The sequence below is a fragment of the Myodes glareolus genome, chromosome 21, assembly GCF_982192425.1.
Source record: "Myodes glareolus chromosome 21, mMyoGla1.1, whole genome shotgun sequence".
Classification (NCBI taxonomy): Eukaryota; Metazoa; Chordata; class Mammalia; order Rodentia; family Cricetidae; genus Myodes; species Myodes glareolus.
Genome location: NC_142046.1, coordinates 26,885,565 through 27,889,626, shown reverse-complemented (window position 1 = coordinate 27,889,626; position 1,004,062 = coordinate 26,885,565). Strand labels below are relative to the sequence as shown.

Genomic DNA, 1,004,062 nt, shown 5'->3' with positions numbered 1-1,004,062 from the left:
GGGGAGCTCAGTCCAGTGCTCCAATGTGGGTCTCTGTCTCTATCTCCATCCATCGCCAGATGACGGTTCTATGGTGATATGCAAGATATTCATCAGTGTGGCTATAGGATAGGGCCAGTTCAGGCGCCCTCTCCTCAGCTGCCAAAGAAACAAACTGGGAACCTTTCCTTGGACACTTGGGAACCCCTCTAGAGTCCAGTCTCTTGCCAACCCTAAAATGGCTCCCTTAATTAAGATATATAGTTCCCTGCTCCCATATCCATCCTTCCTCCATTCCAACCGTCCCATTCCCCCAAGCTCTCCCCATTCTCCCCTACTCACTTCCCTCTCCCCATCTCCCCTTAACCCCACCCCACCCCCAACCCCAATATTCCAATTTTTGCCTGGCAATCTTGTCTACTTCCAATATCCAGGAGGATAACTATATCATTCCTAGAGTACTGGCAATAACATTACTGTGGACGTTAGCATCAAGAGACCTATGTTTGCTCATTTAGGTTTGAGTGGCCTCAGAACATTGGGCTTTCTGTTCATGTTGCATACGCAGGTGAAATTCTGGGACATGTACTTTCTTGACAAACTGGTATTTTAAGAGGTTAAAATTTCTTTCTGAAAAAAAATCTTTGTGTTTGGTTCATTTTTTTTTTCTCCAAGAGTTAGCGTTTTGAGAAATACAAGTGTCTCTTCTACTACCATCAATGCAATTTTATCAGAAGGTGGGAAAAAGGGAGACTATGTTAACAGACTATGTAGCCTATGTCAACAGAGGACAAACAAGGGACAAACAAGAGTAGCTGTCCTCCAACCACATCTGTTTCCCTAGTGAACTAACTTGAGGTCCACACCACAAAGGGAGCCCAGGCCCAGCACTTCCTGGATGACCGGAGACTAGAGGATGAATGCTCCAGTGACACAGGATGAAAAAGAATCAATAAAGTGATTCCTACTGATATTCTGCTATACTCATAGATCAGAGCCGAGTCCAGTTGTCATCAGAGAGCCTTCCTCTGGCAGCTGAAGGAAGCAGATGCAGAAACCCACAGCCAGACATTAGGCAGAGCTCCGAGAATCCCGCGGAAGAGGGGAAGGAGTGTCACAAAGGTGGATCACACCAGTACAACATGCCTCACCAAATCAAGTATACGGAGTTCGTAGGGGCTCACAGAGACTCTGAAGGGGCAATCATAGAGCCTGCATGGGGCTGCAATAGGTCCTCTGTAAATAAATTATGGTTGTCCTCTTGGTATTTTGTTTAATATAATTTACCTATTAAAGATTAAGACGTTTGAGTTGTCAAATAACCAAAATGATTTTCCTCTACTTTTGGGACAAAGATATCAAACACTAACTTTTAAAGATACTGGCTTTTCTTTTTAAGTTGATAACCTCTTTTTCTTTATTATCTTTACACACATACATGTATATGTATATGTAAACACAAATATACATAAATGCAATCTGCTGAGTCCATTTTTATTGTTGGTGTATATGTAGTTTCGAGGCTGACCTCTCATTACTGATCAACTAATACGGGGCTCATTCATGGGGGAGGCAACATTCTTCTCAAAGCTATCATTAGCTCCTTCCAGTTCTTATTTTTTGAATTCTTACATTTTTTATTGTTTTTATTGAGCTATATATTTCTCCCCACTCCCCTCCCTTCTTCTCCTTTCCACTTCTGCCCTCTCCCATGATCCCCACACTCATAGTTTACTCAGGACAACTTGTCTTTTTCTACTTTCTATATGGATTAGATCCATGTATGTTCCTTTTAGGGCCCTCTTTGTTGTCTAGGTTCTCTGGGATTATGAATTGTAGCCTGGTTTTCCCTTGCTTTATGTCTAAAAACCAAATATGAGTAAGTACATATTATATTTGTCTTTCAGGGTCTGTGTTACCTCATTCAATATGATGTTTTCTAGATCTATCCATTTGCTCTCAAATTTCAAGATGTCATTATTTTTTCTGCTGTGTAGTACTCCCTTGTGTAAATGTAACACATTTTCATTATCCATTTTTTGGTAAAGGGGCATTTAGGTTGTTTCCAGGTTCTGGCTATGACAAACAAACCTGCTATGAACATAGTTGAGCACATGTCCTTGTGGTTGGATTGAGTATCCTTTGGGTATATACCCAAAAGTGGTATTGCTGGATCTTGAGGTAGGTTGTTTCCTAATTTTTAGAGAAATTGCTATACTGATACTAAAGGGGCTGTATCAATTTGTACTCCCACCAGCAATGGAAGAGTTTACCCCACATCCTCTCCAACATAAGCTGTCATAAGTGTTTTTTACCTTGGCCATTCTTACAGGTGTAAGATGGAATCACAGAGTTGTTTTGACCTGCATTTCTCTGATAGCTAAGGATGTTGAGCATTTTCTTAAGTGTCTTTCAGCCATTTTAGATTCCTCTGTTGAGAGTTCTCTGTTTATGTCTGTACCACATTTTTTATTGTATTATTTGTTCTTTTGATGATCAACTTCTTGAGTTCTTTGTATATTGTGAAGATCAATCCTCTGTCTGATGTGGAGTTGGTGAAGATCTTTCCATTCTGTAGGCTGCTGTTTTGTCTTGCTGACTGTGCCCTTTGCTTTACAGAAGCTTCTCAGTTTCAGGTCCCATTTATTAATTGTTTCTCTCAGTGTCTGTGCTACTTGGGTTGTATTTAGGAAGTGGTCTCCTGTGCCAATGCGTTTAAGTGTACTTTCCACTTTTTCTTCTATGAGGTTCAGTGTAGTCGGTTTTATGTTGAGGTTGTTGGTTCAGTTGGACTTAAGTGTTGTGCATGGCAATAGATATGGATCTATTTTCATTCTTCTACATGTTGATATCCAGTTATGCCAGCATCATTTGTTGAATATGCTTTCTTTTTTTCATTTTATATGTTTAGCTTCTTTGTCAAAAATCAGATGTTTGAAGGTGTGTGGATTAATATCTGGGTCTTCAGTTCAGTTCCATTGATCCTCTTGCCTGTTTTTATGCCAAAACCAGGCTGTTTTCAGTACTGTAGCTCTGTAGTAGAGTTTGAAGTCAGGGATTGTGATGCCTCCAGAAGTTCCTTTATGGTATAGGATTGTTTTGGCTATCCTGGGTTTTTTTACATTTCCATATGAAGTTGAGTTCTTTCAAGGTCTGTGAAGAATTTTCTTGGGCTTTTGGTGGGCATTGCATTGACACTGTAGATTCCTTCTGGTAAGATTGCCATTTTTACAATGTTAATTCTATCTACCCAAGAGCATAGGAGATCTTTCCATTTTCTGGTGTCTTCAATTTCTTTCTTCAAAGGCTTAAAGTTCTTGTCATACATGTCTTTCACTTGCTTGGTTAGAGTCACTACAAGGTATTTTATGGCATTTGTGGCTATTGTGAAGGGTGATGTTTCTCTGTTTTCTTTCTCAGTTCATTTATCATCTGTATAAAGGAGGCCTCTGATGTTTTTGAGTTAATCTTGCATTCTACATTACTGAAGGTGTTTATGAGTTATAGAATTTTTGGAGTCACTTATATAAACTATAACATCAGCAAGTAGTGAGAGCTTGACTTCTTCTCCTTTTGTTGTCTTATTGCTCTAGCTAGAACCTCAAGAACTATATTGAATAGATATGGAGAGAGTGGACAACCTTGTCTGGTTCCTGATTTTAGTGGTATCACTTTGAGTTTCTTTCCATTGATGTTGCCTTGCTATATATTGCCTTTATTATGATTAGGTATGTTCCTTTTATCTCTACTCTCTTCTAGACCTATATAACATGAAGGGATGTTGTATTTTGTTGAAGACTTTTTCAGCATCTAATGAGATGATCATGCAGTTTCTTTTTCTTCAGTTTGTTTGTATAGTGGATTACATTGACAGTTTTTTTTTATATGTTGAACCATTCCTGCATCTCTGGGATAAAGGCGATATGATCATGGTGGATGACTTTTCTGGTGTGTTCTTGGATTCAGTTTGCCAGTATTTTACTGAGTATTTTTGCATCAATGTTCATGAGTGAAAATGGTCTAAAAAGAGTTTGGTAATGTTCCTTCTGTTTCTATTGTGTGGAATAATTTGAGGAGTATTGGTATTAGTTCTTTGAAAATCTTGTAGAACTCTGCACTGAAACTGTCTGATCCTGGGTTTTTTTTGGTTGGGAGACTTTTCATGACTATTTCTATTTATTTAACAGTTATAGGTTTATTTAACTTGCTTATCTGGTCTTGATTTTATTTTGATAAGTGATATTTATCCAGAAGATTGTCCATTTCCTTTATGTTTTTCAATTTTATGGAGTACAGGTTTTTAAAGTATGACCCGATGATTCTCTGGATTTCCTCCATGTCTGTTGTTATGTCCTCCTTTTTGTTTCTGATTTTGTTAATTTGAATATTCTCTCTCTGCCTTTTGGTTAGTTTGGATAAAGTTTTGTCTATTTTGTTGATTTTTCTGGAAGAACCAACTCTTGATTTCAATGATTTTTTATATTGTTTTCTTTGTTTCTATTCTGTTGATTTCAGCTCTCAGTTTGATTATTTCCTGCCTTCTAGTACTCCTAAGTGAGTTTGTTTCTTTTTGTTCTAGGGTTTTCAGGTGTGCTATTAACTACTCACTAGTGTGAGATTTTTCCAGCTTTTTAATGTAGGTATCTAGTGCTATGAACTTTCCTCTTAACACTGTTTTCATTGTGTCTGATAAATTTTGGGTATGTTTCATAGTAATTTTTGTGGAATTTTAGGAAGTCTTTAATTTCTTTCTTTATTTCTTCCTTGACCCACTGGTGATCCAGGTGAGCATTGTTTAATTTCCATGTGTTTGTGTTTGTGACCTTACTGAAGTTAATGTTGCTGATGAATTCTAATTTTAAGCCATGATCTGATAAGATACATGGTGTTATTCCAGTTTTTTAAAATTTATTTATTCATTTATTTATAAAAAATTTTCACTTCGTCCCCTCCTCCCAATACTCTCCCACTCCCCCCCACTCCCTCTCCTCCTCCCTCTCGAGTCCCAAGAGCAGTCAGGGCCTCCTGCCCCGCTGGAAGTCCAAGTTCCTCCCCTCTCCCTCCAGGTCCAGGAAGGTGAGCATCCAATCAGACCAGGATCCCAGAAAGCCAGCACATACAGATGAAACAAGACCCAGTGCCATTGTCAACGGCCTCCCAGTCAGCCCCCATGTTAGCCACATTCAGAGAGTCCAGCCTGATCACACGCTCGTTCAGTCCCAGTCCAGCTGGCCCTGGGAGCTCCCACCAGACCAGTCCCTTTGTATCAGTGGGTGAACGCACCCCTCTTGGTCCTGACTTCCTTTTTCATGTTCTCCCTCCTTCCGCTCCTCATTTGGACCTTGGGGGCTCAGTCCAGTGCTCCAATGTGGGTCTCCGACTCTATCTCCATCCATCGACAGATGAAGGTTCCCTCTGATCCTGACTTTCTTGCTCACGTTCTCCCTCCATCTGCTTCTCATTTGGACCTAGGGAGTTAAGTCCAGTGTTCCAATGTGTGTCTCTGTCTCTGTCTCTATCTCCATCCATCGCCAGATGAAGGTTCTATGGTGATATGCAAAATATTCATCAGTATGCTAGGTCCAGAGGAGAAGCAGAAGGAGGGAGAACGTGAGCAAGGAATGCAGGATCAGAGGGAACTTTCACCCGATGATGAATGGAGAATGAGACAGAGGCCCACATTGGAGCACTGGATTGAGCCCCCAAGGTCCAAATGAGGAGCAGAAGGAGGGAGAACATGAACAAGAAAGGCAGGACCGTGAGGAGTGCGTTCACCCACTGAAACAAGGGGACTGATCTAATGAGAGTCCACCAATGCCAGCTGGACTGGGACTGAACGAGCACGTGATCAAACCGGATTCTCTGAATGTGGCTGGCACGGGACTGTCTGAGAAGCCATTGATAATGGCACTGGGACTTGTTTCCTCTGCATGTTCTGGATTTTTGGGATCCTAGTCAGTTTGGATGTTCACCTTCCTAGACCTGGAGGGAGGAGGGAGGAACTTGAACTTCCCACAGGGCAGGAAACACTGACTGCTCTTAGGGCTGGAGAGGGAGGAGGAGAGGGAGTGGGGGGAATGAGAGAGTATTGGGAGGAGGGGCGGAAGTGGAAACGTTTATAAATTAATAAAAAAATAACTAAAAAAGTAAAAAAAATTCATCAGTATGGATATGGGCTAAGGCCAGTTCAGGCACCCTCTCCTCCGCTGCCCAGGGAAAAATATGGGAACGTCTCCTTGGGCCTGGGAACCCCTCCAGAATCAAGTCTCTTGCAAACCCCAAAACGGCTCCCTTAGTTGAGATACACACCTCCCTGCTCCCACATCCATCCTTCCTCCCTCTCCCCCATCCCATTCTCCCAAGCCATCCCCAATCCTCCCCCCTCTCTTCTCTCCAACCATCTCCCCTTACTTTCACCCCCCCACGCCCCGTGCACCCACGTTTGCCTGGTAATCTTGTCTAATTCCAATATCCAGGAGGATAACTATATGATTTTCTTCAGGTTAACCTTCTTATTTAGCTTCTCTAGGATCACAAATTATAGGCTCAAAGATCTTTAATTAAGGCTAGAATCCACTTATGAGTGAGTACATAGCATATTCCACTTTTTGGGTCTGAGGTTTGCTTTGTTACCTAGTTTGTGGTCAATTTTTGAGAAGGTCCTGTGAGGCGTTGTGAAGATGGTAGATTCTTTTATGTTTGGATGGAATGTTCTACAGATGTCTGTTAAGTCCATTTGAGTCATAATATCTGTTAGTTCTCTTATTTCTCTGTTAAGTTTCTGTCTGGCAGACTTGTCCAGTGGGGAGAGTAGGTAATGAAGTCCTCCACTATTAGTGTGTGAGGTTTAATGTGTGATTTAAGCTTTAGTATTTTTTTTTAATATGATGGCACCATTCATTGTATTTGGGGCATAGATGTTTAGTATTAAAATTTCCTCTTGATTTTTCTTGTGACTAATAAAAATGTCCTTCTTTGTCTTTTTTTGATTAATTTTAGGTTGAAGTCTATTTTGTTTGCTACTTGGATAGCTACATCAGCTTGTTTGTTTCTTAGGTCCATTTGATTGGAAATTTTTTTCCCAATCCTTTCCTCTGAGGTGATGTCTGTCTTTGAAGTTGAGGTGTGTTTCTTGAATGCAGTAGAAGGGTGGATTCTGTTATATATCCTGTCTGTTAGCCTGTGTCTGTTTATAAATGTTGAGACCATTTATATTAAGGAATATTAATTAGCAGTCATTGCTAGCTCTTGCAATTTTAGTTTTCATTGTTGGTGATATTATTGTGTTATTTTTCATTCTTTAGAATTTGCTCCTGTGAGATCATCTATTATTTGTGTTTTTATGGATGGAGCTAATTTCCTTGGTTTGGAGTTTTCCTTTTAGTACTTTGTGTAGGGCTGGATTTGTGGATAGGTATTGGTTAATTCTAGTTCTGTTAAGGATTATCTTGTTTTGCCCATCTATGGTGATTGAAAGTTTTGCTGGGTATAGTAATATGGACTGTCATTTGTGGTCTCTTCATGTTTGTATAACACTTGACCAGGACCTTCTGACTTTCACTGTTTTCATAGAGAAGTCAGGTGTAATTCTGATAGGTCTGCCTCTATATGTCACTCGGCCTTTTTCCTTTGTAGCTCTTAATATTCTATTTTTATTCTGTATGTTTAGTGTTTTGATTATTATGTGGGAAGTGGACTTTTTCTTTTTTGTCTAGTCTATTTGGTGTTCTTATATCTTCATATTCATATCTTTCTTTATGTTGGGAAAGTTTTCTTCTATGATTTTGTTGAATATGTATTTTCTGTGCTTTTGAGCTGGACTTCTTCTTCTATCCGTATTATTCTTAGATTTGCTCTTTTCCTGGTGTCCCATATTCCCTGGATATTTTGTGCTAAACTTCTGTTAGATTTAATGCTTTCTTTATCTGATTAGTATAATTCCTCTACCATATTTTCAAAGCATCAGATTCTCTCTTCTATCTCTTGTATTCTGCACTTGTGGTTTCTGATCTATTTTCCATATTTTCTTTTTCCAGAATTCCTTCAGTTTATATTTTCTTTATTGTTCTATTCTGGTTTTCAGACCTTTAATCATTTCTTTCATCTGTTTGATTGCCTTTTCTTTGTTTTCTTTAAGAGATTTGTTGATATCTTTCTATTTTTTGCTTATCTTTTCTTCCATTTCTTTGAGAAAAAATTTCATTTCTTCTTTAAGGGCCTCAAACATTCTCCCAAAGTTATTTTTTAGGTCTTTTTCTTCTGCTTCATCTGTAGTGGGTAGTTCAAGTCTTGCTCTTTGAGAGCCACTGGTTTTTGTTGGTGTTGTGTTGCTACTTGTGGTGTTGAGGGTGTTCTTACCTTATCTACCCAGCTTTTCCTCTGATTGGTGTAGTTGGGGTCATGTCTCTGGTGATCACTCTTCCAAGTGCCAGTGGATCCAAGGCTCAGATGATTGCTCCTCATGAGGGAGTTGGGGGTCATGGTTCCAGTCAAGCCAGAAGTCACTTGGTGTTCCTGGAGGTCGGTTGGTACTCCCAGAGGTTGCTCTGCAATCTTGGTGGTTGGTCAGGCCTGCTTCCATGAAGGTTGCTGACTTAGGACTGAATCTGTGGAGGTTGCTGACTCAGGCCTGGTTCCATGGAGGTGGTTGGTTCGTTTCTGTTCCTGAGGAGGTCGCTGGCTCAGGCCCTCATCCCACAGAGATCACTGGCTTAGGCCTGCTCCCTCAGCGGTTGCTCCCTAATTCCTGCTTCGGCAGAGGTTCCTGGCTCAGGCCTACTCTGAAAAGGTCACTGGTTCAAGCCTGTTTTCATGGATGTCACTGACTCAGGCCTGCTCCGGTGGAGGTCACTGGCTTGGGCCCAATCCCACAGAGGTCACTGGCTCAGACCTGCTCTCTCAGAGGTTGCTCCCTTGAACCTGCTGTGGCAGAGGTCACTGGCTCAGCCAGCTTGGTATTTTTGTGGCACTCCTAACAGTGTTCAGAGTGGGGCCTTCTCTGACTCTTTTACCTGCTCTTAGGATTCTTTTCCTTCTATTGGTTGCCTTACCCAGCTCTGATATGAGGGTTTGTGAATAGTCCTATTGTATCTTGTTATGCTGTGTTAGGTTGACATCTCTGGGAGGCCTGCTCCTTTTTGAAGGGAACTGGCGGAGGAATAGATCTAGGGGACAGGGGAGGTGGCAGGGGGACTGCAGTTGAGATGTATTGTATGACGTAACAACAACAGTATTACTGTAACATCATTTGTGAGAGGGAAAAAATGTGAGTTTGAGGATAAGGGATCTGATCAGAGGTACTTTCTTATCTTCCAGTTGTTGGTTCTCTGGCCCAGCTGTGCATGAGCCTATGCCTCACATCCTTTGCATGGATATTCCTCTTGTGCCAATTTCTTGCAGACTTAAGTCCTGCTGTGTTTCTTTTCTTTTGTCATTAGTGCCCTCTTCCATTCTAGATCCAACTAACACACCAGAAAGCTAACGCATCTTTCGAAGGCAGACAAGCCTTTGTTGATAACTTGCCCCTTTCCTGTACTTCATGCCTCTCCTCCTCTTCAAACAAATTTTTCCTAAAATGCATGTTCCTGTCTCTACTTCCCACTCATTTTTTTTTAAATCTTCCCTACTTCCTAGACCAAACCTAGACTGCCTGTTTCTTTCTCCAGTAAAAGAGTACCTGTCCCTCTTTTGCTCTTTGGTTTCTTTGACATCAGATTCCTGGGGACTCTCTCTAACTTCCTGGTTATTTTCTAGTAATTTTCAATAGCTACAAAATTTTTTCTTCCTTGAAGTGCTGCTATGTTTACAGTATCAATCCTGGACCACTTTTTTCTTATTTTGCTTTGTCTGTTTTTGAGATCATATTTTAATTACATCTTCCCCTTCCCATTCCTCCCTCTAAAACTTTCCATATACCCCTCCCTACTCTCTTTTAAATTCACGGCCTCTTTTTTCAACAGTTGGTTTTTGCATGCAATATTTGCATAAACATACAGATTCCTAAATATAACTTGTTGACTCTACATAATATTTCTTGCCTATATGTTTTCAGGGCTGACTGTTTGACACTGGATGACCAACTGGTATTCTCTTTGCTGATAAGAGCTACCTCTTTTGTGCTCAACTTTACTCAGTAGTCTGTAGTTATTTGGTTGGGGCTGAAGTCTTGTGGACTTTCCCCTGCCCGGTTTTGCATGTTCTTTAGCATACCATTTTTTTCCTCCTCCTGCAACACATCCTAACTTTGTGCCACGAGTTTATGCTACAGCTATGAGTTTATGTTTCTATATCTGTTTTGACCTCTCCCACGAGGCACATGGGTACCACTTACACAGTAGCCTGAAGGGCATGTGTTAACCATCAAAATCACCTCAAATTTAAAGTAATAGTAAGTCTTCATTCTCTGTCTACATAAGCCATCCTCTCTTACGATCTTCCCCATATCAGTAAATGTCACTACCCTCTGGCATCTTAGGCCAGAAACCTGAACGAGCTTCTTGATTTATACCCATTCATTCACTAGGATCAACCAAGGCAGGGCTTTGAAACTTCTCCATTTACTTCCACCTCCGTTGTTTTCCTTCCCGCTCATGTCATCGTTGCCTCTTATTTGCGTGGGGTCTTGACTGAGAGTGAATGAGTCCTTTTCATTCTTTAGGTTGCCTGCGCACCAAGGCCTCATCCGCAGCTGTGTCATAGTGCTATTCCACATTTGTGGCTAGAATTCCCATTCTAAAGCAAACGCTCCCCAGAGAGACTCCCTGTCTACTCTTCCTGAAGCAGTTGTCAAATCACCACATGCCTTGCTTTCAGGATGGGATGTCTTCATTTTGTAAGGCAGTAAGTTATAAGCTGAAACCATCTTGTTGATTTCTTCCATTATTTACGTGCTGTACGTCCCTCCAAGAAGATGATGGGCTTCTCGAAAGAGGTAATTTTTCCCAACTTAATCTTTTCGGTATCTTCATTATGCAAAACACTTCAGTCCCTGTGTAAGGCTTGTAGGCTGATCAATTGACTGGCTGACTGGTTGGCTGACCTAATTGACAGAATGAATGGATCACAATAAGGCCTAGAGGAAGTGGTAGGTACAAGGAAACATCCCTAAAGGAGGTCAAGAAACAGAAGCAATTCTAGAATTGTGTATGTATGTCTTGAGAAGTCTGCTGAAAAGTATTATCCTATTTTTCCCTGTTCCAAGTAAACTTTGTTTAAATTTAATTAGGAAATTGCGTTTAAAATGAGAAAAAAAAAACTTCACCTATTTTTCTTGGCATGCTTGGGTTTTAAAAGCAACAAAGCAAGCTTACGAATCAGACATAGACTATCCATGTACAAAGATAGAAAGCTACACTAGCATGTGTCCTGATTACGTAAGTATATCACACTGTAATGGCCTGAAACATGCACTTTCTGCAAGTATCCATGCCATGCTCAACATCGTTACTTCTTAGGTATGAAGAGAATGAGACTTCAGCAGAGAACAAGGAGTCTTACATTTTATTCACCAAGTTGCACTTTTTATTTGAGAAGTCTGAACTAGATCTGACGGAGTTCCAACATTTTACTGTTGTGTGGATTGATCCATGTTCAATATCTTTTTTCTTAATAATTTCTGCACTTGAAACATTAAAAAAAGCTAAATTAAAGACTACTATGTACCTGTGATCTTAGCAAGAACGTAAGGTCTTGATTCATAAAATATAATGTCTTTATATTGAAATCAGGAGTTAACTAATTCAATTTGGCATCTGCCTTTATGATTCTTGGGTGGGCTTCCTTCTGGCTGGCGTCTGTGTTTCAGGGTCAGACGGCAGTGGCACGGAATGTGGAAGCAGAAAGGAAAACATCTGTGTACAAACTCAAATATCTTTCCTTGGTTCTGTTAGGGCTGCTTTCTGCCCCTGTCTCCACGTAAAAGTGGCAAACATAAATGTCATCTATCGAGGAGCATGTCACATCCGGCCGCTGGCTATGGTGTTGCAGTCATCACCAACTGTTTGAGGTGGGTTTTACAATCCCCTTTTTATAGGTGAGAACATTTAGATTTGGAAGCGAAGTACGCTTGGTTACACGGCGTGTGGCTGACAGCGGCCATTGTGAAAGCTGTGTTTACTCGACCCCAGCGCTGGAAGGTTTCCGATGATATGATTTTTATCTACTGGACTTTGACTCCAAAGTACATCTTTAACTTTTAGATTTTTCATTTCAGCCTTTTGATTTCCAAGAGGTTTCCTTTTCATCCAAACATTTGGTTAGCGAAAGCTGTATTTAAGCCAGTCCTACAAACTGGGGTCTGATGAGTTCAAAGAAGTTTATTATTATTATTATTAATTTTGTGTGTCTTTTTTTAATAAAAAGATTACTTTTAATTGTGTGTGTGTTTGTGTGTGTTTGAGCACATGAGTGTAAGCATCCAGAGTCCAGAGGCATTAGCTCTTCAGCTCTTCTTGGGGCTATAATTATTTGCAGTGGGTGTTAGGAATCAGACTATGTTCTTTGCAAGAACAGGACATGCTCTGACACTGGAGCTGTCTCTCCAGCCCCATTATGTGTTTCTTCAGAGAGTGTGTAAAAGGTATCACTTGAAAAATTGGGAAGATATGAAGCAGCAAATAAGTAATATTAACAATTATACTCAGAATTTTGGATTAGTCTTAAATCAAGTGTGGTGAAGTAGTCAAGATAATTCTTTCAGGATTTATTTCAGTTCTACCTTCCCCACAGCAGTTGGATGGCATCTCCTATGTGAACTTTTCAGTGATGTGGCATTTGTCCAGGTGTACATCCCCGTGTGGGCTTTGTCTCTCATATCCCTCGTCTATGTGACGAGAAGCTTTCTCACCTGGTCGCGAGGAGCTGGAGTCCACTTTATCCGCCCCACTCTTGGCAGCTTCCAAACAGCGGGCCTTCTGGTGAAGCGGATTGTCTTTCTTGGTTGATGGTGACAAAGACAGATCCAGGCTACTGTGATCGTGGCTATATAAAGGTTGATGAACTATCTCAGACAATGTGTATGATGCTCGGCAGGCTTTCCCACAAACTCCCGCAAAGAGACTCTGTGACTTTTAGTACTATGGCATAAAGGCGAAATACCTGGGGGGAGATTATCTCTTTGTATGTCTTAAAAATGCTACGTGGCTGCCTCTTCTCTTTTTATGCTAGGCTTCTGGTGTTTGTGCCACCAGGTAGAAAGCCAAGAGGATACTGAGACTCTGTGAAACTCTGTTTTCAAAGTAGGTAGCTAGGACCTGAGATATGGGAATTAAAACTGAGGTTGGTGGAAAAAATAGAATTTAGTACTAATATGCATAGTTATTCTTTCCTCCTTATTGAGACAGTGTTGTTGGATTTGATGAATGTTGATCTGTGAGCTTTAAAACACTCATATCAACCAGAATACTGTTAATAGCAGAAACTTTGACATCGCAGGTCTCTTCAATCCTTTCTTGGGAGTTTGTAAGACAACAAAAACGTCAATTTCATGGATATAGAGGTTGATTATTAAGTCATTTCCTGCTCACCTGGGGGAGTTGATTTATGTGTAGAAGTTTTTATTTAAAGGGAAGGGAGAGATTATATGAGTTAAAAAAACACTTTCTGAATTTTCTTTTGTGACCTTTAAATTTTATTTTATTCCTTCCTAGATATATACTTGAGGGCAGTCTTGTGGTTGGGAAGGTAGGAATATTGTCAGGCTTTGGATTTATCCAGAGAGGGAAGCAGGGATCCTCTTGTCAAGTTAGATAAAATATACTGAGCGTTGTGAGCTTCAGCCACTGGAATGGCATGCATAGTCATTGTGTGGCACTAAGACCACAGTCAGAGCCAAGGTTATCACTGTCTGTGTCCCCCGTCTGGCTCATGAACATTAGCTTGTCCTTCACCCTCCCGTGTGCTAGCATGCGGCTGAGTGGTGAAGTGAGATCTATTTTTACTTCGCATCCCATGTATTTCTGAGGCTGTAGCTGTAGAACGTGGACTTTTCTTTTCCAGGTATCTTTGAAAAATATTTATCAGCCAATCGAAATGATATTTCAAAGTGCACTCACGTGCTCAAGCAAACAAGCGGTGAGGAGAGGAACTAAGGCGAGAAAATGTTAGTATTTGCAAATACCAGAAAACGAACACGCAGGTGCTGTGAGCTCTCATCCATCTACTGTTGAATAGGTGCAGAAACGCCAGAAAATGAACACTCAGGTGCTGTGTGTTCTCATCCATCTACTGTTGAATAGGTGTAGAATTTTTTGGTCCATTTATCTGTCTGTCTGTCTGTCTGTCTGTCTATCTATCTATCTAATCTCTGTCTCTATTTCTATCTATCTATCTATCTATCTATCTATCTATCTATCTATCTATCTATCTATCACCTGTCTGTCTGTCTATCTATCTATCTAATCTGTCTCTATCTATCATCTATCTATCTATCTATCTATCTATCTATCTATCTATCTATCTATCATCTATCTATCATCCATCATCTATCTATCTATCTATCTATCTATCTATCTATCTATCTATCTATCTATCTATCTATCGCCTGTCTGTCTGTCTATCTATCTATCTAATCTGTCTCTATCTATCATCTATCTATCTATCTATCTATCTATCTATCTATCTATCTATCTATCTATCATCTATCTATCTATCCATCATCTATCTATCTATCTATCTATCTATCTATCTATCTATCTATCTAGTTATTTTCATGTGTAGCATATGTATTTGTGTTTGCAAGTATGGGTGTGCACATGCCATGTCATACACATGGAGGTCAAAGGGCCAACCTCAGGTGTCAATCTTAACCTTCCACCTTGTTCGAGACAGTCTATTGATGAGAACCCAGGGTAGTTGGCCTGAGAACTTCAGGGGACTTTCCTGTCTCCTCTCCCACCTCACTTCAAGAATGCTCACTTGAAGTACTCTGTCTCGATTTAGGTGGGTTCGGGGGACCTGGACTTGGTATTCATGCTTGAATGGCAACTGCTTCACTTATTCAGTTGGTGGCTGAGCCCCCCTTACACTTCTTACCTGGAAATCATCTACAAAAATTTACTCTTTCAGTAATTACTTGGCTGTTCTGAAATACTATTGAAATGAGGAAGTCAGAATTAATGCTTGACTTCTTTGCTTTATAGCCAATTATCGGAGTGTTCTTATGTCTTCCTAGCACTCGTTATTTTCCTTTTGATGAAGCTGTATTTCCTTCTTTGCATGAATATTACTACCTAGATCTCAAGGGCATATTTTGTGTATATAATCCATCCTATTTCTAGCCTCAGGCTAGTGGGAGCATCCTCAAGGTGGCCGTTTTGTCCATTGGAAATGGTCCATTAGTCTTTGGTGGTTCCTTGACTTTGGGCATCATGAACTGTTCCAGGTTGACTTTCTACGTTTCCTGACCAAGATCTTGGGCATGATTCTAATCCAAACAATGAAGCTATCTGTTTGTTCTAGCTATATATCAGACACATTGAGAAGTCAGGTTGTCCTGAATTAATATTGATCAGAAGAAACCTAACTGGAAGCTTCCTCCAAAGAGTTTCTGCCAAGCATTGTTCTCTCTCTCTCTCTCTCTCTCTCTCTCTCTCTCTCTCTCTCTCTCTCTCTCTCTCTCTCTCTCTGTCTCTCAGGAATGTAGCTCAGTACCTTCTTTCAGGAATGTAGCTCAGTACCTGGTTATTCCAACCAGCTTCTTCTTTCTAATTTACTTATGATTTCTTTGGCTTCCAACAACCCTGTCTTTTCTCTGCTGAGTTTTTTATGTTTTGGGCTCAGCAGACTCAGATTTTGTCCTTTGAATCTTTTCAATGCCCTTCTTGCTGATCGAGTAATACCTTCTAAATTATATTTGTCTTACCCTTTCCCACTCAATGCCTAGATTAGAGAGTCAACCTCAAATATAATAATCATTAAATTTGTCAAAATTGCTTATCTTAGCAACAGCTTCAGAAACGATAGCAATTTTCAGAGCAATAGTTAACAAAGGACACCTTCCTCTTAGACTTAATACAATCTTATAACCTCACACTGACCATTTTGCAATTCTGTTCATTAGATATTTCTGTCCCCACTTTATGGATTATCCCAATGAGACTCAGAGAATAGGAATGCTCCTTTAAGGACCTGACCTGACAGTTTCACAGAGTTCTCTAGACTCAGGTCTGATACTATTTAACAGTGGTTCACTATTTCCCTCCCCTTTTCTTTTCTTTCCTCCTCCCATTTCCTTTCACTTTCTCCCTTCCCTTCTTTTCCCCTTCCCTTTCTCCCTTCTCTTCCTGTCCTATTCCTTCCCTCCCCTCCCCTCACTTCTCTCTTTCTCTTCCCTTACTTCCCTTCCCTTTACTTCTTCCCTTCTCTTCTGTTCCCCCATCCTGATCTCTGTGTTGTTAGGGATCAAACCAAGGGTTTTGTGTGTATTAGGCAAGTGCTCTACCACCAAGCTACCTCTACATTCCAAGACCTTATGTTTTTCTCAAAGGTTTCATTATCCAAATTGAGAAGACAGAATCAGCATAGAAAAAAGATGGTTTTTTTTTTCAATATAAGAAACCTGTAAGAAGATCCACATAGCTGTCTCTCTTTTAGTCTTTCCACCTGGTATTGCCAGAATAACTCGACTGAAATGCTTTGGCTCTCTTTACCCCCCCTGCCTAAAACTTCAGAGGTCCCCCACTGCCTACAGGATCAAGTCCAACTCTCTTGCTTGGCATTTAGGGCTTCCAAAATTTGGCCCTTACCTATCTTTTCATGTGTGAAATTCTACTGTGAAGCTGGCATGCAAACTGGGTGCCTAAGCCAAAGTATATGTCTGGAGCTCTGTGCTTTTGCTTGCTAGAAAAATTTGTCACATTAAGGGCATCCTTGTTTTTCTCAGTTCCACCATTTAAAAGATGATCCCTGAAAGATGCACAGTGATTGGACTTCTGGACGCCTCATGACCACACTGGTCCTACTTCTGAAGAGCATCTTGACGGTCTTGCCTTTGCTCCTGTCACACTCTGGAAATTCCTAGGCCTTTGCTCCTGTCACACCCTGTGTCTCTGCCTTCCTTTCTTCTTCTTTTGGCCGTACTTCAACACACCCTTGTGTCTTGGAGCCTCTCCTGGCTTCTCCATGCCCCTGTTTAACATGATCTCATTTGAAATTCTTCTGAGTGTCTTGTCTGTATCAATTACCATATATAGTCTTAAATTATCACTTACATATTTTTAAAATTACACTTGTATTTTTTTTCTAATTATGAAAGTAACAAATGGTAAAAGCAAAAACTTGGGGATGTGCCAGGAACAATGGGAGAAAATTAATTACCAATAATCTCACAACCCAAGGATAACCACTGATAATATTTTTTTGTGTGTATACATACATACTGCAGTATATAAACAACAATGGCATAATATTGTACCTATGATTTTGTAACCTGATTTTCCTCTTAGCAGATTTCTCTTATTGATGGGACTCATACACAGCTGGTTCCCTGGTTGATGGGACTTGAACCAACTGGTTCCCTAAAGCCTCTGTAACATTTCATCATAACCTTCATTGACTTTATAATCAAATCTTTATCATTAAGGGTTTATTCCTTTCCTATTATAAATAATGTTTCAGTAAGTACACTTTAGGCAATTTTGTCATACTTAACTTTTCAATTTGGAGGATGAGGAAATATTTATTAAAAGGTACATATTAACTGGACGGTGGTTGGCACACACCTTTACTCCAGCACTCGGAAGGCAGAGGCAGGCGAATCCCTGTGAGTTTGAGGCCAGCCTGGTCTACAAGAGCTAGTTCCAGGACAGTCTCCAAAGCTACAGACAAAGCCTGTCTCAGAAAAAGAAAATAAAACAACACAGCAAAGAAGTACACACTTATAAAGCTACTTCCTAGCTCTACTCCTCTGGACAACAATGTAGCCTTTCAAAGATGACATTCCTTCATCTTTCAAATATTACATCATTGTGTATGTCAGAGAAAGACTACAAAACGGCATCAGAGAAGCTGGTAGCAGACAGAAGGTCCTGGGATTTCCACTTTTATGCCCATAGAAGTATGGATTCTCCCAGGACTAGAATATAAATCTTTGGGTAAAGCACCCACCTAGTTGGAGTTTGTGTTTGTTGCATGCACGACCGTCCCAGTGCATCAGAATGAAGCAGCTGTTAGCAGCTATTTGTTAATCATTTCCACAGCGATGTCCAATTTTCACTGCACATTGCTGTGTAAGAAGTAACTCCTATCCGTACTTCTTTGTGAATTCCAAGGTTTTCTCGCAATATGGTCTTAAGACTTTTTCTTGGCCAGAACTTCACTTTTGGTATTCATCTGAGTTTGCCATTATCCATACCTCACCCATCCTTTACGTTCTAGCCCTAATTCTAGTCCCATTTTCAACTCTGTGCGTTCGTCTCTGCGGTCAGCCCTTCAGTTCATCTCTGCGGCCAGCCCTTCAGGTTATTTATTTATTTTGTTAATTGCCAAGGGCCCGACTGTGATCTGTGCTAACTTCATGTGATGGCACTTCCAGGACACTAATTTGTGGCACCACGGAACATATCTCTGGCTGTGTTAGCCAGTTGAAAAGCCAGCTTCACAGCAGAATTTCACACATGCAAATAAGCCATTGTGGCTCTAGTCATGAAAATTCATGGAATGGTGGCTAGTTCGGTGTGGATGACCTGTCAATCTGGCAGCCAATCATTTAGTTAAACATTCAAATTACTGGCCAGTTTACTCACTCAAAAACTAGTCTTCCTGCTTCCTTTGGGTTCTATGTAATCCTATTAAAAGCAATGCCATTGCTTTTGATGTATTGCAGCTAATGGCTTAAAAGTACCATGCAGGCACAGGCCATGTGGCTGGCACACTTTCCATGTGGGCATTGTAAGAAAGGGCGATGTGCGTATTTACTGGTTTTGTTCTTGAGATACTGAATGTCTTTGCCGAATAGCAAGCAAATGTCTTAATTTCATAGGTGCTTCTGTGTCCTATTCTATTATTTGTTTGTTTGTTTATTTTGAGAGAGGGTTTCTCTGTCACTTTGGAGCCTGTCCTGGAACTTGCCCTTGTAGACCAGGTTGGCCTCAAACTCACAAAGATCCTCCTGTCTCTGCCTCCCGAGTGCTGGGATTAAAGGTGTGCGCTACTACCGCCCGCTATGTCCTATTCTAAATGGTGGTATCTCTCAGGGTGACTTCTCATTTTCTTATGTGTACTAATTGATTTTATTAGACCTACATTTAATCCCCCGGGGAAGCCTGTACTATGGAACAGAGGGAGAGAAACCTTGGTGAACTCCTAAGGGCTTGGTGGAATTTAGGATGGTCTTGAACATGAACCATCTGAGGTTTAAATTGGGTACAAGGTAGTGGTTTTGATAAGTATAGAAGCCAATCCAGACCCATGATTACTAACCACAGACTGAGAATATGGTGAAAAAAAAAAGCACAAAGAGCATAGCCTTAACTTTCTGAAAGTCCTGATGTCTGCCAAAGTCTAGTGGTACCAGGAACCATAACCTCTAAGGCAAGAGTCTGCTTTGGATTTGAAGACAAGGGGCATGGATGAAAACTGAGACACAGATTGAAGAGGCACTGAGAAGGGGAGGTGACAAGAACTGTCCCTAAGGCTGGGACAGAGGCTGAGACACAGATTCAGTGTGCACATGAATTTTCGGTGTTTTATAGTCACTCAATACCACTCATAATGAGGTTCCAATAAATACCTTATTATGTTCATAATCCTGAGTCCTACTAACAAAATAAAATCCTGCATATGAAAGACATAGCATATCCCATACCCGAGGGATCTACACACAGGGTTTGAGAAGTATATAGGAACAACCATTTCCTGTTAAAGGTATGCTGACTGATTTTTTGAAAGATAGAGTGTATAAAAAAGAATTCATAAATACAAGATTCTTTGTGTATGTAGGAAAAATTGATAGAATTATTGTAGTAAAGATAATATAGGAAACGTTATGTTCCTTGCTTTCCATGTGGTTACCGGTTACCAGCTTTCTTTGTGATACCAGCTTTCCTCTCTTGATTGGATAGGATAGAAACTGCCATTTGTATTCTGAACCCAAAAACATGATACATTTTTATAAAGACTTGCTTGAAGTCAGGAATCTGCAGTGAAATAAAGAATTCTAGAAACCCGACTTCCCAACATTGATTGTCTGGTGAATCCACTGGACATTAGTATTCATCTAGTCTAACACATTACAAATACAGTATTTTTCTACTCCTTAACATGAAATATATCATTGAAAATGGTAATCATGAAATAGGATCAAATAATGCAATCTCCAAGATTTAAAGTATAATGAAACCTACAGAAGAAAATTGGACCTGCTTGTTATGTTGAGGACACAGGCCTGACCCGGAGTACCTGTGTTCCAATCTCCCTGCTCCAGAGTCTCTAGAAACGTATGGAGGGGGCATTGAGACAGCTTAACAAGGAGTTCCCTCCCAATGCCTTGATTTTAAAATGTTCTTTAGTGAGGAGAAAAGCAGTATTTTTAAAGTCATATATATATATATATTATATACATACATACATATATATATATTATATAATATGATAGAATGGGTTCCTATTAACAGCCATGAGTCTAATCCACTCTCTTCTCAAACTATGTTTGGAAAGTTTAAGATTCCAAACAGTATTTGCCAGATGGCATTTCTATAGGGTAACATTAAATTTTCTAGGGGCTGTTGGCCTGAGAAACTTGACATGGCCGTAAAAAAATATGACAGATGAGTTGACCCGCTTGCCGGTCTGCAGTAAAGAGCCCCAGATTAGAGTAGGTTGCATGTGTATCAAAGAGGGTTGTGTACACATTCATCTGCATGTGATTTATCCATGTGCGTGTATATGTACGTGTAATTAATATATATATTTCATCATGGGCATTTATAATATGAATTAGGTCTTTGACATATTTAAACATTCCTCGTTTATAATATGCTCTTTTGAATTATTTAGCTATGCAAGATATCACCATATTCCGTATTTTTTTTTAATAATAAACATGTCTAGTCAAAGAAGGCATTAATGAAGCAATTCCCCAAATAAAACAGCCCATGATATCGGAGTTACAGCAGAGAGAGTGTGGTCTTTGTAGTTTAATCAAGATCACAAGACTTGTTTTGAGTGTCTGTCATCTTTAATTTTACGGCACTTCATTTCAGAGCGGGACTGCCAGGGTCACATGCAATTAAAACACAGGCAAGATTTGTCTTGTGAAATCTTAACATGAAAAGTAATGTGTTACTGCATTTTAACTTTTCCACTGAACTCTGTGAACTCACTAATTACTTTTCCCCCCTCTTGTCACCTTTTTGATATGACATGTATTTTCTAGAGGAGATAGAAGTTTGGATTTTTTTTCATTCCGTGCATATGATTGAGGATAACAAAATTAAACCGGAGAAAAAAGGAATGTGTTTCTCAGAAATACATTTTTTTAGTAATATCTGAGTACTCCAGCTTCAATTACAAAGAACCTCATGATCAAATTCTAGGAAATAACTGTTAATCTGCTTAACTAGGGCAGGTAGGAGTGTAATAACGGACCAGAGATTTTATAGAGGCCAGGATCCTGAACTGGGACGTACTCGCTGGAGTGCCGGCGAAGGCTCTTTTATGTGATTGGCTGAGGAAAACATTAACAGGCAGCGCCAATGTGGAGATTGGGAGCACAAGGAGGCTGTTGTATTATAGTGATCAGTAAATTGCATAGACCCTTATTAACCTTATTGATAAGGAGCTTAGGGAAGTCCCATTCAGCCGCGGTAGAGTCCTCTTTTTGTTCTCCTCTCTGTCTGTGTGTGCAATCTCGGGCACTTTGTACTGAAAGCCTTTCCGGGCACCACAAAATTCAGTGTGAGTAGCTGAACCTCCAAGTTAGAGCAAGAAACGGCATGGGAGCAGGCTTCGGCGCTGGGGACTCGGGGCCTATTTAACTGTGTGGGGGACACCTGGAGAATGTTTGAAAATTTCGTGCTTAAAGAATCTTTTCTATTGCTCCTCTTTCAATGCAGCTGGAGTCTGCAGGGATCAGGGGATTATTTTTGATACCTGTCGAAAAGAGTTATGTCTACACTGATTTTCCATCCCTCACCACTAATTAACCTCATTGTATACAGGAAGCAGTCTATTTAATACCTGCATTCTTTCTGTAATGCCAAGTAAAATGAAATCCAGTGTGAAATCTGGTTAGCGTTGGCCTTTTTGAAGTCGTTTCAAAGTTTCCAGTTTTAGTGACTGTGACCTTAGAGCTGATAGCGGGAAAATAGTGAGCGTAAACCAATTTTGGTTCCAGCAGTGTTCTGTTCCTCCTTCAACTTGAAAGCTGCCCGTACCTGGCAGGCTGATGGGACAGGAAATCTGGAGCCGGAGCCCAGTGTCGCTGTCCCATGGTGTCTTCCTGTGGCTCACTCCCGACGTTCTCCTTTCAGATCGCTCAGTTCCATTAATACGCCCTCCTTTATAGTGAGTTGAACACCTCTATCCTTTGCATTTCTTTAGAATGTTTGAATTTAACAGATGGACACTTCCTGGCAAGACTTCCCAGCAGCCAAGCAAATAGATGCTGAAGGACAGGAAGGAATTTCAGCCCAGGGTGAGATGCTCTATGAAATTCTATTGGTGGAGTGTTTGAAGGGAGACTGGGGAGGCAGGGTCTAGCAAGAAAGAGCAGAAATTAAACTGTGTAAAATGTCACCAAATGATGTGGAAAAATCCACACGTCTTCAAGCATGCTGCACAATATGGACTTAGAACACATTTTGCTAGCAATGTGAGAACGGTTAGAGCAATGGTTACACTCCTGCTCTTAAAATGTGAGCATGTATGTCAAGGAAACTCATCAGCTCAAAGGGTGCCAGAGGAAAGGGAGGATTTCCAGGACCAATGCTTTATATTTTTGTAGCGATCTTGGCTTTGGATAGATTGGTCAGAAAGCCCTCACTCCATAGGACTCAGACAACGTGTAAGTCGCACATGTGGGAAGTTCAGAGAAGCGGTGGAAGATGTCACTGGGTGTCGTAGATGCCAGGATGCTCCCTGGTCTGAAGCAGGGTGTGAGCATCTGCTGTCAGACTTACAGGAACCAGACTGGCAAGCCGGATGCTCTGCTGCCTCCGTGAGCTGTAGGGAAAAGGAGCATTTCCTAGGGACTTAGACTTCAGGAGACATAGATGAAGGGGATTCTCTTTGATGGTTCTTTTTCTTTTCTTTCTTCTTTCTTTTTTATTTAGGGCTAGGAATCAACATAAATACCAGTGATTTGGCTGCACCTAAGCCATTAGACACTACATTTTTCTGGAGAGGAAACATGATGGTAGATTATGTTCATCTGCTTCTGTTCTTGGTGTTTGTCTTGGTTCCCTTATCTAACAAGTGTGCACTTAACACACACCCCGGGCCTGGTGCTGACTGCCTCTCCCTTGCTGCTTTCTTTACACCCCTCAGACTGAATAAGGAGTGTTCTGCAGAACCAGGCTTGAGGGTTCTGTGGACACTGGATGCTTTGCCTCACGTATAAGCTAGCAAAAATCAGATGCCTGTTTATAGTGTGTGTGTGTGTGTGTGTGTGTGTGTGTGTGTGTGTGTGTGTGTGTCTTCCCTTCTGTTAGGCGCCTCATCAAGACAGAAGACATTTCCATCTTGACAACATCACTGCAGCAAATTGTCATCCTTCCTATTCAAGACGTTCACTCTGTGCTCATCACTCCAGCGATTCAGGATCACTCTTCAGCAGCATGAGACACAGCGTGTCCTGATGCCTGCCTCTTTTTCAATTATATTTAAGAGGAAGACTGCTGGGGACCCAGTTTTTGCATCCTTCTCGGGACCCCTATAGAGCCAGATCTAATTTTGATAAAATGTCGGGTAGCATGATATGACGGATGCTAAGTGACCACTGGGAAATAGGCTCCACCCTGGTGGACAAAATGCCACACGGGGTCAGGGTCACCCGAACAGGTGTTTTGTATCTATTTGGGAAAAGAGGTTTTCTTGTCTGACTTTTCCACAATGAAGTGAAGTTAGAACTATGGAGGTAAAGCAGATAAATGAACTATTGCGTGACTACTAAAATCTCAAAAAGCCAAATCTTTAAGGCGGTTTAGTCATCCACTTACAGCGACAGAAATACTGTACGTTTCTTGGGGAAACTCACATAATGTTCCTTCTGCTCGTTTGTGAAAGTTTATATGGAGGCGAAACCGTCAAGAACGTTCACAAGAGAGCAACCAGCACCCCTCCCATATTGAATGCAAATATTTGGGGTGTGTATATGCTTACCTTTTCTTCCCAGCTGCATTCCCTGAAGAACTTTGTGCTATACCTGTGCATTAGTTACCTTATCCATGGCTCTGACAAAGTCTCTAACAATAGCACGCTATGAGAGTGAGGAATTATATTGGCTCACAGTTAGATAGTACCATCCATCAACGTGAGGAAAGCATGTGAGCCATTGCCCACATCTGGGTGTATCAGGCCCCCAAATCATATGAATTCTGGGTGCTCGGTCCAGTTACTACCCTTTCTCCCCGGGCTTTCCTTATTCAGTTAAAATCCCAGCCCACAGTACAGCGCCATCCACATTCAAAGTAGATCTCTCTTCTTCAGTTAAATGTCCCTGGAGATGTCTTCAGAGACACTCCCAGAAGCCTGAATCTGGTCAAACTGTCAATGAACATCACCCATGCAAACAGGGCATGGTCCTCTGGAACCATAGTATTTGGATCTGAATCATGCCTTGGCAAGTCACTAATTACATGGACTTGGTAACATCGTTACTTTCTTCATTTGTGTTTCTTTGAGGATGAACCAGGGACATGCACACAGTTGCGAGGAGAAAAAAAAACAACAAATAAGACCATCATTGATATGGAACTAATGTTTCATACATGTTAGCTAGCCAAACCAATCTTCCCAGGACCGGTTTTCTTTGGTGGGCCTGCACAGAATGAGAGAAGCCATACTGGGCCGAGAGAAAGGAGTGAGAAAGTAGATGCGAGAAAATGGAATGACCCCAGGACCGTCTGGGGATAGCTCTGGGAGCAGGCATGACTTGGTCCAAACATATTAATGACTCTTAAGTGGCACATTACTGCCAGAATGTCAGAATGGACCGTAGCCCCAACCCAGCAAGTAATCCAGAATGGACCTGCTTATAGAAATTTAGTCCAATTGGAACTGTTTTTTTTTTCTTTTTTACATAGCAATTTTAACAAAGAGATGTGGGTAATGCCTTCACAAAGAACAGTTAGATGATCTCTAGATCAATTTCTCTGTCCGCTGTCAGTCTGAATTCAAACTGCATGAATAGCGCTTTGGCAATCATGTCTAGTCTGACAGTGGTGCCCGCAGTTTCTCCCTGCATCAAACTTCACTTTGTGACATAATATCTCTGATAAAGTTGCTTTCCTGAGGAAAGATCTAGGGTGTAAAAACCTGACTAGAGATGTGCTATGCCATCCAAGACTTTTTAGACTTTGCTCCCAACCTTCCTTCCATCATCTTCAGATTATAAAGTTATTTATTATTAAGCTATGGATGAATCATCTAAATCCTTAAGTGACAATTTATGAGCCATGCATTGCCTGTTTGAGCTCTCACCACATTATTCCATTAGATAGCAAGATTTAAAAATGTATATCACATTTAATAAATCAGAAAGCAAGAGAGTTCCAAACGGATTAAGTAATCTGCTCAGAACCCGAACAGTAAGTTCGACATATTTTGCTGCTTGTATGTTCTTTCATTGCTCTGGCTCACTCTCTTATCTCCACAATTTACTCCAAAGACTGCCATTTTCTGGGGGAACAAGCTCTGCAACTTGGAAGGCTTAACACCGAGGCCACAAAAAAGACTCGGTCTTTAGGCTGAGTCTGCTCAGATGTATTTTATTTGGTAGCTTATTTAGTGTCTTAAAAATCAGATTTCATAGGAGATTCTCAATTCTGGCTTTCCATGAAAGATCTGAAGGCCTGGAGACATGGCTCACATTCCCACATGAGCAACATCAGCTCCAGCTGAGTGGAAGCCTGCTTTTTGGCCAGGCAGGGAGCTTGACTTTTCCCCAGCTGTTACCACTTCACAGTGCCGGCTGCCTGCTTCTCTGTACTCATCGATGCTACATGCCTGGCCCTACTCAGCATCTGAGTTTGCAGCCCTTGGCTTAAAGAAACACACACAGATATACACTTACACACACACACACACACACACTCTCTCTCTCTCTCTCTCTCTCTCTCTCTCTCTCTCTCTCACACACACACACACACACACACACGGAGAGTAACCTATCTACATTTTAAAGAGAAGATGAAGCGTTTTAAAATTATTTCTTTTAATTTTGAAATTAACAATATAATTATATCATTTCTCTCTTCCCCGACTCACCTCTAAACTATTCAAGGCACCCCTCTCTGCTCTCTTTCAAATTCATGGCCTCCTTTTTCATTAATTCTGTTATATACGTATGTGTATACACAGGTAAACCTAAATACATAAATACAGTCTACTTAGTTTGTGTGATTTACTCATCTATATGTCTTCAGGCCTAACCAGAGGATGCATTTTAATTGAAGATACGGAATTTTAAGAATATCTTTTTAATATGTTAGGATTTGAATTCCCAAGGAGAGAGCTGATATGGTTCTGGAATTTTTTCTCATTTTTGACAACAGAGCAATTTGACCCAGAACTTTTAGCGATGGTCCTTTTGGATAAAAATCTTTGCAGGGCCTTTTAATTAGGAATTGACAGGGTGATTAACTTATAATTCACAAAACTAAGTGTGGAAGAGAGAAGTGCAGGTCACTCTCTGGTGGCGCTGGGCTGCGAGGACAGCACTATTGGCAAGTGGTGGCGTCCTTCTCACAGCTTGTCTCCTTCTTCTTAATTGGATCCTTTGTCTTCTAATTGGATAGGGCGAACCATCACAAGGCTTTCAATTACAAGCTGTGGCATGATGATCCTGTCATATGGCACATGCTAAGTGAAGCCAGACTCAGAACACGTAAGATGGAAGAGCCACCTTTTCCAGGAAGAAAGAGGCAATCTCTGGCAAGCTGGGTGGGGAAGGCCTGATGAAGTGGGCATTCTATCTGGCTTGATTTTTCCAGAGAGACAGGTGCAGATTTGCGTTCTTATTTGCTAGATTAGAAGGTCTTATTGTTATGTAGAAATGCCTCTGAGAATATTACTGCACTGTTAAGAAATATTAAAAAAAATTACAGACACATGACCCGTGTATTTGCAGAGCCCTAGCCCCAGTAAGAGAACAGGAGACTTCTCAAATAGGTTTGTGTCTCTTTACCTCTAGGAAATTTAGAGATTCTTCGTCCAAGTTATTCTGTGTCTCTCTTATTTTACAGCCCACAGTGGATCACCTCTGTCTACACAAAAGATCTGAATATCCTGCTTTCTGTAGCTCTGTCTTCCCAAATCACTAGACATATATACATCAACTCTAATTGCTGACTTTCTCAGTTTTCTTTGGAGGTGTCAGACCTTCCCCTGTTCTGGTGCACACCATTCCTCATTCCTATTTGGTGTGCCTTCTGTATTTTTCCTTGTCTAATAAATCTTAGTAATCAGTCAAGATTGTACAAAAGGTTCCCCAGAGTATCTCCACAGTGAAACCTTATCTGGTTTTCTCAACTACAACTTGTTTCTTCAACACCAACTAATATAATTGGTCAATGTTTCTGTAACGGGCAGTGCCCATCTCTCTTTAGCGTTTCTCTGTACAGGTGTTGAACCCTGAGGTGGACATGGTTGCCCCAGTGGCCAACATCTATGATCTTGTACTGGATGGTAATTAATCCTTAGACAATTGTCTTCCTTTCCTACAGAGGGTGGTGATACATAATATGTACTTTATATGGCAATCTTAACATTGGCGCCTCAAACTGGGCCTGGCTCAGACCAGGTGAGTAAGAAACCCTTGCTAACTTTGCTAGTTTTGTTTTGTTGTTAGTTGTTGTTATTTGAATGGAGAATATTGTCCAGTTTCATAAAATCGTTTAGTGCTCCAACCTAGCGCAGAAACTCGGTTTTAACACGGGGGACAGTGATTCTAGACATCATGGCTAACTGAAACGTGGTGGGATATCATGACCTTTCTGTACTTTTCGAGTGAGCAAATGTGAGCCTGTGATGGGCACTTTGGCTCAGTACCTTGGAAAGGCCTTCCTCTAGAGAGGAAACGTGTTCTCTGATGCAATGCCCTTAGCAGGCAGGGACAGGACACAGCTGGGGTCTGAATCAGGCTAAATCCCATCTGATTGGAAATCAAGACGCTGATGCTTTTGAAGATTATGAATCTGGAAGGCAGCAGAGGCAAGGGGACGTCAATCTTTGCTCAAAGCAGGTAGTGCCACACTCTTTGGATTTCAGTATGATTTCTCTCTGGTCAAAGCTTCCAGAATAACTTTAAAAGATGGATTCGTGAAGACACAGCATTTCCCTCCTGGAGCCTCTAACCCTGCGGTTCACTTTTCAAAAGGAGAAATAATTAAAGCCTTGGAAAAGACTTCATTGAGGATGTTACAGCATTGAGGAAGACTAGAAATAAAAGCCAGCAACCCGTGTTTCCTGTTTCTCTGTGTTTTATTGAAAGGTATAAGTACAGTTTTACATGTAAGAATCCTTTCCAGCTTAGACATCCTATCGCTTCACTATTACTGATAGCTTTAGATAATCTCTTTCTTGTGACTTCTTTTGGCTTTGTGATATGATGTGTGTACATCCCACTTGTTGAAACCATGGTGAATAATTAATTGTGCCTGCTTCACTATTGGCTGTGAGCCCATGTATTGGCACCTTTACTAAAATAAAGACATTCAAGAGGGACAAGCATACTGTGTCCTTCCTCAAGCCCTCAAGCTAGTGTCTTCGGGCAGCACTGCGGATGCTGGTACTTGAACATCTGACTCTCTCTTAAGGCTGTCTTTCTCATCTCTGAACACCCGACCCATGCTACAGCATGTCTCTGAGCTCATTGTTGCTCTGAGTGTCAGCTCTTGGATCCATGTTTCACACATAGTATTTCCATGCTTTATTTTTCATCTTAGGATTAAATCAAGAGCTAGACTTCCTTATCACACTGGATTAGCTTTATTCATTCCATTTGAGTTTATTAAAAGGCTGTCAAACATAAGTCTACATTTTTTATCAGCAGAACTCTTTCATAAAACGGCATGAGATATGTTCAACTAGAACACACTTTTCAAAATACAGCAATGTTTGATATATTCTAGACAGTTATTCCTTCGTTTAATCAATCACAATGAAAAGTAACCATCAAATGGATAAAATAAAATGAGTCTGGTCAAGAAATCCTTAGGGCATAATAGTACAAGCATTTAAAAATAGTTCTTTTTAGCCGGACTTAGTATAACTCACCAATAAAACAGCTTTCAAAACTTATTAAAAATTCTACATAAAATGGCATAGCTGGGGAAAGGGAAGATACACAATTTGATGAAGAATGAACATGGGACAGCAATGCAATCCTTGTGTAAAATAAAGATCAATCCATTTAATTTACAAAATGGTATGTTTGTGGAACCCAAATAGTTTTTACCCACAAAGAAAGAACAGTCCAAACAAATCTCTTGAACCGTCCTTTTGTTCTTCAGGAAAGCTACCGCTCAGCATGTTGTATTTGCAAAGCTCACCCATCACTGACGATCATTGGGCTGTGCACTTGAAAGATGAGATTACTCTATTTTGATTGAGAACAGAGATACCCTCGTATTGCTTGTGTTCTTTCTGTGGATGCTTAGACATGTGGGGACCTAGTTGATGCATTGATGCACATGGATCTTGATAAGGTACACATGGACACACTCTCAAACTTACCCACAATTTCTCTACATGCTCACATATCTGCACATACATCAGCACATACAGGATGCCAAGGCTCAGTAGTACCCCTATGCCTTGGTGCTGTCTTGTACACACTATTTAAGAGTGTGAGACATTTGTGATGTATTTCTAGAATGCTACGAGGAACACCACTCAAGGGGTTAATGTAGAACACATATAGGAAAATATTGTCATTTATTTTATTCAAATGTTTGGAACTTAAATACAAAATCATCACTAAGTTTTCACAAAATGAAGCATCTGTCGCTTGGAAGGAAAAAATATTTCAGAATTATGTTTACAGAAATGTAAAAATATTAGGCATCAAGACAGATGTGAACACACGCAGTCGCTTGTCTTGTCTGTCAGTCTTCCTTCGAGTTGAAGATCTTATCATACTCGTTCAGCATGAACTCCGCTATCTGGTTCTGGTATACCATGTGAACCGCCATGTTTCCCGACTCATTTTCAGCTCGCAGAAGGGTGGGTCCAAACACAATCCCTAAGCTTTGTGTCGACATGAGATTCTTGGAGGCTTTGGCCACTATCCTGGGGAGAAGAAAAAAAATAAAGATTGGCATTTAGGGTGAAATTGTGGCTAGCTCTAGTTCCAGGAAAAAATAAAAATAAAAATGAAGATCCACGCCACACTGTTTGATCATGAGCTCTTCCTGAACTACTGAATGGAATCAGAACGTCATCTTGTCCAGCTTTAATTCCATAAATGGCTATTGTGGATGTTCAATAAACATGTTAAACAGCAAAATTATTGTTGAATTAAAAAGACACAGCCTCTGAAGCATTTATAATCAATGGAGAATACAGGTAACATGTTCATAGACTGTATTAGAATCCAAAATAATAATAAAAAATAAGTGCATAATTAGTGATAGAAGACAAATATAGAGATTGGGATAAGACTTTAGCGATTAGAATGAGGGACATGTTCCTGGCAGAAGTTAACCGAAATATGCTTTGCATAGGAGGTGTGGTCCTGAGACTTTTGGGTATATGTCAAAATTCTGTTTCTCCATTCAGTTGGATGGGTTATTTTCTCATGCCTCAGTAGAATGCAGAATGTCTTATCATTCCTACAGAGAAAGAATCCTTCTGAGATTAGAGAGGTACTTGCTCACATTAGGAGTGCATAGAAAGCTGGGATACCTTCAGTACCACAAAGCTGTTGTATTTAAGGAACACCTTACATGTCACCAAAGGACTTTTCAAAGAAAATCAAACCTTCTTGCCAGATCGACACTTACATAGGGAATGGTCTCATAGCTGATAGTTGGGGGGCATGGTTTTAACGACAGTAAGGAAAGAAGACAGCACGCATAAGGCATGGGCTAAGAAAAGCTATTGTAGACTTCCAGACAGCCTGATCCAAGGAAGTATGAGTGAGACAGTGATTTTGTTGTCCTCCGTGCTCTGTGTGAAACTTGGTTGAACTGTTGAGACCTTGACACTGTCTTACTTGGCCTATGCTGGTCTACGCAGTCCAGAGTTGGAGGAGACAGCAGACTCTTTGCTTTCATTACTTTCCAACGAGATCCTTGAAGTTCCATGCTCTGGCTTGTACCTGAGCACAGCCCAGGTTAATGTAACGGAGTGTTGGCAGAAAAATGTACTTGGTTTAAAATTTCCCAAGCAACCATAATCGACCATTATTTTAAATGATTTTATTGTGACATTTAATCCTCATAATAACCCAACAAAGTAGGTTCTGTTGCTAGCTCTGTTGAGCAGGTGAAATGGCCGGGGCTCTGTGAACATAGGGACTGATGTCATGCAGAATTAAGGCTGGTAGTGGGGTGCGTGGTTCCAGCTCCTCAGGACACATCATCTCAGAGTGTCTGGTAACGCCCTTATGCTTTATAATGGGGTCAACGTTTCACTCCTCTCTGCCTTGCGCAATTATTGAGTCTACAATAAGAGGCTCTGAATTTTCCTCCTTCACTGGACAACTGTGGTTGTCAATTTGGTTACAGCATATTTATTGTGGGCAAAATGGCTGCAATCTTTTCTCTTTCTTTTCTTTTTTGTGTTTTGTCTTTTTCAAGACAGGGTTTCTCTGCATAGCTTTAGAGCCTGTCCTGGAACTCACTCTGTACATCTACTGACCTCAGAGTCACAGAGATCCACCAGTCTCTGCCTCCCAAGTGCTGGGATTAAAAGCGTGCGTCACCACCAAAAATGACTTCAGTTCTGAGTGAAAATTCAAGACATTCTGCCTCACATTTTTCTTTTCTTCCTGTTTTAAGTTGAGAACATTTGTACCTGTGAGTATTGTTGGCATGACTACATTTCTGGAAGGGAGTCTCATATTTTTAGAGTTTCAGTTAGTTATCAGAGATTTCAAATTTAAAGTTTCCTTTGGGAGGAAAAAAGACTAGGTCACTTTGATGCTTCCTTTTTCAAAGGCTGTAAAATGATTTAAGCCTCCTCTCCCCACATCTGTTGAGTGAAACAGGCCTTAGCTCCCCACAGCATGGCAGTTTACCTCAGTTTAAGATCTTTGGAACTTCTTGGCAAGGTTGCTATAAAAGTCATTAGTGAGACTTACTTTAAGGTAAAAAAAAGTTTTTTTTTTTTATCTTTTGCTTTTAACTGAATGCTTTTTATGATACCAACTCCAGTGACGCCAAGTCATGAACAATTGCCAAAGACAAAAATGGAAAAAACAAAAACGTAACAAGTAATTGAGTGCTCAGAAGGCAAAGGTTGCTGTGACTTTACCCATTGACAGCAAGCGTCTCAGCTGCGGAGGTTCACCCAGCAGAGAGCGGTTCTCTTTTGTTATAGGCTATGGGGAAAGCAGACAGAAATCTCAGGCAGTACTGACTGTGTGATGGCAAATGGCCTGGCAGTGGCACCTGGGTAGTGGCACCTGGGTAGTGCCAGGTCATTAGGGATGGGAGTTTGGAGAGTCTGAAAGGGGAAGGGCAAGACGGAAACATGGTCCGTGTTATATTTTCTGATTTAGACAGTCCTAATGTCTCTTGGACAAAGAATGGGCAGGAGAACTGGGATAGTTGGAAACTCAAACTGGGTGACACCTTCAAAACATAAGGTCAGAAGTCACGATAGCTCCAAGATTTGGTAACTGCAGGGGCTAATCATGGCTGACAGAAGGTGATGGGGTAACTAACTCATCCAGTGGCAGGCCAGCTCAGTTCGCATCCCCAAAGTACAGCTAGGGAAACATATCCCTACAGAGAAACGAGGCTGGGTTGAGGTTAGAAACTTTGTTCTTCTCCAAGAGTTACAGGTTGTGTGTGTGTGTGTTTGTGTGTGTGTGTGTGTGTGTGTGTGTGTGTGTGTGTGTGTGTATTGGCAAAAGACCTTTTCTCAGAACCCAGGACAATGATAATGCTAATTGATGAGTGCTTTAAAATGATCTCGTTAATGTAAACGCTTCAGAATAACATAGCTTTATACTTTTTTGTTTCACCGTGTCTGGATTAGTGCAGATTACATTTTGATAGCAGTTTAAATTTGTTTCTTAAATTAAGAAAATCAAGTCAATTGCTATGCCTTCGAGAAAAGCAAGATGTAGTTCAGGAGATAAGACAACATGGGTGTGCATTATGTGGTATGTGTGCTAATTACCTTATTTACTGTTATAAAATATATCCTGTTGGTGTGTATGTAGTCAACGATTTATTTTCTGAGTATCAATGAACAGTAGTTGATATGTCACAAAGACCAATCGTTAGGTAAGAAATGATGCTGAGGGTGAGGGCCAATCTGATGTGGAAATTGCTGCTTCACGTGTCTATAGAAAATTTCGAGCAAAAAAAGCTCTAAAATTAGGGATGCCTGGCAAACGGGTTAATGCTAGACGCCTGCATAGTTAGGGGCCGCTTGAGGAGCACATAGAGAGTCAACCCCAGTTTCCCAAATTTAGTTAGAATATTATGAAAAATTGTTTATTCGTCACATCAAAATAGCACATTTTCCAGTCTCCCAAGTGAGTAGACGCGAATTGCAGTCAAGGGCTTAGCTACTGGTGAAGCACACACAAGAACACAGACTAACCAAAGCAGTAAAAACCCTGCGTGCACTTTGTGTAACCGCATATCTATGGAGGACAACAAAAGCGCAGTAAGCAGTTCTTCCAGTAGTTGGAGGGGAGGCCACAGCTGGCACTACATTCCAGAAAGTTCTCACCAAAAGTGAGTTCTGAGCAACACCATGTCTGTCATACGCCTCATAAAAATGGCATCCGAGATAAGTTTTGAAGAAGATTGAGCTTTGTTTTTTCCTCTGGAAAATTTTAATGCACAGAACTGTTATTAAGACCCTGGAAAGACTGCAGAAAAAAATTGTCCTGCCCATGCTCAGCCGGTGTAGCAGCCTGTGTAGTCCTCTCTGACTTAAATGGCATGCTGGCTTTTGTGCCTCCACGGCACTGAGCTGTACACTCCGGGAAACCCTGACCTAGTGTTCTCTGCCAAGGGCCTGTCTGCGGTTCGGAAAACCTACTGCGTGTGATGCGCCTGTGTTTCTCTGGGTCTGCAGTCTCGGCTACCAGCCCAGAGAGTTCTCCTCTTTAGGTGGACACATTCCATCATCCTTAAAGTCCATGGCAGTGTTGTGACTTCTGAGCTGCAATTTAACCTGTCTCCAGAAAAAAAGGCTGAAAGACACACGTCCTTCATCACAGAACAAAGGCAAAATGGCAGAGAACAAATATGAGTGAGAAATTCAAGAGTGATGATGTGGCTGAGAGATTATAATATACTCTGAATTGGTGGATGATTGGAAAGTTATAAAAATCATTTAGCTCTTCTGTCGGTATTTGGAAAGTCCCTTGATAGGTGTTTATTTGCTATTAATTTATTCCCAAGAAACAAACCCTAGTAGCAAAGATACCTGATTTTCAGCAACTTGAAGAACTGAAAATTAAGCTCCCGCCAATAGCTGACTACCAGGCTTCAGCTCTTCATTGAGAAAGACTAAAGAGACACTTTTTTATCTAATAGAACCTAGCAAAGACTTAACTATGATTTTATAACTGTGCTCTGCAATAGCAATCGATACATGTTCATTGTAGTAACAACGCGTATAACACTAGGTTAAATCCAAATTTGTACAGTCTTGAATGGATCAGATTTTTTTCCCACAAGGTCAGAAGAGTGATACCTTATAGCAATATAGGGAGAGAAAAGGTGACTCCCACTCCCTGTCAGGGTGCCAAAGGAAGAGTGACAGTGACCCATCGATTTTGGATTATTAAAAATGCAATCTGCACTACAACACTACAGATGTTGGACTCCAGGTCAGAACAAAAAGCAAAAAACAAAATAAAACAAAAAAACCCAAAACCCCCAAAACCACCAACCAATCAAACAAAACCCAGAAAAGCTTTATGCTTGGTATGTTTTTCCAAACATGAGCAGAATTTGAACTAACTGTAAGAAATTTCTTGGTTGTATACAATCACAGCCAAATGACTCAAGGAAAGAGAGGTTTGGTATCAAACTAAAAGCTGATATGGAATCAAGACAAGCAACATATTTAATAGCGCATGTTCAAGCAGATAGCTGAGAGGTGGGGGCGTCTTTTTTAAAAATATATTTTATTTATTGTGTGTCCGCACACACACGCATGTGTGTGTGCATCTGATTGAGAGAAGAACCTCCAGAAGTTGGTTCTCTGCTTCAGACATGTTAGTCTTGGGGATCAAACCCAGATTCTCAGGCTTGGCCTCGAGTGCCTTTAGCAACCGAGTCATCTCACCAGCCTGCAAACTTCCTTTTAAGTTTGTTTCTTGCTGTTCCCATGGTAATGTACACAGAAAGCCACATAACTGTCCGTAGGACAAGTTTTCAGTTCTGGGAATGTATTGCAGCGTTCCTCTTCCTGCCTGAGGAGCTTCTAGGGGGGTGTTACTGGATTGGGGAAGAGTGTGGCGACAAACGCGTCTCGCCAAGTCACACACCTGGCATGCAAAGCACATCTCAGCCATCTCAGCCACCGCGTGCGAAATGTTAGCCGTCATTTTGACCACTTAGTAAAGAGAGCCTGTTACAAATAGAATCAGTCTTCAATATGCTCAACTTATGTTTCTTATGTGTTGTGACTATTTTGAGGGGATACGTGCTAACCATATGCTTGCCTTCCCTCCGTTTGCGCAAACTATTCTGCTGTCTCCTCTGGCCTTTTATGAGATTGGGGAATTTGCGAAGCTCGCACCTCCTCTCCTGAAGTTATGGCATATGTCAGGAGAATGCTCAACTCTACTAAAGGCAGGAGCACACTTACATTTTGCACTTAGCATCAGCGTGACTCAGAGTGATCACTCACATCTGATTCAGCCATTGTCACATGTCAATCTGGAAATCGATTGGCTTGAACTAATTGTAGTCTTCAATTGTGTACCCAGATACTATATCATTATTAGTTTCCAAAAATTAGCTCATGGCTAGCATCCCAAGTGGAAGTTATTGCTATATTCTGACAGTTTTGCCTTTAAATGATCTTTAAGACCATGCATATATAATTTTTAAAAATACATTATAGGAAAAAAACCCAATATGGCAATTGCCTATTGATAGGTAACACAGCCTGCTCTTTAAAATTTATCGAGTTACTTTGCATTAATTTCAATACAGAAGATTGAAACACTTTCAATTATCCACTTGTCTCATATCTTTATTGATCAGACATTATAGATATAGACTAAAGCACCCTTAGAATAATATTCACATTGTCTAACAGGATATAGGGAATGAGAATTTAAAAATGAATAGCCGTGGGCTTCAATTAATGGCTTATTTCTAGTTATGCATTTTGTAAGGTATCAACAATGATAAATAAAATGGGCCGTCAGAGCCACAGCACCGCGGTTCTAAATACCAGAAGGGAATACTATTGGTACCGTAGCTGGATGCTTTCATGTGCTAATCATAGTGTTTCAGGTACGCCAGTGCTCGTCAAACATATTTGAAAATAAACTTAACTTTTCCTTGAGTTATAAAGGAAGGAAGAATGACTGGAGAAAACGTGACATTTTTATGAGTCCAATTCTTCTGTGTGTATGTGTATGTGCACGGAGGCACTCAGAGTGAGGGAAGTCACATGTGCGCTGCAGCATGCAGGCGGAGGCTGATCCTCATCTTTCACCTTATGTGAGAAAGGGGATATGGCTTTTTGCCTTGTTGAATTCAAAGCTAGCTGGCCTGTGAGTATCTGGGCACCCTGTCTCTGCCTTCCATCTTGCCATGGGAGCATTGAGGCTCTAGACAGGCACAGTTACACCTGGCTTTATGTGGGTACTGGGAATTTGAACTCAGGTCCTTATATTTGTTTACCCGTGGATCTACCTCACCAGTCCATAAGAATAATTTAAAAAGTGCAATCCTTAATAATCTTCTATGCACTGGGTGCTATTCTGAATGCTGAGATAGTTGCAGCAAGCAAAACAGGCAGAGGCCTCACCCAGTAGGAACACCCACAGCCGGTCTCCCTTATCCACAGCGTTTGTATTTGGGGATCTAACCAACCTCAGATGGGAAACATTTGAGAAAAATTGCATTTGTGTTGAAAGACTATCGAGTTTTTCCTTTACATCTACCCTAAACAATGTGGTGTAACAACTCTTTCCATAGCAGACACATTATATTTGGTATTATAAATAAGACCTCAGCATCCAGAGTCTGGTGTCTGCAGGGTGTGCCAAACCCATCCTCTAAGGAGCCTGAGGAGTGGCTGGAATCTTGCGGGGGGATGGGGTAGACAGCCAAGCCCACACGACTCAATAGATATTGCGATTTCAATCATGGCATGGTTTACAAGGAAACTCAGAAAGGAAGGGGTAGTTCTACTGACCCCAAGCACTTTAAAAATCCCAGTGACCTAGACTCTCACCTCTGAGATTCGCGCTTACATGGCATAGGCGGAATCTGACTGCCGCCATTTTCAAATAGTTCTCCTAAGTTCAAGGAGCAGGGTAGTGTCGTGGATATGCTGCATGTTAGCTGACAGGGTGATCCAAAACCAAAAAAATCCCTGTCCCCGTGGGATGGAGGAACGAGTCCTGTCATGCTTAGGCACAAGTATCAGGGAGGGACGATTCATGGAAAGGTACAGCAGGTGCAGTGGTCCAGGGTGAAGCTGGGCTGCCATTGTAGAAGTAGAGAAAAGTCCAGTGTGACCATGGACTAGTGAGCCAGGGTGTGGAGGTGGGAGGTACTCCTGAGGGACTTGAGTGACCTTCGTAAAGGTTAGGGATTCAATTCTAAGGGCGTTGGGGAGTATGTTTTCGGGTTTGGGGAAAAAAAATTACAATGTCAGTATGTAGAGAATGTAAATGAATACATAGCGTAATTGCTGTTTGTATTTGAGGAAATACTAATGCTACAGTTCTGAATTCAGCATTTCTCGGGCCTAACACGAACAATCGCTCTGTCTCAGATGTGTAATGTGGATTGCTTTGTCATTACCTTATATGGGAAAATGGGCATGAGCAAAGGATTTAGTACACATAAAATTAGTAAACAACAGCAAAATTTGACCACATATTCTGTTGTCAAATTTTGTAGCGTTTCCTTAGGTAGTGGTTTACATTCTGAGCAGGCTAATTCACCCGTCCCGTGCCGGCCTGCCACTGGAGGCTCTCGGCACTCTCTGCAGAAAACCCGATGGCTGGGGGAGATGGGGAATGACTCTTTGCCTGTATCCTTCAGTGGGTAGAGGCAAGTGGGTGCGGTGCATTTTAACCTCCACAAACACAGAACGGCTTCAGAACATAGTGTTTGTGGTGGTGGGAAGTCCTGCCCTTAGTGGGAGCGTGCCAGAGGATCTCACCTTATTGTTCACGGGAGCCACTTGGAAAGGTGTACGGAACACAAACCACTGAGATTGTCTCCCAGGAATCTGATGCAAGAAGCTGGGGGAGACACTGGGCAAACAGGTGCCCTTTACAAGTTCTCAGGTGGGATAAGTCTTTGCCTCAGACAAGCACTGATCCTTCAACCAACATGGTAACATGTAGGAAGGCCTTGCTGTCATCGCTATTATCTGGTATAGTCTTTAAAATGTAATCACTGGAGATGAAAAATAGCTAGCTATTACATACTATTATTTAAACTTTAGATCCTTTAGTATAAGCACTGGAAAAGAAATCAACAAATGCAAATAAATAGAGTTGTTTATTTTCTCTTGTGAATATTTCTTGCCATCTTCTCTATGGAGAGCACATAATTTTGTGCTGGTTTATTTAGTCCATTTGTTTATTGCTATAAAAACTACTGTATAATCCTTAAAAATGTGCTAAGAAAAAGAACCTAGGGTAACAAGCAAAGTCTCCCCTGTTTCCTAATGAAATGCTTTCATTGTGGTTACAATTAGCCAGTGGGTATGACTTCGAGATAGTTTTCTACTTAACCATTGATTTCCCTATCATTATATATGATAATATATATTCATAGGCTACCTGTATAAAATATATAATATGCAGCAGATTTTTTTTTTGAGACAGGGTTTCTCTGTAGCTTTGGAGCCTGTCCCGAACTAGCTCTTGTAGACCAGGCTGATCTTGAACTCACAGAGATCCGCCTGTCTCTGCCTCCTTAGTGTTGAGATTAAAGGTGTGCACGACCATTGCCCAGCAATGCAGCCATATTTAAAAAGAGAATGAAGTAGTAACATACAAAATTTGCTCGTCCACTCTTTTACTGTATGTATATCACAGGCATCTTTCCAACTTGCCACCCAGAAAGTACTGGATTCTTTAAAAAGAAGTCATTTCATTTTATAGGATGGAGATACCTAGGTTCTTTAAGCCTTCATCAGTCGGCGGCTAACAAATCGCTCCTTCATTTTCTGTCACAGACAGTTGCTGCAGGGAAGAGTCTTTTCTGTGAAGACTTCTGAGACCGTAGGGATTTCCATGATAACACTTTCACCATTTTTATCACAAATAGAGCTCCTGAGTCTTTTTGTTTCTTAATTCTATTTTCTTTCACGTTTATATAGTCACATGTGGTAGTCCTCCTGCAATTTATACCATTATTGTCACTATCATAAAATTCAGCCATATAAAGAGAGCAAATACAGCTCTCCAGTCTTCTCTTAGTTAAAAAAAAAATGATGTCAGTTTTTATTCTTGATTATACTCCCGAGTTTACCTTACTCTAGTTTGGTTTGGAAGTGTGATCACAATATAAATTTATCCTTTTCCCAATGCCAGCCAATTGTTGAATAATTCACTTGTTACCAAACAATTAGTGACATGATATTTTTTGGTAGATGGTTATACTCACAGGCACACATACCTGCATATCTAGCCCTTCTGCGACCTAACCGTGTATTTGGAGGCAGGACCTGACTATCTACATCACTGTAATGTCACTGGGCTTGTTCCTCCTCCCTGTCCTTCATAACTGACAGGAAGCTTTCTGGTGAACTTCAGGTGGGGGAAATGACCTAAAGTGACACTGAGTACTTTGACCGAAGCCACTGAGGAGAGAGCAGTAACGCCGTGGGATGCAGACACTCGCTTTGCACAGGACTAAGATCCAGCATTTCGAGTCTGAAGTCAGAGCTCTTCCTAACAGTGAGGCCTGAAGTAGACTTGGGGAAGAGTTGCAGCCAGATGAACCGAGTTGCGGCCAGCAAGATATCCGGGGAGACGTATTTACATTTTTCAGAATCTCCTAATTCACATTCAAGGGCGTAACTGCTCAAAGGAGAAGGACAAGAAGACAGAAGAAAAACAGATCGAGTAGATAGCATGAATTCTAATTGATCTTAATAACAAAAACGTGGAGTCAGATATTAGGGGGCAAAAGCTAAAGACCAGAGCAGCAGAGAAGCCAGCCTCTAGCTCTTACCTCTACGAAATCCTCAGACCAAATGGGGTCTCTACAAGTTCTCACACTGAATGTTGTCTCTACAAAACCTCAGACTAAATCCTGAGCTCCTGTCTCCTCCCTCCTTAGAGTCCTCCACCCAGACATATTAATTCCTGTCTCCACTTCCCTAGTGCTGGGAATAAAGGTGTGAGCCAATACTGCTTGGCTGTTTCTCTTTTAGAGGGATTCAATCTTGTGTAGCCTAGGGTGGCCTTGAACTCACAAAGATCCGTCTGCCTCTGTCTCCTGAGTGCTGAGGTTAAAGGATCTTTAGACAAGCTTGATTTGTTAGATCACAAACAAAATATCAGCACACCAGTATGAATGATTTTCTCTCTTGTGTCATGGTTTTCTTACCACAATGGAAACACACTGCTGGTGGAATGACAGAGAATCTCAGCTCCACTCTGCTTTCAGCTAAGTGTCTTCCCTCAGACTTTAGGATAGTTTTAGTCATCTAAATGTGCTCCCAAGAGTAATATAAGTTTGTTCTGCTACCTAAGAACTGATAATTCGAAGATCCCACTTGCAGTTAGAAGAAACATCTAGAAAATGTATCGTACGATTGGAGTATTTTTAGGAAGCAAGCATTCATAAGAGTGCTATTATTCTCTACCTGAGTTTTCCAAATGAACCTGTTGAAATGCTAGTATGTGCTGGTCACATCTTATACGAACTATCAAGTGTTGTACATGGCTCTGCATTAATTAAGATCACAGAACAATGCACCTAATTAAAAGAAATTAGTGCAACACATGGGTCTTAAATATTTACCCTGTGTTGTTTGAAAAGCCTAGGAAGAATGTTATCAGTGTGTACTTAGAACTCGTTAATCTCTGTTTTCTCCTTATTATATAAGTGAAGGGAGTGTCAGCTCCCTCTGAGGACATCCTCACAAGGTCTTTGGCAGTCTATGTCTGGCAGAGATATCTTCTTGTTTCAAATGTCCTTGGAGTAGCTGATTATCATTTGCAATTTGAGGATTATCATTCTATTGTCCATATTTTGCTTTATTTTCTCAGTGAAAGTCTTTTTTTATTTTTCAAAAAATCTTATTTTGCATACCAGACTCAGTTCCCTTTCCCTCCCATCCTCCTGCTCCCTCCACCATCCCCCCACCCTACCTCCCATCCACTCCTCAGAGATGGTGAGGCCTCCTGTGGGGAGTCAACAAAGTCTGTTACCACTTGAGGCAGGACCAAGTCCCCCCCCCCCCCCCAATGTATCTAGGCTGGGCAAGGTATTCTCCAAAGGGAATGGGTTCCAAAGAGCCAGTTTAGAGGAATCTCAATGACCAAAAGGCTCTTAAGGAACTGCTCAGCATCCTTAGCCATCAGGGAAATGTCAATCAAAACAACTCTTAGATACCATCTTATACCTGTGAGAATGATTCAGATCAAAAACACTAATGAAAACGTATGCTGGAGAGGAAGTGGAGTAAGGGAAATGCTCCTCCATTGCTGGTGGGAGTGCAAACTTGAACAGCCACTTTGGAAATCAATATGGAAATTCACAATTTGGAAAATTGTGAATCAATCTACCTTAAGACCCAGTAATACCACCACTCTTGGACATATACACAAAAGAAGCACAATTATACTACAAGAACATTTGCTCAACTCTGTTCATAGCAGCATTATTTGTAAAACCCAAAACCTGAAAAAAAATCCTAGATGCCACTAAACCAAAGAATGGCTAAAGAAAATGTGGTACATTTACACAAGGAGTACTTCTCAGTGGTAAAAAAAACAATGACATCTTTAAGTTTGCAGGCAAATGGATGGAACTGGAATAAAACCATCCTGAGTGAGGTAACCCAGACACAGAAAGACAAACACAGTATGTACCCCCTCATAAGTGGATATTAGACTTAAATCAAAGGATAACGAGCCTATAACCTCAGTCTACAAACCCAGAGAAGACAGGAAACAAGGAAAACTCTAAGCGAGACACACATGAATCCCTTTGGAAGGGGAAGTAGAAAGTAAGTCTTTTAATCCTTTCTATAGTGACTGAACTTTAACAGGAGCCTGTAAGCCATCTGGTTATCAGGGTAGCTCTAGAATAATGCACTCGTAAAAGGAAGGACATAGGACAGAAACTGAAGGTGTTTGGCTGGAAACACAGCACACTTAGGGAAGCAACGATGTTGTGAAAGCAAACAGCCATTGTATGGAAGGAAGAGGGAATGAGTTTTCTTTGTATGAAGAATTAGTGCTGTGAAAATAGAAATGGCGATTTCAAAGCTGTCATAGATTCTTATCACCATGGAAAATGCAGACAAGTCAAAATAAGAAAATAAAAATCATCCAAAATTCTAACCACTTAGGGTTTTACCTCTATTACTATCTAGTTTAGACTTCCCCTATAAATATTGGAGAGGTACTGGGAGCATTCATCAATATTGTTCAATATTTTATGCACGAAAAGGCCCACCTTCCCCATCAAGAGAAATATTTAGCAGGACGTTTGAGATTCCTTATAGTAGATGGCAGATTTGTTGATCTTTGAAGAATGATTTGTGCTGCTGGATTAATGTCCAAAGAATAGACATTCTGGGAAAATTGAAGTATTATTTAAAATGAGAAGGCATAATATATACTAACTAAGATTTCTGCCCAGCATGCATTGCGCTTCTTGCCATTTTCTAGGACTCGGCAGAATTCATGGCCTCAGTGGAGTGAGATACACTGGAAAGGCAGAGAAAATGCTTATGATTTTGGCAAATCATGGTATTTGAATAGCAAAGGACAGCACCTATGAGTAGCCCAATCGGTGGATAGAGAGATGAGCCAGGCTACAATGCTAGTAGGCCACAGATAGACCTTCTGAGCAGGGAAGGGAGAATGGAGACATCAGTGAGGTCTCAGGACAGAAACTGTCTGATTCCTCCTTCGCCTACTTTCCTGGGTATAAAGGCTGCTAGAAGGTTCAAAGAATGTGAGGGAAGGCACAGTCACGTTATTTTCCTCCGGAAATTTCCAGTGGTTTAGCTTGATTTTACAGTTTTCATGTTTGTTATACCAGGCATGGAATTACTGTGCAGCATATCTAGGTGAATATGACCCACGATAGTTTCACGTTCTACTGCATCACATGGAATGTGGAAATAGAGAGTTGGGGCTGATAGCCGAAAACCGGAACAAAGTAGCCCCAGTCTGCTGAGGTTGCGAAAGTCAGGCACTTTCTTTTCTGCTAATCTGCAGAGCGCAAATATCCTCAACACCGGGACTGACCTTTTCGGTCTAGAGTACTTTCATAGACCAAGATTTGAGTTTGGGTCACAGTAATAAGTAGTCAATAAGCATTTATTGAAATACTATATAAACAGATGCCCTCCCTGGGCATAGCCCTCCAGGATAAAAGCAAATCCAGAAAAATCTGAAAGGCAATCATAATTCATTTAGAAGACTGGAATCTTAGATTCAATTAGGGCACAATCCTACCTACTCTGGGAAAAATAAGAGCATAGAAGTAGAAACAGAAATAACTATTTTTAATAAAGACTTAGGTATTTGTATTTTATGTTCTGTGGGAGTACCTGTATGTATGTATGTATGTGCACTTCATGCATGCCTGGTGCTGTGGAGGCCAGAATAGGGTGCAGGATCCCTGGAACTGAGTTATATGCAGTTGTGAGCCACCATGTGGGTGCTTGGAACTGTACCTCTTTGAGAACAACAAGCGCTCTTAGCCACTGAGCAATCTCTCTAGCCTCAAGAGCTAGGATGGTTTTTGACCTTGTTAAGAGGTTGGGATTGAACTGACTGGGACTTTAGAGTTTACATGTCAGTTCACTTCTTTCAGTTTATTCCTGCTGCTATATCCTTTCTTCCTCAGTGGATGGACAACAATTATACCTTGCATGTCACGCACTCCTGCGGACCATAACCCATGATTTCTAATTCCAGGAGTAGTGTAAGAAGGTTAACAATATAATTAAGGTTGGGGCTTGCTCATCTGCTATCTGTTTGGTGACAATGAGTCAGGCAACGGTGGCAGGTACAGCGCAGATGTGTCCTTGGGCAAGATAACAGTCCAGTTGCTAAAACTCTTGCAACTGGTGAGTTGGGGTATCTCTCTGTGGAGAACAGCTTGTGAAATACATAAGCATTTACAAATAATAGTTGGGGATTCCTGGTAACGAAGAAGTGTCCATGAAAGTCCATAAGACATTGTTCAGAAGTATAAAGGATTTTTCTCTGGAATGAGAACTGATTGGAGAGTGTCTGCAACTCTCTCCACCGAGAGATAGGCTCACCGACAGCGATAGAGCTGAAAAGACCCCGACGGAATAGGAATAGAGTGATGGGGCTTAATTACAAGAAGCCAGGTAGCTGTAATCTTAGCAACATGCAACAGAGCCCAAGGGGCAGGCAAGGCGACCTGATTTACGGAGAGTCATGAGGATGAGTAATAGGACATGGCATTCTCGGGAGCAAAATAAATAGGAAGCTAATAAAGATGCCCTTCTCCGTGTTAGAGCAATACATCTAATCAGTAGATTTTAGCTACTTCTTGGTCCCTGGGCTTCTTTAGTCCAGGGACCAGAAGCTAAGGCTAAGAGTTGTCATCTCATTCATAACAATAAGATGCTATTGACTCAGATCAAGTAAAGGGGCGGAGTTGTTGTTGCCGTTGGGACAGGGTTAGTATGTGTGGCGCCTACATGGAACTTCCATGGTATCTGCTGTTTGGGCATAGCTAATGTCCGAGGTAGAAATCCTAAGGTGAACAGGAATTTGGACTTGCTATGAATGAAGGAGTGGATCACGGCACTGGGATTGAAGGAGACCATGGGTGAAGGAGAAAAGGAACCCAGGGTTTGTAGTGGAGAGGTGAGCCGATGGCTTGAACTCAGGCTTGGTTTCAGCATCTGAGTCTGTGGTTCAGCCTTCTAAATCTTTCACTTGAAAGATTTCCTCAGGATAGAGGCTCCCTGCCATCCCGGAGGAAACATTTACCAGATATCCATGAAGAATGGGTTGGCACAGGGTAGCAGGCGAACTCTGGGTGGCCTGTGATATGTTGGCTTCTGTTTGCACCTACTCTCAGAAGCAGGTTTGTCTCCAAGCAGTGGTCCTCAACCTTCCTAACGCTGCAGCCCTTTAATCCAATTCCTCATGTTGCGGTGGCCCCCAACCACAAAATTATTTTGTTGCTACTTTATAACTGTAATTTTGCTACTGTTATGAATCATAGTGTAAATGTCTGATGTGTAGGGAATCTGATATGTGACTCCCACAAAAACGTCGTTCAACCTCCAAAGGGGTCATGACCTACAGGTTGAGAACTGTTGACCTTCAAGGAAAGCTCAGCAACCAGGACTCTGTCATCAGACAGATTCAGCTATCAGTTCTGCAAGATTTCCCTACACTGAGGAGAGGCACTTCAGCCCAAAAGATTCTAGGAAGTGTCTTTGACCAGTAAATGAGGGCAACGAGAGTATAAAAGCCAAACTTTTTGGAATTAGGCAAGGGCTGCAGTGGCCCAGGGACCCCAGAACCTCTGCAGGTTGTCTGGGCTTTGCTGAGCCCATGCCACAGACTGAGTTTTCTTTCTCCCCCACCCTCTTCCACCCACTTTCCATTAGTACCGATAGGCAGCTATCACCATGTTAAACCCATCTTATGATAGATACCATGAGCTATATGGAATCAGAGCTATCCAGATAGAAAGAAAACTTGTAAAAGAAAAGACTTGAACTTTCATGACTCATCCACTTCCACACTGAACGCACGTTTTATGATCAGCAAAAATGGCACAACTATTATATCCATAAAGAAATTATATTTTGCAAAGTTGTTCACTATAGAGAACATATTGTCCATCCGACTTGTTTGTTACCATCGTCTACGGACAATTCAAAAGTATGTCAATGTCTGGGGCTCGTCCACAGCCACCCTGTTCCAGTGGTCTGCAGTAGGCTGATGTGTTTCCAAGGCTCATAGTGTGACTGCCTTGTGCCTGGCGCTGGGGGTGGGAATAATCGTTGCTGTGGGAAAAGCGATAATATAATCAGGATGCTGAATCCACAGTGCTCGTTCTCCAAGTGCTAAGCATGTGAGAGAAACATTTTAGCAGTTCTCTGAGCCTCAGACTCCACTTAAAAAGTGAAGGTAATGGCAAACGTGACACCATGGAAATTTTGCGAGTTAAAATCCAAACCTTTGGAAATTAATAGAAATGTCATTCTCATTGTAGGCGTTTTCTGTGGTTCTGTGGACCGTGGCTTTGTAGGAGGGAAAGGAGAGAAGGTTGCACTAAGACAGCTTTGACATAGGAAACGGATTTAGTTACAGACTTTGGGGTGTCTAAAAGTCCTCCCAGGAACGCTCACGTGTAGCCTTGGCTCATGCGCTTTTTGATTAAACGAACTGCCCAAAAGTTACACAGCTGATGAAGGGAAAAGCAGGCTGAAGTCCCAGCATTCCTCTTGTTTTGTGCTATTATTCCTGTTGTTTTAATTTGTGCTCTGATTTCTTATCTTAGTCTTGTCCATTCGTCACAAAATACAACACTAGGGATAAAATGGATTTTTAATTTTAAAACATGTTGCAATTATAATGTTGCGGCGATTATGAAATGTTAAAATAATGACTCCCATCCCGTTAGAGTTAAACCAGTTTTGATTTGTGCTCTTTCAGTTAGGGTGAAACCTTGTAGGCAGCATAAGCTACGTTTAAGATTACATGAGCCAAGCGTAAATTAAACAACGTGACACGGAAGCTGCAATAATGTAAGCAGCTCCGAGTGAAGCCTGCGAGTGAGTTCAGAATAGTACAGCTCCCTGCTCCCTGCTGTCGCCCCGTCGGGAACATACTCACTGACGGTGAGATCATGATGGAGGAGAACAGAGGGGAGGGACAGAAGGACACACGAAGCCATGGGGATTATCTTTGTGTGATCACAACTGGCCCGTGCATATGTCTCTCATGACCTGGGAACACTTTCATACTTATTGGAAGATATGATCTCTAAGTGTTCCTTGCTTGCCAAAGGACAACTATTCTAGAAGCTGAGCGTTCACCAGAAGCATTGTGGGTCCCGTCTGCCCCTCGACAGGAGGCCACCGCAGGGAGAGAGTGCGGGGCACTTGAGCAAACGTGCTGCTGGCTTCCCATTTCCAGACTTCAGGGGAAGCTCTCTTGACAGCTCCCTGATTTCTTTAACACAGCAAAACTTTAATCAGCCTAGATATGTTAAAATGTGATTTTTGCAGTGAGCTGACCTGAGTGGAGTACTTGAGTTGAAATGTGTATTTTCTTTCCCCCTCAAAAGCTGACTTGTGGGGAAGAAAAAAAAAATATCAGATATTCAATGATATACTTTGCCTTAGTGACAAGATGTTTTGGAGGAAGTCATCCAAGCTTGAAATAAAATCTTTATTGAAAGTAATTCTACATTCATGGCAGTCAGATACATTGTCGGATTAGAGCAGATGTCCCAGGGGGAAACTACAGTATATGCACCAGGCAGGCTTGATTATTTGGATCTCCTGTCAGTTCTGAACTTTCTGACAATGGCTGAAACATTCGCGACGGCTGCAACTCTGTTTTCATCTTATAGTTTGAGAGAAAGTCAATATACTTTACCTTAACTAGGCCAAATGTACTGGAAAATAACCCGGTAATAAGATATACCCCACCCACCGAATGGTATCGGTGTGGAGAGAACATTTAGCTGTGCATTTTAAGGAAACAAACACGGCAGCCAATGACTGAGAGACGTGATTGCTTTTTTTTTCTGCCTGAGCTTTACGATCTCCCTCGCAAAGCCCCCTATGTGCTGCTTTACAAACACCATGTGCGCAGAGTCAGGGGACACAAATGGCTCTCACTGGAAGGGGCCTCCAAATGGCAGAACAGCCTTTATTTTTCCTATTAGAATAAGTCAGATATAAATATTATTTGGTGTTCCGAAAATGGCACAGGTGTGCCAGGTAACATTTATTTCTACTTAGAAAAACACAACAGCCTATATGTCTGTTTTGAAAAGGTTAGAGAATCGCACATTTTTATTGGCTATAATTGACACTAAAAGACAGAAAACACACATAACGTTAGAATAAGAATTATGATTCTTGTTATGATTTGTTTTGAAGCTGACACCTTGTTGTGGTTGGAGAAGGCAGGAAAAGACACACCTCCAATGGGTGATTAAGAAGAATCACATCCATTTGAAAATTCATAGCTTAGTTTAGTAGCGCTTTCTGCTCAAATATACGTTATAAAACTATCGTCTCCCTTGTCACCAGTGAGCAGGAAAAGGGGAGTGAATTTGGTTTCAAATCAACTTAAATTTAAGAATAGAAAAGATAAGTTTACATCGTGTGGTGTAAAGTCACAGAATAGCCCACCAGATCAAGAAATCTTGCCACCAAACAAATGCATGCTCTGAGAACATAGTTCCCACTTGAGCAATGCGCTGATTACATAAGTTAAAATTTATGTTTGAAAACTTGTTTTGCAACGAACAAAGATCATACATATCCTCCACTAGGTGAGGAGGCAAACTAAGACAGCATTCTGATGCCGTAGATTACGATTCAATGGCAAAAAGAATTGAGTTCTGAAAGGACATGAATGTTTGGGGAGTTTGTAACGCTTGTTGTCAAGTGAAATAGGCGGTGATTCCAGTCCTGGATTGTTGCTTTCTGTTGCTAAGATAAACACCAGGACCACAAGGCAGTTCCAGGAGGAAAGGGTTTATTTGTCTTACAGGGCGCAGGTCACTTTCATCACTAGGGGAAAGTAAGGCAGGAACTCACGGCAGGAACTGTAGCAGAGAGTATGGAGGAGGGCTTGTTCACCGTGGCTCGCTCACCTTCCTTATACACCAGGAGCACCTGCCTGGTAGGAGCACTACCCCCAGAGACCTGGGCCCTCCCACATCAGTTATTAAGCCAGAAAATGCTCAACCATCTTGCCTATAGGCCAGTCTGATGAAGTATATTTTCTCATATTACTCTGGTTGTGTTAATCTGACAAAAAGCCAACCAGAACACTGACAGTCTGCAAAATCTGAAATTATGGAGGAAGAAAAGGTCAGTACTTAAGTGGAATTTCAGTGAAGGGAGGGAAGAACAGGTGGGAAATTGGGATAGTTTTAGGGACGTGAAACTATTCCCTACGACGCTGCCGTGATGCTTGTACGCCATTATCCATTCGCTAAAATCCACGGAAAGCAGAAAACAAAGAGTAAATTCTCATGTGAACTATGGACTTTAGTTAGCAATGTTCCAATCTGGGCTCATCAACCCATAATAGGATGGCCCCGACAGGAGAAGCTTTGCCACAGTGTGGCCTCAGAAGAATGGGAGTGTATGGGGACACCCTGAACCAAAGGCTCAATTTCTTTGCAAAACTAAATACGTTCAGAAAAATAACCTGTATTATTTCCAAAAAAGAAAATAAAAAGGTGGTCTTGAAATTGGATTGCTTGAAATCCATCTGGGGTCAGAGATTGCTGGCCTGCTCGCCTAACTTTACATCACATCCACTAGAGCCGCTTTACTCTACTTCACTGCTGCTTCAGTGGCCACATCTATGCTCCGCTCCGTACCCCAAACCATCGTTAAGCATGCCTCTGCTAGGATGTATTTAGACATCATATTCTGAACGCTTTGTGATTTGCTTTCTTGGCACGTCAACATTCAGACTGTATTACAGTGTCGTTGGCATGTTTGAGTTTTATCTCTCTTCCATGCACACATGTTTTATCTTTCTCAGTGAGCTCGTTTAGGTGGTGTTTTACCTTCTTCTTCACCCCTAGATCTGGGGCAGTAAAAAGTTGGGCCTTTCCATATCTTTCTGTTGTTATAGCGTTGGTTTTGTGTGTGGTGGTCTAGCTTTTGCTTTAGCTGTGTGCTGCTGTTGCTGCACTAGCCAGAAACTGGACTGAACCAAATATTTTTCTGGATGTAGAATAACAAAGCCAGCCACAGTCCTCCTTTTAGGGTTTTCTCTTAGTCTAGATGAGAAAGGCAAGTTCAGCGAGGTGAGCTGTTCGGTTCTTGTCAGCACTTTTCACCTGCCTCTTTTGTCATCCGTTTTTCACTCTTTCCAAATGCAAATTACGGCGGATAACTAGAGAACGTATTTTGGGTATGCGGTAAGATAGGGTAGCATTTCGGAAAACTTTTTTGAGGGAAAAGGAGAGCTTGGTACATGGAAAATATGCTTTCTTCTCAGCATTTTTGTGAGTTAGTGTAAAATGTCTTTCGGTTAAAGTGTCAAGCATAGGATATAGGTTTGTTCCCCAAAGCCGTGGTTGCTTATCGAAAGTGTTCAAATAATGCAAAAGAGAACTGTCTGAGTTAGAAAGGTGAGAGGTTATAAATCAAATGAGGATGTACAGGAAAGAGTGTTAAATGACCAGTTTCAGACCTATGGGATTAAGTGATAATTCCTGAGAGCAGCTAACCCGGAACTTGGAGAAACCCAGGAATGCACTGAGGCTACCCTCAGGAGTGCGTGCTGCGAAAGTGGGAGACCTGCCGCAACAGAACACAGGAAACTTGGTTTCCTTCTCCTGTCTCCATGTTTTGACCTGAATGACTACGGTCGCTCAGTTACCTTTCCTCAGCCTCAGTTTCCTCATTTGCAATGTAAGTCGGTTGACCTAGAACTATTCTTACTTATTTCTTTTTGCTGGAGATTTGATTTTCCAACACATCTAAGCATTGTTTTTTGATCCTGACTTGAAGTCCTTTGTAAGGAACCCTGACAAGCTTAGAAACAGACTGAAGGCATTATTGCCAAGTACAGAATAGATTGAACCTGGAACGAGAGATATTATAATAGTGTCTTGCATATGTGTAGACAACTTAAATGTTTGTTTATGTGTAAGTCACTATATGGAGCAATATATGTGTCTGTTTATTAAAACAAAAAATGAAACAGAAAGACAGACTCTATGGATTTAAAGAGAAAATCAGCCAGGCGCCTCCTATTGTCTATTGTCTTGTTTTTTGTTTTTGTTTTTGTTTTTTTAGAGTGCTTGGGAATGAATGGTGACTTTGGAGGAACTGACCTGCTCTGCTCTGGCAGGGCCTGACCCACAGGTGTGCATCATCTGCCTCAGGGTGACTGCTTGTTCTCTGGGTAAGGACTTGGTGGTTGAAGCCACCGAGCAGAAGGAATGTATGATCAACCAATAATTTCTACATGGGCTTGGAACTGGAAAATGGTGGCCATGCCATTCGTTGCAAAAGCAATTTCAAAAGAAAACACAATATATCTACAGAAACAATGAGTGGTGTTATATCTCCCAGATGGTCAGAAATTTGGGATCTTGAAAGGTAAGATACTGGGGCCAGTGAGGTGGGTGGGTGTTGAATCGTGGTAATACCATTAACCTTCTAAGAAGAAGGAAAAATTATCGGCAGATAGAGGAATCAAAGTAGGGGGAAATTTAGACATTTCTAAAATATATTTAAGGAATATTAGAAGCAATTTATCTACATAGATATTTCAAAGAGAATTTTAGAGTATTTACTCAAATGATAGATCACACGGATCCTTTCAGGTTAGTACCCGCTTCCTTTTCATAAGACTACTTTGCAGTCTTTTGAATGTTATTTTAAAGCCCAGTTCCCAATAGATGGACAATGCCTCCCAACTGTTTGTTCACTTGTTAACCGAGCCTCTTTCTGGCTATCCATGCATACAGAAGAGCACACTGTTGAAAGGGAAAATGGTCTCTCAGTAGTTAAAATGATGTTCTAGGGCTGGATAAAGTTTTTGTCATGCAACATGAACATCAGAGCTTGCCTCTCCAGAGCCACGTAAAGTTGATGTGGTATCCTGTGTCTGAAACCCACTGAGCCTAGGTGACATGGGAGGCCGAGACAGAAGAATCAGCTGAAAGTCTTTGGACAGCTAGGCTGGCATATGCAGTGCTGAGTACCAGATTCTGCCTCAAACCAAGGCAGAAAGCAAGGCCTGACATCCAAGATTCTCCTCTAACTTCTATATGTGTGCTATGGTACAGACATGCAGAGACATTGAGAGAGAGAGAGAGAGAGAGAGAGAGAGAGAGAGAGAGAGAGAGAGAGAGAGGCAGAGGCAGAGAGAGAGGAGCATAGATGTACTCTATAGCATATTGCACGCACGCACGCACACACACACTCACACACATGCACGCTACATACACACAGGATCTGCTAATATCAGCTTCTAAGTGAAGATTTTACCATAATGTGAGTCCAGAGAGAGGAGAGATGTGTAAAACTGGTGAGTGTAAGAAAGTAAATGGAATCCCTATTTTGCGCTTACACTCCTGCGTCATGTGTGGAGCCTCTCACTCCAGGGCCTGATGTGGGAGGATTACTAATATCACAACACGCCTGATTTATAGTGGCTCAATTAGGTTAAACAGCTTGATTCATTTCAGTTGGATAAGAAAAATTTCTGTTGGATATGAATCCTTGCTATGCAGTGAACACAAACTCACGCTCATTATTACTTATGGAACTTTTCTTTATGGATGACTGTTTCTCAGCCAAGGAGCGGTAGTCACCCAGCTGATGACCATAAGGGAAGGCGAACACTGTCAGTAGAATAACATCCTCAGCCAAGTGTTTATGTTGGATACATATACAATACAGGACTGTTCCTAACTAATGAGACAGAGTGGCCTCCCCAAGTCTCTCCCTTTGTATTATTTCTCGCCACCCATGTGCTGAGCAAGATTTTCTCAGGACCCAAGCCCCATCCTACTGGCAAGTTCTGCTTCGTTGCAAGCTGGATTTATTCTTTCTGTTCAAGTGAACATCATACATCAAGCAACTGTGAGGTAGCTCTGGGCACAACTGTGACACCAACTGTTAGTATAGCATCCAGGGCTGATTAATTCATGCAGAGAAGATGTTAAACAATAAGATGATCAGGATAGGTCAATACTTCAAAGCATAATTCATAATTTTGTTTTTACCCCTCTCCCCAAATCTTTTGGCCCATTGTACTCTCAAAAAGCATTTTTTATGCCTTAAATTATGTCCTACTACAGGCAAGGAAACGCCTAGCCTTTTCTACTGAGAACTTAACTGTCTTTCTTAACTTGGCTCCCACTTGAGTTGGGATAGCTTTTCTTTAGTCTGCAGTCTGAAGTTCTCTTCTCTAGTGACTGAAGGAAGGCCTGCGTACATTTTAAATATCCTCCTGATGCTTTCAAAACCACTTTAAAATCTCTGTCCAGGCCTGGGACAGGGCATCAGCTCTCCCGGGTCGAGAACCCCATTTCTTCTACTGTTGCTCGTGCTCCAAGCCTACTTGCAGTCTCTTTGGCTCTTCTCTTCCAGTTTGTCTTTCGGTTTCTAACCAGATACCCCACGTCTCTGTACCCGGAGCTCGGAGGTAGCCTGTCCCTTCCCTTTTCCCAGTCTCAGCTCACTTAACCCCTGCCTGGGTTCAGAGCCCCAGGCCCCTTGCTTTCCTGGCAGGAGAATAAAGACAGCTGGCAGTTGAAAAACGTCTGTTAAGGAGAATATGAGTACGGCCGCGGTTATGGCTTTGCTGCCTCAGAACTCCCTCTGTCAGGGACCGGCATGGGCTTCCCACACTTGCTCCACGAACAGATGTTTTCAATTATTATCACTGACAAGCCTCCAGGCCAGGTTGCCTTCTGATTGGCTGTCACCGGAGTCAGAAGGGAATAAAGGAAACTGAGGCTCGGCCACCAAACACCTCAGTCAGCACTTTAATCATGTTTCTCTGTAGCAACGGGTTGAGTTGGACAGTCCTCCCAGAACTGGAACCTTTTTGTAAACACAGACTCAATTTCCTTTGAAACCTTGCTTGCATTCTGGTTTGGAGTTTTCTGCCAATAGTTCCTCTGTCGTTGGGAGCGAGCGAGACATTTGTCATTTCTTAACCAATTCTTTCCTTTTGTGTTCTTCCAGAATCTTGAGTACATACCAAAGTACAGTGGGAGTTATAACTTGGAGAAATTGAGCTCGCAATTATTGGACTGCTAGACTTGTCTGTACATAATCATCTGCAAAAACACCCTACGCAGGATCTGGAAGGAGGGTATTGGCCAATGTTTCCACTCACTGGAAGAGGGCAAGCTCCCTCTTGAAGTCAGCAGCCACTTCCCAGATCAGATTTACATGAATAACTTTGCTAGGGCCACATGAGACACTGCTCTTGCACGGCTAGCTCTGTTTATTCTCTATTTTCACAGTAGGCAGACACAAGTACAGTAACGATTGCGTTTGCCCCAATTCTCCTGTGGATTATCGGCTGTGATGTGGCTATGGTCAAAGTACGTGACAGAGCAAATTAATAAAAGAGAGGTTAATTCTGATTCATGATTTCAGAGGGTTCAACCCCTGGTCATTTGGCTCCGTGTACGCTGGGAAACCATCACAGTGAGAGCCTATGGATGAAGGGGTAAACAGGAGGTGGGGAGATGAGGGAAACAGACCAGGTATAATATTGAGGTACGCCTCCCCACAATGAAGCTGGGCCCCAGCTCCCAAGGCTTCCTCCTTTACTCCTTGAGCTTCTGATGTTTCCATTCAACATTCAACACATAGGGGACATTTCATACATGAGCCACGACATCCTGATTGCCTTCCTTTCGTTACTTCCTAGGTGTTCAATGACCAGCTGATTCTTATGGTCCTTGGACGGTCCAGTGACAACATCAGTGATAGGGAGGAACTGAGATGTGGCTTTCAGCGGCCTTCCGGATAGACTTTTCCTCCACACTTTCTTGTTCAGTGCGTTTAGTTATATGTTGTACCATCCAGCCACACTCTTGTTTCCCTGCCTCGCAGAGCATTCTAAATTCATTTTTACTTCCCATTTTTTAGTGTCATATATCTGGTTAGAGAGAAATCTTTTCAAGATGCTTCAGTGTGTCTACACATTAGTTTATGTTCTTTGATGTTTTGAAATTTGGTTTGTGTGTGGTCTTTCTCACTCAAGTATCCAAACTGCCTCCTTTCAGCTGCCATCTTTAAAACAAGAGCAGTAGACGTGTAAGGCTCTGTATGTAATGAGATAGATTAAAAATTTGTAGCGTTAGTTCCTAAGGCCTGTATCTCTATTTTATGTATTTTTTTTAAAATGTCCCCCCTGATTTTTGATCTAGATTCTGTATTTTAAGTCTAGCGATAAAATACTATAGGATGTTAATTCATCCTTTTCAAAAAAGGCACATGAGGGTTAAAACATATGCTTCCTTCTTCACCCAGAAAAAAAATCCAACCTTTCTGGGGGATCACATGTAGTTCTCAAACAGCTGAAGCTAAAACATCAAAGTTGGCATGCCTTCAGTTATCACAAAGTGGAGAAGAGCAAGCCAAATTTTTGAAGAAAAATGGTGGAACATTTTAAAAAATAAAAGACGTCAAAATGCTCTTTCTGAGCATGCTCCAGAAGAGAGTCAAAAACATTTTCTTTAGATCAGTTTTATTTTGTTTTCTGTCTAATAGACCTTACGGATGATGTCCACTAAAGCTCTAGCCGGAGCCCAAGTGCTCATTCCTGGCCTGGCGAGGTATTCCCCATGTTTGTCCAGGCCCAGGCCTGGTCAAGGCCAGTGAGTTGCTTTGGTTCTTTTATAATTTTGTCATCATTTGGTTTAGTGATTCGGTGTGAGACCAACGTGGAGGAGGGGATGACTGACAAGATGCTGAATCAAATCACATTAACATTGTAGGTTGATTGTAGTTGCTAAATTTTTGCCTGTGTGTGTGTGTTTTTTTTAATGAAATCATTTACAACTTTAACTTTAAGGAATAAATGAGGATTATTTCAGTATTGGTGGCGCAACAAGCAGTTAAAGACAGTGTTCAAATACAAAAATAAGAAGAGAAAGCAGAATGAATTCTGTACTTCTTATTTCCTGAGATGGTTTCCTTTTGCAACACTAAAGAGTTCTCTGCTACTGATAGTCTGGGGCCACATTTATCCTGTCATAAGACCTAAAGTGCCCAGTGTTACTTGAGACAAGATCAGGAGACAGACCTGGCAGATATTTGACTTTGTGCTTGTTATCACTGCAACTCTGTTTCAAGACGTAACTTTCTGAAATGATACCAACAGCCCGGTGAGAACATGGCTTCTTATTGCGCAGTCTTCCACCCATCTGCACGCTGCAGTTTCAGGACCCCAGTTCCCAGTGAAATCCTTCAGTTGAGTTTTTCAATTGAGGAAATATTTTGCATATAACGACTCAAGGGAACTGCCTCTCTGGTAAGATTCTATCTTAACCTGCCACAGGCTGTCAGGAGGTAGATCTTGACAAGTCCGTGCTTCCTAAGCACGGTCAAACTGTGGTACTCAGGTGGCTCCACACAGACAGGGATAGCCCAAGAGACTATGTGTAGATCAATTTGGGTCTATCAGTCTGATGTACAACTATGCTCAAGTTATAGATTCAAGTATAATAAGGAAATGTTATTTTAATAGCTGGCAGCAAGATTCCACTTAAGCGAGAAAATCATCTGCTTTTCTTTCTTGCTTAGCAAAACATTTTGATGGGCATGTTGGTTGTGAAAAGATAATCCTCAGGACACAGTGAGAAAAACGAGAACCAATTTTTTTTTTCTATGTAAGACAGAAAAATGGACTTCTGACGGCTGTGCACACAGAGTGGAGAATGTGGCGGAGCGGCATGGTGACAGCGGAGGCCAATTAGAAAATCTATTGGAATTCTTAGAGGAGGGGGCAGGAGGAAAAGGGACTCTCAGCACCCGGGAAGCCCACTGTGCCTCTCCGCAGTGGAAATTATCTGCTGGACTAGATGCTGGGTAGGCTTCCCATCCCTGGTGAAGCTTTGGTAAAATTCTGCCGGTTCTTTGGCTGGGAATGAAATACTGGAAAATGAGACCTGTCAAGATAAGGACTTTCTTTGCAGGATGGCATGGGTCAGTGGAGAGCTCACCAAGCATCAGGAATGGCTGGAGGAAGTGTGCACCCTTCGTGATAACCTCAGAGATGGCATAATTTTGAAAGACTGGAAGGGCTGAATAACTTTTATTTTATTTTTTAAGGGAATGACAATGTGGCAGGACAGAAGCCATTGCCCAGGTTTCTTGATGCTACATCTTTCTCCTTCAAGGATGCTCAGGGATTCTCTCAGGCCCCTGGTCCCAAGACGCAGCAAGAGTGAACCACCCACGTAAGCTTTCACAAGTGGCGCTTCTGCTGGACTGCTTCCTTTCCTTTCCCCTTCAGGATCAGAGTCTAGTCCGGGGCCCCATTTGGATTGCCGGGGAGCCTGGCTCTCATACTGAAGTTTTGCTACTTCCTTTTTCAAAGTGATAGATGACCTTTTCCTGCCCTTTCAAGTATACTTAAGCTGCTCTCGGTGCCCATCCCCAAGCATAGGCCACAGAGCCTTCTGGGACAGTACATTTCCAGGTGGATTCATGTGGGTCAATCTCTGCTCAAAAGTATACTCATTTACAAGGCAAAATCCCAGTCCCTTAATATAGCATGCTATTCTTCTTACTTCCTTTCAGGTGGCACCTACTCAGTATTCTCCAGGATTACTTGACGACACATTGCTCTGACTCCCAGTGAGTAGACCTGGTCACATTTTGTTTTAGATTTTTTTGGAGAGGGCTGAACGGATTTGAACCAAAGAATGGGCCTAGCCAGTCTATTGGCACTTAATCTTTGGATTAAGAATGTTGTTGAGTAGAAGGGGTTCATTCTGTGGTAGTGAAGGGGGGCAATAAATAAGGATAATGGGGTGAATGTGAAGAAAATCCATTATATGAAGATACCTTATCTGACATTGTCTAAGAATAAACAAAGACATATCAATAAAGATACGAAGAAAATCAGAACACTATTACATTTAAGTTATTTACAAAGCAGAACATATGATTTGCATTAGACAACTAATTTGATCATCAATAAAAAAAGGAATAAAAATAGAGCAGAATTTTGAGTTTACTCATAAATCTCTTTTCCTCACCCAAAGTCAGCATTAAAGTATTGTAACCATGAAAATTTGGCTTCTCATGGCCAAGAGTAAGTTATACACACTATCCTTCTCAGTAACAGCACACTCTCACTGGTGAGAACTTCAGATTTTAGCTGGTGACAGGCACGGCAGCACCCCAAACAACAGAGTCACCAATCTCCCAAAACCCCGAGTTCAGAAAATATGTGTTGCCAATACTATTTCTTTTCAGCATTCCAATTCTGAGAACTGTAATGTAATAAACATGTAAATTGCAAAAACAAAAAAAAATGATCAGGAGATCTCCCCAAAGATGGAAGCAATCGCTCCCTTCATGCAATTGTCCAGTCAGAAGACCAGGCGTCACTAAGCAAGCACTTCGAATGTCCTTTTAGATTCTATCCAATTTGGAGAGTCTTTGAAACTGTGAAACATGCTTCTCTTATGTCCTTCTTAGAAATGAATATATGGCCTACGACTGAAGACTACTGTGTTTAGGGCAGCATCGAGTAGGCATCTTCCACATTCTCCCATTTTCCTTCTATGTGGCTTTCCGTCCACTGCACAGTGGTGACTGCGTGGTAACAACCCTGACTCGGGAAGCCATGCTTGAAATTCTTGTTATGGAGTGTTGAGCATATCAGTTATGGATAGCTGTTTAAGAAATCTAAGCAAGGGGCCAAATTTGCGGGCAAGCATCAAGAGTGAGGGGAATTCAGGTAGAGCAGAAGGCAAAAGCCTCCGGACAGGTGGCAGAGGCCCTCTTGTCTGATTCCACTTATTGAACGCTCCGTTTCCCCCGTAAAATAACTGACCAGTGCCCACACCACATTCGGTGCTCCCAGCTAGCTAATGACTCTCAACTGTGCACATCTGTTCCCACTAGAGGAAAGTCCCCGGAGAGAGTCCCAAACAAGTTTATGCCAGTTGTACTTATTATTATAATTATGTAATTTAATTAGCTATTATGTAAGCTGATGAAATATGAGAGTAAAAAGGAAGAGAGCCTGCTCCAGGAACACTTTCTTTGAAGAAAAAGATAAATCTCATTTTATCTAAAATTACCAAGGATTTTTCTCTGAGGAAGGGGCTGGGTATGGCTGAACTCGCAAAGGTTTTTTTTGTTTTTGTTTTTGTTTTCCTAAATCCATCAGAATTGATATTACCTGAGCTTCCACAGTTTCCTACCCACATGTCCACATGTCCCTTGTTCCGTGTCTTGTCAGTACCGTCTAGTTATTGTCTCCTCAGGGCTTCCCAGTGCCAGGCACACTGTACAGCGACTTTCTTGCATTTTCATTTGATATACATGATAATAACTATCAATTTTTGAAAAACTACATCCCGTGTCTGGTGCTATGCTGAACACATTATGTGTATATTATCCATTTAATCCTCATAACGCACTTTTTTTTTTTGCAAAAACCTGAAAGGGTAGAAGGATTGAGAACTTGATGCACACTCACAACTGAGAAACAAAACTCCTGAGACTGGAACTTAGCAATCCATCATGTTGAAGTCTTATCCCCTATAATTAAACTCTGCTGCCTCCGTGCGTTAATTTTTACGGACTGACCGTAGGAACTCTGCAGTCTCTACAGAGTTCAGTGTGTGCCTTGCTACAGGTGTTCATTCCTGTCACACGGGTGAAGGCACGCACAGTTAGAAGACCATTACCTTCTCCCCCCTCTTTTTTTGATAAAGCAACACCAGTTTGCTAGAAAATGGAAAACATAGGCAACTTTCCCTAATTATAGATACCAGCGCTCCTTAATGACAATTAGCCTTCATTCACTACCATTGATTGAACTATTATTTTCATCAAAGGTAGATGTAGTTTTTGGGGGGGAAATCACAGTAATAATTTACAATTGTAGACTGGTAGATTTTTCTCCTTGATCTCCAGTCATTATTCTCTCTTCCTCTGAGGGAGATCACGTTTGGGAGAAATTATTTTCTCCCCGTTCCCAGTGTCTGCTTTTGAGTGAAGCTAACCCAGGGTGGGCCTGCCTTCCAAACCCAGCTAATGAGAGCCATGCATTCTTTTGCTATAGAGAGTGGATCAGGAACAAACAAGAAATAAACAAGGGACACAAGCCAGGCCAAGGAGATTGATTCCTGGAAGTTTCTCTTCCCACAGTAAAAGAGCAGCTTTCATGCCCCCAAGGAGGAGGAGTTGACATGATATAATCCTGGCACTGCCATTTGCTGCCAGGAGGGAAAAAAAAAAGATTTCTAAGTTAACACAAAGTTAGTCCAGTGGTGAGCAGTGTTTAGGGATGAAAAAAAAACTTCTGTCAATACCCTTTGGGGATTGACTCTGGTGCCCAGAGTCCTATCTAACAGGGAAATCTTCATTCCTGTAGTTTAGCAGATTGTCTCTTTTGCCTAAACAGTGTGAATTGGGCTTCTGTCATTTGGACCAAGTCTTATCTATATGTCTAGATACAATTTCATATCTTACCGAACGCAACTGAATACTGACCTAGAGTAGTGGCTTGTAAATATTTGGAGAAGCCAAAGAAATCACATCTAAGAAAAGCAAAGCAAAAAGTTGCACATGTCAGCCTCTATATTGCAGTGCGAGCCGATGTTTTGGCTTCATTGCTTCATAGTTTTACTTTGTTCTGTAATTTAAAAGAAGAGTCACTAATCTGCTGAGTAAAGGGACTTGATCATGAGAGAGGTTTTATAGCATTTTAGGATCTGTATTCCTTAGGAGTCTTCAGATAAAGCAAGAACATTCAGAAGAAATGCCCCCCATGATGTTTGCTTAATGAATTTTAAAAATCAAGACTTCCTCGAGGAATATTTTCTTCCTATTCTCTTGCAAAACACACGCTCTTGTTTATACATCCACACAGGAAGAGAAATCCATTCAGGTACAATCTAACTTGCAATCAAGAACTACCCAAATAGAACCTTTATCATCAACACAGCACATCCAAAAATGTCTTTGTAAAATAAATCAAATTATATGAGTTAATTGATTCCAGGCAGCATCAGCAACTGCAGGTGGAGACGGAATAACAGGATGTTTATTAATGAAGAACTATTCATCAAAATTGACAAAACCAACTCCTGCTTGTTGTATTTGTAAGATTCCTACAGCGGTTATAGACACATTTGTTGAAAAAATTTTAAGCATAATTTTGAAAAGAGGAAAAGAAAAAGAAGCTGTACTCACACATGGGAATTTTAGCTGAGGATTTGGGCCACTGATGTTGTAACAGTGAAAAGATACTCCTAAATGCAATTTGACAAGCAATGCCAAAGATGCCAGTGGTAATTAATTAGCACTTAATTGAGACCACAGAACAACAGGACGTAGGAATCAGTACTCAGTGCCATTTTCCCCTCAGGCTCCAACTCATGAGGGTCAGCAGAGTGGCTGCAAGCTGAAGGTCAGGAAGTAGATTGAAAGAACGCATTGACACTGGCCATTTCATGATGGATCTCCCTCACCCTCTGCTTTTGCCCCTGGCTATTGCCGACAAGAGGAGAAAAGGACTGTGATTGTCTGAGGGGAATTTATTGCTCAGGCACATCTACGCTGAGGTAGATGCTGTCCTCACATCCTGGACTAGATGGGATACTTCAGGAAGAGTCAAGCTCAAATGTTTGCGAGCGTGAACATCCGCTGATGTAAAAGCATGTGGATTTAGAATGGAGAATTCTTGAAAATCTCTGCCTTCGTATGGCTGGATTTAAGGTTTTGTAAAAGTAAATCCCTATAGAAATTTCTCACAACAATTTTTTTTTTTTTGTCGATCATGGATATTGTAATAGAAGTTGGGACTTAAATACTGTAAAGACATCCCCACATTCAACCGTAAATATTCTCCATGCTCCCCAGGTCTTCCCCAAAGGCACAGATCGGCCCTCTGTCTTCACAGGTGGGTGATAACACATTTAGCATAGAGGAAACTCTTGTTTATCAGCTGAGCAAATGAAGGCAAAGAAATGAATTCCTCGAATCTCAGAGAAAATTAACAGGCAGTTTCTCACTGAAAATTTATGGTAACTTGCTTAGCAAATGTGGATCAGAGAATAGTTTTGTTCAAACTGTCTTTTCTAAAAAATTAATCTGGGCAGTTTTAATTTTTTCTTTTTCTTCCTTTTTTTTCTTTTCTTTTTTTTTTAAGCTCAGTGTTGAAGTCAGCAATGACAATTCAGTTTGTCGATGTAGCTGGGAATTGGAGCCTCTGTTCCTGAGTACTGAGCCCTCATCCACGAGGATTATATTACTTTGAAGAGCCTTCACTCTCCAAATAGGCTCAGATAGACTACAAATGCTGCATATCCATCTGGAAAAAGACTCTTCAGGGATCTGCTTTATTTGGTCACACACATGCCCGCAGTCAAAGCAAATCAGATACCTAACCTCTCTGCATTCCTAGAAGTGCTTCACGCTGATTCTTCAGTGGTCCTTGAAAGCGTCTCAGACAATGATGCTCACTGTCGAGAAGCAGCAACCGGTGACCATTGGATAAGAAGTGCCCTTTCCCTGTTCCTAACTCACTTCCTGCCCCTGCCTCATTTGCAGACTTCAGTCTGTTCTCACGAGTCAACAGTCACCCCTCCTTCATTTCTCCTTTCCAACTAGGGGTCTGCCAGACAAAAGCGTTCTTTATTACGCTTGGTATCCTGGTTGGTATCCTTGGGGCATGCCCTGAGGAGTCAGCAACTCCCAGCCCTTCCGTTGTGCTTGGTGAAGGCTACAAGGAATACATGCCACTTGGTAAGCTCAGAATCAGAAGAAAAATAAACAAAAGAAACCAAGGGAGAGCTTGTCCTAGCTGCCTTGATATTAATTTAGCAAGAAAACAATGTCTTTTCCTATCAGGCCTTCCTCAGTTCTTTGCAATCCTACTGCTGTTTGAGATAAAGTTGTTTTCAAACTAAGATCTTCGTGGTTTTGTGAGAATTATTCCTCTCTCTTTTCTTCTAAGGATAGCTCATATCTTTCTCTGTGTCTTAAGAGTGACCACCAACCTGTATTGTTGATGCTAATCTTGCCTAACCCATAATTTAACAATCACAGTCCTTTACCTAGCGAACGTTATTATGTGAAACTGTGAACTACCTACTCTACATATGGATAGTATGTATCTACTACATATAAGCCCTCTCAGTAAACATGTCTGAATAAACTACAAGCCTAAGCCCTACGCTGGTTTCTAAAATGTGGTTATTTACTTGATTTACCTTCCTACCTTATTAAGTATAGAAGTATATTTAAAACACATTGAAAATACAAATACTCAAATATATTTAAAGCAGGAAAGAAACAAAAGTGAAGGGGAAACAGGGTTAAGGACCCAAATTGATGCTGTGAAGATCCACGTGCTTGCTATAGGTCAGTCAGGTTTGACCCAAGACTTTCTTGCTTTTTGAATTTCATTATTTGTAGGTGGGTGTCCAGTAGTTGGCATTACTGTCAACTTCTAAGACTATTCCGGCTTTCTTTGTATTATCAGACCACATCTGCCCAGAGCTATCAAGACTCAGATTTCCTTATTCTTTTCCTTTTTGCAAATTACCTTGGTACTGTGTTCCCTTTCTATACACAATAATTCCTCCTTATCCACGCGTCTCTTACCAAGATCCCTAGTGGAGATTTGGTGTCGCAGACAATGACAAACTCTGCCTCTGCTACAAGTTTTCAGATCCTCAGCCTAGTACGCCGGGAGCGACAGAAGTTATCTGGGCGGTCACGTCTATCTATGCCTCCTTTGTATCCATATTCTTGGGCTGTGTGGCCGTTGTTAAGAATAAGGGCTACTGGAGCTGCAATGCCGAAGCTGCAGCAATAGCTCTGGTCCTAAGCTAACAATTAACTAAGGAGCAGGTAGTGTGTACGGCCTGGGTACAGTGATGGCTCATACTCTGGACAGAAAAGTGAGAAAATTTTGCTGTCCAGAGTAGCATGCAACTTAAAACGTATGAATTATTTATTTATGGGATGTTCCATATTAGTTTTTTTCCCCACTTAATATGCATTTGAGCCATTGTTGACTGAGAATAATTGAAGACTTGGAAAACAAATCCATGCATGAGGGGGGCTAGAGTAGCTTAGTTATTCACCTCTCAGAATCACACACTTGTAATGACTTGCACAGACATTTCTCTAAGAAGGGGGATAGTTTGGTACTAAAGTTATAGCTAAAGGTTTTGCATCATTTAGTTAGACCTGCACCCCAAATACTGGAGCTATTCCAGTTTTGATTTTGTGTTTGTGTGTGTATGTGTTTTTTTTTTAAATGAGCTACACAATACTATATTCTCTCTGGATACTAGAGTTTGGTTGCATAAGTAGAAGATGGTTGGTTGTTTTATGCGGTGATAAGTGGAGATGATGTGTTTTTAAATACTTGATGAGGTATGGGACACGTAACTAATGCACAACTGTGTCTGTTCGTGGCAGGCCTTCTGTGAGAAAAAGAGTAATATGCCTTGGCCTACATTCACTTCATACCCAACATGGAGTCGCCAATGTGCCTTTTCAGCTGTTTCTCGGCAAGACCATGCAGTCACGGCAGAGGAAGGTGTTCACATACAGGACAGGCTCCCTAACTAGATTCTCTATGGTAAGAACTGGATGCTGAGTCAAAACCTCTGTAGATGTCAAAGAGTCTTGGGTAGACAGAAAGCATGCAGAGGGACCTTGATGGGAAGGGGATGGTGTGAATGAAGAATGTGTATCTGAGAGCTATGGTGAATGAGGCATAATGTCGACGACATTTACGCAACTTGCGGTTCTTATATGGAATTCAGAGTGCCGAGGAGATCTATGACAATCAAATCTATTTTGTAGAAAGGGGATCAGGGGAAGAAATTACTTCTACTGGAACCTGAAAACGTAAAACCTTAACCGTATTTAATGGTCCAGAATGATCAACCTATTTCTATTTCCATTTTCTTTCCACAGTTGCAGTGACCTCAGTTAGGGGCCCTGTAGCATTGTTCGATGACTTGGGGAAGTCCTAAGTCTGCTCATCTTTGATATCAGAAGATTACACAGCTTCCGCTCTGCTGGGGGGAAAACCTAGATGCCATTTCTGACCCAAAATGAGAATAAAGGTCAGTTGTTGCTCTCATGGTGGCTTCACCTCTGGCTGCCTGTTGTGGGTGTCTCTCAACTCTGAGATGTCTACACAAAGCTTAGCACATGGCACTGGACTTTCAATAAGGCTTTCTCCTTCCCTCTCCTCCTCTGGCCAAGGTGTTGATTGGACCAAAATTCCTCAGTGCCAACCAAAACCAACCTCTCCCCAAACCTCCTCAGGCAAAAATCTTTCCACATGCACCCATGATGCCATGCTGCTAATTCCTGATTTTAAAGCTCAGTGGTTGTTTTTATTTTAAAGATAGATAACACACTTTGGTGCACAAATGTGTAAAATGTTACGTGCAAAATATAATAGACTAGCATTTGGTTAGGTAAGGCAATGGGAACTTTTCTCTTAATTTAGGGCAGGAAATCACATCTGCATTTTCAAGTTCACTTCTACCCTGCCGCTGTTTCTTGGTGAGTTTCGGGATGACACCAGCTGCTCTCCGGTGGTTTTGATTACTCATTTTCAGAAGACACCCCTAGTTCTGCTTTGTAGCGTTACCTTCCTGGAGAGTCAGGATCGCCAGTGTGAAACGGGGAAGGCAAAGTGCTGCTGCATACCTGTCGCTAAGCACAGTGGCTCTCCTCTCATAATTCACCACATGCAAACCGTGAAAGGCAAGCATCGATTGACAGCTTCCCAGCCCCCTTTGAACCCCCAGCTCCGGGCGCAGTGCAGAACTACAGAGGGAGGGGTTTGTACCAAAACAGGGGAGAAGAAACATGCGCCTCACCTCGGCTCTGCTATGTTAACTGTTTTCTGAACTTCTACTTTGGCTACAATCCCAACCGTGTTGCTTACAATATGACTTTCACATCTTAAAGGAGCTCTCTGTGCCCTGTGGCCTTTGCCTTTTGCCTACTTTGGACATCTCTCCTTCCCACTGAAGTGCTCCCCCCATTACTTGCCTACCCTGTTCTCCTGGAGTTCAATTGTCAACTGGATGTCTCTTCTTGGTCACAGCCCTGTTCAGAACACTTACCATTGTGTTTTCTCTCACGGTCCCCAAAGTTCTCAGACTTACACTTCTTCCAGGAAAGCTTTCCTGGTTAAAACCAGTGGTAGTCAAGATAGGATGAGACATAAACTTTGGTTATTTTGTTTTAAAGCCACCTCTAATCCATTGTTTTGTTAGGTTCTGAATTAGCATCTGTAATGGCCATGCCTTGTAGTGATGTGTCTTATGACTTCATGGAGTGAACAAGATGTGCCACATTCACTTTGAGACTGCTTTTGGAATACTGTGAATATTGGTTAGCCATACGTCTCACCAACATTTATTGATAGCCTATTGTGTTATGGGTGTTGGACCATGTTCAAGTATTAAAGGGATAGACAATACACACTTATATTGTCGAAGTCATGGAAAACAACAGAGTTGTTTCAAACAAAGCAGGCGCAGTACCCAGTGAAGAAAAGCTTGGGAGAACAAAATAGTGCGTATCAGCAGTGGTGGTTTCTCTAAGGCCTTTCAACTCAAGGAAAGGTTTAAATTCAGTGCCAAGCAGAACTGACCCAGGAAAGAACGACCAGGGAGCAATAAGCAGGGTAAGTTTGACTTCGACTTCCTGTATTGCTTAATAATCTTCCTAAATGCCTTTTTGTGCATGAATGACCTTGCTTAGGATAATTCATTTCCATTTTCTGAGCTTTAGCATCTAAAAGCTCTGCTTGCTTTCCGGCTTTCTCCTTGGTTAGGTTGCAGTTTATTGGGACAGCACTAACAAATGAACCCTTTCTGAAGTTTTCCAGGTGTGTCAGCCACAGCGCATCGTGGGCTCAAGTATCCATTCCCCTTTTTCTCCACTCTCACACACGCACATGTCCACTTCAGGTTTTTCCTGGCACAGCAAAGGGGGAACCTTGAGGGGAGGGTTAAGCCTGTGTAACTAAGTCCCTAGCTCTGTGGCTTTGACTGCACTTCCCAGCGCTGGGACTCCACAGATAAATAATAAAGAAATAATGATTTTTAAAGCATTTGGAAATGCTGCGTTGCAAGGTGGGGTGTAAGTGCAGTGCCTTCTACGGAAAGTGATGTCTTTCGCATTATGAGCTTCTAATGGAGGCGCATAATGGAGAAGGAGGCACTTAGGCCTGGAGGCCTGCTCCCTGAAGGCGGGTGGGGCTCGAGCAGACCTGTGGTAATGATTACTGTATGTGGAGAACTTCCTTCCAATCTAGCAGGTGTGAGAAGGCTGGCACTGTTGCTTGTTCCCTTAAACCTTGGAAGCGATCACCGTTTCTTATTGATGGAGGACAGAACTGAAACTCGGACTGGTAAACACTGATGATTTAGAAATGGGAATTTGGGTGTGAGTTCTGAGCTTAAATAAGCACACGTGTGGCGCAGAGCCCACCCGGAGCCTGGAGAAGCACATCCCCTTTGTGTGGTGTTGGTTGACGTAGGTCCCCTCTAGGTACACGGTAAAGCCCTAACTTCCAGTTCCTCAGACTGCAGCTGCAAGCAGGTTGGGGCAAGAAAAAAGTCACTAGGTTTAAATGAGACTGCTAAGTCTGGCTCTAAGGGTCTGACTGTGTCCTTGTCTGAGCACACACGGAGATGGTAGGTGCGCACAGGCATAGAAGCAAGGCCATCAGGTCATGAGGAAGTCAGAAAAAGGTCATGCACAAGCGATGAACAGTGGCCACAGAAGAAAGCCATTGCTAAAGTTCTAGCACTGCCTGCGGGCGGTGCTTCTCACAGAAGGCCTACGGCATGAAATCTCTTTGGGCTTTGGGTTCGCACCATACTGAAGAGAACACCATAGAACATAATAGATACTTTTCATTCTGTAGGATTTGAATTCTTTCTCAACTAAGTTCATAGCTTTAATTATAAAGTGAATATAACCTGTATCAAATTATGAATGCGTTAGCATATTGAACGGGGACAAGAAAAATAAGCACCAGATTCAGCCTACATAAGCACTTGAAGGTAGAATAAAAAAATCTGGTTTCCTTGACCACATTGTCATAATATGCATACATAACAGTTTATTGAATCCAGGCTGTGTAGACAAGCAGAAGAACTCTGGCTCCATACTGTCACAATGCATGCCCACAACAAAGACTCAGGGAGAACAGGCCCTTTCATTCGATCTCGCCAAGTATTACCAACATGAGAGCTGAAAACCTTACGTCTGTCTGAAGTTTATCTATGTATCCATGCATAAGTTATTAACTGGGCTCCCTGGGCTCGGCTGATGAAAATATTAATATATTCAAATCTCATTCCAGCTACTGCAAAACACGGCAATCAGATAAATGCATTAATATCATCCTAAGACAAAAGACCTCGGTGTATTTTTAAACTTTTCTCTTGTTCCTCGGACTCCCGCTGAGTCATTGGCGATGTTCAGGCTAGTAAGGTAAAGTGGCCATCAGGTGCTGAAGTATTGGGTTGACTTTATCTATAAAACTCTGTTTATTGTTCTTGAAATACAACACTCTTTTCTATGAATTATGTCCGAGGACCGCTCACAGAATCCAAGACAGAAATGTTTTCTTTTGAGTTTTTTTTTTTAGACATTTTACCTGGTGGGAATGAGCCGGACTGCCTTCAGATGTCATCCTGTGACAGACACCGTGACCTCTGTCCTGGAGACAGCCCCACCTGCATATCTCCAGACACAGAGCAGCCTCTGCTGAACAGGGAGGTAGAGCTTTGCCGGGACTTCAGAAGGCCAAGTGGGACGGCTGGAGGAGAGCAGGCGGTGAGAGAGGGCTCATACTTGGGACTTAGCCTTTGAGATCGCCACTTGGCATTTTTGGAGGCAGCCTGGATATTTATAATGACCAGCCTCTACCCTGTCCAGCTTTGCCTTTTTGCTATTGGCTGCCATTTAAGGCCCTTTTATCAATGACAACAAGCTAAGTGGGTGGTCTACCTCCTTCTAGCTGTAGGAAGAAAAAACAGTGACATAATTTTTCACAGCCTGAAATAATTGTGGAAGTACAGATACTGGTTAGGCTTGCTATGAATTATTAGTGGAAAAGTGGGTCTCAGAAGTACGTTACATGTGAAATATTTTTTGTCACTTGAACATGTGCCGTCCAGAGCTGGTCCTGTTCTAGCCGTCACAGGGAACAAACATTTCACATTCCCAGATGCTCCCAATTTGGTGCGGTTTGGAGTGTAATTTAGATCAAACGTCTCCATGTAAATGAGTCAGGGTTTCTTAATTAGGTGCCTCTAAAGCAAAACCTTGGACCACATCAGTAGGTGTGGGTGTGGTGCCCACAATACTGGAATCTTTCCTGTATCATTCAAACAGAGTCCTACCCCCCTCCCCGGTTGTTTTTTTCAGGCGAAGTAATAAATCTGCAGATGGCATAGACAGAGAGACGCTGCTTCAGAAGAGCTGTCTGAAAACACCGCTTCTTTGGCAAATGCCTTAAAGTAGGTCATTCTGCTGTGATTTAGCTTTTTCTTTAGATTTGATTGCCAGCTTTTTGTTCCCATTACGAGGAGGGTGCATTCCAGTCCGCAGACTTGTTCTTACTTTTCCAACTGGTGTTTGTTTACCAGCGTTTTCAGATCTTCACAGAAAATGGCCAATCTCCTGTCACAGGGCTAATCATGCCCTTGACCACAGAGCGAAATGAATCCCGGTGATAATCTGGGGATGCTGAAATATTAAATGCCTTAAACACCCGGTCTTCCCACAGCAGAACTGCCTTGATTTATATGGGTGGGTTTGTTGAAATAATTGCCCCATCTTTTATACGTGTGCAAAGAAGAGGTGACAGAATGTAAATGGAAAAACTTTTACAGGCCCTGGAGTTGTTTGTACAGATATTCAGGTTTTTTGCTTTTGCACTTGTCATTGTTTGTGTTTTTTATAGTGGGGGGGAATCACTGGGTCCCATTTCCCCATCAAGGCATTGGGATTTACATGCCGAACTCCCTGTGGCATTAATGAGTTACCTGCATAAATTCCCCGGCAATCGATGGCCACATAGACCTTGTTCGGTTCTATTAATTATTCTTCACAGAACCTTGGCACTGACATTAAATGAGGCCTTAAAAAATCTTGACGAAGGTCTTAAGGTATCTTTTACTGTTTAGATATTAGCATTGCAAAAACTGTGTCTAGAACATTATTCATTTTGTGGTACCAAAGGAAAGGAGGGGTTGAGATGAGGCGGCCAGAGCATAGGGCACACAGAGCGGGTGTTCTGGCTTTAACTCTTCATTGCCCGCAGTCTAGTTTTGCTAGCACCAAGTTATGGTGCTCAAATTGTAATAATGAGGAAAATAACAGTTAAAATCAAATCAAACGAATGGAATATGTTGTTTTCTCCAGATTGGTGTTGAATATGGTGTCTTCTCCAAGGCCAAGTTTTGTCTTGGCAAATTGTTGATGTTTTCAGGTGAATTCCAAAATGTCAATTAAAAAGACACAAAGTGGGCGTTGGAAAGGAGGTAGATTTTTATATTATTGGCTAGGTATGTTGTAAGAGTGGCTTTTTAAGTGTGTTATTAAGGAACAGGTTCAGGAAATGGCTTAACATACCATTTCCACTCATTTCCAGCAACTTTCTTTCCCTTAGAGGGGGCATAGAAAGTTCTGATTAAGCAAACGTTCTGGTGAAAAACACTTATCATCATGTGCGGATTAGCCGTAATCAAATAACACAGTTAATACTAAAATTACAAGGACACAGAATTAGCATCCTTTGATAATTCACAAGGAACTTTTGAATCTTCAAGCTCTCATTAAGAAATGGAGTTATCACTGGGCTAGAGTGTGGTTATTAGATAAATGGGTGGCTATTAGAAGTCTCCGACTGGCGAAATGGCAGCTAATTGAAATTTGTTTGGATCCTTTTGGGCAGACATTATTTATTGGGCAATGCTTAGCGGATGACACTCTTACTGGGTAACACAGCTGTCTGGGTAACACGGCTCCTTCTGAGTTCACTGTTTCCTTCCTAAGTTTCCCGTTTGCTACTTTAGTGGTTCTTGCCATCCTTGATCCCAGGTTGCCTTTGATTCCTTCCTTCTTGGCTGATTCTGAAGTGTCTTGGTGAATGCGGTCACTTTTGTGGCTTGAAACATTCACTCTAAAACAGATACATTTCCGTTTCTTTCTTTTACATAATGCCTTCCTTCACCTACTTGGGAAAGTGTTTTTTCAGATCCCTTTAAGTCCTATCTTCTGTCATTGACACCGGATATTGCAGCGGTGAAGAAAAGCCTCCTGCTCTCAAAGGACAAAGTCACTATGTACAAGCAAGTTGTGTGTTGTAACAGGCAGAGTAGATCTACCTATGGTTGCAAAAGGAACCTGGGGAAAAGTAAGCTAGCAAAACCCAACTCAAGTTGTTGGTGCGTCAGAGTTTCTACTGGGCTGTTCCTCCCATCTGGTTCTAAATCCCAGAGAGGCCCTTTTAGTTATAGGTACTGCAATATCTTTTAAAATACAAGAGGAAATCAATGCGAGCGGAAGATACGCTGTCCAGTGTGACAGGGGAAAGAGGAAAACCCGGATAAAAGGAGCAGGTGTTCCTGATGTAAATCCAGAACTTTCTCCATTTGAGGCCCTGGATTCCATGCAGTGCTGAGTGCTGGGGCTGGATGCTGCTTGGAATTTTAACTGTGACAAAACCCATCACAGGATAGTCACCCCTCAGTCTCCTGGGGAGACTGCTACTAAGGTCTCCCTAGGATAACAAAATCCCTACATAAAGCTCAATTCTTTATTTAAAATGTTGCATAGTTCACCTTTTTAATGCTCTAATGACCTTGTCTTTTCTCCTCCCCACAGCATCTTCCTTTTCCTTTTATTGAAAATAGATTTTTTTCTTTCACATAATATATCCTGTTTATGGTTTCCCTTTCCTCTACTTCCCCACCCCCTTCCTCCACACCTCTCGCGTCTGGAACCACTCTTTTCATGTCTCTCATTAGAAAACAAACAGGTTTCTAAGGGATATAATATAATATAATATAACACGGTAAAACAAAAGTTAACACTCTGGAATTGGATGATACAAAACAGAGAGAGAGAGAGAGAGAGAGAGAGAGAGAGAGAGAGAGAGAGAGAGAACCCAAGAGAACCAAGAGAAGGCACAGGAAACAGAGATCTAATTTGCACACTCAGGAATTACATAAAAATTAAACTGAAAGTCATTATACATACATATATATATTTAATATTCATATGATATATATATGACCTATAGAGTAAAAAAGAGAGAAGAAAAATATATAAACAAAATAAAAATAAAAAGATAAAATTTAATAAAAGAAAGAGCCCTGTCATGACATTATGAGACAAGGAACCTCTAAAGATGCCACTGAGGTCCTTTTCTGTGGCCATCTACTTCTGGGCATGCAGCCTACCCGTAAGAATAGTTTGTTTCTCCAAGGAGATACCCTTGAAAGAAACCAAAATTTCTTTTCCAAGAGGTTATCAAGTGGAGAATACTCCTAATTTAGGGATGGAGATATGTGTCTACTTCTTTTAGCTCCTGGACCCCAACTGGTACAAACTGAGGCCCTTGTGTGTTGCCTCAGTCTCCATGAGTCCATGTATGTCCTCCATCCCTTCTGGCTTTTATATTCTTTCTGCATCCTCTTCCAATGGGTTCCCTGACCCCTGGGGGAATTTGATGGAAACATTCCTTTTAGGGTTGTCGTTTGAATAGGAACTGGCGAGTTTGAATGTTTGACCCATGGGGGTGGCACTATTAGGAGGGGTGGCCTTGTTGGAGGAAGTGTGACACTGTGGGGGCGGGCTCAAGCCCAGGCCCATGGCACACAGTTCTTTTTCTGCTGCTTGTGGATCCAGATGCGGAACTCTCAGCCACCTCTCCGGCACCCTCTCTGCCTGTGTGCCCCCATACTTCCTTCCATAATTATAATAGGCCAACCCTCTGAACTGTGAGCCAGCTCCCATGAAAATGGTTTCCTTTATAAGTGTTGCCACGGTCATAATGTTTCTTCACAGCAAGAAAACTCTAAGACAGGCCGAGTGAGTGCTTCAAGAATCTCTCAATCTCTGCATACTATGTGGCTCTAGGTCTCTATTTGCTCCCACGTGCTACCAGAGGAAGTTTTTTTGATGACATCTGCCCAAGGCACTGATCGATTAATATAGCAGAATGCATTAGCGGCCATTTTATTGCTACTTTTTCTTTGTTTTAAAACAGTGAGTAGAATTTGGCTTTACCTTAGGTTTCTGGACCATCTAGCCTCTTGTTCTTGGTCACCTAAACAATGCCAGTTATGGGTCCCAACTCCCGGCGTGGACCTCCTCAGGTCAGTAATTGGTGGTTACCCCCACAGACGTTGTGCACCACGCCCTAGCTTATCTTACAGGCAGAATACTCTTGTAGATCAACCATTTGTGACTGAGTTGGTGCTTAGGTTCCTCCTTCGGCAGCATACAGCCCCCACATCTCTCTTGACCCTCTTCGTTCATCGTCATCTCATTTCATTCTGTTACATCTGAAGCATGCAATGGCAGTACTTTCCTTATCCTATAGATTTGCCTCAATTCTTTATGCTATCTGGGTCAGGTGTATTGTAGCCTCCACAAGGGCAAGGTGAATTTCTAGATAGATGGGAAATTTCTAGAACTCCACATGGGCGATAATTGGCTCTCAATATCAGTTTCTAGATACTTCAGTGTTATTGGTGACCTCACTATCTTGTGGCTTATAGACTGGGCACCTTGTCAGCCTCAGAGTCTCCAGTCCTCCACATACTAAGAAAAGATCTGCAAAAATATATATTTCAGAATCTTTACAGAAGCTGCTTATTCTTCCTGTTTATTTTCAGAGACAGTACCAGAAACAAAGGTTAGCCTAGATAACAATGGGTTTCCAGCTTTTCGCTTTCTGTTCCTACGCCCATTTCACAGTTGCACTGGCTTATTTGACATAATTAAATCATAAATCCAACTTACATTCTTCATTTAATTTTATGAGATTTATTTATGTTGTGTATGAGCACTTTTCCTGCATGTATGTGTGCCACATACATGCTTGCTTCCCAGAGAAGTAAGAAAAAAAAAGTGTCAGATCCCCTGGAACTGGGGGTACAGAAGGTTCTGAGCTACTGTGCAGGTGGTGGGAACTGAACCTGGTCCTTTGCAAGAGCGGCAAATGTTCTTTCCCACAGAGCCATTTCATTCGTCCTAGAATTTGTGTGCTTTAACTGCTCAATAACCTGTGTTGCTTCCTCGTGGACCCAGGCGTCAAATTCCAACTTCCCTGTGATCTCCACCCGCGACACCAGTTCCTCCCTGCATTTCAGTTGCTCCTTCTTTGTCCTTCCATAGCACAGTGCTCTCGGCCACAGCTGGCCCTCCACTTGACTTCCCCTTCCGTGCCATCAACGGTAGGTTCTACCTAGCAGCAGATTACCTTGCGTCTTTTCTTAAGCTCTTACCCAAGTAGACTGGTAGCTAGGCAAAAGTGCATCCCCTAGTCTCAAATGTTATGTTTATTTTCTCAACTCTCTTTCCTTGATGATAACTCATAAAATAGATGCTCGATAATACAGACTCATTGAACGTATTGCATTCTTCTGGAATAGGCGCTTTTCAGGCTAACTTTAAATAGCTGAATATTCTAAATATTTTATCATTTGAATGTCATCATAGATACATACATACATACATACATATATGTATTTATATACATACGTATATACCTGACAAGTGGTAGCTCTTGGCAGCTACAAGACTAAAGCATGTATGAGGATGTACGTATATTTAAAATTTCCCGTTCCTCATTTACAGCAGTTCGCAGTACGTCTAAATAGAGAGAGCTGTGTTGCTTCTACTAGGGATAAAAGGCTATTTCCCTTCAAGTATAAGCATTTCTTCTCACATGTCAGTGGCTTCTGTCATTAAAAAGTCACGAAATATGCAGATATTACTCCAAAAACCACTTAGGAAATAACTAAAGAACGTAATTGTCAATCCCACCAACAATTAGGATCCTTAGTAGTATATCCTTGCTTTATCATAAAAGCCTTTTAACAGCAATAACCACGTTTGCCTACAATAAGCTTTAAAAAAAAATGGCCTGTTCACTTACTGTTTCCAGCAGCTCTGGAGTCCTTTCCCTTCCTCCACTGACCATGGCTTAAGTCAGCTTTGAGGACCTGCGTTCCTCTACCCTGTCTTCTTTTGCTTCATTTTGGAAGCCTGGTGCTGCCAACTCCAAGGCATCCTAACCAGGTCTCTTTTTGGCTGTCCTTGCTGGTCTAGCCAGGTAGGTATCTCATGCATGAGACAGATTCAAGGGCCATATTCGTACCTCTCCATCCTCATTATTAAGCGATCGTGGAGTGGAGGTGAGATCGCATTATTAATTTGGATTCTCCAAGTTTTTGCTTCAGTCAGCTCCTAGGACGAATGCAGCAAGTTGGATAACTGGTTGTTACACTGCATTCTGAAGACAGCGTTCCCTTTGCCAGTCTCTCCTTTGTCTACAGAGAACCTCTTTTCTTTCCTGTAGAACGCAGTTTCTGACAGTTCAGCCCCCAGTCCAGCAGCCCTTTCCCTTAGAAAACTACTTATGCAGATTCCTAGGCCATGTGCTGAAACTCCTGAAACTGAATCTATATTCTTCAAATCTATTCCTATAGGTGGTGGCTTCCTTTAAAGTTGCTCATGGAAGAAGTTCTGGCCACAGGAGCAGCAGGCGCCGGTGGCCTTCTGGATCCCACCTAGCATCCTGACCTGTTCACTATCCTCAGCCATCTTGTACCTTCTCTCCACTTTACTCCCTGCGGACTCTGGCGAGCTAGTTACAGAGCACTACAGCTGAGCCAATAGAGGGCGCTCTTCTAGCCAATTAGTCAGCATTAAGCCCATCTGATGGATTCTGGGCTGAGAGGTGAGCTCCTTGGATAGGATGCAGGACGGCGGCCCTCACCACTTGTGGTCATTACGGGTCCTGTGGTGCCCTTTGTGAAAGGAGAGATTGTTAACCTCGGTGTCCTGGCTGACTTCCAATCCGTGTAATTGCATACAGCCTACCTAAGTCAGCTCTGTAGTTTCAATTAGGTAAAGCATTGTTCACGTCTTGTATTAAACTGCTGCGCTGTGTGGCGGCAGACTGCTAATTAGCTTGTGTTTTTCGAGAGGATGCATGATGGCCAGAACGCCGCCCTCTGGTCATCTCCTCCCCTGCTCAGCTTTCTCCAGTGCCCTATCCAAGTGCATGCTTCTTTTCTCCTGGACTTCTGCTTCCTGGGTTAAAGAGCATTGGGGTCAGAAGTCACTAGATGTGGCAACGACTATTGCCTTAGCTTCTTTTGGTAGCCATCTTCTCCTAGTTTATCATTGGTGTAGGGGGTGGGGCTACAGTAAGTGGCAGAGAATAGGCTTCCTACTGACGCCTAAAGGAAGGAAGGCAAAGGAAAAATAAATTCCCTTCAAGATGTGGAGCAAGGTCCTGTGATTGCCAGGGAAGTACTAATTGCTTTAGGGTCCTGGCACCCCAGGAAATGCCTATTTCCATTATGATGGCAATGAATGGAGGATGAAGTTAGTGAAAACAGAAGATGCACCCTGTCTCTCCTTTCTCCCAGTTAGAAAAATTTAGCAAGACATGTGGACTGCCAGTCAAATATCTCACTACGTCTGCGGGGACTGCTTGGTCCTAACCAGGAGGAAGAGAGAACAGGCTCGTTCTTGGAAGGCTGATGGGTCAGCACTAGGGAAATGCGGCTCAGCAGTGGCAGCTGAGAACGAAAGTGAAAGAAGCTGGGTGAACTGGAAGCCAACAGGGCACGCTTGTGTCCTCGCTAGAGAAACAATGCCCTGGAGAGGAAAACGTTTTCCGGGATGCATAGTTTTACTTAAAGAAATGTCGAAATGGAGGCAAGCAATGCACATTTGGGCAAGGTATCTCTGCGTGCCTTTTCATGGCGTGAGCGTGAACACATCCATTCTAAGACAATGCCCAAGAACACAAGCACAGATTTTAAACTGTCCTTTAGGGCGGTTTCTTCTATTGTTTTTCATAGCTCGACACTCTGGGAAATAGTGAAAATCAGCGAAGGAAATAGACAAATGAGCGAACAATACTGGTAGAGAGAAGCCATGGCAAGGCTGTGTGGGGTAGCAGCTCAGGAAGAGCAGTCCCAGAAAGGGCGTTTAGTCAGTGCCAGATACCAGCCTGCCGTGACGACCGTCGAGTTCGGCTTCAGTGTTTGACTGTTTCAGTGACAACTGGGGGAAAGGAAATGACAGGAAATGACATACTCAGCCTGATGCAGAGACTGAATCCCGAAGATCAACTGCGTTATGGCTTTCAGTCAGAAGAGAGGTAAATAGAGTCAGAATATAGTAGCTGAGAATGCAGTTCTGGCATGGGAACATTCACAGGCCTTGGCAGGGAGGTCAGTACTGCGGCTGAACAAGGTCCCTACATCCAAGATACTTTCTACTTCCCTGGTAAACTTGTCTCCATTTCCAGCTTACCGTCGATCATACGTGTTTACCAAATACACATGATACCAAATATATGTTCGTTCCATGCATGAATAAATGGGCAGAGGGATTACATGAGTAATAGTGGTTGGCCTGCACTATTATCCCTACCGTGTAGGACAGGGCAAGACGGTGAAAAGAAAGAGGAATGCTGGGAGAAAAGCTCATCACCAAGAATATAGTCAAGATTTAGGAAAGGAGATGAAATTACTAGATGTGATACTTGAGAATCTGTACAAAGCTTGTGTGTTTTGTTTTTTTGAATCCCTTTTGCACATGTTAGCAAAAGGTATCCGTGTGAGAATTGTAGACCCAGATATTGTTGAATTGAAGAGAAATAGTCTTAAAATCCATTTTATCTATCTATCTATCTATCTATCTATCTATCTATCTATCTATCTATCTATCTATCTATCTATCTATCATCTATTGATCTTGATTGATCCATCTACCCACCTACCTATCTATCTATTAGCTAGGGATAGAACCCAGGATCTCCCAACCCCCAAATTCCAGTCGAAAATCAGAGTTTACTTTCTTGCACAAGATTTCAAAGCCATTTTCCAGGTGGCCTGACCCAAGCCTTTGTCCCCGGCGGCTCTCGGTCGGGTTAAGTCCGTGAGGTTTTAGCTGTAAAGTGCTTCAAAGTCAAGTGTGGGTCCAGCCTGCTACAGGCCCCAGGCCAGCTCTTATTTATGGCAGAGATTTCCTCCTGGCTAGAACTATACACCAGTTTCCAGGCTAGACTTCCTAGCCCTGAGATCTGAAAACTCATACACAATCTTCACTTTTTTCTTGCATGAAAAAAAAAAAAAAAAGAAAAAGAAAAAGAACCAACGACACGGAATTTGCAGCTACCCCGTCTTAACTATTCCTGGATGTCACCCTGCAGCTCTGATTTCTGCTTTCTCCTCTGCATTCTGGGGACTGCTGCCGGACTTGTCAGCACCTTGTCACGGCTTCCTGTTGCGTGGGCTACCATTGGACTCTGCGTTCCTCACAATTATCCACAAACCCCACAAGTCCTTCACAATTAAAAAAAAGTATATATTAATAGGTAGGAGAAGGAAGCTACTTTTAAAAATTTAGTGGGGGCCGTTTGTAAAGCCTCCCTGCCCCCGTGAGGGGTCGTGTTGTTTTGCATCTTCTAGTCCTGGGGTAGTCTTTTGTTCTTGCTGTAACATGGACCAAGAATGTGTGGGAGCCAATATGATTTAATGAAATAATATACAAATGTCAAGAATACTTTCATGTCTTGTGTACAGACCATAATAAATTACTTGGATGGAATGTTTTGCTTTTCTTTTCAGGCAACAACCCCACAGCTTACAGTGAGCTTCACTGATAAGAAGCGGCTAAGAAGTATGGTAAAGCTAACCCATTTTTACGTGGGATTAAATGACTGCGGGGAGGGGGGGGAATCTCACCCAGCTTCAAGAGACACAGTCATGCAGAAGACAGGGACAGGCAGGAAGCAGTTGGTATTAAGGCTGTCCTGGAATTCTTGTGGGCAAAGTGGAGGAAAACAAATTCAGTAAGGATGAAAGAGAATGAACTCATTTCTCAGAATTAAAGGTGAACCGAAAGAAATTGGCAGCTGTCTGGACTTGCCAGCCAGGGAGGCCATGGTGTCAGATACACGTGACAGATCCAGAGACAAGGCAACACTCCCTAAACAGCTCCCAGGAAGGGCTTGCCAGGAAGCCAGATGCCGCTTCTGGAAGACTGTCTTCCGTGGCTGGGCATCTGGGTTCAGCGCTTTCCATTTACAGAGGAGAAAGGTGGTGGCAAGTGGCAGCCCGTCGCTGCCCTTCCAAAAAGTGCTGTTTATAAGTGTGAGAAACGCACACCGCGGCATCAGGGGATTTTGACACGGCGCTTGTTTTCAAAGACACCGTTGAAGGATGCAGCACCCCCCTGGCTTTGCAGACAGAAAGCAACACAGCAAGAGAAAGGAGGGAGGAAGAACAAGAAGACTGTCACAGTTCTGCTGAGGCTCCTGTGACCATCAGGGCGTTCTCATCTCTTACGGTGCCTTAGGGGGTTTTATCTGAGTGACTGGGGTGATACATGGTCACAATTAGGGGAACTGAATGAAGGACAGTGCCTCTCCAGGCTGTATCCCCGGCATGTTCTTCTGCCCCGGGGAAACACGGTTGAGTATTGGTGTTGGCAGGAGAGCGCAGTGTGCGCTGGGAGACTGGAAAAAGGTGACTTGAGGTCTGGGTGATTTTTTTTTCTCCTTCCACTTTGAAGTTTACTGTCTTTGATGCGCAGCATTACACAAACCCCATTTGTTTATCCGACAAAAGAGAGAGCAAGCTTTGTAATTAGGAGTCTTTATTCTTTCATTCATGCCTTGCTTTTATTCATATTTTCTTTCTCACCCCCAATCTCTCTTTTCTCTCTCCCTCTCTCCCTCTTTTATTCTCCCCTTTCTTCACCTGATACTTAATATTTGACAATAGTATGAAGTCTTTTGAAATTGAAAAGCGTGATCCATAGCGAAGTTGGGATTGATACAACAGGAGCTGGGACTGACAAATTCCCTCACGTGAGTGACCTTGGAATACTCTGTCCTAAAAGACCTGTCACCATCAAATCTCTTGCCTCCAGGATCAGGGGACTCTGGAAGAGGAGGTGGGAAGAGCGTAAGAGCCAAAAGGGATGGAGGACACCAAGGACCCAAGGCCTCTGGACACAGTGGGAGCGGCACACCTATGCACTCACGGAGCCTGAGGCAGTATGCCCAGGGCTTGCACCAGATGTGGTCCGAGAGCTGAAGGAAGACGTGGGCACATGGCCCCCATCCCTAAGTCAGGAGCTATCTCCAATTGGTAACCACTTGCAAAGGAAAAATTAGTTTTCCCTAAGAAAACAAACCTCTCTTAAGGGCAGGCCCCCAGCCCAGCAATTGACACAAACGGAAATGAACTTGAAGGCATCTGTGGAGATTATTGTCTCATTACGGTTAGTCAGGGAGATTTTTTTCCCTCCCACCTTACAGGTTGCTTGTGTGTGTATTATGACCTATCGTTTGGTGTTCTCATGGGATTCCTGTGTGTGTGAACACGTGCTTTTTCTTTGACTTTTTCCTGTCTGGTTACATTTTCATATTCAAGTTTGTTCTGGATTTGTGTTAACTTATTTTATTATTATTCCTTAGATGCGTAGTTATTTTCTAATGGAGAGAGAAAGGGCGTGGATCTGGATGGGAAGGGGAGGGAGGGAGGACCTGGAAGGAGTAGAGGGGAGAAACCATAATCAGAATATACTGTATAAAGAAAGATCTGACAAAAGGAAAATATTCTCTTAAGGAGCTGCATTCCTTAATCCTGGGGTCAACCCTTTCATGGCAGAAGGGGTCAATTTTTGTTTTTAATTACTATTGTCACCAACATTTTCAAGAGGCTGAGTTACAGAATATCTCCCTCCTGCTCGCTCAATGCTGTGTTTATTTATCGGACATGCGAGGTGAAGATAAGAACAGTATCTGCTCACGGCTAGAAATCTACCCAACGGTCTGCTATCATGAAAACTTTCTGTTTCGTTTATTTTTTTATTTATTTTAAGCTTTTGTGCATCCTTTTTTTTCATTGAGCTTTTTCTAGCCCTCTTTTAAGGAACTAGTAGACTTACACACGACATATAATACCTCTGCTTCTGCCACACTTTCTTTCTGTAACATGCTTGATGGTCTCCAAGAGCTTCTACGGCCGTGTTTCCGTGAGACGTTCCGAGGCTGCTGCTGTCAGCGCACCCCTTGGGGTTATGTGTGGCCCTGTGTCATTGCCTTCTTCAAAGTGACGCTTCCCAAACTTATCGAAAGACCTAGTGGTTCTACTGTACTACATTCTGCTAGTGGATTATAAACGGTGACCAAATCACACGATGCCCTAACTTCCGGCCCTCCAGTGCATCCGCTTTGTTTCTTTACCCTGCTGAGTTACAGGCATTGCCCTGCAGCTAGTTTAAGGCCTGGGAGCCCTCCTGGAAGTCACACTACTCATGCGCTTGGGGACAGGTGCTATGGGCTGTGCTTCCTCGGGGCTCTCGGAGCTGACCTGCCCTGTTCTCCTAACTTTATCCTGTTTTGGCCATCTAACTCCTCGTATCTCAGACTGTTTCACCTCTTCTCTGCTTAGACCTTCCTATGCAAGCCTTTTGCTTTACTTCCGTACCGGGAGTACTTCCACAGTTGACCCGAAATTCAAACTCCTTTATAATACTAGGGCTTTCTTGACAATTTATCTTATCTACAACATTCTGAGTTTACATTTTTTTATTTCTATTTGCAATTCATAAGTCTGTTTATCCTGGAGGACATTTTTCCCCCTCACATTGTGGCCCTCCATGCCCTGGTACACAGTACAGTTTGCAATTTGTGCTCACAAGTTCCACGTTAGAGGAATCAATAACCGCTGATTAAAACTGTTGAACTGTTTTTACATTTTACTGAGCATGTATAGAGTAATCTTCTTGTCATTATTTCCTAAATAGTAACAAATAGCAATTATTTCACATTATTACATTATATTAGGTGTTATGAATAATCCAGAGAGATTTAAACTCATGTTTAGAAGGATACCATTGGTTACGTACAAATAGTATCTCATTTTATATAAGAAACTTGATCATTTTTAGCTTTTGTACAGTGCCTACCAAATGGATAGATCCACTTACAGCTAGTCTGTGTCATGGATTCTGAGGGTGTTCTTTTGAGGTTTCTAAGCTAAATTTCCCTCTTGCTTGGTGTTTCATGCCTTGAATTCGGTGGACAGACACTTATTCTTCTAGGAATAAGTGCATTAGATATTGTTCAACTCGCTGGGATTATTTAATTCCTGGCATTGTAGAACGAAAATTTTCCAGGAAACATATAAACAGCAAGTGTGTGCTTCAATAAACTGTTATTGACAAGAACAGGGAGCAGGATAGATCTTGTCTAAGCTTGAGAACTTGTCAATCTACTAGTTCCTTTAGGCCCTAGAAGCTAAACGACACTCATTGAAAGCTTATAAAGGAGTTGGAAGATAGGGTGTTACAATTGACAAACAAATAAGTAAGAATTTATTTCACATATTTCAAACAGGAATAAAAGGAACATTCAGGATAACTTTTTCTCAATGGTGTAATGCTTCTAAGGGCTGAGATTGGGGCTGTAACTATTTTTCTATTCCAAGTTTCAAATTCCCAGTTCTTTCCTTTATTTAGGACAAGTCCAAGAATCGCGATGAAGAAGAATACGGCTAAAATTTTTATTTCTCAGAGGCCAGTATCTCTGTGGGGTGAACCTTGGTTCACAACAGAAGACAGCCATAAAAGGGGCAGAACAAATGTAAATTTTCTGTTTTCTATACTTTATTGAGAAGCAAAGTCTAAAGATCCCCAGAAATCATTTTGCTCCTGCCTTGAATGTTTATCTCCCAAAGCCTTCTTCTAGGAGAAGGGTACAACATAGGAAGGGTAATTGCACCTTGGTCCCCAGGTAACAAATCTTATAAATTCTTTGCTAAGATGTCTCCTCCTAAGTTGATGACATTTTAATAATCCCTATGGGAAGTTGAAAACTGTTGATTCATCTCACAATCTAAATAATTAGTTTTAATGCTCAGACCAGCTTCTCCCACAAGAGTCCAGCTGAGGAGTTTCATGCTCATTGGAAGCACATTAGCTCTTCCAAATGGCGGCCATTTCACACACACAGGCAAGGAAGCCACCATGTTTCTTATTCCAAGCAACTTGCTACCCTTGTCCCTGAAGAAAAGAAAAAGACAGAGGGAAAGGGAGGGATGGATGGATAAATGGAAGAAGAGGGAGAAGGAAAGAGGGAGAGGGAGAGAGAATAACAGTTTGTACACGTTCCTCATTTTCCAGGAAAAATACCCATAGCCTGCAAATCTTTGGCTATCAGGTGTTGTGGTTGGGTGGAAGACCAAAGTGTACAGAAAGAGAGTGCAGTTCCAGGAGACAGCACAGAAAAACACGTCCTGTTCCAAAGCACAGGAGACCAGAGCAGTCTGACGCCTGCATGGGCAGAAGTGAGTCACACCCGCGATGTTCCTGAGGACCAGACGGAAGAGAGAAGGAGGTCCCTGGTTTTGAAGTACATGTTTATCCGTATCTAACCTCCACTGGGGATCAGAAATGCCCACAGTGCCATTGTAAAGAACTGGTGGACACATTGTTTCCTCGATGGTTTCCACACCCAACCCTCCTACTTCTAGGTCATCATCATTTACGTTGCCGCAGATAGGCTTTTGCAGAATATTTCATTTAATATCCATAAAGACCACAATGACTTTGAATATCAGTTCTCTCTCACAAAGTAGCCACAGCTCCACAGTTGCTCCTTTTAACACGGCATTCAACTGGCATGCTTCCCTGAGATCTGCCTGTTCGCTGAAAACGTTTATTTTTTTTTTTCACTTTGGAAATCTATGAACTATTTTCTAAGAGTCAATGCAAAAGGGAAGATTTTAAAACTCTCCTTTTAATCTAGTTTATAATGTGCAAATCTCCCCCAAGAAAACTTATTTGCATCTAAAAGTTAGCAGCAATTATATTCTTGTAAGGATATTTTAAAGAAATGCTTGAATTCTATTCTTTCTTTCTTTCTTATTCATTCATTCATTCATTCATTCATTCATTCAGCTGGAGATTAACTCAGGGTCTTAGGTAGGATCCTCCAGTACTGGAATTTATTGTTAAAAATACCCATTTCTGAGAAATTTTTACTTTTCCTGCATAATGTGTACCTAGGTGAGAATTAAATGTCCCACCCCCCCCCAAAAAAAAAAATTCAGAGATTACTTTTGATTTCCTAAATGCAAGCCGCAAAGTAAATCTGGCTAAATATTTTAATTTTGCCCTACTCCAAAGCTCATTTCCTTTGTTCCCTTAAGATTTGGATAAATTATTTCTGGTACCCAAGTCTAACTATGCTACCACAGGTCTCTGGGAGTCTCTTTCCTGCTCTCTCTGCCGTCAGACATGCCGTCGTGAGCTGATTCTCCTACACGAGGATTACCGTGCAGCTGTGCGCTGCACATACATTTGTGATTCTCTGCTTCTCCCTTCCTTCCTTTAATTGGCTCACACCCCAACTGCTACTCCCTAAGAAACAGGCCACTTTCCTACAACTTTCACCCCGTTGGCTTTATCTTTGGTCACCTATGACATATTTTACAGAGAGAGCACTTGGTTCTTACATGGTCACTCGGAAGGTATCATAGGACCTTCCTGGTCCAAGCACTATAATGTCAACTCATGAAAGTGGCCACTAATACATTTTCTGACTGATAGTGTTTTCAGATTGCTGTTCATTCTGAATTTTTTGTCTCTGGCTCTGACAGTAGGCATTGGCCCTGAACTGAAGGTCTTTAGATAAAGCATCCACATCATTTTTACCTCACTTATTTCTGTATCCTAGAAATATGCAGTTCTCTATGGGGAAAAGAAGCCTGAAATTGCAATGCTGCCTAATCGTGAAAACTGTTTCTAATACTATTTAGGAAGACATTCTTCCCTTTATTTTGCAAGAGCAGACAGAGAATAGGATTTGCCCTTGAGTTCAATTAGAATAGGATAGTCGGAGCATAGGATTTGACCCTGAGTTCAATTATGAATGAGGACTTTGGACCCTAATACTACTGAGCCTATGCAGTCATTAAATAACATTATGCTTAGTATAATCACAATCCTGTAAAAGTTCTGGCTTTTATGGGAAGATTTCCCTCCACCTTCTAGTCCAGCTGTGCTGTAGCAAGTTTTCCCAGTTGGTAGCTTCTCTGCTTTGAGGGCAGTGTTTAACTCACAGCTCTGAAAACATAGTTCTGCTTCGCTGACTGTAGAGTATAGAGGTCAAGTGGAATTTTGGCACATTATAATGATTCCTCCCCTTCACTAAACAAACTTTAGTACACACACACATATTTTGTATTAAACACTCCACACAAGTATGGATGGTATATTCACTGAAGGACTACCAAATGCATCAAGAATAAAGAAAACATCCTAATGATTCTTTCAAACACGAATATATTTAAGCTTAAGTTAAACAATCTTTCTATTTAGTCTTCTCAGACTTTGATGACATACCACAACTGGCTGTTTATCAAAAACTTAGAAAAATGCTTAGCAAGATATAATTGTGTACACACATTTATGCATAATTAAACTCAGTTTATAACTTGGTACTGGATGGAATATGGCCACACCACCCAAGAAAGGTTGGCGGATGATAAATAACACATTTTCCTCCCCCATAAAGATAAATCTCAAGATGTGAATGCTTTGAGGTAACAGAAGAATCTGATCTCAAAATCTTAGTTTAAAATATCTATTTCCAGCTTTACTGAACTAAACAAAAGATCTAACTAAGTTAGAAAATCCATTTAGATATCAGAAGCATGCTTTTATAGGAACTGCATCTCTGTGCCTCAGCACATAGATTCTGTGTGTTTTGGAGGGATGTTTTATAGCCAATTTTTAGTTTCTTTATTTTATTTTTTTAAAAATTCTACTATTCATCTTATTCATATTTTTCTTTCCGTCAAAAAAAGAGAAATATCTAAGACTAAGCAATGGCTATTTCTCAAGAACACTAAGACTGGATTTATTTTAGTACTAAATAATGTAATTTTGATTTACCTTTCAACTTTGTCCATCAAGATTTAATAGGAACTCTAGCTTTTAACTGAAATTTGAAAACCCCTTCCATGCTAGGTAAAAATCTTGAGAGGAAAATAATAACATATCAGGAATTCTTAGTCTTGTGTCAGATGTTTTATGCATATTCTTATTTAATTCTCATAACTATAAGATATGACATATTATTTAATCTAGCTGTAGATGTCTGAGACCATACCTGAGACAATGTATAGACCAAAGATTTGGCTTTAAGTCTCCTTTTTCTATTCATTTAAGAGCCAAGATCTTTTCCTATTCTATCCTGCATCCTAGCTATGAAAGATGCTCAGAACTTTGAGAGAACAACTAACATGATGCATTAGGTTCTTAAATGTTCTCTAAAGCAAGTACTGCTTTAGGAAGCTAAGACATAGTGAAACCTGGGAGTGTTATCCTTAGAATGATAAGACAGATCTACTTAACGAAGTAGAAGGCAGCACATGGGTTGTAAACAGTTGAAGAATAATGTGTGCAGGACTCTACTATAGCACCAGAAGAAACATACACGCATATGTTTGCATGTGCTCAGAAAGAGGTCTGAGAGGACCCGTGAAAGAGGTTAGCTACTTCTGCTCAGCAAGCTAAGAGTGATGGGGGAGGGGGGAGCAGGGACAAATGTGACTTTTTAATGTATATTCATCACTGCTGCTTACATATTTTACATGCAGTTGCATAGATTGCGTTCACAATTGAAAATGATTGAATGAATGAGTTGAATAGTTTTCTGGCATTATTCAGGTGATTAAGCAACTTTAATCTCACAAAGCACAACTGTAGTTTTGGTTCACTGCTCGGTGAGCAGTGTGGTGATGCTACGCATGTAGAGAGCTCAGGCGTCACCAAGTGTATCACACTGGGCCTTATTGAATATCAACAGAAGACAATAGCTGTTATTTCAGATGCTGCATGGCCCAAACAGAGCTTTCAAGCCTGCTCTTCCCATTCCTCTACCAGGTTTGCCCATTGGTATGTATGGCACTATCATTTCTCGGCTTGCCTAAGCAGAAACCCGAAGGGGCAGCCATGGTCTCTCCTTCCTTTCTACACTATGCCACGAACAACAGCACGCTCAACTTGACCCACTTGTAAGATTTCTTGACTCATTTCTCTCCAACGCAGTGGTTCTCAGTCTTCCTAATGCTGCAACCCTTTAATCCAGTGCCTCATGTTGTGGCGACCGCCCCCAATCATAAAATTATTTTCGCTGCTACATCATAACTGTAATTTTGCTACTGTTATGAATCATAACGTAAATATCTGCATTTTCTGATGGCCTTAGGCGACCCCTGTGAAAAGGTTTTTGATCCCTAAAGGGTCGCGATCCATGGATTGAGAACATGGCTCTAAGGTCTTCTTCCAGTCACCTCTGTCTCCGGCCTAGGCTTCTAGAGATCCTTGTGGTATTCCTGCCTTCATAATTGTTCTCCATTCTCTGCTTGGCAGTCAGAGAAACCTTGTACTCCCTCAGCTAAGCCTCTTCAGTGGCTTCTCGTATTTAACACGGAAATGTGAGACTTCTGCTTTCAAGTCTACGTTCCTTACCCACTTGGTGCTGGCCTTTCCTGTCTGCTTTCTGTTTTTCATGGGTATCAAGAACATTTGGGCCTCTGGATATTTTTATTTGCCTTCCTTTTCCTGGACCACTCCTCTCCAGCTGACTACCTAACCAGTGCCTTGACAAAGTGGAATGCAGAGAGCATAAGTTATGTAAGTTTGGTTATTAGATTTGGTACATGGTAGAGCTGTACTCCAATGTCTGTCTGAATTGTTTCATGTTTTGCCCATGATTTTAGGTAGCAAAAGTCAACGTGAACCATCATGGGCCCTGGCCATGTTTCTAACAGTCAGTCAGCAAACATTTTCATGCTTAAAAAAATGCAAAAAAAAATAGAAGCCTTCAAAAGTTCCCTTTTCAGGTTTCTCTTCCTATCTTGAGTATATTTTTAGGCTCCTCAGGAAGACTGAGGTCAGGTCAAGATCTCTGATGGACGCATTGGGGAACCTTTGTCTTAGAGATACAAGGTCAAATGTTCTCCATGTCAGTAACAACTATAATACAACTATAATGCATAACTTACTTAGTCAGATGTCCAAAGAGAATTTTCATGGTGTCATGATTTGGTGGAGGGAGATCTTTTACCAGAGACTTTATAGCTTCAATTCTTGCATTATGATCTTGTTTTTCTGAAACAAAATTGGAAAGAAAGATAAGAAAAGATAGATATTCCACTGGCATATGAAAGGGTTTGTGAGGAGACTTTTTGGACTATGACCTAGCAACAGTACTGATCATTAGCTCCCGACTCTCTTGTAGTAAGCTTCTTGATTTGATGATAAATTAGACTATAAGTACATCAAAACAGTAACAGGGTGACTTTGGTATAATCCTTCTGTTGAGATTAGATATTGAATTACTTTTTTATATTTTTATTTGCAAGGCATGGGGTGAATAATACTTTCCAAGACATTCATGGCCTCTAATCCTTGGTAAGAGAGTCTTTGAAGGTGTGATCAGGTTAGGAATTGACACAGGGAGGCCTTTCTGGAATGTGACCTCTCAGGTCCATATCACAGGCGGTCGAGGGGACGAGAGCTAGCTAGAAGGTAATATGGCAGTGAGAACATAGAAGGGGTGTCTGATGCAGGAGAAGCTGCCTATTGCTGGAAAAGACAAAGACGCAGAACCTGGTGGGGAAACAGACCTATTGATATCTAGAGTTATATCTGGTGAGGCTGATGGCAGATGTCTAACCCTTAGGATTGTAAGAAAGCGAGTTCATGTTCTCTGAAGTCACAGGTTGGCATAAGGACACACAATGTGATTTAATTATAAACACGCTGCAATTATTTTAAATGTTCCTCTGTGGTTTTGATTTTGTGGGGGGATACTTTTGAAGGAGCAGAAAATATATTTTTAATAACATCTGTGTTTCTTAACCTCATATATTTCATTTTTGCTGATAAAACAAGAACACTACAAATCTCTCAAAAGTCAGGAAGTAGTTGTTCAAAAGTGTGTGCCCCATTGATTGCTTCCCTCATGCTGTTCTTGTCAGAGAGAGGTGGTGCGTGGAAAATGAATCTAGCTCCTTCGTAAAAGTATTGCTGTAGCCACGGCCTTCCAGGGTAGAGGTGTAAGTATCTACCTTCTTCAGCACTTCCTTCATACTGAACTGGGTGTCTCCCTGGCTCATAAGCTCTCTCTCTCACATCCAACACATGATCCTCAGAACTCCAAAGACTTCTTTTCTGGACTCACGATGTATGGGAAAGTAGTGTATGATATGCACACCCACACAGTAGCCATTTTCTTTCTTCCTTAGCATGATAATATCAATGTGCACAGGAAGGTAACATGTCTGTCTGGTCAACCGGTCCCTTTCTCAACCTCCTCTGTAGCTGGGGTGGCCATATGGCCAGTCAGAGCCAAAGTTATGTGGGAGTTCTGAAAAGTTTAGAATGCAGATGGAAGTCTTCACTGTGAGGATGAGCTTAGGAACTGAGGCTGTGAACACGGAACACGTGTTAGGAGGAATGGTTCGGTGGAGCAGCAAGACCTGGGTTTCTTTGATATATAAAAATGAACTCTCGTGTACCTTTTGCAGATGGGTCACTGATATCAAGGCAAATTGTTCCTATAAAGATGTCCTTCCAAAACCCTAATACTTAATCTCTTGCTAATAGATACATGGATTTTATACAGTAGGCTAACGAAGAGTCAGTTCAGAAGCTGGCAGTTTTCTTATGTTTCTTATAAAAGAAACATTTTATAAGGCATTATAAGAGAATGTCCTGCTGAAGACAGTACTTTCTAAAGTGGAGTGAAGGCCATCTTCCTAGTGGTACCCTACTTGAAAGCTCTACTTTTCCCTCTTAAAACCACAAAGGTCTATAAATAATGCTTCCCACAGTCAAAGCTTTCAGATTTACCATCATTCTTAATTTTAAGCGTTCCAATAGTATATGACATGGATCACTACCCAAAAAGGAAACAAAGAGGAAAAAGGAAGAGAAAAAGTAAGCAGTTACCGCATCTCTTTGTAGAGTGGCCCCTCTGTCATGTAATTGTAGGTGCTTCACAGAGCCCCTAGTGAATATGAGATCCCATACAATGAAGTCAAGAAAAACAGCAGGGAAATTGGCCTAGTTACCCGGGCAAAACTATCCAGGCATGCCCTATGCCTTGTAGTTAAGTTTGTATAGTCACCTGTGCAACACTTACAGCATTTCCACTGTACAAATGCCTTTCAATTCAACCCCCGCCCCCATCAAACTGCATTTTTCTCTGAAGCAAAGTGACTTCTCTACTGGTAGGTAATGGATTAAATGAGAAAGAAATGAATTAGTGAATGAAAGCCATGAGCATGGGTTAGGATGGATGGATCTTACTTTAAACTCTTTAATAGCCTCTTATAGCTGTACTGGATAGTTTTATGTCAACTTGGAGCAAGCGGAGGTCATCCGAGAGGAGGGACCCTCGACTGAGAAAATGCCTTCATTAAGACTGTGCTGTAGGCAAGCCTGTAGGGCATTTCTTAATTAGTGATTGATGCAGAGGGCCCAGCCCATTTTTGGCGATGCCATCCCTGAGTTGGGGATCCTGGGTTCTTTAAGAAAACAGGCTGACCAGGACAGGAGGATCAAGCCAAATAAGCAGCTCCCCTCCATGGCCTCTGCAGCAGCTCCCTGTTTGCGTTCTTGCTCTAACTTCCTTTGATGATGAATCGTGATGTAGAAGCAGCAGTCAACGAAACCCTTTCCTCCCCAGCCTTCTTTGGTCATTACAGCAATAGTAACCCTAACTAGGACATTAGCTTTGTGGCCATGGACACATTTCTTATTCTCTGACTAGCATCCAAAAGAGGATGGAATAGGCTATAGTATTCAACATACTTTGCACAAACAATAGTGAAACTAAGTACTCTATAAATGCTCATCTTCCAATCAAAACATTTTTGAGGTTCAGTTCACCCACTTATAGCACATAGCAATTATCTCTTTGCAGTAACCATTCAAATGTAGTTACTGTGTGTGTGTGTGTGTGTGTGTGTGTGTGTGTGTGTGTGCGTGTGGTGGGCGAGGCTATGTACACAAGTGAATGTTGATACTTGTAGAGTTCAGCAGAGTGCATCAAGCCCCCCAGAGCAGAAGTTACAGGCTGTCTTAGCCACCTAATAAGGATGCTGGGAAGTGAACTCTTATGCAGTACCACTGAGTCATCGCTCCACTCCTAGCTACTGATTCTTCAACTGTTTTGTCAGTTGGTTGATGTGCAACTGCTCTCCTAGCCAGGCATTAGGTAACATGCTAAATACTTTTGTAATGGCCTAAGAGACTGATATAATTGGAGGGTGGTTATATATAGGAAAGTTTATAGACTGTGGTGGTTTATGTCTATAAGAAACATTTTACATTAAAAGCATTTTTAAAAGAAGTTCCTTCTTTTCCTACTTTTGAGGAATCAGACAATTGGGTAGTTACGTGGATATTTGTGGCTAAGGTATACCAAGGAAAACATGTACAATGGACTAAAGAAGACTGAGATACGAACGAGGAACAATTCTTTTTCTCGACAACTGAGTCTGAACAAAATCTTTTCGGAGAACTATAAGAAAACAACGTTTTTCCCATTTAAATCAACACCACATAACTCTTTCATGGCATGTAAATAATATAAACTTGCCTAGGTGGGAAAGCATCTAAAAACACAGTGTAAGTATTAAAATTAAAATAACAACTTTTTTTAGTCAGACTTACGGTGTGTCATGCTAGGCGCTGGGATCACCTTCCATAAGCCAGGAGTGGTTCCTATGAACTACGACTCATTCACAGCTTACTAAGACCATGTCAACAGTCTTCAGTTGATTCCATGAACACACAAATGACAGGATTATCTGCCATTTCTCTCTTAGCATGTAGTTGCTCTTGCGTGTGAAGTACTCAAAATCTGAGACTATGGTGTTCTTTGACTCTCCCTATTTAACCTTAAGATTGTAGAAAGTAAAGGAACATTTTCTTTATGGAGACTTGAAGACCTCTTAGCAAAACTGTATGTTAAGAATCAGAAACTTTTTTTTTTAGAAATAGCTGTATTTTCTCCTTTGCTGCACTTAATTCTACTTTTGTTCCAGTGCCCCTGATTTTTAGATGCACTCTATGTTTTCAATCATCTTTATTTAGTCCCTCGCCTCCAGTTCCTGCTTCCAGTCTCTAAACTGGGAAGCTTCCACCGCACACAAGACATTTCTGCATTCATTTTCGCCACCCAACAGGGATTCTAAATAATTTCCTGTCAACTCTGGACTTGCTAGCCCATCTTCTCAAACTCCAACAAACTAGAGCAGTAAATCAGCTCTCTCAGATATATTTCTACGCTCTTGGAGGAGTCACATCTTTCGTGATGTGAAATAGATGTCAATGTTATGGTAAGAATGTGGCTTTATGGTCACCGTATTAATGGTTCTTAGGTCATTTTTTTAAAAAAAATACGATTTATGAAAGTAACATTTGCATTTATCTGCGCCAAAGGTTACTACTGAAACACATTTACAATCAAATGCTTTATAGAAAAGAGATAAGATAAAGTTATAGGATGATGGAAAGAGTATGGCCCAGTAAAGAACCTTGGGATGGATAACCTCCAGTCACTTTCTGGCCTTATCATCCATGGTCTTATTTTTCTTAACTTATTTATAGATGCATATTAAATCACATTTTGAAATAGAACCTGTTACATTATATAGGTCCAGAGAATGAAAAGTCTTGATTCTGCCAGTACATAATTCACATAAGTCTTATTTATCTGACTGTCTATAATTCTTAAAAGATAGTTATAACCCTGTGTGTTGAAGAGGTCACTGTGTACAGCTGTTCTTCTGAAGTGTATTCTGGAACATTAACATGTCTTGTATGAAAGCATTATATGGCGGGCTGTGTTTAGAGTATGGCAATCCTCTAGTTTCTGTTGACTTAGGCTTTTTGTGTTGGGGTCACTTCAGAATGTGGTGAGAGGCTGTCGCTTACAGCAATAAATATCATTAGGTAGCATCCCTTTCTTTTCAGGCTTTCCTACTGGTGAAACAAATCCTTTATAACACATTTTCAATGACAAATTTTAGATGAAGATGAGAAATTAACCGAACTATAACAATTGCTTGTTCAATATTTTAAAGCAACATACATTCACTTTAGGAAGAGACGCCGAAGCGGGAGGTTTAAACCTCACCTGCTTCAACCTTACACTGTAAGGAAGAGAAGTGGTTTAGCCTTGCGCAAACTGACGAACGTGGCTGAGAATTTCTCCTCTGATTTGCAGTGATGGGCAAATTGCTTATACTCTGGAAGGTTCTTAGTCTTTAAAACACAGCAAAATGTTTATAGATTGCAGATTTTCTATGGAATCAAATGTTTGACCACACGTTCATATATGTTAAGTGCTCATTGGGTAGGCTTCACTTGTATAAACTTTCTTAGATTGTTACCAGCTCTGAGACAGTAATCTCATTAGTCAAGATCCTGTCTAAAATCATACCAAGCCATCAATTTTACTATGTATTTATTTTTAATTTTTTTATATGGTATCCTTTAGTACTTTCTTAAAAACAGAAACAGGTCACAGAATATGATCGATCTATAATCGGAAAACATGCCCGCTATCAAAATTTATTTTGTTAAAATTCATAAGTAGAGTTCACGGAAGCAAAAGCACCATTGCAGTAAAGCACCGACCCATTACCATGGCCTGGAAATTGATTTCAGGTTGACAACTCTTACTTTTGTGAGATTCTGTGCTCCTTATAGACCCCTCAAGAATCCAGAAAAGCAAGGTCTTGTAGTTAATTTAAAGGAAGTCGCATTCTTGACATCTTCAGACACCTGGCAAATTTAGTTTGAAGTACTGATAAGCTGTGTTAAGCAGTTTAACTGGAACTGAATCCATGTGACGTAAGTAGGACTCTTCCCTTTTTTTAGCGGGCATCCCCGATAACTAGATCTGGCCAACTGATTTCCACAAATCACATAGATCTCCTTGTAGTTACTGTTTCACCTGGAAAATATCAGGGTATTGCCCATTTCTGAAATAAGCTAGTTTTTATAAAAAGAATTTAAACAATGAGAACTCTCTACCATCCGTCCATATTAAGGCCCAGAACACTCTAGCCAGGGCAATGTCGTAGGCCCATCCATTCATTCCTTACTTCAGGAAGCTGCTCACTGGCTGCGTCATTACCATATCTAGAGGCCATTTCTGGTCCTGATGCAGGAGGAGGGAGCCATTTAGTGCTATCTCCAGTCAAACTGACCAGGTAGATGCAGATGTTGAACACACACCTTCTTCTTACTTAAATTATGAAATACAACATTTCTTGGTTTATAGGGTGCTTCAGGAACCACAGATAACACAAAAGTGAAAATCATCATGCAATTAGAAGTCTTGCTAACGGGCGTCGTAAGATCAATCTCTGATCTGCCCTTTATTCCTCTCGGCAGTCAAGAGTCAGAAATTGTTAAGTAAATTTATCTTTTAAATAATTTATAGTGGGCTAAACATATGCATACATACAAATGAATAAAGTAATACTTAGCAGGGCAAATGTACAGTCCATGACTAGTACAAATCTGGTCTGTGTCAATTTCTGACCCAGAGAGTCAACAAAACACAATATGACATAACCGTTGTTTAAATATAAGGCATGTTAAAATATAGGTGTTGATGAACATTTTGTCTTTCTTCTTACTCAAGGAATTATCCAAGACAATTATGGAGGTAAAAAGGTTTCTGAGGTGTTAGTTTGCCTGGCGAAAAAAAAAATCAAAATAATTTAGAATTTCACAAATCAATGAGATTAAATTCTATTTAAATCCATTTTGGAAGGTCTTCATGATTATCACGATTAACTAATTTATGTATCTTTAAATATATTCATGGAAAGTAAATATACTTTCTTTTCTTCTTTCCTGGAATTGTATTGGTTATTCTGAGGCTCCCAGTGGACTGACCTTATGTGGGAAGAAAGTTTGGAGAACACTGACATTTAAGACTCTCAGTAACTTTTAAAGAGAATAATTATTCGGGGGTAACCAATTGTAGGATGATTATATTCCCTAAAATTCATCAACCTAAAATTGGCTCGTGTGTGTGTGTGTGTGTGTGTGTGTGTGTGTGTATGTACATGTGTGTGCATGTGTGTGAATGCCAGAGAACAACATCTGGTATCATTCTTAGGGTACTGTTCACTTCTTTGAGACAGGGTCTCTCTGGAGCTTGCCACTCAGACTAACCTGAGGGACTAGTGAAGCCCGGATATGCACCTCTACCGTCCTTCTCCCCAGAACTGGTGTTGGACATGTATACCACCAAGTTTGGTTTTTCACCTCGTGTGCTGAGTGTCAAACTCAGGTCCTTGCACTTTACTGAGTAAGCTGCACCTTAAACTTGCTCCCTTCATTTTCACAGCGATGCTTCTATGCAAATTGGAGCGCGAGGAGGCATCTGACCCTCCATCAGTGGTTTTTACAGGAAGAGCAGAAGTCTGCTAGAGATTTGTTGCTTTCAAAGTCATTTAGGGAGTATCATGGTGGCCAAGCACATTTCTGTAACTTACAAACGACACTAATTCATTCTTAGGGGAGAAGCTGTGCTGAGAAAACAAAACAAAACAAAACAGCTCACTAGTTTATTGCTTTAAAACTCAGGTCTATGTAATTTTTCTTTAAATTATGTTTATGTATATCTGGTTTTGTAAATATTTTTTTTAAAAAACGACTTGGCATTGTGAGTTGTTTGAACTCTTTCTCGTTGTAAACCAGTAACATTCCAAATAATTAAGAGGCTGTTTATATTAGTTGTTCTCTTTGTCCATTTCCATGAGAGTAGAAATCCAACTCTTCTAGGCTTGAGTTTTTCATACAAGTTTCTTACATTCTGGTTATTTCGATTGGTAGACAGAATAAACTTACAGGGATTTAAAGTCTCACATGAAATTGATAGACTCTATCTGAGAAAGAAAACACAATCCTAGAAACTCTCGTCTGTTTGGAGTTTAAAGATGCTTTTTAGGCAACACATATTTAATTTTATCTAGAACACTTGTGCTAAACAAAAGACCCCTGAAGATGACAGAATTCTTGGGACAGTAGCTTCCTTGTCAGTTTATTTGACCTGGACTCACAGCAATACTGAGAGCCGGGGGCAGCTCTGAAATAAACAAACAGCAAAATCCTTTAAGAAATGGGTTATAAAATCATTTATGATTCAGCGTCCCCCTCCCCTCCAAATCGAACAATCGGGAAAGAGGGAAAACAGGCAACATGTGGCAACTTTAGTCAGCATTTCTGAGCTGGGAATGATAAACACCTCTGCCTGCCCCGGCATTTATCAGGACTGAGACATTATTACCACGTACAGTCACAGCGTGGTTACTGTTATCATCGGAAGAAAGAACCAGCTAATCTTAATGGTTTGTAAAGCCGTTACCTGCGCTGGTCTGACATTTATCATGATCATTTTACCACATGGGTCCCTACATAGCAAAGGTCTTTTATCTGGAAGGGACATCACTATGAATTATTATTTGCAGCTAGGTAGAAAATTGTATGTTGTAGATACCTTTACTCATTATAAATCACATAGTCACATCCCACCATTTCACCCAGAAAGCTGCTGAGCCTAGGGTTTTTGCCACAGCTTGGTTTTTCTTTCCTTCTCTCTCTCTCTCTTTATAGTTTCTCAAAAACAGGATCTCTCTCTTTCTTTTTTTTTTTTATTAGCGTCTTAAACACTTTTTTGATGGCAGCATTTGTATGGTAACAACACGTAGAGACACAATTTATAATCAGAGGAATTTCTGGAGCCTTCTGTATAAAGACTGCGCAGGTGCATGAGGTGTGCAGTGACGGCAGGTGCTCAACTGCTTATTTGAAAGGATCCTTCCCTCAGCCTGGCTGGCCAGAGCATCCACATCCTATGCTTTGGATCTTAGCAAAGAATGCTCACCAGTAGGTCAGACAAAATTTCATATACTTAGCTTAAAATAAAGGATTTATGACCTTGTTTGCCCCCAAATACTTTGCTTGAAGAACAGGAGTAAAAGAGTTTTGTTTTGTTATATTGGAACTTTGAACGACTCTGGCTCGGTAGGCTAGAGTGGAGTTGAAGATTCTTCTAAACACTTCGTGCACGGAGCTGCTTAGATTTCGTCTCAAACTACCAACGACCTAATGAAATGCATGGACACAGAGTGTGGAGGAAATCAGACATGGAAGGTCTGATGTCTTAGAGCCGCAGGACTAACTCAGCAAAGGACTCTGCGTTAACCTAACAATGGAAAACTTCAGCGCACAGCCCAAGTTGTTTACCACGGGGAGAAACAAACAAACCCTCTCTTTTAAAAAGATTGAGGCAACTAATCTTCTGAAAGAGATATTTATATATTTTCTTCTTTCTCAAGTGTTCCATTAGGAATAAACACGCCAGAAATTCTGCACTTCCATAATGAAGAGGGAGGAGCCGTCTTTGCCATTTTACATTTAGGAAGAAATGTGCGGGAAGAATGTGACAATTTACGCAAATCAAGATTGTTTCAAATGGATCACAAACGGGACTTGGTGGGGTATTTTATACCAGCACGTGAAGCAGGCAGTAAATTTGAAAGGAGGATTTTCTCAATGGTCTAGTTCTGATGTGTTTTCCCATTTCTTTGTGTGTTTAAAAGTGGTTTGGATGTGGTGTTTAATATTGCTATGGCTCTTTTGCAAATGAGTTCTGGAGAAACATTCACACATGAAGGGAAGCTGGTGTGCCGCACTGCACAGCAGCTGCCGAGCACAAATAAAGTACCCGGATTTTAGGTTTGGATCAATCAAAAATAGACATATCATCCCCACTAAAAAACAAAACAAAACAAAACAAAACAAAATGTCACTTTTATTTTATTGCAATTTATTAGTTATTCTAAATGCTTATCGTTATCAAAAGTAGAGCCCTGTCCCATTGAAGAAGCCCAGTCTTCTTTATCAAAGCCTGAAACAATAGCAACTTAACTGGAGGGCATTGTTTTGTAGGAACAGGCAACACTTTGCCTGCGTTGCCACACTGGTCCCTGGTCCCGGAATCAAACAGATCTTATTGCGGATGTCCTCCAAAGTGATCTGTTTCTGTTTCAGAGATGGGTGGAGAGATCCGCTTGCTGAATCTGAGGCCCAGGAGAGGCAGTCATCCGTGAAGCCAACCTGTATGGCTTCATGAGCAGCTGCCCACAATTTGGTTCAATCTTCTAAAATTTCATTGTAAAATGGTGGCCTGATACGCCAGCGTATCGCTTTGCACCCGAATGAAAGAGTGAGTTATTCCCAACACAGGAACAAGCAACCAACACTCTCGCCTTCATTCTTTTATATTTCAGGATGGTGCTTTTGTTTGAATTTGCCACCATCTTGCCTCTCCCCCCACCCCACCCCCCCCCCACCCCCCGCATCCTGGGAGCATTTACAATAATTAGTGAGGAGCTTTGCTGCTTGGAATCTCCCCCCTTTCTGGGGAGCTGGGTGAATTGTTGAGTGCTAATGAAAGTCAGAGACTTCTAGCAGTGGCTGAGCCAGGCACCGCTCCGCAGACTGTGAGCTTCCCACTGTGCGGCAGTGCATGCTTCCCGCTGTTATGTTTACCATAGTTTTAATGTCTGTGAAAAAATTCCTGATGCAACCGAATTATGCTGTGCCCTTTTGTTTATACAACCCTACCCTTCCCTGGCCACTCGCTGCCCCTGTTTTAACAGATTCTGGTTGTGGCTGCCCCTGTCTCTAACAGAAAAGGGTCTCCTCAACTTTGTGGCCATCTTACCACTTCGGCTCTTACAGGAGACCAGCTGATTTGCAGCCTGGCTTAAAAAGCCTATCTAGAAAGAAGTTTTGGAGGAACACACACACACACACCACAACCCGCTTTTGAGGAACCTAGTACAGCCATCTTCTTCTTCAGTGCACTTGAATTTTATCCTAGGTAGTGTTAAAGCACCAAAGTCAGCTGGTGTTGGCAGTCGTAGCTTAAGATGCAAATGGTTTTGGTGAAATGTGCCGTGTCTTTAAAGAATTCTCTTAAAAAACCCCAAACTCACTGCAACTAAGTACTGTACTCTAAGACAAAAACAAGCCGACGGCAATTGGAGTTGTCCTTGCTTTAAAAATGGTTATCTCAAAAATGGCCATTCCCTTATATTGTAAATTGAATTCGCCAAGTGTGATGTACAAGGAAGTTTTTAATGAGGATGCATATAACTCTTCCAATCCATTACCAAGACTCAAAAGGACGATGCAACCCTTTCTATCAGACAGCGGAGAAATGGAATTAATAGCAAAAAAAAAAAAAAAAGCACTGGATAAAGTTTAACTTTAATGTTTCAAACTCCAGGTGCCAGAGTTTGAGGAAAATAACCAATAATAGCCATTTTTAACATATTTGATGGGACTGATTATGCAATGCGCAACTCTAAATGGCTTATAGCACATTGTAGCATGGTTCCATCCCATTGGCTACAGTAGGGTGCAGGCAGATGGATGGCAGTGACAGGGAGAGAAGTGCTTTTGCTTAGCCGTGCGTTAAGATGCCATCCAGAAGCTCTGTGCACTGCAGACACTTCATTAGGATGCCAGGGTAATGGTAAACTACCACTCAGAGTGACACCCCATTTCCCGCTTACTGAGCGCTCCAACCTCGGCAGATGTCAACAATCTCGCAGAGCCGCGGAGCAGACCTAACTTCCCAGTCACTTTGACTCCAATTTTTCCCTTCTAACAGGGCCATACATTATGTGCAATATGTAATGACAAACACCTCACCGACAACAAAACCTGTCCAGTTCATTAGAGCCGAGGGCCACCCTGTGTGTTCCTCCGTCTCAGCGAGGAGGGGCCCCGGGAGCTTGGGTGAGCGTGGTCCATTCGCTATCTCACTTCCGAAATTCTTGCTGTAATCCAATTTGCTGATGAACTCAAAGTGCTAACTGCGTGGTGGACTCCGATCATAAATGGCTACTTTTCGATCAGGGGAGAGGTGACTGTTCCTTTTAATTAGTGCCCATTCCAACAGGGAGGGTCTTTAGGATTCTTTTGTTAAAATTTTCAGTATGGCTCTTACTCGTCTGCCAAGAAAAGGCTCACTGAAGCATCTGGATGGTATTTCCTCTGCAATGTATGACTTGAGGCCATTCACACACCTCCTTTCCAGGGATCCAAGCCAAGAGGAACTTTTTTTTTCTATGATGTAAATCCCACTTTCTTTCTATAAAGAACTAAGGTGTGTTTTAGATGAGTGACAAGAAGAAAAGTCTCCCAACTGGAAAAATAATAGTCTGAAACCCGCCATTATGATGAAATAACTGATTCAAGCTTTGTGATCCAAAGTGTCCTCCTGGAAGCTCAAAGGGTCAAAGGGCACGACTAAAGCACACACACCATGCTCTTGCGTGGGTCACCATTTCATAAGGACACAGCGTGAAGAAACCGCAGTGGAGGACGAATTTGAATGTGAACTTTCGGTGTTATGCCCTCTATGAGGAACTGATGCAAACTGTGACTTTTGGTTTGAAATGGCATCTGGCTGGCAACACTTAAACCTCTTCTTGGGACTTGCCCCTAAAGGTGCTCAGAGACAAACTCCACCTTTCAAAGTAAGTCAAACAGAGACTGACAGTCAGGACAGTAATACAACTTAAGAACAGCTTACTGGAAGATGTGTAAGAACTGGGAAGTGCTGGCCTTGGGACTACCTGCTCCCCCACCCCCAGCGAGTGCAGCAAATAGCCACCTCTGGGAATGCAAGCAGAAGCTGCCCCAACCTTTTTCAACTGAGCTAATCAAAGAGTGAGTTATTTCTCAGCAGTTTTCCTTCTTGTCCCCTTCTTATCCTTTTGAACTATGTAATAGGTTTTTGGTTTACCTGAGAAAATTCAGAGATGGTGATTTCCATGAAATAACCAGGACACTGTGCAAGAGAGATGGGGAGACTAAGCAAGCCATTCACCTTTTAGAGTGCCAGACCACAACAGGGCCTAGCAATCCCAGTGAATAGTAAGAACTGTCAGTGTGGGTCTACCGCTCCAATCACAAACATCATGGGCTAGAATAGAAGAAGAAGGTTAAAGCAAGCGTGTGTAGGGTGCTGGATCCATCTTTGCCCTTTGAGAAGAATGAACATAAAGTCTTCAACACATGGAAAAAAAAAACTGTGACTCAGATGAAAGGAGGGTGCCTGGAGAACTCTAGAAGGTTCCCAACGACAACAAGATAAGTAGGCAACTCAGCATCCATTGGATTTTTTTTGAAAGTTATGTATTGAAAACTCTCAACAAATGTTAAGAGGGGAATATGGTAAGATGAAAAGATACTGGGAAAAGCTGAGAGAGGACCAAGGATAAAATGAAAATTAAATCCCATCAAAGGCCACATTTTTACTATCGAAAACTGGAGAAGCTTCCCGAGAATGTGAAGACATAAGTAGCAGTGAAGGAGACCTGCTGGATATCAGAGAGCTGAGGGATTCTCTTTGATCTATAAGTATGTAAATGCTCTAGAAAAATTGTAACATTTGAAAAAATAACAGGAATCTAAGTGTCATGATCAGAAATGAAATTAAAAAACCGTGAGTGAGAAAAAAAAACTTTGTCAATATTAAAGGTGATAGGTACTAACAGAATTTAACTGCGTAGATATACTATTGGGAAATACTTTGGTAAAACTTTGAACGATGAATAATGATGAATGAAAGCATTTTTTTTACAAATGCTCATCTAAAAACAAGACTAATTAAATAAATTCATAGACTTTCCCAAGACCATTTCCACCAAATATAACAAAACACTAATAAAAGCAAAAACATAAAACCCCAAAACAATATCTGATGAGTTTACAGCACAAATTATCTACATCTTAAATATTGTCATTTGTTTGCTAAGTCAATAGAAGGACATTCTCATCTAGGCAAGACTGATAATAGCACATCTTCCTTGAAAATAAACTTGAAGCTTATGATGTCTGCTCACCCAAGGATCAGAATTTGTATCAGAAGGACAGACACATCCCAGGAAAAACTTGGCTTGGATCCCAAAACCAGGAAACTCTTTGTATTGCTGACCTTTGGCTTCTGTTTTCTCATGGCACCAGGAATGCTTGGCAGTGTCCCCTACACAACTGAAGTGAAGGCTCAATCCTTCAAAACAACGGCCTGTGCCGTCCGTTCTGAAGTTTGGTCACAAATATCTACAGAGACATTGTGCTGGAAAGAGACCACATCTGTTCTCTCTTCCGCTGGTAAAAGTCAGTGCTGGAGAGAGGGCAGCAGTTGTGTCGACAGCTGTTGCTAGGTAGTTCTTAGTAGTCATGTTTTCCTATAATTGTTTTGGAGCAATTTGGTGAAAGGTATTTAAAGTGATGAAGATTAAAAATGAAGTAATACTAGGTATTATATGGAATTTTGTATATCACATTTGCTTTAAAATTATGTATGTTAGGAGTAAACACAAATGTAGTATGAACAGGTGGGAAGGAAATCTCTCCAAACCAGGACAAAATATGGAGTCATTTTTATATTCTCTATATTTTGTGTAGACTTCAAGTTAATTTTAATATATATTAATTCCTTTTTTAAAATCTGCTAAAGAAGCAATTCAACATGAGCTTGTACAATCGTTTAGCTACCGTACAACTCACCCAAACACTTAAGTAGAAAGCTTGGTAAGAAATATACCCAAATATTAATAAAGATAAATAGTATGCACTTTTAAATTTTAAAATATTAAAATTATTTAAATTAAATTAAATTATTTTAAAATTAAAAATATTTTCCAACATTTATGATAGGATGAGTTTATGACAATAAAATTAAGGCTCTGTATTTGCAATATGAGAATCTTTCGTTTAGGTGATTTTGCAGAAAAGCAAACTCCTTACACAGGTCAAACCATTCTTAGAAAAATACCATTCCTTTCTTCTGACTTTCCTCTAGGTATTACTGGCGCTATTGACCTTTTACCTGGTGACCATGTTCCAGAATCTAGTATAAAGTGTTTGTATTGGCCACTTTCTTCTTCTGGGTTAACATATTGGGTGTAGGGGCCCTTGCAAGGCAAGTGCAGAAAGTGGGAAATCCAGAGGAATAGATGTTTGCAATCTGAAGGAACAAGGACCCTGCATTGTAAAGTGTGAACATACATTTTAGTTTTATATTCTAACTTCCAGCCCTTCCACAATCATATCAGTTTTTAGGGAGTTCTATTGCCTCCTGGACTGTACCTTGGAATAGTGGAATACGACACATGCATGCAGTGTACACACAACACTACCATACAGAAGCAAAGCTGTGGGTATATTGCCAAGGTAAAAAAAAGACAGCTTCTCACTTGTAAACAAGCCCACAGTTCACCATTCAGCCTTGGTTTCTCTTCTCTTTGAAAGACATACCTATTAAACGTCTTTGTATTTGTAAAATATAAAGTGAGGTTGCTATTCATCTCATATACAAGTTTAAGCCTCAAGTTTGCCTCAGTTTTCTGAATATGATAGATGCCCAGTTAGTATCCATTGATCAAATTATCCAGATAATTGATTTAGTTGTGTAGTGGATCTTGTCCACAGGCAGAGAGCAGAGAAAACCTTTAGTTACAAGTAGTTAACTCCTATGTACACTAAGCAGAGATACAAGGATCTGAAAATCAAATCTTGGAATGTAGAAGTTGTTGGGTGGGCAATAAATATTTGATTAAAATTTGGTCAAAAATCTTGTTAATTTCATATGGGGCAAAATTTTGCTGGGTTAGGGCCCCGCTATAGCTGACATACTTAAGGGAGCCCCCTATTGGCTAACCGTAGAAATACATGTGGAGCCTTCAAGTAGGGGACCACGTGGCTGAAAATGATTTTAGATGGAAGCAAACATAAACTTCCATATTTGATAAACATAAGCTTCCTAATAACTTCTTTCTGCAAAAATGGTTTTAAAATTCTCGGTGTTAAAGGATATAAAAAGACAAAACCAATTTCCAATTTATAAGAAGCCATAAATGTAAGCAATTCAGAAACCTTCTAAGACAATGGGACATTTTTAAGAGGCCGAAGCAATTCCTGCTGTGACATTTTGCAAGGACTCTTCTCCTAAAATCATTTTTTTTTTTGTCTGAATTTAGAAAGAAAATAAAGTTAGTCTCTTAGATAATCCTAGCACAGCCCGCTTCCCTGCTAGACATATTCCAGGACTTCAGAAAGAGAAATAATAATGGGAACGGGATGCAAATGTTTTCCTTTTCCAGCAACATATTTTTTTTAGAAAACGTAAACAGTGGCTCCTCGGGGAGATCCGACGTGAAGACTGTTTATTCCGTCATTTGAATAGGACGAGACCTGGCCTTTGACTTGAACCACTACCAAATTTCAGACTGTGAGGAAATTGTTCTACATTTCCTGACAAATTGAGTTAAGCAGACATTAAGTGGGCTTTAAGAAAACAAATGGCCATCTTTATCACAGGTGGACACTGATGGCTTAATGGGGCCTGGGCTGATTGTATCACTTCTAATGGCTTGCCGGGAAGCATTAGGGTTTTTGCATAAAGAACTGGCATTGCGAAGCCGGCTAACACAGACCTGTCAAGCGCTCTGTATCCCTTTGTGCACGGAAGCAGATGTTTGTATGTATACTCTGAACTGGCATTAGAGCAAGCGACAGATGCCTGTCTGAATGCCAGGTCTGTGAATCTTTACAGCAGGAGCATGTTCTGAGGAGGTGCGGCCCTGCCCTCCATCAGAGGTAATTCCCAGCGGGACTTGCTAAATCCCGGCTCAGTTTTCATGATTTGGCTTTCCGAGCAACTGGATGGATGTGTCTATCCTGAGAATGCAAGACGAGAGCCCTACCGAATTCTTGCAGATTTACAGATAGCTCAGCTGTGTTTTGAACTTGGACTTTGCAAGGCAGAGCTTTTGCTCTGTAATCGCGAGCGACTTACTCAGAGGAGCGGGTGGCATAGCAGCTCTCTAATTAAAACTTACTTCAGTGTTTCTCTGCCAGGCTCCCCCCCCAACCCCCTCCCCGTATCTCCCTACATTCCAACCCCAGCTCTCAAAGAAATGTGATTTGAGTTCAGAGGTTTTCCTCTTCCGTAACGTTCAAAACTTACACTCCGGTTGTCTGTCAACAATAGAAACAGGTAGCATGCAGTCCGTTAAACAAACACAGTGCCCCCCTCACTTTTATTTGACATTTTATTTGGCTGTGACAAATGAGCAGCAGTTGGATTATAACATAATTTGTCTTGTCTTTATTACCAGCACAAAGGACACCATTCATTAATTATTCTGCCGTTGCAGCTTAACACTGACTGGAAAGGTCCCTCTTCGGACAGATGGTGAGGACGATGTTATTTATTTCAATCAGCCAAAATCCTCAACAAGGATTACTGTTCCTGAGACTACAATGATTTATTTCTTTTTACCTCACCCTCCCTCAACCCCTTCTGCTTTCAGAGATTTCTCTATAAAAACGAAATTTGATGAGAATCTTAAAGCAAAGCCATATTTAACCTGTTAGCTTGCAAAACAACATGCATGCTACATCAGTTTAACTGCGTGACATTAGCTGCATATTTTTTAAACTGCTTGGGGTTTTTGATCTTTCATTCCAGAGGAAAAGATTAAGGGAAGGTCTCAGGGCAGCAAGTTCAGCAGAAGTTCGCCTCCTGTGTGACACTGTGTCTCAGTGGCCCATGGGACCCTACACCCCTAATAAGGATATTGAGCTGTCAAAGCATTTTTGGGAGGGGTTTTCTGTTGAGATGAGATGATCCATCCCATTTCAAAGCCTAGACCCTTTCTATAACATCAGCTGGAGTATTTGGCCAAAATGAAAACAACAAGTAAAACAAGCAAAAAGGCAAAAACGCTGCTATCCCCTGTTTGAACTGGGGTCAAGCAAAAGAAGCAAAGGAAGCACCCTTTGATTTCTTCTCAATGCCCACCTCTGTTTAGCACCCAGAGGAGGTGCCTGGCGAGGGAGTGGGTAATTTACCTTGCTTGTTTTGGGGCTGTCAATGATTCTCTCTAACATGGGCTGATCAAGTCCTCCTAAATGGCCATACGGAACCCAGAGGTGTGACATTCTTCTACATTTTTCTCAGCAGTGCTTGTGAGATGTGTCCATTTTTCTAGATTTTTCTCAGCAGTGCTTGTGAGATGTGTCCATTTTTTCACAGTAAATCTTTAGGAGAGGTGGATGTGCACAAAAGCACAGAGCCTGTGGAGGTTGAGCCACTGAAAGTTTTTTTTTTTAAAGTTCTTGTTGAATATAATAAAGAAAATAATGCCAAAAGTTTTTTTTTGTCTTCAGAAATTATTGGTATAACCTTGCTCTCCTGATTAGTGTGCAAATATTAAAAGTCCCATCAAGACAAATATCAGCAACATGCAAATACTCTTGCAGGTTGTGATTAAGATTTTAAATGTATCCTTTTGCTTTTAGTTAATGAAAAACAAAGTCTTGGAGGATCTAAGTTGTAATTTATTAAACATGAAAGGCTCCTTGATGAAATATAGAAATGAGATATATTTTGCATTTCAAAGATTTAAGCTGACAACTTACTTGCATGCAAATAAGAGCAAGATTTGTAAAAATATTTGAAAAGAAATTATTCCTGAATGTACTTATTACAATAATGCGGCATGCAGATAAGAGAAACACACAGCATTAAAAGACATTCATTTCTCCAAAGTCTTAAAATTAGCTTCTTCCTGCCATTGTGTATTAATGTTCTTCTTCAGGAATGCAGCATATTAAAGAACTGAACAGAATTAGTAATAAATTTGTTAATTACAAATTTAAGCAACACAACTGTGTTGTTTTCCCAATATGTTTTTTTTTCAAAAGCAGAATTGCTAATGCATTTTAATCATTTATGTATAAACATTTGAGGATAAAATATTCTGAAGTTTATCAATTTCAAGAGCTGTTTATTTGCTGGTAAAATAGGCCATGTTATACAACATATATCTTATCATTTTTGCTCATCAAATCCCCATTTGCTGAATGCAAATTTCCCTGGTCTAAGTGCTCTTGCACCTCAATTTAAATGAATAATAGGATTGACTCTATTAAAATCAGTTTAAGGTTGCCATGGGTGACATATCAGTAGGGTTAAAATGAGAAAAAAAGGTCATGGAATCAGTCCTTACAACCTGTTTTTTATCATAATGAAGCATATGTAAGACTAGACGAAAGCTTAAATAACAATATGTCACTTAGGCAGTTTTTAGTTTGTAGGTCATCTTTTAAAAAATATCAGAATGTATGCCCAACGAAATAGATGTAAGACATTATAGTGCTCTCCACAAATCTAGGAGAGTATTCAGTTGCAGTTGCCCAGAAAATGAAGAAGTAAGCTCTTAAATTGTTATCCAAGACTGACAGATTGTGGATTTGCAGAAATAATAGAGCGCCTCCAAACAGGAGAAGTGGCTACTATTGCAGCAATCTTCGCGTATGAGGATCCAGCTCGGTGCTACGGTCAAAATGACATAGCATGTAGGAAGTACACTTAACCCTTCACATGAGAAAATTTTGTACCTCCCCCAAACTAACGAGGTTTAAGGGTTATTCATAAACTAATCAGAAAACACTACAATATTAAGACTAGGTTGGGAAGAGATTCAGAGCTGCCTTTGGGTTACATAAGTTCAATCCTTGGCTAGGTAATGAGCAAGTGTCTGAGCATGCTGGAATATACAAATATCTAAGCAATGCATACATATATACATACATGTATGTAGGTTCATATGCATGCATGTGAGCATATACATGGGTATATGCAATTGTGATTTTGAATTTTGGTATTTATAAAGTCATTCCCATTTCTTAGACTTATAGTCACATTCTTAATGCTGATTTTATATTATTTATGATTCTCATTTGGATTTCACAGAATCACTTTTTGTTACAAGTGTTATATTTCCTATCTTTTTTAAAAAAAACTTGCAATAAAAGGGGCAAAAAAATCTCCTTATTTGCTAAGGTTACAGTGTTAGTTTAATTTTCATAGAAGCGGTAGAATATTTTGAAGTGAGTAACATTTACCAAGTCATTAGTTTTATGCAAACTAGGAGGGAAGATGAAAGAAAAAAAATTATCAATTATTTATAGATTGTTAAAATGTATCTTAGTGCACTGCTACTGTATAGAAATGACAATTAGCCAAACTTACCTTCTTTAATTAATAATGCATACATTATGCTCTTTGGGCAGCTAATCACCAGCTCTACAAATTTGTTTGACACTGTTGAAGATACCTATCACATGAGTTAAAAAAAGGAACAATGCTTTGCCAGCTTCAGCCAACTCTCAGGCTTCTAGAAAAGCTGTAAAATCCTGTAGCAGTTCCAGGGAGCAAAATGGCGGTCCTTCAGCTGCCTGACACCAACCTACAGGGTGCTGCCTGCCATGGCTGCTTTATCAGAGAGTGTGCACTACCAGCAAGTATTTAGCTCCGGATGAAACCCTCACTCCCTGTCTCTTGTGTCCCTTTTCACCATCTGAGGGTGAACAGTCATTACAGGAAAACAGGTCCCGTTTTCTAGTGGCATTTACCCCAGTTCCTGAACTAAAAGAGGAACATATGGTTGGACACAAGGAGGCTCTGTGAAACCGGAGCTCTCAAGGAGAAGTCGGTGTGAATGGTCACTATGCTCACCACGGAGCATCCTGATCAAACCTGCGAGGGCAGCGTTGTGCTGTCACGTGCCTGCCGAAATTTACTTTAAATAAAAAAGGAAAATAAAAAGGAAAAGTGTAAAAAGATGACCCAACAGCTGACAAGATGGTTTAGGGGGTAGGGAGGCTGCACCTAAAGTTGGTAGAAGGAGCGAACCCTCTTCTGTAAGTGGTCCTCCATCTACACAGGTGCCATGCTGCTGTGTGTGCGTGTACCTGTGTGCGCAAACACACACACACACACACACACACACACGTACACACACACACACACAAGAACTATCAGAGGCATCTATCTCTAATATGCTTAGAGACAAACAGGAAAGTCCAGAAAAACTGTAAAAAGTGCCTGCATCTTCAATTTTTTTGAAGATCACAAACCCAGTTTTCTCATTCTGCTCGGAAAGCTGAAGGCGATGGCAGCTACGGGGAAGCCTGTAAAAGTTGCATCCACACAACTACATAAATGTAAAGGATGGGATGTCTTGCTTTTCAGAGGCCATGAAAGCACAGTATCATGCTCAGCTGTATTCCTGCGTGGTCAGCCATCCAGCTGACACTGGGACCAGGTAGCCAGTTGGCTGTCATTGCTTTCGTGGGAGAGTCACACACACACCCCACCATGAGGTAGCAGCTTGTGGCGTTTGGAAGGAGAAGCGAGCCTGGTGCCGCTTCCTCCCATATGGTGTCTCACAGGCTCTACTTGCCATTTGCTCCCCGAAAAGGTGTGCCTTTTCAGGGGATGACGCCAAGCGCTCTTTGTGCTATGGTGTCTTTGCATTGAAAGGTGATGTGTCTGGCACATTTGGCAGGCTGCTGTGAGGCGGTGTACAATTTTCCACTGACTTTGGCTATCTTTTCACAGAATAATATCATACCTGACCAAAGGTGATGATCTGCCTTTTGGGAAGCTAGGATTACGGTTGCGAAGCAGAGAGTGAAAAATCATTTTTATTGATATTGCTCATGACTGTACTTTGTAAAAAAAAAATCCATTTTGTTGCTTTAAAAAATTTTTTATACCGACAAGAAAATCTGGCACCTAAGCAGGCTTATCATTGTGAGTAAATTCTGAATGAGAGCTTTGACATGTGGGTACAGTAAAAGTAGAACATATCTTTTCAACCCCCTCCTCTTGCTGTAAATGAAATGCAAGAGAAGAGGCAGAATAAGTGGGAGGGGCGGAGAAGGCTGAGGGAGAAGCGATTCTCCATGTGAAGGGAAGAAAAGCTCTCTTTCCACATGAACACTGGGTCTCTCCCACTCACCATTTAGGGAGCTGCGCATTCTGTTAGTCTTTTGTCAAAGACTGTCTCGTTTATTTAACTCTTGCCACATGGCTTAGCATCCTAACCACTAGAGCTCCTAGAGGTTGGAGAAATCCGCTTTGTATCTATGGAAATAGCGAGCTGGAATTCAAGCTGGAATTGCTGTGACTTTTCCACATTAGAGTATGAAAAGTGCCGGGTTTACTGATGCCGAGCATCCTCCAGCTCCCTGTTTTGCCCTGATCAGTAGTTACCTATCAAGATGTAGGATTCATCAAGGATACTCTGTGCCACCAAGAAAAATGGTGCACGGGATCCCCCCCCCATGTTTTATTTGTTATATAAGCAATAATTTATGGAAATTTTTAGAATTATAAATATTAAATCAATGCCAAAAGATTTAACTACCCCACAAGGGCAAACTGTCTTTAAACATTAGCAGTTTTTTCTTTTTCTTTCTTTCTTTCTTTTTTTTTTTAATCATTTAGTTGTAGACCAGAAACACTCGCAGGCTCTTGCCCCTGGCCTTCTGTGAGAATGTTAGTTAGCAATGCTCATAAAAACTCAATTCATCAATGTGAACATAATTTGCTATGAACAGAAAGCTCACAAAAGGGTGAATTTGTCAGATAGACAGGTGGCCTGAGATCTCTCCCTGATACTGAATGATATGAATAATAGATTCTGGTAAATGTATGCCAAGACTTGAGCTGTAAACACAGCTGCCTCCGTTCCCTTCCAGAAAAACAGCTTCGAGGACGAAAGCACAGGAACCCTGCTTCCACCTGAGGACCAAAGCTTGCGTGCACAGACACACACACACACACACACACACACACACACACACACACACACAAGCACCACACACACACACACACACAAGCACCACACACACACAACACACACACACACAAGCACCACACACACACACACACACATTCAAGAAGTAAACAACCTCTATTTAAAAAAAAAAAAGACACAGTTAGAGCCACCCTCACGTTTTTCCCTTCTACGAGAAAGACATTTTAAAAGCAGAGGAGACTAGACAGAGGAGAAAAAGAAGAGAAAGGAAATAGATTTTCTTAATGGTTCTGGTCCCTCATTATTCAAGCGTCTCATTTTATAAAATATACAAATCAATGGTGCTAATAAACTTTGCCATATTGTAACTCCTGTTTTATAATCCCCCAAAACAAGAGGGCAGGTTGACTCCATAGGAGCCCTGTGCTTAAAACCATTCTTGTAATTCATGGCTATTTGTCTTATGGGTTATTAAGTATTTATTAAGGTTCAAATGTAATGCAGCCCTTTCTCCAATTTACTCTGAACTTTAAAAATCTGCTTGGCAAATTGTTTTCCAGGTAATGCACAAATCTATTTAGGAGTGGATGATCAGGATATTATAAAATTCTGGCTGAGTGGAACATATATATTTAGAACCTTTATAGACATCCATGCATATAGGTTGACATGTTCCTATAATACTTATGATCAACCTCTCTAGTCAACCAGTAGAATAATTAAAAAGAATTTCTTAATATAGTAAAGCAATGCTTCTTCAAATAGAGTGCTTGTATAAGTGGGAGTACAAATGAAGAAACTAATGGTTATATGTTTATTTAAAAATTTATACATGTGTTTATATTATAGCATATAAAGGCATGAGTAAGACAAATATTTATGATGTCAGGCATACTATTAATTAGGAGAAAGTTAAGTATATTTAAGTCTGAAATGTTAGGAAAAATTTTATCAGTAATATCACTGAAAATGAGAATTGTAAAATGAGTATGTGGATAAATGAAATTTGGGAAACACAGTAACCTCTTCCCACTCACCAGAAGAGGCGAGGTTACAGCCCAGGAGAGGAGTAGTGTTTAGTACTTGCTTAATACTTCCTTTGTAGGGCCCTGCCTCGACAGCCTTCGCAGGGAACCAAAAAGGCACCGGGAACTACAGAGCTACAGACAAATGGAATCACGACAGTTTGGAGCTGGAGGAGACCTTCCACATCATTGTGTTCTATTTTTTAACGTCATGGATAATAAAGCTGTAAGCAAGGGGTAGGGTGAAGTTACTGACTGGCTAAAGTGGATTTAGAAACCAGGGTGGCTCAGGGCTGCTTCTGAAGGAGGAGGAGCAAGGGAGAAGGAGGAGAGGAAGAGGAAGGGGAGCTAAACTGGAAGTCCTGGAGTCACTTGCCAGTCACTCACACTTGACTTCCAGAAGGAGAATGGATCCATTCTCCCAGGGTAAGTTTTTTCCTTGCCTAGAGACAAGATTCCTAAAACTATTTGCTGGCATTTACTTTTACTTTCCCAAATAAGCAGGAGTGAGGTTTGACCCAATAGGAAGTGGATTGTCCTGTTTGGGAGTAATCATGGAGACAAACATTTTTTTTTTTTTTTTTTTTTTTTGCTTTTTTGGTTTGCTATTTGAATGCGCCAAATCCTTTCTTTTGTCATGAGATTTTGTGTTTTTATTGTGTCCTATCAGTTGTACGTTTGTCTTTTCCCTGAAAACCTGGTTCTTTTATACAAAAACTGATTTTCTTTATCTTCAATTAGCCTTTATTTCATTTCTTAGCTCAGTGTTTTATACATGGTAATTATTCACTCAGACTGTCCAGCATAAGAAGCCACAAATGAAGCCAATTCCTTAAGTCTCTGTGAATATTTCCAGACTTATGGCTCCATTAGCTGCAAAGATTATTCCACATTGTCTAGCCAAATCAACCCATCAAATATTTAAAACATTCACTAAGTTTGTTTTTGTTTTGTTTTTAATCTAACCTAGAGAATGTTCTGGATGTGATAAAACAGGTAAGCAGGTTTTTTGCTGTTGTATTTGTTTCTCAGATACACCAAGTAAAAGTGGGAGAGTAACATGACTCATGACTCACAGAAACGAAGTGTAGAGCATAGTAAAGAACCACAAATTTCCATGTTGTGGTGGCTTGAAAGAAAATGACTGTTGGGCAGTGGTGGCACACGCCTTTAATCTCAGTACATGGGAGACAGAGGCAGGTGGATCTCTGTGAGTTTGAGGCCAGCCTGGTCTGCAAGAGCTAGTTCTAGGACAGGCTCCAAAGCTACACAGAGAAATCCTGTCTCAAAAATCAAAAAAAAAAAAAAAAAAAGAGAGAAAAGAAAGAAAATGGAAGTGTGAGTGTGTCACTGTGTGTGTGGGCAGGCTTTGAAGTCTCTTTTTTTCAAACTTCCCTTAATGTGACAGTCAATTTCGTGTTACCTGTAAGATGTAGCACTCTCAGCTCCAGCATCATGTCTGCTTGTCTTTCATGATCATAATGAACTGAACCTCTGAAACTGTAAGCAAATCACCTCAATGAAATATTTTCTTTATGAGAGTGGTCATGGTGTCTCTTCACAGTAATAGGAAACCCTAACAAAGACACATGAAGAGTGGAGGAAGGCAAGTGTTGCATGTGTCTGGGGAATCCAAAGCAGTTACATGAAAATGAGGTAGGGACTCCAGTAACCAAGGATTTTTGTTCACCTTTAAACATCAGTGGCCAAATCCTTCAATCATGGATTCCAAAGCTTGATTTGCACAACACAAAAATCTCTGAAGATGATCAGAGTTCAAAATTCTCTATTCTACCTTCTTCACTGTATGTCTAACTAGTTGGTACTCCATGCCAATATTAGGATAATTGGAGCAAGAACTTTCACAAAATGATGAATGACATGACTGTTGGCTGAATTAGATGTCTATACATGTGCTATTTGCTTAATCACCCAAAGTGCTACATGATCTCCTCTTAATATAATCTCATTTGAGATATACAAGAGATTAATTTGTTTTAGTCAAATCAGTGTTTCTTCAATTTTGCTAGTAAAAGCAGAGTGATCTTCTAAGCCAAGAAACAATGTCACATTCAATCATTTTGCTATGATTAAAAAAAAAGCCAGATTCCAAGGAGATTTCTTTCAGGTAGCTACTGAAACAGAAATACTCAGAAACCAACAAAATGTAATCCTAGAAGAAAATTTCTTACTGATATAAAGAAACTTTTAAGTAGAATCTAACTTTTAACCACTGAATCAAAGTAAGTTCTAAAATGGATCTATCAACACAAAACTTAAGGCTGAGTCACCATTGTTCATATTGCATGAACAGTGTCCACAGGAGCATCTAATGGCAAACCATTACATAACTTTCCACTTAGCCTTCTGAAACATCATGTCTTCAGTAGGCTTTCCAAGAGTAGAGTGAATTCAAAGAAAATACTGTGTAGAAAGGAAGGAAAATATTGAAAATCAGAAGAGTAAATGAGTATTCTTAAGATTGCCTTTCCAGTAACTTCATCCAATGGTTTCTATTATGGCTGTTAAAATTAAGATGTACCTGATCCCTTATATATAAAGTTACCTGCTGATTAAATGGGAAAAACTATTTGAAAACCTATGTTGGGGAAAGTTTCTTCCCCACCAGTAGTTCCCAAATAAACACACTAAAACTTACGTTAATAACAAATGCTCTACCAATAGCTCAGACTTGTTAATAGCTAACTCTTACACTTTAAATTAACCCATATTTCTTATCTTTGACATGTGGCTCATGTCTTGTTACCTTATTTTCTATACATCCTACTTCCCCTGCATCTGCTGGTGTCTCCTCTGATTTTGTCCTTCTCTATCCTGTCATCATTAGTTTAGTTGTCCTACCTATACTTCCTGCCTGGCCACTGGCTAGTCAGTTATTTATTAACCAATGAGAGTAATATATATTCACAGTGTACAGAAGGATTATTCCACAACATCTCTCCCTATTTGTCTAATTAAAAATAAAAATTTTAACCTTGACATAGTCAAAATATATATAACACAATAGTTATTAAATAAGAATTACAGTTATAATACCCAGTCCATTTGTATTTGGCAAGTTTAGAGAAAATTCTCTATTATTTATCTTGTCTTTGTCAGTCTAAAATTTTATTCCTAAGTTACTTTTTATCATAACTAAGAAAATTATAAATTTAACTCTACCAAATAAATTTGAGTATTTAGTTTTTTAACTCCATCAAAGATCCCAGAAGGGTGAAATGTTACCTAATGAAAAGGACATCTGACTGCCTGGGGAGTTACTCTAGGTTCCTCTGCAACAGTGAGGCATCCATATTGGCCTACAGTCCTAGATCATCTGACAGATCTTTCTGTGAACCAGGAATTTTGAAGGACTGTCCCACCTTGCTTTTGGCAATGTTTGGCAGTCACTTTCTTTGGCTAACTTTTATCACAAATAAATAAAACTCCATATGGAGTTTCTTTGATACCCATCGTCTTCTATTTAGTAGGTTGGTGTTGCCAGGAGTAGGCATGTCTCACTGTCATGAAAAGTCTTAGGTTATTAAACATATTAAATGCCATAGTCTGTAGGTCTTTGAAGTGTTTGAAGACCTTTACCTATCTAAATATATCTGTTTATGACCTTAAAAACACTCCTAACATGACTATAAGTTTGACTATTATAGATGACTATTAATCTGTAGTTCTTAATTATATATTATATTTTTAAGTGAGTTGCATAAACATAGTACCCTAAACCTAGAGTGGAAGCATACATATAGTATAACAAAATTAACTTTGAATTTGTATCAATAACCAAAATCCATGCCAATGTAAAATATTTTGAAATTAATAGTTGTTTTTTGGATTAAAGTAAATTCAATAATCTACCTTTTGATCTCATATTTTTGTATTATATCTCCCTTTTATCCTTTAGAAAGAGATTTTTTAAATTTACCTTTTTCGTTTTGTCTTTTTTCTTTGATTATGACTAATAACAATTTGTAAACAAACCCCTTAAATGATAATAAATATCCATAACCCATGTTTGGGAATGTGGGCATCATCGTGTAGACTGCTTGTTGTTTGGGGGTGCTGGTAATCTTTGGACCCTGAGAAAATTTAGAAAAATGGTAAAGTTGTGGCTGTAGCATTTTGTGAGGATGGATCATCTCAGTCAGCAGCCTTGAAACTGAGATTATTGAATAAGAGACAGTGAGGAGTTCAGCAGATATCACTATGATATAACATGACATTCTCTGCATTTGATATCACTATGACACATGACATTCTCTGCATTTGATATCACTATGACACATGACATTCTCTGCATTTGATATCACTACGACACAACATGACATTCTCTGCATTTGATATCACTACGACACAACATGACATTCTCTGCATTTGATATCACTACGACACATGACATTCTCTGCATTTGATATCACTACGACACATGACATTCTCTGCATTTGATATCACTACGACACATGACATTCTCTGCATTTGATATCACTATGACACATGACATTCTCTGCATTTGATATCACTATGACACATGACATTCTCTGCATTTGATATCACTACGACACAACATGACATTCTCTGCATTTGATATCACTACGACACAACATGACATTCTCTGCATTTGATATCACTACGACACAACATGACATTCTCTGCATTTGATATCACTACGACACAACATGACATTCTCTGCATTTGATATCACTATGACACATGACATTCTCTGCATTTGATATCACTACGACACATGACATTCTCTGCATTTGATATCACTACAACACAACATGACATTCTCTGCATTTGATATCACTACGACACATGACATTCTCTGCATTTGTACCCTGGACTTAAGTTTTACTGTGACCACTACTACCTGCTGAATTTACCAAGACAAGGATGTCAGTTCCCGAAGGTTGTGGAAGTCATGTAATTTGGGTTGGAGGTGTCAGAGGAAGCATAAGTATACTGATAATGGATTGTTTTTTAAATGTTAGGTGCTCTTATCTCAATCTTTTGGTTAATTTAGAAGGACATCCAAAGTGTGAGTCCTCAGTCTTGCCAGTCTTCAAACCGAGATGTCATCATCTAGCATAGCTGAACTTAACACAAAGAATAATTTGTGTCATAAATATGTTGAACCAAGAGGGAATGCAAAAATATTGGAAACACAGAGGAAAAGATGCAGACTCTGCATGATGAAGGAGGAAAGCAGGAAGTTAGCAGCAAACAGTGATGCTAACAGTAAGGTTAGGGACAGAGATCAGGTTTGCTGGAAGGACATGCGAAGCAGAAAAGATTTTGTATATATAATCCTGACTCAGGATTTTTCTGAATACTCGTTATGGAATCCCATGGACTCACAAGAGGTTCAACCCTTTCCTGGTGTTCAAAGTCTAAGCCAGACTTCAGAAGAGGTGTTAGTTACAGCTCTAGTCTCAGTACCTTGGGCATGTGACCTGGACAACATGGCAGCCTTGCATCTTGTTTCAACATAAGTTCCTTTCTGCCTGTATCCACATGCTAATGATCAGATCTTGGGTCCCTCTGTCATGGGATTCTTGTCTTTTATTTGTCTATATGTCTGGAAAATTTATTATTCTCAAACCTTCCTGTTTCTTGAAACAGTTCTTTTTTGGTCCATATTATAAAATACAGCAGCTTGAATTTGAGTATTTGGGTTCCCACAAAACTCTTAAACTGGAAATTTATTATAAAGGTCAGGTATGGTAGGAGCGATTGAAACTGAGGCGAGGCCTTTTGGAAATAATGGGGTTTGCCCTCCTGTGGAAAAACATCCAAAAAGCTGCTTTGTCCTTTCCACTATTATGAGGATGCTGGAAAAGTTCCCACCTATGGATTATAATATCAGTCATGAATCTATCATTTTGGAAAACAACTATAGAATCTACTAGTGTCTTAAAATTGGACTTCTTAGCAGAAATCGTAAGAAGTAAGCTTTCTGTGTTGTTCTGTATAAGCTGACAGTGTTAAAACGGTAAGCAAATCTCGGAGTCCCCCTTGTATTCCTCTTGATAATAGCATCACATTAAAGTCAGGGATCCTGTGGTCATAAAGTCCATCGTTCAGAAGAAGGCATGTCTTATGACCATGGAAATAGAGACCTGGATTTCATGCTCAGTTTTCTTAATTACTAAGAGTCTGGCCTTGGATACACCTCATGACCTCTCCAAGTTTTGGTTTTCTTATTTGTCAAGGATGGTGGTGTTGCATGTTCACAGTGTTATTTAAGGTGCACTGACCACACAGAAACCCATTAGCATAGTTTGAGCATAGTTAGTCTTCAATTAGTCATGGCTATTGCTATCATAATATTTTCCTGTATGGACTTACACGTGTCTCTGTACTCCCAATGTTTGTTTTGTGATATGATAGTTTTGCCCACTCCTCCGTTCAGTTCTTCAACTGTTGTAGTCAAGCATGAGTTCAAGTGTGTGCTTCTCTTACTGGGTTCTATCCTGGTGTAAGTGATTGATTCATGTTCAGCTTGGATCCCAAATACAGAATCCAAGGAAAAAGAGAAACAATACTTCATTTTTTCTTATCATACAAATGGAAAGAACAGTAGGTCCTGTCTATTAGGATTGCTCTGAAGTTCAAGCTGACACTATTTGTGTGCTGGATTATACTTGGAGCATCACAAATTCTGGATTATGTATCCTGTATTACTGTTTTGATGGGCGAACTCTTACAGCATTTATTTCGTTGCTAATGCTGGTTATGTTGGTTATGCATTTAACTATAATTGGAAAGTTGAAACTTGCAAGATGGCCTTTCAGGAAGGGACCTGAAGAGCAGTTATAACAAATCTCTCAACTACTTTAATACAAAAATAACTGACAGAGAAAGGCACAGGGTTGACATTCAGTGTTGAGATGACCATGTGTTCTGCACTCAAAGAAAGAGTCAGTGCAGGCTTGTCAAACAGCTAATTGCGCCTGCAAACAAAGGACATAGTTTAAGGCATGAGGCTTTGAAAAGGATGCTGGTCTCTCATTTATCTTTTCAGCTGGGTCTGTGAACATGGGCAATAATGCCACAATCAACGATGTCATCTTTGAATAGGGAGGAATAGAAACTCATACAGGGCTTGCACCAGGGAGATTCTGCTCACAGATGAGCAATTCATTAGTCATTCAGAACTGGAAGCTGTTGCCAAACTTTGCACTGCATGCAGAAAACAATGAAATAATAGAAAACCAAAGGAGAATAGAATTAAGGCAGGGATGGGAATGCTGCATTGGTATACTTTCAAGTTATGGTTGAACCTGAATATCCACACAGTATTTTTCCAAGCTATGACATTTAAACTCATATTTTATAGAGTTTATAAATGGCACTCCCTGTCTCCCCTTTGAAAATTGCTAAATCTAAGTAAAGTGCTTAAAATACTTTCTTCTTGCTTCTCTCTTCCACACATTTTTCTTGTTTGAATCCTTTTCATGATTTATTATAGCAAGTTATGAAAAATAAAATTTCTTGAAGATTAAATAAGCAAACTTCTGTGAAATATCTGTTTCCAGGTAGCTATTACTTCCAATCTTCCTTTATTAATAAATTTGCATTTAGCTGCTCTACTTTATCTCCTGCTATTCCTCTACACATAACTGGCATTCATAGAACATTCATTCTTTATTAGTCTGTACAAACTACACTCTCATCTCCTCTAACTAACATATATGGGAGGCTGGGGACTGGGCTCTGATGGCATCCCTGTCCTGTTTGCCTAGAACCTATAAATATGCCACCTGCTTGAGAAAAGAGGATTTTGAAAATGTGATTAAATGAAGAATTTTGAGATGAAGAAACCGTCCAGGATTATGTGGTTGAGTCCAGTCAAATCACAAGCTTCCTTAAAAGCAGAGGATGCTTCTTTGTTGGGGCTGGTGGAAAAATATGATATGGAGAAAAGTCAGTTGTAGTCTTGACGGTTTTGAAAATGGAGGCAGGGGGCTGTGCTGGATAGTTTTATGTTAGTTTGACCCAAGCTAGAGTCATTTGAAGGGAGAAAATCTTAATTGAGAAAATTCCTTCAGGTGAGTCTGTAGGGCATTTTCTTAATTAGGGATTCATAGGGAAGACCCAGCCCATTGTGGGTGGGGCCATCAAGTTCCTGTTCTGACTTCTTTTGATGAGGAACAGTGATTGGGAAGGGTAAGCAAAATCAACCCTTTCCTCCCCCAGTTGCTTTCGGTCATGCTGTTTCATCAAAGCAATAGTAACCGTAGCTAGAACAGGGGTCTCGAGCCAAGGAGGGGTGGAGCCTCTGGAACAGGAAAAGCAGCAGATGGATTGCTCCTTAGAGCTTTCAGAAGGGAGGTCAGTCTCATCAGTACTTGGGTTTTCACCCACTAAGAGTTTTCAGTTGCAGAATCATAAGGCAAGGAGTCAGTAAGTTGTAACTTCCACAACAGCAGTAGAAACCAGTAGGACAGAGTATGGAGTAAAATTGGGACATAGCACTGTCGCCTGCTTGCCTTTGCACACAGTCTGCCTTGCTTCTACTCCCTGGGAGAGGGAGGATCAGCAGTTAGGAAGAGAGCTCTGTCAAGAAACATAGATGGTGAGTCCAATCTTCTCTTTCCGTGACAATCTGAACCTTCCATTTGAATTCATTATATTTGCAGTAAAATGAAGATAACCCCAGTGGCGGAGCCTTCCATACACAGGGCGTGGGGATTTGTATAGGGCTATCTAAATGAGTAATCTTGAAACATTTTCTCTCAATTATTTACGAGCTGTACATTTTACAATTGATCCTCGTTCTTGTGATTTTTAAATGGTCATTGTCCCACCCTTCAATCATTCGCCAGATTGAACTAACCCTACTTTAATGTCTCAATATGTAGATTTCTTTTTCTGATTTTCAGAACGTTGCTCAGAAACCAGAATTTTGACATCTTCTTGGAAGTAATGTGAATAAACCCAGTGTCTCTCCTAGAATTCCTGGGATCTCAGGGTTAGAGAACTATGCTGAGTATGGGAAAGGAAGGAGGGCTTATACTTAACATATATATTTAAAAACAAACATACTGTACTTCATAAAAAGTTCTACAGAAGATAAGATTAAGGGAAAGAGCCAACACAGGGGACTTAAGACCCACATCCCAGGCCCTAGAACTTGCCTTTGTCATTGTCGTGTAGCAGCAGAATGTTTGACTTATCTTAGACCTCGTATATCATATTAACACAAAGACCACGTTCAGACCCACACTTCCACGTTAGTAATGCTACCGTGAAAAACTCAGCATGCTGAATACTCGCCTGCATTATCTACCCCCACTGTCCGCCTTCTGTAAGTCTATTCCAATTCCAAATCTTTTGAGGAAAGCTTCAAGATCAAAATAATACTCACTAAACCAAATGCCACAGAAATGAGCCTATGATAGAAACTAGCTGTGAAGAGATGGAAATCTCTAGAATAAGAACCCTAGAATTATTGGAAGTCCTGATCACTGACTAGAAACCAATAAATCAGAGGTGTTAAAACTTTTAAGAATAGTTTTATAGTCACACAAACCCATGTCTGGCTGAGAAAGACAAATATTTCCTTCTTGTGGCCTCTGATAGTGTGAGCTGGAAGAGATGAATGCATACTATGTCCTCGAGCATGGCTTTCTCTGGGGACCACGGAAATGAAGTTATCCAAGCTTCTTTCAGAAATGGAACTGGGAGCTATTTGATGGCTAGGGCACAGAACATAAACTTTTTCTACTCAGAAGAATGGTATATGTCCTATAGGTCAAAGACTAGAACAGGAATTCTTCTGCTTGCTCTTACAAATTGAATTTTTATAACATAAGTAAAGATTAATGTGGTGATTATATGTAGTGTAAAGATGACCAATGTCTTAGTTGCTTTCCTATTGCTGTGAAGAGACACCACGATCAAGGCTACTTATAAAAGAAAGCATTTAGCTAGGGTTTTGCTCACAGTTTCAGAGGGTAAGTCCTTGATCATCATGATGGGGTACATGGCAGCAGAAAGTCCTGGCACTGGAGCAGCAGCATGCTGTTTACATCTTGAGGCAACCAAGAAGCAGAGAGAAGAGCAAGAGTGGGCCTGATCTGACCTTTTGCAACCTCAAAGTCCAGCCCAGGGATATGCCTCTTCCAAGGCCACACCCCCTCAGCCTTCCAAAGCAGTTCCACCAAGTGGGAGCAAAGCATTTAAATATCTAAGCCTATGAGGGTCATTCTCATAATTTTAACTATCACAATATCATTAATTAATTAACTGATAACTGCTCACATTGTGTCTTAGATGCTTAGTTAAAGGAAATTTGATGCTAGTATCCTTTCTTTCTGGACTTCTGAGCTTCCCACCTCCAGATAGCTATCTTGCAGTTAATGAAGTTACGGGATACCCAGGAAAGAAAATGAGCACAAATTTGACTGGATCTAGCAGGAGAAACTGCAGCTGGCTTGGAAGTAGTGAGTAGCTTCAGAAGATGCCAGAGTTTTACAGGTATGCTAAAGCAGGATTCATGCAGATTCCAAGTAGCCAATGCATTGGGCGTGACACTACCAATTGTCTAGTCTCCATGTATTCTTCTCTTCCAGTTTTTAACGAGAGTTCTGGTAGTGTCCAGAGATTGGTAGATCTTCATGCTTGATCTAGGACTCAGCTTTGATTAACCTAAATATTTTTTCAGGCTATATTAAGAAACGAGCATGCAATGTAATTTAAATTAATCTGGTTCTCTCTATGGCAAAGGAAAGACACAGTCCATGAGGTTGTCTCATACAAGGCAGATCATCCCTAAATATATATCCTGATTTATTATTGCCATATTTCTCATCTCTGAAACCCAGAGAACAGCCATCTGACCCTCACATTTAGTTACAGAGATTAAATGAGCTGATAAACACACAAATCCTATTGTGAAGTGGATGTTCAATAATAGTTGCCATTATTTTAATAGCAAGTGAAAAAATTATTTAAGATCTCTTGGTGAGAATTTCCGGGTGGAGACACCATACATACATTTGAGTGCTCTACGATGAAATCTTTAGAGTACAATTGCAAGTGAAGCTAATGAGAAAGTCAGGGAGACGTCAATCAGAGGAGCTGATGGGCTGGCTACACGGGTGTTGGGTGTTGACAATGAGAAAAGCTACCATCTTGTGATTATGCCAAAAGACATAATAGGGATGAATTGTAGGTACAGAGACACACGACACTAAGGGATGGACCACAGGAGGAAGCCAAAGAGTCTAAAAATGGAATTGAACCCTTGACAACATGAGATGCATCACACTGATAGAATATCCCAGGAGTTGCCTAGAAAATGGGATGCCCGTTTTCATGGTAAATGCTAGCTCTACGAAATTTCTAATTGTGCTTTGAAATATTACTGGTCACCTTGACTTGAGTGTTACTTTGCTATGGAAAATATAAAAAAGTAGAACATTAGATAAAATAGATTCATATCAGCTTCAATTCCTGCTAAACTCTGGGGAAAAGTCTTGCCAGTACAAAAAGATAGCCCTTTATTGGCCTGAAATCCTAGCACCTTCTTATATAAACAAAATATTTAGTTCACCTTGGAAATATTCAACCACAATTCCTAGTTTCAGAAAAATAGCTTTAAAAAATCTTGGCTCAACCAAAATTTCTAAGAAAAAAAAAAGGTTGTTAGTGATTTCAGTTAAGGATAACATATTGTTCACACCCCATCACATATGCCGTCCACATGCATGTGCACAGGTGAGAGACTGAGAATTCGGTTCCAACTCAGACAGAAGCACCTTTAACCTGGGTTGGTATGTATGCCAACCCACTTTCATGCATAGAGTGAACAGCATCTACAGCCTAAGTTCTCCTGATTTGTCCAATGTGAAAGTCAGAAGAGGCCTCCATTACCAAGCTTTAGTTCCTGCCTGACCTAGTAAAGTTTCCTAAATAGGAGAATGGCTGTGATTTAGCAGGCCAGGGGAGAACATAGCTTCCCCACCATGAATGTCTTTGGAAAGAATTCACATTCAGGTGAACTGCTTTTTAGAAAGTACTCCTGGTTACCTGCCCCCAGAGTGAAGTTCAAAGAAAAGGATTCAAATGTTCTCAATAAAGATCTTTGGGCTGGGGTGTTTTCTACCACTGGAGAGTTGCTTGATTTCGAACATTATCACCTTCAGGAATGGGAAGCAGTCATTTCTTTACCTAGGCAGTCCTTTAACTTTGGAGTAGGAGGCCTAGAAAGCTATTTTCGCAGAAGGCTCTCTTTGCTTTTAAAAACGTAATCAAATTGGTTCCAGTGGAGTGGGATATAAGGAAGGCCACCTCTTCTACTTCTCCAAAAGTAATTGAGCCAGCCTAATTAAATTGCCCAAGTGTTTCGATACCATGGTGATGGACATGTTATAAATGCTGTATGTAGCTGAACTGGGAGCATTCCTTGCAAGTATAATAGCTATGCAGTTAGCTCTGATAGGGTAGGGAGATACAAGCCAAGTGCTTGTCTACATTCCTTATTTATTGATAGTTATTTATGCTGACACTTTGAGCCATTTGTGGGATCTTTTTATTCTGGGTCTGTGGGTAGTGTGGTCAAAGATGACTTCTGTAAAGACAACATCTTGTATGCATGATGCATCACTGCGAATTCTGCACCATAACCAAGAAAACCCTTTCAAGTTATAAACAACTGCAACCCAGAAATCGAGGAACGCTCAATCTGTTCAGAATTAGAGCATGCGTAAATGAGATCTGTAAAACCACACGTGGCATAGAGGCCCATGGTCTTTTGACCCTGGAAGAAAAATCAAAGAATATTCACTAGTCATTGAAATAAATCCAGAAAATAGCCGTCCTGAATGCTGAGTTTCCCACACAAACTTTTTCCTGTTTCACTCGTCAAGTTGTGGCAACTTTACTGAGAATGGCTTTGGTTAAAGTGCTGATTTCCAGGAAGAAGCTCAGTCATGTTTTCAGTGCATACACTTAATATTTCTGAACTTCGTGGTAAAATATGAAGTTTTTTGAAAAGTTTGAAAAAATGTTTGTTGTCTTTCATATCATCAGAGTTACCTAGAATGGTAATACAGTTATGTGAGTTCTTGTAATAATCCTGTCAGCTGGGTAACATAGCACTCTTAAAGAGACCACTGAGAATCCAGATTTTGTTGATTACTATGAATGTCCCCAGTCTGGAATGCAACCCAAATTTCAATTTAATCTCATCAGACTTCAAGACTCAGCTTTTTTCCTGTAAAGCACTGTTCATACCTTTATTAAAATTTGTTGCCATAGGAAGATAATTACCTTAACCATGAGCTTACCAGGATTCAAGTTTTGTCTTTTGATTGTGACTTGAAGTTTTTCATTTATGTTCATGAAAGCATGACTGGGTACCATGACAGCAAGCATGGAAATAACACAACTACAATGGGAAGGATCCAGACTTAGAATAAAAGCATCTGGGTTGAAGGCTGATAGGGTGGCCTCTAGGAAGATGTGTCCACGTGTGCAGCAGTGCACAGCTGTTCTGGTGGCAACCAGCTGCTTTCTACTTGAATCTGAGGCCCAGCTCCACAAGAGGGAATTAACACTTGGTAGACACAAGCATACGGCTATAGACGTCCTAGCCCTATTTGTTAAATGGTCATGTCAAATTTGCCTTGTAAACATGTATTTCTATATTCTTAGATTAGAGTAAATATCGACCTTGGTCACAGACGCTCCTTTTAGCAGTTCAAAGTGATGAGTCCAGAGGCTCATAACTGGTCAAAGAGCTGAGAATAACTGACTTGAATGCTAATACTGATAAGGGATAAATATCTTTGTCAACCTCTGCTAGGCACCAAGGGGCACAAAGAACACAAGAGCTGGAGGTTGGACGTAAATGCTATGACTTGCTGTCTTTCAGATATAGCATGGTTGCCACAGCCATAATCTCACAGCAGCTGTAGCTAGCTACACAAGACCTACAAGAGACCGAACCCATTAATATTCCATCACAGATTCCAGAGGAATTGTAAGACCTCAACCCTAGATTAGAAGCTATTGCCAGGTCATAGCTGCTTGTGGAGAAGTAGCCATTTTTCTTTAGTGAGGATAACTGGCTCAGGCTTCAATACATAACCCTATGTCCATACTCAAGTGAGAAACCTTTATTAAACTCAGTGGATCATAGAAAAGACGTGAAAGTAAGATGAAGTGCTTGTTGGGGAATGAAAGGGGTTCAGACGGCATGGGAGGAGGAGAAGAAGATAAGAGGAAGGGTGAAAACTACCAAAATAAATTATATACATGCTTGAATTTTTCAAAGAACAAATCAAAATGTTTTTGAAAAGAACTAAAAAAGCTTCATTAGAAATGACACCGTGAGTTACAATTTATTTACTGGAAAATGTGGGTGTTAATATTTCTTATTACCAGAGTGGCTGTCAAAGAAAGAAAAGCTCTACAATTTTTTATAGGTGCAGCTGTGTGTATTTCATCATAATTTCTATCAAAAAGGATATAAAAATCAATTGATTTCATGTTTGATAACTCACTTGGAAATTCGGGTATAGGCATGACATATCAGTATGTCTGAAGCAGTCCTGTGCCTGGCAATGGAACATTTTTAAAGGACCTTCAGGAATCTTTTGCCTCTCTCAAATATTTGAAAATAAGCCAGGACAATGACACTGAGGATGACCAAATGGTAAAATAATGGAAGCCCTGATGTACACGGGTGACAATAGAAGACCTGTTTTTTGAAATATAAAAGGTTTGCCTAGCCCATTTTTTAAAATTGCTCAATGATACCATGATCCAAGAGAATCTCCAATAGCCATACTGTTCTGCCTCTTCCTTTCTCTTGTTGCTGTTTAATTTTCTTTATTTTTTTTACTGTTAACTGTATGTCATCAGCAAATTCTGTAAATTCTGTTTCCTAAGTTTTCCTTAAATGACTAGTAGCTTGTTTTCCACCTCTCTAGTCCATTCTTTCTCATCTAACCCTCATATTCCCTAAACACACACATTATACCACAAAATAACCCTATCATGAACTTGCTTAAATTGTTAGTAGATTTTGATTGCCCTCAGGGTAAAAGTCAAATGTCAAAGTAATGCACAGAGAAACCTTCACTGTTTGGTAAATAGCCATATTGACCTAAAAATAAAACATTTTATTAAAAGTATTAAAAATTAAAATTATAAATTAAATTAAAATTGTAAAAAATGAAAGTGATTAAAAATTCATGTGCAGAGAATAACTTTTCTTGGAACTGTGTATCACACCTTATCCTGGTACAACTGAAAGTATCAAAACAGGCATTGTATCCGCTAACGTTCTTGATGCTGTGACAAAATAGGTGACACAGGAAATTTATGCCGGAAAGGGTTTGTTTTAGTTCATGGTTTGAAGATAGAAACCCTCTTCTATCAAAAGAAAGAAGAGATGGAGTGAGAATGTGAGGCAGCCGGTCACACAGCATCTGCAGTCAGGAAGCAGAGAAACAGACACTGGTATTCTGCTTGTGTTCCTTGTTTATTTTAATTTAATTTTAATTTTTTGTGTGTATGCATGCATGTTCAGTTATTTTCAGATGACAGAAAAGGATATCAGATTCCCTGAAGCTGGAGAGTCAGGTAGTTGTATGCTGCCTGGCACGGGTGTTGGGAACTAACCTTCAGTCCTCTGAATAAGCAGCAAGTGTTTTTAACTGTGGATCTCTACCCCCTCTATTTGCCTTGGAATTCAATCCCCTGGGGTGATGTTGCCCTCCTTCAGGGCAAGACTTCCCTTCTCAGTAAAACATTTCTGGAAATATGCTAAGAAGCATAACTAGAGGTGTGTCTTTGAAGAGTTTCCAAATCCAGCTGACAATGAAAACTATCAGTCATTGACAATCATAAACTAATTGCTACAATAATAGGAACAAAATTTAGAGAAGAGTTTGAACAAAGGAAAGGGTTGGGGGCATCAGTGTATGCGGGGTAGTTTCTTTTGTCAGACAATTCAAATGTCAATAATTACATAAATCCATAAATAAATTTTGATATAACCACACAGTGAAATGCAACTTTTCACCAAGAATGAGTAACTTTTTCTCACGTATAAAGCAGCACTGATAGAATTGGAAATAATTGTTTTTCATGAAACAAACTAGAAAAAGATTCTATTTTACAAGCTACAAAATTATACTTATTAAATACTCTAGATTACTCAAAAGAAGCTCTGTAATTCCAGAAAATAAATTTCTTTTTTATGGTACCAGAATGTGGTGAGTGCATTAAGAAACAATATGGAGAGCCTTCAAGAGGTGAAAAATTTTGTTCATATTTTTTGTATTGTGAATTTCACAGTATGTGTATACATGTCAGCTTATGGCAAATATATCAGAGGCTATAATAAATCTGTTCACTAGTCATACTTTAAAGCACTATAAAAATCTACATATGTCATTCCAATTTAGAATAATTTTGCTTTTTTAAAATTTTCAGTTGTTTATTTTGTTTTCTTTTTTAATTAATTTTTATTAAGCTCTACATTTTTTTTCTGCTCCCCTTCCTGCCTCTCCCCTCCCCTTCAACCCTCTCCCAAGGTCCCCATGCTCCCAATTTACTCAGGAGATCTTGTCTTTTTCTACTTCCCATGTAGATTAGGTCCACGTATGTCTCTCTTAGAGTCCTCATTGTTGTATAGGTTCTCTGGGGTTGTGATTTGTGTGCTGGCTTTCTTTGCTTTAGGTTTAAAAACCACTTATGAGTTAGAGACAACCTTCCTCAAGACCCAGTAATATCACTCTTGGCTATCCAAAGGATGCTCAATCGTGACACAAGGACATGTACTCAACTATGTTCATAGCAGTATTGTTTGTCATAGTCAGAACCTGGAAACAACCTAAATGTCTTTCGACTGAAGAATGGATAAGGAAAATGGGGTACATTTACACAATGGAGTACTACACAGCAGAAAAAGCATCTTGAATTTCGCAGGCAAAGGGATGGAGCTAGAAAACATCATTTTGAGTGAGGTAACCCAGACCCAGAAAGATAATTTTGCTTTTAACTAGTGTAATATTTAGTTAAAACAAGCACGAAGCAACAGGAATCTTAAGTTAAATGCACCATGCTCTTTATGGGGGCACTTAGAGGAAGACTATTAAACTGAGCGCAAGTAGGAAGAATTAATGCGTTTATTCACTGTTGCAATAGTGGCATGAATGTTATCCAGGGAAGCAACCATGTTTTAATTGAATCTAAGTATTTTCTATATGTGGTAACTCATGGCTGGTGCTGTAAGTCTAGCAAGAGCACGCAGCTGGTCACAAGCCTTACAAGATAATTGCTTTGCCAAATGGATACAGCATTCAGTTACTCTCCATGTAGTTATGTTTATACTCACATATTAGTGCAGTTCCCAGCCTTCATTAAGAGACTTCATTTTGCCATTGGTATCAGTTAATACAGAGACATACAACTGGTCAACAAGTAGTGACTGTGGAGTGCTCCTTCCTAAATGGACCTCTACAATCCCCTAAGGAAGACTCAGGGGGCATCATGGGAGAGGTGGCAGGATGTCTGGGAGAGGGAGCAGTCAGGAAGGACTGCTGCAAACCTGGCTTGTGGATGAGATAGAGCCTTCGCATTCAGGAGCTGGTAGCAGCTGTAGTTGCCTGGACAGGACCTTACATATTAAGCCAGTCAATGTTCCAATCTGGATGGAGCAGGAGACAAGTGAGTCCTCACTACTAGCTGAAGAGGTACTGGAAGTTGATGGCTACTAGTGAAGGGAGTCTCCCCATTTCCCCACCCCTGCTGCTATTTGGCTCCAGGTAGGATGCCCACGCTCCAGTGCAAGGTCACATCCCCACGGACACTGAATGGGTCCCAGTGGTAGTGGGTCTGGAGAGGGTTCAACTTGGGGAGGGAAGATATCAACAAACTGTGTTGTACATATCTGTGAAAGTCTCAAAAACACATTTTACGAAAATTGAACTGTACTTGGTGTATAAAAACAGAATTCTTCTTCAGAAGTCTTCCTGGACACCATGGGAATGTATGTCTATTGTAGCAAAAGCAGCTATGCAAATAGTTAAAGCTGATGATAATATGCCCAGCATTGTGGTAATTAAAATAACTAATTTAACTTCAAAACTTATCTAATAGCTACATCAATTGTCACTGTGGAGATAAGATAAATTGTACTAAGGATTTGATTTTATCCTGTGTATTACCAAAACCTCACAAATACCAAAGATACTGTATTACAATTAGCGTTGTCATAAACTAGGGCCTTACATTTTACCCTCCCTCAAAGTGTTTGCCTGGGCTCCTGACCTTAACAACAGTTGTTGGCCTGAGCATCCTGACTAGGGGAAGAGAAGACAAAAGCCTGGATGACTCTGGGAGCTGCGAACATCCGAGGAAGGCATTTAAAGACTTTTTACTATGAAACTATAGAACTTTAGAACCAGAAGAGATGGTTACAGACTTCCTAGTTCAACGACCTCATTTTTATTTTAGTGACAAAACGTAAGGTTTGAGAGGGCAGGGACTTTGATGTGGTAGAGCTAATTAGAGAATAAACCAAGAGAACTCAACCACTTAGTGTCCCCTGCCCTTGGCAAACCGTTCTGTTCCTTTGCTGACCACATGCCATCCATGTAAGCCACCCAGACGACCATCTGAAGTGTTCCATATGACGAACACAAAAGAAGCCTTCGGAGACCCAGCCTGTTTGCTTTCCCCATCAGTTCCTAGATGGAAGAACAGTTTTAGAGTTATTCTGGACATAAACTTGATTCTGATAAAAGTTCTGTTCACTAGTTTGCTGAAGAACTTAAAGAGGAAAAACCTTTTCAGCAACATGGAACCAAAACTGAAACAATAGACTGTAATCTTTGGAAATCATTAATCACCTGTAATGACAGTTTTCACAAATGATTGTTCTTCATTTACTTTGGCAATGCTTGGAGTGTAACGTATCTTTTAAAGGTGAGGGTGTTTTGCTGTTGTTATTCATGCTACTATCATCTATAAAATGGGTAGAAAATTGAGTTCAATACACCAAAGGCGAGCAGGTCACAGTCTGCCCAAATAGTCTCTGACAGTATCAGCAGGCTTGAAGAATCTTACCATTTTAGTTTCTTTACAATAAGGACATACGTTTTATGCTGCACCTTCCTTATTGGACGACTGTGGAGAGCAGACTACATCTGCTGGAAAGCAAACATTGTTTCTTCTCTCCAGATGTCTGCTTTTTCTCCCAGAAGTTGGAGAGCATCGGACAAGCAATAACAGATGATGAACACATGCATAACTACAAACGGGCAAGCTGATTGTTTTCAAAATCGCTGTAAACATTTGCTCTTGGGTTGAGATTTAGCTCCTAGCAAATCTTTACATTCTTGCTCTAAACTCCAAACTAAAAAAAGGGTTTATAATGGAAGTGCTGACAATGTGAAAATTAAGTTATGGTCAGGAAAGCAGCTCTGTTTAAAAATGCCGTTTTGCACTTCCATATTTACTTCCTAACCACTGACGGAGATGTCAGTTCCTCCAGTTTTCACTCCCATTACAGAGGGTCGTCTGACAATTGTGTTGAAACGAACAAGCAAACTGAATTTCATCCTTTCGCCCCATCAACAAGCTACAATTAGAATTTAGAGCTGCACGCTGGTTACTTAGCTGGTTTCATGGATGGTGGTGGTGGTGGTGTTGGTGGTGGTGGTGGTGGCTGCGAATTAGACCTGGAGAGGATTAAGTTAATTGCACAATACAAAGGGGTTTTTGCTTTTATGAAGCATTTGTGAAAGGAAAGGGCAGCAATTATTAAGAAATACTTTCCACTCCATGTTCTTGACGATGTCAAAACATAGTGACTACATTGACTAAGGGTATTAGCTAAGGTCAGAATAACTCCTTGACTTATTAATAAATGATTTGGTGGGATGGAAAATGTTGTTTGCGCTCCAGTGTGGGCATGACAGTGACCCGAATGGGCTGACTCAGCTGCCTATATATCTTGTTATATGTCCATATTTTACAAAGATAGATCACAAAGACTGCCTTTTTGTCCGCTTAAAGACCTACAATGTGAATGAGAACAAATAAGAAGTGAGACTAGAGAAAGATGTGGACAATGCATCATTCTGAGTGAAGGACTTCCCTTTGGAAACTGGGTGGAAATCAGAGAATTTTACACAGTTGCAGGCTATAGTGGGAGCCTCTGCAGTAACACTATGTATAAAGCAAAAGCTTCAACTTGGAAATATGAAGTCATTATTGTTTTATGATGCATAATTCTTATCTAGATTCTCATTTATTTCCACAGGGTTGAATTTTTTGTACAATAAATGCAACAGAAAGACAAGCAAACACCAAGTCTATCCCAAGGACACAACAGACATGGTACACAAAGCATCCTCTTGCCCAGATGCCACATGTGGGCCTCAGCAGCATCAAATGCTTCCCAGGCTCTATTGCGAGAAGCTGGATGGGTGACTTTCATCCTTGACATAAGAGCATCCAATAGACCACCCTCAAAAGAAAAAAAAAAAGAAAGAAAAAAGAAAAAACCCAAAGTCTCTTGAACGGAGAAAATCCTGAGTAGCCTAAAACTCACCCTGTGTACCAGACTGCTCTTGAACTCCCCCAAATCTACCAATTTCTGTTTCTCAAGTGCTGGGATTATAGATATGCATCCCCAAAGCTAGCATATTTACTAAATATATGTAAAAAAGGCTATTCACACATAAGCTTTTCTTAATAATGCAATTAAACAATTAGGATATGCCTTTTAAAGTTTATCATTTACATTTTTTTTGCACGAGAGTGTACAAATTATATAACAGATTCTGCATTCTATGGTTGTTTCATAATAACTCTTAAGTAATGTGTAAGGGAAGCTCCAATGAAGAAATCAAGAGACAGGAAGCCATCTGAGTAGTAGGGCAAAATGTAGATTTTGCTGTTGTCCTTTTGTTCCCAAGCCTTACGTGCTGTGACTGCCTAACCCTATCCAGGAACAGAAGACTCTTATTGCGCTTTCTGATATTTGCAAGGAGCCATGTGGGCTCTAGAGCCCCAATCCTCTGAGTGGAGGGATGATTTGGAGGAGTAATGTTTAGTCCTCTTAGGCTGTCAGATTCTTGGAACTATCTTGAAAAGAACGAGACACACACAGGGAGGTAATGAAGAAGGTGTGTGCATGAAAACACGGGATCCATTTCCACTTTTTACATTAGTGAGAAAAGTCAACTTGTTTGTGACGTGGATAGTCTTTCAGGAGAAAGTTATACCTTACCTAAAAAATGTACAGTGTAAATCTTGGATGGCTATGGTTACTCTCTTCAGTTATTCAGAGATTTTATTGTAAGTTAACATTACACAAACATGATGTGCATTAGTGAATTGAGATAAAAGAGCTCTGATGGACAGAATAAGAGCAGAATTAAAGATTAATTGTTTTTCCCAAATGAGTTCTCTCTGGCTGGTCCTCTCTCAGTGATTGCTTGGAGGACTGGAATGCGTCCTATGTTTATAACTCAGTGATTCACATACAGGCGGCACTGCAGCGCCACATCAAATAGCAACAATCGTTTGTTGTAATTGGAGAAAAATGTGTTTGTGCAGAAGGAACCTAACAACCAGGGCTTTGGTGCATTCTTCACGTAATCCTTAAGTCAGCGCCGCAGTGGGAGCAGATCAGACCGAAGGCTCACCATCTATAGGGCCCCGCTGCTTGTTTCTCTCTTAAAAACTATGTTGTCATATCTTAGTTAACCGTGCACAACTGACTGTTTTAAAAGAAATATGATGGTTTCTCATCTAGTGCAGTGTTCTTTCATGTTCAGGCAACGGCACACAGCTACACACTAGTATTCACAGCCCCCACATGAGTGCCGGACTGGAGCGTGCTCTCGCTATTCAAATTTGGGTTAGCGTGGCTCGCACTAGCATTGATTTCCATTTCGTGATGTTCTTTTCACATTCCTGAAGGTGAAGTCAAGGGTCACGTTTTCTTTTGCGGACTGAATCTGGTGTTGGAGTTTTAAGAAATTCCTTGACACACTCTGACATCCGAGAAATGATGTTCTACTTGAAAATAAATAAAAAAGCAGAAGAGTCGGTGGGCTAAAATGGACTCATAAGGAGGAAGCGGACTACTTCTTATCTTATGCCAGTTGCTTCTCTTTTCCTGTTAAAGTCAAAGTCAAACACATCTAATTTGGATTGGCCAATAATGGCGTGACTCAGACTTCAGTGTGTGGCCAGTGTGTCTATTGAATTACGCTGCTCTGCCGTAGAAATACAGGTCCCAGATCCCCCTGCAGTCCGTGGATGACTGTCGTCTTTCCCTCAGCTTCCTGGATAGACAATACAATGCATAGCTAGCTGTCATATACAGGCCTGAAAAATTGCGCGCGAGCGTATATAAATCCCAGACCAGGCATTACACAACCGGAGTTTAAAGTGTCACGTGTAAATCATCCAGAGTTAAGCTGCTTAGGAAACACAAACCATTCTCTGAGGACATATGAGACCAGAACTTCAGAAGATGCTGCCTCACTGTGGGATGGCAGAAAACATCGGCGCGCAGACCACCCTGGTGTGCAGTAATCAACAATGCAGTGGCCCACTTTATAAAGGCGTCAGACAGTCTGTAAGCAAAAAGGCAGGGCCTCCAGCTGAGACAGGCCCTGCTAATAAGTGGCTTGAAGTAAAAAAAAAGAAGAGAGGCAGCTTTAAACATATGCAACAGGTCGCATCACGGTCTTATTTACTCCCTTTGCCAGCGACCATCTTTCATGGGGAACAACTCCATTGAGAACCTTGTTCCCCAGCCACCAGGAGCCCCCAGCGCACCAGTATTCTTACCTGGCTCCGCTCACAGCCCTCAACACCTCGCCCTTTCCCATGCCGGGCTATGAATCCTTTGAGAGCAGCACCAGGGGACTGTTTGTCTTATTGCGTCTCCTCTCCTTTAATGATTTCTTAAGAAGTTCTTCAAAGCGTACACATTACAAGTCGCTGAGTTCCAGCCCTGATCTTAGCTCCCTCACAGGCTCTGGACAAACTGTTTTTGCTTGAGGTTCCTCACTAATAAATGAGAACAATGGAGCTCTAAACACTTTTGCAAAAACGTAACACAAGATTTGGTATTTGAAAATAAATGCTGGGGATGTAGCCGAATGGTGGAGAACTTGACCAGCACATGTGAGGCCCTGGATTTAATTCCCAGGGAGAGAGAGAGAGACAGACAGACAGAGAGAGAGAGAGAGAGAGAGAGAGAGAGAGAGAGAGAGAAGGAGAGAGAGAGAATACATTTCAGAGAGCACATGAGCACGTTCTGTGTCTATCAGGTACAGGTTTCGAAACTTGTTGCACCAAAAACTGAGTTTTCTGAATAACTATTGCTTAATATGCAATAGTACTGTTAAATTGGACTTACTTTTACTTTTCCAGACTGTTTTTTTTTTTAGCTGCATGCTGAAAATCATTTGAAAGAATCACATGCACTTGTGTAATTTGTAAAAACACAGGCAAAAGGGCCAAAGCAGTTACTCCAAGAAGTATGAAGACATTTCAGTTTTCTTATACTTCTGACGCTACATCAGCAAAATACCTCAGCGCAGGCCCTACCTGCTGGGCTAAGTACAGAGCCACAAACACGTTTTATCAACAGGGCAACTTGTACAAACTGACTACACAAACAGAAAACAGCAATGTAGAAGGAAGTATAATTAATTAATTCAAGCTTAAGATAAGATCACTGGATCCTGCTGACCCTACATGTTAATCAGCTGATTGATTAATTGCTACAATCATAATAATTATATGGTACCAATCTAAGTATACTTAATGATAGTGTAGACCTAGAGTTAAAAGTGCTTTTCAATCTGCGTATCTTTTCACTTTCTTGAATCAAACAAGTCGGTTGCAGTTCCTGGAATGGTGTCTTTTAGCTTGTAGAGTTGGAAAACTTCTCTCAAAATTAGCCAAGGATCAATTTTCTTCATCCTATTGGGCATTTTTGGCTACTCCCTAACGTTCTAATAATAATTAAAACTACACACCAGTGAAATAGGAATGTTTCATTATACACCCTCATCAAACCACGAGCACCTCCTGCAGATGTATTAGTGCATGAAGGACCGGAGTTACTGCAGAGCAGAGGTGTCCTTCAGCATGTGGCTTTCCATGTTGGACTTTTAACTTATGACTGGTGAATGGAGTTGTCATGAAAACACAAGATTCACATCTGGGTTGCAAAGAGGGTGAACTTTGTTAATATTTTCATGTTCAGACACTTAAGGACTGAGTCTCACATACCTCTAAGATGCATAGTTATTTATTTATGGACAAATTCATTTTTAGACTTTTCCTACCTCACGACAAAACACTGCTTTGCCATGAAGGTATAGCTTCATATATCACAGTATCATCAATTTTTCCAAAACCCTTGTTCTGATAACGTTGACTTCTGATTGCCCAACATCCTCATAGCTACAAAACTTCCCTTGGGTGATGCTGGAGTGACTCTTTGTAGAGCAAGAAGACAAGGAGCTGAGAATGATGGCTTAGTGGCTTATATTGAATTCAGGACACACCCAATCTGACACTTGAATGTATAGGACATGGTCTCAGAAGCAAGATGTTGGCCCTGGCTCTTGCCTGTCCTTTTCTTCCCTTCCTACATTCATCAACAAAGAAAGTCATAATACCCAGAATTCCCTTTCCTCATGTTGTGTTTCCTAAAGCCAACCCCCCAAACTTAGACTGAATCTACCTTTTCTTCCTTCTCCCTTAGAGACCCCTCATGTGCTGTCTGCCAGTTCCTCTACCAGGAGACAGAGAAGGCTCTGACCCAATAACCTGTTAGCATTGGATCCTAACTCCAGCTACACCACCACGTGGCTGTCCAGTTCTTACTGAACAGAAGCATAAAGGCAAGCAATTCTCCCTCAGATTGTGTCATCATTTCTGAAGGCTCAAATGTCTCATATAATTTTGATGAAATAAGTGTGTTCTGTTTTTCACATGTCAATATTCATCTTTTATTTGGGGGTTCTTGCCCTATACATTGAAGAGGGTGGAGAAAAGATTTTATGTCATTTATATTTCTAGAACTGTCTAGATTTAACATACAGGAACAATAAGTCAGTAGGGAAAACCGACTGATTGATGACTTGTGTTTGTTTGGTTCCATACTCTGCTGTATACAGAACACTCATACCACAGTTTTTCAACTCCTGCTAAGGCTATTTCTTTCTTCTTGGTCATCCAGTTTCAAGACTTCACTTATGTTTCTCTTTCATGATTTTTTTTTCCAAATCATGTTAAGCCATCTTAACTTTTATTTTCTATCATGTTTTATATACCTACTTCTTTTTATATATACTTTGTATAACATATATACTTAATACTTTTTATATACATATAATTCTTAATTTTCAAAAGAGTGAAAGATTTTAAGGTTGTGAGCAGCTTAGCATTTATTTGGAAATAAGAGGGTTCTTCAACTTTTGCATGCAGATAATCTGAAGAGCTTGAACAAACACCAGTCCCTGAACTCTGTTTCTACAGACTGTCTCCCTCAAGAGGTATGGTGTTAGACCCTAGAATACAATCTAGCTAGAAGACATCTAGCTAGAATACCCTAGAATACATCTGAGCTAGCTACCGGTAGCTCAGATGCTCTCATCTTGCAAAAGTTGGCATGGCACTTACTTTAACATTACTTTACTTTAAATTTTTTTGAGTCGTATTTGAGTATCTTGTTCCAGGATATATTCTGAGCACATATACACATTTGGCAGCTGCTTCGGGGAGTTGTGTGTGAATTCTATAAAGCAAATTCATGGATAGACCATAGGGCAATAAAGTCACTTTGGGGGATGGGTAATATTGGTTGTCAACCTGATGGAGTTTAGACTCAGCATGGGATCAAAACTTGGGACATATCTGTGAGGAACTTTCTAGGTTGGTTTTAGATTTGAGGTTGAAATACTCAATCTGAATGCAAGTGGACTGTGGTCCTAGTCCCTAAAAGGAGAAAACAAGATGAATACATTTATCTCCCTGCTCATGACGGCAGGTGCAGTGGGACCAGTCTCTTCATGCTCCTAAAGTCATGATCTTCCATCATGATGGTCTATACCCGTGAACTGTGAGTCCAGGTAACTCTTTTCTTTAAAAAGCTGCCTTTATCAGCAAGTTTGTCCCTATGGTGTGCAAAGGAACTATACTTAAGTCATCTTTGGATGATAACCAAGGAGAGTGCCTTCTGGGCTTTTGTGTTCCCTCTGCCCTGTTAAACCATTCTCTCAGTTATCATTAAGATTGTTTTCTCTAAAGCATAGTTTTCCATTTTTGACCACTTTCCTCAAAAATCTGTAACAAGATTTTTATTGTATGTTAGATAAGATTTAAACCACATATACAATTAAAATCTCTGTAACTGGCTAGCTCATTTGTTGGTCAAATATTTGCCTTCCCTATGGAATGTCCTCTGCTAGGCAATGAGATGGAGAATCTAATGAGACAATCTTAGGGTGTGCCTACTTCAAATTTATAATCTTGGATTCAAGGTATCTGCTCTCTCTCACCTCCTACTATTTATCTCTTTGGTTCATCCAACCCAGATAGCTCACTTTCCCCTAAATGGTGTTTGGCTTAGGGCGGGGTCTCATGTTCATTCTCTGGCTGATATCCCGAGTGCCACATAGCCCACTGCCTCCTTTAGGAAGCAAGCCCTGCTCTATCATATGTCTCTGCTCTGGAGTATTTATTGTCTTGGTTGCCCACTGTCCAGCTGGATCCCATTAAGTCATTATCTGCTCAGTCAGGGACTGTACCTCTCACTTTTCAGTACTTTCCTCAAAGTCCACATACCTTGGCTTGGAGCAAGATGTTGTGGCATCCATCAATATTAGAAGGGAGAGTTTCACTCTCCCTGGGCCGCTTCATCAAGACAAAGGAAGAAAACAAGCGACTTCCTGAGCTAGCTGTACAATACAACCACCCGGCAGTTACTTCATTGCTTTTTAGTAAAAATTGTTACGCTTTATTTCAAGTGCAATAAACAATAACAACAACGAAATCTATCATTTTACAGAAGTGATTGAATTAAAACCACATTGGAAGCTCCTAGTATAACGGGTTACTCCTCAAATTGAACACTTTTTATTACATGTTCTTAGTATTCCTTAAATATTATTCTTATTTCAGAAATGTACAGATCATATCAAAGCCGAAAGAGAAGAAAAAAATCCTCAAGGCTTATATAATCATTCATAGGTAAGAGATAATATTCCGAAGCAAATTTGCATTGCGTTTTCTATTCATGTGAACATTCACATCCACACTTAAGGACATATTCACACTTGCTATGATTTGAATATGTACTGCAAAGTTCATGTGTTAGCACCGGATCCCCAGTGTAGAGTTGACGGGTAGAGCTTTTTAAGAAGTGATTAGGAGAGGAGCGCTCTGCCCTCACGGAAGAATGAATGCCGTTATCTGGATATGGGCTGCATTTTCCCTACCATGTCTTCCCTCCTCCTCTTCTGTCTCCCCACTTCTTTCTTCCACTGTCCAGTTTTCTCCCTCCCGTGTGCATATATTATGACCTTCCTCACCTCACCTTAGGTCCTACAGCAGGATGCCCTTCTGAAGGACATTTGACTTTAAACCTCTCGGCATTCATAACTTACAACCCCTATGTTACTCAGTCTCTGCTGTTTGTTAGGAGGATAGTGCTGCAATGCTGCATTAAGTTTATGCTTTCTCTTCATATCTAGGAGGGTTTCTTTTTGGCTTGTGATGTTATGTTTTAATAGAACAATTAACTATTGTTACATGAATGGGCCATGGTTCAGTCTTCCCTAGGGTTTCTTGACATTGTTGCTGCTTTGTTTTGTTTGTTGTTGCTGCCATGTTGGGGATCAGATCCCGGGTCTGCGCGTCCTAGACAAGCATTCAATTAATTAACTACACACCTATCACCTTCTCTAACTTCACATGCATGCGTTCTATACTTTTGCTGTTAGAAAAGATACTTCAAGGGGTCTGTTTGGACACATTCTTCTGTCCTCTAAAAACATTCCCTAAGCTATTCTTAGATATGCACTTGCCATTAAACTGTTATATACACTTTAAAGCTATTCCTAGACACATATACACACATACACACACACACACACACACACACACACACACACACACACACACACACAGAGTCCTCAAAGACTTTCTAAGACTGGCAATGCCAAGGAGCTGACAGGATCTGCTTCGCATTAATATCTACATTATATATATATGCATACATATACATATATGTATACATGCATAGTCCTTCACAGGCACTTTGTAGCATACTTTACTACATGGAAATGGTGTCTTTTGTTAAGGATATTAAATTTATTGGCTATCTTCCCTGAAAGTTTCCAGAAACATTAGAGAGAAGAAAACATCAAAATAATTAGTCTCCTGAAGTAACTTTTGATTAGATGTAACATAAGAGCTAAAAACCCAAGGCAGGAGAATGCTACTTTATTTTTTATTTTTAGTATGATACCTTATTCTAGCCATCTGTTGAATAAATCACTGGTTCCAAATAATGTCATTTAAGATGGATGACAAATTTTCCTAACTTTTACTTGTGAACATCAGAAAGATTAGGGCCTGGCTGTCCTATAGTCCTCTTATGGTGAGTGAGCTTTCTTCGCTCTTTCTGTCATCTACCTTGATGTTTCTTTTTTTAGTCTCCCTATCTCTCAGCGTTCATGATTGGCACAAACCTTGCTGCGTAAACATTTAAAACAGGGTGCTTCTACATTGGGACACCCCAGTCGCAGTGAAAAGAGGGTCATGAGAATAAAAGGCAAGTGCTTTTGGACAGCGCAAACGAGGGAGATCTCTCTGGGCCACTTGGTAGGTGGGGCTATTCTTTGGTGAACATAGAGGCTCCCTGGGGGTGTTTGTAGCATTTCACCATGCAAGGTGACCTGCTTTGGTCTGCAGAGGAAACTCAAGGGAGCTGTGTGCATGTATGGACCCAGTGCCACTGGCACAAGGAACATCGATGAGATTTGGTGGCAGATGGTCTTGTTCTACAGGAAATGTCTATCCAGCTTTGTTTGGCTTAAATTCTGAAACAATTCTAAAGTAAACACTTAGGGTCATAATTTATAAGTAAATTCATACCAATAAATCAGAATCCTGTAAACAGTCATGTTTATTATATTCTTCTTGCTTAATATTCATGACAGTAATTTATTTTTATGGTACAGTTTCACTGTCCTCTGTACCACAGCTCTGCATTTAAGCTTGGCAACTTGAATTAGCAGGCGTTCAGGTAACCCTTTGAAGGCTGCAAAAGTCCACCAGCCAGTTAAAATAAAAATAAAAGATATATATGCGTATATTGATTGCTTAAATCCACTGCACTGACATACAGAAAACGTAAGGACTAGTATCTGCAAGGTCCATTGATAATCTGTATATTGCAGGACTCATAAACACAGATGAACCTTTGGAGAGAACTAAGTGCCTAGTTCTTACTGTGAACATCAGAGAGATTGTTGTGATTGAATTAAGATTGAATTAAGCAGAGTTTCCACCTCGCTCATTGCCTTGCCACCAGTTCTGATTCTCCCCAGGGACAATTCAAGATTGTTGCTACTAATTCCCAAGTTCTTTTCCAGGAGGGCTTGCGTGGATCAACTACCACAAATTGTGGTGACTCTTATATTTGTCTTGTGTTGAAGCCCTGAATCAGAGTGAGACATGGTTCTTGTCCCAGAGAATCTTCAATCAGATTCAGAGATGGGGGATCGGGTCTGAGTTCTACATCACTGGTAGAGTGTGTATGTGGTGTGTGTGGAGCCTGGCTCACCTCGCACAACACAGAAAGAATGAGATGGAGAACTGCAATGCATTGTTCTGTAAGTGTGCACGAGACAGGCTCTATTCTGTTTTACACAAAAAGTTTCAATAGAGAGTTAGGTGTGGTAGTGCATGTCTGTAATCCCAACCAGACCAGGAAGAGTGAGGCAGGGGTTTCGTTTCTAGACCAATCTGGGCTATCAATCAAGATGCCATCTCAAAAAAAAACAAGCAATCAAGCATGAAACAAACAACAACAACAAAACAAAACAAAACAAAAAATCAAAAGCAACACACACCCACACAAACTAGCAAATAGAAAAACAAAAATGCAATAGAGGACATATACAAATCATTGTCAGAAATGAAAGCCATAAACTTATAAACCTAGAAAACAAATTTTATTATTTTTAAATTTTCCAATTAAGAATATTCCTGCAATCTGTGTGCTGCTTTTCTGTATTTTTTTTTGTTCTGTTTTGTTTTGTATTCACAGATATTTTAGAATTTAAGAAGCTCGCTGTGCCGGCTGGCTTTTATGTCAACTTGACACATACCAGAGTCATCAGAAAGGAGCGAGATTCAGTTGAGAAAATGCCTACAATAAGATCAGGCTGTAGGAAGCCTATAGAGCATTTTCTGAAGTAGTGATTGATACGGAGGGGTCCAGCCCTTGTGGGAGGTGCTATTGCTGGGCTGGTGGTCCTGTGCTCTTTAAGGGAGCAGGCGAAGCCAGTCATAGAGCCCTGCATAGCTTCAGTATCAGCTTCTGCTTCTAAGTTCCTGCCCTCTTTGAGTTATTGCCCTTCTTTCTAGAATGAACAGTGATGGAGAAGTGTAAGCCAAATAGACCCTTTAGAGACATGTTGGTTTGGTCTTAGTATTTCATCACAGCAAGGGGAATCCTAACGAAGACATGCATTATCATCCGATGTTAGTAGACATAATTATATTTTAATTTTAATTTAAAAACAGTTAGGGTCGGAACGACGAAATGATGAAATATTTTGCAGGCTGACCTTTTTTAAGCATGTGAAATGAGGCATAAAGTGATACTGTTATTGGAGTTTTCTCTCTCTGACCACGTGTGATGGAAGGTGTAGAAAATGCCATGTTGCTGTTTCCGATCCACTTTTTGGGAGGTTGTAATGAGGGTGTGACTCCTTTTCCTAATCTATACTTTAAGTATTTAAAATACAAGGAGGGGCTTACTGCTAGCACAGTTGTTGTGTTTTCCTGGTGCATTTTGCACAAAATAGGTGCTCTTAGCCAACATTCCTAAAAGATAAATTAAATGTTCCTTACGCATACATTTGCATGCCCTTCAACCTTCTCCATCTGCTAGGGGTATTTGAATCTCACTGGTGCTTTATTTTATTTTTAAAAGTTTTCCTAGAAACCTCGGCACAGGAATGAAAACCTATAATGTTGCCTTGGAGACAGAAAGCAATAAAAATAATTGTTGAATTTCATTTGAATAGTGAGGACAGAAACAAAGAGCAAGGTTCTGAGAGTCTGAGACTGATCAAGAAAGTTTTTCATATTTATGTGGTTTCTTCCCCTCAGAGTTCTCAACAGCACACTCTATCTGGAGCACGTTGAAGTCTACCTGCTAATGCGTTTTAAAATAGACACTTCCTATCGGTTTTCTTCTAGTCCTTGGATTTTGCCTTGTGTGATCTATGGATATACTTGCTTTTAGAGCGAAAGTCAGTGAATTTCACAATGCAAACTGTGGTTATCATTTTAATGGTTTCTGAATTTATCTATCTCACCTAGATCAGTTTGCCAAGGAAGAATGACAGTTTGGGTCACATGAGCATTGCAGTCTTCTCAAATCTAACCAAGCCTGGTACTATGGTGTGCTGATGGAAGATCCTGGCGATGCATTCAGAGACCTCTTGATGATTATCAAATGGTCCTCTGTGTCTTATACATGCCTGCAGCTTCTAGTGTCAGAAAAACAGCTGCAGTGTGACCCCTCCCCCCATTATTTTAACACTTTGGAGATGATCATAGAAGGAAAAATCTACCTTACTTGTAATTATAAATATTGCTTTGCAGGTTTTATTCTTGTAGTACTGGCAGAAACTTCTCTAAACATCAGCATCTTTACTAGGAATACCTTGGCAGCTAGTGAGTCCACAGAATGTCTGGTCCTCATTTCTCAGTGCATGCCTACAGATGCAAAGGGATTGTTCTTCTTTGAAAATTCCCTTGAGTCTTTGGCTGTACCAAAAGAGTGCCACACTGAATACTTCTGATCAATTTGACACAAGCTAGCATCATTTGGGAAGAGGGATTCTATATTGAGAAAATGCCTCTTTCAGATTTGCCTGTAGGAAGTCTATAGTGCCTTTTATTGATTAATGACAGATATGGAGGACCTAGCTCATTGTGGGTGGTGCCACCCCCGGGAATAGGTATGTGAAAATAGACTGAGCAAACCAGTATGAACAACTCCTCCATGACCTCTGCTTTAGTTTCTGCCTCCAGATTCTTCCTGTGTTTGAGTTCCTGCTATGAATTCCCTCAGGGATGGACTGTGATCTGTAAGGCGCACTGCAAGCCCTTTCCTTCCCAAGTTTCTTTGGTCCTAGTATTTTATCATAGCAACAGAAATACTAAGACACTGCCTGTGTGTATTCCTAGACACTTGTATAATTATGACGGCGGTATATTGTATCCAGGGATTATAGTTTGAAGTCATTTTCTTATAGTGCTTGCTCTCAAGTATATCACAGAAATAAGCATTTAAAATATTTGAATTTTCATGTCCACCAAAAAAGCTCAAATGCTAAAAATTGTAAAGAACATTCGAGCTGCTAGTTGCAATATTTTGGGTGGCAGGAACAGGGCTTTGATTTGATGGCTGCTGACTAATTGGAACGGTGGCTGCTTGCAGCGGCTATGACAAGTTCTTAAACAGCAGTGAAGTTTTCATATAATTGTCTCTGCTTTCATAAAAGATTTGTTTGTGTGGTATGGTTTGATATTCCTTTTTCCAGTGGCAGAACTCCCAAAGCTAGTCAGTTCTCTCAAACCTGTTAATTCTTTATCAACACATTTATGTACTATTCTAAATTTTGTCTTGCCATTTTAATAGTGTTTGAGATGTCTTTGACACATTTCATCTCAAGATGGAATATTGCTCACACAAGAGAAGCCACTCTTAGTCCACTGTCGCTTAATCATGAAGGCACAGCAGTGCAGTTACATCTCGAGACTCCACTTCTCTTCCTGTGACTCTTGGTTATTTCCACTAGAGGGATGTTTCAACCAATGTCTTCAGCCTTTCAAAGTCATCAAAAAAGTGGGAACTGACTTTTTAAATCTCCAATTGTTGTTAACATTTTGACCATCTCCCAAGAAATGCAAATGTTTTGCATTGCATTTAGCATGATAGAACATTCTAGAGGGCTTTCACAGTGTTTTGCCCAATTCCAGAGTAAGTGCGATGGTATGTGGCCACTATAACTTTATCAAATGTGCTTTTCAAATAATGAGACCTAAAAATCAAGATTATTCTTTTGCCCAGTGAGTACAGGATTGGTATTGTATTAGCAGGGAAGAAGGCAAATTTACTTTCATTGTCATCTCTATCAGAGCCCCTAGGTGAGTATGGGATAGTCATTGAACAATGATATTTAGAAAGTTACACTTTTTCCTGACCTCAGCAACAGTTAGAAGTCTCTAGAGATTGAAATGTAATTAGATATGTTCTTACCCTGATGTTTTTATTTCCCCATCCACACAATACAAGAAAACTAGACACTATAATTCTTAGAGGTTCTAAGAGTTTTTCAAATTATAAATGAGCATTGACTTGAACTTAAAGTTACCAGCTGCTTTAGTCTCGGATAAGGGAGAGAGCATGTACATTGAAACCAGGAGTTGACTTTTCCACGTTACCTAGGAAAGTGTTAGATGACATTTACTTCCTTCATCAAGCTGTTTCACCTACATTGAAAATCTTCTGATCAGTATTGTTACCTTCACTCACTGTCATGGCTAGGTTTCTGGAAAACTCTCTGGAGTCTCTATACCAACATTTCATCTTCTCTTTAAATGCTATACTATGAGATGATGTCTTCTCTTAAGCATCATGAACCAGCAACTCCTAGCTTCAAGCTTCTCTTTGCAGCTTTCCAGCCTTCCGTAAAGGAAAAATAGACCTGACTTAAGGAATTGTAGCTGATGGGTCTTTTGCTGCAGAACCATTCTCCATATTAGAAATAAGCTACTTCGGGGCTGGAGAGATGACTCATTGGTTAAGAGCATTGCCTGCTCTTCCAAAGGTCCTGAGTTCAATTCTCGGCCAACCACATGGTGGCTCACAACCATCTGTAACGAGGTCTGGTGCCCTCTTTTGTCCTGCAGACATACACACAGACAGAATATTGTATACATAATAAACAAATAAACAAATAAATAAATAGAAATAAGCTACTTCTTTAGTAGGATTATACTTTTTAGTTTTCTTCACGACTCAGATCACAAGAAGCTTTTTTGTTCTAGCCCATGAAGGCTTTCAACATGCCTTCCTTACTACGATGAATCATTTTTAGGTTTTGATTTGAAGTGAGAGATTTGAAACTCTTCCTTTCACTTGAGCTCAGAGGGCCATTGAAGTGTTACTAAGTGGTCTAATTTTTGTGTTTTGTGGTTCAGGAACTAGGGAGATTCAAGAAGAGAGACCAAGATGGGGAATGACTAGTCACTGCAACAGTCATAGAATAAATAGTTCTAATGATGATGAAATACATTGTCCTATGTGGATGCAGCTCATGTTGCCTGTATAGAATTATAATTGTTTTTATAAGAAATAACAGGATATACAACAGATAAATGCAATTTTTTAAGAAACTTCATATCCCAGAAATTCAAATTGAGCACAGAGTATTATAAAATAGTGTCAATAGACTTTTATGAGACAAGGTTGGCTCAAATCTTCAGTCAGAGAAGCCCAATGCTGGCCTGATGTGGTGGAATGCATCTGTAACCTCAGCTCTTAGTAGCAAGGAAGGGAGCTCTAGGTTCAGCGAGAGACACTGCCTCAAAAAACAAAGTGGAGAACAGTAGATACGTGACATTGATTTCTGATCTTTACAAGCACAAACAGCTACAAAGAAGTGTACATAGCCACACTAACAGATACACATAACACCACACACACACACACACACACACACACACACACACAATACCTAAGGTGAAAAAGAAAATAAACTATGCCTATTTTTCTGATTGGAACTCTAAAATTAATTGAGTTTAAAGTCCTTTATATTGGCACACTGGGATGCCTATTTTTGCAATCTTTCTTAATGTAACTGTATTTGTAATTCTTCTCAAAATGTTGTGGATTGTTGTCTTTAGCAGCTCAATTGTTCCAGAGGGTCTTAGCGTTTGCATTACAGTCTTACAGTTGTCAATATTGGCAGGAAGGTTGAGTGATACTGTCTGAAGAATTTATAGTTTAGCACTTGGCTTTGGCTCCAGTTCTAGCTGGTAGAAACTCAGGTGAGATTAGTCTTATGAATCTACAGAACTTAAGACAACCTCTCCTCTTGGTGTCATTGTTTTGGCAGGTCAAGCTTGGAGGAAAAATGTTACAGGGTTGCTCGGACGGTTCTGCATGTAAACAATATGAGAGAACATGGGTAAAAGTGGTGCCTGGAACTGTGAAATTCAATTTCAGATTACAGTAACAGAATTAAGAATATAAATAAAGAACTAATTAAATCCTGTGCTACAATAGTAGGAAGACGTTGCCAGGATAAAGGAGGAAACCATTTTGTGCTGACAAATTTGCACACCTAAAATATTCGGTTGAAGTAGGATTTCTGTCATAGATTTAGCACGTGTACTGTTCCTGAACTTGCTTGTGGAAGCTCAAGACCCAGTGAGGGAGCACTCAGTGGTGAGGCCATAGGGCAAGAAGCCAGGTTCAGAAGACTCAAGAATATGAAAGGGTAAGTTCCTTACCAGAGCTCAGCAGTGATGGGGTCCTGATTTTGCCTGATTCGGAACTTCCAAAATCCAGGTCTGTGGGAAATAAATTTCTGTGTCCTAAGCCACAGATTCTTATGGAAGCCCCAGCCAAGACAAATTCCAACCTTTGGAAGGTCATACATGGAGGAGTGTGATTTTGGTAATGAAAGATCTGGAAACACTGATGCAGGGGAAATTACTGGAAGAGCAGAGGGAAAGTGAGACCATGGAAAGTTTGTTCTTGGACTGTAATGCTAAGGACCTTTTGGGGAAAGGTGCTGCTGGGGGCCTGAGGTCGAGCAATGTGGTCCTTCTAGTTATGTCCCAGGTGTCCTCTCGTTCTCTTTGCTTTTCTGCTTAGCTCACACTATATATTTATCAAGGGAACCAGATCTCAGAAGTCCTAAGCATCAGACACAACATCACAGACAGCAGTTTCTGGGGTCTTTCTAGGTCTGATATGGCATGGCCTCACATTTCTCTGACTCTGCTAAAAAGTATCCTCACAATACAACACAAAGGGATAGAACATCCCCGTGAATATTGCACTGAGAAAATGGATCTCTCCTAGGTGCTGCTTGGAAATTCAGAGAAAAATGCACAAAATGTCAAAGAATAATCTTGCCATTGTGCTGCAAGTCAGAGGTCTGAAGAAGGAACTCGAGAGATCACGCTTTCATCTGTTGGCTAGATAGTCTCCACCTGCATCTAGCGGGACAGATGGCACTAATTATGTCTGCCCATCCGTTACTTGGCAGAGGAACGGAACTGAGATCTGAAAGGGTGAACCTTTCACATGCTGGACACTCAAGGTGAGAAGGAAAATAGCAAGGGGCCAAGAGCTGATTGTCTGGTTAGACAGTAATCATGAGCGCAGGCCTTGGGCATTTGACCTTTGAGAATTGCAGTTTTGAAAACTAAAGGTACCGCAGAAAATGAGACGGTAGAAAAAAGGGAGGGAGGCTGCACATTTAAACAGAAAATTACAATTAGTGAAGGGAAAAATTCTCATAGGTATCCTACATAATTTTTGTAGTTCATGAATATTTAAAAATACACATACATATATGTATACATATATATGTAATTTCATCTTTCTGAACATTGCTTTTTCCCCTCATAAAGAAGTAGTGAGACTTGTTTTCAACAACAGTGTATTTGCTTTCCATGCTTCTGTTTCCCGACGTGTAGGTAGAAATGTCTGCCTAAATCCTTGGGGGAAAATGCTCTACTCTAAACCACATGGCTATGATCAACTGTACCAATGTGCAAAACTCCCCCGTAAACTGATAGTACTTTAGCAACTATCACATCTAGAATTTAACCCTGCAGAGCAGTGAGGAGCCCAGTGAACAAATGCCACACTTCAGGGAACTCAGAGTATATCTAGAAAATGTTCAAAGAACATCCCTCTACTGATAGAAACACAGCGGGTTAGAGTAGGGACACTTATTAGCTTGGGCAAATAAGTGCTGGTGTCAGCATCTTGCTGCTGTGAGAAGAAGCTCGAAGAGGAAAGCCTTCTTCCAAGCTCATTTTAGCCCTTGGTCATTGGCTTCATTATTTCTGTGACTGTCATGTAGTAGAGCATCACGATGGAAGGGCTTAGTAAGGTAGAGCTGTTTACTTCTCAGCAGCCAGGGAGCACAGGAGAGGTCAGAGACAAAGTATGCCATTCAAATGCCTTCGGTGACTTACTCTCGCTAGACCACCGTCTCTCAGTTCTCTATTCAGACTCGGAATCTCTCTATGGATTAAACTATTGATTGGATCTGAGATTGTGTGATACACTGTTTTCTGGAAATGGCTCAACGGACACAACCCGAGATACGCTTAGTAAAACTCACAGCTATCTTTCAATCCTATCAAGTCAACTATCGAGGCTAACATTCCCAGCTACATGCTAGTACCAGCAAGCAAGAGGACAGAGATAGTTGTCGCTCCATGGCAAGTTTGAATATAGTACATGGGAAGTTAATATGGACGCCCTTTTGAGGAAAGTTATCTTTTTAAAGTCTCCTGTGGGAAGGTAGACTTTATAATGTGTGGCAAGCGAAGCACCTCAGATTTGGTGAATGCCAGTGGGTTTGTACCTACAAGTGTCCGTCGCTGTGTGAGGAAGGGTTCTTTGTTGAATATGGTTTAGTTGGTAAACCTTTGAACATTTTTTACTTTGAACAGAATTCACACTGTCACAGATTTTCATAGGCTGTTATATAGTCACCTCCACCATACCCAAAACCTACCACCTTCCACCTACCAGAGAGTTTATGACTTTCACAAATCAACATCATCGGGGTATACACACAGCAACGTAGGTAATCTCCTAACTTGGAGATGAATTACTTTGGAGTTGTCACTTTTGCTACCATAGTGAATACCACGGGCTTGCACTGTGTGGAGTAGGAAGACAGCGTTAATTAAGAAAATCTGGGATAGTCTACAGTTTATGAAAAGGATGTGTGCTCCTCAGGAAAAGGACATACTTTTTGATGATCTGTCAGATTGTTCTTCAGAATAAAACACGTCATGAGATGAAGAAACTAGAATTCACTGGGTTTTGAACAAGAAAATGTCTTATAATATTATCTTAGCCATGCCCTGTGCTGTGCAAATTGCAGAAACAAAACATTACAGCAGAATGAAGCTAGTCATGTGCAGCACTTGAGATAGCCATACCAGGAGAGAGATGAGGAACTACGGGCAGGAAGATCTCCTGAGACGGTACTATCTAAATTGTGCTATGTCAATAGGTTGACATAATAAAATTAGCTAACATTTACTCAACACTGTGTGTCCGGAACTGTAAAAAGTGAGTTAATCCAATTTGCATGTCACCAAATTATTTGAAAATCTCAGGAGGGAGGTGCCATTTTCGCGTTAATTTTTATAGACTGGAGAGAAGGTTTCATCCAAGATTTTTAAGGAAGTAAATTGTAGAGGCAGAATTTGAGTAGTAGGACAGTGAGTGATAGAATTGAGGCCTTAGAAGGTTTGACTAACCTGGGGTCATCTGAGCAGCAATACCCAGCAGTGAGTTTCAGCAGAGACTGAACCAAGATCAATGAACCTTGAATATCTGGAGGAAAGTCTTTGGCTCAAAGGACTTTCCTGTCACGGGTGAGGCAGAAAAATGAAGTCAGAGAGCTTAGGCATAACCAGAAATTAGAGGGCTTTGAACCTCTTACAAAGGTGTTAACTTTTCCTCAAAATGAAACGAAGCCAGTTACAGTAATTTGGTTGCTTTTTGTAACGGATATGTTGAGGAAAAGTTACTGGACCAGGAGGGGAGGATGTTCTCTTGGTGATAGGTCCACACTCAGAGTTGCGCTTGGGGGGTGGAAGGTTGTGGACACTCTGTGGTGGTGGGCGTAACCCAGTGTGAACTGAAGCATGTGACGTAAAGCAGGGTGGAACAAAAGGCCACAAAACTTCAGGTTCGTCATGGTCTATCGAGACAGTGAAACCCAGCCACCCAAGTCCATCATTAGAGGAATTGGCCAAGTTAACTGCTTTCCCCTGAGTACTAGGAATAATTTCTGCACCTTGCTGCGCATGTTTGGTAGCGCGTCTATGCAGTGAGGCAGGGGTGTTTAGGGCACTGACTCATGACGGCAGTATGGCTGATTGCTCAGCTTGAAACAATCACTGCTTTGAAAAAGTGACCTCAAGGATGTGGACATGTACACATATGTAAAGGCTTTGAGGAAAAGCAAAAGATAGCATTGGACACTAACACTAGCATGAGGCTTTCTAATGGACCTGATGTCTTACTATTCAATTTCTGAGTCAAGGCCGGATTTTAAATCTGAATCACCTCCCCAGTGTTTTTGTAAAGGACTTTCATTAAAGCCAAATTAAGTAGATGGAAGTCCGGTTGTTTATTATCTAGCACTAAACTATTCCTACAAAGAGACACCTGTACCAGCCATTTGGCTCTAGTCAACTATAATTTTTACAATTTAATTATGAATATAATTAGGATGAGTTAGGAGACAGGCTAGGCATCAGCCATAAAATTTCCACTGTGCTTACACACAAGCGAGTACGTGTGCGTGTGCGAGCACACACACACACACACACACACACACACACACACAGAAATAAATAAATAAATAAATAAATAAATAAACCCTGTAGCCTGTGAGAATATTTGCTTTCAGTGAAAATTTTTAGAGACATCAGTAAAATTTATTTTTACTTAATTTAAAACTTTCTCGAAAGTCTGTTGATCAAGAATATTTTTATACCATATTACTTTTATGTCTTTGATTTCTTTGCTGTGAATCTTTAGAACATCTTTTTCTTTCTCTGGATTTAAAGCACTGTGTTACATCATATATTCTTGTCTAGCCAACTGCTCTCCAAAGCTCTGCTTCTCCTCTCCCAAGGAATGTAATCACAAAGTTGATGATGCATTAGAAATAGCTTGACCAAAGGGCAAGATAAAGTCAAGAAAAGAAAATATTTGCAAATGTACTTGACTGGTTTTTCTCCCCAATTACCTATTGAAAATACACTTTATCAGCAGAATGGCATGGTGACCATCCATGGCAAAGCCATGGAAACATGTAATAGGTACTTTTGGCCATAGGGCAATGCCTTAAATCATTTTTATGTAAGGATGGTGGTATTGACATAGACACAGGTGTATGAGTTTTGTTTAAGGAGTACTCGTGGGAACATTCTACTTTTGGTGTCTGATTGGTTGAAGTTTAACACTATCCAATCTTGTGGGTGCCATTTCTTACAGTCTATTTTAATTTATTAAGTAGTTAATGTTTTAGAAAACAAGGTATCAGGGTATACTGTGGTTAAATGCCCAAGTGAGTGTTGTTTTGAAATTGAGGCCTGAAGTGTAATGTAACATCATTTCTACCTTATTTTATTTATCCTAACTGCTAATGACACATAAATATACATATATATATATGTATATACATATGTACAAATTCATATACAAAATGAAAGCAATATACCAAAAGTCATAACAAACATATATACTTACATACCTTATATGTATGCGCATATGATTTACTTAGAGAAACTGAAAGTGGAGGCAAAAGGAATAATACAGGGCATAAGTTTGTTTATTGCTGTTAGTTTTTATGTATTTTATCAAAGCCTAATTTTGTAGTCCAAGATAGCCTAAACTTGCTATCCTACTGCCTCAGCTTCCCAAGTACAGAGGTTCTCAAAGCACCCCATGCTAGACAGCATGAGGTCTATTTGATGAAGAGGTTAGCCTTGATTTTATTTCCATGGTGGAGAATACATGGGGCATTGGTCATGTGGGGAAAAAGGTGGTTTTTTTTTTTTGTGCAAATGACAACTTTGAAAACGCACAATCCATCCACATTCGCTATTGAAAACTCAAAGGCTATCATGTGAGTGTGAAAGCGCTGAGATGAAGATGGTCGCCAGACAGGTGAACAATTGTTCTGTAAATGAGATTTGATGCAGTCCAACCTCACAAGTATTAGTAGTGCAACCTTTAGGTAAAAGCGTGTGGCAACTCTCTCATCTACTGCTATTTATGTAGTCTTACTTCCATCACCATTCTGATGAATGTTTTGATGTGTGATAAGGCAGGTAAAGTGCATGAATTAATGAGTTATATCAGAATTTGGAACTTACAGGTGTAGTGGGAGGTGACTTTACGAACTAATAGATGGAAAATATGTCACAATAGGTGGAAAAAAATGACACTTAAATTATATCTATATTATAGTCTATATTCTATATCTCTATATAAAGGAAATTTGCAGAGATATGATTAACACTTGTCTGGGTGTGCCCTGTCTAATCATTAGCATCTCAGAAGTAGAAGATGGAAACAAAGGCATGATTTAGGAAGCTAATATGACCTCTCTACTCTTAGGTGGCTATCGACTCATCTACTATGGTGATTCCCATCTGATTCACGGGGGCAACAAAAGTCCTGGATTTGCTTATATATTTCAAAATCTAAATGTCCCAGCTATTGATATAAAATTCTGTACCTGAGATGAATATAATTGAGTTAGTAGCACATTTTTTCCCACATTTTTCCAAGCACAGTTTTCTCTTCTTGGAATACGCAATGATGAGTTTCAAACTCATAATGAGAAATAAAATAATTCAAATAGTGCAAGCAGTCAGGTCAATTGTTTTCACTAGAAATAACATTCTTTTTTCCATGCAAAGCATTCCAGTCAGATGTAAAATTCCATTTGGTCTATTCACTTTGGGACTTTTCCATGAAAACACATCTCTCAGCTAGGGGCCAAGTACAAATGTTAAGTCTTCATAAACTGGTTTTAGTAGTGGCAGAAGAGAAAATGGAAATAATGCTATGATAACATGAACTGTGGCAGTGAAGGGAATGGGGTTTTGTTCATGCCTAACCTAACAGCAGAAACCATTTTAAGCTTTTCTTCTAACACAAAATTAATTTAGTGCAAAGAAGTGCTTATCCAAAAGATGGGAAGTGCTAAAGTATGAGTGAGGTAGACCAGAAGTCCTGTTAGGAAGCCACTAGCTCTTCCAAAATGGAAGGGCAAAGACAGAAGGGTCTGAGTCACAAGGTAGAAGCTGGGACTAGAGTGGTTCTGTCTACCAAAGCTGCATGTGGAAAAGCCACTGAGGCAGTGAGGTAGATGATGTGGGCTGGACTTGGCCTCTTTCCTTGTCATGGTTTGGATGAAAAATGGACTTCACAAGCCTTCACAAGGTGATGTGCTTGAAGACATGGTACCAATATATGGTACTTACCCTTTGGATAAGCATTTCTTTGCACTAAATTAGATATGCACTTTTAGGAAGTAGTGTCTAGCTGGAGGAGGTGGGAAACTGGGAGTGGGCCCGCTTTGATTTATGCTCAAGGTCTCTGTTTTCTGGTTTGTGTCCAGGTAGCCAGCCTCAATCATGTACTCCCATCGTCATAAACTCTGCAAACTCTGCTCCACCATGATGAAGCACTGTGCCTTCTACCCTTCATCTTTTATGGCTTCTGTCAGACATTTGGTTGGAAAGTGAGAGTCGCAGCTATCACACTCTTCTACCGGTTATCTCCTGCCAGTGGTTGTCCACTCTCTGCCATGGCTGCTGGCTCCCCAGAATACCTGTGAAATAGCTCTGTGTAGGGCCAACCCTACGATGGTGCAGAACAGCCGGGCAAGGATTTGGCCCCGATACAGCCAACGCACACAGCACACTCTGTGGGTTTCCTGAAGTGCTTAGCTCTTTTTGCAAAGAGTTAACTCTGCATGGATTTGGTGAACTTGTAACTATTATAGCTTCACAAGGCATTGCAATGTGAGCTTTGACAAAATCCAAGACTCTTCTATGCCTGCATCTATGCCTGCATATGAATGTTCACATCATTTTGAAAGATTTTCTTTTTTTAAGCTTAATAATGTCAAGTGTAGTAAATGAACCCTCTCTGGTGTGACTTCTCCCAGCACGGAATATCAAAGTTACCACTTCCTCATCCCTGAATGATATTTAAATTAACATTACAATCTAGAGCTCACCCCAAGTTTAGAACACAGGACTGGGGTGTTGCTCAATGGCAGAGTAGTTACCTAGTATGCTCGCGACCCTGTATTCTATACCCAGCACAGGAAAAACAAAAAAATAAAGTTTATGCCACAAACACACTTAGATAGTTGGAATCTTAGTTTAAGTTTCTATTGCTGTGAAGAGATACCATGCCCACAGCAACTCTTATAAAGGAAAAACATTTGATTGTGGTGGTGGCTTATATTTGTCATCTTTGTGTGGCATAGCGGCATGTAGGCAGACATGGTGCTGGAGCAGGAGAGAGAGTCCTCACATCTTGATTTACAGGCAACAAGAAGTGGTCTGAGACACTGAGTGGTATCTTGAGCATATGTGAGACCTCAAAACCTGCCTTCACAGTGACATACTTCCTCCAACAAGACCTCACCTGCTCCAACAAAGCCACACCTCCTAATAGTGACACTCCCTTTGGGGGCCATTTTCTTTCAAGCCACCACAGTTGGAGTATCTTGGTCCATCTCCTGAGTATTGCACCATATCCTCAACCACTCTCTCCAATGGCTTAGTGCCCACTTGTTACACATCACGCAGTGACATTCTGACATTCTTGATGAGTTAAAGCAAGACTGCAGAGAATCTAAGTCTAATTATCCTTCTATAAAAGTACCATAAGCTATACACATTATAAACAATAGCAGTTTATATGACACAATTGTAGTAGCTAAGATATTCAAGACCAAGACAATAGCATTGAATGCTGAGGGTCCGTTTTCTGCTTCAGTTGACAGTGATTTTTAGCTGTGTACACACATGACTAGAAGAGGTAAGACATCTCTCTTGGTCTTGCTTTTATTTGTTGTTACTGTTGTTGCTGTATTTTTTTACTTCCTTTAGTTTTTATATGTATTTGTTTGTTTTGGTGTGTGTGTGTGTGTGTGTGTGTGTGTGTGTATGTCAGCATCAATGTGCTGTGGTTTATGTGTGAAAGTCAGATGACAAACTGTGGGAGTCAGTTCTCTCCTTCCATTATATGGGATCTAGGGATCAAATGCAAGTCTGTAGCCTTGGTAGCACGCAACTCTCTCTACAGCCCTGCGTCACTGTCCCTGGGGCCTCTTTTATAAGGGTGTTAACCTTATCAGAAGTGATCTTCTTCATGACTCAATCACCTAAGGACCCACCCCTCAGTATCATTACCCTGGCCTTGCAACATATGGCTTTAATGGGACATATTCCATCTCTTGATTTTCAGATTGCCTTCTCAACACAGGTCAGTTGGAGAGCTATTGCCAGCATGTGTATAACATCTTGAAGTTTTAAAAGGACTTTATTAAACTTGTTCCTCGTCATTCGGACAAATTACCTATTTTATAACTGCCTGCAGAGGCTCTCTCTACAGCCACCCCTAAGAGCTTGTCACCTGCCTTATCTTTGCTGTTCAGTTCTGGTCTTGCCTGTGTCACTGAAACGATGTCCAATTTGGGTTTAAGTCTAAAACATCCCAGAAACCATCATACTTCTTATGGGGATTCAAAGGACGCGTACTCGTATGAGCTCCAAGGACCTGCTTCCCATATGCTTAGCCTATGAGTAAAGTTTGCTACTATCTTTGGAATCGTGTGAACTAAAGGAGGTAGGAAGCCTCATTTATAGGAATCTTATACGACACTCCCCACCCAGCAGATACGTAAGCATGTTTCCAGATGAGACGATTGCCACCTAAGAGTAGAGAGGTCACAATATGATATACATATTTCTAAATATGCACAATTAAGATAGAAATCTGTACAAATGTCTTTCCAATCTCCTCCCAGGATGCTGCTCTCTCCATTCACGTAAATGTGTGTGCTAAGACGGAACAGCAGACTGCACTGAATGAGATTCATACTTACTTACTTCTTCTTTATTATTTCTTTTAAGTTGCAGTTTCGAGAGCCTGGCAACTATAAATCATTGCTCTCCAGGAAGGATAACAACTCCAGACTCATCCCAAACTTGAAACAAGAGTAACCTTCCTGCCCTTAAATAACAGCCAGTCAACAAGACCATTTGAAATTGTGAGCAGGCTAGACCAGAGACTGAGAGAGGAACCCTTATCTTCATCCCATCGATTTCATTTTGCAGAAGTTTTAAGAGCATGTGAAGAGGTTTTCCCAGTGAATACAGAGTAAAAGTGCCTACTGGAGGGCTGTTTTCCAGCACTGGCCCCCAGCTCCTCATTGCCACTCCTGGGAACTCTTCACACACAGCATCCAAGATCAGACCTCCTAAGTAGAGCATTTTTTTCCTTGGAGATTTCTCTTGTTGGGACTTTAATTAAGCTCCTGCCAGGCTTGCAAGATTCTTAATTTTACCTTTCTTTCTTCTTTCTTTCTCTTTCATTCTTATAGCAGCCTGCTTGCCAGGAGTCATTTTCCAAGCTGTCACAATTAGAGTAAATGTACCCTATGATATTAAATTTGGCGATATTTTAAGTATTTGTTTTTCCAAGTATTTATAGGAGAAGTTTTCATGCAGGAAAAGATTTTGATCCTTCCTTCCTTCCTTCCTTCCTTCCTTCCTTCCTTCCTTCCTTCCACTTTACATTAGATTGTGTATTATAAATGAGAGAATAATGCATCAGAGAAAGAAGCTTCGTGGAGAGATACAACTCATCATTCTAAATGTCACCCCTTAAAAGAAATTCGCTTTCACTTAACCCTACACACTGCTCAGAAGCCAACTGTAGACAGTTACTGCTGCTGCTGAGGGAACGAATGAGTGAGCCAAGAGAAGATGGTATTTCAGCTGATGATTTAACACATATTTAATGAAACACAATATTTAATATATTTAGGTTCCCTTGCAAGACCTCTTTGTCTGCAAACAGTGCAATTCTGAAAATATAAAGGCAGGGGCTGGGAGTACAAGAGATGACCCCTTTAAAGCAGATTGCAGAAGAAGCTATTTTCATTTGAGAAAGCTTAAATTTGGTGGCCTTAAATAGATTTCTCTCTCTCTCTCTCTCTCTCTCTCTCTCTCTCTCTCTCCCTCTCTTTTGGTCTGAATATTTTGGTTTTAAAGCTCAGATAATATTGCAGGGTGAGAAATCAAACAAGCCACTCAAATGACAAAACCTATGGCTGCAGATAAGAACATGGGACACATATTCCATTTTTCTGTTGTCATGATCGGCATCAATCTAATCACTGTTATTAATTCTACCACACCCGGCTCCTTTCTGGGGTATACTTACTGATCGCCTCCACAAACCGCTCAAAGAAACTGTAAGGGAAGAGTGGTTCAGACAGCTCCCGGAAAAACATCTTCAGTGCTCCGGTGACGACGTGGATGTCCTCCCATTGGCTGTCATCCAAATTCAGCTTCTCTTCTGGGAAAACACGAGGAGAAATGGAACAACTGGTTTTAATGAAACAATTACAAGACACTAATTATTATGTTAATGTTTGCCTACTATCATCAGCAACCGTTAACAGCCTTCTGCACCTAGAGGTTTGGTGCTGTGCATGGGTTTTTTTTTTTTTTCCCCTTCTCTCGTTTTCTGTAGGAAGGGAACATTTTCAATGGAATGCCATCTGTAGGAATGCAGCTAACAAAAAACAAGGGACACAAAGAGACAGTACCGTTGACACAGTATGTCAGATACAGTTATTCCCATAATGCATCAGTATGAAAATTAGCATCACGACTCTACATGATTCAAAGCTATTTGGTTGTGAGGCCGAGGGGCTAAGAGTTGCCAGCAATGGCTGGCTCAAGGGACCGGCCTGAAGGCCTTGCTGAGCCAACAGGAGACATATGCTAAACATGGCAATAGAAACGAGTTATTGCTGTACATGTGTTAGCCCTGCTATGTACAAGGGAATAATGCGAACACTTTTTCTTTCTTTCTTTCTTCTTCTGTTTTTTTTTTCCTTGCCTAAATCTAAAGTCAGCAAGGAATAGAATATGGGAGGGGGGCGGGTAGGATATTAATTCCTTCTTACTGCTTCAGAAACATTTTTCTTCCGTTTTCATCTCAGTGAGGAAAATGTACCCAGCAACAATATTAGACAGACCCCTGTTGGCCTATGCAGGCTATGCAAAGCTGCCAAAATGATAACACGCCGAAGACAAACCACAAATGCTAAGCAACTCTTTAGAAACAACAAAAATATTTGCTTGGGAAACCTGAGCGAGTTGCCGCCGTGACACACTGCAGAACTTAGGTGCCAACGCGAATGTTCAGTAGTGAGGGAATGTGATAGGTGATTATCACCCCCCTTTAACTCTCAGTAGGAAAATCTGGGATCACATTCTCATACAAGGAAAGGATGATGGCTGTCTAGAAGTGACATCTTTACGTCTAATTAAAAGGAAGCAAGATACTATGACATTTCTGCTAATCTATAGGACAAGCTACAAAGAAACGATTTTTTTTTCTGGGCTTAAAGGAACAAAAGCTTATCAGTTACAACATGGAGTTAACCGAACATCCAAGAATCCTGGTAAAAACTTACAGGTGTTAGGTTAACTGGAATTTTTTCTCTATTTTGATGATGTCTGAGCTCACGGTCACATGCCCCCACAGTGTGAGCTCCATGAGTGCCAGGGAGAATTTTGCAACAACAACAGCAAAAAGGAAAGGAAAGAAAGAAAAGAAAAGCTGAGAACTGTCACTGCGGGGATTCTCTGCAGGAGCCGTTTTGCTAATAGTGTTCATATCCTTTTAAAAATATTAGCCCACATCACTATCAGATCTAGTTTTTTGCTAATGAACTACTATTTTTCAGGGCTCGTGAGCGATGTCCCTGCCCAGTAGTCTGTTTGCAAAAAATGGGGATGAGGTGGCTCTGTTTCTGACTGAGGGTCTCTTTCCCTCCTCCTCTCTCCATCGTCCCTACTGCCATCAGAACACACCAACAGGACCCACAACAAAAATCAGCAGAGGGGACCTTCTCTCTGCCCTGCAATCATTTTGATTGATTGTATTTCAACAATTAGTCTTTTATTTGACTGCACACTATTGAAATAGGCCGACAGCATCTTAGCAGGCCAGCTTTAAACAGTCAACTGTTAACAATAGCATCAAAAAGGGAGACCTGATGGGGTTTACTGTCACTTTAAAGAACGGGGTTTTCACATTGTTGAAATCTGTCAGATATTTTGAAATGTCCCTCTCACTATGGTGCCACACCCCCTGCGTGCCCTTATAATAAAATCGGTTTTACTCCTGATTAAATCATTTTCTCCCTACCCACTACCATACTTCTCATAATGGACCTGTGCGCTCTACAGCTGGTGTTCTTCCCATGGTACCAATTCTTACTTTATCTTTTAAGCACTTTGCTGCTAAGATCTCATGCAGAGTGCTTATGTTTTGTTAAGAGCTTCATTCTTAGAGAAATAGTTTAACACATGTTCTAAAAATGTTGTACAACTTATTGCTTAAAACACATTTAGAAAATGTATCAGTACCGTAGCTTTGGCGCTGATCTTTAAGTGGAAACCTAAACATGCACACGCATGCAGGGAAACACATGCCCTCGACTTCCTAACTTTATTGGGGGAAGTACAGCATGGGGTGGCGTTGTGGTGAGTAGATTAGAGCCTGCTAAAGGAAGACATCAGAGGGTCAAAAGGAACATGTTCATATTGAACAGAAAGCTGACAATAATAACAAATAGCTACTCAACTTGGGGGAAATACCAGTAATGTTAGTCACTTTTATATATACAGCAGCAACTTTTAGTGAAGGGGAGAAAGGAGCATTTCAGTACGCTGAAAAGGAAGTAGGTCGATGGACGAGTGCCACTTCACTGTGTCTGCTTAAAAGTTTTAAGCCGGACTACTGTGAATTTGTGTCATTTACACACGAATTCCTACTATAGACACAGATATCAGTGCTCATCATTTAAAGAAAAAAATAATTATGATTTGTAAGCTTCCACAAGTAGCTCAAGTAAACAAAAAGGCAAGAGTTGACATTTGTCATTTGAAATATGCTAGCTCATTCTTATATCCAGCATTTCAGAATCAACAGATCCCCTGTATTCCAGAGGGTCTCATGGTGGGGCTTTCAAGGCCATGGTGGCTTATTGAAACATATAATAATGCCCAAAGAATCTGCCGTCTCACAAAGTCAACCCGTCCTCAAGAAAAACTAATCGTAACACTTTCCTGGTATTGACAGGCATCATTCAAACACATTTGCGTTATTTGTAGGAGTGTTCTAATGGCTCTTCCCTTTTCCAAGAACGTAAAGTATATGAGCAGCAGCACACCATGCCACCTGAGAAAAGATGATCTTTCTTCTAGGACTGTCCTTTGTACTCTGGGGTGTACAGGTAACATCCCTGGCCTTGACCCATTGAGGCCAGTTGTGTTTCCCTATAGAAAACATTGTCAAATATTCCCGATTATCTTCCGGAGCTGCAAACTCTTCTTGGTTGGCAGGACTATAATGGAGACTGGAGGCTGCACAGGTCCATGGACACTCCTCTACAAGCTGAGCTTATGAAATTTAACTCATGTGGACAAGGATCCATGGACTATATATATGTAGACACCGTGATTTCCCAAATATGAACTTTAGAGTTGGTACTTCGTTTTTATTAAAGTTATTATTACTGTGTGTGTGTGGACGGGGAGTGGGTGTGTGGGTGGACACAGGCTGTGGCATGTATGTAGAGGTCAGAAGACTGCTGTAGGATCTAATTCTCTGCTTCTGCTGGAGGTCTGGGCAATCAAACACAGGCAATGAGGATTGTGCGGCAAGCACCCACTGAATTATCTTGTCAGCATTGTAATTGTTAATTACTGACAAAAATCAAAACCTTTTCTACAACAAAATTCATATAACTATATTCAAAGTACTCAAAACAAAAATAATAACTGAAAATTATGTATTACTTAACTTATAAAACACTATGCTATGCATTTTGCAATTATATATAATTTAAATGAATGTTAAATTATATATATGTAAGTAGGTAAGACAATGAAGTAGATGTTGTTGGTATGATATTAATTTTATAGAGAAGATAAAAGAGGTGGGGTTAGCTTAAGGAATTTTCTTATGAGTGACAGGTAGTGAAAGTGAGATAAGGAACCAATACATTTCCACTATGTTTAAAATCGCTATACTTATATACAATTTCGTCTGGCAGAAGCCAAAAGGCAAATAATTAATGTGAAGTGCTCATAGATGGACCTGACTTCAGAATTGGGGACTTTTACATTTTATCTCTAAGTATCTTATTTGAGACTGTGCTTTCATCTACAAACTAACTCCAATAGTTAGTAATTCCCCAATCACTGGGAGCCCAATTCTTATATTAGCAGATATAAAACAAACTGGCCATAAAAAGAAACAGCAGTAGGAAACAGTCGGGGATGAAAGGATTATTATGTGAAGGGGTATTGAAGAAACATGATAGAGTTGAAAAAATTATATGGATATATAAAATATCTTTTTTAGGCCTGACTCACCATTGATCCATTTTATATCTATTCATTTATGTGTGAAGTGGAGATGGTTGGAGAGACAAACGCTACTATCAATGGGCGAAACGCACACGGCATTTGGAAGTTATAAAGAAACAAACATCCAAGATACAACTATGACGGGCAAGGCAAACAAAGGCTCAAAGGGGAAAATGCATCAAGAGTGAAGGCAATGAAAACACCGGCTGAATATTATGAACTGTACTAATTGGTTTAGAGAAATTATTTCAGGGTATTGTGGCTTACCATACAGGGACAACAACATCTATACACACTGGGATCTAATGATCGGGGAAAGTCTGGTTGGTTCCAGGTATCTCATGATGGTTACACTCAAAATCTGTCCTGGGTTCTCTTGACCCTCTACTTAGGGTATTTTAAATACACTCTAGTCAACGGTGGCTTTAAAACATATAATGTAATTAAGGTAGGTTAAGATTGAGAATCCAAATACTATGAGATTTTTTTATGAGATCATTAATATATAAGAAAATGTTTTACCCAAACAAGGCTCTCTTGAAATGTCTCATTTTGAAGGGATCTTAGTGTATTTTATCCACTTTTAGGGAAAAAAAAGTACTTGTGTTTGCAAAAGAATATGTTTGAAAGAGAAAAAATCTACTATCATTTCTAAGACAATTCCTAAGGGCTATTTTCCTTACAGTGGAGTCTTGTAAGATGGATCTCTGATGGTATAGATGGGCAGCGGTAGCTGTCAAGGAAGAAGAATCACTTAAGTGTCATCGAAGGTTTAATCACAAACTTTCTGTTACACATTTACATGAAGCTCTGTAAATAAATACAGGCAGAAGTTGCTGTACCAGGTCTGAACTTAACTAAATTGCTTTTACCTAGTGTTGGTTAAAATGTGGCCATGGATAACTAGAATTATCCAGAATAGAATAAATGTAAGGTGTAAAGTGACACCTCTTTGCATATTTAAAAATAAAATGCTCTCCCCCCCCCCCCATTCTTTACTTTGGAATACTTTCCATGACATTTCCAAAAGCTCTTTCCAACATTTACTTTGCTATCACAATGGGAAAGGGGAGAAAGACAACCCAGGTTGCAGAAAGAATAGCTCTGATTTCATTAATGCAATGATAAGAACAGATGACACCGTGAACCTGCCATCGAGGATACGGCACCTGCTCCCAGTGCCAAGAACCACGACACAGCCACAGTTTTATTGGGAAAGCCTGCTGGGTTCGTGAATGTCACATCGTAGATGCCAGAGATGCCGAAAAGGATGAATCTCTATATATATAATGTTTGGCTATACAATAAAAGTAAAAGGTTAGAAATTCAAGTGGCTGGAATGGCACGGTGCGTCTCTAAATATACAGCTTCTATCTAGGCCATTATATTTAAAGGAGTAGATCAAAAGGAAGTCAGTTGGGTCATTGACGTACCGAACCTTTCTTGTTACCTCTTCTGAGTGACGGTTTATTCTGATTTCTGGTAAGCTAGACAGGGTCAACATTCTCATAGTTGGTGATACAAACTCCATGCCAAGGCAGTGCCTTCCTATGCTGTCCTAATAGAAGTCGCTTTCTACCACCCACACTGGTTTGACACAGAAATGCACTGAGGATATTATCCGAGAAACTAGGACAGTTGGCCAGTTAATCTGTTTGTTCACTTAATTTTTATTATGCAAACAGGGACTGAACACAGACTGGATACTAGTCACTACGCTGTGTGCTTTCGGAAGCTGCAGCTGGCAGACTGCCTTATGTTCCTCAAAGGAGAGGGCTTTACCAGGTGCTCAGAAACATTGCTAACGTGGATATTGACCAAGTTCTAGCATTTCACATCGTCTGTTTATCCTTCACAACACACTCTGCTGACCTTGATGATCAGTAGGACAAATTCATCAACAAATATACCACCACCAAATGTACATGTTAGCTAGCTAGCTACAGCCTGAATTCTTAAACTTACACATTTTTGTACTTAGGGCCTCATGCCTGTATTTCAGAATATGACAATTTGGAGATGCCTTTTAAAGAAGTAATTAAAAATATAAGGTCACGTGAACTCCAAACACCGTGACAATCTAATATGAGTAGTGTCCCTATAACTAGAGACTGGAACATACTGAGGGGAAGACCAGGAGACATTGGATTCCAGAGATGCCAAATGGGGATGGATCAAGGATAGATGCTTCAGATGACAATAACCTGGTCCCATTTAGAACTCAGATTTCCAGCACTTTGAAACAAATTATTGTGATTTAATACACCCACCCTGTGGAAGTTTTGTAACCCAAGCTAACTCATATAACTCCTAAAGGTGTTGCATAGTGCATGACTCTGTTGTACTCCTAGATTAAATCCTGAAACAAGAGCTATGTCACATTTGTGAAATACAGAATAAAACTGCTTAGTTTATGCCAAATAAGTGATTATTTATATTTTAAAAAATAATTTGAAGTCATAATTCAAAATTGCTTGCCTATTCGGACTCCACCTTACTGTAAACGTACAGGATACATCTGGTTGCCAAGGAAGAAAATATAATCGTCATTTTCTTACTCAGTTCTTTTTACACAACTATGTTTACTAGAGCAGAAATACAATGCCGTTCCTAAAGCTGGAGCTAAAGAACATTTAAAATTATGTGAAAAAATAACAAGTCAAGCCAATAGTCTATGGCCATGGCATCTATCAAAAAAAGGGAAGAAATTAGTTTGGAATATGAAATTTTGTACTCTAAACCCCCCAAAGAGTTTTTTATTCCTCATCATTTATACAGAAATCTCCAGGAAACTGCTAAAAGTATTAGTTTTGAAATTGGCCCAGCCTACACACAAAATAGATGCTCTAGCCACCCAGCACACATGGTCAATTTCATTTGGCCTTTGGAAGTGGGAAAAAAGAAGGATGATAGGTACTTCCTCAGGTGCGAAAGTTTCAAAAACCAAGAGTGAAAGGCCTTTGCTTTCCAGTAGTATATTCCGACAACCCTTGCTGACTTGTTTCTATCTATTTTTTATTTCCGCTATACCTTTGAAAGTCACTTGAGATGCCCAAGCTGTAGAAGGAGTGGTGGGCCGCATCCCGCCGCCCGCCTCCCAGCTAGCTTTACCCCTGAAATAATTACATGGAAACTGTATTCTTTTAAACACTGCTTGGCCCATTATCTGTAGCCTCTTATTAGCTAACTCTTACATATTGATCTAACCCATTTCTAATAATCTGTGTAGCACCACGAGGTGGTGGCTTGCCAGGAGGATTCTAACCTGCAGCTGTCTCGGAGAGGAGAGTCATGGCGACTGCCTCACTGCCTTCTTCCTCCCAGCATTCTGTTCTGTTTACTCCACCTATCTAAGCTGCTGTCCTATCAAAAGCCAAGGCAGTTTCTTTATTAACCAGTGAAAGCAACACATAGACAGTTAGCCCTCCTCCATAATATAACCATCTCTAAGATCATCTCTCTGAAGGAGACATAGTGATCTTCTACCACACCAAGTGTTGGAAGCAAGTAGATAACGTGATGCCTAGTTTTACGAAATCATCAGGCTTCGTTTCGATGAAATAGCAACACAGCAAACAGGTAGAGAGGAAGGAAGCAAGTGCCACAGACGGAAAGTCTAACAATGTGGCACTGCTCTGTGCATTTTTAATTTACAGTGGCATAACCTAAACATCCTCCCATCACCATAACTCCATGCATAATGTCACCTTGTAAAAAGTGGTGGTTGACGTCACCTTTCTCTCTGTGTGTCTAGATATTCTTCTCTAGGCATCTGGGAAGTAGTGCTCTTGCACGAATTATGAAAACAATGCCAAAAATAAACTGAGCTTTCTTTAAGTTAGATCATAAAAACTGATGTATTTCTTGGTGCCAATATGTATTTCTTTAATGCCCTTCTTACTTAGAGCTTTCAGCACTGCTCTTATTTACATTAAGTAAAAGGCCTTTTGTATTCTACGGACATTATACACAAGGATTCATTTTATGCGACTGTCTTCTCCAAATAGATTCCAAGTTTGCTAGAATTCTATGGATGATTTCACATATTATAGCCTCCAAAGGATAGAGAATCAGTAGGATAAGATTTAACAGTCATTTTTAACAGCTTGCTTCGTGTTGTATCTAAATGACACCATTGCTCATTTGTCTCATCCAGTTCATGCTATGTTACTTAATATCAACCTATGGGGTCAGTTCCTGTAAATGGCTATGCACAGATAATCTTTCTGCTTCAAGTGCATTCAGGGATGCTGCTTAACATTGAGGTTTTGTCTCTTGTCAAATAAGAATTCCTAAGTTCATATGAGTTAAGGGGTTTCTATATGTAATAGACCAGTATAGATCTGTCATTCTTTACCAGCAGGTTAGCGTGTATATTATTCTCTTTGCCAGTGGCAAGTGTTCCCAGACTCTAATATAAAACTCTGACTTCCTTTATTCTCCTTACAATATTGTTGGGGTTTGTTGGGTGAGAAATGAGAATACTGAACAGAATAGGGACTCACTTTAGAAATTAACTTGTTAATTTAGAAGTTAGTCTGGAAACAATCATTCAATAAAGTAGAAGTGGTAAACAAAATTGGTAGAATTAGATATTGCCACTTTCATTTATTCAAGCCATTGTCTCCAGATAAAATATACAACACTTACCAAATGAAGAGAAAATAATAATTATATTGCCTAAACAATATTGATGAGTTTATTTCTAAAGAGTAGTTAAATGTATTTTCTACTTCATATCACAAGAACTCATATTTTCTACTTCATATCATATTCAGAACTCTACAGATATAAATATTTGTGAGATTTACAACACTCATGTATATTAGACACAACACGGTTACTGCAACAGATTTTTGAAGCTACAGAATAAAACTGTCATAATTATGTATTAATATAATTCTTTAGTCAAGAAAAATGAAATAGATTAATTAGTTGATAAGTATACTATCAGTAGCTAATTGTTTTGGTTTTCATAGATGAAAGGTCTGAGTGTTTTTCTGCCTTCACTGAGGCTTCCTTGCCTAAATGAAGCAACAGGTTGGTCACCCCACTTTCACAGATGTGGGACTTAAAGTTGATCTGTTGCTCTTTTCCTCTGAAACTTAAAAAACGATAACTCATACAAATGATTCACAAGATCATTTTTAAAAATTTACCAAGAATGAAATAAAAATCTATTTAAGATCGTCAAAGCACTTGATAACCTGGTATTGAAGAACACATAATTTTTAAATAGGAACTATATAATACAATAATTCAAATGCCTTATGATTTTGATTTGATATTTACCATGTATTGAAACAGTGTTGATTGGTAGTATGTGAAAGAGTACACAGTGGCAACTTTGCCTCATCTTCTCTTAGTTATTTAGCTTATACCCACAGACAAAACTGATGCTGTAAATTTCTTTCAAAGACATTTCCTACACTCAGGCAGTAGTAACTTCTACCACCATTTTTAAGAAACAAAAATATAATTTATATAGTCTTCTGATTTTTTTTCACTAGATATATCTTGGAAATCACGCAAAACTAACATTCTCTCTCTCTACTTCATCTGCATATTCATCTTTGTGGATATGTAATGACTCACTTAACAAGTCATAAATCCCATCATGATCGCGCAAATAGTTTTGGGCTAACATAATTTGATATCTGTGTCAGTGAATGGTACCCATGTGAGTAGAGAAAATACCTAAATGGTTAATTCCTATGTTAAAGCTTGTATGTATATTTAAATTTAAATAGGCACCGCCAACTTGTTACGGGAATCGTTGAACTAATTTCTAGGACATCACAATGACTAAGACCATGTGGACCACTGGGATGTGTGCTACCACTGCCACCTGTCCCTCCTCTCTGATGGCCATGATGAAGTATACCTGTGAATAAATAGTTGAAAATGTAAAATAACAAGTAAATACAGAAAGATCTCAATAAAGATTTTGAGTAATAATACATATAAACTTTGTTAAATACCAGAAGAGATGCCTATAAAAATTTTTTTTATAAATTTTGTGTATAAACTTTATTATTAAGAAACCTGAAAATTAAAAAAAAAGCCAACAGATCCAAGCTCTTTATCTCAGTAAACGTCTACACACTTAAGTTCATCACTTGGCACATTGGATTTTACATTTTCACTATCAAATTTACTTATTTACCATCAAATGTACTTATTTACCACCAAAAACTAAAAATCCATAAGAGCTAGAACTTGAAAAACAACTAATTTTGCATCATCTTTCATAATTCATATCAATTGTCTTCAATGTTTGTGTGTGTGTGTGTGTGTGTGTATTGTGTGTGTGTGAAATTTTCATTATTCATTCTTCTTTCGGTCGATAACTAGGTTGATTCTAAATTATTTGCTGTAGTGTAAAAGCAGAAGTAGAAAAGGCTATACACATCTCTGTGGAGTACGGAGTTCTCTGGGTATATTTCTAGGAATAAAATGCTAAATATTTTGGTCTTTTTAAAAATATTTTTTTTGAAAACTGTCCAAACTGATTCCACAATGGCTGTATTAGTTTGTACCTCCACAAGCAGTGACTAAAGGGCCCTTTTTAGCCACATCTTCTCAAACATTCTTGTCAGATTTGGTGGTAGGCTTTTTGACTGGGATGAGGAGGATTCAATATCTATAAATTAAAATGGCTTGCATACAACTAATGTCCATTTAATATATAAAAGCAATATTTATAAATGATGGAATTTATTCCCTTTGCAGGAATTGTTATTATTTGAGAGATAAGAAACAGAGAAACAAACAAATAAATGAATAACCAAACAAACAAAGAGAAATGGCATATTGGAAATGGAAAAAAAATCAACATTATTCTGTCATTTTAAGTCAATATAAGCATTATAGCATTAGATCAAATAAAATATTCAATTAAACATATTTAATCATTAATCAATTTCTGAACATCTAGTAAGTGTCAGATGTCCTACTAAGTACAAGAAATATGTGTAGGAGAAAGCAGAGGCTGAAAGACATACAAAAAGATCTATAATCTCTTGAAGTCACTAGAATTTTCTGATTCTTGTTAGTGTTTCTAATAAAATTGTACTGTTTTGTGGAAAGAATTACTCCTTTTAGTTTTATATCTGCTTCATTTATGTAAATCTATGCTCAGCTAGTTGCCTAATAAGTTCCTTTTAAATAAACATCATGATGACGGTGATAATGACTGGGTAAACTCTCAAGAAAAAGGGGTCATCTACAGCTTTTATTTTTTAAAAAAATATCTGCAACCGTCTCAAGGTACCTCTTGGCACTAAGATTTCTCTGCAAGCAGTGCAGACAGGTTTGACACATATAAAAATGTCTTGTTCTGATGGAAGAAGAAACATACTTAACCTAGCTTGACCACACACTCTGATGTTGGAGAGCTGGGGAAGTCGGGGGAGAAAGCAAGTTTTAACAGGCATGCTGACGTTACAGATCACTTTAAGTCAGCGAGGAAGCTAAGGTCGCAATGCCCTCTGATGTTCAGGAGCAGAGAAGTCATGCACACCAGTGTTGGAGAGCACAGGAGGTCTGTGCAGTAAGCTTTGGGTCAAATGTAAGACAGCTCAAACTTTTGTAACCATGAGAGATTTTAGGCTTTCTTCTCTTCCAACCTAAACAAATCTGTGACCGATGGTCTGAGTCTCCTGGCCTGTAGCTGTGAAGCCATTCATAGTATACACTGATAAACAGACTCTTCCCTGGATTAGATTTATTTTGGTTTTTATTAAGATATTTCTAATCCTAACATGATAATTCTACCATTCTCTGCAAGCATTGCTACTCATTTGAACCAAATTGTTTTTTATCTATGTCTGTCCTTCAAAAACTTTCCTATCACTGAAAGACATTTGTCCTGATTAATTTTCCTGTCCCCAGAGTCTAGTACCTGCTGCATTCCTTTTATTAGTTCCGAAAATATCTTTTTGCAATCCTTCATCAATCTTACTTTAACCTCTTTTAGTAGTAATACTATAAAAACATGCCAATGAAAACAGACATGTGTATAGTCACAGAGCATGACGAACTGTTCTTTTCATCAGCTTCACTTTTCATAGAATGTCACCAGTACTGAAGACACGTAGGCCATTAAGTCACATATTTATTCCTCTACCAAATACTTGAAATCGAATTTTATGCTAGGCTTGTAGCTAGCTCTGGCGCTTAGAAATGAGAAAGAAAGTATCGGATTTGCTCCTACATATATTACAGTATACAAGAAATTTAGGCAAATTGATAAAATAATAGCACATGGAAAGTTATATTTTGTATAGGCTGCTAAGGGAACATAGAACGTGGTTAGCCAGCATCATTTGTGTGGTGGCCAGAGCAGATTTTGTGCGTTACGTCTTACACTGTAATTGTTTCAAAGAAGATAATATTTGGATGAAGGAGGGGCATGGGCTGGGAGAGCGAACAAGAGATGAAGATGGATCCAACCAAGTTGAAGTAGTAGTATGTCAAAGATAGAGCACAACACATTGGTAAGTCATGGGTCGCCAGAAAATACAAAAAGATAGGTTCGTTCATATAGATGTTTCAAGGTATCAAGGATTAAGAGGGAGGGAAGAGACGCAGTAGAGTAAGAAAGCCCTAAAAACGGAAAACATGCACGCGAGTAACATTGTACAGACTGAGCAGGTTATATGCATGCGAGCAGGTTATATACATGCATGCGTGTAACAACAATCAGTAAAAAAAAAAAAAAGGAGGTCGTCAGTTTGAAATAGAGAAAGAAGGGGCATATGGGATGGTTTGGAAAGAGGAATGGGCAGAGAGAAATGGTGTAACAGTATTATCATCTCAAAAATAAAAGATTTTAAAAAGACCTGAAAGAGTCTGCATGACCATCGGGAAGGAGTCACGTCCTAAACAGGAACTAGAGCAGCAGGGTGTGGCATGGGAACAGAGTGCTTGTCTGGAAGGTGAATGCTGAGACTGCTGGGCATAGCAAGGTCATAGCTTAGGCAAGAGACTGTTGGGCATAGCAGCCTTGGAAAATAATTTTGAAGTCGTAAGGGAGGAACACAAGGTGTTTTTCTGAAACTAGAAACTACAAGACGTCCAGGAAACTGGGGGCTAACATGGACAAGAAACTAAAATTCAGAGACCATTACTGAATTTAATGCAAGTTCAGGGAAGTCACAGTATTTCATTTTGCAGGCGTCTATAAAGACCTGCTGGTAGTTTGAAAATGAGAACCCCTTTGGATTATCGAACCAATGATAAGACTTCAATGGGGTTTTAGTGTCGTGAGCCCGTTTACTGATTCTACAAAGGGGACTTACAATTAATTGGATTATGCTGGGCTCCACATGCTGTTTGCACAAAAGAAAGTATGAAAGTGTAACTGTTGCTAACAGGTCATATCTATCATCAACCATGGGATTTGCTCTTTTACTTACCAATAAGATTAATTTCTTCCTTGCAATCTTCCAATTTGAAGTCATTTTAATTATAGAGTTTAGAAAATTCAAAGGGAAAGACAAACCTACTTTCAATGTATTATTAATGATTGACCTCATTTTTCTTCATTTTTATGATGAAGGGGAAATAAATTGATGGTTTGTTTATTGTTTAGAAGATTTTTTACTTTCTTAAGATCCTTTTGCAATCTTTCCTCAATCTCAATTTAATTAAAAACTTTTTTTTACTGGAGTTCTATAAAGAGCTGAACTCAGAGTTACTTCTGAGCAGTCACAAAGATGTTAATTCTTCTTCCAATGAACTTAATATAGAGAGGAGTTAGATCCACACCTCTAAACATCATTATGTCTGAGCAGAGTGTTCCATTAAAGATATGAACTGTTCTTCTTCAAGCTCTGAGGTCCCTCATAAGTCGACCATGCTCCATGTACATAAGCTTATAGGCGGCACAAGTTTGACTCTGGATTATTAAAATAAATAATAATAAAAGGAAGACACAAGGGTAAGGGGGTGGCGGAAGGAACTAGGAGCTAGGGGAAAATGTTGTCACAATGAATTTTATGCCTGTGTAAAATTACCAAAGAATTAATAAAAATATTACATTTAAAAAACAGAAGCAATGGATTAAGTTATCATAATCCATGAGGCTCATTTTAAAGAATTATATACAATCTTTAAAGTATCAATACTTTCAATAGATCAAAACTTTGCATACTTTAACTATTAACAGAAAAGATGTGACTTTCTCAGAAACAGTAATAATTGTGTACTTCTCAAACATTATTCCAAGTGTTTCTTTTTGTTATTCATTTACTACTTATGTTAATATATGTTTTATGCATTTTTTGTGACAGAGAAACACAGGTCCAGTGATTAAACAATTTGTCCTAATTCATTCAGGCATTTAGTGGCTAAGTCTGGGCAGCCTCACTTCTTTCATGTTATCGCTTTAATGCGTTTTTCACACATTATCTTTGTGACACATATTCATCTTTGAATTGTTATTTGAACCTACTCTAAAAAAGATGAATTCTTTAAGACACCATTAAGCCGTGAGGACTCTACACTTTTGGGTTGGAATACTGCCTATCTTTGCTAGTGTTACTATTGCTATGATGAAACACCACAGCCAAAACCAAGTTGGGGAGCAGAGGAGCTATGTATTAAATTGCTTACATTTCTACATCACTGTTGAGGGTAGGGGCTCAAACAGCAGGAATCTGGAGTCAGGAACTGATGCAGAAGGCCTTGGATGGGTGCTGTTTACCGGCTTAGTCCCTATGAGTTACTCAACCTGCTTTCTTACACATATGCAACCAGCTGCACAGGAACGGCCCCACCCACAACCGGCTGTGTCCTACCCCATCAATCGTTGATCTAAAAAGTGCCTTACTAGCTTACCTACAACTGGATCTTATGGAGGTATTTTCTCAGTTGAGACTTCCTCCTCTCAGATGACTCTACCTCTGTCAAGTTGACGTGAAACTAGCCAGTACCCTGCCATTATAAAGGCCCCTTTTCCCATCTTGCTTTCTACTGGCCTTTCTGGATTCCATGTGATCCCGCAAAAGAACCCAGCCAGGTGTTGGTTCCTTGGTACTGGACTTTCCAGCCTTCAGAATCCTGAGCCAATACATTTCTGCTCATTTAAAATTTCCCCAGTCTATGATATTCTGTTACAGGTATACAACACGGACCAAGACATTTTGACCCTTAATTAATTGTAACACCGAGAAGTATATTCTTCCCATTAGTGGCAGGTGAAATGTGCTGTAGGAAATCATACTTCTTTAAAGTATGTCATTAAAAAAATAACAAGCCACGGGGATTCCTGTATTAACAATGTATCTACAGTGCTCAAAGTAAGGACAAGCCAGGCTGGCTGATCAGGTAAATTCTGCCCACCTGCCACAGACTTTGTCTCCAGCACAGTGATGTTTATCTTAACGACCATGGACACTGTGCTTGAGAACTGCCAACCCAAGGTCTTGGATGTGTGGAAATGAGACCAACCCTGACTGTGCTCTTGGAAAAACCCGTCTGAAGTTCAGAGCAGTGAAACTCATCAGTTGGTGTTTCCTCAGCCCAGTAGTGAGTCTGAGAATCCAGTTCAATAGTAGTTTGCTAACAGACTGCAAACCAGTTGGTCGAGTAGAGAGAAACTTACCTGATCTTTAAGCCTCTGCTTTAGTTCAAGAAGTGTAAGAAGGCAGCATTAAACTATGAATCTTGGTTAAAGGCATAATGTGAGTTTAGGAATAAAATTTTTTAATTTTCTGAAAATGTAGGTTACAGTTCTTTTAATGAACAGAGCTATTTTTAAGAGACAGAACAGCCGTACATTAATTTGAATGCGTGATAAGGCACAGTACGTATCATTTATAGATTGCATTTGCATACGAAACACACCTTTGTCACATATTTTAAAGAATAAGCCCTTCATTCAGCCATTCTGGGGCTTTACTTCATGGCCACAGCCTGAGCACAGAGCCTGAGCAATGTTACCTTTAAACTCAACTATAAACAGCCCATGGCTTTCAGTCACTCTTGGCATTCATTGCCCTATCCTGCCCGACCAGTTCCTTTTCCTCTTGTTTTACTTTTTAGTTTTACTTGATGCACAATAATAATTACACCCGCAGAATACCTGGATGAGAGACCACTGACCCCTCAAGGATCAAAGCAAAATTTTACATTTTCCAAATCTTGCCTAGAGTAACCTATGACACCTGAGGTCGCTCTCTATAATTCCTCAGATGTCTTTTCGGTGAATGGATGTGTTTATTGCGTATGGGATCAACTTAAAAGTAAAGCTCCAATAGTCATGATCGTCTTACACTGGCCTCTGTTCTTTGCTGTCTTGCAGACACTTCTCACTGACCTAATGTGGAGACTGTCTACCATGACATCCATGCAGTTCAGTGTCTGGGTACTGAGAAGGGCAGACACAGCGGAGAATGAATGTCAGGTAGGAAGAAGACAGGACAGGATAAGCAGTCCCAAATCATGTCGGTTTAAATCTGAAAGTTCAATAGTCAAGAGAGGCTTTCTGTAATCGCAAAACAGCATACCTCAGTTCGGAATCTTGAAGAACAATTCAGAGTAGGTGGGTCGCGGTGGGGACAAAAATTATTTGTTTGCATCCATCTTTAACATCTTTAACCCGATAAAGAAAGACACATGTGTGCATTTATTCTATGTATAATGATTGGTATAAATACGGCAGCTCTCTCTGTTAAGGGAATATGAAACTCACAAAAGCATGGAGATCCCAACTTTGAAAGCTTACTCCATTCTTAATGTGCCTTATTGTGCCCCGATGCTGTTGATGTTGCTGTTTTAATGCTTGCACATTAAAAGGATGATGTGCAGACATAAAAAGGTGATAGGAAAATTAGAGTGAGAATGGAGCCAGTAGAACTGTCCACTTCTTAGATTTCATTAAGCATCAGTCTCCAGAATGTCCAGGCATAACAAAACAAATTACAAATTAAAGGGAAGGTAAGTTGACTGTGGTTTGCTAAATTTGGGAGGCAGGAAAGCTACACATGTAAAGATACACTAGACACACACAGACCGAACAAAATATTGAAATTGTGTAGTTTACGGAAAACTTAAAATAAATAGATTTACACTTCCCTTTAGATCCAGAAATACATGAAAAGTTGCAAGGCAGCCCACAACAAAGCGATTGACAAGAAAGATAGCATCTGCTTTTCTGCGTATTCAAGCTGCACTTTTTCATTTGGAATGCAGGCAGTGCTTCCCAAGTGAACATAATTAACTCATGACGCTCCTGAAACATCATAATCCAAGATACAGATGGAAACTCAAAGCTGAAGAAATGTCAGCTCAGTACGTCAGGATGATCACTTTTTTTTTTTTTAATGAACAAACCATACTGCTAATTAAAACAGGTGTTTTTATTTCAAACCCCTTTGCATGTTATGAAGTTGCAACCAGGGTTATTTATTTATTAGTCTGCTGTGAAACATACATCTTAGAAGAAAGGGGATCCGCGAAAACAACAAAGTAAAAAGATGAAAAGAAAGGCACTCAGCGTCGCGTTCTGACACAATAGAGGACCAGTAGCTCAATTAGTTAGTAATTTCCGTGCGACCACTTGACAGAACCTACTAATTGTTAATCTTCCACTAACTATTGCTTTACATAATTAATTATATTCAAATCAAAACAACAAAGACATGTGGGCCAGTTGCCCTTTTGAGAATTTTTTTTTTTTTTGTAAACTGCCTCTGCTTACTGCATCCTGACAATATTTCTAGGAAGCAAAGATATTAATCTCACAGGAGAGCACACATAAAAAAAATATGAACGGAGTCTAGTCTTTTACCTTTCGTATAGAGCAAAGCCCTGCAACTGTTCTACTCCACAAAAGACAGATTGACAGCCACAACAGAAACCCCCCAAGCTACTGACTCATCACACAAATCCATCCTTGAAACAATCACGAACAGCCCAAGTCCTTTGAGTTGGGAATCTTTCATATTAATTGAGACTTGCATAAAATACAGAGCAACCCATCTAGGGGTCAAGCATCATTCATCATTAGTTGAAGTGACATTTTCAACCCTTCATTTTGCAGCTGCCGAGAGAGGAGGGGGGAAAGGTATTCTTTAGAAGGGAAAAAAACAAGACAGAGAACACAATCCTCGCTCTATCTGCGCGAGAGAATACAAGGTTCCTCTCTGTCAGCGTGATAACATGCTTAAAGCTGGTGATGTCATTCTTCCCTAACCTTGGAGTCACTAAGCACATGGCAGCTGCATTCCTCCACTTAGGAGTTCTGCTGGAGATCAGTTTTAACCATTTTAGATGTAACTGAAGCCCTTCAGCGGGGTGGGGAACACAGTTCTGTGAGCTGAAACGATGACTTATATCCAAATACCGTTTTGTTTTTGAGAGATTGCAACTTGTTAACAAGGCCGTCCTTGTTCTAGTGGCAGCCCTCAGGGCAGAAGAGAAATTCTGGGAAACTGAGGGAGATCACTTTTCAAACTCCAAAACAGCATTCCAAGACCGCGTAGCAAATGTACTGGCCAAATTGGGACCTCTGCCGTTCACAATAAAAGATCTCTCCCTCTTTCTCCTCTGTGGGATGCTTGCTTTTCTCTGGAACGAAAAGGTCATGACAGGAAATGGGAGCAATTAAAATGAAAAAGCAATCTGAAACAAAATCCAGAGAGCTGGTATTTAAATGACCAATAATTCACAGAGCTTTTGATAATGCAGAGATGTTTGCGAGCCCCTCAGACATGTCTGGATCCTAACTTATCAGGGGTATTTGCTCTAGGAAGGAAAGTTGCTTTGGCACGGGTTCTGAGTACAAAGATAAGTGTTACGAAATGCACCGGGGACAGAGCAAGATCTGGCCATTTCTGCCAAGGAAGCCTCTCCAGCGAGCCTGTCTTTGAAGTGTCCTCTCAGATCCTGTGCTACCTGAGACAGCAGAATTTTGGCACTCACACTGCTGCCAAATTAGAATACCCAGCTAAAGCCTATGTGCGCTAATTGTTTCCGATGTCTAGGAAAACGATCTGGCAAATTTGGCCCACATTGCAGAAGAATTCAAAATCACCTTATGGAATCCTTCAGAGGTAGTTACGTACACATAAATCATGTATATAGTTAGAACTTTGTGTAGTTATTTCAAAAGTGAAAGTCTTTAGGATTTTCATGGGTAGTAATGTTCTAGATGCCATTTCACCTCCACTTTTGGGGAGGATTCTGTCTGCAGAGTTGAGGCGCATGGTGAGGGAAGGCACATGGCCATGGCAGGTAAGAGCAGGGCTCTTTAGCTTTTCACATGTGGCGGGGACTGTAGGGAGTGGCCCAAACTTCAGGTTTGACCTGAGAAATGTGCAGTTTTAACTTCCATTTCTGGTACTGAAAATTTCTTTACAAAGTAGTAAGTTTGGGTGCCGATGTCTAACAAATAAGCGGACAAAAAACGGAGGGAGTTCCCACGCAGTGGTTCAAAACAAGATTGTCATAAACTGCTGGTGTCTTTCCCATTTCACTTTTAATTACTTTGATATGGGCTGGGTGCACACGGAGATCAAGTCGGAGTGTTAAAGAGATAATTAGCTAGATGTTTTCAGAAATAATTTTCACTGAGCTACCAAACAAATGGGAACAAATGCAATCATAGCCTATACTGAGGTAGAGGATCACAGAAAATATCATCATAGAATATACTGAGGTAGAGGGTCCTAGAAAATATAATCATAGATCATACTGACTGAGGTAGAGAGACACAGATAAATAAACAGCCCGATATTCAGCATCTTTCTAAATAGTCACAACAAACTGGAAACACCTGTCCTAGTTTCTTCCTTATTTTATAGAACAATAAAAAAGGATCTGTAACAATAGATACACAAGTAATATAATTAGGGCAAACAATATGCAAACTAAAGTTTTATATAAAACACACTTTGTTTTGTGTCGCTGGTGGCATCCTTGTTGCCATTTAAGTCAGCTTTTCATTATCAGGTATGAACGTGTTCATCTCAAACTATGATCTGCATCAAATAACAAAAATAGAAGAAAGCCACTTCAAAATCAAAGCGCAGTCACTTGTAGGATGCAGAAAGGGTGCTCCTAAGGAAGCTCTTAAAATGTGCTCCCAATGGTTGAACAGCCCTGTTCTCTTACCCTGCAAGTCAAATGCTGTTTACTAAAACACTGTGAAATTGATTCATGATGGACCTTTGCACAACCATTGTCCGAGGAACTATGAGCTTGGGATTTTTTTTTTTAAAACTTGCTCGATTTTCAGTCATGAAGTACTATGTCTCCTGCTTGCAGGAATTCCTGCTAGTCTTTACTTGGGTATATGCTTTAAAGTGCTAACTATGCTTCAGTCTCAGAGAAAAAAAAAACAGCCGTCTGAAACATGTTTCTCGTGGGTGAGTTCAGCCATGGAGCCACCACAGTGGACAGGGCAAGAGGAGCTGGAAGCCAGAGTTCCGGCCTTCGTGTGTTAGCCCCACTTGCCAGCAATTGTGAGAATGAGTTAAAGAAAATGTTAGAGAAAGCAAGCTAAGAAAAATTCGAAATATATTGTTTTGAAAGAATTATGTTGCTCTAGGGTTTTCTTCAACTGAGATGAGTTGCAAAGTATAGGCCTTGTAGAAAAGCCTATCAGCTCCCAGAGTGTGGTCCACATTCCAGGAAGTAAAGCTGCCCAAATATCACCTTATCGTTGTGACAAATTCTGCTCAAACTGTATTGAGTTTGGCAGGGCGAACAACAAATGCATCCAAGAGTTAAGTCATTGAGAGTGAGCTTTAGAGCGTCACCTGCGAGATTTTATTAGGGAATTCTCAGTCACTAGCTGGATATAATACATTTCTTCGACAAGGCACTCTATATGTATTAAAATGAAGGTAATCAAAGCTTAAATTTTGGAACAGCTGGGGGTCTTACGGGAGCTAATACAGGTGCCTAGTAAATGCCAGAAACCCAAGGCAAACAGAATCCTCTGAAGGGATTTGCAGTAAATGGTGGCGTCTCTATTTGAAGCCGATACTGAACACTTGTCTCCAGGTTGCTGTGTACAGCAATTTGATCCTAGCTACTACCAGCAGTTTGTAAGAAGCTATGATGGAGGCTACAGAGATTTCCAAGTCTACATTCTAAAATAAAATTTCCAATGAAAGGCACAGAAGCAAGAGAAACAACCAGGCTTATGAGAGTCAGTCCCTCACCAATAAAACAACCCTGTGCAGCTAAGGCCAATGGCTGAGGTTGTCCTCAGTATACCCTCAAATGCTGTCCTGTAAGCCACACAGCCACTCCTGGGGAGATTATTTTGTAGTCTAATGGATCTCATTGTCAGGAAATGGTTTTTGACGTTCGGCCAAATTCAAGATTTCCAGAAACAAGTTTTATTTGCGCATTTCCCTCCTTTAATATTTATGGCTAATGCTGATATTTCATTTATGGGTTTCTTTTTTAAAGCTTCGAGTAAGCGGATGATTAAAAAAAAAAGAGTCTTCTCTCATTTGTTTGTTTGTTTCTTTGAAACTCGGAATGTCTTTTCTTTTTGCCTCCTCAAGTGGGGTAAAGTTAACGGCTACTATGGATGGCTGCTTTTCGGGGAGACTGTGACAAGTCTTTACAAGGGGAAGCCATACAGATAGGTGGGAATATGTGAAGAGTGGAAGGTCACCACATAACCCAAATCTGTAGGAAGACACTTCAGCAGCTTTGCGACTCTTTGTGTCGCCATCATTCCTTGGTAACCGGGGAGTTTTTACAGCCTTTCAAACCTTGGAGTCCTTTCAATCATCAGACGCCTTAAAGGGACAGAAGGCCTCAAAATGTGCTCCCGATCTCCCTAGTTGAAAAAGATACATGGACAGAGGGGGAAAAGTCAAGCAACAATACAAAAAGCATTAATGCAAAGAACAGTGGGGTCTCTCCCTAATTTGACTTTCTCTACAGGTGGCCTGCAGCTGCATCCAAACAGGTTGCTGCCTCGCCTTCCCATGAGCCCCAACAACAAAGTGCTATCTGTATTCACAAGAAGACATTTAGTGGCATAGACTGATTCAGGTCTAAAAATAAGAAAAAAGCATTTCCCAGCATAGCCCGAGGTGACTCTGTGCAGCCGCAGAAGACAGTAGCACTCTTGTCTCCCCGGCTGTGCCCGAACATAAAGGAATCAGAAGTTCACTTCACATGACTCGAGGAGGCCCAGGGCCAGCAAGAGTTGATTCATTCTGTTTACATCCGCGTGGGCGAACTGACAGCAAACAGCAGCCAAGCAGGCAAAATCAATGAGAAATATTCTGTTTTCAATTGACTTCAAGGTGAACCGTACAGCTATGTCTCTGAGACCAAGGTACCTGTTTGAACAAGTCCTCTACCATGCTGGGCAACATGAGGCAGAAACAGGCAAAATTAGAGCATACCTATTAGTTACCGTTAGCAATTGGGCCACCTTCACCAAACCAAAATATGCATTCTGAATAGATTTTTTTTTTTTTTGCTGGTAAAATGACAAAGAGAAGAAAACCTTAGGGGGAGGGGAGTGCTTGTATTGTTTGCGTAGCCCTTCCAAACTCGATTTCTAATTCTTTTCTAGCTTAGATATTCTTCCTTCCTTCACAGTCATGGCCGAGAGAGTTTGACATCTCTCCTAGAACTCACTTCTTCCTTCACGCCTTTCTTCCCTCTCGCATTCCCCTCGAATCACTGGTTCCTGTGTTTACACTGGTTCTTCCCCATTCTTTATGCTGATTTGGATGCAAGGGGGCCTTCCTCCTTTCTCTTCCATCCTTGGGCATCTCCTCCTTTCCCGCTGAAATCAGTTCTATTGTCATTGCCCGTATGGAGCTTAGCTTATCTCTTACCGACCAATAAGTGGGACTCTCTACTTCTAAGTCCAGGTCTGATAAACACTTTTATTTGTTCAATAGTTGCCTTCCCAAACTAGCTTCTTTTAAAAACTTTTTTGATAGCTCTGACTTTGTCCAGCTAGAAATCTACACAGGACTATTTTTGTAACATGGACACGACAACCATTAGCAAAACGTTTCTCCGCTTTCAGTATCCAGATGGTTCCAATTTATTTCCTTGTTTCACTTTAAACCCACACCTATATTGTTTTATGAAGATATATGATTTAAGAATACATCATAATAACATACTTTTGCTGATGCATGCCAAAAAACGAGAGACCGGCTGATTTTCCTTTTGAATTCAATAAAGAGGAAAAGAAGAATGGATTTAATAATGACTAATGAATGGCTTTCTGTTTTATGTTACACGAGAAAACAGCCCCTTGAAATGGATCTCTTACACAAGCGTAAGGTAAGTGGTCAGTCGTTAGCGTTCACTGATAAGAAGGCACAGAACTGGGCCGGGGTGAAGTTAGCAATTCCCTCTCAGGGAAAGGTGTGCAAACCTGACCAGCTGTGGAATGGAAACAAACCCAAGTGAAGGTACACACCAGTTTTCCTCTTTTAGGTGAGACACACAAAAGAATGTAGTTCATAGGTCAGTTTTTGGGAAATAGAAAGAAACTAAATCCATACAAAAATTAAACATTGAGATAAAAGGGTTTTTTTTGATTTTTCTTTCTTTCTTTTTTTTAAAGGTTAGTTATATTCTTATGACTGTGGATGCTTGCTTTTAATCATGGTCTTTCGGTCTCACACATGTCAGGCAAGAACTCTACCTCTGAGCTATGTTCCCAGCCTTCATCACTGGAATATGAATGGCAAAAGCTGAGTAATGGAAAGACAGATGAAGTCTCTAACCACCTGACTGTATAACCACGGGCTCCGTTTCTAGACAGTTGAATCCTGTGGGCAGGCATTCTTCCTTTATCTGCCTGAAACTGCCATTTACTCGATTACTGAGGAATGATTAGTCTGAAGTATATGAATACTAATTATAGCAGAGAAGCAGAATTTATGATATTTTACTTATTATGTTACCAATGCTTGTTATATTTGAGGAGTTTTAACTCTGAAAAAGAGTGTCACATGGGCCTGGTGACTCACATCTTCAATCCCAGCATTTGGGAGGCAGAGCCAGGTTGATCTATGAGTCCAGCCTGGTCTACAAATTGAGGTCCAGGAGAGCAGGGATGTTACACAGAGAAATCTGTCTTGAAAAGACAACAACAAAATTGAAATATCTGCTTGTATATGAAGCTCTGTTAAGGCCATGCAGTATGAAAATTCTACTAGGAATTTTCTTGCCTTCTTCTTGCAGAAAGACTTAAGAAAGATGGAGATTTTCAAAGATATAGCCGGATAGGCTGTCATAAAATATAAATTCCTGAAATCAAGATGAATGTGAATATTGTCACATTGAAAAGCAAAATTTAAAAGTATAAAGAGAAATTGAATGATAGCTATTGTGGTGAGGTCTCTTTAAACTTAGCATTTCTATTATTCGAAGCTATTAAAACCAGTCTCTGGATTTCTAAAGCTGTTAGTATTGCCCATGCAAACCTTTGGGGCTACTCTGCTAGAAGAGGCAAGAACAGACCTGTCCACATTTTAGCCTATGAGCAAATGTGACTTCTGATTTTCTTTCTCTCTCTCTCTCTAAATATATATCATATTTTAAATATGACAAGTATATAATTCACATAGTTGATGCATTTTATAGTTTTACCATATTTCTTTAATCCTAAAATATTGTCTGTAATAGAAAAGGAACATAACACAATGGAATGTAATTATACTTTTATGTATATAAATCTTTTGGTCAAGATCAGCTATAAATTCATCAACGTAATCTAAAACACTATGGCAGTTGATGCCATTCTGGAGCTTTGAGGCCCAGTATTTATGGTAATTATATTTTATGGGACTTTAAGCTCCTTCAAGGCATTGAACAGCTACATAAGATGAGGTTTATAAAAGCAATTTAAAATACTCAGAAAACTACCTGAAGAGGCCGTCATGTGCAGTAGCAGTGGTAGAAGTAGGTGCTTGACAAATATTTGTTGGATGCTCACCTTCCTGGACCTGGAGTGAGGGGGGAGGAACTTGGACTTCCCACAGGGCAGGAGACCCTGACTTCCCTAGGGGACAAAGAGGGAGGAGGAGAGGGAGGGGGGGAGTGGGAGGGCGTTGGGAGGAGGGGCGTAAATGGAAACTTTTTATAATTTAATAAAATTACAAAAAAAAAAATATTTGTTGGATGTATTAAACACTGGCTCTGTTCTAAATACCTAATTTGAATAAGAAGGCCTACTGAGTTAATGATTACACCACTGGTTCTGAAATGCCTGGAATTCCAAGTGAGAGTTCCACTTGTCGAAGAAATACAGTATGTGGTCGTGTGACTCAAAGATAATAGAAACCATTGAAGATGGAGATTTTCCACTTGGTCCTGGGCATGGAATCAAGATCTAAGTTTAACATGGTGGTATTTAAAAATGCATAACATGCAAAAGTCTGTAATCGTTCTGTTTCTCAGCTAGTGAAAATAGAAGCCTACGGCACGGTATGTGTCAATTGTGAAGCTATAGCCAAATCAGGCCGACAAGAAAAATTTTGAGTAAATAACTTCATCCATGTGTTTAGTACCAACCACTTCTCCATGCCAAGCTCACTTCATGTTTCTGTCTCCAGCAACTTCTCTTATAACATGTGCCTGCTGCACTAACTATCCGAAGTGTTGATGAGGAGAGCAAATAAATTGCTTTCCTAGTGAGGTTTCAGGGGCGCATTTGGAATCCCACAATATGTAACTGCAACAGTTTCAGTCAGAAATGTGTGCAAAGAAAAACACCTGAATTCTAAGCAAATGGTTTAGCCACTTCAAATTCACAGAGGCAGATACACAAAATAAGAAAGCAAAAACGGAAAACAATAATGAGATGAAAATCATTCTTGTCACCCGATAGCAATGGAAAGAGATTACGGCCAGTTAGACTAGACATGTATGATGAATTTTAACAGCATGAAAATACTGGGTTTTCTAATTTGGGTAGAAAATATCCTTTCCCCTTAAGGCACAGTTTTCTGGCTTTGATAGTGATAGTTTTATTTCTGTGTCATTTATTACATGTGTTGATGGATAATTTCTTATATTTCAGTTAACACAAAATAATTTTTCCTTTCTATGAGAAATTCAAATGAATAATGCCTAATTTCCTGCTGTGTACTAATAGGAGTTCACAGATGTACACAATAGGCTGGAGAAAAGCTCCTCCAAAAGCTATTGGTCATCTATGCACAGCGACGCTAGCCAAAAGTCTCTATTTATTATAATAGTTTTTATTCTCCCAGATGAAAGTGTGTAAAAGTTTGATATTGGGTAAATAGAGAAATAAATGATCAGTTCCACAGGCAACATTGTTTCCAGAAGGCAGTTCGCCCCTTTTGCTATTGACATTCTCTCTTTAAGGACATTGTGCTGTCTTCCAAATCTTTTACTCAGGGGATGCTGCGGGAGCTCCTTCGGCTCCTTCAGCCAATCTCCGCTGAGTTACCGGCCCATTGGGGCGTGGTCTCTCTCTCTTTAAAAAAAGCAGCGGTTGTCCTCCTCTCTCTGGCTTCTGGCTGTGCTTCCGGCTTCTAGACTCCTTTCCTGTTCGCCCGGAGGGGCTGTTGTCTGGGACAGTAATCTGTAAGTTTTTTCCCCTTTGAATAAATAACCATTCTATTAATCATAATTCCAAACTGGTGTGGTATTGTCTGTGACTTATGCCTTCAAGGGTCCCTTCATAACCTTGAACAATGAACTTCTGTCTCCTCTTTGCTTTTTATATTTGCTAGGACATCCATCTTCTGCAGACAAGTCGGCAAGCTTTTCTCTTTTCCTCACTCTCTGTCTCTTCCTCCTTTTCTTCCTCTTGTCTGCTTGCTTGCTTGTTTTTTTTTTCTTTAAATGTCCTTCTGCATTTCATCCCCTCTCTTCCTCCTCCTCTCTTCACCTCCTTGGTTTCTTTCTTTTGACAAGATATCTTCACGGAGTCAAGACTGGCCTTGAACTTGTACTTCTGCCTCAGCCTCCTGAGTGCTGGAATTAGAGAGTGTGCTACCCAAACTTCCAAGTTACATAAGTTCAGACTGAAAAAAAAATGAAGTAAGGCATCTGTTTAAAGGGTGGAGCACTCGATGCTGATCAGAAAACCCCATGAGGCAGATGGCTGACCTCAAACCAGCTCTTCCTCTCTTTTCTGCAATTACCTTCTGACCTGTGGAACACACCTCAGGGGTTTTGTCATTTTAACACAATCTCACTGACGGTAACTGTAAGTCTTTCATTCCTCTAGAGGATGACCATCCTGGAGATACTAACTTTGAGCATCCCTCATCCATTTTGTACATTATTTTTGACGAAAAATTGGTCTTTACCTCAATGTTTCCTTTATGCCAAACAAAGCCCACACTTTGTTGGTTTAGGGTTTCTTGGACAGGATCTTTCTATTAGTTCAGGTGTCCTGTACTTGGCTTTTCATTCTGCACTGCTGACATTCTTTTCATGACAATGGTTCTTGGATGGTTGTTGTAAAAGAAGCAGGGGGCTGCTTCCCGCCACCCCGGCTCCCGGCTAGCTTTACCCAAAATAATTACATGGAAACTGTATTCATTTAAACACTGCGTGGCCCATTATCTCCAGTCCCTTATTGGATAACTCTCACATATTGATTTAACCCATTTCTAATAATCTGTATTGCCACTTGACGGTGGCTTACCAGCATGAGTCTCAGCAGTGTCCGTCTCGGAGAGAAGAGTCATGGAATCTGCCTGACTCTTCTTTCTTTCTCCCAGCATTCCGTTCAGTCTACTCCACCTATCTAAATTCTGCCCTGTCAAAAAGCCAAGGCAGTTTTTTTTATTTGACCAATGAAAGCAACACATAGAAAGAAGAACCCTCTTACACCAGACGGTGTCCTGGTAATATCGGCAATGGTCTCAATGTATCTTCAAGAACTCACGTGTAAGAAGCATAATCCTCATTCTAACTGGGTTGAGCAGTAGAATCTTCTGGGGGAGGTATTTAGGTCATGAAGTCATCCTCTTCATGAATGGATTGATGTTGCTTTACCGTGGAGAAGTGGGCTCATTTTTTCTTGCCTGTCTGCCTTCTGTCGCATAGGAAAGAATCAAAAGCTCTTGCCAGGTGTTGCTGCCTTAGTGGCATCCACTTTCCAGACCCCAGAAGTGAACAGAAGCACATTTCTATTCTTTAAAACTTACCCGACCTCAGCTATTCTGTCACAGTGGCACAAGAAACAAAGACAGGAGCTTCCCGGGAGAATCCGTGGATGCAAAATGCTCAAATTTCTTTGCTTGATAAAGTTTTAGTTGTTTACAGATCGTAATAACATAGACTCATGATGCCAGTTTGTGCGATATTCTCTCAAGTATGTAATTCTCTCACAACTTACCTTTCAAATATGTCTTTCCCATTGTTCTGTACCATGGTTAAGGCTAAATATTTTCCTGTGATGTTAAAGCCTCTTCACTCACCACTTCATGCCCTCTTTATCAATACATTGCCCACTCTTTAAAGCTGATTAACATACTGAAGATTTCCTGGATTATGTAATTCTAATGATTAAACTCCTCTTTCTATCCAGAAGGATCACTGCATTTCTTTTCTTGAATATTCAGATTAGTGGTGAATTTTCTGCCCTGATCTCTATCTTCCATAAGATCTCAGTAACACACTATATACACTAAAAACTGTAAATTTAGTATAGCTGTTACAAACCAGTATCAATTACATAGTTTTTTTCTCTTCCTTATCATATTTGATATTTAGGCAGTTAAAACAGAACCACCGTGAGAACCAAATTACCCAGAAGAGAATTTGAGAATTTTGCTGTCTTGTGAGTTACAAATGAAATCTCAAAACAGTTTTATATCCTCTATGCTTCAATATAGTTGGCAAACTTTTATTATTAGGGGAAAAAGGAGAAGGAGAAAAGTTATAAGAACAAGTGAAGGAAAAGACTATTTAAATTAGTGAGAGATGAACTTTCAGTCAAATTAGAGAATGTTCTACATAGGATTCTTCTGCAGTTGGCGATAATGAATGAAGTTCTTAGTGGGGTCTAATCTCATGATCACTTACGAAGGTTTTATAGTTCTAATATCATACTTAAGAGACAAATGGGTGGCTCTAAAGCAATTAAGAATTATTAAAAATGTTCCTGGAATTTTGGAAATGTTTTCAATAAAGACTTTTCAGCATAACAAGCAGAGAAGTATCAGATCATTATGCTTCAAACATGCATGAATTGTTAATTAGTGAAGCCTCCATTATATGGAGGAAAGAACAGAATCTTCTACGGCACTCACTTAATGATTCTTAAAAGATAATACTTTTAGGCACAACTTAAAACAAATGCTAGTTTATAAATAAATGCATATAAGTGGCTTATTTTCAGAGCTTATCATTTTCGGTTTAGGTAAACAGTGGTTTTGAGAATAGTAGGTTTTATTCAAATAATTGTGACTTCAAAACCAATGTTATGTGACAGTCCCACAGGGATAATACCACCCCTACACAGTCATATTTTAACAGCAGACCGTGAGGCATGCTGGCTAATAAGTACCCATTTACAGTTGAGGTGTCTCTTCTTAGACTTGTCTGTCTCCGCCAACACAGGGTTTTGCTGGGTTGTTTGACAGTCATTGAAAGTTTTCATATTCTTTGAAGAGTAAAAATTAATAAAACCATTGCAATTTTCTAGGTTCAGTCACACGCTTGACTCCACATAGTCAGAGACAATGTGGGTTCAATGGGCTTTGATCTGGTGCTGCAGGTAGGTTGTTCTGTTCACGTTGATTGGACAGGACGGGATTCTCCTTGAATATGAGTTTCAACCTAAGCAAAGCTACATTTCCATCCTGTCTGTTCCAGAGAAGCCAAACGGCGCTTTTGCTTTAGAAGAATTGCTTTAGTTCTGGTGGTCATGTGAATGACTTGTAAGCATGGGGATCTGAGTTTGATCACAATCCCCGTCCATGCACACAGAGGCAAGGAAACTGCTGAGAGCAGGACTGTGTGATGATGAGCCCAGGCCTGGGGAACGGGGCCAGAAGATCCACGGGGCACCTCAAGGAGTCGGTCTGTCTTAACTGGTGAATGTCAATCCAAATGGAGACAATCTCTCAAAAGAGGTGGATAGCCTGCCTGAGGATGACACTTTGAGCTGTCTTTCAGCCTCCACATGCATGTGCACACACATACATGCACAAAGAAAGATGCACATACAAATGTGTACACACATAATACTTCTTTACATAAAGAGTAATGTCTGGAACGCTCAAGCTAATTACCAATTTCAGTTAAAGAGTGGGTCTTTCTACTTCCCATCTTAATGTTTTGACTCACATAAGTTTCAGATGATGAGAAAAAGGAAAAGGTACATAGAAAATGAAATTCATCCCAGAAAACCTGGGGAAAGACACTGTCAAAAAGCATCATGGGACAAGTAGTAAGCTGAGTTCCTCCTTCACCACATTATCATTTGGGGTTGGTTACACAGCCACATGCTCATCCATTCATTCGACTAGCTTTAATTTTGCATCCCCCAGGGACCAGACAGTAGTTATGGAAGGTGGAAAATACAGTACGATTTCCATTTTAGGGGTTCTGCTATATAAGAGATAGAAACTAGCAATCACGCACAATGCCAAATGTGCATGAGAAGACTGATTCCTTGGGGGGTCGTAATTAATTTAGAAAGACTATTTGTCTATAAACACATTTTACAGTTAGCCGTCACTGATAGAGAAATGAAGATGGTACTTGTTTGGTATGCTGCATGTTGGACCCCACTCTACCCTTGCTGTCCTGACTTGACAAAGCTTAGGAATGGCTGAAGATCTGGTGCCAGTAAAGCTGAAAAATTTTAATATCTGGTCAACTCGGCTGCTCTGACAGCAATTGATTTGCTGAATGTCAAATCTGTTCACTCTGGAACTTAATGGGTTTTAATAAGGTTGGAGATGGGATAAATCTAAATAATGTTTGAGTAAGTATTTACCAATTTGTGCTTTATATTTTGCGTGAATAGAAGGCATTTATATTTCTAAATACAAATTTACATTATGGGCACGAGGTAGCAGCACCATTCATTTTGTAGAGTAACAGGCCTTGACAGAACCCACGGGAATCTGAAGGTGGAGTTGACACGCCATTGTTTGCTTGTACAGCTGTGTCTTTCCTTAAAACTAAACAATGTGGTGGGGGCTGGTTATAGATGTAACTTTGACACTGCTGACATTTGTCACCTTATGTCATAACCTTAACAAGAGTTAAGTGTATGTATGAATGGGTGTCCTTACCGTTCAAGTTCAACCTAGAATTCTGACATGTGCTGGCTTCTGTAACACTTGCCCCATCAGCAATCAGCATGTCAGATTTTCCTTGAGAGGTAAATATTATGTGTCATGTTCCATAGGGAAAGACATTAAGTAGTGCTATGACATGGTCTTTGATAATTTCCTCCCTGTTTTCTTTGTTTTAGAGGTTACTTCCATCAGGGAGAAAATAGCTTGTGAATTTCTCTTTTTCCTTCATCAATCAAAGCTGATCAATTATAAGACCGGCAAAACTGGATCACAACTCCAAGCTACATGGTCATATTACATTCATATTATTACTAAAAGCCACATCTATATTCCAAAGCAGGATACTATAACCCCTTTGTCATTTTCCAATAAAAAGACCATACCAAATAGGCCGAGCACACCGTAATTAGCAGCTGGCAGAGAAAGCTGTAAATCTGTATGAGTTCTGAACGATTTGCTTACATTGTTGCTTTGTTGACAAATGATGCTGTACATGTTAATGTTCCTGAAATGTCCCCATTGCACCTGACGTGCCAATAAATGCCAGCCAGCTGTATGAATTATGGAAATAAGATTTTTGTTTATGAAGGTATTCCAGACATTTATTTTACAGCATTCCTCTCGACAGATTTAATGTCTGGAGTTACATTGAGAAGATATTTGCTACCTGACATAATGGATAATGAGAACTTTAAAGGCCCTGTTTTCTCCTTCTAATGATGAGATGAATAAATCCATGCACACACACACACACACACACACACACACACACACACGCACACATGCACGCACACACACACGGGAATTAACATTTACCTTCTGATTTTATAATTTGCTCCTGATTTGTGAATATCATCCATTTCTGCCAAAGAATTAAGTAATGCATCAGTTTCCAGTTAAGACTATTAGGCGCTGAATATTTAGAATTATAGCCTCATAGTTTTCTCTTTCCAATCATCCTTTCGTTTGCATGTGAATAACACATACGTACTTCCTATGGCTTATACTATCGTGCATTTGTTCATTTATTACTTTATTGTTGATCTGAAGGAGCTTTATTGTGGATGCTCCTTTTATATGAGTTCCAGGAGTTCTTAAGAAGTCAGTGAATAGTTTTATCTCAATACTTTTCAAAATAATTCATGACTAGGGATCCCCCAGACTATACTACATTGCTCAGTGCTCCACTCAATGTCATTATGTTTAGAGATTTAATTAATACATATTATTAAAGAGCTCTCATGAGAGATAAAAATGATCTGGTCTTACAAATATAGAATAATCACTGGTTCTGAATCCTATAAACACAACAATAGAAGACATTTGAGCACAGTCATGCAAAACCTTTTCTTCCTCTACTAGTAAGAATACATAGTTTCTATATGTGAATGATGGTTTTATCAGGCTTAATCTCCAAAACATTTGTGCAAGACGTTCACTATCATCTTCCAATGTTCTCTACTTTACACCACATCACAGGTAAATTAGAGATGATAAGGGTATTTATCCATAGTTTGGATTTTAGATTTATTGCTGCAGAATCGATAGAACCAATGCTAAATCAGCTGATAATGTGGGTGTCCAATAAGCACTTGATTTTGAATATTGAGGTGCAAATTATATGTCCCAGGAAGCAGTTTGTGTTTTAAGAAAGAAGCCAATGTGTAGAAGCTAATTGGTCTTCTGTAGGTGATTGGTTATGTGATTTTTATCTGGACTAAGTGGTTTAGTTGATCTTCATTCACATAGGTCAACGAGATTTGTCTGTAGAAATGGTCTTTATCCTTCTTAGAGATCACCATGCTATCTAAATTGTCAAGGAGCACTGGGGTCAAAGGGGGCCTCTTTTATGGAACTTGGAACAATAGTGCCTATGGGATGCTTAACATATAAGTAGGGAGGAGAGTCAAATCATCTTGGTGACCAAAGACAATTCCCTTCAAATATATCTTTCTCCACAAAGAATCCAGATGATGAAAATGATGCTTAAATAAATGCTTGGTGAGAGCTCAATTCTTCCCATGCACCTCGGCTACCAGAGAAAAGACACTCATATTTGTTATTAACCATAGTTACAGGTTGTGTGTGAAGAGCAAGCTATGTGTCTATGTGTCTTTTGTGTTCAAGGAGTTAAGTGTCTGGTTCTCGGCACCACCATTCCATTCTGTGCTTGCTGGAGGATTAAGGGTAATGGGCAACAGAGAAGCAACTTAGGAAGACCTGGACTCTCTCTTCCCAGTATACCTGCATCCCAGGAAACACAGGCTCCACACTCCCTCCAGCTTCTTGTTCCCCCGTGCATGGAATTCATTGAAACTAATGGGAAGGAAATTACAGTCGTCTCACAGGTCTCCTAACTATAGGTTTCTGTGTGGATAAATTTAACTTGTCAAGGTTTCTTACAGAATGACACAAGAAAAGTCCAACAGTCAGCTAAAAATAGCAGGGAAAGCTCAAAGTATTCAGTTCCCCCATTTCAGTTAAATAGAACCAGATACATCAGAGGCAAGCATCAGAGTTTGACTGGAGATTTTACAAAATGATACCAGAAGTTCTTCCTGAGTGGTAAAGTTAAACACAATAAAAGTAATGAATATCTGGGAAAATAAAGATGCTTCACTTATGTGAAATTATTTAAAAGTGTATTTCTCAGAAGCAACATTCCTTGTACACTTAACAAGAATGTGCTAGGATTGACAGAAAAAAAATAATGGGAGTTGCTTAGTGACTAAATTCTTCATTTAGAAAGTGCATATCTCTGATAAAATATTAAATTTAGTAATATTTGAGAAAGAATTGTGAACTCTACTCCTTAACTCAGGCCAAGTGTTAGAAGAGCTTTTTCAAACAGTCATCTCCTTTAAAATAGAATTATAAGAAATTTTACAGTCGCCACAATTGCAGAAGCTAATGGTGATAATAAAAGATACTAATCTCTGCTTTTCTATGCAAAGTTTTAGGATCTGAACATTGTCAGCCTTCTTTATAGTAGAAGAAGATGTGGTAGTTTGAAAGAAAATAGCCCCCAAAGAGAGTGTCACTCTTAGGAGGTGTGGGTTTATTGGGGGAAGTGCGTCACTGTAGGGGTGGGCTTTAGGGTTTCCTATGCTCAGGATACTGTCCAGTATTTCAGCCAACTTCCTGTTCTCTGCAAACCAAAATGCAGCCAGCACCACATCTGTTTGTACTCCACCATGCTTCCCACATGATGATAATGGACTAAACCTCTGAAACTGTAGGCGGGCCACCCCAGTTACATGTTTTTATCATAAGAGTTGCTATGGTCGTTTCTCTTCACAACCATTCAAATGATTGCCATTAGGGTAACAAAGTTGAGGATTCGCTGATTAATTTTTGTGACAAATAGTACCAGGCAAGAGCATCACTTACAAAATGAGAATGGATAACCTTCAAATGACATTGTCATTTATATTGGATGATGAATCAAGAGAGCAAAAAGATACAGCAACACCAGTGCTTGCCTACACATGAAGAGTACAGAGTTGTCCAAACCTGGTGCACATAGTTTAGAAAGAGTGACCATAGATAAAGTAAGTCTATTCTTGACCTAAAAACAAATCGAGTTTAAGATAATGAACTGCATAATGATGAAAATGTACTGACTGTAAGTTCAGTTAATGTTAGGTATCTGTCCTTGGATAGGATAACTTTTCTAGGCATTCATTGCTTCATGGACACAATGAGAGAGTACAGGAAAATAATTTTCCTGAGGACAGGAAAATTATTCGCTATGCAGAAGAGCTTCCTGTGCCTACCTGGTGACTAGAGTTCTACTCTCAGAACAGGGTAGAAGAAGGGAACAGACTTCCAAAAGCTGTATCCTGATCCTGACATGTGTGATACACACACACACACACACACACACACACACACACACACACACTAAATAAAAAGGAGAGATGTAAACGCTGAAAGAGCCTGGGGAAAGTAAGAGCACTAGGCATCTACAGTATCTGTAGGCAGTTGCGTGACTGCAAAGGAAGGAACCTCTCTGACTGGAGATCAAATTTATCTCACATACTAATAACCAGTGACCACATAAGCAAAGGTGTAAAACCAGATGTCAAGCAATATGTTGAAAGCCAAGAGTTAAGCAACAAAAATGTGGGTTTGATAATAATTTAATTGAAAGTGAACTCTGCAAATTTTTGGAAGGAGCAAGTAGAGAAAGTTCCAAAGCTAAGTTTCTAAGGCAGTAAAATAATGAAGCTTCGGCTGGAAGAACAGGGGTGGAGAACCAACCAGGGGAAACATTATAAAGTCACTTTGTTTATCGAGTCAGTTTTGACTAGATTTCTTAAAACAGAAAGTATGTATAAATGACCAGAGAAGGCTATATCAGATAGTCGGGGAAAACAAATACTAAGGCATATTCATTAAAGAGCATAGGAGACTAGCCCAAACCCCAAAGCAGTGAGATTACACTGGGCAGAAAAGAGCAGTTTGCAGAGCCAATGTTTGACACATTATAGGTGAAAAGATCACCTGCAATCCAGGTGATCTCCTGGGAGGACTTCTGATGGACACCCCGGGGCATGCACAAATTAGTCGAACTAGCTGGAAATCCATACCTTCTCTTCCAGTCCTGAAAACAAATTGGGGTGCAATGGCTATGCTATTTTTCCCCGAGTGGAAATGTTGACTCTTTTCTAATCTTTAGAAAAAGAGTTGGCAACTTAAAAACATGGGCATATTTCGTAGTAAAGAAGACTTCCCCAGAAAGTGTGAAAATGGAAATGGTGGGTGAGGGATGTAGGGATGCTATCCCTGGGGCCTTATGTGTTTGATGCAATAGACTCAGACATAACCTAAAGCTTAATGAAAGGGAAGATTTACATGAGCAAAGCTGCAACCAGGTGAAAAATTGGCAAAAGTTCTTTGGTAAGCTGTTTAGAAAGGTTGGAGGGACTAGAAATCCTCCAGAATGAACACGTCAGTAAGCTGCCTATAGATGATAGCTAGTCCAGTTATGAGAAAGGTGTGGGTAGAGTCAGTCAGCTGGTGGGAGGACATTCATAGACTTTCCTTCTGCTCCCTCCTCACCAAATATTTTCTCACATATTAAAAATAATAAATATTTATATGCATTTAATGAAGTAGCAAATTGCTGGTTTGCTGCCAAGGTCAAATGTCAAGTTTAACTATAATATGAAGTCTTTACCATGGTAGAGATATTGATGTCCCTCTATAGATGGACTGGCATTATAGAATTAAATGAAAGAACGGACACTTAAAGAAAGGTAGGCCTGATGCCTTCTTTTGGAAGAGATAATGTCATGTGAGGCAAGGGATTTTGGAAAAGAGCAATATATTTGTTTTTCTCAAAATAATTCATTATTTTCTTCCAGGAATGTATTTGACACAAACTTTGAAAGCCTTCAAGAGCACAGATCAGATTGTTTGCTCTGAAAAGCGCAGCATGGAATTCCTTGGAAACATACCCAGAGCAAAAGTCACTAAAAGTCAGAGAACCACAGTAACACTAAAAACAAAATGCTCCATTTTCCATAAGACAAAAATAATACCCTCAAACCAGAAATAATCACAGGTACTATCTAATCCTATGGAGTTACACTAAAACAAAGGGAGACTCTAGGGGCAGAGACAAGGATTGGAAACCCAAGATGAAAGTTGGTTTCTTAATAGGATTCTAATTTTGAAAGTGATAGTTGATGGTTTAAGTAGAATTCCAGGATCCTGTAAGTAGGGTCCTATAAGCTTTCAGAAATCCAAAAGATGGAAATCCTGATAGCAAAACCACTTTATTTCTTTCCTCTAAATTGTGCCTTAACAAGGAAGTTAAATAGAACCTGAATGAAAGGGGGGCAGGCAAGAAATCATTAACTCCCAATATTGCAGGAGAGCAGGAAAAACAAGGGCAATGAAGGAAGGAGGGAGGGAGAAAAAGAGGGAAGTATAGAAGGAGAGAGAGAGAGAGAGAGAGAGAGAGAGAGAGAGAGAGAGAGATGAAAGGGAAAGATGGAGGGAGAGAAGGAGGAAGGGGGAAGGAGGGGAGAGTGGGAGAAAGGGAGACAGGAAAGAGAAGGAGGGTAAGAGAGTGAGTGCAAAAGAGAGAGAGTGCAAGAAGGGAAGAGAATGGGAACTCAGATAGGTATGCAAAATGGAAAAAGATAGTTTGTTTTCTTTTAAAAAAATTAAAAAGAGTGAGTGTGAAAACACCAACCTTTAATCAAGGATTGCTACTCATCAGACATAGCTAAGCGATTACAGAATCATCACACCATCACTGATCACACCTCAGGTAGAAAGGAACATGGAAACATGTCAAAAGAGGAATTATCAAGAAGACAGAGGGTGCAGCAGATAATATCTATAGTTTTAAAGACATTATCTTACCTATAATATCAGAAAAAATTGAAAAGAATAGTAAGTCTTAAAATTAATGAAAAGCAAGTTGATAGAAAGCAGGAAATAAAAGGAAATTTAAAAACCTATAATGTAAAAGTAGCGTCAAAATACAATGCACACAATTGAAAGCACAGAATGCTATACAAAATAGAAGAAACCATATAAAAGGATAGCAAGACATCAGAGATATAAAGCATGTCAGTACAATTGGTAATGGTAACTATAGTAAGGAAGGCAAACAAAATTAGTACTTCTGAAGAAGTGAACAGAGCAGAATGAACAAAATAAAAATGATGGATATGATAGAAGAAAAGCTCTTGAAAATGGAGCACTTAAATTTGTTGCCTGAAGGGGCACATTTGATCCACGGAAATGTTTATATACATTACCTGTTTTCAGATACTAAAATTTAAGAATAAAGAAAAGGTCAGAGCTTTCAAGGCCAGACAGTTAAATCATATGAAAAGGAGGAAAAAGACTGGCCCCAGATACTTTGCAACCTTTAGTGCTGGGTGAAAAGCTATATGAACATCACAAAAATTAAAATCTCCCTTTTCCTTTTTTTCTTCTACTAATTGATTATGATACTATGCACACACATTATGATAGACAGAGAAATAAGCTTATGATCCCTGTCCACGATCTCTTCTCTAAAAGAAAATGGTCAGAAAATATCATCTACAGAAAATTATTGGGAAACCCCCGTGAATAGAGAAAAGTTGATAAACACTGTACTTTCTGTTTCAGAAGCAAGATCAACATTAGAATATAAACATGTATTTGAAGTTGAACCACTTGGATTTGTTCTTTATTTCTTTGTCTTCTCATAACACAAGCAAAAATTAATGCAAGACATTTACCAAGGCAAAACCTGTTTTTACCTCTTTCTAAGTCTGTCCTCTGTCTGCAACACTACTCAAAGGGGTATTTAGAATTTACAGGGTGCTTGCACGTGCACAGGGGTGTGTTTATCTATGGAATGCCTGGATGCTATATATATTTTCTGTCCATATGTTTACAATATTTGCATTCTTTTATAAGAAGTCTTCAATACTTTAACACAATCAAGTTTTATACTATTTTTCTAACACAGCAATGCAGCTGCATACAGATTTGAGGTGCTTGTTATCTTCTGTTTACTTGGTACATAATTAAGGGAAAAAGTCACAGAGCTAAGAATATCTCAATACTCTTTTGATTTTGGTTGTGCATGAAATTGGGAATTTCCAGTGAGATTTTCTTTGTGTTGGTCTAAATATTTGGAAAAGACATTTTAAATTTTGGAATGGAATCTTAATTATTATGCAATAGACCTGTGAACTCTTAGTATCTTTATCAGCATTGAAAACAGAAGAATATCAAACTATTCTGGTGGCAAAAAATGAAACACCAATATGGAGGTGTTTACAAGAAATTTCAAAATTAAACAGAGATGAATTGGGTTTGCTTAGAATTAAGGACTTCCTCTGCCAGAAACTTTGACCTAACTCTATTTGTCTGTTGATTTTTTTTTTGGAATGTAGACTTAGGTTTTGAGAGTAAAGTGTGTGACTTTGCTCATTTCAATTCACCCCAAGTGCTTCACTGAATTACTGTTTGAATTGAATCAGCTTCTACAGATCTGTGGTGTGTGTTACATGATCCAATTTTCAACCTTCTAGTCATCCAGATTATATTGCAGCAACGTTGCTATCCTCCTAGAGTTTTATGTTTGCCAGCGTGCTTTGTGTGAGCAATTGCACAGTACAGGTGCTCCAGCGTCGTGGGGGACTTGGCACCTGCTGATTCTCCAGCCAGTTCTGCACATGTGTAGGCAGCTCCGCTCGGGTTGCTCTGGGTTTTCACACTTGGGGCTTTTTCAACATCTGATGTCAACACAGTGTGTCTCTAATAGATAAAATATATGTGGACAATGGTTCTTTTCTTGTTTCCTACTCTTTTTCAAAAAAACTTGACCAGCTAGAGAATATAAATAAAATATTTGTTTTTTAGAGGAAGTAAAATGCATAAAATAAGTAGCAGATGTTTAACTATAAATTAATAAACATGATCTTGTAGTAATCAGTTTAGTCTACATATCTACCTATCTCTCTCTCTTTGTCTCTCTGTCTATCTATCGATCCACCCACCTATTACTTATCTATTTCTCACTTTGGAAAACTCCCATTTATTAAGAATTATTTTGATAAAAGTATATCTAGCTTTCATTTACTTACAAGACAACCTCTAGGCTGCTGGAGGATTTAATCTTCATAGTTAAGTCATCTCAGACAAAATCCCGTAACAGAATATACATTAACTTTCAATTCAGAAGCCCTGGACTACTCAGCACATTCCATGACGCAAATCCACGCTGGGTACCTTTCTGACTCTTGCCCTCCACACTAGTCTTCTGTGTGAATATGGCAATCATGAAAAAGTTGATTTTCTGCAAGAGTAGGAGTTTATGAAAGTTCATGAAAATACTACTGGAGACAAACAGATTAAACAAATGACAAGGAGTTTGACGAAATGGCTCTGACTCTTCTCTAGTGGAAGAACCATTGCTTCTGTCAGACTAATACAGCCTGGTGGAACAGGTTCCAATAATAGGAAACATATGGACTGGGTTTTTAATTATTCTAGAAGAAGACAATTATGGTGAACTGGTGTTGGTACATGACATTTATGTCATGCTTGGTCAGCATTCTCTTTTCTTTTTCCTTTTCAGCTTTTTGAGACAGGGTTTCTCTGTGTAGACCTGGAAATCTTGGAACTCACTTTCCAGACAAGGCTAGCCTTGAACTCACAGAGATCCACTTGTTACTGCCTGTAATTCTGAAATTAAAAGTGTGTGCCAACACTATCTGGCTCGTCTTCTTTTCTTAAAACACCCCAGTGCTCATGTGGCCCTCAGCAAGATCATAAGGATGGTTGAGCTCAAAATGGGACCAGCAAAGGAATGACCATTCTGTTGTAATGTAGCCAGTACACACTCATATGTTCATTAGCACCCCATCTTCCATCTTCCTTTCTACACGAGTAACCCCCATTCAATGAGGAGAGAGTTGGGGCTCAAGTCTATCCAGTTCTTAACAGAATGAGAGGAAAACAAGACTTACCTTTGGATAAAAGAACTGCCTAATTGATATTATGTAAGAAAAAATATATAGTATTGTTTCTTCATGACTCATAGGTAAATTGGCATATCTCTATCCTGTATGGTTTTAAATGAAGTATTTGGTTAAAGAGCTAGACCTTAGACACACATAGAACTGTTTTCTACAAAGTATATGAAGTGGTTTGATACAAGAAGAAAAGAGTTTGATATATGTAGAAAATAGTCTCCATGTTTTCCTGTTTGCTTACCTTTCCAACCCAAATATGTTTTTCTGAAGGGGAGAAAAGATTTTCTATATTGTCAGTTTGACTAACTCATGGGCTGCCACTGTGTGTTTAGACAATGCTTGTAAAAGAAGAAATGTCATGGGTTTTGCTCTGCTGCCTCTTCCTTCTGTTAAGGATCTCTTGCAGAAAGTCAGTTGGGGCAGTATTTACCAAAGACCCTCCTCATTGGGACACTGAGTGAGTCGAAGAATTCTAATAATCAAAGGCACAGGGCCTGCATCTAGTTTGGAAATGAAACCATGGGCAATTTTCAAAAGTGGTGCCCTCAATTTTTGATGAACTGTCACACAAACAGGAATTACCACAATTCAAAAAATCACATCTACCAGTAGACAGAGACCAGCATCTGTGGGTGATTTCTTCTACCCCAGTCCCCTCAAATTTCCTCCCTGCCCTCCTAATAAAAACACACCCTGTTGCCTCATGCTTCCAATTTAGTCCGATCATGCCTCTTACTGGCCGTTGTCTTGCAGGACACCATCTGTCGGTCGAGTGCAGAGACACAAGGTATGGGGGTTTGAAATGTAATGTCTTATAATGGAAAAGACGTGCATGTCTTATATCACACCCAATATTACACTCAAAATGAGACTGCTCAGCATGCAGAAAGAAATCTCGTAAACACTAGAAATAAAGGAAAACGAAATGACACTCATCATTTTTCAGTCTCTAGATGGAATGTCTTCAGGAAAAGAAACCACCCCGTTCCTTCCTCTTAAATCCCCTCCCACCGATGAAATGACTGTGAGAGATGCTGTAATTCTGGGAAGCTTTTCCAGAGTTGTCTTTGGAGAATTGAAGTTTTGCACTGCTTGAGAATCTGAGAATGTGAAGCCAGGGCACAATACACCATTTCTGTAGTTGGGGCAATTTGCTCCCTGGATAGCTTGGATTTTTTTTTTTAATTTGTTCTTTCTATTTATTTTTCACAATGGCTCATGAAAAGTCCACTTACTTATAGGATATCTGCCAGGTAGTGAGGTAGAGCTGAGAAGCCATATTCTCCCTTAGGAATTCAGGATTTTGAAAGGAGAAGAAGAAAGCAGGCAAGGATGTAAGTAAATGACTCGATGGTGCTTAGTTCTCTGACCAGACCACAGATGAAATCAGGGAAGACTAGCAAAGCAAGCAAGCAATAACTTGCATATGTCACACTCAAGACTCATGTTGGAGAAGAGATGACATTTTAACCTGATTTGAAAGGCTGAAAAATAAATTTGCTGGTGTTTGCAGGGCTCTGTGTAGAACTGGATCCCAGGACGACTGGAGCGTGGCTTCCAGTGTGCACTGGGCAGGAAAAGAAAGTTGCTGGTTTGATAAAATGAGAATTTTCAAGTGAATTTTCTGGGTATCACGGCTTCCTCACAGTTCCAGCGTTTGGGGATAGAGATCACTTAGTTCCTGTATCTTTTCCTTTTTGTGAAGCTAATAATCAGCCAATTGTCCTAGAAAATGGGCTCTATTCAAGAATCCCTGTGTTTGGACCCATTTACTAACTCCATACACTGTCAAGTTCTTTGTCTCACGATTCCTAATACTTTCACCTGAAGATGGAAATGATAATGCCACCTGCTTGGCAGGGTTATCTTGATGATCAGGTGTACACTGCTGATCTAAACTCAGCACTGTTCGGATCTGTAAGTCCTCAGTAGACATTAGTTATTATAACCACATTATTGTATTTCGAGTAGACTGTAATTTGAGTGTAATTATGCACTATCAACGAGGATCACAGTGTAGAGCAAGCTTATTGATTTCTTCCTATCATACTGACATTCATTTTAGGCATGCAAAACTTCATGCCAGCTGTGGATTGAAAATAGCTGAGTGTTGTATGTGTCTCGGGACCATGATGATCTCCAGAGAAATTCACTTGCCTTGGTACTAACTCGTAGGCAATCTTTTAGATAAATTATGTCTTTTTTTTTAATTTACTGTGTTGAAATGGGTTGATCTCTGACAGAACTGACTTATTGAATAATCAACCAAAACAACTTCTTTCACCTCGTCACCCAGTAGTCCCCTAATTAAGTCACAGCTAAATTCATAAGGAGCACCCACAAACCGAGTGGATTTTTCTTCTAACTTTATGATATTCCATAGGCCTCATCTGATCATGTGTTCAGATCATTGAAAATTCAGGTAGAGTTAGAAATCAAGACATTTGGTCATCTCATGGTGTTCTTTTTTTAATAGGAATGATATTCAATCATTAATAGTGAAGGAAAAGTTTTATATGGGAAAGAGTTAAAAAAAAGATCAGATTTCATTCTTGCTCACTTATAAGTGTACCATTGACATTTTTATTAATAAGGAATGACAGTTCATTTTTTACTGAAGCCCCGACTTCTTCATATTGCCCCCCCCCCAGCTAAAAATGTGGCCGCTTTAAAGTAGTTTGGAATACCGTTGGAAGATTGCCATGAAAATTGGTATAGGTGGGAGCACTCCTTTTATTCTTTCTGATCTGGCTCTGCCTATGACAAAGGCGTGCCTCTCTGTGAATGCTGGTTGGCACTAAGAACACAATCCATGTCCATGGAGCAAAGAACATCACATCGATCTATGTAAAAACTGAGGATGCTCAGCTGCCCACCACACACTAAATACTGATGATATTTACCGATGTTTTCTAAAGTAAAGAAAGCTGGTTGGTCAAATTCATATAGATCTATATCTGCCCAATATTGTCCCCACAAGCGTGAGATAACTGTGTATTTCATCTGAAAATCCTGTGCTTGCTTTATAGTCCCATATAATAAAAAATAGCAATTATTACTTTATATCCTCTGACTTACCCATCTTTGAGAAGTTGATACACTTAGATGACTACTCTCACATTTTAAATGCTCTCTCAAACGTTTAAATATGCAATTTTGTCTAATTACACAATGCATTTTACTTGAATACAAAATCATAATACAACTTTGGCATTGTTGGCATCTTCTACCATTTGCTTTATTATGCTGTAGCATTTTGAGTATTTCTGATCAAACAGTATAAATGGGACAAGTTTCAAATGCTGGGCCTCTTAAAACACACTTTAAAGAGATTTACTATCAATGCACATTTTCTGTTCAGCTGGAAAAATAAGAACTTTGTAGTGTGTATTATAAAATGTTAAATATTAATACTATTTAAAGTTAATGGTATGCCAAAGAAAATGGCTAATAATATATTATACAATTAAATGCTTATCATATTAGCTCATCTATTAACAAAATAAAATAGATTCGAACAGGAGAACTCTGATTTGTAGTTTTTAAGCAAGGGTTGCCCATGTGTGAAAGCTAAATTATTTACTCAATTTTTAAACAGTTGGATACATCAGTTTGCAATTATTTGCACTGTATTTGAATGCTTTGTCATGTGTCTCTGATATAACTAAAAGAGCAAACAGTTTTTTTCTTCTTTTATGAAGGCTCATTTTTTTTTTCTAAACAAATCTCAGGACAAATCAACCAAAACATTGACCAAAAACTGGTGCTTATTTATGTCCAGGTTATCACAGGTTTGTAAGGAGAGTCAGTATTTACCCAGGATCTCAATACTAGTGCTGAATTGCTCGACTGTCTCTGTTAACCATATTTTCAATTACACAATTCTACTTCATTATTCAGATTCCTCAACATTTACCATTTTGGTCCAATGCTAAGTGTCTCTTATTTCAAGTTCTCAGTTGTAATTCTCTATATCTTGGGCTATTGATATTCATATGCCATCATATGTTGGTATAATTGGTGATTGCTGAAGACTGAAAGCAGGTGGATTTTTTTCCAAAAAGCACTTCAAATATTACATAATAATAGATGTGTCAGGACACGGGAGGGTCCATATTTGAGTGTCTGATGAAGTTAGCCAGTGTAACTTAGACATAATTATTCCTTTCCTGAACAAATCAATATAGCAAGGTACGAGTATATCAAATCTCAAGCAATTTTACTGCATCTTTAAAATTTTTCCAAAACTTGCAAAATTTGTTTGGTGACTTTTAAGCATTTGATAAACTGTTTGCATGTAAAAGAGTTGCTTCAGGGTGCCTCATCTCTCGTTTGTCAATCCCTCCTGTGTGGCATTCATCCACAATCAGTCCCTCCTGTGTGATACTCATCCACAAACTGTGAAAGATCAGCTGTGGAGAAACCTCTTGTTGCTGGGATACTGTGTGCCTCTGGGTAAACACCACTTATTCCATCCCATGAATGTGCCAAGATAGGCTGGGACCTCAGTCAGTAGGTGTGGACCTTGGTACCTTGGAAAAGGCCGTCTACTTAGCCATAGCGGTTGATTCCGGAGTTAACTAGTGACCCTATTTGGGTAATATAGTCAAGTGTTTGGGGGAAAGAGATTTGGGGTGAACTAGAAACAGGGAGTTTGACTCAGACCTGCAGCTGGTCCTTTTTCCATCATTTAACATTGAGAACAGACCCAGTGTGGAGATAAGAAGTGGTGAAAGACAGAGTTAACGTTTGAATGATGCTTTTCAAACTAGAGGTTAGTTGTACTGAAAGTTGGTCATTGTCCTTAATTTTCCAGGTAATAAACAAAAGCATATTCTTTTTCATTTTAGCTTAAGCTGATATTAGCTTTGCAGCCCATGAAATATTCTAAATAATCATTTGTACATCTATTTATTATTTTGCCTCTCTCATTGTGCTGATGCTTTAGCTTTAGAATTTTTGAAGATCGGAAGACCCGACACATACATTAAAAAGTCAATATTTCTTTTTCTTCCCCATTGACATGTATTATTTTTAGGCTAAGAGAGTGTTGAAAGTAAGTGGTTGTCCCACAAAGTTCATCAGATTATGTCCAAAATAAGTGAGAATAATGTGTAAAAGAAACTTCCCGAAGACTGTGATTTGAGATTTTTTTTTTCCTATCACAGATGATTTCTAAAAATTCTCCCCTTTAGGAAGTTTAGTTCTAGTGCTAGTTTGAGGAGAACTTTATCGATAGAAAAATAATGTTGGTGATTATCAGCCAAAGTCATTAAGGGACAGGGAATTTTTTTCCTATGGAAAATTATTTTCACAATTTTTTATGCCGATGAGAATGAACCAAATATGTGATTTGCATAATGAATGGGACTCGACCAAAATAGTCTAGTTATATACCTAATGCCAAAGACAGATTCTGTTAGTGGGTAAAACAGACTTGGCTCTGGTGCAATGGTGAAGTAAGATATGACTTCCTCTTCCAACTCCTTGCTAAAATCAAGGCTTTTTATTTTTCCCCTAAAGTTCTCAGTACTTCTGAATTCTTCATTCTTCGTCACAAGACCTTTACCTCTTCTGACTCTTCCAAAACACCTCTTGTTTGTCATCTTCCCCTGACGGTTTCCTGTCTAGCTTGCATGCTCTCCAGGCTGATAAGAAGACATGGGTTCTTGCTTTCACAAGGAGTGAGCTTCGCACAGCAGCTGACATGGAAGAGTCGGTTTTTATTAATTTAGCACTGCAGTGCAGAAATAGAAACTGTGTATCATATGCATTGTGCCTCTCTAGAACTTGCTTCTCTTTAAAAAGGCAATGTCCATGCCCTGAGTAAATCACAAAACTCTTCCCCACTTACTTATGACACCACTGCAGTGTCCTTCATAACACAACTTCCTAATCGGTCACAATAAACACATCTTTGCTATAAAAGATGAAAGCATTTGCCCTTCTGACTTGAGCAAACCAACCTGAGTTCCAATTGTGTTACGCACAATGGAACAGGTGGGGATCATGTCGAAGAAAATGCCTTTTGATGGCTCAGAGCACCCACCTACTCGGCCATCAAATTAGTCCGCAAGTATTTTAAATGAAGTTAAATAGAGATAGATTCGGGTGTTACCGAACAGCGCTTTATATAATGTCACTTGAATATGTATATGCTCAGTGACCTAAGTAAGTTTTTAATCCCACCTCCTCCAGTTTAAATTATCTATAAAAATAATTCAGGGCATTTCTTTGTCAGAATAACACACTCCATCTAGTGAAGGCTAAATCATCTATTTTAGTCTTAGCTTCCTTTTCCTTTCCTCTTGCCCCCCAAATAAAACTATTCATATGGAAAGCAAATCCCAAGCACCATTAGAACAGCATCATCTCTTATTTACTTCACAAAACAGAATACAATATGGGTTGCTGTGAAATACAAATGAACTGTAATCCTCATCAGGTTTGGAAATAATGGATTCAGGCTAACATTTCCAGAAGAAATATGAAGGCAGTATTCTAAATTTCCTATTCTTTCCCAAATGAGTTTGCACAAAATGTGTCGCTAAGAAGAGTAATGTGCCCATCACATAGTGAAATTTCCCACTTGCAAAATGAAAATGAAAAGTCTGCATTTCTGGATGGCATATTTAAACACATGCACCATGCTGTTCATACAGTAGGGAAAAGAATGCTCCCCCTACCGGAGCATAAAAAGCCTCATCTCTTTCCTGCACCCCGTGGCTCCCTCATATACAGGAAGGCACAGAGACATATAGTCTCCCCCTTCTCAGCATCCTGGTTCTCTTAGCAGACATTACATTTTCTTCATTTCGGTTAATGAAAGGACGGCTGGACACTTCGTTATTGACCATCTCAGCTCTGGCTAGTTGAAATGGACATGGAAAGCACTTGGGCCCAAACACATTTTCACCCAAGACAAATGGTTGTAAAACTCGTACCTCAAAAGAGAAATTCCAAGAAGAAATAAAAGTAATATTTGCAGGATATTTGTACATATATATAGCATGCTTTTCACTGCACTTGGGGAACAAAACCCCAGCATGTGAGGATTCTGACTAAAGAAGTCAAAATACACAAGTCACATGTCGAAATGAAGAAAGGACTCTGTGACACGTGGGTTGCTATTAATGGTTGGAATTTCTCGTTTGTTGGTAAATCTCACAGGCGTAGCCAAACTAAAGATATGCTTGTTTTATCAGAGAGCAAGGCATTTATTATGGAAAAGTATTCTAATGAAACATTCAGAATTTCTAAGCTTTGACAGTTGAAATGATTCCTATCTACAGAAATAAAACAAAACAACAACAACCGCCACCAAAGCTGTTTAAAGAAAAGTAAGAAATTCCACCAGTTCTAATAAGAGACAGCCGTAGTTGAAGAGGGCAGTAAGCAATGTTCCCATAGTTCTTGACCTAAAAAGGTCACACCCACTTGTCGTAACTGGGAGCTGAGAAGGTGACCATGGAAGAAAGCCTTCCACTGTAACTCACCATTTTCAAGACAAGCCTCACACTTGCTTCCTCTTTCTCTTTGAAATTATGCCTGGCGATTAGGATGCATTCATGGTCAGCCAATACGCTAGACATTTCTAATTTTTTTTTCTCCGCTGGATGAGATAAATGACCAGCTTCTAAGGTAAAGTTCAAGTCAGGCATTTTGAATTCCTTATAACTTAGAAAGCTCAGGAATAATTTGTAAGTCATGCTGATTAGATTCTCAGAAGGGTGGTCCCCTGTTCATCTGTGTGGCTGCAGGGGTAGGCCCCATCCAAGGATACTCTTCACAGCTTTCTTGTTGCCTTCAATAGGTTTAAATGCAACGACTGTCAGATCCAGGTGGTTTTATTGTGGCCCCAGTCTATAAAACACCATGGTTACATTCTCTTCCATGTTTCTAAGAATCTTGAAGAAAGTAATATGTAATACAGTTATTGACTCAAAATAATCTGATTTCCCCTCTTTTCAATCTTAATGTTATTAGACAAAAAAAAAATACAAGATTGAATTTTTTTCTTTTAAAAGAAATGAATGAAGTGGATTCTGATCTATTCTGGATGGGATACAAGGGTTAAAGGTTTATCACTCGTTTTCAAGAATTAAAAGTGGGTTATCTTTTGTAAAGAAAGTATACCTCAAACCCACAGCACTAGGTATGTTAGAACTCATAACATTTCCAATTACTGTTTCAGAATTTATTGTGCACATATGGAAAATAATACTTGTTAAACAGAAAGGGGTTTGTGCCTTGTGCTGTCAATACTGTGAAGGATGGGGTGATTATAAAGCAAATTAACAATACTTTTAAATGTGCATTCACTTATCTTTCCAATTAAATCCTTGTTAAACAACCGCACAGACAGTAATGGCGCTTCTGCAAAGCACTGATCAAGACAGTTTTATTGTAATTTTTACTCTGTAACAATTAATCAAGTAGGCATTTTCTTCATTATTAAATTATTTAGTTAATAAATATTCTCAATAGGCTAACATATTTGGAGTTTCCGCGTTATTTTTGATTTTCCTACAGTGGAACATGTTTGGGGTCCTTCTATTCTCTGGCAGAGGGGCCATTAAGGAATGCGATTTTGCAGATTCCTTTTCTCCAGAAGAATAAACAAAGGAGAAAAAGTCCTTGAAACTTTAAACCATTTAAAAACCCGCCCAACCATCTTGTAAAGGATGGGAACACATTGTTTTAGCCGGTAAGAATGGAGTAGTTTTACTTTAAGGTGCTTTTCTTTTGGAGTAAGCATGAAAATTTATATTTGGAAAGTTCATCAATAGCGGTGGTAGACTTTCATGCCAAGAAGCTAGACTGTAGCCAGCACTTCCCTTTGTCATCTATCCAAATGACCAATACTTGACCACTTTTTCTTCCACAAACACAGGGTGATGTAAGTGGAAAAACAGATAAATTTTTTTTAAAGCAGTTTCTACCTGCATCATTTGCAGGTGTGAACTCTTCCAAGCAGGTATGTCCTGCTGAGCTTAAAGTGCCATAAAGTTTCTCTTTGGCCTTTTGTCTTTTGGTTATAGTTTGTTGCATGTTAAGTTTTCAAGACGGAGGGATGCTTTTTAGACTACTAGATTAGCAGCAAGGGCAATACTGGCAGAAATTACACGTTGACATAGAATTCAAGTGAGCTGTATTTATCCAGAAGTAAGAATCAATAGACACAAGAGAGACAGGCTAGTCTGAGGACTAGAAGCACAATTTCAGGAAAGATGGCTCTGGAAATGCTGGGCTATGAACTGAGTTAATCTTATTTGTCAAAAATACCATTCATGATGACCTAAAATCCTCATCGCTTCCTAGAAACAGGAAAGAATATGATCTTTTCTTTTTATTTAGTCTGTTCTAGTTTCAATACTGTTGCTGAACAAATACCCTCAACCCCCCAAAAGAAAAACCAAACAAAAAAACAAACAAAACAACAACAAAAAAAAGGAATTAGAGTCAAAAGTGTTTATTTCGCTTATAATTTCAGGTGACAGTTCATCACTGAGGGAAAACTTGAAGGCCATCCTACTTACTCTTCCGTGCAGCATTACCTCATACCAAGGAACTGACTTCACAACCAAAGAAGTGGTGGGGGGAGGTGTGGCTTACTGGGTAGAAGGTAGACACGCTTAGGAAGCTTTCTTTTATAATTTAGTACCATTTGCTAGGGAGTGCTTCTGCCCACAGTCCTCTGGGCTCTCCTACATCAATAACAAGACAATCACCTACGGTCTTGCTCTCAACTGAGAATCTCTTCCCACAGAATTGTAGGTTGTTCAAGTTGACAGTTCTAACCAAAATAATCACCTTGGACAAACTTTGACAGACGTTGGGAGTGGGGGGGAATCTCTTTATGCTAATGTTGAGTAGCGGGTAAGGTCAAAGGAATAGGCAAAAGAAATCTAAGCCGGGCGGTGGTGATGCATGCCTTTAGTCCCAGCACTTGGGAGGCAGAGGCAGGCAGATCACTCTGAGTTCGAGGCCAGCCTGGTCTACAAGAGCTAGTTCCAGGACAGGCTCCAAAGCTACAGAGAAACCTGTCTTGAAAAAACAAACAAACAACAACAACAACAAAAAATAAATGAAAGAAAGAAAGAAAGGAAGGAAGGAAGGAAGAAATCTAAAACTGGATACATGTGGTTTGAGGATGGGCAAAGTGAGCTCATTAAGATATACAGTCATGGCCTTTTCAGGGGCTCAGGATGTGGCAACTCGAAGCCCAGGAACCACACTTGATACTTCTATGTTTTGGGAGGTGATTGATCCCACTTTTAGTCCAGATAGTTTTCTGGTAGAAACAGAAGGGCATGCACTTTGGCAAGCAGAAACCAGGCAGCATAATTTTATTGAGGGCTTACAACAAGCATGGAACATAATGGGGATCATCACCCAGACAACTGTGAGAGAGACAGAGGGAATATAGAGCAGACCACATTCAGCACTGATCCACAGTTGCAAAGCACTATGGGAATATAGCAGCAGTAGTAGTCACTTCCTGTGGAGATGTATCCCAAAAATCATAAGGTGAGTTTGTCTGTAGGCAAAACCCATGATGGCATACCTCTTGCTCAGAAGGACAGATATGCAGTTGCAATATAATAATATACACACTTGTAAACCCCAAAGGCTGAAGGAAAACACACTTCTAACAGTCTAAGCACAGAGCAAGGAATGATCTAGCTTCTTACAGTGGCCAGAATATGATAAAAAATAAGCAGGGATAATAGTAAGAAAAAGAGTGGTGCACTCAGGAAGAAATGTGGCAGAAAAGGTTGAAAACACACAAAGAGAAGCAATCTGGACCAGAGTAAAAGAAAAGGTAGTAAACTAGTAGAAAAGCACAAATCCCTGCTGCTTTTTAAGGAGAAGAAAGGGCCAGAATTTTGCAGGCCCCTGAGCCTGGTAGTTTCTATTTTATTCCTATCTTCCTACACAGCAGATTAGAATGTTCACAGACATAGAGGTTCTATGATCTAGGGAATGTTACTTGTGCCATTTATTGATGGATTTGCAGCATCCTACATAATGTCTTGCATTGGTAGGAACTCTTCAAGTGCGTTTCAAGGGGATGATATAAACACCCAATTCAGAGACCTCGCCTCTCAGTTTTACACAAATATATTTGTTCTTGGACTTTAGTGTAGATGGGCGGTAGAATGCTGCAGCTTGCTTGCTGGCAAGGACCTTGAAACGCCATAGAGTTGTGGCAAAAAAAATGGCTGCAGCCCGTACCTCAGTCACGAGGCTGGAAAGCTAAGGAATGGGCTGGATCTAGCCGTCAAAGCCACGGCTTTCATCCTCTCCTTAAAGACTCCTGTAGTCAGAAAAAGAGAGATATATAGTAAAAGAAAGATTCAAAGTTGAAGAAAACCTCTAAATTGTTTACAGTGTGTTAAAAATATATGCAGGCCTTCATGCTACATTGGACTCCTAACGTAGAGGAAAACTGAGTGACTTCCCTGTCACCCCTCCTCCATGGTGCTCACTGCCAATGAGAGCATAAAGGAGAATGGACTTTTATGTTAAAAGTGTCTCTATCATTCAGCCCTTTGTCCATATCTTGGTTTGAGCCCTGCAACCTGCAAACTTTGGACAAATCCTTGGATTGTGCATGAAAGCAGCTCTAGCTGACCCTGCCACTGTTTTCCATTTCTGAAACAGCGTTGAAGGGGAGGGTGCTTCTTTCTATAGCAGACATTTGTCAGGAAATGTTATTAAAGGATGTGGGGCACCTTGAAGAGAGATGGTGTATAAATACATGTGGGTCATTAAAGCTGTGATTACTAACAATGGAGATTTCCTGTACGAAAACAAAAACAAGACATTCAAAAATCAGGATGCCAGGGTTAGCTAACAGGAGCAATGCAAGTCAATTGCTCTTGATTCAGCTGACTCATCATTCCCAGCACATGGGAGGTCAATATGGCAAGCCAGGATCTGCGTCTGACATTGTATCTGCTATGTTCAACTCTTAATGGCATACTGTGCTGATGGACAATCAGTTGTCGCCCCTTAAATTAGTGTTAGTAAAGTTAGATAGGGATTCGGGATTATCCAGTGTTTATTTCTGTCCCTTGTTTATTTTCCTCATGAGGAACTAAATGCAAATTTAAAGGCCTCTGGGGAGAAAACAGAAACAGATGATGCTGTAGGACTTGTTCTTATTGTTGAGAAATAATAGAAACAAAACCAATGAACTCACTTGGTACTTGTGTGATGTTAAGTCGGTCTGTGTTAACAAATCATAGCTTGCTTAGTTTCTTTCGTAGGAACAAAATTTTATTTAGTGACCTCAAAATAACAGGTGCCTTTCTCTGCTGAACGCCCACAGATGAATCAAGATTTTACCCCTGATGAACTCACGGACAGATAGAGACTTTACTGGAAAGTCATTTCAGATAGGCATTTCCCTTGTAAAAGAATAGTATTAGTTACAACGAGAAGGAGTAAGGTTTGACTCTTTGGTATCCCAAAGAAGAAAACAGGTTTGGGTCTATGATGATAAATTGAATATAATAATCTGATAGCATATGCTTTATAGTGAGTTTCAAATGGATCATCTTGGGTCCTTGCTGTATATAGACTCTGAAGCCTTACGAAGGCACTTTAAACTTCTGACATATAGGTTTCTCATGCAAACAATGAGGGCTAGAGATACATTTGCCTTTGAGAACATGCCATCTAGTAGATTCTCAATTAAAGGTTGGCTGTTGTTGGCACTGAATTAATCCTTTTATACTTTTTAATATCATTCACTCTTTAGTTTTGTCAGAGACCCATTAGGCAAGACATATTTCCTTTTCATTCATCTCAGAGTGTACAGTATTGGGACATGATTGCAGCAATGATGCCTGTCAGCAATTTTCATCATGGTAGCAGAACATATACTACATTAATAGCATTGTAAAATTATATAGTGATTCAGTAGATAAGTGGTAGTGAATACTATTAGTTAACAATCCAAGAGAAAGTTCCCATGGGTTACAAAACTAGTTAACAAAAAAGTGGTTAATGATTTATTTCTGCTTCTCTCAAATTTCCAATATTGTATACCTTACGGCTAGATAAATTGTATTTCCCTGGACAGCCAAAACAGAGTTAGCCAGATATTGTGATGGAGGTTCCCAGATATGGCTATGAACCCTCTTCTTTTTAAATATGTATTTATAATATCAACCTGAGTTTAAATGAGAGTTTCTATGAATGACTCCCAATTCCTTATTTTTGGAAAGTTCATTTACTTGATTCTTACAGAAGAAACTCATAGATGTCCAGAACAGCTATTTTTCATTTATGGGCATCATGCCTTGTGTGTATCCTTCCCCCCAGGGTATAGGTAAGGACAGCCACTTTTTTCTATCCAATAGAATGCCATAAAAGAAATGGGACATGCACTTTATGATTGCATTACTCAGGCTTCTAGTTTCTGTGTTGCTATTAATCTTTCTCTTCCATACTCCTCTGATGACTCAAGCTACCATTTCGTGCTTGGCCTACAGAAACGTCCATGCGGCCCCAGGCCTGTAGCCACTGACAAGCTGAGGCCTTCAGTTCAACAACCCACCAGAAACTCAAGCTTGCCAAAGACCATGCGAACCTGTCCCCAGGCAAGCTGCCAGATGAGAATCGACTCCTGGCTAACACCTTGACTGCAGAGCACCCAGAGAAACCGTGCCCAGACTTCTGACTCACAGAAACTGTGAGGTAATCAATTTGTACTGGTTTAAGCGGCTGATCTGGCAGTGATCTTGTCAGATAGCAGTGCATTTCTGCGATGGAGTCAGGATGGAGAGAAAGGATGCTGTGCGCGCGGTGTAACTAACGCGGGAGGAGGCTTGGTCTGCTTTTCTAGAGAGCGTTTTAAGAGCTGCCTACTAATTATGATGGTGGTGATGGCCTGTGATGATGATGAGACAGTTTATAAATCTCCTAGGGGGTTCTTGAGGGTTGGCAGTTAAATAACTCTGACTTAATTTCTGGATTCAGTAACCAAATGTCCACGGAAAACCCACACTGAATTCAGTTGTAGAATTTCCATAGACTCCGCCCACTCCCTGTATCACAAATTCATTGTGAAAGGAAACTAAGTTTCTCTTTTATGTCCAGGAGTTCCTAAGTCCATGAATTTGGCTAGGAATGTGATAAAACTTTGGATATCAAGCCTCTCAAAAACTCTCACATATTGGATTTCTCTTTCTAGGAAACAAATCTAATTACCATCAAAGAAAATTCCATCATGTAGATGGCAGAACCATATTTGATTGTTAATATTTAGTAATAAAACTAATACTCATTTTGGCTAACTTCTTGTCATCATAATTAAAGTAAACAGTAATTATCAGTTGGCTGACTCAGTTTTTAATTTGCTCACATTTTAAAAATATTGATTCTATTTTGGAAATGAAGAATATGAGATTCAAAGAGATCAGAACAGATCCTTTTAGACTTATAGAATAGCTCAGAATCAAGATAAGAAGATCATTGTATTCTTATCTTGTGTGCCTTTCCCACTTTACTGCCTTTGCCTTTAATTGCTTCAATTACAACTTTAGGCCATTTTCCACCCCACCCCAGACAGGGTTTCTCTGTAGGTTTTGGAGCCTGTCCTGGAACTAACTCTTGTAGACCAGGCTGACCTCGAACTCACAAAGATCTGCCTGCCTCTGCCTCCTGAGTGCTGGGATTAAAGACATGTACCACCACTGCCCGACTACCACTGCCTGCCTTTTGGATCAGTTTTTATCACTTGTTTTGTAGTAAATTATATAATATAACCCACAATAAGCATATAATTTTGCTTTAAGTTTAGTGGCCAGAGTTTTCGTACATGAGAAATGGAAAGGACACCTAAGCTTATGATTGGAATATAAGATAAAATGTAATAACTAGATATTATAGTTAATTTTGACCTCTGTGTTCAGAAATATGAAGAGTTTATTGTCTTGACATCTTTGTCAAAAAATGTCACTGCTGCCAATGAGATTCCTTAAGCAACTAGCAAGCTATATGAGTTTCACCATCAATAGTCTTTGAGCATTCAGATTCAGTAGAGCTGAAAAATGAGGTCTAGGAAAGTTTCTAAAGTCCTGAACAATGTTAGAGTTTGCCCATTTTATGATCAAGTGATCTTTCTAGCTTCAAGGGAAAAATAAATCATTGTTAAAATAAAATCTCATCACATGGAACTCACAAAGGTGCACCTTAAAAAAACGGCACACACACCACTACCACCACCACTCCCACCACCAACAGGAACAACAAAACAAAGAAACTCACCTTACCCAAAAGGATAAAGCAAATACCACAGTTTGTTTTGTTAATGCTGCGGTTGCCAATGAAAATGAAGTAGGCTTAAGGAAATGCTCATTTTAGAAATAACAAGAGAGCAACATAAACTCACTTAATAGAAAAATGAACGGATCGGACACAGGGACTATTTTATGAGAACACGACTAGAAGTCTTAAAAATCCTTTTCAAAACCCTTTTCCCTTTCATCCAGTGGCTTTTCCAGAGGAAACCGCCAACTGTCCACATTCTTTCCCACTTTTCCTTTCCTTTATTCGATTTGGATACTGCAAATGGTCGGAGATGCAGAGGGTCAGCTGCTAAAGCTTCTGCTTTGCTTTAAGGAATATGACTGCAGAAAAGTAGTTTAGGTAGGATTGCTTTTCTAATGGTATATTTTCAGTGACCTATTATTAGCAAGTTTAAAGTAAGCAAAGGCATTCCTTTCAGCCAACATCTAGTATGTCTTATTGTGCCAATAAAATCTTTGTGAATAAATATAGGGATAGCACAAGATTACAAATTAAAAAAACTCTCTCCCCCTAAAAAACAACAAACAAACGCGTGTGCATGTACATAGAAGATTCTTAGCCATGTGGATTTATGTAAGGCACATATTTTGAAAATGTGAGCGTGTTGTTTTTCATCTGTATTTCTATCTCTGGAAATCAGTTCTAAAATCCTGGCTAGGAGTTATCCCCTGCAATTCCAGGCAAACATTTTCAAGGGTGACCTGTTACTATGTATCAAGAAGCACTGGCCCTGAAAATCCCGTCTTCTCCCTTCACATAGCTTTATAGCTATCCTATTGGCTCAGGTTTTCGGGCAGCTTCAGATGTGGTAATTTGCAGAGAGGATGCCAACCTCTCCTGTCTCTTATAGAAAGAGTGAACCCAGAAGACATGTATGTAAGATTGGATTTGGGGCAATATGTGCAGATGGCATCTGAGACTGAGGGCTGATGCGAGGAAGTCTGGTGGGATTTCCAAGACCCACCGTCAAAAGTCCTTAAGACAGCCACAGAGCATCCTCCATGTTGAAACCTGTCTTTTGCATATGTGCACCCACGCTACAAAGCCACCAGGAGGTCACAGATCATACAGAAGAATGAACACAATGACACAGGCTGATGACAGGTTGACATCTAGGGTCATGCACCAGTTTTCTTTGGGGATGCCCATATAGACCAAAAGAGTTGCATCAGCAAAATGTCACTGAAAGCTGTCACCAAATTCAACAAACAAGGCAGAGCACCACTCACTAATACACCAACAGCCTAGTAAGTCAAGAATCTGTAATGTCTTTCTGCAAGGCTGCAAAGTGCTTCTTGATCCAAACACAGAATCATAAACCCTACAGAGATTTGAGGTGCCAGGGTTCCTCATTCCTGTGATGTTTTTCCAAACATCCCCATTCCTGAATAGTTTTAGCCAGACTGAATAGTAGCACCAATAACTATTGCTGAGAAGGAGAGTGAAAACAGGGACATGCAAATGCACATCCAGCATGAAAAGACACTTCTCTGTTTTTGCAAGAAGGATGTAATAAAGAAACAGTGCATGAGGGGTGTAGCTTCTTGGTAGTAGTTAGCAGCACAGACTAGAGTCTGAGACATCTGAGACCTAGTTCTAGCCCCGTATCCTGGGACATTTGACAACTGAGACTCAGTTTCCTCACTGAAAACAACAAGCTTAATCATTGTACCTATCTGCACTACAAGGTTGAGGAAAAGATTAAATTAAATATATATGTAGGGAATGCAGTGCACAGCCTGATACAGTAAATTGTGAAATGGTAGCTACCTATACAATAAAATTATTATCAGCATTACTAATTTTAATTAGGAAATGTTTTTCAAAAATGATCACTTTGAATTTAACGTGTGTGTCATCTGATCTGGAAGTATAATAAGGGTATCTAATTCTTTCTGGTTTAGTGAGTCAAACAGAAAACCAAAACAAATTGAATCATTCAACTGGTGTATTTAGAATTGCTGATGATTATAGCATTCAAGAAAGTCAGCGAAACACAGAAATTGCAATTCAACTGTTCTTGAAAATCTCCAAAATCAGTTTTCATTTGTGTAGTCTAACAGTGGATAAGGCTTATTCATTTTTAAAAATAATATATTTGGAACCTTTTAAAAAAAAGAACCATCATGTAAGTGAACACAGAGAGGATAAAAGATGATAATGGAATGAGAGGATACCAAATTCTTCTATGTCCTGTACGAAATTTTAAAATGAATGTATGATGCTTGCATAGCTCTACGTACTTTAATGGAAAATTCATGTCATCAGCATTTTATTTTATCATTCATTCACACACTCACTCACACACACACACACACACAATCCAAACACTAATTCAAATGTGCTTCAATCATCAAATTTTGAGAAGGAGTGATATATATATATATATATATATATATATATATATATATATATATACACACACACACGTGTGTATATATACATACAGATACATGTATATATTTTTAAATAGATATATAAAATTTTAGGGTTTTAAATTTATTTTATATGTATGAGTGTTTTATCTACATTTATGTGTATGTAAACTTCTTCTGGTACCACACAAGTCAGAAGAGGATGCTGGATAACCCAAATAGTTGTGAGCCTCTACATGGGTGCTAAGAATTGACTGTAGGTCTTCTGGAAAAGAAACAAGTGCTCTAGACTGTGACCATTTCTCTGTCTCCTCAATATGGAAGTTATGAGACTCCAGGACACAGAGTCCGCAGTATCAAAGGTCCCAGTGCAGCCTCGTTTGTGTTGACTGTGTTCAGTTCTCAGAGTGCTGTAAAACAGGGCGACTGTTTGCTGACAGTTTATACCAGCAGATACCAACTCAGGCCTCTGTCCAGCTTTACGTTGTCAACATTCACAGAAACACGAGCAGTTACAACGTCTCCGAGGATGCTCAAGTCTGGATTGTAAAAGATGAGATGGATAGATTTCATATTTTCATTGCAGATTGTTTTTTTTTCTTTAACAAACTGCTGAGCATAATTTTTTAAAGGCAGGAAATACAGCTAGTGTTTGTTTCTAGCATGGCTTCTGTTTTGAGATTTCTTCTTTGTAGGAGAAATGTGTTGCCCAGCTGTCTAGAATCCCAGTCAGGATATGGTTTCAGCATGAGCTATCTTACAAGAATGATTTTAGCTGCTTACAAACAGAATAGAAATGAGACTGAGCTATTTCATGCAAATTTTTACCCGCAGAAGGACACTGTGGCTCAGACCAATGGGACTTACATGAAGTAATGTAAAGTTGAGTTCTGTGTTCTGCCAAATTAGTCAATAAGCAGAACCCCTAAAGATTCACAGAAAGAAGAATTATGGGGCAACTAGTCAAAGAACTAGTCAACACACATAAGAGGTTTTCCACCTGAACTTATAGAGAAACAGTTTAATTTTTACCAGTTTTAATGCCTCTACCTGCAGTACTCACAGGAACCAACATATAGAGGATGTACACACAACATCCCCCCAGACACACAGAAGCACATGCACACATACACAGACATACACACAGAAACACATACACATAGAGAGGCATACCCACACATAGATACACAATACATAGGTAGCACACACATACATACTTATTCCACAATTATTAATACGGGGATGCCTCGAGACCAGCACTGGTTCATGAACAAGAACATCAGCAAAATAGGCAGAAGAACTGGCCCAGGCCTGAGTCCAGTTCCCAGCATCCACGTTGGGTGTGGCTCACAACTGCCCATAAACCCCAGCTCCAAGAAGATCCAGTGCCTCTGGCTTCTGTGGGCATGAGCTCTCACATTCACATGCCCACACAAACCACATAATTAAAACAACAAAATTTATCTCTTTTAGAAACCCAAGAAAGATTCAAACCCAAGCTCGCATGGAGATTTGTGGAAGAGGCAGGTGTGCCAACCCCTTTACCCTATTTTTTGAGGTCAAGACCTTCATGTTTTAATGCTTCTTGGTATAAAGCTCCTGTGTATAGTTGATTACATTCTCTCTAAAAATAAGACCAATGGGTCTTGTCATAGATGAAATTTTAGATGATAGATATGAGTATACTATTATAAATTCAGTTACCAAGAGTGTGAAGAGAACACAGAAAAGATAGACACCTAGTTGTCTGGTTAGGAAATGTACAAACTACTTAAATGTCACCACAAGGTCATTTAGGCTTCCTATTTCTCATTCCCTTATGTCCTTAGTTTTATTTTTTCATTAATAGACTTTCTAAGAGTAGCTTCAGGCTCTTAGAAAAGTTGACCAGCACATACAGCTAACAAGGGCTCCCTCACCCCTCCCAGAGAGTCCCCCAGTGTTAGCACTTTGTATTAACGGAGTAACTTTGTCACAACGAATGAGTTTGACATGTTATTGTTGACCGCTAGCCGTGGTTTATGCTAGCCTTTATTCTCTGTGTTGTATATTTTATGGGTTTGGCTAATATATAACAACATAAAGGCACAATGCTGATGTCACACAAAATTCTTTAACTGCTCTCACATTCTGTGCTCACTCTTCTCTCTCAAATTCCTTGTCACCACTAATCTTTCACTATCTGTACAGTTTTTCTGAAATGCTGTCTAGTTTTCCGTGTGTAGTTTTTGGCCTTATCCATTCAGCAATATACATCTAAGGTTCTCGCAAGTCCACTCATGGCTGAGTAGGTGGTTTCTATCCATCACAGTAATATTCCATTATATGAATTTATCACATATTTTAGTCCAATCACATTCTGAGACACACCTTATTACCTTTAAGTTTTTATTCATCCCTTTCTGGGGCTGGTCCAGGGTCTCATACATCGTGCATGTGAGGCAGACATCTAACTCCTGAGCAGTATCCTGACCCTATCTCCAAGCTTTTCCAATTAGGAAAAAAGTTATAAATATTTGTGTGTGGAATTTTGTATGGAAAAAACAGCCAGTACAGAGAGTCTGTATCTGCTGGTAAGGACCCAAAGTGATGTGCCATTATGTTTTCCCTGAATGGCTGTTAACCTTATCTCGTTTCCTGATTTGCATTTCATTAACAACGTACACACCGTTCATGTTTTCTTTTTGAGCATTTGTGATTTGGGTTCTTATGTTTTCCACCATTTGTCGTTGTTCCCTTCCTCAACACATGTCAGGAACCTCTTATAACCCAGTGACAGTTTTTCAAAGCTGAGCTATTTTTCATTAGTTTACTATTTATTCTATTTCCTATTTTTCCCGTTTCTTTATTCTACGCATTGTTGATTTTACATGAGATATTAGTTTGGCTTCCTACTCTTCAGGTACCTGGTAATTATTTATTTTTCTGGTAATTGTTCAATAATTCCTTAATTTCTGCATTTTGTCATTCCCCCTCAAAACATTTTTACTATCTGTTCATTGTGTACAGCTGTCTGAGCACAACTAGAGATGCGACTTCTGAAAAATGTTTGAAGTAAAGAAATCACTTACCTTGGTTGATAATAAACTTTAACTTCTGTATTGTTGCCAGATTGCCACTAACTCGATATATTCCATCAACATCTAGGCCTGAAAACAAAATAACGTATTTCAAATCAGCACATAGAAAAACTGAGAAATTAAACAACGATGAAGTGTATTGTACATGATTGTCGAATACCTCTTCTCTACAAAGAAGACAAATTCCTATGACTTCAACTAAAGCAATGCTCAAAATTTTAATCCCCCAATTTTTGTCATAAAGTTCTGAGACAATCAGAGTCAAATACAACTTTTTTTTTCATTAAAGCAAACACAAAAACCCATGCAATCACATGGCATATTTAAGATGATTCTCAAGACAAGCAGAAAAAAGGAAAAAAAGAACGTGTGTGTGTGTGTGTGTGTGTGTGTGTGTGTGTAACTTCCCTTATTGGAAAGATAAAATAATTAGACTTATGAAAATGATTTTCTTCTCTCTTGTTTTCATTTTGTTGCTCTCCTTCTATCCCCCATCCTTCTCCTTCTCTCTCTCTATTCCCAACCATGCCCCATTTTGCATCTCTTGCAATCATTGTCACATGGCACGTATTTGTCTAATGTTTGAGCTACAGAGTAGAAAGGTCAGTCAATGTATGACTAGCATGTTCATATGATAAGATATTATATTATAAAAGGAAAATATGGAAAATCCTGGCCTATTGCTCTATGAGTTTCAGATTGTTTTGGAACAAAATATTGTAGGGAACTTGGATAATCACTTGTTTGATTTTGGACATATTTGCTTATCATATCTAGCCATTTTAACAGCTAAGTCTCTAGGATTATTAATAAATGAGAAAATATAAAGAGATACTTATTCATGTACTATTTATTTATTATTCATATTATATTCATATCATTATTTATTCATCCAATAAATGTTGATGTTATAATTTTTATGTTAGGAATATACAGGCTCTCATGTATCTAGGCTCTCAGACAGATAAGCCTGGGTGAGATTACTGGCCAAGTACATGGGCCATTATCCCAGCATCCTCTCTAAGGATGTGGTGTCAATCATTGTTAATCATGGTGACTCATGACAATAAATGTTAAATAAGTTGCAAGAAATTCATTATATTTTGTAACAAAGACACTACAAAGAGCTTTAATGACACGAAATGTCATTTTACTGGTTTGCCATTTCTATACTTCTACACATTTTAAATTAGGATTTTTTTGTGTTGTGCAAAACATTTCTTCATTAGCTTACAGTAGAATAATGCAATTTGAGTCACAGGCATCAGTGACATAACGTAGAACAACTATTGCCAGTGCCCTGAACTCTTCTATGTAATGAACTAAAGTAACTCGTGACCATAGCAGTGGAGTAGAGTTGCTATTAGCAAATGTACTAATTGTTATGGGTTGGGAGTTGTAGAGTAAGTTAATGAACAATGCATTACTGAGACACTTCTCCTTTCTGAGAAGTACGAACTTCTCAGAATACAGGAGAACTGGATGAAGTGAGACACCTATCTGTAAATAGTAGAACCACCCACGACGTAGTCCATTTTATAAACATCAAACAATTTTTTCCTTCTCAATGTGCAAACTACATCTGTTGACTTAAGAGGACCTATTGTGTTTGCCCAAAGTACAATGAAGAATTGACATATTGAATGTGAGAATCGTAATTAACACTTTTCTAATATATGATCCCTGCTTTCACTGCAGAATGTCCTTACACTTATGCGTTTAAGTCTGAATGTTAAAAGATTAATTTAGGATGATTTACTGACCAAATTTTGGCTAATATGACTAAATTGTCTTATTGCTTCATCTGATAGTAGCTGGTATTTTGTCTTAATTTGAAAACTCTAAAACAATATGATTTATTTTAAAAGTTAAAATTTGTACATGATTGTGTATTCTTTTCAAAATGTTTCTTTCTCTTATGAACATATAAACAACTGCAGATAGTGATTTTGAATTCTCTGAAGTCATCATTGGTGGTCCGCTAGTGTCTGTAGAATGAAGTTCAGGACAGCAAGTTGGGGCAGCTTTGGAAGAGCTGGGATTCAGATATAGCCCAGTGTCATTCAGACGAAGAGTGATAAGCAATTTCACCTTGTCTCCCAAAATAAAATTTAACCAAATGAAAAGTGCCCTGATTATTCTATAGGTTACCAGTTGTTTGAAAGGAATTCAGAGAAAAAATACTTTTAGAAAAAAATGTGAGCCTATATTCTGTAAATGAGGGTTTCAATTTACCGTTAAAAGAGTCAAAGTAGTCTCAGTTAAAAGAATTATTAAAGATGAAAAGTCAATCTGTATCGGTAAAAATGAATACACTGACTTTGTACTTATTTATTTCTTTGTTTGTTTTGCTATTTTAGGACATGTCAAAGATAAATCAAAGCAAATCCCAAACAATAGAATCTGAACCATAACTTTCCTTAAGCCTTGTTTGATATACATCTTTTAAAAATACACTATAAAATCAAGTATATTTTTACTTTTTGTCTAAGACTCATACTATTATTTTAGGAGTATTTAGACTGTCTATGTTGTCTTGTGCTGTAGAATGATATTCAACCGCAACAGTTCCTCGGAGTCCCAAGCTTTGTTTCTCTCTTGTGTAAATTGAAGTTGCAACAGAAGAAACAATGGCTTTGGTCTTTTCGAAGTTTCTGTAGATTTTTTTTAAATGTTCAATAATCAAAAACATTTGAAAGAGTAGCAGAGATTGGACATATTACAAATGAACAATTGGAAAGTATGGCAGTGTTTAAAGAAAACAGCTTTATTCTACCTTAATAACCTATTTTCTTTTGGGACGAAGGCAGGGTGTGCTGCTGATGGAAATGGAGAGGGTAATTCAGACCTGAGCCACTGCTGTGGTTGCGTGACTGAGTCATAGCTGAGAAACTGTCTTGTGGCTTCAGTTAGCAACCAGAAAGTAAGAGAGCGCGGAGTAAAGGGTTTAGATGCAACATGAATCTACTGACACAGCTTCTCCGTCCTTCAGATGCAGAGATAGCAACATCATACATCTTGCAAATTGTAATAATCTCGACCTTTAGTGGCTCCCGCTCTGAGCAGGTTCTGCCCCGCCCCCGCGCTCATACGTTGTAAATTGTGTAAGTAGAGTGAAAACGGCAAAGTGTATACTAAAGAAGAGGGCATTGCATTTTTCAAAACATAATCTGGAACCTATCAGTGAGGTTTAGTAATTATAAATTATGTAGGTACCGTCTTGAAGCTGGTTAGGTCTCCCCTGAACGGCTGCAGAACGGCAAGCTTAAAATCCCGGGAGCATTATCTCAATTGCAGTTACTCACGTGTCATTCCCTTTTTACTCCAAAAACTTTGAAAGTTGTGCCAAACCAAACCAATGTAAATTGGTGGCTTTGGACATCCTTTTCATGACCGCATTATCCTTGCTGGATCGGGAACCGCTCATTTTGGAAATAAAGTCAGACTTGGTATGAGTTTTAAATGAGTGGTGTCTTCAAGGTACCCACATTGTGCTTTGGTGGAGCTTGGACAAATTACTTTGAGAGTTACCTCTTTGCAGTAAATAACATGAGTGAAGGCTGACAGAGGTTTTTGCTTGCCCTGCTAGGAAGACACTGGGAACTTGAGGAGACCAAGCCATTGCACTTTTGTTTTAAAAAACCAGACTGGAATGAACAGGATTACAAAGATTTCTCAGAAGAGAACCACATTCTCTGAAGTATCATTTGCTTACTCACCAGTTGACTTTTTATGTTTCAAAACAGCGTTTACCACTGGCAGAAATCCCTGGGTGTTGCCGTAGGGGATTTTAGAAACTTGTTCCTTTTTTTTTTTCTGAAGAAGAAGCTTAAGGTGGGATAGATGTAGTTCAGACACGGTGCCGTCAAGATGCTGAGAAGGAGGGACTGAATTTGTTGAGTTTTGTATTCCTTCATCATTTATTGACCTTTTGCTAATTGCTGCTTATTGTATATGTTGACTCAAAGTTGTGACATTCTATAGGATGCCACTGTAAAGAATTGTGTATTCCGTAGGATATCACTGTAAGGAATTGTGTATTGTGTAGGATTATCGCTGCAAAGTACTGTACCTACTTATATTGTCTCACAATAATGTTTCCTCTGCTTTGTTGTCTTCACATGTGCGATCTCATCTGCTTTCTGTCTTCTTGGAATCTATTTGTGGTGTGCTCTTTGCTCTTGTCATTTTTTCTATTGTGCGGGGAATTCTTGTCTCCCTCCCTCTCTTGGTCCCTCCCTTTTCCTTCCTTTCTTTCCTTCCTTCCTTCTTTCTGTTCTTTTTTTTTTTTTAACAAGTATATCCTTTTCATCTTCTTATTAGGATTTTTGAGAGAGAAACTCAGATTTTTTTTTTGATGTGGCTACCATCTTGAATTAGATGTTTATATTGGTTTTCTAGTGACTAATCTTTAATGTTGAAAAAAAAATTCATTCAGATTCTGACATGTTGCTATGAGTGTTTTTACTGGTACATGGTATAAAAATGATGGTTGATTACATTACGATTATTTGAATTCCTTGTTATTTTACTATGTTCCAATATTAAGAGATTATGCTGACAAAGGGTCCCATTTCAGTACATGTTTTATGACTTTTATTTTTTGTATTTATGATTTTTATTATGTTATGGAAATGTTATTGTTTTTATATTTTAATATCCCCTAAAGACTTATGATTTTCACACTCATTTTTTTCATTAACCTGTTATTTTTAGTTTCTCTCTGTTTTTGGTAATTAGTTCTATTTTCTTATATCTATGTTTGGGGTTCTTATTTGATAGAAACAATTCTTGCAAAATGATTTTCCTTTTCTCTTAAGGCAATAACAAAATTATTATTTTCAAATATTCCTTCACTTCTCTCATTTATTTATTTTTTGGTTAAGATAATTGTGAAGGCTTCCTTGGTATATTTTATGATTATTTACTTTTGGAAGAGTTTTTCATCTATGAGGTATTTATGGGGGAATTCACATAAAAAAGCAGAATGTTTGTTCTCCTAACAGTGGGACAGGCAAACATTGGTTATTCAGTTAAGAAACACTAACTGTTGGGCCTGGAGGATTGCTCGGTGGTTGACAGCCCTGGCTGCTCTTGTAGAAGTCTGGGACTCTATTCCCAGCACCACATGGTGGTTTGCATCTATTTGAAACTCCTGTCCTAGGCAATAGGAGGCTCTCTTCCTGTCTAGGCAGGGACTACATGAGAGTGGCCTACATACATGCACTCGGGCATACACATGTCCACAAAAATAAATAAATAAACAAATAAATAAAAATTAAAAGAACTTTTAACTAGAATGGGATCACTAAAGCAACTGCTTTTTAAACAGTACATAGCCCATGATATTGGAAAAAGATCCACGGCATTATATCATTTACCTAGTTTCATAGAGATGGTTAATTCCAGATTTGGGGTAAGTTTCTGAAAACAGCGAGTACACACGACTAAGAAAACATCCTATGGGCCTAAAGGAAAGAGTTGGATCAAACACAGAGGTTCTGTAATCGAAATGAGGCTCACCGTTAGGGCTTTTTATTTGCCACCTGATTCCTTAAGGTCACTGACAAGTGCTCCACCACTCCCTAAACCACTGTCCCTTCAATTCAGTACTAAGAAATAAAAACATTTAATGTCTGTACAACAATACTCATTTATTAATATTAACAATATTCACTGTTCTGCCCATCACAGACTTTGAAAAAAGCACTGTCCTGTTTTAGCAGCTGGGAAGACAGGTGCTAAGCTCATGCCAGAGTTAAGATGGGTAATAGGAAAGGACCAAATCGATGACAGTAAGAATTCTGAAATTTGGGTGTCTTACAAATGCTACACTGTGCTACTTAAACCTTAACATCCCTATATAACAGTAAGTAGAGATTACAAAAGCCTCAGTGGTGTGGGCCAATTGTCTATATTCTGTCAATTATGTTTTAAATAAATGCTGATTGGCCAGTATCCAGGCAGGAAGTATAGGTGGGACCACCAGACAGGAAGTAGAGGAAGGTCAATGAAAACAGTAGAATTCTGGTGAGAAGGAAGCCCATTCCTCCCCAGTTCTGTCCCAACCACAGAAGAAGGAAGATGTGACTGCCCCGCTGAAAAAGGTACCGAGCCATGTGGCTAACATAAATAAGAATAATGGGTTAATATAAGTTATAAGAATTAATAAGAAGTCTGAGCAAATGGGCCAATCAGTTTATAACTAATGTAGTCTTCTGTGTGATTTTTTTGGGACCTGGTGGGAGGACAGAAACCAGGCAGGACAGAAACTTCGGTCAACACCTCGAGGTGGGAGGAAATAAACATGATTAGTTATTCTTTTTTAAATATTATCAGGTATTCTGTACAGAGAGCGATGTTTGGGAAAAAAATCTTGAAACATCTTTTATTGCATCATTTTCCACACCATTTATATACATATGTAGAATCTGGGTACTTTATAAGCAGAAGAGAAACCCACTGAAATCTTTAAATATTTGTGTGAAAACAGAAGCCATGTGGGAAGTCACTGTCATCTACTGGTAGGCACTGTCTTCTATGTTTGTACTTGGTTCTTGCCAAACATCTCACCCATTTCTCATAATGAGAGATACTTGCCTACACTGCTGAACTTTACCAATGGAGATAGCGGTGCCCACAAGCTCCACTCTTGACATCCATTTTCTGTGCTTCATAATGGATTGTGATTGCTCTTGCATAAAACCTCCATACATTTACTGTAACTCATATTCCCACTTTGACTACTGGGCCAGCTTCCCTTAAAATCATACCTTTTAGCTTCTGGATTGCTAAATGATAGCTGAATCAGGGAAAAAATGAGGGAAAATGTTCCAATATGGCTAATGTGGTATAGATTGAAGCCATTTGTATGCCATATTTAATATCTGGGTAACGTGAAATGACAAAGGATGATATCCCTTGTATGGCTACTCATTTTTTTATATATACTTACTTGTTTACATCTGCCTAACTCAGCAAAGAATTTGAGGTCTGTAGGATAGTATTCCTGACTATAATTTGTAGAATTATACCAATCGTGAAACCATTCCATAAATCTCTTAAGGTAAAAAAAAAATTAAAAAGAACCTGAGTTTGAACATGAAATATCATCAAGAATGTTGCTATCAGAATAAAGTTGACAGACTGAGCTGATTTCTGGAAACCAGAAAGCATTGCCTAAAGATAGTCTTCGGTTCATTTTAGTCTATTTCTTGCTTTCAGAACAATCTCAGTCTTGAAGACAAGGACTGGCAAGTGGCTCTGGTGATCACTTAACAGAAGTTATCCTCTGGATTCCAGGAAACTTCTACAGAGCTAGAAGACACTGACATTGGAGGTTGCATTCTGGGTCATTCTCTGCATGGTGGGGCTCCACCGTTTAAGTTTTGCTGTGATCTTCCTGGTGGAAGTACATTACTCTTTCAGTATTGGGACTTGCTTTGTGAAAGTAAATTGGAGTAACAGAAGCAAAGGATCTCTTTGGGTCTGCCACTATCACCTGGTAGTTTGCTGGCACACATACTAGGAAAACCTGAGCTTCATTGGCAGTAGGGTGGCCCAGGAGAGTCAAGGGAGAAATAGAGTTTTACATGGATGTCATTACTAAGGAAAGCTGAAGTCTGGTGTTTGACTGAAAGTGAGACCCCAGCCCTCTGACACCCCTACATCCAAGAAGTCTAGGATGATGGAAGCATCACCCCAGGCCCTGGCCTGGGCGTTGTCTTAGTCCAGACTCCAACTCCCAGTCTGCCAAGTGCTGACCCTTCCCCAGGGAGGGTCAGGACCACTCCCACAGGCTATTTAGGCTCAGAAAAGGGAACACACTGTCTCCAGGATTTGTGTGGGTGCCATGCTGTCCCGGTCCACCAGGTAAGAAGCATTTATTAAACATGGGCATGTTTGATTCGATCTTATCTGGTCTAATTGCCGTTATTTTGTGGGGGCTCTTCTTAAGACTATTCCTAACATCTGGGAAGGAGGAATCTGCATCTTTTGTATGTACTCTTGCTCCTTTAAAATATTGTAGCACAGACTATTTCATAAATTAAAGACATACAATAAAAGGCTGACCAACACCACACAAGCATGGAGAAAGCGCTACAAATGGCTCCTTTAATGATGAAGTCATAACAGTTATATAAAAGTCTAGTTTCTGATCCCATCGTACTTGAAATAGATATTGATGTAAAATTCATATATTTGCTGTCATTCTTTCAAACCCTCCACTCCTATTTTCCTTTAAACATCTAAACAAAGTGACCTCATTGTTTTCCATTGGGCTTCTTCTTCTTCTTTTTTTTTTTTTTAAACATTGGCAGGGATGATTGAGATTCAGGAATGTGGGAAAATGGATTCCCAAACCACGTCCCTCCCCTTTCATTCTGAACTGTAATTTTTGGCTTGGCTTGACTCACAGTCATCGCATTTCAGCCTGAATCTCTCTGTAAAGTGATCTTTCTTAAACATTTCTCTCACTCATCAAGGGATCAGAAGCGAAGCCATGCTAGCCTTTCAGCAAAGCACTTAGAAGGCGCTCTGACGGAGGAGTTGCAAGAGCTACATTTCACGCAAAACTGTTTGAAAAGAGCACATGTTCAGAGCCTCGCTGTCCTCTGCGAGTCTGGTCATCTGCATGCCGTGAGCTCCAGCAGCTATTTTAATCTGTTTTTGTTTGCAATCCATTTGGTGTTCACCCAAGGAAATGCAGGTGATTCTAATTAACTTACTGCTAAAGATGTCGGAAAAGAAAAAAACCAAAAAAAAAAAAAAACCCAACAACAAACAAAACCCCAACAACTTACTCCTGTTGTACAGAATTATACACTTAAAAACATGTCTTCTATTATTTATTACACGTTATTAATGAAGATGACTGTATGCATATATTTACCACCTAATTCACTGTTGTTCACTCTTTTGTTTAAAAAGAAAACAAACAAACAAAAAAACCCAATGAGGTTTATGAAACAAGAAAAAGCCACACACATTCACAAACACACAGACACAATACAGACCCTAGGAATGTTTGCCAACTTTATTTAACAAGGGTAGCAACTTAAAAATAACATTATTTTTACTTTGTGCAACATAGTTTAATATCTGAAATAACCCTGTTCCAATAAAAACCTATTGAAATACTCTCAGGCCTAACTCTGCCCTGAAGGTAAAAGTGATTAATTGAAAGATTTTGGCAGATCTCTGCTCACCACCAGGGCAGTTTAATTTAGAACACATTCAACCATTTCTCAGTGTCTCTGTGCTGGTGGGGCATGACTTTTGATCTTCTTTGGGGAGGCGCCTGTAATTCAGAGCCTTTGGCTAGCCACTTCCTGGAGGGTTTTCATGGCTGCCCCTGCTGCGCATTCAGGTGAGAGACAGCCCTGCCGTGCTGGAATCTCTGCCTTAGACAACTAAAGGTAATTCTAGGCACAAAAAGACACCACTACAAACCCCGCAGGGCGTCAACCATCTGCAAAAGCGCGCCAAAATCACAGCCGAGGTGATTCTTTTCAGCCTGGTGGTGCTCTCAGGCTTCTGAACCTTTCTGGTACCATTCGACACTCCCCCAGTAAAGGCCGGGCTCCTACCCACAGCAGTGGCTACAATGATCCACAAGAGTCTTTGGAGACAGGCGCAGGATTGGTTTTTAGAGACTACAGGAAATGCACACCTTCATTTTTTTCTTTTTTAAAAGTACTTCTGCTAAACGGAAAAATGAGATTGAGGCACTATCCTCCGCATCTGGCAGATGGAACAGTGTTCATTGTGGTTACACGGAAGCACTGAGAAGTTGAAATATATGGAAACGGACATCCTTGAACTGGCTAACTCCAGTTCTCTAGGAGATTTGACAATGTCGATTCAATATTCACTGTATAGGAATAGAATAATAGAATGCTAGGTGTTGAGGATTTGGTACAAAACGCATTTGTAATGGTGTGTGTGTGTGTGTGTGTGTGTGTGTGTGTATTCCAAACTATAGATTTACCCTAAGCCTCACACCATTGAATGTCATACAAACATTCATTTACTCATTCATTTCATTTATTTATTTTCAGAACTGGGGTTTGAAACTAGGGCATTTTGAGTGCTAGGCAAGCATATCCCAGATGACATCAGTTTCTCCCCCCTCCCTTTTTTGTGAGCCAGGGTCTCACTAAGTTGTCTAGACTGGCCTTGAACTCACTACGGCTGAGGCAGGCCTTACAGTTACTCCTCTCTTGCCTTAGATACTGGAGCACCTGAGATTATAGGCAGGTACCACATAAACATATTCTTTTGAAATCTGTCTATACGTGCATGAGAGATGGATAATCATTTAATTAGTCAATTTAATCAATCAGTTGTTACCCTTGTAAAGAACAGGAGTTCACTTCCCAAAACTCATATCAGGTAGCTTACAACCACTGTAACTCCAGCCTAAGGATAGCTGATTTCTTCCTCTGGCCTCTGTGGTTGTCTGCGCAAACACAGTATACACTCATACAGACACGCATGTAAATATAAATGAAAATAACAATAAATATTAAAAATATAACCTGCACATACAAATATTTTACCACCTACCAAAACATCTATCTATCTATCTATCTATCTATCTATCTATCTATCTATCTATCTATCTATCTATCTATCTATCCATCCATCCATCCATGTATGTACGTATTCTACTCTTTGAACAAACAATAACATTTTCTAACTTTAAAACAATCTCATAGATTATATTTCTTTACTTTTACAGATATTCTGAGGTTTATATATATATATGTAAATTATATTTTCTATATAAGTTTTCCTGCATATATGTATGACATATATACCTAGTGGTCTTAAAGGTCAGAAAATGGCATCAGATCACCCAAATCTAGAGATATAAACTATTGTGAGCTGCCCAATGGGTGCTGGGAATTGAACTCAGGGTCTCTGGAAGAGCAGCCACTGCTCTTAACCATTGAGTGACTGCTCCAGTCCCATATATTATGAGTTTTTATTTCTGCACATTCACATGAAAATATTTGGATAGTATCATCAATGCACTCATTGTCTTTGAGTTCTACTATGTATCTGTAATTTAGATGATATATGTTGTAAAACCCATGAGATGACATGAAAATTCTTTATGGGGTTCACAGAGGAAATCTAAAATTTTAACTGATTGGTGAACTGTCCCAACATTAACTTTAAAGATACAAATACAATTTATCAAGATCAGAGGAGAACAGGCAGAATTTTCCCTACCTAGAAACCCTAAGTCTGCATGGACGGTCAGTACTATTCACAGTCATGATTTTAGGACTCAAACAGAAGTCACCAAGTTTTGCTATATTAATTTCTAAAATCACAAAGGCTTCTTTTAGTGGTCTATGAGAGAGGATTTTAGCTTTATTCCTGACTGTATGTGGGCTCTTAACCATCTCTCAAAGAATCATAAACCCTCTGACTACTCAGAACACATACATGTGCTTAAGAAAAGGGCATTCCAATAGCAATTGTATAAACTCATCTAAGGCTGGTATAAGTTTCACATATATTTCATGTTTTCTTCTCATGAAATCAAAAGAATATCATCATTTCCCCATTTCCTGAAGAACTAACAAAATTTAAGGCTTAGGAATATTTGAAAACCCATAATCAGTCTCTCCAGCTGATTCTTGAAGAGATTTTAGAAGGTAGACAAAGAAGACTACCAGTCTGAAACTTAGGGTTCATGTGCTCAGCTCGCAAAATAAGCCTTAAGATTAATTACAGAGGCCTTGTTTATATTTTCAGAGTTTTGAGGAAACAATTCTTCCTTAAAACATTTCTTTCAGGCAAAATTGCTTATATGTACAGCTCTGCAATAAGAAATAATGCTATTCTCTTGTCTTGAAATCATTCCTTTGTAAGAGAACTTGACTAATGGGAAGGAACGATAGGGTTGAGCCTTGTAAATCTGTGTGTGGTATAAATAGGTGGGAGGAGACAATAAGAGATCAAAGATAAAACACCGAGAGAGCAATAGAGCAATAGAGAAAATCATTGGGCCCTATTGGCTTTAAAATAATAAAACAGAATGGTTTCCACCTTACAAATATTTCTTCACTTAGATTCTTTACTATTTCCTTATAAACTAAGACAGAGAAAAGAAATGATCTGGGTATATGTAGAAATTTGAGAAGAGAGGGGGATTATTCAGGACCACTAAATGCAATTAATGTTGACTGGTTTGCTATTACTGTCCTACTATTCTTTTCATCGAGAATGAAAGGATCATCCACTGTTCTGCACATACAGCTTATGCAATGCTGCTTGGGGTGAGTGCAACATTTTCCACTGTGTCCTAAATCTCATTGCACCATGCAGACTTTTCTCTACACATTCAAAGGCCACTAAGAGATGCTTCATTCTCTCTTGAAATCAAGAGAATCTGACGCCAAGGCCTTCCCTCTATTTTGGACAGCACACAATACAGTCTTGACAACTCCTACAGTGGTACTGTTTCTCACACGTGAACTGTCTACGCATAGACAGGTTGCACCTGATACCCGTCTTCTTCCTAGGGACCTGAAGTCTTTCACCGTAACTCAGCCTAAGTACAGACAGATTGCCCTGAACATGGGCCGACTCATGAAGTCAGAGAGACTTCCAACCCGCTGTTCACTTTCACAATAAAACTTAAGAAAGGCCTTTGGACCCAGAACCAAATAAATTTCTGTTAACTCACTGGCCGGAGTATCAAAAGCAAAGATTGACCTTACTTCACCCAGCTCCAAAGCAATGTGCTCTACAAGCAGAACTCCTTGGAAGGAGCAGAGTTCTAAACTTAGGAACACTGTATGCTTTAGAAGTGTCTATGTGACTCCTCTTTCCCCTCTGACTTATCAAAACAAATGGCAAACTTCACTTTCTAGGGCTTAAAATATTGTAAAAGGAAACAAGACCATTTCTTTTTCAAAATGATCCAAACTTTGAATAACAACTGTATCCCAGTTAACACACAGTAGTGTATTAATGGTACCTGAACCCTTCCTATACATGCTACATCTAATGCGAGAAGAATATTAGTGGTCAGGTAGAGGCACAAGGGGACATCACGGAGAAATGGTACCAGCTTGCAAAGAGAAGGAAGGAAGGAAGACAAATGAACTCTTCTCTCTGAGATCCCCGTTTTGCTCCTGTAAGTTACCTGCTCATGGTTTCAGGGCTTCTGACCCTGCTCCCTCTGACTCTGCTGTCTATCAGTGTTCTTTCTAAAATCTTGTGCTAAAAATTGAACTGAAGCTTTAATATTCAACAATACTCAACCAGGGAAGTGTTTCTTCAATCCTCGTCCTGTCAAGACAGGGCAATGATGCTTCAGGATTTCTTCTATCAAGGTCTGATTTCATTCTAAGAGCCAGATGTATGTGGACTTCTAGACAAAGGCTCTGAAAATGAGGTGGCGGTCCATAAGCTAGTATATCTGTGTAGCCTTTGACAGTTTTTGCTAAGCAGAAACATTGTGATCATTTTTCTTTCCAGACTGTTAGTTAATGGAGTATATGAGAGTTGCTTTAAAAATATAATATTTAAACCAGGAGGCACTGGCTCATGTTTTTAATCCCAATACTTGGGAGGCAGAGGCAGTCGGATTTCTGAGTTCAAGGCTAGCCTGGTCTACAGCAAGGTTCCAGGTCAGCTAGCGCTACACAGAAAAACTCTGTCTTACAAACCAAAGGAGGAAAAAAAGGAATTTAAATAAATCTTTTGGTGACTTCTCTATGTAAAAAAAAGTAATGATTTATCCTCCTCATGCTTTAAATGTAGTATTGGTTACATATTCATATTTGGGTCTGTAAAGACATAAAAAATATGGTCATAGTCTTTTTCATATTAATCTGTTTTCCTATTTCAGCATTCTTCTCATTGTTCAGTAAACACAGAACTCTATTTGTTTCTGTTGGCTCTTCAGGAGGCCACAGTTGACCTGTAGAGCTGCATCTTTTGAAGAGAGTTGTTGTTTAACATTGATATACTTTCATAAATCTAAGTTCAGCTAGTTTACCTAGGAAATCGAGTTGCATTATCAACTGCCTTCCACAGAAAAAGTTGGTGGGAAAAACCTTTCTGGTAGGAAATACATACATACATACATACACACACACACATACACACACACACACACATATATATATATATACATATATATATATATAAATGTAAATCAGATCATGGATTAAAGGATGAAAATTGTATTTGAGGAACACTATAAGATGGTTCACTATGTTAGTTTTTCCAAAACTTTGTTCCAAATCAGGCTTGGATTATGTGTGAAAAGTAAGAACCTTCTACTGTAACAGGTGCTGGCAGGAAACTCCCATTAAAGCTATTGAAGTTCTGCCTGTAAAGACTTGGCATCTGCAAACATTCTCTCAGAAGAATGCATTATGCATCAGACTTTTCTCACTAGAAAAACAATGTGAGGCTGTGACTGCTGAACAATATTCCCAGTCACTATTTTGTTAACACGATCCTTCGGTGATGACATCTTTGCTGGCCTTGTGTTATATATGAAGCGTGGATCAGCTCTCGTTTCAACGCTGTGAACGTGCATTGTCTTCTGTGGAGACAATAGAGACGCTGGTCTACCATCTGTTTGTCCTATTTAGAGGATAAACTTGAAAATATTTTTTCCCAGTGCTGTCCATGGTTTAAATGACTATATCCACATTCTGAAGACTGATTCTTTGCATGAAACTTAAAAGGTTTTTAGTGAAGGTAAGAACGAGATCTATAGAGGGCTGACAATTATCAATGTCAGCTCACGCATATCTCAGACAGAGGGAACATTATGTCTGATATGTAATAGAAGATTAATAAATGCCGTTGTCTTTTCTTTATATAAATATTCTGGGTTAATGGCCTTATCTTTAAAGTCTAATGATGCTATTCCCTGAACATAAATTTCCCTACCTTAAGTAAATAAGGACCCCTTCTCTACTCAGTCTTCATTTCCCAGATTACAAAATCTACAAACCACATATTCTTTTTCATGTTAAATACATCCGACGAAAATCTCCTACTTTATCTTATAAACTGATTATTTATAAATAATTTTACTTACATACAAGTAAACTTAGAGTCACCAAGTTAAGGTCTAAAAGAAAAAGGTATGTCACAGTAAATTCTAGGGAAAAAAACAGTAAATACAATTAAAAGCACGTGTAATCCAAATGCATGTGTTTGTATCTAGCTTTGTAGTTACCTTGTATGTTAAATATTACCCAATAGTAATAGTAATAATTTGTATTTTATTACATAAATAATTTTATAGTTGGGTTGATGGTTTTAAACTAAGCTTTTCAACTAAGCTGTAAACATGTATACACACACACGCACGCACACACACACACACACACACACATATATCCATAAATATATCTTTAGCAACAAGTCCTCATTGAAGGTAACAAAGCAGCTTACAGGATAGAGAACTCATACGTGTGTATGAGCCTGTACACTGACACCAGCTCAGGCAATGTGCCCAAGTGTGCGAAAAGCCTTTGCTTCAGGGCACCAGCAAACCAGCTCAGCTCGCTACTGCACTGCCGGCCCTTCACCACATGGCCCTTCGCTGTATCCTTAGCTTCCCCTCCTACCGTGAGGGAACGCTGCTTTGTACTGTTTTATTGCCAATACATTTTTACTTCGTATGATGAAATGAAGCAAGGGACTGGTTTCATTAGAAGGAGAGGTAAACAGAACATTAATTAAATTTGCTGATGATACTAAATTGGGAGGAACTGTGGACATCTGTGAGGACAAAGAATCATACAAATGGACTTAAGGAGTTTAGAAATACGAGCAGGAAATAATAAAATGAGATTCGGTCTTAAATAATGCAGGCTAATACATTTGGGAAAAGATAATCAGAAACATGGCTGTTCAGTGGATGGTCGAGGCCTGGAAAGGGGTAATGGTGAAAGAGACCTAGGGGGTGATAATAGGAAAAAATTATGCAGAAACTTACAGGGAAGTAGTCACTATGCCTGGGGGTGTACATAGAAAAAGGCATAGCACTCTTCTTAGGACACCAGGATGTTCGCAAGCAACAAATATCACATTTGCTTTAGTTGTTCAATCATTCAGGTCAGTGGGACAATATAACACCCTTCTGTGGGAGTATTGCTTCTCTCTACTAAAGATGACAAAGTTTGTTTTGTCTAAGACCTATGTTGGAAATCAGAGTCACTTTTTAATTTCTGTCATTTTCTACTACGAAATATTGCTAATATATCAGTCCATATATTGATAGTTGATGACATTGTAGAAACACAACCTCACTGCTCTCACTGTATAGCTTCCTATCTCTGGTTCGTATGATTACACATAGTGTTAAGAGTCACTGTGTTTCCTAAAAGTCAGCGTCTCTTTAGGTCATGTGATATGATTCTCTGAGGATGGATGTGAGGCAGGGGTTTTGGATAATAGCCACCTCTTTATCCACTTAGTCACCCACTATGAATGGAGTCCCTTTCTCCCGCAGACTATGAAATTGTAGGTCCAGTAAAGATGGCTGCAAAGCCAATACAATGGCTACGACCAAGATTCATGCTCTAGTTGGAAAAAACGCAATAAAAAGCAGCTATTGCGAGCTTTTGCGATCTCAGCACTAGGGGATGCGTTAGGAAAAGTGAAGTTGTTGCTAGCATGCGGAAGGAAAGCCCCTCTGATATATTCAGGGGGCCACAGCGGAGGTTGGGAATGAGTCGGAGCATTTTGTTTGGAGAAGGTGATTCTTCTACTGTTTGCAAGACAATAAGGACAAATGTGGCAAGCGGACTGACTGTTCGAGGCAGGCTTTCTAAGGGAAGGAACGAGCATACGGAATAAATCGAAGTCTCTGGAAGCAAGGGTTCTGCGGGAATTCCTAGTCCACACGAAGGAGTTCATAAAGATTTGGAGATGGACAACAGGCAGGGAATCACTTGATTATTCTTATTGTTATTCGCTGGTTCTGCAGGTAGCTTAGGAGTTAATTCACTCCAAACTTTCAAAAATTCAAAATGGAATTAGAAAAAAAAAGAATATTAATTATACATCACAATTCCAAATTTTAACGACATAGGTGCTTTCCTAGTTTTATAGTTTTTTTTTTTCAATAGCAGAGTTTAAATTTGTCCTGGATGAAGTACATATGGAAAAAAACCCAAAATTCATCTCAGAATTTTGGCTATTGACATCCTTCCTTCATTAGCTTCATATTTATATTTCTGTATTGAGCGTGGTTTTGTTTTTTAAAAAAGATTTATTTCTTTTTATTTTATGTGTGTATGTGTGTGACTACAAATACATGTGTACTACATGTGTGCAGGTGCCCTTGCATCAAGAAGACTTGAATTCTCTGGAACTGGAGGTGCAGGTTCATATGAGCTCCTGACGTGGGTGCTGGGAAGTGAACCTGGGTCCTCAGTGAGAGAAGCAAGCGCTTTTAATTCCTGAGCCTTTTCCCTGGCCCCTGATGAGGTATTGATTATATCATATGACAATCTCTTATAACTCAAAATTTTTTATTAAGTAAAACTTTCCTGAGAGGTGTGTGGAGAGCAAACACTAAATCACAGGGAGGTTAACTAACATAGAACAGCAGCAATATTGCATTCCAACTTCAAGTAAAAGAAAAAGAGAGAGAACTCAGCTTCCTGTGTGGTTATAGAAATTGAGCCCATGACTGACCATCATCAGATGTGTCAATTGTAAGTCATTCAATTATCTGATTAAAAACAGTAGGTTAGTGGTGATGAAGCAGTGCCTGATGGGACATTACTTCCTCTAATGAAAACGGATAGGGAATGGATAGCCCAGTGATTGCTTGACTGTGCGCTTAAATAGAATATCTCCAAATTGAGGAATATAAAATCTTTCGGGCAACCTCATTTCAACGGCCTGACATAGCTGGGTCCTGACGGAAGGATGGCACCCCACTGAACAATGCAACCCATTCCGTAAGTGGTCACACTTAAATATTTAACAACCTAGCTACAAATCACATTATCCCCTTACATAAAATGTAGCTGCCTTCACTCAGCAACTGTTGACTACGAGTTGCTTTTTATTTTGAGCACCAAAGCAATGATGAGTTCAGTTCATCCAGACCATTTCCCGGGAGCCCTTCCTCATTAGGCCACTGTGAGACAAGTCAATACACTTCCGGAGGAACACCCAGGGAACTGAAGTGAGGATGTAAATACTTTTCTACTGTATGTTGTACTATTACCCTAACAATCAGGCCTTCAAGATTATTTTTTTCTTAAAACGGGCATGTTTTTTTGAATACGGGTCTACAGTCTTTAGTAACCAACCTCAAGAGTTCTCCCAACATTATCATTTAAGGAGCTATTTTGGTTCCGTGTAGTTTGTTTTTCTTTTCAAAGTGCCTTGCCCTTGATTTTTTTTTCCTGCTTGATTGTTTTTCTTTTTCTGAACTGAAAATAGGAAGTGGTCTGAAGAGTATAAAATTAGGCAAAAAGATTAAGCTAGAAAAGAAAGGATTATTTTTAACCCAAGAAAAAATATTACTAGCTCCATAGACTGTTAAGCTATAAAATAACTTTCCAAGGAGTTTAAAGGCATCAAGGAGTCACCGAGACATTAATCTTTCAAGAAGACAGGAAAATTATGACAAAGTATGGTGCTACAGAAACGTATACAATGCTCTCAGTGCAACAGTGTACCCTGAATAAGTATTTGGCTTGCTGTTTGTACGTAGATTGATGTTTATGCTGGGCATTCTTCATTTGCAAATAGAAAAGGGGGAATTGGAAAGACCATCTTTTCCTACTAACTTTAAAGGGAGAATTAGTCACCAGGGTACTCATAAGAATATGAATTCTGGTTCACTCACTGCTTCTGAAACCAACTTAAGACTTCCATGTGTTAAGCCCAAAGATTGTTTATCTAAATAGAATCTATATACTCTTGTTCTATCAGAAACAAAAGTGTTTTGCCCAAAGCATAGTGGCATTGTTGTGGAAATTTTCATATTTTTGTAAATCAGTCAGTTTTCATTATATAACAAGAATTACAAATAAAAACTATAGGGTTATTTTGTTTTGATTCCCAGGGCAACAAATATCTGAAAAATCTTTGGCAGCCTTAAATTATTTTTATTTTGTTCCTGATTATTGAAAACCTGAAAGCTTTCCAAACAAATATAATTTCTTTTTCACATTTTGTAAACATTTGTTTCCAGGCGAAAACATCCTGCCAGCTCTCAGCTCGATTATTTTTAATAGTTGCACTATGAACTTCTGAATATAGGTCCTTTTAATAGAAACTCCAGGCCAAGAATTGACTTTATAAAACGATACCACTTATAAGACATCTTAGAGTACTGGGCCATGATAGGCTGAATCTATTTAAGCCCTCTATCCATAATAAAAGCCTAATTGTGCAGGGTCTTAATTTTGGCTTAAAATCAGGTGACTCCAGTGGAAAATATTTTCAAATCCTAAATTCCAGAAGGGGGATTAAGAGTTGTGGTAGATGTTGGAAATTAGACCCAGGCTTTATCTGACACTGTTCTTTTGCAGTCTGGATCCAGAAGTGTGGGAATATCCACAGTCGGGGTGATGCGAGCAGGCCACGCCGCTGTGTTCCTTAGCTAGCTTCCCCGGTGACTGACCTGCACATCAACTCCCACACCAACTTTTGTGATGCCTAAGATCGTTTTTATAACCAGACTGTCATATGTGCTTCTAAGTAGACATAAACTTCATTAAATGCCATTAATAAACACAGCAAATTAATGAATAACAGCTTTGGGTGCAGAGTCTTTTGACGATTCAAGGCATACTTTTTATTGCCAGATTTAACTTGCCATCATTTTGCAAGAACAAATGTCTTCGGGACAGAAAAGCAAGTTTTGGGTAATTGCTAGAAATGACCCAATCCCATGCTCCCCCATTACAGAACTCACAGACCTACCCCTTTGCCCACATTCGCTTTCTTTCTTGTGAAACCTACTCTCCCTCCCTCCCCCCACCCCATTCTCTACCTTGCCATCTCTGATTTCTTTCGGGTTGTCTTTTCTGGTTTCTCTTTTATACCCTTGCAGGCTGTTTCCTGTTTACTTTGTTGGAAATTGTCTTCCCTCCTAGCCCTCAATGTGGCTTTCTTACAGACACAGAGGCCCCAGCGTGACTACCCCAAAGAGCCAGCTCCAACTTGGATCGAGCACAGCAGGACCGCTGTCAGGAAGGTGGCATTAAAACACAGCAAAGCAAAACACCAAGAGAACAAAAAAGAAATTAAAAAAAAAAAGACTGGTCTTAATTTTAACTCAGAAAGAAAAACTAAGTTAATTTGCAGTGTGCTCTCAGGAGCTTCATTGGGGATCGTCTGCACTCAGTGCATGTGGACATCCAGCTCTAGACATAAAAGTGAGAAAACAAAACAAAACAAACAACAACAAACACCAACATAGCTCGCTCCCTTAGGAACATTTTATTTTATTTTTTTTTGTCAAGTCCACAAATATTCTCCAGAGAAAAAGAAAAAGTGCTTATCTTGTGCTCTAGATTTTTGCTCTAAGCATGTAATTTTTATCAGTTTGTTTTGTTTTTATTACTTTTTTTTCACTTACTGCTTATAAAACTAGGAAGCAGAAGTCTCTCTGGAAGAGGATCGCATCATAAAAGTTTTCGAGACTCTCATCAGAAACTAAACAGTACAAATTGCACATTCTTCGTAGACGGAGCAGTCTTTAGTGCGTGCCTGGATCCAGCTCTCATAGATTATTTCAAAGCAGGAAAGAATGAGAAGAATAAAGTGAGCAGGGCTGGGAGCAGACTTGTCTAGTTATGGCAATACAATCTGCGCTTTAGGGGCCTAGATTTCAAGCAATGGGAAATAGCAATGTGAAGTTTTATTTTTATACCAAAGTACTCAGTGGGATCTCAATGGGCTGAAGGGTTCACTGAATGAAGTTACAGCATATTAACAAGGATCAGCTTCACGTAGCTCAGGAGAAAACCTAGACGATCATTATTCCCATCACTTTCCCAATAATTTCTTGCCCATCCATACTCTACCTACTATTCACAGCAATCTGTTTGTAACAAATACTCATATATCTATTTTTATTCCGTACTGTGAAGTTTCCGAAATCATAGACATGCACTCATAGTTCTCACGTTATCACGGAACTAGCAAATATGACCGTATAAAAATTCATGTAGCTAAGGTGTCTGTCTCTCAAATTTCACATAATCACAAGGAATTAAAAAACCAGTGAAGGTAGAATAATAATTTTAGCCGTTATTTTTTTTTCAACTTGCTACAATCTATCCTAAGATAGCTAATTGTTCAAAGTAAACATTCCGCTCAGACCACAAAAGGAATCCATTATACAAACATATAATTCACAGTCATTTTTAGTGGGTTGTAAACAGTTTGGAATGAGTATAAAATGGGACAAAAATCAAAGTGAGCATTTTGAAATGAAAAAGTGTTTGCTACAAAAGGTCAGTCCCTTTGCTTGGCAAACTATGTAGAAAAGCCTGGGAAAATGCTGATCACACAAGCAACGAGGGGATTTTGAAGCCAACAGCCTCCTTGTTTCTTTAAACAGACATCGGAACCTATAACTGGATCCTGTCAAACAAACGACAGCAAAAAAATCTAACAGCTGCCATGAACTCAAGTTGGGAGATAAAGCTTTTGAGGCTAAGGACCTTCTCAGAAGTGGACTAAAGGTCTTTCTGAAATCTTTAAGCAATGTTATGGATCCCAGGGTATCTTCTGGGCACTAAGTCAAGTATGTAACTTGTGTTTCATTCCTGTCATAGCTTTATGTGTTTGAGAGAAGGAAACACACACACACACACACACACACACACACACACACAAAGGGCAAACTTCTTGTTGGTCAGCAATTACTGAAGCATTCTGAAAGCTATCTGGTGTTTCAAATCATTAAGGGTGGAAAACATGGGAACACACACACACCCCACACTCTCACACACCCCCGTAACACTCATGCACAGTAGGGCTGGTAAGAAGGCTCATAGGGTAAGGGTATGCCACCAAACCAGACCATTTGCGTTTGATCCTTATGAACCATGTGATGGAAGGAGAGAACCAACTCCAACGAGTTGTCTTCTCATTTCTACACTCATGTTGTGGTGTGTACATTCAGGAACACACAGACACAAACACATACACTGAACAAAAAAATAAAACTTGTGGAAAAAAGCGTTAAATGTAAAGTAATTATTTTAAGTGCATACTTCAGCAGTGTCAAGTATATTCAGATTGTTGAGTAACAGATCTGTTGATATCCTCTTAACATGCTATGTTTATGGGGCCCAGGAGCAGAATTGGCCATCTTAGGGGAGAATGAGCTATCACAGCATATTATGGATACTGAATGCCAACAGCATTTATATTAATTTTAAAATTCAGTTGTATTTCCTTACATTAAAAATTGTTCTTGATATACCAAAACATATTTAGTGTATAATTATGTTCATTAATTTAGTAAACTCTATCTCTCTATAAAAGAAGTCTCTGGCAAGATCTATGTTTGACTTTTCATGTAAAACATGTCTTTCCAGGTATCACATATGGCTTACTTATTCTACTATGACCACACAATGGGTCAAGATAGAGGACAGAAGCTCTGTGATAAAACCAAATTAAAATTCTCCTGATCCTATGTGGAGGACAAAGCAAACAAGCATGTGTTTATGGTTTAGGATTTGATCAATTACTTTAAAGACACACATCTTTGTTTGCGTTTCGGATTTTGTAATGGCTTTCCTATCTCCTTTACCTGCTCTTCCCTCTCAAAGCACTTATCTCGGTGTGTGCGTTGTCTTTAGTGTCTATTTCGTCTATGAGTTTAGTTCATAACGTGAAGTACAACGCACATCTAGTGGCTGCTTCCTCATTCAACATCCAAGGTGCCTTTCAAGAAGAAAGTTGAGACGTCCATTGCTCAATTCGAGCATCCCACAGAGAGTCTTTAACTATGAGAGTAAGGCAGAGAAAAGGAGCTGCAAATGCAAAATCAATGTGATTCTTTGTACAAAAGTATACTTAGGGCTGCACAAACAGTGGAAGAACCGGCAGCAGTGACTGTAGTCTAAATAGCTGGGGAGGACAATATGGCCTAGTAGGCAAGAGTATAGTGAATCAAATTGTGACCAGGGAATGTACCAGGTAAGTCATTTGCCAGTTGGTTAACAGGCTTGCTTAGCCATTTTTCTACGTTATGTACAAAAGATGCCAATAATTTAATGGAACTAATGTCACTTTACTGAAGGTGAACAGAGAATATGCTTCCTGCTCACTCGGCAGAACTTTCTTGGAGACCCCAGAAACCAAGCATGGTTCTGTCAGACTCAAGCAATCAGCAACCTGAGAGGATGGTTGAATCAATGCTGAGTTTGTCTGCCCTACCATGCATCATTTTATAATAAATATATAATAAGCATTTAAAAACATACAGCTTGAGTTTTATAGGTGCCTTGGGAAAAAAAATAGAAAACAATTATAGAGGGAAAATGAGGAAGGAACCAAATCTTTTCTATAAGAGCTATTGTGCCCATATTACGAACCCAGAGGCCATTTCCCCAAGACTGGGAGAGTGAACACAGCTTGCATTAAATGGGCCTTTCCTAGAATGGACCCATAAGCATTTCCCATGACTGCGCAGTTGAGTTTCTTGGCTGGAGGAGCATCTGTCCATTAGAAGGAGCACTTCAGATATGCTGAGTCCCAGCCATGCCGAGAGACTTGGCACCTTCCCCTGCTACTTCCTAGTACCAACCCTGCCTCAAATGTCATCAGAAGCCTGCATAAATATTGGACTTAGATTCACATAAATTATTTCTGTCCTGAAGTGCAATATGCCAAAATTTAGTAAAAACAACACTTTGAGTAAACAGAATTGGTGTGTAATTGTAAGAATATTAATCCAACAAAATGATCATGCAAAATTATAATCGAAAGTACACACTTGTAAATCTTGCAATGATGTGAGACGTTTGTCTTGTGTCTTTGAGTTTTTATTGAACATTTCCATAGAGTTCCTTTAAGCTTACACTGCCAAAGTGCTTTGAATTTTCAGTAGCTTTGCAGAATTACAAAATGTCTTTGTGTTTCATTAGGATGCTCGGGAATTATTTCAATAATCATATGTGTGATTAGCAGCTGTTTAGCACTGGATCTACAAATTCATTTTGAGAGTAAACATTGGGACAATAAAATATAATGCTGTCATGATTGCTCCTGTCAGCGGAAACATCATCTTACTTTATTAAAAATCACCATGAAAATGCCATGCACAGACATAATCCCTATTTATAGACAGTTTCTATTGTATGATAGTATGGTATCTGTACCCTGCAAGGCTACACCAGGCAGGGTTTTTCATTTTGCCTTAGGTAGACGCACAAATCGAGAGATATAAGCTATTATTTCCATGTGCATACATCTTACTATGTATGACTTTCCCCAGTGGCCTATTAGAATTTTGTTTTTGATATACCATAATAACGTTCATACCATTGGCACTCAATATTTAACTGAGTGAATGAAGGTGAATGAAGATTTCTTGGAAAAGATGATAATTTCACTATTGGAAATAATAACATTCTCAGCTGCCCATTTTGCCTTTAAGTATTTTAAAATAAGGTTTATTCCTAAGACAGGTACGTATGAATGAAATGAAATGGCAACAGGCACTAAAAACACATTTCCCTCTTAATTCCAATCAGCTTCATTCTGCGCAGGCACTTCTCTCGGTGCTTAGTCTACGGTAACTGTTTCCTGTTCTCTGCTCTCTCAACTCTTCTCTCTGAAGTGCCAATGTGCCTTTCCCCACAGCCTCGGTCTTTATCTGTGTCCCTACCCAACCCTTCCCCTCTTGCTATTCTCTCGTTCCCTACTGATATGGGAATAATAGGATCCCAAGGCTGTCCTTACAGTATAATTAAAGTATGAATTTCTAGGAGCTAGAAATTGCATGCCGTTTTTATTATGCCTCTATAATAAAGCCAGGTAACACCGAGAGAATTAAAATGGCCTTTTTCTGAGCAGAGGATTTGAAGCTCTTTTTCCCTTTGGTTGTATTGTTTTAGGAGAATAGGTGTTGCAAATGGAAATAGGGTCACCCATTGCTTTTCTCTGCAAACACCTCTATGTTTCACATGATATATATTCCCCCAGATCCTGGAAATACGTTGTAAACTTGTAACAGATGGTGATGAAGCTTCACATTTTTATTTAATACATTTTTTTTTAAGATTCTGCATTTACAGTGTGTGTCTTCCAGGAAAAATGACCTTGAATGAATGAAGTCATAGTTCGAAGGAAAAACACTCCGCAGATAAACTAGCATAGAAATGATGAGTCAGTTGGGGTTTGTTTCGTTCCCTTCCGTGAGATGAAATAATTTCAGATGAAAAACAGAATGTTGAAACAGAGGAGTCAAAGGTCATCTTAACACTGGAGGTGTATCAGCTAATTGTTCCAGGAAACCCAGTTAGCAGTAATCTGCACTGAGCAGAACCATGTGGAAGATGGCGCATCAGTATCTGCGAGTGGAAACGCTGTTTACTTCACTTGGGTAATGCTGGGGGCTTACCAAAATTGTTCTGGCACGTCTACCAGCCTGAATGTCAGAGGGTTCTAACACCGAGAGTGCTGATATTTCATGAATGTTTTATCACTGGCTTGGAAACAAGCAGTTTGCAATTGATTCAACAGTATGTCAGACAGACAAAATATTAAAAAAAAAAAAGAACATTGGTGAGAATTGCTAATGTCCCTATTGTAAAAACAAACCGAAGTTAATCAGAAACTTGATCCTCTTAGCCGATTAACAAAAGTCAAGTTTTAATTGCGTGGCTTCCCAGAGAAACCAAGTGGCACCGTGAACGCGAGCCGTTGCTGTTCAGAGGACGCAGCAGTGCTGCCTATCTAGCTACCCACCTCGTTTCTCAACAGCGTCAATGCACTGCTTTACAAACCGTGGAACTGTGGAATGTTCTCGTTCACACACTGTGTGCAGATGAGAGCCAAAAGTTTGATCTGCAAACGAAACAAAGATGAGTTTCATTAAAATCCAAGCCTGCGTTGTTCTTTAATTTGATTCTGCTTCCATAGCCAACACTGCGCTCTTCATCTCGCATAGGAATTGATTTTTGCTTCAATTTCAAAGTGTCGACGGCAGATGTACAAAGGCTGCGTGTCCCTTTATGGAACAGAACCCTGATCTCAGTATAAGAAAACTAGCGTGGTCATGGATTTGGCTTGGAGGAAGAGTGTCTAAGTGTGTTTGAAATCCTGCATGTTTTGGAAGTTGGTCAGCATTAATCAAAAATATAGTTTGGTCACTATATTTAAGGCATTCATCCTGCAGAGTTATTTGGGGAGGCAGGTAGAAGCTGGGAAGAACTGCAAAGCCAACCTCTTAGTGTTTCTCCTGTCTTGAATGCTCACCCTCTTGTCAGATTTAAGTATCACCTTTGCGATGAGCCTCTGCTCAGAGCTTCCCTAAGCCCGCCTGGCCTCTCCATTGAAACAGACTCCCTGGACAGCACTTCCTCAGGTTGTTCAACAGATGCTGTAGACACCAGGGCTCGTTCTCAAAATGGCTCCGCAACATCAAATTAAACCAAGTTAAACAGAGTTTAAGATAAGCATTAAAAATACTTTGATTTGCAAGAGCCCTGGCATATGTGAGTTTCTATAAGCGGGTGGAAGGGCTAATATTCCTCGTCCTTGTTTTGTTAATAGCCCTTTGTTTCAGAGGGCATCTGACTAAAGAAAGCTGCTGTAAGCGGGGCTGAGACCCCAGTCCTCCCCTCTCATTTCGAATAAGACAGATGCTTCCTCCGACAGCATTTCTGCATTTGGGATTAATGGAACTGTGAGTTGGACTTCAACTTGGTTCTGGAGGTTTGTTTATCGAAGACGCCTTGCTCCAGCCAGGGGTACTACTGAGAGGTGATTGCATCAGAATCCACCTGATCCAATCAACAGATATATAATTGGATGGAGTCCCTGGAAGGTTGTGGCAACTAGATACTGGTTTGAGGAAGTAAGTCACGAGGGCATGCTTTTGGAAGGTGCATCTCTTCCCTGGTTCCTGCCTGTTTCAGTTTTCCCTCCTTACCCTCATGCAGTGAGCAATCGGGTTAGTGATACGGCCTCACTGCTATGCTGCACATTTCCCTTGCCACAGTGCATTGTCAGCCCAAAGCAATGGATCCTTTTGACTCTGCCCTGGACCCAGAAGCTAAAAGAACCTTTTCCTTCCATAACTGACTTTCTCAGGTACTGTGTTCCAGCAGCAAGAAAAGTGACTAATACAGAACCATCTCTCTATTTCCAGAGCCCGGGTGTCTGAATCATCCGTGATTTTGTAGTTGCCAGGGCTTAGTTCCACAGCAGACACTCATAGACTGTATTTTAAAAATAATCATAAAATATGCACCATGTACCAAGTGTGCACAGACTTGAGGGGCATTAAGTCCATCCCTAGTATTGTGTAATCACCGCATTACTCACTTCAAGCCCTCATTTCAGTAGCAATGATATGTAATACTAACTCCCAGACTAGCACGTGGAGAGTCCAAGGTGTCCCATTTTGATCAGAATGAGGCCTGGTCCCCCTGTGTCTTCTCATGTTATCCCCGATTTGTCCTCCGCTAACTGTTTTCCTTTTAGCTTTCTCAATCTCCATGGAAACTAGTCTTGTTTTCTGAGTGTCTGTTTCTAATCCCTTACAAATACTTTGTCCCTGGGGTTGGGTTCTCATTATCCCCTCTGGGTGGAACTCCGTTGCTCCAGTCTTTGATAAAATGCTGTCTTCTCACTGGAGTCTTTTCCAGCCACCCCTCAAAGACTGAGCCACTCACCTCCATTTTCTATATCAATATCGCTTCTTTATTTGGGGATGGGACTTGTCTTCCCTTGAGATGTTAGACCCATGTTGACTGTATAGTTTATTTAAGCCAAGAATTGCAATTCAGAAGGGTCAGGGTAAAACATTTACTATGGATCTTCTCTTAGACGCAGGCAATGTTTGGCACATAATGGAAATTTATTAAGCATGTTTTGGATTGTCAGTGGGGATTTTGTAGAAAAATTTAAATACCCAGGAGTGTGGAGACAAGATATAATAGTGCATAACAGAATCCTAAGTGCCAAAGTATTTTGATGATGAAGACCCTGAGATTTCAGGGAAGCTGGGTTTTCATCTGTTACTTAAGAAAGCGTATTCATATGTGCTGGTAACAACAACATACAGGGTATCAAGTAAGGCTAATGCACTATTAATAACATACCCCGATGTGGAAATATGTGTGTTTATACAAGAGACAGGAAGAAGATAAACTCAAAACCCAGATAGTATAAAAATGGCAAACAGTTGTATATGCTTTGAACAGTTGATGAAGTAGCAGAGATTTGTTCCAAACGGTGAGCATCCCTGTAATAAAGAGTGACATGAATATTACCTAAGAAAAATTGTCTAGGGCTTCAGATTAAACATTTTGAGTTGGATGGAGTTCACAGTCAGGAAACATTACTACAGCATGTAAACCTGTTAGTAGACTTCATTATTTAAGTCTGTTGCTCAAATCTTGATTGACTCTTCTCTCTGCACAGCAATGAAGCGGGCACTTTAAGTTGTAAAACGATACTAGGATTTTTCTAATATTGCAGGGTTGTTACAGCAGGTGCCATAAAAGGCGTAGGAAGAATAATGCCCTTCAGATATATACTGGTATATGTCTTCCATGCCTTCAGGAGACAGAGAGAGAGAGAGAGAGAGAGAGAGAGAGAGAGAGAGAGAGAGAGAGAGAGAGAGAGAACTATTTTAAATGGAAGTCATTCAAGGAAAGTAGATGCCATCATAAAGTGAGTGCTAAATTTCCAGAAGGACTTTGTTTTCTTTTTATGTGGACTTAAGAGAAAGATGGAAACTTTAGGATATTTTCTCTTTAATCCACTCATTATCTGGGAAAGACAATCATGAGTGTCTGTTCTGTAGTAAAGTAACCTCAGGATCTCCCACATAATTATTATAATGTTACAGCCTCCTCTCCTCTAAATGTATCCTATGTAAAATACTGACACATTTGGGAAGAATAGGTGATCCTGAATTACGATGTGTCTGGGGTAGTAAAGGTGCATTGTGGGAGTATACGGAAGAAGGAAAGACTAGCCTTACCCAAGGACAACTTCCCAGAGAAGAGGTGAATCCTCAGAAATAAGTACGACTTGAGTAGAAATCACTACAGGAACCAAAAGTGCATTTGGAGAGACGGGAGACACAAGTGCCAGCACTTGGGGAAAAGATAGTATGACCCGAGTGCCCTTTTCAGGAAAAAATTCATGGTTTATTGAAATCTTGATGAACTACGCTTAAACAGGAGATGAAGACTGTATTCTGAAGTGTCTTATATTTTGTCAACTAGGTTCAGTAATTTGATGAATAATAATTATCTCCTATAAGTATTTCCTTTGTAAGTTACTTTCTTGTTCTTAGAATTCACTCAGGATGAGTAAATGACTCACCAGATAATGGCCCTTGCTGCTGCCAACCAACCTGGATAAAAACCCTCAGATCCACATGGTGGAGGAAGACAACAGCTCCTGAGAATTGTCCTCTGATCTCTACACAGTAAAAGTGGCCATGCAGACACCTTTACACATACATCTTCATGTGCACACAAAATCAACCAATAGAAATAAAACAAAATTCAGAGGACATAACCCAAGAACGATCTCAATTGAAATCTACGTCCCTGCATGTCTGGTTGATGGGATGGTCTAGAAAAGAAACAGAAAAGCGATTTGGGGTGTGTGCAGAGATTTTGCATTCTCACCCTATGAAAAGATTGTGGAGAAGGAGGCACTTTCCTTTCCTTGTTTGCACTTGGGACATCAGCTTGTGATAGTGTTGGGTCAAGTGGAGCGTTGCTGTCACTATGGGGCAACTGAGAACCAAGGCTAATTTGCTTTAAAAGAAAGCAATGGAACTTATTATATGCCAGTGGTGAGACATTCTCTAGATTTCTTACATACCATTGTTCCTACCCAATATGGAGTAATATTAGCGGGTAGCTGGGATTTTTGAGTTCGGTATGTGTCGTAGCCATAGTTCTGCTTGAGGAAGTCTGATGGATTATAAAGAGCACGGGGGCACAGAGAAGAGTGGGTCATTAGATACTAGGATCTATTAACTATTGTTAAGTAGGCAATTCACAGTCTAGGAAGGATGTTACGAATACCAAGTGAGGATAAGGGTGTAAATTTCTTTTGGTTCATGGTTTTCATGTTTTGGGAGTTAGAGTGTGGATTTGTAGCCCCTACCACGTGACCATAAGGTTCCATTGATCAGTATAAACAGCACTTATTTTTCTTCATATCCTTTGACACTGGGCTTCACCTACAGTTGGTTTGGAGTGGAGGGAGGAGAGCAGAAATGTATCCAATCAGTTCCAGATGAAAGCCTTAGAGAACATTGCAGTCTTCTATCCACCCAGTCACTTCTGTGTTGTTACGCACAGACATCTTCCCTGGCTGGCTACTGTCCCATGAGCCTGGGTTCCGAGAGAAACATGTATGGCCAGAGCTGAAGCCAATGTTCAGAAGTCCAAACAGACTGCATATTAAAGCAATTCTGCCAAGTTGGGTCTTTTCTAGGTCACACATACCACACCCCCACTGTAGAAGCATTATATTATATACTGCAAAGTTTGTTATTTTGCTCTATGTCACTGATTCAACTTCATCCGGAGTTCAAGGGTATTGTAAAATATGATTTAACCTGAGCTGTCAGAGGGAGAGGAAAAGAAACAGCAGAAAATAAAATAAAAAAAAGGACTGGAGAGAAAATGACGGCAACAACCACAGCAAAAAACATGTAATTTACCACAAATAAGGAAGTTTATACTCAGTTTGAATTCAGTATCTGTAGAGGTCTCAAATTAAGTTATTTATACCTTAACATTTATATTTGTTAGAGAAGGAGAGAAGGAGAAACAGAAGGAGAACTTGAGGGAACAGGATAGACGAGATGGAGGAAAGACAGAGATGAGAGCAAGGAAAGAGATATTTTGATTGAGGGAGCCATTATGGGATGACCATGAAGCCTGGCGCTATAGAATCCCAAAATCCACAAAGATGACCCCAACTAAGACCCTAAGCAATAGAGGAGAGGGTGTGTGAACTGGCCTTGCCTTATAGTCAGACTGATGAATATCGTAAAAGTCACCATAGAGCCTTCATTCAGCAACTGATGGAAACTGAGGCAGAGACCCACAGTGGAGCTCTGGGCTGAGCTCCCAAAGTTCAGTTGAAGAGTTGGAGGAATGAGAAAATGAGCAAAGAGGTCAAGACCATGATGGGGACACCCACTGAAATAGTTTACTTGAGCTAATGAGAGCTCACCAACTCCAGCCGGACAGGAAAGGAACCAGTATAGGTCCAAACTAGTCCTTCTAAATGTGGGTGACAGTTGTATGACTGGAGTAGACTGCAGGGCCACCTGCCATGGCACCAGAATTTATCCCTACTGCTTGTACTGTTTTGTTTCTTTTTTGAAACCTATTTTCTTTGGATGGATACCTTACGGAGGGCCTTGGACCTTCCCCAAAGCCATGTGCCTTATCTACAAGGTAGGGTGCAGGGGATTGGTAAAGGGAATGGGAGGAGGGGAGGGAGTGGAAACTCGGATTGGCATGCAAAATGAAAAGAGATTGTTTTCTTTTTTAAAAAAATAAAAGAAAATTTTAAAATTATATTTGTTATGCCTTACAAAATATTATGACATTTCTTATTCTGTGTTTTCAATTCTACCCAACTTAATTCAGAAATATCAGTGAACACCTAGCATATGCTGAGTAGTGTATTTTTATTTGTTTGTTTGTTTATTTATCCATTTATTCATTCATTCAGCAACTATCTATTACAAGCCAGATAGAAGGCAGGCTGGGATTGTCTATAGCTTAATGTATACTTCATATAGGACTTTCACAGTAATTACAACAAAATGCAATTTATGATGTTATAGTGAACAGTCATAGCTATTTACTGTGTATTTACCCTAAGTCATGCCTGGTTCATACAGATGTTGTATGACAGTCTGACTAATACATTCTAAGTTGAAAATATCTCATGTTAGGTTTGCCATCCCAAGTGGTGAGCCCTTGTCACATGCACACATGAACAAAACTAAATATACTCAGTCAAATAATATTGTATATTTATATGTATATTTACTAAAAATATGTATGTTCATTTCTCTAGTAATTACTTTTCTGTTACTGTGATAAAACACCATGAACAAGGCAATTTATAGAAGAAAGAATTTTATTTGGGCTTGAGTTCCAGAGAATTCAAGCCCCTTGATGGCATGGACAGACAGCATAGCAACATATCACAGGCAAGCAGGAAGACAGAGAGGCATAGTGACTGGAGGCGGGAAGCTGAGAGCTCACATATTAAATCTCAGTAATAAAGCAGAGACAGGAACTTGACATGACAAGAATCTCTAAACTTTCAAAGACCATATCTGGTAACACACTAACTACAACAGGACTCCATCTCTCTAAAATTCCCCAAACAATGTCATCATCTGGGGACCAACTGTTCAAATGTATGAGTCAACTGGAGATATCCTTCTTCAAACCACCACAAGTAATAATAACAATTTAAAAGCGATCATGAACTTGGGAAGGTTGGAAAGGAAGATAGAAGAATGGGAGTAATGTAGCGACAATGCTCACACATGAAAATTCAAACCTAAAAAAAAAAATCTATTAAAATTTAAAAAGCATAGGAGATCTTTCCATTTTCTGGTGTATTCTTCAATTTCTTTCTTCAAAGACTTAAAATTTTTGGCATGCAGATCTTTCACTGCTTTGATTAGAGTTACTCTGAGATAGTTTATGTTATCTGTGGCTATTGTGAAAGATGATGGTTTCTGATTTTTTTCTCAGCCCATTTATCATCTGTGGAAAGGAGGGCTACTGATTCTTTTTTGAGTTAATCTTGTGTTCTGCTACATTACTGAAGGTGTTTATGAGTTGTAGAAGTTCCTTAGTAGAATTTTGGGGGTCACTTATATGAACTATCATATCATCAGCAAATAGTGAGAGTTTGACTTCTTTTCCAATTCGTATTCCCTTGATCTCCTTTTGTTTTCTTATTGTTTTATCTAAAACCTCAGGTACTATATTGAGTACATCTAGGGAGAGTGGACAACCTTATCTTGTTCCTGATTTCAGTCGGATTACTTTAAGTTTTTCTTTATTTAGTTTGATGTTGGCTGTTGGCTTGCTGTATGTTGCCTTTATTATGTTTAGGTATGTTCTTTGTATCCCTGCTCTCTCCAAGACCTTTATCATGAAGGGATGTTGTATTTTTTTTTCGAAAGCTTTCCCGCATCTAATGAGATGATCATGTGTTTTTTTTTTCAGTTTGTTTATATGGTGGATTACAATAACAGATTGTCATATGTTGGACCATCCCTGCATCTCTGGGATTAAGTTTACTTAGTCATGGTGGGTGATATTTCTGATGTGTTCTTGGATTCGATTTTGCCAGTATTTTATTGAGTATTTTTGCATCAATGTCCATGAATGAGATTGATCTGTAATTCTCTTTCTTAGTAATATCTTTGTGTGGTTTGGATTTACTCTTGGTTTGGTAGAATTAACACAGTAAAAAATGGTAATCTCACCAAAAGCAATCTACAGATTCAATGCAATGCCCATCAAAATCCCAGCAAAATTCTTCACAGCCCTTGGAAGAAAAATCTTGACTTCATATGGAAAAAACAAGAAATCCAGAATAGCCAAAACAATCCTATACAATAAAGAAACTTCTGGAGGCATCACAGTCTCTGACTTCAAACTCTACTACAGAGCTACATTACTGAAAACAGCCTGGTATTGGCATAAAAACAGACAGGAGGATCAATAGAACTGAATCGATGACCCAGATATCAATCCACACACCTATGAACACCTGGTTTTAGATAAAGTAGCAAAAAAATATACAATGGAAAAAGAAAGTATAGTCAACAAATGATGCAGGCATAACTGTATAGCAACATGTAGAAGAATGAAAATAGATCCACATCTATCACCATGCACAAAACTCAAGTTCAAATGGATCAAAGGTCTCAACATAAAACCAACCACACTGAACCTCATAGAAGAGAAAGTGGGACGTACTCTTGCATGCATTTGTACAGGAGATTACTTCCTAAATACAAGCCCAGTAGCACAAGTATTGAGAGCAACAGTTAATAAATGGGACCTCCTGAAACCGAGAAGCTTCTGTAAAGTAAAGGATATGATCAATAAGGCAAAACGGCAGCCTACAGAATGGGAAAAGATCTTCACCAACCCCACATTGGACAAAGAGTTGATTTCCAAAATATACAAAGAACTTAAGAAATTTGTCATTAAAAGAACAAGTAATCCAATAAAAAATGGGGTGCAGACCTAAACAGAGAACTCTCCCATTGCTGATAATGCCATAGGACATAAGACAAAGTAAAGCAATCTAAATATTTTAAATTTCTCTGAAGTGTTCGAGTTCAGTAGTTAATAGCACAAGTAATATTTTTCATATTGCTTCTATCCTCCCTGAAGATTTACCGTCTTTACTCAAGAAAATATGGCTCTGGAGCACAGGATTGCAGCCCCCACAGGAGCCAGCAAGGTCCATGGCTGCCTTACAGATCAAACTGAGGACTCACTCAAGAAATCTAAAATCCAGATGCAGAGAAATTGGGGACAGTGTTGTTTATACAGATTTGTACTCTGAGACTGCTTAGATTTAGACACCGAGGACAACACAGCCTCTTCTGAGTTGGCTGTGTGGGATGCATGGGTGAACAAAACAACTTCACTTTGAATAAATTGGTAAAGGGACCAGATGCAACTAAGTTCTTTGCAAAAGCCAGCCCCAGCAACTAGGCCCATTCCATGGCACTCAGACTTCCTCAGTCCTAAATTACAAAGGCTTCCTCCTACCCTTTCTTGATGGCATTTCTTAAGATATTTGCTGTGTGTTACTATTGTAAATATAACTGCAGCCTGGAAATAACGCTTCTCGTGAGACTGCAAGTAAGAAGGTACAATTACAATATGAAAGGCCAAGATGGACAAAATAACTCAGGATCCACCCTTCCAGAGGGTACTGCTCAGGAAACACATTGTATCCATCAATTCTCTCTGGAAAGACACACAGGAGAATTAGAGCCAAAGGGAAGAACAGTCCTGAATGAGAAATCTGAAACTATACATTTTGTGCCCCTGTGTCCAGTCACACTGCACACAACCCATATCCCTGAACTGGTCAGTTAAGTAACCAGAAAAACTTCATTCTTACATATGTGGGTCATATGAGTTTCTATGAATTGCAAATGAAAAAAAACTATCAGTAAGACATTCAGCTTCAACATAAATAATGAAAACTCATCTCAGAGGGTTGATGAAACAACTTTGCAAAGTGAGAAATCTTACCAAAGAAAGGATATCTTAGAGATTGATTTTAAATGATATCGCCTTTAAGGATGGATTTAGAATGCCTCCCATCTGTAGATTTGATCAAGTCTAGAGTTTCACATACCAAGGAGGACCTTTACGTTACAGGAAAGCATTTGACTTTCTGTCTTAAAATAGTGTAGACAAGGGGGAGGGAAAGAAGAGAAATTTTTGTTTCCTTGGCAAGCTTACATGACCAGCTTTGCCCCTAACCTCCATGGTTGTTGTCTGGCACACCATTAAGGATTATTTCTGCCTTCCTCCTCCTTATGGATATTAAAAAATGGGAGCCTTCCCAGAACCCCAAGTTCCTAACTCCCCACCTACATTCCCATCTGTGGGCTCACTGCTAATCTTTTCTTCCTGTCTTAACAACTTTTGTTTTGTATTTAGAAAAGGCCTCTTGCCTGAGGTGTCAATATTTTTGGAATCCTCTGCAAGCGTCCCTGGCCTTGGCAAGTGTGATCATTCTATCCCCACTCTACTGCTGCAGCATTTATACCAAGGGTGGCAGGCAACACATTGTTTGGAGAAAATCCATTTTCTGTGATGTTTCATTGAAAGCATCTTTTGGTGAGAAAAATAAATAGACCTTCCACAAGGCTGCACTTAGAAATCATGATGTTTACATAATGAATTAGAGTTTAACTAGAGAATGGGAGATTTTAATCTCCCACCTCTCACACTTGTGACCAATTGAGTTCGTCAGCAGAGCCAGGTTAAGTCCTACCAGACTCCAAATTAGCTCCATTCCCTCTCCTTACCGGCGTAGATTTCTTTTTTTGAAAAATTATGGAAAGAACACCCAGTAATGGGATCTTTGTCAGTTAGACTCCAAATTAATCAAAACTATGAGGAGAACTACTCAATACATGCAGTTAAATGCTCAAATAATGTGACAGTATTATCATTATTTACCTAGAAGACCATCTCCACATTTTTTTTAAAATGATGTTCTGTTTTCAGGAGGGCAAACCACAGCAGCACAGAGGATGACACATCGTGAGGAACAGAGGGAGACAGAAAGAGGTAACGGCAAGCCAGACTACTCAGCTCAGAAGCAAAGCAGGCGATGACCCTGAATAAGAGGTATCTTTATAGAGGTGATCAGTTGCCAGCAATTGAGAAACACACAGCACTGTGGTTAGTATTAAGAAAATGGATGTTTACCTAAAAGATTGATGAGTAGAGATGGATGGAACACAGTGAATATAGTCTAGGGACTGGAGTTGGAGATACTTTGAGATCCAAATGCTCAAGAGATCATGAAACATGAAACTAGAGAAATACGATGTTTACACACCAGCCCCAACACTAGTCTGAGCATAGAGGCTTCAAGTTATTAATTATATTAGTTTCAATAAAGAATGCTTCAGTGACTGAGGTCATGCAATAAAATACATACAAGGAAGTAAAACATGCGGCCCTCTTAGCTTTCATAGATCACGTTTACTCTGAATTTTTCCCCCACCAAAATGTCACATCCAGGCAGATAATTCTCAGTATGCTCTTATAAGGGAGATGTAGGGGACAATGGGAGGTGCAAATAATACTTTTATTATGTAATTTCAGTAGTTTGTACTTTTATTTGAAGTTCCTTCACTTTGAGATTAAAGTATTGTTGCCACATCACTCCTTTTCCTTTTATCCCTTCACATCTTCCCATGTACCTCTCCTTGCTATTTTTTTTAAAGCCAGGGCCTCCTTTTAAATCAATTGTTATTACATGCAGAGATGTATGGGTGTATACCTATATTTTCCTAAATATAACCTACTAAGTCTCTATAATGTTCCTTGTATGTATGTTTTTAGGACTGTCTGGTACTGGATACTGACTGATGTGCTCTTCCCTGGAGAAACCTGTTCCTCCCATGCTCAGAATTACTTAGTTGCCTATAGTTCTTCATGTGCTGTTGATGCCTTGTGGACTTTACCCAGTGTACTTGCGCATGTCTCCTGGTGGCTTCATTGTTCAACTCATGCTTAGGAAATCATTGTGCCTTTTTAAGTCTGTCTTTCAGCTCAATTCATGTTCTTCTCCTCACACATAACGTGAAATGTTAACACAGCACCCCCAGAACTGTCTCTGAACTCTACTGAGACTTCATGAAGAAGTGGGCTCTTTGAGCAAATGCTTGAGTGGGGCCTATGTCTGCATGGAATGCAGACGTCTTTCCAGTGTTGAAGGGGGGTTGTGTTCTCATACGTCTCCTGAATGCTTCAGAAAGTGCTCACATCTCTTGCGAATCTCCACAGCTTTGATTAAAAGTATAAGCTACTGCCTTTTGGGGTGTAGATACAAAACATTGAGCTGATTTTCTCCTGAGCCTGTAACAGACTGTAAATCTTTTATTACCTTATGGCTTTTTGACATGAGGCAAATACAAGAAAAAAAAAACTGGATGTTTTCGACTTTTAAGTATTTTAGATTATAAGTAAGTAGGCATTTCCAAAGGTTATGTAGCAACCTGCTTCCACTGGTTCATTCATCTTCTTTTTACTTCAGTAGCCCTAAAAATTCTACGGTGTATGGTAGAGAGGCACAATATTCACCATGGGAATATTGATCTGGATATTTGACTAGGAAATTCAAAAATCTCCAGTCTGGTGTCTAGATTGAGAGTCTGCAGATTATGTTTGAGGACGGGCAGTCGACTGTAGTGGTCACAGCATTCTTTGACAAGAACAGACCAAGGATGAGATCCGGTGAAAGCTAGCTGCCACTCAGTTGGAACTGTCGCATTCTTCCCTGTACTTTCTATGTGTTTCTTCTTCCTTCTTCAGATTTCTAGCAGTGTCTACTTCCCTGGACATGGATTCATGGTGGGTGACCTTCTTAGTATGAGGTTCCTTGCATAGAATTAGATCCCAACTGTGTTTTTCTGTGATTGATGACATGAGCCCTTTCAAGAAAGATTTCAGCAGCCAGAAGGACATTTGTACCATCAACTTTCCAAACCAACGTGACAGTAAGCATGGTAATTTGTGTTTGCTTTCTTTAGACGGAAACTTTGTCTTATACTTTATCCTTCTGTTTGCATAAAATAATCTCACACACACACACACCCGGAAGCACAATAGCAGGGGGAAAGGTACACTTTTATGAAAAACTTTTTTCACATAATATATCATTTTTATCCATTCAATCTATCCATTCAAGATTTTTTCCCAATGTCTCTAAGGGTTGGAATAGGAAAAAGATCCTACCACTGCACAACTTATGTTCATACGTGAAGAAGAGAAATACAAGCACATTAATACATCATATGAAGTCAGAAATAGAACAGCAAAGGCAGAGCTGATGGTAAAGCCAGGGAAGACGTCTCTAAATCGATGCCATTTGGGAGGATGGAGCAACATAAACACACAGGGAAACAGAAAACACACAAAGCTGCAGGAGAAGGCTGTGGAGTCAGAGGCTTGGGTGGCTGGAATGGCGTGACCAGGAAGCAGTGTGGTGCTGATGAAACTGAAAAGATAGCCCGGGGGCCAAAGCAGGTAGAAACACACGGGTCATAGAAGGACACTATACGTTTAAATATGCTTCTATGCTAAGGCACTGGAGATTCCTGGGGGTGGAGGCATGGCATGGTATGATTTACATCTCTAAATGATCCTTTGGAGCAGTTGCTGTGTAGTTCCTAAATTTAAGAGGGTCAAGCCGAGAAGCAGAGAGGACAGGCAAGGGGCTGGTGAAGTATTCCCGAGAGAAAAGATGGTACTTGGATAAGAATGGTAATAACGGAAGTGACTAAAAGTGGTTTAATTTAGAATATATTTTTAGGCAGGATTTGCTGATGGAAGTGAAAGAGACAAAGTTAGAGTCGAGGGTGACTCCAGCTGGCACATGGCTGTGGTATTTCCTGAAATAGAGAACACGTGGGAGCCAGGGAATCAAGGGTTGCTCCGGATAAATTTGAGATGTCTACCAAGCACCCAAGAAGATGTCAAATAGACGTTTGAATATGCAAGTCTGGAGTGTGAGGCTGACGTTTTAAGTTTGGAGAATATCAACCTATAGATGGAATTAGAAGTCACAGGGATGGAACATTTCAGCCCCAGAGTGTTTGAACAGTGTCCAAGAGTTGGAGAATAAGAAGAATAGAGAAAAGAAAGCCAAGAAACAGGGATCAGGAGAAGAGCAAGGGCCACCAAAGAACTGCTCACTGACCCAAGTTTTATCATGATGGAATAAGAACCTGTAAACAAACCATGACTCTAAGCCCAGAAATCCACGTCCAGCCTCATTCTTTCTTAGTCTCATTCCAGGCAATAACTTCCCATGATAGACAGAGATGAATAAGATGGTGTCTGAGTTCATAGCCCATCCATACTCTAAAAGGAGGATATTAGAACATGACATAATAGCTTTGGGAACAGAAGTGGGAATTATGGGAGGGAGTAAAAAAAAAAAAGATAGTTTCAGCACATTGGAGATTTTCACCTGAAAGTAGAAAAGAAAATGAGAGTCTATTAAGTGAAAAAATAATACTCACAAGGTAAAAGGGACTTTGCATAGAAGGACAAGATAAGTGCCACGTCCTCCTCTTGTTTTTGTGTGCGTGTACTACATGCATGCCTCCAGTCACCAAATCCATTCGTTAGTGAATGGAAGATAAAACTGAGCAAGAGGATATATTTTACAAAAGTAAATGATTTACATCTCAGGACAGTGACATGATCAGTTGACAATGGAGGAAATAAACCTTATTATTTCAGTTCGTGAGATTTGGATGACTAATACGGACAGACATTTGTCGAGCAGAGAGTTATTTCCTAGCAGAGGGAGTTGGCAATGCTTTGTGCTTTTTATCCACCTGACATGACCTCATTAGAAGTATAGGGAGGGTCAGCAGAAGAAAGACAATTGTTTATAAAATCCAAGTATATCAAATTTTGCTGGCTTCTCAAGTATTTGTCTGCAATCACTTAGTATATTTTGAACAGAAAACTGTTCACGGAATTCACCTACTCAATCACAAAACTTGGACTAACTCATCTAAAGTTAAAACTACCATAGGGTATGATGGTCTTTAAGGAAGGCCCACTTTATACTGGGATGGACACTACTTGGGAAAAATATTTTTATTTTTTTGTTTGACTTGCAACTCTGAGGAAAGAATCTGATGCAAAAACTTAGGGTGGTTAAGTGGTGAACTAATTCTAGATGACTCAATTTCCTTTTAAAGACAACAGAGACTAAAGATGAAAACATCATTCACTGATTAAGAACTGAAAGGTTGTTTTTGGGCAGGGAAAGCACAGAAAATTTAACTCCAGAATTAAGCAAAATTTAGGTACGAAGACCATTTTCTCTAATATCAGCATAGATTTGCTAGAATCCCAAGTGGTAAAGACTTCAATTTATTTGCATGAATGCGGAGTTCAATAAGAAAAGACTCAAATTCAGTGGGAGTAAAACTGCTTAATGATTTCAAATATTGCTTGTAATGTATTAATATAACAGGTTTGAATATCTATAATGGAGTCTCTTTCATTTGGTTCTTAAGGGTGTTCTTCAAGCCACTAATGCTGAGCGCTAGGTATGTGCTCAAGTACCTAAGAGGAAAGCACTTTAGGTTAAAAGCACTTTCTCTCGCAGCCTCGGGTTAAAAGCTATTTCAGAATTCTGTTAAAGGCATTCTTTAGTCCTCCGCTTCAGCTTAGAAGTGGCTTTGATGAGAAGTGCTTTGAGGCAGGTAAAGGATTTTATAATAAACCATATTAAGAGCCTGGGAGTCGTGTGGTTCTGTGGAGCACTGGGGCGGGTGTGTAAGCTGTGCATACGGATTCCCATTCTCTGTAGGTTGTTCGAGGCAATGTGGCTCACTAGTTATTCTGTCTAAAGAAACAGAAAACCAGTTCCAGCAATGTCACTGGAGAGAAGGGGTTATGAGCCCAAATTAGAAGGCCATGGGGCACACATTTCTGAAAACAAGTTGTCTTTTGGGGGTTTCCAGCCAAATACTGCCTGTTTCTTATTGCAGAAAGGGACAATTGAAAGACATTTCTGAAACACCTTATTCTGTCCAAAACTTACCCACAAAATTGAATGACTGGGCATCTCATTGTGGGAGGCCATTTTGTACCTCGCACGTTTTCTGGGTCAAGGCTGCTCTTCAGACCCAGTGATTACCCAGGCAACGGGACTTCTTATTGGGATGTGAAGGGACTATAGTGATGAGATGGACACCTCAATTGGAAGTGTCTACTGAACACAGAATGACAGCAGAATGAAGTCTACCGCCCTATTTGTTTTCCTGTACGTGTTGATATTAGCTCAAGAACCGTCTGTGAACTTGCTGAGGTCAAATGAGAGTTCTAAGAAAGGACAAAAGGTACGCATACAACAGCTATAGCCTGGGGCTAGAAATGAATTCTGTTAAGAAAAGAGCTTAGATACAAAGAAATGGAGCAATTTCGCACCTTGTGGGGTTCAAAGGCTCAGAGTGATGCCTTAGGTCTTTGAAAACCATCTGCGCATGCACATGGGGAAAAACAAAGCGCCATCTTGTAGTCTCTGTTCTACCTGGTGCTCAAAGGCACTGGGGCATTTCCGCATTCTTAGTCGCCCTAGGTGGGGAAACCAGTAACTCTCAAGGTTGCCATTTGCTCAGTGCCATGACAGTCTTTCTTGGGGCAGTCTATAGACAACAATGTCTAAAAGAGGAAGAAAAAAAAGAACAGGAGGACCATTTGACCGTCCTCATTCTAGGCCATGCACTCTAGCAACTACTACTGGGAACTGGGAAGTTGTGTTCTTGGAAGAGAGAGTCATCCACACTTTCTGTTAGGATTTTATAAGAATCAAGTAAAACCAGATAACAACACCTAATGTGAACAGTTCATTAATATCTCTTTCCAAAATCTTTCTATCAACCTTGCAGTGGAGATGGTTCTGTTGTCTATGCTCATAAAATTGCTGTGTTAGAATATTGCTCTGTAGCTGGGCTAAAAAGACTGATCTTACAGAAGGGAGGTACAATGTATTCATCTTGGTGACCCAAGGTTTACATATTGTTTGGTGTGTGACAGATTAATAAATGTTTTAAAGTGAGTAAAAGACAAAAAATATCATCCAATAGAAAAACTGTACAAATAAGCGTTTCACAGAAGTTCATTCAGTAGTCCAAAACAACAGCAACAAACCATTGTTACTATCAAATTCTCAGCATTTTATCCCAACCAATCATTGTGTCTCCAGAATATCCTAAACTAGCACAACTCAAATGTCTTGTCCCCAGTTCAAATGTTTTAACTCAGAGACTCAACCTAAGGACCACAGAAGAAGGAGAAGAAGGGAAACATTAATCTTCCCTACACTTTCCACTTGTAATTTTACCCAAATTTGTGACCTCAATGCTCCTTAAAGCATCTGGCATTTGATATATTACACCATATTTTTGAACATATATCTTCCTCACTCACCTTTGGGGAGCTTTATGGAAGTGTGCATCCCCTAGTAACACAGTATTTCAATGTGTATATCTCAGTAGGCAATATGAATTGCAATCAGAACTAAAGCAGAAGGAAACATAAGCCCATCCCCTGATTCAGCATGGAGCTAGGTACACAGAATGTTTCAGATGCTGCCTTTATTAGTGGAAGGTCACAAAGCTTGTACCGGGATCAATCAGTTTTGACAAATTCAGAGTGTATTCTCCCTAATCAGGAGAATGCTTTACACTGGCAAGATGAGACTTAGACACAGAGCATAAAATTAGTAGTCGGTGTTTGTTATAGTAATTGCTCTTTATAAAATGTCAACAATCCTAAGAGGTATTATTTGCAATGTGTGAAGACAGATAATTTCATCACCTTGCCCAAATTTACAAAACATGTAAGCAGTAAAGACACAACTAGACTTCAAATCTATTTTAAAATTCAGTAGTCTTGATGGTTCTAGGCGCACTGCTTTCCTCGATGAAAACAAAACCGAACGAAACAGCAACAACAAAATAGGGTTGGCCTCTGACTACCGTAGCAAGAGTCTTGGCTAACCTGTCTTTTATCATTACCTAAGCACCTCATCAGTTCCCACACTCAATGAAGGAAATCAATGTCCAAATATGTAATTGTTTCAAGTATGCCTAATACTTCAGAACTAAGTATAGCTTTTGTGTTTATCACTTTCCTTCAAGAAAGAGTCATATATAGTTTTTTAGATGTCTTTGGGGTCTGGGTCTCAAGTCTGGCTATAACAGGGACAGTAGGCTCAGACCTTTTCCAGCAGAGATTATTCACAGACTTTAGAGGGTATGCCTGATTAACCAATACAGATTCTTAATTTCAGGTTTCAGATGAGTGACAGAGGTCTGTACGCATCTGAAGGTCAGTGGTCATGTCTATAGTAGGTTCTTGGAGAGTCACAGCTGGGCCACCAGGAAGTAACCTCAGACAGAGGCTTTTGGATAAAGTTCATACTGTAGCTATTGTATACATAGTGGTAAGACTTTTGATGATACAGCCAGAGACATCTAAGACTTTACCTTGAAATGCTTATTTATTCCATCCATAGACTCCCCCAGGCAATGTATCTTGTGTTCCAAATCATTCTCCACCGAATTATGTTGTCTTGAACCAGAAGTCTGTGTGGTCTGTGTTTATCACCACTGGCTTGTGTCCTTTCACCCTCCCCTGGGGCAAAAGCACATTTCCTCCTGTGGAATCCTTATCTGCAACGCAGGAATTTTTCAAATCTCACACTAAATAGCTATGTTGGTGATACTTTCCACATGTCACCGTGGCGTCTTGAGTTGAACTCCACCAACCTCATTACAGACCTCCCCACTTATGTGCTTATGCTTAACTCTACATTACAAATCAGTATGTTTTTCCCATACTATTCACTCAACCTATAAGCATCTCACTGCATATTCATGACTGGGTTGGAATACAACACATTAGCCAGGCCAGCCTCAAATTTAGAGATAAACCTGTGTCTGCCTCCCAAGTGCCGTACTGAGGTGAAAGGCTTGCCACGTCTGGAAGTATGTTTGATGAAAAGTTTAACATGCTCAATTTTCTAAAATATTTTTGACTTTATCAGTTGATAATTATGTGAACAGATTCATAACCAAAATAGGCTCTGTTTTTTGGACATGTTATTCATCTTTAAAACAACATTAAATGAGGTCTTGTCAAACGCTGTACATAATACTGAATAGTGCATGCCAATTAGTTTTTAAGATAAAAATTGGAGCATGCTTAGAGTCTCAGTGCGTTTGACATGTACACAGTGTTCTACTCTTCACAAGACAAGGCATGAGGGAGATCAGGGGCAATGGCTTTTCTGACACTTAGCTTATTTGTAATCTCAAGATATTAAGATATCCTCTGGACATTATTTTCAGACCATCTACTTTTTTATTTCTCAGCCTCTTGTCATGTGATAGATTCCTTCCTTGCGAGGTTAACTAAGGCCAGGCCTCTTCCCACTCTATCTTTTCTTTTGCTTGTATGAATTTGAGTTATAAGTTCAAAGGGACATGTTAGAAGTGATATATTCTAGTTAATGGCCTTCACAAGTGTTTAACTTGGATGACATCTCCTCGAAAATTTCCTTCCTGTCTAATGTGGCTAGATAAGAAAATCATTGAAGTATTGGCGCTCAACAACCATTGAAAGAGACTGGAATTTGTCTTTTGTTCTGTTTTAAGGGCATCCCGTCCTATGGAAACATCAGTCCTGGTGGCAGGTTCTTAGATGATGGTCTACAGAAACTATCTACCTAATAAAAGCCCAGTCCAACAGTTGTGTGCATTTCAGGAAGGTGTCAAGCTAGATAATTTTATGATTTTTGTCTAGATGGAGAGATTATAATTTGGGAAATATTCAAGAAGTAAATAGTATCAAGACTATGTTTCTGAACAGTGTTTAAGAATTAAACGTGTACCAGATTTTCTTACACATATTGACCAAAACATTCACGATCTGTTTTATTTCCTAAATTAGGAGATCATTTATGTATGGTTTTCTTGCATGTATGAATTGAATGTATAATATTTTACTAAAATTATTGCCCAATATATTTGAAACTCTTGTTTAAAATTAGGCAAATAATTCCTGAGATATTGGGAATATGCTAATGGGCACAGGGAGTTAGATTTTATCTCAAATTAGTAAAGTGAGATGGGTATATTTTATTCAGCCTTATACTTACTCAGCAGATCCAAATCCTTTCTCAGTTAGCTCTATGAAGTGTGTGTAATGTAATGTTTTTAATGGAATATCAAAGGTAAGATAGCAGAGATATTTGAAGATAGAACATAGTTAGGGCAGAGAATTGTATAGAAAAGGCCTGGACTCTTGGAAAAAACATGTTATAGAAGGCATGTATTATAAACAGATATTTCTTATAAACTTTAAATACTTCTGAATTCCTTTCTTTACTGCGTCTTTTCCCCAGCTACTCTTAAATTGTGAAAATATATTTAATAGAACTTGCTTCACGTAAGGTGTAGCTAATATTAGGAGGAGGAAAACATTTCCCTATTCCTCTTCCACAGGCTCCTCTTTCTCTTGTCTGAGAAGAAAAATATTTAGGTCATGTTTTTAAATAGTGAAAACAATAATAACATTTCCCAGGGAAATAAGGAAGTGTGGATGAGGCTTTGTTTAAGTTATCTGCGATAAGACCCTTCGGGTCTCTGGCTTTAATGAGTTAAAGCAAGAGATATAGATGACACTACAACCCTTCTATTATGACAGTTTGTGCTTCCTATACAGGTTATTTAACTCAAATGCCTGGGAAATAGACACAATTACCACCTTCTGGAATGCTACTTAAGTTAAACGTTCCCTGCAGATCAGAAATCTACTGTACAAAATATAACTCAGTTTGTGAAGAATTATTTCTCCTTTAAGCTCCTGAATATTTGGGGGCAATTTAAAATGTAGACAGAGATTGCTGGCGAGTCACGATGCTACAAAAATAAAGGAAAAAAACATTTCCCACAGTACTGGAGCCTGTTTCTAAGAGTTCGTACGTCCTGTGCCGATGGACATTTTAATCCTGCTCTCTTTCAGCTGTTATCAATTTAAAACCAATGAAATTCCCACACTGAGTCCATTTGAGCAGTCAATTTTAATATCTCCAGGCATCTGTAGTTATTCTGAATGGGCTGCAAAAGCAGGGCTAACAAGTTAAGCTCTAATCATAAGTCGGCACAGGCTGGTAAGGCATACATCAAGCACAGACAGCTAGTCAATACTCTAGTGTGAAAAACCAGCTAGCCACTTTAAGACGAGCAATATATTCATAATATGTTCGGCAGTCTGCTTTGCCTTTCTTTCTTGATGGCTACGAGTTCAGCTCTGTCGTCAACAGGGTGACTCTCAAGCACCCTAAGAAGTACATTTAAGGGAAAGGTGGTTACTTTTGCGATCTGCATGTAATATCTTTAAGAATGAGAATAGAGGGTGAGGGAATGTGCCTTTTGCGACTGAGTATCTAGAAAGTGTCTTCAATGCACGCTTTTTATAAGAAAATAGCCATATGTTCTGGATCTCTGAGCACGGACCCTACTTCAAATATTATGTCACTGTCAGGCCATGTGTCTCAACGTTATGTTTGGAAAACATGGCTGCCAGAAATACCTCATCTCCTCCCAGGAGTGGCTGCAAGGCGGGATCTGCCTCCTGCAGACAGAAGACGACATTGAAGGAGGAGTATTCCAAGGAGATCAAGGCAGTCACCACTTCCATCAAACCCTTTCTAACTTTGGGCCATGGAGCCCTGGGGGAGGGAGTGCAGGGTGTTTATGACATTTAGCCGCTTTCCCAGAACTCTTTTATGTACTTTTATCTTCAGAAAGAAAGAACGTATTAAAGCGACATAACTGAGGAGGAGCAATACTACATAAAGTTTATGTTTTCCGATCTGTTGCCCCAGAAAACGCTTTGATAGAACACACTTGGAGCTACACAGATCATTTCAAAGAATATTGGAGCGATAGACCTCTTCACATTGCAGTTTGGCTGGCATGGAGAGACAGCTAATTGTGATTAGTCAAATTCTGATCAAACATAGTCCTTCCTGCCACAGACAAAAGTAAAACTGCAGGAAAAGAACGCTTGCAATTGGAACTGTTTTCCTAACGAATGCAGTTTTTAGGGGCTGGCTGGCATGTTTTCTTTTTAAGGCTGGTTCACACCATCTTGCCCAGGCTGGCCTTGAGCATCTGGGCTGAAATGAGCCTCCCGTATCAGCCCCCAGAGGATCAGGGACTCAGAGCAAACACCTCTACACCTGGCTTAAGGATGGTTAAGTTTAAATCATGAATCAGGTAGGGCAATAAAACAAAAGAAAGTTACTTTATTTAGAAAAAAAATATACTGATGTCATTTCTTTATTTTGTTTTGTAAATTTATGGGGTTCTGGTAATTTATTACAGATAGGGCGATTTATTGTAGATATGCATTTGGGGGTGTTTGTAAAGCCAAACTGTCCGTGATGGTAAAAGATACTGAGGACACTCCCTTCATCTTAGGATATGTCAAGATGAAATGTTGACATCAACACTTCCTTGTTTGTAGCAGCCTAGCACATCTGCTGAGCGCTGTCCCTGATGAGATGTTTGCTGGGAGAGCTCTGGTGTGGGTGATTTTTAGAGACACACTCAATATACACATACTATAGAATCTTAAATCTCACTTATATCACTCAGAAGGAAAAGGTAGAGCCAGTTCTCAGCTACATCTGTCTGGCTGCATATAAAACATTTATTTATGTATTTGTTCCTTCTCTTGATCAGGATAAAACTACGCTTCAGTCTCCTGGAATTAGCTACTTCAAAACAGACTGAAATCAGCAACTAATACTGTGTATGGGGAGTAGGATTATAAAAATTAGAGGGGGGAAAAACTCAGTATCTAGAACTGGCTTTGGAGTTGTACACACGTTCACAGAGGTCACGGAAAGGGGGCTCTGAACATTGACAAAGGGCACATTTCTTTACAGAGAGGAAAGATTTAGGATATGATGAGAAAACTGAAATATTCATGAACTTCTTGTCTATAACAAAGAAGACTTCTGACACCCAAAAGAAATAATAAATCAGTCTGACTTTTGGTCATCTGCAACTAGTCAGGAACATGGTTTGAGCCAGGCAGTGGTGGCACCTGCCTTTAATCCCAGCCCTCGGGAGGCAGAGACAGGTGGATCTCTGTGAGTTTGACACCAACCTGGTCTACAAGAGTGAGTTCCAGTACAGGCACCAAAGCTACAGAGTAACTCTCTCTCTCTCAAAAAAAAAAAAAAAAAACAAACAAACAAAACAAACCAACCAAACAAAAAATAGCATGCTTTTGAGAGTCTTATCCAATAAGTTGTACAAAGATGACTTGTTTTAATTATAAACATGTATACACAGATGTATACACACACGTTTTGAGTTAGTGCACAGTGTATGCTTGAAGCATGGTATACATTCACAGGATGAAGCCAAGCACAACATGACTTACTACTGCTTTCCTTTTTTGGTCCTTATCTTCAACTTCTTTTATTTTTAAAATTTACTTATTTTTATTTTATGTGTATGGGTGTTTTGCTTACATGTGTGTCTGTGCACCACAAAAGTGCAGTTCCTTCAGAGACCACAAGGTGTCAGATTACCTGGAACAGGAGTTACAGATGGTTGTAAGCCACCATGTGGGTGTTTGAGATTGAACTTGAGTCTTCCATAAGAATACCCAGTGATCTTACCTACTGAGGCATCTTCAGCCTCTCTACTCCTCACTTCACAGAAACCTGACAGTCTTCTAGATGGAAGATTCAAATACACTATTCTTAATTGGTACTAGAACTTCTACTAACCGTAAAGAGTATGTGTGTTCTGTCTGAGCATAGGGCTTGGAAATTATTAACTACAAAGCAAATGCCACTTTTCTCGAACATTTTCAATTCATTTTGGTCAAGCCCATTTATGCAGGGCAAGTCCATGGATCTGGAGGGAAGATTATACATACATACATCTTTGAGTCTCAAATAATATTGCATTCTGCCTAATATCTGTAAGAAAAGTCTCTCCCCATGAGAAAATAAATCCTTGAACCACAAGCAAACCGATTTGTTAAACTGGCTCATCATTTTTCTCTTCCCTAACTAGGAATTTCCCTTTCTGGATTTCATTTTCTTTCATTGTCCCAAAGTTGATATGTTTTTAATATCCCATAAGACCTGATCATTTCCTCCCAGGCTAACAGGCTGTTAAAAGACGTAGGCTACCCAGGTGCGTGATTTCCACAATTTCTCCATTTCTCATGGTGACCCAAATTTTATTATTGAACAAAAGCTAGCAATGTGGTACTCTATTAACCATACATTTACTCCTAAGAGCCTTTAAATAACAGAAACCGCCCAGGACCTATTAATGCAAAGGAACCAGGAAGCTTGTAGGCCAAGATAAAGAAGCTTAAGGTTGGCTATTAATTTTGGCTAATATTAAATCATGACATAGCTCACATGTAAGGATCACAGTTCAATTACGAGCCATAAAGAAGTTTGAAGAAAAGAAGATTTGTAAGATTTTTTAAAAGCACATTAGTATATATTGAGGAGACTGTGAGAGTGCCTCATGCCCAAGTAATGCCAGACCCACGCCCTAGTGTATAAATCCAAACATAGTTATTCTCAGCCTCACAGTGAGAGGTGGCAAAATTGAGCATGACTCTAATAAAAACTACATTGCAGTGATGCTCAGATAAAGCTTTCCTTTTGGAATTCACAGTGGGCTAATAAGATTATTCTGTCATCTATACGTTCTACCAAATTATTTAAAAATACTTTTTTTGAACTCAATTATTTTAGTATTTATAAACACAACTGGGAAACGTAAGACTGACTTGTATTCGTAGTATGCATGGTGACTATTTCTTTATTTCTCAATATAACTGATACATTTTTTTTTTACAAAAGTATTGTGACTTTTCAAAGACATTTTCTTCTTTGACAGAAATTGTAAACAATTAGTTGTGCTTGTGTAGGGGGTAATTACTTAAATGCCCCTGCAGTTAGCTGACCTGATCAAGTGACTATAGCTGGGAAAGAAACTAGCTCATGCCAGCTTACAAATAAAGATTACAAACTAAAGAAAATCAGAAGGAAAAGACCAAGTTCTCAGTTCACTTTTTTTTGAAACCAGTGTGTTCAGTGTCCTTACCTTTCTAAGGGATTTGCCAGACATTTGAGCACAATAATTGATTTGATAAAAAATACAATGAAATAAGTAAACAGAAAGACTCAAATGAAATGAATGATTCCAAGAATGATAGTATTTTAAAATAAAAAAATTAAACTTCCAAAGTTACCAAAACTTCTAAGTTATGTCTTAAAGAAAAACCACACTCACATATGTAGTTTTAACTCAGTGAAAAGGACCATATTGAGTTTAGTGCTGTTGTTGACTGTGGCTAAGTGAGTTCCAAGTTTACTCTCATGATGTGGAAGAGAATGAGGTATGCAAAAGTCACAGAGAAACAGAAAGAAATCTAGATAAAGCATTATTGATACTCTTATAAAGACTGGGGGGCGTAATACTGAGAATTGTTTCAGACCAGGAGAAAAAATTAAGATTGGAAAAACAATTCTTTCTGGTGATCTAACAGTGAGACGAGAGCTCAAAAGAGGAACAGGACACACATGGAAGGAATGTGTCAACACCCAAACAAAAAGAAAATAATTTTAGAGTTGAAAGGAATCATTATCGTTGGGATTAAGTGCTAAGCAGAATAAATTAGACAAGTATTGTCAACTACATACATTATCTTGTTTATAAAACTTAAACACTAAGTACCAAATGATTTTAATTTGAATGAGAAAAAAGCAACCATTACAGTATAAAAGGTGAATTATAAGAATAGAGAATTTAATAATAGAACATTATACTTCTTATAGAAGTAATGGAATTTTATATCCAACTGAACCACTGGTACAGTATGTGGGTGTTTGCTGGGGGATAGAACTTAGTAACAAAGTGCTTTTGTAGCACGAACAAGGCTATGGGTTTGATCCCTAGCAAAACATACACACACACACACACACACACACACACACACACACGTGCGCGTGCACATGTACACATGCAATGAAGTCAAATAAACAAATACACCTTGCCCTAGTTGGGCTGATGGAAGTTTGAGGACTTGTAAAACAAACACACAATCAAACAAACCCCCAAATGGTAGCTATATTGAAAGTGTTTTCTAAATGAGTTAATGATTCCTGTCTCAAAGTAACAAAAGGGACTAGAATAAGAAGGAGTAATCATGAGGTTTCCAGAGAGCAAATACAACCCAGAACACTTAGGGAAAAATCAGAATGTAGTAAGACAACATTTCCAGCTGAGGTTTCCTTATGAATTTGGAAGGATAACCTGAGAGAAAAGCAGGGGGTAGAAGAACAGAACAGAAAGACAGGAGAGAAAGTAGTGGATGGCCCAAAAGCCAAGGTAGAAAGACAGAAATACAACAATAACAACAACAACCAAAACAAACCAAAACGAAACAAAAGAAAAAAACCTGAGAGGGATCTGCACAGAAAAATCACAATAAAAAATTCTGATGAATTTTAACTGGTGAAACAACCTTGGGAAGCAAGAACGTTAACATTATCCCTTGTGGAACCCATCAGCCCATGGAGTTTATTCAGAACTTTAAGAATAATAAAGCAACACACCACATCCTTAAAGATACAGAATATACTGACAAGCTAATCAACATCAAAGATGCAAAAGATATTGGCAAACTAGTCTGCACCCACACAACAATGACACAGATCAGGAGCTCGTCTCCTGGAGGCCTGTGAATAGAAACCAACATGGCGCCCCCTTAAGAGCCAAGTGGGAATGGAGCTAGAAACATTGCTTAATAGCACACATTCTGAGTTTCCTTCTGTCATCTTTGCTTCTTTAAATAGATTCATATCCTAATGATTAAATATAGAAGCGATATGGTATTAATTTCACTTGGGTTCTATACAAAGTAAAAAGAATAAAAACATTTTCTAAGACACAGCACTATTATTTTTATACCAGGAAGCTTTGGTTGTTCCTAAACAACAAAAGCCCAAACACCAAACCATTGTTACCTTTTCTAAAAGCTGCAAACTCAAATAATTCCTATGTATGAACATCAACGCTATTATTTGAAAGATTACAACAGAGGAACAAGGATAATACTAAAGAGCTATTAAATTCCCCAAATGAGTTGCAGTTATGAAGAAGCACACCCGCTACCCTAAAATGTACCTATTTGCCCACAATCCATATACGAAGTTGATTCAAACCGTGGGTCCAGTGAGCAGCTCACTGTAATAAACTCATATATCTGAAAAGGGATCCTTCCTCCCTTAGGCAATGCAAATCCATTTGGACAATTTCAGAGGTTATCTTGTCTCTTGCCATTTTATTATATTTGATACCATTGTATTTTTCTCAATAGCTATATTAAAAAAATTATAAAATCCCTCCCCATCAAGTGACTTTCTGGATCTAGATTTTAACCTCTGCAGTCACATCTTACCGGGGCTCCATGGCTCAAAAGCATAGGTTTTGCCTAAAGGGCTGTGACTACATGTGCTTTGCGGACAACACACCAAGTGTCTATAAGGTACTGGTTTCTGTCCTCTCAGTGGGGTTCAGTGAGGACTGGCTAAGGCCAGAGCTCAGTCCCCTCTACTTTTGGAAACAAATACATTAGAGAGAAAACAATGTGAAGTATATAGAGCCTCAGCAAATCAACTCTGGGTCTGGAAGGTCATTTAAAGAATGTGATACAAATGCTCCATTTAGAAACAGCACCGATTTGTTTATAGAGATCTCTAGCACTCTTTCTAAATGCTCGTCCCTTAAAAGAGGTTTTCTTTCTCTTCTTTTTCTTCTTTTTCTGGTGAAATTGACAGTTTCACTATTCATCATTCATTTTTATGTAATTTTTCTTAACTGATTAACATTTTGATTTTACTTTCTCCCCTGACTCTGTCTTAACTATGAAAATTGTGCTGAAGTGTTGAATTTGACTAGCCAGATGCTTTTAAAAATTGGTTTAATGCCATTTATCTTGCTGGAAAAAAAAATCTCAGTGAAAGCCTTGAGAAAAGTTCATAGATAAAATTGAAACAAGCCAGGAAGTGACTACATTTGCATAACTTGATCTGTATTTGGAAAAAAAAAAGATGCCACTGAAGACAACAATGGAAGCTTATCAAATCAGAATTACACATAGATTTTCCATAGCTCTGCTAATGAATACTGACTCATCGGTGAGCTATGGCGAAACCTCAATGGAGCTCTAGTTAGGAAAGCAGGCAGTCATCAGTCAAAGTGCATTAGCATTGGCTCTGAGGCTGCTTTCTCAGGCCATCCTAGAGGGTGCTGGTGAGGACAGTTCGCTCACCTGATTGGAGCCAGATCCTACCACTGAATCAAGAAGCTGTTCATTTTACTGCAGTCACACACACACACACACACACACACACACACACACACACTTGAGCTTTAGGGAAAGTTGGCATGGTGTGAGTTGCTAATGAATTGTCTCTATCTCTTAAGTAGATGGATAACTTAAACCTGAATCTTTCTAAAATTGGGCCATCTAAAGGATGAACCCAAGGGTAGAAATGACTGTCGGTGACTGGGGTGAGGTTGACTTGGCAGTGTGTCGAATGCCCTCCCCAGGTGTGTGCAACACAAGGGGAAGCTGAGGTTCAGGAAAATCACTTCACATTGTCAACAGAGTTAACTGGTAGATCCAGAGCCTGAATTCCGATTATTGTCATGCACGGAACTGTCTTTCCAGTCTCATGGCTAGCATAGTTGAGGATTTTTTTCTTTCTACCTGAGATATATTTGCAGAGGGAATCTCCTTATTTTGCTTCACGCTAAACTGTCATCCTCTCGGCTTCTCTGGCTTTCTTCCTAGCACTCTCTAAGACTCTGGTTTCAGGGACCAGATACCACTATTGAAATCAGGATACATTTGACAGTTGAAAAAGGCTACTAATATTAAGGATGCTGGGAAAACAGAGGTAAACAGTACTGGCCCATGGGAAAACACACTGTCATTCTCGTGGACCATCTCCCAGGACAACACTTCTCTGCTCCTGGTACAGAGGCCAGGTCCTTCGAGGCCAATTCTGGCTATTTCTTTTCTCTATAATCTCATACCACCAACTTTATTTACTCAAGGGTCATTTTTCTGGACAACTGTATTTTCTTCCATTACAGAGCAAACCACGAAAACGACATCGTCCGGTACCTTTAATGATTCCCTTTTCTTGCAAAGTTTTCAGAGAAGGTCTTCGGGAGATGAACTTCTTCAGTCTGCTCTTCACACGGTTCTTATCACTTGTATCAGAAGCACTGTGATGCAGCCGGAACACTGAGGATTGAAAACAAAGCCAGGGTTTTGGTTTGTTTCTGCTCTTTTGCACATTTTTTGTTTATGATTATTACTCTGTGTAAAAATAAACGTGAGACAAGTTACAGGATGACTGCGTGGATAGCCACCAGGACCCGCCTGTCTAGCTAGGGCAGAGGAAGCATTGTGCTATTGTATCCAATGGGCAAAGAGAAGGCTAGCTAACTCATTTCTATTTCCATTCCCTTATGTTTAACATAGAAACTTTCTTCTAGATAATTCCAATTCCTTGCATCTAAAAACAAAGTTACAATCAGAAAAATAACCTACTGGAGGTGTGTGTTAGCTCTGCTAATTTCAATTAATATTGATTACATACTAGATCGACCTACATAAGGCATTGTTTTGAAAGGTTTCTATACGTAAATGATTTTGCTACTCTTCTTTTTTTATATTAACTCATGTGATTTCTTTTCCTGGGACACAGCCACTTCTTACTCAAATTTATAGAATTTGCCTCCGAATTTTCCACATTCCTCTAACTCCTCTGTGTAACATGAGGGGGCCTGTTTGTTGGAGTTTTTTTTTTTTTATCCTGTCCGGCCCCCCAGCTGTTTAGTCCCAGAGAAAAATAACATAAGAGATCTCTATAAGTTATAAAGCTGATTGGCCTTTTAGGTCAATCTATTTATTAGCTAACTCTCATATCTTGATTAACCCATTATTCTGATCTATTTTAGCCATGTGGCTCAGTACCTTTTTCAGTGGGGCAGCTTACATCCTGCTGCTTCAGTGGTCTGGGCAGAAGTGGGAGGAATCAACTTTCTCTTCCCCTTCCTCCTTCCTGCTCTCCTTACATCATTTCCACTTCCTGTCTGGTTTTCCCACCTACACCTCCTGTCTGGCCAATCAGCATTTATTTAAAACATGATTGACAGAATACAGACAATTCTCCCGCACCACCTCTGCCCTCAGATCTTCTTTCTGTTTTCAGGTGAGTGTGTGTCACACTCAGTCCTGAAGCAAAGTCTGCAGATCATCACCCTCGATACTGGGTTAGGGGAATTCAGTGACAAATATAACAAATGTAACAGACTCTGGGCTTTCGGAGAACCTATGCTGCAGCCATCCTCACAGGCTGTTATTATTAATTACTGATGGCAATTTGATATGTCTGTGAGATAAGATATATTCTATTTCTGTCTCTACTATTTTAACCCAATTATTGACAAAAAAAACCATGTAGTCTGTTTTTAAAATCTGCCTTGTTCAGATGGTGAGAAAAAAAAATCTGTAATCAGTCATGAAAGAGTATGTCTGCATCCTCCTTCCTCCAGCTTGAATCCCAGGCAGGAGCAAACATCAGTTGGCAAGGCTAGAAGTCAAGATGAAGCACCCAGCAGAAGCAGGTGGACATCCTGCCTACCTGGTAGCTGTGGAGAATGATGGGATTTTATTTTTAAATTAAGTTACAAAAATGGGTTGGGACCTGAGACGATGTGCTATATAGAACTAAGAACAACACTTGTAGAAAAGGAACATAATACATAATTTTACCTGAAAATAATGGTTTTCAGCTATATGTGTTTTAGACTAGATGAGTTTTGTGGTTGTAGCTATGGGAGACTTTTTACATAATCTCCGCAGGTGACCAGGAGCACCCCCTCATTAGACGTGACAATCAAAACCACATCTAGACATAGGCAAATGTACCTTGGAGGGAGGCACAATTGTCCCTGCTTAAGAATTATCACCTAAACGAATTGGGGCATTAATACGGCACACTTAAACCCTCCTTTCTTGGTGGTAGAAGGTTCATCAGCACACCCAGAAAACAGCTTACATTCTGGCCTAGGCATTGCAATGAGCCTCAGTGGTATATGCATAGGAATAGTTAATACCGTAGTTAATACTACAGTACTGGGAGAATGATAGAATATGACCACAATATTAACTACTATAAATAATTATATATATAGTATATATATTATACTATACTGTAATGAAAGGTTCCAGGTCCGCATTCCTGTGTGAGGCTAAAGAACACTTAGTGTCCTTTAAAGACATGTCTTGGAGAGATTTCATTCTATTTCACAGAACTGGTAATTGTATGGAACAACTAATTTAAGTTTTTTTCAGGTTGCCAAAGATTCTGTTTTCCACTTCTTTTCTTGCCTCAAACCCCTGCAATTTCCATGCCATGGTGTCAAAATCCGTAGGACAAGGCAGCATGGTTTTTGTCTGCCGTTACGGAGCTCATAAGCATTTGTGACTAGAAAGTACTTTGCAATTCTCTCTCTCTCTCTCTCTCTCTCTCTCTCTCTCTCTCTCTCTCTCTCTCTCCCCCCCTCTCTCATACACACACACACACACACACACACACACACACACACACACTCTACAAATGTTACATTATGAAAATAATTATGTAGTGAGTTATATCTTTCTGGAACCCCCTAGGTATTCCAGAGATAGTATTCTTAATTAGAGAGATATATATGTACATTATATTGTTTTCAATCCTACCATCTGGCTCCACATGTGAGAAATGTCTGTAAGGTGTATTGAATTGTAAGGGAAATGGAAAAAGGTTTCAAAATATTTTAATTTCTTTCCTTCTCACCCAGCCTTACAGCATCATGGGCAGGGTTACACAGTTTTGAACAGAGGCGGACTCTCCATAGGTGCTTATAATGATGGCCTCCCTGAGTGTCACTTTCCATTTCCCGAAGCCGTAAATAATCATCCTTAGACGAGTCAGATTGCAAGGCCTTTGCCATCAACGCTTTGTTCATTTCGTTCGAAGGGGAGTTATGAAGACGTTAAAGTCAGTAGAAGACTGTAATATACGGCATACTTTTTATTAAGCAAATAACTAGAAAGAAAGTGCTATAAATACAAAATAAAAATGTAAGAGACGCCTGGCTATGAAGACAGGTCCATCCCGGGGCCCTGCAAACGGCAGTAAAAGCCTTGGAATATTGTGGTTTACAAATCTGATGTTAACAGCCAAACTTATAAAACAGTTTATGCTTTTCTGTTGTCAAGGGAGAAGAACTTGCCAAATTGTTCATTTTAAGTAAATACAACATAAGCAATTAAGGAAAGCAAAGTTTAAACACATGCCTGTGATAATCAGGACAGCTCGCTTCTGATCTCTCTCCTGATCCCACAGAACAGTGTTCCTTGCATTTTCCCACAGCACCCGGTGACCCCACACATACTTTTAGAAACTTGTAATCACGCAGTGCAAATAAAAGGACACTTTACTGGAAAGTACACAGTGTGGTACAATAATCCATCATTTATGAAAAATAGAATTCAGCCTTTTCTTTTTCCTCAGAGATTTAACTACTTTTTGAGGGTGAAACTTCCTGCAGTTTGAAGATTTATGTTAAGCCAATGAGCAGTTTTTTTTCCCCATTCCCATTTAAACATTTTATTTGAAAAATGAAAAGGGCTGTAAGAGATATGGTTTGAATTCTAAAGCAGTTAATCTGATTTACAGAGGAGAACAGGAATGTCTCTTAATTCTATGTATTGTCACCTCCGTGTAAGTTAGCTTGGTATTCATACTTTCAGGAGTTTCTAGAAATAATGCACATATTTCCTTTATATTTTCCTCTTAGTTTTTCACTGATTGTAAAACTTTCTTTGAAGCTCACTAGCATATTTTTCAAAGACCAAGAATCTTTTTTTTTTAAAGTATACAATTTAAGTCTGAGCACGTAGAGGCAAATAGCACTACCTTTAGACAGGATTCTTAAACAGTTGAGAGATTTAATTGGTGCTAAGGCAGAGAGGTGCTAGGATCCTGCACTTTGGAAGGTATTAGGACAGCGAGCTTTCTCAGATGATCTTCAATTAATAGCATTATGTGTGACAGTAAGCATTCACTCAACATAAGTCTTCTACCCAGGCCAGTCTTTGGGGAGTTCCCTGGTACCTCTTGTGTATTTTTTTTTCCCACAGTAATGGAGGGAAGGGCCACACAGTGTGGATAACGGTCATCTACTACCATTCTATTAAGGGTATGGGAACCACAAAAGAAAACCCCAAATCTTCCAGAATCTAACAGTTTGGATAATATAATCCAGGATCGTGTATCTGCCAGAACTTTGCTTGCTTGGGACTTATTTTGAAATATTTCCTTTTCCTGCCAAACTGCTGTTCTCGCAGTATTCCCAAGTCACAATTACATGTTTTCATTGTTATTTTTTTATATTTGGAAATTCTAGGAGAGCTAAGGCTTCAGAAATGTCACTAAAAGAGAGCAAAGTTGCTGCTCCTCAGAAACACAGCACTGGGCGGCTTTCAGGGCTCCTTCTTTTCATTTTTCTAAAGGCATTTTGCGTGAATCAACCTCAGGTGAGGCTAGAGAGTCCCGTTAACAGCCAGGAGTCCCCAACAATTCAGCCTCCATTCAAGAGGACATCAGGGCAAAGCTGGCAGGAATGGCCAGTGCAATCAGTTTAGCACCCCATGGTGTCCGCAGCGAGAGATCCAGAAAGAAATGTCAAAATAAGGTCAAACCAAACTCGTCATCCTTTGAGGTTCTGAGGTACTTCACAAACCATCCCAAGGACAGTCCCGACAAGCGTGCTATTGTCTCGACTCAGGTTTTCCAATACAACTTTCTTGTATTTGGGGGTCATTCTGTATTGATACCTTCTTAACAGTACCTTACCCAAAATTGGTGGAAAAGATAAAGGACGTTCATTATGTTTCTTTTCTGCCTTTGTATGTTTCTTCCCAGGCCGTACACACTTGGGCTAATGATGGGATTGGGCTGGATAGGCTTTCCAGCATGATCCTTCCAGCAGGCAGGTTTAGACCGTGCAGGTTTTAAATGCTACTTCCTACACTAGAGGGACAAAAGGGAAGGTTTAGGTTTAATATACGGTGGGGTCATTTACTATCTCCTTCTTTTCCATATGTTCAGTATAAATAGAAGCCATAATTTCAGCTCTCAATATATAGTTTGAGAAGCTAAGTTATTGAAACTTTAAGTGACTCACTCAAAGTACAAATCATGATTAAGTCTGGAAATAATTAGCAGGGTTAATGCAGGAAATTTTAACAACAGCGCTTTGTTTAACCACTTCATTCCTACTTCGACACTGTAAAAATACAGAACAGACGATTTGATTCATAATGGAAGGGTTTGCATACATCATATGTTCAGCGGTCCATATTTATGCTCTGGACCCTTTTATGGAGAAGTGAGAATTCATATAGGGAAATTGTTTACTCTCCGAATAAATTTTCTAGCTAAATAGTCAAGTCTGAACCCATTTTTATAATCTCAGTGTTATTAAAGAGACGGGGACTACCATAATTCATCCCTATGTAAATTCCATGGCTACTTTCCCCAGTAATATGTGTATACATGTCTTCCTCCTCTAATGAGTTCACCGTCGGCGAATTACTCATGGTTGCAATATGCAACCTTTCTTTCACGACAGATTTATCAAGTTTCTTTTTATGATTGGGAGTTCAAAAAGATCTTTGCACCGCTGTTTGAATTTAGACTTCATTTTCAAAAGAATACAAGGGGAGAAGAGAAAGTAGACCTTAATAGCCTCCAACTATTGGACACGGAGAGAAACACAACGTGGTTTCACGTTGTGACCATCAGCAGGGTAAGCTATGGGGTCGGCTCATTAAAACATTCTTCTATTGACCAGCTATTTTATCTTGGTTCCTCATGAACTGACACAGTGCCAGTAAACTCTTCTGAGAGCCACTCACAACTTTGATAAATTTGTTAATAAAGTAAGTGGCTCCTGAGCGAAAGCAGTGGCTGGTTTTAAATTTTCAATTATGAGAGAGGAAGAGAGAGGCAGCGTGGGTCATCCATCCAGACAGAAGGTACGGTGCGGTAGGAACCTGTTCTCCTTGAGCAAAGGTAGGATATTAAAAGCAGGAATGGTACTGCCCTGATAGAAAGCAGGCACAGCCCAGCTAAACTAAAAGAGCCTGACAGAAATGTGAGTGTCAGTCTCCAAAGATGATGGACCACGGAGTTGTAATCATGGTAATTAATGGCCCAGCAGAGTTCTAGAAAATTCTCATCTGGACAGTTTGTGAAAAAGGAAGGAGCATTGCAGAATAATAATAATAATAAATACGTTAAACACTTTTGATTATTTCAAGGACAATCTGATCCAAACCCTAAAATCCACACTGTTGAATTGTGGTTATTGAAACTCTCTCTCAGTGTGCACACTCACAGTGAGAGCCACTAGAACATACTGTGAGTGTACATTAGCTTCCACACTCCGGGAAATGTGTAGAGATGCATTTCAACAGGTATGGAGCAGAGTGACAGAACTATATCATTTTTCCTTAACTTTCAGAATTCCTGGCCTTTTGGATGCTACAACATGTCTTTAGGAAAGAAGATGCTATTCTGCACCCAAAAATTGACAAGCTTGAAATTTGAGCCAAAATAGAAACACCAACACACATGCACCACCACCACAACCATGCTCATGTATGAAAAGTGTGGAGTGAGAAATGTCTTAAAAATTACAATAATATTTAGTTAGAAGAAACATTTTAAGTATGTATTTGAATTATAAAATAAAATACAGGGCTGATGTGTAGACTCTATGGGTAAAGGTCGTGCCAAGCAAGCATTAGGATCAGAGTCTTAATGTCCAGCACCACATGAAAAGCTGGACCTCATAGCACCGTAGCCCTGGGTGCCAGGGAAGATAAGTGAATTTGGAAGTCTATCCATCATCTAGTCTAAACCAACTGCTGAGCAGGAGGTCAAGTGAGAGACTTCACTTTAATATATAAAAATAAAAGGTAGAGAGTGACTGCTAACTCCACACACATGCACACATGTATATTAACAATCACCAAAGGCACAGCCAAAAGAAAATGAGAGCAATATATATAACATATAGAAATATGTATAAACATTGATAGAGACTGAATATCGATAGAAACTGTATGGATGTAGATAGAGATACAGATATGGGGGGATACCTGTGTTATAATAGGTATAGATGTATCTAGAGATATCGTAGATATAGGTATAGACATAGATTTAGGTCTGGATAAAGATGTAGATATAGATAAATTACTGAGTCATCTAAAACAGTCTTAGTTTCAATTTTGGTTAGCCACTCTGGTTATCCTAATATATTTGTTCCTAATAATGACCAGTGTTTTGGGAGTGTGTGTTATACACTAAGGAACTTTCTAAGCATGGTGTGTCTTATTTATTTACTATAATCTTTCAGTGTGGTAGATTCTATTGTGTTAACTGCCCATTCTTTATGTTAAAAATCTGACGTTCTGAGATCATGTAACAGGTGGGCAACAGAGCCAGAATACAGGGTTATTTGAGTTATAAGTCAATGTTCTGCCTTTCCATTTTCCAGCATGTTATCAATGTCTAATAACATAAAAAAATGTCACTCTCTGTCTTGCCTTTCTTCAGTACTTTCAATATAACATTTAGATCCTCTGCACTACAGGTACTGTGGACATTAGAACATGGTGGTGTGTATTATTGTAGGCCTGAGAGGAGTGGACTGCCTTAGGTGGCTGAGTAAATCAAGGGACAGCAAAGGAGCTGATGGACGTACCATCTTGGGACTGCCAATTTAATCACTGAAGAGGGCATCTGACACCGGGAGCTGTCTGCTGCCACAAGACAGCACAATCCCAGGAGATTCACTAGCCACTCTCAAAGTGACTGTATGACGCAAAACAACACTGAGTATCAAAGGAGAACTACAGTTAAAGATTGGGACTCCCGTAAGACAAAAGTAGCTAGCCACCTATCACAATTTCTCGGCTCTATTCCAAATGTCATGCATGGTTTTCCCAAGACTGACATACTTACATATCATGCCAACAGTGTCAGAGAACACATCCACCTTTGCAAGCTCCCTGCTCTTTTCTAATGTTTGCCAGGACATCTCATTTTTCTCTACGCCCAATCACAGTGATCAGTGACTTACGTCATTCAGGCTGCTTTGCAGGACGAGTATTTGACTTCAGTAATAGTATTTAATGGGAAAGCACAGAAGAGTTATAGTTTCCCCCCAGTGTTCATGTTCTTTCTTTAAACAACAACAACCAGCTGTACCCGTTTCTCTTTCCCATTCTTTCACTCTCTTATGAATGCTAACTATAATATTTCAACTTGTCACTTAACACGGCATCTTATTTAACCTATACAAGAGGTTTTATTTTGTATGTGTGTGTGTACATCTGTCTTTATTTGTTAAATGAGGGTAACAATATCCACACCAGAGACTGATGTGCTAGGAAAATGCCCTGATGTAGGCAAAGCATGCAGCAGAATGACAAGCGTATGCTAAGCATTCAGCCTACGCTAGCAATTGCTCCTACTCTTAAGGTGGTGGGAAGTGTCCTATACCACGACGGCTGTACCCATTCACAAGCAGCAAGAAGCAGAACAGGTGTAAAACTCCCACTCCCCATCCTGCAACGCAGCATCTCACATTTTCAACCTTTCCTGAGCGCTTGCTATCTATCTGCTATCATTAGAGCTTACTCTTGGCTGCTGCATGTTTATGCACACATTTATTTATATATATATATGCACATGTACATAAGTGTTTATCTGTGTGCATTTCAATGAACCGTTCTTCGCTTCCCAATTAAAGAAAAATCTGGAAAATAATCCCCAGAGTTACCTGCGATTAGTATCTGCCAGGTAGACTGTATTTCAAGACTTTGAGCGCATGTGAAAACGATCGGGCTGCGAAGCGCTATCTGTTAAAGACTTTCTGAACTGTGACAGTGGGTATTGACAGTGCTTGTCAGACTAAACCACTATTGATTGGCTCACATCATGTGTATAGCAAAACCAATTTCTTTCAAGTGCTTCTTTCTAACCAAAATACATTATTGCAGCCTTCCTCTCTGTTTATTATAACACCCAAGCTCATAGTGTGTAGCACATCCAGCTCAAGGGTTTCCCGACGAGCGAGGCAGCAGACACAGCACAGAGAAGCGAAGGCACTTAGCAATCCAAATACTCAGGCGCTGCAAGTTGCTATTCGTTTTCGAAAATATTGATTCCTTGCCGTCTTTGTTTTCATTTTACAGTCCTCGTGAACAGGGAACAATCAGGGACTCACAGTGCTTTGCTGTTATTTACTGCCCTGTGGCTCTCATGGCTTCTCCTCCTGAAAGAAACTATTCCGAGCATTGTGTATAATGTTAAAGTTGTGGGAAAAAACGTGTTTATGTTTGGGTCAGTGCTCCCATGCTGATAAACACACATAACCCTAAACACTCAAGAGCGGGTTTGCAGAGGACACACACACACACACACACACACACACATGGGGCGGAGGATGTGTCTTTTCCCCAACTTTAGGGCATTTTCTTGGGTAAGTGACTTAGGCCAACTTTGAACATGAGCTGCATATGGTACAGCTTTGCTGTGAATTTGCATTTGCATTGTGTCTCTCCTCCCTCGGGGAGAACATGTCTTGTAGCAACAATATTGTTTTGGAGCAAAAAGCAGTTCTCACAATACCCCTGTAAATGGGAAGAATTCCATCTTTTTTTTTTTTTTTTTGCTAGAGAATATAATCATTAAACAAAATTCCTCAAATGGCATATCCACAATCAGGGTCTGATGACACCTTGTCTTCCTGAAGTATACAAACACTTTTCAACCCGTTTTACCAGGTAAACAATGCCTGATCAGCCATTCCTAAGTTCCTGGGGGTAATTCTCAGAGTATTATCAAAATTGCCATCCCTCTCTGACCTACCCTGATGACGACAACAGCATAGACTTCCACTAACCCGCAAATGCCTTAATGTGCACGGCTGCAGTGCCTTCCTCCCAGCCTAAACGTACCTAGAAATTATAGAAAACAAACCAACAAATTCTACTTGAAAATGCATCGTTGTCTTTCAAAGTCCATTCTTGGAAAGGCACGGGGGTTCCTGCTCAGCTGCACATTCTGGACAGGCTGAGATAAGGATTCTTTATATCTTGCCTGCAGTTCCAGACCATGATGCAGGGCAGTGGCCGCTCTGCCCTGCCTCCTTCGCCTTTCTTGGTGGCCTTCTCACCCCCACATTCCCCAGCGCTGAGACCCACGCCTGGCCTGGGCTTGCGCTCTTGGCTGGCTCTGCAGTTTCTGCAGGCCTTGCTCTGGCCTGTGCAGTGGCTACGAGTGTGGCAACTTCCCTTGTCTGCTAGGGGATATCAGGAATCTGAAAATGCCAGGCCAGAGACAGTCTTTCAAAAAGTAGCGTTTTGGGGGGACAGAACCCTCTATTATTCGAAGAATTATTTTGACATAAGCTTCAAGCTATTTGCTCCAAAATGTGCGGGCAAAGCACGGCTGCCCACCCCCCCACAGGAAGTGTATTGAAAATGCGAAGGGTGCGCCGAGCATATTTGAGGACACAGTGTGTAGTCTACGGCTAAGCGATCAGGGATAGCGGCGTGGTTTGTCCTCACAAATGCTGACAGACAGCTGCAGTTTGCAGCTGGCAGGGAGCTTATGCTCGCTAAACAAAGATCTAGCTGGAGCCCGGTGAATACTTGGCTGTAGCGCAGCGATCATAATTCATAACATACATTTCTAAAGGAGAATTCAAACCCTAAGAAAAAGCCCAGAAAGAGTCCTGTCATTTTGTCGCTTGCTGTGGTCCGGATGTAGGTTGCTTGTTGGCTATTTTGAAACCCCTCAGGGTCCTATATAGAGAGCCCGGTTACCAGGCCTGTCATAAGCCAAACTTCTCTGCTTTCCTACTACACTTTCAGATTCGCCAAACCGAAGTGTTATCCCAAATTGTCTGTTCATTTTCCAAAATGAGTCAATTGTAATAAAATTTTCAAACTGTTTATCCCTCCCTCCTTTTTTCTTTTTTCCTTTCTTTCTTTCTTTCTTTCTTTCTTTCTTTCCTTCCTTCCTTCCTTCCTTCCTTCCTTCCTTCCTTCCTTCCTTCCTTCCTTCCTTCCTTCTTTCTTTCTTTCTTTCTCTTTCTTTCTTTCTTTCTTCCTTTCACTTTTGAAAACATCAGAATCCCCCATTTTTTGGGCACAGTTCAGTCTAGCTTCTCAGAAACATGAAATGCTAAATTTGGGAAAGAAAAAACTGAAGAGAACAAAGTGTAAGTGTCCCCAGTTTTTGAGATGAGGAAAGACAGTCAGTTGTGAAGTCACTTGCCCAAGGCAGCATAGGAAGAAACAGAGCAAAGCTGGAATCCAAGTCTCTTAAACATCATTTCTGGTTTCTTTGTCAGCGCCTCCTTCTGCCTCTTTAATCCCAGATTGACTTTATTAGAAAAATTGTTCTTAAATCCTGAAGAATGTTCTAGGGAGTCTTTTCTGCTGCTTGAGGCGCCCACTGCTGGCCCAATGCTTCCAGTGACTAGGATTTCAGTCTAAATGCAATAATTCCCATCAATTGTTTTATTCTATGTCTTCACAATTGGAGAGTTTTGAATATAATATGGAAATATATTTAAATTTATATGCATAATTATGCATAATAATATGAAAAATACATGCCCAGGGGGGGAAATTACAGTAGCCTTCCTTTGACACGCAACAATGCTAAGTGTTTGGCTGTGATTCTTCCCTCCAACTTTTGGTAACCTAAAATCTGCAATAGATTATTCTTATTATTTGGGGTTTTCAGCCTTCCCTTTCCCTGGGGGACAGAGAGCTGTGTTGCCGAATGCCAGGACACCCCTCCAGATGCAGATGTCACTGAGAAGGGCCCTGCTGGATATCCTTTCCATGTGTTTCTGCCTAAGCTGGGAGGGAACAGAGAGGATTGAGCTGCGGATGGGAAAATGTGCCGTGCCAAGTTCCAACCCCTCTGAAATTCCAGCTTTTGGATTTGAACAGGCTGCGATCTTGGTCCGTTGCAAGCTTGTTCACTCTTGACACAATGAAAGTTATGGTCTTGAGGAAAAAAAAAAACAACTGAATTTGGGTTTTAAGACCACCATAAGCTTCTTGAGACATTAAGTACCTTTTACACAAAATAGCAGCGATGGCTTAAGACTGGAGGAATTGGAAATGCACGGATTGAATGACCTTTAAAATACACATAGGTTTAGAACTGAAAGAAAAATGCACTTAGCAAGAAAGTATTTTGACTTATTTCTAAAATATGGATGGAAACATTAGGCAAAGTCAAAATGAGGCCGCAGCACATTCTCATTGTGACTTAAAGATCTACTTTAAATAACACAACAGCTGCAGCCATCAGCGTTGATTCCAAACACGAACCTTATGAATGGTGAGAAAGACCGGGCGAGGCTCGGGCAATAGCAAGAACTACTGTTATTGTTAGCCCTTAATCCCTTAAACTCCCAAAGTAGAAACAGGAGTGCAAGAGATATATTCTGGCAGGGTCGGACTCCCACCCCAGCTTTGTGAACCAGTAAGAAACATCCACCAGGAAATGTCTCTCCAAATTACCAACAGCAAACAAGTTTAGCTGTTCGCACTCCGTGGCACAGATGGAAAAACAAAATGTCACCTGTGGAATAAAGCAGTCCCATCCCCACAAACAGGTGCGGGCTTACAGGACCGCACCAAGGAGAGCAGGGGGGACAAGGCCAGGAATTGTGGGTGTCCCTTGCAAAGGAGAATTGAAGTTAATTGCCGTATAGTGAGGAAATGGTCAATTGAGGATTGTTCTAAGTCACCTGGCAGTTTGGCAGAAATATTTCTCTTGCCAGTGTTGTGGTTACGTAAAATAAACTGCCACCGGAGTTTCCTTGTGGGGCAGTTTAAAGTTTAATGGTACTCCCTGCGTTAACATCAAGCCTGGAACGTAGTTCAGGGTTAATGAAAAAAAAAAAAAGTCTGAGTATCTACCAGTATCTGGGCTTGATACTGTGTGGGAGAGTACACAGGTTTTTGTGCTGAGATCTGACATGGAATTCCATTCCTGCTACCAGGACAGTGCAGGGCTCAGTGCCTCTGGATTCTGATTTTTTTTTATCAACATAATGGAGAGAAAGAGAACTTGAGCTATGTTGTAATCACTGAACATTCTATCACCTACAATCACACTACTTTGTATGGTATGCACAAGGAGAACAATGTCTCAGTCCCATTCCTTCCTTCTTCATCATCATCACCTTTAGTAGCATACAGTTTGCCATAGAAGCTATATCATAAGATGTAAATAGGACTGGTCCTCGGGGTTTGGAGATGATAACTAAATATTATCCTATCACAGTTTTTAAGCCGAAGGAGGACATAGAAAATTTCAGAACCTCAGGATCAATGCATAGAAATTTAATTAAGCACATCACTAATAAATAATAGTAAAGGTCAATGTCTATATTATATAAAGAGTGTTCTAGGGATTGCTTTTTGAAACATGGTACATCTTTAATATTTTGCATATCTAAGTCTCTAGTTGATAAATGAGAATTTATTGCAATTTTGGTAGAGAACTAGTGTACTGCTGAAGTGAGTGCCCTAGGTAGATGCATGGCATGCACTACCACTTCTATTATTACTTCTGCTAATAATATTTAAGCACATACAATTTTTAAAGTTCATTCTGTTCAATAAATCGTATGTCTAACCAGTCAGAAATGATAGGCTATCTGCTCTGATAAATATGGCAGCAATGTGACCTCACACAGTGATAGACAGTATTGACATTATATTCAAGGTATTTCCATGTCCTATAGTTGAATTAGTCCACAAAACACATATGCTTTTAGTGTAGGAGGTCCTTCTGTTTGTGTATTGCTTTCATTGGTTAATTAATAAAGAAACTGCTTGGTCTGATAGGGCAGAACTTAAATAGGCAGAGAAGACAGAACTGAATTCTGGGAGAAAGAAAGGAGAATGAGAGAGAGCCGTCATTGAGATGCCAGGTCAGGCATGCTAAATCTTTCTTGGGAAGCTACAACCTCGTGGTGAACACAGATTTAATAGAAATGGGTTAAATCAAGATGTAGAGTTAGCCAATAGGAGGCTAGAGCTAATGGTCAAGCAGTGTTTTAATTAATACAGTTTCTGTGTGATTATTTTGGGTTTAAGCTAGCCAGGCGGCCGGAATAAAGGGACCCCTGTGCTCCCTGTAACACATGTTAGTTATGGCAACTAAAATACATTTTATATATTGAAATGTTTTGTGAAAGACTCTTAGGTCTCAGTGGATAAAATGTTTGCCACACACATGTGAGAACAGGAGTTTGGAACTCCGGGGGCAACATATTCAATAGTACACATCTGTAATACTAGCATGCTTCCAGAAAAAGGGGAGGCAGAGTGGAAGAATTGCCAGGAATTATGAGACAGCTAGCCTGGAGTAAACAATGGTGATTCCCAAGAGACCCCGCCTCAAATGAGGGTGAGAGCAAGAACTGACACTGGAGGTTGTCCTCTGACCACGACACCAGCCCTATAATACGAATGTGCCACAGACACATACATGTAAACACACATAGACACATGAACACAAACACATATACCCATAACACATACATTTAAAAGAAAATTGAGGTTAGAGAAATGACTTGGAGGTCCAGAGAGAAGGCTGCTGCTGCAGGGGACTGGAGTTTGGTTTCTAGGCACTAAGAAAGTGGCCCACAACCACTGGCAACTACAGCTTCAGAGGGGCCAATGATATATTCTAGTCTCAGCATGCATTCCCGCATGTGGGTGCACACACACACACACACACACACACACACACACATTCATATATAATGAAATAAAATAATTCTTCTCATCATTTTAAAAATTTTTACCTAAAAGTGTTTTTTTTTTTTCATTTTACATACCGATCATGGTTCCCTCTCCCCTCCCCTCCTTTCACTCCCCCACCATCTTCCTCCCACCCAACACTTTGAAGAGTATAGGTATTAGCTCTTCTTGGAAGTTCTGGTAGAATTCTGCACTGAAATCACTTGGCCTGGGCTTTCTTTTGGTTGGGAGGTTTTGATGACAGTTTCTATTCCTTTGCAGTTTGTAGGTCTATTTAAACTGCTCACCTGGTCTTTATTTAACTGGATGGAAATGTGTAGAAGAATGAAAATTGATCCGTATCTATCCCCATGCATAAAACTCAAGTCCATATGGATTAAAGACCTCAATATAAATCCAACCACACTGAACCTGATAGGAGAGAAAGTGGGAAGTATTCATCAATGCATGGGCACAAGAGGCCACTTCCTAAATATTACCCCAGTAGTACAGATACTGAGAGCAACAACAAATAAATGGGACCTCCTGAAACTGAGAAGCTTCTGTAAAACAAACGACACAGTCAATAAGTCAATAAGACAAAAAGGCAACCTACTGAATGAGAAAAGATCTTCACCAACCCCATATCAGACAAAGGACTGATCTCCAAAATATATAAAGAACTCAAGAAATTAGACATCAAAAATTCTAAATAACCCAATTAAAAAATGGGGTATATAACTAAACAGAGAATTCTCAACACAAGAATCACAAATGACCAAAACATACTTAAAGAAATGTTCAACATTCTTAGCCATCAGGGAAATGCAAATCAAAACAACTATGAGATATCATCTTACACCTGTCAGAATACCTAAGATAAAAAAACACCTAAGATAGCCTATTCTGGAGAGGATGTGGAGTAAGGGAAACACTCATCCATTGCTGGTGGGAATGCAAACTTTTACAACCACTTTGGATATCAGTATGGCAGTTTCTCAGAAAATTGGGAATCAACCTACCTCAAGATCCAGCAATATCACTCTTAGGCATACACCCAAAAGATGATCAATCATACTACAAACACATTTGCTCAACTATGTTAATAGCAGCATTGTTTGTAATAGCCAGAACCTGTAAACAACCTAGGTGCCCCTCAACCAAAGAAAGGACAAAGAAAATATGGCATATTTACACATTAGAGTACTACTCAGCTGTAAAAAAAAATCAACCCCCCCCCCTCAAAACAAAAAACAATGATATCTTGATTTTTACATGCAAATGGATGGAATTAGAAAACACTATCCCGAGTGAGGTAACTCAGACCCAAAAAGATGAATATGGTATGTACTCACTCATAAGTGGATACTAGCTATAAACAAAGGATATTGAGCCTATAGTTCATGATTCTAGAGAAGCTAAGTAATAAGGTGAACCCTAAGAAAAACATATATAGATCCACTTGGAAAGTTGAAACAGACATGGTTGCCTGAAAAAGTTGGGAGCATGGGGGTTGGGGGAGAAGGGAGGGTGGAAGGAGAAGAGGAGAGAAGAAGGGGAGGAGTGAGGAGAGCTTGAGGGAATGGAATAGTTGAGGAGGAAGGACGGAGATAAGAGCAAGGAAAGAGACATTTCGATTGAGGGAGCCATTATAGGGCTAGCAAGAAACCTGGCTCTATAGAAATTCCCAGGAATCCACAAGGATGACCCCAGCTAAGATCCTAAGCAATAGAGGAGAGAGGGTCCAATCTTGACTTGCCCTGTAGTCAGCCTGATGAATATCTTAAATATCACCATAGAACCTTCATGCAGCAAGTGATGGAAACAGAGGCAGAGACCTGCATCGGAACACTGGACTGAGCTCCCAAAGTCCAGTTGGAGAGTGGGAGGAGTGAGAATATGAGCAAAGAGGTCAAGACCATGATGGGGACACCCACTGAAATAGTCTACCTGAGCTAATGGGAGCTCACCAACTTCAGATAGACTGGGAAGAAATAAGCATAGGACCAAACTAGTCCATCTGAATGTGGGTGACAGTTGCATGGCTGGGGCAAACTGAGGGGCCATTGGCAGTGTCACCAGGATTTGTTTCTGCTGCTTGTTCTGGCTTTTTTGGGAAACTATTCTCTTTGGATGGATACCTTGCTCAGCCTAGATATAGTAGGGAGAACCTTGGACCTTCCACAAAGCAATGTGCCTTACCCTCTCTGATGGGGGTGGGGCTTGAGGGTATGTGAAGGGAACTTGGATTGGTATGTATAGTGAAAAAAAGATAACTTGTTTTCTTTTTTAAAAAATAAATCAGAAAAAAGGTGTTCTATAATGACACTTTAATTTTTAGGGGTTATTATTTCAATGCCTCAAAAGTTTTGGGCAAATAAGTGGACAATACACTCATACTGAATGAATTGGAGAATATTTGAATTCCATTTTCTAGAAAAATAAAACCTCTCTGTTTCTTTAAAAATATTTCAAATTTAGAGATAAAATTATCTTCTAAAAAGATAGACTTCACTGGATAGTTTGCAAAGAAGGGAAATGATGATTAATAATTATCACTGTGACAATGTGAGTTCATATCCACAATCTGTCCAAGAAAAAAAGCAAATTCTGCCTCTCAAAACCTTCTCTTCAAAACTTGAACATTTAGAAATAGTTGTGGCACACTTCCATGTTTGCATATTCATAGATGTGAATGCAAAATCATTTTCTTTTATTTTATTTACAGAATAATAGAATTCAGTTTTCAAAAATCTCATTAAATATCTGATTGATACTTACACCTACAAAGATATATCAGAATTCTTCCGTGTGTACTTATTGACAAGAAATCAAATAGAAGATTCAGAGTTAAAAATCATAAAGACAATCTTTTTATAACTAATGGTTAAAAATACAAAAGTCATGATGACAATAAGTGGAATTCTCTGTACAATTAAGGGGCTAAAAAAGAAGAGAGAAGGGAGGGGGAGAGAGAGGAAGAGAAACTAATTCCTAAAGAGCACATCTCAGTTTGTGGCAGAGGTTACAGAAATCCAAGACCAACAGTATCCAAGGGAAATCCAATGTGAATCACATATATAATTGAAAAATGTCTTAATAGCCACAATAAAAAGTAAAAAAAAAAACAGTTGGAACTAATTTTAATATTATATTTTCTTTAATTTGTTCTCTTTCCTTGTATGATCAATTTCAAATCTTTGAAACATTTCATATTCTTTTTCCCGTACTAAAAATTTTAAGGCAGGTATATATGCTATATCTACAGCACATTTCAGTTTGCATTCATCTATCTTGCCAGTGCCCAATAGCCACATGACAGTGGTGGCACCCTGTCCATCAGTTCAGTCTAAAGTCCGGCTGGGAGAGTTAACCTTTCTTCCAATTTAGCTGAATTTGGAATCACCAAGCTAACCCCTCATGTGTGTGAGCATGTTTCGAACAGTTTAACCAAGGAGATAAGACTCACCTGAATGCAGGCAATACAACCCCAAGGGCTGGAGTTGTGGGTTAAATAAAAAGGGAAGAATGAGCAGGTAAACTGAATGCCAGCATTTATTTCTCTCTACTTTCTGACTATAGATGCAATGTGACCAGATGGCTCCTGCTCCTGCTCCTGCCTCGCTGCCTTACTGGCATGACTGACCATGTGCCTTTTAAGACAGGACCCAAAGCAAACCTTCCTTTCTTAAGTTGCTTTTATGAGACACCTTGTCACAGTCATGAGAAAAAAATTACCACAGAGTTTCTGGGTGTCATGTCTTAAAAAGAATTGGCTCCAGGAGCCATGGGGGAGTTCTGCAGCAGAACAGGGAGCCTGACTCAGCTCAGAGGTGGGCTTACAAGTTTCAGAAGATACTGTCTTCACTCTAGCTGTATGTCCAGTTAGTACAGCAATTTGCAGAAGCTGCCCTTTATTTTTCTGCAATCATTAGATTTTTGAGCTTAATATTTTTATTTCCAAATGTTGCTCTCCGGTAGCGTGGCATCTTTAAATGTTCACACATAGCAGTTGTCCTGTATGGTGATTGGTTTTAATTGGCAACTGTACACTATGTAGAATTATCTCGGAGCAGCATCTCAATGAGGTCTTATCTAGATCACATTGGTGTGTGGGTCTTTCTGTCTATATGGTATTTTTCTTAATAATGTTAACTGCTGTGCTAAGACCAAGAATAAACATGGGTGATACCACTCTCAGGGCTTATATCGAGGACGGTATAGAAAATGAGAAGGTAAGCTGTGCTCAAGTAAGTATGCATTCATTTTTGATAAATCCTGCAGTGGGTATATTCAGCTGTTTCAGATCCCTTCTGGTTTGACTTGCCTGCCATGATGGACTATAACCGAAAACGTAAGTCAAACAAGTCCTATCTCTCCCAAGTTGTTTTCATACTGGATATTTTATCACAGCCACAGAAATGCCACCAGGACAACCTTTATCACTGTATTTATATCCAACTCTAAAATACATCTGAGAGCAAATGGGCAAACTAAATATTTCCAAGTTCTGGCATTTGCAATTCATCACGTTAGCTTTCTGTACCCAGAACACTTTCTTATGTCAAAATGACAGTGCTTATTCCCCATCTTTACTATTAAACAATAGTTCATTTATGAGAACCCACAGCGAATGACAACATTAGTTCCAAGAGGTGTATTCAGATTGTTGGCGGAGAATAGAGAAGAGAGGGCCTGAGTCCTGCTTGGCTTACCGTGTATTCCTGAAACCATAACTTCGTTCTGGAGAACGAAGTTGAGGAGACACACATTCATTTCATTGGATTAATTTGGGGTTTGACTTAACTTTTTAATGCTGTCTACTGAATTGACTTGACTACAGAATGGGTTGGTTAGACAAGTGATTTTGCTTGTATGCCATTCTCCCGGGGATGAAAACAATTTAGTTTCCCCCACCACACATCTAAAGTCAGTCGGAAGAATGCATCTTTTTTGATTACGAGCATACACACACAGACACACAAGGTACCACAAAGGTACCACACAAGGAACCCAAAGCAGGTAGGTTAGACTGTATTATAATCCTCAAGACTTAACTCTTAAAGGTATACAAACAATTATGGAAGTAAATACAAGCAAGGCAGAGTCAAGGAATACCATCTGGTGTGGAGGAAGAAAAACGGCACCATCTACTTCTCAGAGGTTTGTACCACTGTGAGACCAGTTCTCAAAACCAAATTTAAGCTTTTGTCTACAAAGGATTTTCAGTTTTAGCGGTGCTTCTTTAAAGTATTTGGTATGTATAAAAATAATTAGCAGAGACCATTTAACATTATTTACATTTACATTTCGAAAGGAAAACATACAGTGCCACTCTAGTTTTAGGAAGAATATTCTTTAAATAGAATGGATAAGACAGAAATTTTTGTAAGGTAAAACAAAAAGAAAAAGCATGTTCCTAGTCCCTTTGAAATCTTCAGTGCGTAGACAATCAAAATGTAAACTACACAGTAGTTGCCGTGATGACGTAATGCATAAGTAGCCAAGACAACACAAGGCAGATTGAATTTTCCTTCTGTCTCGGTTCCGAGTTTTAGGAAGCAAAGGTCCAATCAACATGAACTTGAATCACAATAAACATACCCAAACCATCATTAACAACCAGATATTTATGACGACAAACTAGGACTTTAATGACAAAGACAGATGAACTGAGCTCATATCTATGCAACAGAAGAAGGAAACAATGGTCGTACAGTGCAAATAATTTTGCAGTAATTTGACAGCATCATCACTTAAGTGCCATGTAGCGTCATTATGGCTCTGAACCTCGTGTACATGAGCAATAAAGACTCGGTGCAACTATTGTATAATTCATATTTTTGTATGAAACTCTTGTTCTTCTTTTAAAGTACTTGTGTCTATAAGATCTGTGGAGCCTGTAAGATTGATAAGTCTAGTTCAATTATAATGTCTGTGATGCGCAAGTCCCCTCAGGGAGGTTTTTAACCTGGACTCCGTTAAAGAAGGACAAAGTTTGGTATACCTAGGTTTATTTCACCAACGTTCAATCTGATGAGAATCACTATTTTGTGATACTACTGTGTCGACAATTCCCTAGCAGTCGTATAAACAGGCAACCACATTACTTTTGTGATGTAATGCATTTTAATTTTCTGGAAAAGAACAAACACTTGAAATTCTGACAAGTGTTTAAAATACCACCACATATATAGTTAGAAGTTTAACATTTTCTTCCACTCCTTTTAGACACTGCATAGAGTCATCACACCAAGTACGGGAACTAAGAAACCACACAGGGCAACTGAAAAAAAAAATGGACTGCTTTTATTTCAAGTTTTCAGATACCTTTTCCCCAGACCTGGAGAAGGAAACGGAAGTTTCCCCGTCTTGTGTTAGACTACAAAGGAACAAAATACTGATGACGACAGCAAGAACAGGTAGTTTGAGACCACCGACCTGTGTATTCCTTAGCCCTTTAAAAAGAGAATTTGACAAGCATGAAAAATAAAGCCTGCTAGTATCTCTCCTTTCCCTCTTAATAGTTGTAAGGGAGCAGCTGTGCCCAATTCTTACAGTAAAAGAAAAACCATACCAGTTTTGGTTATTTTTGTATTTCGAATGAATTCGTGATGAGAAATCCATTTTGCCACTACTGATTCCAGAAATGCAGCAATTATAACAGTTGCCTCATCTACCTGCTAAACTGGTCTTCCTTACTCAAAATATGGTCTTGCAGGGTGGCATCAGCCATCTGGCATCGGAGAGTGTGAGTCTGACAAAGAAACTTCTTGGATATGTAAAAGAGTTAGGACAGACAACCCCTTCAGGGTACGTGCATGATGAAAATTACTTCCATTTGCAATGGTGAGCACAGAAGAGAAGATGGAATAGCCAAACCGTGCCTCTGTTAGCTACCTGCTTTGCTCCTGAGTGTGCCTGACATACGTGTATCTGAGCAGGATGCAAGGACTTGAGGAGTTAAATTGGAAGACTAATGCTGTCATGCGCTGTGCTCAAAACACAGGGCATGCATCAGTGCCCAAATAAATATGCCGGGTTTATACAACCAACTCTTTTCCTTCATAAGCAAGAATTGAAGCACACACACACACACACACACACACACACACACACACTCACATGTACACACGAACACACACACAAACAAACCAAGCTGTCTTTTTCATGAATTTTGGGAAATTGCATAGTTTTGGGCGAAAAAAAAAAAAAAAACCCTTGGCTTGATTTTCACATTAAAAAAAAAATAGAGATGGAAAGAATAAGATTGTGCCCATAAAAGCCAATTGTTTCCAAACCACAGTGTATTGTTTGGCTCAAATAATTCACCCTCCTATATGGAAGAAGGGAACTGTAACAGGCTGAAAGCACAATAGCCAATCAAAATAAGATTTCTGTTCTACGCTACCTTCCTCGTGTGTGAAGACCAGTTGAATCCTAGCCTCACTCGTACCCACACTCTCCCACTAGTCAGACAAAGGCAAAACATTTGGAATGAAAGGACTTAATATCTTGGTTTCCACATTAAATCATCACTCTTTAAGGACCTGTTTTATTGACTCACAAACCCTGTGGAATCTGGGAGGTTTTTAAGACAGACCTGAAGTTCTCAGCCATAGAAAGGGGCTAGACTTTCCATCTTCTTTGTGGATGAAAACTGTATGAATGATGGGATTTGAGCTTACAGACCTCCACACAGGTAGGTGGTTTAGTAAAGCTAATTATGAATATCACATTACATTAATGTAAAAAAGGGTGGTCTTTTGTTCATCTTTATGGATTGCCACAGGACAAGAGGCAAAATTAAAAGCAAAACATTTTTAACTGTGTCCCTTGATTAGCATTTAAAAGAGAATTCTATTTTTAGAATAGAATTTACGGACTAGCAAGGTGGCACAGTGGGTATAGGTAGTGGTTGCCACCTAGCTAAGGACCTGAATTTCATTCCCAGAATCCACATGGTCGAAGGAGAGAACCAATTGTCTATAAGTTGTTCTCTGACCTTCGCATATGCGCCATGACACAAATGTAAACACATACACACACAGACACCCATACAAGTGTGTGTGTGTGTGTGTGTGTGTGTGTGTGTGTGAGAGAGAGAGAGAGAGAGAGATAGAGAGAGAGAGAGAGAGAGAGAGAGAGAAAGGAAGAAAGGAGGGAGAGTTGGAATTTTGTGATATTCTGAAATATGTAGCAAATTGGCTTTTTGATTTTTAAGCTGGTAAAACATAATGCATTACCTTTCTGCTAGAATAAGTACAAACAGGGAATGAAAACACTGCAGAAATCATGTTGAGAAATCACACATATGCTGCTTACGTGGACTTTGTGGTCACTGGTTTATATGTGAATCACTTAAAAGTCAAGAGCCCAGGAATTGTTACCCAAATTTATCGTATTGCCCAAATTTTCATTTTGGTATGATTCGATTGTCTTAGTAAAAGTGACAGAGTTTAGTTCACCTCAGGAAGGAGGACCAGCTCCAGACAGCAATGTAAAAGAGAACAACACTCGCCTTCTTTCTCTCATTCTTCTCACCCCTTTCTCCTTGCTCCTTTCAGCTTGGATATTTTGTTTAGTTTTCCGTAAAGTGTATTTTAAAACCTGTTTGGGAAACTTACAAAGATGGCGACAACAACATCAGCATCAGCAGCAACAACAAAACAGCAAAAGGCAGCTGATTAGGAAGAAAACAGAGAAGAAACAAATAGCAATGGGTAGCAGGCAGGGGCATCAAGGAGCGGGAGGCAGAAGGCACTCAGTTTCAAATTAGGGATCAAACAATTTATATACCTAAAGGAACAATATTAATAAGATATTTTTTAAAGTGTAAAATAAAAGCCTGCTATTATAAATATTTTATTTTACAAAGGTTATCATAATGTAAAGCGATTTTTCTAATAAAATGTTTGGAGTGGTTATAGGAATCTAAAGAATTGCTATAGACTTTGGTACCCTGACTCTGTGAGGAGAAAAGAAGGCACATTATGAAGTGTAGCCTATAATAGCAATCTCTGGATATGCCATCATCTGCAACACAAACGTTTTGAGATGTTTTGACTATCAGCAAGTAAAGAGGCAGAACTAGGCTTGGTGACATCATTTCCACTGGAACAGAAGTTGTCTTGACTAGAAATTGTCATAGAAATTTGTCGTTTATACTGAGAAATATAAATAACTTGTCTGGCAAGAGTAAGCATACTTTTTCCAAGATGACATCAATATACTGAGTTGGTTTATTTATTTATGTGTGCTTTTCGAGGTACTATTTGCCATGCTCATAAAATTTTCTTTTAGGTTATGATATTGAATGCCATCAATCCTTAATGCCCTTTGTTCTGGCTCATGTTTAGATTCCACATTCCACCATATTGTTGTATTGCACTCTATTCTTTGCTTTGATTAAACCATATCTCCCAAATTACTACTCAAATAAATAATATTGAATAAATAAATCATCATGGACCTTGCTTCTCTTCAATATCGACTTTAATGAATTAGGTAGGTTAGTCTATTCTGGCATGAGTAGACCTGGCTTTTCTAGGAAAATGTCCACTTTCCCAAACCTCTGGAAAATCGAGTCATTCTTATCTCCTCTATCAAAAGGCTCCCCAAGTCAAAACTACATGCACAGTCTCCATTAAAGTTCAATCAAATTTGCAGACATTGCATCACGTGTAGGCCACTTTTTAATTATTGTTAAGTGGGTGAGAAATGGTTAAAAAAATCGCTGTTGGAGATGTCTTCAAGACAAGGAGAATGAAGCCTATGCATGTCTGATAGGTTTGCTGTCGAATACTGATCTCAGCTTCAGCTCAGCCACCCGACAGCTGTCTGACACTGGCACATGGCTGCGCTCTGATGGCTTTTTAATGTGTGATCCTAGGTAGGCAAAACTACAGACCCGAGTCACTCTATCACGCGCTAATGTTGGGGACGCTGTGAAGGGATTGCGAGAGGCAATGAAAGTCTCTAATCGGCTGACTTTAAATTAATCAGCAGAGATTATTTTATGGTCAGCCAGATGAGCTCTCGGAGGACGCAGAAGTTCTGTGAGTTTTGAGATTCTTCCAGCCATTTCTGACAGTTACTGACCTTCAACCATTGATGTCTATGGAGTTCTTGCTTGCTGTCTATCTTCCCTTTCTGACTACCTATCCTGTGATCTCCAGATGTGTCCAGTGAGCCTGAACAGCTGTGTAAATCAATCCCTGTTGATGTTATCGATCTGTCAACCCATCTCTCCATCCATCTACATCAGTTAGGCTTTATATTGCTGTGATAAAATGTAATGACCCAGAAACCACTGGGGGAAAAGGGCTTACTTCATCTTCTAACTCTCAGGACACACTCCACCACTGAGGGACTCAAGACAGGAACTTCGAGACAGGAACTGGAGCAGAAGCCAACATTGAAGAACACTACTTGCTTGCTCCTCATCGTGTGCTCAGTTTGCCTTTCTCGTACAGTTTAGGACCAGTTACCCAAGGTGAGCACTGCCCACAGTGAACCGGGCCCTCCCACTTCAATCACCAATCAAGAAAATACTTCGTATGCTTGCCTACAGAACAAAACTGGTGGGACTTTCTCAGATGAGGCTCCTTCTTCGTAAATGACTTTAGCCAGCGCACCATCTCTGACATCCTCTGTTCATCCGCTCATCCCATTTTCCTAATCTCTTACCAAGACTTTTCTACAGATCCTAGTTATTATTGCTGCTAATTTTGTCTCATTTTTCCCCTTTTTTAAATAATAGAGTAGGAAGTTGTTTATATGTAACCTCCTTTCCCTTTCCATCCTCAGTGTGTGTGACTTGGACTCCAGGACCAACACTCCTTGCATGAAAGGAAGTTTTGGAGGAAGAGACTCCTATGGTTTATTTTCCTTACAGCCAGGCATACAGAACAGCAAAACACACTGGGAATAGGTGATGTCTTTACCTTTGGTAGCCAGCCCCTCCCAAGGATTAAAATACATAAGCTAAATTTTTCATAGAGATAAACTTCAATCACATAACCCCAACAAAACTTAGTTGAAAAGCAAACGGCACAGATTTTCCTTGAAGAATTAGCTGATCTGACAATTCCAGTGACACACTTTACTACAAACAACTTTACATACTACATGCTCTTGTGGCTTAGTCCATCCAAATGGTGAGCCTTAATGTTAGTACTTATGTGATTAAAATACTGTAAAGAAGAACACCCCTAAAGGGAGTGTTTTGAAATAATCTAGATTTTATGTTAATTTTTATGACATTTTGACCAACAAGAAATCATACATATCTCTACTCCCTGAGAGATCTTAAGTTTAGGGATATGATGATCCTTATCCTTCCCACCCTATGGGATGTCCTAAGTGAAAAATAGCAGAATGGATGGATGGGATAGATGGATGGATGGATGGATGGATGGATGGATCGATGGATGGATGGATGGATAGCTGAGAGATAGATAGAGAGATAGATAGATGGTAGAGAGATAGATAGATAGATAGATAGATAGATAGATAGATAGATAGAATGGTGGTTAACCTAACCAGTAAACCCCTAAGACGTCAGGTGGCTCCATTTTTACTATTCATCACTTATCTCAGACTGTTCCCACATAGTGCATTACAAGCACTAGTCTAAAAATGGCTCCTTTTTAGCAGCCTTGGTTGCTGTGAGATGGTAAAGGAACTGCATCATGACTTCAAAGCCCAAGGAAAGCAGATGAAGTCATTAAGGAGAAAGGATCACATGTTCCCTCTCTGACCCTGTTCATCCGACTAATACCTATCTTGGGGACCTCAATTGACAAAACCCAGAATTAAACCTCTGGATTGGAGGGATGCATTTTCAACTGCCGAAGCATGAAAAGTGTTCAGACTTCTTTTCCATGGCTTACAGTCGCTAGCCTTTCCACAGGGGTCTGTCCAGTCCATGTGACTCCCTAGATACATAGTCTGTAGTGCTCCAACGGTCAGTGAACTGATCTGTAGAACCCTCCTAGATGAGCTTGCACTGCAGGGTTGAAACTCTGGTCACACGTGGGAAGCACTGGACTCTTCTGCCCACACTGAGCTGTTCATGCCAACACGGCATTGCAGTAGAGGCCAGCATTCTCTGTTGCTGTGTGTTTTATGTCTTCAAACACTTGAACATTTTTCTCATGTTAGTTGCCTGCTTTGAGATGGTATAAAAATGGGCTGTTCTTTAGAACACTGACATCACTCACTAATACATTTTTGTTCTTGTGATTTTTGTGGCAGATTTTGGCACATATTCAGATATTCTAACTTTTCTATGTTGTTTTGGTGATTTTCCAAGCTATCAGAAAAGAAGAAAACTTTTATGTAGTTTGCTTGAACTTTGATCTCATCTGTACCTGGTTTGTTTTATGCTCTTTTAACTTAGGTTTCTTTTTCTCAGAGTTGTTTTAATTTAATTCTTTTTTAAAATTATTATTTTTTTTATTTTACATTCTGGTAACAGTTTTCCCTCCCTCCTCTCCTCCAAGCCCCTCCCCTAACTTCCTTCTATTCTCACCCCCCAATTCACTTCTCCATTTCTAGGAAAGAGCAGGTCTCCCATGGATATCAACAAAACTTGGTATATCAAGCTGCAGTAAGACTAAGCACCTTGCCATGTATTAAGGCTGGTAAAGGCGATCCAGTATGAAGAATAGGGTTCCAAGAGCTAGTAAGAGAGTCATGGACAGTCCCTGCTACCACTGTTAGAAATCCCACAAGAAGATTAAGCTACACAACTGTCACATATATGTAGATTCATTCTTAATAAGATTATTTATTTTCCAAAGAAATATTTCTCAATTCAGTAACATATTTTTACTTGAACGATTCCTCTTAATTTTATCATTCTCACTTCAAAGTTTAAGTATTTAGCCTTTTAAAAATACCTTTGGCCGGGCTGGAGAGACGACTCAGCACAGAAGACCAGCTACTGCTCTTCCAGGGGGTGCGGCACCCACATGGCGGCCTTCAGCTGCCTGGAGCTGCAGTTGCAGGGCACTGAGGTTCTCTTCTGGCCACCATGGATACCAGGCCAGGATGTGGTGCGCAGACACGCGTGCCGACAACACACCCATCATACCGAAAAATAAAGCTATTTTAACTTAAATTTTTAAACTATATATTTGATTTAAGGGCAGCATCAGTCTACTTTTTTCATATTAAAATTTAACATGCTATGCATGTGCCTCTAAATATTTCTTTAGTTGCATATGCATTTCATTAGTTTCCAATAAAACAAAAATAATGGAAAGGAATGTTATTTTAATGGGTAAGTTACCTGGAGAATTTTATTTAACTTTTTGTAATTTTTCAGCTTTATTACATTCTATTCAGCTTTTGCATCTGGGTTTAAAAATATTTTTATTTTAATATAGCTGATAATTCCTTATTTTGCATTTTGTGAGATATTTAATATTTAATAAAATACAGATTTTCATGTTAAGGATATAAATGTTAATAATGCAAGTTTATTAACAATGCAAAATACATTGAAAAACAAATTTTTATGTTTTTATATTTGGATAAAAGTATTTATTCATATTCAAATTTCAGAATAAGATTTATTAAATGAGAATTTTAATTATCTGTGAACTGAAAGGTGAGAGTATTCTAAAAATAGAAGTAGCTAGCAAACTTCTAATCAAGTACATAAAATTATCTCACTAATTTCAAAACTCAAATTACATTTTAATTTTTTTGTTTTTACTTTTTTCCCTTACCATCTGTTAAATCAATAAATGGTAAAGCTTAATTTTGTTATTATATATTTATTTCATAATCAACTTTTCTTGACATTTGTGCCTTTTCCATCTGCCAATATGGCCTTGAAACTTTATTTTAATGTGCTATATATATACATGTGCATATATATATATCATCTCTCTTTATTTTTCAAAACACACATATAAAATCATACAACTATATGATTAATTATACATAATAGTGAGCAAAACTGAAAGGCAAAAAAAAAGAAATAAATGTAGAGCGCCTAAAATCAGTGTGCATTACAAGGTAAACTTTTTATTCCAGATCCTAAAACTAGCTGTATGAATTCCCTCTTCTCCAAATAAGAATGAATTTGATATAGTGTTTGAGTAATAGAATGAAGATATATTCTGTGTATTTCAAAATATTCACAGTACATATGCTGTTTACATTTTATTTAGCATTGGTAATATATAAAACTTGATCAAAATTGTTTTCCATGTAGGAAGAAAATTCTTTTACTTTATGGAAGTGTATTTTGCCATATCACTTTGCTTTTTGTATCATATTGTTTCCAAACTTATTTTAATGTGTTAAGACAATGGAAAAATTCAAAAATATTTAACTTGTGATAATCTTAAATATTATTGCAACTGTATTGGCTATATTTCTGCCATTTTTTTTTAAAAATATGCAGACTAACCAGTTTGTGGTTTTCTGTAATGGTCTCTGTCCCCCACAAAAAGACTCTTCTTTATGAGGGGTGAGAGCCGCACTTATCTACAGTATGATAATATGTATTTAAAACACAATTTGAGGTTATATTGCTTTGGGGGAGGTGGTGGGAGTGGGGTTGTCTCTAGATCCTATCCTAACTAGCACTGTAGTTATCTAGGCTTCTACTGCAGTCAAGAATTCTATCCTGGGGAGAGGTAGGGAGGGGAGCACAGAAAAATGTAGAGCTCAATAAACATAAACATAACAACAACAACAACAATAATAATAATAAAGAATTTCATCCTGTTGAGTGCACCCAAAGTCTAGGGAGACAGCTGTTGCTTATCACCAGGATACGGGTGCCACTATTGCACTTTTGGGGATCGTCTTGCCATGCTGGTCATTGTTGTGGCTTATAGGTGTCATTGCTGCGGTGGACTATTGATTGCTTCTCTCCTTCGACAGCTTTCACATCTTCCATCATGCAAGCTAGTTCTCAGGAAGGTGACTTGTGAAAGGCAGACCCAGATTGTATCTGGAGTGCATAGGGTCTTCAGTAACAATGCTGAGACCAACTGACCGTGGGGTACCAATATCAAATTTATGTACCTACATACGACAGTGCCTTGAAGGCTCAGGGTGCACCAAACGTCATGGAAGAGGAAGGTGAATAATTTTAAGAATCAGAGACCCAGGAACTCTGCAAGATTGTGTCCTCTGTATAGCACAGGGAAGCTGTACCAAGAAAAATCTCAACAATAAGGTTGCTAAACAATGACAGCAGTAGTAGACATGCCAATGTGAGTAAGAGAAATCGCATGGGTCTATACCTATATGAAGAGTGGCAATTAATGACTACGGAGAGAGGGAGTATCAGTCTTCTCCAAAGATGACCCCCTTAATCGGTTATCCAATACCAAGTAATTAGCCTTCAAAACGTGTCCACAGCAACACTAAGTAGACACTAGCAAAATGCTAGTCAGAGACCCCTCCTTGTCAAGTAATTCACATTGATGGTTGATTTAAATATTGGATTCATATGTTATTATCTGCATAGCTTTCCAAATATTACAAAGTAATGGCATCTGTGTGTGATTCTACCCTGATTTACTATGCACTTAGCTCAGCTGTGAAAAACCAAAGACTAGCTCCCTTCTTGACAATCACTAAAAGCACCAGTTGTCTTCTACACTTCAGACTGAAGAGTAGGTATCAATTACTAGCAAATAAGAGTCCTTGAGCTTCCAATGACAGTGATTACATAGGAAGCCTACTGAGCATTCTTTCCACCTTACTTTGAAAAGATCAATTTGCTTCCCTTTCCTTATTTACCTCTCATCAAAATGCTAATAAACAATTCCCTTTTGGTTAAATTCCCGCAGTTTCATTGAACTGTGTTACTCTATATTTTATTTCTGAAGCCTCATACCCAAAATATGGTAATCCAAGTTACATAATTATGCTAGTAAGCCAGGTTTTCTGCTCTCTCATGAAACATGGCTCCTGCAAAGAAGAATCTATTCTATCAGATTTGTCTTGAAGAGCTTTGCCCTAGAACAAAGAATATGATCCCTGTCTTCACTGTCTTTCTTTCTGATTGGCTAAATTTGTTTTAACTTAGTATACTAACATGATTTATTTATGTAAAATATGTCATGAGTTGGGAATCAAGACTTTGTAGATGGAAAATGAATGCAGGTATATATATAACATATATCAAGAAGTTTAGCCTTTAGTAAGGCACTCAATAAACTTTGCCTCCAAAATCCCAAAGTCATTTTTGAAAGTATGGTAATTTGTGGAGATTTTAATCATTTATCATTATGGTAGCATTTTCTTAACTGAATTATGAATATTTTTCAAAATAATATAGGAGAATGTATCATACTTGTAATACTTGTTAATGCTATTAATAACATTTATTACATCACACCCTCCTATAAATTATGTAAGCTAATTTGTGCTTCTAAAAACTCTGTGAGGTAGGCACTATTATTTTGTAGTTTTAGAAAACTACAAAAGAGAGTCTAAGTGAGATTGAGAGTTAGTTAAAGCTGGGATGTGCGGTAAACTGTGCACTTCAGCCTCACCCACTTGTCAGGAGTACCATGGAACAAGGTGGTAGCCCTAGGATGTGAAGTTGAATGGCTTGGTTTCAAAATCATTCTTGATTCCTTGGTGTAACTTTGTGTGCACTAATGACGCTTCAGTGTGTTGGTGATACCTAATAAATAAAAGGGAGGTAGTAATCATACCTCATATAATACTTGAGAGGATTAAAAGAGAGGGCTCTTTTATACTTGGTTTATCACCTAGAGCTAGTAAGCATTTCAAACTATTTCTATACAGCGTTTCTTTGCTGTGGAGGACATGATCATTTTGTTCTTACAGTACTGTTCACAATGAGACATAGTAGTAACCCATGAAAGAGAATCAAGATTCTATTCATGTCACCAGTTATTCAATGAAAATGCTTAAGCTTGTCGCAGCTTCTATCTTATTGTCCCAGAATTTTCTGACAGCAATCACTTATTACATTTATTACTTATTTACTGCAATAAATTATTAGAAGACATGATAAACAATTAGAATTATAAGAGTAATTATAAATAAAAACATTGTGAGAGTTTAAATTATCTCACTTGTGTATTTCTCTCCATCTGGCCCATGATCAAATGACCTCTCTCATTTAGAGTTGCTGAGGCACTGAGAAAAGCAAATCTGACAGGGACATCATTGTAGACTATTCCTATAAGGGTGCACCTCATCACACAGCACGTTACACATGCATCTTTTACATACTTATCTTTAAACTGTTTATTTGGCACATCAACAGGCAGCTGGTGGAACAAATAGGAAATCGTGGGAAGCACATTCATTTTTAAAGTGTTAATGTGCCCACTCCAAGAGACAGTAATGTGCTTCCATCCGTTAAGATCCCCTTGAATGTTTTGGATAGGAGGACCATAATTCAAATGAAATGCATTATCCAACCTGGAAGGTATTCTACATCCTAAATATTTAATTGATTTCTCCATCAGGGGAAGATGAGCCTACACAATAGGCAGATCCTATCTTTAAGTGTCCGATTAATAGTGTCTCTAATTTAGGGTAATTTAGGAGTTTACAACTTATAAAATGGCTCTGCCTTCCACATTCCTCCCAAAGTACCAAGAGGATTGTGCCCGGATTAATTGCAAACAGCAGACAACCCTCTGCGTATAATGAAAACTCAAGAGTCAGCATCATCAGCCATGCGCCTATAATTCGGGATCTCATCTAAATATTTTTCACTGGGGGCTTCACTTCCAATGGAAACTCAAGGAGCGAAGAAGGAAAGTTGTAATTGTTGCATCTTCCAATTTAAAAAAGTTTAACAAGTCGAGTTCATTCCTGCTGAGTTTTACTTAGTTGGGTCTTAGCTAACTGAGTGAGGAAGATAAATCAAGCTACTTGCAGATTTTCCTAATGGTGCAAAGTTTGGCACCCTGAGGATTGGGGAACCATCTATTCCTGCACTTGTAAAGAAAGGAAGTGGAACAAGACTGTCGGTGGCTGTGACTCCATAAGAGTGATTTATTACATTCTACGCAACTTGGTCATTTCCAGATAAGCACATAAGTGCTAGAAGTTTTCAGTTGAAGAAAGAATAAGGGGAAAATCTTAATATTCTCACAGTACTGGTGCCATAGAAATCAGTATTATTTGATAAAATGGTAACATATGAGTTTATAAATGTGAAAATAACATTGAACTGTACCTACATGTGTCTACATTTGATTTTGTAAAATCTTGTCTAATTTCACCTGATGGTAGAGGAAAAGAAATGGGTGCCCTGCTGCTGAGCTTCATTTTTGGATTTGAAAAAAGAAAATAAATAAACCAACAAACAAGCAATAAATAAACAAATAAGATCAGTAGCATATCAGGTATATAATGTTTAGTATGGAATTATCTTTCCCGTCATACTTTCTCTCTGTCTTCTTGAAGAACTACTTTGTAGACAGCTTAATTTTTGTTCAAATATAAATTAGAATCAATTTTCTAGGGAGAAATAATCGGTAGAGCTCCTGTTCTTCACAACAAAGAAATTACATTTGTAGACATATTCTAGAAATTTAAATCCCCCAGTACTCCTTTGAGGAAGTCCAAGGAGATTTGAAGACTGACGGTTTTGTACTTTGCTATTCCCAGGGGCTCATGCGTGATCATCTTTACTGAGATTTATTCCCATCCCTGCTGAATTAATATGCATTTTAGTTAACTAATCTTGAAACAACAGGAATAAAGTTTATCCAGGTCTTTTATACCTCAGAGAACAAAACAAATACTACAAATCTTTAGAGAGAAAGGATATACAAAAGGGCTTGAGGTGAAGATTTCAAAGCAAATACTCTTTAAACGATGTGCAAATTACCTCGGCGCTTGAGCATGATTTATGAAAGGGGATTAGCTCACTGGAATAAGAACCAAGTTTAAACTGATGGGTTTCAAAGTCAAAGATGAGAAGCAGTTACAAGACAAGGAAGGAGGAAAGCAACAATGATTTAGGGAAGTGATTTGGTTTAATATTTCCTCTGAATGGATTTGCCTTAGATTGTCACAAATTACTATTGCTAACTGCAGTATAAACAACTTTATTTTCTAAAAATAAGCTAAAATTTTTTTTTTCTAAAGAAAGCTTTAATTTTCTAAAAAGGTTGAGTTCAATAAATGAGTAATTATCTGCTTATTGTTTTCAAAAATTTAACCAGAAACTGTTAAGCCATGAAAACTATTGTAGCTGGAGAGGTCAACTTGGAAAAAGGTTTGGGGAGAGAACACTTTCTTTTCATTTCACAAAGTTACCTACAACACCAGCAGAACACAGCCACGCCAGGCCTCTACCATGCTCCCCCAGTGGCAGTTTATGAGCTTCTTGGAAAACATATGCAAATGATGACTTTGGTAGCTTCACAAGAATTCGTGGGTGTGTTTGTTCCACTAGGGGATAAAGACAGACTAGAGAGGCACACAAATAAATCCTCTTTTGCAACCCAGAACTCATCGTTCAGTGTGAGTTTTGAGATAAACAAGAACAAAGCACAAGGCAGCCCAAAAGATGATGGTGTTGATAATGAAGCTTGTCTTGAATATGAGGTTGGAACTAAACATACCTGTCAGTGTATGTTCCAGTGGAGCACTGGCACTTCCCACATACAGGTTAGGATTCTGAATGCGTTATGGTTGGACATGAGGAGGACTCTACAGAGACATGGGGTGTCATCAGGTGAAAGGCCTATCATAAAGTGGTTCCCAAAATAAATTGTTTGAAGAAATTTCCAGAAATCCTCTGGCAGAGAACTTTAAAGATGTCATAACTGTGTTTCTATAACTCAAGGAGAGACAGGAGAACAAACGGCTGATAGCACCATTGTAGTAAACATCTTTCTCCGAGAAAGGGCTATTTTCAGAAATCTTGAACCCCCGTGACCTGGATAGAATAGCAAATGAACCCTTCAAATAAATAATTTAAATAAAAATTTTATTGGCTTTACAATAAAAAAGATTATTACACGAGTTCATTTCTTAAAATACCTTAATAACCTACCATTATGGAAGGTAAAGAAATGTCTAATGTTTCCACTCCTGTGTGATTACTATCTAATGCTTCTTGACTAAATACTGGATTTTGCCCAGTGAAAATGAGTTAAACAAAATTCTTTAGGTTCTCAGCCAAATCTTTCCATGGAAATCGGCTACGCTCAATTTAAAAATAAGGCACGGGATAGCAACAACAAATTTAGTCACTTACTTGAAAAAAAAAAAAAAACCAACGTTAAATATTCCTGTCTAAGCTGCCCTGAAGTATGAAGCTAAATAAGTGAAGATATCCAGACATTACTGCCTGTCTTCTCACTGTGCAATGACATTTTAAGTGACTATTTGTCTATTTTGTTCTTTAATTCCTAGATTTACCCACACCAGGTTTCTGTGATAGTTCATTTGTATTTTAATAAATAAAGCTTGCCTGAAGTTCTGAGAGTAAACCACCCCCACTGGTCAGCCTTACAGACCAGGCAGTGGTGACACACACCTTTAATCCCAGTAGCCACACTAGTTTGCCGTAGAAATTGGGAGGTAGTGGTGCTTGTTTTTAATTCCAGCACTAGAGAGGAATATAAGACAGGAGGGGGCAGCTCTCACACACAGTCTCATTGTGAGATTCCTAATCTCAGAAATGGCAGGATCGCCATTTCAAACTGAGATAGATGTGAGAGCCAGTGGCTGGCTGTTTTGCTTTTCTGACCTTCAGGTTGGCTTTACTTATTAAAATACAAGTGAAATAGAACTACACGAGGTGATGTTTTATCTCCGAAATAATCACCATCGGTTTTTCCTAGAGATGAAGTCATTCGCTACTAGAAGGTTTAAACAGGCCTCATTCTAAGTTTGTTCGCTCTGTTTATGGGAACTCAAATGTGAGTCTATTTTTGTTTTCCTTGCACCTTTTCCAAACAACTTAACTTAAGTATAGCTTCTTGAGCCTTGGTTGTTTTGGCAGGCATCACTGAAATGCTAATAAGCTAGCTCTAGGTAGTAATACAGCAGCTGAGCTGTGAGTCATCCAGATTAAGATATCTAACCTGAAAGGTTGATGGGAAGTGAATTACAGTACTCAAGAATAACACAAAAATTAAGTAACCTACAGAATCAAATATCATTATTCTTGCCCTTGGAGAAGTGGGTTAACTTCCAGAGGATGCGCATGGAAACCAACATTCTCTGAACAGGACTTGTGTGGAAGATGAGGCATAAACAGAATTTCAGATCTATTCTGCAGATGGAATTAGTGGAATTCCAGGAAATCAGTGGACTGTCTCACGGACTTGCTGATAGGAACGGTTTATTATTTGTTTTTTTGTGATGAATTGAGTTTAATTTTAGAATCGCTTTTGTGTGTATTGCTGCTGTCCTTTGTCCTGCCATTTCAATGTCCAGGATGTAGTGATGGCTGCAGTGCAGGCAAATGTGTACAGGAAGAGTAGCTCTTGACTCTGTCGAAATTCATGTGGGATCACAAATTAGAAGGAAGTGAGGAGACAAAAATGAATACTTACCATTTTAAACCACACGTTGTCATGAAATGGCCTACTCAACAGCCCTTTGCAGTCTAGATTAGACAGTGCTCCAAAGTGCTCTGACTCCAGCCTATTACAAACTGATTTAGGGAGTTAGTTTTGTGCAATGTGGTAAAGTAGTTATCAAATTTTCCTATGTCTATATCTTACCTATTAAAATGCAATCTCCTGGGGCTGGTAATTACTGAGTCTGTGGCTTTTCCAGTAGACTAGAGATCAGTTCATGGCACCCACTTCGGGTAACTCACAACTACCTGAAAATTCATTTTCAGGGGATGTGATGTCCTGTCTGGTTTTCTAGGGTACCCACAGACATTCGCAACACACATAAACAAGTCATAAAATAATGGTTTGTAAAGAAATGCTGTCTCTGCTCAATGAGTTTGGGTTGAGTCTTGGGAATCCAGTCTTTCCTATGAACAAGCTCCCAGCTGATGAGATTGTCATTGGTCCCTTGGCCCCATTTTCTGTAGCAAGACTATAGTAAGCTCTGAAAACCAGTGGTTAGAGACAAACTTTGTTGAACTTTCTATCTTATATTTTTGAAGACACAGAAGAAATAGAATTTTTGGAACTGTCAAGAATCCTTCCAATATGTTTCAGGAAAACCTGCCACCTCAGAAATCTTTGGAGTCTGTCTCTGTTCCCACTGCTAGCTTGGGCCTGCAGCATCTGTTACTTGGTCTGCTGCAGTATTTTCTTACCTTTGATCTTTCATTGTTTTCTCTGATCTGTAGAAATGGTTACTTTAAAAAACCAGACCTGTTCAGTTCTTTTGCCTACGATGTAGCACTTTATAAATATAGCTTTCAGTACAAAGGTATCAATGTAAGCCCTTGACCAATTAGTTCATTCTTGCTTGCTAACCAGACTTACAGTTGTTGTTTCCCCAATGTTTATACACCCGCCTGCATTCTCTGGCTCTCTGATGTCTATTCTAATATGTGTTTGTATTATTTCCCTATTATTCTCCCTTCTGCATTTGAAAGGCTCCCACAGCCTCACAGCAGCAGTAAATCTGAGGGCCCTTTGCTTCCCATGTTCTGACAACCTTCTTCTACTTGCTACAGGATCACTTTCAAGTGTTTGTTCTCTGAATACAAACATATTTTTTGGGGGGGAACAACTTCCGGAAGGACCCATAGTACTTCACCCTTCAAGGACTGCCCTGTCCTTTACCCTTTCCCTTTACTGTGTGAACATCAAATTGTTGCTTTCTTTTGGGATTGTCCCCTCATTTGCTCAGTTATTTACTTATTCACTTTGTTTTTAACATGAATATGCCAGTGTTTCCTACTGATTTCTCAAAAACTAGGAAGGAGAGAGGTAAGCTTCAGAAGGTCATCACATATTTCCCATAGGTACCCAGATCTAGTGGATCAGGGTCATTCTGGTTTAAGTAAACGATGAAGGCCATGGTCAGCTAGGTTATCTCACCCATATAGAATGGTATCTTGAATACAGGGCACATGGTGTGTGTCAAGGTATGTTTGTTTGATAGTTGGTCAACAGAATTGTCTTTCTTTAAATAAGACATTTTGTGACTTTCATGTAAGTCCTTATAAGATAATTAAAGTTCATGTATTTGAAGGACATCATTCCCTATGGCACATCAAATCCCTTAAGGAAACAGAAAATAATAAATAAAAGTAAATGTGATGTTCCAAGTTAACTGACTAATAGAAGTATGTTAAAAATTAAATCTTTGACAGATTATCCTTTTCTTATTCTGCATTTATTTTATAGGAAAATATATAGGAAACAATTAATACCAAAGACATTCCAAAAAAATCATATGGAAACCTACTATTATATATATATTGAATCTTTAAAAATATACAGTTAGAAAATATATACAGTTAGAAAAAGATTTTAACTGGAATTATCCTATCATAAGGCAACAATGCTTCTACTAGACACTAGGGGATAGCAAACACAAAACATAGTGCCAGGAATGGGTTACCTTTTATGGAGTTGTTGGCAAGAAGTCCCTAAAGACCCTCCGAACAGGTTATTGCCAATGTTCTTGGTTACTCTCTAGAGCTTGACTGTCAGACCTTATTGCTGAAGATACCACACACATGAAGAAATCGAGCTGGCACGGAACTGGAAACTTTAGAACCATGGGATAGCCTTCAGAACACTGAAAGATGTTGTGGATATTCTCAGAGGAAAAGCAGAATCACTAACCATAATCAGGTGTGAATTTTACAGCAATGGCTGGCCTTGCAAGACATGTCCAGTGATGTACAAAAGTGGCATGAACATCATGAGAGTAACCAACCATTTTCTTGCGAGAGTTAGGGCCCACTCCATAGGTTGTAACCCAGACCTGGAACCCTTATCAGGATGAAGAAACTGTTTACACAGCCTATGCACCCTAGCGGGAGAACTTACAGTGATTACTCTGTTAAATGGACATAACACTAAAATGATGTAAGGTTTTATTACTAGTTCCCAAAGATGGGTGTATCTGTCAACCGTCATTGGAAAAGCTGCTTTGTGCCGTATAGAAAATTAACACAGGAACTGGTCAAGGTACACAGAGTAAAAGACTCCGGAATACTCAACCCTAAACTTAATATCTATAGTAAACAACTTCCCTGAATCCTTAGGGGCAATCGTGGAAGAGGAAAAAGAAAGAGTGTAAGAGCTAGAGGCGGTGGTTGACTAAAGGAAATGGGTTTTTCTCTGGACACAAGCACATGTGCACAGCTGTGTCTCTGGACAGCTGCACACATGAATTCACAGCAGTGGAAACTGCATACACAGACCTGCACAAGTTCAAAAGTACAAGACTTAATTCCAAACTGGTGTGGGGAAGCGGACACCAAGTCCCACCCCTGCTTAAGTGGCCTTTGGCAACTGAGAAACAGTGGGATAAAGAGTAAGTTTTCTTTAAAAGTGAAGCCCCTGATGGGTTGGCTATCCTCTAGTGAAAACTATAAATTCAAGAATATATGGGAGTGAATCAATATACACTATATGAAATTATTCAAGAACTAATAAAAATGAATTAAATAAATACATTTTTGTTCTTTGCTCTAAATGTAGAAACTGGTAATTTTATCGTAGACAAATTTGGGATACTTTACTCAAAAATTCACTCATAGTAATTATTATATCAAGTATTTATATAACAACATAAAATTTGCGAATACCTTATATGTACTTAAATTCTGATTTTACATTACTCTTACATTTAGTGCACATATTTCCATCATATTCAAATTTTCCTTTGTGTTATTTAATAATTGCATTGAAATATCTATTATAGTTAAAGAACAGATCAATTTTAGGATATTGAAAAGAATGTATGTAAACCACATAGCTGTGTATCTTGAGTTAAGAATGACACTGAAGTACATAAAGTTGAAAAGCCAGTGTATTAACATCTGCCCCAGTTAGCGTGAATCGTCAATTTGACACACCTTAGAGTTATTTGAAAAGGGAGTCTTAATCGAAACGCTAACCAGATCAGACTGATCTATAGGCAAGTCTGTTAGCATCTTTATTGTTAATTGATGAAGATTCTAGCCTATGTTGTGTGCGCCATACCCTGGGCAGGTTATCTTTGAATCTATAAGAAAGCTAGCTAAGCATGAGCCGAGGGTGAACTAGCAGAGAGTGTTCCTCCGTAGTTTCTGTTGCAAGTTCTTGAGTGAGTCCCTGTTCTGTCTTCCTTCAAAGACGGACTATGACCTGGAAATATAAGTCTAACAAACCCTTTTCTCACCTACAAAACAAAACCAAATCAAACTTTTCACTCTTACACCCTTACTTCTGATATAATTCCACCAGCCTTTAAAGAGTGTGATGAGGATCAGAATTTCTGTAACTCTTGTTTTAACTTGGATTTCTATAAATAGACGAGAGAATTATCTTCATAGATTTAATAAATTATCAAAACTTCAACTCTTCTACATTAAAAACGCCATTTTATTTTGTAGACTCAAATATAATGCTAAAAAAATTAAAATCACTGCCCATGAAAAAAAGGATCAAGAATGGGTATGAATCACCACAAGTCCTTAAAACACAACATAATGTTAAAATAGAACATTGAGAGACGGTGACCTGAGCTCAGACTTAGGAGATGTTATCTCAGTATGTGTATGTGTGGGGGAGTAGTCTTAAGGTGATGTCAACAGGCTGATCTGTGGATCCAGGTCTTTAGCTCATTTCCCTGGAAAAAAATTTGAAGGTCACAGAGTGGGGGGTAACCCTTGAGAAGAAGGCACAGGCAGGCAATGAAGAACTGTTTATAGTGATCTAATGGAATTATGTCTGTCCATTATGCTAGTTTGAATAGAAATATTTGAAAAACAACACAGGAATTAGATAGAGGAGGAGAAGAAAGAAGAGAAACTGCTTTGACTCTTTGAGCTAGGTTTTGGACTTTGGAAAACACTATGTCTCAAAAAAGGATGCTTTTGTTTCTTTTCCTTCCTTGTTTTTTAAAGGTGACCTTGAACATAATATGTAACAGAGAACGGCCTTGAACTTCTGATCCTCTAGCACGTATCTCCTGAGTGCTAAGATTGTAAGTGTGTGCCACCGTGATTATTGCCCACAGCAAAATTTTAGTTTTACATTTTCTTATAGTCATGTCATCTCACATTTTCTCTCCAGTTTGAAGCCAATTAATTTTGTATACAATAGGATACATCTATTTTCAGCAAGAGTTAAAGAATAGGGATGTTGCCTTTAGTTATTATTTAAGCAATCAAAATATCCATAAACCATTTCTCTAAGAAAAGAAAGAAGTTTGATGTTTTAGGTCACTTTTTTTAAAAATAAATTTCAAGAGGTATATTTGTTATTTTTAGGTTTATTTCATATTGTCTGATAGAAGTTGTATCTGATTTCCTTTAAAGGATGGGGGACATACTATGAGTTAACAAAGAACAAACTTTTTTCCTAAGAACACACTGAAGATTCAATGCTTTCAATGAGTACATCTCCAAACCTGTCAGGGAACCCATTCTAACATCCAACAAAATACCTTAAAAAGAAAGCTACATTCTTGTAGGCTTTTGAGGAATTATAGTACAAGTTTCTGTGGTCTAGAAACAAAGAGAGTGGGTAGACCACATGAATCTTGAGTATAGAAAGAGTAAGTGATCTTTTGCATCTAAGACAGTGTTTTCTCAACACAGAAAGCTAAGAATGTAAAAAAGTTTCAAATATCATGCTTAGAAATGGTACTTAAAATTTAGTTGACAATAATGAGCGAATACGCTATGCTTAACTTCTTAACAAAAGGTTAATATGTATCTATTCTCTGTCATGGAGTATAAAGGATAAAACTTTTAGAGAAGTTCAACGAATATTATTTTCTTTTGTTTATAATCACAACACTGTACTAACGGTTATGAAATAATGTTGGAGAGTAGAGAAAAGAGCCCTCTGAATTTGGCCTGTTATTGAAAGAAAGTCACCTTTTGACCTAATGAAATCAGAAACTGATTAACCGCAGTTCATCTAAGGAGAAATATGGTCACAGTGTTACTGCGAGGGTCAGGAGGAAGATGGGGGTGATCTAGTGATGGAGCACTCAAAGGCTTACACGGACATGAGAATAGCTCATGCTTCAAGATGCATGGCTGTGGATGCCCAACGGGCAGAGGCTAAGATCAGCCCCTAGATGTTAAAGAAGAGATTCATCAGAGCTTGCTTTGCTCAACTCATAACTAATTCCTCGTTTCAAATGATTCATAGGGAACTAAATGTTTTGAGGAAATTACAATCTATGGGTTCTATAAAAGTTGAGATTGCTGCTAGACATCATGAAGATACAGAGCAGAATAGCCAAGGTTACATAGATACCTGGCATAGTTCTGAAGCTTCCTGAGTAACAGTGTTTGGACAAATGCATTCACATATCTGCTAATCAATAATGTATTTAACCTTTAATGTTTTCCTTTTCTGAATGTAAAACACTAGCCTCAATAGCATTTTGATCTACATGTTTTAAGTCATCTTAAATATGTTCAACAAAGAGCAAGCCCCTTAATCCATGGAAAATGATCAACAAACAGATAGTCTTTAAATAACTGAAATCATTCATTTTTAAAATATTTTTGTTCAATAGTTTTCCTCAAGTGGTATTGAATAAAATTGGTGCCAGAAGAAAGTTTTTTTTGGTGTGTGTGGGGCAGAACTAAGGTGAATGACCACAGTACTTTATTAAGAGTCTTTATCCTTCCAATTTTCCAATGTAATGATAACCCACAGCAAGCCACGCAAATATTATGAGGTTTTTTTCAGGTAATATTTTTTTATTTTTCTTCTTAACTAGATTTGATTTATCTCTGAAAGTTTAACATTGTTTTTTCTTTCTTAGCAGATGGCTTAGTTATTTTATTATTTGAAAGCATTGGCAGGGTTATGTGGTTTCATATAAAATTCATAATAAGAAAACCTTTACAATATGTACTTTTATGAGTCTCCAGGACAGTCTTCTCAGTGTGTATCTCAAACAACTGCTAATTACATGTTTATCTGAGAAAATAGTGTGAATTTTCAATTTGGGTTAATAACAAATATATTACAAAGTTTCTTAATTATATACTTAATAGAAAGGCCATAAGGGTCATAAGGATAAAAAATACTGGTTTGGGGGAAGAATCAGAAAAAAAAATTGATTATCAAGGTTGTTTTCCAAAGGTCTTAAAATTAATCATAAAAGAAATTAGATCTTTAAAGGCATTCATATTGCAGTTGAAACATGTGAATATTCTTTTACTGAATTATAGAAATGTCTAATATCTGACTTTCCAGGTTTTAGTTGAGAAACATTAAAATACAAACAGAAAAGATGAAAAAGATAGTATCTAATAAACTGTGTATTGGCCACCTAGACCCAATAAGTTAGTTGTTGGGAAAATACCAGATTTATTCTACCTTGTCTTGTTGAAGACTCGTTTCCTGACATGCTACTAAATCTTCCTTTGCAGGATTTGTCTTTTCTGTACCATACTCTTCATCCTGGTTTAGCTGTGCTATACTTTGCTGCAGCTTCTGTGGTGTGCAGGGTTCATGATTTCTAGTTAGAACCATTCTCAAATCCTCCCTGCTTGTTGTAATTTTTGGAGGTCTGAGAGAGTAGGAAGCAAGTTGGATGGTAATGGTGTGACTGAAAAGTCCCAGTTCTCAGGGCCAGGGGTATGGCTAGCTCAGAATGAGCTGGGGTATGGCTAGCTCAGAATGAGCCGCTCCTTAAAAATACTACTGTAAATGGCTTCAGAAGGTCCAAGGTGATTTGTTCCCTGTATATGATTTCCTAAGGAAAATGGGTCAAGATCTAGGCAACCATTTAACAGTGACACCATACTTTTAGCTGTTGCTGGTGAGAAATTATTTAGATATTACACAATATCACTGCTTCTCTATTAAACTTATTTCACTTTGTATGATAATGATTATTCCCCAGCCCAATAAAGATTTTCAGAGTTTTAATTTTCAGTATTGTATTAGTATATCATTAATATCTAGTCTGTCTTCATGCCTATAACTTTATTATGGTATATGAATCATTATTAAGGTATTTGAAACTGAGGAAACCACACGGAAATACTTTTAGGATTTTGCCCGAACATATTTTTATCTTATTAAAAAAATTCAAAATAGAAATGCATTTACTTTTAGTACTTTACCATGTGACTTTAAAAACTTATGTTAATTTTTGAGTTCATACATTTATAAGGTTGAAAGTGTTTTATTTAAAATTTATCCTTCCCACTTGTAGATTTTAGAGTTTGGCAATCTTACAGGCATGAGATAGATTACAACAGAAGGACCACATTTTCTATCTGTTTGTTTGTCTGTCAGTCTGTCTTTATTTGAAAGCAAAGACAGTGAATGCAAGAATTCTGTGTACATTTTAGTGGTATTTGCTAAGAAACAACATTCATATTCGATGACTGTGAATACGGGAATAAATCAGAGCTTTGTCTGAAGGACTTGCTGGATGCTGAAGCTTTCCATTAACCAGGACTTCTTAATGACATGCTCTTCTGGGCATTAAGTAATCAAGGGCATCTCTTGGCTCCTTTCTACTGGGTCCTGACGTGCTGCTCCCAAGAATGCCCTGGCTGCCATTTTCACCTGGGGAGGTGCCAGGGGAAGGACCAGCTGCTCATATTTAGACGTTTGCAGCTATGACTCCCATATCCAATTCTGGCTCCTCTCCTGTATTTCCTGTACCCTCAGGGAGAAGGATGCAGAGTGTGTGTGCCCTGCTCCAGCCTTCCATCAGACACCACCCTTGGCTCATACCCGTCTTGGTGCCATCTGCTTGGAGCCATGGAGGATAATAAAAGAGGCTCGTATTTATTGAGTGCCTGCTGTGAACTAAGTATTTACATCTCCAATTTCAAATTTTCACATGATCCTAGAAGGATGTTATCAGACCCATTTTTATAGTTCTGGAAAGGAACACTTGGAAAAGTTAAAAAAGCTCTCCCAAGTAATGCGATGCCATGATTATATTTGGGCCTTTCCTCTTTTCCATCAGTGGGAGAGACTCTCACTCTCCATGGAGAAATCTGTGAGCACTGTGTCTGATTGACTCTTCACTTTCCATAGCAGCCTTCCCTAGAGAGCTGATCTCCTGCTCTCATCCCAGGCTGCTGTCCTGAATTTCTCACAGTGATTTGGCCCTCTCGTTGAATTTTCTGGCTTCTTGTCTGTTAGACTCAACTGATATCTTAAAATATCCGATTAGTACTTGATAGTGTTGGCAGGTTGGAATCATATTTTTTTAAAGGAAAGTATATTTTAACTCAACTTTCTGATTTCACACACTGGGAGAACATATTTTTCCCATGTTAATCGGAAAAACTGGACCAAGAAATGACCACCTGTTAGCTGCTAATGATGTTCACATGCCTTTTTAAAAAAGTAATTCTGGCTTTTTCTGCTTACAATCTTGGCGACAAAACTCATGGGAACATCAAGGGCACAGGAAGCCAAAGGCAGCAAACAGACAATAGAGTTTGTGCTTGGACTACTAATAAGGACGAAATCACTGTCAATGTGACTCCACATAATTATCGAATCTCCAGACAGTGACTTAAAACATAATGTATGATTTAAGAAACCTAAACTTTGGGTATTCAACTATAAGACCTAGTTCAGAAGGGTTTCACATATGGGAGTGCCTACTTGAAGTTTTAAAAAAGCCAAATAGAAAACATGCTTCAATGATTCCAAACCCGTGGTCTAATGTAGTATGTTGCAGATAGGTCAATCACTATGCCTTTCATGTGAAAATAAATACACACATAAGATCAGATATAACTGAGTTTAAACAGTGATTTTCTGTGTCCTACCTTGAAAGACGTCTTACAACTCTACACAGCCAAGAAGACACAGGCAAGAAATAGTTTTGAAAATTATGATTAGCATTAAAAACTAAATGGACTTTTTGTTTTAATGGTAAAATTGATCTAAGAGTGCTGGCATCTTGGTTTAAGTTAGCTGACTTGGATAGATTTTACTTTTACTTTCTAGCAAAGGTCCACTCAAGGGCAAGTTCGAAACAGATTACTGTTTATTTGTTCACTTAACTACAGACTGCAGTTAGAAGAGCAGGTTGTAAAAACAGATTGCTTGAGTTTGACATGTGTCTCTTACCTGTCTTACACACATTACCATCACTCCAGGTGCCTTGGCTACCTCATTTATATATAGGGTTAAAAACGATAACCGTTTCTTAGGATTGATGAGTTGGTATAAGATAAGCACTTGGCACAGCATTGGGGTCCAGTATATACAAAATTGGTGTGAGAGGTCCTTCTGTCTATGTGTTGCTTTTATTGGTTAATGAATAAAGAAATTCTTTGAGCCTATGGCAAGGGAAGAACAGAACTAGGGTCAGGGGAAGCTAGGTTGTATGCTGGGAGAAAGAGGGTGGAGTTAGACAGATACCATGGAGCCACTGCCAGAGTCAGACATGCCGAATCTTTGCTGGTAAGCCACTGCCATGTGGTGATATATGGATTAATGGAGATGGGTTAAATTAATATGTAAGAGTTCGCCAGTAAGAAGCTAGAGCTAATGGGCCAGGCAGTGATTTAAATAATCTGGTTTCTGTGTGATTATTTCAGGTCTAAGCTAACCAGGCATCTGGGACAAACAAGGGGCTTATTGCAGCACAAAATAGTGTCTTATATTAGTGCTCTTTTAACTTAAAAGTCATTGTACAATTCAGGAGATTTTGATTTGAATAAATACCTGCCTTCTCCCCACCTTTTGACAAGAATGACTTTGCTCCCATACTGAATAAATGATTGTCTTTCCCAATGGGGGAAAACTACAAAGAAGGACTGAAAGTTTTTTCCATAGAATTTCTTTTCTAAGAAGCATTCTAAAACTTTAAATATAGTTACCATTTAATACAGGATATGTCAGCCTCAGTTTCTCAAACAGGCTGTTGTAAATGTTTTCCCCCACTGCTTCAGGGTTTAGAGGCAAGTCAAGTTCTCTTCCACAGCTGTAATTAAATCTCAAATTTCAGATCTGCTAATCACTGCATCACAAACCCTTGTGTGATTACTACAAAATACTTATGTATTAACATTAAACATATACTTACAACTGAATTCTAATGCTGTAATCTTACCTTATCCCTTATCCCATGGGAAATGAAGGGGGAAACTCAAGAATTAAAGGAAAACATTATGTAAATGAAATTAACTCTAAATAAAATCTTTTAGAAGACATTCCTGAGCCTTTACCCATTCACTGTGTACTCAGTAGGCAAGGCATAGGTAGTGAGAAACTTCTTCAACTGTCACATCACACAAATGGCTTGCTCAATCAGTCTTAGGCAGCTGTAGCAAACTATGGTATAGGCCTCAACAGTACATTCCTTTCAAAAAGAAATCTCTATTCAACTTCTGTAACTTCGAAAACCATGGATCCTAATAATTCAGCTTTGAAAGACATGTTGTCACACATACACATACTTTCCTAATGATATATAGGTAAAAGCAAATATAATCCTCTACTACATATTTTTGTTTGCACTACAAGTATTGAAAATTCAGCTTACTGACTTGTTTTTTAAGTTTCAGAAGCTAGGATCTAACTAGATACACCTTTAGACAGAGAAAAATGACTGAATGTAGCTATAAAGAAGGTTCATGGAAGATGCTGTAGTTTTTAAGACGGGGAAACTGGTTTCTCTGATATGAAATATATCATGTGCTTTCAGAAGTCTAGGACTCCGTTTTACTCAGTGAGATACATGTAACAGGTTTTAATAATCTCCTTCTGATGACAAAGAAGCAGAATGCCTAAAAAAAATTAGATTTTGTAGACCATCATATAAATGGCATAAGTTGTTCTCACTCCAGATTCAATTGTTTTGGAAGTAGAACTTCCAAATATATGTAACTTCAATAACTATTCAGATGTCACATTTCCTGTCAACTCTGGAACATACATTTTACATCTTCCTGGTATTCTAGAAGTGTGGATTGTTGCATAGGCTGTTGGCTTAGTTGGGTCAACTGTGGTGGTCACTTGTGTCTTTTAATGTATGAAAATCAAATGGTCAGCATGCCAGATGCTTGACATTTCCCACTCTCAAAATCAATCACCAATCTGAACTCCATGGCTATTACTCAGAGACTCAGAGGTTTGCTGTAAGCAGAGACCATGACCTTGGAACAATTATTTTCTCAAAAGACATTACCAACAACGATGTGAGCACAATGCCCAGACTGCCCTCCAGCGCATGAATCCCTAGGTAGGAAATGGTTGCGAACCTTGCAAAGTAGTCTGGCTTTGGCTTAAATCTCATTTTAATGCATTTATATTTTATAAGCACTGCATTTAGACAGAGGTAAAACGAGCAAGTCAAAGAAAACACTCACTGAAAGACTTCCGGTGCTCTGGTTTCTGTTCTTTTCTATCACCGTGGCAATGACTCAGCAGTTCAGTACTTGAGGATCTCTGGAGCTTGAACAACTCCAAGGACTGGCAACTCGGATTCTTTGGCTGGAAATAACAAGCAATACCTTGAATACTTTTACTAGGAAGAAAGGACTCACCAAACTGTTTCGTGTCTTGTCTTGATGCTAAATGTAACCAGACTTTGAAATAAGTTAATTATCTTGTGATATGGCCTCTGTCTAAGCACAATGCTTACACTGATTCATACATCAAAGTAGTGTTCACTAAATGTTATGAATTATTCAAAGAACTCCACATACAACAACTCAGTTACTCCTCTCAGGCATTCAACAGGGCCGCCACATACTGAGGAAGCAGACAGAAGGAAAAGAACCCACCTTTCCCAAACCATGCAGCTAGTAAATAGGATCTGCCTTCAAATTCAGAAAATTTGGACTTATACTTCATACTTAAAGTTAACAATCCATGTGTTGGCTCTCTTATTATGGAGACTCTATTGATGGTATGGAAAGACTATTTTAATTTGTAGAGTTTGATCTTAAAAGGATATAATGAAAGATTTTGAATATATTCTCCTATTTTATAAGCTATTAAAAGCTCTCAAAAACATTTTCCAAATAAGTTTATAAATAATAGTGAGTTAAAATTAAGTTAGGAAGAAACAGTTTTAAATAATTTATGCCTTTAAAACGTATACTCTGAGTGTGTTATTTAAGTCAGCTTCCTGAAGTTCTAGGTGTCTAACATTCTTGAGAAGAACACTCTAGCTTAGCTGGGAAATAATAGAAACAAGCATAAATGTTTTTTATCTGTGGTATTATAGCAGTAAGTACAGTCATAAATGCATAGATATTTACTTTCCAGAATATATATTAGAGACTACATAAATGGAAAATGTAAAAATGCAATACTTTTGAAGCGCTTGTGTGCCTTTTACAACCTCCAATAAATGAATGCCTGTGTTATTCTAGAAAAAGAACACAGCGGTTTTGAAGGAGAGAAATTAAATGACATTTACCTCACAAATCCTGTCTGCAAGCAAGGTTCCTAGTGTTCTTTATTAAGCTTAAAATAGCTAATATCTCTCAGCTGTAGGATCCATTTAGATGTGTGAATGTTATACGCCTGAACAGTAAGATTTAAATGCCTACATTTTAATTAATAAATGTAACAGCCCAAACAAATACATACCAATCTGTCAATTGCATTTTTGATAGCTTGGAACCAATCCAATATGATGAAGTCAATATCTGACTGGAGAAGGAACTCATTTCCTGATGCTGTTGTGATCTGAGAGGAAAAATTGATAGAAAAGAGCACCATGTTAGATAGATTTCTTACGTGAAAAAGCCCTTTTCAAGAACAAGTTTATCACATGGACAAGTTGCCTTGTATTCCCGTAATTGTCTTTCTGGGAACTAAGGCCACTACTGTCATTTTGAACTTCTCTCTGTAAACTGTTTTTTTCATGTCATAACAAATACATGATTGTTTTAGTAATAGAAAGATTAACTCAGAGCAGGACTAAAGCTGAGTTACTTTCTCTCCAGCTTCAGGAGAAGGAAGACAAGAAGTTGAGGGGTGCAGACAGTGCATGCATAAGATAAAAGCCAACAGAAGTGCACAGCCTGTGTCAGAATTCACTCTGGGCTGTTGGCTCTTTCCTGTCCTCCTTTTTCAAATCTAATAGTATCTCTATATTTGATTTTCCTTTACGGAGGGCTCTAAAACAGATTATTTACCAAAGAGACTAATGCCGACTTTTGCAAAAGGTCATTCAGATGAATAACTTCGGGCCGTTCCTGTCTTCCTACAGTAAAGCTCTATAGAAAAGTCATAAAGGACCAATTTCCTCACAAAAAGAGTGTATTAGAATACGGTTTCTTTTGCATATTAGAACTTTCGGTAGAAAGTATAAATCAACATCGTTTCCAGCCGCTCAGTGCTGTTAAGTGGTTGGCAATGCTTAGAGTAGCCGTCATTTTTCATCGCAGTGGATCTTTCCCTTCAGACACGAGAGAGGATAGGACCCTCTAGAAACACAGCAAGCAATACTCTTGATTGCACGCATAAAGGACTTGTTAGGGGAAGATTTGATTAGCGTGGAAGTGGACGTGTTTTCCCTAGGAGGCCACCACATCTGAACTGTGAAGGGTTTCCCTTTGTATTATTGACCTTTTTTTGGAGCAAGAGGACAGACATTTCTCAACAACTGCCACACATCAAGCCAGGCAACAGAACTTTAGAGGATTGGCATTTCTAGAAAATCCGTCAGGAGCCAGTTGCCTCTGCTCAGCCCTGCAAGCTCCAACTGGTGAATGGTGAAAGGTGACACAAGCTGGCTTGGAATTCTATCAGTAAAGTGAAATAACCTCAAATGGCTTATTCTGCAGGTTCCAATATTTTTTGTGGCATCATTTAAAAATAATTACCTTGGTATTTTTTTTCAAAGTATAATTAGAATATAGTTTGCAGGCAAATATGGTTATTGCTTGAGTATTTAATACAATAAATGACCTGGCATTGGCTATTTGGTCGAAACGTTCTGATGTTATTGCATCAGACACAATGACAAATGACCGGTAGTATAATAAACATTAATATTTATCAATCTATCTATTGATACATCTAAGTATCATTTAAGTATCATGTATGCATGAATCTACATATTTAAGTATCCTTTGCTGTCATTTAAGGATGCTGGGAACTGTAGTCAGAACTGTATGAGATATTCTCAAACCATTATTATATGGTCAGTATAATTATGTGGTCAGTATAATTTCTACAGGTACACTGACTCATTTAAGTCAATATTATAACACAAAGTATACAGAGAATAAATATGTCTTAGTATGTTACAAATGTTTCATACACTAAATGGCCTGCATTCTCTAGGTTTACTATCAATGCCATATGAACTCACATAAACTGTCATTTTTTTCCCCCCTGGAAATATCTGATGTTGATCTTGGGATTTTAAAGAAATCTTTGTCTTCACATATGTGAATAAATATTTCTTATTTTATTTTCAGAAGCCTTTAAAGAGATGTAATCCTAGTGAGGACTGCCAAGCACACATTCTTAGGTGCCACGGGTTGCGGTGTCAATTCTGGTTCCTTTTTCAGAAAAGAGAGAAGTGGCCAAATTATAAAAAGGGAAAAATTGGAAAGTAATAGGATTAATTACACACCCTAAAATCTGACAGATTACTGGATCCAATTACTCTTTTTCTCTCCCTCTTTTGAAGTAAAATGGCATGTAAAATTTGGGGTGGTTCAAAATAGCCATGTGTCCATGAAAAGAAAGCCAGGATGATATTTTCTAATTATCTGATTGCCATTGTATGCTCCTTACTTACATGGAATTACAAATATTTACTTTCTAAAGTACTGCCTCAGAAACTAAAATCTAAAAACATAAGGCCACTTGCAAGTAACACAAGAAACCTAGTATTGTCCTCAACTTTTACTTTGATTTTAAATTTAGATATTTTGATTATTAACATTTTAGGCATATCACAGTTTGTTGTTATACATAAAGAAAAATGAGTTTCCCAAACACAAAGTACAGTATAATATAATACTTTATACCAGCATAAATACATTATTAAAATTATAAAAGGAACAACATTTAAAAGAAAAAGAAAAAATATAATTAGATTTACTGTATCCTGAAGGTGAACAAAAAGAGCCATCATAGTTCGGTTTTTGCCCTAGTAAATTCAAATCGTGGCACGTAAATTTCAGCACTGCCTTTGCCGTTTGGATGCTAGATGCACAGTTCAGAATGGGCCTTTTCCTGCTCACGTAGCCAAACACAAGCTGTATTTTAAAAGTTTCTTTGTCTAAATATATTACAGCATTAATCATACATAATCAGTGACTTATAAATTCACTCTGGGAAGCTAGAATAAGGAGATCTGTGAACGCAGCTCCTCTGAATCAGCCAATCAGAGGCATCCTGCTCATATCTTCCTCTCGGTCTTCCCGGTAATCTTTGGAGTTCCTAGGCGGTGTGGAGAAGACTGCTACTGCTCTCTACAGTTTAAATGCATCCACTTCTTAATTGCAGCCAGTAATTGACTTTGTTCTGCTCCACTCCAGACTCATACAGAAAAGTGCTTTTTGAATCTCTGCCGGGTAAAGTCCACTTAATTCAGCTTCCCAGTCTATTTTTGTTTTTTGTAGTCTTGCCCCTTCAGAATTTCTGATAAGTGAGCTGTGAATTATCTGTGTACTTTGAACGATCGAATCTTCAGATTTTCAACACAGGTTCTGGTGGCGGTGAAGGACATGGGTAGAGAATATCAGCTCGTCCTAAACCTTTTGACTGAACAGCACACGATGCCAGTTTACAGCAATGTACAATAGTGGGCAGAAGGGAGCTAGAGTTAAGCCATGCTAATGGGACCCTTCTTTGTGTGCAGTTTGGGAGCTGCAGGCTTAAGGTAGCGAAAACAAAACTTACAGGAAACAAAACAAGTTTTTGCAGAAGCTGCCGGCCTCCTTTCTGTTTGGAATCTCACCTAGTCACATATCTCATGAAATCCTGCGTCTCTACTAGTCTACATTTTGGGGGGGGGGGGCGAGGGTGTATAGAAAGTCAGCAAAGTAGCTTTGTCATAGGGCACTAGCATCGTTGATGAGAAATATGCTTAAATATTTGGAGAAATTGACCTCGGTGTTTCTCGGGGGAATGTATATACGGCGTTTATTGGTTCCATCTGTAAACCCTGAGTGAATCATCAATGGTGATGCCTGAAAGATGCCAGCATTGCCCCGTGAATGCCTTCGACAGTTTTACTCAAAGTGTGGGCCCATCTCCATTCTTTGTCAGTGACAAATTTACCTCTAAATCATCGATAAGCAGTCACTGACCAACAGGAAGAGTAGGCACATTCCTGGGGCTTTTCTGAAATACATTGACAATAGTCTCTCGTGGGCATGGGACTTTTGTCTGCCTCTTTGGTGCCTCCAGAGACAAAGTTGAGCTTGCAAATTCCATGCTCCACTGATAGGACTTGTGGTGGGATAATTTTTTTGTTTTGCTTTGTTGTTTTTTTTAAAGGGGGGAAGCAGAGATTCTCTGTGTAACAGCCCTAACTGTCCTGGAACTAGCTTTGTAAACCAGGCTGGTCTCAAACTCACAAAGATCCACCTGCCTCTGCCTCCTGAGTGCTGGGATTAGAGGCATGCAACACCATCGCCCAAGGGGACAATTTTTTTTAAGTGAATTGAATATTGTTATGTTAACTGAGAACATCTTCAAAGAATAATGTTCTATTTTTAAGGGATAGCATTTGTATTTTTAACTGGTATCCTTTCTGACGTTTTCAAGTATCATTATCGTCAACAAGGCAGTATTAGGTTTTAATCTGGATGAAAAATACCTATGTATAATGACATTTATAGCAATAAAAGCTTCTTTGGGTTTATTAACATAGAAATGAACTATTTTTAAATCTTTTTTTTCTGATTATTAGATACAGATAAAATGTGGAGAATAGGAAAGTTAAAAATAATAAAGAGCAAAATTAAAACTGCTCATGGCTACACAGGTTAAACATAGCACACATTTGAATTGAGTCATTATCTGTCTTTTGTAAATAATAGCTAAATAATTATGATAATTCACAATGGGTAGATTGATGCATGAGCAAACCATATTTAATAGGTAAATATTACTGACTTTTTTTCTGTTGAACTCAAACATGCATGGGGTGGCTAGTGAAGATACAGGGATGTCATTGTGCGCCCTTCTTTCTCTCTGAAGTACCACCTTTTCAGTTGCATAATAAATGCTACAGATAATTCCATGTGTATGGTATGTTTATATGACAAGACATGTTTATAATTGATTACATATCTAATTATCAACAAAGACTGATGGATGATCCATTAAATACAGGAAGCAGTGATTGAGGTTAGTGATCTATGGCCCTCCCCGTTAAGAACTGTAAATCTCTTTTGCTACATAGGTCATATACATATTAAGATAAATAACCATAGAACATGAATTATCCCAGGTCCCAATGTGAGTGGTACAGACCATACTCATGACAAGGAGGGCGTAGCTATTGTGGCTGCACTTGCATCTTGGAATTATGTATAACTGTTGTCCATGATAGGTTATTTTCAAAGGTTGATGGTATCAGAACTTTGGGGTATCGAGAACATAAACACTACCACTTTATATGCAAAGTGAAGCTAGCTTTAGTGATCTCAAAGCACTTAAACATCTCCAGCACAGCTTCTCTACATCATAAAGTAATTTTTCAAATGAAGTAAATGATGAAGATGCCATGCTATGAAACTGGCAATTTTTTTTTAACTGATAGAATTAAGAGACTCTAAAAACCTTTATTTCTAGTGCAACAGTTGAAAGCACTCAGTTGTATCCAACAGAGAGCTACATAAGTCTACAGAAAAGGCCCTTAATGATTTCATGTCAGTCACAAAAGTTAAAAAAATGACCGTGGACAAACTTGTTCACTTGCCTACTGCTATCATAAAGAAGAAGCAGAAAAAAAAAACAGTATCTCTATCCTGATATTTATCTCTTTTGTTCCTCTTTCTACAAATAACTACCCTTTTGCTATGAAAAAATAATATGTTTATGGCCAATTTGAGGCATTCAGAAATTTCAAACCCTAGAAAGAACTAAAACAACCCAGCATTCTAATGCGTGTCATCCACATTTTGCTTAGAATTAGAATTTGACAAAGAACTCAAGAAGATAGTTTATCTTAAGTATGCTGAAATTATGCATAGGAGATGTATAATAAAAAGATGCCAAATGACCAAGGAGCCTCAAGGCATATTAAATGACATGGCTATAGTGGTCTAGAAACAAGCAAGAGGAAGGAAATTGGATTACTATTACATTTGGAGATACTTTGTGTTTCATGATGGTATCACTGCTCTTGAATTAAATTAAGTAGAAATAAAAAGTTATGTCAAAATATACTAAACTTATCTGAAGTGAACATGAATTATTTTGTGATATTAATTTTGGCCATATCTTTATTGAATCCTCGGCGAATAAAATATAGATGTATATTTTGACTATGTCATAATGAGATAGCAAGACCTAAATTTGAAGCAATAAAAGCTTATAAAGAATAACAGTTCAGGCTAACATTGTTTTCATCTTGCGTCATACTCCTTGCTATAGATGATCAAGTACAGGCTGTTGTGGTTATACTTAAACTTCAATTACTGAGTCTCAGAGGCATTTAGTACCACCGAAGGAATGATATTATCGGGTCTGTGTCAGTTTCAAATTGCTGTCTCCTTGAGTAACTCCAAACTTAAAATAAAAAAAAAGCTTTTCAGAGTAAAACTAACTAAAACGAAGGGTGAAGCATCAGCCTGAAGTGAATCGTCTTCAGTGTGTCTTCCAGAATGTTCCTTGTCATTTTGTGAGAAAGTATCTATCTTGTGCTCCCAGTGTTGCTGGATGTTAAGTAAATATATGCTGATTACAGAGAAACGTTGCTTTGGTAACTCTCTTATTAAAATGCACTTGTAACCCCCATCTGTCATGAAAGGTTAAAAGCTTTGTTTGCGTTGGAGCGCAGCCTTATTCAGGGTTACCCTAGCAAACAATGATAGCAGTCTTCAGAAGTTGTATGAGGAACAAGCCATTAGGGGCTCACTTTTGTTTTAATTGGCACGCACAAACACTTTTCTGGTCTGTCAAGAAGATCAAGCTAATATGCATGGAGGGTGTTATATTCTCACTTTGGGGAGCGGTAAAGCGTCCTTTATTTAAGTAATTTAAATGATAGACTGCAAAAACTTTGCAAGTCAGAAAGATGTTTTATACTTTCTTAGGGAATATTTGTTTTAAGGGACGGAAAATGTTCTACATATCTGAAAGATGTTGAATTCCATGTCATACTGGCCCTGTTCCTTCTGATGCTGTGAACCGTTCCTAAATCTGCAGCCACTAAATCAGCCTGACCACCAATGGATCCTGCATTTCCACAGCTCCCCCTGTGTCAACAAATGTGTATTCATTAGTTTCCAGATGTTTATTGGCTATGTTTTCAATGCATTTGGGTGATTGATTTGCATGCACATTTATTGGAAACCTCAGTGGTGTCATCATATCAACATAACCTGCCCATGTAAGCAATTTCTTATTTAATGAAAAGTAAACAAATGTGAAACTACATACTCGACAGATCTCAAGAGCATTCTGAAATATAAGGTTTAAGGGCAGCCTTTCAAGAAACAATGCTTTTTAATTGAAATTGAGCTGTACTTTTGACACCTAAATAATTTGGTCCATGAATTCTTGCATCAGAGGTTTGTTCGGCATAATGAAGTTGGCCCTATGGTGCACACTCATGCCCATGTCCCTTGCCAACTGTTTATTAGCAATATATTTAAACTCCATTGCCATGTCACATAAACAAGAAAACAAAAACTCGGTTTCATTATTTATCTGTGTTCAAATGTTTTAAGTATTGGGAAACAGTCCCCTTAATATTCATGCAAGAATACTGCCTAACTGATTAGAAGTCAGGTTAGCAGGTCCCAGAGCTGTCGCGTGAGCCGAAGTTGCCTGTGGTGCTTACGAGAACAAACAACTGGGAAAGCAAAGGAACAAAGCTGAGGGCATATGACATTATCTGAAGAGTTCCTCGGCTCTGGATTTTTGAGAACAGTATTCATCTCAACATAAATGAATCGGTCCACGACCTGTGTCCCCTGCTCCCATTCCTACCATGAGTTCACTTACTCCCTGAGATATGTTCATGTTTGTCTATTAACACATGCAGTCTCATGACATTTGAACCCCCGTTGCCTCCATCATTTTCAAAGTGGAATGATTTTATTGTCGTTTCTATTCAATTAAGGCCCAATTCAAAGACTTTTTTTTTTGTTTTAAATTGGAAAACCTAGTGCAGTGGAAACCCTCGTGAGGACTTCTGGAGATAGAGGATAGAGTCTGAATTGGCCATCTTTTGTAGCCAGGCAAGGCTTCTCGTGGTAGTAGTGGGTTATATCCAACTGAGTTGTTGGTTGAGGGTGTTCCAGAGAGATTCTTAAAATGCCAGGCTGTCACAAGAAGGTACTCTGAAGACTACAGAGAAAGAAATCTGGATACCAACCCAGTCACAAAACCTTCAACCTTCAACCTTCCCTGCCTGCAGGATGTGCTGGGACAATGGTGACTTAGACACTGTGGGAGTGGCATCCAATGTTTGGATTAATTTGAGGCCCACACCATGCCCCACACTGCCTGGAAAATCAGGAACCTTACACCGGTTAGCCCAGAGACCTAGGTAGAACCAAACACAATTGGAAAAAATATTAATGAAATGATTCCTCAGGTTACTTTCCTACACTCATAGATTCGATGCTTATCCAGGAGTTGTCATCAGACAGACTTCCTCTGGCAGCTGAAGGGAGCAGGGGCAGAGACCCACAACCAGATATCACGCAGAGAGTGAGTCTACACTGGAGGTCTTCACTGGATTCTCCCCTTGGAGATCAGAGAACACCACGGAAAAGGGAGGGGAACGATTTGTAGGAGTCAGAGGGAATGGAGAACATGGCTCGCTGAATCAATTAAGTAGGGATCACATGGATTCCCAGAGACTGAAACAGCAAGCAAGGGGCCAGCATGGTTCTGCACTGGGTCCTCTGGGTAAATGTTGTGGCTGTTAGCTTGGCGTTTTTGTGATACCAGGTGTATCTCTGACTCTTTTGATTCTCTTGGAACTCTTTCCCTTCTATTGGGTTGCTATGTCCAGCCTCCACATGATGGGTTTTGCTTTGTCTTATTGTATCTTGTTTTGTCCTATTTGGCTGTCATCCCTTGGAGGCCGGCTCTTTTCTGAAGAGGAAATGGAGGAGGAGTTTGGGAAGAGGGGAGATGAGGAGAGCAGGGAGGAGCAAAGGGAGGAGAAACTGTGTCGTATAAGAGATGAATCTGTTTTCAACAAAATCTGTTAAAAATAAATAATATACAAATAAAATTATCTTGGAAGTACAAAATCTCCTTTTCCATAGAAGAGGCTAAATTTATACTTTTTTTTGTACCCATTTTGGATCCATTCGTAAATATTATGTGCTTATCTTACTATAAATAGCATGTATACCTTTATGAAAATTTGTATTCATGCAGCTCTAAAGGAACTATTCCCCCCCAGGAGGACTGAGTTGCCCTGTCTTTCACTTCCTCGATGACATCAGTCCTATCTCTTCCAGACCACACAGGGCAGCCCCAGGAAAATGATCAATGCAACTTGGAACTCCCATCACATTATGTGATTGTCACTCAGAAGCTTGTCCCGTGTGACCAACCGTGCAATGAATGTCCTTTCACTGGACTGCTACACCATGTGTCCCGGGGCTCCTTCAGTTCCACAGCTTTGTGCTCCTCACCTTCCCTTTGCACTTCTAGAATTCAGACACACAGAAAGCATTTTGTTCCCTAACTGTCCTATCCGAATTTTTGTCACTTCCCTTAGACAAGATTGTTCCGCTGCCAGAACCCTGACTTCCTCTGTCATCTCATCCAAATCAATTTAGATCTCTCTTTTTCAATAAAGGCTTTCCTAAAATGAACGTCCCTTCAAACATTCACGTAAACTATGTCTCTTTTGTCACACCACACAACAGAAATATAAGTTTCAGTTCCCTGTGGATCTTTCCATTATCCTCTTATGCTCTAATCACTCGAGGTCATTGGCAAATGCCTATGTGTGGCTGAACAACTCACAAATATAGAAGCTATTAAGATGGCAGATAGATAAAAAATGATCCACTTTATTCACTACAGTGAATGAATCCTATTTTATTGTTTGATTTGACATGATAAATTTAACTCATCTTCTATTATAATAAAAGCCCGAAAGGTGCAATAAGATTTCATTAGTTCACGAAGTACAAGGTAACTGATATCCACTGCTATCTACTTTAGCGAGATGGGCTAGAAAAAACATTCTGAACTTTGAGAAGAACTATCAAAGGAAGGTATTTTTCCATCAACCAACCCATTTTAGTCATCAGAAAACAGGTTTATAAACTGGAGGAGCCAAGAAACACCAAGGGTTGATGGGATTTCCGTGCTTTCAATTGCATTTCCAAGTCACACTGGGTTGGGGAGAGATAATCCAAGCTGTTTTGCCCTGACATCCCACTCTGTGTCTGGAGATTCCTACCTGTGAGATGTAGTGTAAAGAAATGGACATGATTTCAAAATTTTTGGAGCTAGCTCAGAAGGTAACAGGTCAGTTCCTTAGAGGACCACCATGATGTAGAATATTTATTGCTGATTCTTCTGAGCTGCAGTCATTGGCTTCACTGAGGCATTGTTACCAATACTAAACAAGGGAAGTCTGCCGGGAGATGGTACTATTTATGCCACAAGTACTTCCACGTAGATACATTAGCTAATTTTCAGATATGGTGAGTTAAGCAAACGAAAGTGTTATCACTCATACAAGCCTATTGCTAGCAAGTGCTGAGGTTGTACAATAGGAATAAAAGATGCTCCCATATGCAAGTATTTCTGTGCTATTGGAACATACTTGGCAATGATTTTGAGTGTTTATAAAACATTCAAGAGTTGTTCCATGTCTACTTACATTAATGAGAACACCTGTTAGCGTCAGTGCCATACAGACTTATTTGCATCAGATTCAGGTTTTCACATACTGTACATCACTTTTTGAAACAATTAGATGCTTATAGAGAAATACAGCTCAGGGAAAAACAGCAGCTTGAATGCCTTCCGGCTCAAGGCAATTCAACTCCAGGTTTCAGTGGAAACCAGAATCTGCTGAATGATAATACTGCCACTTAGAAATGAGTGTAGGTGTGCATTTTATTTTCTACATTGAGAGAACGGAAGATACAGATAAAAATCTGTGCCTTAATCCTCAAGTAAGATCACGGGCAACGATAGTAGTTTCAAGACAAAGATGGCAGCCAGTTAGGAACTACGAAAAGAAAAATTCTTTGTGGTCATAGGGTTCTCCTGCAAATAAACAAACAAACAAACAAACAAAAACAACAACAACAAAACTGGTGTCTACCAGTCTTCCAAAGCTTGGATGAGGGAAGAGGCATGGACAGGTGTGGATGCCTCTCATGTCTGTCATCTCCAGCCCTTTCTTAGGGAGCCGTTTATGATGACAGAGGATGCTGGGGCTCCCAGGCTTTGAATGATCATGGCCCATACATACCAACAAAGAAATTATGAGTCATTTTTGACAGAAGTTGGAGAGTTTGTTTTGTTATTTCCCAGAGTAAATAATCACAACTTCTGTAAGTCCCACCCCATGGCACGTCTGTCTACCACTCCACCCGGGATGTTAAAGATTCTGTGAATTTAAATATTTTCAGTTATTGAAGAGTGCACTTGTACAGTTCCTCGAATCACAGCCTCTATTATCATCATTATATTTGAGAGGTGCAATATTTACATCAAAATGACTCAGTTGGTGATACATTCTAAAGATAAATGTGTATTTATGATCCACAGAAGTGTGATTTATAACTCTTTTCTCAGACACAAACAAAATACTTCTATGCTATCTCGCAAACACAGATTAGCCAAGGCACACTTGAATGAGTCCCCGTGACAAATGGTACTTTGTCCTCGGGAATGAGAAAAGGCAGAATATGGATTACAAGGAATACCAGTCTGCGTCATCCTTTGCAGTCTGGCTGTGTGCTTTGGGAAGATGAAGCAATACTGAAGGAGGATCTGGGGATTAACTGATGGCATTCTCTTCTGGAGTCTGAACTACCTAATTCAAGAAGGAAAGGGAAAACTTTGCTTTTCATTTCTGATCATTTTGACATTGTGCTGAATCAAGAGTCTAATGATGTCAGTCTTGAATTCTTTAGTTACTAGCACAATCATTCATTAAGGTTGATAGATTAACTATCTGTTTAATTAGGGAGCTCATGAATAAAGAGGGTGTTCTTTTTTTATTGAATACATTGAAGAAATATAAATTTATTTTGAACATGCACAAAATAAGTAACCTGACCTATGGGAGAATACCTGTTTATTTAAAGTAATTATTGTTAAATCAATCATGAAGTCATATATGGTGGCACAACACCAATAATTCCAGCGCTTGAGAGACAAGAGAATTTTGCAAATTGCCTGGGTTGCCTGGGAACACAGAATGAGAAAATTTCTCAAAACAAACATGCTTCTAAAATAATAGTTTGTTGGTATGTAATATATACAACATATATGTGAAGATACATAGTCGATGCAGTGGTATATATACATAGATGAAGATACACAGAGAGAACTGAGCAACACTTAGAAAAAGTCACCTGTTATATTAGACAGTAGAATGTATCAACTGGGCAACAGATACACTTGATAATGGTGTATCTAGGATGACCTATCACTCAATGCTATGATAAAAACGGACACCCAAACCTAAACACACCTTATTACATGATACAAAATAGTGCCTGTGTTGGAAATCACAGTTTGTACAATTGACAATGTTAGGAAAAGAAATCTTGGCTGTCCCGTCAGTAGGGTGACCAAATAATTTATCATCTAAACTGCTACTTTGAAGCCAACCACTAGTACTTGAGTAATCGCTATGAACAACTTACCTAAAAAAAATAGTTGTAAACCAGATCTAATTTTGCACATACTGGGACATTTGTGTTGCTTGGTTTCCCCTCAAAACATGAGGAATCACTTAGAAATCACTGATCTTGAGCTGCCTACTGAACCAAAGCTCTGCCCTAGTTTTAACTCTAGGAACTGAGCAACCCCAAACAATTTAGCAGTGGCCTTTGTTCTCAAGAAGAGTATTCAGTAGGACATAAACAACCAGCGTGGGAATCAACTAACTCACAGTGACGATGGAAGCATAAGGATTCTTCGGGAAAATGCCAGCCTCTCTGATAGTAAAGTGGACCGCTCAGAGGAAAATGTTGGAGGAGAATCTTAGAATTTTAGAGAGGTTAAATAGAAGAAAAGAAGAGGATGGTGACAGGTGCCTCTTGTCCAGAGACTGCAAGATCAGGAAGGTAGAGCCCTGCAGGACACAGAGAGGCTGCTACCTGCTTGCTACTCACATGGCCTCTAGACCTTCACTCATCCTTCAAGTGGAGTTTCCTTAGCATCCCCTGGTGATCCCCTTATATAAACAAATTTAACTCAGGTACTGTAGAAGAACAGTAGGTACTACTGATCTGTCTCTCTAGTCCCTAAACACGTGCTCTTAAATGATAGAATTAACTAAACTCTATTTATTTGTTTGTTTGTTTGTTTGTTTTTAAACTTGTACGTGACGCCGTGTGCCTGTGAGGTATGTACCTGCATGTGTGTGCATGTGTGTGGACTGGTGTGTAGAACCTTAAGGTTGACAATGACTCTGCCCGTCTACTTTTGAAACAGATCTCTCATTATACCTCAGGCCCACGTCCAACTCGACAGAGCCGCTAGTCAATGAGCTTTAGGTCCCTGGCTGTCTCCATTCCACAGCAAGACTGGGGCTCCAGGCATCCTCATTCCTGTGCCTGGCTTCTGGCATATTCGATGGGTGGTGAACTCAGGCTTGTGCGGCAGCAACTTAGCCCAAGTGAGCTCTCTCCATAGACGCTCAAACTCTTTTCTCTGACATTTCTTTTTAATTCATTTATAGATAGAAGTGCTTTTTATGGCATTTTCATACATATTTAGTTTTGGTTGACACCACTCATCTCCTGCTGCTCCAAATTATCCTACCCTTGTCCCCCTAGTATACCCTCTGCTACTTTCATATGACATGTATTCTTCTGCCTTCCCCACCCGTCTCCCTAAAATCTTCCTTTTTTGTCTTCCTATCACGAATCTATCTCTAGCATTCTTATCTATATATACACTAGTTCTCACCGTAGCATTTTGCAGTTTTAGCCACTTTTTCTGCGAACTTCATAATTTTTGTTTTCTATTTTTGTTTATGGATGGGCAAAATTCCATTGTGTAAATGTAACGTATTTTCTTCATCCACTAATCAGTTAACAGACATCCAGGCTCATTCCATTTCATGGTTACCATAAGAACATAAAAAAAAACTTGGATGTACACATGTCTCCCTCTTGGGAATTAGTACTGCTAAACATTAGAGTACTGAAGTGACAAATCTATATTTCAGTCCTATTAGTGGACATTTCTTCCATGTTAGGTACTTTGTCATAACTTCTGGACTAACTTCATTTATGGTGATTGGAGTAGTATAATCAACTCTCTGTCTCCACTCCTTGCTATAATCTTAATTTGATACTTTATAATTTGTCTCTATTTTTTCCATTATATTCATCTTATTAATCATGATCAAGTCATTTAGATTCTCTGCTTTTACATTTCTACCTATAGTTTGAAAAATATAAGTTACTATCTACCTCACACAACATCATAAGGGCTACAGGAAATATGATCTAGGACAAATAGCACAATAGCATCGGACACACCGTAAGCACAAACAATATGGTTAATATTTTGCTGTGCTTACTTGGCTGATTGATTCATTAATTGATTGTCACTTAGATTTTACAAACTTTCCTCATAATTCTGGAAACTCCTTAGACATCATCTATTTGGGAAAGAGTGACCGTCTCTAGGGGCTCTATAGAAGCTCTGGCAGTGCGTACCTACCCCATCACATTGGGACTCCAAAGTTTTATACTTATCCATCTTTTCACAGCACTAAGAGAATTCAGATTTTGAAGGTGAGATGTGTCCTTGTACTTGATTGAGCGCCTGGCGTGCTACAGGCTGTCGGCAGAATGAATGAAAGCTCAGCTGTCCTAGGCTGATTCAGAAGAGTTGTGGTACCAGCTAACAGAAGGCCTTGAGATTTAGGTGGCATATGACTTGGTAGACCAGAAGGAAGTAGTGACTGGCCACGGAGAAGACACAGAATGGGCCTCATGACAGGGTAAGAGGTGCGGACATCTTTTCACAACCACTTCCCTGACTGTCAACCCAGCATGCTGTTTTGGGTGGGCTGTGCCAATGTATCTCTCTCTGAAAAGATGATATATCTTTTGATCACTTGATATACAGTGACTCTTCCATGGATGCCTGAGTTTGCTAAGACTCTTTCTATTGCTTGACTTTTTACTCTCCTTTCCACAAAGCTGAGGCAGCTTGTTTCTCTGCTCTGACTTTAAAGATGCTTGATGTTTAATTAAGACTGTCCCATTATCCTAAGAAGACTTTACACAGTCTCCAACTCTTTGGGTTGAACATTCACTTGGCCATCAGCACTAAGTTCTACCAAGCTCAGATTCTCATTGTTTTCTGTTCTGCTTTCATGGTTTGTCACCACTCACTGTGGTGGCTCACATAAAGGACTCAGCTGTTGAAGAAGTTTTTGCTAGCCACACTGTTAAGAACTGGGCTCGACATTCTGCTGTGAGTCTTCAATCCTCATTGACTCTTTCCCCTCTACCAGTACTTTAAATTCACTGCCCACATATCCACACTGTTACACAAGCAACTGGGTATGTAGCTCAGTTGTTGGAGGGCTGTCTAACATTCAGGAAGTCCATATACTTTGAGTCTTATGATCTGAGTGTGGTGTGCATTTGTAATCCCATAATACTTGGGAAGGAGCCGCTTTAGAAGTTCAAGGTAATATTCAGCTGCAATAGGGAGGTCAAGGCAATCCTCAGAAATTGTTCACAAAGAAAAAAAATATAGACTAATCAATGCATACCTCTGAGGTAGCTTGGTTATTAGATTATCTGGAAATAGCCATGATAGTATAGTTAATGACTTCCCAAATGGATCTTAAGTCCTCGTTGGGTTGGCAAGATAGCTCAACAGATAAAGATGCTTGCTAAGACTGACACCCTGAGTTTGATTCCTGGAACCAACCTAGTGGAACAACAAAAGCAATTCCCACAAGCTGTCCACGGGCCTCTATGTGTATGCCCACACAATGCACAAATAAATAAACACCCATAAAAAGTAAACGTCTCGGTAATTTCTGGTGATAATAAATGTCTTCAAACAGCCCATGCTCTTGGTCTAACTTTTAGAGTTTGTATTTTGTCCAGCAAACATGCCATTTTCCAGTGGGACCAGCTCAAACTTTCTCAACATGCCTTACTAAACTACAGCATTCCACCAGCTAGATCAGGTCAGTTTTGTTGTTATTAGCCAGGTAATTCCTAATGCCAAGCAATAATCTAACTTAATGAAATGATATCTAAAGATACCAATGTAGAACTGTCCCCCTAATTCCTGAGACCCCCTTAAATTAATGTGCCAGTGATCATTCTCCAGAGTCCTAGGGATTAAGACTTTAAAGAGAACATTTTTCTCACGAGAACATTTCTCTCTTATGAGAACCGTCACTGAGTTTGTAATCTGCTACCCTTGATGAATGGCTTACAGCATTGGGTCTCCAGTTTACTGAGTTTCCTCCACAATTTTCTTTAAAAGTTCGAGATTTAATTAGATTAGGTTTATATACAGCTTGTGAAATTTGCCTAAAAGCAGATGGAGGAGGCTCTAAGAGAAAAATTTATTCCAAAGTTAAAGGAGCCACTGGCCTGGAGGCATAATCTGGCTTTCAGTCGGCTTTGGCCATGATCCATGGTAAGAAATATATTTAGGTTGCCAACCCTTATCCGGGTTTCTCTTTTTTTTTATTCGGTTTTTTCTTTGTCTTTTTCACACCCTTTCCCTCTCTCTAACACACACACACACACACACACACACACACACACACACACACACACATCTACCTATTCCTTAGCTCTTCATTTTTCCATCTATCCATATTTTTGTGTAATTATGAATATTTATACTATGTGTATATTTGTGCATTTATATATTTACCTTATACAATCTAAAAACTATTAAAAGAATATCTTCCTTACTAAAAGAAACATGGTCTGATATTTTCTATTTTATTCTGTTCTTTCTTGATTTTATTTCATTAAAACAACGCTGGCCTTAACTTTTCAAACTGGCTACAGGAACCACTGAATTGTCCTGAATGCAATCAGGACATGCTTGCTTCCTATGGAGATGTAGTTTTAAAACTATACTTCTTTACAAAACACACACACACTCTCTCTCTCTCTCTCTCTCTCTCTCTCTCTCTCTCTCTCTCTCTCTCTCTCTCTCGGTTTAAAAGATGCTTCTAAAAGTTTCCATATGTAAGATAAGATTTGGATATTTAAACCTGCAGTGTCTCCTGTACTCCTTTTGACTTTTAGGGTCAGGTGATCAACAACCTTGTAAGTGGGGGACTCATTGTTGATAAGCAATTTCCTGCACTTGGAAGTACAGTTAAGATGTTCTTCTTTGGAATTTGGCTAAGGCCCTGGATTTTCTAAATATACTTTAAAGAAAGAGTGACTATATATATATATGAAGAAGAAACAAAGACTTGGGAAAATGTGCTGTTTGGAATGCATTTGAGATAGTGCACCACGACGGAAGAGGGGAAAACCAAAGGAGCTGAAACCCTGGCAAACTATCAGAGGCACGGATGGCAACTATTGTTTTTTAAGGCTCTTGAATTAAAACAATGAGCGGACTGCATGTCGCTTCCTACAGTTCCCCCATACAAGGTCTGGGAGTAGTTATTAGCATGTGTCCGCCCGATGGGAGGGAGAAAGCTAAACATTTTAAGTGTTATGGACTCTCCTTCTCAAGTTCCCATTAATGCAAATATAGTACATATGGTTTAAGTCCCCAGGGCCTTGTAGTACAGAAATCACAGATGTGGAATAAACACTATTCGAGAACATGACTTCATAGACTGCTGGCCATCAGCAGATGCCCTGGTGCTTGATAATGCCAACGAGATACCTGATAGGAACTTCTGACTCCCAAATGCTAATATTTGAGAGCAAACTCCAAACACTTCTTGATGAACTTTGGCAAAAAAAAAAAATTAAGTACATCAAGTCTTTCTCTCTCTCTCTCTCTCTCTTTCTTTCTCTCTCTCTCTCTCTCTCTGTCTCTCTGTGTGTGTGTGTGTGTGTTAATTCAGAGAGATCTGACTGATTCTGTTTCTCTGTAACTGGTTTTAAAGATGTGTACCTTAGCTGGGCGGTAGTGGCACATGCCTTTAATCTCAGCACTTGGGAGGCAGAGGCAGGTGGATCTCTGTGAGTTCAAGACCTGCCTGGTCTACAAGAGCTAGTTCCAGGACAGACTCCAAAAGCTACAGAGAAACCGTGCCTCGAAAAACAAAACAAAACAAACAAACAAAAAACCAAAAAAGATGTGTACCTCTGCGCCTGGCCCACATCAAAGCTTTCAAACAACATTCCCACTAGGATTACTAAGTGTAGTGAACCTTCACTAGAGAGCTACAACCATGTTTAGCAGTCTTATTGCAATGCAATTCAAATGATAAAATGATGGAATGAGATAAAATGGAGCTGGTGTACCAAAAGCATATGGGAAAACTTGCCCAGATCATCTGATTCTTCGATGCTATTCCCTACAAGACTGTAATTCACAAGACTATAATTCAGGGGTCATGGTGCTCTGATATTGCCTTCATTTCCTCAACCTTCCAATTACTTTCATTTATATATGTCACACTTGCATAACATTCTCTGTTTCAAAAAATAAGCAAATAAATAAATTGAGTCTCTTGTATATAGCTGGTTGTTTGCTAAATTCCAAACTGTCAGTATAGTTGAGAAGCTTTGAATACTCTCCCTACATATTGATGAACTGCAGTTTCCCACACATCCCATAAGTGAGATTTCAGTATCCATATGCTGACCTGAACTTAAAACTTATATTGGCAGTATTGCCAATTGCTATGTACTGTGATTCTGGTAGCTCTAAGAAGACTCTCTGGTGACAAACTAATTCCCTAAACCTTCTGTCTAAGGTCTGAAATTTTAATTATCATATTTTCTTTTTAGATAAAGCCTTTGAAACAGTTAAATGCCTAGACAATAACTTTTTATAATTATTTATTCAGACATTAGTGTACATTGGCTTTATGAAGAAGCTATATAAAACAATTTTTAATTGCATATATACATCTATACTAAAATATATGAAAAAATTATAAAATAGAAACTAATCCCATAGGTAATTACTCAACTCAATAATTATCTTATTTCTAGATATATTAATTTATATCAGTGAATTTATTTATTAATTTATATATTCTTTATTTGTACATATTATAGTCTGTATGTGTGTCTGTATATTATATATTTGCATAAGTTTATATTTGTTTCTTTCATATGTGGGTCAAATTTAAACATATCTTTTTGTATTTTGAACCTTATGTCATAAAGGTTCTTCTCTGGCACAGTCCAGAGGCATTAATTCCATGGCCACTCACAAGCCTGTGGAGCATCATCAACTCCCAGGCCCTACACCATCCTGTGAACATCATCAGCTCAATGACTCCACACCATCCTGTGAGCACCATCAGCTCCATGTCTACACCATCCTGGGAACATGATCAAATCCATGGCTTAACACTATACTGCGAGCATCATCAGCTTCATGGGCTCCATGACCCTACCCCATCCTGTGTGTATCATCAACTTCATGGCTTAACACCATCCCGTGAACATCATAAGCTCCATGACTTAGCGCCATCCTGTGAGCATCATCAGCTCCACGGCTCTACACCATCCTTCTCCAGGGATCTACTATAGCTCAGTTGCCCTTCAGCGCCTTTCGTCAATTATTTGCTTCTAACTTTTTGTCATAAAGAATGAGGGACACCAAATTAAAATGTCCTTTAAATAATTTTTTTTCATATTTGTTTGTCTTACAAGCAATTCTTAGAAAGGGAACTGCTGTGTCCAAAGTTCAAATTTAGAAAGGCTAATGAAACACAATATTAATTAATTAATTAGTTCTCTAGAAGTTGCCCAAAACTGTCTTAGCTCACCAAAATTTAAAAGTGAGATGTTTTTACTTCATATTTTCTCAAATATAATTTTAAATAATTAATGAATTATACAGGAAAGCAGTTATGTTAGCGTTGTATTTCTTTTATAATTAGTCATTTAAATACTTGGCCTTTTTGGATATTACTGCTAGCATTCTTTAAATTTTATAATTTTGGTTGGATTAATCTTTATTACATTAAAGAGATTTATAAGCCTACTAAGCTTTTAGAAAAATTACTATATATAATATCCCAATTTTAAATGATACTTTTTGAATCTATAGATTAGCTTGTTATTTTTATTTTATATTATGACAATTATCTATTGAGTTTTTTATTTTTCACATTTATATTTCATATATTATGAATTTCTTTTATTTTCAAGTATTAGGTAGTAACTCATTTCCCCCAAAATTTTGAAATGCTGCGAACAATATTATTTTTAGACACTAATGCTTTAAATTTGTTTCTATATATTCAGCCTGTTCATTGGCACTCTGTGCTGATTAATCTTTTTTCCTCCCACTGATTTGTGACTTCTCTATTATGGTCTACAGGAATCATTTTTTTAAGTTTGATTTGCCTGCTTTGTGTGTACATGTGTGTGTACCTGTGCATGTGCCGTGTGTATCTGTGCATGTGCCGTGTGTATCTGTGCATGTGCCGTGTGTGTCCCTGTGCATGTGCCGTGCGTGTACCTGTGCATGTGCCGTGTGTGTACCTGTGCATGTGCGTGTGTGCACCTGTGCATGTGCCGTGCGTGTACTTGTGCATCTGCGTGTGTGTACCCGTGCATGTGCCGTGTGTGTCCCTGTGCATGTGCCGTGTGTGTCCCTGTGCATGTGCCGTGTGTGTCCCTGTGCATGTGCCGTGTGTGTACCTGTGCATGTGCGTGTGTGCACCTGTTCATGTGCCGTGTGTGTACCTGTGCATGTGCCGTGTGTGTCCCTGTGCATGTGCCGTGTGTGTACCTGTGCATGTGCCGTGTGTGTACCTGTGCATGTGCCGTGTGTGTCCCTGTGCATGTGCCGTGTGTGTACCTGTGCATGTGCCGTGTGTGTCCCTGTGCATGTGCCGTGTGTGTACCTGTGCATGTGCCGTGTGTGTACCACCTGTGCATGTGCTGTGCAGGCGTAAAGAAGCCAAATGACAACTTGGCAAACACAGTTCATTCCCTTCAGCAGCCAGGACTTGGTGTTCAAATTCACTTTGTCCAAGTTTTGGAATATCTTTAATTTCTCTTTTGTCTTGATATTGTCTATCCAAAGATACAGTGTAATTTCTAATCTATCAGATAGACAGTACATTGAAGGTATAAACACAGTAGCACTGCAGTCACATCTTAGCCTGCCATTCACAAGCATGAGTCTTGGGCCAGACACTGGCCTATATCACATGGTGCTTTAATGTCATCAGCCACTAGGAAGCCAGGACAGCATGAGTCAGTACTGACTGTAATATAACTGCAAGATGAAAGAGCTTTTGCCTCTATTTGTTTCAGTCTTCCAACTCCTTAATGAGCAGAGCACACAATAAGATTCATGGTTTGGAAGGAATGTAAACCCAGGGAACTCAGCTCGTTATTTGGTCTTAACTTTTATCTCGGAGTTTTCTAGATTTAAATATTAGGGATGTATACTACTGAGTTACTTTTCTTATTGCTATCGAAAATAACATTTTACAATTACTTGAAATTCTGTGATTAAGGTTAAGCAAGATGTTTTTATTATCGTCCTCCTGAACTACCCTATTTAATTCATTTCTAACTACCATTTTTATTCCCTTATCATTTTAGATCAGGTCAAGAGTGACTCACCTCCTAAATGAGGACTCGCTAACTGGTCTCCACACTTGCTTTCTTAACCTTCTGTATATAATTTCATTGTACAGTTGAAAGAAATGAAAAAATATATTAATAAGATCATAGGCATTCCCAATATTGGGTATCTATCTGAAGTGAATGAAATCAATATATTTAAGGGATACATTCCCAAGAATATTGCATATTATTCATGGCAAAGTGACAGACTCAAACTAAGCTACCAATGCATTAAGGGACAAAGAAAATGTGACATACACACACACACACACACACGTTTGTAGTTGTGTGTGCGTGTGTGTGTGTGTGGTGCAGATTCTGTTTTTTATGCCAACATGAATGGTCCTGGAGGATATTAAATGTAAGAACCCAGGTTCTGAAGGACAAATATTGTATAATTTAATTCATATATGTAATATAATATCAATTTTACAGTCATAAAAAACAGAAATGGTGGTAACCAGTGCCCGTGGAGCCCTAGGAGAGGACACAGAGAGATATTACTCCAAGCATACATCAAACCCAATTCCTAGATGGGGAAATAAATACAAGAGTTAGTTGTGTATCCTACTGACACATTGATGATAATATATTGGATTCATGAAAACTGCACAGAGTACATGCGTGTGTTCTTATCACAAATCAGCATGTGAACACATATCTCCCCTTAAAATAAACTTTTGTGAGTCTGTGTGTGAGAGAGAGAGAGACTGTGTGGGTACACTACACATGTATGTGCACATTCATGGAAATCATGGAGGCCACAGAGCAACCTTTAGTATTGCTCCTGAGACACCCTTTACCTTGTTTTTGAAAACAGGTTTTTCATAAACCTGGTGCTTGCCACGTGGGCTAGGCTGGCTATCCAAGTAAGCTCTAGGGCTCTGCCTTCCACTGCAACCCAGGAGTTAGAGGACAAGCTGAGATTGGAACTTAGGTCCTCACACTTCCAGTGCAACCATGTTAGCATGGGAACTATCTCCTTACCCTAGAAACAGAGACTTCTTCGAAGATGGAAGCCTTTCCATGAGTTGAGCTCTGCCAGCTGCCAACTTCTCTCCCCTTCTACTCCCTCCACGCTGCTCCACGCTAGTTCACTAGTTGTTTATCGAGTCTTTTAGATTTACACCCCATCCATCAGAAAATGCATTGTAGATAAACTGCTGCCCTCAAGGATGACTCAGCTTCCGCACCGCTGCCTCAAGCCTTCCCTGACATTTCTGAAGATAGACCCTTTTGTTCTCCCAGCCACTTTGGCTCTCTCCAGACCTGATTTTCCTCAGGACATTTCACTGAAATAATACGCAATTTTTGCTTAGTTTACCATGACTATTGTCTGCCAATATATAAACCCCATCATTTCAGAACTTTTCTTTAGGGTTTATTAATCTATCTCTAGCTCTCAGATTAGGAATATCTCAACAAATATCCAGCTAATGAAATTACCCTCATCTTCAACAGTTATCACAAATGCCAGGCATTCCCTTCCTTTTATGCAGAGTGAAAAGATGAATACAGTGTATACTGTTAATAAATCTATAAAATAAGAGTAGAGGAATGTGAACAATAAGTAATTAGCGTGATGACTGTAATAGAAACAGTCCCTGTAGTTATGATGCGAAGGTCCTTGTCATTGTAGCTTTGGTTGGAAGCTATTAATTGACTTTGCTTTACTACACAACTTGTCAGCGATTACCTTAATGCCTGCAGCCACAGAGGCATTTTATTTTAAGTGTGATAAATACAGAATTAAAGACTGCTGTCATTCCTAAAGTAACTGCAGGGCACAGCAGTCTTACAAATAAGAAGTTTTTAAAGTTTTCTAAATAATGTATCCTTTCCTACTATATCATCATTTTCATCGCCATAGTGATTGAAACTATCATGATCGCTGTCATGAGCAAAACCTCACAGCAGATAACCTGTAACTTCTTTATATTTTGCTCAAATATTATATTTACGAAACTTTCTCTGATCACCCTACTTAAATTTCTGGTCTTTTTATGCTTTCATTTTCTAGTCACTATGACAACTTCTAATATACCACGTTTTACTCTATTCCATTGTTTAGTCTATGCTGGACTCTTTAACTAGAGTATACATTCTACCAGAATAAAGTGGTTTGTGTGTTTAACTATTGAGTCCTACCGTATATTCTAAGACTTAGCATAAATGCAGATCACTGTTTGACACAAAGTAGTAGTGACTTACTAAAGACTTGTCAAACAGGTCTTCTTATATTTCCATCTCATATTCCATACTTTTTCCCTCTGGGCTGGAATTATAATGTTATATAAGAAAAAAACTGACTGACATTGGGCATATTATATATATAGGCACATCAGACTTTTGTCAGTGAATGGATGCATTAAGCATGCATTTTAAAAATAGCTCCATTTATGATTATGTTCAGATTTCTTGATCATCAGCAGAAGAAATACCGCCCAAATTAATTAATATGTTATATTGTATTATCAATTAACATAAAATTTAATATTTGATAAACACATAATATGTAACATATTATCTATTATATTAATAATAAATATAAATTATTGAAAATTAAAATAAACTTTAATTGAAATACTATTGTGTTGGTTTTCTAAATATTATTTTTTAGAATTATACTAGTTCCAGTATGATTTTTTGGCTATATTTAAATTATCAATCTATTAATTTAATTTCTTCTATTAAAATTTAAAAACCATGAAAGTGAAATAATTTGAATTTCTTGTTCTATAGTAGGGGAAGAGAATGTGAAAAGTTCTCTCCATTATACTGGAGATATGCAGGTGAACAATCACAAGTCTTTAGAAAGCTTATTCTGGACGTAGGAATAATCTTAAGTCATGAAACATTAACATAAAGCTCGATACATTCAATTAAATACTTGGTTAAGCCAGTTAAAGGACCATTGGAGATATTCCCATATTAGAATTAACACTTCTAATACGACTGTCTCCATTCCTGCTCCTGACACAAATTAATAAGACTCTATTTGGTTTAAAAAAATTCTCTCATTAGTGTCCCATCAAAAATAGCACCATGTGCCTCATTAAATTTAATGAGGTTGTTGTTGTTGTTGTTGTTGTTCCAGGGGTAGGTGTGGGTGTGTGATATATGTGTCAATGTGTTAGACTTGTATCTTCAACTAACGTGCTTTAACAGGCAAGCATTTTCCAGAAGCTAGAGTCGCCTTAGAGTAAGCTATTTCTAGAATGTGGTGGCTCCCGACTGGGCTAGGTAATAAGACGATATATACCTTTTATCTTGTCTCAAAAGGCAAAAGACCTTAGAAAAATAGATGCATTTTATGTGAAGTACGCATAATTAAATGGCAGTATCGGGATGTTGCGTATTTTATATAACAAATAAAAGATGCATAAGTCAAATCAAAACTTAATGGAAAGACTTATTTTTCTATTATATCCAAAATTCCTCATTGAACAGAAACTTCTAAGTGATGAAGGGACTGGACTCAGGCCAACACCTCCACACTGAAAAATATGAAACTTTAATTTCTGAAAGGCAGAAATGTTATTTCCTTGAGGTACTTCAAGTTTGTGTAAAAACTTAGTTATCCACTAAGATAACTAAGAAATTTGAAAGAATAAATAAATAAATAAATAAACAATAAATAATAAATGAGGATTAAACTAGCCTGATAGTTTAAGGGGAGAGAAAGTTTTAGGGAGGGGATGCTGAGCAATCCTAAACACACCATCAATTTGAAGATATGGTCAAATAACTCTTTTTAAAAAAGATTCTTCGATCATATAGCATATCCCAACCACAGTCACCCCCTCTATTTACTTCCCCCAGTTTCTTCCCTCCTCTCCCCTTCCCCCTAGTCCCATTGCTCCTTCATTGCCCTTCAGAAAAGAACAGTTAAGCAAACAAGCATAACAAGGTGCAATAGGACTGGACAAGCCCTCATATCAAGTTTGGACAAGACAACCCAAGAGGAGGAAAGAGGTCACAAGAGTTGGCAAAAGAGTCAGAGACAACCCCAACTCTCACCGTTAGGATTCCCACAAAACAGCAAGCTACACAACACAAATGCAGAGGACCTGGCAAAGACCGATGCAGGCTACATGATTGTCACTTCAGTCTTTGCGAGACCCTGTGTGAGCCATCCTTAGTTGATTCTGTGGGCCATGTCAATATAGTCTTAAAACTAGATAGAGTAAATAAATTGCACTTGCAGTTTTAGAGATTTTACTCACCCTATCCAGTTTTGTCAGTCAGGATGCAATAGAACCAGAGTTGTACAGCAGGAAAGTACATGAATACAGTGGTATATTAACATGAGAAGAAACAAGAGGAGGGAAAGGGAAGGGAAGGGTAGGGAGGAGACAGGGATGGAGGCACAGGTGGGTGAAGGTGGGATGGGTGGGGTAGGAAGGGAGTTGTGTGAGATTTCGTAAGGAGAAATGGTAGCTTCTTTTAGAATGATGTTTTGTGTTCAGTGCTATGTATAAGTGGGTAATGTCTATGGGATATTCTGGTTCTTGTTACCTATGAAAATATTACAAAAAAAAATCAACGCTAGTAACAGATCCATCGAGACCCAGAAATCAGAAGGAAAACTGGACACAAGAAAAATATTTTTTTTCTAAGAAATGAGAGAAGATTGGATGTGAGTTTTCAGTAACCTCATAGGACAGTATGGAAGCTTGAACCTTTTTAAGAAGGGTAAACAAATGAACAGAAATGATAAGTAAGGATTACTTTGCAAGAACAGTCAGTTTGCAAACATATATGGATAGTTATTAATTAATAATTGCTACAATAATAATTATCAGAACAACACACTTTAAACTAGCAAGAAGTAGAGGAGTTACAACGACACAAAGGCAAATTTGTAATATAAAAAGAAACATGAGATCAAAGCTCTTGAAGACAATATTGGGGAAACTTAAGACAAATGACAGACTGAATGCAAGGATGAATTCTATTCGATTGCCATCAAGCAATACAAGCACGAGGAAAACATAATCATAACCTTGACTCATTCAGTCAAAGGAAATTTCAAAAAAACACCATCCAGCTATATTTTCCCCAAGCTTAGAAAACGACAACAAAATATGTAAGACCACTTATAGTCTAAAAGTAAATACAAAAGAAAGTCACAGAAATATCAAACACACTTTCCTTAAAATTTTGAATTGATTACATTTTCCCATTAACAAATACAGCTTCGAGGTTGGGTTAACATACAACAACAACAAACCAGTGTACGTCTCTCTGAGACAAAACTAAAACGAGAATGAGGTTGAAAATGAAGGATGTAAATTTATGCTAATGAAGTGTTATAAAAATCTTGCAGTTTCCATATCGGGAAAACAAAAGAAGTTCTAAGGATGAGCAGTAACTTGTGAGCCAAATATTTCTATTTTTTTACCAAAATAATCTTTTTCCTTGTGGAAAGACAGCTAGACCCTCTTCCTTATTTACGTGTGAGAGACAGCCAACACTTTAGCAATTCTTTAATAGCTGAATAATCCTTTATACTTTCCCCCATCCCAGACCTGAAGGGGCAGGATTCTGATGAACTACAGGAAAGTCAACTTAAGAGGGAGGGCACACAAGCTATTACCTCACAGATAGTAGACTCAACGGGCTGTCCTGAGGAGAAATCAACTCGGTGCCAAGAAGCTGAGAACTGGCGTTTCTGTTCTAAGGCAGCTACTGTTATATGAAGAGTAGAATGCCTTGCTAAAAAAATATTTTCAGGTAAGAAATAATAATGGTGTCTGCTTATAGCTCTAAGTACATAAAACAAAAGCAAAATTAATCAGATATATATATATATATATATATGTGGATACATCTGAAATCTCTTCATATAACATTTGGACAAATAGTAGGGATAACATTTCCACTCATAACAAATGAAACAAGATTTCAAACATCAGGCCACAAAGAATCTATCAGCAAATACCCTCTGAAGCTACGCTTCTTAAATACAGAGCTCTACAATTAGAAATTGAAAGTAAATGTCAGAGGTGTTGGCACACATCCTTCATCCTAGCACTAGAAAAGGCAAGGTTGGTGGGTTTATGAATTTGAGTCCAGACAGGGCTACATGGTGAGACCATTTCTTTGTCTCTCCAGCTGTCACCACTACAAAAATCAGCAGCAACAACAAAAGACAGACATTAAAAAAACTATTCCCTTGAAGGTAGTAACACATACCTATTCATATAAAAGAACAAAAAGGACACTAAAACCAGAATTAAAAATTTTAAAACTGGACATTGAATGGTAAAACCTACAATTGGATTGAAATGAAAAATAATAAGAAAATTGCCCAAGGTAAGCTAATTTATGAAAGACAGTAGCCATAGAAAATTATTTCACATTGATATTTTACATTAATTCATCATTAGTACTGTTGAAAATGTTGAAATAAAATGGAACCACAAATATTCGATGATCTGACACATGAAAACTGACCTGACATAGAGAGGGAGACTTAAGCTCATTGGTTTGTAAGCTCCACAGTTACAAGGCTGTAGAAGTGTGGAGCTCAATGGTAGAGCACTTGCCTAGCATGCACGAGACCCTAAATGTGGGTCCCATGTTGTAATGTTTAAGTGTTTCAGGAGACTTAGCAAAGAATTTGCATTCTCATCCATATCCTTACATAATCACAAGATTATATGACTAGAAGAAAAAAGACCTATGGACCTCCATGAAAGAAATATGGTTTATTATTAGAGCACAAAAGAGGCTGATGTAAGAGTTCTGCACATATGTGTGTCCCAAAACAGTGGGCCTAAGCGGAAATGAACACATGACCCCAAATAATGTATACCCAACCAAAAAGTTTAAAAGCAGGTGAGGAAGGAAGTTGCATAAAAGGAGTGATAATCTTTGGACTGAAATTCTCTGAGAACTATAGGTACAAAAGAAAATAAAAAGTACAAGAAACATGACACCGTAAAATGTGTCTAGGGAATGGTTTGCTATCTTGTCGTTCCTGCAGGTAGTCTGCTTGCAGGGATAAAGAACTGTAAGCATATTTGTGAGGATAACTCATTTTCATAAGGGAGACAATAAGATACAGCGACATGACGAACAAACATTCAATAAGGCTATGATACAAAGCCATAGAGGCAGGAAGGAAGGAACCCGCTCATGGTGGTTCTGTGTTTTGCTATAGGGAGAGATACTTTACAAGGTCAAGCTTACAAATGTGTTTGGTAAAGGCCAGGCTCCTTTTGCACATTCAGTGGACAGCAGTTTCTCTGCAAAGCTGTTTGGGTGGTACATTATCTGTCTAGGGTTAATTATCTCTTTATTTATTTGTGTGGATGTATGCATAGGTGTGTATGTGGGGGGCTATATAAATGTTGGGGCTATGTGTGAGAGAGAGACACTTATGCGTACATGGAAGCCTGAGGAGGACATGGGGTGTCCTGTCTTTTCCCTTTCTTCTTTATTTTATTGAGACCAGTTCTCTGACGGAAACTGGAGGAAGGCTGGTGGCCTTCGAGAGGTAGCTCTCCTCCTGTCTCTACCTACTATTGCATTAGTATTAAATTCCCTGCCCAATATTTCAAAAACTAATGGGTTTTTTTATTTTAAATTATGGGTGTATATTTGTCTGATTGTAGACTTGAGGCATCAGATCCTCTGGAACTAGAGTTACGGATGGCTGTTAGCCAGCACATGCCCCATGACAGGGAATTGTGTTTGCTGATGAATGAGTAACAGTTAATATCATATTTAAGCTAAATGAAGACTATTTATGTGAAATTTTAAGCAGAATTAAATTTAATGGAAGCCACATATACATCATCTAATATTTGTTTGAAAATTAGGAGAAAGTCATGTCTTAGGTGATGATATGTTCCTAATGACGAGAAAGACTTTTCCATTAGCTGAAGTGAACTTTGCAGTCAATATCAAGATGACATCTCCTTCTGCCAGTGTATACCCAGATTCAACATCTACCTTAAGGTAGCCGTAACATTTTCTATTTTCTATGAAATTTTTGTTCTGATGCTTGTCACCTACCAGGATTTCCCTCACTCTTTTGGGGTCATTGTCACCCTCACTCTCCTGCTCCCATACCTTTTGTCTCCTCTATCCCCTTCACTGCTAGTGTTTGATCACTTAGGCTTCACCTTGGCCTGAATGTTCGGAACCATTGGTGTCTCCCACCTTCTACTGACTACCGCCATGCTGGCCACCAGAGTTGCTCTGGGCCCCCTTCCTTTCAAGACCTTAACTATTTAATACATTCAATATAATGGTTTCAGCATGGTTCTCAACATCTCTAAAATATCTTCATCGAAAAGATTAAGATGTCATCTGTGGATGTAATCTGTAGATATTTCGGTGTAATACCATGTGAATAAGTCCCATAATGCAGCAGAAATTTACCAGCAAATGTTATAATTATTTTATGAACTTGGTAAAATTATGCAAGAATTTGTGTTCACATGCTCTTCCTGAAATTCATTTTTATTTTTCAGTCATATTACTACTACACCCCATAATACATGCCATCCAGCTCTGGATAGAGCACATATACATATACATATATATATATGTATATATATGTATATATATATGTGTGTTTGTGTGTGTGTGCATACATATACATATTTATGTACTAATTTGTCAAGTTTATTAAATTTATTATCTAAATTTATTTTAAGTGGTTTTCTTTTTGTTTCTCATTAATTAACATGTATATACTTAAAGGTCATAACTATTGTGCTTCTCTATAATTCTTGAAACTGTGCCTGAGATAGACTGATGAATAAGTAAAGATTTGGGCAAGAGTTTAAAAATCAGTAATACATGAAGTGTCATGAAAGGGAGGCATGGGGGAGCAGAAGAGATCAGTGGAATCAACTTCTCAGAAGTCTATAAGAAGATGGGTTTTGTGCAGTTGGATAATGTGAGGATGTGCTATGGCTAGGTCTCAAATATGACTAAGGGATGCCAAGAACTAAATAATAAAGATTTGGTGAGGAGAGACATAATTTAAGCAACATACAAACCCACTATAATCTACTCACTTCAAACATATGATATTCACTCAGTTATCAAAATTTACTGAACTTATCCAACCAAGTGAACATTGATTTGGCAGATCACTGTTCTTTTGTTCCTATGTAGCTACATTTAAATTGATTGTATCTTATATTGCTTTTTACTTTTTTTTTTAAAAAAAAGGATTTTAAGGCTCCTTTTCTATCTTTATGAAATTAGATTTAATATTTGTAATTATGTCAATAGAATTAAATAACATGGAGAGTTAGGCATTCTTTTACAAAAAGAAAGTACCCAGAAAGTCTGGCCTCCAGAAATTTCTCAGCCAGAAGACAGTCAAAACATAGAAGAACAGAATATTTTCACTGTGGTCCCCAAACAGCCTTCAATTAAGAGAAACAATCGGCTGATGTTTGTCATCTGATGCCAAGGAATCTCTGTGCAGTGTTTCTGGGGTTTTTCCTTCCGTTGTCCCAACATGAGGCTTTGCCCCTGTGATTCTGTAATTGTTAAGTAGCTGTTGGGGGCATGCTGTGAACAGTGGTCCCGTTGTGTATGCATCGTGGGGGCATGCACATGGACCAGAAAGGAATGGACACTTCCAAGTTCAAAATATTCTCACCCAACCCCTTCCAACTTCCAAAATAAAATTAGCCTTGACTTGTTATCCTTGGGAACCACATATTTTAAAAACATCGGAGTTTTAAAGTTCCCGAGAGGGGTAATTCTTTTGTTTTCCCTGTCACTAAGAATCCTTTTCCTTTTGTGAACTCTGAAGAAGCTAAAATACCAGTACCTTAGCTGTTTTCTGTTTCCAGCTCCAGTTAAAGCTGAAATACACCAACAGTATATCTGCGTATCTGTTCCATCCTACGTGGCCTGCGGAATTGCTCAGTCCTTTTGTTGGGGGCCTATTAAACATATCCTGTACTTTGCATAGCATTGTAATAATATTATATGGCAGGCAAAAATATAATGATAAATGATAATTTGCCAAAAAGATGAAAAAAAAAAACCCTGAGGTGTTACCTATCAAAAGTTCTCCTTCTGTCTGTGATGCAGCACAGATTGTGATCGTGACAGTAAATCTGGTGCTATTGTTAATGCCATGGCACTTGGGTTTTTGGCTTGCTTTAGTCCAATCTGTGACATGCTTGTGAATATCTTTCTTCTGTTCTGTCTGTATGGCATATGGATTTCTGGGATACAACGTCAGACCTATCCACATAACAAGTGTTCAGAGCACCTTATCATTTTAAAAAGCCAATTACTCAAAAAGACAAATGTGAAATGTTTCACATTTAATGATGAGCAAATCTGCAAAACAAATGCAATTTTGCTCGTTCTAAAAAGTTTCGTTTAACTGTAAATATTGCAATGGAGTCTTGTATGACACACACCACCGATAGTGAAAAGCTCATTTCATACATATTGTATATCATCACTGTCAATTACATCTGCAAAGGATTGAAAATGAGGGTGTTGTGAGTAATTAGAAATAAAGAAAATAGAATATTCTAAACTACAAGGCTCTGAAATCACTGTAAAAATGTCACTGCTAACATTGAACACTCTAAAAAAATATTTTGAAAGTCTCACCCAAAAAACAGAAAACTGCATATGTCTGCAGAGGTAAAGGTCACTCATGAAAACACTCAACAACAAAAAATACCAATTCATTTTTTAGAAATATTTGTCAATATGTAAAGAATGTTTTGTACATAAGTTCTCAGTTACTCTTGAATCAGTGGCTGTATGTAATATTCCCACATGGAATGATGTCCTCTCAGATACTTTAAAACAAAGGTTTGGTGAAAGATTTTATAGGGACATCTTGACTGCTTAGATTTTATGCATAGGAAGTAAAACAATCAAAATATAATAAAAATGGTTTTAAGACTGATTTCTTTTTAAATTTAAACTTTCATATTTACTTATGAGGGAGACAATATCTGATTCAAAACTAGGCATTTTGTCTCTAACTTTCTTCCCCTACCTAGGTAAAACAAAGATGACAATAAATATAAAAATAAGAAACAATCCACTGTGATATCCATGTAGCTTATGTAAATACAGTTCACATTTAAAGAACTCAGGTTCTTTGTATGTGTATGTGTACACAATCTTTATGCTCTCTTTTAAACTGGATGCTGGTAGCAGAATATTATATGACATGAGAAATGGAATGCACTTGGCACTGGTAATTTTAGAAGAAACTAATCTTGACATTTGTAACATCATCTAGCAAGTGGGGTGGATTTACCAGGCTTGGACTGTTGGAGTATGATAAAGTTCACTCTGTTCTTGGACCTGTATTCTACATTGAAATATTGTTTAAAAAAAAAGTATCAAAAGGTAGCCAGTTAACTGTTAAAAAGCACATACAGAAAAGCTCACTTTAAGGTTTCTCTACTAGAAATTGAGGCTAGACAATGTCCCACAGTTTTCTGCAATGCATTTCATGTTAACTATTTATTATATAGTATGGAATTTAGAGAAGAAGACCTAAGCATCCAGTCTTCACAGTTAAAAAAATAAAAAGGATACATAGGTAATTCTAACATTATTGTCTGTACTTAGTTAAAACTAATGTACCTGCTATAGGTTCATTTCATATGAATAATGTACCATGATTTTTTACAGCAGTGGTGATTGAGCATGCATCATTGTTGATGCAAGGCAAGTGCACTACCATTGACCTGCATCCATATTCTTTTTTTTTTTTTTTTTGAGTCTTTTCCTTAAACTTACTATATGGAACGGGATGTCTTTAATCTTGTGATCTTCTATCTCAGCCTCTGATTTGCTCACATTATGGACGTATGTCCATATTTCCTCTGTCATGTACATGTTAATTTGAAGTGGATTGATATGATAATAGGTGATAATTTGCCATGTGTCCTCAGGGAACTTACTTTCAGTAAATAGGGTTCTCTTTGAAAACTGTGATGGATAACACTGGTATAAGGCACAAGCCTAAAGAAACTCTACCAAACATTTCCGCCCTTCACTCTCCACTAATGTTCCAGAATCATATTTGTGCAAAGCTGAGACTCCTGGAAATGCAATGGATTAAGTAACTTGCCTCAATTTGCATAGTCATATTTGATTTCTAACAGCTGGGACTTAAAGGAATATGACACTGAAATCTTACTCCCAGAGACTCATTTCTATGTTTATGTTAATGGCTTGAACCAAAGAAGAGTTGCCATGGAAAAAATTGATGCCCACAGTGCTTTGTCCAGAAGACTCGAGAGCAGAGAAACACAAGGTGACGGCAAGCACATGTCAATGGACAGACACATGCCATGCAGGAGCTGAATAGATCACTCTTGCCTGGAGTCAGGTAGCAAACTGATCTTAGTGACTGATCTGCTATGCATTTCTATAGTTCTTGCGATGGACAACCAAAGGTCAAAATCCCACCCTGAAGCCGGAAGAGCCATCGGAAGCTCCCGCCCGTACAGGGCTCATCTGTGACAGTGGGAAAGATGCAGACATAAAGCACTTCAAGCTTTTCGGGAGGCGTGTTCTTCCAGAATTGCTAGGCAAACCCAGAGTCAGATGGTCTGGCTGGTAGTCTGCTCATCTAACTTAACCCATCTGCTGCATTAGGAACTGGCCTAACCCCGTGAAAAGGCAACATTCTCAGCTGTAAATGTCTGGTGACACCTATTTTACAGCGATACCAAGAAAGATAGCACATGGGAAAGTCCTGTAAAGCCCAAAGTTCTCCACAATCTATCCCGGGGCCTCTCCCTAACTCTCCCCGCTCCACACCGCTTGTAGCTCCTGGTTCCTGTGGCAATAGCAATATTGCTGTATCATTCTGCTTATCTTACACAATGCAAAGGATTAAACATGGAAGGGAACAGAAGGGACCGACATCCAGAGTTTAGAGACAGACACCAGGCTGCCGAGAAGGGCTTTCCCAGCATTTCATGTGTTGAAGACTATCCAAAAGCTTTCTCAGAGCTTGTAGCCAGCTTTAAATTTAAAATAATTGTCTAATTGGGGGGGGGTGAGTAATAATCGAGTAATAATGGGTGAAGTGTAACTGTGGCAGCTGCAGGCTTCCAAAGTCAGCCTCCAGTGTGTTGGTTCTGAGTGAAATGCTACTTGGGCAGTACCTGAGCCTGTGAAGTGTCAGGTGGCCATTTGGAAAGAGAAAAGGGAAGGAACCAGATCAACATTTTATAAGTAGCTTGCATTTCTTTTTGCACCTGTTATTCCACAATTTTTTTCAGTTATATTTCAAAACACTGTGGTTGGGATCTCCTTGCCAACCTGAGATGGCATAAGCCTGGATAACAGTACAAAATGTGAGAAGGTCCTTCTGTCTTTAACGCCTGTTCGCCAGTGACTCAGCCTCCAATTAATCTGTTTCTTCAGCAGGAGTTTAATAAAAGTCAAGCGCACACATGTTCAGACTTGCTGAGTACTGAAGTTGTGCTAACATTTGCTGTCCAGCCAGGTCAAAAATCCCGTATAATTGGATACCAGAAACTACTCTGAGAAGTAGAAGGATTTTTCCATTTATTCTAAAGCAATTGATCATCTGTGATAGGAAAGCTTAAAACTAGAATGAAACTGCGATGAGAAGGGCCCTTCTTAGTCAGCATTGCAAAGGGAGAAAGTTTGTACTGTGGCCAAAATGCACACGAAGCCCGATACATTCCGTTAGCCATTTTCTATTTGTCTGTGAACCAGAAAACTCAGGACCACTCAGTGATGCTTAATTCCCTTTTCACTGTGTGAGCGATGATCAGAACTGGGCATTTGCATTCGGTCATATAGTGTTCTGTTTGGAGGAAGCTCCAAAGCAGTTGTCTGTGCCTGTAAACTGAGTGTGCCTCAGTGTGTTCTGGAGGGAATCACCAACACTGCAGATGGAAATGCAGGTTGGATGCATTTACGACTAGCTGAGATAACAACACTCAAAACTCAAACCTTCCAAGATAAGAGCCAGCCTGCTCCATTTAAGCAATGATAGTGGTGGCAAAATCCTAGGAAAACCCACATTTTCTAAGAGTTTATGGAAAAGGACATTTAGCCAATAGCTGACATATACGTTAACCTTACATAAATCATAAAACAAAAATCCCTTACCCAGCACCTATTGACTGTCTACTTTGGAGTTTAGTTACTAATGCTGAAGAATCTGAAAACCAATTCTTAGTTTTACATTTGCATTGGGGAAGGATGACTCATGCCCATGGGCTATCTCATATAAATGTGAGATTTTTGAAGGACATACCATTTAAGAAATCACTACTCAAGGCTAAAGGCAGACATATGAAGACAGAAGGAATTAATAATGATTCTCCATATCCGGCTTTCAGATTTCATCTGTTTGCACAGTAAAGCAATTGATTACTTTCCTTTCTTTGAAAAAAATTTAATCAATTAAATGAAAATATGACTATTTGTACACACTTCAAATAAATGTATAGGAGCTAGATATTCCAAGTAAAGATGAAACATTACAAAGTGGTCTGCAGATGAAGGACATTTAAAACTAGTGGAAATGAAAATGGATGTTGATATTCTATGCTCTGCTGGGATATAAAGTATCAGAGAGATTAGCTTGCTTAAAATGCTAGATTTTATCACGTGTTATCTGGGAAAACAATAAGGAGAAATCAAGACTGAGTAAATTGTTCTAGGGTCATGTTGTTTTTCTTCATTTTGGTTATAAAATCTCTATATTTTCAATATTTGTTTATCTTTTACTCATTTAGAATGTACAGATTTAAGCAATATTGATAAGTGATTCAAAAATAATTTTGAAAGTGACTGGCCGATAATTAGTAACAGAAAACTAGATAATATTTATACAACAATAATGTTTACTATTTCTATGTATATAATAATACCTAATAATACCATCATTTTTAGTAATAATATTGTGTCCACATCATTGATTGTCATAATTCTTTATTCAAGAATATGGAAAATTATTGCTTGAAAGTGTGTCATGATTTCTTGACAAGACTCTGTTTCTACATCTCTCCCGATAGAAAGTTCACCTGAGAAGGCAGAAAAAGTTTGATGACCTTTTTTGCCCTCAAAAAAAAATAGCATGGAGAACAAGAATTCTATCTTTAATCAACTGCCAGGGACAGTTCAGGAATTTCCTTCCTCCTCTAATATTGGGTCTTCCCTTAGATTGTCTCAACTGCTAAAACTGATAAATATGAGATAAATCCACATAAACAGACTTCAAAGACCCATACATGTGACACTATTACAGTCACTACAGCTAATGCTGGTCAGTGTGCTCTGGGATGTTGAATATCTTCTATCCTGAACCTGTCATCAGTTGGGGCTCAGTGAACATTAGAAAACCAACACATGGGCAGTAAATAAATGTATTCAAGGATAGTTTTCTACTCCAGGGTAGCTTGAGGTTTACAAACTCATTCTAGAGACTTGATATGTTAGCATTGGTTAAAGAAAAAGCAAGATTTTTATTTTAGAATATTTACCTGTAGCTTATTCTAAAAACTCCTGACTTCTTTCAGCACATCAAGCTCTCTGTTTTTTCATAGCAGCATCGAGTAGCTTGTTACTGCAGTTTTCGCAGCATGCCTGCCACCTATGCAAATGGATCTATAAGTATTGATGCTGTTCCTGAATCCACTGGTCACTCCCTTGATGTGTTAGGCAAAATGCAGTCCTGCTCAGAGGGTGGCATCATTTTTAGATGGATAGCCTCAGAAGTATAGAAACCAAAGATAGCACAGCTCTTCAGGGTTTTCTTTTTGCTACTCTTAATCAGAGTCAGAGCCAAGAAAATATCCTCATGGAACAGGCAATAGGCAGTTGTATTTCACCTGAATTTTTATAAGATCATTAGTGAAGAATCTGTGATTTATGATCAATATGCAAGGGAATGCAAAAGCTGATCTTGTCCAATGGATAAGAACAAGTAATTTCACAATAACAATTGATAAAATATAAATGGAGCATTGAGGTCCAAACAATGTTTGCTTTCTGGCTTAGATTTTGACTAGAACTGTATGAAGGTGTCAGAACATCCCACAAAGTACTTTGTACTTCAGAGCAACTTTCTGCCTTCTCTCCTTGCTAAAACCATGGGTAGCATCACATCCTATCAGGTATAGGAAAGTATATTACCACGGCTGACAAGGATGCCTATTACCTGCTTCCTGACATAAAACACCCTGTCTTCCTCATTAATGTCATCCATCTCAAGTATCTCTTGGATCATTAAATAAATTATGCTCTGTCCTGCCTCATGGTCTTTGAATGAGATGCCATGTCTCTCTGCAATTTCTTAGATGCTCTTAGGTATTCCCAGCCATTTTCTTCTTCCAAATTTAAAGATCTGTTCTTAAAAGTGCCTTTCTTGATCATTTTAAGTAGATATTGCTAAGACAAAGATAGTGTTGATTGAGCAATTTCCTTCAAATATAGAAAAGAATTGTCAATTTCAGTCAAGAACATTCTGAAGTCCAGAATTATGCATGTTTACATGGAGTTTACGGTTCTACGTCAGTGTTGGAACATTAGCTCATATATCTATAATATAATGTATTATAAAATATATAAATGTAAATACACAATGTATTGTATAATATACATTATAACTCACATATAATATAATATACATTATAACTCATATAATACATTATAACTCATATATAATATATATTATATGATATTTTGTGTAGTGCTTGTATATATATGAGTAAGTATATATCAGTTAAATATATATAAATATTAAGTTAAATATACACATATATACACACATACACATATATATGTTTATATAAGTGATTAGTCTTGAAATATCTTTCATTTTCTTTCCTGTGATGTCTACTCCATTCTTCCTGATTAAGATGAAATGCTGGGACTGGAGATATTAATCAGTAATTAATATCACTGGCTGCCCTTCCATAGGAACTGTGTTCATTTCCCAACATCCACATGATTGTTCACAACCACTTATAATTCCACACCCAGGGAACCTTGAGCCCTCCTCTGTCCTCCACAGGGTACCAGGCATCCATATGGTACAGAGACTTTCATGCAGACAAAACACTCAGAAGAAAAATTTTAAAAAATCTAGAAAGATGAAATGGCACCTCGGTATTAAAATTTCTCCTTTGACATTCTTGTTGATTCATAATGTTTGTCCATTAATTATAAACTCCTTTAATACTAATAAGTATACATTTAAAGTATTACTATATTCTTCAAATGTAAGGTCTAGGTGCTTTGAGCTGTTCATGTTTGGTTGGGTTGCTAAACTACAGTGTTAGGTGATGTGTAAAGAGATCGAATTATCTTTTTTGATCTCAGTCTTTTTCTCTACCTTCCCTGCAAAAGAAGATTTGACCTCACATTTTTTCTTAAGAATATGTCTAGTTCAAGATCCTGAAGTACTTTATCATTTTCCTGTCACAATGTTCAGCGAAGAAATTGAAAACACACTTCATTGCCTGATCTAGGACTTCTGTCTCCTCAGCTCTTAGTTTAAGAAGCACTTCAAATGTGAAGTAAATGTCAAACTCAAGTGTACTGGATAATTTCTTAGCATTCACAGGTGTCCAACCAGGATAAAATGATGTCTATTCTGAAGCACATCTTCTATTGGCCAAAAGACTCCTTTTGCATTGTATTTTCTGCTGCTTGCATTATATATATATGATACAAGTATATCAATACTTGTAGAAGACAGTATTGGCTATTCAAATCACCATTTGGGATATAGGATGCTAAAATATTTTGCCATAGTCACTGTTTAATGTACAGCTGTGGTTGCTGAACCACAGAGGGCATAAGACATACATACCATATAGAGTTGAGGTCTCATTAGAACCACAAATGATTATTCTTGTGATACCTTTTTATGTGGCTATGATTTATGGTGTAGCATTTGTTTTTCACAATCTTTTTATGCTTTCAAAGTCCTGATAAGGGTGAGAGTTACTTGACACTTGCATTCTTGTCTTGACTGTCACCAGCTCTTGAGTCACCTTGAGCATCTCCCACGCTTCACAGACTAGCATATTTATGTCTGCTTTCATCTCTATGAGTCTGTTAGTTTATGCAAAATGTTAATGAGGTTGTTGCAAAGTTGTAGGGAAGTTAAATGTTTGTCACAATGGATGAGCAAAGAAATCCATTTGAAAGCTCTAATTAAGTTGTCATTGTATGTATTGTGTGCTTATTTAGTGATCACTGTATATGCATCAATAATTAATAGCCTTGTTTTAGAAAAGAGGAGGTTTTAAGAAAGTGCTTGATAATTTTTACTGTCTCCCTAAATCATAGAAGCAATTTGGACATGATCTTGTCAGGTTCTACCCTCTGGCACATAAGAATGCCAATACCAACAAAAGTTAATAGGAAGAAAGAGTGGTAATGACCTTGTTCACTGGTTGTTCTTATACTAAGACTAGCTTTCAAGTGACAGCAATCAGAAGTATTTTTCCCCCAGTCACAACCCAGTTGGAAAGGAAGCCCTGTGAAGGATACAGCCTTCAGTAGCTTTGCTCCAAATATCATCTTGTTTTAGTTACATATCAATTAAGTAATAGTGTTAAGCGTTCTTGTGAATTATCCTGAGAGCTTTCTCAAAAGGATACATCATAGTGACATTGTTTTCTTTCCAACCATATTACAATACCTGCATAATGATGAAAGAAGGATCATTTTTGGGGGGGAACAGAATACAGTTTTGAAAATCTCACTCTTTGAATTATAAAATTTATAATAACATGAGCTGGTCAGTGGTGGCACACAACTTTAATCCCAGCATTGGGAGGCAGAGGTAGGTGGATCTCTGTGAGTTCAAGGCCACTCTGGTCTACAGAGCTACTTCTGAGACAGGCTCCAAAGCTACAGAGAAACCTTGTCTCAAAAAATATTATAATAACATGAATCATATAATCCAATAGAAAACCAAGATAATGCTGATTTTAACTATTCAGACATTTTATGACATTGAGGTCCATTGTTTTTCTTTTGTTAATCTTACAATGTCCAAACTAAAAGCAGGACTAGAGACCTAAAGAATGAAACAAAGTTTAAATAAATAATTTTGAGCAAAATAGAGCCAGGCGGTGGTGCCACATGCCTTTAATCCCAGCACTCCAGAGGCAAAGGCAGGAGAATTTCTGAGTTTGAGACCAGCCAAATCTTCAGAGTGAGTTTGAGGATAGCCAGGCTATCCAGGGAAACCTTGTCTCAAAACAGCCCCTCCAAAGTAATTTATTCTGTAAAAAGGTTTATATATATTTCAAAATTTTCATATGTGAAATTTATTCCCTAGTAATGCTGAAGCATGCGTGGTTAGTATGTATGGTGGTTCTGTTGAACTTGTCCATATTGAGTTTCATAGTCTAAGTTGATGAGAACTACTGACCAGGTCTCTTCCTCAAGTGGGCACCAGATCTTATTACAGATGGTTGTGAGCCACCATGTGGTTTCTGGGAACTGACGTTGAGACCTTTGAAAGAGCAGGTAGTGCTCGTCAGTGTTAAACCATCTCATATGTGTATATATAGAGTGTCTATAAAATTATTCATATTCTTTACCCCCTCTTCTTTTCCCCAGCTTTATTGTAGCATGAAACATGATGTGAGCTTCAAAGAAAACTTATTAAATATTCATCTTAAGTAATCATCTACAATAATGTACTTTTGAAGAGAAGATATTCTCTCATTGAGTTCTGAGTAACACACCAATAGAGATGACATTTTCAGGAAAAGGTCAAAATGATCCTAAGGATTCATGGCTGCTATACATAGTTTGTCCAGTATTCTCCCCAATCAAAAACAATAAAACCTCCCAGCACATCCTTCATTAACCACTTGTTCTTTAATACCTTATCACCCTACTTCTTTTCATGTCTTCCTAGCATTACTAGCGGCTGACAGACTACACTCAAGTGAAGCTATTCAAAAACAGTCTTGCTAACCATTTTGAGAGAACTGTGGGTGTCACTGTCACTGGAAGCTATAAGGTGTGCATTCTGGGAACATGCTTATGTCTTTTACACACCCCTCTGATTACATACTCTCATGAGCTAAGCTGGACTTGGCACTCAAAAGCAGGCATACTCTTTAAATCACCTGACAACGAAGCATTTGTTGACAAATGAGTATCATAAATTAACTCCTCTACAAATTGTAATTTCAATAGACAGTTTAACATATTTGTATATAATTTAGTAATTGAAATTTCAAGTCTTCACAGCTATTGGAAAATAGAAGCTTAATAAAATCCCACAGGATCCCAAACTAAGTATACCTCTCAGTCTGTGGAAAAGTATTGCTGTGGCTGTCAGCACACTTTCGAAAGAGCTGTCTAACGTAATGCTTAGGACTTATTTTCAACACTGATCACTCAGAGTCTGGCAACTTTCTGGGCCCCAGCTACTGGATTCACTTTTCAACTCTTTTGGAAGCTAGAGGACCTCTATTTGCCTTCTTGGAATCTTATGTACGGCCTATGTGTTAATTTCAAATAATACATTCTCGCCTGTGACCTCAAGTCCCAAAGAATAACCTTTCCCAGGTTCCAATGACAACGTGATAGATGCTTGAATGTATACTAATTATTTTGAAATGAGAATTAAAGCAATGTTTGTTCTTGATTTTCCTTGAAAAGAACAAGGAATTACAGGCAGTTTCTGCTTATTACTGTGTAAGGAAAATCCTGGGTTTTCTTTGACTATTCCAAATCACCCTGCTTAGGGAAAATGTCCCTTGTGCTGCAAGCCACAGTGGGAAGGGAATTCTGGAACCTTTGACAGCCCAGGCAACAGTGGCTGAAGGTCATGTAGCTGGGGCAGGAAAGGGAGCTGGTTGCAGGGTATCATTTTCTATTGTAACTTTATAATTAGGAGTCAATTGAGTTAAGTGCTTGCTTAATAATCGGCCTCTAGACTCAAGGCAGGCTCCTGAAAATCAAGGAAATAAAACCCGGCATTGTGCTGCATAGCATGTTTTAGAACAGGGTAAAAATGGGATCTTGCCTCCCATAATGGCGTAAACGTTTCTCTGTGGTTGCATCTAACAAAGGTATCACACGGGCATGAATCAACGAGGGGAACATATTTCACTACGGTTAATTATCCTGAGTTATCCCAAGAAACTAGGTTTTATTCTGTAATCTTCGAGGAAATCTGCTGTTCCAAGCCCAAATCCTTTTCTCAGCCAGGTGATTATCAACTACATTTTTGTACAGGAGAGAATTAAAGCCACATCCAGCCTAAGCGGCTTTGAAGGCAAAAAGGCCTGGACCTGTAATAACTTTCGTGTAGGGTATTGATTCAGAGAGCACGCTGGAGTGCACAGTCCCGGGGTTTCCGGGGGCTGTCTAAGCCGGGTCTACCTTTTATAGTCTCTCCTTGTCCTACCTCCACTGTGAACTCTCGCATTAACTCTCCACAGGAGAGCCCAGGTAACTCTGCGGTGCTCCTGCCCCAGACTGAGCAAAACCCTAGGTCAAAAGTGAGCCCCACAATGAAATCTGATTTTCAAGCCAGCCCCAATCAATACAGCTTTAAAATTTGATAACAAGGAACTTCGGCCGAAAATAACCAGGGCCGGCAGTGAAAGGTGAAGAAATTTTCTCCCAAGTTCACAGCTTGTTCCCTCTCCTCGGGTTGGTTCTTCGGTGCGCATGTTTAGTCGAATGTGGATACTGGTGCACACCCGGAATGTATGTGTGTGTTGGGGGGGGGGGGGGACTTTCCACGGTTTTCCATATAAGGGCAACTGTAGGCTTTTGTTGGAAAGAGTATACATTTGGCTGGGAGTAGGGGTAAACGGGAACAGGGAGGGAGGGGGAGGCAGAGACTAGCCTGCTCCATGAATTTATTCAAAAGCGTTTCCATCGGCGGGCACATCTTCATCACTTCAGTGATAATTAAATCTCACCATCACAGGTGATGTCCCCATGCCGTTTCTTCCCCTGGTTCCCACTGGGCCAATGAAGCAGGCCTCCCCGTGAGGCCTGTTAGCACAGATCAGGTGGTAATGTGGAGGGACAGATGAGCTTTCGCTGACAGATGGCAAGATGACCTGGAAAACCTGCCCCCTCTTCTAGGATCAGGCAGCAGCTGACAGGTATTATTTCATAAAATAACGTCTAAAAGGAATCGCCAGGGTCTTCGCATTAATCTGAGGCTGCAACCAGCCATGTAACGTTCATGTCAGAACAAATCTGTCTCTATGCAGGAGAGGGAAAGTGGTTTTTGATGAAGTTGTTCATAAATTTTAATATAATATGCCTGATGGTGTCAGATATAGTCTCATATCTCTTTTATATTTAAAGGCTCGAGTGAAACATAGAAATATTCAATCTTCAACAAGCTACTTTTAAATAAGTTAAAAGTTAACCAAGGGTACAGTGCTTACTGTCTGCCTCTGTGTTGTATTTTCAATAACGAATTGGTTCATCTGAGCTCCTTGTTTCTAAATGAAGATGATTTCAATCCTCTGAAAACCTTTTTTTTTTTTTTTTTTGCCAGAGGTATAGAACAAAAGGAGTGAAACTGACGCAAAGTGTCTATGGAAAACTTGCATTCGAGACAGAAGAAACTTGCCCAAACCCACAAGGAAATGACAGGAAGCCCCTGCCTCCTCCATACATAAATAATATTTCACACTCCTGACTAGCTGGCAGAGATAGCCCCTTCATTAAATGAGCTCTCCAGGCACCTGACATTTGAAGGATTCAGCCCAAATGAATATGTGGGGAATTCTACCACCTGGCTGGATTTTGGCTTTGTCTGCCCCCCACACATCTCTGAAGAATGATACAGAAAGAAGCAACCTGAGACTTACTGTACAATTACACAGTAAAGAGCAAAGCCACTTCAGGTTTTCCCTAAATGAACCAGGATTTTGGCAATAAACTTTTAAATCTGACAAAGTAAAATTCCTACACCTTTCTGTTTACTTGCTTTTCCTGAAACAGGAAGAAACATTTATTGCAACTGTGTTAAGAGGCAATATTTTTTTCTCTTTTCTAGACCTTTTTATAGTGCAAGATTAGCTCTGCAAGTACCCCAAGGATCATCGTTCAGAGAATTCATGAACATAACAGACGCATAAGTAACCTGGAGAGCATGTTTTACAGAGACAGAACCATCTCCACACCTCATAATCACATTTTCACCTGCCCATCTGGTACAGACCTGGGCTTATTAGTAAATGCACCAGACATTGAAGCCTGCCACTTTTGTCTTTCAAAAACATGTACTGAATATGCTCTGTAAAGAGGAATAAGGCCTTATGAGCAGAAGTAGAAAAACATGCCAAGATATGCCTTTTGAAAACTGAAATCATTGAGTTATGCCAGAAAAATCTCATGCTCTACTTACTCTATTTAAATTTACTTTTCAGATTATAAAATAATTTCATCATTTCTCTTTCCCCTTTCTTCCCTCCTAGTCTTTCCTTGTATTCCTCCTGCTCACTTTCAAACTGTCTCTTTTTAATTAAGAGTTGTTATAAACATAAATATGTGTATGTATTCATATTTGTATGTGTGTGATCCTAGATCAATTTTCAGATCTTGTTAGGTAAAAAATATTGTTGAGACTTCCTAAGCTTGTCTTCCTTGTTACATAGAGACCATGCCATCTCGCAGGAGACATCCTTGCCCTCTGACTGCTACTGCCTTTCTGTCTCCTCTTTTGTGATGTTGCTTCCTGAGCCTTAGGAATTGGATTTTGGGGTAGATATATCAGCTAAACTGCCACCCCATGATTAGTTTTTGTAGGGCATTTTGATCAGTAGTAACTTCTTTTGCCATAGAGAGTTACTGAAATTTATAACTGGTCAAAAATATAAATCTCATATTTCTTCATACTTTCTCTTCTCAAACGGTTCTCAAGGGGTTTGACTTTTCTACCTCTTAATCTAAAACAAAGTGTGCTTCTTTTTCTAGAGTTCGATGATCATTGAAAGCATTTACTTGCTTTGCGCCAAAACAAACTCTAAACTGTAAAGAGGAGTCTATTTCTGATACACGACTTGTGTTCTATTTAAAATTCAATCTCGTTAAACATTTGCTTATATATACTTAGTTATTTAACAGTTCATGCACAGCTTCACACCCTTCTGGAAAATCCGTGGTCATTTTTGTCTACTTTATAATATTTCACCTAATGCTATGCAGATGGTCTGTAAACTCTGGGTTGATAACTGAGTTGTAATTCAGGTTGTAATAGAGCTCAAGTAAAATTCATACACATTTCCTTCGTTCACCAGTAATGCTAATTATGTTCTGCACCTTGCTCCACCATAAAAACACTGGTGTTTAAGAATTTCATGTCTCATTGGGTACTTTTCTCAATTGCTCTCTACCTTCCTTTTCTGAGACAAGATCGTTCACTGAACTTGGAACTCTTTCGTCACCTAGACTGGCTGGCCAGCAGCCCCAGAGAGTCTCCTGTTTCTCCCGACTGTGTTTTATGAGGATGATGGTGATCCAAACTCAGTTCTTCATGTATGCTTGACAGCCAGCTGAAGCCATCCTCCCAACCCCTTATGCCAATAAAAATTTTAATAAGATAAAACAAAAAGAATTTCGTGTCTCTGCTCATCCTAATACCATCCACAAGACAGGTAAACCATGAATGGTTAGATCCTTAAACACCCAGTGAAACCACATATTCTAGATCAAAAAAAAGTTACTCTTGCTTTATTAGTCTTGTCATTGAGTGTACATTACTGTCCTCATCAAAAGAGCATAGCAGAACATTTTAAAGATATTCTGACAGTTTTAGTGTCTGAGAGTTGAAAGTTCTTGCTGATTGGTAAAGAGGACTCTAATTTCCCAGCACAGGAGAAATAAGAAGACACATCTTGAATGTGTATCAACAATTTGGTAATTGGTTGTGTACTTTGGCAAAACATTTGCTAGTAATAATGTCCAGAAAAAGCTCTTCCAACGTTTATAGAAGAATTCTTAAAATATATCCCTTCACTTAGAACTTTGGCTATTACTTTGATAAAGTAAAGTTTAATTTTAATCAGAACTGCAAATGTCAAGTAGCCCTGTTTTGAGAGTTATCATCAGGTTGGTAGAGAACGCTTTGATTACCAGTGTTGAAATTTCCCCACCAACGTTTTTACCCGATCTTCAAAGCTTGTACACATATATGATACTTTCATTCACTGTAAATAATGGCGCATGTCAACTTGAAGTGGTCTTTTATCAAGCGGCTGTTCCTCTACTCTTCTGTGGATAGAAAACACATGCTGTACCTTTGTAAGCTCCATTCCCTCCCTATGGCTGATATGAAAACCCAAGATTGGTAGATTTCTGAAGCAGTCATCAATTTTATATGTGAATTGATAAGACTCTTCTCTCCAGGTAAAATGAAATGGTATCCTAGGGCTTCTATCAAATGCTCAGCACTATTGACATTTGAAGAAATGAAATAAAATCTCTTTCACAAAGGGATGTCTTATTCAATTTTCGAAAGAATTGATATTAGGGGAAAGTTTTCTTTTGTGAAGTGTGTTGAACCATTTTTTTTTCCCATAATGGGATGTGTTCTAGCCAGAGGAGGTTTGGTTCACTTCTTCTTAGAAGCAGAGACAGAAATAGATGGCCTTTCATGTCTTTGATTGTGGGTTTACTTACAAATACATCCAGATGACAGCCTACAACAGAAGGGCACTTCAGACATGGCTGGTTCCTGATCGATGCCAAGAAAAGAGAAACTATTTGGAAATATCTAAATCTCTTCAAATTTTACTTACGCAGGTGGGTTATATTCCCCTACTATGTTCTTAGCAATGCGGTTCCACCCGTCCCCCTCCCCAGCTATAAAACACATAGGCCTTTTTCCCTGAGTTAAATTTGTTTCCTTAGCTGGTAAAGCCTTTCCTTTCCATATGGTCAGGATAGCTAATTTAGTTGTCTCTGAGGTGGCCAACATTATAGTGTGGTATCATAGAATATAAAAATAAAAGAAGGTATGAAAACCTTATTCTAAAAATGAAATGAAAACAGATGGGACATACGTTTCTAACGTATTTAATTTGCATCGTCTTTTTCTCCTTTTAAAGTTCTTGTGGACCAATCTTGCAAAAAGGCAAAACAAACCCTAAACACTCCAATTTCATGCCAGCAAGCTGACAGGCTGATCTTTTTATCTCCATCAACTCCATAAAGAAAAAAAAAATAAACGGGAAGAGAAAAAAAAATCCAACAGGCATGTGCTTAAATATCCTGGATGGGTTTTTTGTTGTTGTTGTTGCTGTTTTAATAAGAATTAAAGTATATTTCCTACACTCTTTTTCACTGACACTCAGTGGAGGGGTATTCAGCCTAGGGTGGCTGCTAAAGGAGGATGCTAAGGATTTTCCAGTGTGGCCCCTCACAAACAGGGAAGAACTTTCAACTTTAATTTTCTCTCGAAAACCAGTCACTTATGAAAATTTCATTATTCACTCTTAAGACATTCCCACATTTTGCATCCAGAATCCTCATTTCATCTGATTTCCCCTTATAATTCATTTAATAACTTATCATGTAATGTCCTTCATGACCAGTTACATGTGAGCATGACATGCTCTGTGTGAAGTCAATGCAAGGGAATTAGCAAGGAAATCAATTTAAGCTACAACTAGTGTTTTCTTCCGGACCATTGGTTTTACTTATTTTATTTCTATACCTTCCTGAATCAACTTGTTTTTGTTGATACATCAAATGAGCTGCTTGTAGAACCCCTTTAGAACTAACTGTAAGTATGCGGCTTAGCATAGACTACATGACACATATTATTTGGTTTGTACTTTCTATGTTGGCAGAGCTACCTGTAAGAAAATATTTTTAAAGTAGATGAGTTGACCTGTTAAAGGGTTACAGTAGCATAATAATGTCGTAGAGATTTGCAAATATCAGTCTTTTGATATTAAACTGTTTTAACTTTACTTACATGAATAACTTCAAAATACCTTTTTATTAGTAACTGACACTAATTTTACTAAAGATTCATTGAAATGAAAGTATTACCAAGTTGGACTTATTTAAATGAACTAAGATATCTGTTTGAAACAAATAATCTATTGTCCTGAAATTGCAAGAAGAAAACAAAGATGTAAATACAAGTGACAGTGAGAAGCATGAAATATTATTGGAAGAAAACTTTAGACATTGCTTAGGATAATACTCCAGAAGTACTAACTTAAAAATGCTTTTTCTCAAAGGTGTTCTGCCTTTTTTTCTCTCATCTTAAACTTTTAAAGTCGTTATTGATTACTGGTACAGGATATTATGGGTTGAGAAAGTTTATAGGGGCTGGAGAAGAAGGTTCAGTGTATCCAACGTCTTGCTGAGAAAGCATAGGGGGCTGAGTTTGGACGCTCAGTATCCAAAAAAAAAGTTGGTCACAATGACAATTTTTGGGACTGAATTGGAGAAAGGAGGACCTCTGCAGTTCACTGGCCAAGCACTCTAGCCAGAATGCAGGGGTGAGGCTCAGTGAGAGCATTTTAAGGGATAAAGAGAGGAGTTTGACGGAAAACCAACCAGCTTCAGCCCCTGAACTCTGAATGTGCACATATAGCGATACACACATACATGCATACAATATACCCACCACCACCATCACCACCAACAACATATAAACTTCCTTAGTGTCCTTGGTAATCCTGGTACATGTCTACTTAACACAATTTGGGAAGAAAAACTATGGTTGGTGTTAGTGATACTTAATCATTTTCTTTCTCACAGTGTTTGATAGCTTAGTTTAGTTCTTCTTTCGCTGAGCTGAGGTATTTGTCAAATAAATTTATCAAAGAACTAGTTGCAAAGGTTTTATTTGATTGATACATTTAAGTTCATGCTTTCTGGTGAGTTGTTTGCATCTGATGCTGCAACTCTATGGAACCTGTGAAACAAGGGAGCAAACGAAAGGTCCTATAGAATGGCAGATACAAGAGCAGCCATTATGGCACTTCCACCCCTATTGGGTTTTCCAAACAGATAAAAGTCGTGACTCTTCTTTTTAGATACAAAAAGTAAGTGTGAGAAAGATTCTGTCCTTAAATGGTTTTATGGATTATCTATGTCCCTTCCTTACAAAGTCATGTTATATTTCTCAAATCAGAATATGATCTTATTTGGAAATCCTTTGTGGAGGCAATCAAGATAAAATAAGATCAATATAGGGTGTCTTAATATAACCATTACCTTATCACAAAGGCACAATTTAAACAAACAGAACACCCAGAAGGAAGATGATACAGAGGCACACATTGTGGCTTGGGAAACTGGTACCCAGAGTTCGCTCTACAACTGCAAACCAAGTCAAGCCCCACATGGCTAGAAATGCAGAACAGAGCTAACGAGGGAAGAAGTGCAGGTTCAAAAAGAGCAGACCCATGGAGATGAGCTGATTTGGGACTTCTAGTTTCTAAAACTGTGAGGCATGAAGTTATTTTACATTGCTCCATTCTGGTATTTGGTCACAAGAGCCCTAAGAAATGAGTGGAGTCGATGAAATAGACCACTGAGGTTGATACTTGGAAATAAGGATGGCAGAAGGAGAAGGAAAACTCCAAGAGAACTATGTCTCCAGGATCCACATTAGGATGAAGGTTTTGAAGAGAAAAAAAGGGCAAAACACTATAAAAAAGAAACTCACAAGGCGGGGCACTCTGACTTCTCTTAGGACGGGGGAACAGGGGGAGGAGGAGTGGGGGGAGTGGGAAGGAAATGGGAGGAATGGGAGGAGATGGAAATTTTAAATAAATAAATTAATTAAAAAAATAAAAACTACTATCAATAACAAAAAAAAGAAACTCAATAAAAACAGGATCTCCTGTCTTGTTGCTTGTAAATGATCTTTTTGTACCTCATCACTATTATTATTATTATTATTATTGATGTCATTTTTTTATACCTTCTATTCCTAACCTTTCAGAATACCATATGCGGGAAAGAGTCAAGTGCTAGGAAGTCCTGGACAGAGTAACACAGCTAGAGGCTTCATTGAGAGCGATTTCAATTCCGTTCGGGATAAATTGTGAACAACAAGAAGAGGATGGCCATAGTCTACAAGAGAGAGTCTGTAAATCACTGTGTAAACACCCAGGAACTGCTCACCCAAAGTCAAGAACCAGTCAAGCGGTACCAGCTGTAAAAATGGAAGTGTGCAGGAAGTAGAGGATTCCTCCAACATCTGTTGGGGCCATTAAAAATGAAAACTAAATCCAAACTGGCAATATAAGAGATTTATTTTTCTACATTAACCCTGACAGCAACTGCCAAATTTTTTTTTCAATCTTTGCCACACAAGTACCTTTCAAGGGGCATAAGAATCAGCGCCAACTGCAAAGCAGCAATACGTGGGAAAAAAAACACCCAGGATTAAAACAATTTAATATTGATGGCAAGCATCCAATAAGATGAGGGTATAGAAGGGAATATGAGAAGTCAAAGCTGGCGGGAACACTTCAACATTCCCCAGGAAAATATAATCATCTGGGGAGAATATAAATCTGAAGTGCACCTTAAAACTGCAGCAGCGCTAAGCAGCTCTCAGTAGGCAGTCTCACACCCTAAAAAAGATGCAGAATTTGTATGAAAACCTCCCTATGTTATGAGCTAGACTAGTTGGAAATAAATGCAAACTACCTCACGTGATGTTTAAGAGTCTTCAAAATAGAAGGAGCATGGTGACGACATGTCATTCACTCCTGGAGCTGTGGATACCCTAAGAATTGGGAGATCTTTGGGTGTCATGTGCTTTTCTAGGAAAAGCTGCTCTTCCCGTGTTCCGAACCACATTTACAAGGTGTGCTCAGTGATGCCTTAACATTTTGCCCATCTCTTTTTCCTTCTTTCACTCTTTTTCTAATCGGCTTCATAACCCTAGGGAAAGTTCATATCCCTGCATCACGAGTCCTCCCACTGGTCAGTAATAACTGCAGTGTTATAATTTGTGGGTGGAAGTGTTTACTTTGAGTTCATTTATGTATGTAAGAACTATTTAAAAAGAGGAAACATAGAGACAGGGATGTGTGTTTGGCCACCACTTACATTGGACCTAATCTTCTACCACTGGTTCAGTCATGACTATGAAAATTTTCATCATTTCTAGAAACTATAGAGTAACATTCTTCTTACTACACCGTATGGTTGTTTTGAGTAGATTAAGTAAGAGGTTAATAGGAAACAGTACTAACATGTCAGTAGCATATATTAGTGCTCAATATTAATCTACCCAATTTGTTTTTACTACAACATATATTGTATGTCAGTAAGATTAGATATGCTTGGGAGAAATACCAATAGTTCTGATGCTGTGATCTTGTCCTTTATTATTTTTCCTATACAGTCCCTCCGGAGATACTACTACATAAGGTTACTGAGTGGGGAGTTTTGCTCTCTTCGTTTTAATCCACTGAATATTTTAAATGAGCATACAACACATTAAATTTCTGTTTATTAGATATTGTATAAAAATCTATTTAAATTTTGTCTATTTGATTGACTTCCTTCTTTTTAAAATTTTCTTTTATTTGATATTAATATTATTTTATCTCTGTCTGAGTGGTTTGTCGACATGATTGTATGCACATGAGAAAGTGTTTGGCCCTCTGGAATGGGTGACTGTGAGCCATAGTGTAGGTCTGGATACCAAACTTGGGTACCCAGGAAAAGTAACAAGTTCTCTTAAGTCCTGAGCCATCTCTCTGGTCTCCATTTACTTTTTCCTTGGAAAAAAACATAGCCATTCATTTTTTCCTGCTTAATAATTTTAATGTTTATTTACTCTCAAGAAACAAATCTTAATAAATCAATCTTTCATTTTGAACAATTTCTATTATTTACACTTCTCTGAAGCTGACAATATATTTTTGTATAAGACAAAAAGAGTAAAGTTTCAAATTAGTTAATTTGGATTATTTTTCAAGACACTAAAGAGAGAATTATGCAAACTATGCCACTTTGAAACATTATATGTAGTAGAAGGCTACAGTGACAGTGTGGATCGTTTAACCACGAACCCGACTATTAGCAGAGTAGCAGAAATGGGCAAAATGGTGTGCTTGGAGAAACAGCTGCTTATATTTGATCTTCTACCCTCATTTTTTTTGCAATTGGATACATATATGAGAAACCACTCATTTCTTCTTTTAACAATTCACTCAATTCCGAACTTCTAAAATGCCAATAGTTGCGTGTAACTTCACAAAATTTGAAATATCCATTCTATTAACAGCAATTTTTAGAAAAGCAAGTTTAAAAACCTTAATAACTCACAGTTCCAAGTTGTATTGTGTGTGCCATCAAATAGTACATAGTGTGCCGGTTTCCTTCAGTATTTTCAATTTATCAACCTATACACTGCAATATTTATCTACAGCATTTCTCCCAGTTAACTTTCAATACTTTACAGATTGATTATACACTCTGTGGAAATAAGTCAAGTCCTTGATTTCTCCATTTCACCCGAGCATCTGACTTTGGGGCACTTATTTTCTCTTTAGAATCTTTGCTCCAGGGTAGCAGTGGATGGGAAGAAGATAAAGCACATTTATCAATGCTTCTACTTCCAGCAGAACTGGTAGAGGATGGTATATAATAAGACGTTGGCAGACTCACTGAAAACGATACTCTTAAGTGAGTCAAAGTTTTCATTGATTTTTGTTTTGAGACTACATCTCTCGTTTCCTTAAGGCATTAAGCAGGAGTTTATAAACTGTGTTCCCGAAAGAGAATTCAGCACAGGAAGGATAATAGGCTTGGTCCTGTGTCTTACCATCTTGGATGCACAGCCGGGAACTGACCCCTGTATGTCAAGAGGTAATGTGAATACATAGAAGTCAACTTCATACAGCAGAGAAAGAGGCCCACAGACACCACCCTAGTGGCACCTGAACTTGAGCTTCCTCCACCCAGGAGCAAAATCTCCCCTTCAAAACAGGAAACTTTCTGGATGCAAAACAAAATATTTCAAGCAAGCTTACAGGGAAGTGACTGCCATTACTAATAGTTCAAAAAGTAGTGTCACTGTTTGAATTAAGTACAAGCCTTTAAGTACAAGCCTGTGACCCAAGGAACAAGAGAAGGATGCTTTTGAAGAATGGGAGGGTATGTTTTATAAAACTAAAAATTCAGCATCTTAAAATATTCAACCAAAGCTAATATATGGTTAATCATTTATAAAGTTGCAAAGAAAATACAGAAATGTGGGACTGACAGGAAACTGGGGGTAAGTCAAATATTAAATATAAAAATTAAAACCTTGTCATAATGTTGGTGTATTTCCTATCGTATATTCTTCGTAAGTGAAATGAAAAACATAGGGCTTTTCTGATTCTTTGTGTGCACCCTCCCTAGCACTTGCTTGTTTTCAAAATGTGTTTCTGTGGTCGAAATCTGACCACCTATACATGGACTGTGGACTTGAAGCTAATGAAAACAAATAGCTTTGGTTTACAGATATCATGATCACGAGTTTGGAGGTTTTGGTCATGTCATATCCTCTTCTAAGCCAAATATCAAAGTAGGCCATGATCACTGAAGTCTAGAGATAAAAATTGACAGGCACGGTCATCGGCCAGGGAATGTTGCCATTGATAAGCTGTGCAAAAATCCTAGTCAAGTACAGTCAATGTTAACCTAACAGGAAATAGACAATACTCTGGCAATGGCAAGTTTATTGATCGTTCTTGTTTTTGCAATGAACGAAGTCTCTCATTCTGTGTTTAGTTTTGTAACTTAAGTCAGTTGTGGAACCCGCAGCAGGAAGATAAAGTTCTCTCACCAGTTTGAGATCAACCTGAGTGGCACAGCAAGCCCCATGTCCAGAAAACAGAACCTACGTTTCGGCTCACTCTGTCGCAATTAGATAATTCCAAATGATCACAGAATAAATTAAAATATTAAGTTGCATTAACGAGGAGTGTCTGCTGTACCTAGCATGCGTCATTCCAAACATCAGTTAGGATGACAACCAAAGCAGCGTGGCAGACGAAGGCATATGACAAAATATTCACCAACACGTTTGACTGTGGTAGATACGGGTGTGATTTGTTCACTTGCTTTGCTCTCTCCTGATAAGTTTTAAAAGATGAGATCTCATCTACTGCTTCCTTCTTAAACTGTTTATCTTCTCCAAAGCATGTCCTTCTTCAAACATCAGCAAAGGTAAAATAGTGTTTACAGCATCTAAGTTCTCAGTGGGCGTTTTCCTGTTGCGAGTTTTCAGTATGGACTCCTTGGTGTTTGTAGTGTTGATATAAGTTTTCCGTGGAAACATTCACCCTAGGCTGTTCTGCAGTGGGTCAGTCTGCTCTCTGCTCCTTTAAAGTCTGTTTTTCCCCACACTGGGAAACTGCATCTCCCTCCCACATTCCCAGAATAGGCTAAGATTTCATTGCCACCTCACTGCGGCTTTCAGGGAGGCCCTATGTTCAGGCACACCAGCATCAGAAACCCTCCTTCTGTTGTTCTAACACCTAGTGATCCGCACGGTTCCCCCGTCTAGTCCACATATGCGAGAGTATATTTTTCTAAGCTCACAGTGTTTGGCACAACTGATTCCCAAGGTGCTCGGGTTATGTTGTTCTGAGTTTTCATCACCAATCAGATTACTTACTTTCAGTCCATAAAAGTCACAGAAAAGAATTGGGGAAATTTCTGTTCTATAGGGCTCTGGGGAGGAACGGCAGGATGGGCCTTGAAGAGTGGAGGAGAGAACATTTCTATAGATCAGCAGGTAGAGAGTACTGATTTCAGAAAGAATCCTAATAATACAAGGATCAGGGTGATTATACAGTCAGATGCCACAGAGTACTCTCTAAGATATACTTGAACAGTTTAGCAAGCACTTGTTTTTAAGAGTATATTATGCTGTGCATCAGTGTTTGTCTCTTCTAAAAGGACACAGCATACATTCAAGATCCATTCCTATAACCAACACATCCAAAAAAATCTCTTCACTGTAAGCGAGTGTTTGCTTGTTGCTTTGTTTTGTAAATCCACATATGCTGGTGATGTCTACCTATAGCGAAAAAGCTCTAACTTCCATGGTCTGGTGAGTTATTTTAGCCCACACGCGGCTTGGTGAAATTAGAAGTACCGAATAGAACAGTCGTGGCACCTGTCCTGGAAGAGTCATTTGAATGACGGGGGAGGAGTGACTCTTTCAATAAGGACTACGGCAAAAGTGTGGATTTTCTAGCACTGGTATGAAAAAAACTACTCCTTTAGCCCAGAGAATAATGAGAATAAGACCAATCATCTCTGCCCAGGATCAGAGGGTGGGACAGTTGTGGGAAGAAGGAATGGGAAGCGGGCAAGAACAGACTTCTGTCCTCAGATCTGAGGGAAAGTGGTCTATTCCAGGAAAAGCATCCCATAATTCACCTATAGCACACTTACCCTTCTTTTTTGTCAACCAGGAAATGAGCAATATGTTCCCTTTTAGGAAATGTGCTGTTCCTTACACACTGGCTTATATTTCACCCATTATAATGGCTTTCGTCCACCGGCTTTGCAACGTTCTCTGCCAACTGTTCAGAGGGTAACAGTTACAAACTTGGTTACAAGTGAGTAGCAGAGGAATTTTACCTATGGATACCCAGCATTTAAGATTTATTGTTGTGGGTCTATTTCTAAGTGCTAACCATAATTCTAATAACAGTTTAAACTCAGTTAAAACAGTTTTGCAGCTTTGTTAGATCCAATGACTCCTTCAACTCTTTGGGATTTCTTATTCATGAACAACTCAAGTCTAATTATGTTTACTCTTTCCTCCGGAGACATAGGAGAAGTTTATTATGGCAATCTAAACATGATAAGTCATATTTAACTTCATGAGAAGACACTTTAATCTAGGCACTGTCTGCCTCCTCTAGTCCTTCTTTAATACCTTACTCAAATGGGCTGTTCTCTGTTTCCTAGAACACCAATAAACATACTTGCTATTTTAGCCTGCATCCCATGTTACTGTTCATACTTCTGTCAACCTTTGATATGAGACAATGGGTACAAATGTTAAGTACCGTGGTTATTGAAACTTCAGCCCTGGATTAAGTCCTGGTTGTGCCACTGAGTAGATTCAGCATTCTGTAGTTGCAGGCAAATCCCACTTCTCTCTATGCCTTATTCATTGTGCCTTGTTACCTCTATGTTTCCTCACCTTTAAGTAAAAAGAGATAGTAGCAGTGCCCAGTGAGCCACGTCCTGAGACTGGAGGATAAATATACAAAGGGATTTATAAAAAGATGTGTGTAGTGTCACCTATCTGTAAGCCTACTAACCATGTGAACGGATATCCAGATTAAACTGAGTCTAGGTCCAGATGATTTCGTTTCTCTCATATTTAGCTGAGACAGGACGATAGATATAAGGTCGGGGAGATAGATAGTTTGATAGGTAGACTGATGATAGATTCAGATTATATCTATATATTAGACAGATAGATAAGTAATAGGTAGGTACATGTATGATAGATGATAGATAGATAAATAGATAGATAGTAGATAGATAGATAGTAGATAGATAGATAGATAGATAGATAGATAGATAGATATTAGATATTTAGGAAGAATGCCCTAGACAATTAAAGAACATTAAATATAATACACAAGCTTCATCTTCACTGTTTTGCCATAAGGAAGTCACAACTAACTTATCCTTAGACTTACATGTCTTTCAGATATATTTCTTGTCAAGAATGCTTAAAATATTGTGCTCATCCAATAACATGACTTGTCAGAACCCAATCTAGAGTAAGTTTCTATTGTACTAAACAACAACGACAAACAGAAATAATATGCTCTTTCCTACCAACAGGAGATACATGTACAATAAAAAGGAGATGTATCTTAATAGCTACACCGGACCATGATACTGAAAAGCACAAGAGCTAATAATAAGCAAAAACAAGATGTTATGATTTGCATAAGCAATGGAGATATGAAAAAATTAATCATTGTACTTTGAATGTAGAATAAATGGACAAAGAAAGAATAAGTGTAAGTCAGGGCTGAGAATATATAATTGAGAATTCTATAACTTCATATACTCAGGAGATTCAGGGTATCATAAATTCAAGGCCACCCTGAACAACTTATTTTGAGATATGCTCTCTAAATAAAAAAGTTAAACAACAACAACAACAACAAAAATAATAGTCTGGAAATGTAATACGGTGATGGAGAGCTTTCGTAGCATGGGGAAGGTCTAGTTCCAACTCTGTAGTGTTTCCGATTTATACTGATAACACAATATAAATAAATAGATTGATAATTTTTTAAAATAAATGACCAGAAATATTATACTTGCCTGATATGTCAGGGGATGACATTCAGGAAAACAACCTGAATTCATGCTGGGTAACTATTATTTGTGTTTGGTTTGACGCCTATCTTGAGAAATGCTTCTTACAGTTAGTGAATCTCACTATGGTGGAACATATAAAAATCAAGCTTAGAAAGAACATAGATGCTATCTTGTAAAAGACATGATGCTTAGGTCAAATTATGAGAATGGTTCTACAATTAATTGTTACCAACATGACTTTGAGCATAGTGATATTGAAGTAAGATAAAGAAATGAAAATCAATATGTAAGATGCAAGAATCCTAGGTGATTAAGTAAGAAAATAATTTATAAAATTCAATTTTTGAAGTTTAATATTAATAAAAACAAGAACTAAACATATTGGGAGAAAATTGATATCCTAACAGAAGACCATTTGTTGTTTAGTGTCTGTATAATTATCGTTATTTAGGATCTAACCAGCTTACCTTCAGGTAAGTGATGCAGTTCTTTAAAATAAATAAGAATTAGTTGTTCCAAACTTATTTCTTATTTGCCTATTTCCTTTCCCCGACGACAGTTGTGACACGCCAGTAGAAATAAAAATTGGCTTCAGCACATGACAGGTGATTTGAAATCCAATCCAAAATTAACATTTGTCAGTTGACTACTATGAAAATTATATAATTTCCTTGAGATTTAATTTCTGGGAAATAAGTTATAAAAATGCAATAGGAATGATAATAGGTAACGTACTCTTCATAATACTGTGGGCACTAACCCAGTAGCAGATCTTAGTCTAGTATTCCTTCAGCCTATCACAACAACATTAACACAGCTAAATGGTGCGATGAGAGTTTGACATAGTTTGGGTAGATAGTGTATGCTCTCTATGAATCAAATCCCCACTTCTCAGTTAACTTGACATTATATTGGAAATTTAATGTGTTGGGTTGAGAGAGTTGATCAAACTGCTGTGCTTTAAATCTACATTGTATGATCTTACCAAAATGACTAGTTTTTAGTAAAGTGATGATTTATAAATATTATATGTCTGTAATTAAAAGACACATAAATACACTTAATCTGCAAGGACAGGCTACTTTTAGTTTTGTTAGAAAATGCAGAAATAAAATTTACATGAATTTCCATCTTAAAGAAAAATTGGCATAATATTTATGATATTTACAGTCTCTCTCTCTCTGAGATCATCTATAGTTTATAAAACTGCAATTTAGGATAAGAAGAGATAAAATCTCATAGAGAATACTATTTGCAGAGCGTAAGCGTCACTGAATTAGATTATGCAAATAAGCTGAACAATATACTATGAACATAGTTATGATTTCTTATATGGTATGTAAATGTGCAAATTGCATTTGATTTAGAACCAAATTCTGCCATTTTTAGAATTTACTACTATCAGTGATCATTTTACATGAATGTGTGGGCATTTTTCATTGTTTTGGGGGACTCACTCGCTGTGTGTTAAGGAGCCTGGATGTGTCCCTGCTCAGTTATGCCATAAAAATATTAATTCAATGATCAACCATTTTTATTTTATTCATTGGCTATAAGCATTCTGTTTGTTGAACTATTAATCACAATTCACTAGGTGTTATAAAGTTATGGTTATCTAAATAGTTAATGCAAACCGAGACTATCAAAATGGAAGGAGGCAAGGAAGGGGTTTTCTGATTAAATTAAGTTAGTGTCTTTAAATTCTGTGAAAAAAAATTAAGCCCCACTTCTTAGTTTCCTGACAAGTTATTTGGTCTCCAAAGACTTTTTTTTTCTTTTTTACAAATGAGTCTAGGTTTCTTTCTAATCTTTATTGACAATACACAGTCCCAAAAGGGTGTGGTGCAACTGCCCACCATGCCCTTGTTTCTTCTGCCAGAGTTCTTGCTTCTTCACTTTCTATGGCTGGCGAGTCCCTCCTACTCAGGAAAGTCCAATGTTCTTGGCAAAATACACACTGATTTCAAAGTTCAATGCCTGCCCCTGCTGCTATTGCAGCTATCATGCATGTATGGGGTGGAACGATGCCTCTGAACTTGGCCAGTCTTTCTTCTCTGTCAGTCCAAGTCTGGAGGATTCTTGGTACTCAGAGAATTGCTATTTGATATCCAAGTGTATCATTCTGATTTTCATATTGCCATATAACCAATTTGGTACATATTTATTTGTTTTAGTTCTATGATTTTTCAAGGGTTTACTTGAAGAAGGTGTGTCTGGTTTTAAATGCAGAAGTGCATAGAGGAGCAAAAAGATGGATGGTATTAGCATATACGTACATCTATCAATTTATTTGGAATTAAATACCTCAAACGATCTAAATATATCATTTTGGGGAACTGTTTTACATTTCAGTTATTTGCTTTTAATAGACTCCCAAATTCTCACCACGAGTCAATAAATTTTCTATAGTCTTTTTACTTTGCAATATTATTTTCTAATTTTTTTATTTAGTTAAGACCTGTAATGTGGCCATAAAGAAGGCTGGCAAACTGTGGTACAGTGAATTCAAACCTATTTTTAGATGTTCCAAATTAACACGGTTTGTGACAAACATACAGTGGTTTATTTTATAAACCCTACTAATAATACATGAAGCATGAATTACAGATATGAAAGCACATTAAAAAGCAACAGCAAAATAATACACGTATGAGAAAAGCGAAGTGAAATGGAGGTTGCAAAAAGGAATCTATAAAGAAAAGACACAGAGAAAATGAAAAATCCTGAAAGATAAATTAATGTATGCCCAAAGGCAATGAATGCCATTTAGTAATAAATATACTGGAAATAAAAACGGAGCCAATTAGTATAAACAAGAAAATGCAAAAATAATCAGGAACAAGAAAGAGTAATACACAAGGCGAGTTCCATAAAATGTAAGCTAGGAAGATTATAGAATTGAAGTCAAGAGCGAACATAATGAGAAGCAAGGATGGCAAACAAAAGGAGAACCGTGACAGTGAAGGCGATCAACATGACAAGACTACCCGGTGTGGTGAGGCCAGGTCCGGCCCTCAAAGGGTTGAAGTGATAATTCACAGGCAGCCAATATGGAGAAACTTATGAAAAAATTATTATTTATTTGTCCTCAGTTTCCACAACTAGCGGGAAGTCTAATGTGGCAGGTGCAGCATGCCATTCACAGAGGACAGAAAAGCATGGCTGAAGGGAACTCAAATTGCTCTGGGGTCTTCTTCGGAACACACCGTCCTATGTAAAACAGAAGGCAAAACTGACCATAGCAGGTTGAGAGTTTACTGCAAGTATCAGGAGCGTGTCCACTATTCTGAGAGCATACACAGCCTTTACACGGTGTCTGTAAGAGAAAGCAGTAAACCGTAGGCCAGCCGAGTTGGACTAAAATTAAATATGTAGACTACCCTTTATACATTGCAGAATAAAAAATTATGATATCACTGGGGATTTTTTTCATCTGGGATTTTAAAAAATATTTTTTTTTTCTGGGATTGAAGATATGGTTCAGAGGACCAGGTTTGGTTCTCAGTACACACACAGGGTCTCACAATCACCTGTAACTCCATTTCCACATTTTCAATGCCCTCTTTGTCCTCTGTGGGCACCAGGCATGCATGTACTGTGAATACATACGTGTAGGCAAAATGCATGCATGTAAAATAAAAATAGATAAATTAAACATACTTTTTCTTAGATTCTAAGTTTTAAAGAAATAGTAAGGTATTTTTGTGGTGCCAGATTTCTCATGAGAATCATTTCTATAAACTAACAGAATGAACCATCGTGTAATTAGCTGAAATGTAAGGATTTTACTTTATAGTCATGGTATAGAAAACAAAGGGAAATCAAAAAAGAATCACATAAAAGTTAAAATGTTACCATAAGATCTTATTATCTTTAGTGCAAGAATTACATCCCTAACCTGAAAGTGAAAGTTTAATATGATTCTCATGAAGCCTTTAGCAAACATGAATATTAGTCCTTGTGGATTTGTAATCATAATTTCTATTCTACAAATGTAATAGAGCTGAGCTGAGACAAAAGACATATATCCTTTTTTAATTAATTGATTAATTAATTTTTCTTCCATACATTACATCCCAACAGCAGTTTCCCTTCCCTCCTCTCTTCTCAATCCCTTCTCCTCCCACCTCACCTCTTCCCCAGAACCACTCCTCCTCTGTTTCCCTTCAGGAAAGGGCAGGTCTCCTATGAATATAACATGACTAAACATGGCAGAACAAGTTGCGATAAGGCTAGGTATATATCTTTGTATCAAGGCTGGATGAAGCAACCCAGTGGGAGGAAAAGCAGGAAGAAGAGTCAGAGACAGTTCCTGCTCCGACCCATAGGAGACCCATGAGACCATCAAGCTACACAACCATATATATATACCCATAACACATGCAGAAGACCAATTCAGACCAGTACTGGCTCCCTGATTATCGTTCCGGTCTCTCTGAGCCCCTGTGAGCCCTGGTTAGCTGATTCTGTGGACCTTGTTCTTGCGGTTTCCTTTTATCCCTTTGGCTCCTCCCTCCCCCTCTTCCACGGGATTCCCAGAGTTCTGACTAATGTGTAGCTGTGTCTCTGCTTCTCCTCCCAGCAGTTGCTGGCTGAAGGGTCTCTGACGATGATTATGCTAAGTTCAGTCTACGAATATAACAGGACAGGTGGAAAATATAAGAGCCTGCAGGCAGTTTGAAGCAAAAATATTCATATCTTGTCCATATATGTTTGTACTTTATTAGATAGATTTCTCTTAGTCAGTTATTTTATAATAGTTTAATATAAAAAAGAATGATTTTGAAAAAAAATGATATTCCCTGAGTATATAAAGGATCTGTTGTTTGAAAACATACTGTTGTAGACACTGTAGGGACACAAATTTAAACTCATGTCAATTGCATTCTGTTTTAGTCACCAATATCCCGGATACCAACTTACAAAGGAAAGGTTTATTTTAACTCACAGTTTCTGAGCTTCCTGCCCACAACCTGTGGTTTTAGACCTATGCAAGTCAGTACATAAAAGCGGGGATATAAGCTGCTCACACTGAGGTAGTCAGGAAGCAGAAAGGAAAAGAGGTTACCTATTGGTATCTCTTTAAAGGACAGCTCGATGACCTTCCCACCTTTGGCCCTTTCTCTTTAAGATCCTAGCAGCTCATAATGCCACCTATGCTGCTGGAGTTTCAATCTTCAACACACAGACCTTGGGAAGAATCTTTAAGACCAAAACACAGCAAAACTTCACACATACAATCTGAGACCGTATACACCAGTGCTGTAGTTAATAAGGTAGATGGAAACCCTACCATAAAAGAATTTCTGCAAGCCTAGGGAAAGATTTGTGATCATTTAGAAACCACTGGAGAACATGTCAAATAAAGACTACCCAAAGTTACACAGAGAATGTAGAATAAATTCAGCCACTGTCCGATAAGTTTTCTTCTGTACTACATGGAGGTTAATACAGGAACTCACAGCTATGCAATAGGCTGAGAGTGAGCGATTAGGGACACTTAGTCCTATCTTACATGTCTTACAGATGTATGAGGATTGACACACATATGAACTCAAAAAGACACTGTTGGCATGAGTAGGGGACTGGACAAATTCAAACCAGACAGGGTCCCAGTGCTGAGGTGGGGACGTAGACACGAGCTCCCGTTCCCATCCAAGGGAATCTCACTGGGTATACAAACCGCACTCAAGGGCAGACCCCAGGCCTAGTAACATATGCCAACATAATATGAACTCAAACATAATTTTGTCTCTTTTATCTGGCTATTTTTTTAATGAGAGTTAGAAAGGTGTGCAGTTGAAAGGGCACCAAGCTGGGAAGAATCTAGGAAGATATCAAGGAGGGGAAACATCAGAATATATTATATAAAAACAACATTATCTTCAATAAAAATTTTAAGAAAGTAGAGTAAGAAACTTTCGAACAGAAGGAACTGAGACATCAAAACTGAAGATGTGACACCTATTCATCACTTGGTCTCTGCCTAGAAGTTTACACAACTTCCATTACTGGTCCCTAGAACATCTGTCCATCAGAACAGAACAGAATTGTGGTTGTGACCTGCATAACCGATTTGAAGTGGGTATGATTTTATGATTTTGTGCAGTAGACAGTGTAGAGGGGTGTCATGTGGTTTGGATACTGTCTAACACCCTCACTCTGCGCTTCGTGTGTTTAAGGCTTGTGCGATGGTGATCAGATTTAATCAGATGGAGATGTCCTTTGGACATTAGGAAAATTCATCTCCTCGTGCAATTAGATGATGCTTTCAAAGAGGGTTATCTATAGAGAACACCTACTTGGAATGTGAGCAGCAGCATCCATTCCATGGAGTTCAGCGGTGGAACGAAGAGAAGCAACTAGAACAAACACTTTCTTTTTCTGCCACATGGCCTCTATGAGGTGAACTGCTCTGCCCTGTCACCATGGCCTGAAGTCTTTGCAGCCATCAGCCAACAGAAACCTTCCCTTCCTTAAGCTCTCTCCTCGAGTATTTATCACAGTGAAAAAAAGAATCTGACTACAGTTTGGTCACCATATTGAGAAGTGATGGGTCCTTAAAGAAGTGTTAGAGACTTGTGGGTGGTCCTTAAGTCCTAAGAAGTGGGCGGGACTGTGGAGTCTGGTTCTTTGGCTTCCTGGTGTAAGATGGGAATCTTTCATCTCAAACACATTCCTCCCATTGGTATGTATTACAAGATACCATAGAGAGGGATCTCACTGCAACAGATGAGGAGTCTTCCTCCACCCTTGAACCTTCAGTACTCTGATTCAAATAAATGACCTTTTATTGCAAGTAGCTGGTGTCTAGTATTTCAGTGAAAACCGTTCCGGGAGGTATTCTAGAAAAGATGCTACCCAAGAACTCTTCAGTATCTGAATATTTGGTTGCAAGAAGTTTCATCTTCAAAATCCAGTAACCTTTGTTGGTGTCAGTTTATTTTGTTTTGTATTTCTGGAAGTTGCAGATACAACCTATGAGTGTGCACGGTAGACACGCACTTGGCAACCGAGTATAATCCTATTCCCTCGGTCAACTCCCTGTTTGTGATCTGACTTTACATAAGTAAAGATAAAAGAAGAAAGAAGTAAGTAAGAAGTAAGACGAAAGAAAGTGCCAAATCATGGGGACAGCATGCGTGAGTGCTGAAAATACAGTCGGAATGCTCTTCTGACACTTTCCAGATAGAGAAATGTGTCTTGTCACACAGAAATCACCAACCAGACAGTTAACAACAACAAAACAAATGGGATGTCTTTTTGAATTTTAAGTTTTTTTTTTGTGGAAAAATGTATCATTTTATTTGTACACTGAAAAAAGTTGTACACAGACACTTATCATCTGTAAAACTGGGGAGCTGCTAGGGAGGAGAGAGGGGGACATTTTTATTTTTAAATCATTAAAAATGTTTGAGAGATAAAACAAAAACATAGTAAAATGTTTTTATTTATTTTGTCATTGACCTTTTAGGAGTTACGATATTAAAGAGGATTTATCTGCACGGATGGGTCTTCCAAGAGCACAGTGTAGAGAAAGTGTATGTCTTAAGACTTGTTTAATGAGCACATTGTTTCAACACTACACATGAATGAATCCAGTTTTCTATCCCTGACTTGCTGTAGCCAGTGCTGACTGAATTTATTAACTAGATATTTATTTAGCATTCAAAGTCATTTGTGAATTTGTTTTGTATTTATAAAATTTATACTTGGAAAATGTTCTTTAATTTTTTAAAACATTTTTTTAAAAAATTTTAAGTTTTTTTAACTTTTCATACTATTCATTCTAGTCGAATCTTTCCCTTCCCAAGTACAACACCTGTAGAAGTTTTTGTCAAACTAGACAAAATTCCAACATGGAGAATGGGAGGTGGTGTAAAGCTTCCACTCATGATCAAGAAGCTGTTTGGGATCTGGAGCTGCTGGGTTGTCTTTTTTTTTCCACAGAGAATGCCTATAATTCTGTTTTCTTTGTCAAGGGCAGTAGCAGCTCATCTGCTGTGACAGGACATCTACATGCTTCATTTTATTCTTTGCTCACAATCCCTCTCTCTCTCTCTCTCTGACTCTCTCTCTCTCTCTCTCTCTCTCTCTCTCTCTCTCTCTTTCTCTCTCTCACTCAATAAAATTAGGTACATATTTTGTAACCAAGTCTTTGATGTACTTACTACACAGACTGTGTTGACTTCTCTGTAGTTTCCCCTCCCCTCTGACTTAGTCCTTAATAGTATAATATCTTCTGCATTATTATTAGCACATAAGGAAAATTTAACACTCAAGGTTTATATTTACTACATTTTAAGCTGTCTGTTGGGTACTAAATGAGTATTTTCTTCAGTAAGAAATGGAGAAATGTTTCCTGTCTTAATGGGAGAAAACAAAACAACCTTAAAGTAAAAATCTGAGGTGCAAGCACTGAGGTTTCTTGCCATGCAGTAAGAATTGTGCTGGGCACCCACCTATGACATTATGTTCACAGCTGTCTCCTCATCTTTAGGTAAGCAAGTGAAACACTGATTCTTGTTGTTAAGACTTCCTCAGTACTCTATATTGACCTGGTCTCACACTCCAAGAACAAATAGTTGAAAAACAAGTTCCACCATTACTTACATGCACAACAACTACTTTGTGATGCCCTCTCCAGTTTGTCAGTTGAAAAGAGGATTTTAATGTCTGCTTTTATTGTTTTTGTTAGGAGCCATGAAATTTGAGGAAAAAGTTAAGGTATGTTCTTCCCGTCCACATGGATTGGTCCTCTATATTAGGATGTTTCTAAAACCCACCCATTTGATTATAACCTCACATACAATTGTTTTTACTTATTTACGAAATACTGAGGGTTTTGCTGCTGGTTGAGACCTAGGTGAAGGCTCTAGACTCTCTGTGATGGGTATGAGAAGAGCCATGTGCTGATGAAGCTATCATTTTGGAGAGTTTGAAGATGAGCCAAAAATATCAATTGATGGATAAACAAAAGGGATTCTGTGATAAGGCTGGGTATAATGTGGAACATTAAAATGACATAGTTATTCGGAGAAATATGGCAAAAAATACTGATTCTAAATGGAGATAGGTGATAGTGACAGGCGTTCTATAAAGTATAGTGATAGCAAATGACTAAGTTTCTCTGTTAAGGAAAGCTTAGGCTAGCAGGTGAAAGTAGATGACAGGGAGAAGAAACAAGAGAAAATTTAGAACCAGAGCAACAAAACAAATTGTTTGAGAAAATGAAAAGCAAGTATAGCCAGAGCAAAGCAAAAAGAGGGGGCAAGATGCAAAGATGCTAGAGTACATCAAAGGGGCTGCATGGTCAATCAAGAGCATATGCTAGAAATTCATTTGAAATAGAATTAAAATTGACAGACAACGTTGAATAGGCAAATGGAGGATTTCATTTACATCTTTAAATGGTCAACCCGGCTATTATTGAAGAGTGTATGACAAGAGGTTGGAAGAGAAGTATGGCAGTTGAAAAAGACTGTCATATTATTCTGGAAGGGAAAGCATGATTGTTTTGGCAGAGATGCTAAGTTGAAGCGAAATCGGATGCACTCAAGTAACTTTGATACAGGCCTCAGAGATCATAGAGATTAACATAGGTTCTTTCTTTTGGTGGAAAATAAGAAGAGGGAGACAGAATATTAATGCAGAGGTTAGCAAGTGTTCTTGTTTTAGTCAAATAGCAACATCTAAAGGCAAACTTCTCAATGGGTCTGAAGGTCTATGGGCAAACCCAGATGCAGAGATTTGAATGTAGACTTCTTGTGGATAGCTTGAAATCATGTTCTCCCCAAAGTATTATAGATATCAAGGTAATATCACACATGACTGAACCCCAAGAAACTCCATAAGTAAGAACCGGAAAAGACAAAGACCTTGAAGAGGTGAGAGTGTTCTTTATGAGTATGATGCCAGAGTATCCAAAAATAAAGTAATCAACTATGGTATTACTGTGTTTTGGCACACAATAGCATGACTTTGAGTTCAAGATGGAATGAAATCTCATGTCTTAATGAAAGTACTTGCTCTGACCAAAGGGGCAGAGAAACAACTTCACTCTGACAAACAATTGTGACAACTAACGAGATTATGAGATTATAAAAGAAAGACACGTGCACTCTGTCTTGAATATTGGGAAGGGTGATTAGGAATGGTTTTATTGAGGAGGAATATGAGAGAAGGTCAGATGGGAAAGAAATTAGAAAATGTGGCTAGATGAAATAGTGTTTTTCATAAACAGAAAACTGAATTTTATTTTAAAAAGAACTATGTTTGATAATGTTGGAGGAGGCTTGCAAGATGGAATGAACTTAGATTCAGCAATACATAAAGAGGCAGAGACCAAGAAGGGACCGGATCATGGAGATCTTTGGAAGTTATCATACAGATACTGAACTTTATTTTCTAAAATATATTCAGAGTTACAGAGAAGTTATTAAAAACAGACAAGAAAAACAGAATATGTGCTTTAGAATGGTCTTGGCAGCCAGCCCCAGGATGAATGCTTACAGTTGATTGAGAATATCTGAGTATTATTTAGGAACCTCTAGTGAAAATCTAATCTAGTGAATGATGAGCATAGGGAAGAAGGTAATTAAAATACATTCCAGTTGAAGACCTTCAAAACTTTGTGCAGTTTAGTAGGTCTTAGTAAAGACGGACACTATTTGTAATTAAGATAGAGGGTAAATTTGTGCCAGGAATGGAGCTTCTTAATTTGGAATTTGGTCAGCAAAAAACTGGTAAATAATTCCTGACAGATGGCAACACAGAATCTTCTATGACCATTAACATCACGATCTCTGCTTTATGTTCCATCCAAGAGTTGCAACTTCTGACAATATCACCGTTTCCAACTCTGTAATAGGTCACTTGCCATCAGAGCATCATTCGCTTTTTAGGAAAGCAGAGGTCTCTTTTAATTAATAATGTTTGTGATAATGTTGATGGTTAAGAATATACATACTTGGAAGCCTTATATACTACAAGCTAATTGGCATATGCCACTCTGGTGTTTAATAGGTGACAGATCAAAGTGCAGAAGATTCACTGGAGATCTGAAACCACTTCTAAGAGTTTGGATGAGCTGAATTTGCTGTTCAGTCTTCACTTCTTAGTTGGTTTCTGCTTTCTTGCTTGCTTGTTTACTTGCTGGCTTGCTTGCTTTTTAGCTCACTTCTGCTTCTCACTGGTCCCCACTAACTGTGAATATAGTTCTTCTCTACACTCCAGGATCTTTACATTGCCACCCGAATGTCGGACTTACGTATGTGATATAGTTATAGTATTTCTCATTTCATTGTCCTGATGCATGGGACATGCCCAGGGTTCTGCATTTGAAATTATTTCCATCGCTAATGTCACATTTAAAATGAACAAAAAATGTCACAAATTTTGTATGAGAATATGCCATAAAATTTTAAAGAATGATGTTAAGTGACTATGTGGACGCTAATGCTGTTAAGTGGCTTTGAGTATCTCTAAATTCCTTTTTGGTAATGAGTCACAGGTTGCTTGGAGATATCACCTGCATTGTGCTATTTATTTTTACTCAACTATATTTACTTCTGAAATTTTCTGTCTTTAGCCTCATATAGCTATAGACAGTTTGGAAGGATTAAAAGGCTATAAATCATTGCATAAGAGCTATTATTCTAAGATTAAAGAAACTGGTCCGCAGAAACATAGATACATTTTCATATTTCTGTGATGGCAAGACCGAAGAGAAAGCAGGGACTTTCTGAGTATATTGTCTTTGTTTAAAATCTCAAATGGAGGCGATGTGTCTTACCCTGAAGGCAATTTCTTTCTGCCTTTGATTCCTAATAAAACACTTTCTGTCTTTTGCTGATTTGTTGGTTTCAAATAATTTATTGTCATAGAAAAATGTCTCTGCTAACAACAGTGGGATTTCACAACAAACTTGCATCATTACAAGTAACCTTTTAATGTTTTCTCCCTTTCTCTTGTGTGGAAACAGAAATTACATTAAACCAAACTTTTGAAGTTTTCTGAAAGCATATGAAAATATGTCTTACTCAATAACATTAGATAACTGTGCGTGATATAATGTTTCATTTGGGGTTAGGCAATGAAGGAATAAACTACTTTCTGATCTTGTTTTATAGTGATATTCCTAGTAAATTCATGAACATTGGTGTAACTGTCATAATTAAGGGTATATTTTTCCAATGAGAGGTAATAAAAAAATTAAAATTAACAGGCCCACTATTATAGGGACACAACCCATATCTAATATTTTCCTCCTCTGTATCTCTGTAATACTAACCTCTGCTTATCTCAGTCCAGGTGGATTTCTTGAATGCAAGATGAGGCCATGAAAGATGTGCAAATGTATTTCTTTAATTATTTACATCAATTTCTGAAGAAAACAGTATTACCAGGAAAGGGATAGAAATTACTGAAATGAATTTGGAAAGAGCTCCATAAAGAAGAGAAATTAGGATAACTTTCTCAATGAGTAAGAATGAAATAAGTCCTTTCTCAAGAGAGACAATGGAAAAAGACAGTGCTGTAAGGAGTTGGTGAAGAGCACAAGCTACCCCCACACACAAAAGGAAGAGGAAGCCTGTGCCTGCAAGGAAATGTGAACACTGTAACAGGATTGATGGTAGCTAGAAGTTTACTTAAGTCAACGGATTTCAACTGGAGTATGCCTAAGAATGATTTGCATAGAAAGAATGTTGCCTAAGAAAAATGAGGAATCATGAAAATTCAGTAGAGAAGACTAAAAAATTTTGTAACACCCACTGAAATCACTACCAACTTAAATGAAAAAAGAAAAAGAACAGAAAACCCTCTAGTCCAGCACAAATCCTCTAGGCACCGGCTTTGTTTCTTGTGAGAGGTTATTGTATAGGCAGGGTATGCTAAGTCACTGCTACCCTGATGGATTATGTTGACATTTTGTGTGTATTTTTTTATATGAGTACTCCATGATTTCATTATAATAGACATATATGCATTTTATCAGTTAGGGGCGTCTGTTGTTGTTGTTTTACATTAAACAGATGGCTTTCACTGTCCCTTTTATAATGATTAGGAACTGGCTATCCAATCAATATTATTATTTTGTCTTTCTGGTTTATAATGTCTGTGTTGATAATGAACCAATCCACACATATAAAAACATAATATACATACATAAGTATTATATATAGAAAATTAATTAATAATTAAATATTTTAAAACAAGAGAAGCATATGTAGGTATAGACACAATGTTATATAGATATACATTTCCTTGTGGAAGTAAAATATTCATATTTTCAGGCATTTATGGAATATTCCTTTCTATAACATCCAGTTCTGCCAGAAAAATAAAATGTCTTTTCTATAAATGTTTCTTTCTTTCTTTTTCTTGTTTTTTTACTCAATGTATTTCTCTCCAATAACAAAAGTACAGTTTTTTTAAATGCCTTTTGCATAATGTCACATTAAATGTGGCTTTTAATTATTGGTTTTGATGATTTTTGAAGATTTTTGTATTTAGATGGCATACACATTTTCAATCATGTCTTAATTACTTTTAAAAATGCTGCACTGGCTTAGGGACAAGACAGATAACTTGTTAAGCATTTGAAATTTCTGAGCTGTTTTCTCAGTTCTGGCAGTCACTACCCAAGTCCAGATTGTAACCTCCTTTCTGCCTCCAAAGCCTGCCTTGGCTCCGTGTCCAGCGAGGGATTATGGATTTAGCAAGGAAGGTAAGTGTGACTACAAGCATTGGCTCACCATCTGCTCCCCAGCAGAGCGTGGGCCAACCTGCATCGCCTGCAGCAAGACCAGGGCAGTGTTCTCCAGCCAGCCCTTTCCAACCTGGCTCAAGGCACACTGCACATTCAGTCAGATGATTAGGTCTAAGTAGTCCATATGTAACAGAATATTTTTCCTAAATACCAAAATGAAAACAAAATGAATGCCATTTTTTTCATTCTCCTTACTCGATACATCAAGTTTTACACAAATAAATACTCTCTTAAGGTTTATGCAAATGATAGAAAAATAAAACTATGCATTATTTAGCAGTTCTTCCTATTTCAAGATCTAACAGACTTTATTCACAGCATGTTTTTCCCTAGTTTATGCTGGCCTTCTTTTCTGATTCGACTTTTTAATTCATCTTTTTAAATTATTCCTTTTTAAATCATTATCTTATGTGTCTTCATAGATTTTAATGTATTAATCTATTATTAATTTTTACTATCCTTAACTTAATCTTAAGTTGTTTAAAGCTCTTTTAAGAGTAAACACTTGCCTTGCTTCAAAAATAGCTTGTACTTTAATATTTTGTGTATTTGATCCAGTCGCCTCATTCAAGCCTGTCACATAAATTATAATTTTATTGTGGCATTTTTATGCACAGGATATTCAAGTATCAAACAAGAAGATTAACCTTTGGGTTCAAGAACCAAGATTATTTTTCAATTCATAAGAAGATTTTTTTAGTCACCGATATTAACACATTTATTTCTTTTTGAATTTATTTTGTTTCAGGTCAAGAGCTTAAAAAAAAAATGATTTCCATAAATACCAGAAGAGCATGCAGTTTCTGCCTCCTTTATTCCTATTGCTGAATTGAGGCCAGCGTGAACCTGAAAATAAGCTAAACAAACACCTCACCCTTTTTACTTAAACTGTTGTTTTCCTGACTGCAGAATGCACACAGAAAACAATCTAAAACTGTATAACCCATAATACAGTATATTAAATTACAACATTGGTCAGTAATGGAAACTTATTCCCAGATATGAATTATTTACAGCCCATTTAAGTAATCCATATTCAGGTGTAGCAATGAAAAAAAGTGCAACATAAATCTTTAATGTTGACCGGTTGAGAGAGCAGAGCTGAGGATTACAGACATTTTAAAGAAAGAAAAAAAAAAACTAAGCGAATTGATATAGCCTGTTCAGTGGCTTACTGCACCAGCGTGCTAATAAATTGACGGATGGCGTGTCAGGGGTAGGAGGTGAAACCCTAGCATTTCTAATAAGGCGGGATCTAACACCGCACTACTGAAATAAAGAGTTCTGAACCTGGCTCTTCCAGAAAATCGCCTGCCCCTTTCTGCCTATGCAAGTGTTGAAAATGTCATTTTGTAGCATCAAAATACATGAAGAATTGTATAAAAACAATTCACTCACTGCATTAGGAATTTCAGTGAGCCATGTAGAAGGTGGTATAAGACAGAGGATACTGAGAAAGTGGCTCTTCATCTTTTGTGTGGAATTGTAGCCAATGCCATATTTGGGAAATGACGCTTATTAAAGAAATGCCTCTGACTTTGCTTTACATTTCTGTAGCGTCTAGAAGAGAAAATACCCACTAACTTCAAGGAAGCAAAGTCTCTGGAGTTTTTCCTACTATTTTTCTGTACATACTGTGCAAGTTGTTAACTACTTCACACAGAAGCACAAAGATGATGCGTGCTAGGGAGAATTTCACTTGCGGTTTCTTTTGTTTCCTGGAGCAGTACCTATATTAATTCATCTTATAAAGATCATTGCTCAAGAACTAAATTTTGCATATATTAGAAAGCAGAATTAGCATTGCAGTGTGTACAACACTCAGCACCAACTTCTCTCCAAGCAACCATTAAAGGTCATGTTTTGACGACTGAATGGCATGTCTGCACCTTGGTCCCCTGGAGAGGCATTCCCCAGGTACATGCAAAAGGTTATTAAATTACCTTCCGAGCGACACTATCTCTTCGGATGAAAATAATTACAGGCTTTTAGAGGCATCAGAATGCTTGCTTTCCTTCTTCCTTTCTCTCTCTCTTTTTTTTAATAAGATGAAGATGCACTACCTAATGACCATTTTTGTGTGTGAGTCATATAGCCTGTCAGCGGTGACAGGACAAATGAGCATAATGGCATAGCTTAAAGGGGAAAGGTTCATTTTAAATAGTGACAAATAATATTTAAATGGCATTGTTGGAGACCCATCATGCTTGTAAAATGTAGTTTGTATCCCTCCTTCATCCCCTAATTTCATCACTGTCAAATGGCATTAGCTGCTAACATACAACATCAGGTGCAGGATATGATTTTTAACTGTTAAACATGCCCCTAACCAAACAAAATGGATCTTATTTGTCCTGGAGTTTTCCTTGCAATATGGATAACTCATTAAATAATTAAAAAATAAATATATCTAAAGAATTTCATTGTAGAAGACAACTTTGCTTGATGAAGAAAATAGTTTTAAACTATAATGCCTTGAATATTCTTTTGTTATAAAAATTTTAAAAAACAAATATGAGTTAGATTTTAGGCTAACTATCCAGACCATGTCAGGAGTGTCTAGAGAAAATGACCAGGTACAGTATTTGGTCATATATATCCATTGAAATGGATCACAGAGAATAAACATTCTTTTTATTAAAGCAAATGCATGACTTCAAACATGTAATAAGTATGGGAATCAAAATCACCATCTAGATTTTCCTATTCTTTGTCTAGATACAGAACTTTTAAGAACGACATTAAAATGACTAAATGTTGAGATGTCTTGTGCAGAGAACTGTACTTGTGACTTCCAACTTTCATAGAGAGCCTTTGAATTCTTGAATATTTTTACATAGCTTCATCACATTTATTACTACATTATTTTCAGATCACTTAAGCCAAAACTGGAGACAGTTTAGGTACCTTTGAGTTGTTAAAAGTTATGGCCAATTTTCTGAAAAATTATACCAGCTAAAAACACAACATTAAATATTTACCCTGTTGGATGTTAAAAAACGCTTACAATGAAAAATGTTCACATATTGACTATTCAAAATGGCCTGCACTTTGAAATGGTGAAATGGAAGGGATTGCAGATGTACAAGAATAAATATAAAAACAAATGAGTTGACTTGAAGTGTTGCCGGCTTTCATAAACATGCTACTGCAATAACATGTGACATTAATATTTAATTACAAAAGCACTGCTGCAAAATCTTTGAAATTAATGTTTTGCAAAATTAACATTCAGTGCACAGAAGCAAAGTCGTTCCAGGCGCGACTGTGATTAACAATGCCATTCACTTTACATATTATATTAATATATTATTCAAGCTACGAATTAACACCTCCTAATTTAAATAAGGTGCTACATATCATGATGAGCTAAAATGCTTTTCTTAAAATGGCCCGTCTGATTTTAAGCAATCTGTGTTTATCATTTAATATTTTGTTATTGAATACTGTTCTCTGTAAAACTCCTTCCACTTTCATTTCAAGCAGAGACCTCATTAAACTGGTGTGTTCCGTTCCTCGGATTGCTAAGCCATTTGAACCATATTTTGTTTGCTTGCTACCAGAAGCACTGAAATACTGTGTGTGTGAGCCTGCTCTGGGCAGCCATGCTTTTACTTTCAAGGTTCCGAGGGATCCTTTCAGGCAGTGTGCTTTCTGCTTTCAGTGAGACACTTGTTTGCACCAACGTGGCTACTGTCATTGTGCCTTGCGTCAGATTTCTGTGTATTCACTCAGAATGCCATGAACACGGCTCTGGGAGGGGGAAGCTGAAATTCCCACATTGCTGCTCCGCTGACTCACACGGAACACCTGTTTCCCACAGAAGTGGGAAGATGCTTAGAAATGGCACTCCCTTCTCCTTCTAGTGTCTGGATGAGAGTGATTATCATTCTTGTTCTGATCCCATTCTTCAGGAAGTAGTCCAGAGGACCAGTTCTGTTTTGCTGAGGTCCATGCAAATGAGTTTCTTGTTTCAAGGAAAAGAACAGTTGAGTAAATGAAACCAACACACAGGAAATTCCACTTTAAAGTCTTCAAAGCCTGTAGGCTTTATTATTGTACTTCTGGGCCCCCAAATTTCAGTGGAAATTTGATTTTTGTCATATTTGCACTAAAGACAATTACTGCCATGCTTATGAAACACTGAGCAACGAAAATCAATTATGAAGATACCTCAAGATAAATTTAGTGTGTCTGAAAAACAGATTCTTATTTATAGCAGAGTTCCTTAGCTTCCAATCAATCAACCAATGCGTGATATAATGAAATTGGCATCCACTCACTTCACAGTCTAGAACCCTAGACTAAAAAGGAGCTTTATTCACTGATTTCAAGTCAAGGTCCCTAGGCTATGTTTCTAGATATCTCCCACATGTTGTGCAATTCCAACTCAGGTTAACTTTTGTTACTGAATGGGTGTCAGTTTTGAAATCATAAAAAAAAAAAGGGAAGGATCTATAGCAAACAATTAGCCTAAACAGAGTATGTGAAGACAATAGCTGTTAATTCACTGTTGGTAGTTTTTCCAGTTTAAAAAAAAAAATAAAGCAAAGCCGGCCAGTGGTGGCACACACCGCCTTTAATCCCAGCACTCAGAAGGCAGAGGCAGGTGGATCTCTGTGAGCTCAAGGTCACAGAGGTAGTCCACAAGAGCTAGTTCTAGGACAGGCTCCAAAGCTACAGAGAAACCATGTCTCGAAAAACCAACCAACCAAATAAATAAATAAATAAATAAATAAATAAATAAATAAGGCAAGAAACCGTAACAAAGATCCTTAAAGAACTGGGTTCATCTTAGTCTTGGTTTTTGATGTCAATGATTTCTTGCTTATGTATCTTCTAATTTGAAATTTGTATCACCACAAATTTTATTTATTTATTTATTTATTCATTCATTCATTCATTTTTTGTAGTCCAGGCAGGCCTTGAACTCAGCATGTTAGGCTCTTAAGGCAATCTAGTTGCCTCAACCTCCAGAATACTAGGGTTCTAGGCGTATACCACCTTTCCTAGTGCTTTTACATTCTTATTGAAAAACAGATCATTTTCCTACAATATAGTCTGGGGATGCTTTCCTCACCCCTAACTCTTTCCAGATCATCCCTACCTCCCCACTTGGAAAATAATTTGGCAAATGCCTTATCACGGAGCCGTAACTCCAGTAATACCAATATTTTTTAAAAGATTTTTTCTTTTTATAGTTATTTATTTTATTTCATGTATATTTCATTTTGGAGCGTTTTCCTGTCGGGATGTATGTGCGCCACTTGGTTTGATGCTCAGTTAGTTATGAGTATATGGAATTCCTTAGAACTGGAGTTACCCATAGCTGTGAACCGCAATGTAGGTTCTGGGAGTTGAACCAGGTCCTCTGCAAGACCGACAGAGCTCTTCACTGTGGGACCACATTTCTAGCTACCCCTCTATCTTTTATTATTATTATTATTAATACTTCATTTAATTATTTTGTGAACTGGTGAGAGCTTTATGAAAGTAAACTTTGGAGCAACAATACTGATAGCAGAATTATTAATCGGCTTACAAAGATTATTTGTTCCCCATTCAAAAACACACTAATTCCAAATGTGTAACACAGTTTGGATAGTCACTTATCAGATTGAAATATGTGAAGTTAAATTCTGAAAATTATATATAGTATATTAGATAACATATATAATGTATGTATATAAAATGTTGGATTAAGTAATCCACCTCTGTGCTTTGCACAAAAGCAGTTCCTGAGGAAACATTATCCGTGTCCTTTGCCCTGAGAGTCAGTTCTGTAGTGCACATGCCAAGGAGAAAGGCAGACTCCACATGAATATTTGTCTTTTAAATATTCAAATAAACTAAGAAATCTTTTTTTTTAGAGCTCTTCACCACCTTTGATTTTCCTAGACTCCATTGAATTATAGCACTGAAATTTTTCTGAAATTGATTATAACATTGATCATTTTTCCATAGAAGATCATGGATGCCTTAGGCTACATTTTAGAAATAACTATTGTAAGTAACAAACAAATATGTAAAACCAAAGTCATGCTATTAGTTAATTAATGAAATTGCAACCCATCACCAGTATTTCAAGCTTTAGAAACATGACATCTTACTGATTGGTGTTTTACTGAGATGGTACTAGAGGGAAGAGGCAGCAAGCCTGCTGTGGAGATCGACTAAATAAAGCGTTAAGATGTATTTTTCTAGGGAGTCAGAGATGTGGTTCTGTAGGGGAGACAGCATGCTGCTTTTCAGAGGGCTGTGTTCAAACCCCAGCACCCACAGGAGGTTGCTCACAGCTGCAGTATCTCCAGCTCCAGGGTACGTATTACACTCTTCTGGCCTTCCTGGACACTGTCCTCACATGAACATGTTCATACACAGAAACTCATACCTACACATAAGTAAACATAAAAACATAGTAAATCCTGAAAGGGAGCATTTTCTAGTAGTATTTCTTAGGATTGCATATTGATTTCTTTAGACAGTTGCAGTTGTCATGAAAATACCCATTGTTGATGTCCCTCCAACTACAATTTCTTCAGAAGGCATGAGATGTGCAGTTCACCAGATGTGTTAGGATAGTCTATGCCAGAACAATGATTAAAAACATTTTTAAATACTGAACAACACAATGTGAGTAAAACCATGAAGATATTTTGTGGCGGTCGTTGGAAGATGGGGGTAACCGATGTTATGCAGGGAGAAAGCATCGTCTTTATTCTTGGGAAACTCTGTCAGTTACTAACAACTTATTTCAGGATAATAATTCGTAAGAAGTTTATATTTTGTGAGTAAATAAGTGCTATAAATAGTGACTGGTCCTGCAAACACTATTCTGATGCCCCATATACTCAGATATACTTTAGATTACAAATTATAAACGAGACTGTTATTTCCAGTAGTAAATGCCACACTCTGTAATGGAAGTGAACGATATCATGTTTCCAACTCCATGCAATAGTCCAGCAAAGCTCTGGGGTACTAGAGAAGTTCATTTTCTGAACATCAGTTAGCAATTATCTCAACTTTATTGATACAGACACAAGATTGAAGGATGGAGAGTTTTCTGGTCTTATCCTCCTAGCCAAATAACAAGCTCCGCAGTAATGAATGGCCGGTTGGGGCCACTCCCATGGTCAGACCCAATTCTGACTCCACAGGTTAAAACATCAATTCTTATAGAAGACATGGAGTAAGAAACTGGTGACTCTCACCACCTAGGCAAGATTTGATTATTCCAGCAAATAAGTTTTTCTCAGTTGTCCATTATTCTTAGCAAAGTGGAAGCTGGTTGATGTTTCAGCGAGAAAATGAGCATGCTCAGTTTTGTTCTCTTCTTCCTGTTCTCTGCTCTTCCTTTTTCCAGTCCCATCCCCCAAATCCGTTTCTTTGAGGTCCTCAGATAAACGGGAGACAATTTCCTGACCACAGTCAATCATCCAATAGGACACTTCAAAAATCCCTTAAAATACTGAGCTTTTTAGTGAAGTGTTTTATGGCTATCTCTAGACCAAATCCTTGTAGAGTAGGCAATCATGTCATTATATCAATGTAAACTCAACTGTCAGCCCTTCCGGTTTTAATTTGTGCAGCTCTTATGGGCAGAAGCTCCTTCTCAAAAATTTTCACATTGTTTAGCTCCGAGTTCTATAGCAATACTGTCCTGACAGTACCAAATTTCTTCTCATAGAGACATGAGTATGCTTTGGAGTACAATATCAACTGAGAATCTTCAGAATGGTTTTGTGAACTCTGAGGTCTCATGAGTATTTTAATGACACCCAAGAAGACACTGGAAGAGAGCTGAGCATGTTGAGCAAGTGTTTTGTATGTTCTACTTGCTTCTTGAGGCCCGAGGCCATCTTGTTTTTAAGGAAAAATGAGTGGTAACAAAGTAATAAATGAATTAGTATCACTCTAGTAATTTTAACTTGGTTTTGATATGAAACCAATTTTAACTGTTTTTCCAGGATAACTGTACATTCTTTTTGAACAAAAACATTGGTTTTATGCTTATTTTAATGTGAAGTTCCTCACTAAATTTTTTGTTTGTTTATTTTTTATTTTTATTTTTATTTTCTCTATGAAACAGTTCTGGCTGTCCTGGAACTCACTCTGTAGACCAGATGGGTTTCAAGCTCACAGAGATCTACCTGCCTCTGCCTTTTGAGTTCTGGGATTAAAGGCATGCACAAATACCATCCATCTACCTCACTAAAATTTCTTAAAGTTATAGATTTAGAACCTAGGGAAAAGATAAAGAACAAATCCTGGCTGAATGGGCCAACATACTGACTCTACAAAGCTCCTTACCACTGTCAAAGACTTGTTTTGTAACAAATGTTGAAATGAAACTAATTGTAGCACTTAAGATATAACTGATATATAAGATATAATTAAGATATAAATTCATTTAAAATAGGTTTCATTACTGAAGTGAAAATAGAGAAATCTACTTCACTTGTACAAGTAAAATATTTTTTTATATACCTCCTGTCATTTTCAAGTCATAAACAAAAATAAGGAAAACAATAAAAATTGACAAAGCTAAGAGCAGTGCTATTATTATTATCACTAGGGCATGGTATACAAAAAGTGGAGACTTTCACGAGTTTGTTTCAAAAATTCAGCCACACTTTAATAAAACAAAGATTATGTTGAATAGTAGGCTCCTCTAAATGTCAACAGATCTTAGCATTTGATCGTCTGCCTAAATATCCTTCCAAGAATCACGACACCAAGAAAGCATACATTTATTAGAGCAGAAATTGAGGCCTAGAAGGTTACAGATTCAACAATGCACAGAAATTTGCTTAGTTGGGGCTGAAATCTGCATTGTTTGAGTCCAGGATCACTTGCTGTCTTGTACTTGACCTCTGGATGTTGTTATGGACATTGTGAAAGCAATGATCCTACACATAAGGCAGTCATGTCAATATAACCATGTAAGAGATATTTAATATGTGTCAAGGTATTTAGAGAAAGATCTGGTCCTGGAAGTAAACAGAAATGTCAAAGAACAATAATAAAAGAGGCAAGAGGCAGGGTGGAGGGCGAGGAGCAGAAAGGTGAAATGCAGCAATTGGCTTCAGCTGTCCCTTAATGGAGACTTGCAACGGTAAAGGAGTTCCTCTCTGTTCCTAACGTTAACGACGGAAACATTTTGGAACATTACAGATTAAACAACATAATTTTCCACCTTCTAGAATGAAAGGAGGAAATTAACATAAAACATAGACTTAAGGAACTGGTCAAAAACACAGCTAGAGAAGAGAAGACAGGAAATGAGCACTCATTGGAGATAGGTAGGCTCTCAGGCCTCGTAAATAGACTTTGATGAATTGATCTCGTTTCAACAAGAGTTGATGCTTTCAGCACTTCCTTTCATCCCGTCACTGCAATCGATCTAAATTTCTGAGGAGTTTGGAATGAGCATTTTCATTGGCCAGCTTTCCTAAGTGTTGACTGGATGCACAAATAGAAAGGCCATTCTCGAGTTTCTTCCGAACAACTTGCAGCAATGTCCAACAAATGAAATTGCTTTGCATAACGGTTGAAGCCCTCAACAAGGTCTTTTTATCTGCCTCCCTGCCCCTCTTAAAAGGTGTGTGGGAAGGTCCAAATACTTGGACAAGTCATTAGTTTTTCCGTGTTGCATATGTGAAGAATTCCTTCATTCCTTCCAAGAACCTCGTTTCTCTTGCATGGAAACACGTCTAGCTTTATGGTTTGATAACCTGATGCCATACTTTGTCAAAAGCTATCTTTTCACTTTTCTAATTTGAAAATTTAAATCATTTTTTAAAGTCCCCATGTAAACATTATGTAGAAAGCAATTATTACAGAAGAATATAATAGAGTGTTTCCTTGTTTACTGTTCTTCTTTCCTTATTTAGAAGACAGTACAGAACCAACTGATGAAAAGTGTCTGGAGTTTCCAGTGTTTTCCAAAGGGTCAAAACTAAAGTGACAGATAGTAAAGGAAAAGAAACAGTCTGTCATCCCTGAAATCATACTATCATAATTTACAATGACATCATTCAGAAAGCCTTAGAAACAAGATGAAGTAAGAGAAGTTATGCACACAGGTCCACCTCTCAGGTTGACTGCTCATTTTCATAAAGTCTGAAAGAAACACACAAAGGCATTTTGCCACTTTTAGCCATCTGAATGACTTCTTGATGTCAACCAGGGTGAGATACTTCAAACACTCACTCTCGTCTATGACTGCAGGAGTAAGAAAATGCCGGCTTAACACTGTTTCATTAACATTTGGAAATTATAGTTTTCTGAACCCATAAATAATCAAGCACAAGTTTTCGTTGCTGAAAATTCTCCAGAGAGCTAAAATGTAACCTAAAATGACAAAGACACTCTCCAAACATAGTGTGGCTATCACAGTGAAACAGTGCTCCCGGGAAATAGTGCGCATTGGACGACTGTCAAAATTTGCATAACTTACTCTGCATGAATTAACTATGAAGCATAAAATTCGACTTTGACTTAAATACACATGGAATTGTCACGTCATGTTTCTAGACATTGCAATCATGACATCAGACTAATTTCTAAGTCATCAATGAAACCAGGAAAACATGGTTGTCACACATGACTGCCATGCCCTGGTACACAGGAAGAGAACTGTGGTCCTGCCAGGAAAACAAAACCAAACCAAACATGGAACCAAGCTAGGTCCTTGTCTAAGTGTGTTTAGGAATCTTTGAGGTGGGCACTTGTCTCTGATGTATCAGGCTGATGTACTAGGCTCCCGGGAAAAAATTCAGGGATGTTGGGATCTCTAAGGTTATTAACTGTCCAGCAAAATCAAAGTCTGATATTTAACATCTGTCCTATTGATTTTTATCATTTATCTTCTGATCAAAATTTCAAACGGTGCCAAAAAAAAAAAAATCATTAAGTCAGAAGGATTTGGTGGGGGTATCTTTGTTTCTCTCCCAAAGCCTAAAAGTTATACTCAACGGCGGCACAAAGAGTAAAGAGGTTGTTATTCATATTAACTACATTTACATTCCTAACGCAACATCCAGAGAGCTAATAGTGGGGTTATTAACATAACAAACGTAAATGTTCTATATAAATAATACTGTTTCAGGCCAGCAACCGCTCATCTGACAGCATTTAGGCACAGGCTCAACATCTGTTTATGAACACTTTGCCTAATGATATCATCAGATATCATTAAGTGCGGCAGAATACAGCATAGAGGCAGGTGCAGCTGCCTTCACAACCCATCACAGAGAAAGAAAAGAGCCGCATTCCCCATCCGAAAACCCATCATTAGGACAATTTTCTTCGACAAACCAGCCCTGTGATTTCAATCTGTATATCACCTGTAATTGTAGTTTTTAGCAAGAGGCTGATTCTATACATTTAGCGACGAATCACGTTGATGGCCTGAATACTGGAAACACATTTGTGGTACCAGCTGCGGCAGCTTTTTTTAGAGCCTGTGTTAACAAAATACTGCTAACAAGGCAAGGCTTGGAGTGCGGCTTTGTTTCTCTTTCTTGTTCATAGTGTTTAGATGTGCATAATTATGGAAATTAGCAATTGATTGCTTCTCAATAATAATTGATTACTGGTCACTGAACTCTGCTGCAGCAGTTTCCTGGAGGTGAGTAGATGAGATAAGTGAATTCCTTCCAGTTCCAGCCTGACAGAAAGAAAGACCAAAAGAACTCTCGGTTGTACATCAGTTTCCATGATAAACAGACCAAAGGGATAATAGAATATCCCAGAATCTAGTTTGCCCTGAAGCAAATTGTAAAGATCATAGCAAGCCTGCAGAATTCTCCCTGTGGACCATGTAAGAAACATACATCATTTTTATATATGTCAGTTGGTCTTTGATTTGAAAATATTTCTACCCATTTAATTTATCTCTTTCAGTCAGTTTTCTTAAATTGTACAATTTAAGGGTTATATCACAAAAATGAATACCAATTCTCTATACCTCTCAAATGGAAACACACTGACAAAATAACGTGAAGTCTCTTTTTGCAAAGAGGTATAAATTCAGAAGCCTCTCATGCCAGACAGACACCGAGCACTTCAAAATGACTCTCCTCGTTTTGATCTGCCGTATATCCATCAACATTTTGGTCAGTGCCGACTGGCTTGTTCAGTATAGTGAACCATGCCTTGCCGCCGCTCACGTTTAAAGGAAAACGCACATATTTCTTGGCTTACTCAGTGCTATCAATTTGAACACAACATATCCAATTCAAATGTGCTGCAGTACATGGAAAGCTCACAGACAATAAAGAAGCCGAGCTGTTTGTTAAACGGGAAACACCGTGACTCATGGTGTTTCAAAGATGTGAAAATCAGTAAGGAAAGCAACAGCAACAGGAAAAAGCTCTGTATTTAAGAAGAGTCAAGTGTTAAATGATGCCCTCCCTGGTGTGTGTGTGTGTGTGTGTGTGTGTGTGTGTGTGTGTGTGTGTGTGAATCTGCAGAAGACATGGCTGCTTTGTGACGACCAACTTTACAACCCGATTCATAAAAAAAATGCAGCTTGGTTAAGTTAGTATGCTTGATTTCAATAGTGTTTTTATCCCAAAATGGGTAGCAGATTGTACAATCATGACTCAAAAAAAATATGCACAAGTTATAAGAATTAGGCAACAGTTTGAGAATAAAGCTGAAATCCTTCTCTCTACCCACAGTAGGATTTCTCACATAGCGAGCAGGTGCATTTCCAGAGATCTCTGTCACTGAGATGGCCAAGGCCACTGTTTGTTGCTTTCCCAGCAGCAACACAAGATAAAATGGCGATAAAACTCTTCACTAGAGATGAAAATGCCACATTGCACGTCTGTGCCATTCTAATCTCTTTGCACTGTCCTTTAACAAGAATCTATAGTCCTACCTTACCAGCTCCTCTGTACAGTGACATTTGTGTACTGAATAGCATGATTTTGAAATTTTGTACCACTCCAAAACCAATACCTTAAAAAAAATAGAATTTAGGCACTGCGGGTGAGTCTGTGCACACACGCCATTATGTTAGTGCCAAAAGCATTTAAAAAAATACAGACAGATCCTCTGTAATATATCTCTGGGTTTATTATCAGCATGACATTTTAATGCCTATTATTAAAATTGTATTTCAGGGGTTGGGGTGGGGTTCAGGTGGGAGAGTGCTTTGGAATATTAGAAGTTGCACGTAAAATGATTTTGGTAACCTAGTGATGTCCTTGACACATGTTGGCACCGCAGAGTGTATCTGCTTAAAGAGACATATGGCTTAAATGGCAGAAGTCAGAATTTGAAAGGTATTAGGAAAACCATGTGGGGCAAGTTTGAACCGATGTTGGCTGTTCTCTGATTTCACATGCTCAAAACCCATACAATAAAAAAACCAATTGATTCATACTTTCCAGCTTTGGGGGGACTTTTAAAATCACATTAATAGAAAATGAGGTTTAAAATGAATCGGCTTGCTAAGAACGCTAGGAGAGTTTAACATACTAAGGCTTTTAAAAAAATAGTAAATGATTCTGGACAGAAACGAGCTGGTGTGGCTTGCTGTCGCTGAATTCTCCATTGCTGAAATCAGGAAGCCTTTTGGAGAAAAATCAGAAACCAACTCCGTCTCGTTTTTCTGCGCACCTGACAGTTCTGCAAAGCCGCAGTCGCTGACCTTTCTCTAATTCCAGGCTCAGCAAATCCTAAGGCCCTTTCCCCAGTTTACCTGGACATTGGCTGACTGCCCCTCCCTCACCTCTTACTTAGGGATTCCACTCCCAGGAGCAACCTTGTTGACGTCCTCTATTGCAGTTCTCCAGACTTTCATAACAAAGAGGAAGAAATGTACCATTTACACCCACAGTCTGCGGGTGGTCCTCAGCGCTTCCATGGGATAGCCAGGTGGGCTAATGTACTTTAAATACGTGAGGCCCGACTCATAGTTTTCCTGAAATACCAGGTTGTCAATAGCAAATGAAAAGCCCCATGCGGTGTTAATGAGAGTTTACTTAATCTCACCAGAGTGGGATTTTAGTCAGCAAAACAAAAATAGCATAGAGTTTCTTTAATAATAATACTTTACTTTGCTGCTACCTAAACTTTTCCTGGACTAAACAGTTTTCTAACTGAGAGCTTAGCTATTTTTTTTTAAATGAGACCAATCCCTATACCTTTAAAACTTGTCATGTCCTTACATACAAATTTTAATTAAGACACAACTTATATTGTTTCCATAATGACAAACATATTAGTAATATATACTTTGAAAAAAAAAACTACTTCAAATTATTCATGCTATTTTCTTTTTTGAGTCAGGTTGAACAAGTCACTCACTCTCAAGCAAGTACCAGGGAAAATGACTTTCTTTTTAGACATAATTCCCATAGAGATGAGACGGGAGAGCGAGGGGGCTGTTATCTGAAGGAATTTGGAGGGAGCCCGTTTCCAAACATGTGTACATCAGAGACTCCTCAATGGTTGCCTGGCAATCTGTTTTTATGTAAGTTTGTTTTTATATGTAGTGGGGAGCATTGATATTTAAATTTGCACGAACTACTTTCCATAATGAACTAGAAGTACATTGCTAAACTTGATTTGCAGCTAATCAATTTTGGCAGGCAACAAAAAGTCAAAAACTGTTTTTGTTTTTCACGTTGAAAGCTCTCTTTAAGGCCGGTAAAGAGTTTCAGCGGAGACAGTGGGAGTGTCCAAAGTCAGGGTAGTAAAGTAACAGGGGCTGCTATGGTGAAGGACTGGAAAGTTCCTCCGTTTTAGCGTTCTAAAATCTCAGGTAAATTCTTGTCTTTTCCATTAATACTACTCCATTATTTGGTATAGTGATATTTTGTTTGTGTTTTAACAAATAAAGCTTGTCAGCAGATCAGAGTGCAGAACTAAACCATTAGAGGCCAGGTGGTGGGGCCTCACACCATTAATCCCCATACTTGGGTGTCCTATAACTTTAAGCCTAGCACTATGAAGGTGGAGACAGGAAGGGATCTGTCTGGGCCGAGTAAGGAATATCAAACAGGAGAAGAGACAAGAGCTCATTGCAGGCTGGAGATGCAGTCTGAAGCAGTCAGTCAGAGGACACAGTCTGAGGACAGGATGGCCCATTTGGTCTATGGATTTGGTAGAAGTAGAAGGTCTCTCTAGTGGCTGGCTGCACTGCTTCTCTGATCTCAGATTTCACCACCTAATCTCTGACTCTGAGTTTTTATTAAGAATAATTGGAATTCATGCTACAACTTGGGGTTATTTAGTTTCTTTATCTGTCAATATTTGTAGTGAAGATAAAAGCAAATTCCCACCAAAGTGTAAGGTCAAAAGTAACTCAAAGCTGGGCATGGTGGTGCACGCCTTTAATCCCAACGTTTGGAAGAGGAGGCAAGTGAATCTCTGTGAGTTCAAGGCCAGCCTGTTCTACAAAGTGAGTTCCAGGACAGCCAGGGCTGTTACAAAGAGAAATTCTGTCTTAAAAAAACAAACAAACAAACAAAGAACAAAAAACAACAAACAAAAAAGTAACTCAAACAATTTTCTCATTAAGTCAACGAACACTGTTTCTCTAAACCCTCTACACTCTGGTAGAGCTGCCTTACAGAGCTAACCCTAACCCCGCATGACTGCTATTCTGCAGAGACTCCCCAAGGATGACTTACACTGCAGTAACAACATAAACCTCAGAATGTGTCCATTCTTAGGGATCCAGGCTTTACCTGTTTTCTGATCTTCTTTTTCTAATCTTTTTCTGACCTTCCTGATCACTCTACTCCTTGTCAAACAACTCCTCAAGAGAAACTGGCTTTATCCATCTCAGAACTGATGTCTTTTCAACACACTTCCTCAGTATGGCTCTCCTAGGTACTGTCCTTCCTTCAAAACATCCATTCTCCATGTTGTCATTTTCTGTATGATGAACCCCTTTTCATCTAGCAAAATTTAGATTAGATATGACTTTCCCCCAAAACACTTGACCCAATGTTGGCTTTCATCACTGTTTCTTAACACACTGTTTCTTAACCGTAGAGTCTTCATCCTACAAGTATATGTCAAGGTCCCATGGGGTTGATGGAGCTATAGCTCAGTTGTGCAGCATATGGCCCTGAGTTTGACTCAAACACTTTAAGACAGCTTGTGTGGCATGCTACATCGTGAGGATACGCTACCAAGGGAAAGTAGGCAAAGCTTTCCAATCTCACAGACTTTATACTCCAATTACAGCACTGGAAAATACAAACAGACTAGGAATTTGACCCTAAGCACTTTAAGAAAGCTTGCATAGCAGTGAGGAAATGGCACTGGGAAAAAAAGAGGCAAAGCTTCCTAATCTTAGGGACTTGATCCTCGGATTACAAAACTGGAAAATCAGTAAGTATTTACACACACACATACACACACATGTGATATAATATTTTATGCAGGCAATATTAATTTCACAGGAAAAAGATTACAACAAGGAAGGAAAATGTTGCTGGATGTAATTACTATTCTTCACATTGTGCTTGGATAGCAGCTCACCAAGAGATGTTTGGTGAGCCATGTTTGGTGAGCCATCTACAGATGACATCTTCACTGGCTTCTACACAGTCACCTTGGAGTTTCTTTCTCTGATCCTTTCCCTTCCTTGCCTCACCTATAGCCTAGCATAATTTCTGACCCAAGTTTCTGAAGAAAGTCGGTGGAATCTGGCATTATAAGGAATAATTTTGTGCACATTTAAAGATTATCAGAGTTATGGGCAAGACATTATGATTTTTTTTTTTTTTTGCTTCTTGAAACTTTGTGGTTGGCACTATACCTTGTGAGGCTTGTAACCTTTAAATGCAATCCCACCAACAACCAGCAAGTATCTGGAGAATGCCCTCTGAAAAGTCAACATACTCTATTGTGCCATCAGAAGAAAATGATCATAAAACATTCTCATTACTATCCTTTTATAAAGAGTTTATTAATGATAAAAATAAATAATCTCTCATGTTTTAATCATTTCTTTTTTCTGTTAAATGAACATTATTTTCTTCCACTGACTGTCTTTCCTGTACTGCCTTTCCAGGCAAATGAAGATCCCAAACAAGTGTATTTTTACTATAATATAGTACTTTGAATTCTGTAACAGGTTCAGAAAGTCTCTAGATACCTAGACTATGACTGTGAGGTTTCACAAATTTTCAAATCAGCACAATTGTCTATGCTGCCATCATGGACAGTTAGGGCAATTCTGTACTGAAAAGCACAGAGCACACAATGAGTTTCTCAAATTTGGGAATATCAGAACAGAGCTGGATGGATTGTGTCAGAATCTGTATTGGAAAGGACACATGAAATAGGATTTACGCTTGCTTTTAGTTGGCAAAACTATTTTTGATGCTCAAAACAATATAATTTTTCTTATCATTAGGCTAAAATCAATTTATGTTTTAGTTTCTGATACTTTATCCAAATCTAAATTTTGATTAATTTTAATAATTGCTCCAGCATTCTTGATATAATTTGGATTCACCAATTTTACTGAATAATAGAAGGGAGAACAAATATGGACTACGTCTTTGTTAAGAAATCAGGAAGAGACATTCTTCATGTTGTTATTTAGCAATAGTGCAGAAGAAGTAAGACATCTTGAAACCTAAATGCATGAGGAAACTAGAGTGGTTTGGGAAGACGAGTCAGGGAGGGATTTCTTATTTTGTTACCTCTGAACAAGCCCAGCCAAGGAATCAGGAAGATATGGGGATCTGAGGGTTTGAAATAGATTACGTGAAGCTTTGAAAACATTTCCAGAAAATATATTAGCTATGTATTTGTAGGTGTTATTTACGCTAAAGAGAACTTCAGGTATTGCCTACCTTTTATTTATGTGTGTGTGTGTGTGTGTATGTGTTGGAGAGTATGTGTGTGAGAGAAAGAGGCAGAGATGGAGACACAGAGAATACATGTGAATCTGTGTCTGTGTGGTGTAATTGTATTATTGCATGTGTGTCATGACCAGAGCATAGCTTGCGGGAGTCAGTTCTTTCCTTAGACCATGTGGGACATGAGGAATAAATTTAAGTTATCAGCCTTGGTGGCAGCTGTCTTTGTGCATGGAGACATCTTGCAGGTCCACCAACATTTTCTGAAAGCATTTTGTTTCGATGGTAGCATCTTTATTCCTATGACTGTTTTTCTCATGTTTTCTTGACCATAGTAAATAATGTAAAAAATATCAATGAAGTGCAAAAGTGTGTGTAAGTTCAGGTTAATAAGCAGCTACCAACATGGGTTTTTTCCAGGAGAATAAAGAAAACTATGGTGGTGCTCCCTCTCTCAATGGACTGCCTAAAGAAAGGTGTAGGGGGCAAATCAGTACATTTTTAACGTGGATTACAGCAGAACCACAGAGACAGAACCTGCGGGCATTTCCGTGACACAGAGAGAAAGGACTGTCTTATGCCTTAATAGAAAACAAATATTCAAGGTACAAAGAAAGAAGCATCAAAGAATAAATTCTCTCGCTGTTATAAACACAACAATAAACAGATTCTGAATTAGGACACTGATGATTGCAACTATAGCATTCTGACTTCTTATCATACCAGATTCTAGTTTGTATGGTTGCAATTTTTAATTAAGTTTTAGTATAGTATTGCCCAACTAATGTCTGAAAAACAGAGAAAGAACATTTTTTTTTAACTAAAGTTCTTCTTCAATATTCCCCATCCATGCCTCTGGAATGTCAATGTCCCATGAGCAGAGGGGTTCTTGCCATCAGAGTGCCCTTGGGAACTCAAGTCTGTTGGAAAGTGCTGTCAAGATAGTAAACACCCAAGCCACTACTTTGGTTCCATTTTGATTTTTCACCCATAGAGACTGCCAAATGTATGACTTATTATTTACTGCATGTGACTGCCCTCTAACACATAATCAATTTTTAAACAAATTTAAAAGAAAACAAGTACCAGTAAAATGGCAGGCTTACAAACTGTAGTAGATAACCATCTACTGAGACAAAGAAAATCATCCAAAATCTTTCCCAGTTCTCTGCTAATCAGTCACATGTGTGGCACACATCTAGATCACCCATTGACGCCTCATTTCTCCTCTCTCCACCTCACTCCTTTCCTCTTGCTTTGGCTATTATATTCTTGGTCACCAATCTGTCTTGGTCTCATTTGCTCCTACAGCTTAACACACTACTCTAAGGAACAACATCCACGTATAGAAATCCCAGTAGCTAACTCCTAGCCAAGTGGCAAAACACTCTTCCCAATTCAGATATAAGATATGACTTACTTAGTTAAATCTTTGTTTGAATATCTTTGTTTCTTATTATATATATATATAATCTATATATAATTCTGATTATGTATATAATATGATATATATAACAATATAATATATTATATATATATAATATGAGAATTTTAAACATTGTTTTTAAAGAGAAGGAATAGTGCCTTTGGGTAAGTATCCTATTTAGTGTTTTGTTAGCTAGAGTTATCTAGAAACACAGAATCCCATGTAATAAAATGCCTCCATCAACAAAATGGTAGAGTATTTTTTGTTTAAAGATTTTTTATGGGCGTGTCTAGTACACTCAGGGTAGTGCCACCTTTGACAGGAGGTCCTGGGAGGTTTCAGAAAGGAGATGGAGCAAACTACAGGAAGTAATCCAATAGCAGTGCTCCTCCATGACTTCTTCTTTAGTTTCTTCCTCAAGCTCCTATCCTGATTTCCCTTCATGTTGGACTATAAACTGAAATAAACTCTCTCTTCCCAAGTTGTATTTGGTCATGGTGTTTTATTACAGCAATAGAAACCAAGACAAGGGCTCTCAGAAAATTAAAAATCAGCCTGAATTGCTAAAAGACGATCCAAGTTGACTTGTGGGCCATCTAAAAATTATATGTGAAGACCTCAAATCTTCTCTGGGGAGTTTCACTTCCTAAGAGTGAGGAACACAATTATCTCAAATAACCAAATCAACCAAACAAACCAAATTGGAACAGTGGTGTGGAACACAAGTAAACTAAATGTTAAAGGCTATTGAGATTTTTTTGGGCATACACACAATCCCTGATAATTCAGTCATAGTCCTCAGTAATGAAATCATAGACACCAAAATCTATTAAGATAAAATCTAAGATAATAAGTATGGGATGGAGAGAGTTTGGCATTCATATTAATGATGTAGAAAAACCTTTGAGGAATGGCCTTGATGGCCCTGTGATCTAAAAGTGCAGCTGTTGACTTCTCTCCAGGCATCAAATGGTCACAACACTGAGGGTTACGAAATCAAATACCCAGCAGTAGACTTGCCTCCTGGCACCCACCTGGGATGCCTGGCCAGCTCTCGCCATAGTGCCGTCACCTTTTACCCCATCTCTGCCACGCTGTTCTCAGAGACAACACGAACAAAGCCACAGTCCTTGCCTGCTCCCTCATACGATGAGTCAGGTGATATCTAAGGACTCTATCTCTTAGAACCAAGTCTAACAAGCAACGGGCATTCAATTAATAGTTATTAAAAAATGGATGGTTAAGCCCAACTGAGAGCACAGGATTTCAAATCCCTTGATGCCCATGCTTCTCCTTGCGCCTGAAATGTAAAATGGCACAATGTAAGTGGACGTCTGCTTTGGAGCCTGGGGCTTTCGTCCACAACACACTGAAGGAGATACTACTATTAGTTCTGATTTTATTTTTTAAAAAAATGATGATGAGAAAGGATGAACAGTGTACTAAAGGTCATTCAGCTCTCGGGTACCTGAAGAACTGGAGACAGGTAGCTGGATCCTGTCTATGTATTGATGAACAGGTTTTGTGTCCTTCACTTTTCCTAGATAGAAACTTGGGTCAAAATTCACAGCTTGATGTGAAATTCTGATATTAGTTTAAAGATGCTGGCAGGTTCACAAGAAGGAAGTGTTAAATGAAATGTATAAAGCCATTTTTATCCTTGCTACTTAACTAGAATTAGCATTAAAGTAGTTGATTAAAGCTGTCTTTTGTCCCCTGTTTCTCTTTATTTAATTGTCCATCAACAGTGTTTTTTGGTGAGGTCTATGTCTTTTACTCAGGGTTTCAATACCAGAGTTTTGCTCACTGACAGTTTCTTTGCAGCACAAAAGACCACTGAATTTAGTTCCCTTAATGGGTTAACTACACTACGCCATTTCTCCTGAAGTCACACATTTACAACTGTGTATGTGCTATTATTCCCTTTTAAAGCAAGACTCTGCAGTGTTTAACCAATATGCACAGAATTGGACTTTACCAGATCAAATCTCCACCCGACCTCTCCGGCATTGGGTAAGTTAATTCTCCGAATACTGCTGTGCCCTGTCTGTAAAGAATACCCTGCCTCATGGGAAAGTACGTGAGGTACAGCACAGGAAACTTAGATTAGTGCTTGACACACTTCAAGCAGCCGATACATCCATTATGTTTGATGGACACTTGCAGGTACGTTTGGGAAGCAGGAACAAAAGAAAGGAATGATACCTTGGAGAATTCACATTGTAAGATGTCTGACAATACCGCATTAAGGGGAAAGCCCTTGGGGTTTAGAAGTCAGAGAATTGCTAAATAATTTCCAGCTGAGCAATTAATTTAATGTTGTTTTTTCTGCTCAAGTTAATTATCGTAGGTCAATGGCACTCTCCTTCCAGTGTTTGTGGTAGGGTTTCGATAGCACACCTTCCGCTCCGGCTTTTTCTTCTTTCTCTTTTCTTTTCAATGTTTGGTATTTTCCCAGTCCTTGATGAGTTTAGCTGGCCTGGAGTTAGTTTGAAAGTAGATTTTTGTGATCCTTGAAAGTCTGAAAATCTAAGAGAACTCCAGAAGGAGTTACCTAAATTAGATTAAATTCCAAAAACTTCTCGATGCCTTCGTACAATGCAGAATCTTAGGCAGGCAACATTGTCAAATCCTAAAAGTAATGTAAAATTTGACATGAATTTGTCATAATTTCTACACATAACACATAGCTAAGCACCTTGAAAGAAAAGCAGGCAAGCACACAAAATTCCCCCATATACTGTACTGCTAATCAAGCAGTGGCTTTCCTTTGCGCGATGAAGACAGGTATTAAGAGTTGAGGTCAATCTGAGGTCAGACATACTCTAATCTGGCCCCTCTGGCTCCAGGCCCCACCACCATCCTCTACCCACAATGTCAGCCTTCATGGGTACCCAGCTCATGTAGTACATTTGCACAGGGACGAGAAATTAATTTCCAGTCCTTCCCTCAGTCCTGGCTCCAATGGCTTCCCATTTTACATGAAAAGAAATTTTCCTCCTTTCTCCCTAGCTGACCAAACCAACCACGCTCACGTTATGCTTGGTGTTCCAAGGATTCCTGCCCCCTGAGCCCTACAAGTGACTCCTGTTCACCTGCCCTGTTTCCAAGAATGTCCTTGGCAATTGTAACACTTTCTACCTGTGTTGCTTTCTCAGTGACCAGTCCAAGGCCTGACAAACCCTGTGTTGTTAATAAGTGTTGTAGAACGAAAGAAGGAAAATTAAACCATTTTAAAAGAAAACAAATACAAATTAACTGGAGGGTGTTTTACTCTGTGTGGTAGTTGGACTTTTCTCGGTCGTGACACATTCCTGAGAGAACAATTTAGAAGAGGGGGCAATTAGCTGTGGCTCATGGGGTTGCAAGGTTTAGCACCCATCATTCGGATCTCTGCTGGGACAGATCACTGTGATGGGAAAGACAGGGTGCAGTAGAACTTAGCACTGCACAGCAGCTGGGAATTCTAGACAGACAGAAAGGGACAGAGGCAAGATTCCCTTAAAGGCATGCCAACTTCTGGGCTCAGCCTCCCCAAATCCCATCATATTAAGAATCCATTAAAAGATTAATGCCTTCATGAGGTCACCACCTTCCCGGCGGCGTCACATCTTCGTGATTGCTTCCACCAGGTGGGGATGTAGACCTCGATACTATACACGGGATGTTTTCTCAACATGTAGAATAGTGATATTTAAAACCCTCCTTGCTCTGCTCCAGACTTCTGTCACAAGGCACCTGGGGCCAACTTGGGGCTGAGAAAGAACTAGAGAAGAGGAGAATGAGACACAGGGTAGTTCCCTGGGGCCTTTCACACGCACATTGCTACGGCTAAAGCAGACACGTGTACTTCTCATGCGTCCACTGCATTGTCTCCAGAATTCAAGAGCAAAAGATAAGAGGCTACTAGCTTGAGAATCAATGACAGAAGGCCACCATGGATTGCTGAATTTATTTTCACTGTCGAGTTAAGGGCAAATTGCCCTTTGTAAACTATTATATAGGACCTTATTGTTCTACCCTTCAAAATCTACTTCTAGGCCATAGAAATGCCTCAAGAGCATGAGAATACACAGATTTAAGCTAGGTTTGGTGACATAGGCTTGCAACCCCAGCTCCTAAAAAGTCTGAATCAGGGACATAATGAATTCAAAGCCCATGTGTTTATGAAGACTTTCTCAGAATTTAAAAGTGGACTTTGAATATAGTTCAATTTTAGGGCATTACCTAGCATGAGAAAAAAAGGACCTATAGTTAGAGGAGAATGAAGTGGGGGTGAGGGATTGGAGAGGGAAGGGAGAAGTCGGGAAAGCTATGTTGACAAGCACAGACCTGAGTTCCCTCCTGTAACATCTCTGTCAACCATCTGAGTCTCCTTTCATAGCAGGAGGCTCTTGACTTGGGCGTGCCAATGCCAAGAAGAAACTTTCCATGTCCACAGCATAACATTTCCGAATCCCACCATTGTTTGCCTTACCATTCCCTAGCCTCAGGCTCTTTTTCTGAACGTACTGCCTTTTCCCCACGTCCTGTCTGTCTGTGTGTTCCCCTTTTTAAAAATATACTTTCTCTGACTGAATAATTCCTTCAATTCTTTCATGAACTACCTCAAAGGTCATCGTCTGATTTTTCCACCCCAGATAGCATTACACAAACCCTTACCTCCTGGGTGGGGTTTGGCATAATAAATTGATCCTGGGGAAGAGGAGAAGAGCTGTCACTTTAAATAGTTCCTTGTCATTTAGACACTTAATACAATTTCAGCTCATTGTGCCAATCACAATGATATACACTATTTAGAAATTCTCTGAATCTCTATCACAATTGTGCCCATGGGTAGCTGGGAAGAGAGTTGAGTCAAGATGTCCGACTACTGCCTTTAGCAGCTTCTCACTTTTATTTAGAATAGTGTTTTACCCATATAAGAATTTTCAAGAGGCATTGCATCCCTAAGGGATGCTAAGGACTTTTTAAATTTAGAAACTTGAAGAACCAAGAGAGTGATTTTTCTCACTGCACTGTTAATCAAGGGATCTGGCCACTCTAGGTCAAGGTCAGCATTTCTCAAAGTGTCTCTAAGACTCACAGATCCCTTGAGAATTTGAACAAAAATGCTCATGATCAGATCAGTTTGGGAACACCACATTCCAGGCTCTGCACGGAGCCCTGGAGTGTGTGCTGGTACGTTGCTCCCTGAGAAAGTTTTCAGGAAAGAAATCTACTTATCTTTATTTAGTTTAACATTTCCTGAACTCATCTGATGGCAAGCCTTAGGAACAGGGTCAGAACTCACTGTGGATAAAGCTGGCCTTGATTATCCCAGCCTCACTCGTTATTTTGGTTTACTAATGCACACATGCAAGGTCTGGAGCTAAAGCAACTATCCGGGGCAACTCCAGCTAACATCATGTTTATTTTATCTTGAAATTCCATAAGAGGAGAACAAATTATTTTTAGATGCATCTTTCCTTATGGCTTAGCATGAAATGTATAACTTTTTAATTTTAAACTTTGGTTTAGTGACTGGGGGGTGAAGCAAATACATAATCCCTTTATAATATTTCATGTTGCTTGTTTTGGAAAGCACAGTTTCTTTGCTCTGTTATTTATATTACTGTATCACCCCTGTCACCACAACCTAGAAGCCGGCGACAGTAGTTACTCTAATGGATTGACCTTAGTTTCAATTTAGAACCTGCTACCTAATGCTTTCCACGCATGATGTTGATTTAGACACACATACAAGCATATACTACCACACAGTCTAAGCTAACATTATAGTACACATATTTAGAAGAACATGTATGGTTAGCATCTATTGGCAGGTAGCTTTATGACCCAGGTCAGGTTCAATACAGGAAGAGGCTAGCGTGTGTTAGAACTCGAAAACTCTGTGTCCAGAAGAAACCTTTTCCTTCCAGACTGGTATTTCCTATATCTGAGATAAAGTATAATTAAATGATAAAAAAGGGGAAAGGGAAGTCTTGCTTTTGTCTGCCTCAGAAAAAGTATGGCCTCTGTGGTTTATCAGTTGCGAGGAAAAAGCAGAGCACCCCACTTTGATCGTGTGTACCCTGAATGTGCAAGTGTGAGCTGCACCTGGGTCCTGCTTGTTAGGCTGTGGAACACGGGAATCTGAACACTTAGGTTGTCACCTTAAAACAAACTGTCGCGCATTTTTCTTCACACATTTGGAACTCAACTTATCAACCTTAACAAGTGTTGTTATCAAAAGAATTTTGGTGCCTTTGTTCTTTCCCCTTTCCAAGTAAATTACACTTTTAGGATTTATTAGGACAAGAAACAATTTTTGAATAGCAGGTCAAAACTCTCTGCGGAAAAATTCTCATTACTTTCTAGCCCGCAGCAGTATTTACAACCCAATGTATCCATCTTTTTCCTGTTTCTCCTATATCTATATTTCCTGAATCTTGTTTCTGGGCCTAATGCTATAACAGTGAAGCAGTTTGTTCAAAGCAACACTCTTATTTTTGCTCTTAGCCAGTGCTATACAAACCCTGATCAATTATTGAAGGAGAGGCCCTGAAGTAATACAGCCATTACTGTAGCAGGCAGATAAAAATGGAACACTTTTAGCTACAATATATTTACCTTTGAGTTTGAGCAAACAAACCCACAAGTTAAGCCACCTAGTCTTAGCACGGCACTGGATGCCCCATTTTCAGCCACCTTCAAAGTTGTCTTCTTCATAAAGCCCCAATGTGAAAATTCTATTTTCTTTTGAGATCATGTTAACCTTTGTTTTTATTCCGAAGCTCTGAGAGGCTGGACAGGAAGGGAATGCCCTGGCTGCAAGAGCATGAATTCCTACGGTGTTCGTCTGTGTGTGTGTCTTCGTAGTGTAATAACACCACAAAGAGCCTGGGATGAGGTATAAAACAGCAAACGGCATCACGGGGGGAAAGTATTCATTAAAGCTTTGCAGAAAAGTCAAATCAGAGGTGGAGAAAATTTCTCCTAAGGAGCAACCACTAATCACATTTGGTTTCTTCTTCCCCTCTGCTTATTCCATTATTCACAAAAGATTGCCAAAGATGGTGTATTTTTATGTTTTAAGCTGCTCCCTTATTTAATTATAGAGAATACATGTGTGCAGGTTGCCAGAGACGGCAGTGAGGGTTCATCTTCTGATGGTGTGCACTGCATCTGCAACCGCAACAGAATGGTGTCCCTCCCTCTTTTTTTTCATTTTAAGTGTCTGTTCTGAGCTTTAAGGAGCAAATGATAGTGAAGATAACTGGAAATATTCCAAGGTTTTTATGTGCACTTTGCAGTTGAAACCAAAATTAGTAGTTAGATTCCAGAACTAATAATATTTGACATTTATTCCTATCATTGCCTCAAGTTTGGGTGGAGAGTCCCAACAAGTTTCTCAAGTGTCTGAAGGCAATGCTAGACACTGGAATAAAGACTTTGCAATCTACAGAACACTGCAAGCCAAAAATGCAAGCTACCCACACAGCACCAAAGGTGAGCAGACTATGACAGACACGTCCATGAATTCAAATAAGTGCCATCAAAGTCACTTGGAGTGTCGTAATGTTTGAATAGAAAATCTATGAATTAAAAAAGCCATATGAGTCTGGAAGCTTTCATAATTTAGGAGAGTTTATCTCCATGTCTTATTATGAAGTGATGTTCATCTTTTCCCCTCCTGTGCTGTTCCATTTGTGAATAGGCCTATTAAATACAGCACACAGCATAAAATACCTCAACAGAAATGTATGGCAGATTATGATCTTATCAAACACTTTTTTAAAATATGAGGACATTTGTATCTCTGGTTTTATGAAAGCCAGCTATATCTCTGTATCAGAACAAACACTCTGCATAGAATTCCCAGCTGCCATTAGCTGTAGGCAACAATATTACATTATTATAGTTTCAACTCCCTTCCCTTATTTCAAAGAGAAGAAATAACGCATTTGCATGCCCAGTCCCTTCAATGGGCATTTCTTTGTTTGAATTGATATTGTCATCTAGCATTGAACGAATGGGTGAAGATGCTACAATTTTATCTATAAATGTAAAAACAGACTGAAAGAGAGATGAACCCTTTATTGACTCAAACATCTGTGTTATTATTTGGTGGGTTTCATGTCAGATAGCTCCTGGAAGGTGGTTTCTGTAACCGGAAACATGATTTGAAAGGGGCAGACAGAGGCTCTAGAAAGATGTGATGTGTGGAATTGCTCTTCACTGAACAAGCGCTGCCGAGTGGAAACAGTGACAAATTTATGGGGTGTGAAGCTTATAACAATGACTCACAACTTAAACCTGAGGTCAGACTTAAGAAATATTATTAACTCTTGCTCTAATGCTAAAATATCAGTCAGCCCATCTTCCACCCTGCAGAGCTGAGCCTTGCTGAGCGTCAGCACATTTCAGACTGTCTTCCATGCTTTTTAAAAGCAAACAGTTGTCATCTCCGCAATTTTCCTTTTAGAAACCTTAGACTGAAGGGAGATGCATCCGTCTAATCCTTGCATGGATTTACTATGAAGTTTTCACCATATTCCCATTTATATATTCTATTATTAAGGGATAACTAGAAACTATTTTGGGTGACTACTAGGAATTATATGCTGACTTTGATTTTGATACAAACAGGCCACTCACATGTCTCCAAGATTGCTCAGATAGTCTCCTTGAGAAGACAGAAGCAAGCAAGCTCCACAGTTAGATTGCAGCACCGAGATCCTTAGTGCGGGACCTCCTTCAGACCTTCGGAAATGCTGAGTTGTTTTATTTATTTATTTATTTTTTCACAAAGAGGGGTTAGAGTGACATCTTCACCAAAGGCTCTTAAAGGCAGTTGGTTACAGTGGCTCCAAGAACACAAAATAATGAGAAGTATGTTGCTTAAAATATAGTTCCTAAAGCGGTGCATGCTTGTCAAGTTTGTGTTATAAAGCAGTGACGTAGAGAACCACTGCAGCTTGTGTGAGGGTGCCTGGCAGGCAAAGCTCTTACTGCTTACCTGACTCCATCAACAAGTTGGCAGCAGGTAGGATTTCAGTCCTTTCAGTGATTTGAAAATTGATAAGGGCTGTATTTAGGGAACAGTGTAACAATAATGTCAACTTACAACCCAAATCAAAGAAAAACATTATTTAGGGAGAAAGCGACACCCAGTCTATTTACACTAATATAGAATGGATGCTTTTCCCCCCCAATAAATCACTGATGGAGATTTGAAAGTTTGAGGGAAAACTGAATTAGAAAAATGTCATAGTTCTATTGGGATTATATGTTGAGACTGCATGAACACCATGTTATTACACATGTGCTACTTCAGAACTCTTGGGACATGATTCAGCGTCTTTCATTGCCCTTCTACAATGTACCCAAGAGCCCGAAAAATAAAAAAGGAGATTTATTCAACTGGAAAGGGACAGTGACTTAAGAATAATGGATACTTAAGAAATATTTACAAATGTAACACTAGCTACTATGGCTATTTTGTAGGTGTGTATTATACTTGAGGATTTTTCCCTTATAATGAAATGTTGTGCTGTTCATTGGAAAGTTTGATGAAAATGATGGTAACGTTTTATCTATAGATTTTGGGCAGATACATTGAAATATTGAAACATTAACATTATAGTATAAAATTTGTACTTCATCGACCCAGTAGGTCTCTGCTTACATAGGTATTTTTCTTTTATTTTTGACAATTAGATAAAATTATTTTATTTTTGACAATTAGATCTGAAGTTCAATGTCAATTTTCTTTTTATCTTGAAATTACTCTTAACTACCAGATGAATTCTTTAAGCTATGCTCACTATAACTTTTTATAGAATGATTTTAAAACTTTAGGAAAAGTTTACAATTAAAATTCTGAGTTTGCAATGTTACTGCTGCTAAATTGCACAGTAGAGTTTGCATGTGTGAATAATTTGAGGAAGTTACATATAAATGTATGTATATATGTATATATCAATCATATAAGTGTCTGTGTGTAAACCACACCTTGCTATGTAGTATAGCAATTTCTATAGCTATGTTACTGATACTCACTTAGCAGCACAAAGCCAAAATGTATTTTTATTTCTTATTTTAATTGATTTGGAGGCTAGAATAGTATGTGGATCCTTGACTGAGGATCTCACAGGCTTTAATTAAGATGTTTAAGGTCCTTGATATCGCCTTATGTGAACATGTTTTGGGGAACTGCCTCCCACTATCCTCAGCTCACAACTTGGCTATTTTGCTGGTCTAAGGCCAGTATGAACTTTGTGTGCCACAAATGAACTCGTTGACAGAGATAGCATGATCAAATGAGACCTACCCTCAATCATATCCTAAAGTAGAAAAGTGGATATCCATGTTTATAAAAATCTATTCAGTATTACTTTAAAATGGAACCAATTTCATAATCATTGCTTATAATGTAAGCAGCCACGGGGTAAGAACAGACAGTTGAGAATGGGGGCCCTCTGGACATTGTCCTGTGGTTTTAGTTAGGATTTTATTTCTGTGTGGAGATGCCATGACCATGGCAACTCTAATAAAGGAGAGTATTTAGTTAGAACTGACTTACAGGTCAGAGGTTTAGTCCATTGTCAATAACGTGAGAAGCACAGTAGTGCACAAGGACATGGTGCCAGAGAAGAAAATAGGAGTTCTATTTCTGGAACGACAGGCAAATGGAAGAGAGAGACACACGGTCTGGCTTGAGCATTTGAAACCTCAAAGCCCACTCCCAGCAACATGCTTCCTCCAACAAGGCCACAACTACTCCAACCAACCCACACCTCCTAATAGTGCCACTCCCTACGAGACTATGGGAGCCATTTTCATTCAATCCACCACACTCCTCTCCCTGGCCCTATTTGCTTGCAGCCACATCATACTGCAGACACGATTCAGTCCAACTTCAAAAGTCTCCATAGTCTATAATAGTCTCAAATTAGCTCAAAAGTCCAAGATCCAAAGCCTCTTCTGAAACTCAAGGCAGTTTCTAAGCTGTAACGCCCTGTAAAACCAAAATCGAAAAGCAGATCACATACTTCCAAGATACAATGTCACAAAATACACATGACTATTCCAAAAGGGAAGAAAGGGAAAGAAATACTGGACCAGAGCTAGTTCAAAAACCAGTTGGGCAAGCTCCAAACTCTGTATCTCCATGTCTTATGTCAAAGCACTCTTCAGATCTCCAACATTTTTCAGTTTTGTTGACATCAACACATTTCTTTCTCTTGAACAGTCTCCACTCCCTGCTAGCTTTCCTCAGCAGGTGTCCCATGGCTCTGGTATCTGCGACATTTTGGAATCTCCAGCCAGGCTTCCCCTTCACAGCTTCACACAATGGTCTCTCTGGACCTCCATGTAGAGATACCCCTGATGCATGCCTGGCCTCAGTAGCTTTCCTTAGTCAAAGAGAGAGACTCCATAACCCTTTGCCCAGAATAACATGGCCAAAGCTGCCCAATTATGTGGCTTGTTGGGGCTGGAACATGTTCCCCTCATCCCATTATGTATTTACCAGCTTTCTGGTTTTGATAGTTTCCTTCATTGCCTCAACTCAGCTGTCCTAGAACTTTGTCTGTAGATCATGCTGACCTTGATCTCAGTGACTTGACAGTCTCTGTCTTTTGTGATATTAAAATTGTGTACCACCACACCTGACTCTAAGCTTTTCCTTAATTCTTTTTAACAAGTTGTAAGCTTAACTGGGTAGGGTCTTGCTCTGAGGTCACTCTTCCTTTATTCTACTTAGCATCAAGATTTTCTTTAACCTGTTTGTACTTTTTGGTACTCCTTCTCTCCTCAAACTATACATCTTGTAATTTTCCTTGCTCAACATGCTCCTTTTCATCGTAGATCTGCACAAGCGTGGCCACTAATAACCAAGAAACACATCAGTACTAAGCAGGCTGGAAATCCCCTCTGCAAAAGCTGTTAAACCATAACTCTATAATTTAGCTGCAGACATATTTTTTGGACGAGGGCAGAAAACAGTCACATTCTTCACCAAAATATCACAAGAAACAGTTCTAGGCCTCATATTAATATCATCCTGTTTTGAAACCTCTTGAACCATGTCCCCACAGCTCAAATCATCCTCGGTACTACAGTCTCCCATGCTCTTAATAGTATGTTCCATTAAATTATCATTAAAATGTCCATTGCTTTTCTATCCAAAGTCCCAAAGTGTTCTGTATTCCTCCAGGCAAAGGCGTGGTCAAGCCTACCACGGAAATATCCCCATCCCTGGTACCAGTTTCTGTCTTAGGTAGGATTTTTATTGCTGTGAAGATACATCATGACCACAACAACTCTTATAAAGGACAGCATTTAATCTGGGCTACCTTCCAGTTCAGAGGCTTGTTTTACTATCATTAGGGCAGGACGCAGGCAGGCAGACAGGCAGACATGGTGCTGGAGAAGTAGTTTAGAGTTCTACACCCAGATCCTCAGGCAGTGGAAAGAAAGACACACCATGGGCTTGGACTGAACATCTGAAACCTCAAAGCCCATGCCCATTTGACACACATTCTAAAATTAGAAAGTTTACAAATAGACCACTAAATGATAAGAGTATTGACAATTTAGGGTTACACACATGGAGAGCAAACAGTATAGGAAGTGTGAAAATGGTGCAAATGATACACAAAGGTTCCACGTTCGCTTTGCCTTTCAGCGCCCATCATTCTCGCTAATGATTATTTCTGGCATTTAATAAATAAAAAATGAAGCAAAGTTTCACTCAGTAGCATTATAGATGAAAGTCAATTATTTAATTCATGAAGGTGTATCCAACATGAAGGTATGGTGCATTATAGACAGAGACTTCCCATAAAATTACAATCTCAAGGTGGGGTTTGGTACCCTATCCATGAAACAAATGACTTAATAATATCTTGAGGTAATTTACTTATCGTGTAAGCACCAGAAGTTTCAATTCATATTTTGTATCTTCAGGGAAAAATACAACCAAGATAAACATCAGTTTTCCTCCTAGATTCCAAGTCTTTTCTGTTTGATAATCACTGTAAGCAAGGTGACAAGCCAGGACTCTGGGAATAGTTATTGAATTGCAAAAGAAGAAATCTGACAAACAATGTACTTAATCACTTTCCATTCGTCATCATCAGCCAGTGACAGGTTATAAAAACAATCATAGGAAAATGGGTTTGGCTGAGGATGAGGCTCTAGAGTATTAAACAGAAAGAGATTTATATTTGAGCAAATAAAATTCTGCTGGAATCACAAAGTGAAGAGTATTCGAAGAAATGCTCTGAACTCTGGTGACTGATTAGTCTTCATTTATAGCATCTGTTTCAGGCTGTCTTAACCATAAAGTTTAAGAAATCTTGAGTCAAGACAGGATCCAGCAAGGGAGATAACACGAACTTTTACATTAACTACAAAGGAGGCACATTTTCTAAGCTGCTGAGGTAAACAGAAGAGGGTACATGTTTAGCCAGCTCTCCTCTTTGAAAGAGTTCCATCTTTGAAACATGAGGGGAGAAAAGCGAATTTCTAAGAAATAATAACGCCTTGAGATGCACTAGTAAGTGTTCCCCTGTAACCATGGCTTCTGACCCAAGCTGTACATGCCAGAGGATGAATCTCATTTTGAATATTCATTATAGTCATGTTTTCTTTTCAACAATAAAAAAAACATTTAATGTCACACAGAAACAAAAGCTCTTCACGGGCCACAGCCCAGTCACTTAGGTTTACCACAGAGTGATGAAAATTCATCAGAATGTCAAGAGATCTGTACTTACCAAGTTTGATGAAGAAAATCTGACAAATACAGTCAAAGATAAGTGGCATTTTTTTTCCTAATTGTTTTCATATGGATGAATGAAAATCAAGGGCCCTGCTATTTTGATGAAATGCTAAATGGCTGAAAAATTCATATTCATAAAATGGACCAGCATACAAACTGAACCCAAGATTATTACTTCAAAAGTAACATGCAGATTTTCATAGCTAAGTGTTCACCACATTCAGACTCAGTACAAGAAATACCAGGGATACCTAAGCCTGAGACAGAAAGTCAGTCTTACTCTTGTTGCATTCCTTCACTAAAATGCAATATAAGTAAGTATTAGGTTATGAAGTCATAAGGATGATTTTCCTTAGAGAATAGGTCAGACTTTCCGTGATGGTGGCAGTTCATCTAAGACACATACCAATCATTTTAGCAGGTAATTCACCCCAGGAATTCTGTAAACATTACATGAAAACCATCGACTATTTTTTCTTGTCTACCAAAAAACATGTCATCATTTCCAGTAAAAAGAAACTACACTAGAAAACAAACAGGGAGACAAATATATTAACTTTCACAGCTATTATACCTAAAGAAATAAACGATTTTGTGCTAAGTGGATTTCTTCCAATAGTTTTATGTGAAGGCATGTCTCTGTGTGCGCAGCACCCTTACAGTTTCTTTAAAATCAAAGGCATACCTAAACTAAAGCAGGCAAACATTGACTAAAGATTTGAACCTCAGGTCTCTGAACCAGCACTGAACACAAACCCAAATTTTCCTTTATTAATTATATTTCGTCATATAGTTTTCCCCAAAACAATTATAAAATACTGTTTACTTTTAAGATTAGCAATTCACTGAAATGTGTCCCAGTGCCTGCTTTCTGGGCTGCTGAGCAGTGGCTTTGTGTTGGAGTTTCCTCTTAGTTCTGTATCTAGAACAGCCTCAAGACTGCTGACTGAGAGGATCCAGCCTCACAGAATACGCCAGTCAGGACTTAACCATTATCCTAAATTTTCTTTGGGTCCCTATAAGATTATCAGCATCCCCAATCAACAGGAAGTAGCCTAGAAAAATTATACACACATCCCTAAAATTGTGATTAAGGATGTTTATCTTTGTTTAGAGTGTTAGTTACAAGTTATTATGGATAATGATCAAGAAAAAAGCTAAACAAAGGAAACTGCATTCAGGGTTCTTGTTTTGAAAAGAAAAAAAGGGAAAATGTTGTGGGACAATGGTCTTGTACACTGTAAAGACATGTAACTCATAGTAGTTTAATAAAACTGCCACTGAGAAAAAGTGCCAGGCTATGAGGCCAAACATAAATAATGGGTTAATTTAAGTTGTAAGAGCTAGTTAAAAATAAGCCTAAGTTAATAGGCCAAACAATTTAGAACTATTAGAAGCCTCTGTATGTTTCTTTGGGACTGAATGGCTGGGACCAGGTGGGACAGTCTACAACCTTATGCTTCTAAGTGCTATATGGAAGACACTTGCCTTTGCCAGAGAAATCTACTGTTATTTGTAAATCTATTGTGACATTGTGAATATTAAAATTCTTTCACACAAAATGTCTTAACTAGTATATTAGGAGCTTTAAAGGTAAACCTCTCTACTCACAACACTGTGGGCACTGTGGTTGTCCCACACAAGTAATTTTCCCCATAGCTGTCTATGTTTGAGCACTTAATCTCCAACTGGAGACTCTATATGGGAAAGCTGCTGAATGTTTAGGAGTAACTTGGAAGTAGAACACTGTAGGGGTGGGTTTAAATTTGTTATGTTTTTTACACTGATTCTATTTCCTGTTCATTTTCTGATTGCTTACTACAGCTGCAATAGGACCAGCCAACCTCTTGTTCTTGGGGACCACACCTTCCAAACCATGATGCCTGATTTCTTTGGTTTTCTGTATCCTCTTGAACTGTGAGTCGAAATAAACCCTTCTTCCTTAAGTTCTTGCTCATCATGTATTTTGTTACTGCAATGAGAGAAGGAACTAGGCTATCTCATTTGCCTTATTTCTTATTTTCAGGCTGCAGCCAAGTGAAGAAAGAAATAAATGATAACACTCTAGGAGAAATTCTCCCTATAGTCTTAGCAAGTTTGTTAGCCTAGACTCTGGGTCCTGGGCCAGTGCTGCACTGCTATAATCAGGATGACCAGCTTTGACATTGGCTATCTTCTCAGTGTTGTTACAACAGCCTATAACGTTCGCCAGTCTAGAAGAGGTCTTTTCAGGCAGTCACTGCAGACCGTGACTGTCCTCCTGTTCCACCCTTCTTCTAGCCTTTGTCTGCTGGCAAGCAGGGCCCAGGGAAAGGAAACTGATACAGCTGAATCAGACAAAGTGATATTCAAAACCTCATATTTTTCCTTCGGTTGTTATCCACATTTCTCCTCCCTCCTCTGCTCCACCTGTCTACCTATCAAGACGAAGGCAGAAAAAATGACAAAGGAGAGGTTTAATGGCTAATGTTTAAAAAAACATAGTTATTATGACACCAATGGCAGTACATTTCTGAGAAATATTTTTAGTTGATAAGCAGAAATGTTTATTTTTGATTTCCTAGTAACTAGCAGGATTTAGCCTATGAGACGTAACAGTCGAGGAACATTTGGATTCTTACTGGACTCAGCATCGGTCTTGAAGAGTGTTTCTGACATAGCCTTTTTCTTCCTCTTTGAAATGCTTGAATTCATGAGTTATATATTTAGCTACCCACCTGTTATTTATTATTTTTGTTTACAGAAAACCATAAGTGCACAGAACACATAAAAGGACCTATACAGATGAGTTTGTTAAACCAATTATGATTACAATACCTTGGGCAATAGACAGAAAAGGCAAAAAGATAGAAGTATTTTTATGGTACAGATTGAAAGAGGGGATTTTCGCAAAAGAAATATAAAAGGAATAGACGTAGAAGAGCATCTGGTTTGTGAAAGACAGAATTTGGGAACACACTACATTATTTAAAGTATGAATTAATGGCATTAAATCAGATGAAAGTGGAATCCAATAAAGGAATATTTTTTAGATATGCAATAAAGAACCAAAAAGTAAAAGAAAGCATAACAATCAATCAGACAACACTGCAACATTGTAAAATATATTATAATAAGTAACAAACAAGTGGCTGACTGAAAGACAAGAGTCAGATTGCTAGGTGGAGGGTTGTGGTCTAAAGGTGGGGTTGCAGGATTACTATTCAAATCCAACAGAAAAGAAATAGATAGATTAGAAATTAAAAAATTTTTTTTCAGTTTTACATCTGAGGTTCAATACTAAAAACATTGTACGGTAGTCCCTAATGGTGTGGGAAGTCCTCTGTCTATGTGTTTCTTTTACTGATTAATGAATAAAGCTTTTTCGGCCAGTGGTTTAGCAGAATAGAGCAAGACGGGAATTCCAAGCACATAGAGAAGGAGAGAGTAGGCAGAGTAAAAAAGATGCCATGTAGTCGCTGGAGGAGACAGATGCTGGAACCTTGCCTGTAGGCCACAATCTTATAGTGATGCACAGATTAACAGAAATGGGCTAATTTAAGATGTAAGAGCCAGCTAGAAATAAATACGCTAGAGTCATTGGCCAAGTAGTATTGCAGTTAGTATAGTCTCAATGTGAATAATTTGGGTCTGGGAAGATAGAAAATGAATGAGCAGCCTCTGATAACACCCAACCTGAAACTTGAGACTTTGAAGGTCACAACATTCATTTGGAAAATGATTGCTGAGCGTTGACATCAATGTGGAAAAGACACTACAGTAGCTACTGAGAGAAAGACGGTCCATTTGTATGTACTGATTTTCCACTAGCCACACTGTTTGTATTTAACAATCCTCATGGTGGTCTAGCCAGCTTGACTTTGGTTGGCTCATTTTTATTTAAGGGCACTTTCACTCAAGAAAAGAACAGTGAAAATTTAAAGATTTGTGAGTGTGAGGTAGCAAGATAGGCTTGCTACCTAGCAGATAAAGGTGTTGGAGAACAGGAAGAAAACCTCAAGTTGGCTATTTGAAAAATTTGCCTTTTGTCTTGGAGATATGGCACTGATTAAGAGGATAAAGATAAACCCCTGTTTTTCGTTTCTAGTTAGAAGAATCACTCTGCCAAGACAAAAGTCCTGTTGGTTGAGCCTTAGATGGACAAAGAATTATGACCTTCTCTAGAGGGGTTTTTCTAGTGGGTCAAAAGTACCCACCATTCTTCTACGTCCTGTTACTGCAGTCATCTTTAGCTCACGAAGAACTAATTTTTATGCATGATAGGTTCTCATATTTTTATTTCCTTTGTGTGTTGTCTGTGTCTTTCACCTGCCCTTCTTTAGATCTTTAGTTTATCATAGTGACTGATAGCAAGCTCTCAGTATTTTTTGATGACGATGCAGGCACATACAGGGTGCATTTTCTACACCAGATGCAGACAGTCCCTAAAAAATTATTTACTCATCCCCCTCTTTTTAATTTTTCTTTGCAGTCCTATGTACAGACCATGGTTTTAGGGAAGTATTAGAGTTTTTCTCAAATAATGCACCATTTGGATAATTTTCAGATACGAAAAGCATCTGATATTTATAAATAAACACAATGTGTATTTATTTTTAGCAGGTAAAGGTCATTTAAGAATGTAAATATGGCAGACTATTGTCCAGCTTAAAAGTGTTGAAAAGAGTAAGAGTCATCAGTGTTTCTTCTGGCCTAATAATTTGCGTAATGCTGGCTAATACTGTTCTAGAACCCTTGTTTCTGATTGGTGGAAATTGTAGCATGTTGGTATTGTCTTCTACATCTGAAGTAGCACATGGGAAGCTGTGTCCCACCTCTGTCAACATAACAAATATTCTGCATTCCCCTAATTTCCAAAAGACCTCCCGAGTCTTAAGTATATCTGTGTTTGTGAGCCGCATGTGTGTCTCTGTAAGCTGTTGTTATCCAAACACTACCATAATCCTGAAACAGATGACATATTAGCAAAACTGGCCTAAGGTTACAAGAGAAATAGATTTTTACAATGAATGCTATCTAATTCTTTTTTCAGTATGTTTTATAAATAGAATTCTAAATATAGGACTATGAGGTTATATGTCTGAAAGCGATTTCAAAATACTCATAAGGATTAAAATGGTACCTACCAATTAATGACATCTAATAGTTATTTAAATGTTTTTCCTTTATTTAAGTCTGATATATTGACATTTTACTTGCTCAGAAAAAATATTGACAGTAATGTAATTGTTCCAATAATGCCCATTCAGCTGGTATAACCTTCAATCCTTTCAGAAAGATCAAGCAGCTCCCTTCAAACATACATATCTGCACATATATACAAACAAATACACATGCATATGGTTGGTTTATAGAAAAATCACAGAGATTTTCATGCATTACATAAAGGATAATATTAAAGTTGAATGCATGAGAGGTATTGGGATTTCTATTAAATGACGGATTTGTTTTAGTGTGGGATCAATGAATGAAATTACATTATAATGTCAATCATCAAGAAAATTCTTAAAAGAATTTTATCTTCTATACAAATGGCGAACACACTTCTGCAAGACCATTAGCCGTTTACACTAAACCCTGCCTTCAGAATAGCAAATGGTCATATAAAACTGTTTTCAGAAAAATGTGAGCTTCTTAAGACCTGTCTCTCCCATTTTAAAGACCAGAAGGTTCTATTTGCTCTTGAGTATCTTATCAACAGATAATCAAAGCAGATCTCACTCCAATTCTGTACTAGCAGCTCTCTTCCAAATCTTGAGCCCTGAGAGGATCCTATGGGGCAGGGTGGCTCTGCATACAGCCAAGAGCTTTGGCTCTTTTGGTCACCATGACTTTCTGTCACCAGAAATGCCAGAGTCACAGTCAAGGTGCAGTGAGAAAACTGTCTATTCTGATAAGAGTTAATTGTAAAGGTGAGTTAGCTGGAAACTCTTTTCTAGCTTTAAATGTCATCCAGCATATTTGGATGAGAAATGTATTTTTTTAATTAAAAATAAAATAAAATTCACGTATGTTGAAATATTATAAAAGATTGGTTTCTTCCTTAGCAGAATGTAGGCTCTGGCAGAAATATGGTTTCAGGTGTGGGTGTAGGAGGGAACCGAACTTGGATGCAGCAGGATTTTATCTTCCTGGGGTGGGCTGCCAGTTAAATCTCTGCAAATAGCAATGTCATAAGCAGGGTTTGAGAGAAAGACTGTGTGCTTTGTAGAGTAGCAATTGAAAGGAAAACAACAAAATTACAAGGAGTGTACATGTTAAAAAAACAAAACTCTTGTTCCTTCTCCATTTTAAGTCTTACAACTTAAAAGGCATTAAAAACACACAGTGCACAATAACTCTTAAAAATCAGAGCAAAACAGCATGAATCTTGAAGTGTGCCTGCTTGGTGAACTCTGCTATCTGGTACTAAGATATAAAGGTTAATTAAAGAAACGACAAGTTCTCTCCTTCCCTAACGTGGCTAAGGAAGGCACATTAGCAAAGCCACAGAGAGAGCTGAACAGCAATTAGAGACTCGAAAAACAGACACACAAAATGGAACCTTTGGCAAACCTGAAGAGAGACTGGACCTCAGCATCTGTCATTATGTTACAAACATCTAAAAACCTTACGTTTCTGATTTTTGCTTTCATATTCCATCAACTTACCCTCTTCCCTCACCCCTCCCCAGACACACACTCCTCTATGATATGTGTTTCCTGCAGCGTCCTGAGCAGACGGGCAATGTAAAGGACACCCACCATCCAAGGCAAAGGAGAGGAAATGACCACGAGGATATAACTGAGGACAATAGTACGAGTTAAAGAAACCCAGTTTGGAAGAAACAATTTATGTGTGAAGAGGTTCAGATGTAAGGAGGCTGAGCATGTGATTTTTCTTTGCATAAAGTTCTGCCAATCCTGCCACTACTTAGTGGCGTGTGTTTTAGGAAATATTCCTTTGGGGCTTCATCTATACCATTTGTATTTTAAACTCTGCAGTTCAGTGAACTTCTTGTTTAAAGCTCTCTCTCTCTCTCTCTCTCTCTCTCTCTCTCTTTCTCTCTGTCTGTCTTTCTCTCTCTCTCACCTGTCTTTTCTTTTTAACTCTCCTGAGTCATTTTTAACATATACTTAGGAATTTTTCCAGCCACTTGAACATTCTAGCCTCTTTTCCTGCGATTTAGAAGATAGTATTACAGAAACTTGCTGCAACTGGTAAGAACATTCTGACTTGATCAGTGCAACTGTGGTGTAAAGTGTGACAGACAGAATTCGAAACTAAGAGGACAGCCTCCTGCTCACGTATCGCTCTTGAGATAAGGAGGAGATTAAGTGCATTTAAATGAAGACATCAGAGATATATCTGTATTTAGATGACATTACTAATTTGTTAACTATGACAAATTCACGCAGAACCCCTTTTGTTGGAAACTGAATTTCTCATGTAATAATTAGCTGTGCAATATTACCCCAAACAGGTGTCTGTAGCCTGTCAAAGTCAGAACAGGTGATTTAGAATTAGCGTATTAAAGGAACTGTGAATTAGCGAAGCAAAAACGTGTTAATTTCTTGTTCCATCTGTTAATATGAATTCACTGCCAAATATTTTACTTTGTAGAACTGTGCTGGGATTGGCAAGAATATACACTATAAAAAAAAGTTTAAAGGCCTGAATGTTTAAAAATCATGACATACGTTACTGCAAAAATAACTTCTACATTTTTTGAGCATGCTTTTTTTCTTCTTTATCTTTAAAAAAAATAACTGCAGAGATTGCCATACTATATAGAAAGTTAACTAAAGAAAACATACGATCAAATGTTAGGCCTTTAAAACAAAAACTGGAAGAGAATATTATTCATGAATGTTTGATTATAAATGATGCTCCTTGATGCATCTGAGATCTGTTCTGATTGCTGAGAGACCCAGAGAAAAATATCTCATGTTGCTACCAGCTCATGATCAACAATATCCTCTTATAAGGATGCCCCAATATAGAGACACTGTATGTTTTTCCTCATATGTAATCCCTGGATTGTGGTACAATTCCGATCACTAAACCACGATTTCTGAGTAATACCTTAATCGATTTTTTACTAATTTGGCTTTGTTTCTTCCTCCAAATTTTCCTAGCACGGGTAAAATCGAAATGTCTTTCTCTCCATAAGCATGTGTACAATTGCATCTGCCAGTGGGAGCTACGTAAGTGGGGAGTTAGATAGGGGGGTTGGAAGCTGGTAATGAAGTCTAACAATTCTTCATCCCTGTCACCGTTCAATCTGCATGGGTATGTGACCTCTGCCAGGAACATTTTCATCTTGAGAGCCTTAAGAAAATCTGGGACTCGTGAATGACTAAACCTATTTGCCATCTTCGTATCTCTTTCCTCTGCACACAGATCCAAGGGAGAAGGAAGGAATTTGAAGTGACTTGAATATGCGAGCTTAGACATATGCTAAGAGTACAGTTAACTTGAGTTACTTTTCCATGCTGCTGAGTTGGGTCTTGAATGAGGCAGTTTTGTGACTTAAACAGATTTCACTAATTTTCCTGCCTTGCACATTTAAAAAACAAACCACACTCTTCCATATTGCTGTTTGGGTTTTAACGGAGATGAGCATGCACACTCAATTACTATAAGTACTTTAAGTAAAGCTTAAAGAAATGCAGCATGTTCCTAACTGCAGACGATATGATAGGTAGTGTCTTTCCTCTCTAGTTTGATGTCACATCCAAGAGATTAATCCTCTCATGAATCATCCATAATGACTAGAATAATTTGGGAAACTGAATGAAAATTTTCAAATTATTTATATCGGGACTGCATGAGAATATGAATGGTAGGCTACACAAATACAAGCCAGGCTTACAGAAGCTGGATACAAGAAAAAGGTGGGCAGAGTAGAAATCTAAAAGCGTTTCTATTTCTAAAACTGGTCAACACCAAGTTGACTCACTGTGTCAATACTTGGTAGTATGTGGCCCATCCCTGCTTATAAAACAGCTAAGAAGACTGCCACTCTCAACATGTGAGTAGAAATATAATTTATGGCTTAGATCACACAAAAGACTCTGCGTGCCAACATATGGCGCTCCTATGATGCAAAACTTATAATAATTTAAATAAAGTATCAATAATATTTAGATATAGCTACTTATTTACTTGTCTTACTTGAAATAAATAGACTGAGAATGAGTTTTATAATCCTCGCAATACAAGATCTCAGACAAGAGACAATATCCTCTTTACCTCCATATTTAAGACACATGATGTTATTGCAGAAAAATCATTGATGAGACAGTTCCAAACTATATTATAGCTTAGAAATTCATATAAGCCATATAACAATATGACATTTTATGGGGTGTCAGAGTATGCATTTGTCTAAGCTTTAGTTGACTTATTCAGCAAGACATTTTTGGTATGTAAATAAAAATGCCAAGAGAAGAACCTGTCAGAAAGTAAATAGAGTATGCAAATTAAATAAAAGGTAAGGCAGCTACACTTTTATATAAATAACTGTGCTAACAGAGCTTTGTGCATATTACAATATATTCAGATGCATAGCTTTTGCAAAAATAAATTCACTGCTTCCCTCCAAAGAATGGATTAAAACAATTTATTTTATAAAATTTGGATAGATAGGATAAGAAATGCAATAGCCATCCATGGAAAATAAATATAAAAATTATTCAAGCTCCATCTACTTTATGTTAGTAATGAGATGCACTTCATTCAAATTCTTTCAATTGAAACAGTGCTGAGGAAGCAAAAACATGATTCTGGAGGAAATGATTTCTAATCTTCATGATAACATACCGATATAATACAATTATTTACAATTGACTAAGAGTTAATTTCAATAGTATAACATCTTTCTTGCAAAAATGTCAGCTTTTATTGATGAAACAAACTAAGAATAAAACATTTTTACTTGTAGTATCACAGTGCTGTTTTTCATTCTGTTAACCAAAACAACATAGTAATACTGTAAACAGAAAAATAACATCAGACTGCTTATGTTTGCAGGGTTTTATCAAGAACCACAAGCAATGTAATGAAGTACAGTAGCTTTAATTTTGGGAAACAGCCTGTACTTTTAGATCATAGCCACACTGGACTCAAGATAAGAAGGAACCAGTGGTCAAGTTGTTTTGGTTACTGTCTTTTATGCCAAGGAAAATACAGAATGAATAATATAAAACTATTGATCTTATATATTCACATTAGAGGGTACTAAATATTGCACAACAGACTAGATTAGCTATTGTTATTAACTCGTTCATTATTAGCCATCTGTGTTATCATTCACACAAACACAGCAGTTCATATACATCAGTGTTTCTCACAATGGATCCACACATTTGCAGGGATTTCAGGGCCCATGTCATGAAGAGCATCCCCTTAATGCATGAAGGCACTGACTCTCAACCTGAGGGTTGGGACCACTTTGGTCCTGCCTATTAGTTATTTATATTACAATGAATAACAGTAGCAAAACTACAGTTATGAGTTATCGAAAATAATTTTATGGTTGGGGTCACCACAGCATGAAGAACTGTATTAAAGGGTTGCAGCATTACTAAGGTTGAGAACCACTGCTGGAGAGGGCAAAAGTCAGGGATGCTGCTAATCCACATGGTCCATGGGACATCTTCCTCTGCAAAGAAGTATCTGCTCCAAAATAGTCTGTGTCCTGGGTTGAGGATCCTTGATGACTGCCCAGAGATTATTATTGTTCCTTAGTCTCTTTACACAAAAGCCACAAAATATTTAAGCATCTGCAAACCTTAGCTTTCAAAGTGGATACATTAGATAACTATCATCCTTGAGAACACAGAGAAGCAGGGGTTGTTGCTTGTTTGAGTATTTGTGGTTTCGATCTCTTTTCTTGAGAAGGGGTCTCATATAGCTCAGGTCAATTTCAAGCTTGCTCGGTGGCTGGAAACAACCTAGAACTTTGATCGTCCTGCTTTTCCCTTGCACTGTGATGGTTTATATCATTGCACCTGGTTCATGTGGTGGTGGAGACTACACCCGAAGCTTTCTGCACACAGGCAAGTACACTTCCACCTCCACCCGAGTCTGTCCTGGTTTGTTTGTACATCATCATCTGAGATAGGGTTTCACTGTAGCTGTGATTTAGGACAAGTCTTTACACAATCCAGTCTTCACTCACAGGCTAGTAAGTCAATGGTCAAGCAATAAAGTGAGTTACACATTGGCCTGTTTGAATTGACTTTTCTTAGCTGGGATTTTAGCTTTTTTTTTTTTTTTTTTACCTGAAATAGTGCTCGCAGGAAAGCCCGGATCAGGAATGGTGTCTATGCAATGTTGACGTTTGGTTTATTTTCCTCTATATTGAAACTTGCTTTGATAACCTTAAAACAATCATTTTTATGTTTGGAAAAAAATATAGATAGGCCATGAAAAAAAAAGAAAGGCATATTTTACAGAAATAGACCTATTAGCTGAATAAACCACTTTCAATGATGCATATATGATATATAAAATATATATGTATGTTTATATAATGGTATAAGTCACAGGTGTTATTAGAATTTACTTACATATGTAATAGAATATACACACATAAAATATTATTTCTGCATTACTAAGAGTCAAAGTCAGGCCTCATGTGTTCCAGGCAAGTGTTCTACCCTGAGCTATATATCCAGTTATATTTTATTTTAATATTATTTTATCATTTTTTGGTTAGGCATCATTTTTAAGAATATTATGAAACTGAAAAGAGCAGATACTACACTTGATCTTAGCCAAAAGCAGCTCAGAGGTTAAGAGCACTAGCTGATTTTCCAGAGGACCCGGGTTCAATTCCCAGAACCCACATGGCAGCTCCCAACTGTCGCTAACTACACTTCAAGTGGATTCAAAACCCTCACACATGCAAACATGCAGGCAGAACACCAATGAAAGTAGAATTAATTAATTAAAAAGAATGTTATTATTTTATCATTTTAATTTATTTATATTTTATGCTTTCATACATGAAAACTCTATTTACATCATTACTATTGCTTCTGTGAAGGTCACTAAAGCAATAAAACCCCTTTGCAATATTCTGATATACAGACAGAAGTCAGTGACAGACATCAGGACAAAGTTCACAGAATTATTCACTTTTCAATAAGCATTGTTTTCTTTTTTATATCCTATCTACTAACAAGGTCAGAGATAAATCAAATTTCACTCACCATCAAACCTCCTGTTCTTATATAGCTATCATTTTTTTATTTACCCTTCTCACTTTATTTGCTTTCTTACACATCTAAGACATGAGTATGCATGCTGCATTCCATTTCTTAGCTTGTTCACTGAATAGTGTCTTGAAACAATGACATAACGGTGACTTTAGAATCAGTAGCTACATGCACCTTCTTGTTCAGAGTCACAGAGTGATTTCTTAGCTCATTTCATGTTTTGTATGATAAGCCATCAGGGATATTTGTTTTTATATTAAAACATATATATATATATATATATATATATACACATATACATACATACACATATAAACTCACCAGCACAAGCACTCAGGAAGCAGAGGCAGATTGAATTCTGTGAGTTCAAGGCCAGCATGGTCTACAAAGCAAGTTCTGGGATGGTCAAGGCAACACAGAGATGCACTATCTTGAAAAGTCAATGTACATATATATTGTCGATGTCAATATAAAGATTTATAACCACTTCCACATTCTATATAATCATATATATCTTATTGTGCATTTTCTACCCACTTAGTGCTTAAACTGGATACAGTTATTCTTGTTTTGCAGATTACTTATTCTTTAAACAGGGTAGCATAGAGGAGACCTGTCTCTTACTCACTTGCCTACTATTATACAGAAAACTGAGAGAACCCTATAATATCATCACAGATATCTCTACCAGCAAATTCTTGCTTATTTTCATTGCTTTGTTGGTCCAAAAATTGCACGAAAAAGTTGAACTTAGTTCAATATAGTGTGAAATAAAAGTCTAAGATAGAAGCTTCGATATGATTTAATTCTACTTCTGTGGCTATTTTTATTGACTCCACTCAGTGTTGATGAATTTTGCTCCCATTCTGTTTCTTTCTCCACCTCTACCCCTGCCACACCATGTAGCTACAGCACAGAACTAAGACTCTGAAAGAGTCAAAATATTTTACCAATTTCTCGCAGCTCCATGTCTATATGTTATGTTCTCTCCAACACTGTTTAAGTGTGCCTACTGAGAAAAGCTGTGCAACTGTGTATGTAGGTTCATGTTCAACAAAAGCTAGGAGTGACTCAGCCGTTTCCACAAACAGAAGAATCTATTAACCAGTACAGTGATGCTTCCATGTATTTGCAACCGATAACACAAATGGAATAACACTGTAAAGACATCTGTTGTCCTGAGACACAACATGGCTGTTTTGTCAGCTTTCTCATCAAGACCCCAAAAGGTTTGATTCTTTCCAAATGAAAGTCATTCAAAGGCAAACCAGACTCAATTTGCAATAGATATTTGAGATATTCTTTTCACTGCTTCTTTTCCTTTCACACTAACAAACTCTGCTCACTAGCTGCATCCAAGCTAATCTTCTTCATCCAATGTGTGCGGTGTAACAAAAGATTCTGATAGGAACATATTAACTGTTGATACTTCATGTGCATATTGAGTTTATGTATTCTTCCATTTTTGCTAAGCCTCAGCACTTAAATTTTACCAAGAATTGTGAAATGAAATGCCCATTATTAAGTGGACAAGTCTAGAGATATAGTAAGTGGAGTTCGAGCATGGTCCCCGGAAAAACCCGGAGTGGTTCCCTTTCTTCATAGCAGAAAGTGATAAGGGAGTTCAGCCAATCACATTCTGTCCATGGGGCATGTTACCCTAAGGCAAAAATTTACCTATAAACCTGGCAAGTGCACTCCCCCTCGCTCTCTTGCTTGGCTCCTACATTCCGGACGGATCACTGGGATTCTGGTGCAAGTCTTCCTTTGGTTTATTAAAGCTGTATCTCTTGTATTAAGCTAGTCTGGCGGATCATTAATTACCGATCGACCTCGCCCCTTCAAGACAGGGCCTGCAGTTTGCTGAATATCACTCATGTAGTCAGTGAAGAGACACTGTACATGAAAAGAAGATGCCAAATGCAATGATGTTAAGTCCACCAAAAAGTAGGTTATCATGCAGAGGCCTCAACCAACCAAACGACTTTTAAAGAAACCTTCCTGTCCTGGAACTAGCTCCTGTAGACCAGGTTGGCCTCAAACTCACAGAGCTCTGCCTGCCTCTGTCTCCCAAATGCTGGGATTAAAGGTGTCTGCCACCACCACCCAACTAAAGAAACATTTTAAAAAGATGGTCATTACTTTTCTGGGAGAGCTTCATTTGTTGGCCTTGAAGAAAACAATCAACCTAGTCTACAACTTCAGGGTCTTTCAGTTCCATGATTATCCAGAGAATGCTCAACAGAGATGGCAGTCCTCCCATTGTATTGGCTGAAGCCTCAAAGAATGTTCAGGGAGGGCTCCAGAAGCTTGGTGCCTTGACCCCTAGCACCTGGAAGCTGAGATGATGGCTGTGAATCATTTTAGATTTCAGAGTTCTGGTGATTTATTGTAAGGCAGTAGAAAACTAATATAGATATGATCAGTAAACTCGTGAGATATTGTGCCCACTCTACAAAACAAATCCATTCGATTCCATAGGTCGACTTCTCTGTTCTTATGTCAATACAAAGCTGTTTTCAATACTGTAGCTCTATAATAGAGTTTGAAGTCAGGGATGGTAATGCCTCCAGAAGTTCTTTTATTGTATAAGATTGTTTTGGCTATCCTGGGTTTTTTGTTTTGCCATATAAACTTGATTATTGTTCTCTCAAGGTCTGTGAAGAAGTTTGATGGGATTTTGATGGGGATTGCATTGAATCTATAGATTGCTTTTGGTAGAATTGCCATTTTTACTATGTTGATTCTCCCAATCCAAGAGCAGGGGAGGTCTTTCCATTTTCTGGTATCCTCCTCAATTTCTTTCTTCAAAGACTTAAAGTTTTTGTCAAATAGGTCTTTCACTTCCTTGGTTAGAGTAACCCCAAGATATTTTATGCTATTTGTGGCTATCATGAAAGGTGATGTTTCTCTGATTTCCCTCTCTGCTTCTTTATCCTTTGTGTATAGGAGGGCCACTGATTTTTTGGAGTTGATCTTGTATCCTGCCACGTTACTAAAGGTGTTTATCAGCTGTAGGAGTTCTTTGGTAGAGTTTTTGGGGTCACTTATGTAAACTATCATATCGTCAGCAAATAACGAAAGTTTAACTTCATCCTTTCCAATACGAATCCCCTTGATCTCCTTATGTTGTCTTATTGCTATTGCTAGAACTTCAAGCACTATATTGAAGAGTCCTGTGGAGGAGGCAGTAGAGTATTCACATTCTAGAGTATCTATTCCTATTTCTAAGTAGTAACCAGATAGATGAATAATACCTTTGAATGTTTGCAAGGCACTAGGTCGGATGGCAGGGACCATGCTGAAGAATTTGTGCATGTTCTTTGCTTTTGTTCTCCATACCCATCTGATACATAATATCTGAACTTATTAACGTATTTTCTGATAGTGTTTTCAGTGGCTTGCGTTGATCAAATGCACTTATAAGCAAACAGTAAAGGCAGAGGAATATTCAAATGCAGATGTCCACCTGGTCTCAACTCCATGATCTGAGCAGATGAGCATTTGTACGTCCTCGACAATAAAAAGCAGCTTGTCCCGTTCCCTCTCAGTTGAACACTGTCATAGTCACCATTCTGTTCAGTGATTGTCCGTAAACCTCAGAAAGAGTCTCTGTCTTCCTTACACTTCTTTTGAAAAGACACGAAAGCCTTTCCTTACTAAAATTTAGCATTTTTGACTTGGCTAGAAGCAATGCATCCTTATATAAGAGATCCACAGTGTGCCCAATATTTCTGAGGCTGTTCCAACAGATTTGAATGAAATGATGGTGAAACAGGTGTTTAAAAAATTGTTTTTCCAAAAAAATTAAAAACAAATCTTAGTTAAAAATTCAATTTGGGCAAATTGTTTTTTTATAATAAAATAAACTTATGTAGAGAATGTATTAAAGAGAGTGTCAACTGGTTTTATTTGATTGGCATTCTCTTGGCACTAACTGATATTTATATATTTTAAATTACCCTTAATTTGTTTATAACAGTTGCTCAAATTCCATTTGTATAGAAGGACCATTTTCTCCTGAAGTGCTAACATTCTACTCCTTCTTTCATATTAGAGGGTTATTTTTTTTTCGAGTACCTTGACAATTGAAAAACTGTAAAAAGAATATTGATGTGTCTCAAATTTGGTATAACCAAGAATTTTTGGATATTTTCTTATTGCTTTGTTAAATTTATAGTTAAGAAAGAATATGCTTTGTAAAGACTTAAGTGATATATTTGACCATTTTGTACTCATGAAATTTGAAATTTTATATGATTTAAACAAGATAAATCATATTCTTGATTTAGTGGCAAAACCAATAAGCACTATTTTGGGTGCGTATTTTTAACACAGTCTACTTGAATGAGTTAAGACTACAATCTGGGAATAAGAAGATAATTGTAGCATCCTGTGGATGTCTGTATTTAACATTACAATTTTATATGTGTCTACAAGGTAATATTATTGTATTTATCCCTGAGTATGGTAGCCGTTATGTTTATCCTACCCAATTTAAAATGCTTAGATTATAAAACCATAAGAGTTTACTCATGGTCAAGTTCATGATTTACACAGTTAAGTGTTTTCTTTGACAGAATACATTTTATGAGAACGCAGAACTGTCTTGAGTTCAGCTGTCTCCCGAGGAGGGGTTGGAATTTTCCAGCCTGAGAGAATTTAGAGTTGTCTGCGCATTCAGAATCCCTAATTTTCTGATTCTTCCAGGTAGTACTTGTCAGAAAAGACCATAAAGTAGAACTACTTTCCAACTTCCACATTTTCTGTGTTAAATAAGTATTTTCACCAGAAATACAGATTTTTCAGCCCAGAATTTCACACCACATTGGACTGAAATTTTCAAAAAGGATATAAAGTGTCTGAATTATTTTTAGTCAGAGCAAGAAGTATTATTTATACCTAGCTATCATTTTTCCTGTGAAAGTTTAACAAAAAAATAACTTTGAGAAAAAAGTCATGCTGGAAAGCGTGCTGCATTGGAGGCCCTCAGCAACAATAACTTGCAGCAACAATGGTGGTGGGGCTAAATCATGGTGGCAATGAGATAGGAAATGCAAACCGCACAGAAATGGGAAAGAGATGAATAGGAGAGAAGAATTAAAAGCTTTGCATGCACCTGACATTCATTGTATTTGACCGTTTTAACCATCATGTAGAGAAAAGGTTATTTATCTATTTAGTAGATTCAAAGAGAGAGGTTAGCAAGCTTAAAAACACACTTAATGCCTTTCTTCTTGTACACCTCAAGGTCTAAAGTTCAAAAGACCTGTTTGGATATACAAGCTTTCACCTTCTTAAACTTAGATAGTCTATTTCAAACACAATTAGATTAATCAAATGGTATCACATTTATCATCTCAACCCTTTAAAAATTATTATATACGTACCTATTTATCAGTACATACATAGATAGATATATAGTAATGTATTTTAATATATGTATTTTATGTGTATAGGTTACAAGTATAATCATTAAACTTATAACAGCAACTGGACTAGCAACTTCATTAACGTTAAATTCTCATTAACCAATTTTTATTATGGAGTTGTTTTGTTATTAAACATTTCTTGTCACGTACTGTAAGAATAGAGGAATTAAAAGAGTTAAAGTGTTGATGGTAGTATCTTATCCCCATACCGAGTGATTTCTCTTACACACAGAAGTGACTTTTATACCCATTGCTACCTTATTTATTAATAATATTGTCATATGTAAGGAAGTGATAAATCAATGAAGTTGGTAAAAAAAGGGTAAGGGAGGTTCCATTTGTTATCATATCCTCAAAATATTGTAGAGACAGTGAACAAGAAATCTATAATGCAGTAAAAATTGTGAAAAGATATGCAAGTGCTAAGTCTCTGATCATGGAGATAGACAGATGATAGATAGATAGATAGATAGATAGATAGATAGATAGATAGATAGATATCTGTGTGCATACATATATACACTACATTTGTGATTACTACATCTGATCCATTGGGAATATCTTACCAATATTTGTCTCATAAAAATATATCAATTTAGAATTTTGTTAAATTCTGTTAAAGTAGTCCACAAGTGATATTTAAAAACTAAGTGCATTGCCTTAGAGTTCAGGTTAGGATGTCACTCTTGGACCTATCTACAATCAAACACATGGCCATGTTAAAGGTGTTTATCATGTAGTGACTACATCAAAGCAATGGCACTATCGCTTCATTGATTGGGCAATTCTCTGATAGATATACCTTATATAACACCTGAGAACTTTGTAATAACTTTTATAAATTGTACACAACTGGCTTCCTTATTTTTCATGTTAGGGTTCCAGTCAAGGGGGTATAGTGGTACTAGGTGACTGTCATTTCTAGAAAAAGACATTGCAGAAGTTCTGTCTTTTGGCTGCATGTGTTCCTTGCACCTTTCAGGCATGGACAAGGAAAGTCACAAATGCAAAGGATTCCTTGTCATTGCCTAGACTCTAGAGAGCTGCTTGTCTAAGAATTCCCGGCTGATAACACTTGTAAGAATGTGGTAATTCAGGAGTTGAAACCGTGTTTTGGTTGAACCATCATACTAACACGCTTTCAAGATCTTGTATGGATACCAAAATGAATACTTTAAGAGAGAACTTCAGCTCACATGTATAACAATTTGCTGAATGTCAATATATGGTTACATAATGGTAAGGTTTATTAACTAATTTTGTATCCCTAAGGCCACACATGATTCTTTTCTGCTTCATTTTAATCTTTTAGAATATTAACTCACTGTTTAAGAGCCATTATATATAACTATGCACCTCTGCAGCACAAGAAATTTTCTCATCTTCTACATAGATACTGGGCTAATACTTTTTGTATTTTTAAAATTCTGACTGTCTGCCCCTAAGCAGTTCAAAGTCCATTCCTATAAGAACAATTTTTTACACAGTTTAACAACCTGTTCTTTATAATCCCATATATTTCATTAACTAATCCTATTATATACCATTGTACTAGAAAAGAAATACCTTGTTAATGTATCTGCAAGGGTTTTATAGGTTTTTATTGCCATAGAAAGAATAAAGGAGACTTTCTTGATTAATTTTTGCCTGAAGGATAGTAACAATTCTGCTTTCCCCACTGTTATTTAAATGACTTCCCAATATGATTCTTTAAAAATATCACACAAATATTCCCCAGGAAAGGAAACTATTGGACCTATTTTAAGTCACTGCAAGTTTTTAAACACAACCTTCAGTGCTCTTGAGTTACAAGTCTATGAAAAACACATGGATTTCTTAAGTAAAAACTCTTAAGAGGTCTTACGTCAAAGACTTTAAATGTTTAACTTAGGTATACTTTTAAGGAAGCAGTTTCCTCAACACAGAATACAGTAGGAGGAAAGAAAATGACCCACATCAAGGCACAAGGGTTGAAAAGAAATAGATAAGAAACTCTACAGACATCTGAAGAAATTCAATGTTGGAATCGGTTATCTCCCACACCACAGTGATCATCAAGGGTAACTCAGTAGTAATTCATACAATAACTCATGCTTACAGCAAGATATCTTCAATAGGTATTGTGTTAAAGTATATACATACACACTTGGGCACATACAGTGCATATGTAGCAGGCTTCCATACCAAAGCTACATACTACCTCTTGTTATTTAAAGAAGAAAATCTCAGTTTTTGGAAAATTAAAACATGAATAAAAAAATAAGAATGGAGAGGTTTTATGCAGCAGCTCTAGACTCCTAGAAATTATTTTGCACTCTGCTGTTAATTATTGAAGTATGCATTTGTTCAAATGTTTCTTATAATAATAAGCTGATTAAATAAAATTTTATATTTCATAAATTTTTATTTGCAAATCTCAAAAGAATATTAAAACTTATTGGCTCCTATCTCTCATCATATCAATCACAGGCATGATTCTTTCATGCTTTTGGTTCTGGTGATAAATACAGTGGAAGGAGGGATCCACTGTAGATCTATGAATGGCCTACTAGTGTGTTAATGCTAAGAGTAATAAGTTTAGAGTCCATCTGGTATGTCCCCCAATGCTTCATGCTGTACCCCAAATGTACGACTGAATGTTATCAAATAGCATCTTTTACTAATTAATTAGCAACCTGCAAAATACCAACAAAAGTTCTTGTTGGAATGTCAAGTAAGTTGCTGTATGACAACAATTGATAGTTTCTGATGTACTATTTAGTATCAAATTATTTTGATTCTTTAATAAGCTATAAACTATTTTTAATTTTTTCCAAGTGTAATATCCATGTACTCTATTGCCACATATGTGATGAGACTTAAGTCATGCATGTGGGTTTTATTAACACATTTCTTTTCAGATTAAATCTTTACCTAAATGTGGTATGAGACTGACATTAATAAGAACACTCAGTTTGCATGGATTTGCTGAAGTGAGATTCAAATCGGCATAATGAGTTTAAGTTTGAAAAGTACCAACATGTCTTGGAAAATAATTATTAGGAATTTTTATGGCACTAATTTCTTCATTCACATGAATGAGGCTTAGTGAAGCTGTCATAATCATCTTGTAATGATACAAGTGGAAATTCTCAAAGACTATGTTATAATGATAAGGTAAAACAAAGTGCTATCAATGCCATGGTGCACTAAGAGGGTGATAAAGAGCCCCTTTATTAGAAGAGCTAACTAGGGATTATAGACATTTGAGGTGTAATCCTAACATTACCTTTTTACTGTCTCTGGAATATAGAAAGTCATAGAAGACAGTGGAGGGCCAGTTTAGAAATTCACAGGTCAGCGCAGTATTAGAAGGCTATGTGGAACCACAACAGTTACTTTCCCTTATTCCTTGGTAAGTGAATCTATGTCAGGGAAGAAGGAGGCTGCTAAGAAACTCCCACATGAGAAAATTATACTTGTAATGCAGAAAAATATAACTTAATAGTTAAAATATGTGATCTTTAAAACTATATGTGTTGGTTAGTGTTCATACAGCTATAATGAAACAGCATAACCAAAAACAAGTTGGAGATGAAAGGGTTTATTCAGCTTTTGCTTCCACATGGAAGTTCATCATCAAAGAAAGTCAGTATATAAACTCAAGCAGGACAGGAACTCGGAGACAGGAGCTGATGTAGAGACCATGGAGGGGTGCTGGCTACTGGCTTGCTCAACATGGCTTGCTCAGTCTGCTTTCTTTTCGAACCCAGGATCACCAGTTCAAGGGGAGCACCACCCACAATGGCCTAGACTTTCTCCCATCAACCACTAATTAAGAAATGCCCTACTGGCCTGCCTACAGCCAAATCTGAAGGAAGTATTTCCTCAACGGAGGCTCCCTCCTCTGATAACACTAGCTTGTGTCAGGTTGACACAAAATTAGCCAGCACACAAAATAAGAATTTGGAGAAGTACTCTAAACAATGGTAGCACTGGAATGCCAATTGTACCTAGTAACATTGGAACTGAGATTAAATGACTTATTTTATCTTGACTCTTATGAAATCTTCGTAGTCAAAGGTGGCTACATAGAGAATTTGGAATTTGACATTCTATAGAGTTTAGTCCTTTGATTTAAAGAAAGGGTTCTCTGCAAGGGAGCAGAGAACAGCTACTGCCCTGGCAGTTAACAAGGCACTTGCACTGAGCCTGCTATGAAAAGATAAAGATCTATAGAGAGAAGCTTACTCAACACCCTCAACTCTAGAGGACTGCTCAAGTTCAACACTCTCTCCACGGCATGAGAGCATCTGACTCCACCAGCAGCTCAGTCATGGTTCAATTCTGTAATCGGACAGCTGGGTGTTGAAGCTTCTCCAGCTATACTTGGATCCCAGTTCTCTCATTTGCGATTGTTATTTGCTATTGTGTTACAATAACCATCAGAATAATTTGATGGAAGCAGGCTTGTCTGTTTCCTCTTCCGAAAGATTCTCCCCGAAGAGACCTTTTCTTCCCTTTTCACTTTGGACACTGCTTTTTTGATGTAGAAGATAATTATTCAAATAGAGGAGAAACCAGGAGGTAACGTAAGTGCAAAATGAATATGCTATTAAAATCAAGATACTGAGACTGCCAACATATAGATTAAAAGTCTCTGAGATTTATATGGGTTTTCACTGAAGTGTAACTCTTTATTCAAAGGATTCTCGAGACGACATACTCCAGACTGCTTCTGCTTGCGTTGATACTCTTAGGGTAGGAGTGCTGGAGGCATGTTGGCTTCAGTGTCATACATGACATTGAAAAGCCACCTTTCAATAACCCTTCACCTCCTCACTTCCCAGTAATGTGTTACTAAAGCTGTTTCCTTTCTTGTAAACACAAGCGTCACATGAATCCTAAAGCAAGAGCTGCCCTCTGAGATCTTCCCTGTGCCCCCCTTGTCAGTTTACACTGCATACAGCAACAACCTAAATTACAGACAGCCACCATGCCATGGGAAGTAGTGTGTGATTGACAAAGAAGAGCAGCCAGTGTCAGAGGTGGTTCCTGAGAGAAGTGAAAACCCTCCTCATGTCGTCCAAGGGTCTTTTCCTTTGATTTGAAAAAAGAAAATGTGAGGTGTCCTCTGCATGAGTGACGAGAGACAGGAAGTGATGTAAGCATTAGAGATGGCCAATTATTTTGAAGACAGATAGATCAAGATAGATTGAAGACTTGTATGGGGTATTAGAAATGCTGAGAAGGCACGAGGTATGCTTCTGAGCTTTTGGTAAGAGGCATTTGTTTGGAATTTCCGCCTCAAACTTTGTTCCCAGACCCCAGCATTCATTTCCCAGTGCTGTATGAGTAGTTCCCTAGAGAAACACTAGTATTGTAACAAATCCTGGACTGCCAGCCCCGACCAGATGGTTACAAAGAATTAAAAATATAGGCAAAAATAGGTTCTAAAGTAAAATGTATAAAGATGTAACTCTTACTAATTCCTAAACTCCCTGGTATCACAGCCTCGAGTCCTTATCTACTGTAATCCTGATTCCCTCCACCCTTCTCTGGAAATCTCCAGAATCTCTCTCCTCCCGGGCTCCTGCCCATTTATACTAAGGACCAGGGAAGTCTCACAACCTTCATAGACCCTGATAGTGCATGTGCACTGGCTGTAGCCTTTTTCTCAAGCCCCGTCTTTTGTCTTTTATTTTAGATTCTCCTTTATGATTAGATGGCTTCCCACCTTAAAGCAGATTTCTGTATTCTCGGGGATGGCAGGCCTCTCCAATCTGTTCCTCTCTGAGACTGTGGGACACAGAAGGATGGGAATGTTCTCCACAGAAGGGAACAGGAGCCTGGGCTCTGCATGGAGTGAATGAATCATACACATGTATGAACTGTGTAAAAGAAATCAAGTAAACAAGGGGACATTTCTTTCATTCAGGATAGAAACGGTTGTCCTTTCTTTTTCAAACAGCATTTTCTGTCTTTTATGAAAAATACGATAGTATGGTAGACCTCTAGAGATGAATCAGAATTCGATACATTTTTATTTCGTGATGTTGGGTATTTATCACCATGTACCTCTCTTCCCCATCTTGTAGAGTTTAAATTTATTTAGCATTACAGTGACTATTAACTAAGCCAATATATTTAGTATATAGCTTAGATTTGCTGGCTATTATTTTATTAATGATTAAAGTTATTCTCATTAACTTGGTTTTCAATTAAGATTTCCTTTGGTTTCTCTCCAAGTAGATATTTCTTGTTCAGAAGTGCAGAGCTGTAGGCTAGAAGTAACAATTCAGTGAACAGAAGCATAGGTTGCATGTTAAGAGAGAAGACTCTTCCAAATTCGTACCCAGTTAGCAATTCAGGGTTCTCCCAGTTCATTACTGATATTTTAAAAATTTTGACAATAATTTGGAAAATGCCCACTGGCTGCCTGCGTAGTTAACGTGTTTCGCAGTCAGTTATATGTTGTCTAGGGAGCTGGTAAGCTCTGGAGAATGCATTTTATTCCTCTGGGATTGCTTTCTAAGAATGAGTTCTTGCCTTTCAGACTTAAGCAGGGGTGCTGGGTGCCACTCCAGTCAAAGGGTGACACTACTCACTGTGATTTGATTGGATTGAGGCAGATGAGCATGGTCGACATAGAAGATACATGATAAAGATGCTTGCTCCATGAGAAGATAAATGTCCTGTTTTCTAACCTACAATCTACAAGGAATCAACCTGACAGCCATTTTCATGCTGGACAGGACATGAGAGGATGTCGTGTTAGAGCTATTACCTGCTTTTGGTTTGATTTGTTATAGCAACTAGTGTTATTCAAATTAATATCCTATGTACTGTTAAACTAGAGAGAAGTATATGTGTCTTATCAGAAGTTAAATATTAATCTATAAAATATCTAATCTTCAGAAGCACCAAGAAGTTCATGGGATAATATTTCCCAAGTTGGGGCACTTAGTAGAGTAAGCTTAAAAAAAGTTGTGTTAAGTTTAAAAAATAACTTGTTCAGATCATTCTTTAAATGCTGGGATGAAAGGGGGTGACAACTGAGGAAGACTGTAGTAAGATCTTTAGGGTTTATGTTGAAGAAATTCAGTTGTAACAAAAGGAAGATTTGAGATAGGTGATAATTTGTCAACATGAAAACTCAAGAGGAACTTTAAGGGAAGAGGTTAGTAAGTTACCATGAGTGAAGTTTCCAGAGGTCGCACGAATTTGTCTGAAATCTGCTCTTTTCATACATTAATCTGAACAGATTACTTACTTGGCCTTTTTCTCTGTTTTCAATATGTATTTTTCAAACTTGGATAGACAACAACAACATATGTTACTCTGATCTTCTTATGTGAAGTACAGGTCACCAAAAACCATCAAAACTCAAATTTAAATATAAGTGAGTCATTATCAAACTCTCTTTTCAATATTTATGTTCAGAACAGGAATATTCCTTATACTACATTTCCAGAACAACCCGCCTTGGGACTCATAATCTGAAAATGGTTCAGCTTCTGCATTTTATCAAGTGCACACTGAATCAACAAAGCCTGTCAATCAGTGTGGTTGAAAACTTTGAAATCAATGTTAATGTACTGTGTGCCAAAATAGATATAACACAAATTCTTAGTTGTGTCAAATGGGTATGTTTTTGGCTTTGTCTTTATCAAGTGGGCATATAAACATCTGTAAGTCTCATGACAAGAATGTATATGAAAAGCTGATGCTACATATTAATAAGAGAGTTGGAAAACCAGTTAAGAAACTTCTCAAAACATTTTCAATAATTTCTGTGTTATGAGAACGAAGCACATTAATCCATTTTAAAAATTTGGGACTAAACCGGGCAGTGGTAGCACGCACCTTTAATCCCAGCCCTTGGGAGGCAGATGCAGGTGGATCTCTGAGAGTTCGAGGACAGCTTCGTCTACAAGGGCTAGTTCCAGCACAGGTTTCGAAGCTACAGAGAAACCCTGTCTTGAAAAACAAAACAACAACAACAACAGCAAAAATACTCTATCAGACACTTTGTCACTGTTTTACAGTGATTGTTTGCTCTCCTTGACAGCCTGCCTTGATGAATATACAACTCTGTGAATGAACGCTGGATGATGGGGCCATTCTAAATACAGGCACACTACCTGGATTAATGAAATGGTATCCAGAAGGTTATCGGCCTTGTCATGCCTCAGACACATAACAAAGTGGCTGGAAGAAAAGATTAGCAATTGGGGATCCTCAGAGTGTTATTTTGAAGTAATTTTTTTAAAAAGGTGAATTCCAAAATGATCAATTTAAAATTTACATTTATATTTATGCATAATAAGCTAAGTGAATTATGAATACTGATAAAGGGTTTGCAGAAAGAAATGGTTAAAGCTAGCAATTCTGATACTGTTGGATTAATATTTTGGCTTAGTAACGTTATCACTTAAAACTAATGGGGTCAATATATATTTCTAGAAACAATCAACAAAATAGCTCCTAAATTATATTTATGCTTCCTAGCACTGCTAAAATTAATGGTCTTATAAAATTCCTATTAAAAGAATACATTTTCAAGTACCGCAAAACCTGTCATAAATTATTTTGCATAAATAATTATTTTTTTTAAAAAAATCAATGACTATTTTAAAGTTTTAGAGCTAAAAAGACTTTTTAAAAAGTTGCTTCAGAAATGATTTATGGAAAAAATTACCCTTCTTTCTATCATAATAATTTTAAAAGGACTGCCTTTTCTATTAAAATTTTTAATTTAATTTTACAGGCTGTTACTCTATAAATAGAACAATCCATTTAAAATGGACAAGGTGAAGTATATAAATGGCATTACTAGTGTTGCTACTAACAAGTTTTGAACTTTGCATATTTACACATAAATAAAACCAAACCAGAGAGAATACAAATCAAGAGTAAAGGAAGATTAGAGCGGCATGTCTATTATTTCTTTAGTTTAAGGTGTAAATGCATCAGAATAATTGAGTAATATTGGCATTTTCTTGTATTGTACATGAATTTTATTGGTAAATAAATGAACATTAAAAGTCAATAGTAATACTTAATGAAACTTCTTACATGTACCTTAATATTCCATTTTATAATATTATAAATTAAGAACTAGAAGTTAAAACTCACCCCACATGTCAGATGATATTGACCAGTCTGTGCAAAGCACAAGCAACTATATTCAAAATAAAAATAGAATGTTCTTTTAAGGCAGAAAAGCTCAACCAGTATTGTTCCCACTCATTCCCACTGATTTGGTGGCAGTGACACAGATATCAACAAACACGACCAAGAATCAGAGGCTTTTTTTGAGATGCATTTGCAGTTTTCCAAAGTGTCTAAAATTTCCCCAGCTCTTAAAATACTTATATTCAGAAAATTTACAATTTGTTGGCTCTACTAAACCTAACTTGCTGATTAAATTTGCCTAGTGACTAGGTGCAAACTTACAGACAATAGAACTCTTTGCTAAGAATTTACTTTTGGGGGAGATGGGGTGGTTTGGTGTTTTTGGATTTTGAAGACAGGGTTTCTCTGTGTAGTCCTGGTGTCCCAGAACCCACTTTGTAGACCAGACTGGTCTAGAACTCAGAGGTCTTCCTGTCCGCCTTCCAGATGCTGGGACTAGGTGTGTGCCCTCATGGCCAGGCTAAGAGTTTACTGTTTTGTGTGATAGTCTCAGCCCTAGGTGAGAAGGAAGGTAGGCGATAAAGGGCATAGACCTGGAGGAGTAGAGGTCAAATCTAGGCATTTGGATTCAAATCAGCACACCCCAGTTAAAGCATGTATACCACTCTCCTTAACAACTCACTGCTTTACATAACTTGGACTTCAAGTAGAGTAGGAAGTCTACTCTACTCAGTGTTCCTTCCAAGCCACACACACACACACACACACACACACACACACACACACACACACACACACACACAAAATCCAGATGCCATCTTCTCACTGACAATCTCCTTTCTTCCTTCTCATACCCCAGCAGCCTCCTCACTTCCCAACCAAGGACTTTCAGACAAACCTTATTTAGTCTTTGCCAATAGCTTCATTCTTTGCCATCCTACCTGCTATCACCACGGTACTGTGACCACCTCCCTGAGAAGCTGCTTTTTCCACTTCTAAATACCCGTTGACTTTTCAATCTAACTTGCTCTCTCCTGGTAAAATTGTCTCAATTTTCTGATTACCCAGGAAGTTATGGTTTCTATGTTCAGATTCAAAGGCTCCTCTACACTGTATCGATCCAATTACGTGCTGTTTACTGTGACCTGGGGTAGGGAGAAGGTGGTGCACAGGGTGGGCTAGGGCACAACTTTTCAATGCCTATGTATGTAAACTAGAGGTTTCAGGTGAGGATCCAGATTACAGGTTTCTATTGAATGTCTAAAGGATCTGCCAATACCGTCTCGTATTTCGCATGCATCAGCATGCTACAGGTGAATAACAGTTTCCATGTTTTTATATATGAACCCAAAAACTCCAGAGCCATTATCACTGCTATTTTTCAGTAAGGAATCTACTTTAAGCCTTTGCACAACCGTCAGCATTTCAGCACGTGGTGTAGACCATTGATACTTCCGAGTTCAGCTGTACTGTTTGCCTCTTGGTCCGCAGTGTGTGGTGCTCCTCTTTCTAAACCTCAGTGACCCCCCACTTCCCATCCTCTTTCTTTCCCATTGCTCCCATGGAACTGAGGAAAATCATGAAGCTGTGGCAGAGCTGACTGGTGACCTGCATCTGTTTGGAGCGTGTCTGTTACTTAGCCCTCATTATATTACAGTCTAATGATGTCGTTAATTATTCAAACTGATTGCTCCGCGAAGACAGGAACTCTAAATCTTGATGCCTTTGAAGCTCCAATACCTGCAATTATCTGAGAAAAGAGTGGCATCTGCTCCTTTAACTTTTGGCTAAAAATTTCTTTTGATGGCGTTTTACGCAAATCCGATTTGTTGAGTTCTTTTGTGTCCTGTGAAATATGAAAACCCGCCAAATTTGTTGGGTATGAAATTATTTTTGTTCCCTCCTTTTTTATTATTTGTCACTGAGGGAGGATTGGCAGGACAGGCAGTAAGAACAATGCACATGTGTTAGGACGACACTAGATTTAAAAAAGCAAATCAAGTGGGTCTTGTGTACAACACAGAACAGGCATGAATCTACATCTGTGGCCTACTACAGTGCAAGGCAGAATTGGGTGGTGTCAGAGGGAAGAAGCTTTGATAAGCTGCAGTCTGTACCCTTTCCAACCAGGGTTTTCAGCCTCACAAACTGCTTTCGTGTATACTGCCTTCCACAAGGATTTAAAATTCATCAAACAGACAAAGTGTATATTTAATACTCACATGAGGGAATACAGAATGCCTTTCAATACATCAAACTCCTAAACCTTTTACATCCTTCATCTTTAAGCTACATGGATTTTGATTTGTACAATTTTAAAAATATTCTGAAGCCTAGTCAATCTAACAGTAAAAAGCACTGTTGCACAGTAAGAAATCAAGAAATACAATTCAGCAAACCTGGTATAGTTGCTCCCCAGGGAAGCTTTGTTCCAATTCGGTTTGTCATAGCCCAGATCCATCATGTCATGCTAGCCTAACTTACTACCAGTATCTTTCATTTTTCCCCCCTTTTTGGCACACTCCAACTATTTTCTGTTAAACTAGCGCTGTCACAAGAAAACATATAAAAATGCTCTTTTGCAAACACTCTGTTTGGCTCTCTCCTGAGCCCTCTCTGCACAGCGTTGGGCTGCTCTCACTGTCTTCACCGGGGGTGAATGCTGACAGATCGTTGAACCTCACTCACCATCAGCAGTGACAAGCTTGATGCTGTTTCACTAAAGGTGCAGAGAAATAATAATAAAACAGGCTTGTGTGCCATGTATCGAGATGATCCTTCACTCAACAACAAAGGCTTATGTTCAAAGATGTTGAGCTTGAAGGCATTTCAGAGACTTCTGATTGGAGCCACAGTTGGGTGTCTTGCTACTGGGTGAAATATGTATTCCCCCGAGAACAAAGGCAGCAGCGACCCTCTTCTGCTGAGACAGCACCTTTAATAATTCCATGTATTTATCAGTATTTGTGTCAAGATCTTAGGGATTTTGCCCTTTGGGTGAAAGTAAGGGTAGACGGAGTGGATAGGGTCTTAAACAGTCCTCTAAGGTCTGCAGTGGAAGAAAAATGTCCCAGGGTATATAAGGGAATGAGAAGAAAATATTCCTTTGGATTAAAATGTACACAGCACAGAAAAGTACCTCCAAGGCTTCTAAACGGAAGAATGCATAGCCTTTAGGTTATTCGGAGAGCCCCAAGACAAGATATTGCTCAAGAAATCATGAAGCCCTCTTTTTCAAGTTTGAACCAAATATATCTAAAGAACTGTATCTTTTAGAAAGTTAAATCTGAAGAAAGGTAAACTTATTTTCTTTTCAGATAAGATCTCCAAGCCCTGCATGTGCGGTTGCCATGGATTTTTCCTGCACAGCATTCTGCATATTGTGTACGTGATTCCGGAGGAAACATGCTCCGTCGCCTTAGGAGGTGTGGAATGTGCACAAGAGATAACTGAGTGTGCATCCATATGAGTGCCACTCTCTCAGTGACCTGTTGCCTGCCATGACACCTTCTGTCACCATCCGAGGATGATTGATGTACAACTGAATCACGTGGCACCTTTTCCCACGTGAATTGCACTGCGCCTGGTTCTCCATGCCTTTCATCAAATGCAAAGAGCCTTCACACCGTGTGTGCAAGGAGCCTTCACACCGTGTGTGCAAGGGTGTGTGAGCTCACGAAGCAGCAGGGAAAAGTAGGAACTCAGGCTTGCAAGTTGAAACACTGATACAACATCCCCTTGCTTGTAAAAACTGGAAAGTGGATCGAATGGAATGGGTCCTCTATCTGACATAGAAGGTAAGGGACTCATGGGTCAATCAAGTCTAGGGTTCACTGCTGCTAGGCAGTCACACAGAGATCAGCCGCCTGTTAGAATCTCCCCCTATTTTCTACTGTTTTGGTAGGTAGTGAACTCCCAAGACACATCTTGGTATGTCAGTCATGTTCAGGGAGAGAGTCTCATGTTCTGAACCATGGTTTCTAGCTCACTGGAGTTAAAGGAAGTCAGTTCTGGCATAAGTAACTGCAATAGCTAATTAAGTTTAATCTCTCTCATTGTCCTTTTTTTTTTTTTGCCTGTGCTTTATTGGTGTCAAAAGCAAGTTGCTTTCATAATGACTAATGTATTGTCACACCATAATTTATATGGCCACATTGGAATTTTTTTTAAAAAAAATTCTATAGGATTATACAGGACCAGACAACAACCAATGATACAGAGTAGACTTGTGTTAGTTATATCTAGAAGTATGCATAGTATACATTTGTTTAGTTCCTCACTCCACTGGCAAACACTTAGATCAAATGGTAAGTGGTATAGGGCAGAGAAAGTGTGTGTGCTTTATGAGTCCCAGACCTGGATTCAATCACTACCATTAGTCAAAGAAAAGGGGAACTGGGAAGTGAATAAACTAATTAGGTCAAGTCATTTCCCTATAAGCTCTGATTTTTGCATGGTCATTGAGATTTTCCCTTTTTTTTGCCTCCAATTTTTGTCTAAAATCTTTGTGTAATAGAAAACCAAAGGAAGAAGTACATCTTTATCCTTCAGTTGCTTACTTCACGCACGCACACATGCATGTACTCACAGGAGGCAACAGATACAAGCAGATTTTGCACTCTGATTATACTACGCTCAGATAAAGAAAATTCAGTACGGAGAAGTTAAAAGCTTGTTGTATCTGTGTCTCTGTCATGCACCCTATCCATGTACATGAGAAGGCAATGAAGATTCTCTCACAATTTGGCATAGCATATCAAGATCTGCTCAAAAGAACTCTGGACTGGCATTGGGAGCTCGGACCCCCAGCCTTTAATTTGCCATTGTTCCTGGCTATGATCATGAAAATAGCCGTTTGTTTCCATGGGACTCCTCCCATCATTAAACATGCAATGTTAACACTTTTCACAAAGGGAGGGCACTGTGCAGATTAAATGTTATACCGCATGCAGAAACACTGTGAATTCAAATACACTGAGCAAGTGTAAATGAGAAAGATTAAATCACAAAACTAAAATTTTATTCAAAAAAGTTATGGGTTATTTGGAGTAGACATTGTTTTCCTTCATAATTTTGTGCATCATGAATTTTCATTTCAAATTGCAGAGGATTTTTAAGTTTTTGCTAAAGTCAACATTTAAAAATATTGTATGGATGTAAAATTATTTTATCTACACTTAAAGGGTATATAATGGTTGATGTTTCAGTTTTCATGTGTAACGTAAGTCTTGTTCAAACACACCAGAGATAGAGTTTTATTAGGACTGGCAGGGATGCTACCAACATGCATTCATGGACTGATTCCATCTGTATGGAATATGCAGATCTCGCTCTAAATATAGCTCCTAACTCTTCTGTAATGCCTGAGCTGAAATCTGAAGTTCAATAAACCAATACTATATTAACATGAATTTACTTACTCAATTTAAAGAAATACACATCTCACAAAATATTAGCCATCTAATTCAAAAAGCAAATGCATGTAGGGCCACGGCAACCCTGATAGAATTCAGTAGACATTCTGCTGTAATGTTTTATCAATATAGTTCCCACTTGCAGGGTTAAGCTATTCGTATTCAAGTCAGCTAACTACCTCATGTAGGTGAAGTAAGTAGCAAAAGGGAAATGATCATTTCTGCACCGTGAAAGGACAAAATAGAGCTCAGTATCACGACTTATCTAACCTACAGTTAACACGGATTTTCGCCTTATTCGCCTTATAAATTGAATATTAAAGGGTAAAATCTTAAACAGGCTTTGATAGGCTTCAAATTTTCACTTCTTTTATTTGAAAAATGCTGCTAGAGGCCATTGAAAATAATACCTAATTAGTTTTATTCCTATTGCTCTTTAATTTCCTCACATAATATCGGATTTAGAAGTAAAATTGCCAAATGGAGAAGAGCCCAATTTTAACTTTATGTAAGCAAATTTTGAGTGTGTTTGCGTGTGCTTAATTTTCTTTGTGTGGGTCTTGCACACCCCTTTCACAGGACTGCTGTATGACATCAGAACCTAGCTTTTCTTTGTCAGTTACCTATTTTTCTGATTGCGTTTAGGTCGGCCACGGCACGGGAGTCCTAGTCTGGAAGTACGAATTCTCATTATAACTCTCCAGCTGCTTCAAGAGAGTTACAGTTTCATGGCAGTTAAATATATTGATAAATTTTACCACAAAATTATTAGTTGTTTTCTTTTGAAGAATTAGATTTGACAAAACTCTTTGTGGCGACTGTTACTTCATGCAAAGATCCAAAGTCATGTGGTGCACCTGACGCCAAGCATTCTTTGGTATTAACGCCTATATCTTGAGAATATACTTACGCTATTTTCAAGCCCTGGGTGCATGGATGCATGCATCTATTATCAAAAAAAATTAAAATTCAGAAGAAGGGCATGGTTTAGGGTTACTATGGAGGGTTCACCGTGAAGAAGAATAGATTATCAAAAAGCAGAAATTTCTAGTAAAGAGCCAGAAACCAACAGCTGATGGTCAGATCAAAAGGTAAGATTAGCAAAAGAGACTGCCCATTATTCATCTTAAAGGTATAGTTGAAGCTTTTTAAATAAATGAGTTCTCCTACAGAATTCAGTAAGAAGATCAAAAGACTGAGAACTGATCGCAAGAAAACATTCACAGCTCGGATGCGGGAAAAATGGTAGAGCATGCCTTAATATTGGTTTATATTTATTGAGATTTAATTTGTATGTATAAAGTTATAAAGCCAGAACCATGAAGGCATTACCAAGGTGGGACATAGTGTCCCACCACCTTGCTGTGACAGGAGTGTAAAGGTCATCTTGGTACATGCTTGAATCCTGTCTTGGAACACAAGTTACAGCATCAGATACGTACGCAGTCCAAAACCCAAGTATTATGCGGAGCTTAGTATGCATTGGGCTGGTACGAAAGCCGAGACACATGCTTCACTGTTTACGTAAAACTAACTTTAAATTTCTAAGCTCAGTTTTTTGCCTTTTCTAAAACTTTTGAATACAGATGGGTCACGTCTATTTTAAAGCTATTACTTTATTTTTAAAAGGTGGGGAGAGAGTTCTTACTCGCCACTTAAATCTTAAACTTTCTCATGTTGGCAGTTTGTACACGGAGGAAAACGGTGAGAACAGAACTGTGTGAAATTATTGATCTCTTGCCTTGTGAAGTTTCACGAGTCTTTGCAAAAATTTACAAGTTTGCTTCAGGGCAAAATTTGATCATTTTAGACAGGGATTGAATATTTTGCCTTGAAAAATGTTAGCAAAAAACCTCCTGGGGGAGAAATCACAAATTGTCAAACCATTTGGGTATAGAAAGTCATCAACTTTATGTGGTGAGTGGCAATTTATACTCTATGTTTAGATTTCATGGAAAGCAATGACAAATTTGGAATCAATACCCCCTAAATGATCCTGCTCCAACGAGAACTGATTGTTTTCTCTGGGTTGTGTGGAGGGCCGATTACAATGCAATTCAAGCCGATATCGGCAGGGGGCAGCACTGACGGCATGTAAATAGGTGTGCAGAACCAGGCCTGGGCCGCATCTTGGAACAACTTGCCTGGGTAAAAAGAGAACAGCTTGGAGATTGACAAGGGAGAGTGCAAACGTGTTTTCTACCTGTGATCACCTCTGTGACGTCCGGCGAGTTCAAATCCTAATAAATTCTTTTCTCAGTGCGGAAGGACGAGAAAGAGTTTTAAGAACTAATTTTCAAGAAAGTTGCTAACACCCTAACCTGCTGAAAGAGAGAACTCGTTCATGCGCTAGATGGTAACCTTACTGGGTTGCATGTATAACAAGTTCCTTTAGTTTGGGAGCGAAAAAGTTACATAAGCTTATGAATACTGGATTCATAGAAGACTTTAAAAATATTTTTGGCTAGGTAACACTTTTGCATAGTTCAGCCATCAAAAAGCATAAAAAAGGAATAAAGTGAGAAGTTTTTCTCTTCTCTTTATCTCAATAGTGGGATTTTTAAAAATGGAAAGGAGCCTATTTTCAGCTCGTCACTGACTGCTCGGGGAGTCTGTGGGAGCTACCGTGCAGCTGCATTTTATCAGAGGCTCTTACTGCCTGGTGTGTCCACACTGGTACTGTACCCAAACACCACCGTTCACACTTAGCCAGTGTGAAAAATGTGCTTCTTCACATCAGCGTCGAGAAGCTGGGTTCTCAGGCCGGCGCTGACAGGCACGCATGGACTGTGGAGGAACCACGGCTTACTGCCTTTCCTTTTCCGTTTTCCATCCATTCCTCTACTGCCCTCTAGGTGAACCACCTTGAGGCCTTAAGTGCAGATCTCCACTATTAATCCAATATTCTTGCCACAAAAGAATCCTAAGAGTCTTATATCTTACCCTACTAGTGTGTTGTTCTCTGATGCTCTTGGTTTTAGCTTGCTGCTTAGGGCTTCCCTTGTTCAACATCAGACGTCTATATCTTTCTAGCTCCACGTAGCCTAGTGATATAGTTATTATTCTTGCAAGACGGTCTGCGTTTATTTTAAGCCTCATTTTTATCAGTTGCTAATTGTATTTCTATGCTAATGTGTTTTTTTGTGGCTTGTTGAGCCATAATATTCTCCAACCAAAATCTAACTATTTCATGTTATCCTTCCAGGTTATGATCCATCCCTGGGGGAAACAAGCAGGAATTCACGGCCGGAATGAGAAGAAACCATGGAAGAATACTGCTAACTGACTCCCTCTCCAGCTCATACTCAACGAGGTTTTTCACACTATCTAGACTTCCCTTTCTGGTATGGGAGGGTCATTGATTGTGCACTGAACTCTCCCACCCCAATCATCAGCCAAGACAAATCTCCCTCAGACACAGCCGCACGCCAGTCTGATTAAGAAATTCGGCAGCTGAGGATCCCTCTGTCCAGGTGACTTTAGGTTGTGTCAGGTGGACACTAAAAACTAACCAGGACAGTTGCCTTGGCTGCATAACTGGGGGACTCTGAATATTACTTTCCTTGGTTTGTAAAATGAGTATGAGAGAAGGGATGTCGGAAGGGTTAAACTGATCAATGCAAGTAAATCATACCTAGCTTAAGCTTACCTATCTAAGTAGTCTGCCACTTTTTCTTTCATTTAGAAATATATTTATATATGTTTTTATTCCAAAAAAGACGAAGAAGATATCCTTTTCTGTTTACTTTCTCTTTATACATAAACTGAAGCCTGGCACTTAATGGACTGATTGCTATTCACCATATCTGACTGAGGGACTATGGTGGGAGGGGCCACAGTGCTTAAGGAGAGATTGCCATTTCAAGACCAGGAGTCTGTCTCCTCAAAACTCAGTAAATCCTTGATCAAAATCTGAAAACTCAGATTATTTTAGGCTAACGTGGGTATATCTTTTGGTGGTGAATTTTTCAAAAGAAGGCATCAATCATAAACAGATAATATCTTAGAGGGTGGGGTGGTAAATGAAGATGCCGATACTCTGAAAAGTCATACCACTGCTAAAGAAAATGAAACATCTATTTCTCCATTTCCCAAGGCCACATCCCTCTCTACTCACTGTTCTAACTTCTGCTGAAGTGTAACGCTTATGCCGTCTGCGTGACATTCCAGGGCACGGCCTGAGTCAATGAATGGCAAGGGCTAATAGTACTTTTAGATCCTTCTTGTTTCCTCATTGACAGACAGACCTACAGATGTCCTGATGGTAAGTTTCTTGGTCTTCTACTGATGATGCATCCTTCTGTTTTCTCTCCTTTTCCCGCGTCTCCACATTCAGGACTGTTGGCAGACTGAGCAAGTCTGGTATGAGTGTGTTAGGAAAGCTGCATCTCTCCTTTTCCCTTTAGTACCAGGATTGTAAGGAAAATAAGAAATCTCGGCTTTTAAAAGTGAGCCTATAAATATGAAAACCAGACTCAGGCTATTTCAATAGCCCATTTCAGCCTTCAAAGAAGTCTTTGATTTTTGACTTGTGAAGATTTACAGATTGACTTCATTTCTAGGACGGGGGAAATGTGAGGTCACTTTGGGCTGGTTTGAAGCACTGGGAACAAATCACCACCCCATGTTGACCCCAACTGTGGCTACTTCCCAAATCCTTGGGAGGATGCAGACACACTGCCTGCTGAGAAGAACTCCATCCACCCCCATCTGTAAGGGCTTCCATGCCATTGGACAGAAGGCATAACTCTGAGATTCACAGAGCAGGTAAAATGATTGAAACACAAAGGCTGTCTAATCAAACTCTGCAGCTAACATCTATCTATACAGGGGCAAAGTCAAGTCCAATATAACAGCCGAAAAGCAAAACCGACTAAAATTCTGTCAAAAAGGGGGACACATGGGCTTAAAAATGGGCACATTTTAACTCTATAACTCTTAGTGAGAATTCTAGGAGAAAATTAGAGGGTTCTGTGATAGAAAGATGGGAGTTAAATTGCTTGAAGGCACTTTACATATAAACAACTTGAGAAGCTTTGTGGAAGAATGACTAAAGACCATGGTCCCATTTTGCCATCTTTCTGCATCTAAGGTGACAAAACCAAGAGCACGTCAGTTGTTAGAAGGTGGAAAGCCTTCAAGTCTCTTGTTTAAAGATGGGCAGGAATGAACAATGTGCTTCATTCAAAACAGGGCTCAACTTGAAACAGAGACACCCAGTGTCTGCGAATCGACACTAAACTGACTAAGAATTGCTGCCATATTTCCTGGCAGAACTTGGGCCTGGGTCTAACCTCAGGACCTGGCACAGGTCATAGTCTTCCAGGTAGGCACAGCTTGTTTCTTGACCAACGCCGCGACCACGTTCGAGCAGGGCAAAACCCTCTACTGTTCAGGACAGTCGGAACGCGCATGCAATTCCCATCATCAGAAAGGCAGTACTTGAAATCTTTTCTCTAAGCACAACTACTTGAAGATGAGAAGGGTTTCACAGGATAAATTAAAACCCACCAAATTGGCACTTCAGCTGAATGAAGAGGAAGAAATCCAGAAGGGTGGACTGTCCATAAAAAAGACACCACTTCATTCTCGCCTAGAAATAATAACATCCTTTATATGTCCCCCGTCTCTAGGAGGAGATTTAAGTGCTTTATCTAATTAATCCTCCCAGCTTCCCAGAGAGGAAGATAGGGGGCAGATATTACGATCTGAATTCAGCAGTGGTAGAAATTAAAGTGTCCTGATTAAGTGACTTAGAATGAAGACAGCATTTGCGCTTAAATAAGAACACTCTGAATTCTACACAATTTTACTAGAAATAGGACCCACAACACGTATCGAATCTTCATTGTTCTAATCCACCCCATGTAAAATATAGCCAAAGACACAAAATGACAATAGCAAGAAAACAGCCATTTCAGTGCGGTGGCACAAAGGACAAAATATTGGTCACTTTTAAAAAAGTATTATAGCTTTCGTGGTGGCTTTTGAAATCAAGAGAATGAAGTTTATTTTCTTTTAAGAAAAGAATCTATTAAAAAGACATCATATACCTTGAAATCACCATAGTAGTCAATTTAGTGTTATTCAAACAGTTGTATATGCATTTCTTTAGAAACTCCACCTGAGGGATCAGGTACTTGAAGTCAGGGAACCAACGCGACAGACCCAAATAGTTATCAGTTCAAACCTTGTGTCTTCTTTAGCTTGTAGACAAAAACCAGGACGACACTGAATATTGTTTGGAGGGGATGCCAGCCCTCTATTCTCTGAACCACAGAATCTGTGTTTTTTTGAGTGATTCTATTTAATGTGTGGACAGTTATGTAAATAGTTTTCCCTAGTGAGAAAGGCCTGCAAAGGACCTTTCTGGGAAGGCTCTCTTTATTTCCAAGAGTTATAAGAAGCAACCTCTTAATCTGTTCAAACGTGGCAGGTCTCTGTAGATCACCTGGTTCATAAATTGCCAATATACAGCCCCGAGTGAGGCAAGCTGAATCACAGAATGGCAGATAGGGAAAGTTTGGTGTTCTTGATAATATCATTGAGCTATGGAAGGCAAAATCTCTGAAATGTTTTATCTTGGCACATTCCTTCTACATATACCCAAGTGTGTTATAATTAATATCAAGTACATATTTTCAGAAACATTTCTGTGCCATCGTAATTATCACCAGAGACTGTACCCAGGGCCTTGTGCATCTAAGCAAGCTGAATCCCCAGCCCCAGTGCCTTTATCTGATGGTCTCTCAGATCTCTTCCTATAAGCCAGTATAAAGACTCTGAGATAAACACAAGCTTTATGAGATGCTAAAGACACACAAATCCAGCCTTTAAATTTCCAGAGAGGATAGAAAACCAATTAATACTTTTCTTTAAAAGAATAACATGGAGAAATATGGGGGGGGGGGAGTTCCCAAAGAAAGATTTCAGGACAGGAAAACAAGAACAGAATTTATAGGCTCTGTGTTGAAAGTCAAAATCATGCCCCATTTTCCTGTGGACCTAGAAAATAATCCTTATTGAACCATAGTTTCATATGGCCTAGTTCAGAGTTGGCCTAGCATATTAATGTGGTAAGACAAACCATCCTTTGAAAAGGGTCTGAAAACAGTTCCACAGATGGATAGTTTAACATTTTAAAGTTCTAACTGTCCAAATAGTCAAGCAGACAGCTGTCCCTGTGGCAAGAGCAGACATGATACAATGAATACAGAGTCAAGAAGGTATATATGTATTGGAGAATGGAGTAGGAATCCTTTATTCTAGCCATTTCATATTGCTGTGTCAGAAAGAAGCAATCCTGTCTGCCAACTACTCTAAGCAAATGATACTTAATGAAACTGTTCGTTTGTCTTATGGAGAGAATAAGTGCAAGTCAAACTTCAGTCCCTGATATTTGCAAACTAAATGGCAAGGAATGAATACAGTTCTACGGAGGTTCCCAGGACATACTAGACATGAAGGGAAAGAAAGTTCAAGAGGCTGAAAGGCACAAATTCAATAAATTCCAGGATCAAAGCGAGAACCATCACCACAACAAGAAAAGACAGAGGAAGAAAACTGTAAAGAGCACCATGAACTATGCAGCATCTGGGCCAGAAGAATGCTGGGATGGCATGGTGGCTGCGTGATGGAATTTCTAAACAGTCTGCAGGTTCTGTTCATGTCTGTTGTGTGCCTAATGTTATGCCAATGTCTTAGGAAGATTCAAAATTAAATCAAACAGAATAAACACAATGCAGAGAATCTCCACGGATACCAGGCCAAGCATTGAAGGATATTCAAGAAAAGTAGTTGCGGCCCTAGCTTCCAAAGACACAAAATGCAATTATAACCATAATGCAGAAGCCGACAAAGAGGGTAGGAAATGCTGAATGTTGAGCACAAGCAGCTCATAAATAGAATTATTAGTGCTGAGTGCACAGAGACAACACTGGTTCATTTAGAGGCAGTGCTACATAACTGTGAAAAAGGCAGGAAGTAGGGAGATCCCTTCCATGGCTTTAAAGCTCAGATTTACAGGCTGAAATGGAACAACAGCAGGGAAACAATTGCTCTGTAAAAGCCCTTACTTATTTTCATCATTTCTTTGGGGTAGGGGATAGATTTTTTTTTTGCTTTGTTTTCACAATAGGGTTTCTCTGTGTAGCCCTGTTTGTACTGAATCTCCCTCTGTAGACCAGGCTGGCCGTTGAACTCACAGAGACCTGCCTGTCTCTGCCCCCAGGATTAAAGGTGTGTGGCACCTTTAATTAAAGCCACCACACTTGGCTTTATTTTAATCTTGAAAAGAAGTTATAGATGCGGTAAGTTGGCTCTGAGGAGTATATGTGTGGAGTATTTATAATACAGAAATGCATGGTAGAGGGTGGTAGCATCCCTGTAACGACTAGGTGAATAAGGGTCTCCAAATGTGCATCTGTGTTTCCTGGATGCTTTTGGCAAGTCAGCCATTCTGCATAAATTGTCTCATATAATTTTTCTAGTCATCACCATAGTCTGTGTGAGAACAAAATTGAGAACAATTCACTCCAGTCACAAGAGCAGAGCAAATTTTTCCTGGAAGGACTCATACAGGATGGGTGCATGGTGAGTTGGAGGGGAGGGAATAGGGTGGCATATCAGGATGGGAAATGAATCAGGCCGGCCAAATCACACAATAATCGAACAGAGTGGTTAGAAGGCAGGTCAGTTACTTGAGTCAAGCATTAGCATCCAAGGTGCATGGCACAAACATGCTGATGTGTCAGAAGACTAATGGGTTCGGGCAACCATAACACCTCTAGAAGGAACCTCAAGTAAATGGTTCTCAGCAGTTACCTTGTCGTTTGTTTGTAGTTGGATATCTCAAGAAAAAGAAGTTCGCTTTCAGAAGAAAAGTGTGCTTGCTTTTTCTTGTGAAATAAGTAGGAGAGATTAAATAAATAACCTGAACCGATTTCATAGTTACAAACTCAACTAAGAAGAGAAATAAATCCATCTAATCAACTGATAATTTTGCTTAAATGTCGATTTAGACATTTTTTAAATTACTTCGTTCGAATTAATTTTCTAACTCTACCTCACCATTGTCAAGATGAACAATATGTGATGTAGACGTCGTAATGTGTGACCCAGTTTTGCCAATCAATATTGCTCCTTGCAGCCATTGTTGAGTGATGGAGTGGGCAGCTTGCTCAGTGCCTCCAACCTTCTTTCCCGTGAAAGAAATCAGAAGCTACTCTGTGCCCGATGTTTGACAGGAACTGCCTGGAAGGACTTAGTGATTCTCCTGAGTCCCCTCCTGCCACAGAGATTTCTGTTTTGTTTGTGGGTGGTTTCCGTTTTTGTTTATTTGTGGGTTTTCACCCAGCAGAAGGTCTTATCCTTTGTTCTCTTTTTTTGATTCAAGGACTTTACCAAGAGTGGTGGCCTAGTCCTTTGGGACATTTCTCAGTATATATTGTTAAATTCTCAAAGTCTGTTAGGCAAGGTGTCCGGGGAAAATCGAAATTTATTATTGTTATGATGAAACTCTGAAATTAAGACCACCTTGCAAAACAGCTGAGTTATAAGCGTGGTGTGTCGTCTGGTTACCCAATCAATTGGCCAGCAACGGGAGACAACTATTAGTCTGTGCTCTGTGAACCTAACTTCCTCCTCGTAATGTGATGGAATTAATTCGCACAACCTGATAACAAGGCTATTACACTGCGAACAATGGTTTAAAAGTGCCTTGCGTCGAGCAGCCAGGCACCATTGAACATTTCAGATCAAAGGTCTATTGAACAGAAAGAACAAATAGAATCAATTTCTTGAACTGTCTCTGCATTTCCAAAACTTGCAACATTCTACCACAGAATGTGACTTTAATGAAGTGCAGATGAGAAGAGCAGAGCAAAGCTAGTTTTAATGTAACAATGAACATTAATGGAGAACTTTGGACTTTTTTTCTCTATGGAAACAAACTAGTTATTAAAGGCAGCTTTGTACTCCTAAAATTCTAGACTTTAAAGCCAGCCAGGACATAGATAGTTCACTTAGGCACAGATAACAAGGGATAGAGTCATACATTTGCTACTTTTTATCAGGGCTCTAAGGCTGGATGCTGCATAATTTATTTGTGTTTAAGCCACAGTGTGTTTAATGAGGTAGAGTGACCTAATCTCACTCACAAAAGTAATAGAAGATGCATGAACATTTGGCTTTAAAAACCTGAAATGAATAGTTAAATAATGACCACAATTAAGTGGATTCTGACTGAATAAAGATTGTACATTATTTGAGGTATCTCAGCCTAATTACTTTGGGTTTTGGACACAAGCGACAGATACAAGGGTATCAGTGCAGTGTTATTTTAAGTAGGGATATTTGAAAATAATGCAGGAGCTGCAATGACACAGGGAGTGATTAAAGGGCTGGAGGTGGAGCTCCACAACAGAGTGACTGTCCAGCATGTCCAGGGTCTGGGTACCAACCTCAGCACTGCAGCAAAACATGTGATTATGAAGGAGAATGGTGTGAATAATTCGTTTATCTTAATCTTTCATTTAAAGCAATCTATTGAGAAGTCACATAAGAATAATGGAAGGGCACATTGTCAAAAACCCTAAAGTGCTTCAATACATAGAATATACACCATTTATACGGATATTATTATCTTTGCATTGTCAAATATAAAATCACAATGGAAAAAGTACAAAAAATCCACTGTCTATGGCTACATATAAATTTAGAAAAACATAGGCTATTAAAAGCAAGATTCAAAACTGTCTTGCTGACAAAATACATATTTAATACTTTTCTTCTGAAACATTCATGAAAACATGGAAGAAATCAAGCCATGGTTGCACTGGAGACTGAGGATATAGGGGGGCAAGTCTTCAGAATATTTATAATGTATCTAGACATGCCACAGGTCATCTGGGCCTGGGCAAGTAACATCATTTTCCTAAACAGCAGGAGAAGGCATGAACATTAAGACGAGGCTTGCACCCGCCTTTTTCCCAAACACAAGAACCTTGAGAGAGATGAGTTACAAGAGAGGGCCTACCTCCTGAGTTAAGCATAGGCAAATCAATATTAAAAATGATTCAATCACTATGATGATCATCGCTTACTGTAAATACCATTTCTTTTTTAATGTTTAGGTTTGACTTTATTTTTTTTTCTTTTTAAGTAAATGAAAATATTAGAGACGGGGCAGTTTGGTTCATTAATTGACCTTTGTTAGGCTCTTCCCTGGACCTCAAGTTGCCTTGTCCTCAGAAATATGAGTCAAGCCAGGCTGCTCTTCTGCCAACACAGCCATTTGAGCAGTCATAGATGACCTAAGGAAGCCATCACTGTTTGCAGCCAAAGCATTGCTCCTAAAGACAAAACCCCAGCTGTGCTAATTTTCAACAGCTCACAGTGGACTCCTTTGCTTTTCTGCTGTGGAAGAATACTTTTGTGCCCTGTAAGTATATATTGTTTTCATTGTTAGTTAAAAGCTGATTGGCTAATAGCTGGGCAGGAAGTAACAGGGCAAAAGAGCCTGAGGCAGAAAGAACACTAGAATGAGGAAGAAAGGCAGAGCCAGAGGTCATCAGCCAGATGGAGAACAAGTTGGATACACAAAATGGGACAGCAGTAAAAGCCACAAGCCTCTGGGCAGTGCACTGATGAATAGGAACGAGTTAAGTTGTAGGAGCTAGTTAGTAACTAGCCTGAGCTATTGACTGAGAATTTGTAATTACTATTAAGCTTCTGAGTGTTTATCTGAGAGCGGCTACAGAACAAAAAAAAATTCTGCCTGTACTTTTCCAAGTCTCATTCCAATTTAAATGCCATTGGAACTGCCCCCAGCCAGGTTGGAAGAGCAAGGACCGTCCCGCTCAGCAAAGAGACTGTGTTGACTGGTGTAAGACAGACCTCACCACCATGGGAGTGAACAAAACATGTCATGTGTATGAAACTGTGCTGTGATTGGTGCAAACACTCCATTTTTAGTGTTTAGTTGAGACTGGCCAGGAGACCTACTTCTGTACCGTCCCCCATGCTGGTGCTAAAACACAAGCCCACCAAAAAAGCTTCTTCATGTTGTACTGCCTTGCCTATCTTTTATCTTCATCATTGGTAGAGTAGGCTTGTCTTCAAACACGAAGAGTAGGGATGGCACCGGCAACAGAGACAGAGACAACATCCACAAAGGCAATAGCAGTGGGAGAATTAGCGGCAAGAGTAATGGTCAGCAGGCTACCTTGGAGTTGCGGCTGTAGCAATGGCAACCACAAGAGCTTGCTGAAAGAGTTCCAGAGAGCTTAAGGACAAAGAAGCCGCGACCCGGTCCGTGCTGAAGTAGCTCATCGATTCCCAGCACCCTAACCCAGAAAGCTCTACGTGGGTCACATTAAGGTAAGGGCTCCAGTCCTGGAGACTTGCCGGTGAGCTGTTAGGGGTTCACGTCCGCCACAGCTTGCAGCTGCTGCCTGCCACAGCTCACTACTGTCAGCAGCTGAGGAGTCTGAAAGCTGCTAAATGTCAGCCCTGGAAGAGCTTTCTCTGGTCTACCAAGAGCTTCCAGTCTTGGAAGAACAAAAGAACGCCAGCTACGACTCCTCCCTGTCCTATCCTACGCATCTCCTTCAGCCATTGCTATAGACATAATGAGTCCCTTGTAAGAAAAGGCTTCTTCTTCTTCTTCTTCTTCTTCTTCTTCTTCTTCTTCTTCTTCTTCTTCTTCTTCTTCTTCTTCTTCTTCTTCTTCTTCTTCTTCTTCTTCTTCTTCTTCTTTTTTGATGAGTAAAAATAAAAACAAAAATGACTGGAGATTTTAACAGAAGACAGCAAGTAGTTCGCTCTTCAGAAGAAGTGCAGATTTAATTCATGCCCACATTAAAGTAAAAAAGGAACTAGAGACTGCTTAAAATTCTTCAAACGTTAGTTTCTGAGCTAAATCTATCTCCTTTTGAGTGGAACATGGAATACAAAAAGATATTAGCTCGATTCTTCTCTCACCTTTAATATGGAAGTGAACATTTTACGTGAAAGCAAACGTGCTAAACCTGTTAGAAATATTATATAACAACTTAGATACTATAAAAAGGGGTTTTATAGTTCATAAAGAAAAATTCCTTAAATAATATCTTGAGAAAAGAAAGATGATTTATTGAAGGGAATGGGATTTTTAGGAATCTGCTTAAGTTGGCTTGTCAGTAAGGCACAGATTGGAGTTTACATGGTCAAAATGGGAACATTGACTTCGGAAGATTGGAAACTAGTGAATGAAAGGATAGTTGAAAGAATGAAGAAGCTAAACCCGCAGTTATTGCTAGATCTCAGATCTTTATGAGGGCCGGAAAGGGCAGAACTAATGCTGCAGAAAATTATCTTAACAACATACACAAAAGACAGAATTTCCCAGAAACGAAGAAAAAGAAAATGGAAACTTCAGAAATCAAAAGGAGGAGATGTGGGTTCAAGTGAAACCCAGTATCTAACTGAGAGAGACGGAGAGACCGCAAAAGGAAGAAGGAGGAAAGGCACAAAGGGAGGGAAGCTGGAAGGGAGAGAAAAAAGAGAAAATAGTTGCAAAGAGAAGAGAGATTAGTGAAGTAAGGACCAACGTCATTAAACATGTGTACAAAAATGTCATAATGAAACCCCTTATATATAATTTATTAAATGCATATGATAATAAAAAACTAAAAAGCTGGAAAACCAAACAAAAAGAGGAAGACTTTTATAAAGCTTTAGAGTCGCTGAGCATGAAAATTAAAACTTTAAAGTTATTATAAATGATACCAGCATTAGTGAAATACATGTTTTGAATTTTGTTGAATATACATTTAAATATTTTGAATGCAATTAGAATATTAATAGAAAACTAAAATATGATTTTAAGCATTTTCAAAATAAAGATCTAAAATAGATTAATTACAGAGATCAAAGTCAGATTTCTTTAAATTCTACTAATGTTCTAAATATATCAGTAATAATAATATAAATTTAAAACAAAAGTCAAGTAGAAGATTTGGCTTTCAATGAAATATAATTCCATTAAGTTATAACAGAATAATTAAAACAATATGGGTGCTATATCAAAGAAATCAACATCTCTGAAATATATTTTTTAGAAAGGAGATAATACATAATTAAAACAGGCATTTTAAAACCACCAAGGGACAATCCACTCATCACCAAATAATGCTGAGTGATTATCATTTTTTGCAGATCAAAATGAACTATAAACGGTTAAATGTTACCGATGTGTCAAAAGGTCAAATGTTAAGATACTCTGAACTTCTTTGAATATTAGCAGCAGAGGTGAAAGCCTTCTGTGTTCAAGACAGTTAGCACTTTCTGCAGCAAGCAGTTCCAACATCTGAACAGGAGGACCAAATGGCAAGGATGATGACAAGTGAGAGCAAATTGATGGCCAACAGCTTGTCGTGGCCAGAATTCTCTGCTTTTAATTGTGACAAAAGTATCAGCTTTAACAAAGCATGGACGGTGTGTTCTTCAACAAGCAGATAAATAAGAAAATTGCGGTCCATATACACAAAGGAGTTTTGTTCATCCATAAGGAAGGATAAGATCACATCATTTGTAGGAAAATGGACAAAGTTGGAGATGATCAGGTGAGGTGAAACAAGCCATCTTCAGGCAGCATCGACACTTTCTCCCACATGAGAATATGGGGCTCATTATTTGTGGGTATATACACACACGTGTGACATGAAGGCAAAAGCAGGGAGGAAGGAGTCTAAAGTGGAATGTGAGAGGAAGAAGAGAGAGCAGTGGGAGAGACGGGATCAGCAGTTCTTGCTCACTTACATAAGGATTAAAAGTTTACTGTATCTAGACATGCACTTGCCATGAGAGCAGAGGTGGAATTTATGGGGGTGGGATGTCTGTAGGAGAGGAAGACCAGAAAGGAGAATGTGAGCAAATAGGAGCAAAGGAAAATGCTACATAAAGATGAATACACATATATGTCATGTTACCATGAAGCCCGTCAAACTGCCCACTAAGTCAACCCTTTTAAACTTTCAGAAAAAAATACAGTTTAATGGAAAAATCCAACCTAATGTACTAAGCAAAAATGTAAAACTTTATCTCGGAGCCCTCTTCAGACATTAGTGATTTTTGTTCTCCATTTTACAGTTCATGAATAAAAACATTTAGAAGTGTTACTTTTGCAAGTTTTTAACTTAAAAATGAATCAGAGTATCTGAATAAGAAAGAGAAACATATCTTAAGATTTGGGCATATGAGGGTCGGGCATCTAACCACAGTGTTTCCTCCTACTTAAAGAAATCTATAAGCATATGATCTAAGCAAGGCCTGTGTCATACCTATGAGGAGAAAAGACGCTCTATTTTAACAATTCTTTGTTGTGTACTCATTTTTAAGGGCAGGCACGTGTGGTTATGTGTTCACTGCACTGAATTCTTTTAATAAATGTTACAAATTGATGCTAATTCAACAAATGCCAGTTTGTTATTTCTCCATGTGAAATCTAATCTTCACTCTCTTCTTAGTGTATTCTACATTCTTCCACAGCATGAGATCCACAATTTGCCTGTACCTGACAGTTCAGTGTCTATTCAAGCATCTGTAGATTTAATAAGCACTTTGTGTATCCAAAGGTACTAACAACAAAAAATTCTTCTATTTTACAGATAACTTAAAAATTACATTTTCCAACTCTTACATCTATAATTTTTTAAGTATGCACACAGTGAATTTTTACCTGACTTCTATTAAATTTGTTTGAAGGAAAAGAACTCTTTTGTATGAGGTACAAAACATTCTTTACCGTTGTTGTTTCAAGACCAAAAGGCTACCTTCCGACTGGGAGAAGATCTTCACAAATCCCTCATCAGACAAAGGTCTGATCTCCAAAATATACAAAGAACTCAAGAAACTAGACACTAAAACTCTAATTAACCCAATTAAAAAATGGGGCACTGAACTGAACAGAGAATTCACAACAGATGAACTCCGAATGGCCAAAAGGCACTTAAAGTCATGCTCAACCTCCTTAGCGATCAGGGAAATGCAAATCAAAACAACTTTGAGATATCATCTTACACCTGTCAGAATAGCCAAACTCAAAAACACCAATGATAGCCTATGCTGGAGAGGATGTGGAATGAGGGGAACACTCATCCATTGTTGGTGGGAATGCAAACTTGTGCAGCCACTGTGGAAATCAGTGTGGCGGTTTCTCAGGAAACTGGGAGTCAACCTCCCTCAGGACCCAGCAATTCCACTCTTGGGAATATACCCAAGAGATACCCTATCATACCACAAAAGCATTTGTTCAACTATGTTCATAGCAGCACTATTAGAAATAGCCAGAACCTGGAAACAACCTAGGTGCCCCTCAATAGAAGAATGGTTAATAAAGATGTGGAACATATACACATTAGAGTTCTACTCAGCGGTAAAAAACAATGACATCTTGAATTTTGCATGCAAATGGATGGAAATAGAAACCGCTTTACTGAGTGAGGTAAGTCAGACCCAAAAAGAGGAATATGGTATGTATTCACTCATAAGTGGATTCTAACCATAATTAAAGGTCTTTGAGCCTTTTATTCGTGATCCTAGAGAAGATAAATAAGAAGGTGAACCTGATGAAAATCATGTAGCTATCTGCCTGGAGATTGGAAATAGACAAGAGTCCCAGGCAACCTCGGGTGCATGGGTGGGTGGAATGGTTGTTGGAAGGGGAGAGGGTTAGAGAGAAGGGAGTAGGGGAGGAATGGGGAAAGCTAGGTGGACTGGGATGGGGGAAGGGAGAAAGGATGGATATGAGATCAGAGAAGAATATATTTCAACTAAGGGAGTCATCTTAGGGTTTACAGGAGACTTGATTATAAATGGGATCACAGGTCCAAGGAGATCCCCAGATTGTTCTCTGGACAGAAGAGAGGGTGCCTGAACCGGCCTAGGCCCATAACCATACTGATGAATATTTTGCTTATCACCATAGAACCTTCATCTGGCGATGGATGAAGATAGAGACAGAGACCCACATCGTAACACTGAACTTAACTCCCTAGGTCCAAACGAGAAACAGAAGGAAAGAGAACGTGAGCAGAGAGAACCTTCATCCCACGATGGATGGCGATACAGATGGAGACCCACATTGGAGCACCGGACTGAGCCCCCCAAGGTCCAAATGAGGAGCAGAAGGAGGAAGAAAATGAAAAAGGAAATAAGGACTGCGAGGGATGTGATCACCCACTGATACAAGGGGACGGATCTAATGAGAGTTTACCAAGGCCAGTTGGACTGGGACTGAACGAGGACGCAATCCAACCAGATTCTCTGAATGTGGCTGGCCGGAGTCTTTCTGAAAAGCCATTGACAATGGCACTGGGACTTGTTTCCTCTGCATATACTGGATTTTGCGGATCCAGTCCGTCTGGACACTCACCTTCCTGGATCTGGAGGGAGGGGGAAGAAACTTGAACTTCCCACTGGCCAGGAAACCCTGACTGCTCTTAGGGATGGAGAGGGAGGAGGGGAGGGAGTGGGGGGAGTGGGAGGGTAGTGGGAGGAGGGGCGGAAATGGAAACTTTTATAATTTAATAAAATTACAAAAAAAAAGAAACAACGACGTTATTCAACTATTGGCCATTCCTTTCTGATTTCAGTCTCCTTTATTTTCATGGTTGATAATTTCAGTCAGCTTAGCTGCTGAGCCAAATTTCCCTGCTTGCCCTCTGAAGGTGTAGATTTCTCAAGTGCCAATTGCATGTGCTAAAGTATTTCCTAGGAGTGATGGCTAATTGCAACTTGGTTTCCCGAGATTGTTTGAAGGCCTTTTTTTGTTTGCTTGCTTTAAACCAATATGCTCGATGTAAGAACAATCAAGTTTTCAAATGACAAACTGAAAGGGCAAACTAAGCAAACTAGACTTCGCCATGGTAGCTGCACACATAGAGATGACTCACAGTCGTATTCATTAACACTAAGCGGTTCTTTTGCTGAAATCAAAGTTGTTTTTCTAGTACGAATCTTTAACACCAAAAAATGAGACATATGCCATATTTTGGAAATTTAGATAGCTTTCCTCACTGTCAAAATTTGTTGATTTTGCTATGGAACAACTTACATTGAGGACTGTCTTTCTTTTTTTTAAAGCCTATCTAATATTATCTAATAAACATATATTCACATAAAAGTACAGATATAGCTCTTAAAACATAATAGAAAAATTCTTCTTTTCTCTTTGAGTTCTAGAAGGTAGTTATCCCAAGACCTCTTGCAGTTCACTCATTCTGCTGAGTTTAACCAAGTAAGTTATCATAATTACATACTTTATATTTCAAATACAGTTTATAAATTTCTACAGATGGAACATAAATATGTTAGAGGCTGTAGAACATATACTCAATTATCATTAGAAAAATGGACAAACCAGTGCTATCATTCAAACACTAAACATAACTACTTTAAGAATCTTGCTTCATTTGCGATTCTTTCTGAAGGTACTTATTTCACCCTAATTATCTGACCTTTAATTCTTATCATTTATGCATCTTCCTTGGATTTTAATTATTAATGCAAATTTCCCACATCCTAAACACGTCTAAACTAATTTTAAAATAGATATGTGTTGGTACGCAGGTTGACATATTTCGTTGAATAACCTGAATTCAAGTTCCACATTCAACAGCGTTTAGCTGTTGGTTCCTTGAAATGAGCCCTTATGTCATCGCCAAAGACAAGTAAACAATAAATTGTGAAAATGTGCGTTTGCTTTTGCAAAGGCCTGATGCTATTTCCTCCATCTTAACAATAGCAACATGTCAGAAAAGGTCCTTTCATTCAGATGATGCAGATGATTGGAATGTCTACGTGGACAAAGACTGTTGTAGGCTCTGTGAGAATTCTCAATACAAACCAGGGGATCTTCTTGCAGTACTTCATATACTGTGGTGGGTAGCTGGGGCAGAGGTTAATGCATCTCTGCTCTAGTAACTGTTGACTTATTTAGTACCGTGAAATACAGACAGATAGGACACATGCCCCTTCTGGGAAGTGGCTTTAAAGACCCGTTTGGTTCAACCCATCTGTGCTAAACAGTCTTTTCCATCAGCCTGGACCTGGAGTGAAGATAGTGTCGTCAAACCCCAGAAGATGCCCACACACTCTAGAGTATACTGACATTTATTTTGGTTAACTCAAGAGCCAGACATTGAAACACGGCAAGCGAAAATCTTAATGATACTTGGTCTTTTGCATTCCTTGGTTAATATCTTCTTCATTAATGTATTACATTGTTCTCACTATTCAGAAACTTGAGAGCTTCTGAGTAGCTTCTGGAGATCAAAGAGATGTACTATAATGGAAGCCCAATGCATAGTACCTGCAGAAATTGCCTCTACAGCATTTCGTGGCCCCTAGGATTGGACTTATTAAAGTAGAGAAACTTATTCTCTCAGAAAGATTTTATTTTCAATAATCAAATTTAAAAAATCATATGCAAAATGAATAAAATACAGAACATACTAACAATCATAGTTTTCCATTGTTTAAAAAGAGTGCCTTTAGTTAAAGAAATGCATCTTTTTTCAAAACCACCTTTGTCTGCCTTAGTTGTGTTCCAGAAGAACTAGGAGTCACACTATTTAACATCATTCTACACAAAACAAATGCCAACCACTTTCTCATAAGTTGTATGTGCAATGTACTCTAGCATCTTTCTCCGATAACCAAGACTTTTTTTTAATAGTTCAATTTGTTCTGCTGGGAAGCACAATGTTATCCCCATTGTAGCAGATGAGGTAGTTTCTCTTACCCCAAAAATGTTTATATGAGATAAGAAAATGTATTTGAAAGAATGAGAAATGCAATGACGAACACTGGTATGTCATTGTACTTCTTAACCAAAAACTGAGCATTTTGAAAACGTACTCCTCAAAATCCGGAGCTGTACCGGGTGCTATGGAAGATTGACAGATAAACACACTGAACCTAAAATATCTGTGAAGGGTTATTAGTCACCTAGAGCAGGGGTTCTTATCTTGTGGGCCATGGCCCCACTGGAGCTGGAATGACATTATCACAGGGGCTGCATATCAGATATTTACAATACGATTCACAACAGCAGCAAAACTATAGTTATCATGTATCAATAAAAATGATTATAGGTCTTAGGATCACAACAACGTGAGGAACTGTATCAAAGGTCATTGCATTAGGAAGGTTGAGGACCACTAAGTTAGAGGTTGATTAACTTAATTATTTCATCCTTTTTCTTTCTCATCAATTTTTTTCCATTGACTCTAACCTGCTATGAATTCAGAAATACAAACTCATTGTGATTTTAAAATTTAATTTAGCTGAAAAGCAACTAAGAGAAGTTTTAAATCCCATACTTAACAAGCCTAAAATTTAAACATGAATATTTTAGGTTTAATTTGGAAATAAAAAGAACTCTAAAGGGGAACAGATAAATTAAACCTACATGTTTACATATTTTGAGGCAAAGAAAATGTAACAATGCATTAAGATAGCCATGTTTATGAATCATATATGTACTTTACACAAGTATCTAGTCTGGAAAAAAAATTTGTGAAATCTCCAAGAATGATAAAAATGGCAATTTCCAGATACACCTTTTAAAAATGTTACAATATTAAATCCCCAAAGTCACATTGCCTTCATAACTATTCTTAACTAATGGCTTTTAACATGTAAGGTCATTTTCAACTTTTAAAAAACAAACAGAGAATACCATTTGGAATGAAAATATGAGAAATTTAATTTTCTCAGGCCACTCACAAGCTTTCCCACCAACGGCACAGAAATCAGATTTCTTTCCTTTCCCCTGGAAAGTCCTGACATGCCAAAACTTTTGGACTATGTTTAGATTTTCCAACTGCATTTCTATCTTCTCTCAGTCTTACAGCTCACTCTGTGGGTTAGGACCTCGAAAGCTGTTGGCTTTACAGTGATCTGTGACAACCCTAGATTCGGCTGGTCCACGCTGCTTTTAAAAATAGCAAGATACACAGTTTTCTCTTATTTTTTTTCTAGAGGCCAAGAAAGATACTATCTTGGAGCCTCTGAACACAGTGTTCCCTGAGCATTCTCAGTCATTTTTTTTTTTACCCCTTAGAACTTTCCAGGCCCGATTATGTTGCTTCCACCTAATGTTGCAAACATTTTGGGTGAATGCCCAATGTGATTCTGAGACTTGGGTATGATTCCTTGTAACCTGGCATCCTTCCTGGAAGTTAACTTTGTTAGGCAGTTATTTCTCTAAACATACTGAGTAATAGGAAAGCTACATGGCCAAATGAAGTCTACTACCTGCCTTTTCTCTACAGCCCTGTTGGATGAAACTTGGCTATTAATTGCCAAAGCTGGCCCAATGAATTGTGGCCCGATGGCCTCTTTAAAGGGCTTAATCATACTTTCAGTACTGTTATTGCTTCTCATAAAAATTAAATCTTTGGATTATCATTCAAGATGCATAACGTGGATCAGCTAGCTACTTGTTGTTACGAATAAGCCCAGAGTTGAGAGGTTTACAACAACTACTTATCAGATTAAAGTCAGAAACCTCAGTCTTACTCAAATATTCTCATATAGTTACAAGAGTGTAACTAGCTTCTTTAGCTAGATGTATGTTGCATATTGTGCAATAACAGCATTTTTGGAAATCACTGATAGTGGAGTGGCTATTCCCCAAACAACCAATGTCTTTAGCATATCCAAGCTGTGATACTTGTACTTTGAGTCTCAGGATATATGATTTAGAAAATTCAAAGTAAAACTGGAGTATAATGTCACTGTATTTTTAAAGCTTAGGGAATGATGCATGAAGACTTTGTCTTCTGAAGCAAACAAAGAAACCTCAGCAATTAAAAGTTATCACTTTAGGTTTATCACTGGGTCAGAAAAAAATAGTCAGTTTTTGATCATACATTTTCAACAGACTATGTGACTTTAGCTTCTTAAATGATTGACATTGTCAAATCCACTAAATAAAGGGCTACATGGCAATCCCTAAGTGGAAATACAACATTCAGAATTTGGGACAACAGTTTGGCAGAGCCTAAGCCCCACAAACAAATGGCTAAAATCTCTGTTTCCCGTTGTATGTTTTTCTAGGACTGCTTCCTAAGCTAGGCCTGACAGTCTCATGGAGGTCAGCTGATGCGGAATGAGAAATCAGGCTTGGCACCTATCGTCAGTCCACCCTTTTAGGGTGGTGGTGAGCAGAAATGCTCTACAAGTGAGATGTGCAAGCAAGCAAACTAAGAGTTGGGTAGCTTGAGGAAAGGACATGGATAGCAAGGATGGCTTTAGATGGTGTCCGGAGTTCTGTAGGGGAACAATCTAGAAGATAAGAGACAAAGAAGTCCAGAAAATATTAGTGCACTCGTGAGAGCCAGCAAAAACATGCATGCTTTAAGTCTTCTCTCAATGTCTTAATATTTCCCAGAGATCACAGCATTGAACAAGATGACTTATACCTTTAATAGTCTCCATCTTCTCTCCTTAGCCATTTAGATCTTGTAAAATAAATCCATGATTGGGGCAGCCATAGTGTCAGGCATAGTGACTCTACATTGATCTAACACCACTACTTCCTCCCGACAAAGCCAATACAGCTTTGCTTACTGAATAGCTTTTCATCCGGAGAGACAACATTCAGCACTTCAGACCATCAGCTAGGTTTTGCATAGCCAATTGGATCCCGTCTGTTCTTAGGATCTTGCCTCAGCCTCCTTGGACTTGAAGTGATGGGTTTGTATTTTCTGATTAGTGCCTGTGCCTGTTCCACTGTTTCTGAACACAGACCTAGTGACACTAGTTATTCAGAGCACTGCCTCAAAGTAGAGAAGTAAGAGAAATATAATCCTGGGCACCTAGCTCCTGGGTATACTGCTCTTCCCAAGTGCCCCTGACTTGGGAACAATTAACCTTGCAATGGTATGGTTTCTTAAAATGAATCTGAAGTAAGGTAGTACCTTAAAGGAGAAAGGTCCGCCATACTACAGCCCAAGTGCGTGCACTCACCAAACTGGTCCACAGCACGGAATTCATGGTGACATGTGACAGAGCATTGCCCGAAACTAGACCATAGCTATCTAAGAATCCAAGTAGAACAAAGAATAGCCACCATAGAACACACCTGTAACATTTATACATCGACATTTTCAAATCTGGTCTTTGCTGGACTGGCAATCATTGTTCGTAGGATAGGGAGAGGCTTGCTTCTAAAGGTGTTGATGATGCATAATTAGCTTAAAGCTACAGCTGATGGCGGATGGCTGTGCACACTGAAGATACAGAGTATCAATCTAGTAAAAAGTCTGACGTGTACATGGGGAAACTGGTTTTTCTAACAACAGGGCCAGTAACAGGGCTAGAAATAGTACCCCTGTTTCTGTAGACTGACAGCAAGAAAGGTTGGCTTGTAGGTAGCTCAGGGAGTTGCCTCTTATTGCCTCTGGACCTGGTGAGTGCATTGGGCTGTCAACTGCATTAAATGGAGCCTGGGAATGTCAAGAAAACCAGGTCCCACAACCTTTGGACACGAAACACGGCACAGCAGGAAAACAGAACATGGCAATGGGTGAGAAAAATCCAGAATCCCTGGTAATGAAATATGTAATGAATATCAAATACAGCCTCGTGCATACTTGCAGGGAAAAGGTGAATTTTTTCCCATGAAACTTTTTATTAACTCTTCTGTAGTCCTGAGATCAGTCACATCTCTGAGGCTCTGGGCAGCATTTACTGTGAGATATATGGGCATTTGCATGTTGCTAGGATATAGTGCTTCATACATCGCTGCTCTCCTTCCTCATCTCCACAGCTGTGTCTGCACTTGGTGTGCACAGCTGCCTGTTGGTTTCAACCTTTCTGAAACAGTGCCCTGTCCTGAGACAGCATCCATCTTGCCTCAAGCCACACCATACATCTTTTGCTTTCTGCTGTGGATATTCAGAGGTTCTATAAAGAGAATACCTAGAAGAGCCGTCCTGTCACCACGTAACCAGGAAGTTGGAAGAGCTAAAAACACCAGACCAGAGGGAGGCAAAAAAGATTTTTTTTTGTTTAATCACTGTATGCAACTTTGGGTGGAAAATTCTAGTTAGCATCATGCTGCCCTGTGACCAACTTTGTAAGTCCTTTGTGTCTGCTGCCTTTTCCTGATACTTCACTCTTGCTGATTCTTAAAACCTGTTTTCTGAGATTTGGCCATCAAAAAACTAAGAGCAGACCAACTTTCAATTTCCCGGACTTTAGGACAGAGACAGAGGCCCCTATAATGAAACTGTATCCTTAAAGGGATTTTTAAAGCCTCCTTAATAAATGAGATGAACCTTTTTCACTGTGATCAGACTGTCAGTTCTATAATTATAAACCAACACACCAGCAAACATCCCACTATGCAGTAACATTGAGCAACTCTATACTAAAATGCTTAAAGCACCGTCATTTGTTACAGCATATGAATAATCCTCCTAACTAAATAGAAATGTGCTGTTGAGAAGTTGTAGAAGGTGCTGAAAAGTAAATGCTATTGAGGCGACCATTAGCAACTTACGACTAATACCTGAGTACCATGACCAAAAGTTTTCTGCGTCAGTTTTGGAGCTATTAGAAACTGCCACGAAACTATACTCAAGCCTACTGGGAGAGAGATGTACTTAAAAACGAACACTTACAGATGAAAGAGAAGGACGTAAGAGACATGGCTCTTACTTTCTTGACAGGGCCATAGTGTGTTGTTTCTGTCATCTTCCCGAGGAGTGTGTAGGGAGAAGAGGGAAAGGGGGACCTAAGGGCATTTAGCCTTACAGCAAGATGTGACGTGGTTTTTGACGAGCCAATTTAAATGTATTGAGGGAGGAAATATTTTCGGTATCAAAAGTCGCTTGTAACAGAGCTAATAGCAAAGGTATATACGCTGAACCAAAGCCTTCCCAAGAATTTTAAAATAAAATCCAAGTGTCATTCTGCAAAAATAGTCACTTGTAACCTTTATGGCAAAGAATAATATTCATTCAATATTGTAATTTTTCCGGTGTACTGCAATGCCTCTTTGTCAGTGAGTTTTTGTAAGTCATAAGGCAGTTTAATGGCAGGGAAATACACACTGGTACGTGAACATTAACTATTAAATACCATCTCTGAGAATTCAAGGAACTCTAACCTCCCCCAACCTCCCTCCTGGGGCAATTTTAACTCATTATGTCTTATGTTCTTCAAAGGCTTCTTATCTACATAAATATCCATTCTCAAGTTCAGATTTAACCACATTCAAGGAGCCATTCCTTGATTTTAGAAAGTTCTACAAAGGCCCAGGACACAAAGGTGTCCTCATCTGAGTGAGAGTAAGCCATGAGTCATCAGATTCTTAAAGTGCAATGTGACCTGAATATTTGTCATTAGATTTCTAAATCCGCAAAGATAGATTACTTTATAGGTCGGTTTCTGAGTCGTGTACCATTAATCAGATTTCCTCATACAACCCTTTAGTGACTGAGCTACAATCTCTAGATTTATGAATTGCTCTTCATTTTTCTTTTTTTGATATTATAAATTGTATTATTTCCAAAAGCAGACTCTGAATGATAACTTAAGAAAATTCATGCTTAGATCCAAATGAGGGATTACAGCATCTCACATATATTCTTATTTACACAAAATAACATATCTTTAGACTCAATACATCTTTCTAATATTTGAGTACATATTTATTTGCCAACAGAACTGAATGTCAATAAAATTTGTCAGTCAACAACAGCCAAGAGGAACTTCCTTAGATAAGCCTTGTAAAATATACATTCACATTAAGGCCAAAAATATGCAAGTATCTCACTACCGCCTTGAGTCTCTCATTCTACCACAGTGTGGAGAACAAGGACAGTCATCAAGTGACTGACATCTTGGCCTAACTGTTCACACTTTCTTCTTCACCACCCCAGAGCCTTGTCAGGCAGCCCTCAAGGAGACCCAGTCGGATGGAATGAGCAGTCTGTGCTGAACTGCCAGTCGGCCACCAGATGGCAGCAATGCTTCTATGAATAATGCAGCAGTCTGCGCCGCCTATCTAAGATTTCCCGTGTTAATAATGGAACAATCCTTACTGTAGTAAAAGGACAAATTCGTCTGCAGTGAAGCCAGCCACGTGTTCATGCCATTAATTGTACTTTCTGGGAAACATTGGTTTTCTAGCACTTGGGCCTCCAAGTATTTACTATGCTGGTTAATCGTTAGATGCTGCTGAATTTCTTTTGATACTGTGCTGAGGACAGCCAGGGGCTTGCTCCTTCCCTCGAGGGGGACAGTGACATCTGTGATTGTGTATGTTCCAGTGCATCTATGAGAGAAGAAAGGTTCCATGTGTTTCCCACCACGTTTATCAGCACACTCTGTACATCTGAAGATTGCACACATAGTCTTTCTGGCATGATTGGGGTTCAAATCCGTCAGAGAACCAGACATCAGAAGGCTGACTTTGACTTAATCATGGGTGTGGGAGTCTTAAAATTTAAGCGTTGTTTAAATGGCAGATAAAACACAACAGAACTACTAAAGTCTGTCTAAGGTACCAAAGGAAGTTCAGTGTCAATAGCTTACGTTCCTTGGGGTCACTTCTGCAATGTGTCAACACTGTGACTGTAAGCAACTTGCATTGAACATACACCTTACAATGATTCAGAAAGCCTCTGTCCATGCTGGAGACATGAAATGCCCCATAACATGGTGAGGCTGGGCCTGGGGGTCTCTACCAAGAAGAAATGCCTTTGCATACTCTGTGAGAGCATGAACCCCAGACACCAACAGCAGCCTAAGTGCTGCTGAGTTCAGTTTCCTCCCCCAATGTCATTTCATCCCATTGTTACACTTAAGACACTGCTTTTCCGATAGCCTGCCTCTTCAAATTCCAAGAAGCCGTAACTGTCCTGCAGTGTTTTACGGTGTGTGTGTGTGTGTGTGTGTGTGTGTGTGTGTGTGTGTGTGTTTACATGGTGCATGTGTGTCTTGGTTAGGCGTCTATTGCTGTGATAAAGACCATGAAACCACGATCAATAGCCAATAGCCATTGGGGAGGAAAGGGTTAATTGGTTAGCAGCTCAAAGTCTATCATAAGGGGAAGCCTAGGAGGGAACCTGGAGGCAGAAACTAAAGCAGAGGCCATAGAGGAACTCTGCTGACTGGTTACACCTTTATGGCTTGCCCGTTCTGCTTGTCCTGTATCACCCAGAACCATGTGCCTAGGAGTGGCGCCACCTACAGTGACCTGGGGCATCCTGTTTCAATTATTAATCAAGAAAATGCCCCCCCCCCCCTCCAGACTTGCCTACAGGCTATCAGGCTGAAGAATTTTCTCAACTGAGGTTCTTCTTCCAAGATCACTCTAGCTTGGTGTCCAATTGACGAGAAAACTGACTAAGACAATATGCCTTTTGAGTCTTTGTAGGGAGGACAGAGGTGGGTGTGGGAGGCTCTGCTCTGTCCTTCTCCACCTTATTCCCTTGAAACATCATCGCCCACTGAAGCTAGAGCTAGTGTGAATCAAAAAGCCTTAGAAATCCTCTTGTTTCTACCTGCTGCAGTGCTGGTATCAGAGGCACACAGGGCCAAGCACAGCGGTTTACGGGAGTAAGGGGGATTTGAACTCAGGTCCTCATTCTTGTACAGCAAGTACTCTTTCCCATGGAGCCATCTTTCTAGATCCTAGATCCTTGCCTTTTGAAAAATTAAGATTATAATTTAATTCCAACAATTCTCTCTTCCCTTTGCTCCTCTCCAAACCCTCTCGTATAACCCTTCTCATCCTCTTTCCCATTCATGTCCTCTTTGTCCACTAATTGATTGCATGCATACCTATATTTGCTTGTACATATATATTCCTAAATTATATCTTTGATTTTAAGTCTGTACTCTCTGCTAAAGTTTTAGTAGCACAGTACACTTGTATATTGAAAGATTCTGCACAGATCCCAGCAAGATCTCTCTAGTGGGTGAGTGCTGACTTTAGTTTGCATCATAAACTGTTTTTTTTTAGTTCATTTCAAGCCTTTGTTTATGATGCTTGCTTTATTATTTTCTTATCCTGTTTTAAACATTGCTCTGAGGTTTCAGAGTTTTGCTTACCACTGCCCAGATTTTTCTCCTTCTTGCGGTTAGTGGCATATAAACATTGTGTGTGTGTGTGTGCACTGTTGTGTGTGTATTTGTGTTTGTGTATGAATGTGTGTTTCTTGCTATCAGATAGTCTCATTACCTGTCTTTCTAAAAAGTGGATGGCACTGGTTATTTATATGAAGGTGATTTTGTGTTTTCCTAAGGTACTTGATTTTATTTTACTCTGTCTTCCTCATGGACAAGCTATAAACTGTGTTACCTTTTATTGACTCCATATATTATATACCAACTTTAGGGATTAAACTATTCTTTTTTTCTGGAATACATCTGTTTGCTATTAAAAAGGAAAGAAAACCAGACTCAGCATGAAGTAAACATGGCTACTTTGTTTTACAAATACAAAATAAGAATTCTGAAACAGATATGCAAAAGAGAGCCCATGGTTGGAATGTTGTGCCAGAATCAAAGTCATATTTTCTGTACTTTATACAAGACAGAAATTCACAAGTAGAAAAATTCCAGCTCTTGGCACTGTCCCTTCAGTCCCATGAAACCTGTCCCGAGGCCCAGGATTTGTTTGCACATATTGCTTTGTAAAGTCTGAAGGCCTAGGTTTTGTTAACCAGTACCTGGAAAGCCTCATCATGTGAACACCACCAAGAAACTTCAGTGAGCCACAGATACCCACGGATAGCCCGGAGACCAGCACACTTGCTCTACCAACGCATCAAGAAATAAAGAAGCTTCATGGGAGGCGGGGGTCCTAGCACGAGGCCAAGGAGAGAAGGGCAGCTTTGCAGGCAGCGTGAGATCAGGCCGAAACCCAGACTGCCTAAATAAAGAGGCTCTTATCTCTACCCTAGACCCCAGCTACTTCAGAAGTCAAAGAGAACAAAGCAGTGGCTTTTGCCCATTAGGCCACATCCATCTGTTTTTCTAAGAAAACTGCACATGACAAGTTCATTCATTTTGGCTCAAAAGTTTGATCTAATTTATGTCATTTTGGAAAGCTTACATCTGAGTGCCTTTGGTCGATCTGGTTCTAAAATCTATCAATATAGTCAGGGTAATGTCTACTGCCCTCCAGTTTCATTCTGTCCTGACACTAGCGTGAACAGATAAAATCGCAGGGCACTAGCAGTGGGTAGTGAAGGAACTGTGTAAAGGAAACTATGGGGAGTCCAAGCTTTATTCTCTGGAGCTTCACAACCAGGGAAGAAAAATTTGATATTGTTCTTGCTAACAACATACTTGAATTTTGTGTCTTAATTTCAAGAATTTAATGGAAAAGGTCTTTAGTATTTTCCTCAAAATTAAACCAGTAAAGCCAGTATTTCCCAGTGATTTGGTCTGAGGGAATGGGCGTGGTCTGGTCTGAAGGGTTGGGCGTGGTCTTCATCTTATTGGCCTGTTTTGAACTATCTCCTGTTTCTGCTCTCCCTTTATTAGTCAGTGCTAATGTGGTTTTGGTTTCACCAAAATTTGAAAAGATTCATTTTTTTCTCATGTTCAGGATCATTTTCTCAGAGCCAGTCACAGAGATGGTAGATGTATGTATCTCTTCCCCCACCCCTCTCGTGTGTGTGTGTGTGTGTGTGTGTGTGTGTGTGTGTGTATGTGTGTGTCAAAGACCTAATTCCAAAATAAATCTTTTGCAGCATAATCTCACTGACACACTGAAGTCAACATTCATAAAACAATCATATTGCTTCCTTCTAATCAAAAAAAAAAAGAAAAGCAACATCTTATGAGGAAATAAGCAAAAATGTTAATATAAAAAAAAGAAGACACATAAATTTGCAACATGGTAACTTGCTCTTTCTACTCTAAGCTGAATGGGATGGCAAGACGCTAATTTTTAGAGTCTCACTAATTATTCCTACAAGCTAGAATGCCTGGCTTTAATGATAGAACAATAGCAATATCCAATTCCACCACTCGCTCTGCTCAGTTTATTTTCCTCTTTTTTAATGCTTTTAGCAAATAAAACTTTTCTTAATATCTAGCAAAAAAAGAAAAAAGTATTGCTTTGACACCTTGGAAGGAGAGCAGAAAGTGTCCCTTCTCTCCCCCTTTATTTGGGGACATTGTTACCGGACTTGTCTCTACAAGTTGCAGTTGGGAGCTTGTTAGAATATTTCTGGGAAATATGTTTCTGTTACAGTATTAACTTGCATATTCCACGTAGCTAGTATAAACTATATAAAGTAGTGACATATATAACTAGTTTATATCAAGTAGATATTGCAGCAATGACACTTTCAAAAAGGACCGAATACTAAAATCTGAACAAGGCAGAAGGACACATTTCCTGTGAACAGGAAATGAGCATATTTTTCTTTTAAACTATTAAATACTTAGCAACTGAGGGCAATCTATAAAAAGTTGAAGAGCTCCAAGGTTAGTTGAGTTTTACAATATGCATCACCCTCATGGAGATCCTGCTACAATTCACAATTGGAATTTCAAGCTTAATGTTAGAGGATGATTTGGTTAGTGAACAAATAAATAATGATGAGCACCCGTGTTTGTGTTAAAATTACTCCTTTGTAGTTGCTTTCAAATACACCAAAGGACCTCCTCATTTTTAACACAGACAGGAGGCTGGAAGAGGAGGGCTTATTATTTTGTTCATTCTCAGTGTACACAATGCAAGTTGGAGAAAGATTCCTGCCCTGAGTCTGTATGAAGTTCAATTGAAAACATGCAGGTCTCCAGACCCAAATGCCTCTCCACTATTCCTCTGCAGGGTGCTTGAGTATTTAGTAGGCAGATAAAATGGTGGAGGGCAAGCCACTGAGGAAACCAAAGCCATGTTAGACGTTGATGCTTCTCTTTACACTGGTTTATTTTTGACTCCATGCCTTTTGAAACATTGTGAGCAATTCTGTCAACTGAAATCAGTCTGATTTCAAATTAATGCAGGTATAAATGTGAGGAATCTCCCTTTTGCATTTAGTCTAACAATACACACTGCAAAATGAAAGAGAAAATTGGTAAAAGCTCAGATTTATTCTAAACCACCCCTCTTGACACAAGAAATGTATAAAAGTGAAATACCAGTAGTTTTCCTTTTGGCTTGAAGTGGCATTTTCCAGGATGTTATTAAATTATCTCCACATTAATAAATGTAAGTAGCACTAAAATATGTTAAGCTAAGACTTGTCAGATCAGGACAAGCAATTAAATTATGTTTAGTTGTAATGCATATCCATGGAAAATATTACATGAATGTATTTAATATACGATATAGCCAGAGGAGTTTACCCAGAGTCTGAAAAGTAACATGAGTAATTAAATGTTAAAACTATTCCAACTTGACTTTCCTTGTAGAGAACAGGGTCCCTCCCTGCAGACGTGGTTCTATATTAAAGAGACAGTGTCAATCCTGGGCATTTGAGCAAGGTGTTGATGTTTTGAACTTCTGATGGAGGTATGAACCAAGCCGTCTCCATTTTTTCCGTCTTACAGATGGGCAGTTGGCATAGTTCTACTCATTATTTATTAACTGGTAGAGTTTTACGACTTAGCACATGTAATCTATAGAGAGCCAATAAATCCCACAGTCAAATTTCATAAAATTTGTTTAGAAAAGAGTGAGACCTATTCAGCCACACTAGGTAGGAGGCAAACATGTATTCGGAGGACAGATGATTCAGTATCTTAAAATCTCGCTACTATCCTACTCCCTACTGAGAAAAGAATCAAGAAACACACAGTATTTCCTAGTTCTCTATTACAGTTATTCTTTGAGAATCTTGTAGCACAAGGCTAATGTTGCAGCTAGAATTCCCTAACTGTTTTCTTTGTTGTTTGTCATACCGCATGTGTTCAGATCTGGCTCCAGCAGTAACAATCTGACCAGCCAGGACATGCCCAGTCTCCTGGCTCAATACGTCCAGTAACTGAGATAATTTCCAGTCTCATATCTAAAGCTGCTTTACATGCTAGGAAAGAGTATCATGTGATAACTTCATTGAATGAAATTAATTGCTTTGTCTTGAGTCTTGTTTTTGTTTTCATTATCATTTTTCTGAGATAGGGTTTCTAGATAGCTCTGACTGTCCTTGAACTCACAAAGCAGACCAGACTGGCCTCACACTCACAGGGATCACCTGCATCTGCCTCAGAAGGATTGGGATTAAAGGCTTGGCACCACCATTCCCAGCTCCTCCTCATTTTTAACAAGTGGAATTCCTGGAAGGCTGGGAGCATATTTGTGTTGTGTCCTCTGTTTGACAGCATGCCATGAGTTCCCCACCTTAGACTTCCAAAGACATTGTTCAGAGAACCTCAAACTCAAAGGAAGTGAAACAAGTTAAATGAAAATTTCCCGTCAATTTGAAACAAGAAGATTTTTCTTAAAGCTTCCTCGAAATTATGTGCTTCTGTAACTAATTTCCAAACTAGGTTATCGGTTAACCTTCCTGATGTAAGGCAATGCCCAATATGACCAGTGAGACAAGAGGAGATATGACCTCCCCTTGTGTTTCGGATGCTGTCTTATAGTACTACAACCCTTTAGCGGAGTTTTGTTTAGTTATTACAACTATCTCTCTGTAAATGACATTTGGGATTATTTAAGATTATGTTGTAATCCTTTTAATCCTTGGTGCATTAAATTTCAGGCTAACCACAAAAGAGAAAACCAGCACTTAGCAGAAATGTTTAAAGCATGTGATTTACACAGAAATCTTTTTGCCCAGGCTCTCCCTGATGGAGACCTGGCATTGCTTTTAGTTTAACTAAGAAAACTTGACTAAAGTTCATCCCAAATTATTCACTGACGAAATACCTTCTCAAGTTACATCAAAATTGTGATGGTTCATGATTACCCTTTCTGCAGGGTTAAACAACCATTAGAGCAGTGGACATACACCAATTTAGTTCAGAATTTCTATGGCCCTTTCATAAGTGCAAACTTCGTATGTGTGTATGTGTGTGTAAAGCCCAAGATCAAGAAATTCAACAGAAATATACATCTGATGATGTTCTTTAAAGATGTATTTATAGAACTGTTTGACACCTGTGATTACATGTCATAGACAGAGACTTTTAAAAGACAGACAGCTCTTTTTAAAACGTTACTTGCTCTTGAACAATGCCTATCAGCCAAAAGTAGCACAAAGATTCCAGTTCCAAAACAGGCAGAGATTCCTCGTCTCAGAACGTGAATAACATTTCTATTTACCAAGAGTTATTATATACTTAAGCTATAATTTTGTCACTGAAATATTAGCATGTACTATTAGAAGAAGACTGAACCCACGTTGAGTTTGATGGAAATTTAACTGTAAATAAAACTTGGATTTTTTTTGTTAAATACAGAAAGTGAACAAATCAGATGTCTACAAAGTATAAACAGTGTATGAAAATATTCCATCTTTCTGTATCAAAAATGTGTGCTTCCAGCATATCTCAGGCACTCACAATTTTTTGTTTGTTTTCCTCTTCATCTCAAGTTTGACTTCTCTGCAGACATGGTAATTATGTGGTATATAATTGCCAATCCGTCAACTTTTTAAAGACAGATTTCAAATTTTAAATTATTTCTAATTTTGCTCTTCTTTGATTCTTCTGGAACTAAAAATCTCAATAGTCATTTGCTGTCTGCAATCTATAATTCATAGGCTGAGATTGAATATCAAGCCTAATTCAAACTTGGAATCCTAAAACTATTTTTGATGTGGTACCTCAGCTAAAGTTAGAAGGGTCTTTTTCAGTCAGGAAAAAATGTTTTATTATTCAGTAGGTAAGGAAACCCTTCTGCACTCTCAAATACCCACCCATGCCTTAATACGGTGTTTTGAGATGTAATCATGTTTATTCTGATCACTTGAGAGTTAGCCCAGCTAATGTATCTAATCAAATATTGATGCACAACATCATCTGGACTTAGTCGTCTGCAAATTCTTCTCAATGCTTCTCTTTGCTAACAGAACTATAAAAACAATTCACGTTATTCTGCTCAAACGACTGACTGTTCTGATCTCCTTGATGGGTGTATATTAGTAAATTTTAACCTAAGCTTGTGGTAAACAAGATGGTTTATCCAACAAGAATGAACAGAAAATCATACCAGAATTTTCCGTAACTTTTGTGTTCACGATATCTTTATAGCCTTTTATTTTGACAAACAAAACTATCAAGAGTTTATCCACCTATCATCTATCGATCTATCGATCTATCATCTATCATCTATATATGAATCATGCTATCGATTTGTGCATGTACCCATCTGCCAATCATCTGTCTAAATATTGAAGGCTCAAGGCCCCATGAATTGTTCAATTATATCACAAACATAAATAGATGACAAAAATTTTCAAGCCACTAAATTTGCAAAAGATGAAATAGACTTCAATGTCTTTGGAAGAAGCTGCATTCAGAAGTATATATAAAATTCAAATGGAAATTATAAAAGAAAACATGAGCAATAGTTCAAAAGCTAAGGATAATATATACTATCATTTGTGCACCACAGAGTTGACAGTGGCCTCATTTTTGGTCAAGTTGAAACTTTGCATAGATAAATGCAGAAAGATTGGCCTCAGAAATCTAAAAACTGATCCATTTTACAAACATCACGTTCTTAAAATTGAACACGATCTCTTTCTTTTACAACTTTATTAATTGAGGTGCCACAATGCATCTAGACATACAACATTTAGCTTATCTGATCATGCCCTAGATCAGTGGTTCTCACCCTTCCTAACTCTGCAACTCCTTAATACAGTTCCTTATGTTGTGGCAGCCCCCAACCATAAAATTATTTTCACTGTTGTTTCAGAACTGTACTTTGCTACTGTTATGAATCATAATGTAAATATTTTTTAGAGATAGAGGTTTTCCAAGGGGTCGCGACCCTCAGGATGAGAGCCAACGTCTTAGATTGTCAGTGACTTGAATTATGACCCTTATGTTTTATTATTGGTGTCGGAATAACACCAAGAGACAGAAATAAGAAGAGAGGGTTATTTTTACCAATTCTTACCTTCTCATTCTCAAACAAAGTTCGTCTTATTATTTATACCTTGGTTCTCTAAATTCTCTGCCGTTTGGTTTGAGATCACTCTCCCTACGTGTGCCTTCCTGCCTCCTTCCTTCTTTCCTTCCTCCTTCCTGTTTAAAATTGTATTTTTAGTTGACAGATGATAATTATATCTATCCTTTCACTTAATTTTTGGTTAAAAACCTCTCTATATTTAAGTACAGCAAAACTAGAAACGGAAAGACAATTTATTCTAGGACACGCATAGCTTTTCTTCTTTTTAAATCTGAATAGGTCTGAATTATTTTACTATATCTGAATAAGTTCCGGGAGGAAGTTACACATATTGGATATACTGGAAGTGACTATTTCCCCTCATATGAGTAGAAGCAGGAAAGGCCACCACGTACGATACTGCAAGCTCCGTATACTGATTTTATCCATGTATTTTATTACATAATAGCTTACTTTTAGTTAAAAAGTAGAATTACTTCAGAAAATATTTAATATTAATAAATAAGTATTAATCCACTCCCTTCACTCCTAAATGGGAATCATTCTGAAATATAACAAAATCGAAAATGTAAATGTTGTATATAACTTAAGATGGAAAAACATATCAAATTTATAATCTGAAGTAATTATAATCTGAAGTAACTTCACAAGTGAAACACCAAAGTTTATGGTTTCTATTCATTCAAGGATTTTGTGGTTTATTTTACACTCAGTGGAATATGATTCTGATTTTTAATCGATCATAACAATTTTCTTCCCAAAGTGAAAATATTCAATATAAAAAGATCTGATTTAAAATTTATTGTTAATTAAATTTGTGCTTTGACAACTTCGTCCATGTATAGAAAGCATTCTGATTACTCTCCCTCCTCCCTTTCGCATGTCCTCGCCTTCCCCAGCAGGCTGCTCTGTTCTCTCCAGCTCCTCACTTCCGCTGGTAAATGTTCTTAATGACTGGAAGGCAGGGACGGCGATGAATGAGAATAGCTTATAATTAGGGAATCTTAATTTGTGTACGTTTGAAAGTGCCACGTCACATCTATTTAAGCAAAACATTCTAGGTTGGTGCCCCAAACAGCTATCGAATACATTGCAAAGTTCAATGACGTTGCTGTATAATAACCGGCACAGAGCATCTATTTTGTGTCTAGATAGTAGCCAGGCATCAGGGGAAAACACAAAATAAACCCACGGTTCCACAAGGAAGAGGAGTCAGAATCAGTCTTTCATAATGACCTACAGACAAGTAGCTCATGCACAGGGAAACATCATAGGAAGGTAATCTCGTTCTGATTACCCAAGAGAGCTCCGGTTTAGAGGAAAGAAGAATAAATTGAGTACATGTGGCATTCCTACCTGAAAGACACTCTTCCTGCTTGACTTTTCCTTGGCCCATTCTATATGTGCACCACACAAATCCACACATTCTGCTTTGTGCCTGGCTTTCTGTAAACAAAAATGAAAATAAGAATAAAGATCACAGGACACTGAAGAAGCTTGTCAGAAAAAAAAACAAGTTTACTGAGTTAGAGGTTGTACATACATATGCCATGACGCCTCTCTTTTGTGCTTCCCAGAGGAGACCTAATCTGAGGGACTCTTATTTTGGGTTTTATAATTTGAATACTCTAATATTAAAAGCACAGTTTTAAATACATTTCATTAGTTACACATAATAAAAAGGATCAATACTTTTGACATAATGTTAAAGAACAATGATTTGACATAATGTTAAAGAAAGAGAAGCTTGAAGATCTGCTTGTCTGTTCTGTATAATATTGCTATCGTATTATATCATCTAGTCAGAGATGGACAGGAACAAAAATTAAGTCATACACTCGTTAGACCAAAAAGTAAAGGAAAAAATCACAATGTAACTAGACCTTTCCCAGGTCTAGTGTAGTTTTGCGGCCTCAGCAAAGTTACTTAGAACCTAGCTACATCATCTTGAAATTAGAGCAAACAGATTCAGCTTAATCTCAAACTCTCTTCTAATGTTTGTATTTTGTATGTTAACAAATTCAGAAAGTAGCATTAAGTGTCACCAATGTGCCTTTTACAAAGTCACATTTTAGTTGGACATGTGGCACATATCTTTAACCCCAGCACTCACAAGGCAGAAGCAGGCTAATCTCTGTGAATCAAAGGCTTGTCTGGTCTGAACAGTGAGAGAAAGAGAGAGGGAGGGAGGGTGGAAGAAAGGAAAGAAGAAAAGAAGGAAAGAAGGAAGGAAGGAAGGAAGGAAGGAAGGAAGGAAGGAAGGAAGGAAGGAAGGAAAGAAGGAAGGAAGGAAAGAAGATCCACACTTAAAAGTTTAGGAGTACGTGTGTAAGTTTTATGTAATAAAGCTCATTTATTTAATAAATAAATCATAGTATTGGAAAATTTTTACATGAATTACATGATAAATAAAACTAATTTTATTTCAGAAATTCTTAATAACCAGCTAATATGAATGTTAACTATAGTTGCCTAATAATTTCATTTGACGCAGTGAATATCATCTACATAAGTTTAAATTCACACAACTTCAGCTGTTACACAAAGCTTATTTTTGGACATTCTTTACTGTTTTCCAAAGAGGTCCTGTACAGAGATGTTTTGCAACAATTTTCATGTGTTTTTGGCTACTCTAGGTTTCTTTACAAAGAAATTCAATATTTCCTCTTTTTTTTCCTGCAGAACATCCTGAAGATTTAGTATAGAAATGTTTTAGGCAACTTTCATAAACTTTAAGTCAAATATTGAAATTAAGAATGTAAAAACGTTGAGAGCTATTTTCTGTCCATAATTGCTGCCTTATAACCCCTCTGTCTAATTTTATTGGATTAAAAAAAAAATCTAACAGGAGTTCGTAGAAGATTTTCTTTGTCCTTTTTTTTAACCTGTGGTAAAATAGGATATGTTTACCTTTCAGCAACTAAAGAAGTGTGTGTGTGTGTGTGTGTGTGTGTGCGTGCACACACATGAGCAAAGTTATCTGCAGGAACAATTTCACCTGGTTGGATAGCCGTTCACAGCGTGCCTTTCACTTCCATTCAGTAGAAGCTTCATGGGAAACCCTTTAAAATCAGCCATGACCCTTAAAGCTACTGCAATCAGTGAGTTTCTCAGGTTCCCTAGGCATCGACACGCAGGCTGTCACTACTGTAGAGTTCATGAAGAAAAACCAACAAGTTGCTTCCTGGAGAGTTGGTTAAATTATATCATACTCAGAACCAACAATAATCATTAAGGAAATAAAACTAAAGGGTTTTATTTGCCCCATATAATGCAATGGGGTGGGAGGGAGAGGTGGCTGTAGAATTACATTATATAAGAAGTACTTTGTATATATCAAACATTTCCTTAACTAGCATCTCCCAATGACTAGGCTATCTTTTAATTCTTATAAAAGTATGAGGCAATTATTATTATTACTACTGTGCTATAGGTTGTAAGATATGTCAGAATGATTCTGGTGAGCAGAAGTTTACCAAGGCAAACAGCTTAAAGGGGTGTGGATCAACTTATTTATTTTAAATTATTTCACTATTTCTGATGTTTGATTTTTTTTTTGCCTGCATGTATGCCTATGCCCCACTTGCATTCCTGTGACAAAAGAGAGCAGCAGATCCTTCAGAACTAAGGTTATAGATGCTTCTGAATCACCTTATGGGGGAGTTGAACTCTGGTCCTTTGGAAGATCAGCGAATGCTCTTAGCAGCTGAGCCATCTCCCTGGCCCTAAAGGTCAGAATTCAAATGCAACCAGAGTCACTATCTTCTTCGTGCCGTGCTGGAAATCAAACACGAAGCTTTGCCCATGAATAGGCAAGCACTTTACTACAGAGATGTACCCACAGCTCTCAAAATCTGTTCTTAACCAGTATGGAGCCAATGAAACTGGAATTCCTATGACAAAACACAGCCAAAGGTAGGGAAAGCTGTGACTTGCTCATTAGACTGCAGGACAGGCGTTGATCTTGTCTACATCCCTTCTGCTAAGTTAATCTTGTTGGAGACCCTTCATCCCTTCATCATCTTTATTTATTCGACCTACTCTACCTCCATCCAGATCTTCATCCAGGTGGTTCTTCTGCATCAGCTCCCTGCTGTAGGCACCTTGTCAGCAGCAGGTTTTTGAACCCTATGGAAAGCAGCTGCTTCCCAGCACCCCTAGAGACCTCTATCTTAATTCTTACTTGACCTCACTCCACCTGAAAGTACCACGTGTTCTTTGTATATACTGACTATCTGTGTTTCTCCCTTGGAGCTGCGCTTCTGAAACGTGGGGCTTGTTTTCCATTTCCTTCACTGTTTTCCCCAATGTATGGAACAGTGCCTGGCACACACTTGCTGTACAGGGAATATTTACTGAATTCTGAATGAAGAAAAATATCAACATTCCACTAACTTTTCTGCTTTGGAAGGAAGTCTTGAGTGTCTTAAAATTTTGTTTTACATAAATTAAGATTTCTAAAATGTTTAAGAGCTAAGCACTCACTTGTGATTTGGGAAAGTAATTACAATAATTTAATGGATTCATTGAAACTAAGTATGAATTTCATGAAATTATTCTTTTTTATTCAATTTTATTGAGTTCTACATTTTTCTCTGCTCCCCTCACTGCCTCTCCCCTCCCCTTCAACCCTCTACCAAGGTCCCCAAGCTTCCAATTTACTCAGGAGATCTTGTCTTTTTCTACTTCCCACATAGATTAGATCTATGTATGTTTCTTTTAGGGTCCTCATTGTTTTCTAGGTTCTCTAAGATTGTGATTTGTGGGCTGGTTTTCTTTGTTTTATCGTTAAAAACCACTTATGAGTGAGTACATGTGAAAATTGTCTTTCTGGGTCTGTATTACCTCACTCAAAATGATGTTTTCTAGCTCCATCCATTTGCCTGCAAAATTCAAGGTGTTGTTATTTTTTCTGCTGTATAGTACTCCATTGTGTAAACGTACCACATTTTCCTTATCTGTTCTTTGGTCGAGGGGCATTTTGGTCAACCTTCTTCAAGACCCAAAAATACCATTTTTGGGTATATACCCAAAGGATGCTCAATTGTGCCACAAGGACATGTGCTCAACTATGTTCATAGCAGCTTTGTTTGTCATAGCCAGAACATTGTGCAGCTTCAGTATCAAAAATGTGAGCTATGCTCCATCCAGAAACTCCAGAGTTAAGCAAAGTGTTTACTGTTCCTTTAAGAATTTTATAGCTGGGGCTGAGCTTTTGAATTGAATCACTAGGTCAATACCATACACAAGGCACTGGGTTCAATCTCCAGTAACACATCATACACACACATACACACCCCATGCATATGGACACACACACAGACACACACACGGGGGGAGGGGGCAGAGGCAGAGACAGAAATTTCCATATTAGGAGCCCTTAAAGACTGCCTAATTATTTGTAGTCATTCTATGATGTTGAAATTGAGGACCTCAATTGGTAAGAGCAATGCAGGCTTTTACATTCTTTACATTGTTTAGCTATGCCAGTCTCTAAATACCATCCACATTGCCCGCCAAACCCTATGGCTGTGGCTTCTTGTTCATGATTATCCCAATCCAAACTTCAGTCACTCCCACTCACCGCCCTTTGCTCCTCAGGCCAACATGCCTTTGGTGATCATGTCCCCTTGCTGTCCCAACTCCTCATGTTCTTACTCTTCCATCTCTTCCCCAATTCATGACTTCACTGTGCTTCCCATCTAGAGAAGTGGCTCTGAGTTCTGTGCAATTCCTTCCTGCTCCCGATACTCCTTCTGGTATTCTTGAAATAGTCTTGGGATAGCCTACCCCTCTTCGAAGACCTTTCTGGTTTATGTCTTTCTGTGCATAAGCCAGTGTTCCTGATTCAACAGTCACTTCAACCACCCGATCACCCACCCTGTTTCCCACTAGTCCTCTGTTCATTGTCTGTCTGTTTAGAAGTCTTCTGGGAATATAATCTTGTGGGCTCCTCAGGATAGCAGCATCCCAGATGATGCTTGCCTTTCTCATTGGACTGTTGACTCTGCTTAGCAATATTTTTCTGTACCTAGTTATTGTTTTTTTTATTATTGAGACAGGTAACTAATGACAAAGTGTTTATCCTTCCCAGCTCTGCTCTATGACATGGCTGATTCTTGCTGCCCAAAGATTGTAGAGCTCACGTGCAAGGCTCCTAAGTTCCTTCATTACAGAAAACAGATGAAAGTTTTCACTAAATTCTTTTGTATTCTATTCTTTACAATATCATTGTGAAGCTAGTGTCAGTCACTTCAACATGCATGGGAAAAAAAGTCACTTCAAGCAGCAAGGGACCAAGTACCTCACAGGAGGCCACACATTTAACAAGTGTCTAAGCTGAACTATGAACTTGGTTTATCCAACTGCATTCAGCACGCCCTTGACAGTACAGTATACAACCATCCCCTTCTTAGTCTTTCTTCCTCTGACTTCACTGCTCCAAAGCAGGGAACCTAATTCCTATTTTCTACTTGCTCCTTGTAAAAGTTAACCTTTTCTTACTCCTTGTCTATCCACAGAAATCCAGTTCTGGCTCTGTGGTCTGTTTCTACCTACCCAAAGCCTCATTCCTTGACCCGAGAGTCAGAAGTTCCTGAATACAGGTGTCGTGCAGGATACCGATGACAGCCTATGGCCTGCCTGACCTCAGAGCAAGAGGCAAATCTACCCTAGGTGAGTCTTCCCTAATTTCTGACTCCATCCCGAGAATTCAAACCCTGCTTTCTCTCTTTACTCACTCTAATAGAATTTATCCTTGACCACTTTGGTCTTGAGAGACAATGGAGAAGTGCTGTTTCACAATGTCAACTCAAAAGCTTCACGCTCAGCCACCTTCATTATTATTCCATTATTTCCAGAATCCCCAGGTACCTGCACTCATGGTGTCTTGTTGCTCATACACCATGCACCTCTTAACCCCCCATAGTCTGGCTTTTACTCCCATTTCTGGTTAGTGTAAAATGTTTTAACCATTAAGGTCAGCACCAGTCACCTGACACCTAGTCTCTACTCCTTGAATTAGGACTTAAACTGTCTACTACTGCTGCCATCTTCCAAGAAATGCTCCTGGCCTCAGTGGTCGAGGCATATTTGCTCCTACTGTTCTGTTTTTTTTCCTGTATGACTTCCTGTTTGTTTCCCTTACTTTCCTTCCTCTCTAGTTTCTAAACCATCTATGGTTAGTTTCTAGATGATCCCTGGCTTACTCTCCTCGTCTCTCACATTTTCTTATTCAGCACTGTACTGTAGATGTCGGTCTTGCACTTAATCTTGCCTCATCATTTGTAATAAGTTGACTCCTCAATTAGTTCCTTTGCCTTCCCTCCTCCAGCTTCTAATAGTGGTCCAGAACTCTATTTTTAGGCTACTAGTATTAAAACAAGATGTAGGACTCTAAGAGCATTCTTTTTGGACTCCCTTATGTCTCTCTATTGCTAATCTTGTTTAATTGCCTATTTACCTGTCTACATGAAATTTTCTTGACTTCTTCCACCATCTCCTTCATCACTGATAGCCAAAAGCTTAGAAAATTCCTGATTTCTAAATTACCTTTGCTCTTTCCATCCCGTGACAATAGTCCTTTGAACTCTTTTGTTTTCTTTGACCTGAATTCTGCTAGCTTTTTCTTCTATGGCCAGTCCAAAACAAAACAAAACAAGAACAAAAACAAATCTCTTGTACTCATTTCCCCAGACATTTTGGTTTTTCTAATCTCTTTAGAATACTGTCCAAACCCCTCAGTACGTTATATAAGCTTATCTTCCTAATTGTCAGCCCTTTCTAGACCTGTGTGATTTCCTTTTCTTTACATGCCAGTCATGCTATCTACACCCATGGGAGCTTTCAAAACGCAGCATGTTTTCACCACATTGGAACTACTTAAATCATTCGTGAACTGGGTGGAAATTTCTAATAGAAATAATCCAGATTCCATCTAGTGACCCACTGATTATAAAGAGTTAATATTAGAAAAGCCGTTTATGAAAGAATAAACAAGTAGGACCTCGGTAGAGACTATCATTTGGCACAGTCAGAGCAAACAATAAAACATGTAGAACGTCTAGTTTGCTTCCCGTTGCTTTGAGAAAACACTGACCAAAGTTACAGTCCGTCGCCATCCAGGGAAGCTGAGGCAGGAACGTAGAGGAAAGGTCTGAGGCAGAGACCACAGAGAAACACTGGCTTGCTTCTCCCAGATTGTTTAGTACCTTTCTTATACAGCCCAGGCCCACCTGCCCGAGGAGCTACCAACCCACGTGACCTGGGTCTTCCACAGACGTGCTCACAGCCCAGTCTGATGGAGGCAATTTTTCCACTGAGCTTCCTTCTTCCTTGGTTTGTTCAGTTTTCTATCGTGTTGAAAAGAAACAAGTAAACAAACAAAAACTATTAAGATTAGTGATGTGGTGAGTTTAGAAATATAACAGAAAACTGATTATTTGAGTAATATTAAAGGATCAAACATGTATGCTTCATGACAAGAACACTAAGGTAAGGAGACAGAGGATTGTGTAAACAGTAGTTTTAACCTGTTTTTCCCCCAATTAAGAAGAGACCCGGGCTGGAAAATGATGATCAATAAAGAGTATCAGAAAGGAAAGCTTTCGTATTTAAGTGTTAAACATCATAATAAGCACTTCAGGAAAAGTCACAGAATGTATTTGGAAGAGAAACATCAACATTTTATTTAAGAAGCCTGAAATTAAATCTAAATAAGCCTGAAATTAAAATTAAATAAGAATCTGTTAATAAAAAATATATTTCTGATTCTCCAGCATTGAAACACAAGCAAGAAACAGCTAATGAACTACGTGAAGCCAAGATGAAAGAGTACATTGTTATAAGGACAAAGTTTTTTTTAAAATTTATACCAATTTATAATGGTTATAAATTGACTATATATGGGTTTAAATCTAGGACTGAGGCTGCCATATCTTCTGCGGGGATAGATTTAAAATAGAAATGACTGATTTTTAAAACTATGATGATAGCTCTATTGAAGAGTTACTGCCTCTGGACAGGAAAGCATGCAAGCCTCTTGGTTGGAGCAATGTGAAGTCATTAAAAATTGATCCTGTGCTTAGCCACTTCATATTTTTATTATTCTCATAGTCAGTCTTCATGGTTTCTCAATAATCACTGACAGAGTATTCTCTACATAGTACGTTTTTCTTTGTCTTAGATTAAGCCTTTCGGTTTAGTTTTCTGTTTTATGAGCTATTTGGGGAGCATAGTTTTTGGTGTGTGTTAGGAAGTGTCTCAGGGTGGACAGTCTTTTGCTTTATGGTGTTTTCGATGATGGACATTAGGCACATGTGTAACAAATCATTGGGCAACGCCTCCTCTCTGCCTCAATCCTAGATGTATTTTTAAACAAGATAAAGCTCAGACTTTCTGAAGTCGGTTATTAGCCACCATTTTTTATTTTGGATTAATTGCTGTTTTGGAATATAGACTGAGATAGTCTTTAACCATTTTGAAACACAGAACACAAAATTGGTTTAGAGGAATTAGGTTTAACCACATAACTTGCTTTGATTCTGGAAAATCGTTCATGGAGGAGGACAAAACTCACTTATCAATTCTCATCTGGGAAAAATGATTTCGGAAAGAGTGCAAAATTGATACCTGATCTTATTAATATCTAAAGTATGGCCTCTGTCAATGCAAAAGTGGAGACTGATTATAACATGTGGGTTTTCTGTTTATGAATATAAATGATACTAATAATAACTGAAATTGCTACTACAATGAAATTTCTCGGTATGTTATAGAACAAATCCAATGGGCTTCTCAGAGAGGTAAACCTTCATTAGTGGTTATAGAGCTAAAATGTGTGCTTTTGTTGCTGTTTAGAGGAGAGAGTGTTTTCTCCTTTTACATAAATAATAGATCTCTCTTGGACTTATTTTTTAATCAAAATCTTTCTAGAATAAATCCGATATCTTCTCCATAGATTACTTGTGCTATATTCTCACATTTATATTACCTATAGAGCTAATGGAATTCTTCCAAACTTGTTTCTTAGATTTTCATCCACCCCAGTGACTGTCATTATACGTCATCTGCCCTACTTGAGCTATATGGCCCCTCATCTCAGAATTCCTTCCTAGAACTCCAGCTCTTCCTTCTACATGACCAAAGTGTATGTACGTTCCTTCTTAGTTCTTAGCTCCTTCTACTTCCAGCATGGATAAATTTCCATTTCTACAGGGATTGGAATCACACTTTCTGAGGAATCATTAAGGGTCAACATTGAACAAGCATGTAGATATTCTTTTTTTTATTAATTTATAAAAGTTTCCACTTCCGCCCCTCCTCCCAATACCCTCCCACTCTCCCCACTCCCTCTCCTCCTCCCTCTCCAGCCCTAAGAGCAGTCAGGGTTTCCTGCCCTGTGGGACGTTCAAGTTCCTCCCCCCTCCCTCCAGGTCTAGGAAGGTGAGCATCCAAACAGACTAGGGTCCCAGAAAGCCAGTAAATGCAGAGGAAACAAGTCCCAGTGCCATTATCAATGGCTTCTCAGACAGTCCCCGTGCCAGCCACATTCAGAGAATCTGGTTTGATCACGTGCTCGTTCAGTACAGCTGGCCTTGGTGAGCTCTCATTAGATCAGTCCCCTTGTATCAGTGGGTGAACTTGGGGGATTGGGATGGGGGGAGGGAGGAAGGATGGATATGGGAGCAGGGAAGTATATATCTCAACTAAGGGAGCCATTTTAGGGTTTGCAAGAGACTTGATTCTAGAAGGGTTCCCAGGTTCAAGGAGAGATCCCCAGATTGTTCCCTGGACAGAAGAGGAGAGGGTACCTGAACTGGCCTTGGCCCATAACCGTACTGATGAATATTTTGCATACCACCATAGAACCTTCATCCGACGATGGATGGAGATTGAGACAGAGACCCACATTGGAGCACTGGACTGAGCCCCCAAGGTCCAAATGAGGAGCAGAAGGAGGGAGAACATGAACAAGGAAGGCAGGACCGTGAGGAGTGCATGTAGATATTCTTATTGATGAATTTAAACCGGGTGAGGGGAGAAGCAGGACACTCAGAAGAAATAGAAGAGAAAGCTATTTGTACTTCCCCCGTGTCCTCTGACCCTAGAATTTCTTCTTGTGTTCTTCAGTGCGTCTCTCTGCCCAGAGCACCAGCCCAGTGAGCTTCCTGCCTTCTTGGACTATGTAGTGGTAGTCAGCATGTCAAGGAACCCACTGTATACTTCCTATGTTTTCTGCCTCCTTTTTTATTCACTCATCTGTGTCCTGGATGTATACTTCCAAATAAAACACACTGCTATTCATTTATTGTAAAAAACAAAACAAACAAACAAACAAAAAAACATCCAAAGAGAGCTGCAATAACTGACATTGTTTTTCCTGTGGCAAAGATAGCTAGTTGTCTACTAACATTGCTTCTGTTTATTTGCGTGTCTAGAGTTACTCCATTTTAATTCAGTGTCCAGTGGATCAAAATGTAGCCAGTTACTCCTTCTTACCAATGGAATGTGAAAAGTAACGGAAGTCCTTTCAAGGCTTTCAAGAGCCTAAATATCTTGTCCAGGCTGTCATTATCTACCTTCATCTGCTGCTACTCTTAACAATTAGGCTTCATTGTTTCCTAGCAGTAGACACTGATGGAGGAGGGTCATCTGTCTATTGTTACTTTCATTGGTTAATAAAGAGACTGCCTTGGCCTTTTTGATAGGCCAACCCTTAGGTGGGTGGAGTAGACAGAACAGAATGCTGGGAGGAAGAAGGCAGTGAGGCAGTCGCCATGACTCTTCTCTCCGAGAGAGACGCAGGTTAGGATCCTTCCTGGTAAGCCACCACCTCATGGTGCTACACAGATTACTAAATATGGGTTAATCAAGATGTGAGAGTTAGCCAATAAGAGGCTGAAAATAATGGGTCAGGTAGTGTTTAAAAGAATACAGTTTCCGTGTAATTATTTCGGGTAAAACCAGCCAGGTGGGAGGCGGGAAGTGTCCCGTTGTTCCTTTTACATGCCACAGACAATGAATGTAAGTAAGAGCTACTCTGTTAACCACATGTCAGGCACCAGTTTGGCCACCGACAGTTCCATGAGGTAAGGTGCACCTATTAACATCATGTCGTAGTTGACATAACCAAAGCTATACAACAAATAAAATGTGAACCTAATATTTGTAACCTAGGTAGTCTAACTTGTACATTTACCCTATAGGATATACCACTTCTCTTTCATCGTCTGGTTCAAAAGCGACTTTTTTAAATCTAAATATATTTATTGCTCAGTGCTTATTAAAAGAATGTACTGTAGGGGAAAATGTTCATTTTATTCTAGAGAAACACAGGCTCTGAAACATGTGTTATGCTGACTACAGTGATAAAACACAAAGTCAAGCTTCATAATTAAAATAGTTTTCTAGGAGAGCCTAAGGTGAGGTTTATTGAAGGATAGCAAACTGTTATCCATTTTAGAGGCTTCTTATCAATTTAATTGATTTTGTAGCTATTAAAAATTATGTAAGATATAGAATTTATTGTGGTTAATGGCCAAATCTTAAGAAAATGATAACTAGAGAACACAGCTTCATTTGCAGGAATATTGATCACTGGATTTTTTTTCTTCTAAAACTTAAGTTAATAATCCAATAGAAAATACTCTTTCCTTTTTTTTCTTCCTTTTTTCCTATTTTTACCTGTCATCTCTAGATTTTCAACTGTCACCTCTTTCTAGTTATAAATCTATGATGGGTCCACATGATGGTGGTCTCTGCAATTGTCAGAGTGAAGCCCAGTGGGAACAACTGTCCTGACCGCAAGAACAGTTTCATGAGACTAAAATATTAAGCAGAGACTTAATATGCCTTTGCCAGCTTTAGATTGTTAGATCTACTATTGTCTTTTCATTCTTCGCGATCTTATTGAGCAGGAGTCTATGAAGTGACTCAATACTCTCTCTATAAAAATATAATTACTCTGTATTCATTTTGCACAGATAATAATTCATGAATAGCATTTTAATTGAAACTATTTTCATCTTTCTGCTCACTCCCATATTTTATATCCATAAGTTCATGTTGTTGTTGAGTTCACACTACAGTGAAAAAGTCTTAGATCTGGTACTTATCTAATTAATGCTTAACACATATTTCATATTGAAAGTAAACAATATTAAAGAAAACAAACAATTTAAATGAGGCCTTTTACACTTCTATTGTTGTTGCTTTCAAGAACACAGCTGAATGGGTCATTTCAAAAAGTTAGTTTATTAAATTTCACAATGATTCTGTAATTAGACATAAACTTTTTAAAGAAGTGTATCTCACAGAAGTGAGAGTAGAATGGTGGTTACCAGGTGTCTTAAGAAGCTGGTCAAATTTTAGTTAGATAAGAAGCTCCAACTGAGGTACTAATCCCTACTGGTAAACAGATTTAAACTTAGATCTCTAGGTCATCATGGTAAAAAACCACATCCTATGAATTCCTCAGTTTCAGACTATCTCTTGAATAATTATCAATAATAATTTTTAATAATAATAATTAACAATAATACTCTTACGGGTTTAGAACAGGGAATGTTACTGTAAAGTCTGAATCCATCTCCACGTGTAGAGATAATATTATCTCTTCCTTTAAGAGTTAATATAGTTGAACATGTCCACCATGTAAGCTAGGGACCACTCTCAAGGATGACAACTCAACCATAAACAATGTTAAAGAAGTAGGAGGAATACTTATTCCCAAGATAGTGTGCTTATCTTTCCCTAGATTCTTTAAGATGCTAACGTCATCTAAATATGCTTTCTGGGGTACTTACTCTGGGTTTCCTTAGCTTTCTCTGATGCTCCCCCATCACTGTCCGTTACAGGACTGCCCTTCATCCCTTATAAATCGTTTGACTTTCTATCTTTCTCTCTTCCTCTTACCCCTTTCCATTTTCAAGCAGCTTCAAAAATTTACAACTTGTCTGCCCTGTGGATTTTTTATGAAAGAATAATAAAATTATCTTCAGGCTTTCTTTGAATCTGTTCTTAAATCCTATTACCACTAAGACTAAGAACCCCAAGAGGGAACCCCAGGTTTCCCAGTAACATATGACAACTCTGCCAGTACTCACTAAAATTTCCCTTGACACATGCACAAGGAGGCATTAGTACAGACATGAGAACAAGATGGAAGTTCTCCTTTCCAATGTTGGTTCTGGAAATCTTCCCTGCAAATGTATTCAATATTGTAGAACTGAGGGTTACAATGTTAGTATTACTTTAAGAAAAAACATGATTTTGCACTGCTGGGGTTCAAACTCAGGGCCTGGTGCATACTAGATAAGTACTTTATTGCTAATCCAAACCACTAGCCCCAATTTTGAATGTTCATAACTAGGGCCACATTGTTCCATGTAGTTTCTTTTGAAACTGCAGAAAGTTGCATTTTAAGAAAGTAAATGATTCCCTACCCTAGATTCTAGCCATCTCCATCACAGACAATACCCTGTCGATGCTCAGTCCAGAAGTACAACAAACATTCTTAGAGATTACCTGACATTCTTTCACTCACCACTCCCTGGTCACTGTTAGCAACAACCTTTATCTAGCCCAAAAAGAAAGTTTTCAGAGCCTCCTTTCCTTCCTCCTCCAGACACTGTTATCCTAGTCTTTGAGCAGAACATGAGTTCTTATCTTTCTGGAAGGAGAGATATCTCTTCTGCAGCTATATTTTTATTGATTTTATTGAGCTCTACATTTTTGTCTGCTCCCCTCCCTGTGTTTCCCCTCCCCTTCAACCCTCTAACAAGGTCCCCATGCTCCTAATTTCCTCAGGAGATTTTGTCTTTTTCTACTTCCCATGTAGATTAGATCCATGTATGCCTCACTTAGGATGCCCATTGTTGTCAGGTTCTTTGGGATTGTGATTTGTGAGCTGGTTTTCTTTGCTTTATGTTTAAAAACTACTTATGAGTGAGCACATATGATAGTTGTCTTACACTTGTAAGAATGGCAAAGATCAAAACCACTGTTGAAAACTTATGATGGAGAGGTTGTGGGGTAAACACTCCTGCATTGTTGGTGGGAGTGTAAGATGGTCCAGCCCCTTTGGATATCAGTATGGTGATTTCTCAGAAAATTCGAAAACAATCTTCCTCAAGACCCAGAAATACCACATCTGGGTATATATTCAAAGGATGTTCAATCATACCACAAGGACATGTGCTCAGCTATGTTCATAGCAGTATTGTATTATATCCATAACTTAGAAACAACCTAAATGCCCCTCTACTGAAGAATGGATAAGAAAAATGTGGTACATTTACACAATGGAGTACAACACAGCAGAGAAAAATAATGATATCTTGAAATTTGCAGGCAAATGGATGGAGCTAGAAAACATTATAATGAGAGTCTACAGCTATTTTTAGTTGTTGTCTGTTTGCTTTGTTTTTGTTGAATTGAACCTGTTCTTCTGTTAAAAAATAAATAAAAGCTAAAAGGAGAAACTTAAGGTCTTTGGGTTTTTTATGCAGCATGGGAACAGTACTTAATAATCTCCTGTGTACCTAAATATTGCAAAGAACAATTTTTAATGCTTTTATTATGAATCAAGTATGTGAGATGATATGTTCATTACTGTGATATAACCATTCCCTGGTATACCTATATCAAATGTCACCCTCTACAACATAAATACATAAAGGTTAAATTTGAGAGCTAGGAGGTCAGTGATAGAGTACTTGCCTACTGTATATGTTGTAAAATAGTGCAAGAGAGAACTTGGTGGGCCAAAGAACCATGCAGCTGGTGAGAGCCCAGCGTGGGTGAGGGACTGACATGCCATGCAAGCACAGCTTATGTGGGAGCTTTATTGAGATAACGGGAGTGGGGGAAGAAAGAGAGAAAGGTAAATACAGAGATGAAGAAGAAGGGAAAGAAGTCGCAAGGACCAGCCTGCTTCTTCAGAAAAGCAGCAGGAAAAGAGGGAAGGAATGGGCAGAGTTTGTCCCTTAAAGGGACCTTTTTTCACCTGCATACATTTGTTACTGCCTGGGTTCATCCTGTCAGGTGACAGGGGCCAGCATAATGCCTGAATCCTAACAGTGTGAGAACCTGAAATTAACTCCCAGCAGAACAATAAACAAAGAAGTACCCAGAGCACAATTTTATAGTTGTTGCTTCTAATTGAAATATCAGAATAAAATGAAATTTAAACTTTTAAAGTTGCATAACCAAAACAGACAGACCTTCAATATTGAAGTCTTATATTGACTTTAGACATTTAAGTGTAGAAATATTACTCAAAATACATATAAAGGTGTAGAGTTTGTGCTTAAAATGACACTAACTTTTCTGAGTAGTATATGAGGATTATAACAAATGATCTAACCCACCTAATTGACAAGGGAGATCCACTTTCTCTGATCTGTGTGGATGTGGAACAACAGAAACTATTCAGTGCAGAAAACCTCAAAATGTTCTGTTTAGAGGTACTAGGCTTCCTAGGTATGCAACTGGTGCTAGCTGGTGGGTCAATGAGCTCATGGTCTTCTAACAAGTCATTCGTTTTTAAATGAGTTGCCCTGGCATTTCTTTTTGAACTGACATGTCTGTAACACTCACCATAGTCCCAAATGTCAAAGACAGGTGAATTTATTAAAATATTCTTCTCAGTGAGAGATGACCTATGGTTTACTAAAGACATGAAGGCAACAAACAGCCTGTGGGCAACTTTCTGTCTCAGTAAGAGAAACATCTTTTGTTCTGATTTGCTTGAACAGTTTTAGAACGTGTCTATAAGGTCATATAAACTCCTAGTTCTTTACAAGTAAAAATACAGAAAATGTGCTCTATCACCAAACACGTCCCAAATGCCATTGAGGCTGTCTTAATCTGAGAACATGTAACACTTGATATGAAATTTTCCACTCCATCAACAGGTGATGTGACTCCCTTGCAGCTCAGATCTTCCCTAAGCCAGTGCCATACTGAGTTTCCAGTCAGGGCAGTGACTTCCAATTTCAGAAACCAGCTGAAGCTTCTATGATACAATCCCAACCTGGAGCTGCTCCCAAGTGTTTCTAGAAGCAGCTCACAACCTGGATTGTAGGACATTTACTCTGCCTGAGAGGCTTGACCAAAATGGCTAAATCGGCCTAGACCATGCATGGAGCAAGGCGGAAGAAAGAGATCAATAGCTTTGTGAAGCAATTCATTTACCGAATTAAATTGCCATAGTTTGCCATTGTTTATGTTCTTATAGCAACATAAAATACTTTCCCTACATCAAAATCCCATTTATCTTTCAAAAACAAGTCCAATGTCACTTCTGCTGAATATATCTAGACTCCTCACTAGTTGGGAGCAATCACTCTCACTTCAAACTACCATAAAACTAGTCCAAACCATTGTCATGTACTAGGGAAGCTATCAATGTCCAACTTTACAACATAAATCAATTTATGGGCATATTTTCTTTCAATTTGCTTTGAGTTTCAAGGGAAAAGTTTCAATTTCCTTCTATCTTTCTTCCTTTTAAAAATAATATTTTAATCATTTGTGTGAGAATGTCATATAATATATTTTAATTGTATTCATCAGCTTCCCCACCTCCTCCCAGATGCACCTCACTTCCCTAACCCATTCAACTTCATGTTTTCTTTCTCTCTCTTTTTCTCTTTCTCCTCATAAAATCCAATTTGTCCTGCTGAAATACTCTTGGGTGTGGGGCCTTCTTTGGATCATGGACCTACCAGAGGTCACACCCTTAATGAATACTAGTGCCTCTCCCAGAAACTATCAGTTGATAGTTTCTAAGCTAGAAGCAGGACATTTTTGTCTGGCTTGAGTTTGCTCAGGTCTTATGGATGCTGTGTCACAATCACTGTGACTTACTGTGTGCAACTGACCTGTTGTGTCCAAAAAAACCACTATTTCTTTCCAGCCACTATTTCTGGCTTTCACAATCTTTTAACCCCCTCTTTTGCAATATTCTCTGAGCCTTGGGGGGGGTGGGCTATTCCATTCAGGGATGAGTTCTCTGTAGTTTCTTATTCCCTATATGTTGACCAGTTGTGGGTCTCTCTGTTGTCAACTACTACATGAAGCTGTTTTTCTGATGAGATTTGACAAGTGCACTAATCAATAGATATAGTGGTAAGTCATTAGATATCAGTTACATAATATGTCCTATTGAATAATGGCAGCAGTTTCTCCCCAAGGACTAGGGCATATCTAATCCCAAGTTCTTGATCCCAGTACCTATAACACATATGTGTCTCATCTTGTGAAGCTGGCCTTATATCCAATCAGAAAGTGTTTGGATATTTGCATAATGTGTGCGCCATTACTGCACCAGTAGAAATGTCTTGCCAGACAGATCATTATCTTAGCTCACTCACTGGATTCACAATGGGGTAAGACTGATGATTAATTTCATCCTCTAGTACACTGGATTGCACCTTTCAGCACGACTAAAACGAGATAGTAGGGATGAAGCTTTTGGGACGGGGCCAACTTGATTTTTCCATGTGTTATGATTCATGTTTGAGGTAGCTTCGACAACCATCAAGTTCTGGAAGGTAACCAAAAGCAATGGCAATAGCCAGTAATATTTATTTTTAATGAGACTGCAACTGACCATCAACTCAAAAAGAGATAACCCATTTCTAATACTGGGGTTTTTATTTGCTAAAATGTAGTATGCAGTTGTGGTCTCTCCCCCCATTATAAAGTAATCCCATTTTATACATTATGTATATATATTTTGGAAACTTCTACAGTAGTAAGTTTCTACATGACATTTTCAAGAGACCTTTAGTATCAGTTATCCCTCTCCATATAGCCTTGCACCCCCCACCCTGTTTGAAACTTCTAGTTTAATGATCGTTCTTGCCCCCTTCATATCACACTCTCTCTCTCTTCCCTTGAAAGAGTTCCCCAACCACTATGGTCCCTTACTAGTTTCCTAATATTTATGAGTAGGTAAAATGAAACACACATTGCTAAATAATAGCAATAATATTAGCAATATTATTAGCAATAATATTAGCAATAATGTCAATAATAGCATCCATAAATGAGAGAAAGATATATAGTTTGCTCTTTAGGGTCTGGGCCAGAATCAGTTGGTAGACATCTAGGCTGCTTCCATTTCCTATCTATTATAATTAGAGAAGCAATGAACATAAATGAGCAATGATCTCTTTAGTAAGACATAGAATTCTTTTGTGTACATGAGCAAGAACTGGTGGTGGTTTAAAAGGAAATGTCCTCCAAAGGGAGTGGCACTATTAAGAGGTGTGGCCTTGTTGGAGGAAGTGTGACACTGTGGGGGTGGGTTTTGAGGGCTCTTTTGCTCAAGCTTCCCTCAGTGTGACTGTCAGTAGACTTCCTGTTGCCTGCAAGATGTAGCATTCTCAGCTCCAGCACCATGTCTGCCTACATGTCACTACATTTCCCATCATGATAATGGTCTCAACCTCTGAAACTGTAAGTGAACCACCCCAATTAAGTGTTTTCTTTGTAAGAGTTGCCATGGTTACAGTGTCTCTTCACAGCAATAGAAACTTAACTAAGACACTGGTTTTGCTCGGTTATATGATATATCTATTTTCAGCAAGTGGAGGAATCTCTACAGGAATTTCCATAGAGAATGCACTGGCTTTCATGCCCAATAATCATGAATAAATGTCCTTCATCCTCATATTCATGCCAGCATTTGTTCTTTTGTTATTTGTTTGTATGTGTTTGATCTTAGCCATTCTGATTAGGCTAAGATGAACTCTCAAAGTAGTTTTAATTTGCATTTTTCTTATGGCTAAAGGTTCTACACATGCTAAAAGTGTTTCTCAGTCATTAATGTTTCATCTTTTGAAAACTCTCTTTTGAATTCCTTGCCCCAATTTAATTGCATTTTTTGATGTTATTTTTTCTTTTGAATTCTTTGCTTATTCTGGATATTAATCCTGTGTCAGATGTATGTCTCTTCAATTGAATGATGGTGCCTTTTGCTGTAAAAAAAAGTTTTTTACTTCCATGAGGTTTCATTTGTCAATGTTAGTCTTAATGCCTATGCTACCTGAATGTTTTCCTTTCCTGTACTATAAATTCAAGCATATCATTAGTTCTTCCATTGTCTGATCTGGAGGGTCAGGCTTTATGCTGAGGTCCTTGATACATCTGGGATTTTGCATAGGGCGAGAGTTAAGGATCTAGTTTCGTTCTTCTATTCCCAGTTATCGAATTTTACCAGCACCACTTGTTGAAAATGCTATTTTTTACTTTAGTGTGTATTTTCTTGCCTTTTTGAAAAGAGGGGAGAGGGTGTAGGAGTGTGGAGGTAGATGTGGGTCCTCAGTTATATTCCATTGTTCAATGTTTCTGTTTTATGCCAAGTAATATGCTATTTTTCTTACTATCCTGCTACAGTAGGATATAAAATATATATTTATAAAATATATAAAGCGGTATAAAATCAGGGAGGTTGTACCTCCATTAGTGCTTTTATTGTTTAGGATTGTCTTGGTTATTCTGCAGGTGTTTTATGTTTGTTTTGGTTTTTGTTTTCTGACTCTTTTCATGTGACATTTTAGATTTTTTCAATTTATGTAAAGAAAAGTATTTGGGTTTTTATGGATTTTATGATTCTGTAGATTGATTTTGGTAGGATGACCATTTTTACAATATTACTCATACAAATTCATAAGCTTGAAAGGTTCTTCCATCTTCTGATATCTTTCTTACACAAATCTTTCACTTCCTTGGTTAGATTTATTTCAAGATAAGTATATTTTATGCCATTGTTGATGGGGTTGTTTCCCTGATTTCTTTCTTGGCATGCTTATCTTATGTGTATAGGAAGATTACTGATTTTTTTGTATTAACTTTTTATCTACCTACTTTGCTAAATGTCTTTATCAACTTTTGAAATTTTGGGGGTTTAGGTTCTTTTATGTATAGAATTGTATTATTTTTCTTCTTGTGGTGCATGCTAATAAGATATGCTGAAGAAGCAGAGGCGTGAAGATCTTAAGTTCATCGCTTCTTTTCTTCCCTCCTCCCTTTCTTCCTTCAACTTTCCTATCTCTCCTTCCTTCTTTTTAGTAATTAGGATAGAATTCTGGACTTTGAGCATAGAAATCAAGTTATGCACCACTGAACTGTATTCACAGCAAGACAAAAATTAAAACAAACAAACCCACAAAAACTTAATAGATTGAGTCACGCTTATTTGACCAAGCTTTGCTCACCAGGCATGGCTTCAATTTGTGATGCTCTTGCTACTGGTCTTTGGGAAGATTAGACTGCTTCAGTTTTGTATTTCTCCGAACATTTAACACAATGGTATAAGGCTGAGCTTGCAGAATGATACTTGCAGAATGACCAAACTGGGAGGAGATATGTAGAATGAGCATTGCTTGCAAGGTCACCATCTCTGGGAAAGAATTACATGTACCAAATGGTCTTTGTCAGCGTCCTATTGCTGTGAAGAGACATGATATCTTGGCAACTCTTATAAAGGGAAATATTTAATTGGAGTTTGCTTTCAGTTTCAGAGGCTTAGTCTTTTGTAGTCATGCCAAGAAACATGATTCTAGGCAGGCCAACATGGTGCCGGGGAAGTTGAAAGTTCTCCATCCAGATCCAAAGGCAGCAGGAAGAGAAGGCTTGAGAAAGTCATTGGACCCCGTTTCAGTTTCTGAAACCCCAAAGCCCATCTTAGTGATATACTTCCTCCAACAAGGCCACACTTTCTAATCCCTCTCAAACAGCAGCAACACTTCCTAATGACCAAACATTCAATATACGAGCCTATGGGGGGGCAATTGCTAATCAAAATACCACACAAGCCTGTGGTTCTAGAGCCCAGCTTATTAAACTTCCAAGTTAAATAAGTTTAAGTTTTGGGGTGTGGTGGTTTGAATGTAATTGACCACCCTAAGCTCATAGCAAGTGGCACTATTAGGAGGTGTGGCTTTGTTGGAGTAGGTATAGCCTTGATGAAGGAAGTGTGTTACTGGAAGTGTGGGGGCAGACTTTGAGGTTTCCTATGCTTAAACTTCACTCAGTGTCAAGGTCCTGCTTGTTGCTTTCTAAACAAGATGTAGCCAACACCATGTCTGCCTGTGTGCTACCGTGCTCCCCACTATGATGATAATGGACCGAACCTCTGAAACTGTAAGCTGTAGCCTCAATTAAATGTTTTCCTATGTAAGAGTTTTGATGGTCATACTGCAACTTCTTCACAGCAATAGAAACCCTAAGACATGGGGATCATGAAAATTTGGCTACTTTTTCTTCCGGATGTGCAATGAGATGTGCAAAGTTATTTCAAAATAAAATTGCAAAGAACATATTTTTGGCAATAGTTGCCTGTGCTATGTCACAGGGCTTCACTTAAACCTTGCTTCTGAATTTGCAGCATGCATGAACACTGTGTGCTACACATGTGTTCGTACCCTCAGAACCAGAAAGAGTTGCTGGAGACCCCTCAGCTCACACTGAGACTAGGTGTGATGGGCGGTAGTGTCCTCACTAAGGGCTCTGCCCACACAGAAGTACAATGGAGTACTTAGTTCCTCAGAATGTCAGGGTGAAATTAATATACCCTTGGGTTGTCTTGTTTGCACAGTGTTTGATTTTTTTTTAAGTTCAACACTTGATTTGCTTATTCGAATCCCATTAAAAAAATAAATACCAAATGAATTTTGGCCATAAGAATGGAGGAAAATGTCCACCTATTTCTAAAATGTCTCTAAATAGCAGTACTCCAGCGAAACAGGAGTTTATACAAACTGGCATTCTCAGAATTGATGATTTTAAAATCAAAACATCAATCAACTCTGACAAAAAGGCTCTAGGTTCTATAGTACCAAGAGCTCAGTCAAGATTTAGCTCTTTATTTTGAAAAAAATAAGCACATACATCTTTTATGCAAATTTGTCTCCATCTTAATAAACAGTAAAATTATATGCATACCAAAGAATTGTGATAAAATAAATTTCTCTGATTTATTATCAGTAAATGTTTGATTTGTATGCTTATTTTATATTCCGGTGTACCTGGGAAACCCTGGTCTGGTGATGGCTTTCTCACAGTTATATCACAGCCATAGTTTATTATAATAAGCTTATTTATGGCTCTGTCAGCTCTACCATATCACAACACCGTGAGAGCAAGGGTCATATATTATTCATTTGGATTTCTCTTTGATTAAAACGATCATGTGATGCCTGGTAGGACTTATTGATTATTCATAGAATAAATAAGTGAGTAGGGTCTCTACATTTAAGAAAGTTGTTCTTCTATTTGTCAGTAGTTAGTCTTATTTCTGGAGCAACCAGGAGTCCTTTTCAGAAAACCTTACCTGAGGAGGAGCTCATATGACTCCACTTCTTCCCTAAGAGATCTAGGCATTTAGTGGTTGCTATGAGAGGGAGTCAAATTCCTTAGTGGTGTAAGCACTGGCACATTACCCTTGTTCAGGTTAATAACCCCCATCCATACTCATGCAGGCGACCTTAGTTAAGCACAGTTGGTCACGTAAAAGAAAAGACACGGAAGTATAAGGAAGACTTTTTGGGCTTATTCTATTCTAAAATTGATTCAATGGGAGAGAGAAGGCGGTGAGAGAATGATGGTGTGATTATGATCAAAGTATGTTATAGGTATAAGAAACTGTGAAACGATAAATAACTGGTTAAAATCCTATCTACACGGCCATCCATTTATGGGTTTTGATGAATCAAGCAGGTGTGTCTGTAGTGTCCCATGGATGCAGTCAGGTGTCTCCCCACACATCAAACAGAAACTCTAAAGTCACAAGCGTCAACTGAAATTGTCCAGCCACAAAAATGCAGAACTGCATTAGGAAAATACAATTTGTTTGAGTCAAACAATGACAGCTTGGGCACCCACTTGGAAGTGAAGAGTCTGATTCTGTATTGAGTGCAGTCCATGATCCTAGGAGACTCAGTTTCTCCCTTGTTTGGGTCCCACTATATGCTCAGCTCCTTACAGAAACATCACATGTGTCCTACTCAGTAAAAGCCTTTTAGATTATTCTGTGATGCAGGTGCTTGGATTATTTACTAGTAACTCATTTTAGAGTCTTGCCCTGGGAGCGCATTCATAAGCTCACACCCCCTCCTTAAGGCTTATCTTACCCTGGAATTCAACTGGACCATGAAAATCATTTATATTTTAGTGCTCATATTCCATCCATTCTTAGTCATTGTTCATGGGTTTTCATCTCCCTGTGTTTTCTGCCTGCAAATCCCCACGTACAGAAGTGACAACCATCTCTCAAGGCCCAATTCAAATCCTTCAGAGATGTGAGCACTCCCTCCTCTAAATCCTAAAGAAAAAAGAAAGAAAGAAACAAAAACAAACATCTATTCTGTTTCCTATTTCATATCATTGTTATTGGCACAGATCTGGTAGGGCAAAGTCGTCTCTGTCTTGGTTATATATCCATGCCTTCTATGCAGCCTTAACGAGCAAGCTGTTCATTGTGGGATTTCAATACATATTCCAATGAAATCTTTTCCCACCCAGGCTGATATAAATAGCACAAACCTGATTAACTGAATGCATACTCACATTAAAGGGAAGTAGATTATAATGAGTAGAGATGTTATTTGGATCAACTCTCCCACTGAAAACAGCGAAAATGTTGGATAAAAAAATACCTTTTAAAACTTATTTCAGAACTGAAAGTCGGAAATGGCAGAGGGGAATGCCATGCTGGAGTTTTTATTTGTGTGTGTGTGTGTGTGTGGTGGGACTGTGAACTAGACAGTGAACCTGAGTATCAAAGCAACAAACTTCATGGTCCTCTGAGGTCATTTGTTTATATTTCACAAATTTGAGCTTTGTCCCACACCGTGGTGTAATAGGGCAAGGGGCTGCCAAGTGTTCATGGAAGGATAGAGAAGAATCAGTGCTGAAGCTGTTTTTTCTCTGGTTCCAAGAGAGCACAGAAGGGAAGTGCTGAATAGGCTAAAATGTTAAAGAAGCAGAGGAGAGTCTTGTCTCCAAGAAGTTACAGTGTCTCTGTAGCTCTTCCATTTCCAAGACACAACCTGAGACTCTAATACCACAGTCTGAGACAAGGCATCACGACCTCGCACCCTTTTTGAAGCTACAAAGCACTCCCATAAGTAGAACACATTTATCCCAACCACAGGGCACATCCCTCCCACCACCACGATAACATTGCCATCTCTATGGTTAGTACACAAAGATGAGCAATGACAATCAGGAACCCAAGAAGTGAGAATCAGAGGCAGCAGAAACACATGGAATGGCGTGAGACCCTGGACTACTGATGCTAAGCTCACAAGACCGGTCATAAAACAACCCTTCCTCCTGGTTTTCCCAAAATTAAAACGTAGTCTGGAAAATACCTGCAGGAAACAAGTAGCTATGCCAACTGACAGAATAAATTTAAAGAAACAAACTCCTAGAAGTGAAAAAAATCATACTATTTGAAATTAGAGGAAAAATGTTTATCACATGAGAAGGCTTAAATAAAGAACTGAAAGACACACACAGAAAAAGTACTCCCAACTGAGCTCAAAAAGACAAAAATACAGAAAGAAAAAGAAGAAGACTGTTAAGACATTTGGAGAATACAGTAAGAGGCTTTAACATGCTTTGGCTGAGACTTAGAATAAAAATAAGGGAATATAAAGTGGGCTACATCTGAAAACACAGAAAACTTCTAGCCTGTATTCAGGACCATATTAAGTGCAGCAACCAGCAGTGACCGCGTTCTGGTCTGAGGTGAGCTGGGTAAGCAGGAACTGGATGCAGGAATACAGCGGATCTGTTCCTTTCTCTGTAGAGACTGACTTTCATTCTTTTCTTTCAGTCCTAGATGTTTGGAGGGTTGTAGTGGCCTTCTGTTATGAAATGCTGACAATAGGCGATCGGTTACTGTTTGGTCTTCTGATTCAAAACACTGAAATGGATAAAAGTCCTCTGTTTCCTTTAAAGGGAGGACCATGAACCCAAAGCCACGTGATCCTGTGCATGTTTCCTGGACAAAAGGGGCCTAGGATATTGCTGTAGAATCAACATGTTCATATATTGAATCCTAAACCCTTGTCATGCTGTTAAAAGCTGGAGTTGGGTGTGGGATCTGCGAAGAAGGGCAAAGTCTTAATGTTCTGCCTGCTATGTGTGGATTACAGAGAGATGAGACCCACGCAGGAAGGGCATTCTCACTGAACCCTAGACCTACCAATGCCTCTCTTTTGGACTTTGCAGACTCCAAAATCATGAGAACTTAACATTTGTTGTTTGAGATGTGCCCCCAGTGGTATGCTGTTATAACAGTCCTAAGTGGGGGGGAAGAGATTCCAACTAAAACACTTCAGTGAGAAGAAAAATCGCCAAATGTGGGCTATGCGGATCAGTCCCAACATTATGTGAGATGCTGAATCAAACAGCAGTAGTGAGGACCCACGGAAGAAGAGGGAATCCAGAAATGCTCAGGACATTCAGGAAGGGACATCTGAATCCCTGATGAATGGCTGCTTCATTTGAAGAGATATCTTTTGCTTCCTTTGGATAAAGATTTTTATCTCTTCATGAAAGCCTTGCATAACAGTGTTTTCTTACATTTGTACCATTTTGCCAGATAAGCATGGTGGTATAACAAACATTCAAGGGCGTAGGCAGATTGCTCTATGTAAGTTCAAGACAGCCTGGTCTACATGACAAGATGGTCCAGGCAAGCCAGGGTTCCACAGTGAGAACTGAGAACCCACCTCTCTCTCTCTCTTTCTCTCTCTCTCTCTTTCTCTCTCTCTCCATATTATATATATATATATATATACATACACACACATATATATGTACATACATATATGCAGAATAGAGAATACATATATTATACACACATACATATATGTATTCTCTATTCTATAAATATGTGAAACAAATCATATAAAATTAATGTGGTATAATAATGTCTTTCCTATATTGCTGCCTAAATTATGTATGATATAAAATGTTTATATAGTTAGTCAATTTTAAACACTTATTTCTTTTAATTTATGTGTATGAGTCTTTTGACAGCATGTTTTGTGTGCCTGGTTTCAGTGAAGACCAGGGGAATCAAAGTTCCTGAAATCAGAAATACAGAGGGTTGTGAATTGCCTTAAGGGTACTAGTAACTGAACCTGGGACTTGTGAGACTTGAGAGAGCAGAAAATACTCTTAACCACAGAGCCATCTCTTCACCTTCAAACATGTACATATGTTATCGGCAAATGTGAGAGCAGGTGATCAGGAATTGTTTGTAGGTGTTGTAACCCTGTGGTTTTACTTAGCTACTTTCATTCCATTTTTTGCTGATAAAACAACCCTGTCCTTCTGGTGTGGATTCCCAGCTCAAAGAAGTTGAGTAACTCCATCAGCTACTAAGTGGCAAAGAGAACTGGTCCTCTGGGTCTGCCTTTAGCCCGCTCTGAGCTACCCGAACTTTGTCTCATCGCTGGATTACCATTCTAAGGTGTCTCAGAAAGCATAGAGTGCAGTTAACTCTTTAGGCCACAGTCTGATCTATGGCAGCTTCGCCAGGCCCAGTAGGGGAAAGGCTTTTCCTCAGAACGAAAGTGAACACCAGGGCTCAGTTAAGGGGTGTAGGAGAAATTCAGAAACTTGAGCATAAACCTCTTCCAGAATAAAACCACACATCTTTAATCAAGGCCTGGCAATCATTGTATCCTTTCTCTGAGACTGGAGCTGGTAAATGCAGCCACCCCACCAGGCCTTTTATACTTGTTTAGAAATGCATCCAAGAAGTTGACTAGCAAGACAATTCATGCGGCACAAACACAGATCTGTAATTCTCTTTCCCTTTACCACAGAACAGTTAGCCCCTACCCAGAATTTGCTTTGAAGACAATGCATGCCTGGGAGAAACTAAGAGCACTGGAAATGGGGCCAGAAGTAATAAATAAAGACTGCCGAAAACAAAACCAAACGAAAGTCAATGAATGTCTTCTACAAGTCAGATCCATTGTCGCTTTGTGACGTACAATTAGTGAACGAACCTGCAACGTTTGCTTGCAATGGGAAAGTGGATTTTTTTTCACCTTTCTATAATTAAACAGCCGCGAGAACTGTATCTCCCCCCCCATATGAGGAGATTAAAAATAATGAAATAAATGCTTTAATATGGAATTAATCCATCCCATTATCTCCATCTGACTCAGCTCCAGTGGGATTCTTCTCCCTCAGCAGGACAAGAATCATCTTCTTAGCATCAAGCCCAGGCAGGCTGGCACCTTCCCACTTCCTACCTTCCCCATAGAACTCATTCAAAGAGAAAACAAAGTCTTTGCCAGGGAGTGGCTGTTGTTTTGTGCCCAGCCTTAGGTGGTATTTTATGTTCCTTCAAATACTATCTCAACCTTACTGTAGTCAAAAGGAGAAGCAAAGCAAAGCCCTAAAACAAATTTCTGAAGTAATTTAAAATGCAACGGACAAAGATAATTTTAATTTATTCATCATTAGTTTGTAGATTGGACCTTACTGAGACTCCACAATCAGTAAGCCCCTTGCAGACAAAGGTGATTGAAATGATGGGGAACAAGCCACATGTGATCCTTTGTTCTTACTAAATTTTTCTTCTTTAAAAGACATCTCTTAGCTAGAGTTCCTATTTTCTATTTAAAGAGGATTATATGGCGAACATGACTAGTGGCTGTAAGACAAAGAACCTGCTATTATTTTATTACCTGCCAAATATAAATTAATTCCTTGTGGTTCCCTCCTGCCAGGACACCACTTTCCTTATTACCTATCAAACCAATAGAATAAGGCAGGTTGGTTCCTTGTGAACTAATCAGGACCTGGCAAACAGTCTGCCAGCCCTTTCTTGCTCTTCATGGTTGCTGCTATGTTCGGGCAGCAAGGTTTTGAGTTCAAGGTTTTACCAGTAAGGAACTCCAAGTTGCCCCTGCTGTTACACATGCGGCCTGTGGTGCCTTCCTTCAGGTGCAGGGGAGCAATTCCGCAAATCTCAGTTTGCAATAACCGCAAGAAACAGCAATTGCATTAGACTGATTAGGCACAGTCATAAGCGCATTCACAAAGGTTAGCTGGATACAGTGGGTGCCGTAGTTAGGCTAAGATAAAAAATCACTTCGTTAACTTACAGGGTTTTCTCATTGGCAACACCCTTTATTAAGGTGCCATTTATAAAGAGTTTATTGTTATTTATTAATGTGGGAGGCACTTTATAGAATGCAAGATAACAACTTAAATCCATGTATTAAAGATGCACATACATGGTTTAATACGATTTACATCTTATAATATTCTTTAAAGCAGACTCCCATAGTCTCATCTGTTAAACATTTATTACTAATGCATTTTATAACATGCTGTATAATACATTATTTGGGAAAGTAGCAGCATTTAGTGATTATTTCATAAATAAGAATAAAGCACTTATAAATGGCGCCTTAATTTAAAGTGTTACCTTCCCATTACCAGATAGCTACTCACCATCCATCTCATTTGTGTGTCTTCTCCAAACGCAGCCCTCAATAAACCAGACCCTACGTTCTGTTTTCCCTGCGTCTGATTAAGAGGTTATTGCATCATTTCCTCCATCTGCTTTTGGGTGTAGGTAGCTTAGAGGCTTTGGTGTGTTAGCTGATGAAACCACATTTTCCGTTCCTCACTATTTCTGAAAAGATGGTAACGAAAATAGAGACCTACCATGTTGGGGAGAGCCTGCTGCTTGGAGTCTTTGTAAAATTCAATCTTTGGACCAGAAAGAACAATCCAGGACGTAGACCAGGTTTTCCTTAGGGGGGAAATAAATAAATAAATATGTCATGAGTAGAAACAATTATTTATGAACTATGCCAGGAGTTTGTTGTGGTTGCAGACTATTTTTAATGGATTTTCCTAAAAGTCTTCTATTTATTTAAATCAGTTAAGTGGAAGAAACCTCAGATAATAATAAACACAGCAATCTCTTGAATTTTAAAAATTTTGACACATAAATAAAAGTTTCTGAGTTTGTAAATCCTCTTAGATGCTCTCTAACTGATCAATGGCCGTGTTTATTTCCACCCATGTGCCTCCCCGCAGGACCGAAGCACGAAGGTAAAAGTGTTGGAGGCTGCTCCTTCCCCACTCCTTTTTGTTGAGGTAGCATGACTGAGAATCTGAGAGCCTGGCCAGCTCATGTGCCGTCCTGTAAATCAAAATGCTTTGATACTCGCCAGCAATCGGAGAATTACACATGGGAGCAGAGGTGTGTGTTCCCCTCTTTCCCGTGAAAGTGCCAGGCATTGAGAGAACCAGGGTTAACTACATTCTCTCACACTGTCTCTTCTCGAGTGCCATTTAGCAATATATTTTTCATTAATTTACAAGAAATTTAGACGTAGTTATTGGCTAGGCATTTTTATTCCCGATGAATTTAACTTTGCCCTAAAGAAATAGGACCAGGTTTCCAGGTTCTGACCATTAACATGAATTCACATTCCTTGTTCATTCTGCTCCTAAAGTATAAAAAACAAACAAATAAACAAACAAAAACAGAGATTGCTTACAAAAAAATTGCTCATAATAGAAGAGTACATTGGAAGAATGACCCCTGCGTTTAAGAATACTGATGTGGGAAGATTTCAATGTAGCCCATAATATATACTTTGCTCCATGCTATGCAATTTACCTAGGACCGTTTGCACCCAGCTCAGCCCCTTCTGATTATTAATTCCATCCATCAGAAGTCCAAATATTGCTTCCCTCAAAGTACATTCATGACATGTAACATGATGAATTAAAAAAAAATACTTCAAAATTTTTCACTTTCATTGCCTTCATTAAAATACAAGCCCCCAGGCAACAGAAATCATTTCAAGATTACTGGGTATTTTCAGAGCCTAGCACAGAGTCCTGGAGAGTCTAGGAGCTAAATGGACGTTTATCTAATCAATGAGCGCTTTGGCCTGGAAAAAAGTCTCAATGTAGCCGTAGTTAAAAAGATAGTGAGATTACAGATTTTTTTCCTTCCTTTGTATTTCTTAGTTTTACCTGTTTCTTTAACTAAGCACATTAGTGCTTCTGCATTTGGAGTATGTGTGCATTAGTGTTGTGGAGGGTTTCTTTCTCAGGTGGGAAAACTATCAATAGGACTGATATGCATGTTTCTACCATGAAATTACATTGTTACTGTTTTCTCTCGTTTAACATTTATTTAACTGTATTCTACTGCTCTTACAAAAAGTGATGAAAAAAGTTTACAGAAAGCTTTCACTCAGATAAAACCATACGAAATGTGCGACTATGACGTACTTTTGTGTATCTATGTACATAAGATTTTACGCGATTTCTTTCCACTTTCTATTTAGAATCTAGAGCCTTAACTATAAGAGGAGTTCTTATTTAGTATGGCTAATGCTTACAAAAAGAATGTGGCTGCTCTTATGTGTCTGAAGTTGTCTGTTTAAAAAGGAATTTATTTGTTCCTATTTTATGTGTTTTCGAGTTTTGCCTCTGTGTATGTGTGCCCACAGAGCCAGAAGAGGGTGTCAGGTCTCAGGGAACTGGAGTTAAGGACAGTGTGAGCCACCACACTGGTGCTAGGAACCAAAGCTGGGTCCTCTGCTTTCTTAATGATACACTAATGCATTCCAAAGGAACAGAGTAAACAGACATACAAAAAACACATTCAGAATTTCATCAGACAATACCACGCTGTTGAACTCGCTTGTCTCCAGATGGGTAGTCAATGTTTCAATCAAATTATGGCAAGTCAGAAAGCAAGAGGAAAATATAGCATGTTCTGTCTGGATTACTGCCCACTTCTCTTTGTAGATACCAACAGTACTAAGGTAAATTGAATCAGTGACAGCCTTCGCTTTAAGCAATGCACAGTATTAGATGACTTCAGAGAAAAGATCGGGAAGTCTAGAGCTACCAGCCAAGGGTTAGTCTTCTTTATCACAGTCCTTTTGACCATGTGTGATGAGAGTGTGAAAGCTCCTAACGGGATGGACCCATATTCAATCCACCTGCTATGCTTCTCAGTTGAGTTCCTGTCTTCTGGCAGGGTGCTCGCACACCGTATTTGCTTCCTATCTATAGAAGTTCCTAGAGAAATAGTTCTGGTTTGAATCTGTTTCAGATGTTGATCGTTTATAGAACTTGCTGGAAAAACTCTTCTGCTCCTTAAACTTCTAACTGGAGCGGGTTACACAGGAAGTCCATGAATGCCAGTTACATCACCTTTCTGCCTTAGGACTTTAACCGGTGTCCCTGGTAGGTTAGCTGGAAGGACAAACACTAATGCCTAAGAACGAAGATCTGGGAAGCTTAGCCACATGACCCTCTGGAATACCCTTGTCTGGTGCTACTACAGCCTAGCTTTGTCTGTCTCAAAAATCATCTTTATTGTATCACAATGAAGAGGAGAGCTGCCCCAACAGCTGAGACTTATACCTTGAAAATCTTGTCAAAATAAATAATAAAAATGCAGCAGATAAATGTAAGACCCCTTTCACGTCAATGTCTCCCATGATTTCTTTTAAAAAATATCAGTGACATAATTATTCTGAACAACTAGTAAAAGTTTAATTGTCTGGCTAAAGTTCATACTCATGCCAAAAACAAGGAAACTACAAATGTTCCCTTGGACTAATGCAGAAAACTAGGCTCAGAGAGTTTAGATGACTTACTTAAGACCACATGAGCACAAAGGCCAAGTCCAGTTTCTCTGAAAAATGTACCTTGTCGTCTATGGAATCGATGACCTTATGCTGCATTTTCACAAGATTTAAGCAGTGCTAACTTGATTAAGGATATCATCAATGTCAGCAATGCAGCCTTGGCTGACTCCCTCAATTAAAAAAACTATTTGTGAGAAGGAGTCATCCATTTAGGCTGTCTTATCAATGACTTTACCAAGTTCTTATAAAGAAGATTCTAAAGTCTGACCAGCCTCCAACTAGATCTTCTCTACTTCCCAAACCTTTCAATCATGGGAGCTACCGTGGAGCTTTGGCTCCTGCTTGCTGCACAGTTTGCCACCGGGGTTCTATATGCATCACGTGTCAGAATCACTTAGTCACAAGTACCTGCTCACATACATTCCCAAACCATTCCAAGGGCAGGTTAGAAAAGTAGAGTTAGTAATCAAAAGATAAAAAGTAAGGTAAGATGCATCTCCAGGGCTTTTGTCAGTGACTAGAAGACTCCCCTAAAGCATAAAAGACACTAATTCCCTGAGTAACCCTTACATGTGGGTGAGCAGCCAGGGCAAATGGAGAGAAAACTGCAGCTTACTGAGACCGTGTCTTCCTAAAGGCACAGTCATATAAAAGACATTTAAGGATTTGTCCCTGAGGCCTACACTCATTCTGAAGGATGAGCTGTCTCTGGGACAGCGGCATGCCTGCACTCTCCGATTCTGCATGCTCTATGCAGAGTTAGGAGAGGAGAACATACTCTTGGAGAAGCTTTAGACCTCATCCTTTTGAGAGCAGAGATGCCTGTCTTGCTGGTTCCAGTCTTCTGTACCACCTTCTGCTGAGCAAGTGTGTTCCTGCACCAGAGGGAGGCAGCTGAAACCTGCAAAGTCCACATTCCTCATAACATCGGGGCATTGGGAGACTGTTTAACAGTTGCTAGCTCTTTCTTTCTCTCTTTCTTCTTTCTTTCTTTCTTTCTTTCTCTCTCTCTCTCTCTCTCTCTCTCTCTCTCTCTCTCTCTCTCTTTCTCTCTCTCTCTCTCCCTCTCTCTCTCTCTGGAATACATGTCTGTTTAGGTAGTGAGGAATCAATAGGAATCAGTAGCCCGTGGAATGAGCAAGAAAGTCCAGGTCCCCACACAGACTTCCAGATATTCAGTTAGGAATTACGGCTAGTCTTTCAGTGCTGAAAGGAGAACCAGGGACAAGGAATGAAAATATGTTTTGCAGTTTGAAAAACAAAACACATGATATCTAATAAGATTAAAGGTCATACCATTTCAAAGCCAAAAGTACTAAATTCATTTCTGATCAACTGATTTTGATGTGGGCAATTGCCAGGGCGTTTTAGGCACGTGGAATTCTTCCCATAACTTACGAAAACAAACTGTGAGTTGTGAAGTGAAAGAAATGGAAGGTGAGACAAAGTAAAACCAAAACAATAAAAAGCCCCGACATCGGCATCAGCTTGACATTCTACCAAATGGACACCGGATGGCAGCACATAACGGCAGCATATACCTGATTGGCCGCGGGGTGGAAATGACCCTGAAAATAATCTTCAGCGATCTCAGGGTCTAGGCCGCACAACTGTTTATCTCTCAAGGCTTTATGCCCTGCACTCCTCCTCGTGTTCTTTACTTACACATCAACAAGCCAGAACAGAAGAAAATACACGTGGAGTGACATCATCAATTCCGGATTCTCTTTGGGTCACCTGGTACTCTTGCCTGACCTGGTTACTCTGGATTAGATTTGAGTCTGTGCTGTAGCATGAGTGGACGATTTTTCCAAGTGTCTCTGAATGATTTACCGTAAAGTCCTCTAGACTCTTGGATAAGCAGATCTGAGAACTTAAATGTTCTCTCTCATATTTTAAGCTTCTGCAATATAGCTCTATAAGAGTTGAGTCAATAAGACAGTAGGTATAAAATGCCCATTTCTTTCAGGGGTGCAAGAAGAGAAAGGGAGAGAGGAAGGGAAGGAAGGAAGGAGAGTGGCAAGGGGTTAGAGAGATTGGGTTTGTGTTAATTTATTGACAATCTGAGCAGAAAGTACTAAAGAAAATTATGTTCACATGGGGAGATTTTAGTATCACATTATAAAGAAAAGGAATATGCTGATGATAGTGATCAGTGAGTGTGAGCACGCGCGTGTGCGCACACACAGTCTAAACTCTGAGACCGTGAAGAATGCTCCACTAGTAAAGGTGACCACTACAAACCCTTTCAGGTTTGTTTTCCTGCCCGTTTTCTGTCCACATTCACACCAAGTATTGTCACTGTCCTTCTAAGAGGAAAGCGAAACGAGAAGAACTAAATGTGATGAGATGTATGGAGCCCCAGAGGAACCAACAGAGGAAAGGTGCACATGCAGAAACGTGTGAGATTCTGAACGCACGTGAGCACATTAGCAGGTGCCTTTTATAACCTTAAGCTCTAGGAACTAGAAAATAAAACCAACCAAACACGCAAACATAAACAATCCAAAAAGCCATGACTAAATCATCACGGAGCTTCAGACAAGCCAGCGCAGCTTCCTGCCACGAGGATGCAATTCCCAAAATGAAAACGTTCCTGAGATTCATCAGAAAAGCTGAGGCATAATTTCAAGGTTCATAATTAAAAATTAACGTTGAATGCTGAGTGAATCCTGCTTTCAAGCCTGCCAGAATATCGCAAGGGAAATGTACATAACCTCATTTCAAAGCAAGGCTAAGTTTGGGGCCTTTTATGAATGTAAGATGAAACCAGCAGACTCTTTCCTGCCACCTACCCTAGTCATATGAGTAATTTGTTTCTCCTTATGGAAAAGAAAACATAGGACAGAGAGAAATAAAGACAAATGAAAATGATAACAAGGAAAGACAAGTTCAGAATAGGGAAAGATGTAAAATGTAAATGGCGTAGCATAGATTTAAACATAGAAAACTTTGCAGAAGTTTCCAAAACGCTATTAATAAATAACAGTCAAAGTTCCCAGGACCAACGGTGGCGAGAAATTAAAGAACAGGTCCTGCTTCTTGGCCTCACACGGCTTAAATCAAGAAGGGACACACAAGTGCATTTCAAGCAGCCCAGTGTGTGATGCTGGTACAACTACATCTGCCAGACTCTGGCAAAAGGAACAGTTAAGGAGAAGATGATTTTAGATTTGCAAAACAAGATAACTTAAGTACTTAGGTAATAACACTACTATCACAATGAACCGTGTGCTTGACAGAATAAGCATTTACTAATAGTGCTTATTAGCTCATTCAATTTTACTGAAGTGATATAAGATCTTTGATGAATGGGCAACAGCCCTTAGAAAATATCACATAAGCAATACAAATTATGATAACTAGATGACATCATTGAATCATTATTAAATGATCCATGTGATAAAACCTCTATAATGTTTCAAGGTTATGACCAACCTGACCTGCCTGTTACTGCTGATAAAAGTATAGATTTTGAGTAAGCAATTGCAACATATTGCAAGAATAGTAATTTTCTTTTCCTTAATGTGTGGGTGTGGGAGAGGGGTCACATCTGTGGTTGCACAGATGTATGTTGTAAGCATGTACACATGTGTGCATGTGTGTGTGTGTTTGTGTGTGTGTAGATGCCTGCTCCTGTGTGCACCTGTATCGAGGTTAGAAGAGGACAACAGACGTCTGTCCTCTGACACTGTTTTGTTTTGCCTTGATTGAATGGCAGTGAGCTCTCCGCATATGCATTTGTCTCTCTTCATTCCAGCCATATTCCTGTGGGTTGGGATATTAGAACCCAGGTACTGTGTGGAAAACACTGTTGCCCACTTCATCACCTCCCCAGCCCCTAAGATTCATTAGCAGTCATGCAATTTGATCAGGTAATCCGGGCTTAGAATTGATCTTTAGGAAAAATATAAAGGAAAAAAATGACACTAATTAGAAAGTATACTGCAGTTATAACACCTTTAGTATAAAACTTGACTCAAATATTAAATTAAAGTGATAATAGAAATTATTTGGCTTATTATAGCTCATGAAAAAGGCAGGAAATGGTGACTACTACATTTAAAATGTTCACTATGTTAAGGCATCTATATTAAAAGTAAAAATAAACTCCATGAAATTAGGGAGATTTTTATAATATCCAAAACTAACAAAGAATTGTTGTCTATGATTAATTTTATATTCTCTCAAATAACAAAAAGACAAGACACACAATAGCTAGTCGTCAAAGCTCTTGGATAAAGCATTCTTGCGAAGCAGAATCTGAGTGACTCTAGATGAACGATTAAAGTCACACTCAACTGTAATACTAGTCAGTGGAATGGGAATGAAAGAAGAAACAAGGAAAGAGTCTGGGGCCACATTTTTGACCGCATGAAAAGTAAAATGTTGGGTTGACTTGGGTTGAGTTATGGAGAGATAGGATTCCTTCTGCAATGCAAGACAAACTTGTGTGAGTTTCAGCAATCATTCAAGATTGTCAGTAGTACACAGCAGATGCCCAAGAAATCTTAATTTTGAGTTCAGTTCCCCAAGAGAACTTCTAACATGTTGCAAAGAAACAATTACATGTCGTTTATTGTAATGTTTGAGATCCAAGAAGAGTTAGAGATAACTTGGGTGTTTGTGCCTGGGGGACTTGTGAAAATAAGATTTGGTACAAATACATAATGGCAAGTGGGCAACAAAGGGCTGACATGGGCTTGACATGGCACCACCATAGATATGATTATATTGAATGAATATATATGCACTAATATTGAATGAATATGGCAAGAAGTATGAGATTTTTAATATAAAACTGTTTATGCAACATAGAACACGTTAATGTACACATTATCACAAACAATTATTTTATTGATCTGTTTCGAACACCACACATTAAAACCAAATAGATGAATGAATAGGGAATTAAAAGAACAGGAGATTGATCTGAGAGTAGAAAAGAATATGAAGTAAAACCACCTAGGGGTGTTGCCCCAGATACAGTATCATAGCACTACAACTGAAGGGTATAATTAATTCAATTCACTACACTTGGGGGTTCTAAAACAAGAAAAACTAAACTTTAGAAAATTATAAAAAAAAATCTGAAAGAATGCTTAGTGACATACAAGCTGATTGAAAAACCAGTAAAATAGAGTACACACCAAATGCTTATGTGAATTTAAGCTTATATCCAGACACTGTACACAACTTGATTACATTTTTTATGAAAAGGAAACAAATGCACAGGGGTACATATACTGAAAAAATATGCGCTGTATTCATGAGAATTTGCTGGAAAAGGGGCGGCTCCCTGCCTCTGATGCTTCAGACCCATACTTCTAGGACTGTGTTACAAGATTGGCTAATGGGGCACGGATGAGGGTGCTCCACGGAGTCACCACAGAGATCCAATTGCCTTGCTCTCATGGCACCCCTGTTTTGTGTGATGCTGGAGAGGAACACTGACCAATGCTATTGTTGTTTCTGGCACCAACCCAGCAGGGAAGAATGAAATGAGTAAGTTGGAGTTTCGTGTGTTGGGGTGGGGGTGGGGCTCATGTGGTTGGTCGTGTCACAAAGGGTTTTGGCCAGCTTGCTCTGCTGGCCAAACTCCACATGCCTGAGTTTTGATCGTGGAATGAGGTTCATGGGGGAAAAAAGGGGGTACACAGCTGAGCTAGTCAGTCAATGATTCTCACCTGTTGCTCTTTCAAAGTTTGACTGGCAGTTCTCCGGGGACAGAGAAAGCCAGACCTACAGCTGTTTGCATTTGATTTTATGCCTCTATGGTACTTTTGAGGCAATGTGACTGCCTGACTCCTACCAGGAAATATCTTTGGGAAGATTCAACCTTACCTCCTATTTAAAAATTAGAATAGCTGTTGTAGGCACTGGAATTACATTATTATTTTTTTCCTTTCAAATAAATATAAACTCTATCCACTATAGCCATTAAACCAAAGTATCTTTGATTTCCTAGTGTTAGCCAAAGCATCTTTATAGTAACATATTGTGTAATGCAATTAACAGTTGTCCTATTGTATAGCTAATTAGAATATTGATCCAACTTAGTTATAACACTAATACACTCCCAAATAAATGTCTCTTAGTTTGAATATTTCCATGAGCCTTTATTACTTGCATATTCCATACTATAAAGCTAAATATAGAATACACAATGTACGAAATAGCAAAAATTCTAAAAGGGAGATGACTATTTTAAAGTCCCCCTATAAACAGCATAGCGAGTATCTTTCTTTTATTTTTTAAAAGACATAAAGCTGAACATTTATTACTTAAAGGAAAGAGGGGGGGAGAAGAGAAAGGAGAAAAAGAGAGGGACAAAGAGACAGAGAGACACGTGTGCACACGCCAAGAGAGAGGACAGTAAGAGGAGTGAGTATCTTTCTTGACCCAAAAACTAACTTGTTCTTTTTTCTTGAGCCCTTTCTTTGTTCTTGCCCTTCACCCCAGGAAGTTCTTTATAATTTTTAAATTTCCCTCACCTATCTTTTGTTCATGGTTTTCTTTGTCTCTTTCCTTTTTTTCTAAATGGTTTTTAATTTTGAACTACAAATACAGTTCAAATCTTCTATCCTTCATAAAACTTCTCTGGGTATTGCAGAGCGATCTTTATATGCTGCAAATGAATTCATTCAACAACTCAATCTGTTAATCCAGAAACCATGTTTCCCTTTTTATGTTTAAAGATTTCTAGGCCTACGAATTCGAGGCACCAGCCATTTTTACATTCTGGGCAACACTATAGACTGCACTGTCTTCCTTTGTAAAGTATAATCATTTTAACAATAAGGGTGTCAACATTGGTAACAGAAGGAACTGTTCTACTTAGGTTTGGGTGGCCTTCCATCTCAAACAATGTCAGTGATACAAGCTGAGGATATAGGAGACTGTGCCGTTATGCAACAGAGAGTTGAAGAAGTTTCATTACCTCAGTTTTTTTCCTCCATCTGCAATTTTGGCTTTTTGAAGATACCCTTCTTTTTCAACCATCTGCAAGAAAAATACATATGTTAACACTGTGACAAAGTCCTATGCATTTCCGCATGAATGAACCCAAACTTTCGAAGCTAGAGTCATTGCAGTGATGGAAGCTTCCCGTCCCAGAGCTTTATTAATAATACATACAAGACTTATGGGGAGTGCATACAAGATCAAAGTCTTTACTAACTCTGCATGTCAAATGATAGATTGTGAGGATGTATGTGAATGGATTGTTTGATAGTGATATAGCACCATTCACTTCCCCTTCTGTGTCGGGAAGTCACTTGCTTAAACCATTGACTTCAGTCTCTCGTTAATCTTCCCAGAGAAGCTCTTCATTTATGCCCTCCCCACACACTTGCCAAGGCCAGGAGAAAGAAAAGCATGAAATGGAACAAGAGGTTGAGCCTGATGAATCATGGGAAAACATTACAATGGCACCATTTTGTGCATTTTGCCAGTTAGCCAGCCACTGTCTCAACGACAGTGAGAGTTGGAGCGCTCATTGCCATCTGAGCTGTGTAACTGCATTCCTTCTCCCCACTGGTACTGTTGGCTTTCATCCTAACACAGTTGCAAACTCCCTAAAGGGCATGCAACAATTTACTATAACACAACAGAGGTGTTCAGTAAGTTCCAGGCAAAATACATACAAATGCAGATTATCGTATGTTGATTCCCAGAATAGTCAACAAGCTTCTTTAGTTTCTTGGCCTCTTTGTGCCCTTCTGACTGCTTCGTACGTCCTATTCCAGTTCTTGGCCTAGGCTCCCTTCAAGAGTAGTGTGTAACGCTTTCCTCATGCTCCGTGTCTAACAACTGATGGTCGTATTCCCTCAGTGCCACCAGTGGGATCCATATCTCTGAATACAATATATCACCCAATGGATCTCAAAAATTCTGATAATACAAAACAAAATTTCAACCCATTTTAAAATTCTACCTGCACGACTTTGGTCAGATGGTCCTTCCATCATCTGTCAAATTGCTTTTTGGGCTTCCCACTCCCAGTTTCCATTTTCACTGTTTTCTTATCACTCTATTAACACCTATCAGATAATACTGCAGTGGCTGGCTTATTTACTTACACTTGCTCCCATGCTATGAGTCCATTGAAAGCAAATGATTGTCCCTTTCATATTCCGGGGGAATCCAGAGTTACGTTAATTGGATTGTGTGAACAAACACATGAATGAATGTATGTATGAATGATATTTACATTTATAGAGAATATTGTAAAAGTCAAAACCATTCATTGATGAGTGGAAAAGGCAGTTTGGAGTAGTGAGTTATCTCAAAGACTAACATGGTACCAAATAAAGTATTGCTCCTTGTAAGACTTGCTCTGCTATAAATAGTGTATATGTGATCTTCCCCTGATTCCTACATTGTTATATTCCTAATACAATGGAAAGATACATTTGATAAGTACACTTTATTTATTTTATAAACTGTAGGAAATTATTTCCGTAATGACAATTGTGGTAAAATAATTTTCATATGGGTTTAGATTATGTCTCTTCCTTCAGTTAGCTTTCCACAAGTCTAAAGAACCCAATGATGCTTTCAGGGTTGATTTTTCGAATCATATTGCTCATGGTGTTACCACTCCATGTGCTTTGACCACCCCCTTTTCAAGGAGTACTGTTCATCTCTTTGGTAACAGAGAATTTTGTTACCACTTAAATACCATGTAAGTTTAACTCTAGGCATCACTGATGTCTATAAATTCTAGAAACAAAAACACTTCCAGTAGTCATTAGCATCACAGAGGAAGTCCCTTCCATTATTCATTGCTTTGTTTAACTTCTTATGAAGATTAAGAGTTACCAAAACCCTGAAATATTTCGTATTAAAAGCTATAAAAAACCTCTCAATTCATTTATAAATTCTCAGCTAAGACGATTGCCTTTTCAGAAATATTTCATGCAAGACCCCCAGTTGGACATTTAGAAAACTGTATTGATGGTAACTATGTAATTATTCTCTATAAAGGGAAATGTGCAAGGACAACATTGATATCCTCACAAGACAAGACCAATGGAGAATGTTTGAGGTGAGGTGTATAAAGGTCTCTCCCAGTTGGACCTTTCTCAAGCCACTTGAAGTAGGGAGCCAAAGACTTTTTCATGTTAGGACTCAGTAAACATGTTATCTCTGTCATTAGTGGCAGAAAAGTTTTCCAAGGACACTGGTCAATATCATGGAGTCTTCAGGAATGACCTTCTAGTAATCCTTGGAGAACAATGGAGAAAAGCTGAATAGCAAGTCAGGTCTTAACTTTCAAATTCCAATATGCCTTCCAGGACATAGGCAGACTTTAAAAACTGTAACTTGGCGGTAATTTCTGCTATGAATTCATTTACTACCACCACGAACAGCTGTGCATTTCTAAGCGTATTGTGCACACACACACACACACACACACGTATAAATGTGTGATATGTACATGCTTGAGCTTTACACCCATGTCTTACCATCTCTCCCAAACACACAAGCCCTCTTCAGGATCAGATTTCTCTCTATACATTGTTTCTCTTGTATTCTTGATGCACATTTGCTCCCTCAGCAATGTTTTAATTAATGATCCTCCATTCCCTCAGATAGTCACTATGCACACACAAGAATTACTAGATTCACGAGACAAGTCTCATCTTACTACAGCTTATTCTCCTATGGGCACACATCAAGGCCTCCCTTCTTCTTGGAGGACTGATAACAGTCTTCCACTACTCTGAGACCCTGATCATCCTTCAAATGGAACCAATATTTTCCAGTTGACTTCTTACACTGAACAGGGTGCCTTGTTTAGGTGCCATACTTGCAAAAAGAAAAGGGTTTCTATTGGATAAACTTAATTATTTGAATATCTAAGGGATTGCCATCATACATTGAAATTTCCCCGGTTCTTCATACCAGGAAGCAGTCACGGTGAGAGGGTTAGGCTGAGTGGAAGGAGGTATTAGGGTAAACAGAAGATTGCTAAGGGATTTTACATCTACGTTTATACATAGTACCGTATTAATTGTTTTCATAGTCACATGGCCTGAAATAATAATGATTATGAATTTCAGTGTATAGTTCAGACATCTGAGGCTCAGATTGTCTTGTCTTCAGTGATTTACAAAGTTATATATGGGCTTTAAATTTAAGCTTAGGATTCCTCCCATGCCAGATTCTAGGCCAAACTGAAATTCATTAAAGGAATCCCAGTACCCAAACCATGTATACTTAAGAAATATCAGCCAGTCTTTAGATGCTAAATGTGGCTTTTGGAGCTATTTTCTTCAGTGCCGGCTAGAATCCCTATTTAACATCGCGTGGCAGGAAAGATCAGCAATTTGTCCAGGCTGGATGCCAGCCAGTCTGCCAGTACTGAGGAAGTGCTTCGGCAGCATCCTGTGTGTTGAGACACAGCTGACGAGAATGATTGGCACTGGAATTCCAAGATGGTACCTGTTTATAAACCTAGGCTCGGCATGACAGACAGGGAAACGGGGAAGGAGGGGAGAGAACTTTTGATTGATGGGTACAAGTCTAACAAACATGAGCTTGCAATCTCTTAAACAGACACTGTAGGTTTTTTGTTTGTTGTTTGTTTGTTTCTTTGTTTATATGAATGTCGCATGTTACCAGATACAAATGCAAACAGTAGGTTCACCTATCTATACTGGTAGTGGTACACTGAACAGTTGTGCTGAAATAAACTGAGCTAAATTAGAAACTTTTCTCGCAATTTGGTTGAGAATTAGGCTTTGACCACACAGCTTTTTTTGCTTTATAATAGTTGATCTGATGATGGGTTTCATTTTTTATTCTCCCTCTTTTGTTCTTAGTCGGTGTTTGTTGACAACCACTGACACCATATTCAGCTTCTTAGGTCATCTGCTATAGGAAGTCAGTGTCTGGAATAATGAGAGTAGGAATCCTCCCCACACTCCCGCACCTTCTGTGAGGAAGTGTGGATGGGACTCCACACTTAGATGCTATTGGCAAATAGGATTGCTTTTTCTGGTGCAGTAAGTCTGAGAGAGACCTCAATCTGAAGCTGAGATGGTCCCCTTGAAAGGAGTTTTCACGATGTGAGTCATGTGGATGGCGAACCGTCTAAGGAACATCTGCATCATTACTCTCGCTGGACCACTGTACTTCTCAAACATTTAGCATTTACTTATTTTCCTATTTAATAACATGGTGGCTACTAAAGTTTTAATAGCACACAGTGTTTTTCTGATAATCCGATTTGATGATTTCTACTAAAAAAAATCAAATGAAGTAGGGAAGGGAGCAGAGAAAAATGTAGAACTCAATAAAAATAACTTTAAAAATTGCAAAAAAAATCTAATGAAGACATTCTTTGTCACATCATTTTGTACCCTCCAATGATTCTCTTTCCTTCTGTAACTATCTTTTATTTTTCTTCTATACTCAGAAAGAGAAATTTGTCCTTTGTGTGTGTGTGTGTGTGTGTGTGTGTGCTTTCTTTATCTTGACATTTTCTCGATATACACTATGATACTAATCTTGATTGTTAATTTGAATTGGATGTAGGAAATACTACGAGATTACACAAGCACACCTATGGATGTGACTGTGAAGACATTTCTAAAGGCATCGACACATTACTTCAGATTTTAATACACTATTGGCAAGTACTGGGACTGTGCAAGCTAGCTCCTGGTTAAAGGAAGTGCTTCAATGGCAGGGAGCAAGAGAGAGTGGAGGAGATGGAGAATGGGAGGGACAGTGGTGAGAAGAGTTGGAGAGGTTCTTGGAGACTTTACTTGCTCCCTCTTGTTGGCATTCTGGTCTTCTTCTTGTTCTCTACGAAGTGAAGAATTTCTTCTAACACATATTCCTGCTGTGGTTGAAGCCCAGCAACCAGAGACTTAGTACTCTGAAAACGTGGCATAAGTGATGTGACCCTTGGATATTTTCTGTCTTGTATTTATTTTTATCATAACTACAAGATGGTTAACAGGCACATATGCATACCTGCAAACACACACATGCAAATACACATCCTTTTTCACACACAAACCCACACACACAGTCTCACATACATATACATTCCTACTCCCCACCACACAAGCACACATACTCAAATACACTAAAACACATACACATTCTCTCTCTTTTTCTTTGTCTCTCTCTCTCACCTTTTCCTGATCGAGATGCATTGTTTTCTTTTCAGTATAACAGTTTCTGTCATCCTGCATTTGATCTACTGGTAATATGTACAGGTTTGTAGTGCACATAAGCTATTAAGAGAAACATTTTCTTTCTAGTTTTATTCAGGGGAGTCCTAATGATTCCCAGAAAAAAATTACAGACATGCAATAGGACAGATTCAGACATAAAAGACCTCTAAATGAGACAGAGTCTGTCTAAAATATGTATGTAGGCTTGAAAGAGAGAAGAAAAAGAGTATAGAAAAAAATAAAAGTCTTTAAACAGAGTACAGACAGTAATAGAATCAAGGAGTAAAGAAAAGTAAGCCATGTAAAGATGGAATATTCACAGAGAGTCTGGATTATGTATATTATCGTGTTTTCTTTGAAGTTTTTGACTACGAATGAGCTAAGTACAAGAAAATCTTCATTGTATAGGCTGCTAAGATAAACCAACATTTATATTTTAAAGGTATCTTGACTTCAAATTTGGGTCTAAAGACTATGTTGCTTTGGAAAAGGAGTTCTGTTTTTGTTTCCACAGAGGATGAGAATCTGTGGATTCCTTCCAGACTAATGTGGTTTGATGGACCAAGATCACCCAAAAGATCTTTGTGAAAACCAAAAAAATACTTTGCAGGAAGCAGTTTGGAAAGAAGTACACCCAAATTCCCAAATACTGTTTATAAACATTTGTTTACATTTAAAAGGGGATATGTTATAGATATAAATATTTTGTATTTGTATGGATCTTTGCTATGGGAGCTCTTTCAGCCAGTAGTAGACCTGCACACTTGTGCATGGTCTCTTATACAATAATCACCAAGGTAAAGCATGTTCTTTACTCTTACTTCCAACTGCTGGATTTGGTTCCTGTTCCCCATTTATGCAGAGGATTGTGATCTAGGACTGTGATCTGTTTGTCTTTGAACAACCTTATTATACTATAAATGCCGAGGTAAAGCGCAATTCACTCTTTTGTTTCTGGATGTTAGATTCAGTTCCTCTTCCCCATTCATGCAGGGATGTGATCTAGGACTGTAATCTGTGAGTCTACCTATAAACAAATAATCCTTTATTATACATAATTCTGAACTAGTGTAGGATTATTTTGTAACTTCTGTCATCAGATCTTGGTTTATTGATACAAATTTAAGGTCAGTTTTGTTATATGTATATTTCTATTCTTGATTAAGATATTGTGTCTGTGCAGCTTAATTAAAAATGTAATGTATAATTAATGAATACAGATTAATAGATAATCATCTATAATAGTCAAACTTGTAGACATGTAAGTTAGATTTTCTAGATGTACAGAGATATATTTTAGATGGAGAGGTATTCTTCAAACCTTTCAAAGGCTAACAGAGTATGGCATTTAAAATGTTTAAAAATATAGGACTATTCATGACAATGAGACACACCTGCTCCTGGCAGCACCTATCTTTGTCAAGAGGTTGATGGCCATCAAAGAGGCTCCTTATGGAGTTTGTTAGCCATTTGTACAAGAAACTACTCTGCCTGCTCTGCTTGGTGGTATGCTATATAAAATGAACATGTAGGACTCTCAGAAAAATGACTGCTGGAGTTGCCTAAAGAAGGTGAGATAGTCCTTCAGGGTTTCTGCTTCATGAAAAGGTCTGGCAGACATTATGTAAGACACACTAAAAAAGTGACTGACAAACTGCTAATATAGCCGGAACTGTCTTTCTAATTTCTAACTTCATAGAAAAGTCTGGCAGATACTATGGTCCTGTATGTTGAAGATGGATGCCTCAATGTTATAGAAGAACTTTGACTGACTGTCCAAACAGCGAGATGTCTCTGTCAATTCTAGAGTTTTGGAAGTTGCTTACAATGCTTTTTCTGTTAACTTAGGCAATATTATATCCTTCCAGAGTCTTTGGTGGAGTTGAAGAATAGGTAGTTATAATGATAGTTTTCCTTAGCTATGATAAAATATAATATATATATGTATATGTATATGTATGTATGTATTGTAATTATAATGTTTGATAACTGTTTTGTACATGTAATTTTACTATGTTAAAGTTAAAACCTTTTATTTGGACAGAAAAGGGGAAATGGCATGGGATGTTCTTTTGTACATGTGTTGCGTTTATTAGTTAATGAATAAAGAAGGTGCTTGGGCCTATGACAGGGCAGAATATAACTAGGTGAGAAAACTGAACTGAATGCTGAGAGAAGAAAGGGGGAGTCAGAGAGATGCCATGTAGCTGTTGAAGGAGAAAGATGCCCATGGGATTTTGCTGGAACTTTGCTGGTAGGCCACAACACCTCATGGTGATGCACAGATGAATACAGATGTGTTAATTTAAGATATAAGAGCTAGCTAGCAATATATTTAGATGATTGGCCAAGCAATATTTTAATTAATACAGTTTCTGTGTGATTATTTCAGGTCTGCATGGCCAGGAACAAACAAGTGGCATCCATCAACAATTGACAGTTAATTGTTTTAAGTTAGGGAGAAACAACTTTCCTTGGGCATGTAGTCCACAGTAGGTGAACATGCTCCACTGGCCCTATACCTGTGCATATGAGGGCAACATGACTAGATCTGGTAAGTTATAAATAAAAAAGAAAGCACAGGATATGGAAGGGACCCTTGAAAGTTTCTCTGAAGGATGATTCTTACCTCATTTAGACTTATAATACATGTATGTTCATACATGTAAACTCTCAAATTGGATGCAATAATTACATAGAGTCACACAAAAACAATTCTGTGCATCACACATTTGCAAAGCCCAGAGAAAAGCTATGTACTCCTAAAGGAGTTTTTGAAATATGGCATGGTAGCTAATTCCTAAAACCTCATCACTTGGAGACACAGGCAGGAAGATTAACCTACAAGTTTCAAGGTTAGCTCATATAAATAGTGAGTTCCAGATGAGTCAAGGCTGCATCATTGTGGGAGCTTTTCTCAAATAAACAAAAACAGAGAAATAAAAGAGGAATGAAAAAAATAAAATAATAGAAATCCAGAAACCGAGACTCCTCAGAAGCTGATCTGGCTTTATGGTCTGGCCTAGGATGATTCTTACTGTCACAGATTCCTTGCTCTCTTAAGTTCCTGTGTGGAATGTGCCTTCATGTAGTGCTGGTAGAGGCCACTTGTTCATTCCCAGCCATCCAGACTTGAAATAACCACACAGAAACTTTACTAATTAAATCATTGCTTGGTCTATTGCTTAAACATCTTTCTAGCTAGCTCTTATATCTTAAATTAACCCATTTCTGGTAATCTGTGTATTGCCATGTGTCGGTGGCTTACCACATGTGGCTGGTGCATCTGTCTCCTCTGGTGACTACATGACATCTCATTGACTCAACCCTCTTTCTCTCAGCATTCAGCTTAGTCTTTCCAGCTAACTCTACTCTGCCCTATCACAGATCAAAGCAGCTTCTTTATTCATTAAGCAATAAAAATAACACATATACAGGACTTCCCACATCAGTGTAGTTACCCTCTACTACTTGTGGGTATGAAATCATGTCTAACTTTAGGGTTCCACTCAGAATTCTGAACTGTTTTCTAAGCACTGGGCTTGGTGAAACACATGTTATGTTTTGCCAAGTTATTCCTCTCCCTTATTAAACCACTGTGTATTTCAAGGGGAATGCTGTCCTTGTGTTCTTGATTTATTTACCATTGACTCATCAAAGGATAATTTTGAAAATGACATTATAGCATTCCATGGTTCAGATAGCCCATGAACATTTGTATTCCTGAGCCTTTCAACTTGAAGCCAGGCATGTCTTATTTATTCATCACCAAGAAAGTTTCCATTTAGGAGGTGGACTTAGGAGAGACCACATTGTATCTGAAGAACTTCAGTCTTTGGAGGTCTTTTCTTGTGATTCAACTCTCAATAGATTCTCTTGGGAATTTCTGTTTTTATGTCTTTGCTTTCAACATTTCTTCTTTTGTGACTGTCAGTGAAGTTCACACAGGATGATCTTCCTTTCCCCATTGCTGTCTGAGCCACTTATTATTGCAATTCATTTGTGTTATAACCTAATTTCACTCTGGGTAGCTGTGAAGAAAGAATTGCTCAATCCTAATAGACTTTGTTGATGTGTGTGTCCTTTTCTCTACCCTAGAATTAAATGAATTACAAGTGAGAGACATAGCTGGGAGACATGATTTAACTTGTATCTGTTTTCATGACATCTAGAATTCTTTCTATTATCCCAAGCTTCTTCTCCTGAGGATTACTCCCTCTCGTCACGCCCCATGATACTTTGGATCATTATAGTCTGGTGTCAGTATGGTATTTTTGTTTGCTGTTTTGAGACACAGGGTATATAATCCTGGTTGACTGCTGGTCGGGAACTCTCTATGTAGACCAGGCTGGGCTTGAACTTGCAAACCTCCTGTTTCTGCATCCTGAATGTTTGTATTACAGGCATTTACCGCCATGCCAGCTTCCTCATAGCATTCTTTCAGTTTTACAAATAAAATTGAAATATATCTGTCCTACCCTTTCCTATTGCATAAGATGTTTTCTCTTGAAGTTTTTTCTTCCTCCCTCCCTTCCTTCCTTCCTCCCTTCTTTCCTTCCTTCCTTCCTTCCTTCCTTCCTTCCTTCCTTCCTTCCTTTCTTCCTTCCTTCCCTTCTTTCTTTTCCTTCCTGTTCCCCTTGTTTGTTTCTGTAGTTCTACTCATGGCACAAATCTCATTTTAAGTGACACTTTCAAAGTGTGATTGATTTTATGTCTACTGAATCCAAGACAGGTCTTTCCTCTCTCACAGACATGACTGCAGAGTGATGTCTTTCTTTGATCATCAGTCCTTCTGCTTGTCCATAGACTGAAAGTTTCTCCAGGAAAGGCCATAGTTTGCTAATTTCTCATTAGATTCTGAGCCTAACCCACTTCCTGAATGAGCATGAACATAGACAATATATGAATCAATAAGCAGACTCCTGTTTAAGAAAATTAAAGAAATATTTAAATTGAAATGATATCTAATGAAAGGATTCAACAGCCAGGAAGTGGTGGTGCACACCTTTAATCCTAGCACTCGGAAGGCAGAGGCAGGTGGATCACTGTGAGTTTGAGGCAGGCTTGGTCTACAAGAGCTAGTTCCAGGACAGGCTCCAAAACTACAGAGAAACCCTCTCTTGAACCTCCCCCGACTAAAAAAATAGAATTCAACTATATATATATTATCACCTTTATATTGAGAGGATATTATTTTGCAAACCTAAATCTAATTTAGCAAAATAACATTCAGAAAGTTTGAAGAGTTTTTTTTGTTGTTGTTGTTGTTTTTGTTTTTGTTTTTAACTTAAAGAGACCCCAGCCTGGTCAATAGAATTATTCCCAAATATTGACTATGCTTTCTTTCTTTAAAATAAAAAAGTTCAATATCTTTATAATGCCTCTCATCCTCAATTCCTCCACAAAAATTAACTAATCCACAAAATGATATCATGCTTGAAAAGGTAGAATCTGTGACTGAGGTTTATTTTCAAAAGTCTGCTTTGCCCTGAGCCAGGACAACTTCCTTTGCTCTTCCGTCAAAATCCTCCTGGTTTAGGAGGAAGTAGAGGATTCTCTAAAGCCTGCCACAGGCTTTTGACTCCTGCAGGGTTATCCAGATATGCTTTACAATGCTTCAATAAAAATAAAGAAGGTAAAGATTTAAGAGGCTATCATCAGGGTTACTTTTCTTGAATCTTTAAGGGAAAGAGAAAAGTGCCTTGCAAGTAACTGTGTCTCATGAACAACTGTAATGTGGAATATATTAATAGAAGGTCAAGAGACTAATAAGTGCCTATGAGTGTATTAGAGTTTTGTGTCGTGATGTCTCACGTTTGAAGCTGATGCTTTGTAGCTGTGGTAAGCAGTCACACACTTCTCTGCTATTTTTCCAGCCTCCTCCATGGAAGCCCTGTGAGATGCATCTGTGTGGCGTTAATGCTTTACTTCCTCCTGAACTGGGGCCACTGTGAGCATTTTTAGACTTCAATTAGCAATGTTTCAAAGGTAACAGTCAAAACAAATGTGTTGTTCTTTTAATTATTCATGTTGATCACAATCAGCTTCAGTAACAGGAACTGTAAAAAAAATAATTCATGGCTTCCAAAAAGAATACCCACTCATTGGAGCATCTGCAATGGTAGTTTTCATGTTATAAAGTAAAATATTTGATTCCAAAAAGGGGAAGACTTTACAGATAATTAGAAAAGTTGTAACCAAAGCTGTGGTCTCATGAGTTTAAAAAATATTTAGGGGAATCTTTTGAGTATGAGATAAAGGAACTGAGATTTACATTACATCCAGGGTTTATAAAAAATAAAAACACATGAGAATCCATATGATTGAAACATTAAACATAATAATAATATCAACTCTAGGGATGTTAATAATTACTCCACATTATTCATGCATTGTTTCATACATGCCAGCGTATGATAGACACTGGCAACAGATATCTGTGGATGACTTGGCTGTTATACTAAGGTGTAGAGACAAGAGGGGAAGCAGGGAGAGATAGAAGCCTACCCAACCTGTGGGAGAAGAGTCTGTAGGTAGGTGAAGAGAATTTGAGTTCAGGTTAGTCAGATCTAAAGCAAACGATGGGCTCTATAGAAGCAGGTCTTCATGATTGGCAAGAGAGAGTTTGCAACCTGCAGTTCTGCCTTTTGAAAACCCAGTGGTTCTACCATCACACACTTTGGAACCGTCAATTCACCAGAGTTTGCAGAAATGATAGCATTTCTACCTTTAAGATAGAAGTATGAAATTCAGTTCAATAGAAGCCATGGAGGAAAAGCTGAACGTTCTCTATGCTCAAATGACCGAGCAAGTGATGTGTAGGGTCAGAGAAAGGATTCAGGGAGCCGACATCAGTACCAGGAAGCAATTAAATTGATAATTTAAAAAGTTTATGGAAGTAATGACTATGTGAGGCTGTGTGTGTGTGGAGATTGTGTGTACATGAAGATTGTGGGTGTGTGGGGGGAGTATAGATTTAGAGTGATTACAAACTAAATTTTTACTTTAAAAATTATTGGTTTTGCTTAGATTTAATATTTCTCTTCAATGCCACCTTCCAAGGTAACACAGTTTCTTTCATTTTAAATTGAAGAATAACACAGCTCTCCACATGTTAGATAAAAACATAACTTTAATATAAGGAAGGTAAACTATGAAAACTATTTCTGAATATTTTAATGGTTTATCTGAATGGATTATGTTTGACATGTAGGCATCGCTATGAAATTGAAAATTGTGTAATAGTTATTGATTAAATTTTAAAATAATCATAATTTTAATTTTTAAGTTTTATAAGTCACAGATATATTGCATGTAAAATTTGGGGACATTTCGATAGATTAGAATATTCAAGTATAGTTTCATAGACATTTGTGCATTTATATGTATACATATATGTGCATGGATATGGTATGCATGTTATATATGTACATATACATGTATATATAAATAAATATTTGTATATATTTATTTTCCTATTATGTGTGTTACAATGTGCCAAATTCTATACTAAGTCCCATAGTTAAATAGCAAATCATGCATAACCTCTCCTCGTGTAAGTTATAATTCAGTAAGGGAGATGGAAAAGGAAATAGGCAATTTTAGTGTTATACATCTGGGGAAGAGATAAGTCCAAGTTGTTCTTGGAAAGCATATCATACAAGGGCAAACTATTTCAAATTTGAGAAATCATGGAGATAGTTCCCATGGGAAATGTAAAGGTAAGAACTGAAATTTTTAAAAGCAAAATATAAATACAATCTAAAAAGATATTGAAATGATTGGGCTTCATTTGAATAATGACTATATAATTACTGATATTTTCAGCCATTAATTTCATAATCCCTTAATATCTTGTTATATCAGCTGGCAAACATGTCTTTCCAGGGCAAACAATAATGCCAAAAGTAATATAACTGGAAGCAAAACATAGAAAAGAGAGCACAACTCATGGCCTCTCACTGCAAGGCATTTACCGTCCAGCCATGGCACAAGTCTATTATCCATGAAATAAGAGCGGACAGCATAACAGTATTTGAACATGTGATAGGATGAAAGCACCATAATTACCTCAGAAAACTTAACTTCCTCCAGGCTAAAAGCCATGTCTCAATCATACTCCTATTGCTGGCTTGAGGGTGTATATTTGGGAGTAGGTAATATATAGCATAAATCAGGGGTCACGAGAGAGTTCTATTAACTTGATACCATAGGTAAAAGGACAGCAGTTTGTTTGGGTAAAGAAAACCAAATATTAAAGGTACCGCCTTAAAGTAGATTTTTCAGGAGTTACTGCCCATGATCTGTGTGGAGGAAAAATAAAGGAATAGTAGAGGCGGAATCCAAAGCATCCGGAAGTCAAGATGATGGTATGAGTGTTCTGAGAGAGGAGTGAGGAGTCACGTGACAACCGAGGAGAAGCTGCTTCATAAGCTTACTGGTTAGATTGGGATTGAATAGATGCCTCAGCTGGTCATAATATACACCCATATATGTGTATAACACCCACACAGTGTGCAGAGTAACACACACACACACACACACACACACACGGTTGTACATCAGTGGTGGTAGGTAAAATAAACACCAAAAGAAAAGGCATTTGAAACCTAGTGATGTTTGTTGCTATTGGAGCTGGTCTGAGGTTGAGGGAAGCAGTTTGGTGAGACGGCTTATGAAGGGTGAATTGGTATATCTTACTTCTTGCTTTCAGTGAGAAGGAAGTCTCAGAACAAATGATAATTAGTACTTGAAGATCTAAGAAAATGGTGAAGCATGGATCTGCTTATAACCAAATGCTAATATATTTAGATGATACTTCCTGAAACCTTCCATGCCCTTGCAGTTATGAGAATTTTGGGAACAGAATAGTGAACACAGGAAGTAATTCCTCTACCTGAGCAGACTGCCATTTCAATGACTGAAAAATGAATAAAATGCAGCAAGGTTGAAAGAAAATACTGAATAAGGGTAAGAATAAAGGAATTGAAAGAGATTAGACAAGACTTATTTTAAATTTTACAGTTCTCTCTCTCTCTCTCTCTCTCTCTCTCTCTCTCTCTCTCTCTCTCTCGTGTATGTGTGTAGACATATATATGCCATGGTGCATGGGTGTAGTCCAGAAGACAGATTAAAGTCTGTTCTCATTTTAATATATGCAACCCTGACATTGAAGGTTGACTGTGTTGTCGGAAACTGCCATTAACCAATGAGCCATCTTAACACCCCAAGACGTATTTTTAAAATATAATGATAATTAATAATAATAATAATGCCAAGTAAATGAAGCAGTAACACTTAAGTATACTGGTCACAGTTGAATTACAGTTTACAAGAAAGACGAACAAACAAATTGAATAACACTTCCGAGGAAGAACCAGTTTGATGTCAGTAGGAGAAGCCAGCAGAAGGAAGTGATTTAATGAGATAGCTGGACCTTTAAGACTTGGAAACTTCTGGCTGCTTTCCAACGTCTACCCTTGGGATAACAGAAGCCACTGAAAGTTTCGAGTCAAGGAGTGGTGCTGTAGGCTGATGGACACAACGTTGACATTTTACCCTCCATCATGGGACATGATGAGCTCATGAGTGTGGATCCTTTCTGAACGGGAGTTTAGGAAAAGAAAGGCTCTACAATCTCATTCAATTGGCTATTCTGAAAAGAAGTGGCACACAGGAAATGAAGGAGGAAGGAGAAAAGGATCTTGTCCTAGGACATTAAATTCCAGGAATATATCAATTTTTTGTTTGTGCGAATAAAGATTTAACCAGATGGGGGAGGCATACATATGTTTGAATCTCTTACCCTAAACACAAGTTTTTTAGTATTTGATAAAAGAGACTCATATCTGATTTTTCTTATATCAGTGAATCCCACCAATAACCTTGTCTGTGAGCTTGCTACTCCCTCAGTCAAACTTTCTGATATGATTCAGCTCTCCATGAAAGGTTGATTGTAACCTTTGACTGTCTCTTGAGCTAGGCAGTAATAAATCATATCAGAATCCTGGACTCACAGCATGTATAAAATTTGTGTGTGTAGTTCAAGACACTGTGTTTAGGGCACCATTCTGCAGTAGTAGATAAAAGAGTACAATACTAGAGTAAAATCAGTCACTTACTTGATGTTCTAGCGGTGGAATGACATCTTTCAAGACATGCTGTGAATGATTCCTTCTGTGCCGGGAAATCTGCAAACACATTGACATTTGATGCCATTACATTGTTTTTCTTTACCAAGTTGAAAATAATTTTAATGAGCACAATTTAGTAGATATGCAAATGCAAATGCACATATTAAAATTTAATTAAATAAGGATAATAGCATAGATATAAAATGAACAATGCATTAGATGTTCAGTAATTTGAAGAAAATTTGCATTTCAAGATGGCTGACTGGAAAAATAGTTGATGTGCTTTTCTAAGGCTTGAATTTCCTCTTATCAAGAACGAAATTAGGATTCCAATTTTGGACCTCACCAAACTTTTATACCCAGTTTAACTAAATTATGCAATGCAAGTGTCATTATATGGCATAAAAAGTTAGAACATAAAAATGATATGCATGTTCCTCTTGGAACTCTTAACTTGGACAATAGTCCTATTATGATAAGGAAGCTCAAATCATTCCATTCAGTATGTCCACAAGGAGAGGCTTTGCCATTTTATGGTTGGTATAGTAACGAGGGTCTAGTAACCAGCTTCAACCATCTATTACGTGAATATAAAACTTCCTGGGGACTGACTCACTCAGACATGGAGTAGCCTCAACCTTCAAACTTCCAAGCTGTCCTGGAGCACCATAAAAGGGAGACAAACGGAGCTTAGGCTTTATTCAGAGAAACATTTTGCTTTTGTTACCAGACTCTAAGGAGACTAAAATAAATAGTTTACATCTTTGTGTTTCAGCATCTTAAGTCGCAGGACCTGGGAAAAATATTTCATGCTGAAATGTGATGTGATGTTTATGATGCCAGCTCATGATTCTTAAAATATGTGCTGTGTTATTTTCTCCTTTTCCTTTATTGTTCAGATGCCATTAAATACACAAAAGTCACACGGCACATTTTCTCTGAGTAAAGAAGAATGCAAGTGATTGCTCTTTCTCTAGAAGAAGCATCATGGACAAATTTCATCATTAAAGAAGAAAGGGGAAACTTATGATTTAATATGATTTATAGCTTGAAGGATATCATTAGCAAGATTGCTTCATATTTTATATGAAAGAGAGAGTTGGAAACAAGAAAGCAAAGATAGAAAGAAAGTAGTGGATAAAAACAATAAACCAGGTCTTAACACTGTAAGTAGAGATGAAAACGGTCTCATGTCTTTGGCTCCAGATACTGGTATGTTTACCAGACTGAAGAAATTAGATCAATGTCTGTGAAGAGTTTGAGGTAATTGTATTACCAAAGAAACCAGAAGCTGGGCCTAAAATCCAGTACCTATACAACCCTGGAACCCCATATTTGTTCCACAAAGCTGTTATGAAAAGAGCAGAAATTGAGATCATTCTCTCCACTGTCCAACTGAAGTCTGGATGGGCATAGTGCACAGGGAAGTGCATTTACAAAACAAACACACGCACTATAGGAAAATGGACGTGAGGTGTTCTCCCAGGCAGAGGAACCAGAAATGGTCTCCACCACAGCAAGGGTCTCACGGGATCTGCTCAGCAGGACACAGTCATTATTCTGACATACTGCCTAGGCTATTTACCATGTTTCCTCATTGGCCTCGTTCCGACCTCACCATTAGCTGTTAAATGTGGTAGATAAAGCAAAGAAGACAAGTTGAATTTTAAGTTCGTCATCATTTAGCTCTCCGGAGAGACTGGGACTTCAAGACAAAGAAATATTTATCACCAAAGATTCTGGAAACAGAACCTGATATAGTTGGATGCTGTGATAATTTGTCTTCGTTTTCAATGTGATTGGATCTGAAATCGACTAAGAAACACATATCTGGCCTATTCAGTAAGAGCATTTCTAGAAAGGATTAGCTGTGGATCAGGGGAGACCCTCTACAATTTGGGCAGGGTCTTTGGCCAATAGCCTGGAAGACAAGTGGTCCAGGAAAAAGCGTTGTTGCCTACAGACTTTGGCTCTTTGCAGTTTAGTGTGCATTTCTTATTGTGGTTGCCACTGTGGTTGCTGTCAGAATCCAGCTTCTTTGGCCTTCCAGTGTGAACTAAAGACCAGCAGCTCTCCAGGAATGTTCCAGATCATCAGCACTAGTCTGGGACTGTGGGGACTTCTGAGCTCTCAGTCTCTCTAGTGTGTAGACTGCCAGTGCTTTAGCCCCATCCCCCTGTCATTTAAGCCAGCCTCCTGTGGATTGGTTAGAATTGTCTAGAGGAATGGGACAGATTTGGGAGAGGAGGATAGATACATTTCTAAGTGTTGGAAAACAGATACAAAGTAAGAGAGATAAGAGAAGAAAATGTACTCTTGTACCTGCACTTAGCCTATAATACAGCTAGGGCTTGCTATTTGACTAGTTTGGGCTAACAGAATATGAACAGAAACAAAGCTATATCAATGGCTGAAACTGTTCCAAATTCTCTCCTTCTTTTGACATTGGCTAGGAGTCAACATCAAACTAATCTATGTGAAAGGAGGGTCAGGACCCTGAGACACCATGCGGAGGAAACTAAGCTAGCTCAGAAAGTTTGCTTCTATGAATCATTTTACTTCAAACTTTTGGGGAGTAATAGTTTTATATTCCGAGAAAATTTCAGAGTGTCCCTGTAGGAAACAGCCTTCTCTTGCATAAGTGAAAAATGAATTCCTATTTCTTGGAGCCATCATGTGGTTTAGAGAATTTGAAACTGGCATTACTTCAAAAGGATAACCACATAGATACTAAATTGATGTAAAAATGCAAGATCTTATGCTCAAGGATGCTGATAGCAAAAGTAGGCAATGCAAGGAAGCCTAGAAACTCCAGCTTCACAGCAGTAAGAAATGACCTTTTGGTATTTAATACTTTAAACAAATAAGTAGAAAGTTATCTCTGGATGCCACACATTTGGAACCATCTCTCCCCCCGCCTCTCATTTTTTGAGACAGGATTTCTCTGTGTAGTTTTGGAGCCAGTCCTGGAACTAGCTCTTGTAGACCAGTCTGGCCTCGAACTCACAGAGATCCACCTGCCTCTGCCTCCCAAGTGCTGGGATTAAAGATGTGCACTACCACTGCCCAGCCTGGAACCACGTTTCTCAAGTACTCACTATACTATACTTGTGTCCATGCAACATACACGTTTTACATGCAAGGGTGGAAGATTCCAGAATGATAGAAACTTTCAGATTTTATTTCCCTAAAACCCAGCTATTGTTCTAGTTTGGGTGCAAAAGTCAATTACCTGGAAACTAAAATACCTCAAGTGTTACAGACAGTTATGCCTAGTAAATTCCAATGATACTGCATGGAACCTGGTCAGCCCTGTCACTCCGTGTTCTCGTTTGTTCCAACATTAGTAGGTTTGAGTTGGGAGAGTGGCCCACCAGCCTCTCAGCGTCCCTGTAACCATGTGAACGTTTTCCTCTAAGGCAGGCTTTCAGATTTGGCTTTGTTCTTAATGTTAGTTTTAGCTGTGATGGCTTAACTTTAATTATTAGTTTATATATATATATATATATATATATATATGTGTGTGTGTGTGTGTGTGTGTGTGTGTGTGTGTGTGTGTGTGCGCGCGCGCGCATACATGCATATATATATAAACATATATATATATATACACACACACACATATATATATACATATATACATATTCAAGGCAGGGTTTCCCTGTAGTTTTGGAACCTGTCCTGGAACTAGTTCTTGGAGATCAGGCTAACCTCGAACTGACAGAGATCCTCCTGCCTCTGCCTCCTGAGTGCAGGGATTATAGGCGTGCACCAGCACTCCCTGGCAGTTAAGGTTTTGAAGGAAGATTACCATATCAAAGCCATTTACTAGTCTTGCCACACATTTTACTTTAAAATGAAACTGTTAAAAATATATTAAATGAGTAAATAGGACATAAATATGGGGAAACTCAGAGTAAGACAATGATTAAAATCTGAAATAAATGTGAGAAAAATTGAGAGAAATGTCTATTTTGAACACTTAACTTGGTTTACTCTTAAAATGGACTATTGGATCCATGATCTAGCTGAACCAAATTTAAATTCAAAATGATGAAAAGATGCTATAATTTATGGAGTATTAAGTGCTATTGAAGGCTTTTTGCATACATTAGAATGTTAAATCTCACAAACACTTTAAGAAGTCAATAATATTACCTTGTTTTATAAATACTGACACAGTTTGAGTTATTTGGTGAATCTATACCTAACAAAAGCATAGATAATATTTTAACTTGGATCAGTATTTATATATTTGTCATTTTATACAGCTATCATCCTTTGCATATATGTAATATATGTATCACATACATATTATATATGTATACTCTCTCTCTCTCTCTCTCTCTCAGACACACACACATATTTTATATATATAAAATGTGGATCTCATCAGTAAGTAAAGTTATGAGGAGTTAAAAATTTGAGTCCTTTCAGTGTGGAAGAGAATGTTTCTAAGGTAGATGTTTGAGAAAGAGTCAAGCATGTAAATTTGCACACATTAACAGGGAAGCTAGAAATCATTTTCAAACCATTTATGAATCATCTTAATCCTTCTTTGGGGGAGGTAATACTCCTGATCATTCCTTACTCAATAATTTGCTGATTTGTCATATTCAACTGAGTTATGAGGGTGTTAAAAATAGAGGCCTTTATCACCCATTCTTTGCTAGAACCGTCTTTCCTGGAAAGCAAAGAAACATGTCATTCCAACAATATTAGACTGACTGAGAGTTATGGTTTTGAAAAGTCTGTTTTCATAATGACTTGGTTGCTACATATCAATATCAAGAAAAGTTGGGATACATCAAACTGTCTTTCCAGGGTATATGTAATTGAAATGATAAATATGAAGAAAACTTGTGAACAGTAAAAATTCTCATAAAATAAGTGTGGAGGGAAAAAAACTCCTAAACTGTATTATAAAAACTAGAAAATTTCATAGGACCTTTATAGACATTAATGAGCAACTAATTATTGTCTGATTTGATAAGTTGTCTTAGGATACCCTTTATACATGACAGTTTAAGACAGTAGATCCCTATGATCTCTGAATGTTGCCAGAACAATCTTCATATTCAACACATTCATTTCAGTAATTTCTGAGTAGATCATTAAAGTATACTTGCTTATGGTACTAAATATTTCTACTATGAGCACAGCAGAAGAGTGCTTTGTTTAGCCAGCCCTAGATAGTCCCAGTAATTTCAAGACAGAGACATACTCAGTTTCAGACACCTATGTTTTGTCTGAAGTTGTCTATGTCATGTTTCAGGAGCCGGCAAAGCCTGTTAGTTCCTTTTAACTTACTATTATCTTGTAAATAGTTGATTAATCCGAGAAGCTGAACAGCAGTGAGAAAGTATGGTAGTTTAGTATAACTTTATTTCAGCAAGTCATTTTCTCATGCAATTATGGAAGTGTTACCTTTGTGGAAGGCAACATTTTCATGTATGCTTCTCTTTGGTTCTATGTGGTCTTAAGAAAAAAGGAAACAACATACATGTATGCTTACTGTACAGTTGAAGGCACACAGCTACCTTTATTCTGTCGGTATTTATATTCCTGGGTTAGGAAGTGTTTTTAAATATCATTTTACAATTCTACTTTAAAATAATCACGAATCTTTGCATAAATTTATTTCCAAAATTCTGAGTAATCAAAAACCTTGAAAGCTCACTTTCTTTGGCCTGTTTATTAAGAGTGTCATTTAAATGTAGTTGAAGTGACTGATTATGTCTTATGTTTTTATCTCTGTATCCTGACTCCTCCATAATGAAAGTGTGATAATAAATACTTGAATTGATGTTAATCTTTCATTTGGAGAAGAAAGAATATTATGTCACATTTCATCTTTTTGCATGAGCAAACTATTTACTCAATGATGGTACATTCCTACTGAACTATTATGTGCTATAAATAGGAATGATTCATAGTAGGTTCCATTGAAAAGCAATTAAAATGTACATGTCTTCTGACTTTGATTATCTTAAAATTGATATCAGATTAATCTATATATGACTAACAATTTCTGATCAAAGCTACACTTTGCCTTCACTATCACCACACAGCCCTCTCTCCACTTCACAATTTTGTAAATGTGGAAAGCTATGTGGAAAGATGAAGTACCCAGAGTGCATAAACATGCTTTCTTCAAATCCCTCTCTTTTCTTATTAGAAAATGCACCATAATTTTTCAGATCTCTAGCTTCAAAATGGAATTTAAAAGTCACTTTTTCAAATATTCTTCATTTTTTTCCTCCATTTCTTTTTCATTTTTTTATCTATTTAAAGCACACAAAGCCGATGAGTGGGATTAGTCTGTGATATATTACATACTGTAAAAATAACAGAATTTGGGCACATTATTTCCCCTGTGTGGGAGGGTCTACCATAAAAGTTATACATAAACATGAAACATTCCACACAGCTCTGATTTTAAATAGATTACCATTTTTGATGAAAGTTTATATCTTGTGGCTTAGACTTGAAATAAAATCACTTGAAAAGCATTAGTACGTTCCAAGGTTTTCACAGACATGTGCGTTTTCTGAGACATACCTCCCATTAGCAACCTCCCTGGATACGTGGATGAAAAGCAGAAATAAATCTGTGGTTAAGTTTAGTCTTTATCTTCACAGTTTCTCAAAGTTTTTTTTGGTGTATCCCAAGTCTTATATTCAAATTTTCATTTTTTTTCCAAATTCTATTTCTTTAAAGCTATCGTAATCAGAAATTCAGGAAAGTTGAAGAATTCTTTTGGGAATGTGGAGACAGGGCTAATATTGCTAGCACTTGTTACAATGTAGCTATTTACGAATTGTAAATACTGCCCAAATGATGGCTGCTCTCACAGCATGTGTGTGTGTAGAAGTTAGCTTTGTAGAAAGAAGGTTGAGATGATGGCCTTGACTCTCCTGTTCACTCAATCTGCTGTAACTGACAGAGAAAACTTACCCGGTTCTCACTTATCTGTTGTGATGTAAATGAATCTTTCAGTAGGCCAATGGTAGGCAATCACATGCAGCATTGAGAAATCAAATGATTTTACTTTGTACCATATTAGTGCATTTTAAATACATAGTTTAGCATGTTTATCTTCCTTTTCCTTCTGATCATTGTTCTATTCAAATATCATAGTGGGTATCTATAACCAAATCTATTCCCCACACACGATGTTTGGCTGCTCCTTAATTCTCCTTTTACTATATAATATGAGTCAGAAATGGGACTGCTTATTTTGTCTTTTATGCCCGGAGGAAAATTAGAGGGAACAGTTAGAAAGGATTCATGAGACATGTTACAGCTGAACTTGTACATAATTTGTTGAACCCCAGATAGTCGCAGAGAGGCGCTTCTGGGATAGTTCCAAATGCTTTATACCTTCCCTTTCTTTATTTAATCCAGGACACATGTTTCTCTTCAAGAAGAAAACCACACAACCTACTGACCATATTTAAATACAAATTAATTGTGCACAGTGTGCCCATTGGCTCGCTCGAGATTAATACTTTTTCCTTTGGTCTCTCATGGTGGGTATTTTTAGTGAAATATTTCTTTCCAAGTTTTTCAGAATGAGAGGTGCTGTTGCTGTGAAGCTGGGTATGTCACACTTATTGTCTTCATAGACTGAAATCGTCAGAACCAAGAAGTGCTTGTGTCTGAGTGATACACTTCTCTATATATATTTCTTTAATCTGAGGTATGTTGATGCCTTGTCTTCATTCTTAGTAATTTATCTCTTTAGGAATATCTATGTTTTGCAAAGAATTTTATTTCATATATACTTTGTGTATCGTTTTCCCTAAATATTTAAATTTGTCACTGGTACGTAATCATTGAATATGTTTATGGGGCAAAAGTGTAAAAAGTCAGTTCAGATATATAATGTATATTGATAAGATGAGGGTAACTGATGTATCCATTATTTTCAATATTTCTCAAGTCTTTGGGGAGCATTCAAATTTCTCCCACTTGCTGTTTTGAAATGTGCATCTAATTATTGTTAATCTGAAGAGCAGTAACACCCTACAGAATATTAGGAGTAACTTGTGGGCTTCTGTTATCACCAAGCATTCTCTCCCTTTATTTCTATTCATGCTAACTACTCTCTTCATAAGGTCGACTTTTTAGAGTCTGCATATGTAGCATTCAGCCTTCTGTCTCTACAGTGAAAGAATATTTGTTATGGGTAATGGCTTTGGAAGTTTCAATCCATGATCAGTTGACAGCAATGCTCTAGGCCTGTGCTGATACAGCACATCCTATTGGAAGCACATAACAAAGAACTCCTTAGTTTATAGAGAGGGAGCAAGAGAGAGAAATGGGACAGATCAGGACCGCACAGTGGGGACAACCCCAAAGGCATAACGATGTCACATAATGCCCCATTCCTAAGAGTCTACAACACCTCCCAATAGCACCATCCTTGGGCACAAGCTGATGGTGCATTTTATTCAGTTTATGACACTATTAAGAGCAGTACAGGGTTTATTTAAGTCACAATTTTGATTGTTGCCAAGAGCAAATAAAATAAACTCATCCCCTTTACTCTTGACAAAAGACATACTCAGTCTGATAGAGACAAAAGGAGATAGTTCAAAGAGTAGATTATTAAACAATGGGCACATATTCTGGAACACTTGAACAAAACTTACATTTCCCCCACAAGTGTAAGCTAGGAATCTTTTAAATGAAAAGATTGAAGCCAACAGAAAATAATACTAAGATAATTATTTCATAAACACCTCATAAAGTTTAAAATACAAAATAAATAAAGAATATTGAAGATCAGGATTTTTATGGGACTCTAGTCATGTTTACCCAGATGAGACATGCTATTGTTAAGTTCCTGTTTTGCTATTTTGTGCAGACACGGTCTACATCTGATTTCGTGATATCTAAATGCATGAAATCCTTAACAAATTAAATCAGGCTCAGTTTCAAATTTTAAAAATTCTTTCACTTTCCAGAAGGGCCTAGGTTAAAAAACCAAGTTTTCTTTTTTACTTCTGCAAGTTTATTTTGATCACTAACAAAGAAACTCTTTTGGTTTTGGAAAAGTGTGCTACATTATGTGTGACCTTTCATCCGCGGTGTGCAAAGCTGCACAAAAAAACTACCTGCTCTCCGCTTTCCACTGTCTAGTGACATCTTTTTCCTAAATCTTTATTTCTTAATTTAAAGGTGAATAAGGCCTTAGAGAAAGTGGCCTGTCTGTTTTGAGAGCCATTTTTACAAATATGGTGGGAGGCAAAGATTTGAATAGCTACAACCATCTTTCAAGAAGTAAAACTTTCTGCCAAGTGAGCAAAATAAGCACACTGAATGAATGCCTTCCGCATCTTTAGTTGCTACCTCATAATTACACCTTGCCAGGTTGCTTTCTTCACTGATTCTCTGAGGTTCCTAGAGACCCCCCCCCCAACTCACCTTCTGCTGCTGAAAAAGAAGCTTCAGTTTTGAAGGTTAATCCGACTCAGCAGGATTGAAGGATGGCGCTTTTCCTTGGTTGTAAGTATTTTGGCTCAGGCCAGACAGCTGTTAGGACATTCTCCTCTGGGAATCGTGCCCTCAACACCCTCCATTGATGCACATACATGGTCTACTGGCTGCCGACTTCCATGCCCATCTGCTCAGATGGCCTGGTGCCCACTCACAAGTTGGCTGGATCCTTGCCCTTAGTGTGGAGGTGCCAGGCAATGATGGGTTTAGATGGGCAGCCTGCATAATACTCCAAGTGACAGGTTTTTTTTTTTCCTTCCTGTCTGTGCGGTATCTGTCCTCTGTGCCTTCCATGAAAGAGAAACTTGTCTCTCCACCCCTGATCATACCCATGGACACATGCAGCCTTGTACATGGAGACGAACATGTTTATTCAACCTGCCACCCACAGTGAGACAAAAGGAGTGAATTCTCCAAGATCCAAGTGACGAGTTCCAACAACGCAATGAGTTGGATTGTAACAATTCTGAGCACCTGGAGTCTGTCAGAGGACATTTAGCATGGGTTTAAGTACTACAGGCTGGTACATAGCAGGGCACCAGGACATGGCTGTCGCTGCAGCCGTGTTGTCTGTTACAGTTCCAGTACACGACATTCAGTTCGCATTGAAAATAAAGCAGAAAGAGCGAGCTGAATAGGAACACAAATCTTATGTTCAATGGGGCCGAAGGCGGATGCTGTGATATTTAGACCTCCAAAATGACCCTGTCCAGAGGTCCTAAAGGGATGGAAAGGAAACAAAAACAGCATCATTCCTTCCAAGCTTCAGCAAACCCATGAAGAGGACTAGATTGGCACAGGAGGTTGTGACTTTAATGATCCAAAGCATATGAATGCTTGTTAGCAGACAGCAGACAGACCTAAGTAAGAACAACAGTAATGACAGCATCTGCAGTCTGGCCTATGGCACGAAAACCAATCAGACAGCAGTGGAGAGAACAGCCTGAAGGTATGTTAAAGCTGTGCTTTCCTTGTGTGTTTATTTAAGGGAGATTGAATTCAGGGTGTTGTCAGTCTGCCTTGGAGAGTGGTTATCCAATGTGGAGGCATGATCTTTCTCTCTGAATGTGCTCGGCGGAGTCAGTTAGTTATGTGTGACTACTTGATCTGTCCTAGCCTTTATAGACTGCCAATATTGTCCAGTCCAAGTTCCAAAGGAACGAGGCCTAAAAACTTTTGGCTCCAAAATCAAATTAGGCTTCTCTACTTCCTTAGCCAGAAATGCATAAGTACACGATGGCCAAAACCAAAGAATTTGACATTGTGGAATGGATAGAGCTGTCATATACCACTAAAGTGTGGAAATATCTACTGTTTGAAGTCAAGACTAGCTCAACATCTTCAGTAATCAGAACAGACTTCTTGGGACACCTTTCTGGGGTAGTCTGGCAATGCACTAGGAATATTTCTGGCAAGCTGCCGATTTCAGATATCAAAAAATGTAAGAACATATGGTTTTTAAAAGAAAATCTGACATTTTTTTCTGTCCAAAAAATTTATAAAAGCAGCACATTTACATATTAAAAGTGGGTCCCTTAGTCCGGGTTCAGGTTATTGTCAGTTGCTTAGATACATTCTTAAGAGAAAGAGCCAGAAGACAAAGCAAGTCAGTGTGATTCAGAAGAAACTTATGTGACAAATCTTTTGATTACCTTGAATTTAGAATTATCTCAGGAATTTTTGGTAAAAAGTCGAAAAATTTCGGTAAAGGCATCAAATGCTCCTTCATCTGATTTCTGGGCTGTGAGTTAACCATCAGAGTTCCCTGCTTGTCCTATCAAGAGTCCTGAGCACAGAGACCAGATTTACAATCTTGGAGTCAGAATACTCGACACACAAGTCCACAATGCTGTGAGACTGATATTTCCAAACTTTGTTTTGCATCGTTTTATATATTTGAACTGTTGTGTTATTGAATACACTGTTAGCTTTGTCCCAAGATACCTTACTTTTCCTGATTCCTTTCAAAATATGAACCAACTGAATTTTTGATCTGTTCTAGATGAACGTCTATAATTCCCTCTGGGGTATTTGACATCCACTTTGATTGGAAAAAAAAGTTCAAATTTGCAAAAGTAATCATTCACTGATCATAACTGAAATACAGCTCCTGGGTTTGTATCATTGGTAGATGCCTGAAACTTAGGTTCTTCTCTGGAAAGGAAAACTGGGTAGATATACAGCATTGCTGCAGAGAGATACAGGTGCAGAATGACAAGCAAGGTAGGGTACATCTGCTCTAAAATGCATTAAACCCATCTAATGTCACACAGATGATCATTTGGAGCATTGCATGTTTCCTACCATAGGCTCTGTGCAGATTACATAACTTTTAGCAACGTTTTTCTCTTCAGTTATAAAATTTGTTGATGTGTAGTATTGAATTGTTCCAAAGAATGGCATTCAAAATAAGGAAATAAACCTCCTAAAAATCAGAGCACATGGCCAGCCCTATTATAACATTTCATCAGGGTCTGACATGGTGATTGACATTAGCCAGATGCACTTGCTGAAATTCAAGTCTCTGAAAACATGCTCTAAAATGAATTATTTCTTCTTTAAATAAATTCCAGGGGCTGGAAAGATGGCTCAGCGGTTAAGAGCACTGACTGCTCTACCAAAGGTCCTGAGTTCAATTCCCAGCAACCACATGGTGGCTCACAACCATCTGCAGTGAGGTCTGGCGCCCTCTTCTGGCCTTCAGGCATACACACAGACAAAATATTGTATACATAATAAATAAATAAATATTAAAAAATAAAGAAATTCCACCAATTTTCGTTGAAGGTACTATGAAGTATTTTATTAGAAAAAAACTTTTGAACATAAACACAGAAATAATACTATACTAGGCATGTACACCGATAGCTAGAAATCTTGTTGTCATCTTAGGATTCTACCTACCTGGCCTTGTCTTCCTTCCTTCCTTCCTTCCTTCCTTCCTTCCTTCCTTCCTTCCTTCCTTCCTTCCTTCCTTCTTTCTTTCCTTCCCTCCTCTTTTCTTCTTTCTTTTTGGAGACAGGAACTTACTATAAATCCTTTACTGGCCAAGAATTCACTCTGTAGATCAGGATGGCTTCAAACTCACAGAGATCTGCCAGTTTCTGCCTCTTGAGCGCAGAACTTAAAGAGCAGAGTTACCATACCCTGCCTGATCTTGGTTGCAATGAATTACCTCCCTTCCACATGCAAATTACTCTCATGATTCCTGAGTTTTCTCCTACAGTGTATAGCACTGACTCAAAATCTATAGTCTTACAATGTAAATCTTGCCAGATCTAAGATAAAAATTTTATTAGCTAGCTCGTCTGTGGTAGTTTGAGTGAGAATGGCTTGCATAGGCTTATGCTACCCACTGTGACAGTCATGGATTCATGCTGTAAAATTGTAAGCAAAGTCTGAAGTAAATTCTTTCTTTTCTAAGTTGCTTCAGTCATGGTATCTCTTCATAGCAACAGAACAGTAACTAAGACATAATCTAATTGCATTTTTTTTAAAAAAAAAGGAAGTTGGCTTAAGTGAGATCACTCAAGGGGAAGAAGTCAAATGTAAGTAATTTGTTTTAGAAACAGTATCAGTTAACAATTAAGTGCTGAGTATTTACATCATTATTATTGTTGTTATTATTATTGTATGTGTTGGAACCACATGTGTGAAAGTGTGTTGTAGAATATGATTTGGAGGTGTGTTGCATTTGTTTATGCTGCGGAACATTTGTTTTAATTAGGCAACGATGTGATGCATTCTTTTATGTTGCTTTTGTTTAACTCCGTGAAGCTGTGCTGCTTTGCCTGTCCAAAACACATGATGGACTAATAAAGAGCTGAACGGCCAATAGTGAGGCAGGAGAAAGGATAGGTGGGGCTGGCAGGCAGAGAGGACCAACAGGAGAAATGTGGGAGAAGGAGGAAAAGCAAGAGAACAGGCAAAGTAAGACACTAGGGATCAGCCACCTGGCCATTAAGCCACGCAGCCAGCCACACAGTAAGAGTGAAAGTAAGATTTACAGAAGTAAGAGAAACGTCAAAGTCCAGAGCAAAAGTTAGAGAGATAAGTTAAGAAAAGCTGGCTAGCAACAAGCCAAGCAAAGGTCAGACATTCATAAGCAAGAGTAAGCCTCCGTGTCATGATTTAGGAGCTGAGTGGCAGGCCCACCAAAGAGTAAAGAACAAACAACACACGTGCTCACTCAGGAGGATGGCACTGAAGACCAGAGGTAAATACTGGTATGTATTCTTCAATACCTTCTCCACTTACCACTCCTGGGACTTGCTGTCATGGCTAGACCAGTTTTGCAAGCAAAACCCTGGGATCTGCTTGTCAGTAGCAGCAGCACTGAGGTCACAGGCGTATGCTACCAAGTCTAACCTTTTATGTGGGTTCTGGGGATCTGAACTCATGTCCATTTGCTTGTGCAGCAAGCATTTTTATACACCGGACCAGCTTTCCCGACGATAAATCTAAGGCGTGTGTGGTGGGGAGACCGGGGGGGGGGCATGGAGTTATGAAGGTCATTGACTTTTGGTTGTCAGATTCATGTTATTAAAATATGCATTATGCCACCAGGCTTTTTAGGGCTGAATTCATTTTGTCTTTCAGAGTAGTCATTGAGCAAATGTTTGCTGACAGACTTACAAGATGACTTTTTGTAAGTAGATAATTTTTAACTAGTTATGTTGTAACTAATCAAACACCTCTTGTCTATGGTCATTATATTTCACAAATAATATCTTAGAATATTATGGAAGATGCACCAGCAATAGTAACACTTTGGGAACCTGAAAGATATGTAGACTAAGTGTACGTAAGCTATCATCAAATCTACTCCACTAAGCAGAGTGAGATTCTCTGGGTGAATCCTTGCACTAGGATATGATTGTCAATTTTCTGTCACATCTAGATCTTATATCAGATCAAATATAGCAGTGTCAAAATTAGGTTGACAGCATATCTCCCACTCATTAAAATGCTATTGGAGACACAGTAAAAAGGGGGAAATCTTTATTAACGGAAAATCCTATAAAACTAAAATGGGGGCAAAAGTGAACATGAACCAAAAATTTAGAAGATAAAATATATTCTCTTTCGCATGTTGGTATGTGGAGGCAGGGGGATCTTGAGTTTGAGGAGTACCTTGACTATAGGGTAAGACCATATTCTAAAAGCAAAGCTACTACAAAGGATTCATTAGAGAGGTTATGAACAGAGGACTCAAGGAGCGAGGGCACAGCAGAATGCATGAGATATAAAAGTAAAGTTGAAGAATACTGGGAGTGTAAAGGTTTAAACAGGTATGAAGACAGGAGGACAGAGAGACGAGATGATGGGGGAGGATTAACTGAGACCTTATAAAAACACCCTGGGGAAACTTGCTGTTTTATTTTATTTTATGTCGCTATGATAAAGTAAAAGACCTGACAAAAGCAATTTAAAGGGTAAATGGTTTATTCAGTGTAGACACTGTTGAGTATTTAAAGGGTAAATGGCTCATTCAGTGTAGACACTGTTGAGTATTTAAAAGCTAAATGGTTTATTTCAGTGTAGACACTGTGGAGAATTTAAAGGGTAAATAGTTTATTTCTATGTAGACACTGTCGAGTATTTAAAGGATAAATGGTTTATTTCAGTGTAGACACTGTAGAGTATCACTCATGGGGCTATTATAGCAGCAGAGTCTGAAACAGCTAGTCAGATCCCAGTCAGGAAGAAGGGAGGGTTGGATACTCTCTATCTTCTCCATTTATTCAATCAATCCCAGCCTGAGAATGCTGTCACCCACAGTGATTCCATATCCCACCTAAATGGCATATACATAATTCCCCACAGGCACGCCCACAGGCCTATCTTCCAGGTGATTGTACATGTTGTTCAATTGACAATCAGCACTAACCTTCACAACTGCTATTTTCTGTATCTGTTACAATGCAATTAAAAGTATGGCATGGGTGGATAATGATCCTCCCAGAAGTCAAAGGCTATTAAGTAAAAATCCAACTGCCAGATGTAAAATAACTCCTTACAAAAAGTTCTCGGTAAGAGAAACAGACACCCCATCTTTCAGATTATATATATATATATATATATATATATATATATATATATATATATATATACACACACACACAATAAGACAACTGATGGAGACCTCACAATTTGGGTTGCAGAACATGGAGAACATCCTCCTTTGCTGGATAATGCCAGAAATTGCTATACAGGCTTCTAGAGGAATAAATTCATCATCAGATATAATATCTGAGGATATTATAAACTATAATAACAATCCGCAAGGAAAAGGAGGTTTACATTGGCGGAATAGTGCCTTAACTCTTATGGGGTAAACTGCAGCTCTCAGGCTGGATTTTTCAGTCCACTCAAGAGGAGTTAGCTCAGGCTTGGTAATGTAAACTTGGCCAAGAGCCTATAGTTAGGGATTTCATGGATCTTATAACGGAAACTGATAATTTTTTTTGCATCAAAATAGACATCCTGTCAAACTCCCTTCTACATACATATGCTTTTAGCCATAGGTTAGTGTTGTTCTCAGCCTCATTAGATGAGCTTCTTTTGGAGGGATGGGAAACAGTTATTATAGAAATTCATAACTATTCAGAGTGCTGGAAAATAAGGACTACAGAACATTTGGCCCTGAATGGAGCATCTTTTAGACTCAAGAGATAGAAAGAATGTAACAGCCGTAGGAAAGGGAGGCCTACTGTAAACTGTGACTTCTGGACAATGGTAGCACATAGGAACTTATTGTGGCTATGAGTTACACATAAGGCCTGCATAAGATTGGGCCCACTATCAGTGCAAGATGTGTGGGGAATTGCTTGTGAATCTTCAGCCTTTACTGAATAACTGTAGGAAATGAATGATTTCTGAAGGGGGAAGTGCCATACCAATTGGTTAGTTGTCCATGTTCCCTACTCAGTCTCATGAAAACAGTCACGACAACATTTAGTGGGTCTCTCTCTCTCTCTCTCTCTCTCTCTCTCTCTCTCTCTCTCACACACACACACACACACACACACACAAATACAACATAGGAAAGAGGTTTGTTTAGAATAATCAAGGTTTCAGTTGGAGAGGAAGGGTAACCAAAGAGATAGAGAATGACTATTATCATAAATTCATGTACAAAGTTACTAAGAAATAACAAAGAAAATAACTGGCTCTAAATAAATAAATAAATGTAGACATTTCGTATCTTTCTAAAACAACAACAATGAAAATATTCGCAAAAGTAAACATGACAGAGATTTTTTTCAGAAGAAAAAAACCCCGTGTGAAAACATTGTAATAACTAATGGAGATAAAACCTACATTCAAAATTGTAGAGAAAGGAATATTAATAACATATAAGAAAATTCAGAAAGCAAAACAGAAGAATACTAACAAATCCACCTGTTCATTTTACTGATAGAACCTCCAAGAAGCTCATTACTGTGTAGTACCTGGTACCTTGATGATGAGGTCATGATTGCCAATAGCAGCCATCATTCCAAAATAATAGACTACCAGACACATCAACCCACTACACATAGTCATGTAACCACAACATCAAATCAGAAGCACTTAGAATGTAGTCTAGACTCAAAATCACCACTACTGCAAAGGAAAGAGTTGTGTATGGCTGTAAACTAGGGGACTAACATCTAATAATCAAGACCTCCAGCATCTTTTGTCAATCTTACTCCAGAAATGTCAAAGCAAAGGTGTTTTATCATCTAGAAGACCAGAGGGGTATCCCTTAGGACTGTGAATAGCTTCAACTTCTTGTAGGTTCTGAGTTTAGATAATGTCAAGTGATAAGAGGACTTCATCATGTAGCTGCTCTACAGAAAACCCTGTTAAGCTGTAAATACAAGGAGAATTTCAATAACTTTTCAATGGTTCCTTTAAAAATGTCAATTAGGAGTCATTGATTATTAGAAACTAATTAATTATTAAGCAATAATTAGTCATTAGATAGTAGACCTGGGAAGTACATTGTTCTCAATGATAAACAAAATAACCCCTGCTTTTCATGAAAAGTTGAGAAATTCAGTAGAGATTCCCAAATAAGCAGACATAGAAAAGTGTGGGTGGGGGTGGGGGAGGGGATGACTTGGTAGAAAACTGCTTGTAAGAAGAAATAGTTTCAGGAAAGGAAAAGTAACAAACTTAAAAACCAAACTTTTCAGAATATTTTCAAGAGGCAAGAAAAGTAAAATTCATAAGAACGCAAAACAATAATAAACAAGAGTGGTTTAAATAATAAAAGCAGAACCTAAGATATAAATATTTCAAATCAATAGAATTCCTAGAGAAAAACCAGGGCATGAAACCCAGAACTATTAAGAAAATCCATGCCATTGTTTTAGTAAATATTCATCATTCATTATTCTGGACAGTCAGTGGAAGACTGGCAAGGATGCTCCTGGTTGCTATTACAGTGTGGGATGCTGTCATTTCTCTTACTATAGAGCCCCCAGGAAGATGTTCAAGCTTCTGCTTCTCACAGACATCTAGGAAGGAAAAGAGAAATCCCTTTCACCCATCATTTAATAAATCTCCCTTATTTTCAAAGCAAGGGACACTGCCAGAATAATATTAATTTAAAAAAAAAAGAAAGAAGAAAACCAACCCCCACTAGTGCTCCCCTTAGATAAATAAAGATGAGTGGATTCGGAGGCATTTTATCCTCCATTGTCTCTTCACCGCGATGCTGGAGTTAGTCATTAGTGCTCCCTGTGTGGCTTATCATTAAATGATCAAAGTGTTTGTTTGGGGAGAAATCTGTCACATAGCACAATGATTCCCAAACTGTGAGGCTGGGCATTTAAACGAGACTCCTCTGTGTTCATTTAGTGGGCATTTTGAGTCAAATTTGGACGTTAAGACATAGGCCCAAGTGGGAATATTTTGAAAATCAAATAACATAGAATGGCACCAATATTGGTTTGTGGACTCATATTCAAAGGCAGTAGCAAAACATTTCCAGCATTTGCAGGGGAGGGGCTCCTGAGGTTCCTCCCTTAGCCTTCAGCCATTGGCAAGTGATATCTGCTGGAGGAGGGAGACTCCTTTTCCTTCAAGGATACATCTGTAGTGCTCTAGTAGGTATGCTACACCCAAGCACATACGGGCGTCACTCAGGGGCCTCAGTGAGTTTTTCATGAAGTACAGAGGAGCACATGAAGTCGGGAGTGAAAAGTATGCAGTCCATAGGGAAGACATTGGAAGAGAAGAAATGGAGAGGGGGATTAGATTGGATCAAGACATTATATGCATGTACGAAATTCTCAAACAATCCAGACACATGCCATACTGAAAAACCAACCAAACAAACAAATAAACTAATAAAATCAGAGACAATCAGAAACTTTCAGGTATGGAACAAGTCTAGGTCCCAATGATATAGGTCACATCTTACAAAGGAATTCTTATTTTATAAACAAATTTCATAATTTACTATTAAAATAAAAACTTCATATCTAAGTCTTAAAACAACAACAATAAAAGAACAATAATCTTTTAAAATAAAAAGCTTTCACGTCACAAATGTCTTAGGTTTTAGTTCTTTTAAGTAGAAAATTCAGTATTTTAACCATAAACAAAGGAAATATTATTTTGTATCTATTTTATTTATCTATTTCAGATTTCTCTGTTGCTTTAGGATAGACATGATTTTCTTCATTTGGTTACTGTGAAAGACTCAGTCACCTCATTCACAATACAAAAGAAAAAGCTGAGAATAATTTTGAACAGTCAGTCAGAAGTTCACCAGAAACTTTAGAGTAATGTTCTTGTGGCATTTGAAGAGCCCTTAGGAAATATTCTTTATGATAGCTCGATATTTCTTTTTTTTTTGCCTTGGGAAACAGGGTGCTTTGGAGTCAGCTATGGAGAAGATAATTTGGAGTCTTAAGTAGAAAGTGAAGAGAAGAAGCTGGGGCTGACAGGACCTACTGTAGCTAAGGAATCAGAGTTATGGAAAATTTAAAAGGAACCTGATGTTGTAATGTCCATGTAAAGTTAGCAGATAACACTTTCTCTTTTAACTCTGAAATATCAGTTTAAGAGAAATGGATTTCATGTGATTTTTTTGAGGTCCCTTCAATGGAATTGACACAGAATAAGTAGATTTCCTACAACAACAATTAATAATGGGGGTGGGATGCAGGGCAAAGGAGTTAAGAATTGTTCTGACCAAAAAAACATGAGTACACCTAGGGAGGTGATCTCCACTTTTCTTGGACCCTCAAATGAATCTGAAAAGAAGCGTTCCTGGAAGTGATAGCTACTCCCATTACTGTGACTAAAAGATTTGGGTAGAACCCACCGGGCTCTTGGAGACCAGAAGAGGTGGCAGTAAACCTCCTGAGTGATTCTGATATGTTTTATCCCCTATCTTAGACTTAACAACCAGAAGAGAATCAAGGATTTGAAGTAACAAAATTCAGAGGATATATTCAAAGTACATGAATGTCAACTTACATGGTAGTGATTAAAAATGACAGAGCAGTGAAAATATTGATAAGGATAATATAAATTAAATGAGAAGACATACCTATTTATTCAAGTTATAAGCCATATTCACCTTATTCTAGCAAACAAAAAGGCTGGCAGAGTATTTGGTGTATAACAGTAGTGGGATAATTTAATGCAAAATTTAATAAGAATGTTGATTTGAAGTATTAATATAAACATTTCATTTTAAAAATAGTTTCATGGATAGTATTTATTTCACAAAAGCAACAGCAATGTACATACAAAGCACATCATTAGGTCTTTTTGGGACACAGAGAACTGAATTACAATTTAAAAATCATGTTGTTGAATAGTTTTCTGGGCAAAACTATCTACTAAGTATCAAATACACTAGGCAAGACTTCAATTATAGAAGATTATGTCTCTTTTGTAGCTATATCTAGTATGTCATTCGGTCAACAAAATCAACATTTTACATAGATGCCATCAATTTCCAAACAGAGGCTCAAGTATATGGAGTACGTCGACATTAGATAACTCATTTGCCAATCTCATGGTGCTTAGTTCCCAGGGAAACTCAAAGGAGAGTTTCCTTTGAAAAGAAAACTGCTCTTTTCCTGAACACTGAGCTACAGAAAGGAATAGACATTGAGAAACTAGTCCAGTATCCTTCCAATAAATGCCATCAGAGATAATTCCTATGTGAGCTGACTAAATAGTAGCACACTAAGTCATTTTATCCCATTGGTTATCTGGCTCTGCAGAGCTATCCAATTTTTTTGAGGTCATTTTATAAAGAAAGACTTTTGGTTGATGCTAAAGGCACTTGTCCTTCAGACTTTTGCCTTGCCAGGAACCCTGCCTTCTCTTTAGAGAAGCAACCCTTCACCCTGTCGAATGCTATTCTCTGTAATTCAGCTCGCATGATATATTTCAAAATGTAAGCATGCAGAGCAACAAGCTGTATCAGCGAGCATGTCATTTCAGGTTACATGTTTCCGTTCTTTCTTCCTAAGACTTGGGTTGCTGGAATGCTGACCTCCCAGTTGAGTCAACTGCCATGGGCTATGAGCTGTGAAGAGCAAGGGCAATCACAGCAAAGGAAACTTTGGCTTGCCTAATTTTGCATCCCTGTTTTACTCTGCCCTGACAATTTGATTTATAAAGATTGTTTTTTATGTGGTTTCAACTTCAGGCTTCAATTTAAGGATGGTGTTGTTTGTTTGTTTCCACTTTTAGTCAATTGTCTCTCCAGTAAATAAATGTATAAGATGACAGCTTTTCACCTTTAGCTTTAAACAAGAAGAAAATAGGAAAATCTAAAACAAAACAAAAAAACCTGGAGATTTAGCTATTTTTAAACAGTCTTTACTTGAGTGTCCCATTTTAACACTAGGACTAAGAGCTATGTGACCCTTCCAGCGTTAGGCACTTTTATTTTCTTGTGTGTATTTTATTTTATTTTTTTTTATTTTCTTGCCAGTTTTATCCATTTAGACACTTTATTATTTTGATTTTTCTTTCTCCCTCAAAGGCATTTAGATGAGTTCAAAGAAGCTGAACTTTGATACCACAGTTTCCTTGCATTTTCCTGCTTGAACATTGCTCACTTTCCACAGAAGAACCAAGCTTAAACCAGAAAGACAGCTTAGAACCTAATCCTAGAAACACCATCCTCGTGACAGGTGATCAATGATTGTCACAAACAGCCTGCAGTATCAGTAGAAGTCACACTTGACAATGCCCAGCAGTGTAACTGTCTTCTTTTGCCTTTGTTAATCTTGGTCTCTGATGACCAACTCTTCAATAGTATTTAGCTCAACTCCGGAGACTGCCAGAAGTAGTAAGTATTTGACCAGATTTTCCAGTGTCTTAGGAAGATAAAGCTCCAAGAAGTTTCATCTGCTATGGAGTGAGAGGCCTTCTGACTTACATTATGCGTCAAAGTTGGAAACATCATATGAGCCTTCTCTGTTTTCTTTATCTACCTCAGATGTTAAAACTGACCTTCCATCCTTGGCAGGTAGCATCCCTTGTGGTGGAGAGAAGTTGCCAGAAAGCACACTTGGTTGACTATTGATCTCCCCTGATGTACTACTTATTCTCTGTCCAAGGAGTAGACTATGTTATCAAGATCCATGTACCAGTGGGAGCCGCACTACATAGCATAGACACAGATCTCTTCTATTACATGGTACCATGTTTCTTAAGTCCTGGTCATTTGGCCCTTTCAGATGATTAGTTCCGCTGGCAGGAAAGACTACTTCAACCATTTCCGAATGCTTTCCACCCTCAAATATTGGACTGTCCAGAGACAATGTCCATAATTAAATTAATTCCCATTCTACGGAGAGTAGTATCCCATAAAATCCCCTGATAATCTCAAGACATCATTTTGAAGAGATCAAGCTAATTCTATGATAGCTTAATCTCTTCTCATCCTTTCATTCTTCCCCTATCCTTTTCTTTCCCTTTCACTTCTCCCCTTCCTGTCTCACCCCCATTTCACTTGTACTTTTTTCCCTTCATCTCCACACTCTCTCCATGCCCCCATTCTCCCTCCGTTTCCTCTCCCTCTCCATTTTCTTCACCTCCACTATCTTTAATAAACACACACACATACACACACACACGATTACTATTAATACTTTAGACTGTCTCTTTGTTACTACTTTTGAAAGGACTTGTAAAGTTGGTTTTGCTACCTAGACTTTTGTAAAGCATACAGGGAACTAGAGATATGTACACAAATTGTCAGGCAGGTGTTTACAGGCAAGATGGCTTGGTGTGTGTGGTAATATTGGTTTTATAGGTTAAGTATTAAAGTAAAAGCTTGCCAATGTAGAGAATTTTACTTTGATTGCAGGTTTCATTCTCTTTGCTTCTCTCCTTTAACTTTGAGCCCTGATACAACAGGCACAAAGAGAACAGGTCAATATGAGTTTTCAGATCTGGAATGAGTGCAGAGGTCTGTTTCTGTAAATTAGGCTAAATGATTCTTATCACCAGCCAAATTGATAATCTCTGCAGCAGAGACTGGTGGGAATTCCCCAGTGGTAACCTACAAAAGTGAATGTGTCCCAGCATGGAGGCAAAGACCTTGTTCATTCCAAGAGAACATGAGTTCAGTTATTAGCTCAGATTTTGGTGCTGCTTCCTGGAGACCCCAAAATTATTGCCTAAATAAATAAATCAGTGAACTCAGAGGACAGAAAGCACTGCTCAGATCTAAGTTGCAATTTATACACGTTTTTCATATAACCACTGAAAATAAAATATATAGTTACTCTTGAATAGCAAAATTCAGCCAGTGATGTAAAATGATCAGCCCAAGTATTGTTTGCATGTTTGAAGCCATTATAAAATTCTACTTATAAACTACAGCTGCAATTACTAAAATACACATGGCATAGTATTAGTTTTCTGACTATAGTGAATTCTGTAATATTGGAGTATTCATTTTAGTAATTATTAAACATTTATTTAGAACGGATGTTTGAACTATACCTAAGATTTAAATGAATACTTTTAAACTAATCAATGATTAATCAATTTAATATTTTAATATCTTAGAAATAAATTAATGACTGATTTCATGTCTCAATGGTTCATGAATGTATAAAATTAAACATCTCGTGAGATCTGTTTATAAAATAAATAGATATTATATTAATATTATTTGTGAGAATAATATATAGCTGCCATCTCCAGGAATGGAGTCTTTATGAGCATTAGATAAACATACACAATACAGAATGATGTATTTTATCATTTTCCTATAACATCTTTTCCTGTGTCCTCTGTAGAAGTTTGCATTTTTAAAATAGACGAAGGTTCTCAAATATTTATAATAGAACATTACTCTCTTTAAAAGTATAAGTTCCTTAAAGACATTGTTAATATAAGCTACAGCTATTATTACATATCACAAGGATCTAAAATTGAGTTATTTTAATAATATGTAAGTACCAATTCATTTAAAGGCAACAATAATAAACACATTGGCTATTAACATGTTTTTTCAACAAAAACAACTAGTTTTCGAAACAATTCTCTGATGAAGAATTGGCTGGCAGTTTTGCAAATGCCTTCTGTGTCTGTCTTAAAAGAAAAGAAAACAGCTCTTCTGAGCTGAAATCTTCAGCTAGCCTACTGTGACAATACATCCTAGAGTCTCTTCAGGATCTCACCGTACAACCAGATGCCACGTGCATAAAAATGATAAGGCACGGCTTACAAACACTATGAAAACTGTGGATCTGAGAAGCTCAGCAGCCTCCACCCCTCCTTAGATTGCCCTTGAGAGTCATCCATGTGCCTGTCAGGTTGTGAGAATTGCAAATTGTTGAGTGAACACAATGGTAAGTTGGTACTCTTGAAAAGTACACAATGGAAAGTGATAGGTAGGTAGAAAATATGAAAGTTCTCTCTCTGTTGTTATAACTTTCTCTGGTGTTTTTCTGTTGTCTATCTTCCCTTTGGGAAGGTGATGACAGCCTTTTGCTCTTTCTTTCCTTCTTTCTTTCTTTCTTTCTTTCTTTCTTTCTTTCTTTCTTTCTTCCTTCCTTCCTTCCTTCCTTCCTTTCTTTTCTTCTTTCTTTCTTTCTTTTGAGGAGTCACTAACAGATATTTATTTACTTTTATTGAGCTATATATTTTTCTCTGCTCCCCTCTCTTCTACCTCCTTTCCTTCTACCCTTTCCCATGATCTCCATGTTACCATTTTACTCAGGAAATCTTGTCTTTTTTTACTTCCCATGTAGATTAGATCCATGTACATCTTTCTTGGGGTCCCCTTTGTTGTCTAGGTTCCCTGGGATTGTGGATTGTAGGCCGATTTTTTCTTTGCTTTTGTATAAAAGCTACTTATGAGTGAGCACATATTTGTCTTTCTTAGTCTGGATCACTACACTCAATATGATGTTTTCTAGATCCATCCATTAGCCTGAAAATTTCAAGATATCATTATATTTTTCTGCTATCTAGTACTCCGTTGTGTAAATGTACCACATCTTCTTCAGGATAGCCAAAACAATTCTGTACAATAAAGGAACTTCTGGAGGCATCACAATCCCTGACTTCAAACTCTACTACAGAGCAATAGCCTTTATTAATCCAGTTGACTTGCTTTGCTGCATTCTGCTCAGATACGTCCCTGGAACCACCAACCTGACATCAATCAAAATTGGATTGGTTCATGGGCAAAATACAGCTAGGTAGAGTTCTTCCATTATAATTCTTATAACTCAGCTCTTTTCTCTGTTAAAGGCCATACTAAGCTGTCAGAAGAGGACAAAGATGTCAGTCCATAATGACAGACAGAAGAAAGAGATGGAGTCTGGCACATTTTCTTTCGTGACTTATTCCATTTCCTAAGCGCTCCAAAATACAACTCAAATGAATCCTCCCCATTCCTGTAACTTATCAGGCCTATACCACCATCAAATGACTCTCTACAAGCTTCTAAAGCTACTATACAAAAATTTCCACACTGCCCTCAAGCAACAGCTCCAAGAACCTGTCCCTAGATGACCAGGGAGCAGGCACAGGCTGGTATGGAAAGAAATCGAACCTGAGTCTCAAACTTCAAGCCCAGCTAATCCTTTAGGAGACAATGACGACTGTTCTCTACTCTCATAAGCAAGTCATCCAGTAAAACAATCTCCAGTCCTAAACTGCCTGGTGCCACTTTAGAATACAGACATTTCCTATTGTCCCCTGCCCAAACTGTAGCTGCCCAGGATATAAACACGTTATCAGCAATAACTAAATAGCTAAGTACAAAAGTCACTAACTTTTCTTCATTGTTTAAATAGTTCAAAATGGGAATCAACATGTGTAAAAAGAAGGACTGGTCAATTCATGAATTGTTTAAGTAGATTTTTTTTTACTTGATAGTTCTTACTATTTGATAAATGACAAAGAAGTCAAGGGAAAGATTTCTTCTGCTTTCATCGAAGGATTTTCACTAGCTGCCAAAAGCTGGGAATTAGGACATACAATGATTACTTTACTGTTAGTTTGTCTTCTGCATATGGATACCAATGTGAGGCATATAACCTAAATTAATAAATTAGTTTTATATTGTGGTTGAATAATTTCCTTAATTGTTTTTGAAGATTACAACTGAGATTGTGTGGGAGATATATTATACATAGAAATAGTAGAAAAATTTTACATAATTGCCTATTTAACATTTTTATCCATATAAAATCATCTTTGTTAATAATTTTATAATGAGATCATCTCTTTCATCTCATCAGTTGTCGCTGAGGAACTTTTCAAAATAAAAGAACTTGCTCAAGCCTAACAGGGGAATGATTTCCCTGAAATCTGTTGATATTTAAAATTTTCTCAAGCTAAATATATATTTTATTTAACTCATTATTAAATCTTGATCTCTTTCAGCTATTGCATATCTTTTCCTGTTTAATTCGTTACATTATTTCTACATTATTTTATGCAGGTTGAAAACTCTGCTACATGACCTATGACTTAGATTTGGTACTTTCTTTCCCTGGAAAACACATCTGACAACAAAGCTGAGTTGTGAAGGTCATCATCATAAAACAGCCTGGAGGAAATCTGCAGTCTACAGTCATTAGGAAGCCCTCCCTGGAAACCCTTCACTAAGAGTAAGAAGATAGAGGCTTCTGGGGATTAGAGAGCATTATTTATCCCAAATGTGGTTGGGAATGAAAGCGTTCAGTACCCTGTCCTTCCCTCCACTCTACCATGCAGACGCCTGCTCCATTTCCAGAAGGCATCAGGGCTCCCATTTCTTTATGTGTTTACCACCTAAGGGAAGACACACCAATGGACACAGATCGTTATCAGAAGAACGTCTGCCAACCACAGGTCTTAAAAGGCTATCAGGGCATTTTCCTTCGCAGCCTTCTCTCTTCCAGTGTCCTCCCTGAATATTGGCCAATTAACTTCAGCCAATTGCTTCCTGTCCCCAAACTTAGCATTTGATCTGTGGTGGGCCTTAACTTAGTATGTGGTTAATACATTTTCAAATGAGTCTTCTGTGAATATTTTAATAGGACTGAGGATGTAATCTGTGTGCTCTCCCTCACTTCTTCCACTCAGGGCAGACAAGAGGCTTCCCAAGACTCTCAACTCATTGGTTCAGGGGCCCTTGAGATTCATTAAAGAGCTAATGACACATAAAAGCTCAGGATTCATAGTTTCCTAGCCCTCTGTGGCCTTCTATGTGTGGATGCAGCGTCCACCACTACAGCATCCACTTTCAAATTTTTTATCTTCATTAATTGAAATAGGAAATGGATTTAAAATCTGAGGATGAAAAGTCTCGAATGCTATTGATACTATTAGTTAGCAGGGGAATGGATAACATTAATACATCTAATTGATACCTAAGGAGATCTTTTCCCACTTGATCAATTACGAAATACTGTTAATATTGTTCCAGGAGGCACTGTGTTTGTATAAGAACTTCATTATAAAGCCATTATTCTATTTTTTCTTCCCAGGAGGAGATGGGAAAATGAAAGAACCATCAAGTAGCTCCATTGTCTCTGTGGATGTGAGTGCAGGCTACAATGATTCATCTATGTTATAGCTCCTTTTACAAGATAGGAACTTCAAAGCTCTTACCAAATTTCTGCCATTCACCTAGATTTATAACTAACTTTAGTTCTGTGGAAAGACAACACAATTGCTAGAAAAATAGCTTTAAAATAACCTATGGGCAAGTCGGGTCTTTGTGAGATCCGGAAAACAAATACAGTAGATTTACAAGTTCGTTATAAAGACAACAATGTGAGAACATGCCATGCTAAAAGAAGGCTTCTTCAGGTATTTTGTATATGTCTTTTATTTTTAATTAAAGGTCATTGCTTGCTAATGATGCGGAGGAGAGGTGTTAGAATACTGAGCTCTCAAAGATAGTGATCAAAGTCTTTTCACTCCGCTTTGTTTTAATATTATTATTAAGCTGCTAATTTGGTGGAGGTGATCATTAGCGTTTTAATGCGAAGCAAAAGCTTCAGGACAAGAACTTCTGGTTGAAGATCAAGATGAGAGAAACTGGTTCAGTTATGGCCTTAATAATTGTAACCGTGGGGAGCCTGGCAGAGCCCGTTTTATGAATTAATATAATATACAATCCACCAGGTACAAATGGAGAGGACAAACAAAGGAGAATTGCAAGCAGCGGCTATACTGGGACTGTGTGGCTGTGAGGGAGTTGCTTGACAAATGTAGGTTGATTCAAAGTGGGCACCAGTACAGTACCGCAGATTCCTTTTCCAACAGGAGACTGCAGAGCTGAGGGCCAAATGGGTAGGGAATTCAACCCAGAAGAATAAAACTGGGAAAGACCTTTTGGAATGCAACTAATTTTACATACTCCATTATCCTATAATGTTCCTTGTGGGATTTTCTTTTCTTTAAGTGGATTAAATCAAACACAGAGTTGTTGTTTTTGTGTGTTCTGCTCCTGAGATATAACAACTCTTAGACAGAAGTTATAAACAATTTGGTCTAGGGTCTGTTACCTATCTACCGAGGAAATAATATGCCACTAACCTTTTCTGATTAGCAACATGTATCATTTTATCCTGGAGCAAACTATAAGTGGGAAAATTCAGGTTTGAAAATGTCCATTCAATTCACTGCAGACAAAACAAGTGTGTGTGTGTGTGTGTGTGTGTGTGTGTGTGTGTGTGTGTGTGTGTGTGCCTTATCTCTACAATCTGTGGATGGCTTGTTTTTACCTCTGCCCTGATGCTTGCACTTTGATTCTATCTTTGAACATTTATTTTGCATGTTGCCACCAAGTGTCATTTTCTGGTCAGTTTGGACATTTTCCCTTCATCTCATATGGCAATGACTAAGTGAGTCTCTTAAACAAGAATTGATAATTTCTATGGAAAAGTTAAAAGTTTTGAGTTTTCCTGTAACAAGGGAGAAAAAAACAAAATTTAAAACATTAGATATTTCTAATAGTATTACTACATACACACATGTATATCAAAGCACACAGATTCATATAGATAAATACTATTATATATCCATGAATAGTCACTCTTCTGTAACTGTATGTCTTAATGGGATTTTGGTGGTTTCTGCAGCACCAATCACTAAATGTTTGTGACTGGCATCAAAATGCATCTCCAATGCATATGGACACAAGTACAGGAAGCTCCTATCTCACATACTTGTTTGTCAATTTCTAACTTTCACTTTGATGCATTCCTGGAAACTCATAAGTTCTTGTCATCTTAACTGAGGATTCCCGGTGATGCTCTGTTCTCCCCAGTTCAGGGATAGGCACAACCATCCATCCATTTTCTCCCCAATCATAATATTTAAAAGCCCTCCCCCTCTCTTTCTGATAGCCAATCCTTTTCTATTTTTTCTTTGTCATTGAACATTGACATTGACTATATTCTTTAATTTGACTCCATCTGTCTCTACTCCACCAACCTAGGACAAGCTACCATGATTTACTATGCAGAGACTCTGATAGAGTGCCACATAGGCCCCTGTGTTTCTACCTTTTTTTCTAACTCTTCTCTCCTTCAGCAGAGGGACTTAATCAGCTTAGAATCCTTCAGTGACCTCTAATTGTGCATCAATGATAAAGCTGAAACTAACAGTAGACTCCAAAGGTCTTGACAATCTAAGGAATGCCACCACTTCAATATTTACTCATGGATATTTATCTTAGTACTTACATCTACCCAACATTATTTTATTTACATTAGGTAATTACCCTGTATAAGTTCCCCAATTTTCACAGAAACTAAATGTGAATGTGTGATACATTTCTGAACCATAAGGCTGGTAGAGATCACTAAACAGGTTTTGTTTTTATTTCTTGTCCCTTTCTTCTCTTCATCCTTGTTTATTTAAGTAGGTTCAACTTGCACATGGACCTTTTCCTTTTGCATGTCGTTCCTGGCATGTAGCAAAAAACTAAAGCCTGAAAGTAAAACAGCCACCTGCTGGCCACAAAAACAGAAGCAATAGGAAATGAGCTACATTTGAAAAATAGTGAGCAGAAAGAGGGCAAAGACTCATGTCTTTGACAAGTTTTATCCTGGGACTAAAATTAATTAGGAGACAGAAAGAGAAACAGAAAGAGAGAGAGAGAGAGAGAGAGAGAGAGAGAGAGAGAGAGAGAGAGAGAGCAAACAATTCATGTACACACAAAATGTTAGTTTTTAATCCTCTATGTCCACTCTTCCAGTACATAGAACTAAATACAAACTTCAGTGCTTATAAAAGGGCATAATACTATTTCTGGGTAGAATTTATTATCCAGATAGGTGGATGATTTTCCTTCCTGGAGCCAGGCATACCTTGAAGCAGTCTGACAGCAACCACATGTATGCCTTCTATGGTTTTGAAAGACACAAACAGGGGCAGCCTTTGTCCTCCCTGCAGAGTTCTCTGATAGATCAGACTGATTAGAAATGGCTAGAAAAGTGCAACACTGTCTTCCTTTCCGGTGCTTCTGATAACTCTAGATCGGTTCCTAACAGGGCAGTCAGAGTCACTGCCAGTCCCCGTCTGCCTAACTCTACTGCTAATTCCCTATGATTCACGTTGTGTTGTTTCTTGAGTGTTCCAGTCTCTTAGCAGCAAAATGTGGAAGGTAGAAGAACAATAGAATTCTGGGTATTTTACAAAATAATCCCCGTGGAACAGAATGACTTTGCCAGTCTGGGCTACTTTGCTCTCTGAATGGTCTGTGGAAGAGGTGAGTTTCCCATTGTGGTCTCAGTTTCTTCTGAGAAACTGACACAGCAGTGTCTTCTCTATTGGGTGGGGTAAAGCATGATTTTTTTTGCCTTTGTTCTTCCTGTTTATCAATCCAACAGATGCAAGAAGAAAGACCACTGACTTAAATCATGGCCAAATTAATTGAAGCAAGCATTATTCACGTACAAGGTTTGACCCCACAAAGCAAGGTTCAAGAGATCAACAATAGACAAGGGGAAGATAATAGTTTGTATAGCTCAGGAGTAGGGTTTTTTCCAAATAGGCAATTTGGCAAACAAATAGGTGAGGCAACAGAAGCAGAACATAAGCATAAGAAGTTGGTCAAAACAGCCTTGTGAAACAAAGGTATGGTTACAAAGTGGTCATAACAAGGTGGTCAGAATAATGTGGTCATAACAAAGTAGCCATAACAACAGGTGGTCATAACAACCTTTAGGGACAAAGGCATGGTTGCTCTTTCCTGGAATAGGCAGCACGGAACTATTTGTAGTTAAGGTTACAGGTGGGGCATAGCTCAATTCCTGAGGAACAGATTTAAACATAAACAGGAATGAGTATACTTTGTCTTTACTGTAAGCTGACTTTCTTTTTAAAAAAATTGAGAATAGACTCTTCTCTTATACACTGTATCCTGACCACACTTTCTTCTCTCTCCACTCCTCCCAGATTCTGCCAATCTCCCCTCTGCCCCAGATACTCTCTTTCTCTTCAGAAAAGAGCAGGCCTCCAAAAGACAACAATCAAACATGACAAAATAGGATACAATAAGACAAGGCAAAAGCCCTCATATCAAAGCTGAACAAGGTAACACAATAGGAGGACAAGAGTCCCAAGAGCCGGCAAAAGAGTCAGAGACATACTTATTCCCACCATTAGGAGTCCCACAAGAAGACTACACTAACAACCATAACACATATGCAGAGGACAGTGTACAGACCATTCCAGGGTCTGTGTTTACCTCTTCAAACCCAATATTAAGCAGATTCGTTTATTATGGGTTTTCATGAATGTTTTGTTTGAAAGTTCAGAAAAATGGAATTAGTTGGGTATTATTGGATCAATAATATGTTGAGCCTTTGAAAATAGTATTCAATGTCATTTTGTCAATATTTGGCATGAGGTCTGAATTTGAGATGTTTTTCAATCAAGTAGGTGCTTTATACTATAAAACTTTAGATTTTTACTGAATAACAGTAAGAAAGATAGAAAGTTTATGAAGACAGAAAGAACACCAAGGCTTTGAATAATGAATAATTATATATTTTAAAAGGTGAATACTTGTTGTCAGAGTTCAGACAAAAGAAAGCCTGACATAAAACTGAGCATAGGAGGTTAAGTTTTAATTGAGTCTTAGAGTAAATTTAGAAGGTATAAACTCAGTGCTACTCCTGATTCTCACTCTTTCCCTCCTGGGTTAATGTAAGAAACACCCCTCAGGAAACCCAGCTTCGCTATTAGATATTCTTAGAGTTACATTTTACCACCATCGTCAGTTTGCTGCTGTTAAGGGTTAAGAAAATTTTTTGTTGTACAACACCATTCCAAGCACACAGTGGATGCTTCCGATTGTTAAACATTTATATTAGTGTAATGCAAGAGCTAACCATGAGTCAGACCAAAAGAGAGAATCCAACAAGCATCATTAAAACAACAGCATATTTCAAAGAGCTGAGTAAGAAGCCAAGCTGAAATCAAGGAGAACCTGAATAAACACTCAGGTTGGTTTTAATCAGAATAGGTCAGAACATGGAAGGACATTCACAACCTCTTACTGAAAGGACATGCTAAAATGGCAGGATGGCTAGTTTAATCAACATGGTGACTTAATAAAAAGCTAAGTTACTATACAAACATCCATAGTCTCTTTGTACATATCATATCATTTCATCTTTATTTCTCTGTAGATGACAGGTATCTTTACTTTTCTATTTTGTTTTGGTTTTGAGATAGGGGTTCTTTGTGTATCTCTGGCTGTACTAAAACTCATCTGTAGACCAGGCTTGCCTCAAACTCACAGAGATCCTCCTGCCTCTGCCTCCCAAGTGCTGGAATTAAAGGTGTGTACCACCACCTCCTTAGTGCTTACTAAGAGCACTGAAAGAACCTGTCATGAGTCCACACTAATGTGATCAATAGCAGGCAGAGCCTGGATTTGTCCCCAAGTCTGGCCAGCATTACCCCAGATTCATAATCAAGGGACTCATATTTACTGCATGGAATGAAAAAACACATTGCAAGGACTATCATGGAGATCTGTGAGGATGTGAAACACATGTGACTTTATAATCCCTAAAGTGTCTTAGTTCTCACTGACTGAAATGTGACTGGTTCAAACTTTGAACTTGGACTTTGTACTATACTGAAAGGGACACTGACGGCTGACAACTCTGACAGAACCAAGAAGGGCCAATTCTTAGCCAACTAAATCTCTGACTTTTTTTTATTGATGATTTATGGCCATGGGCACAATCATTTCTATCACCAAGAATCAGCAAAAGATGAAGGTTCATGAAATTTTATCTATGTAAATGACCTGTCCAATGTATGAAAAATCTTTGCCTTCGTCTTTCAAAGACTGATTCCTACATAGAACCAGGAACTTGAGTAGGTTATACCCAAGAGATCTGTTTGTATTGATTTGACTAATTGTGGAATTTCACATGCCCTCACTGGGCAAGTCAAAGTTGGACTGGAGACATTACCATTAGAATTGGTGGCTCAAATGCCCACTAGGAAGCATCATCACTGGGGGTCCTCTTGTAAGCTTGAGGGGCACTGGGTCATTTAGATGGGACAGGAGCGGCTTAGCTTCTTGACTGTTCTTTGGGGAACCAGCTTATGACAGAAGAATTCTAAATACAAATACCAATTTTCATAGGGCAGCGGCAATGTTAAAATGTCAGTGCAATTAAAAAGATAGAAGGAAGAAGAGTGAAACGGAGCTGCCGCAAGCAGGATCCCAACTGTAAACCCAGGTGCCCTGCGAGGCCTCCAATCTGTGCTCCCGAGGAGAGCTTTCCCCTCGTGTGACACTACTGTTCTGTTTCTATAAAGGCTTCTATTGGATAAAACACCGGCTGCTGGAGAAGTTTTAGGTCTGAGGAGCTAAGTTGAGACTGTATCTGTCGAGTCCGTGTTCCTGTGTGTTTCCACTTCTTTGGGGCTTTCACATGCTCCTGAAGAGGAGATAAAATTTCACACAAAGTTTCAAAAACTTCAAGTTAAGACTAATTAGTCAAAAATGCATGATAAAGGGCAAGGGATTAGATTACTACTCAAAACTAAGCTGGCTTAATTTGGGATAAGATCCGGTGCATCTCGTCTCGTGCCTCGCTGCTTCTGAGGGCCTGTTGTGCGCCTTCTGATAAGTGTTCTGAGTCGCCACATGTTGTTCTGACTTCCAAAGCAGCCTCCCATCATTTCAGAATGATTTCTTACAAAGCATGTGACAGTTGAGCCACAGATAACCCAGAGTAAACAGAGTATTTATAACTCGCTGACAAGAGAACACCATTCCCTTACACAACACAGTTACGCTTTTAGTGTTGTCTAAGAGGCAGCAAGATGTTTGTTAATTTACAGTGGAAGAGTCTAAAATTGAAATTAAACCCAAAGGAGAAAAATCTGAGTAAGAAAATTCATCTTTAGCTATAAAGAAAGATTGTTTTTACACTGTCACTGAAATGTGGTAGAGACTACATTTCCAAATTTATGAGGAGCAACTGTCAGCGTCTGAGTTCCCATGTGTAAAGACAATTGGCACACTCCGACATTCTGCATGGTGTCCTCACATGGGAAAAGGCTGCCAGTCAATGGCTGCAAGGGACTCAATGTGGCATTCAGGACTAAGCAGGTCATATGACTTCCAAGGAAGCATCACACCTTCCAGCTAAGCATGTACATTTAAAAATGCTAAGAAAAAAAAAAAAGATTAAAAAAAATCCAAACCCACTTCACCCGAATACAAATATCTGAGGACTCAATTGTGTCAGCAGATAGGCCACCTGTGTGTAATCTATCAACCTCAACGAAAGCACTTGATAGGCTGAAAGTCAGGGTAGACTGTGATGAGAACAATCTCTAGAAAGTCTATACACTGTAGCTGAAAAGCAGTTTTCAGACTTCTAGGTACAGGATGGTGATCTTTGGGAAGCATAGGTCATCCACGACTGGCCCCAACTAAAGAGGTGGAAGACTTGGCATGGGAAAGGGCACATCCAGAATCTAATGCACATTTCTTCATCCATTCTCGTAGATAGACAGCTATTTATTTATACCATACAGGAGAAACAAAATCTTATAAGGACTCAATAGTGCCGCCTGGTGCATGATCAGGTGATTAAGATCAGAAAACTACTTCTCCTTGGGCAGAGCTGTTAACAGTGTAGTTCATCTTAATACCCTACTGACACTAACACTGTATCTTGGCTCTAGCATGTCTAAGCAATTCAATAAATTTCTCATATAAATGTTCCTTTTCCTTCCTTACTTCTGGGTGGACTACGCCTCAAGATAGTTCTTCAGTGACTCACCCTGTGGTCCTGGCGTTCCTTCGTGGATAATGTCACTTTTGATTTAGTGTAAGCACAAGATTGGTGGCACATTTTAAAGGCGATAGTGGTTTGTTCGTCTTACCTAGACAGGAAAACGCTAATGGTAGGGGCTGCTCTGATAGGCTTATCAATTAGATCGAGTTCAAGCTGCAATCAATCCCACATGACTTCATAAATCATGAGGACCTGTAGGATAAAGTTCCACAAATCCTCGAAGCAAAGAACCAAGTGAAAATTTTAGAAGGCCAGAACATGACAGCTTTGCTTCCTCTGTAAACGTCTAAATTAGGTCTGTGTTCAGTTTGTAATGAAATCAAGAACGAAGATGAGATAAACAAATATATTAATATTTTATTTTTAGCCATAAAGTATTATTTTAACACCAATTCAATTCATCATTAATTTTATCAGTACAAAGGAAGAGTCAAACTCAACAGTGAGTAGACGAGGACTGACACCCTTAACCAGATAAGACCAACAGCAGCTTCATCTGCTGTCAACATCCTCCTCCATTAACCTGTGTGCATCCAGCAAATAGGGTGCAGAAGAGGTGTCCAACTATACACACAGGAGTTTAAAATCATGTGGAAATACACAATTCTAAGCATGTTTTAAAAAGAAACATAACTTTCTTTGTGATCTACCACCACAGAAAGACATCCTACAGGAAGTGAAAATAAAGAATATTTCTTGGTTCCCTGGCCATTTTCAAGCATTGTGCATGTGTGTCAAAATGGAAGCCGGTGAGCCTAGCAACAGCACCAAGAGTTGAGGCAGCGCTGCTGCCATGGAATGGGCAGGCTGAGCCCTGATCCACGAGGATTAGGAGTTAACCTCACTCAAAGGGTAGGTAACCTTCCAGGAGTCAGAAGCACTCTCTGCTCTGTAGCCCTGCTTCCAAAGCAATTCTGACATTTCTAGAAAGTGCCAAGACACGTTTGTTGAAGAAGTCCATGAACAAATGGACGTGTGAATGGGAGCAGCTGTCCTGTTCTGCTTTCTGTTTGGGGGCACTCAAAGGATACATAGGTGGAGATGACCTAGTGATCACTGAATGAAAAGAAAAGTATGCATGTGTAGAGTATAGGTTTCAGTTGTAGACAAGAACTTCAAGAATGTCACATTATTACTATGTGTAAGTGTTTCTCTCTGGGTGTCTCCCTCCCGCTTTTAATAGCGTAGAAGTTAAGGCTACTACATCAGGAGTTTAAATGTCTTTCTTGTCTATTTGGTCATGTGCTATTGGCATTAACACTGTCAATAATTCATGGTGAAAGAGGAAGCCGCTGGGAAAGGTTGCCCATTGTCGGGCAGTGATCAATAGGTGAGACCACAGCGTGTGATGTATTGTCAAGTAGCAGCCAGATTCGCCTTCCTGTGGATTCTCAAAATTGCAGTACTTACACCCAGTTTGTCTGACCCTTGCTGGGCTTATATCTTCATTAACCTTGTTCCTCTGGTTAAAGACTGTGCCTTAAACAAATTTCCGAAGAAAACACACTTAGTCTCTGTGATCTGGCAGTGGGCCTGGAGGTTTGGGTTTCTTGATGTTAGTTTATATTAAACCAAACTGTCACTTTGTTTTCCTGTCTTTCTATATTGGGTCACTTGGTGCTTACGTGATATGATCCAGGACAATTCAATTCAAGGAGACACATGTCCCTTCTCATTGCGCATATGAAACTGTAGCTCCCTTTTGCCCTGTGGGAAAGAGAGCAGGTCAGGTGCCCAAAGGTAACAGAGGAAACTTTAGGACAACCATTACGGCTCCACGCCAGAGGTCCAGTATAAGCACAAGGCTAAAACACAGTGTGATGACCCACACTGCATAAAAGAACAGCATTCTGATCACCTCTATTTCTGATGCCTTGGGAAGGCAGTGCAAAATAACAAGGCTGCCATTTCTGAATACCATCAAACATAATACAAGAGCATCTCGGAATCTCAGGAGAAATAAGGTCACTTCTTGAAATTTCTTCTAATTTGCAGTTTTCTCACTTCTTTGATTCGGGGTGTAAGCAATGCTGGGTTTCTTTCTTGTTGGAGTTTCTGGGTGACCTCTGGATATTGACACACCGATTTGCTTCTGTGTGTGCTATTTTACCCAAATGCCAGAATACAAATCAATGTTGATATGGCCTGATAACCAGTCTATGTCAGCCACTACAGTGTTTCTCAAAGAATTATGCGTAGGGAAAAATGCATCCGATAGAATGTGAGAATAGTGTCCGCTGGAGAAAAATCATGATGCTGAGTTTCAGAGTGGAAAAAAAAAAACCAGAAAAAGATTCAATGCTGTAATATAGCAGTTGTAATGAGAAAAATGGAGGACTAAGGAGAGATGGGAACGGGGAAAGATAAAGGGATTCTGAGTCCCCTTTCATTTTTTTCCTCTTTCCCCAAAGAGCCCATCCTTGTTTTCACATACTTGCTTCTTTTTGACATTAGCGCACCCTTAAACTTGCTTGACATATGACAAACACTTGTCCTCGTAAACTTATGGTCAAGGCATTGAAAGCAAATACAAATCGCAAAATCTTTCACCTGAGAGAAGCTCCGTAGGAGGCTGCGTGGAACCAAGACGGCATCACGTCTGCCAGAGCCACAAGGCGGTACATTTGTTAATGAGTTGCAACAAGCATTAACGGGCAAAATAATGCCTCAGCCTTCCAGGCCAGTGTTTGGAGATGGTTCTGCCTACCAGGTTTGAATATGTTCTTTGAAAACTGACACGTGCTTTACCCACATCTCTTTAGGAACACAGGGATTCAAAGGCTGGAGAAAAGACTTCCATGGTTTTCCAACACAAACCTGAGAAGATAATTAAACAGATGGCAACAATAAACTGAATCGGAACACATCAGGGAGTGAAGTCCCTTATTAAAGCCTTGCAAGCTGAAGAGAGGGAAGAGAGGAAAGTAAAATCCAAACCCAGACTCCAGGGTATTGTTTTTGCCGTCAAGGGCTTTATGTCATTGGTGACCTCAGAAGCGGAGGCTAATCAACCATTTAAGAATGGATTTACTACCGTCTAGGAGAGGGCACCTGGAGGTCTGTGCGCTCACTCCACTCCTCAGAGCAGGAGTGGGAAGACAAAGTCTGTGAGACTCTCAGACAGCTACTCAGGACTTTCCTCAAAGGCCTCAGCATCACGCAAAGACAGACAGACAGACAGACACACACACACACACACACACACCTGCACACTTCAAACCTTTGAGCCTCCAAATGCCCCCTGACACATTCCCCTCTCCAAACCAGAAGTCAGAGGGCTGATACATTCCTTGTACCAGAGGACAAAATCTAGGTATTTAAAACTTCTGCGATGATCTATGTACTGAAAAATATTTTGGGACTCATTTTTGGTGCTAGAACGATCCCAATTTATTGTGTTCCACAAATAAATTAAGATTCCATTTATTTTTTAAAACTTAAGATTGTAACTACATAGTGAACTGAATCTATGACAGATTAATAAGCTTATTGTTATGTCTGTCTGTAATATATATATATATATTGTTTTCCAGAAATACACAAATAAGTACAAAATCATGTTATACAAATATGTATGTACTTACTTGTGTGGTGGTTCTTTATAGATATGTATACATACTATATATGCAGATACAGAACTCCGTATGCATTCACATACGCTGTAAGCCTGTATAAAGAAATGCAGAATCTACTGCATGTAAGAAAATATCTAGGTATTACAAAGAGTTGTAAAAATATTAATGAACCATCACACATGCAAAGATAGTATGGTATTACATCAAGTGTCTATAACCTGGGGTTTAGTTGAGTTGCTGTTTGCCATTCTCTCTGTCCTCTGCCTAACATGGAGAACTGTGTGGACACTACTTATAAATCAAAGATGGTTCATCTTCAGGAACTATAGAACTATTCACTATGCTTTGTTTTAAGTTTATCTTGCCTGTAACCAAGGTCTAATAAAAGGTGATTTTTGAAAATTAATGCAAACGTTAAACCGGGAAAAGATACAACATAGAGGTAAACTTGGATTCATTGGCTAAACCCATTCTTTACCTTGGCTTTTACCTTCTTAAAAATGACAGGTCACCTTTGGAGCATGTCCTAAGACTCTCTTCCTAATGCTGACTACAGTTCGGAGTTGTTTGGAGGGTAGCATAAAATAAAAATAAAAGAAGATGCACTGCAGATAACCGGTTGGGAAAGCACTCGGAATATTAGGTAACCTCTTTTAATTAGAATGTATAATTTCAGATTACTGACTCTGAACATCATGGGACTCGAGATTTTGATTCATCAGTGATTCTCCTTTATGTCTCACTAAGATGTAAAAGCCAGATCTCCGCTCTCACAGATTCCAGCTTCTCCACACGGTGCTGAAGCTCTTACCTGTGATCTCCAATGCTGCTCTGCCCCCTTGTGCTGCTGTGGTGAACTCAGCAGAGAACAGTGTGCCTTGCTCTTTGTACATGAACTACAGAACACCCCACTGTCACTTCTCACGTTTCTGGCAAGTTCAAGGTCGGTGTCTAGCTATTTTCAGCTCATCTCCTCTTGATCCACGCAGAGAAATGACAAGGTAACGTGATTCGGGGTCAGCTGTATTACAGGAACCGTTACATAAACGGAGAAAGTGAAAATCAATCCTAGCTGACAGTGACTTCGGGATAATCAGCGCTCCCTAGATGCCTCTGTCATCTCGCCTGCATCAAACACCGTGTGACTTCTGTCAGATCCTTTTAATAAAACTATGTTCTCACTTTCAGCAACCTAAATAAACGCCATACTGGGGCTGAATCTATCTAGGCTACTTTAGCCCTCTAGATTTGTTTAGCCCTCTCTAATACTTCCTCGGGAAGCCACATAAGTGCCACCTGTTACCCCAGGTTTGTTACTGACCTGCTATGAAAGCATCGTGGCAAAAACTGCCACATTGAGTGATGTGTCTGAGCTTCCCTGTGCACTTCTGTATCCCATGAAATTAACCCAACTCCTGTCTCCACACACCCTTCTTTTCTTCTGGGCACCCATATCCTCATCCATCATTTCTTGTTGGGGACAGGTCTCTTGCAGCATTTTTAGGTGTTCGTTGAAATTTCCCTTTTGAATGCTGTGTTTTTACTGAGCCGTGGCCCCTAACCCAGAGTCGGGAAGGAATGGCGTGTTTAACAAGATGCTTCACGACAGTGACATTCCTTCTGCCGACAGCACCTTGCATGTCAGTTTCAGGAGGGAGCATCTCTGTCCCACCCACCTTGTGCTCTCAGGAAACTGAAGCAGGCAGTCCTCCATTGAGGCACAATTTACCATAATATTAGTTGTCAGTAAATTCAAAGACCGAACGACTAAAGCTATAAAATGGATTAGAAGCAATTTAAAAAAGAATTAACAAACTAGAGTAAGAGTATACTGTCAACAAACAAATGCTCCATCATAGGACTGTAATTTGGAATTTTAATTACCCCTCTGCTCTGTAACAAAACAATGTCTGAACTGGCAGCGATTTGAATCTCTCACAGGTCATTGAGCATTCTAGTTAATTACTCTATGAATAGCCTGTTTTTCTCCCCTCTGGAAACACGTTTCTAATGGCAGTCAAGGTCTGACAAATGTGTCATCTACATAATTAGCTAGGAAGCAACACAAAACATTAAACATGCTTTGTGCCGACAACTATCAAAACATTTCATTTGTTGTCAATTATTCATTACTTTGTAGGTTCTGAAGGGGTTGTTATTATGGAAATAAGTCCAGATGCTAACAAGGTTAGAGTTTTGGATTCAAATTAGTAATCAGAGGACTAACTTTTAAAAAAATGTATCTCATGTACATTCTGCGCCACGTTCAATCAGTAGGAGATTCTAAACAAATTTAGCTCTGTGCTGAAGTTGAAAGGAGAACGATGCTTGCCACATGTGTGAACTCCAGAGCCCTGGCTCATTCTTTGAAGTATGGACTCTTTAATTTTACCATAAATTTCCCCCACCTTTTGGGAACCCCAATTTGTACTTGGTAAATAGAGTTAAAAGATTTCCCAGCATGAAATGGCACAGGGTGGCACAGTCAGGGTTGGAAATGTCTGGCTGGGGTTGAATCTTCTCTGGGGCATGTTATAAAAACGTGGAAATTCGGACTAACAAACTTTTTCATCTGCTCCACGGCCTGGCTGCTAACAGCTGGAGATTGGTTACCTTAGGCAACCTGGGAGTTTCTGTTTATTGTTCTTGTCTCGTTCTCTTTTAACTTGGTATGTCTGAAGTCTCGCTTACTTCTTGTAGCATTTTAATATCGTGCACAAAGCTGAATACTGCCTTGAAAGCAGCCCTCCTAACGTTTACAGAGGGTACAAAAAGATTCTTCAACAGAATTGACCTCTCAGTGGCAAAGAAAATTGCACTGGAAGACACATGATTGCATCGTCGTATCAGAGCTTTGGATCTGTGGAGAGTCTCAGTCCACTGTCCTCCAGCCTTTCCTTATAAACCAAAATGGCTCACAAATGTCATCTACAATAGTCCAATAAAGATTAGGAACAAAACGCTGTCCTTACGCTGATGAGATAAGGAAGATTCAACTGCAGAATGCAGTACAGAAGAACAGTTCACGAGGCTCGTGCTCAAATCAGAACGATAGAATTCAAATTGCATTGGTGTGTGTGCTTAAAATTTAATTGAAATGATCAGTTTGTTTTCTACATCATGTTCGATCAGATGCCTGTGTCACAGAGCTAGATAAAAGGAAAAGAAGGAAAGCAAATTCTATCAGGGAAATCAAGAAGACCTGTTATCTTCAGGGTGTGCAGAATATGTCAGGAAATAATTCTACCCTGTGCGCCGAGAATGCCCAGTTAATAAAAAACAGATCAGTCACTCACTAAGAGAAAATAACTGCCTCTATCTATGTTTTCCAAAGCAAAACGGCAGGCACATCTTACATTAAATAGGACACATTAAAATAAGCTTTAATAATCTTTATGCAAAAGGAAACTAATCCATTCTCAGATCCTACGATCCACGGCAATAAAAGGAAATCATCAAACTAAAAACAATTTTAGAAATGGCTGCAGACTCTCATTTAATTAACATGCAACAGATCATATATTTATGAGGAAGTCAAAATATTTAGGAAGTCTATAATCCTGTAAGCCTTAATGTGGTATAAAAACAACAAATAAATGCAAAGTGTTACTGTTACACATGCCTGCCTGATCAATGGTTTTCACATATTGATCTATAAATGGAGTTGACAGTCTGTGTTGCCTGCACATTTTCCAAGCAGCGCTATTTTTGCACAAAACCAATACGGGCAATTACCTTTGCTTGAGATGCCAAGTCTTATCAATTCAATGTGATTTAGTGTCATTTTAATTAAATATCAGGATCCACTTCAGGACAATTTATCCAAACAAAGCCTCAAACCTAACTATAAGATCGATTTGAAGTAAATATGGACATGCCCTACAATCTCATAATATTTCTCAAAAAGTCTGCTAAACAGAAGGCTTACATTTTTAGTAGTGATTTTTTATGTCTGTCTTTTTGGCTAGCCACAACTTTGGCAAGTCTCCTATAACGACAGAAGTAAGAAACAAAAGAAATTTGTTTCTTCTTTCTCCTGATAATACATTGAAGAGAGAGAGAGAGAGAGAGAGAGAGAGAGAGAGAGAGAGAGAGAGAGAGAGAGAGAGAGATCAGGAGCAGGGTGTTAACAGGGGTGAGAGGAATCTCATATGTTAACACTCAGGGATGGCTCGACCTAAGTCCTCATCGAAACATCAGGGAAAACATGTTTCCCTCTTCATGATGGCCATGAATGTAGTAATGCCCTTCTGTGGGTTTGCGGGATGGGAATGGTGAATATTCATGCTTGTCACTGCCGAAGACACCAGCATTAAATGCTGAAATAGCTCCAGCCTGCTGATCCTGTGTTTGCAGCTTCCTGGTTTGGACTGCTTAAACTGTTCATTAATATCTATTTTAAACTGTCGGGTAGACTGGAGCATCCCCACAATAAATAGGCTTCGAAGTGCACTGAACCTTTGGCACTAGCTCTTTGCTGGATTGCACATTGGCCTTTCTGCCCTTAGACAGGCAACTTCACTTGCTCCATTTTTCCCCCCTGGGTGACTGCTTTTTCAACTAGTGTGTTCTGGAAAACAAGCCCCCCTCCTTTCAGGGGTCTCTCTGTGCACCTCTGCATGGGACAATTGATCACTGTGGAAACCAGGGAGCTCCTTCCCACTCAACTGGAATGCTCTGTGTTTCGTTTATGGAGAGGCAATTTTCTTGCAAACTGCATCCTTCCACATCCAATAGTCCCAGCTCCTTAACGTTCCCTGAGTATCACATTAACCTCTTGAAATTTTGATATTGATTATTTGATGTTTAAAGAGAACAACACATGCAAAATCCCCAAATTCCCAACCAAATTCACCTCTGCTTGTAATTCTGGGGGGTTGCAGAACTACATTAGCATTCAAAATACCTTTAATTTTCAGAATCTTAAAAGACTTGCAAATGACATAATATATACAATGTTATAAGTACACAGTCATATAAAAATGCTGCAACTTAACAAATGAAATTATGAATTAATGAAAAAGTCTATTGATTTTACCCTAAAACATTAAAAATAGTAATGAAATCACTGTGATTATCTGACAATTTATGCGATTTGTTAGTCCAGTAGTTTAAAATCAAGAGACTTTCCAATGAACAGATATTATAAGCAAGGCATTTGTATTTGAACAAGACACACAGCATATGCGTGACCTCCAAGCACCTAGTATTTCCTTTGTAGAGACACCATGTGTGTGTCTCTCTTCTAACAAACTGCTTTGTGTAAACACACATACACATTTTTAGGGTATCTCCCCCCCACTTCCAAATGCGAACTCTCCCCCTTGACCTCATGCCATCACCCAACTTCTGAAGAATCAAGCAGATAACTTTAACAGGCTTGTTTGAATAAATATGCCAAAATACTTTACATTCTGTCAGTATCTAGTCAGAGAATTGTGCATGGAAAAAAAAAAAGAGATGAAAAGAACTGAGACAGAAAGAAAATTAGTGCCGTGGCAGGCTTTCAATACAGGCTCTCTGAGCCAAGTTTTCTCCGTGAAATGACATATCCTCACTAACATACCCCTTTTATATAATTATGCACTGAGTACACATAACCAGAAGTAACTTTTATTTTTGTTCCTTATCGAGGAATCCATATTGCTCAGGCTAAGAATGCGGAAACAAAAACTGGGATAATTACAGCTAATTTAACTTTGGAAAACTCTTTTTATTTTTTCTCCAGCCGTCCAGCCTACAACCCCCCAAACTAAAGTTATGTAACAAGGTAATACCAACAATGAGAAACTGCATGATAAAATCCTGCCCAAAAGTAAAAAATGCTAATTTTGTCTCATTTAGCAGCTGGATACAGAAATGCTCATTAGTTTTAAGAGGGTTAATCCTTTTAACTTTTGCATATTGATATGCCAATTATGCCTAATTGTACAAGAGGCATCAGTCAAGGTAATAGTGCATAAACACATGAAAGTTATTAAGTACATCCCAACATGTAATAAAGTAGGTGTTAATTGGTAGCTGAGTTCTGCGGGCTATTGAGGTGGATAATTCATTGAGAGATGGATCACTTGTAATTTCTCTCCATAATTCCTTTTGCAGTCTCATGCTGTGATGTTTTCATGCTTGTCAAAAACAACTGCGGCATAGTGCCTTTTGTTAAACACAGCCAATAAAATATGCTAGGCATCATTAAATATACTTAACTTCTAAACTTTTCTCAAGGTACAGTTCTTCTGGAGGGAACATATAGAGAGAGTCCAATAATTGACTCCAACCACTGTCGCAAGTTCATAGTTGAGAAACTGGCTTGAAAGCGGAGGCAGCTGACGGTGCTGTGCCTCCCAGCAGACAATTGTTGTAAATGAGAAAGTCAATAAAGGAAAAGGCTTTGCTCACGAGTTACCTCATCTAAAGATGGGGTTCTCACTACCCCTGTACCAACACAGGCTCTCTCACATTACGTCTGCCTGCAACACCTGAGGAAGAAATGATTAAATTCACGTCTTGCTCAACCCCCTGAGATTGCTGTGAGTTAATTTTGCACTTGAAATTCAAGTGAAAAGTGGAAAATAAATGTAATTGGTAACAGTCTACTCAGTCAGTTTACCTCACTGAATAACTCAGGGAGCTGAATATTTCATAGATCCCTATGATAACATCAGAATACTCAAGAGCTCACATGCTTCTGCACGGTGACTGGGACTCACAGTCTGTCCCCAGCTAACTTATCTCTCACTCCTCCTCTCTCTGTGACAAACAAAATAGATCTGGGGTCCAAAAGAGTGGCTAACACTGCATAAATAATTTTGTAACATTCTATGGCCTCAGCTGCAAGTTACCACCATTATGGTAGAAAATTAACCAGAGGAGACTCATCGTAATCAGTGGGTTTAGTGGCTCAGGATGCGTGCAGGGCCAGGGACACAATTGGCAGTAGAGTTCATCTCTAACTATTTTATTTCAAATCCTTCTAATGACACATTATCGAAACAAAATGGCTTCCTCTCCAAAACCTTCAATAGCCGCACCATTGCAGCCGCTGGAGCCCACCGCAAATCAAACCACAGTTTCCACTCTTCTCTATTATGGGGAGATTTTAAGAAAGAGATTTTCACATTTTTTAAGTTGTTGATTTTTTTTTCCCCCTCAGTTCACTCTTAGCTAATTTTAGCCTCTGGCTTTTCAAAGTGATGTACTGTATTTGGAAGTACAAACGCCACATGCTAGCATAACCTCATTATTTTTATGACACTGAAGCATGGTAGCAGAGGCCCTTAAAATGAGTCAAAGGTGCTCTTCAGCCTGGCTCCCATCCCCTTTATCACTCTGGATTAGGCCCAGCTCTGCTCTTGTAACTGGGGATGTTATTATGACTATAACTAGGCAAGATAAAAACCATTACAAAACAGTTTTCTGGTGTACATTAGGTAAACAAACAAAACAAAGCTAATTAGCATTTTCTCTCTCTGTCTCTCTTTTTATCTGTCTGCTCAGAGAAAGTGACGTGTTGGGAGTGTTTGACTTACAGGTTCAGTGACCTTCCCAGCGTCGGTGAGGATCATGGATTTAGTTTGGCTCAGCCTGTCGTGGGGGCTGTTGGCATTTTTGATTCTCATTTGCACAGCTCCTGGAGCTTGGGGGGCAGAATTCAGCGCGTCCAAAGGGTTATCACAATTTGTAGATGTCCGCGCGCCGCCGCTTATCCTGGTGAAGTATAAAACATTATATTACTATACATAGAAACACTTCCTATGAAAACCTGTTAGTGAGTGGACAGGCCTCTTCATCATAACGTCACTCAAATCCAGTGGTCCGAAGCGTTCTCCGGAGGAATGAGCCAGTTGCCACTTGGTGCTCATTTTTAACAGCTCTGCCCTCCATCCCCACAGACGGCAGGCGCGTCTAAGCAGCCCAGCTCCCAGCTCTGTAACCTCTAATTCTATTAGAAGCTTCCCTGTCGGGACGGAAAGATGGCTAAGGCAGCTGAGACCACCTACTGCTGCTGCAGAGCTATCTCAGTTTCCAGCATCCACCTTGGGCAGCTCACAGCTTTTGCAGTTAATCCAGCTCCAGAGGATCCAATACTCTCCTGTGGCTTCCATAGGCACTGGGTTCATGTGACCAAAACCCACACTCACATGTACAAGTCCTTTAAAAATAAAATCTTTTTAAAAATACTTGTTTACCATTTTGTTTCTGATGTGTGGATGCTTTGCCTGCAGTTTGTCTGTGCAACCTGTCCACGCGGTGCCAGTGGAAACCAGAAGAGGGTACCAGATCACCTGGAACTGGACTTAAAGACAGATCCAAGCTTGCTGCATAAGGCGCGGGAATCAAATCCCCATCACCTGAAATACAGTCAGTGTTCTTTATGGCTGAGCTAGTTTAAAAAAAAATAAATAAAAACTAAAGAAATAAACTAAATAAATAAAGCTAAATAAAATCTTAAAAAGGAGAAATTTCTATATATAATGGGTTTTCATATAGGGTGATGGTGCCAGCTCTTCACGATTAAGGATACAGGCTTTTCATCCTTGACAGTTTTGTATGCACACTGTGTGTACCACTAGTACTCTGTGTGTGTGTGTGTGTGTGTGTGTGTGTGTGTGTGTGTGTGTGTGAGAGAGAGAGAGAGAGAGAGAGAGAGAGAGAGAGAGAGAGAGAGATCAAAAGGTATTTGAATCAAAAGTAGAGTTAGTGCCAGAGCACAACAAACAGACCTAAAGGACCCCTCTCATAATATCCCCAGGAAGAAATTAAAATTCTTGTGTCCATTGGCACCTGCCTACTGAATGCTGCTACATCCATTGGACATAATATTTAAGAAGAATATATTGAAAATGAAAAACACCGTTTACTTCGTTTTTCTATAGATTTTATTTATTTGTGGTATATATGCCATAGAAGGGGTCTAACCTTGGCAACCCCTGTGCAGGCACGCTTTACAGAGGCAGCTGTAAGTGGAAGAAAGCAGACACGAGGCGTCACTTGAGGAAGAACACTCTTCACCTGGCCCCCATCCGACACACACTTCAGAATCCTTCCTGTGAGCACACCTTCTAATTCTAAGAGAACATTTATGAGGCGAATCAAGCTTCCCAACTGCTTTTTGCAGACCTTTTCCCAGCCTGTCCATTGTACTGTCAATACTGGGCACCTGGGTACAACATTAGACCATGCAATGCCTCAACAACTCCGGAAGGAAATATAACTCAAAAGAACAGTAGTCTTCTTACATTAGAGGAATCAAGAGTATTGTTATCCATAGGTTTGAAGTGGGATTAGAATTATAATAGAGATAAAAAATAGGTTCAAAAATATGCAGCAAAGCTGGGGTTTTTTTGTTTGTTTGTGTTTTGAAACAGGGTTCTGTATATCTTTCCTTTTCTGGGCTTAGAGTCTGTAATGCTTCTATCCCTACCTTCAGTGCTAGGGTTACAGATGTGTACCACTATGCTAGGGAAAAATGTATTTTAATATGAAAAAGTATTATCTCACAATAAACAGCAATTCAAAAATTATGACAACTAGGTGGGCAGTGTTGGAGCATGTCTCTATCCACAGCACTCAGGAGGCAGAGACAGGCGAGTCTCTGTGAATTTGAAGTCAGCCTCATATACAAAATGAGTCCCGGGACAGCCGGGGTTACACAGAGAAACCCTGTTTTGAAATACTGCCATTAAAAAAGAAGATTGCAACCACTTAGAAATATATCCAGAATTTTTTTAGTGCATGGTCATCAATCTTCACATTAGTTCATTTCTTGATTCTTTGTGATATAGACATTCAATTCAAGTTTTACAGAGGAGAATAGCAAAGGGACTAAGGACTTTCCCAATAACACTGGCAAAGAAGGCTAAATGTGTATGTGAGTCCACCAAAAGCAATACAGAGGAGCAAATTCTAGTGTATCTGTACAATGAAAACACAGGCGGAGGGGACTCAGCAGTTAAGAACTCTGTTGTTTCAGAGGAACCAAGTCCTGATCACACTGCTCATATTTGGCTGCTCACAACAGCCTTTAATTGTAGCACTGGGGGTTCAAAGCCTTTGTTCTCCAAGGGCAGCTATAGCTGTGTGCACCCATCTACAGATACATATGCATATACACAGTAAACTTCTTACAAACGGAATAACCTATCCACGGACACAAAGATGGAGAATCAAAAACTCATTTTGTCAACTGAATAAAGCCAGTCCCAAGGAAAAAGGGGAAAATTGGAAACATAGTAGATAGCTGTGGTCTCGCACATTTGTAATTACAGCACTTAGGAACCTGAAGCAGAAGGGTGGTGAGCTTTGGGCCAGCCTGGATTATATAACAAGAACCTGTCTCAAAACGAAAAGAAGAACATTTGTTCTGCTAGCCTAATAGCACAGTGTTCTAAAAATGTGCAAGTCAACATGGGACAGAAACCCAAAGAGCAAATGCTTAAGGAGAAAGAAGAGAGTGGGGGCAGTAATAGCTTAGCTATTATTGAATAGGAGGAGGTGTGGGAGTGATAGGGATATTTGACCTATTGATTAAATGCTGAGATGGTTTCCTGTTCATGTAACAAAATGAATACATTGTGCACACTAAATAGTTATACTCTATCAAATTTCAGTTATAATAAGCAAAGTTGTTTAGAGGAAAGCTGTTCAAAGAATTCCTTAGTCATGTTTTTAAGTGCTATAAAACTTATCTAATTGAATATTAGAGAAGAAAGAGCTCTTTCAATGGATTTGAAGGAAAATTTGAGGTAATTTGTTACATTTCAATGCACATTAAAATAATTGCATTTTACCTGCCTCTAGAAAGGTCTTTTATTTATAAGTGAAATTCTCCGAGTACATTCAAGGTTTGCTATTTCACATTATTCAGTGGGTTCAAAGTCTACGTGTGGGAAGTATGTCGTATTAGTGAGGCATGCATCCATGCTGAAGCCTCTGTCTTCTGACAGAGACTATCTAGACACTGTATTTGCAGAGTCCCACCATGCACCATTTATAGGACATGCTGTTTTTCTATACTTGTGCAACTTTTGGTCCCAAATAAATAAATGCAGTCTTATACTTATTTTAAAGCCAAATTGCCCGGTGATGTACTGCTGTCAAAAGGCAGGGTTATGTACCAAACTTCTGGCTTCCCTGGTGACTGGCTTAGGGACAATCTCCCTATTTCAAAGCTTTCCCTTAGCTGAATGACTCTGCCTGCCAATTGCTCTTGGTTTTTGCTCGTTTTCCCTCCCCTAACCACTGCTTCCTCTTCCATATAACCTTACGTTGTTAATATCTCACTACACCACGCCTCTTGTCTTTCTTCAGCAACCCTTGTGCTGTCATCTTCCCTGTCTACAGGGACTATGTGCCATTTCACCTGGCACCCACCTGAAATTGAACAATGATGAACATCATTGTTGCTATACTTTCCTCTATGTGGATATGTTAGCGATATAGGTTATTTTATAAGTCACACACACTAGGAGATTGCAATTATAACATTGCCTTGTCATGGAAGTTATGCAAATGCGGTGTCTTTCTCTTAAAATTGTCCTATCCTCGTGCTTCTTCTAGTGACAAGGGGAGAAGACATATGCCCAAGTGATGTCACAGAGTCTGTGAAGGAAGTAGGACTGTGACCGAGCACTAAGCACTGTATAATCAACTATAACATGCTGAACACTTATAGATCTAACTGCTGGCAGGGTTGCCAAGCCATAAGTAAGTGGGTATCCTTACAACTAAGACACTACACACAGAGATGGCTCATGTTCTTGAGAGTGTCCAAGCAGGCAGCATTCCCTTTCACCATGATCTCAGAGCAGCACCTGGCTTCAAACTTAAGATTGGTTTTAATATAGGGAAATTTTCATTTAATACTTTCAGAATATGATTGGTGGTAGGTAATTGAAGCCGCAGAAAGCTCGGGGACTGATACTGGATTTTATTTTGCTGTGTTACTCCCTTTGTACCATTGCGCAGGTTAGTTTCATCAACTTGACCCAAACTCGAGTCACCTGAGAAGAGCAAACCTCAACTGAGGAGCTGCTCCTTCAAACCCACCTATAAGGAAAGTCTGTGGAGAATTTCTTCATTAATGATTGATGAGGGAGGAGGGCTCAGTTCCCTGTGCATGATACCACATCTGGCAAGTGGTCCTGATGACTTGACTCAGTACCTGGAAGTGGCTGGGCTGACCCAAACACTGTGTGTATTGCAGGGCATCTTCAAAAGGACATAAGGAGCTCTGTGTCTTTCTACACTATTCCAAAATTGTTCACAGATATTTTCAATGGTATTTTACTTTTCTACCCGTGACTCAATTCCATAAGCCCTCAGTTGTCTAGATTTTGTAATGTTAGTGATGCTTGTTTCTTCTTTGCATGGCTTAGTACCTCCGGCATATTGCTACTACCACGAATTCTGTAGCAATTCTGTTTATATTGCGTCTTCATTCCTGCTCAGATTCCCCTTCATTTATCTTTGACTATGTCATTAACTTAAGTCACATGATAAAACACTGATGCTTTCTACAGGTGGCACTCAATAATGATGAATGACTAGCAGAGATATGGAAAATCAAGACAATTCTGCATGTGCCTGAGATACCAACTGAGTATCATAAATCTCTCCCCCCAAACCCAAGATTCCCAATTTAGAAATTTAAATATAAATCGTTCCATCCTGGCTTTACTATTCCTCTAAACTTCTGATTTTGTACACACTCAGAAATCAAGAATATCTTGCGGTATCGCTGCTGAAGTTCCACTTTGAATCTTGTTTTAAAAACAGGAAGTGTGGCAAGAACACACTTCATAAGGGCCACACAGATGTTGGCTCTGCCCCTGAGACTTGACTCTTTGGTGTTCTGGGCTCTGTTTCCCCTTTCACCCTGCAAAGTCCCAAAGAGGAGCGAGCATGATATGTAATCATAAATTTCATAGCTGTTCTGCCAATTATTTTTTGCACTGTTAATTATGTGGAAGCTCAGCGGCATGCCCTTTTGAGTTTGAAAGTAGAGTTTTGACATCTCTTTCACAACAGCAGCATTAAAAATAAGAATATATTAAGATATCTTTGAGCCATGGAAAAGAGAAGGGGCCCTAGGATGCAGTTTCCAGATTCAAGGAGACACAGGCTTGAATACATTGCCTTTCTTCTCCCTTGTCACAGGCAGTTTAAAGTCATCCCAGGCAGCACAGGACCCTGTATCCCTAAACATACCCAGTGCCTTTACAGACTCCAACGTAAGGGGACACGAAGAGAACAAAGATTCCAAAGTAAATCCATCAGAGATGGGGGAAGTAAAATGACCACAATGCAACCACATTAGATACATAACATATCATCTCTCCTAATCAATTAGTATGTGCTCCCATGGGGTTTTGGAAAAACAAGAGAGATAGAATAAATGTATGTTGAGGAAAGCAGTTAATGCTAGTGTATGCACCTTACCAACATACCATCAGGAAAGTATCTGGCTCAGCTCCGTTTTTGCTTTTTTTTAATACGTATAATTTGTCTTTAGCTATGTTTGTGAGGGCCAGTGAGTGCACTGTGAGTATTTCACAGCAAATCATAGACACAAAAAAGTGGGGCTTTTTTATACTTCATGTGTCCAGAATTAAAGTATTCCTAGAGATTCATATAGATTTCCAAAAATGTACGGAACACCATATTTTCATTCCATTTCAGAATAACCCTTATGTTTCCTTCTGATTGCAAAAAAGTGAACATCTCCCTTGAGAACAAGATTACTTCAGGCAGTTTATATATGTGCACACTCGCATACACAAATATGAACCTTTTCATATGACATTGACTACCCCTGGGAGCTTTTTGAGGACAACTATTTCGGAGGCGGATATCACATGCACCCTCCGAGAATTCCTATTTTCTGAGAGTCAGCCTAGATTTTCTCTGTGCAGCAGATGAGCTGTGTCTGTGTGGTCACCCACACCCACGAAAGCCAGGTCTCTTCTGCCCCCACATGCAAGAAGTCTCTGCATAGTCAGATCCTATTGCTATCTCAGCATGTGTGAGGCAAATGGACTCTCCAGGTCTGCTAAGAGCTCATGGCTACTCCGCAGACAAGTATTATTTCTCAGAGAAATCCATTTCAATCCCCTGGAAAGATCTTATGTTGATCTGTGGTAGAACAATGTCTGCTGGGCCCCTGTGGAAAATGACGTGTGGCTGTGGTAGCTCCAGTAATATGTGGCACAACCTCCGTGCCATGCTTTCTTGACAGGTCAGTAATTAACTTGCATGGAAATTGTTTGCTGTTTCTACCACAGCAGCCATTTACCGAAATAACATTTTAATTTCAGCTTCCTTCTAGCGCTCTTTCCTTTTCTTTTTCTCCCAGTGGCTTCTACATCTCTATTAAGTCTCATTTCCCCAGACCACTTCCATAAACTGAGAGAATGCAATAAAACCCAGTTTCAAAAATGTCAAATATAATGAGAAAGGAAGACACAGTAAAGGAATTTGATCACAGCCAGCCCATTGGGTAACATTTCCTTTCACAGGGCAGGTGTTACATATGGGAGATGTGATAATAAGACTTTACATTTATTTAACCAATATCAGGGAATCTGGGAGTGGGCTGTGCTTACTGAAAATGGCTCACAGGTCAGCTGCTTAGGCAAATTCTAATATTACTATTATTATCCTTGCATGTGGCCATCCTAAATGGAGAGAATCCATTAAAAAAAAACCCAGGATAGATCCAAAATCTGTTTGGTAGGCATTTCTGACATTCATTAACGGTAGGTTATTGGCACCCCCTATCTCATTGGAATTTTAGCAACATTCTCATGGAAATAAAGCAGCCAGTTTTGAGTCCAATGTGTAGTGAGTTTTCACCCAGGGAAACGGGCTTGTTGTGTGCCACTGATTCTATAAAATGTCTTTCAGTAGAGTGAGCTATAGCATGCTTGACTCACAGAGTTTGATAAGGGTACAAAGGAGAATGGACCTGAGGACATTTTCAAGGTAAAGGTGTCATTAGGACTGGTGTTTATGGTCTGGACCACTTCACTGGAGAAGGGATAATCAGAGCCCCATGGGGCTGAGGTTCCACATCCAAAGACGAAAGCCATGTACATCTCCATCAGATGGAGTGTGGGTGGCTAGGTGGAGAAGCTAAGTAGAGAAAGCTGGCAGAACTGAAGAGGAGGAACGGTGCAACTTCTTTTAGGGAACTTGGGTGCTTCTTCTAGGTCTTGGAGACATTTGGTTATCTGTTTAAGGTGATTTTGCTTTTCAAAAAATATGCTACGTGTCAGTGAGACAGTTCAGCTGGTCAGACTCTTTGCTGTACCAACTTGTGACCTAACCTTGATTCCCCAGAACCATGGTAGACTGAGAACCGAGTCTTGAAGGTTATCCTCTGACCACCACATGTGTGCCACAATGTATGATACACCACACACACACACCGAGAAATATAAATCTGAACACATATTTCTTCATGTTATTATAAATCTTACCATCATGATAAGAGAACCATGTGACATGACAAAAAAGGACCCATGATTTTAGAACGTGCAGTTTGAACATCCAAGTACTTGTGTACTATTTCTAGGTATCAAACAGGCACAGAAAAGGGTAAGATGTGACAAAAAATGTCTATGTTCTTAGTGACAAAGGTCACAGGTGCAAGTTTGTTGAACTAAGAAGACAAAAAAAATGAGATTAGTAGAACTCTTGCTCTCTTCTGATGCTCAGGCAGGTTGGAAAGTGTTGGGAACACACAAGGCCAAAATGTAAGTGTGCCACCTTCAGAGCCTTCAGGACTGGAAGAAGTTCTCTGGAATACCAGTCCCTCGGATACAGAGGAAAGCTACACAGGGTTTAACTAAGTCAGTCTTTGGTTTGTTTCTTTCTTTGCTTTGACCGAACTCAGAAAGAAATGTGGAGGACTGTCAATCTCTAGCAGATTTATCATAGGGATTCACAATAAAGCATCTCTTAGTCACAGCATTAGGAAACACTGGCAAACAAGCAGAATCCAGGTAGTGCCAGGGCCAGGCATGTGCTCTGATCTTTCATGGAAGAGTATCAAGTGCAGACATTGCATTTAACGCTGTATTTGTGTTTATTTCCTGGGATTTTTTCCCCTTCTAAAGGAATTTGATTCCATGGCAAATTTTTCTATTGAATTGGTTAAATCTAGCTATTGGTAACAGTTATACCAGACTTTATCTCAGTCTTTTCCTGGGCAGGGTTCATATATGGGGAAGTTGCATATTGTACAATTAGTGTTCATCAGTAATTAACAGTGGTCAGTAATGTCGATATGGCTGGCATTTGTTGCATCCAGAAAATTTGTTATTGTGTCCATTATTCTTTCCATAATGCTGATGTCTCCAAAGTCTGGATTGATTGGATTGAATTTCGGTGCCAACAGGGCGGCCTGATCTGGGGGTGGAGCAGCATTGTGACATTCCATTGTTGTGAGGGACGATGGTTGCCTCATTAAAGGTTTTCCAGAGGCGCTCCTTGACTGTATTTTAAAAGTAGCTATCTCCTTTTCCAGAGCATTGAGCATGTTAAATATCTGTAAAGGCATTTTTGCAAGTGTGATCCTGCCTGTGCTTGTGTCCAAAGCTAAGTTAGTTGTTAGAAGCTGGAGCTCTAAACAATTAGAGCGATCGCATCTACGCACCACACTAAGACACTGGGCAATCACACATAGCTCTGCTAGTGAAAGCTTCACCTCACCAAAGGCAACTATGATTCTGTCTTTATCATTTTCTGAGTATTTTACTACTGTGTTGTTTGCCTTTCATATAGCTCAGTAGTAATCTCTAACGACCTTGGTACAAAAGGTTTTCTATTCTATACATGTTCCACTTGTGAGTAGCCCTTTTGTTCTTTTAATGTTAAAATCTTATTAATTGGATCCTTTAATTTTAATATTTTCTAATATATTCGTTCTTCTATCTTTCAACATTTTATTTTTGTGGATGAATGAATACTTGTGCACATTTATGTGTGCCATGCATGTACCTGGTGCCCACATCCGGGCAGTGGTGGCACGTGCCTTTAATCCCAACACTCAGGAGGCAGAGGCAGGTGGATCTTTGGGAGTTCAAGGCCAGCCTGGGCTACAGAGTGAGTTCTAGGGTACACATCAAAGCATCAGAAAAACCCCGTCTAACCAAAAAAGATGCCAAATAACCCGGAACTAGAGTTACAGATATAAGCTGTCATATGAGTGCTGGCACTAAAAACTGTCCTCTGTAAGAGTAGGGAGAATGCAGAGCTGCTGAGCCATTTCCCCAGGCCCTCTTTCCTCTTGTAATTATTACTTTTTTCTAACTGTACCCCGGGTAATTCTAGGTCACACACATATTTATTTGCATGAAATACCTTACTTTCAAATATTGATTGTGTAAGTTCTTATTTTTTTAAAACTGGGATTTCCCTGGGAATAATTTGGTGCTTGGTGTGAGATGGGATATCATTCTTGCCCTGTGGATAACTCACACGTGTGCGTATTCGTAATTTTGAATTGAGTATCAACTCTAATGTCCACAAGTGAAAAGGGATCATGAAGCAGCAAACCATCTAAACTAAACATCTGAAGAGCTCTGTTAAGCACAGGTGGTGACAGAGGTGCAAAACTTGTCATTAATGAGTTCCAGGAAGGCCAGAGCTACACAAGGAAACCCTGTCTCAATCCCCCCCACCCAGAAAAAGAGAAAGAAAAAGAAAAGAAAGAAACCATGGGAGTCCATCACCAGGCAGGAACTCAGATTTTTCCTAACCTTAAGCAATTTTATAAGGGGGTTACATATTTTTTATTTTATTTTTGATTATCTATAGGTGTGTATCATTTACACGTGTCTGGTACGGGAACAGTACCTAAGAAAGGGTGGAATCTCCTGGAGGTGGAGTTATGGGTAGTTGAGAGAGGCCATACATCCATGTGTTCTTGACCTACAAGCCATCTTCAACCTCCTTTATCAAGGTTGTAAGAGATGTTTTCATTTTAATGATATTCTAAACTTATTGCTCTATCATCACCAGGTTCCCCTTGTTTGAATTGTAGCTGTAGTTGTTTTCTGGGAATGAAAGTTCACTTTAGAGCATGCAGGTGATGGAGCACTGTATTGGAAGGAGGGAGAGCTGTGTGAGTAGTCGGTAGGTAGGTACCTGGGCACAGATGGATGAAAACAGCGTGTCAACGTGAGAGTTAGATCCTAACAAATGCTCAGCAAAGCACTGCTGAATATCAGTCCTTTCTCATAAGAAATAATCACAGACTGGACATACCCAAGAACCCAAGTCTACTGTGCCATTTTGGTCAAGCATACTTTGTTACCTTTGGTTTGTTTGCTATATCATGGACTTGGTGAGTGTGAAGCAAATAGCAAGTTGGACACTTGCAAAAGAACTCTCTTTGTTAAAGAGTAGATTGAGGCTGGAAGTGTTCAGCATGCAAAATTCTCTGTAGAAGCCAAGGACAGTACAATGGGGGAAAGCTATTGGCTAGTCTTCAGCACTTAAATTGAAAATTTTAAATTAAGTTTCTCATCCTCCATGTTTCTCCTCTATCACGTGTTCTTTGCATATCTTAGGATGTTGCCAGCTCTTTCCGGGCTGAGTAACTGAAAAATCCTCATGTTTTTAGTGTCTTTAGTCCTTTCTACTGCTTTGCTGGTTTCCTTAATTCATGAACCTTTGGACTAGCTGGACTCCCCCATCTAAACCAATCTGGTTTTGCTTTTGTTTCCCCAAACCAGAGTTTCCCTGCCCTGACTCAGCGAGGAAATAAGAGTAACCTACCTAACAGGAGTCCAGTTCATTCAACGTTATTACAATTTTTAATAGTTTAGCCAAATTTCCATCCTAATTTACAGAATGCATAACTCTTAAAGTTTTAAAATGTACATACAAGTAACCTTATATGGACCGAAAGCCTATATTTAGGAATATATGTATATATATGCATGCAATAACAGTTTTTAAGAAAGGAATCTATTAATTCTAAGGAGAATCAGGAAAAAAATTTGGAGGAAGGTAGGGGAAGGGAAATATGTTGTAATTATAACCTCAAAAATAAAATAAATGAAATATATTGGAATGAGTGTTGTTTTATTGGAAATGTTTAGATTGATTTTCTTTATTTTCTGTTTGGCTTTACTTGCTCATCTACTCTGCCATGATCCTCTGAGACACACAGAGTCTTGTATGTTAATAGACAACCTACGTGATGATGGAAAGGTTGTACATCCACACCCTGGCTATGTTACCCACTTGTGCACTGGGAACTTTGTGTGTGTGTGCATGCATGCGTGCATGCATGTGTGCTTGCATGCAGTAGTTTCGGCAGACATGTACATATGTGTTTAAATGATGCCACTATTCCTACCCTCATGTGAGGTATAAAAGTCTTTCATATGCTGTAGAACATATGCATCTACACACATGTAGATATCAGGTGATACTCTATAATTCAATCTATAACATGTGATTAAAATATCAGTTGAAAAACTTAATATATTCTTTATTACTCAGTTAAGTTAAACTTTTGGAGACATATTTTAATGATTTTAAAATGTTTTGAAGAGAGTTGGCAGCAGAAGAAAATTTATTCTTTCTAGTTAAGAAAATGAACCCAGTCATGAAATCTAGACAGACAAAACAAACTTAAATGAAAAGCTATATATAAATAGATGGCTTCTTATAAGATAATTCAGTGTTTTAACCAATCCATAAGGACTTTTAAGATGTCGTAAATGTACAAAAGTTAGTTGGTGTCTCTTGTTCGCTCCGTGACACCTGCTCCTGTTTTCTTGGGAGCAGCTATAAATTCAACAAGAGGTGGAAAAGGCAGCCAGACAGCCAACCCGATTCAGCCCACAGACATATGGTGTTGGGCCTGAACAATGTTTTAAAATGTTTTGAATCAATTTCCAATTGAAAATGAGAGCTGATGTTTATTTTTAAAAAATTAAAAAAATATATAGAAGTAAAAAAGTTACATATCTTCACTGGAAAAATCATTAGCGCTGACAAAGTGATCCAGACTGGCTGATAGCAGTCAGTTGTTTGAGGACTCTTTTTTCCATCCTGTAGCAAAGACACATGTCCCCATGGTACTGAGTTTCACTCTGGATGTCTCTTCTAGCTTGTATGTTCTGACTGTCTGGTGATGTGGTTTTTTATAAGCTGGCTATTTTTTTTAATTGATTTTTATTGAGCTCTACATTTTTCTCTGCTCCCCTTCCTGCCTCTCCCCTCCCCGCTTCAACCCTCCCCCAAGGTCTCCATGCTCCAAATGTACTCAGGAGATCTTGTCTTTTTCTACTTCCCATGTAGATTAGATCTATGTAAGTCTCTCTTTGTGTCCTCATTGTTGTCTAAGTTCTCTGGGATTGTGGTTTGTAGGCTGGCTTTCTTTGCATTATGTTTAAAAACCACCTATGAGTGAGTACATGTGACAATTGTCTTTCTGACTGGGTTACCTCACTCAAAATAATGTTTTCTGGCTCCATCCATTTTCCTGCAAAATTCAAGATGTTATTTTTTTCTGCTGTGTAGTGCTTCACTGTGTAAATAAACGTACCACATTTTCCTTATTCATTCTTCGGTTGAGGGCATTTAGGTTGTTTCCAGGTTCTGGCTATGACCAACAATGCTGCTATGAACAAAGCTAAGTACATGTCCTTGTGACACTATTGAGCATCCTTTGGATGTATACCCAAAAGTGGTATTACTGGGTCTTGAAGAAGGTTGTTTCCTAATTTTCGAAGAAATCGCCACACTGACATTTAAAGGGGCTGTGAATCTGGGACCTTCAAGGGAGTAGACCTAAGACAGGACCCCTGTGGGTCTGGGCGTGAGTCTAGGGCCTCCCAGGAACTAGGCCTCAGGCAGGACCCCTGCGGGTCTGGGTGTGAATCTGGGACCTCCAAGGGAGTAGGCAGAAACTGAGACCTCTGAGGATCCAGGCATGAGATTGAGACATCAGAGGGAATAGGCCTGAGCTAGGACCTCTGTGGTCCGGGAATTGGTCTGGGACATCAAAAGGAATAGGCAGGAACCTGGAACCTCTGCGGGTCTGAGTGTGAGTCTGGGACCTCTTAGGAAGTAAGCCTGAGCCAGGTCCTGTGCAGTTCTGGGCACACCCGAGCCTGGTGATGTTTTTGACGGTGACACCTGACGTCAGTACGCACAGAGGCATCTCCCCTCTACTGTGTGAATTGAGCAGAGTTTCTTCTGCACAGTAAGCTTACACACGTTTCCATAGTTTACTCTTCGTGAATTCAGACAGGTAAGTTAGAAATGGCGAGAGGAACCAGGAGACGGTGTTTGCACCGCAACTTCAGAAAGCATTTCTGTAGACACTACCTCACATGTTCTACCGTCCTCTCAATATCAGTGTGAATCAATGTGATTCCTGTCATACATTAAGCTAGTATGCTGTAATTCTCCTTTCTCTCTTCTTTTGCTCTGCCCCCTTTTGCTGCTCCTGTTCTATTTTGACAGATAGTTACTTCCTGATCTGTTGCCTACTGTTTATGTCTGGTGTGTCTAATCTGCCCGATAAGCTGCAGGCGCCTCAAAGGCCAACAGTGTGGGCAATGCTGCTGTCTCTCCACCTTTACAGATCCTTGTTGCCTATTTGCAGTTCAATGCCACAAGTTCTACCAGGACCATGGGCATGTCCAAGTCCAGATTCGCTTCAGTCCTGAGATGGCTGTAATTCCCAATCGGTGTGGGGTGCCATTGAACTCTGTGTTTCACCTCTACCTCCCTCTTAAAAGACCCAAATGGACCCAGGATTGTATAACACAGAGAGAGAAAACCTGAATAATTGCTTCATCTTACTTTCTCGGCATCTAGGCCATCATTTGTACTCTCTGCACCTCTGCCATACAGACCCATCTCCAGTTTTCTTGTTAGGATGGCTCCACCAGTCTCTACCCACCGCACTGCTAATTTCCTCTCATAAAGCCAGATAGCTAATCTAGAACCACTGCCAAGCAGCCACAGGACCTTCTAGCACTCCAAGGACAGAAGCCCAGCTGCTGTCTGCCTTATCTCAGCCCTTGGGGTCCTTAGTTACACACAGCGCTCTCATCCATGCCCTGCACAGTGGTACTAATATAAGCTTCTTCACAACAGGACTGGATTGGGATATCCCCCTAAACTCGATAATGGAATACTAAAGTGGTTTGCCCAGGGAAGAATTGAAAAAAAAAAAAAAGCAAGTTTTCTTATCTAGTCAATAGTTTAGATATTGTACCTCACAATTTCCTTTCCTATTATTTTCTCTTGAACACATTGCCATGGCCTTAGCTTATTTGCCTCGGGTCATTCATTTTAACACCTGGACAAACGCTAGATTTAGAGTAAAAGTGGAGAATTCCACACTTTTCTCTCTCCCATGTCTTAGTTCTCCTTTCTTCTTTCCAATTTCCGTTGCAAGGTTGGTGACAAGCCACCACTCCTGACACAAATAGGAGTCCTTGGAGATACAGTCATATTTCTAGAGAAAGCCTGCTCTGAGCTTTCTGTAGTAAAACTTCTCTGTCAAGCAGAACAAACAGAAGAGGAATCCGCCCCTCTTCCGTCTTTCCTGTGCAGCCGGAGGGTACTCCCACACTTGGCTGTGTGGTGGAAATGAAACTAATTGCAAGAAATTGCTCATGATGAGGTTTATGAATTTATACTAATACTTAGAATTCAAGTAGAACAAAGATCGTGCTATATTTATCTTTAGATAAGAGGAAAGAGCAGGCAAAGAGAGTCACAAATTCAAGTGACAATTCAATTACTACTGTTGCTGTCTCAGACACATCCAACCGTTAGGTTTTTATTACATGTCAAACACTAGGCACATTTTAAACATACATTGTTTTCTTTACAATGTGTTCTTTTGAAGAAGTTTCTTGTTTTGCAGGGGAGGAAATACAGGCTCAGAATGATTATGTAACTCAAAAATTATAACTTTGGAGTTTGCATATGTATGTGTATGCTTATGGGTACATACACATGTGCTTGTGTGTGCACATGTATATGTGTACATATGTGTATGTACATGTATGAGTGTACGCATGTGCGTATACATGCATATGTATGAATATGGCTGTATATCTCTATGTACATGTATGTATTGCATTGTGTAAATGTATGTGCATGTCTATTGTGTGTATAAGTGTATGTAAAAATATGTATAGCTCCCTGTCTTTCCAAACTGTTTCTTAAAACATTGTCATTTGTCTTTAGAAGTAGAATATTCTATAGTAAATGTTGAGGGGGGGAAAATGTCCTAAAGCTAATACTACAGATCTGATCTAATCCTTGTGGAAGTGAGGAAATGAAAGGACACATATAATAAGGGTCTGAATGAGGGGCAAATGACACTTTTGAAGGCTTGTCTACAATGACACACTTCCTTCAAGCAGGCCAGACCTTCTAAGGTTTCTGCCACTTTCTGATAGTGCCCTTAGCTGAGGACAAAGTTGTAACGCATGCCTTCAGGGGAACATATAAGATCTAAACTGTAACAGTGAATCACAGAAGAAATTTATAAATTTCTTGTAGTTCATTTGAATAAATAGAATAAGGCAGGTGGAATTCATCTGAAGAACATACATCATTCATCTCTCTATTTCAAAATTTAACAATATGAGCATATAATAGGTACAAAACTATCAGTGCATTGCTTTTTTTGTCGTTGTGCATACTAAATCTTTGAAGGCCACTTTTGTAAGAGTTAATTGTGGCCAGTTGCTATCATATATGACCTTGGGATTTAAGAACTGAGGATAAGAATAGAGTCCAGAGGACTGGAGAAAAAGGAATAGAAAAAGACACCAGTGTAACAGATGCTCCCATGCTAAAGCTGTGCTAAACAATGCAACACACACAGAGAACAAGCAGCAAGTTTGTATAGCTTTAGACACAGTGTTAACCAAGCAGGACTTGTTCAGAGGATTCTAGACTCTAGGCACTGGTAGCATGGCATAGTTTATAACCCTGGCAATTAGGAGAGAGAAGGCTGTGGATGACCAGTTTAAGGCGAGCCTAACCTAGGCTATACCCTATACAACAAGATCTTGTAAACAAAGAAGAAAGAAAGAAACAAAGAAAGAGAGAGAGAGAGAAAGAGAGGGAGGGAGGGAGGAAGAGAGGGAGGGAGGGAGAGAGAGAGAGGGAGAGAGAGAGAGGAAGAATCAGAGATGCTTAACTGAATTGCTACCTCTGAATGGACTTGGGAACTTGCATGGCATAAAGTCAACATGAGTACATAGCTATTGAGCATCTAACTGCTCAGCCTTGGAGACTTTTTCTTTAAAATGAACCAACAACATGTTTACATGATTTTGGTGGATACCACATATTATTTCATATATAAAAATCATGGACAATAACGTCCCTTGAAATACCACAGTTGTGATAATGAACATTAACAATCTCAGTCAAATAATTTATCTTGGGGAGTATTTGGTGCCTCTTTAAGTTTCTTGATAGTCAAGAGTGACTATGTAATTCTGGGGCACCATAATAGTGTTCTCAGTGACAGTCAAGACAGTGTTTCCTCGCATTTCCTTCTTTTAGGGTTTGCTTTGGAGGCAAATTCCTTGGTTCTTCAGTGTACCAAGGGGAAAGATGCATGTGAACTGTAATGCACCATTTCCAGGGCTTCAAATGAAATGGGAACACGACATTGAAGTAGAAAGACGAGAGAGCAGAGACGGAAGTCTCCCTGAACTGAGCATGCATTCCTGACCGTTCTACCTTTCACAGGGCTTCAGACAATATGCCTTGTTTTGTTGACTCCAAGTCAGAAATGAACTAGCAAAGTTGTGCACGGTTTTAGAAGATTAATCTAAATTAAACGTAAAATATCCCAATTTAAAAGTCCCTTTCATAAAGTAGTTTAAAATTTATATGGTAGCACTTTATATAAGTGTTTGATTCTCAAAAGTACAGTTGAATGCAGTTCATCATAAGCTGATGAACATCATCACAGCTGGACGCAGCTGCTGAAGCACCCAGAATCCTCACAGAGTAGGTGCAGTGATATTTATCTAGAAAATACTTGTAAGTTTACTTCTACATTTTTCTAATTTCTAGTTTCAGGAAAAGTCTTAAGTCTTCAGAAATTTTCCCCTCCTTTTAGAACCCATGGCCAATTTCTGTAACATTCATTCTTTTGCTGAGGAAACAGTTACTCAGTGCTTATTATATACTCTTATAGGTTGTAAGCAGTTGTCAGTAAATGGCATGTGAGATGTATGGGAAAGAGACACTGGAGAGCTGAAAAGTAAGCAACTTCAGCCTGCAAAGGGGAACAAAAGCAGAGAAATGAGCTGCGGAGAGGGGGGCATTGCCAACCAGGAGACAGGACTGAATTTATTTTGAAGCATAGTAAGAATGCTGAGGAGAGAACCGAAATGTCTATGTCTTCAGAAGTTCACTTTAGCTACTTCTTGGAAATGGCAGGGAGGGAAATTTAAGAATTCTGCAGTAATGGAAACAGTAAAAGTGCTGAGTTCAAGGGGAAAAAATACCCTTGACTGTGCTCTGATTTGTTCTAATTGACTCCTAGACAGTATAAATCTATCAGCCAAAATCTGAGAAACAAAACATGTTTTATGTATATAAATATACGGATACAATTAGAGTAGCTTCATTTAAGCAGTAAACGATTTGTAAGACAATACCTTTTAAATGTAATAGATGGGATTTTGTTTATTATATATCCTTTTTTAAAAATCTGTTTGTTCTTCACCAGTATCTTCAATGTTTGTGAGGTATGGTTTTCTCAAAGTGTAGCTAATAATTGGCTTTTAGACCAAAAATCCAAACCCAAAACTTGTAGAATTTTCTAAACTCTTCAACATTGAGACACTGTGACTTTAAATAAGTACACACAAATAAACACCTCTCCATGCTACTTTTGACTAGAGAGTGTGATGGTGCCCCCCATAGGCTCATATATTTGAATGCATGTTGCCTGCAACCCCAATCCCTGCCTTTGCAGTGGAAGGAATTGATTGAGGAGAGTTAGGAAGTGTGGCTTTGTCAGAGAAGTTGTGTGAGAGAGGGCTTTGAGGTTTCCAAACCCTTCCCATTCCCAGTTAGTGCTCTCTCTCTCTCTCTCTCTCTCTCTCTCTCTCTCTCTCTCTCTCTCTCTCTCTCTCCCTCATGGCTGTTTTCTAAACATATAAGCTCTCAGCTACTTTTCAACACCATGCCTGCTGTCATGTACTCTGCCATGATTGGCATGAATTTGTTGTCTGAAACGATAAGCAAGCTCCTTCTTTTCTAAGTTGCTTCTGCTGTACCATCTCTTCAGCAATAGAATTGAAACTTAGAGTGAACTGGTCACTGTGGTTTTGCTTAAAACTCCATGGCATCATGTATTTTAGTGCATTCATTTCTCAGTGTTATGGAGAGAAAAGGCATCATATCCACAAATACGCTAATAAAAAAGATGTCTGAGAAATAAGAGACATTTTATGAGAACCATCACTGAAACATAAGTAATATGGAGAAGCTGTGTCTGTAGTTCTGAGGATCTACTTCATACTGTTCAGGGATGGAGTGTGAAGCTGTGTCTGTAGTTCTGAGGATCTACTTCATACTGTTCAGGGATGGAGGGTGAAGCTGTGTCTGTAGTTCTGGGGATCTACTTCATACTGTTCAGGGATGGAGGGTGAAGCTGTGTCTGTAGTTCTGAGGATATACTTACTGTTCAGGGATGGAGGGTGTTTAGAGGAAAGGGAAGGAAGCAGAAGGGGAACAGAGCATGTCTCCAGGTTGCTGCAGAAAGATGGAAAAGGTGCAGTAATGAAGGAAGCTGGAAGGAGATAAGCAGCCTGGGTCAAGTGGAGGTAGAAGTGGTTAGGTGACTACTTTGACTTTGTTTTTTAAAGTTCTTTTTCTCTCTGCCCCTCTGCTGTGTGTGTGTGTGTGTGTGTGTGTGTGTGTGTGTGTGTGTGTGTGTGTGTGTGATTGGGTGGGAGGGACATGTTCTCCAGCAGGAGTGTAGGATTCAGAGGACAACTTTCAGAAGTTGGTTCTCATCTTCCACCTTGTTTTCTTTTAAGGTGGAATCTCTGTTTCTCTCTCACTCTATACTTCAGACTACCTGATGTATAGACTTCTTGGTGCTTCTCCTGTTTCCATCTCACTGGGAATACAGACCCAGATGTACAGATGTGTTACTATATCCTGTCGTTTATGTGGGTTCTGGTCTGGGAGTTTTAACTCAAATCTTCAGATTTGTTTAGCGAGTATTTTACCCATTGAGCTCTATTGCTAGCCAAAAAGACTGTTTTTGATAGAGCTATTTCAACTTGTCAGGGACACTCAAGGAGAGATGATGGGAAGTCAGTTGCATTTACAGTTTTAATGCTTTGTATGAAGATTTGGTTTTGAGATTGAATTAGAATATAGATAGGATTTAAAGACACAGAGCTAAAGATTGCCTAGGAAGAAGCATCCAGGACAAAACTGAGATTGCATCCCAAGATTGATCTCAGATCATTTCAATTTTTAGAGATCCGCGTGATGGGGTAAAGTATATAGAAGACACCAAGATTGATCATCCACCCAATCAGTCAGAATGAAAGTAAATCAGGATACACTAGGACGTCAAATGAGATGACCGGATAAGGAAAGAGCTGTGGACAACAGCAGCACTGTGTGCAGCTCAGAAACAGGATAAAAATGGAAGTGCAATGGCTAATGTATGAGGCAGGTGAAGAGTTTGGGGCTCTATCTAAGTAGGCGTTTTAGCATTTGTGAGATATTAGGCCTGTACACATAGATTTCTATTTGAATTCTTGTGTTATTTGTCTCTGCTATTTAAAGTTTTCATTGGCTGGGACACATACCTAAGATTTTTTTGTTTGTTGTTTGTCTTTTGTGTTTTGGTTTTGTTTCACCAGTAACTCACAACACTTTTTGTTTCACCAGTAACTTTATAACTAATTTGGAGCTCAAATTAGTTATAGACTTTAATTCTATTGGGCTACTGTCTATTAAAATAGAAAAAAATTCTATTTAAAAATATACAGTTGTATCTGGATGTGATAACTAGCCTCGACCAAAATCTAGAATCTCCTTGGGAATGGACTTCTAGGTGTTCTATGTTTTGTGGAATATTATTTTAACTAGACAAAGAGGTATTACATTTGTGTATGCTGTGGAATATTACTTTAACTATGTAAGGAGAATTATACTTGTTTATGCTTCATTTGTTTAATTATGTAAAGATGAATTGTTGTTTTACCTTGTGTACCCAAGGCACCTGATTGTTGTAATACAAAGCTGAATGTCCAATAGCTAAGCAGCAGAGGAAAAGGCAGGGCTGCTGTGCAGGGAGAATAAATAGGAGGAGAAACCTAGACCCCAAAAGAGAAGAGGGAGAAGAGAACAAGAGGGGAAGAGAGAGAGGCTCCTGGGGCCAGTCACCCAGGCAACCAACAGCCAGACAGTCATGGAGTACAACATACAGAAAGAATGGTAAAAAGCCTCCAGGCAAAATACAGATGACGAGAAACAGGGTAAGTTATCACAGCTCGTGGCACAAGCCTAAGATGAGGTCAAGCATTCATAACTAATAAGTCTCTGTAGCATGATTTGAGAGCTGATGGGGGGCCCCCAAAGGAAGCCTGCTACTTTTATGTGGGATTATCTCGAGTATATTCAAACTGATGTGGGAAAACCCATCTTAATTGTAGGGTCATATTCTTTGGGCAGAGGATTTTGGCCTGGACAAAAATGGCAAATGTGCCCGGTACTAGAAAGCATACATTCTTTCGTTGCCTTCTGCTTCTGTGCTGTGGACGTAGGGTTACTCGGTATCTCAAGCTCCTGATGCTGACTTCCCCTTCAGTGATGGACTACAACCTTGAGCCCTGAGCGGAAATAAATCTTTTTCCTCTAAGGTACTTTTATCGGAGTATTTCCTCCCAGCAACAGAAAGGGGATGAAGACCCTGGGAATGACGGAACATAGGTGGATTCCCCGCCGATACGGGACTGAGATAGGAGGAGTCTCTCAAGTGCGAAGCCAATCTGGCCCACATGACATATTAGACTCTGGCTTGGGCTGCACAAAGACTTTGAGGCCTGCCTTGGCTACATGGTTAAAACTAAGAGGAAAAAAAAATAAAAACTAAAGATTAAAATCTACAATTGTGCTGTGTTATTGACAAGGGCTGTTTCTAAGTAACATGTCCCAGCTGTTTTCTGGCACCTGGAAGCACTCAGTGCCATCAGCTGAGCTTCCAACTGTTTCGGGGAAGACAGAGCCTAGGAAGCATGAATTCCCTCATTCCTCTTCTCGTTCCATCGTATCTATATCCACTTCATCTACATTCAGACTCATTAAAGCCTGCTTCCTTCTGTTTCAGGTTATTTATCTACTTGAGCTAGTGATTCTATCCATCTGTCTCCAGCTCCTCTGAGACCTGTTGGCTTTCTGGATGTATTGTTTTATTTGCATGCTTTCTCCCCTCGCTTTGAGCGTTCAAGGAGCAGTCGCCCCCTCCCCAGTTAGCTGGAGTCCCCTCGATCTTTAGAAAGGTTAACGCTATGGATGCTACATTATCCCAAGTTTCTTACTTCTTTCATGATCTCTTGCCAGGGCTTGAGCAGCAGTAATATTATTTTAATTATGCAGCTAAGAATGAAGTCCCTCCTGCGCAGTGACAATAGATAGGGCATTTTTTTATAAAGATTTATTTATTTATTAAGTATACAGTGTTCTGCCTGTATGCATGCCTGCAAGCCAGAAGAGGACAGATCTCATTACAGATGTGAGCCATCGTGTGGTTGCTGGGAATTGAACTCAGGACCTTTGGAAGAGCAGGCAGTTCTCTCAACCACTGAGCAATCTCTCCAGTCCCCCAGAAATGACATTTTAAAAGCAAACTCAGCCTCATTCATAAAAGCAGAAAAGAGCACACAAAGCTGCATCGAGATACAATTTGTAAATTCATAATGCCTGCAAAGGTTGAGCGCACAGAGGCTGTGGTCCTCCTGTCTCTGCAGAAGTTGGGGCAGCCAGAAGTTTCCTGTGTCTCTGCAACTGTCATCTCACTCAGTGTGGACAGAAGCTCAAAGAGTCACAAGAATGCAAAGAATAGTTTAGCGCTACTATGAAAATTACTTTATTTTTCTCACAGATGTATTTCTAAGAATTCATTCTATACATATATATTCAAAAAAAAATCACACAGAAATTCATTACCCCACAGAAAAGTTAAAATGATGAGAACTATGCCTCTTACAGTAACATCCTGATTCAATATAATAAAAGCATATGGAATATTGAGCAGTTGTAACAAACAGTATTAAACAATTTATTATCATGAGAATGTTCCCAATATTCACTGCTAAAAAAAAAAATCAGAGTTGGGGAAGTATGTAAAGTTATGCCTCAGAGAAAACACACATATAAGAACATATATAAATATGTGCTTTTTGCAAAAAGGACCAGAAAAGTATAAATCAGTATGGAAGTGGTTGGTTGCGGTCAGCGTGAAAAGAGCAGACAGAAGGAAGATGACTGTGAGAAAAATTTTCCCTAAATATCTCCTGTGATGTGTAATTATCACACCAAGTCACCTAAACGCTCCCATGAAAAGGAAAAGATCTGTTAAAGTACAGCCTGGGCAAGATTGTTGTGTGCTTGAGCAAGGAAGTAAGTGCCTGTCTTAAAGGGTTGTGCCTTGTCACTGAGTTCAGACTGTCTGTCAAATTCCAAGGAGTACAGCATTCAACAATGAGGGAAATTGAAGAAGCTGACTAACGCTCACGCAGCAAAACCCATATGCCTCTGTGGAGCCTCTGTGGAGCCTCAGGAACGGACAACGCCTCTCACAGCTGCCTTCGGCCTCTGGGTCTCTGAGGTGCTTTCTGCTCAGCAGGTGTGTGCCCTGACGACCCCATAATCCTTCTGGCCTCACCTCACATTATATAACTTTTCTTCAGACAGGTACGCTTCATTCCTGCATTGAGATTCTCTGCCCTGGTCCACGTTTTTCTACTTTGTTACATTCATTTTCTGCTCTTTGGAATAAACTTGTTTCTGAAACCCATCATAAAGCCTTCCTCACAATTTTCCTGGATTATCTGACAGGCCAGATCAAATGTTGTACTATTGATGAAGTTCCTATAGTCTGTGGCCTGGCAAACAACAGCAGCAAGATTTTGAATGGGTTTCTGAATCCACATTGAACATTCTTTGCAAGTTTTGTGGTAATTAATAAACTTTCTTTTCTTTAAGCACTAGCTGCTCTTGCAGAGGACCTGGGTTCTGTTCCCAGGATCCACACAGCAGACACAACTGTCTGTAACTCCAATTCCTGGGAATCTTGCTGACACCCTCTTTTGGCCTCTGTGACACTGCCCTCACATGACGTGCAACAGGTCCACAGACTATATACTGTATACACATAAAATAGAGGTAATCAAATCTTTCAAAATAAGGTATCTTCAGTCCTAGATTGAACACTTAGAATGTTCAAAGGACATTTGCATAAATAGCGGTTGAAATATTTTCACCTCAGTTTCATGGAAACTCTGACTCTACTCAGCCCTGCCTTGAACGTATGTCTATGTAATTACACGTTTGGAGAAGATGGGAGCAACATTTTCAAATGCAACAACCATCCGTGGCTCTGGAGAGGAATATTGTGGTTTTGACTGCAGAAGCCCAGTGACCCTTCTGAGAAAGTGCCTGCCTTCCTTATTCGGCAGACTCCCACGGTCGGAGGAAGCCCATGAGTGACAGCTGTGGAGTCAATGGATGAGCCTGGACCCGGGCCTACATTCCAGGCCCCTTGTGCCTGACCCTAGTGAATGCAGTTAGACAAAGACATTAGGTCTTGCTGTGGTGATGGGAAAAGCATCTTTTGCCACCGAGTTTGCAGAAAGGATGAGATACAGCCTGAAGCTCTTCTGTTAACTCAGTGAGAACTTCTGCGTAGCATTCCCCAAAGTCACCCAACCCTGACAGTCACCAAGGGGCTCCTGGATCCAGCTCTTTCTGACCTGGCTGTGTGCTGCGGAGTTGTCACAAATCAAGCCCGATCATGGTTACAACTGCTAGTTTTGTATCATTATCAGCGAAAAGATTTTGTTTGCTGTAAGTTAAGATTCATAGAAATTGTAAATTCATTTCTAACTTTTGCCGTGTAACTCCTGTTTCGCATTATAAAAATATCATAACCAGTTTAATATGGAGCATTGAAAACTGTGTCTCAGGTGAGGGGAGAGAGTTAAGAGGGTAAAGCGTCTACTGTTCAAGCATCATGGCCGGAGTTCAAATCCCCAGCTCCCACAAAAAGAGAGAGAGAGCGAGAGAGAGAGAGAAAGAGAAAGAGAGAGAGAGAGAGAGAGAGAGAGAGAGAGAGAGAGAGAGAGAGAGAGAATGTGGTCTGGGCTTGTAATAGAGCAGAAACAGGAGGAAGCCTCCAGTTCTCTGGGCATTCAGTCTAGCTCCTAGGTAAGCTACATGGCCACAGAGATGCTGTCTCAAAAAGTGTTGTTGAGAACAATTAAGGACATTTAACATTGCCTCCTGGCCTATACAACTAACACGAACATGAGTGAGCATGCACACATACACCACACACATTCCCTCCCAAACATCTGCATCTATAAAGTAATTGATCACGCTAAGTATTTGCATATGGAAACACCGAAATTGTCTGAAGGTACATTGCAGTGGTCGTCCACTTGCTGTGAAAGAGAAGCGCACTTTTGTGTAAATAGTTGATAGAAATGGGTGCAGGGCAGCCTTTTTAGACACTCTCAGAACTTTTGCCTTTAAACCCCACAGGTTGGACTGAGGGTAGTGAGGCCCTCTGTGCTGGACTCTTTGCAACCATTTATCACACACCATTTCTGCAAGCAAAACTGGAATCCTCAACGTGTAAAGGCTCATTTGGATCCTGTTATCTGAGAGACTGTATAATAGAGACTGTTAACAGAGCAGAGACGCCCTGACAGGGACATCAAGACTGGGTAGTCTTCCTTTTAAAGCACAAGGTGACTTGCCTTAAAGTCCCTATGTTCTGCATCATGGGATAAAGAAATTGTATGACTTTAAATCAGAGGTATTTTTGGCATACCCCATGAAGAGAGTCAAAGATTAGCAATGGGAGGATGTGCAGGGAGGATTTGTCTCCTTTCTGAATCAGGCTGAATGCTGGCCCCAAGTGAAAATCATAGTTTGGAGTGACTTTGAAAATGAAATTCTGCCTTATTTTATTCACTAAAACTTGCTTAACTATTCATCATGCATGAAGGCAGAGTGATCTGGAATAACTCAATTGCAATCAAATCCTTTAAATATTGGTCTGAGTAGTACAGAGTCTGTGCACAGTGTTTTGCAGGACAGGACTGAAATCATCAGTATACCTATCTTTACTCACAACCTTGTCTTAATCCATCCCAAACTGACTTAGCCTTTTATACACACTCTATAAAATAACTGAATCTAACAGTAGCTGCAAAAACATCTTTTTACAAAGAATTTGGCTTTCAATCATACTAAATACTTTAAACCTTTATGATCTTTTCCTTACTACAGATGTTTGTCTGACATTCATTCTTGCTAATGTGTGAATTCTACCACTTCTATTCATGGGATGTTCTTTTATAATATAATGGAATCAGCAATAGCATATCAACTAAAATTATCTGAAGGATGCAGCTTCTCAGGATGCAGGGTCTCAGCAGCATAATATTGAAGACAGATTTAAATACTGCTTCCCATGGTAAGGAAATACAACAAATTGAAATTCTAATCAGAATATCAAAGCAAGTATATGTTACCACGATCTTCTGACATACTAACAATAAAAAGTATTGGATACCACATTCTAATCTCCATTTTTACATAATCATTTTAATAGTCAAGAAGTAGCTAACTTCAATGTGGACAATTGAAGAGAGCTTAAAATACAGCGTGCCAGGAGTGTGTCAACACACTGAATAATTTCCTACAAAATTGACGATGTCAAAGAAAAAAAAAACATTTGTAAGTGTCTTTCAATAGACCACAATAAAAGAAAAGAAAACTATGCCACCTACCAACCCTGCAACCATCTTTAATAACCCAAATATCTGCATTCTAGGGTATCACTTCCTTATCCAACAGCACAATAGAATAATATTAGGGGCAAAGGGGATCACATCTTGCATTTTTATTAAATTTCCTCAAAACTCTCCAGCTAGATTTATTTAGGCATTTGTCTCTAAGGTAGCAACGTTTTGATGATTTCTGCATATAAGTTAGAAAGCACAGAGCATTGGCACAACATCAGAGGCTAAGAAAAGTTCTTGCTGGTTTGTAATGAACAAATCCTTTTCATCTCTAAGGTTTATTACTTCAGAATATTTCGAAATACAATACCCTTAAACAACGAAAAGACGTTTTCAAGGGAGCCCTCCTCCCAGAAATAACCGTCAGTGAAATCAGGAGAAACTTTTGCTTTGAACGTAAATATCTGTTCACAAATTAGAAATCTGACCTGATTTTATCCACTCTGATACATTAAAGTTAGGGAAATTCTCCATTCCTGTGACAGACATTATCTTTCTGTATGCTAGAACTTCCTTGCGTCTTGGTGGCTATTTTGTCAGGTTGTGTTTGAGAACCTTCTCTTGGCTCTTTACACAATGCCTTAGCGTATTTTTCACAGGGAAATTTCAAAGGCTATTTCCTATTGTTATAGCGGCCTGTTTCACTTATTAACTAAGTTTTGAGTAGCGCATACTGGCACGTAGCTATCAGCTAGTGGTCTCATGCGTGTTACCTCCGGCACTTTTAGAAGCACTTTCAGGCTACAACTTTCCACGCTCCGTCTTTAACCATTTAGTCTGAAATCATAACCAAAGATACTAGCATAATACTTCCATTACAGAACTTTGAATCTGTCAGTCGCAAATATAAAAGTCGCATATATAAAAGAACATCATAACAACACTTTTTTACCCCTAAAGGAAACATGCTGATGTTTGAGTTACAGGTAAGAGCTGTACGTTTTGTTGAAATATTTACACATTCCTACCAGCAATGCTTTCAAGTTGTTAATATGCAGAATGAAGGTAAAATTACATACCTTTTCTCCATGATGACTTGCTATTAAAGCTGGTATCAACTCCTGTTAATGACTCTTTCCACAGAACGGAAAAGAGCAAAGTCACGTGTCCTGTGAGGAGGCCTGTGCTAGCTGCTGCTTAATCTCAGTACTGAAGGGGGGAAAAAAAAGGCGGGGGCAAAGGGTGAGCACAGACCTTAAAAACAACCCACTTCCTGGGTACATGCCGCGAACCACACACTATTTGATTTAGAGCTTGCCTTGTTCATCCAGCCGACAGTAGTATTATTTATCAATGTAACAGTCGATTTTCAAGTATTGTATATTTATATGGGCCACATCAGGTTTAATGTGCATGCAGGGGGAAATGTGATTAAAATTTTACCCACCGGTTTGGGTGGGGTGAGGGGAGGAACTGGCTGTCAAGAACAGTAGAAACTTCCTCTTTCTGTCTTCTAGTAAGGCCCTAAAACCAGTCTCTCCTGGGTTAACTATGCATGGTCATGCTAACAGAAGGCACTGCGTCCCCACCGGGAAGCCAAGAAGTCACCCCGTGACATAGTGCGGGTGCTTGTCTTACTCGTTGCTAGACATACAAAAACCGATTGGGGCTAACAATGGCGCAGGGCTTTGGGCAGATGGCACCAGAACCTCGGAGCACACAGTCCAGAGCCCGCAGGTACCCCAGGAGAGTAAGCAGCTGGGGGTACTTGCTGCAGCCCTGCGCATCGGGGAGGTTTCACCCTCCCACGTTCTCTGTTTCCCAAGCTGTTTTGAAATGTGGTGAAGAGCATTGGCTCAAGCTGCGCAATCCTTTGGTCTAACGTAAAGGAAAAGACAAAATACGTGGTCCAAGAGCTGTCCTTTGGGCGAGCTGCCGGCCCTCAACTTTGCAGAGCATACAGTACCGGGTCTCAGTAACAGTCATAATAAGTGTTTATGTATTGGGCTCCAGAGATCAGAAAATCGGACCCTGAGTTACCAGGCTTCGTTAGCTCTTTGAGAATTGCAGGATAGTCCCAAAAGGGAACCTGTGCCTTCCAAATATGTGAGAAAATCAATCAGCGTCTCCTATGGTCACACGAATTGAATGAAACCTCCGTGCAATACAATGGTATGGACTATTGTACGATGCTGTTCAATTCACGGTCAGACCTCCTTCCTGGATGGACAGGCTTAGGCATAGGGGTCCTAGGGGATTGATGGGTGTTTGCCTCGACGTCAAAGAGAAAGTAGGAAGAATGACGATAGAAATGAGGAAAGCTGAATTCACTGACCAATTCTGATACTGCTGCCTAGCCTTGGCCAAGCCATTTATAGTCCCTAAAATTCAGTTAGCTATCCATATAGTGGAACACACAGCTATGAAAATTCTACTTTCGAGAGCATAGAAGTAGATTTAACTAATTTTTATATCTTGAAAAATTGTAGGTATCCTAGGTACTGTTTGATTGCTGTGAAAGACATCATAGCCAAGGCAGCTCCGATAAAAGAAAGAATTTAAATGGGGGCTGGCTTACAGTTTCAGAGGGTTGGCCCATTTTCATCATGGCAGGAAGCAGATGGGCATGGCGAAGAGATGGTAGCTGAGAGCTACATCCGGTTCCACAACCAACAGCGGCAACAGCAAAGACGGAGAGAGAAACAGAGGTAGACAGAGACAGACACACTGAAAGAAACACAGAGAGACAAACAGAGAGGCAGAGATAGAGAGACAGTGAGAGACAGAGAAACGGAAAAAAACAGAAAAACAGAGAGAGACAGAGATAGAAAGACAGAAAGAGACAGAGACAGAAAGACAAGAGATAGAGAGACAAAGACAGATACAGAGAGAGACTTGGCCTAGTGTGGGCCTTGAAGCCTCGAATCCCACTCCCAGTGACACACTTCATTCAACAAGGCTATGCCTCCCAATCCTTCCCAAAGAGTTCTACCTACTGAGGACGAAATATTCAAATACATGAACCTATGGGGTTCCCAGAAATTCAAGACAATTTATCTGAAGCCTTGGTAAAATCTGGATGGACTCGGAAATTAAGGATGACCTGTGTTAATTAGGAATCTCCTTTAAAAACAAGTATTACTAAAATACATTAAATGAGGTCAAAGGTACATTTTCTTTTCACAAGGCCTTGTCCTGGAGTGATAGCTACTCATCATGATTAAGGCTCTCGGACCTGTGCTGTCACCCATCGGTAGACGGGTCCATCCACTCACAGAGGGGATACTTGGTGAAGGCTTACAGTATGCTGCACATCGGGGTAAGCAGTTCACATTTCTTCTACACTTCGTTTGAATTCTCCCAACTGCTTCTTGAGTCAGACATCATTAACTTATTATTTTTACACTTAAGGACGATGGGATTTCTTTGTGGATCAAATCAGCAGAGAGGACGCAGGAGTCAAACTCTGAGACTCTGACCTTGGAGGCCCTGTTATAACGGAGCAGGCTGTCTTAGAAACATTCACTCCACAGCAAAGCCCTGAGTGAGTGAGACCGAATACTGAAGTCCCCCTTTCAGAAATTCATTTATTCTCTCTATTGCTAAGGATGACGGACTTGGAAGTTAGGAGTCATTTCTAGGAGGAGTATTGAAGCCAGTTTCCTAGAATGTTCTCTAAAAGTTAAATGCATATCAAATAAATGAAATGAAGTTCACTATAAGCAGAAATACTCTGTGTTTGTAAATGCAAAGCAGTGGCTTGGCATCAGCCTCCCCAGGTCAGTCTAAAAATAGACTTAACACAGTACTAATTATAACTGTAATGCTAACTTTTGAAGAAAGTCACTAGCAACTTCTAGAATTTCTGTGGAAGTAATAAGTTTGTAAAGTATTTGAGTTCATTTTGGAACAAGAACAAAAAGTCGGCTGACTTGATCTGCTAGATATTAACATTAACTTATATATATATATACACACACAATGCTATGTTTTGTATCATATTAAAATATACAACTATGATATATATATATATATATTATATAATATATATATAATAAAATTGAATATAGTAGTGTAGTTCAACAATCTTAGCACTTAGGAGCTAAAGGTAAGAAAAAAAGGCAGCTAAAGTCTGGCCTGAGCTCAATATTGACTTTGAGGTCAGCCTGAGTTACACAAGACCCTCTTTTAAAGAACAAACAATCAATATTTTAATACCAAAATCAATGTTATTAGTTTATTATAGCCTTGTGTGTAGGGAGCCGCCAGGATGTCGCCTTGGCGAGATAGTGCCAGCAGTCCTACAGCCTGGAGGTATACAAATCCTTTGATGCTGCCGTCCAGGCCAGTGTGCTTGGAGCCTTGTTTTGCATTTCAGAGATGTGGTTCCCTGACCTGTCCTGTGGCCTTGGGCCCTAGCAGAATGGCATCAACCAATCAGCATTCGAGCCTTTCACCTTAGAAAAGCAGCTGCCTTTGGGCTCTGCTTCCTCTCTGGCTAATCTTTCTCTTGTCCCTGCGCTCTCTCATCTTTCTCTCTCTAAGCTCTCTCTAAGCTTTCTCTCGTCCCTGCACTCTCTCTTTCCTTCCCCCAATTTTCCTCAACCGAGTGCTCCGAATAAAGACGTGATAGGGAAGAAATCTCGTTTTCGTGGCGTTCATTCCTGCTGGTCAGGAAGCGCGCCGCACTTGTGTACAATCATTATTATAAAAAAAACTACTCTTTGAGAGTAAAACCTAATGCTGATACAGTGAAGTAATAAACCTGCTTTACTTTTTTAAAGGCTATCTTTCCATTGCCATGGAAAAGAGCACATGTATATAGACTGGGCAAATTAATTAATCCTTTCTATTACAGATATAACATGGAGATAGATGACTGGAAAAGAAAAGCTTGGTAGAAATAGATATATTTCCAGAAGATTTTTATAAACCAATAGAAAAACCTCTAGGCAGGCTAATTTAGATAAAAGAACAATGGAATCAGATGAGGTATTCGTGAAAGTAAATGCTCTCAAATGGCCTACACTGGTGAGACTACAATCAGGTCATTCTAATAATAAATCTAAAAAACAAAAGCAAAATAAAGTACACTCAAGCACTTGGCTCCAACACCCTGTCTCTGGTGTCCACAATGGTCTATAAAATTGCTCCTATAGAGTGGCAGCATCCTAGATGGTGGGATAGAGATGTTGCAGAATGGCAGGAATTTTCTGTTCAGCATTTCCAAAAAACTGTATGGAGTTCTGTGAGACTCTGGCGAGAACTGAAGGATGAACCAAGCGATTATAATCACCCACAGCAGAGATGACTGGGTCATGGACCAAGTTGGCGCATCAACAAAGGGCAATGGTTAAATTCTGGCAGGTGTTTGAAAATCGACTTGCCTGTGTTTTGTTATGAGCAGCAAAATATCCATCAAATGCAGGTAAGACAGAGATGGCTTCAGAGGAACCTAACCACAACAGTGAGGCTACACAGTGCTATTGACCTCTGAGAAGCTGTCTGTGCTCATAGTGCGCTTAACCAATTTGCAGTTGGATATAAAGGTAAAAGACTAGGGGAACAGTTGAGCTAACAATATCTATTTGGAAGTCAGAAATAGTTAGCATTTACTTGTGTAAGACTGTATGTGCAAGCATAGAGTGATCACAGAAAAGAGAAAGGTCATGGGAGGGCTCTCAGTACACAATCAAAAGATTGTAAAAGATTGTGAAAGAAGAAAAAAAGCAAGAAATTCTAAAAAAGAATTAGGAAGAGGAGGAGATTTGGTCTCTTGAAAAATCAAATCCAGGGCCGGGCAGGGGTGGTGCATGTCTTTATTCCCTGAACTCAAGAGGCAGAGGCAGGTGGATCTCTGTGAGTTCGAGGCCAGCCTGGTCTACAGAGCAAGTTCCAGAACAGGATCCAAAGCTACACAGAGAAACCTGTTCTTAAAAAAACAAAAGAAGAAGAAGGAGAAGGAAAAGGAGAAGAAGAAGGAGAAGGAGGAGGAGGAGAAGAAGGAGGAGGAGAAGAAGAAGGGGGAAGAAGGAGAAGAAGGAGAAGGAGAAGAAGAAGGAAAGAAAGAAAATCAAATCAAAATGTTTCTTTGAGAGATTTTCAAGCTAATGGTTCAAGAATTAAATGGAAGTGGTTAAATTGCCTTTAGATAGGCAATGGTGGAGGTCATTGGGACCTTGATAAAAGTAGCTCTTGTTGGATATATGGGGAAGAAATCTTGTTATACAGGACTGGTATGCTGACTCAGGAGGTAGAGGAAGTTACTGCCAATTCTGATGACCTGTGCTTGACCCCTGGTATGGACACGGTGAAAAGAGTGAATCAAGTCCTAACAGATATCCTCTGACCAATACATATGCAAGCAAGCACACACACACACACACACACACACACACACACACACACACACGTAATTTGGAAAAGAAAGACTTTAGTACATTAAAAATAGGAGGTGTAGCTATGGTTAAGGAGCTCTTATGTGACAGGAAAAGTTAGAAGTGGAGGGCGGTAGTGTGGTACCCAAGAGAAAAATGCAACCATGGGGACTTCTTTTGTATGTGTTTGTTTTTTCAGAATGAGAAAAGAACAAATGGATTTGGAGGATGAGTCTTTAGAAAGAAAAAGTGATGATACGGGAAGAAAAAGCAGAGAAGACCGGGGGAAATATCCTGAGAGGGGAGCCATGCACTGGAGTCAGGGATTAGTGTAAGCCATGACCTTGGCTGGGCATCTAAGACGTAGTCTGGGAAGCAGAGATCCCTGCCTGACCTCCTGGGCAAGGTGCAAAAATACAGAGATCCCTGTGTTTGGAGTCATTAGAAGGTCCCTTCTGGTTGTCAGTAACAGAAAAGCAGTAAAGAAAAAGAATTAGGATTCAAGAAAATGGACAAAAATATAGAGGTTTAGGAAGTCAGAGTCAGTCAAATAGTATAGCAAGGTGAGTTTCTGGACTTCTCAGAGAGTTGAATCCAAGTTATGTCTGTGAGCTTGGACAGAGAACCTCGAAAAGTGTTGATAACAGTCTGGAGAACTCCTCCAAGGACCACGGCAGGGCTGGGGAAATTATCTGTGGCTTTAAGGACGGATGGTTGGGAAAGACTGGTGCAAAATATGACAAAACTTTTCATTTCTCATACAAGAATGGATAGTACACATCAGAACCAGGTATTTATGGGGGGGGCAAAGGTGACAATTCTCACAAACAAGTGTCACACTAATGTGGGGAAAGACACTGGATGTGCTCAGTCTCTCATTCACTCGACAAACAGAAAGCATTGCTTTGTTTCAGATGTGTCCCCAAGATCAGGGGTAAAATTTCTCAGGTGTCATTAATGCTGTTGATGAGAAGAAACTGTTGGAGAGGTTGCTTGTTCGTTCCCGGCCCCCTAGACCCGAAGTAATCACCCAGAAACTGCATTAATTGTAACACTGCTTGACCAATGACTCTAGCATATTCCTAGCTAGCTGTTACATTTTAAATTTCTATTATTTTATATTTTACCACGAGGCTTTCGATTTACTGGGAAGGTTCCCCAAAGGGCTCCGATGGGCATCTTTCTCCTTCGGGGCTACATGGCTTCTCTCTGACTCCACCTTCTCTCTCCTCCTCTGTCTGCTGGGAATTCCCACCTGGCCCTCTTTAGGCTGCAATAGGCCCAAAGCAGTTTCTTTCTCAACCAATAGTATTCACAGCATACAGAGGGGAATCCCACCCCCGTAAACATATTATTAGTCAACGTAGCCAAAGTAGGGCAATCACAAAGAACGTAAGGCAAAGTCAGCAGACGGCCACTGTACGCAGCTCTTTGAAGAGAGATAAGAATTGGATGTGGACTGCGTAAGGTGGAAGAGAAGATAAAAGGATTTGTCCTTTTCCAGTCTCCAGTGAAACGATGCTAGTTTGATTGAAGCAGTAAGGAGAGGAATTTTGTTGCCATAAACAGCACAGACAGCTCGCTGAAGTAATGACTCCGAGGAGGTAAAGCAGGGTCATTAGCGAAAAAAGGGAAACAGATGACGGTGGGGAAGTGTGGCATTTCTTGCAACACTTGGTGCAAGACCTAGAAGGGCTCAGGTGTGCAGCCAGAGAAGGAAGACCCAAGGAGAGGAGAAGTGGAGACAAACTTGAGTTTGCTTAGCAATTTAAATTACAGCCGAAATGTTTATTTGTTTGGAAGAAAAAAAAAAAACAAGTAGTAATCGCACCGAGTTTGGGATGTCAAGGTGAGAACAGAGTTTTGTGGATACGGTCCACGTTACTAAGTGGGGGAGTGGCCATTTAAAGATAAGGGCATGCAACTTCTCCGGGCCCCCTTTACCTCCATCAAAACACATATTTTCACCTTGATATATTTATTCATTTTGCATGTTTGAGTTTTATATCAAGAAGGGCTGCATTCCTATCATTTCTTTAAATGTCTACAAAGTAAAGTCTCCAGAAGCTGCACTGGGCTTTTGGGCCATAGGTAAAACACATTGGCCCGGTCTCAGAAACGTGGGCCTGACCTCTAAGCCTCAGGTGCCATTTTGAGACTCCTAAATCTTTCAGTCTCTGATGAGAAAAGCAGAAGCAGCAAGAGGTACATTTACGGGATGCCTGTGTTTCTGTCAGAGGCAAGGCAAGTGGTGGTGGAACTTCCTGTTGCAGCAACAGTGCCGGCTGAGACGCTGGGCTCTGCCTGCCCTGGCAACACTAAATGTACAGATTAGCGCTAAGCACACAGGGAAGCCACCTTCTCTGAAAGAAAGGCGACTTTCAGAAGAAGAGCAGGCATGGAAATCTCCAGCTCACTGAGCGAAGTTGAATGCAATCCCCTGGCCAGCTTCTAATACAGAGGGAAGGAGGAGATCGCACCAAGGCTGTCTGGAGTCATGCAGGAGTTAGAAGCCACGGCTGCGTGGAATCCAGACCATAGGGGGGCTACAACTGCAACGTAAGAGGAACTAAAAAAAAAAAAAAAAAAAAAAAACAGAAACAGGAAAGCTTCTGAACGCAAGGCAGAGCAAAAGTTGAAGAGAAACTGAAAATGAGTTCATGCTGAGGCGCTAAAATTATAATCACAACTCCCACATTTGAAACCCAAAGGTAGAATCCATGTTAAACTGCTGTTCGGGCAGCGAAACCCCTCTGCCCTTTTCACGAAGCAAATTGGAAAAATCCATGCAGCAAGTGCTCTCTTCAACTTAAAGTGTTCAGCAGCCCACCCCCACCGCAACATTAGCAGGAGGTGTTTGCCCGGTTTAAAAAAAAAAAAAAATGCATCCTTATTTAGAAGCTGTCAACCTTTGCCAAAGTCAGTAGTACAAACCCAACGAATAGGCTCCTTAGAGACAGATGTCATACAAAACCTGGGGTTTGGTCTGCATCTATCTAAAAGGACTGACAAAAGCCTGTGTTGCTTAGAGGGCCTCTGGGGCCTCCCTGACCAACAATTTCTGAGAAGCCATCTCTCTTCCTGGGACCTTTATGCTCACTTCTTCTGGAAGCAGCAGTATTTAGTCATGCAGAGGGTGTCTTGGGCTTCCAAAACATAAGTTTCCATGTGGGTTCTTCTATTTTTTTATTTTTATTTTTTTGATTTTTGAGACAGGGCTGCTACGTAGTTTTTTGGTGCCTGTCCTGGAACTAGCTCTTGTAGACCAGGCTGGCCTCGAACTCACAGAGATCCACCTGCTTCTGCCTCCCGAGTGCTGGGATTAAAGGCATGCACCACCACTGCCTAGTCCATGTGGGTTCTTCTTAGAGCTTTGCTTTGGTTAGCCCTCCTCCTTAGCCCCTCCCCAATCCCCACCCCCACCCTGTCATCATCTCTGTGCTTCCTCCTTCCTGCCTCCAGTCCTGCCCCTAGTCTTTTTTCACCTATGTTCTACTCTGACTCTCCTATAGGGGAGCCCTTCCCCCCGCAAGATCACCTTCCTAGATTCCACAGGAAATCCAGGCTAAATAAACAACACTGAAAGTCCCTCGCCAGGATGCCCGTCCGTGAGAGAATGTACAGCATTTAATTTGTCTGGCCTGGGTGACCTCACTCAGCACAAGTTTCCCAGTCTGCTCCATTGACCTGAAAGTTTCGTAGAGTTAGTTTTTTCAAAGTTTAAGAAAAAATAAGCAAACTTTCTTCTGTGTATTTATAAAACATTTTTGATCCGTCTGTTCGATTGTATATTTCCTAATGAGCGTGAATGTGCAAATAACACAACAGTATGATGCAATGTCCTTTACGTTTGTGTCCAAGAGTGCCATAGCTGGGTCAGACGGTAGCTAGACTTCTAGTTCCTTGAGAAACCTACAGACAGGTTTCCCAGGGGACTACACTAGTTTATGCTCTCACCAAATATAAAGGTCTCTTTTTCTCCCATGCTCACCAGCATTTATAGTCATTTGTCTTCCTGATGCTGACCATTGGGATGGGAGTTGGATAGACTCTTTGAGCCACCTTTCCCTGATGACTCAGAATGTTGAACTCCCTTTAAAATGTTAATTAGCCATTTGTATTTTTCACAGTTCTATTTAGTTCCATAGCCCATTTCTCCTATTTATTTACTTATTTGTTTATGTATTTATTTATTTTTGTTTTTACATCTAGACCAACGTTTTCCCTCCTTCCTCTCTTCCTAGTCTCCTCCACCTCATCCACTCCTCCTCTCCATCTCTTCAGAAAGCAGCAGACTTTCTATGGATATCAGCCAGGCATGGTATATCAAACTGCAGTGAGATTAGGCATCTCCTCTTCTATTAAGGTTGGATGGGGCAATCTGGTAGAAGGAATGGGTCCCAAGATCAGGCGACAAAGACAGAGGTAGTCCTTGCTCCCACGCTTAGAAGTCCCACATGAAGACCAAGTTACATAGCTGTAACATATATGCAGAGGACCTAGGTCAGTCCCATGCATGCTCCCTGGTTGTTGATGTAGTCTCTGTGAGCCTCTATGAGCCCAGGTTAGTTAGTCCTATGATGTTTCTTGTGGTGCCCTTGACTCTTCGGGCTCCTACAATCCTTCCTCCCGGTCTTCAGCAGGATTCCGTGAGGGCTGTGTAATGTTTGACTCTGGGTCTCTGCATGTGTTTTCAGTTGCTAGGTGAACCTCTTTGATGGCAATTGGACTAGGCACCAATCTGTTCTGCTGACTGGTTTGGCCTGTCCTATAGCCCATTTTTAACATACTATTTTTATTAATTCTCTGGGAACTTTGATCTATATTTGGTCATCTGTCCTGACTCCTCCCAGATCCACACCTACCTTCCTACACACCCAATTTAGCCTCAATCTATCCTCTCTCTTTTCTTTATGTCAATGAAATCTAACTTTTGGTGTCTATAACTTAGTGGGTCTCGACCCATCATTGGTGTTTAATCAACCTAACAACATCTAAATCTTTCAAGAGATTAATTTTCAGTCCCTCAACATAATCTGCGGCTTACCTCAGACAGAATTTTAATGAACTCTGTGTGGTTTTTCTTTACCAGATTATATAATCTGAAGAAACCATTTAAATAATTTATCTGAGTGCCCTTCCTTCTTTCTTCTCTTCCTCCTCCCTCCCTCATTTTATTTCATTTTTTCTTTCTTCCTCTTGGCAACTGCCGTACCTAGGATTTCTAGTAAAACATAGGACAGAAGAGGTATAGTGGGCATCATTCCTTAAAGGACATCTTTAAAGTCTTCTTTGTTGAAGCCAGCAAAGAGCTTGGCACACGTGGCCTTTCCTGTTGTTTAGATACCTTCCTTCTATATGTAATTTGTTGAGAACTTTTTGCGTCCTCATCAAAACACCTATCATTTACTACATGTATTTAAAAGACAATATAAATTAATTCCAGGCACTTCTTGAGCATATACTGAGACCATCCTGCCAGAGAACATCATATAGTAGAGTGGTCAATATCATGGTATCCTACACTTTGATTTTGGAAACGGTACATGAGGAAAGCCTTTTAGCACTATATTTTAGATTCTAAGCTGAAATCCTTTCAGACACAGCGCATGTTAAACTTTTCTAAGCGCAGTGTGCATTGCTATTTCAGTACTTGAAGTTATAATTTCTATGCCCTGTGTCTAACACAGAAACATGACATAAGTGTATCAGATGTGTTAGGTTCAAATGCAATGCCAAGATCCCTGCGAGAGAACAAAACGAGACTGAAGAAACTTGATGCTCACGTCCAGGCCTGCCTGCAGGCACACACAGGCACCCACTCTCCTCCAGGATGCAGCTATCCCCTCTACCCAGCCATATTTGTGCATTCCTCATTACAATGGGACTGGGCCCTTCCACATTAATTAAGAAAATTCCATATAGGCTCGCCTGCCTACAGTATAGTTTATAGAGGCAGTTTTTTGGACTGGAGTTCCATCCTCTCAAATGACTCCAAATTGTGTCAAGTTGACATTTAGCTAGCTATCAGAAATGTGAACATTGTTTTAAAGAGGTAAGAAAGGAACATGCAGGAAATCTAAAACACCATGAGAAACCAAACCTTTGAATTATAGACATAGATGAGGGAGAAGAATCCTAAGTCAATGACATAGAGCCAATCTTCAACAAGATCACAAAAGAAAACTTCCTCAAATAAGCAAAGACACCAATACAGATGAAGCACAGAGAACACCAAATAGGCAAGACCAGAAGTGAAAATCCCCATGGTGTATCATAGTTAAAACATTAAATATACAGAAAATGACTATGCACTGAATATTGCAAGAAAAAAATGGTCAAATATAAAGGAAAACCCATCATAATAACAGCTGATTTCTCAATATAAGAGACTGGAGTAATGCATTTCAAGTCATAAAAGACCATAAGGGCCAGCATAGACTAATAACACAGAGTAAAGCTATCCAGCACAGGTGAAGGAAAAGGAAAAACTTTCAACCAATCTGAACAGCCTAAAACATTTGTAATCAACTAAACAAACTTAAAGACAATACAGGAATCAATATCTCAGGCCGAAGAGAGGAAGAAGCATGGTAGACAGACTGTGGAAAGAAATAAAAGACACAATTATTAAAATATATAGTACCACTTATAATACAAGACCAAAAATACAAAGAAAAAACATGATAACCAAACTTAACAGACAATTTAATAAAAACTTTAATACTGATAGTCTCAATTTTCTAATTAACAGACACAGACAGACTAAACAAAATCCATCTACCTGTTGTCTACAGGTAACATATCATAGAATGAAAAAAAGAAACAAGCATATCTTGCTTATCTTTATAGATAGGTACTACTGTAGGGTCAAAGAACAGGCAAAAGTACACCAAATAAAATATCAGGAAGCAAACAGGCCTTGCTATCTTAAAATCATACAAAATAGCCTTCAAACTAAAATTAATCAGAAGAGATAAAGAGGGATTTTTCATTCTAATCAAGGGAAGAGTGAACCAAGAACATATTACTATTCTAAATATATATGCACAAAATTCTGATGGACTCAATTTCATAAAAGAATACTACTGGATTTAAAGACTTCATTTGATGTCAACCCATTAATTGTAGTGTATTTTAATATCTCAATCCGCCATTACAGGGCGTGGTAGTTTGAATGAAAATGGCCCCACAGGCTCATAGGGACTGGCACCTCATTGGGAGGTGTTACCTTGTGATTGAAGTGTTGCATTGTTGGAGGAAGTACGGCACTGGAGGCAACCTTTGCCGTCTCAGTTCATTTACTTCCTGCTGCCTGGTGATCCAGATGTAGAACCCTCAGCTCCGTCTCCAGCACCACATCTGCCTGAACGGTGCCATGCTTCCCACCATGGTGGCAAGGGACAGAAACTCTGAAACTGTAAGCCAGCCCCAATTAAATATTTTTCTTTGAAAGAGTTTCTATGGTCGTGGCATCTCTTCAAAGCAATAGAAACCCTAGCTAAGGCAGAAGTTGGTACCAGGAACTGGTACTGTTGTACTGGAGTACTGTTGTGGTAGGCCTGAACATGCTTTTGGTTGGAGGAATGTAGACTTTGGGACTTTGGATTAGAAAAGCAGTTGAATGCTTTGAAGTGGGGGCTTAATGGGTCATCCTAGTAGGAAGGTGAAAGAGGACTGAGAGTGGTCTGAATTGTGGAGCCCTTGCTCAAGGTGTTTCAGAGGAGAATGTTAGTATGTGGTCTAGATGCTGCCCTTTTGATATTTTGGTGAGGAATGAATGAGGCTGCTTTTTTCTCTTGTCCAAAATGTCTTCCAGAGGCTCAATTAAAGAGTTTTGGATTAATTTCATTGGCAGAGGAATTTTCAAAACAGCCTAATGTTGACTGTTGTGTGTTCACTCTTGTGAAGCTCTGTAAGGAAAGAGAACAAGCTGAGCAATGAAAACAAAACAAAACAAAATAAAACCAAAAAATGTACAGTTCAAGGACAAAGGGGGGGCAGCAGGAAGTTGAACGTCAAGGAAATAAACAGATAAACATAAAATAAAGAAAATCAGCACACAAATCACAATCCCAGAGAAACTAGACAACAGAGATGGGGAGGGGAACAGGGAAAATGTTGAGATAAACTATAAAAAGAAAAAGAAAAAGAAAAAGGAAAAGAAAACCCTGATGTTAGAGGGAAGGAAGGGAGTGGTGACCTCAGGGCAAGATCCCACCCAGCTAAGTTTACAATTTATAAGAAGAAATTAAAGAAAAGTTCAGGACCAAATGTGGTGGTGCACACCTTTAATCTCAGCACTCCAGAGGCAGTAGGCAGGTTTCTGAGTTTGAGGCCAGCCTGGTCTACAGATCAAGTTTCTGGATACATAACCTTATGCAGTGAAGGAAATCATGGAAAACAGACAGCTGGTAAAGATATAACTGAATGTTCTAGCCCCAGCAAGCAGCTGAACCTGGCAGCTTCGGGCATTTTGTTAAGATTCAGATGTTGCACTGGTCGCTGTCACCAGGCAGGATGAACCCAGACAGTACTCTAACCAGCCCAGGGTCCTATGGCTGCTAGGTCACTACACAGGTACAAAGGTCTCCTTAAGAGACAGACTCTGCCCATTCCCAATCTCTTTTCAGCTGTTCTTCTGAAGGTGCCGGCAGGACTTTTCCTGTCTCTTCTTCTCTTTTTTCCTCTCTCCGTCTCTCTTTCTCTTCTCTTCCCTCTCTCCACTCCCTTCCCTTGCCCCAGTGAAACTTTTCGCTTAAATTCTATCTGCCTGGCCATGTTTGTCCCTCACCCGTCCTGGACTCACCCACCCGGGTCCCACTCACATCATATCATAACACATGTGGTTCTGACATTAGAGTTAAGAATAGAAGAAAGGAATTGTCAAACCTCCTTCTGTGACTAGGGAAAGCCTCTGAGGCCAAGTACGTGTCAGAGGTGCCCCTGCATGGAGGTCACTGAGTGAAACTGTCAAGATGAAGCCTGGATTTCCTTAGAGACCCAAAACGTTGGAGATGCCGGTGCTGCAGATACCTGCGGAGGACAGCTGCTAACACGGAATGGAACCAGCCCATGACAAAGAAGTATCTTTACAGTCAACAAAGCTGAAAAGAGTTGGAGATCTGAAGAGAACTTTGACATCAGACATGAAGATGCAGTTTGTAGTTTTTCAAGCAAGTTTTCAGTCTTGCTTTGGTCCTGCATTTCCTGACTTTGCTCCCTTTTGAAATGGTGATGTGTATTCTGTGCTATTGTATGTTGGAAGTATGTGATCTGCTTTTTGATTTTACAGGGGATTACAGTTAAGAGATTGCATGAGTCTCAGAAGAGACTTTGGACTTCAGTCTTTTAAACAATGTTGAGACTGTGATGGTCTCTGAGAACTTTTGAAGTAGGACTGAATGCATTTTGCATTATGATATGGCTAGAAGCCTATGGGAGTCAGGAGGTAGATCGTGGGCATTCAAATGACACTGACCTGGAAGGCTCTGAGGACAAATACAGTTCTGCCAAAGGTCTCTGGACCTGGGGTGGAAAGAATTCACCTAAGAGCCTGCCTGATGCCTCTGGAGACCCGGCAGTCAGGAACCATTCTGGTGAGTGAGTACAGGAAGGGGGGATGGAAGAGAGAAAGAGGCAGAATGATCTCTGTTGTGGGGAGAGAGGAAGATCAGAAGAGGTGAGGGCGGTGTGGAATGGGTTTAGGTAGATGCCCTGCTCACCACCCAGAGTCATGGTGATGTCTGGGCCTGGGCTGCCACCAAAGGCTATGGTTTGGTCCTTGGCCCTGATGCAGCTGTGGGGAGTCTGTATTGATGTCCATGACTCTTGCTATCAATGAGGTCTGAGGTCTCTGTGACTACTTGGAGTCTGGGCAATTAATTGTGACCAAATTGATGTTCACAACATGTGCCCCCACAGTGGCCATGCCGATTCAGAATTTCTGCATTACCACCTAGGACCATGGTGACATCCAGCCCAGACTGCTGCTGGAGGCCACGTTTAGGTCCACGACCCTGGGGCAACTTTTCTCTAAGTTGATAACCTTGGCTTCTGCTGCTACCAAGGGTTATGCAGAGTCACGTATTCTGGGCCAATACCTTAGGCCATGCTGCCTCCAGGGCCATTCATACCTGGTGGCCTGTGCTGCTATCCAGCACCATAATGTTGTCTGGACCCCAAAATGTGGCCCTGGGCCATGTCTGTGTCCATAGTCCTACCACAATGAGGGTCTGTGTTGATCTCCATGGCCATAAAAGGCTGAGCAGATACCCAGGGTCTGGGCTGCTACCTGGGGACGTGTTGGCATTTTGGGTCCATGCTGCCACTGGGGCCATGCTATTGGGCAATTGGCAATGTCAACTAGGGCTACGATGACATTCAGGTCCGGGTTGTTGCCAAGTACCATTTCTGAGTCCACGGTCCTACTGCAGCCTGAGTCTGCCCTGCTGTCCATGCCCTGTGTTGCCAATAAAGGACACACTGATACCCACGATCTAGGCCTCCACCTGTGGCCTTGTTGGTACCTGAGGGCTGTGCTGCTGCTGGGCCCAAACAGACATGAGCTACATGTGCTGTCACTGGAGACCAGGGCGGCATATGGACCTGAGTTGTGGTCCCAGCCATGTCTGGGTCTGTGGCCATGTTGCAGGCAGGACGTGTGGTGATATCCAAGGCTCCTTTTGCCACTGAAGGGTGTGTGGATGCTTCAGATATGGACCCACACCTAGAGCCATGTGGGGGTTTGAGGGTCACATTGCCATTGGGTCCATGCTGATCTAAGTGACTTGCACAGCCAACCAGGGCCACTGTGACATCTGTCTGAGCCCTGGTTGCTGCCAAGGATCATCATGTCTGGGTCTGTGGTCCAACCACAGCAAGGGGCTGTATTGAGGACCATGGCCTGTATTGAGGACCAAGGGCTACACAGACATCAGGGGCCTGGGCTGCCACCTAGGGCCAAGTTAGTACCCGAGAGTTGAGCCTCGGCCAGGCCTATGAAGATCTGAGTTGGTTGCAGTAGCCAGCCAAGGTCAGGGTGTCTTCCAGGCCCAACTGCTGCTAGGGGCTTTGTCTGAGCCTGTGGCTCTGTGGCAGCCACATCTCTGTTGATGGATTGATATCTGTGTGTTGGTGGATGAGGCCACTTGTTTGTCTTGGACTCCCAGAACCAAAATAACCACACAGAAACTGTATTATTTAAAACATTGCTTGGCCCATTAGTTCTAACTTCTTATTGGGTAGTTCTTACATTTTAATTTAACCCATCTCCATTAATCTGTGTATTACCACAGATGTCATGGTCTGTCAGCAAAGTTTTAGCATGTCTCTGGCGGCAGATCCACAGTGTCTCTCTGACTCTTTCCTTCTCCCAGCATTCAGCTCTGTCTTCCCTGCCTACCTAAGTTCTGCCTTATCAACAGGCCAAGGCAGTTTCTTTACTCATTAACCAATGAAAGCAACACATAGACAGAAGGACCTCCCACATCATCTGTGGCTCCAATTACCACTGAAAGTACTGAGACTAGGACTGGGGCTGCACAGAGTTGGCTCTGCCCTCACTTTCTACAGCAATAGGAAGAACTGGCCCTGCCCCTTGGGCAGGGCACCATGCTGGGGCAGCATACTAGAGCTATGCCTGTTGGTAGGTATACAGGAGAGCTGTACCCTGCCCGCTTCCTCCTATGCCATGGGGTGGCAAGGGTGAGGACCTCCTCATGTGACCTCCCACCACCATCCCTTGCTACCTCCTGCGGCAAGTGGGAGACCCAGCCTTGGGGACACGAGAATGGAAGAGCTGGCCCTGCACCTCACCCAGGGCAGCAGACTGGAGAGTGGATCCTGCACTGTGCCTGGGCAAAAGCAGAGACAACCCTGCTGGGGTGAGTGCAAGTGAGCCTGACCTGACTGTGTGAGGGCAGGAGAACTGATCCATCTCCTTTCTGTCTGCTGCATTGGGTGAACAGTCTGGGCCAGTGCTAGAGACCTTGTCTGGGTGCTGATGATAAGGGTAAGCTGGCAGGCTGACCAACCCAGCCACCACCCAGGCCTAGAAGTGAATCTATGAGATATCCACCCCAACATCCACCTCATCTATGAACTTCTGGAATGTGTGAAGGGGCTGGACCTGTAGATCTCTACAGGAGCGCAATGACATAAGGCAACAATAGGATATCCAAGAGGTGTCCCATTGAGCATTGAGAGGAGTCCCAGCATTGATAGTGGAATAGAAGCCAGAGGCCTTAAATCAGACCAATGACTCATTGCCACGAACCCTTACAAGTATAGATGTAAATGCTAAAGGTAGCACTTTGTGACCCATTGGGCCACACTACAGCTTCCATGCCCAGGTATTTTTTTATTTTTTGTTTGTTTGTTTGTTTTGTTTTTAAATTCTGGCTTGGGGGGAGATTGCAAGGGCAGAGGACAAAATTGAGGGGACAGGAAGATAAGGGGAATTGGGATGCATAATGTGAAATCTACAAAGAATCAACAAAAAGTTAAAAAAAAAAGTCAAGAGAAATCATACTATTAACTATCTACCTTAAAAGACTATAATACACATAAGTCTGTATATAAATGCACATTTATAGATTAAATGAAATTTTCTCATCTGAACCTGACTCTGCTCCCTTAAGATCATCTAACAAAAACCTAATACCAAGAACAAGAAACTCTCCTTAGATTTGATCAAGATTTTCCAAGAGACTTCTAAAACATTGCAGGTTATTATCATTGCCTTTGGATGTCCTTCACTAGAGGTGGGAGGTAAGTCCCTACTGCTGAAAACACCCTACACCTCAGAAATGGTTCAGAAACCCCTGAGCTACTACTGACCTGAATGTCACCTCCCTAGGGTAGAGTTTTCATTGTCCCAGAAGGTACCACATAATCTTCTAAAAGAGATGTGGTTGTCTGAATAAGAATAGACCTAATAGTCTAACAAATTTGAATGCTTAGACGCCAGGGAGTGGTATTACTTAGAAGGATTAAGAGGTGTGACCTTGTTGGAGGAAGTGTGTCACTGGGGGTAGGCTTTGAGGTTTCAGAAGCCCAAGGAAGGACCAATGACTCTCCACTCTTCTGGATGCAGAACTTTCAGGTATTTCTTCAACTCCATGTCTGCCTACATGCTACCATGATGATACCTCATGATACCTCAGATACTGTAAGAAAGCCCCAATCAAATCCCTTTCTTTCATAAGAGTTATTATAGTCATGGTGTTTCTTTACAGCAATAGACCACTGACTAAAACAGGAAGGAAATAGCCAACAGTCCTACTGAACTATGATGCCTATGGACCAGAACAAGGGCCAGAAAGGCCCAATAACCCTAAGGGTGCAGTAATAGTATGTATACTTAGAAGTAACCAACAGCTCTATAACTAGACTTCAGACATGCTCAACAAGAGGAAAGTCATTCCTGGTACTGGAAATCCACCCAACTACTGAGGGGTGGTGAAGTCATGGATCTTGACAGAGAACCTGTAACTGCGACTTCACTAAAGAACAGAGGCCATGAGTTTGAAAGACAGGAGGAGTAGGGGTTGTGGGAGGGCTTGGAAGGAGAAAAGGAAAGGAAGCAATGATGCAATTATATTATACTCTCAAAAATAAAAGAAAATAAAAAATAATTTAAAAGAGAGAGACTTTTTTCACTAAAAGAAATGAGAATGGCTAAGGCATGGAGAAAATATAAATATCAACCTCCAACTGCTAGGCTTCTCAAATACCATGGTGCCTTTTCTCTAAAATAATAATAACGCATATAAAGAGAAATGAATTGCTAAAACGTTAGATCAGCTTTCTGTGTGTAGTATATGTCTCCACATGTGTAGTACATGTTTGTGTGCATGGGAGTGCACATGCACATGTGTATGCATGCATTCCTAGGCTAGAGGTTGCTGCCAGCCCTCCTCCACTGTCATACTGTACTCTTTCTTTAGAGACAGGGTTTCTCACGGAACCCAGAGTTCCGAGATTAGCTATCCTGGCTGACCCAGGATCTAAGGAAGGGCTTATTGATCTCTATTTGCTCCACGGAGGTTACACATGCGTACTATTGTGCTTGACTTTTGCACAGGTGTTACAGATCTGAACATAGGTCCCCATATTTACGGGACAGTCTTGCTGACTGAGGTATCTCCCTTACATTTTATTCACATTTAAAACATGCATGATAAAGATATATTTTCCCCTCCGAACCCTGTCATTTTACTCCAATGTGAATTTTCTAGACAAGACATAGCTGTTTGCTCTACTCAGGAATGACTCAGCTAAGCAGATTTTTATGGGATTATGTACAAGAATGATTCGAGTCATCTCTTGGACTTGGGGAAAGGACTATGAAGATATGAGACGGCAGGCAGAATGTCACATGAATCCCGAGAGAAATGGTTTAATGTCTACATCCTACCGCACACAATCCTGTCTGCCTGACCGTAGGACAGAAGCCCCAGTAGCTTTGTTCTGGGACGGATTCCAAGAACTTTCTATGGGCAGTAGCCTTGGAGGACACAGTGTCTTACTCTGCAGCGAACACGAGGTTTCTTCATCTCTGAGGGGCATGACGATTATGCCTCCCATTGCATCAGAGTTTTGCTGGGCAGTTTTACCTTCATACACTATTGAAGCTTTGCCATTCCAAGTCATCTCAAGTGCTCACAGAACTCGCCTGCGAAAAGAGCATGCCTGCGGGTTCCATTCCTGGTGTCCTGGGGGGATGGGGAACAAGGGAAACCATGGTGACCAGAAGACACTTGCTCCATGGGTTGTGACCAGAAGGGCCCTGTCTTCTTCGAAGCTTGGAGAGACTTGTTAGCTTGAAAACACAGCGGGAGCGGAAGCCACTCATCTTTCCCGTTTCCGGTCCTTCCGGTCTCAGCTTTTTACCTTCCCTCATTTCATCAAGTCAGTCACAGGACAGGGACCTTTATCTTTCTTTTCTAGACATTTTTGTTTCTGAAGAAGCCTGGGTATACCATGAATCGCAGAGGCCTAGTAGCAAACGGTGTATATTCGGAGGAATGACCAAAGGTTCAAAAACGTTTCTGCCGTCTGTAGTGGATGAGCTGAGAGAAGTGTGAGCGTTAGCGAGGTGCCGGGTTGGAGCAGTTCAGCTAGAAAACTGGTCATAGGAGTTTCTGGCTAGTATTTTCAGGGTTTGTTCTAGCATTCCTATCTTTCTAGGGATTTTATTTCCTCTCTCTTCCTCTTTCTCTCTCTTTTTCTTCTTTTTGATGTACTAGGCCAGCTAAGTCCTCGATGCATTTCCAGAAAACTAAAACTCCATATCTAAGCCTGTTGAACCTCTTGTCACACAGGCATTTGAAAGCATGATACTTAAGGGAAAACGAAAATGACACTCTCCCCCTCATCTTTTGAAGACGGAATGATCCACCCCCCTCCAATTCTACCAAGAGATTCCCAGCTCATTTTCCCTAGCAAGAGCTTTAAAGTGTAAAAAAAAAAAAAAAAAACTCATCAAACATCTTTTCCTCTGAGACAATGTCATCGGAGTTCAAAGGATGCAACAGCCCTGCAAACTGCTGTCTTGTTCCAGCGATAAGGGCTCGGCTTTCATTGTACGTTTGATTCGAAGAAAATCAAATCTGTTTTTATGTACACTATGACTATAACTAAATCAGGAAATTAGGAGAAATAATCTATTTTTGCAGACAGCTGGGGGGGGCTCCTCTTTTTTCATCTTACATTGACTCTCCAGTTCCCTTGTATCTCACTCTCTGGCATGCTTGAATATTCAAAATGAAAGCATCCTTTTGCTTCGATGTAATGAGGAAAACCACCGCAGCTCTGGGAAATAATGCTGTCTCTTTTCCGCAGTGAGCCCCTTTTAAACCTTCCCTGGCTGAGAAGCAGAATGTCCCTCTCACTTGTCTGTACATTTCCCCTCGAATCTAGTCATAATTCCTGCACCAGGACGAGCAGAGTATAAAAACACGCACTAAGATTCCAGGGCCGCTGACCTCCCGAATTAGGATTCCCGTATACTCATTCCTTCACAAAGATCTCTTAGGATCAGCAGTTTTCATCCAGATAATCTATTAGGTAGATTTTAGCCCATCCAAAGGTAATCTTCAGGTTTGGGGCAATATATTGCGTGCATGGAAGCTCGCAAACCCTTGCAGTCAAGTTCACACGGCTACTAGGTCATTAAAACTGGATGAATTCTTTTACTTCTTTCAGAGTAAAGTAGGAAGTTACTGTCGACAGTTTTTCAAGATTTTGTGTGTGTGTGTGTGTGTGTGTGTGTGTATGTGAATGATGGAGGAAAGACGAATGAGGTTCAGGTTTCTGGGGTGTTGGTCTGTGGTCCCTTGGCTCTCTTGCAGAATTTTGGTCCAATGATAAGGCCGAGAACCATGGTAGGAACACGAGGAGGACAGACCCACTCACCCTGTAGAGCAGCAGGTGAGGAAAGAGGACTAAGCAGAAGCTTTGGCTCTGCAATTACCAAGTTCAAGGCCATCACAGTGGCTACATACACTACACAGTGTGTAGTGGCTACACAGTGGAACACACAGTGCCTCGGCACTCCTCCAACCCCGAGATCCCCGAGGTTCCACTATTTCTCAGAAACTTGAGTCTGAACTCTTGAAATACAAGGCAAACATATATTTTGAAGAAAACTGAAATTAAAGGGATAATTTTTAAACCTACAAGTAGAAACACTTACTATGTCGATGTGTTAACAAACATTTCATATTGGTTCAAATATTTTCTAGATGTTCAACTTCAAATATCTTATTTTCATATTTCAAAACATTTGCTCTATAAATATCTTAATCAGACATTAGTGGGTAGAGCCAGAAGGGAGAAGCTTGACTCTCTAGCATGCCTGCTCTCCTGGGAATGGTATTAAAACTCTTAGTGACAAACAGGACCACACAAGGAGGACAATTTAGACAACCTGGGTGTGTTTTCCATTGTGACTTCTGTTGCCTTTCAGCCTCCTATACAGAATCAGGTGTCTGTAACATTGTAACAAACGAGCTAAAAATACAAACGGGAAATTAACTCTAAAAACACTACAAGTTTCTGACTCTATGAGAATCCTCACCTTGATCTGCCAGCTTTCTGCTGTCCTTGCACTTTATCTTACAGCAAGAACACCATCAGTGAACAGTTACAGATGAAGTTAGAAAGTCAAGCTGCTCTTTCACGGGGGTGTGTTAAGCTCCCCCTCCCATCCCAGTGCTCATGGGTTAGTGATACTGACATGATTGTTTCACGGTGTTCCAATTGTTCGCTTTTAGCAAACATCCCTTGAATATTTACGGCATCTCTAGCAGTACTCTATTTGAAGTTCTCTCTTTGTAGTCACCTCAATAGGTGTGGCTTTTGCCCTCTGGAGGCCGACATGCCCTCGGGGTCCCCCTCTGTTACCCCACCCCTCTCTCTTCTCTAGGGTTCTTCTGCCCAGAGTCCAGAGCCTCCACTGACAATGAGGCTCTTCCAATTGGGCATTGTGTGAAGCCCAAGTTGTCCCATCTTAGACATTGTCATTCTCTTGTTTCCTAAGTTCTATGCCATTTCACCAGAGTTTCTGTTTCTTTATTTTGTCCTTCATCCTGCTTGTACGGTGTGTCTGCAGTCCCTTTCAGCCTGTGTGTAGTAAATCAACAGTGAGTGGGTCCGTCCCAGTTTGGAGTTGCTCAAAGAGAATAATGATGTAGAGTTCAAGTTGAAAAGAAAAGAGAATGTTGAAAAATAAAGGCTCAGTTTGCTTTAATGACCTGTAGTGGGTATCAAGTGTGAACAGAATTAAAGACCAGTTCAAGAGAAGTATGTAAGAATGGCCCACAGTTATTCCCAGGCAGGGTTCTACTTCTTGTACAAAAGAAAACCCAAAATCCCAGTGACTTTGACATATACATTTTTTTCATATTTTAAAAAATCATAAAACGGGGCAACTGGGCTGTGGCTAACATTGACCATGAACTCAATGTCTCTGAACAGCAAAGATCTAGTTAGCTTAGGGACCGTTGTCTTGGCCCTCATGGTCTCAAAATGGCTGCTATACTTCTTGCCTTCATGTATTAGTTCCTCCCAGAATACCAAGTATTCCTGACAGAATACCAGGCACATAAGCAAAAAGCACTCTTCCAAATGTACTGCACTGACAAATCTGCTTTTTATCTTTGTGGCCCCAAAATGTGTCACTTCAGGATGGGCACACTGATAGCCCAAATGAAATCATGCATCTTATTACCTAAGAACTGGGGGAATAATAATGGCATTCCCAACTGGGAGGCTCCAGAATAAGAAATGAAGCAAAGACTGACCTTTCTAATACATCAATTAACTTACATTACTCTTAAATACTGTGTTTTACTTTACAGATCCCCAAATCCGGGAAGATTACATAAAACCTCTTTTCAGTGACAGATGAGTAAAACCTATGCAGTTAATGAGAACCTAACTCTACATGTCTAGTGTATACAAATTTTTGCATACAGACATGTAGATATATGTTCATACACACACACACACACACACACACACACACACACACACACACTTTGTGAAAGTAAAGTCAAGTGCTTCAGCAAAGGTTTGAATAAGTTCTGGCCTCTCAGACACTAGACCCTCATGGCTGACAGGGGTGTGCAACAGTCTGTGGTGTAGATTGCGGGTGCCTTCAAAGTGCCATCTGGGAAACAGACCCCGAGTTATATTTCAGACAACATAACATGATATCATGTGGTGAGAAAGACTGCACATGAATAGTGGGGACCTTCAGAACACGGAGCTGCAGGCAGGTGTCGCCATGGTGCGGGCCTCCTGTTGCTCAAACTCCAGCAGGCTCTTTCTATGTACACTTACCTCTTAAATTTAACTGTGTGACTTTATGGATTTATCTGAAGCCTCCATACCCTCCCTCGATTTTATTGATTCTTTTGGCTCCTAGAGTAAAATCCTTCAAAGAGAAGAAAGATCGGATGCGAACATGAATGCGTCAGGGAAATCGAGGAGCGATGCCCATCGGGAGTCTAAAGAAATGATGGGGCCATGGTTGGTTGCTGACCAGCAGCGGTCAGGTCGCAAATCTGAGACCAGCCAAGCTCCTGTCAGTTTTCTTTGTGATTTGGCGCCACCTTGTGGCAGCTAGGGAAGTCAGCGTCAATACTAATGGAAACTTTTTCTGCGGTTTTCCTAAATGGAACTTCTTATCCAGAGCCAGCGCTCTGAGAAGTGGTAGCTACATGGCTTTGTAGCAGGTTGATACCTAGGTCAGCTAGATAAGCTAAAGATGGTGATGTTTGAGCGGCAAGAGTACAGAGATTGAAAAAAGTAGACACTGCCCTTAAGAAGCCCTGAAACCCTTGCAACAGTTTAGGCGTAGGGACAGTCCCCGCAGCCGACAATGCTCCAGATTCACTGAAAGGACCCAGACAAGACCTTGCTCTTGTATCTTACGGTCACGAAGTTAAGGGATTCTAAGTAGAGTGATCACAGGCTGAACAAATGTCAGTAGGATGAAACAAATAGCTTTCAAGTTTTATGATGAATTAGAGAACACCAGCAGTCATCTGGGTTGTCTGTCCTTTAATGTTTCCGTGTGAAATTTAATTTACTCATGTGTAAGATCGGTGTCATCTCTCAATGAATTTTAAATTGTCCCCAACTGTACTTAGTGCTTGGTCCCCAGGGATGTGACATTCAGAGGTGTAACTTTGGGGAAGATTTGGGAGCATGAGGATTTAGTCGCCCATCCTATGGGCTATTGAAAGGGGGTAGAAACTTAATATGTAGGACCTGACTGAAAACAATGGGTTGTTGGGAACAATGAATGACTTTTGTGGGTTTTGGCTCTGCAATCATTTTTAGGGACTGGGCATGTGACTATCTACTATTGAAGGATCTCTGTGTCTACTTGCAATCTCATTTAAACCTCACTCTCCATCCATCTTGCTATGGCCGGCCACACTTCCTGCCGCTGTGTGCTCCTCCAAGCCTCAAGGCGGCCTGTTCAGGGGAGGTTGGGTAAAGCACTGGGTCATAGAGCAGTGACATAGAAAATATCGTGGAAACCGAGCCTTCACCGACAGAGCCAGGGTGTTCTGTAACATGAGGGGCTGGCTTGTTGGGGTTTCCATCCTGCCCGGTACCCCACAACCGGCAAATCCCAAAGAGAAATCACATACAGGACTCCATAAGGTTATAAACTGATTGGCCCATTAGGTCAGGCTTCTTGTTAACTCTTATAACTTATATTAACCCATTATTCTCATCTATATTAGCCATAATGGCTCCGTACCTTTCTCAGCTGGGCAAGTTACATGCAGCCTCTTCAGTGGTCTGCACAGGAGTGGCGAGGGAGCTTTCTCCTCCCTAGCCTTATCCTATTCTCATTGCCCCGCCTCTACTTCCTGTCTGGTTGACCCACCTATACTTCCTGCCTGGCCAATCAGCGTTTTATTAAAATATGATTGACAGAATACAGATAATTCTCCCGCACCAGTGTTCTGTACTCCAAGCTGCATTAGAAACCGAAGTTTGAGAATAGTAATCCAGGTCACAATGAGGAAATTTGTGATGTGGGGAGACAGGAGGAACTGCGTTGGATTTCATAGTTTAACCACACTGAACCTTACAGAAGAGAAAGTTGGAAGTATGCTTGAACGCATTGACATAGGAGACCACCTCCTAAATGTAACCCCAGGAGTACAGACACTGAGAGAAACAATACATAAATGGTACCTCCTGAAACTGAGAAGCTTGTGTAAAGCAAAGGACACAGGCAATAAGACAAAATGGCAGTCTTTCAGACATAAAGCAAAGAAAAACCAGCCTACAATTCACAATCCTAGAGAGCCTAGACATCAAAGAGGACCCTAGGAGAGACATACATGGATCTAATCCACATGGGAAGTAAAAAAAGACAAGATCTCCTGAGAAAATTGGGAGCATGGGAAAGGGTGGAAGTGGAGGAAAGACGAAGGTAGTGCAGCAGAGAAATATATATATCAATAAAACAATAAAAAAGAAAAAAATAACACAATGGCAGAAAACCGTTTAATATTCAAGAAATGAAAGTGTTTTGTTCATAGATCAGTCAGCACCAGAAACACTAGTTCTATTTATGAAACTCTAAATGTCAAATCTGTTTTTACCTTTGGCATTTGCTTATAGTTTGAGTCATTAGTAGAAACTGAATTCAAAGACAAAGATAACTTGACGTATACACTTTGGAGTATGGTAACAAGTGCTCAGTTCTTGATATATATATGTGTGTGAGTGTGTGTGTGTGTGTGTGTGTGTGTGTGTGTATGTATGTCAGAGAAAAAAGAAATCCAATGAGTTTTCTGTTGATGAAATAATGAATTGTTATTACAATATACTGTTTTATTGTAATTGTTATTACACGATTATGTTTTACTTTCTTCTTAGCAATGCTGGGGAGTGGGGAGTGAACCCATAGTCTTATGCATGTTAGCAAGCACTGTGCTGCTGAGCTAACTCCTAGCCCAAATATATCACCTTAAAACAAAATAATTATGGTGTCATTTGTTTGTTGTGTGGCTTTTGATCAACAGTTATTGTGTTCTCAAAGTCATTGGAAAAAGTGGGACCCCACTAGTATCTCTCTAGTTCACTCTTGGGTCACAATGTCATAGGCTAGAAACTGTCCTGAAGATAATATGTTTTAGCCACTGGAGTTTCCTTTCTCCCCTCCAGCAAATGATCACACCATAAGTTTCCATTTTCCCCCAATGTTGTTTCTGCTGCAATAATGGCTTGAGGATTTAAATCCTGTGATGTTATTGTGACTTCAAAGCCTTAAAACCGCAATTGAATGAGGCAGTTCATCGGTCATTATTCAAATATGAAGCAATTATGATGAAATAAAGATAAAATTCCATTGAGAACTACTCCAATCAATTTCCACTTATATTTACCTGGAAACATAAAACAATGCTTAGCAGAGTGAGTTTGGGTAATAAAATTGAGGGTTAAAAGACACAAACTGCAGACCTATGGCTGAGACTTTGTGATGACTTCAGGGCGTGTAAATAAAATGTGCCACCAATACTGAGAGCAAGTTTGTTTGCTTGATAAATAAAAGGAAAAAGTAACACCCTCAACACAGAACACAAATCTGCTTGTACCTGGTCAAAATGGCGCTCAATCGTGTTATCCAATTGAAGAGTTTTATAGAAAGCTGTGCTCAAGTGTGTATGCCGCCCAAGGGAAGCTGCAAGGAACTTGCTTGGATTTTCTTCTACTCAGTGAGGATATTAAATGGCATGAAAGACACACGCTGCATCAAAAGTTGAACTTTTTATTCTGCCTGAGAGTTTTACATTTTCTCAGCGATGCTAACTCACTTTCTATAACTTTTCATCTGTTACCCTCCACTTCAGTTCTTCCCCTTTAATCTCCACTTCAATACTCACTTGCTGGAATTAGTGCAGTTGACCCAAAATGCCAGGCAATAGAGCATCAAAGCTCAGAAAGGAGCTAGAGATAGAAGGGTAATATATGACATGATGTCATAGAAGAGTTTATAGATATGATTTTTATGCACTATTGCTCCTTTTCGCATGACTTGGTCCCAGAGATTTCCCATTAACCATGTTGAGTTCTCCTGGTGTCCTAAACTCATATAAGCATAACATCACGCTTTTAGTTACGATGATTTATTATTTGTTTATATTTTCTTTGCATTCATAATTGCGAAAATAGAAAGAGCTGGTTTGAATTGGCGATTCAGCTCTCTGGGGTTTGCTACGTTAGAGGAGTGATATAGGTAATGAGCCAGCCCGCTATTGCAGGGGCACAAATGTTCTAGAAATGCCACGTGCATTCCAGATCTTTGTCTAACAACTAGATGGGGACTCCATACGCGAATAAAGGTGAAAGCAGAGTACAAAATTGCAGTGTAAATCCAAATGAGGTGGTTCTCAATTTTTGCTATGAGTGCTGAGTGTATTTAGATAGCTTACATAAGCCTGCTAGAGGAGATGAATGCTACTCTCAACAGAAAGGGTCTCTTTAGCAAGTAAAAATGAAGTAGATTTGAGGAGTGAGTGGAAAATAAGCATAGGACAATATATGAGAGACCCCGTGAAAGCAGAACCTGGCTAGCACTGCAAAGCAAGAGAATGTCGTTCTAAGTCTTGCTGAAGGACAATGGGAGGAAGATGCTGGTGGTAGCTTCAGAGGGTGTCAGCGCAGATAGGCACTCTGTCCCCTCATTCCTGGAAATGAGGACAGTTACCAAAAGGAACCAGCTGCACATAACTGTCTTTGAGAGATGGCATCGCATAGTGTACTGTAAGGAACTCAGGATAGGAGACCGCCATAAAAGAATGAGGAAGGTGCACTTTTGCCCATCCAAACAACTCTAAGAGCAGCATGTTCTACTAGGTGAGCCAGCTGGTCTTTGCTTTCTTCTGGAATGGACTATAATTTGAACAATAGGATGGAGAAAAATAAATCAAATTTTAGGTCAATGTGAGGTAAGAAGCAGTGCAAGGCAATGATTGACTGTCTATATGTCCTTTAAGGGAGGGTTCAGTTAATGAGAGGTTATATGTATTAGACTATGGATGCATGGGGAGGTAAGCCGAGACAATGGAGGAGGACCGTGGAGGTCAAAGATAGTTAAGGGTGGTGGGGAAGGTAGTGAGTTCGTTTTTAAACATGTGGAGTGTTGGATGGGAGCAAAACTCCTCTGTAGATCTGTTCAGGGAGGAAGAGTCATTCTGCGTCAGTTTTGAAGACTTCTTAGGTAAGAGGTCTTTGGAGGGTGAGGTGTGTACACTGAAAGTGGGATGCGGTACACTAAAGTCAATGTACATTTTAATTTTATGAAATCTTTGGTATGATATGAGGCCGTTACACTTAAATCAACCTGGAGGAAGGCACCCGACAAACCAGGTAAAGGGACCTATTAAGAATCTGCAGTGGGATATAGGGAATAATTTCAATAATGACAGACTTCCAGCTCTCCTTCATGATCAAGGGTAAGACTCTTTATCAGAAAAGTCAGACACACTAGGCTCCAAAGTCAGTCCCGGTCCTTAGTTGATCTTTTCCCTCTGATAAGTCCTTGAACTTCTCTGGTGTTAGAGCAGCAGTACTGATGGTGGCAATATGGCCCGTTTTGGTGGGTGATTGAAAGCTTAAATAAGCCAAGTGGACTGCTGCTGTCTGGTGGGAGATGGAAGTAATACAGCGCCCATTGTATAGCAGAGCTCAGATCAGTCAACACGAAACTTCTAAAGGTTTTATTTTCCTCCTTTTATAGAATACCACCGTGTGTCAGTACTGGATGGCACAAACCTATTTCCCACATTAACTTAACAGTAATCTTCTTACTGCTGATCTCATGTCTGTGTTGACTTTGAAAGAAGCCACAAACAGGGCAAACACAAGTCCTGCTTTCGAAATGTCTAGTAATATATGTCCTACAAGAGTAAGACAGCAAATAAAAATAAAAGGCAATTTGTGGGCATGAAAAATGTTTTTAAAGGGACGGGGAGGCCAATAGTGGACCACCTCTACTTGAAGATGTGAATGTGGCAGTTTGACTGATCGCTGCTCTCGTGTTTGCCTGGAGCGCTTACGGTATAAGGTTTCTTCTTTATTAAGCCATTGCTCATACAGAAGAGGTTAAAAGCCAGCCATGTAGTGCTGAGTCTGCCTTCAAATTCCAGCTCCATCAGTAGCTGCAGCACAACCCTGGACATATTACTTACGCTTTGAAACTCTGGCTGTGAAGTGGAGAGTTCTATTGCCTGTCACACGGCATTGACTCACAGTGTAAAAGATGATGCGACACCCCTAACACGGTGTCTGACCTACAACAAAATTCAGTGGAGAGTGGTTGATGTGCTAGATAAAAATAATCCCTTTACCGTGCGCAAATGCAACAAACATTGAGGTAAGTGTTCACAACACAGCCAGCCATGGGTTGGATAATATAGCAAGATTAAAAGAATATTTGATAGTATTATTTCCAGACAGTTTTGGAAAAATATGATTAATCCTAACAAAATGATCCAAACGACAACACTTTTAAGTGAGGGAGTTCTGTTGGGTCCTCTGAACAGATGTGGGTTCCCATCAGTTCTTCAAGAGCCAAAGGTTGTAAAGCATTTCCCAAGGCTTCATAAGAAAAAAGCGCAGGAACTGTGTTTGAAGTCACAATCACCTTTCTTATACGTGACTTTTCTTCTTAACTGTTTGAGAGGTTTAGAACTATATGTCCAAATGCCAAGAGACTCCTAATGTAGCAGCACACCTGTGCCATCTCAGTGTTGGGGAGGCTGACGCAGGGGATATCCGAGACCGTGTTCAGTCTGACCATGTTTCAAAATTTTTTAAATGCTAGGAGAATCTAAGTAATATTAGCATGTTAGTGTTGTTGTCTAGTAAACTGTGTATGCTTATTGTTTTAAATATCTTACATGTCTTGCAAGGTTTGCTGCATTAGAATATTAGATCAGGCCTGGAATCATACCTTAGAATGTACGATTACATTCTTGACTGAACTTGAGATCAGTCCTAAAATATTAGTTTACATAACTATTATAGCATTTGTTGATGTTATATTTCAGATTTTAATATAGCAAATTTTATAATAATTCTGTGAGCACCCAGAAATCCTTGTGATAATATGTTTAATGAACTCAATGAGCTTTTAAAATCTGTACCTGCCTCTTAAAGTATTTATAGACGATTTCTAAATATTTCCAAATATTTATGAAATATTTCCTACTTCAAAAGATTCTTGTTTTTAGAAAACAAAATTAGGCATATTGATTGAACCTTATTTTTCACCTTTTACAAAAGAAAAGTTCATAAACTAGACAATTTGAGTCTCTTACATAATATGCATGTATATAGGTCTATATATATTTACACACACACATGAAGATTTGTATATATCCATCCCTTTAAAATTATAAACGGAAAAGAAATCATCTGGCTAAAGGTCACTGAGTGTCTGACTGTCACTAAATTGAGTGGAATGACAACTGGTTTCCCAGAAGAGGTCTCAACACCATTAGGAGTTCATTTGCAAACTGCTGCGACAGTTTATCAGGAATGCTAATTTCTTCCCAGAAGGAGGGGGTGATTTAACAGTTCGGTCTCAGGCCAGGTTAAGGGCAATTTTCCTCTTTTCACATCTTTAACTATTAAAATTTCCAGACTTATACATGGAAGTGTATCCATTATTTCTCATTTTAATGGTTACTAAGGAATTCGTTCTTTTGTTTTTAAAGTTTATTAAATTATGAAAGTTTTCATTTCCGCCCCTCCTCCCAACAGCCTCCCACTCCCTCCTCCCCCTCCTCCTCCCTCTTCATCCCTAAGAGCAGTCAGGGCTTCCAGCCCTGTGGGAAGTTCAAGTTCCTCCCCACTCCTTCCAGGTCCCTGAAGGTGAGTATCCGAACAGACTGGATCCCAAAAATCCAGCATATGCAGAGGAAACAAGTCCCAGTGTCATTGTCAGTGGCTTTTCAGAAAGGCTCCGGACCAGCCACATTCAGAGATCCGGCCACATTCAGAAAATCTGTTTGGATCACATGCTCGTTCAGTCCCAGTCCAACTGGCCTTGGTGAACTCTCATTAGAACAGTCCCCTTGTATCAGTGGGTGATCGCACCCCTCGCGGTCCTGAGTTTTTTTCATGTTCTTCCTTTTTCTGCCCCTCATTTGGACCATGGGGGGCTCAGTCCAGTGCTCCAATGTGGGTCTCCATCTGTATCGCCATCCATCGTCAGATGAAGGATCTATGGTGATAATCTAAATCTTAATCAGTATGGTTATAGGCCAAGGCCAGTTCAGGTACCTTCTCCTCTGTCTAGAGAACAGTCTGGGGATCTCTCCTTGGACCTGGGATCCCATTTATAATCAAGTCTCCTGTAAACCCTAAAATGACTCCCTTAGTTGAGATATATTCTTCCCTGATCTCATATCCGTCCTTCCTCCCTCCCCTCCATCCCAGTCCACCTAGCTTTCCCCATTCCTCTCCTACTCCCTTCTCTCTAACCCTCTCCCCTTCCAACAACCCTCCCCCCCCCCATGCACCCGAGGTTACCTGGGACTCTTGTCTATTTCCAATCTCCAGGCAGATAGCTACATGATTTTCAACAGGTTCACCTTCTTATTTAGCTTCTCTAGGATCACGAATAATAGGCTCAAAGACCTTTAATTATGGTTAGAATCCACATATGAGTGAATACATACCATATTCCTCTTTTTGAGAAACCAAGAAAAAACGTTCTTTTTCTTTAAAAAAAGAGAAAGCCACTTCATATTATACTCTCAGGTACCCCAAATCTTCTACACTTACCCGCAAAGATCTCAAAATATTCTCTATCTGAATGAGTGCTTTTCAAATGTTGCTATGAATGTGTTTATATACTGAATGTCTATGTTTGCATGCATATGTGTATATGATAACTTGACTAGAATATTTCTTTACGAAGTGTGAACTTGTGATGACATAGCATAAAGGACATGCTCATGGGTACCAGGCTCCTGAGACTAAAGTCAGGCCATCAGAAACCCCCAGGAGGAGGGGCAAGTAGCAAGACAAGGCCATTGCCTCTGTTTCCAAGTCGTTGGGTCTGAGATCTTTCACACGCCTTTGAGTAAAATCAGGTATGGCTGACAAAGGAAATATCATACTATACCTTCATTGACTTTCATATTATTTACCTGGTCTCATTTTTTTGACTTTGACTATGGTGATATTTTGTGAGCTCAGAGCATTCTGTCTGAGGACTTGTAGAGACAGGATCCACCATTTGGTCTGAGAATTTCACAGAGGTAAGAACTAGTGGCTGGTGCTCTGCTTCTCTGATCTTTCAGCTTTCGTCCCCAAATATCTGACTCTGGGTATTTACTATTAAGACCAATTAGAAATTGTGCTATATTTGACCTTAGTGCCTGCCTTCTTCAATTCATATTCCTCCATGAGTGTAGTGCTGATGCTTGGATTCTGAATCCTGCCAGTAATTTGTTTCCAACTTTCTTGAAGTCATGGCTACTTCCTCAAGAGTTTCTTATGGAGAAGAGGTGGGCATCCCCACATAAGAGAACTCATTTAGTGAAAGACTGTTTCACCCTAGAGCTCTTTGTGAGCTTGGCTGCAAACTGCTATAACTGTCCTATTCTTCAGCAGCTGTCTGCACACAAATCTTTGCATCTGCAAACTCCAGAACGAATGCGGGTGAAATCTGGAAGCTTGCCTCTCAAATAAAAGCCGAGCTTTAGTGAATGATGGGAAGTGGGAGACAGAAGTGAAGCATTTCATGGAAAAAGCAATCCAGTACTCTACAAGGCAGTCATATACAAGAAGGGATTAGAGACTACCCAGTAGGTAACTCATAGGTCATTTAGACCCTCAAAGTGGCTCATACTTTAATTGCAGATTGTGTAAGTTTGTTGCTTTACTAGCAATAGAGACTTAACCGAAATAATTAGGAGGCCTTCATAAGTGTTGCCCTGGATCCTTCGGGGAACCCAATGTAATTGTATAGTCTTTTAAAAGCTGAGACCTTTCCTAGCTACATCCAGAGCCTCTGGAGCAATGATCATTCATATACAAGTTGTTGACTCTGAAGACGGTAGCGCTGCCAGGAGAAAGAGATTTGGAAAGTCTTTGAAACTTGCTGCGAAAGCCCAGAAAGGTAGTTCTCCCCAGCAATGAACACAGACCTGTTAGCTCTCTGACACCGCCCCCAAGCCCCATTGGGCTTCTGTCTACAGAATTGTGAGAGAAACCAGTGCTCATTTATGCCATTTATTTGTAGTATTTGTCATAGCAGCAGTGGTAAGCCCCCTTCAAACTTGGAAGAACTTGGGGTAAGTGTAAGGTTGATAAAGTAGGTGCTCCACTGTTAGCAGAAGCTGAGGACAGCCAGGAAGGAGAAGTTTATCCGGAAGGAGCAGATGGAAATTCTTGGAAAACTTCTGTCCCAGAGAGAGAGGAATACAGTGATTGCTAGCTTTTTGTTTCTCTACCTTTGCTGTTTCTTGTGATTTAAGATTCTTCCCCATCTCTGATTCAGGCACGATATTAAAATATGATCCAAATATCTCTTGTTGCCATTGATAGAGAGACCTGTGTATGGATTTGACAAGCGAAACTGTCAACCAAAGGTATTAAATAATGAACATACAGAAAACACGGCTTCAGAACCAGAGAAACAAATGATCCTAGGCCATTAAACATGTGACATGTGTTTGTGTGTGTGTGTGTGTGTGATTATGTGTATGAGCAAGTGCACATATGTGTACCTATGGAGGTCAGAGGTCAATATTGAGTGTCTTTTTCATTTTTATTCACCCGATGCTTTGAAACAGTTTCTTTCACTGTATTTGAAGCTCACTAATTTGTTGACCAAAAAGTCCAGGAATCTACCTGTCTATTACTTTCCAAGATCTGGGATTATAGGCATAAGCTGCCACCCTTAGCTTTTTAAATGGTTCTGGTGAAATCAAACCGAAGTCAGCTTTTCATTCTTCTGCAGCAGGCATCTTACTGACTGAGCCTTTCCAGAGTCCGAGGTGACTGTTTAAAAGCAGTTGTTCTCACTTGGTACAGGAAATGCTGGACTACTAATTACTTGATTATTTCATTATTAGCTATGTGATGTTTAAATTGTATCAGTTTTGAGGATAAAGGAATAGTACAGTGATTGTTGTTAAGTGGCTCCCATGGGAGAAGAATTTTCTGTTTTATATTGGCTAATTGTATTAATTCCGTGTTGTGGTCTGGATTAGATATGTAGAAAAAATTTACCGCCACCTCCAGTTTCTCATACCATTTTCAGAAGTTACTGATCTAGTAGGAAAAAGAAACCTAAATTAAAAGGGTTAAAAAAAACCCAACATTCTTTATTTCCCCCGAGATGAAGAACTTGTCTCAGGTGAGATGGAGCCTCAAGGCTGTGTCCCGTTCCCTGGGACTTGGGGATGAGCTTTGGCTAGTGCCACAAATCTCAAATGGGCAGCATGTCTGTGCAATCACTTTGTTCTCTTCAAGTTAGCATGCTTACATGGTTTGGGGGGATCACCTTTCCATGTTGTGAAGGGGGCTCATGACAGGATTCTTACGTACTACCTGAAAACCAATGGCTCATTCCTTCTCTCGGGGCTAAACCGCTGACATGAGTCTCAAATGAGTGTGTAGTGCTCTCCTGGGAACTTCCCTGTTTTCCTTTGGGGAAAGAAGCAGGTTTTATGAAGACACTCAAGCAGCTAAATAAGATAATGACTAAAGGAATTGCTTGCAGTTTTGTTATTTCTGCTGAGTGATGGCAGGGCAGCCAAGAACTGGGGATTCTCATAGAGAGGGATGGGAAATTGTCAGAGTAAGAACTTGAAGGGACCTGCGCTAGACTATGTGTCCCTGAATTTCAGCATCCAAAAGAGGCAGGGGCAGAGTTATCCTGGTCTCAGTGAGCCCAAGCACACTGGGCATCTTCAGGGGTGGATCTCTTGAAGGTCAACATTGCCCATTTTATTTACAGAGTTCAGTGCGGTCAGTTCTCACATATTGTTAGAAAACAGTGTACTTTGGTTGGTTCCAGGAATAGCAACTACCTTGGAGGCTGGAAAATCTGAAAATGTGATTGCATTTAGTGTGGCAAGGCTTGCTCTTGCGAGGCATTGAGACAATGGAGCGGATTTGTGTCCACCTTGTGATATTCAACCTTTGCCCTCAGCTCAGAAGGGAGGCTATCTGGGTTACACACAATTTGCCCTCTTCTTTAATTTGGCTGTGTTGGTCTGTGTACACTTAGTTGGAATGCTCAACAGTGAAACCTGCTGTATGGGATGACTCCAGTGTATTTGGATGGCACTGTTTCCTCTCTGACTCATTCATTCCTTTCTTGAAAGACTTCCTGCGAAGCTGAGCCATCTGAAGATTTCCAGAAAAGAGGAGGAATGGCCTTCTTCATTACACCCTCAGCTGGCATAAAAACTCCCTGTTTCTTTGAATAAAGCTTGGTAATGTGCTTTTGTTCAGTTCATTCTGATTTAGATTTAAAGATGCTGGTGCATATTTCTTCTCTTTACACAAGATTCATTTATCATTATCTTTATGCTATGCTTATGTTTTATATTTATGTCCTGTATGAATGCAGAGAATCAAAAAAATGTTCAAAAATTGCAAATATGGTATTTTCAATGATAGTGATGGACTAATTAAATTAGCATTTTCTGGTTACAGCTTCCATTGATTTCTACCTTCTATCCTTACAAGAATTATTTGGAAAAGCTTGCCTGAACTTGACTTCCTGCAAGTATAGTTATATTCAACTCTTTTTAGAGAGATTGCCTCAGCTATGCATCGGACCCCAGACTTGCTTCATCACTGTGGCTCCTCTGCTTCACCAAGCAATGGAGTCCACTTTCACATTGCTGGTTCTGGACCCCATCTGGGGCCAATCACAGATATGTGTGTGAAGCTATTCGGACAGGTAGGCACTACCTGCCATCTGAGTGACGGTGACATGGAACCTTAGAAGGCATCCTAAAGGATGTTGTAAACACAGAAGGACTAAGTAACTGAGAGTGATCAAAATTTTAGACCTGCAGAACTATGGGCAAATAAAATCAAAGTTTTTATCTAGCCACTGAAGGTTTGAGTTGTCCTTTATTTGGGACTAATGGAAGTATCTACTTAAAAGAAATGTCTATAGAGGCATTTTGTGTCCCAGTTAACATGACAGTCACATATCTGGAAAACTCTGCTCAGTTGTGTCTGGTGTTCTTAAATCAGGATCCCTGCATGTCCTCACAGTGGATGCTGGGAGGCTAAAAAAAGGAAGACACCATCTCTTGAGCTTCCAGTGAAGCTGTGGTCTTGAAAATTGGGGATTTAAAAAATATTCATTTATTCCTTTTACATCCTGACTGCAGTTTTCCCTCCCTCCTCTCCTTTCAGTCCTCTCCCCTGCTGCCCCCACCCATCTGCTCTTCCACTGTTTCTATTTAGAAAACAGCAGTTCTGCCATGGATATCAGCAAAGCATGGCTTATCCAGTGGCAGTGAGACTAAGTGTCTCCCCATGTATTAATGCTGGACAAGGTGACCCAGTATGAGGAGTAGGGTCCCCAAAGCCAGTAAAAGAGTCAGAGCCAACCCCTGTTCCCACAGTTAGGAGTCCCAGAAGAAAACCAAGCTACACAACTGTCACATATATGCTGAGGGCCTAGGTGAGTTTCATGCAGGCTCCCTGGCAGCTGGTTCAGTTTCTGCGAGCTCCAATGAGCCCAGGATAGCTGATTCTGTGGGTTTTCCTATGGTATCCTTCACCCCTCTGGCTCCTATAATTCTTCTTTCATCTCTTCAGCAAGATTTCTCAAGCTTGGCCTAATGTTTGGTTGTGGGTCTCTGCATCTGTTTCCACCAGTTGCTGGATGAAGCTTCTCTGATGGTAACCAAACTAGTCGCCAATCTATGAGTATAGCAGAATGTCATTAGGTATCATCACATGGCCAATTTTGGAAAATTGTGGACTTTTAAAAATTATTTATTTTTATTTGCATTGACATTTTTGCCTGCATGTATGTGTGGTGTTACAGACAGTCAGGACCTGCCACGTGTATGCTACCAACTGAATTCAGGTACTCTAGCAGAGAAGCTAGTGCTCTTAACTATTCAGTCAAGTCTCCATCCCTATGAAAATCAAGGACTTTTTAAATAAGATTTTTTTTTCTCTTTTCCTTTACTTTCACATCTTCTAAAACCAACCTTACAAGCAGTGTAAGAAAGAATTTTGGTTGCCCATACAATTATTCTTGACACTAGCAGATTATAAATTTCATCACACACGAGAATAACTGAGAGTTGTTTAAACCTGGGCCCCATCCTTCTCGTACCTGAAAAAGCATGTCTGAGACAGTGCCAAAGACTTTGTCTTTCAGCAGGTACTAAGTTCCTGCTACTGCGGTTGGCCTGGAGCCAGCATTCGGGGAACCATTGCTCCAAGTCCTCAAAGGGAGGCACTGAATATTCTGAGTAGACACTGGAAGCCAAGTGTCCACCTCAAGGGTACCTACATGATATTTTAAAAATAGAATAAGTCATGGAAGAGCAAACAAAGCACTGAGGAAAGTGAGTTCAGTTTCCTAGTTTGATTTTCATGTCACAAAAGGGAAGACATTTGCTTGTGCTTAGAAACAAGCCGAGGTGAAGAACGCATCCCAAACTAGTTTTAATATACAGGGCCGGGAACTGTGGTGTGAAATGTACCAGGGAGATGGAGAGGCTCAGTCTCGTCCTGGTTTCTCTTTTGAGTAATTGCCCGTAAAAAAAAAAGATTTGCATTGCAGAAATCCAGGTTGGTTGCATAATTTACCATATGTAAACAGTGTTACAATGAACATTGATATGTAAGTGCATCTCTAATATATTGACTAAAGGTCTTTTGAGTAAATACCCAGAAGTAGTTTTCCTCTTCGTGATTTCTAGATTTACATAGCTACATGTATGTAGTCATGTATGCATATACGGTATGAAAGTAGAACCAAAAGTATTCAGGGAATTGGAGGGGGGGAACTAACAAGAGGGGTTAGATGGGTACAAAAATGTATGAATTAAGAATTTTCACAACACATCGTTTACTTTTATGAAGATGATCTTCATAGTAGCATTCACAATAAACATATATTTGTGCATGGAAGATATTTGAATATTCACATGTCTCCCCGACAGAAATCAGATGGTAGGTGAAGGCTGATGTGAGTTAAGAGTGCTGCATGGCTCTCCAAGAGCATACCTCGGGTTTATCTAGCAAGAAAGATGTCTAGGTAAGAAAAGCGGCAACTTTGCAAAGTCGCTCACGGACAAACGCAGAGTTGAAAAATATTTCTCTCTAGATATCATTTAAGTTCCCACTCCCACCTAATCCTTAACTCTAGATATGCTGGGGGAAAAACAACAAATAGTGATATTAGTTCTTAATCATTTACTGTGATCTAGATTTCTAAATTGGTCTAGATGTAGCTACTTACTCAGTCTTCATCACAGAACTGTAAGATAGATACCATTGCTATCTTATGAAGATGGATGCAGTGGACAAAATCAAAACATAAATTAAAAAATATTTTTGTTATACATTGAAAAGTGACAGTGGATAATTAAACCTAACAGCCTGGCTCTTGAGATGAAGCAATTCATGTACAATCTCGATGCTCAACCCTCTATTTGAAGATTCTGAATTTATTTGTGCATAAAAATTAAATTTTTTTCTGAGTATACAAAGAAGTACATTAATATATAACGCTCTCAATGAAATCAGTGCAGCACCACTTAGAGGTATTTATATCCATATAGTAATTATATGAATATAATACCCATAGTAAGGATAATAAATAAAAACAGAAAACAGCCTCATATGAGTCCATAACGTGCCCATTTGAGCCAGGTTGTGCTTTTTTAAATGGAGTATATTTTTTGCTAGAATCTCATAGATGCAAACAATGCATTTTTAACAAATATACTTTCTGACTCCATTCAGATCCACGCTCCCCAACTTTGTATCCTCTTTTAAATTTTTGGTGCAAATTGTGTAGCCCAGAAGCCCATGTATTTGGAGTCATCCATTAGTGCATAATTAACCTATTAGGAATCACTCCCCTAAGGAAGTCTGAGTCTCCCTTCCTCAGAAGTTAGGAATGATCAACACAGCTCCACTAACAAGGCTATATTTCCTAATCCTTCCTAAAAATTCTTCCAACTTGGAACCAAACAATCAAACATATGAGTCTGTGGGGACCATTCTCATTTAAACCACCATCCCCATGCCGTGTTAGAATATTGACTGATTTGATGTTGTGTTGGTCTTAGAAAGATGCTGAGTTCATGAGATACTGTGCTTCTGCAGGCTTTCATGATCTGTTTGGCTTGTCCAATCTTTTTTACCCCTTAATCCTTGACAAATGCTGAGCCCTGGGAAAAATAGAAATAACCCACAAGTGACTGAGCACTCCACCGACAGCTGCCCTCTAGACTTGGGTTGCCATTTTCTGTACTAACCACCGCCACTGCAAAAAGAAACTTATCTGAAGTGGTGTGACAGCGGCAATAAGATACGGGTGTACTGATACACAGATAGAGATGAGATTGCTACTACATCACTTTAACAAAATAATCATTATAGTTTCATTTCTGGAGCCTTTGACCTCTCCAACCCCAAGTTCTTGGCCAGGTCTATGGTACCAGGCAAACATTTTCTCCTGTTGAGTAAGCCTTAACTTCAAGAATAAAGCAGTCCCGTACCCTCATAGCATCCATGACACTATTGCACTCATAAGCGTGCCGTACCAGGCTAGTTATTACAGATCACGTGATGCCCAGCTGGGAGAGGCTTTTTATAACTTTTCTCTCACAGAAGCCTACCTGGCACCGGGTCCTTTAAAATCTAGTTAACAAGAAGGGAGCTTCCTTGTTAGTAAGGACTTGATTCCTTCATGCTCTGTAATCAAAGGGTATGGATGTTTTCAGCCAGAGGGTCATTACATTAAGTTCTAGGAGTGATGGCAGCGGTTTAGATTTTGGAGGTTTGTAATAGTTTATGTTTTGGAGGTTTCTAGGATATCCCTGTCTAGTAATTCAAGGTGAAGTTACCAGTTCTGTGCAGTTACTAGTATTTCAAGGTGGAGTTACTAGTTCAGTTCACACACCTGACACTGGACTTTTGATTTGGCAACCTATTACTTCTTCATTTTTTTTTTAGCTTTTTATTGTTTTTATTAAACTATATATTTTTCTCCACTCCCCTCCTTCCTCTCCCCTTTTCTACCCTCTCCCATAGTTCTCGTGCTCCCAATTTACTCAGGAGATCTTGTCTTTTTTCTACCTCTCATGGAGTTTAGATCCATGCAAGACTCTCTTAGGGTCCTCATGGTTGTCTAGGTTCCCTGTGATTACGAATTGTAGGTTTGCTTTTCTTTGCTTTATTTCTAAAAGTCACTTATGAATGAGTACATATGATACATGTCTTTCTGTGTCTGGGTTATCTCACTCAATATGATATTTTATAATTTTAAGATGTCATTATTTTTTTCTGCTGTGTAGTATTCCATTGTGTGAATGTAACACATCTTCTTTACCCATTCTTCGGTTGTGGGGCATTGAAGTTGTTTCCAGATTCTGGCTATGACAAAAAATGCTGCTATGAACATAGTTGAGCACATGTCCTTTTGTTACGATTGAGCTTCCTTTGGGTATATAACCAAAAATGGTATTGCTGGGTCTTGAGGGAGATTGTTTCCTAATTTTCTGAGAAATTGCCATACTGATATCCAAAATGTCTGTACCAGTTTGCACTCCCATCAGTAATGGAGGAGTGTTTCCTTTACCCCACAACCTTTCCAGCATAAGTTGCCATCAGTCTTTTGGATCTTGGCCATCCTTACAAGTTTAAGACAGAATCTATAGTATTCCCTGCAGACAAACTAACTCCTATTAAGTACTTTTATATGACTAGATGTGTGTAGGAAACTAACAGATGAATAGGTTTACTTATGGATTTTTCCAATGTCCTTAATGTTAAAGCTCTCCCTCAGTCCACTCTCTCCCCTTTGTGAGGATCGGATGATTCCCTAGTGACTGAAGTCCAGAGTGAATGTGTGCTGTTTTCATGGCTATTTCATGCTGGGTTCGTCTGTAGATAAAATTAGCTAAGATCACTTATTTTCATTCAACAGGCACAGGGTCTGATCTTCAGGAGCCATAACTTCTGTTTTCATCTCTCTAAGGCTGTAATAGAGTCTTAGAGACTACGCTAGATGTCTGGGTCTGCCCGAGTCTGTTAATGGTCTGACTCCATACACCTTCTTCAGCATGAGGGTTATAGGGCAGTAGAACATGGTAGCCATCATCCCCTAGAGTGTCTGCTAGGAGATGAGTGCACATTATTAGGTGCCTATAACAGCCATTGACCACCCACATTCTGCTGGTTAAGGAAGCTCAGATTCAAGAGGAAAGGGGTAAGATTTTCCTGCTTAGTGAGAACCAAGAATGTTTTGCCTACTTTAAAAGTGACACACTCATTCAGAAGCAGGGCAGAGTTGGTGATCAGAGTTTATTAATTATATTTCCAACCTTAATCGTTCCCTTCTTACTGTAGTCTTTAGCTGTCAGGCTGAACTTTACATTGTGCATTAATAAGTATGATGTATGTTTCTACGAGTATGTGGTCTATGTCTGTGCTTTTTCCTTCACTTTGGGTGTTGTTTTCCTCTTATTGATTACTAAGGTCAAATATGCTTTTATACTTTTAGGAGTCTTCTTTTGTTTTGAGTATATATTCTAAAAACATGAAATAACTATGTACAAAGTAAGTTAAGGCTTATTAGTTTCTGAGAAAGAGTAACATGGGATAGTTTTTTTTTTCTCATTTACTCTCATTCGTCGGCAAATTAGTCTCATTCTGGTAATACAGACAAATAGAAAAGGCTTTTGAGACACATCCAATACTATATACTTATAAGTTTATTGTATGTGTTTAAATAATAAAATATAATAAATATAACATTTTAAATATACAATTTCTAGGGTTTGAGAGGTTTCATGTTCCCAAAGCATAGATTCTTCTTCAAATTTAAGGGCTCGGCTTTGTCACAGGCTTCTAGATTGGTTATGGGGACAGCACAGCCTTTATGGAACAAAATGGGGAGGGTAGTCCTTTACAAGTACCAGTTTTAATCTTGTGTTCTTTGGTGGTCATATACTGAGTGCTTCTCGTATGAAATTTATTCACAGTAATTTCAAAATAAAGCAAAACTGGGACGTAGCATGACAGAGATGCTAACATCTGTGCAGTGTACAATGAGAAATTGGCCAAGTGGTTTCTAAAAACTAGATTTTCTAATATTCACAAAACCACAGAGAAGTATGAACTAGATGGTTCTGCCTTTTGCCCATGGCACAAATTAGAAAATTAGAGCAGAGACAGGGTGAAAGAAGTGACCCAGAATCAGACAGCTATTGCCCCTTGGAAATAAAGTTCTAATCCAGGGTCTTCTTCACTTCCCTATAACATGTTGCTGCTGTTTTCAGCCCAGGACCACCTACTAAAATCTACAATCCACTAAATGGACTGAAAGTAAGCCTCAGCCAGCAAATGGTGTTTGTTTTGAAGCTTCATTCATATTATAGTGGAGACCACTTGAAGGATCTTATTGATAATAAAACTCTATTAAGTTCTATTCTTGCTCATATATGAGACAAAACTTCTGTCAGCAGACATTGTAAAACAGTGAGGTCTTTTTCTGTAGAGAATATAAAGGCCATTTTCGTGATAGTGGTACACAAAATATGGTAGGGTAAGCAATGTGATGAGTTGCATTTTTCTCGTGAAACTATTGTCGTCAATAACGATAATGTATGTCATCATTAATGTACACATGAACTATTATAAAATACTGACATCTAATGCTAACTTCTTATTCTGTAATTTTAGAGGGCTTCTAACATCCAAAAACAAAATTGATGAAGTGCTAAAAATATATTGTGAAAATATTCATATACTCTTATTAAAATTAAATTGTTCTATACATCAATGGAAAGAATATTCTTAAATATTAAACATGGAAGTAGTTCACACATATGAAAAACTTAAAATGAATTGGGTACACAATAGAATTGAATATTACTATATGTCTATATTACTGGTAGTTTCTGAATAAATTAAGTTTTCAATTTAGAGGCTAGTATCTCTTCTTAATAAAAGAGAAGGGAGTGTATTATTTAGGCATTATGGGTAATACTACAGGACTCTAATGCTTGGAAGGTACCATAGGCAGTACATGGGTGAATGAGCAAAACTGAATTCCAAAGAACAAAAAATAACTGAATTATAAAATGTTCTTTTTAACTTTGTGCGTAATGATTTGAACATGTGAAAAAACATATTGGATTGGGAGTATGGTTCAATCATCATCTTAGCACATAAGAGGCCCTGAGTTCAATCCCTGGCCTAAGATAAATACTCTTAGCTTGAATCTAGACCAGAGCAGACGGTATATCTCAAGGTCCACAGTTTGCTGGCCACATTGCAATGAATTTTAGTTAAACAGTCAGTATAACACCATGTAGAGGAGAATGTCTCTCCTCTCTGGGTAAGACTATACTAAATTAAACTAATATTCAAAGATCAAACAAATATTATGGTTGATGAGTTCTTTTAACCTTTCTAGTGTTACTCTCTAGACTTTTGTTAGCTGAATCAGCTATAAAAATCAAATTGATGTCTTTTAAAACCATACTTATGAACTGATGTCTTTGTATTTGGCAGAGCTTGGTAGCTGAGTAAGGAAGATCATTCAAAGGTTAACAACAAAAGCTACACATTTCTTTAACATAAAGCATTAGGGCTATAGAATGCCATTTCTGTTATGTCCCATTGATCAAAGTAGGCTAAGGGTTCAGGAAGCTGTCTTCATAGGAAGGAACTATGCAGAAGGGCCTAATCACCTGCAAGTATGATTCTTTAGGGATATAGCTGGAGTCCATTTCTCAAAACAATTTATTATGTGTGCTCTAAATTTGTGGATATGAAAGAGGTGCTAGTGAAGGCAGAGAGAATGGGAATTCATCTTTATTGACCAAATGAAAGCATGCCCAAGTGGTTGGAACAAACACAGATGAAGAACTCCTTGTGAAGGCCATCCATAGACTTAGGGTTTGAAGGAAGTGAAAAAACATTGGGACAAAATGTTGGTAGAGAATATTTTTAAACACAGTGGCCTCATTTAACAAGAAAGATGTGAAAACATTTATTGGGAGGCTTAAGTCAACCTCGCCTTCTCTCTTGAAACTCTGAATGATAGAACTTTAAATTAGTTTATTGATGAGACTCAGACTAATACATATACAGACCTAAAATGCGGAGGTTGCCAAAGTCAAAGGAGCTACTTACAATCCTGTTCCCAAACCATCCTGCTCTTGGATTGCTAGCTGTTGAACTTGCAGCACAATCCAACAGTGAGATCAGGGTCCTCTCATTGCTCACATCTGTCTAACTGAGACTCTTTCTGGATCAAAATCACCACAGTAAATGGAGGACAGTTGGCAAATGTTTGGGGACCAGTAATCTGAGTACACTTCCTAAGTGATTAGTGGTTAATTCTTTCTGTACAATAATGTAATGTGCCAGACAACAATGAAATAATAATAAATTTAATAACATTCTATAAAACAGATAGTAATGTTTAATACTAGAAGAATATGTGCTCAATTTTATTTTGTCATTCAAAGAACCATCTATAGATAAGGCATTTATATGATTTATCTAAATTTTCAGTAGTTCTTTTCGTTTAGACAACCACAAGACAAACAAATCACTTCTCGGAATGTAGTGTTTGCCGATTTCCATGTGTACATGCTTCTACTCTGCCTGATTTCAAGCTACTGAAATGTAGAATTTGGAAGAAATATTAGTGCGTTCTACTCAGATGAAGTTGATGTAAACTGTTCAAATGTGTCCATAAGAGTGAAATGAGAAACTCAGAAGTAACAGATATTCTTTTTGATCCTTTAAGGAAACTTCCAAGGGGCTGGTGATATAGTTCAGTGGTAGAGTACTTACTTAGCTCATGCAAGACTCGGGGTTCAGCTTGGCACTGATGGCAAACATTTTATTAGACATAATTATAGACTCAGAAATCACCAAGAAACGTGGAGAGAGTTTAGGTGGTGTCCTCTTAACACTATAGTACAGTAACAAAATTATAATTGACTCTGGTATGCTATAGATAGCTTTTTCATACATTACCAGTTTATAATATTCTTGTTTATGTCTATATGTAATTATAAGTAAGTTGCATTATAATATCATAAAAGTGATCAAAGCAGGGCATAGAAAACTTACCACAGTTACTTCATTTTATCCCCCGCAAACTAGTTCTTCAAGAATCCCTAATTTTTAGCTGCTGGCAATCACACAGCTGCTATACTTACCTTAAAAGACAACTTTCAAAGTGTTGTAAAGTTGTCTCATATGACATAACACCTTTTCATCTAACATCTTCTTCTCTGAAAATCCTCTGAGTTCTGTCCAAGTGGCTAAAAGTATTAAAAGTCTATTTTATTGTATTTGGGAGTAAGATTTCATGATATAAATGTAGCAGATTCTAAGTACCCATCTCTTGAAATACATGCTGTTACTCTTAATTTTTGTCTATTATAAACAGGGCTGCTATGCATACTTGTAGATATTTTTGTTTTAACAAGGGCATTTATTTCTCTGGCATAAATCCCCAAGAGGACAGTTAGCAACTGCAAATACAAACATGTTTTGATTACACAAGAAATTCCCAAAGTATTTTGCGGATTTTTCTGGTCATTTTTCATCGTTGCCATCAGTGTGTGAGTGACGCGATTTTCAGATTCACAAATTGATGACGCAATTATCATTTTTAATCCTATGCATACCCCCTCCCCACACCTCCCAGACCAACTTCACTTCCCTACAAATTCAACTTTGTTACCTTTTGTTTGTTTTTTCATCCACCAAGTGAAATTGGTGCTTCCCAAATATTCTTGGATATGTGACATTTCAGTGAAGCATGGTCAACTTACCTGGACCACACTCTTAAAGAAAACGGACACTCCCTGCCCCAGCAGCTATCACTTGCATATAGCTCATTAGCCAGGAGTAAGATTTCATGTTTGCCTCTCTTCTCCATATTGGGGTTTTGTCTGGCTTGATTTCCATGGGGCTGTGTGTATTGTCGTAACTGCTGTGAGTTTATAAGAGCAGCTGCCAAACTGTGTCCAGAGCATGCCATTTCCCTGGATTCATTCAACAATTTGGGTTCTTACAGTTTGTTGTCCTTCTTTCAAAATGATCCTTGAGCTCCCGGAAGAGGGAGTGTGGTAGAGATGCCCCACTTATGGATGAGCATTCCACATTCTCTTATTCTCTACAACCTGACCTGCTGTGGATCTCTGTCAATCACCATTTACTTCATATAGAAGCTTCCCTGATAAGGGTTATGCTGTAGCTACTGATGGAGTCAAAACATGAAGGCAATCTGTAGCACTGCATGGCTTGCTCTTAACCTCTTCTGTATGAGTAGTGGCTTAGCAAAGAAAAAATCCTCGATGTCAAGTGCTCCAGGCAAAGGGCAGTGATCAGTCTAAGCTGCTGCATCCACGTCTTCATGTAGAAGTGGTTCACTATTCATTTACCCGTTTCTTTAAAAACATTCTTTATATCCACAAATTGCCTTTTGTTTTTATATGCTGTTTCACTCCCGTAGGACTTAATATTATGAGAGTGTTTGAAGGTAGGGCATATGTTCGCACTGTTTGGCTTCAGGGAGGCATTCAATGTCACTCTATGCATGAGATCTGCAGTAAGAAAATAATGGTACAGAAATAATCACTGACCTGGCAAGACATGATCTCTAGTGCAATCGTGGCATGAACGTCATGGGACCATCTAACATTCTGGTTGTTGTAGCTCACAGGTTCCCAACAGGAGAAGGTTGATGATCACTTTTTCTCTCCTAATAACGTGCATAGCACCGTCTATCACTGAGAAAGCTAGTTCAAAAGGATGAATTTTCAAGACAGCACTAGTTTGAGATCTCCCACGAGTCAAGTCATGATGGTTTCTGTGGTAGGATCTTACTACCCTGTTCTGGAGGGTAACCAGCAGCACTGACCAGAGCCTGTAGTTCCTAGAATAACTCACTAGCCAACAATCCCAAATGTGATAACCCACTCATGGTACTGAACTTTGTATTATGCTAACATGTGAGTTTTAATGAGGGTCATCCTATCATAGGTTAACTCCATTTTAAATCCTTTAATCTGTGTGTGTTTATGTTCTCAAAAGATCTTTAGTGTTATTTACCCCTTTCTGTATTCCCTCTTTACCCTGCCCCACCCCATTTTCCCTATTAAACTTTTCCTGTACCATTTTTCCTCTTTAAACCTTTAAATGATTGCTTTCTGTTTTCTCTCTTTTGAAATATCCCTGCCCATGGTCGCTTACGAATTTCCTGACCTCTATGGGAATTCCAAATGAAACACATGTATCTGAAGATTCAAGGATAACAGTAAAAAAATAGGGTAAATTGGGATATTTGTTTTTGGAGGTATCTGTTATTTCATTATCTATATTGATAGATTGTTTTAATGTCCTGGATATTGTGAATAGAGTAGCAAATAACATAGACAAGTATGTATTCCTGTAGTAAGATGTAGAGCCTTATGGATTTATGCCCCAAATGATAGTGCTCAAATATGTGATAGAGCTATCAATGTTTAGTTTTCTGAGGAACCCTCACAATGGTTTCCAGTTTGCACTCCTACCAGCAGTGAATAACTGTTATTGTTTCCCCACATCCGTGCCAGCATGTAAGGTTATTTTGTTTGCTTTGTTTTTATCTTAGACAGTATATGTAGGGTAAGATAAAAACTCCAACTAATTTTAAAATGCATTTCCCTGGTGGCTAAAGATGTTGGACATTTTAAAAATGTTTCTCACCTATTTGTATTTTACCTTTTGCAAATACCATCTAGTTTCATGCCCCATTTGTTTATTGATATTGATATTTGTATATACTTTGTAGATACTAACTATCTCTCTGATATATAGGTGAAATTTTTTTCCCATTCTGCAGGCTGCTTCTTCACTAACATGATAATGAATTTTGCTATATTGAAGCTTTTAGCTTATTCAAATACTACTTGTAAACTGTTGGTCTTGATACTTTTGATATCAGGGTCTTGTTCAGCAACCCCTTTCCTATGCCAATAAGTTCAAGAATCTTTCCTACCTTCTCAGAATAAGAGGTCTTATGTTGAGCTCCCTGGTGCATTTGGAGTTCAATTTTGTATAAGGGCGAAGGATAAAGGTATAGTTTTGTTATTTTAACTTTAGCTCTCTGGTCAACACCATTTGTTGAAGATGCTGTCTCTTCTCTTATGTTTAATGTTGGCCTCTTTATCAAAATTCAGGTGCATGTAGAAGTGTGATCCTCAATTCTATTTCCTTGGTCAATGAATGTGTTTTCATGTCAGTAGCACACGGTATTTATCACCATAGATCAGTAGGGTAAGTTGAAATCCGGGATGGTGATGACTTCAGAAGATTTTTGTGGTTGTTCAGGGTCATTTTTACTATCCTGGGTTGTTTTTCTTTCCATATGAAATTTATAATTAATTTTTCAATTTCTGTAAAGAATTACATAGCAGTCTTGATGGGGATTACACTGAATCTATAGGTTGCTTTTGGTAGGATGTCCATATTCATAATATTCATTCAACCAGTCCATGAACACAGACAAGAGTCCTTCTTTCTTCTGACATCCTCTTTAATTTATTATTATTATTATTATTAATTATTAAGTTTTCCATCATGTCATTTTTTACTTGCTTGGCTAAGTTTATCCCAAAGTATGTTTAAGACTATTTTGATTAGTGTTTTTTCTGAATTTCTTTCTCAGTGTGTTTGTCATTTGTGCTCACTCATAAGTGGGTTTTATACATAAAGTAAAGAAAAACCAGCCTACAATTCACAATCCCAGAAAACCTAGGCAACAAAGAGGACCCTAAGAGAAACACACATGGACCTCATTTATATGGGAAGTAGAAAAAAACAAGATCTTCTGAGTAAATTGGGAGTTTGGGGATCATGGGAAAGGGTAGAAGCAAGGAGAAAGGAGGGGAACAGAGAAAAATATTGAGCTTAATAAAAAATAAAAAAAAGAGTACTGATTTTGTGTGTTAATTTTGCATCCTGCTCTTTTTGTGAATGGTTATGAGCTCTGGGAGTTTTCTGGTGGCATCTGTATGGTCTGTTATGCATAAAGACACAACAATTGCAGATAGGGATGCTTGGACTCCTTTCATTTCTACTTGTGTTCCTTTATCTCCTTTCCTTGCCCCATTGCTCTAGCTAAGACATCAAGTATTGCATTGAACCTGTATGCAGAATGGTCATTTTGTCTACTTCCTGATTTTAGGGCAAATTCTTTGAGTCTTTTTCCATTTGGGTGATACTTGATATGGGATTACTGTATATTACCTTCATTATGTTAAGATGTGTTCCTTGTATTCCTATTCTCTCCAGGGCTTTTTTTTTTTTTAAAATACAGGGATTTGGGAGTTTGTCAAAAGTCTTTTCTGAATATAATGGTGACAATCAGGTGATTTCTGGCCTTGAATATGTTTCTGTGGAGAACTATGTTTATTGATTTACTTATGCTGAATCATCCCTGCATCCCTGAGGTGAAGGTAACTTCATCATAATGGATAATTTTTTGACAAAATATTCAATTCACCTTTAAATATACTGGGAAGTTTTGCTTCTATGTTCCTCAAAAATACTGACATAACTTTCTTTCTTTCAATCATTTTATGGAGGTCATGGTCCTTGTCTTGTTGTGATATTAGGGTAACACTGGCTTCATAAAAAGAATTTGAAAATCTTGCTTCCTTTTTTCTTATCATGTTGAATATCTTGAGAGGCTCTGGTATTCTTCTTTAAGTATGTGATGGGATTTTGTGCTAAGTCCATATGGCTCTAAGTTTTTTTTTTAAGTTGGCAGATTTGTAAATACTGATTCTATCTCATTGAATGAAATGAGTCTTCTGAAATTATTGATTTTTGTCTTGATTTAACTTTGGTAGGTGGTATATATCTGAGAATTCATTTATTTCTTTCAAGTTTTCTAGTCTGATGGAATATGGGTTTTTTTTTAACTCTGATTCTCTACATTTCTTCAGTGTCTGTTGTAATGGCTCCCTTTTCATCTCTAATTTTATCAATTTGGATCCTTTCTTAGGCTACAACCTGTGGCAGCCAGTTTTCTCCTTTTACCAAGTGGGTCCCAGGGACCAAATTCCAGTCATCAGTCTTAAAGTGAACATTTTTAAAACACTGTTTTAAGGATGCTGTAATAACTAATAAGTTTGTATCTAATTCCTAAAGTTCATAGATAAAATTAATTTTCTGTTTGCCATGCAACAATGTTGGAATTTATTAAGGAAAGTTTTAAATAAATAAATAGACTTAAAAAGGGTGAGAGACTTGTAGGAAGGGACAACAGTATAAAACAGAGTGGCTGCAGAATTCAAGACAAAGAGAGGGAGGGACGGGGAGAGAGAGAGAGAGAGAGAGAGAGAGAGAGAGAGAGAGAGAGAGCGAGCTACTAACAGGAGGTTTTTTTTTTAATTAAAAGTTTCAAAAAAGGGATTAACAATTGGTAAGTCCATCCTGCTAATGACCTCTCTCATTTCTTTCCTTTTTTGTTCTTTTCTTTTTCTTTACTTTTCCTTCTTATTAATAAGCTATTGCTATGAAGTTAAACTTTTACAAGCAACTAATTAAAGTTTGAATTGGGTTAATGAACAACTATGCATTTTCTTTATCATTTATTTTCCATATTCATCTTGACTAGCAATGTCTTTAAGCATTATATATCTGAAATGATTATGGAATTTGCCTGTGTTCACTGGGAAACTTCATTCCTTCCATTCTCTCATATATACAGACTCACTAAGTTTCCAGTTCTCAGAGATTGATACTGTTTCCACAGAGTTTCTGTCCTTTCAAAATTAGAATGATGGACTTAATCCTGTGAGCAGACCTCACTGTGCATCTTCATTAAAATTACTGATTAACTTTTTTCTTTGACAATGCCTTGCATATTGTCACACTGCCTCCCTATCTTCTCTTGTATTTTTCTTTGTGAGCTTAGCCTTTAATGGCTAAGGCCTTTTCTCCAGTCTGTCCCCATCCTGTCTTGTCTGTCTTCTACCTCTGTCATCTACCTTCTAACTTATAGGTGCCTTTCCCACATTTGTGTCCTTTTGTTTTATTTTGGAACCTGTTGATTTTAAGTGGGAATGGCTGTTTGGCCACATCTTTAGAACTGTGCACTGGAGACAGGTAACAGTGAGTGTTTCTCACTCAGAGACAGCTGGTAGGAATATAGCTCCATGATTCCTTCCTAGGGCCATGACCAGATATTGAGAAACCCACTGCAGGTGTGAGAACATGACTGCAGTGGCTATATCATGGCCACAAGATAGTATTTCTCATTCTTCTTCCTGTCTTCAGTCTCCTACAGTCTTTGTCTTCCCACTTGCCATGATGCTCCCTGATAGACTTCCTTAGTAGAAGAGCTTAATTAGATCACGTGCTAAGCTTTCTTCTTGTGTTAGTCTGAACAAATAAGAACACCAGCACTCATTGTAAGTTGAAAGTATCAGAAGTAAAAGATAAATGCACTAAATTAAACCCAAAGTGTAAAAAAGTCTCACTGTAGTTCAACTGTATCAGTTGTTTATCCTGGAGGCCATGTGATCCCCTCTGAGCTATATAGTTCATGGCTACTAAGTTGTATTGTAAGAATATACCAATCCATACATCTTTAGTCCAGAAAAAAAGATATAAATTCAATACTTCTGAAGGCATTTAGTAGAAACTACACTTCAGAAGTAGTGTAAAGTATAAATACAGTCAATGTAGTAAATTAAGGATTATCTGAAATGTTATTTATGCATAATTCTACTTCTCTGGCTTATTGAGATCAAACAGAATTTGAAAGTAGTAGATGGATAATGTCAGAAACAAATTTGGCAAATTTGTTACAATTAAATTAAATTTAATTAAAACAAATTAAACAAATGTTTAAATATTGCAAATATAATTAATGTATAGCTTAATTATTAGTAAATGTATTTCCTAATAACTAAATAATTGTGTAACAATAATATATAATACACGTAATAATTAATGATTAACAAATACATATGTGAATATTGAACATTTAATTGTATCAAATTATAAATTAAAATTGATCATAAGTATGTGATTATGGTGGTTTGAATAAGAATGGACTTCATAGGTATATATTTTTTAATTTTAGTTATCATGGAGTGGCACTATTGGAGGATTCGGAGGTGTGGCCTTATTGGAGTAGGTATGGCCTTTTGGGAGGAAATGTGTCACTCTTGGTGACTAGTGGCAGACCTAGACTCTATTTCTTTCCTCCTGCTGCCTGCAGATCAGGATGTAGTTCTCAGCTATTGTTCCAGCATGCCTGCCTGCATGCTACCATGCTCCCAGCCAGGATGATAGTGGACTAACTCTTTGAAACTATAAATACACCTCAATTAAATGATTTTCTTTCTAAGATAACCATGCTCATAGTGTCTCTTTGTAGTTATGGACTAAGATAGAAATTGATACAAGGGACTGAGGTACTGCTGTGATATGTCTGACAATGCTGTTGTTTGGAGGAACATGAAAGGTTTTGTGACTTGGGACTAGAAAGGTGATTGAATGCATAAAGAGGGTCTTAATGGGTTTTGCCAGACAGAAGTCCTGAAAGAAAGGGGGCCCAGCTCAAGAGCTTTCAGAACTGAAGAATATTAGTAAATGGCCTAGAAGCCATTCTTATTATAGCTTGACAAAGAAGGTGGCTGCTTTCTGACCTTGTTCTGAAATTCTGCCCAAGGCTAAATTAAAGTTTGGGATTAATGGTGTTGTCAGAGGAGATTTCAAGACAGTCAACATTGGCAGTGTTCTGTGGTTATTAGTCATCACTCTTATACAGATCAATAATGAAAAGATGCAAACTGGACATTGAGGAATAGAAAGTGTACAGTTTGAGGAGAAAATGAGCATCAGGAGGTGTAATGGAGCTAAATGCAATTCTCAAGGAGATAAAGATGGTTAAAGGAAAGCCTGATGCTAAATGGAATAAAGGGAGTGCTGACCTGAGGGCAAAGACTATCCAGCTAAGCTTTCAGCTTGTGAAAAGGAATTAGAGAAAGGCTTAGGCAGTAAAGAAAAACAACAGAAGGCTCATATAAATATAAATGAAAAAGGGGGTCAGAGTTCCAGCCCCATCAAGTATCAGAACCTGAGAACCCCTCCACAGGGTTCTGGTTTTAGAGTCAAAGAATAAAGAAAGGAGCAGTGGCATCTACCTCTGTGGTTAAGGACAGTTACTGAGGCCAGGCATGTGTCAGGGATATCCCAGCACGAAGGCCCAGAGAGGTCACTGTGTAAAGCTGTAAAAGAGAAGACTGGAGGCTCCAAAGTGTTGAAGATGCCAGAGTCATGGCATCCCTAGCAAGGAAAGCTATAGACCAGGTGTGGAACCAGCCAAGAGAAAGAAGTGTGTGGTAGCCAATAAAACTCAAAGGAATTAAAGATCTGGAGAGTATTTCAACCTATAAAATGAAGATGAAGAATTTGAAGTTTGCCTAGTTAGTTCTTAGTATTTCTTTGGTCCTATATTTCCCCACTGTGTTCCATTTCATATTTTTTTAATGATAATGTGTATTCTTTGTCATTGAATGTTGAAATTATGTGATCTGCTTTTAGATTTTGATTTTATGTGAGTTACAGTAAAGAGATTTTTTTTGAGTTTCCAAAAAGACTTTGAATTTTGAACTTTTAAACTGTGCTAAACTGTGATAGACTGTTGTGATTTTTGAAGTTGAACTAAATGAATTTTGCATTATGATGTAGTTATAAGTCTATAGGGGCCACAGTAAGTAATGTGGTAGTTTGAATAAGAATGGCCCCCATAGAGACATTATTTGAATGTTTAATTATCAGGGAGTGGCATCATTTGAAAAGGATTATGAGGTGTGGCCTTGCTGGAGGAAGTGGGTCACTAGGGGTGGACTTTGAAGTTTCAAAATCCCATGCCAGGTCCAGTCTTTATTTCTTTTATTCTGCTGCCTGCAGATCAAGACATAACTCTCAGCTATTGCCTGCATGCCACCATGGTCCCTACCATGATAATAATGGATTAAACCACTGAAACTATTAGTAAGCCCCCAAGTAAATGCATTACTTTGTAAGAGTTGTGATGATGGTGTCTCTTCATAGCAATAGAACAGTGACTAAGACAGTATACATTAGGAAAATACATATGACTTTGTATTACCTATATTTTCAGACAGACATATTTTTGAATAAGACAAGATGGCCTTTTGTCATGGCAATGGAACTTTAATAAATTGACCAAAATAGGGTTAATTTTATAAAAGCCCATTTGTGAAGTTCTCTAATTAACTGTGATTTAAAAGATAACTTACCACGATAGATGAAATTTTCAAAATAATTTAAAATAATGAATTGATTTCATTGTTACGTATCAACAACATATAGTTTTGACTTTAGATATATTATGTAAATTATTTTCTAGATGACTTAAGGCTTCAGACATGGTTTTCTGATTAGTGATTAAATTGTAGACATACTTGTGAGTCAGTGAGGGCAGGTGCATGCTCCCCCAACGACATTCTTTGTGCACTGTGTTTTTTTTTTTCAGTTACCTTGTCCCTCAGTGTTGCATGCAGTTAGCAGGAGGTCTTGAAGCATAGAATTGGCCCACGTGTGGAGGAGCAGGTGTCTATTTATACGGCAGCATTCTTCTCAGCTCACCCAGCCTGGGCCGCAGTATGTTGTCTAGCTTCTCCACGAATCTTCCTTGTGCGTTTACAATAATAAAAATTCAATTTTTTGCCCACATGTTTAAAATGTTTTGAAGCTGCCATTCACTAACAGCCTTAGTTTAGTTACACACAAACTGTTTGAATGCCATCAGAACTTCTGAAGTTACAGCTTTTTCCCTAATTATGAGCCATACATTATTGTCTATATCATCTGTTGAATAAACAGCTTTTGTGCCTGCCAAAAGAATATCTGGAGGTGTTCTTATTTACATTGTATTTTGAAAATACAAACAAAAACACAAACATGGTTTACTGTATGTTATAATTAATAAAACTACCATGATCAAAACATTACCTAGTTTCCCCTTACTTAGCAGCATCTCTTTAAATAGAGTTGATATTTGAAAAAATACTGTATTCAACTTCTATTGGTGAGAAATAAAAATATCAATATCAGTTTTGTCTTAATAAATGAATAGAGATGCGTTAAAATGTATTGAAATGTTAGGGTTTTGTTGATATTAAACTGGAATGAGAGTCCACCTGCTGTTAACTCTCATCAGAAGACATGCTAGCACAGGTGTTAAAGAGCCTCTGACAATTCTTTATTGGTTTGACACCTGCTGTACTGGCTTCATTTCTTTCACAAATAAGATTTCTATTTTCACAAAGAAAAGCACTTAAAATTCATACGCTAGGTCCTCCGTACATTTTGTAGTAATGTGTACACATTAACTTTTCCATAATTGAGCATAATTATCAAATTACTTAAATATTAGATAGCAAAGTTCTGTTTAAGTTAAAGCAGCTGTATTCCATTATGAGTTACTCATAAACTTTCTGCTTTTACATATAAGACCCTCCCTCTGTCTTGACTACTCCGCACCATACTGTATGCTGTTTCCCTTTCATTTTTATATCAAAGCAGTCTCTATAGATGGTTAGCAGCTGCATGTCAACTGATAACATTAATAAACTGTGCCAGGTGTTAGTTAAGTAATTACTTGTATTCACTCAAACTTTAGACTGGTCAATTGCAGTAGTACTATTATTATTCAATTTCCCAAGCAGGGAAATTAAGGCAGTAAGTATTAGATACACGAATTATAACTAGGAAGACATGGACATAGCATTTGAGCTCTGTTTTGGTTTCAGGCTCCAAACACCTAATCTTTCTGAAGTTTTTATTTCTGTGTACCATTCAACTCTCTCTATAAGTAAATAAATATATGTAAATCTATGATTTGCTCCACACACTCATACTGTTTATTCCTGCCAGTAGCAAGATAACTGCTTTTGACTATTCCTTCTGTTTCTGTTTCTGTTTTGTTTTGTTTTGTTTTCAGATGTACATTGATTCTTTGTTTTGAATTTCGAAGCAAGGTAAATTTCACTGGATAGCTATCCTGGTTAGTTTTATATCAGTTTGACAAAGCTAGAGTCATCAGAGAGGAGGGAGTCTCAGTTGAGAAAACGTCTCCGTCAGATCATTTTCTTAATTAGTGATTAGAGAGGGTGCCAGTCCATTGTGGGTGGCACCAGCCTTGGGCTGGTCATCCAGGGTTCTGTAAAAAAGCAGGTTGGGCAAGCTGTGAGAAACAAGCCAGTAAGCAGCACCTCTCCATAGCCTCTGCATCAGCTCCTACCTCCAGCTTCCTGCCTTGCTTGAGTTCTTTCCCTGGCTTCCTTTATGAATGAACAGTGGTATGGAAGTGTAGACTCAATAAGCCCTTTCCTTACCAATGGTTTGCTCACAGTGTTTCATTGCAACAATGCTAACCCTGACTAAGACTGTAGCCCAGACAAACCAGAACTTGCAATTCCCCTGACTTTGCTTCTAGAGTGCTGGTGTTACAGGTATATATCATCACACGCAGGTTCCATAAAATAAAAGTATTTTATTAATATTAGTAGATGCATGGAATGAAGCCATCCTCATCAACTTAGACCATAAAACCCAATATGAACAAATTCATCAGAACCACACATACAGGCTGCCCATGCGTGCTTCAGCATTGCCAGGGCATACATTTCAGTTCAATTTCAGATGTGTGTAATATGTTTGGATCAAATCTACCATCACTTCCTCCCTCTAATTATCCTCTTATCTCACCCATTTTTTTCTCCCAACTTCACTAGCAGTCTCTCTTCTTTTATTTGATATCTGTTGAGTTTACTTAGTGCTACCTGTTTGTACATTGTGAAATACCATTGATTAGAGGAATGGTAGTCTCAGGCCTATGAAGAAAACTTTCTCCTCTATTTCTCTCTCTCTCTCTCCTAGTAACCCCTAATTACCAGTAGCTCCTTAGCGACAAGTGTGACTTCATGTTCACATTTTGGCTGCTCTGATTGTGTGTAAATCTTGTGTGTGAAGTCCTCACTATTGCTTTGCTGAAGACACCTACTCCCTCAAGCTCCACCACCATTTCTGCCCTCTCTTCTATGAACTGAATAATAATGATCCCACTCCAAATGTTTATTCATTTATTTTAGATTTATTTTATTATTTTATGTGTTTGAATGCTATCCTACATGTTTATATGTGTATCACAAGTATGCTGAGTACTTGTACAGGTCAGAAGAAGCCATCCTATTCTTGGTACTGTAGTTAGACCTAATTGTGTGCTACCGTCCGGGTGCTGAGAATTGGACTCAGGTCCAATGGAAAAGCAGCAAGTGCTGCTAACCACTGATCTAACTCGCCACCTTTCGTTCCACATTCTAAAATAATATAATTTATTGATATTTTATCAAAATGACTTTTTCACTATTATCATGTTTCTGGTCATGGAAACAGTTTCTTCATATTGTGAGTTCCCCTTCTCATCCATTGTATATACGCAAACAGGTAAATATACGTGTTCTCCCTCATTATCCATATGCAATACAACTGTTATTTGATTACTTCAGTATTCATTCTTTTTACGTTTGTGACAAAACTGACACATATAAAAGAACAGAGATGTATCCTAAAATGTATTGAGAACTTAGCTTTCTCAAGCAGTAACTGGGCATATTTCACATTGTACAGCTTACGCTTGATGGTTCTTTACCCCATTCCCTGCATGTCTGTGTTTTCCTGATAATTGTCGTCTTTTGTGTTTTCTCAATATTACTATTTGAATTTATTTTTATGTTCAAATTACTTTTGACAGAAGTTAAAATTATTCTCAGAGTAGGTAAATATTGCAGGCATTGAGTACCTCGTGGTTTTGTGTTCATTGAATGGAAGGTTGGGAAAGGGACCTGGGGAGCAACAGACACAGAAAATGCTTTGAGGGTTCTTTAGTCACCTGCTCCCAGCTGGCCTGATGCCTCCTTGGAACTGATGAGCCACTGTTAGCCCTGGGTTTGTCTACTTGCAGTTTGGAACCTGCATGCCCTCCCACCCACGTTTAGCTTTGAAATAGCTCTCTTTGTTCTTTGAGAAGGGCAGAACAGGAATAGCATATTTTAAGATCTCATTCGGGAATATCTAAGGCACTTTCTCAGGAAGTGATAGCTTTTCACAATTATTTGCGTGTGTGTATGCATCCATACCTACATGTCCCATGGCAAGCTTGTGGAAGTCAGCAAGTAACCTAGAGGAGTCTGTTCTTTCCTTCCTCTCTGTGGGTTCTGGGATTCGAACTCTGGTCATTAGGCTGGGCAACAAGGGCCTTTTCCCACTGGATCTCCTCGGCTCTCACTATAGAATTATAAACTGGAAATAATTTCCTATTACTGACCTCTTATGTTGATTCTATAATCAAAATGTGTTTTCTTTTTTTTGAGACTTTTTCTCAGTTGTGTATTCAAAAATTTCTTATTTTTTTAACTTTTCATATTACATTTTTAATTTTCTAGTGTTCTTCTTTTCCCATGTTTTCTCTGTGTACATATTAATTTTAGTTTCTGTATTTTTTTCTGTGCTTTCTCTTTATGTGTTTTCATTGAATTATTTCTTTTCTGTTTGGTCCTTGGCCTTGGTCCTGCATTTTAAACATTATAACTGATGCTCTGTTGATACTTTAATTCCATGCATTTTTAAAAGGAGAGTTCAGAGAAAACAGAAACAAGTTTTTGTATAGGGATAGATTTCAATGGAACTGGGTAGTTTCTCCAGAGCAAAGCATATTCTCACCTTCTGGGTGGGGAAGGGTGGGTGTAAACCTGAACATATGTCAATCCTCAGGATCAGTGTGGGAAAGCGAGTGGAAACTTTCAACATTTAGAATGCAAAGCTTTCCTTGAATCCTCATTTATCAGTCCAAACCCCCATCTCTCAGGTGATACTCATGTCCCTGAACCCAGGACTATCCACGTTCCTTTTCTCTGGACAACATATTCCTGTCACTTCGAATGTTTTGGCTGCACCAACTGGAGAAAGGGATCTGGGCCTGTCTGCTAATTCCAGCTTTTCAGCCATCTGTCTCTTGTGGTGCCTGCAGTCTGGCCTTCAGAAATGACAGGCTACATTCAGAATAACTCAGACCTAAACTTTTCAATGGTTCTTTGATTTGAATCAGGTTTTTACAACTCATTTCCACCCTAGGTAATTGCATTGTTTGAACCTTATTCAATGTTGAGTTCACCTTTCCCAGCTTTGAATATGTTGACCTCCACCCCCTCCTTGCTCCTCTCTGTTCGGAGAGAAGGCCTTGCTGGGTTTGTTTCCTGCATTTATTCGTTCACTATGATTTTCCTATGAATTAGTTGACTAATATGTCCTATTAGTTGATGATAGAGATTATTTTTATCCAGAAATCTTCTCTCCTTGTGTGATTATAAATTACGAAATTCACCAAAAATTATTTTAGCTTATTATTTTTGCTCTTGCCTTATTTCACTTTTACTTTGAGAGAGGTGAGTTTATATGTTTACTATGTAGTGACACAGATACCGCCTGCTAAATTACACAGACATGCCTACAGAAATAATACTGAAAATGCCAGATTTGGATGGACAGAAAGCCAGTCAAAAGTCACAGTCCTTAACTTTTAAGGTTTTTTTTTTGATTCAATCATCTTGAATATTGAAATACTGAGACAAAGAAATAAAAGAAAGATAACAAATACAGTGCATAAAAATATATACAAGACATTTATATGAAAGAAGCTAATGTGGTCTTCAATATAACCAACTCATGATTATAAAATTGCAATATTATTTAGCATTCAGTGAAAAACGAGACAGTTGGAGTGATTTACCAGTTTCAAGCAGTCTGGATCTGTTGTTGTCACCTAAAAAAAGACTGTCTGCGATTCTCTCTCCCTGTGTGTTCTTTTTCTTCCCTCTTAATTGCCATTTTTCCCCAGACCAGCTGTAGCATCTATGTCCTGACTTTGATCCAACTACTTACTTTAACCCACAGAAAATGTGTCCCATAGTCACATGCCTCACTACAATGCCTTGGTTCTTGACAAGCTGGCTGTTTAAGACGATGAAATTGCAGGGAGATCGGCAGAGAGTGATGCTCTTATGCTTGTGGGGGAGGAGAAAACGGTAAGACCTCTTCTTCACAAATATTGGCACAAAAATACATTTCTTTTCACCTAAAATTATGTGTAAATCTGATACTGAAATTTTATTTGAGGCCAAGGAAGGAGTGAAATGTCAGGTCATTTGCCTTTTCTTGGAGTCTCGCATTAAAACCATCCCATTTTAAAAACTATTTTAAGTTAACATTTTATTGTAATTATTATTATATGTACTTGTGTTGGAGTGGTTAAAAGGCTGTAAGCACAGGTACCCATTGAGTCCAGATGCACTAGATTCCAGGGAGCTGGATATTCAGGCACTTTTGACATGGGTGCTGGAAACAGAATTCAGGTCCTCTGCAAAAGAAATATACTCTCTTAACAGCTGAGTCATCTCTTTAAGCTACCAAATATTCTCATTTTTCACAACGTAATTGAATCATCTACACTTTCACTGCAGTTGCATCTCTAAAGGGGCAGTTTCAAAAGGGCAGTGAATTTCAGTAAACAGTACACCAGATGTCCATGACTGCAGAAAAGTTGCCTTCTAACAAGACAACAATAATAGTGAATTTGTACATTTGGAATGCTGGAAGTTATCTCAGATAGGTCTTCTAAATGTTGATTGCTTCTGAAATGTTCTGGCAGATTTAGGTCTGAACCAATTCAACACAAAGGTGTTGACATCAGCTGTGCTTTTGATAAGATGCTTTCACCCATTGAGACAGGGTTGTGTGTAATGCAGATAGACACATCTCTACTATGCTCTTCAGAATCGAAGAGGAATGGACCTCCTCTTCATGAGTCAAGGATGCTTCTTGCGGCTTTTATGCTATTTCATCAGGGATAATTAGAGAAAGATTAGCCACGGTCATTGTCAAGAATCACATAACTGGTACTGATCCGATTCCCCCTGGTTAACTAATCTACTTACATGTCTGAGTCATTGATCCCTTTGCTCCTAGTCCTTACTATGGGATCTTATTTGCTCAACTGCCCACTTCTCTATGTAAATCAGAGAAGATAGTATGTTAAACTACCAGTGCTAATGAGATAATATAGCCTCAATACCCCCCTGCCTTCAGATGAGTCCACAACTTGTCTCATTCTCATTGAACCTGTAAGAAATTTAACAGGGCTCTAGGCCTTAGTAGGCCCAAGACCTTAGCATAACTTGTGTCTTGATGGAAGTAGATAGACATGACTTGAATCCCAGCATGTAGACAGCATCACCCGCCTAAAGGAGAACAAAGACCAAGTCCATCAAAGTCCATAGTTCTGGGGAAATCCCTAAATGTACTAACCTTGCTTTTTGGCTTCCATAGTAACTGTAGTCCCTGACTCTTTGGCACTTTTTCTTCAGTATTCCCAAGGGGTCCCCACACCACTCTTCAGTTACTACAATAGACCTTGTAAGTGTCCCTGTTCAGATTCCTATTGACCCTTCCATCTTGTGCCTCAAAAAATTTTGGTTCTGGCTCTTCTTGACTGTTCAGCAACTGTGAATACCAGGCTTGGTATTCACCTCTCTTTAGCTTTTCCCACTCTGAATTTCACAAAGTCCCCCCTACATACTCTTGTGACCTTACAGCCATGACATGAAGCCTTGGGCACTCTATCACTATTCATCTCTTGGCCCTAGCTCCCAATCTCTCAGGACCCTTCAGTTACTGCCCTAGGCCAGTAGGATTGAATGTAACCTATATATAAGATCTACTCTAGTAGCTGAAATAAAATCCATCAAGGCATATATAACCTAAGTGCAGACACACAGGTCCAATTGCAAAACCACAAGCATTACAAAATCAGAACACTTTTGCATCAAGGATCACACACACTCCATTGCAATTGTCCCCAAGCAGACCAACTTAGCTAAAATGTAAGACATGAAATCAGAAGCACCATGATAAACACATTCAATGAGTTCCAAGAATTCATATATGGTATGAAGTGAATAAATGTCTTAATTAAATTATGGGGGAGGCAGAGGATAAACTGATGAAACCCAAGAAAAGCCAAATATTGAGGGAAATAACATTGAGGTCAATATAGGATTTGGAAATAGAATTCAATAAACAACATTGAATAATATTCAAGGTGAAACAGGGAGTTAAAATGAAAAATTATAAAAGTCCATATGAAATTGGAAATCAACAGAGTGGATTACACAATACAATGTAGGTAACAGATTATGAGGGCTTGAAGACAAAGCAGATGAACTGGAATATTCAATTAAAGAAAACAATAAACAAACAACAACAAGACCATAATGTTATAGGATTTTATTAACACCATGAAAATAGTAAATCAGTTGATTGTCAGAGAAAAAAGAAAATTTCAGATGAAAGACTTAGAAAATATTTTCAATAAATATCATAAAAGAAAAATTTCCAGGTCCAGGGAAAAAGATGGCCACCCAGTTTAAAGTGGCACAGGGAACACCAAAGAGATAGGAAAAAACCCTCCATCTACAACATTATAGTTAAAATACAGATTATGCAGAATAAAAAAGGGTATTAAAAGCTACAAGAGACGATGCAAGTCACATCTAAAGTTGTATCCCTCAGAACAACAGACAGTTTCTCAGTGGGAATAGTAAGAGTCAAGAGAGCTTGGGGCAATATGATTCAAGTCTGGGACTAAGACAGATGTCAGCTCAGACTGCTCTAGCCAGAAAACTATTCACTATGATTGAAGAATTATGAGAGAAAAACTATTCATGATGAAAACAGACTACAAAAAATTATGATCACAAAACCAGTCAATCAAGGCAATACAGGGAGAAATCACGATGCAAGGAGAAGGGTTATTCAAAGTAGAACTGAGGAAGCAAATGCCAGGAAATCAACAAAATAACAGAAATTAATACACAACTTTCAAAAATTATTCTGAGTATTAAGACCTCACTTGCCAATCTAAGGACACAGACTAACCAATTGGATTTGAAAAAAATGCATTTTTGTTGTTGTAGTTTATAAGAAACTCACTTAGCTTCCAAGACACAGCTTATAGTGAAAGGATAGGCCAAGAAAATGGAAACAGCAAACAACGGACCATTGCTATTCTAATATCAGAGAAAATAAACTTTGAGCCAAAATAATTTGAAGAGACAAGACAGTCACTTCATGCTGACCAAGGAAACAACACTTACACATCAAACTCAGATACCTCCAATTTTATAAAACAAATTTGACTAGGCATTAAACCACATATTAACCCAATACAGTAATAGTCAATGATTTCAGCATCCTACTTACACTAAGGGACTTCAATTGTGACATGGGACAATTGGACTTAGCAGAGAGCTACAGAATATTTTATCCAAACATTTCAGAAAGCTGTGAAATTATTCTAAAGTAGATCACATGTGAAATCAGAAGGAAAACCTCACTAAGTACAGAAAGATTGAAACAACTTACTCCAACCTATCAAACTGCAGTTGACTGAAACAAGAACTCAACAGCAAGAAAAGCTACAGAAAATACACACATCTGGAGATCTCAAACAATATGCTATTGAATGCTGAATGGATTGTTGGGGAGATCAAGAAGGGAGTAAAAACATTCCTAGAATTTAAGGATAATGAAAACCATAATGCACTAAAGCTTATGGAACACAAGGAATGCTGTCGATAGAGGCCTGTCTACAGGTCTAGGCACCAACCTCACGAAGCAAGAGAGGTTTCAAGTGAGAGGTTGAAAGAAGGATCTTGAAGTCTGTCAAGGAGTGGAGAAGAGAGTAGTAGATATATTAGGAATGACTAAGAATGACCATAGACTTAACTGTTTCTAGCTTCACCGACAGCTTAGGAATGGTTTCTGAACCCATTCTGCATTCACAAAATGTGGGGTTTTTATATTTTGTATACTTTCCTACCACGACGAATGTCCTGATTGTGGTGATTTGAATGACAATGCCCCTCATAGGCATATTGTATTTTTAGTCCCCAGTTGAATTGTTTGGGAAGATTAGGGAGTGTGGACTTGTTGGAGTAATTGTATCCTTGGAGGAGTATACTGCTGGGAATGAACTTTGAAATTTCAAAAACTCACACCAGACCCAGTTGTCTTTCTCTCTTTGCCTGCAGTCAGGATACAAAGCTCTCAGCTACACCATGCCTTCCTGTCTGCCACCACTGTCCCCCCCATCATAATGTCAGAAGAGACTTCACGACAGCCTAGTACTGACTGTGCTATGTGATTATTAGTGACCACTCTTATGCAAGTATACAATGAAAAAGAGCAAGCAGAGCAAGGAAAAAATACAAAATGTATAGTTTGAGAAAAACAGGAGCACAGAAGATAAAATGTTGAAGACAGAAGTTCCTATTCTCAAGGAGATTAAAAAGTTTAAAGGAAAGCCATATGCTAAATGGAGAGGTGCCTGAAGGACAAGTCTCTAGCCAACTTCCAACTCATAAAAAGGAATTAAAGAAAAGCTTAAGCAATGAAGGAAACCACCAATAGCAGACAGCTGATACTAATATAAAGCAAGGAGGGGAACAGGTTGTAGTCCCAGCAAGCAGAAGAACTTGACATCTTCAGCCATGTGGTTCTGAATTTGGAGTCAACAGTATAGAAAGGGAGTTCTAGACTCTTTCTCTGTGGTTAAGCAAAACCAATAAGACCAGGCATGTGGCAGGGGAATCCCTTCATGGAAGCCCGAAGAAGCCATCGCTTGAAGCTGGGAAGATGAAGTCTGGGTTGTGTTGGAGAACCCAAGAGATGCCAGAGTTGCAGGATATTTGCCAAGGAGAGCTGCTAGCAGGGTGTGGAATCAGCCTAAGAAAGAGAAGTGTATTGGAGTCAATGAAGCTGAAAGGAGTTGCCAATCGCATCACTTTGACATCAAATATGGAGATGCAGAATTTGGAATCTGCCCTGCTAGTTTTTGGTCTTGCTTTCGGATACATTTCCTCTCTATATTCCGTTTTCTCCTTTTTGAAATGGTAATGATTATTCTGTGCCATTGTATATTGGAAGTATGTGATCTGCTTTTGGATTTTGATTTTGCAGGGAGCTACTATTGTGGGGTAGCCATCAGAGAAGATGGCTTAGATATGGATTTAAGCCAATCAAATGTCTTTGTTAGCTGGCTGGCAACTACACTGAGTGTTCAGGATAACAATGCAGCAAGGTTCCTTCCTCAGAGTGAGCTTTTAAGCATATAAAGCATACTTTGGGTTGGCATACTTTAATAAACAAGAACAGTTCAGCAAAAATAGAACTAAAGAAGCAAAAAAAGCAAGGTTAGGGACTTTCCCAGAATACAAATTTGATAGATTAGGCCTTTGTTTGAGATTTGGCTGGTGATGCTGCCTACATGCTGATTTAATAGACTGAAGGGTAATTCCATTATGGAGTTAGTTGTGCTAAGGTTTGGGGCCTTGTTATATTATAGTTAAGAGATTGCCTTGAGTCTCAGAAGAGACTTTGGACTTTTTAAACAGTATTGAGACTGTGAATGACCATAGGAACTTTTGAAGTTAGACCAAATAAATTATACATTATGATATAGTTACAATCCTATGTGGGTCAGGGGGTGTAATGCAGTGGTTTAAATGAGAATACTCTCCTCCCATAGTCTATGTCTTAATCAAGGTTTCTATTGCTGTGAAGAGACATCATGACCATGGCAACTCTTATAAGAAAAATATTTAATTGGGGGGGCTCTCTTACAGTTTCAGAGGTTCAGTCTATTATTGTCATGGTAGGACGCATAGCAGTGTGCAGGCAGACAAGACACGGCAACAGTAGCTGAGAGTCCTACATCTTACAGACAACAGGAAAAATCTGTGACAATAAGCAAAGCTTAAGCAAAAGAAACCTCAAAGCCTGCCCCCAAAGTGACACATCTCCTTTAGCAAGGCCGCATGGCCCAATAGTGCCACTACCTATGAGCTTATCGGGGTCAATTATATTCAAACGACCACAGGTTCTTATATGGCTAGTCACTGGTTTATGAACTGTTTGGAAGGATTAAGAGGTATGTTCTTGTTGGAGAAGGTGTGCCCCTGGGAGTAGGCTTTAAGGTTTCCAAACCCACTCTGGGCACACACACACTCTCTCTCACCCATTCCTGTTTATGGATCAGGATGTAAAGCCCTTAGCTACTGCCCTAGCACCATGCATTCCTGCCTGCCACATGTTCCCAGCCTTTATGATAGTGGACTGACCTTCTGAAACATTAGGCAAGGCCCTAATTAAATATCTTCCTTTATGTCAACATGACACACAAGTTAGGGTCATTAGAAAGGAGTGTCCTCAATTAAGAAATTATTTTCATAAGATTGGGCTTTAGGCAAGACACTAGAGCATTTTCTTAATTAGTGAAAGATGGGGGCAGAACTATCATTGTGGTGGGAACTAACCTGGACTGATAACCCCAGGTTCTATAAGAAAGCAGGTTGAGCAAACCATGAAGAGCAAATTCATAAACAAGAGCCCTCCAAGGCCTCTATATCAGCTCCTGCCTCCAGATTCCTGCCCTATTTGTGTTCTTGTCCTGACATACTTCTTTCAGTGGTGGAGTACAGATCAAATAAGCCTTTTCCTTCTCAAGTTGCTTTGGTCATGGTGTCCCATCACAGTAATAGCAATTCTAACTGCGGCATGACTAACTCACTAAACCAGTAGAAACAAACATACAGAGCAGTTGATGGGGAGAACTGAGATGGTATACCAGAAGGCCCATGAAAAATAGTTGAAAACATGGCATCAAAAAATCAAAAATGTCCAAGAAGATTTTAAAAACTTAAAATAAAATGTATAAAAATTCAAAATATGTTTTAACAGTTGTAATCAAGGGGCTTCAGAAATGAAGAACCGTGGAGGCTTCCATAGGACCCGGGTTCTATTTCCTTTTCCCATGTAGTGACTCACAGCCTGTAACTCCAGACCCATGGCATCGGATGTTCTTTTCTGGCCTCTAGAACAATGCACACATGTGGTGCACAAACATACACACAGGTAAAAACTCTCATACACATACTTATTTTTTAAAGTTGTAATCAAGAATGTTATCTACAAACTCACAGAATATGTGAAAGACATATTAGTGACAAAAATGGGGGTGTAATATCTTAATATGGAGAGTAAATAATGTTAGAAGAAATGACCCCAGAGCTAGTGTATTTATCCAAAACCTGAAAAAGCCATTCTCAGATTTGGATATGCTATAAGCTAAACCAAAATTTCATGCAAATATTGCCTTGACATATCAAAGTAAAGTTGCAGATTGTTCGAGTAAAAATCTGTCAGTGGTGAAAGGATGCTAAGACAGTGAGTTAAGAGTGTCTATTTCTTAGGAAAAAAAAATTTCTCAGTGTAGGATAGTATAGCAAAGAAAATAATTTCTGCTGTGGACAGCAGAATTATGCAGTGAGAACTCAGTGAGTACATCAGGTCTCAACCCTTCAGAGACGCGTATCTCATGGAAATAGACCTTATTTGGCAAGGCGATAAGGGATATGGTCACCAGAGATGCACATCTGATTGGTGATGCATTATTTAGCAGGGCAATAAGGAATATTGCCTTCTGAGTGTGTTAGCTGCCCTCAATGCAGACTTTTTGCATGAGGCGCTCTTTCCCTCACATTACAGCTGCGGGATTTTCCCCCACAGCACTATGGTGTGTTAATTGTTTCCTGGGCATAATTTCTCCATGTATTGGTATATTGGATGGCTTTTATCAGCAGTGTGTGATTCTGACAAGAAAGCAATTATAGCCAATACCATTCCTCTCTCAGTTGGTCTTTGTGTAAACTTAGAAGTCTGCTTTCCTGTAATTATCTTCCTTGGCAGACAGTTGGCCAGGGTTAATATTCAGGCAAAAAGGCCTCTACAGAGACATTTGCAGATGCCCATGGACAAGAATTATTATGTGTTTGAAGTTCTTGAGCCATAACTCTCAGAGAGATAGAGAACAAGAGTATACTGGATTTACTCTGCCAGCAAATAGGAAAGTACTGTCCCAAGCTAACCTCACATTAACCTTAAAGCATGCCTATTCTTTGCTTGGCAGTCTGTTAGCTAAAGACCCATGTCTCAAAGCCAATATCACTGTACCCTGCCCTCTGATCACAGTCTCACTCCTGTAACTTTGGACCGTTATGCTGCCATGGCAATGGTTCTGCCCTTATCGCTTAGACTAGGAATGTGTTTCTGACCAATGAAAAGCTAATTTTTTAAAACTCTTATCTTTTGATTTTCAAGCCTCTGGAAGAAGAGGATTTTGAGAGATGAGACAGACTAGAGAGGTAGTAGCTGGAAGGAGACGCTGCCAGAAAAGAGCAGAAATGTAAAAGGATAAAAGTGTAGGGCAAATAAGAATGTCGGAAAATGAAGAAGAAGGAGGAGAAGGAGAGAGAAGGAGGAGGATGAGGAAGAGAAGGAGAAGGAGAAGAAGAAGAAGAAGGAGAAGGAGAAGGAAAAGGAGGAGAAGGAGAAGGAGAAGAGAAGAGAAGAAGGAGAAGAAGAAGAAGAAGAAAAAGAAGAAGAAGAAGAAGAAGAAGAAAGGAAGGAGAAGAAGAAGGAAAGAAGAAGAAGAAGACGAAGACAAAGAACAAGAAGAAGAAGAACAAGAAGAACAAGAAGAAGAAGCTAGAAAAATAAAGTAGGACAGGATTATTAGAATAGAAACAGAACAACAAAGAGCACATGGATAGAACAAATGTGTGTGAGAAGACTCTTTCTCTATAGCCCTTAGACTTTAATTCTTCTGCTTATTGTAGCACCTTTTGTTGAACCCTGAATGAAGACTTTTAAGGCAGGACACTGAAAGCCTTCAATACATTTCTTATGGGGTTGTGGAGAAATAACAGTATTTTTTTCTGATGTCTAATAGAAAATTACCATTAAAACAAAACCAAGTAAACACTAAGTGCAATCCTTTGGTGTGATTTAAATTAGATGAAGTGTGAGCAGACATCTCAGTGTGTGATTGTGTATGTTGAAAGTGGTCCAAAAAGGAGCAAGGAATGGGCAGGGTGGAAGTCGGAGGCTCAGGGCTCAGGAGGAGAGTGAAAGGGCAAGGGCTGATTCTAAACTTTGTCAAGCACATGCATTAACATCAGCAGGGGAAGACAGGTGTGGCTGTGCATCCAGCCGAGGCAATAAGTGTGCAAGGCCCGGAGGCCAGTTTGAACTGCACAGTAAGGTCCTCTGACAAAAATCTAAGTGTTTGGGTGTAGCTCAGTGGTGAAGGACTTGTCTACTAGGGACAAGGTCCTGGGTTTAAACTTGGCTAACGGAGTGGGGGAAGCGAGAGCAAGTTAACTGCTTCTGTACGAGTGGAACACATTGAACACACATGTGTCCACATGCTATATTAGTTACTTGTCTACCTGCTCTGACTAAATACCTGACAAGAAGCAACTTAAGGCAGGAAGGGTTTAAGGAGTAGCTATCACCCACAAGTTCCAACCCACGGTCTAACATCTGTCAGATATACCCCACATCCAATAAGTTTATAGCCGTCCAAAATAGCATTTCCACCTGGAAACCATGTGTTAAAACCCTTCAGCCTTTGGGTGATTAAAGGATTTAAAAGAAAGAGAAGAAACAAGAAAAAAATAAATCTCTCAAATTAAAAAAGAAGTAGAGATGGAGCTTTCTTGTAGATAATAACCCCCGGCATGGAAGACTCCACTGCTAAGTGAACGTTAGGGAGTTAGATTTTAAATAAACATTCAAACATCCTTATCAATTGAGCATCCATACAGCAGCAGCTGCCAGTGACCCAGTTCTAACAGGTATCACGTGAGGGGTTCAGACGCGCTCTGAACTCTAACTGTGCAGTGTCTTAGCAGAAAAAAAAAATCAAACTTTTCAAAAACCATTAAAGAAGACATAAATAAATGAAAATAAATTTTATGGTCTTGAGGAAGAAGGCGCAAGGCTGAAATGAGTTAATTCTTCCAAAACTGAACTAAAATTTAATTGCCGTTCAATTGAAATCCCAGCAGGAGATTTTATAGAGCACAATTTACTTATTCTAAATTTATTTAGATATATTCTAAATTTATAAGTAAAAATAAAGAGGCCCAGGATACCCAAGGCAATCTTTTAAAAATAAAGGATGAGATACTTCATTTAGCAGATGTTGGGTCCTACTATGTTGTAGTAATTAAGGCAGTTTTTAATTGAAGAGAGAATATAGAGATTGGCCAGCTGGAAATTAACCTTGACCTCCTTTTTTTTCTCTTTTCATATCACACACACACACACACACACACACACACACACACACACACAAGCACACCAATATACACAAAAATGGAATTATAAAAAGAAAGTAATTATAACTTACATAATGATTTCCATGAGAAAAATACAATAAATTTACTTGAAAATGCTCAGAAAATCTTCTCAGATGTATTAAAGCTTAAAAGTGACTTTTACGAATTGTCTCTAAATGTTTGTAAGCTATTACCAGAATAAAATACCGTATTTCGATGATAATCAAAAGAAATAGATGACTCTTAAAAAAAAAAAGCAAAATGTTGCTGAGTGAGAGCAGACAGTTGGTAAGATCCCATGTTCTCTACAGCTGCTATACAGTATAATTAATTCATTTCCATGGGTATACATGAATGTAAAACTCTTGAAAACATGGAAGTTATTTATAAAAGTGACGACAGGAGCGAGGGGAAGGAACTGCGTTGTAATACTCTATGTCATCGTGGGTTCTGTATATGTGGTACTTAAATTCCTCCCATGGTTTCTCTTGATGATTTGATAAAATGTTAGTATGATTAGCATGTAATAGTTTTAATATAATCTTATAAACATCTTTAAACACTTCCTGTTGCTCAACCATGTAGGTTAAGTCTTCCAATTCATACTGTCATTTATCCTAGTTAGAGTTAGCTGTCACTGTGACAAGCCTAGACTTGTCTGATAGAGTTTCACTGAGGGTATTAGCTCTATCAGACTGGCCTATGGGCATGTCTGTGGGCATCTACTTGATTGCTAAATGATGTGGGATGATCAGGCACTGTGTCACCTCATCCTTGGTTGATGGGCATGGACTGTGAGAAAGGAAGCTGAACAGAAACCCATGAGCAAGCAAATAGGGAGAGTATATCTATGATTTCTGCTTCCAATTCCTGTCTTGCTGGAGTTCCTGGCCTGACTTCCTTCAACAATGGACAGTGTGAATAGAAGGATGAAATAAACCACTTCCTACCTGAGTCATTTTTGGTGATAGTGTTTGTCTTAGTTAACAGCTCACTGCTCTGATGAAACACCATGACCAAAAGCAACTTGTAAAGCCAATGGTTCACTTCACATTACAGTCTGTGGTTCATCATCCAAGGAAGTCAAGACAGAAATTCAAGACAGAAGCCTGGAGGTAAAGGCTGAAAAAGAAGCCACAGAGGACTGATGTTTACCGACTTTTTGTCCACAATTTTCTCAGACTGCCTTGTAGCACCAAGGGCTGCCTGTCAAGGAGTGGCATCATCCCCAGTGAGATGGACCCTCCCACATCAATCATCAGCTAAAACCATCCCACAAGCTTGCTCACAGGCTAGTCTGGTGAGTCTGGTGGAGGCATTTTCTCAGCTGAGGTTCTCTCTTCTCAAATGACTCTATCCTGTGTTCATTTGACAAAGCACAGGCTAGCACAATGCTTATCCCAGCAACAGTGGGCCAGCAAGGACTTCATCAATGGATGCCACTAGTTGTAATTAAGTATTTGTTTTATTTTTTACACGATTAATGGACTGAGCTGAATGGATCTATGCTCCTTGGAAATGGAAATTGTATTGGTTTGTGATGCCTGACCTAATGGGCCAATCAGTTTATAACCTGATGTAGACTCTGTGTGATTTTCTTTGGGATTTGCCTGCTGTGGGGTACCCGGGCCGGACAGAAACCCCAACAAGCAGGCCCCTCATGTTACAGATGGTGCCCACGTGGGTAACTACACCCACATAAAGCCTGAGACAGCTTGGGAAGTAATTCTAGAACAAAATGACAGCATTGTGCATGGTTTCTCGGTAGCAGCACTCTCTTATGTGGGCTCTGCTCACTAGAGGCAAGCGCTCTCATTTAAGAAAGGCTTCCTGACTCAGCTTTAGTTGCAAAACTTTGCAGCTCTTTTAAGAGGTCCTGCCACAAAACACTTAAACGGTGTTGATGAAAAGCTGAACGCATGCTTTTCGGGTTTTCAGCTGTAGCAGGAAAAAAGCTGCACTGTTTTAAAATGGTGGCTTTATGGACTGTCCTGCCAGGGCAATCTCTGACTCTTTCAGGCAGGCAGTCCAACTGAGTGTGATCTGTGAGCAGAATGCTGCAGGTTGCTTGCTGGCAGGGACCTTGAAATGCCACAGAGTTGTGGCAATAAAAATGACTGCAGTTGGTACCTAAGCCATGAGGCTGGAAAGCTAAGGAATGGGCTAATTCCAGCCATAAAAGCCACAGTTTTAGTCCTCTCCTTAAAGACATATGTGGTCAAAAAAAGAGAGATATACAGTAAAGAGAGATTCAAAGATGAAGAAAACCTCTAAATGGTTTACAGTGTGTTAAAAATATATGCAGACTAAAAGGTTAAAGTCATTAAAAATAAAAAAGAAAGAAAGGAAGATATAGGGTGTGGTGGTACACACATTTAATCCCAATGCCTGGGAGGCAGAGGCATATTGACCTCTGTGACTTCAAGGGACAGAGGTAGAGATTGACCTCTGTGACTTCAAGGTGTGGTAGCACACGCCTTTAATCCCAATGCCTGGGAGACAGAGACAGACAGATCTCTGTGAGTTCAAGGTGTGGTAGCAAACACCTTTGAGCCCAGCACTGGGGAGGCAGAGACAGAGGAATCTTTGAGTTCAAGGACAGCCTGGTCTATAGAGTTATTCCTGGACAAAGATATATACAGAGAACCTGTCTCAAAAAGCCAAAAGTTAAAAGTAAAATTAAAAGAAATAGAGGTTGAAATAAAGCCACATAAAGATGGAAAATACACAGAGAATCTTGATACTGTATGCTATTATGCTCTCTTTGAATTGTTTGAATGCTGAGGAAGGAGCAACAACTGCTAAAAGACTTTTGTTTATAAATGCTGCTGAACTAAACCAAGAGAGGTATTTTGAAAATACCTTGGCTTCAAAACTGAAGTCAAAAGGTATGCTACTTTGGAGAAGAGATTGTGCTTTTGTTTCCACAGAAAATGAGAGGCTGTGGATTCATTCTGAGTTAAGAAAAATCAGGTTTGATAAAGGAAGGCCACCTGAGAAATCTCCGATAGGAACAGATGACCCAGAAGACAGAGTTCTACATCCAGAACAAATTCAAGACTGCTGCCTGAGATGATCAAGACTCACAGGATACTCCAGTCAGGACTTGATTATAACTCTAAATTTTCTTTAGGTCCCTATAAGATTATCAGTGTCCCCAACCAGCAGGAAGTAGCCTGAAATACTACGCTCACATTCCCAACAAATGAACTATTGGTTTTTCCTTTGTTTTAAAACAAAGAGGGAAATGATGTGGGAGAATTGTCTGTATTCTGTCAATCATATTTTAATAAAACACTGATTGGCCAGGCAGGCAGTATAGGTGGGAAAGCCAGACAGGAAGTAGAGGTGGAGCAAAGAGACTGGGAGTATTCTGGAAAGCAGGAAGCTCCCTCTCCATTCCTGTGCAGACCACCGAAGAGGCAACATGTAAGCTGTCACACTGAGAAAGGTACTGAGCCCTGTGGCTAACATAGATAATGATAATGGATTAATATAATTTACAAGGACTAATAAGAAGTCTGACCTAATGGGCCAATCAGTTTATAATCTTATGGAGTCCTGTGTATGATTTTCTTTGGGATATGCCGGCTGTGGGGTACTGGGCGGGACAGATACCCCAACAAGCCAGCCTGCCTTGCTACAGGTTTGAATACATGTATTCAAACCATGTATGAATGAGGTTCAAGGTCCTGAGAGTCATTCCATCAATGAAGGTAAGATAACACAGTAGAGAACTTTGTTACATTAGCCAAGGTGTGAATGAAATACATGGAATTGAGTTGCTTAGTAAACAAGAGTGGGTGTCAGTACCGTTGACACACTCTGACATCGTATTACTTACTGCATCAAAAGTAGTTGTCTGACCTAGTTTATTTCATTCAAATTTATCAAATTAGTACCCCCAGTCATGTAGTAAGCATTATATCTTGCTATGTATACATGTGACTTTTGAATACGTTTCTCCAATAGATACATGTTAGTAGTAGCATCAAAAGCAATGGCTGAGCCCTGAGGGTGTGAGAGGGGCACCATTGGGACTGCCTCCCTTATCTATGGTGTGGTGGTAGGGATGAGGGAAAGGTGCCCCCCAACCTTGTCCGTACCTCCAGTAGACTAGAGAGCTGACCCATTTACCACCAGCTGCAACACTTGGGGAAGCAGGCCCTCCACCTCACCTGGGTGACATAAGAGAATGAATCCCACTGGTGGAGGTGGAGGTGAGTCAGCCCTGAGGTTGTTAGAGTGGGAGAGCGGTCCCCACAACTCATCTCTCATGTGGTGGTGTGGGCAGGGGAGACATGTCCTGTCCCTCTTACCCCTCGCACCTCACCACCTGCTACAGATGAAGGAGCTGACCCTCCCCTTTGCCCCCTGCAGTGCTCAGGAAAGTGGGCCCTGTTCCTTGCCTGGGAAGCACAGTGGAGCTGATCCTGTTGGCAGAGGTGAAACTGAGATAGAGCTGAGGGTGGAGCTGACCACAAACCTCTTGTCAGTGAGGGTAAGAGAAAGATGCCCTTTCCCCCTTTCCCCTGCCACCCGTAGTAGGTGCAGGAGCTAACCCTCCCCTTAACCAACCGCACCTTGCCTGGGCAGCGCAATAGAGTCAACAACATTGGCAGAGGCATGGGTGAGTCAGTCCTGAAGCTGGGAGCATGAGAGAGCTGTCCCCATCACTCGTCTACCACCTGTCATCTGGTGGCATGAGAAGGGGGAGATGCACCCCCATCAAGCTTGAGGTGGTGGGAGAGCTGGCCCCGGGGTCATGAGAGTGAGAGAGCTGACCCCACCCCCACCAGCTGCAACACTCGGGCGAGCAGGCCCTGCACCTCACCTGGGCAACACAATAGAACCAACCCCATTGGCAGGTGTGCGTGAGCCAGACACGAAGTTTTGAGCATGGGAGAGCAATCCCCATTATTTTTCTGTTCTGTGGCAACATGGGCGGGGAAGAGATGCTTCACCCTGCTGCCCACACCCATCAATGATTGAGGCAGGTGGGGAGAGCTAGCCCTGAGATCTTAAGAGCAAGAGAGTTGTTCCTACCCCTTATCAGCAGCGGCACTCGGGAGAGTGGCGCCTAATAGAGCTAACCCTAGAAGTGTAGGTGTGGGAAAATAGGGTCACCTGAGGACGTGAAAGCAGAAGTGGCTCCACTTCTTGCTCATCACTCCAAGGGATGAACTAGCCTGGACAATGCAGGAAAGCCCACCCTGGTGGTGAGGACAAGGAAGAGCTAGTGGTTAATCAACCCTGCAATTACCCACATCCAGAACCACAACATCCAACTCATCTGTGACCTGTTGGAGCTCGTGAAGGGGGTGGTCTGACAGACCCAAAGCTGCGGGATCTCCACAACACAACAGCGGGGTAACCAAGAGGAGTGCCAGCGTCAAAGTGTAGCAGAAATCAAAGACGCAGAACCAGACCAAACACTCGTTGCACTGAACACTTGCAACTCAAGATATATGGATGACTCACTGTGTCAAACTACAGCTTCTATGACGAAATTTTTTTTCTTCTTTTTCTCTTAAATTTTATTTTGTCTTGGTCGGGAGGTTTCAAGGGCAGAGGGTAGATACAAAGGGACTGGGAAATGAATGGGATGGAGATGCATGATGTGAAAGACGCAAAGAGTAAATAAAAAACAAAGTTAAAATAGCAAAGCGATGACTGAGGAATGGCTTGGTGGTTGAAGTGCTGGCTGCCCAAACATTAGAACCTGTGTGATACCGGAACCCATGTAAAATCTATGTGCGACACAGTGCACATCTGTAATCCAGCACTAATGGGGGCAGAGACAGAGACAGAGAAACTCTGAACACGCACTCACTGGTCAGCCACAAGAGCTGAAGGGGTGAGTTCCAGATTTGATGAGAAAGCCTGTATCAAAACAGGAGGTGGAAGGGCTGGGGAGATACGTAAAGAGGACCAGAACCCTGGTTGCTCTTCCAGAGGACCTGGGTTGGAGTCCCAGCACCCACACAGCAGTTCATGAATGGCTGTAACTCCTGCTCCAGGTGATCCGATACCCTATTCCAGCTGCTGTGGATACAGCATGTGCATGATGGACAGATGAACATGCAAACAACACACACATACACATATGAATAAAAATTTTATAAATGCCCAGTGTTGCCCTATGGCTTCACATGAGGATGTAGGTCTAATCCTTTTCATCCTCATTCATCATGTATGCGCATTTACACACACACACACACACACACATGCACACTATTGTAATGGCATAGAAAACGGGTTTTCATTTCCTGGAATTTGATGGAACATCACCAGATCACAGATATTTCATGTTGCATGTTTTAAAAGAAAAACTTGTTTTTACATCAGAATTAAAGAGATATTTTCTAAGCTGATACAAGAAGTCCACATAGATTATAAAGTTGTCAGTTTAATCACAAATTAAACAGAAAACTTTTCAGTGACCATGGAATGTACAGTTGATCAAGATAGTGGCCTACAGGTTGGAGCCATGAGATGTTTAATTCCCCAGTCTTAGAGATTCTACATTCCCCTGCAATACAGTCATCAATACATTTATCAAGTTTTCTCTAAGTTTATATAATTATTAACAGTTCTATGCAATCAATTTCCTGATACTTATTAATGACTACAATTCAAGAGTAGTGAAATGAGATTTGCTTGAGTTATTCTAGATAACATGGATAGATTTTGCAGAGTTAAGTATGGCAGTGAGCAGTCTGACAAACTTATAAACATCATGGAAAGAATTGTAGAGAGGAACAGGGGCCACGCGGATGCCATCTGGTTCTCGTTTGTCACACTGGAAAGAAAAAAATAAAATCATCATCTTAGCAGTATCCACACATGGAAACTCTACTTACAATATAAAATTCCATAGATCATGACTTCCCAAAAACTCAATACATGAGCATTATTTTCTTTTTCAAAAAACTCTATGTCTCTGTATGTCTAAACTTTCTTCTTAATATTGACACAGCAGTGGGTTCAATGTGAATGTCTAAATTATATTTCTGAAGTCACTGAGAATTATCTTTGAAAATGGATTCTCTACCCAACTTTCCAGAGGGTAAGCCTCGGAGTGGATGAAACCCTGGAACCAGTGTAAATGTCCAAGCCCTCAGTGAGATGTGAGGAGCTTTAGAAACCACCCTTTATTTAATTCTCTAACCATTGATCATAGAGAGGGGAATTGTCTCTATGTCCCCAGAACTGCTGATGGGTTTAGAAGTAAAACCACATAATTACACATTGCCTCATCATCATCATGACCAAGTTTAAGAATATGTATATGTATATCTATCAACTGTCTATCTATGTATCTATCTATCTCTGTATCTATGTATGTATGTATGTATGTATGTATGTATCTATCTATCTATCTATCTATCTGTCTGTCTGTCTGTCTATCTCTATCTATCTTCTATCACCTAGCTATCATCTATTTATATCTATCTATCTATCTATCTATCTATCTATCTATCTATCTATCTATCTATCTATACATTTACAAATCTATCTATCTATCCTTACATTTACAAGTCAAAACTGGTGAAAACCTTTTCTTCACTGAGTCTGATGAAATATATTTCTGCTTAACTGTTAAAAATTGAGTAACAAGACTATTTCTCAGAAGCAGGATTTGTTGTTCACTCTGTTTGAACAGAAACAGCAGGGGGCCCTTGTGGCTATCAATCTGCAGAGTGCTGAGTGCTAAGTTGGTGTTTGACTTATCCTGACTGGCTGACAGGAATGGTATGTGATACAGGCTAAACTGAGGAACCTAAGGTCCATCCTAAGCTGGAACCCAAGGAGAGCCTGTGGTTCAATGCAAGCCATAAACTGATCATATACATACAACGACTCCTCTTTTTTCCAGTTCCTTAAACACGCCTTTCTTGGAAATGGAAAAGGTCAGTGTTAACTGGCAGCCGCGTTCCTCTGCTCTGGGTGGGGTGATGATGTTCACAAGTGGCCCCTTGTTTTCTGTGTTCCCTTCGCTGCAGTATTGTTTGAGCATGTATTCCAGGTAGCCTGTCAGCAGAATGGATTTTCTCCTCAGGGCTGCCATAGTTGCCTGCTGGAAGAGCTGAGAATGACAATCAGATTAGTGGTGCCTACTGACTTAAAGAGACACAGCACTTTAAATTGCATATAAAAAGGAAATCCCCATGTTCGATCTATTAAAAGCTCATTACCTCTCAGGAAATCTTTTCTCTATTAAAACATGCCATGTTTTTAAATTCTTTCTGATTAATAGTGACGGTAAAGTTTCCATGACAGAAAATACATGTGAATGCCATTTTAAACAATATTTGCCAGGGAAGAAAACTTTTGCTTCAGAGCAGTCAACTGTTGTCTGTAGTTTGGTCCACAGAATATCCCACACAAGACAAATACTTGCGTAAATGCCACCACAACATCTTGATGATCACTGTATTTTCCCAAGTCAGTAGTATTTTCATTTTGTTGTTTGTTTTCTGAGACATGGTTTCTCTGTGTAGCCCTGACTGCCCTGGAATTTGTTGTGTAGACCAGGCTGTCCTTGAACTCAGAGATCCCCCTGAGTGGATGGGATTAAAAGTGTGAATTGCCATCACCCATCTTATATTTGTAAAGTTAAATTATGAATCTGGTTTTCTCAAGGACACTAACGATGCTGCATAAATATGTATTATTGCTGACGAATTTAGTTGGCAGTACCTTCCACCTCTCTTTCCTCCGTAAAGCTCTAGCACTTGTGTAGAATATTGCCACTTGCTGTCTGATGGGCCTATCAGAATCTCAGGTGGCAAGGGTCTACAATAATTGGTGTGCTAATATTATGAACCAGAAAAGACATGTTTTTCTGTCTTGTTTAAAAAATGTATCCTCCACATAAGGACCAGAGAAAATGTTAACAGCATGACGCATATGGCACAGCATTAATGTCCTTTGCTGTAACGTAAGCCAAAAGATCAGGAACAAATATGGGTGATGCCATTTAGTGACATCTGGATTTATAAAGAGATGAAACAGCATGTGGGAGAAGGAATTCTAATAAGACTTGACCCAGTAAGCCAAGATTTCTCTGGCTCTACCGTGTATAAGGTATGGATTTGCTAAAAGTTAGGACCGTGAGCTAGTGAAATTAGTGAAGGTCCAGCCGCAGGCTCTACATCCGTGCATAAGGCTGTGAAGTTGCGGAAGAGAGAAGCAGTGTTTGAAATGAGTGACTGCACCTGTTACTGCAGCCAGATGGAGCTGCAGGCAGATGCAGCTGCAGGCAGAGACAGGTATAGGAAGGTGCAGGTGTCTTTGTAGAGACCAGGTGCCAGCTTCACCGGCTTCAGGACATTAGGACCAAGCTGCTCGGAGTTTTATTACCTTTTACAAAACAAGAAGTTGGCCAGCTGGGGCTTCTGAGAAGTAAGTCAGGGTTTAGGACAGCACACTTCTTGGGAGTAGGAGCAGACTGGCTAGGCATGTCTCATAAGACTTTGGAACGGACGATGAGTTGCATTAGCTCAAGTTTCCCTCTGGATATCATACGATTCTAGAATTATCCTGTTTAAAAAACTGTTCTATAAAATTTTCAGGTTCAGCTGCTGGCCCCCAAATATGCACATAGGGTAATGTGTAAAATACAATTTGCCCCTTTCTACCTGCTTCCAGAACTCTTGCACGTACCCAACCCCTTGACAGCCATGCCCCATAAATATAATAGCATTGAACTTTCACGTGATGTTGATACATCCTCTCACACACTATAGTACTTAAGGATCCTACTGAACGGTACCTAATATGGCAAGACTGTTGTGTAGCTACTTGTAAACACTGCATACGCTGGATATAGTAACAAGGAAAAATAGAACTGTACAAAGAGAGTGTTTTCCCTTGGGTATGGGCTCTGTGAATGAAGACCCTATGCATATGGAGTAAAAGGTGTCACTTTTAACAATTCATTTGTACCTGCAGGGAATGAAGCTCTTGGAGACCATTAACTATCACTTTTTTCTTTTTTCTTTCATTTTACTTCTCTTTTTCTCTACATACCTTTCCTTTACTTTTGCTTCTTTTCTTCTTCCTTCAGGTTTTCCCCTTTTCTTTCCTTCCTTCCTTCTTTCCTTCCTTCCTTCCTTCTTTCCTTCCTTCCTTCCTTCCTTCCTTCCTTCCTTCCTTCCTTCCTTTCTTCCTCTCCTCTCCTTTGAGATAGTGTCTTTCTATGGATCCCTGGCAGGCCCAGAACTCACAGATATGCACCTGCCTCTGCCTGTGCCTCCTGAGTGCTGGGATGTAAGGAGCGAGCTGCCATGCCTGTCTGGTCTCTCTTATGTTTTCAAACTTGGGTCCCTATGCCTTGTGAAGAAACACCTTCTATTTGTCCTTGCTTCATCACCATGCACTCAGCCTGAATATTCAATTTGTGTTTTTGAACAGTTTTTATAGTTTATAGCTATAAATGCATTAATGAGCAGATGTAGAAATTGTGTATTTATTGCTATAAAAATACAAACATTAAATAAAAAATTCAAAAAAAATTGTAACTTAGCAGTCAGAAAACTGTGGAAATTTCTGAAATTCTCTGCTCCACACTTCTTCCTTACAAAAACTAGAGTAAACAAATGGCTGTGTAAATGACCACCACCCAGCAGTGGACAGGAAGCGAGTTTCAAACAGATGATAGAAAATACTTTTAACAATATCAATTGAACAAATGGAGTTTTAAACAAAGCCCTTTTTATTCTATATACTTGAAAAACAACTGGAGGATTCTACACTTAAAAATCAACTGGAAATGGCTAGAGAGATGTCTCAGAGTGCAAACTACTTGTTACACAGACAGGGAACCCATGTACACAAAGGTGGAGGGAGAGTACAGAATCCAAAATGTTGTCCTCTGACCTCCACGTGTACACCATGGCCTGCTTGCCTCTACCCACTGCATAAATACATTTTTAAAAGTTCTTATATATATATGTATATATATGTATATATATATACATATATATATATATATATATAAGATTATTTCAATATAAGATATATATTAAAAGGATGAGCCTGGTGCCTGGTGGTGGTGGCACACACCTTTATTCCCAGCACTCAGGTGGCTGAGGCAGCTGGATCCTTGTGAGTTTGGGGCCAGCCTGGTCTACAAGAGCTAGTTCCAGGACAGGCTACAAATCTACAGAGAAACCCTGTCTCGAAAAATAAAAAAACAAACGAACAGACAAAAACAGAATGTTTTGAAAGGGAAGTGGACAAGACAAACTGGTTATATCATTTTTTTCTTTCATTTAAGAACTGGTCATGTTTCAGTAAGGGGTACCTTCTGCCCACTCACTCATATTTTCTCCTTTGTCCTTTTTCTCCCTCAGTTGGCTTTCCCCCAAGTCCTCTCTTCCCCCATTGCACAGATTTTCTCACTTCAAACCCCCTTTCTTACGTTCCCCCCAACATTTCTCCTTTCTCATCTCCAACGCATGGCCTACTCTGTCCCAGAAATAAACAAACATATAAGATAAAGCCAAAAAGGTTAAATTGCCAATGCTTACTGACATGACTCAGAAATACATGGGGATTACGATATCAGAGAATGGGAATGGGGATTGGGTGTTACTTTGTAAATTTTAATCTTTGCAATTTAAAATGTGGAGAGAAAACTTTGAAACCAGTTCAGTTGCTACAAAGATTGAGTGGTGTACTTCACAACAATGATCAAAGAGGACCGGTTGGAGAGGGGCAGAGAAAGAGTTGGAAGGAGAGGCTAGAGGCAGAAAAGAGGAGGAAAGTGACATCATTATATTTCAGTTAAAATGTCTAAAAATTGAAAACTCAAAATGGGGAAAAGACCATTTGGCCAGAAAATAGCCTTGGTAGTAAATGGGTACAATAACCCCACATCCCAAATCCAAAGCTGATGTGAACTGTGTGCCCAGCTGCAGGTGGCTGTTAAGGCTTGTTGGGTAGGTTTAAGTTTAGGCATTAAAGGGAAAGATCAGTCGGTCCTCAGAGTCTGAGAAAAGAAAGTTGATGTACCTGGCTCTCATTCAGCATGGTAAGATATCAGTGGTAGCATAAAGGAGAGTCTGCCTCTCTTCTGTGCAGATCGTTTGCTAAATGAGAGGGGCTGGGTGTGGCCCCCCGGACTGGAATCACTCCACCTCAAAGGTGGAGGCAACTGAGTTGGAGGTCATCCTCTCTTGAGTAAAAAATAATAACAAAATGGACAATTTCAGAATACATGGATAAGGGAAATCAGAAGCAATGAGGTGAATGCTAGCCCTGTCTAGCTCCCTAGGGTGCGTCTTCGTTGCTTCCAGTCTTAACCTTTCTGTTATAACCTTGCAAACTGGGGTAACATTTCTTGTTTCCAAACCACTAAACACAATGTTTCTCCTCATGGTTACTTGTTATTAAATACTCCTAGACAACTACTAAATATAATGGACAGACTTTTCCTCCAAAAGACTTTGAAAAGTGTTATGCAGATTGTAAACTAATCTTGTCACTTGGTTGGTTTATTTTCTATCAAAACAAAACAGTTCAAAAAGGTGAAAACAGCACATGCTCCATCTAGTGGTCAAACTGAGTAGTTGCTTCCTAAACTCGGATGAAAGGAGAAAGTGATAAAGGTGCACGAGAACAGGAATTTGATACTGCCACCCAGTGGCCTTGATAAGAAACTACTATATTTTTGGTTTAGAAGAGAGACCATTTCTTTCTAATCACCACTTTCAAGTTCAAATCTTGCACAACAGGATTTCCTAAAATATTAGGAATTAGATGATTTTAGAAGGTATTAAAAAATTCCAAATCTTCAGTTGACTAGGAAACATAAAACATCTGTTTAAAGAGGTATAATTTTAAGTACATTTTAGTTGAATTTATTCAATAATATAATTATATCAATATTAAATATATAACTTTAGAAATGTATTTTTATTTTATATGTATGGGTGTTTTATCTCTATGCGTGTGTATCTATGCACCGAGTGTTTGCATGGTGCCCACAGAGACTAGAAGAAGACACTGTGATCCTTGGGACTGGAGTTACAGACAGTTGTGAGCCTGCAATCAAACCCAAGTCCTGTGAAAGAGCAGCCAATATTCTTAACCCCTGAGCCACCTCTCTAGCACAAGATTATATAATCTTAATTACTTGATAAGTAATAATTATATGTATTATATTTACTGGAATAAATTCAGAATATCACTAATTGATATCAAACGCGTAACAGTTTGGGTTTCTAGATTATGTTCATTTATCTATATCTGATTTTTTTGTATACATATATATGTACAAACCTAACTGATTTTACAAATGTTAATATTGTGTAAAATTAATGTTGACAAAGGTATAAATTAATTTAAAAGAAATATTGAGTGATTATACCAAAATTATATAGATACAATGCAGTAGACACCTCAATATAAAATATCTATCCTGTTTAATGAAGCCACTTTATCCTATATATAGTTTCCCCATTCACAGTTATCTTACAAAGTTAGGTAACTTTTACAGGGCACGTTGGTTGCTCCTTGGCTTGCACAACTGGAAGTAACAGGATGCCTAGAAGTCACAAGAATGCCTGGCAATTCTTTCTCAATATGTATCAACTACTTGAATGAATTAACTTAGAATTAAATATTACATGCTCATTTAATTTATGGAAAGATGAACATTGATTCAGTCAAGCCCATACACATCTCAGTAGAACAGCCATGGACCTCTTTCCACATCAGGTCCAATTTACAAATTCAAGGTCACAGTCATAGTCACTGTTCCAGTAGGAAATGCTGCCTTTTGTTCGTGGCTAGTGCTTATTCAGGATCTTTCTGATTAGTAGAAACCCTTTAGGACCTGTGACGACCAGGTGAGGCAAGCAGAACAGGATGTGGGAAGGCAGAAGCCCAAGTTTCTTACCTCTAAACTAGCATGCAAGGGACAGACCAACAAAATGGGAGGGTTGGAAATTCGGAATCCACTGGCCCCAGGGATTAACTGAAGCTCTGAAAAATTAGTATAATTATAGTGTCATTATTTACAACATCCTTTAAAGAGGGACTTGCAACTATGAAGAAGTTGATATTTTAAAAGTAAGACTTAAAACCATCCCCCTCCCCCGGTGACGTTCCTGAATGAAAGAAACTCAGAGGAGGGACAATTTTGGCATGTTTTCACCCCATGGCAATGCCTAGGACTTGGGTTCAGCCCTGTCAGCTGACTTGACATTAGAACCCTCACAAGGAAGATACAAATGGTCCACACCCTATTCTCTGTCTTCCTGGCTCCAAGACAGTATTTCCTTCTTACACTATGCTCTAAAAGCTATTTTGAATGTCATTTCATGACAGAGAACATCAAGATTCCGAGGCACGTGAACCTGCGTCACCTGAAGGCAGAGAGAGGAATGAGATGACCCAGGGAAGTGGTTTTAGCTCTAGGAGTTTTATTAGGTCACGTGGTTTTCTTAGGAAAAGGAGAGGAGATGCAAGATCTGCCTATATAAGGTGAGCTAGAAAATAAAGGGATTGAACTGAAGCAGGTTAAATCTAATAACATTGGAGTGATCAGAAATTCACTTAAAACTAAAAAGAAAGTATTAAATATCTTTGGAAATTCATCAATCCTTGGGCTAGCTGAAATAAGACCAGTAAGCAAAGTCCAATCCACTACATGGTTTCAAGTTGTTTTTTAAAAGCGAAAGCTCATTGGACAATGGTCCAGGTGATGTCTGTGTGCCTTTATGGCTGCTTAAGAACTCAATACAGAGCGAAGCGGAACAACTTAAAATCTGCCCTATGTCATAGCAATAGAGACGGCTCAGTGCGTGACCAATCAAATTCCCTTTTGACTGATAAGAAATCTTACTTCAGCTAATTGAGGGGACAGGCTTGAAGCTAACAGGATAGCAGTCTGGTTTTTGATTTCACTGGGGTTGTCAACCAAAACTCTGTGACCAGGCTATTGTCAATTTAAAGACTATAAACAGTTCCTAAGATCTGGACACGGAAATTTATGCCTAACTGACAAATGCTCCTGATACCTCCGGTGTTCTAGAAGGCAGGAGTACAGCCATGGGAAAAAGGAAGAGGGCAGTTGTGACCCTAGTGCCTGGCAGCTTACTACCCATTCATGCACCTGCTTATGGCGATTCTTATTCTTTGGTACAAGGCAAATGCCATAGCAAGGGAATAACTGGAAAGAATGAATGTGAACGTTTGTTTAAAGCAATGCAGTACGCCACTGGGTTTGTAATTTTGAATTCAACTTACTCTTAAACCAGACACCGAAGTCAACATTATTCACATTAAATATGTGGAAGAGAACAAACAATGACTGGCTTTATCACAAACTATTAAGCAGCAGATTGGGACGGACATTCATGTTTCCCTGGCTCTGGCCTCAATCACCAAATTTCCCCGTCTTCCCTGCGTGTGTTTTGGCCATTCCTACTTGGGAATCTGACCAAGCCACATGAGCCACAGGCTAGGTTTCACTTCTTTTAATCTCTCTTCAAAGGGATAAAATACAAAATCACGCTAAATCTATAAACACTTAGCCTTACATGCTGAAATGTCGTTTCTTATTTGGGAAACCACAATGACATTTTCAAAGTGCATTCCCCATGGGACATGTCTATTACATGGAATCCAAAGTCAGCTGAAAATCAGAATGAAGGCAAAACAAAATTGCATATAAAGTATAAATTGAATATACTTACTATTATCCATCTTAAATCTTGTACTGAGTTCATGGCCAAACCATCCCACTAACCTAAAATATAAGATACAATAGAAATTTGGTCTAAAATGTTGATTTAGGAATTTGTGGCCAGCATATTAAAATAAATTGTGGTTAAAGTTAGCTAATACTTAAGTATGTAAATGTTACACAAGAGGATAAGACACTATCAAAAATAAGGGAAAAATAAATTTTCTCATGTTGTTTATTTTAGAACAGTAAAATATAGTTACAATTAATATTTTTAATACAATGATTTTTAAAAAAATTTTCAAATGCTTGTAGAAGAACATTAGTGGAGGTTTATTTTTAAATGATAGACTAAAGCCTAAACATTAAAATGACTAACTATACCATGATATTTTAAAGTACAGTCCTAGAGGATTGGCCTAGCAAAACTTGATAGAGTGGTGAGAACATGCGAATAATTTCCTAAAGAGATGTATTCTTTCAGTTTGAACTTAGTTTACATCGAGTATATCAGAAGTAACCAGACAGAAAATACAAATTATAAAGGAAAAAAAATCATGCATATCACTGTTAGCTGGAAAATAGAGCAAAATAATTTAGAGTTAAAAAGTAAACAGCAACAACAACAACAACAAAAAACACACACAATCAAACTATGAGAAAAGCACAATGCTCCCAATTGTGAGTTTTCTGTGAAGAACGTTTGCTTGACATCCTGTCACTTGATTAGATACAATGATTAGAATGAGATGATCAAGCACACCCTTTGGTGAGCCATGGAGATTCATCAGACATAGAAATTGATCATGGAAGCTCTGCCCTAATCAGGGGTCTACTCCATTGGTGCCCTCAAACTTTGACTAGTCGGTAGAAGTGCAGACGGTGGAGCATCGTTGGAGGAAAGGGGCACTGTGGGCACTGTGGCTTTGCCCTTTTCCTGTGACTCTTCTCCTTGCCTACTGGGTGCCAGGAGGTGAGATGCCCCTCTCTATGACCTTCCTCTACGATGTAGAATGTCCTTTTGTCAACGTGTTGCTTTTACTGGTTAATGAATAAAGAACTATTTTGAGCCTATGGTAGGGAAGAGCAGAACTAGGCAGAGATAGTTAGGCTGTGTGCTGGGAGAAAGAAGGGCAGAGTCAGGGAGATGCCATGGAGCTGCCACCGGAGATAGATGTGCTGAAATTTTGCTGGTGGTGATACACAGATTAATGGAGATTGGTTAAATTCACATGTAAGAGTCAGCCAATAGCAAGCTAGAGCTAATCGATCAAGCAGTGTTTTTAAATAATATAGTTTTTGTATGATTATTTCGGGTCTAAGCTAGCTCGGCAGCCGGGAACCAACAAGTGATCCTTTTTACTACACCTCTTGAGGCTCTGCCTCATCATGGCCCAAGGACAATGGAGTCCCCTGACCATGAACTAAAACCTGCCACTGAGATGCAGACTAATTGTTTCTCAGTTGAATTCTTCCTCTCAGGTATTTGTTACGCAGGCTGACTAGCACTGTATTGTCATTGCAATGCCTTTGAAATAAAGACTGTGACACTGCCTTTTGAAACTTGAAGAAATGTTTATCAATTTCTACATAATAAATGCACGAAAGTAAAATAAACTCTGAAATGCACGCATACCAAAAGGAGTTTATTCTTTTATTTTGCAAATAATATCCAACAAGCTTTTTAAAATATAGAATACTATAAAATGCATTATGAATAAGCACAGTACTGGCAAAAGAAACATCTTCAAGACAAAAAGAACTGGGTAGAATACGTGAAATTCATCCTGGTATCACAGGCTACATGCTCACTGTGAGATACAACGCCCCAAAGGAGAGAAAATGTTTGCATATTTTCATTATTTTAAATTATTTTATGTTTTATTTTTGTCTGTGCCTGTGTGCCTACTTGTCTATATGTACACTATGCATGTGGGTACCCATGGAGGTCAGAAGAGGAACTGGAGCTGGAATGATATGCAGTTGTGAGCTGCCCCATGTGGTTGCTGGGAACTGAACCCAGGTCTTCTGGAAGAACAGCAGCAAGTGTTCTTAATCCCCGAGCCACCTCTAACCTTATTTTCAGTATTTTAAAAAAGAGTTTCTTCTTAAGTATAAACAAAAGAAAAAAATAAAGTAATATACATTAGATTCATAAACACTTAAAATCCTGTATTAAAAAGGTTGAACAATTCCAGAGAAAAATCAGATAGGGAGAGAAATGATCTTACTACTTTTGAGTGATTTCATAACGAGTATTTTTATTTTTTGTTTTTCAGAGAGGAGGCATAGGAAAATATTTCGAGAGCTATGTTTTCCTGAATAAGGCACAAATCTGATCAAAGAGGAAATGTAATGTGACCCTATTTAGAAAAACAAATAATTCATCTTAATCTCACAAATAAAGAAAAATTCAAATAATAGGGAATTAAACCCCACGTTTAAGGTACTGATTTGACAGCATGATGTAAACTTTGGGATGCCTATTTTTGCTAAGCATTCAGAGAAATCAGACTTTTCCGTCTGTTTACTGATGTGGATTACAAGCATTCAAGCCTTTCTAAAGGAGGACTTGACAAAATACAAGGAAAATATCAGTAGCAACAACATAAAGAATTTACATGAAACTCTCCATTAAAGTAACAACCCTCTCCTCAGATGGAAATCATAAGCTACAGGAGCTGCCAAAAAGGTGATGGAAAATATACAGCAACTGAATCAATAAATGCCAATGGCTTAGTGAATAATACTCAGTGTAACGAGAAACACCAAGGGAAAGTATAGGAATAGGACAGACCCAGTGCAGTAGGTAGAGCAGTTTTGAGAAGCAGCAAATAACTGCCCTCCAGGAACGTGACCAGCCTCACCACCCAGAAGAGATTTGGGGATTTCTGCAGATTTTTGTGAGCTGTGCAGAGATCTCCTGGACTGTAGCTTTCATCAGTCACCATAGTTACTGGGGTGGCCATTTTGGTGACAGTCCTATTTTGAGTACTTATGCTCCTGTAAAGAGTGCTTTGCCCATACTCTTGTTAGTAATCCAAATGAAAACTCATTGTTTTGCAAAGAAGACTTTGCTTTAAATCTTACTCTGATCTATTATGTGTTCCCTACCTGGGATGAATAGTTGTGAATGTATGTGCAAGTGTGTGTGTGTGCGTGTGTGTGGTGTTTTCTTAGAAAAAGTGTTATACACACATACCTCCATATTAGAGCTTATAGAAGTTCAGAAAGAAAAGGAAGTCAGAGCAAAGGGCGATGGTGATGGTGGCTGGGCAGAAGGAAGAAGACACATGTCAAATATACCACTATTCAATGAAAGGAAATAATAGAATGTTTTAAAAGAAAATTTAAAATGAAATCTTAAGAATCAAAAGATTTTGCTCCAAAGCAGTGAATAGAAAAGCAGAGTGTGTTGAAATACTCCTTTAGAAGCTCTGAAAACAGAAGATCCAGCCTTAGGCAACACTGAATGAAGCCCAAACACATCTGCCATAGCAACAAATGCCAATGCATCTAGTGAGCATCAGGAAGTCAGCAGTGGTCAGAAGACTATCTCCTTAGGAAAATGGAATGTAAGAAAGCTAAAGACAATATCATGTGCAGGGTTAGTCAAAAACAAGGAAAATTAGCTTATCGTGAAGCAGAGACTACCTAAAATATTTTAATTAGCTTATCGTGAAGCAGAGACTACCTAAAATATTTTAAAACATCAATAAAATGAGCACTTTTCTAAATAAGGTGATTTATTTAACTTAATCTCAGAGAGAAAAAAGTCTACACTAAAAGATTTTACAGAAATTGAAAACATTATAAAAACCTAAGGTCATAAAAAAAAGGTGTCTCACTACAGTTTTGGAGTAGATAAATCTCAAAAGTATTTATTCCCATCCATCAAAAATTATTCAATCAGACATAAAGCATTTGAAAAATTACTATTTTGTAAGAGCAATATAATATCACTATAAACTAAGTTAGAATGACAGATATAAAAGCACAAGCGTAAAGAATTTAAATGTGGCAGCGAAACACCAAAGCTTCCAGCATAAATTGCAAGAGTTTATGGATGAAAAAAATTAGAGAAAGGAGGCAAATTATTACGACTTTCAAGTTATGTAATTCTGTACTTGGTAAGAACAAATTGGCAATTTAATATAATAGTTTAACATGTAATTATTACAAAAGTAAATTCTTAAAGACAAGTTTGCATTATTACATAGATATATTATCAGGAAACATGTAAGGCCTACATTTTGTTTTGTTTTGTTTTGTTTGTTTTTCGAGACAGGGTTTCTCTGTAGCTTTGGAGCCTGTCCTGGAACTAACTCTTGTAGACCAGGCTGGCCTTGAACTCCCAGAGATTTGCTGCCACTTTCTCCCGAGGGCTGGGATTAAAGGCCTGTGCCACCACTGCCTGGCAAGGCCTACATTTCTAAACCACTTCAAAAGGACATGATTAGTAATCGATATCAAAAGGAAGCCAATATCCTTGATTTGATGTACAAATCTAATATGAATCACATAAAAATGTAAGCAAGCTCGCTTTTATTTATGAAAAACGAAGATGACTCAAATGTCAGATAGAAAACAAATAACACTAAGAAGTCTCTTTGTGAAAAAGTATGACGACAGGGAATGTTCCTGGAAGATTTTACTATCTGTGAAAGTTCCAATTCAAAACAACATACAGTATGTCAACAAGTGAATATATACATAATTCTTTGTGTAATAAAACTGAAAAGAATGTTTCTGCAGAACAACCAACTGGAAAGGATTGTTTAAGTAACAATCTAAACAATCATTTTCAATTTATATCACAAAGGATAAGCTGATCTAGAAATATACTTATTTTGTCTATGTAGGTATTCTGTCTGCAATATATGTTCGTGTAACACATACATATAATGCCTGTAGAGACCAGAAGATGGCATGGAATTCCCTGCAGCTGGAGTTTCAGACGGTTGGGTTCTGGAAACCAAATTCAAGACCTGTGGAAGAGTAGCAAATGCTCTTAACCACTGAGCCAACTCCCTAGCCCCTAGCTAAACTTAATATGAATGTAGGCACAGTATTCAGCCATAGGGGAAGAAGGAAATCCTGTCATTTATGACAACCTGATAGAAACGGGAACATTGTATTAAGTGAGACAAAACATGTACAGAAAGACAAACACGGTGCCACTGATGTGCAGGATGGCAAGGACCCGATTTTAAGTGCATTTAGAGTGGAATGACGGCTACCAGAGTTGGGGAGGGGAAAAGGAGGAGGCTAGGAAAGTTGATCAATTGGTAATAAGATAATATTGGACAGGACGAAGAAATTTTGATGCCATACTGCACCATAGGTTGATGAGATATTACAATTGAGCATAATGTTTGTCACAAGCTAGAAAAGGAGTATAAATGGCTTTGCCACACAAAAAAAATCACGTGTGTGAGATAGTCACAGCCAACCTGAGCTTAAACATGTACACGTACATCAACTCACTGTGTGATTTTATTATATATAATTGTTGTGCTTTTATGTGTCAGTTACAATCAATTTAACCTTTCTAGAAAGTCGCAATACAAAGTAATACAGTAAGAAAGAAGAAAGGGTGATAGCATTCCGCACCTGCAGTCCTAGCCCTGGGAAATAGAGTCCAGAGGCAGCCTCAGGGACAGAGAGTTTCTGGCCCCCTGTGCTATAGGTGAGGATCTTGTCTTTGAGAAAAGAAAAAAAAAAGAAGTTGAAGAAAGAAAAGAGGAGAGCAGCGAGAAAAATACCAGAAAAGTCAAAGTGTACAAAATGTCAGTGTTGTTTAAAAGGCTATTAAGTGTCAAAACAGCAGCTTTCCATTAAATGATGACATTACTAATTACAGTTATAAAGAGATATCAGAGTTCCTCTATCAGATTAGAAAAAATGAAAAGTTTGATTATGCCCTCTATTGATATAAACATGATGAAAAGGATATTCCTCTTATAATTTTTTAGGAATATTATGTGACATGTACCAGAGGAAAGTGAATAAACAATGGCCATACAATTTATGAATACTCATACTAGTGGCAAATTCACATCCAAGAATTTTTTTCTGACAAAAGAAACAGTGTGAAGTAAATTATATATAAGTATAGGCACAACATCTTCTTAGTAACTGTGCAAGATTTAAAGAACTACTTCTTTCATTGGGAAGTTGGTAAATTATAGAACATCTACATAATAAATTATCATATAGCTATTAAGTTAAAGGTGAGGCAAAGAGCTGAATATGCTAATAACTATAAGTTACATGAAATCAAGAAAGATGAAGAGTACCTGTAATATGTATTTTGATCATATTTAATAACTACTTGGACATTTTTTGTTTTATCTCCAGCCAGAATATAAATTTGTGCGCTTAGAGACTTGCCTAGGATGTAGGTCAGGGTATGTGTGTGGTGTGATGTGTCATGAATGGTCAGTACAGGAAGCACAAGCAAGAAAATGGACCCACCTTGGGATGAGAAAGGGGCTCTCCTGGAGAAGGTAAGAAAAATATGGGTCTATTTTATCAGAAAAGGAAGGAAAGACTATCAGAGAGAGACAAAGAAGTATGAAAGAGGCACTGTGTTTCAGTAAAGCGACTTTCCCCAGTAGAGCACTCTTGCATAAAACCCACAGCTTTGCCCACCATCTGAAATGTAGCCAGCATGCAGTGAAGAGGCTTTCATGGAAATTTACTTACTGGTTTTAAAACTTGTTTTTATTTTAACTTTTAAAATTATTCATTTAAACAGGAGCCTAAACAAAGGCATACTTAGAAAAATATTTCCCATTTTTAATCACATTTATTTATTTACTTATTTTTGTGTGTGTAAGGATATGGACTTGTGTGCCACAGTGCCTTGTAGGGTTCAGAAGAAAACTTGAAGAAGGCTATTTTTTTTTCTTCTACCATGTGGCTCCCAGGGATTGAACTCAGCTCATTCAGCTTGATAATAAGCATTTTATCTACTGAGTCAACTCACTACCCTTCAAAATATCTATTCTTTTCTACATATTTAGAATTAAAATAAGAACTTTCTTAAGTGTAATGTGAGAATTATGGACAAATTTCATGTAACTGTCTGAATGACAGCAAGGCAAAGTGGAAGAAGAAATGGAACACAATTTATGTATATGAGATGATCAAGTCAATCCTACGGAGTTCACAGGATTGAGTTTGAAAACAGAGAAGAGCTGACTGAAAGACAGACATATACAGTACATTTAAAAAGTATACCATAATTATAGACATTTCTGGTAATAATGTATAAAGTTCATGCCCACAGGAAAAGAAAAACAAAAACACAAATGAAAGAAAAAAAGATATATCTCATTCTAATTGAGTCACTGCCTCTGTAAACGTTTGTGAGATATCCAACAAGGATGTTTTGATAAAATTTGTTCCAGAACTAATTGTTATTAGATTAGTAGCCTAAATGATAGTTTTTGAGAAAAATTAAGAAAAATATAAGAAGAGATAAAATTTATGCAGAATGAAGGAACAAAGTAAAGGTTTTTGTGAAAGTACAAATGTGGAATTATCGTATTTTTTTAAAGCTTGAAAATGTAGAAAATAATGATTTATTAAGTAGAATCATTTCTTTTTCAGTCACATATCACTGTAGGATATGAGCCTTCTGTACTCAATGATATCAGATTTACCTCTTGGCATTTTCTGGAAAAGCCTGACTCAGAGACACAGAGGCGGAAAAATACAGTAACATGTTTCTTCATTTCAATTTTAGTGTGATCAAAACAAAAATTGGGAGCAATATTTCAATCTTTTCTTATTTAGCAAGCTTTCATTCATTTTGTGTATTCACTAAAGAACTGAGTATTTGTCATCTCTGTGTATGGGCTAATATTAAAAAATTCAAGAGTATGAGTTATGATGGTTTATGCTTATGTTTAACAGGAACATCAAAGACCTACTGCATCACAAGAGGAAATGATAACTTATCTTGAGACTACACAATAACATGTTCATAACAGAAATATGAACAAAAGATTATACCGAGGGGGGAAATGTTCTCTTCTTTATAGATAATCTCCGTGCTGATTCTAAACTATAATCAAAAGAAAATTTTTGTATTACACACCAGAACCTTTGGGATACATCGAATCATGGCTTAAGATGAAAGGCTATCGCTGTAACTGCTTGCATTAAAAAAAATCAGAGAGATGGCAAATAAATAACCTAGTGATGCATCTCAAAACTATAGGAACACAAGACAAAATCAAACCCAAATGCAGCTGGTGTCAAGAAGTAATCATAAAGAGTGGGACAGAAGCTAATGAAATCAAGACTAAAAGAGCAATAAATAGAAGTACTAATCAAATAATTGTTTCTTTCAAGAAACTTACAAGATTAATAAACTCTTAGCTAAATTAACATAAATAGAGAACTCTAAGTTAAGTAAATCAGTGATGAAAAGGGAGATGTTACAACAGAAACCTGAGTCCAGATCACTAGAGAAGAATTTGAAGACCTGTATTCTAATGAGTTAGGAAATCTAAAAGAAATGAAAACTTTCCAAATGTACATTGTCAGAACATGGTCCAAGAATTGAATCATGTGAGATTTCTGAGTGCTTGTGAGAAAACTCTAAGAAACAAAGACAAGAGTCTTATGACCTCAGTTTCTTCAAAAACACAAAATTGTTCTTGGATTATGCCTTAGTTATTCTCCCAGGTACAGTGGATAGGAGTGAGTTTACTTCAGATTATTCATCACAAGCAACTATTGTTAATTGTTTACATGCCTTTATAGAAAAACATGCTCTTACCACAAGTGACATGCCCACAACCGGTAACTTGCCGTTGTGATTGAACACTTTAATCATGTGGCTCCTCTGAAACCTATGAGTATAAATTGTCCAATGGTCTCAATAAAGTTGTCTATTGCTTGAGACTTGGGTTGGTCTCATTTATTTGCTCCATTGTCCCAAGTCCCACTACCTCTAGAACAGTAAACCATATATGACCACTAAAATTAGATCCAGAGGATATAAAATCCAGAAGAATATAAATGTGTGTGTATGTTTAAGTTGTTTAAATATTCCCATAACAAACAATGAAATTGAAGCAGTAGTTAAATGTCTATTAACAAAGAAAAGCCCAAGAGGGGATGTATACATTGATGAATTCTTCTACCAATACTCTAACACCAATGCTTCCTGAAATGTTTCACAAAATGAGAGAGACCAGTGTCAAACTTGTTCTACAAAGTCAATATTACATTGATACCAAAATTTGATACAGACATAACCAAAAAACAAATTACAGAAGACTATTCCTCATTAAAATGAGTGTGAATATTCTTTACAAAAGGACTTGCAAACTTTATTCAAGACCACATTAATAATATCATGTTAGTTCAACATAGTGAAATCAGGAAATGTAATACACCTTATTAATAGACTAAAAGACATCAACTCATCATCTCAATAGATTCAAAAAAGTCATTTGAGGAATGAAGTATTATTCATTTTTATTTTATTTTTATACTTGAGTGCTTGCCCGCACTAACACCCAAACATGCATCATGGTTATATCTGGTGATCTTCTGGATGTCAAAAGAGGGCATTAGATTCCCTGGAACTATAAATTCAGGTAGTTGTGAGCTTCCATTTGGGTTCTAGGACTCAGACCCGGGTCCTCTCCAAGTGCAGTAAGCACTCTTAAGCACACAGATCTCTTTTTCATTCTCCCAACATTTTTTTATGATAAAACTTACCACCAACTAGGAATAAAGCCCCAACATAATAAAGATTACGGACAGCAAAACTACAATTAATGTTATACTAAATTGGGACAATCTAAGAACATCTGGGATGCAGATGGGATGTCCACTCTCTCCTCTCTTATACATCATACTGCTTAGGCAGAGCAATAAAAGAGAAATGTACAAAAGATACGAAGGTTGGGAAGGAAAATCTTAAACTATCTCTGCTTGGTAATAATGTGATCCTATACTTAAAAGATCCACAAACCTATTAGGAAACTTTTAGATTTCATAAATATGCTCAGGAAGGCACAGGATATAAAATGAGCATAAGAAATCCTTAGCTTCCAGATATGTTAATCACAAACTTGCTCATAAGTAAGTTAAGAAAACTATCTCATTCACAACAGCTTTGAAAACATCTGGGAATAGAGCTAACCAACGATATAAAAGACCTATAAAAGAAGCTTTAAGACACTGAAAAAAATTTGAAGAAGATAGTAAAGGATAACATACTTAGTATTAAAAATGAATGTACTAGCAAAAGTAACCTACAAATTCAATGGTGCCTCCATTAAAATTATAAGAAAAATTTCACAGAACTAGAAAACATCCTAATACTCATAAGACAATGTAACGACCATGGATAGCAAACGCAATCCTAAGCAGAAAGAACATAACCAGGTGTATCACATTCTCTGACTTCAGATTATGCTATACATCAATAGAGACAAGAACAAAAGAGCACAGGTACAAAAATAAACATGAGGACCAACAAAATAAAATAAATGGTCTAGAAATAAACTAACACATCTATGGGCACCTAACACTTGACAGGGATAAAGAAGAACATACTGGAAAAATAACATCCTATTCAATAAAAGGTATCAGCAAAACTGGATATTCATCTGCAGAAGAATGAAATTCCATGTATGAATCTCATGCTATATAAAACTAAGTTCAAAGTAAATGAAAGACTTTAATTTAAATGACCAAACATTTACAGTGCTAGAGGAAAAGTGGAGAAAACTTGCCTGGATTCAGTTACAGACAAGAACTTCCTGAATGAATCCCAATGGCACAGCAAATATCCCCAGTAATTTACAATAGGATCACATCAAATTAGAAAGATTCTGTGCATTAAAAGAAACTGTGAACCAATCTACCAGACTAAAAGATGAGAGAAAATCTTTGCCATCTCTACTTCAGAGAAGGGGCTATAATCTAGAATACATTTTTTTTTAACCTGGAAAACTGTAGTTAACACCAACAGAAACCTGCCAATAAATAAGTGGGTCAGTGTTCTAGATATAAAGATTTTGAAAATAAGCTCTAATTGACCAACTAATATTCTTAGTTATCTAGGAATTCAAATTAAAATTACTTTGAAATTTCATCATCCTTAGTTTAAAGTGACTATCACCAAGGAAACAAATTAATAACATATGCTAATGAGGATATGTGGAAAGCGGAACCCTGATGTAGGATTTCCTTCTGTATGGTAGGAATATGTTTTATTATCATTAGTAAATAATGAAGCTGCTTTGGCCTATTGCAGGGCAGAATAGAGCTCTATGGGGAAAGCTAAACTGAATTCAGGGAGAAAGAAGGTGGAGTCATGGAGATGTTATGTAGCTGCCAAAGGAGAAAGATGCTGGAACCCTACCAATAGGTCACAGCCTTGTGGTGATATATTTATAGATTAATAGAAACGGGATAATTTAAGTTGTAGGAACTAGCCAGAACTACACCTAAGCCATCAACCAAGCAATGTTGTAATTAATATAGTTTTTGCGGGTTTATTTTGGGCCAGGGTAGCCAGGAAACTAAAGCTCAGACCCCAATTATAAAATTATACCCAACATGGAGCAACATACATCCTCACAAAGCCTAAGAAAGCTTAAATTATAAAGTGCTTCTAGAGCCACAAAAATGGAAGTCAATTGGAGCATCTTGGTAGCTGTATTTTATTTCAGATACTGTCTGCTTTCTGGCTGCAAGCAGAGGCATGACATCTGGTATGTGTTGGTAGCATGAACGGCTTTTCTGGGAAGTCCTGCTAAGGTACATTTCAATGAGATTTGTGAGTAAAGTGCTACAAGTTACTCAATGGCTACACAGGACTGCTGTGTGCCTGACTGGCGCAGTGAGCATGGCTCAGAGGGGCAGTGAATGTACCTTCACCATGTTGGGCAAGGCAGAGCAAACAAGCAAAGTCGCAGACTGAGTCCGAGCCACACTACTTAGTATTTAAACAAAAAATGCTTCTGGCCAGAAAATGAACACAGAAAAACAATAAGACAGATTCAGTCAAAAAAAAAATACCCATGAATGGGTCAAAATGTTGAATAAATGTACCAGGGCTTAAGAAAGAAAAAAAAAAGTAATAGAGTAATTGAAAAAAAGCCACATAAAGATGGAAATTTGATTTGATTCTGGAGGAAGTTAAGCTTAACCAAGATATATATTTTAAAGGTATCTTGACTGGAAAATTTGAGACTAAGGGTATATTACTTTGGGAAAACAGTTCTGCTTTTGTTTCCACAGAGTATGGGAACCTGTGGATTCCTTCCAGGCTAATGTGGTTTGATTGAACAAAAGCCCCAGAAAGATCTCTATGAACCCTAAAAGTACATCACTCAACTAACAGCAGGAAGTAGTTTGAAGAAAATTTACACCTAAATTCCCAAAATGATTATTTATCAATGTTTGTTTTATTTAAAGGGAAACATGATTGAGAAATGGATACCTCACATTGACATGGCTCTTGGTCTATTAATACAAATTTAAGGTCAATTTTGTTATATGTATATTTATACACTTGTTTAAGGAATTATGTTTATGCAGCTCATTTAAAAATGTAATGTATAATTAAAGATTACAGATTAATAGATAATAATTTATAATAGCCAAACTTGTAGTTATGTTGGTTAGGTTTTCTAGATATACAGAAATGTGCTTCAGTTAGACAGGTAATCTTCAACACTTTAAAGACCTACAAAATATGGCATTTAAAATGTTTTAAGAAATTAGACTGATCTTGACAGTGAGACATGTCTGCTGGCAGCACAAGTTACTTCAGAGAGGTTGATAGGCATTGAAGAAACTCAATATGGAATTACTTCATATAACTTCATAACTTCAGTATGACAAGACTAGCCATTTTGGCAAGAAACTGCTCTTGCTGGGACTGCTTGATGGTATGCTATATAAACTGAACATTCAGGACCCATGAAAATTGACTGTTGAACTTCCCTAAAGAATGTGAGGCAGTCCTTCAGGGTTTCTGCTTCATTAAAAAGTCTGCCAAACATTCTGCAGGATACAGAGGAATGTTACTGAAAATCTAGCAATATGGGCAAAACAGTCTTTAAAATTTCCTGCTTTGTGGTAAAAATCTGCCAGATACTTTGGGCCTGTAGGCTGAAGATGTATGCTCCAATGTTACAGAAGAATTCTGGGTGACTGTCTAGGCACTGAGATGTCACTGTTAATTTTAGAGTTTTGGGAGTTTCTTACAATACACTTCCTGTTATCTTCGGTAATATCATGTCGTTCTGGGGTCTTTGATGGAGTTGAGGACAGACAATTATAGGTATAGTTTCCCTACTTATAATAAAAGAAAAAATTAGATATGAAACTTTAGACTGAAAAAGAAATATTCTAACTATAATTCTTGCTTTATAACTGTTATGTTATATGTAATTTTACTATGTTAAAGTTGAAACCTTTCTTTTTATTTAGACAGAAAAGGGAATATGATGTGGGATTTCCCTCTGTATGCTGTAAATATGTTTTACTGCCATTGGTTAAATAAGAACTTGCTTTGGCCTATGGCCGGGCAGAATAGAGCTAGATGGGGAAAGCTAAACTGAATGCATGGAGAAAGAAGGCAGAGTCATGAAGACACCATGTACCTGCCGAAAGAGAAGATGCCAGAAACTTACCAGTAGGCCACAGCATTGTGATGATACATAGCTTACTAGAAATGGGTTAATTAAAGATGTAAGACCTAGCTAGAAATATGCCCGAGCCATCACCCAAACAGTGTTATAATTAATATAGTTTTGTGTGATTATTTGGGTTTGGGCTGCCAGAAAATCAACGTGCAGTATCTTTTTTATAGAACCCTTACCTTATTTACTGTTGGAGGAAATATAAACTAGTTCAATCATTAGCGAAATAATTCTGAAAGGGTCTCAAACAACTATAAATAGAACTATTGTATTATATAGCAATACCATTCCTGGACATTTTCCCAAAGGACTCTATACCCTACCATGGAGATAGTTTTAGGCATATATTTGCTATTCTACCTACAATAGGAAAAAATCGAGGACACTTCATTTGTCCTTTTAAAGATGAACAGAAAATGAAAATATAATAGATACACACAATGGAATATTATTAACTGTAAAAAATAAAATTATAAAATATTTATGACAATACATAAAACTGACAATATTATAATAAGTGAGATAACTCAAGTTCTTAAAGACAAAAGCTGAATTTTCTCTTTCACATGCACACTGTATTTTCTATTTGTTTGTATGTGTATTTCTATGAGAGTAAAATGGAGAAATGAGATTATAAGGGAACTCATGAGAGGAGAAAAGAATGCTTGAAAGGGAAAGGTTTGTGTGCTGGTGAGTTTTCCTTCAACTAGACACAAACTTGGATCATTTGGGAAGATGGAAACTCAACTGAGAAAATTCTCTCTATGGGTTGGCCTGTGGGCATGTTAGTAAGTTACTCTCCTCCATGATTTCTGCCTCCAGGTTACTGCCCTAACTTCCTTTCATGATGGATTATGATTGGGATATGCAAAATGAAAGAAACCTTTTCCTTCTCAAGTTGCTTTTGGTATTTCATCACAGGAATAGAAACTCTAAATGAGAAAAAAAAATTGGCTCCAGGTCATAGAGTAATTCTTTGACAGACCTGATCATGTGTTTTGAGGAATTGTCTTAGTTAGCATTTCTATTGCTGTGATAAAATACCATGACCCAAAAGCAAGTTGAGCAAAAAAGGGTTTATTTGGCTTATACTTTTATATCAGTGTACATCATTGAAAGAAGTCAGGACAGGCACTCAAGGGGGTCAGGAACCTGGAGTCAGGAACTGATGCAAAGGCAATGGAGGGATGGATGCCTCTTACTGTTTCTCTCCCTATGGCTTTCTTGGCCTGATTTTTTTTTATAGAAACCAGAACCACTATTCAGGGATAGCACCACCCACAATGGACTGGTTCCTCCCCTACCAATCACTACCTAAGAAAACGCCTTATAGACCTGCGTATAACCTGGTCTCATAAATACATTTGTTTTTTAAATTGAGGTTCCCTCCTCTCAGATGTCATGAACTTGTGTCAAGTTGAAATAAAACTATCCAGCACAGGAAGTTTGTGGAAGAACCTGGAACCTTTTGGGATAGAAAGCCAATTCAGTGGAAACACTTGGTGAGTTACAAGAACTGCTGAGAGCTAATCAGAAGAAAGAGACCTAGCTTGTGAAGTTTCAGAGGGAAGCAAAGACTCTCCCATGGCTATTTGTGTGACATTCTGAGTTAAGAATTTATGGTCCTTTTTCTCTGGAGCTGAAGAATCAGCCATGATTAACAAAAAATTAGCACTACTGAAGGGAATGCTTTACTGTGCTGGTGGACTCCATCTGAAAAAATTGGCAGTGATTAAGAACACACCAGCATCATTGCCTGACTTCTCTGTTCCTTGGTCAGTAATTTTACTTCAAAATGGATAGACCTATCTGTGTGTGGTGGGACATGACTATAATCCCAATGCTGAGAGGTTGAGACAAGAAGGATCAGAAGTTCAGGACCAACTTCAGCTACAAAGCATACCAAATTTGAGACTAGATATGATACTCTGTCTCAAAATGAAAAACAAAAAAGTTGACACTTGAATTAGTAAACTTGACTGAGCAGGTTGACTCCTACCGTCTTCCTTGAAGCCTTTACAAATGGACTCAGGACTGTTTAAAGGGCTTTAGAGATTCAGTAAACAAACAAAAATATAATTATTTAAAAGATATTTGGGCTGCAAATGCATCATCCAGAATTGATCAGAGTCCACTAACTAGAATTAGGGAAAAAAAAAAAACAACAGATCACTAAGGAGATGCAGTCTAAAGAAGTCTAAACAGCAACAGCTGTAAAGCCTGTGAAGGAAATTACCATCATATTAATAATAAACTACCAATATATCATTCTCACAAATACTTCCTTAAAATTGAATCGAACAATCACAATTAAAAAGTAATATCATGGTATTTGGAGTGGTCATTCAAAAAAATTCTAATGAAAAATTAAAAATTAAAAGGGGCTGGTTTTCTTTTTAAAAAGGAATTGGAGGAAGCAAGGCGTTAGAAGAAAGCCAGCAAATTCTTTGAACATCATAAATTGGATAAAAGAGCAGTAGACAAATGCAAATCAAAAGAAAGCATGGCCACAACTTGTTAAGGGTGTTTCTGAGACACAATCATGTTCAGTATGAGAAAAACCACAGGAGTGCTTAAATGTGGACACAAGGAATGACAAAGTGAATTCAATGTTCCTCTGGATTTGTCTTAACTGTGTGTATCTGCACAGAGAATAGTATACGGCATCAGAGTTACTTCTATCATGTGCTTGCTGGCTTCTTGGCTTGATACCAGATTCTGGAAGCCAAACTATGGCCCTTATGATGGTACAAAAGCACTCTTAACCACTATGCCATTACCTCGGCCCCATCTTTGATCTTTTTAAGATGACATTAATGCCAGAATCCTCAGACCAAAAATTTAACAAAATAAAATAAACATCTAACTTGCTAAATATAAAACCCATATACCCTTTACCTTTCTTCACGTCAAACCTCACTGAAACCAAACAAAGTTGAGTTTGTAGTTTATTATGAAAACTCAGTTCCTCTGGGAACAAATTCCAAAATAGAACAAGTCAAATCCCAAACTTCTTTAAGAATAAATGCCATGAAAAATTGCATTCATAATGTCTTTTGACTTCATGTCTTATGATTATGAATTCAGAATTTAAGCTTTTTGTTACCCACAACTTGTTCTTTTTTTCTGTCACAATTTAAAGCCAAATACAATTGTCTTACTGTTTTCATGGCTTTTAAAAATGTATTGACTTGAACAAAGTGTTATACTATAAAAAAAACCACAATATTATACACCACAATTGTTTATCTCTAAAAAGAAATGGACTTTGTAAAATCAGTTAGGGATATGTTAAATTGTCTGCCAGTGCAAAATTTTCTGTGACTGAAAAGCAAATACATTAATATACATACATACATACATACATAACCATACATGTATATATGAATCAAGACTTGTGGAATCAAAAGCTTCACAAAGATTGTTTAGTTTAGAGACAATCAGAAACATATTCACTAAAAAGAAAATTTACGTGTTCCTGCTTTTGTAGAAAATGGTTAAAAGCTTTACCTTACATACAAAGATATCACTACATTTATTGCATGCTATTCACAACAGCCAAGATATGGACAACTGAGGTGCCCATTTGTGGATGAATGAACCAAGAGGTTTGTCATACATTCACAATATAATGGCCTCGGCCACATAAAAAAACAATTCTATCATTGGTGGTAACACTGAAGGAGTCACACAAAATGCCAAGGCACAGAAAGTCACTGACTACATATCTTCACTCCTATGTGCTGAGGAACTTAGTACCACAGAGTTGAATAGAGGTCACTAGAGGGAGAGAGAAGCAGAAAGACCACCCAGTGCAGGCAGACAGGGAGAGAGGATTCTGTGTTCTGCAGCACAGTCGGTGATAATAATTGGCAAAATCAGTTGGCTATTTCAAAACAGCTAGAAGAGTCTCCTTGAAAGACCTTTGTAGTCACCAATGGCAGCAGAAACCTTTATCGTGGACCACTCACTAGATTGTCTGCTCTGCACTGGCATAATCCTCAAACTCTCATCGTTAAAGGATGCAGCCAAGAACAATCCAATAATCTCAGACTCTTTAAAGGCAATGAAAACAGGTGATTCTCTTCCAGAAACGTGATTTTCATGTCTTTTATTAGGCAACCCAGGTCAATGATGGGAATTCATTCCTTGCCTCCATTTTCATCCCCACAAGACCCCCAGTTTCCATCCCAGCCCCAATGCAGGACTATAGTCCTAAAGACCACTGAAGAGGCTTGAACCAGGCCATTACAGTCGCCCAAACCTCGGTCCCCAAGTCTTTAAGCCACTTCTGGTCACCAGAGCCATATATTCTTTCTCCTGAGAAAACAACCTCAGTTTGAATGTACTAGAATTTTGTGTTCTGGCATGTAAAGTTAGTTGGGTAACATTTGGACCCACTGTGGTAGGTGCATAAGTCATAAGGTCATGTTCTTTGGTCACAATGTCACAGTGGGACATTGTTTTCATTTTACAAGCTAATCCCAGTACCCGTTTTCTCCCTTCTCCCAACCCCGCACCTCTCCCCTTCCTATTTCCTGTCCATTCCTCAGAGGGGATAAGGCCTCCCTTGGGGAGTCAACAAAGCCTGGCATTCCAAGTTGAGGCAGAATCAAACCCCTCCCCCATATCAAGATTGAGTAAGGTATTCCACCATAGCAAATGGGATCCGAAACATCAGTTCAGGCACCTGGGATAAGTTCTGGTCCCACTACCAGGTCCATCCCCCACCAGATCAAGACATAACTGCCACCCAGACTCAGAGGGCCTATGCAGGTTCCTCAGCTGTCATTTCAGAGTCTGTGAGCTATCACTAGCTGGGTCAGGTGTCTTTGAGGTCTTTGATCCACTTAGACTTGAATTATGTGCAGAATGATAGGTAACATTCTTCTGTGGTTAAGTGATGATAACTTCTATTCATGAACAATTGTGAACCATTTGATCATCATTTTTTTTATTGCTCTAAGATTTATTCATCTATCACAAGCCATAGTGTTTCTTGCATGCTCCCCTGACAGTATTTTAGATGTATAATCTAAAACAATTTGGATGGACAATGTAAACAATCTCTGTTTGAATGTACTAGAACTCTGTGTTCTGGCATCTGATGTTAGTTGGGTAACATTTGGACATGGTCTGGTAGGTACATAAGTCATGAGGACATCTTCTTTGCCCACAATTTCACAGAAGATTGCTGTTTTGCTAAAGCAATGGGTAGAGCAAGAATAAACACAGAGAAAACAGATTAGAATGCAAGTAGACAAGGTATCTTAGCAGTAACAGGATTTCAGGCACAGAGAGAGGGCAGTTCGTGCAGAGGGATCAGGGCAGGCAACGGTGGAGAAAGTAATGAAAGGTATCAAACACAAACTAAACAGCCAGAGAAAGAGCAGGGAATACCTAAAGCCAGTCATTGGTCAATCAGCATACTGGCAAAAAGGTGGGTGACAGCGTGACAGAAACAGACTCTGGTGTGAGAGTCCCCATGACAAAGAAGATACTTCCAATAAAGAAGCAGCATATGTTGTTTGAGCCAACAAATTTTGGTTCCTCTTCTGGAACTAGCAACTAGTCACCAAGCAGGCCTGGGATCAGGCTTGATATGGCCTGGCATTGAGATCATTGTCAATTTTTATTTTCTGATTTTATTTACCTCCTCACCATTGCTGTGCTTAGTTCTGTGTCAGCTGTCTAACATTCCCGTGCAAAGCAGTCTGAGGAGTTATTGCTGAGTTCAATTTATCTTCTTTCTTTCATCTGCCCAAACCAGTCTTCTTGGTTCTGTCACATGTTCAGTTATCTCTTCAAGTCTCATTTTGCAAGAGACTTATTCAAATGTGACCCGTGAGCTAGCAATATGACAAGCACAGTCATACAGACATATCTCCTGAATTGATACATTTTGGTTAATGGAAATTATTATTTACTGAAGCTTCAAAATATTATGTTATTCTTATAAGAGCTGAATCAATATTTTGGAATAAAACATTATTTGAAGAAAGTCTTTGAAATTTTTTGAATATACTTTCTTGAAGTATCTTATTATCTTGAAATATTGCTATGTAATCCTTTGAAATAATATTGATGTCCTGAGTACAAGAACAAGAAAAAGACATCTCAGCCTGAGACTTTTGAAAGTACTCAAATTTTGGGCATCCGTGTTGAACCAAACTCATGAAGGATTTATGTAGATAGCGCTCACAGATACATTTGATCTTTTTAGAAGCATATGGAAATGCATATTTAATTTGTCAGCACTTTGCAACTCACACCCTCTTCAGAATAATTTCAGAGTATAAATGTCTCCATATGCTAAATTCTGGTTTGTCTATTATGGTAGGAATAAAGAAAGAAAAAAAGGGACATACATTAATTTTTTCCCTCAGCAGTCTGGATTATGAAGGAGAAATTAATAATCCAATGTTCCTTACTCAAATAATTCAGAATTAAGAAGTTTCAGTTTACAATCAAGTTTTCAATAACACTGGAGAAACTATGATGAAATCTAAATAGGACCATAAATCCCATATTTTTTAAAAAATGTGTCACATGGCTGTTTTCTGCCTAAATTGCTATGTTAAATCTTTGGAGACATCAACCAAAATTAATTGGAAGAGAAAATAATATGCAAACCAAAGGCACACCATCTCTACATCAAGGCATGAGAATGTCAGGTAAAGGAATAGTTCCCTCCCAAGCAAATTCTTTCTTCTGACACAACACAAATCAGCAAAGAGAAACTAGATCCTGCAGGTCAGCCATTTGTTTCAAGAACTATATTTAGAATGTCTTGAAATACCAGGATGTCCTGGACCTGTGAGTGGTGAGGTCATTTGCCGAGTTGCCCACACACCAAGTGTGTGTACCCTCCCACTAGACTTCCACACCAGCTCTTTTGGCAATCCTAGAGAGCTGGGGTGAAGCATGCAATTTCTAGATAAGGCTGTATAAAATTTTAGGAAAAAAAAACCCTGCACATTTCAAAGGTCATTTTCTGTACAGAATCTGAAGTAATTAACACAAGAACTAAAGCTCTTTGGCAACTTTTACTTTTCAAGTCTGAAAGGATCACTGACCCTATATACCTTCCGAGACCCTAGACTGAAGTTTTAGAGCATAAAGTAAAATGCAAGGTTTCAAAGGACTTCGCCACCCCCGAATTAATGATTATGTCATCATTATCAGTGAAGACGGATGTGCTAGCAAGAAGGGCCTCAAGGATCTTATAGTGTGGATAATTACTCTTTGGCTTCCTTTACCAGCTGCTATTATTTATTTTGTTAGTAGAAAGAAAACAAAATGATTAATCAAATTTATTTTTAATTGTGATCACACCTCAGTACAAATAAGTTATTTTTACAGTAACAGCTTAAGTTTACCATATGGGAAAGTTATTTGGAAATTTCACATAATAAAAACTGCTGAGGCTGGGGAGAAGGTTAAGTGGGTGAAGTACTTTGGAGCACAAGGATAATAAGCTGAGTTCAGACTACTGCCACCAAGTAAAATCTCATATGCCAGCAAGTGGAAAACAATGGCTGGTACTGAACCTAGCTAAATACCTACTGCTAGTGAAATCATGGTTATTGGAGGAGAATCTACAACAACTAATTTACTAAGCCCACATACTCTCTAACAACAGTCTATAAAACAGCCAGAAAGAAGTGTCGTCTTCACTCTCATCCAGCAAACTTCTCTTGGCAACAGACAGAGACCACCAAGGAAAAATCACAACCGATCAAAATACAATGTTACAGAACCTAATCCCAGTGGAAGCATCTATACAGAGTGATCCTGCCCCTAAGCTCAGGAAACACTGTGGAACAGGGGTCAGGGACATTTCATGAGCTTGAGGACCAAGGAGTTGGTTGTGAGGTTGTGTCTCCTAGTAATATCAGAAACTACACCGAAAATCTCGCCAATATGGCTGCCCAAATATGAGCCGAACAGGGGCGACACTAATGGACTTGCCAAACTGGTTGGGGAAATGCCCACAAGGCCTCAACCCCACAAAAATAACTTTAGGAAATTGACTAAACTGGTTACGGGAGAAGTGGTCTTCCCCACACTTGCACATTCAGCAACAAACACACACACATACACACACACACACACACACACACATACACACAAGAAACATTATATGGACCAAACAGGTTATTAAGTCATATTTACACACACACACACACACATTTTATATACATATATATACAATATATATATAATATATATGTATATGTATGTATGAATATAACCTATATGAATAAAAAGACCATTTGAAGAAAACTAGGAATGAGTATATGGAAAGGTTTGGAGGGAGTAAAGGGAAGAGAGAATGTTATAATTATAATCTCAATAATAATAATAATTAATATTTAATATGACAAGGCCCAAACAATGAACACCCGTGCAACCATCAAAAAAAATTCTGACATGGTTATGAGCCCATAGCCCCAGTGTAGGTTGGAGGAGACTGGAAGATTCCAGGGGTTTCACTGGTCAACCAGTCAAGCCAAATCAGTGAACTCTAGGTTAAGTAACAGTATCTCTAAAACATGCTAATTTTGCCTTATTGCTGAAGATATTGCTTACATCATTGAATATAGAGAGTTCAAGCTTGTGCCTAACTAAAACCTTAGCCCCTACTGACTAATATTCATAATTTTGGAAAGTACTGTGCCTGATACCAGAGGAGAGAAGCACTAATATGACCCAGCTACAGGTCTTATGACCTTGAACATTGACCTGACTAGAAAACTGATGAGTGTGATAGTGGCCCAAATGTTGTAGGAGTAACCAATCTTGATGGTCCATAAGGTTCATTCCATGAAGTGGAATCCATACCTGACTCTGCTAAAGTGGCCAAAAACCTGAGACTAGATTGGCCAGAGGCCCTAGTGGTAAATCTACTACTACTATTCTGATAAAGGAACAGGACAATAAAATGACTCCTAATGAGATTTTTCTATGTCTATACATCAGTGCGTCACTCAATCCTCATCAAGAGGCTTCTTCTTGCAGTATATGTAATTGATAGAGAGACCCACAAATGGGCAGTACTCAGAGAGAGACTTGGCGCACTCAGCTCCAATTGGGATGCTACTATCAAGCTCCTCCCATGAATGACTGGGAATCTATGAGAAAGAGGAGATTGAAAGACTGTAAGATTCAGAGATGGTGGTCGACTCCAAGGGAAGAGTGACTTCCTGACACAACAGGACTAATGTCAATATCAACTCACAGAGAGAATAACAGCATGCACATACCTTCAGAGGTTCAAATCTAACAAAATCCCATCACTGAGGAGGGCAAGTTGACACAAATTCCTTCCCCTAACCAATAATCTTTTTGCCTTTGATACCTGCTGTCAAAAGGAAAATCAATTTTCTTCACTGGAGTGTCATTGGTCTTATTAACCACACACATAGGCAAGTCCCATGCCCAGAAGCAGTTGTTCAACACTAAATGGACTCCATAATTTGTGCACTTCTTTTTTTGTGTTGGTATTCTATTGGTTTTGTGTTCATTTTCATTTATTCATTCATTTTGACAGAGAGAGAGAGAGAGAGAGAGAGAGAGAGAGAGAGAGAGAGACAGAGCAGAAAGGGAGAATAGAATAGTTAGTGAGGTGGAAGGGATCTTGGAGAAGTTGAGGGAGCAAAATAAGTAAAAAAAAAAAATAAGGTGAATATTGATAGAAGAAAACACCAAATGTTGACCTCTGGTTTTCTGAATGAGCTCAACCACCACAACAACCACCTCTCTCTCTCTCTCTCTCTCTCTCTCTCTCTCTCTCTCTCTCTCTCTCTCCCTTTCTCTCTCTCTCTCACCCCTTCTCTCTCTCTCTCTGTCTCTGTCTCTCTCTCTCTCTCTCTCTCACACACACACACACATACACACACACGTGTGCACACACACACACACTCTCACACACACAGAAACACACACAATTTAATAATGATCAATCTTAAATCTTAATAGTTTATAAATGAAAACAGAGTTGGTTAAATACCATGATTCCACAGGTGAATTTTCTGAAAGAGACAGGTCTGATTTTGGACTCCATATACTTACAACTTGAGGTTTAAGTCTGAGGACAGATGTAACTGACTTGTTCAGTGTGGTTTCAGAACTGATAACTTAAAATAATCCCGATTTTATTATCGCTTATATGTTGTGAAATACTGAAGAATGGAGTAAGGGCAATCTGATTATAGCAAGGCAGTTTTAAAATGTTAAGCCAATAACACTTCCATAAAAGTACCAGTGAAGGGAATAAAAAGAAGAGTTCCTTGAAGTAAACTTAAGGAATGTCTTTTAAACAATTCCCTTTTTCTCTTATTCCTCCTTAAACTGTTGGAATTTGTAGAGTGACTCTCTCTTATGGAAAACCGTTTCAGATTTCAAAGTAACTGAATAAAAGCAATCACTTAGCTAATACTGTATTCTGTTTGACAGAGGAATTCCAGCTTTGCATTCTTCCTGTCCTGGTCCGAGTTTAGACCAAGCAGCCCTGAGTTAGTTACACATGTCTTCATTTATATGGCATAATCAGACATTACTTACAAGTTGGCTTGGGACACATATTCTGTCATTCAGTCCCAGGTGTTATCTGTCATTTAAATCAATTCTATGATTGTTTATGTGGTATCTTCCCAGATGAACTGTAACATTTATTTTTAATTTCCATCAGAAAGAATGTTTACTTTCTTGTGGGTTCTTGAAAGCATTGTGGCAGAAGAATCACAAGTTCAAAACCATCCTAGACTATACAGCAAAGGCATTTTATATTTAAAAAGAGGTTTTTGAAGCAATCTAGGGATTCAACACAATCCCCAGCAAAATTCCAACACAATTCTTCACAAATCTTGGAAGGACAACTTTCAGGTTCACATGGAAACACAAAAGAACCAGAGTAGCTGAGAAAAAGAGTTCTGAATAATAGAAGACCTGCAGGAGGTGTCACCATCCCTAACTTCAAGTTGTACTACAGAGCTATAGTAACAAAACCAGCACTGAATTGGCACAAAAACACAGACACATCAATCAGGGGAATCAAATTGAAGACTCAGACGTATACGCATCTGATTTTTGATAAAGAATTCGAAACACAAACCCTTGAAACACGTGCTGGTCAAACTGGATGGCTGCACATAGAAGAATGCAAATAGATTCATACTTATCACTCTGTACAAAACTCAACTCCAAATGCATCAGCATGAAACCAGATAAACTGAACAAGACAGAAGGGGAAGTGGGCAATATCTTTGAACTCACTGGCATAGAAAAAGACTTTCTGAGCAGAATAGTGGTAGCATTGTCACTAAGACAAATAATTAATAACTGAGACTTCATAAAACTAAAAACTTCTGTATACTAATAGGCACTTTCATTTGGAAAATGGGAAGTCTATAGAATGGGAAAAGACTTTTACCATATATACATCTGAAAGAGTGCTAATATCCAAATTTATATAAAGAAATAAAAAAAGGTAAATGCCATAAGATGATATAAATGAAATCACCAAATAATGGAGAGATAGAGTGACAACTGGACATTTCTTGTCACTAAATGGAGCCTCCAGTACCAAGACTGGATTACATCTCATTGAGTTATCTGAAAATGGGGTCCTATAGGAACTCCCACTAACTAAAACTGTTGCAAAGACTATATGTTCCTCTTCACAAACCAATGACAAGCCCTACTGCTGAACATTACATTTACACAACTCATTGAACATAGAGAAATGGAGCTGGTGTCCACATTGAGTCTTCATCCCTGTGTGCTTATCTTTGGGGCAGGAAGGTACTCTGTATGCTATCAAAAGAGAAATGTAAACACCAAGCCAGACATGAACACTTTTGATCTACAATGATGTACTGCCTGCAAGATATGTCAATGCAATGGTGGCACAAAGTGGGGAGTAACTAACTAATATCTATTTTGATTTAAGGCTCACTCCAAAAGACAGAACTCATACCTGATGCTGCTTGACTTAGGAAGGAGACTAGCTATCTAAGGGACCTAGGGAAAAACCAAGCACTAATGGTCTAAAAAAGAAAAAAAACAATAAGATTAATGATATTCTATAATACTTCCTGATCAGTCCCTTGCTCAATCAAGCTTCCTCCAGAGGCAGATGGCAACAAATATAGATAGTCACAGTCAGACAGTAAGCAGAGAATAAAAGACCTTGGAACACATTCTTAAGTGGGATGAGTTCATCAAATCCTTCCTTTCGGTGTTCACGGAACCCTCTGGAAGAGGAAGCAGCAAGTGTGCAATGACCAGAGGTGAGAGAAGATGCCAAGGAAACAAGTTCCTATAAATCATCAATATCAACACATATATGACCTCACAGAGACTGCAGCAGCACACATACGACCTTCAGGGATCTGCATCTTAACCTAGAAGCAATCTCCAATTCATAACCACTTGCAAATGAAAGTTTAGTTTCCTCCAAGGGAGTCTTACTGGGGACCAAACTACTCTTAAGGGTAAGCTGCCATGTCCAGCAGTAGATAGCCACAGATAACAAACTCAACAGCATCATTGGAGGTTCCTGTCTTATAGTGTTATGTCAGGGTTTTTCCTTTTTTGTTTTAAAAAATAACTGTTATTTTTATTGTATTTATGTGTACTTTTTACTTCTCTCTCTTTACCCTACAGGTTCTTTGCTTATATATTATGGCTTCCAGTTTAGCATTTTTATGGGATTCCTGTGTGTGGGAGCGGGGTAAGTGGGTCTCTGTTTCTTGTGACTTCTCTTGGGATCTTTTCCTTATGTGTGTTTGTTTTATCCTATTCCAATGTGCTTTTTGGCTTTTATTTCTCTATCTATCTATCTATCTATCTATCTATCTATCTATCTATCTATCTATCTACTAGTATCCCTTATAATATATATATATATATATATATATATATATATTAGTATCCCTTAGAAACCTGTTTGTTTTCCTGTGATAGACCGAAGTGGTTTTTGCATAAAAATATTTGCAGGATGTATTTATGCATCATTTTACCCCACTCAGTATTATTCCATTTATATAACTAAGCATTGATAATTTAGATGGGTATTTGTGTAGGAATAAGATACACAGTAAGTTTTGCCATATTTAATTATTGAGTTGGAAATATAAATTTATATGTATACAGATTTATACTCCTACAGCACACATATATGCCAAGGCACACTGGGACCCTTCATCCTTTGAGGACAAGCCAAGCAATATCTTCTGAAATAATTTTTAAATGTAATGGAAAAAATTATTTACTGAAGTGTTACCTTAAAACATTAAGTGAAAATACTGGAGAGTTGGCTCAGCAGTTAAGGGCACTGGCTGCTCTTGCCAAGGACTGAAGTTCAGCTCCCAGCACCCACATGGCAGCCCATAACCATCTATAGCTCCAGTTTCAGGTGATTTGATGCCCTCTTCTGGCATCTGCAGGTACCAGGCACTGTTTGCTGTACAGACAAACACTGATGCACATGAAACAATAATAAATAAGTCAAAAACAATTTGAAGTTGAAAATTATAAAAAATAAGTATATAAACTTAACAAATTTGAAGTTAAAATGATACCATTTAAAATAATTATTTTGTTTTTACTGTCCATATGTATTGGTGCTTTTCGAGCATGTATGTTTTGAGCATGTGTACCCGGGGTGATCTCAGAGGCCAAAATAGGGTGGGGGAATCACCTGGGATTGGAGTTACAGACAACTGTGAGCCATGAACCTTTGCTGGTATTCAAATCCCGTCCAAAAAGCCTGAAACAATAGCCAGTCCTCTTACTTGCTCAGTCATTTTCCAGCCCTACACTAAAAATTTTGAAAAGAATAAGAAATACATCTATTGTTTAATTTTGGTCTGCATTTTGAGTTTACCATGTTACGTGGTAAAATATAATCCCCTTTATATAAGGGGATTTATATAAAAGGTTTAATTTTTTCCACATAATCTTGGAGATGTTTATAACATTTCTTCTAAAATATTTAATATTTCAGTTATGTAATTTAAAATTCTTATCAGATTTCTTCAATTATCTATGCCAATAGCTCTAACTGTGGCATATTCTTGCCTATGATTATGAATCAACAGTTTTTCAACTTTACTTACACCATGAAACTCTCTGAAAAGATCTTACCTTAAAATAAATGTTCAGTTTGCTTCTGCTATATCTTCTCTTATTTATGATATGAAACTACACAAAATAATTCAGAGAATTAGATGGCAATTTAGTTGGGGAAGGATGTTCAGATAAGGACTAACTTTGTAAGAGAGTGGTTGATGTGTGAATGTTTTTCCTTGTAGGGAAATCTTTGTTTATTTTGCATCACTCTGTATTGTGTTTGGCACTGGATGTTTACAATCTGATGAAAATAATGGCTAGCTATGGAAATGTTTCCTTCCATAGATCTGTGGTTAAAATCATCACCATGACTAAGCTAGTCCTAGACAAACACCTTCCTTCGCAACCTCTGTTCTTTGTTATAGGAGTAAGTCAGAAGAGATCACTAAGAAAATAAAACAAGGTTTCCATTCGAGACATGGTTTTGGGCATGCCTCTAGATGTTTGTGGATATGGGACATATCAAATCGATGTTCCTCAGAATAAATATGTGTAAGTTACTTCCCCAAATATCAATTGTTACTTGGGTGAAGCATGGTATAACCTTACATATTTCTTGGGTCTTTGGTAGGATATTTTGCTGCATATTTTATTCTTTATTGGACTTCTCTGAGAATCATTTTATATGCATAATAAGTTCCAAAACAGCAAAACTAACCTATGTTTCTGACATCTAAAATTTGTTTTAACCATTCACTAAAGTTAGCCAGAATTTTTTAACTTCAAACTATCTGTAACAATAAAGAGGAGGAAAGCCCTTAATAAGATTTTTAAAATGCCAGCTGTATTTAAAATTTTCAATCAAATGACAGTAAGTACTTGTGGAAATGTGTTGGAATGAGTTAAAATTAAAGAGTTCTCATCAAAATTATTAGTAGGCACCATTCATGACCACTAAAATGCTTACAAGTTATCCCAAGAGAAATGAACATTTTGGGAGAATAAACATAATGTGGGTATTTGGAGATCTGCTGAACCTGTGTGCAAAAGAGGGGCAACAACACTGAGCACCACAATCTCACTGAATAAGTTTAACATTTCAAACAGAAATCATTTTTCTGCATATCCGATCAAAGCAGGATATCCATTTTTATAAAGGCAAGTTGGGTGCTGAATATTGAATTACAGCCTGTGGGATCTTGCAGGAAAAACAAAAAACCTTTCATGGAATTCAGGTATCATTGAAATTCCTAAATTAAAAGGGCAATCATTAAACTGGACTGTATGAAATAGAAAGGTTGACATTTGTAAAGCTAACACAAAGTCAAGGTCATCTGAATACTGCTGTTTGCCACACATTTCTGATTATTAAGCCTTTGCAATTGAAACCTCCTTTCCATATTATTTTATGCTTACTTATAAAGGCATATATGCATGCATATATTAAATGAAGGTACATCACATGGAGTGGTGAGGATCCTTTTTGAGAACCAGCCATAGGTAAATGCCCTTCAAGTTTCTGGTCAGGAGAGTCTGAGATAATTTCCAAACAATTTAGGCCATTGCTGTTGTTCTCAGTTGCCTCCCAGAACTTCAAGATAAAATCTATTGATAAAGAAACTACATCAGAAATAGTACTTGAAGGAATCAAGCTGGACTGAATCTAGAAACCCCCAACCTGAGAACTGGCTCTCATGGTATCTAAACTTGTTATGTAAGCTACCAAGAGAGGGCAACAATCGATAGTCCTTCCTATCTTATGAACAACAACAACAACTTATGAACAACAGCAATGAATGGCAAGGTACCCTAAAGAGTACAACAGTCACACTTACATTTTAGGGGTAACCAGCATCCATATAGTCAGCCTGAAGGCCCACTCAATGGGAGGAAAAGCAGAATGGCTACTGGAAACCTTGATAACTATTGTCAGCTTGTCAGCTCCTTGGAGGATAATAGGCTGCTGTCACTTTCCTAAATGAATATAATTCCTCACTGCGTTCTAGATACATATCCTTATACCTTCAGGCAAGAGTAAACCCTTACCTTTCATCGAAGAAGCTTCTCTTTGTACCAGATGGAGATCCTTATAGAAAGTCACAACCAGTCAAAATGCAGAGAACAACTGCCCATGGGTAGCCAAGCCCCAATTCAGTGTATCAACAATGGAGCAGGATGGACATAATGCCAACCCCAATTCGCATGCCCATGTGGATGGTGGAGGGGGATCTATCTCACAAAGCCACACCCCGAGCTGAAGAACTATAGAAGATTAATGACTGTGGAGAGGGAGGGAGAAAGAGAGCGAGAGCGAGAGGGGGAGGAGAAAGGAGAGAGGAGAGAGAGAGAGAGAGAGAGAGAGAGAGATCATTCATTTCCAGTGATTCATTTCACAAACAGATGGATCACCCACTTCTGCAAGGCAGTTTTTTCCACATCCTTAGTGAACTTTTAAAATTTCTATAACCATATACCTGAAATCCCTTCATACTGATGTGGGATTCCCCTCTGTATGCTGTGATGATTGATGATTGTTAATGAATAAAGAACTGCTTTGACCCTATAGCAGAGCAGAGCAGGGCAGGACAGAGCTAAGCTGAGAGGACTGGACTGAATGCCCGGAGAAAGAAGGGCAGAGTCAGGGAGAAGCCATGTAGCTGCACTGGAGCCGACTGCACTTTACCCTGTAAACCACAGCCACGTGCTGATTCGCAGATTACTAGAAATGGGTTAAATTAAGATGTAAGGATTAGCCAATAAGAAGTTAGAGATAATTGGCCAAGCTGTGATTTAAGTAATATAGTTTCTGTGTGATTATTTTGGGGCTGAGCAGCCAGGAACAAACAAGCAGCCTCCTTACAACACCATACCATTTCTTCCACCCACCTTCTTAATTATTTATCTTTTTCAGAGCATTGATTATCAGACTGCTGCAATGCACATAGTACTGTGATAAGAGATTTTTTTTAAAAAAAAGATTGTGTGTGTGCATAAAAATATCTGTTGAAGGTGAATGGCAATGAGTTATTAATTTGAAATAACACCCTTAACCACTAGATGTCAGCCTTTTCAAGCAACAAAGCTGACTTTGTCAAGTGTGTCATGTCAGGTTTTAGATCTTTGCCTTTGAATTGAGGCTGTTCATATGGTTCCCAGCTACAATAATGAATAATTTAACAACCAAAAACACCCAAGTCTTTCTGCAGTCCTGGGAAAATGGAGAGGGTACAGGCATCAGAAGTTCATTAAGCAGAGTTAACCAGCTGAAACCTCAGACCTAACAACTGAAATGTAATTATTAACTGGCAGTAGAATTAGCATGATACTTTTGAAACTGCAGTTATATGTGGTCTCTGCGTGATAATTGCCATTCACAAGGAAACAGCCTTTCATTTCGCCGTAACTTTACTGAGCTTCACCGCTGTTTGTGGAATCAGCCTAATTCAGTGTCTTATTTTGACATTTCCAATATTTGCTCTTCTTCTAGCATTTTCCCAGCGATGCTGTTTGATTGGCAGATGCACAGAGACAGAAAAGCACAGTGTGGAGCACAAAGTGAAGCTTCAGCTAAGCAATAAGTCTCCCGTCAGAGTCAAGAGCCGATCACAGGGAATAGCTTGTGCACGTTCTGCAACATCCCACACGGACAGAGCCCTAAGTCCCCAGTGCACATTAACACAGGATCCCAGGTTTGGAAGAGGGAATTAAGGTTAGAAACAGGAAGCCCTGGAGTTAGTCATTCTGACATCACAAGGAAAGATGCTTTAAGGACACGAAGAAATAAACAACAAACCGAAAAGCAAAAGCCAATCTCCTGTAATGCTCCTTTGCTAGTTAAGCCTGATTTAAGCCCATCTATATGCCAAGCTGACTAGCTAAAATGCAGGACATCATAAAAATAATCTTTTGAAAACCTTAAACCATGGCTGATACGAATACAAACTAAGCATCAAAGAAGTAGTTCTCTTTCTGGTGTAGTTGACACACCTGTAATGGGTGAGGAACCCAGGAGTTGAGCTAGAATAGTCTAACTTTCAGGCCAGCCTGGGCTACACAATCTGCCTCAGAACAGGCCAGCCTAGTCTACACAATCTTCCTCAGAAAACTAAAAATGGAAAGGAAGGAGGAGGAGGAAGGAGAAAAATGTGAGGAAGAATGGAGGGAGGAGGAAGCACTAGACGAGAAGGCCAGTGGGAAAGAGTTCAGGGAGTGGAAATTCAGTCAGCTCTTCAAAGGTGCCCTGAAACTGCTAACAGCCAAGAATTATTTGATAACATAGAAGTTTAGAAACCATAAACTTTGGAGTTAACGTTCTCACTTGAGAAAAATGCTTTCGATTAGGCAAAATGCTACAAGTTCACTGGGAGACAGTAACATCACAGGGGTTAGTAATAATGAAGCCCTAAAGAATTAGGATAAAAGAATGTCCTAATGGCTTTTTTTTTAGAAATGTCACCGACTCTTATTCTTTCTGAAGTCTTGAATATATTTATGTAGCCCTATATAAATTGATGACATATAATAAAATGAAGTGGCAACATTTAATGCCCTAGAATGCATCAAATTATTTTTTTCTGATAAAGCTTGTGTATGCAATAGAGAGAGACATTATTTCTTCAGGAGTAGTGCATTGGAAGTGCAGGGACAGTCTGAAAGTTGCCCACCAGCAAGAGACCACGATTTGGGGATTCCGAAGAACACAGTGAAGATGGGCATCCTCACCCTCTCCTTCTTATCATTTAGTGCTAGAGAAACCAAGTGCAACAACCCTCTGCTGCGAGGTCAGCGCTTAACTCCTAGCATGCCCTAAAGCATGTATATATTACTTTCTCTTCTGTCCCCCTGTAACCAGCTTGCCCTTCAATTTGAAATCACATATCAGATCTTCTATTCCAATTTGAATAACAGAGAATGAGAAATGGCTGGAAAGGCATCACGCAAAAGTAAAACTACCTTGTATTTCAACTGTGTAGAAAACAACTAAGCTGGATGAAATGCTAACACTATTTGTTATGTGTGTCTTTGTTGTGTGTATGTGTGTGCTGTGTGTATGTATATCCTTGCTCCTTCTTGTGCCTATGTTGCATTTATGTCACTGCACACATGTGGGGAGGTCAGAGGACAACCCGGGATATCTACTCTGTTGTTCACTGTGACATAAGTCAGGCAGGCCAGCTGGCTTGGAAATTTCTGGAGATGTTCTTGATTATACCACAGGCAAACTAATATTATCATGTGTGTGCAAGCACATCTGGATTTTTATGGGTTCTGGAAATACAAATTCTGGTCTTCATGCTTGGGCAAGTGCTTTATCTACTGAACTATCATCTTCCTATCCTTATAAAATGAGATGCCTCAATTTATCAAGTCAACATGAGGACCTGTGTTCAGATCTCTAGCACATATTTAAAAATTTGGGAGGGATAGTAGACACCTGTAAACCTAAACTTGTCGGACAGAGATAAGGGGATGCTGGGAACTTGCTCACCAACTTGCCTTGTCAAATCAGTGAGCTCCAGGTTCACTGATCCATAACATAAGGTGGAGAGATACTGAGAGAGAAACACAAAATCAAATCTGGCCTTCACATTTAGATATACATACATGTGCACGTGCATGTAGTAACCCCAACATACCACGCATGTGCACATTCTAATCCCCCCCACACTAAAATGGTGACTTAAAATATGTGTACTCATAATATGCACTTTACAGTCTTCTCTGAAGATTTGGGATATACAGAACAATTGAATGTACTGACAGCCATATATTTAAGAAAAATACAGACCTGACTAAATAGCTGTCCAGAGAAAAAGCACTCTTTAATTTTAGAAACTTGAAATCTTGAAGAGACTTCAGACATGATTAAGTAACCTGCAGAAAATGATCTTAAATTTCTAGGATTAATATGCAGAGGATGGCAGAAATGGGAGGTGCTCCAAGGTCTACTAATTCTCCTGTAATTTCTTTAAAGGTTAAATCATTGAGCCAGTGACAGAGAGAAGAAGAAAACCAATCACAGTACTGTATTGTGTACATTCCTGATGCTCACCCGACACATCCCAGGACAAACACAAATGAGATACAGGACGTTATTTGTTTTTCTCTACAGTAGATGAAAGGCACACAATGAGTTCCCTCGTCAAATAAAAATGCATAAATATGTTGGTATATTGCGTTTGTATTTACAGGTACTGTAAAACACGGAGAGAGCTGTATAAAGCCTGCAAGTATTGCTTTGTAATGCTATCCTATTGTTTAATATTTAGCTCCTTTCGGTTTCATGGATTAGAAAGCCTTTCAGGAAAGAAGATACTTTTTACTAGCTATCCTGTGACACCGACAGCTTTAAAGGTAACTGCAATTTGAACAACAACACACTTAGACCTCTATTAGACACAGTCTGGCTGTCTTTATATTGATAAGGAATAAGAAAATGTCTAATACTTAATTTTTCCAACAATATTTTCCATATTGACAAGTCAGAATCAAGAGACAAAGGAAAGACTGTTCTGGGATCCAAATAAAGATATGATTAAATCTCCAGGGTCCAACTGAAGTGTAAGGCAAAGGGAATGGATTAAGAAAATGCCAACAAGAAGAGAACTCCTGCCTCTTCTCACCCCCATGGAGACTGAGGGTAGGATTATGGTGCTACCCACTCCCAGTCTCACCTAGCTGAAATAAATTAAAGTGAAAAAACCCTCAGAACTGGGTCCTTAGGAGTAAATACGGCAGCTGTATCTTCTGGTAGTCTTGTACTAGAACTTTACCCTCTCCTTCCCAAATCTTTGCCCCACCTCCATCATTCTGAAAGGGATTCTACATTTAGAGGTCTTTGCCAATAGGCCTGGAGAATTCAATCTTACTTTGTTCATGACCCTATTTCAATGAATGTCCCAGTACAGTGCCAGATTTCCTATGGCCAAGTGTGAGATGAAGTGTCACAACAAGAAAGAAAATGTTGGTGCAGGGTGGTTAAGAGGTCTGGTCCTTTCTGCTCTAACTGTCTCTTAGCCTGACTGAGTCAAAACCAATGTGGCATAAGAGGAGGAAGATGAGGATGAGGAGCTAAATCTGGGGCTGGAATTGCTGGGACACTGGGACTTGCTGTGCAGTAACTGTGTTTCCCACTCACCTTCTCAAGAGGCTGATTGGTGAGTTGGCTTGTCCACTGATATCTTGTAACCGCATCTGTAGTTGCCAATTCTTTCTCCGAAGCTAGCTATTCCTTGGCCATTCTTTCTTCTCTCTCTCTCTCTCTCTCTTTCTCTCTTTCCCCTCTTTCTCTTTCTCTCCTTCCCTCCCACTTTTCCTTTCTTATTTATTTTATTGAAAGTTTTTTTTTATATTTTGATATCATACTACAACACACCACTTTCCTCTTCCTTTTCTTCCCTTCAAATCTTCACATATATCTCTTTTTGCTCTCTTTCAAATCCATGACTTCATTTTTCCATTAATTGTGATTTTAAAAAACGTGTATATGTGCACATCTGTGCATATATGTGTGTGTTTGCATGTCTGTGTATATATGTTTGCACGGGATTCACCATTTGGTATTTTATAGCCCATTGGTGCAACCTTCGGATGGGTTTAGTAGTATAAAGCTCCAAGTTTTTTTAAAGGCTGGATAAAACTATGCTCAAGCTATACCTCGTAAGTTTCAAAACCAATCCCAATTGCTTCCGGATATACCCTCTGTGATGGGTATAGTTCAACCCAGATTCTCCTGAGGTAATATTGATATCCAAGCTCAACTGTTTTTTCTCACTGAAATTCACGGGCCTGCTCTTTTCTTGCGCCTCTGAATCTTGCTCAATGGGTAAGCCAGTTGTGGCTGTCTCTGTGGCGTCCTTGGGTATCTTGTTGTTACTTCTTTCTCAAGGTCCAAAGCCATGGCAGATTAGAGTAACAGCAGCATTGCCAGCCCCACCACCACTTGCTTTCTTAGATTTCTTGGAATCAAAGTAGCTGAGGCTCCTCACCATCTTCATCATTCCCAACCTGGACTAAATCTCTTCTGCCTTCTGGATCTTCCTTCTTTCATTTGTTCTCTCTTCAGATTGGATTTAGATATTGGGCCCTGGCATAGGAGAGCCAGTTGTTCATGTACAATTTGAAACTGCACCTCTAGTTCTGCAAAGAAATGATCCCTTTCCTTCCTACTCCACCTATTCCTCCTGCTTCTTTTATTCCTCCGGAGGAAGAGGAACTCTCAGTCTACTGCCTTTACTCTTAAGATGATTTGGCCAGCTCAGAGGGCAAAGCAATTAAGACTTGGTAAAAGCCCTGGTTCCAGTGGCTCATCTAGTACCTTGGCATTGGGGAATTCATACACAACCTGTAATTTTCACGCTGTGGCCACAACACTGTGGTTTGGATAGGGAGACAGATTGTATGTATAGCAATTGAAAAGCCGAAGCAGCACATTTTTAAAAATATAAATTTCAAGAGTACTTTAGCATCAAACCATTGGCTCTACATGATTGCGAGAACTCATTTTGCATTGAAGATTCCCTTTTTGATTAAACTTCTCATTCAGCCAATTGAAGTCTCCAGAAAGCATGTATTTCCGATAAAGCATGGCAGTGTTAATGAAGTGGTAAAATAATTATAATCTTATACGGCTCCTGTTCACGAGCAATTTTAGAAACGTTTACCATCTTAGGAATGCACACTGATTTGTTCATAACAGAATAAAAGTCCAGAGACGCTACTCACGCAGGCTTGATTGTATGAGCATGTTTCTCATGGACGAAGGCACCAGCCAGACCTCCAGCTCCTGAATTTAAATACTAGAAAAGAAGTGAAATTTTATGAGTTTACTGAAAACGTGAGAAAAATATAAACCCTGCTTTCGTTTTTACTTGTTTTACATAAGCCCATAACTTTTGACCAGTTCAAAATGCATGATCATTTGAGCTTTTGCAGTAAAACAGAGTGTTGGGTCTTACTGTTAAAGGAAAAACAAATAAGAAATATTAAAGATGAAAAATATGTGGCAATATTATTTTTCACAAAATTTTATTCAAATTATTAATTCAGGAGAACAGGGCAAAGGGAGGCTCTGGAGAGCCTTGGACATATTGAAAACTTAGCTTGTTGATCCTCTCCTGTAGGCCATCCTATCCCAGCAACAGACAGATGCAGACAGATATAAGAGGCTGCTTCCTGAAGGTGATCTATGACTCATTAAGATGTTAACATATACCTCTTAGGGGAGACATAAGACATCAAGTACATGCCTTTGGTGCATGAAGTTGTATGTAGAATTATATTTAATAGATAGAACATGCATGGAACACTAAGGGAAAAAAAAGTTCCCAAAGTTGCAATCCCTTGAAGTAGGGTCTTTTAAACTCCAGAAAAATATTTTTGTTCTTGCACACTTCCTACCTTAGAAAATTACCTTTCTTTAACACACAACCCTATTTCCGTGACTCTTCATGTATCTGTGTCCAATTCTTTCCTTCAGGGCATGAGAGTTGGGAAACCTCCAGAGGTGTTTATGGAATGCCCAGTATCACTAGTAAGTAGCAGGTAAACTAAGGTCTCATAGATTTCAAAGACTTTGTCCAAATGTTGTATGTCAAATACTCACAGTCTACGAATTTCATTTCTATTTGTAGAAATGTTGGAACTTCGTTTTCATATAAACAAAAACTAAAGGCATTAATCAGTAAGTATTAAGCTCTAAGTGTGGAATTATTTTCTCTATATTTAATTTGTTTTCATAGTAGTCTAGAAACTTAATAAATAAATTTTCTACAGTTGTAGGAATAATAGACCTAAATTATGTTTCATGCTATTTAATCCTAGGGCTTCACTATGTTCTGAATCAGGAAACACAGGGCCGACAAAAGCAGAATGTGTGTTGTGGGCCAAGGTTTTCCTTTAGTTTAAAACCTATGTGAAATAAAAGGATTCCAGACATGAACTTGTTCCTACCTTGTAAGAACACCAGCAGGCAAAGTCAACGCCCCAGTCATGTAAGTGGAGTTCAACATTTCCAACTGCATGAGCTAGATCAAAGCCAACAAAACAGCCCTAAGGAAGAATATAACAAGCTTCCAATTGGTATAGTAATGAGAAACAGCAAGGACAAGCATCTCAAGCTTTTTGCAACATGTTGAACAGGAATTGTTCCCTCTCTGATGCCTCAGCTCACAACATTTGATCCATACTCCCACAATCCTTTGTTAACCTAGACTAAAGCCATCATCTTCTCTACATTAATATTTGCAGCTGTATGCAAAAATGATAATAGGGATGAAACTTTGCGTCCAATAGGAGAAACAGAGGTGTCACTTCCAAACTGGGTTGCCTTCATTGCACTTAATCCACAGTTCATTTATGGGAGATGGAAGGGGTTTGCTTAAATTCTCCTTGTGAAAATTACAACAGGGTAAGGTCAGGTTCCTGGCTCCAGTCTAGTAGATTCAGAGAGTTCCCAGAACACTCAGGCTGCAGAACTAATGGCTCCTGTATAACCCTCTGCCATGCAGCACCACATAGATCCTTCTAGGAACAGAAGGATCTGAGATCTTTACCTTTCAACTCAGTACATCTGTGCTAGCAATAACCCCACAAGCACATTTTTTTTTTTAAATTCTGGAGCCTTCATCATGCACATATGTGTCATGATGGTTTTGCTTGTTTGTTGTTCAGCCTGTTTTAGGCGTTTGTTTATTTTGTTTCATGCAGATTGAGTTATTTCACTCTAGTCTAGTGTAATTTAATTTAATTTTCACTGTGATCTATTTTAATTTAATTTAGTCTATTCTGTCACATCTCACATATTTTTCCATTCCCCACCTGTCCTTTCTTCCTTTGATCATGATCACCCTCCTTCTTTTTCTTCTGATCATAACTTTCCAGCAATGTAACAGTCTCTAAATTCTGTAGATCCTAAGTATACCTCAACTTTCCCTACCTTAATTTCTTTTCTTCAGAGTTGATCTAATACTCACCCCTTTTCCCTATTTACCTTGTTTCCCTCTTTCTTCAAATCATATTAGCTAAAATCTAAGTACAATTTAGGTTGCCCTTGGCTGTTTATCTTCCACTGGTTTTTGAAGTCTATGCTAGTATGACATAGTGTTAATACCGAACAACTCTGGTCATTCTTCTAGTTATGTCCTTCGCGGGGATATAAACAGTGCTTCTGCCAACACCTGGAGCTCCTGATATAAAGAATTATTTTCTGACTTACACATTCTATACGTTCTCACCCAAGTCACATCTGAACAGTATATATCTTTCAACCAAAAGAAAATAGCTGATTAAAAAGACCAAATCAGGTGAAGAAGTAGTACCGAATGCACAATTTCCAGTGCACTAATGAAAGAAACATGAAAAACCAAGACCCAAGACAGATTAACTCCTTCAAATATTATTACCCTTGCAGCAATGGCATCTAGTAAGAGTAAGCTAGGTGAAATCCTAGACAGAGAAAGCAAAATGATTATAAACAAGTTCAGAGACACAATAGCCAAACGAAATACAGAAGGTGATAGATGAAATGAAAGAAGAATTCGACAAGAAGATAGAAACATTGAAGAAAAAACAACCTGAAATGCCAGATGTAAGTACCATAGTAAGTAAAATAAAATAAGATAAAAATAGTAAGGACAATAAAACTCTAAGATGCCTCAGCAATAGACTGGACCAAGCAGAGGACAGAATGCTGAGCTTGAAGACAAGGTGGCAGGACTGGAAAAATGCAACAAGGACAAAGATAAAACAAGGAGTTAATGAATACTGAGAATTCCAAGATGCATGAGACTCTCTGAATAGGTCAAATTTGTAAGTTGTAGGCATAGGAGAAGAAGAAGAAACACATTCTAAAGACACAGAAAACATTTTCAAAAGAATCATGATAGAAACTTCATCAGAATTAAGAAAAGAGCTGACAATTCAGATATATAAGACATATAGGGCAGGAAAGCCTAATATATATATTAGTATATAATATATATACTATATAATTATAAATATATAATTTATAGTATTCTCATTAGAACATTATTTAAACTGGACAAAGAAAGTATGTTGAAACATCATGACAGAAACACTAAGTCATGTATAAAGGCCCATCGGAATAACAGTATGGTATTTAACTGGAAGTTTCAAAGCTAGAAAGTCTTGATATGATATATTTTAAGTTCTTAAAGTTAACTACTGTTAATATAAACTACTGATCACAATTTAAAAGAAAATAAGAACTTTTATATTAAAAATAGATTAAATAAATTATAGCCACCAAGCCAGTTCTACAGAAAATATTGAAAGCAATGCTAGGACTTAGAATGAACACAAATCTCTCCATTAGGTTACAGATAGGAATAAGCCATGAGAGAATGATATTAATCAATGGAGGAAAAAAAAACAACACTACAGAATCAGTAGAATGGCAGGGATCAATATACAACTTCCAATAACCCTGAATATTAATGGACTCAATTCCCCAATCTGAAAACACAGACTAATAGACTATATCAAATAGCAGGTGTTATCTATATGCTGCATCCAAAAACACACCTCATCACCATAGGTTGAGAGAATGAAAAATGCCATTTCAAGCAAATGGATCTACAAATAAGCCGATATCACTGTTATACACTGTTATACAACCTAACAAAATATAATTTAAACCAAAACTAATGAGAAAAGAAGAAGACAACAGCTTCATACGAATTAATGGATCAATCAGTTAAGAGAACAGTATTATTATAAATGGATATGTCCTGGAAACAAGTACAGCCAATTTCATAAAATAACTACTAGAGATATATTAACCTCCAGCACAGCAGTAGAGGTGATTTCAATGCCCTGCTCTCACCAATTGGCAGGCTATTCCCACAAAAATTAAAGAAGAAAGAAAGAAAGAAAGAAAGAAAGAAAGAAAGAAAGAAAGAAAGAAAGAAAGGCAAGCATAAGGAAGAAAGGAAGGGGAAAGAAAGAAGGAAGGAAGGAAGGAAGGAAGGAAGGAAAGAATATCTGAGTTAATCAAAATCATATATCAAATGGACTTAGCAGACATCTAAGAACATTCCATCCAAACACTGTACAATACACATAATATTAGGACACAAATAGAGTATAATATATACAGGGAATATTAAACAATTCATCGTATTTTATTAGACTACAATGCATTAAGACAATGGAAAGCAAGAAAAAAATCTCTAGAACACACACAAAGTTATGGTTATTAAGCAATACATTATTTAACATTGAGTGAGTCCTTGAAGTTGTCACAAAAATAAAATCATTATTAGAAGCAAATAAAAACAAAAACACCATATCTCAAAACAAATGGGATTGAACTTTGTGGCTCTACATGCCTACATTAAGAAATCATTTGGTTTGGTGCTGTTTGTTTTGTCTTTTTTTTAAGAGAGAAAGAACATGAATTTGGTTGAGTAGGTGAGGGACATCTGGAAGGATTTTTGGAAGGGAAATATATGTATATATATCATAAACATATACATTATATAATATAATAAATAAAAAAGGTCAAGTAAATAAAAGACAAGAAAGAAACTGGAAGGAAAGAAGGAAAGAAATAGGAGAGATTACAACTAAATAAATTAATGATTCACTTAAAGTTTTGAAAAAGGAGAACAGGGCAAACCCCAAGTAGCAGACACGAAAAAGTTGTTAAGATCAGGGCAGACATTCATGACATGGGAAACAAAATAAACAATAAAGAATCAATAAAGTAAAGAGTCATTTCTTTGAAAAGATAAGTAAGATTGACAAGGCCTTAGCCAAACAGACCAAACAGAAGAGAGAAAATACCAGTTTAATAAACTAAGCAATAAAAGTGGATCCATTACAACACTTACAAATGAAATTCAAAAATCATCAGATTTTATCTTGAAATACATTCCACTGAGTAGGAAAATCTAAAAGTAAATTTTTAGATGCATGCACATGAATTTCCAATATTAAATCAATATGGGATATAAAATTTGGACAGCTCAGCAACAAGTTATCAGATTGATAAACGCAAACAGAAACAACAGCAAAATCCCCAGAAAAGGACAAAGAAAACCACAAAAAAAACAAAATACACCAGAAAAACCAGATGTTCTCCATGGAGACAATGGTTGGTTAAGTTGGTTTCTGTTGTGCCTATTTTTTTCCAAATTTGAACTAACAATAATATCAAACATAAATGAGAAACAATAATACCAAATAGCAGGTTTTCTCCAAATAATTTCAGTTTTCTTTCATGTGTTTCCTCTTTTCTTCTGAAAATTACAAACTTCTCTATGCTGCTTAGGGACCTATGATTTGGGTGAAACCTGCATGGTACTTTTGGAAGGAATTCCCTCTTTCCTGTCCGTTCCTTCCACTGTACCTAGGACTGGTCCTGGACATTTACCTGACATGTAATGTATGGGGACTCAATACTGGGTGATCAGTCCTTCTGTTTGTTTTCCAAATGAGCCAACAAAGTCCTTCCGTCCCAAGAATAAGGGTATTTTTCTGGGTTTCCCCCCTCAATTGCTTATATATCATGAAGTTTGTGATAGACAGACAGAGGCCAGAGTAAAAGACAGAATTAGACCTAGGAGGAAAAAGAACAAATCCTAGCAAATTAACAAAGCTTCTAAAAACAGAAACAAGCTAAACACTTCTAACTGAATGTTCTGAAAACAAAATGACTAACCTTGAACTAAATGCTTCAGAAATAAACAACAACAAAGAACAAATAGAATTCAAACCGAATAGTTTCCCAACTACCATCCCAAAACAATTCAGCAGATCATCCACTGATGTAAGGGAAGAATACAACCCCAAGAAAGATGCCACAAAAGTCAGCCCAATGAGTCAACAGTAGCAACTGGACATGAGCAGCTCATGGGCTCATGTGCACGTGTAAGGATTTGGCACTTGTATTGCTTTAATAAAACACTGATTGGCCACTAGCCAGGCAGGAAGTATAGGTGAGGTGACTAGACTAGGAGAATTCTGAGAAATGGAAAGGCTCAGTCTGAAGTAACCAGACATGTAGAGGAGGCAAGATGAGAATGCCTTACTGAGTAAAGTACCAAGCCATGTGGCTAAATATAGTTAAGTACTATGGGTTAATGTAAGTTGTAAGAGCTAGTTAATAATCAGCATGAGCTAATAGGCCAAACAGGTTATAATTAGTATAATCCTCTATGTGTTTTGTTGGGAGTGAACAGCTATGGGATCAGGCAGGACAAAAACTTTCATCTACACTCATGCTTGTATCTCTCACAGATGCAAGTTACTACTGCAGTGAGGTGGCTCATCCTTAGGGCCTCGTGTTCTGTGCCCAGAACTGCAGATACAGAGTCATAGTTCCTGCCCCAAAGGGAATAAGCAGCATTTTGTTCAAGAGCCAAATGTGCATGATCATAGATTCAGTTTACCACAAATGCACCATGTCTAGTGTGGCAGACATTTCATGAAGTGTTTATAGTAAAAGAACAAAAGAAAATCATCAATCATGTCACTTCTCATGCACTTCCACGGAAATATCAAGCTGTTATAGCAAAATGGAGAAGTCTCTGTTGTGGCCCCCAGGTGCTATCTGATGACATTCTAAGTCTATGGGCTGGTGGAAGCAATTAGTTTTGTGAGCACACTCCCAAGTTATTCCACCTGTTAGTCACAAGGATGGCAGGCCACACACAGAGGTGAGCAATGAATCCCTATTAAGGAGACTAAAGATAGCTTAAGATAATTGTGCCCCAAACCTACCACGTCTGAGCTCTCCCCAATCACAGATGTTCTAATCAGTCACAAATCTATTCAGCTTTGGAGAATTTGTAACGCAGGTGTGGCTTTTATTCTTAGTAATTCAGCTCACAAAGCTATACTTATTATAACCTGACTGCGTCTCTTATCTTTCACAAAAGGAACACCATAGCCATAATACTTAACTGATCGCTTTCTTCCAAGGTAGAGAGTTGAATTTGCCAGTTTTTCTTACTCTCAAATAAGCAAGAAATTTTCTATAGGAATATACCTCTTTGAGCGTGACTGAGAAGCGATACAGTCAATCCATACCAAGAAGACTTGGAGATAATCAGAATCTGGGCTGACGGATTCACGATCAGACTTGATAGATAGACACATTTGTTACTGTGCATTGTGATGTACACAAACGACTGAAATTCCATGCGAAAAAATAAAAAGGGATTCTAAATTGAAGTCAGTTTTCTGTTCACCCACATTTCTAATTAGAGGAAAGATTCTTTAATGAAAGAATTTTTCAAACTAATCTTTTTATAAATTTTTAGAATAGAATTCATCCTCCTTAGGAAATTCAAGGAATACAAGTCTATACTTTATTTCATCTTAAATTATTTATAAAGTATGGACTATGAAGAAGGTACCAAGTTCACCTACTGTATCCCGTTATTAATGCCCTGTGGTCACAGACATAGCATCGTATCAGAAAAGCACTCCAAGATCCCACAGTACATTTTATTGAATGTAGAATTCTTTTGTATGGATGACAGAAAACATAAATTATTAAAGTAGAGATTGCAGTAAGACGCAAACTTTATTGAGATGGCCACAGTGTGATTTTACAGAAATGTCGCTAGATGGCAGCATCTTAAAACAAAGCATAGCAGAGTCATCTCCCAGGTAGCCTTCCCTCAGCTGTTTCCACTACTTTATGAATAAGAGTAGGTGACTTGAGATGCAAAGGAAAGAAGAAGAGGAGAAGGAGGAGAAGGAAGAGGAAGAGGAACAAGACCCTTAAGCATGTTTGCCACCTTTATACAATGTTTTAAATAAAAATAAAAATTGACATGTTTCAACACATTTTACCCAGTTTTACCATAGATGGTTATAGCATATACATTCTTACATAATTGCATGATATGTAGTTGTGTACAGACAACACAGTACCTTACTTCCTGGTCATCCTTGCATGAATCTAGTAATTTATTCTCAAACAAAGCAAATTCTTCCAGTCTGCCTTTATTCCAGTTTAAATCCTAAACCACAGATTTGACCACACCCTGCTCTTCCTTTGAAAAACCCCTGGTAAGATGAGGAAGCGCATTGTAGGTGTTGTTGTCATGGCTCTCAAGCCTTTCTAGACTTTTCTATCTGCCCTGTCTCAGAGGCCCTGTTGCTTCCACCCTTTAGTTTACACTTTCTCCCTGACACTTTCCCTCCTCATTTTGCTGATGCCATGATTGTAGTGTCCCTTAGTATTCAGGGATTGAAAATGTTACCCTGAGATTCATATGTAAATGGCATTGGGTGGTGAGACCTTTGGGCAGTAGGTAATATTAGCTGTGTACCACTGTATGGCATTATTGAGTTTAAGGAAAGTAAAAGACCCCAGAGTTTCCCATGCTCTGCTTCCCAAGTGATGCCCTCTACTAGGGTATGATGGATTGTAGAAAAGAAGTTCCCAAGAATCCCAGGATTTTCTCTTTAACTTATCAACCTTTAGAACCATAAATAAAGCAACATTATTTTATGAATTATCCAGTCTATCTTATTCAGTTATAGTAGAGGAAACAGGTGGTCCTGAATGACTCAGATTATGTTCACAAGATATCTTCTAAGAAAGGGAACCATTCTTCATACTTTTCCCCTATTATATATTCTTATGAAAATTTTCAATCTCATTGCTTTATACTATAAGTAAAAATATTATTAAACAAATAAGCACAAGAATAAACAAATAAAATTATCAACTGCCAGTGGATATTCTCTCATCTGATGTTGGGTTTCCTTTGTTTAATAGTTTTTATTCACACTCATAAATGTAACAAAGCAATACAGCTAGACTTGAGACCCATGAAGCTGTAATAAAAGTGCAAAGATCTTGAGATACTACAAGCAGGTGGGTAGCAGGGAGTTTCTCTGAGTTTCAGAAGGAATGTCCTAGTAATTAAGATGCATGCAAGTCAAAAATATCAGAACTGTTCAGATTCAGCAGTGATCATTTTCTTGCTGGCTTTGCTACTTCTGGACCAAAAGAGATTCATGGCTTCCACAATACTTATATAATCTTTTGTTTTCCTAAAGACCCCAGGCTTGTCACCCAATCACTCAGCCTTGACAGTGAGATCAAGACCTAGGAGTTCTTTGTGTTTGGCTCAGCATTTTCCATGGGCAAGATCCCAGGACCTGTGTGTTTCAGGGTGAATCTCTCAACTTAAAATTATTTCCTATAGCTGAACTTGCAGCCAGTGCCATTGTGGAAGAGTCACCACTTTGGCACGTGAATCCTGAAGTAATTGTGTGAAGAAAATGACCTGTTACAAACAATTCCTTTTTCTCCAGGGCACAGATGAGGAAATTTTTTCTGCTGTCTTTGGAACTCTGTCTGCAAAAACTGCAAAGAAGACACGGCCCAAGGGCTCCCTATCCACCTACAAAGATGTCAGTGTCGGTGAACATGTTGTGGTTGGCCATAGTTTACAGCAAGTGGCTAGAGGGGACAAGAGCATCCGAAAACCCTGATATCGAATTATCAAAGAAGATTATTTGAGGTTTGTTCTGAATGTAGTTTTATTATATGCCATGTTCTTTGAGGGCACTTTTAAAAAGAGGAGTATTTTAGGCAAAACAGCAATTCAAAATACTCTAAATCACTCTCAACTAAATAGAAAACAATACATGAGTTTGCTTTGTAGTTGTCTTAGCACATCACTAATAATATTTCTTATCAGTGGAGTTGACTGCAACACAGGGCTGATGCTGAACTCTCCAAGATAAAGGAAAGTACAGTCTCTTCAGAATTTATTAAATGAATTATACAATGAGATAACTGAAGCTGGTTCTAAACACTCTAAGTTCTGATAAGTTCAGAAGTTCTGCAATATGTTGACTCTTTGCTGTTATTTGGGTTGCTCCTTCTTCACTTAAAAAAGCACTCTCATTTAGACATAACATGATACAAGACAGATATTTATATCAATACTTGAAACTGGTATTTACCAGGTATATGTTTGTGTATTCAAAAGAACCGTCAAATTCATAAATGATGGGGAAATAGCCATTGTGTTATGCCAGCTGAATTCCAACTTACAAATGTGGCCTTCTGATTGTTGTTGTTACAAAGAAGAGTGACTCTATTCATTGATAAATCCAACCACTGAGAGTTCACTAAGTATGCCGGCCCAGACTCCATTGAATGATCTAGGCCTGTCTCCAGTGCCATGATATAGATGTGTCCAAGTCTCCTCAGTTCCTTTGAGACTAACTGTGGCACTCCTGGTGTGCTTGTGAGAGTACCTCTTGACTTCTTAACAGATAGATTATAGAACAGTGAAGTATTTGGAGAATACTGAACACCCTTCTACATTTGACTCAAATGTTCAGGTAACAATGTACACTTAATTAGGAAAATATTCTCATAAGACAAAACTGTAAAATGGAAAAATGTTTTAGAATGTGTAAGAGAATTAATGTGTATATTTATATGTATATGCGTGCCTGTGAACATACTGCCTTACTTTATAGAGAAATATAGACCCATAGTGGATAAATAAGAACAAGTTGGTTAGACAACTCTGATCTTGCATTTTGCAGTGAGGTTCATAATTAGAGATCTGTGAAATTACTAGAGAACGATAGAATGAAATAGAGGATGGACGCTGATAAGGTTTTTTTTTTTTTTAATCACAGTACTGGAACATCTAATTCCCAAACTCACTCACTTGTGAGTCACAATCATACACAGATACCAAGATGAAAACAAAATAGAAATCAAGATCTGACTAGGTGTGGTGCTTCACACCATTAATTCAGGACACTCTATAAATTAAAGGCCAGCATGGTACAGATCAAGTTTCTGGTCATTTAGTGTTATAGAGTGAAACCCTGCCTCCAAAACACATACATACATACATACATACATATATATACATGCATGCATACATAAACACATAAATAGATAGACAAAATTAAACAATATAAAAGAAGCAAGCAGATCTATAAGAGGGGCTCCTATTGTCCTACCATCTCTGCCACATCATCGCAGCCTGGAAATTTACAAAATCTTTCCTTTTATCCAGACCAAATTTACCAAGACTGTCAGATGTCTTCACTCTGCCTACTTCACACCAAATGTCACCAAGTTCTGTGGGTAACAATCCTTTCCAGCAGTACCTAGGGTTACTATCCTAGCTTAGGGTGTAAGGCTGTCAGAGAATTACCCAACAGCTCTGTGGGAACAGCAGCTCTTCAATTTTAAAACAAAAGTGAAAACAGTGAGTCTAAAGGGATGAGGAACACATAGTCTTTCTCATGCAACCGCAGAAGCAGATTTTAGGAGCTGAGTTGTATCATAAAATAACTCAGCATGCAGGCTTTTCTGGGAGCAGAACTCTGCTAGCCAAGCTTGTATTAGACCTTGGGCTCTTGTAAGTAATACAGAAGATGGAACTGCAAATAATGGGCATTATAGAAAATAAATCCGCACAATCTTTTATCTCAGAAGAGAGCTGCCCGATGATGAATTCTAAATGCTCATATTGAAGGTCAGTGGCAAACTGGAATAGAATGAGGAAAACTGGGATGATATCGCCAATAGCTACCCCAAGATTGATGTCTGACGATTTCAAATGAAATAGTTTAGTGCATAAGTACATAGTAACTGGGTAACACTGACTCTGTTCACTAAATTGATTTCACAGTTCCCTCTGTCCCAGATGTATTGATTGATGGTACTTAAGCATTGTATTTGCAGAGGAGACAACAGTCGCTGATAAAGTGAACATTGCTCTGAGACTTGCCTGACCCAGAGAGCTTAATTTTAAAGACAAGAGATCGAGTAGGAGAGCTTTGAATTAAAAAAATTGGGCATGAGAAAAGGAATACACAAAGATGAAAGGACTTATTGCAGTAGAAACAGTGCTTTTTCAGGTGTGAGGATACATGTTTATGATGACAGCATCTGGGAGATGGAAGCAGAAGGGTTGGACGTTTGAGGCCAACCCAGCAATAACCCAAATCAAAACTAATTATTTTTCTTTAACATGTGAGTGAAATTGGGGTGGCTACTTCTACCGTCTGATTTTTATACTCTGTGTTGAAGGATACGTATAAACATGAAAGTGGAAATCCTCACCAGCTAGTTGACTTTTGCAAATGAAAGCAACACACTGTGAGTATTTCATTAGAATTAAGCTGCTTTCATATACACTATAGTATACCATGATATAGATTATTTTGAAAAGTGAGATATTTTATGATGGTAGCCACCATGAAAAAAAATGCCCCATTGAAAAAAAGCGTCAGGCTGTCAAAATATAGTAAGGGGGCAAAATGATGGTGAGAAAGAGGCTTGCTTTTGGATGAAATCCCTAGAACAGCAAATGTGAATAAGGAAACTTTACTGAGCTGTGGAGGGTGGTCAGGCTATCACAGGCTTTGGAGCCTTCTAGATGCTACTATTTCGTTTATAGCAAGATCTCTTTTACATGAACATGGATGTAATATAAATTATCTTTTTAAGTTTATGTTTTCTGGAAGTGGATTTAACAGAGTCAGCAACTCCTTTGTGTAAACTGATAAGTATGAATTAGTACCATGGCTGTGTTCTTTAACTGTGAGGAGAGAGACAAAAAAACAGGAAGAACTTCTGGATTGAGAGTGAAGACCCTCATCCAAAATATCGGCCAAATTTTAAACAAATTAGAGCACACATAAGTGTAAATTTTGTGATGTGAGTCTGGGTTGATTTCATGAGATGAGTAGTATACTGGTTCATTCCTTCGTCAGTACTCAATAGTCAGAAGTCAATGTTTCTACATCTGTGCACCCTGCCTGAGTTTTTAAAAGAGAGTGGAGTTTCCCCATTTGGTCTTCTCTCTATTTTCTCTTTTAAAGCCAATCCCCACAAAAGTGAGTGGTCATTATACAGATGAAAGAACCAAGTTTTTCGAGAGTGCTGTGCACCCCAGATCCAGTGAAGTGTTCAGGGACTTCCTGCTGCAAATCTGCCCAGGGTTATGTAGATCTCATCCAGTCCTATACAGGCTTGCACAGCCTTTTAATTAGAAGGAACTCTTTCAGACACCACATAAAGTGCTAAAGAGAAGCAGGTGCATGGGATAGGTAGGCCTCCATTGGGAGCCATTGTTAGAAGAGCAGCTGCATGGGATACCCACCAGAAGAAGTGGAGGAACCATGAGTTGAGATATTTCTACATGCCTTGGAGTTGTGGTTCTGAGTGCCTGAGAGATGACTTCTGAATTCTGGCATTGATCAGTCCCTTACCTGGAATAATCACCATTTCCTATCCTTGAAAACTGAATCTAATATAAAATTCAAGGAAGGAAGTGAAAAGAAAATGATAGTTACTCATTTTTACTTTGATTTTTAAACATGCTCAGACTTCCTTGCTTAAAAAGGCAGGGCAAGTGCTTTTACAGAATCAGTTTTGTCATTTAAGCCACGCTGAAAAGTCACTAATGTGTTTTCTGGGAAATCTAAAGCACTGAACTAGACAGCAAGCACCTGAATCATAGTAGGTTTTCAGAAGTGGCTTTGGATATTCTAGTCCCATGAATAGAATGCAACATTCCCCAGAAATAGTTATATTTTTAGTTCTATTGTTAAAAAGTCAACACTGAGACTAAACTATCTCAGTAATAAAGCACTTAGGTAGCATGAGACCCTGGATTCAATTCCCAGCATACGATGAGCCTGGCACATCTGAAAATGAAAATGAATGGAAAAAAGAAGAGGGCCATCTTTCTAGCATGATTTAATGAAATTTAATGTGTCTATTTTGAAGAAATAAGGCAAAAATAAATGCTGTTTGGAGAGTAAGAGCGAAGGACTGGGGAGACAGGAAAAGCAAATTAATTCAGATGCTCTGAAACACACTATAATTTTCAGTGGGAAACTTCTCTCTCACAATTTCTGTCACTTATACTCCACAAATTAATGATCTCCCCAACCTTCTTTAGTGCTGGGCATACAATCTTCAGACACATGCATTCAAGACAAGCACTCTACCAACGGCTACATTTCCGTTGAGCTTTTTTCCTTATTTAATCTCATATGTTTGAAACCAGGAAAATATAATGGATTTAGTGGCACCATAATTTTGCACCATCTTAGGCCTGTCTGACAAAGATCTTACTAAAACAAATGAGTTTGTTTGATTTATTTCAGATATCTTAAGTGGAAAAATAGCTTAAGGTTATTTTTCGTGCTTAATTTAGCTCATTGAATTTTAAATGACCTAATGGAACACCCTGCACAGCCTAAGAATGATGACAAATAGAGAAGATTTTGAAAAGGATCTCATAATTAACCAAAGCATCCAGAGTTTTAGAATAACTATTTAGCTGGGGGCCTCATCCCAGTCCCCTGGCATTCATCTTTGGGTTACTGGGCAGAAAACTTCATTTCAAGCCCTCTCCCCTGGGAGCTGCCTCAGTTCAAACTTCACCTCCCTAGGGAGGGTCAAGAAAGTCCAACAAACGGTGACCCCCTCCCCGAGGAGGGTCAAGGATACCTGCCAAATGGTGACCCCCTCTCCAAGGAAGGTCAAGAAAGCCAGCCAGACAATGACCTCTCCCCAGGGAAGGTCAAGACCCCTTCTACAGGCTACTTAAACTGCCCCCAAGAAAATAAACACGTTGTCTTCCCCTCTTTCTCTCTGGTGGTCATGTCGGTTTTCCTCTTCCTCACCCTTGTGTTTTGCTGAGACCATCTGAGAACATAGATGTCCAATTAAATCTGGATATCTTTTAATTTGGTTTGATTTGGTCTGATTGGGATGATTTGTGTCGGCAGAGAGACTTATTGGTGAGATAATACCTAATAGTAACTAGCCACTATAAATGGTTTTCCAGAAAGCGATCATATTTAAATTCTGCTCTTCAAACAGTGTTTGTGATCCATCAACTTGCTTAACCAACACTTTTGTTGATAACACACTGAAAATCTGTTCACAGACATATCGTGTATTTAATGACAAATCACTCTGTTCAAGGCACAAGCTGAAGCTTGTGCGGTTTTTAGTATCAGTTATTGGTAAGCTTTCTAGACCTGAGAGTTAAAGTAAGTGTGTAATTAATTGTAAGGCAGAGCTAAAGGAAACCAGTGATATGTTTCTATCATGCTCTGGAAATACTGCAGGATGATAAATTCCTGACACAGAAGTGCAAAACTTTCATGACGAAAGCTAAGGATTTCACACTTAGGATCCCTAAAGAAAAGGCTCTCAACCTTCCGCATGCTGTTCCTCATGTTGTAGTGACCTCCACCATAAAATTATTCCATTGCTCCTTTTAAACTGTAATTTTGCTACTATTATGAATAGTAATGCTTTCTAGTGGTCTTAAGGCCGCTGAAGAGTTCGGAACCCACAGGTTGAGGACTTCTGTCTTCAAGTCAGGCAAGTAACATATGAGTTGGGCCTAGGGTAAATATTCCTGTTCCCCCTTGTAAAAATGTCATAGAGTAGGCATGAATATAATAAAGATCAGCTGTGACTCATCTTCAGCACCAAGGACAGCACAAAGCTGTAGGCTCGCCTTTGAGTTATTACAAGGCAGGAACAACTTATAGTTTTTCCTGAGACATTTATACATAGTAGTTTTTTTTATAGAAAACATGCATTGTAATTGATGATATGCACTTAAAATTCTAAAACACACTCTGTTTACTCATGGAATCGAGGCAGCATGTCTAGAACAGGCGTTTGCCTGTTGAGTAGCTAGGGGTCTACTCTAGAAATGAAAATAGAGACTATTCACCTGTAAAGATTCTGTCAGAGCTTGAAAAAAAATTTTTCTTTTACATACAATGGTGACACTATCTGGGGAGAACTCCAACTTGATGGGAAATCAAGAAAGAGTCTCCTTTCTTGACAATTTTGAGTGATTTCTGTGCCAATTTTAGTAATAAAATCCCAACCAACTCTTCTTTTTTCTATTTTCAATTATGCACTAAAAATGATGATGTTCCATTCTACACAATAAGCCTTGAAGAGACCTCTCTTATGTTTGTCCCATCACAGCCAGTTTTTCAAGTGGCACCTGGTGCTGCATGCGTGAATTTCCAGGGCTCCTCTTGAAGCAGGAAGGTTACAGATTTATTGGATAGCTGCATGTCGAGACCCTGTCTTAGAAATATCAAAGTAGATTCTGGAAAGGTCATTTAGTGGTTAAGAACACTGGCTGTTTTTGAAGAGGGCGTGGGTTTGGTGTCTAGCACCCATGGAAGGGGGGAGCTAAACATCTGGAACTCCAGTTCCAAAAGATACAAAACCTGGTTCTGAACTGTGTGGACACTAAGTACCCATGTGGTGCACATGCTTACATGTAGGAAAGATACTAATACAAAAATAAATATGTAAATCTCTAAAAGATGCTAAAAGAAACCAAAAGAATGAAAGAGATTTCTTATTGACAATTTGATTGTTCTCTGCTTTGATCATCCGCTTCCCTTAGGTAGACTCTCTGTGGGTAAATAAACATTCTCTAACTCAACTAACTTTGAAGGTGACAGTACAATACTTGTTTCCTTTAATAACTCACCTGACAAAAAGAAATTGGAAGGGAAAATAACATGGGTGACTTCTGCATTTCATTTTGCTTTTCTTAAAACCAGGAACTCCTAGAATTCCACAGTCTTTCTTTATTGTTTAGTAGTAAACAAATTAGTGTATATATTTCATGTTGGAATTCCTTTATTTTTCATCATAATAAAGACAAAGCAGTCTTCCTTGATTAGTTAAGAGATCAGAAAAATGGAGAGATAGAGGAAAAACCTTCGGTAACTAATTATATAATTGGCAATATCTGAAAAAATAACCCCTCTGACTACAACATCTCCTTCAGGTGGTCCTGGAATTAGCAGGTAAATGAGGCTTGATATTAGAAAATTAGCTTTCCCTTGCGCCTTTGATGGGAATGGCTGCAATATCGCAAATCCTGATTGACAACTAGGAGGTTTGTTTTTCCCAGATCTATAATCCTAAAACAACATCTGGAGTCTAGAATACTCTTCCCCTGGGAATAAATTATTTTTATCTTGTATGGTCCACTTAATCAAGTCTTAAATAAAACACCTGATAGAGATTGCTTAGAAACAACTCTATCATTTTAGATTCCTGTGGTCTGATTCTCACCAATTTATTTTGACTAAATAATTTCTAGATTTAAATGGAAGGATTCTATGTGTAGTGCAACAATCCTCTGCCATTCCAAAGACCAGGTCTAATGGCATAGTCAGTTTAAATATTACTTCTCTCTTTACTAAAACAAAGACTAATACTCTGCTATCAATTATTTGGGGGCAGTATTTTTATTACCTAAAACATGCATATACACACACATGCACATATATACACAAACATACATTTCCATTTTCTTTTCCTCGGATTCCCTTGATAGAATCAAGTCTATATAATACTTCAGGAATTCTGTGTAGAAATGACCTATAATGATTATTTAAAACTCATTTTTATGATAACTGAAGGAATGAAGATAAAAAGTTCTCAAAAGGTCAAAATCACACTGAAGTACACCACAACGATAGTCTTTACATTTTTACAAAGATAATGCTATGCTTTTTCATTTGGCCAGTTCTCATTCCATTTCAGTCCACTTTCACCTTTGCAGGTAGGAAGTTTCTTTTAAAAGTTAAAATAGATTTGCCTCTCTAAATATCCAAATCTCTGCAGTGTTTTGTATGGGTCTCCATGAAGTTCATATGTGTTGGAAGAGTCTGCTTCTGACCCGGTTATCTTCATACAGTGTCTTATTCTTTCCTTCCTTAAGTTCTTAAATTAGATTATACTGAAACATTTGCTTCTTCATAAACCTATTAATACTTTACATTTCTGAGAATAGTCCTTATCAGATATTCAGCGCTGACAGAGAAGGTCTTACCTGGATATATCTGTGCATTTTACTAGAACTTGCTTAATCTCATATTCTTTAAGAAGGTCACTCTGGCACACAGAACTATTTAGGTGTTCTTTGTTTGCATTTTTTGTAATATACTAATATACTATAAAAGTATTTACTGATGAGTAAAAGATGAATATATGCCACTTTACTATAGAGAGTACAGTGACAAAATTTGTTTATATGCTGATGGTAGGATCCTCTCAAGTGAACTCCAGCTTACAATTTGTATTTATAGTAAAGATGGTTCAATAAAATTATAATATTAAATCTCTATGTAAAAGGTTAATTTTTGTAAATAAGAATTTCATGCATCCTCAGGTAGATAAACACATGATTGTATCATCAAAGTTCAAGGGACTGTGGAAGGAGGATCATGTAGGCCTGACTGGGCTACAAAAAAGTGCACAGACATCATGTTAATTCATAAAATATAATATATACACATACAATGTAATAATATAAATATATCATGTGTATGATGCATAGGTGGATTAAAAAATACCATCTCATTTAATGAACACCATATGGCATTATGAGGAAAATGTATCTTATATTCTAAGAGACAGATGCTTTTGTTGTACCTTACAGCCAGAATTAATAATACACCTCGAGGTCAAGACTTAAGAATGCTATCTTACATATTTGCCCTGCTGGTTCAACACTCTTTTGAGAGAAAAATGTAACAGCCAACCTTACTTGCCTTGGATTTCCCATGTACCCAACATTTACAGCCTAAACTAATACCTAGCTGTAATCTCAAGTTATGTGTTCTTCCATGCTCCGGACCCCCCAAAAATGCTTATATGTTTAATACATGTGTTTTGATAATCGTTTGCAGAAAACAACAAATGAAGACTGAAAGTATCCTTATAAAATGAATATCCATAATAAATGTTGTAAGCAAACTACAGATGTTGCTGCATAAACAGTGTTATTTGTAATAGTATTTTTTTTTAATCTGGATCAGTTGGGGTGAACTGAAGTCAGTGACTTAATTCTTTCTAAAACTCTGTTAAAGATTTCTTTAAAGTATCCCATCCTTTCTCCTGTATAATGCCTGCTGTGGTGTTCCATAAAAGAGAGAGAAAAGTCCTTTCATAGGGAGAGACACACTCAGACAGACAGACATAGACACAGGGATGGACACATTCACAAGACAGCTTTCAGAGAGGCCCAGACTCATATTCATCTGACAAACAGGACAGAAGACATAAAGAGAGCAAATGGAGAATTCAAACCTGGGTTCTCCTCTGATTAGAAGACACAAGGGAAACTGCTTTGATTATTTTTTCTTAATGAGACACCAATGCATTATCAGTAAATTAGTTTACTATTAATGCATTCAAGCTGACTGAAAGTCTTGAATGCCCTACATAAGCATTATTGATATTATACTCTAACAGTTCCTGGGAGTTGACTTCAAGCATTATAGCTAAGGTTTCTGTTAAAAGCTTAGGCAATCATTTGTTTGCACCCTCACAGGCATTGAAACCTTTAGAAAAACTGGGATTTATGTGGCAGATAAATGAATGGTTCTGGTGATCTTTCACATGTGGATGTTGCTTTGCTATCTCTGACATTTTACTAGTCGATTTTACCAATTAGATATTTATTAGTTTTCTTTATCATTCAGTATTCAGAATCAATTGCGTGCATGTACATGTGTGTGTGTGTGTGTGTTTATTGTATGTACCAATGTACATAAGCAGTGACTGTGTGTCCTACTTTATCAACTGCACCTTGTTTCCAAGAGACAAGGTTGCTCACTGAACCCAGGCTTGTCATTTTTCCAGCTAGGATAGATGCCTAGAGAGCCCCAGAAATCTACCTGTCTCTTCCTCTCAGTGATTGGGTGATAGGAGCACTGTAGCCACGCCCATTTTTTACATTGGCGCTGGGGATTTGAACTCAGATCCTTAGTTTACTCAGCTAGTACTGTTACCCAGTGAGCCATGCCCCCATTCCATCTCCTCTCTCTTCATCCCTGCCTCCTTCCCTGCTCCCACTCCCTGTCCCCATCCCTCTCCCTGTCCCTCCCATCACTCTGTGTTGATTTAAAGAAATAGGATCGTCTTATGTTGCCCAGACTGGTCCAAAGATCTTGGACTCAAATGACTCTTCTGCTTCACCTCTCAAATGGTTACTATGACTACATGTATACATTGCCATGCATAGCTCGGAATTAATTCAACTTAATTAACCATGAATGGACTATAATTGCTATTAATATTTATTAGTAATTGAAAGGCCTTATGGTTGGGCCTGACACAAATTCACATACAAAAATAAAAACTGCTACATGATAAAGAGGTGTCTCCCTGAGTTTTTTTTAATTCACCATCTGCATTATAGTTTTAGTATGTTACAAGAGAGCAAATACATGAGCACCCATATCTGTGTGTTACGGTAATGTGCAAAAGAGATGAGGGACTAAAGCAACTCATTTATTCATCTACTCCTTCAGTGGGCAATGATTGGACACTCACTTCATCTACTCCTTCAGTGGACACTGAATGGGAATGTACTTCATCTACTCCTTCAGTGGGCAATGACTGGGCACTCACTTCATCTACTCCTTCAGTGGGCAATAATTGGGCACTCACTATGTTCCAGGAACCAGATGTTTTGTGTGGTGTAAGATATTTGGTTGGGAACAGAGAGCATGAGGTGTTTATACTGAGATTTTTAAGGATCAAAGTATTAAATGGCATAGTAGCCCATCATTTAACTTTTGAAACGTCAGTATAGCCTCTTCCACGCTTAAGAAGCTGTCTCTATTATTCTGCTTTAATGTGCACTCAGATGCAGAAATATTCACTTTCCCATCACAAATTCTCTTTCATTTTTTTATATGGAAGTCTCATTTGTTCACTAGTTACTAGTTATAGAATAGCTGTATATTCCAATATATATTTGTTTTATTGGGATGTTGAAAACTTACAAACATTTATTGAGTACTTGCCATATTATAAATATTAAATATTTTCAGTTATCATTTCTCTTAGTTCTTCCTAGAGTTGGCTTATGAAGTAAACATAACTATAATCTTAATTTGCTAAGTAGGTGAAATAAATTATACTGATAAGCGCATTACATCAGTTAAATTAAGCAAAAATATAATTTTCATACTACCAACCAACATGAAATATGTTATACTAGCCACTTAGTAGTATATTAATATAAAATATATAATTAATACACAATTGTATAGTATATAAATCATACAACTAATACAATTGTTTAGCATTTTTCTTTGCCATTGTATGTCTTTAATGCACAATGTTAGTGTAGGTGCACATGCCACGGTACATATGTTGCACTCAGAGGTCAGCCCGTATGAGAGCTCTGGGAATAAAGGTCAGGTCTTCAGAACTGCACAACAAGTGCTTCTGCCCTCTTATCAGCCTGAACTACTGAAATCACGAGTTCACATTCTACTCTACATCCCAAAAGACATGTCCGACCTCATCAGTATGGGAGGGCCTCGAGTCCAAGGTAGCACAGCAAACAATACTTCTCAGATACAAGTAAACTTCATGTCTCAGCCAATGCACAGACTGTGCGTGGATTACATGAGGAGGGAATCTTGCCACTTGAAGGTAAGGCATTTGAGATAATGCCACACCCATTATCCTCCTCCATGGACTGGACACACCAAAGCTATAGGGTAGGAAAGCCAAAGGGTCCCATCCTAAATCCTGGAAATCAATCTCTGCCTGGCCAGAAGGTTGACCTCTGGGTGACATGAACAAGAAATAAACACTGGTTGTTCTGAAAAGGGAGGGCCTATGGTTCTGGCTTTATTAAAGAGGAGCTGGTCTGCCTAATTAACATGCAGAAAGTTTTGCCTAGAAAATAATTCCCAGATCCAGAGGGCCTTCGGAGTGGTGAGGTGATTCGGGCCCGCGACAGGGGCCCGGCGAGGGGGAGTTAGAACTCTCCCCGACCCCATAGACTCCCAGGTCAGCCTGCTCTGCTGGCTCCACCCTGCTAGCTTCCCCGCCAGCCATCCCAGCTTCCATCCAGAGGGCCTTCGGAGTGGTGAGTTGATTCGGGCCCGCGGCAGGGGCCCGGCGAGGGGGAGCTAGGACTCTCCCCGACCCCATAGACTCCCAGGTCAGCCTGCTCTGCTGGCTCCACCCTGCTAGCTTCCCCGCCAGCCATCCCAGCTTCCATCCAGAGGGCCTTCGGAGTGGTGAGTTGATTCAGGCCCGCGACAGGGGCCCGGCGAGGGGGAGCTAGGACTCTCCCCGACCCCATAGACTCCCATGTCAGCCTGCAGTGCTGTTTCCACCCTGCTAGGCTCTCCCACCTGCCATCCCAGCTTCCATCCAGGTACAAATTTCTATATTTCTCCCCTCCCACTGAGCCCATAAAATTTCCCCAGTTCAGCTGCCTTGCACACTGGGCCTGCTCTGTAGGGGCATCCCGGAAAGAGGCAGTGCCTGTGCTTCAATACCCTGCTTGGGGAAAGGTAGGCATTCTATCAGTGAACTCCCTGCCCAACAAGGGAACCTGACCCGATACCAGAAGTTCCAATAGAGAGCATTTGATCGAAGAGATGGGCAGACGCCAAGACAAGACCTCCTCCAACAATCTGAAAAACAACATGAAAATATCAGATCCCAATGACCCTACAACAGAAGGATTTGAACACTCTAACCCAGATGAAGTGGAAAAAAGTGCCATTATGAAAGCAATAGAGTCCCCTTAAACAGGATATGAATAACTCCCTTAAGGAACTGGTCGAGAAGTATAACAAAAAGTTTGAAGAAATGAGTATAGAAATGGATGAGAAATATAACAAAAAGTTTGAAGAAATAAGTAAATCCGTGAGTGATACCCTGAGAAACCAAGAAAAAACAATCAAACAAGTAAAGGAAACAGTCCAAGAATTGAAAACTGAAATGGAGGCAATGAAGAAAACACAAAACGAGAACCGGCTGGATATGGAAAACCTAGGTAAATGAGCGGAGACTACAGAATCAAGCATAACCAATAGAATACAAGAGATAGAAGAACGAATCTCAGATTCTGAAGATACCATAGAGAAAATAAATGCTCTGGTCAGAGAAAACGGCAAATCCAACAAATTCTCTTCACAAAACATTCAGGAAATCTGGGACACAATAAAAAAACCAAATCTAAGAATAATAGGGATTGAAGAAGGAGAAGAACTGCAGATCGAAGGCCCAGAAAATATATTCAACAAAATTATAGAAGAAAACTTTCCCAACCTAAAGAATGATATTCCTATGAAGGTTCAAGAAGCATACAGAACACCGAATAGATTGGATCAGAAAAAAACATCCCCGCGCCATATAATAATCAAAACACAAAACATAAATATTAAAGAAAAAATTTTAAGAGCTGCAAAGGAAAAAGGTCAAGTAACTTATAAAGGTAAACCTATCAGGCTTACACCGGATTTCTCTATGGAAACCATGAAAGCCAGAAGATCCTGGATAGAGGTAGTGCAGAAACTAAGAGACCATGGATGCAAACCCAGACTACTATACCCAGCCAAGCTATTGTTCACTATCAACGGAGAAAACAAAATATTCCAGGATAAAAACAAATTTAAACAATACGTAGCTACTAATCCAGCCTTACAGAGAATATTAGAAGGAAAATCACTACCGAAGGAATCCAACATTCCCAACACGATATACAATAACTCGAACATCTAGCGACCATTCACAAGCACAAATCAAAGAAGAAAAACACATACACTCTACTACCTAAAAAAAAAAAAAAAAATGACCGGAGTCAACAACCACTGGTCATTAATATCACTTAATATCAATGGACTCAATTCACCTATAAAGAGGCACAGACTTAGAGATTGGATACGAAAACAGGATCCAACATTCTGCTGTTTACAAGAAACACACCTCAACCACAAAGATAGACACATGCTCAGAGTAAAGGGTTGCGAAAAGGTTTTCCAAGCAAATGGACCTAAGAAACAAGTGGGTGTGGCCATTCTAATATCTAACAAAATCGACTTCAAACTAAAATCAATCAGAAGAAATGGAGATGGACATTTTATACTAATAACTGGAACAATTCATCAGGAGGAAGTCTCAATTCTGAATATCTATGCTCCTAATATAAAGGCACCCACATATGTAAAAGAAACTCTTCTAGAACTCAAGGCGGTCATCAAACCACACACACTAATAGTAGGAGACTTCAACACTCCTCTCTCACCAATGGACAGGTCAATCAGACAGAAACCAAACAGAGAATTGAGAGACCTATTGGAGGTATTGAATCAAATGGACTTAACAGACATCTATAGAACACTCCACCCAAATAGGAAAGAATATACCTTTTTCTCTGCAGCTCATGGAACCTTCTCGAAAATTGACCACATACTCGGTAACAAAGCAAACTTCCACAGATACAAAAAAATATTAGTAACTACCTGTGTCTTGTCAGATCACCATGGACTAAAATTAGAATTCAACAACAATGCTCCCCCCAGGAAGCCAACAAACTCATGGAAACTGAACAGTCAACTACTAAATCACCCCTGGGTCAAGGAAGAAATAAAGAAAGAAATTAATCTCTTCCTTGAATTTAATGAAAACAAAGACACAACATACTCAAACCTATGGGACACTATGAAAGCAGTGCTAAGAGGAAAGTTCATAGCACTAAGTGCCCAATTAAAGAAAGCGGAGAAAGCACACATTGGAGACTTAACAGCACACTTGAAAGATCTAGAAAAAAAAGAAGCTGATTCACCCAGGAGGTCTAGAAGACTGGAAATAATCAAACTGAGGGCTGAAATCAACAAAATAGAAACAGAGAAAACAATCCAAAGAATCAATGAATCAAAAAGCTGGTTCTTGGAGAAAATCAACAAGATTGACAAACCCCTATCCAAGTTAATCAAACGGCAGAGAGAGAACATGCAAATTAATAAGATCAGAAATGAAAAGGGGGACATGACCACAGACACAGAGGAAATTCAGAGAATCATTAGATCTTACTATGAAAGTTTATATGTCACAAAGTTGGAAAATGTAAAAGAAATGGACATTTTTTTAGATAAATACCATATACCAAAGTTGAACCAAGAACCGGTGAACAATCTAAATAGACCTGTTAGTTGCGAAGAGTTAGAAGCTGTTATCAAAAATCTCCCTACCAAAAAAAGCCCAGGACCAGATGGTTTCAATGCAGAATTCTACCAGAACTTCCAGGAAGAGCTAATACCTATACTCCTTAACGTATTCCACAATATAGAAACAGAAGAGTCACTGCCTAACTCCTTTTATGAAGCTACAGTTACCCTAATACCAAAACCACACAAAGACACAACCAAGAAAGAGAATTACAGGCCAATCTCACTCATGAACATCGACGCGAAAATTCTCAATAAAATACTGGCAAACCGAATCCAAGAGCACATTAGAAAAATTATCCATTATGATCAAGTCGGCTTCATTCCAGAGATGCAGGGCTGGTTCAACATATGCAAATCTACCAATGTAATCCATCATATAAATAAACTGAAAGAAAAAAACCATATGATCATCTCACTAGATGCTGAAAAAGCATTTGACAAAATTCAACACCCATTTATGATAAAGGTGTTGGAGAGACTGGGGATACAAGGATCATATCTAAATATAATAAAAGCAATATACAGCAAGCCGACAGCTAACATCAAACTGAATGGAGAGAAACTCAAAGCCTTTCCACTAAAATCAGGAACGCGACAAGGCTGTCCACTCTCTCCATACCTCTTCAATATAGTGCTTGAAGTTCTAGCAATAGCAATAAGACAACATAAGGGGATCACGGGGATTCGAATTGGAAAGGATGAAGTTAAACTTTCGTTATTTGCTGACGATATGATAGTGTACATAAGTGACCCCAAAAACTCTACCAAAGAACTCCTACAGCTGATAAACACCTTTAGTAACGTGGCAGGATACAAGATCAACTCCAAAAAATCAGTGGCCCTCCTATACACAAAGGATAAAGAAGCAGAGAGGGAAATCAGAGAAGCATCACCTTTCATGATAGCCACAAAGGCATAAAATATCTTGGGGTTACTCTAACCAAGGAAGTGAAAGACTTATTTGACAAGAACTTTAAGTCCTTGAAGAAAGAAATTGAGGAGGATACCAGAAAATGGAAAGACCTCCCCTGCTCTTGGATTGGGAGAATCAACATAGTAAAAATGGCAATTCTACCAAAAGCAATCTATAGATTCAATGCAATCCCCATCAAAATCCCATCAAACTTCTTCACAGAAGTTGAGAGAACAATAATCAAGTTTATATGGCAAAACAAAAAACCCAGGATAGCCAAAACAATCTTATACAATAAAAGAACTTCTGGAGGCATTACCATCCCTGACTTCAAACTCTATTATAGAGCTACAGTATTGAAAACAGCTTGGTATTGGCATAAGAACAGAGAAGTCGACCTATGGAATCAAATAGAAGACCCAGATATTAACCCACAAACTTATGAACACCTAATTTTCGACAAGGGAGCTAAAGGTATACAATGGAAGAAGGAAAGCATCTTTAACAAATGGTGCTGGCATAACTGGATGTCAACCTGTAAAAAAATGAAAGTAGATCCATATCTATCACCATGCACAAAAATCAAGTCCAAATGGATTAAAGACATCAACATTAATCCGTCCACTTTGAACCTGATAGAAGAGAAAGTGGGAAGTAGTCTACAAGATTTAGGCACAGGAGGCCTCTTCCTAAGTAGGACCCCAGCAGCACAGACAATAAGAGAAACAATGAATAAATGGGATCTACTGAAACTGGGAAGCTTCTGTAAAGCAAAGGACACTGTCAGTAGGACAAAAAGGCTGCCTTCTGACTGGGAGAAGATCTTCACCAACCCCTCATCAGACAAAGGTCTGATCTCCAAAATATACAAAGAACTCAAGAAACTAGGCACTAAAACTCTAATTAACCCAATTAAAAAATGGGGTACTGAACTTAACAGAGAATTCACAACAGATGAACTTCGAATGGCCAGAAGACACTTAAGGTCATGCTCAACCTCCTTAGCGATCAGGGAAATGCAAATCAAAACCACTTTGAGATACCATCTTACACCTGTCAGAATAGCTAAAGTCAAAAACACCAACGATAGCCTATGCTGGAGAGGATGTGGGGTGAGGGGAACACTCATCCATTGTTGGTGGGAATGCAAACTCGTGCAGCCACTGTGGAAATCAGTGTGGCGGTTTCTCAGGAAACTGGGAGTCAACCTCCCTCAGGACCCAGCAATACCACTCTTGGGAATATACCCTAAAGATTCCCTAACATACTACAAAAGCATTTGTTCAACTATGTTCATAGCTGCACTATTTGTAATAGCCAGAACATGGAAACAACCTAGGTGCCCCTCAATAGAAGAATGGTTAAAAAAGGTGTGGAACATATATACATTAGAGTTTTACTCGGCGGTAAAAAACAATGACATCTTGAATTTTGCATGCAAATGGATGGAAATAGAAAACGCTTTACTGAGTGAGGTAAGCCAGACCCAAAAAGAGGAACACGGTATGTATTCACTCATAAGTGGATTCTAACCATAATTAAAGGTCTTTGAGCCTATTATTCGTGATCCTAGAGAAGCTAAATAAGAAGATGAACCTGATGAAGATTATTTAGCTATCCACCAGGAGGTAGGAAATAGACAAGAGTCCCAGGTAACCTCGGGTGCATGGGGGGGTGGGAGGGTCGATGGAGGGGGAGATGGCTAGAGAGAAGGGAGTAGGGGAGGAACGGGGAAAGCTTGGTGGCCGGGGATGGGGGGGGAGGGAGGTAGGATGAATATGGGATCAGGGATCAATATATTTCAACTAAGGGAGCCATTTTAGGGTTTACAGGAGACTTGATTATATATGGGATCCCAGGTCCAAGGAGAAATCCCCCAGATTGCTCTCTGGACAGAGGAGAGGGTGCCTGAATCGGCCGTGGCCCATGACCATACTGATGTATATTTTGCTTATCACCATAGATCCTTCGTCTGGCGAAGGACGGCTATGCAGTCGGAGGCCCACATTGGAGCACAGGATTGAGCCCCCCGAGGTCCGGAGGGGGAGCAGAAGGAGGAGGAACATGAAAGACGAAATCAGTACTGCGAGGGATGCTATCACCCACTGATACAAGGGAACGGATCTGATGAGAGTTTACCAGGGCCAGTCGGACTGGGACTGAGGAGGACGTGATCTAGCCAGATTCTCGGAATTTGGCCGGATTCTCTGACTGTGGCTGGCCCGGGGTCTTTCTGAAAAGCCATTGACTATGACACTGGGACCTGTTTCCTCTGCATTTGCTGGATTTTGGGGATCCAGTCTGTTTGGATGCTCGCCTTCCTGGACCTGGAGGGAGGGGGAGGGAGCTGGAGCTTCCCACAGGGCAGGAAACCCTGACTGCCCTGGGGGATGGAGGGGAAGGAGGGGGGGAGTGGGGGGAGTGGGAGGGTGTTGGGAGGGGGGCGGAAATGGAAACTTTTATAATTTACTAAAAAAAAAAAAAAGAAAATAATTCCCAGTGAACTTTTAACCATTCTGTTTTGCCCATTTGATTGTCCTCTTTGTTTGCCTGTCTGGTATTGAAATGGTCAGCTCCTAGGTCACTCTCACTAACCGAGAACTTTCAATTCTCATGCCTCAGCCTCGACAGTGTTGGAATTATATGCATCCACTATCAGGCTGAGTTATCTATTTCTCATTGAAACTAAACTAAGAGTTATCATTTGTGACAGTGTGCATTTCTTTCTTATTAGTTTCTTTTGAACTGTTTTCAATGGTTGTGAAATGTGACGAGGGAGGGTAGTAGAGGGGGAAGAAGACTAGACAGTGAAAGAGTTCCAGCTCCGAAACAAAGGCAGCATGTTAGAAAGCATTGTGCCATCTGCAGATGTGATTAGGACCTGCTGTGGGTTGGCAATTCCAAACTCACTCTGCAGCACTGTCTTCTTACTATAGGACTAAAGAAGCAAACTCTTTCTTCATCCATGTCCCTCTCGGCTGTCAGTTCGGAGGCACTGAGTCCTGAGCAGGAATCTGCTGGGCTTTGTGGGGAAAGATTTAGTATTCATATAAAACGGACACAGGAGACAGCTGAACCTGGTCTGTCTTCCATTCTTCCTTCTTGCGGCCTTGAAATGAAATGGGTCTGGGACAACCATGTTAGGACTGTGTTGTGGAAAGTCAGAGGACTCCGGATCTGTCACTCTGACTCAACGGTGCTTTTCCATGCAGCCTCAGGCCACTGTGGTTCTATAGTTGGCCAAAGGGAGTTCTGTGTTTGGGCTGATTTTCATTGGTATTCTGCTCATTATACCTGGAAATCTTAATATTTGACTGAGGACTACATAAGAAAAGGCAGACAGTGAGAAAGTAGAATTCAAAAGTGATTGGTTAAAATTCTAAAAGTTGGAACAGGGACAGTCTCTGACTCTTGCCTGCTTGTAAGACCCCTTTTTTTTCCTACTGGGTTACATCATCCAGCCTTGCTATGATGGTATGTGCCTGGTCTTATTTTAGCATGTTGTTCCAAGTTTGGTTGATGTTGCTAGGAGACCTGTTCTTTTCTGAGGGTAGATGGTGGGGAGGGATGGAGCTGGAGGATAGAGAGAGACTGGGGGAGGGGAAGTAGGGGAAACTGCAGTTGGGATGTAATACACTAGAGAAGAATAAAAAACAAATAACTAATACACAGGAGATGAAAAACAAATAACTAATGTAATTTCAAAACTCTAAGAGTACTATGCACATTATCATTCACGATATCTTAAATATCTTCCCAAGGTCAATGTGGCACAGAGCGGAGCACTCAGCCAGGCTCCCAGAAAATACCGGATGCAGGCAATTCTTTTCTCACTTTAAAATAATTAAATGGAAAAATCAATTATTTTGAAGTTCCTCTTGAAAAAAAAATGGCAAGATCAGAAGCCTCGGCATGGTGGTACATGATTGTAATTTCAGCATTCAGGAGAAAAGGGTGCTTCATCTCAAGCATCAGGAAGAAAGAAGGAAAGAAAGAAAAAAGAAAGAATAAAGGGAAGAATAAAAGAAAGAATAAAAAGAAAAAAATAAAAAGAAAGAATAAAAGTTAATGTTACAGTGAAATGGAGATATAATAAAGAAAGACTGTTGCTAAACACAGCATGGATGAATCAGTATCACAACCTAGAAACAAGCCAGGTACAACATGTCTATATTTGCACAAAATTCAAAGTCTCAAATTGGAGAAAGTAGCTTATATTTGTAAAATTGGCAGAATTTGGTATGGGAAGGTCTATCCTCTAAATATTGGTGCATCCCTCCCCAGTCACACATTGTTAAATAATATCAACTTGTTAAATAATACCTAGTTGTTAAATATTGGTGGCATTAAGAATGGGGCATTGGATAGTAATTAAGGTACAAGGGTTTCTCCCTTCTGAATGGGATTAGTGTGCACATGTGTGTGTGTGTGTGTGTGTGTGTGTGTGTGTGTGTGTTTGAGCATGTGCACACACACACACACACATACACACACATATATATATATACATATACACACACCCATAAATCTATAAACACGGCATCAGTTTGTTCAGTGTTATTTTTTATGCATATGATTTCAGGGCTGACCCCTTGGTATAATCAACTGGAAGATTTATCCTTAAGAAAATATGTTTCTCCTGCTCTCAGCAGTTTTTAGTTGCCTATTGTTCTTTGTCTACAGTTGGGTCCCTTACAATTTTATCCTTCAATTTTAGCGTGCCTATTGAAAAGCAGAGTACAAGTAAGCATAGGGTGCCTAGCACCGACTGCCCCAACACAATTCTTACACTCAAGGTTCAGGGAACACTGCGTATAAAAGTGTAAATGACCATAAGAACAGGAGGACCAGTAAATCTACTGAGAGAAAATGTCTCCTAGAAATGACAAGAAAAGTACAGCCTTAATATCTCAACAGTATGGTTGCTTAAAAAGATCTGGAGAGCTATACGATGATTTTTAAATTAATTTCATGATATAAAATAACTCCAGCTACTTATGATTTGTGATGTTGTTGGGATATGCACATTTTTAAACTATTTTTTAAAAGTTTGCGTATCTACTTACTACAAACTTTGGAAATTTTACTTCAAGATTTTGAAGATTGTACTTCGTAACCGACTCATTGATTTTCATTGCTCTATTCATTGTCATTTTTGGCTGTTATCATGCTCAATTTCCAGAAACTTCCCTCTCTTTTGCCTCATTTCTTCAGTCTTAACAGTGATAATTTTAAGTCCCCTTCCCCCTTACAACTGTCAATTTATTTCTTGATTGACACCTTTAATTTTCTCCCTGTCTTTTTCTTCAGCTTTATATTCACAGACCACACGGGAGAGTTACATAAGTCTAATTTTAAATTAGCCTAATTTTTCAACTCCAGTTGAGAAGAAAAGCAATTATATAGCAAGAGGGTAAACATTTGTTAAAATAAATTTGATAGTGGGTAAATCTAAGTCAGTCATATCACTCGTTCATTCCCATGGCATCATGCCATTTAGATTGGAACTGCTCATTTTTCCCTTCATTTGTTTGATTGACTGTACCATGAGAATTTGACTCAATAGATATGTTAAATGAATGAAAGCCTGTGGCACAGTTAGAAACTGGTTTCAGCAACTAAATCCCTTCACAAGAATTGAATAGAAAAATCTAATAAACACATTTATTTTTAAGAGTCTCCTATTTGATCTGTATTTTTGAATATATGAGCATTTTGCCTGTATGTGTGTATATGTGCTTCAAGTACACCTGATGACTCAGAGGCTAAACATTTGAGTATTTTCCTGTATGTATGTATTTGAGCTTCAAGTGTGCCCGGTGGCTTGGAGGCTAAACGAAGGCATTAGATGCCCGGGATTGGAGATGCAAATGGTTTAAGCGGTGACATGGATGCTGGGAACAAAAACTTGATCTTGTGCAATAGCAGCAAATGTTCTTAATCATGAAGCCATCTCTTTAACTCCCTAATTTAAATCTTTAATGGGAAGTAAAGCCCACATCTGAGACATTCCCATAATTTTATATTCAATGTAGAGAGTAGAAGTGGGGAGGGACCACTGCTTAACAGCAGAACATGAGGCAACCATGACATCCTTCAGACACTATGTTCTTAACTCTGAGTACACGAGGTAGATGCTGCCCAGAGAAGTCAAGTAAATTTCTGGGAATCATATACCACGGCCATGACCCAGCCAGTAACTGCAAACGGGACTGTCTAATTGTCAAGCACATGATCCTTCTCTGTCCCTGGCCTCATTTCTATGAAGGTTAACGAGACATGCTTGCCTAGGAAGGGAGCATGGCTGCTGATTACTTGCAGAACACTTTAAAACACAAGTTTTATTGGCCTCCCTTTATTCTGGTGCTTAAGATTTAATATCTAAATTAAGAAGGCATTATCTTTATATCTTCTGCAATGCACCACTTTCACAACCATCCATCAAATCAGCTGGAAGTCCTGGTTGGAAATTCCTAGAGACCACTGAAAACGCTACTAAATTTCTTTTCATTAGTTCCATTCATTAGCCTCAATAACTGCATATATTAGCTGGATCGCACATATATAGTAATCCCATAACTTATTAATGTTTAGAATAAAATTCAATTGTCACCTTTTTTAATACAAGGCTTGACTGCATAATCAAACAGAAAAGCTACTTAGGATTTTAAATATGACTTATGACTATTGAATTTTTCTCCCAGTTGATTTCTTTCTTATAGGCCAAAATTAATAAAAGAATCCTTAAATCACTTACTTACATACACAAAGACATGATACACAAATACAAATAACTTAATTTTGAATTAACAGTATACAGGAGTAATAAACACCTTTGCTATAGACAGTGTTATAAAGCTAAAAGATTATTAGCCAAATAAAATGTCATCTTTAAAGTCAATTGAGTAAAACTCATCCTACTGATACATGAGATATTAATAGAGCCCCCATTTCCCTATCAAGAAGTACCTAGCTTTAACTGAGAGCTGGTTTACATTTAGAACAAGTTACAGTAAGACAATGTGTGGACGTGGGACTTTTAACAGTCCTTGAATATCCTGAAGACCCCTTTGGAAGTCTGAAAAGTCACATCATGTATGGAAAATATGCTCATTCTGGACCCTAGAAGCCCTCATGAAGATAATATTATTTTGAATAATGTTTTATCCTTGATGCCATGCAAACAGGACTTGAAATACAATAATCATAACAATAGTAGGAAGAATATCTAAAATTTATATCTTCTTAGTAAAGAAAAGGATTCTTAGACTAATTTAAAACATACATAAGATAATGCAGGTGGGCCACTCTCGAGCAGAGGGCCCCCCCCAGGGGGTGACAAGGAAAGAAGAGAGATCTACCTTTGCTTGTCCAGCTTTTGTAATGGCAGGCATGTTGAAGAGCTGTCCAGTGTAGAAATGCACACCGCTGAACAGGATCACTGCAATTGAGTCTCCTTCCTCCTCGATGACTTGCAGTATGTCCTCCATCCTCAAGGTCTCTTCCCCCTACGCCAAATTCAGTGCAAGTTACACAGTATGACAGTCATGAGCATGGCACGCCACATCCACGAATGTCTTTTTTACATAAAGCAATGAAAGGTGTCCCATGCCAACGATCTTCAGAAGTCTGGCAAGAGAGCAGCACTAGGATACATTTGGCTACAGAGAAATAAAAAATGAAACGCTAAAGAGGTTTTATTTAAGAGCCACTCTGCACAGCCCTGTTAGCTCCTTTGTACATCAGTTTTCAATGCTTCACTATTTACAAACCTGTGAGTTGTTTTCCAGCCATCTTTATCCAGTAAAAAAAGCACGAAGTCCCATGAAATGTCCTATGGCAAAGCTGGAGATTCATATTGCACTCAGCAAGTCAGTGGTACTTCCCCCACCCTCCTGAAAACTCCTGTAGGCATCTTTCAGCTGGGTTTGGCCCAATTGACGTTTCAATTACTTTAAAATCTAATCTTTTCCAAGCTAATGTAAAGATAAAGGCAAACATGAAGAAAACAAATTATCGAGGACAAAGTTTCTCTAACCTCCTCACCACAACTAATGATTGAAAATTGTCAGTGACGTGAGATTCAGTCCTGCAAAGGTAACTGGAGCTGTAAGAAATCAGAGAAGCGTGAAGCATCTGCTTAGGGGTGAGCAAGTTTGAGGTATATCTAACTCTCCACAAATCTTCTCTTGTACCAAACCATGACAAAATTTTAGGCTAGTGCATACTTAATTGCCTTAATATCATGGAGAAAGTCATTTTAAATAATCCTTTATTATCCTTCTATGTAAGTTTTCAAATTTCTTGCTATTGGCAAAAGTTCCATGTTAGAAGACTTGTATGGACAAGTAAGTGTGTGCGTGTGTGCATGCGTATGTGTAAGTATGTCTGTGTGTGTCTGTGTGTATGTGTGTCTCTGTGCAGTTTTTATTAGAAGAGTCCTAGGGCTTGTTTACCAAATAGTAAAAACATTGATATTGAAATCTCTGTTTTATTAGAACTACACTATATATTTATATACATATATATGTATATTTTAGTAATTATAAAAATTATACTTAAGGAACTAGCAACATCGAACTCTTTTAAACTTCTAAAACAGTTTGAGAACAATTTTGAAAAACCGACTAAAGAGAATGTTTTGGAAACTTGTGGAAGCCCAAAATTGTGAGCCTATTCCACTTTGTCTGAAAGTCAGAGAGTTTGAGCTTGCTCAAAGTTGTTGACAAAAACTCTCGCTATGCACCGTGACCTAGGGTGTGGTTACTTGGTCTTTTGGACATTAAGATTGCCCATACAGTTAGATCCAGTTCACCCTGACCAAAGGTCAGAGAAATCAAGCATACTTCTGCTCCTTCTGAATTAGGAGGTTTGATCTAGGAAGTGGTTGCCTTCAGCATACTTGGTCTAGGGTGGGTGTACTGCCTAAACAACAGAATGCTTTTCTCATCAATTAATGACTTGTTGTCTCAAAGCAATGAAGCAAGTAACTTTTCTAGTTGTCCTTTGTATCATGTTAAAGCAGAATTTTGTCTTCCTCCCCCTCTCCTATCGTTTTTGGTATGAAAGTGTGTGGAAAATAAAAAGCTGGCAGACTCAGGACTCAGAACCCAGGGCTCAGAACCCTAGAATTCAGCATTTAGTATTTGTTCCTGATACTATCCTATGTCTCTGTGATTATTTCTTATCTCTGTTCCTCCTACCTAACACTTATAATCTTCATGTTCTTACCCTAGAATGTATGAACCCACTACTGTGACTAGGGCCATGGTAGAAGTCACCTCAAAAAGGCAGCTTATGACATATGGCAGCCCAACATGGTGACTTACAACAGAAACTAATGTGGAATTCATCTGTCTAAAGGGTCACCAGGAATCAAATAAATCAAGGTTTCCTTGAGACAAATCTCTCATTCGTGTTGATTTGAAGCTGTCCGTTCATGTACCTACCTGGTTAGAACAGTCCCAGAAAATAAAATGCTGGTCATGTGTAACCCTGAATCTTGGTTCTTGGGGACTATATTCATTTATGCAGGAAATTACCCACTTATATAACATGTAGAAACAGATATGTCTTACAGATGTAAGAATCTCTTACATCATTAATGCTGCATGTTGGTTACTATACACACTGGTTCCCAAACTCTCCAACTTACTGGCTTTAGAAAACTTACTGTATCTTATGTATAAGAAAAAAAACCTAATACTTTGCAAAAGAACACGAGAGACAGTCTCCATACAATTTCACAGTGACTTCTAGTCTTTGATTATAATGAGATCCACCAGCAACTATATTTGAAGTTTAAAGGGGCACACCCAATTTGACATCCCTTTCTCACTTGCTTGACCACTATCGACTTCATTGGTATTAGAAGAAAAATTTCTTGCCATGTATCCAGCTCTTGAAAATGAAAATAAATATACTTCCCATTTACTTTTTACTTTAAACAAAAGGGGCTAATAGTAACAAATACAGAGGACTCTTATGCTTTCTTGGAAGTTATATCAAAGCCTTGAAGATAATAAATGTCTGAGAAAAATGGAGGGAAATCAATGGACACTAAGTAAAAAAATAATGGACATTTATTTCTTTCTCAGATACCTTTCTTGGCTTTATCATTCTCATACTTTTCTCGACATCAAGTCCATGCAGTTGAATCTGTGACTCAATAGCGTACTGAAAAAGAAAGCAATTGTATTCATTAATTTAAGTCCAAAGCATAGCAGTCCATTAACACAGCTCCTCTAAAACAAATAATAAAATAACAATGAAATCATATCATTCTATTAAACCACATGTCAAAGATAAAGTGAATGGCTACATAAGAGGGTTTCTTCCTAATGTAAGGGGGCAGGAATTGGGGCATTTGTTGTAGCATCATATACTAAAGGTGATCAAAAGTGCAGAGTAGATGTTAGATATAAGGAAATACTACAGTGAAATTCAGGTAGTGCAAATCACAACTGGGAGAGGAGTTTGAAGCCCTGGGCTTGAGTGAGGATACACTAGCAGCTCACCATAGGTAGAGTCAAGTAGTAAGGACAGATCACATGGAAACTTCAGGGAGAAAATAAGATACGAACAAGGCCAAACAACTAAGAGGAGCTGGTATTCTCTTCAAGGTAGCAAGGTCTTAACCTTTTTTTTCCCCAAAATAACCATTTATTGGCATAATAGATTAAATGCTTTAAAATTACAAGGTGTAGTATAATAGAATAACAAAAAGATTGAAGTGAAGTTTCTTTAAATCTAAATGAAAAGGTTTCGTCTGTGTATAAATCTGGAAGAACCATTATTTTTTAAGTGAGCTACAAAAATCCTTTAACCTTTTCTCTGTGTTGGGCTATATTTATATGTATATTTTCCTGTGGGTGTTCACATGCACGTAAAAGGACCATTGGTCATTCTCTACCTTGTTTTTTTGAGGCAGGGTCTCTCATTAAAACTGGAAGTTATTGACAAGATAGACAGGCTATCCAGCAAGCCTCAGACTTCCTCCTGTCTCTCTTGTCTCTGCTCTGGGACGACAGGCACACACAGCCATATTCAGCTTTTTTTTATGAGTGTTAAATATACCAATTTAGGTCCTTTTGCCTGTGCAGCAATCTCTTTACAGACTTAACCATCTCCCCACACCAACTTGACCTTTAATATTTTTTTCATGGAAAAAAATCAATAAGTGTTGCTAGCATACTATGACAAAAGAGATGCAAATGCAAGTTCATATGACAATTCAACATTGCTAAAGAGTTAAGCAGTGGAGTTTGTATTGATTTGATTTTATGAAATAAAACAGCAACAGGAATTAATAAAACATTTATAACCACACTTGATTTAGGGAGCGATTTGCTCAACATCTTTAAAATGACTAATAAATCAATGTCCCCATTCAGTCCTTTCCTCCCAGAACACATGTTTTGCTTGAACGAAAGAAATAAATCTACTATCTAGAAAAAAAACTGTAAATCAAAAGCCCTTGAAGATTTTTTTAGTCAGCTTACTTGGAAATGACTAGTGAATAAACATTCAAGTCTGGAAAATGATATGTCCTGCTAGGAAGAGTAGAAAGAACATAAATATAATTTGAAGGAATCCTTACATGATCAGAAGGGAAGGCTTTGGCTTCTAGAAGAATCTTGTGCCGCTTTGGTGTGGGTTTAAAGAATGATAACTACAATGAGAGAGAGTTATTGAGAAGCATTAATGCACAATTCGCTCATTTGCTCCTTTATGCCACACTTTCATTTTGTAAGCTTCCACATTTTAAAGACATTAATTAATTAACATCTAAGGTATCTGACAGAGGTACCTTTCCAATTAGCCTAGTTTTCAATGAATTATGGATATGGTGAAGATATTGCCTCATTACATTTATCAATGGAAAACAAACTCAGAGGAAAATGTGAACCAGATAAAAAACATGTTCTAAGGCTTTACCTAAATGTTAATTGAATTATTTATCTTCTTAAGCATTTAAAGGTAATTTCTCTAGAGGGAGACTGAAATAGCTTGTTTTATGCATGTCTTACTTACCTATCTTACACTGCCAATTTGGTTCCCTATATCACCTTTCCTTCTTGTCTGGATGTTTGCTTTATGACATTTTGGTTTAGGTCCAGCTAAGCATGCCTCTGCCCTCTCATGATACCCCTGTCCGTCTTAGAGGCAGCATCCATAAGTACATTACTGGTTCACTGGCCCTTTCATTTCTCCATGAAGTCCCTGAACAATAAACTTGACACAGATTCTAATACACATGACAACACGTTTTAACAGCATGCTCCTTGTGGTCCAGGGTGCTAAATTAATTTTCACATGTTATCTCATTAGGTTCTGTACCTCTATGAGGAAGACACTGTTATCCTCATTATTACAAAGGGAAACACGATTTATAAGAGACACTGAGAAGCTTGATTAATATTAAAGGGACACTAAATAATAAGTTGGAAGTCAAAACTAAGGATGTATGAACTTTTAGACATGATTTGGAAACATACTCTTACGTGTTTTCATCAGAATGTAACATTTATTTTGCTTTCCCCCCTCTCTCTCTATCCCTCTATCTATCTATCTATCTATCTATCTATCTATCTATCTATCTATCTATCTATCTATCTATGAATAAACCCCTAAGGCACTTAATCTGTGATAGTTTGTCAGCCAACTCTTTTGTCTTGATAACTATGATCAATCACACTGTGATAACGGCAAGACATATTTGGCAGAGTTGACTTCATCTACAAAAGATGTGCTTTACTTTGATGTTAGAAACAAGTAACTTGTTTTTTTTTATCATACGGAGCCATCCTTTCTGAGAAGCTCAGAGCTTGCCAGTGAGGGTCCTCACTGAGCAACTTTCTCTTTTAAGGGCTATTACTATTTTCCTTCTGTTCTCTAGAGATCTCATTACTCTAAAGCTCTTTGTAAGAAATAACTCTTTCACGATTGAGAAGGAACCATGACATCATGGTCTAGAATGTTTTGGTGAAAATATAGACCATCTCACACATTAATAAATAAACCATCAGAGACTTACTTATGATTTTAAAATAGAAACATTTCAGATTTTGCAAATGAGAGAACTCAAAACACAGATGTTAAAGAAATCTTACCAGTAGGAGATGTAAATTAATAGTCAAAGCATTCATTAGAACTATTTCTTTCTCGTGGGCTCCTGGAAAATAATCATCAAAGATGCATCATTTTTGAGGTTTTTCTTGTTGGTTTGGAATGTAGTTGGAAAAAAATTTTGGAGCTTCACTTGAGCATATCAATGTTATTAGAGATAAGAGTATATTGATGCGTCATTATGAAAATGGAGGATCCCCATCTGCCCCACTTACCACATTATACAAATGTATACATACATGTATACAGTTAAAAATCATACTCCTCTTTTGATGTTATGAACAACAGAGCCAAAATAATAATCATTTTATATGACCCACAAGTCCACAGTGATTTATCATATTATTAGTTTGCAAAATTCTCGAAGAGTGCTTTTTATGTGTATAATTTTTGAAAATAAACTTAAAATGATATTATTAGGGTTAATCATATATTTAAAGTTGGTCGTTCCTGACATCAAACTAAAGTTCACCTTTAGTAACAGAAATCAACTCTGCCAAACATATCTCACTTTATTACAATGAGATTGATCATGGATGTCAAGAGAAAAGAGCTGCATGACAAAATACCATAAATATTTGCTCATCCATAGGGTTAAAAGGACACTATAAATGTGTACTGTCTGATGAAAACATATGCAAAATTAAGACATTCATTACCTACACACCATAGGACCTGACTCCCAAGGTTGGAGAACTGGAAGTAGATGGGAGACAGAGCCTACACTTGGGATGTGACAACCTAGGAATACTTCACACCTTCTGCAGCTCAACTTTCCAGAAACTAGGTCTATTTAAGAAGAATAATTTCTTCACCAATACTGAAGAAATGATCATCAAAGAGTTCATAAAGTTGTCAGAGAAAATATATAACTCTTGCTGTACACTTTTTATTCACAGGCAAAGAACTCTGGTCGAGTTCCCTTTAGAAACACAGAAGTCAATGGAATAATAAGCCCAATAATTTCTAGTGTAAGTTGACTTGAAGTGAGGTCACTGGAAATGAGTATTTAACTAATTAATTCCTAATCAACATAGCTATTCAAGGAGGAACCTGTATTTTCCTTTGGTCAGAGGCTACTTGCATTTGCTATCTGGATTTCTTTATTTGTTGTACATTTGATGAAGAGGTGGTGGGCATTAAAAACATCCCTGGCCATCTTAAGGAAAATTAGGTTTGAAGCCAAGTGGCCAGGAAAATAAATCTCCATCTACATGTCTACACAGGGTAAATGGACATAGTAAGCTTACATCACATATAATAGTATATGTTTTCTCCTACATATTTAACATACCTTTTGAAATTTGGTATTAAAATAAATGTTATTAGCTCTATTCTAACTGTTTCTCTATACTGTAGTATAACTTATTTTTACTGTTGCTTCTGAGATAAAACCCTATCCAACAGCTTGATTCTCTGTTATTTATAAGTATTTATTTTAAAAACCATTTTTTAAAAAGCTTGGTGCAGAAAACAGAAGGAGTAAAGAAAGAAAATAATACTGCAAGAAAACAGAATTAATGGGGGAAAATGTTTAAAAACAAATAAAAATGATAAGAAAACACAGTAGTTGTTAGAAGAAAACAAAGAAATGGAAAAGATTACTGAAGAGCTTTTATGTAAAACCCAGACATTTATTTTTGCTTAAGCACTACATATTGATTAAGACTATGATGTTCTGGGAAATTTGGTCTGCCACATGCTACATATTCTTTTTATTGAACCTAAAATGTTTCTGGCATGGGCTAGTTCTGACACCACAAACATATCCACCCAAGATGCACTGTTCTGAACCAATCCTGGCGTACTCATGGCATTTCTCCCTCACTTTCAAGGGCATGCTCATTCTTTAACAGATTCTTTGCCAGCAGTGCCCCACTACTTTGAATGACTACTTACCCTCGCATAATTACCCCAACATTGACTACTGCATATGAAATTCACCAGAGCACTTCACTGAATGCCACCCTAACCTACTGCTGAGCGCTGCCCAAAGACAGGATCCATTTATTTAAGTTGCAAATGTGCACACTCAGGTACACCCAGGAGGCATGCTAGAATTAAAATCTTGAAACACTAACAGAAATGTTTACTGTGACTATAACTAGAAGCACTTAAGAATAATTTATTCTTAACATCACAGCAATGCCAACTGAACTAATTTTTAGTTTCTTTTCAAAAGGAAGTTTACCTAATTGACCTCATGGGTTCAAGTTGTACCTCTGAAAAAATGTTCTCCTACAATATTTCAATATTACCTAAGAGATAAATTGTTAATGTTAAATGAAACTCTTTCAAGTTGCCTTTCCTTGTTCCCCTTCCTGTCCTAAGAGCCTTCTTTGAATTAATAAGGAAACATCATGACCTAAAATTATTCAGAACACAGTTTTTTAGAAGCTTCCTGAAAGCTTAAGACTTGGAAGGCTCTTTCCCTTAGGGGACCACCTGTGATTTTCTTTGATAAATGTCAGAATAGGAGTTGCTTCATCAGGTATGAGTGTTTCCTGCTTGTTTTTGGCAGCTAAATAAAGCACTGCCTTCTCACATTGAATTCTAGCAAGGTAATATTTATGGGGCCATTACTATGCACTGATGCTTTTTAATTTCAGAATTGTCTCAACGGCAGCTCCTGGGAGTTTAAAGTGAGTGGAACCATCACAGGCTCTGTTCAGGAAATGCACCGACAGTTTGAAATCTGCAACTTGTGTTATTTCACACAGTCTTCTTAGCAACGAGAAGAGGAACCTATTATTGGTTTCCTTCTTTATATCAATTTGGAAACTGATATTCAAATAGAACTAACTCAAAGTCTCACAAATAAGGATTTTGTTGTTGTTCAGAATTACATTTGGAAGCACCGTTTTTAAGACATTCCCCATAAATTAAATATGACAGAGCCAGGTTCATAACCAGTTTCCTTCTTTGTCTCTCTAATCCCAAAATAATTTCAAAGTTTTGCAAACTGAGAAGAGCAAGTCTCCAAGCTGCTTACCGTCTGGTAAGAGAGTCCACTCATACTGTCGTATCATCCTTCCTCTTCTTTATTAAGCAGATGCAAATGCTATTGTGCATTTGATGCCATGACTATAATTAGGCAAAGCCCTAAGGAAATTTGTCTAGTTACAAATTCCTAGGGCCCCTAGAGAAGGCCAGGGCATGGAAGAGGATCTGGGAGAGTTGAAGTTGATCACCCGTGGATCATTGTTCCTCTTATGCCCAACCACAAGTTTCAGAAATGAAATAGATTAATTTTACATTTTAAAAAGATCAAAAGCATGTATCTGGCCCTTGGTGATTTTTATGTATCCAGGGGAAGTAGGTTTAATAATGATACAGAAATCTTCCAGCACATCTATTTCTAGCATCTTGATAATATGACATTAATTGCAAGGGAAAGCTATTCCATGTTCCATGTACTGTGGAAATGTTGGCTCTATATAAAATGTTTTATTAATAGGTTTTCTTCATATCTAAAATTAAAATTTTTTATATCTGAATAAATATGGCTTTTTGCTGTCTCTTTCTCTTCTTGTTCACTCTACATTTCAATGTGTATACATAATAACCACCACTGCCCTCTTATTGCTGGCTTTTGAAGAGTCTTATGCTAAGTTAAAGACTATGCTTTCAAGTAATTAGAAGATCCAACAATGACCAGAAGAAGACATCTCTCTCTCTGCTTATGACATAGTTAGCAATGAAAAGTAATTTGACTTTTGCTATACTTCACTATTTCTTACATTAATTCATGATTTTAAGTCATATCATCTTCTGAAGACACTTTGAAGCTTTTTATACACAATATAAATAATAACAAAATTTGCAATAAAGCTGGAAGTACGGCAAAGAAACTGAGTTCTTGTTTACTGTAAGCAAGGTCCTGAGTTCCATCTGAGGATATGTACACACTCACATACACACTCACATTCATGCACACAGGCACGTATATGAACCTCAGAGAAAGAGAGAGAGAGAGAGAGAGAGAGAGAGAGAGAGAGAGAGAGAGAAGAGCAAAGCAGTAGAATATGTAATATGTATAGGATAAACAATATTTTGAAATTGTTAACAATTTTTGTTACTTCCAATTTGGATATTTTTTTTCCTCTTAGAACCACTTTGTATCCAAGGTAAAAGGAAATTCTGTATGGTTTTTCTTTGACAAACACAATAAAAAAACTGTAAAATAAAGCCACTTATTAAATCAAACCCCCACATTATGTTTCCAATAAAAAAGATCAGAAACAAAAAAATCATTTTCTCATTTTAAGTCATCCAAGAGAAACCAACTTCTTACCTAACCTTAAAAGCCAGGACCAGAGAGTTAGTCAGAGCTCCAAATGGGCCACTTTTAATTGACACACTACCATTCCCTGTGCCTTAGTTCCTTCACAGGACATGTAACCCACAGACACCTGTTGTAAACAATGTGTCTCCCTGTCCTTCCTTGAAAGCAAACTAAGTTTACCATGAATAGTCTGTCTCCCCTTTCTGTCTTGGGGTTTTCTTTGGTTCTTTTCTATGGATAAAGCCAAACTCCTTTCCTAAACTCATAGGAATACCTACTCTGGTGCTGTGTAGCAGTTCCCCTGGTCTGTTTGTTTCTTTGGTTTGTGACTGAACCCAGGGCCTAGATCTTGTTGGACAAGCGCTCTGTCACTGAGTCAAGTTCCAAAGTCCCTGCAACAATTTTCTCCGAATTCAAACATTCCATCCCTGAGGGAAGCACCTTCAAATTTGGGAAACTCTCAAGAAAAGTTGAGGACCTAATGAGGCATATTACAAGTGCCAGAAAAGTCCCTCCCACTTACCAGACCCCTGATGCCTTTCCCCCAGAAGATTAATAGGCGAAAAGAATTACTGAGGAGAGCATACTTGCAACCCGAGAGCTGTGCTAAGCACTCCAAGGTTTCGGCTCTTGTGAGCCACTGCCTCTGCTATCGTGGGATGTCACTGATACAACTATCTGTGTATAAGTAATCCCAGCAAACTCATTATGTCACCAAATTGGACTTTGTTGGTATTGTTCCTTTGGTCTTTTGTAGGTTCCCTTACTGAGGGTAAATAGATATTTATTACTGTCATACAACATCTACTTCAGGGAAATGCTACCCAATTCTAAAGCAGAAATAAAGCCAATAAAGATTTTGTTAATTCTGTTCTTTCACATTATCAAAAAAGATTTAAAAAAGAACTGTTCATACTAATGTAAGCATTGAAATGATTTTCATACTTTAATATTTTGTTTTACATACCATCTACAGTTCCTCTCCCTCCTTTCCTTCTCCCCCACTTTCCCCATATCCCCCAACCACGCACTCGTTCTCCATCTCCACTTAGATGGGGTAAGGCCTCCCATGGAAATCAACAAAGCAAGTCACATGAAGCTGAGGCAGGTCAAAGTTCTTCCCTCCTGCATCAAGGCTGAATAAGGCATCCCACTGTAGCGAATAAGTTCCAAGGAGCCATCTCATGCATCAGGAACAGGTCCTGGTCCCACCACTAGAGGCCCCACGAAAAACCAAGCTACACAGCTGCCACCCAGATGTAGAGGGCCTAGGTGGGTCCTATGCTGGCTCCCTAGCTTTCCATCCAGAGTTCATGAGCTCCCACAAGCTCAGGTCAGTTGTTTTTATGGGTTTGCTTCACAGGCTAGAGAGATGGTTCACTGGTTAAGAGCACTAGCTGCTTTTCCAAAGGTCCTGAGTTCAATTTCCAGCAACTACATGGTAGCTTACAACCATCTGTAACAAGATCTGGTGCCCTCTTTTGGCATGCAGGCAGAATATTGCATATATACTAAATAAATAAATAGTTTTTTTAATTATATCAAGGGATAAATATTTCTCTATTACATACAACTTTAAAAATAATTTAGAGAATGACATTTACTTAAATTTTAAAATTAGTGCTAAGAATACTGCTTAAACCAATTATTTAACTCTATAATAATTTTTATATAAGATTTAAGGCTTTGGGAAATTATTTATGTATTTTATTGAGTTTTAGGTATACAAAATAGACTTTTGAAATGTAAAGAATAATTATCTTTTATATGCCTTTTTTACATTGAAAACAGAAACATCTCTAATTTAATTAATATAACATCCAAATAAAAATTCTCAAAGAAAAGAATAAATGTCTCATATGTTTGCCTCTTTACTCCCAGCTGTGACTTAGGTGAAGTAGGGAAAGATCATGTGACCAGATAGTTGACCTTGTCATCTAGCCTACTACCTCTTGTTTGTGCAGTGACTGCACACCAGGACCCACAGCAGGACTAAGAGCATAGTAAACTTGAACAGGCTTCATGGCAACCCTCCCACGCGGTCTTGAGCTTTCTTACTGTTGTGCTGGGTTGGGTTCTTTCAATCAGCAGGTTAGAATATGGAAAGTGTACCTTATGCTCTGTAAATTGTTGTCACGTTATCACAACCAAAGAGTTAATTGTGAAAATCCCGACATACACATAGTAATCTCCAAGTAGGGACCTATGACAGGTGTCACAAGTTGGGGCACCAGAGAGGGATCAAACTCTGAACCTATGGAATGTGAACTAACTCTGGGACGCTGGTGTCAGAGTTTAATCAAATGACTGTTAACATAGTCTCAATGTCAGGACTGGTTTTCAGGATTAGAAATGAATTGGAACATGAATACATGACACTGTATGTAATTTACAAACTAGATAAAGCTTCACAGAGTAGAGGTTAATTAATGTAGCATCTTCAAATTTAAAAATTGTCAAACAATTTTCTTTTCCTAGCAAGCTAAACATCTACAGTCCCTTTCTTTCCTTACTAATAACAGTTGAAGGTAACTGCTTTGAAATTTTCTTTATTAACATGACATGCATGTACTTAGTGAGCAACAAAATGCTTGTGCATTTAATGAGTTGCAATAGCCCTATAAACTTTTAAATGGTCACAGGAAAGGTATGTAGAGTTTATTTGCTTTATAAATAAATCTCATTAAATAATATCATCTCATGACTTTCCTGGACTGCATATAAACATTCTAACTCCCCATTTTGGGCATGATAAATACTAGACACAAAATAACATGATTAGAATTGAATTATTATCTGAAAAAACTACTATTACCACACAAAGAGAGACAGACACACACAATGCACATTCTACAACCAAAGAAACAAATCTCATGTTGAATTAATATAAACCTTTGTCTGTAGGTTTTCTTTATTTTACCTGTTAGAAATTTCAACAAATGGTTTTCTGAAACGGAACTACTGCCTATAAAAGAGATTGTGAGCTTCTTTCCCTGTCGTGCACAGGGATTTCTAACAGATCAACAGCGCTGATCCTAGAAAACGCCCCGGTAGAGCCGGAGATCCTGTACTTCTAGCCTTCCTGAGCTTGAATGCCCTTTGGCATTCTGGGCTATTGGGTTTCAGATCCCAGACTCCAGGTTACACACACACACTACAGCGTCTTGTGAGAAGCTCTTACTGCAGATTTCAGTCTCTGAGCCGTTTCCTTTGCTGCTCCGAAAGCCGCACTTGGAAAGTTCTGAGCCCTTTCATTGCAGCTATACTTCTGGTCTATAGAGGCACATATGCTTATATTGTTCTTGTCATCTTTCTGTGCCGTCGGAGATGGTATTTTCAGTGTGCACTCAATATTCAGATTCCATAACACCTCCACATTAAAGCAATAGAAATTCGCACATTAGGGACTCAATAAAATTGGAATGAAGTAAGGTTACTTTTGCTCACAACTTTTTTTTTTATCAGAGTTACAAATTCTGTAACAGATAGCGTAGTGACTTAGTTTACAATGGAGAAGATGATTATTAAATATATGGTGCAGTCTATAGTAAGGTGGTCCCACTGAGTTGCTGGGCAGGGGAACAGCCTCCTCTTTGAGCCTGGAGGTTAGAAGCACAGAGAAGGCACAGTCTCCTGGTGAGTTCTGGCTGCTAAGAAGAGTATACTTCCATTTGTATGTTTTGAGTTAAATGTGTCTTCCCATGGTCATATGGTGAAACCCCAACCCCCTGTGTTAATTAAGAATAATTGAGGCCAGACGGGTAAGGTCTTAATCAGATATGACTAGCTTTCTCACAGGAAAGAAGGCCACAGGGGAAAATATGAAATTGTCTTATGCAAGCCAGTAAGAGAGCCTGGTGACTTTGAGATCAGAGCTGTCGGTATCAAAGAGAAAAAAGGTGTCTTCTAAAGTGTCTCCATCTTGAACACTTTGTTATGTAAGCCTGGACTGACTGGCATGCATGTTATTCCTCTCATTGGGTCCGGTTTCCCCCTGCTTTCCAACCCCCAGTCTTCTCTAGCAGTGTGACATAGGAGGAGCCTGAAGGCCACATACAGGGTAAGAGGGTCATTTGTATACAGTGTATACAGTCTCTCAATAGATCTCTTTTATTCCTATCTTCATGCAGACTCCCCTATTTGATTGACTGAGTAATTTCTAAACCTTTGAAAGATAATTACCAAGGTAATGAAAGGGTTGTTGTTTGTTTGCTTTTCCATTAAAAATTTGATTTATTGCATATTTATTTGTTTTTGTTTATTTCTACAAAAGCAATTAGCAATTGCCATTCTGCTAATAGATTTCTCCAAACAGCGCGGACATCATTTGTTTTGAATTTAAAATTTGCTCATTGAGAGTTTGCATATTTTCCAGTTCCTTAAATAATTTCTGAATGATAATTCAGATAAAATGTATTTCTGTGCATATGTCTGGTACTTGGTCAACTAAAAACTTAGTTTCTATGGTAGCCCAAGTCACAGTGATAAGTACTGGGCTTTTTTTGTGTTTTTAGTGGTCATGTGCATATTAATTTTGTTTTGTATCCAAGAGAAAACCAGGGACTTTTTTTGCTTTAATTCTTCCTCACTACAGCCTTGGGATTTCTAACAAAGAATCATACATTATTTTTTGAGAAGATATTCTATTTATTACATTTTTTTAGGGGTTTGGCATCAGCCTTTCTGCATTTGAGTCTTACTTCTCTGCTCTAATTCCAATTGTCATCATGCTGATTGAATCATCAAATTACTTGCCCAGAATCAAATGAAACAAAAATAAAGATGGTTTTATGCTTTCTGATAAGGGTGTGCGATTTTCAAAACCACTTGAAAACTGGGTATTTCCAAAAGTACATCAAATGTTCCAAAAATTGGAAAAGTGTAACAAGCTATTATAAATTTCAGCCAATGCCAAATATTTAAGGCAACGAAATAAAAAGTTAATTTACTATCTAAAATATCTTGAATTCTACCAATAGAATACAAAAATTTTAATTGCAGAAACTCATTATGCCACAAAATAGTACCAATCACCAATCATATTACAGTTAAAGTTTCTGGGATGAATGGATGACTCCATAATTAAAGGTATTACAAAATACCTAGTATGCATTCCTAGCACCCATGTTGGATAGCTCACAACTGCCTGGAACTCCAGCTCTAGGGGACTTGAGCCCTCTTCTAGCCTCTGCAGACACATCTACTCATGTATACACACACACACACACACACACACACACACACACACACACACACGAGAGAGAGAGAGAGAGAGAGAGAGAGAGAGAGAGAGAGAGAGAAACTTAATTACTGTTCTATTGCTATAATGAAATGTCATGACCAAGGCACACCCAAAGGAAAGCATTGAATTGGGACTTGTTTACAGTTTCAGAAGATGGGTCCTTGACCACCTTGGCAGGGATCATGGTGGCAGACAGGTCTGGAGCAGTTACTGAAAGCTTGCATCCTGGCAAGAGTCAGAGAGGGATGGGGCCTGGCACATGCTTTTGAAACCTCATAGCCCACCACCCAGTGATGCAGCTTCTCCAAAAAGGCCAAACCTCCTAAGCCTTCTTCAACAGTCCACTAGGAACCAACCATTCAAATATGTGATCTTATGAGGTCATTTTTATTCTAGCACGCACACACACACACACACACACACACACACACACACACACACACACACCAATAAAACATTGTCCATTTGTTTCTTCGTAAAGCTACTCAAGTATAGGAAGGGATCACACTATGCAGCCTTATTAACCATAAACTTAAGACCCACACAATACCTCCTTGGTTTCTTTACCTGGGTGAGTCTAAATCTGAAACAGTCCTTCTAGTGTTTTACACTAAATGCATTTATTAATAAAAATTAATGCTTATCGTGTAATAGCATTATAATACATATTTTAATTATTTGATTATAAATTAATAAAATGTGTTTTTTCTTATAGAATGTGATAAATAGGGGTTTCAAAGCATACAAGAAGCTGAACAAGCCTATAATCCCAGCACACAAGAGATCAAGGCAAGAATTCTGAGACAGCCTCGGTTGCCGAGGAAGACTGTGTTAAAAACAAGCACAGACCTAGGCGGTCTGGGGGCAATTTAGTGGAGAACACTTGATATTTTGAGTGAGGAACTGGGACCCGTCCCCAGTAACACAAAATAAAGAATTAAATAAACATATAGATACTTAAAAGAGCTAAGAATAACAGATATTTATTTTTGTACTTTGTATATTGATATTATATTTTTCATAAAAACCTGTGGATAATAATATTGAAGGTACTTTTTTTTTTTACTTTTGGTTAACTTAGAAAATCAGGATGTTAGGAAGATCTATCACTTACTTTTAAACTAAATTATATCTTCACAATTCTTTTGGAAAAAAAATATTCACTGTGTTTTGTACTTACCCACAATGTCCTTCATAAGGCCTACAATACTCTCATCCCCTCTAATCCAAGGACGTTTCCCGAAATCATGACCATAGCCTCCCCTGAAATTGAAAAGGGACATAAACATTTCTTAGTTGTGTGTTGGTGGCCGATTTTGCTTTCAAATATTAGCAAGTAAGATACTTCTGTGTGTAATGTTTTAGTCTAGAGGTAACATGTCTTGTACTGGCTCATGTAACAGAACATGTGCTTTTAAGCTGCTGGCCCTGTTTTGGGAGGTAATAAAACCTTTAAAAGGTAGAGATTAGCAGGAAGAAGAAGGTAATTCAGGGGTAAACCTGAGGTTCACAGGCCAGTCCCGCTTTGTTTGCTAATGTGCCCAGATGAGACCAAGAGTCTGGTGTTCCTGTCACAGGAGGTGAGAGCTGCTGGCACTGTCTCGTGTTCCCAACTATGATGGTCTGTATCCTCAAACCATAACTTCTAACCAGTCTTGGCCTCTTAAAGTTGATTCTGCTCAGGTACTTGACACAATGACAAGGCAGGTGACCAACACACGTGTCTTTGCCAGGCTTAACCAATCATGTTAAAAGTCAAGCTTTTTTAAAATCAAGAAGTGGTACCTGGATACTCTATGCTTAAGAATCATCATTGTTTTACTGCTTATAATTTTTTACTGTTGTGGATGGAAGATTATCCATGTGATATTTGATTTTTTAAAAAACATTTTCCAGCCTAAGCTACTATTTTTTTTCTTTATTTTGAAATTATCAAAACTGTTTGGACACTCTACTTATGCACTTAGAATCTACAGCAGTATCTATACAAAAATACATATCCTATTTTATTTTTGAAGATCAAAATCTATTAACAAGATAAAAGTACATAAAATAACTACACTTGTGATAATATTTTATACAAATAGCAACATTTAATAATAACATAGTCAATACTCCATGCCCCCATCATTTACTAAATATTGACCTTTCATATTCCAGTTCAATTTTATTATTGTAGCAAATTACTTAGCAGCTTTTTTTAAAAGGGGAAATCAGAAAATACAAAAGAGTGCATCAGTATCCAGAAATTTCCATCAAATGAGGAAGAATAATACACATGAAAATGTGGAGGAGATTGAAGTCAAAGCATTTGTAGGAGCATCTAGAGGGCCGTTCACTGCCCATGCTCTCCATAACTCTAAAATGGGTTGGTCTTTGCTTGGTGTCTTGTAGCCTAGGAACTAAGGCTACTCCTTGTGCTTTCTAGTCTAAGGGAAGTAAAGGATTATGTCCACTTATTGAAATTCTTTACCACCTATAGTGAGTGGGGAATGCCTTCACATTTGATACCATGCTACCAAAAAAATGCATTCTAAATGTTGGACAGTTGGCTTTTTATCATATAGTATGAGTCCACTTCAGGTCTCTCCTGGAGGGAAACCTCCTTTATTGGGCGCTTTCAGGGGCTAATTATCCACATCTGTAAAAGTAAATAAAAGAATGACGATATGTTCTTTAAAGGGTTGGCAGGAAGAGTAAATGAGATAGCATATAAAAAAGATGGATACACAATATTCCCTTGCTGACTCATCTCCTCTAATGTAAATCGAATGCTAAACTGCCTTCATCAACATGTGGTACATAACAGGAATCTTTAAGCTAATATTTCCATTACCATATAAACCGAGATGAAGAAGGAGGTCTTTCTGTGTGAATAAACATAGGCTGCTAAGAACTAGGAGGAAGGAAAGGGCAATTCAATCGCTAGTTATTATTATTCACATTATTATTAGAGAGCCTGCAGCTTGCCTCTCTGGACTTCCAATATAAATGTTAAAGGCAAAAATCGTTATCATTAAATGGTAGTTAAAGGCAGATACTTGGATCCTTTTTTATTTTAATCACATAGCGCTCCCTGGCCTTTGCTGATAGCACAATATATCTTATTACATCGAGGTAGTAAAATTCTACGTTCTGCCTCAGAGAATTTATATCTCAGAATATTATGCCACCTACTTCTCACTCTGGTAGACACCATGGTAATAATCTTTAGGGATATGTTTCTCCCTCCAAGGCTTTTGGCATCTCCCTCTCTTTAAAATATTACACACTAAGACTACTTCCTCATTTTGTCAAGCCACTAGCCTGGGGCAGTGAAATGTGTTTAGAACATTTTATCCGAATAAACCCAAAGTAAAGTGTCCTGTCATTAGGAAGAATTGATGCAAATTAAAGCGTGGTTATAAACATGTGTGTTAGAGTTAAGAAAGTTGCTAGATTGCTTTCATTCAAAGTTGCTTAAAATAAGCCTAACACAGCTGCAATCCTTTCCAAATGTTGAGAAAGAAATACGAAGAGTTAACCCATATTACAATATTAATCATTACCAGGAGTGGGGTGTTTTGTAAGGTGGCTATGAGCAATATTTGCTCATGAAATTAGAGGATAGAACATCTAATTAAGAAGTTAATAGAAACTTGGATTCTTTTTAAAATAGGACCATATTTTACCCATCCTACCAAATGAGAAGTGGCCCTATTTTAGAAAGCTTTTCCTGTCAGCAAATAAGTAAATTTCCACAGCCTTTCTTAATGAAGGTTTATCCATGGCCCAACTGATGACTAGCTAACAACAACGCTGAAATTGGTATTTTCTTTTTCATGTGTTCCTTTTTATTTAAAGGAAGAAATTCATAACTGGATTAAAAACTGTTATAGGTGTCTTCAGATGAAAATTTCCCTGGTCTCCTTCACTGCACTGTCCACAAACACATTGGCGTGTAAATCATTCTGTCAGCCAGCTGGAATGTTCCTGAAGTATAAATGAATGGGACTTTTCCTCTTTAACTAATTTTACCTAAACTGTCAATTTTTTTTTTTGCAAAAGGATAGCATAACCATAGCAGGTATTACTCATGGGAAAAACAGAAGACAACATCTATCTAGCTGATTTGAGAATGCAGATGACTTAAATACTATGGCTTGCATTGCGTGTTTCTCAATGTACAATATACTCAGGATTGATGATGTTTTTGCCTTCTAACTGAAGTTAATCATTATGATAATTAACATATTGCTCTCTTTAAAATAATGCAGTCTGTCTTAGGGTTTCTTCCATTGCTCTGAAGAGACAGCATGACCATGACAACTCTTCTAAGGAAAACATTTAATTGAGAAGGCTTTCTTACAGTTTTAGAGGATCCGTTCATTATCATCGTGGCAGGGAGCATGGTAGCATGTGGGCAGATCTGCTGCTGGAGGAGCTGAGTCCTACATCTTGCAGGCAACAGGAAGTTGATTTCCTGTCACACTGAATGAAGCTTGAGCAAAAGAGACCTCAAAGCCTGCAGACCCAGTGATTTACTTCCTTTAACAAGGCCACACCTTCTAAGAGCGCCATTCCCTTTGGTGGCCACTTTCTTTCAAACCACCACACAGACAAATAGTAAATATTTAATATAAAACAGTCCCCCAAATCATGTAAGCAGATAGCTTATCCTTGTTCACACATGTGGTATTGAAGAACATTATTATTTCTTATTATTATAGAATATCTTTCTTCATTTTTTGAAACAATATCTTGCTCTATTTCCAAGGGTATCCTCAGCTACTCATTTCTCCTGCTTCAGCATGTTGAGTGATGGGACACTAGGTTCATGATATAACATTCAGAACAGTAGAAACTTTACGCTGATAATTATTATATAGCAAATGAGCTTATTTATGTTACCATTTTCCTATTTCAAAATGATAGAATTGCCTAAATAATTTCATTTGACAAAACAGACACATTAAATTAAACTAAATTTGAAATGATCAGATCTACTTTAGAAATTTCATAATTGAAAGTCAAATTAGAAAGTAATCCTTTCTATTGTTATTTTATAAGAGATCAAAGCTCCTATTGAACTTTGGTGGGGGAATGCAATTCTTTTAAATAAATAGAAAGTGTAGAAGAAATCATTTGTGTACAACGAGAGACTAGATATAATTCTTCAGAAGTAATAAGTTTAAAAGTAAACATCAGTGTGTCTGTATTAAGAGGGGCAGCACTTGAACTACTGGTTCCTGAGCAACCTTCTTAAGGCTGCAATCTTTAAAAACAGTTCCTCATTCATATTAGACTATTTATAATAGTCATCTAATTCATATTAGACTATTTATATTAGTCTAATTCATATTAGACTATTTAGTAAATTTGAAACTTTCATAGTAAAACTTTCAGTCCTCAGGACAGGCTGCAAATGAATGGCAAAAGGTATTTATCAGTTAAACTTTAGACACAGTGTTTATATCTAGAATACTCAAAGAACTACAAAATTAAAGAACCTATAAAATTAACCCACCGAAATCTGCTAATCAAGAAATAGGGCAGTGAACTGGACAGTTCTCAAGAAGAAGCACAAGAAACCCACAAATATTTTAAATACTGTTTCACTTTTTCAACTATCAGGAAAATGTAAATAAAAACTACTTTGAAATTTCACCTCATCCAGTCAGAATGTACTGGCTCCCGCACTCCTGTTGTATAAGATGTTGACCCTTTTTACCCTAAACTCCTTAACATCGAACACGTACCTAAAAGTCGCCCTCTGCACTCTGTGAATTCCATTTTTAAAATTTGCGAGCCACTGACTCAGCAGCGTTTTGTGTGACCATGAGTCTCTGTTGCTCTAACTTCTGTATCAAAACCCACCTGAGTTGAGCGAGAAAGCTTCCACAGAATTCAAAGACCTCCCACTTCTTACCATTCAATACCATTTGTGGACTACTCTAATGGACTGCGCAGCATGTATAGAGATACTTGTATATCTGTGTTCATTGTTATGCAGTAGGAAGAGACCTATGCTAGATTTCTATCAAGAGATAAAGATATGGACTGGAGGGATGGCTCAGTGGTTAAGAGCATTGCCTGCTCTTCCAAAGGTCCTGAGTTCAATTTACAGCAACCACATGGTGGCTCACAACCATCTATAATGAGGTCTGCTGCCCTCTTCTGGCCTGCAGACATACACACAGAATATTGTATACCTAACAAATAAATAAATATTTTAAAAAAAGAGATAAAGATAATAAAAATGTGGCGCATACATACAAAAGAACTTTACTTGGCTTTAAAGAAAATGAGATCTTGAAATTTATATTAAAACTAGGAATCTGAAAATCATTATATTATATGAAACTGCTCAGACTCAGAAAGAGAAATAGTGTACTCTCTCTATCACATAAGACTATATATGAACATGAATGTGGCTGTAGATCATGAAACTAGAAAAGGGACTGTATAGTGGATAACATGTTTGGAGTGTAGACTAGAGTAACAGAATACATAAACTATGAAAGCTGAGAGGGAATTGTTGTGCATGGAATGACACGAGCCCGAGAGCAGGAGGTCAGGGGAGGGAAGTAGAGGAAGAAGAATCAACAAAACTAAACTCTATATGAAGATTCCAGAGTGAAACATCACTTTATATTTTAATTTTTTAAGGGAAAAATAATGAAGCTTGTAGCTTTTTTTTTTTTTTGATAGAGAATCTTCTCTTGGACAAATGAAAGAGGCACAGATGTGGCTTGAGCCTCAGATCAAAATTATGTCTGGAGGATGCAGAGAGGGCAACATCAGATGCCTTAAAAGCTTACCACACTACCGGGGAATCCCAGATCTAGAGGCAAATGCAACAATGGGATTAGCAAAAGAACCAGAATAGTCATCAGGAAGGGAACTGAAAAGACTGACAACCTATCACAGCGACACAGTTGTTTAAATGAAAATGTGTGCACATAAAGCAACTTTAAAAACAAAACAAACAAACAAAAAACCAGCTGCACTTGAGTAAAAGGCTCCTTAAGGTAAGGCTGTCACAGACTCAAACTGAGAAGGACACAGTCAGTTTCCTAACGTTCTTCCTGGAAGCACCCATCCCAGAATACTCACAAACTTCAGCACAGCTGTGCAAGATCCCGCAGTGCTTCCTGTTTCCCATGAATCCCTACGGCTATCCCTCACGCACAGTTCTTCAACCAGTTTCTTTGTGCTTGTCCAACCTGCCTTCTCTCAAGAAGCTCTCAGGCTGTCAAAAAGTTTGGAACTCAGTTGATAAGAAAAAAAAAAAGATTCTTTCCTACAGAGTCTCATACGGAAAAGTCTAGGAGTGGGGCTTTCAATTGAATATTTTGGGAGCAAAAAACAAATAAAAACTGTTTTCAGATCAAAGATGTGTGGGCAAAGGGAGGAAGGAACAGAAGAATAACTGCACATCTGCAACCCTGCAGCTATTTAGGAGCAAGCAGGGCCCCAAGGTTGCCTAGGTCTCCAGGGCTGAGAAAAAAGGGCACATCAGGCAATCAAAGCAAAAGTGGGCGGATCTTTTTTGGCCTGGAAAAGGCCTTCAATACAATTTTCATTGCCTTCAGCCTTAAAGTGTGCTCCTCTGTGAGTCATTTGTCTAATGAGCAATAGGAGAATGTAGCTAGGGCTCTGGCTTTGTCTGCGTTCACAAAGTAAAATATGAAAGCGCAAAGCAACAATGGACGATGCTCTGAGAGACAGGCGGCTTCCTGACACAGAATTTTAACATCCCGACCATTGTCAGCCGGTCCCTCCCTGGTTGGAGGTGTGATGGGGAATAAATGGGGCAGCAGGGCAGCAGCTTTTAAATACCTGGAGCCTAAAAATGCAAAGCCTGGCTGCCTGAGTATTCAAGGTGGAAAGACACTTTCAAAAGTGCAAAATCATCCCATTTAATGCTGCTCTCAAACATGAAGGACCAACGTGAATATCAGCCATTTTTATTAACTGTGACCCTCTTTTATTAAATACTAAAACCCGCTAGTCCAAAATGCTTTCAAATGTGGTGATGTGTGTTTTGAAACTTACACATAAAAGCCTGGGCAGATGAAATTATCACATGCTTAATAAATTATATAAGCATTCCATCATCCCTGCATTAATTTGAGAGTCCTCATTCTTAACCATGAAAACTGAGAACTCTGCAGTGCTACCTGAGAGTCACGGTAGCCGTCCTCACTTAGGGGTGAGAACTAAAGGGCTCCCTCAATGACAGAGCACAAAGAAGGTGGAAAGGCTATGAAACATGAAATTTTATGAGCACCAAATGGCCTACTCCAGAATTTGTATTTAATGTGACTTCATCTTTCTGAAACGTTTTCTGATCATTGAGTGGGACTCATTTCCATAATGATTTTTTTTTTGTTTTCAAATGATCAGAGAAAACATTTAAAAATATTTTGGGGCTGTTTAAAAATACTTAAGTGTTTACATTTCAGGAATAAGACAAAAAAATCAATACTTAACAAATATATCTCATTTCAGTTTTATAAGTAATTATTATGGAAAGAAAGAAGATTAATAAAGCCAGATTATTTTTCTAAGAAAATAAGAAAAAATGAAAGTAATGAAAATCGATGTCTCTACATTGTCTTCCCAAGCGGAAATTGTAGAGGGTTAAAAATGGGTATCTGAACTCAGTTAGACAGAAGTAATAAATTCTGGTGTTTTATAAAATGGATGGAATCATAATTCACAATAAACTGTGATAACTAGATGGGAAACTCAATTACCTTGAGTTGACTGTACATATTATAAACATATATAAAAATATCACAGTGATACCCTCATCAATATGCATAACTGTAGGGTCATAATGAAAAAGTTTTAAATGTTTAAAGAGATGTGTTTGTAATATAGTGACATTTGGCAGAGGTAATGCATGGTTGGGAAGGCTAGTTTACAGAAAAGGACTCAGGAAAGGCAGAAAGAGGAAGGGTTAGTCGTGAGAAGACGACAGGAATACACAGAGCTCTTGAAAGAAACAGTGTTCTTGTAAGAATTCATATAGAGCATGCCTGGAAATAGAAGCCTTTAAACTGTCAACACAAGAGGAAATCGTAGGAGCTTAAAAATGCTAAGATCAGACAATACACCTCACTCTGTACATCCATGATCACATGTGACTCTAACCTAATGTCACCTTAACAAGCCTGGATTCCATATTTTTACGTTGTTCACTTAGTCATGAGTAAATCATAAAACACTCGAAACTGTAAATTAACTTCTTTGCTGGTTATTAAGCATGGGAAATAAAATGGGTACACTGATTCAGATGTAGGAAAGAGGATCAAAGCTTAAGTATGTTGTGTTCCTCTCCCTCCATCACATATTTATCATTTGGCCTTAGTCTGACTTTAAATTATTTCCTCAAAATATAGTAATATTGATAATTATGGTTTATTAGGTTTTCCTCTATCCTAAAATGCCAGGCGCTTAACTTGCCCAAATTAGATACCTTTTGTATTTTTCAAAATTCTTCTGTCAGATATAGAATTATACTTTGAAACATGGTACTTACATTTTGGCCCACTTATCTAACTCTTCTTCCAGGTATGTTTTAACCATTTTTGGTTGAAGGCCAAGAGAATTTCCCAATAAATAGATGGCATTTTCATCCTTATTCACTAAAGATGGATCAACTGAAACAGAAGAAAGTACAAAAAAATGTGCTTATTAAATTAATTAACATTCTTGCACTTGACATCATAAATCCGCCACAATTAGCATAATTAACTGGAGGAAGGATAATAAATAACTTGCAGTTACTCCCACAGAAGCATCAGGTTCTGAACAGTAATTAACCTTTTGTGTTTTACGCTAAAACATAACTTAAACCCACAGAGGTGACATGGAGATCTCTCCAGCTATTGCGCTACAGGAAGAAATCTAAATTAGCAACCATTTCCAATCACAAATAGCCAAAGGCTTTGGGAAGATTTAAGCACATTTTTCTATAGGAAATATGATTGCCTGTCTAATTGTGTTAGCTTTCCACAACTTAGGCAAAGTACACTCTGAATTAATGGGTGTCATTATAATGCTATTGGAGTTGTGCCTGTGTCTAGATATACACATGTGTAGTACAAACGTCATAAACTAAAGATTGCACAAATACGTCTTTTTCTCCTTCAGCTAGACCAGAACTTTGCTTTGTTTCCCATCTCAGGTCTTAGCCTTGAGTCCAACAAATAAATAAACAATTCCTATGTTTAAGTCTTCTTTAAGACCATGGAGAAAAGAACATATTAATAATAATGGCTACTGGTTTCAATTCCTAGGACCCGAGAAATACAAAGACCAACATGAAAAAACTTCATTGAATTCACAATGAAGATGCCAATAGCGTCACATTTGTCTGCAATCTCTGCATGTGGTCTATAGCATGACTGAGACAGGGGATGTGGCCCAACAGAATGGATGATCATTCATGTCTGTTTTAGGGGTAGCAATAAGGCATAGTCATCCCCAAGACTTAAGACACAGCTTCAACACCAGGACACATCGATTCTTAGTAAGGAAAACATTGGGGTTCTTTGCCAAGTGCTTTTGAGTCTCCTGTCTTCTGGGCATACATTGACAACATACTTCCTGCCCTCCTGTGACTGAGTAGGGCACACAAGATTGATCCAGGTAAGTCAATGGTGAGCAGGAATTACATGTCATTTCTAAGCTGGATTCTTTTCTCAGCAAAGGTAGGTCATTCAGAGCCTACCTTCCCTCTAGCACCACAACTGCTGAGACATGCTGTAACTGCATCCTCAAGAGCCTAATGAACAGAGCATCTCTGCAAGGAACAAGCCTGCTGTCCTGGGCCACAGGGACTGTGGGATCTGCGGAATGGCAGCCATTTAACTTAGTCATTCCCAGCTGACCAAATAAACCTTTGAGGTATTGCCTGAGATTTGAGGGTGGCTATTCAGAGAGATAAGCTGAGATAGTGTCTACTCTAGAGCATCTGAGGAAACACTGTTTACTCAGCGAGTGAATTACTCCATGCTTTTAATTATGCTTTGTCAAATATATTGCATCTTAAAGAATTGCCTCAGGGAGACAGGCACATTATTCTACTGTGAAAAATGTGAAGCATATGGAGAAATACATAGAAAATGTTCAAATATGCTATGTTCTGAATGTTTGGATTCCCCTCAAAACTCATCAGTTGAAATACAACTTCCCAGACGGATGGTATTAGGAAATGAAGACTTTGGAGGCATTGTGCAGCAGAAGGGGGCATTGTGCATAAGAAGGAGGCATTGTGCATCAGAAGGGCTTTGCCTTAACAAAGTCCAGTCCTTTCCATCATGGGAACACCCAATGAGGAGTCATCTGTGTAGGACAGGGACCTTCCACACACCAGATCTGACAACACTTTGATCTGTGAGAAATAATTTTTGTTGTTTGTTTGTTTGTTTGTTTGCTTGCTTGCTTGCGACATGGTTTTTCTGTGTTCTGTTATTCTCTCCATAGACCAGGCTGGTCTTGAACTCACAGAGATCTGCCTGCCTTTGCCTCTTCAGTGCTGGAATAGAGGCATGTGCCATCATGACGGGCGAGAGCTAAAAATAAATACAACGAACAAATAAATAAAAAGTGACTGTAAATAATTTTTTCTTGTCAACTAATAAATCTCCTTGCTGCATCTTTTGAACCTGGCACAACAAAACAGGTGTCAATGTTCCTTAAACAGCTAAGGTGAAACTTGGTGTTGGGTGAGTGGGAGCAGTTTGGAACTCTGGATTAGCATGGATATTGCTGGATGCTTTTAATCAATGTACAGTGTGAATTAGGAACATGCAGCAGAAAGAATGGGAACCTTAGGAAAGCTTAGCGCTTTCCCAGAGAAGAGCGTACAAAAGAAGGAGTCCCACGAAATGCTAAAGAGTTGTGTATCATTAAAAGAAAGGCAATTAAATTGGACTGAAATAACAGAGAAGATACCTTGAAGATACCTGAGGACTCAGCAAAGCACACCGTGGTCAAAGAGTGAGCATACAAACTCATTTAAAAGATGCCCTTGAGAGAGCACTGCTCACACTGGATAGCCGAGGGAAGTGTTTTCACAGGATTAGCAGCCCAAGTATTCTGAAATAACTGTAGCCATGGTTTAAATGAGGTGCGTGTGGGGGTCCAAAGGAGGGCTACTGCTTGAGATGGAGGCTGACTTTGTTGCCATCTAGGAGGTGTTGGTTTTGCAAGCACATAAAAAGCAAGAATTACAGGGGAATGTAAACGAGAAAACCAAAGAGGCCAGGCAGTGTAGAAGAGAGCCAAGATCTCAGTGAGAAGTATTTGGCAAAGCAATGTTGGAAGCTAAGGACACAATGGAGACCCCAGGAAGTGAGCGATTTCAGAAAAGTTGAATTTTTGCCAAGCAAAGCTGTTTTGGATCTAGCTGAGACAGAAGCCAAGCAGAGTGCAGCTTACGGGTGGCAATGTCCATAGGAACAAGGCCACACACACTCTTGGAGTTTTGAATTATGACACTACTAATCCTGAATACTGGATGCACAAGTATTAACCCCTTTTGGCAGGGGGCAAAGTGGGGAGTCTAATTATGTAGCCTAGGTTGGTCTCAAAACCCCAATTACCCTGCTTCAACGTCCAAAGTGCAGGAATTATAGGTATACAGTCATGTCTCCTGATAGCTATGTTCATTAAGCCTTCCCCTGTTGAGTTTAGGTCTTAACCTTGGTCCATCGCCCCCGTCAATAAATCCCACGACCTTTTTTCTCTTTCAGAATAAAAATATGCACTGAAGGTTTTTGTACCTTGGAGGAATACAGCTCCCCCTCACCAACCGCAACCCCTTCTTCATTTTATTGGAGTTCACTGTTGAGAGTTTGCCTTTAGTTTCAGGAGAATTTGGATTTGAGCTTTAGAAAGCTGCTGCAGCTGTGGAGGCATTAAAGAGTCCTGGAAACATATTAAACTCGTTTTGCCTTATGAGATGGTCACGTGGCTTGGGGGTCAAGGGTAGGATTTTAAGGTGTGTTTAGGAAATGTCCCTTGGCTCAGTGTTAGCTTTTGAGCCCTGCTGGTGGTGTTATTTTAGGGACATAGTGGAAACTTCAGAAGTGGAAAGCAAGCTTAAGGAAGTAGTAATTGGGTCATGTTTTGGAACCTATCCCTTGTTCCAGTTTCTCCCTGTCCCTTTGTCTGTTTCCAGGGCACCATTAGGTCAGCACCCTTATTTCTTCAAGCCAGTTTACCATGATGTCCTCCCTCAGCATGGTCCTGGCAAGGTCAAGAGGTTAATCGTGCATTGAAATCTTTTAAAATCTGAGCAGAGAGTGAATCTTCTTGAAGTCACTTTTCTCAGATATTTTGTCGCTGTGAGAAAAATTTTAAGTTGTATAACTGAAAAAATGAAGAAGGTCTCTCCCTGAGGGGGTGAAAGGAAGACATGGGGGAGGGAACTGGTATGAGACAAGGGAGGAGAAACTGCAGCTGCGATGCAAAATAAATAAATATTTTTTTTTTAAAAAAAGGTCCCTCCCCTGAGTATGTTCAGGGACTGGGGAGGAGATGGATTGGGAGAAAGGTCTCCCTCCTGTCACTGAGGCCTATGACCAATGGCATAGGGTCTGGGAGAGGAATGAAGAGGAGAGAAGAGTTATTTACAGATAGAGTTGAGAGGGTCTGAGAGGCCCTTCAATGCTTACCGATCGCAGCAGGGGGAAGGGAGAAAATTCCAAAATGAAAATGACAAAATCTGCTATCAAATCTTATGCTAGGGAATTTGATCCTGCTTTAGAAATGAAATTATACCCATTCCAATAATCTGACTGAGAATAGAATATTAATGACTTTTGAACTGTCCAAAATAAAGTAATCCTCTTCTTCAAATTGAACTAACTTTCTTCCTTCCTTGTAGTGTCCTGGAAATTGAATCCAAGGCCTCGTACATGTTAGCCAAGCACTTTACTACCAAGCAATATTTATAACATGATCTTCCATCCCTTAATTCTAATTTATTTTATAGTGAGATCATATAGAAAAACCAAAAGTGAATTTCATTTTATTTCTTATCACATTACTGCCCTTTAAGCAAATTTCATCAGTGAGTCATTTATTCACCTGGAAGATATTATCTGCAGGTTCAAACCTCATAGTATTACAGTTCTCTCTCTCTCTCTCTCTCTCTCTCTCTCTCTCTCTCTCTCTCTCCCCCACTCTCCCTTCCTTTTCTTAATATTGCCAGGAAGATTTATTTACTTGGGAACAGAACATAAGGTCAGCAATTTGAGGAGTGTTGAGACATGAGTTGAGGAAGAAACTTATCTATGTTCACACATAACTTATTGTACAAAGCTTCTCAGGATCTTACCATGAGGAACAGCATCTGTGAAAGCTGTGAAGGACATGTCATCAAATAGCATCAATAAAATGACTGTATGGGTGTTCATAAGGTTTTCAGAAAGAAGCTGTACTGAATTCAGCATGTCTCCTTGCTGTGGGATAATCCTGTATGCTGTGAATATTTATTTCTCTCATTGGTTGATAAATAAGCTGATTTGATCTACAGCAAGGCAGCATAAAGCTAGGTAAGGAAGTGAAACTACAAATACAGAGAGAAAGAAGGGAGGAGTTGGAGAGGCAGAGACAAGTCAATCTCAGGAGAAATAAGATGCAAGAGGACAGGTAAAACCACAAGCATGATGCAAATATAGATTAATGGAAATGGGTTAATTTAAGTTGTAAGAGCTAGTTAGTAATATGCCTGAGCTATAGGCAAAGCACTCTGTAATTAATATAAGCTTTTGCGTGTTTATTTGTGACTGTGCAGCAGGGACAAAGGAAAAGCTCCACCTCCATTTATATGCATTAACATTCAGGATCATGTGGACCAAAAATAGCTTATATTTTTCTTCCTGTTCTAATCCTTGCTTTTTGTTACAACACAGCTCCTCTTCCCATACTAAATGAGAAGGAAAATAGGTTGAACATAGCATTTCCAAACTGCTTTGAAATCATAGCATATTTATGTGTTTCTTGGTTTTCTAGAGGTTATTCTGTATCTGTGAAAGCCAGGTCTTTTTGGTTAGAACATTAGTTGCTGGGCCTCAAGTCAGCCATGACTCAGTGCTTCTCATTCTCAAGATTGTCCTGTCAATTGTTACTGATGTCATGTCAATCACTACTATCAATTTTCCACTCTTAAATTATAGTTGGAGTTCATATGTAAAACTTTGTCAAATATATTTGCATCTTTCCTATCCCATTATATCTAGGAATAACTCATGAGAATGTAGGTCTGGGCACATATATAATTCCAAATCCTTAGTGCGCGACTCCCAGTTTTTCACAATTTGACATCCTGTGAGCATATTAGATAACCTATTTAATGCTTCTTATTCATGGATTAAGATGGACTAAGGAGACAGATTTCTCCCAACACACACACACACACACACACACACACACACACACACACACACACAAACACATACACAGTACGCCTTTTTTGAGGTATATTTTTTTCTTTCTTCCAAAATGAAGTTAATATTGATGCAGAGCAGCTGTTAATTTTGGATTTTTTTCAACTCAAAAACTTCTTTTATTTCAATATATGCTTAATTTGATGCTCTGCTCAACAAGTTATTGTAGAAATGATGGCACTGACCAAGTTCTTTTCTTGGAATTAAGAGTGTCCAGTTATGTCTCTGAGTTTGATCATCTCTATTTCTTTTTTTTTCTTTTTCATTTTTTAGTTTTGTTTCCCCCATACCTGAATGAACTATTATAAACTACTTTTAAAGTCAACTATGACTAATATATACCATCTTAGCAGATACCCCAAAGTTGGCTAACTCTTAAGACCTGGAGTGATTGATTCTTTGGGCATCTTTTGTGTTTATCTTTTAAATTTTTCCTTCTACTCCATCAGAAGAAAAATTTTTTTGAATTGGCCTCACTCTCACTGGAAGTGGGGAGGAGAAGTAAAGGAGATACCTCAGCCTTTTCCCTTAGTCCATACTATTTAGATCTACTTTGAATGACTTATTGGTCCGAAGCCTCAATGATCTGTGTTCAGGTTTTGACCATTTGCTGCTTTTGTTTTGCCAACCTCAAGTAGACACAACAGTACATAATACTCTTGTTCTACACAAAGGAAGAACCTTTGTGAACCAAGCCCTGTTGATCACACAGTCTCTACTGTAGTGCTTTTTCTTATTCAATCAGCATGGAAGAACCTATAGAGAACACCTAAGACAAGAACTATGGCATGATCTCCTGATCATGTTGATCTGCTTAAAAGAATAAAAGAGGTGTTGCTGAGTTCCTCCATAGGTCCCTCTGACAACTTGATACATTCTTAATGTCTTTATACTCCAAGTATGTACAATACGTTGCAACTGGAAAACTTTGTACTAGTGTTATAAGCCCTCTGGATTTATTTTCAATTTAACAATTCCAAAATATAGAAATAGGACAGTTCTTTTCTAAGAATGTGTCACAAATGAGGAGGCTTACCACAGAGAAGTTTATTGTCTCGTGGCAACGGAGGCTAGAAGCCCAACATCAGAAGGCACCTGCATTAATTCCTTCGCAGCCAGGGAGGAAGGACCTCTTCTAAATCTCTACCCCTGTCTGGTATATGGCTCTCTTAATGTGCAGCCCGCAGTTTATTTCTTGTCACTTTGTCTCCTGATTTCCTCTTTTTATAAAAATACAAACTCATGGCAGATTAGGGACAGCTTAACTTGATTCATCTTTAAAATAGCATTTATTCCACATGCATTTTTGTTTGTTTTACATGTATGTGGAGGTCAGAGGACAACGTTGAGGATGTCATTTCTCCTTCTTCCATGTAATATCTAGGTACTGACCACAGATTATCAGAATTGATACCAAGTGGTTCCAGCTCCTGAACCATCTCACTGATGCTCAGCATGGATGTTGAAAGGACACACTTCAACCCAGAGCACTCCTCACAGATACACTTAAAAATTTCAGCTTTCTCTATATAATTATATTAAATTAGACTTAAGAAAAGAGTTTGGATTTATTCTGGAAGTCTACTTATTTGGCCATGATGACAGTTTGGTTATTTGGAGTGTGAGGTTATGGAAATCCATTATTGCAAATCTGAGCAACAAGTTAATTAATAAAAAACGCCCATCACTTTAACCCATATTTACTCCGTGATTTAGTGGATTTAATTTATTGGAGAACAAAATGACAGCAACTTATGAAAGATATTATTTGACTTTACTTGTAATTCTAGTGTCAAGGGCTATTTCATTGAATAACATAGAATTCATGTTCCAATGACCAAGCCCTAGACTTGGCTGTCAGAAAAAGAATTGAGAATGTAACACCAGGCTGAGGCTATGTGATGAGGATCTAGCTAAAGCACAAACAAAACAAACGGAAATAAAGACAACTAAAGAACCAAACAATAACCTAATCCATAAAAAGTTGATTTCATAGGTGCAGAAAGACAGAAGGAAATACAAACAGAAGAACCAGATGACTGATAATTTAAAAATTACTTTTCTTGTGAGACTGGGGTGAAATAAAGGAAACTAATGGCTTTGTTAACACAGGTTCCTCCAGGCTGTTTGTAAAGGATTACATATTACAGGGTGCAGAGGATTAAGGTAACTCTTGTTTTTCACAGTGATTGAAGCTGCCCATTTGGCACATTTGACTCTTATAGCCCATTTCTCTTGCTCTTTTAGAAGGCCTGATAAATAGCATAGTTTCACCTTGTTGGTGCCAAACTCCATCAAACTTAAGTGTGGATGTCTGTAAGTGAATTTCAATGCTGGTCCTAGGTAAGACCTAGTTTAAAACAATGACTCATAATCATTTAACAATTCCAACGTCAGTCAAGCAACCAGAAAAGCCAGACAGAGAAAGAGAAATACTACATGTTCTTTTATCTCCATGTCAAAAAATGTCAACGTGAGTGTCTGTTCATGATTGCTAAAGGCTGAGCAAGAAGAGAACAAATGTTTGGAGGCAGGTCAGAGGGCCAATTACCAAAGTTAAGCTGAGGGAGGAAAGTCTGTTATCTCATTGCACAAAGTCCCCCAATATAGATCATAGTTGTTCAGCATTTTATGAAGAATCAGGAGTAAGGAACTTGATGACTCCAAGCATAAAGTTCTGACAGGGAACTGTACCTGCTCATCACCATGATTGGATCAGTGCGCATGCTGTATGCATGTGTTAAAAATAAAATTTCCGCGTCATATTTGATGTGAAGCTTCATCTAACGCTTGTCCTAACTTCAGAAAAATGAAGTCTGAACTTGTTTTTCTGTTGCTGATGTTGCTTCTAAGCCCTCCATCAAAGGGGAAAATGACGTTAGAAACAAAACCGAGAATGCTGCAAAGCACAGGAACAAAAGGAAACCTAACTCAGCGCTCAGTGCATGCACATCAGCTCCTTCCCTGGGGAGGCAATTATTGTGAGTATTCCAGAAATGTCTCTCCACAATGGACCACCAGACCCTTAGAGTAGTTACTCTTCCCTTCAGCTGGCATTTCGGGTTTACAGCTACTGCCTCTCACCTCTGGTGCCAAAGAAGATTTTCAGAACTTCTGCTGAGGTGACTGAATCCAACAGGTAGATTTCCCTAGGGGGCCTCCTTGGAGTGACTTAAGCTCCGTTAGCTTTTACTGGGTTGATTAACTCAAAGGAAATAGACGTTTAGTAGTTGCAGGCATACTAATGAAGCTATTTTAAGTTGTAATTAGTTTAATGTCTGTACGTAGAGTTTTATGTCTTCTATACATATGAATTTTCCATTATACTGCATTCTACACACACACAAAATGTGCTCATTAGGTGTTTAGGCCATTCACTTAGTAATAAAACTTGTTCACACAAACTCTTAATTGAAAATACACTGCATATCAGTTACAGGTATGTTATAATTGAAATAGGTAAACTGCTACTTATTTTTGGATCATGTAAGTGTATTTATATTCTTATATATAAAAGTATTTCTATACACCTACATGGTTGCTGCTGTTTAATGTGATTATGACCCATTAATGAAATAATGGCTCTAAAAATGCTGTAAATGCTAAGCGAATCTTCACCTGCTTCCTTAGATTTACTTTCTAGGCTATTGTTTTAAAAAAGAAGCATCAGTGCCTGGGCCAGAATCAAATATTGATCAAGATGAACTTGTTCTTATAGAGTGCCTCTGTATTAAGCATTCTAAAAAAATATCACCTAGAAAATTACCCAGGCTTACTCTAGGAAGTCTTCCGCTCAATTCAATTCACAAAAATCACAAAATAAAGCAAACAAACAAAATACAGATTCCTCATACTTAATGAAAATACCAAGGCTGTAAATGAGATTTTACATTCCACTTAATATGCCATGCAATTTCAGGAATATAAGACTTGAAGGACCCCACTCAAAATGTTTTAAGATTCAAGAATAGAACCCTGTCAAGAAAGTCTTTCCACTTTGCACTGATGAAATGCATATCGGTCAGCTTATGGTATTACGTCAAGTGGCTCACGTGAGGCTCCAGGAGAAAGGTTTCACCCAGCTGTCTCACAGATCACATCCTCAGAACAATTCCGTCTCCTCAGAACAAACATAAGCAATAACAATCTCATACTGAGAATCCAGCGGAAGTTTAATGCACAAAACATGAATTAACTTTATCATTTTTATTGTTATCGTTATTTAAATTCACATGTACTTTTATCATGTGTGTGCCTGCCTGTCAAGCTTGTACAGGTGCCCATGGGAACCAGAAGAGGGCATCAGATCCCCTGACGATGGAGATACAGGAGGTGGTAAGCTGTCTGACATGGGTGCTTTGATCCAAACTCAGGTCCGCTGGCAGAGCAGCAAGTGCTCTCAACCTCTGAGCCATCTGTCAAACCCATTATTGTTATTATTATTATTATTATTATTATTATTATTATTATTATTATTATTGTCATCGACATCATGTTTTTCAAAATTATGAAGTGAACTCAGAAGTGACCATGTAGTTCGAAAGAAATGCCAACATTTTCTATATGCATAGAATATTTGGAAATAAAATGATTCTATAAAGAATTCATATGTTAGTGAGTGAGTGTCCTAGGTGACTGGTGTGAAGTCAGGATGGACGCGCCGCTGGCCTTGCTGTAATTTATACATCAGCATCCAGTGTGACTATCGGCATTTGCATTCACTCAGTTTCAGCAAAGTAAAACCTTAAAATGTCTATTATGAGAATAAATCAGGATAAACGATTAACATTCTTTAATTATTTTGAAGGACATTTTTTTTTTTTTAAATCGCTGTCCAATTTTGACATTCTTTTTCTGTGAACCAGAGGACACCACTTTGTGCTTTAGAGATGGCAAAGCCCAGAGTGACACAAGAAGGCAAATTTGTCAAAGCTGAGGTCCCGACCCAGGACACATGTCAGGCCCCAAAGCTTCTTTGACAACAGCATCTTAGAACAGATTGTTGTGATAGCTACAAGAGGGATTTATGGTAATATTTTTGGCTTGAGGGCACAGGGAGAGAAAAATAACTGAAAGAAAATGAAATATGAGATTTACTTCCAAAAAATACATTATTTACTTTGAAAGAAAGTATCAAGAAGGACATATGTATCATGTCCTTCCCTATACTGGTATGTGAAAACATTACATGATTAGTGAGTAGCTATGTGACAGGTAGGATTCAGATGCTATTACAGAATTGTTTGATTTGAAATTACTAGAATCTCTCTCTCTCTCTCTCTCTATCTCTCTCTCTCTCTCTCTCTCTCTCTCTCTCTCTCTCTCTCTTTTCTCTTTCAAACCTCTGGCTGTCCTGGCATCATTCCCTGTGTAGACCACGGTGGCCTTGAACTCACAGCGCCTGCCTTTGCCTCCCAAGTGTCAGGATTTTAGAGGTACATGTCACTCTGCCCAGTCCTAGGCTAGAATTTCAATTTTCAGTCTACCATTCTACATACTGCATGTTCAGTCTCATTTTGATCAAAATGGAATGATGGCTGGAAGTTTGAAGGAGGGACCATCTCATTGTCCTGGCCAACTCCATGTTGTGTGACCCCTCTAGTTTCTTTCACTGGAAGCTATCCAGTCTTTCTCCTTTAAGGTTACCTTCTGTGCCAAGATTTACAAGTCCATTGGAGAAGATGCTACCTAGGCTACCTACTTCTGACCTTCTTTTGCCAACAAAGTTTTACATGACAGTGTGTGGCATAAAGTTTCAAGTTTATGATCAATCAGACCGTAAAGGACAGGCTGGGTGACGAATCCACATGACAATCCTGAGCCTTGTCTTTGTCTCCTTTCCCTAGAGAAAAATCACTGAGAGCAGAGTAAGCATATGAGGATGGATTCCAGATCCTCAGTGCTGCCTAGGGTTATCAGGTTGCTAATAAAGATCTCCTTTCAAACACATCTCCCTTCTCACAGGCTTTGGGTCTCCCGGCTGTTGACAAGAGGCTCACTGGGTGCCCTCTCTCAATGCTGGGCTGTGTCATCAGAGGCTTCTTAAATGGAAGTAGAAACAGGGCTCTTCACCGAGTCTTATTTTGGCCAAGTTTTACAAATATTCCACGAGACCAAATTCCATTCTCCTCCGGAACAGCCTTTGTGGCTTCTGTGGCTGCTGTACAGATGAGACCTTGAGATGGCCACCTGTTCCCTCTTCCTGCCTCCCAGGTGTTTGAGAACGCCAGAGGGTCAGGGAGGGGACAACAAGACCATCACCCAAAGTGGAACAGGAGACCCTGCACACCCAGAACATCACAGAATGCTTTTACTTTCCTTAGTAATTGGTTCAGGCACAAGAGACTCCAATATGCAAAGTCTTGACACTAACAGCTCAGATGACTGTGTCCTGCTCCTGTGTCCATCTGCTAAGGCCTGGGATGGCTAGAGTGACAAGAGCTTTTCTACTGAGCTTGTCGCTAACTTTTCTGTTCCCTCCCTGACAAGTGTGCAATACAACTCGCACATAGGACTCTTTCCTACTTCTGTTCAGGCTGCTCCCTGATTGTCCTCTCCAGGACTGGGTGGTCTGATTAGAGTCCTGACGCAGAGTTTTGCCTTATCACTGGGACACTGTAACTCTTTATTTAAGACAGCTAAAATAAATTGCTTTTGTTTTTATTTTCAATTTTGCCTAAATTGAGAATTTCTTTCCATGTTAAAGGGCAGGGAGAAGGAAAGGGGCAGGGAACAAAGCTAGGGAAGGAAAGCAAAATAAATAAAGGATATTCTGTTCGTCAAAGATGCACAATGATTTTGCATGTTGATGGACATGAAATGGTTGCTGGTTATGTTACAATCACTAGTTGAAAACAGAGGGCCCAGTTGTCCTTGTTTTCTTCATGTTTTGATTATTTAGAGCCCCCCTTTCCCCAGGAAGAACCAGGCATGTAATCTGAATTCATTGCGTACAAACTGCCATAATTATAAAATTGTTCCAATTTTAATAATTGTGATACGAATGTAACTGGTTTGTTATCACTGTTGGCAATATTGAATTGCATCTCAGCAGTCTGGAATAGCACTTATCTGAGACTTATGCTCACGTCCATAAATCTGAGATCACAGTTCTCTGAGGAATCAGGTCAAAACTTTAGTTGAAGATGAAGATGCCTCAGAAGGAAAGCAAGAGGCGAGGGACGGCTTCTTTTTCTTCCATTATCCAATAGATATAATTCTGCCTGTCAAACTTCCTAAGGAGCAACTCTGTTCCTGGCCATTAAAATGAAAGATGAGGGTGCTATCCTATTCTCCCTTTAAAATGTTTTAAAATAAAGCTTTTTTAAAAAAAATTTATTCTGATCTGGTACAATGGGTGTTTACTTTTGTTTGCACTCTGGAAACCCTTGCTTGCATTTTGTACTTAGGTAGCAGTCAGACACAACTTGACATGGTGAAGTACTTCCAGGATGACACTGGTGTCTATTGTGCAGTGTCTAGTGGCCTTCTAATTATTCTTGAGGACTGATAGCAGAGGCATGAGTTGGTTCAACTTAACAGACTTAAATTCCACTTAAGGTTTTGAACTTTCAAGCCCCTTTTCACTTAAGGATATTTTCAGTTTGTGATAAGCTGGTTGGGATAGAGCTTCATGATTAAGGGCCATCTGTAGATTAGGTTAGGAAGCCAGAAGTGAAAATATAATAAAACTGTAAAGGAGCTTCAGGGTGTCTTGCTAATCTTGAGGAATTCACAGACCCAGAAAGCCTAACCACAGGCTTCGTGGTCTGTCACAATGCTAGGAGAATCCTACTATTCCTGTTCCTGTCAGAGCAAAATCCCCTAAAGAATGAACGGGACATTGCAATTGTTCATTGTTTTCTGATGTTACCAACCGTCTGATTTCCCCGTAGCCATGCATTGATCCAGCTTCCGGTTTCTTGGCCACATCTCTGACGACAAAAGCAATGTGGGCCTTCCTGAACTTGTTCCCAGTTTTCCTGCCCCCAGTGTCAGCAGCAAATTCATGACAAATTCAAATATTAGTTTTCTAACAGAGATACATGAACTTGGGTCTTTGAGGCTGACTGGGTAGTGTGTCACCCACAGCATAGGAGTTCCTTGCTGTAGCCCGCAGCAACATCAAAAAAAAAAAAAAACCTTAAAACAAAAATAATCCTCTTTCAGTAGCAGGCTGTTTCACACATGGAGTCACACATGAGCCTCTGAACTCATGCTGTGCACAGAGATCTGACACTAATTTGTAAAATGGTACCCACATATCTGAATACAGAGATTTACTCACATTGTAAAGACCCATTAATCTTGTTTATATATTTTTGTGAATAAAAATTGTATCTGTGTCTAGCCCACTATTGTTCAGAATGGAATGAGTTCATATCTTTGTGTATCGCTGGGAGTGACTTAACACTAACATTACATACCACAACACCTCATTAAGTCCTGTTAAATGCTATTAGATTTCTTGATATTATCCTATGGGAGCAATGGTTATCCTTTCCTTTTTTCATGACTTTTTATTATTTAATTATTATTGTTACACATGCCTATATAAATTTATAAATATAACCTGCTGAATCCCTTTAGGATTGTTTATATGTATATATGTTGGAGCTGCCCAGTTAGGATTGGATAACCTAAGAGATAGAGGATCAGGACGTCTACTGGATGATTGTGTCTCCTATGTATGACAGGCAGGTACACCCAAGATACTTAAAAATATGATCACCTAAATAACACCTGAAAAATAACTTAAGATAGCAATATGAATGGGATAAAGCTCACATGCTTGCACCAATAGGTAAATAGCTACAGGCAATTCATGGCTACAAAGAGAGGATGGTTTTGATTTTTATGAGGATGCAAGGCTATTCTCCCTCAAATCCCTTGGGACTTTATCATCTAAGAGGAAGATTGAGAAAACTATGGTTCACTGTCCGACGTACCCTCACCACTGATACAGTCTTAAGTGCTTTTCGCGTCTATTGGTCCTCTATGTGGTCTGGAAATTGTGGGGTGGAAGACATCCAAAGAAAGGATATATTTTGAGGACTTAAAAAAAGATCTCCCCCATGCTCTTGAAAATAAGTTCCTCTTAGGGGAAAAGATGCACAACTGTGGGCATTTGAGAGAAAACAACCCTCATAGGAACATGCATTCTAATACTTAGTCTCAAATTGGTGGAAGAGTTTGTAAAGGATTAGGAAGTGTGGCATTGTTGGAAGAGGTGCAGCACTTAGATACAGCTTTGTGGTTTACAAAGGCTCATATGGTTCCCACTGTTTCTATCTGCAGTTGTGCAACAAGATGAAATCTCTCAGTTGTTCTTTGCTTCTCCATCATGGACTCTAACTCTCAGAAACCATAAGTCAAATTAAATGATTTCTATTATAAGATGCCTTGGTCTATTTTCATTCTTCTACATGTTGATATCCAGTTAAGTCAGCACCATTTGTTAAATATGCTTTCTCTTTCAAATTTGATCTTTTGCTTCTTTGTCAAAAATCAGGTGTTTGAAGGTGTGTGAACTGATATTCGGGCCTTCTATTCAGTTCCATTGGTTCTCCTGTCTGTTCTTATGCCAATACCAGGCTGTTTTCAGCACTGTAGCTCTGTATTAGAGTTTGAAGCCAGGGATTGTGATGCCGCCAGAAGCTCCAGAAGTTCTTTTATTGTACAGAATTGTTTTGGCTATGCTGGGTTTTTTGCTTTTCTATATGAAGTTGAGTACTGTTCTTTCAAGGTCTGTGAAGAATTTTGGGGGGATTTTGATTGGCATTGCATTGAATCTGTAGATTGCTTTTGATAAGACTGCCATTTTTACTATGTTAATTCTGCCTACTCAAGAGCATGGAAGATCTTTCCACTTTCTGGTGCCTTCTTTAATTTTTTTTTCAAAGATTTAAAGTTCTTGACATACAAGTCTTCCACTTGTTTGGTTAACGTTACTCTGAGATATTTTATTCTATTTGTGGATATTGTGAAGGATGTTGTTTCTCTGATTTTTTTCCCAGCCCTTTTATCATCTGTGTACAGGAGGGCTACTAATTTTTTTTTAGTGATTTAGTAATTTTTTTTTTAAATCTTGAATCCTGCTACATTACTGAAAGTGTTTATGAGTCATAGAAGTTCTTTGGTTGAATTTTGGGGATCACTTATGTAAGTTTTCATATCATCAGCAAACAGTGAGAGTTTGACCTCTTCTTTTCTGATTTGTATCCCCTTGATCTCCTTTTTGTGTCTTATTGCTCTAGCTAGGACCTCAAGAACTATATTGAATAGATATAGAGAGAGTGGACAACCTTGTCTTGCTCCTGATTTCAGTGGGATCCCTGGGAGTTTCTCTCCATTTAGTTTGATGTTGGCTGTTGGCTTGCTGTATATTGCCTCTATTATGTTTAGGTATGTTCCTTGTATCCCTGCTCTCCCCATTACCTCAACATAAAGCTAGTCACACTGGAGCTCATAGCAGAGAAAGTAAGAAATACACTTGAATGTATTGGCCACTTTCTAAATATAACCCCAGCAGCACAGACACTGAGAGAAACAATTAATAAATGGGTCCTCCTGAAACTGAAAAGCTTCTGTAAAGCAAAGGACACGGTCAACAAGACAAAACAACAGCCTACAGAATAGGAAAAGATCTTCACTAACCCCACATCAGACAGAGGTCTAATCTCCAAAATATACAAAGAACTCAAGAAATTGGACACCAAAAGAACACTTAATCCAATAAAAAAATGGAGTACAGACTTAAACAGAGAACTCTCAACAGAGGAATCTAAAATGTCTGAAAGACACTTAAGGAAAGAAATGTTCAACATCCTTAGTCATCAGAGAAATGCAAATCAAAACAACTCTGAGATTCCATCTTACACCTGTAAGAATGGCCAAGATCAAAAACACCGATGACAACTTATGCTGGAGAGGTTGTGGGGTAAAGGGAACACTTCTGAAAAGCTTCTGTAAAGCAAAGGACATGGTCAACAAGACAAAACAATAGCCTACAGAATGGGAAAAGATCTTCACTAACCCCACAGATCTGATCTCTAAAATATACAAAGAACTCAAGAAATTGGTCATCAATAGAATACATAATCCAATTAAAAAAATGAATACAGACTTAAACAGAAAACTCTCAACAGAGGAATCTAAAATGGCTGAATGACACAAAAGAAAATGTTCAGCATCCCTAGTCATCAGAGAAATGCAAATCAAAACAACTCTGAGATTCCATCTTACACCTGTAAGAATGGCCAAGATCAAAAACACCGATGACAACTTATGCTGGAGAGATTGTGGGGTAAAGGGAACACTTCTGAAAAGCTTCTGTAAAGCAAAGGACATGGTCAACAAGACAAAACAATAGCCTACAGAATGGGAAAAGATCTTCACTAACCCCACAGATCTGATCTCTAAAATATACAAAGAACTCAAGAAATTGGTCATCAATAGAATACATAATCCAATTAAAAAAATGAATACAGACTTAAACAGAAAACTCTCAACAGAGGAATCTAAAATGGCTGAATGACACAAAAGAAAATGTTCAGCATCCCTAGTCATCAGAGAAATGCAAATCAAAACAACTCTGTGATTTCATCTTACACTTATAAGAATGGCCAAGATCAAAAACACTGATGACAACTCATGTTGGAGAGGTTGTAGGGAAAAGGGAACACTTCTGCATTGCTGGTGGGAATGCAAGCTGGTACAGTCCCTTTGGATGTCAGTGTGGTGATTTCTCAGAAAATTAGGAAACAACCTTCCTCAAGACCCGTAATACCATTTTTGGGTATATATCCAAAGGATGCTCAATCGTGCCACAAGGACATGTGCTCAACTATATTCACAAAAACATTGTTTGTCATAGCCAGAAGCTGAAAACAACTTAAATGCCCCTTGACCAAAGAACTGATAAGGAAAATGTGGTACATTTACACAATGGAGTACTACACAGCAGAAAAAAATATCAACATCTTGAATTTTGCTAGAAAATGGATGGAGCTAGAAAACGTTATTTTGAGTGATTTTTAAACAAAAGGCAAAGAAAACTAGCCTACAAACCACAATCCCAGGGAACTTAGACAACAATGAGGACACTAAGAGAGACTTACATAGATCTAATCTACATGGGAAGTAAAATGACAAGATCTCCTGAGTAAATTGGGAACATGGAGACCTTGGGGGAGGGTTGAAGGGGGAGGGGAGAGGCAGGGACGGGAGCAGAGAAAAATGTAGAGCTCAGTAAATATCAATTTTAAAAAAAGATGCCTTGGTCATGGTGCTTTATTGCAGTAATAGAATGAGAGAACAACTGAAGGGGAAAGGAGAATTTGCCTCCACTCTTGGGTGAAAGCTTGGATTCTTGATAAACACATTTTTATTCTAATCCTTTCCCACACTGAAGATTAAGGAATGGGCTGTCTTGCCAGGTGGATGTAATGATCAGATGGGGCCATGAAAATTCTTCAAGAAATATCTATCTGAGTTGTTGATCCTGCCCACTATCCCCATCTCTTGAGAACCCACAAAGACTGTCTTTAACTTTAACAGTGTATATTATCTAAGGTTTGTGGGTCCCATGAGCTGAAAATGCGGGGGCAGACAACAAAGCTAATAGAAACTCTTCTAAGCTGAGAAACACAACCTCTATTGCACACTATTCTCAGCTTCTTCTTCTTAAAGTGCAGCCATGATCAAAGACATCTGAGGTTTCCTTTCTCTCTCTGTGATCACTGGTTTTCTTCTTTTCAGCGGAAAGATTCTTGGAGAATGGCTGTAAATTCCAGTTTCCGTTCTTCCAGTTACATCTGCAAGAATGCCTCCCCACTATCACTCCAATGACTTGATTAAAGTTAAGCCTACTAAATAACATTTTCTTAACTGCTGGATTCAGGCTCTGACTGTGGAAACCGGTAAGCACCCTCATTCCTTTGAATGCCTCTCTAAACACATTCTGTGTGCCCTGACTTGCTTTCCCCCACCCTTCTAAGAGTTTACTTTTTTCCAGGCTCTTGCTTACAGTTTTGCTTCCAGAAATTTTATTCCGGTGAATGTGTACTTCTTAATGTTCAAGCCTATATTTTCAAATGTTACTTAAATGTTGATGAGTCTCAAATTCGTAATTTTACTGTTAACCCAGCTGTTAGCTGTTCCCTGATTCTACTCTCATTTTCCTGTATAGTATTAGAATTGTTAGCTTGGTGTGTGGCTATTAAGGATGAATGTGTCACTGGGGAGATGGCTTGGCAGCGGAGAGTGTTTACTGCATTGGCACAGAAGCCAGGTTCTCAGCACCTACATTAGGCAGCTCACAACAGACTGGGACTCCAGTTCCATGGGATCTGATGCCCTCCAGTCCACAAGGGCATCATGTATGTATGTACATGTATGTAGAGTGGTTAAACTAATGCAGACTCCTCACACATACATTTAAATACATCCTTTTTAAAATAAAGAAAAAGACATTTTATCAGGACTCTTTTGTTCAAGTTTGGTGGGGGCAAGTTTTAGGTAAACTCTGAAAGTCTCCTAAAGAAGCGACCATGCCTGACCCAGTCTTCTCGTTGTACCCATGCCTTTCCTACTTCTGTGAAGCTTAACTCTTACCTTCCTGAACTCTAAGTCAGGACCACACAAAATAAATCAACAAAACACTTTATTGATTTTTTTAGATGAGTAGTTGCCTAAAACAAGCTAATTAAAAGGATCACATCACTGCTATTTAACCTATACCATAAAGCTGGGCTGGGTCAGTGTCTGCTAATTTTAAATCTACTGTTTAATAAATATTTCAAGTGTGTCTTGAAGTTCAACCCCTTCCCTCACCTCCAATACTTTTACTTCTTTGGTCTTATGGCCCCTTTCCTCACAACCACTATGTACTACTCACTTACATTTTCTCTTTCTTTTCCTCTCTCCCTCTCTCCCTTTCTCCCCCCCTACCATCCTTTCTTCCTCCCTCCTTTCCTCTCTCCATCCCTCCCTTCCTTTCTCCCTCCATCCCTTCCTTCCTTTCTTCCATGTTTGGCTATAACCCGCAGAACGATGTAAAGCATTAAAAAATACCACCAGCTCACTATGAATATTCAGATCCTGTCTATAATAGTATGCAAGAAAATGTTTATAAAGCATATTCACTTTGAACAATTCTGCTGGAAACCTAGACTGAGCTTACACATCCCTATTCACCCTCAGGCTGCTTGTGAGGAAACCATGCTTTGTCTTGATAAATTAGTTTTTTTAACTCTCTGAAATTCAAGTTATTAAAACAAATTTTAATTAATTAGTGAATCAATGTACCATCACTCTTTGTTTTCTTTAAGAATCAGCCATGATTTGCCTAAGCAGATCTGTTTGGCAAAAACTCAAAGCAGATATTATTCTTAGAGATGGGAAAATGATACCACCTCTTAATTGATTATATAGGCAGTGCAAGAAACTTCTATTTAAAAAATTAAATTATCTAAAATTTATATGTATGTCTGCTTCTGTGTGGGTGTGTGCATCAGGTGCCCAAAGTGGCCAGAGGTATTGAATCCCCTTGGAGCTGGAATTCCGGACAGTTGAAATTCATTGATATGGGTGCTGAGAATTAAACTCTGTTCTTCCAGAAGGGCAGTATGTACACCTAATCACTGAGCCATATCTCCACTCCAGAGTCTTCTATTTGTAACACATAGGAAAACAATATGCTGCAATTCCCACCACTAAATTTTACATCTGATCTATTTTTAAGTGTCCAACTCTGAGGCAAGAATATTCCTCCTGTGACACCTGGTTTGCACTCCACTTTCATCTTTCCAAAATTACGGCTGATGCTAGACATGGCAGTCACACCTGAATCGATGCTGTAAGTGTCACATTTCACATGGGTGTTCACACAGCGGAAGCCAAATGAGAATATGTGACCCAATCCTAGTCCAAATAATGTTAGTGGAGGGTCTTGGATTCTGAGTATTTGAAATTGCGTCCACTTTATTAAATTTGAAGGAAAACTAAAGGAAGTTGAAATGTATAGATCACATGAGGCTGATTTCGTGATTCATTCAAGTCAACCTGGAATGGAGTTCAAGGTGAGATTCTTCATATTATGTGGGCCTGGGCTACATATGTTTACAAACAGGACGTTTCCCCCAAAACAGAACCATTCAGGTCATTTTGTCGTATTAGAAATGCAGTGTGGGCTTCTTGCAGCTCTGACACGTGTTGCCTTTTTCACAGCATGCAAAGATAGCTGTTCACATAATATGCCTCCTAATACCCCCAGTCACAAACGCATTAGCTCTCAGACAAGCGCCACACTATCATCAATGAGATGCCACAATATAAGACATGTTCCAATATCACTTTGAAAAGCATTGCTTTGTGCTTTAAGTGCTGAGAACAAGCAGACGCCTCTGCCTTGGCTTTCAATCAGCAGCTATATTATTCAGAGCAGTAGACAGCAGAAGCGCCTTGTGAGCAGTGTATTCAGGAAGGATAAGAAACATAAAGACTATGAGGCTCGGGTAGGTGGACGGGTTGATAGCGTAGCACCAGGGGCCTGCTATTTTCTCAGAAACAGCAGTTAAGAGCGCTATTATGCCACAGAACAATGGTTTTCAAAGACTTATGACAATCCTATGTTTTTAGCCGAGATAAATTAATTACTGAATTGATTTATAAAACCCTCCCCAGGAGTCTTACTTGAAGGCAGATCCCGCATTTTGGGGATATAAAAGCAGTCTCTAAAATGTTTCAGCTTATCTTCCTCATCCAAGCGGAGAGCAACTCTCTCATCTGTTGGGTGGCATTGGAGTTCAGCCGCGACGCGCTGCACTGCGTCCGCCGGTAGCTCAAGAGGCGCGGGCTCCATCACAAGCTGGTCTCTGAGAAGGAAGTAAATGATGAAACAATATAGCCACCGTCACTTTTCTGCAGAGTATTATCTCTTTTCGAAATTTTAAACTCAGATTCCCAGTTTCGTAACTCAAGAAACAATGGAATTAGAGCCAGGAGTGGCGGTACACACCTATCATCTTGGAACTGGAAGGCTGAGGTAGAATACCTGAGAGATAGACACAAGCGTGGGCTACATCATGAGTGTCACACGAGGATGGGCTACGTACTGAAACCTAGCACCCCCCCCTCCCAAAAAAAAAAACCAACAAACAGAAACGGCTGGAGAAAGGGCACCAGGAGCAAAGGCTCTTGCTGCCAATCCTGAAAACCTAGGTTCCATTCCTGTAACTCAGACAATGGAAGGATTGGTGTAATTACTTGCTTTAAACCTCATCCTAAGACTTTTATTATAGATAAAATAACAATAGTAGTAACTTAGAGATGTTTGAAAATACTACACTCGGTGTGGTGGCACAACAGGGAGGCAGGGGCAAATCTTTGTGAGTTTGAGGTCAAGCTGGATTTCAGAGAGATTTCCAGCCTAGCCAGGGATACACAGTGATAACTTCTCTAAACAAACAAAACCAAAAATTGTTAAGACTGAAGAAGAATTTTTGTTGTTAATTTGCTGGGGTTTTTATTTTTTAAGTTTTTTTTTTTGATTTTGTGTTTTATTTTGATTTTGGTATCTGTGGTGTATGTATGTATGTATGTATGCATGCATGCATGTGCTTCTGTGTGTATGTGCATGTGTGTTTGTGGGGTTGCAAGCTGTGTGTGTGTGTTTGGAGACTGAACATCAGTGTTGGTACTGTCTTCACACACTTAGTCTTACATTCCTAGCATACTGAACCTGGAGCTCACCCATAACCTAGGCTGGCATCCCAGTGAGGTCCAGGGATCTGTTAGTCTCTATCCTCCCCTTCATCCTGGGGTTACAAATGCCTGTTCCTGCACCCAAAATTTTTTTTTACAGGTGCTGGAGAGCTGAAATACACTTGTACAGCAAATAGTTTCCTGACTGAGGTATCTTCCTTACCCACCTCATTCCATCATTTTTCAATTTTAGGATTTATTTATTTTTATTTTGTGTACATGATTGTTCGCCTACATATATGTATATGCACTCTATGTGTGTAGTCTCCACAGAGGCCCAAAGAAGCAATCCGATTCTTGGAACTGGAGCTAGAGGCAGCTGTTAGCTGTGTGGGTGCTGGGAATCTAAGCCAAGTTCTGTTATAAGAAAACCAGTAGTCCTAGTGACTGAGTCATTTCTCTAGCCCTCATTCCGTTCTCATCTGAAAAAAAATAGATCACAAATGTTTCATTTCATTCTAGTCAGCTACTTTACTAAGTTGTGACAATGAAGGCATTTTTTTTTAAGTAGAGACACCTAATTCTCCATATAACAACATTTTAAAATTATGGATAACTTAAACTTTCACAAGAGTCTTTAGCATGCAAATTATATTACTGGAGAGGAAAGTTCTCTCTGAATGTCACCTTTCTCTTCATATGATACCAGAGCAATTTAACCACCTACTGCTTCTTGTTCACCTCAGAGCAAACAGGATTCTCTGGTGGTTTTCAAAGCACATTCCACTGTTTTGTAATCATCTAGAACTTGTTTATATTTGGGGGATGTGCAATGAACCTTTCTAAGGGACCATTGGAGGTTTATTATTAATTTATTTTTTCTGAAATTTACTTTACTAATTTAATATACTATATATAAAATGTATATGAGTGGTGTGGAAGGTCCTTCTGTCTATGTGTTGCTTCTATTGGTTAATGAATAAAAAAAAAACTGTCTTGGCCTGATAGGGTAGACCTTAGAAAGGCAGGAAAGACTAAACTGAATGCTGGGATAAAGAAGGGCAGAGTCAGAAAGACACTATGGAGCCACTGCCAGAGTCAGACATGCCAGAACTTTGTTGGTAGGCCATGACCTCATGGTGATATACAAATTAATAGAAATGGGTTAAATTAAGATGTAAGAGTTAGCCAATAAGAAGCTAGAACTAATGGGCCAAGCAGTGATTTAGTGAATACAGTTTCTGTGTGGTTATTTTGGGGCTAAGTTAGCCAGGCAGCCAGGATGAATAAGCGGGCCCTTCTCCTACATATGGGGACACCTATGTGCCACTGAGCACGTGCAGATATCAGAGAAAACTGCTAGGAATTGGTTCGCTCTTTGCGCTGTGGGTCTGGGTATTGAACTCGAGACATCCAGCTGTGCAGTAAGCACTTTTACTAGCTGAGCTATCAGTCTCACTGGCCTGTCAATGGAGGTTTAACTGCATGCTTTAACTCCACTCATTTGTTGGTTTATTGATTTATATTTTCCCTAAAGTTTAGTTCTTTGAAGTTGAATAAGAAAGGAGTTAAAGATAACCAGGCCTCCTTAGACTCCCTTGATTTCCACATGGTCATTCTGTAAGCATCATCCACTTAGGCCTTTCAGACATAAACCTGCCAGGCTCCCTTTGTGCAGCCCCTGACACTGGTGGAAGGGCAGGGTAGACGGCTGTAAGTGTCAATTCCTGCACAGTTGACATTTTGTGGAAGAAAAGGAGAGTAAATGCTGAATCAAATGTTGTAGATAGTTTTAAAAACTAACGAGAGAGAATAATGAGATGGCTTAGGTGATCAACATCAGGGAGATCCTGTGCATTTGTCTTCGTGACGATTTCAATGTGAAGGAAGCGTTTCAGAACTTAAAGGTCCAGGATAGGGGCTTACCTCGGACTGCTCAATGAATACCCTGTAAGGCTGAAGGGGAAATGGAGTGACATAGACAGGGGCAGATGCTAGTCATGGAAAATTTCTGTGACCGAAAGAGGCTTTGGGATACTTGCTGAATAGCAAATGTACTTATTCGGCACAACACTGGCTTTGCAAATTTGCATTAAATAAAGTTCACTATGTTCTGTGAGGAATTATAAGAATTTAACAGGGCACTGGTCAGATGGCAAAGCAGCTGGAAGTACTTCCTGCATAAGTCTTTCAACCTGAGTTTGACTCTGAGAGCCCAGATGGGGCCACACATCTGTAATCCAGTGCTCCTGTTCTAACTTGGGAGGTGGAAACAGGAGAACTACCCAGAATTCCCTGGGACTACTAGCCTAGCGTATAAGCCTGGTAGAAACAACACGAAAGCCCCTGAGTCAATAACATGAAAGGACAGAACTAACTCCCCAAAGTTTTCCTCTGACTGTTACGTGTGAACCATGGCACATCTGTGTCTGTACTAATGTAGAGAAATCTCTCTCTCTTTCTCTCTCTCTTCCTCCCTCTCTCTCTCTCTCTCTCTCTCTCACACACACACACACACACACACACACACTCATGAACATGCACATGACCTTACTTTTACTAGTAATAACATCATTTTTTAAGATGTTATAGGATTGATAAAAGAGAAGAATGTGAGCTCATGACATATTTGCTAAGAAAAACATAGACTGGATGGCAACAGTTTCTCTTGTATAGAAGACAGAGTCCTACATAGAAAACATTCAATTCTAGAAGCCTTGGACATCCAGGGAGTGATGCTGTCATGGCCACTGCAGTCTGAGTTTTCAATGAAGAGCATGTGTGACATTTGTTTTTCACCTTACACTAAGAAGAATCTAGAATGGTTTTTTTTTCCCAAAACTGGCTTGGAAGAAGCTTTGCAGTTGCATCTCATCTTTCATCCTTCGTTTTCTACTTAATCCTTACTAGAACACGTTATTCAGGTACATGTGTAGATAAGAAAGATAGAATATTCTTGTTGTGCCTGCAACTTGATTTTAAATTGGTTCCTCCTAGGATACCTTCTGATGAAGGAAGATAGAACAAATACTGTGGAGCAATCCTTTTGTACACTATGAATATGTATTACTCTCATTGGCTAAAAAAAAAAAAAAGCTGATTGGCCAATAGCCAGGCAAAAAGTACAGGCAGGGTGATCAAACCAATGGTACAGGGAGAAACGAGATGCTGAGAAGCAAGATGAACATGCCATTGTACATGGAGATGAGACTACATTTTCATTTCCCAGCTACATAGACCTGATTAATCTCACAGAAACTCTATTAATTACAACACTGTTTGACAAATAGCTCTGGTATATTTCTCGTTAGTTCTGACATCTCAAATTATTTCATTTCTATTAGTCTATGTATTACCATGTGACCATGGAGTTACCTCATTTTCTACATGTCCTGTTTTCTCGTCAGCTGGCTGGCATCTACCTGACTCTACCTACTCTCTCTCTATATCTCTGTTTGGATTTCATGCCTGGCTTTAAAAACAACACATATACAGAAAGACCTCCCAGCTCATACCTAACAAAGGTACTGCCACCTGGCAGACCATAAATAAGAAATATGGGTTCATTTAAAATGTAGGATCTAGCTAGTAATAAGCCTGAGCTATTGGTTGAGCATTTACAATTAATGTAAACCTCTGTGTGGTAATTTGGAAGCAGCTTACTGGACGGGAAAACTCCACCTACAAATAGAAATGACTATGTCACGCTCTTAACTTGACACACTTGGTTAGACCTTGCCTAAACACTTAACCATGCATGGTTGTCTGTGAATGATAATGCTGTAATTCTACTGAAGCAGTGGGCATAGTATTTAACTGAGCATAACATCAAACTCTTCCAGGAGTTTCAACTGGGAGAGACACTGATAAGTCCAGGTAGAAACAGGATCATGAATTTCAAAGAATCAGAGGGAAGCTGTGAAATACTGGGGCTCAAGAGCACAGGGTCACAAGAGACTCATTTTTATTTTCACAGTGAAACAGAAGTATTGATTATTAAAACATGGAAAGTGTGCCTGATGCTAGCAGCAAAATAAGGTCACTGTGCCGAGCAATTGTGGCTTAACAGTGAAGGCTGTTCACAAACACAGGCTGGTCCTGTGTTGAATGTCACAGAACACTGCCACAGACTGAGCTCTGCAAAGCTCTGGGGCCTGTTGATGGCTGTTCTTTGTCCTTTCTGTTTGGTGTGTCCTTACCACAGACTTGATGCAGGGAGTTCTTGCAGGCTCTGTTAAAGTCTATTCTACTCGCACCGCACCATGTTTAATTTCTCATGATGGTTACCCCATCGCTAAGGAATGTTGCTTATGTTTATAGACTTTCCCCTAAAGTAAAATGGCAGCTGAATAGAAGCCAAACAAACAGCTCAGTGAATTCTGTGACATGAGAAATGACTTGTTCCCAGGAGAAGCAACCCTCTCCCACTCTGACATACGAAGACCAATTAGAGAAACACCTTTAGTGAAATTCAGAGACAAGAGTTTGCCTTATGTTGGCATTTTCACCGGAGTGCTGGAACGTTATATTTCTTTGGGGACATGTGAGTTCTGAGGGAGAGGTTCTTTCAATTCTGAGATGAATTTGCTGTCATATCCAAACAGCACCCCACTATCCTCACAGGAGCATTTGTTAACACTGTTGACATCTTCTGCAGCCACAATTTAACCTTGCTCTCACTCCTCCAATCTGTGAAAGGCTGGTGCAATACTCCTAAATGAAACTGGGAATGTTTGCTCAGGCCTGCAGTCTCAGTACCATGGAGGCTGAGGCCTACCTTGATTTCAGCATTACCCTGGGCCAGATAGTGAGTCCCAGGCCAGCTTGCTGTACATCAGAAAACCCTGTCTTAGACAACAGCAGTCTAAAAACAGTCTTCCTCGTTATTTACACATATTTAAAAGTACAGAAACTCATTATGAGAAAACAACGAGCAAGAATTTGTGTGAATAAATATAGAGACTCTAAGTGTGCAAAGAACGACAGTTATTCAACCATCAATTCAACGAATGTTTACCGAGCATCTACTACAACTCAGGCACTGAAAAACTAAACTAATGCTGTTGACCTCGTGAGCAAGCGTGAAAACAATAAAAGTGAATCATGTTGGGCATGGTGGTATGTAGGTACCAAGGTCTTTTTCCCCTCTACCTGGCGATTTGCAGGGCCATGTGACCTCCGGCTCCCTGGAGATTCTGCACTAGCACTGGCTTGAGGGGATAGTTTAGGAAGAACCTGGCTCTCTTTGTTATGGTGATTCCACCTGTATTCAAGGTTCTAGCAGTGGGCTCCACAAGCCTGGCCCCTCCCAGCTGATTCTGCCTGAGGTGCTGGGGCCTTTAATCCCCTTCTCCTGCTCCTGATGGGAGGAGGCCTTGCCCTTTCGATCCTCCTTGCCCACTGGTATAAATACCCGACTTAAGTTTAATAAAGTGGCCATTTACTCTTGGTAAGTGAGCAGCTCTCTTTTGTGTGTGTCTGTTCAAACCCTCAGGACAGTCGTCCATTCTTGTGGGCCCAAGTTCGGGAAGGCGCACACCTGGATCGGATGTGGGTATCCACAGAAGAGGCGGGGTCCTACAGTGGCACATATCTGTTATCACAGTAACCTTACCGGGGAAAAGACCGAGGATCGCAAGTTCTAGGTCAGCCCTGACAATATAGCCAGATCCTATCCAAAAACAAACAAGAAAAGTATTCGTATGTTTGCACCTACATCTAGTTAGTCCTTGGTAAGGTAGAGGTACTTACCTTAACCTAGAAGCCAAAGACTGACAATAAATGAAAAATGAACTCTGAGGCCAATACATTGTTTATTATCAAGTGTGGCCGAGAATGTAGGGCAAACTGGGCTTCTCTTGAGGAGTCATGGAGTCAGACCCACAGAGAAACCCCCGTGGAGAGATAAAACCCTCTGCACAGGGCAGCCTACTATTTCCTTGTATCACATTTCTTGAGACTTACAATCTGATTTAGTTTATTTTTGTTTTCTCTTGTCAAGTCCACATAAAGTCTACACACCAGAATAGTCTATACGTGAAATTAATTCCTCTAAAACAATACTTGGAGACAGAGCATCGCGAGGCAGCAGAAGCTTAGCTGGAGCCGAGACTCTCCTTCCTGCGTACTGAGGTTACAGATTCATGGCTTTATTTCTTTATTTTAATATCTATTTCCGTCTGGCAAGAGTGTGTCTGTTTCCACTTCTGGGCTTGTTGTACCTGAGGCAGGAGTAGATTCTGGACAAGAGTTTCTTCACTGAAATAAGGTCTCCTTCTGGGTTACCCCTCTGTGCACAGCTCCCACAGGCTGAGATGCTCATCCAAGGCCTTCTCCCCGAGAGAGCACTTGATTACTTCACACTAATTGCTGCTTAATTCTGCATTCATACCACCAGCTAAGACAATTAGTGTTTCAAAACATCATTTTATGCCTTGTTTAGGCTTATCATTGCCAAGTAAATTGACATGATTTGTTTGAAAATGAAGACATTAGATCCCGGTTTTTCATAACTGTCAAATTTCATATTTCATGTATTGAGCATGGTTTAATTTTGCAGAGGTAGACAAACATGTCAGGTGCTGGCTTGCAAGTCATCTGAACACACTTCTGTCATTGTTATATAAAATAAAGATCAATTTAACTTTTCCCAAGAAACTGTGGTTAGCATCAAGTCACATTCATAAGGTATTTCCATAACAGCTTTAAATATCAATGTGGCTTGATGGAAATTGATTCTGTCCTCAATGACACACTTGAAATTTTGAAAATCGTATCCCCATGGTTTTATTTATATACCTAAATTTCCACAGTTGAAGGGTTTGACTTATTAAAAGCTGCACGTTTGTTAAGAATCACATATGGAAGACTTTCTGACCCTACTGTTCTAAGGTTAACCAGCTAAATAAATTACCCAGCACTCAATAGTTAATGGTTACACAACAAAGAGTCAGTCTAAACTTGAAGTGAGGAAACTGGATACTAAGTTCAAAGTTTAGAAGCTGGTATAGATACATTCATAGAATGCCGTCTTCCATTGGGAAAGCAAGTTTATATACAAGTGCACAAAGCCGGCTTCTGTAGGCCTCTCATTGAGACTGAGATGACGTCACAGTACGACCAGCAGAGCCAGACAGTACAAGGCTTGAGTTTGTTTTACTATTTTTTTGCTTGAGCTTGCGTTTGCTTCCAAGTTCCTAAAGTAGTGAACATTGGACCAGGAACTGTATACCAAACACAGAAAAAAAAAAAAATGAATCGACTTTCTATTTTTAGGCAAATGCTGTAGAAAATGAAAGGGGAAGAAACTCCACTCCAGAAGAGACGCTTTCACTTCTGTAAATGTGAATGTGACCAACAGCAGCCCAGGACGAAAATACACAAAAGCAGAAACCAGAAAGCGCATTTAAACACGCCTTTCCTCAGCTGGACTTGGTCTACTGAACCATTTAAACTGAAGTTTAGTAGATGAACTGCAATGTGTGATCTCGCTGTGCTGTTTAGATCTCTACTCTGGGTTTAGAGATGCAGGAGGTCATGCCGCAAAAAGCAGAAACAATGGGGGAAAAATCTCTAAAGGGTCGCACTATATTGGCAGAGAAGAACCCCTTGGAAAAGGACAAGAGAAGTGGATGGACATCTCTGTGTAGAGCCACGCTATGGGCTCTCTGCTTACCTCCTCAGTTCTGCACAGGGCCCTCAGCTTCCACTATCTTCTCAGGGGATGCCTGATATTTCCTCCTTGCTACAAGCCAGACTTTAAGAACTGATCAGACTCCACCCTGCTGGGGAATTTGCATGTCAACTTTGCTCCTCCCACCCTGTTTAACCAGGTTGCGAATTTCTAGCCACTGGCAAGAACTAAGCAAAATACTGCACCTCCCCCTTTAGGTGGCCAAGCACCTGACTCTGTGAGGGCTTCTTGTGGGGGCGCTCTTGTCTACTCTAATCACGGACAGACCAGAGGCTTTCTTGACCTCTGCTTATCTCTGCAGTGATCCAAAAATCTGCATTTATTTTTCACCTTGTGCCCTGGGGTATTCTAAGCCCTGCAGAAATGCCCTCTTTCAACTCTGGATACATTTCTCTTGGATTTTAAGACACTGACCCTGTGTTCAATTTGATTGTAGGATTTTTGACTTACAATGGATAAAGGTTTTATTTGAAAGTTTAAAATAAACCCAGTCAGGTGGTACATACCGGTAACTGAAACACTCGGCACTAAATAAGAAGGATTTTGCCTCCAAAGAAAATTAATATAGGCTATTAGTTCCTCAAAATACATACTTACCTAATAAATGGAATTTTTAAATTTCTAGGTTAGAAACTGTGACCATATGCTAGCCCCAGAAAGAGGAGTTAGGGTTTGAAATCCATGTGAAAAGTAGACTGGGGTAGACTGGGAAACTGTGCTTTTGTTGGTTTGATTGTCTGTTTCTCTATCTTTGGAGCCTGCCTTGGAACTTGTTTAGGTCAGGCTGACCTTGAACTTGAACTCACAGTGACCTCTCCCCCAACCTCGCCTCGGCCTCCCTTGTGCTGGGATTAAAGGCACATGCACCATCACCGCCCTGCAAAGCCTGCTTTTCATTGTCTGGCTTAGGCCTAGATCACCTCCCCTGGCCTAGTGCTGAGTTCAAGTCTTTTGAAGACTGTATTAGGCATAAAAGAAAGAACCAAGGTTTTCAGAATGGGAACTACAGAAGAGACTGCCTGGCTTGCTGCTGTGTGGCTCCTGGGCCTTGCCGAAGCTTGCAGTATGTTGCACTCACTGAGGCCCTGTTCAGTTTATTCTGAGTGTCTTGACTGTGATCTCAACAATTCGCTGTACCCTGCTCAGGCCAAGGCTGCTATCTACCTGATGAGCAGAAAACACGTCTTTCGAACAAGATTATTGAGATAGTAAAACAAAACAAGGGAAAAACGACTGAACCATGACACATAAATCCATTTGATGCATTCTTTGCTCCCTCAAATTAGACATGTTCCCCAGACCGAGCATGTTACCCCCCCCCAGCCTCCAAGACAGAGTTCTAGAATACATAAGCTTGCTTCAAGATAATTTATCAACCACCGTTAAAAGATACACATAAAATAGAGACTCCTCACTTGACTCAAAAGGAAATATAACAATTTGAATCTAAATGAGAATTTAAAATATTGTAGTATATTTATTTATTTTCTATCAGTTAGTGTCTTGTGCTGTCAGAATCTTGGAAGATTTGATCTACGCAGAGAGAAAGCCATACTCCCTTATAACTCAGTATGGAGAGATGTGAACCGATAGGCCAAAGGCTTCCTCTCATGTATCTGGTAGAATCTTTGAGTCGTAACTGTAGCACTCTTGGACAGAGCTGCTGAGGCCCACCTTTCCTCACCACTCAAACTGTTCTTCTTTTTGCACACCTTAGTTTCTTGTATTCCATCCATTCACTTTACCCTACTGGTTTTATTTAATAATTTAAATTATTTCTCAGTTCCCTTAAATGTTCAGTATTAGGAAACTATTGTTGTATTTCATTTATAAAAGGAGTCTTCTTACGATGGGCACAAGCTGTTTTGATATGGAGAGCTGGAACAGGAAAACCCTGTTGTCCTGACTGGAGGCCTTAGTTATTATGAAAGACCCTCGGTATGGGGAGACTCTCACTCAAGTCTCAGGATAACGCGAGCCCCCGCCCCAGTAACTCACGAGAGACCGTCCTTGTTGCAATCACATGAGGTTTATTGACAGGAGCCAGTGCACTGGGGCTGAGACTCATAACCCATGCAGGGGAGAAGTTCGATCCTGAGTCACTGGGAGAAGGGGTTTTTAAGGGAGGAAACCACAACCCAGTAATCCAAAGGGGGTAGGGAGGGCGTCATAGATAATTCCTAAAATACCAGTAATGATCACAAGGGGGCAACTCCCTGTTTCTCAAGATTATAATCAGCTAGTTCCTGAAGCAGAGTATTCAAAAAATATCATTGATAATCACAAGGGGGCAACTCGCTATTTCTCAAGATTATTCTCAAGATTACAATCTAACTTTATCTTCAGCTAGTTCCTGAAACAGAATCACTGAACTGGCTAATCCTAGATTTCTGATTCTTCTCTCCCTGCTTAGATTTTTGGCTCTATTTTTTCCTGCTGGGGGGGGGGGCGGTCTGGATTTGTCCAGGTCTTTCAATTACTAAGTAACTTGATTCTAAATTGTTACTTACTACCCAGAGTCAGGAAGCTGCAGCCCACTCATTTCCAAACAAAATAATATTCTAGGTGCTGGTAATCTTCGAGTTGCACAATAAGGAAACCATACTTCTGGCTATATCTTCTTGTCCTCAATGATATCCATCTAAGTTTAGAAATGTTTTCTTCTAATTTGTACCTTTATGCCAACCAATCCTTATTTCTGACACTTGACTCCTCATTCCATAAAGGGCCATTTCCTTGTCTACTGCCTTGACAGGTGTAGTCTCTTGGATTCAAGAATGCTAAAGATTTTGGTTGGCTGTGAGCTCCTGAACTACCACATCTGAGATACGACCTTGTTACACACACATTGTTCTTCACGTCTTGATGTATAGACAATAATATGAAGTATCGAAGTATCCATCCATCTATCCATCCATCAATCCACCTTTCCATGTATCTATCATGTATCTCCTATCATACCTATCTATATACCCACCTATCATCAGTACATCATATGTCTATCTTTCTATCATCTACCTATCATTAGTCTCTCTGTCTGTCTGTCTGTCTGTCTGTCTGTCTATTGTCTATCTTCTAACCCCAAATATCATTATACAGAGGGCTATGTTTTGTAGTTCTAGTCTTTTCAGTGACATACAGTTCGGCTTCACTGATTATTTTACAACATTCCTTCCTTTTCTATCTCCCCCTATGCTTTTCTTGCCTGACCCATCCCTTGAACCGGAAGTTCTACTGTATTTTTGCACACACTAAGCTCTTTCCACTTCTGCTTCTTGAATTCCTTTTAGGAACAAAAGTGCCATTTTCCTCTGGCAAGTTTCATGCTTCCTCCTTCCCTATTACATTCCCCTCATGAAAAATGACACCTTTACAAGGCTTTTCGCTCACTTTCTTTCCCTTCTGTTTCTGCCTATTCATAGGTAAGAAATTTGGAAATCTTTTACCTCCTTCTTCTCGAAGTACAAACGTACATGTATTCTAGACTTGGCTAAAGCAGTTTAGTGTTTTTCAGACTTTCCAGTAAGCCCCCCTCTGCTTCAGGACACTGGAACAAAGATTATAAGAGACCTGACCTATGGTAACAAGAGACCGGATCTAGAGTAATAACTGTAATTTCCAAATCTATCATTATCTACCTTCTCGTTATGCACAGATGGGCATACATGGTAATATTGCTTCATCTAATTTTCTCCTAGCGTCTTCACTCTCTCTTCTTCCTCTATTTAAAATGTCATTTCTTATTTACTGTTTATTTCAGAGTTGTTTCTTATACCTTTTGCAGGATTGTAAGGAATATTAGGATTGATTAGAGTACATGTTTAATGTGCTTGAGGGCATGAATTCAATCCACAAGTCTCAAATTATTTTGCACAGATCATGCTCATAAGTGACATTTTAATTGAATTTGTACATATTCTAAAACATATTTTTGTTGTTGGAATGACTAAATATTATCTTATATCATGTTAAAATAACTTTTGCCCATAATTTGTAGATGAAGTTCCACTTTCTTCTAGGTCCAGGTTAACACGAGAAATCTGAACTGGCTTTGTTCCTTTTGCCTACAGTTTTATGTTCAAAGTGCATGGTACAGTTCATGAAGGTTTAAGGATAGGCTTATATTCAATCATTTTCATTATCTGTCCTACTTGGAAAATAAGTAAGTATTTCCAATAAAATGGTTTGGAATTCCTTTCAGAATGATTGAGGCCTAAATAGCGTAGTATTTCCCACCCATACCTGAACTCAATGTTACTCTGCTGATTCAACAGTTGGCACAAGTGACGACATCTGATGATTAGCTGTAACAAAGCTTAGAATCAAATGGGGGAGTCTCACTAAGGGATTATCCACAATGGGTTGACCTGTGGGCACATTTGTGGAGTACTGTCTTATGTTAATTGCTGCAGGAAGACTCAGACCACTGTGAGTGGAATCAGTCCCTAGGTAGGGGTGTTGAATTGTATGTAAGAATAGAGAAATTGAACTGAGTGCAAGCAAGCAAGCAAGTCAGGATTCATGAATTTATTTCTCTCTGCTCTTGACTGAGGGTAGGAGTTCAATAGTTCACTCCTCCATGAGGAATTATAAAGTGGAATTTTAAGTCTAATAAAGACCCTTTCTTCTAAGTTACTTTTAGTCAAGGTATTTTGTTAGAAATGAAACTAAAACAAGATCTTCTCATGTTTTAGACTCTGATGATGTTTCATTTTAGTGTCCTCTTAACTGTCAAAGACCAAGTTGACATTTGTTTATAAAGCGTAGTAGCGTAGCAGGACCTTTGAAGATCTTGCCATACTCTGTAAAAATGTCTTATAACCTTGGGTGACTTAATGATCTCGAAGAAAAAATGGAAAAGAGGCTAAGAGAGTCTTAAAGAAAGTACCCCTGTGAAGAGAAAAAGACAGTGTTAGAAAACAGAAGGCATTTGAATAAATAGCTCAATACCAGAGGAAAGCTATCTTTCCATCTTCTATTAAGCGAGGAGTCTTCAGACATCCCTGAACCATAAAGACTATTGGTAATGCTGTTGACTGCAAGCTGGAGCCAGATGATAACACCACATTGCCGAAGACACCCCTTACTTTGACTGTGTGACATGGAGAAATATGATTGAGTTGGGAGCTCTTTTCATGCAGCCTGGCTTTTATAGTGCTAGAATGCCATCAAGTGCTATTCACTTTTTCATAAGAATGAACTCAAATCCTGTACTCTAATCCAGAACAAAAGCCCGTGACTACAGAAGTCATAGACTCCAGTATGAACACAACTGTAGAGTATTTTTTCCATACTCATAGATCCCTGTTGTTGCCAGCTTCTGTCATGGAGGGAAACATCATGTGTGGAAGCATTGATGACAAAGGCTTGTATGCCCTGACTGCTTATTACAGACATACACATCCAATCAAAGTTTTGATGTGTAGCAATAATGTGATTATTGGGACCTATCGTCCAGACCCTAAAGGAACATTTTGAAAATAAATACTGTCTACTACCAGTGGCTATATCACGGATGCTGCCCCAATTGTCAACTTTAGCTGTTTGTTGGATACTGATGTAGAGACTGGCCTGCGTCATATATTTTCCATTGATTTAAAACATACCGATTCCCTTCAAAAGACTAATAGTGAAATGAGAGGACAAGGCTGCGGTGTGAATCTAAAGTCACAGCATCTTCATTCCCTGCAGTATTTCTCCATCCTTCCCTCATGGATCGGCATGGACATTTGAATGCACAAATGTCAAAGAGGATTATGTCTTCATCCTTCAAATATCTACATGTTTGAAAGAAAAGAGGTCCTAAATGATTTAGTCTGACTTTAGTACATCCCCTTAGATTAAAGCAGAAAATCTGCGTTCTGTGGATCAAAAAACGATTTAAAAATTTCAAGAAATAACATCGTGAATGTTTTAACTCATGGAAGAGGGAGAGGTTGCATATTTTTATCTCTCTGTTCATATACCTTGGTGACCATGAACCAGAGAAGGGTCCTTGAAAATGGGAAGTTCAGAGACCTGCCTGTGTCATCACCAGGAAAATTTCATTTTGCCTATAGGAGGAAGAACACTTACAATGCATTGTTTTTGGTTCCATGGGTTTGGCTCTTAGAGAATTCATTTTCTCTTATGGTATAAACTGGGTCACATAAAAGCAGCAAAGACGTGGATTTCACTGCACTATGAACTCCAATTCAGAATGGCTCCTTTATCTGTCTTTGTTTCTGTGTCTGTCTCTGCCTTGGTCTCTCTCTTTCTTCCCATTTTTGGGTTTTTGAGACAGTTTTTTTTATGCTGCCCAAATTGGGCTCAAATTTGTAATCACCTGTCTTACATTTTTGGATAATGGTGTTATAACCATAAGCCACCACAACCAGTAACAGGCATAAATTTTTAGTTGGGAAGTCACAGGATAAATAGCTCTCAAATATTTCTGTTCCAAAAATGATACGAATTTATGTGGCATCTTTGCTCTGGATACTAAAGTAGCAGTCAGCTTTTTACTCACTGTTAGTGACCACATTGGTCACACAATTCTGTTCTTTCAACCTACTTATTTCTTTCCCATTCTTTATATGAACATAATTTCTTTTTTTAAAAAGTGTTTTGTTTATTTTATATACCAGTCACAATTTTTCCTCCCTTCTCTCTTCCCACTCCCCCCCTACCCACTGGCCAACCCCAATCCACTCCTCCAAAAAGGTAATGCTTCCCATGGGGAATCTACAAAGCCTGGCACATTCAGTTGAGGCAGGACCAAGGCCCTCCCACCTGCATCAAGGCTGACGAAGGCATCCCATTAAAGAAAAGCTCTTCAAAAAGCCAGTTCATGTACCAGAAATAGATCCTGATCCCACTGCCAGGGGCCCCTCAACCAGACCAAGCTACACAGCTGTCTCCCACATGCAGAGGGCCTAGTTTGGTCCCATGCAGGCTCCTCTGCTGTCCATCTAGACCTCATAAGTTCCTACAAATGTGGTTCAGCTCTCTGTAGATTTTCCTCATCTTTATCTTGACGACCCCCCCCCCCACTTGCTAAGCTAATCTCTTCTCATTCTATTTGCACGGCCTCCAAGAGCTCAGCCTAGTGCTTGGCTGTATATCATCGCATTTGCTTCCATCAGTTAATGGACGAAGACTCCATGATGAATGACAGCTAGGCTCTTCACCAAACTGATTACAGGGGAAAAGCCAGTTCAGGTATTCTCTCTGATATTGCTCCAAGTCTTAGTCGAGGTCACTCTTTTGGGTTCCTGGGAGTTTCCCTAACATCAGCTTTGTTCCTAACCCCATAATGGTCTTCTCTATCAAGATATCTCTTTTATTGCTTTCCTTCTCCTTCCATTCCCCAGCTTTACCCCAGCTCTTCCCTCGTGTTCTCCTCCCCCATCTTCTTCCCTCTATGTTCTCACCTCCAGCTCCAGTTTACCCAGATCTCATCTAATCCCAGAGTTATCCATCTGTTCCTCTTAGGGTCCTCCTTGTTTCCTAGTTTCTCTAAAGCTGTTACATCTAGTATCCACTTATGAGTGAGTACCTACCCATGTTTGTCTTTCTGAGTTTGGGTTACTTCACTCAGGATGCCGTTTTCTAGTTCTATCCATTTGCTTGCAAATTTCATGAGATCATGGTTGTCTTTACCATTGACTAGTTAATACTCCATCATGTAAATGTACATTTTCTTTGTTTACCACTGACTAGTTCATACTCCATCATGTAAATGTACATTTTCTTTGTCCATTCTTTGAGTGAGGGACAACTAGGTTGTTTCCAGGTTCTGGCTATTACAAATAATGGTGCTATGAACATAGCTGAGCAAGTGTCCATGTGGTATGATGGAATATCCCTTGGGTGTATGCTCAATGATGGAGCCCACTCTAGCAGGAATCATCAGGGGACTTGGGAGGGGGCAGGAGGTTAAAGAAAAGGGCAGATTAAGAGAAATAGAGATAAAAAACACAGGATAGACTAGGAGCACTGAAGGTGAATACCAACTAGTCCCGAGTTTATTTCTCAGCCAACATATATACTAGTTACAGGCAAAAGGCAAAACAAAGAAAAGTACAAAAAACTAACCACCCCCTGCACTGTTTTGGGGAAGCTCAAGCAGGTGCATTATGTCATGCAAGAATTCAGCTTGGAAGCAGTTTCTAATCTCTAACAAGGAGTACCTCTGGCTGACACACGCCCAAATTTTAATAGAATAGTGTGCTGGGCAAATCCGTGCTAAAATGCTCTTTCTTATGAGCTAATACAGAAGTTGCTCACAGCCTTCAAGACTACTGGACAAAGCAGAGCAGGCAAGCTTGAACTCAAATGACTTAAAAGTCAGTATTGACTCCAGGTGGATACTGAATCACATGTACTTTACCACAGCCCAAGAGTGATATTGCTGGATCTTAGGGTAGACTGATCTCCAATTTTCATAGAAATCACATGTATAGACATAATTACAATGCATACGATTTCCATTTGTTATTTCTGGTGTTGAGGATCAAACGCATGGCCTTAGTTGTCTTAGGAAAGCACCTCATCAGTGAACAATAGCCTAGGCTTCATTTCTCATTTTCTCTGGTCTTTGAGTGCTTCTTTAAAACCTACTTACTGTGCTTTCTTTGATTCATTATCACACACTTGAGAGCATACACAACATATCCACCCCTCACCCTCCACATTGATCAGAGGAAGAACTCAGAATGCAGGCAAGTCCCCAGGCATCCCCAGCCTCACTGGCATAGGAAAGGACTTTTGGGTCTGGATACTTGCTGTGGCATACAAATAGAGCAGTCAGCCACTAGCTCATTTCCTGCCTTGTTTTCGTGGGTCCTCTTCTAACACAGCAATTTACATAGCTTATGCTTTGCTTCTTTCAAATTGTGTTTATCTGTCATGTTCATCTAACAAATTATTTGCAATTACTCCATTACATGAAGACCTCTAATTTCTTCTCTGCTTGAACGAACGGACATTTGGATTCATTCCTCTTAGATGCGATCATTGCTTAATGATTTCTTTATAATAATAAATGGCTAGGCATGGTGTTCTAAATATTGATTGACTAAAATAACACTAATACAGGACAAAAAAAATGTCACCAGGAAATATTTTCAGGAGGATTTGTTTCTAGTTTCTTTCTGAAATTCTTGACAAAGATTGTAAAATCAACATCTTACCATCCTTTATGGTAAATGTGGATCTCTTAATGTTCTGTGAACTTCCCACTGCCTCCAGGGAAGGTATAGATATTATAGATATCCATGAAAGGAAAGAGCTATTTGTCTCATGCATTGAGAAACATAGCCACATCGCTTTTGGTTTGTGACGAGGTAGAGCTCCATATGGCAAAAGAATGAATCATGGGATACTTAGCAACGTGGGAGAGACAAAAAGGATGGGGCCAGGGTCCCAACAGACACTGAAGCATGCACTCTCCATCACCTAGTCACTCAGTTTATGCCCCATGTGCACAAGTTCCTACCTTTTCCTGTCAACATCAAGTGACACACTCATGGGTCATAGTTAAGATCCAAGCCACCCACTAGCTTGGACGAGGTGCTGGGCCTTTATTTATCCAAATCCATTTCCACTCAAGTATATATTTGCTTCTTTTAGATAATACCCTAGCATAATTCCCTCCCTGTTTCAGTAATATATTAACTTTTCTTAAACACAGATGGTATTATTTATAAGGGGGAAAAGATCTTTGTTCAGTGGTCTTCGACAAAGATACAGTTCTTGACATAACGTGCAGGGCTCCTAAGATTTGCCCTGTGCTGAACTCTGGGTCCCATTTTGTGCCTTTTCTGCTGTGGGTGAGAAGAGCTCCTTTAAATTCTCTGTGAGAATTTGACACTCAAGCTCCCTGTCACCTCTCTGCCTTCCCTTACATGCGGTTACTTACTCCTGTTCATGCTATTCTTTTCTCTCTTGCTACTCTTCTAAAAAAAAGAAAGCCAACTTCAGTCTCAATTTTAACTCCAAGGTCTTCCCTTATACTACAATCAGAGGTGTATTCTTCCCCCTCTTCTATATCGCGCCTCACAATGTTTTACTTAACTGTCTGGTTTTGTTCTGAGAGAGGTTAGATATCCAGGAGTCATGAAAGGATTTATCTTCCCAGTATGGCCCAATCCTTTTTGTTATTGTTAAAGCAGAAAATCAATATGGTTCAAGATTAGCGCCAGGTGACCCAGTTTTTCTGTTGGGAGATGACTTAGCTAGCTTGGATCACTGTGGATAAAGCAAATTGCTGCTGCATTTACTCCATGGCCACAGTGACCGCAATTTCTTAGGATAATACTTGATCTGTGTACTTTCTTCTCCAGTCTTAGGTCTTCTTCCGGTGTTCAGAGAGGAGTTGAAGTTTATTTTTTTCCTTTTCCCCCATGTGTATGGTATGTGCTCATGCATATACAAATGTGAATGAACCTATGCGTATGTGAGGCACATGTAGACATGTGAGGATGCGGAGGCCCAATTAATATTTGGAATCTTCCTAGATCATGCTTTCATGTCATTATTTGAGGTCTGGCCTCTTAAGCAAACCCAGAGCTCTCTGATAAGGATTTGTGGGCTCCCTAGCTAGGTATCTCAAATGGTCCTCTGTCCACCATCCGGGTCTGGAATTATAAGCAGGTCACCACACTCACATAGCATTTAAACACGCTCTGGGATCTGAGCTTGGGTACTCCTGGTTACACAGAAAGTGTTTAAATGCTGAGCCATCTGCCCAGTCTCAGAATGGAGTTTAGAGATCGCTCCCCAGCTTATTTAGTTTCCTCGAAACGCCTGGTGAGATAAGCTTCAATGGGTTGTCAAGGACCATGCCACCTGCCTTGGGACACTCACAGCAATTAGCAGTGCCCTCTCCACCCCTAGGTTCCCTCCATCTCTGTCTTAAGGCTGGTTAGCAACTCTCCCTGTACTTTGTGATTGAAATTAGAGTTATGTCTCATTTTATTTATTTAGGACTAAGCTTTGGATGTGCTGGGAAAGTATTTCACTACTGTAAATTTCCAGAAGTGTTGATGGGATTTAGAGACAGTATGTTGCTTATATCATCCATGCTAGACTTGAATTTGCCACCTTCCTGCCTTAGCCTCCTGAGTAGCTTCACTTCTAGCTGTATAATAAAGGGAGATGTCTTCTGTGTTTTTAAAGAAGTTTTCGTAGTTGCTGTTGCTTTTAAAGAGAAGGCCAAGGTAAGACCTTTAGCGGGCCCCTTTAACCACAAGTTCCTCTGAATCACTCATATACCCCTTCCCAGCCATGCTACAATGATATTCTAGACAAATTCAAACTGCCTTCTCTGCTAACAGGTTCTGTACCTGTTTGTACTATTTCCTTCACTGTGCAAAGCCCAGACCAATCTATATTTTAGCACTACTCTGTTGATTCTCTTATATTCTATCTCTCCGTTCCTCTTTTGGAACCAAAGTGAAACAGATCCTTTGGTTTTTGGCTTTGGAGCACTTTTTTATTGTTCTTCATAGCACAGTCTCCTTTGAATGTTACTGGTATTTATGGTCATTTCTACTGTTTGAATGTACCTAAATGTTAAAACTTAAACTTCCAGATGATGGCACTGAGTTAGGTCTCTGAAAAGGTGAGTGGGCCACGGGGCTATTGGGTCTTGACTCAGATGAATGAAGGGCATTTCAGAGAGCAACTTCCTTGTCCACTCTGGCCTGTGAGGGCACATCAGTCTCCTCTTCCTTTTCAGGGATGATGGACAGGCAAGGTAAGCTCTTACCATACTCTGATGCTGTTGGCATTATCATTCTCAGCTCCAGAGCTGCGAGAAAGATGAAAAGACTTCTGGCGGAATAGGTTAGACTGAACTGGACTGTATGATCTATGTGGACTGAATAGGTTCTATACATTTGAAAGAAAAAAGAGACGACGAATTTGAGAGGAAGCAAGGGGCAAGGTATATGGGAATAGTTGGAGGGAGGAAAAAAGGGAGGGAAGATGGTATAGATATATTTTAATTTCAAAAACTAAAAGAAATAGTTTTTTGAAATGCCCTCCCCAAATATGTAATCAGCTTTGAGGTAGGCAATGGTAGAAGCTGGATTGTACAGGGCTATGCTGTTAAGAAGACAAAAAAATGTGGGGAGAGTCTTATTCTCCTTGAATAATATTGCATGAGTGATTGTAGTCATAGTAGCGAAATAATACACACAGTGAAGGAAGTCCTACAATCTCAGATACAAATAAAAATACAGTGTTAAAAGCTGGCCAAGAGGCCATTTTCATTTTAAAGGAGCAAAAGATGTGTCCAATATGTGCCTAGGTCCTACAGGTATGAAAAGAGGGATGCATGAGTAATAAAATTTGAGATTTTGGAAGTAGGAATCTCTAAGAAGTGTTGAGGGTACCCTTGTTTGTATGGTTTCCCTTGGCTGCTTACTGGAAAGCGTGAGAGGCAAGGAATGAATTAAAGATGCAATTTATAGTCAAAAGGGATGTAGAACCAAAAGATTTAGAAAATGTTCAGGCTCATCAGTTGATAAATAATGAAAAGAAGTGTTCATGTGGGAGAAACAAGGGCATCAAATGAATATTTAATAAAGATATTAGTATAGTTATAATGCAGGCAGAAACTGTTTATCAAGATAATCGAAGAATGACCTCCAAAGCATATTGCCATGTTGCAAACCACTACCACCTAGAGGCCAAGCAATCTAGGACTTGAGGACAGAATAGTTTTAATAAGGGATTTAAGGAAATTGTGAGATTTGGGGGTTTTTTATACAGTTTAAACCTTTATATCCTGTATTTTAATGCAATGTTTATTAATTGTCATAGTTATGACTTAGATTGTCCAGAACAACCCTTTTGGAATATCGAAACCATAAATATGGCTCATGTCCATGAGAAGCTTCCTCAGTGCCTATGTGAAAGGCATAAACTCTGGAGGAGATGTTGCCTCCACCTGATTTCAAAGGATGCTCCAAGGGGTTTTAGGAGTTAGACAGAGAGCTGCACATGGGTAGGTCATTGCTCAGCCTCCCCACCACAGCAATGTCTAGAGAAGCCAACGGAACAGGATCCATAACTACTTAACTACCGAGTGCAGTGCCATTCTGTGAGAGTTGCAGAGCTTCAACTCCAAAGAAGAAGAATACTGTGGAGGCTCTGCCTGCAGAAAATGCAGGGTCAGTGCCCATTTAGTTCCTTAGCAATATAATACCTGCACTAGTGAATTATAGAACATAGAAGCCCAGATTATTCTTAAATTCTACATCTTTTGTAATTAATTGATTGATTTTAATTAGCATACAACATACTAGTTCTCATTATGATGCTCTCAAATGAAATTTCTTACAGTTATCCTTTTGTCTCATCCGCCTCACCCTCCTTTGTACTTCCTTCTTCCAGTTTTCAGTCGTATGGTGATTCGAATGAGGACTTTCCCCCAATAGGCTTGCATATGTGAACCACCAGTCTTGGGTTGGTGGTGGGGATTGTGGAGGTGGTAGAACCCAAAGCAGTAGGAGCCTTGCTGGAGGCTGGGGCCAGATTTGGGAGTTTAGAATGTTCTTCCACTTCTAGTTTGCTCTCTCTGCCTCCTGTTTGAGCTTGAATATGGAATTCTTAAGCTACACTCCTGTTGTCATATCCCCTGCTCCCAATTATGGGATCTCCCATTAAATGCTGAGCACAAATAAACCCTTTCTTCCATGAGTTGATTTTGTCTATGGTGATTTATCACAGCAACAAGTGACTAATGCAAGTCAGATATGTGTGTGCATACATAACATATATATAAGAGATATTAAATATTAGGATCTCATATGAGAGGAATTACACGGTTTCTATCTTCTAAGCCTAGGTCACCCCTTTTAATGTAAGTAAGATACAGATCTTCCTTTTACTGTGAATTTCATAACTTTATTTTTCTCTACAGGAAAGTTCTATTGTATATATGAACCGCATTTTCAGCATCAATTTAACTCTCAGCAGACATCTAAGCTAGTTACATATCTATCCTTACAATGAAACTTTTTAAAGTACTTACTGATGATTCAACTTTCTTGTTTATCTTTATTCTTTGAAAGTTTCACCCAGCTATATACATTTTGATCATATGCATCCATTACCTTCCTCAAATTCTTTCTGGCTCCCTGTATCCTGTTTCCTTCCCAATATCACAACTTTTTTTCTACTGTTATTAATAGCTCTCTGAGCACTGTTAGTGCTACCCATGTGTTCATGGTTCCATGCCCATCCACAAAAGTATGATCAATCTATCAATAGCACTTTCCCCAAGATGAGTGACATGCACTCAGCAGCCACTAACCACAAATAGCTCTGTTGTCATGGGTGAGGTTGTAGGTAGTCTCCCTATCTATGGCAAAATTTTGCCTGGGGTGATCTTGTGTAGATAAACACAGCCACTGAGATTCTGTGTGCAATAGTCATCATGTCCAGAAAACAGCATTTTATCATTGCCTCTTCCCACTCTGTTCCTTACGGTCCTTCTTTCCCCTCTTTCATGACATTCCTCAAGCCTTCTCTGATGGGATATTGATACAGATGACCCATTTACAATAGAACCCATCGTTGTTATCTATTCTTGGCACCTTGACAAGTGTGAATCTCTGCATTGATCCACTGCCAAAAGAATCTTTTCAGACCCAAGTTGAGAGCAGCACAAATCTATGGGTAGATACATAGAAATACAGACTGTAGTTTGACAGCATGGTCATTTAACACAACAGCAGTAGGTTTCCCCTTGGGCCTATTATCTTCACAGTCATGGGTTTTATACTCGAATTATATAGCAGGCAGGAAATCACTCCTATGGAGCAGGCCTCATATTCAACCAGAAAGTGGTTGATTATCTCCATAAATATCATGCCATGATTCTACCAGTAGGCACATTTTGCCATCAAGCTAGTATTATATCATTCAGAGTCCATTGCTGAGTATCAATATCGATCAATGCTTTGCTCCTCCAGCAGAATATGTAGCAGGTTTTGGCACCAGGTAAACTAGCAAGCAGGAAGAGAATTGCCTGGCGAGTTTAAGGTTGATTTCTCTGTTTTGCAACCAAATTATGTGGTGTTTTCAGCAGTAGGATATCACCATTTAGTTATGAAGGTCAACCAAGGGCTGCAGTGGTATGTTATTTGTATTTTGATAAATGAATCTTGCCTGAAGACCAGAGCCAAAGCCAAAGATGTCAGGCAATAGTGATACACAACTTTAATCCCAGGATTTGAGAGACAGTCAGATGGATCTCTGTGAATTCAAGGCCACCATGCCACCATGGACTACACAAGATCAATGAAGAAAAAAATCCAGGTGGTGGTGGCTCACACTTTTAATCCCAGTCCTCGGGAGTGACAAGCCTTTAATCCCAGCACTAAAGGGAATATAAAATTGGAGGAGAGAGAGGCTAAGGCTGGTAAGTTTGCTGTTGTCCTGTTTTGGTAGAGCGAAGACTTCTCTGGTGACTTGGCTGTTTTGCTTTTCTAGCTTTTGGGTTGAACTTCAATTTCTGTCACTGCGATTTAATATTTGTGCCACAAATAGCAGCAACCTGTTTTGTTTTGGGCATTTCTATGAACTGCATGCCCAATAACACAGATTGGGGGTATCTTATGCCTTTCACTGAGATCTTCTTTAAAAATGTCATTAACTTCTGGGGTCCACACTAGAATAATATTTCTGATCAAGTTCTCTATATATGTTAGACTTATACACACATGCATATATATATGTATGTATGTATGTATGGTGTATGTGTCTTTACCCTAAAAACTGTTGGATTTCAAAACATCTTTTTGTAGGTTAAACTTTGGCCAATCTAACTTATTCTTACCTTCCCAATCCCCATATTCCACTTAAAGCTTTAATTACAGAAATATTTGCTAGATACACATCTAACATAAGATTAATGTCTAGCATTTACAAAGAACTAAAAGAAAATAATTTCAGGAAAACAAAGAATCTGATTAAAATGTTAGACTAACAAAATAACAACAAAAACAGATTTCAAAGCATGAAACACAAAGGTTGGTAAACACTTTTAAACATCTATCTATGTATGTATCTATCTATGTATCTATGTATCTATCTATGTATCTATGTATCTATCTATCTATCTATCTATCTATCTATCTATCTATCTATCTATCTATCTATCTACACACACACACACACACACACACAGACACACACACACACACCATCTTTAACCATGAGGGAATTGCAGATTAAACTTACTTTGAGATTTGTTCTTACCCCATGCAGAATGACCTAAATCAGAACTACAAAAGACAGCAAATGGCGGTGTGGAGGTAGGAAAAACAGACCCCCTGCCATGCCTGTTTGCTGGGTGATTAACTAGATAATCTAAGGGAATCACTGTGGAAACCAGTCTGGTTGTTTCTAATATATATACACATACACATATACATATACCTATGACATAGAATTGCCATATTACCTAGCTATATCACTCTGGGCATATCCCCAAAAGATTTTGTATCCTGCTGCAAGGATATATGCATATCCATGCTTGTAGAAGTTCAATTCAAATTACCTAAGAACTTGAATCAACCAAGATGTCCATCAACAGATGAATGGATAAAGAGAACATGATACATGTACATAATGGAATATTACTATCTGTAAAAAAACCAAATTTATATGTAAATGGATGGAACTGAAAAAATGATACTGAGTGAGGTCACCCTGACACAATAATACAAATGGTGCCTGCTCTCTTTCATATGTAGATCCTAGCTTAAAATCTTTTGCTTTGTATGTTTAACCTGGAGCAAATGTGGAAACCAAAGCACTAGAAATGGGTCACTTTGGGAAGAGATAGCATAAGGAAGGAGATGAAAGATAAAGGAAAAACACTAGGGGTTTGAATGCTAGAGCACGTAGAGGCTAGGACATAGAAAATGGGATGTTGGCAGAAAGCTTAACCAAAACCTATAGTCTTCCAACTCAAGAAAAAAGTTCAACTATAAAGAAGAATAGATCATATCCATTGATAACAACCTGCTGGTTTTATTAGCCAAATTGTTTATTGGTAGCTCTTTTAAAAGTTTTCAAAAATATTACGTATTTTGCTTATCTGTATGACTGTGTACAGTGTCTTCTCTAGCTAAGACTTTGAGCTTATTGAATAATGGTGGGTGGAAATGGATATCCTTACTTTATTCTGTATTTTAGATCAAATGTTCTCCTTTTTCTTGTACTAAAATTCATTATTTGCCATTGTGGGCTTTGCTCTTACTTGGGAGCTTTTTCAAACGCTTTCTTTAGGACTATATTTCATAGAGTGTGAATGTTTAGCCTATGCTTGGAAGTACTTAATCTTTTCGAGTTTACAGGATTACAGCTAGAGTAAGTAAATTTGCTTCATGATGTCTCTTACCCTAGGTTTTACTCACATCTGATTTAGATTATGCCAAGGACACAGGTTTAAGTTGATCTTGGTTGAAATTATTGGGATAGAGTGAATCTAGTTTATATGTGAGAATAAAGTGGGCATTGTGGAGTCAAGAAGAATTGAATTGTTTGAATCCTGGTGCCTTCCTGCATTCATGCTTTGAAATTTTATCTGGAGGATGATGGTATCAGGAGGTGGAATATTTAGATGAGTCAGTCATGGATTGATCGACAGCCTGGTACATGAGTCTTGGAGACCTCCACTATCTCTTCACTTAGTGAGTACATCTATGGGATGTCAGTTCTCATAGGATGAATCTTTTGTCTTCACTTCCCTCTGCCATGTGACAATACAACATTCCCCTTTCTCTTCCGAGGATGAAGAAAGAGGACATCATCTTTGCAGAATCTTCCTGCATCCGTCCTAACTTTTATCTTAGATAACTGAGACAGAAGAAGTGTGGGAAGCCATTTTTTATTATTTATAAATAGTCAGCTCCATTTTGTTGGATCTCTGGGTACTTACTAGTACAGTTACCATCTTTTCATAACGTTTCAAGTTCAGAGGACATTTTTCTTTCACTGTACCGCCTTTTAAACCTTTTAAATGGAAGATAAATCAAATATAATGTGATTTGGGTTAAATTTTTAAATTATACTTATTGTTCTTGAATTGTCTTTATTAATAAGGATTAAGCTATTATGTCAACTATTTGAATATGGTAGGGTATCACAAACTGCAAATAAACATGTGGTAATGAAATCAAGTTGGGCAAGATACCATGCACCTAAAGTCCCAGATGCTGTGTCACCTGAAGCAGAAAGATCTCTTAAGACCATGAATTCAAAGGCTTGTCAAACATGCAAGCAAGCAAGCAAGCAACTCAATAAACAGAAAACACTACTAAACTGGGAGGCTGTGTATCTGTATCATCTTAACTTCCTATGAAAAATGAACATGGGGTTTCCACGAACAAAGGAGTGGGAACAAATCAATTAGATAACAAAGAAGAAAATTATTCCCTGAAAAATAAATATATTTTTAAAACATTGATTTTAAATCTTTTAATAGCTAAGGATTTGAATAAATAAGTCTTCAAGTAGAAAGTTATGTGAAAATATTATCACTGGTCTCAAAAGTTTGTTTCTTTTTAAATTTTCAGTATAAAAATAATTCATAGAAAGCATGACTGAAATAATTATGTCGATTAAAGCAAGCAAACCAAAAGCTCCACCAAGAAAACAGTCTTGAAGGAACTGTCACATCCACAGAAATGCCTACCAAGATTGAACAGAGACTGTAGAATCACTATGAAAATATTTTACTTATTTTCTTTATCATCATACAAAGACCGTGCCTTCACCACCAAGGTTGTCCCTATTAGGAGTAATCACAGCACTAGGGAAGCACGCACACTTAGCCATACAGACTAAGAACCAATCCTTTCCATTCCATGCTCCCTCAAAAGATTGGGCTTGTATTTTCAATTAAGGAGGTGCTGTTGAAGCTTATTCTTTCCACTTTGCCTCTCAGCCTAACAGCTGAACAAAGTCTATGTCCTGTAAATGAGTCTCACTCTTGATTTTTGGGACAGGCCTAGTTTATCTATTTCTGCTATCTCATGAACTCTATAACTTGCTCACTGTATTATTACAGCACAAAGCAATAGAAAGAACACTTTTTATTCTGTTTGTGACACCTGAGTCTATTGACATATGACTTATAGAACAGTGAGCTATGAAATATGACTTTCTTAATAACCCCCAAACCATATGAGCATACCTGTAATACTCATTTGATTAGATCAAAGGATTAACTCAGCTTGGAAAGCCTTAATTATGCACAACTCCTAAGTACGTAATACCTGGTAAGCTCCTTGATTAATGAATTGAAATTATTGATTAACATTGTGAATGTCCAGAGTGAATCTTAAAGCTTTCAAGGAAAGTACTTTATGTTTGCTTTTAATCTATTAGAGCTCTAGATTATGTGATTAGAATTGTGTCATTTATAGTAATTTGAATTACATTGCCATGGGTCTTCCAAGAGTTAATGATTATTCTTTGAGGAGGTGAGAATGTTCCAGAAAAGAGGGGATAATGTGCCCTATTGCTATTCTCTTTTTACTTCTGTGTGACAGCCACCGCTACTTAAATTCACACCATGTTTTGTTTTGTGCAAGGATGTCGTCTATCACTCTCTCAATAGTGTACACAGACACTAATTTTAAAGGATGAAATGTTTTGACCAGCTTAAGATTCAGTGTACCCAGTGTTGGATAAAATTATATTAGATCATCCTGATTAGACAAACAAACATAAATTGCTTCCCAGTACTCCTTGCCAGTGAAGAAGTTGATTTCATATCTTGAGAATGGACACTAGAGTGGACACTGACCAAACACTGAGCAAGTTGGTTTAATGATCAAGTCTTCATAACTCCTGAAATACTCCCACTGTCAAGAAATTTATTTAGTAATAGAAAGTAAAAGTTTCTGCTAAGAGAAAATGCCTTGTTCTTTTAAAAACCTTTGAATGACCACAGTTTTCACATTTACCTCTCTTGTCTAATATCTATAGTAAAATTTTGAGGAAAACATTTGCCTCATGAATTTATGAATGATTCTATTTACTTTTATAAATTCTGTAGGGCTTTCTCTCCTCTTTTCGATTGGCTGTCCTTCAGAGAGAAAATTTGATACAAAGTAGACTTTCCCTTATGTAGTACCTGCTTCATAATATTATGATGTGTTGGGTGATAAATCATAGAGGAATAGGTGCAAGAATGGTCAAGATGAAAGCGCCTTGTATTGAAGATACAGATTCAGCAGGCGCCATTTTGGATGCCTTCATCGGCAGCAGGTCAGATGAGCAGTGCGGAAATGCAGGTGAGCTGAGAAAGAGAAAGCTTCTCCGTCCCACACTGACAGGAGGAGCAGGTTAATGTGAGCACCAGGCTCTTCATTTCCCAGGAATAGCCCCTCATCTATCATCACAGCATCCCCTCGTAATGGCAGGTGTCTAGTCTGAGATATGATCTGAGAGGAAATGGATAGAACAACCTATTAATATTGAGATGAAAATTAAAATGTCTACATTCGTGGACATATTTGTGTACAAGAAATATATCACTTCTATTAAAAACAGATCAGTAAATGATTAGTATGAATGAAACCATTGCTTCATGTAAAATAGTGTGTAGTAGTTAGTATCTTATATTTATTATCTATTTAAATAATTAGTAAAAACAATTATTATTTTTATTTGAAAAAGTAGGAAGTAGATTATAGTCATTAGATTGAATTAACACAAGTGGGAGGTTAAAAGCAACATCTAAAACTTTTTAAAAGTTTTTTTCTTATTTTATTACTTTAAAAAATACCAATCCAAATTCCCACTCCCTCCCCTCCTCTCACTCCCTCCTCTCATCTTCCTACCCCTCCCTCCTACAATCTTAAGAGAGGGCAAGGCATCCTGTACTGTGGAAAGTCCAAGGTGCTCCCTACTACATCTAGGTTGAGCAAAGTATACATCCAAAGAGAATAGGATCCCCAAAAAGCCAGCATATGCAGTAGAGACAAATCCCAGTGTCACTGTCAGTGGCCACTCAGTCTGCCCCAACTGTCAACCACATTTAGAGGGACTAGTTTGATCCCATACTCTTTCACTCCCAGTCCAGTTGGGGTTGATGAGCTTCCATTAGCTCAGGTAAACTGTTTCAGTGGGTGAACCCCTCATGGTCTTGACCCCTTTGCTCATATTCTCTCTCCTTCCATTCTTCAACTGACTTTGGGAGCTCAGTCCAGTCCTCCGATGTGGGTCTCTGCTTCTGTTTCCATCTGTTGTTGGACAAAGGCACTATGGTGATATTTAGGATAATCTACAGGACAAGGTCAATTCAGGCACCCTCTCCTCTCTTGCTTAGGGTCTTAGCTGGGGTCATTTTTGTGGATTCCTGGGAATTTTTCTAGAGCCAGGTTTCTTGCTAACCCCTTAATGGCTCCCTCAATCAAGATATCTCTTTTCTTGCTCTCATATCTCTCCTTCCTCCCTCTTGACTATCCCATTCCCTGAAGTTCTCCTCAGTCCTTCCCTTCTCCCCTTCCTTCTTCCCCTCCCCTTCCCCACCACCATGCTCCCAGTTTTGTCAGGCGATCTTGTCTGTTTCCAATTCCTAGATGGGTCTATATTTTTTTTGGGGGGGGGTTCACCTTAGTACTTAGCTTCTCTAGGATCATGAACAATAGGCTCAAAGTCCTTTGTTTAGGGCTAGTATGCACTTATGAGTGAGTACATACCAAATTCTTTTTTTTTTTTTTTGGATTTGGGTTACCACACTCAGGATAGTGTTTTTTAATTCCATCCATTTGTAAGCAAAATTCAAGATGTCATTGTTTTTTTACCGCTGAGTAGTACTCTAATGTGTAAATGTGCCACACTTTCTTTATCCATTCTTCAATTGAGGGGCATCTAGATTGTTTCCAGGTTCTGGCTATTACAAATAATGCTGCTATGAACATCGTTGAACAAATGCTTTTGTAATATGATTGAGCCTCAACATCTAACCCTTTAAGAGAGGCTTTTTCTTTAAAAAAAAAAAGTCAGCACATGAAAAAGTGGGAGAGAAATTAAAGTAAATACACTTCACAAGAACTAGTCTGAATAGTCAATATGTCTTTTAAAGAGGTGGACAGAGACTTTAGTAGTCATCTAAGTGTACATAAAAGGTATTTTAAATTTTCTATAAATCAATAATGCTCATAAAAATTAAAAATTCTGATAACTTCTGGAGCAAGAAAGAAAGTGGGAAGCTATTTATTCACTTTGGTGCAGGAAACCCATCATTTTGAAATTTAGAAGTTTTAAAATATATTGAAATAAAGTTGGGACATATGGTATGACTTAGCAATTTTTAGCAGGTGTCTAGCAATGTCTTATTCTTTCTCGTCTCTTCCTACTTCCTACCTTCAGTAAGGTACTGTTGCACTTCTCTACTATGAAGTTCTACCATAAATGGACCCTTCCATACCACCGTCAAAACAAATTCGTCTATTACCTTGTTCTCCCAGGACTTTTACTGTTCCCAATAAAGGTTGTAAGATGCCTAGATTACAAACCTATCATATTCCACACATCGACTCTAGAGCCCAAGAGAATCTGTTTCTTCAAATGGTGAGAATAAAGTTTACTTCCGCTGCCCGCAGGGGTTGCTTGTTTTGTTAAAGCAAATCAGCTTTCAGTTACTATATGTGATTTCTGATATATGTGTAAAGGGAAAGGTTTGTTTTCCCTAATACTTTAAAAAGGTTTTAGTGCCTGGTCTTTGGGCACCATGGCTTTTAAGCATATGGGGAGTCAGTGCCTCACACCAAGATAGCACAGGAGAGCACAATGCTCACCAAATCATGGTCACTTATGAAGAGGAAAGAGAAGAAGTTGGAGATCCTTTGAAGGCAAGCCTCCCATGCCTTAACCCATTCTTAGTAGGTCACACCCTTTTAATGTTCTCTCATATCCCGGTAGCATTGTATGAAGGGAGCAAGCCTTGGTACATGGGTTTTTAGGATGTGAAGATGTTTAGGATTCAAGATATAGGACTACAGAAATGTCTTCATGTGTAAGACTGTTTACTGCTCCTGCAAAGGACACAGATTCAGTTCTTAGCCTCCATGTGGCAGCTCACTACTGCCTGCCATACTCATCCCAGGGATGTGATAATAATGTATACAAGCAAGCATACACACATGCACACATGCACACAAACAATTAGAAAATCCAAACTCTCCTTCTCCCTCCCTCCCTCTCTCATCTCCTCATCCATCTTCCTCTATTCCTCTTTCTCTCTTTCTATCTGTGTGTATAACATTAAGTTATATATGTATATGTATATATACATATATATGTATGTGAAGTTATATGTGCATAATATACTTTACATAGCCACAATTCTATATTAACCACAACAGATGTGTTTAAAATACAGCAAATTGATACTACCTAACATGCCAGGCTGCGTACAGACATCTAAGCTGTGGCCATGTTGCTTATTTCAAGGACAGTCACTTGAACATCTATAAGCATGATATCCACACCCAGGGATTATGATGATTATAGAGAAAGCTATAGATAAGTCCTCACTAGTTCACAACCTAAAATGATTCACCTATTTGCTTTATAGCCTGAAGTCTTACAAGATAACTTTATTTATCATTTAGAGCACATTATTTCAGATGTTTTTGTCTTAGTAACTCACCTTGTTCACTTTCAATCTTTTATTTTTCCCCCATATTCAAAGCACATTGAAACGCATCTATAGATAAAATCACAATAAGCCTGCACCAATGTCACAAAGGACAAAACTGCATAGATATAAAAAAAATCCCTGCTTTAGTTTATGTAAATCTGCTTCTTTCAAAGCCAGATTTGTTACAAACACTGTAATATTTTATAAAACTCTCATTACTGGTAGAAAATGAGTCTTACAGAACAAGAAAATGAAACACAAATGTGTAACCTCCTTGCATCCATATTCAATATAACATTTTTCTTAAAAGAAAACAATTTACATTTAAAATGTATAAGCATTGACTACACATGCAGAAATGTAACATTTTCTGCTTTGCACCCTGAAGAGTGGCATTGCAGTGTTGTCTAATCTGTATTACTATCTATTATTCTGCGAGTGCATGAAAGCTATTTTTGCAATGTCATTTTAAAAATTAAATGATTATAATAAAGCTCAAGCACATGCTGGATCTCAAACTCAATATTGTAAGTATGCCTCTCTACCTCGGAAAGAAGTTTGGAATTTAAAAAACCAGACTAAAAGCACATTGAGAAAACAGGAGAAGTCTTAATTTTAGGTTTAAGGTGTGGTTTTTCCTCAGACAGCATCTCTGTAGCATTGTGAAACCTACTGCCTTCAGACACCAGCAGATTATCATCAAGAAACATGATTTTAAAGGCATTTAAATTATAAACATCTCTCTCTGCCTCCTGAACTCATCCCCTCTTTACATCACTGGAATCTCGGAGAATCCCCCTGCAGGTCAGAGTGTTTCCTATGTCACGTAGTTTTGACGGAAGCTGCTCTTAAGTGAAGTGTCACTACACCACATCTGCCTTTCTTCATTTGTTTTGACAGACTTTCTTCTACTTTTTATAATACCTTCCATATTTTATCTGAACTGCTTCATTTTAAATCATCCTCGAAAGTCATATGATAAAGAGACACTAGATATTTCCCTAACCTTTTAATTCAAAATACTTTACATGGTATTTAGATTTCACTCTTCTAATGTTGGTATTTGCTTTTAAAATTTAACTACCTAATAAAAATGATATTTAATAAAAATCAGAGATTAGGATATTAATGTTGGTATTGTGGGAACACATATACTATCATCATATCAGATCTCATGCCAGGTCTGCTCAGCTCTTGAACTGAAGCCTACAGTGGATCCCAGGGGTTGCCCATGTATCACTACTGAGTGGTGGCTTCATTGGTTGTTCCATTCTGTCACACTGGTCATCATCCTCATTGAGCTCTCTGTGCTGAGGTCCCTATGTGTGTTGTGGCTGTCTCTCCATCTCTATAGCACCCCACATAGTGGCCTGACTGTATCCAGACATAGGCGCAAACAGTTGTAAAGAGATCTACAGAACTCAGAAATTAAGAGTTTAAGCATTTTCATCTACTTCCAAGAAAGTCTTTACCCAGTTTCCTAAGGTTAAAATAATTAAAATAGGTTTTTTATAATTTTTTATATTTGTTATATTGCTCCTTTTCTTTTAGATTGATTCCATTCATAAATGCTTGCTAAAAGAAATTAAAAATCTATAATCTCAGGAACTACTGGTTATAGGATCGGATCACATACAGAACAGGGAGTTCTAAAGAGCAGAACTGGAAGTTCAAGTTGATGAAAGGAAATAATGGGGAACTATTAAGGCATATCTGCTGATTTATAAGACCAACAAAGCAAGGGGAATCCCATCATATCACACTGAACTCTGGTAAGTAGTAATAGTAATAGTAATAGTAATAGTAATAGTAATAGTAATAGTAATAGTAACAGGAAGTAGTAATCGCAGAAATGTTACAGTTCATAGCATTTCACAAGCCACAGAAACCTGTTACTGGACTTTGTTTTAAATAATTTGTTCAACCATTTTCTATATTTTCTTTCTTTATTTTTTCCTTATTATTATTATTTTATTACTTTAAAAAATACCAATCCAAATTTCCACTTCCTCCCCTCCTACCGCTTCCCTCCCACTTTCTCCACACACCCTTCCCCCCACCCTCTCTAATCTTGAGAGGGCAAGGCACCCTGCCCTGTGGGAAGTCCAAGGCCCTCCACATTACATCCAGGTTGAGCAAATAGAATAGGATCCCCAAAAGCCAGTATATGCAGTAGAGACAAATCCCAGTGCTATTGACATTGGACCCTCAGTCTGCCCCAGTAGTCAACCACATTCAGAGGGACTAGTTTGATTCTGTGCTCGTTCATTCCCAGTCCAGTTGAAGTTGGTGAGCTCCCATTAGCTCAGGCACATTGTCTCAGTAGGTGAACCCCTCATGGTCCTGACTTCCTTGCTCATATTCTCTCTCCTTTTGCTCTTCATCTGGACCTTGAGAGCTCAGTCCAGTGCTCCAATGTGGGTCTCTGTCTCTGTTTCCATCTGTTGTTGAATGAAGGTTCTATGGTAATATTCAGTCTGACTACAGGACAAGGAATTCTTTCAAGATTTTGTTCTACACAAAGCTTGTTCTCATCTGATACTATCTTTTCAGTGTTTCATTATCTGGTGTGAAGAAGCATGGAAAGAGAAAAGGTATGAAAAATATAAGGTAATGAGTTCTTCATGGATATGATATTGTTGCTGTGTGGATCTGTCAATGTGACATTGGTATCAAGACAAGTTTTGGTACTCAACCATTAAGGTGAAACACATAGTTATAAAAACCATCTCCTATCAATTAATATAAATGCACTGGATCCAGTAAGTAACACCTTAATAATGAGATACTCTTCCTTTCCCTTCCTTCCCATGTATACATGCATGCCCACATACACTTACACAGAGATGCCACACATTCATGCTCCTTCTGACCTTTCTGTCCCTGTTCCCCTTGGATTGTGTTTTCCTCTCATCCCATGTATTCTGACCACCCCTCAGAAGTCACCGTTCAGATGACACTCACTCGTCAGTCCCATGACTCTCTTAATAACCTTTAATTGTTATCTGCCATTCATCTCAAGTACAGTCAAGCAGATGCACCCAGGACACACTTAGTCAACTTTATGATGATTTATTATCGCTCTACAGATGGAATCATAAAAGCAGAGACCATGTAGATAGGTCACAAGTCCGATGTCTGCCTTACAGAGTTGGTTGGGCATTGTTCCTATCAGAACCCTGTCACGAGTGGGGCACCAAAGGATTGGAATTGGAAGAAATCACCATACTGGAAAGTGACCTCAGTGATTAAGAAAAGAAGAAGAAATTTAAAAATGCTGCTGTTTTTCTTGAAAAACCTCATTGTCATTGTTTTCTTGAAAATGTCAAAGCCATCATACACTAATGTGTGATATTTATGATGCTAGTTTTGTCTTTAATGGAACCAAATGGTTTCTGAGCAAGGTCAACTGTAGTGGAAATCATGGACCTGGAAGTGGGATAGTATTCGTGGTCATTGTATTCAGCTTCTCCATTTGTATATTGCTGATTACTACAGTTTGCCTTTCTAGTTATTTGAGGACATGGAATCGGTGATATTAATTCCAGATATTTACTTGTCCCATACATCCTTACATTTTGAAGTATAAGAAAGAGATGCCTGATGTGGTTTTACATATTAAAAGTGATAGAGCCTGAATCCTCTGGAATCAAATTGCTGGAAATATGTTGAAACATCTTAAAGGTTTCACAATTTAAAATAGACACACACACACAAACACAGACAGACTTTTCAGAGGCGGGGGAGGAAGGGAGGAGTCTCATTCTGTTGATTATGCTAGCCTGAGCTCTCCATCCTTCTGCCTTAGCCTCCAGAGACATATCATGGTATTGAGATAAAAATCACTCTTCTAATCTCTGTTCTCAGCAAACTAAGAGCTTTTAGTGAAATCACCAAAGGATAGCATAACAAAAAGAGACATCCAATTTAGTTAATATTTTACACATACAGGAGGTGACAGAAGATGAAAATCAAGCAAGTGATGAAACAAGATCTTCTTAAATTTTGTTTATTTTCTTCTTCTTTATTTTTTGCAGTACTGGAATGAAAATGAGTCCTATGCACCCATGACAAGTTAACCTTGACCATGATATTTGAGCAGTTTCACCTGCCTTAAGATTCAGTATTTTACATACTGTGCCAAATGGTCAGACCTGAACACATACATGCAATTAATGGTATGTATAGTGAAAAGGTTATATTTAGAAATATATCTATATATGTATCTAAATAGACATCACATATGCATCTACATATATGTATATATGTGAATATATAGTTGCATATACACACATTCATATATAAAATGCATATACTATGCATCATACACATAAAACATCATATACATAAACATATACATATATGTGTGCAATAGCAAATGGTGGAAAAGAGAGCATGAATGTGAAGGAGAGCAGTAAGGGATATTGAAGGAGGACTTGGGGAGATGAAAGAGAGGGAAGAAATATAATTGAACTATACTCTCATATGAGAGAGAGAGAGAAAGAGGGAGAGAGAGAGAGAGAGAGAGAGAGAGAAGGAGAAGAAGAAATGTAGGTGCTACTTAGGGACAAAAAAACATGGGGAACCAAATAGGAATATATTTAAAAAGATAATATTTATTTCAGAAATGTCTGTTTACATAAATTCATATTGAAGTCAACTCTCTTTCAGTGATGGGTTTCTTGTCAAGGAGGGAAGGAGCAAGATACTTTTTTAAAGGTAGGTTTAAGATCTGCTTTTAGCTTTCTAAGAGAAGAATAGAAAATATTTCCTATAGTTATTAAATCTCAGTTGCCTTCTGCTCAAAAGAAACTTCACTACAATGTGATATATTTTGAGGCTGGCCTGTTGTGACTGCTTTGAACTGTATACTTTAATAGACACAAGGCTGCATTTTAATTTCCGTTTAAAGGAGTTTTTTTATCATTTTTAATTGCTAAAAATGGAAATGTGTCGTTTTGGAGGGGGTGATGCAGTGTGAGCAGGTTCAAAGCTTCTGAGGAAACAAAGTAGCAGAACTCATCAAGAGTTGACCTGTGGTGCTCTGCAGAGGACAGAAGAGCAAATGATGATTTTAAATATCCATTTTCAAGTCGTAGATTTAGTACTTACAGAAAGAAACTGCCTTAGTTTAGTATCTCTTTAAGCCAACTTTCTTAATCTATTAAGTACAGCTAACAATTCAAAATTGTAAGCGCTAAAGTTCTGTATAATGCCTAGATTTTAGAATGATTTCCTTTGCTAAAGTAATTTTCTGTCTATGATTCTTTACTGAAGAATAATATAGGCATTTAAACTTCCCAGGCCTATGACCAGTTCATGAAATTCTTCTCATATTGCCGAATTGTGCTGAGTAACTGTTTTTAGAGTTAAAATAATAATTATGAATATCCAAACATGAGCAGAGAAATTGCAGTGGTAATCTGCTTCATCCTAGTTTTGCAGATATTGACAAAAGAGAGTACTGAGTACTGAGTAGGTAACATTTCAAAATATTTTGGCATCTCTGCTTCTCTCCCAAGGCTATTAGGTAGACCAGAAGAGATTACATATGAGCAGGCATTTCTATGAGAAAGGGCACTACATGAGTTCAAGGCACAGACATGCTTATACATGCCAACACATACATATGATGCTCTCTGCCATACCTCATGTATCACTCAATGAAATATTCTGTAGGAGATGTAATTCTCAGTGTGGTTAGAAAATATGTACTTGGAAAAGACTCTGTTAGTATTTTAAATGATTTGTTTTATAATTAACAGTACACTTGTAAATGCTTTTGGAACTTACTGTGATATTTTAACATACATTGTTAATATAGGTTTACATTAGACAAACTCACAATATTGTCAAGTGACATTTACATTTTGAGTGTGTATGGTGAAAACATTTAAGATTTATTATTTGTAAAAGTTTGAAATATACCATATATTCTTGCTTATTTTCATCACTTTCTGTGAATTCTATAACCTCTGTTCACTCTCTCACTGAATATCTATATCTCGTGATGTATATGTGTCTTTTCCCATTGACTTTCTTCCCTAGCCTCTCAGAGTTATCATGCTTTCTGTTTCTATGAGATCAGTGTTTATATTACTGTAGAAGAGAAACCATGTGAAATCTGTATTAATGTGTCTGATCATTTCTCATAACACATTTCCCATGTTCATTCAAATTCATTGCAAATAATAGGATTTTTATTTTACAGCTTAATGTTAGTCAACTGTGGACATATTGAATATAAATTATTTTTGCCGTTGGCTTCATTGAGTTGAAAAGAAGTCCATTGCTGCATTCTAGTGGTATACAAATGGCCTTGAGACAAGATAGTACTGTTTTAATGGAATATGACTTTATATGCCTGGTCACATATAAAAAAAAACCTTTTCTTTTTCCTTTAGAAAAAAGGGAGAATACACTAAAGTAAGGTTCCCTTTTGGAATGTGTCTACTTCAGTGGGGTGAAGATCAAATGGTGTTTCTTACGACTTCCACCAGGTTTCTGGTATCTGTCTACTCCTAGCACAGCATGTGGATTCTCCTACATCTTCATTATACTTTTAGAGTGAAGATATACAAGTTTTGATAGCCATAAGTTATTCTAATGGCAAATCTCTACAGTTAGAGTCTCTACACTAAGTAGGGAAAGAGAAAGCCTGTGGTTTTGTGGATATGTGTGAACTATCTTATCATAGTATTGTTCTATATTAAAGATCAATAATCAAAAAATGAGCAAAACAAGCAAAAATTGATAAATATAGTTTTATATTCTAGTGTTGATTGAATCACAACCATCATCTTGATTTTGAATAAAATTTTTTTCCAAAATTCTCTGATTGCTAAAAGTAGAAATATGTATATATACACAAAAGATCACAAATGAATGAACATTAATTTGTAAATATGACATTAAACATTGAAATAACTGACAACAAATTCTGTTGAGGTTGTGAACAAACAGGAACCCTCATTTACTGTTGGCAAGAATGCAAAGTCAAGAAACCATTATGTAAATTGATATGGAAATTTTAAAAAAAAGTAAAAGTAAATCTACAATATGACTGTTGGCATATAACCTAAGGACTCAACCTACTACCACACAGATACTTGCTCAACAATGTCCATTATTACCCTATTCACAATAGCTAGGAAATTGAAACCACTTAAATGTCCTTCAACAGATTAATGGATTCTGAAAATCTTGTTCTTATGCTCAATGGAATACTACTCATCAATAACAAAATATGAAACTATAAAATTTGTGATTAAATGAATGGACCAATAAAAGATTATATTGAGTGAGGTAACTCAGATCTAGAAAAATATTTCATTGTCGCTATTCTGTGGCTCCAAGCTCCAAGTCCTCAGGTGTGAGTATACAATATGGACTAACCATAGAAATCAGGAAAATATAAAGTAAGTGTAAATGTGGGGATGGCTTAGGAGGGACATTGCAGGATACAGATCTTATGAAATGGAATGGAAAATAAGGAGGGAGTTTGAATTGGGGATAAGAGAGAGATCAGTACAAAAGGAGGAAAGGTGAGAGGCAAGTGACAACAATGCTGTTCACTGAACCTCGAGTGTGTGTGTGTGTGTGTGTGTGTGTGTGTGTGTGTGTGTGTATGCATGGAGTAGTCACTTGAGTTGAAAATGATCCTAGTAAAAACCAGAATATCAAAACCTTAATACCACTAATAATAAACCTCCTTTCAAATAGTTAGTGTAGTCCTAGTGACTCTCAAAACAAAGTTGGTTATTGATACAGCTCTTGGTTTCCACTCAGGGATTGAGGGCAGGCCCCTATTGCTGAAGACACTGTACACTTGAAACTTAGGAATCAGAGGATCTGGGCTGGATTTGACTTGGAAGACCCTTTCCTGTGGTCTAGATCCTATGGTTCCTGAAAATAAATACTATACAAGTTGCCAACAGAGGGAAATAATTAAATATCCTGTCCATCTAAAACATCTGTGAACTATGATAATTACCAATAAGGCAGGGTTCACATAAAAGTGGTAAAACACCCACAGATTTGTAGCAACCAACAGTTATCTAATTGGATTTAAGGCCCATTCAGCAGGAGGAAATCGTGTTTGGTACTGAAAACGGAGTCTCCTTCCCAAGGCTAGTGAGATTATGGAGATTAGAAAAAGAATCTACTATTCCCACTTTTCTTGACCAGCACTGGTGTGGGAGGTTCATCTGTCTATGTGTTGTTTTTATTGGTTAATGAATTAAAAAACTGCTTTATGCCAATGGCAGAAAAGAACAGATCTAGGCAGGGAAAGCTAGGCTGAATTCTGGGAGAAAGAGGGCAGAATCAGAGAGAAGCCATGGAGCTGCTGTAGATAGGCACTGGGAACATTACCTGGTAAGCCACAGCCACATGGCTATACACAGATTAATAGAAATGGGTCAAATTAATATAAGAGTTAGCCAATAAGAAGCTAGAGCTAATGGGCCACACAATGATTAAATTACTACAGTTTCTGTGTAATTTTGGGGGGATCTAAGCTAGCCAGGTGGCTGGTAACCAACAAGCAGCCTCCCTCCTACACAGCATAATTGCTTACCATATGTCCACATCATCTGTATACCCACAGATAAGAATAGCTATGACCCTTCACCAAAAATTCACCTTTTACAGCAAATGGAGAACATCACAGAAAACAACTACTAAATGCAATGTAGAGATCACCAGACTGTATGGAGCCCACCCCTGTTTAGTACATTTATATCAAAGCTCCTGTATCTATAGCCCAGGGCCCTTCCAGGAAGAGGATGTAGAAAGATTGTAAGAGCCAGCATACCAGGAAGTCTGATGTGAAATAGTTTCTCCTATAAGTGGCTGTATAAATAAGACCTAGAGAATGACAATATCAATGGACACAGAAAGGGGAAATTTTCATGGAGTTCCATCTCAACACAAATATCTAGAGGTTAGTGATATATGCTGGGATTAGAAGAATTAACCTTTCCAAGGAATTAATCCCTTGTTTTTCCAATGCCATGTGGTCAGCCTTGAAACCATATATACATCACCAACGAAAAGAGATTCAACATGTTGTCTGTATGTGTATGCACATACACATGTGTGTGTTCAGGTAAGTGTGTGTTTATAGAAATATTACCCTCCAATGACCTGGTCACCTGTTCTAAGAGGCCACTTGTTTGTTCCTGGATGCCCAGACTCAAAATAACCACACAGAAACTATATTAATTAAATCACTGCTTGGCCTATTATCTATAACTTCTTACTGGCTAGCTTTTGCATTTTAATTTAACATGTTTCTACTAATCTGTGTATCACCACATGGCTGTGGCTTACCAGCAAGATTCTAGCTCATATGATCCCAGTAGCAGCTGCATGGCATCTCCCTGACTCTGCCTTCTTTCTCCAAGCGTTCAGTTTAGTTTTTCGTGCCTCGCTCTAGTCTACCCTAACATAGGCCTAGAAAGATTCTTTATTCATAAGCAACACATATACAGGAGGACCTCCCACACCACTCATCCATCTCTGTCTGTGTTGAATAATTTTATGTTGACATGATACAAGTTAAAGTCATCTGCAAGGAGGAAATTTCAATTAAAACATCTCCATAAGATTGAACTGTAAGTAATCCTTTAGGGTATTTTCTTAATTATTGATTGATAGGAGAGAGTTAAGCCATTAAGGATGGTGTCATTCCTCGATGGTAGTCTTAGGTTCTGTAAGAAATTAGGCTAAGAAAACCATGAGGAACAAGCCAGTAAGCAGCACCCCTCCATGGCCTCAGAATCATTTCCTGCCTCTAGGTTCCAGCCCTTCTTGAGTTCCTGTTCTGACTTCCTTTCATGATGAGACAAATAACTTCTTTTCTACTAAACTTAGCCATGGTGTTTCACCATAGCAATAGTAACCCCAACTAGTATACCCTTCCAACTTCATGTTCTCCTTTATTTATTATACATTATTATTAATTAAAATTGTTATTACAAGTCTCTTGAATCCAATTAGTGTTGACCATGTGTGAATGAGTATGGGGCACTAAACAAGGTATGGACAACCTACTGCTTGTCATATCCCCCCCAAAAAATGACTTTTTCTGCTTCAATAGTAATAAGCAGATAACAGCTCTTTAGATTGGGTTGAAGCAATGAGGATTCTTCCCCAACCCATTTTAATTTAGTCTAACTTGATATTGTTCAAGTAATCAAAGCTGTTATGAGTTTATGTGCACATCAGAGATATATCTGAAAGACAGCAATTTATAAATCTTCTCCCCATCTTCTAGCTCATACATTCTTTGTTCCCACTCTTCTGAGATATTTCCTGAGCCTTGATGAGAGGAAATTGAGAGGGATGTTTCCTATAGTTGAAAACTCACAGATACTTTTTCTCAGCAATTTGAACACTTATTTGTCTGTATATTAACCATTGTCAACTGGAAAAAAAGAAACTCTAAATTCCCTTTCTAAGGTGGAAAGAAGCACAGATCTATGGATATAAGCATAAATATTAAGAAAGGGGCTTGTAGACATGTCTTGTTTGTCTTGCCACACTTTCAGAGGTTCTGGTTTAAGTTTCTGTCATCTACATATTGACTTATAATCATCTGTAACTGCAGCTCCTTGGCAACCAACACCCTCTTCTGACCTCTGCAGACACATTTATAGTACTCATACATTAGTGTAGGGAAAACATTTATACACGTAAACAAAACAAAACAAAATCTCCTTTTTTTTAAATAAAGGAAGGTGACAACATGGTCATTTAGTAAACACTGAAAGTAAGTTTCCCTTGCAGCCTATGAATAACTCAAATAAATAAGTAGCATACTTATATACAAATGATAAAAGGGCTGAGAAAGAAATCAAGGAAACAACACCCTTCACAATAGCCGTGAACAATATAAAATATCTTGGGGCTTACTCTAACCAAACAAGTGAAAGATCTGTACAACAAGAACTTCAAGTTTTGAAGAAAGAAATCAGAAAGTATATCAGGAAATGGAAAGATTTTCTATGCTCATGGATCATTAGCATTAACACAGTTAAAACGACCATCTTACCAAAAGAAATGTATAGATTTGATGCAATTCCCATCAAAATTTTAACACAATTCTTTACAGACCCTGATAGAAAAATATTCAACTTCATATGAAGAAACAAAGCAAAAAGTTAAAAATAGGACAGCTAAAACAATCTTGAACAAGAAAATAACTGGCAGAGGTAGCACACTCCTTTATCTTAAGCTGTACTACAGGGATATATTAATAAAACAACATGGTATTGGCATAAAAACAGACACGTTGATCAATGGAATCAAATGGAAGACCTATACATAAGTCCACACACTTGTGGACTCTTGATTTTTAACAAAGAAGCAAAACTTTTCAATGGAGAAAAGAAAGCATCTTCAACAAATGGTGCCAGCATAATGGATGTCAGCATGTAGAAAAATGCAAATAGATCCATAGCTATTACCTGCACAAAACTCAAGTCCAGGAAGATCAAAGATATCAACATAAATCACAAATATGTGACAGATTCATAGCTTGGTCTATTTGTGGGACTCCTAAAAATGGCAGCAGAAGCTGTCACCAGTGCTTTGACCGGTTTGGTGACCTATTCCTCATAATGGATTATCTTGCCCAATCTAAATACAAGGGGAGGTGCTTAGTCATATGTCAATTTGATCAAATTAAAATACTATGGTTTGCTGATACCCATTGGAGTGCTGCCCCTTTCAGAAACAGAGGAGTGAATTGTGCAGGGCAGAGAGGAGGTAGTAGGAGAGAATGGGGGGAGAAAAGGGAGGGGAAACTGCAGTTAGGGATGTAAAATAGATAGATTAATAGAAAGATAGATGATAGATGATAGATAGATAGATAGATAGATAGATAGATAGATAGATAGATATAAGTGATAAACCAATACATAAAATTCTGGTGAACTTTAGTGGTTATAAGAAAGTAATTTTAGAAAATAAAATATATCAGCAGGCAGAAGTTGAAGTTCAGTCTTAAACTGAAAGAAAATGTTAGAGAGCATATTTGAATAAGCAGAGAGACTTGCACAGCAAATTGAAGAAATCAAAAAGAATTACCAGAGGCTAATAAGAAATTACTCGTAATCAATATAGAAAAGCCTAAGCAGAAAATCCATTTAAAAATGTAAACTATGTATCAGAAAATATTAGAGCAATTTCTAACATACAAATAAGAAAATCAATAGTGATTAATAACCATTATGACAGTTACATTTCATCCTATCTCAGAAACCAATGGCTAAATCGCTATCAAATACTTTAATTTATTCAGTTAAAGATATTTGTGAAGTTCTATGTTCTATTTTTTTTTTTCGAAACAGTGGTTCTAAAGGATCGCTGTACTTTTAAGTGACTTTGCTGGAATTCCATTTAAATGACGGACTTTGGTGCTTGTAGATTTGAATCATTCATGCAGTCAAAATGTGGAGGAAAAGCTAGTTTAAGAATTGCTTCACTCTGTCAGTTGTAGTATAGGTACTGACTAAATTTATCCCTAAAAACTGATATAAAAAAGTTATCATCAGGTAACTTGTCAAGAATTTCAAATTTTTAAGCTTAGGCCACATAGCCCTGTTCCTAGTTAGTCACACCCCCGGCCCCCCAGAGACAGAGAGAGAGAGAGAGAGAGAGAGAGAGAGAGAGAGAGAGAGAGAGAGAGAGAAGTCATTGGAGAGGAGCTAAACAGACATTAGCAATATATTACACTTAATTGTGCTTGAATCATGAACTACATTACTGTCTTTGTGAGTCTGCTACTAGAAGCTCATGGACCCCCAGATCCAGCCCTTGGGATAATTAATGATGACATTTTTCCTATACCTTGTTGCTAATGCCGTCTATTGCCTGTGATGTTTCACTAAGATAAATGACTTAGCCAACTGCAGATAAAAGTGTTTTCCATCAGAATCAGCCTGTGACAATGCAATAGAGAACAAGCTCAACATGACTTTATGAATGGTAGAAATTCCCTCCCCAGAACATAATGGTGAATGCCACTGTTCGTTTTTGATTTCTATCCATACGAGAGAAACAATGTCCACGATATTGATTCTTTCAGTTACATCTATTGCAGATAAAACAGTATCTACTTCCTGCCAAAACTGAACATGATACAACATCACAGTTTAGATTCTAAGTTTACTTTGGCAACTTAGACATTGTTTTTAGAAAGAAGAAAAAGGAAATGTTGATAATTTGTGCCCACGGCAATCAGAGAGGGTTAACATGCCATTTCACTTAGGATTGAAATAAACTGAAATTTAGGGTTACAATTATATAAAGCAACAGACTTGGACTGAAATGACTGTCATTATTTCTTCCTATATCCTAGAGGATAAGTTAGTTCTAAAGAATTAAACAGCTTAAAATGTATCTGAAAAGAAAAATAATTAATAAACCTAAACATTTTATATTTACAATGTGCATGAGTAAGATTGTAGTGATTGTAGTTAAAGTACAGAAGAGAGACTTGTCACAGTGATAATAAATTTATATGATCTTGTTTTCATTCTTTCTTTTTTTTCATTTTTTTTCAAAAAACTTTTTTTTTTTCTGAGGAACTTGACAGGAAAAAGAAAACATACGTGTGATAATCTTATTCTTCCCCAGGAATGTAGAAGATTTTCAAAAGACAGTAGATCTTTTATAAAATTATGCATCAGCTTTTGTTACCTCTAAACAGGAAATCCTCCAGCAAGTAAGCTTGAAAGAATACCTGTTTTTGCAGGCAAAGCCATTCCTATCTGCTTTCACTTCTGATACTTTTCTGACTTTATTTGTGACCTGTAATTTATTTTGTAGTGATCTTTAGGCATCCTGCCTTCCACTTCTTTCCTCATAGAGTTCTATGTCTCTCACCTAGGTGGGTTAGACTCACTGAGTCTTCTCTCTGCCTGGGGTATTCATCTCTACAATAATTTTATAACATGTATAGTCTCTTTGTTCTGTATTTGTTCTAAAGTCTTACCAATGAAAACTCTTCCAGGATTCCTGAAGTAAATCTATGCTTGTTCCATCTAGTAGTCTCTGAAATGATTCAGTTTTCATTGTTAGTTGCTCTGTGTTTTAAGACATGGTTTTATTATGTATCTAAAGCTAGCCTTGAGCTGGCTAAGTGACCCAGACTGGCCTTGAATTTGAAGCTTCCGTCCTTCATTTTCTGAGAGCTGTAAATCTAGGCATGTGCCACCAAGCCAAACATTAAAGTTTATAGATGTGTGTTTCTAGGAAGCCAGAAAGATTGTCTACCTTTCTCAGATCTATGTGTTTGAAAAATATATGCTAAATATGTCTTTTTGCTGAATTGATTGCTAAACTCAATCATTTCATTAAAACATTGTAACCTTTCTACATTTCCTCGTACAAATTATTCCCCTATTGTTTTTCACATTGATTTGTTATATTTTAAATAACAAATTATTAAAAAGGTCATCTGAAAGTATTCACACGGATCCTTTAGGTTGAAAGAATTGTAGCAAAGATTAAATGAAGACATTTATAAAAAATAAAAAATTTGTTTAAAATTAAGAATGCCTGAAACTTCAAGAAAGGAATCCCACAATTAACAATGAGCTTTTATTTCTTTTGGGGTTCTAGAAGAAATCTATGTAGGATTGGATTATGGATATTTGCCATTGTTTAGAGAGTTAGTTACAAGTTATTATTGGTCAAGGTCAGGAAAAAAGCTAAACAATGAAAATTAGATTCAAGGTTCTTGTTTTGAAATTTAAAAAGGAGATATAGAATATGATAGGATAAAAGGTTAGATTATTGAATCTACTCTGAAAGGAAAATAAAAGGGTATATAGAAATGATAAGATAAAAGCGTAGATTATTGAATCTACTCTGAAAAGAAAGGGGAGGATATAGATATAATAAGATAAAAAGGTAGAAAACCTTTTTAATAAAAGCAACTATTAGTTTTTAGTGTTTACATTGGATTGGAATTTTTTGTAATGTATACAAATTTTGTGTATTGAATCAAATTTGAGATTAATTTTATTCAAACATACTTACATATATTTCTAATCTTGTTCAAAGTAAAATATATATATATATATATATATATATATATATATATATATATATATAATTTCCAGGTTTTGAAAATTATTTTTCCCAACTGTTTAGGATAATAAGGAAATGTAGGTTAGTAGTTAATCACCTAGTACTGTCAATCTTGTAGTCACATTGGATATGTTTTCAGGTCAAAGAAAGATACATTTTAGATAGATAGCTCATCTTCAAACACTTCAGAGATCTATAGAATATGACCTTTAAGATGTTTTAATAACCTAGGTTCTTCTTTTTATGATAATGAGACAAGTCTGCTCCTGGCAGCATCATTCTACTTCAGAGAAGATAAAGGCAATGAAACAACACCACATGGAGTTTAATTTCTTTGTGGCAAAAGAAAGCCTCTGGACAAGAAAATTCCCCTGCCCCAATTACAGACAGTGTGCTGTCCTAATTGGAAAATCAGCACACAAAATATTCTGCTTCACAGAAAAGTATGTCAGATATGGTAGGTCTCTAGGCTGAAGATGAATGCCTCAACACTGCAGCAGAACTTTAGGTGACTTTTCAGGCAGACATCTATTTTCTGTCATTTCTCAATTTTTCCTTCTTACTCACTTAACATTATTTCCTTTTTGGATCTCTGAGGTAGTTGAAGACTAGATGATTATACTTTTCCTTGTTTACCTGATGCAGAAAGCAAGTTATGATAGAAAGTAAATTAGGTACAAGACTTTGGACTCACCAAGATAAGATAGATATGGAGTATTTTCTCTGAATTTGTCAAATGCAAATGGACTGAACATTGTTGATGAATTTATTGCCTGTATATACTGTATATAGTTATTGTACTTATTGTACATAGCTTTTCTTGTGTTAGTTGTAGCTTAATGTAGTGACATTTTGATTGTATTTTAATAAATAAGGCTTGCCTAGGGATTGCAAAAGTAAAACAGCCACACTGGCCAACCTTACAGACCAGGCCGCAATAACACACACCTTTAACTCTAGTAGTCATACTTGTTCGACACAAACACTGGGATTGAAAGCCTTTAATCCCAGCCCTAGAGAGGAATATAAGACAGGAGGAGGCAGCTCTGAGACATAGTCTCGTTCTGAGATTCCTAGAGGAGGATCACCATTTTCAGACTGAGGAAGATGTATGAGCCAGTGATTGGCGTTTTTGCTCTTTTGACCTTCAGATTCAACCCCAGTTTTTCTCCCATGATTAATTAATCATGCTTCACATGAGAGCCCTTAACGGTTGGGAGGAGTAGAATGGGGGAGAAGTTGGCTGGGGAGAGACAGAGGGGTTGGAAGAAGGGGGTGGAAGAACTGTGGATGAAATATAAAATGAAATTTAAAAATAAATTAAAATAAAAATGTGTGTATATGTGTGTTTATGTTTTATAAAGTAATAAGTTTCCTTATGGCTTTTTTTTTTCGGAGTAAGAATGACTGCCAGTCAATGATGAACAACCTTGAGTTTATTTCTGAACTGGTTTATCTGCAGACTAAAGGCAAAAAGCAGAATAAAGCACAGCATACTCAGTTAACCATCTCCCTATTCTGTCCTTCAGTCAAGTAACACACAGTCTCTCTATTTTATCACGTGCCCCCTGCTAGCTGGAAGCAGTTTCATTTTCTATCTCGGTGTGCCTTCAGCTGCCGTCAGCAGCCTGCACTTGGCTAGATAATATATTTTTTCCCATTGGCTTAATCAGAAAATTCTCATAGCTTTCAAGAAGACTGGAGCAAGCAAGCTTGAACTCAAATGTCTTAGATGTTAGAATGGACTCCAGAAGGAAACACTTACTTTGGACTCCCACAATTCTTTTTGTAGTTTTTAAGACTCCACAGAGTCTCTCAGATAACTGCACCTGTCTTAGGTTGTTCCTTTCGCACTCTAGTCTTATCCATCATGGAAACAGGAATTCCATCACTTATGTTCCATCTTAAGTTGAGAGAAGGCAAAAAAAAATTACCTATTTTTGACCCCAATCTCTGATATCATAAATTAGGATGTGTGTGTGTGTGTGTGTGTGTGTGTGTGTGTGTGTTTGTGTGTGTGTAGTTTTACTCTGAAGTTCTGTTTCCACTGTTCATATCAAGTTCATGATTAGCTTGAAGAGTATAGACAAACAGATTTTTTGCCTAGAACACATGTCCCAGTAATCACAATACTACTAAGTGAAGTAAATGCTGACCGAAATGAAGCAGTCTTTTTAAATTGTTCCAAAATATCTTTAGCTGTCTTTATCACATTAGAATCTAATTTAGATCTTTTCATTTCTATAATTTCTTGATGTAATTTCGCCAAATCTGAAGTGTCATTAGAATCATGCCAAATTCCTTTAAGATGTGCTTTAACTCTTTCCCATCTAATAGTACTTTCATTATAGACACAAGATGCAGCACAAATCTATTCATAATTAGCATGACATTTTAGTTGTACTCTGGTGTTCAGGGTCTGAAGCTCATTATCCTAAAAATTTTACCACCTCAAACAAAACATTCAATTTATGCTCCATTTTTAAACATTCTCATTGTTAGTTCTTATTCCCCAAACTCTGTTCTATGTCCTACCTCCAAATATACCTTCCCACTTAATCCTCCCCTGCCAATATTTCCTCTTTCTCATTCATATCACCTTCAGACTGAACAGTTACTGCTATTGCTTTTGGTTGACTACAAGAACTTGTTGGTAAGATCCTCTTGTTAAAGATGTCACACTCTTTGGTCACAGAATACAGAGAAACCAAGCTGGTACTATTTTGGAAGCTTCTTCTCTGTGGCTAGCTTTTATGGCACCAGAAGATGCGATGTAGGCTAATGGTGGAAAAGGCATCACCAGAATTACTCAATTGTGAGTCTTGCAATTTACAATAATGACAGGATAGGCACATGAATACAACGTCCACTTTCTTATTAGGTATAAGATTTACTCCCCAAAAGAAAACACAAACCTGGTACTATATATCTCGCCAAGAACTTGTGATTAGGGATCTCATCGTCCCTAGGAGTGAACGTACCATCATTATTTTGCTAAAGATATAAAGTGTCAACATACCTTCTAAAACAAACCCATAGATTAGTGCAGATTAAGCCTCTTCATAGAAGAGCCTATGTGCAGAGGACAGAGGTTTACAAAGAGGTCTTGACTGGTCGAAGTGAAGAAGGTAAATGTCTGTTCAGTGTCAGTCCTAACTGGATCATGTTTTTCACACACTCTTTCCCCAAAGTTCAGGAGAATTGTAGAGGATGCAGTAGAAATACTGGAGCAGCCATAGATCAGAAAAGACTGCTGCCAAACAGTATTTTCTAGACATAACAAGCCTGTTGTACTTACAAATTCACAAAATCTGGTGTTAACTGCTCAAGACCTATACAAACCAAGGGAGACAACATTCCTGCTTGGACTGGGAAGCAGCAAAAGGCCTCACTCCTAGCTGAGAACTATTGGTATTAGATAATAATGTAGAAGGAAAGTTAGTTTTTCTCAGCAATATGGGCCCTGAAAAGTTGTCTGTGCTTCAGCAGATGGGCCCACATCCCTGAATATGGGTCGCCACTAATTGGGTTCATTGTATTATTAACTTAAGTAAAAAAGAGGATATAATGTGAAGAGGGGGTTGTGGTGGAGTTGGAAGGAGGCAATGGGTGTGGATATGATAAAAATACAGTGCATACGTGTATGAAATACTCAAAGAACCATTACATATATTTAAAATGCAAGTACAAAGTTTTTCAAAGTAGTCCATCATAATGAAATCATTGTTTTGAAATTATCAACTATTTCAGGGTTCAGTTGCTCACTTGCACAGTTATGTATTTATTTAATCTATCAAGATTTATTTACCATTTCCAACTTGTAAGCTATTGTTCATGATGTCTTAAATTAATCAGAGAAGTTTTCTCATTTGAAATTTGAAATAAATACAGAATAAATCCTATGAATAAAAACTGTAGAGGGTGGTTGAAATTGTGGAGTGTGTGTGTGTGTGTGTGTCCAGCAACAATCTATTCTGGAGAGCATACATACAGCTTTGCTACATTTTCTGGGATCTGCTTGGGTTTTTTTGTTGTTGTTGTTGTTGAAATGTTGTTGTTGAATACTATTCCAAACCCACATGTAACATTTATCATTTTCTTCATGCATTACTATCATTGCTCTTTGCACTAACATCATAGTGCACATTTTCACGAGTATTTTCCTGGGTTTTTCACTGTTTAGAAATACTGGAAATTATTCTCCCGATGGGGAGACTAAATGATATCTCTGAGCAAAGTACACTATGACTAAACGTACCACACACTATTGCTCATGTCACTTCCTACTATCCTGATAATTTCCTGTCTATTTATTTAATAAAACAGAGATCTAGAATAATATTTCATTTTTACTTATTTATTTCTATATTCCCCACATTAGCCTCTGAAGAGACAGACTCTTATTTCAGTTCAAAATGCTTAAATAAAAAAGAGGGAAGGGTGGTAGTGGCACATGCCTTTAATCCCAGCACTTGGGAGTCAAAGGCAAGAGGATTTGTGAATTAGAAGGCAGCCTACTTTACAGACTGAGTTCCAGGACAGCTAAGGCTACACAAAGATAACCTGTCTCAAAAAAAAAAAGCAAATCAACAACAAAGTGACTAGAAATTTAACCCATATTTAGGATATAGTTCCCAGGGTTCAACAATTTGAATCAAGAAAAGAACATAATTACTTTTATTTTGTTCATAATGGTCCATAGGGCAGAGCATGATCCTGGAGGCAGGAGCTGTTGCAGTGGTCATAGAGAAACACCACTTACTGGCTTGCACAGTCTGCTTTCTTTTAGAACCCAGGACCACCATCCCAGAGATGGTACCACCGACAGTGGGCCCAATAGTGGGCTGGGCCCTCCCCCATCAGCCAGGACTGGGCCTTCCCCCAGCAGCCACTAATTAAGAAAGTGCCTTTCAGGTCTTTCTACTGCCTACTCTTATGAAGGCATTTTCTTAGTTGATGCTCCCTCCTCTAAGGTGACTTGAGATTGTATCAAGTTGACATAAAACTATCAAGCTGAGTGCAGTGGTTTGGTCTCTCCCTCCATCCAGCTGACATAGTGGGTGTTCTTTCCCTGAATGAGAAGGTAGCAGGCAAGGGTAGACTGGCCCTTTTCATAAGAAGAGTTAGGATGGGCTATTATAGAAATATGTGCTCCTGTGAAATGACAGAAAAAGACTGATTATTAGACAAGAACTGAGATTTGTGGAGACAAACCTTAGGGCTGAGGTAATAGGAAGTTTCTTATGACCAGAGGGAAGCAGGGCTGACACTTACCAGGCATGTCATCAGGTCCAGTGTTGCACTGTTAAGGAAGCAATGCATATAAACCTGGGTTCGTTAGCTTATAAAGAAACCATACATACCTTCTTTAGGAAAAATAAATCATCCTGAGTGAGGTAACCTGGACTCAAAATGGCAAATATGTCATGTGCTTGCTCACATGTAGTTATTAACTTATAAGTCTTTGGTAGACATGATGCAGTCCATACAATCATAGGGGCTAGGTGTATAGCTAGAGATTAAGGAGAAAGAAGGATCTCCCATGGAAAGGGAAACAGAATATATAGTTATGAATAAACAGTAGGGGTGGAATACTAGAATAAGAGGATTAAATGAAAAGGGAAAGAGATAGGAAGGGTAGTGGTGGCAACGCAGAGAAGGACAGGTAACACTTAGGACCATTTCAGCGGTTCATGGTAATCTACTATATAGTAGAAGTTTCTTAAGATTTATACATATTTCAAAGAAATCTAAATAGAATCTCTAAATAATGAGGTAGACAAAGCCCAAACAAGACATCTCTTACCACCATGTGAAACCTCCAGTGTAAGGAATGGATTACTTTTATTGGGGTTGCTGGCCAAGGAGGCCTCATGGATATGCCCCAGCTCCATTCCAAACAATCTAGGCTAATGCTAAAGTTACTGATTGGTGTCCATAAACTGATGGTAAGGCTCTGTTACTAAAGACAACACTTCCATATCTCTTTGAACATGGAGAGATCATGCTGGTGCTTCCCTAGAATCCTTACCCCTATGGATGAAGGCTCCTCTGGAAAGCATTCTGTACATTAACAGAGTACATTCTGTACATTCATAGAGTAACATCAAGCCAGCTACAAACCCTATGATTTATAACTGTGACCTGTCTGCAAGATATACTGGCACAATACTGGCCTGGAAGTTGTGGGAGTAACCAACCACTATCAAATCAGATTTAAGGACCCTGAATGAGATGGGGCCCATGCCTGATACTGTTCAGGTGGTCAAGCATCAGAGACTGGACAATATGAAGAGAATTAGAGACCTCGGAACACTGAGTCCTCCATGGGATGTCTCCATAATGTTTCTCCCCTCAGGACTCAGAGAGGTATGCAGAAAAGAAAGTGGAAAGAGGTAAGAGCCAATTGGGATGGAAGACGTTTTGGCAATAGTGCCACCTAGAAACAACAGGACTGACAGACTTATGAACTCCCAGAGACCACAACAGCAAGCACAGAGCTGTACAATTCTAAGTCATTCAGAGTTCCACCTCTGAGAGGGAAAAGTGATCACAAACCCCCATTCCTAACCAAGAAGTTATCTCCAATTTACAACTATTCAAAAGTAAAAATTAGTTTTCACTAATACAGTGTCACTAGATATATAAAACATGCTTAACTGTATGCCCTGTACCTGCCAATAGATGGACAACACAAAATGAACTCATGGATATTTTTGTAGTTGTTCATTTTTATTTCTTTTTCTTTTGTCTCATAATGTTTTGTTTCGGCAGTTTTTCTTTACTGGTATTTTACTTATGTATTACGGTTTCTGATATTGTGTTTTTATACATTTTGTGTATATGAATGTGTGCCCTGAATTTTTTTTTTTGCTTGTTTATTTTATTTTATTCTGACTCAGTTTTATTTGCCTGTTTGTTTTCTGATGAGAGAGAGAAAGAAGTTATGGAGTTAGATGGATGGGGAGAAGTGAAATATCTGGAAGGAGTTGGCGGGAGAGAAAACGTTGAACACAATAAATTGTAAGAAAAAATTCAATTGTAAAAAGCAAATTAACTACAAATTTCCAAATATTTTATAATTAATAAAATTCTAGGTAAATCTTCTGTAGAAATCATGGTTTGTTCACAGTGTTATAGAGTAGAGCGTAGGATGGAAACTTATTTTACTGATTTTTGTTGCTTTTGTTTGTTTGTTTGTTTGTTCTGATACAGTCTTACTCTGTAGGCCTGACTGGCCACAACCTCACACAATCATTGTGCATGAGCCTCCCACAGCTGGGATTCTAAGTGTGATCATCCTGCCTGCCTCCTAGTTCACTTTGTGTGAAGTAGTAAGATGAAGGCTCCTTTCCTCTGCTTATCTCCCACTTCCACCCATCTTTACGTTCTTGACCACATCTGTAGAGGGGACTAGTAGGCGGCTATAGAGAGGGTCAGCTCCATGGAACTCATAGGCACCAAAAGAAGTAGAAGATTAACAATACCAGTGTTTATTGACTCTTTGTGTTCTTCTGTGGAATGTGCACTCGGTTCATTCTGTCAACTCTTAAGGTAGCACTTTCAGTCATGCATTGCATTGATCATGGTAATGCACACCTGTAATATCATAACGCAGGAAGCTGGGGCAGGAGAATCCAAGGTTTGAAGCCAGCATGGACTCCATAGCAAGACTCTGTCTCAAAAACTTAACCAATTCAATACAAAAGCCAGTCAACAAAATAGACAAACACACAGATCAGAAAATGGATGGGATAGGGACATCAAATGAGGAGCCAAACTCTGAAAATGGCTCTGCATCAGAATTTTTGTATTCACAGGAATATGTTTAAATTAGTCCTCAACTGCTCTTGATAACCATCACATTTGCTTTGTAAAGTATGATGGTTGGTAGATCTCCTACAGAGGATGAGTTAACCATCGAAACAATCCATATAATTATCTACTCAGATTAGAAGTTAGTTTTACATGGTGTTAAGAGTACAAAGAACTTTGTATCTATCATTCCCTCTAAGAGTGTCTTTGAAACCCTCTTGGAAAAAATAACCATTAGCATCCCTAACTAGAATAAATTATTACTTTGCTCACAGAACTTTCCAGATGCATTTTCAAATTACCCTGAGTACAAAAAGTACAGGGCTAGATGTCCTGTTTCTTCAATTTTCAATCTTTAACATTTGTTTAAGCCAAGTATTTTCAGAGGACGCCTATGTCTCAGACCCACTTACCCACGTTGACCAGCGTGAGAGAAAGAATGAAACGGCTTCACTTTCATATTGTAACTCTTGTGCCAGTAGTAGGGTATGTAATTTAATTCTTAATGAAATATTTGTAAATAAAAGGTAGAAAGAAGGCTACAGGGAAGAACACGCATTAGGATCCATGCCTATCTAGGCTGGATGCCTGAGCTACTATGATAGAGAACTGAGGAATGATTTTGGCATCTTTACAATTGACATCAATTGCTGTGATCAAAAGGGTTTAACAGTGATCTGTACCGATTTTTAGGGTAGCTTTGTAAGCAAAATCTTCTAAGCTTCAGTGACTTTAAGTGCATATCCGTAAATCCACCTATTTACTTTCATTTTTGTGGTATTTTTGTCCTGGAGAAATATGCTCTTATTTCCTTCACAAAGAAAACTAGCTTAACCCATTCATAAGCAAATTCCTAATAAAAGCACTTGCCACCAAAAGATAAAATTATCAGTCACCAGACAATAACATAGATAACTTCAAGGGATTTCCAAGGTTTAGAAATTGAGTGATAATGAATAAAATCATTCATAAGCATCTTTGGACAAAATATGAAACTTGATGTTCAAGCTCAGAAGTCTGTAATGAAGGTTTTGTTTGTACTTAAATCTCCAAACCAACATCAAACGTGTCAGGGGTCATAAGACCATGTTCCATGTGTTCATTGGAATCAATAGAACCAAGCATCACTTAATTATTTAAATTTGAGTCACAACATACATTTTCATTAGTGAGTTCATTGCTTTCTTTCATTTTTGCAGGTACCTTGACTTGATGTGCCACAAGTTAAACCCGTGTAATATATATCTGTGAAGATATCCAAGTGTCAATCTGAATGGAAACATGTAATAATCATAAGGATTTATGGTTTGAAAGAAAATAACCCTCAAAGGAAGTGGCACTGCTTCAAGGTGTGTTCTTGTTGGAGGAAGTTTGTCTCTGTGTGGGCGGGCTTTGAAGTCTCTTTTGCTCAAGCTTCTCTTAGTCAACTCTTAGTTGACTTCCTGTTACCTGCAAGATATGGTACTCTCAGTTCCAGCACCATATCTGCCTGCATGCCACCATGCTCCCCACCATGATGAAAATGGCTTGAACCTCTGAACTGTAACCGAGACACCCAGCCAACTAAATGTGTTCTTTATAAGAGTTGCAGTGCTCATGGTGTCTGTTCACAGCAATAAAATCTTAGCTAAGAAAGATATTTAATGTTGTTTCTTTCTTTTCTTTTTTTTGTTTTTTGGTTTTTTTGTTTTTTTTTAAGTAAATTTTATTAAATTATAAAAGTTTCCATTTCCGCCCTCCCTCCCAACACCCTCCCACTCTCCCCACTCCCCCCTCCTCCTCCCCCTCCGTCCCCCAGGGCAGTCAGGGTTTCCTGCCCTGTGGGAAGCTCCAGCTCCCTCCCCCTCCCTCCAGGTCCAGGAAGGCGAGCGTCCAAACAGACTGGATCCCCAAAATCCAGCATATGCAGAGGAAACAGGTCCCAGTGTCATAGTCAATGGCTTTTCAGAAAGACCCCGGGCCAGCCACAGTCAGAGAATCCGGCCAAATTCCGGGAATCTGGCTAGATCACGTCCTCGTTCAGTCCCAGTCCGACTGGCCCTGGTAAACTCTCATCAGATCCGTTCCCTTGTATCAGTGGGTGATAGCATCCCTCGCAGTACTGATTTCGTCTTTCATGTTCCTCCTCCTTCCGCTCCCCATCCGGACCTGGGGGGGGGCTCAGTCCGGTGCTCCAATGAGGGCCTCCGACTGCATCGCCGTCCTTCACCAGACGAAGGATCTATTTCTGCCTTTTATTATCTCCCTCCGGACCCTCTCATATACCATCTCCTAGCTCTCTTTCAAATTAATGACCTTTGTTCACTAGTTATTATTGCATGCATATACATATATGCATATTTCCCTAAATATAACCTGTTCAGTCTGTATAAAATGTCTTGTAAGTATATTTTGGGGCTGATTATTTAGCACGAGATAACCAACTGAAGTGCTCTTCTCTGGAGAAGTCCACCTCTCTTGCTTCCAGCTTTTCTTAGTTGCCTATAATATGTTGTATAGGACTGAGGCCTCATGGGCTTTGCCTAACCACTTTGGTGTTTCCTTCTGTGTTGATCTTGTTAGGCTCACATTTGGACAGTCACGTTGGTGAGATTTTATGGGTGCACTTTCAGACAATACTAGCAGTCATGATCTCACTGTCAACTCCATGATCCTCTGGCTCTTGCATGAAAAAGATATTTACTAAACAGGTAAATCAAAACATTAGGGTCATATTAAAAATTGGCAGATATTGCAGTGAATACATACATTGATCCTCTTGTCAACAACACAAATTTTTGGTTTCAAAATATAATTTATTTATGAATACATATATTTTATATATGCATAAGTTTGTATATGTGTGTGTGTTTGTATGTGTGCGCGTGTGCACGCATGCACGCATGCATGCATGCATGTGTGTGCCTATGTAATCTAGGTAACTATTCTGATATGGCACTATATCCTAAGCCTTAAAAATATTTTTTTTGAAATAAATGATAACTCCAGGTGAAAGAGTTTAAAATATCATGTTTTAGTTCTTTTCAAATTGAACTTGTTTTCAAAAATAATTCTACTTTCTACCTAAAACAATCTCCATGGTATCCAATTGTCCATTACAAGTCCATGGGGGCAGTGTATCCAGGCTGTCTTGGAATTGATGGGCTTTATGGAAGGGCTTCTCTGCTGCGCTGACATTTCCCGAGGCTTTTGTCTTGAGTACTGAGGGTGAAAGGGCATTAAGCTGTAATGAAATGGGTAAGCAGGAAGAATGTGGAACTTACAAACTTCTCTTCTTGGAATTCTTGGGGCTCTTGTAATGGTTGAGTGTATGTTTCTCCTCTGACTGCAGACTCTTTCAGATCAGAAGCATTGCATTGTACAGCTTGAGTGTCACAATCCACAAGGATGTTTAAATGCAAGCATGAACAAGAATTAATTGCTGATTTAAACTGATTAAACACTCATGTATCATAGGAATTATAAAAGGGCATTCTTCAGGTGTGTGATTTTATTTGCATACCTTATTTAAACGCCTTGAAACATGTTTTCTAACCCATCAATGAATATTTAATGATAGATTTCTGTGTTCTGTGTGTAGTGCAAGATGAATTGTAACAGGGTAGAACAAAGCTTTGAAATCCGCTCGCATCACTGTTCCACAGGAAGCCTTTCTCTTCATATTTATGCCAGTCTTCAGATGAGTGAGATTTTCGCATCTAACGTGATCTCCTTCTAAGCAGCCTCAGAGAATCATTTAACATGGTGCCATTTTAAATAATAGAAAGTAAAATAGTTGGTATTGTTGAAAATCATAAGAATTGTTGAAATATTTAAAAATATTTTTAAATATTTTAAATATTTCAAGATCTATATGTAAACTGTGATGCTACATAGCATATTTTAAGCATTTAATTTTGTTGCAAAGTAAATCTCAAGTAAAAATTAGAGATGCATATAAATTTATATTTTGTTTTTAAAGAGATGAGGTCTTACTATACTACCAAGTGGGCATGATACACCTAGGTTCAAATAATCCTCTTACATTAGCCATGTGAACAGCTAGTGCTACAGGAATCTGGTATGCTTGGGGATACACAATATGCAATTTGATCCTATTTATTCAATAAGTGGTCATTTAAGTGGGCTATTATGGGAGAATGGCAAGATTGTTCAGTGGTTACAATCACTTAGACCTTTCTTAGTTTTCTTTGTTAGTCTATGCTTTTTATTTATAAGGCAATTATAGACTTAAAACTGTATTTGTGAAATAGATACCCTAAGCATTAGAGCTCCCACAGAGCAGTGTACATTTCCTGCAATTCTGATTCCAGGGGATGCAATTTATACTTCTGGACTAAGAAGATATATGTACTCATATTCTCACTCCCATAAACATATATGTTTATGTGTGTGTAATTATATATATATAATCTAAAATGAAGAAACTAAATTTCATAAAAACTCTCAATAAATATAGTATATTCATATTATTGTATTTATAAATATTTCATAAATATATCAATAGAAAAGGACAAATGCTCCAACAAAAATCTAAGTATGAATATGTTTTGGATTCAGAAATAAATTTACATTAGGTAGAGATGTCATTTCTAAGTGTAACATAAGAAGAACTATAAAGAAAATTAGATTTAACCACTTTATATTTAAACACTTATCATAGAATATGAATAAAAATAAAAATAAAAAACTCTTAAGATTATAATACCCATCATAAATACCTGTAAACCAGATACGATGAACCAAGTTCATAAACTTAGAATTCAGGATGCTGAGACAGCAGCATGGGACATGTAGTAAAAAGTTTTGGCTACAAAGTGAGCTATGTCTCAAAAAGAAATTAAAGAAAACTCTGTAACCTTATACACAATGGATATGTTGGCAAGCAGTTTGAAACAGAGAACAAAAGACCCCTGATTGTGTAAATGAGATGTTAACAAATCACTCCATATAATACTGCTTTTTGTTCGTGTGCAGAAAAGTAATAGTAAGGCACAAAGCAAAATTGTTCTATTAGTAAGATAGAGGTACTTCAGGTTTCCTAATTGTTCATTTGTAAGTGCTAATAGAGAATTATGTAAAATATGAATATGTTCAGAGAAGAAATTCTGGTAAAATAATATGTCTATTATTTGAAAGTGGTTGAGATACACAAAGCAGCAAAGGATATTCAATTTCTTTTACAATTAAACTACCAAGAACGTCTACCAAACTATTGAAGATTATCACCCTCACCTGAATTGGAGAGAGGTGACAAAACATAGCATTCTTTTATGGCACTGGTTATTTGAAAACTTCAAAGCTTAGGCTTAGAATACTTTCAAAATCAGAATATAAAGTCTTATTAATATACATATTCTATAAATCCTAAATTTTGATATCGGCTTATCTATTGAGTAAAAAAGGGGGCTTCAAAGGCCCAGAATTTCTTTTAAGGAGTCAAGAACACCGCAGACACAGTAGTCAAAGCAGGAAATTACGAAGAAAAGTTCTGCCACGTGAATGTAACCATGAAACACGACATTAACAGTGCATGTTTAATGCACTGGAGACTCAGTTGAAAAATATTGATCAGTGTAAAATCAAGATCAAAACTTTGTGGGCCATTTCATAATTACTTGTATAGCAAAAATGAATTTATTCAGTCACCAAAAACTTCATAAAACAAGATCCATGTCTAACCTAGTCCTTCACTTCTCTCCTTTTCCCAACTATTAATACTCTGTTTTCTCCATTCCATTGCTTTTGTTGATGTTGTCTTTGTCCTGCTCCTTCTTTGCTTAACTACACTTTATTTATTTTTATTTTCTTGTGCCAAATCTTTGTGTGTGATCTTGTAACTTATTATACTGCGATACATACTGGAAGCAAAGCAAAATGAATAATCAATAACAAAATAGTTTCAAATTACATAATATGGTCAAGAAGGAATGGGTGGCTTAGCCAACAAAAGTTAAAGAACAGAGAGAGAAAGCACAGAGAACACGGTGCCAGAAAGCAGAAGAGGGTTTGTGTTTGAAGTCCTACTAACTAGATTGTAGTGGAAACATAGGGCAGTGAATGTTGAGCTATGGAAAGATAGGTGATAGGCATTTTAACAGTCTTTCAGGTCAAGACTGGTGTCCGAAATTTGATCAGCCTCTGGTTGAAAGCTGTTAAAGGTGCCTATAGTTGGGTGATATGATAGGATTTATTTTTAATGGTTGCTCTGCATAATTCTGGTGAAAGAGATGGCTAAATACAGATTATTCAAATAAGTGGTAGAAGAGAATCAGCAACAGCAGCAAAGAGACAGAAAGGAGGCTCCTAGTCGCTTTCTGGAGAAAAGAAACCATGGTGCTACTCATGAATTGTAGTTATTTCGTTTGATGGTATTTTCTAGTTTTCAGTTTCCATAAATACAGCGCAGTTAGAAAGTAAGCAAGTTTGATTTTGATGTTTGGAAAATGGATTAGACTTAAGGAAAAGACATCAAAGAAGAAACTGCATAAAGGGATTAGGGTATGTAAATGTCTGTCACCAAGCGAGGTGATCCAAACACAGTGCTGGAACTGCCTGGCTATCCATTTGTTCCATTTGATCATAGAGTTAAAGCTTTACACTCTGGTGTCAAGAACACCATAGACATTACAGGAAAAGGCCAGGTACAGAAGCAGAGGTTTAAAGAACCAGGTGCTTGGAAGGTAGAAGTGGGAATCAGACCTTGCCCAGTTGGAGAGGTCTTGTGGAATTTCTAAAGCTTCTAGTTGAGACTTCAGATGGATTGGGGTCTAAATAAAACTCTGTGACAGGAGGACAGTCATAAAATTGATGCTCTAAAGTCGATGTGTGTAGTGGAGAATAGTAACTTTGAAACTCATGAAGAAGGAAGCGAGATTACAAGGGGCCAGTTGGAATTAGCTGTCTGAAGTGCTCAACTTGATTTTCCTATAAGTAAAAATATTCAAATTTCATCAAGACAAATCACCACCATTTTTGGCAACCCTTGAAGATTTCACTATGAAAATTAGTTGGAATGGAATCTATTAACTTGGAAGAATTTCTGTAAAGTATTTGCCAAATTATTCTTGGAAACTTATGTCACATATTATTATTATTATTATTATTATTATTCTGATGATGATAATGATGTTTGTGAATTATATATTAATCAGATTCTATAGAAGAGCACAATCAATAAGATACTTGCATATTATTTCTGCTTTTTCAGTTTCTGACTATGAATGGATGTGTAGACACATGGACAGATAGAGAGGTAGATAGATACAAATACACACACACACACACACACACACACACACACATAAATACCATAAGGCATTTACTCCAAAATTGTATCACTGTCAAGCCCCAAATCTACAGCACATACAGGAAGAATAATAATTTATTTGCAAATCAAATGTTTATAAACTAGAGAATAAGGTGCAGATGCATTCTGAAGCAAATTAGTTAATGAAACTATGACATTGCATGTCCTTTTCCCTATTAAGGCTTTTAAATGATTAGGTGAGGTCCATCCTCATTCTGGAAGGTTATCTACTTTACTCAAAATTTGTTCAGTTTGAATATTGATCTCATTCAGAAGCACTTCTGTGTTGATATAAAATTAACCATCTTAAGGCATAGATTCCACAAAATATTCTAGGAGTTCTGGATGTGCAGTGTGCTGCCCACCAGCAGTACACTGATGCACACCTACGATGCCACATCGTAATGAAGAGCATTTCTGTTATTCATAATGCTTACTCATACTCCTGTGTTCTATGTCTCTCTGCAAGCCAGGAACATGACACTCTGATTTCTATTCCTCGTTTTCTGTGCTCTGTAGCTTGTTGTTAATGAAATTTCAATAACTGACTTCTTTTGCACAACCTACTTTCTCTGAGAGTCATCCACAAAGTTGTGTACATTGATGTCACTTGTATTTGTCCTATTGCTAATTTTCCATTACAAAATACCTATTGCAAGTTTATTCATTAATATTTAGTCTACTTCAAGTTTTTAGTGTGATAAAAAACGTAACAGTGTTATAAAATTTGGAAAAGAGATACGAGCTTTGTTTTGCTTCTTTGTGAACTAGATTCCTGTCAGTGAATTTGCTTCATCCCAAAATTGAAAACTTTAATTTCATAGCAAATTACCAGTTTTCCTAAGGGATTTCACTAGCAATGCATGTGTTTTTAGAACCTCTAGTCTCCTTCTTTCTTGTTTGATTTCTTATTTAGCTGGTCTTATTAAATAAATTTTTATGTGTCGACAGTATATACCAAATTCTCTCTCTCCCCTATGTCCCTGCCACCCTATCTACCACAACTGCTCTCCACATCTGTCTTTGATGTCTGTGTCTGTTTTGTGGCTATTTGACATCAAATTGTGTTACTACAGGTGTGGAACTGTCTGTTGGAGTCTCCTGGGCTCAGCAGAGAATATGCAACTACAGTGGTTCCCTGTCTCTCAGAATCTATCCTTGGTCAATAGTTCAGAGGTAAGGCTCAAATCACTATGATTCCCATCCCCTTCCTTGGCCGATTTTTGAGAGAACCTTTACTGTGTGGTCCCAGTGCAGGTGACCACAGGTTGTTATTCATTCATGATTATAGTAGCTGTGTTAAGTCTAGAAAGTAGAATTTTCAGCCCTTTATGATGTCTTCTGTATCTTATATACTCCCTGCTCTCTGTTTTGCCATGTTACCTAAGTCTTAGAGTGGATGACTTCATAGTCATTCTACTAACATTATTTCTTACTGCTTTTTCTTAAATTTCCATGAGGGCTGATAATAGGGATTGTTACATATTGGTAATATTGGGAAACATAAACTAAATCATTTGGTTGATTTTATTTCATTATTATTATTTTTTACATACATTTATTTTTGCTTTTCAAGATAGGGTTTCTGTGAGTGTCGTCCTGGATGTCCTCTGTAGACAAAGTTTGCCTCCCACAGAGCACTGCCTGCCTCTGCATCCCAAGAGCTAGGATTAGGGTGTATGCCAGTTTTATTTTACTTGACATTTTAAATTGAACTTTTAAATGATTTTCTTTAAATGATTAATATTCATAGCCTTTAACAATATTGAAACTCAAAACATGGGAAAACTTGATGCCTAGATGTAGTGCATTACAAATGTTTCCAAAGGCAAATTCTATCTATAGACAATTATATTTCCTTTATGTATTGAATGTACTTAACCTGTATAATTTGTACTAATCTCTGATTTCATTCATTATTGCATTTCTTAGCCCTAAATGGAAGTGATGGTCTTATGACCATCTTATGAAATAAAGTAGTTAATACTTTTGTATAAACACAAAACTTGTTTTTGAGGGCAAATATTTGTCCTCAAATGAAAATGATTCTATTGTAAAAGGCTGATGGTTAGAGATATTACTGATGGTTAAGACATCTTTTCATTAATTTTAGCTGAATCATCAGGTATGGTGTGACCATAGATTCTGTTTCTTCTGTGACATTTTAAGCAATCCTATTAATTTCATACCATCCTTGCTGCAGCTTCAAGAGGTAGTGTATGTTAATACCGTCTGCTCTGGGCTTGGCTTAAGTTACTCAATAACAAAGAACTGAGGGGGAAATGACAAAGAAGAGGGTGGATGCCTGCAATGGGCCATGCACTGTGTTGCATACTTGGCAAATTTCTTTTTATCTTGTAATCCTTATGGCATCTCTGCAAATAAACTGTCTGTAGTGGAATTCTACAGAGAATTAATACGAGCATAATGTAAGTAATTTGTTCAGGAATCCACAGTTTGGTAGCACAGCTGGAATTTAAGTCTAGATACCAGACTCAGAATTAGCCCAAGTTTTGGATGATAATTACATTGTAATTTTTGCGTTTTGACTTAAAAATATTATAACAGTTAATTATGCTCTTTGACAGTTTTGTGAATGTGTATCGTATGTTTTTTATTACCATCTCCCCTATACGTTCCTTTATGATCTTCCCATGCCTATCAGTACTCTCTCTACGAGTACTCTCTCTACCTGTCCCTTTACCAGATTGATTTCATTTTGCGGCCCTTTTGGTCTGAGCAGGGTGATCTGTGTGACCACTAGATTAAAATGTTCCATTGGCAGCTAGTAGAATTTTCTATGGATACCGAACTAAAGGCAATGCTTCCTCATTTTCCTGACTCTTTTCTTTTGTAGAAGACTTATTTACTAGAATGGAAAATTATACCAGGGACAAAGTTAACATAAAGAAACAGACAACAAAACCTGCAAGAGCAGCTACATGAAGCATGGAGGTTACAAGTTTTCCAGGGTCCCTTCTCCTGGTGTCCACTGGCCTCATGAGTCTATGCAGCCTAAGACTACCCACCCTCTACAATGGCACAGGGTACATCAAATTTTCTTAGTAGCAAGTAGACTAGCAGTGGCCTCCACTTTCAATAGATGCTTGGATTTGATAGGCGTTTGATTGTGCAGTCTCAGTGTAATCATATCCAGCTATGAATTCCTGACTATGATATGGCTATGTCTTGCCCAGAGGATGATGTTTCACAATCCCTTTCCGTGTCTTCTGGTTTTTATCTACTTCTCACTCTCTTTATTGCCATCCTCCCTGAACATTAAAGGGGTGGTGTAAATGTCTTGCTTATGGCTAAGCCCACAGCAGTCAAGCATTCTTAAAACTTTGCATAACTATGGGTCTCTTCCTTCACCACTATTTATTGGAAAGAGTGGCTTCCCCATTTAAAGCAAAGAGTAATGTTTGTCAAAAGACATGAACAAACATTTAGAGGTTAGTTTGATATTATTTCAATTTACTGAAAAATTATTCAATTTATCTATAGAGACTATGATCTTCTTTGCAATGGCTTTAACCAAGTTTACAGTATTGGGCACAATTTCCCTCCTTTGGAATGTGACTCAAATTCATTCAAAGAGCAATTATTTGCTACCATAATAATGCTGTGCAGGTACCAGAGAAAGCCCAGAGCGACTGAAATCTTGAGTGAATGTATATGTTGACATGAGCCTGCCATGTCAAATGCCCTGGAGCCTTAGATCCATATGATAATGAAAAACACTTCTTTTTGAGTGTAAGACTCAAATGGCAAAGCCTTCCCTTATGGTTTGTGTGTAGATGCTGAGGGTGTGTGCAGAAAATGCCTACCATAGTTTTCTCTTCAAGAATGTTTAAAGTAACAAAGCTGCTTACCTACATAAACTTCTCCTGTGGAGATAAACTCAATCTGCCCCTTGATCCACCAATATACATAAACTCTGCTCCCCTTTGCATCTGTATATAATAACCTGCCTTTTGTACACCTGTTTGAAAAAATCCTCACCTTTTTGTTCAATTCTATCCCATAAATATCCTGAGCTTCCTGATGGCTGTGGTTTCTCCAGTTAAGAGCCCAGTCCACTTGGCCCCCCAACTTTCTGCCTGTGTGTTTGTCTCTGTTTGTCTTTTCTTTATCCCTTACCACATCAGCCAGATCTACCCCTGGAGTCAGTTAGGATGCTCCAAGTACCAAATCTGTTTTAAAAAGATATACCTATTTAATGCGTGTATGTGTTCTCACATGTGCAAGTGCACTGAGTATGTACTTGTGTGTGTCTGCATGTCTGTGTGTGTGTGTATACATGACATCCTTAGTTGTCAGAAAAGAGTCTTGAATTCCACAAACTTTGAGTAACAGGTGGCTGTGATCCATTATGTAGGTGTTGGGAACTGAACCCAGATCCTCTGAAAGAGTGACATGTTCTTTTAGCCTCCGACACATATCTCTAGCAAAGTGAGTGAAGATGGACACGTAAAAGAAATCCCCACACTAGCTCAGAATTGAGAATAATAGGGGGTTATTTATTTAGGGATAGACTCACAAATCAATATCCTCTGCTAGAATGGAGAACAGCAACTGAATCCTGCAGCCGGAAAAGAGCACTTTACTGGACGAGCACTTTACATCAACATAAACAGAATAAGAGGCCACGCCAAGTGGGCAGGTAACATAAAGGCTACTGGCTGTAGGAATTTCTACAACAGGTGAGCACATCTTGATTGGCAGAGTTGGTCTTGTATATCATATATTTCATAGCTAAGTATTATGACTTTTGATGCGTCTTCTCTGCCAGCAGAATGCTTATCCCCTTCTGGATCCTGAAAGCTAGCCGGCAAGGAGGATGTTTCCAGCTTGATTCCTGCTTGGCTTCTCTCTATCATGAATGGAAGGCATGTGGTGTCTTCAGAAATCGGTCATTTCATTCAGTACTGGTGACCAACACGAAAAAGATCACAAGCCTGGATTATTTGGGGGAATTTCTAGGCTCCACTGCAAATACCTCATAAGGAGGTATGCTGCTTTTAACACTGAAGTTTTTCATAAAATTGATGTGGTTAGCATAGTACGGACATAGATAACACTGAGAATTTTGCTTAATTACCTATTATCACTGCAAGCAGCATTTTCCATCCATATTCTCTTTCTTCAAGCTCTTCCTCCCCCATACACACACACACACACACACACACACACACACACACACGCACACACATGCACTCACACGTGCATGCATGCACACACACACACATACCTCAAAATGAGACTTATTAGTCTAATTTATAGTCTGTTATTAGGTTTGGTAAACATAAATGACTGTATTTTAATGAAGAAGACAGTAAGGCATAGTTGTTCAGTCCACAGGGCCAGATTTCTCAGTTGATCTTTGATATACATTGGAATCCCAAATAGTAGGTTCTAATACCAGTGAGGTAATGACTCAACAATGGGATAAATAAACTTGGTAGAGAGAATGAGGCAAGTTGGTAAAAAGCAAAAATTTCCCTTCTTTTTTCATGTGGGCCTGCCACCAGAAGGTGTGCCAGGTTTTTCTTAAATCTATTTTGTCTATCAGTACTCAAAATAAAGTAGAGAATCTAAAAAAATAAGAAAAGAATATATTTTTTAAATACAGAAAAGAAACAGGGAGTGTGGAATACTTTAAAATGGCAATTCAGTGTTTTTTATCTTAACCATGAAAACATTACTGTCCTAGGCACGTATACCCAACTCCAGTGCACCCAATTTCCTAAAACATATACTACTGAAATTAAAGACACAAGTTCAAACCAACCAATAAGTAGTAGGTGATGTCAATATTCTACATTCTCCAGTGAAGTGGTCATCTAAGGAAAATTAGTAGAAAACATCAGAATTAAATGGCAGTATAAATCAAAAGGACATGAAGATACAAAGTATTCAACTCAAACACAAAAGTATTTAATTCTACTTAGAAACAGACTGGGGCTTATTTTAAATAGACTATATCATGAACACAAAACAAATCTTAACAAATTCCAAAAGACAAATAATTCCATGTATCCCATATGACCATGTTGCAATAAAATTTAAAATCAGTACACAAACATGGGGATATGAAGCAACTCATTAACAAATGAAATATGGGTCAAAGGAAAAAAACAGAAGAGTAATAAAATTATAATGGAACTAAATGAAATGAAAACACAGCACAGGAAAGCTTCTGGGACACACTGATATCAGTCCTCCAAGGGGAATTTATAGTTTTAAGTGCCTTCATCCCTTACGATGATCAGAGAACACGTAATGACTTAATGATGCAGCCCAAAAGTCTGGAAAAACAAGAAAAAACCAAGCCCAAAGTAGCAGATGGCAAAACGTAATAAAAAATAGAGCACGAATCAATGAAATAGAGGCAAAGAAAACAATACAAAGAATTAATGAATTTAAGAGTTGGTTCTTTGAAATATTAAGCCAGATAAACAGAAAGTTGTCCTAACTAATTAAAAGAAAGATCCAAAATAACAGAAATTATATATGTATACACAGTACCAAAATTCAACCAAGATGTCAACAATCTATACAGACCCATAACAAATGAGGAGACTGTAAATAGTTTTATAATTAAAAGTAGTCTGGACCCAGATAGATTCATAGGAGAATTATACCAGACTTTCAAAGGAGGTCCAGAGCTAATCCTTCTGATATATTTTTAAACAGTGTCAGAAGGATCACTTCTGATTTATTCCATGGAGGTCAGTATCACTCTAGTAAAAAAATCAGGTAAATACACAACAACAACAAAGATTAAAACTATGCCTTATGTCCATAGCTTTTAAAATTCTCAATAAAATACTTGCAAACTGAATTCAGAGATATATTAAAGAGGTCATCCATCAGAACTAAGTTTGATTTATCCTGAAGAAGCAGGAATAACTTGATACATGCAAGTCATGAAATATTATAAACTGCATACATGGACTTGAATAAAAAATTACACTTGATCATCTCAATAGATATAGAAAAAACCTTCAGGAACTTCCAAAATGCCTCATGAGAAGATTTAGAGAGAGTTCAACTAGTGGTCCACAATCTTCCTAGTGCTGTGACCTCATGCTGTAGTGACCCCCAATCATAAAATTATTTTGTTGCTATTTCATAACTCTAATTTTCTTATTGCTATGAATTGTAATCTACATATCCAATCTGCAGGATATCTAAAATGTGGCCCCAAAGAAAATGTGAAGCACATGTTGAGAACCAGGCAGCTATAAGAAGCCTATCTCAGTATCATAAACCTACATATGAGAAATCCAATGCCAACACCAACCTAAATGGAAAAATGCATGAAGTAATCCCACTGAAATCAGGAATGAAACAGGTGATATCCTATCATACTTGGAGCACTTGCTGGAACAACTAGCCATTCAAAAAAAAAAGATAAAAATTAAAGCAGAATAAGTCAAATTGTCCCTATTTACAAAAGATCTCAAAAATTACATTAGAAAACTTGTAGAAATAATCAACACTCTCATCAATGTGGTAAATACACATTGATTTGTATTTACAAATCAATGAGCTTGTAGAAATCAATACCATTTCTGTACATGAACAACACAGAAAGAGAAAATGATTACACTCCCCTTCACAACCACAAAGAAAATGAAAGATCTTAGAATAAAGCTAGCCAAGGAGTTGAAAGACATCTACAGTAAAAAAAAGTAAAAAATAAAAGCCCTTAAGATTCTGAAGAAAGACAGAAAGAGAGACTTTGTACTACAAAATGGAAAAAGACATATAATGTCCACAGACTGATAAAACGAACATTGTGAAAATGAACATCCTACCCAAAGCCATTTAGAGTCAATGCAAGTTCAGCCATTTCACTTTTTATAGAAATAGAAGAAAAACAAAAGAAAAAAATAACTATCCTAAAATTAGTATAGAGCCACAAAAGAACCAAAATAAAATAATAAAATAAAAGGATAGCCAAAATAAACCTGAACAACCAGAACAAGGTTGCTCTCAAGATTATTACAGAGACATTGTAATGAAACCATAAGGAAATGAACACCCATACACCCACAAAAAACAGACTTAAGGACCAGTGAAACAAAAAGGAAAACATAAATGTGACTGGACATAACTACAGCCATCTAATATTCAACAAAGATGATAAAAACATACACAGGACAAAGGGCAACATCTTCAACAATTGATGCTAGGGAAACTGAAGTCCACATGCAGAAAAATAAAATTAGACCCACATCTATCACCTTGCATGATAACTAACTACAAATGGATCAAAGTACTTTGTGTCTATTTAAATTCATTATATATATATATATATATATATATATATATATATATATATATATAAAATGAAAATTTTCCAATATGGACTGGTAATGTTACCCCAAGAGCTATAGACTATGTTACAAAAACCCAACATTAGTCATTAGTGACCAACTTTTGAGTTGTTGATCAGGGTTGTTGCACTAACTTCCCAAACATCATCTATTGCTGTTGCTCTGCATTGCCTCCAAGAGATTGAGGGTAAGTTCCTGTTGCTTAAGACAAAGTACTCCAGACACAGAACCCAGAGGATATCAACTGTATCTACTCTGAAAGCCTTCTCCAGAAGGAGTAACTTCTGTGTTAATAGAGGATGCTATGTATGCTTCCAAATGAGAAAAGCAACCAATATTAATACTTAATTATAATGCCAACATACTAAAATGATGACCAGTTTGGCATGCTTTTTCTTAGAGTGCAATAGTGGCATACATACCGTGGGAGGATGCCCACCCAAAAAAAGGAAACTATGCCTTTTATGCAAACCCAGCCAGATATCTAGGAATAAAGAAGTCATATATCTTAGTGGAGATCTGCCACTATACTATACCAGCATACTCAAAGTAGCATTTTAAGTATTTATCCTTATACTTACAGATTAGTATAGTCTATCATCAAGGAGATTTCTCCTTGCCACATTTAGAAACTATTACAGAAAAATAAATAAGAAATACATAGATTATGTGACTATGTGGTGTCCAACACCAATTGATACATCCACAGCACAACACTTGTACCAAATGCTCAAAGGTCATAGTGGAAGAGGGTATAGAAAGGCTACATGTATATACTCTCTCTCACACACACCATTAATATAATAATAATAATAATAATAATAATGTTGTTAATCATTTCAAATTTCCAGTCTTCTTTATGGAAAAGCAAGTTATACGTCCTTTCTTTTTGGAAGAAAGTTTCTCAGTGTAAAAAAATCCTTGCAAGCCCAGACTGCTATACCCAGCCAAGCTATCGTTCACTGTCAATGGAGAAAACAAAATATTCCAGGATAAAAACAAATTTAAACAATTCGTAGCCACAAATCCAGCCTTACAGAAAGTACTAGAAGGAAAATCGCAACCCAAGGAATCTAACATTGCCAACACTGCCTACAATAACTCAGACATCTAGCGACCCTTCACAAGCACAACTCAAAGAAGGGAAACACACAAACTCTACTACACACACACACACACACACACACACACACACACACACACACACTAACCGGAGTTAACAACCACTGGTCATTAATATCACTTAATATCAACGGACTATATAATGCGTGATCCTAGAGAAGCTAAATAAGAAAATGAACCTGAAGAAAATCATATAGTTATCCTCCTGGATATTGGAAGTAGAAAAGATTGCCAGGCAAACTTGAGTGCACGGGGGGGGGGGGTGAGGTGTGGAAGTAAGGGGAGATGGTTAGAGAGAAGAGAGAAGGGGTGGATGGGGGGTAGCTTGGGGGAATGGGATAGGGGGAGGGAGGAAGGATGGATATGAGAGCAGGGAAGTTTATATCTCAACTAAGGGAGCCATTTTAGGGTTTGCAAGAGACTTGATTCTAGAGGGGTTTCCAGGTCCAAGGAGAGGTCCCCAGATTGTTCCCTGGGCAGCAGAGGAGTGGGTGCCTGAACAGGTCTTGGCCCATAACCATACTGATGAATATTTTGCATATTATCATAGAACCTTCATCTGGCGATGGACGGGAATAGAGACAGAGACCCACATTGGAACACAGGACTTAACTTCCTAGGTCCAAATGAGAAGCAGAAGGAGGGAGAACATGAGCAAGGAAGTCAGGATCAGAGGGAATCTTCATCCGCTGATAGATGAAGATCGAGACAGAGACCCACATTGAAGCACTGGACTGAGCGCTCAAGGTCCAAATGAGGAGCGAAGGAGGGAGAATATGAACAAGGAAGCCAGGACCATGAGGGGTGCAATCACCCACTGATACAAGAGGACTGATCTAATGAGAGCTCACCAAGGCCAGCTGGACTGGGACTGAGCAAGCATGTGATCAAACCGGATTCTCTGAATGTGGCTGACAATGAGGGCTGACTGAGAAGCCATTGATAATGGCACTGGGACTGCTTTCATCTGCACGTACTGGCTTTTTGGGATCCTAGTCTGTTTGGATGCTCACCTTCCTAGACCTGCAGGGAGGGGGGAGGAACTTGAACTTCCCACAGGGCAGGAAACCCTGACTGTTCTTAGGACTGGAGAGGGAGTGGGGGAAGTGGGAGGGTATTGGGAGAAGGGGAGGAAGTGGAAATTTTTATCAATTACTGCTAATAATAAAAAAGTTTTTAAAAATTATGATAGGTTAGCATATAGAGTATCTCTCCAGGATGACAATTACATCTTTGATATATATGGGGTCATGACTTGCTGTAGCAGTGGAATACCCAGATTATCATTCCTCCAGTCCCAGGAACTCATAATTCTGGGAAGGATATTATAAGGTACTATACACAAATGTCACCAGCCATTCAGACTGTACAAGAAAACAAAGAAACTTGCCAACCTTTAGAGGTATCAAAAGTCCTACAATTAAAATGGTTAACTGAGAAACCAATATGGGTTAAATAGTGTCCTCTAACTGAAGAAAAGCTGCAGGCACTGGAACAGCTAGTACTAGAGAGCACCTAGATGTTCACCATACTGAGGAATAAACCAGCCCTTGGAATTCTCCCATATTTGTTGTTAAAACAAAGTCTGGTTAAATAGAGACTGATGACAGATCTAAGAGAGTTCAACAAGGTAATTCAACCTATAGACCCTCTACAATCTGGAACTTCCCTGCCTTCTCTTTACCAAAAGGATGACCTCTTATATTTATTGATCACTATACCTTTACAAGAAAAGGACAGAGAAAAAATTGCCTTCACAGTGCCTACTAGGAGATACCAGTGGACTATCCTTCCTCAGGTATTGCTCAATAGCCTCACCCTATGCCAATACTTTGAAAGTTAGCCATTGGAAATAATACATAAAAATTTCCTAAATCTGTAATTTACCATTACATGGATGACATTTTGCTCTCTGATTCAAACGTGGATACTTTAGAAAAAATGTTTGAAGAAGTAAAGAGAGTTTTGCCAAAATGGGGATTACAAATTGCTCCTGAAGAAATACAGAGAGGAGAGACAGTCAATTACCTAGGCTATAAAATAGGTTTATAGATAATTAGAACACAAAAACCACAAATTAGGAGAGACTAGTTGTGGACTCTTAATGACTTTTAAAGATTGTTAGGAGTCATTTCCAGTCTATGACAGGCTGTTGGGATAACACCTGATCTCATAATTCATTCAACCAAAACCTTAGATGGTGATAAAGACTTGAATAGTCCCAGAGAATTAATAGCTAAAGCAGAAAAGGAATTGACAATTGTTGAGGAAAAATTACAGGAGGCATATGTGGATAGGGTGAATACAAATTTTAGTTATATTCTAGTCATATTGCCTTCCATAATTTCTTCTACAGAATTTTAATGCAAAGGAATGATATTATCTTTGAATGGATCTTTTTACCACATAAACCAAGTAAAAAATTAAAAACTTATGTGAAAAAATTCTTTGAATTAATTTTAAAATGTAAATTGAGACTTTGTCAATTAACAGATATAGACCCAGCAGAGATAATAATGCCTTTTTCTACTGATGAAAGAAAGAAGAGTTGTGGAAAGACAATGAACCATAGCAAAGAATTTGTGCTATATTTTTGAAAGAAATTAATAGCAATTATCCTAAAAGCGATGGACTTAACATTATAAAGATAACTTCTTGGATTCTTCCCCAAACTGTATGTGATGCTCCCATAACTGGAGCCCAAACATTTTTATACTGATGCAAAGAAATCTGCGAAGGCAGGTTACATATCAGAAGAATTAAGTAAGGTGGAACAAATTCCTTATAATTCTGTCCAAAAGAATTATATTCTTGTGATATTAAGGGATTTTAAAGAACCTCTTAATATAGTTACTGATTCACAATATGCAGAAACAGCTACTTTGCATATTGAAACCTCTGAATTTATACCAGATCGTACAGAATTGACTTCATTATTCATACAGGTTCAAGACATAATCAGGAATAGGCTTTGTCCCGTATACATAAAACACATCTGATCCCTCTGGTTGTCTGTGAATGCAAAGGTCCTTTGGACTCCCAACATCAGAAGTCTATGTAGGGTGTATTATTCTATCTATATCATCTTTAATTTTTGAAACAGGATATTTCATTGAAACTGGAGTTTGCTGGTTGACCATACTGTATGACCTTTACACCCCAGGATTCTGAAGTTTCCATCTCCCAGTGCTGGGATTAAATGCCTTGCATCAGAATGGCTTTGTACCTGGATGCTGATGATCCATATTCTTGTCCTCATGCATTTATATCAAACACTTTACCCACTAAGTCATCTCTATAGTCTCAGATTGTTAAGAACTGTCTGTCTTGTTAAACTTTTATCACTTATGTGCATACCATATAGCTCTAACTTTTTAGTTTTACCTTCTTGATTTCCTTCATGATTTCTTGTTATTGTCACAAGTTAATATTTAGTTGTGAGGTATTATGTAGCATTGTAATTTTTATTATTCCTCTTATTACCAGAAATATTTGCTTATCCTAAGATTACATATACATTCTATATTTTACACAAGGAGTTTTATATTTTTAGTGGTATGTTTTTGTCTTCTGTTTTTAATGATTTCCACTGTCTTATTAAAGGTTAAAGGATATAAACAGTTTGATAAACTTTGACATATATAATCTCTATGAAACCATTACCTTAATAAAGATAATGAACACATAAGCAAGCAAATGCTTTTCCCCACTGAAGAATTTTTCCTTAAGTTGTACTGACAAAATTGTTCATGGAGCCTGGTGTGGTGTCTCTAAAGTAGCAGTTTAATGTAAGTTCTACTCATTTCTTCTCAGTTATAAGCCCCCTTTCCTGTATATACTTATGATGAATTTTTCCCACTGCAATAATACATATTTTCAACTCCTCAGCACATTTCTTTTCATTCAGTCTTTTATCCTAAGCCATTAGCAAGTCTGGGAAGTTTTTTCCATACTACTTGATAAGACATACATTAATTAGAATTGTAGGTTATTAGGAGTGCCAGCCAATTTTCATAATACTCTGTTTCAAGTCTTTCATACTGCTGAAGCAAATGATACGAAATCTACAATTTTAATACACATTTTTTAATTCAGTGAATGATCAGATCAAATTAAGTTCTTTGAGAATGCTAGACACCATTCCGCCATTTAACTTCATCCCCCACATTGGCCTTTTGTATTTGTGTTTCACTGTGCAGGCAGGTGGCTTTGAGTTCACAGTATTTCTCTCTCTACACATGCAGTATTTTGATGACAGGCAAGCAAAACCATACACAGTTGGTTTTGGCTATTTGCAACCTTGCAATCTTTGATATTAAGTACATTTGCATTGTTTCAAAACACCATTGCTGTCCTTGTCTAGAATATTGTTATCATCTATCATGCATTCATTACCCATATTCCCTCATTCTCTAACCTAGGTGATCACTGCTCTGCTTTCTGCCTCTCTGAATTTGTCCTTGTGACATAGAAGGAAACATCCATTCTTTTACTCACAGGAATCTCTATTTACTCAAGAACCATCCTACTTGCTAACATTTAGCATGGAAAGAAGATATCAATTGAAATGGCTAATATACATACATATTATCTAATATATAAGATAATAAATAATAATATAATATATAATAATATACATATTGTATGAAATAGATAAAATAAGTTAAACATTAGGAGCATGAAAATATTGAAGCTTCTAATCCATGAGCAGGTAAGTAGATTTATCTAGCTCTTCTCTATCTTCTCTCTGAAAACTATATTTTTATAGTTTACAAGGTATCTATCAGACATTCGTGTCTTTAAACACATTGAAAGTTTCTGTTTGCTGATGTTATAAATGCTGTATTGAAACTTCAGATTTTCACTTATTATTTTTTCAAAATTTAAAAATTCTAATATGACTCCTGTAAGCTGAAAGTTAATCAGTTTTGAATGTTAGCAAAGTATGCCAAGTGCATGTTTAATTTTTGCCTACTTGGAGTAGTTGATGTATGCATTCAACATGTATTATTTACCCAGTTTGAGTAACTATGGTATATGTATTTAGGATACATGGAAGACATATAGAAAGGTTACATGCCTTTTCTAGAACGGTGAGAAAATATGGCAACAGTACTGAGAAAACAACCAGAGCTGCTTATGCTCAGTTTGGAACATTTATATGAAAGAACCACGAAAAAGTTATTTTCTGCAATGTTTATAGAGATATGTCCAATTATAGGTAATCCTTTCAATCATACTCACAAAATAATGTAGCATTTTCTGTTATAAATATTCATAACATTTATAGCACATTGTGACATAAGGCTTTGGGTTAAATACTGAAAAGCATTCAAAGATCTATAGTAGCCAGCAAACATCATAAGGAACATTGTGTGTTTAAGAGAACATTTTGATGTGCTGGTGCAAGCATTGTAAGAATTGGGTCTAATAAACTAGGCACCGCTTTACCTTGTCTCATTCTGATTCTCTATCAACAAAAAGTAGCTTGAAACTGTTTTATTTAACAATCTTCTATTCACTAAAAGAAACACAATGTTACCATTAACTCTAAAGAAAAGCTTCCATCTGCTTCCATTCATCTCTTACTGTAGTTAACTGCATGGTATTTATCCATGAAAAAAAGAGCTTGTTGTTCTTTGCAAAGTATATATGATTTGATAATTTCATAATGAACACAATTTATTTAGTCCACATCCACTCCCACAACCCCCTCTAAGTCCTCCCAAACTCTTTTACTGTATTGTTTCCCCTACTTTGTGTTTTCCTCATCGCCATTCTTATTTGCATCTACCGCTTCTTCTGCTTCTTTATAACCCACTGAGTTCCCTTAGTTCTGTCTTTATGTGCATTGGTGTAGGACTATCCATGGAGCATCTAGATAACCTACCATGCGCCACATCACTGACAAAAATTGACTCTTGCTCTGCGTACACCTTCTGCCAACAGATCCTCAATTAGGAATGGTACCTCATAAGCTCCTCTTCTCTCCATGCTGAGTATTCATTAGTTTAATCTAGTGCGGGTCTTTTGTAGGCACCCAAAGTTGCCATAAGTTTATGAGTAAAGTGATCCCGTCATGTACAAAAGACACTGTTTTGCACTGGGATGTCCAAAATATTTTATTGAATATTTCTGCCTAAACTTCCATGATGTTTTTGTAGCTTGGTGGAGAAAGGGTTAGATACATGCAGATGTACCAGTCAGAGCTCAGCATTCCATCACCAATTACTCTCTGTACTTTGGTGAATTGTGAGTCTCTGTATTAACTGTTGTCCACTGTATATAGGAGCTTCTATGATGAGAATTAAGAGATGAACAAATCTGTGGTTATATAAATCTGTATTTAGAAAACAGTTTGACCCTTAGTCTCTTTAGCAAAATGAAAGTAATAAGTTCTCCCCTAGGCCTGTTTTTAGCCAGATTTATAGACGCACCAGGCATGAAGGCTTTCTTTGGAGTGGATTCAAGTAAATAGTGTTGGTTATTTTCATAACATTGCACACCACTGTTGTGCCAATGGGTCTGACATGCCAGGCTAGCCATTATTGCCGTTCCTAGGTTTTACAGCTAGACAAAATTTGATGACTTTTCTTCAACAGCCTATATAGCACCTCTAAGAACCATAAAAGTTTCCAGCAGAATGGATGCTTCCATGTAAATACTACTTTTATCTCTTTTTTCCTGTGACCAGTATATGGTGGATTTTTTCCAAGAACGGAGTCTTCTCACTAAGTTCTGGTGGGTAACCAAGAATAATATACACTGAACTATTTTTGGAGACACTGCCTTCCCTCAATCAACATGTCTAAAGGAGGCTACCCAAACACAGTAGTGGGCTTGTTTGATAACTTGTAGATTCTAAAGGGTTCATTGACCATTGTGGTTTTTTTCTTTTTTAAAGAAGGTTATATAATAGAGAAAAAACAAAATTAGGCAATAGTCAACTTCTATGTAATACAGAAAAATTTTAGCTTAATTTAACGTAAGGTATTTCCACAACATTTATAGTTCAAACTTGAATTTGCAAAGTTTGGGATGAGTAGTACAGGTTTGTTGCTGGCTTTCCATCTTTGGTCCTTTCATTTCTTCTTCTTAGTATAGGCAGAATGCAGAGAGGAAGAAGAATGTGGGTAGAATGATGAAAACAATAGAATTTGAGGGAGAGATAGGGGTTGGGGGCTTTGTTGCTTTTATAAGTTGACAATTAGCTTCCTCTGTCCTCACAGGACTTTAGTGTGTTATCTGAGAATTCTGATCCTCAGATCAAGTCACAAGGTAGTGTTTGTCATTTGCTTCCTTCATCTCTACCATCTTATCTTCTTGGCAGGTATCTTCATTGGGACTCAGTTCTTCACAGTACTTTCTCTTCGTGCATGTAACTGCTTCACATAAAATATTCTCGCCTCTGAGCCCAGAAAACTTGCTTTAGATACAACTCTAATACCAATGTTGACAGCTCTCTTTTTGCTGTGGGACAATGATCTTGTACCCTGTCACTTATATTATATTGTTTTAATAAAACACTGATTGGCCAGTAGCCAGGCAGGAAGTATAGGCAGGGCAACCAGGCAGGAAGTATAGGCAGGTCTACAAGAACAGGGGAATTCTGGGAAGAGGAGAGACTCAGTCTTCAGCCATCACCCAGACACAGAGGAAGCAAGATGAGAATGCCCTGCTGATAATGGTACCAAACTATGTAGCTAACACAGATAAGAATTATGGGTTAAGATGTAAGAATTAATTAATTAATAAGAATCCTGAAGTAATAGGCCAACGAGTTTATAATTATTGTAGATCTCTGTGTATTTTTGGGGAGTGAATGGCTGTGGTACTGGGTGGACCGCAACCTCTGTCAACATCTTTCCATTTAATCAAAAGGCAGTGTACACTTTATATCCTCCAGTCAAGAAAAGACACCAGACCTGGAATTTGACTGCAGAATATCAAAATTTTGACAAAAACATTTTAGAGTTCTCTGTACTGACTTCAAACAAAGGGACAAGTAGAAAATCCCAGTGTGAAAATTATAGCAAATTGATAATTTATTCCACAAATCACTTTTGATCTTCTCTAAATCTTTGAATTTACCCTCCCTTGTGTGTGAAGGATTTATAATTTTTCATTTCTCTAACACTGATTTCAAATATTCAGAGTGCATATTTTCTTAATTAATAAAGTGAGGAAAGTCTATTTAAGCAACTTAATTGAAGCTTAATCATTATTTAGTGAATTGTACATATGGCACACAAAGTTGATTTGAAAAAGTGAACTATGCAAATACATATAAAAACATTACAATCATAACTAAGGACTCACGCACCTCAGCCATCTCTTCATGCTCTGTGTGATTACTCCCACCTGGCACTATTATCCTACCTGCCTCCAAGATCTACTTTCTGTCACTATAGATAATTTTGCATTTCATATGTGGAATTATTCTGCTAGACTACTTTCATGTCTTGTTCTTTGATAAAGTATAATTCTCCTAATAATGTCCGTAAGTGGGTGATTCATTTCTCTCATGCTGAGTTTTTATCCGTTCAGCCTTGACAGATGTTTGGATTATTTCTAGTTTCTGGTTCTTAAAATACAACTATTATGAATACTTATACAGGTCTTTCTGTAGGCATATGATTTCACTCTCTTCGATTAATATCTGAGTATAGAATAGGTATATCTTTTGACCTTAGAGAAATTATCAGACTCTTTCCCAAAGTGGTCACTAGCACTCTGGTGCTTTAATAAATATTTTTACTCAGATGCAGAGACCCAAAGGCAAACATTAGTTTGTGCACTGAGAAGCTTGCTGAAAATAAGAAGGAAGGATTGTAGGAGCCAGAGGGGTCAAGGACATCACAAGAAAGCCCACACAATCAACTCACCTGGGCTCATGGGCACTCACAGGGACTAAACTGACAATCAGGGAGCCTACATGGGACTGACCTAGGCACTCTGCATATATGGTACAGCTGTGTAGCTTTGTCTTTTTGTGGGACTCCTAACAGTACAAGTAAGGGTGGTCTCTGATTGCTTTGCTGGCTTTTAGGACCATACTCCTCATATTGGTTTGGCTTGCCCAACGCTAATACATGAGATGTACCTAGTCATAATGCATCTTGATATGCCATGTTTTGTCAATATCCATGAGAGTCCTGCCCTTTTTTGAAAAGAAACAAAGGAGGAGTGGATGAGGGTGGTGTGAAGGGGATGTTAGGGAAAGGGACTGGGAAGAGAGGAAGGAGTGGAAGTTGTTGCTTGGGATGCAAAATAAATAAATAAATATGAAAAAAATTATTGATACTGTCAATCATTTCCTTAATGACTAATGACACAAATACTCATCTTCCCGTTAGTGTGTCTTCTTCAAAGCTCCCCTCAATTTCCTTAAGCAACATTCTAATTTTATGCCATTTTATTTTATACTTGAGTTTTGCCATTTCAATAAATTTGTTATGGCCTTGTTTATTTATTTCTATAACTTTACAATATGTTAAAGATCCAAGTGTTAGGTGGGAAGAGTTCTGGTTTGTCAACATGGGTTTACTGGGCATGTGTGTGATGTCATAGCATAAGTCTGCCAAATATTTATTGTATATTTTATTACTGACAATTATATTTTAACAGCTTAGGGTTTAGACTCATGAATTAGTTTCAACATGTTCTTATTCAAAATTGGAATTAGATAGTTACAAAGGATTGAACAATTTTTTCAACACTTTTTAAAAGACTAATTTTTTTTCTCTCCAGAATTACCTTTTAAACTTTGGCAAAGTACAGTTGAGCATGTACATTAGACTATTTCTATGCTTTCTCTTTAGCTTTATTAACCTGCTAGTCTGTTTTTATATCTAAGACACACTTACTTCCCTGCAGCAGCAGTGGAAGTTTTGGAATCATGTACTAAAAGGGCAATTTTGTCCTTCTTCAGTGTTTATTTGCTCTCTGTCCTTGCAACCCATTTGTTCATAGAATGTCCAATATTTTTTTTTATTTTTTATTTTTTTTGACAGGATAAAAGGGTACTTTATTGAATCTACTCTGGAAAGAAAAAAGGGAGGATATAGATATGATAAAAAGGTAGATTATTGAATCCACTTTTGAAAAGCATCTACAAGTTTTAAATGTTTTACATTAGATTGAACTTTTGCATAATGTATACAAATTTTGTATATTGATACAAATTTGAGACTAATTTTGTTAAAACATACTGTGTATATATTTCTGATCTTGTTCAAGGTATTATACATATATAGCTCATTTAACAGTGTTATGCAAATTTCTAGTCCTTGAAAGTTATTATTACCAACTGCTTAGGATAATAAGGAAATGCAGATTAGTCACCTATTATAATCAAACATGTAGTCAAACTAGGTATGTTTTCAAGTTCAAACAAAGATAAATTTTAGATAGACAGGTTATCTTCAAATACCTATCTTTTTCATTTTACGTACCAATCCCAGTTCCCACTGCCTCCCATCCCTACTTCCCTCCACCTTACCCTCACCCCTATCCACTCCTCAGAGAGGGTAAGGCATATTGCTTTGGGGAAGGTCCAAAATCCTCTCTACCATATCTAGACAGAGCAAGGTATTCATCCAAAAAGAATAGGTTCCCAAAAAGCCAGTACAAACTGTAGGGATACATCCTAGTGCCACCACCAGCAGCCCTGTAGTCTGCCCTGCCAAACAAGTGTCACCCACATTCAGAGGGTCTAGTTAGGTATTGACAAAATGTCTTTAGAACTGTTTAGGCTTTGATGCCCCCCAGGCAATTTGACTGAAATTGTATTGAATATATCCAGAAATGCGAAACAATAGCATTATTAATTTTTATGAACTGTGTACATGTGATATCATCCTAGTTTTACATGTACTTCATTTTTTTTTCTAGCAAAATTTTAAATGTCCTCTGTGTATCTCCTCCAGAACGTTTTGGCTAGGTCTGTCTTTGGTGTTTTGTTTACTCGGTGGTATTGTAAATAATATAAAATTTAAAAGCCAGTTGCTTATAGTGCAGAGAGGTAAAATCTATTGTTGTATTGATCTCGTATCCCACAGTCTCCCGTCGTTCACTTACTAGTTCTGTGGCTTTCCTGTAGATCACAGGGGATTTTCTAAGTCACTAGGTGTTTAGACTCTGAACAAAGGCTTTTGATTTTTCCCTTCCCATCTGGAAATTTGTTATTCCTTTATTCCTATCTAGAGATAGGGTATTATGCTCTCACCAATTGTCTTATATAATTTACTGGTGGAAACAGAGAGTTAAAAAAATCACTTTAGGATACTAGAACACCAAAGAAAGAAAAATATAAATAAATTAATAATTTCTTTCATACACAGATGGCCAAGTAAGGAGTTTGTACCCACTGGTAATTGTCTTTTCACTGATATATCCTCAGAGATTCATCTAGGAATGAATGAGTTGTGCAAGTGAACAATTTGTTCTTTCTACAGATTTGATATTCCACAGACTCTTTAACAACTCCCACAGTGAGAAACAGGTTGCTTTTAGTTTTTGTGTCTATAAAAAGTTTCTTTAAAAAAAAGGCCTGTGTGGACAGTAATGTTTAGTGAAAACCCTCAGGAGTTAAATTGTCGGCTTGTGTTGCAGCTACATATCTTCTAACTTTTCGAGAAATTGCTAAGTGGATCTATGCAATGGTTTCTTCATATTTTTATTTCTACCAGCAATATGTAAATATTATGATTGACCTGAATTTTTACCAGATTCTAATCTTTTCCTGACATCTTATGGTATAGTTCTCTAATTGTTAATATTGATCTTTTTATGTGTTTGACACCTAGCAGTCGTGAAGTGCCTTTTCACTTCCTTCGGTCAGTTTTCCATTGTATTGTGTGCTTTTTATTCTTAAACTCTTAAACTTATTCTTCACTCTAACAAGTATTTACAATTGCTAGGTAAGATGGTTGAGCATTTTGTCTGGGTATTTTTAAAGGCAATAATTTTAAATTTTGAAAAGGCAGTGTGTTAAATAAAAGTCACAGGAACCTGTCACTTTGGACTCAGCTTCTTCATCAACTAGACTGAAAACCAAATGTAAGTGCTCATGTCAAATTATTTATTGCTGGCAAAAAAGCAAGCCATTTAACTTACCTGAAAGTTAGAATTAGAGAAATGATAGCTATCTGCCCCAAACATGCCCTTTAGTATTGGCATATCAGTTCCCTCTATATGAATATTCACACAGAGAACTATCTTCAAATAATGTGATTTTAATTAATTAGCTACTTTTTAATTAATTTTTTTTCTATCTGTTTTCCATGACCTCTTCTACCATGAAACAACATTCTTAAATGGCCACCTCTCTCTCTCTTGTTTTTACCTTTCCCTATTTGTCAATATTTCCATATCTTTAAACCAAAATTCTTTTGCTTAGATCATTAAACACTTGATTCTATTTTTATTTAAAAATATATGAAATATGTATATACAAGTAATATTATACACACTGAGCATGTTGTGTTTATGATTTTAGGAAAACACATAAAAACATCAATTTAAGAAAAAGAGGTCATTAAATTGAAAAAAGAACAAGGGAAAAGGGTATGTGGGTTGGTTTGGGGAGAAAAAAGATTAGGGAAAAGTAGTGTAATTATGTTACAATTTAAATATTTAAAAATATTTTAAAGTTATTTTAAATTTTGTATACTTGTGTGTATTTGAATGTGGGTATGCACATGTGCATTCTGGTGCTCTCAGAGACCACAGGATTTGGATTCCCCTGAGCTGAAGTTCCAGGTTCTGATTCACCCGCCATGAATGCTGGGAACCACATTCTATGTTCCTCTGGAAAAACATTGTGATCTCTTAGAGTTATCTCCCCAGTTTCACTTGTAGATTTAAATATTTCTATTTACGAGGATCTGTTTGCATGTGTGTCCACCTGTGAAGCTCCCCGCAGAGGTCAGATTACTAATTTTCTGAGAAATCACCATACTGATTTCCAAAGTAGCTGTACCAGTTTGCATTTCCACCAGCACTGGATGAGCGTTCCCTTTACTCCTTCTCCTCTCCAGGATAAGCTGTCATCAGTGTTTGTGATCTTGGGCAATTTTATACGTGTAATAATTAATCTCAGAGCTGTTTGAATTTTCATTTTTCTGATTGGTAAGTATATTGGGCATTTCCTTAAGCAATTTTTAGCCATTTAAGCTTCGTCTGTTGAGAGCTCTCTATTTAGATTTAAACCCCATTTTTTTTTACTGGATTATTTGTTCTTTTGATGTCAACTGTGTTGAGTTTTTTTGTTTTTTTTTATTGTCTCTATTTCAGTTTTCAAGACATTAATAATTTCTTTCACCTGTTTGATTGCTTTTCTTGGTTTTCCCTAAGGGATTTGTTGATTTCTTCCAATTTTTTTTTGTCTTTTTCTCCACTTCTTTGAATTTTCATTTTCTCTTTAAGGGCCTCACACATTTTCCTAAAGTTATTTTTAGGTCGTTTTCTTCTGCTTCAACTGTGTTGGGGTGTTCAAGTCTTGCTGCTGGAGAGCCATTAATTTCTGGTGGTGCTGTGTTTTTTTGTGGTGTTGAGTGTGCTTTTACCTTGGTGCCTATTCATTTTTCCTCCAATTATTGTGGTTGGTGTGTGTCTCTGGTGATCACTTCTCCAGATGCCAGTGGATCCAAGGCTCAGATGGTAGCTCCTCATGGTGGAGTCAGGACCATGGTTTTAGTCACACCGGAGGCAGCTCAGTGCTCTGGAGTTGCTGGGCACTCCTGTCTGTTACTGCATAGGTCGGGTGGTACCTGCCGGCTCCCGCAGAGGTCAAGTCAGGCCTACCTCGTAAGTTAATTTTTATAAGATGTTCTATTACATTCTTTTATTATTTATGAAAGTTCATTGCTTCAGTAATATTTGACAAAAACCTTCTTTTCCCCATTGGGATGGTTTTTCTTATTTTCAGATATCTTTTAGATATATTTGTGGGTCTGTGTTTGTGTTATATGTGTATTCTATGATCTTAAAGTTCTTATCTATTCAATATTTAAGTTTTTTATTTGTTTTTTATTTTTTTTTTTCAAGACAGAGTTTCTCTGTATAGCTTTGGTGCCTGTCTTCTAACTAGCTCTTGTAGACCAGTCAGGCTTTGAATTCACAAGAATCTGCCTGCCTCTGCCTCCTCAGTACTGGGATTAAAGACATGTGCCACTAGTGCCCGGCTCACTATTTCATTTTTTTACTCACATATTGTATATAAAAACTGAGTAATCAATCTTCCTTTTGTTATTTTTAAAGGCAATGTAAAACTTTTTCTTTGTGTTGTCATAATTTTTAAAAATAATTTACACACACACACACGCACACACAAATGCTCTTTCCTGAATTTTTGTTGCAATTTTAGGTAAATTATATATTCATTTCTGGAAAATTGACATCTTTGTTGATGTTGGGTTGTGTTATGTACAAACTAGAATTTTTGTTGTGGCCAAATACCTGGGAGAAAAAAAAATAACTTGAAGGAGATTGGATCTCTTTTGGGTCAGGATTGGGAGGAGCTAAGTCTGTGCCTACTTTGCCCCAAGCAGTTGGACCATAGGGCCAGGAGGAGCATATTGCAATGACTCTTTGTATCACTGAGTTCTGGCAGCAAAGAAAGGGGAACAAAACGTTTGAGGAAACAGCCTAACCTAGAAAGGTTTACCTAGAGCACAATCTCCAAGTAGATTCCACCTCCCAGTTTCCTCAGACCTCAAGTACTGCCAAGTGTTAGTATCAAAAATATGAGCCTGTGGAGTCTGTTTCATGTTTGAACTATAACAATATGTGTCTACATTTCCTTAGTCTTCAAGGCATTTGGCAGGTATATCATACAGTGTACTACCTATTTTATTAATATTACCTATTTTACTACATCTTAATCATTTCACACATTACCCATTTTTAATACACTCCTTGAGTCTTTAGTTTTACACTGAGTAGTCCAGGTTCTCTCCATAGTTCTAATTATTTCTGAGCTAGATGAGCAGTTGTGTAAGTGTCCCATATCATGAAGATAACTAGGTAGCTGCCAGGCCACTCAACATCTTTACTCATGGTTGATGGTAGCAAGCTAAAAATTAATACCCACTTGAAACATTATGTGAGTTCTTGGAAACTAAACATGCAAAATTAGGAATTACCTATACTTCTCAAAAATTCTTTCAATGTCTCACCATCTTAGGAAGTTTTATCGTTTTTAATCATTTGTATTCAGCTACGTTTGATTTGATTCAGTCTTTTTTCTAATTATCTTAACCTCCATTTTCATACAGGTAAATATATTTTTCATACAGGTATTTTTGTATTTCTGAAGATCAGTTAATTTTTTTCTACAATGTTTCAAAGTGCTGTCTAACCAAGGCTCCATCTTACACACTGCTTTTTTCAATCTTTAAGTTTGATTTAGATTGCTTAAACATTTTATACACACACACACACATTTCAAGCATATGCAATAAGGTTACCTTGGTTTCAAATACTCCATTAGTAACTTTAATATAAGTTTAAATTTGAGCAGGATTTTATTATCATTGCATCAATGTATGCCTTGGTTATTCGTTTTGAAATTTAACTTGTGTGTCTATTTTTGAATTTACATAAATATTGAGTGTGAGGTTTCATAAGTTATTTGAGAAAAGTTTGATATTGGTTTTTAGATGTTATTTTTTAATCTTATTGTTTTTTTTTTCCTCAAGTCATGTCCAGTTTATGGCTAATTCTTTTCTACTACTCCCTGAACAATTTGCACACTCTGGTGTTTATCCTACTACAGGTATCATGGGTTTATTCTGTCTGTGTAGAGAAACCATATTCAATTTCCAATCACTATTGTGCTGTGAATCTCATTCACTTCATTATGGTTATTTGGTTATTTACCAACTTCGGGAATGTTGCTCACAGGCAGACACCCTAAATTCTATGTCTGCGATTCTGCTATGAATAGGAAGCAGTTTGTTCTCTTGAATACTATTCTGTGAAATCTTGCTCTTTTGATCTCTTCAGAATCTTTGACTCAGTGTCAGCTCTGGGAATTCTTTAGGTCACAGAGTTTTTACTTTCCCATGCTGTGGCATTAAAATGTTTTTTCTAGGCAGTAATCTAGGAATTTTGATGGACCCATTTGTTTTATGCCTGGTAGAGATGACTTCTTCAAAATTTAATGTCCAGCATATTGAAAACTATCATAATTTTCACCATTTCCAAGTAGTTTATTGCTGTTTTGTTTTCATTTGATTATTTTATGTATAAAAGCAAACCTTTACTCCAACTTAACAGGAATAATTTATGAATTTCTTGTTACTGCTCTAACAAATTACACCAGTAACCAAGAGCATAGGCTTATTTTTATAATTCTAAAGCCTAAAAGTACGGTGTTGGTTAGGTTGTGTCTGTGACAGTCTGTGTGGGAGAGTCCATTTCCTTCCTTTTGCAGTATTCAGAGCCCAGGGACATTCCTTAAATATTAGCCCCTTCTGGTGTCTTCAAAGTGAATCATCCATTCATTTGTCTCCATTGTCTTGTTTAATATGATCTACTCTTCTCAACTTATTTCCCCACACCTTCAACCTTATTTCCTAAAGCTAGTCACACTAAAATCTGAGATGATTTTCTTAAACATCTTTTACTTTTTAAAGTTTATTTATTTTGTGTGTATGAGTATTTAACATGCATGCATATATGTGCAACATGTGCATGCCCCGTGACCACAGAGGTAAGAAAAGCAGTAAGAAATAGCACCTGAATCTGGGCTTACAAATGGTTGTGAGCACCACATGAATGCCAGGAACTGAACCGAGGCCATTTTCACGAGCATCAAGTTCTACCAACACCTGAGTCATCTCTCTAGCCCATAGCAAAAGATTTAACTTGAAGATTCCTAGAGGTTTCAAAGCAGGAAACACAGTGAACTGATCTAGTGTCCGTGAAAATCAAATAGAAAGCAGAATTCTGCATTTGCTAACAAAATTTTCTCGTGCTTCAGTGTCAGAAGACAGCCAGAGGAATAATGCGTGATGACCAATGCCTTGGGAGTTATGAGGGAGGCTCCAGGAACAAAGCAAAGAAACTTTTTTTTAAAAAAAGAATCCATATTTTAGTTATTTATTTGAATACCAACTGCAACCTCTGCTCCCTCCTCTCTACTCATTCCCCCCCCCTCGGCAGCCTCCCAACCCTACCCTCAATCTACCTTTCTTCCATATTCATTCAGAAAGTGACAGGCTTCCCACGAGCATCAGCAAATCATGGCATGTCAAGCAGCTGTAAGACTAAGTATCTGCATTCAGTCTGGGCAAGATAATAGACCAAGAACCAGCCAGAGCACCAGGGACAATCCCTGTTTTCACTGCCAAAGTCCTATAAATAGACCAAGTTACACAACTGTCACATATATACAGAGGACCTAGGTCAGTCCCACACAGACCACCTGGTTGTTGGAACTCAGACTCCTTGAATTCGATGAGATAGATTAGCCATTTCTGTGTTTTTTTCTGCCATGTTGCTGACCCCCTGTCTCCTACAATTGCTCTTCCCTCTCCTCTACAGAACTCCCCAAACTTGGCCCAATGTTTGGCCAAAGGTATCTGCCTCCATCAGTCATTGGATGAAAGCTCTCCAGTGACAACTGGAGTAGTCATCACAGGGGATGGCCAATTCAAGGTATGCATTCATAGATGCCAGAAGTCTTCGGAGCCATCCATGTAGACTCCTAGAAGTTTCCCTTGCATCAGACTTCTAACTGACCCAGTAAAGCCCCACTTTGTAGTAATTTCTCTCAGTTTTCATTCCCTCCACCTACTCCTCAATCCAATCCCTCGAGTTCCCATACTCACCCCTCCCTGCTACCTAACCTTTCTGGGTCCGTAGACTGGAGCCTGGTTATCCTTTAGTTTATAGTTAATATCCACTTATGATTGAGTACACATCATTTTTGTCTTCCGGGGTCTCGGTTACCTCACTCAGGATACTTTTTTCCTAGTTCCGGCCATTCTCTGTCAAATTTTCTGATGGTATTGTTTTTAACAGCTCAGTAATACTCCACTGTGTAAATACACCACATTTTCTTTATTTATTCTTTGGTTGATGCATATTTAGGTTGTTTCCAGGTTATAACTCTTAAAAATAAAGCTGCTATAAATATAGCTGAGCAAGTGTTTCTGTGGTCTAACATCCTTTGGGTATATGTATAAGAGTGGCACAACTGGGTCTTGAGGTAGATTGATTCCCAATTTTCAGAAGAATCACCATATTGATTTGCAAAGTGGATGGTACAAGTTTGCACTCTTGCCAGCAGTGGAGGAGTGTTGGCTTTGATCCACATTCTCTCCGGCATAATTTGTCATTTTTATTTTTGATCTTAGCCATTCTGACAGATATAAGATGAAATCATAGAATCATTTTGGTTTATATTTCCCTGATGACTAAGAATAATGAACATTTCTTCAAATGCTTCATTGTCATTTGAGGTTATTCTGTTGAGAATTCTCTGTTTAGATCTGTACCCCATTTTAAAATTGGATTATTTATTCTTTTGTTGTTTATATTTTTGTGTTCTGTATTATTTAGAATTTGAGTTTTTTTATAATTCAGCCCTCTGTCAGATGTGGCGTTCGTTAAGATCATTTCCCATTCTGTAGGCTACCCTTTTGATCTACTGAGAGTGTCCTTTGCCATACAGAAGCTTCTCAGTTTCAAGAGGTCCTATTTGTTAATTGTTGGTCTTAATGTCTGGGCTACTGTGTTTTACTTAGGACGTTGTCTATTGTTCCATCACATTCTACTGAGTTTGGTGTAGCTGGATTTATGTTGAGATATTCTACATGCTGATATTCAGTCATGACAGCACCATTTGCTGAAGATATTTTCTTTTCTCCATCATATTGTTTTGCTTCTTTGTCAAAAATTAAGTGTACATTGGTGGGTGGATTTATGTCAGTGTCTTCAATTTGATTCCAGTGATCAACATGCCTGTTTTTGTGCCAATACCATGCTGTTTTTATTACTGTAGCTCTATAGTTGAGCTTGAGATCAGGGATGGTGATACCTTTAGAAGATCTTTTTTTGTACAGGATTGTTTTAGCTATCTAGGGTTTTCTGCTTTTCCATATGAAGTTGAGTCTTGTTCTTTCAATGTCTGTAATGAATTGTGTTGGAGTTTTGATCTGAATTAAGTTGAATCTGTAGATTGTTTTTCATAATATGGACATCTTTACTGTGCTAATCATAGTGATCCATGAACATCTGAGATCTTTCCATCTTCTGATATTGTCTCCAATTTCTTTCTTTAAAGACTTGAAGTTCTTGTCAGGCAGATCTTTCACTTGCTTGGTTAGACATACTTCAAGAGATGTTATATTGTCTGTGGCTTTTGTGAAGAGAAGGGTGTTGTTTCCCTGATTTCTCATATTTTTATCATTTGTATATAAGAGGGATACTATTTTATTTTAGTTAATCTTCTATCCATCTACTTTTCTAAAGGTGTTTTTCAGCTGTAGGAGTTCCCTGGCAGAATTTTTGAGGTCACTTATGTATACTATTATGTCATCTACAGCTAGCGATATTTAGTCATCTTCCTTCCCAAATTCTATCCTCCAGATCTCTTTTTGCTGTTCTATTGCTTTAGCTAGGTATGTGAGTACTATATTGAATGGATATGGAGAAAGTAGATAGCCTTGCTTTTTTCCTGATTTTACTAGAACTGCTTTGAGTTACCCTCTGCTTAATTTGATGTTGACTGTCAGGTTACACCATATTTCTTGTATTGTATTTAAGTATGTTGCTTGTATCCCTGATCTAAGACTTTTATCATGAAGGGCTATTGGATTTTGTCAAAGGCATTTTCAGCATCCAATGAAATGTTCATGTGATCATGTGTTTTTTTTTCTTTCAGTTTGTTCATATGGTGGATTACATTGATAGATTTTCTTATGCTGTACCATCCCTCAGTCTTCGGAATGAAGCCTACTTGATCATGGTAGATGATTTTTTATATGTGTTCGTTGGATTCAGTTTGCTAGTATTTTATTGAGTGTTTTTGCATCGATGTTTATGAGGGAAAATGTTCTGCAATTCTCTTTCTTTGTTGAATCTTTGTATACTTTATTTTGAGTTGCTGACCAGTGCCTAAATCATGACATAGAGACTTATTATTAGTATTAATGCTCTATCTTAACTTAAGTTTGTTTCTTATTAGCTCTATAAACATAACCTTTTTCTCTTCATCTATGTTTTGCCTTGGGGCTTTTAAACTTTCCTTCTTTCTGAATGTTTTTCTTTCCTGCTTCCTCCAGTGCCTGGCTGTCTGGATTCTGGTCCCGGGTGTGTCCCTCCCTTTCACAATCATTCTCTCCTCCTTCTCTTTAGAGCCTAGATTCCCATTCCTATTTATTTTCTTTGCCCTTCAGCCTTGCCTATCTCTTTTCTGCCTAGCTATTGGCCATTCAGCTTTTATTAGACCAATTAGGTGCCTTAGGTAAACAAGGTGAAAAAAATGCAACACATCTTTACATAATTAAACAAATGTAGTACACATAAATAAGAAACTTCTTTGCATCATTCACAAAGACAGCAGAAACAATGCAATTTCACATAGTTAAAATAATATTATGCAGCATAGATAAATGTAACAATCTTTGCCTAGTTAAAACAATATTCCACAACATCTTTACGTGGTTTGGGTATCAGGGTAACTGCGACCTCGTAAACAATTTTCACAGTGTTACTTCTGTTTCTATTTTGTGGAGAAATTTGAGAGAACACTGGTATTTGAGGAAAAAGGGAACAGCTTTTTGAAAATCTGGTAGAATTATGAGCTGAATTTTGGCCCTGTGCTTTTCTTAGTTGGGAAACTTTTAATGACTGTTTGTATTACCTTAGATATTATAGGTTTGTTTAAATTATATGTCTGTTCTTGGCTTAATTTTGGTATGTGGTATCTATGAAGAAAATTTTCCATTTCTTTTAGATGTTCTAGTTTGTGGAGTCCAGGTGTTGAAGTAAGACCTAATAATTCTCTAGATTTCCTCAGTTATAGCTGTTATGACCCCCTTTTATTTCAGATTTTGTTTATTTGGATATTCTCTCTGTCTTTTAAATAGTTTGGAGAAGGGTTTGTCTATTTTATTGATTTTTTTTTCAAAGAGCCAAGTATTTGTTTTGTTGATTTCTTGGTATTCTCTATTTCTATTTAATTGATTTCAGCCCTCAGTTTGATTATTTCCTGTCATCCTCTATTGTCTACTCCTATTGGACATGACTACTTCTTTTCATTCTAGAACTTTCAGCTCGCTGTTGGGTCAACAGCATGAAATGTCTTCAAATTCTTTATGAAGATACAGTGCTTTGAACTTTCCTATTTGCACTGCTTTCCTTGTGTCCTACAAGTGTGGATGTGCAGTGCATTCATTTTCATAAAATTCTACAAAGTCTTTCATTTCTTCTTTTCTTCCTTGGCCCTGTGTTAATGTCTTGAGAGTTGTTCAGTTTTCAGCTTTGTAGGCTTTCTGTAGGTGATGTTGTTGTTGAACTTCAATTTTAATTCATGGTGATCTAATAAGATATAGAAGATTATTCCAAGATTTTTTTTCTGTCTGATAAAACTTGCTTTGTGAACAAGTAAGTGGCCAATTTTTGGAGAAGGTTCCATGAGGTCCTCAGAAGAAGGTATATTCTTTATGTTTGGGTGAAATGTTCTGTAGGTATTTGTTAGTCTATTTGAGTCACAACATCCATTATTTCCATTATTTCTCTGTTTAGCGTCTTTCTGAGTGACCTGTCTATTGAGAGTGGGAGATTGAAGTCTCCCACAATTAATGTGTGGAGTTTGAAATGTGATTTTTGCTTTAGTAATGTTTCTTTTACAAATGTAGTTGGCCTTGTTTTGGGGGCAGAGATATTCAAAATTGAGACATCATCTTAATGAATTTTTCCTTTAATGTATATGAAATGGTCTCCATTTCTTTTGATTAATTTTGATTTGAAGTCTATTTGTTTAGATATTAGGATAGCTGCACCAGCTTGCTTCTTTGGTCTGTTTGATTGGAAAATCTTTTTCCTACTCTTTACTCTGAGGTAACGTCTGTCTGTGTTATTCTTTGTGCATTTCCTGTATGCAGCTGAAAGATAGATAATTTGTTTTATATTCATTCTCTTAACCTGTGTCTTTTTAATAGAGAATTAATCCCATTGATATTGAGAGATATTAATGACTGGTGACTATTAATTCCTGGGTTTTTTTTCTTTTTGGTGTTGTTGCCAGTGGTGGAATTGGTATTAGTGTATATTTGTGTATCTTTCCCTATTTTGTGAGATTGTCTCTCGCCTGTATTTTCATGGGCATTGCTAACTTCTATGAGTTGGAGTTTTCTTTATGGTTCATTCTGTAGAACGGGGTTTATGGATAGATATTAAATTTGACTTTGTCATGAAATATCTTGTTTTCTCCATCAATGGTGATTGAAAATTTTGCTGGGCATAGTAGTCTGGGCTGGCCTCTATGGTCTCTTAGAATCTGCAAGAAATCTGTCCAGGCTCTTCTGGATTTTAAAGTCTCCTATGAGAAGTCAGGTGCAATTTTGATAAGTCTGACAAAGAGCCTTTTAACTAAAATACATTTTATTCCCTGGATTGTTCCTGAACTTGATTTCCTGCCTCCTGTGACAAAAATTTACAGTCAATTCATAAGACATAGTTACTCTTTTTGGATGCCAGAACATGGCTCTGTAATTCAATCTGATGAAAATATATGCTAAATGATGTTCTTTGAATCTGGCTAGGGCATTTTGCCTTGTTTTCATGCTTTTCCAGATATAATCTATAGTATGTGCCGGGCAATTGTGTTTTAGCTGGTCTGTCCTTAGACAGTTCTGGGAAAGGGCTGCCCTGTGAATATTAGTATGTGCTTATTGGCAGTTACTTACATGTTTTTCTGATCATGCTTTTCCAAACTCAAACCATGCTCCTTGGATCATTGCTTCTTTGTGACACTCATGTACAAAAGTACACTGAAACTGATAGAAAGTTGTTTGTAGCATTAGACTATAGTCAGCCCAATTCTTTAAGGTTTTCAAATGCCAGGTCACAGACAAATCTTTGTAAGTTGATGAACATCTAAACTTCAGCCCATGGGGAGGATGTGTGCAAATCAGTCACCAGGGCCACCATTTAGGTTCAGACACATGGTTCCTCTTGGGCTGTTTTCTTCTTCCTGCTTAGTGAATCTTACTAAATAAATGCCCTTGGTAGTTTTAACTATATGTGTTGCAAGTGAGCAATAAATTCCAACTCATTTCAACATGGCCCTGAAAACAGTCCTCTCTGGGGAACCAAGAAATGAAAGAACTAATTGTATTGTACTCACAGGTCCTATAGACAGAATGAAAAGTACTTCAGACCTAGGAACATGTAGAGAGGGCTGCCAAGAGCCCAACTACAGCAAGCAGGTGGTGATGAGAGGAGAGTGGGAAAGACTGATGAGGGAATGGAGCTCTGCCCCTCTGGAGAGCACTGCTCCAGATGTGTGGCTATCTCCCTGAATCAGTTGTCTCTAGTTCACAGTCAGAGAAATAAAAAAAGAAGTCTGAGAAGAGCTTTACCTTAACAAGGTGACAAGCCTTATCACAGTGTTCTGGATGGGTACCCAGTCTTTTTTGGGAGGGATGCTGAGATTTCAAGAGAACATGAATGAACAACATTTACAACATGTTATTTCTTTACTCATTTTTTGTTGCATTAAAGAGTATCTCAGCTACATCATCTCAGGTGAGGGTATGTTTTTATTTTATTTTTTATTTTTTTTGTCCAAAGTCTTGACATTTAAAAAGTGATAGGAAGCTCAAACAACCCTGTCCTTAGGAAATATTGCACTACAAAGTAGCTGTTGGTCTTCCAAGGCACTCCTTTATATTTGTGACCATGCCTCTGACTTCACAAATGGACTGTCTTGTAGAGACAGAGGCACTACCATTCTCAGGAACAGTGATCATCTTCAGTCACACATGTTGCTTGATTGTTCTTCTGCTCAGGGGCATTGTTTTCATTTTCATTCTGAGAGAAAGCAGAAGACAAGATTTTTGAACAGAAATCAAGGACGATTATTATTAGTATTATGTTTACTGTGAGTATTGGATGTAGGTGAGAAGATCAATTTTTCCGACCCTAAGAGAGTTTGCATTTCGATCTCTATACAATGACGTTGTTTTTGTCAAACATTGCTCCCATTTTGTTTAATCTACTTATCAGCTACCTGGGAACTTTATTTGTGATTTCTGTTCTGCACTGGATAACATCAATAAGTTTCTTTAAGCAAAGCAAGTGGCCCAAGATTGTAATTTCTTGAAGGACAAAAGGCCCAACTAGTAGTAATCTTTGCTCAGTGTCTTGGAAGACATCATAGATGAAAAGATTTTCCTTGATTCCTACTTATTCAGAGTAAATAGTAGCAAATAAACTATCAGAAATAACCCTTTTATTTCAGTATACCAAAATATCAATGCCTATTCTACTGGATATCACTCAGAACAAACAATGAATTTAAACCAGATTGCTGCCTTCGTGTATTTAATATTAACATAGTGTGTAAGGGTGTCAGAGACAAGACTATGAACATCAAATAGCCTTATCCAATATTTATTAAACATATTGTGTTGAGATTTCCATGGACGTATTTTGCTATCAAACTGCTCTAAAACAATATTTATACTATCTTAAAATCCCAAGCCCAATAAAAGAGAAATCCAAGCACAACACTTTTCGCAAAAAGCCTTACATATAAAATATGTTATGCCCTACCATCTGATCCATCTGAAATGAAGATTGAGAGCTTCCACTTCCTGTGCTTTTCTATTTATGTCTTGACTCAAATATGAAAGACAAGCTTCTTATATTTAACACAGCAATTTCTATTAGTAAGCTGTCAATCTTAGTTGGAAGAAAGTCTCAGGAAGATCAATTTCTCTAGTCAGAAAAATAATTGCAAGATAGTGGAAATGCCCTTGCTGTGACTTGGGTTTGAAGTCTCCCCCAAAGTCTGGTGTCCTAAGGGCTTGGTTGTAGTCGAAAGAAACTGGGAAATGTTGATTTCTGATATGTCTGAGTTAATCCAGAAATTAATCTCTTGATGGACTCACAATCGAGAAATAATGGGACTGTGAAAAAAAATGGGGCCTTGGAGAAAGTGAATGTTTGCCTTTAATTGTATATCTTGATCCCAAGTTCTTCCTCTGTTGGTCTCTTTCTTACTGTTCACCATAAGGTGGGTCGTTCTGCTTGACCATCCTCTTCAGAGACCCAGAAGCAAGAGAACTAGAATCACTACAGCTGGGAGTCAAAATCAATTTTTACTCATTTATGTTAATTTGGAAAATTTGTCACATTGATGAAAATGATCACATCACTAATGGAACTGATCTTTCTCTTTTTCCATTTTTTCTGTTACATTAAAGAATTTTCAATACTCATCTTCTTAATTACATATATATATATATATATATATATATATATATATATATATAAAATCAACTAAGAAGTCTACTCATATACATTTTAGTCAGGACCTGGAACGACACTTGTCACTCAAACATCAAATTCATTGGAAGGGTTGTTAGTACAGTGATAGCTCATCACTACTCTAGAAGTTCTGATCTAGTAGTTGTTACATATCTTGGGAACTTGCATCCTCATAGACCAAAAGAATGGTTTTTTTTTATGCTTAAAATTTGGAGTTGAGAAGAGTTACCCACCATCTGGTAAACCATCTATAGATTTGGTGTTATGGTGGCCATGGTGGCTACATATAAATATAGATACTTTACTGGTAAAATGAAATAAAATGGACACAATCATAGTAGAGTGCTGCAAGAATATAACTTTAGGTACTGGAGTAGCAGGATCATTAGCAGAGCACTTGCTGTCCAAGCAAAAGGAGCTCCATTTAGACTCCCAGCACCCACTGAATAGCCAAGTTCAGTAGCCAAGGCCCATAGTTTAGCACAGAGAAGTCAAAGACAAGGAGGATCCTGTGGGTTTCCTAGCAAACCTGGGTAGCTGAATTGGCTAGTTTCGGGTTCAGTGAGAGACCTTCTCTCAAAATGTAAGGTGGACAGTGACATCTGACATAAAGCTCTGCAATTCACACGAACGTGGAAACACATACATATATACCATCACACACACACACACACACACACACACACACACACACACACACACACACTGCAGATTCTGGAAAATGATGGAAGAAATCAACTCTTTTGTAATTTTGTTGTTCAAATCAATTGACATGTCTAGCCACAATTCTTATGTTAGTCTATGTGATTATTAGTATTAATTGTCATCTTGCCACAATCTAGAATCACCTAGAAAGTGAGTCCTAATGAGGTTGTTTAGGTTAAGTTGACCTGTGAGTATCTCTGTTGACTTGATTATTTTAATTGCTATGAAAAGACACAGTCTGAAACTGGGGAGCACCATTCCCTGGGTTGAGCCATAGAGTCTAAAAGAGTAGAGAATGATAGCTGAGTGCTAAGGATGAATGTGTTCTTTCTATGTATGTTCTTTGCTGTAGATGATATATGAAAAGGTGTCCAAATATCCTGCTGTGGTCACTTCTTCACAGTAATAGCCACAATAATACTCTGCATTTGTAAGTAAACCCTTTGGGTTGGCTAGTTTTATGCCAACTTGAAACAAGCTGTTGTCATTTGAGAGCAGGGGACCTCTTTTGGGAAAATGCCTCCATAAAATCTGGAGGGAACTCAAAGGAGGCACAAGACATCCCACAACCACATTCTCAACACAAAGGAGATTTATGTGCCCCAGAAAGACAAAGGGTGGGGAATAACAGACAAAGATGGGAGATAGAGGATGAGGGAGAAGAAAAAAAAAGAACAAGGGAAAGGGGGAGGGAATAAATGTCCTAGAGGGGCAAAGGACTGCCTCTGAATACAGAGGAAAAGGAAGAGACCAATAGGCAAAGGGCAGTTTACAAAGGATAAAGAGGAAACCCCATGTGAAGATAAGGTGCTTAATTTTGATAGGGCAAGTTAATTTGAGAAGTCAATGGTGTGGGAGAATTGTTAGTATTCTGTCAATCATGTTTTAAATAAATTCTGATTTACCAGGCAGGAAGTATAGGTGGGAAAACCAGACAGGAAGTAGAAATGATGTGATGAGAACAGGAGAATTCTGGGAAGGAGGAAGCTGATTCCTCCCACTCCTGCCCAGATCACCAATGCATCAGGGTGTGATCTGCCGACTGAAAAAGGTACTGAGCCACATGGCTAAAATAGATCAGAGCAATGGGTTAATATAAGTTGCAAGAACTAATAAGAAGCCTGACCTAATGGGCCAATCAGTTTTATAACTTTTAGAGATCTCTGTGTGATTTTCTTTGGGACTAAACAGCTGGGGGAATTGGGCAGGACAGAAAACCCCAAAAAGTCAGCCCCTTCATGTTACAAGTCAAAAGTGGGCTTTCATTGTTGGACATCAATACTTTGATAGCTGGAGTTCAGTAGTCAGCCTCAGGAGGAGAAAGTGGCCAAATAAGGGAATAAACCTTGGTGACTAGCTTTAAAAATGTAATGTAACAGGTTTTGTTGTTTTGTTTTTTGGCAAGAAAGTGGGAGCAGCAGAAGGGCAAGGCCTGTCAAAGCTTTGCTTGTCATGCTTGGGTCTACCAGAGTCCCTTCAAGATCAGGCTGTGGGTAGACCTATAGGCCATTTTATAGATTAGTGATAGATGGGGGAGGGTACAGTGCATTGTAAGAGGTGCCACCTTTAGGCTGGTGGTTCTAGATGCTATTAGAAGGCAGGCTGAGCAAGCCAGTAAGGATCACCTCTCCATGGCCTCTGTATCAGCTCCTATCTTCAGGTTTCTATCCTAGTGCAGTTCCTTCTATGATGATCAGATATTGAAGTGAAAGCCGAATAAACTCTTTCCTCCCAAAGGTACTTTGGTCATAATGTTTCACTGCAGCAATAGTGACTCTAACTAGGACAGCCTTTCTTGCCATAGTGGATTTTTGTCAGGGTGTTTTATTACTGCAACAGAAGAAAGACTAGGAAGGTTTCTAAAAGAGTCTCTGTGGCTTTCTAGTAAAAGCTGAGATGTCTGTTGTTGTTTGTTGTTTTGATTTTTGACTCTGAGTATTTTCAAGTCACAGACGCTCACTTTAGCATGGAAGAATTGAATAATTTTCTGGACTAGTCTTGTGTCAAAAAGAATTGATCTGCAAACATATTTTAACTCACTCTCTTACTATTGTTAACTACAACTTTGGTAGAAGGCTAAAAATTTTTAGCCATCAAATTGTTCAAGCAGCAAATAACATATTATCTATTGTTTATTTTTAGTCTATCTCTAGAATGGTACTGAAGAATTTTTTATTGCTACCTACTTTAATCTATTTGATATATTATGAATTTGGTTTGATGTTAAATGAAGGAACAAGGAAGAAAATAAATGTATAAAAATATTTTTACTTTGAGAATGATGGACAGTTTTTTTGTAAATTAATTATTGAAGAGGTGACTAAGCATATTTGTTGGTATCTATCATAGTCTGGTCTTGAAAATTATTCAAATTTTTTTGATAGATCTCTAAATAAAATCACCAGATATTGTGTGGCAGATCAAAGAAAGTAGGAAGGGACAGAACAGAGAGTTATACAGATATTGATATTGGGGATTATCTGTGTCAAATATTACATAGAAGTTACCAAAGTAAAAAAAAAAGTTAAAATATAACAAAAAGGCCATACTACTAAGATACTTTGCCCGTTTGTATCAACCATCAGCAAAATCTCAATAACAAATTCAGTTTTATTCTCTTTGTTGATGTTCTTGGTATCGCTAAGGCAACTGAGCTCTGTGCTATAGACTACTATTTGTGTGCAGCAACTATTCTCCATGAATATTTACTCTGAAGACTGAGGAACAGAAGTTTGCAAAACAATGAAGAAAAATACATGACATGCCATAGGCCTAGGCTTTCTACCTACTAATGGTACTTTGGAGGACCACGAGATTTCCCTTGCTATTGTGAATATTTATGAAACAGAGAAATAGACTATGTATGAAGGTTTTGGTAACTAATACTTGTTGAATGATATTTTACTTCAAGCAAAAACAAGCAAGCTGCCAAAGTCATGGATGAACCCCAAGTTAATTTTCATATGTCATTCTGCAGAACAAAGCACAACTAAAGTTGGTTTCTGTTGAAAACTGCTATTTGGTGCTTTTTAACCTTCCTTGGTTTTTTTCTCTCTCCTGCACGAAGACTTTTTAGGCAGGTTCAGCAATGGCAAAGATCAACTTTGTAAATGCAACACGAAAAATTGTTTTAACAAATATTGGAAGGGCATGTGACACAAACAGAAAAATGATGATAATGCAAAAAGTTCAAAGACAGTCCTTGATCCAGAGTCAACATGCTTATGATGCATTGATTTTGTAAACACTAGAGAATTTCATGTTTGGGCCTTCAGGAAGGAATCCAAATGACCAGGGCTGAGCTCATGTGACACTGGAAAGTTAGCTCTTTGTCAGGTGGTTGAAGTACAGAAGCACATACTCTCTCTACATCACTTGCAACTTGCTTTAACTCTAAACCAAAGGAGAAATAATCTAAGCAATCCCTCCCATCTCACTTTCTGATTTCCTATTTAGTCTCCTATCTCTATATGCACAGATTAATGTAACCTTATGATCTTACCAGAAAAGTTTCTTTGTGAAGTAGCCAGCATTTAATGTAAACATTCACAACTGGTTAAAGCTCAAAGAACAAGTGTTTGTGGAGTCCTCAGCCACAAATGAGAGATCTATATTCCACCCCAAGGACCATTTATCTTGGAAGAGGAAGTAGAAAGATTGTAAGAGCAAGAGGCAAGATAGGACCAGACAAAACAGTGCCTTCTAGGAATGTCAAGATGGCTGAACTCATGCCACACATGAGTTCACAGCAACTGTGGGTTCTAGTACAAGATCCACAAATTATCAAGCCAGTGAAGCTTAAATCACATAGGAGGGAGGTACTCAGAAACTCACATCCCTGAAGAGCTATTGAGAGATGTTGGGTTCTTTGAGGGAAGGAGAGTCAGCATTTTTAAGCATGTCAGTCCTGGTAGGTCATCCATACTCCAATGGATGGGAAGATGAGTGTAGATCTGGCAAAAGTGAGAGGTACATGAAATTCTAAAAGAATTAACTTTATGTAGGAATGTACCATGAGGGGCTGTTTGTTGGGGTTTTCTGTCCTGCCCGACCCCCACAGTCTGCAAGCCCCAAATAAAATCAACCACACAGAGGACTTATAAAGATGATTGGCCCATTAGGTCAGGCTACTTATTAGCTAAATCTCACATCTTGATTAACCCATTTTTCTGATCTATTTTAGCCATATGACTCAGTACCTTTTTCAGTGGGGAAGATCACATTCTGCTGCTTCGGTGGTCTGGGCAGGAGTGGGAGGAATCAGCTTCCTCCTTCCCAGTATTCTCCTGTTCTCCTTGAATCATTTCAACTTCCTGTCTGGTTTTCCCACCTACACCTCCTGCCTGGCCAATCAGCGTTTATTTAAAACATGATTGACAGAATACAGACAATTCTCCTGCACCATAGGAATATTGATACAGATCTGAACTCAGTCTATCAGCTGTTTAAGGAAGGGAAAGAGAAATTCTGGAGATTAAGGTTCAAGTGCAAGCAGACTGATGATTCACACCATGTATTGGTGTCTCTCTGTTTGGGGAAATGTGTGGTTGCACTTGTAAAAGAGACTTATGAATGCAAACAGCAGCGAGAAAATTGGAGAAATAAAGGGACTGTTTCTGCTTCTCTGATAGCTATTTAAATTAAGTTTGATCTGTGATTTAAGTAAGTGAGCTTAAGACAGACAACTAAACAATTTATTTTATGAACTTTTTTATGAGATCCCTGGAATGAGCCTTATTCCTTTGAAGTTAATAAAATACAGTGTATAGCATAAAACATTTGTAGACTTCAAGGACTTGTAATCAGCCATGGGACAAAGTTAGCTCAGTGCCAGAGTAGAAAACATAAAGAGAAAAACAAACTATACTCAAATAGTCATCATATATATGAGAGGTCAATATCTTTCATACTTTGTGTTTCAGCAGATTGTAGAAAAATGTTATCAGAGGATATTAATTTCTTGCTTAAACTGAAGAACTTTGATGTTTAATGTCATAATGTTTTCTGATAGTCTAATGAAATCTGAGCAAGTTAGAAGATACTAGTAGAATATATTAATCCACCTAAAATAAATTTAAAGATTACCCTTAGTGGATAATCTTAAATTTGGAAATTTTAGGGCTAGGAATTGGGGTAAGGAAGGAGTTTCAAGACCAGAGTAGATAGAGATCCCATCCTTAAGAATAATTAGGTGGATAACATAGGCTGTGATTTTCTTGAGTCTCTTTGACCTGCAAGTGTTGGATCTAAGTCTTATAAGTCATTCAGTTCTCTGAAACTTACATGAAATTTTTAGTTTACCAAAAGGGGTAAAATTTTATATATTTTAGCATTACCATTGTTTGTCATATGTATTAAAATCCATATTAAAGAAAAAAGCTAAGAAGTGTCTGTAAAAATTATTTCAGTATAACAATAGCATAGAGGGGTAAGAAGTCAGAATTTCCCATTTTTTATATACCTTGAATCATCTTCTTGAACCCTCAGAGCTTGCATAGACTTTAAACATTTTTTTTCTTTCCACCCAGTTATTTCCAAGAGACATGAGTTGTTATAATTGAAAACAATCATTACAAATCATGTTCCTTTAGTAAAAAGTTTCATCTGAAACCTGTTTATCCTTTAATATGAAGCTTGCTAGCAAGACGAATCTATCTGCATTTTCTTAACAAGAGACTTTGTAGATCTAGAAAAAAAGAGACCTAACATTTATATATGAAATGAATTAACAAGGTGGCTACAGCTTTTGGGGAAGGAGCTGGTAACCTACTGATGGCAAGCTGACAAAACTACAGTTAGCCTAGCCATCAACGCCATCAGAGATCCAAAAAGGGTAAATTATTTCAGGAAGTATAACACAGACAACCCTTCCATCAGTTAAAATAACAGACGCTTTCTTGTTATTGAGACAGCCATCCCAGGCCTCTGTGGTCTCCATGATTCCATTTGGTCCCATGACAGCATCTGTCTTTGGCTCCCAGACTCAGGAAATCTGAGAGATTTATTTTACTGTGCAGGATGAACTTGCGAGACTGACTTTATTTTGTCTAGGTAAAGTGGGGGCAATCGACTCTCCAGTGTCCTGCGTCTTGTGTTTCTGTACACTTTGGGCATTGTCTGGGCATTTTGTGAGGCATTGGGGCAGTTGTGCCCAGTGGTTAGTTCTATCACAGTCCAAGGAGAGATGCCATCATTCCACATCGTCGTCTCTGGAGACTTGTGAGTCAAGTAGGAGCTGAGGTGTCTGTCTGCCATAGTAAGTTTCTTTCATTAAACATTTTAAATGACACATTCAGCAAATCTCTGAAAAGTCTTGAGGACCATTATTTATCGGAGGCAAACAAACTTAGCTTATGTTTAGTTACTTATTTTAGGCTTAAGCTCAAAAACACATTTAGTAGTCCTTAGGTAAGGAGAGACTCTGTGCTAGGCTGCTTAGGTCATTGTCTTGCTGCATCATAAGAGGAATATTCCCATTTCTGGTTTGTAGTGTTTGGTGCTCATAGCTGTGGCCCTAATTTTTTAGTCCCTTATTTATTTACATATTTTCCATATTAATAAAGATGTCATAATAAAATATCTCATAAATTTAAATTGCCCCACAGTCTTACAAATTTAAATATTTTTGACAGCTGTTACATAAAAGCAGTCAGTTTTTTTTCATTTAAATTTTCTGTAAAACTATAAAGTTTTCACTTAAAGAAGTTTAAAATCTCTCAATTTTGTGCTCCTGCAGTATCAAAAATAAAGTATCTTATTCATTTCAAGAGGGAAGAAACATGGCAAAACCATAATCTACACAGGGTAAAGCCCAAGCTTCCACAGTGAAAACAACTGAATGTTCAATATCTAAGATTCATTATAGTCTTTTGGGCTTGGGTCACCAACCACTCCCAACCTCAGCATCACACATACCCTGTGTTTTGGATCTGAGCAAGGTACACAACTTCTTCATGTCTTTAAAACTTATAGAACGTGGTTGACTCATAAAGTTTGGCTGCCAGTGCAAGGTTTGTTCTTGTACATGAATGTATGGAGGTACAACTTTACTATCTTATTAAACAAGTATTGTTTTCAGGACAGGAATTATTGTATAAAAATCTATCCTATCCAAATTATCTTGGAGATCCATTGGTGTCTCCTTAGTTGGGCCACAACACATGGTTAACTTTAATCAAGATGGTAAAGTCACGTACCATCATTTTCCAACCCTAGCCATGTGGTTGCCTAAACATAAAGGCAAACCACATGTAGATAATATCCAAAAACAGAATCATACCACATGGTTCCTTTATGATTTACAATGCTTAGATTATTAACTATCAATTGATTTTATGACTTTTAAGTTAATTTTTTGTTACAGATATTACATACTTTTAGCTATATCCAATAAACTTAAAAATCTTGAGATACATAAAGTTTATATAATAGTCTTAGGCAAATAAATGAAACCAATAATCTTTCTGGTTGTTTTATTTTGCTCTTTTCTCACTGTTATAGCCCCTGATATGGACATGGAGATTTTAAAAGCATGCCTAGGCCTGGAAAAGGAAGAGCCATAACCCAATTTCAGAGTCAGCTTTTCAATAAGGTACAACAGCATAAAGCAACTTTAATATCATTCATATCCCAAAGACATTTGAATTCTTGTTCAACTAACTCAATGACCAGAAAGCATAGCGATATATTCTGAGCCCAGGCCATCAAAACAGATATGGTACCTGTAGCTGGTGAGTAACCACAGCAGAAGCAGCAAAATATAACCAAGGAAAGCAGAACATAGTAAACGCATACATTGAATTGAGCCTCATAATTCTACCTCGCCTCCACGTTTTCGTCAAAACTTACAGAAACATCAGAAAACACAGACCCATCCACATATACCAAACTTTTCCTACCTCCTTCAGTGTGTAATTCCAGGGTGTGTTTTGGGAGACATGGGCTTGGCTTGGTAGCTGCAGCTACTGAATCCAATATCCACTGGGAGAGGAAGGGGAAAGCAATGGAACCATTTTTGATCCTGAGAGACTGTAAAAGCCGTGACTGGCCACCAACGGGCTACACTGCATGACCTGGAGATGCAGCTCCAGCCACACAGCGGTGCTGCAGCCGGGGTGGCCACAGAGGAGCAGTAGTAGCTCCCAGTGCTTCTGCAGGGGGCCGAGGCTTGTCTTGAAATCTGTGCACTGAGCCCTAAGCCTGGCCGTGGGCATCACAATCTTTGCCCTCCGTGCTCAGACCTGTCACATACGGTCATCAAACCCCATGTCCCAAGTGACCTTTGGAGCAGTGCTTCCGCTTAGCAGTCTTGTCGTCATTCAGTTGCCCCAAGTCCGAACACAGACGGGCACAGACATAAGACAAGACGCAGAGCCAAAATGACAACAGAAAACACAAGAAAATGACATCCACAATTGGAGTCATTCATGGAGGTCCACCAATCTGACCAAAAAGATTTGCCTAATAAATAGGGGGCACATTTCTTCCTCAATAGCCTTCCCACACAACTGCCTGAGAATGAACCCACCAGGGCAGGGCCTTTAGGAAATGTCTTTGTCCTTGGCTCTGGGGATGTCTGTCATCCAACCCCAGGGCTTTCCAAACTCTCAACTTTCCCCCCAGTGCTGTGAGATGCTCTGATGATTTACCAGCTTTGTTCTGTAGCTCAGGCATGGAAACCCTGTTGACACGTGTCCAGGACACTGGGCATTTTCAGTCTAGGTGTCACCAGGCAGAGCTCCAAGGTAGGACAGAAGAAAAAACTGGTGCTTTTGACTGACTATCAAATAACCAGTGGTCTGTGGGATGTCTCTTTACCCTAGACAAAGGATTGGTGGAACTTGTCAAGAGTGGTAGGTCCCAGGTCAGGAGTTTTCAGACTGAGAATCCTGAAAGCCCAGCTGAAAAAAAATAAAAAGAAAAAAAACAATGCTGACTGCTTTCAAGCGCAGTCGTTCACATTAGAAGTTTTCATAATTGAGGGCATGGTCCCAGAACGAAGAGCCCAGAATCTGCAGAATTTGGCTGGAATGAATTTTCATCTCATTGGGAGCCTCCAAATGTTCATCCTGAAAATTGTGGGAGAAGGACCAGTTCCACAATATTTGAGTCAATTTGAAACAAGCTTTAATTAACTATTGGCCAGGTGGATGGTCTCCGGCTAGGTCCCTCTCTAGGTTCCCAGCAAATGGCCACAAGCCACATTTTCAAAGGCTTAAAAAGGCAAAACCACTAGGCCACTGTACTTCACATAAGGTCCAATCAGGGGCAAACATAAATCCTGATGTATTTCCTTCTTAGGTGCCTCCGGTACACATCCAGTCGGGCACACCTGGTGTAAACAAACTTATTGAAGGGAACATAAACATGGGGCTTGTCATTTTCCAAGAATCACAGCCCTCAGCATTCTGTAAAGTTTTCAGTGCTTGGGAAAGTGTGACTTACAACTTTGGCCTTTTCAGTAAATATCTTAGTTACTCTTCTTTTGGGGCTGACAGTTTCAGAAGTTTAGAGTTCATAGCCATCATGGCAGGAAGGCAGGTGCTGAGGCAGTTGTCGAGAGCGCCTCCATTTTCATCTACAAATATAAGGCTGGTGTGTGTGTGTGAGTGTTGTGTATGGAGGGATGGAAAGGAGGAGAAGAGGGGGTATATACCTGAAACCTCAAAGCCCAACCCCAGTGGCATACCTCTTCCAGCAAGGCTGTATTTTTTAATTATTCTTAAAGAATTCTACTATTAGGAACCAAGTATTCACATATATGAGCCTACGGGAATCATTTCCACGGAAATGGGCAATCCTTCAGATTGTGTGATCTGCTCACATTACTCTCCTTTCAGTGGAGTGCTGGCATAGCTGAGCAACTGCAGTGTAGACTGAGATTCCTGTTGGGCTGAATTGTGTGCATTCCACAAGAAAGCAGGAAGGTGGGCTGTGTTCACATGACAAGGGAAGAAACCAACCGCCACAGTGACAGTCAATTCTGCATTTCAATCAAATAAAACTTTTATGGATTTGCTATAAACCCTTGAAAAGTTGTAATTTTAATAGAAATACTGATGTTGTTTTAAATACAGCATCATTGTCCCTGCTCCTATTATCGAAAAACTCAGAGGCCTTTCTAGTAAGTCAGTATTACAAATATTGGTGATACGATTCATTCAATAGTTAATGGTTTGACAATTCTTAGAGAAAACATACTTGCCGACATGTACATTTGCCAAGCACTCTAATATTTTAAAGGTAGTTACACTTAGCTAATAGTTGAAAACTTAAAACCACTACTTACACAATTCTCAGCTTTAAAATGTTACACATATTTTAACCCATGATGCCTAGTACGTCACATGCTGTGAGCCCGATTTAGTAAAAGAATATTTCAGTCTGCATAAGAAAGAAACACAATGGTGCAAATGTAAATTTGACATGACAGATCAATTAACAAGTTAGGTCGCAGAATCGTATTAGCAAAGTGGGAACAATAATGACAGTTTGAATGGTGAGTGTAAAAGTTCAGACACAAGTATGAAGCTATTTTTAAGCCTACAAATTAAATTAAACAGCGAAGTGCTGTTATGATAGAAATATACAATGTCCCCATGGGCTAATGTATTTGCTGATTGCTCTTCAGTTGGCCCTGCTGTGAGAGTGTGGGAGCTCTGGCAGGTGTGGACCAGCCAGAGGATGTGGGGGGTTGGGTTACAACTTTGAAAACTGCATTTCATTCATTGTCTCTTCTGATTCATGTTTACGATGAGGTTAGAAGCCTCTTCTACATGCTTTGTTTAAAATAGTTTAAGTTCTTAAGATTATAACTACATCGTTTTCCCCTCTCTCTCTCCAGATCCTCTCATGTACCACCTCCTCGCTCTTTCAAATTCATAGTTTCTTTTTAATTATTGCTACATATATATGTAGTGTGTGTGTGTGTGTGTGTGTGTGTGTGTGTGTGTGTGTGTGTAATAACAACACTGGAAGTTTTCCTGCTTGGGACTTGATTTAACTTATAAATCATAAATTAATTAGTGAATCTCCTTCCTACTGATCAGGGCTGGTGTTTTAAGGGAGCACATGTACCTTACAATTTCAAGTACTCATGTATGTCTATGTTGTTCTAACAATATCAAAAGTCATTGATCTTTGTTTATAAAATTGGTCTTCTACTCAATTCTGTTTTTGCATACTTCTCTCAAAATCCTTGTTTCTAGAATGAAATGTGTTGGTTAAAATTAAGAAAATTTTTGTTAATGATTAAAGGTAAATTATTTCCAAAATTCCTACACCAGCTCTCACTCCTTTGATATAATTTAGCACAGCACTTTATTGCCATGGCCTCTCTTAGAAGCCAAAAGAGGCTGTTCATTTGCCCAGTAACAATTACTGTTTTACTAAGGATGCTCCTTTCTGTGGCGAGCCTTTGTGAGCATGAGTCTCCTTTCAAAGCTGGATGTTGAGCATACACAGAATACACTGTGAGCACAGCCAGCCAGTTCCAGCCGGACCCATTCCTGTTGCTGAATGGAAATAAATGTCTGCCCATGACGGTTGATACAAAACCTGGTAGTTTCAGCTAATGTGCTTAATTTTCAGGGCTTTTGGGCACTGTTGTTCAAAAGTTATCTTTAAATGTCTTTCTTAAGCACCTGCCCCTCTACCATCCCTCAAACTTCAACCCAAATTTGAATCTCACTTTAGCGTTCGTCTTCATGCTCAAAGACAGGAGGCACTCATTAGCTTTGAGTACTCTCAAAGGTACAGTGTCTTCTGAAAAAGAATCACAATTCTGCTTTTCAACTTTTGGTCACTTTTCTGAGTTGTTTGACTTCTGAGTACCTCACATAAGCTACATTCCCAACACTTTGCTTCTTCCTTTCTTCAATCTGTCTTGTTTGTGTGGCGTGCATGTGCCATAGCGTGCATGTGCCATAGCGTGCATGTGCCATAGCGTGCATGTGAAGGTCAGAGGACAACTGGCGCAAGCAGATTTTTACCTGTTGAGCCATCTTGCACATATTACAGTATATTATGTTTTTATCTTTTTCCTTTCTTTCTTCCTTCCTTCCTTCCTTCCTTCTTTCCTTCTTTCCTTTTTCCCTTTATTTCTGTACTACTCAATTAAACTTATTTGTCAAAATTCTCAACAAACAACAAACCAAGCCCATCGGCATAAAGTGCTACTTTAATGATTTTAGCAACTTCAAAGATGGATGTGCATTTGGAATTTGTAAGTTTGAAATCAGTCCGCGTTTATTTAATGTTCATAAAATATACTTTAGATGTTTTCAAAATCATGTGTAACTGAATGTGATTTTGATATAAATCACAGAAACATTCTCTGAGACTTTCTAAGCTTCAGGAGAAAAATTTACTGGAATCAGTATTTAACTTCTTTGAACCGTGACCCTTCTGTATCTATGATGACTTTTGGTGTCCAGGACAATGAATTTAGTAGCTTCAAGTGATAGATGAGCACAGCAAAATGAATTTCCTAGTAAGACTTATTAATCTAGAAAGCATTTGAGTTGATTCATTTTCCAGTAATGTCGTGGAAAATTCTACCTTTACAAAAATTTATTACCTCTTTTTAATGGGAATTAAAAAATTAAGTTAGAATATATTTAATTTTCTTGAAAGTCTCGGGAAGATATACCCTTTCTAACTTGTGCTAGAAAAGATGTATAAAATTAAACTGTTTTACTGAAAGCACCTGATTTTGTAGCAACCAATGGGGGCAGGATATGCTCATTCAGTTCTGCGAATGTGCTGAGCAGAGATTTACTGTGGTCCGGATAGAAGCTTGGCAGTCAGTTTACAAGATGGGATTGAGATTCACAGAAGACATCTACGAAAAATGATAGAGTGGGACCCGTGAGATGGGTTAGTGGTAAAGGCACTTGTACAGTGTCTGCTGAACTGTGTTAGATTACCACAACTCACATGTTAGAAGGATAATTGGTTTCTCAAAATTGTCCTTTAACCCTCCCACATATGTATATGTTATACATATATGAACAAACACATTAATTAATTAATCAATTCATGTGAATGACTTCCAAGAAAGAAAGATTATCTACCCATTCTTAGTAAACAAAAAAACCCAAAATACTGCTTGTTTACCAATGCATGAATTGTCTAAATCAATTAATAAAAACAAATTGTTTCTATATATGACCAGTTTCTCAAATTATGCCTGGTTCTGCTGAGTGGGTAACCATACACAAAAGAATTTCTATTAAATCATTATAATGATCATTATTGACATATTTGCTAACATTTAGTTATGAACCTTTTTGTATGTACTATGGCATACTAAGTCTTTAGGAGATGTCAATGTTTGAATGGTGTATAACTGAAACACAAAATACATGCTAGAATGTAAGTGGTCTTATTAAATCATTTTAAGTACTTCTCTGGTCATTTCTTTCATAGCTTTTAGTTCTTTCAAACTGCAAATGATAATAAGGCTAAAATTTAAAGATAGCCAGTTACCCTATGATTTGGACTCTAATGAAACTCAGGATCTTGTGTCTTGCTGTCTGTTATATTTAATCTGCTTGGAGTGAATAGTTTTATCATTTTGGAAGTAGAATTATAAAGTTTTAAATTGCTCCTGTCTTACATAAAATATGATTAATAATACTTATAGCCTGACAACTTCAGGGAGAAAAAATGTGGAGGGATTGGTGACATGTCTGAGAACAACTCCACGCTCCAAACTTCCTGCAAAAAACTTCATATATATGAGTTTTAGTAATACCAAAGATTGGAAGTAAGATCTAGATTAAAGATATACTGAAGACTGAATTCTATGGACTTGTAATTTGAGGCAACTATGTCGGGTAATTACCTGATATAGAAGGTACTACCTTTTAAGTACAGCTGCAGGGGATCCTATGCCTCTTCTAGCCTCCAAGCATATCCACACACCTGAAGTGTACATTCATTCATATAAACAAAAACAGCACACACACACACACACACACACACACACACACACACACACACACACACAACTACAACAACAAAAAAGTTGTCCAGGACTGGAGATAAACCCATGTGTAGAAGTGTCCGGGTATAAGAGGACTCTGGGCTGGAAAGTCATTGCTATCTTAGCATTAGATTAGGCTTCCTGGCTATGTACCTGTAGAATGGAATACTCCCTCCCAGAACCCATTCCAGATGGCAAAGACGGATGCTAGCCTACAGTCAGAGCTCTCTGAGGACTATCTTGATGTCTGTGCATTGAACTTTTTCTAAGCATGCTCTTTACTTGGAGCCCAGTTTTTTTTCCCCTTCTCAAGGTCTACCAGTCCTGTGCACAGAAACACAAACTATCTCCCTCCACCATCTACAAGCCTTTGGGCACAGCTTCAGTTTCTCTCCCAAGTCTGAAGGTGCTGTGATGGTTCATTTTAATTGTCAGTTTGACATAATGTAGAACCACCTAGGCAAACGATCAGGGAAAGTTGGATTAAATTAGTTAAATTAGTTTGGATTAAATTAAATTAGGCTTGTCATGGCAGAGAACCTTGATTAATGAATTGTCATGGAAGGCCTACCTACTGTGGGTGGCCCCATTCCCTGGGCCTGGATGTTGAATTGTATAAGAGAGAGAAAGTGAGCTCTGTAGTAGGCATGTATGTATTCATTCTCCTCTTCATGAACTAGTGTCTGCCTTGACGTGCCCGCAATGATGGACTATAACGGGGCATTGTAAAGTAAAATAAACCCTTTCCACTGCAAAATGTTCCTACATGTACAGAAAATAACCAGTCTCACTATAATTCTCGTGCTAAAATGTATATTTTCCAGAGTTCCCCATCCATAGAATTTCTGACTGCCTTGGCTTTCCTTATAAGCTACAGGAAGTCATTCTGCTTGTAATTTTCCACTTCACTTGGCACTGAGTTTTGCTCTGCTAAGCCAACTTGCCCCTCTTTTCTCCTTCCATGAACAGAGCTGGCCCTTCATTTCAGATCCTGCTCAGAGGTCATTATGGAGAGAGTGATTCCCGATTATCTTGTTTAAATGATATCCCCACCGTGTCTTACATTAACTTTATAATTAGCATCTGCTATTTATTTATTTGTTTGTTTTTGTAGATTGTCTTCTCCTCTGGCCTCTTCTAATAGCCATGACAACTTTAGTGAGACTTTTCCCTTCCCCATCAGAACTCTCTTGTTCACTTATCATTTCCTGCACCATAACTGTCCCTCATGTGTTGTAGATGTGAAAAATCTTTGAAGAATGAACAAGCGTGCGTTCCTCTCAATGAGACATTTTCTTTTCCTGCCTCTCAAGCCTGAGCATGACTTCCGTTACAAATCTGCTGGAATACTTGAAAACTCAAGCACAATAAAAGTACAACCTTGTGTGTAATTCATGCCTTCTATTAGATATGACAACTTCAAAGTTCAGTAGCTCAACCGGACTCATAATTAGGAGAATACAAACAAAAACACTATGGGTAAAATGTTTTATGCAGTGATTTGAAGTGGGAAAATCGGAAGGAGTCAACAAAATGTCAATAAGAAAATATTATAAGAAATGTGCTTCTTTGAAAGCTAATTTCAAAAATAAAATGAAATAAAATAATAATATTATAAGAATTTTAATTGTTATTTTATGAGAGACTTTCCATTAGGCATGTTCTTCTGACCCATAATGCACTTAAGAATTTCACAGTTTTTGGTAACATAGTAAATCACATTATAGGAACAGGCTGAGAGACAGAAGTCAATCCTTCCTAGACCAGCAAAAAAAGCCTCCCGCAAACCTTTTCATGCTTAGGGAGTCTATATCAGAGCTCAACTCGTGTGTGTCCTCAGATTCAAGCAATATGCTAATAAAATAAATAAAATAAAACAGTTCCACTCACAGTAAAATAATAAAATAGAATGAAACAGCTCCATTCTGGTTTCTCAACTGATCAAACAATTTTTTTGATCAGCTTCTCTCTCTCTTAATCCTTGTACTAAAGCAAAGTTTATGTACACCGTGAGTCCCATCTCGTGTGAAGAGAAAACGTAATCACTTTTGCAGTCTGAGATTTACTGCGCTCACTTTCATTCCAGAATGGATCTTTTCCTGGAATGACTTTGACAAGTGTTGTCAGTTTTTTTCAGTGAAAGCTCCATATCTGACAGCAGAGGTACCACCTGCTCCATGTCTTCCAGACAATCTCATTGGAACATAACAGCCTATTACAGCCTCTTTTTCAAAACACATTGTATTTTTAAATAAAGACGTGTGTGTGTGTGTGTGTGTGTGTGTGGTGGGTGGTGTGTGTATGTGTGTGTGAATGTGGGGTGTGTGTGATTGTGGTGTATGTGTGAGAGTGTTGGGTGTGTGTGTGTGTGTTTCTGTGTGTGTGGTGTGTGTGTGTGTGTGAGTTTGTGTTTCTCTGTGAGTGTGGTGTGTGTCTGAGTGTGTGTTTCTGTGTGTGTGTGTGAGAGAGTGTGGTGTGTGTGTGTGTGTGTGTATGTGTTTCTCTGTGAGTGTGGTGTGTGTGTGAGAGAGAGTGGTGTGTGTGGGAGTGGTGTGTGTATGTGATAACAACCAGGCAAATGATTAATTCAATATTTATTCAAACCCAATTTATTTTCAGTGGAAAATAGAAAAAAATGAGACCCTTTCCTCTTCTTGAGTTCAAGTTAATTATACATGTAGATGTCCTCTTAAACCCTTAGAGGTCTCTATTACTACTATCTGGTGACCATGGCTTTTACAAGAATCTCCTCCCAAGGGCTTGCTATAATTTTCAGAGACAGCAAATTCTTAGTTAGAGATTCCGCTAAGGGGGGCACAGTCCTCAGACGTGCAATTGTGCTAGTGACAGAGCCAGCTCTATCCATATATTACCTCACAGAGCCGTGCTTCCTTGAAGTCACACTCTCGCTTAACACTTCCTAAATTAAAATACATTGCGGTAGAGAGAAACTGCCTTTTCAAAGTTAAATCGTCTCTAACAAGTGCAAGTCAGAAAGTTTCCAGTTTTGCTCAGTGCTTATCTGTTTATCTGGATACCAAGCCTCATCTGTGCTAACTTCAGGGTTCAGAGACATTAGCATATTGTTTGAGCTCTGATACACGTGTCTCATGTAGACTTCTGGAGCACTGAAAGGTTTGCCGAAGGCTTTTTGTTCTGTTTTGGGAATCACTGACTTCTGTCTTTCACAGCGTTCCTATGCTGTGATTTGCCACTTTTTTACCAGCAACTGTAGAATTCTTAAATGTACTGTGGGCTGGAATCAAAGTGTCTAATGGAAAATCTCTCACACAGAAGATGAGTTGTGTTATTTTCCTTCACAATATGAATGCTAGTTACTTCCCAATTTAGAGAGCCGGACTCATTACAGGCATGCAATAGGACTATTGCTGCCTCATTTCATGCATCAAAAATGATTTTCAAAACCAATTGGTCTGTGCTGAAGGACTGAAGCCAAAGGGTAAGAGGTGCTGCTCATTAATTTTGGTTTCTCTGGAGGAAACACAGATATTTTCTCCTTATTACTGCTGGACCTGATGTAATGCTGGTGGCATATGTGGGCAGATTCAAGACTAGTCCCCCTCCCAGGCTGTTAATGATCAGTGCCAACCACTTGAACTTGGAGTTTGCTAACCTTTAGGGCAAATGGTCTTGAGAGAGATGAGGCCATCCTAATGACTTAATGGAGAGAAGTGGAGACGTTGATGAAACACATTCATTTTGGTACTTTAATGAAGTGAGACTTTGGCAAGAGGCACTGAGAGGCTGACAAGTCAAAGGTTGAGGTGGTAATGGACTGAATGTCTCTTGAATTATTGGAGTTCAGTTTGGATGATTTAGTAAAAGATATACTTAAGGCCATTATGAATGGAGCACTCAGAGCTGTCATTATCTCAATCCTTTCAAGTCCACTACTGCAACATGTACTTCTAGAGGTTGTCACTCCCCTTAGTTATTGCCTTCCCCCTTACTACTTGAGAAAATGGTTAGAGTGTTGCCATTCAAATTAGTACGCCATATGTCATTGCTTCTTGCCACTGCCAATCTGCCCAATTTCGTGCAGAATTATCTTTCTAAAACAAAAACAGCTTAAAAATCACATACGACTGATGGGAAGGTAAATTATTTACATGTTAAATAGCAAACACATAGCAATATCTACCAAAGTCAAAATTCCACACAACTCAACAAACAATTTCATTTTATTAAAAAGGAAATTATCTTGTAGCTGTATCCATACACACAAAATCACGAATACCAAAGTACAGGGGTTCAAGTGCATTCCAAATAGAAAAGGTTTAAGGAAAGCTAAACACAATCATGTAGTTAAGAAGTTTGTTAAGTCCAAGTTCTACATCAATTCTATATGATTCCAAAGAGATACTAAACTATAGATTTTGAATTTTAAAAGTGACTACTTGTTACAGTCATCATGTAGCTGATGCCATGTGGCATAAGGTATCTATTATCTCAGCGTATAAAGTGATTCTCTGTGGAAATCAGGACTCTGAAAAAGCCAATTGCTTTTCATAGTTTACTTGGTCAATATATGAGAACCAAAATTCAAACTGAGTCTTTCTTGTAAGAAGGACATCCCAAAGTAATGGAACAAAGAACAATAACTGGAATTAGAAAGTAAATTTCTGTATTGAGAGAGACAGTTTCACAAAGAGATAATTATGAAATTTCATGAGCAAAACAACATTGGTTATGCAGAACTTTAAAAATCATTAGGAGGATTATAGAGCTACAGTCATGAAAACAGTTTGGTACTGGCATAGAAACAGACAAGGAAACCAATGAAAGCAAATTGAAGACCGGATACTAATCCACACACTTATGAAGACCTGGTTTTTGACAAAGAAGCTAAAAGTACACAATGCAAAAAAGTAAACATCTTCAACAAATGATGCTGGCATAACCGAATGTCAACATGTCGAAGAATGAAAATAGATCCATATCTATCTCCAAGCACAAAACTCAAGTCCAAATGAATTATAGACCTCAATATAAATCCAACCACACTGAATCTGACAGAAGAGAAAGTGGGTAGTAGTCTTTAATGCATGGGCACAGATCACTTCCTAAATATAACACTAATAGCAATAAATATATGAAACTTCCTGAAAATGAGAAACTTCTGTAAATTAAAGGACACACTCAATAAGACAACAAATTGGTGCTCCAATGTGTGACAGTTAAAAACGTGTAAAACCTGAGAAAGTTTAAAAAATAATTTTAGACACAAAGAACAGAGTTAAGCACAGCTTTTTGGTAGCCAGCATTTTGCTGGTGGCATGCCACAGCTCCTTTAAGAGAGGTCTTTCTGATTCAGCAATTGCAGAAAAAAAAAGCTGCATGGTTTTAAAATGGAAACTTACTGGGCCATGCTGCCAGCACGCATTCTGGCTCTTTCAGCAGGCCAAGCATTTAAATGGGGTTTGTCGGCAGTGTGCTCCAAGTTACTTGGTGGCAGTGTGGGCCAACTGGTTATCAGAGTTGAGGTGCCGAAGATGGCTCCCACACAGCAGTCTCAGAGGCAATGGACTGACTTCTGCCATGTTGGACTGGGCAGAGCTAGCAGGCAATGCCGTATTTGTCCTAGCAATGTAGGTGCTTAGGTTTTTAAGAAACATTTAGAATTTTAAAAAGCAGTCCTGGTCAGAAAAGGATTGCAAATATTCAATAAAGACAAATTCAGATGGAAAAGACCTCTAAATGGGTCACAGTGTTGGATAAATGTATTTAGACTTGGGTAAGAGAAGAAAAAAAGGAAAGAGACAAAAAATGTAATACAAAAGAGTGCAGACAGTCATCGATTAAAGGAGTAAAGATAATAAGATAAATAATAAACCTGTAGAAAGAGTAATAGAGTAAGAAAAATTAGTCACATAAGGATGGAATATTCACAGAGAGTTTGGATTATGTATATCATTGTGTTTTCTTTGAATTTTTTGACTGCAGAGAGGCATTTGATTCTGGGAACTGCTAAGCTAAACCAACATATGTGTTTTAAAGGTTTCTTGACATCAAAATTTGAGTATAAGAATAAATTGCTTTAGAAAAGACATTCTGCTTTTGCTTCTACAGAAGATAAGAACCTGTGGTTTAATTCCAGACTAATGTGGTTTGATGGACTAAGACCACCTGGAAGGTTGCTGCAAATACCCCCCCCCCCCCAAATACTTTGCCCAACAAAACCAAGTAGTTTGGAAAGATTTCTGCCCAAATTTCCTAAATGACTGTTTATAAAGATTTGTTTGCATTTAAGGGGATATAGAGATGAATACTTTGCATTGGTATGGATCTTGGTTTATTGATTCAAATTTAAGGTCAATTTTCTTATACTGGTTGTATGTAGTTATAGTCTTGATTAAGGTATTGTGTTTGTTTAGCTCATTTAAAAATGTAATGTATAATTAAGAAATATAGGTTAATAGATAATCATCTATAATAGTCAATCCTATAGTCATGTTAGTTGGGTTTTCTAGAAATATAGAGTTATATTTCAGTTATATAGGTATTCTTCAAATCTTTCAGAGACCTTAAGAGTATGACAATTAAAATGCTTTAAGAGCTTAAGACTTTTATGACAATGAGACACATCTTCACATCTTCACCTGACATCACCAATTACTTCAAGAGGATGGTAGGCATTGAAAAGACGTATTATGGTATTCGTTAGTCATTTGGGCAAGAAACTACTCTTGTTTAGACTGCTTGATGTTATGCTGTATGAACTGGATATGCAAGACCCACAGAGAAATGACTGCTGAACTTGCCTAAAGGTGAGATGATCATTTGGGGCTCCTGATTCGTGGAAGAGTCTGCCAGACATTCTGCAGGACACAGAAAAATGTGACTGACAAGCTTCCAGTATTGGCAGAACTGTCTTTGAAATGTCTTGCTTCATGGTAAAGTTTGGTGGATACTATGGGCCACAGGCTGAAGATGGGTGCCCACAATGCTACAGAAGAACTTTGAGTGACTATCCAGGCAGCGAGATGTCTCTGTCAATTCTAGAGTTTTGGAAGTTGCTTGCAATGTACTTCCTGTTTAATTAGGTAATATTACATCCTTTGGGAGTCTTTGATGGAGTTGAAGAATATATAGCTATAATTATAATTTTCCTTAGTTATGATAAGAGATAAAGTAGATATAAATATTGTAACTGTAATTCTTGTTTGATACCTATTTTGTTATATGTAATTTTACTATGTTAAAGTTAAAACCTTTTTTATTTAAACAGAAAAGGGAAGGTGATGTAGGATTCCCCTTTGTATGGTGTTGAATTCTATTGAATAACAAAGAAACTGGCTTGTCATGATATGGTAGAGTAGAGCTAAGCAGGGAAAACTAAAGTGAATGCTGGGAAAAAAGGCAGAGTCAGAGAGAAGCCATGTGGCCCCAACACAGACAGATGCTGGAACTTTACCTGGTAAGTCAAAGCCTCATTAGAAATGGTTTAAATTAAGTTGTAAGAGTTAGCCAATAAGAAGCTAAAGCTAATGGGCCAAACAGTGATTTAATTAATACAGTTTCTCTGTGATTATTTTGGGAGTCTGGGCAGCCGGGAACAAACTAGTGGTTTCCCACCACAAAGTAACCTACTGAATAGGAAAAGATCTTCACCAACGCCACATTAGAAAGAGGACTATTCTCCAAAATACATAAAGAACTCAAGGAATTAGACATCAAAATTCCAAATTATCTAATTAAAATGTGGGGTACCGATCTAAACAGAGAATTAATTCTCAATAGAAGAATCTCAAATGACTAAAAGACATTTAAGGAAATGTTCAACATCCTTAGCTATTAGGGAAATGCAAATCAAAACAATTCCGAGATACCATCATACATCAGTCAGAATGACTAAGATCAAAAACACCAATCACAGCTTATGCTGAAGAGGATGCAGAGTTAGGGGAACACTCCTTAATTACTGGTGGAAATGCAAACTTTTACAACTATTTGGGAAATCAGTATGGTGGTTTCTCAGAAAATTGGGAATCAACCTACCTTAGGACCCAGCAATATCACTCTTGGGCACATACCCAAAGGATGCTCAATCATACTATAAGAACATTTGTTCAAATATGTTTACAGCAGCATTATTTGTATTAATCAGAACCTGGAAACAACCTAGATGCCCCTCACCTGAAGAATGAATAAAGAAAATATGATACATTACCCCAAGGGAGTACTTCTCAGCAGTAAAAAGCAATGACATCTTCAAATTTTCATGAAAACGGATGGAACTATCAAAAAACATCCTGACTGAGGTAACCAAGACCCAGAAAGATGAATATGGTATGTCCTCACTCATAAGTGGATACTAGCTGTAAAGCAAAGGATACACCCTATAGTCCATGACCCTAGGGAAGCTAAGTAACAAAGTGAACCATAAGAGAAAAAAACATAGATCCTCCTGGGAAGGGGAAATAGACAAGATTTTTTGAGAAAATTGGGATCATGGGGTGGGAAGAAAGGAGGAAAGAAGAGGAGGAGGAGGGAAGAAGTGGAGAGGGGAGGAGAACTTGAAGATACAGCATAGTTGAGATGGGGGAAGATAGAGACAGAGTGCAAGGAAAGAGTTATTTTGCTTGAGGGAGCCATTAAGGGACTAACAAGAAACCTGGCGCTGGAGAAATTCCCAGGAGTTCATAAGGATGACTTGAGCTAAGACCCTAAGAAATAGAAGAGAGTGCCTGAACTGACCTTATTCTGTAATCAGATTGATGATTATCTTAAATGTTACCATAGAACCTTCATCCAGCAAGTGATGGAAACAGAGGCAGAGACCCATAGCAGAGCATGGGGCTGAGCCCCCAAAGTTCAGTAGAAGAGTGGGAGGAGTGAGAATATGAGCAAAGAGGTCAAGACCATGGTGGGTACACCCACTGAAACAGCTTACTGAGCTCACCAACTTTGGCCTAACAGGAAAGGACCCAGCATAGGACCAAACAAGACCCTCTGAAAGTGGATGTCATATGACAGTCAAAGTCATATGACTGGGGCAGACTGTGGGGTCACTGACAGTGGCACCAGGATTTATCCCTACTGCTTGTACTGGTGTTTTAGAACCCACTCTCTTTGGATGAATACCTTGCTCAGTCTAGATATATTAGGGAGGGCCTTGGACCTTCTCCAAAGCAATGGGCCTCACCCATTCTGAGGAGTGGATGAAGGTGGGGTGGGGAGGTAGGTAGAGGGAATAGAAGGAGAGGGAGTGGGAACTTGGATTGCATGTAGAATGAGATTGAGAGCCTTGGGGGTGAGGGTGGGTGGGGGTAAGGGGAAGATTGGGGAGAGCTTGGGGGAATGGGATGGTTGAGATAGAGGAAGAGTGGATATGGGAGCAGGGAAGTAGATATCTTAATTAAGAGGACCATTTTAGGGTTGGCAAGAGACTGGACTCTAGAGGGGTTCCCAGGTGTCCAAGGAGATCTCCCCAGTTTATTCCTTGAGCAGTTGAGGAGAGGGCACCTGAACTGGTCCTATCCTATAGCCACACTGATCAATATCTTGCATATCACCATAGAACCCTCATCTGGTGATGGATGGAGAAAGAGACAGAGACCCACATTGGAGCACTAGACTGAGCACCCAAGGTTCTTATGAGGAGCAGAAAAGGAAGTCAGGTCCGCGAGTGGTGTGCCCACCCACTGTGATGGTGGGGCTGATCTAATGGGAGATCACCAAGGCCAGCTGGACTGGGACTGATGGAGCATGTGATCACACCAGACTCTCTGAACGTGGCTGAGAAGGAGGGCTGACTGAGAAGTCAAGGACAATGGCACTGGGTTTTGATTCTACTACATGTACTGACTTTGGGAGAACCTAGTGTGTTTGGATGCTCACCTTCCTAGAACTGGATGGGTGGGGGAGGACCTTGGACTTCCCACAGGGTATGGAACCCTGACTGCTCTTTGGACTGGAGAGGGAATGGGAGGGGGAGTGGAGGAAGGGGAAGTGAAATGGGAGGAGGGGAGGAGGTGAAAATTTTTAATAATAGTAATAATAATAAAAAACCTGAAAAAACAAAACAAAAAAAGAAAGAATACACTATGCTGACTATTGCCAACTCACTAGACACAGATATCTCAACTTTTAATAAACTCTGATATATTCTTTCTAGGCATAAAATAAACAAAATAAAGAATCATGAGGAATGACAGAGCTTTTGTTTGAAGCACATAGGCTTATAAATTTTGCAGGTCAAAGTTTCAAATATTTAAAATCATATGTCTTTTAAGTAAAATATTCATGTGGCATAAAAGCATTTAAAAACATGATAAAATATAGTTTAAAACGTATGGAATTTCCATATTCTCCAAGGTCCTCATTCTTAGGAAGGCCTCTGAGTGCTAGATAGAAAATCAGAAACATGAACATATCAGAGTGCAAGTATTCTGAAGAAGTAGAGTGAATTTGCTATTTCATTTTTGTAATTTTTAAAGTATTTTTTGATTTTTTTCTTATTTTATTAGATCTTCCTCCCCTCTTTTTCATGTGTGTGCATGTGTGTGTGCATGTGTTTTTCCGTGTGTGTGTGTGTGTGTGTGTGTGTGTGTGTGTGAAATGCATAGGATTTGTCACAGAGTAAAGTGTTTCAAGGGACTAAATTGAGTAAAGGGACAACTGTCCTGATCAATAGGCATTAAAAAATCTATTGTTTCTTTCTTTACAATTTTTATTAGTTCTTCAGCATTACAACTTTTGGACAACTGATTTGATCACTTGATAATGCTTAACCATCACCTCTTTGCAAATCTGTTCCCCTTTTCTTATATTCTCAACTTTGTGGCTTTTTTCATTTTTGTTAGTACTTTGATATATTTTTCCATGTGTGTTGATCACATTCAACCCTTTTCTCATTCCTACACCCATCCTCTTTTCCCTATCCATACGATTTTGGGTTCTCTCCCCCCCCCCTTCCTTTTTCTTGGTAGTGGTGAAACTCTACTATCTATACTGCAGTTGTTTCTGGCTTGAGATTTCGCAGGTCTTTTACATGCTAGCACAACTGCTGTGAATTTGTATGTGCAACTTCCCAGCTGTGTTCAGAAAATGCAGTTTCCTTTTATTTAACAATCACCTCTGGCTCTCCCAATCCTTATGTCTTCTGAAGTGATTCCTGAGCTTGGAGAGAAGAGGGTGTAATATGAATGTTCTTTTTAGGGCTGACAATTCCAAAATCTCTCATTCTCTGCTGCTTGGTAAGTTGTGGCTATTTGTAATAATTCCCATGTATTGCAAAACAAAACTTCTCTGATGAGCTGAAAGGTAAACTAATCTGGAATAATTCATTAGGAGTTGGTTCAAAACGATGTCCACTTAGCAGAGAAATAGTATTAGATTCTGTAGGAGTCATGTCCTATCCTGCTCCTGTTCTTTTGGCTTTGATAATGGTGCCAGGTACAGGTTTCTATTTGTGTGACAGGCCTTAAATTCAATCAAAAGTGCTTGATAACTCTCATGATGTTCATTCCAGTACTGTATTAGTAGCTTGTAAGACTCACAGTTGGATAAGATTTTTTCCCATTCTCTAATAGCATGAATACCACCTTCTAACATTATGAAAATTTACAAATAGAGAATGAAAATGATACATGAATTCCAGCTTGATTTTCTGCTGTTACTACAGTGTGTGAATTCTTCATCTATAGTGTCAGTACCAGATGGTACTGACCTGGAAGCTTTATTCTCTACTAAGTAGTTTTTTTTTTCATAATCTCCAGGAAATGAAAATGTTTTAGATGGCCATCAGCTAAAGATTAGACAATGTGATGGTTTGAATAAGTATGACCCAGATAGACTCATGTGTTTGAATGCATGGTTCATAGAAAGTGGTACTATTAGGAGATGTGGCTTTGTTGGAGTTGCTAAGGTCTTGTTGGAGGAAGTGTGTCACTGCGGAGGTGGGTTTACACATCTTATATGCTCAAGCAATGGCAATGTGGATCTCAGCATCTTCTTCTGTCTGTGGATCAAACTGCAGTTCAGCTCGTTCTCCAGCACCATGTCTGCCTGCATGCTGCCATGTTTCATGATAATAATAGACTAAACTTCTAAAACTGTAAGCTAGCCCAAATAAAATGTTTTTCTTAAAAAAATTGCTGTGGTCATGGTTTCTTTGCACAGCAATAGAAACTCAAAGATAAACAACAAAAATGTAGTACACGTATGTAATGAAATGCCATTCAGCTGTAAAGGAAAATAAGTTATAAGAATCCATATATAAACTAAAAGAGCTGAAAATAATCATTCTGAGGGGGGAAACTCATTTACAGAAAGATACATGTATTGTAAACAAAGTAACAATGAATATAGATGGGAAAGTATTGCTGTAGTAAAATATAAAGTCATTTATGAGTATGGCTATAAGTAATATACCTAGGTCATGTGGTAGACCTATTTTGGACTTCTCTGAGGAAACATCATTGTTTTATATATATATATATATATATATATATATATATATATATATATATATCTTGAGTTCTACATTTTTCTCTTCTCCCCTCCTTACCTTTCCCTTCCCCTTCAATCCTCTCCCCATGCTCTCAATTTACTCAGGAGACCTTGCTTTTTCTACTTTCCATGTAGATTAGATCCATTTATGTCTCTCTTAGTGTCCTCATTGTTGTCTAAGTTCTCTGGGATTGTGACTTGTGGGCTGGTTTTCTTTGCCTTATTGTGACTGCAGCAGTTTACGCTCCCATCAGTCAGCAGTAAGTGCTGGTCTTTACCCATGTCAACGACAGCATTTGTCTTCATTTGTCTTGTATCTTAGCCATTCTGACGGGGGTTTTGATGAAAATTCAAAGAAGCTTTAATTTGCATTTTCATGATAACTAGGGGTGTTGAACTAAAAAAAAAACATGTTTCTTAACAACTTTTATTTCATCTTTTGAAAACACTGTTTAATTAATTCCATGCCCCAATTTTTTAATGGGTTGTTTGTTTTCTTGAGCACTTTTATATTGTTCATATAGATATTTTCTAATTATTTTGCTAACTTCACTGGAATGGTGCTAATTTTTGCTTTAGAGAAACTTTTTAGTTTCAAGAGCTCCAACTGATCAGTTGTAAGTTTTAAGAGATCCAATTGATCAGTTCAGTCAGAAAGTTCTTTCATATGACAGTGAGTTTGAGTGTACTCCTTACATTCTCCTATGAATTACAAGGTGTTGGGTCTTCTGTTTAGGTCTCTCTTAGAGTTTCTATTTCTGTGAAGATATAGCATTACTATGGCAACTTTTATAAGGAAAACATTTAATTGAGTTCATTATCATCACGGTGGGAAACATGGTGGAATGCAAGCAGGTAGATTCTGGAGGAGTAGCTGCGAGTCCTACATCTTGCAGGCAATAGGAAGTCTGTAGAAAGTTAAGGCCTACTAGGCCAAAAGGAGCCAAACTGGAGTCTACTTGGAGCTGTCAAAGTCCTGTCTGTGCCTAGGGATAAAAAGCTATCAAGCAGTGTTTCCTTATTGCCTAGCAATAGGCACCGTTAGAGGTTCTGATTATGCCAAGCCAATGAGAGACAAGCATGAGATGTCAACTGTCAACTGTTTCCCAGTCTGGTTGTTGGGAGGGTTTATAAGTTTTTCCCCATTGTTAAATAAATGAGTCTGCTGTAAGCCTTCTACCTGACTCCCAGTGTCTGTGTTAAATAACATCTCACCTTTTCACCCCCTCCCATGAGGAAGCCATTAGGACCCAGCAACAGAAGTCAACTAAAACACTGGGCATAGGAATCCTCAAAGCCCATCCTCCACAGTGACACACTTTCTCCAACAAGGCCATATCCCTTCCAACAAAGCCATGTCTCCTAAAAGTTATTGAACAATAACTTTCAAACTAGTATATTGCAAACAGGAAGCTACAGGCTGTGAGTTGTCTTACTTGATACCATTTTAAAGACTAGCAATCAGTTCCATTTTTAGTACAAACACCAAGGTAGAATGACTCTGTATCTTGCTTGTGAAGGTTGATAATGGCCTTCTGTCAACACACATGAACCATGGGGCACAAGCTTATCTGTGCATGTGAACAAGTGCCACCTGTGAACATTTTGATGCAGACTTGAGAGATGTGGACACAAGGATATGCTAAAACAGCATCCCCCAAACCAGGTTTGTTATTTATTGATCACGCTAGATCAAAATGTCTAAGTCCCCCACACCTAGATCTACTAAAAGGAAGGACACTTAGCACTAGAGCCTGTTAGCATCCACCAACCTGTCATCTGGCCATCAAGTGTATGTGTACCATAGAATCAATAGGCAAGTGACTCCAGACTGTTATGGGGGGCTTAGCTCACCATAGTCCCTACAACTTGATGGGATCTACTCATTATTCTTACTCTTAACCCTGCACTGGTCCTGTGCATAGCTTGGTTTGACTTGAAAAGACTCTGTATTGAATTAGCAGTGCTTGGAACGGCTCTAATGAATACTTCCAAGAGTGCACTGACTAATTACTATCCTTTATATTTACCTGCGGTGACTCTCTTTGTAGCTATATCTGCTTTGCCTCTGTCTCTAGTAAGATTTCTGTAAATTCAATAGCTTCATAATCTCTTTAACTTTTTACTCATTCCTTAACATATATTTATAACTATTTCTAGAAAGTATGGTATATGACTAAGATAATATTAGTGATTAAGATGGGAATCATTCTTAAGTGAAATCAGTGTTGTGTGTTAAATTTAAGGCAACAAAATAAATATAACTTGTGAATACATTGTCATTTAATAAGTTCTGACATTGTGGAAAATCACAAATGTGTCCAAACATGTTGATGATATACTACACTTAAATCATTTTTTATTTATTATTGAAATTTATGCACTGACAACACTGAAGAATGCATGGGAAGCCCGTGTATTGTGGTTCTGTTGAACTTGTCCATATTGGGTTTCATGGTCTAAGTTGATGAGAACAACTGACCAGGTCTCTTCCTCAAAAGGACAGCAGATCTCACTACAGATGGTAGTGAGCCACCATGTAGTTGATGGGAATTGAACTCAGAACGTTTGGAAGAGCAGGCAGTGATCTTAACTGGGGGAGAGGGGTCTACATTTAAAGCATATGACCAGAATATTTTAATGGTATCAATTTCACGTAAATAACACAAAAATTGGAATATGACTAGAAGTAAAAATGCAACTTTACTATTAGTCATTGTTGTGTTCAAAAAGATCTGTTTATCTGATTTGTAATACTATAGATTAATTTTTCTTATTTAAATCTTTTCTAATAGTAATTGTATGTATATGTGCATAAATCAGCTTAGTTTATCCAACATTATGTTCTTAATATTCATCAATATATTCATATAGATTTGTTTTTACTTTCATTACTGTTTAAAATTCTTTTATATGAATATATTATAATTTATTTACTATGTCATACATTTGAGAAATAATCATATTCAGAGCCATTATTTAGTGTTGTCTTAATTTTCTTTCCTGTGGCTGTTATAAAAAGAACTTAAAGGAGAAAGGGTTTATTGTGCTCACATCTCCAGGTTACAGCCCTTCATCATAGGCAAGTCAAGGTCACAAAACTTGAAGTAGCTTGTTACAACCCAGAGTCAAAGCAGAAGGCATTGAATGAATGTATTTTTGCTAGTGCGTAGTTCTTTCCCTCCACTCTTACACCATCCAGGCCCATATCTAAGGAACCATGCCACAGTGAGTGAGTCTTCACAACTCCATTAATATAATCGTGATAATTTTTCTGCAGGCTTGCTGACAAGACAAACAAGCCTAGATCATATTTATTGAAACTGTGTTCAATGTTCTTTCCTTAAACGCTAACCCTATATTATGATGTCATATACAAACTGAAGAAAAATAAAAAAAAATGGTGTTCAAATGAAAACTTGGAAATGGATGTTCATAGACAAACTTATGGTAATGATTAAAAAGGAGCAGTCTGAATGTCTGTTAATTAAAAATAAACCGATAAACAAAATGCTATATTTCCATACTTCCATATTTAGTGATTTAAAAGGTAGGACAGGTGCAATGAATAAATCTTGGAAAATTTATCTTAAAATTTTATGGTTCAATACAATGTAATCATATGACTTTATATGAAATAACTGAGGAGAATCAACCTCAAAATAGAAGGTAAGACTGGTAGGAATTTTAGGGGAATGTTGGCCATAGACTCACTAGCAATGAGTATAGGTGGGTTTTCTTATCCTCATAACAAAATGTGAAGTTCAATTATGGTGATGATTATACAATTCTGTGGCTAATATGCTTGTACTGTCTAATTTTTATGTTTAATTTAACATAGACTAGGGCTATTTTGTGAGGGTATCTCTGCAGGCGTCAAGGGAAGCAGTGATTCACAAAGAGATGTGAATTGAAACTCCAATTGATAAGTATTTAATTGATAAGTAATTGATAACTCATTTTATTCAGTGGAGTCTCACTAGGGATACAAACCACTCTAAAGAGTGAGCCCCATGACTAGCAAAAAAGGGATTGCACAAAATAACTCAATAGTACTTTTGGAAGTTTGTTGGGTTTTTGTTTGTTTGTTTATTTGTTTTGTATTCTCCATAATTTTTTCCAGATCCTTTGCTTATATTGTTTCTGATTTTATTTTTCTAAGATTCCTGTGGGTGCAAATGTGTGTCTGTTGTATTTTTTTCCTACTGTAATAAGAAAGAGAAAAAAGTGTGTATTTGTGTGGGTAAGGAAGTAGGGAAGATTTGGGAGGAGTTGGGGAGGGAACCATAATCTGAAAATAGTCTGTGAAAAAATATTTTCAATTTTTAAAAAGACCAGAGTCCCATGGACTCAGTCCAGAATTCTGCCAGACCTTTAAAGAAGAAAAAATATAAATTCTCAAATATTTCTGTAAAGCGAATGTGAAGGAACATTTCCAAAATCTTTTTGCAAAACCAGCATTACCATAATAGCAAAAACAGACAATGAATAGAATTGATCTGACCTCTCAAGACATGGGATGTTGTAGCTGTGAAAAAGGCAGAGGTGGAAAAGACAATAAGAGACTTCCCAGACAGAAAGTAATACAGGGGAGCAATCATGATGAACACAGAGGCATTCCCATTAAGAGAACAGTGGACCATCCTCAAAATATGTCAAACTCAAATGTAACTTTGGAAGAGTACCATGTGTGAAACTGATTCCCAGAATAATTTCACTTCTTTAAAATTTTCGGCTTCACACACACACACACACACACACACACACACACACACACACACACACTACACATAATGAAACAATGGTTTCACCAGATAAGACTATTTCCTGATTGTGTTTGAAAATCCAATGGCATAAGCTCTTGACTCCCAGTGTCATTACTTAATTTAGTGGCCTCATACAATAATATTAACCATGTCAGCTGGAACATAGCAGTTGCCTGAAAACTCATACGCACCATCCCAATGATCCAGTGAATTCTGACAGTTCTGCCTACCCCACCAAATGAGGCTCTCTGTTGCCTCATTCTGTTCCCAGGAAGACTTGGTCCTCATTTCCAGATGTGGGAGCAAAAGCTGATTTAGAAGTCTACCCCATCTTCCTTCTGATATTCCATTTACTTTGTTGTCCTTGAAAAGGGATGTTTGCTTTATTACTCAATTTAACTAAAAATAACTAAATAAAAAAGTCTACAGTCTCAAAACAAATAAACAAACAAGCAACCTCCCCAAATAAAATTATAGGCCAATATCTATGAGGGATGCAAATAGTTCTCAATAAAATACTTGTGAACCAAGTTCAATAACATATGACAATATAATCCATTGTGACCATGACTCCATCCTAGAGGTGAAAATCTAAGCTTTATTGGAGTTTACTCATTTATTTACACAGTTTTTAAAAAGTAGGAAGGCCAGATAAAAGCTAGACAGTAAGGAATTAGAGCTTAAAAATAAATGAGGAAGTAAAAAGCATTAGTCTCGCTCTCTGATAGCCTGAAACACAGACGAATTGGTAAGTTTGCCTTCAGGGTCTCTTGAGTTGATGATATGACTTAATGATGATCTAAATACTGGTTTAATAGAAGCAGACAGGCAGCTTTTTAGATTTTTGGAATGCTTGGTGGTGTTTTTGTAATTGCTAATTTTATTCTCTTGTAAGTTGGCATGACATTCTACAATGACCTAAATTTTTCTCTATTTCCTGCAATTTAAGGAGTTCTAATAAATGCATACATTCATGATAAAAATTATCCCACTTGAGATAGTAGGAAATGGTTAGGATGGAGGTTCATAAAATGTGGTGGAAGAACCATATATTGGCCGAACATGGGCATTAATACCTTCTTCACTCAGTATCCCGTCTACCAGGAGGCTAATTTCTATTTCCAAATCAGATTCATTGTCATTTTCATTCTGTAAAAATGCCCACTCCTTGGTATAGTCATTATTACCATACATGGAATACTTACTTTAGAATCCACAAAAATACTTTTTAACAGTGCCTCGTTCTAATACCAGAGTCAGGTCACCATATAACTTTAGTTTGTATAAAATTACAAACCATTACTCTACAGAGACCCTGGACCAGTAAAGCCTACTCTAACTTATCACTTAGTCTGGTAGCAATGGCATGTCTTCCTGTTTTTGACAGTGGGACTGCCTTGCTGTCTCTCATTCATGGTGAACTTTTTTAGACTATTACATTATGTGTTTCACCAGTTCCATTGATTTCCATCTTTAGCTGACATATTGAAAGTGCCTTCCTCTTTTCTGGTTTGCATGCTGACACCAATCAGTGCTCCCTGGCAACATACGCACTTAATCTTTTTTGAAAGAATACTTGCTCATGTCTGAACCTACTTTAAAAGAAACATTAAAGTTAAGTTTTAGCTTTTAGATTCTAGGAAATGCTGCATAGTTTCTATGGCTACATGTTGAAAGTGTCTGAGGAAGAGCAAAAATCAATTTAGTTATAACCCACGTAGCTTTTTGACCCAGGCTCTGACAGCTTTGAAAAGGAGTAGTTTTAATATTTTTTCTAAGACTTTCACACAATGGTGATTATCCTCAGTGGCAAAGCTTTTGTTTTTCCACTGAAATCTCAGAAAGGCACTTCAGGAGCATGAAGGAGAAGTGCCAGCTACAGAGATTGTGAGTAAGTTATCAAAGTGGAGGCTAACTTGACATTTTGGAAATCCTATGGAATAGCAAAGGCATTTACTTTTAAACTGAGAGCTCAGAACAGTTTTGAAGAGTGATTTGTATCTCGTAAGTAGGCTTGTGCCTGAGGATTTCATTCTTATTCTCCATAAGCTAACAGGAAAAAATATATTTACTTTGAATGTAATCTTAGTTCATAAAATTTCAGTCAACATAACCAAGAATGTTGTTCATTACGGGTACAATTCTCAGTTGTTCTTAGAAATAGCAGGGTATGTGTTCATACACTTTGAAGGAAATGGAATGATAGTTGGGTGGATATAGCTTTTCTTGCAAAGAAAGAACTGAATACTTGCCATTACCAGCCGATGTCTTCACTGGCAGAATGACTGGGTGTCCGGTCTTGAAAAGTTTGCCAGTAGTTGATTATTAAGAAAACAGTTGCTCATATGCTTTTGCTCCCTTAAGCTCTGCAGAAGCTACAAAGCAAGGCTAGTCTGGGTAATATAGAGAGATCCTGTTTCAAAAAAAATAAACAAAATATGCTGGGAATGTTCAAGGTGGCTCGGTAAGTAAACTCTTGCTCCTTGTTCTATGACTTCTGCTGGCACACCATGGCACATGCATGCCACACAAACAGCACAGGTAGGCAGAGAGGATGGAGGAAAATATTCCAAGAATGCAGTTTATTTATTTATTTATTTATTTATAATAATTTATAAAAGTTTCCACTTCTGCCCCTCCTCCCAATACCCTCCCATTCCCCCCACTCCCTCTCCTCCTCCCTCTCCAGCCCTAAGAGCAGTCAGTATTTCCTGCTGTGGGAAGTTCAAGTTCCTCCCCGCTCCCTCCAGGTCTAGGAAGGTGAGCATCCAAACTGACTAGGATCCCAAAAATCCAGAACATGCAGAGGAAACAAGTCCCAGTGCCATTATCAATGGCTTCTCAGACAGTCCCTGTGCCAGCCACATTCAGAGAATCCAGTTTGATCACTTGCTCGTTCAGTTCCTGTCTAGTTGGCCTTGGTGAACTCTCATTAGATCAGTCCCCTTGTATCAGTGGGTGAACGCATTCCTCACAGTCCCGCCTTTCTTGTTCGTGTTCTCCCTCCTTCTACTCCTCATTTGGACTTTTGGGGCTCAGTTCAGTGCTCCAATGTGGGTCTCTGTCTCAATCTCCATTCATCATCAGGTGAAGGTTCCCTCTGATCCTGCCTTCCTTGCTCACATTCTCCCTCCTTCTGCTTCTCCTTTGGACCTAGGGAGTCAAGTCCAGTGTTCCAATGTGGGTCTCTGTCTCTATCTCCATCCATCCCCAGATGAAGGTTCTATGGTGATATGCAAAATATTCAAAAGTATGGTTATTGGCCAAGTCCAGTTCAGGCACCCTCTCCTCTGCTGTCCAGGGAACAATCTGGGGATCTCTCCTTGGACCTGGGAACTCCACTAGAATCAAGTCTCTTGTAAACCCTAAAATGGCTCCCTAAGTTGAGACATATATTTCCCTGCTCCCATATCTATCCTTCCTCCCTGCCCCCCATCCCAATACCCCAAGCTTTCCCCAATCCTCCCCTACGCCCTTCTCTCTAACACTCCCCTCTTCCATCCACTCCTGCCCTCATGCACCCAATGTTGCCTGGCACTCTTGCCGACTTCCAATATCCAGGAGGAAAACTACATGATTTTCTTCAGGTTCATCTTCTTATTTAGCTTCTCTAGGATCACGAATAATAGGTGCAAAGACCTTTAATTATGGCTAGAATCCACTTATGAGTGAGTACATGCCATATTTCTCTTTTTGGGTCTGGGTTGCCTCACTCAGTAAAGCGTTTTCTATTTCCATCCATTTGCATGCAAAATTCAAGATGTCATTGTTTTTTACCGCTGAGTAAAACTCTAATGTATATATGTTCCACACCTTCTTTAATCATTCTTCTATTGAGGGGCACCTAGGTTGTTTCCAGGTTCTGGCTATTACAAATGGTGCTGCTATGAACATAGCTGAACAAATACTTTTGCGGTATGATAGGGCATCTCTTGGGTATATTCCCAAGAGTGGAATTGCTGGGTCCTGAGGGAGGTTGACTCCCAGTTTTCTGAGAAACCGCCACACTGATTTCCACAGTGGCTGCACAAGTTTGCGTTCCCACCAACAATGGATGAGTGTTCCCCTCACTCCACATCCTCTCCAGCATAGGCTATCATTGGTGTTTTTGACTTTAGCTAATCTGACCAGTGTAAAATGTTATCTCATAGTTGTTTTGATTTGCATTTCCCTGATCACTAAGGATGTTGAGCATGACCTTAAGTGTCTTTTGGCCATTCAAAGTTCTTCTGATGTGAATTCTCTGTTCAGATCAGTACCCCCATTTTTTACTGGGTTAATTAGAGTTTTAGTGTCTAGTTTCTTGAGTTCTTTGTATATTTTGGAGAACAGACCTTTTTCTGATGAGTGGTTGGTGCAGATCTTCTCCCAGTAAGAAGGTAACCTTTTTGTTTTACTGACAGTGTCCTTTGCTTTAGAGAAGTTTCTCGGTTTCAGGAGGTCCCATTTATTCACTGATTCTCTTATTGTCTGTGCTACTGGGGTTCTACCTAGGAAGTGGTGTCCTGTGCCTATGTGTTGTAGACTACTTCCCACTTTCTCTTCTATCAGGTTCAAAGTGGTCAGGTTAATGTTGAAGTCTTTAATCCACTTGGACTTGATTTTCGTGCATGGCGATAGATATGTATCTACTTTCATTCTTCTACAGGTTGACATCCAGTTATGCCAGCACCATTTGTTAAAGATGCTTTCTTTCTTCCATTGCATACCTTTAGCTCCCTTGTCAAAAATTAGGTGTTCATAGGTTTGTGGGTTAATATCTGGGTCTTCTATTCGATTCCATAGATCGACCTCTCTGTTCTTCTTATGCCAATACCAAGCGGTTTTCAATACTGTAGCTGTGTAAATAGAGTTTGAAATCAGGGATGGTTATACATCCAGAAGTTCCTTTATTATATAAGATTGTTTTGGATATCGTGGGTTTTTTGTTTTTCCATATAAAGTTGATTATTGTTCTCTCAAGGTCTGTGAAGAAGTTTGATGGGATTTTGATGGGGATTGCATTGAATCTATAGATTGCTTTTGGTAGAATTGCCATTTTAACTATGTTGATCCTCCCAATTCAAGAGCAGGGGAGATCTTTCCATTTTCTGGTATCCTCTTCAATTTCTTTCTTCAAAGACTTAAAGTACTTGTCAAATACGTCTTTCACCTCCTTGGTTAGAGTTATCCCAAGATATTTTATGCTATTTGTGGCTATCGTGAAAGGTGAAGATTCTCTGATTTCCCTCCCTGTTTCTTTATCCTTTGTGTATAGGAGGGCAACTGATTTTTTGGAGTTGATCTTGTACCCTGCCACATTACTAAAGGTGTTTATCAGCTGTGGGAGTTCTTTGGTAGCATTTTTGGGGTCGCTTATGTACACTATCATATCATCTGCAAATAACGAGAGTTTAACTTCTTCTTTTCCAATTCGAATCCCCTTGATCCCCTTATGTTGTCTTATTGATATTGCTAGAACTTCAAGCACTATATTTAAGAGGTATGGGGAGAGTGGAGAGTGGACAGCCTTGTCGTGTTCCTAATTTCAATGGAATGGCTTTTGAGTTTCTCTCCATTCAGTTTGATGTTAGCTGTCGGCTTGCTGTAAATAGCTTTTATTATATTTAGGTATGATCCTTGTATCCCCAATCTCTTCAACACATTTATCAGAAAGGGATGTTGAATTTTGTCAAATGCTTTTACAGCATCCAATGAAATGATCTTATGTTTTTTTTTTCTTTCAGTTTATTTATATGATGGATTACATTGACAGATTTGCGTATTTTGAACCAGCCCTGCATCTCTGGGATGAAGCCTACTTGATCATAATGGATAATTTTTCTAATGTGTTCTTGGATTCGCTTTGCCAGGATTTTGGTGAGAATTTTTGCATCGACACTCATGAGTGAGATTGGCCTGTAATTCTCTTTCTTGATCGTGTCTTTATGTGGTTTTGGTATCAGGGTAACTGTAGCTTCATAAAAAGAATTTGGCAATAACTCTTCTGTTTCTATATTGTGAAATACATTAAGGAGTATAGGTATTAGCTCTTCTTGGAAGTTCTGGTAGAATTCTGCATTGAAACCATCTGGCCCTGGGCATTTTTTGGTCGGGAGGTTTTTGATAACAGCTTCTAATTCTTCACAACTAACAGGTCTATTTCAATTGTTCACCTGGTCTTGGTTCAACTTTGGTATATGGTACTTATCTAAAAATATGTCCATTTCTTGTACATTTTCCAACTTTGTGGCATATAGGCGTTCGTAGTAAGATCTAATGATTCTCTGAATTTCCTCTGTGTCTGTTGTTATGTCCCCCCTTTCCTTTCTGATCTTATTAATTTGAGTGTTCTCTCTCCGCTGCTTGACTAGTTTGGCTAGGGGTTTGTCAATCTTGTTGATTTTCTCCAAGAACCAACTTTTTGATTCATTGATTCTTTGGATTGTTCTCTGTGTTTCTATTTTGTTGATTTCAGCCCTCAGTTTGATTATTTCCAGTCTTCTACTCCTCCTGGGTGAGTCTGCTTCTTTTTTTCCAGAGCTTTCAGGTGTACTGTTAAGTCTCCAATGTGTGCTTTCTCTGTTTTCTTTAATTGGGCACTTAGTGCTATGAACTTTCCTCTTAGCACTGTTTTCATTGTGTCCCATTGATTTGAGTATGTTGTGTCTTTATTTTCGTTAAATTCAAGGAAGACTTTAATTTCTTTCTTTATTTCTTCCTTGACCCAGGGGTGATTCAGTAGTTGACTGTTCAGCTTCCATGAGTTTGTAGGCTTTCTGGTGTTAGAATTGTTATTGAATTCTAACTTTATTGCATGGTGATCTGATAAGACACAGGCAGTTACTAATATTTTTTGTATCTGTGGAAGTTTGCTTTGTTACCGAGTATGTGGTCAATTTTTGAGAAGGTTCCATGAGCTGCAGAAAAGAAGGTATATTCTTTCCTATTTGGGTGGAATGTTCTATAGATATCTGTTAAGTCCATTTGATTCATTACCTCCAATAATTCTCTTATTTCTCTGTTGGGTTTCTGTCTGATTGACCTGTCCATTGGTTAGAGAGGTGTGTTGAAGTCTCCTACTATTTGTGTGTGAGGTTTGATGACTGCCTTGAGTTCTAAAAGTTTTTCTTTTACATAAGTGGGCGCTTTTATATTAGGGGCATAGATATTCAGGATTGAGACTTCCTCCTGATGAATTGTTCCTGTTATGAGTATAAAATGTTCATCTCCTTCTCTTCTGATTGATTTTAGTTTGAAGTAAATTTTGTTGGAAATTAGAATGGCCACACCCACTTGTTTCTTAGGTCTGTTTGCTTGAAAAACCTTTTCCCAACACTTTACTCTGAGTAGATGTCTGTCTTTGTGATTAAGGTGTGTTTCTTGTAAACAGCAGAATGTTTGATCCTTTTTTCATACCCAATCTCTTAGTCTTTGACTTTTTATAGGTGAGTTGAGTCCATTAATATTACGTGATATTAATGACCAGTGATTGTTGACTCCGATTATTATTATTTTTATTTAATTATTTTTTGTTTAGTAGAGTTTGTGTGTTTCCCTTCTTTGAGTTGTGCTTGTGAAGGGTCCCTAGATGTCTGAGTTATTGTAGGCAGTGTTGGTTATGTTGGCTTCCTTGAGTTGCGATTTTCCTTCTATTACTTTCTGTAAGGCTGGGTTTGTGGCTAGGAATTGTTTAAATTTGTTCTTATCCTGGAATATTTCGTTTTCTCCATTGATAGTGAATGAAAGTTTGGCTGGGTATAGTAGTCTGGGTTTGCATCCATGGTCTCTTAGTTTCTGCAGTACCTCTATCCAGGACCTTCTGGCTTTCATGATTTCCATAGAGAAGTCCGGTGTAAGTCTGATAGGTTTACCTTTATAAGTTCCTTGACCTTTTTTTTTGCAGCTCTTAATATTCTTTCTTTAATCTGTATGTTTTGTGTTTTGATTATTATATGGCGAGGGGATTTTTTTTTTGATCAAGTCTATTCGGTGTTCTGTATGCTTCTTGAACCTTCATAGGAATATTGTTCTTTAGGTTGGGAAAGTTTTCTTCTGTAATTTTGTTGAATATATTTTTTGGGCCTTTGATCTGCAGTTCTTCTTCTTCAATCCCTATTATTCTTAGATTAGGTTTTTTTATTGTGTCCCAGATTTCTTGAATGTTTTATGATGAGAATTTGTTGGATTTGCTGTTTTCTTTGATCAGAGCATTTATTTTCTCTCTGGTATCTTCAGCATCTGAGATTCGTTCTTCCATCTCTTCTATTCTATTGGTTATGCTTGATTCTGTAGTCTCTGTTCATTTACCTAGATTTTCCATATCCAGCCATCTCTTGGTGTGTGTTTTCTTTATTGCCACCATTTCAGTTTTCAATTCTTGAACTGTTTCTATTACCTGTTTGATTGTTTTTTTCTTGGTTTCCCAGTGTATCATTCACAGATTTACTCATCTCTTCAAACTTTTTGTTATACTTCTCATCCATTTCTTTACTCATTTCTTCAAATTTTTTGTTGTGCTTCTCATCCAATTCTTTAAGGGCGCTATTCATATCCTATTTAAGAGACTCTATTGCTTTCACAATGGCATTTTTCCCACTTCTTCTGGATTAAGGTGTTCCAGTCCTTCTATTGTAGGGTCATTGGAGTCTGGTGTTTTCATGTTGTTTTTCAGATTGTTGGAGGAGTTCTTGCCTTGGTGTCTGCCCATCTCTTCCTTCAAATGCTCTCTATTGAATCTTCTGATACCGGGTCAGGTTCTCTTGTTGGTCAGGGATTTCACTGACAGAAGGCCTACCTTTCCTCAGGCAGGCTGTTGAAACACAGGCACTCCCTCCTGCAGCGTTGTGCTCACAGCCCAGGCCCAGCACGCGAGACAGCTGAGCTGAGGAGATCTTATGGCCCCAGAGGGAAGGAAGGAAGAGAGGAAGGTGTACCTGGATGAAAGCTTGGATGGGAGGCGGGAGGACTCCGCAGGGTGGAGCCACCACTGGGGTGACCAGGTAGTCAAGGGGGTCGGGGAAAGTCTGAATTCCTCCTTGCCGGGGCTTCTGCCACGGGCCAGGAGCAAACTCACCCCTCCTCTGATGGATGTCTGCTAGAAGATCATTGCCCCTTGCTGGCCAGGAATGTCCCCAAGAATTTAGTTTATGTGAAGTATGGAATCATAACCCCCAAACTCTCTCACTCACACCTTGCTGACACTACGTCATCATGTCAGTGCTCACAAAGGTTAGAATTATGAAGGATTTCAGAGATTTTAATTAATTATACTTAACCTTGTGGCAACACAAATAGGCAACTGAATTTGAAAAGCATACACACACACACACACACACACACACACACACACACACACACACATTAGATTGCATTAAACAGAGAAGAGGGACACCACAGTTGAAATTAACAGGAAATTTTATACCTTAGAAAATACAGGTATTATTTTGATATACAATTTTATAGAAAATTAAATAGGTACCTCCCTTTACAGGTGAGTGTAAAAGCCTTGAAACATTTAATCTCTTGACAAAAATAGTTTTCAAATTTCCAGTGTAATTCATATATTCCTTTTCTGACCACTAAATCACAGAGTGAATAATAAATTGAAGTATGTTGATGAGTGCTTTCTTTTAAGCTTTTTATTTATTTTGAAAAGCAACCACAGTTCCCCCTCCCTCCTCTCCTCTTTCCTCTCACCTCTGTCCCACCCTACATTCACTCCTCAGAAAGGGTAAGGCCTTTTATGGTAAATCAACAAAGCCTGACACATAAAGTTGAGGTAGGATCAAGCCCCTCACTCCTGCATCACGGTTTAGAAAGACATCCCATCATAGCTAATGGGCTTCAAAGAGCCAGCTTGTGTACCAGGGATAGAGCCTGGTCCCACTACAAGGGACCCGACAAACATACCAAGTCACACAACTATCATGCACATACAGAAGACCTAGTTCAGTCCCATGCAGGCTTCCCAGCTATTGGTACAGAGTCAGTGATTTCCAATAAGCTTGGGGCAGAACTCTCTGTGGGTTTCCCCATCATGATCTTGATTCCCCTTGCTCATATTATCTCTCCTCACTCTCTTCAACTGGACTCCAGGAACTCAGCCCAGTGCTTTGTTGTGAATCTCTGCATCTGCTTACATCAGGTACTGGATAAAAGTTCTATGATGAGAATTAGGGTATTCATCAATCTGATTATAGGAGAAGGCCATTTGGGGCACCCTCTCCATTATTGCTAGCAGTCTTATATGGCATCATCCTTGTAGATTCCTGGGAATTTCCCTAATACCAGGTTTCCACTTAACCACATAATGGTGTCCTCTATCAAGATATCTCTTTCACTGCTCTCAATCTCTCCCTCTCCCAATTTGACCATCTTATTCCCTCATGTTCTCATCTACCATTCTCTCCCCTCTACCATCTAGGTAACACAGACACTGAGAACAATGATTAATAAAATAGAACCTTCTGAAACTGAGAAGCTTCTTTAAGGCAACAGACACTGTCAATAAGACCATTCCTATGGAATGGGAAAAGGCCTATATGAAATCATACCCGATAAAGGTCTGATCTCCAAAATATAAAGAACTCAAGAAACAGGATATCAAAATACCAAATAATCCAATTAAAAAATTGGATACAGATCCAAACAGAGAATTATCGATAGAATTATCTCAAATGGCTTCAACAACATTTAAGGAATTGCTCAACATCCTTATTCTTCAGGGAAATGCAAATCAAAATGACTCTGAGATACCATCTTACACCTATCAGACTGACTAAGATCAAAACACTGATAACAACTTATGGTGGAGAAGATGTGGAGTAAGGGAAACACTCTTCCACTGCTGGTGGGAGTGCAAAGTTGTACAATCACTTCGGATATTCAGTATGGCAGTTTCTCAGAAAATTTGGAATCAATCTACCTTAAAACCCAACATTATCATTCTTGGGTATATACACAAAAGATATTCAATCATACCTGTCAAGGTCCAGCCTTAACGGGTTCATATGTTCACTGGTAAGACCATGTGGATTAGAAATATTAGAACTAAATAAAGACACAATGAAAAGAACAGAAATAGAGAATAGAGTTATAAGGAAAACCCAGTGAATACTGAATTCACCCATATTTATTTTCCATATGCCTTATATATTCCAATCCAAAAAAGGGAAGAAGGCAAAACTTCTTTACCATGATACAAACATGGAACAAAGAAAGTAATTACCTCTTCAATACTTGAAACATCAAGTAACTATATTCTGAGCTAAGTTTTCTCTTGTTTAGGCAGGACGTACAGCAACCATTCCCTACACTGAGCATACTGTAGGTAGTCACACCCTGGGTCAAATCTCCTGTCATAACCTTGAAGGAACAAGAATAGGCCTGATCTTTGGTAAAAGTGAAACAAATTCACTTCTGTGGGTTCCAGCATATTATTCCTTTTCATATTTTTTTATTAAAACCGGTTCTTCTGCTACTGAACAGACAACTGTGCCTGGATTAGGTTACCTTCTTCCGCATTCCAAACTTGCCAATCATAGGTACATACATTCTCTCATTCATGTCCTGTCTTAGATGGCCTGGAGAGAAAGATATCTTACCCATCATTGACTGCTATCTTCTGTTTAAGAGTTAAGGGAGAGTATATAGTTAGATGTCATGAATCTCTGAGCCAACTTTCCATTTAGAGAATCCACAAATAACGAGATAGTCATAAGTCAGCAGATAATATTCTGCAATACACATGGTCCCATGGCCACCAAATCTCTAACTAAAGAGTAGAGGATGGTCAAGATGGAATAGCCTATTTAAAATGGTCTAGGATATCTTGAACAGTTTTTAGATGCATCAAAATCCAAATTGATTTTATTAAATGTACCAAATCGAAGGACTTGTTTGCATCATGTCAAATTTTTCTCAGATAAGCTCTAACATTTTTCTAATCTGCAACATCTTCATAGTGAACAAGGTAGTTGCAAATATTAACAGGTCCATACCATAATTCTAGTACGAACATTAACCATTAACACACAATTTGTCAAATTACAATTCTCTTAACTTCAGTCTAATCAAAAAAAAAAAGAAATTTTTTTTTCTGCGTTGGGTGAGCTATGAGACTTTTTCTCTCCTATGGTTTCATTGTATTGGGACTTCAAATTTTCAAAAATAGGTTTAAGCTGCTACAGTACCATCAGCAAATCTTTTGTCCTATTCCACCACAACAATATGGGATGTTTCATCAGTGCCTCCAATGAGGTTTGTTGTACAAAGAAAGGGGTTTAGTTGCTCACTATGTCTTCAATAGTGTTCAGTTCTTCAATGAGCCTTTTTCTCCAGCGGGAAAGCATCTGAGGCACCTGTTTTTCAGGCTTTCCATATCAATAGCAGACAAATACTATACTGGCCAAAATGAGTGCCGCATCTCAATATTTTTTTGTGGATATATGGCCAAACATTCAATGTTCTTGTGCCTGTTTCAGAGTAAATAGGACTCTCTAAGGTCTGGAAATATTTGTAGCAGTTCTATCATGAAATCAGAAATCACCAAGTATCACAATGATCTCCTTCCCTTCTCAGACTGGAAGATGATGACATCAGAGGTTCAGAAACACAGACTCAGCAATCTCTCAGTCCAACTCCTCTGGGATGGCCTTAGAAGCTATAGTATCATCAGGTATGATACTCCTCTGCTCCACAGAGTGTACCAAATGTTCAGGAAATCACAGAGCTTCATTTTCCTCCTGTGAAAAAGCACAAACATGCACTCTACCCCATATTAAAACATGGTCGAATTATTTCCTTAATTTAGTGCAAGTGTCTTTCCATTTTGCTTTAGTGAAGGTTGCTCTAGTACAAACATACCAAATTTTATCTGTGGCAGATTGTTCACAGGTATGTACATTCATGAAATTGGGTATAAAAAGGTATGATTTAAGGCATTACGTGGTGACTGAGGGTATAATTCCCCTATTTTTATCTTTTGAAGTTGTGTTTTCAAGGAGGCATGGGCACACTCCACAGTTCTTTGTCCTTGTGGGTTATAAAGAATGTTACCTTTATAACCTGTTTTATTCTCAGTGTTACACTAGGAACAAAATTCTGAAATGCTTCACAAATATATTCTGATCAGTTATCTGTTTTCATTACTTTTGAAATTCCCATTTATGAAAACATTTTGAGCAATGAGTTATCACATGCTTAGTGGCTTCTCCAGTCTGTGCAGTGGCCATCAGGAAACCTGATTATGTATTATTTGTCAATACACATATGTAAATTTGTCAAATTCTGCAATATGAGTAACATTCATTTGTCATAAATAATTAGGAATCAGACCTTGAGGACTTACTCCCAGATGAGGTACAGATGAATATTGCTTAAAATCTGTCAAGCAATTTCTCTTATTAAAAACTTTAACCAGTTTGATGATGCAAATCATGTGCTTGCTGAGAGACTATCCAAGAATTATTATATTTAAATAACCAATCAGCCTGTTGCTTAGTATAAGGAACATCGATCACATTAGGGTCCTTACCAAAATGGCACCTAGATTCCATCTGGCTTTTCTGTAGTAAACAAAGTAAGCTCTCTTTCTAATCCAAGTTCCAAATCTCCCTTTAGTTGACAGGCAGCAATTTGTATTCTTACATACTACTAGCTGGGAAGGTCAGTTCTCTAAGGCTGCAGTCTCATTAACTCCTCTCAAATCCTGCATCAATCTCCATTATCCAGATTTTTTTTAAACCCCGAAAATAGAAGAATTCCCACAACCTCTCTTCTGCTAAAAGCTTTGATCCATACAGGCTCATTGGGTTCACAGGCCGTGCTGCCTCTGACCATTCCTAGTCAACTGGCTCCATGCACCCGCCATGACTGTGGGAGACATGGCTCTCCAAACATTCTGTCTCCTGTACTCCTGACTTCCTGGTGGTGACTACCTGTGGATTGTTCTCCGTCTCCTGCCTGGAACTGGAGACCATGAGGCTCAGATTCACCTATGCCTCTTGAGCCTGGCAGAGGACAGGCCCTGCTCTCACAACGCAACTCGGAGGTACCGCTGCAGACCTGGGATGGTACACGAGTGGCCATTATTATGGCGACTCTGAGACCATGGCGTCCACAGGCTTGGTTGGCTGGGAGTTTAGGCGGGTGGAGCCATGCCATTTGTACTACCTCCACTTTTCTTTCCTCGAGCTCCAGAGCAGACAGGTGGGCCCACACTGCTTTTTGCCTGACTACCTCAGAAGCAGTTAGTGCTCTGAGAACATAGTGTCCACAGGTCAGCCTGACGGGAGTGTGAGTGGGGCAGCGTCTTCTCTTCCTCAAATCCTGGAGTAGTCTGAAAATGACAGTGACTGTACTACCAGTTGGAGAGAGGGGGCAGAATATTACACTATCTACAAACTCTGAAAGTCTCTGCATTTGTTTCTGCTCTGCCCCAGTTCTTCTGATTTTCAAAACATACCCAAGTGAATGTATAGGCAGTTGTCTACTCTTTCCTTGTCCCGTATATACAATTATATACAATTTTAGTCCAAATATTCCCTGCCCTCCCACGTTTGTGATTTATTTCCGTGCTTATTTCTCACCTGTACACCTGTGGTGTGATATTCCTCTGTGGCATCCGTCATGTACTCCACCTGTACTAGCTCCATGTCCGGCTCCATCTGTCAGAAGCCCCAAGTTGAGAGGCCATCTGTCATAGTCTCACACTGAAATGACATCAGTCTTGGTCCAGCCCCGGCAGGCTTGATCGTTCCAGGGTAGGGGTGTGTGGATTAGACATGTTAGACAGAATAAAACAAAGATACAAAAGAAGAGAAGAGAGATACAGAATATTGTCATTAGGGCAGCCCAGTGAATATTTAATTTGCCCACGTTTATTTCCCATATGCTTTATAGACACCAATCTAAATTGGGAGAAGCAGGCAAGACTTCCTTACCATGATAAAAATAAGGAACACACAAAGTAATGAACTCCTCAATACCAGAAACATCTAGTAACTATATACTGAGTTAAGTATTTTGATGTTTAGGGAGGACATGCGTTCACCACACACCGTAGGCCAGCAACTTTTCTCACTTCTCATTAGTTATCTTATCATTTCACTGCTCTGCTGATTGTGTCTAAGTCCAACCTCAAGCTCTTGCTTCTTTTGTACTCTGAACTCTCACATCTGGTTACCCAATTGAAATTTACACTTGCAAAATCAATAAGTACTTTGACTTTATGTTACCTTTTCACTTCATTTGTCTTTTGGCCCTCCAAAAGTTTCCTCCTGAAGAATCAGGTCCATAGAGCAACCATCTCTCTACTTCTATTCCTAGCTATTTAGGGTGAATTTTCTGTATATGACACTAATTACACAGGAACTTACATTTGGATTCATTTGTTCCCCCTTGAAAATCCCTTGTAATTTCATCTTTGAACACGAGCTTTGTAGGTGATGTCTAAAAAGAAAATTTAGTCTGCCCATCATCCAGCCCTACTATACCATTCACATTCAGAATTTATGACTCCCCAGGGTTACAGAATTCTGAAAAAATACTCATTGTTGCATATTCAGTGAATTGAAAAAAAAGTAGAAAGGAAACATTTGTGTCAAAGAATATATAAGTGATGACATCTTGAAGAAATTTTTTTCACAACACCTACGGCAGAGAAGAACAGACTAGGTTGGAAAAGCTAGACTGTATGCTGGAAGAAAGAAGAGTGGAGTCAGAGAGAAGCCATGGAGCCACTGCAGACACTGAAACTTTAGCCTGTAAGCCACAGCCATTTGGTGATATATAGATAAATAGAAATGGGATAAATTAATATTTAAGAGTTAGCCAATAAGAAGCTAGAACTAATGGGCCAAACAATGATTTAATTAATACAGTTTCTGTGTGATTATTTCAGGTCTAAGCTTGTCGAGCAGCTGGAAAACAAACAAGTGGACTCCTCCAACTGCGTCTAGCACAGACAGATGTGGTGGCCTTCTTAGACTATGGTCAGTTATAAACCCTAGCTTATCTTTCTTAATCACATTATTTCCATTTGTAGACTATATTTGCTAAAACGTATGGCATTAATTGCAAAAGAACAAGACAAATATAGAATAAAGCATAGTTTCTTTTCCTATCAATGTCCTGTTACTGAGGCAGTCCAACATAGGGAGCAACTTATTAACCTGAGTTGCTACTTGAATTGGGTTACAAACTTCACTTCTGCTAAAAATGTGCTTGGTTTCTCAGGTCCCTCACGCCCACATACTTGCTATATAGACACATACTTTTTGCTGAATAATGCATCCAAATCTACAGACCCTCACCTGATCCTCTCTTTGCACAATAGGATAAGTTTTTTCCCAAACAGCAGTCAAATATAGATAGTTTCTAGTCAAACGCATCTTTAACATATCAGTAGGTAATGCAGAATTACCAGGGAAGGATAATCTAGTTTAAAATGAATGCATAATAAACCAAAATTGTGTCATCAAATAAAATTTTAAGAAGAATCTCCTATATTTTATCTGTTTGCAAAATTGTACATGCAATGATTAAAATCAGGTGCATTTTGGGAAGGGACACACAAAGTTGAAAAATTACATGACCTAATTTCTCAGTCAAAACAGAGCTCCACCTTCACTATGCCCCTTAATAATCAAACTTCTCCTTCCCTTGACACCCATGGAAGAAAGTCCCACACAATATTTGGGAGTTTTAAAATATCTTCTCTTCTGTAGTCTGCTGCTTCTTCCTGTGTCTTCTAATCTTTTCCATTATTTGCCTTAAATAAACTTCCGTTGCTACCTTTGAAAGTCTATGTACTCTTTCATTTCAACTACTTAACTAAGAGGCCAAGGACCCAGCAATACCTATCTCTACCCTGACTATCAGTATCGTAATTATTAAGCTGAGGATAGAGAATACTGAATGATGATGCCCACATCAATAAGTAAAATAAAAAAGATTTTGATGTGCATCCTGTCAATCTGATGTAATAAAGAATAGGTGCCTGTATATCACATGAATATGAAGATGTATACACTCTTCTATGTATTCTTACACATGTTTTCATTGCCTTACTCTAGTTCTGGACTCTTCTATTCTGTGTTTATTAATGGAAATGAGGTTCATCTCAAATTTTTGGCTAGAATACATAGTCTTTTTGAGAACACATAACTTTATTTTTGATAAAAGAAATTACTAGCTGAATTGTTATATTATCAGGTAGATATATGTTTGTATATGATAAATCAGGCTTATTTTTTTCATTTTCCATGAGAGTTGCCAATACTGATGGAATCTGTCTTTTGCATGTTAATCTATTTAGTGACTATGCAGAAGGTGCAATTGTGGCTTATTTTTCATTCTCCTGATGCCTATTAAGCTTACTAGCATGCATTTATAATATCTCTTCAGTGTATTTTAACTGTTTTTTTTTTACTGGATTACTTTCTCTTGATGCAGATACAAAAAATGTTGTATATTTTGGATAAGAATTTTTGGCCACCAAAGGGGTGCCATATATCTCCTAAACGTCATAGACTAATTCCAAGGCTACTGGTTACACTCCACATAAAGATGATAATGATATATTCAGAAGGATGATAAGATATCTGTTTCATCCTACACTGAGAAATTTAGCTGGTACTCAACTAGAAGCTTCATGCCTACTGACTACTACTCTTCAAGAAAAGCAATCTTCAGTCCCACCCAGTATAAACCTTGTGACCTACAATAGTGACCTGCCTGCAAATGTATACAATAGTGGCACCAGTGTTATGGAAGTAAGCAGCCCACTTTTTGTTTGGACTTAAATCCTAGTCCATAAGATGCCACCAAAATGTGATACCACTAAAGAGGCCAAGAATCAGGTCATTGGCCTAGTGGAAAACTTATTACTATTATTCTCCTAAAATAACACAGCAATAAACTCATTCCTAAAGATGCATTGCTATACCATATATCAGAATATTACTGAACTTTCATCAGAACCTTCTGATGAATTTAGTATTTTGTAATTAACATAGAGCATCACAACTGGGCAATGTGCAGAGAGTGAGATATTTTGGAGCCTTCAGCTCCAAATGAAATCCCTCACCAAATTCCTCCTCTCAGGGCCAAAGTGTCTATGCAGATATGCATATATGCAGGTATGAAATGTTTTTAAGAGTCAGAGGCGAAGGACAGCTTCCAGGATGCAGCATCCTCTACATGTGACAGGGATGATACATAAATAAACACAAATGTGACAGAGAGACAGCATACTAGACCTTCACAAATTCAAGTCAGATAAAATACCAGGACAGAAAATTTGAAGTGGGCACAAAGTATCACCCATAGCCAAGAAGCTAACTGCTATAGATATCTACTGGGGAAGGGGAAAATCAGTTTTTTCCCCCCAGCGGAATGTACCTCAGTGTATCAACCACATTCAGGTGAATAGTCAGGATTAGCTGGTCAACACAGATGAGACTCATGATTTTTGTGTGCTTTTTGTTTGGTTTGGGTAATTTTTTTGTCTTATAGGTTTGCAAGCTGTTTTTTGTGTTTGCTTTTATTTCCTTTTTATTGTCCTGAGGAAAAAAAAGAATGAACAAACATGAGGTCAGGTAGGCAGAGGTGTGGGAAGAATTGGAGGAGGTAAAATATTATTATCAAAATACACTGTATGAATAAATACATTTAAAATTTTCTAGTCATATAAGTGTAATTAAATATTGCACCCTGTCTGGCTTATTAATTAGGTGAAGAATGTGGTAAAAAAAATCGCTGGGCACAGCTAGGCACATGAGTACAATACTTCTCTTCTGAAGCAGCAGACTCCTTGGTGTTAAAGAATTCTGCTAATGTGTTCTTTCTACACCTTAGCAGAAGTGAATACTTACCTCTCTAAGACTTTGACATTCTGTTTCTAATAGTTAGTAAAACTCTTAAGTTGTAGTTGATATTTGTATCCGTTGATCATTTATAGATTTCATATATGGTTTATTTTGGAGTTTTCACCCAAATTTAAACTTTCTCTAAGACCATCATAAACTTTAACTGCTACACATGATGAATTTGTAACTTTCATTTGCATAGTGCTCAAGCTAAATAGATAGGAAGCTTTAGATCTAAACACATGGGACGAGACACCTAAGGGGGATAATCAACCCTATCACAGGGCTCACGTAAGACCATGGAAAACAGAGATATGTATATTAGAGTTAATAACAGTAACAAAATGGCAATTATGAAGTAACAAGAAAATAATTTTGTTGTTGGGGGTCCCATAACATGAGGAACTCTGTTTAAGAGTCTCAAAATTAGGAAGGTTGAGTATCACTGTTCTGGATGGTTCTCCCTGCTCCTGTCCCTGTTCCTCTCCCTCTCTTTCTACCTCATCCCTCTCCCTCATCCCTCTCTGTCTCATTTTCAGAAGAAATAATATCCTGGTTTTCATATTCACAGTTCTACATTTATAGCACAATTTTACACTAAAATTACGTGTGTATGTTAGCTATTTCAAATAAGGCACTGAAGTCTAGGCGCCAATGAAAGAACACCTCTGGCCACTCCAGAGATTACATACTTTGTTGTTGTTTGGGATTGTCATGATTTCACTGGCAATGTCATTTGGGGGTCCTTTGTTTCCCAGGATAGGACAGCTGCATGAGGCAATTTATTTCAGAAATGTTATCCATCACATATGATGTGCATTATTCCATTCATGCTTATGATTTTACAAGTCTCAAAAGCAGTAATCAAGCACCCTCATCTGCACAAAGTCATTTTCTTTTAACCACAGGGGAAACTGTGATAAATAAATGATCCCATTCAATGAGTGAGAACCCAGAATGTAATTACTAGCATCAGCATTGAGATGGTAACCTTGTTGAGCTTTTTACCAGAGATTTATTTTTAACAAAACTATCTATGAGGACTTCTGATTGTGGTTTATTAGGTATATCTGTTTTAAGTGGATTTTATACTTATGAAGTAGAGTCCCCTCCATTTCCCATTTTTTATTGTTCCACAGTACCTGGAAATGGCTGCTTATAAGCTTCACTTGAGTTTTCTGCTTTGTTTCTGCTTTGTTGAGATAAGTCTCACTATGTAGCCCTGACTTTTCTGTGTAGAACAGGCTGTCATCAGATTCAGAGAGATCCACCTGCCTTTGGCTTCTGTGTGCTATGATTGCAGGCATGAGTCACCATGTCTAGCTTTGTGTCTCATTGGAAACCTTTAATATAATTGCTATTCTTGGAAATCGCATTCAATTTTTAGTGTTACCTATTTATTATTTTATAATAATTCAAGTTTGATAAATTGCATTGTCTTTCCCCTTTTGTTTTAGAATGTAGGAATAACCCCTGCTCTGGATTTAAACACTGACTTTATTGCTTTCTTGAGTTCTGCTGTGGTAGTGGAGGTGCAGTAGAGGTGGTCTTCTTGATTTCTGAGAAAAGATCGCCTATGTATTCTAGGCTGTCCTGGAACTCCCAACACCCTTGTTTCAGCTTCCTGGGTGAATTGTGGGAATTCAACTAAGCATCACAACATCCAGTTTTCCTCCTAGAGTTTTGTTACAAAGCCAACCATAACAAGAATAACCAAAATGACCTAGCAAACAGAAAAACCTGAGAGAACATCAAATATATATGAAAAAGGCATAAAAGATATCAAATTATTAAAAATTTGATGCACAAACTTCAATTCCAGCATTTGAGGGACATAGATAGGTTATATGAGTGTTATGAGTTTGAAGTCAGCCTTCCCTACATAATTGAGTTCCAAGACAGCTGTGGCTATAGCCACCGTGAGTGTACAGCAAGCTTCTGTCTCAAAAAAATCAAAAACAAGACAAAATAAACAAAAACAACTATTAAAAATTTAAAACATACTATGACTATTATATAAATAAGTATTACAATTAAATGGATAAATTTCTTTAAAAATGATAAGCATAAAAGAGACAATGGCAAACAGTACTACAATTTTACATGTCACAGAAATTAAACTACAGACAAACTTTCATTCCTTCTCAAAAAATCCCATATGCAAACATTTTTAGAGATGTTACAAGTGAGCCACTTCAAACCTTCCTACTTAAAATGTCTAATGATGTTAATCACAGTGAAGGATTGCAGATGAAAATAAAGCATTTCATCAGTTCCAAAAATTAACTACATGTGTAGGCTTAATTTTTTGATTCTTCAATGTAAAGGGGTCAGTTAGGTAGGCAATCACTCAACCACAAAGCTATAGCTCTTTCCCAGAGAGTAGTTCAAATGATGCATTTTATATACTTAAAAAAACTACCAAGAATTACATTTATTCTATTCTAAAATACTTAAAATATTTCGTTTAAAATGCAAGAAAATATCCTTATTGTTCAACAATTTTTCCACAGCTATAATGAATGTTCCTGGGAAATGGAAAAAATAAAATAAGAAATAATGGAAAAGAAGAAATTCTGTTCGTTTGATGACAACATCATCATCATCATTATCATTATAATAAAAGCAAGTTTTGTAGAAAAAGAACAAGTAATTTTCACAAAGAATAAGCTAATTCTGTGAGATGAAGCTTAGCAAGTTAGCCCAAAACATCAATAGAGCTCTTGTCCAAGAGGATTAATTGAAGAGTAATATACAGAAAAAAATGTACATTTGAAAGAGTGTACAAGCATGAGTCTTACAAAGAATGTTTACAACATTTAAAAGAAAAAATATTGATCTCTGTTAAATAACAGTAAGAGATAAAAATAAGTGACTATTAAAATGTTGTTAAAAATTTACAAATTAATATACCTGTTTAATGCACCTTGAATATAATTTTCACCTGAAATTTTTGAGCAACAGTTAATATTCTAAATTGATATAAATGCCTCTGTATTATAAACGTGACTTCTGGAAAATATGCAAACGGTATCCTGAAAAAGGCTGCATTGCAATACTACAGTGTTCACAACAGTATAGGAATGGACATATAGGCCAACTGAGTGATTGAACAAAAATATTAGTAAAAGCACTCATATCTGAATTGCCATATAATGTTCAACTAATTTGGTATAAGCAAGTATAAAGAAAGGTTTCTTTTAAACTGTCAGAAAGTTCATTCAGCTTATAAATGATAGAAAAAAACAACTAATCTTGGGATGGCATTATATAGCAGTCAAAAGTTGACTCAAGAAAGATTCTAAGAATTATGTCAACAAGTGTTAATTCTAGAAGAGGTAGGTAAAACTCAATATGGTTTTGATGTTGCTTATACCCAAGATTAATGGTACTCAACAATGAAGAAAAAGAGCTTCATCATATATTTAGTCAAAAACTGAGCAATTGGCCTAATTTGTTTTTTAAATAAAACATTCAAATTTATCATCAAGCAGAGAAAAAGTAATCTGGAAAGAAATGCCCCTCAAACTTCACAGATATCAGAGTTTGGGTGTATAATATTCTCCAACAGTTCATGTGTTGACACTTTGAACCTCATGAACAGGAGCTCCTGGGCCATGAGGATCTTTTGAATTCATAACTTGATGGTATTATTGAGATGGTGGGTGGAGTGGTCTCTATAGACATGGATCAATGTGTATTTGTTTCCAGCCTTCTCCTTCCTTCCTTAGAAGACAGGAAATCATTAGCTTTGTTCACCACAGTCCTCCTTCTGTCTTAACAGGCCCACAAAAAAACAGGGCAGGAATTGACTACCACAGATTAAATACCAGAAAACCATGATCCAAAATAAATAGTTTTCCTATTGAAATTGTTGCTCTCAGCTGTTCTTCACAGCAGCAAGAACTTTCAGTTACACCTGGGTAGATGAAGCGGGAGACTGTAAGTTCTAGGCCAGCCTGGGTTACAGAATGACATGCTGCTACACACACACACACACACACAGAGAGAGAGAGAGAGAGAGAGAGAGAGAGAGAGAGAGAGAGAGAGAGAGAGAAAGAGAGAGAGAGAGAGAGAGAGAGAGAGAGAGAGAGAGAGAAAATTTGAAACTATAATAAGACTGTTGGCAAAGATTAGAGAAGTGAAAACATATATAAGCCCTTATGAATTATGATTATGGGGACCATAATTTACAGGAATTGCACTGGAAAGAAATCTATCTTCACTAAATGAACCTAGGTATGACTTCATTTAATGGCACTGAGTAACAAATTCTAGGTGATAGCCCGGAGAATTTCTTGCACAGTGAACACGGCTAACATGTTGAAAATAATGAATAAAAGATACACAATTTGGGACACTGTGTAACATTATGGATCATTTAGAAGCTACAGTACAAGATGTGCATACAATATCCAAATGTGATTTTGAACGTTTGACAACTAGAGTTGCCTTTTTTGAAACCTCTGTTAGAAAAGGATCTTTGCTCTCTCAATGAAAATGACTGTCCACAAGTAGAAAGGGTCCCTGGTGTGGTGGAGTTGTGCCCCCATCTAACAAGTTTTATTTAAGGAAAGGGCTAATTCTGACAACTCTTGTAGTGAATTCTTTCTCTGCAAGGATAATAATTTTCAGATAATGGACAAGCAATAATAAGAAATGCAAGTAATTCCCACTGTTAGTGTTGTAACCTCAGCAAAATATATCAAGGAAGGGCTTTAAAGCCTCTGGCATCCTGGAAGAGGTCTTGATCAATACAATGCCTCCTTGGGACTCTGTGAACTCAAGGAATCCTAGGATCGGTTGGGTCTGAGTAAGTCAAGCAGCACTAGAAGTCACATAAATGATTCAGTGTTTTGTACTGTAAAAATAAAAAATAAACCTTCAAAATATAAAACTTTATGTGCACCTTAAGCTTATGTGAATAGCAGTGGATTTTAGTACTTCAGTAAGTACTGGGTTCCTTCCCTCTCTTCCTATTGTCTTCCTTCCTCTTTGATCTTCTTTTTTTCACACATTACTAGAAAGTTTAGGATTATTATGATAGGTTATACACCTGCTGAGTCTAGTTTTCATTATTTAGACTTTATTCTTGCTGCTTAGTTCAGTCATTTAGTCCAGTGTGATCCCGTCATCCCTGCTAGCTTTAAGCAATAATCTTGTGAATCTTTATGTCTTGTATTTTATATTTCTTTTCCAAAAAAATGCATTAAAGTTTGTCAAGAGTCAGAAAGATACCAAGTAAATATATAAACAGAATGCCAAATGGGTGTTCTAGCTTTCAAAAGAGAAAATTACAACCAATTTAAGAGTTTATAGTAGAAAGTCATTCCTGTAAGGAATCCAGTAGCCATTTTTGGTGGAATTTAGGAACTAAGAGAACAGCTTAGAGGGAGGTGGAAAGAGAGAGGGAATGCCAACCTGAAGAACTCAGCAGCATCGATCTGAGATGCAGCATAGTAGAGGCTGAAATAAGGGATGGATGTGAGGAAAATAGGCCATCAGTGCTTCACTCTGATAAATAATGCCTTCAGAAGATCTGGCCTTGCCTTGACCTCATCCTCTCTCCCTGCTCCTTCAGGCCCCTTCTCCCTGTTTTTTCTCTTCTGTCCTTCATTTCCTCTAGAGCTGGGGATGCAAGCTAGAGCTTCATGCATGTTAAACATGAGGTTTCTCTCAACCACTGTTTTTTCCTAAAAAAGGAAGCAAGAGATAAAAGGTCCCAGACAGTGACCAATGGCATGAGGATTCCCCTCATAGATTGCATAGATTCTCTAATTTTGAGCCAAATAAAACCTTTTCTCATATGTGAAAAGTCTGTTATATGGTAAGATTAAATGTCTTAATTATTGTTGAAGTAAGGTTTAGTGCAGGGTACTGACTCAGTTTACCATACTATTTTTACTTTTTCTCATGTGCAGACTGAATGCTAGAAATGAAACATTTAAGGGTAGCTTTCATTTCTTGAATGCATGGCAACATAACATATTTTGTGTTAATATTGAGAACTGAGAAAAAGTCTTCAGGAAATGGTTGTCCAAGCCCACTGACTAAGTGACAGTTGTCACTTCACACACTGTCATAGATTTCTGTTGAAGGAGTCCAGAGGGATGACTTCACAGCTGATCATCTTACTAGCATCCACGAATTTCATTTTATAGAAAAATATAAAACATAACTGTATAAAATATATTTCTGGATATAAAATATGAAAAATGCATAAACATAAAATCTAGAACAAAATTAATATTTTAGGCCTTTATTATATTTTAAAATTGGGATGTGAGACTACATACAAGTTTATAAAATTTGAATTTTTGAAGAAAAGACAATAGAATGATGGCCTTATATTTCTTGATTATTTTTTATTATAATTATTTATAGATAAACATGAATTTTTCATTTCCAAAATATTTAGTTACTGCCTGTGTGGGAAAACTTGTGACCTAAAAGGTCAAAGCTGATATTAACTGTGGTGGTTTTGTAACAATAGTCTTCAGATAGGAACTTGTGAAATCTTTTCCCTGATCCCCCATTGTGAATCTCAAATATCATAATCTTAAAGGAAGAAAAAAAACTTTACTAAAGAGAAATAAAATCAATAAATACCATATGCTGCACACAGGGAAACTATAGTCTCCCAGTAACCTCGCCTTTGACACATCACACAATACTCACCTCCAAAATCACTTGAAGAATGTTCGAATCAGTCAAGGTGCCCAACGCTGAATAGATAGTGGAAATGGTGGGTGGTGGAAGTACAGACCAAGCATTTCTGTACTATTTATCTAGAGTTTCCATTGTAAAATTTTCAGAATTGCTTTAAAGAAAAGATGTTTTCACAATTTTGACTGCTAAAAATTCAGGCTGAATTGTGTGAGACTTTGGATCTTTGGCTTGAACATGAAGTCTGTCTTCTGTCCTCATATCGATACCTTGATGCATACCCACTGTGAGGATGTTTAGTTGTAGCCTATTTTGGGGCAAGATATGGATTCTTTTTTTCTTTTGAAAGTAATTTTATTAAATTATAAAAGTTTCCATTTCCGCCCCTCTTCCCAACACCCTCCCACTCCCCCCACTCCCTCTCCTCCTCCCTCTTTGTCCCTTAGGGCAGCCAGGGTTTTCTGCCCTGTGGGAAGTTCAAGTTCCTCCCCCCTCCCTCCAGGTCCAGGAAGGTGAGTATCCAAACAGACTGGATTCCAAAAATCCAGTATATGCAGAGGAAACAAGTCCCAGTGTCATAGTCAATGGCTTTTCAGAAGACTTCGGGTCAGCCACATTCAGAGAATCCGGCTAAATTCCGAGTATCTGGTTAGATCACGTCCTCATTCGGTCCCAGTCCAGCTGGACTTGGTAAACTCTCATTAGATCCGTCCCCTTGTATCAGTGGGTGATAGCATCCCTCGCAGTCATGATTTACTTTTTCATTTTCTTCCTCCTTCTGCTCCTCATTTGGACCTTGGGGGGCTCAGTCGGTTCTCCAATGTGGGTCTCCGTCTGTATCGCCATCCTTCGCCAGATGAAGGATCTATGATGATAAGCAAAATATTCATCAGTATGGTTATAGGCCAAGGCCAGTTCAGGCACCCTCTCCTCTGTCCAGAGAACAATCTGGGGATCTCTCCTTGGACCTGGGATCCCATATATAATCAAGTCTCCTGTAAACCTTAAAATGACTCCCTTAGTTGAAATATATTCTTCCCTGACCCCATATTCATCCTTCCTCCCTCCCCCACATCCCAGTCCACCAAGCTTTCCCCATTCCTACCCTACTCCCTTCTCTCTAACCCTCTCCCCTTCCAACAACCCTCCCACCCACCCCCCCCATGCACCCGAGGTTACCTGGGACTCTTGTCTCTTTCCTACCTCCTGGCGGATAGCTAAATAATCTTCATCAGGTTCATCTTCTTATTTAGCTTCTCTAGGATCACGAATAATAGGCTCAAAGACCTTTAATTATGGTTAGAATCCACTTATGAGTGAATACATACCGTGTTCCTCTTTTTGGGTCTGGCTTACCTCACTCAGTAAAGCGTTTTCTATTTCCATCCATTTGCATGCAAAATTCAAGATGTCATTGTTTTTTACCGCTGAGTAAAACTCTAATGTGTATATGTTCCACACCTTTTTTAACCATTCTTCTATTGAGGGGCACCTAGGCTGTTTCCAGGTTCTGGCTATTACAAATAGTGCTGCTATGAACATAGTTGAACAAACGCTTTTGTAGTATGTTCTGGAATCTCTAGGGTATATTCCCAAGAGAGGAATTGCTGGGTCCTGAGGGAGTTTGACTCCCAGTTTCCTGAGAAATCACCACACTGATACACTGATTTCCACAGTGGCTGCACAAGTTTGCATTCCCACCAACAATGGATGAGTGTTCCCTTCACCCCACATCGTCTCCAGCATAGGCTATCATTGGTGTTCTTGACTTTAGCCATTCTGACAGGTGTAAGATGGTATCTCAAAGTGGTTTTGACTTGCATTTCCCTGATCGCTAAGGAGGTTGAGCATGACCTTAAGTGTCTTCTGGCCATTCGAAGTTCATCTGTTGTGAATTCTCTGTTCAGATCAGTACCCCATTTTTTAATTGGGTTAATTAGAGTTTTAGTGTCTAGTTTCTTGAGTTCTTTGTATATTCTGGAGATCAGACCTTTGTCTGATGAGGGGTTGGTGAAGATCTTCTCCCAGTCAGAAGGCAGTCTTTTTGTCTTACTGACAGTGTCCTTTGCTTTACAGAAGCTTCTCAGTTTCAGGAGGTCCCATTTACTCATTGTTTCTCTTATTGTCTGTGCTACTGGGGTCCTACTTAGGAAGAGGCCTCCTGTGCCTATATCTTGTAGACTAATTCCCACTTTCTCTTCTATCAGGTTCAAAGTGGACAGATTGATGTTGATGTCTTTAATCCACTTGGACTTGAGTTTTGTGCATGGTGATAGATATGGATCTATTTTCATTCTTCTACAGGTTGACATCCAGTTATGCCAGCACCATTTGTTAAAGACGCTTTCCTTCTTCCATTGTATACCTTTAGCTCCCTTGTCAAAAATTAGGTGTTCATAGGTTTGAGGGTTAGTATCTGGGTCTTCTATTCGATTCCATAGGCCGACTTCTCTGTTCTTATGCCAATACCAAGCAGTTTTCAATACTGTAGCTCTGTAATAGAGTTTGAAGTCAGCAATAGTAATGCCTCCAGAAGTTCCTTTATTGTATAAGATTGTTTTGGCTATCCTGGGTTTTTTATTTTTCCATATAAAATTGATTATTGTTCTCTCAAGGTCTGTGAAGAATTTTGATGGGATTTTGATGGGGATTGCATTGAATCTATAGATTGCTTTTGGTAGAATTGCCATTTTTACTATGTTGATTCTCCCAGTCCAAGAGCAGGGGAGGTCTTTCCATTTTCTGGTATCCTCCTCAATTTCTCTTTTCAAAGGCTTAAAGTTCTTGTCAAATAGGTCTTTCACTTCCTTGGTTAGAGTAACCCCAAGATATTTTATGCTATTTGTGGCTATCGTGAAAGGTGATGTTTCTCTGATTTCCCTCTCTGCTTCTTTATCCTTTCTGTATAGGAGTGCCACTGATTTTTTGGAGTTGATCTTGTATCCTGCCACGTTACTAAAGGTGTTTATCAGTTGGAGGAGTTCTTTGGTAGAGTTTTTGGGGTCACTTATGTACACTATCATATCGTCAGCAAATAATGAAAGTTTAACTTCATCCTTTCCAATTCGAATCCCCTTGATCTCATTATGTTGTCTTATTGCTATTGCTAGAACTTCAAGCACTATATTGAAGAGGTATGGAGAGAGTGGACAGCCTTGTCGTGTTCCTGATTTTAGTGGAAAGGCTTTGAGTTTCTCTCCATTCAATTTGATGTTAGCTGTCGGCTTGCTGTATATTGCTTTTATTATATTTAGGTATGATCCTTGTATCCCCAATCTCTTCAACACCTTTATCATAAATGGGTGTTGAATTTTGTCAAATGCTTTTTCAGCATCCAATGAAATGATCTTATGGTTTTTTTCTTTCAGTTTATTTATATGATGGATTACATTGATAGATTTGCATATGTTGAACCATCCCTGCATCTCTGGGATGAAGCCTACTTGATCATAATGGATGATTTTTCTAATGTGTTCTTGGATTCGGTTTGCCAGTATTTTATTGAGAATATTCGCATCGATGTTCATGAGTGAGATTGGCCTGTAATTCTCTTTCTTGGTTGTGTCTTTGTGTGGTTTTGGTATTAGGGTGACTGTAGCTTCATAAAAGGAGTTTGGCAGTGACTCTTCTTTTTCTATATTGTGGAATACATTAAGTATAGGTATTAGCTCTTTCTGGAAGTTCTGGTAGAATTTTGCATTGAAACCATCTGGTCCTGGGCTTTTTTTTTGGTAGGGAGATTTTTGATAACAGCTTCTAATTCTTCACGACTAACAGGTCTATTTAGATTGTTCACCTGTTCTTGGTTCAACTTTGGTATATGATACTTATCTAAAAAAATGTCCATTTCTTTTACATGTTCCAACTTTGTGGCATATAAACTTTCGTAGTAAGATCTAATGATTCTCTGAATTTCCTCTGCATCTGTGGTTATGTCCCCCTTTTCATTTCTGATCCTATTAATTTGCAAGTTCTCTTTCTGCCGTTTGATTAGTTTGGATAGGGGTTTGTCAACCTTGTTAATTTTCTCCAAGAACCAGCTTTTTGCTTCATTGATTCTTTGGATTGTTTTCTGTGTTTCTATTTTGTTGATTTCAGCCCTCAGTTTGATTATTTCCAGTCTTCTACTCCTCCTGGGTAAATCAGCTTCTTTTTTTTTCTAGAGCTTTCAAGTGTGTTGTTAAGTCTCCAATGTGTGCTTTCTCCGTTTTCTTTAGGTGGGCACTTAGTGCTATGAACTTTCCTCTTAGCACTGCTTTCATTGTGTCCCATAGGTTTGAACACGTTGTGTCTTTGTTTTCATTATATTCAAGGAAGAGTTTAATTTCTTTCTTTATTTCTTCCTTGACCCAGAGGTGATTTAGTAGTTGACTGTTCAACTTCCATGAGTTTGTTGGCTTCCTGGGGGTACCATTGTTGTTGAATTCTAATTTTAATCCATGGTGATCTGACAAGACACAGGTGGTTACTAATATTTTTTTGTATCTGTGGAAGTTTGCTTTGTTACCAAGTATGAGGTCAATTTTCGATAAGGTTCCATGAGCTGCAGAGAAGAAGATATATTCTTTCCTATTTGGGTGGAGTGTTCTATAGATGTCTGTTAAGTTTATTTGATTCAGTACCTCCAATAAATCTCTTATTTTTCTGTTAGGTTTCTGTCTGATTGACCTGTCCATTGGTGAGAGAGGAGTGTTGAAGTCTCCTACTATTAGTGTGTGTGGTTTGATGACTACCTTGAGTTCTAGAAGAATTTCTTTTACATATGTGGGTGCCTTTATATTAGGGGCATAGATATTCAAGATTGAGACTTCTTCCTGATGAATTGTTCCTGTTATGAGTATGAAATGTCCATCTCCATCTCTTCTGATTGATTTTAGTTTGAAGTCGATTTTGTTAGCTATTAGAATGGCCACATCTGCTTGTTTCTTAGGTCCATTTTCTTGGAAAACCTTTTCCCAACCCTTTACTCTGAGTAGGTGTCTGTCTTTGTGGTTGAGGTGTGTTTCTTGTAAACAGCAGAATGTTGGATCCTGTTTTCGTATCCAATCTCTAAGTCTGTGCCTCTTTATAGGTGAGTTGAGTCCATTGATATTAAGTGATATTAATGACCAGTGATTGATGACTCCGGTCATTTTTTTGGGTAGTAGAGTGTATGTGTTTTCCTTCGTTGAGTTGTGGTTGTGAAGGGTCGCTAGATGTCTGAGTTAATGTAGGCAGTGTTGGGAATGTTGGATTCCTTGGGTTGTGATTTTCCTTCTAATATTCTCTGTAAGGCTGGATTAGTAGCTACGTATTGTTTAAATTTGTTTTTATCCTGGAATATTTTGTTTTCTCCGTTGATAGTGAACAATACCTTGGCTGGGTAAAGTAGTCTGGGCTTGCATCCATGGTCTCTTAGTTTCTGCAGTACCTCTATCCAGGACCTTCTGGCTTTCATGGTTTCCATCGAGAAGTCTGGTGTAAGTCCGATAGGTTTAACTTTATAAGTTACTTGACCTTTTTCCTTTGTAGCTCTCAATATCCTTTCTTTAGTCTGAATGCTTTGTGTTTTGATTATTATATGACGAGGGGATGTTTTTTTCTGATCCAGTCTATTCGGTGTTCTGTATGCTTCTTGAACCTTCATAGGAATATCGTTCTTTAGGATGGGAAAGTTTTCTTCTATAATTTTGTTGAGTATATTTTCTGGACCTTTGAAATGCAATTCTTCTCCTTCTTCTACTCCTATTATCCTTAGATTTGGTTTTTTTTATTGTGTCCCACAGTTCCTGAATGTTTTGTGATGAGAATTTGTTGGATTTGCTGTTTTCTTTGGTCAGAGTGTTTAATTTCTTTATGGTGTCCTCAGAGTCTGAGATTCTTTCTTCTATCTCTTTTATTCTATTGGTTATGCTTGTTTCTGAAGTCTCTGTTCATTTACCTAGATTTTCCATAGCCAGCCGGCCCTCGGTTTGTGATTTCTTCATTGACTCCATTTCAGTTTTCAAATCTTGAATTGTTTCTATTACCTGTTTGATTGTTTTTTCTTGGTTTCTCAGAATTTCATTTACGGATTTATTCATTTCTTCAAACTTTTTGGTATATTTCTCTTCCATTTCTTTACTCATTTCCTCAATTTTTTTGTTATACTTATCTTTCATTTCTTTACGGCAGATTTTCACCTCCTGTTTAAGTTCCTCTATTATTTTCTTAAAGAAGCGCTTAGAGTCGATTTCTTCTATGTCTTCTGGAGTAGGGTATTCAATTCTTCTAGTTTCGAGCTCCCTGGATTCTGGAGATGTCATGATGCCTTTCAGGTTGTTGGAGGAATTCTTGCGTTGGCACCTGCCCATCTCCTCCACTCTGGATGAAACTCTTCAGCACTTTCTGGATAGAACTCCTCAGCACTCTCTGGGTAGGACTTCACAGTACTCTCTGGGTAGAGCTCCTCAGCCCTCTCTGGGAAGAGCTCCTCAGCAGTGCAACAGGGCTAGCTGGTCTTCCCAGGACCCGGGAGACAAAGGGCCCGCAGCAGTGGGGGGAGGGGAGGGGTCCCTTGGAACACTGAAGACCCTGCCAGAAGCTGAGGGGGGAGGGGCTGTGCTCTCTTCCCGGATAGGCAGCAAGCACCCACTCACCTCTCTGTGAAGAGCTCCTCACAAGATATGGATTCTGTTGGATTAGTTCCCACATGTGTCCTTCCATGTAGTCATAACTATGCCTTTAAAGGTTCTACCTCCCTCTACTGTCACACTGAAATTAGGAGTCCAGCATACTTCTGTATCCCAATGTCTTCCAAGCTGAAATATTCTGGGTTCTAGGAATTGTAGCACAAAATATGGACAGAAGAACCCAAACTGTGCAGCAAAGCACCTTAGAGAGAAGCAATGAGGGGATGACATTATTAGTTACTTGGAGAAGTTAAGAAATCAGGGACAGAATGTCACTAAAGGAAAACAAACACCAGCTCCAGCAAGGCTGATGGCTCTTGCCAGTTCTGCTGAAGTATTCTATGAACGATGTGGAATGTTTCTGTGGAGATCTGTTGGGCAGTGATGCAGATACTTACAACACAGGTGGACGGCCTTTTCACTAAGTACTTGCAGGTAGGTAACAGCAGCTTACAAAAAGGCTAGCAGATATAAACTGGAATGATTTGAGAATATGATTCTATCAAAAGTAAACAAGACTGTGAGAATTTATACTGTTGATTTTCGCAGTTTCCTGTGTGCTTATCAAAGACAGAGATTCCTACGCCAGAATCTAAGGGTTGCCTGATTCATAACATAGCAGTCACCAGCGGCTTCCCAGTTGCATGTGATGCCCTGTTCCTCATCCTACCAGGGAAAGCTCAGTCACATAGAGAGATGAGATGAAGTGAGAGATTCAAGGTGAGTACTCCTTTGCTTAGGAATTTCAACCCTTATGTGAAGCCCTTGGAAAACCTATAAACCTTTTGCCTTGAGAGTCATGTTGCTGTTAAGAAACAAATGTTGCTGTTAGGAAATAAACCTGACTTATGGAGAACATCATTGTTGAGGGTTCTTTGCAAAGAACAGCCTAAAGAGAGATTCTGGAGCATGGCTACTCAGGCATTTTGCTCAGTAGGTATGCACAGATGAAAGAGACTGTGAACAACTATATTCCATGCAAACTCATGAGATAGCTAAGTAATGGCAGCAATATCAGATGATAATAATGTAAATTCATTTATATTCAAAGCTTGAGATCGCAAGATTATACATATCAAAACAGTTGTGCAGTCTTTAAAACAATTTTATCCTTGTGAATTAACACTATGTTTCCTCTAAATGTGGACTCACTTTCAATATAAAATATTTTCCTAATCAAAGTCTAGGCAAGAAGCCGAGCACATGAGTGGATAATATGTGTCATTGTCCTATGAACAATGTGTCCCAAGAAAGATGGAAAATTTGGAAAGAATTTTACTACATAGTCTTTTCCTTTTCACCAGAACTGCTAGCGGGGGAGTGATGCAGGGAGCTGGCCACACAGTGCTTGTCAAACATTTAAATCTGGGACAAAAAGGCTGGAATGTCAACACCACTGTATAGCATCCATGAGCATTCTAGCCAGTTGCTGATGAACAGCTAATCCCGTCTGACCCAGATGGTTCTTTTATTTGTGAAAAAAGAAAAGAAATTGAAAGAAAAGGCTTCTGTAAGACATTGTTTAGAGTCTGCTAAAAGCAATGACTTGACTCAAAATACAAAGGGGAACCATGCTAAAATATTGCTTTTAATTTGTCTGTCTCTTTCCTTTGATACAAACTTTCACATTATCTTCAGGCTGGCCTGGAACTCACAAGGAGCTCAGGCCAGTTTCTGTGTCACAGCAATTGACCTTCCCCAGCCTCCAGAGCTCTAGGATTGGGGACATCAACTACTGCATCAGCTATTATAAATTGGTATTCTTAAGGACACTGAGAGAAACAATTAAAAAATGGAACCTCCTGAAACTGAAAAGCTTCTGTAAAGCAAAGGACAGGAAACATAAGACAAAATGGCGGCCTAGAGAATGGGAGAAAATCTTCACCAACCCCACATAAAACAGAGAGCTGATCTACAAAATATACAAAGAACTGAAGAAGTTGGTCATCAAAAGAACAAATAATCCAATAAAAAAAATGGAGTACAGACCTAAACAGAGAACTCTCAACAGAGGAATCTAAAATGGCTGAAAGACACTTAAAGAAATGTTCAACATCACTGAGATTCCATCTTACACCTGTAAGAAAGGCCAACATCAAAAACACTGATGACAACTTATGCTGGAGAGGTTTCGGGGAAAAGGGAACACTCCTGCATTGCTGGTGGGAATGCAGCCTGGCAGACCCTCTTTGAATATCAGTATGGTGATTTCACCAAAAATTAGGAAAGAACCTTCCTCAAGACCCAGCAATATCACTTTTGGGTATATATCCAAAGGATGCTTAATTGTACCACAAGGACATGTGCTCAACTATGTGCATAGCAGCATTCTTTGTCATAGCCAGAACCTGGAAACTACCTAAATGAACCTCGACCAAAGAATTGATAAAGAAAATGTGGTACATTTACACAATAGAGTACTACACAGAACAAATCTTAAGAATTCAGGGTGATAAGAGATTAGATATGAAGAGGAGATAAATCTTTCCCATTGATAGTACATTAGGAAAAGTATAGTTCAGGACTCATTATAATGAGTCTGGTTGATGTACAATTTATATGTGGTGAAACCCTCTTTGTAGCTGGTCTGGCAGGTGTCTGACTCAGGTTCCTGCCCTCCTGATAGTGCTGTGTACCCCCAGTGTTTCCTTGGATTCCACCCTGCATTAACAATGACCATTAATTTGCCTTTCCTTTTGGATTTGGCCTCTTTTTTTTTCAATTTTAACTTTGTTTTTTTTTTTGTGTGTGTGTGTTTTCCAATTTTATTATACTAAAAAATTTAATTTAATTTGAGAATATATAGTTATTTCTTCCCTTTCCTTTCCTACCTTCAAAACTTCCTATATTTGCCTCCTTCCTCCTTGCTTACTTTCAAATTAATGATATCTTTCTCTTTATTTGCTATTTCTATATATGTATGAATATACATATATGTGCTATATATACTACATGTAATATGATATATATTATATGTGTATATTCCTAAAGTTATAAATACAACCCGCTCAGTCTGTTACTTGTTTGTATACCATTTCGGAACTGACCATGGTATTGAAGAACTAATTGTGTTCTCTTCTCTGAGAAAAGACAAGTATTCCTTGGCTTCCTTGAGTTATTTCTCTAGAATCAAGCCCTTGTGGGCTCAACCCTCCTTCACGTTAACATGTCTATAGCTACTGTCTTTGTTCAGGTAATGTTTAGGCTGCCGTGTTTCTGAGACATCGTGGATATAACTTCTCTGACATTTCTAAGAGACAGTCTCACAACCATAAAAGATTCCAAAAGAGAGAAGTAACCAATAGTTCTATCCAGTTCTGATATTTATGAACCACAACAGTTACCAACATGGAACAGCCCTAAGGTAACAGTCATGGCACACATACATTGGTTGTAACCAACAGCTCTCTAACTGGACTTGAGGCTTTCTCAACGAATGAGAAATCATGACTGGTAAAAGAAACCTACCAGCTAACTACCTAGCGCCAGTGAAATTATTGATCATGAAGGAAGACCTACAGCTTCCACTTTATTAAACCAGATATCCTTAAATATTTTCTGAATATGTGACCTTATACTCAGAGATATATAAGTACAATCTTTACTCCTTATCAAGGAAATTTCTCTTTGCAATGAATAAACCCAATTTTGGAAAATCCCAATTGATCAAAATAAAGAGCTATGGGCTTACTGCCAACAGATACACAACAGTCTTGTACCTAGACACTCAGGGATCACTATGAATCTGGATTTTTATATATTTCTTTTAGTTAACCTATAAATATTATTTACATTTTGAGTCTGGCTTCTTTTATTTAAAATGCACTAGAGGATCATCTTTGTGGCTGTGTATTTACTTTTTTGATGGTTTTTTTATCTTCTTAAAAATGTATTTTGATTGATATATAATAATCATGGATATTTATATGATACATCATCACAACTCTTTAAATGAACACAATGAATAATAATCAAATCAAATCAGGTCAATTAATTAGCCTTCTATCTCTGTAAAAATTATTCATTCTATCCATAGCCTCTGAACTCTTTTCTAGCACCTTGTGAAATGCATCATGCATTGGTATGAGTTACTCTGCATGCTGTAGCCCTCTAGAATTCATCTTCCTACATTCAATTGGATTTTGGTACTTTTATCCAAGTCCCTTCATTTTTTATGTATTTTTGATCTACTTGTTTGTTTCCTGTTTCAGGGTACACTTGTACTCAGGAAACTCCTACACAATATCTCAAACCTGAAATAAGTGATCTAATTTTCAATCTTTGAAATTTCTGATACCTTTGAACAGGAGAAGGCAATACTGTGTGACAAGAAATTATGGGACAAGAAGTTTATAGTAAGAGAGACCAACAAAACAACCCCCCTTTATCTACTTCCCCCTTTTTCGACTTTTCTTTCCTGGACCTCTAATCATGAACTTAAAAGTAAGACAGTAGTGGCTACAGCTAAAAGGTATTTAGCTTGAGCTACTTCATGTAGACATTAAAGGAAACAATAATCCCTATACAAAGAGAACATGAAGCCTCACTTATAAAACAATTGAGGCCTTTTTGAAATTGAAAAATGACATCCAAAATCAAGTCTAATGTGTGCAATAATCTCTGTACTATAAAACATACACGGTGTTGTCTAAATTTCATTTCTGTTTCTGTTTAATATCAATTTTGAAATAAAGCTATTATCTCTCTAAGCAATCAATGGTAAATCACACTTTTTCCAGAAAATTTTATTTCAGATTTGGCAAGAGAACATCACAAAGATAATTCCTTTCTATCCATATAAAAATTTCATCTCAAGGAACAGATGGAAACACTAAGATTTCCAGTATTTGAAAGCCTATAAAATATTAATCAGAAACTTTTCTAAGAGACTGTGAGCTATCTCAGAAGTTTGACATTCTATAATGTTAGTTATAAGGAGAGAATATAGTGTACTAATATGTACTAATAGTGTACTAATATGCAACAATTTATGTGGGACATACCATGAAGAACTTTAAACACAAAATGTGTTTTTCAAGTTTTTAGGATAGCCCCACACTTAAAAAAAATAATTAATTCTATATCAAATGAGCAAGTGAAAATGTCTCAGTATTTCTAATTTCAGTATAGAAAAAATTGGGACCTGGATAATAGTAATGAATTAATCTGCCTAAAATGTAATAAAAGGAAATTTCTGATTCCCAAGTGTTAACTGTTAAGAAAGGCTGACAAACATTTATTATATAACTGATGCCTTGTAAACTGGTGCAAAGAATAGTGTTTTGTACAATGATAAACATTTCAATCATTCTAAAGATTTAGACAGATTTAATTTGTTAACCTGTGTATGCCTTGGAAAAATCAAATTAAAGCCCTCATGATAATATCAATAATTTAACATGAAGTTGTAAAAGATCTGTATTTTGCATTCTCATTTAATTAAAAAATAAAATCCCATTTCCCAGATGCCATTCTTTGACTTCAACTTGAATGATATATTGATAGCAGAGCTTATTTTAGAACATTTCATTCTTGGGAAAGCAGTCTTCTGTCTTTGCCTCTGCTGTGCATGGTGGCAATCCCCAGCATTCTGCCCCATGAACCAAGTGTTTGTGCTGCATCCTGGGTTTCACTGTTAGGCGGGCTGCATCTTTCTCTAGGTTGTAATGATCGTTTCAGATATTCCCTCTCTTGCCTGATACCAAGTGTGCATACCTTTCTACCATAGCTCCTCAATTTTAGATTTTGCCACAGTGTCTAAAGACTTGCAAAGGTGTATTGTTCTTTGTTCCGCTTGGTAGCTGTGACTTCATTTAAGTAGGGCTATTCTTTGATCTGGTTATAGGATTTCACCTAGGTCCCATATACATCTGATAAATTCTTTGTTCGGTTTCTATTGAGGGTTCCACAAACTGACACAAGCAAAGGCAAATTCCTGGCGGAAAGCAGAGACTGGGACACTCTCAACACTTCCTTTATTGATAATTTTACTAAACAGGGGCAAAAATTCACATCCATGAAAACATAAATACTTTGTAAAATACAAGAAAATATCGAATTATTGTGTTTATGCCATTAAGTTAGTCTCTCCAAACCCCAATGATTATTTTATACATCCATTCAGTAGGATTATGGGCAATGACGCTAAACCTCAGGTTAAAAGTCACCAAGGTTTCACCACGAAGAAGATTCACTGCTGTGCTCCTGGAAAATGCACATCTAAGGAGTGAAAATTCACCCTCCCATCCAACAATCATTGAAGATTTAACAAGTAATAGCAGCAAATGAGACCATAATAATGCAACAGACTTGATTCCTCTGCATGACTCATTTCTTCCACCTTGGCCTTTGCTTATTTATTTTCCAATCTCCTCGTGCTCTCAGAATACCAAGATCCAGATTTGTTTGCTTTTAGAAAACCTTTTCCTCCCATACTAAAAATATATGAAGTTTGCTATGACCATGGGCTGAATGCATCTATGCTAAGCATCATTAGTGGAAGGAGGTGGCTGAGGGATTATTCTTGCTTTCTTTTCTCTGTTGAGCTGGATGATGCTGCCGTGAGCAAGAAGTATAAAGTCTGACTGTAGGCATATCATCCATGACACTTATTTGCCTATATTATTTTATCCAACATTTCAAAATCACCGTCTCAGTTTTATTATTTACAAAATAGAGCTGAAGTTTCTAGTCATAAGAGCTTCTGAGAGGATAAAAGGCATGGTTCAGGAAAACGTATTTCCAAGTATAGAAACCCACAACTGTTTTCACATGTCTTTCATACTGCACTTCCTGTTCCCCCTACTTCCCATGAATCAGGTGCTTTTCGCAGTGGAAACCACATGACTGATGGTCCATAGCAGTGGCTGTGAGGCAGCCTTCTCACTTGCTTTGAATGTGGGCTGGCCTTTCTGTTTCCACTTTTGAGTGTGAGTCATCGTGTGTGTATATAATATATACGTATAGATAGATAATTATATAATATATATTATATTTTTTGTGACTATGTGTCATTCCAAGTTCTTCCTGGTAAAAAGTCTCAAATTCCAAATTCCTTCCTATTTGCAACTGGCTTTTTCAATATCAGAACTCCTCTAAAACTGCAGCCAGCTTTGTTGCTGGGTACCCCGTATCTGTGGCTTGTGATGGAACCATTTTGGGTACATCTCCATCTATCGCACATAACTGGTGTACTTCTGCACTTCCAGAGGAACTCATTTTGATTTGTAGTGTTTCCAAGCTGTGCCCAGCTATCACAGTAACTGAAGATTTTACAGTATATGCCTGCAACTTACTGCAGATTTTGGTATCTATGCTTTGCCACTTCAAGTGAAGTGTTGAAAGCTTGCTTCCATTTAGAATCTTTTAACTGCTTCAATTTTACAATATAATAGCCTCAGGTATTATTTCCACACAGAACAAGCACCACATCAGATGGTGGGATAATTTTTCCTTCAGTTGTAAAATGAGTTTTCAGAGTCATCAAAGCAAGCATAGTCTATTGAATTCAGCTTCATTTTTACACATTGCAGAATTCTTTGATTATTTTTTTTTATTTTTATTATCTTTTTCATTTAGTTCTAGCTTGAACTCAGTGTGTCAGGCATGCCCAGGCAAGTTAATCATCATGGAACTATATTCCCAGTCAAAATGGGATGTACACACCGCCAAAGGTGGAATTACATCACTCTATAAATAAACAGCAACATATCTAAAACTGCATCTAAGTCATGAAGGGTTGTAGGAGGAGGCCACTAGTTAGTTCCCGGCTGCTTAGTCCTGAAATAATCACACAGAAACTATATTATTTAAAAACATTTCTTAGCCCATTAGCTCTACCTTCTTATTGACTAACTCTTCCATCTTAATTTAAGCCATCTCCATTAATCTATGCATCACCACAAGGTCATGGCCTACCAGCAAAGTTGCAGCATGTCTGACTCCTTCAGCAGTTTCATGGCTTCTCTCTGATTCTGCCTCCTTTCTCCCAGAATTCAGTTTAGTTTTTCCTGCCCACCTAAGTTCTGCCCTATCAACAGGCCAAGGCAGTTTCTTTATTCACCAATATTATTCACAACATACAGAGAAGAATCCCACATCAAAGGCTCACCCTGTTTCAAATTTCCTTCTTTTCTGAAATCTGTATTTACCACTCTAGAGGTGGTGGAACATGGGAGAACATAACTGATAAATGGGACAGACTAAGGTCTCATACAATAGCGAACTCTATTCAGAGCATCAGACAATTTACACTCAGAGTTAAGAGTAGCATGAGTAAAGTGTACAATCGCAAGGAGAAGCGTCACATGGTAGACAAGCAACACATAGCAAAAGCATGCTTTTCCATAGAGATATATAAACAACATAGAGTTGTATCATAATTGTAAACTCACTCCTGTCTGCTACACCTGGGAGGAGAACAGAAGCGCACTCCCAGAAGAATTCTGCGTTTTGAAGAAATTGAGGTCACAAGACTCTTGTCTTGGTCTTTTCATTATCTTTTTCTCTTTTCTGCTTCTTTCTTTCTTCCTTTCTTTCTTTCTTTCTTCCTTTCCTTTCTTTCTTGAAGTTTTGCACAAATGTTCAGAATTCTCCTCACACAACTCCTTTCTTGGACCGTGTTCTGACATCTCAGTTCTTGCTCTCGTTAGTCACTGTCTGCTGGTAGGCTTGTTATAGGGAACAATTCTCAGGGTTTTCCTTCATCTGAAAATTTCTTTGTCCTGAAATATCTTTTCTTCAGATATGGAATTTAGTGATTATTGCCTGGCATGTGTGAAGCATGCTATCAGTTGCCCCTACTTGCTGTGGTTTCTGTTGAAGAATGCTATCATTTTGACTTTCTCTGATAAGCAATGCCTCATTTCATTATGTTGCCTTCAATATTTTCTCTAATCTTTGATTTCTGAGATTTACTTTTTTGGGGTGGAGTCTGTCCCATTTGGGTATTATGACTCATATGCACAGAGAAATAAACACTGATGCACATACACACGAATCTACAGATGGTCTTGTAAGTGAAGGACCCAGGTCTTCAGAATCAGGTTATAGAAATTGTGGACTCCATTTTTATCTTTGTAATTCATACCAATTTTGGAAGTTTTAGTTTGCTAAGTTAACAGCTTAAAAATGTAGCACTAATCCTTTTATAAAACAATAACTATATATTTATGGTGTTTAGACTATAAATGACAGATTAAAAGGGTGTTTGAAATCTTTAATAGCAAATTTTTCAGACAAGTGGCACAGATACTGATAAAGCAAGCAACAGTAATCCAGATGATAAAATAGCCCATTGGTGATAATCCTTTCAAGTTCATTAGGTAAACAAACACTTCCTTGGTTCAGAGCCGGCCAAAATGAATAAATCTGGAAGCGATATAATAGATTATGCTAGCCAAGACCTCACACATTGTTCTCATTTGGGATAAATGCCATGTCCTTGAAGTAGTGAGCAGCTCCTTTGCTTCTACTGTAATGAATCATAGACTACTATTCTTTGTTTACTCTAAATTTGGAATCTTTGCTCACTTGCCACCTGATATGTGAGCTTTCTCTTCCAGTGATACACCTGTTTGATACTGCTGAACTGCTCTTGGGGTGGAGGTAAGAAGTATTAAAATTTATTAAGTTCACAAACACACAAAAAACAAAACAACAAAAACCACAAACACACAAAACAACAAACAAACAACAAAAACGTGGAATTTGTTTTGTGTTGGTCAACCTACTCGTGGGGCATGTATGACCTGATCTGGAGTAAGGTTAATATGCCCAGAGACATTCTGTTGGAGAAAATTAATTTTCCTTTTTTTTGCTGCAGGTATCAATTGCAAATAGCTTCTTGATTAGGGCTGGGACCCAGTGTATACTTCCTTCTTTCAGTGCTGGAAGCACTACTTACTGTTTTGAACCTGTGTAGATCTTGTGGGTGTTACCATTCTTTATTATATGAAAAAAAGAGTAAATTGTTGTTTTACTTGTAAATTTCTAGAATCTAGAGTCTAGATAAGTCTCAACATCTGGGTCACGACTTCTTTGGGGTCGAAAGGACCCCACAGGAGTCACCAAGGACCATTAGAAAACACAGATGTTTACATTATGATTCATAACAGCAAAATTACTATTATGGAGTAGCAGCAACAATAATTTTATGGTTGGGGGGTCACCATGACCTGACAAGCTCTATTAAAGGATCATAGCATTAGGAAGGTTGATATCCACTGCTCTAGATGCAAGAAAATTTGGGAAGCATATTATCGATTAATTTTTGGAACTATCTTTTAAGGACCCAGTGGGAAAACGTAAGACATTACTTAATGCAGTTAGTTTCTCCTGTTAGATTCTAGTTGGCAAATGAACTCCATTTTGTTCCAGTTTGTTTTACCCTGAAGTTTTACCTGCAATTTCCTGAGGACAGGCTGCAACCCCCAAACCATTTGCACAGGTGTCTAGAATGAGGTCAAAGCACTAACATTGAATTCTCTTCTGACTGGTCAGCCTAGATCCCAGTCTGGGCAGTCAAACCACACAACTCCCTGATAGGCTGGATGTATATCGCTATGGAAATTGCTTTTCCTTGTTTGCATGATGATTGGATGGGACTGGGGAACTGTATTTTTGTTGGTTTTCTTTTTAAAACTGGCTGCTACCCTCATCTCAGGGAAGCAGTCTAGAGCCTGAAACTTGTTGCCTTCCTGATTTATTGGTTTTTCTAAATAATTTTTTTGACTTGATTGAAGCCAGATTTTTAAGGTGGATTATTCCAGATTCTTGGATCCTAACACTTGTAGACTTACTTGTAAGTGGAATTTTTTCTCTAGCCTGATACACAGTATATCAGAGATTCATGACAAGTTGGAGGAACATAGGCTTAAATACTTTGTCATTGTGCCTTTTCATATTTTCCTTCTAGTTTTAGACATCTTTTCTTTGTTTGGAAAAAGAGGTGACTTGAATCAACACAGTCTTTTCCTTGTGATTTGTATCAGCTACATCCTTTGATTTTTATTTTTTAAAAAAGAAAGCAACTCTGATAATTTATCAATTTTTTTAATTAAGAGCACCACTACTCAAATTCTAAACTGTCCTGGATTATAAGCATGCCATCAGATATTACTTTCTAAACAAGTTATTATGATACTTTATTAGTTACGTTATTATCAGTCGTATCATCATACCCTTCGACCACCAGCAGCCCAAGTATATATATAAAACTAAGATCATGGCAGAGATCAAAATAGCAACAAGAACAACATCATGAAAAACCCAACATCTTCTTTTTTTTTCAATATCATTGCCATTTATTCTGAAGCAAGTAGATTCCTGAGAAATGGTCTCTTCAAAAAAGCATGGGCTGCACACTGTGACATAGATGGTGATCTTTAAAGTGATGCACCCACCTCCTCAAAATTTTATAGAATAAAAAAGAAAGGCATTGTTTCGGTTGTCATTTTGCTTGTAAACACTACTACGAAATTACAAAGAAATTAATAATAGTATCTACAATCATCTTTTAAAACAAACAGAGCAAATATTGCTTTGTCACATAAATCTTGTCAAAACAATAGTGTTAGGAACTTCTAGAACAAACAATCTTGCAGTTTCTCATCTCTGGAAATCACTTCTACATTCATTTTACTTCAAAGCAACTGTTGAGAAAAGTAATTTAGAAAGCATAGACTTTATTTGACAGACCATAATCATAGAAGCACAAGTTCTGGTTATTATTACCAAATTATTTCCAGAAAATGTAAATGACATGTCGAAATGATGTTTCTCAGAAAGGTAAAGAAAGAGGGTCAAAACGTGCTTAGATTTGGATGCCCAGATGAAGAGAAGGCACAGTCCACACTGCCTGCATCAGGCAGTGTGTGTAAAGCTTCTTGTGATCGTACTATTCACTTGTGGATTCTGATTACCTTGACTACAGACCTCCTTTCAACGGTGATTAATAGTTAATAGGAAGTGACAGGAGTCTTAAAAATTTAACACATTTACTGCTTGCCTTTCAAGATAAATACTTCAAGGCTTAAGTTAAAACAATATATGTTCAATGATTCACTTATTGAAAACAAAAATCCTTATAAAAAGCTTACTGAGCATGTGCACCATGACCAATGAGATGTACAGCAGCTTATATGAATCATGTCAGTGCAGGAAGTGAGCAACTTTGTGCCAATTATTCAACTTCAGTAACACAGCATGGCATTCAAAGGATTTTTTGACTGCTTATTTTTTGTATGTGTGTGTATATAGCATCAGGAAAAAGTAAAAAGTAAAGCTTTCTCTTTCGAACTTTTTTTGTCTTTTTAAAACACAAGTAAGTAATTTATTGTTTTATAATTAAGAAAGTTTAAAATTAATGTTCCAAATTATATTTAACTCAAACCTCAAATTCTTCTTCTAAAAATCAACCAAATCAATAAGCTAGGGCACAGCTAGGGCATCTGCATATATACACAACTCTAGAACAAACAAGTCATAAAGTCTAAGGACA

The 1,004,062-nt window shown here is 38.7% G+C and overlaps 2 protein-coding genes, 2 long non-coding RNA genes, 1 other non-coding gene and 1 pseudogene across 9 annotated transcripts; 2 read left to right on the top strand and 4 right to left on the bottom strand.

The window, feature by feature from the left end:
- Window positions 1-29,102: 29,102 nt before the first annotated feature.
- On the bottom strand, window positions 29,103-626,408 carry Arhgap15 (Rho GTPase activating protein 15). Of its 4 annotated transcripts, none has more exons than XM_048426324.3 (14): window positions 626,253-626,408; window positions 598,684-598,861; window positions 552,289-552,357; window positions 536,914-536,975; window positions 527,011-527,098; window positions 498,649-498,738; window positions 325,373-325,471; window positions 324,142-324,265; window positions 275,904-276,026; window positions 247,069-247,167; window positions 221,101-221,178; window positions 159,354-159,488; window positions 89,007-89,112; window positions 29,103-30,423 (listed from the first exon to the last, which is right to left on the bottom strand). In XM_048426324.3, exons 1-14 carry the CDS (start codon window positions 626,261-626,263, stop codon window positions 30,240-30,242), a joined length of 1,446 nt encoding a protein of 481 aa, XP_048282281.2. In that variant the 5' UTR covers window positions 626,264-626,408; the 3' UTR covers window positions 29,103-30,239. The 4 variants fall into 4 exon arrangements, with proteins under 4 accessions (XP_048282281.2, XP_048282282.2, XP_085537324.2 ...); XM_048426325.3 differs by lacking the exon at window positions 626,253-626,408 and adding an exon at window positions 599,344-599,470; XM_085681198.2 differs by lacking the exon at window positions 247,069-247,167.
- On the top strand, window positions 310,098-310,217 carry LOC125395144 (small nucleolar RNA SNORA40). Its single transcript, XR_007230470.2, has one exon. It is a non-coding gene; the product is annotated as a small nucleolar RNA SNORA40 (small nucleolar RNA).
- LOC125395126 (U2 spliceosomal RNA) lies at window positions 441,625-441,797 on the bottom strand (annotated as a pseudogene).
- LOC125395110 (uncharacterized) lies at window positions 565,728-580,956 on the top strand. The gene is made up of 4 exons (XR_007230444.3): window positions 565,728-566,030; window positions 566,404-566,452; window positions 578,744-578,912; window positions 579,774-580,956. It is a non-coding gene; the product is annotated as an uncharacterized LOC125395110 (long non-coding RNA).
- A 77,671-nt stretch (window positions 626,409-704,079) lies between the features above and the next one.
- Window positions 704,080-838,698, bottom strand: Kynu (kynureninase). Of its 2 annotated transcripts, XM_048425848.3 has the most exons (14): window positions 838,586-838,698; window positions 829,900-830,081; window positions 808,287-808,407; window positions 799,938-800,020; window positions 789,215-789,276; window positions 787,702-787,773; window positions 786,204-786,278; window positions 783,464-783,610; window positions 751,106-751,204; window positions 749,879-749,952; window positions 713,401-713,453; window positions 711,600-711,685; window positions 705,549-705,779; window positions 704,080-704,492 (listed from the first exon to the last, which is right to left on the bottom strand). In XM_048425848.3, exons 2-14 carry the CDS (start codon window positions 830,066-830,068, stop codon window positions 704,361-704,363), a joined length of 1,404 nt encoding a protein of 467 aa, XP_048281805.3. In that variant the 5' UTR covers window positions 830,069-830,081; window positions 838,586-838,698; the 3' UTR covers window positions 704,080-704,360. The 2 variants fall into 2 exon arrangements, with proteins under 2 accessions (XP_048281805.3, XP_048281806.3); XM_048425849.3 differs by lacking the exon at window positions 711,600-711,685.
- A 131,796-nt stretch (window positions 838,699-970,494) lies between these two features.
- LOC148118704 (uncharacterized) lies at window positions 970,495-974,130 on the bottom strand. Its single transcript, XR_015735852.1, has 2 exons — window positions 973,967-974,130; window positions 970,495-972,121 (listed from the first exon to the last, which is right to left on the bottom strand). It is a non-coding gene; the product is annotated as an uncharacterized LOC148118704 (long non-coding RNA).
- Between the last annotated feature and the right edge of the window lie 29,932 nt (window positions 974,131-1,004,062).

Coding starts and splice junctions, on each gene's coding strand:
- Kynu (XM_048425848.3), bottom strand. CDS start 830,068: ATGGAGCCCGCGCCTCTTGAGCTACCGGCGGACGCAGTGCAGCGCGTC. Junction 800,021..808,286: donor TTAGATAAGTGGGCCAAAAT/GTAAGTACCATG, acceptor TTTCAATTTCAG/GGGAGGCTATGGTCATGATT. Junction 787,774..789,214: donor TTAATTTACATCTCCTACTG/GTAAGATTTCTT, acceptor CTCTCATTGTAG/TTATCATTCTTTAAACCCAC.
- Arhgap15 (XM_048426324.3), bottom strand. Junction 498,739..527,010: donor AGCAGGCTCTCCCCAACATG/GTAGGTCTCTAT, acceptor TTTTGTTTACAG/AAAGCCAGGCACAAAGCAGA. Junction 247,168..275,903: donor AGAAAAGGGAATCATTAAAG/GTACCGGACGAT, acceptor TTTCGTTTGCAG/ATCAAACTTTTGGCTCTCAT.